At 40.4% G+C, this 1153433-nt stretch overlaps 11 protein-coding genes, 2 long non-coding RNA genes and 3 pseudogenes across 27 annotated transcripts; 6 read left to right on the forward strand and 10 right to left on the reverse strand.

Moving 5' to 3' along the window:
• Positions 1-116629: 116629 nt before the first annotated feature.
• Fzd1 (frizzled class receptor 1) lies at positions 116630-120492 on the reverse strand. The gene has a single exon (XM_027391588.2). It carries the CDS (start codon positions 120457-120459, stop codon positions 118510-118512), a length of 1950 nt encoding a protein of 649 aa, XP_027247389.1. The 5' UTR covers positions 120460-120492; the 3' UTR covers positions 116630-118509.
• An 8617-nt stretch (positions 120493-129109) lies between these two features.
• LOC103161007 lies at positions 129110-132689 on the forward strand. Its single transcript, XR_003480289.2, has 3 exons — positions 129110-129405; positions 130269-130402; positions 132142-132689. It is a non-coding gene; the product is annotated as an uncharacterized LOC103161007 (long non-coding RNA).
• A 28767-nt stretch (positions 132690-161456) lies between these two features.
• Cdk14 (cyclin dependent kinase 14) lies at positions 161457-715948 on the reverse strand. 7 transcript variants are annotated; one of them, XR_004771639.1, is made up of 17 exons: positions 715372-715387; positions 709467-709498; positions 593218-593463; positions 578507-578601; positions 541737-541816; positions 490360-490454; positions 458625-458687; positions 447248-447371; positions 404326-404446; positions 380718-380811; positions 326166-326258; positions 309738-309801; positions 286251-286299; positions 248042-248181; positions 242521-242663; positions 232203-232255; positions 161457-164763 (listed from the first exon to the last, which is right to left on the reverse strand). XR_004771639.1 is itself a non-coding variant. In XM_035450611.1 (16 exons), the coding sequence occupies exons 1-15, from the start codon at positions 715807-715809 to the stop codon at positions 242548-242550; spliced, it is 1503 nt and encodes a 500-aa protein (XP_035306502.1). In that variant the 5' UTR covers positions 715810-715948; the 3' UTR covers positions 161457-164763; positions 242521-242547. The 7 variants fall into 7 exon arrangements, 6 of the variants coding, with proteins under 6 accessions (XP_035306502.1, XP_035306500.1, XP_035306503.1 ...); XM_035450611.1 differs by lacking the exons at positions 232203-232255; positions 715372-715387 and adding an exon at positions 715719-715948; XM_035450609.1 differs by lacking the exon at positions 232203-232255 and having other exon boundaries at positions 715372-715386.
• Positions 183550-184315, forward strand: LOC100770062 (annotated as a pseudogene).
• On the reverse strand, positions 268780-268926 carry LOC113832868 (annotated as a pseudogene).
• An 81861-nt stretch (positions 715949-797809) lies between the features above and the next one.
• Positions 797810-819222, reverse strand: LOC113832826. The gene is made up of 6 exons (XM_027391303.2): positions 819078-819222; positions 815484-815530; positions 803877-803970; positions 802425-802518; positions 799298-799442; positions 797810-797833 (listed from the first exon to the last, which is right to left on the reverse strand). The coding sequence occupies exons 1-6, from the start codon at positions 819220-819222 to the stop codon at positions 797810-797812; spliced, it is 549 nt and encodes a 182-aa protein (XP_027247104.2).
• Positions 819223-828752: 9530 nt separating this feature from the next.
• LOC100769487 lies at positions 828753-829729 on the forward strand (annotated as a pseudogene).
• Positions 829730-858375: 28646 nt separating this feature from the next.
• On the reverse strand, positions 858376-868429 carry Cldn12 (claudin 12). Of its 5 annotated transcripts, none has more exons than XM_035450369.1 (4): positions 867753-867774; positions 866772-866860; positions 864537-864588; positions 858376-861841 (listed from the first exon to the last, which is right to left on the reverse strand). In XM_035450369.1, the coding sequence occupies exon 4, from the start codon at positions 861810-861812 to the stop codon at positions 861078-861080; it is 735 nt and encodes a 244-aa protein (XP_035306260.1). In that variant the 5' UTR covers positions 861813-861841; positions 864537-864588; positions 866772-866860; positions 867753-867774; the 3' UTR covers positions 858376-861077. The 5 variants fall into 5 exon arrangements, with proteins under 5 accessions (XP_035306260.1, XP_027247381.1, XP_027247382.1 ...); XM_027391580.2 differs by lacking the exon at positions 867753-867774 and adding an exon at positions 868290-868429 and having other exon boundaries at positions 858428-861841; positions 866772-866863; XM_027391581.2 differs by lacking the exon at positions 867753-867774 and adding an exon at positions 868290-868427 and having other exon boundaries at positions 858428-861841.
• A 5775-nt stretch (positions 868430-874204) lies between these two features.
• Positions 874205-894704, reverse strand: Gtpbp10 (GTP binding protein 10). Of its 2 annotated transcripts, XM_027391578.2 has the most exons (10): positions 894556-894704; positions 891923-892116; positions 890664-890755; positions 889966-890110; positions 885748-885821; positions 883437-883489; positions 881694-881801; positions 880903-880980; positions 879883-880006; positions 874205-876962 (listed from the first exon to the last, which is right to left on the reverse strand). In XM_027391578.2, exons 1-10 carry the CDS (start codon positions 894586-894588, stop codon positions 876754-876756), a joined length of 1110 nt encoding a protein of 369 aa, XP_027247379.1. In that variant the 5' UTR covers positions 894589-894704; the 3' UTR covers positions 874205-876753. The 2 variants fall into 2 exon arrangements, with proteins under 2 accessions (XP_027247379.1, XP_027247380.1); XM_027391579.2 differs by lacking the exon at positions 881694-881801.
• Positions 894705-914641: 19937 nt separating this feature from the next.
• On the forward strand, positions 914642-915838 carry LOC118239574 (protein FAM237B-like). Its single transcript, XM_035451815.1, has one exon. It carries the CDS (start codon positions 914642-914644, stop codon positions 915059-915061), a length of 420 nt encoding a protein of 139 aa, XP_035307706.1. The 3' UTR covers positions 915062-915838.
• Positions 915839-920906: 5068 nt separating this feature from the next.
• Cfap69 (cilia and flagella associated protein 69) lies at positions 920907-981584 on the reverse strand. 2 transcript variants are annotated; one of them, XM_027391575.2, is made up of 23 exons: positions 981316-981584; positions 973045-973104; positions 971343-971408; positions 966579-966688; positions 963309-963385; positions 959680-959778; positions 953855-954004; positions 953587-953764; positions 950416-950539; positions 947444-947492; positions 947220-947341; positions 944485-944701; positions 943275-943439; positions 937985-938103; positions 935143-935261; positions 933352-933433; positions 930426-930618; positions 928373-928510; positions 927607-927683; positions 926020-926217; positions 923295-923381; positions 922598-922702; positions 920907-922060 (listed from the first exon to the last, which is right to left on the reverse strand). In XM_027391575.2, exons 1-23 carry the CDS (start codon positions 981433-981435, stop codon positions 921893-921895), a joined length of 2823 nt encoding a protein of 940 aa, XP_027247376.1. In that variant the 5' UTR covers positions 981436-981584; the 3' UTR covers positions 920907-921892. The 2 variants fall into 2 exon arrangements, 1 of the variants encoding a protein (XP_027247376.1); XR_003480323.2 differs by lacking the exons at positions 920907-922060; positions 922598-922702 and having other exon boundaries at positions 926020-926123.
• Positions 981585-987899: 6315 nt separating this feature from the next.
• Positions 987900-1014635, reverse strand: Steap2 (STEAP2 metalloreductase). Of its 2 annotated transcripts, none has more exons than XM_027391576.2 (5): positions 1014511-1014635; positions 1001609-1002130; positions 997415-997942; positions 995962-996126; positions 987900-993139 (listed from the first exon to the last, which is right to left on the reverse strand). In XM_027391576.2, the coding sequence occupies exons 2-5, from the start codon at positions 1002095-1002097 to the stop codon at positions 992852-992854; spliced, it is 1470 nt and encodes a 489-aa protein (XP_027247377.1). In that variant the 5' UTR covers positions 1002098-1002130; positions 1014511-1014635; the 3' UTR covers positions 987900-992851. The 2 variants fall into 2 exon arrangements, with proteins under 2 accessions (XP_027247377.1, XP_027247378.1); XM_027391577.2 differs by lacking the exon at positions 1014511-1014635 and adding an exon at positions 1014168-1014306.
• LOC118239474 lies at positions 990166-994819 on the forward strand. The gene is made up of 2 exons (XR_004771707.1): positions 990166-990297; positions 994536-994819. It is a non-coding gene; the product is annotated as an uncharacterized LOC118239474 (long non-coding RNA).
• LOC103164031 (40S ribosomal protein S26-like) lies at positions 994848-995472 on the forward strand. The gene is made up of 2 exons (XM_035450617.1): positions 994848-994859; positions 994943-995472. The coding sequence occupies exons 1-2, from the start codon at positions 994848-994850 to the stop codon at positions 995357-995359; spliced, it is 429 nt and encodes a 142-aa protein (XP_035306508.1). The 3' UTR covers positions 995360-995472.
• A 40353-nt stretch (positions 1014636-1054988) lies between the features above and the next one.
• Steap1 (STEAP family member 1) lies at positions 1054989-1065687 on the reverse strand. 2 transcript variants are annotated; one of them, XM_027391573.2, is made up of 5 exons: positions 1065581-1065687; positions 1061690-1061804; positions 1059132-1059644; positions 1058633-1058797; positions 1054989-1055321 (listed from the first exon to the last, which is right to left on the reverse strand). In XM_027391573.2, exons 2-5 carry the CDS (start codon positions 1061771-1061773, stop codon positions 1055064-1055066), a joined length of 1020 nt encoding a protein of 339 aa, XP_027247374.1. In that variant the 5' UTR covers positions 1061774-1061804; positions 1065581-1065687; the 3' UTR covers positions 1054989-1055063. The 2 variants fall into 2 exon arrangements, with proteins under 2 accessions (XP_027247374.1, XP_027247375.1); XM_027391574.2 differs by having other exon boundaries at positions 1061690-1061819; positions 1065581-1065667.
• A 73037-nt stretch (positions 1065688-1138724) lies between these two features.
• Positions 1138725-1139609, reverse strand: LOC113832825 (homeobox protein Hox-C4a-like). The gene has a single exon (XM_027391302.1). It carries the CDS (start codon positions 1139607-1139609, stop codon positions 1138725-1138727), a length of 885 nt encoding a protein of 294 aa, XP_027247103.1.
• Positions 1139610-1153433: the final 13824 nt, after the last annotated feature.

Below are 1153433 nucleotides of genomic sequence, written 5' to 3' on the forward strand. Positions count from 1 at the left end.
TTCTCTTGCTGTGAAGAGACACCATGACCACAGTGACTCTTAGAAGGAAAACATTTCATTGTGGTGGCAGCTTACAGGCCAGAGGTTTAGTCCACTATGATTATGGTGGGAAGCAAGGCAGCATGCAGGTAGAAATAATGCTAGAGAAGGAGCTGAGAGTTCTTACATCTTGACTCAAAGGCAACAGGAAGTGGTCTGTATTACTGAGTGGAACTTGAGCATAGGAGACCTCAAAGCCCAACTCCACAGTGACACACATCATTCAACAAGGCCACACCTACTCCTACAAGAGCACACCTCCCATTAGTGCTACTCCCTTTAGGAGCCATTTCCTTGCAAAGGACCACAAGGCCATTTTCCCCTTTGAGTCAAGATGTAAGAACTCCAGCCCAAAGCCTGTTTGTCTGCTGCCATGTTCCCTACCACCAGGGTCATGGACTCATTGGTGACACTGTAAGCCCACATTAATTCTATAAGTTTCCCTGGTCATAGTGCTTTGTCACATCACTAGAAAAAACACCCAACACTGCTCTGGAATAGGACTGTCTTTTCAAAAATCAATTAAGAATTTGAAAAAAAAAAATTGATATACAGAATTCAACACTCTTCATCAGTGCAATGGTTCCCTCTTTTCTGAGAGCCCACTCCCTCAGATTCTAGTTTTTATGTCTGTCTACCCCTTCTTCTGTATTCCTCCAGTTCAAAAAGACTGTGGGATTTTTCTTGAGTTCTTAAAACTCTGTGCTGCACAAAGACCTGGGATTCACGGATTCTCTTCTGAGAATAAATTTGTTCTTTCATGGGTCATGAGTCAGATACTCCCCTGTTTCTGCCTACTGCTGGTAACTCTTCAATTGCATCCATAAACTGTTTGGTTTGTTTTTAAGTTTCCATCAGAATGGTTGTTATCTGCATGTGCGTTACTCCAGTAAAACCTGCTCTTCCCTTGTAGGAATTGGGTCTCTCTGATATGTATGTGTGACATCCATTATCCTGAGTCTTCTAGAGCATCCCTTCTCAACCTGTGGGTCCAGACCCCTTTGGATGTTGAAAGACGCTTTCATAGGAGTTGCCTAAGATGATCAGAAAGCACTGACACTTACATTGATTCATTACAGTATGAAAATTATAGTTATGAAGTAGCAACAAAAATAATTTTATAGTTGGGGTGGTCATCACAACATGAGGAAGTGTATTAAAGGGTCACAACATTAGGAAGGTTGGGAACAACTGTTCACCAAGTGTCATTTTTTGGTACCATTTAGAGATTATTACCTAATGGTGTTTGAATAACCTTCATATACTCTTTTACTTTCAGACCAATGATTTTGTGCAACAAGTGACCAATACTGCATTTCATCACTCTAAGCATTTTTCTCTGGTTGATTTAGAGGAATATATTTTAGAGTAAAATTCAGAGGGCGTATATAAAACGAAGTTCCAGAAAATCCAATATAAATGTCTTTGGGTACAACAGGCTCTTTTCAGGACATAACATTTTCAGTTATGTGTTTACATTTTTATTTCATCTCACAGAGCAGAATGGGAGGAACAGTGAACCCAAATCTCACATGACTCTTTGGAAGAGAGTAAACAACCTGTCTTTCCCACTGTGGAAGAAAGGCAACATGATGACAGTTAACAGATTTCTGGCATCAGGCTGAGCCTGGGCTCACTGGAGAAAAGACTCTGTACAGAAACTGGAGTGTGCATGACTCCAGCCACAGTCCTTCAGGCAGTCTCTTTCATGACTGTAGAGGAAGTACAAGGCAGGGGCAGTGTTGGGAAGTTCATGTCACTGCTAGCCTTGGCCATTCTATGACTGGGGTGTCATCTGAAAAAAGACTGATCGGGGCTAGGACTTGGGTTGAGGTAGAATGGGACTGAGGTAGAAGAGACGGCAGAGTTGATAGTCCATGAGCTATATCTAGGCCGCTTACCAGTGTATAGGGATGTCATCCTCCCCAAATCTTATTTTCTCTGACATGAAAAATGCACAAAATATTTTGCAAGGTTTTAAAGAGGGTGGAATTGAAGAATGGATGTGAAAGCATTTTGAAAATTATTTAGCATTATGGTTTTTATTAGCACTGTCTTCCCCATCCAAAATCTGCTTTGTAGGACAGTAGGGGATAATCAGGCTCATCACTTATCGAGGTGACTTGAGGGTGCGATGGGTCCCTGCTATGGTTGGGAATGGTTGACTATATCCCTGAAGTTCATAGACCGGAAATGTGATGCCCAGTGCAACAGCATGAGAGGGGCGCATCTGTAAGAGGTAAGGCTCATGGAAGACACCATCTTTGGAGATACTCATGGGGTGCTCACACGAACAGGCTAGTGGAATGGGTTGTTGAGGCAGCAGTGCCGCCCCTGCTGTGCTTAGCCTTTTCTGCATGCAGAAATTTCCTTTTCTATTTCTCTGCAGTATTGTGATATAGCCACAGGAACCCTGCCACCAGGCTCCAGAACCATGTTTGGATTTTTCCAGTCTCCAGAATCATGAGTCAAATGAAAATCATTTCTCTGTAAAGTACCCACCTTCGGGTGTTTGTTACTGAAAAGGAAAATGGATTAAGCACCTATCTTGGATAATCAAGGTTATCAGTACCTTGATGAATGACACTAGTTCATTTGGATAGTGGGCTTTCAACTAGGTTGGGCAATAGCTCATTTGTCCTATTTCGGTAATGGTGGGTTTGGTTTTCCCCAAGAGATATGCACATTCTGTTACATCTAGTTCACTCTTTCTGCCTTTCCAGTCTGACCTTCTGCTGACTCGAGGGAAAACACAGCCAGTGTTCTGGTTCTGAAGTTTCTCGGTTATTTCCAGCACATTTCTACTCCTTGTGAATTTGTCGCAGAAAATCCATAACTAAGTTCCCCACAGCCACAGAACTCTCACAGTGAAAAACACTAGATGCACCCACACACAGCATGAAGGGTCTGCAGTAGGTTCTATCAGCCCGTGGCTGTTTAAATGCTGGTCTGGCTGTTGGCAGTCTTTTCCAAAACACTACTTAAAATAAATTTTGTTCATTTCCCCTCCCATGCAGGTTGGTTTTGGCCAATTTTTATGTCTTTTGTAATGGATTGTATCTATTGGATAGAAAAGCAAATTGTGGGGAAAATTGGCTGCTGTACATTTTAGCTATAACAGTGACTAATTGAACCAGTCAGCTTAGACCTTTTTTTGTTTCCAAGGTAAAATAAATCAATCATTATCTGTCAAGATTCACATGTGCTTTAGTTCTTCACACACACACACACACACACACACACACACACACACACACACACACACGTGCAATATATATATAATATATATATATATATATATATATATATAGTTTGTTTTTCTTTTTAAAGAATATTATAAAACTTTAACTATTTTCCTCCCTACCCTCATCTGGGTTCCCGTCATACTGTTCATCTATCAGAGATGACCCTAAGAGAAGGACCCCATACTTCTAAGAATTAGGGGCCCTGAACACATCCTGTCAAGTAGAGAGACAGGTAGCAGGGGTGTAATGTGCTTTGTTGTTAAACAACGGGGTTCATCTCAGTCATGCTTTAGAATCAGTTCTAAGTGATTTCTTATATGTGAAATACAAACCCATAAGAAATATCTGACACTAGTCTGTCAAATTAAACTGCAAAGAAAATTCCATTTAGATAATCAATGAAAGGGAAGTGCCTGCTCTTTGTTAGGTTGCCGAGACAAACTCGAGTTTGCTTTTGGGGGATGAAGTATGTTCATCTTGATTGACATTTTAAAATATTAGCATAAATTTTTCACATAAAATGCATAGTAACTCTACAAAAGAGCAGTACAAATTTTAACAGTGATGTCAACAGGACGTGGGAAATGGAAACCCTAGCAATTAAGTCATGACATAAACGGTAATGTACTTTCCATGTTGCTTGTGAGAAATCAGCATGTGACCAAGACAACTGTGTGTTTTCTCACTTTGCAATGGGACTTTTATAATTGCAGGTCTGTGAAATGCTGGCATCTCCTGTAGTGATTTCCACTGAGTTCTTCTTATGGACATTTTCCTTTAGGTTTTCCTCTGATTCTTCCTTCCTATCTTCTGCCTACTGGCTTTGCTTGCTTGCTTGCTTACTTACTTGCTTGGAATGCTGGGAGAATGGATCTCTGAGCCTTGTATTCAGGCCCCAGTCCTCCATCCCCAGCTCTTACTTCTCAGATGAAGATGCCTCCAAAGGAAGATAATCCTCACAGCCCTCCACAGCCCCAACAATAACCTTTTATTGCAGTCACATTACCATAATGAATGCAAATTTGAAGCCATGCAGAAAGCTTTTATAGGTAGTGTTTTGTGGTCATTGAGTTCTAAATATTTCATAAGTTCCATTGTTACTTATTCTCTGATTCATAAATATTAATAAGATTATTTTAGGTTCTGAGCATAAGGAGTTTCCCTGGCTCCTTGGTTGTTGTCAGTGTCTAATATTGTGTTGTGGAAGGAGAAGGAAGTCTATGTTATCCATTTTTTGCTCTTCAGATTACTTCCATGGTCTGCTATGTGGTCAGTGTGAAAGGAATGAATTCTCTATTCAAATAATATAGGCTTCCTTCTAGATTTGCTTTAATCTGAACTAATTGTGTTACTCAAAATACCTACTTTTTTTTCAGTATTCACTACTTGGTCTGCTTCTAAATGGAGAATACCTTCCGTTTAGTTCACTAGGTCCTATTCACTAAGCACATGAGGAGCCTGTTCTGTTAAAGACATTCGGATTTAGTGTTGCTAGCGCCTCTGACAATTGCCGTTCATCGGTCTGTCATGGCTCTCTTTACTTCTCTGGACTTTCTCTACCCTCGCCACCTCTAAACTTCACCATGTTGCTTTTTTCTCTCCCAGCAGCATATAGATGGGGTTTCAGCCTAAATGTGAGGACCTCTACTTTGAGCAAGGTCATCGGCTCACATTTATGAAGATCACTGATATATAGAGTCAACCTCTGTCCAGTGCCTTTTCTTCTCTCATTTTTTTAATGCTTCTGCTCCTTATTAGGTTGACATAATATTCTTTAGTATTTCTTTCCCACACATTCCTGCTTAAATTCCAGAGGGAAGCAGGTCTCTGTCTTCATCCTAAATACACACACACACACACACACACACACACACACACACACACACCCTAATCTTAGGCATAGACCCAAGTGAAATGTGAACATATGTTTACTAAGAGACACAAACATCATTATCCATAATATTACTAAACCAGAAACTATTCAAAAACCTCCCCATAGTAAAATGATAAGCAACATATACTTCACTTGTACAATGGGATATCATATTAGCAATGATAGTGGGAAAACTGCAGTAGGATGAAACTTACAAACATGATCAAAGACAGCAGAGACAGGAAAAACCATACACTCTATGATCACATTCAAACTCAGTACAACACAGGCAATGTTAGTCTCTGGATAGAAATTAAGATAGTGTCTCTCTTTAGAGGGAGTAGAAGCTGGAAGGGAAACAAGGGACTATTTTGAGGTTCTGATAATATTCTATTTCTTACTCCACTTATTGCCAGAGGGAGTTCAGTTTGTGAACTGTCCAATTACATGCTTATTTTTCTGCATGTACATTATATAGATAACAGAGTAAAATTTTATCTCCGCCTTAGCTTAATCTAAATATAACCACCTAAGGACTTACATATGCCATACAAATGTACATAGATTTAAAGATCGTAATCCATTGCCTTAAAAAGTTATCAAAGTAAGTCACTGCTCTTATCTACCAGCTGGGGCCAGAGCTGTTTCTTTAACTCCTTCATTTCATGGGATATTATGTTAATTCCCTCCACCGAACTACACCAAGATCAGTAAAGGAATTATGTAAATACAGTCACCAGTCCTGATGAAATAGCACTTATGTATCTTAGCAGCTGTGTGCTTCTGTTCATGTTAGATAATTAGCCAGAAAATTGTTTGTATAATTATTTTATGGAGTATTTGGTGACTTAACCATTTACCTCTGAAGGCTTATCCAAAAGTCATTAAACCGTTGAAAGTGGCAGAGATCAGACTGGAGGCTGTTTCAGCAAACTCAACAAAATCCAAATGGCCTCAGAATTCCACAGCTCTCTTCTGTGCAACCAATCATTGTAGTTGGCAGGTCAGAACTGGCTTTTGCTTTTTAAACTTTTATTATTTTCTCTCTAAAGGACATGTGTGTCGACTCTTTTAACATGATATACAACTGAAATGAATTCTTGGGCTTGCCGCTGCTCTTTCTGATTACAGTCAAATCACTGCTGTGGTTATGAAATCCATGTGCTGTGTTCCATGCTTGAGATAGGACATACTGAGAAAGAGGCATAGACAGAAGTTACAGAGGGCCAGAGGCAACTAGAGAAAACTGGTCTTGGAAACTGACTTGAAAATTACTTATTGCCCCTCCAACACAATCACACTTGTTAACATTTGAGGCCCTTTTCTAAGTACTGAGTGCATAAACATGTGCCTGATGACTTGTTGTTCACAATGTGGGGGGGGGGCGATGCGCGAAATGTGCAGACCTAGCTGAAGAACTCAGCTCTGTGAACCGTGCAAGATTTAGGGGCAAGGTATCTGTGGGGACTCTTAGTTGACAATGGCATGGGGCTTTGAGTACTTATGTTCAAGTCCCAACTAGGCCATTACCAGAATTTGCTTCTGAAACAGGACAGTTGCAAGCAATGGGAACAGTGTTTGGAGCCAAGACTAGAAAACATGAATGTACCCCTGGCCTCTGATCTGCCTTCTGTGCTCTAAGTCCTTGGGCTTGCTGTCCCAGAACCTCTCTGCACTTCTGGTTACTCTTAATCAGACACATCTCTTCAGATGGCGAGAATTCGCCTTCTGTTTGTATTGCTGTTACTAACTACCTTGTACTGGGTAACTTAAAATAGTTGAAACTCCTTTCTTGGAGTTCTAGAAATGGAAAGATCCAATATCAAAGCCCACCTTCCTCGTCTGATGAGAGTCTTCTTGTTGAGTCCTCAGGAGATGGGAGAGGTGGAGGAAATGGATTTGCTCCCAGAAGCCCATGTATATGGCAATAATCACTCCTGGTTTAGTCACCTTCTAAAGGTTCTGCATCTCCACATATCACATTTCTGAATATGTTTTAGTATATTCAATTTGGGAATCCATTATGACTTTAGGAATATTAGATTAATTTTGCAAATATGAGAAGCACTTAGGACTGCCTGGTCCAGAAATGCACTTTATACATACTATTTTTACGTTTAACTGTTGTTTGGGAGGATAAAATAGAGTTGTGTGTATAAACGTGTGATTTAAATTGTAAATTCTTGAAAAGATGATTCACAACATCCTGCAATTTCCTAAGAACAATCCATTCATGATTCTCCAGGGAAAAGAAGGAGAAATTCAGAAATCAAATTTACCAAGAACAATATAAGGTTAGTGCCCCCTAGGGAAGAAAACCCAACTGCCATCAATTAATTAAGTCTTTACAGAGAGACCATTGTAGGCACAGCTCAGCTGGAAGATAGTGAATGAATAGTTAAGCCCAGGGAAAGAACAAAAGATGGGCAGCTATTGCTCAAGAAACACATGGAGCCATTTTTTAAAACCTCCCTGGAGAGTCACTGCTAATGGGGTTGGGTTCATTTCTTAGTGATGAAAATGTAAAATTGATTATGATGGTGGTTACGTAAACTCAAATACATTAATTCCATCAAATTGTATGTTTTAACTGGATGAATATCACTGCATATGAAATATAACTCATTGAAGTTTTATTTTTAACTACCCTCATGCTTCACTTCATATTACATATGTTTTTTTAATATTCATAAGTACAGAGGAAGAGAGAATGCAGTTGGCATCCCTGGAGTAGAGTGTGGCTGAAGTCCACAGCTCCAGTGCGACTTTCTGAGAGGTGATTGGGTCATGGAGAGCTGCCTGACACCCCCACGGGACTCTGGACAAACAGGAAGAGAAGGACAGTTTCTTCCTTTTTGTCATTTGTTTATAAAGAAAAGCTTGAACATCAATGTCTTACCTGAAGTGTGTGTCTCACAGGAGGCAGCTTGGGGCATGGGGAGCAGGGAGTCTAGTCATGGGACTATGGAGTGCAGATGCCCAAAGGAGCAGGAATTGCCCCTGAGGAGAGTGAGCAGTCTCTCCCACTCATGGAACATATTTCCCCCAAGTTACCCCTGCATTTCCACATGGTCTCTGAGGCAGAGGCTGAGCTCCAGAGTGCTGGTGGGAGAGGTGGGACAGGAGCTCTGTGAGAGAACACACACCACACTTTATGCTCTTCCTTCTCTTCTCTTGGTTCTTGCTCCCTTTCCCCTTCCTCCAGTCTTCTCCCTATCATAGTCTTCCCTTTACATTTTCCTACAAGTGACATTTTATTCATTGTTATGGCTAAATAAAATTCTATGAGAGAGAGAGAGTGTGTGTGTGTGTGTGTGTGTGTGTGTGTGTGTGTGTGTGTGTACATTTTCTCATACATGTTACATGAAAGCAGCAGCAAGAAAAATATTTACATGTAGAAAGAATATCAGTGAAAGGTAGAAAACATGAGAGAAGTCAGTAGGAGGTGTGAACATGGAAAGATACAATGGTGTATATGTACGAAGATATCCCAATGATGAGGCCCATTATTGTGTATGCTAACTAAAACATTAATTAAAAATACCTTTCAACACAAACTACCAGAGTGGACCTTCAGGGTGGAGGGACACTGGAGACTTGCTGGGGCCCATTTGTCCCGCTTCCAGCCTGAAGAATGGCTGAGAGAGTTCCTTCCCAGTGATAGAGGAATGAGCCTTTGCAATTCAGGAAAGGACAAAGCTGGCATCAAGCAGGTGTTGGCTTACGCTATCTTCACTGTCTCGTTATCACCCTTCCAGTGTATGACTTTCCAGGGGAGATGAACTTCAATGAAGAGTTTATCTTTCTTATTTTTAGTCAAAAGTTACACAAGAAGGTCAAGTTCTAAAATATCTAAAAGATCAAACTACTAGATGAAAATTTGAGCAAATACACAATATTTATGTAGCCTCAGTATACCTCCCCAATAGATTTCTATTAATTGCCAAGAGTATAAATAATAACACCAAGAGTAAGAAGGTCTACTGGTGAACATGGACATTGAACATGCAAAAGAGCCTGCAATGCCTTCTGGGATATTTCTAATAAATATGCATGGTTTGAATAAAGGAATGAGAAAGCATCAGGCCAGCTCAAATTAGGGATCTTGAAGGAAAAAAAATGACAAAGGAAAAGTTCAAGGTTAAAGGAGCTTTGTCTGGTCCTTAGCCAAATCCTTCTGTCATAGAGTTTTTTGGTTGGGACAGTGTTCATATTTGAAGAAGTGAGAATTAGAGTACAGCAGTGTTAACCAGCTTATGATAGCCTTTTGCTATATTTATATCTCCCTCTTCAGTACTCATAGTGTAGTATTTCAGGGATAAAGAAATAAAATGTTTCCAACTTGCTCTCAAACAGAAAATAAGAAGGTGACAATTCTATGTAATTAGTGAGAAAGAGAACAGAGCAAAACTGCTAAAAATATTAACATTTGAAATATTGGGTAAAAGGTCTGTGAGATCCTTTACACCACTCTTGTAGTTTTTTCCGCAAGTTAGAAACATTTCAAAATAAAACCACTAGACAAAACAATAACTTTCCCAGAAGAACAAAGTAAGGTAGATCCTGTCTGGCCAGTTGCACTGAGCCTCAGACATAGAGACTCTGAGAGGAGGAAGCAGCCTTGGACAGTGTACTACTTAGGAGGCCCCACACACAGCCCTGGCTTTCTGATGGAACCCTGGAATTCCATGAAGTTCTATGGGTTGCCAAACACACCCCTTCCCCAAAAGGGAGCCAAATAGTTTAATAGTTAGGAGAATGGGAAACACTCCCTTGACATTTGGAAATAATAAGTAGTATGATAAGAGGGGCCTGGTACTCTGCCCACAGAAATTATTTTTCCTCTTCCTTCTGTATAAGACATCAGAGAGCTGCTGTTTTGGATTGTTAAGATAATGAGATTCATGTGAGGGATTAAATTACAATACTGTAGACTCTTGAAATGTTTTATTCGTGTGTGTGTGTGTGTGTGTGTGTGTGTGTGTGTGTGTGTGTGTGTGTGGTGTATGTATGTGTGGTGTGTGTGTGTGTGTGTGTGTATGTGGTGTATGTGTCTGTATGTGTGTGTGTGTATGTGGTGTATGTGTCTGTATGTGTGTGTGTGTGGTGTATGTGTATGTGTATGGTGTATGTGTGTGTGTGTGTGTGTGTGTGTGTGTGTGTGTGTGTGGTGTGTATGTGTGCATGTGTGTATAGACACATGTGGGAGCTATTGTACATGCACATGTGTGTCTGTGGCAAGCAGGGGTTGATGCCAAATATCTCCCTTAATTGCTCCCCACTTCATTTTCTGACCCAGGTCTCTCACTAAGTCCATAGTTCACTGTGTCAGCTAGTCTAGCTAGACAGAGTGTCCCAGAGATTTCTTGGCTTTGATGAGATTATAGAGAGACTGCCACTAGAACTCATTTTTATTTTGCTTCTGGGTGTCTGGCCTCAAGTCCCCTTCCACTACAAAAGCTTTATCTACTAAGCCATTGCCTCAGCCCCTTACTGGATCCCAGTGATTTCCTCCCTATCTGGTTTTTTTTTTTTTTCCTATTATATGTTCATTAGCTCATTAACTGCTGCTACCAAAAGACCCTAAAAAGACCTTAGGACTGACTTGTAATTCATCCTTTGCCAAATGCTTTTGTGAAAATCAGTAGAACATTCTACTATTCTCTCCATCCACAGTGCAATGTCCACATCTAACTGAAAGAAAGAGAAAAGAAGGAAGAGAAGGGAAAGAAAGGAGACATTATTACTAAGCAGGGAAAGGAGAGAGAGGTAACAAGGACTCATTCCCGAATTTCACTTAATCTTCAGTCTTGCTTGGAAGAGAGGTGGAAATAGCGATCCACAGATGGAAAGTAAGGTTGAAAAATGCCAAGGGGCTGGACCACCAGAGAATAGTAGAGCCCTCACTGTGGTTTACCTGGGTCTGGAATCTGTGCTTGTTCATGTAAATGCATGATGATCAGTGTTTGATCCCTGGAACCTAAGTAGAAGGTAGGCATGCATCTGTAAATCCAGTGTGAGGAGATCAAGACAGGAGGATCCCTGGGCTGCTGGCCAGTTAGTCTAGTTAAGTTTGCAAGCTCCAGGATCAGAGGGAGACCCTGCCCAAAAACTAAAGTGAAATGATTGATGAAGACACCCCACATGTATACACATGTGCAACCATTCACGTGTCCACACACACACAAGAACATGTTCTCATACATATACATAAATACAATGTACAAATTAATGAGTATTTGCAACAAAACTTTTCAGAGGAATGTAATGTGATTTCCTGTAGTTTGGAATTTTGATATACAATTGTTTTACCGAACCTATACTTCCAATGAATAAAATTTTAGAAATTAAAAACTTAAATTTTATTTCTATCTTCAATAATAATGTCTGTACTTTAATATTCTCCAAAGCATGCTCTTATGAATATTAATCCTGCAGAACAGTTTCAACAGCTAACTTCTTAAAATTTCTATAAGAAGGTGATTTAATGCAAAAGACGGTGGTCATGACAGCTTCTGAACTTTGGAGCTCTCTGCTTTATCATATTTATTTATCCTTGTTTTTAACTACCAACATAGATGGGATGAGGATCTCCCATGAGTTTACTGCCCTAAAAACCCCAGATCAGCTTCACTGGCTGAGTGACATAGATGCAGTTGTTCCAAGATAGGCAGGAAGGGCTTAGAAATGGAGGTAGTCTGAGAACTGTGATTTAAGATCCATTATTTTCTTGTGCTAGTTAGTTACCATCTCTGTGCAAAACACACAAGAAATAAACCTAGTGAGTTCCCATCTCTGTGCCAAATACACAAGAATAAATCCTTCAGGGATGAAAGACTTACTTTGGCTCATGGTTTCAGAGGTTTCAGCCTGTGGTCTGCTGGCTCCCTGGCTATGGACCTGTGATAAGAAAGAACATCATGGTGATGGGAAGAAGAGACTGGGCCCCTCTTTGAGACTGGTATTCTGAGATTTGAAGGAGCTTGTAATAGGATATGTGGTGAGCTGCTTTGTTCAACTGGTCCAGAACTACTTATCTCGGATACCGCTGAATTATTGGATCCCAGTGATTCACCTATTTCCTCAAACTCCTCCAGTTTTCAACTAAGTTAACGCCTGAGGATGGGGAGACATTTCAGGATCAAACCACATACTCCGTATAACTCATATACCTTCTCCTACTTTCCATCAAAAAGAGGCAAAAATAAAGTGCACACCCCACAGACCTGACCCACAGAAGCCTCCCGTTTGCACTGCCTTGTTCTTTTCTTCTTATGATTCATTTGTTGGCAGCCCCCAGGCAGCTCTAAAACTGCTGGTTAAAGGTGACAAACCCTCTTCCATCATTCTGCATCTCCATTGACATTGTGGGACAGAAAAATGACTCTACCACTTCTGCTAATCTGGAACTTTCCCTTAGGCTAAGCCATTGTTTCCATGTCTGCATGTACCCAAATCATAACAAAGATCTACAGGTCCTTTCTAGCTGTCAAATCTTCAAATAAATAAACACTGGAGTTATTCAAGTAGCCTTACTTGTGTGAAAGAAAAGAATACTTCACACTGCTGGTTGGAATGTATCCTGGTGCAGCTATTATGGAAAACAATAAGGGTATTTTCAAAAAATAAAAATAGAATTATCTCATGGCCCAGACATTTTACTTCTTAATATATATTCAAAAAAGTATACTCCCATAGTTGTTGCACCATTACTCAAAATAGCCAAGTTGAAAGCTACTTAAGGGTTTAGATATGTAATATTCATACATATTACATATAATAATATGATACTATTATATACATGAACATATATACTCACATACATTTAATATAAAAATTCATATAGAGTATATGCTCATATTTATTATATTCATACACACTAACATATTGTACATTTAATTATAATATATTCAAATATGTATATTTATGTCATATGTTAATATGTTGTATATGTTTATTTATTTTAGACATAAAAACATAATAGGGTTCAGAAGATGGCTCACTTGCTAAAGTGCCTGAGGCACAAGCATGAGGACCCTGAGTGAGTCTGTAACCTAGTACTGGGCTGGGGGGCTGGCAGGAGGATCCCCAGAGCTCCCTGGCTAGCCAGTCAAACCAACTGGTGAGTTCCAGGTTTTGTCAGAGATCCTGTCTCAGAAATTAAAGTGGAAAGAAATCAAGAAAGAGATATAACATCAATCTCATGTCATGCATGTGTCCACAGGCAAGTGCACCCCCCACATACACATGCACACATGTATGTCACATACAAAAGAAATCATGTCACTGTGACAGCATGGATGAACCTGGAAGACATTGTGCTAGGACCCAGAAGGATCAGTAGTGTACTATCTCATTCATTCAAATATATGTGTAACACACACACACATCCCTGAAAAAGCATAATTCATAGAAGCAGAGAATAGTGGCTACTAGGGACCAAGAGGAATGATTGGGTATCTGTGAAAGGTTAAACTTTCAGCTATATACTGAATAAAGTCTGGGGACCAATGTACAGCCAGTGACTGTAGTTAATAATACTATATTGTATATTTAAACTTGCTAAGAGGGTAGCTCTAACAGGTTTTCTCCATACATACAGAAGCAACTATATGAAGTGATAGACGTGAATCAAATTGATTGTGCATATTATTTTGCACTGTATAAGTGCAATGAATTTTTGTTTTATACTTAAATATATACTGTTTTTACTTGTCGAACATAGTAAAACTCAGAAAAAATAAAAAAGTTTGAAAGAGTTCTTAATGTTATGGTCTGCATTTTGTGCTGTCCCAATCCTGTGTTGAAGTTCTGATACTGGCCATCGAAAGACAAACTATTTTATAAACAGAGCCCTTTGCACTCCTTCAATCCCAGAACTTGGTGGCAGAGTCAGGCAGATCTCTGTGAGTTTGGGGCCAGCCTGGTCTACAGAGTGAGTTCCAGGATAGCCAGGGCTACACAGAGAAACCTTGTCTATAATAAACCAAGAACAAGGGAGAGAGAGAGAGAGAGAGAGAGAGAGAGAGAGAGAGAGAGAGAGAGAGAGAGAGAGAGAGAGAGAGAGAGAGAGAGAGAGAGGGAAGAGAGAGAAGAGAGAGAAGAAAGAAAAAAGAGAGAAAGGAAGAGAATGAATGAAAGAAAGAAAGAAAGAAAGAAAGAAAGAAAGAAAGAAAGAAAGAAAGAAAGAAAGAAAATGGGGCCTTGACACAGGAAAGCAGCTTCACAGGGGTCCCTGGTGTAGGCCTTCACCAGTGACTCATGGTCTTATACAATGAAGTCACCAAAGATAGGCACAGAAAAGGCCCTACAAGTCCAGAGCTGGAACAGAGCAAAGACAGGAAGAGAAGCCTCAAGAGAGGCCAGACCTGCAATCACCTTGATCTTATAACTATTAGAACTGGGAGGATGCAACATTCCTTTGTTTGGGCATCATGTCTTAGGTATTTTATTATGTCAGCCCACACAGACTAAACATCTAGTATTACATGGTTTCTATCTTATTTCCATATTTTAAAAACCATTATTACCTAAAGTTTAAGAGTCACACTGATCTCATTTTGAATCATGGGCCAATACTCAATGGTTTTGCAACCCAAGATGAGTTACCTAACATTTTTGGTTTTGAGCTTCCACATCTATAAGATGGAAATGATAATACATTCCCCATGCCTTTGTGTCCTTTATGCCTAGGTCAGTACATTTTTTGAAAGTTAAACAACATGATTTAACTTATTTGCTACTGAGTCCTAAATCCTCTTATACTGTAACTATTCATAATTCACAAACGTAAACCTTCCAGAAAGCATGAAGTCAGAAGGAAATGACTTATAGGTGATAAAGGGCAGATGTTTGATGGTTTCTTTTTCTTGTTTTAACTTCAAACACATCAAACATCAGTGAAGATAATTCTGCAGTTTCCCCTTTATTTTTCTAGAGAAAAATGTCTAGAACTTAATTTGCTGCCTGTTGAATGCTGAAGGAATGATGGGTGGGATGGGGTGGGGACAAGTCTCCTCTTTCTGTTAGATAAACAGGACATACAGAATGAAGGCTGATTTTCAGAACTCACTGGGAAAGCCTGGGAGCACCTCAGAGAAGACTGTATAGGTAGAGAATGTGAGGGGTGTCTCAGTGCTTTTAGGACAGGAGGAAACTGGCTTGCAAAGTTTGAATAATAATACACAGAGTAAGCACCTTTGAAGCCTTCACTGCAGGTGCCTTCCTCCCCTCACCAATGCTTGTCAGACCAGAATATTATACCTAGGAGCAACTTTAAGTTGACCAGATGGCAAATCCCAACCTCCATAAATGATTCTCCAGGCCATCTACCAGGCAGGCCCTGGGGATGTTTTCCAGAATTAACTAAACTGTAGCCTGAGGTTTTATGTTTGCAGTTTACATCTGCTCTTCTTTTTTGGTCCATATCATCATCACTCATTGTGTTTAAGGAGAGAACATCTACTGGGCTTTAGCTGTCCATGTACCACAGCAAGCAGAAGGTTCTGACACAAGAAAATGTTCTCCCACTGCTCTAGGCCCCACATGTCTTCACCATTGGTTTTGACACCTTCTGTAATTCTCTACACACACAAACACACACACACACACACACACACACACACACACACACACACACACACGAATACGGTTTCACTCACAATTCACTATTTTTCCTTTTTTTTTATTCTTCTCTCATACAATACACCCTGATCACAGATTCCCTTCCATCCTCTTCTCCAAGTCCTCCTCCCACCACTCCTCTCCTTCAGATTCACCACTCTGCTGTTTCCCTTCGGAAAAGAGCAGGTCCCCCAGAGATATCAATCTAACATGGCATAACGAGATGCAGTAAGACTAGACACAAGCCCTTATATCAAGACTGTACAAGGCAAGAGCCAAAGACACCTCCACTCCAACTGTTAGGAGTTCCACAAAGACACCAAGCTACACAACCACAGCAGGTATGCAGAGCCCCTAACACGACCCATGCAGGCTCTGTGGCTGCCTCTTTAGTCTCTGCGAGCCCCTATGAGACCTGGTTAGCTGTGTCTGTGGGCCTGGTGTGTTCAACAACACTTGCTCCTACAATCCTTCCTCCCCTGCTTCTGTGGGGTTCCCCAAGGTCTGCCTAGTGCTTGGCTGTGAGTCTCTGTATCTGCTGCCATCAGTTGCTGGGTGAAGCCTCTCTGATGATGACTGAAGTAGGCACTCATCTATGAGTATAACAGAGTATCACTAGGAATCATTTCATTGACTATTTGGTCATTCCTGTTTGGTTCTGCTCTAGGTCTCTGATCCATCCAGCTTCTGAATTCTGGCCATCCAGGCAGTGACAGATGTGGACTCTCTCACCTGATGTGGGCCTCAAGTTAGACCAGTCATTGGTTGGCCATTCCCACCATTGCCTTGGCACATCTTTCAAGCAGGACAGGTCGTAGGTTTTGTGGCTGAGTTGGTAACCCAATCACACCACCAGGAGTTTGTCCAGTTACAGAAGATGGCTGGTTCAGGCTCCAAATCCTCCATCACTAGGAATCCTCACTAGGGTCACCCTCATCAATTGCACTAGGTTTCCACAACACCCCCTAAATGTGCCCATTCCATCTGTCTCCCTCTGTATCTCTCTCCATCCCTCCCACCCTGCCTGGTGCGTCCTGTTGCCCTCACCATCGGCTTCTAGTCTACCCATAAAATTTATTATATTTTCCATTCCCAGGGAGATCCGTGCGTTCCCTCTCTACCACTCCTCTTTATCTAACTTCTCTGGGTCTGTGGATTTTAGTGTGACTATCACAATTCACTATTTTTATGTAGTTAATAAATGAGAGTTACTAGAAGTTGAGCATGAATTAAAGTCTTTCAGGTTTGATTTCTTTACCAGTTCTCTGGCGGAACAGGATCCAAAGCAGGTGTTTGGACTATGTTTATTTCTAGGGTACAGATTGGAAAGAAGAGGCACAGATCCAAGAAAAATGACCGGGCCAGAGTACAACACTCAGAAAACTGGAGCAGAGTATCGTCGTCAAAGTCACACTTCTTCATGCCAACCCAGTCTTACCTCAGCCTTCTAAATGGTAGCAATAGGATCCAGGCATACACATGCCCCCAAATGAGTACATATAGAAAAGCCATTGAAACAAACATCGCTGTGAATGATAGTACTTCTCCCAGATGGGACAACATATGTCTGTTTACCAAGGCCATGGAGTCTGGTGACCTTGTGGTGCTAATGTTTTGCACAGCTGTAGAGAGCCAATCCCAGAGCCCCGAGTCTACCCCGTTGCCTACCTTTCCCAGTGTCCTCACAGACAGCCTTGAATTCAGGAAGCCGAGTCTAAAGGAGGCACATACACTGGACTTTGTGCTCCAGAAGAATTGCAGTAGGGCCACAAAGGCAAGTAAGGGTCAAACATGTGATTCAGCGGAGAAAGCACTTGTCATTCAGGTTTTCCAATCAGGGTTTGAATCCCCAGAGCTCACACAAAGGTCGACATGGAAGTCTGCCTGTAATCCCAACACAGGAGACAAAGACAGGGATTCCCCTAAGTAAGTTGACTAGTCGGACTAGCTAAACAGGGTGCAGGGCTCTGGAGAAAAAAAAAAAAACAGAGAGAGAGAGAGAGAGAGAGAGAGAGAGAGAGAGAGAGAGAGAGAGAGAGACCCTGTGTCAATGTGCAAGGTTGCATCTATGAAAAAGGTACCTGATGTCAACCTTGTGCTTCCCAATGTACACATGCATCTATATGCCCAAGCAAAGCTAAAAGGCAAACAAGAAATAAGAAAATACTTTCTCATGAGAAAAAAGGAGCTTCTCTGTTTAGCTGCCCGTAGCCTCAGCAATCTCATTATTGCTCTCCTGGGCAAAGCTTCAGGTCATGATACCTTTGTTTCAAATGCAGCCTCAGTCCTCACACAATGCCTAAACCCAGGTGCCACTGAAAAGACTTGCTTCCTGCTCTCACACTTGTGTGAAATGGCAGTTCTTCGCTGGCTTCCCAAGGAAATGTTGCTGTCTATCAGAATGGCACAAATAAAGCCTGGTGCTGGGGACATATTGATGGACTCTCAGAGGGTGTTGTTTATGAGAGCTACAGTGATCAGAGGAGGACAGGGGGGAGCTATAAAAAGAACCTCATGCTGTCCTTTGGGTTGTAGAGATGAGGAAAGTTTGGGAAGTCCAGTGTGAGCACAGCATAGCAAAGCCTCACATGCAAGCTGCTCTTTGAAGTCAAAGGGAAACCAAACACAGGTTAACAGGAGGCTCATTTGAGTGGGAGGGGTAACACAAGACTCACAGAAATGACTTCCAAGACCCTAGAGGTGGGGGTGGGGAGAGTGGGAATTGCCTGTCAGGGTTTAGGCATTTGATATCTTGCTGTTCTTCTAAGGTGAAGGCAAGCCTGTCCTTGAGAGAACTTGTAAGGCAGTCTTCCTCAAAAAAAAAAAAAAAAAAAAAAAAAAAAAAAGCCTCTGAAAACAATTAAGTGTCACAAAACTTTGAAAGAACTAAGATCAACTTTGTGTTTGACAAAGCTAATATAAGAATGGTAATCAATCCCTTGGCGATGGAAATTTTAAATTTAAAATAAGCTTTGACAAAGCCTTTGAACCTTCAAACACGTTATGCCTAAGAAATTAATGGGTCCCTGAAGTCACGTTTCCTTTTCTGTTTCTGTAATATACACTTCAATTACATTAATCAACAACGCGGCAGCATCAGTGACTCCAACAACTTGCAAGTGGCATTCCCGCATGTGCCTTCTCTGCACCAGAGACAGGCGTCCTCAGATCCTAACTGAGGTTTCTAGAAGCCTGAATAAATATTTGGGGAAGCTGGATTTTCCCATCCCGTTGTCACCCTCAGCTCAGCCCAGAGGACTTCCCCATCCTCTGCTCTTGCGCTGGCATCTCTGCTGCCCATGATGAACTGTCTGGCTGACAGAGGCATTAAGCTAAAGCTCCGAATTTGCACTATCTAGGAAGATCCTGAAATACCCATCAGATGAATCCCCACCTAGAGCAAAGTGGGCTGTTGTTTCTCATCCTGGAGAGGTAAGCAGAAGAATCCTTGATTTTTCTGTATGCTCTCTGCACTGTACAGTTAAAAAGCCACCTGTAATGAAACCCATCCTTTTAGATGTGGCGCTAAGTCTGAACTGGCTTTGCATTCATTTCACGTTAGCAAAATCCCTACTCGGGCTTTGGTTTCTCAGACTTCCTTTTTCAGGTAAATTATCTGCCAGGCTCCTGCAGATAAAGGTTTGTCACCGCTCTGTCTCTCTCTGAGTAACCTCCATAACGCCCTTATTTAATAATCATTTAGCAAGATCTGTATTTCCTAAAGTAAGTTATCTCTTCTAGGGAGCTCTGAGTGTAGTTAGGAACACCCTCAGAAGAAAGTCAGTGTTTCTAGGTGGAAGCACCTGCCACCGAATGTAAGAACTTTGAATTAGGTTGTGCTCTGAGGGAGACTTCAGAGTCATTTAAGCAGCTTAAATCTTTATCAATTTTTCCATTTTGCTTTTCATTATCATTTATTACCTGAACGGACTAATGAGGTACATTATGCCATTTAATACAGATATATAATAGACTCTGGTCACCTTCCACCCTCTGTTTTCATGCCCTGCTCCCACCTCCCACTTTTCTGTCTACTTCCAAGGCCTCTTCAACTTTCATGCATTGTCCCCGTCATTTTCTCTTATATCTTTGTTTCTCTTTGCCTTAAATTATTGTTCATGCAAACACACATATAAATATATAAAAACAATCAGATGAGTCCATTTAGTGTTGTTCATATGTATGTCTTTAGGACTGACTGCTCGGTATTGGATAACCAGTTGGGGCCCAAATCCCTTAACCAGTAACCAGCTTAAATCTTTTATGAAGTTTATCTGATATCCTACAGATTGACAACTACAAGGGCTCTACTGTTTATAGTTCAGATATATTGTGAGAGAATTCGACTCCATATGAAATATCACACATGGCTGATACTTCTGCAGTGAGTACTCTCCTTTAGATTTTCAAGTGTCCATCCCTAAAGCTAAAATGTTGAAAATTTCATCTCTAATTTGTGCTGTTGAGAAAGGGCCATGTCTTTAGGAAGCAGAGCCTTGTGGGAGAACATCAGTGCATTGGAGGCTTGACCTGAAAAGAAATTAAGGGGACGGAGGTCTCTTCCTATTCCATGTCTTGTCCAGGAGGGGTCAGTGGTTTGGCTCTGCCGTACACTTCCGCTATAATATGCCACCACAAGTCCAAAGCAGTGAGGACCACTCAACACAGACCTGAATTTCTAAAAGTACAAACCAAAAGGACCCTTTTCTCTTTGTAAGTTCATCACCTAGGGTGTTTGTTACTAATGATGGAAAGCTGACTAACTTGGTTGTACATTGTGTTATCAAATCTACTTGGCATTGAAAGGGAACTCGGGACATTGGAACCACACAGAAAAGTCATTTATACCCATGCTGAACTCTTCACTTTCCACATCCATGTTTTAGAGTCAGGCAGCCAAAGGCTTAGACATCCCTGGCCCAGCATCTAAGCATTAAAGGGGGAAATCACACACATTCGGTTACTCGAATTGGCCATGAGCAAAGCTCAACACTTCCACAGTCTCTGGCAAAATGAGATGTTACAGGTTCTTAGCAGGAGCTGACAATTAAGCTGAGTGAACAATCGTAAGGAGGCCAGGGAGTGGGAGTCCCCGCTGCTCGGCCACATGCCTCAGGTGCTCTGGTGAGTGTGAGGCCGAGGGCCAAAAGCTTTCTACCACTCAAGAAGCCCCATCCTGAATCCCGAAACCCTATGGCGTGCTGTTCTGTTTATGATCATGGAGACTCCCCCGCTTCTTCGAACAATTTCCTCTGGCATGATAAGGATTTTTGTGAGGTGCCAGGGGAAGATATAATTCATTAGAATCAAGAAACGATTTGTAATATTTAAACTATTCCATTAAACCAGGCAGCAGGTCAGAAACTAACCTTTAAATACAGCCAAGGGAAAAAGTTAGCAGAGCCGCTTAAAATATATATCTTTTGCAGGAAGCATGGAGCATATAATTAGCTCTAATTTCTGCAACTACAGTCAGGGAGCTTTATTTTTCTGGCCGATAGGCCATGTTATCTCCTGATGGCCTGGGAAACAAAATCCTAGGGTTCCCATGTAGATCCTGGCAGGTGGCTTTGGGAAGGCAAGACAGAGAAGAAACAAAGGGAAGGGATGAGCAGGGTGGGGCTGGGAACCCAAGGAGCGGGAGGAAGGGACCAAGGTGAGAGACTCTTGATGCTTTATGAGGAGACTCTGAGTTTAGAGAATCATATTCAAACTTATTCTGATTTCCAGGACAGTCATTTCCCGGAGACATTTTTAATGCTTAATATATTGGGCACAAGCTGTACTCCTTGGCTCCTACTGTAGCTTGGGAGGGCGATAAATGTGCTGCTGCTAAAGAGTCACTTTTATTTGGGCTATTTCAACAAGCAGAGGTTATTTTTTTTTTTCCAGTGGGCAAGTTTCAGTCTGGCAGAGGCATTAAAAATTAGTAAAGGTGGAAATGCTTTGAAACATTTGATCTCTTCTCAGGAAGCCGAGCAGAGGGGAGGAAGGCTCATGCTGGGTGGAAGCATATACACCAACATTGAGATTTTTCTCGGGGGTGGGGGGGCCTCCTGTGGCCTTGAATTCTCCCTTCTAGCCTGGTAAGGAAGGAGGGGGGATCTAAGGCTCTTCTCTAATATCTGATCTAATTCTCCTGGAGTCTCTGGGGAGGCCAGGGAAACTCAGATGGGGGTAACAGTGAAACCCATCAACAGGGTGCTAAAGAAATCGGATTTTTGCTGTTGTTATTGCAGCAAAGGCTGGATTGTTTTGCTGGGGAGGGAGCAGTGCATGCCTTTGTCTTTCTGAAGATTGTCAAATCCTATCTCCTCTTCCTCTGAGCCACAGCAGCCAACTACCCATTGAACAGACCCACGAACAGTCACCTGTCCTTAACAAGCAGGACAGCAATCAGCACTTTAAAAGGGCCGTCCCTTCCTGCTATTTATCAGGACTCTGCAGTGTACTCAACCTATTTCCTGACTCTATAAAATTTCTACAGTTCATTTGGTAAGGAAGATATGTGATCTTAAAGGATTTAATCGTTGAAAGTATTGTATGCTCAGCTGTGCACCGAAAAAGCCTGGATGCACTGACTCTCTTTGACTTCCTTGGCGATCTGGCTTTGATGGGGATCACGTTCAGATGTGTATTATACTCATATTCCCCAGATAACGCATCTTGAATTACAAACTCTGGCATCTTCCAGATACTGGGGAGGAGAGGATCAAGCAAGAAGGTGAACAAACGCTCATTAGATGAGAAACGAAAAAGCAAGGGGTACCCTTCCACGGACCTCCACTGCCAGCATTTATACCACCACATCCACAATTTGCAAATAATTGCAGTGAGCCCTGACTTGGTCAGATAAATCTGAGCACCGCCTTATAGAAGCAGCCCAAGACCGTTTCTCCGGAGCCTCTCATCGCTTCCACAGCATCTGTTCATCTCTAATGTAACAGTCCTGTGCTGTCCTCTGGAGCAGAGCCGCATTGTCCCAGCTATGAATAAATCATCAACCCTATTTTATTAATAAGGCTAAGCTAACGGCACTCCCACCTTGGCCCGCTCTTCCCTTCCGGCAGAGCCTCAGAAATGAGCACTACACTGCCCTTTCTGTGAAAACCTTCAAGGATGCTCCTTGAAGGCTCTGGGCTGTCAGGCACAAGCTGGCTGTGGATAGGGAAGCTTTCATTCTGAAGTCTTGGAGACTGTGGCTGATGAGTGAGTCAGCTTGCAAGAGTGGCAGCTGCCTGGGACATCTACTGTCTCCTTGTCACCCCATGAGGCCAGAAGGCTATACTGTCCTAGGGAGAGAGCTGGCTTAAAAGAACATGCTCAGAAACAACTCACTGTGGTCTCATATTTTTAATGGAAAGAAAAAAATTAAAAATTCTTTTGGTTAAGAAATATTTTAGTATTATATCCCTCTTCTACTGACCTCTAAGCATGGCTGCCTCCTTGGAAACAGAGAAATAAATTACAAACATTGCTTTCAAAACTTTATCAGTGTGGAAAGCCCCTTGTTGTGACACACACCCTGTTACACGTTGTGATTTAATTTTCTTGTTGCATCCAGACTTCTTTGAGGGGGAAATGGTGGCTCACAACTTAACCTGAGCAGTGACGGGGAAAGCTGACAGACTGAAGGTCAGAATTAAGGCTTTCATAGCTTATCCCTGGCCCTGGTCTTCAGGTTCAGGAAGACTTTTCCAAGGTGAACCCCCTAGAGACTTTCTTGCAAGTCTTGGGTACTCAGTTGCTCTCTGAACTGTCGAAGACATTGGACTCGAAAGAATCAGCAACAATTTGGCATTTCCCTGGAAATCTGATGAATTCATCTCTGGAAGCCCTGGAGCTTCCCAAGTCTCCCCACTCAGTATGTGATCACCAACACCCACTCAGTATCTGATCACAACACCCACTCAGTATCTGATCAAAACACCCACTTAGTCTCTGATCACAACACCTACTCAGTGTGTGATCACAACACCCACTCAGTATGTGATTGCCAACTTCCACTCAGGGTTTTACTCACAGCTTTCAGCGCATCCTAGGACCTTCGAGGTCCTTCTCCCTCCTGTTCCCATCTGCCAACCAGTCCCACCAGTCCCACCAGTCCTGTCTTCAAAGCTTGTTTCAATTAATCAACTATTAGATCGGTTACTATAACCCTCATCTCAGCCACCATCACCTCTTACCTAGGCCAGTGCAGGAGGCTTCTGACTCTGTCTCTACTGACATCTTGCCCCCTAAGTCCTTCTTCCGTGTTTAACTACTTGAACCTTTTCAAATGATCTAACACTAACTAATGGCAGTTAGTATCTATATCTACTCAATGCCTTCCAAAATAATTTTCTTCCTATTGTGAAGACTGGCTTATTAGTTACTCTCCTTGTTGATGTGACAGCATACCAGACAAAGATGATTAAAGGGGGGGGGTTTACCTCATGGTTTAAGAAGGGATATAGTGCATGTTGGTGGAGAAAGCATGATGTCAAGAATGGTCACATGGAGTGTGTAGTCAGGAAGTAGAGCTCAAACAGGAAGTGGAATAGAGCTATAAAATCTGAAGACTCACCCCTAAGTAACAGATTACTCTAGTGAATCTCTACCCTCAAAGGTTCTAGAATCTTCCAAAGCAAGGCCACCAACTGGGAACCGAGTATTTAAGCACATGTGACTTCAGAGGATATTTTATATACAAGCCACAGGGTTGGGATTCTGAAATCAAAGAGTTTGTAGAATGTTGGTCAGCAATGCTCTCAAGGTTGCTGACAGCAATCCTATGTTCCTTGGTTATGGCTCTATCCCTTCAGGCTCTACTTCTGTCATCCCATGGACTATTTCCTCAGTACCTCTGTTTCTAAATTTCCATATAAGTTTGCATTCATAGGCACCAAGGTTTAATTTTAATTAATTAAATGAATTACTTAAATATTAAATTAAACAGCCTATAGTGCTTGTGAGCTTATATAAAAATGGAGTTTAGCAGATGTAATCAAGTTTATATAAGCTTCTGCTGGCTTAATTCAATGGCTTATATCCTTATGACACAAGGGAAATTTAGACCCAGAAGCACAGAAACACACAGGACCATGAAATACACCATTCCCTATTCAACACAGAACATTCTATGGCTTTCCCAAATTCATATCCAACCCATGTGAAAAGTATATTTTCCCCTACCTCAAATCCTTAGAATTCATGACCTATTGAATTAATTATAGATCAAAAATCTCACCTAAATATAATCAAGTCACAGCTGGCTGTGGTGGCCCTCATCCAAAATCTCAGCAGTGGACAGGCTGAAGATGAAGACCAGCAGCTGCCCCTTCATAGTGAGTTCCATCTTGGGCTCTGTAACAAGACTGTCTCAAAAACAAGAAAATAATACGATGTAATCAATTCCAAAAGTCCAAAATTTAAGCTCTGAAATTGTCTTGATCAAGTTTTGGAGCTTCTCTGGGCATAGGCTACATGAAGCAAACATCCTCTCCTTCTAAGGACCCTGGAAACCTAAAACAGGTTTTCAGCTTCCAAAATATATACATACATGTGACATTGGCATAAGATGGCCATTCTTAAAGGTAGAAATTGGAAAGAATGGAATGTTTTATGTCCTAAATAAGTCCCAGATCCAAATTCATGTTTCTAGGCAAAATGACAACTTCATACAGTTTGATACTCACTCTGCTGGGTCACTCATCAATGTACTATGGTGGCAACCCAAGCCTCTGGGAATTATATAAAATCCTGGATTTTTTTTAAAGGTGATGAGGGAAGGGAACAGCAGCCATCTAGTAGAAAGTAGGAAGTGTCTGAAAGCAAATTCCCTGTTCTGCTAAGAGCACCTCCCTTTGGATTGGCTTTAGCCATGTCTGCAGCTCCCAACAGTCTGGTAGTCCTAGAGACAAAAGGGAAGGAAGAAGAAAGTCACATGGTGTAAACCATTTAAACTTCAGAGGATAATGTAAATAATCCCAAATTCAAGAATATATCACCTGTGCAGATGCACAAGGCCATCACTTAGAAAGATCCAGAATCACTTCAAAGTTCCATAGGGTCACTTTGAAATATATATTGATTGAATCAAGGATATACTTTTAATTTTGCTTTGGATTCTTAAAGTCTTTAACTCCCAATATAAAACACTGTCATATACATACTTTTGTGAATGTGTAAGGAAAAAAAAAAACAATGTAGAGTCTGTCTTGTAGTGTTGACAGTTGTTTTTTTCAGACAGACATTAGGATAATTTTAACTTTTTCTGCTCTGTATTTTCTGATTTCATACCGTCACCATGCACTACTTATGTAAGGAAGCATATCTTTAAGTTTTTGTAATTTGTTGATATGGAAATATCAGAGAAATTACTTATAAGGTCTGATTTCTACCTTGAAGTCAGCCTGTAACCCATCTCTTATGAGCAGAGTTTATTAGGTAGCATTTTCTGGGTAGAGGCAGCTGGCAGATTCAGGACCCTGAAGAGATATGCTTCCAAGAGCTTTAGTTTAGGCTCTCTCAACCTCATCTTCCGTAAAGAACAGAATTGTGAACATGCCTGTGTTGCCCATAATGCATTTTTTGTTTTTAAGATTTAACTCCTTCATTGACTCTTTGGGAGTTTCACATCATGCACCTCAATTCTGCTCACCTCCCATCTCCCCATATCCTCCGATCATCCCTGCCCCTGCCCACAAAAGAAAACAAAGCAAAGTGAGCAAGCAAACAAAAGCCAAATCAAACAAGCAAAAACAAAGAAAACCCACAACAACAGAAAAATCTCTTTGCTTTTCCTTTCCTGCCTCTCTAGCACCTCTTCATTTGTCCTGGTGGCACTGGAGGCTTCGGTGTGCAGTGTAGTGTACCTCTTTGTCTCATCAGCTTTACAGGTACAAGTTCATTGCAATGAGTCACTGGTCTAGTTCAAGGCCTCTGGTTTCTGGCACACCATCATCCCTGGATCCTCACTGGCACGCCTCTGGGATACCCTGTGGCTGCCATTAGTCTTGGAGATCTTTCAGGTATCATTCCACAGGACCAGTCCCTTCACCAGCTCCAGCAGGTCCTAGATGAGGTACATGCTAGGGTGGGCTGAGGGCAGGGCTGTGAGCATGAGTGGTAGCCAAGCTGGTCAGTCTGGGCTGCTGGGGCTACCTGCTTCTGGGGAGGGTGTAGAGTCAGCTCCCCTGAATGCCCTCAGGGTCAGTTCACCCTGGTCTGTGTTGAGGGTTGGAGGCCATCTCTCCATCGTGCAGGGGCTAGTTCTCTTGCTGTAGTGTCCAGTAAGCTCTCTTGCTGTAGGCCAGCTTTCCCAGAGCCCCAGAAGGGAGGAGCCAGTTCAGCATGGCGCTCTGATTTCATCTTACATGGTTCCTAAGGCCTCCTGAGGTGTCACAGGCCACAAACATCTACACAGACCCCAGCTATAGCTGGACCACAGACCCAGACATAGTCCTCAGCAGCATCTTGGGCTCGGATGACATCCTGGCTCTGGGTGGAAGGAGTGGCCACTCAGGTGAGAATGGTTCTGGGAACCATATGGTCACTGGACACCACCAAGTCCTCAGGTTGTGGCCCCCAACCCTGGGTCTCTATGTGACCTTTGGTGGCAATTCAGGACCTGGGCTCAAGCACAGACCTCAGCCATGGTAGGATCACAGACCCCAATATGGTCCTCACCAGCAGCTGGGTCTGGATATCACCATTGCCCCAGTGGCAGTATGGCCCTGAGACACCAACTTGGCCCTCAATCTCAAGTGTCTGCATGGCTTTTCATGATAACAGGTTTGTTAGACATCAGCACAGACCCTGGCTGAAATAGAGCCAGTGACCCTGACATGGCCCTCAGCTGCAGCTCCGACCCTGATGTCACCATGACATTGAGTAGCAGTGAAAGCCACTCAGATATGGATGTATCCTGGCCTTCAGACATCAACCTGGACTCAGGTGGCTGATCTGACCCTGAGCATCCTTATGGTACTTGGTGGCAACAGGAGCTACGTACATCATTCTGGCCCCTAGTTGCTATAAGGTCACAGACCCAGACATGTCCCTTGGCAGCAGCCTGAGCCCAGATGACATCATGGCCCTGAGTGGCAGCACAGACCACCAGTATTCTGTATGGACCCTGCTGTGGCACCTCCCCCAGACTCCAATCAAGCCAAAGGCTTTAGCCCAGATCCCAGGCCTCTGTTTGTCCCCAGTGGCAACCTGGGCCAAAAACTTTTCTTTCTGAGGATCTAACTCCTGGTTTCCAGTCTCTTCCAGATTGCCAGTGTCCTGAAGAAGAAACCCATATAGCTCTGGCAATGGGCTGCCACCTGCATTGCTGTGAGTTGAACACACTGCCTGGGATAGACATCTCTTTCACTTCATGGCCCTTTAAGCTTTCCTTTAAATTCCTTCTTAAGCTTTGACCATTTACCTTCCAAATAAAGTTGTATTTCTCCCTTCATACAGCACATAATTCTTTTGTGAAACACCTTTTTATGATGAGCAACTTAATATCACCTGTATCAAATCTTTGTCATTCCACATGTCTCTCAGAATCTAAAAAGCACAACATAGTAACTATTAATGCATGAGTATACCCTTCGGAACTTTTGGAGTATTTGATGATTAGATCAATAATCTAATCATAGATTGATTAGATAACTGATTGATCTAATAATCTATGAGTTATCTTTGTTCATCTGTCTACAGCCAGATTTCTCTATCTTCAGTCACTGGTATGAATTTGACTATCTCCAAATATGGCCTTCAGTGGCTTCTGACTTCTAATGATTTGACAGCTCTTGTTTTGTATTCTTGGAATTCAGAATCGTCAACCCAAATCAAGAATTTTCAAGATTCTCTAGTGATAATATGATGTGGAGAGAGGAAGATATGCTGAAGGCTTTGGACCAATCCTGCTACTGCTTGAGATAACTGACTGGAGACATCATGGATGGCCTGGATCTAACCACCATCGCTCACCATACAAAGGACTCCAAGTAGGAGTACAGAAAAGCCATCTAGTCAAGTCAACCTTAGTAAGCTAAAAAGGCTATAATGAGTTTATGGTATGCTCAAGGGTTTGCTTCAGCAGGAATAGGAAACTGAGACACTAGCTGTCTTTACTGTATTCATCCTGTTAGCTTTGTCTGTTACCAAGTCCAGTGTACACATAGGTAGGCAATACAGTAAGTAAATGAATTTTAAGTGGCTAGAATTCTAGACTCTGTCTTTGCTTGCACAGTATGAATTTCTTTGGGGAATTTATTTCCAACTTTTTGAGACCTAACTCTGGGCTGCCATTCAAATATTTGGCCCATGATCATTTACCTTTGGCAGTAAATTTTTGCCTGGCATTTCTGTAGAACTCATTTATATTTAAACTACTTCAATATGGATATAGCACTTGTGGTCTAAAACACAGCGTGTCATTTAAACTTAATGTGTTTTGATTGCTGTGAATGCCTTGTATGATAGAGAGGTATTTCATAAATGACTTGATGAGCCTTTCTTCCAAGCTTTCAGCCTTCTCCATAACTATATTGTTTTTAGCAGTGCACTGTAGAATTGTGAAAGCAATAGTTTGCAACACATGCTAGGCGAAAGTATGAATTTGAGGAGTTGAAAGAAAAGTGTGACAAACTGCCATATTGATTTGCATCTTGAGGAATCAAAATCTTTATGAAATTTCAAGTGCCCATCAATTTTTAGGCCAGAGCATACCAGTGTGGTCACATTACTAATCAGAATTCAGAGATCCATGCTTGATTAAATACTCCCAAAGAATTTCTAGGGAATCCCCAGTGAGACTCTCATGTCTACTCTCACACTAGAGTCCCTCCTTCTCCCCCATGTTTCTCTGACACTTGCTATCCCTGCTGTGACCACAGGACAACTCTTTCCTACTGATAGCTTGGACTCTTCCTCACTCCCAAATGAAATTGGGAGCTCTTCTTTGGGAATAATGCCACAGTCTGTTATCTAGAGACATAGCTGTACTTCTTAGGAACAAGGTTTTGCAAAAATTTTCCTGAGGTAGAATTACCTCTAAACCTATTCACCACTCCTGCCTACCACAGGACTCATATAAATGCAGTAGGTACAGAGAAGGCTCATCTTCATGGACACTGACAGGAACCATTCTACATTCAAGACAGTCCCTACCCCTATAATCCTGAAGTTCTATAAGGTCATACTTCACTTAACCTTCAGAAAAGGCATTGGCAAGCAGGAGGTTTAGGTCTAAAAGATGTCCAGCATGCCTGAATCACAATCACCTACCTATGACACATTATAAAAGGGACTTTGTCTTGGTCCATTTTAACGTTTGTTTTGTTTCATTTTCTACAATGGAATACCCAAGACTGACTAATTTGTAAAAAAAAAAAAGTACATATGGTAGTTGTGTTGTAGAAGTATCAATTGGAACTGGTCACATCACAATCAGCTGTTCCCTGTATTTTGACCAATTATGGTTTTCTGTAATAGTCTCCATCTGTTGGAAAGAGAAGTTTCTTTAAAAAAAAATAAGACTCAGGGAAGATCACTGAAGAATGGATGGAAAGTCTGTGAGAGCCAGAGAACCAAGAAATCTACTGTGAGACTGTATCTCCTAAAATGACAGGGAAACTTTACCCATGACACTGTAACATTATGGCTGCCTAAACAAGACTTGGACATGCACAACACCAGAGGAAAGACTAATACGGACAGAAGAAATCTCATGGGCTTCTACCCACAGACAAAGAACTACAGGCACCTAGGGAATGCTGTGCACTGGAGAAACAGTCTTCTATAGGGATGAGCTCCTCCATTGGTTATCTAATACCAAGTGGTCATCCCTGAAATTATATACATACCATCAACACTAAACAGACTAAGATGATTGTATTGATGTGTTTATTCATATGTAACAATAGCAATTAAAGAAAAACAGTCCATGAATTTGAGAGGTGGAGGGCTGAAGGGAGAAAGGGAAAAGGGAGAAAAGATAAAATTATATTTTAATAAAAGGGGTAGAGATTTATTTCTTGCAGTTCTGAGAGCTGCTATGGTCATCATCAATGTGCTGTTGGCATCTGATAAGGACCTTTTTATTGTGCAATGTCAAGATGCACCATGATGAGAGAGAAAACGTGTGAATGTATGAATGAGTATCTTTTCTAATAAAGCTACCAGTAGCATTATAGGGACTTCACTCATTACTACATCCAATCCCAATTACTCCTAAAGACCTTACTTTTAAATACCATCAACCTATGAGTTCAGAGATTAAGTTTCCAGGACATGGATTTTTGGAAGACACATTCATTGTGGGTGCTTACCATGAAAACATAGTCAACAATTGCACAAAACTGAATATCTGAGATAAAGTTGTAAATTCATTGACCTTTTTCTAGTGGGGAGTGCAAAGAACATGAGAGTGGGAAGCATATTTGTGCAGTCAATCATGCATTACCCCAATGATGAAGATTACGTGATATTACTATTTTTATTTTAAATGTTAGAAGACTGGGGTATAAATAGGTAAGAAATTTGCTCAAAAGCCACATGGCAAGTAAGTTGCAAAAGTGGAGTTTGACTTCAGGTTGCCTGATTAGGAATACTCACATCATATAGTATCTGTGTTTCTTGACCTTTGCACTAATGACTTCTGGGGACTGGATAATTCTGCTATGGCAAATTGATCTGGGTATCATACAGTGTTTAGAAGCATACTCCTGTTCTCATCACTAGACACCAGAATTACCCCCAGTTGAGACAAACAAATCTAGATATTGCCACAGCTGTTCCCTACTGAAAACTATTGTTTGGTATTAAATGTTTCCACAGTATGACAATGTCCCCTATCATTGACCCGACCAGTAGTCCTTGTCCTCAGTGCTCCTGAGGATTGCAGAGGAAGATGAAGACAAACATTAAATGAGTTAAAATAAACATGATACTTAGGAAAGATCTAAGTTCAGAATGAATGCCAGAGTAGGTGACTCTCATCACTGCTGCTTCTGTGGTTGTCATCCTGATGGGAAAGACAAGAAAGCAAGGCAGGAAAGCTCTGATGTGCACAACTGCAGAACCAAGAACTGATATCTCAATATTCTTGTAAAATAATGACAATAAGGGCTCTAGTGTATAAGGTCCAGCTATCCTTGACCAACTTCAGCAGCTGTGACAACTGATAGGTACCATGTAAACACAGCTAAAGTATCCGTTTGATGCTGACAAAAAATAAATAAAATCATTGGGAAAACATTAATTCCACAAGTTGTTGCTTAAAAGTCTTTCTCAAAATACTTTCTCATTCTTGCAACAATCCTTTTTATTGGACTTCCCCATATCTTGAGGCATCAACTTCTGCGCTTAACTAGAACACATCTCATGACAGTTAATGGCTTATGGAAGATAAAGAGTGGAGACTTAAAAGAAGACTAGGTGATGTGTGCAAGGTCAGAGGAGAAGGGAAATCCTCACAAACTGCTACCCAGTTGTTCATAGAGAATGAAGCCAACGTAGGCAGCCATCTCTGGCTAGTGATCATCAGGAAGTGGGAGTCACAGGACAACTATATGAAGCACTATGACCCATTCCAGAAACAGCTACTTTAGGAGGAGATAGTACATTAAGTACCCTGAAGGGATCATACACACCCTAGCAAAAATCTACCCTAAGTTTTGTCACTAACATGAAGAGGGACACATTGGAGTACAGCTGCTTTACAAGAAACATTACAAATCCAGGGAACTGTTCATTGCAGTTATGTGGACATCTTCCCTGTATGCTCATTCAGTAGCCTTCTGCTTACCTATCTGAAATAACAACCATGTTATACATGCTTTTACCCTTTTATACTTAGTATCTAAGCCCTTGAGAGGTGGGTTTTAGCATGTGAAGTCCAATCCCAAAGAGGTTTTCACCATCCTAAAGTCAAAAAATTATCCCTAGGTCCTGCATACTTTCTAAATAGACCATTTCCATGAAAGGCTTCACTTAACTACAAACTTTGTAATGTTTTTGAACTTTGAGTTTGAAAGATATTTAGTCCTTAAATGTTTCCTTTCCTTCATCCTGGGGGGGAAAGCTAGTTTTCATTTGTTTTGTCCTGTTGTGATACATAAAACTCGATGGTTTATAATGAAATTAAATCATATATCATAGTTTTGGAAGCTAGAAAATCCAATATCAAGATGCTCCAGTCTGAGGTTCTCAACACTGCATCATGCTATGGCAGAAGGTATAAGAGGGAGGCAAGGTGACAGGGAGAGAGAAAAGAGGGTGCAGTCAAGTAAACATAAACAAACTCTCAAGCTAACTGTTCCCTTGGCAGAGCTCTTGTGATCTCACCACTTCTGAAAGGGCCACCTACAATGCTGCTGCATTGGAGATCAAATTCACAACACATGAAATTAGAGGACATCATCAGAAGCAGGAATTAAGTCAGCAGAGGGATCTATTTCTTTCTTTCTTCTCCATTTCTTGTTCTTTTCTGTTTCCACCTGTTTGGATAATCTGGAGATGGCTTCCAAATTTACCTATTCTATATTTGGGCCCAGGAGTACACCACAGGATAGAGCCACAGAGGTTAAGTTAGCTTTGGAAAACATAGACCAGACTTATCCTAAGCTGAGTCAGTCTGGGAAATGTTTGACTATTTATGGGCAAATAGAGAATATAGATTAGCAAGTTAAAGAAGATTAAATTCCATATGAATACCTGGCAATGATACAGACAGTGTCTTCAATGTCTAGCCAATTGATGACAAAAAAATTAATCTTCCTCCTCATTGTTCCATCAACATTGCAATGAATGGTTTACAACTCATGATTGGTCAAGGAACTTGCAAAGAGAATGTATAAACTAGGAAAATACCCTTTTCATTATTTTCAAGTTACCCAGAACATAACATTTCTCCCAAAATATGAGAATTAATTAAACATATATTTGATATATTTCCTATTTCAGGGATACTATTCACAAAAATATGGCTACCTGAAAAATAGCTACTGTCTCAGATTTGCTTTTCATTGTTGGGTAGGAAGGCAGCTGATATTTACAGATTCCTCTCTTTTAATTATCTCACTGGTGTGGATATGAGTACATATTGCCCAATGTTACATTTTGGGGATAGACAACTGTTACAAATTGGACCAGAAGTTCCACAAAGTTCCCTCAGGCAAAACTAAGAAATGTACTTCTCCTGCAAATGACATGCTGTGGAGCACAGCGAGGTACTCAGGCAGGTCAGAGGCACATTGTGCACAACTCATGAACTGTGTACCTTACACAGCTTCTGGACCATATTTCCCCCCACGTTAATGATTTCTATCATGTCAAAGGAGAATGAAAAATTCCAAGAACCCTGTAGCCTGTGCATCAGGTCAGGCAAAAAGGACATATATCGGGATCAGGCTACACTATGTTTGAGTCCTTCTCTACTACCGTGTGCAGCCTCATACAACTCAGTTTCTCTGGAGTTAGAAAATAAATACAGCCTCAACTGGGAACAATCTGATACACTCCACACAATACCTGGCACATAGGAGATGCTCAGAAAATTACAAGATATTTTTCATTCCTTTATCCCTTCTACATAAGAAATCAAAACAGCTCAGCATGAAAAATACACTCCCCTGGGATACACTTCAAAATCAGACCATTTAGATAGGGATGAGAGCCAAAACTGTCTATAGGAATTGCTTTAGAGCAGGATGTAGATTCTCCATTCAGGAAAAGGTATTTTTTAAGCACTATAGCTAATTTTGAGGGATAGTTAAAGGAGGGACTCTTTCTGGAAATTTTTAAAAATTTACTTTTATATTCAAAGTTAAGATTACACTATTTTGAGAGAACAATGTTGCTTCACTTTATGAGAGAGGGGTCCATGCTTACTCTAGGGAGTTCCATAAATATTAGTGAAGGACCCAGATAACAGGTAAAGACATGAGTAGTGCTGGGGTAGTTCTTGGTCTTAGGCATTATGTTTGCCCCAGGGAGTTGGCAATGGTTTCATATGTAAGGGACTAAGCTGCATGATGGAGCATCCCTGTGTGACATATGTCTCCCTACTACTGAACAATAAAGTTTGTTGCCACACATGGGCACACATGTACATTCAAATCAGTATGGCCAAACTGGTTCATCCATACAGCTGTTTCTATTTTATGTCTGAGATTCAGTTTGCCACAGGGACTGCAGTTTTTGCCTTAAAATGATTATTTGTGGGTTGTTTGTATGGTGGATTCTCTTAAAACCAGTTAGTGACCCCAGTTTTGACTATCCTGTCAGTTTAAACAACTTTCAGCTTCAGTAACTCCCCCTACTCACACACAGCACTCTTGGTTTGCTCTGCTAATTCACAAGACTAGATACGTCTTTTAGTAATTGCTCCAAATATCTTACATCTATGCCTGCACATTTTCTCCCGGCATATGCCTCTCCTGTACATAGTCCTGAACATAAAAGTTCTCTTCTCACCAAGGAGTAAGGCACCATTTTTAGGCTGAGTGGGATAAAATTCCCACTAACTGCTCACAGAAACCATCTAGCTTTGTATGACAAATACCAAAGCAAATTCAACAACACACACACACACACATACACACACACACACACACACACACACACACACAGACAGAGAGAGAGAGAGAGAGATAGAGAAAGAGAGAGAGAGGTGTGACTCCACAAACTACCCCAAAAATTACCATGCATGTGTAAAATGTAGCGTAAGACAATAAAAATAATAACTAAAATCACAAAGAATCTTAAGGAACTGATCATCAAGAATTTTAGTTTTTAAATGTGAATAAAAGTTAAATTCCAGGAAGTCTTCTTTTGACAAAATGTTACACACACACACACACACACACACACACACACACACACACATAAAACCTTCTCCTTCCAGAAGTCTCCCAAGTTAAATATTTTTATATAAAGCCAGATAACTACGAAGAGGACATTAAGGTATGGGAAGAAAGTTTGCAAGATGGGGAATAGTAGAATAGTAGAATAGTAGAACACAGGTGATAAGAAAAAAGGAAAAGGGTAATGGGGTGTGTGTGTGTGTGTGTGTGTAGGAAAAGTTTAAATGGGGTTGCTCTGTATTGGGGGCTAATGCTTCTCACTGACACCATAGGTCACCAAACAAGAAGTCCAATGCCTGGTATAGGGTTCTCTCCTCCATGATGTTGGCCAGGGAGGGTCCCATACACCCCAAAAACAAAATAGGCTATTTCAATTGCTCTTGAGTACCCACAAGAACTACATGGGGAGCTGTTGTTACTGTTGACAACATGCACTTGGCTATCAGGACATGGAGAAAGCAAGCTGGTAGTGACCTGTAAAATGTCTCCCTGTTGGCTAGTGTTACGGCATTAAAAGTGCTATCCAGGCTGCTGACTGAGGAAACCAATTGGCAGCATTACCTAGCCATGAACACTAAGCACTACAACGACAACTAACCTGCTAAGATGTGCCCACTGGTACAATAGTGGTATAGATACTCTGGAGGGGACTGGCTTCTTGTTGGATATAAGGCCCACTTCACAAGACTGTATTCATTCATGGCACTTTACACCTGGCCAAGAACCCGTGACTAAGGAGGTTATAGACCCTATGGGAAAACCTATTTTTATTATTATTTTGCTAAACAGCAGCATAAAACTGTCTTCTGAATACTTATATCCATAGATTAGTGGAGCTTTATGTCTTCATTGGAGAAACTGCATTTTCAGTGGAAAGCAGTTAATACAAAGACCTACGGCTAGTCAGCATGCAGAGGAAGAGTGGAATGTTCCGTATCATGCCATCTCCCACGCAGCTCAGGGAAGAGTCAGAGATTGTAAGAATCAGAGGTTGTGGAGACTGCTGTGAAACATTGTCCATTGGGCAGAGGGGGCCATTGCACTCACGAACTCATAGTTACCTGCATGTGACCTAAATAAGACTAAGCCAGTCACAGTACCAGCATAAGTGGGAGAGGTTCTCATGAAGTCCCATCCCAAGTTGAGGAGTTTTGGTAGTTAAAAGCTGCTGAGGTAGGGGGACTGTTTTCATTCAGGAATGGGGGGCTTGTTAAAATGGTAATGCTTCAGTAGATGTCCCTACAGCCATACATGTAGGAATATCACTGATTAGACTCAGTGGTCTCTGAAAACAGCATACGAGTTGAGAGGATTGCATCATGGCAGGAGCCTGAGAGACTTGAAGGGGGGGTGAGAAATGCATTTGATCAAAACATATTTTAGGTATACATACATTTCTCAAAGAGTAAATAAAATAAATTACATATTGGACAAGAGGCTAGACTCTGTGAAGTCCTGAGGTCTACTGAGAGCATAATAAATATGGTTGATAACAATATGCTATATCTTAAAAGTTGTGAGATAGTATACTTTAAGTGTTCTCAAAACAAAAATGGTGAATGTGTGATATAACATGTTAATTGGTTTAATTTAGCCATGCCATTGTGAAATACTGTATTGTGTATCATAATTGTGCATGACTTTATTTATGAGCCAAATAAATGAATGGAAAATAAAATAAAATAAATTACATATAAAGTATATGTGTGTGTGTGTGTGTGTGTGTGTGTGTGTGTGTGTGTGTGTTGTGTAACTGGAATACAAAATAGGATATGAAAAGTTGAGAAGAAAATAAGAGATTGGAAATGGACAGGGAAGTAGAGACCTGCCATAAATACACCCTGTTGCTTTCGCTGTCTTTATAAGCTAGATATGGTGGCTCACGCCTTTAATCCCAGCATTGGGGAGGCAGAGGCAGGCAGATCTCTGTGAGTTCCAGACCAGCCTGGTCTACAAGAGCTAATTCCAGGACAGCCTCCAAAGCCACAGAGAACCTGTCTTGAACATGCCCCCCCCCAAAACCCATAAGAACATACATCTGAATTTCAAACATATTGTCTTCAACTCAATGAGGCCACTACTAGGATTTTATTTAAAGATATCATAAAACTGTGAATAGATGTAGCTTGAAATTTGTACACTTCACACTTATTTATAACAACTAAATATGATATAATGATGTTTGAGAAAACATCATAAGAAACAATTTGAGGGAACAATGAAGAACATGGCAATGGGGGTGGGAAGTAGGTATCACAATAGATTTCCAAGTGAAATGAGCTGTTGCTTTTGAACAGCTTGCTCTTTTGTTTTAATCTTCATGTGGTTTTTATACATAAACATACATAGAAAAATACCTTAAAAGATATTCAGCAAAATATTAAATAGATTATCACTGGAGGTAAAATTAGAATTGATTTGCACTTATTTCTTTGAGCTAAAACTTTAGTTGTTTAAATTGGGAGAAAACACAAAAATAAGGAGTGTTTAGGTTACTATTCTCATTGTCATGACAAAACACCTGACAACCTAAGGAGGGCAGAAGGGTTGACTTGAATTCACAGTTCACAGATGCAGTCTATATTAGTCAGGATTTGCTACAGAACAGGATTGCATAATGAAATACATATATTTTATTCATATGTATACACACACACACACAGAGAGAATTTATTAAAATGGCTTATGGGCTATGGTACAGCTAGTCCAACAATGATTGTCTACCAATGGAAGGTCCAATAATTCAATAGTTATTCAGAAGTAGGCTCTAATGCCAATGAAGGAATGGGTTTTCTAGCAAGGGCAAGAACAAGTAGGCAAAGAGAGGGCAATCTTCCTTCTTCTCTGCCCTTTGTATAGGCTGCCAGCAGACGGTGTGGCCCACATTAAAGGGGGCCCTTCACACCTCAAGGATCTTCATTAGAAGTAGATCTTCCCACTTCAAATGATTCAATTAAGAAAAAAAATCCCTCATAGGCATGCCCAGCCATTTGGGTTTTAGTCAATTCCAGATGTAGCCAAGTTGACAACTAAGAATAGCCATCACATAGTTCATTATGTTTGGGTGGTCATGACAGTAGGACCTTGAGACAGATAATCACATGTCATCTATCGTCAGGAAGCAGAAAGTGATGAACTCTCTTACTAAGCTATCTTTCCCTTTTTATGCAGTGCAGGACTCTAGCATATGGGTTGGTACTGCATAAGTGCTAGGTGGGTCTTCTCATCTCCTTTACGAGGCGAACCTAATCTAGATAATCCTTTGCAGGCTGTCCAGAGGCTTGTAAACTGATTCTAGATATTATCAAGTTGACAATCAATATAAAGCATCCAAATCCACTCCCATGAAAATTTCACACCCAAATATATCATTTTAAAGCCATACTCATACACACCTTGCTCCCATAGGCTCATGAACACCTCATAATGCAAAATGCATTTACCCTAGCTTTACAACTCCCTACCATCTTTAACAGACTCAAAAACATTCAAAAGTTTAAGCACAGAATCATTTCTGAGACTTGGGCTATTGGGATCCCTTGTACAATAGAAACAAAAATTGCATCTGATACAGAATATACATTTATACAGAATACAGAATATACAGAACTATACACTGATACAGAATAATCATTTCTGTTCCAAAAGGAAGGGATAGGGACACAGTGAGGCAAACTCATATCAAAGCAAAACCTAAACCTAGCGGGATGAACACCAATCCTGAAGCTCTACATCCAGCATCTAGGGCTCATAAAAAATTATCTGGCCTTCAGAGGGGTTCCATAACCTCTCCTCTCCAGCCATATTGCCTGCAGCAAACGCATTTCTCTTGAACTGGATTCACTCTGTTCCTGTACCTTTCCTCCATTGTTCCGGTATCACCATCATCTTGGGATCCCAAGTGACTTGCAGAGTTTACCCTCACAGCTTCACTCAAGGCCATCTCGGGGCCTTTTTGCAGGACCCCAAATCTGCCTTTCATTTCAAACATCAGTGGCTCTGTGGAATGGTGGCACAAGACTGTGACCCCCTGAATCTTGAGACTTTCACCTTGGCAAAACCACATGGACAACACTGCCAAGTCCGTGCTGCCAGCTCGGGATGGAGCTTGTTCTTAGGTTGCAGTTGGATCTGCATCTGTGTGCTGACCCTTGGAAAACACTTACTAGGCAATTGTTTTCCATAAGGAGGGAACCCTTTCAGCAATACTCACAGTCTAAGCTTGCTCCTTTGAAATGAATTTGTGCTTTCACCAGTAGGGCCCTTTGATGAATGGTGTCCTGCCTTTGGGGCACCTAGTCTGTCGCCACAGAACAGAACAAGAGACTTTCCCTTAGCCATCATAGGCTCTTTTTCATCATACACCTTGACTGCAATGGCAAACTTGTTTGAGCTCTCTTCCTACAAACTTCACTGCCACTTGGGTTTTTTTTTTTCCTCTTTAGACCCGGAATGACCTTGCTACAGCCTAAATGCTAGCCTGTCTTGAAATTTCTTCCATTAAACATTAGTTCATTACTTTTAAAGTTATCCTCACTTAAGTTCCCTGGACACAGGAATACTATATTTAGACTATTTACCAAAATATAGCCTAAGTGGAGTATAGTTAGAATTCTTGATGTAGTCTGTAAGGATTCAAGCATTATGCTGGCTCACCTGACAGAATGCACTCAGGCAGTACCCTGGGCAGCCCAGGGTTCCACGGCTACATAATCTGCATGCACTTGCAAAGGACCCCTTTAAATGAAAGACCCCCCTCCCACTTCTCTCTTTCCTGCTGTACCTGTGGGGCAGACAGGACTTTTCCTGTCTCTCTCTTTTCTGTCCTCTCTCTGTATCCCTGTCTCTGTGTCTCTTTACCTTATTTTCTTACCTACCCCTCAATAAAACCTTCAATATGAGCCACATCCTCAGGTCTCCTTTTCCCCATCTGCTTTTGGGACCCGGGACCTGTCACCTGCTGTCCCAACCTATTGTTCTTTATTCCTACCTTCTAGAACCTTATGAGCAAGGCTTCCACCGTCCACGTTTCTGTCAGCCTTTTGCTCTCCATGTCTCCCATCAGAACAGCTTGTTAAGCACTATTTACAGTATTCAAGAGATTTGCTAACCCAAAGCTCCAAATCATTCTACAAATCCTCCTATGAACAAACTTAAAAATGACGTAAGAACTGTATGCCTAGGTGTAACACAGCCACAGACCGACTATTGGAACCCATTTTCTGTTTCAGCTACCTTTTCCATTATTGTGACAAAACCCAACAAGAAGCAGCATAAGGGAAGAAATACTCAATTTGACTCCCAGCTCAAAAATCATATCGGGGAAAATCATGATGGCAGACCAGGAGCCTGAGGCAGCTGGTCACAATGCATCCACAGTTAGGAAGCAGAAATTCAAAGAATGACAAACACGTTAACATGGCTCTCCTTTTCCTTTTTATGCAGTCAGCATCCCAGACCACCGAGTAGTGCTGCCCACATTCAGGGTGGAACTTCCTGTCTCAGTCAATATAATATAGAAACTCCTCACAGGCACACCCAGAAGTGTGTTCCCAGGTGATTCTAGAGTCTCTTAAGTTGACTTAAATATAACAGGGACTTATACATATTTATGCATAATTTAAACATATAGTCTGTTAGCTTTTTATATTGGGTTCTTTATACACAAATTCAAATGATTCTGCATTGAAAATTCATCTTGGCTAAATATTTATATATTGATTCTTATCAATATTTCCTAAACTTTACAACATATTTATATAGCATTTATATTTTATTGGGGATTCTGCATACTCTAGAGATGATCTGAACAATGTGAATGTACAGGATATTTATTTATTTATCATTTCATGTAAGGGATTTGAATATCTTTTGGTATCCTGAGGTAGGTTTGTAATGGAATTAATCCTCCATGAGTACTATGGGGCAACTGACAATCAACCATCATAGCACAATGTTTCTGGGGCCCTGTCAGGTTATTATATAGCCCATCTGTGCTCATCTAAGTGAGATGTTGAAGACAGGAAAAAACCACAATTGCAGAAAAGACCTGGGGTTTTTCCACTCTACACATCACTACACATCTAATTTGTTGGTCTTTGTTCTTTCTTTCCCCAGTTTATGCAGAGGTTGTTGGATATTGGTTGTCTCCCCAATGCCAGAAAGAGATGTTGAAATGTCAAGAGAATGAAGGTGAAAGAGATGAAGGGCATGTTCCACCAGGCAGATGAAAGCATTTGCCCACTACATCCAGAAATACATTTACTAGTTAGAAAATAGCCAAGTGAAGCAGCCAATACAAGCCACTTAACATTCCTTTGCAGGGACTTAAACAGGCACAGAGAGGAAATCCAACAGTTTGCTTTCCTACCCCCCTCCCGTCACCCTCCCCCTACCTTCCCTCTCTTTCTTCTAAAATTCATTATACTTTGCCATATGGACCAAGCAGTCCCTGGAGAGAGAAGTGAATGGAGCTTCCGAAGTGACAGGCTGGCCTGTTTAAATTGAAAATTTCCCTTCCCCCTCCCCATTGCAGTTCCGCTGTCTGGCCCTTCCAACACCCTGCAAGCATCTCCTGTCTGATGTGCTGCCTCATTTCAAGCCTGCCTCGGATCCACTCCACCAGGCATATAATGGGTCAGTTAAAGCTGCCTAAGAGCGATGGCATGTGCGGATTTTATTTTAAAGGATATACATTGCTATCTCTTCAAGAGGCAATGTTGTTATCCTGCACAGGCCTGGATCCAGGCTTTGTTGGAGAACATGAAAGAACCCTTGACTGTAACAACCAGTCATCAGATGCTAATGTAGCCAAGTCAGGTACACTGCTATTTCTTGCCATTTTCTTTTTCCTCATGTAAAGGTTGTCATCATTTCACACACATTTTGCAAGACACCGGTAGCTCTGTTCCTGCCTCCCTTGTCCGGACAGGGAAGAGAGGGCATTTTAGAGCCGAGTTTCAACAAATTTGAATTTGCTTCTTCACATCTCCCTCTTTTTTGTCTTTCTTCTCTATTAACCTGTAAGTAGAATATCTTTCTCTGTGACACACAAAACTACGAAGTTGGGATAAACAGCTGTGAGCCAAGTCTTTGCTCTATTCGAATTTTGAAAATAGAATTAACAAACTTAATCTATGATAGTTCCAAAGCAACTTGGAGGTGAAAGGTTATCATCAGTCTAAGAGTGGGAGAGGGACAGGGCAACAATTAATTGTCAGGAGAAGCTGCAGTCCCAGGTCTTGGGAATCCAGTTATCCAGCCCAGGCCATTTCAGTCATGGGACAGGAGGGCCAGAGAGGGGAATGGCCTCAGCCTGTGGTGCCATTTATTGTTGCAACTATTTATGTGTTTTAAGAAAACATGGCTACTGATGATGTTATTTTATGAAATATTCATGTCCTTCTATGGACACTCAGTGTGGTGAAGGGGGAGAAATTCAAATGCACAACCTAAACAGACTGTTGAGTTTAAAGACTTCCTACTTTTCAGAAGGGAAATCCTGTGACTTTAGCCTTTCAATTATGTCAAGTGTGCCTGAGAAATAAAAGGGTGAGGGAATAACCCCCCCCCCAAGCAAGAAGTAGCATGCACCAGGAATTAACAAATAGAGCACTAACAACTGGCCATCAAATCACCCAGTGTACACCCCAGTGCTGAGGCTAGTTCCATTTAGTTATAACATCATATAATATCCATATCTTTTGTATCTTAGTGGAATGGACAGATCGCAAAGGAAATCTAGATTTAACAACTGAAAAGGAATGCAGCCTTCATCCTCAAAAATTGAGATGAAATAATTCTTAGTGGTAATTTGTACTGGGTTCTAAGTGCTAGGAGACAAATATTTCCCCTAAACGAACTATGGGGAAGAAAAATGAAATGAAATTGCTCCTGATGATAAGCATTCCTGGCCTGTGGGCTTCAGCTTCTTGCATACACTCTTCAGACAAATGGCTGGTTCAAAGCAAGTGGAAACCGTTGGCCAGTCTTGAATGAAACAATTAGTTCTCCAAAGGTGTTAAGTATAGTTAAACAAAAGCTTTTGAATCAGCCTTGAAATGTGACTGGTTCTCTGCAAATGAGCCAAAATACAAAGAACCCATAGACTTTTCTAGTTCTATCCTGAGAAACAGAAATCAATACTGGAGAGGTTTCCAATTTTATTTTTGTGCCTTTTTGCCAACAAGAAACACAAGTTGTCTGATCACTTGCATTGGGTTTGAGAATCTGCCTTTGCCTACCTCTCCCAAGGTAATCTCACTCCTCCTTACCTCTCTACCCTGGGTCTTTTATGCTTTCTTCCCTCATTTCTAGCCAATTGCAGAAGTGAACTGTGAAAAGCTCTTTAAGCCTCCTTAATGTCCTAAGAAAGGAAACTATCTGACCATTTTTATATTCCATGATATTAAAGCAATTCATCTGAATTTGTGCTAATGACAGTAAATCTCTCATGCTGACAAGCTGTGGTCAGTTACCCTTTCTACAGCCTTTTAAATCCGAAGCACTAGGAAGTGCGTCAGCCTTGGGATCCTGTGGCTTGCTTATTCAAACAAAACAGCCATGGCTCTCACTGCTTCAACACTGAGCATTGAGCCCTCCCAGGGGCCAGAAATGCTGGATCCTTCCACTGGAATTTACTCGGATGGAGGAAATAGTTTAAATAAAGTAGGGTGTTATTTATCCCTATAATGAGTAGTTTAACAGCGACAATTAGGAAGGAAATTCTGCAAGCTTGAACTCCAGTTACTTATTAGTGCCACTGAAAATCAATTAGAGTATCTTACTAATGACAGGGATCAGCATCATCTGTCACCTGACAGGTCCTATTAGAGGGAAGAGGGAGTTGGTTTGTTTTGGAATGCCTGTGATGTAGAGTCCATTACCTTGGTTAGCTTTCAGACTCCGCAATGTGTGAAGGGTTTGTGGCCACACAGCTGCAGATCTGCTCACCTGGGAGAGCAGAAATGGTAAGTGAATTTCCAGCTTATCTTGGATGTGGTTCATTGACAATGAGTTTTCCAAGAGGTGGGTGGGGAAATATTCCTTCTGCCAGACTAGCCACCCAGAATATCATTCTTTAGTCTGTAGGGTTCCATATAACCTCCCACATCAAGTACTTATTTCTTGTTGACTTCAAGGGCACCAACCCACTTACTTCTCTGCCACTCTGAGGGCTGTTTTCAGTGGTCTTAGGAAACAGAGCTTCACAAACATCATCATGATTCATACTACATCTGTGACTTTTCATCCCCTGTCTTCTGCCTACCCCAACATTCTTCTGCCATCGTCAACTTTGTCCTAGCTCCTCCCTCATGTGGAATCCAAAACCAGACCTGCCCTTCTCTGAGTGGTTGGGAATTTACTGCCTGATGAACAGACTGTGAAAACCTGTCAGGGGCTGCGTCTTAAGAATTTGTTCCTTGCCAAACATCTGGGTAACATTTACAGTTTGGGAGGGGTATTCCTCTGATTCTTGCTTTTTGTTGCTGCTGTAGTTTGCTCTCATGTTTGATAAGACGTTTTTAGTGACATCTCACAGGCATTCTTACATTTGTTCATTCCATCCACACAGAAGTGTGTTTAGAATGGTGACTGAGAACAGAACACCTGAACTGTGACTGCCACGTCTCCATCTCCTACCACTCTGAGTTGGTGGGAAGTGGTCTTGCTCCACAAAAACGCAAGAAGTCTCTCAAGTACTTGTCATTTCTTCCTGAGCCAGTACTTGCAGGGGAAATGATCATAAAAGCACTCACCAATAGAAGGTACTCGAGCTCTCTCCCTTGATCTGCCTTCTCAGAGAGAGGAAAATGTTTTCAAACAATTTTCCAAATGACAGCTTGCATGAGGTTCAAGTTGGGTTCAAGGGATGGGCAAAAACATGGTTCAGCCAGCTATGTTAGGCCAGCCAGACACTGAGATCAGCTGGCCATGCTTGGGGTGGGCCAAGAACATTTCTGTGCTTCCTATCTCAATACAGACACTGGGAGTTTACCTTCACTTTTCATAGATAGTCTCTTTATGGTTTCAGCTAGGAGTGACATTCCCCAAGGATCCAATTTCTCATCCTTCTTTTTCATGATGTGTCCCAGAGCATCTCTGGTTTTGCACCTGTAGCCATTAGAGTTTCTCTCTCCACTGGCGTTTTCCTCCAATAAGGAAAATGAACATAATTCATGTGCCTGAGACCCCTGACTATGAAGAAACACAAAATCTGACTGATGGGAAAATCCACAAAATGTTTTTATTAAAGTTTTGTGCTATTTTCAGCAAGAAACATTGCTCCTAACAGAGCATTGAAAATAGAAAGTTCTCAGACATCAAACAAAAGGCAAGATGACATCAGATCATATCAATCAAAGGACTGCTCAAATTCCTTCAGTGGCTAACCCCTGTGACAGTATTCAGCTCACTGCACTGGCATTATCATGCTTATATTGCAACAACTACTCACCTAGGTTGTGGTGCTGTGCATCTCCCTGGTGGTTAAGGCAATGTTCAGCACACAGTGGGGCCTTAGTAAGTACATGAAAAATGAATATCTGGTCATTCAATATGCACAGTACACAGTGGGGCCTTGTAGTGATATATGGTTTATGATTTAATAAAATTTGCGCAGGAATCAGAATGCAAAGATAACCACACTAGTTAGCCATTGATGCAAGGCAGTGTTAGCACACAACTTTCATCCCAGGACTCATGAGACAGAGGTAAATGGATCTCTGTGAGCTCAAGACCACCTAGGGCTACATGGGAGTGAATCAGTCTAAAAGAGAAACAGAGCACACACCATTAATCCCAGTACTAGGGATGTATATAAGAAACAAAGAGTCTCATGTGAGATTCAGTTTCCAATCAAGGAGAAGACAGGATCTCCATTTCAGCCTTGGTAGAGGTAAGGCTGGCTGCTTTGCTTTTCTGATCTTCAGCTTGAACCCTAATATCTGTCTCTGTGTGTTTATTATTTGTGTTACAGGGCCTTAGTAAATACAGGTAGAACGGATATCTGACCACTTGTTTGTTATATACATATCATGTGATAGATGTGTATGTTTCTAAGCATCAAGATAAACAGCATCCATCTTCAGTGGTTGCCAGGCCTGCATGGTCATCAGAATTATCAGAAATATTTAGAAGTACAGGTATACAGGTCTGGCTTATGGAGATGATAACTCGGTAGGTTCACTTCGGAGTCCATATTCTATATTTGTAGTAAGCTTCCTAGACCCTCACTGTGGAGAGCTGCGATGCACCACGCCTTAAAATTGGTGCCAGTTTCTGCCTTCCACCATCCCGAGGGTGAGCGCTCTCTGGAATAAACAACTCCTTATTTGACTTGGTCTAAGATTCAAACTTTCATCAGCAAATGCGAGCTTATCCGCCTTAGCCACGTGGCTTTCTGGGGTTGGCTGGCAAGAGTGCTTTTAAGCTGTGGGCGGGCTTTCCCCGGGGTCAGAAGATTGTTTAAGTTTCCTGAGTAAACTGCTTAAGGAAGAGTCTCAGCATTGAGTCTTCCTTGCTGGTCGAGGGGGTCTCGACACCTCGCTGCTAATGATCAGTCAGATTGGGAAGCATAGTACTGGTGGGTAATAATCACACCGTGTGCTTTACTGTGCCTTTTCCTGCATAGAAGCTATCTCCTTTGATTGCTGCTTTCCAAGGAGGGTGGTACAATGAGCATGTGAAGCCTAGAGAGTTTGAGAAGTAGGTAGATTTGAGCCCAGGCTTTCAATCCCAAAATTCAGCATTGATTCTATATAACCAACTCTGTCTGAGAGTACTGGCCAAGGCTAGCTCTGTTGTTAATAAACATAGGTCATTGTGAAGTGAACAAAAGTGTTATCAGGTCCCTGTCCTAAGATTTTACAAATGTCTAAAAACGACAAAGGGGGATGGGGTGGAGACAATTCTTCCCAGTGGTGGCAAATAATAAAGATATTTCCAGTTATTTCCTTATAATTGTATAATTGTGTCTTTTAGGGAGACAGATTAACTGCAAATTCAGTCGGAATGGGTAGAATGGGCTTGATTCATCTTGTCCACAATCCCTTGGTAGGACAACATGCTCAACTAGACAGCAGAGGCAATCCTTTAACTGAACATGGTTCCTGGATATAATCCCCTTGCTTTTTTCTGCTTTACTTAAAACACTCAGTGCAGTGTGGTGGGCCTAACTAATCAATGGATTTATCCCACATCATCATATAATCAAATATGATATGACATTACTAGGGCACTTGACAGAGATAAATTTTCATCTGCCGGTCTGGATGAGGAGTACAGCAAGGTTTCTTTTTTCTTTTTTTTTTTTTGGGCAATTACAAGCTGCAAAAAAGCAGCATCAGCATAATGCATCTCTACTTACTATTCAGGTACATGGCCTGAGGCATTTCCCTGTCACAACATTGACAAGAAAAACCCAGAGGTTCCAGAGTGTGGACAAGGGGCTATTCTGTCATTCAAGGACATTTAAGGTTTGGCCCACTCAGGTTGGGAAGCACAGAAGCAAGGCTCTCTTAACAGGCTGATGTTCATGCTGGTACACAAGCATGCACAAACACACACACACACACACACACACACACACACACACACACACACGCACACATGCACGCACGCACGTGCACACACACACGCACACCAGGGAGTGGGGTTGAGGAGAGTAGAGAAGAATAGAAAAACAACAGGAAATAAATGAGAGCTTTTAGACTCTGATCACCATTAAACTCTACTTTAATTGTTTCAGGGCAGAGGAATATCTTATCAGGGTCATTGTTTTTCTATGTGGTGATAAGAAATGACCAGCGGACATTAGGGAACTGGCATGGAAAAGGACAGAGGCAGCAATAAGTGTGTCTAGCCATTCTTCAGATAGCAGACATTCTGGAAACAGCTCTGATAGCCCTGTTTCCTCATATACATAATATCAAGATTGGAGAATTCTGGTGAAGGTGGCAGTCTATGACAACTCTCCTTTTACTGTCTCCTGGTTTTTGAGTTTGGGGTCCTGAAGAGTCTAAAAAAGATTCAGTGGGCCTGTTGAATTATACATGCATATACATCTTCAGGCTACATTTTAAGTAAGGGCTTTGGAAAACTGCTTGCTTGATCTATAGGAACACCAGTCCCCAGGCCACACACACACACACACACACACACACACACATACACACACACACACACACACACACACACACACACACACACACACGCATACGCACACGCACGTGTGCACCTTAAAAAGGAGCTTCACCATTAGTGGCATATTCATTCAGTCATAAAATGCACATTTACTACCATCAAATGCTAATGAAGTGTCACTGCTAGGATTATCTGTAGCAGCAAGGGTGGCCAGGTACAACCCTAAAGAAGTAGAGTTTGGAGAAGAGCCTGGGTGCAACACTGGCTACATTCACTGCTTATTGGCTGCAGATGACAGCAAGGGAGGCAGGAGTGAGTGAGTTGCCATTACCCTGAAACCCTCCATGGAGAAGATTGGAGACATTGAATCACATCCATCTCCAGTACCAAGTTTCTATTTTCCTGTCGTCAGTGTGACTGACAGAAGTGTCATTAAAAATGTTACATCAAGAGGCAAGAGGCTTTCATGTTGCTATGGGATTGTCTATGAACCATAACATTATTTTTTTGGTTTATTGAGATAGGGCTTTTCTGTATTGTTTTGGAGATTGTCCTAGAACTCACTCTGTAGACCAGGCTGGCCTCGAACTCACAGAGATTTGCCTGCTTCTGCCTCCCAAGTGCTGGGATTAAAGGCAAGCGCCAGAATCATAGCATTTTTAATGGTAGTGTTACATTTTGAAATAAAATATGCGTAGTCTCCTATAAATCACTACAATAGGATCCACAAAAACAGGTCAGAGTGGCCAAGCATTATGATAACTCTTTTCTCCAGCTGCTTGAGTTCCACCGCCACATTAGGGACCCCAAATACCACACAGTCTTATATTAGTTACAATGCTGCTGGCCAATGACTTGGATTTCTTATTTGCTTGCTCAGTCTTGAGTATCAACCATATATTTTATAAAGACTTATTGAGGACACCAGTGGCATTCATCCTCTCTTTCCCGGGATTGACTCCCCTCTTTACTACATTTTCCAGAATCCTTCTTCTCTCCTAGCCCCACACAATTTGTTCCCTATTGGCCAACAGTGCCTTATTTATCAACCAATAAGACAAGCATACACACAGAAAGACCTCCCTCATCATCTCTCCTCTTTTCTGTCTAAATAAAAAGAAGGGTTTTAACATTAACATAGTAAAATATATATAACTAAACAGTTATCAAATAAGAACTATAGTTACAATATTTAGTCCATCAACATTTAGCAATATTTGAAGAAAATATTCTATCATCTATCCTATCTTGGTGAGTCTAAGGTTTTATATGTAACTTATCTTTTATAATAACTAAAGAAAACTATAACCATAACTATCTGTCTTCAACTCCATCAAAGACCACAAAAGGATAATATATAAATTCTAGAACTGACAGAGACATCTCACTGCCTGGATAGTCACCCAAAGTTCCTCTGTAATGTTGGGACATCCATCTTCAGCCTATAGGCCTGTGTCTGGCAGACTTCTCAGTGAAGCAGGAAATTTTAAACTTTCCCCCCTGTATTGGCAGTGTGTCAGTCATTTTGTTTTGTGTCCTGTAGAATATCTGGCAAACTCTTCCATGAAGCAGGAACCCTTCAGGACTGCCTTGTTTTGTAAGTTCAGCATCATTTTCTGTGGGTTCTGTCCAGTTTATACAGCAATAAACAGTACAGGCAAGAGCAGTTTCTTGCTCAAATGGCTAATCTTGCCATGTTGAAGGCAAACTCCATATTGAGTTTCTTCAATGCCCATCCTCCTTTCTGATGTAATTGGTGTGCCAGGAGCAGTTGTGTCTCACTTTCATGAAGAACCCTAAACCATTTAAAATGCCATATATTCTGTGGGTCTTTGAAAGGTTTGAAGAATACCTATCTATCTCTAATACATCCTTGCATATCTAGAAAACCTAACTAACCTAACTGTAAGTTTTAACTATTACACCCGACTATATACTATCTGTATTTAATTATGCATTACATTTTAAAAGATCTGTATAAACACAATACCAAACAAGAGGAGAAATTTACATTTAACAAAAGTAACCTTAAATTTGTATCAATAAATGCAAATCCATACCAATGTAAAGTATTCATTTCTATATCCTATTCCCTTTTTGTCCTTTAAAAAAAGATTGACTGTGATCATTACCATTTACAACCGATCCCATTTAAACAAAAACAAACATTTATAAACAATATTTGGAAATTTGGGCATCATTCATTCCAAACTGCTTCCTGGTGGTTGGGGGTGATGTCCATACCATGGGGATCATGATAAAACACAGAAACCTGGTCAGATCCTTGTTTTTGTAGTCTGTAAGGCTGTATGGTCTCATCTAGTTTTAGGTGTTGGATCACCTGGGACACTGTTTCAGGGGGTCTTGCTTTATCAAACCATAATAGTCTGGAAGGAATCCGTTGTTTTACAGTTTCTGTGGAAACATAAGCAAAAACTCTTTTCCCAATAACCTGTCCTTATTTTTAAATTTAGAAGTCAAAGCATTTTTAAAATATATAAGTTGGATTAATTTAGCAGCACCTATAATAAAATGCATTTTAGCACCTCTTTCCTCAGCAATCAAACAATTTAAAGACAACAGTATAACATATAGTATCTAGACTCTGTGAGTATTTTCCGTATTTACCTGGCTTTTTATTATTCTATTTATTTTACTTCCTTTTTTTTCCTTTTGTCCTGAGACAGGGTTTCTCTGTGGAAATCCACCTTCCTCTGCTTCTGGAGGGCTAGGATTAAAGGCGTGTGTCGGTATACCCAGATACTCATTATTTTTTATTTTCTCTCCCAAACCTATGTATATTTTTAAATGTAAATCGGTATCTTTTTCTAATCATATGAGTCTTAGGTGCTCAGTAACAGGTGCGGTTTTAGCCGCTATGTAGGAGTTTTGGCATGTTTCTTAATGCCTGGAAAACAGAGCTCACCCAAAAAATGCTGCTATCAAGAAACTGTGCTTGTCTCTGTTCTTTTTCTTTCTAAAATCCCTTTTTAAGTTTTTGTGAAGTTTTCATGTGGAAGTTTGTAAAAACTCGTGGGCACCATTTGTAATGAAAGCTCTTTCCGCCAGCTGCCTGAGTTCCACTGCCACCTTAGGGCCCCCAAATAACACACAGAGTCTTATATTAGTTACAGTGCTGCTGGCCAGTGACTAGGATTTCTTATTTGCTAGCTCTGTCTTAAGTATCAACCATAACCATTAGTCTATATATCTTATAAATACTTATGGAGGACACCAGCCGCATGTGCCCTCTCTTGCTGGGATCATATGGCGACTCCCCTCTTTACTACCTTTCCCAGAATCCTCCTTTTCTCCTAGTCCCACCTAGCTTGCTTCCCTATTGGCCAATAGTGCTTTATTTATCAACCAATAAGACAAACATATACACAGAAGGACCTCCCCCCATCAAAGCATATCTTAAAGAATTATTGTAGAGAGCTGACATGTTGGCAATGGGGCTAAGAAGCTTGTCAAATTTACCATGCATTGATCAAGGCCAGTTTCCTTGCAATCTTATAAAAGTGTGTGTGGCAAAGCAATACAGCTGGAGATATAGCTCAGTTGATAGAGTGTTTATCTAGCTTGCATAAAACCGAGGGTTTGATTGCCAGTGACACATAAAACTGAGCATAGTGGCAAATGCCTGTAATCCCAGTATTTGGAGACAGAGACTGCAAGATCAGAAGTTCAAGGACATTTTCAGCTTTATAACAAGTTTGAAGACAGCCTAGTCTATATGAGCCCTTAAAGAAAGAAAGAAAGAAAGAAAGAAAGAAAGAAAGAAAGAAAGAAAGAAAGAAAGAAAGAAAGAAATAGGAGGGAGAGGAAGAATATAGTATGAAAGAAACATACAATGTAGAGGTGGTATGACATAAAGTATCTTGCACTAATCATCTACCACATGTGATGTTTGGAAAACTGGTGGGCGGTGCAGTCTTGATACTAATGTTTTTGTTTGACTCTCCCCATGAAGGAGATAATCTTGTTGTATAAATGTGTACATTGTGCAAAGTGCATTTTCAGTCTTAAGAACTCTGGTGTCCAGTTTCATCTGAGAAACACCTTGGCCTGAATTATGCTGCTAAGTCTCACAATCTGAAAACAGATTCATCATCTAAACAGGGCCACAGACACTGGACCCTTTCATGCCAAACCTCTAAGGTATTAACAGCTCTCAATTATTTTGCTTGAATGTATTTAATTACTTATTTATTTTCCACCCTGACAGAAGTTTCCTCTCCTCTAAGTCCCTCCTCCCACCTTTCCTCTGAACCTCCTCATCTTTTATCCTCTGTTTCTATTCAGAAAAGGGCAGACCTACAATGGATATCAAGATACACAACTTAACTGTCACATATATGCAGAGTGCCTATGACAGACCCACGTAGGCTCCCTGGTTGATGGTTCACACAATCTGTGAGCCGCTATGAGCCCAGTTTAGTTGATTCTGTGGGATTTCTTGTGATGTCCTTGACCCCTCTGGCTCTTAAAATCCTTCCTCCTTCTCTTCTGCAAGATTCCCTGAGCTAGGCCTAATGTTTGTTCTTGGGTTTCCACCAGTTACTGGATGAATCTTCTCTAATGACAATTTTGCTTGGCACCAATGTGTGAGCATAACAGAATATTTTTAGGCATCATTACATTGACATTATTTTTTTTAGTCATGTTTGGCTCTATCTGACTATCTAGGCCATTGTCGTGACCCAGCATGTCTCAGTCCCACACCACAGAAGCCATGAAGTCCGGCCTGAGTGGGGGAGCATGGACTTGGAAATTCTAAGCTACCCAACGGCGATAAAGACCAGACACAGGCATCTTGTCATCTTTAGAGAGCTCTCAGTTTCATGTTACAAAACTGGAGTCTCTCCTTTATTTCAGCATCTTACTGGCTGCTTTCTTACCATTCTTCCCTGACCCCGAGACTATTTCTGTCCCATCTTCCTAGACCCTATCAGCAGAACCTCTCTCAAGAGTCTCTACTCCTGTAGACCTCACCGCCGCCCTGGTGCAGGCCTATTCAAATGCCTAGTTCTGTAGAGATGCAAAACTAGGGGACATTCTCCACTGAGGCTATGTCATTCAACAGCAAAATCAGCTAGCATCTGCAATACAATGCAGACTGGAGCTCTCACAGATAATTTTTTAAAGGTTTCCATTCATTTGGATCAAGAAAAATTAATTTTCTCATATTGAAACTACACAGATAACTAAGCATTAGAATGTATCAGTTTTCTGTTTCTATTAATGTATTATAGAACTACTAAGAATTACTATATTAATTACAATTTAATTTGCATTAATATAACTTTGTTTACATTCACCCCCATATTGCTTTCTCTTGTCTCTTTTCTCTGCTGCTACTAGTGACCTTCCAAATACTCCCCCTCCAACTTCTATATCATTCATATGTGTGTGTGTGTGTGTGTGTGTGTGTGTGTGTGTGTGTGTATACATACATGGTTCTATGTCTGTATTTATAAAATCCATAATAAACATGTGAGAGAAACAAGCTATTTGTCTTTCTGAGCTAGGCTAATTTTGTTTAGCATGGTTCCATCAATTTTTCTGCAAATGGCATTATTTCATTCTTTACTGCCAAGTAAAATTCAGTGTATGTGTATACCACACCTCTTTATTCATGTGGGTTGATCCTAGAAGTTGTCTGTTGTCAAATAATGCACAATAAACATGGATGTATAGATATCTTTGTAATGATGTTGACTTATATTCCTTTGGTGATATTCTGAGGAGTGATGTCATTGAATCATGTGGTAATTCTATTTCTACTTTTTGAAGGATCCTTCATGCTTATTTCCCAAGTGGCTTGGCTAATGTACAGTCTCTACTGCCATGTATAAGGCTTCCCTTTGGTTTACATCCTTGATGACGCCATGACTGGAATGAGATGGCCTCTTAGTGTAGTTTCAGTTTACATTTCCCTGATGGCCAAGGATGTTGAACATTTTCTCATATATTTAGAGGCCATTTGTACTTCATTGCTTTGGGAAACTGTCTGCTCAATCTATTTGCTCATTAAGTGACTGGAATTTTGGATTTTGTGGGCTTTGAAGTTTAGTTGTTTGAGTTCTTACATATTCTAGACATGAGTAACTCGAGTGCCCTGTCAATTTGCAGTTGTGAGAGATGACTTCTTTCTGTGCTGTCGGCCACCTCTTCATTGGTTCACTGCTCACTGGTCTATGCATCAGTTTTTGGATTTTATGCAGCTTCTTCCTCTATTCTTCCTGTGATTTCGTAAGTAATTGATATCTTTTAAAAGAAATTCCTTGTCCACTTCTTTATGTTGAAATATTTCCCTCTTACCATTTTAGAGTTTTGGATTATGGTCTGAGTTGCATTTTGAATTGAATTTGTACCAGGAGAGAGATGGGGTTCTGGGTTATTCTGAACATGAATATCTGGTTTTCATGGCACCACTTACTGGAGTGTCTGCCTTTTCTCTAGTGTAGACTTTGGGCAACACAGTCATAGACTGGGTAAATGTGACAGTCTGGATGAGATTCTGGTTCTTTAACCATACTCCATGGGTCCACATGCCCCTGTGTAACTACAGCTCTGTGCTGGAACTTGAAATCAGCTCTTGTGATATGTAAGGCATTGTCCTGTTTGCTAGGATTGCCTTGGTTGTTCATGATCTTTAGTGTCTCCATTTCTTTTCTTTTCTGTACTCAGGATCAAATATAGGGTCTTAAGATTTTGAATCATTATTTGACACATGCTTAAGATATTTTCTGAAGCTTTTGACAGGTAACTATGAGTACACGAAATATTTGCATAACCATGGTATGTGTATACTAGTTTTCTCATAACATATACCTTTTTTTACTGAATTATTTTTAACCCCAGAACAATCTGTAACACATAAAATGCTGAGAAATGAGTCTCAGGCATAGGGCCTACATAATGTTTTGAATGACATGGTTTTATGATTTATTTCAAAAATGTTTATTATTAACATACATTAAATGTTCATATGTATACTGCACATGTGCAAAAACATGCCAATATTTTCATGATGATTTTGAATGAAATAAAATGCTTTCTTTATGAAAATTTAAAAATATATCATTGTATAAGGGAATTGTTCAGATAAAGCATCAGTAAAATAAAGGTAGATTTCCCCCAAAAAATACTGTTGCCAGTTTTGAGGGTATTAATGTGGAAGAATTTACAAATAGTCTGAAATGATATGGACTCAAGTCTAGGGGCAAAGTGTTTTATCAAAATTGACAACACTCAAGGGTATTTGCAACTGTGATAAAGAGTGTCAATCCTATCCTACTACTGAAATGGATCCACCAAGATCAAAGTCTGAAAATGTTAGGAAACAGCTAGTGAGATGGTTCAGGAGGTGAAGGTATCTACCATCAAACATAACAACCTGGGTCTGATCCCCAGGACCCACATGTCTGAAGGAGACAACTGATTGCTGTCCTCTGACCTCCACACATCTGCTGTGGCAAGAGTGTGTTCCCACACATAACAGATACATTAAATATGTTTTAAGCACATTTTTAAAGAGAAATTGTTTAGAAAAAGGTTGCTACCATGACAGGGCCCAATATTCACTCGTGTCCTCTCATAGATTGCCTTGGCTCTCGTGTGAACGTCAGGACAATGAGATAGTTATTTGCAGTTTCTCTGCTTAAGAGATTGAGAAGAATGCATGGTCAGAATGGCTATCACAAGCTTAGAAGCTTTATTTATGTTAAGAAAAATGAAACCATTTTCCCCTGAACATTATTAGAAGGAAATTACTCTAAGATCACATCTGGGCAAAGAATCTTCAGTGTTTTTGTTCTTGGGATAAAATAGAATTGCACCCACCAACCTTCCTCTCTATGCCTAAGAGATTAACATCTCACTTCTTCATGATACTGATGAGGTCATTCAGAGGTTAATTAAAATAATGTGAACAGTGTGTAGTAAGGAGAAGCCGAAATATACATGCCATGATTAGCTAAGTGCTTTCTTTATATGTAGTTATGCACCAAAAGCTTCAGAAGGTGTGATGTCAGAGGTGTGGGTTGGGATTGCAACGCTTGCCTAGCATTCCTGAAACACTGGATTTTATCCCCAGAACAAGGGGAGGGGGGAGCTTAAAATCTTGACCAAGTTGTGTTAAAAGATACTGAGACCTCATCGTCATTATTAGTAGCATATGTTGATATATTAAGGTCAATCAAAACAAATTCTAGATATACACAAATATTCTGTTTTTATAGCCTGGTTATAATAGACTTTAAATAAGCTGGAAATATTTAAGTGTATCACTTCATGCTTTGTCAGATAAACATCCATGAAACCTACATCATAATCAATACAAATCAGCCATCAACTCCAGAATGCTCCCATCCCATTCAAAACCTTCCCCTCCTAACTTTTCATTCCCTTTCTGTCACAATATATTCTCAATAATACAGAGTTTCATGTAAATATACTTCTAATCCTTACCTTCACTTGCTCTCCTTCCTTTACCCCAAATACTTACTTTATATTCATACATGTTATTGTGTGTATCCGTCCTTTACAGCTTTTCTACGATTTTTTTCTCCTGTTCACTTCAAAATATCACATTTCCTTCACGTTCTTTCCTAATATGCCAATTCCTCTTTAACAAGCTAACACTCACCAACTTGCTTAACTAAGGCTATCATATATAACATGAAACATTCTAGATATTAAGTTATGGTAATAAACAAGACAGGGAAGGGCTCCTGACCCCACGGAAAATACATTACAAAAGAAATCTGTTGCTTTTATGCTCTGAACGCCCCCTAACATTATGTGTTGTCTTTTCTCAACTCCCAGATCCTCACTAAAATGGTAAATACTGTTAATCACAGCTGTCTTGCAAATCTTCCCTGGCCCCTTTCTCAATACGGGATCAGTGTGCAGTTCTATTTTCTATGGTCACCCATTGTTTCATTCCCACCTCTTCTTCTTCTCTCTCTTTCGCTCTAATTTCATGAATATTTCACATGAGAATTCATCAACAAAAAGGCTGAAATCAGGAAGATTAGGGAAGGTGAACTGTTGAGAAAGAATGGGTGGGGGTTCCTGGCAGAAACTTGTGTATGTGTCAGGAGGTACAATGGATTGCTGTAGGTGACATCAGCCAACAACTCTTTTTCCCCATTTTTTAATTTAAATTAGAAACAAGATTGTTTTACATGTCCAGTTCCCTCTCCCCCCTCATCCTCTACCACCCCCCTACCAACTAACACCCTACCTATCCAATACCCTTTCTGCTCCCAGGGAGGGTGAGGCCTTCCATAGGGGGTCTTCAGAGTCTGTCATATTCTTTGGGATAGGGTCTAGGCCCACCCCCGTGTCCGACAACACTTTTAAATGTTTTAATGAGGTCTTAGAGAGATGGTTCAGTAGAGGGTCTACCAGAGTTTAGTTCCAAGCACCTAGGTTCAGTGGCTCATAGCTGACTGCAACTCCAGCTCTAAGGATCCAACGCTTTCTTCTGAACTCCTTAGATACCTGCACTGATATGCACATATAGCACACGCACACACACACACACACACACACACACACACACACACACACACACACACACTTAAAATAATATAAGTAAGTCTTTAAAAATGCTAAGTGATTGTCCAAGCAAGTGAAACGCTTATGCCATAGGCCAGTTTTTTCAGTTACACAGAGATAACTTATATCCCTTCCCAGTGAGAAGGCTGGACATCTTCATATCTGTGAGAGCGATCCTAGAATCCAGAGCCACTTAGGACTCAACACTGTATATCCCAATAGTCAAACACTGTGTGAGACAGCTTATCAATGAGGATAGTGCTCCCTGCTCTCCTCCCTCCCAGAGAAATTGGGCTCTACACTCTATTTTTGGAATGCAGATATGTTCAGGCTGCTCCCTGCTCTCCTCCCTCCCAGAGAAATTGGGCTCTACACTCTGTTTTTGGAATGCAGATATGTTCAGGCTTGCTCAGCCTATGGAACAAATAAGAACAAACCTTTTTTCTTTCCTATGGCTATGGATTCTCAATCTCTCTCCAAATCTTCCTATGTCTATGCATTGAGCCTTAAAATACTTCTGGAAATACCAAGAGAATATTTGTGCTCCCAAAAGTAATTGTAGTTAATATGCATGGCACATTTCCCTTTGAGCATCACTTTATCACTCTGGACTCTGCACTGGCCCTTCTGGTTCTTCTGTTCATCCACTGGAGTTCTCAGAGGTTTAAAATGCTTCAGTACTCACAAGTGGCCCATAAGTGAGGAGGAAGCTAGTGGTTTCTCCTGCACCGGTCACCCATGTCAATCTTACAAGACCTTTGTTTAGCATAGACTCTTCCTACTTGAATTACATTGAGCTTCTCCTTACAGGATTAGCCATCTATTTCTCTATAACAATTACCTCCAATTTAGTAGCATAAGGCAACAATAGTAATTTTTCATTTTTTCACCATTTTATGCATTAATATTTCACACCAGGTGCAACAAGGTAGCCTATTTTCATTTTATGATATTTCTATTTTAAACTGAAAGACTCTGTAGTTAGGGGTTAGAGTGATCAGAGGGCTCATTTTCTTACTCATGCAATTGTTGATTGTAGGATTGTAACCAAATAACATGTTAACCATGTGTTAAGCAGAGATACACCAAAAAAATACAGGCTATTGCCATTGCTCTTGACTGTCCAACAGAAGTAGATAGTAAGACCCTGTTGTTGAAAACATCACGCTTAATAATATAACTCAAGAAGTTGAAAAAACAAGGACAAACCAAATCCAAGCCCAATCATCAGCAAGAAATAGGAAAAACCAGAGCTGAAATGAATAAAAATAAAATTTTTAAAAAATCAACAAATCTAAGAGATGATTCTTTGAGAAGATAAACAAAATTGGCACACCCTTGGCCCAAATAATGAAAAGAAAGAGAGGATCCAAATTAACAGAATCAGAAATGAGCATGGGAACATTACAATAGACACCAAAAAATTCAAAATATTATAATAGAATATGTTTAAAATCTCTACTCCATGAGGCTGGAAAACCAAAAGAAGTAGATGATTTTCTAGATTCATCCAAACCACTAAAATTAACCTAAGAAGAAGCTAACCATCTAAACAGACCCATAACAAATGAGGATATTGAAACAGTAATAAAAAGTCTCCCAGCTAAGGAAAGCCCAGAGCCAGATTAATTCACAACAGAATTCTACCAGACATTCAAAGAAGCTTGACAGTTAGTCCTTCTTAGACTATTAAAAATTAGAAACAGAGGGAAGCCCCCAAACTTCTTCTATGAAGTGGGCATCATCTTAATTCCCAAACCTGGTATTTAATTGCAAAGATGCAATTTAAAAAATTACAGACCAATATTCTAATGAACTATAAGAATACTCAATAAATCCTTACAAACAGAATACAGAAATACATCAAAAAGAATATACACCATGACTCAAGTTGGCTTTATCCCTGAAATGCAAGGATGGTTCAACATAGACAAATCAATAAATGCAATAGACCATATAATATGGACTTAAAGACAAAAATCACATGATCATTTCAATAGATGCAGATAAAGCCTTTGACAAAATCCTACATGGCTTTATGATAAAAGTCTTAGAGAACATAGGAATAGAGGCAACATACTTCAACACAATAAAAGCTATATACAAGAAAATCACAGCCAACATCATCCTAAATGGAGGGAAGCTTGAGGCAATCAAACTAAAGCCAGGAATGGAACAGGGATGTTCCTCTTCATTTTCAACACTATCCTCCAAGCACTAGCTGGAGTAAGAGCAGTTTGGTACTTTGAATAGGTGTGGGCCTCATAGGCTCACATGTGTGAATGCTTGGCCCATAGGGAGTGGCACCATTAGGAGGTATGGCTTTGTTGGAGTAGGTGTGCCCTTGTTGGAGGAAGTGTGTCACTGTGGAGGCAGGCTTTGCAGTCTTAAATGCTCAAGCTATGCCCAGTGTGGCACACAGTTTCCTTCTGCTACCTGTGGATCAAGATGTAGAACTATCAGCTCTTTCTCAAGCACCACCTCTGCCTGCATGCTGCTGTGTTTTCCACCATAACAATAATGGACAAAATTTCTGAAATTGTAAGCCAGCTCCAGTTAAATGTTTTCCTTTATAAGAGCTGTTATGGTCATGGTATCCATTCACAGCAATAAAACCCTAAGACAAGAAGGAAATTAAATTATTAAATTGATACAAATAGGAAAAAAAGAAATTAAACTATCCCTAGTTGCAGATGATATAATATTAGAAATAATAAACAAATCCAGTAACCTGGCAGGATATAAAGAGAATCAATCTGTGAAAATGAATAACTTTTCTATATACCAGCAACAAATATACAGAGGTGATCACAGACACACTCCTACTCAAAATAACCTCAAAGAAAATAAAATATCTAAGAATAAACCTAACCAAAGAAGTAAAGAATCTCTATGATGAAAATTCAAACCTCTGAAGAAAAGAAAAAAGATACTAGAAAATAGAAAGACATTTCATGCTCATGGATTGGTAGAAGTAACATTGTAAAAATGATGGTCTACCAAAAGCTATTTACAGATTCAGTGCAATCTCAGTGGAAATCCCCATCTCATTCTTGGAAGAAACAGAAAAAAAAACTGTCCTAAAATTCATAATGGAAGCACAAAAGACATGGATAACCAAAACGATCTTGAGGGAAAAACAAAATTAAACAAACAAAATGCTGGAGGAATTACAATTCCAGATCTTAAGATACATTACAGAGCCATAGTAATAAAAACAATATGGTACTGGCATAAAATCAGACATGTAGACCAATGGAACAAAATAGAAGATCCAAACATGAGTGCACATAACTTGAGCCACTTAATAATCGACAAAAATGTCAAAACCATGCATGGAAAAAAGATAACATCTTCAACAAATTGTGCTGGGAAAACTGGATGAATACATGCATAAGAATGACATTAGACCCATATTCATCACCACAAAAAAAAATAATTCTAAATGGATGAAAGACCTAAACCTGAAACTGAAACTGCTAGAAAGAAACATAGGAAGTATTCCACATGATACAGGTGTAGTAAAGGACTTCCTATTTACCTCAAGAATTAAAGCCAACAACTGACAAGTGGGACCTCATGAAAGTGTAAAGCTTCTGCACAGCAAAAGCAACAGTCCTGCGAAGTGCAGGCCCACAGAGTGGGAGAGCATCTTTCTAGGTATACACCTGGCAGAGGTGTAATACTCAAATATACAAAGAACTCAAAAAACAGAGTTTAAAAATGGCTCATTCAAAATATGGGCCTGGGATCTGAATAGGGAGTTCGAAGAAAAAGAAAGAGGAGGAGGAGGAGAAGGAGGAGGAGGAGGAGGAGGAGGAGGAGGAGGAGGAGGAAGAGGAGAAAGAGAATAGCTAAGCCATATCTCAAAAAATGTCCATTGACCCTAGCAATTGGGAAAATGTAAAACAAAACAACTTTGAGATTTCACTTACCCAAGTCAGAATGGCAGCAATCAATGGAAGAAACAACAAAAATGTTGAGGGGATTTAGGGGAAAGGGAGCCTTCATCCACTGTTGGTGGGATTGTAAACTGGTGCAGCCACTATGAAATCAATGTGGAGAATTCTCAAAAAGCTAAAAATAAATCTACCATATGGTTCACTTATTCCATGCCTCAGAATATACCAAAGGACTCTGTATCACACTCCATAGATCCTTGCTCAGCCAAGTCCATTGCTGCTCTATTCACAATAGCTAGGAAATGAAAATAACCCAAATGTCCTACAACTGATGATGGGGAATGAAAATGTGGTTGATATTCACTGCAGAATAATACTCAGTAGTAAAGAGAGATGAAGTCATGAACCTTCCAAGTAACTGGATGGAACCACAAAAGATATGCTTAGTGAGGTAACCCAGACCCAGAAAGACAAATGTCATATGTTTTCTTTTATTGGAGGCCCCTAGCTCCATATCTTCAGATGTGAGTATATAGCCCATAGTAACTACAGAAACTGGAAAGCAAAACAGGACCAATGCCAGGATAGGGGAACTGGGGAACGACAGAGGGGTAGCAACAAGGTACAAGTGGTATGATCAGACAAATGGGAAATGGGGAATTCCCTATGGAGAGGAGGAAGATAAATACAGAAAGAGAGAGGGGCTTAAAGGGGACTAGTAGTATTCAGTTGACCTGACAGGAGCAAAGAGAAAAGAGAGGGTCTTCAAAGAAAGGGAGGGAGGTAGACAAAATAGGAATATGAATGGCTGAAAAAGCCACAAGAATCAAGTGTTAACTATTTACCAAAAAAGCCCAATAATGTACATAATGCTGTGTATAAACACACACATGTAGTTTTAATGAATTTTTGCCATCTGGGCTGATGGCATACCCTACAAGAGACAAAGACTATCTAACTAAAACCCCAACACCAGCATGAGAAGCCATATTTTAAAAATGTTGGCCAGAGCTGTCTAAGAGACTCCCCAAACACACAGCCTTACATTGTTGCCTTTGGCTACCTCTCCAGAGTTGGAAGTCCCTATTGGTTAAGATACCATGCACTTCAGAAACAGGGCCTAGCTCCTCAGCTAGACTGACCCGAATGCTCCCTCCCTAAGGACAAGCTTTCATGGTACCCAAAGGTGCCATGCAAGCTTCCAAAGGAGGGAGGCAACCCACAGTCCCACCCAGTTACGACATCCATGAACTACATCAAAGGTCAGCATGGCACCATAACTCTACCAGTGCAATAGTGGCATACATACATTGGTAGTAGCTGACAGGTCTCTAGCTGGAAGTTTAGACTTAACAACCTGCTCAGCAAGAATGACAGCAGACCTGGTACTGTAAGCCTAGCTAACTCACCATTGTTAGTGAAACAGTGGTTATTGTAGGAGAATCTACAACCCCTTATTTACTAAAGTAGCATCATCCCTAATAACAATCTGTAAACATTTGTCCTTAAATCGACAGACAGGTGGACTCTTCAGCCCTCATCTAGGAATCTTCTCTTTGCAACAGATGGAGACCACTTCAGAAAAAACACAACCAATCAATATGCAGAGCTGTTGAAACCTATCCCAGTGGACACATCTACAAACCATTCCCATGCCTGGGGCTCAGGGAACATTTTGAAGAGGGAACAGAAAGATTGCAAGATCCAGGGGATTTGGTGGCTTTGCTCTGAGACTGTATGTCTTAGTAACACCAGAAGTTATACCTGTAAAGTCTCACCAACATGACCCCCTAACATGGGCTGAACAAGAATAACACAAATGAACATGTTCAACTACATGGAAAAACATCCACGAGGCTTCAACCGTACACAAGAATTACAGGCAACTGAGTAAAACTAGGAGCTGGAGAGATGGTCCTCCCCATGGAAGAGCACACCAATTGGTTATCCAGTGCCAAACCATTAGCCCTGGAAACATATATACAAGCAACACTCTATGGAATTAAGTTATATTTGGGAATATATATATATATATTATATATATATATATATTTCATATTTCATATATATGTGAAATTCTTGAAAAAAGAGACTCATTTTGAAGGAGAGTAGGGTCTGTGGGAGGGTTTAGGTGAGGGAAGGGGAAATGTAATTAAAATACAATCTTAAAATTAAAAAAGAAGAAAATAACAGCTAACACAACAGAGTAAATAAAAATAAAATACTGACCTGCTATTGTTATGGAATATTATTTTAAGATGTGTTACATTCATTATGCTATGGAATATTTGATTAATGATGCAAAGATATATTGCATTCTTTTATGTTGCATCTGTGAAGCTGTGTTACTTAGCCTGCCTAAAACAGCTGATTGGTCTAATAAAGAGCTGAATAGCCAATAGCTAGGCAGGAGAGGGATAGGCAGGGCTGCCAGGCAGAGAGAATAAAGAAAAGAGAAAAGAAAGGAGGAGCAAGAAAAGAAAAGGAGGAGAGGAGGATGCCTGGGGCCAGCTACCCATCCACACAGACAGTCATGGAATAAGGAGTAAAGAAAATTTTATAGAATCAGGAAGACAAAAGCCCAGAGGCAAAAGGGAGATGAGACAATTTAAGTTTTAAAAAACTGGCTAGAAACAAACCAAGCTAAAGGCAAGCATTCATAAGTAAGAGTAAGACTCTATGTGATTATTAAAGAGCTAGGTGGTAGGCCCCCAGAAAGCAAAGAGTTTAAAAAAAAAAACCTACATGCTATTCTGTTTATTTTTTAAGACATAGGAATAGTTTATATAGTCCAAAATATTTGTATTTATAATTTCTTTATGAACAAAAATATTTAAGGAAAATAATCTTCCAATATTCCTATCAAACAACCATGAAGATTACATGATATCCCAGTTTACTCCACCCTAATGTGTAATCCCAGAAATGTCACCAAACCTCAGTAAACTGAACTTTACACATCTGAAAAATGGTGTTACAAAAGTTTATTGTAGGGATCAAATCAAATCAAATAATATATATACAGAGCTGGGAACATAATAGGAATTTATTAAATGTAATTCCCACCCAACATGATTAATCCCAACAATGTCTTTTAAAGCATAATACATTTACATTTACTGTAAAATATAAAAACGATATGCCACTGAGAATAAGAGTAAAATAAATGAAAATATAAGCAAAGAATTCCTAGATTCTGGAACGTTTGGCCTTAGAAGAGTTCTCAGAACCAATTACCTCAACTCCTTTTCTAAGATGGAGAAAAGAAACTGGGGAGCTTCCCTGATTCAGCCACGCTCATTCACAAAGATGATGCAAGAAGTGCTTTTTCATGGCATCACCTCAAATGCTGCCAATCATTACTCAGTTGAAGGCTGAGTTACCAGCATTTTGTGCAGTAAAATAGCATAGTACTAAAAGAAAAAAAGTAAATTTCCTCACAAAATTATTGTTAATTACATCCAGTAACCCAAAGGTGTTAACACAATCTTCTACCCTGCAAAACTCCGGTTTATCTGTGCCTTTGAGACAGGGTCACATGAAGACTGGGCTTGAGTCAAACTCACTATGTAACTAAGGATGACCTTGAGTTCCTGATGTTCCTGTCTCCACTCCCCAATGCTGGGATTATAAACCAGCCAAAATTGAAATTTTTATAGATAGATGTTAGAGTACTACTGGAAAGTAAAGGTAAAATATATCTATCTACATATATACATATAGAGGAGATATTTAGAGAGACTGAGGTGAGACTCTTTTCTTCAGTTTATATATGTTTCTTCTTCTGGGACATGCTTGTGCATATGTCTTGCCTGTTTTTCTGTCCTGAGTTGTTCATGCTTCTCCAGGTCATGCATAATAACTTCCTATAGATTAAGTGTATGCATTTACTGCTTATAACCATCTATTATTCACCCCTCCCACTGACTTTTCTCATCTTAAAAATTCTGGAGGTAGCAAGTACCTCAGGATAGAGGATGGAAACCAGGTGATGGGTTCCACAGAAAGTCAGTGGATGACAAAGAGGAGAGCATGGAAGAAGCTCACAAAAAATCAAAAAATCCTTTGAAGTGTTGACCATGAGGCAGGTGACACAGTGCACTTGAAGGCGTCAGCAACAACGGGAATGCAGGCATGTAGAGCAGAGCCATGTGCTCTGACTGCAGCAGTGGCAGAAGAACCTGCTGCAGATCTTGGATTTGAAATGATTTCCCAGTGATGACTGATACAGTACCAGGAAAAAAGAGGTGCAATCCTAGAAGATGTCCTCTGAGGTTTTGAAGCTTTAGATGGAGGTAAGCACAGGTTTCCTATAGGTTCAGTCTTAGAACAATGAAGTATACATTTGCCTCTCCCATTACAAAAACTAAAAAGTCGCAATACCGCATATTGGTTAGGATGCGGAAGCAGCCTTTTCTAGCACACAACTGCTGCCAGCTTGGACTGCCACTGCTCACCCTGGAAGGCATTTCTGTAAAATGGCTGTGAAGAACTCCATGAAATTGTTGACCCAGAAATGGCATTGCCACAAGTTTATCTTCTAAAACCACTTGCCCAAATGCCTAAAAATATTTTTACAAGGTGTATACTTCAAACTGTGCTGAAATATCAAAAACTGAGAACTCAAGAGATTGTCCACTCAGCCACCTGATACTTTAAAAATAAGTAGAGGAGAGTTGCCCTCTCATCCAGCTTGACCTGCTCTTTCTACGACAGAATGAGGTTGCCTCACAAGCACTACCTGGAAGAGTGTCAATGACACTCAGTAAGAGCCATCCAAAAGCAGCCTCCACAGAATGGTCCTAATTTGTAAAGGAGAAAGAGGACAGAGGTGTTTGGCATACGCAAATCTAAGCATCTTACCAAGAAACCTCACTTAAAAGTCATAGAACCCACAGAAACCGGATTCTGCTAAAAGATATGTTTTGTCTCATGTGGCTGGAGCCCATAGATGAAGCTGGCCCAAGACTTGCAGGACCCTGAGGATTCCCATGCTGTGTGCAGCACGATCTCTCTACTGATTCTGCTCCCCCCTGGGTTTTGTCCTCGTTCTTTTTCATTCCATACAGCTGCCTCCTTCCTAAAGCTAAAAAAAAAAATTGGCCACAGGCAAGCTAACTTCAGCTGTTACAAATAGAATGACCTCTGCAAGCAAGAGTAACTTTCCAGCCAGCTCTGGAAGCAACCTGGGAGGACTTTGACACTTGGCCTACTCCCTGGGGCACAGATAACCCCTAGTAACATTGGAGCTCCTATTTGCATTCTGGGGAGTAGGGAACAATTAAGACACAGACTAGGCCTCCCCAAAGGAAAGGATCCAGATATGAACATGTTTGCTGCTGATTCTACAACTTCAATAGCAACCATTTCGGTGAGTGAATGACCATTGCAATTTAAAACACAGCTGTTAGGACTGTAGATTTGGGTTTCAAGTAGACAGGATGTTTCCAAGCCCTACAGCTCCCGTCTCAGAAGGCACATCTTAAGACTTGCAGCAATCTCCCCTTTTCTATCCTGTCCTCAACCTTCTTCCTCTCCATGTCCATCTCCGTTTCCATCTCTACCTCCATCTCCATCTTTCTCCATCTCCCTTTCTTCCTCCTCCTCCTCCTCCTCCTCTTCTTCTTCTTCTTCCTCTTCCTCTCCTTCCTTCCTTCCTTCCTTCCTTCCTTCCTTCCTTCCTCTCTATTATTATTTGGTTCTAATGTGGCTTATGCATTTCTTGGTAAGGAAGTGGTTAATTGTACTTTTCTTCTGGAAATATACTGAAGAGGAATTTTTAAAAAGTGACTCGAACTTTTCAGTGAGCAGAGTGGGATTGTACAAGATCATTAAAGGAAGGAACAGACCCTGGACAAGTGCAGTCGTGTCTTTGTGTGAGCTTGTCCTGAGGAAGTCCCCAGGAGGGACTCCAGGGCAGGGCCAGCCTGGTGGCTATGCTACAGACCTCACCACTTGGGGCATGTGATGGGTTCTGAATGGGCTGAAGCTACCCTCAGAATTTTTCTCCCCAGAAGGCAGAAGTGGCTCTGTCTGCTGCTTTTGGTCTGATGGTCTTCCATGGGGAAAGCATGTGAGACAAACCAAGAATGTCAGAGCTGTTGGCTCAGTTCATCATCTGGATTCCACTCACTGAGATTAACCAAGTAGTAACTACAAAAAGCTTTTGCATTTATTACTGATTACTGAAAGATTTATTTTGCAAATTATAGAATAAATAAGAGTCCAGTGGAATGGATTTCCTAAACACCATTCAGTATCTTAGTTATCAGCTGATAGACCTATCAGGAATGATGAAGCACTGATGTCTAGTTAGTCAAACAACTGAAAACAAGAACAACAAAAACGACCTCTTCTACTAGGCCCTTTCTATTGCTACAGTCAATGAAGGTCTGACTACTGTATGGGAGTCAGAAGATCTGTGTCATTACATGTTGTTAGTCTTGCAGACATTCATGCTGCAAAAGATGCAGGGTCAAGGAGGATTCCACCTAGAGGTCTAAGGCAGGCACGAGAAGCCAGGCATTGTGTGACAAGGCTGGAGTTCATTCTGGCAGTCTCTGGGAGGGAAATTCCTGAAGCTGCAATGATGAATATCAAGAAATAACGGGGATCCAATGGTGTTGAACATTTAAAAACTGTGCCAAGGAGCACAACAGTCAACAATGGCAACTGTCTAAGAGAGAAGCTATTTGGTCTTCAAAATGCAAGGACATGGGAGGCAGAAATGCCCAAGCCTGTTGGACCTTATATATTAACACCTTGTAACCTGGATGCCAGCCACAGAGCTAATGTTTGCCCCCGAGGCTTCTGGCCTTGCTTTCATCAAGTGCTTGCACTTTTACTCAGTTTTTCCCATCTAGGCTTTGAATGCTCACTCTGCCATTCTATGTTGGAATATGTGGTTTTCCTTTTTCCTTACATAGGCTCATGGCTAAGAGTCTGACTCGAGTCTTAGAAGAAACTTTGAACTTGGGCCTTTGAATAGCATTGAAAGTACTAAGACTCTACAGCATTTCTGGAGATTTACTGAATGCATTTTGCATTATGAACAATTAGGGGTCAAGGTGGAATATTATGGTATGAATATGAAGTGTCCCCAACACACTCATGTGTTGAATGCTTTGTCTCCATCTGGGAGCACTATTTATGGAGGTCATAGAAACTTTATCGGTAGGGCTTAGTTGGAGGAAGCAGGCCACTGGAGGAGAAGTATCTCTGACGATATCCTCTGGCCCCCAGCCCCTGCCTCAGGATTTCTCCTTACTGACTGCCATGAGGTAAACAGGCCCCTCTTTTCGCTTGTACCTACTACCATGGTGTTCTGTCTTACCATGGTCTAGAATCAGTGGAGCCAATTACTTTGAGCCAAAATCTCTGAAACCAAGAACCAAAGTAAATCCTTCCTCCCTTCATGTTGTTGCTGTCAAGTATTTTGTAACAGCAATAAGAAAATATCACTTTACCTTTGTACATACGTGTATTGTATCTCTATATATATTTGCATATCTACATTGTTAAATATGCTTATATTTGATTTATTGTCTGTATATTTATATGAAGCTACAGTATCTAAAATTTTACAAAGGCATACTCACATATTGTCTTACATAGTATTAAGGTGTCTAAAAAAAAGTATTCTGAACTCAGACATGATCTATACAACTTATCTCTCTAGCATTAGTTAAATGCTATGTAAAACCGAGGTGTTAGACATAGGGGTTCTAAATTCCATTCTATATTTAAATAATTTTTGATTGTCTCCACAAATTGGTATTCATTAAATTGTATGACTCAGTTTGAATTCAGATAATATTTTCTCTACAGGGGTTCCAAAAGCACTGCTGGTATTAATGTAAATTGGCACAACTTCTCTGAGCAGCAAGTCATCTCCACAGGAGAAAAGGTTGCTAGCAGCTTACTCATCGACCTAGTCATCTCGAGTCTAGAAATCTATTCTCAGAAAAGTATCTGAAGCCCTCTAAATGTCCAAAATGAAGGAAGGCTTCATAGATCAATCTTTATAGGCAGGGGGAATTATTATAGTCATTTAAAAATCACAAAAATATTAGTAAAACAAGGAAATAGCCAGTTAAATAACGAGTTTAAAGTTTCCTGTTTCAAGCAAGTGAGTTAAATACTGGAGAGAAGGCAGGGCATGGTGGTGCACACCTGTAGAGCAGACTTGGTAGAGAAAGGAAGATCGTGAGTTAAGTCAGATAGTAGTAAGAGGACTCCTAAAGACATCGCCATCTCTGTAGATGAGAGCACCTCCAAGCCCCATCAAAGTAGCTTCTTATAGTAGATGGCAATCAACACAAAGATCCCCAACTGCTCAATGTGTAGAAAATTAGACTGTGGAGAGCTCAACTCTGTATGAGATATACATATCACACCCCTCACTGCAAGGCTCAGAGATCTTCTAGAAGTAGGGAGGGGTTGTAAGAAACAGAAGTGAATAACACAGAGGAAACAATATTTCCTGGACACAAGAGGCCAACTGCACAGTGCTTGTGACATCATTCACAGGACCTGCTGAAGCTCCAGCCAGACAAAACACCAGCATAGAGACAGGAAGGTGGACACAAAATCCCACCTCTAGTTGAGGAACGTTGGCATTTAATAGCTGATAGGAGGGAAAGAGTCAGTTTTTTATAAGATGCGACTCCTGGTAGGTCAGCCATTGGCCAGTGTAAGCCCCACTAGTCTTGGGAGTGGGGCCAACACTGGCAAGACTTCACCAGTAGCTGAGTAGCTATTGGAAGCAACACATTCAGTGAGAGAGGGGAAGAAAACTCCTAAGTGTAGTGGGAAGTGGGGAAACGCTGGAGAGCACAGTTATGGGGGGGGGAGTAGAGGAAGGGGTGAATATGACAGTATTAAAAAAAACACTGAAAAGAGTTCAAAGTCATCTTTGTTTTCATTTTGGGCTACACAAGAAGCTCTAAAGCTTCTCCCATGCCTCCAAAATTCCATACATTGGAAAGACAACTCTAGGTTTTAGATATTTTTTAGTTTATTTTACATCCCAACAGTAGTTTCCCCTCTCTCCTCTTCTCCCCCTACCTCTCTTCTGCTCCTGATGCACTCTTTCTGTTTCTGTTCAGAAAGGGGAAGACCCCCATTGGATATCAATGAAGCATGGCATATCAACTTACAGTCAGACTAAGTATCTTGCCTTGTACTAAGGCTAGGCAACGCAACCTAGTATGAGGAGTTCCTAAGAGCCAGCCAAAACCTTAGGGACAGCCTGTGCTCCCACTGTTAGGAGTCCCACAATAGACTAAGCAACAAAACTGTCAAATATATGTAGAGGGCCTAGGTCAGTCCCGTTCAGGCTCCCAGGTTGTTGGTTCATACTCTGTGAGAAGTTCCTATGAACCAGGTTAGTTGTTTATAAGGGGTTTCTTGTGATGTCCTTGACCCCTCTGGCTACTATAATCCTTCCTTACTCTCTTCATCAGGATTCCCTCAGCTCAGATTAAGTTTGGCTGTGGATTTCTGCATCTGTTTCCATCAGTTACTGGATGAAAGCTCTCTCATGACAATGGGGTAGTCATCAATCTGATCACAGGAGATGGCCATCTCAGGCTTGTATCCACTATTGCTAGGAGTCTTAGCTGAGATCATCCTTGTAGATTCCTGGGAGTTTCCTTTACATTAGGTTTCTACCTAACTCAGAAACGTACCACCCCGTTTCCAGTCATCCCTTTTAGTACTCAACTGTCCCACGTAAATTTGGGGAGAATGTGTATTTTACCACTATTTACTGGAGTGCCCCATAGATGTTAATTACATCAGGTTGGTTTATAGTATTGATCAAGATGATTTTCATTTTGATTTATTGTATACTTGTTGAATGTAGGCTACCTAATCACTATTTTTATTGAATTTTCTGTTTTCTTCAATTCTGTAAGATTTTGCTTTATGGACTTTGGGATTCTATAGTGTGTATAGATTTATGCATAAGAGTAGATTATTAATGGGGTAGATTAATCCCTTTACCATTACAAAATAACCCTTGCTTCTATTAACAATTTTTGCCTGAAAGTTTGTTTTATCTGATGTCAGTACTGCCACTCCAACTTTCCTATGGTTGTTATTATTATTATTATTATTATTATTATTATTTGCATAGCACACTTCTTTCATTCTGTATTAGTTACTTTTGCACTGCTCTTAGTAAATACCTGAGAAAAACAATTCAGTGAGGATTTGTGGAGGCTTGTGTTTTGGAGATTTTAGTTCCTAGTCTTTGGATACATTGATTCTGGACCTAGGATGAGGTAGCAGGAGATGTAGGAAAATAGAGACCAGTCAGCACATAGTCAATAAAAAAGGAGAGTGAAAAAGGAAGCTAGAAGCAGGTATAGACTTCAAAGTCCCTTAGTGACTGGTTCCTGTTAGGTGGGCCAAACCTCTAAAGTTTCCAGAGCCCCCCAAAAAAGCACTACCAGCTAGGGCTCAAGCATTTAGTACATAAGTTTGTTGAAGACATTTCATATACAAACAATAGTATCTATCTAATTTGGGCCTATTTATCACTTCTTAAAGTATGTTTTTGGAGACAGCAAGTAATTGGGTAATTTTATAAGTATAGGCTAATCTGTGATTATTTTATTTTTGAGATTAGAATATAATTAAAAATTCTCTCTTCTCTTTCTTCCTGTAAATCCTCCCATAACTGCTCCCCATTCTTCTTCAAATTAAAATTCTTTTTCACTAATTGTTATTGCATGAATATACATATATGTAGATATGTATATATTACTAAATATATCTTATTCAGTCCATCTAAAGTTACCAGTATGCATGTTTTCAGGGCTGACCACTGGCATTGACAACTAATTGGTGTGCTCTTTTCTAAGGAAGACTCCCCTCTCCTGCTCCCTGCTTTCCTCAGTTGCTGGGAATTCTTTGAGTCCTCCTGGGCTATCCCCATCCACTTTAGCAAGTCCTTTGACGAAATCCTTGTTCAGATCCCCTCAGCAAGGAAACCTCTCTTACAACACAGAGACCACCACAGAAGAGCACAACCAATCAAAAGGCAGATCTGTGGATTGCAGTCCCAGTAGATACATCTACAAAATTCTCCTTAACCTAAAGGTTCAAAGAACATGGTAGAAAAGGAGTTGTGTTAAGAGACAAAGATCAGGGAGTTTCCTGTAGATTTTGTTTTCTAGTAACATCGGAAGCTACATCCATAAAGTCTGCCCACACATGAGCTAATCTATGATTTTTAACTAAAAGGTTTAATCTGTTTACAGTTAATATGGTGACTGAAAAGGTAGGATTTATAGCTACCATTTTCTATGTGTTTCTCTATGTGCTATGTTCTTTATTCTTTAATTTGCTATTTATTTCCTTTCCATTAGATATTTTATGGTGTTAAATTTAAAACCCCTTGTTTATTTTAAAGTACGTGTTAAGATGACTTCTCTGAGGGATACTATTAACAAATTTTCTAAAAATACCCATTTTGGATAAATATTAACTCAAATTTAGCATCTCATTAGATTTTGTCTAATATGACTTCTTTACAGGCTTCACCTCTTCCCACATGAAGGCAGCATTTGGGTATATTCTGCATCTCAGATCTACTCAGAAGCAATGTATTTTACTTCAGTTACTGAGCATGTCCTAGAGAAATCTTGATTTCTTTAACTCTTCAGGCTGTGTCAGTTTCATTTGCTAAAAGAGGTGTCAGCATTACTGAGCCTTTTGAGTTTCCATGTGGAAGCTCTTACCTGACTGTGTGCAACTGGGAAAACATAAATGTGGTTCTCATAGTGATTTAAACAAGGTATGATGCATTCTAAAGTACCAAAGATTGTGGAAAATTTTCTTGACAAACCTAGATATGGATACAAATTTAATTTTTATGAGATTCTGTGAGCACTGTTAGGGTGCGCCCTACACTTGACTTTTAGGTGTCATCCATTGGCTTACTCTTCTTGACAGCAAGCAGACTGAGGAAAGGAGGTCGGTGAGCATTCTTGTAAAAGTGAAGTGTGCTGTTGATGTCTCTGAAAAACAATTTTCCACAAGCTTTATCACTAGGAAGTGAAACACATATTTTACTCAGCATGTGTACTATGTGACACACACATTTGCACATGGGTTCATGTAATGCACAGCACATTGCTTTGCATTGCAATGGTTGTCTTGCCATGGGCTGAAGTAGAAAATACAAATGAAATACAGAAGTTTTCCTGTGATCTTCTTAAATGTGTATGTCAGTTCCATCAAAAATAGCATGATGCTGGTGTGAGGCAGATCTGAACTTGAATCACGGGACTGTCACTCTCGGTGAGACTTGGTACTTAATCTCTTAATCATTTCATCTCTTTAAGCCTCAGTTTCCTCAACAAAAAATTGACAGATTCTGTGCCAGTCTCAACAGTTCAAGTGAGACAATGCACCAATATGACAAGCTATTACTCATACAGTTACTGCTAACAAGGAAGTTATGAATTAAAAATAGTGACAACAGCAACTACTTTGTGCATGCCTGTCAGTGTGCCAGGCTGAAAGACAAGTGGCAGACGGAATGAATATACTGGGCACATCAGCCGTGCTTCAGACTATATCTAAGAAATGGGGAATAATAACCTTTGGAATGATGAGGGAGGTTAAGGCAAATCTCTAATATATTTGGGAATAACTGGATGCAATCGGATTAGAGTATGAACAGAACTGAAGTCAAAATTTCCAAAATTCCAATGAAAATGAAATATCTAGGACATTTTTTAAATGGTTTGTGTGCAAAACTCCACTTATACTTTTTTCAGTGCCTTGAAGAAACACTATTACCACTCATTGGCCTTTGATTCACCACAGGTACCTTCATTTTTTTATAACAGATGTTATATGTAGCCTCTTTATATTTATATTTAACAGTATTTGTAAAATGAGTCACCTTTAGAAGATGTGCTTGTTTGATAATTTGGATGAAAATAGTCCCCATAGGTCCATAGGGTGTGGCACTATTAGGAGATATGGCCTTGTTGGAGAATGTGTGGCTTTATTGGAAGTGTGTCACTGGGAGTGGGCTTTGAGGATTCAGATGCTCAGGCTATTTCCAGTGTGGTACACAGTCTCCTTTTACTGCCTGTTGATCCAGATATAGAAGTCTCATCTCTTTTTCTAGCATCATGTCTGTCTGCATGCCACTGAGCTTTCTGCCATGATGATATTGGACAAAACTTCTGAACCTGTAAGCCAGGCCCAATTAAATGTTTTCCTTTATAAGAATTACCTTGGTCATAGTGTCTCTTCACAGCAATAGAAACCCTAAGACAGCTGGTGACGTGGCTCAAGGGGTAAGCACCTTTCTAACATACACAAAGCATAGGTTCAACCCTGGTACCAGGACTACACAAATGGGTTCTGAATGACTTTCATGCTTTTGCTTGCCATCACAACATCTTATTTTGCTAACCCATATCTTCTCTGACAGCTCAAATCCTGTGCAGTCTTTCAGGATCACCATTTACGTTACATCTCTGAACCTTTTCCAAAGTCAATCCGGTTCTTGGGTTTTCCTAGTCACATGAGGTGTTACAGGATCTACATTTAGTTATGAAATAGTTAACAGTTATAACAAACCAGACCCTGGAATTCCTACTGGAGACATATGGAGGAAATCGATGTAGTCCATGCCCACTCTAAGGAAGTACAGGGGTAGATGGCATACTAAGAATTATCATTCCAAGGGATTGTTTTATGAAGGAAAGGGATATTTGTGGAGAAATACTTCACCAGACACAAAAACAACCATTAAGCAATGTAGGGTTTTTGTTTGTTTGTTTTTTGGTAAATCTACATTTTGTGTAAAACATCCAGCTGGACTTTAATATCTTTTTACAGTGATAGATATGGCCATTTGCACATAGTAGTTGGCCCTCTGTGTCCATAGACAGAGGGAACATTCACCTTCCTATGAAGATTCCTCTTACTGCACAACAGCATTCTAGCACATATTTTCATTGTGCAACAACAGAGACAAAATACTCCTCAGAGAATAAAGACATTGAGACAATACCCAACCATATAATAAACTGCTTTGCATAGAAGTAAAACTTTTGGTGCTCTATGGAAAAAGTTGCATCTTGTATCAATTAGCTTTGGCCACAATAATGATGTATATATAAAAAGCAACCTCAAAACTTAGTGACTGAAACAAATACTTTTTTGCTCACAGATCTATGAGTCAGCTGAGCTGGTTTCACTTTTCACTGCAAGTCTGCAGGTCAGATCTCCTGGCAACTCTTTCATGCTTCTTGGTCCCACTAGGCTATTCAAGGCACATTCTTCTTGGGGTGATGGCCAAGGCACAGGCAGAAGTGAACACAACCTCCCACACACATTTCAGACTACCTTTGCATCTCATCTGCTAGCATCCCATCAGCCAAATCAAAATTGATGGTCAAGACCAAAGTCAAGTGGTAGGGAAGAATACCCTACCACTGAGTTCACAGGGAGAGCCTGAAAATATACAAGGGAGGAAAGTATGACTATAGGAAGTAATGAAGAGTCAGGTATAATAATTAAGTCCACTAGACTCCAGAAAGATCTTCATTAAAATGTATTTGAGCCTGAGGAAGGATTTGAGGTTGCAATTCCCGTTGGTAGATCACAAAGGAGAGCTTTGAGAGATGGGAAGAAGATATGCCAACAGGGGAGACTAAACAGTCATCACAATGTAGTAAGAGGTGGGATGAGTGAGAAAGATGCTGGTTATTCTGTCACTGTCAGCTCCACAGCGGCATTCACTATTATTTGACAGCAGCTGAGTTTGTTGATATTAGGACAAGCCCAGAAGCAAAGGAAAATCAGGACCGCCAGATAATTTGAAGGTGCTGTTAGGACTCTTCTGTAATAGCACACTGTCCAAGAAGGCAAGCCACAGTGTGGTGGTTTGAATAGATATGGCCACCATAGATTTGTGTGTTTGAATGCTTGACCCATGGGAGTGTCACTATTAGGAAGTATGGCCTTGTTGGGGTAAGTGTGGCCTTGTTGGAGGAAGTGTGTCACTCTGGGGGTGGGCTTTGAGGTCTCATATGCTCAAGCTACACCCAGTGTGGTACACAGTCTCCTCCAGCTGCCTTCAGATCAAGATGTAGAACTCTCAGCTCTTTCTGAAGCACTATGTCTTCTTGCATGCTGCCATGTCCTGCCTTGATGATAACTGACTACACCTTTGAAACCATAAGCCAGCCCCAGTTAAATGTTTTCCTTTACAAGAGTTGCCATGGTCATGTCTCTTCACAGCAATAGAAACCCTAATTAAGACACACAGTAAGGGTGGATGTAGAACACATGAGTGTTCTGGAGCTTTTAGGAGTCTCTTAAGTTGAAACTAGTCAACACTGTTTTTCTACTAGGCAAGTAGGATCTGCTCTTTGAGCTATCGCATTTGAGTAACATTTATTGTCTTTCCCGGTGAAGCAAGGTTTAATTAGTGTTTGTTTAATTCAAGCATCTTTTCTACCAGTAATAATAGGAATAATTATATATATATATATATATATATATATATATATATATATATAATTTGTTAGAGATTAGATTAAATTTAGTTGTTTCCAGGCATTTATTTGGACATAATATCAGCACACCCAGAAGCTTAAATCATATAGTTTATGGTCATTTGTATCACTTATCACTCACTAAGTCACAAAATGAGTGATAAATGAACCTAAACTATATGCTAGATAAATAGCTATATAAGATAGAGTTTCTAATTTATCAGTCTGAATAAATGCTAAGTACTTGTAAAATCTATAAATGCTCTGAACTAGCAGAGCTACTATTCAACAAAAATATTGACCAATTAAAATCTAAAACAAAACTAACCATAGAAATGATGTTTTCAAATGAACCATGGCAATGAAGAAGGAGCTAACTCAGCATTGACAATGTAGAGAGTCAAACATCCTGCATTACAGCACGGCACTACCCACTAAGACCAGGACACAGAACACCGAAGCAGTAAAGTACAACTAGTTACTTATATGTTCAATTAAAGATGATGAGGCTTTTACTACATGGCAGCCATGCACAAAAGACAGAGCAGTGAAAAAAGCAGTAGTCAATTAAATATGTTTAGACAAAAGTCACATATGTCTCTCATATAGGGACTTGTATATTTAAGATGAAGCAATTGTGAATACAGGCTATAAAACTAGACAGGGGAAGAGAAAGGGATGATGAGAAAGCAGGGTAGAGCAATAAGAATCATGACACACAGAATCAGACAGAAAACAGTTTATGTCCAGTATTGAGGGGACTACAGAATGGAAGTGATAGGGGAATAAAGAGAAAGAGAACTAACAAAAACAAATTTTGCTTGAAAACGTCATGATGAAACCTTATACTGTTCATGCTAATTTAAAACTAGCCAACTTCATAGATAAATAAAATTTAAAAGAAATGTTTTCTTGTCAATTGGTTAAGAGAGAAGGAGAAAATATCAGTAAGCAAACAAAACAAACAAAGGAATTTGGAGAAACCATCGTTACTATAGAGAAGTTACTGAAGGGCATTGTGCAGATGTCTGCTCCTGTCAGTGAGCTAATGTACTGAGGAAGGCAGGTGAACACAACAGAAGCACTGCCCTGAGGGCCTGCAGCTCCAAAGCCCATCCCCTGGAGAGAGGCCAGGAGCAGCTCAGGATTCGTCAGAGCCACTGTATTTTCATATTCTAGGTTGTGTTGACATTATGAAAAAGATTGCAACTCAAAATTTGAAAATAATACAGTTTGGAGAAAAGAAAAAAAACAATGAAATTGTGGCACCAAGGTTGGGCTTGAAACCAAGGAAGAATGTATCCAGATACCACACTTGATACTTAAGCTACACAAAATCACCTTTTTTTTTCGTGAAGGAAAAAGAGCCCACAGCATCCTTCTCTCTTTCTCATCCTTTATATAAACCTCCTGTTCAGAGCTCTTTCTGAAGACCTCCAGACCGAGGCGGGTGAAGGCAGGCAGAAGGTGAAGGCTTCTTTGCAAACATGGGCCCAGCCTGTGTAAGGTTAATGCCACACTTCCTTCTCTTCCAGCCCCTGCAAGAGGATGACAACAGCAGCCCAATGAAGAGGCCTCCATCTTCTTTAAAATTGGAAATAGAAGCCAGGAGTGGTGGCATGCAGAGAATCCCAACAGCACTCGGGAAACTAAGGCAGGAGGATGGTAACTTAAAGACCAGCCTGGGCTATATATGGTAACCTGGTCTCAAAATCCAAAACATCCTTTAAAAAGAAGAAAATATGAGAACAGAGATGCACAGCATGAAGCTGCTACATAGTGGCCCTGGTTTTAAACTGGCTTGTGATCTGTGGCACCATGTCTTTTGGGCTTTTTACTGATGTTTGTTAGAGGAATGAAGTCCTGATTAACTGAATGGGTAATTCTGTGTATAGATCAGTGGAGAAATGTTAAAGCAAAAACATACAGTGATAGTAAATAGCCCCAGTGACCTCAGGGAATGGCTGTGGTAACTCTATCATCTTCAAAACTTCCTGCCTCCGTCCCACTCTATTTAGGGACAGCCCCACTAAGCTGAGACAATGAGAGCATGTTAAAAGAAAGACCAATTTAAAGAAAAGAAAGAAGACAACCATAGTTCTCCCTCCGGCAGTCAAAAATTGTAAGAATGTTAATTGGAACAAATTTTATATTGTAGTCTTTGTCACATTGTGAAATAATCTCTAAGCAACTGTGAGATTTCTGTTCCTCAGAAAGCATTATTGGCAAAATGTAGAACAAGGAGGATGATACATTTAAGGAAATTTGTTGGGTGCTTGTATATGCTAATATGTTAAGAAAACATGTGCAGGCCCAAACACGTAATTTCAAAACCAATGTTGATAAAAATTGTGGGGTTTAATAAGTTACTCATCTTTATAACTTACTTGTCTATTGACACCATATTGATTATACAAAGAAACTGCATAATCCGATATTAGATCCTAGTAAGGTTTTCTTGTTGTTGTTGATTGGGTTATGTTATGGTGTGTGTGTGTGTGTGTGTGTGTGTGTGTGTGTGTGTGTGTGTGTATGTGTGTGTGTGTGTGTGTGTTAAAGATAATCTCATGTATTTGAGGCTGGCCTCTAACGCCCTACATAGCCAAAAAGGATCTTGAATTTCGGATCCTCCTGCCTCTGCAAACTAAGTGCTGGTGTTACAGACACGTGCTGTCATGTCCAGTTTACATAGTGCTGGGGATGCAACCCAGGGCGTCACGCTAGATAAGCATACTGCCAACAGGGCTACAGTCCACTTCTCCCTGCAAGTTTGTGACTTAATGTCATACCATGTCCTCTGATTGGAATGTGCTCATTAGAATTTTATAGCCCCTTTGGTCTGGCTCTTCAAAGCTGATTGTTGAATTTCAGAAAATTTGTGACTGGATTGTAAAAGCAGTTGTTATCATAATAAAATATTATGAATTTACAATCAAGTTGAAAATAAAACAAATTTTATACCAAAAATTCAACCACTCCCTAACTATTTTAAGTTATTTTTTCCTGGAGTTGTTTGCATTGATCTAGTCAGTGTGAAGGAAATGACACACACTGGCAGGCTATTGAGTGGTCCTCTTCATCTCCATGTTCATTGATGTCACATTGGTAGCTTTGAATGGACCATTAAAATTAGAGGACATCACAGACCAGAGCTTGGTTAGGCATTCTGCATATATGCTATAGTTGTGTAGCTTGGTCTGCTTATGAAACTTCTAACAGTGAGGAACAGGGTCTATCTCTGACTCTCCTATTGTATTTTGGTACCCTATTCCTCATACTGGATCATCTTGCCCAGCATTAATACATGGGAAGTTGCTTAGTCTTACTGCAACTTGATATGCTGTGTTTTGTCAATACTCATGGGAGACCTGCCCTTTCCTAAAAAGACACAGAGGAGGAGTGAGTTTGAGGATGGAAATGGGGGTGCGGGGTAATGGGAAGAGAGGAGAGAAGGAAAACTGCAGCCCAGGGTGTAAAATAAATAAGTAAATATGTTTATTTTACACAAAGAAAATACAAATAAAGGACAACAAATGAACAACGTGGAATAAGCTTAAATATGTTGAGTAAGCATTGGATTCCAAACATTTAGTAGAGAGCTACTGTATTTAGCCATAGGAAGAACTTTGAAAATTTATTTTGCTTTTAATTGAAATATAATTATATCATTTCCCCTAACTCTTCTTTCTCTAACCCTTCTTTTCTTCATTCCCTTGCCAACTCAGCCAAGCAAGGTACTTGGAACCATGCACGCATGTAGTATTTCAGTTCTGAAATGGTGCTTGAGTGACAAAGCATAGCATTGCATGGTGTCTCCTATGTGCCAGGCACTGTCTTGGCAGACAATAAGCATATTTGGAAATACTGAATACTTAAAGAGAAGCAAACAGGGGCACTCTTTTACTACATAACATCATTGATAACCTTCAAAACCACTCTAATGTTCCCATCCCAACATCCTTGCTGCTCACCACGGAAGGCTTCACTCTCTTAAAGCTGAGGCTCAAATAGTCTTTCTCAATCAAGTGTTCTTGGACTATTCTGTTAGAAATAACATGGGTACTGAAAGGTTCAGACATTATGCTGGCCTGGCCCTGTTACCTGGCAGAATAGGCAGAACCCTGGTCATCCCAGGGTTCCATGGGAACTAAGTCTGCACACAGGTGCAGAGGACCCCTAGGTCTGAAAATGGAAGGTCTAATGGTAATGCAAGACGTATGAATTAAAGTTATGAAGGTCTGAGGATAAAAATGCTTAAGTGATGATAAAGTGAGTTGAGACATTCAAAAGAATGAAATACGTTCCTGATTTCTATATTTCTCATGCTACTGTTCATAGTAAAGTTCTACAATACCACTATAGGATCATAACTACAAGGTCAAGACTAAGATGCTTTTCAATGTCCTAAAAAATCTGTCAATTTTAAACTGTTAATGCTTTCAGCCAAGTTGCTTCTAACAAAATATTCTGCTAATATGTCTAATACTTATGTTTACACAAACTCTAAGGATTCTTGTAAGTTCCAGGGAGCTGAATTGGCTCCAAACAAACAGGTCAGATTTACTCCAAATAAACATTATTCAGTCTTTCCCTGGTCCCAGGACTCCCTTCCCTCATGTTGGGACCCCTTTGGGAACCCTTTCTTCATCTTACAATCTTCCCCTCAAGTGACAGGACCTAAGAAAAAACTTTTTCTAAACTTAACCTTGTCCTCTGCTCTGTTAACATCTTGCCAGGCACCAGGAAGTTCCATATTGGACTGAGATGAAACAACCCAGCTACCCCAGGACATAGCAGCATCCCAACATTCTCAGGTTCCCCAATGATGGTCAATGCCCCCATGTCAGCAGGAAGCAGTCTTGAGAATTCGATGCCCTTATTCCTTAATCTGTCATATCTACCACCCGACCTTTTGAAAATAATAAGTAAAGGTGGGATTGAAAGGTTCAGGCATTATGCTGGCCTGCCCCTGTTACCTGGTGGAACAGGCAGTACAGTACAGAACAGTTCACAGGGTTCCATGGGAACTAAATCTGCATGCAGGTGCAGAGAAACCCTTTAAAAGACAAATCCCTGCCCATTTACACTCTCTCTGCACTTCTCTCTCTCTCTCTCTCTCTCTCCCTCCCCCCTCTCTCTCTCTCTCTCCCTCTCCTCCCCTCTCTCTCTCTCCTCCCTCCTCCCTCCCTCCCTCTCCCTCCCTCCCTCCCTCTCTCTCTCTCTCTCTCTCTCTCTCTCTCTCTCTCTCTCTCTCCACTCTCTACTCTTCTCCTCTTCTCTGTGTGCTTCTGCTTCTCTTCTCTCTCTCTCTCTATGGTGACTGGCCATGGTGGTTAGCCATTAGCCCAGTTTCTCTTCTCTCTTAGTCTTCCTTCTCTGCCAGGCCTATAATAAACTGGTTAATATGTCTAATATGTTTCTTAGTCTTATGCCTCATCTTGTGCCTTCCCCTTCTTCTTCTTTATTTTTAATTTAAACAAAATAATAGCAGGTACCCCATTAACACTTCCCATCTTCTCACTCCCCATCTCCCTTACTTCATTTGCTAGCTTTATCTGTTCTCCTAAGGAGTCTATACCCCTCTCTCATCTATGCATTCCCCTGAGTGTGCTTATTGAGCTGTGGAGAAGTACTTCTCACTCATTTTACTTCTCCCACATTGGGGGTGGGTGCAATGGCATTATCAAGGAAGTAGGATAGTTACTTTGCTTAATTTCCTCCTTACTCGTCACTCACCATGAAATGATTTTTTAATTATTTTTAAATATTGGAAGCCAGATTGGGAAAATTATTTGGAAACTGCAATTAAAGCAGATCAGCATAAAATGACCAAATTGACTACAAAATGGTGTGTGCATGCATGACTGGACTCCTATAAGGCAGCCTTAGTCCTTCTGCTACTGGGATGGGATTTCCTTAGCAAAAGCTTCCACCACTACTACCATTCTTCCCACGCATGCACACACACACACACACACACACACACACACACACACACACACACACACACACACAATTTAATTAAAAACCATAAAAGATAAATCAACTTTGACCTTGACTCCTTGGAACAGATGAGCATATTTGGAGTTAGTTGCATGATCTCAGCCTTTGGTTTATTGAGAGATTTAAGGAAATCTCTCTCTGTCTAGTTTTCAGCATGTCTTAAAAACTGAACAACCTAGTGATGGAACCGCATTTCAGACTTCAATAAAGTTTAAGTATCACCCTTCCAATGCTGTATTGTAAATGCTCCTCACTGTTTTCTCAGTTTGCTACAGTATGTTTAAGAGTTGGCATTTGTTGGTTTCCTGGCACAGCCATCTCCTATCACTATCTACTTCTTTCTCACTGCCAACCTCCCCCTGTGCCCATTCCAACCCACCTTCATCCATCTGCCATCCTCAAACTCAAGTGCTTCTGCTGGGTTGCTATTCCACCAGAGTACAGCAATTTGCTTCTAGAACTCAGGCGGCTTCACTGCAATGTCTGCCATGATGCTTTGTTCTCAGTGTGCTTGCCTGTCCCATCTCACTGTATCCATCATCACACATTTTGTAACATTTTCTTCTCCAAAGGATGAAAGGTAAAGTTTCAAGTAAGTTGACAGGCACCAAGCTTAGTGCTCATACTTGCATTCAGAAAGCAGGGTTTTCAAAACAAATACTCATCAAAGTAAGATTAACATAATTTTAAAATGCTTGTCTTTCCCTTTGAGAAGGATTATTTATCAGGCTGTTTAAACAAAATTTATTAACACCCATCCAGCACATGCCAGACATCATTTTCAACACTTGGGGATAACAGTGAAGGTTTTGATACTTATGACTTTATCTCAGAAAGGAATGGCGAAAATAGACATAATAATACCCTGTGTTTGGTAGGAGCATCCCATGTGATACCAGAAACCCTCCCAAGTAATAAGGGGAAGTAAGAGTAGAGACCAGGAGAGTCAAAAGAACAGAATTTTGGGGGTGCTTTTCACTACAGGGCAGCCAGGACATTTCCCTAAAACCAGAAAAGTCTTTTAGACTATAGAAACATCTAGTGCCAAGGCCTGGAGAGGAGTTTACCTAGCATGATGAAGGAACCAGAAAAAGTCCAGCACAGAGTGGATCAGGAAGCAAGAGGAGGAAGGAGAAGAACACACAGCCTTAATGGACCTATGCCACTGGACATTGAATCTACTCTGAGCAGAGGAGACTAAGAAAACTCTTGTGAGAGAAGTTACCTGCTAAAATTTAGGCTTAAAAGTAACCTGATAAAAAAAAAAGTAGGTTTAGTTAAAAATTTGGGAGTACTTTCAAGGCTGCTTGACTTCCATTGTCATGGACTTGTCTAAATTGTTTATATCCTTTTGATTTAATTTTGATAGATAATATGTGTCTAAGAATTTATCAAATTCTTTTAGGTTTCCAAGAGTGTGTGTGTGTGTGTGTGTGTGTGTGTGTGTGTGTGTGTGTGTGTGTGTGTGTTCAAGTATTCCCAATTGAGTCTCTGAATCTCATGGAATCTGTAGTAAGCACCTCTGTGGCTTGTCTTCCTACAACAACAAAGAAGGCCCCAGAGTATTCCTGGCTGACATATGCCTGGCCTCAGTAGCTTTCTGGTCACAAAGGGAGACTGCATAGCCCCTTGCTTACATGCTTGATTCTCAAGCCAAAACCATGTGGTCAAAGCTGCCAAGTTCTGCTGCTTTCTGGAGCTAGAACATGGTCTCCTTGTTCAATAACATTTTCATTAGCTTTCTGTTTTCTATGGTTTCCTTTACTTCCTAAACTTGGCTGTTCTAAAAATCATTCTGTAGAGCAGGCTGACCTTGAACTCAGAGATCTTCCAATTGCTGCCTTCCAAATGCTATGGTTAAAAAAGTATGTACCACCATGTCTAGCCCTAAGCTTTTCTTTAATCCCTTTTCATAAATTGGGAGGTGTCTTGCTTTGATCTTACCATTCCATTTATTGCACTTAATACTGGGATTTTCTTTTAATCTGTTTATACTTCCTGGTGCTCCTTTTCTCCTCCAACTGTACATTTTGTATTTTTCCTTAATCAGGTTGCTGCCATTTCATTATAGATTTGCATACGACTGAATACTAATAGCCATGGAAGATAATCAATGCTAGGTTGTTTTGAAATGACCTCTGCTAAAGCTGTTAATCCACAATTTTTCAATTTATCTTAAGGCAGATATTTTGGACAAGGGCAGAAAGCAGCCATATTTTTCTACAAAATATCACAAGAGCAGTCTCTAGCCTACACCCTAATATTCTCCTCTGAAACCTATTGAGGCAGGCCCTCACAGTTCAAATCACCCTTAACAACACTGTCTTCCATACTCCTACTATTATGGTCCATTCAATTATGCTTAAAGTATTCAGCTGGTTTGTTAATCCAAAGTCCACATTCCTCCAAACAAAAGCATGGTCCAGTCTATCACAGCAATACCCCACTCCTGATACCTACTTCTGTCTTGGGATTTTTATTTATGTTAAGAGACACCATGATCAGAGCAATTCTTTCCTTTTTTCCCCCGCTCGATTTTTTATTTAAATTAGAAACAAGATTGTCTTACATGCCAATCCCAGTTCCCTCTCCCTCCCCTCCTCCCCTTCCCCCCACTAACAACCTACCTATCCCATAACATTTCTGCTCCCCAGGGAGAGTGAGGCCTTCCATGGGGGTCTTTGGAGTCTGTCATATCCTTTGGGATAGGGACTAGGCCCACCCCTGTGTGTCTAGGCTGAGGGAGTATCCCTCTCTGTGGTATGGGCTCCCAAAGTCCATTCCTAGGCTAGGGACAAGTACTGATCTAGTATAAGAGTCCCCATAGATGTCTGAGGCCTCCTCACTGACACCCACATTCATGGGGTCTGGATCAGTTCCATGCTGGTTTCCCAGCTATCAGCCTGGGGACCAAGAGCTCTCCCTTGTTCAGGTCAGCTGTTTCTGTGGGTTTTGCCAGCCTGGTCTTGACCCCTTTGCTCATCATTCCTCCTTCTCTGCAACTGGATTCCTGTTCAGTTCAGTGTTTAGCTGGACCACAGCAATTCTTATAAAGGAAAATATTTGATTGGAACTGGCTCACAGTTTCAGAGGTTTAGTCCATTATCATCATGGCAGGAAGCATGGTAGCACAGGCAGACACAGTGCTAGAAAAGGAACCAAGAGTTCTACATCTGGATGGGCAGGCAGCAGAAAGAGAGAGTGACACTGGGCCTGGCTTGAGCTTCTGAAACCTCAAAGCCCAACCCCCTGTGACACACTTCCTCCAATAAGGCCACACTTCTTAATAGTGCCACTTCCTATGAGCCTCTAGGGGCTGTTTTCATTCAAACCACCACAGTGGTTGAATTTCATCTACTGTGAAAATATTAAACATCGAAGAGATAAAGTAAAGGCGGTACTAGAAGATAGTCATGTTCTTTTCTCCTGCACTGTTTCAGATGCCAAGTGCAGACTGAGCCGACAGAGTTGGATCAAGCAGCACTGGGGTTTCTTTAGAAAGACTTGATAAAGGAGGAGACAGACAAAGAAATAGAAGGTGTGTACAGTCAAGGGTGGTTTCTGGGAATGAAATCCAGCTGGAAAAGGGGGGCATTGGCAGATGCAGGGTGGTGAGGTGTGGGGACAGGGTGATGGAAGAATTCAGGTCCTAGCAGAGTCAGAGTCACAAAAAAGGACCTGGGAAGGGTTCGGGCAGTGTCAGGAAAGGGTGTCAGAGTGGCTAAATGGCTCTGCAGGGGACAGGAAGGGGTGGTTAAAGAACTCAGAAAGGGAGGATCCAAGATGTATAATTCTATGTGCAGTGACAATCTCATTACCTTCAAAATATCTTCTGCACAGAGAAAGACTAGAATGAAATAAAACAAAATGGCCAATGGTGTTCACCTCTAAGTAAAATGCATTTTCAGCTATGCATCTCTTTTCATTTCTTAAATCCCCTCAAAAAGGAAAAAAATTAACAAAATGCAGCACAAATAGTACACATTAAATTTTAAATCATTTCTAGTGTCTTGAATTTCCTGAGAGCATTTATAGTACACACACACACACACACACACACACACACACACACACACACACACACTATTCGTATAAACATATTTCACTATGTATTATTTTCACTGTCAGTTTCCATTGTCTTCTGCATGATATATTATTTAATGTGAATAAAATGAACATGGTGTTGTGGCTAAGTTTTAAACTTTCTTCTGTCTTCAAAGAATGTTTTATTGAAACCATGAAGTCTTTTGTTTTTGTTTCACATTTTAGTCAATAGGGTAGGACCCTAGGACTTTGCTTTTTATCCAAAAGTTATGTAAATGACTGTTCAAATTTGAAGGGCTCTTTCCTTCTAGAGAGGCTGCATGCCCTTTACAGAAGGACAATAAAATAAAACAACAGCTCTGAGAATAGAGCTGCGACATCTGGGCTGGCTGGGGAGAGCCCATACCCTGGCCTAACTGCTGCCTTTCGCCTTTCAGGGTTTAGAACAGCAGGACTTCCATTGTGGGGAATCTTTGCTTTATGTGAGCCACATTCTGACCAGGTAAGTTTAAAGAGAAGGATGCTAGTTAATTCCTTTTTAAAAAGTTTTCAATTGAAACAGAGATACATGATTTCTCCTTCTTTTCTTCCCTCCATCCCCTCCCAGTTACCATCTCTGAACTCCTCCCATGCTCTCCCACTCTCAAGTTGATAGCTTCTTTTTCTTTGATTATATTTGTTGCATATATGTCTGTATATGTAAATATATGGTAGTTAATTTTTTCAATTTTTATAAAATTTATAAAGTATATATTTTTTTCTTTTTACTATGCTTAAAACAATTTTAAAATTTAAATGCATTTTGATCATATTCTTCTGCTCCCTCGAGTTCCTCTAGATCCTCTCTCCCTCCCTGTGCACCCAATTCAAAAACCCAATGCAACAACAAACTCTCCTACAAACCAATAAAACAAAATTAAAAAAACACAAAAGAAACTAAGATATAAAAAAAACCACCAGACTGTACCAAAATAAAAACACACAAAAACTGTGGAGTCCATTATGTTGGTCAACTACTCCTGAACATGAGGGGCTGTTATGTAATATCCATATAGTCTCACTCTACTGGAGGGAAGGGATTTTCCCCCTCATTTGTTCACCTTTACCCTAGTGGTTTTCATTCGTTTATTTATTCATTCAGTCATTCTAAAGAAGGTAACAAAATAAAACATAGTAAGATGAAACAAAATCTATCTCTTTGGAATTGGACATGACAAACCAACAGAAGGAAAAAAGCCCAAGAGAAGGCACAAGAAACAGACCCAGGCATTTGCACACTGCAGAATCCAATAGAAACATTGAACTGTAAACCATAACATACACCCTAAGGACCTGGTGCAGATAGGTGCAGGCCCTGTTGTGGCGTTTCCGTCTCTGTGAGTTCATTTGAGTTTTGATCACAATTTAGAAGTCTTCTTTCTCAGTGTCCTCCATCCCCTCTGGGCTCCTTTTCTGCCTACTCTTCCACAGGGTTCTCTTAGCTCTCATAGGAGGATTTGATGGCAATATCCATTTTAGGCCTGAGAGTTCCAAGATTTCTCATTCTCTGTGTAATGTCTGTCTGTGGGTGTCTATTTTTGCTTCCATATGCTGCAGGATAATTATTAATTTATAATTAAGACTAATCCAAGCAAAAGTACATACATGTTCTCTCTCTCTCCCTCTCTCCGTCTCCCTCTCTCCGTCTCCCTCTCTCTCTCTCTCTCTCTCTCTCTCTCTCTCTCACACACACACACACACACACACACACACACACACACGCACACACACACACACACACACACACAAACATACAGGCACATGCATATACATGCACACACTCCAATTTTTCCCCAAGAACAAAGTGCACATTTGTGTTTGTGAACCTGTTATTTGTCTTACGTTGCCCTGTTTTTCATTCCATATTTTCCTGAAGATTTTTTTCCTGGTATTTCCAGGGATGTTGTGTGGATGGCAAAGTCAAAAGACCCTCCCCCACTGACTGTCAGCCCAGGTGGTTTCTATAAGCTCTTGTCTCTAAAACTCTCTATATCATTACTCCACAGAAGACCAGGTGGGAGAATATAGAAGAAAAGATTTCATATTGAGTCACATGATATTTGAGTCAATATTATCACTGTAGAAACATTTATAAAAAGCATTAGCCTTGTGCTGACCTACTCCAAGGACAAATTCCCCTGACCACTTTTCATTTCTAACATGTGAGGTTACAGATGAAAACTTATTTTTGTTTAAATACATTTTAAATACGCAATGTATTTGAAAGCTAAAGGAGAAAGTATGACTGAACTTGAACTATGGAATGTATTGATCTCTGCAGAAGGTCTCTGGAGTGATTCAGCAAAGAAAAAGAACATGTTTTCTAAAAGCTACAAAAACCGTCACTTTTCAGCAAAAATTCTGTGAGTCACTCTGCTACTTCCTTGAGTACTGTTTACTTGTCTTGAGAATCCTTGGCTAGAGCAGAGTGGAGATGCTCATCTATAAAAGGTTGTTCATTTCTCCTTCTGTCATTGCCTCTCTCTCTCTCTAACCCTAAGGCCAAGATGAGGTAAAAGAAAAAAATATCTACCTCTAGTCACTGACATACAGACATAGCCCCTGTGATAATATGGAAATCCATTCCACTTTCATGGTAGTGTAGCTGTCTCCAAGGATGATGGGAAAGTCAGAGAAGTAGCTACAGCCCAGTGTTACAGACTAGGAAAGCACAGACATCAAGTACTGAGGCCACCCAGGAACACTCAAATGACCTTAAAATTAGAACCTCTTGTACACACACACACACACACACACACACACACACACACACACACCTCTATGAAGAAGGAAGTTTTAAATTTGATCACAGTTACTGCCTCAATTCTTTCCTTACTATAGTTTGAAATTCCTACTTATTTCATTGTAACATTTAATTTGGGTGTATAGAAATACTTTGTATCCCAAACAATACTAAATGTACAAATATTTTAGAATTACATTTTAAATGGGGGAAACCTTTAATGACATTTACTATGAATTTTCAATTTCTTTCCATAAGAGTTCTTGAAGTCTGTATTGATTCTAAATAAAGTAAAAACTTAGTGACGTGAAGTCCTTTGGCCTACACAACCTGTGCAATTAGCATGACTTAGACAAAAAAATATTAAAGATCAACACCTATAAAAATAAATATTACTTACCAAGTAATTAATATGTGACAGAGACCATGCCTGCTAGTTTATAACATTATATTGTTTTTTAAGTTTTGTATTTATTTTATATTATATGCATGAGCATTTTGCCTTGGAGGGCAGAAGAGGGCATCAGGTCCCTAGGATTGGAGGTGAGGATGGTTGTCAGCTACTACCATGGTACTAAAACTGAACTGAGGTCCTCTGCAAGAGCAGCGAGTGCTCTCAACCACTGAGCCAGCTCTCCACCCATCAAGTCATCAACAACCCTATGATGATAGTTGCTGATACTAGGCTGATTTTATAAACGAGAGAGTTGAACATTGGAAAAGTGATGAGTTTTCCAAGATAACAAGCTGTTGAATGGCCAAGACTAGAACCCAGGCAGTCTTAGTGACTCCATCAACCTGATAGCAGATCTAAGTTACTGATAAATTAGCAAAGTATGCCTCTTTGTGAATGCAGTTCCCATGTAAATGGTCTGTGCATTCAACTGATGGCTAATCACCTTATAAGCCTTGGAAATGTTGCCTGTCAAGCATAGAAAATGGAAATATTTGTGCTTACTCTTCTGTTTCCAAGACTATTTTTGTTAAAATTCCATGAACATGTTAAGATAGAGACGATGGGAAAAATGTTAATTGCATAAACAAGCCATTAGACTAAAAGTCTACACAAGCGTGACCTACCAATTTTTCCAAACTGATGGTAGAAATGAGTGGGTTGGTGGACTTTAACCACTGTATAAAAGCAACCAGCCTATCCCTGTAAATCATTGCTGAACTCATTACTCATTATGGATTGTGCTTCTCATTACCACACCACACGTTAAATCTTCACAAGATTTTTCTGGCATCCAAACTACATCTTCTGATTTGGCCAGCATGCCTCTGGTGTGTCAGCCCACTGCAGGTGTTTCTCGATCATGGTGAACAATTATAACAAACAAAGACGAGAAATATTTTAAAGCTGACAAAACCACACATCTGAAATCTGTATTTTACATCTCCTGGGAAATTAAAATCCACAAGTGTAGGGGCTTCAGTGCCCATGTCTTGGGGCCATTCCAGGATTTTAAAGATGTTCTTTTCTTTACATACCCAAAGATTGCAATAATCCAGGAAATTAAAGTGCATTTGCAGACTGGACAGCATCATGCTAGCATCTTTTCCTAGCTCTCTGGAGCTTGCAACAAAAATAAAAACACTGGCAATCAAACGAATGAGCCAGAAGTGACAAGTGTTTTGACAGCTCTAAAATACTTTGAGGTATTTTTAGCATATTTCTGAGTCGTATTAGCTTAACCTGTAATAGAATATAAATGAGCCCATATGGCACAGATGTAATTATGTTCCATGTGAGAAATCCCTGTGGTAGATTGGGGAGGGGGCAAGGGAGAAGAATACACCAACCTTCTTGCCCCTTTCCCCCTCTGCCTCTCACCACATGTGCCTTCTGGAGGGCATGATTTACACATCATTTGCATCAGGAAGAATAGGAAGAAACACAATGCTAACAACACAGCCCTGAAAAGGGCAAGCAAAAGATTGGGGATCCCTAGGGGTGCAGCACTCTGTGACTGACATCCAGTGAGGAATAGAGGCGGTTTCCCCTCGGGATCGCATTGATGAAGTGATCTGTGATTATGTGGGCACAGCAATCATAAGGCATAATTATTATTACTGCTAGAGAATGGGCAACAAGTCTCTAGGGAAAGACTCTGTCACAGACACTTTGCTGGCGTATGCTAGAAGCAAATGTTCTCCCAAGGATCATTTTCATTCCAATCTGATATTTAGCTGAAGCGTCTTTGACTACCAGTCATGAGACATTAAATATAGATTAGAGACAGAGGGATGTTGAAAGTTGAAATTCACTGGAGGTGCGCGATTGTGTCCTTGAGAAACAACCTCGAATGCTGGCCAGATGTTGCAGCGGCGAGGCAGAACGTTCCCAAGCTACAAGGAGGCCACAACAGAGGACAGAAAAGACGGTTAGCATTCCACCCGCCTTCTGTTTGGTTTATATGTACTACATCCATTTAGCAGAGAAGTCTAACAGGCTGTTAGCCGTAGATGTTGCAATGTTCACTATCTCGCGAGAATGAAGAAGGGGGTTTGTGCCAGGAAGGAGAGTCATTCAAAGCACGGAATTGATTTTCTCCAGTTTCTAACTGTGATAAGGCTGAGGTCTAGCAACAGAAACATGTGTTAGCAGTTTTGTCTCTTTCACAGTGGATACAAGGGAAAGCACACTCCACACTCTAACTAGCACATGGGTAACTGGCTTTGCACCTCTCCCTGGATATTAACAGACAGCGGAGTCAAACTTTGAATACTTTGACCTGCTTTGGAGCAGTTTGGAGAAAGCAGGATTCACACACACACACACACACACACACACACACACACACACACACACACACACACACACCACACACACACACACACACACACACACACACACACACACACACACACACAACACGCCACCCTGCCCAGTGTGTGGCAGGGCCACCCCTTCCCTTTCCACAATAAATCACGAGTGCAGAGTGGACACTGACCCCTCTTCTTTCTCCTCCACCTCATCCGTGTTTGCAGAGCAGGGCCCAGACAAAGGCTCTTCGGCTGCATCTTAAACCCTGGTGACACACTTTATTCAGAGAAAGCTCCTACACTCAAGAACACTGGCACACCAGAGCCACTAAAACAGTCATCCTGGAGGCCACTGACCAGCTTGTCTCCCTAATCACAGGACTTGGACCTAGATGAGACAAGAGATAGGCAGTGACAGGCTAGGAAGTGAGACTTAGGCGCAATGTTGCTGACAATGCTGCTTTCAGGGCACAGAAGAGTTTGCTTCCCACAGACCTTTAGGGACAGGAGGGGCTGGTTAGCTCCTCGGATCTTTCTGGAAGCAAAGAGCTGGATTAGAGGATGGACTGACCCCACTTTCCAGTGTCCTAAGATTTTGCTTTTCTATCAGACTATCTTACAGATTTTCTGAATCTCTTCCCTCACAAAAATTTAAAAAGAAAGAAAAATAGAAACCAAAAGCTTTGTCTGAAGTTGGGACAGTCACTGGGGGCCTTGAATCATCTTGCTTCAGGGCCTAAGGTGATCATTAACAGTCAAGCAGGCAAGCGCCTGAGGCGTGAGATGGTGGGGAAGAGGCAGGCTTGGCTCTTCCCTTTTAAACTTCCCTCGAGGTAGAGGCTCCTTCTGCAATGCCAAGTTTGTGTTTATCCTGGCGGAAATAGATTTTTAGGAATAACCTTCAAGTCACATTAAGCAAATCCAGCTCACCAAAAGTGGGAGAATGTCAGGCTGTGCCAATTCTGCTCAGTCTCTATTCCACTAATACTATAACCTCAGCAACAGAACATAAAAATGACCCCCAGAATAATGCCGTACTCCAGAAGGCAGCCATCCTTTGGTAGATATGGATGGGGATGAGGGCACACTAGGGCCTGTTTCACCAAGAAGATGGTCCTTGCATTGGTTCTTGAATGAAAAACTGTTGAATTTTGCAGGCACATGGATCTGAGCAATCCCAGTTACTAAGGAAGACAATCCCTGCAATTGTGTGGCACACGCCATAACAGTACAGATGTGACAAACCTGCAAGTTGCCGGAGCACTGAAAAGTGCTCTATGGGGCCAGAGTTTAATAAGGGAATGGAGAAAGGGAAGAAGCTGCTGGGGAGAAAGATGGCATGGGGCATTCCCAGTCTTTTAGTTATTAAATGCTCTGGGTAGCAAGAGAGATGGATTGAAGCTGGAAGGTCAGTTAATGGGCCAAGGGAGAGAAGAGAAAGAGGAAGGTCATGAGGGTGGGCTTGATAGAAGGGACAGGCACTGAAGACTCCATAGGAGTTCAGGTGCTAGAAATGACCGGTCTCAGTGGCATTTGGGACATGAACAACGAGAGAAAGTTGTGGGGTATGACTCAGGTAGAAAAAGCGATGAGACAATCCATTGCAATGCACTTGAATTTCAGCTCTAAATTGGTTACTGAGAGACTTAGGAAGTAAGCTCATGTTTCTGTGCTGGACTTCATTATCAAAGACATGTTTACTGCAGTATTTCTAGGATGTCGAGAAACCCTAAATTATCTGTAATTGAGGGATAATTAATAACCAACCTAAAAGTCTAGTTAAGAGTTATATAAACAGATAACATAAGGAGCATAAAATTGGACAGTTCTGACTTTGTCGCCATTCACAAATGAGAGGCTTGTATTGGTGGAAGTGAGTCAGCTGATAACTTGGCTATAAACAAGAAACTTCACTAAGACAACTGATTATGTGATCTGAAAATAAAAAGTCAAAGTTGCTTTCGATATAATGTACAATCGGAAAACAATAGAATGCCAAAAAAACCTCATTTGTTAAGGGAGCATCAATGTCTGATCAAATGGAAAGACACCTTAATTGGCAGGGCAGATGATTCAGCATAAAAAGTCAGTTCTTCTCAAATCAACTTGGTTTTCCATGAATTTCCCAATAAGGGCATTAATCTTCATAGGTTTAGTTGGTGATGATAGTTTGATGAACTTTGTTTTTCTTTGCTTTTTGGATGGGCAAAATAACTCTAAAATTCATTTTAATGAGTTTCAATTTTCTAATATGGAAAATTAGTATGAGAGTACTTAGTCCTAACTGCATAAATTTTAGTAAATGCCTCTAAATATTGGCAATTAAACACTTGACTAAATCAGTAGAAGACGAGACAGACAGTACCAAAGTAAGTTTGAATATTTAGTAGAATTTAGCATATGACAAATGGCCCAGTGCTGGTCTGGTTACATTTGGAAATACATGTTGCTTCTGGAGCAAAGCTGCAGTATTCCAGATTTAGCATGGTCTGGAGAGATGCTTGGCTGCTGGGTGTTTCCTGTTCTCCAGGACACCACAGCTTGGCTCCTAGCACCCACATCAGGTGGCCCACAAACATCTGGAACTCCTGCAGGAGAGGATTCAATGCTGTCTTCTGTTCTTTGCAGGCATCCACATTCATGCAGCATATATCCAAGCACGTATAATTAAGTAAACAAATAAATGAATTTTAAGTAATCTTTTGCCCATCAGAAAATACTGTTAAGTTTCTTCCATTTTCACAAGCAGGGGTATAGAAAGTATATTCACTTAAATCTGCTCGTTTGGACCAAATTAATGTATACTGTTAATATGTATCACCCCCATTTATATTGTCATCAGACACTCAGGCAGTCCCAGATGTGACATTTTTGCTCAATGCAGACATTCTTGGGTGCCTAGAGAAACAAAGCCATTATATTGTCATCTTGAGCAAAAGGTTTGATAGGTAAGGCATTTTAAACTTCTGGCTAAAATAAGGTTTGGGGATTATTAACGGATTTAATTTCTGCAAGCCAGTCCCATGACACATTACCTTGGCTGGCTAAGCATTAACTGGATTTTCCATCCGTTTCCCATATTGTTGAGCTCAACCTTAGCTTGTCAGCTTCGGTAAATCCCTTAACCCCTATAAGCCTCAGTTTCTTCCCCTGTCAAATGAGAGTTAGGAGAACTGATCCCCGCAGGCTCTTCCTGCTCAAAGCTTCTGTTATTCTGGGAACAGCAGCCTGCTGCCATCCTCTTGTAGTAGCACACAGTGAAACAAAAGAAGTGTACTTAGCTGCAAATGACATCTGAGGGAAAGTAGTTGCTACTTAGGAACAATGGTCTCTACGTGGTTTGGAGCCTGTAGCCCTGTGTTTAAAATAAACAGCAATCAGAAGAATGGAGAGCAATATTTGTAGAAGAACATTGTTATAGATTATATGCATTTATTGCTATGCACGTTTGTAAATATTAAGGTCCTCTACAGTGATCTTTATCTTCATTTAAATACACAAAAAATGCAAAATGGAAAGCACAAATACTTCTCATATATCAACAGATTACATGTAGCCTCTAGAACTATTAGATTATAGATAAAGCTAGTTTTGCTCTAGTTACTATATTTAATAGAGAAGAAAATGGTAGAAATTTCCATTTAGTTTGTGGTGGTGAGCCAGCTAAGTTTGAAAACAGGAGTTCTTTTAAATCTAAAATAAGAAAGCTAGCCTTGGCATCGCTGCTCTGACAGTCAACAAAATGTCATTGCATCACTCCCAGAAACATTTTTGTTTGTTCGTTTGTGACAGGGTCTTACTCGGTAGCCCAGATTGCCTTAAAACTCACTGTGTGTACAGGCTGGTTTTGAACTCATGGGTATCCTCCTACCTCATTTTCCCAAGGGGCTGGGATTTTAGGTTTTTACTACCTTGCCACCATTCCCAGCTTCCCCAGGGACTTCTTTCATTATCCTCAATATCTTGATGGGTTTTGCCTTATTTTCTTTGTATATTAAATGCAATTAATACTATATGCCCTATAAACCTTGCAAAATTATTGTACCTAAATGGACTGTACAGATACAAATTGCATACAGTAACAAAGCAGGCTATATATAATATTTATGTTTCCATGTAGTTATATAATTTAAATGATCTGTTTGTGCCATATTGCATAATAATGCACTTTACCATTCTTTGAAGTGGAAGTTGTTGCCAATGCACAAGTATAAATTATAGCCCAACTCTTAGATACTGATAAACCTAACCAATGATTATCAGGTACTGGATATCTTAAATTGATAAAGATTCTCATTAGAGGAAAGAACAGGATCATTCTAGTAAAAATACCTTCTGACAGCCAGGCAGTGGTGGTGCATGCCTTTAATCCCAGACCTCTGTGAGTTCCAGGCCAGCATGGTCTACAAAGAAACCCTGTCTTGAAAAACAAATTTTGTAGATATATATCTTCTGACAGCAAAATTAAGCTACTCATATTTCTAACACAATTTATTCCTGGGTGACAATCCCATTGGTCACATTGTGCTCACATCCTGCTCCTTAGCTATCTGAGGCTCCATACCACAGTGCTTCTTGGCAGGATTCAGCTAGTCACTGTCCCATGCTTGATGACCTTGCCACTTTGTCACAACTTACCTGTCCCATGACATATTCTTTCACACTTTTCTTGTCCCCTCATCCATAAAGAACCTGCACAAATAGTACCACTGAATGACCAGAAACCTGGAGATACTATGAACTGCCTCTAAAACAACCAAGTAGAATTCAGATGTAAGCAAGCTCCTAGCAGGGAGGGCAATTGGCATTTATTTTCGGTAAACTGTGGCCACTTTCCTCAGCTCCCACCTCATTCTTTGGTCAAGTTCAAGACTGGGGGCACAAACCAGGGATTGCAGCATTCTTGGCAAGTTGTCCAAATGGGGATTAAGTATCAACCACTGTTCAAAACTTCTCAGATTCCCAAAGGATTTAAAACTGATGGCGACTGACAAGTGTTAACCATTCACCAGGTGTCAGGGTCCATCCTGAAGGCTGTCTTGTTTTACGCAATCTTCATTTACAACAACCCTGTGACATTGAATGACATTATCAGAAAGGCAGAGAGGGGCAATGGAGAGCCACCCTACATGGGTACTGGGATCCAAAAGTAGGTTCTGTTAACTGGTGAGTCATCTCTGTAGCCCCTATCAGACCTTCCTTTCTATTGTTCTAAGGGAATTTGTTTTATTAAACAAATATTTTTATTTTTTAAATTAATTTATTTTTTGCATTCCAACCACAGTTCCCTTTCCCTCCTCTCCTCCCACTATCCCCACTCTCCCCACACCTCCCATCTGCTCCTCAGAGAGGGTAAGGCCTCCCCTAGGAAGTCTACGAAGTCTATTCCATCATCTCAGTGAGGCAGGACCAAGGCAACTCTCCACCCCCCACACCTCTGTGTCTAGGCTGGGCAAAGTATCTCTCCATATAGAATGGGCTCCACTAAGTCAGTTTGTGCATTAGAGTTAGATCTTGCACCCACTGCCAGTGACCTCATATATTGTCCCAGCTGCACCATTGTCACCTCTATTAAGGGAGTCTAGTTCAGTCTTATGCAGGTTCCCCATTTGTCAGACCTGAGTCAGTGATCTTTCACTAGCTCCAGTCACCTAATTCTGTGGGTTTCCCCATCATGGTCTTGACTCCTTTATTATCGCTCCTCCCTTGCTTAGATTGTACTCCAGAAGCTTGGCTCAATTGTTAGTTGTGGATTTCAGCATCTGATTCCATCTGTTTCTGGAAGAGGGTTCTAGCTTCTCAGGGGTTGTGGATTGTAGGCTGGATATCTTTTGCTGTATCTCTGGTATCCACTTATGAGTGAGTACATACTATATTTTTCTTTTTGATTTTGGGTTACCTCACTCTGGATGGTTTTTTCTAGTTCTATCTATTTGCCTGCAAATTTCAGGATGCCACTGTTTCTTACCGCTGAGTAGTATTCCATTGTGTAAATATATCACATTTTATTTATCCCTTCATCAGCTGAGGGGCATCTAGGTTGTTTCCAAGATCTGGCTATTACAAAAAATGTTGCTGTGAACATAGTTGAGCAAATATCCTTGTGGTGTGAATGTACCTCCTTTTGGTATATGTACAAAAGTGGTATTGCAAGTTCTTGAGGTAGGTTAATCCCTAATTTTCTGAGATTAGACAAATATTTTTGAACTATAGCTCTATGCCTATAATTTTAATTTCAACAAGAATTAGCCCTTGCAGTCTTCTGTGCCTGAAGACTTGGCTCCTACTGTTGGAGTCATTTTAAGAGGTTGTGGAGCCTTTAGACATGACTATTATTTCAGTGGACACTAGGGCCTAAGAGTGCTACTAGACAGTTATAGCTAGTCTTGCTCATTCTCTCCCTCTCCCCAGTGAACAAAGCATTACACACTTCTACCACCAGTAATTCCGCACTATTAAACACTGAGATGTAATACATCCTTTCTCCCTTGTCTAACTCATCTTCCCTTAAACAACAGATCGTGGGGGAGCCCAGTCCCAGTAGACATATTCTATGGCTCTGGGAACAACTTGGAAGAGGGGGGCAGAAAGATTTTTAAGAGCCAGAATATCAGAGGGCCCAAGGTGAAAGTCTGTCCTAGAAATAACAGCATAAACAAGACTATAACAATGGCAATGCTAATGTGGAAGGGAGCATTTTTACTGATTCCTACCCCTAAACAAAGAGCTATAGACTGCCCATGACAGCTAAGAGTGGGGGAGTAGCCTCTCCTGGGATGATTAGCCAATATAAAGTGATCAGTCCAGAAGCTGCATACACTTAAGAAACAAAAACAGACTCAGCAGGCTGTATTTATATATCTGTGCATCCATATACATATGGTTGTGTCTGGGGTAACAATAACAATCAAAGAAAAGGGGACTATCAATTAAAGAGTCAGCGATGTGGAGGTGTTGGACAAGGAGTACCTGGCAGAGGCTGTAAGGAGGAAAAGATATGGGAGAAGGAATGTAAGTCTATTCTAATTTAAAATGTATTTTAAATTTTCCTTTTTGTTAGATATTCTGTCACTGCAACAAGAAAAGGACCAGCTCTGTTCTAGGCTCTGAGAAGAGACCCATAAGCTGAATCTCCATCCTCACAGAACTTAGACAGCTAGGATACAGGAAGAAGGTAGGCAGGACAACAACCACTTCTGCTAGGTGACCATCAAAGCTGCAGTCATTGGGATGATGCTTGTCTGCTCTCAGGTGGCAACTGTTCTACTGCGCTTATTCCCTGGTGTCTAAATGCTGAGTCTGGTGTCTCACAAAGGCTCAATGAACAGTACTAGGATAATGCATGAAGAATTCGTCTTTTCTCTGTACCCACCAAATGGACAAGAGAAGTGGTTCAAAGCTGAACCTTTAAAGCCTTAGGGACAACAGGCAATGCTCATGATAAAACAAGAGAACTTTGCAATGCAAGTTTCTAGGTGAATTAAAATTCACCAAAGACAAAAGTGTATCTCCCTTTCTGGAAAAGGACAACTTCTCTTTGAGAATTTAGGAGCACCTTATCATAACGTTTCTTTCTCATTGGGCACTCTACTGAAAAAGAAATACTCCACCATCAGCACTTCTGCAAGCTGTCTGCTTGCATTTGCATCCAGCTTCCTCCATTTATCTCCAAACTAGTCCACCCAACATACTGATGAGACTATAAAATGATAACCAGCTCTAGGGAACCAAATGTGACTGAAGGTGTGGGCGCAATGATTTCACTAGACCCAAGATAAATGATAAACAGGTGTTTTATTGAGGAACAACTTACACAGAACAATAAAGAACTTCCATAGCCTGTCTCTGCCCTTCTGATAGGATCCTCCACCCAAGAGAGAGATCGTTCATGAGAGAGAGACCACACCCCAAGCTTTCCCCTTTCTGCTTCCATCTGCAGCAAAGTGTATGTTGTCAGTGCAGCAACTCAGCCTGCTTCTAATATTGTCTACAGAAAGGCTTGAAAGTAGCACATTTAGGATTCATTCTCAGGTTTCCTTCAATGGGCTTCAGGGCACTTAATGGGGATGGATCCAAGGTGCTGTGCACACAAACCCTACATCTGAAACTGAATGCAGATCTTCCACCAAACTGGGGGTAGGGTGGGAAATAATCTGCCCTCAAAAGGGCTGTTTTCTGGCAGACATGTTGGTCCTCATTAAAACAGAAGCATGGTGGTGCTCTAGATTCCTAGGCATTTGAGCTGTCAATGGTCTTCTGTGACACATTCAATCATCTTTTATATAGTTATTTAAAAATTGATTTGCATACTCACTCTGTCTTTTGGCCTTTGGCTCCTTTTAACCTCATCCACATTTTCTTGACAGCTTCCCAGTCTCTGTGGTGTTTCATTAGTGTGGTTCATGCTCATTATTATTAATTCATCTGGCTTTTAAATTTATTTTCATGATGGTAGAAGAAACGAGGAAAGAAACTTTCTTGTCAAATGGCATCTCTTTCCAACTGTCAGTTTCTAGAGAACAGAGCCTTGTCGAAACCTAGAATCAACATTGTGTCATAGGAATCTTTAACTGGTGTGCTTAGGACTCATCATAAATCTTCATATTATTAACTTTTGACAGAACAGAAATATAGACATCAAGATGTGGAATTGAGTCAGGAAACAAAAATACACTTTTATGGTACCTACTACCTATCTGACAGGGAGGGAACCAACAGGAAGGGTGTTTTTGACTCTTCAAGTTCTAGAAAACTTAATTTTCCTTAGTGCTGCACCATGTGAGTTTGTTAAGCAGAAAACCTCCATTTTGATACTTCTCCAGTTCTTTCTATTTTATGCCTTTGTAGTCCAGAAGTCCCAGTTGCTAATAAGCCAGGCATTGGCTCCTCCATCCTGATAGATATGAGATTACGGTGTCAGGTCAACAAAAAGGCTCTCAGGGATCGGCAGAAGCTCCTAAACCTGCCACATTCCTGCAGACAACAACTCCACAGCTCCTAAGACCCTGGCTTAGCTTGCCAAATGGGACAAGTTAAGATAATTTTAAGCAGCCTTAAATTTCATGGCAGCGTTTTGTATGAGGGCACTGAAAGTCTCTGCTAATTAGGAATATTTATACCATGGGAATGCCTTGCACAGTAGAATTTTAAAAAACCAAATTATAGCGGCTTCTCACTGTAATGCTCTCCTAGGCTTCCTGCTGTGGCACCCCCTTTGGGTTTGAGTGGCTTCTAATAAGACCCTTTTAGTGCTTCAGGAAAGAAACAGCATGAAGAGTGTCTCCAATGCCCTCAACTGATTCAGCATTGCAACCCATATAGTAGGACAATAGCAATAATAACAATTGAGAATGATTTGACTGATATTTTGTTTCGTGACAGATTATTATACAGCACTCTGAATCTTGAGAAATTTAAATTTTTCTGCCAGTCTTTGTTTTACTAGTTTTTATTACAGTGGGAATGATCCTATCCAAGAAATCATTTGCTTTGTTGAGGCTTTTGCCTTTCCTTGGAACAAATAGTGTCCTTTTCTCCTCTGAGCCATCAAAAGTTTTCTCTTTTTGGGTATTGAACCAATGTTAATCATACAATGAATACAGTATCTGCAAACACCTGGTGATTGTTCTAAGATGGGTATATCTTCAATTAGACAATGCACTGAATTATTAAGACATGAGTAACATAAAAATTGAAGGATGGGGAAAGAGAAAGACAACTACAGACATGATCACACAGTGTCTAAGTGTCAATGACCATGAAGGAATAGAACACCCAGGAGGGAATATCTAGGACACAGGACATAGTAGCTTCATGGGGGGTGGGGACATCAGGCAGATGAAACATAAATAATGCCATATTTTTTATAAAGCTATCTAAATAGAATCTTTAAGCATCTTTGGAAGATTTAGTCATGTTTGAGAGAAATAATATGGCATCTTAGAATCTTGAATTAGAAGAACAAAAAAATTCTACCCTCCATGATTATGTGCCCTGGTTATTTCTTTAGCAGTAGAGAGAGAATAACACGGAAAGGGCAACTGAACACATTTCACTCTATCCTCCCTAAGACAGTTGATATAAAGCTGGAAGACTGAGTGGCTGAGACAGAGGACAGAATTGCAGATGAGATTTATCATTTTAGTCTGCAGAGGTGAAGTTATCTTTACAGGGATATGTAAGAAGGTTTGCATTGGAATGAAAAAAAATGAGAGCAGGAGAAAGATTGGTCTGGCAGCAGTTTGTTAAAAGAAATCACAGTGTTTAAGTTTTCTTGGGTGCTGGAGTGAACATGTCTGTGAAGAAAAGCTGTGCAGGGTGAGATGCCATCCATAAAATATGATTTCCTGAATAGACAGGTATTTAGGATGTGGCAAATGTTTTCCCATTCTGGGGTTCACTTTTAAAGGAGAATGGGGCAAACTCACCTGTACTTACAGGAGTGAGTGAGATCAGGACATTAGTCTGTGAGTTTGGGCACCAGCTTGGTGTTGGGCACTGATGATATGAAAAATGAGTACCCTTGTGTGAAATCTGTTGCAGTTCACTGGGGAGGACAGACACAAACAAGTCACTGTGGTAAAACCCACAAGGAGCTGTAACAGAGAAAGGAAAATTTGATTCTGCTGGGATTACTAACAGCCTACAAAAGTTCGACCTTGAAGGATGGAGCTCACAAGTTCTTAGCTGTAAGAGGGAAAGAGATTGAAAAGGTAGACAAGGCTTTGCAAGGCAAGTGAATACTGAAGCTGGCCTGCCAGGATTGTATCAGGGACCGAGAGGGACTGGGGGTAAAGAGCCAGTTGCGACTGGCAGGTTTATCCTCAAGTCTCCTGAAGATGGGGCGTCATTGGATATTCATCATAGGAAGAGTGAATTTTCAGCTTTGAGATACACAGAGCTCTGTGTATGCTCCAAACAATTGCTCTGATGCTAGATGGGAAATTCTAAAGAATGGACATAGCAATAAGAGACAGAAGTTGTGGGGGAGGGCTGCTTTTAACTCTTCTGTTGTTTGGCATTGTTAGTAATGTGAAGAAATGTTTCAAGATTTGGGATCTTAAAAAAAAAAAAAGATTTGGGATCTTGAAAAGAGTAAAGACCTAACAGTAAAGGGCTCTGGCTGTTTTTAATCTTATATACATTGTGCATTTTTCATTGGGTCACTTTGTCTCCTAGGAAATTCAACAACAAAAATTCAACCCTGTAAACTATTTTACCTGTATTTCTTACTCAACCCATACTCATATCTTCCATGTTTATGTCTCATTATACATTTTGATAAGCCATACAAATCATAGAGTAGTATATGAACAAATAAATACATAAATACACTTTTAATCTTATTAAAAACCACTTTTTAAGTGTGTGTGTGTGTGTGTGTGTGTGTGTGTGTGTGTGTGTGTGTGTGTGTGTGTGTGTGTTTATTCATGTTTGTGAGCACATGTCCCAGTGCTGGTGGGAAGGTCAGGGTATATCCAACCTCAGATGTCAGTTCTCATCTTTCATCTTGATGGGGGAAGGTTCTCTGTTCGTTTACTGCTGTATACACCACACTCCTCAGCTCTCCAACCCCTGTGGGTTCTCCCACTCCATCCTCCATCTCACCACAGAAGCAATGGGATCATTGTAGACATGCCCCAACCCCCCCCCCCATCTCTTTACATGGACCTTGAAGGGTCAGACTCCGAAAATTTTGCATTACTCACTGAGCCATTACCCCCACCCTTTCTTCCTTTTTCAATTATTCACAGGTATAAAGGCTACCAAGGGCTTCACTGCCTTTGCACTAGAGAATGAATTCAAAATAGTGAGTACAAGTAAAAAACCACAGCAATGTCCCATGTTACATGCATTAAAATGTGTGGAAGGACAAGGGTTTGCATAGATATGGAGAATGTGGAGCCCTCAGATGCTGCTGTATGTAAATAATTATTCAATTAAACAGAGTCGCTATATGGGCCAGCACCACTGTAAGAATGTATGTAAAAGAATCAAGATGTCGACAAAATTTTAAGCATAAATGTTTATAGCAACATGATTAACAGTAGCTTCAAATAACATCTTGGTTATCCAATAATTAACTGATGAACAGGGAAACCACATTGGGAACATTTACGCAATGGAATGTTATTGACTCCTAAAAAGGAATACCACACAAACATAAATATATAGATAAACCTAGAAAAATTTATTCTAAATAAAGGGACACATGAAAGTTATATTCCTGTGTGGTCTCCTTCATACTAACAGAAAGCAAATTAATTATAGTTAGGGTCTAGGAAAAAGTGTTTGTCAATGGGTCAGAGTTTCTTTTTTTGTAATAAAATTATCTGGGATTAGGAAGTTGTGAAAGTTGTATGACTCTTAATATTTAAAAGATTGGTTTTTATGGAATCTGAATTCTAAATTATTAAGATTAATATACATCAATAAAAATCATTGAATTAGTTGATCAGGTGGAATTGCAGAAAACAGATAAAATTTTATTTTCCTGCAAAGAATTTTACTAAACTATTGCTTCAATCATCTCTACCTAATTCAGAAACTCTCTGTTGCAACATTCATGACAAACTTAGTTTTTGTTAAAACAAAAAAATGTGCTTAACAGCCTGGAAATTTGCAATTTGTTATTCAGAAGTGTAGCAGAAATGACTGCTAAATGACAATCTGGTAGATAACTGAACGGTCTTGTGTAGTAGCACTAGATCGAAATAATTACAAATATACTAGCATTAGTACTAAATACTAATAAATTCTTATCTTTGAAATTCACCCTCCGTCTTTACCTCGATTACTTTGGTTACATATTATTGGCATGCTTATGTAAATAATATGCAAGTAATGTTTACATAGACATCTGACTATTTTAATTGTCAAGAATCACTCTCCATATTCCCTAGCTGCTTAGTGTTGTGCAGTCCCCTACCCAGAGGAGTTATCTCCTCCCAGAGTACACAGAGGTTACTTCTATGAACTAAAACTCCTGAATTCTAAAAAGAGTCAGTGGTCTTTTCCTTTCAATTGTAATTCTTGCAAAGAATCATTCTTAAGATGCTTAAGACAACACAAGATTAAATATCTGAAGCTTGGGTTTGATGTTTTATCTCATGAAGTCAGTTGGGATCTATGTTGGTCTGTCTTACTCATGGTGCCCACTTGCCTGGCTTAATTGATGCCAGCAATGGCAGAGGTGCTTCAAGTTCCAGGCACAACAGAGGAGATGATCACATTTCTTAGTTAATGAGTGAATTGCTCTTTCATAAAGATTTGTTTATGTAAATAAGTAGACTAGTACTTTGATTAGTGAATTCCCCCAGGAAGGAAAGTCCTTCTAAGAAGTCTGCTGTATTTAGAAGCTAAACAAAACAAATTCTCCGAAAGGGTGGGAGGCTGAGTTTCCAAGAAGTTTTCAAGCTCTGTTCTGCCCAAGGCAACCCCACCTCAAGGGAAGCCTGGAGCCCTCTGGGTTTCTCCTCAGCAGCCTCATCCGGCCCACACCTACTGCCCAGAGCTGAAAGTGCTTTTAAGCCAGACAGCATTCTGCACCATTTCTACTTCTACTCTACTTCTATTCTGAATAGAACCAGTCCAGCCCATCTAGTCTTTATGTTCAAGAAAGAATTCTAAGCTAACTTTTACTTGCAGAATTAAACAGCCCTCTTAAAAACAAATAAAGCCAAAAGACTGGATTCAGGGAAACTACACAGAGTACTGGAGAGGAGTTTACAAGACCAGACCCTGGCGGTTGCTGAATTAATCCTTTAGAGAGAAGAGGCAAAGATGGCGTGGGAGGACAGTTGCCCCATTCTGAGGGTTTGGTTCTGACCGCAATGTGTTATGGGACCTGATTTGCAAGTAAGGCATTGCAAGGGGTTTTCTTGAAGTTTGTTTTATTCCTGTTTTTCAGAACTACACAAAACACGATCCTCTTCCCTAGATAACACAATCAGAATCTCTGAAGATAGAGTCCAGAAATTCTCTTATCTAACAAATCCTTTGTGTATGTTTTATACACACCTAATTTTAAGAATTACTGGTGACCTATTGCTATCTCTGTAAAAACTACTTATTTTGAGGGTCATCTGGCTTTATTTTCATAACATTGGGTGGAGATACAAAACAGCCTGTCTTCTCCGAGGTCTCCAAGCATTCCCTATACCTCTTGTATTCATTCAAGTTGGCCCTAATCAAGCTGTGTATCATCAAAACCTATCTTCTTTACAGAGGCATCGCTCCATTCCTATAACCTTTAGTCTGTTCCTGGATTCTCTCTACCTGAGGGGTGCAGGAAGCAACAAAGATAAATGCAACATTACTAACGGTAACTTTGTCCTCATTAATAGAAAGTTTGTTACAGCTCTGTAATCCTTTCAAATTGGCGTTGGTGGCACACACCTTTAATCCCAGCACTCGGGAGGCAGAGGCAGGAGGATCTCTGTGAGTTCGAGACCAGCCTGGTCTACAAGAGCTAGTTCCAGGACAGCCTCCAAAAGCCACAGAGAAACCCTGTCTCGAAAAACAAAAAAAAACAAAAAAAACAAAAAAAAAAAAAGAAAAGAAAAAGAAAAAAGAAAAGAATGTGTGTCTGAGGATGGGTAAGAACATTGGAGGAGCTTCTTTTTAAACAACTGCTGGTTTATTTTGTTTTTTCAGACTGATCTCAATGTGTGTGAAAAATATGCTGCTGGCCACAGCAGTCTAGATAGAAAAAAAAAGTTTTAAGTTGATTTCTAGTATAGGTCAAAAGTTACATTTTAGAGACTATTTTAAGGATAGGTTTGTAATGCTAGAAAAATTTCTTCTCCAAAAATGTCATTGTAACATTTTAAACTAGGGCAGGCAAACTCATTATCTGAATTTGTATAAAATGCAACCCAGGAAATTGGAATTCTTTGTTGAAAAAATGTTTAAATAGGAGGACCACTTAGCTCTATAAACAGGGTACTAACTTCATACAGATTTAAAATATGCAGTCAATGCTAGAAGTACATGTTAGGTTAAAAAGAGATCAGATGAAATATGTCAATTATCTCTCACATTCAGCATTGAATCAAAGGGCAAAGTCACAATCACCTGACAGATATGTTTTTGAAGAAGACCACACATTTATGTATACCATCTACAGCAACACCAAAACTGTGGGGTCACCATGAGGGAAGACAGTTGACATCAGTTCATCACCATCTTTTTCTGACCTATTTCTGACACATAGAGAATATGAATGCAGAGAGTTGAGTATTGCTGTGAGCCATTGGAGTGGGCCCTAGAAACTGGAAAATGAAATGAACTCTTCCTCAGAGTCTCCAAAAAGAATTGGGACAGTATACCACCTTTATCTTAGCCCAGGGGACCAGTGCCAGTCTTCTAATGTATAACCAGATCAATTTAGGCATTTCACATTTAGAGTGATTTGATACAGCAGTGATAGGGAACTAATACACTAAATCCTAGAGGTGAGTCAGATATCCAGATGCTTAGCTGCTCTTTCTATATGAAAAAGAGAACAACAATAATAAAGTTACCCTAACTGAGTTCCATTTGGCAATACAGTCAACAAGTACGAGCAGAGAGCCCTTGAAATTGTTCAACTGGCTTTCAATGGAGTAGAGAGCAATATTTCTAAGAGGAAATTATAGTTCTTATCCTGATTGTGAGTTACCATGGCCTCAAAGAGCTGTCATTATATTACCCAAGTGGGCAACCTACCAATTAGGTCAGAATTGTCAGCAGCCAAAGAGAAATTGTATTGAAATAGTGTATCCCAAAGCATACATAAATATGCAAAAATGCCCGTGTAAGAGCAGTTTCTTTAGTTGACTGATATGGTGCATTATTTGTGTCATTTAACTTTAAGATTGCCCATTAACTTAATCTGTGTGTAGCATAGTCTTAGAAAACATGCTTAGCTTACAAAAAAAAAAAAAAGGATATGGGAAAAATAAGTGGCATCAAGTTACATCATGCCTTTTCAATTTCCAGCAGTGATAACAGTGGGCTATAGAAGGAGGGAGGGAGAAGAGAAGGGAAGTTGGAAAGAAAGGAGAGAAAAGAGGGAAGGTTATTGAGGGAAAAGAATAGCAGGATAAGCTAAGAGGAGAGGAAAGAAGAAAGCAGGGTAGAGAAGAATCCGCAGATTGTAATAATTCTAGTACTCAATGTGCCATTTTATACTCTATTTTGTAATCTCCTCAATAGCTATGTGAATTAGGAAAGAATTACTCTTATTAACATTTTAGATAAATGAATCTGAGGCTGACAGCTTGTTGATTGCAATCCAGGTCTTATAAATCCAACATTCTTTCCAAGATGGCATTCCATTTCCCTCTATAATTCCTCATTATCTTGAAATTGAATTGATTTAAAGGAGGAGGAAGAGGAGGAAACAAAGTCATTTTTCCAATTGAGGGTTAGGACCCTGTTTCAGAGATGCTTCCATTCCACTCCCACCAGTACCAGCTCAAGGAAAGCATTGCTGATACTGGTTTTTACAATGCCCCTTCTTGTCCCCCTTGATAACAAATGATCACAGCTGCCTGTCTTCAGGACACAGCCATCCACAAGCTGCTTCTTGTATCTACTCAAACTCACCCATGAACACATGGACAACCACCAGCCTTAGGCACCCTTACTATCCTGTGAGAATGCTCAGCCCAGAATATTTGCCCGTAGATTTGCTACATGTGGACCTAGAACATATTTCTCAGGATTCACTCCCTACTATCTCTAGCTCTAAAACTCTTCTAGAACCAGGATCTTGTTACATCAGCCTTCTCAGACAGAGGCCTCTTTTCTTCTAAGTAGTGTTCAGCTCCACTAAAATAATGCAGCAGGTAGACACCAGACCAACTCACCTTCAACTGAAATAGAATTTGGAAAAATTCCAAAATGGAAACTTACCTGGGTGGTTACAGAAGCCAAGAGTGTTGCTAAGTCAGAAGCCAAGAAGCTACAAAAACCACAGAAAGACTTGAAGGCAACCTTCAGTGGCTGAAACATTTCTCCTTAAAGGAGAGGCAATAGCTGTAGCTGAACAGAAGTCTTCAGACTAATTACCTTCTTTAATCACATTAATGTGAACACAAATGACACCACTTCACATTCATACTCCATGCTTTGTAAAAGAGAGTATGGCAGTTTGAAAGAAAATGGCCCCCAAAGGGAGTGACACTATTAGGAGGTATGGCTTTGTTGGAGCAGGTATGGCAGGGTGGGAAGAAGTGTGTCACTGTGGGAGTGGGCTTTGAGGTCTCATATATGCTCAAGCCACTCCCAGTGACTCAGAGCACTTCCTGTTGCCTGTGGGTCAAGTTGTAGGGCTCTCAGCTCCTTGTCTAGCACCATGTCTGCCTGAAGGTGATAATGGACCAAACTTCTGAAAATATGACCCACCTCAATTAAATGTTTTCCTTTATAGACTTACTGTTGTCATGGTGTCTCTTCACAGCACTAGAAACCCTAAGACAGTGCGCATATCTGTTATTTTTTATTATCAGCACATTTTAAAACTTAGACTGTCTGATTCACATCAACTCACGGACTCTTAAGATAGTGAATCAAGACTAGAAGCCAGGTTTTCTGGCTTCCTGACTGGCACAATACAGTGAAATTAATGAAGGAAAAAGCAAATGGAGAATATAAGCATAGTAGAACTTTTCTACCTTTACTCTTAATGTTCAGAATTTTTTCCTGAAATTGTGATAATGTATATTCCTACCTAGATTTAAATAATAAAGTAGTTTTACTTTATTGACTTGATGGACTGAATAGTTTGTTTTGCCTTTTTGTTGTTGTTTTCCTGTATTTACCTATTGAAGCACTCACCTGCAACAAGGTTGTATTTGAAGATAAGATTTTCCGAGAGGCAATTAGATATATGTAGAGCTATGAGAGAGGTCTTCTACCCAACTGTACCAAGAAAAACCTGTGGGAGCCAACTTCACCAGGAGCCTCTGGTACCCTAATGCTATGTTTCTCAGCCTTCAGGGGTGTGGAAATAAAAGTGTATGCTTTGCAGCATCAAGTTGGTGGTGTTTATTATGGCAGCTTGAAAGACATTGACCAGCATGCAATATTGTCTAGCTTTTAATCAACTTAAAGCAAAGTTTACAAATCAAAAGTGAGAGGACAGTGGTGCAGCATCCCAATATCACTCATGATTTCCTGAAAAATTTTAAATAAATTTAAAATATTTCACTATTGGAAAATGTATATTTCACAATGTTAATGATTCCTCTGGAACCAGGCATCTCTACTTTGAAACCTTGAATTAGATGGTGTCCACATGCTTTGTGCTACCATTTCCCTCTCCACAGTCATTATAATCAAATGTGTGTCCAGATACTGTCCAGAATCTCCTGGCATCAAAGTGTCTCTTGCTGAGAATCAGCTAAGGAGCCCAATGTGTTCTGGAATAATTACATCATCTTGCATGATTTTAACTCCATTTACATTGAGTTATATTAGATAGTGATAATAGTGTGATTTCAACAAAGTTGGTGACATTTTATGTGAATTTACATGAAGGATGACATTGAAATAAAAATTGGGGGTTGGGATGGACCAATTGTGATTGAAGAGCTTCGTGTGGAAATGCGAAGGCCCTAAATGGCATTGTTATACACTGTTCTGCAACTGTCAATAATTACAGTGAAATCAGAAGACCTAGATGATATCTTTTTCCTCCTTGTTAAAATGGATTTGAGTTTGGGGAAGGTATGAGTACTAACCTTACTTAGCTCTGGGGAAAAATAGTCTGACAGGTAAATTGGTGTAGAAGTAAATATGCAACCATTTAGAGTGATTTCCATTGGAGTGTGTCATCTTACTCCTATATTATTTTTATAATAAAGGAAAAATAACATAAATGTAAACATGGAAAAGCTTAATATTTCCCTACACTCTGATAAATGTAAATGCCAATTTAAAAAACATTCTAAGGGAATACATATGAGAATCTTTTCTAAAAACATGTTTAACTGTATTTTATGAATAGCAAGAGCAAGGCCCAGTGTATGGCTAGACATTCATGCACCATCTCTTCATTTTACAGTGTGTTTATTGTGGTTTGTTCCATCATTGCTCAACACTTCTCCCAGCTTCTGTTGATTGGCACTTACTGTGAAGACAGGTTGCAAAGGCCTGAGCTCATTTCCATCTGGTCAAAGCAAGAACCCTAAAGCCACAGTGGCACACTTTGAATTCTGTGACCAACATATGAGCTTTTAAAAAAGTGCAAAAATGTATTTTTATTATATGTTGTCATTGTATTTTGCTCATAGTGCAGTTTAATCCATGACACAGAGTTCCACTACACATTTGCTCAGAATTTTTTTGATTTTACTACTGCAACATCCCTGTCCTGAAGAAACCTGGATGGTTGGTTACCCTATTGGAGAAACTATAAGTTTTTGACAGGGTATTTATTAAAATTAACATTTAAAAACATTTGTCAAGAGTTTATTTAGATGGGGGTCTCACTATGCAACTCAGAGTGATTTGGGATTTATAATATTTATATTATATTTATAATATTCGTAATACTACCTTCCAAGTACTGGGACTATAGGTATGTACCACCATGCCCTAGCTTAAATCTATTTCTAAAGAAAAACAGACTCCTAACACTCAAGTAGCACGTGACATATGGGAAGAGGATTAGCCAGACTGTGTGGCATCTGCTGTTGTGAAGACAACCATTTCCAGAACAAGAACAGAGTGTGTCTCAGAACACTGCTTGTAAGCAAAGACACACTGCCACCTTCAAAAGAAATGAAGGCCACCCTTTGTCCATAGGTTAATTTCCCCTGCAAATTTAATTCAAACAGGTACTGAGATCTGAGACATGGAGATATCTACAAATTAGAGGGATACTTTTTTTTTTTTTTTTTTGGAAAGAAAGAAATCCAGGCCACAAAAAAACTATGTTAAACAAAGCAACACCAGCAGTCCTTTTGATGTTAATCACTACAATGCTATGAACATGTTTTTAAAGTCTACACTGTGGATGAAATTTCTTGGGATCATTATATAAAATATGTAATGATAAATCTTTCTGCCAAGCTGCCTTAGCCCCACCGCCATGTGGGCACCTAAAATAACACACAGAGACTTATATTAGTTACAATGCTGCTGGCCAATGACTAGGATTTCTTATCTTCTATCTCTGTCTTAAGTATCAACCATAACTATTAATCTATATATATTTTATAAAGTCTTATCTGATTGAGGATGCTGGTGGCATGTGTCCTCTCTTGTTGGGCTCACATGGTGGCTCCCAGAGAAGAGAGGAGGAAAGAGTGATTTCTTGCTTGTCCCTGCTTATATTCTAAGTCTGCCTGCTATGTCACTTCCTGCCTGGATCACAAGACTTCTCTTTACTACATTTCCCAGAATCCTCCTCAACTCCTAGTCCCGCCTAACTAGCTTCCCTATTGGCCAACAGTACTTTATCAACCAGTAAGACAAACATACACAGAAGGACCTCCCCCACCAGAAATATGTATAAGTATTAAAACTTAAAAATTGTTCTCAAGTGTCAATTTCACCTTTAAAAGAAGTGTGTGTAATATGCAAATGAATTGCATTTGAATACCCCATATTCCTTTCAAATTAGTATTCCAATATTAACTGAAGAAAACTCAATACTCCTCGAGTTCTATCCTTCAACTGTACCTCTAAAATATAAATATATTAAAGGAATTCATTTCCATGGGAAGTGGAACCTTATTTTTTTAAGGAACCTTAGAATCAGAAACTAATTATGATGTACAGAACATCATATGTTCAGGTTATTTTTGAGTTTACTGAATATATCATATGAAAGATTTCTGTGAGAATTCCTTCATTTTAATCTGTTATTAAAGTCCTGTATTGATCTATAGACATAATTATTATGAAGTAACTTGACTACACAATGGCATAAAGACACTTTCCAACATGATAAAACTCAAGGAAAATTAGTGTAGAGATTATGTTGTAATTGCCAGGTTCTAAACAAACTGCTTTGTCACATACTTGCTACAGCTTGACATGTCTGTTAAAAAAAAAAAAGTGTGATCTGCATATTCATAGAAATGCCCACTCCCCTCAGTCTTAAATTTTAAAGGAATTTTGAGCCATGAGGAAGCTCAAATAGTGTTTTCCAGTTTTTTAGAGGTTACTGACAACTGTTTGGCAAATCCCTTCTAAGACATTATTGCAAATGTAAAGGCCTCAATATAAAGGTTTTGAATGTAGGTAACACTACAATTTCTTTTTAGTTGCCAAAGTGTCAAATTCTTATACAGCCCATGGCTTATTTGTGCTCCCACAGGTCAATCCTACAAGCCTTTGAGACTGGTCTGTTTTGAAAGTATTCCAATGCAATATTACTAGTGTCCACACGTAGATACACGCAGTGACCATGCTTTGTTTTTAATTTCTTGGACCTCAGTTATATATAAAAAAAAATCACCATCTGAAATATATCAAGGGTATTCAATGTCATGCCACCCCCATGGCCTCTTTTCTGAGTTAAACACTGGGTCTTTAACAATCATGTATGTATGGCAGAGGGCTTCAGTGCTCACAGTGAAGACAAAAGGACCAGGACTCTAAACTCAGCTAACAAGAGACCACTGCAGATCAGCTGAAATAGCCCCTCTGCTTCTTTTGCATATGCCTGGCACTGCCTGCCTCTGGGATGAAAAATACAATTCTTTGTCTCCCAAATAAATTCCTTTCACCTAAATAAAATTTAGGTGAAAAAAAAATTAAGAGCATCAGAAGGATTTCACGTCGCAATCACAGTTACTATAAAAGCTAAATCAAGTATACTGTGAGGGGGGGAAATGGACTCCAATAGAAAGCTGGCTAAAAATATATATCCAGTCAAATCAAACCATTTGAAAATAGGGTTTGTCATGGAAACAGCATCCTAATGGGATCATATCATCAGTGGCTTTATGGTTTCCCAGGTAAGTTCTATTTTGCCATCGACACTGAATGAGGCAAAGCTAAACCAAATCCAACAAAAGCCTCCCTGGTTTTATGTGTCGAACATACCTTAAATAAACTGCTTTCTGAAAACAAAGCCTGACAGTGACTTAAAATACTTCTTGAATGTTTGTGCCAGATCCACCTCTACGCCATTCTAAGGACACCCACAGCAACACTGGCTATGACATTTATTCCTGGGATAAAGATTAATGAATTGTCTTGAATATTTTCTCAGAAGTTACATAATGACCTAATGAGACAAGTTCTGGTTTGGCTAAAGAATTACTGTTTTTCATGTGTATCTATATAGAAGAGCTTTTCAAATACCACCTTTTCTGCTAATGTAACAAAAAAAATGAAAATATTGCTTCTTGCTACTTAAAGTGGTATGTTTTCTGTTAAATTTTAAATATCTTAAAATGAATTAAGACTTATAACACAATTTCCTAACAACCACGAAGGTCACTGTACTATATTGATGGTCTTCTCTCTAGCCCTTTGTCCTCCTCTTTTAAAAAGTAATGGGAAAATATAATCAAGGTATTTTTAATCTCCAGGTATTTGAAATTTTTCAGCAATGTTCCTTGCTCATACTATTTCCATATTATGAAATGTAAATTGTGTATTTCTATTTTAAAATTTAATATATGTATATATAGTCACATGCATGTATACAAGCACATGTACACATATACATATAAATTCTGAGGAAGAGTTGGTCAACTAGGAAATTAATTCCTAAGGGAAGGCTCTTTGAACAATATGAAAATGAAATCTTCAGAAGTAAACAAAACAAAACAAAACAAAACAAAAAAAGACTTCCACAGTTTACTGCTGTCTTAAGATGCTTACAAACCGAGTCAGTGGCCACTTATAGATTGCCTGTTTGTGGTTTTTGGAATGTGTAATGAGAATATAAGACAATACCTCATAGAACATCACAAAGGCCATATAATAAAAGTTATGGAAATGTATCACTTGGAAGAAAAAAATAGCTTCAATGTTAAAAATAAGAGCTATGCTTTAATAATAATATGTTGTATATTATTATTATTCAAAACAGCATTGAAGCCTTCTGTTTTCTGCTGTCAAGAAAGTGGCCTTTGCATGGGACTTCAGAGATACCACTCGGAAGGAAGGAAGGCAGGCAGACTGGGTATTCTTTGGACTAGATGTTCTCTTTGATTCTTTAGGCTCTGACCGTGTGAGGCTGGTTGTGAGGCATTAGAAACTGAGAAGACGGCTCAGATCAGTCTATTATTTTTGAGGCACAAAACAATGTGATTTCATACAAAACTTTCATTTTTTATTTGAGAAATTAAAAATATGGCATTTTATATATATAAACTTCTATTCCTCTATAAATATAAATGGTTTTGTGATAAATGGACAGAATAAATGCATACCAAATTCAAAAACCAATGTCATTTTTAGGAAATGACCGACATAGATAAATTTAGGTCCTACATGCCAGCATTTTTGATAAACTCTTAAAGTTTAAACACTACAATCAGGAGTGTTGTTTTACTCCTCTTCATAGAGAACTAAAGTGAATGTTTTTCAATGGCTTTGAGAGATTTACACTTGACATTACTGCTGTAAATCCAAACAGGAGCACACACAACAGGATGCAAAGGGAATGGTCACTCTTCCCATTCAGCATGCAGGCCCAGATCGTATGTGGTTCTCTCACCCATCAATTAGTCTACACCTCTGCTTTCTGAAGAACACCAGGCTATTTCTGGGGGTGTGGATGGCTCCTCCCTCAGAATGTGTTGCTGAGGAATCATAATGTGTGGATAGTATACAACTTCCAGGTTGTAAAGTTGAGATAATTACAATTTGATTAAAACCAGAAAACAGCCTTTCATTTTGAGGAAGTCCACTCCACTGAGATCTCCTTCAGTTCCCATAGTCTGTGTATGCTCTGCTATCCTGTTAAGGAAGGCAAAGATCAACTCCTTCACCAAGCTTTCCACGAGACCTCAAAGTCTCCATTTCTTAGAAGGGTAAAATCTCAAGGCAGGCAGCCAGTGCGGGGAGGTGGGGAGGGGGGTGCAGGTCATCAAAATGCAATTAGAACTAACATTTTATAATCTCCCTCTACAGTGTCTTCCAACCCACACAGAGCTTGCTGCTCTTCCACAATCTCACCAGCCACATCTTTTCATAACGATGGCCAAACCCATAGCAGGTTCTAGACACTGAACAGTAAAATGAGCTCACCCATAAAGTCAGACCTTCCAAGGTTAGGCATTGGTAACTGCATTACTCTCTGACCAATTAAGGTGGAAGGAGAGAACATCTAGGCGAGGGACACCACGGTTGAGGGAGGCTGGGTCAACGGGCAGTGGCCACCCGTGGGCCTCTATTAAGCTGGAAGGTGGTGCTCAAAAAAACAAACAAACAAACAAAAAAAGGCAGCGTCTGGAAGTCACAGGGACAGGCTCCACAATCTGCCTCTGAAAGGAGGAGGAACTGGAATGGGCGGGGCCCACCTCAGGATCGGGGAACTTAGTGAAGTTCCGCACCTTAAAAGTTTCCACCTCAAGCAAGGAGGGGAGAGAGAAGCTGAAGGAAGCAATGGGAAATGACCCTGGAGAGGCAGCCCCTGCCACACCCCGCAGTGTGATAGCCAGGCCCACACTCCCACGACTGGGATGAGGGCACTTGGCAAGTGTGCTCCTTTTACCTCCTCTGCAGTTTTCAGAAAAAGGCAAGTAAGGAAAGTTTCAAATGCTTAAGCCACCCTAAATAATTAAACATTTTTAAAAGGAAAGAAAATCGCGTGTTCGGTAGTCTTTAAATACAAATATACTTACAAAAATCTTACACAGGCTATTTACAATCATAAAAGCATACAGTCCTGGTAGCAGAGCTAGGGCTAGAGAGATCGGTACACACACACACACACACACACACACACACACACACACACACACACACACACACACACACACCTCCGCAGTTGGGCCCTCTCTTTCCTTTACCCTGGGGACGGAAGCTTTTGCAGGAGCTGTGCTGTTTGTTGAAAGGAGCCTGCAAAAGTTGAGTGTCCAGCGAAGAAGCCCGGAGAGGCCAGGCTTGGCAGGCATTCCTTGGGGCCAGCTTTCAAGCGGATGGCTGGGATCCGACCAAGAACTGGGGAAGGTAGAGTTCAGGTCTCAGACGGTAGTCTCCCCCTGTTTGCTGTTGGTAAGCCTCGTGTAGAACTTCCTCCAGGAGTTCAGTGTCTTCCCAGACCAGATCCAGAAGCCAGATGTGATGCCCACGATTAGCGTCATGAGATATTTGATCATGAAGACTGTAAAGTCCGGGCTCATGGGCGGGTGTGGTGGGACTCCTCCACCCCCCTGGAGGTGAGGGCAGGGGATGGCATAACTCTTGCAGCTTTGGGCCACCCAGCTGCGCTCCCACTGGTCCCGGAAGGCCTGCTCATAGAAGTAGCAGGCGATGACGATGGTGGCCGGCACTGTGTAGAGCACACTGAAGACTCCGATGCGCACCATGAGCTTCTCCAGCTTTTCAGTCTTGGTGCCGTCATGCTTCATGATGGTGCGGATGCGGAAGAGTGACACAAAACCGGCCAGCAGGAAAGAGGTGCCGATGAACAGGTATACGAAGAGCGGCGCCAGCACAAAGCCGCGCAGCGCGTCCACGTTGTTAAGCCCTACAAAACACACTCCACTCAGTACATCGCCGTCCACCTGGCCCAACGCCAGGATGGTTATAGTTTTGATGGCTGGCACAGCCCAGGCGGCTAGGTGAAAATACTGTGAGTTGGCCTCGATGGCTTCGTGGCCCCACTTCATGCCGGCTGCCAGGAACCAGGTGAGGGACAGGATCACCCACCAGATGGAGCTGGCCATGCTGAAGAAGTAGAGCATCATAAAGAGGATAGTGCAGCCCTCCTTCTTAGTGCCCTGCGCCACCGTGCGCGCCCCGTCCTCTGCAAACTTGTCGTTACACACCACCCGGTCCTCCAGCAGAAAGCCAGCGATGTAGGCCACGGCCACCGCTGTGTAACAGCCGGACAGGAAAATGATGGGCCGTTCCGGGTAGCTGAAGCGCCGCATGTCCACCAGGTAGGTGAGCACCGTGAAAAGCGTGGAGGCGCAGCACAGCACCGACCAGATGCCAATCCAGGTGCGCGAGAAGCGCAGCTCCTCCGGCCCGAAGTACATGAGCCCGTACACCTTGGTGGGTTCGCAGGGCGCGCCGCAGTCCTTCTCCCCCAGAAAGTGGTAGTTGAGGTAGGAGGGCACCCTGAGGGCGCGGGGGCAGGAGAACTTGCCCCGCTCCACCGGGCCGGCGCCCCCCGGGTAGCCGCCACCGCGGTAGCCACCGCCGTGTTGAGGATTGCTGGTCCAGAACTCGGGCAGCAAGGAGGGAGTCGGGGTACCTTTGTCCGACGTGTTCTGGCCCACGCACAGCTCTCCCGCGCCGTGCACCGGGAACTTCTCGCACTTGAGCGTGTCTGGCCACTGGAAGCCGAACTTGTTCATGAGCGCCTCGCAGCCCTGGCGCGCGCGCTCGCACAGGGAGCGGCAGGGCGGCAGCGCCTGCTCCAGGACGGTGCACACGGGCGCGTACATGGAGCACAGGAAGAACTTGAGCTCGGCGGAGCACTGCACCTTCACCAGCGGGTAGAACTGGTGTACCTCCAGGCCCGCGTCCTCCTGATTCGTGTGGCCCAGCAGGTTGGGCATGATGGTCTGGTTGTACGCGATGTCCGTGCACAGCGGGATGGAGATGGGCTGGCAGTAGCCGTGGTCCGGGATGGAGATGCCCCGTTCGCCGTTGTACTGCTGCCCGCTCTGCTGTTGCGGCTGCGGCTGCGGCTGCGGCTGGGGCGGCGGCGGGGCTTGCTGGCCCGGCCCGGGTACCTGGCCCGCCGCCTGGGCTCGGACCCCCAACAGCAGCGGGGCCTCCAGCAGCCAAAGTAGCAGCAGCAGCCCACTAGCCCAGCGTCGGGGGTCCGCCCGGGGACGGCGGCGGCCGGTCGTGTCCCCGCGCCCCACCTCCTCCCGCGGGTCCCGGAGAGCCCCGGCACAAAGTTCCCAGCTCGGCCGGCCGGCGGCCAGGGACTCGCTAGGCGCCGCCTCCTCGGCCATACTTTTTGGGCTCCCTCCTCGGCGCCGGTCGGCTGGGGCAGGCTCCCACTGCGTCCGGGGAGATCCGGTCCCCGCCCGTGCCCTCCGTCGGGCAGCGATCGCACTCCGCCCGCTCGCCCAGATCCTGCTCCGAGTCCCGCAGCCGCCGCCGCCGCCGCCGCCGCGGAAACTTGCGGCTCATGAAGCGCGGGGCGGGCGGCAGGGAGAACGCGAGTGGTCCCGGCGACCCCGGGGTCGCGTCCCTCCTTCCCTGCCCGGCTCGCGGCGCCGCGCTAGTGGCCGCAGCCGGGGAGAGCAGCGGGCAACTCTCGGCAGCCCAGCCGCCGCCTCGGGTCCCCCCTGCGCCTCCGCCTCCTCCTCCTCCTCCTCGGCCGCCTCCTGACCATTTGTGTCAATCCCTCAACTCGCTGCCTCTCCTCTCCCTCGCGCGCCCTCCGACCGGTTTCTAGGCGCCCCGCAGTCTGTCTTTCACCGGGAGGGAGGAGCCTTGAAACCGACGCGGAGCTGGAGGCTCAGGGACCGTCGCCCAATCGCAGCACCCGCTGCACAGCGCAAAGGGAGCCCGTTCCCTCCCAGCCCGGGCTGGAACCTTCAGCAGGAGGGAGGAGGAGGAGGAGGAGGAGGAGGAGGAGGAGGAGGAGGAGGAGGAGGAGGAGGAGGAGGAGGAGGAGGAGGAGAGGAGGAGGGAGGAGGAGGAGGAGGAGGAGGAGGAGGAAGTGGCGGCAGTGGCGGTGGCAGAGGCACCGCTCAGGCACAAAGAGTAGCTATGAAGCGGGACAGGCTTGGTTGCTTTTGCTTGTGTGGAAGAAAAGGCGAGGACAAGTCAGAGAATGGTCCCATATGCTGCTGGAGAAAATGAATAGGAGTCGGCGGGCCGCGGGGTTTAGCTCTGCTTTGCTTTTTTATCTACTTTCATGTTTTAAAAATCCTACCCTTGACTCTGGTCACAAACAGCTACTTTGAGCTCTGGTTCTGAATGCAGGCCCCTGACTTGAGAGTCGGGTTTCTTTTGAGTCTAAGTCTGTCGAGGTTTTGTTTAAAATTTGACTCCAATAACCCTTGGAGCTCGCAGGCTGGGCTCGGCGGGCTTTTGGACGCGCCATTCCCCTGGATCACTGTCAAATAACAACAACAGAACACAAAGTTTGGTGGGATGTAAAATGTAAGCTCAGATGCGCCTTCTATGAGCAGAGTGCTTCGAGTGGTCATACTTTACCCCTTCTCTTCAATGGAATCAGAAACAGAAGCAGAGGAAAGCTAGCTGTTCATTAAATGCTAGAGGAAAGAGCTTGAGAACCAAAGCATTGGGTGACCCAGCGTCAGACCAGCTGTACAGCCAGGAGCAATCCCAGACCCTTAGGAGGGCCCTTTTGAACTCAGGACACTGCAGGGTCTGGTATTTAAGTTGCTCTGCTAAGGTGCTCAGAGCTGAAGGTATTAGTTTGAAATACAAAACACAACCCCCAAATTGAGTCTGAAAGCAGAGAGTCAACTACACTCCCTCAACTCCAAAAAGGAGACAGTCTGTCTCAGTGGATACACTAGCTTGTTTTCCTTGAAAGATCATTTTAAAGAACTTGTGTTTCTTTAAAACAGATTCAGATTTATCAGTAAAGTGTTACCGTGTTTTACTATTTCTATCGATACTTTCCCCTAGGATTAGCCTTTTCTCGAGAGACTGCTCCCTGATTGTTTTCTATCGTTTATATCTTCACTGGGTCAGCAGATATTTACCAGACATCCATTACACAGTGAGTGCTGTCTCAGGAGGCAGGGGACAGAGATGAAACCCTCGTGCTTGTTTAAGGAGGGCATAGTACAGTGGGCACAGGAATGTAAACCAATGATGACAATGTCCACCATCATCAAAAGGGCACAAGGCAAACAAATGGCCAACTGACACAGACGACTAGGAGTGGGAGGGGTCCAAGGGAGAGACAGATGCCAAATGCTTAAGTTTCTGAAGAGCAGCAAAGGAAAGTGTGCTCACCCTGGGCAAAAAGGAAAAAAAAAAGTGTTCTTTAGCCCATACAAACTAGCAGGAGCCAAACTGTTGAAACATTAGGGAGCTATTGCAAGTCTCTCCCCCCCAACACACACACACACACACAGAAGCAGGGACCAGAAGCAGGAGGTTGTCCCTGCTTCTGTGTGACAGAAAGGGAACAGGGCTCAAGGCAGCATGGAGAAACATCAACACATAGATCACCACTCAAGATGAGACTTGTCTTCATACTGACAGGCACTGGGAAGTTTGTCACCAAGTTGGTGTCTGAGGGGACACACTGTCATATCCTTACCTATTAAATCAAAGAGACAACTATTTGTCTTATAGATATATTGTCATTATTTTTTAATGTTCATAGACACTGTAATATTCACTTTAAAGCTTGTTTTGAGTCTTGGCATGGAAGCTCACATGAAACATGCTATCCTCCTGTTTCAGCCTTCTGAGTAGCGTGGAGCACAGGGTACACACCACTATTCCTGGCTTGTTTCAAAATATTTTTGAGGAGAAAAATATAGTTTTTAAATTCCTAGCATTTGTAAAAACAACAGGTACTAAATATACAATCAGGTAACAGGTACTGGGGGGACTGAAGTGTTGGATGTAACTCATGACACATTTTGATATTGAAAGAGAGGTGGGGAGCACAGGTCCTCGGAGGTCTTTTGAACACTCACATTCATTGTTCATTTTACCTACCTAATACCCGAATCCATAGGGCCCCAGGGGCTATTTGTCTCACCTTCCACTCGGCTACTTTACACATCTCTGTTAACAGTACCTGACTCTTTGCATCTTTACTGAGACATTTCCCTCCTGTTAGACATCTCTTGTAAAGACATATCTATCTTGTGTTTCATCCTCTTCAGGTGGAGCTGACCATGCAAGGTGACAAATGAACTTATTTATTCAAATACATCAGTTACCAAGAACTTATTTATTCAAATACATTAGCGACCAAGAAGCATCATATACATTAAGCTTTACCACCACCATCACCCGGCAGCCTTACTTTCTCCTCTCGAAGGAATAGGACAAAGCCCAGACTAGTACAGAGGGCTTGGTTCTGTTTCACAGAGTAAGAAACAACTGTTTGCCAAGTTGTTCTAGTGAAGCATCTGAACCTTCATCTCCTACCTAGTTATGAAATTAACCAGAAGGAAGGCTGAGAATGGTAGCCAGGGTTTTCATGTACAGGGGAAACAGGCCATTCTTATCATATCATAGAACCCGAAGCTGCCGTCAGACCAGAGATATCATCTAGGAACTAGGTTTCTCTCCAGTTTACAATTAAAAGCCCTAGGTCCAGATTAAGGGATGTCTATGCTTCAGATTAACGGATTATTTGACCTAGATTCCATCAGTTTCTGTAATCTCACAAGTAACAAATTCTCGGTATTGTTTGTAATACCAGTTTTTGAAGATAGATTCTTTCTCTAAAGAGATCACGTAGAAAAGACTATGAAAAATTCAAAAAGAAATCATTTTCTGAGAGCTGCCTTTCAATGTTAAGTCCATTGAAGTAGATGCCCTATTTATTTGTTATGCTAATACATTTTACACATATTAAGCAGGTAGAACACAGAAGTAGCTACTAAAGTTAGAAAAATAAAAGTTTTAAAAAAGCAAGCAATCAATGAGCGGTGTACCATGGCTACCAGTACCAACTCATGTTATAGAAGACGCCCATTGGGATGACGATGCAGGCAAGGAGGAAAAGAAAATCATCAGAAGAAATCTTTGAGTATTGTATTTAAAAAATCATTTTCTGGACACATGGAAAGCTTTGAGACCCACAGATTAAAAATTACTAAATTAGTATGAACTGCTTTGGACTTGGTAATAAAGCACTTCAATTACTCCAATATAACCAATAAACATAATCTTATTCCTCCTTAATGTTGCTTTTCAAGCATTAAAATCATCTGCTTTTTTTATTTCAAAGATCTCATTCTAGCAGACCTTTCTTAAGTAGTACGAAGATTCTCAAACTGACTATGCCAAGTGAATGTGCAGAGATCTCGTTCCAGTTGCACAGTTAGGTAGATGCTTCCAACAAACCCAGGGGACTCACTGTTAAGGGATTAGTTTTGTTGCTACTTTTGGATGACAGACTTGGATGGCCTCCATTGAATCACAGAAAGCATATCAGAGATTAAGACTATACACTTCTGAGACTGTACCTTGCATACTTTCTTGTCACTGCTTCATCTGAATTGTGTTGGTGGAACTGTTTTGTTATGGATATTAATTATTAACCCCCTTTACTTTAATAGGTGAACCTAAATCTCACAGTATTTAACAATTCTAAATTCCCAATGAAATTAAGTACCAGAGTAGGCCTTGAGTCTGACCAAGGTTGTAGTTTCCCACTGAGTGCAATCTGTGAACATGCCCACTCCTAACAGAAGAAAACACCATTTCTAGGTGAGGATCATGGGGACTCTTCAGTCTTTAACATAGTTTCCCATACCAGGATACAAGTGTAGGTGAAACCCTGACATTCACTGTTGAGTTAGGCCAGCACATTCCAAATTGTCTTCTGAATAATATATGATCGTCCCTAAGGGTGTTCTGTGAAATAAGTTTGTTCAAAGAAATTTGAAAAATAACTTTCTGTTTTTATTGGAGATTTATGATAGTCTAAAGTCTATGAGACATGCTAAAGTAAATATGGAAATAAACAAATCTCACTTTAAGCTTTGTCCTATTCAACATCTCTCTCTCTCTCTCTCTCTCTCTCTCTCTCTCTCTCTCTCTCTCACACACACACACACACACACACACACACACAGGGGAAAGAGGGGAGACAGAGAGAGAGAGAGAGAGAGAGTGTGTGTGTGTGTGTGTGTGAGAGAGAGAGAGAGAGAGAGAGAGAGAGAGAGAGAGATCATATCAATATTCTGCTTGACATTAATGCCCTTTAGAATACAGTTTAGGAAAAGCTGAGTGGGCCTAATGTATTGTAAAGTTGCATCAGCTTGGACTCCTCTAGATCATGTAAGTGTCTCAGGAAAAAGACAAAGCGTGTTCCATTGTGCTTTGGGGCCCCCTACACAAGAACTTCACTCACTGAGTCATTTCCTCCACATACACCTGTATGTTTTTGCAGCAATTCTAAAAACAAATGTCTCTTCCATTTTCATTTTGACATAAATACTTTTTTAGCATTGATGAGATGCTTCTTGCATTCATTCATACTCAGAACTTCAGTTTATAACTCTTTGAAAATCCTCTTCTTTGGGCCTAGAGAGATGGCTCAGAGGTTAAGAGCACTGGCTGCTCTTCCAGCAGTCCCGAGTTCAATTCCCAGCAATCACATGGTGGCTCACAACTTTCTGTAATGAGATCTGGTAACCTCTTCATGTGGCCTGCAGGCAGAACATTGTATACATAATCAATAGACAAATGTTAAAAGAAAATCCCCTCCTTTACGCATAAGCACACTCACAGTTTTCCCTAACACAACTTAGTGAAAGAGCTTTTTAGGTACAGTATGCACTTTCTCATATGTGAAAGTTAAAATTAACTATCTAAACAAACAAATAAATAAACGAACTGCACCTAACTGTAGAATAGGGATTGTTGAGATTAGGAAGTCAGGGGAAGGCAGGAAAAAATGTCTTGGTTCAATCAGTCAGTACACACTACAGGCATTGAAATATCGCACTGACACCCATTAGTAAAATCAAGATAAACAAAGGAGATTGTCATAACCTTTACCTCACAGAGAACCCATAGTTGATTCATAGTAAGATCTTAAACCAACTTATCACCTAAGCAGCTGTAATTTATTCATATTTGCATTTTAAATATGGTAAAAAGAATCACTTTAGATAGGTATGTACATTAGGTCTAAGTGTGAATCGTTCCACACAAGTATCATAGGACATATTAAGGTAGAAATATGAAATACGAAGGGGAAGATGACACTAAAATTTTACCAAGAAAGTAAATCCACATTACTTCAGATTTTCTTGGCACTCAAAGATGAAGCTATTGGGTAAGACTTTTGCTGAGTGCTTGTCTTCATTCTGAAAAGGATCAATGCTGAAGCCCCTGCTCTCTCCTCTTCCCCAGTTGATTCTGTTGTCGGCGTCCAGTTGGAAATTATGTGTTCTAAGTGACAAAACTTCCCTTACAACATCCAGGCATTTCCATTGGACTTATAATGTAGTCTTTCGTGAAGTTTCAGCCAAGAAATATCTAAGACCTCATAAATTAAAACCTTATGCCCAGTTTGCTTGAAGAGGCCTGTCTGGTGGTTAAGATGAGGGGAGCTGGGTTTGCAACCATTTGGTGCAGAAAATAAGAGAACAAGGAAAACATGTGCTTCTGTGAGTGAACATTCCGCTCTCCCTCTGGACCACTTGGCTTCTGTTAGTGGCTTCTTAGGTAAATAATTTTGTGCCTTTTTTTAAAAAAAATCATAGTTGATGAATTGTTTACTGTTTCTCTATTTGTAGTTTCTTGCTTTGTCCTTGCTCGAGGCAAACAGGAAATTAATCCATTTTCTAAAATGTTGGCACAAATTCTTGGCATCTTGGAATTGTTATTAAAAGTGACGGACGTAGGTAGTTAGACATTTGCATTTCAGATATGAAACGTCTTTGGCTGGTATGAGGAAAATCATTTGCCCATCTATGCTTTGTTAGTAAAGATTTCTTAGTACTTAAAAAGAGTAGACGGAGAGAATGAAGAAGAAAATTCTCCCATGAAAGTGTTCCTACTACACAGCCTGACTTCATCTTCCCAAGTCTGTTGCAGGATGGCCTCCCTCACTCGAGAAGAACTGCAGCTTGGGAAGCTGAGGTTCCTGCCAGTGCTAGAACGAGGATTCAAATGACGTTATCGCTTGCACTGACTTCAGCTACATACCAAGGAAAACCAATACATTCCATGGCCTTTGTGGCCTATGTAGAAAGCTCATTAGGAAATTTTAAAAAATCTTCCCAAAACAACTCTGAGACAGTCATTTGAATCTTCAGTTTAATGAGAGCAAGCACCCTAAGGGCAGTATCGGAAGGCCATTACAAGTGACCATGACAACAACGAGGCTACCATGTGAATCAATCTCAGCTCGAGAGAGAGAGTGCCTATAAGGAAATAAAACAGTAAATTCAGTATAGAGTTTTCCTGTGAACAGTGTTTGCTGAGGATAGACCTTTCGGTGTCCTGCTCTCCATTCTCACGTTTCGTTCTATATAAGAAGAAATATTCTCTCTATATAACAGAGAATTCTCAATGCTGGGTAAAATTCTCAATACAGTAGAGAATTCTCAATGCTGGGTAAAAGACATGCAGCACTCCATCAAGATGAGCCTACTGTGTTTCCTTCAGCCTTAGTTTCTTCCCTGTGTAACTCAATGGGCATTGTTTATCTTCTAGCTTTCATAGCAATAAGATCTGAGTGTTTATATTTGGAAGTCAGTGTTAATGAATAAGCAACTGCATTTTGCTAGAACTCTTGTAGTTCTCTGATTTCAGGAATTCCTCTTCATTGCTGCTCTGACAAGACTGAGTGTGATAAGAGTCTGTTTGAGCCAAGTACTTTCATTTCCACTCAGTTCTCTGGAGCACAGAAGTGAGGGAAATCAGACTGCATGGCTGGTGTGCTTCCCTTAGGGGCCTCTCAGGTCATGTGGCCCTGGTGTTCTCCAGGCCTTTCAGATTAACACAGACCACTTAGCACAGACAGAAAATAAGCTGCAATTACTACCAAATGCACATGGATTGAAAAGTGTGCACACAGAAAAAGATTTGTTCTGATGTTCGGACATGCTGAAAATTCCCCTTTAATTTCATTACTGCCTCACATTCATTAGCTCCCAAATGTTCTCCACTGTTCTACAGAAAAATGCTCTAACTTTAGTGGTAAAACAGTCCAGCCATTCATGTATCTCATAATCTCTGAGATCAGTAGTGTAGACAGAGACCCAGAAATTACTGGGAACTCAACTGAGAGGACGCTAATAGCTAAGGAGTATCTTAGTCAGTTATGAGTTCAAGCAAAGAAGCACAGAGTTGGAGCTTCAGGATCCACTTCCCAAATGAACTCTGCAGGGACTGTCATCCAAAGAGTTTGAGTGACCTCACCAGCATGGCCATCTTGTTGCTTCATACACAGCAGCTCGGAGGTCCAGCAGACAAGGGGCAGCTGTGTGTTCTTTCATGACTGAGGCTTGGAAAGTGCTTGGTTTTACTTCCAACATTCACATGATCATCCCTCAGACAAAGCAGTGCAGGGAATATATACCATTTCAGTGGGAACACTGTATATGTAGATATATAGCAATGATGAAAATCGTCAGTACCAAGAAATCTGAATTAACAGTATAAATTATACTATATGATAGTGTTAAAGACAACTGTAGTGGTGGCATATCAATTCTGTGTTCTTGCTGTTAGTTTTTATTCAAATTTTTGCTATTGCCATCTCGTAGAGTGGAAAAGTGAAGCATCTGGAAACTAAGAAGCTGGCCACACCCTGGTGAACAGGACAATAGAGAACAAAGCTGACTGGTTACAGCATAAAGGTGATTAACCAATAGACTAAAAATTTTCTCTTCAGCTAACTAGATTAAAGAACTGCTCAAAAAAAATAAAGATATGGCTTTCTTTATTAACAGACATCTTGAATAAAATTGTTACTAAAGCAGATTTAGTGGCTTTGGGCCCACAACAACTAAACAAAAATACCTCACCTCTACACAGACACCTGTACCTTGGCAGAGTGTTTTCCTGACAGGACTGGGCAAGCTCAAACTGACAGAGCTGAAACCTTCCCCAAGAAGAATGAGATGAGTCACCAGGCCTGAGGCTCACTGGCCTGTGACTGCTGGGAACTCGGGCTCCTGTCCTCTACTCTTGTTGGATATCATTCCACAGTCCAGTAATGGCTTCTCCAGAATCCAGTTCTTACTGAGACATACGTGAAGGTAAAGTTACTGCACCTTTTAAGGCAATTAGAAATCAGATAGATAATGTTCACAATGACAAAGCCCCATTCCTACACTCAAATTTCACACATCAGAGAAAGTTATCTAGCAAGTTCACTTTCTACCAAAAACATAAAATTGCAAATAAACACATTTATTGATAAATTGAAAGTCTGTGTTCTGGGGGAGCCTGCTTTTTACTAAAATATGTAGCTTGCAGGTAGAAGAGTATAATAACCCTTGTGATGCCAGCCATGGAAGTGTTGTGACTTGAGATTAAGGGGCTTCTTGGAGCTCTGTGGCTTTAGAACCAATTTGGATGCTAAAACTTTAACCCACAGGCCTTTGTTACTATTTTCCTAGTTTTTGGGGTTGGTCTAGACAGGCATTTCTCTTATCCCCTTACTCCAACACACCTGTAAGCATCTGGCTATCATGGCTGTCTGGCCGCCACACATTGGAACCATTAGAGATCATGAGAAGTTCTGGCTGCCCTTTCCCTGCTTTTTTGGTCAGTCACAACCTTTCCTGGTTAGTTTTGTGGTTTTTTTTTTTTTTTTTTTTTTTTTTTTTTTTTTGTCAATTTGACACAAGCTCAACTGAGAAAAATACCACCATCAGTTTATCTGTAAGCAAAAATGTCAGGCATTTTCTTCATTAGTGATTGAAATGGGAGGGCCCAGCTCACCAGGACCAGTGCATCTTTCTTCTACCCCGTGCAAGTGGTCCTGGGTTCTAGAAGTGGCAGGCTGAGCAAGCCATGAGAAACAATCTGGGAAGCAGCACACTCCATGGCCTCTGCATCAATTTCTTCCTCTGGATTCCTGTCTTGAGTTCCTGCCCTGACTTCCTTTCCTCCACAGGTTGCTATTGATCGTGGTTTCTTATCACAACAGTAGAAACCAAATGAAGTCACAACCCTTTGGTTTCCAGGCCTCCCAGGGCTACCATCTCCTGCTGCTGTCCTGCCTGAGTGGAGAAACATTTCCTGTCTCCGGTAAGCAAGTTCCTTCAGCCAGTGTTGTTCTGCAAAGGTCTACAGGGCTTACATACTTCATTTTCTCCCTTTGAGATGTTTCCCAGATAGTGAATTAAATGTCTAACTGATCAATCAAGTTAATGAAAAATTTCAGTTCAAAGTATTACCTGCCATCATCAAATCCAAACCCACAATGTTCCCTTAACTCTTCTATCAGACAAAATAAAGTTTCATTCTTTCCCAGGAACTTTCCAAAGAGTTATCTCTGTCCTGTATTTCATTCATTCATTCATTCATTCATTCATTCATTCACTCAACAACCATTTAGAGCTTCAAAAATAATATCAGACAGTGCAAGTTACTTACCCATCTTCACAGACTTTTCATTTTATCAAATGACACAGGAAAATTAAAAAAACAAAAATATTAATGCTACTTACTCACAAACACATAAATCCATTATTTATTTGTATAATAAATCATACATAAATCATATTTATTTGTATAATAAATCATTTGTATAAGTCATGTTAAGTCTTTTGGCTGGGAATTATAGATAGCTCTGGACACTTTCATTAAAGAGAGGCATGCATGGGAATGACATGGCGATGTCTAATAGGATCCAAAGAAGAGACAACAAAACCCAAGAACCAATTTGACTGAATTTCTTTGACAGTAGTTTATGAATCTTTTTTTTGATATGCTTCATTAACATGACTTTGTTATTAACAACTCCAAATCTTGCCACTAATAAGGAGACTTCATCTGTCTCACTTGAGTGTAATGTCTGCCCCTGGACTAATTAATGTAAGCTAGGAGTAATAGTTTCAGAGTACAATTGTGGTTGTCTGGGCTGCCTCTGGGTTAAGGAGTCAAGCAGCCTCTGTAAAATTATTTATACAAGAAAAGGAGAAATTTTCCCAAGAGCATGTGACCTGGTTTTGGGAAGTGGTATCAAAGTTTCCACTATGTATGAGACAGATAATCTTGAAACCCAAAGTAGGAAGAGAACTAAGTCAAAAGGAAACATGGGAAGTAAAGAAAGAGCAGGATACCATGAAAAGCTGAAATGGTGTCTTCAAAAACTCAGAGGCAAGGGGTTCATCAGAAGGCTGTTAGTCAATAGCTTAACACTAGAAGCTGGCAGTCTCACCTCAGACCTCAAGTCCTTGTAACCAGTTCTCTCTGGAAGCCTGCCGGAATCCTGGAGGCCATAGGGCACTCCTGAGTTCCTGGGCTGTGCACCTAGAGCTGGCTCTGCTTTACTGGCATTGAAAAAGTTAGTAGACAGCTTTGATTTTTTAGTCTGTCTTTACCTCCCAGAAGCACTTACTTTCTTGTAGAAATATATTGGCTTTTCTTTTGGAGTGGGTAGGGGAAAAAAGGTTAGTTAAAATTTCTTTCACCTTCTTTCTTGAGATTTCATCTGATCTTTCTATAAAGCAGACCTATATAAATTCGAACTGAATTTTAAATGGTTATCAAGCAGCTTTTCAATTCCTGAAATTAGTTTTCTACTAACTTAAGACCAGAAATTTGGCCGTTTTGTTCTTTTGGAGAAATGGTTATTACTAGGAGTCATATGGAGTGAGATTCTGACCCATCACTATTAATGCCATATGGAGTAATTCCAAATAGACACAGTGATAGCTGCAGTGATTGGAACTGAGGAAACCGAGATGAATTAAATAGGATCAAACAATTCTTGACATTCCTCCCAAACTGAGGTGGTTTATTTCCCATCCTCTTGAACCTAGGTTGGGGTTAAGGTCTGTGCTGTGCATCTGGAATATGAGGAAGAAGTGATGCTGGATCCATGCCTAAGTCTCCAGAAGGAAGACAGAGAGCCCATGCTTGTGCCCTGGAAGACAGCTGCCATACTGTCAAGAAGCTCCAAGAGACTACTGACCCAGAAAAGGAGCATAGTGCATCCTACAGTGGGGTGCCATCTTGTGAGTCCCAGTGCCAGACAAACTCTTCCAGCTGAGTGGAGTTCCTGCATAAACTCAGACACACCCTGTGGTTCAGAACTGCCCACATGGGCCCAGTCCACCCACAGAATGGCCAGGCATGCTAAGGTTTTCCTAATGGAAGCTGTTTAACATGGAGAGGCTTGTTATGAAACAGTAAATGCGTCAGCAAGCTCCAGTGTGGGTTTCTTTTCCATTTCTTTAGAAAGATTAAATTTCTAATTGTTATTTTCTTTATTTTGTGCCTTATAAAAAACACTTGAAGTGTTTGCTACTGATAATTATTACCAGAAATCAAATAGAAAAAGACACCTTCCTCTTACTCCCCTTGTCACTCAGTTCTAATTCCAGGAGTGATCACTCTTGGAAGTTGCTGGCCCCTAATTCCCGGTCTTCCTGCCTCTGCTTCCTACGTGATGGGCCATCATGCCTGACTAGGTATTTGAACATAAGCACAAACATATGTGTCATCTTTTTTCATTTGGTTATATACCTTCATTATTCACTAATATACTATGGAGGTAGCTCCGTATTTGATTTACAGAAAGCTGCTTCACTTTTTAAAATGATCACATCACGTTCTGTTGCACAACCAACCCTAGTTTATCTTGTGAGTCTCCTACTCATTGCTGCTTGCTTCTAATCACACTGTTGTATCTTTCAGCTAAAGTGTACTAAATTAAACACCTCTGGCAAAAGGAGAGGATGCTTACATCAATGGGCTATGGTTAAAATATTTTTTAAAATCTGTCTCTGGTTTGCTATAGTTTTGCAGTTTATTCTTAAGATTTTTTGACAATTGTAACTCCCCTCCTTTCTATTGTTATTTTATATTTTAATTATTTTTATTAAATTTATTTTTTAAATTTCATTTTACATCCAACTACAGTTCTCCCTCCCACCCCCTCACCTCTCCCACCCCAGCCCAATCCCATCCACTCCTCCCAACAGGTAAGGCTCCCATGGGAAGTCAACAGAGTTTGGAGCATTAAGTTGGGGCAGGACCAAGCCCCTCCTCCCTGCGTTATGCATGGCAACCCCTCAGAGGGAATGTGCTCCAACAAGCTACCACATGTATATAATAGTGAGAAACTCCAGTGAACAGAGAAAATTCTAAGGATGGAGGAGAGCACCTCTCCACCGAAAGGGGGCCTGGAGGAGAAAGCCCAGGCACCCTAAGTGGGCTGGACGGAGAGTAAAGAAGTTTACATCAGACTATTGAATGCTAGTCAAGTGGAGACAGGAAGGAAAGTCAGTGCTTGTAATAACAACTCATGTGGAGGAGAGCCAGATTGCATGTGGAAGTGGGCAGATTATGTATAAAATATCTTTAAATTATATCTTAATTCACTGCAATTGTCCTGCACCTAGAAGAGAATAAGAACCAATTTTCTTATGGAAAACATTTAGTGAAGGAAGTGAAAGTGGTTGGCTCTGACCTGTAGGGGTCATTGTCTAGCTCATACATTATTCATCCCCAAAGTGCTTTTCCTTCCTTCTTTGGTGGAATGAATTCTTCAGCACAAGGTTTATAACCCAGACAGAAGGCACACACTTCTGGCACAAGGGAGATGTCTTTTGTTGAAACCTAGGGCTTCCCTGCATTCAGGCAGTGTGTGAGCAAGCAGGCAAGTTCAAGTCCCAGGGGTAGGAGAAGCAGTTTCTGGAAGCCCTTTCCTTTATGGCCCTGTACAGTCTGTTTTCTGTTTTCTCACGGGAAAAAGGAAGCTGAACCCGAAAATTATTCAATGCTCTCGAAAGTTCTGGGTGTCTACAGACTTGAGCAGGTATCGTTCTGACTTTTATTTGTTTAAGTGTTTGAGCTTAGCAATGATATCACCAGAAGCTATTAAGCTTAATACGAGATGAGACAATTTACAGGCTTTATTAACATAGGACACTGAACATGTTCTGTTTCTGTATCTCATTATGCGGGTGACTTTGGAAGAGCTTACTTAGTGATGCTGAGCCTCACTGTTCTCATCTGTGAAATGGCTGTTATGAAAATAGCGTCCCCAGTGACCTCATTGGGCAGTTGTGTAAGGATCAAATGAGATAATGAATGTTTTACAATGAAACTACCCTCCCGACTCCAAGCACATTGCATAACTCACTTGTGAAAAATGCCTCTGCTCACTATGACAGCTCATCCCAACTCCAGCATAGAAAGATTTTGCAATTCTCCTTTTTTTCAAAGCCAGAATAAGGAAATGATTTCCTTTATAGAGGTGTTTTGTTGCAGTCTGAGTGGAAAAGGCTGAGAAGTTACTGAGCTCTTTCTTGTTGGCCCCTGGAAACCTCACAGTTATGCTATTAGAATCCTAGCTAGCCATCACTAGACTGTAGAACCACCAACATGGGTAAGACTCTTAGCTGAATAAAACGTTTCTCCTCATAATGGAAACAGGTGCCTCTATAGCCGTGGGTATAGGGAAAAGCCCATGACTAACAGGTGCCTCTACAGGTGCCTCTACAGCCATGGGTATAGGGAAAAGCCCTTGACTAACAGGAGGAAGAAAGAAATAGTACCTTTTCAACAAGTAAGTATTAAAAACTTTATGACTACAAAACATTTGCTAAAGGAATGAACTCAGGAAACAGATTATGTAGGTTTATTCTCAGCATATGCCACTTTACAACTGTGGGACCTTAGGCATGCTTCATGGCGTCTTTGTGTTTAGTTTCTTTACTATATATGGAGGCAGAATGTAGAGGTGCCTCCTTCCCAGGACCTTTATGGGGATTTAATTAGTTAGTATTTACAAAACGCTTGAAACTCTTCACATGCAAATTCTGCAAACGGATTTATTCATGACTTATTTGTCAGATGCTGGCTAGTGTGCCAGACTCTGGAGTGAAGCCTCCATGTTTGCTTAATAAAGAAGGTATACTCCACGGATTTTATATCAAATATAAGATTTAAAGGGGCTTTGAACTTATAGACCTAAATGTAAAACTTTCAGAGGCATTTTTAGCATGTGGTGTAAAAGCCACACCTAAGTACTTTACAAATGCTTTCTTTAGACAACATCAAGCCAGTTTGGAAATCTGGGATCTCAGATCTGATCTCAGTTTAGACAAACCATTTAACTCTTCATGCCTCAGTTGCTTTCTGAAAAAAAAAAGCAATAAAAAACGCTGGCTTGACAAGGAAGTTGTAAGATGAAAATGAGATAACGTTCGTAAATTCTGAGTGTTTGCCAGGAGAGGCGCCACCTAATGCAAATTGTAATTAGTAGCATCTCATATCCCACTGGAGGCTGCTTTACACATTATTATCTTGTTAAATGACTAAAGCCAATCTTAGAAATTACAATGTTGGGGGTTGGATCATTAGGACCATGGTGCCAGACAGCCTCTTGCAGAAAAATGGTTGGGAAGGCGCCACGGGACTGCTGGGTTCAGACTCACACGGAGCAGTACCAGTGCTCTTTGCTTGGGTCCAGCCTGAGAGGAGTCTAAGAGAAAAAAATGGCTCCCTCAGGTTTCTGTCTGGTATGCAATCTATCGAAAAATAGCTGGAAGACAGTGAGTTTCCTACCTGGAGTTCGTTAACCACTTAACACTGCTCCCCATATGTGGAATGCCATGACTTCAATATTCTTACTATTCTATGTTTTTCTGTGGTGCATGGTAGCAGGCAAATGCTTGCAGAAGTTAATAAGCTGATATATGTATCGTCCTAAGAAAGTCCACTACTTCTAAGGGACAGCATCTTCAAAAATTGCTACCTATGAAACAATACAGGCAAGCCAGGTGATTTTAGGTGATGTACAGATAAATATTTATGCACATTCATAGAAGAGTATGTGTGTATTTAAAAGCTAAATATAGTTCACAAAACTATACATTCATAGATAAGACTACTTAGGTTCAAGTTTGTACTTGAAGAAGTTAGCTTGTGAAAAAATGGTTCTGGCTTAAGAAACCAGGCAATTAACAATAATAGGAATTCCAAAGCATCGTGGAATAATGAGAGCATCCGTTTTGTGTTTTCAAATTTCTGAGTGTGGGATTTAGACCCTAGAGCAGAAGTTAGAGGAAAATGATTTCTTCCATCTGGACCAATAGCCACCGTTTGGGAAAGACTTTTGCATGCTTTCTGTTATTTTCAGGTCAAGCATAGTTGTTGCTGTTTAATAGACGTAGAAACAGATTTGCTTTCTTTGAAATATTGTGCACTAGCAAGCTGCCAAGGATTTGCATATGGTGTAACGTTGTTTAGGGAAAGGACTCAGATGCTGAGTGGTTTCCACACAGTAGAGAACTGTTTGCTGAAGCCAATGGAGACCTACTTAACTCCTCATGCACCCACACACCTATTCATGGGCCTGTGTTCCAGGCAATAGAAGGGAGGGGAAGAATTTGGCCCCAGGGAAGTCCAGCATTGGCCTGAATCCTGGAGAGGGCCAGGAAACCCCCTTTAACTATAGCTCCCATTACATATTCCACAGAATTGCCATTTACTGAGGTCAGAGGACCAGGCTTTTCTACATATATCAGTTGGTCATTAGCTATGTCTGTCCCTACTAGCTTCCAGAGTGAGATGGCTGCTCCAATTGCCCAGGGCAAGTTTCCCAGAAGCAGGGATATTTTGTTAGTCTTTGTCAGGCTACATTCAAAACAGCTGGGGGAGGGTACACTAGCTCAGCAAGTGGGACCTGGTAGGGGCTGTCATGGCAATATCAATTCAGTCCTGAGCATAGTAACAGTGACACTCAACTAATATCCCTCTCTACCCCAGCACATGTGTACACACACACACACACACACACACACACACACACACACACACACAGATTATTTCAAGGAGTAGCAATTTGAAAAAATACATAAGGGCCCCTTCTCAAATAACTGAACATTAAAAGCGAACATTTTAGAACAAATACACAGATAATTTATGAATGCAAATACATAGGCATACATAAATATGCAAAATATAATGTGTTTAAACATAGGTAAGATTATAAATGTTTGGAAAAATATTTTACCCCAGAAAATGCAAATGCTTTCTGTTCAAAGAATTCAGAAAATAAATTCTTCTTCTATAGAGCCTATCCCCTTGGGCTTTGTCATAAGAAGGAAGAAAAAATTTTCAAGAAATGCCAGGTTATCCTCCTGACATATTCCTACTTGGTTCTGAGACAATCTGAGCTAAGAAGTGCATTTCATCAAGGCTAGAAGTATATAGGTTTTGATAAATGTGAGTAGAAAGGGAAAGGGGGCAGGGGAACTGTGGTGGTATGAAGCAAGGGTCTATGTTTAGCCCTTAGGAAAGTTTGGATGGGTATCGTACTTATTCTCCTTCTCAAAGGATGTTAATTAAGTACATATCCCTCATGGTGGGAGATACCCGTATCAACATTTGAGACAAGTTAAGGAGAAAAGAAAGGAAGAAGAAGTCCAAGGAAGTGTATTTTGTTTTACTACTTCCCTGATTGCTTCTCACAGCACCTTCCAGGAGATGCCATCCCAAAGCTATTAGCATAACTGAGCATTTTAAAAAATGGAAAGCACAGACACCTTGGATCTCCTGCAAGACAAATATTTAATTGGAAAAATAATAGGATGGAAATGAAATTGATATTACTGTGATTGCAGCAGAGGCTTCTCCTAGAGGAGAAAAATTCAGTTTTCACTCACCAAAGGCCAAAAACAAAAGAGAATCCTAAATTAAAGCTAGAAAGATCTGAACTTATAGACCGTGCCTACAATTAGAGGTGGATCCTCTCTCTTTCAATCTCTCTCTCTCTCTCTCTCTCTCTCTCTCTCTCTCTCTCTCTTTCTCTTTCTCTTTCTCTCCCTCCCACCTTCCCTCCCCCCTCTAAATCCCAAAGAATAGGAAAAAGGGAATGTGATACATATGTAATCTTAAAGTTTTTTTTAAGTAAAGGAAGGCCATAACCATCACTTATTTTAAAAGAGAAGGCTTGCTAAATGTTGCATGTCCATCATATTAGACAAAAATACATGCCAAAGCCCACAGACTGGGAAAAGATCTTCACCAACCCCACATCTGACAGAAGGCTGATCTCCAAAATATACAAAGAACTCAAGAAGCTAATCTCCAAAACACCAAACAATCGCATTAAAAAGTGGGGTACAGAACTAAATAGACAATTCTAGATAGAGGAATCTAAAATGGCTGAAAGACACATAAGAAAGTGTTCAACATCCTTAACCATCATGGAAAGGCAAATCAAAACAACTCTGAGATACCATCTTACTCCTGTCAGAATAACCAAAATCAAAAACACCAATGACAATTTATGCTGGAGAAGATGTGGAGAAAGGGGAACACTTCTCCACTGCTGGTTGGAGAGCCAACTTGTACAGCCACTTTGGAAATCAGTATGGTGACTCCTCAAGAAAATGGGAATGAGTCTACCACCAGATCCAGCAATTCCACTCCTAGGCATATACCCAAAAGAAGCACATTCATACAGCAAGGACATCTGTTCAATGATGTTCATAGCAGCATTATTTGTAATAGCCAGAAACTGGAAGCAGCCTAGATGGCCCTCAACTAAAGAATGGATAGAGAAAATGTGGTACATTTACACAATGGAGTACTACTCAGCGGAAAAAAACAATGGAATCTTGAAATTTGCAGGAAAATGGATGGAACTAGAAGAAACCATTCTGAGCAAGGTAACCCAATCACAAAAAGACAAACATGATATGTACTCACTCATATGTGGATTTTAGACATAGAGTAAAGGATTACCAGCCTACAATCCACACTGCCAGAGAAACTAATAAACAAGGAGGACCCTAAGAGAGACATACATGGTCCCCTGGAGAAGGGGAAAGGGTCAAGATCCCCTGAGCAAATTTAGAACACGAGAAGAGGGGGGAGGAAGCTACAAGAATGAGAAGGGAAGAAGAGGAAGGATGCACAGTTCATGAGGGAGCAGAAAGGTTGAGTCAGGGGAAGAATAGAAGAAAGGATATGTGATAGGTAGGGTTTTAGTTAGGGGGGTTGGTAGGGGAGGACAGGAGGGAGAAGGGAACTGGGATTGTCATGTAAAACAATCTTGTTTCTAATTCAAATAAAAAATTCTAAAAAAAAATACATGCCAAATTAACATGCAGTCCTGCATTGCATTAACAACCTAATTATAGCTGCACAATAATTCAGTGTGGAACCATATGCTAAAATATGGTAATTGATGTTGTATGGTTTTGGAAAAACAAGTTGTGTTTCCCAGTGTGTCTTTCAGTCATTGTTGATATGTTGCCTTAGGGTGCTGAGTCAGTGACCATAAAACTCATCCTCATCATGGTCTGACAACTATAGTAATTCCTCCTGCCGGCATTTGCTTGTAGACTTCCATTTCCCTAACAGGACATCTTGTCATGAAAAAGTGAAGAAGGTTCCCCAGATGTTGGGACCCTGATTCTTCTGTTCACTGCGGTGCAGTTCTGTGCTAGGTCCCAAGGTCCTGAGATGGGACGGTTGTTAAGGTGCCCCACGCCAAAGGGCAGGATCCAGCTGTCAGGAGACAGTGCCCTCAGGCACCAATAGTTTCCTTTCTGGTTAGATAGCCCCAGTTTGGCACTCTGTGGTAAATCCAATGGCTGGTACAGACAAGGTAATGGAACCAGGAAAAGAGACAATGAAAAGGCCATCAACCCACACTCCACAGCCATCTCAGTCTCACGGCAGCAGGCAGCATTGCCCTCGGTGGCCACAGCAGAGAGGCCCCACTTTGTGCTAGACTGCATGCGGATCTTACCACCTTGGGCAAAGCCCTCAGTCTCTGTAAATCTGTAAACTGGAGCTATGGAGGATATTTGCCTTAGTGTCCTCAGTGGTACAGATTCAACAAGAAGATAACTGGCCCTCAGGTGGCCCTGGCACCAAGCACTCTGTTAACTGTCATTTATTTATTTGCTCATTTCATGCTGAACCCCATTTCAAGCACTATAACCCTAAGTCTTCAATATAGTCTCACATAACTATTTCAGACTTAAAACAGCACATAGAATAGGTTTACTTTGTTCAAATCATATCACTCTAGTTATAGTCCAGTTGACATTAAAAATTTAATTTTCTACTTCTAATCAACAAAATCAATCACATTTGGATTCTTGATGAAAAATTTAAAACTTTAAATATTCCAGAAAAGAATGAAATGGAAACATTTGTGTGTCTGGTAGTAGGTGTACATCTCTGCCAGTTTGCTAAACATTTGACTGTATGTCTAAGACAGATTACCAATACAACTAAATAAAATCTGGTTTTACCAATACAACTAAATAAAATCTGGTTGGAATACACATAGGGTTTCCTGATTAAAAAAAGCAAGCATACAAGCTTTTCTTTGAGAATATTACAAATACAGGGGTACTAGTGACTCTGCACTTCATCGCTCTGTAGTTGACGTTACTGAGTTTACTCCACCGTGGCTGCTTCCGGTTGTTCAACATTTCAACATTTTTCCTACTTCAAGGACAGGGACACATAAAGACCATCATCTGGAAGAAGCTGTGAAGTTATTTGCTGTGAACTGTTTGCCTTCAAACCCCCACACAGTAGGTCCTCGTGTGATCTGAATGTTCCAGGGGCTATCTCTTGTGTGCACATACAATTCAACCTGTGACCATGCCAGAGTCTGGCCCAGTTTGAAACTGTTCAGGAAGCTGGGCCAAGAGAGCTCAGCTTGGCTGCTTCAAGGCAGTACAGAACCTACCCAGAATTAACCCAGCCAGTTCTGTTTTCTAGCAACAGAGTCTGTGGGAAATAAAGTTTGCCACTCGTTGCTTTCTGTTCTTTCTGCCATTTCCCAGACAGAGGAAATGATTCTGTGTGTCTGCCAATAGTGGCTGCATGGTGACAACCAGGTTATCCATGTCTTGGGCTTGAGGGCAGCACCTTCCTAGGTTTCCTTTCACCTTTAGAGGTGACAACTACAGGACTCCTGTGGTCAGGATCCTGTATAAAATTAAATGGAAGTAAAATTAGATGCAATTCCAACCCATTCCATTTTCTTGTTATTGTTTTAAAGTGAGAGTTTTATTTATACACCCCAGGCTGGCCTTGGACTCAAGTGCAGCGATGACAAGCATCCATCCCCATGCCTGGCTGCAGACTCATTCATTTTTCCATGTATTATTCTTTGGTGAGTTCCTCCCTAGTGCTGTCCTAAGCTCTGGGACTTGAAGGGGTATGTAATTCTTGACAGATCTGAAAAATCTGGGGCCCTGGGCACCAGAGAAGAGTCCCCTGGCCCTGTGACCTGAGCTCCAGGTACACTCAATGGCAGAACCAGATTATAGCTGGCACTGCACGGGAGAGTACCCCAGCAAGTCCCTTTCTTTTTGTCCTTAGTGATGATGCCCAAAATCAAACCAAAACGACCTCATCACGGAACTGCTGACAGCAACTGCCTTCAGTTCTGTTTTCTCAAATCCATTCTCACAACAGCTAGGGTGAAAAATACAAACCAGGCAGTTTCCTCATGTTGTCCCTTTTGCTTTGAGAGCCACAGAGAAGCTCATGAGGAAGGCCTTTAGGAGCTAGATCTGCCTCCATCTTTCAATACTTCACGAAACCTCACGCTCAGCAAAGCACGCTTCTTCTCTATGCATTATCATACAACAGTGCTGGGATTCTCCGCTTTTACCACAGGCTCCCTTAATAGTCTTTGGGGCAAGTTGGCATGCAAAAGCCTCAGTTCATGAAAGGTAGCCTCTCTAAAATCAGGATTCCTGTGGGAGGTAAGCAATGGATGTACAGAGCATAGAGCACCCAGTATGTACTGGAAGTTTTCAACATATTTACTATTTTATTATTATTATTTATTTCTAAGACATTATCAGGCATAGCACTTGATATCATATAATATTTGAGCTCCACTCAAAAGAAAGCTTCAGACGGAGTCACTTCCAAAGATGGGGGCTGTGTTGTCAGCCATTCCTGTCATCCACTCTGAGCATCCGATATTGTGCACAGTACCAACTGAAGGCTGTGTTTGGTTTTGTACAGTGAATGGACAAAGCCTTGAGAATATGATGGAGACAAGAAAGGACAAGCTTGTACTTGGCATAGGGAAGGGATGCTTCCAAAGCCATCACTGGGAATTCAGGTGAGGTGACAGGCTGATAGAGAGTCAGGTGTGTGACCAATATATAACCAGATAGTCAGACTACAGAATTTTATCAAAGGAGCCTGGGCAATAGGTTGCAGACTTATGCACTGGGCAGTAAGCTTATGATTCTCCAAGTAGAACTGCCTCTGGTCCCTCTGGAGGGTCCCTGGACTCATCCTTTCTAGAACTGACAATATGAAAGATACAGGACAATTTGTCACTACAAAAAGTCAGTCATAAAAGGCCTGGAAAACAACAGTTCATTCTCTACTCCTTTAACACCTTTTTCTGATTTGAAATATTGTGGAACAGATCTATTCACTTTTGGAAAATTCCACCTCGGAGACCCATGGTGAAAGGGACATCTTGTTGATATGCCCCGAATCATGCAAATTTTTAACCACAATGAAAGAAAGTTGTGAAATACCATACAGATCTCTGAGGGTGCCAGCCTTAGCCCCAACCACATAGAACAGAGCATATTGAGAAACGAAATATAAAATCAATGGGTATGAGCCTCTTTCCTGCTTATGAGCCTTAAGACTTACAGGCATGCTTGATGGCAAGCTTGGTTCATGGCCCTTTCCATATGATCAATAGAAAGAAAACAAAGTCCAACAGACAGAAAAGCAGGAAGTTTTGAGCCTGCCTCATGGTTATTGTTACCAGGGAAACCAGTTCTTTAGTATTCGTGTGATCAGCTGCTGGCCTCATGGAATCTCTGAGGCCAAGGAAGCATCTAAGGTGGCACAAGGGGAAAGAAGGAATGAAAAACCACGTAGACAAATGGGCAAGCTGTTTAAAAAGGTGTCAGGGATTTAGCCCTTGACCATGTTTCCCACTGGCTTTCACAGTGAGATCAGGGCCAGCATCACATGATTCAAGCCATCATTGCTTTATGTTGTCATATTCACACACCATCTACTCAGGGAAGAAAAACTTCTCCAGGTACAAGGACTTATGAAATCTGGTTTCATTTTTAAAATAGTGATTGCTTAATGCAAAGAGCCTCCTGTGTTTAGACCAGTTTATTCTTATTCCAAGGTGCCTTTCCCTTAGTATTTAAAGAAGGGGGTAAGATGCATCCTTAGTGACCTCGTGAATGACATTTTCCCTGTCAGACAATAGGTATATCTATTACTTCCTGAACATCACCCTTAAATAAAAATATAAAGTAAGCAATGCCACAGAAATCAGAATTCAAGAAGACGCCTTGTAATTCCACTCACCAGCCTGTGGTTGATGATCAAATAATGAGCAGGAAAGGTACCAGAATGTAAAAGAGCCAAGCCAGGGAATTTAGAACCCCAAGTCACAGATTAAAGTTTTTCTGAGTAAAAGAAAACAAGCATAAAATATTAGGCAAATAAGAATCTATTCTCACATCCATGTTAGATTCTTAAACAGTAACAAAACACCGAGAGAGAGAGAGAGAGAGAGAGAGAGAGAGAGAGAGAGAGAGGACTAGTTTGTCAGAATCTACCCAAATCCAACAGTACTTGGTTCATTGCTTCTGAGCCCATGTATAGTAAAGCAGGGCATCCCACATGAAGCAAGCAACTCACTGTTTATTAGACAAATGTTAGGAGAGAAGAATGGGAAAAGGGATAGGAACAAACTACATCCTTCATAGGAAGGCATATTTTCAGTGACATACTTTTAGTTAGGCTCCACCTCTTAATATCTTGTTCATTATAAAATTACCAGCATGTTGTGTTCATTGATTAAAAAGGAAGTATTTCCATGATCCAATCACATTTCCACTAATGTTACCAGCTGGGGTCCAAATTTTTAACATATATGATTTTTGGAGGGACACGTCATTTTCAAACCATAATACCCCACTGTCACCAGTCATTAGAAGAATGCTCAATGATATTTATAATCAAGATTGTGTCTGACTAGTGATTTTCCTACTAAGAATCTGGTCAAGCCAATAGCTAACAGCTCTTTATCTTCTATAACATTATCTAAACTAAGATGCTTGTTGAGTGAAAATGATACTGTTCTTGTCCCTTCATCTGTGGTCTGCAAGACCAAGAAGAAATCATTTGGTATTGTAGGGGTCACCTCCTGGTTTGAGGTTACTAATTCCACTGAACCAAAGATATCACTTTTAACATCCTGTTCATAGTCATGTTACTCTGTGGCAGAATGTGGTTAAGAGATAAAAATCAGTATGATGCAGTCTTCAAATCAACATTTTGATGGATGGAACAAAGCATTAAAGTATAAACATGAGTGAATGATATCCTCATTTAACATTTCAAATGTTGTAATATAAGCTAAATTACCCTGGCTCCTGCCCAACTCTACAGCTTCATCAGTTTGGGTCTTTAGTCCATTCCTCTTTAATACTTGCTTCATCCATTTTGCTTCTGACTCCTCCTAGCAACTAGAGCTCAGTGAAAAAGGTCACTGCTAAGGAAGTTTATCCAAATCCTTAGCTCAGGCTTCCTGTTTCAAGCTCTGTGAATTCGCTGTGAAAGCCTAAGTTTCATGCTGGTTGAAGCCAAGTGAGTTCATGATCATGGCTGAGTCTTCAATACCCATCATAGGTTTGGCACAGAGTTGACACTCTGTTAATATTTCTTAAATTAATGAATGCATGTCCACAGCGACCTAAGTTCTGAGGTGAGAGAAACAAGAGATCACGCTAGAGCTTTTAAATGGTGCGACTGCGGTACAGTTATTTCTTCCCCACACATTTTCTGTATACATATTCCTTGAATACAAACTATTTCAGGAATCAATAAAATGGATGAAGGAAAGAAGTAAGGAATCAATCAATGCAAAACCATCTCTCATTCACCTTTGCTTGCATATATCTGCTGTACATCAACAGTAAAGTTTAACAGACATTTGTTTGTGTGTGTATACACAGCCTTGGGAAAGATGGGAAAAAACCAAATGTACACACAAAACATACAAACATGAGAACCCAAGGTACAGGAGCTGGGTAGATGGCTTGGTGGTTCAAATACTTGCCAGGCAAGTTTGAGGACTAGAATTCAAATTCTCCAAAACCCAAATTGGTTGGGCAGGATGATCCACCTGTAATTCCAGCCTTGGAAGGTGGAAATAGGTGGTCCCCAGGGCAAAGCGACAAGCCAGACTAGGCAAGCTGTACATTTGGTTGAGAGACCCTGCCTCAGTGAAAAGGTGAAAGAGTGATTGAAGATTCCAGGCCTCTACATGCATTCGTATGTGCATTTTATACAGTGTGACCACACACATTCAAAATATGCAACACACACACACACACACACTCAAATGGGGAATGAAAAAAAAATCAAGATGCAACTGAGAGACAAATATCTCTGTCATTTTTAGGAAAAACAGGTGCTGGATATAGAAGAAACCATTTGGGCTGGGATATGACAGGAGAGGGATTCCAGAGCTTCTCTTGGCTCCACCATGGAGCAGGATTTTAGGGCAGGGGTGAAGCTTGTGTCTCAAAGAGATGATGGTTATGCTCAGTGCTCTGTGAGACTCAAGTGTTTTGATTTAACTGGTTTCACCTCTAGAGAGCTTCAGGCCCTTCTCTACACACAGCATGTTGCATGCAGGTTCCACAGCCACTCCTTTCAAGTCTTCAGAGGCTTGTGTGATAGCCTTGAAGGCAGCACACGCGAGGCTTTGGGTTCCAACTCCAGCACCACAAAATTAAAACAAAACAGAAATCTTTGGATATCTTCAAATTAAGTTGGGGCTCTTCTGAAGTTAGAAGGTACATGTTCTATCGTTTAGCTCAGAGGAAGAGGCTTTAATCAAAGATTAGAACACTCCATCCTCTCTTCTAAATCTCCATCTCTATTCCCCAGTCTTACCCCCTTCCAGTGACAGGTGTCTATTCTGGCCCTTTTTGTGTGTAACATGATGGACTCTCTCAAATTTCCTCTCTTCTCTCTCCTATGACAAATGTGGGTAGATTTGCTCCCTGTTGTCTCTCATGACAGTTAAACAGCTATAAACATTCTGGTACCAGAGATAATGTCATGGAGCCACTTTACACAAGTGATGATTTTAGAATCTCTCCTAATAGGCTGAGTGAGGTAAATTCATTAGTAATTAGGTGAAGATAGGCACACTTACTTTTCTTAAATCAACCCCAATGGGTGTGTCTAGTAATATCATGTCATGTTACTATCATAATGTATTTAAGGAAGATCTATCAATCTGAGGAAAGGTTTTCATGGAAGAGGAAAATGGGACATTACAGAAGTTAAGACAACTCAGAAAAAGGTATTTTGTTAAGTGCACAATCAGGCATTCAAAATATGCTTTGACATTTTCTGATCAAAGACAAGCTTTGGCCACTGGTCTTCCTCTTTCTGTAATTCATCAACAAAGCTTTAGAGATGGGGCAGCACTTGTGATGTCATCATGTGTTTTCCTGGTAGCTAAGAAGAAAGGAAGTGGTGAGGTCCTTAACTCTGACTTTCCTACAAGTATGAATGAGTCTTCCTTGGTTGTTCCAGTTCCAAGAATTATAGATAACAATAAAATCCTAAATATTTTACAGAAGTGAAGAAAACAAAACAAGACAACAACAATAACAATAACAAAAAACCAACCACTTCTGTGGGAAGCTGCCTCTACTATCCCATTCAACACATAACAACAGCAAATGAAACACCTGTTGCTATTGGTAACACTCTTAGCCAGAAGATTTTAGCAGTGATATTGTTGATACTGGAGAGGAAAGAAGTGAAGAAACTGAGAATGAGGAGTTGACCTGATTCAGCATGAGGCTTTGTCACCACAGCCACTGTCCTGCTTCCTCCTTTCATGCTAGCTCTTTGGTTCTTCTAAAGGAATGATCTCTGAAATCTATCCTGAGTGTCTATCAAAGCTTTGTGGACTCCACACCAGTTGGGACTCATCACAAGTGGGGAAGAGCCGAATAACTCCACTGGACATGATGACAGCTACTCATCATCCAAAACAAGCTCAGTGGTAACCAAGGAACTCTGAATCTGTATTTCCCCTCATAGCTCCCTCCAAAGTTGTGTGCACTTCAGTCATTTCTCTTCTGTGACAAAATACAGTATCTTTGGATAACTCAAGGATTGTTCATGCTTTTTGCACAGTTTATTTTAATAGTATAAATTATTCACTGGATTGGAAATGTAAACAAAGTCTCTACTTTTTTTCCCCCTTCCAAGGTAACTTTCTCTCTCTGAGGAGTCAAACAATGGGATTTGTGTTTGAGTGAGTTGTAGGAAGTAAGTCTTAAGCTTGAGGAATGAATTACATGTGGGTCTTATTTTTAAACATAAATAAGTAGAGCTTGGAGAAAGGGAAACAGGCAGAAAATGGTCTAAGTAGGGGAGGGGAAGAACAAGTAATTCATTCCCGTGAACTCTAAGACAAGAGTCTAAATACAGAAAAGGAGATGCCAATCTTCTTCCATGGTTGAAAATTTTCTTTCCTCAAGCCATCCCTAGGCTCATAGACTAGGTGTCATTTGTCAGTCAGCGAATAAATATCTCTGCACACCCAGAGCTTCTTCACACAGGGAAGATATATTTCTTACTATCATAGCAATGCCTACAAAACTTACATTCCCTAGTATTAACACCTGCTAGACAGGGATTTCACTGCCTTGGATGGGGTGAGATTGGGCACTTGAATGTCTGTCCAAAAGGATACTATATTCCTTCCCTGTGAAACATTTAAAGCTAGATGATATTTCATTTAATTCACTGGCAAACAGTGTTTTAAAGAATTGGTATTGACTGGAATTTAGTTGAAGAGAGGGAGGAATGAAGAGCGAAGGGGTCTGTACCAGGTTGGAGAAACCCACAGGAGCAGTTGGCCTGAACAAGGGAGAGCACATCGACCCCAGATGCTGTCGGGGAGGCCAGTACAAGACTGATCCAGACCCCTGAACATGGATGTCAATAAGGAGGCCTCTGCACTCCAGGGAGCCTCTGGTGGTGGATTAGTATTTTTCCCTGGTGCAAGAAGGGACTTTGAGAGCCCATCCCACGTGAAGGGTTACACTCTGGCCCTGGACACATGGGGAAGGGCCCAGGACCAGCACAGGAAGATTTGGTGGACTTTGCAGAGCCCCCATTGAGGGCCCTACCCTGCCTGGGGAGTGGTGGGTGGATGGGGTGGGGGAGGACGGATGGGGGTAAGGGGAGGGAGAGGGATAAGGGACTTACATGTGAAACAAGCTTGTTCCCTAACTAGAACTAATAAATAAATTTAAAAAAAAAGAATCGGTATTGAAAGCTCCTTGCCTAGTCTAAGGCAAATCCAAGTATTATTAGTAAGTCTCAGAAACTAGAAATGGAGTGACCACAGTTAATGGGAAGGATTACTTTCCCTTGGGACAATGGATCCTTGGCTTTGGGAACCAGCAAGCCAAAGAGGACAGAAGGTAGAACTCCCCTGTGTAACACTTAGCTGCATGTGAGCGAGTGGAACACCAAGCAGTTAGCGTCTCAGAATTCAAGAGCAGTAAGATAGGCAAAGGTTTAGTAGGTGATTATGGGGGATAATAACAATTGCAGATAATTTCAAAAACTTGAGACATGCCATCCAAAAGCTCAAGAATATCTCCATCTGCTTTTTTCTCATCAGTCCGGCAAAGTTCATCTTTGCCAGAACAATCATGAACATCGTTGTTCAATGTGGCTATGTGGTACCACAAATTAACGAATTTGCAAATTCTTTAAAATACTGCTCATCAAGAGGCCGAGTCTACTTAGTGACTCAATTCTAATCTAGGGAAGGAACAGAAATAATTCTATGTAGCTTTCAAGTTTAGTTATAACAGACATCAAAAGTAGTGGCTGGTCTCTCTCTCTCATTCATTCATATATATATAATATATATATATATATATATATATATTCCTTTGGAGTATGGAAACCACCAAATAGAAAAACCACAGATTAAGAGACCATATTGTTGGCTACAGAGTTGTCATGACTTATTATAACATGCCACTTTTTTTTTCATATGGCATGGGTAGAATATTGGTTATACAGTCTAAGCACACTTACAGGGTTGACAGATGACTTTTACCTGCTCAAACACTCAAACATAAAACAAAAAATTCTCTTTGACTGACTTGTGCACACTACACATTCTATACTTTGCTAATGAAGATATATACATGCATACTACACACACACACACACACCACACACACACACACACACACACACACACACACACACACACACACACATATATATATATATATATATATATATATGTTACCTTTAAAAGCTTATGTGTTTTCAGAAAGGGACCAGACACTAATGAAGACAAGTAGTCCAGGAGATCCAGCCTCTCAGAATGCCTCTGTTGGAGTTTCCTCAAAATTCTGCATCCAGAGCAACTTCAAAGCTGCTGGCTGAGATGGTCCAGCCTCACAGAGTATCCAGCCAAGACTTCATATAAGCCTTGAAGTTTCCCATGACACACAGACTAGACAACAAATGTTGCAGATAATTTTCCTAGGACTTGTCATTATCTCAATTTTCTCAGGGTCACCTAAAGACACTGTTGCCCCCAGACAACAGGAAGCAGTCTAGAGAACATGATGCCCGCATTACCAAGAAATAGGGTGGGTGGTTTTCGGTTATTCGGTGAGTTACGGATGTTTGTCATTGTTTAAGGGGGTTGGTTTCAAGTTATTATTAATCATGGTCACAAAAAAAGCCTTAAAAGGATATTAGATTCAAGTATCTCTTTCTGAAGGAAAAAAGGGGGATATAGATAGTATAAAAAGGATGAGATAAGAGGGTGGATTGTTGAGTCTACCTTTGAACTAAAAAAACCACTGCTAGTCTCAAATATTTTACATTGCTATGAATTTTTGTATAGCGATACAAATTTAAGGTTATTATTGTTTACAGTAAACATGTTTCTACTTTTATTTAAGGTATTATGCCTATGCACCTTATTTGCAATGTAAATTTCTAGTCCTTAAAAGCTATTTAGGATAATAAAGAAATACAGGTTAGCAGTTAGTCATCTGTAACAATCAAACTTATAACAATCATACTCATGTTAGGTATGTTTTCAAGGATAAACAGATATACTTTAAATAGATAAATGGTCTTCAAACTCTACCTACAGAATATGCCATTTAATATGTTCAATAATCTAAGGCTTCTCATGACAGTGAGGCATGTCTGCTCCTGGCAGCATAATCTACTTCAAAAAAGGATGATGGGCATCAAAGAACCTCCATATGGAGTTTGGTTTTTATCATGGCAAAGTTAACTATGGGGCAAGAATCTGTTCTTGCCTCAACTGCTGACAGTATGCTGTCTAAACTGGACAAGAGAACACCAAAGGTGACTGCTGAGCTTTGCCAAGACAAGGTAGGACAGTTCTTCAAAATTTCTGCTTCAAAGAAAAGTCTGTCAGATAGTCTAGGCCGATAGGCCAAAGGTGAATGCCCCAATGTTACAGAGGAATCTTGGGTGATTGTCCAGGCAGCCAACTGTTTCTGTCATTTCTTTATTTCCTTTTTTTTTAATTAGAAAGAAAATTATTTTACATGTCAATCCCAAGCCCCTCTCCCTTCCGTTTCTGTCATTTATTAGTTTTGGAAGTTGTTTGCTTTGCACTTCCTGTTTACTCAGGTAATAGCATATCCTTCTCAGGTCTCTGATGGGGCTGAAGACTAGGTAGCTATGATTTTCCTTGTTACTAAATTCAGAAAGGAAACTCACAAAAGAGGTATGAAGTATACATATAAGGTTGAGAGACATAAAAGCGTAAGTTGTTTATTGAAGAAAATGTTTTAAGGCCTTGAAGGTTACTTTTAGGATGGTAATACAAGTTATGATAAAAATGGTTAGGTATAAAACATTGACATTAGGTATAAAAAGCTAGAGGCCCAAAGAAAAATCTGTCTACACCACATAGACAGAGAGATGCCTGAAAAGACCCAGCAATTCTAACCCCAGCAGTGCAAGTTATTGCTGCCCATATGCCGGAAATGGGTGAAGAAGGTTTGCATTGGCTCCAATCCTTGCAGCATCAGACAGCAACAGATCCTAAGCCAAAAGCACTCAAATAAGACAATTTAGGATGTTGGCTGGCTAGGAATTATGACATATTAAAAAGCAGTTTAGGTGTTATAGGACATTAATTTTGTAGGTGTTGCTTTACAATAAGTAGCTGTTTTATTTCCTATGTGAGCTATTGCCATGAGAAAATGTAAAACATCTATCTGTGATTTGTGGTCTAGGTGGAGGGTCAAGGTTGTAGGGCTTTGAAGAGGCTGTGGATGAGAGAAAGAGGAAAATAAAACAGATCTGAAGCTGGAGGAAAGGAGACCTTGATGGAGAAAAGATGCAAAGTCCAGCACCAATGTCTCCTGTGATGGCATGGAAAACAGAAAAGCACAGAATGTAGTAAGAAGACTTCTGGGTAGGATTATTGAACCTGTTTCCTGGTTCTTCTGACTGACCTACTAAATCAGGAGAAGACAGAGAGAGACCAAAATAAGTATTAGTTAATATGAAGGAGCCAGGACTTTGGTGATTCAAACAGTAGGTTATTTCCCAATATCACCCTTTACAGTGGCAAATGAGACTAAAACAAAGATGAATATAAGGCTGTGACCCATGAATCAGTCCTTTACCCCAGCTGGGTTGAAGATATTACTCTCTAAAATGTTGCCAATTAACACTAATGATAACAGAGTTTGTACAAAATGAAGAGTAGCTTCAGGACCCATGAACTCCTCTGAGAAATCATTCAGCCATAATATTGGGGCACACTAATAAGAAAGGAAGGATAACTCAGAGGAAAAAACCAAGAGCCTAGAAGATGGAGCCAGAAGTTGTGCCCTAATCAAATATGCAATACCCCCTTCAAACTTCAGAGTGGGCACAGATTGCCAATTACTGCAAATGCTTGGTTTTTGAAACTTCTGTATGGTCATCCCATGCTGACTTCACCAAAGTATGTTAAATGTGGGGCAAATACAAGGACTTGCACCTGGACAGCCTCGGGTATAGCACTTTAGCTAAATTTTGATGAGATTCCAAATCCTAAAGCAACTGATATATCAGGGACTTCGTACATTGTGGACTTTTCTGGTTAATTTTCATTGCCAACTTCGCCCCTAGAGTTAACCTGGGAAGAGGGAATCTTAGTTGATGAATACCCAGACCAAATGGCCAGTGTTCATGTCTGTAAGAGATTGTCTTGATTGATGATTACTGTGGGAGGGCCCTGCCTACTGTGGGCGGCACCATCCCTAGGCAGGTGGGTCTGGGCTATGTAAGAAAGCGGAGTAGGCCAGTGAGTGGGCCAATAAGTAGCATTTCTCTGTGGTTTCCTCTCCAATTCCTGCTTCAGTTCTTGCACTGACTTTGCTTGATGTTGGATTGTTGCCTGGAAGTATAAGCCAAAGTAAACCTTTTTCTCCTGAGATTACTCTCGGTCCGAGTTTTATCACAGCAGCAGAAAAACTAGAATAAGGGTATTTTGTAAATGGGATCAGTATACATGACTTGTGGTCAACAGTGGCATATACATCTTTGTAATATTACCACAATTTCTACTAAAGGATAAGGTCTAATTCCCTTTCCTTTAAAGAAAGACTGTCCATGGTGATTTCTATCAAGCCAACTGCTACATCATAAAAAGCAATATAGCATCACTTGACTTTCTTATTTGTGTATGCACAGTGAAGCCCTGAGTCTCTAAAAAGATTATTCAGGTAACCTGAAGCCATAAAGCTTAGGAGACCTTTGTGGGGAAGCATGTTAAATTAGAGAGCTCTACTCACTGTTCAACTCAGTGTCCTTCTAATATGGGGTACAATGCACAGTCTTAGGTGACCTCAGTTTATCCACCATCAGATTGCAGCCTGATTTCATTAAATGTTGTAAGTCACAGCCATCTAGATAAAGTCCTTCTGAGTTCATTGAAAGTGCAAGGTAATAAATGTCTGTTGTAAGACACTAAATGTGTGAGTTGATCTGTCACATAGAAATTGATAGCCAGACAAACAAAGCACAATACTTCATTCTGTGTGAATGGAGAACCTTGGAACTCAGAGAAGCTCAGTTTGAATTCTAGTCAACATTCTCAGGCTTCATTCAGGTTCCTTCTGTCCTTAGGTTGAGACTCCCATTAGATCCCAGGCTATTCTTCCTCTGACACTAATAGTTTAGGCTAGACTTCAGTAATCTGTGACCTTTGCATTTGCTCATCTCTTTTTGAGATTCTAGTTCTTTCTGGAATTCCCTGATATCTTTACCAGCACATTTTAGCATCATCACATCATCTCTTGCCATCCCCAGGCCTTCTGACTGTAGTAGGGAAGGACACCCCTGCCAGCCCTCCATCCAGGCTTCATTTCAATTTATGGAAAAGCCTGCCTCACCTTTACTATCAAGGCTGCACATAATGGGAACAAATGTAGTGTATTTTCAGAAAAATGGGAATGAGGCTTATATAGATCACAAACTTGGGGATGACTCTTTTACTTTCAAAACCACAATGTGGGAAGAGGCAAGTCCCAGGAGAGCTAGATTAGGGCTCTCCAAAGTGCAGGGCCCAGGCAGGGCTGCCTTTATGATGCCACCCACCAAGACTTGGGTAAGTTCTGTGTCCAGTGCTCACTGAAAATCTTTAAGACAGCTTAGCTAGAGACAGATGGTCCCTATCCTGGAGGAAGGGGGTGGGGTGTGATGGTGAACCTTTTGGTGTACGGCTTAATGCTGAGAAACTGATGCTTGATTTCCACTGTTGTTAAATTTGGAAACGCTCCATTGTCATTTCTGAAAAACATTACTGTTCTAACAAGGCCTCCCAGAGCCTTGAAGTAACCCTCCCAGGGTAGATAATTTCCCTGAGTTAAGCCACCAACACAAAGGTGCCCATTCATGGTCTCTGTCCCAGAGTTGGAATATGATGCTGACATCACTGTCATTAGTAGCTCAGGGATTTATTTTGTGGCGGCTGTGGCATTTGCATTACATTTCAACAGTGCAGCCTAACCCCAAAGGACCAGACTGAGATGCCAGCTGCACGACATACTAGCATGGTGACCTTGAACTTAGTAATTCATCACTCAGGCTCTTGTGTAGGCTTAGAGTGTGGGCATGTGCCAGGCTCCCCAGGGAGCCCTCCTTCCCAACCAAACTGCAGCTGGTGGCCAGAGCTTCAAAGGAAAAAGGGCACCAGTTTAGTCCACATGCAACGGCAGGACAACATGGACTGAATAGCACAACACACATATGACCGAGACTCACATATTAACTGACACAGGATGACCCTTGATAGAGCACTGCATTGCTTCTCTATCTTGGTTGTGATTGAAAGCTTGCAGCCTCACCTGGAAATGGACCCAAAGGCTGAAGGGGATTCAGTTCCTCTCCCCAGGAACAGCTCTCCTCCAGGGCTGGGGCAAGGTAAAGGCACCAAAACACATGTATAACTATGACATCCAGAGTGGAGAGCTGAAGCTTGAGTATTGCTTCCATCACTTCATAGAATGAAAAAGGATTGGAAGCTATAGTTTTTGCTTGGCTTTGTGAAGATACAGGGGAGGCCCTTGCCAATAGGCTCCTCTGCGTGTTTTCTATGTGCCGAAAGCAAATTTCTGTGTACTGCAAATATCTGGGGAGCACGGAATTATGCTAGGTACAAGCTACAGAAATGCAATGAATACATCTACACGGACCGCTTCAGGAGCTCGGTGTCCTGAGGACATCAGAAAAGTACTGGTCTAGAGGACAAGAGGGCCGTGTGTGTGCACGCGCGCGCGCGCGTGTGTGTGTGTGTGTGTGTGTGTGTGTGTGTGTGTGTGTGTGTTTGTCTGTCTGTCTATGTGTGTATGTATGCATATGTCTGTGTATGTATATGTGTGTATTATGTATGTATACTGTATGTGTCTCTCTCTGTCTATGTATGTATGTGTGTATGTGTGTGTATGTCTCTTTCTGTGTGTCTGTTTATGTGTGTGTGTATGTCTCTGTGTATTTGTGTGCATCTCTCTCTGTGTGTGCACATGTGTAGCAGAGCATGGACATGGGGAAAGTGTGTGAAGAAGGCCCTGGCTAGATTTGTTGTTTTAGAATTGAGGGTCATACTGAATTATAACACTTAGCTTTGGCAGAGAAAATACAGAAATGTCAATGTTTCTTCTACAGAATCCCAGAGCTGGGGGCTGAATTAACAGGAGTGAAGGAGGACATGGAATCTCACACTGCTCTGTGTTTACCTTTTCTTTCTGCCAGAAACCCCATGCCTATGTTTCTTTGGCGACTCTCTTGTGTCTTTCCCAAGGCAGCCTCCTTTCTCCCAGGCCTGACCCCAGCTCTGGAACCTGGGGAAGGTATCAGGTCTTCTCTGGTGCTTCTGTAGCTTTTACTTACAAGCTTACTGCATGGACACAAAGTCTGTGCAGTTGTTTCTTCCATGGAGGCTGAAGGCAGAGCAGTGACTCCCCAGATTATTGCTTGCTGAGCCCAGTTCAGTGTCTGACTCCCTGGATGTCTTTGAGAGATGTTTGGAGAACAGAAGCTCTGGATAAGATGGTAGTCCCTTGATGAAGATCAGTTTGGATACCCATCCTTCAGGAAGTCATCCCAGGTACTCCCTTTCTTTCTTTGGATTCTGTTTCATTCACCCTGCTGTCTTCCTCTTGTGAATTCACTTATTTCATCAACACTTATTGAAAACCTAGACTGGATCAAGTGTTACACTAGAATGTAGACATGGGAAGATGGAAAAGGACCAGAACTCACCATGAAGGGGAAGTCAAATATGTGGACCCAGGAAGAGGTAGTTACAATAAAATGGAAACAGTGCAACAGTAAAGATGCCCAGAAATTGCCTTTTCATTACTCATTAGTGCTTCAACTATCTCCTGTATTTTATTTATTTGCAGTGCATGAGGTTGAAAATGTTACTTTGTGTATGTACCCTGTCCATGAGCAATGTGCTCCCTCCCATGTTTTGTATTTTTTAAGCATTATTTAAAAGAAGTGCTGTTTATAACCCATTTCCAACACTCAGAACAATACATGGTAGACACTCAATTGTTATTTATTAAATACATTGTTATCATATGCTCTTTTACTTTTTCCAGTTAGTTCATATTTATGTCTTGTTCAAAGTCCTTAGACATCTTTTTTTTATTATTATTTTATGGTTCCATTTTCAAGAAGAAATTCTTCCATACTGTTGCCATTTTGCCTTAACCATATGGCTTCCAACATGGTCTTAGTACACAAAGATCAGCTCTTATGGCCAGGAAGTGCCTTGCACATATTCCTGTATCCCTGCATACATTATCCATTTACTACACTAACGTTCTTTGAAGTTTCGTTTTTTTTTTTTTTTTTTTTGAAAGAAAAGTGATATCCCCATGTCAATCTTACTTAAGCTACACTATCTTTTAAATTCTGCTCACCTTCTGCTATACCCTGGGCACCATTTTTAGTCATAAGGACATAGAGATTAGAAAGAAACCTGAGCATTATCATTTTTGAAATGATGTGGGACATGAGAGGAAGCGGTGCTGTGTTTGGGTGAAAAACCCCAAGTTCAAGAATTCTAAGTGGGAATCTGGTCTTCTTGGTTATTGAGAAGGCATATTTCAAAGTGACAGTTTAGGTTTGCTTCTTAAGGAGATAGAAACATGGATCCTCATTTACACTCTGATCCTAGGTCTTGCAAATGTTAGAAGGGATCCTTATCTGTCCCCTTACCAGGGTTGGCTTCTAAATCCCAGCTTCTTTAACTGTAGTCTGTAAGTCCATTTGGGATCTTGCAACTAGATGTAGGTTCCTTCAAACTTGGCAATAGTATTATTTTCTGACCCCAAATTATGTGAAAAACACCTGGTAAATCTGGGCTATTTCTGGCAGCCTCATCTGTGTTGTACTTGACACCGGGAGAGCCTTCGTTCTGGGTGCATGTGCACTCTGTATGACCCTTGCTGCTGCTTTTCGATGCACTGCCGAACGAAGACTGGTGCTTGAGACATAGATATACACAGCAAACTCTCTGATGTTTCACAGCCACATGGTCTCCTTGTGGGAAAGATCCTTTTAAAGAGCTGGGAGATGGCTTAGTGGTTAAGAGCACTTAATTGTTTTTCCAGTGGCCCAGGTGTGATTCCCAGCATCTACACGATGGTCAACAACTGTTGGTAACTCCAGTTCCAGAGTATCTGACACCCCTTTCTATCTGCTTAAGAACTGCCTGTCCACAGTGGCACAGACAGTGCAGCAAAGCAGCCATAAACAGAAAAGACACAATTTACAAAAGACTTTTAACAATTTCCTGCCGTGATTCTTCAACATGTAAGGATACAATGAGTACATTTAGAATGCACTGTGATGAGAATATTTGATTTTAGCCATTGCTGTCCAACTTGCTAATTTGAGTTTCCTGAATCATGGCTAAATATTGCCTTGGGATTAGGGTAGGCTTTCCTTTTCTGGGATGGCACTGTTCTTATCAATGGCAATAGTAATATCAAAATATTGAGATATGAAAATCACTGGAGATGCTCTGTGTCCTGTAATATCAAATTTTCTGCCAAAATTGAATTTCTCTGTAAAAGTAACTAAGCACATCCACCTCACTCACTAGCATGCCAATTTCCTTTTTTAAAATAAAAGGGAAAGTTATTTTTATATGAAAAATTATTTTAATTTTTTAAATTAAAATTTGACAAATATTTGTTGTGTATGTATGTGCAATAGCATGCACCATGGGACACATTTGGAGGTCAGAGGCCAGCCTCATGGACTTGGTTATCTCCTCCCACAGTGTGAGCCCCAGGGATGGAATTCTGGTTGTCAGGTTTGTCTGCATGCACTTTTAGCAGCTGAGCCGCCTCTACTGCTATAAAACGAACTTATTTATGATGTACTATGAGCAAATGTTTGGTTTGTGTGCCTTTTTATATACTTATATATCCAGGGCACTGTAAAACGTTCTTACACAAAAGGGGTGTAAATGAAAAAGGTTTAGGAAGCTATTAAGTAGGGAGATGCAGTCATTCCCATAAGAAAATCAACTCCATCCTAAAGCAAGATTTAAGGATTTCTTTGTTTAATTTTATTTTCATGAGTATTTTGCTTATGTGTATATATGTGTACATTGTGAGCATCTGGTACCCACAGAGACCAGAAGGAAGTCACATCCCTGGAACTGGAGTTACAGATGGTTGTGAGTCTCCATGTGGGTGCTGGGAACCTGTGCTCTGCAAGAACAGCAATTGCTCTTACTACTGAGTTATCTCTCGAACCTCTATTTTATACTTATAAATGCCTTTTAAAATATCAAGACGCTATTTCCTGCACATGAAAATACATGAAACCCAAGTCTGAATACGCAAACTGTCTCATCTGAACACTGTCCGTATGTGGTGTGAAAATGCCACTTTCACACCACAATTGTAAAGTGGTTAACTGTGGCATATTGTAGGCTGGAAAATGAAAAGTTCTTGCTCTCTGGCCTATGCAGAGAAAATGCTACCTGCCCCTACAGTGGACCTCAGGTTGGAGGAGACAGTCTAGCAGTTCCCACACTGGCTGCACAATACAATCACCTGTTGAGTTCCCAAAACAAATCAGTGCCAGGTCCCCACCCTCAATAATTCTGGAGTGAATTGGTTTGGGGTGGAGGTGCTTTTAAAACTTCCGGGTAATTCCAACAAGAGTTGAGGCTGAAAGCCACTGGATCGGCGATGACTTCATGGGCTTCTGAATTTCTCAAGCGTTAGGCAAGATAGTCACAGACCGTGTCTGCTTGGAGAGCCTAGACTGCAGCCTTTCTTTGGAGGAAGCCCAGCAGTTACTGAGGCTGAAGGAAAGAGAGAATTTGTTTCTCTCCATGGTGTTATTTATAAAGCTCAGTTTTGAGCTTCTCGCGGCCCTTGAACTGGTAGTTCGGACATGTCCCCGGACTTCTCGGCACCGTGTACATGTGTTAGGCAGGCCCCCTTGGGCATCATAGCACATACCTTTTCAGGAATCCCAGTTGGGTCGCTTTTCAGGATACATCCGACAGACCACCCTCATTTTGTCTTTGCAGTATGCCTTCTCTAATTATTGGTGGCCTCACAGGGAAGGGGGAAAAAGACAATTTTACCAGAATCCCATTCCCAGCTGGTTCTGTCAGCCCCATTGGCACAGGATGGCTCTGGGGCTGCGAGGCTGCTCTGAGCTATTATTGTGCCTGGCTTGGTCTCAGCACGACCCAACGCAGACAATACAGCACACGGAGAGCATGAGGGATGAACAGTAAATACAAGACCTTGGATTTCTTTTTTAATCTTGTCAGTTTTTCCCTGATTTGTGTCCTTTATCGTAGCCCCTCTGCTATATAAGCTTCTCAAATCTAATGCCCATAACGCCACCACCCACTGGTAGCAGCAGGCTGCGGGGCCACTGTGGGGTTCTCATTGCAGGTATTTACAATGCCTGCCATTATTCGGCGACTGTACGTGTTAACCCAGTGGCATAAGGTTGCTCCAACACCTTCCCCTCTGGTTTCTCTACACTCTGGGGGCCGAGAGCAACTACAAGAGTGCTGTCCTCCAGACTGGAACTGCCTGGCTCAGAAAGCACACATCACATCCTGCTATAGATGGAACAGCCCCTGCAGGAAAAGAAGGAATGCTGGGTAATTATGGAACTCAGAAGGTGCTTGACATTTCTGCCACCACTTTAAGAAAGTTAAAAATATTTCTCAGATGTATTTCTTTGCCTTTTGTAGATTCCAGTCCTCCATCCCCCTTTGGCTTATTAAGAGCTCTTGTGATTAGACCAACGGTGGCATGCAGTCACAATCTACAATGAATGCTCTCTAGTTGCTGCAGCTGCTGGGAATGACTCCCAACCGAGGCCACATAGCTGCTTGGAAGTGAAAGAGGACCCTACTTTTTGCTTCTCTGAAACACCTTCCTAGATCAAGTAATTCTTTTTAGACTTATGGAGCTTTCGTTGCTTTACACAGTAACTTATGGATCCCTACATTTACAAAGTATTGCTACTTTGGCTATTGTGAAGGCCACCTTTAAACAGCCCCCTGTCTCAACATACAGAGCAACTGTCTCAAAATGAGTTTGCCCCTAGCACAGGTGCTTTACAGACAGCAGGGCAAGCAGCTGGGGGCTGAGGAGCTGTTCACATGTGGGATTCACATAGGCTAAGAACTGTTTTATTTAATTATAGAAATGTGACTTTTAAGAGGACTTAAAAACAGGAAACCCAGTGGCTACAGAAGAGCAAAGGAAGGAGAGCCTTCTGCTCTTGGTGTGTAGGGGTTTGCAGAGAGGAAGCCAGGTGCCTGGGTCTTCCTAAATGGAATGTAGACCTGCAAACACCTTCAAATCGGCAAATGCCCTCTGTCTACTGAAAAGTGTATTTGTCATGACTCTCATTAATAACTTGTAAAATCATTTGGGCATGTTTGGGGTTATGACAGATCCAACAAGGTGACAAGAGGAAAAGGATGTATCTCCCAAGTTGTCAGTATTCTAATGTGGGCTGCCAGCACTGCCCTGCTCACTTGGGCATGGGGACCCTCTAGGTTGTGTCACAGATACACACCAGCTGGATCTACCAGAACAGTACAGCCTCTCCCAGAATGTCCGTGGAGCCTTACAGGATGTCAGGGGAGAGCCACCCACTCACCTCAGATGGGAACATGGTAAGGCTAGAGAAACTGAGTAAAAGATTGAAATGACTGCAATTAATGAATAGAGAGACTCCAAATGTACCTGAGCGAGGTAGAACACGGGGAACCTGGGCACAGGGCCAGGGGAAGGCCTGCAGCTCACAGCCTTGACTCACAGGGCCCCTGAGTTTCTACCAAACTTTGCACAGCAAAGCAAGAAAGGGGAAAAGACTTACAAGAAATCTAGAACCCTCCAGGAACCCACTTGTTCCCATATGTTGTGCATCTGGTCTCTTCCATCACTCTTTCAGAAGAACTGTGCTGAGTCTTAAGCTATGTTGGACACACACAAATATGTATCAAGACGCCATCTGCAGATTCGGCTATACTTTATTCCATATCATGTTACAGAAAACAACAATGACAGCTGACAAACCATTACATCCTTCATAACACAGACAAATTACAATTGGCAACACATATGCGACACGTAGTATTCCATTCTCCTTGCTATGTGTCATGTTGAAGCATAATGAGTCTCAGAGGTACTAACCCCATTAAAAAGTACACATCTCAGTGCATCATATAAACAAGGGGGGGGGCAAGAAATGAAAGGAAACAAGAAAAATCCGAAAGTCCACTCACGAACAAAGAATGTAGATTTTATATGTGCCTCTATTATATGCTGCCGTGAGAGGGGGCAGTGAGAATAGGAAATTGCTTATTTCATTTGAGATTTTAAAATTTTCAGCTTGGTATATGAGGAAACAGAAGACTAATAGTTTCCTCTGTGTACAAGCCAGGAACAGAGAAGGAAGTTATACACAATTATGCAGCATATTTCTATGTATAGGGGCAGGCAACAATCTACCCTGGTATGTACAACCTAGACATCCTCTTATATAACAGAAGATTACAAACCAGTAATATTCACAGATGGGTGTCTGCCATGGACACATACACAGGGTACTGATTACAGTGGTGTCGTATGCACACAGAGGAAAGGGTACCACGAGGTACTGGTTTTCCTACATTCCCACAGGCTCCCTTGGAAACTTTTCTAGTCACTTGAGAGCTAGAAATGAATTCTCATCCTTGCATGGTGGGTAGACAGCTGGCCCTGCCTTACACCTCTAATTTTTTGCCTAGTACAGCAAACACATTTTTGCATCCTGTGTATCTTGTATTTCTTAACTAATTAAACTGTTCCCCTTAAGAAGATGAAAATTAAGTCCCCTACTACCTTTCCAAATACTGTGTGTAGTGAGGCTGAGTTGATACAATCACCATGCCAAGGTGTTCATGCTATTCTTACCAGCTGTCCAAACTCAAGCTATTCCTTCATAGAAAAATAATCTCGCCAAGCATTCCAGTGCTTTTTCGATAGTATAGTAACATGTTAATGAACACAGTCTCTACCAATTTTCACAATACCCTCAGAGAGGGTGGGAGAGGAAAGTAGGGGAGGGGGAATATGACTGTGCTAGGCTGGAGTTGGGCAGACACTTTGGATTTCCTTCCTTGATGACAAGGACCGGAAACTGAAACCCTTCTAACCAGAGAGGTGTGCCTGACTTGAGGCAGACCTCACACTGAGCAGTGCTGTGTCTCACTTCCCAGAAGCTGTCTAGACAAGGGCACGGATCTCTGGTTGTCTTTACATTCTTACTTGAAACCTTTCAACATTAGCATGGAGCTCCTGACTTATACTTAGTGAAATATACACATGATGGGCTCCCCTCCCCAGATGAATGGAGGATTCTAAGCAAATCACAGGGGAGGCTGTTTTTTTAATTACACATAAGGTTTTCTCCCCACTTAAAGAACTCCCAATTTAATTATACTTTAACTCAAAATACCTGTAAAGACTTCCCATGGAAGGAATTATGAAAGGGGACTGAGAATCATTCCCAGGCAGCTAACAGTAAACACTGTCAACTTGCGTGACACTTTTGCCTTCTTTCAACCCATTCAGGAAGCAATTCCTTGCTTAGCATCTGCAAGATTGCAGTTACTGCTCCCTCTGGATAGACAAGGGGGTGGGTTATGCCTATGACTCAGAGGCAATGCCTTTGAAATCTAGGAACCTGGCTCTGCTTCCAGGGACACACTGGGTTTGACTACAAAGAAGCCTATTTCTCATTTGAGAATCAGAAAGCCCTTGTCAAACTGCATCACAATTCCTTGTCTTGATCCTAAAACTGTGTGACACATTTCAAGCTCATAGTTTCTCCTCTTTTCTCTGGAGTAGTAAAACATAGAACAATGGGCACAGATGCGTTTCCATGGGGATTTGTGTCAGGAAGTGCAAGAGGCATGCTTTATGTGAAGTTTCCTAACTGCCCCTTGCACCCGGCTTTACTGGGGCTCTATAGTGAGGCTACCTGTGGAAGAGGCCAGCACTAGGTAGCTCCCCACAGATCAAGGTGCAATGTATGCTAGAGTCCTCTCTCCCAGTAACTCAGACCTGCCTTCATCTTCCAAGGTTCCCAAGCTCCTTCAAAAAAAGGGAAGCCAGTTCTCTTTTGCCATTTCTATTTTAAAGCAAAATTCCCACATTGCTTTTTAAGAACTGAATTTGAACAGTTATTGCAGGAGACTGGTTGAAAGTCTGGCACCCAGTGATGACTTCGGAACGGCTTGGAATGTTTCTGAGCAATCTAATTCAAAGGTGCTTTGTTGTAAGTGAGCAAATTTTTAACTCTAGATAATTTTTAAATTTGCTTTTTAAGCGTTAATCGGCCAAGATGGCTTCCAAGACTAACCCTTGACAGACAGACTTTTTCTTTTTAATTTGCACCCAAGTTTTAAGAAAGATATTCCTTACTATTTTCTCCAGTTAAAAAAACACGGAGCATAACAGAGCTGGTGGAAAAAATAAGATGTAGACAAGACTCAGAACACATGTAAAAAGTTGCCTTGTTTTCTATAGGTTAAAAAAAAAAGTTAGCCTTCATCTTTGTCTTTGTTCTTGGTGCTTGTTTCTCTACCCACAACCTGCTCAGAAACAGCCAGGCTATTGAAAATGATAAGCAGATTCTGGTTTCCTATAAATGTGGGGACATTTCCAATAAAAAGAAAACCCCACATTTCCAAACGTCCTCAAAGGTAAGCAACAGGTTGGGCCCACTGTCTGGGACCATGCAGTCTAGTCAGTCAGAAAACACGGGGTTTGTTTTAGCAGTAAGAATGTCCTTCTTGGTGGCTACAGAATGTACTCTGTTCTCAAAGAAAACACACATTGTTTCATGCCACTGTGTGGCTTTCAAGTGCAGACATTACTGAGGAAGTGTGAACACCAAATGTGTTGTCTTAATGTATTTAAGACATGGCTGGTGAAAGCATAAAAACCTTCACAGAGACACTGTGCAGCAGAGGGAAGTCAAACAGAATCAAACACAAAAGACTGAAAAGAATACATGCCATGTATCAGTAAGCAAAGCTTAATCTTCACATAGCTCTTGGAAATCACAAGGTATCCAAATGCGTGCAAGGTTTTAAATAAATTGCAGAGAAAACAGGGTCTTGCCAGCTTCAATTTTCTTGTAAGTGAAATCCACCACAGGGGGCAGAAGGGAACTGATCCAGGAGCCCCGCACTGCTGGCCACTTCATTAGTGTTTTTTATTTTTTTTATTATTTCTTCTTCTTTTTCTTCCCAGAATGATGACAACTTAATCCTGCAAGAAGGAAAGGAGAAAATTGTTACATTAAGAAAAAAACTTACATCATTCATTTTTACTAAATTACTTGGGACATTAAAATTGGTCAGGCCAAATTGAGCCCACCGCTGCGCTCCATAGCTCCACGGCTCCATGGAGCACACACATCAGAGGTAGAACAATTTCCTTTATGAAAACACTTCTTAAATAAGATAAACAAATGTTCCATCCATATTTTCTTCCCTTGAAATACTGTAACTCCGTGAATTTAAATGGGTAAATTCCTTTTGGACTATTTAGAGAAAAATGCATCCAGCTAAATTCCCTTCCTAACCTATTAGAGGCAATGCTGATCTTAACTAAGTGACCAGAGCACTAGAACATTAGAAGGACAGATCATCATGTTTGTTTGTATGAATTCGAAAGAGAAAAGTGGATCCCACACATGCTTTTAAAACCAGTCATATAGTTCCTTGGTTGCCTGTTATCAGTTATATTAGATTCACCAGAATGAAGCTGGATGGCCAGCATGGCACCCCCTTCCCAACACCCTACATAAGCCTTCATGCTTCCAAAAACACCAGCCTGAAAATGGGAACCCACTGTAGGCAAGGGTATCAGTGAGAATGAAGCAACCTTCCTTTCCATTCTTTTTGTTTTTGTTTGTTTTTGTTTTTCCAGACAGGGTTTCTCTGTGGCATTGGAGGCTGTCCTGGAACTAGCTCTTGTAGACCAGGCTGGTCTCGAACTCACAGAGATCCACCTACCTCTGCCTCCCGAGTGCTGGGATTAAAGGTGTGCACCACCAACGCCCAGCCCTTTCCATTCTTTTTAAACAGCTCTTATTCGTCTTTGTTGAGCACCCTAGGTAGGAAAGGGTATATCTAGCTTTGCGAAGTGTGGGACTCCCTAAGTTCAAGTTCCCCAGTTGAAGGAGTTGATGCGTCATCAGCCCCATGTCATCTCAGAACCCATTTGTCAACTAGGCTTAGAAGCTTGTTCCTGGTCACTGCCTAGCCAGGCCTGTCTGTTATCAACTATAGGAACATTTGTCATCTGGCTGGACATAGGATAAACGGTGGCCAAAGCTGCTGCCACAGGTTTGACTATGCCAGAGATCTTACACACTCAACCTGATGCTGCTCCCATGGGCAGCAGCATTGAGGACATGGAATCTCATTCACCGCCTTGCAGTGAACTAGCAGTGAATGAGCCAAGAGTGCAAAAAGTGCCATTCTTAGATGCATGAGACCATCGTCCCTATCCGCTACTGGTCTTCACTTACTCTGGTGAATTTTTAGAATTTTACCCTCACCTACATTCTTTTTTAATGGAGGTAAAATTCATATAACACAAAATAAAACATTTCAAGGTGCATAATTGGGTGGTACTTAGGCCAATCACAATCTGAGCAGTCATGGTCTCTATGCAGTTTCAAATATTTCAGCACTTTCCACGGAGACTCGACAGCATTTACAGTAGTTGTTCTCATGGCCCCTTGCCCTGCCCACAGACTAGCACCCACTCTCTTCCTGTCTCTATGGTGTTGCCTATTCTGAGTAGTTCATCTAAGAGGAGTCAGACAATGTGTGACTTGTTGCATCTAGCAGCTTTCAGCTAGCATAATGTTTTGAAGGAACACCATGTTGTAGTATGTATCAGTACTTTATTATCTTATAAAATGTTTGAGTAGTGCCTCATTATATGGCTATATCACATGGGCCTTACCTGTCAGTTAATATATGCTTGAATTGTATTACCCCGTGGCTACTGTAAATAAAGTTACTATCAACACCAATGTGGTACTAGAGTGTTTGCTCTAGTACCTGATTTGAATTCCCCTGGTTATACAACTGCAGGTGTAATTCCTGGGTCAAATGGGAATTCTACTTTTAAAGTTTTGGGGAACCGACAAAACTTTCCATAGTGAGGCTCTGTTTAGCTCCCCACTTGCAATGAAGAAGTGCTCCAATTTCACCATACCATTGTCAACACTTGTTTGTTTTCTCTTCATTTTAAACAGTATTTATTCTATTATGGCAAACTGACTTATTTCCTTTGACTTGCCATTTTCCTAATGGTTAGTGGTGTTGAAGACATTTTAGTGAGCTCATTTGCCATATGGAAATGTTTCTTCAGAGAAGTATCTACATAAGTCATCTCCTCACCTTATAGTTTATTCTGTGGCTGCTGAGTTGCAGCTCTTTGTGGACTGGGGACAATAATTTTTCATCAAATATACAACTTTAAAATAACTTTCTACCATGGATTGCCAGTAACAACGTCCTTTGGATTTTAATGAAGTTCAATTTACATATTTCTATTTCGTTGCTTATATTTTTGGTGTCACATTTAAAAACACAGAGCAAAATCTAAAGTTTAGATCCTATGTTTTCTTCTATGATTTCCTACAGTTTAGGTGTTTTTTTTTTCATTCATTTCATGCATTTTGGATATGGCGGGAAGTATGGATCACCTTCTATTCTTGAGAGTTCTCTGCCACCTGACTGGATGGGAGGTAAATCAAAGCCTCCGATCATGTTTTCTGGAGAGGTCTCGGTCTACACAGATACCACACATAAGTGCTTTGCTATCTCCAAATCTTAACTTACCCATTGCTATTTCAAATGTTTGCTGCTCTGAGTAGCATTCTCTATCCACAGGAATCCACCCCTCACTTCCACCCCGAGGCACCTTTATTAAGTCTTTTCTAGAAGTCACTACTACAGCACAAGTAATAGCAGCTCCTAGAGCCCCACCCAACTTCTTGCAGAGAAATAGAGAACATGTACTTGGCTCCATTTGCATTGTTATGAAAGCACACATTCTAGCTATGCATGAAAATTCTTTCGGAGGTCCTCGAGATCAAGGAGAGAGAACACTTATCCCTACACTGTTTCCACAACACTTTCTATTTCAAGCTTCCTTTTCCAGTTTCCATCTCACTACCAATTTTCACCTTTTTTATTAAGAAAATAACAGAGATGTCCATTTTATTCCATAGAGTTTTAAAAGAATGAGATTCCAACTCTTTCAGGTAGCCTATCCGTCCCTCCATCCAGAAGAGCTGTATTTGTTTGCTGCTGTTGTCAACAAATGCTTGTCTAGGCATGCGACCCTATGGTTCTCTCCAAATGATGCAGTCTTTGCTTGACTCTACTTCTTCTTACCAGGAATGGCAGGCAGGATTTATTCTTTGGTATAGGAAAAACATATTTTTTTTACTCCACTATATTATATTCAAAAGGAATGTTTTGATTTCCAATATATGTGACTTCACATAACAATAAGTGGTGCCAACCCCATACACTTTCCTACCCTCTCGAGTTCATTAAAGATGTTTTCTACAAACTGATACTGTTTATTTGGTCTTGCATTTTCCAGATTCTGACTGCAATCTATAGGAGAATCATATATGCCTAAGCTAAGGTGTAGTAGAATTAGAAAGTAGGGGCTAATATACACCAGTAGTAACTGGCTGGTAAGTGGTGAATACCATGATTATGGAAAGCCCATTCCTTAGCTTTGGGGTCTGATGTTTAGTGGAAGAATCTAAGAGTAAGAAAATAGAGGGGGTGCCAATGACAGCATGCCTCCCATCTCTGTGGCATGATTCTGAACAGCTCATGGTGTACCATCTTCCCTGCCTGATGCTTTTACAGAGCACTCATCCTCTCACCTTGGGCATCGTTAGCTCAAGTTTTACTGAAAGCACATAGAACATTTTTAGAAATCTTTAAGTGCAATCAAGTCTCTCATGGGTGGGGGGACTTAGGCTGAAGTAACGAAGATATACTTGGACAGGAAAGTAAAATATGATGTAAATGTAAATCTCCCTTCTATACTTGATTGTCAACTCAAGTACGTCACACGCACAATATAGATGAAGACGATATAAGTGAATAAAAACTATAAGCTGAATGGTCCGTGTATATAAATTTATATACCACTCCTGGGTATACAAATCATAAGACAGGTGGGTGGGTGCCATTTTTATCCAGTTTTCAGTTTTCACAATGAGCTTTCTCTAAAATGAATGTTGTAAAGAAGAAATTGGATTCGATTGATAAAAATCCTTATTCAGAAGTATCTACTTAGAGCTTCTCAGCTATAAATATTAATTAATTGGATCACTGGTACCCATAATGCAACTTTGTTCTGACCCAAGTGCCCTATGAACTAGATATTTTTTTGGATTCAATTTTCTTAAAACCAACTGTCAGCATCACGTGATAGACGAGATGAGAAATGAAAATGAGGCGTCCTGCTGTGCAGGTGGGTGACCTGTGGGAGAGAGTCTGCCTGGTAGGATTTCTACACCAACCATCAGACACAGACCAATTGATTAGATCATCTCATACCCGCCACCAACTAGGCTCAAGAGACTAATTAGAGAGAGTACTGCCTGCGCGGGCACCCCATTGACACCTAATTTGCTCAGCCAAAGCCTTTGGGGAAAATGTATTATCTCTGCAGCTGCCCTTCATGCATTTCTGATTTGAGGCATAAGCAAGGAGTGCTCCATCACTCTTTTGAGCCAGCTGAATGTAGAAGCCCTTAAGTGCTAAATGCAAGCAAACAGACTCAAATTAAAAACAGGCCAGGCTCTTTCTAATTCCCTCTGTGCTCTCTGATAAATCTTTGTGTGTACAGACACACGCCACTACACACATGCACACCGTTTACATGCCAGAGGGAGAACAGAACCGAGGCCCCAGATCAGGGTGTTCCCACATAATCAGGTGGCCTGTGTTTCACGCTGGTCTGTTTATCCTGTCCGAGGTTTTGTGTTTACTTTTGTTGTGGGCTCTCCGGACCCTACCCCTCTACCCTTGTCTGCTCACTGTCCCTCCTCAAAGTATCCTTTTCTCTCCAGGAAGACTTTTTCCAAAACACTTTCCTCTAAGCCTCAGCAGAGAAAAATGATTATTTTGGTTCAAAATTCAAACAACTGTATGCTTTCCTTTAATCACCTAAGTTAGGACAGGATGCTGCCAGGTTGCTGGTGTGGTCGAGGGATTCCTGAATACGTCACTACTTACTGAGAAGAAACACCAACTTCCGACAGGAAGCCACTTCATACAGCAAATCCAATCTAGGATTTATCAGACAACTAAGTTCTCTTTCAACAATGGAATATCATTTAATTGAGTTTAGTTTTATCTGCTTCCTAGCTAAAGTAAAATTAATGTTAAATTCCATCTCAGATGGAGACACCCAAATAGAGACACACGGAGGGCAATTAAAGATAAGTACTTAATTACATGCTTGGAAAAAGGAAATAAAACAATCCAGATAATATGGAAAAATTAAGGTTGCTTTGTGCCAAATCTAGACACATCGAGCCATGGGCTTCCATGATGGACAAAAGAGAAAGACCAAAGCAAAAGGGGCCATGCCGTGTTTTGGTTTCCTTAGCAGACTCTCTTGACTCTGCCTTCCCACACACTGCTGCATGAATTAATCTTCCTATATGCTCTGAAAAATTGCAATAATTGTGGATTTTTTATGTTCATTTAATTCCTAACTACTGAATGACTCATTTCTAAGATACTGCTTTACCTGCATGGCTTTTAGCCAGGATTTAAAATTGGACTTTTCTGGGTTCCCTGTCAGGGGAGTCTTGTGGCCACCAGAATGTTTTTCTAAGGGTATTGAGAGAAGGGTTTGGAAATACTTAGAAATTAGAGCCTTTACTAAACTTATTCTGGTTTTGTACGGAAGAAAATTCAGAATCTTTTCCCTGACCTTCATGTCTACATGATTTCACATGAAAAGTGCCAGGGAAGGCCCAGCAACTGATCTTTAAGGTTCTGTTTGTGTCAATTGTTTAAGGGACTAAGAAAAGTAAATCTTTGTACCCAATTTATCTTCAAGCACAATTTGCTATTGCACAGAATTAAATGTACATATAAAACAATAATTGTCAAGTGCCCAGGGTAAGCCCAGGTATCACACACACACACACACACACACACACACACACACACACACACACACACACACACACACACACACAATCTCATTGGTGTGCATGGACACGCAATATGTATAAGCCTTTACTTTGAACACGTCTTATTGGTGTTGGGATCAATTCAGAAAATCTGCTGACAGTTTAAATCTCTATGGTTCTGAGTGAGTTCATGTTATGATTAAGCTAGAAATACAGGTTTTCTTTCAGAACATCTGAAAACAGTGTTTACCTGGTTCTCTAGCCCTTTAAGGGGTTGGGAGAGAGTATAAAACAGACAGAAGCAGGAACTTAGTTAACCTACTTCGGTAGCTTAGCTCTAGTTTGTGATAATCATGTTTTCTCCCTCCAGAAGAGAACACATCTTTGAGAACCAGCAAGATACTATTAATTAAAATGAATACAGAGAAAGACAGGCTTTGTTTCAAGCTTACCAGAAGGCCCATCATTCAAAATAGCCCAAATCCTTTAAGTTAAAAGCTGTTTGGTAACACCCATATGGACGCACAATTCACTAATTGCAGCAACTTTGCACATTTTAAGCTTTTGTGCCAAAATGGTGATTTTAATTAGAAAAACTTCAGTCGAAGCAGTAAGTCTGACATCTCAAAACAGAGCATTTCTCAAATGAGGATATGGGTTTAACATATCATTTTAATAATCATCATTATCAACAAACATTTATTGAAGCCCTCATTAAAGGCCAGGCATTATATGATGTATAATTAGTATTGATTGAAAAGATTGTGCTATTTTAATGGTGTGACTGTTTATTAAATCAAGTTTATGCAAATGTCAAACTCTGGTCATATTTGAGACAGAGATAGACAAAAGACTGGCAGTATTGGGATGGCTGCCCACCTTAATGAGTCCTAGGAGGGCACAGAGAAACTCCTGATGAGATCGCCTCAGAGCCAAGACACAATTCATGTCTAAATACACATATTTATAAAAATAAATATTACATATACATTAAAGAATAATTGTGTGTATATAAAATGTAAAGTATATAAAACCCTGTAAGGCCTAAAATAGATCACCAGAACCATTTTAATGACAAAGCTAATAGAAAAGTAGCCACCAAATGTGGCTTATTCTTTTCCAGGATTTCTTATTATTTGAAGCTTTGTTATTTGCTTCAGCATATCTTTACAAGTTCCAGAGTGAGTATAAATAGGATTCTGATGCTGTAACCCTCCTTACACATTACAGACCTATTAAGATATATTTAAAACAATTAAATGCTACATCATGGAACTCAGCAATGTGAGCATTTTTCACAACTTACAATGGGCACACACACAATCCATAAGACTGTCACACAAGCACAAAGGTTCACACTGAATTTTAATTAAAATATTTGAGAGGAAGTTTGGCTCCACCCATTATTTTTTAAAATGTTCATACAGCATTACTGTCCAAAATGTTCTCATGCTTAGGGTTTTGAATTTAGTATGTATGGGCACCTGTAATTTGGAACCCACTTGATGAACTATTATATTTAGTAAAACTTGTAAAGCTAAAATTAATTTCTGTAGCCTATAGAGATAACATACAATTGGTCAGTAGAGAATGATGTCAGTGTACCAGGATCATGGGGGATTTTCTAATTCTATACTTGGGAAGTACGAAGTAACAACGGCCATGTGCATAATACATAAATACAGTTGCATCCCAGCCAAAGAGGCACATGGCACTGTACACACAGCCCTCCTACCCAACATGCTTCCTTTCTCTTTGTTTTGGCTAGAGGCTCTGTCTTGGGATGAATTGTTAACTGTACCATTTGTCTGAGTCCTCTGGCATTTCCCCCTTTCATACCAATTTTGGTACCTCAACCTTTACTTCAAGCATCTTTCACTTGTAAACTGTGTTACTCTTTTGTCCCTGTTGTGAGTGAGCTTTGTGCTGTCAAATTGTGTAAATCAGTGATGGTCTGTCACTTACCCCCCCCATAGGCCCTACAAATTTTCCTGTAGAATTTTCCTTAACATTTAGAAACATGAATATCACACTATACTACATTTGTATTCTTATGGGAACACACTCTGACACTGTCACAAAATGCTTTAAATAACACATTTTCCCTAGCCAGGAAATGTCTGCAGAAATGAAGGCTGGTCCCCTGCTCAGGGCTGTGGATGTTGGACAGGTTACTAAGCTCCACAGTTTTGCGCCATGAAACTACTTTACAAAAGTAGCAATGAACACTTCCTCCATCAAAGGCCAATCACTGAATGCTGATATGAGGGAGTTTTAGCTACGAACTGCAAAACCTTCCGGTATTCACTCCCCACAAAGTCACAAGCTTTTCAAGTATTTTAATATTCTGTAGAGTTAGTTGCTGTAGCTTTATGATCCTCAGAATAAACCATAAAATATGTAATTCCAGAATGTACATATAAGTGTTAGAAATAAAGACCAGCATTTTGTACTCACACGGCATTTTCTCCTATTCAAAGTGTTCTTCCATTTATTCTAATGAAAGAATCTGAAGCAAAGACCCTAACCCATGGAAGAAAAACTACCCTTTAGCCACCAGCTCTATGCCTTTTAGAATATTGCCTGCAGGAAGCCCATTACTGGTTTAAAGATGGAGATCACTGACAATAGGACTACATCTCTCCAGGAACTAGAGAGACAAGGAGTCCCAGCTTCCCTGGATGGAGGGGGAGCCTATGAAGTAAGGTTTCGCTTTAAAATGGCACTGAGCCAGAATGAGCAACAGGGTTAATATGTGGTGGCCTCCAAGTTTATTAGTAAAAGAGAGATGGCTAGATTGGTACTTTATTACATGAAAATGGGAAACATACTGGTGTCTCCACCTAAAAACATGAGCCAAAAAATGTGAAAGAGCAAAAGAAAACAAGAACTAGCCCAGCAGCCTTCGTCCATCTCAACTACCCAGATGTAACTGGGAGTTTTCACTCATCTCCTCAGAAGAGACCCATCCTTGACTCTGTTTTTGGAGTCATCTCTTTTTATTGGGTTGCAATGAGTCACACTCTGTTCTAGGCTGTTGAAGTCATGGCCATTAACATATGCCTCACCACAGTTCCATAGACGCACTTTCCATGGACCCATCTACTGGAGTTCATGCATGTCTGTGCAGTGTGCTACACAGACAGTAGGGTCACCACCCTTAACTGGCAAGAAACACAAGTTAGCAAAGATCATGTTAAGGAGAGGAGGCTGCTGAGGGCAGCGGTAGGGGAGTGCCACCATCTGACTCTCACCAAAATTCACTGAGGAAATACTTATTAAGCATCTGTCTTAGGGTTTCTATTGCTGCAAAGAGACAGCATGACCATTGGCAACTCTTATAAAGGAAAACATTCAGTTGGCTCTGGCTTACAAATCAGAGGTTCATTCATTATTGTCATGGCAGGAAGCAAGGCAGCTTGCAGGCAGACATGGTGCTAGAGAAGAAGCTGAGAGGTCTTATATCTTGACTCCCAACAGCGAGTTGAGTGGTCTGTCTCACTGGGTGTGGCTTGAGCATATATGAGACCTCAAAGCCCACCTCTACAGTTGACACACTTCCTCCAACGGGGCCATATTTACTCTAACAGGGCCACACCCACAAGTAGTGCCACTCCCTTTGGGGGTCATTTTCTTTCAGACCACCACAGCATCTGTTTTTCATGACAAAAACAAATTGTCATATCACTTTGTATCCCTCCTGCCTCACTATTCGAAATGCTGGGATTGCAAACAGGAAGCACCATGCCCTGCTCTGGGCACCTATTTTTATGTGCAGTAGAGTTTTAAAGTGTAAAAGGGCAGAATAATGCCAGGACATGCTCTTAGAAGAAAGTCCCAGTGGTTATCAGAAACACATGCATACACTTGAGCTGGTATGAGAGAGCTGAAGCCCTCATTTCCAGAAATGTTGCAAGCTGGTTGTTAGGTACTCTCCCTTCACATCACGCTACCGGCCACAGTCGAGCAAGACCAACAAGACTCCTTTGTGTTTTCCAGACTGTCAAACATGTATCAGAGCTGTATGGTACTTAAAGAGCCTTTGAGTTTGGCTTGGATAAGGGCTGTCCCATGTCAAAACAGGATGTGTGAGTGTGATTCGAGAACTTGCCAACACAGTGAAGACGAATTGTGCATGAGAAGATGGCATGGACCACTTGGTGACCAGTGCTGCTTGACAAAGTCCCCAGCATTTGAACCATGTGGCTCACAACTCTCCAGCATCCTCTCACTGTCACTGTTAGTGTTTTCATTCTTATGCCTTTCCCTTTGGAAATTCTGTGCGGCCTTTGAAGGACAAAACTGTATACAATGGCAGCCTCTTTAAACAAATAATTTTTTGGAAAAAAAATCCTTGCCACTGTGGAACTACAAGTGTGAATATTCTGTCTACTCCCATAGAAGTTAAAACCAAGTTGCTAGAAAATTTAGATAAGTAACATATGCTTGGTAAATAAGGTATATTTGATAATCACAATTCATAAATTCCTAAGGTCGTCTCCTCAGGTTCACAGTGATACTTGTCTAGCCTTGTCTTTGTTCACTTTTAAGCTTTAGGAATTTGAATGAACTAAGTCATACAGCTACAATATTCTGTTATGGAGTGTCTAACCCCCCAAGAAAGTCCTTTCCCAAGATCAGGCATTTCAATAAAAGTCCCCATTCCCTCAGGGGCTTGAAACAGGCTCCTGCTTGCTAAAAAAGTACATTCTTGTCTCTGGCAAGAGGGACTTGTGGCCCTCCATTAGTATAAGGCTAGTATCTACTAACATCAAGGCCAATGCTAGCTTCCTCAACCTCTGACCTCAAGCCGCACCCCAGCTCACATGCCCCTTGAATCCTCTGTTCAACTACAGAGTATAAAAGGTGTATTCTTTTCCCAATAAATGGGCAGCCATCCTGATTCACCCTCAGACCCTGTCAGTCTCCTCCTTTCCCCGCTGACTCCACCCCTCCTCTTTAGGACCAGAACCCCCACCACAGCAGGTCCGAATCAGGAAGGGAAGATGGCACTGCAGATAAAGTGTTTGCCATGTAGGTACAAGGACTGAACTGGAGACCCCTAGAACTCATGGAAAACTTTGTGGGCATGGGGGCTGCTTGGAGTACTGGATCAAGTCAGCCAGTTGGAGCAGCTGAAATTGGCAAGCTCCAGGTTCAGGGTGAGGCCCTTGCCTTAGCAAAAACAAAGCAGAGAGCAATTAATGAAAACATCTGCATGTGTAAACATCTGTGTACCCACACATGTGGACATACACACACACAGGCACACCATACATACATACATACATACATACATACATACATACATACATACATATAAAAAAGAAGAAAGAAAGGCAAGTCCAAACACAATGTCTAGAGAAAGAGAATGGTGTTCATCTTGCCAGCAAGTGGCTACTGCCGCAGGTATGTACTTGCATGCCAGCCTGTGGATGCAGATGGAGGCAGGGAAGCTGAGAGGCTGACTAGGGTGGCAGAGTAGAAGCCCCTAAAGGGCCACTTAGGAGTTGAGACTTTATGCTATGTGCAGTGAAGTGGTACCTTGAGCAGGGGAGTCTCATGTCCCTACCCAGGGAAAGAGGTGCTCTTCACACTTCTGAAGCCTTGAGGAGCTGTTGTAAGGGCTTGAGGCAAACGATGTCCTCTTTAAGATGCCATCAAATCAGAGTATTCAGTTGCTTTTCCAATGACTACTGCAATTGCTAAGTAAGTACCAGCTTTTATAACATTAAAGGTTTTATTTCACCCGTGAGAAATATTCAGTGTTAGGGATGAAGACATAGAAATTAAGCTTCCTCCCAAGGGCCATAATTTACAAAACATAGCCCTTGGGGACAATTTGGAGATTTTCCTGCCCTGGGAAGATGCATTAGGTGTTTGGTAAATAGCTTGTTCACTCATGTCTCTACATTTGTCCATGAGGTTAGAAGGCAGAAAATGAAAGAATAACTCCAACCTTTATTGCTGTGCTGTCCTTTATATCATTCAGACATCATCAGCTGTTTTTGATTAATACACAACCTCAGACAGACTTGTGAATTGCAGCATTTGGCATTCTGTAATGCCATCCAACCCTTGAAAGAGCAACTGTACTAAATCAGAAAACATCGTCACTTGTCTTGATTCACTGGTTGTGCATCTTGCATGTGGAGTTGCAGCTCATTAAAAATGTGAAGCCTGTAATGTCTGATGAATAAGACATTCACATTAGCACAATTGGTTTCCTCCTGGTATAAAACAATCGACATGCCAACAACTCAGTGGTTGAGTGCCAGAGCAAAGAACAGTGGTTGCAGGCCTGGGGTCAATTTCTCACTTCCACTAGCTGGAGAAAGCAGTGAGGGGAGCCAGAGAGCTCCAGGCTCACAGGATTAAGGGATGTTTCATGCTTTTGTACTGTCCACCAGTTGCAGACAGAAACAAAAGCACCAAGCACATTAAAAGAATGGAACTATAGAGAATCGATGTGGTGCCCCTTCGCTTTGCCCCACACCAGCACCCCACACAATGCAGTGGGGCAAGAATGTGACATTTTCTCTTTCACACCTGTGAGTGGGGAGCACATCCCTGAAAGATCTTATTTCCTCTTCACAGAGATGCTAAAGAACAAAGTCACGTCTTGTCTGGGTTGTGCTGTTTGTTTTCCAGTCTGCTGGCATTAAAACTGCACCCTAAGCACCTACCACGTCTCCTGACTTTATGTTAAGTCTTTTTCAAAAGCTCTGGCTTTTCAGTACTTGGTGTCATTTGGAATTAAAGGGGAAAAAACACTTGGCTGTTTCGTGTTATCACAGGGAAAAATCATCACAGATCCATTTAAAAATAATGATTAAACAGACAGTATATTGCATAAAGTGTATTGATTAAAAGGAGGATGGGCCCAATAAGCTTCATCAGCCACATTGGTTTTATTCCTTTGGCAAATACTGGAGTCAGTTGTCCTGTATGAGCAGCCACAACAATGAACCTGGGCCTGAAATGTCAGCTCAGAAACTCTTTCATTTTTGAATAACTAAACCGCCCCACCATGCTTCAGTGCTACAGCCAACAGAACTCTCATAGCCAATCTCGGAGTTTTTGTTGGCCAAGCAGGATATCAAACACATATTTTTAGACTAATATAATACAGTTAAATTTGACTCTCTCTCGGTACTTCCTTATCAAGAGCAATTCTAATAAGGCTGTGTTTTAGACTCTGATGCATGTTGGGTAAAATGTATAGGAGAAAATGGCTGCTTTCCCCCTAGACCTCTGGGACCTGACAGAGAAGGTGACTGACGTGAGCGGAGGAATCAGCATCAGGAGATTGCTCTGAGCAACAGTTGGTGCAAGCAGAAAAAGAATAGAGCTGTTTCAGAGACAACCAAAAGAACAGCTTTATGTGAGAAGAACACTCCGTGAAACTGTACAAACACTACTGACCCCAACATCACCAGTCCCAGTGACTATTTGAAGGGCTGTCACGATAAACATATTTGTGCCACAATGGTATATTGACCGTGACTTCTTTGCTATTGAAATCCAAGTATATACAAATTTAACCTCTCATCATGAATTGCTTCCAAACTGAATGAATAAATATATGAATTGTGAAAGCCAACTCTTGACTATCACCCCTTTTTTCTACTCTCACCAAAACCTCAGTGGACAATAAACTGATCAAGAAAACTGCCAGTAGTGAGCCAAGGACGCTCAGACTTAGCAGTTCTTCACAAACAGGAGAACCAGATGAACACAGACAATTTTCTCCAGCAAATAGCATGGTTAGCTACATGCAGAGTATTTCACACAGTTTCAGTTGTTCCATAGACCTCTGGCTTCTGCCACTAGATCTGTAGACCACAGAACGGGAAAGATCTCTGCCAGGACATCAGTCTGCTATATTATGAAGCAGCCTCCCTCTTACTCAACATCAGCCCACAGCACAGTGCCAGGGAAATGCCACCCATGAAAAGTACATGAGAGAACAAAAAGAGCATTCTAGGGGCATCTCCCTTTTATGATAAAAATACCAAGACAAGGGAAAACAAAGTTTAAAATTTCCAGGCTGTGCAGTAGATTTTCTTCTAGAGAGGGGAAGCTAGAACATTCGGTCTAGTGAAGGCAACAGCAGACAGGGAAGTGACATGGGTGGTGTTGGGTCCCTGTTTACAAGATCCTAGGAGTTTGAGGAGCTGAGTAGGAAGACCATTCCCTGAGTAGAAGCCCCACTCTCCCTTCATTTTCTTCTTTATTAGTATCAGTATCCGTAATGAAAGATAAATGGAAATTAGTTCTAGAGTGGTCATTCTTACTAATGTTAAATCTCATTAATCACTTTCCTTAGCAAGCTAGACTTTGTAGATGGTTATGAAAATAAAAGGTTTTGCATAGTTTTGTCAATGACCTTGAACTGCTACTTCCCATTGGGCGGGGTTGGAGTGGGGTGGGGTGGTGGTGGTGGTAGACTCAACATTAGCTAAAAAACCTTTCAGCTGTTCTGAATCCGGCCATCCATCTTCCTCCTCCTCACAGACAGGCTTGCAGACACAACTACTCCGAGTATTTGTGGAGAACTGAACGTGTTTCCAGGCCTCATGGCAACCCTGCGGGGTAGGCATTTTTAATTCATTCTGTAGTTGAGAAAGCAGAGAGCTTGGCAATGCAAGTTGAGAAGTGGTCCCATCCATCTTCCTAACAAGCTCCATTTCACTCACTACACCAGGGCTTCTCTGACTTCAGAAACTCAGCTTCTGGCTCCCATCTGCTTCCAGGGGCTTGGCTGGTTTTTGTGGTCTTCCTTTGGTTCTGTCACATCAGAGCTATGGCGTATCAGGATGCGGCCAGGAAGCTTGGCATCTGGATAACCCCTGCTCACTTTCACTTCCCCCATAAACTTTCTCTACATCTTCCCCTATTCCTCTCAAGCACAGACATTGTTTGTGCCTTCCTTGTTAGGAGACAGCTGCTTCTGGGTTCATGGCATTTCTCTGTGAGGTGACTCGATAGCGTCAAGACTCCAAAGACCTCAAACCTTCAGGAGCCAGGCAACAAGAAGGAGAATGTGGGGTCAGGTATGAAACATGAATTCTCAAACATTTCAATCAGCATATGGTTGCCATAGCAACCTCACCTAAGTACTCCCCTACCTTGTCCCTCCTGCCGATAAGCTTGCTGGCTTGGGTGTCCAAGGTAATTTGCACAGACTTGCTTCAGTTCCCTGATCTGCACAGTTTCTTTAAAAATTTATCTCATCCCTTCTCTTGAACATTAGACTAAGAGTTTCCAGAATCACAGGGAAGTTTCTGAGCATTTCCCCGACAGAAGAAATGCAGCAAATCCATGGCTCATTTAATTTCTTGAAGCTTCCTCCTTCTTTCCCTCCAAACACTGACAGACATTTCTCCATGCCCATCATCTGAACAAGTTTGTGATATTTTGAGGAAATACTCTGAAGAAAGATTTTACATATGTTGAAAGGGCCTCTTTGCATTTTCAGATGTTAAACCCTTTGACAATTAAGCCAAAGTTGAGGATATTCAAGGGGAAAAAAATGGACTTCGCACAATGAAATCTAAACTTTCTACACCTTTCTTGTCTTTCTTTTAAATGATGAAGGAGGCTTAGCCAACTACAACAACAACAACAACAACAACAACAACAACAACAACAAACAACCAGACTGCTCTTTAGAAATTCTGGCACAGGGGTAGAGGAGAATGGACACAAAACTTTACTCTGGTTGCTTTAGCAGTTTGTGCAGCTTGACACCCATGGCTTCAATGTCCTTGGACTGGGCCATCATGACGAAGTACCAGGTGCCATAGAGGCTCAAAGCATCTTCTGCCCCAGTGCTGATGTGACACCATCACCAGATACAAGAAGCAATACTGGGAACTGAGAAGATGATGGGCCAAAGAGGCTCCCAGGGTATTTAAGTGGGGGGACTCCTACCTTTGATATCCACAGGTACCTGAGGATGAAGTCATTTAGGCTGCAGTTTGCTACCCTCTTCTGGCCTAAAAGTGTGTAACTGATGTTTAGTGACACACAAGACACAGCTCACAGCTCATTTAACTGTGATGACATCCTGCCTGTTCTCACTTCTGTTTTTACTAACATCTGTGGGCTATGATCCTTTCCATGTCTGAAAAACTCTATGGTTTGGTCTTGAGATTTGACTTCTTCTCTTGGAAACCTTTCTTGATCTTTCTGTGAGCAAAGAAAATTACATCATCTCTAATGTCTTAACACAGTTAGTTGTGGGGAGCAGAGAAAGTACTGAGTAAATGTGTATTGTTTGACATGAGTACAGCCATTCCAGGAATCCCAATGACTCAGCACTCAGGAGAGTCACAGAGACTTCCCTGAGTGGAGCTCAGAGGGATGGCAAAGCCTTCCATGGGGTCTAAGTGTGAATCTTGATAGTGAAGAAAGCTATGTCCATCCTAGCCTTTTCCCCTTAGATATTTACTGCTGGAGACTGCTCCCCCACAGAGCCTGTTCCTTATCAAGATGACGAACCCTGAATGCCTCCTTATGCTGCTATACACAATAACCTTGGCTCCTTGTTTATCTGTTTGTAACGGCTTCACTGTTCAGCTGTATGTAAAGACCTTGTCTCCCCATTATACTGCATATAACAAACACACTGATGTTCTGGGCTTCTGTTGTTCCTCCAGGAGAGAACCCAGTCAGCCAACCCCAGATTTTCTGTTCACATTTCCCTGTGCTCATCTCTCTTTTTTTTCTTTTTTCATTTCCTTGATACCCTAGTCAGGTCAAATCCCTGACTTTCAGTAATGACATTCAGTAATTTCCAGATCTCTGGCTTCTGGCTTCTGCTGGATTGCCTTCCCCAGCTCTTTCAGAAGTAAAGCAATAGACATTGACAGGGCCTCCTAGTGAAATGTGTTCATACACAAGACAGAGTTAGGAGGCTCTATCTATATTGGTAAATCTCATTCCCAAGGGGACAATGGCAGCACTTTGTGAACATGGAGCCTGAGTTGGCTGTGTCTCCTAGAAAACATTGAGTACTGCAGTTCACTGCCATAGAAAAAACGTGGCTGAATGATTCAATACCCTTCATGTCTAATTGGAATCATAAACTCTTAGAGAAAAAAAACTGCATCTTCTTCCATCTCTTTAAGTCAACTAGTGATGTAACTGTCTACTTTTTAATCTAATGAAAGACACAAGCAGAGAATACACACTCTGTTCTTCAGACCCCACTTCTCCTAAGTGACAAAGCTGGAATTTCCATTCCAGTTTATCGCCCCATGTTATTTGCTAGGAGGTTTCATTTCTGCAAAGGAATTGAATACTACTATACTTTGTATATCTGCCATGACATCTTATTTTGTTTTGTTTTCCCCCTCTAGCAATAGGAAGGATTATAGCAACCCATTTTAAAAAATGGTTGAGCTCCCTATAATTTGAATCTGAATAAAATTCAGGTAATGATAGTTAGATAGAATTTGGCCTGAGGGGAGAAAGTGGGACTTTGTGGGGTAAATGATGTTAGGACAGGCTCAGCTTATGGAGCGTATGAAAGGTCAGACACATAAGAGAGAGGTTCCTTTCCTATTTCTGGGAAGGGACAGCATTATGTAAACAGCACTTTGGAGGACTCCTGTGACACCATTCCTGGCACAAGAGGACAAAGGGGAGCCCCCAGTCAGCAAAGAGTCAGTCTTAGCTATTCAGTTAGTTTGCAGAAACCATCACAGGAATTAAGGAATGGGATGTCAGAATGAAGAGCAGAGCAGGGATCAGGAGGCTGATGGGTCAGGAGGCTGATGGATGAGCCTTCCATGCTGCTCAGCAATGCAGAAGAATGGAGCAGCAGGGTCCCTGGGAGCCCAGTGGGACAGAAATGAGGAGAGAAAGCTTGAGAGGGACAGCTCAAGTGCAGGCAGAGATCGGCTTAGAATGTGTGGCGTAGGTGTCAGTGAGGAGAACTTGGGAATCTATGGGGTCTCTTGTAGTGGATCAGTACTTATCCCTAGCATAGGAATGGACTTTAGGAGCCCATCCCACATGGAGGGGATACTCCCTCAGCCTAGACACAAGTGGGTTGGCCTAGGCCCTATCCCAAAGAATAAAACAGACTTTAAAGACCCCCCATGGAAGGCCTCACCCTCCATGGGTAGCAGAAAGGGTATGGGATAGGTAGGGTGTTAGTTGGGGGAAAGGGGAGGAGGGAAGGGAAAGGGACCTGGGATTGACATGTGAAATAATTTTCTTTCTAATTAAAAAAAGAAAAAGAATGTGCAGCGTGGCCACAGAGACACCAATGCAAGGCACATCTGTGAAGTAGACTGTGATCTTCGAGTCAGACCTCCCTCCCACTGTGCGCCACCCCAACCCAGGCCTAGTTTTTAGTCAACTAAAATAAAGTCACTCATAAAATTAATGGAAACCATCTGCCATTTTCTTGCAATAGAAAGGATTTTTCTAAAGCTTCAAGTCTTCTTCTATCTTATAACTAGATGAAATACTTTAGAAGTCATCTAGGCATTAGAGGTTTGTGGCGTGAGTCTTGGGGACAGGGTTTCTTTGTGTAGCTTTGGAGCCATCTGGTACTGGCTCTGTAGATCAGGCTGACCTCGAACTCACAGAGATCCTCCTGCCTCTGCCTCCTGAGTGCTGAGATTAAAGGCGTGCGCCACCAACCCCTGGGTGAGACTTAAAGCTAGCCTCTGCACTTGTTGCCTACAGACTGATAGGCTCTGAAGGGTTCTTCTCCACCTGGGGCAGTAAACACAGGCTTGTCTCTCTCTCTCTCTCTCTCACTTTCATATAAATAGGTGTTGGTTAAAAAGCTAGCAAAAACCAGTCTCTGCAGCATCCTCCTGCCAGTGGCCATGGTGGCCTACAAGCTAGCGCTGATCCAGCACTCGAGAGTGCCTGGATCCTAGAGAACCACTTCAGAAGCTGGTACAACACCAACTTGAGCATGATGGGACATGAGGATGCAAAGTGTGGCAGACAGGCATTGAGAGATGCTGGCTATGAATTTGACATCTGCTTCACCTCCTTGCAGAAGAGAGCAATCTGGACCCTCTGGACAGTCTTGGATGCCATTGACCAGCTGTGGCTACCAGTGGTCAGGACTTGGCGGCTCAATGAGCAACACTTTGGGGGTCTGACTGGTTGCAATAAAGCAGAAACTGCTGCTAAACATGGTGAGGTGCAGGTAAAGATCTGCAGGTGATCTTACAATGTCCCACAGCCTCCAATGGAGCCTGATCATCCCTTCTGCAGCAACACCAGTGAGGGTTGCAGGTACGCAGACCTTACTGAGGACCAGCTACCCTCCTGTGAGAGCCTTAAGGACACTACTGCCAGACAGAGCACTGCCCTTCTGAAATGAAGAAATGGTACCCCAGATCAAGGAGGGGAAGGCATTCCTGATTGCAGCCCATGGCAACAGCCTTTGGGGCATCGTCAAGCATCTGGACCAGGCTCTCAGAAGAGGCCATCATGGAGCTGAACCCGCCAACTGGCATTCCCATTGTGTATGAATTGGAAAAGAACTTGAAGCCTGCCAAACCTATGCAGTTCCTGGAGATGAAGAGACCGTGCGGAACCATGGAAGCTATGGCTGCTCAGGGCCAGGTCAAGAAGTAAAGACGAGCAGGCAGATTCCTACCTCAGTACCCTTCCCCAACACCTGCCACACTGACTACATCTTTAGGATCTTAAGTTTAAGTTGTAGTTGCAGATGGGGACCTGTGGCTCCCATTTTCATTTAGTATTTAATCCCCTGCACCCACTCCCTTCATAGAACTTAGTCAGAAAAACACCTCTGGGGTGTCGGTTCTGGGTCCACTTCCAGGGACGGCTCCTTAGCAGGAGAGTTGAGAGGTAGTAATTAGTTTTTCTTAGTGCTGTGTTTACTAAGGATCTGTTTTAGGAAGCGGTCAGGAAGGAACCATGCAGTGGTATAACCCGTGAGAAGCTGCAGCCAAGTTTGTCCCTGGTGCCTGTCCTGCACTCTTCCCCAGTTAAATAACTGGGGGATGTCTGCAGTCATTCCAGTGGAAGGTGAAAGTAACTTACATGGTGACTTAAACTTACTACCTTCCTCTCTGACCCTAAGGAGCTGCTGGGCCTGGAAGGTTGGGATCAATCCTGTCAAGTCTGTGTTGTTACATTTACTTTTACAAATAAACAAACAAACAAAAAGGTACATGTGTATTTATCAGCAGAAAAAAGCCCCTCTGCTGTTTCTAGTGGTGATTGAAATAGTTCCATGTGGTCACCAGAAAATAAGCCATTCCTCATACCAGATGGGACAAACTCCTTGTCCTTAAGGAGCAGGAGTGCTTCTGGCTGTGTGTTAGGTCACCTCTGCCTTGCTTTGCAGAGATGCAATGCCCCTTGATCATGTCCAGGTTTTGTCTTTCAGAGTCTGAGTCATGTTCCAGCTGCTTGGCCCTACCATGTGGGTTCAGAACTCGTTCAGGGCATAACTACTAAATCTCTGTCCAGATCAGTATAAGAAAGGAGTGATGTGCAAAAAAAAAATTAGCAAAGCTAAATCTTTGGCGAACCTCTCAATGCAAAATTAGGTTTTCCAATATGAATCTTATATTTGTATGGACCCTTTCCTCAAAGATAAAAGTGACTCCCATCTATTCTTCCCCTCTTGCTTTTATCAAATTCTTCTCAAAGTGGTGTGGCTGTTGGTGCTCTTGTGCCACAAACAGAGAAGCACACTGATGTTTGTCTAAGAAAAATGTCAGAAATACAGATAGATCTATCTGTGTGTGTCATGAGGAAGTCCAACCCCCCTCCTGGTTCCTCCTTTCCTTATGTAACTTCAACATAATTCATGGCTTAGTGGAAAGCTCACCATGAGTGTAGTACTTAATGGAAGGTATATTGCAAATCTAAGAGAGTGTGCAGGAAACGGAGAGCCAGGAGAACAGACTTTCTGAAGATATCTTGTTTCACAGCTCTGACTTCAAGGATATAAATTTCACCACACAGGAACCCTATTCTCCCAAGAGGGATAGTTTGCAAGGACTCCCAGTGGACTCCTGAAATTATAGATCCAATTAAATTCTAAGCATACTAGACTTTCTCCTGTTTCCAATGGCCTTGCCATTCATGGTAGGATTATCATCTTTTCTGTTTTCTCTGATGACTATAGTGTCTCTCTTCTTTTGTGTTTTGTGACCACTTTGTGTAAAACAAAAATTAATTGAACACAAAACCTGTGATACTGAGACATTTGATTAATAACCAAGTGACTGTTGAACCCATAACAAATGTTACACAAAGGCAGTGACCACGTACAACCTGAGGGATAAAATGATTCAAGTGCAAAAGCTTACCATGCTGGTCAGCAAAGCAAATGACTTAATGCTTAGCAATCATGTCTGGAATGGTCCTCTTAACCCCGCATTTGGGAACTATGGTTGACCACGGGAAACTGAAACCATGGTTTCATGGATAAGAAGAAGTTACCGTCATTAATAGTCAACAAAAATATTAAAAGACAATCTTTAAAATGTTGATAAACTTGTTTATGCACTTGGCAACATAGAGGGGAAACTGTTCCGAGTGATTTTAAAACATAAGAATTTGACAGTTGTTCTACAAATCATCTGTCTGTGCAGTGTATGTCCCATTTGCATGTCTGAATAAAAACAAATAACTATAATCTGAGGGATGAAGTAATTGAAAGTCTTAAGGCACTTATAAGAATCACATTGTCATTGTAAGGTTACTCTGAAATGTCATTGTTGTAAAAGGGGAAGAAAAAGCACTTAACAGCTGGTTGTAGAGTGGTTAAGAGCACTGAGTACACTTCCTGAGGACCTGGGTTCAAATCCGTACCCCCACATGGTGGCTACCAACTGTCTGTAACTCCAGTTCTAAAAGGATGCAATGCTTCCTCTGGCCTCCATGGATTCTGCAGGCACATGGTGTGCAGACACATGCAAACAAAAGAGCCATACATAAAACATAAATAAAGAAACTTCCCAAAATTATTTAAGAATTTAACAGTGTTCAACATCTTGTCAAGATAACTCCCAACAATATTTCAGTACAGAAGGAATGTGTCTTAAATAACAGAGGCCATATATAACAAGGTCCTAGCTTTCATCACACTCAACAGTGAAACATTCAAATCCATGTTTTACAAGAAAAGATGGAACTGCACACATCCTATTCAAAACTAATATTCAAAGTTGTAGCCAGGCTGAGGAAAAAGCTCAGCGGTGAAGTGATTGCCTGGTATGTATGAGGCTCCGTGTTTGATGTTCAGCACCATTTTCTTTTCTTTTTGAAAAAAAGTACATGAGTAAATCATTCTTTAACTATTGATAACTTTATATTACATATTCTTTCAACTAGTACTATCAATTCATATCTCTTAACAGAATTGTATTCTAACACAATAATGCTCCCGATCTGTAGAGACATATCCTAAGACACCCTGGGGATGCCTAAACTTTTAAAAAGTACCAGATATCATATATATAAATATCTCATATATATATATATATATATATATATATATATTTCTCCTGCACATACATCTATAATGTTCAATAAAAAATGAGACAGAGATTAATTATTACAGTACACTAGTGAGAATGCTAGCCTTACTGCTCTTGTGTTTAAGTCACATTGTGAGGTAAAAGAGGTGTTATATGAGCAAAGCACTACAACACCACAGAGTTGAGTGGATAACGGAATTGGGTGACAAGAGACTAACGGGCGAGGAGTCTATACAGTGTGGAAACACTGTGCAAAGGATGATTCACGCAGATGGCAGGATGCAGCAGGAAACCCTGCGATTTTAATATTGTACTTTTCAGAACAGCATGCAATTTCAAAAATACAGAATGACTTTGGAATTTTCTACTTAATATTTTTTTGGCTGTAGTTGCCTGCAGGGAAATAAAACTATGGATAGGGAGGTACTGTGCAAGACAATTTATCACTGTACTATGATCAATATCATAATAAACCAAGTCATTTGCTAGCCCTTTCTTGGCAGTTTTAGTTGGTTCCATCCATGGAACCATGGGGTGGAAGGAGAGAATGTACTCTTTCCTATACATTGTCCTCTAATACGCACCCATAATTGTTGGCACACGTGTGCATGCGCGTGCGTGCGCACAGACACACACACACACACACACACACACACACACACACACACACACACACACACACACACACACACACACACGTTGTTTTTTTAAAAAATAAAACAAAATAATATGATTTAAAATGTGAAATTTTCTTCTGGGTTGAATTACCATTAGTAAACACAATTGGTATATTACTTATCAAACATGTTTCAAAATAGAAGATAATAATTGAACATGAAAGTAAACTTTCCTGGAAACTCGTCCTTCTAGTGAAATAGATGAGGGTGGGCTTCCCTGCCCTCCAGGTGTGCTGATGTTTCCCGGGAAGAACAGTGCCCCTCAAGAGAATGGACCTAGATGTATGCTGGGGAAGGCTTTCTGGGCATCAATAAGTGGATTCAATTTTTTATTTACTATCTCAAGCTTCATATGACTTGTACTTTCATAGATTAGACATAAAATTACTTAAAGCAAAATATGACATATGTGAAATATCTAGTTACAAGGTAAGAGAGGAAGAAAAGTTACCTCTTCATGGAAACTTAAAGACAGACTTCTTGAAGGACTAATCCAAGGGAGTGAGGGCATTTCCAGACATGGGAGAAATGGGAGAACAGGCATGCTCAATGCTTAAACCCTTCCTTCACCAGAGCACAGACTAAGCTTCAGGAATTAGTAGGAAAAATGAATCATAGCTAGTTACTTAGGACTCTGAATTTCCTAACCATCTAGACAATGGAGGCCTGCAGACTGTATCTAAGTAGGAACCCACCCACCTGATGATTGCAAAGAAGTGTCTCTTAGAAGGGGAAAGGGAGAGACAGTGGTAAGGAATAGGAGTCATCAAAAATAGAACAACCAATGAAGCAAATAATACACAAAACAGGAACCCCAGGCAAGGAGAGAGTGGGGAGAAGAGAAGAGAAAACTGGAGTTTAAGGTGATGTTTGGAAGGCGGACTGGAAGGGAGGCCAGAGGTCATGGAAGATGCTGAGCTTTCAGGATTGGGCAATGATGGGGGATGTCCTTCTGTATATACATTTCTCTTATTGGTAAAAATAAAACACTGTTTGACCAACAGTCAGTAGAGGCAGGAAGATAAGCGTGGCTAGGAGTAGAGAATTCTGGGAAAGGTAGGCAGAGAGAGGCTGTGAAGAATGATAGATGTGATGTGTCAGAAGGAGTAACATGTCTGACTACAGGTAAGCCACAGCCTCGTGGCAATATATAGACTAACAGAAATGGTTTAATAATCAAGACAGAGCTAGCCAATAAGATGCCCTAGCCATCAGCCAACACTTCTATAATTAATATAAGTCTTTGTGTGCTTATTTGGGGCTGAGAAGGGTGGCAGGACCTGGCAGGACAAGAAACAACAGCAACAAGGCAATGATTACATAATTCAAGAAATGGGAAAGGGCCCAGAAGATCCATCCATGAAGGGAAGGTCCGCTGTCTCAGTCATGCTTGCTTCTGCACAAATTAGCAGACACCGTGTAAACAGATAGGTTTTTCACTCCATTTGAGCCCTCCAGCACCAAGTCCAATAAGATGGCACTATCTAAGCAGGATTTAAATTTATTTCATGAGAAAAATGGAGGATTATACACAGCTGATCTTCAATCATAACTAGCGATTGGAAATTTAAACTGTTGGAAATAGTCATGTGCATTTTAAGAAGATGATACTAAATAGAAGCACGGTAATCAAATGTTAAAATTATGCTGGTTGGCATCAAACTATACAGTGTCATGAGATTTAATTCCTTGAGGTGTTAGGTGTTTGTTTAAATGCTAAAAGAGACGATAGTTTATTCTGGAACATCCAGTAAGTTTAAAAATCATAAATATATTCATAAAAGCATCCTTCAGGTCAATATGACTACAGCAATGGTAAACATGGACATGGTGTCTGCACCAATTAGAAAACTATCTAAAAATTGAGAATTCAAAATAATTTTATCATTTGTGGTAAAAACTTACTTAGGTAAATAAGATGACTTAAAAATTATTTCCTCTTTATTTGGTATATCACTCCTCAGAAATAATCCAGTACAAGCAACTGAAAGTATTTTTAATTAATCAATCAACTGTCACTGAGGAGAAAGGATTTAATTGAATCTCTTTCTTTAAAATCCATCTTTCTATGTGGAAAGCGGTATGAAAGCAGACAATGCTGTGCCCTTTGAGTTGTTCCTGGAGATACTAATGTTACAAAGCTCACACTCTTACCATGTCACATTAAACTACTGACGAGACAAGCACACTGACATCTGAACGGTAAATTCTGACAAACTTAGTGAGATCATTCATAAGACGACAAGTAAAAAACACTTAAAAGTAAAAGTTTTCTTTCTAAACAAGCCGTAGTGGCGTACATCTATAACCCCAGCACTCAGGAGGAGGGCACAGGTATCCAATACTAGCCTGAGCTACAAAAGTAGCATGAGGCCAGCCTGGGACACATAAGACGCTGCCACCCCTAGCCTCCCAAAAAGGAAAAGAAAAAAGGAAAAGAAGAGAGAGAGAGAGAGAGAGAGAGAGAGAGAGAGAGAGAGAGAGAGAGAGAGAGAGAGAGAGAGAGAGCCAAATCTAGAAACATCTGCTAAAGTGAGAGCATTTGCCCTTATTTTTAGGCCTATTATGAAGTTTGGGCTCCAGCCCTTTCCGGCTCTGTGAACACACAGGGAGCAACTTATCATAGCATCACTATTCGACCTCCAAGGATGGCTCATGTCATCACACAGCAAAAGTGCTGGCGAAACATTTATCTAGATGAAAGACCTCAAGCAGTTAACCTGCACAGCAGAGGCAATGCAACCAGGCGACAGGATAATGACCTCTATCCAAATGTGGAAGGTGCATCAATTTAATGCTCTGACAGCTCCACAAAAGATGACGGCAGCTCGGCGGGAGAACATTAGCCATGATATGTGAAAAGAATGAATTATAAAGCACAATGCTATTTGCGCCGAAGACGGATTTTTCCCCCCTTAACCAACTTTATATTTAGGATGATAGTCATGCCTAAAGCTTCCATTCTTTTCTACCTGAAGAATATTCTGATAAAAGTAAAAAGGCAGTGTGGATTAAATTGACAGCTTAAACACAAATGGAGTTTCCTAAGCAACCCAGGAGGTGCTGCTGCACATCTCTGTACTAACATTTGAGAGTACAATCCCCAAGCGCCACGCACGGGCAAATCGGTTTAATCCAGAAGAGAGAGACTAGTAGCCCAAATGAGTGGCCAAGTCCAATCTCTCTGTCTCTCTGTCTCTGTCTCTGTCTCTGTCTCTCTCTCTCTCTCTCTCTCTCTCTCCTCTCTCTCTCTCTCTCTCTGTGTGTGTGTGTGTGTGTGTGTGTGATTCTGTTTTAATTGATTCTCTACTAATTTAATTTATTTCATTTTTGGAGAGACAGGGTCTTACTCTGTAGCCCAGGCTGGCCTGGCACTCCCACAATCTCAAGTGACTGGCATGTACCACCAAGCCTGGCTTATCTTATTTTTTAACTAGGGAAGGTATCTGGCATACTTTGGGGGCTTACAGCTCCTTAGCTATTAGATGTCCCTTCTGCAAACTCAGTTTATAAAAACAATCTAATTCTAAAGTAGCGGCATGCTCTCACTTGTATGTTTATCCAGAGCCCTTTCCTCTGTGGCGGGGCTTCAGCCTGTGAGGTTTTCTCTACACATGGCAGGCAGCTGTCAGAACAAGTGTGAGGGGTGAAAGGGCAGCCTGGCTGCTCTGTTAAATCACGGGGTTCCATCAACATCTCAGAATTCCTGCCGAGTGGGAGCTGGGAGACCACAGATTAGAGTACACTGGAGTGTGTATATTAGGTCACTCGGTGTCTATCAAAGCAATATCATGCCGGTGAGCTGTACAATAGATTTCACTGTGTTCTGTTCAAAGGAAGTGTAAGGAAAGTGGACATGTGTGCAGCAGACCAAGCTGAACACTGAATTCTTCTTGTCTTTAAATGGATGGATTTACTATCCACAAGATGAATGAAGAACAGAGGTACAATAAGTAGCTGTGGAAAATGTGCAGGGCTGGTGGTTTTATTCAGCTCTTGGAAACTGCCTATGATGAAGCACACAGAACCTTCCACCTGGTCCTGAGTAGGGAAAAGTGCCTGGCCCGACTGTTGTCCTGGGCCAGCTTCAGAACTCCGGATGTTCCCTTTGCTCCAGTTTCACAGAACTTCAATGTGCACTTTTATAAACTGGAAATATTATCAGTCTTTGCTCCCTCCCCAAAAAACTTAAATAAATTTTTAAGTAGGAAAGGACTTTTAAGAGTTTAAATGGAACTTAGTGTGAGGTTATATTGGATATAGGAAGTCAAGTCTGATATTTAAGAAACCAAAAAATTGAAAGAAAACTAGTACTAATTCATATTTGGTACACATGTAAATAAAAACACTTGCTATAAATAATTACTGTTCATTATTCAATAAATTCATATTCCACATGGTAAAATATGATCTCTAAAATGATATATATATATATATATATATATATATATATTGTGAAGACCATCAGGTCTGACAAAGAAAGCATAATATTAAAATTTTTAACATTTTTACATTTTAGTTTCTTCTATTATTTATGTAAGGCACTCCCTGATTGTGGCATGTGCCTGAATTTATCTTAGAAACAACAGCTAGACACAGTTCTGATCACTTTATAAAAATTTACTTACTCGACATAACAGTACATATGGTGATTACACAATTACTTTTAGCCTACGTTACATTTTCTAGTTTTGTTTGAGAAAAGACCTCACTGTATAGTCCATACTGGCTTAGATTCATAGCAATTCTCCTGCCTCAGCCTCCTGAATGTGGGGATTACAGGCAGGAGCCACTGTACCCAAATAGATCATTATTTTATAAAAATAAGAATGAATTACAGTCCCAAGTTGGGTTAGGTACTTTCTTCACTAACCTTGTAAAATGTGAGTAAACCAACTATTTTCTACAAGACGAATGGGGGGGGGTGGGTTAAAACTATTCTTTTTCCAGTATTTTAGATGAGAGGTTAACTAAAGTGCATAGCGAACAAGTGGTGGGTGTAAGATCTGCCCTCAGGAAGTCAGGTTCTGACCGCACTGGGTGGCCTCTTTTTGCATCAGAAGGTCTGACACCCACTATTGACTATAGTCAGTTTCACAATATCTACTTGGACTGTTTGGAAACCCTAATGAAATACTAAGTTAAGACCTAATGAATAAGACAGAAAATCGGTCAACCAAGCAACATGGTATGGAGTCAAAATTCATATTGGAGAGCCGGCCCTGATTACAGGATAAGTCATTGGCTGACACAATTTTTAGTGTAAATGCAGCAATATCTGTCATGTCAAAAAAATGTACCTTCTAAGGGAGGGAGCAGAACAGCTGAATTTTGGGCCCACATGTACATCCGTCTAGGTGGACTGACCCCCCCCAAAAAACCGTTTCTGACACTCACTGTTGTGTGTAGGGAAAAGAAATGTAATAAGGTAAATATAGACCCTTATTTATTTCCCCTAAATTTGAAATATTTGTCCTCATTTGGAAATAAGTCCTTCAAGGAAACCTTGAAAAGACAGAGAAGAAATTCATAGATTAAATTTCATCTTGTCTGTTATTTGCTGACAAAAGGAGTACGGAATAGCAGAAACAAGCCAGACAGAGTTTTATGGAGCTGCTTTGCAGCTTTCCCTTCAATAAATGCACAGATTGTCTTTGTATCCAGTGACCTTTAAGGGAGGATTTAAAAAAAAAAAAGAAGACCCAATTATGATTCTCAGTCTCATCCTTTATAGTTACTTCTCAAAATTCAGCATAGACGAGCAAGAACTGAAAAACGATCCCTCCTTTCTGGGTAACATTATCAAGTGCAGTGAGGCCCAGGGGTTCCTTTCCAGCACAGTGCATGGTTGCTTCCACTGGTGATTGACTCCTAAGCAGTTTGCCAGCAGGCACCAGAGCAAACAGTGCCCAGCTCCATCCTGTAATAGCGATCAATTCAGACAGATTGAACTGCACTCCTAGGACTAGTCAGAGGACCACAGCACATACCCCATGAATAACAAAACAGAAATGGAGATGCATTTGTAACAACATTCACCTGTATTCAGAACTTATAAATAAAAAGAATAGATGCAAAATTACTTGAATAGCAACCAGCTTGAACACTTCACTTCTGGGCTAGATTAGCATTGTAAGAAAAATGTAAGGTTCTGTACATGATCCCACTATAGCATTTAAATATTTTTATGTATTTTTCAACTGGAGAAAAAGTTACTAACCTTTAGTATACAAATTGTCTTACTGATATTCTGCTTGAAAAATCATAATTGTAAGCAATATATTGTATATAATATAGTATTTTATATGGGGCATGAGTAAACCAACCTAATGAACATATCCATCATGCATTTCCTTTTTTTATGGAGAGACATTTGAAATTTACTTTTAGTGACACTAAAATATTTAAATCATTGCTGACTTGTCAGCTGCTGTCCAACTGATCTCAAACTAATTTCTTCCTGTCTATCTGAAACTTTCCATTTCACCCTACACACACACATAGGCACACACTAAGCCTCTGATAACCATTGTTCTATTCTCTGATTCCACAAGGTCAATTTTATCAGATTCTTCACAGAAGTTAAATCATGCTGTATTTTTTTCTCTCGTGTTTGACTTATTTCCCTTAGTGCAATGTCTTCCAGATTCATCCACATTGACACAATGACAGGATTTCCTCTCTTAAAGGTGAAACAGTATTCCATTGTGTAACTATGCTATAGATTTCTTATCCAAATATCGGCTGATGGACACTTCAGTGGACTACAGATCTTGGGTACTGTGATTTGTGTGGCAATGAACATGGAAGTGCGGGTGTCCCTTTGGCATCTGGATTTCACTTCCTGTGGATGATGGCTCAGAAGCAGGGTTGCTTGTTTGCATCAAAGTTCTGTTTTATAATGGTCCTCCATAATTTAGATTTTTACCAACAAGTACAGGAGTTCCCCTTTCCCAAAATCTCCAATACTCACGTTTCATCTTTTTTTTTTACAATGACCACTGACTGACATCAGGTGCTAACTCATTAGTGATGCTGGATGCAGCATGTCTTTTACGTGTCTACTGGCCATTTGTATATTTTATTTAGAGAATTGTCTGTCTTAGTTCTTTTCATTTGGGGGCTATTTTTCTCTCCTATTACTTGATTGCTTGGTCTCTTTATATATTTTATATGCTGACACATATCAGTTGTGTGGCTTGCAAGTATTTTCTTCCATATTCTGTGGACTGCCTCATTTCATTGTGTATCATTTCCTTTAGGATGCAGAATCTTTTTAACTTAGTATAATCTCTTTCATCTATCTTTGCTTTGGTTGTCCATTGTTTCAGACTTGTAACCCCACAACTCTAAACACTGCCCATACTCAGTTGTGGAGCCTTTCTGCCATGTTTTCTTCTAACAGTTGAATAGATTTTGGGTCTTACAATTAAATTTCAGTCTCTAATCCATTTTGAATTGATTTTTTTATATGATGTGTAGAAAGGGTCTAGTTTTATTCTTTGCATATAGACATCAGTTTTCCCAACATTATCAATTTAAGAGACCATTCTTCTCCATTGTGGTGTTGGCAATTCTGTGAAAGATCAACTGAGCATAGGGCCAGTGAGGTGGCTGAGCAGGTATCAGAGCCTGCTGTGTATGCCTGGGGACCCGCATTTGATCCCTGGAACCCACCTGAAAGTGGAAGGAGAGACCCTACTCCACAAAGTTGTTCTCTGACCTCCATGCACAAACTGTGGTACACACACACACACACACACACACACACACACACACACACACACACACACACAATTATTTTAAAAATCAATTAAGCATAAATTTAATCATTTATTTCTGGGTTTTCCACCCTGTTTCACTGGCCAAAGCAAATGATTTTTTTGTCAGTGCCGTTGCTGTTCTACCTATAATTTCTATATTTAAACTTTTTTGAGAATCTCATACATAAATACATAGCATTTTCTCTCCTACTCCTCTCTCCTTCTCAAATTTATGACCTTCTCTTCTGTAATTCTTACTGTTATATATGCATTATCCCTAAAATATATTTGGGGGATGTGTGTTATCCACAGTTTTGTTATTTTTGCTCAAGATTGTTTTCACTATTGGGGTCTTCTGGGAAGGGTTTCAGAACTGATTTATTGATTCCCCCTCTCATTTCTAAATAAAGGACATTGGAATTTTTACTCCACTACCCGAATCTGCTGATAACTATAGGCAGTTTGGCCATTTCACAATATAAATTCTAATCCATGGAAATGTACTACCTTGGCATTTGCATTTTTAAAAAATGCCTTTCGTTGGTGTTCTAGTTTTCAGTGGGCAAATACAAGATTGTTCTCTTAATTTCCCTTTCAGACATGTTTTTACTTGTGTACAGAAACACTAGTGATTTTTCTATGGTGGTTTTGAAACACTCAACTTTACTGACTTTTACTTTCAGATCTAATGGATGTTTGATGAACTCTTTAGGTTTCCATGAATGGAATCATATCATAAGCAAGTGGACATCATTTTTCTTTATTAGGCTGTTTTTCTCTTCCTTAATTCCATTGTAGGTTGGTTAGATTTTTCTAATCTTGAAAAATGTGGATAAGCCAACTGCCTTCTACAAACTAGCTTCATTTCTCAGATCTCCGGACATATGGGCAGCTGTAGACTGCTGCACTGCTTTCAGAATAATTAATTAAAAGGCACTTCAAGTTCAGCCTCTTCACAAGGCCACCCAATGTATTTATAGCTTTTATTAATTCAGAAGTCAGTTGCTCCTCAATGGTGTATTTATGTTCTACTGGGTCAGGTCTACTGGGATGATATTTGGTCGTTCACAGAAGACACACAGAGTCTGTAAGGACAGCAGGCTAAAGCTACCAAATACACTTCCTGTCGCAAGATGTGACTGCATGGATTTGTTAGACTTTGTGAAAAAAAATACATAGAAATCCAGATATGCGTTTCATAAGGCTGTCTATATGAGACCTTCTACACACAAGGCTGCCAGTATGGGGAAAAGAGGCATTTGGCAGACAGTCCACTAGTGATAGTTGGCTTTCTGCTGTTTGGGTGTAGATAACAGTGAAGGGCACCCACAGATATAAGTAGGCAGAAACACTGAAAACAGTTTTCTCAAGTCATGTTAGCTTACTCAAAAAGTGTGTGTTTGCTGACCAAGCCACAGATAACTATTTTAAAGCTAGCTGTAAATCCAATAAAATTTAGCAATTTCTGATGATGTCATCATAGACAAACTTTGTTAGTGTTAATACATAAAGATACTTCCTAAATCTGAAAAAGCAGGTGTGTTTTACATCTATAATATTCACACCCAAGCAAACATCCAGAAAAGTTATACATGGCTTAAACTCAGAAACAAGGATTTTAACTGCACTCCTCTGGGTGCTCTAGACTCTTGGGATGGCAGTGAAAGGGGTTTTGGCAACATACAATTCCATTCTTATTTTATAAACGGGGAGTTGAGAGCCAGGCTTGGTGATGCATGCGGGATGCCAGTGCTCTGGGCCTGAGGAAGGATTGTGAAGTGTTTGAGACAAGACTGGGCTACAGAGTGAGTATGAGGCCAGCCTGGGCTGTTCATGGAGCTTCTTTCTCAAAATAAAAGAAAAAAAGAAATAAGGACTCACAGAGCTTAAGTGACATTCTCAATGGCCAGGTTAAATTTAGTCTATTCCCTTTGTCTTTAGATTCATAATAAGGTGCTCATTCACTCCATCACAAAATAATACCAAATGCCTACAGTTTCTATGTTAGTACCTGATTATTAGATGTGTACTGCTGACTCTGGGAGTTGTCTGAGGTTGGAAGAACTATGTAGTATTCTAAATGTCACAGGACTGGAAGTGATCAAAAGCAAGCTAAATGTTAGTTACGACTATGCAAAATGCTTGTAATGTATCTTTGGTCGGCTGCAACGTATTCCTAGAGCTTGGGTTTTTGTTGTGACTGTATGAACTAAACTGCATAGGGAACTTGGAAGAGCGATTACAAAAATACCTTTCTTTCCCTACTGTCCCCTGAGCAGCAGGGATCAAATAACTATTTCTCAGCTGTCTGTCTTTTAAACAAAAATATCTGCTTCACTCAACACGTATCCATGGCAAGTTGGTGTCTGTGTCTTCTCTGTGCTGATCTATTTTTTTAGACCCCAACCATGGATCACCAGGGGATGCTGGGACTAGAAAGTGCCTGACATGATGTTTTACAAATTTATCTTGGATTCCTTCAGTGTGTCACAGTTTGTGTTCAATAAAGGCAGGCAGTCTAGAGCAGGAAGGCAGAAATGGTCTGTGGTTGGGTGTGGGATGAGAAGAATTATGTGTAGCTAGTCTTGGTATCTGACTGGCTATCGGCTGAGTATGATGCATTTTGGGTCCGATTCTACTATGCCAATAATATAATAAGTGCTTTTTAATCAGCAGCAGCACAGCTAACTCTACCTATGCTTGCTCTGGAAGTCATAGAGTTTGGTGGGAGATCTTTAATTTACCTGATCCCTATCTGGCCACAAATGCCCCAGTTCCTTCATCAGATTATAGAGCTGACAACTTGCTACAAGGACATATTTCTTAGTGTTATTTTGTCCTGACAGACGCATGTGAAGAGGAGTAATAATGGTACCTCTTTCTGAGGAATGTTATGAAGTTTTAATAAGTAATATGTTCTGGATTTACAAAGAGCCAGGATGCATTATATAAACACTACTTGCTATAATTATTATTTCCACTCTACAGCATTACGGCTTTCTTATAGTTTGGGTATCAGGTGGCTGTATTTCTTTTATGCCAGTGAAGAAAGGGTTTATTAAGCTCTTGAACAATGTATGGCTATATTATAATTTATTTGCCAGTTTTATTAGTAGACACAGTTTGTTCCCAATGTTCTGTTATGTAAACACTGTACAATATGTCACTTCTAGGAATCAAAAGCTTCCCTCATAATCTCTAAATGATTAAAATAAGATTTAGACAATATAAATATGATGCAACCACATAGCCAGTAAGCATTATATGAAGCACTCAATCTTGTGCTTTTTTTTCTTTTTCTTTCTTTCTTTTTTTTTTTTTCTCTCTCATCCATTCTCTGGACATCTCATCCACAGTGGCTATAATGGTACTCAAACTGTGTACACAAAGTTGTAAAGGCTACAAGTATACATTTTTCTATGTGGATTATCTCCCTTCTCAGTAATTCAGAATATTATTGAAGGTGAGAAAGGGCAGGTGAGGAGGTGCTCCTGATCTAAAGGCACAAACTTTCCATCAGACTTGGGGGATGTTTAGAGATATTACACATAGAGCAACTAAAGTCAATAGCAGTATACTGTATATTTCAAAACAACTCAGAGTAGATATTAAAAGTCTCATTATGAAGAAATTACAGGTGAGCAGATTAGACTGACTTACTCATCTTATTATACACATATATCGAATTACTAAATGGACATAACTACAATTTTTCAATGCAAATAATTTAGAAAATAATTGAAATTAATTTCAGTGTTATTTTTTTGGGAACCCAACTCCTCAGTTTAAAATTCTTGACCTCCTGTTGAGGTCAAGCATTGCATGTCAGCACTCTAATACCACCAGCAGCTCCGTCGACATTTGTACTAGCTTCTAAAGATCTCAGGCACTTCCTTGCACCAGTTCATTCCAGATTAGCTGGATCAGCAAGACAGAACATACAGGAAGACTGAGGACCCAAGGATAAAGTAATGATATTCTGTAAGAAGGTCTATCAAGTTGTTTTAACATCTGCTACAGGCTTGACTACCCTATTTAGTAAAATCTGGCTAAACACCTTGTTGATGGGGGGGTGGGGGGCCTTCCTGTTATCACTTTTGGGAACAGTATGACAAATCACACAGGTGATAATTTTAGGGACATGCTGCACCTAGACACATGGGGAAGGCCATCCCAAAGGATAGGCTAGACTCTAAAGATGCCCCCCATGGAAGGCCTCACCCTCCCTGGGGAGCAGGAAGTAGTTGGGATAGGTAGGGTGTTAGTCGGGGACAGGGAGAAGGGGAGGGAAGGGGAACTGGGATTGACATGTAAAACAATCTTGTTTCTAATTTAAATTTAAAAAATTGAAGAAAAATTTTAGGGACATGGAAACAGTTTTTAAAAATATAGATAGGGATGTTAACTGAGACAACAGTAGGTAAGTATTCTAAATTCATGCTTCATAGCATTGTGAATTTAGAGATCACAAGTGTTCCACACATTCAAGCTGAGACTATCCATCTATTCTGAGTTCATGCCACTTCTCCAAAGAGACCTACAATAACAAGAGCATCATTAATAATGGTGATAGCTGAAGTGTACTAGTCACTTAGTATGTGTTTGACAACATTCTATGTACTTTAGATATATTAATTTCATCCTTCTAGTGATTCTGTGATGTAGATAAAATCATTATTACTGTCATGTTTTTCAATTTGATGAACAAGGATTTAAGCTGCAGAGAGGGGAACTGTTATGGTTTGAATGTGAAATGCCCCATGATGGCACACATGCTAAAGGATTGGTAGAGAGATGATAAACATTCAGGAAGCAGGGGGATCATGTGGGCTTTGCCATCAGTAGGTGTCCACTCAGAAGTTCACAACTAGATGGCATTACTTGTTCCTGGTTGAAAGATAGTCAACTGGGGTAGTGTCCAGGAAGGGAATAGCTTGGCTCCACACCCTGCTCTTTTTGCTTCCTGGATGTCATGTGGAGAGTAGCTTCACTACCATGAGTCTCATCATGACCTTCTGGTTTACCTTGGACCCCAAGGTATGGGGCCCAATGGCCCCATGGACCGACCAATCAAGCACAGGCTTAAGCCTCTGAAGCTGTGAGCCAAGATCAACCTTCCTTTCTTAAAGCTGGCTTGCACATTTTCTCATCTTTTTTTGTTCCAGAACCAAAAAAGCTCACTGACACGGTATCTCCTTTGGTCAGTACTGGTGTCTGACTTCAGCAGTCTAGCCTACAGACCTTTGCTTTCCCCAGGGCCATCAGCCTGGAGGTGTCCTTGGTTCCTCCATTCCCCATACCTAATGTACATAAGTTTGCTTCTACTCATTCTTCCCACTTGCTCCTCCTTCCCAGGACCTCTCGCCAGTCTGAACTGGCCAGTCAAATCTCCCACCTGTCTTTTCCACTTTCAGATGGCCTTCCTAGTCTGTCACAACACTCTTGTGAGAGTGAAAAGAATTCACACTTACCATTAAATAAACAATGCACTTCCTTTCAGCACAAAGCTTAAATGCTGATAATACCAGAAGAAGAAATATTTAATATAAATAAATGAAAAAGTATACATGAATGTAAATAAAATACTTTTAGAAAAAAATATATTGCTTAAAGAGACCAGAGCATCCCTTCACTATCTTAAACAAAAGAGCCAATAAATAAAAACATGTTACTTGATTCGACAAGTAGGTCAACTTGGGACTATAGCAAGCACTTTATAAAACAAAGCTTTGTGAAAACTAATGACAATATGTTTCTTTTGAGAGGATGCTCTGAAAGGAGACCAGCACCATCATATTTATATAATGTGACATTCCATGTAATACACAGTCATCTCCTGAGGGTTTTTCCAGTCTGTCCATACCAAGGTAACTGGCCTACCAAAGAAGGCAGTAACTATTCTCTTATTTGCACCCCTCTCTCAAAGGTTTAGAAAACAACAAACATTTGACATGTCAAGAGGATAGTAAATGTTTCCTAAGCACCAAACTTAGGGAAAGCAGAATGGTTAATCTGCTATCTTGACTTCTTTGAAGATTTTATTACATTAGTGTTATACAAAACATGCACTTAAATTTCATGTTGACATGCCATTTTACAAACTGCTAATACAAATTATTGACTCACAAGTTGAGGGGGAAACTAATATTTTATTTATTATGTTTATTCCATGTGCTGAATGCTAAGAAGAATTTGTTAGCATCCATTTCCTTCTGTTTCAGTATTTCACAGTATTTTATTTTGCAACTGTACCGTAGATTTAAAAGCCATTTTGGGACCAGTGAGTGGCTCAGCAGATAAAGGCATTTTCCTCCAAACTTGAAGATCTGAGTTTGATTCCCAGAACCCACATCATAGAAAGAAAGAACTCTTTGACCTCTGTCAAGTTGTCCCCTGACCTAAACACACACACACACACACACACACACACACACACACACACACACACACTCTCTCTCTCTCTCTCTCTCTCTCTCTCTCTCTCTCTCTCTCGTTCTCTATATTAAGTATAATAAAAACAATCAAAAGTAAATTTTGATTGAGTTTTATTTACTACAAGGAAGTCCTCCTCAATGTTTTTAAAATGTCAAAGAATTTTAATTTTTAAGTCTTCACGTATTTATTTACTTACTATTTATGTATTTGTGTACATGTTCACCATGATGTATATAGGGAAGTAAGAGGACAATCTTCTGGAATTGGTTATTAACTGTCCCCAAGATCTCTGAAAATTCCAGGTAGAATAGTACTTATGCTCTGAGAGGTGTAGGCTTCAGTTCTCTCCCCACTTTCGAGGAGGGCCATGAAGACAAAACTTCAGCTTCCAGTATGCTACACTAATGCAATTTGATGTAGATTCGATACAGATACAGCCAAAGCATGATGGGGAATGTACTGTGTATGTTTATCTTATTGATTGTTAAATAAAATACTGTTTGGCCAATGAGACAGCAAGTAGATGGGACTAGGAGTCAAAGAGGATTCTGGGAAATGTAGTAGAGAAGTGTGATCCAGGCAGGAAGTGACATAGCAAGGAGAAACAGGAAGGGTCCCTTTTTTCCCCTCCGCTCCTGCTCCAGCAGCACAATGTGATCCACCTGCAAGGAGGGACGCCAATAAGGCGTCCAATAAGATAAGTTTTATAACATATATAGATTTATGATAATTAAGACTGAGCTAGCAGATGAGAATCCTAGTGATTGGCCAAGCAGCTTTGAACCTAATATAAGTTTCTGTGTATTTATTTGGGCCTAACTCAGGTGGGCGCCTGGCGTAAAGCTCACACATGGCAGTGGGGCTCAGGCGGCTTTTGGCGGAAAGACTCATTGTAACAAAAGCACATGGTCTTTTGCCAGGCAGATGGCTTCTTTCTGTTGTCTTTCACTTTCTATTGTCTTTCCCTTCTAGGAAAAGGACTTCAGACTTCCTACAGGAAAAACCCCACTTCCCTGCTCTAGGGAAGGAAAATCTCATTTCTAAATCCACAAAAACATTTCCCCAGACAATACGTTATCTTACCTGAGGGGAATTATGATCTGATCTATTAAATAGTGTAAAAGTGTCTCTCCCCAGTATACTCACGCTTTCTAAACTGTGGCCTATGATCAACCACCTGGAAAACAAGAGCTTACCAGAACTTAGCAGCCCTGCTGATGTGCCTCTGAGCTCACTCATTATCTGTGACTGAAGATGCCAGGGCCTGAAATAGTACTATGGACCTATCCCAGAATCTATCACAAGTCACACTTCCATTCCAGGCCAGCCGGCCCAAGGACAGAACCAGCTTTACTGGCAGACTCTTCTCTGAGGTGTACAACTTACTTTGCTGCCTCCTGTCCAGTTTTGAAACCTCCCCCTTTCATTAAGACCACCATGCTCTGCAGCCTATGGGCCCATTCTACTTCTCTGCTCCTAGAAGTTAATACGGCAAGTGTGGAGGGATGCTTTAGACACTATGGACTCTTGAGTACTGGCCATGGGAATTGGTAATTATATCTACTTCAGATTTCAGGCATCTCCTCTAGTTTTCTAGTGTTCATAATTCTCATGCTACCCATCTCCTCAGGATGTTGTCATCCTCACCATGCAGGCAATAGGGATAAAGAGGATTCTGTGTTATCTTAGAGCATAACATCATAGTGAGTCCTTAGCAGAGCAGTCCATGGCCATGGTGATGTTTTATGTGGCCAACCGGAAGCACTCAGTTCTCTCTGTGCCTTCCATATCTTTCTGTTCTCAGTTACAGGAAGTATAAAAATGCCCAAAAAATGTTTGCCTGAGCAGTGGTGCTTTTGATTACAAGGGCATTTCCAGAGCCTGGCTACCTAAGTATCATGTACTGTTCCATATCCACAAATGTGAAGCACAAAATTGACACAGACCTTTTCCTTTTCTTTTTTTCTATCAGTAGCATGTCTTACTTGTTGGACCTTGAATGAAGCATTCACAGCCATAAAGTCTTCTCCTCCTGTACATTGTAACTCAATGGGATTTCTCTTCTCTTTGGAGCACTGATGTTTAAGAGCCTAACATTTCTGAGTTGTCTTTAGACATGAAGGGCATTGAAAAGCCCCTGCTACCTGACTGTCTAAACTGGGGAAAGATGTAGCCTCTTTGCGAAGTTCTTTGTGTCTGTCACTGTGGAAGGATCACTTGGAATGGGCACTCACGTGCTTCCTTTCCCATGCAACTTGTTTTTATCTTGGAAAGGACATTAGGAAATTAGAGAATGTTTCAAATTCCACTAACCTATGCTTTGACCTGTAACGGATATAATGGCACAGGTATGGCTTCAAGGAGTCTGTGGAAAGAAAGCTCAGAGACACTTCAAGAATGAATTTAGCTTTTGTGGGTGCAGGGGTCTCCAGTCTCGATAGACTGAAGCATTTTCCCTGTGCTCAGGGCATTTTTATTTTTCTCTATATTTATGCTTTAGCCAGTTGAATGAAGTGAATGAAGCTTCCAAATTGTCCAATGCCAATTGCAAAGTCTCTATAAAGGGGGTACCATGGTCTTCAGGTTTCCCTCCCAACGAAGTTTTGCATAGACTTTGTATCCTTGGGGAACACTCAGACAAGGGTCACACAGGGGGACAAAAGGTATCTGCTCACAAAGGATGGATTCGGGCTAGGTGCTACCTCTCCAGAGCTAGGCCAGGTGTGGCCCAGCAGAGGTTAGGAATAATTGCTAATTCTTTGGCACTAGGCCAGCAGAAATTCTGCTACATTGACCAATTTGCATCTCCACTAATGGATTTAGAAATGTGACAGCCTAACCTAAAGTCAAAAATTCTCAGGTAGGCAAATGGACATCATGAGAAATGGAGTTTCTTGGAGCTTTGAACTCATTTTGGCTTTGGAGAAGCACAATGGTAGTGTACACTAAGATACACACAGGTGGTATGGTTTGAAGAGCTGAGGGGGTTTCTAATTAAGACTATTTTGACAGAGGCAGGGGAGATAACTGAGCCAGTTAAGGGCTTGCTACACAATACAAGGAACTGAGTTTAATCTCCAGAAGTCAGGTGAAAAAGCCAAACATGGTGACATATTGAAGGGCCCAGCCCCCCACTTTGGCAGCTATGGCAGACTGCAGAAAAGACCCAGCAAGACATAGACCCCTGACTCAGCAACATGTGCTGAGCCCCCCACCTTGCCCAACCTCGCCCTAGTCACTAGAAGCCAGATACCTTCCACGGTATCTGATTGGCAAGGGACCAATCAGAAGTTAGCTGGCAGGCTCTGGATGTGTTTGGCTGATAACAGTGGAATGCAGGGCATAGTAGCTACCGGGAGAGGGCCTCTAGGTTCAGCAACCTTCCTGCAGCTGCAGTTGGCCAATCATCTCAGGACAGGTTGCCCAAGCCTGGAGGTGCACCAATCCTGTGACTGTTGCTGTGCAATTAGTGGACCCCCAGACACTCCCCTTGCTCTACCCCAATATATGCCCTGCCCCACTGCTGCTTGGGGTCCCTCCTGCTCCAACTGCTATGTTGGATGGTCAGAGGACCCAAGTTAACCCCAGTTAACTCACTAATTAAAAAGAGTCTTTGCTTTTGCATCGCATCTGGTCTCTTGGTGGTTTGGGGGATTCAGAGTCTGGGCACAACAGTATGTTTGGAATCCCAGCACTGAGAAGACAGCGGATACCTGGGGCTTGCAGGTCAGCCAGTCTAGTCTACCTGATGAGCTCTGCACTAAAGACAGACCTTGCCTCCAAGGAACTCACCTGAGGTTGACCTTTGCCCTCCCTACATGTGTAAATACATATGCATGCACATGTATCTTCACAAAAATGTACTTACACACAGAGACTACTCCTCACAGAATAAAACTCTACTTATTGTCTATACAGAGCGTGCCAGAAACCACAGATATCAGTATTACCTGCCTACAACTCCATAAGGTCACCAAATAAAGTGATGAGCACTTCTTACGTGTCTAGCAAGTACTAGTATAAGTGTCTGAAAGTGCTGTATCAATAATTTCTCAGCATAAGTCTTTGGATTATAAATTTGATGCCCCTTGCATTCTAGATAATGCATTCCCAAGGCCACAAAATTTAATGTTTCAGAGCTAATGTCCAAACCCAGAAAGTTCATTCTGGGAGCTGAACTATTAAAGGCTAGGCTAAAGTAAATGAAGCACTAAGGTATGTCAATGGCATATACTATACAATATAAATCTATGTATCAAATCTCACAATGCTGTCATTAACTGACAATGACATCTTTGTAAGATCAGTGTTACTAGTAGTTGGAAATGAATACTTAGCGCCTTGGGGATCCTTAGCCACTTGACATGGACATACATGTCAAGTAAGAAATAATGTTGCTGGGGTTCGAATCCATATCTGTGTGAATATGAAGCATAACTAGAAGCAGCGCAGTGCAGGTAAAGCACAAGCCACAGTGGGTCTCTTGAGCATCCTGGACAAAAGTTGACCACGGTCAGAGTTCAAGTGCTCATAAACCCGTATCTCAGGCAACAATATATAATTCTAGTTACAATTTGCCTTTCAGACGTAGATGTTCATTCTCCTTGTAGAGAAAGGGGGAATATAACATATGATAGAACAACCTTTCTTGTGAGCTTTATCTTTTACCCTAACATGAACCCAGATTCAAAATTCTCTTTCCATATGCTTCAATGTTTAAATTATTTTGAGCACTTAGGATATCTAGGCCTCAAGGTGGAAATCGATCAAGAGTCATATATAATACACTAAATAAACAATTGCAACACAAAACATAGGCTGTACCATCCAAATGAAGGCTGATCCAAAAATGCCATTTTTCAACTGCCAACATTTCCTTTACTGCTACCTGTATGTCCTCAGTTGTGTCTATGGCAGTTTCTTAGCTCTCTTCAGTGCTCCCTGTGGAGCATGCCCATAGGTGGGGTGTACATGGCCCCAGTGCACAGGACAAAATGTGAATCTCCCAGAAAGCCACATGGCTTTTTCACAAAGGCTCTGAATGTCCAATGTACAAGACAGAAAAACTAAGCCTCCCAATAGTAATATACAAATATACCCATGACGGCAATGCTTTCTTTTCCTTACTAAATTCGTGGATGGGTTGGGGAGCATGAGCTGCTCTTGTTCTGTGGCTGATTTTCAGTTCAGATAACTCATCTTTATTCATTTCCTTTCAGTCATGATGAGCCATGTTGAGAGCAGCTGTAGGCAAAGAGGAGAAAAGGCTCTCCTCCCTCCCTCCTCCAAATCCTTGTCAAACAGCTTACAAAGAATCCATCTGGGCTCAGTGCTGTGCAGAGAACCCACAGAATAATAGGGAAGGGAGGGGAAGCCAGTTAAATCTAGTGGAGAGACTTAAAAAATCACCTGGCCACACATTTTGGGAGAAAATCAGTCTGTCTAATTTCTGAATAATTTGATGCAAAGTCGGGGAGAGCAGGGCAACACTAACAGATAAATGATACTTCATTAAAATTAAAAACAAAATGAACACTAAAGGCAATGGGAAATGGTAACAGCAAATAGCGACTAGACCTGAGAGGCCTGGAGCCCACTCTAGTCAAGAGTCACATGGAAAGGTACAAGAAGAAAAATGAGTGTTCATAAGCTAAGCCCAAAATGTGAACACTGAAAAAATGACAGCCTGCACAAAGCGAAATGAAAGAAATGATTAATGTCAGTGATTGAGGTTTTAGATCTTAAAAATATTTTTACAGGTTTAGGTAGCAAATGAATTGGGGATCAACACTTAGTTTCCTTCCTTTCTTCCTTCCTTCCTTCCTTCCTTCCTTCCTTCCTTCCTTCCTTCCTTCCTTTTTAGAATTTCAGATGAATGATTTTTAAAAAATGTTTTTGGATCAAGCTTTGTCTGAGCTAGGAAGTCAATGTTTTTTTAACATTTTATTTAAAATGATTTCATCTGTTTTAATATGTAAACTCCAAAGAAATCTTGTTTATAAATCCCTCTACTACACTCCAATGACATAAAAATGGCTCCAGTTTCAAAGGGGAGACTTGGCAAGTAGCTATTGCCTAAAACATTGCAGCCTTGTTTATTTTACAGCATTTTTGTGTGTGCGTTTTTAATGGTTACATGGACCAAATGCTTCAGCAACTATGCTCAAGATGATAATGAATGAGAAACAAAGATCTGTAGGAAGCCAGAAACTGGGTGGATGGCTTCACAGGCTACCCTAAAATACAGCTGCACTGCCCTGTGAACGGGTGTCTGGCTGTATCTGAAAACAGCCAAGGGAAACACAGTGATTAAAATTAGGAACAGTTTAAGCTAAAAGGAAAATTAACAGGAGAGTTGTCACAGAGAACTCCAAGAGCTTCCCAACTTTGCAGCTTTTCCTAAGCACAAGTAGAGGCTGACTTCTTCTAGTCGCCCTGAAGTTACCACTTGGCACTGCTGACATCTGCTCTCCTAAGACATGATGAGCATCACTCTCCTGGTGGCGTCCTCTCTGTCTTCAGGGCTCCTCTGCTCCTGGGCTCCTTGCTGCCCTCCCTCCTCTCCCTTTCCTCCTGTTCTCTGGATTCTTGGCCCTGCCCTTACAGCATAGCTTCTTTGATGCCAAGAGATCAATTCTCATGCCCAAATCCACACCACCCTTCCTCAGACTTTGCCCTGAAATCTTCATGCACAAGTTGGTGCCCATTTCCTGCTTTCTACTTCAGCACAGTTAAAACCAGAGGCCATCTCTACCACCCAAACAGCCCTCCCTGTAGGCCTGAAAACTTGGCCACACTATTAAGGTCCCTCTTCTTTTCCCAAGATAGCCAGTGAGTCACAGAATCCCAGTGGCTCACCCAAGTTTTCTCTGTGTGTACTCTCTTGACTAGTTTAACAACGTTATGTTTGATGTGCCAGGCACAGTCATAACTACTTCACATGAGTTATCTACTTGCCTATGAAGAAGCCATGGCACAAACAGACTCATGTAGCTAGCTTACGCAGCAAGAGGAATCAAGATTTGAACTCAAGCCATGTAGTTAATTAGGGCTATACTAAATTCCCACAGAATTTCTCATCCAAGTCCCACTCCATCTGTATCAATTTATTTTCCTAAATAGTGTTTTAAGCCTGGAAATAATCAGCAACATTAACCCACTTACACCTGTGGCCTGAAAGCCATTTAGTCAAAAAATTATCTTAAGGAAATATAAGAACTATAAAAGGCTGGGTGGTAGTGGTGCACATGTTTAAGCCCAGCACTCAGGAGGCAGAGGCAGGCGAATGTCTGTGAGTTTGAGGCCAGCTTGGACTACAGAGTGAGCTCCAGGACAGGCTCTAAAGCTATAGAGAAACCCTGTCTTGAAAAACAAACAAACAAAAAGAAGGGGGGTTCCGTTTGGGCTGGAGAGAGCTGGCTCAGAAGGTAAGAGCACTGGCTATTCTTCCAGAGGCCTGAGTTCAATTCCCAGTAACCATATGTTGGCTCATAACCATCTGTAATGAGATCTGGTGCCCTCTTCTGGCCTGTAGGCATACATGCAAGCAGACCACTGTATACAAAATAAATCCCTAAAAAAATCATAAAAGGACAAAATTACTAATAACTTTAGTTTGCAAAGGCTGGTGACGTACACTGCGATCCACTCATGACAAAGATCACGGCATCAAGCATGATTCTGAATAAACATTTATCATAAGGGAAAATGTTCAAAATGTTCGTGTACTAAGGAGGAAAATACATAACAAAATATTAGCCAAGCCAGAAGACAGCTACCAAACTGCAACCAAATACAGTATATAACTAAATATTAACCACACTGAAAAACATATACCAAAATATTAACCAAACCAGAAGATAATACCTAAATATTAACCAAACTGGAAGATATGTACATAAATATTAACTAAACTGGAAGATATATAGCTAGATATACTCAGATATTAACCAAAACTGTTTCTGAGGCATTGGGGCTTGAAACCAGGGGATTTATTTTCATGTGTTCTAATTTGTTTCCAATGGCTGATGACCTCTCCACCATGATAAATGGTAATTCAAACAGTACTGAAATTGCACTTCTTCCCTGTTGCCACTTCATTGCCGGAGGGTACATCACTGCTTTTTGTCTCATGCATGAAGTTGAGTTTCTTTAACTTGAATTCAAGTCCTTCTGTCTAGGGCCTTCTATTGGTTCCTCATTCCTAACCTTGGCATCTTTCAGGGGAGTCTTTAACTATATTCAGCCCGGGGTTCCTGTTGCACTTCCTTTACCCAGGCCCCATCAGCCTTGCAGCAGGTAGAGGGCCTTCAGACCTCTGCCTCTCCTTCTCAGATCACGGCTAGAGATACACCAATCTCTCACTGGGATTTTAGAGCACACATGGGATGTGCATTTACTACAGAGGTCATTATCACAGGCAGATGGGGTCACAGATGTTTCTCACACTAATGTGCCATGCTTTTCATATTTACATGTTGACCTTGGCTGATACTGTCTACTAAAACATATTGTTCACACTTGGTCTCCAACACTCCCTACCTATACTCTACTGGTATGTTTGTATGCATCTAAATTGTCCAGTTGTCAGTTCCTTAAGCACAATACTAGATCTAATTTACATAGCTCCAGGATAGAGCACACAGTATTCACTTAAAAAACATTTGAGTACTAAATTATGTATTAAAGGCAGTATATAAATTCATATGCAAAATAAGCTGCTTAGAGAAAATTCTACAAGCAACTTTCATATGACTTATAAACAGAATACACCACTAGCACCAGAAAAAATTAAGTTAATGAGATGAAGAAAAAATACAGTTAAAGGAAATGTCTAGATTCCCTTAGTTTTGTTGAAATGTATACAAATAAACCTAAAAACCCAATACAGTGGGATTACCATCCACAATATCAATGTTTTATGAGACTTTGATTCAGTGATAAGATGGGTAAGGGAAATGGAAGAAACAACTTTAATGCCTGTGATTCTCAAATAGTAATCTTAGGTGGTATTTAGCACACTATTCCTAGGTTACTCTTAACTTATAATTTGTCAATGGTGACCAGAAGGGTCTACTATGACTCATGAGACTCAGTGTTGTATGGGTAAGTGGTCTTTTGGGGAGCTATAATTTTTCTGTGGGGCTACAGAGAAGCTATAACCACTCAAGGAGAGCATGATGGGTATACATAGCCAGCAACGTCCACTGATTGCAATTAAGGATACCATAATGCCAACACACAGGTCTGGTTTTACATAATGGATGGGTCTAACTCTGTCTGCATACCACAATGACTACTCTCTTATGTCACCCCGGTTTTCATTTCCATAAACGACCACATCTTTCTTCTGAGCATGTAGGCCATATCCTTACATCACAAATGGGCAAACTTGAGATGTCTTGCCATCTTAATGACTGTGAGGTGTTACCTAGGGTCCAGTGACATTTTCATCCACCTGGGTATAAAACTAACCCAAGGAAGAATACACAGAGAAAAGCGAAGCTCTTTTCTTACGTCCTACTCGATAATGAACCAAAGTGACTTTGTAGAACTAAGTTCAACTCAATGAGGGAGGTTGTTGATTGTGAGGAGCCGCACTCACATTCGCCATTACAAGATGGCGCTGACATTCGCTGCTGGATCAAGTAAACAACGTTGGTATCCATGTGCTCAGTGTTTTTCCACTGCCTAGCCCCGCCTATTCCATGGCGTCATATAGGGTGACGAGTCATCCACCTATGCCAGCTGTACACGCATCGCTCAGAGTTTGTGAGCCTTTATTAGGGGACGGGATTCTTGGCTCGGGGTCTCCGCTCTGGTAAGCTTATGCTCTCCTCTCAAGACGCATTAAAGCTTTACTGCAGAAGGATCCGAATGTCCTGTGTGGTTCTTGCCGGCAAGACTATCGCGCGGGACAGTTGATAACATTTTTTTTTTCATTTTGTTTTGTTTTTAACAGAGTAAGATTTTATCTGTATCCATTTTGAGTGAGCATGGCCCAGGAACACAGATATAGGTTTCAATGTGGAATCAGTTTCATGAAGTTTTATAATTTTAGAGAACAAAAGAAAGTCATAAATCAAGGCAGGTTTAAAATACATTGGTGGGTACATCAGAGAGGCCATTAAGGTGAGATGACGCTTGCCCAAAGGCCCAAGATGCTATCTGATGACACTCTCAGCTTTAAGGTTGGTGGAAGCCAGTGGTCAGCTATGTTAATGGACTGAAAAAGGTCTGTATCCATTAGTCATGAGATGTTAGTTCAGAAGCAGAGGTGGGCAACGGATGACTGTTCTGCATGGCTAGAAGTAGCCTAAAATAAGGCAATTACCCTTGGGACCTGCAATGCTCCAATCTCTCCACAACACTGAAATTTGAGCCTGTCATTCAGTCTCAGCTGACATAGCTTCTTCTTCAAAGCCAGTTTTTATTTGGAGTGCTTAAAATCATAGCAGGTGTTATGTTAAACAGCACTGTAAAGAATTCAGAGAAATAATATCAAAGTGTCATAAAATGACCAGGTGTAGGAATCTCATCTAATGCTGGTATCAGAGAAATTTAACACCCTCACCCCATTCTGTAGGCTAAACTTCATTTCCAAAACTATCCAATGGGTGGAGTTATGTTTTGCAAAGTCTGAGAGCCCGATTAGGTACATAGTCACCTGGACTTGAACACTAAGCCATTTGTAGGAGGCTATTCTGCATTGAGATTATAATTTTGTAACAAAGATGCTCCTGGCTGATTTATGACTGTTAGGGAACCATACTTGCTTTGAAAACAGGACTTAGGAGTCCTCAGTCCCAAATTATAAGACAGCCTTCCTGCTGGGGGCTGGACACAGAGCAGAGAGAGAGAAAGACACTGCCCTGCAACAGAAGCACAAAGGGCCTCCAATTTAAAGAATAAATGTCTACTTCATGGGGTATCAATCCTTAAAACATCCTTGATTTTAATGGGAAATATTAATAGTGACACCTATGTAGAGAGTTCTTCACAACAATACACTAAGAATATGCCATGCATCATCCCGAGACAAAAATTTAAAAAATAAGTCTTGTGTTTATTGTAGTAAAATCTAATCAGTTTAGATTAATGGCCTAAAATTATTTTTTACTCAAATTCTAAATTGTACTTTCTTAAATATACACAGAATGTGGGCTACCCTTCAAGCAGGGGTCTTTCATGGGCCACTTGGTGTTAGCATATTAATGATAGTTCTACCATGCTTGAAAACAGTTTGCTTACAGCCACCAGCCTTTATGTTTTTCTTCAGAGTATTTGTTAACTTAACAAACTACTTTTCAGAGATGGAGTTAAGGCCAAATTCACCAAGTCCTTTTCCTTACTAACAATTATTACATATGAAGTTTTAATGCATATGAACTGTATGAATTAACTAATGATCACACATACATACATATACATATACATACACCTGCACACTCAGACAGTATGTGTTAGGTCTTTCTCATTCTTTAATACTGACATGAAACAAAATCATTAAACAGATATTATTAATTGTTGATCCAATAACTTTAATTGAAAGGAGACTCAGAAAGAGAATTACACAGAATGTTTTATACATAAAAACGTCCTCTTGTGAAGTGCCAGTAAACAAGAGATAACACACTGTGACATTAAAAGTGTTAAATAAACTACTACTTCCTTCAGGATAAAGGATCTTGTAGGGTTTTTGGATTTATGAACCAGCAGGCCAGCTAGCATCCCAAAGACAATGAAGACAACGGGCTCTGTCTAGATCTAACCCATACCTGCTGGGAAGAGACAATTCCCTCACACTTGGAACCTTGCAGCCCTTTAAGCTGCTTGCTCTGTAACAGTGCCAGCGGGGTCCTACATCACTCTTCCTCTCTGACCACCAGGCCTCACTAAATAAAGACTATGGTGCCTTGTTAGCCAACAACCGAGCGTGAAATCACTACACTGCAATCCTGCACTTTCCAAGTCAATCAATTTCTCCCCGATTATAGGTCTGGGTACACAGGGTCCATAAAGAGAACAGATGAAGCGATGGAATACAATGAACGTATCAGGGCAGCCGTAACATATCCATATGGCATATTGAATTCCATATGGAGAGATTAGTGTCTTCACATAAAATAGTTCTGAGCCAGCTAATAAAATCAAGACATGTGCTTTCAATGTCATGATTGGACTTTGAACTTGCACAGGATATATAATGGAGGGATCTGCAAAGACAGATGTATGGACAAGAACAAGCTTCTGTCAGCCTAAAATTGCTAACAGATTAGAGTGTGTCTGACAAGGCACTGGGGTTGTAATGTATGTTCTTTTTAAGGAGTATTAACATTTTAGGCATTAGCTACATGCTAAGGGAAGAGAGCGTGAAGTGCTAGACACGATTAAACTGTCACTTGTGGGCCATCAGCAGTTCCCCATCACACCTAGAACCCTGCATGTTTGTATGTGCCTGTGCTTATAAAAGGCAAAAGGTCAAAAAAGGAACAGGAATGGGGCTGTAACAAAAGTGGTGCTTTTTAAACTTGAAAGCCAGCATACTATCTATGCAAAGGGTTTTGGAAGGGTAAATACATGTTTTGAAATAAAGTTCTTCTCAGTGCTTGTCCCCACCTGGTCAGGCAGGGGAGAGGTGCCCTAGCTTCTGTATCTGTTGACATTCCTTTCCCTTTACAGCTGTGGACTCAATGTTTTGAAATAACCCCTTTGCTTACATTCATAGAATAGTTCTTCAAGAGGGAAATATATTTTGTGGCAAAACTCAGAGTGCTAAATGAAGATGATTAGTTAAAAAAAAAAATAAGCCATCCAGAGGGATCTAAAAGCATAAGGTCTTCAATGCAGGGTGCATACATTTTCACATATGGCCCATTGTGTTTTTATGTAAAATTTCAAGAATGGTTGCTGTTAGACTGCAGGAAATGCTCATGGGTAGAAGCTATATCTTGTCTTACATAGTGCCTGGTAACAGAAAGAAAAACACCAGCATTTATTGACATGTATTGCTGGAAAGGAAATAAAATCATAAAATAATAGACTAAGGATGACAAGCCACCCTCTAATTATACCTTCTCCATGGTGCTCCCAAGAGTTTCCCTCCAAGTATGCAGACCAGAATTACTGCTGTCTCTCCAAAAAGAGTGCTGTGTCTTTAGGAGCAGGCACTCTGATTCTCCAGACTCTGTGGCCTACACATCTAGGATAGAGTTGTGTTCATAGGGTCAATGCACCTTCTACACACTACAGCACTGGTGTTAACCATTAACCCCCAAGCTTCACAGTCCCCAAAGCAGCTACCAGTACATCTTACAGAGAGGCAGGGGAAGGCAAGGGTTTTTTTTTTGTCATTTTTTTGTTTTGTTTTCTAAATATGGATAAATGGTAGCTTTGTAAATACACCATTGTTTGGATTGCCAGTGTGTCTGTGTAGATTTATACATATGTGTGTGTGGACAGACAGGTGCACACACATCAACCTTAACCCTAGATCTCTGTTTGCTTCTTGATTAATTCCTTGATGATTATTTGAATGTTAAAATATGCTAATGTGAAGATCAAGCATAAATAGAATCATAGATTAGAAGACTAAGCATTATCATACCAAAAGAGGAATCAATTCAGTTTGTTGCTATGCTGGGTTATTTATGGCCCTATCCAGTATTTTTATGCAGGAAAAAAAAGGAATGGTTTTGATCCTGAGACACACAGACTCACATCATAAATGCATGCTGGTGATATCTACAGTGATGTGTAAGAAAATTGTCATATATGCAAGCAGAATCTGCTAGGTTAAAGGTTATATAGCTTATTATAGAGAAAGGATGGTGCACCAATAATTTTGAGTTATTTGAGGAGGCAAAGCAGCAGTGCATGTAATTTATTTTAAACTTTTGAGATGCTCTTGACAAACTTTTACATCAAAAATGTTTTTAAAATACAGTTAACATGGAGTTAGGAGAGAGTATCTTCTCATATGTAGCTATTAGCTGCATTTTCTACTCAACATACAAATTATCTTCAAAGTGAGCACACTGGGGAAAAAAGAGAACTCTGCGGGGCCCATCTGCCATCTGCCTCTCTCTCTCTCTCTCTCTCTCTCTCTCTCTCTCTCTCTCTCTCTCTCTCTCCTGGTACTTTTCAGAAAGCTAAAACAGCAGACAATGCTAAAATAAACCAATGGAACAGGGAAATATAATATTGTAAATAGTATTTTTTTAAATAGAGGGAAAAGAGCTTTGTTGATTGTGTATACGGGTGTGTGTGTGTGTGTGTGTGTGTGTGTGTGTGTGTGTGTGTGTGTGTGTGTATTGGCACAGGCACACAGAAGACAGAAAATGACAAAAGTGACAGAAAACAACAAAACAGAAGTTAGCAAGAAAAGGTAGGAGGTGTGTAAAATCACAGAGGACATAAGCAGGTGTCATTACGTCTGAACAGTAAAGCCAGGCAAATCCCCTGGGAATTTAAAAGGCTCTTTTGGACACATGATAGGAAGGACCCAGATTTACATAACTGGTGCCTTTCAAGACACAGCCTCTGTCAGACACTGGACCAGGCTCTACTACCTTGGGAAACAAGGGAGGCTCCATCCTTGACAGGCTAATAAAGGAAATAGGACTGTCTAATTGCCCTCCACCTTTCAAAACTATCTTCAAGACAGCCTTGAACTTTCTCATGGACAGGGGCCGAGGTGTGGCTGGCCCAGCAAGCCATTTCTTCATTCCCCTTCACTAACTCAGAAAATGGAATGTGATCATGAGGGTTGTATTAGCCATGGCCGTTGTCAACACCAGCCACTAATGACCCAATTTGGAAGATGAGGGGTGGAGGGAGGAGGTTATAGACCAACAACAGTAGTGTCTAAAGATGTAAAAGATCTTTCTTGAGGTAATTAAAAAAATTGCTGGCAACTTTAAAGGCTGGCTTTCTTGTGTGCAGCATGGCATAGAACAGCTTGTCGGCTGCAGACCAATAAATTCCAGTTAACTTTCAAGTCATGTCAGCATGCAGCCCTGGCTGGTTTATTAATTTAAGTTTCAGCCTTCTGAAAAGCTATGTCTAGAGAAATGAGACACTTGACAAAGCACAGCAATGCTGCTGGATCTGAACAAGTCTTCGGGAATTCAGGGGTTACTACATCAACATGAAATCCCAAAATGTGGAAGAGAATAATGGGTTGCCCCTCCTCTGGCATGGTGCTCCTTGGGAACGTGAGTGCTCTGTTTCTGAGAATACTTCGTGTCTGGGCAGCAGACAGCAATGGCTTTCCTTACTCAGGCTTCAGTCATTCGTTATGCAAGTGTACAAAAGCCTATGTGAATGTTCCGAGCTTGGACTAGAATGGAGCAGTTTCCCCTCTTTCTCTTTGTGCTGTCTCTAACAGCTATCTTTAGTATACACTTAAAGTCTTGGGTGGAGATGTAGTGCGAGCAAGCTCATGATTTTCCTTTTGATCATTTCTCCCTTTGCATATCTTAGTTTGATTCTTTACCTTACTTTTCTTTCTTTTTTTTTTAAATAATTTTTAAAAATCCTTCTGTCAGTTACCAGAGGGTCCAAGGCCTCGAGGTGTTCTGGAGTTACTGATTAGTATCTTATAAAATGAAAATTTATTTTCTATCAGGTGATTATGTTAAAAATCACTATTATACTACAGCTGGAGGAAAACACCTCAAACCATGTGACTATTTTGGTCATTCTGACCTACACAAACAGCAAGAGCTGCCTGGACCCAACAGAACCGGTCTGTGACTAAGGCTTCAGCTGAATTCTGCTGTTCCAACTGTATTTTTACCCTGCAGGAAATATTTATGAGATGCCAATACCATCCAGATATGGCCCAGAGTGACAGCATCTAATACACGTGTTTCTTAAAACACCAAACGCTTCTGTGGGAATCTCAGGTGCTTTCAGACCAATGTTCTTTCATGAAATTTACATGGAACATTATCATTTTATTAATAACCAACTGTGATACATATTTGAAGAACCAACTGAAACAATGACACTTCTGCCACATTTTCATGTTGAGAATTTTAGATGAAAGACAGATTCACACTCTTTTTTTTTTTCCTGCATTCAGTTTTAATCAAGGTTCCCTGGGCTTCTCACTCATAGTGAAATTGTATTTAAATAGGGCCTTTAGGGTGTTCAAGTTACAGATTAATTAACTCAATTTGGACAGGGTTTGAGGAGCACAGTAGTTCTTGAATCTCTAATTTTATCTCCAGAGGTAGCCGGCATTCCTTTAGATATTAGCAATAAAGTAATTGCATAGGCCTAGACTGATTATGATTGAAACATCTAAAATAAAGCAGGCTTGTCAGAAGCAGAATGACAAGACAGTGATAAAGGCAGTAATGACGCAGCATTAGTTTACAAACACAAGCTCACTACTTCTGAGCTTCAGGCCCAGTCCCCACCTTTGCAGAACAGGTTTAAAGACACCCCCAGAGCACCCAGTGCTGAGCACTCAATGAGCTGATTCACACAAAGTGCTCCATGTGGCTTCAGCACACACTAAGCCCTCTCTGTGTGAGAAAAGGGATCACAACTGGTTCTCTGGTGGAGTGCTTGCCTAACATGTGCAGGGCTCTGGGCTCTGTCCCCCAGCACCGAAGAAACAAAGAAGATGCTATCACTGCTGTTACTACTAATTTTATTGGAGTTAAGCAGAGTCTATGGAAAGTGTTTTGTGCTTCTTTTGACGTGTTTTCTGCTTTTTTCAGAGACCTACAGCCCTCACAGAATCTCCTGTCAGGCAATTAACATTTCTTCTCCAGCTCCAAACATACTGTAACCATCAGCCATTCTGGGCCAGACACACCTTCCTGGAATGGGTTTCCGGCTATAAGTACCAGGTCTGATGTTCCAGCTCTATCTCAGATGCCACCTTCTCCCTGATCACTGCTCCCTGAAGTTTGTTTCTGCTGTTACGCTGCATTTTAATTATTATTGTACCGGGCAGTACGTTTCACCTTTAACAGGGAATGCACTGTCAAACAGCCGAAAACAGGAGTGGTCTCCTACACTCATGCATTTCTTAGGGAATCTTTGCTATCTGTTGACATCTAATATGTGTTTGCCGTTTTGTTTTCTGGCTCTTGTTTGTTTGTGTCACTTATTCCTATGAAAAGTCTTTCTTCCTTGGAAACTCCCTTCTCTCCTGGATCCCTGAAAACTGTATGTAAATCTTTTACTTTGTGGGTAGCATTCTGCCATGTATTATGGAACAGGCAAGTTTACCTCAAAGAAACCTTATTTAATAATGAACCTGATTAACTGTCAGAAAATGGGAACCACATTTAAGATGAGCTCTGGTAAGGGCCTGGAAGACGACCCAAGTGAGAGGTGTGCGCTATGTTAGCACCAGGAAGAAACAGGCAAGAAAGATGTTACTTTTCTTTTCTCCAACCACAAAATAAACAGAGCTAAAGGACAAAGGCCCTAATGGCAGGGAGACAGAGGAAATGACAAGTTTCACTCAAAGCCCTTCCAACGAAAGCCAACACCACTTGGTTTTTGTCTTCTTTCATTTTTTTAGTGAACTGTAGAAAAATCTGTATTTTTACATGAAATCAGATTGACTATAATCTTAAAGATTTTAAAGTGCTGATTTAGGCATCTGCCATGTGGATGAGAGCAGTATCTATTATACATTTCCAGGTCCCAACTATACATGTGTTTCTACACTAAGAGAAAGACAAAGTTACAGGTGGAGTGCCCTGGCTGCTCATCAGGGAGGGAGACGGGCAGCTGGCACACACCTGGCACTTCTCTCTGTCTTCTGGTCTGACCTTGTACACTTTCTTGTCACTGCTGACCTCTACCCATAGCTCAGCAACAATGACCCAACTTTCAAACACTGATGTTTATCTCATCAGAGCTCTGTCATGTCTGAGGGAGTAAATCTTCAGTCTTGCTTTGACTTCCCATCCTCAGCCTGCTGTACCAACCCACTAATGGGCTCAATTTTACAGTTCCAGACTTGGCCAAGTTGTCCTCCTTTACAGCTCACCCCTCTTGAGTTCCTCAAGGACACTTGGGTAGGGGCCATATGGCCAGTGAGCTACTCTTACCACTCTGGCACAATTTTAATTAGTCTCCTACCCGTTGACCCCCATTTCAACCCTACGACTATGCCACACTGGTGATTTCTTTGGAATGGCCACTACTGATGAAATTATAATCATCATTTTTAATGATTATTTCCTCTTTATTACTGTCTATGTTTTGCATAAGCACATCTTAGCCATCCCCTGCATCTTTGTTGTTGACTAAAGAAAAAGATCTCTTCAATGTCCATTTTCAATGGATATAGAACTCTTTTCTTCATCCCTTCATCCCTTTGACAACTTATACTAACCCAAGTTCAGATCTTTCTTTTTCCTTTTGTCATCTTTACCTACATCTGTATCTACTAACATGGTGCATTGTAAGGTATGTCTATTTTTATTTTCATTTTAGATAAAGAAAGCAGAGAGCTGAAAAACCAAAACCAGCATGAAAGATCTCAAATAAGTCTCTTGTATTTATCATAGATGCACTGAATTCTTACAAAACATTTCAGTTACTGAGCACTTTTCTGGGACTAAATGCATTGGACTACATGCTCTACAGTCTATCTACATTCTGTTGGATCCCCACAAGCTGATGAGATCGGTCCCTTTCTTATTCCTGCTTCATTGCTGGGTAAGCCAACATTCAGAAGAGCTGACAGCCCAGGATACCAAGCTTGTAAGTGATACAGTGAGGTCTCAGAGCTCTGGATGCTAGTATAAGCCAGGTAAAAGCCTCCATAACACTTCTCCAGTTCCACAAAGCTGCTGCAACTAAGTGAAGTCCACAGAATAGGGCTGATGTTAGTGTAATAAAGGACTAACAAAAGGTTCACTAAGAGCAGGTAAACACTGGAGAAGCTCACAAAGGGCTCTGTCTTCTGTTGAATAAGCACTGAAAAAAACTCCATTAAACAAAAGAGCTCCATAGAAGGGGCTGGCTTTGGAGCAGTCTGTGTTACACAGATCTCCTCATTCAAAATCAAGGGCAGGAAAAACAAATCTCTAAATCTATTTCAACTTTCCAAAGGAAGTCATATAAAATACACTTTGAGAAAAGTCAGCTTGTTTTGTTCTTAGGTCTTTGTTCTCTTTGTATTTATCTCTGTTGAGGAATCTTCTCTCCCCATGATCCTCAGCTCTCTGAGGACATCATTTGAGCATGTGAAGAAGCTCGAAAGTCCTCCATGCTCAAGCCACTACTGCTAGATTCTCACCAAGGATCAGAACAGGAAGGGATACAAGAGGACTAATGGCTTCTCTCTTTATTCCATTGTAAAGCTGTTTGGAAGTCTACTTACATTTAGTGTTCTTCAGAGCTTTTTTCAAAATGGGATTAATTAGGAAAGAACATTCAACTTGGAGGGAAGAGTGAGGAGGAGGGAAAGAGGGAGGGAGAGAATGAGAGAGAGAAAGAGAGAGGGAGAGAGACACAGACACAGATACACACAGACACACACAGACACACACAGACACACAGACACACACACACACACACACACACACACACACAGAAACACAGGTCTAGCTGGCTTCCCAAATTTTTTCTAAAACAGAGAAACAACATAATGGCTACTGTACTTAGGTCTGAAAAAAATCCTAAGAGGAACCTGCAAATCATCCCTTCAATCTTCTGGCCATGGCATCCTTTGTTTAAAAAACATCTTAGGTGGAAGCATACAGTGTAAAGCAGATTAAAGTGGAGCTACTTTGATGGGCGAGTTCAGGGGCTGGAGGTCTGCCCAGTGCTCCCCTCCCCCTTCCTCCCAGGAGAAGCAATGAAGGGGATCTGAGGAGCAGTGGCTGCTTTGAAACTTGTTTTGGCCACAGCTCACTGTGAAAGCAAAGGCATTTTATTAAGTGACTTAGTGTAGTATGGCAAACACGCGCGCACACACACACACAACTGAAAGAAACATTTCATGAACTCTAACTGACATGTGATCAGCTCAGGCAGTTTTTCTTTCCTATTTACTTCATTGCACCTAAGAAACACCATTTCCAGTCTGCTGTGGTGATATCATACTCCACTGAGGGAGTTAAAAACACTGCATTTAATGCTCAGAACAATTCTGCAGATGAAGAACACGGCTCGGTCTGCACTTCCACCAGCACTAAGGGCAAAATGCATCAAGAGGTGGTAGGTGGGACCTTTCTGTCCTGCTGGAGGGCTGCTTCACTTGGCCTAAGTCAGGCTGTGGGCACTGCAGTGCTGACCCAGAGTAATGTCTGGTTCCCTCTTATGACAAATCACAGGTCCAGCTCACCTGGTTCCTATCTCATGAATAAGAAAAGAGGGGACTGAGACCCCAGGATGACAGAAACCTCATCTGTGCTGATGTCCCTTCATTTTATTTTAGCTTTGCTTTGTCTCCACAAAGAGTCCTATGTCCTTGTGATCTCTTGTTTTATTTAATAAAGACAAGACAATGACAAAGTTGATAAGGTTGTCATCAAGGTACATAAAATCTACTTGCACTGCAAAGTCATCACCAACATAAGGGGGGCATCCTCTTTAAAAGATCAATGTAGAAAATACTTCTGATGTATTTAAAGAATATTAGAGAGAATAAAAATGGATTTTTTCCAAAAGAATTCCCAGTGCCTGTTGCTTCTCTCCTTGGGGTCAAAAGATTGTCACTGGATTTAAAGGTTTTATGAATTTTTTCTCACAAATGTAAAGATAAAGAAAACCAGACAAACAAACAAATATCATCTATTTAAATGTTTGTACCTGGTCACCTCCAATGTCAACAAGAGGTTCTAAGACACATAGCTTTTAAAAGAATCCAGACACAGTAAACCTATAACCAGACTTCAAACATGTGCTTCCAGGCCACATTCAAAATTGGCTTTTATAAACTTCATTCTACAAAATAAATAAGACTAAGTAATAAAAAAGATAAAGCCTTCATAGAGAATTGCAGCAATTATATACCCACAGCTACACTATAACCCAAAACTTTTCAAGGCCTTTGATTACTGAACCATGGCTGAAGTGAATAATTTGCTTTTCACTAAGAAAACAAGCACATTCATTCTCGCCACAATGGAGAGAGGCAGTTTTAATTAAACCTTATCAAAAGATGAATAAGGAATAAACTCAATACCCATTCTACAGAACTCTATTTTCATCTGTTTAGTTTAAGCTCACCATGTTCATGCAATAATTATCCACTGTCCAAGGAATGCCGGAGTTGTGTTAATGTTGGTAAAGATTTAATTAGCTCAATTATCTGGAGAGCATTGAAGTGAAGCTCAGCACAGTACAAATTTCTGCAGGCTTTATACATATCTCTGATCCAAAAACATGAAACTGAAGTCTGAGTGAACAAAAGCCTCTTACCTCCGAAAGTCCACCACAGAAACAGTTCCACACTTCATAATTTTATTACTCCAATTAAACACATAGGCTTTAGAAGTAGAGCCAGAGTGAAAAGCTTATCTTTGTGTGTGTGTGTGTGTGTGTGTGTGTGTGTGTGTGTGTGTGTGTGTGTGAACAGTACATACAGTTAACTTCCTGGATCTGTAAATATGTTCTTAGAAAGTTAATTAAATTTATCATTTAGATAAATATTAACATCCAAAGTCCAATCCTTAAGGTTTTTCTTTTCTTCCACATAGCCTATGCATATTACCTTTCCACATAAAGCAACACATTTAGACACCGTTGAAAGCACAGCAATACAGACAACTGTTTCAATCTGTCAGACACCAGGGACAGACAGTAGGGTTCATTTCAGAAAACAGATTGGCCCCCAGCGACCTGACCTTCCTGGTGGGAAAGAGAACACAGCGCCATGCTTGACAAGCTCAGCAACAAAGAGGTATATTCAAGTTCCCCCAATTCAGACATGCTTCTCACAGGGAAATGCAAAGCAGGAGACAGAATGCATCACTTCTAGCAAAGAGAGTTCACTGAGATCAGAGACAGCAGCCCCACCATAACCAAACTGACATAGTTAGCAAAGTTGCAAGCACTGTTTTATCCTTCCACTTACAACTTCAGAAAGCTCCTAGTGGTCATTGCCAATATCTTAACTCTGGGCCTAACCTTCGATGATTCCCACCAGCTTCAGAGCAGCAGGAGAATCCTCAAGACAGGGTCTTCCTGATAAAAGGTCCCTTGTTTCTCTGCCACTGAGTCCACAGCTTTTCTCCCAGAGGCTCTAGCCTGTGAATCTCACTCCTGACACAGACATTTCCTTTTCTCATAGATACAGAAACATTTTATTTCCTATTTATATGTGGTCTTCCAAGAAAGCTTCAAGGGAGCCAAAATCTAACTTAAAGATCAATAACTAAAAAGAAACTGACAAAGCAACAGCCTTTGTAAAGAAAGACTCGTTACATTTGGCGCTAAAAAACAATGCATGTAGTTTTTCCAATTTCCAATGTCAAGTTTTATTTTCTATCCTACTTGATCAGTTGCAAAGAATGTTTAGTTCATATGCTATAAATCACACACACACACACACACACACACACACACACACACAGGAAGATACCAGATTACTTATTCATTAAGTTCTATGTAGAAAATCATCAATTTAAAAGGGAGTCACAACTGCTCATATTACCCTTATGAACAAATACACTGAGTGAAAAAAGAAAGACTGAGCACATGTTTTTAGTCCACATCTTCCTGACTTAAAAGGGATTATGAACATTGAGGTTCAAAAACACGAGGGAAATTGAAACAAGTCTTGACTTATGGTCCATAAATACTGGGATGGGAGGGGACTGCAGAGACACACAGCTCACTACAAATGTGTAGGTCACAACACCCACACTTACAGTGGAGAGCAGACCACCACATACCACATAGCACATTTCATTATGGAAAGGAAGGCATCATTCTGAAAACTGGATTCAAACTCAAGTCACAAGCCCATCACACAGCAGATTAAAGATGAAGCTGGTTGAGTTTAAGAAAAACTGTTCATCTCAGCTTTGTGAGTCCTACAAGTTCAGCAAATCCTATAAGGAAGCAAATGCTCCATGCTAATCAAACTGCTTTATACCTGTTACATATTTTGAAAAGGGGAGCATATTTTTGGCAAGTGAGCTGAGACCTCCTTTGTGCTAGCAAAGAAAGTCTGTGTTGATTTGGCCTTGTTTGTGGACAGCAAAGAAGTGATGGTGCAGCCCATTAGGCCTGACCCTACAAGGGACTCAGTCCTTCAGAGTACTCTGTGGAAGAGCAAAGGGGGCTTGGGTTCAGATTGCAACAGGAGCCATTTTCACCACACAAATTTCCTTCCTTTGTGTTGGTAGAAGGGGAGACTTTGAACTGTTTGAGTTTAGAAGATCTTCAAACAGACAATGGGGTATATACAAACTGCCCTCAAGAATACAACTTCACTGCAACAACTCCAGGCTGTGCCCAAGGCTTTTAGAAAGGCCTCTGCAATGGATTTCCCTCTGCTCTTCGCCCTGAACAAAGCCAGACCGGCAACACTAAAATCTCCTCTTTGGATTAAAACTCCTTTGCTGGAGAAGTATGCAAATGCTACCCAGTCCCTTGTTGGAGCCTGTTGTTACTGAGCTATCTTTTCTCTCACTGGCTTCCCCAGCAGACCCTCCACTGCCCGACTGAGACCAATCTTCCAATTCTGCATCTTTGACACTAAAAGGGGCTCATTTAGTCCTAATGAACTATTCCATGCATATTTCCTAAGGTATGGTAATTGTGCTAAAAGCCAACAAATGAAACATTCATCTACTTCTCAGTTAAATCTTTTGTCCCTCAGCAACCTCTTCCCTCTGACTCTCCTGCACACATACCCTTTCTTTTTTGGCTCCTCCTTGGTAACATTTCAAATGAAAAGGTTGAATGAAGTTGGAAATTGGAAACTAAAGGAAAACAGGCAGTTCAAAAGACAGACATACTGAATGGTGAAAAGTCACAAAGAAAGTAAAAGGGATTTTAAAGGGACACAGAGTGTTTTTTGTTGACAGAAATACAGAGGCACATAAACACACACACACACACACACACACACACACACACACACACACACACACACACACCACACACCATGAATGTACCCATGTAATATAGCCATGTAAGAAGTCCATGTTTGGTCCTTGCATATAAAACTCATAGAAATTCATTTTCTTTTTCTTTTTTTGATTTGATATATTTTCAATTAGTTATTTATTTTACATCCCAGACATAGTTTCCCCTCCCTCCTCTCCTCCCAGCACGGCATACCCTGTTCCCACCCCGCAATCCACTCCTCCTCTGTTTCTGTTCAGGAAAGGGCAGACTCCCAATGGATAGCGACCAAACAGGGAGGGCTTATAAGATGCAGTAAGACTAGGCACCTCCTCTAGGCTGGGCAAGGCAATCCCGTAGGAGGAGTAGGGTCCCAAAAGCCAGCAAAAGATTCAGAGAGAGCCCCTGCTGCCACTGTTAGGAGACCCACAAGAGGACAAAGCTACATAACTGTAATATATATGCAGAGGGCCTAGGTCACTCCCATGTCGGCTTACTGGTTGTCAGTTCAGTCTCTATGAGCCCCTATTAGCCCAGGTTAGGCTTCATCCAGTAACTGATGGTAACAAATGCAAACCCACAGTCAAATATTAGATGGAGCTCAGGCAATCCTGAAGATGAAGGGGGAGAAAGGATTGTAGGAGCCAGAGGGGCCAAGGGCACCACAAGAAAACCCACCTAATCAAAATAATTTTGTTAATGTTTGATTCTTCTCAAATTTAATTTTTGATTAGTATTACAAATAACTGGCACAATCAAAAGACAATGATATCATCTCTCATCCTTCACATACAGACAAGACAATTTTAAATAAGTTCATGGATTTAAATTTCTTACCACTCACCCACAGCTTTAGGTCCTGGCATGTGTAGGTGGCTGTCCATTTAAGATTTGGTTATGTTTTCCCACTACCATCAGGAGACATTTAGGATGAGGTCAGGTGATAACATTATTTACCTGGAAGATTTTTCCATCAACCAAGAACTATTTAATTTTTGTTCCCTAGAACAACCTAGAAAACAGGTCTTTCTTACAACATTGCCCTCTGCTCAGCCCAGTTAGTATTGACATATGTGAATAGTTAAAATCTAAACCCAAAGATCCTTCACTATCTATATCCAACTAGCTGTTGCAGTCCCTTTTCTGCTGACTCTAAATTCCCTGCTTTCTTCTAGAACATTCCTAAAAGAAGTTGAACTTTGTGCCAGGGCTTTGCTTTGGGGGTTTGATTCCTTTCTTTTAAAGTGCCACTCCTCTTCATGGAACAGCAGGGGTGGGGGAAGGGAGGGGAAGAAAGAACATAAGAGCTGGGAGACAGGGAGAAGGGCCCTGAAGTGTCATCTTCTGGGTATGACACAACCATTGAAATCACAAACTCACAGCAGCTGCAGTTAACTGCACTAGGCCTGCACCACATTGGCCCTGTTGAGAGTCAGACATGAATCAGGAAGGGTCCATGGGGCCTACTCATCCCCGCTGATAGAATCTGGTTGATGGGGAATCATTGTCTTCAGTTGTATATCCACCAGTGAGCCTACCCGGCTCCAACAGTTCAAAACCTGTTACATAGATGGTCCTGGTTAAACTCAGTGGTCACAAAACAAAACAGCAAGACATGAATGTGGGAAATATATTTATAAGGAAGAGATAGGTCTAACAGGAATGGAAGGAAGATAAGAGAAGGTAGGGCAAGAAGAATCAGAATGCATGATATAAATGCATAAAATAGTTGAAGAACAAATTAACTTACAACATTATAGAGAAAACACCATTCCTTTCCTTCATGACCATGCAAATTCCAACTCCTCCTTCTGGTCAAAGTTGCTTCCTTTGGCAATATTTGTACAAAACCCTCTGGCAAAATTAATTTCTCCCTCAACTTTTCCCATTATCTTCTCCAATTGAAACGACCACATTTGTGTCCCAGAATTATGAAGATCTGTACCATGCTGACTTAAAAAAATACTCACTCAATGACTCAATACGATGGCTATTGACTGACTTAGCAAAATTTTTAAAAACTAATGCAGGCTATGTGAAGAGATGAAGAAATCGTGAAATGTTAACACTACTCTGAGGGTTAGATTGTACTGGAAAGATAATCAAATCAACAGATGACCTCAGCTGCTTCACTTCACGGCAGTCTTCCTCCAAATTCAGAATCCTGGTCTACTCATGAACAGATATTCTAACAGACATTCTACAAAACAACCAAGCAATCTCCTCAAATCCATTAAGATCATAAAGAGGAAAGGCTGGAGAAAATGTAGCCAGAGGAGATTAAGGATGCATGGAGAACAAATGCGGCACACCCTGGATGGGGCTGAAGCAAAAGAAGGTCATGGGGGCAAAATCCAAACAGAGATGTAGTGCCATGAATAGCATGGTATATAGGCCAATTTCATAGTGAGGTAAATGCACTATGGTTATAAAGGAGGCCATAAGGAGAGATACTGGATCGGCTTAACGTTATAAATATAGGATTATTTAAGAATACTGAACTAAAAAAATTATAACACTACACTGAATCCTCCTGATGCTCAGCTATTTTGGATTCTGAACCCTAAAAGTGCCTATATCTCTATGAGCTATGACTACCCTCAAAACAGATGAAAAGCAAGAATCTTTAAGAATCTGTCAACTCACCATGAAAATTTATTAAATGACACACACTACCATGATTTTTCAGGTGATAGCTATGTGAACACACACGTATTTGTTGTACTCCAGGGAAATGGAAACACAAAATTAAATTGATAGAATTGAGTAATTTTATATTGCAAAAGGAATTTTGCCAAGGATAGCAATTTCTTCAAGGGAAAAATGTAACCAATGTGAACAGTACACCGCAGTAGACATATATCACTACTCAGACAGGACAGCAGCTCTTCATTAATGGTCTTTCAACTCTTTTGCACTCTAAAAATGTAAGACACTCAACAAGGTCTTGCTTACACTGAATGTAGCTGGTGATATTTGACACATTCAGAGTTAAGACTGTTTACTTAAACTCATTGAATTTAGCAAGTAAAAGTTCATTCCAGGCAAATCTGGTAACCTGAGTTCAATCCTCCCAGAACCCATGTAAAAGTGGAAGAAGTGAAATGGCTCTATAAAGTTATTTCTGGCCTCCCCCCACAACATACCAAAAGCACACATGTTTACACACACACATGCGCGAACACACACTCATACCACATGCACACACTCACACATACACCCATGTGTGTGAGTACACACACACACATGTACAAGCAAGCATACACATACGAGTATGCACAGACACACACACATAGTATTACATTCACTAAAATACCATTACTATTACCATCAAAATGTTATTTTAGTAAAAATAACTATATTTTCCAAACAGAACAAGCAAGAGGGCAGCACCACTCTTTACTGAAATGTAGAGACACATGCCTAGACTTCTAGCATTTGGAGCCAGTGCCAGGAGTGTGACAAGTTTGAGGGTAGCCTGGGCTATACATTGACATTGCTCTCAAAAACCAGGAAAAACCTTAACAAAAGTACAACATAAAACCAGCCTATATAATTATTTATAATCATTTACATTTTTCTCATTTTTAATGAATAAAAAAATCTAGATTCTCATAACTGTTGCTGCATTTAATTAATCTGCTATGATATGTTGTTTTGGCTTCATAAAATGATAAAAATGTGCTCGCCTCTCAGAGACATATAACTAGGGGAAAGGACACATTTTAGTAACTTTTCTAGATAACTTTCATCACAACAAAACAAAGTTTCCTGTAGACCTCAAACATTAGAACACTGTACTATTAACTGAAATTTTCAAAAAAGAAAGAAAAAACCTTACTTTCTTTCAGCACCACCTATCTTGCTTAAAAAGATTTTGGAAATGTCTAGCTCACAATGACAAATCACAGTTTTCTAGACTGTCTCAAATTCTAATTTTCTATCAAGAACTCCAATCCTATCAACAGCAGCAGCCATCCTTGGCTAGTTTTCCTGAATGCTGTTTTCCAGGAATGGCAAACTCCCCCCCAAATACACCCCCATTTATGAGAAAATACAGTCAAAGCTACCCCAAGTTTGAAAAACCATTGTTAGCAAGTTTGTTTGGACTAAATCCTAGATTCTGGAAGTCAAGGCATCTAGATCAGTGTGTACCTCAGTACCTATGACCTCCCTCCTGAGACAGACATGGCACCTAGAGATGAAGTAGATGGGGTTTATGCAAATGTGTCATTGATTATTGATGAATATTCAAAGAAGTTTACCCAAGTGTAGGGACTTGATAAAAATAAATACCTTTCATTTTTTCGTTAAGAACAGTATTGAATGGAACTAGCCTTTCAACTGTTTTAATTGGTGGCAGTGAAGAAAGTTACTCCCAGGAATCATCTGTTGTTGGCACTGCCTTAATTCATGGCTTGGCTAACTACTGAAGCCTTAGCTCACTGGTACAAGTGCCAACACAGGAGAAAAGGCAACATTTGAGGACTTGTACGAAAACCATTTTGATTCTGTGGGGACCTGTGTGGTAAATGCAGCATGTTGATGGATGTCTTTTTACACAGGGGACAATCCCAGGCTGCCTCTAACTTTCCTGGAACCCAAAGGAACTTTGTCTGAGAAAAATTGTCAAACCCGAAGGTGGACTTCAGCAATGCTCACACAGTCCCCAGAAAGGGTTAACCAAGAGAATGATCAATATAGGGATGCCAAGCTTGATCAGAGGGGGACAACAAAGAATTCAAAATATCAGAGTCCACCAAGGTAGTGAACACAGAGCTGGCTTTGCAGCATTGAGCTGAGGGGGGGAAAAGGCAATGAGACCAGGCATGAGCATCTTCTCCCTGAGCAACAGCCACCTCTGAAGTTAGAGCTGCCTACCTAAAAGACAGTGACAGCCTGAAAAACCCACTATAGACAACCGACTCTTAAAAATATTATTTATTTGCTTATCTATCTATCTATCTATATCTATCTATCTATCTATCTATCTATCTATCTATCTATCTATCTATCTATCTATCTATCTTGTGGTTGCTTGTGCATAGCACTGAGGAAAAGCAAAACAAAACAAAACAAAACAATATAAAAACTGTTCCTACAAAACTCATAGATCTGAGGCACTCCTCAGGTCCCCAGTTTAAAAATTCATTTTTTTCTAATAATTATGCCAGTCATAACAGACTGAATTAGTGATAAATAATGTTAATTTTAGGTGAACCACTTTTCATACAGAAATATGAAAAAAATTATATATTCCCTTCAAGGCCAGTTTCTGGAGTACACAATAAAACTCTCACATGGAGAGATGAATGGATTCTCACGGATGTTTCAATTTTTTGATTTGAAAGAACTAATGCAGTACAACTTGACAGCTATATACAGTAGCTTAATGCTAAGCTTTTATGCGAGATATGGAAGAGAATGAATTTTGCACTGGGGTTTTGAGGGGGAGGGTTTAAGAGTGCTATTCACAGTAGACAGCAGTCTGGGGGAGGTTGATAAAAACAGTCTTGGCTACTTAATAATGGCCTCATAAAATGTCTCAATCCTTAAGGGGAAAGAGAAGCCCAGGGCAAAGACATTTGAACACATATGTTGGCAGAAAGTGGACACCGAGTAAGCACTGGCAGTGTTTAGCCAGGAAGATCTGCAGCTGAGGCCTTTGTGACAAAAATAAGATGATGATGATCTCTGAGCAAAAGATGAATGATATCATAAAACCTCTTATCAAAAGAAAATACACTTTCTAATAGAATTTATGTAGGTAAAGGCTTCCCACAAAGACCTATTGAATTCATTGTAAAAACCACTGGAGGTTTGAATTCAGGGCCTAGTACAGGAGTCCATGTGAGGAAACACCATCTTCTCCTTTGTCACTATGCTCTTATATTTTAAACTTGTAGGCTAATTTACTTTGTTGTTTAGTTTTATTTGCAAATTGTTGAGTGTAGATCAATTCTAGGCAGTAGTGAAACTGTGGAGCTTTCCCTTTAAGAAAAGCAAGGATTAAAAATTTAGCTATGTTCCAAAATATGATGCAGTCATCCATCATCTAGCTTACCTCTCTATTTTAATGCAGGCCAGACGTAAATATCTCAGAAGGCATTGGGTCTCCTGTACCAACAAAACAGCGTGTAAATCGAGAAGCCTGGTTGGATTTGTGTAGCGTTACTAAGCAGAGAGTATAAACACACCAGTCCTCTTAGGATTCAGTCTGCAGCTAAGCTCGTCTTCCACACACCTCACTCTTCCAAAGTTGTCTATCTGTGTCTGTGGAGTCGCCACAATTGCACAGATAAAACATTTTAGAATATGTCAGCTTTAATTAACGTAACATGGCCTGATCATTTTCACAGTTAAGAAGAAAGAAGTTTGCATTCTTTAAATCCGAAGCTGGACCAGCAGATTATGCTAAGTTGCTTCATTCATAGTCCACACTGCTCTGCTCATGTCAGAAGGACAGCATTTGTCCCCTCTAGTGATAAACAAATTATACATGAAATCAATTCCACTTCACAATCATTGTCCCTATTGGGTATTATCTTTCCTTCCTCGCTCCCTCAAGTTAAGCCTGCATCCTGTAACTAGCTAATGAGCTGAGGGCTTTCTGTTCCAGGTGGCACCCCCTGCCTGGAAGTCATGACATTTCCCATTTCGAATGCTGCTGGCATTTTTCGACAGCTCCTGCTAACTAGCCTTTTTGACCTGCACTAAGAGGAACTCATCTGATCGAATCCTCTAACCTGCCAATCATTCCAGCAAATGATCTTCACAGTCACTCCCAAGGCAGGAATGGAAAGGGGAAGAAAGAAAAGCGAGTGAGAGAATGAGGGAGTCAGTGCTGCGGCTGCCTCTGCTGCTACCTAATGAGAATACTTTAAGTCTCTGAGGCAGCTGAAGCACTGAAAAACTGGTGGGAAAATTAGGACAGAACTGAATGCCTGGCTCTGTAATTACTGATTTCTTTCCATCCTGAGATCATTTGGAGAGCAACACCTCTGAGATGTGCCAGTTTCTAAAGAACACAATAATACCCCACCTTACCCAGAGAAAATAGATTCATTTTCTCCTGCCACTATCAATATGCAATTCTCATAATCCCACTCTGTCAAACAGCAGCCTTTGCAGAATTAATTATGTGCTATAAGCTTGTTAAGTGTGCATCTGTAAACCAAGGATGATTATAATGTTAGTCACAGCCAAGACAAGCCCCCCTTTTTGTCCTCAGGCATATTTTAATGCTGCCACTGCTATGGATGGTGCATGACACATGAGCACAAAAGCAAACAGGTACACTTAGGAAGGATTAAATTCCTGAAACTCACAGAACTTAGTTAGTTGAGCATTTTTATTCAATGAGGTAAACTTTTATTTTTTCACATTTAGGTGCATCCAGCTTGCACAGAATCAGTGTATCAATTACATTCACAGAATAACCCAATTACTTCACAAAGAAGGGTCCAGTGGGTGGCTTATTGTCAATGGCTCACAACTCTGTATCTTACTATGGAGATTTGTTGGCCAAAGGGAGATACAGCATAATTATGTGTTATCATTACACCACTGTAGGTAATAAAGGAAGCACTGTACATGCTCTAGCTGCACACGGCAACCACGCATCTTTCACATTTATAGTAATTAAGCCAATAGCCTCATTTACGATAATCATGTAATTGAGGGCATTTTACTAATTACACTGAAAATTATAATCCAGAGCAATTAAAAAATCCAAGTGCACTACACAGAACACAAACTACTTTAAAAAACAATGGTGCTAATTCACAAGGGAAAATTTCACCCAACTCTGGGAGCTAATGGGCCAGGACTTGGCTTATGTGGTGATGTAGCTATGAGACACATTTCCACCAATTTCTCTAACTCTGTATTGTTTTAGTTTTGTTCTAGACCTTGGATAATATTTCCAGAGGTGGAAAAGTAAGGCTTTAATCTCTACGTTGTATCTTCAGTACTCTAGGACTATTGAAAAATTAGTCTTTGATGTGGAGCACTGAGTGTGTGTGTGTGTGTGTGTGTGTGTGTGTGTGTGTGTGTGTGTGTGTGTGTGTGTGTCTTGTGCGTGCATGCGTAGTTTGTGTTGGTAGAAATAGCAACCATTCTAAGTTCCAAAAGAGACTCAGTAAATTATTCCTTTTCACAACCAAATTCATGTTCGTAAAAGCTTTATCCATAAAAGCCTCTCAGAATAACACAAACCTTGTGTTAATTATACTTGTAACAATTTAGCTAAAATGTTTAACATTGCTTATTGAAATACATTTTGGGTGAGATTTTCTAGAATTTTAATCTGTTTAAGGCCCAAATTTGGTGCCTGAGGTCCAATATCGAACCCTTTGATCCCACTCCCCACTCAGATGAAGCTTGCTTACCTCAGAGGGAAAAATGAGGATGATCTGTGGGATAATGGGTGTGGCTTTGAGCTTCTTTCTGCCGTTCCCTCTCAACACTGTCACTGTCACTTATACATTGCCCTCCATGCATTAAAATGTCAGCTCAGACCATCAGCCCACTTCAGCTCAAAGAGCCTCCTTTTATGCTCAGACACTTCCTAGAGTGCCAAGAGACCACAGAGACAGTCTGGTGGGGCTCAGCTGCTCTCCTGGTATTAATAATACAATATGGTGCTCTTAGGGCATAGACAATTCCTTCTGTACCCCCAAATCCTTAGGAATCAATATTACAAGAGAAGGAAGAATAGAGTTCCTGAGCTGATGATAGCCACAGCCACAGGTGAAGCCATGCATTATGAAATCTAGTTTGGTTACTAGTTATTTTATCTATGCCTCTATCTATGCAAACACTTTACTCAGATTATGCTGTTGGCAAAAAGTTCCTTAGAAATTGATTTGGGCTTTGAGCTGCCAGAAGATGCAAGCTACAGTGTAATTTTCTCTGTCCAACTGACAGTTTGAAAATCTTCTAATCTGGAATTGCTGAATCACACAAACACACACACATACACACGAGAAAATCTGTTTTAGGATCCATGGGCTAATGAGCTTGTTTGTAGAGTATCAAACCAGTTTCCTTTCTTTCAGCCATTTAAAAAACAAAACCTCAAAGCAACAAATGCCCGAAACAAAAAGCCACAAAAATAAGCAAAACAAAAGCCAACCAAATAAACAAATAAAAACCACGCCTAATCAGATGATGAAATATAGAAAAGCAAGGTCAAAGAGCTATCATTACTTTTAATATTAAAACTACCACTCCAAATGGTTTTTAAAGATAAATGCAATCTATTATTTAAATATAAAGGGTCAACAGGTGAATAACACACAGTTTAGAAAAATAAAAAGTTGACTTGCTTTTATGCATGGCGGAGATGGGGTAGAAAAGGAGAGAATGGTATTTAGGAAAGTGGGGGAATGGATTGTTACATTGCTCTCATAACTTTTCTGTAAGTCTATTATTTCAATACAAAATGAAGCTGTTTACAAATGCACTCCTGGAACACACTAGAACTCTTTCCGCTCTTAGATAGTGGCGGCTTGAATCTTTTGCTCACTCACATGTGGAGGTGGGGTGGTAATGATGCAGAGTGCACATTAGAGGTGCCCCAAGAAAAGGAAGGAGGTAGGAGGGCACAGAAGAGGCAAACTTCTTTAGCCTTTCTGCAGCCCTTTGGAAGACAACAGACTCCTCAACAAGGAAGGGGGCCAAGTTGTAGGGGTAGCCAAGCTTCGGACGTTGCAACAAGCGGCTGTGGTTTACACATTTGTCAGGGTGCAGCCCTAGCTGTGCTGGAGCTCATGTGGTCACTCCATTACAGTAAATGGTGTGGAGTTGGGGGGGGGGAGCGAGCATGGCTGCAGCATCTTCTTAATCAGTGCTTAGAGCACGCATCACACATCACGCACCAAACATCATGCGTGCATCATGCAATTTCACAGAACAAATGTAGAGTTCTGTCTTGGTTTTCCAGTCCAGCTGGAGCAATGACAACAACCAGGGCACTCCTCAGATAAAGCCTGGGAGGATGCTTGTGTTCTTTCCTCTATTCCTATTATTTCCACAAATGTTGTCAACTATGCAAGACAAAAGAAATGATGAAACTGCAGCTGCTTGAGAAGAAACATTTGTTGGATCCTGCAGAGAGTAACAGTCCTGGCAACAAGAAGAAAGACGGCGATCTTCCTTCTCCTGAAAGAAACCAAGATTTACCACTTGAATAAAGATTGTGATACATCCTAATAGCCATTCTCTCCCTCTGCATCTGTAGCTGAGAAAGTACAACAGGACTTAACAACAACAACAAAGATCTTCAGTCAACAGCACCAAATATCTCACAGTAAGGATCTGAAATATTGCATGGTACAAATGCCATTACATATTCAAGCTGAGCCTTCCTCTGGTGAGCCTGATTTTAACCTTGTCTCACACAGCCAGGGCAGGGTGCATTCTACTTATGTGGTTTACTCCACAGAAGCTTTTGGGACAGACAAAATCAGGGCTGCATTTTGTAGGTTCCTTATGAACCAGGGGCCACCTGATTTACAGCCAAGTGGGACAGACCAGGGTCAGTGCTGACCTCCAAGCGGCCTGGAAATCAGGCTGTAGCTCATAAAAGGAGTGGCTGACCCAATAGTTTCACTTACTACTTCTTGATGATGGTTATAAAAATGGGAGCTGCTCTCTAGAAGGGTTTGAAAACCGAGGCCATAAGACTCCTCCAGAAGTAAGACAAAGGGAAGAGAGAGGAACAGGGATCCACAAGGAAGCAAAAGCAAGGCATCAAAAGCTACAAAGTTAGGGGAAGATGAAGATGGTACAAGTTGACACAGACCAAAAAAGTGAGCCACCACAATGTCACAGCATGGAGGAGAGCCATGGGTGGCTCCATAGCCTAGAGTAGTTTTCAGAGTCAATATGGCAGACAGATGGAGGCTGCTTCTGGATTCTGTCTGACAGTCCAGTCTTTGTGAAGCTTGTCTGGGCAGCTTTATAGACTGTCAATATGCCCTTCCCTCACTGCTAACAGGGAGTGATGGCCCTGTTAGGTTCCCTTCATTTCTGTCACACCTGTGGACACCAGGCATGTATCTTTCATGCCACTCATAGTCACCTGGCTCTGACTCTATTCCTTTTACTTTGGCATGTGCCTCTTTCCTCTCTTGAACACAGTCTTCGTTCTTCTGAAATGATTTTAATCTAGCACCAAAACACTCTATTTCGATGAATTCAGTTCAGTTCAGTTTTCCTGATTTCTCCTTAAAAAGGTGGATGGGAGACATGTTCTCCATCAGTAGTGCCCAGAAGGGGACTGTGAGATGCTGTAAATGTCTGTGTCTGCCCAGTCTCCTCAGACATGGTGACCATACACTTCAACTATAGAGCACTCGAAATTCTACCAAGGAAGACATATATAAGTTGAATTGAAATGAATTAAAAACAATTTTAAGTGGACACACAGTTACTGTATTACAAACCATGACACCATTCTTTTTTATGGAAAAGGAGGAAAAAGAAAGGGGGGATGTAAACAATGACACTTAAATTATCTTGGTTCATGTGATGTAATGATATTTTCCTATTTATCTTTATCCTGCCCGACTCAAGTGAGTTGTTTATTTTACTTTATTAATATATAATTCCTGAATATCTAGTGAATAATTCACTACTTGTGACCCCCTCGAGTTCTTAAATTTTTTCAATAATTTCATGTATACATACTGTACTTATTTCATCTCTCCTTTTCCTCTCTCCAACCCATCCAGTACACACACACACACACATGCACGCACGCACAATAAGTACATAAATACAATGTACTGTGTTGGGGAATATTATTCTAGGGTGTGTGACTTTCGTTTATGCTGCATTAGTTTAACTCTGTGAAGCTGTGTTACTGTACCTGTCTAAAACACCTGGTGGTCCTAATAAAGAACTGAGTGGCCAATATCGAGGCAGGAACAAGGACAGGTAAGGCTGGCAGGCAGAGAGTATAAATAGAAGGAGAAACAAGGAAGAGAAAAGCAAGAGAATGAAAAGAGGAGGATGTCAGGGGCCAGCCACCCAGCCACCCAGCCACCCAGCCACCCAGCCACAGAGTAAGAAGGAAAATGAGATATACAGAGGTAAAAAAGATAAAAGCTCAGAGAGGTCAAAGGTAGATAGGTTAATTTAAGTTAAGAAAAGCTGGCTAGCAACAAGCCAAACTAAGGCTGGGCGTTCATAAGTAATAATAAGACTCTGTGTGTGATTTATGTGGGAGCTGGGTGGTGGTCCCCTCAAAAAGTCAAAAGAGTAAAACACTGCACAACACTAATGAGTCCATTTAGTTTTGCTCCTATGTATATGTGGTTAGGGGTGATCACTAGGTGTTAGATAACCAATTAGGGAGATCATCCCAGGGGAAGACTGATTTTCCCTCTCTCAGTTATCAATTAATGACCCCTTGTAAATGACCCCCTTGTAAAAATACAGATTCATGGGCCCTAGAAATTAAGTTGGAACTCTGCAAGCTTTTGGCATCCTAGAATGTGAGATGCCTATTTTCAGAGGGTGTAACACCAGCATACTGAGTCATGGAAAGAATATGGCAAACAAATGAAATGCCAAAGAAAACAAAGCCCCTGATCCTATTCAATGAAAGTTCCTTGAGCAATTAACTCTAGTATCTTTGCCTAACAGATCACTTTTAGGAAATGACTAAGGTAAGCAGTGTAACCACTGCTTCACTGCCATGTAATTCTTAAATAATGAGGATTAAGGATATGCTGGAACAGAAGGAGATCACCAACATTTGCAGAGTGAGCTCTTGCAATTGGACCAAACATTATTACTTCATTCACTAGACACATTATTTGTAAGTTTACAATGACTTTAATGGAGTCCAAAGACTGACTGATTCGCTGAAAGGGGATGATTTATCCCTTTATTTTGTAGAAGTAGACAGTAACCAACACTTTCTTTGCCAATCTAGAACGACTGAAAAATTCAGCCTAGCTCAGGTGATGGCTGGTATTTCTTTATGTGTTACTAATGGATGTGAGTATTCAATACCACCACCAGAATTCTCCTGAAAGAAAATTTTCTATGTACACTTGAGAGTCCCTCAGGTTTTACTCAATTCTTCAGTTGACCAATGGGTGGGAACAAGCTACGAAACAGCTTAGGGATTTCTCTAGAGAGTAACAAAATGTAAGTACTTGCATCACCCATGGTAGCTCTCCCTATTCTTAACCCAGGCACTTGTGGTTTTCTTCTCATGTAATCTTGCCACAGTCTCTCAAACTCACATTGCTTTCTTCTGGAATGCAAAATGCATCTCATTAGCTTTTCCACTAAGGCCAATTTATGTAAATCCATTATTAATTAAATAATTGGAGTGACCTTGGTTTGCAAGGAAAGAAATAATGTGGCATGGAGGCATAGGAGAAATATTAGGACTGGAAGCATTTCTGCCTGTCCAGTCCCTTTCATTTCAAAACCAGCAGGATACAATGCAAGTTCCACACCAAGAGCCTGTAGGTCAACACAGGGAAGTGGCTAAAACTCTAGCCTGTACTCAGGCTCCCTCTGCCCCCAAGCTCTTCCCCTCTTTCTCCTTCCCAGTCACTATGGGTGCTATAAAACTGAGATATTCCATATATTTATATGCCACAGACTGCTCTAAATAAGTGATGGAAAAATTTAAAAAACCAGAAACTCAAAGACTAGAGGATTCTATCTTTTTTTCTGAGAATTGCTTATTAATGTGGCTTTTAGATTCATAATATCTCTAGTTTGCAATTCATTTGCTGGTCAGAAAGAACCCATGCCATCTGCTGTAGGCGACCAATAAACAGGCTACATTATTTGATCTCTAGCAGGGAGACACTTGGTAGTTAGATTTTCAAAAGTAAGAAACCAAGATTATTTCTTTTTCTGTTGACAGAGACATGTTAGAATCCTGATTTCCTGCAGCTTTGCTGAAAACAAAACGATCTTTCATTAGTGGCCTACTGAATCAGATGTGGTAGCTAGAGTAACGATAACGTTGAAGCCTTCAAAGTTGACATGATGAGGACAACACTCATAGGGAAACTATTTGTATTGTTATCAAACACTTGTAGAAGAATCATTCCGTGTAGATCCAGTTCTGGATCCAGTGTAAGGAAGCATACTGCAAGCTTTATGTGCACAGTGGACAGTGTCCCAAGCACCTTTGGAAACTGCTTTTCAGCTAGCAAGTTTTGAATCTTTCTGGATAATGCTCTGCCCAGTCAGCTCCCTTTGATTTTACAAGAATGAGCTGATCTTAAACACACCATTGTAGCTTTGACTATGTAGATCAGGAGCATTCAGGAGTGCCAAGAAGAAAAGACACATATGGTCCAGTGATGGAAATTCAGGCTTGCTCATGTGCGTGAATCAATAAAAGAGAGCCCACGTTTTGTTCTCATTCTACAGAATCAGCTGAGGAGTTTGTAACATGGGGACTAAATGCTTTTAAAATATGCATGCTACATACAACTCTCAGGAATCAAACTGTTCTCAGAAACATGAGGCTAATGGTCAGAAACTGGTTAGTTATAGTCCCAGTCTATCCATCCAATTACTCCTCAGAGTGGGTCCCAGATACCACTGAGTGAAGGTCCTTCCAGGTAACCACACATCCAATAGCCTGAAGGAAGAGATGTGCTCTCTTCTGTAAAGCTGTAGGTCTAAGAGCCCCTGATCAGCCTTTACAAGCCATATTTTAACCAGGAATCTTACCCCCTTCCAAATTAACATAAATCTCTACTGCATCCCTGGATGAGCAAAATCCATGCTAAGAGCATGAAAAGCTAAGTTCTGAAATTGCTGAAGATCCTGGCAGGTCTTTCACAGGGCTGGGTGCAGTTTGAATTTGCAGTCTGCCATCTGTCCACTTAGCTTCTTACCATATTTCCAAATAGGAGAAAACCAGACCATTCCCCATCAGAACACATGAAAAAAGAAAAAAAAAGCCAAGTATGGCATACTTGTAATCTTAATGCTAGGGAGGCAGAGACAGGAGGATTCCCAAGGCTGGCTGGATAGTTAGTTAGTCTACCTGAATCAGAGAGTCCAAGGTTAAATGGAAGATCCTGCCTTAAAAAATAGGTCGACAGAGGTCAGAGGTTGAGGGAGGCTCTTGACATCAATCTCTGGCCTACACTCCCCACTCCATACAGACCCAGTCAACCCTTAGTTATGGAACACAGAGAAGTGATGAACATGATTTACAGGAACCCACATAAAAAAGGCTTCCTCACAATGGAAGTTCATTCTCTATTTGCTTAAGAGTGAGATGTGTGGAGCGCATGCCTTTAATCCCAACTCAGTAGGAGAGGCAGGCCTCTGAGTTTGAGGCCAGCCTGGTCTACAGAGGGAGTTCCAGGACAGCCAGAGCTACACAGAAACCCTTACTTGAAATAACAAATGAACAAACAGAGTGAGATGTTACAAAAAACCCAAGACATTGCTTTCTGGTAACCCAGAAAGATAGTCCTTCAGATATTGCTGTCTTATGCTTGTCACTGGGCATGTGTGATGACTTGATAGGCAGACATGCCTGCATATCACCAAGGTAGTTTACAGTTCCTATGTGCAAAACAGTAGAGGTCAAAGAACTAAATTATGAAACCCAAAGTTTTACCATGATAGGTCTGTGCCAGGGGCCTGGCAAGAATCAGAAACCAAGGAAGGCCCAGTGGCCAGCTTATCTTAAAACAGGGACTGGGCATTCTCTCTCTCTCTCTCTCTCTCTCTCTCTCTCTCTCTCTCTCTCTCTCTCTCTCTCTCTCTTTGTCTCTCTCTCTTTTTCTTGGTTTTTTGAGACAGGGTTTCTCTATGGCTTTGGAGGCTGTCCTGTAACTAGCTCTTGTAGACCAGGCTTGTCTCGAACTCACAGAGATCCACCTGCCTCTGCCTCCCGAATGCTGGGATTAAAGGCGTGCACCACCACTGCCAGGCCTGGGCATTCTCTCTTATCACAATAAAATCCTCTGATGGGACGGAAGTTGAGTATTGTCAGAGTTGTTGATCCTTTATGAAAAGTTAGAAATGTAGACTTCTATATGAAATTTCCTATTTTTAAAATGTCAGCAAAAAATTAGTCAAACAAAACAGCTTTGTGGTTTAGGTGCAGCTCAAAGTGGAACTTTACTAACTCCAATGATGGATTCAAGAGCAATTAAGATAGATGCTTGTGACTCAATGATTTGCATGTGGCACAGAGCCTAGGAGGTGCCTGAAAACACTGACCACTCACATTCCTGATTGGTCTCTGCCTCGGCCGAATGTTTTATAAATTCGAAAATAGCCCTTGGGACTCATAAGGCAGTTTCAGAGGCAAATAGGTCTATTCCATGTCTATAGTAAATACTACTTTCCAGTAAATCAGGGTCTCTTACCTGTGCTCTCCTGAGAATGTCAGCTTGTCAGTGCTTGCTGTTTGATAGACTTTTGCCATAACTATTGTTTTTTCCAAAGGCCCTCATACTCTCTCCAGCTTCAGGTTGCAATCTCACATTTGGGACGGTAAAAATAGAAGACACTGAGGAGAAAACAAAAAGTTTCTATTTACATATTGACAACATTTTATTTAAAAGAAAATGGACATTGCAATGCAGTCTGGATGTCCAGCATGTGAAACACTGTGGTACGTGGTGGTATTTGAAATGCCAAGTGGTCAAATGTGCACACACACAGTTACATACATTTACACACACACACACACACACACACACACACACACTTGTATGAAGTGGAGCCACAGCTCCCATTTCTATGACCTTAGAAAACTAAAGTTGGATATGGAGATAAGTCTTTGCCATTCTCTCAGTCACTCATGAGGGAAGTAGTTTTTTACTTCAACATTTCCTGGGAAATTGCAGAATCCTGTACCATACACCTCAGAGTAGAAGGAAATGCTTGCCTTGGGACCTTCAGACTGGGAAAGACAAAATACGCAACCAAATAAGTCTAATAAGTAATGGTAACTGTTATAAAGAAGCAAAGAAGGAAAAATGGAGGCTGGAGAGAAGGTAACAGCTGTCCCTGATAGAGAAGGGATGGTTTGAGCAGCCACATGAAGGTGAGAGGGCAGGTAACCCTGGGGGGAAAGCAAGCACAAAACATGTAAAGAGGAAAAGCCAGAGCTGACTTCAGGGAGGCAAGAGAAGAGGTCAAACCAGCTAGGCTGCTACTGTGAACATTCTGTAGGGGCTAGCAGCAAGGCAAGTAACTTGGGGGAGAGTGACAATTGAACTGAGGACTGAGGTATTAATATGTGGAAATGTGTGACAGGAGCAGAGGAAACAATGATTACCTTCATCACTCAGAAAGATGCTGTTGCCATTTATTCTCAAGGGTAGGAATTCAGAAGGAGCAGGTTGGGGCAAAAAGCTTATGAGTTTGATTCTAGTCATCCTAACTTTTAGGTGTCTAGTAGATGACTGAGTGAAGAAGCTAACAGTCATTGACTAGGAGAGTCAGGGGAGCTAGCACTAGGAATAGGCAGTTAGGAGCGGCCAGTTAGCAAGGTCTAAGGAGGATGGATGCCCTGGAGCACTAACTCTGCACCTTAGCCTGCCAGCCTGCCAGGCATGAAGAGTTTGCCAGGGGAAGTTCCAGGAGGGGAAAAGGAAACCAAGAAAGAACCCTGCCAGGAAGCCAAGTGAAGGAAGTATCAGCAGGAAGAGGTGGCTACTGACAGAGAAGGTGAGAGCTGGGCAAGCTCCAAAGACAGGTGCTGACACAGTACTGTAAGAGTTACTGCTGCCTAGGTGGAAAACAGCCAAGACTCAATAGGAAAAGGAAAGAGCAGAGTGTTCAAAATACACCAGCAAGGTGATGCAAGAGCTTAATCCCAGCACTAGGAGGGCAGAGACAGGAAGGAAGCTCAGAGAGTTCAAGGCCAGTCTAGTCTACACAGTGAAACCCTGTCTCAAAATAAATAAATTTATTATAAAAAGATGGCATGACAAACGGTATAATAGCATGGTGGTGTTATGGTATTACAGAGGATCATGGGGGTGAAGCTACAAATATTAGGTCTGTAAAGGTCCTTCCTCAGCTTGCTCTCTGAATGAGATCTGGAAGCAGAGAGGACGAAGGCCCACATCCACAGTGGCCAGGACCTGTTGAGCTGAGCTTCCAGCCAGGGTATCTGAGGCCCAGCTCACAGACCTCCACACTGGACCAATTTGCTGGCCTTCTTTTAGGAGATTTGAGTCTTATGAATTAGCAAATGAATGTAATAAAATCAAGGACTCTGTACTGTGAAGTATATTTTGTTCATTTACTTTGACAAGGATAGTTGAGCTTCAATTATTTATGTAACTTGATAATATACACAGGAGAATGCCCCGTGGTGTGCTCCGGGAAAGTAATGAATTTCTTCTAAATCAACCCTCTATTTATTTCCCTGCAATTAAATCTTTGTGAAGAAGTAGAGCAAGGCTGTTGGGGTTTGGGGACAGGAGGGGAATGACACTGTCACCATCCTTGGTTAGCTTTAACTGCCAGACAGATCCCTAGGTAATTGTACAATTACTTTCCTTGATGTATTTATTCTGTTTCCTCCTTTGGTGACATTAATAGTTCCCTTCTAAATTTTCTCATTAGGTGACTACAATAAATGTTCTAATGGGCTTCAGTGGCCATTTTGAGAATCCCTCGAAGCTTTCTAATACCCCCATCAGGGCTTGGCCACCCACAACACACTTACACTTCAACACTTCCTATCCCTGTTCCTGGTGAATCCAGATCAGCCTTAGTGGGTGTACTATCTGCTCCCTGGTGGTCACTTCCCTAGGAGGCCCAACCAGAACCACTGACATTGACTCTCACATCTATGTGGGTGTCAGACCCATGGGTCTGACTAATCAACTCAGGTCAAGGCTGGAGACCAATATTCCTTTTTTAACTTATTTCACTTTCTGCCTTAAGTTGTTTGTTTGTTTTGTGGACATGCTTCTAAAAATTGCTACGAGTCATCAGAGACTAAGATCTTAGTAGCATGAATTGTGTCCCCTTCCAAGTTGATGTTAGCGCCCAGCTCTAGTGTGTTGGTGTCTGGGAATGGGACCTTTGGGAGGTGATGAAGCTTAAATGACCTCAGGAAGAGGGTGGTCCTCATGATAGGATTAGTAGCTTTATAAGAAGAACAGAGAAATGTTCTCTCTACCCTGTAAGGACCAAGCAGGCTGGGCCTCTGCCAGCCGTGAAGACAGTCCTCACCAGGAACAGAAGAATCAGCCAGCACCTTCATCTTCAACTGTCCATCCCCGGGAACTGTGACAATAAATATCTACTGTCTCAGTCTCCCACCCTCTGCTATTTCCTGATGACAATGTGAGTTGACCAAGACAGCTAGGCTCCTGGAATTGGTGAATTGGTACAACCACTGTGGACACATCTATTTGTTGGTTCTGTAGTACTTCTTGACAGGTCCGTCTTTCCCCAAACTCCCTTGAAAGGGAAAACATGAGGGATGTTGCTGTCACAAATTCTGCCATTTGTTAGACAGTGAACTTTACAAGAATCTACACTAATCTGAAGTTTAACTTGAAGAATCTCAAGAATTTCTGAGTACAGTCAGCTGAATACTAACTCAGACAAGAGTCACACAAGCCTAATTCCCAAAGTCACATAAGTCTGGGGATTCTTTGTTTAGCAAACATGTTTACAAGGGCAGCCACGTTGTTCTAAATGGAAATGACTATAGTATTTAATACTGGGATTGTCCTTTCTTGCGAATGGATTTATCCTTCATAATGATTATCTTCTAGACACAGAAATAGCATTTCTGTAACTCAAAATTGTTACCGGAGGCATTTAGTAGAATCTTGCTTTAAAAATATAATGATTTTTCATCTTTATTCTCCCCCCTTCAAAAGGTTTCCCTGCTCGTGATGTCTAACGTTATGCAGAGACGTGTTTCTGCCAATGAATATCGCCTTATGGTTATGCTTCTGCAAATAGCCTGCTGTGAGCTGATAAAGGGATTAATGCAGCCAAAATTCTTAATCTGTGAAATTACAAATTAAATTCTCATATTAAAAATACCACCCTGAGGTATTTTTTGTGGTTTTAATTCCCCTCTGGTGTTCTGCATACATTGTACTTGTTAATGACGGGGACAAGGCTGTCTCGGTTGGCAGTCTGCTGCTCAGTGATAATGTGTAGGTATTTACTCCCTTACAGAAACTGGATTTAACCACTGGCTGATAAACTAAGTGGCAAGTGGGTAATAAGTCCCTATTAACAGGAAAGTACTACTACAGAATTCAGAATTCACAGACCCTCAAAATCTGGCTTAAAGTCAGTCATCAAGTTGACTGGAATTGAGATGTCTCCAAGGAGGAGTGAGATCAAGGTAGGAGTTGTACAGCATGGGGAAAAGAAACCCCAGTTCTGAAGTCCAGGCACTGTAAATTAATGGTCCCATTGTGCCTTTTGTATTTTCCAGTAGAAGGATATGCAAGATCAATTCATTACTTTGTTGTCTTTTTTCATAGTTTTAAATTTTGAATTATCTTTTAAAGTTTGGGATCACTATTACAATAAAGGGTAGATCTTTAGAAAGGAAGTAAGATGGGTAATAAAGGAAGTTAGTTTGGGAATAACAGAAATATTAATGAAGTTGTGTAAGCATAAGGAGAGTATCAGGTCAATACATCTATAGTTACCTCAGGGCAACAAGAAAATGGATAGGAATAAATTTGAGATAGAAACATATTATATGTATTATATATAGATTATACATATCAAGATATATAATTTAGGTTAAGAAGGCTCAATGGAGTTGTTAATTAGGATTTAATTCCAAAATAAAGGGTGACTGTGACTGTTTGCTATGGGAAATCCAATAGTTCAGGGGCAACCAAAAATCCTAGTGACAAAGGAAGTAACTTCATATCTACTATAAGTGCTGTATGTATAAGAATTAATAAGTGCATTATAAATATTTGTGAATCTATGCAGTATCCTATTTTTAAGGCAATCATGAAACTATGTTAAGAAATATGTCTAATAGGTTTATGAAAAAATGTATATCACCACTGAGTAAAAATATTCCTACTGCTGCCACAGGGTTTTTCAAAATTTCACAAGAATTTTGTTTCACACTTGGGAAGAAAGCTGAGATCCACCCAGCCATAAATCCTTCCCCAAATACTTTAAATGTAATTGAAAAAGCCTGTGCAAATATGAGCACTTTTGTAAAAACAAAACAAAAACCCACCCAGGAATGTGTTTTGTTTTAAAAAAGATCTAGAGAAGAGCTGTCTGTACAAATACCAAGAGCATGTGTAGTTAAAATGAATTACATGTCTTCAGTTCTTACATGTCAGCTCAGTGCACTGGCCAATTGGCGGCTCTGTTCTTAGCTCACTGCCTAACAGTGCTCTTTAAGGTTATTGTTACAACCAAGATGGTCTCCGAAAATCAAACAGAAATGAATCATTTTTTTCCTCTGTGTACTGGAGCCAGTTAAAATAGCCCTGTGTGCAGAAAGCACTAAATATGTAAATCATATTCCCCTTGCCTTTATGACTACTCAGATCATTTTTTGGACACACACATAATCAAATACAAAGACATGCAGCTGCAGACTGCAGAGTAGAGATAGCAAAGAAATGAATCCATTTTCTTTCTGTGTCTGGTAAGCTAGCAATTGAATGGCAGGACTCCAATAAATATATATACACACAATCCCCCTTCTGGCTTGAGCGATCACATATCTCTCTCTCTCTCTCTCTCTCTCTCTCTCTCTCTCTCTCTCTCTCTCTCTCTCTCTCTCACACACACACACAACCTTATGTTTATGTTTATGTTTATGCACACATGAATGAGCCCGTCTGTCTATATGCATGCTACATATTGATGGCAAAGTGCTTTGATTGGATGCTGCAGATGCATCCCACTCACTATCAGTCAGCTCCCATAGCCGCGGGGGCAGATCGCTGAAATACTCGTGGCTCAAGGCAGCCTGTGCAGATAGCCTGTTCTTTGGGGAACACTGTAGAAGCTTGGAAGCCAGATCTTCGGCATGATTTACATAGCTGAGCCTAAAAACACAAGCAAAAATAGGAAAATCAGACCAAAGAAGAGTTCCACTAAATAGGACCTCAGGCTGATGCCATGTTTTATGTACTTCAGTTGATTCCTGGCCACGAAAGCAACTTAAATTACCTGCTGAAATAAACAAACCAAAGGCATATGTGTGCTTCCAGTATCTGTTACTCTACACTGACCTTTTCTCTATATATGCTAGGTACTGTTGGCTGAAAATATTTTGACTGTAAGCAAAGTACTGATTATTTCAGAATGGATGAAAGTAAGTCTAGAAGTAGAAAATTAGAGAAGACAGTTTATCAAACAGTTGCCAGCATTTATTCATAGAATCTTTGTACAGCATGCACATATGGATGCATTTATAGGAAATTAATACCAAAAAACCAGGAGAATTAAAATAGAGCTGCTATTACATTCTCTAGTTACTAAAATTACCTTTCCTCTAAGAATTTATATTTTCTTGCCTGAAGTATAAAATTACTGAAGCAAGTGTCCTGCCAAATGCCAGGCATTCTGATACGAGCATCCAGGTTAGCAAACAGATATGCTTAAGTGATACGGGGCAGAATCAATTCAAGATGACCTTTAAAACAACAGTAGATAGAGGGTATGTGTCTCAAGATTATTGGAGAAAAGGAGAGAAGCAAAGCCTTTGATGTGGTATAAGCTTTCCAATGGGTGGCAGCCATGCTCAGTCAGCCCAGCTCTGCTTTTCATGGAAACTATTCTGCTGGTCAGAGCAATCAGACATGGGTAATTAACAAAACACCAATGATAGCCCCTTTACAGGGAGTAAAACATATGGCAGGCACTTTCTCAGGCGCTGTTCCCATTCTCATAGTTATTACAGCCCAACAAGGAAACTACCCCCACTTGACAGTGTGGAAAGTAGGTAGGAAATGGTGGTGAAATGCTCAACAAAGCAAGCCATGTTCTCCAAAGGCTTTTAGCCATGGATCCCTGTGTTTCTGCAAGCAACGCTAGCTACCTGCATCTACCCTCAAGGCAGCCTGATGAGGCTCAGGGCCAAGCTGCTCTGGGAGTATTTTTAAAAGTCTTGAAGCTACTGGGCATGCCATTAGCAGCAGATGCCCTTCCTCAAGCACCGGCATGGCACTCAAGTATCTCTGTAGTCAGAAGGCAAAGCTGCTAGGAGTGAGCTGTGAAGGGGAAAGGAGGTGACGGACTTCAGTAGAGAGGACAGAGCGGAGCATGAACAGACCTTGCTAAATCTTCCTATCTGAAGGCTTCAGGAATGGATCCACTGCTGCAATGGGTTCGTTTTAATCTTCTTCCCTTTTACTGACAGAGTTGTGGACTGGTTTTAAGTGTCTTTGGCTGAGAGACATTTGTTCACAAGAAAAGGAGGAATTCTCAAGGTCCTTCCCTCCCTTACAGATGGTTCAAGTCACTAACATTGTATTTTCCGGTCTCTAGACATTCTCATGCTTACAAAGTTGTCATTAATATTTCTAAATATCAAGTTTGAAATATACAGACTTCACAATAAAAACATGACTATATTGAAAGTACTGTTTATATATTACCACAGCAAACATTCCATTCCTATCAATTTTATAGCACTTTGATAAAACAGAGCAATCAAGCCAGACTGGAATCAGATCCAAGTTTTGGGCCTGACACAATTTTGGACAAATTAAATGAATATCATTTATTAAAAGAAGAAAGAATGCTGTCAATCACACCAAACCCTATGTTGCTATATTTTGTATACATAAAGAAACAAGTGATAACAATATTTGGTATGTCAGCCTCCAACACTAAATTCATGACTATAAATGTGTAAGATACAAAGCAATGCACACTCTTTTCTTTTTCTTTTTGGTTTTCTGAGATAGGATCTCAATTTGCAATCCAGACTGGCTTGTCAGTCACTATTAGTCAAAGCTGGTCTTGAACTCATGATCACCTTCCTGCTTCAGCTTCCCTACCATGTCTAGCTTAACATATATTATTTCTAATCTTAATTTGCTCATCTAAAGAATAACATGGATGAACCATGTGAGCTGGCAGTCCCCCCCACCCATTTCCAAGAGCTTTGTGTACACTTGAGGCATGGCTTACTGCTTTGAAGAATGTTGTGTTTATAGTTTTGCCTTTGCTTTTGCATTAGATTCTTGATTATATTGAATTACAATGAATTATACCTAAATGTAAGGAATACACACCAATATTAGACAATCTCATTCTTCCCATTATATATCAAAATTATGCACAAAGTTAGATTCATAAATAAAATTCTGGTTTAACAATTTTACTACTTTCTCAGTTTTACTTCAAGAACCAGCTTTGTCCCATTTTTTTTCCCATGCATTTTTAGTAGCACAGTTTCCGTCATTGACTCTGCTTTGGGCAATAAGTTTTGCCTGAAGCCATCTGTTTACCATACCATAGTGGTATAATGACTGTGGTTATTGATCTTCTATTATGATGACGTATTTTTCATATCTTCCTATACACTCATTAGTGTTTTTTTTTTATTTTATGCTGTGCAAGGCTGGTAATTAAGTGTGTAAGTTTCTAGCAATGGTACACTTTACACATAAAGTAAGACTTACATCCTCATATGATCTTTTCTACATCTAATAAGACATTCTAAGTTAAAGTTCACATTTTCTCTCATTAATTTAATGACCGCATATGTCTTTGGATTAGTATTCTCTGACACCTTTTGCAACCTGATATATATATATATATATATATATATATTACATAGCTGGGCTTCATTTTCATGCACTCAAGCAATTCCTGTGGATTAAGAAAGCTGAGTCTATTTTTCAGTATTGGAATATTCGGAATTGCTGCTATCAGGGTGATTTCGCATTGCCGTCTTACCTTCCTATGCCTTTTTCCTTTCCTACTTTCTTTCCAATTGAATTTGAAAATTCAGTGTTTCTGCCCTCTGTTTAAGTGTTATATGAAATATTTAAATGCTCTTCTGTGTACTAGTGGCTACTCTTAACTCTTTTTCTCTTTAAGAAAAAAGTGTCATTATTTCCTTAGATGTTTAAGATCTTGCAGAAAATTTTCATAAGATGATAAAAAACAAAAACCCCCAAATCTGATCACACATCTATGCTTGAAGTAATATCAATATACGTTACAATTTTCCTGATTATACAATTTATAAAATATGCAGATATTAAATTACACAGATCATCTGGCATATAAAGTATTAAATGCATTCTTAATTCATTAGCAGAATCTCCTCTTTTTACAAATGAAATTGTAAAGAGAAGAAATTAAAGCACGCTTGTCACAAAAATATTTGGCAAATAGCTTTCAATAGATAAGAAAAATATTTCATAAAGATTAATAGTTTTTTTATGGTAAGAATTATTGCTGGTTGTGGTGACAGATGCCTATGGGGGCAGGCTATCAAAGAGGCAGGGTGAGGAGTACAAGGCCAACCTGAGCAACTCTTTAAAAACAATCTGGGTGTGGTGGGACACGCTTTCAATCACAATAGTTGAGAGAAGTAGGTAGAGCTCTGGGAGTTGGAGGCAAGCCTGGTCTATACATGAGTTCCATGCAAGCCAGGTGAAATCCTGTCTCAAAACAAAGACATACAACCATTGAACATGCCTACCTTTAAAAACAAAACAACAAATAAACCCACTTAAGCTTAAAGTCATACATACTGGAAAATCAAATATATTTTTCTTAAAAAAATACTTAGTAGCTCACTCCAAGTCATTCTTCAGGCTTTCTGGTTCAAGATGTACCATAAAGAGCAAACATTACATGCATTTCCATTCTTTGCCTGAAATATTAAAGATATATGCTTCTACATAATGTGGACTTCACACGAACCTTTTAACTAGAGATTTATGATTTTTCAAAATAGTGGCTTTTATAATAGCACAAAATAAAATTTATAGACAGACATTAAGAAACCATAACTCTTGGACCTCGGCCAAGAAAATCAATGGCTACCCACTTTTGTTGTGTACTGTTTGATACATGGGAGACATGAAGAAAGAACAAAAGGCAAACAGTCAATACAAATAGTCAATACCCGACTTGCCTGAGTTTGAAATGACTGAGGGTAGACTGCAGCTCTAGACAGCTGTTTGTACCCCACAATTCCAGTTCTGAGAGATGACAAAAGCTCAATGACTCCGCGCATCATTCATTTACCTAATCTCGCTAAATGGTTCCTATAAATGACAGGATTCTGACACAGAAACAGCTTTAGAGATGTCACCAGTACTGCTGATTTCAGAAGGGCCAGCTGATACAAATGGCAAGCACACCTTAGGTGCTGGAAGGAAGGAAACATACTTGCTAAGCTGGGATTCCTTTGAGCTTTAGGCCTGGGACACTGCCTATCAATATGCATATAGTGGCTCCATTGGGCTTCCTCTGTATGATGAGGCTGATCCTGTTTCCTTTCCTTTAGAAGGCAGTTTCATTGGCTCCCATGCTTTTCTCTGTGCCAACTTTAGCGAAGCATGCAGTTGTCCTTTAGGACAGTACTTTTCCAAATGTTAAGTTCCACTCCACCTTAATATCTAGAAGTTCACCCCATCTTCAGTTAACTCTAGAGCAGCAAACAGTGAAACCCTTCCAAGGTCTGCAACCCCCTGACTGCAGAACAACAATCAGTTTTCTAAGTCACAGCCCGACATTGACAGCCTGATCACTGGCCAGTCCTGAACTGGTGCCTTCCCTCTCAGGAAAGCAGCATTGGCACTTGCTTCACACATGCTCACGTCACGGTAGCGCCATGAATTTTCAGTTTTCTCTAAGTTTACTGAAGGTCACACTGACCCGATTGTCCTGTGTATGACTTCACAAGCTGTGACTTGTCATGGGAAAGAACTCTCAAGGGGGACATTTAGAAAGAAGTCTGAATACTGTATGCAGAAGTATTGTAAAGAAAACTTAATGTAACAAATCCTGAGAGCCGGTGAAGCTGAATTAACAGAAAGAGAATGAATGTCCAAAGGCAGCAGTGGTTACTTTTTAAAAAATGTTTAAATTAGTCTAATTAAGTAATGAAATTTGGGTTGATTTCTAAGATTTTTTTAATTTTAATTTTTTAAATTCTTCTTTCACATATTACATATTATACAGAAAAGAGCCGGCCTCCCAGGGACATCAATCAAGCATGGTAAAGCAAACTGCAATAAAACAGGTATATATCATCATATTAAGGCTGGATAAGGTAACCCAGTAGAAAGCAAAGGGTTCCATTAAGTAAAAGAGTTAAAGGCAGCCCCTGTTGCCACTGTTAGAAATCCCACAGGAAGACCAAGCTATTCAGTCAAAACATATGCAGTGGACCTAAGTCAGACCCTATAGGCTCCCTGGCCTCTGCAAGCCCTCTATGAGTCCCCATCACTTGATTAGGTCTGCCATGTTCTTCTGGTATCCCTGACCCCTCTGGTTCCTCTATGCCTTCCTCTCCCTCTCTGAAGGACTCCACAAGCTCCCCCTAATGTTTGCCTGTGGGACTCTGCACCTGCTCCCATTGTTTGCTGGATAAAGTCTCTCTGGTCTCTTTGACCATTATTCAGCTAGGCTCTAGTCCCAGAATAACCTGCAGGCAAGAAAAACCAGAGGTCAAAGGTTTTGTGACTGGGCAGATGCCCAAGTCCTCCCCTCGAGGTCTTTCCCAATAACAGAAGATGGCTGGTACAGTCTCTGTGTCCCCCATTACTAAGAGACTTTGCTATGGTTACTCTCTTGGATTTCATGGAGTTTCCATTGCACTAGGTTTCCACTTTATCCCTGAAATGCCCACCTCCATTCCAGTCATTTCTCCCAGTATTTTCTCCCTTCTGCACACCCTCAAACCACCCATAAAATCTATTCCGTTTCCCCTTCCCAGGGAGAGCCAAGCATGCCCAGTTAAGCCCTCTTTTTAACTTAGCCCCTCTGGGTATGTGGGATGTAGCATGATTATCTTTTACTTAATAAATAATATCCACTTAGAAATGAGTACATACTATGCTTGTGTTTCTGGGTCTAGGTTACCTCACTCAGGATAATTTTTTTCTAGTTTCATCCATTTGCCAACAAATTTCATGATGTCATGTTTTTTAACATCTGACTAATACTCCATTGTGTAAATGTACCACATTTTCTTTATCCATTCTTCTATCGAGTGTCATCTAGGCTGTTTCGAATTTCTGGCTATTATAAATAAAGCTGCTATGAACATAATTGACTAAGTGTCCTGGTGAGAGGATGGAGTATATGCACAGGAGTTGTATAGCTGAGTTTTGATTCCCAATTTTCTGAGAAGCTGCCATATTGATTCCCAAAGGAGCTGTAAAAGTTTGCACTCCTGCCAGCCATGGAAGAGTGTTCCCTTTGCTCCACATCCTTGCCAGCATGAGTTGTCACTTGTGTTTTTGATCTTAGCCATTCTCATAGGTCTAAGATGGAATCTCAGATTCATTTTGATTTGCATTTCCCTGATGGCCAAAGATGTTGGACATTTGAGTTTCATCTGTTCAGAATTCTTTGTTTAGATCTGGCTGTCAGGCGCGGTGGCCAAGTGGTAAGGCATGGGTCTCGTGGATCTGTACCCCTGTCTAGTTTCTTGAGTTCTTTATATATTTTGGATATTAGCCCTCTGTCAGATTTTGTCCTATTGATGTTATCCTTTGTTTTACAGAAACTTTCCAGTTTCATGAGGTTCCTTTTATTAGTTATTGATCTTAGTTCCTGCCCCATTGGTGTTCTGTTCAGGAATATATCCCTTGTGCCAACATGTTCAAGGCACTTTCTCTTCTATCAGGTTCAGTTTTATTTGGTTTTATGTTGAGGTCTTTGATCCACTTGGACTTGAGTTTTGTGCAGGTGACAGAAATGGATCTATTTGCATTCTTTACATACCAATATTCATAACGACCAGCACCATTTGTTGAAGATGCTCTACCCCCCCCCCGCCACACTGTATATTTCTGGCTTCTTTATGAAAAAACATCAAATGTCCATAGATGTGTAGATTTACATCTAGGTTTCAATTTGATTCCACTGATCAATATGTCTGTTTTTATACCAATACCATGTGGTTTTTATCATTACAGCTCTGTAGTACAGCTTAAATCCAGGGATGGTGACACTACTGGAAGTCCTTTTATTTTATAGGATTGTATTATCTATCTTGGGTTTTCTGGTTTTCAATGTATTGTTGAGTATTGTTCTGTCAAGGTCTGTAATTAATGCTGTTTGAAATTGGATGGGAATTGCATTGAATCTTTAGATTGCTTTTGGTAGAATGGCCATTTTTAGTGTTAATCCTACAGATCAATGAGCCTGGCATTTTCTGATATCTTCTTCACTTTCCTTCTTTAAAGACTTAAAGTTTTTATCATATAGGTCTTCACTTGCTTGTTTGGAGTTGCCACACGAGATTTTATATTATTTGTGAATATTGTGAAGTGTGTTGCTTCCCTGATTTCTTCTTAGCCTATTTGCCATTTTGTAAAGGGCTACTGAGTTTTGTTGTTGTTGTTGTTGTTGTTTTGTTTTGTTTCTTGAGTTAATTTGTATCCAGCCACTTTGCTGAAGGTGTTTCTTAGCTGTAGTAGTTCCCTGATAGAATTTCTAGTGTTCTTTATGTATACTATCATATCATCTGGGAATAGCGACACTTTTACATCTTCCTTTCCAATTTGTATGTCCTTGATCTTCTTTAGTTGTCTTATTGCTCTAGCTAGATCTTCAAGGACTATAATGAATAGATATGGAGAGAGTGGACAGCCTTGTCTTGTTTATTACTTTAGTGGAATTACATTGTTTCTCTCCATTTTTAATTTGATGTTGGCTATATCCTTGCTGTAATTTGCCTTTATTATGTTTAGTTATGTCCCTTTTATGCCTGATCTCTCCAAGACTTTTACCATGATGGCATGTTGGATTTTGTCAAAGTATTTTCAGTATCAAATGATATGATCATATATTTTTTCTTTCAGTTTGTCTTTATGGTGGATGACATTGACAAATTTTTATATGTTGAACCATACCTGCTTCTCTGAGATGAAGCTCATGTGATCATGGTGGATGGTCTTTTTGATGTGTTCTTAGACTCAGTTTGCTTGAGAATATTGTATTGAGTATGCTTGCACCAATGTTAATGAGGAAAATTGGTCTGTAATTCACTTTCTTTGTTGAATATTTGTATATTTTGGATATCAGGGTTACTGTGACCTCATAAAATGAATTTGCAATGTTCCTTCTGTTTCTATTGTGTGGGACAACTTTAGGAGTATTAGTATTACTCTTGTTTGAAATTGCCGTATAATTTCACACTTCAAGAGTCTGGCCCTGGACATTTTGGTTGGGAGAATTTTAATGGTTGTTTCTATTTCTTTGTGTGTTATATGTCCATTTATTTGTTTATCTGACCTTTATTTAACTTTGGTGTTATCTATGGAGAAAACTGTCCATTTCTTTTAGATTTTCCAATTTTGTGGAGTACAGGTTTTTGTAGTATGATCTAATAATTCTCTGGATTTCCTCAGTGCCTGTTGTTATGTCCCCCTTTTTTGTTTTTGATTTTGTTAACTTGGATATTCTCTCTCTGCCTTTTAGTTAGTTTTAGATAAGGGTATGGCTATCTTGTAGATTTTTTCAATGAAACAACTCTTTGTTTCACTGATTCTTTGTATTCTTATTATTATTTATATTTTATTGATTTCAGCCCTCAGGTTGATTATTTTCTACTCCTCTTGGGTGTATTTCCTTCTTTATGTTTTAGAGTGTTCAGGTTTGCTGTTAAGTCACTAGTATGAGCTCTCTCCCATTTTATTTTATTTTTTATGAAGGTACTCGGTGTCATGAACTTTCCTCTTAGCACCATTTTCATTGCGCTCCACAAGTTTGGGTTTGTTATTCATTGAATTCTAGGAAGTCTTTAATTTCTTTATTTCTGTCTTGACCCAGTAATCATTCAGTGGGGGAATTGTTTGGTTTCCATGAGTTTGTATGCTTTCTGTTGTTTTGTTGGTGTTGAAATGCAGCTCTAATCTGTGGTGGTCTGATAAGATACAGGGGGTTATTTCAATTTTCTTGTAATTGTTGATACTTGCTTTGTGAAGGAGTATGTGGTCAATTTTGGTGAATGTTTTGTGGGATATGGAGAAGAAGATGTATTCTTTTGTGTTTGGGTGAAATGTTCTGTAGAAATCTATTAGGTCCATTTGACATCTGTTAGCTCCATTATTTCTCTGTTTAGTTTCTGTCTGGATAACCTGTCCATTGGTGAGAGTGGTGTGCTGAAGTCTTCTACTATTAATGTGTGAGCTTTGACGTGTGATTTAAGCTTTAGTAATGTTTTGTTTACAAATGTGGTTGCCCATGTGTTTGGGGCAAAGATGTTAAGAATTAAAATGTTGTCTTGGTGAATTTTTTCTTTGATGAATATGAAATGTCCTTTTTCATTTCTTTTGATTAGTTTTGGTTGGAAGTCTATTTTGTTAGAAATTGGGATAGCTATACCAGTTTGCTTCTCAGGTCCATTAGCTTGGAAAATCTCTTTCCAATCCTTTATTCTGAGATAATGTTTGTCTTTGATGTTGTTTCTTTTGGGCAGCAGAAGGATGTTTTCTTATGCAGTCTGTTAATCTGTGTTTTTTAATTATGGAATTGAGTCCACTGATATTGACTGATATTAATGACCAATGTTTGTTAATTTCTGTTATTTTGTTGGTGATGGTGTGTGTGTGTGTGTGTGTGTGTGTGTGTGTGTGTGTGTGTGTTTCCCTTCCCTTTTGTTGGTGTGAGATTATTCATTGCTTGTGTTTTCTTGTGTGTAGATAACCACTTTGGGTTGGAGTTTTCCTTTTAATATCTTCTGTAGGGCTGGATTTGCAGATAGATACTGTTTAGACTTTGTCATGAAATATCTTATTTTCTCCATCACTGGTGATTGACAGTTTTGCTGGGTATAGTAGTCTGGTCTAGCATCCTTGGTCTCTAGAGTCTGCAGCATATCATTCCAGGCCCTTTTGGCTTTTAGAGTCTCCATGAAATGTCAGGTGTAATTCTAATGTCACAGCAGTAATTCTTTAATCCAGTAATGAGGCAACAGAGAGCACACTGTTTACCCAGCTAGTCAGAACATAGATTGTTCCTGACTTTAATTCCACCCTCAGTTGTCCTAGTTAGTCCCTCTCATGTGCTTCTTGGTGAGATAGTGATGAATTTCTATAGGGCACTTTGTTGTTTTTTGTATAAGAATCAAAATGTATGCCTGGTAACAATCTTCATCTGCCTTCATATACTTCCCAAACGTGTAACCAAAAGCCTCAGATTCACCCAAACTACAGCAACCAAATGGCCTTTGCTGGAAAAGTCTGGCTTTTACAATCAAAGAAGTATCAGAAGAAACTTCACAATTCTTGGATTTGAAATATTTAAATTTGGCTACAAATTGAGGAAACCTGACTGTAAATTAATGTTTAATCTTTACTTGCCTGCCAAATAATTCAAAAGAAATTAGAATACACTAATTCTAATGGCACTAGTCTCATCTTTTACATAACTGTTATCTGATATTTACTTTTATTTTCTCCTTTCTTAAAATGATGCACATTAGATGCTATTATTGCTGCTGATGGTATTATATTACTACCTTATCTATGCTTACAAATTTATTAAATCACCTTCCTTCTCTTTATTCAGACATTCTTTGCTACCTTAAAAAAAAAATTCAATGGTTGCTTTACCTACCTACCTACCTATTTATTTATTTACTTATTTCATGAGCTTGATGTATGTGCTTAGCTTCCATAGATTTCTGAATTTCATGTCCATCAATTCTAGAAAAACTGCTCTAGTTTTAACCCTTTCAGAATTCTCTTTCCTCATTTCTAACTGTTGTACAATGACACCTCACTGAATTTTCAATGTCTGTACTCACTCATCTATATTTTTATCTGTTACTCCTTTTTTTTTCTGCTAAGTAATCACCTCAGCACCACTTTTCATTCAAACGTATCTGACAATTCTCAATAAATGAAGTTGTGAGTCAGAAGAGAGTTTAATCCAGTTTCTTTTGCTATTGATTCTCAGTCCAAATGATTTTCCTCTAATTGTATGTAACTCTGATCTGTGAGCTCCTACCTGCATGCTGGTGATCAGGGGGATTCCTGGGAGCAGGGATTGAGAATGTGTTTCTCCATGGGGGTTTTCTTTGACACTTTTCAAGAGCCCCAGGGCTTCCCCAGAACCTCAGACTTTACAGATTCCTGTTGCTGGTTTTTGAAACCCTTAATTTGTGTAAATTTAGGCCAAACCTGGAGGAATTCTCAGGGGAAATTTTTCCATCTCACGTAGAGGAAAAACTGCCATGAAATATTTTTCTCTTTTCTAGGAACAGGGTTTTGTTGTTGTTGTTGATATGGTTGTTTCTTGGTTTGTTTTTTATTTTTAAAAATAAAAATGCAGTCTATTGCTGGAGCTGAATTATATTTCTGAAGCCCATGCCTGTGTTTTGAGCACCATCACTCTATGTGGGAACTCTTAGTCCCTATGTTCTAACTTTCTCAGGCCTATAGCAGTGTTTTCTGTTTTAGACAATGACTCCATGGAAACTGCAAGCTCATTACTCTGGCCTCCCTTTCTCCTTCATTCTTTGTCCTGCTAGAGATTTCGCTTCTTGGTGTGCCTGGGAATTTGAACAGATGTACTTCAGGTAGCACTGCAGGTGATTTCTAGAGTTAGTGAACAAAACCCACAATCATGTAGACATATATATTATACATACATTCCCCACAGTTTAATCACTCACTAGAAAGTCATCTATAGTTGTAATTTTTACATCCTTATCCCTGGAATAATCACAAATTTGATGTTTCCTTGTGCCCCAACTTCTTCTTTCCATATCAACTCTTTTAGGTGCCCTCTATGTAGGCTCAATAGCTGGCCACGGAAGTTGACTTGAATTGCTCTTCTTCTACCACACAGCATTTTATTTCTTTAGTGGTGCTTGACCTCTCTCCATCTACCTCTGCCTGATGGAGGCCATTCTTATCTATCAGGTTGATAAGGCTGTACTCAGTGAGACTCTATAAGGGTCAGAGAAACCCAGCAGGTATGTGGGGATGTTCATTCCATGTTAATTTTTAACATTGATTGATTGATTGATTGATTGATTGACTGATTGATGGAGGAACAGGAGGTTAGGTACTCAGTACCAAGATGATTTTAGGACATATTTGGTGGTCAAAAGATAACCAAGTGGGAGTAGATCTCTGCTTTCACCTCGTGGGTCCCAGGGATCAAACTCAGGTCCTCAGGCTTGGCGGCAAGAGCCTTTACCCAATGGACCATCTTGTTGGCCAATACATATTCATATTTCTAAAAAGAAAAAGACAATGCTGTTTGTAGGAATTCTTTTTTTTTTCGGGGGGAATCTTAGGAATTGAAAAATCGTAAGTTAAAATGATAAGAAATAATTCTTTTTTTTTTTTTTTTCTCGAGACAGGGTTTCTCTGTGTAGCTTTGGAGCCTATCCTGGCATTCGCTCTGGAGACCAGGCTGGCCTCGTCAGATCTGGAGCTTATGTGTGTATGAATAGAATCTTATATGATGAATAACTTTCAAGCAAATTGAAATTAATGCTATACTGATATTCAAATCATACTGAATGTTCTGTATTCCTCTTAACTTGCCCTGCCACTCTCATTCTCTCTCTCTCTCTCTCTCTCTCTCTCTCTCCCCTTGAATTTTCTAATCACAAAAGATGATAACCTGGGAAGTGAAAAACAGCCTTAGATTTGGACCAGCAATAGCAGGAAGCATTTTCTCTTCTTTTGCATGGGGTAATTTTGTGCCTCCAAAACAAGACGGAGAAGGTAGGGCAGATGTTTACCAATGCTCTAGTTGTAACATTACATAACCTTTAATCTGAGAAGAATTTGATTAAGAAGTAGAGGCAGTGGGGTTAGCACTGGCCTGCCAGAGTGACCCACAGAATTCCCCCTGCTTCCCTGGAACAAATCAAACCCTGCCTTCAGTTTCTCTCTGTCCACCCTTGCACCCATCTGCTGCAAAGCTAGCAGGAATGGCACCTTCTTGAAAAGATAGAACAAGACAAACCATTAGACTAAAGAAGATTACCCTGTTGAAAAGAGAAATGCCTGAATGTTTAATCAGGACTGAGCATATTAATGTAGGCTATACCTTCAGAGATTTCATCTTAATCTTAGAAACAAGAACATAAAAAAATAAAATAAACATTCATTCTTAAACAACAACAACAACAACTCTATGTTCAAATCCTGGCTCTTTAAATACCTCTTCAGAGTACATATTCCCAGGGGAATGTTATTTTACTTTTTATTCCTTCTTTTCCAATTAGGATTGAAATCAGTCCCTGTTTGTTTTTTGTTTTTTCAAAAATTTGTTTTTATATTGTTAAAAAATAATTATTTTATGTGCATTGCCGTTTTGCCTGCATTTATGTCTGTGTGAGGGTGTTAGATTTTATAGTTACAGACACTTGTGAGCTGTTATGTGGGTGCTGGGAATTGAACCTGGATCCTCTGGAAGAACAACCAGTGTTCTTAACTACTGAGCCAACTCTCCAGGCCCCATCCAAACCCTGTTTTTTAAATGTCATCTTACAAAGCAGAAATGGGTGTTTTTGTTTTTGCCTTACACTGTGGTTCCAAAAGGGTCTTCCCTCCAAAACTTATGATCTACTTATAGAATAATGAAGCAAGACTCCATTTTGTTCTCTAAAGCTGACATGAAAAGATATGTTGTAATACATAAGACTAATTTATAATTATTAATAAAATATTACTAATATACTAATCTTCATTGGAATATCTGAATGCTTCTGCTCATGAAAGCTGAGTAGAGTTATAGTAGGCATAATTTATTAACTTCGGCACTCAATAAAGAACTATTTTTCATGAAAAAGCTTGAGATGACATAGAAAAGAACAGAAAGTTCTAGAATATTCTTCACTTGCGGTCCATACAGCTTTGGGATATAAGTCCATAAACTATGAGTAAACACAGCTACCTGGAGTAATGTGAAGGGGTCTATGCCCACAAGAACATACTGTACACTCTCCACAAAGCAACGCCACAGAGACGGCTCCTTCCACATTGCTGGCTCTGTGGAAGATGCCAACAAGGGTAGTAGCCAGTGAGTTAAATACCCAACCTCTTAAAACTACTTCTATGATATGTGAAGTAGCCACACACCAACCACAAGGACCAATGTCTCTGTGCTTCTCAACACCAAACAGAACTGTGGGATGGAGGTCTCCATGTCTCCTCCACATAGAAGCAAAGTGCTCATGTAGTCACTTCCCATCAGAGCCTCTGTGGGAGGAAACCATTCTTATAAGTCTTTTTCATACCACCATTTCTAAAGCTATGCTACATTGCTGAGCAGTGGGCAGGACAAAGGAAAATATTGAACTTTATCCCAAAGTTTAGATTCTTGATTTTTAAATGGCCATTTCCCTGGGCCTTCAAATGTTTAAGTTCACTACAGGATAAAAATGTGTTTATCTTATGAGATAATTATAATAGCCCAAGAACAAGTATGTAGCTATTCTCCTAGTTACATTTCACAAATCCACTGATGTACACAATGATGAAAAAAAGCTCATGGTGAAAACTGACAGCTTTTTGTTACCTTGTTATCAGAAAGGACCCTTTGTATTTACACTTGTTTTTACTTAATTGCCACAAATGTCAACCACACATTAGTCTATCCACTTATGATAGCTACCTGTTAACTTTCTTACATTAATTTTGCAGGGAATCCATTTTAATTTCTTTCCCAATCTATAATCCAAGTGGAAATGCCTTCTTTGAGTTGTGAAGTTTTACTTACTTAACACTATATGTATATGTTTATAGAGTATTTATTTTATATATAATACATACAAATGATACATATTTCATATATGTATATACAGGATAATAATATAAAAAACACCTAAACTATACTTAAAGTATAGTTCTATATCTATAATGACAAAATATATTTTGGCATTAATGCTTTTCTTTCATAAGAGAACACAAACCTCTCAGGCAGTATACTTGTGTCTCAAGTTAAGTTTAAATGAGGGTCCTGGAGTTATAGCTAATAGCTATGTGGTTCTATAATTTTTGTTAAGTATTTTAACAATGTAATTAACAGTAAAAGATCTGAAAGATGTTTTATATCCTGTGACTAGAAGACACAAAAGAAAAAACATTGTAATAATATATGCTTTAAATGATAAGTAACTCTATAATCAGAAAGTTAGAACTTGTAGACTACTTAGATAAAAATTCTAAATTTACATGATACTTAAAACCAAAGGTGTGTAAGCAACAGAACTGATTTTCAAATTTCTAGCCCTTTTGTTATTAAAATATTTTCATACAGTGTCTTTTAATCATATTGTGTCCCCTCCCTCAAAGTGTTTTAGATCTTCCTCCCTGGCCTCTTAACTTCATGTTCTCTCTCTCAAAAAGAAAAACAAAGAAAAAAAAACAAAAACAAACAAAAAGAAAACAAATGACAAAGCAAAGGAACAAAAATAACCAGTAAGACAAAAACAAAGAAACAAACAAAACAAAGAACCCCCCCCAGAAAAATAAAACCAAAAAACCCCAGCAAACCAAAACAAAAAACACACACAAACAGTCATGGAGTTTACTTTAGCTAACAACTCCTTGGGTGTAAGGGGCCTGCCCTTGAGTGTGATTCACACACTTGGTGACATTCTATTGGAAAAAGTTGATTTTTCCCCCCATTTCTCAGCAGGTATCAAATATAATAAGGGTAGGGCTTTGTCTACTTCCTCTTCTCCCTCCAGGATTTTGCTGGTTTGAATTTGGGAAGGTCTGGAGAGGCTGTTACAGTCTCTAAGAGTTTATATCTGCATCAGACTATTATTTTTAGAAAAGACAACACTGTTTCCTTTGAGTCATCACCCCATCTCTACATTGAGATATGAACACTAGATCTTAATAACCACATGGCCTTACCCATGTGGAATTCTGCTGGTACCTCCAGGACATCAAGGGACTCACAACCTTCCCATCACCCAATCTGGATACGGATCAGTTTGGGATTAACAGCCTCCTCTACTTCACAGAGTTGCTGTGAAAATTGACATTTTCTTAGCTTTAACTTGCTGACACTGATTACAGATGTCTAACCATTTCACCCATCTCCCCAGTCCTTAAGGGATCAAGAGGGAAGCATAATAAATTCCCAGTGCATGTTAAACCAAGTGATGTTCTTGATATTTATACCAGATTAGTCAATTTCTGTGAATTCAAAATGGCCGATTAAAGCACCGTTTCATCTGAAGTGGATAATCCTTATTTTCAACGATAACAGAACTGAGAATTTAAACCTAAATCTTCATTTATGAAAAATAATCAATCCATATTGAACTTTAGAAATGTCTTCTGTCTCAGATAGATCAGCTATAAATATTTAGCTCAGATTATGCAGTCAGTGTGAACATTCCCAACATAAGAGGCTCTGCAGAAACCGTAGACTTAGTGGTGCATGTGTTTGAGGTAAGGAGTGCATAGCAATGGAAGCTGTTTCCAAAGCCCTGGAAGTCACAAACCTCACCCGCAGAGCAGTTTCTGAGGGCAGAAACCCGCTTTAACCAGAAGGGAACAGTGTGTCCTTCGGCGGTAAACAGTGCTCGAAATAACTCGGAAAAGGCCTCATTTTGTGGGGTATTATTTCACCAAAAAGGAAGGCAAAAAAACTCTAATCCTGAACAAAACCTCTTCAAAGTTTGTTCTCAATGAAATGTTCTCAACTGAAAATATAACTCAGTAATACAATAAATGCCCTAACAAATAGATCAGATTTTTCACTTAATGCCTTTTATAAGCTTAAGCCAAATGGAGTGAAAGGGAACCACCGTCCACAGCCTGACCTGCAGGAGGTATGCTTTGCTGCCACCGTTAAAGTAGGCATGGTGAATTTCTATCAACTTTGGTGAATCTTGGGTACTGATAAACGGAGGAAAAATAGACAGCAGTTAACACTCCACAGAATTCAGAATTCTTTCTTCATGTTTATTCCCTTACAGACCTGACATGGCCCAAGACATGGCCCAGGAACGTGGAAATAAAAACCCTTAAGGCAAAAGACACATTAGTATTGTATGCTGACACATAAGACAAGTATCTCCACCCTTTATACAATGTCACCTTGTTTGCTGAAGGCATTACATTACTTCACATCACATTACACACAACAACAAATGTTTGTTATGTCACATAGTCCCTGAGGGTTGGAAACCTGGGAGCAGTTTATCTGGGAGGCTCAGACTCAGGCCCCAGAGCCTGCCTGTCCTATTTTCAATGGAGCTTATTTACATGCCTGTTGGCAGAGACCTTTGTCTCACCATTTGGACCTTTCCTCAGGTCTGCTCATATGATTTGGCAGAGCCAGTGAGGTGAGAGAGACAGACAGAGAGAGAGAGAGAGAGAGAGAGAGAGAGAGAGAGAGAGAGAGAGAGAGAGCACAAGAGAGATAAAATCTTTTATAGCCTAAGCTTAGAATTAGTATTCAGTCAGCTTCCAATGTTCCAATGCACACTACTGGCCCCCCACACCAACCCTTGGTGATGTGGTATGGTTGGGACAGACATTGGCAGGTGAAGAGATCAGAAGATCCAAGAACTCACCAAGAGTCACCATGGAGGCTGCTGAGCTTGATAATTTATCAAACATATGTGTCAGTTGTTAATTGTGGACAGATATGGTCTCTGTCTCTGTCTCTCTTTCTGTGTGTTTGTGTGTGTGTGTGTGTGTGTGTGTGCGCGCGCGCGCGCGCGCACATGTGTGTATATAGCTCCTAAAACCGCCATGTGGACCATCTGTCAATGTCCAAATCAGTAGTAGTTAAGTAACAGTATCAATCAACCATTTCTACTATCTATTTCCCAGGTTATGACACCCACAAAACTTCTATACTAGTTAAATAAGGATTATGTCCTTATAAATGACAAAAATAAAAATAATTTTCACATGTTATAAAATCCCTGAAAATTCTACCACCATGACAAAACTATGCCCATCCTGTAAATAACATTTTAGTTATAGTTCAAAGGCATTATAATAGTTATTATGGTAATGCATATAAAATTTCTTATTTTGGTCATTTTTGGAAACTTTGAAAGAAACTGCTTTTGTGGTTTTTTTATACATATTATCCTAACAATGTTTTATAATATTCAATTGGGCTCATAAGTTATGGCATATCAAACCCAAATCCCTATCCCTTTAACCCTCATTAAGTTAGTGTGAAGTTTTCGAAAAATGTTGATTACATTTTTACTATTTATTTGGTGGGATATGGGGTCAGCAAACAACTTTCAAGGGTCAATTGTTTTCTTCCACCACATAGGTTCCAGGCTAGAGCTTGACAGTAGACATCTTTACATGATGAACAATTTTTTTTTTGTAGCTGGAGTTTTTTTAATTTTTTATTTTATTCTTTTATTAGTTCAAATTAGGAACAAGCTTGCTTCACATGTCAATCCCTTCTCCCTCTCCCTCCCCTCCCCCCAACATCCCAACTGCCCCTACCCATTCCCCCTCCACTCCCCAGGCAGGATATGGACCTCAAAAGGGGCTCTCCCAAAGTCTACCACATCATCCTGGGCCAGGCCTAGGCACTTCCCCATGTGTCCAAGAGAGCATCCCTTCACATGGGATGGGCTCTCAAAATCCCTTCTTTTATTTTTTAAGACCTTACATATTTAATACAGTGTGTTACCTCTGTATAAATGGAGAAAAATTAAGTTCAACATTTCTAGACCAATATGGCTGTTAATTTTTGTACAATGCCAACTCAACACAGTAAACTGGGATACTTTTTTCCAAAGTTGACAGCACAGCTAAAGTTTCCAAAAATTCAAATTATATATATATATATATATATATATATATATATATATATATATATAAAGACCAATAATGGCAGTATGTTATGCATCAATAGCAGCAACAGCTTTTCCAGGTTCTGCAGTCATTTGAACAAAATTGTAGAGACATCCAGCATACTCCATTTAAAAACAAACAAACAAACAAAAAAGCAAAAAACAAAATCCCAGAAAACAGCACAATCCTGTTACTCTTGTGGTACCTGGCACCATTTTTTCTTTTAAATTAGCTTCTCAATCATCATCTGGAAGGAAACCATTCTGAGCAACATCATTAAAAACAGCTCTGATAAAGCCTGGTCACTACTATGAATCATAAAGCAGGTCTACATATGAGTGAGTACATATCATGTTTGTCTTTTTGTGATTGGGTTACCTTGCTCAGAATGGTTTCTTCTAGTTCCATCCATTTTCCTGATGAGCAATCTTAATGGTGCAGGACCAAGTCTTAAAAGCATTAATCTACAAAATGGCCATGAGAGTCTTCGGCCACCAGTCTTCACTTAGTTATTTCCTTAAGAGAAACACTAAAGCCGGGCATTGGTGGCACACGCCTTTAATCCCAGCACTTGGGAGGCAGAGGCAGGTGGGTGTCTGTGAGTTTGAGACCAGCCTGGTCTACAGAGTGAGTTCCAGGACAACCTCCAAAGCAATACAGAGAAACCCTGTCTCCAAAATCCAGAGAGAGAGAGACAGAGAGAGAGAGAGAGAGAGAGAGAGAGAGAGAGAGGGAGGAGGGAGGGGAGGGAGTGAGGGAGGGAGGGGAGGGAGGGAGGGGGAGGGAGGGAGGAGAGAGAGAGAGAGAGAGAGAGAGAGAGAGAGAGAGAGAGAGAGAGAGAGAGAGAGAGACTAAAGAGCAAAATTACCTTACCGGGACAAAACATAACTTCCAAGACTTGCTGGTGAGTCAACTAAAATTCCAAAGACTGCCCTTGAGGCCATTCCATACCTGGCCCCCTTCTTCACTGGCCAATGCCCTCCTCTCCTCCTCTCTTAACACTCTGCAATCATCACCCTTCTTCAACTAGTATTGATTGAGTCCCCTAGGTGACAGCTCTGTCACTGGTGCCTTCGAACAGCAGCCAGTCAGCCAATGTGCTCCCTTCGAATTACATTGCCTGTCTGATTGACTTTACATACCAACCCCGTCTGAAATCACCTTATTCTACTGCTGTTTGTCATCTAGAACAGTGCTTCTCAACCTTCCTAACACTGAGACCTTTTAATAATCCTCATGTTGTGATGATCCCTACCATGAAATTATTTCCTTTTGCTACTGTCATGAATTGTAATGCGAACACTGGGTACGCAGGGCATCCAATATGGAAATCCAAAGGGGTCATGCCTCCCAGATTGAGAACTGTGGCTCTAGAACGTCACATCTAGGATAGCAGGAACCTTGCTGCATATTTTCAAGCATGTGCCGATAGTGATAACTACAATTAAGTTGCTGTGACATAATCATGGCCTCCAACACACTTCCTTATTTTTTTTTTTTTTTTGTGTGTGTGTGTGTGTGTCATTTGCCATTTTCCAGGGCCACACACAGGAATAAAATGGGCCTAGTTCTCTATCACCTTCCCAGAATCAGTGTTTGTGAAGGAGCACTGTAATCCTGGCAGTGGTGCTAATAAAATTGTAGTCCCAATGGAAAGCACAGAGAACACACAAAGTTCAAGGAAAATGGCATTCAGTCCCCGCTGCCACAAATTATGCAGCCAAGCTTCCTGCATTTGGGGAACTGCAGGGGTCAACACACCCAGAGTGCAATGGATAAGGTTAACCCTAGGAAACCACCTCCCATATCATGCTAGGTAAGTATGAACATGTCCAATTTCTTTAAAACGTCACCCCACTGAAAGGTTATATTTTGGCCACTGAGATTGTTTTGTACACTGTCTTACATTCTGAACCCACAGGAAGGGTCTTGTGCGCCTCGCTCTGCCTTGTCTAACATGGTGAGTGAGAAATTCATTAGAAATCTGATCTTGGGGTTATAAAATAAGTGAAGACAGAAGAATATAAAGTGTAAGAGGGGCTTAGATGTGTCTGTGAGGGAAACATTTGGAAGCTGTTTCCACAGTCAAGTGAGGTGAGGCAGACAAAGCGCTCCCTGTGCTGAGCTGCAGCCACGGGGGAGGTGAGGGGCGGCCACGGGGGAGGTGAGGGGCGGCCACGGGGGAGGTGAGGGCGGCTACAGTGGTGGAGGTGAGGAGCGGCCACGGGGGAGGTGAGGGGCGGCCACGGGGGAGTTAGGGGCAGCTGCATGTGGCACAGCCACGCCCACCACAACCAATGCAGCTGTTGGTCTCAAGGCTAGGGAATGCTATTCTCCACTATATTTAAAGATGCAAAACTTCAACTGCTTCCTCTGACAACATGAGAAGACTATTTCAGGGCTGTAGCATTTTCCTCAGAGGATAATACTTCCATAGCAGTAATGCAACAGGAACCAACTCACTGGGCAATTTACGATTAATATGGAAAAAAATCACAACCCAACCCCCAGAAGGAAACAAAACAAGAATAACAAAAACAACAGAAAGCTAGCAAGATGGCGCAGCTTGGCACCAAACCTGGTGACCTGAGCTCCATCCCTAGGGCTCGGGTGTTCCTAGAAAATCAATCCTCCTAAGTTATTTTCTGACCTCTGCATGCATACCCTAGCATTTGTGTGTATGCGCATGCACACACATGCACACACACTAAACAAACATGTAACACAAAACTAAAAACAATGAAATTAGGAGGGAATTATATATATATATTATATATATATATATATATATATATATATATAATACATACAATTGGGAGAGACTTAAAGGTGGAGAATGGGGCACAGATTTTGTCAAAACACATTATGTGCATGCATGAAAGTCTCAAACAATGAAAAAGAAATGGAGTTAAGTATTCTGGGTAGAAATGTCTTCGTTTTATTTTACGGCCACCCCCAGAACAATAAAAACCAAGGCAAGGCTGCATAATTTAAGGTGTGCATTTTGGCAACACATCTACAGAGCCTATTCTAAGCCTACCCTATGAAGAATCAGGAAGAACTGGTACTTTCTGTCTTGCTAGCTTCAAATCTTTCTCTATTTAGTTTCTTACTTTATGGACCTTCATCTGACTGCACCATTAATAATAAGTTCCTAAAGTGCTGGAGTTAGAAAATGCTGTTCACAGCAAAGAAGTGGTTGTTACATCACAGAATGATTTTTCTGCAGATAACCTCCGCTATCAACAGAAAGACTACCAACCTCAGAACTGTAGGCATCTGGCTTTGCACAGGGAAGGCCACTCTGAAAGGCCATTGCTAAACAAACACAGGTGTCCCGTGGTTCCCCACCTCTTGTGTAGGGGACTACTCAGATTTTACTAAATGAGAATATCATTACAAACCACCCTTGCATTCCTCTCATGGGGAGGAGGTTGTGAAACTGAGGGCACGGGACCTACAAAAGGAGGTTAGATGGGGGTGGGCACAGAAGTGCAGGCAGGGTTTGAAGGGAAGCCCAATTTTTCAGGCATATCTTTTCATGAGCTAGGAGAAAGTGGGGTGCTATCCACCATAGCTCTAAAGGTCATTCTAAGTCTTAAGGCCAACAGTATTGGCACAGTGTAGTCAACTGAAGAAATGTACTTTCAATTCTTCTGTAAAGGTATGGGAACATTTTTTTAATTTAATTTTTTTTATTAGTTCAAATTAGGAACAAGCTTGCTTCACATGTCAATCCTTTCTCTCCCTCCTCACTTCCCCAACCCCCACCAGCCCCCCACTCCCTCCACTGCCCCTGGAGGGTAGGGCCCTCCATGGGGGCTCCCCAAATTGGTACTGGAGCATTTTAAAACGAAAAAGAAAAAAAATGATGTTATCTGATTACTTGGGAACTCACAAGAAAATTTCCAAAAGAATATTGATATTATATAGACTCATACCCAGCAGGCCTCATGTATAGTCGCTGTAAATAGTCGTTTTTTACATAAACACACAACCAACTTAAAAATACACTAATGTGTGTTAGGCTTCTATGCATATTTTATCACTGTCTCTATAGTTCTGTTTCTATCTTTGGAAGCCTAGATACAAATAAGTGATGAGGCTTAGATTGTAAGTCAGCCAGCACCCCCAGAATTAGTGTGGCTAGGATCCACACTCTGAAAGTCCATTCCAGATACCCAAGAGAAATTTACCCAAAATCCAACAAAACTAAAGAATTTTAAATATGAAAATCTCTCAGATGTTCTGAGAGAAACTAAATATGGGGCAGAGTCAGGGATTTGAATTTAAGACTACAGCTACGTGAGACACGAGTAAGTATGAAAATAAAAACCTGGGTAGCAGTTTTCTTGCTGAAAACCTTAACCCACCACCCAATATATTCTGCTAAACATTTGCTATGAGCTGATCAGAAGTTATGTTGTGATCTACCATCCAATGAAGTAGCCACTCTCGCTACTCATAAATATTGAAATTAACAATTAGATCTCACAAAATCCTCAGACCAAAGGCATTAGTCACATTTTAAACTATCTAATAGTTACATGAAGCTAGTGGCAGTGGAGATACATAGGATTTTCAGCGGTGCCTAAGGACCCATTGACAGGACCACTCTAGTTCTTTACATACTTGACACAACTTCTGGAAATTTCTTAATTTCCCAAAGGAACTGGCTGGTTCCTGCACTGTCACATCCTGGCCTTTAGATGTACAGTGGAGCTGGGGTTAAGAAAACAAAGATTGTGGCAGTAGCATGGAGCATAGTCCTGGGTTAGGGACCCACCCTGCAGATGTGTAGGCTGCCAACGGAAGAGGCTGTGTTGTAGGCTAAAGTCCACAATAAAATTAACTGTTTCTCATTTACTATTTAGAGGCAGCATATTCTTTTGGTGGTTACAACTACAAACTGATGGATGTAGGACAGTAGAATTCTTAGGATAGAAAAACATGAAGGCTGTGAGACTAGGCATAATTTTACTCCAATTGTAAACTTTGGTCAGGGTGACAAACAAAACATGAGAGACAAGTGGACAATCCTATTTGTATTTATCCCAACTGTAAATAAAGTGATGTGCTTAGTCCTACTCAGGGGCAAACAAGTAAGAGCTGGTGGGATCAGCTGATGTCTCAGCTCTAAATGGGGACCTAGAACAAATGAATCTAAAGCAACATATATTAACCTCACCCTTCAGTGTCTCAGCTTTTAAGCCCATGCACAAAAAGTGCTTAAAATCTGGCCTAAGGAAGGAGGTAAGTTATTCGTCTTTGAATTGATTCTTCTCCAATGGCCATGCCATAAACATGCTCTCTCTCCCTCCCTCTTTCCCTTCCTCTTTCCCTCCCTCCCTCTCTCTCTCCCTCTCTCACTCCCTCTCTCCATCTTCCTTTCTCCCTCTCTTTCCCTCCCTCTTCCCCCTCTCTCCTTCTGCCTCCCTCCTCCCTCGCTCCCTCCCCCTCTTCCCTCCTCTCCCTCCTCTCTCTTTCTCTCTTCCTCCCACCCTGCCTCCCTCCCTCCCTCTCCATGCCCCACAGCTGGTGTAGTTATTAGTTTAGCCACTAAAGGATTTATCTGGACAAACATCACAAAGATGATGGCTGATTTAATTGAATTTATGATCAAATGTTTTTCAGTTCAGGAAGAGTGGGAAATCACTTATGGGGAGATTTGAATAATTTAAGGGAAGTTCTCTGTTTGGCATGGTGTTTGTATATCAAGTCTTCAGGGATTAAATGCAGCTGAGAACTAGCAAAGATTTTATATACAGATACACAAAGATAAGCAGTGCAACAATGCAGCAAGGAGAGGCCCAGCCATCAATCTCTCCCTATTATACTCTTCTTAATGTACATGCTGTTTGCAGGAGTAATCACACACACACACACACATACACACACACACACACCACACACACACACAACACACACACACACAGAGAGAGAGAGAGAGAGAGAGAGAGAGAGGAGATATCAACTGTATACCACAAGTAAATTGTATTGGCATCCTCCAAATGCTGAAATTATATATAGATGCTTTTAGGCAAAACAAAACAAAAAAAAAGAATGGACTGGAAAGAAATATATGTGTATAAGGCATTTTTGTTGTTGTTGTTAAAGACACAGAATCTACTAATAAAGTCATTAGTGTAGTGGATATAAGAAACCAAGCATGGGATTGGCGCCTCAGGGTATGAACTTGGCTCAGTGTCTGAAGAGAAAGGCCAGTTGCCTTGGGAATCCTGTCTGCTTGCTTCTCCAGCCTTGACAGAGGCAGCAAAGCCACGCTTCCAGCCATTTTTCTTTGTGCTGCTAGAGATGAGTCACCTACTCTCTGCATTTTAAACACTTGAAACAAAGACAATTATTTTCAGTTCCAAGCCTGAAATAACAGCAAGTGAGGATACCCAGGACCTTTACATCTAACCCGAGGTCTCCCCTCCTTTTGTGTGTTCAGGGCACCAAAGAAAAAGTCTACTAGGCATTTGTACTTGGTAACATGGTTTGTCTGTGTGTTTCTTTCAGTCAAATTGGGAAAACTGTCTAGAAGATGCATTTCAAGATTTAGGATAAATCACAGTTTTTCATTAATTATGTACAATGCTATTTGTTAACATACCACTCTTAGGAAGAAACTGTTGGGGGAGATAGAATCTTGTTTCCTTGCAAGTATTTACAAGAAAAACAAAATGGTGCTCAGGCAGCTCAGCATGTCCCCTGGGAAGGGGAAAGGACATTCTAGCTGCTTGGGGACCTGGGTAAAAGTAGCATCCATGTTCAAGGAAAACTGCTTATTTGGAACTAAATTAAACTGGCTTGTAGGGGAGGGCAAGGAGCACTAAAAAGCACAACAGAAGGTAATAAGGAGCTAAGGCTGTTAAAGTATTGGGTAATTTACACTCAAACCTGCAACAGCAGAGCTCAGAGGGGTTAGTGAGCTTCCTGAATGTCCCTTGGCTCATAAAGGATGCAGGACACCAAGCGCCATTGTGGCTCCAGGCATTTTCTTGCCATTTGTGCCAAAACTTAGATGTGCAGTCTTCATTCCTCTTTTCTGCTTACTCATGGTTCATATTAATAACAGTTGTTGAACATATATTCTTAGGAGAGGTGGACCACCATGTACACAACTGATGCTACACACCTGCATCAGCACAAATAGTCTAGTATTCCCATGGTAAGTGGGAGATGAGCTCCCACAGAAAGCCCCCCATGGAGGGCTCACCGTGTTTCATCACAGCCTACTAGGGTAAAGAGGGGTGTGTGGGTACCAGTGATTACAAAAGATAACACCACTGTTTAAAAACATTTTTTCTCCATATTCTTGATCATTTTGATGAGAAAAGTATGCCAGGAAGTGTTGAGGGAAAGAATCAAATTATGGCAGCTTCTAAATAATTTAAAAAAAAATCCTGCATTTCTGTTTATGTGTGATGTCATAAAAAATGGCAGTTCTCAACATTCTAAAGCTTACATATGAATACATGCATCCTGAAGGCACAGTGAGAGGGACCTGGCACTTGATTTCAGGCATTTACTTGGAAAATGGATACCTCTTCCATAGCATTTCTTATGTGGTGAGCAGAAAGATGGCTTCTGCCATGTTTTCTGAGCAGAGTGAAAGGAGATCAAGGGAATCGGAACAGCAGAGAGGTGAATTCTTCAGGGAGTTCAAAAAGGGTACAGAGCTGTATGTCTAACCCCTACCAGTTCCCAAAAGGAGGGGGAGGGAGAAGGAGAGGGAGGAGGAGAGCAGAGCCTCTGGGTGTGTGTAGGGGGCAGCATGGCACCTGTGGTGGAGAGAGGTGGGGGAGGGGTGTCTTCTTGCTTTTCTTTGATATTCTTTCCCTGCAGATTTATGGCTCTCATTGGGCACTACCAAGCTACTGTCTTCTCAGAATGTTTACAAGTAAAGATGGGGGTGGAGAAGAAGAAAAGAGATCTCCAGACATTTAAGTACAAAATGCAGTATCATTTAGACATAATATTCATGCTTGCATAACCCTGGTGTGCATTTAATAAATAAATACTTCACATATCCATTTACAGCTGTGTTGCTCAATATGGTAGCCACCAACTACATGGCTCTTGACATATCAGTTAAGTAAATTCAAATTAAATTGAAGTTGAGTTCCCAAACCATGCATTCTAATGGCTCCAACAGTGGGTTTAGAAATGTCAAGAAAAACTTTCAGTTATCATCAGGCTTCCTGAGCATAATCTCTTTTAAAACTCTCTGCTAAGAGCAGACAGTGATTCCTTCCTCGTGCATAATTTGGAACGTATCTCCTCTGAACCAGGCGAGTAGTTTATGTCTGAGCTGGCTAGGGCTGGGTTTGCTCTGCTTTACCAGGGCTTGTGACTACATAGGAATCCTTTACCTTCATGTAAACAGAATGGCTTCTTCAGATGTCCTCTTTACTAGTCATTCCTCTAGGCAGTCAATAGGCTCCTTACATGGTAGATAGAGCCTACCACTGTGACCAGGGTTACCCACCTCACATCAGAGAGATAAACCTGGGTTTCCTAGGTGGCCTCAACCTAATAATAGAACCATTTAGAAAACAGAGGACTTTCCCTTCTGGAGCCAGAAGAGATAGGGCAGAAGGGAAAGTTAGTGAGACCTGGAGCTGGTTGGAAGAAGGCAGCAATGGGACTAAGCATGCAGGAAGTCCTAAAGGGTTCCTGATGACAGGAAGGAGCTCTCTACCCACCAGGAACTTAGCTGCTAATGTCCTGAATGAGCCTAAAAGAAAAGTCTCTACAGGAGCTCTAGGTGGGAGGCCAAACCAGTCCATATGTGATTTTTGTCTTCTGTGACTCAAAGCAAAGGAACAAGCTGGATACATCCAGATTTCTTCCCCACAGAAGTATAAGATAACATTTATAGATATACCCATGCTCCCTTGGTACAGCAGTTAGAGAACACAAATGCCCACTCTGTGTTGGCAGAAGCAGAACTTCTCTGCTGGAATCTGCTCAGGGCACAGTTCAAGAAAGGCCGCTCCTGGCAGCCCACCTGCCCCTGGGAGCTCTGGGCTGCTGCAGAAACTGCTGCTGGGTTTTCTTCTCTAATGAGCGGCCCAGCAGAAGGAAGGCAGTAACCACACCAGAGGTCTGTGCACTTTTGGATAAAGAGGCCAATACATAATCCAAAGGATGAAAAACAATGACTGTTGCCAACTCTCAAGCCTGGCACGTACTGCCAATTAGCAAGAGAGAAGATGGCTATTTCCTGTCTGTCAGAAGAACAAAACCTGCCACCTGGCAGATAACAAACAGCATGGGGTGTGTGTGTGTGTGTGTGTGTGTGTGTGTGTGTGTGTGTGTGTGTGTGTGTGTGTGAGAGAGAGAGAGAGAGAGAGAGAGAGAGAGAGAGAGAGAGAGAGACAGAGAGAAGAGAAGAGAGAGAGAGAGAGAGAGAGAGAGAGAGAGAGAGAGACAGAGAGAGAGAGAGAGAGAGAAAGAGAGAAGAAAAATCTGGCTATAATACAAAGTAATGGTGTAAGTCCCTTAGGGCAGTGAGGGCTTGTAGAGTAGGTAAGGAATTTCACTTCAGGAAGTGGGAGGGTGGTTGGCAGAGCTGTCAACCCCTGTACTTAGTTGTTATATGTCCAACCTTCCTCCCACCACAGGACACTTCACAACGAAGGCATGAGCTGGTGTTCAGAAATCTGAAAACACTTCTTTTCCCTGACACTCCTTCCTGCTCCTTCTGCTGCATGAAGGCCAGACTGAGAAGGACATCAATTTTGGAAGAGACTTTTGACCTAAAGATATACTAAGGTTATTTCTAAGTCCATATGACAACTGGATTGATGGTGCAGTGGTCCCTTTACAAAACTCAGTGGGGCATACATTCCAAGCTGTGATCTTGCACTGATCATTCATCTCTACCCTGTTTTTATATTTCTGTTACTGATCAGTAACCGGCAAACCCATTAGCTATTTTTCTTTGTCATGAAAACTATAGCAGCTGTAAGTTCACATATACCTTAATTGTACTTTTTGGAGTTTCTAGGACACCTGTCAGGACCCATACAACACCCTTCTTTATGGCCCTTTTTTCTCTCCACTCCCCATCTGCAAACTCCTAGGAGTCAAGGCGTTGAATGAATCAGCCTAACAAATCCCCGCACAATGTTTTGAGGAACTGAACTAATGACTCATTATCTTGAAAACAAATGTCCCCAGAAACTGCTCTAACCTGCCTTCCAGCAAGCAGGGGAGCCTTCTGGGCCTTGAAACCATAGCACATATGTGTGTCCAAGGCCAAACAAGATACCTGCTTACTCATGTGTTGAAGATGGCATTTTCTTTTTTTTTTTTACATTTATTTTTTATTTGAATTACAAACAAGATTGAATTACATGACAATCCCAGTTCCCTTCTTCCTCCCTTCCTTCCCTACCACCCCCCAACTAAAACCCTACCTATCACATATCCTTTCTTCTAATCTACACCTGACTCCCTCATGCTCCTTTCTGCTCCCTCATGACCTCTGCATCCTTCCTTTTCTTCCATTCTCATTTGAAGATGGCATTTTCAAGAGGACAGAATGTGGTAAGATAGGCAGCTGGCAATCATATCCCATCCTCAAATTAAGAGAGGATGGGATTCCTAAATGTCTGGTTTAGAGCTGATCACCCCAAAAAGCACCCCCACCCCCAAAGCCAATCAATGATGCAGAAAATAATTTCTCTGAAAATATTATGAAAGGAAGTCTCCAGGCACTAAATAAATTAAAACTGCTACTTTGAAGTAAATAGAATTGTTACAAAAATCATCCACAGTGAACAAAATGCTCGTGTGGATGGTTTTAAGATCTGGCTTGACTCAACTGCTCCCCCTAGTGTACCGACAGTGAGTGTTCTTACCGTCATCATATTTCTAGGCTGGCCAAGAACTTAAATCTCTAGTCTCCTTTATGGTGTATTGTTTTATCAGGCAGTTTTAAATCAACTTTGGACATGGCAGAATGGAAAAGTGGATCTTTCTGATTCTTGAGAAGGAGTTGATCTAAATCGTAATGACCTACCAGGTCAGATACTATGGCAAGGAAAAGAGATTGCCCCTAACAGAAATAGACAGAGTGAAAGTTTGTTCCTCCCATGTTACTTCACCTCCTCTATCATGCTTCATGCACACAGAGTACAACTATCTAGCAGGTCATTTTAAAATACATCCTAAACATGGAACTGGATAAAATATTCAAGTGATATTCAAGAGCACAAAATGGGGTTATTTCTATGGGTTACAAATCTAGGCTGTAGATCTGTCAGGACCACAGAAGCACAGCAGGGATGTTTCCTTTTCTATTTTCTCATGCCCAAAGGTGGCTTCATCAGTACCTTTGTATTTACTGCATGTTTAAAAGTACCAACTATATGCATTCTTAGGAGACATCCAGTTGTGCCTAAGAAACAGATGGGTGGCTAGCAGGAGCAGCCGGCCTGACCCCATTTGATGTGCGTGGGCCTTGCTTTACCAGCCATGAGCTGGATTTTCCAGATGTGTCTTCTGTGACTTAGTGGTTTATCCTTAGTTCCCGTTTCAAAGCTTTGAAACCTCCCAGATTGTTCAGCTGTTAAGAAGTTCCAAAGCAAGCAAATGTGTTCTTGGAATCTCACCCTTCTCTTTGCTGGAGCATATACACCAAGGCCTTCTCCAGCCAAAAAATAAAAGATCTTTTGAGTGTCTGAAATTCTTGGTGGATTGCACATATGTGCCAATGCCAGACAAGTATAAATAGAGAGATTTACAAGAGAAATAGAGTGAGTCTTCATAATTCCAGCGAAATGAAACGGATTATTTTGAAGGCAGTTCAAACACAGGACATAATTTTATGAAATTCAGATTTGCCTTCATTTAGCCCCAAACCTCCTTTATCCAGGAAGAGCTTTCTGGATCATGCATTTTTAGTATGAGGAAAAAGGAGGGCTTCCTTTTCTTTAGTGATGATAATGCTTTATTTTTAAACTGATGTTTTTCTTTCTGTTTGGCTTTTCAATTTGGATATTAACTGTATCTTTTAATATCTTCCTTTATCGATGCTTCATTATTATAGAATATTAAAAAAACTTCAGAAGATAAAAATTATACCCTTGGAGCTGGGTATGGCGGCACTTGGAGGCAGAGGCAGGTGGATCTCTGTGAGTTTGAGGCCACCCTGGTCAAGTTCTAGGATAGCTAGAGCTACACAGAGAATCCTGTCTCGAACCCTCCCCCACCGCCCTCCCCAAAATTAGGCTCATGGTTGCTGGTATAAGTGAAATCAGCTGAGTTTTTCACTAGTGTAACCCATGGCAGATATAGTAGTTTTTCACCAGTGTAACCCAGGGCAGATGTGGTAGTTTTTCACCAGTGTAACCCAGGGCAGATGTGGTAATTTTTCAGTGGTGTAATCCAGGGCAGATGTGTGTAGAGTACAGTGTAAGGTACACCTGCATTTAAAAGCAAAACTCAATAATAAGATTATTAACAGCATTGTAGACACTGGCGCTGACATCACTATTATTACACAAAAAATCCTGGCCACAGAAGTGGCCACTTAGGGAAGCAAATGTAAAGTTTTTCGGAATTGGAACTCTAGAGTTCAATAGAGTGTTCACTCGGTGGTCTGCATTGGACCAGAAGGACAGAAAGGGAGACTAAAACCATACGTGGCAAATATAGCTATGAAATCTCTGGGGTTGTGATCTCTTATACCAATGGAACACTCAAAATAATATCCCTCCAGTGTCAGATATGAATTATGTACAATCTCTGGATAGTGGAAAAGACCTGGTAAGATGCTATGGGAAACGGTTACCAACCATCCAAGCTGTACAAAAACTAAATACAAATGATAGACCTTAAGAGGAGCCAAAGGCCCTGCCATTAAAATGGCTTACAGATGAACCTGTCTGGGTAGGACAATGGCCTTTGACCTCTGAGAAGCTAGAGGCTCTAGAAAAATTAGTACAAGAACAGCTAGAGGCTGGACAAATAGAGGAATCTACCAGCCCTTGGAATTCTCATATATTTGTTATCAAAAAGAAGTCAGGTAACTGGAGAATGCTGACAGACCTGAGAGCCATAAATAAGGTAATTCAGCCTATGGGCTCTCTACAGCCTGGAATGTCACTGCCTTCCTTAATACCTAAAGGATGGCTGATAATAGTAATTGACCTGAAAGACTGTTTTTTCACTATACCATTACAAGAAAGTGATAGAGAGAAATTTGCATTTACTGTACCAACTCTTAATAACTCACAGCCAGTTCGAAGATATCAGTGGAAGGTTTTGCCACAAGGGATGCTAAATAGTCCTACTTTATGTCAGCACTCTGAACAACAACCTTTGGAAATAATCTGTAAGAAATTTTCACAATACCTCGTTTATCGTTACATGGATGATATCCTTTTATCAGATTCCAATAAGTAAACTTTGGAATGTATGTTTGACATGGTGAAGGAAGTTCTACCTAGATGGGGGTTACAGATTGCTCCAGAAAAGATACAAAGAGGAGATTCTATTAACTATTTAGGATATATGATAGACTTACAAAGAATCAGGCCAAAGAAGGTACAAATTAGAAGGGATTGTTATAAAATTCTTAATAGTCTTCAGAAGCTGCTAGGGGAAATTTCTCAATTACAGACAATTATTGGGGTAGAAGGACATGACTTAAAGCATTTACAAATGGCCCTTAAAGGTGATAAGGACCTAAACAGTCCATGAAAATTATCTGCTGAGGCAGAAAATGAATTACAATGGGTAGAAAACAGAATATTGGATGTGCATGTAGATTGGATAAACCTTGATTTAGACTGTATTCTGGTTATCTTGCCATCCAGAGAATATCCTTCTGGAACTCTGATGCAGAGGGAAGACAGCATATTGGAGTGGATATTTCTGCCACATAAACAGAATAAAAAGTTAAAGACATATATAGAAAAGATTTCTGATTTGATTTTAAAGGGAAAATTAAGACTTCGTCAACTGACTGGAAAAGATCCAGCAGAAATTATAGTACCTTTAACTAATGAAGAAATTTCCTCCTTATGGAAGGATAATGAATATTGGCAAATAGCTCTTACTGACTTTTTGGAAATGATTAACAACAACTATCCCAAAACTGACTGAATCAAGTTCATAAAAAAGACAGTCTGGATTCTTCCACATATTGTAAGACAAACTCCCATTTCTGGAGTTTTAACCTTCTACCTTGATGCCAACAAATCAGGTTAGACTGGTTATAAAGCAGGTGAGGTAAGTAAAGTAGTTCAAAGTCCGTATACATCTGACAGAAGGCAGAATTATATGCAATTCTCATGGTGCTTATGGATTTTACAGAACCTCTTAATATAGTTACTGATTCTCAATATGCAGAGAGAGTAGTCTTACACATTGAGACTGTAGAATTCGTTCCTGATAATACAGAATTAACTTTACTGTTTCTGTAATTACAGGAAACAATCAGAAACAGAAGTAATCCTCTATACATTACACAAATCAGATCCCATACGGATCTGCCAGGCCCACTAGCACAAGGCAATGACGGGATTGATCATTTATTAATTGGAAGTGTGCTAGAAGCCTTAGAATTTCATAAGAAACATCATGTAAATAGCAAAGGTTTAAAAAAAGGAGTTCTCCATCACATGGCAACAAGCCAAGGAGATAGTGAGAAACTGTCCTTCTTGTTCCTTTTATAACCAAAATCCATTGCCAGCAGGCTATAATCCTAAAGGCATTCAGAGGAATGAGGTCTGGCAGATGGATGTCTTTCACTTTACACAATTTGGAAATTTAAGGGATTTACATATGAAACAAGTTTGTTCCCAACTTGAACTAATAAAAAAATTAAAAATAAAAAACAAAGAAATATGTGCATCATACTATAGACACATTCTCAGAGTTCCAATGGGCTACTGCTCTCAACTCTGAAAAAGCTGATTCTGTTATTACACACCTGCTAAAGGTGATGGCAGTTATGGGCATACCTGCACAAATAAAAACTGAATGCTCCAGCATATGTCTCCACAAAAATGGAAAAGTTTTTCAAATATTATAACATAAAGCATGTCACCAGTATATCACTCAATCCTAGAGGACAAGCAGTGGTTGAGAGATCTAATAGAACACTTAAGGAGATGCTCCATAGACAGACTGGGAAGACAACCCCTCCCCCAAACATAGGTTGCATAATGCTTTATTGACACTAAACTTTCTTAATGCCAATGAAAAAAGACAATCAGCTGCAGAAAGACACTGGACTATGAAAAAAACTGCTGAACTGAATCAACCAGTATATTTCAAAGATGTACTAACTTCAGTATGGAAGCCTGGACATGTGTTTTACATTGGGGTAAGGGTTTTGCATTTGTTTCCACAGGAAAAGAAAAACTGTGGATACCATCAAAGTTGATCAAGATTTGAGTTTAAAAAAAAACAAACCTCTCAACAAGGACAAGTGACAGGTATTTTACTGAGGTATATCTCATAAACTAAATAGAAACCTCCCAAAGGAAAGGGAAGTGTTTTGCTTCTATCTTCACAGGAAAACTCATCTCCAGAAGTCCAAGAACACTACATGGGTAGATGCTTAAGAAGAGAAGGTAGCTATAACAATCAAACAAAAGGAATGTGCCATATGGTATACTTTACAGCTACCTCTCAACTCTATTTCTCTTTATTTTTCTAGTCCCTATTCAAGTAAATCAATGCTGGATTTAGAGTTGGATTTGGCTTTCCTCCTCTAAAATCCAAGCACATTGTTTAACTAAACTTTAGAGTTTCTGTATTGTATCAAGAAGCCAATTGATGTAATACAGAACGAGAGAAGAATTTGGGGACTGCCTTTGTCTTTCTTGGCTCTTTCCTTCAAGGTGTACACTGTTTCATAATTATTATTTTTCCATGGTTGCCTTTTCCAGCATGCATATACATACAAGCAAACATTTCTCTGCTAACACTTATGTTTGAGTCCCACACAGCCAATGAAGACCTGCCTGATAGCAATCCCTGGACGCTCCAGAAGGAAATTGGGCCATACCTCTTAGACTGCACTGGATACAACTTACTCCATTTCAACTGACACTCCGACTAGAGCTTCGGTACTGACTTCAATCAAGTTGAGGATTTCAACCTAGATCTTCAATCAAGCAAATCCAATCTAACATGTACTGGATATAACCCATTGGAGACTTTCACTATACTAACATTCTCTTCCCACAGCACCCCATGAGGCTACCGTCATCCCATTTCAGTGGGAAGTAACTTGGAGGATGCTACATCCCATCCCCCATTATTATCTATTAGGGTAGTGTAAGCCTAGTTAGGGATAGCTTACTATTGTTTATGGTTGGGATTGGAAGAAGGTATTCAGGCTTGGACACCTCTTTCAGATGGCCTTAGGGTTTAGCGGATGTAGACATCATTAGGATGTGCCATAGCAGATTATTGTATCTTCTTGTATTTTACCTTTATGATTGTTAATTTTGGATACTTTACACTGTTAAGCTTTATTCCTCTTTTAGACTAAAAGGGGAATTGTAGGGAACAGTGTAAGCCACGCCTGCTAGAAGCTGGCTACAGGTGTGCCTGACCACGCCTATCAGGGCATGGTCAAGTTGAGGTCAGGATGACACGTGATAGGGTTTTAAGGGGCTGCAAGGCACATGGGAGCCCCTTCTCTCTGGCCTCCCAGCCTTGCTGCCCCTGGCACGCTCTGGCCTGCGTTTGGCTGCTGTTTATATAAATAAAGATATCTTAACCTTACAGACTACGTCATCTAGTGACAGATGTGGTAGTTTTTCAGTGGTGTAACCTAGGGCAGATGTGGCTAACATGTGAGCTGGATTACTTGTGATAGCCACTTCTCCTCAGGAAACACCTGTTTTCTTTGGCAGGCCAACACCCCCCATGGTTTCCATGGCTCAGATAATGGCTACCTTTAAAGATATTGTTACTTAATTTTGAAACTTAATCTTCTGAATATTGTTACTTAATTTTGAGCAGCAGCCTATTTTTTGTTTTTGCTTTTGGATTAGCTTACCATCATTATTAACCAAATAATTTGAATTCTTGGAAATTACTTTGAATCCATTATATAGTACAAGATATTTCATCAATTGCTTCAATTTAGTAATTTTTTTTTTCATTTCAAATTCTGGCTTTATTGTCAGCCAAATAATTACAAACTTCAGCTTTGTGTTTTCACTATGATAAATACATTCTTTGTTTTAAAACCAAACATGCTTAATTTAAATTCATCAAGTGTTCATGGTACGATGACTATGTGAAATATATCTTAGAAGCGTGTTTTCATAATCAATTTAGTAATTTAAAAATATTCTACAACTTAAAAATAGTTATTAATATATATGCATTGTACAATGTGATTGGATTTCATATCTTCATTAAAATATATCATGTGCTTTTCCTTATATACCTATACTATTCTCTCCTATTTTCCCAGATGGTAGTCCTTTCTTCTTCCTGAATGATGACATTTCTACTTTTATGTTATTTGTGTGTGTGTGTGTGTGTGTGTGTGTGTGTGTGTAACAGAAAACATACCATATTTATTTTTCTGACTTTAACGTATTTTGCTTAGTATGATGTTTTCAGTTCCCCCCACCTTCCTGCAAAAGGACTAATTTCAGAATGCAGCCTGCACAGGGTGTGCCCCCCCAAAGAACTGACTGACCCTTTAAATGCTGAGAACAGCTAGCATATGGGTGTGGACGAGCTAGCTATCTTGCCCTCAGGAACACACACAATAGAATGTAAGTCAGCCCACTACAGAGATGCTTGCTGTGATTAGAGGGCATGGTTCATAATAGCCAACTTAAGACATTGACTTTGGTGTCCATCAATACTTGAAGAAATAAAGAAAATGTGGTATGCAAATAAAATAGAGCTTTACGTATCCATAAATAATAAAAGAGTAAAATACATGATACATTTTAAGAAAAGTATCATGGAATTCATCACTTTGTACAATGCACATATCCTAATAGTGAAAATAGCTACATGCATTCTTTTTTAATAAAAGCTTTGTAGGAGGCAAAAATAATCATACCAGTTATTTTTCTAAATATGTAATTAATTTTAAAAAATGGTTAAATCTGTTATTATTGCAGAATGTAATATATTCATCCTAAGAACTTCTCACTATCAGCTGCCCACCGAGTTGGGCATAGATTAAATGCATTCTTATATAAAATTTTTCCTTTTATTGTCCTAATCAACAATGCCCTGAATTAAAATGTCACAACAGTATGAAGACTGTTCTACCAGATTCCCTGCAGACAACATGTTAGAATGAATGATAATTTACTTAATCAAAGGAGTCACATTTACAGTTTCTGCAGTGTGGTATTTGAAATGTGATGTCAAAGGTAAAGTGGACAACTTGACCTGCTTTCCAACTTTTAGCGATCCAATAACAAGTTGGAATGCACTCAAGACTCCTGGATGATTTGTAAACCCCAAGTGTCCCTTGTCAGCTTTTCAAATCAATAAATACATTTTATTTACTTGTTATTTTCATGTATGAGGGTATGTGTGGAGCACTATATGCATGTAGATGTCAGAGGACACCTTTGTGGAGTTGATTCCCTCCTCCTACCTTCATGTGGGTCACGGGGATTAACTTAAAGTTGTTTGGACAGTGTGGCAACCATTCAAACCCTCGCACCGACCTTCGTAGGATAAGAGCAGATGAAATGAGAGAAATGAAAAAAAAAAGGAGTATATATACTTCAAGTGATAAATTTACCTAGCTCCCCAGTGTGGTTTAGAGGAGGAAAAGTAGGTTAGCTGGAAAAAAATTCATTTTTATATAACTAAGTACTAGTCATCATACCGTTTGTTAGAAATCTGTTACTATAGTGTATTTTGTAAGTTACTCTGCCAATACTAAATACTTCCCAGCACTTGGTTACAAGATGGCCTACAGTAGATTCTAGAATTTACAATTCTCATACAATGCCACACTGTTGACTCTGTCTGAACATGGGAGACGGTAAGCAGTAAGGGTTACTTTGTGTTTAAGCGAATGGATGGATACAACATCAGTGAATGAAAGCACACTGTGACAAACTCACTCAGTGAGTTGCAGACAGATGGGGGGTTTAAACACCATCTGTGTACAGACTTACTTATTCCATGCTTGTCTGAGGCTTTTAGAGCTGTACACCGTAAAGCGCTCTGAAATAAAAGAGAAAAATGATAAGCAATCTTTGCATCAAATGTACACAACACAAGCCTGTTGAAGAAAATAACTCGTTTTTAAGAGTCTCACTTGCAGCAATCTTCCCTCCCTCTGCCTCCCAAGTTGAGGGTTCTGAGCCATGCACCACACTCAAGAACAGTTAGCACTGTCAAGAGATGCTGTTTGATTTGACCGTAGTTAAACATGGGCACAGAAGGACCATACACTTTAGATCGAGTAGTTTATAAATAGTGAATCAGGAGGAATGTAACACAGACAAAAATGAAATACTGCTATCTAGCTCAGGGTGATTTCTTCCACAAGCTAGTTTATTCACTAATTATTAATGACTGAATTGAAAAAGTAAGTACAAATTACAACTTCAGAACCACATGTAGCTTTACAGATGACTATCAGCACATTGGACAAAAGAAACTTGCTAACTGACTTGTATCTCTGAGTAAATGTAGCAATGTTGAGTCTCTGATCTTAGGATACATGCATGGTACTCAGTGGTACTCATGCATATCCAAAGCCAAACTATCTGTGTCCATTCAATGGTGAATATATTCATGTACAATCAATTATGAGACTTTTAAAATTAAAATTATACCAAATTAAACAATGGAGAGAGAATTAACTTTAGTAATTCCAACTACTCTCTTTTTCTCACTCCTGATAACAGAGCAGTTGTTAGATTTGATATCTCTCTCTCTCTCTCTCTCTCTCTCTCTCTCTCTCTCTCTCTCTCTTTCTCGTGTGTGTGTCTGTCTGTGTGTGTGTGTGTGTGTGTGTGTGTGTGTGTGTGTGTGTGTGTGTGTGTATTTATAACTTTTTAAATAGGATGTGCAATAAATACTCCAAACATGTTTGGCATTTGGTAATACCAAGTGGTTAGTCCTTCAACAAGAAAATATACACACAATTGTTTTAAAGATGTGTAGCACTCCAGAAGACAAAGGACCACAACATATCTGCTGAAGTCTGAGGTTATCACAGGAGGTACTTCAGTGGGCCCACTGGGGCATCTATGTTTATACAGGGTGATGCCATTTGTTAAACACACTATGTAAGGCTATGTGGCATGAGGGGCTCATGCCTTATGTATTAATAGAAGCTGAAGCACTATTTTCCATTCTCCACCAACAATGCGGAAGAAGGCCTTCCCTTCTTCATGTTTTCAGTACTAGCTATTTCACATTTTTGGCCAACCACTGCTTCACAAATTTCACTTATCTTAGTTGGTTCTGATTTTGGTGCTTTGGGACATTGGTGCTTATCAGTCTAGACATGGTTTTTAGAGTAAGTCAAGTTTTCCTATACACACACACACAGAGTCCTATATGAGTAGTGAGATTTGGTCAAGAATGGATTGTGCACATGTATACAGTGGTGGTCCTGTCACTTACAGTAGAGGTGAAAAATTCCTATTATCTGACAATGCTACAGTGTAATGTCATAGTACAATGTATCTGTCACTCGTATACTTGTGATGACACTGGGCACACAAACCAACTGTGCTAACCATTCACAAAACACTGCACATAAAGTACAGAATACTGGAGAAGATAGTAATAATAAAAGGAATGAGTGCGTTATTAGTTTATTTAGTTTCCATACCATGTTTTCAATGGTTTCTTTAGAGTCCTCCCTCCCTTATCACCTTCTTCCCTAGCCTTGCTTGTGAGTCTATCCATGCAGAAAGTTAGGAAATTGCACTGGCTAGTTTTATATAAACCTGATGCAAGCCAGAGTCATTTGAGAAGATGGAGGGTCACTTGAGAAAAATGACACCACAAGACTGGCCTGTGGGAAAGCCTGTGGTGTATTGACATGGGAGGGCCAGCATGTGGCCACCTTTGTGAAGGTGACCCTGGGCTATTTAACAAAGCAGGCTGAGCAAGGCTTAAGAAGCAAACCAGTAAGTAGTACTCCTCCATGGCCTCTGTATCAGTTCCTACCCTGCCTGAATTCCTGCCATGAGTTTCCTCTTGGACTATTACCTAGAAGTTTAAAATGAAATCAACCCTTTCCTTCCAAAGTTGCTTTTGGTCATGGTATTTCAACACAGCAACAAAAACCCAAATTAAGAAAGAAATATTCCAGGCATTGTGATCATAGGAGGTTATAGCTTTTTGAATGTCACGGCCTTTGAAGACCTTCCAGTGGGACAGGATGTGGTCCTGCATAGTCCTGTGCTAACATTTATGTCTTCATTTGTAACAGAAACACTTAAAAAGCAACAAAACAACATGAAATGACTTTTGGGGCTGAGGAGATGATTTCCAGAACCCACATAGGAAAATCTTGGTGTGGTGGCCCAAAATTACAAACCCTTTGCTAGGGAGGCAGAGACGGGTGGATTCCTGGGGCTAAACTGCTGGTCAGTGAAGCCTAGTTGGTGAGCTCCAGGCCCTAGAGAAACTATGTCTGAAAAAGGGGGGTGGGTGGTACATTGCTGGACTGTTGGACTTCATAAGCTCTCTCTCTCTCTCTCTCTCTCTCTCTCTCTCTCTCTCTCTCTCTCTCCTCTCTCTCTCTCTCTCTCTCTCTCTCTCTCTCTCTCTCTCTCTCTCTCACATACACACACACCCTAAACGCATATGCAAGTATGCATGCTTGCATGCCTGTATATATGTATGTTATTTTTTAAAAGCAGGTTCGCTCTACCTAGCCCTGGCTGTCTTGGAACTCACCATGTAGATCAGGCTGGCCTTGAACTCAGAGATCCACTCGCCTCTACCTCCTGAGTGCTGGGATTAAAGGTATGCAGTACATGCCTCTACCCACACACAAATATTTTTGAACAGACAAAGGCTTTTAGGTAGCTGAGGATACAGTTCATTTGGTACAGTGCTTGTCCAGATTGTACAAAACTTTAGGTTCACTCTTCAACATTGCATAACCCAGGCACAGTGGGTGCCTGCCTGTAACCTTAACTGTAGGGAAATGGAGTCAGGAGCACCAGTAGTTTAAAGTCATTCTAGGCTGCTGATTTCAATGCCAGCCCAGGATACATGGTACTCTTATTGCAAACAAGATTAAAAAGAAAAAAGCTTTTAATATAACGGTAATGTCTTAAACTAAGTATTATTATAAGTCTAAGTTTTTAAAAACTTTAAAATTTAAAGTATAAAAGCTAGAATAAAGTAAGAGGATTTATTGCTGAAGAATGAAAAATAGCTTTTATAAAATAGTTGAGCCTAAGTGCAGAGTACTGTGAAGTCCACAACAGCGGACTATCATGCCGTCAGCCTTCACACTTACTCCATTTACCCAGGGACTCAAACTTTAGCAAACTCCATTTATAGTAAGTGTTCCACACAGGTGTATATCATTTACTACCTTTTGTACGATATTTTTGCCATACTGTCCTGTGTTATATACTTAGATATACAAATACTGTGTATGGTGACATGCTATAATTGATATGCAGCCTATCAGCAATAAGCTATACCACACAGTACAGCATAGACTCTGTATCTAGGTCTCTGTAAGAACAACACTCCATGACAGTCACACACAAAACAATAACAAAAATTGACTAACCATTTCTCAAAACATATTATTGTAGCTAAACATGCATGTGCGTACATGAAACTAAATTTCTAATATTGCATAGTTCTTGGTTTGTTTGATCAAAGATGACAAACAATGATGCTAGGTATGAGTTCTCACTAACTGTTACCATTTTCCAATAATATGAAATTACTCCTTTACTCTTGCTAAGGTCTAAAATACACTAGAGCCCAGATTCTTTCATGTTCATCTATTGATGCTAGTGCTATATTATCTTTTCTTTTTTAAAGTTTCTTGAGACAGGGTTTCTCTGCGTAACTGCCATGGCTGTCCTGGAACTCACTTAGGCTGGCCTCAAACTCCCACCAGTCTCTGCTTCCTAAGAGTTGGGATAAAGGAATGTACTACAACCACCTGGTAGTGCTGAATTATCTTAACCACAGTACTTCATGTTTTCTTTTAAAAGCTTCTTTTACTTATTAGCATTTGTCTTATATAAATGGCTACTAAAAGTGTAGATAAAATAAAATTATTCCATGCTTTTTTAGTTTAACATTAAATAACTACATAATGCATTAAGTATGTTTTATCAAGGCAATTGCTTTTGAGATTATGTTTAGTGTCATTTGAGTTTATTTGTACAAATTGTCCATTGTTAAAACATACCCACATTTACTTTCAAATTGCTGTGAAATGCTTAAGCAACTACTTTACTTCAACCATAAAAATGATGCCAAAATGAATCCAAATGATTTGTGGCTCCAACAGTGATCAAGTGAAGACAGAAAGATGAGGGTCATTCCCAGCCCCCTGCAGAGCAGGGGTGTTGATTGACTTCGAAGAACTTCTTGGGGTGATGAAGTGTTCTAGATATGGACAGTGGAAAGGATTCCATGTTGTTGTGAATTATGTACCCCGTTCACTCAAATAGCTATGTAACATGGACCAACACAACAATAACAAGAATGCACTCTGGAGCCTGAGTCATAGTTAAGAAAGAGTTATCAGACAAACTCTAAACATTTGTTTATTCATTAGGTCCACATCACTCTCCACAGATGGCTCCGATGCCTGGAATACTGCAATGAGCAAACAGAAAAGACAGCATTGCTCCTGCATCTTACATTTCCTCCAGTTCAAGAGAGACGGACAGATAAATGCCAACACCATCATTCAGTGCACCAACACCAGGAAAACAAACACGCTGGATTTCAAAAGGTCTAAGTGCTGAGTAAAGTCAAACATGGAGCTGTGGTATTGAGTGGCACACCTAAAGACCCTCTGGTTGGGGAATGAAGGCAGGCAAGTCTTCAAATACTGAATCAGTCAGATATGCTGAGTCCCCATTGGAAACCTCATGGACTCCCTCTAGGATGTATTTTTCTGAAAGGATAATATGTAATCTTTGCTCATCCTGCTGTGCTCATGTTTACATCATTCAGGGTCAGCATTCAACCTATTTTTCCAGAATGACCAATTTCTTTTTAATGATTCATACAGAATAGGTTTAATTTAGCTTAACATCAGTTGATGTCTTTGTAGGTACTATCTTGTTCAGTATTATCTGCTTTTTCTTATAAGCTGTGATGAAGAAACTTTAAATGACTTATACTGCTTTTGTTATAGGATATTCTAAGCCTAAGAATACTATCAGATTAGAAAAGCAAATAAAGTAAAAACAAAAAAGCACACACACAGCTTTCTATCTCTAAACCAGAGTGTACTAAAAAGGAGTGACTAGAAATACCTTGCACTAGTTTATCCATCCATCCACCCACCCACCCATGAATACATACATAGACCCACCCACCCATCCATCCATCCACCCACTAATACATACATACATACATACATACATACATACATACATAGTAGACCCACCCACCTACCCACTATAGACCCACCCACCCAGCCACCCACCCATCCATCCATCCATCCATCCATCCATCCATCCACTAATACTTACATACATACATACATAATACATACATACATCCATAGTGGACCCACCCACCTACCCACTACATGCATAGACCCACCCACCCAGACACCCATCCATCCACCCACCCACCCAGCTACCCATCCATCCATCCATCCATCCATCCATCCATCCATCCATCCATCCATCCATACACTTACCCAGCCACCCTCTCACCCACCCATCCACCCCACCCACCCACCCAGTAACAACAGTACCACATGTTTTCTATAAAAGCATCTTTGTCTTACTAGCATTTGTCTTTTATAAACTGCTACTCCCTTATATAAGTGTATAGAGAGTCAGGCAGACTTCTTGGGACTAAGGATACAGAAGGGAACCAAGTAGAAAGGCTACCTACTTGCAGGTACCTAGTATTCCAGGGAAGGTGTGTAAAGCTAGAGTGGACTGGAGGCCAGGGAAGCTGAAGCAAAGAACGCTGGAGAAGGGGGAGAAAAGCAGAGCTGATACGTGCTTTTGCCTTTTAGAGACCACACAGGCCTAAAATTCAATCCTTTCTTTTAGAGAATGGAATCACAGCTTGTCTGGGAGTGAGAGAGCATGACTCGGGCTATGGTGACCAAGTGAGGGCAGTGAAAATCGGGATCAGAATCTGTAAACGCTTGGAAGGGAAGACTGGTACTGCTTACCAATGCATTGCACTGTGGTGCCACAAAAAGGCAGTAGTCAAAATAACTGGCAAAGCATCTAACTTTTCTTAACATTTCAGGTTTTGAAAGCGTTGGCATTTCACGCACAGCTTAAGTAGTGCTTTGGGAATAACTTTATCTTTCTGTAAGAGTTCAAAAGGTAGTGGAGTCTCAGAGTTATTATTCAATTATAATTATACAATTATAAAACATTGTATCAGACAATGTTTTATAGTGTGTAAGGCACAGGTGGGGAGAAAAAGAACAGGAACCAGACAGTAAGATACAGTGGCGTGCAGAGCCAACTGAAGATAGTCACTGTTCTGAAGATGTGTTCCTCAACAGTATCTACTCATTTCAATAGAAAGCATCATTTCTCATTTATCCTTCACTGGACAGCATTATAAGGTACAGTGGAATTCAGGCAGTTAGTGTACTAAGACTAATCAAAGGGTTATTCTATGTTTGAGAATGGAGTGACAAGGAAAGGAGAAATGGGAATATAGTTCTTTGTTAAAGTTTGTAGAAAAGTCAAAAGTCTGACATTAAGAAAGCAAGACAGATTTCAAAAGTTAATTACAACAAGTGTCCTTGTGAAACAAATTTGATTCTCTTAACTTTGTAGTCCCAACAAAGCAATTTGAATAATCTAATATCACTCAAGATGAACAACTCTATTACAGACAAAACCAACACAATCCCACATTTATAAGAAAATTATTATTCTCACCAATTAAAGACGATTCATAAATATTAGTTCAAGGCAATGTCTCAATTTAGTGCTTGACAGGATATGCTAGTGGGATTTTTTAGAAATGTCATTTTCATCTGTGTATAAGAGTCACAGTAAAAGTAAAACATGTCACACAACACGGGAGTAAAAACAATAAAAACATGAAGCTTCACTGTTACATTTGCATCACTAAATACATAAGTATCTCCATTCTGTCAGCAAATAATTCCCTATGTGCTTGCCAGCACTGGACACACAAAGCTGATTCCAGTTCATATCTATGTGTATCAATACAAATTTACAGATACAGGGTGAGAAATGGTACTTCGTTGGTACAGACAAAGCTCCCAAAGTTAGAGTGACTAAAACAGAGGTAAATCTTTTCCACTTGAAGACAAAACAAACTCAAGAATCTGTTGCTAATCCAGGAACACACAGGGCTTCCTGCCTCCCACATCCTAACTAGTGAGAAGACAGATTTAAGAGCAAGCATATCCTTGTTGTATGTATGTACTTTTTTGGGTATATGCCTAAGAGTGGAATTGCTGGATGTTGTGGTAGACTGATTCCCATTTTCCTGAGGAATCGCCATAATGATTTCCAAAGTGGCTGTACAAGTTGGACTCCCACCAATAGTGAAGGAGTGGTCCCCTTTCTCCACATTCTCTCCAGCACAAACTGTCATTGGTGTTTTTTATTTTAGCCATTCTGACAGGAGTAAGATGGTATCTTAGAGTTGTCTTGATTTGCAGTTCCCTGATAGCTAAGGATGTGGAACACTTTCTTAAGTGTCTTTCAGCCATTTTAGGTTCCTCTATTGAGAATTGTCTGTTTAGTTCTGTACTCCACTTTTTAATTGGATTATTTGGTGTTTTGGAGACTAGCTTCTTGAGATCTGTTCAACTATGTTCATAGCAGCATTATTTGTAATAGCCAGAACCTGGAAGCAACCTAGATGCCCCTCAACTGAAGAATAGATAGAGAAAATGTGGTACATTTACACAATGGATTACTACTCAGCGGGGGAAAAATGTAATCTTGAAATTCGCAGGCAAATGGATGGAACTAGAAGAAACCATTCTGAGCGAGGTAACCCAGTCACAAAAGGACACACAGGGTATGTACTAACAAATATATGGATTTTAGAGATAGAGCAAAGGATTGCCAACCCACAATCCACACTGCCAGGGAAGCCAGAAAACAAGGAGGACTCTAAGAGACATACATGGTTCCCTGGAGAAGGAGTAAGGGACATGAGCAAGTTGGGAACATGAGGGGAGGGAAGAGGGAGCTAGGAGAACGAGAAAGGGAGAAAAAGAGGGGTGAGGAGGACAGGAGGAGCAGGAAGTTTGAGTTGGGGGAAGAATAGAGGAGAGCAAGATAAGAGATACCATAATACAGGGAGCCATTATAGGTTTAAAGAGAAATCTGGCACTAGGGGAAATGTCTGTAGATCTATAATGATGACACCAACTAACAATCTAAGCAATAGAGGAGAGGCTACCTTAAATGTCCTCCCCTGATAATGAGATTGATGACTGACTTATATGCCATCCTATACCCTTCACCCAGCAGCTGGTGGAAGTGGAAGCAGACACCCACAGCTAATCACTGAACTGAACTGTAATCCAGTTGCAGAGAAGGAGGAGTGATGAGCAAAGGGGTCCACACCAGGCTGGTAAAACCCACAGAAACAACTGACCTGAACAAGGGGGAAACTCATTGACCCCAAACTGATAGCTGGGAAACCATCATGGGACTGATCCAGACCCCATGAATGTGGATGTCAGTGAGGAGACCTAGGAAATCTTTGTGGCCTCTTGTAGTAGTTCAGTACTTATCCCTAGCATAGGAATGGACTTTGGGAGCCCATTCCACATAGAGGGGTAATCCCTGAGCCTAGACACAAGGGGGTGGGCCTAGGCCCTATCCCAAAGGATATGACAAACTCTGAAGACCCTCTATGGAAGGCCTCACCCTCCCTGGGGAGCAGAAAGGGTATGGGATAGGTAGGGTGTTAGTTGGGGGGGTGGAGCAGGGGAGGAGGGGAGGCAGAGGGAACTGGGATTGACATGTAAAACAATCTTGTTTCTAATTAAAATAATGGATAGAAAAAAAATAAAGGGGATGTAGCACAAAAAAAGAGCAAGCGTATCTAGTATCTGGAAACAAAGTCAGAATCAGAAAGCAGTGTATTTTATAACGGTACACTTCCTGTACATAAATGGTATCTGATTATTCATACATTTGCATATGCATGCATTGCACTGTTCACCTTCAGTTGAATTTGTGTCATGGCAGCTCTCTCTTCCCAATCTGTTTAAACTAGGGGTTTAGAGTGTTGCTAATGCACTGGCTCAGTCAGCTTCACTAAGGAGTGTAATTAATTTAAACCTGCAGGCTGACTTTCACCTTCTCCTCTTATTGCAGGGACATTGCAGAGGAGGATCGCAACACAGCGGGAGACCACGGGGAAGAGCCTGCAGAGAAGAAATTACTTGCTAGGCAACATGACTCAGGGGACAGAAGCCTGGAAAGGTCTTCCTCAAACCCAGTGCCCGTGCCCTGCCCTTCTACTTTCCACAGGAAAGCAGCTGGAGGACAATGCTACATATGTAAAGTTTTATGGCTTAAAAGTCCCTGACCTGACAGGGCTTGAAGCAAACTGTAACCTCCTGAAGATAAAGCCTCAACTGGATTTTAGGCACGTGCTTATAGGTTAACACTGTATTAACTAAGCTGTTAATTTTCAATTCTGTTTCTCTTCTCTTCCATGCGTCTATAACTTACAAGATACTGTTGTATTTAGAACTTCAATAACCCGAGGACATATTGAGTAAAAACAACCAACCAATAAAAAAAAAAAAAAACCTCTGTATGTGCAAAAGATATGAAAGGTGGGATGAGGTGTTTTTCTCTTGGAAAGAGTAAACTAAACAAGGAGGGAGCAGCATGGAGATCATAAAATGTCTCAGAAAGAGATTTGATATTGTGTGGCATATTAGGACCACAGAATGGCTATTTGCTTATAACTTGATATAAAATGAGTATGCATTTAGGGATATATATTATACAAATATACATATATTCTGGTTAGACAAAGAAAAACAAAAGACTACTAACCACACACATTCGTTGTGTGGTCTTTAGAATTGAGTCTATTCAACTCTTCACGATTTGAATTCAGATTTACTCTAAATTTTAATAAGTGCATTTATTAAGCTGGTAACAAAGTGGCCAGCATTTAAGCAAAGAAACAGGGCCAATCCAGAGGCTCCTCTCATCTGACAGAGATATAGACATACAAAGTTATCCCAGCGCTTCTCTTGGGATTGCTTCAGTGGAGGGAAATGGCTTGGCCTTTATAAGAGTGAATAATCACCATAGTCATGAATCACTTCCGTTATATTCCAATCAAGCACCCTACTTGTATGTTTATTTAACAGACAATATCCTCAAATCCCTTTGCATGGAAGTCGCCAGGATCCATTCATTCTCTCATTCATTCACAAACATGTAGTGGAGGTCTACTGTGTGCCAGAGACTATGAATATAGCACAACAAAACAGTTACAAGCACAAGTAGCCTACAGGTATTTACCTAAAGCAACATGGTGGCCCCCAACAGAAGGAAACCATACTCACAAATGTTCATGAGAATCAGTGATTATTTTACCTTCTGATGTTTATTTGGAAAACCCAGCAAGATGCGAGCACTTCAGTTAGTAGGGTTCCAATACAGTTATTTTAAAGCTAGGTCAACAGTCTTTGGAAACTCAAGCATAGGAAAATTCACATATACCAGAAGAGAAAGGGTTAGTCTATTCCAAAATCTGAGGATTTTATAATTGTGTGAATGTCAACATACCACTGCGATCACCACAGGCATTATAGAAATGTCACCTTTGTTGTGTAACTCTGACTCATGTCTTTAAATGACTTGAAATTCCCCAATATATCATGCTAGAAAGTTGACAGATCTCTGGCTACAGCGTCGAGAGGCTTTTACAAGGCTCATGCATTCTAAACCTGACCATACTGCCTTGTCACTGCTACCCAGAGGACCATGTTAAATGCTGACAAACCATCCTCAGACCCCAGACAGAAGTACAGCATCTGCCTGGCTACCATGATTATCCTCCTGTTCCCGATGCTATGATTTTCTAGACTCAAGCATTCCACTCTATTCATTAACCACTTCCACCCACCGTGGAACACATATGCACGTGGGCTCCTGAACATCTCTGGAGGAGGTGTCCCACCTATCCATACTTCCTCCACCCACACAAGACAAAACACTTCTCTTCCATCAGATAGTTCTTTCTAGAGGGCATTTATGACAGCTTCAAAGTGTACTCTTTACAGACAACCAGCTTACAACTCCCCTAAAAGAAGGCAAGAGAAAGAAAGTAGACACTTCCACAGAGGCAGGGAGCAGCAGGAGGGTGATCCCCACAGTCTGGAGGACTTTAGTAGCACAGGGGCACGCTATCCCTTTCATCTTACAAACAAGCACAAAGAAGCAGGGACTGTGTTGCCTGAGATATAGGCTAGTGGCAGAGGCTGAAGTGGCATAGTGTGGTCCACTCTCTTGTTGCCAAAGAGCAGGGACACTCAGGCCTCCTATGTGGCCTCCAAATAGACGCTTGTTTTACTACTCCCAGGGCGCCTGAGCAGGGGCAGCATGTACTTTACACAGGATGAAGCCAAGCACAGATACTGGAGGACATGTGCGTAACACACAGCTCACACACAGAACTGGGCTATGAATGTACACTGTCCAAAATTAAAGTCTATGGCCCAGTCATTGTGCCATGAGGCATGTCGTGGCTGTGAGGGACTTGAAGTTTTATCATTAAGTCTCAAAGCCAGACCAAAGCTCCTTCAGCAATAATGGAAAACCTGAATATAAACAACCATGTTACCTTTCCTCATCGATAACACTGTCTACCTGCTTCCCAACTATCTCACCTACTATGGGTAGAACAAACATTCCTCATGCTCATAGCAAATATGAAACATGTCTTTTGAGTTTTGGTATTCTAAAATTCTTGGACACATTATTTAAACTTCCTGTGCCTCAGTGTCCCCAGATCACAGGTCATGACACTAGCAGGTTTTATGTTATAGAGACACTGAAAATGTATTCTAAGAAAATGCATGTCTAGAGTTAATTACATACACAGTAATACTCTATACTTCTTCACCATGACTGCTATTATTATTATTATTATTATTATTATTATTATTATTATTATGCCTTAAAAACTGACCATCTTACAGTATGTGTCTTGGAGACATTCGGTATCAGAAAACAACTATTACTGCAGAGAGAAAATATCTATATGAAACTTCATTTTGAAACAAGTAAATAAACACCATGAACATGTTTGTGGTCTTCTAACTCCTGCTATATAATTTTGTGGCTTCTTTTCCTTTGAAAGATGATGAGGATTGAACTCAGGTCTTAAGAATGCTTAGTAAGCACTCTACCACTGAGCTACATCCCTAGGCCTAGTCCTTCAAGATGAGGTACTGCTATGTAGTCCAGGTTGGCTTCACACTTGTAAGCCTCTTGTCTCCACCTGAACGCCGCCATTACAGGTGAAATGCACCACGCCTGGGAGTAATTCTGTGATTTTAATGCACTAGTGAAAGTTGACATTCTAAGAGAATATCAGTTGTTCTACTTCATAGTAGAGGTGGTTAATGGAATGAATATATAAGGTCTTGAGATGCAAGCATCTATGTACATGCATTCACACTTGCAAACATCTCTCTCTCTCATACACACACACACACACACACACACACACACACACACACACACACCCCAAACCACATGACTTTCTTAGCAATAGCCATTCAAGGGCAGGTGTAAATGAAGGAAGTGTTTGCATCCCTATGATTTCATCCTGGTGTGGAATACTAGTTCAAGATGTGTTACATTTGTTTATGGTGTGGAATACTTTTTAATGATGCAAAGATGTGTGACATTCTTCTATGCTGCATTTGTTTAATAAAGAGCTGAATGGCCTATAGCAAGGCAGGAGAGGGTAGGTGGGGCTACCTGGTAGAGAGAATAAATAGGATGAGAAATCTAGGCTCAAGGGAGGAAGGAGAAGGAGTGAGAATAGGGGATGGAGAGCAGGACGCCAGGGGCCAGCCACCCAGTCACACAGCCAGCCATGAAGTAAGAAGAAAAGAAAGACATATAGAATAGAGAAAGGTAAAAAGAAGCCCAGAGGCAAACATAGTTAAATAGAAACAGGATAATTTAAGTTAGAAAAGTTGGTTACAAACAAGCCAACCTAAGGCTGGGCATTCTTAGAATAAGTCTCTGTGTATTTATTTGGGACTTGGATGGTGGGCCCCCAAAAAGTAAAACCAAACAAACAAAAACAACTACATCACCCACCAATGCAATCCATGTACTGATCTAACCAGAACATTTAGGGAGTAAAAACACTACCTGTATCATAAATAATGGAAGGCTACACTTTTCTTGCATCCATATAGTATCAAAATAATAATAACTCTGTGTGTATGAATCCTGTGTGTGTGTGTGTGTGTGTGTGTGTGTGTGTGTGTGAGAGAGAGAGAGAGAGAGAGAGAGAGAGAGAGAGAGAGAGAGAGAGAGTGTGTGTGTGTGTTCTTAGATGCCCTGGCAAGCATGTGGAGGTCAGAGAAACACTAGGGTAGATGGCCTGTGAGCTTCTGAGAATTTTCCCATCTCTAGCTCCCACCTTGCTAGGAGTGCTGTAATTGCAGACATGTGCTACCCCACCCAGTTTAACATGGGTTCTAGGACTTCGGTTTTCATGCTTGCAGGACAAGTACTTACCCACTTATCCACTCTCCAGCTCAGTAATCACTATTGCATAGTGGTGAATTTGTCTTAAAGGAGCCCTATGACAACGTTCTAATGTGGATTTTAAACCACAGCAGAATGAGGCTGCTTCACTTCTTTAGCTAGACAAGCCAAGATGTCAGGAAACCAAGAAGGCGTAATCGATTGGATTAATAGCAAATAATTATTCCCTTCTTTCTTTATAGTGAGACACACTTCAGTCCCCCATTGAACCCATATTCACAGTGCGGTGTAAATAGTATTGACATAGCAGAGGCTTGAAGTGAGCCCACAGCTGGGTCTTCCATCTTTTGCCCCTGCCTTTCAGGAGGAAAAAGCAGAACATCTTTCCGTAGTTGTGATTCTGTGGAGGATGCGAGATACAGAGAACAAACCTAACAAAACCAACCTGCATCCTGGAACCAAGAAGGAACCAGCCAAGATCACATGACCCTCAGTTTACCACATAGGGAAAAACAGCTGATACTGGTGCATGGCTATGGTGTGTGTGTGTGTGTGTGTGTGTGTGTGTGTGTGTGTGTGTGTGTGTGTGTGTGTGTGTGCTGTTTTGATGACTGTGCATCCCAACTGTGGATTACAGTATGTCCTCAAACACAACTTTCCTCCCAGGGCTTCAACTTCATCCATCTACTCTGACTACCTGCTCTGTTAGGAAGATCTCAGAGGGCTCATAAAGGTATATGGTAAACAGTAAACAGCCACACGACATGAAGTAATAGCCACAAACCAGCACAGAAAATGTTCGCACTTATTTTGCTTCTAAGCATTCTCAAATGCTACAAAATGCACATAAAACCTCAGACTACTGAGCACTTTACTGGGCTTTGTGATCTCAATGTTCCTAGGGGTTGAACACAGAAAACCTTTCCCACTACTTTCTTTTCAACCACTCAATCATGGATTTCTCACAGAGGCATGGTATTACTCATGAGGGAAAAGTGAGTGTTGGGCCCCAAGAGGTTCCATTTTGTTGCTGGAGACAAAGTGTTCTATTATGTTAAAGTTCTATTGCCAAGCACCAATCTGAAAACAGGTATCATGCTCTCAGTTTTATGTCTTCAGTCCCTAATTATCTCATCTTACTCTTGAAGTTTTGGTTTCTTTGGTTGTTGTTTTTGTAAGGATATGTCTAAAATGTTAGATTCGGGAGTTACGAATTTTTTTACACTGTGGATTTCAAGCTATGTGCTTGCTGACATTTATTTGTGAACAGAATAAATATAACACATCAGGTAACTAAAGGCAGAAATAAAGAGTGGCCATCCAGTTTACAGTAATGCTGCTGGCACATTATTCAATCAAATGTAGACCAGGCTGGCCTCGAACTCATAGAGATCATCCTGCCTCTGCCTCCTGAGTGCCAGGAGTAAAGGTGTGCACCACCACAACTCAACTGCATTTAATTATTATCTATATATTCAGGGTAAAATTTTAACTTTTTTCTTAAATATGACAGTAACCAATTCATAATAATCATAATCATAATAATTTGGGGTAGGAGCCACTGGAGAAGTAAGACATCTTTATGTGGCAAATGACACTCTGTATTCCATTTGGTGAGGTAAAACCAGATTAACATCTATGCTGACAATTATAAAATTCCCAAGTTCCTTTGGAATTAAAAAAATCCACTTTGAAGAAGTTCACTTCTTCTTGAGAATTTATTATTTCATTTTTTTCTGAATCTTTCTAGACATACTGTTATGTTCCATCATTACCGACACTACTGGTGAGAGCAAATGAGACATTCTCTAAGCAGACCAGAGGCAGTTAGGTAAGCACAGCCTTTGCTCTGCACGGAATGACTGCTACCACTCGCAAAGACAGCACCTGCTACTGGAGATGATAATATTTTGGTACTTAACAAGAAACCTAGCTCCCTCCATTTAGTTTGATGTCATTGGCTAAGCCCCTGACACACCATATCAAATCCTTATCCAGCAACAGGTGCATGGGCAAAGATGTCAGTGATGTCACTCTTCATTGGTGTGACAGTAATTTCCCTCTGAGTCAGGATAGACTTCTATAGATACTCTCCCCCAGGGCTGCAGGCAGGAAGAAAATAAGAAAAGTCCACAGACATGAGACCAGCTCTGAATTAGGTCTGTGACACTTGTGTAGCCAGCGGGCTCTTTTGAGATCCTAAAACATCCATTTCCTTCCCTGCTCAAAGCGCTCTACTATTTCTCACACTTCAAATGAAATCTCCACTCCTCCCCTTTGGAAGCAAAGCCTGGGCCCTCTAAAGTGTCTCTTGCTGCTTCCCTGTGGTCATATTTCCACTGTCACACTGTGACTTGGCATCTGTCATTATCTCTTTGGCTTGTGAGCTGTTTAAGGAAAGGTTTGTCTGCCTGGTTCACAGCAGTCTCGAGAGTCTGGTGAGCACTCACTAATAGTGCAGACACCTGAGCATATGCAAGGCACAGACACTTCAGGCTGAACAGACTCTCAGCTTGCTTGGCATTCACTCTCCGATTTATACCCATTATTGGCCGCCCGTAAGACTGCCCACAGTCAGAAGGTTAAGACAAGTCTGCACTCCCTTCCTGTCACTTTTGCATTTTTTTTTTAACTTCACTTCTCTACAAAGTTTGCAAAACACCCATCCTTCCCCTAGCAGCTACAGGAAGTTACTGGTTGCTATCAAAGGGAAGAAACATTTTCTGCAGTGGTGTATCACTCTTATGCTGTGCTTCCTCCAATAAATAACCCATCAGGACGCACATTCCTGTAATCCATCTCAATGAAGGTCATTGGTTCACGAGAGAGAAGAGAGAGAGAGAGAGAGAGAGAGAGAGAGAGAGAGAGAGAGAGAGAGAGAGAGAATTCCTGAAACAAAGCATAACAAGCAAGTAGGAAAGGAAATAGCAAGTAGAAGACATATCATTTTAATGTTAAAAACATTATTTTGCAACCATAAAGCCTTAAAAGTTAAACCACATTTTAGATTCATTACATTACCTAGCTCAGTCATCTTAAAAGTAGGCAGAATAAATAAAGAAGAAGATGTTAGAACAGATGTTTGCATTTAATTTCCACAGAAGTTGATGGGCTGGATAGAGCAGACACCATCTTCTCTGAAGAGTAGAGAAGGGATCTCTGCAAGTCTCAGGGGATCCTCCCTGTTGGGTGGTCTATGAAGCACACATTATGACACCAAGATACCCTCTCTCTTAGTCTTCCTGAATGGCATATCCCACCCATGGAATTCTTGTTGCCTCCAAAGCTTTTCCAGAACCTTATAAAAGACTTGGGAAGACCCGGGAGTATTATTAAAGCCAGGGTCCTAACCTCCTTAGGTGTGAAAAAGACCAGTGATGGGGATGTCCTTCTGTATATATGTTTCTCTTATTGGTTGATGAATAAATGCTGATTGGCCAGCAGCCAGGCAGGAAGTATGGGGGGTGGGGGATATCAGACTAGTTGCCAGGGAGAGATACCATGTAGCTACCAGGAAGGTAGGATGCCCAGGCATTCTCTGGTAAGGTAAGGCCATGTGGAAATACACAGATTAATAGTTAGGGGTTAATAATTAAGAGAGAGCTAGATAATAAGAAGCCTAAGGAATAGACCAAACAGTTTATAATTAACACAAGCCTCTGTATGTTTATTTGGGACTGAAAAGTGGTGGAACCAGGTGGGACGGAAAAGTCCATCTACAGATCAAAGTGGCATTTCCTGTCCCAGGTACTGAGGGCAGCAACACCAGACTGAGCATTGGCAGTGGACATTTTGTTACATGATACGCGTCAAACTTTTGTATTTTTTAGCAGTGCAAAGATTAAGTATGTCTGGCTCCAGATCTGTGTTTTTATTCCTATACTATATGTAACTAAAGAAGCTTTGGAATGGATAATATGTGGAAGGATCATGTTTCTAATCACTCTAGGACAGACCTGGTTCATGGCCATTGTCTCAGTGAAAGTATTCATAGTATTACTTTTTAAAGAAAACATTGGAAAGTAAATGATCTTAAATTTTTTTTAGAACTGACAACTTATTAGAAGAGCAGGTGAAGGACTTAAAGCTGTCACAGTGAGCAGGGGATGGGTGGTGAAAGGTACTGTAGGGAGATAGTTCTTCGATAAGACACAGTTCTTCACAGCTCTAGCTATACCAGGCAAGCCCTCTTCAGAGTCTTAGTAAGCTTGAGGCCAACACTCAGAGCTGGGCATTCCTTTGTCAGTAAAATGGGACTGCAACATTAAGACAATAGTATAATAACTCAGACTTATTGTGCATATCAAATGAGACAAGGTATTAAATTGTTTTGTAAGTAGAGATACCACTGAGTGGTAAAGTACCAAGGTAACACTGAGCTGTAAGGTACCAAGGTGACATTGAACAGTAAGGTGCCAAGGCATTATAAGTCCGAAAGCATTTATTTCCTCCCTTTGAAAACAGAAACCTGGATCTACTTGGTTCGGGAAGCCCTGTCTGTGACTAAGTAGGGCATAAGAAGAAAATTTTCACTTCATTACAAACACTTAGTATAACCAAGTCCACATGTAAATGCTGACTCAAAGGTCGGTGTGTCTGCATGCTTGGTCTGGGGCATAACATGTTTTAAATGTCACCCTTCCTCACTTCTCCTTTCTCACTGGTGAATTCTTCTCTATTCATCCTTCTCATTCATGGAAGACATCCCATCTTCATCAGTTTCTAAAACTGAACAACTGCTTGCATTGGATGACTGACTTTCCTGAGAAACAATGTAACCACTTTGGATGTGCCCCGCCCCTAGCTTGATTTTGGAAAAATAGGACTGTTTTATTTGAAATTTCATTACTTCTCATTGCTTCCAGTCTGGCGGTGTTGTTTCCTCCTTGAACTTTACAGTGTCTTCCTGTCTGAACTTCTGAATAATAATCCATCATTAAGCCACTGCTGAATGCCCCTTTGTTGAAAGAGCTTAAGAGCTGGAGGGAAGTGCCACACATGGGGTTTCCATGCTATTTGAGTAGGAAGCCATTTTGTACAGAATTAGCTCAGTGTTTTTGTACACATTTTAAAAATATAGAGATGTATCTGTTTAGATTTATGTATGGCCTACAACACAACAGTAAAATAAACAATTTGAAAATCAAAAGTGCCCTTATATGAATACAGATGCAAAGTGTGTGTGTGTGTGTGTGTGTGTGTGTGTGTGTGTGTGTGTAACAGGATTTGCTATTAAAAATCATGCCTGTACTACTCTGCAAATGTCATGGGATTTTTTTCTTGAGACAAACGTTATTGTTAAAACAAGTCAGAAAAGACACTACCTAATAGTAAGGACTTTGTTCAACCTTGCTTAGAATTTTAGAGGGCCTCTGGCTTCTGCAGGACCCAGAGCACTCTGTGACCAGGACTCTAGTCCAGTGGCCTCAGATGTCAGCACCAGGCCCGTGCTTCAGCTCCAGTGTGCTCAGTGTCCTGTGAGAGTTTGGGGCATTGGTTCTAGTGGTCTCTGACATCATTATAGGAGTAGAGTTTCTGAGTGGTCTCAGAAGTCACTATGGGAGTAGAATTTCTGAGGTGCCAGTGGACACTTCAGGATCCTTATTCACTCAAGATGGAGATGCTAGGTTATACAGCCATTGGGGAAGTCAGTTTGGAGAGTTCTCAGAAAAATCAAAGATAGAACTACCCCACTATTTCACATCTGCATATATACACAGAGAACTACATATTCTGTAGAGAAACTTGCACCCACGTTTACTGCTGCTGTATTCACTACAGAAAATCATTGGAATCAGCCTAGTTGTCAGTCAACAGATGAATGGCTAATGAAACATCTGTCTGTCTGTCTGTTTATCTAATATATACATATATGCACACATGTATATGTGTGTGTGTGTGAATGAATATTATTTAGTGCTAAAGAAAAATGTACTCAAAAATTTCAGGAAAATTAGTGTACTTACAAAGTATAATATTTATCTAGATAACACATATCATGTCTCTGTGTGTATAGAGTACAACATTTGGAAAAGAGGACAAGAAAGGCTAAATATTAGGGGGTGAGGAAAGACTAAATACAGTTAATAAGCAGGAGTTATGAAAGGGGATATGAGGTCATTGTCTTTATAGTTCTAACTCTGTCATGGGATTTTTGGTTTTGGTAGTAGACAAATGCATAAAAATGTTTTGATAGTGAAAGTACAAATCCAATGTCAAGAACCTTTGCAGCATCTACCCTGATTAGCTAGTCTATATAGTCAACCATATTTGCTGAATTGTCCTCAGTATCCTCAATTAACAGTCCTCATGCCTGGTTAATTTCAGAGGATGGTATTTTTTGTGCAACATTTTTGGTAATGAAGTTAATAAAAATTGGAAAAAAATATTCTTATGCAGTTAAATCCAGAGAAACAAAGGCTTTTGTGGATAAAAGAGAAATTACTCCAAATTATAAAAACTCCTAGAAATTAAGAGAGATGACTCACAATTTTCAACTATAAATTGAGCAAAAGTCATAAATAGTTCACAGTAAGGAAAAGCTGAATCAGGTGAGCAGATGCTCAGCCTCACATTAGACGAAGCATTCAAACCAGCATTAACTTGAGATCCCTTTCGGCAGCTGACTGGTTGAGTCTGGCCACACACTCCAGAGCAGAGAAGACTTAGGGAAGCCTGGCATGCATTGCCAACACACAGACGAGAGACCACTGCTTCAGACTGATACAAGTGTTAAAAACTGTTTATACTTGTTGGCTCTTTAACTTGTTTCTCCCAATTTACTGTTCAGATAAAGCTGTCACTGCATTAACACTTTTAATAGAGACATACTGAAGAAGCCCAAAGGCCCACAGTTAGACAGCAGGTTAGATCTGCTCAACAGAAAACAATGTTGCACTTGGGGACAAGAGGGAAGCCACACTGACTTATGTGCAGTGACATATGTGACATGTAAAAACCTAGAGGATACACTAGGGAGGAAAACAAGATACAACTGTAGTTTGTGTATGAAAAAATACAATATATATATATATATATACATATATGTATATACTTATAATTTGTTACATTTGCATAAAGAAAAGAAAAAGAAAAAGGAAAGAAAGCTTAGAGAGGGATCCTGGTGTCAGGGAGGGCAGTAGTCTGGGAAAGCCGGCAGATGGGAGTTGAAGCAAGGAGAAAGCTTTGCATATTGTATTGTTTCATTTCCAAAATGCTTCAAGAAAAGAGCCAAGGAGATGACTCAGTGTGTAAAAGCATTTGTGACGAAGACTGATGATCTGAGGTCAACCTCTGCAACCCACACAGTGGAAGGAGAGAGCAACTATCTGCAAATTACCCTCTGATCTCCGCATATGCACCATGGCATGCACACACCACACACACACACACACACACACACACACACACACACACACACACACTGTTTTTTTTTTTTTAATTAAAGAAAGAATGTCCTTGTAACTTTCCTTCTCCCTGTTTAGAACCTCCATAGCCCTCTTTGGGGGATAGAATCAGGAGATGAGACATAGAGCAGGACAGGTGACCCTAGACTGCTAGTGTCCTTTGGGATATGTGTTTTCTTCCCTTGGAGTATAAGAGCTATGATGTCAGAAACTAAGAGTCCCTGATGGCCAGGCTGGGCACTATGTGGAGACACAGTGTCTCCCCTCAGTTTATAATCTCTCTCTCCTAGTCCAGCCTTATATCATGTAGACACATTGTTCTTCTGGACTCCCAATACACTGACTACATGTCTGTTGCAGCTCTCACACAATATTTAATATATCTATTCTATCTAGCTTATATATTTCTATCAGAGGAGTCTCACTAGTAAGGCTGTTTTTAAATATTCAATATAACACAGAGCAACAGCTAAGTTTTGAATGCCAGATATGTACTGTGCATAGGTTTCCTAAAGTTCACAATCTGCCCTTTTAACTTGTTGTACATCTTATAATTTCTAGAAACTCTAAAGAACTTGCATGTATTCATGACAAAAATAAGCTCTATTCACATCAAAAATAGACAAATTACTCCATATTTTCTAGTCTAGACACTTGGCAGGTGAAATTGCTTTATTAATTAGTCTTTCATGTATATAACTTTATTTATTTATAATCTTGTTTTTTGTTTTGGTAAATGCTAGGACAGGGTTCTGCCAGTGAGCTAAACTCTAGCCTCCCAGGGTCATCTATTTTATTTCTTGGGTCTTAAAATTGTATATCCTGACAAGATTGCTAACTCTAAGAGCCCATAACACGTATAAAATGTTGTTTTCTTGACTTAAACTCCAGTAGGAATAAGTACACTGGTTACAAGATGCTTCTGGCTTAATTAATAAAAAACTATCTATTCTAATAAACTGCTGTATTTCTAGAAATTTTTCTGGACATGGAACTCATTTATAATTTTCAGTAAAAGTACAAAAGGCCTTTGAAGCTTCTGAATAAGATAAAAGAATTCTCAGCACACTATACACTTTCAGAAGAAAAATATGAAGAATAAAAATAGCTGCACAACTCAGTAATTCTTTGAAATTGGTAATTTATTTCTGGAGTCTCCAAAGAGGGGAGGAGGAGAAGCAGAAGACGGTTGGCTCCCCTCAGTAAAATTACTCAGAGAGGACAGCGACCATCAGGTCCTCTGTGGGATTCCTTCAGAAACTAGATATGGGACCTACATTTCATGGAGCACGTTTTATAGCCACCCCACAAAAAAAACCCCAAGAGAATCACTTTACAATAATTCATTTTCCTCACTTTATTCACTTTCCAACTGTAGTTCTTTCATTCCTTCAATAAAAATTAAGCACATCATGTCAGATTTTCTTGCAACTCTTAAGACTGAAAGTTTCATGACTGCCATCTACTGGTGAGTATTGAAATACTGCATGCTCAAAGGCCTCCAGTTTAGACGCCTGAATAATTTCCATTGAAATATCAAATGCTACACAATTGAAGAATCAGGAAAATTTATACAGTTAAGCTCAAATTATCGGACCATATATTCCTAGAATAAGTCAGGAAAGGAAAACCTTTTTATATATAATTTACTACAATTTCTTAGTATTATTCAAAAGTAGTGATACGTATGAGTTGTGTTGTTCCAACGTAAATTTTGCGCCCCCCTCTGTGTGTGTGTGTGTGTGTGTGTGTGTGTGTGTGTGTGTGTGTGTGTGTGTGCGCGCGCGTGTGTGTTGATTTTGTGTCTCTTCTTCAATGTCTCTCCACCTTAGTTTGAGACAGGGCCTCTCACTGAACCTGGATCTCAGAGATTCATCCAGACTTAATTGTCAGGGTGTTCTCCAGAATCTGCCTTTCTCTATTTGCCCAGGACTGGAATTACAGGCACCAGTCACCATGCCCAGCTTTTTTCCTGGATGCTGCAATTGGTATGCAGGTTCTTCTGCTAATGCAGTAAATGCTTTCCCATTGCATTGCCATCTCACCAGCTAAATTTTGCTTTCATAGGCAGGGATATGAAAATGAAATTAACAGTTACTACAAGATCATTAGGCAAATCAAACATAGGTCGTATAGTGGAACTCTCTCATGGTGGAAGGGCAGCAAACTTTATTTCAAAAAGATGAATTATGCAAATACAAGAACAGCTGCATTAACACATAAAATACATGATGGCAAAGGCATTTCAAGGCCCTATGTTGCATGAACATGGACATTTATATAGTCACCTTTCACATACAGGAAGCACTTAGCATTTGCAATTAATGAAACATACCTGGCTTAAAATGTGGTAAAGAATGAACTCCTGGCCAAGTGTCCTCATTTGGTGTTCCAAGAACCTAGTAGAGAACAGAAAATGGTGAAAACAGACATTATTTCCAAAGCACTCAAAAGTCTCAAGTGCAGACAATACTACACTGCACGGAATGGAACCCTGGATGTTTCCCCCATTATCACCAGCCCGGGGTTTCATCTCATAAAAGCAAAGTCAGTTAAAGAACCACCCAAGGCACATCTCTGTGTTCTAACAAATGCAGCTGACTGTGACAAATCTAGTCTCCTATATTTTCTCAAGCTCAAACTCAGTAAATAGGTGAAGAATCACACAGTGTGGTGCCATCTTGATGGAACCGAATAAAGAGCTCCAGTGCCCCTCACGACTCCTTCATGAGTGACTGTCCTTTGCTCCACTGTCACCACATATCATTCCAGTTATGAGAGTTCTGGCATCTCCCTCATGCCCTCTGTCCCAGCATCAGCACATTTCAAGAACTCAAGAGTCACAGTTTAACATGTTCAAGTTCTCTGAGTACGCCTCAGTTGTAATCACTGCAATTTACAGTTTCTTCTGGTCAAAATGATCTTCTGGATGCTGCTCCCCTCTCACCATGCAAACTTGATCAGGAAGGAGCCTCTCGGGGCTTCGTTTCCTCATTTATAAATCAGAGAATGATAACCTCTGCTCATCTGTGTGGAGAATACGCCATGGCATTCAATAAATAAATAAGAGCAAATAAGTAACCACAGAAAACCGGATTGGTTCAGGGATGCAGTGGGCTTGGAGACAACACAGTTTTTGAGTCAGAGCCAGATGCTGCCATTTACATGGTCCTGAGCAAGCATGGACAAGTGCTTAGAAGTGTGAGGTGCAAGGCTGGAAAAAGATGGTGGAACGGTAGGTACAACAGAGACAAGGAAGTCATACACCGTTCTCTCTGAAGATTAACAGGCACTACTAGGTAGAAGACAATACAGAGCTGGGGCTACTGGGGCAGGGATTTATTGGTGAAGGGCTCCAGGGCTGCTCTGGCCAAGGGTGCCACACACAGTGAGTGTTTTATTAACATTACCTGATCTAGTGAGTCAGTATCAAATACATAGATTATGTCCTCACTGGGACATTAAATCAGCATGTGAGATGATAAAAGTCTTTATAATTACAGTTGGTTAACTTTGAAACACTAATAAATACTAGCATAGATCTTGTCTTGGTTACTTTTCTATTGCTGCGATAAAGCACTGAGATTAAGGAGCTAGAAGAGAGTGCTTTTGGGGGGCTTTTAGTTTCAGAGGTGAGAGTGTGCACCCATCACCACAGGGATTATGGGAGTAGGCAGGAAGGCACGGTGCTGGGACAGGAACTGAGAGCTCACACTTTTATCCACGAGCACGAGACAGAGGGAACTAACTGTGAATGTTATGGGCTTTGGAAACTTCAAAGTCCATCCCCAGTACACACCTGCTCCAACAAGGCCCCATCTCCTAATCCTTCCCAAACAGTTCACCTAACTGGGGATCAAGCATTCAAACATATGAACCCATGGGGAACATTCTCATTCAACCACCACAGACCTACAAACAAGGTTACACAATTGATGGGCTATGTGAAGAGAGAGAGAGAGATGGATAAGGGGGCCAAAGGGAAGAAAGAAACAGAGCGCTGTGTAAAGAACTCCAGTAACAGTGTCTCTCTGAAAGGCACTTGTCCACATTTTCAGGCATCTCTCTCTCTCTCTCTCTCTCTCTCTCTCTCTCTCTCTCTCTCTCTCTCCCTCTCTCTCTCTCTCTCTCACACACACACACATACACACACATGCATAGACATTCACACATTGACACACAGACACAGAAACACACAGACACTTACACAATACACTCACACACACAGAGATAGAGATAGAGAGAGAGAGAGAGCGCGCCAACCATCTGGAGATGATGCTCCTCTTTGTTCTCACACTGGTTGAATTTTGCATGAAGGACAAAGGAGGTCAACATACTAAACTTTAACAATTGAAAATAAGTCCTTTCAACTAAAATTGTGACATGGACAGTCTTTGCATCACATATGGGCATCAGGAAGTTCTATGAACAAAAGTTCAGCAGGGTCTAAGACTTGCTGAAGAATGACTACTGCCCTGGTGGTCTGGTCAATGTTTCCAGAAAGCCAGATCAGCAAACCCTCTCCTGGACGACACCCTCATCCTTGTGTAGTTCTCTGTTTCATGGAGATTCATAAACAGTTGGCTTTCACATGAAAGCTAACAGGACAGACAAACCACACAGGACTATTCTCTAATGAAAGACTTATTGATCAGGTCCTGGACTCCATTTCTTCTGTAGACATTTTTGGAGCCTCTGTTCAGGAAATGCAAAGTGAGCACAATATTCACAAAGGAAAAGGAGAATTAAAATGAATTTTGTTTTCAGTAAAAGGCTTTTCAGAAGGGGTAGCATGGGTTAAGTGGATGACAGGCAAGGACAGGCATCTGTGTACTAGGGAAAGTGTGTGCCTTGTCTCTGGGCCAGATTTTCATTTGCATGAACTAATAAGTTTCAATGCCAAGACTTTTAGAAGTTAGCAAAAGAATATTGCCTAAAAGCAAAAAAAAAAAAAAAAAAAAAAAAAAAAAAAAACCAACAACAATCTTTTGTGAATAAAATATGAAAAAGAAAACTGAGGTTTTGCTATCAGAATTTGAGAATTACATGTAAGTAAACAAGTTTATAGTATATCAAGCCCCTGCTGTCTTTAATATGTCACAAGAGTTGAGAGGTCGTTTTGAACTTTTTCTTTTATTTTTTTGAAGTTATAATAAGATTATATCATTTCCCCCTTCCTTTCCTCATGCCAAACCTTCTCAGATACTTCTCCTTGCTCTCTTTCAAATCCATAGTCTCTCTTTTCATTAATTGTTTCACACACACACATTCCTAAATATATAAATATAACATGCTCAATCTGTATAACCTTAGCGACACGTATGTTTTCAGGGCTTAACATTGGGAACCACAGCAATGACCAGCGTGCCACAATAATCCCAATGGTGCCTTAGTAAGTAGTAAGCAACAGCTCCCTATTTGGACTTAGACCCACTCAAGAAGAAGAAAATCATGCCTGCTATTGGAAACCTAGGCAACTACCCAGGGCTATCTTGAGGGGGTCATCTACAACCACAACGTTACTAAGACAGCATAATCCCTAACTACATCCTAAATACCTGTCCTTCTACCTACAGATAAGTGTAGTTCTTACCCACCATTACATACACTTCTCTCTGCAACAAACAGATCGCTACAGAAAACTACAATCAATCAAATGCAGAGTTGTGGAGCACAGTCCCAATGCTACAAATAAATACATCTCATTCACTGAAGGCTCGGGGATCATTGCAGAAGAGGGGATGGAAAGACTGTCAGAGCCAGAGCGGATCTGGGAGTCTGCAGGGAGACTGCAATGTTAGAAGCTACACCCATAAAGTCTCACCAACACTGAGACTAAATATAAGCTGAACAAGGACAACAATAACAATAAACATGCTAAAGTGGATGGGGCAAAGCCGAGGAGGACCCAACCATACACTAAGAACTACAAGAAACCAAGGAATGTTGAGAGGAAGGCATAGTCTTCCCAGGGGAAGAGCACACCAGGTGGTTACCCAATACCAAAAGGTCAGCTCTGAGCGGTCTTTTACACATTCATTTGTGCAGATTCACTTCCTTAAGATTTTTATTTATTTATTTATTTATTTATTTATTTATTTATTTATTTTTGGTTTTTCAAGACAGGGTTTCTCTGTATTGCTTTGGAAGTTGTTCTGGAACTCACTCTGTAGACTAGGCTGGCCTAGATTTCACAGAGATCCTCGGGCCTCTGCCTCCCAAGTGCTGGGGTTAAAGGTGTGGGCCACCAATGCCCGGCAGCAGATTCTCTTTAAATCTGCCCAAGAAGCTTGCACACCTCCCAGCACCCCACAGAAGATGCGGAGCTTGGGACTCCCTTAGAGATGCCCATGGCCTAGCAAGGGAGGTGAGCCGAGGAGAAATTAGTTTTCTTCAGCACGGCAAAGGTTCTCTATAGGACACTGATGTGGGTGTGGGGGAGGACCAAGAGCACAGAGGACACTATGCTGGGCTCCCCTGGGGAAGGAAAAACTCAGTGCAGTAAAAGTTGGTGAAACCGGGAGAATGAAGACATCGGGGCACCAGCAGACAACATGGGAACAACTGTAGCATTTCATTTCTCAGAGCTGCTAGGCTGCCTGCAGTGCTTTCTCTTGGTGGTTTCATTCCCTAGGTGTCTGGCTTCTACTCTGGCCAGACGAACTCCCACTTCTGCTTCGGCACTTGGGCCACCTTTGCCTGAGACAGTCTATATACATGAAAGGCCCGCTGCCTCTCTGTCCGTCCGTCCCCCCCCCCCCCCCCCTGTCCCCCCCCGCCTATGCTGATGCTGGGTGTTCTCTCTGGAGCAGCCGGGATGGGCTGGAGAGTGCAGCGCGGGGCGATAATTGTCCGGCAGCTGCTAGCTGCCGCAGAGCTGCCCTGCTTCACCTTCATCCTGCCCCCGCCGGCCTCCACTTCCCCCGGCTGCCGTTTTCCCTCCCAAGCCGGTTCACCCAGGCGGGGCTGCCCTGGCACCGCGCCGGGGCTGGGGCCGAGCACCCCTCGCCCCCACGCCCCCCCCCCCGTTGAGAAACACTCCGTCCCAAGGTCTCCGCCCCCAAGGTCAGCCACCTGGGCGCGGAGGGAGGAATCAAGTCTGTTGTACCAGACACCAGACCTTGAGAATATGCTGATCTGGAATGGCTCTGTGCCTCATTTGAACCATCAAATAGAATCCCTGCTCCTAGCTTGCGCCTTTTTCCCTATATAAGGACCCCTTTCCCTTGGCTCGGGGCGCTTGGCCTCAGAAAAGCTAAGTCGCCCCGGGTACCCGCGTCTCCAATAAAGCCTCTTGTTTTTTACATCCAGTTCGTGGCCTCGCTGGTTCCTGGGTGTGTGGGTCTCCCTCTACGAAAGTATCCCTTCGGGGTCTTTCATTTGGGGGCTCGTCCGGGATCGAGACCCGCCCAGGGACCACCGACCCACGTCTGGGAGGTAAGTGTTGTGCGGATCCGCTGTTTTGTCTTGTCTGGTCTGAGTCTGTCTTGTGAATTGCGCTTGCGTTTGTAGTATACAGCTGTGTACATTTGTAGGCGGATCCGAGGAGGGACTGACGGGTTCGAACTCCCGACCGCGGCTCCAGGAGACGTCCTGGTAGCGTTTGAAGCCCTCTGTGTGAGGGATTTGTATTTTGAACTTGGGAAGCCCTCAGTGTGAGGGATTTGTACTTTGAACTTAGATCTATGACTGGACATTTTCCCAGTCTCTTTGGAGAAGGCCCTCGACTTGAGGGATGTGCAATCTTTACTGGGGACGAAGAAGGAGGGCCCCCTTCTTCGACCCGCCCCCCCAATTCTTTCGACTCTCTGTTGAAACTGCACTGCGAAAACCTGTTCTGTGTTCTGTGTTGTTTGGCCTTTGTTTTATAATTGATGTGCATAAACGCAAATGAATTACTCCTTATTCCTCAGCTCGAGCGCATAAACTTATCTGGCCTGATCCGGACATCTAAACGGCCTTAAAGTTATTAAGAACTGTAAAAAGGACTTTGATAAAATTTTGATGTTAACTGAGAAATGAAAAAAAAAATGTAGGAGACTTAAATAATAAAGAGGGAAAGAAAAAAAAAAGGAAAACTTGTCTAAGAATGTCTAAGAGAGTCAGAGAAATGAACTAAAAGGTTATAGAAAATTAAAGCAAGCAAGTCATAGCAGAGAAGATTGTTACAGAAAGTTATGGAGGGTCAAAGCAAGTTATAAAAGGTCAGAGGAAAGTTGTTAAAAATCAGAAAAAAGGTTATTATAAGTCAGAGAAAAATGTAAACTGTGCTATGGTTTCTCATGTCTAAAATTTTAACCATATTAAGCTAATTCTGTTTTATATATACTTGTTTTAAAATGTTCATATGACTTGACTGGTCGCCATTTTGCTAAAATTAAAAAAGGAATACTTAAACCGCCATCTTGACTAAAGATGACCGCATGGAAATTAGAGGTACCATCTTAGAAACAAGTTTTTCAATTGAGATTTACAATGTTAATGCTTCTATATATTACAGAAAGACCTTAAGGGAATTTAAATTTCTTTTTAAAACCAGTTTTTTTTAATGTTTGTTTTTATTAATATTTATACTTAAAGAGCTTCAATTTAAAATTATTTTTGAGCAAAGCCTGACAATGTAAAGTTTTTATTTTATGAAAGATGCTGATCTATTATAAGGTATTACAGTTTATATTTTAGAAATAAATTTAGGATGTTGATAACACACACCTTTAAGCTCAGGATGTTGGTAGCACACGCCTTAAGTTTAGAACATTGGGGATACACGCCTTTAATCCCACCACTCGGGAGTAAGAGGCAGATGGATCTTTATGAGTTCAAGGCCTGTCTGGTCCGGCAGATCGAATTCCAGGACAGGCTCCAAAGTCACAGAAAAACCCTGCCTAAGAAAGAAGTTAAGCTACTGTTTAAGGAATATAAGGTAGCTCTATGCAGTTTTAAGTTCAGCTGTGCTGTTTCAAACATCTTACTAAGTTAAAACCAGTTACAGTCAGACTAAAAATTATTTACAGAAATAAGACCTTACCTAGCCACCTGTATACTTAATGTGTGCTTAAGGCAAGTAATTAAAACAGACAAACAGACCTCTAATGCTTCAGAGATCTTCAGAATATGGCATTTAAATTGTTATCTTTAAAGTTTATAATGTCAGACAGACTGCCAGATCCTGACAATGACCCGAAGATTACAGGCACCTCAGTTCCTGCACCTGGACCAATGAGCAGATGCTCAGATATGAAACCTGCCGCCTGCCAGAACCTGGCCGAGACTGTGGACAAAGCTGCTGGACGCTGGAAAATTGATTGTACCCCTTTGCCTAGACAAAACAAGGTCAGTCTTTTCCATGTCCCTCTTCCACAGAGAGAAAATAAAACCTCTCACAGATAGGCCTGGCGAAGATTGTTGTTCTTTGAGACAGCTGCCTCCAACGGTAATGGAGAAACTTGGGTTTGGCTAACTGTATATGGACCTACTTCTAACTGGCTTCTGTCACTTTTTAGTAGATTCGGATAAAATATACCCTTCTCAGATCTCTGAAATATTACTGGTTGTCAGCTTGACAGCATCAGACAGTTAGATCCACTATAGACTAGTCAGTATGTTAGCTGATAAAATAATGACTATCTACTGTTCAGGCACAAGCTCAAGGTTTTTAAGTTTATTTTGGTTGTCATCTAAGTACAAACTTAAAGGGCTTTTCATCAGGCCAAAGGCACCCCTGTCCAATCCATACCTAGCTCTCTGGACAGAAGAAAAATGTACATGCTTATAGCCCAAATCTGTAGTTTTTGCTAGGACTCAAAGTTATAAATGTGTTCTTGCTGTTTGAACAGATATCCAGATATCTGCTTTTTCTGCACTGTGGGCTTCTATAAATAAGTTTTAACCTCTGTTCCTAGTTTAAATATGTCTTAAACAGGCTTCTGACAGACATCTGAGTACCAGTTGCTGACTTCAGACTGTTCTAAGTAGACTGCGAACCCTAGACTTGCTATGGATGTGAACTAGTCTGCTGATATGGACACCCCCTATCTCTGCAACAGTGTCTGCTAACCAGAAGCCCCTGATGGATTCCCCGTTGCCTAAATTCCTTTTTGTTTTTGACTAGCATTTCAACCTTCTGGGGTCCTTAACTTCGTCCCAAAGTCAGCAGGAAGCAGTTTAGAAAAGAATTTCGCCGTCCATTCTCCCTGGTTGAAATGCTAAGTCAAAGGGAACTTCCTTGCGAGGGGATGCCAGTACCTATCACTCCCTGATGGGGACACTAGAGACTGGGTCCTCCTACTCCCCCTAGCATACCCCTAGGCCATATGGGCTCACACCTTTTAAAAAAAAAAAACTTATAAAGACCAGAGGGACCATCCTACCATTCCCCATTCCTACCAGATCGGGGACACTGTCTGGGTCCGGCGTCACCAGACCTCAGCGCCTACCAGTTGTGAAACTGCCATGCAGCACAAGCTCACATTGTCTGAGGTCTCAGGAAAGGGGCTATGCATAGGCAGTACTGGTTTGACCCCCTGCGTCTCTACTACCGTTCTCAATGCCACTATTGACTTTTGTATATTGACAGAACTTTGGCCCAGGGTCACATATCACCAACCTGAATATATTTATAGGGTACTAGAGAAGTCAACCCGACATAAGAGGGAGCCAATATCCTTTACCGTGGCCCTATTATTAGGAGGGATAACAGTGGGGGGCCATAGCAGCCGGCATAGGGACCGGAACCATTGCCTTACAGGGAATTAATCATTTTAAGCTTCTACAACAAGCCATGCACACGGATATCCAGGTCCTAGAAGAGTCAGTCAGTGCACTCGAAAAATCCTTAACATCACTCTCTGAGGTGGTCCTGCAGAACAGACGAGGGTTAGATTTATCATTTTTACAGACCATACAGGAATAATTAGAGACAGCATGGCCAAGCTTAGAGAAAGACCTAACCAGAGACCTTTGAATGAAAGATTTCATTCAGTCACAAGAGAAATGGGGGAATGAAAGGCCCGCTGCCTCTCTGTCTCCCCCCCCCGCCTATGCTGATGCTGGGTGTTCTCTCTGGAGCAGCCGGGATGGGCTGGAGAGTGCAGCGCGGGGCGATAATTGTCCGGCAGCTGCTAGCTGCCGCAGAGCTGCCCTGCTTCACCTTCATCCTGCCCCCGCCGGCCTCCACTTCCCCCGGCTGCCGTTTTCCCTCCCAAGCCGGTTCACCCAGGCGGGGCTGCCCTGGCACCGCGCCGGGGCTGGGGCCGAGCACCCCTCGCCCCCACGCCCCCCCCCCGTTGAGAAACACTCCGTCCCAAGGTCTCCGCCCCCAAGGTCAGCCACCTGGGCGCGGAGGGAGGAATCAAGTCTGTTGTACCAGACACCAGACCTTGAGAATATGCTGATCTGGAATGGCTCTGTGCCTCATTTGAACCATCAAATAGAATCCCTGCTCCTAGCTTGCGCCTTTTTCCCTATATAAGGACCCCTTTCCCTTGGCTCGGGGCGCTTGGCCTCAGAAAAGCTAAGTCGCCCCGGGTACCCGCGTCTCCAATAAAGCCTCTTGTTTTTTACATCCAGTTCGTGGCCTCGCTGGTTCCTGGGTGTGTGGGTCTCCCTCTACGAAAGTATCCCTTCGGGGTCTTTCATACAATCTTGTTCAAGTCCTGTGTTGCTTCTCTGTGATCCCAGAGTACTTTCCATAGACTTCTACTCGGAATACCCGGTGGTTGCCAGATGACTTGTTTTCACACTGGACTACAAGTCTCAGAGTAGAGACCATGATGTTTGCCCTTTGGTTCTTAGGGCTCACCATGTGTCTGGTACTGGATACAGATTTGGAACATGTTGAAAAACTGACTGGATGGATTGCTAGTTGGATGAATGGATAGAAGACGGATGGATAGATGGATAGATGACTGGGTGGATGGTGAATGGGTGGATAGATGGATGGATAGATGATAGATGGAAGGATAGGAGGATGGATGGACGATGGATGGATGGATGCATGGATGCATGGTGTGTCTGGATGATGTAATGAGTTCTGACTACAGTCTCTCCTCAGACTGAGAGGGTAAGATCAGGTAATGAATCCAAGGAAGCTGTATGTATCTTTGCAGGGTTTTAGCACCCACTGTGAAAATGTATATTTTACATAGAGCTGAAACAGTCCCTCAAGGCAGAGTGCAAGTTCCCCCACTACTTTATGGGATGAACATAACACTTGCTGCTGAAATGTTGAGGTAGAGCAATAAATTAATAGTAAGATACATGAAGCCATTATTCAAAAACAGAGACAGCAAATAACAGAGTGATCAACAGTACAAAACAAGCCTTTTTTTGAGGCATACATTCAAGTTATAACTGTGTGTGCACATAGTGAGTCATAATGCAGAAATGTTTATCTAGCTGGCTAAAAGCCAATTCCTCTTCTAACATTATGATAAAGGCATAAATCAAGAATGCAAGAGATAAACGAAGTTTAGGCTGAAGGGCAATGGGTTTAGCTCTGAGCCTGTTAAATGTTAGGAATGCCTTCAGGTCAAGAGAAAGGTTGTGTGCAGGGCAACTGGAATCAGATATGGGTCGTGGGGAAGAATTTCAGACAGGAAGAACTATTTGGAACTCCTCAGCATATATGTAGTAATTGAAAGCAAATGTCAAATGCAAGTTACAAAATGGTCTCAGATTCCTATGCTCCCACATACGCCAGAACTGTGTTTCTGTGACACACTGGAGTATTTGGCATCTGTCAAGACAAGCAAAGGATTAGCCCATCTCTATCTTCGAGGTCTGTAGGACTTAAAACAATAATCCTAGACTTGCTTTTCTGTGATAGGTCCTGACACTACCTCACCAATGTGTCTCATACCAGCCCTCTGTTGTCTGGCATAAGAACAGGGTCCCTCTGTACAAATAAGAGAAGAAAACAACTGTCTGGAGCTTAGAGTTACAAAATTGTTTGCTTGCAACATTTATGTGTTCACCCCAACTATTAACAATTGTAAGAATGCATATGCTTTCAGAGCTTGTAGCTACATGAGCCTTGGGTCTGCTAATGTACAGCTCACAAGCTTCCCTACCATGAACATCCAGGGCTTCAGGAGTAGAACTGCAGAAGTCCTCCCTAGAAGTCCCTAACAGAAACTCCAGCATGGCGATTCTGCCCTATGGGGGAGGGGTGGATAAAACTGGCTCACACAGGTGTGAATAACGAAGGGAGGCAGAAATGCTGGTTCTTGCTTCATGTTTTCAGGCTTCATGAGCATGACCATAGTAGGACTGATGAGCATAAGCGGCTGTAGCTATGAACCCCAGATAAATAGAAAACCAGAATAACGCTTTTTCATCTGCATCTGCGAAAACCCACACATAAAACATCTCTAAAATAACACTGCTTCGTGGCTCTAGCTCTTGGCTCATGACTGTTTCTGGCTCCTAGTGGGATATCCTCGTGATAGTCATGGTACAGCTCAGCAAAACTCAATGGGGCTATCATATACCACACTCGGGAAGAGATGCTCAAGAATGAAAAGGTCAAAGAAAGCTGATCACTTAATACTCTTCTCTCAACAGAGCAATGGTCAAATGGGGATTCAGAAGATCTTATATCGCCCAGCATAGCACACGGATGTACTGTGGATGGAGAAGGTGGATGGTGAGAAGCAGAGGTTCCAGAATCCTCTGGCCTCAAAGAGGATGGTGAGACAGAAATCTTTTTTTCAATTAAATTATTTCATTTATTTTAATACCAACCAGAGGACACAGTGGTGGCAGGGTTAGCAAAGGCAGTTACAACATGGATTGAGCTAAGAAGAAGGGGAAAATTGCAAGCAGCAGGAAGTCAAAGATGGCTTGGGACAGAAGGAAATACTGCAGGCAAATTTCTGTATGGAAAGATTTAGAAATGTACTCTACAGGCTTAAATCATTACTATTATCGTTTGGATCTGGTGCTTCCCCACAGCCTCGGATCTCCAGCTGGTGCTGCTATTTTGAAAGGGTTATGGGAGCTTTGGGACATGGACCTGGAATTTGATTCAGTCTAGATCTACACTTCCTGGTAGGCCACCAAGATTCGATTAGCCTCACACTGCCACCTACAGATAACACGGTTCCTGCTACCATGCCTTCTCAACCACCTCTAAAACAACGAGCCAACATCAATCTTTCTGCCCTTAAGTTGCTCTGACAGGTTTTGTCAGAGTGATAAAAGAATCTAAAACAGCCATTCTCTATTTGTCTATACAACTTCTTCAGCAGTCATAGGATTTCTATAAGGTATTGAGTAAAGGCATTAGCGACTGTCTGCATTGGGATGGATGACTGAATGTGGTGGGAAAGCTCTCACTCTTTGTATCTCTTTAACTTTGGACCACGCTCAGTACCTCTTCGCACAGGACTTATGCTTTGCCAACTGTAAGGCATTTCTAAGAGTAGGTTAGTTGAGGTGGTAAGACCCACTCTAAATGTGGGTGGCATCACTCCCTGGGCTGGAGCTCTAGTTACATAAAAAAAAGAAAGTTGAGTGCCAGACCTCAGCTCTGCTTCCAGACTGTGGATGTCCTGGGACCTGCCATCTCAAGCTCATGATGCTGTGGTAAATAATTCCTTCCTTAAGTTGCCTTTTTTCATAGCAACCAGACAAGTAGTTAATGTACAACCTGTGGTGGTTCAGATGAGAATGGTTTTCCACAGGCTCATATGTTTGAATGCTTGGTCCCCAGTTGATTTACTGTTTGGGAAGGATTAGGAGGTGCAGCCATGTTGGAGGAAGTGTGTCACTGGGGGTGCTCCACTTAAGGCTCCTCCGGCCACTCTCTCTCTCTGCTGCCTAAGAATCCATGTAACACTCTCAGCTACTGTTCCAGGGCCATGTCTTTCTGCTTCCCACCATGGTGATCATGGACTATCCCTCTAAAACTGTAAGCATGCCCCGCCCCCAATGCTTTCTAAGAGTTTTCTTGTTCATGGCATCTCTTTACAGCAATAGACCAGTAATTGAGACACCATGCATGAAATAAATAGAAACACACTGAGTGCTGACAGCATGGCCTTCTCTGATAAATACTAAAAGTGGAGGCACGATGAGACCAGATTTGTGCCCCATTAAACTCCTGGAGACTCACGTGGACATGGTAGACCAGAAACTGAGAGATGCATAAAGTGGCCGCAGGAGGAGTCTGAGAATGGCTCTTAACTGGAGCGCATGAGGTCTACATGACAATCATGAGGAGTAGTTCAAGCAGCAGCGTTTAGTCCTCACTGGCCAGACGCTTCCCTTTTGTCACATGTTATCTTCACTCCCAGGTGCTGGCACCTGTGACCATGCCTGACTTCATGTGGATGCTTGGGATTAGAACTCAGCTCCTCACATTTGAGCCACAAACACTCTTACCCACTGAGCACCCCCCCCCCAACTTCTGGTTCGCATGCCAGTGGAGGGATAACATATGGTCTCAGGCAGCCATCCCCACAATGGGAGATGTGAAACCCCAAATTCAAATGGCTTTAGTTGACAAACAGAACACAGAGGGATATTTACTCTCTTAATGAAAAAGTTGTTCCCTTTTTGGCTATCTTCCAATTCTTTTGAGAACATTAAGAAGAAAAATCTCATCTTGCATCTTCCTGTTCATTTTTACAACCTCCCAAGCACTTGGCTCATATCCCACTGAAGGGGAAGTGGGCCTTTGGTTCAGAATCCCGGGTGGGTGAGATAAAACTTAATAATGCGCCTTACTTACTTTCATTGATTTTATTTTACTTTATTATGGGTACTCTTAAGAGATTTCTGCCTTCTGTAGTGTTATGAACAAGCAAAATTAGTTCAAATGAGTTGAAGGGATAATATTAAACCATGGGCAGTAGCCATGGTGCTGCAGCAGAGGTCCTAGAAATGGAGACAAAGAAGTTGACTCGGGGATTCACTCTTGGTTGGGGAGGGTGCTGCAGTATTGAGGGAGTATCAAGTATAGACCCCTACAGGGTGGCATTCTTTCAGGACCAAATTCTAGGAAGGGGCATATTTGGACCTACCCTCCATTAATATAAAGGGGACTGGGGACTTCTCAGGACTGCCCCCAGAGCAGAGCAGTTGAATGAAAAGACACAGCAGGATTTCCTAAGACATTTTTAACATCTTTGCTTGCTATTTTTATACATGTCTCAACCACTCTAGTCTTATTTTTCATTAAGTTTCTGGTTTTAATTTCCCTGGAGGGTCCTAAACCCCTCCATTTTCTCCTTCTCTTGGCACACCCATGCTATACCAGGGTCCCATCTCTCACTAAGACCAGCACTCTCCCAGTGATCTGCTTCTCACTCTTCTTACCTTCTTTCCAGTAATATATTCATGCTCCCGACTGGTCTCTGCAAAACCAGATCTGAGCAAGTGTCACTCCATGAGGAAAATTCTTTGATGGTTCAAAGGCTTCTCAGTGTGGATAAACCTCATCTCCTGTGACTTACTGTAAGCTGCTGCCTGGCTGCGGCCTACAGACCTCTTTCCCTTATCTATAATGGGTTGCACATTCTTTTTCCTTTGTGCTCTCTCACACTGATTGTCAGGGCCTGCATTTGGCACATTCTCTAGATAACCACAATGTTCTCACATGCCATTCTGAAGCCTGGACATCTGTGCTCTCTCCATGTAATTAGCTGCTGATTAATTTCTCAGCTCTGTGTTGAAAACTCATCCTCAGGTCAAGTCCCACGACCTGTGTGCCAGGACCAGATTCCTGCGATGTGCAATTGCATTACCACAGGCTTCATAGCAACTGCCACAGTTTAAATTTTAGAAAATGTTTACTTAGCATCCAATGACTTGTTTCTCCTTTACCTTCTATTCCTTTTACCTATCAAAGTCTATGGCATAAAGTAAGCGCTTAATATTTGTTGAATAAACAATATAGACATAATATTTCTTGAATAAACTACACAGACATAAAGACGAATGACTAATGGGTATCAGAGGGAGCCAATGACTGATCTACAGAAAGTAGATAATATTCTTCAAAGTAGAAGCTGTGTCTCATATAACTAAGGTATATATTTTCCATACTATTTAACTCTACAATCCTAAAGAACAAAAGCGCGTGTTATGATTTTATCTAGGAACCAGGCAGTCAGATGACTGAAGCAAAAGGCTATGTACATGGATGCAGAAAGGAATGTTTTGATATGTGTGCATACCTATTGAAGAAGATAACGGATACGAAATCCCTAAGGTTAGGATAATTTTAATAGATAAACTCCAGCCAACAGCAAGCCAGAGCAGCAAGGCAAAAGAGAGAGCCCATGTGCCTTGTCTGTCCCTTTAAAAACTCTCCAGAGTCACCCTGACATCACCTTGACCACGCCCATTGGGGCCTGGTGGGGAACACCTGTAGCCACTTCTTAGGAGGCATGGTTACAGTGTGTCTCCCTACACATACCTGTCCCCAAGAGCACTGACTATGTAGCTCCCGAGCGTCAAAGCCATGTGGACCGCAGTACAGTACCACCATGAAGCCAAGATTTCCTATGAAATTATTCTAAACCTGATGAAGTTCAAGTTTCTGTGTAAAAACTACTGATTTCAAACTTTATACAAAATGCAAATGAAATGGGTCCACAGTCTGAATTCAGAGAAGAGGGGCCACACTTGTGCAGCGTATGTTAACTTTAGCCAGGCATTAGCAAAATTAGTTGTTATTCCGTGATGCAACTTATCATCCCTGAGAAACACAGGTTAAAGCTGCTGAGTGAGAAAATGACTCAGTTCAAAAGTGGACCGAGTGGCTAGAAAGTCACGGGTCTTAAGAGCTGTACTTCCTGGCTCCCAGAGGAACAGGAAGTCATGAAGTACAAAGTCTTAGGAACACAGCTTTTGTCATTCTTCCCCCCTCAATGCCAAGACACACGCATGTGTAAGTAAATGTGTGTGTGTGTGTGTGTGTGTGTGTGTGTGTGTGTATATATATATATATATAAAAGATAGCAAGATAGGACCATATTGAAAAACATATTCCTCAATAGGAGAAAGGGCATTACTATTGAAGTAAGAGTGATGAGAATATCAATCATCCTTTTTAATGAATATATATATATATATATATCTTGTAGGTGTGCCCATTTATACACACCAGCACCCTCTTCAACATTTTAATCAGTGACTTGACAGAGGTATAGAGGAACTGTCTTACACTTTTAGATGAAACACAGCAGAAGAGACTGGTGGGGCCAGGGATGAACAGTACGTACTTGCTCATGCAAAGGCCCCAGATTTCAATCATAAGCATCCCCCAAAGTGGTGAGGATGCTTAATATTTAGTAAGGCAGAAACAACTGTCTATCTAATGCTGAGAAAGCTGGAAGAAATAAGCATAAAGTTCAGGACTCGGGTGCTACTTAATTGTTCATGATGGAAAGGAGCCAGCAGACAATAAGTGACATTTAAAAACCCATTGCTGAGCCCCCTGATGCTCACCATTTGGTAACCACACCCATTTTTCAGAGTGTGGGAGTGGTCAGTGACTGAACAAAGGAATACAAGAAAGGTAAGCTTTCATTTCTGTGATTACATTGTGTCAGGTGTTAACTCCTATTGTGCTAGCAGACTCCCTTTCTGGCTCTTTGGAAGCAAACACTCCTGGTGGGAGGGTTTAGAGACAAGAAGCTGTGGTTGATCTAAGCCAACAGCCAGCACAAGGGCCGGCTGGGCATCAGCCCAATAGCCAGCAAGAAACTGTTTCCAAAAACCACATAAACTTGGATGTTTATCCTTATCTAATTACCTTATTTAAACTTGTAAGATCCAGCAGATTCTTTGATCGCATCCCTGTGAGACCAGGAAGTGGAGGAACCATCTTGTCCAATTCTGGAAACTCCTGACCCACAGAAATGTTGAGGTGATAAACATGCATTGATTTGGTGAGTTTCTGGCAACACGTTCACACAGCAACAAGCAGCTTCTGCTGTGGCTAGCATGAGGGACACTATGCCAGTAGCAGATATGCACATGACAATGGCTGGTAAAAACTAAGGCAGTCTTCAATGGACAGAACCCTCAGAGGCAGAGGATGGTGGGCCCACATTTCATGAAAGCATCTGGAAATGTTTACCCTTGTTGAAAAAGAAGGATTTGGGCTCTTATCTCTAAAAGATTAAAAACTGCCTTGTCCTCCAGAGGAGACTTAACATCGTGCCAAGGCAGATAAAAACCAGGAACAATGGAGTAAGGCATTCATAACAATGAGGAAACAAGAAAAGCTGTGTAACATGCAATGAGCACGTTTAGGAAAGTTAAGAGCTAAAGGCTGCATGATCACAGTTTGCATTCACATAGAGTAAAGATCAAATTCCGTCCCCAGAATGGAACGGCCATGATATAATACTATGGCAGACAGTCTGGATGTCATGTCTACTCTTTTTATTTGGCTACAATTAAACTTGAAATACATACAAAGGTGAGTTAATACACAGGTATGACTAATTAAAAAGAAGGCAGCGAAGTCATTCACAAAGGCTTTCCTTCCTCATTGGTAAACAGAACAGTGACCTTAATTCTCCTGCAGGGGACCAGCAAATCATTCGAATATTACTCAAATATTTTATGTAAGCTAGATAAGCAAAAAAAAAATGTGTTTGTACGTACACTTATCTACCTTATATAAGAGTGTGTACGTGTGTGTCTACCCAGATAGTGTTTGTAGGTACACTTATCTACGTTATATAGGAGTGTGTACGTGTTTGCCTACCTAGACATATATATCATTCTTTCTTCTCTAGGTCCTACCTAAACTGCCACAGATAATGATGTAATGTTTTGATTATTCGCTGAGGCAATGGGATTTCATAAAGACAGCTTTTAGAGGAATGGATGACAAATTTGTGGAAGTAGGGAACCGTGCAGGGGCAGAGGACAAACGGGATGGAGTTGGTTAAAACAAAGTATCATCGCATGTACCCATGAAGATGCCATAATGAAGTCCATTACTTTGCACACCAACTTTAAGAAAATTAACTAAGAAAAAGTCGTGGTAAGGTAAGAGGGTGTCTCTTTAAAACAAAAAAGAAACAAGACTCTGTTTTAAAGTGCCCTGATTCTGGGCTGTGGTTTGCAGAGTAGCAGAACCCATGGGGGAGGCTCTGAAGAGCCACAAGCATTACATAGAAAAGGCCAGCAGGGGGAGCCTATCGACCGAAAAAGTAAAAGCTGTCTGAGAAAAGGGGCTTGAATATTTAATTGGCTGCTCAACTGCGAGTACTGGATTGAAAGAAAGGATGTTTCCAAATATTTGCAGTGTTTTCAGCACGGCCAACATTTCGATGAAAAGGAACTCAAATAAGTAAAGACAGCTTTTGGAAAGTGTTCAGTACAAATTCAGATAGCAATGGTCTGGTTCAGTGGTGCTGGCCACGTATGCCACTCCTCTGAGAGCATTAAAAAATATTCACCAAAACAAGAAGGGGACTAGGAAGACAGCCATGGAAGCAAGCATGAGGACTTGAGTTCAGTATCATGTAAAAGCCAGACAGTGTGGCACACCTATAGCCCAGAGCCATGCAAGCATGAATGAGGACTTGCATTCAGTATCCACGTAAAAGCCAGGCATTACTGTAACCCAGTACCATGCAAGCATGTGGACTTCAGTTCAGTATCATGTAAAAGCCAGACAGTGTAGCACACCTATAACCCAGAGCCATGCAGACATGAGGATTTGAGATCAGAATCGTATCAAAGCCAGGTGTGCAGTAGACCTGTAACCTAGTGCTGGGGAGGCAGAGCTGCATAACCCCTGAGCATTACTGAGCAGCTAGGACAGCTGCAGAGGTGAGCTCTACCTTTATCAGAGATCCTGTCTCAAAACACAAGGTAGAGAGACTAACAGAGGAATGACACTCTACACAGACCTTTGTCCTTCACACACATGTACGCATGCAGTCACGTACACAGAAGAACACACAAAGAGGAAATAAGGAGAGAGCTGAGGAATTATCTCAAAAGCAAAGCAGTTGTTATGCAAATGTGACAACAGGAGTTTAATCCCAGAATGCAGCTGGATGTGGTAATCTGTGTACTAGGGAAGCAGGGACAGGAGGATCCCTAGGGCCTCGCTGGGCAGGCAGTATAGAGCCTGCTGGAGTACCAGATTAGTAAGACATCCTGTCGCAAAAAAACAAGTGGAAGATGCCAGAGGAAGAACACTTGAGGTTGTCCTCTGGCTTCCACTTGAACCAGAATACACAACTATGTGTACTAATATACATGTGTGTACTTGTGCGTGCGCGCGCGCGCACACACACACACACACACACACACACACACACACACACACACACACCAGAAACAATGGCTGAGACACTCCTACCCCAAAGAGTCACATTAACTGGCCCACAGGAGAGCAGAGGCATTTAAAATACTCTAAAACCCACTGATAACACAACTAGGATTGAGCCTCTGCCGGGGGCAGTCTAACTAGGCAACACTTAAGAGTCTTCTCTGATAAGTGACTTGTAGATTTATTTGTTTGCTTTCAGTCTGGGTCCAGAAAGAGGCCACAAAAGATTTGCAGAAAGCCAAAACAGCTGTTGGAAAAATTTGAGGAGAAACAGAAATTTAAAATCATACCAGAAAATGCTCTGTAGAACTAGAAAGTCTTACAGTAAGGGGGAGCACACTTTAAAAAAAATTCCCGCTTTCTTTTCATTCTTTGCATCTCTCTTTTCTCCCACTGCTTTGATTCCCTGTCTGATTCTCTCATTGCTTTCACTGTCATCTCAGTGACTTTTCAGAGTGAGTTATTGTGACAGGGCCTCAGACTGGCAGTCCCCAGCTGTGCACTGAAGGAGCCAAGGCAATGAGAGAAGCAGGCAGCAGCCAGGGGAGAAGGGGCACCTGCATGCTGTGGGGGCACTCAGGAGGCTCCATGCTGCGGGAGCACCACAGCAGAGCTTCCAGGAGCCCAAGAAAGGGATCTGGGGACAGAAGCAGCCCATGGGGAGCTCTGCCACTAAGTGTGTGATGCTTCAATTAGCAGCAACAGCATGGCTCAGGAGCAGCAGGAACTCCATGTATTCTGAGCACACTGGTGTGAGAACCACTGACTTGCAAGAACCTCCCACCCTTAACCTAAAAAGCATGAAGTCCTGACTGCAGCTTGCCCTCCTCTGAAGAACCAACACATGATCTGTTCAGACAGTACCTGGGTGAGGGGTTGAGGCAAGCTGGAGTTCAGGGCCATGGGCATCTCAGATGATGAGGATCTAGGAACAGACTCTGAGCTTTGTCCAGTCAGAGCTCAGGTTTCTTCCTTTCCTCTCTGGACTGTCTCATTGCCTCGGTGTCTCTTATGAAATGATGCATCCTACCACTTTGGGAAACAAATAATGATACTGTCTACCCACTGAAACCCTTTACTTTACTTGCAAAAGTACAACCAGTTAAATGATAAAAATTAATGTTGATTTGGATTGCCTCAAAATCCAACATGACAAAGTTACTAATTATGAAACATCAATATCCTCAAGACTATTTTTTTAAAAAATATATTGGTGACATGTCCCCCATAATCCTTGCTAGTGGCTGCTGGGACATCATTAGGAGGTATAGTCTTGGTGGAGGAAGTCTTGTTTGTGCCTTGACAGGTGAGTTCTCAGTGGCTGCTCCAATGCCATGTCTACCTGCTGCCATGCTTCCCTGCTGTGGTGGTGATGGCCTCTCCTACTGCTTTAGAGCCAGAAGCCCCAAGAAAACTTTTCCTCCTGAAAGATGCCTTGGCCATGGTGCTTTATCACAGAAATAGAAGAGTTACATAATATACTAGTATACTCAAAAACATGGAAACATGAATATATTACTGTCTTGTGACTCTAAAAATGCATATTTGGTACCTTAGAACAAGACAGATGCATTCTCTCCCAGCAACAGCTTCAGTGAGCAGAGATGGAAATGTCAGCGGGGCTTTACACCCTGGGCAGGCTCCATGGAAGAACCATTTTTTGGTTGTTTCAGCTTTTGCCTAACACTCCTTGGTGTGTGGTCACATAAAGCCAATTCTCCCCCCATCTTCATATTGCCTTGTCTTTTAAATCTCCATAACCTTCTTTCATATAAGGAGACAACTGATGACCTGTCTGGGAACTCAATGGCATATTCTCCTTCTCAAAACCCTTAACTTAATGCTATTTACAACCATCCATTTTCCAAACAAGGTAAACTAAGGTTCCATCTACTATCTTGGGTATTTACTATTTAGCCTACAACGGAGTGAAAAATCACCATTTCCAAGGTATTCTTTATAAATGATCCTCAGAGTGCAGACTGTGCTCCTATAAACACATGAACTCAACAGAAGAGACCGTGGAGACATGTCTACTTGGCTGCAGTAACTCAGAGAAGCTGCACTGGCATTTGCGAGTTTACACATTTATTTCATGTGTTGTGTATCAATGGAGTAGATTCTCCAATGGCACAACAATGGAGAATGCCAAGAGAAGACCTCACCACTTAAGTGCCCTAGGCCAGAGTCACATACAGCATCAGGACCCTGCTTCGATCTACAATCCCGGATCCTTGAGTCTCTTCCTGTCCCAGCACACATACTTATTTGGGCAAATATCATTAATATGACTGTAATTTGCTTCCACAGACTCACATGCAAGAGCAGTCAAGACCAACAGACCAAAGCTCAGTGTTCAGCCAGAGGACCTCTCAGCTGAGTGACCCTATCACTCTCTGCAGGAGCTGCTGACATCCCGTGGATCTCCTAGACGTACTTCCTTTGGTTGTACAGTTAAGGATGACATTCCCATATGGTACTTCCCATGAAACCAAGTGTGTGATCCATTCTCATTTAACCCTGGCAATTGCATATAGAAATGTTTCCCCTCAAACCAAGGAGAAAAGGACTGAATTCATTATCCTCTTGTTTCCTTGGACTGGATGCACAGAAATTTGTTTAAATTAACTTTCTAAGTACCCAGAAACTCACTCAGGCAAGAACTAGGTCACTAGATATCACATAGCTAGCCATATGCTCTCCATCTGAAATTGCCTCCACCTAAATCATTTTCATTATGGTCTTTCATTTAAATACCTTTGATTTTATGAAGGATATATAATATTTTCTATCATTTACTTTAAGGTTTCTACAAGGATATAATACCATAGATAATCTTTTGGTTTTTTTTTTTTTCATTTATTGCTATATTGCTAAACTTATCCAAATGCTGCTGTCACTATTATGTGAATGAAGTATGGTTCATCCAGTCTGCTGATGATGGGTACAATCACTTCTTACAGGTTTCTACCCTGTTACAGGAAGGAAAAAATACACCACGAGAAAATGGCAGCAGAGACCTCCAGGAGACCTTATTAGCAATATACTATTCAATGCAAAAGCAAAATACCAACACACATCTGGAGTTGAATTCCAAAAGTCAGAAAGTGGTGAGAGACTTATAATAAACCTTCCACCCCCTGAAAGAACAAACAAAACAAAACCCAAATCCTTTGAGTGTTAGTAAATCTCCAGGCCAGTCCACAAAATGGCTGAATTCACAAAATAAATAAATAAATAAATAAAAATAAAACTTAAGACCATGTGTTCTGGTACAAAAGTCTTTCTGATAAGAATCTATCTGCCATGGACATCTCTGTGCTCCTCAGAGGGAGGCAGCCAGGCAGCGGTACAAAACTCCTAGATTCTTCTCCAAGCTAGAGACTGGGACAGCAAACCTAGACACAGGAGGAGCAATAGCATGGACTAAGACTTCCTAGAGGAAGAAAAGGTCTGGGTGGAGACCCTAAGCCTAACCCTAACCACATCCCTATAACCCAACCCAAATCTAACCCAACCAACCCTAACCCTAACCCTACCCCTCTAAGCCAACTCTAACCCCAACCCAACTCTAACCTGTGGGGGTCCCCTTGCCCTCTCAGCCTGTTGGCCATCAGGTCAAGAGGGGAAAGAAGAAGGGAAGACAGAAAGCTTTGTACCCTGCCCATGAGCATGGACAGAGGAGGCATCCAGGAGACAGACTTCAGCATATTCAGAGTATAAGCAATATGTAGGATTGGGGAGCCCAGGGACAAACCCTAACTTGCATTAAGTGGCATACTCCTATCACAAAGCTTAGTATGTGGCAGTAGAGTACTTTAGTGGAGGTTCTAGCACAAGTCTTCTCAGCAGGGATCTGTGCCAAGAGTCAAGCTAAAGATGAATCAGGCATCTGGTTCAGAGACAGCTTTTAGATAGTATCAGTCCTCCAGGCCCAGGGGCATTCTCCAGATAAGGGCAGGTAAAGAGCAGGAAGCTTTGTTGGGGAGGGAGGGAGTTTCCACATTGCTGAGCTTACAGAGAGCAGCTAGACTATGGCAGACTGCAACCTCTAACAAGCAATTTATTCCAACACTAACCCTATGCACCTCCCTCTAACCCTACCCTTCTAACCCAACCCTCCTACCCCCAACTTTTAACCCTAACCCCGACCTTAGATAGAGTCCAACTCTAACCCTAACTCAACCCTAACACTTTACTTATGCTCCCTTAAATGGGTTACTACTAGTTCCTAGCAGCATTAGTGGGTCGGGTCAGGAACTAGTCTCGTTTTGTTACTCAAAATTGGAGATAATAAAGTCAGAAGCCCAGAACTGGAAGGGACAAGAGCTGCAGAGAAAGAGATGAGAAAGAATGTTCTTCCCATCTCCCACTCCACTCCTGGAATTTTAGTACTGGGTCCAGGATCAAGGTCAAGAAGGGGCAAGGAGGCTCTGAGCATGCACCTCCACCAGGTGCCTTGGTGGGTTTTGTCCCTGCTTTTCCAAATTTCCTGTTTCTTCTTTTATCGAGGCATCTACCTGGACACGGAATGAAGCATTTGAGAAGCAGGATATGAGGCTTTTGAGAGAGGTGGGGTATAAAGAAAGGGGGCATTTTGCCTGTACTGTGGTGTTCATGGGGACAGAAGGGACAAGAAGAAGAAGAAGAAGAGCGGGCTCAAGGGACTGTCCAGGAGGCAACCAATGGTGGTTAAAGGTTGCTCCTACTACTGCTTCTGCACTAAGAAAATGTAGGGCAAGGCCTGTGTTTGGAGAGAAAATCTATACATTTAGTCATTCTAAAAAATGATGCTGCTATTTTTAGAGCTTTGAATGGGGTATATAGTCCTGAATGAATTACTGTCAAACCTATGGTAGGCACACTGGCAGAAAATCGCTAAAGGAATTGAAGCCAACAATAGTTTTATTAAAGACATTTATTAAAATGCACTTCAATGCTATGTTTCTACATGTAGATCCTAGCTCATGAGGCTTCCTGTATGTAACTGGGGATTGGCATGGGTCTTGGCTATGGAATCTGAAGGTAAACCAGAAGTGGGGAAAAGACAGATTGAGGACAGGGGAGGGGAACAGGACACATAAGAAGCGAAAGCCGAATGCATGGTATGGGGTGTAGAAGGGCTCAGGGGTGCCCAAATAGATGGATGAGAAAGAAGGGAGGAAATTAATGAAAACCAATTATTTGAAAATGCAATAATGAAACCTAATACTGCAATGCCCATTCTTTTTAAAAAGTGCTGCATTTGAAATATTTTAATAGTATATATCTATATCTAAACTATATCTAATTTAGATACCCAAAGTTAAAATTTTAATGTGTGTATAGTATTACATTTTTATTTTTATCACTAGTTTACAAGAGCCTATTTTTGCCAGTAACCATGCTCAGTTAGGGCACAGTTATGGAAAAATCCAGAGCCTGTATGGGTAACATGAATCATAAACTTTGGGGACCAGGGGCATGTGATGGGGGACAGGTCTGGCTTGGCACATTGCACTCTTGCCTCTGCCTCCTGAGTGCTGGGAGTTTAAGTATACCGCCACACCCAGATAATCTCATGGCATACACTGAAGTACTTCTATATCAATTACACATCTGGATGATTATTTTCAAATAACTAGAAACTGTAACAGCACCTTGTAGAATACAGATTTGCCCTCCAAGAGGCTGATGCTTCACTCATACATATTCATTCTTCTTTATCTTTTGGCTAATATTTCTGGACACTGACAGGAAAGCAGCCAATAGACCTCTCTATCTGCTTAAAGACACCAAGGAAAGGAAAGTGGGAGCCTGGCCTAGAAGTGTCTCTGTAAGAAGCACACATTTTAACTTGTCCTATAGCAGGAGAATGGGGACAGTTTCTAACGAGGGTGGGGAGAGGCCGGCAATCACATGTGGCTCTGAAACAGGGCAAGATGAACAATGAGCTCTAACCCTGATTTATGCTGACATACACTCACGGCACCTGAGACAGGCAGAGGCACCTGCCAAGGGTCACACAGGCTAATGGTGACTGGTGGGGGAAGGGAGAGCAGATGGCTTCTGAACTCCAGGGACATTCCCTTTAGATTACACCAGAAAAATAACTTACACACAGACTGACCTTTGGCAGGGAATCTGTCCTCACTTTAGGAACAAGTTGGAGACAAGGGTCTGAGCTCATTCAGCAGGGTGCTTTCTGTCCACCTCTGCAGGACCAGTCCACCTGGGTATTTCCTGAGAAGTTGATTGCTCTTGGGATGACCAGCCAGTCACACAACACTGACAAGCTGGCTTATCATGTTGCTAAGGATAAAGTTTCCCCAAAGTTAGGGTCTGGACAGCTGACATCTTGGCCCCTGCCACAGCCCAGCTGCCGCAGCTGCTCCTCAGTGATGCAGAAGGCAACACTGCAGCTCACCCTCTCTCCATTGCACTCCTCTCACTATTACAGGTTCCAGGGACAGATGACCTCAGCAAAAAAGGAGCCAAGGCCAGTCCCAGCAGGGCTCAGGGGCTCCTGGTGCCCTGAGCTCCCAGCAAGTCTGCCCTTAAACCAGTTTGCCCAGATTCTAAAAATTCAGACACTTAAGTCCTGTCACTCAGTGAAACATGGTGGGGACTGGAGATGGTGTTGAGGGGGATGCTTGGAAGATGGATTGTCGGGACTGGGCGGTCATGAGGTCCTGAGCCTGGAATCAAGGTGAAAATAGCTTTGCAGGGTGGTGAATCCTTGTAGTCACAGTTCTGGAGAGTGGGAGGTGGCCTGGGGCTTACTGAACAGCTGTCCTAGTCTACTCAGGAAGTCCCATCTCAGTGACAAGATACTGTCCCAGTAAGCAAGCAAGCAAACAAACAAAAACGACAGTTATGGAGGAAAGGCACCTAAAGTTGACCTTTGACCTCCACATGCATCTGAGAATTCCATGCACACAAGTCCAGTATCCCACTCCTGTCCCAAATAAGGATTTACTTGCAATCATTTCATTGTTTAAAATCTTGGAGACTCATACCCACAAAAATTAAAGAGGAAGGAAGGAAGCCTTTGCTCCTGATCCTGTTTTCCCCACACTGTAGAGAATGCACAGGCATTGGAGCTCATGCTCGCTTTCACAAGAACAGCACTGGTATCACAAATGATGCCTTTCAGACCACACTGAAATTAAAGCAGAGCCATTGGCATCTTTCCTTCTCTTACTCGCCTTGTCCCCAGAGAGAGAAACCACATGACCAAGTCCCTCGAAGTACTAGAGCAGGAATAGTCCCTCTCTTTGTGTCGCCCTCTCATTCTGCTTTCCATGCATGTGCGCACACCACTTAATGAGGCAGAAGTCACGGAGCTGCCCAGGCTGCTCCTGAATTCACTACCTCCTACTTGAACTGACCATCGGGGTTTCCCCAAGATGTCTATGTGAAAAGTGAGCCTGTAGGTTTAAGATATCTTTCTTCAGATAAATACCAGCCAAATGCAAGCCAGAGCGTGCCCAGGGCAGCCAAGCAATCGAGGCCACAGAGAAGGGGCCTCCCATGTATTTTTCAGCCCCTTAAGAGCCCATCCCGCATCATCCTGACCTCACCTTGACCATGCAGGCGTGGTCAGGCACACCTGTAGCCAGCCTCTAACAGGCGTGAGTCACTGTCCCCTACACCTCTGAAAACTTTCATTTCTATCTTTGCACAATTCCCTGGGGGAGGAATCTGTCTCTGTTAGCAGGCTCTTCACAGCAGACCCCAGGCCTGAGAGATCCTGACAAAGTGTCAGGTCCAACTATAGCAGAGTACACCGTGCAGCTTGGTGGTGATGCGTGCTCACTACAGAACACACTCATGCAGCTATGAACATGTTATGACAAGATACGTAGCTGGATTAGAGGCTAGCATTGAAAACACAGCCTCGCTGGGAGTGGTGGCAGCACTTTAATCCCAGCACTCATAGATCTCTGTGAGTTCAAGGCCAGCCTGGTCCACAGAGTGAGTTCCAGGGCATGCTCCAAAGCTACAGAGAAACCTTGTCTGGGAAAAAACAAAATCTAAAACAAAACAAAAGAAGAAGAAAGTGCACTGCCTCTCCTACCCCACCTCCAAGCACTCATATTCTAGTTGAATCTAATGGCAGAAGGCAGGTGATTAAAGGCATCCATTGATACATCTCCCAAATTCCCAAGACGATTTGAGGTTATTCAGCATTCTCTGCATTCAAGGGCAGGCTGGACCTGTGCGGGGGTGGGGGGTAGGAAACTCACAGCTGGGAACATAGGAAGTTCAGGATGCTAGACTTCAGGGAAGCTGTACTTGAGCTCCTGGGGTGAGAGGATGTGCTGAGGGAGCCTGGGCTGTGGGCTAAGGGGAAGGGAGGAGGCATTCCACCATGCCACCATGCACTTCACTCCATCCGGACAGTAGTTTAAGTAGGGCAGATTCTCCCACACTGCAGACAGAGAGGGTGAGACTTGGCTGAGGCTAAATAGACTCAGAAAGCAGGACATAAAAGGAGGGTCGATTATTGGTGGGAATTAAGTGAGTAGAAAAATGTCTAGAGGCGCTCTGCAAAACTGAAAAAGAATTACCAGATGACCCAGTAATCCCACATCTGGGTATACAGGATGAGGACATGACATAAGTATGATCTCTGAAACATTACAACAGCTACAAGTTGGTGGGGGAGGGAGCTGTCGATCCATAGATGGATATGTAGAGATAGGGGTACAGTTCTGTGGTTCAGTCTCAAAAAGAAAAGAAAGGCAGTATTGATCATTTACTCCCTGCTTCTATTAATTCCTTTGGTTTACCTTCCACATACAAATGAGAACTGTGGTATAAATTGATACATGGTGCTACAAGTGACCAAATTTCCTCCTTTCTGAAGCTGATTCATGGTGTGTGTGGTGGTGTGGTGGTGGTGGTGGTGGTGTGTGGTGGTGGTGGTGGTGTGGTGGTGGTGTGGTGGTGGTGGTGGGTGGTGGTGTGTGTGTGTGTGTGTGTGTGTGTTGTGTGTGTGTGTGTGGTGTGTGTTGTGTGTGTGTGTGTGTGTGTGTGTTCACGCGTGCGCGCGTTTGTGTGAGTTCCCAGCACCTATACCTGTAGGTAGACAAGCCCTTGTGGAAGACAGAAGTCCACATCAGGTTTCTCTTTATCTCTCCACATTTTTGAAACAAAGTTTCACTGCATGTAGCACTCACTGATTGCCTGGAGAGCTCTGGAGATCTGTTTCAGCAGTCGTCCCCCCCAGCCCCCGACTCTAGCACTAGAGCTACAGATGTGACCCACTGTGTCCAACTTTTTACATGTGTTCTGCACTCGGGTCTTCATGTTTGCATGGCAGACATGGTGGTGCATCTCCTCAGGCCCCTCATAGGCAAATTTTAGTTCAGTATGACACTGTTGTTGGGTTTGAAGCTCGCTCAGGCTGCATCTTCTAGGGTGTTTATTTTAGCCAAGTTTCTTGGTCTGCAATAACTACTTTCTTGTCCATAGTAATTATTACATGTAGGGTTGAAGAGGATGAAAACTCACACCCCATACTACATGATGTTATATCAAAAGGAATGAGCTATTTTTATTAGTTCTGCTCAGTGGACAGAGAATGTCTAGATTTGGGTTTGGGCCTGTAATTCACCAATCATACAACCATCGCATTAGGAAACCACAATAAAGTGATGGCTTCCACAATCAGTCTACCTACCAATCTGAACCTAAATATTTGGAACTCTGTAATTTAAGTTTATCCATTTTAGTTAACTTCCCTAGGTCTTAGTTCCCAGAGATGACTCTTGGGATTTGGTAAGAAGACTGGATAAAGTGATACACGGAAAGTGCTGAGAACAAGGTGAGATATATATACTGGTACTTAGTAGATTTAGCTACAATCATCATCACTATTGTCAGAGTTACCATCATGTCCCAGGCTGCTCTTGGACTCAGTATGCAGCTGATAATGGCCTTAACCTTCTGGTCCTTCTGTCTCTACATTCCAAGTGCTGGGTTTATCACTACATCTGGTATATGCAATGCTGGAAATCAAATCTAGGACTTAGTGTATGCTAGACAAGCACTCTGCCAACTGAGCTACAACCCCACTGCCTAGCTTCTTTAAGAAACACATTCCATTTACAGTATATGGGCTAGCAATGCATACATTTCATAGCACTATGAGACAATGAGATAAAGCATGAAAATGCTTAGAATTGAACATTTTTAGCCACTAGAAATAGAAATAGTAACAATAAAACTAATGTATTTATCTTCTACACACCATCTTTTCTACTTAGAGATCTTAGGTCTTTGTGATTATTTAACAATTCTGAGAAGTCCACTTTCTAAATTTTGAATATTGGATATTCTGTGAATATTCAAAAACTAATTGATTCTGTGGAATCATAGTATTACCTTATAATCATGTCAGGAGTAATGCAATGTTCATTTTGCTAAGAGTAGAAGGTATCACTTTGAAAGAACAGCCTTGAATGATTCTATATCTTGTATATCTTGTTAAAAGTCAAGGACATCAACTATGCATGAAGAATACTACCACCTTTATTATTACCAAAAACAAGCAAAAACCAAACCAAACAAACCCTCCAAACCCAACTATACATGTTCTGGTACTTTAACATAAAAATACATTTATGGAATGCCAACACATTTATTATGAAAAACAGTATGTTACACATTGATAAACGAACATATTGCTATGTGAAACATATTCTACTGTACAATAATGTGGTGTTCTGGTGCAAAAAAAAAATAGCATTATCATGGACGTGGTGTCCTTGGTAGCACCAAGAAATCAATAAAAGTCAAAGTTCATGTACAAAAACTAGCTATTAGGATTTTTGAAGGATTCAGTTGTTTTGTTAGATGAAAAAATGCATACTTCAAGAGCTTAAAATATTGATTCTCCAAAGAGTTCCTTCTCACAGCTATATGACATCAGTCTTAAGACAGACCATGGTGCAAGGCTCCAGAGGCTGAGGAAATGCAAGAATAGGACGCAGACCCTCCATCATGTGTGCAATCATTCTGCTTGAGACTCATATTTCAATACAGAAAGCTGACAAGCCTTTTTAAAAGCACAATGGAAACAAGCTACAGCAGATTTATTTTGACCATTTTATTTTCATCCACACTGCACAGAAAAGTAAAAAAGTCACCAATAAAAACCATAAAGTACACACCTGTGTGTATTATAAGTCTTTGCCCATATGTGAATTTCCATAAATTTCAGTACAATTGCTGAACATCTGTAAACTGAAAGACGACAGCACTTTTGTCTTGGGAGGAAAAGAATGTCACTGGGGTGTTTGGAGTAAAAGACACATAATTCACTATTTCTCCTTCTGTACTGCTTGAATTTATTAAAAGCATGCATGCAATATTTTAAAATTCACTAAAAATGTGTTATATATAAAAATGCACTTGGGATATCTGGCAATGTTTATAGACATTGCTGATGGTCACAACTTGGGTTCAGGATGGGGAAGGCTACTGGCAACTAAGAACTAGAAATTTGGGTTACTGTTAAACATTGCATGAATGCACAGGACAACCCCACACCAAGGAGTGAGGCAGATCCAAAGCGCAAAATCACTGCTGTTAGAAACCTCTGAAGCCAGAACAACACAAACAACTACCAAGGCTGCCCCCTGCTCCAGACAGAGCATGTCATTCAATGAGACAGGAGTGGAAGCAACCCTGCAGATGGCACCCTGCCAGCTGTTTCCAGCACACTCCACACTCCACAAGGGAAAGCTGTCATTAGCAGCTCTCAACAGGGCAACAGGGACAGCAAGCACTGGACTCCTTGTGTTGCCTCACACATCACAGGAGGACGACCATAAAGGCCCCTCCTGTGGACCTTCATGGGTAGTAAAACTCATCCAAGGGTGGCACTGCCCCAGTTATTCATGTATGAAAATGGCAAAAGCCATTCACGCTTACATAGCTCAAACACACCATTCACGCTTACATAGCTCAAACACAGCATTGGCACCTGTGCTCCACCGATGACCTTAGGAACCAGGGGCATCTGCCAATGATTTATTCAAGACTTCAGGCCTCAATTAATTCAAGACAGTATAAATAACAAAGCAGTATTTGTTTGAATGCTATAGATCCAAAGCAGACACTTGAGAAGATAGTCCCCCAAATATCAAACCAGAAAATACTTCAAAAGGTACTACTAACAGCAGCATGGAAGATGAATTTTTGTATCCTAACATACAAAACACAAAAACATACAAACAAAAATTATGGGGTTTGAGGTGCAAGAGACCTCTAAATTCCTAGAGTAGATTGCTTACATGCCAGAGGTGATAAAGTGGGAATCGTGCAGGGATTTCTGCTCTCGGGCAATATCTACTTAAAGCTCTACTTAATCTAATCTCCTTAATTCTCAAAACTACCCCATGCGGCTGAAAACATGATGTCAACTCCATTTTACTAAGGAGAAAACTGGGGCACAATAAAAGAGATTAAACACTATTGTGGCATAGCTGGGCAGTGGTGGTGCACATCTTTAATCCCAGCACTTAGGAGGCAGAGGCAGGGAGATCTCTGTGAGTTCAAGGCCAGCCTGGTCTACAGAGCAAGTTCCAGGACAGGCTCCAAAGCTACAGAGAAACCATGTCTCCAAAAAACAAAACATACAAACAAAAACCCCTATTGTGGCAGACGGACACTCAGACTACAAAAGAGCCACGCCCTTGCACAGGCCTCTCCCACTACATACAGGCTGAAACTCTAATGCCATTCAGTCACCAGTATATGATGAGGACAGTGGAGTTACCTCCTAATTGGCTCTAGCATAATAGAAGTTAATAAACTGGAGGTCTTCTCCTGAGGAATGGCAGCAACATCTTGCAGTAGTGAGTAATAGCCATAAAAGAAAGAAAGAAAAAAAAAGAAAGGAAGAGAGGAAGCAAGGAGGGAGGGAAGGAAGGAGGGAGGGAAAGAAGAAGGGAGGGGAGGGAGAAAGGAAGGAAAGGAGAGGACTTCAGTTTTTTGGCCATAAAGAATTCAGATCTACCAACAACCACATTAGACTGGTAGAGAAGGCCAACCCCCAGGAAGGAATGCAATCCAGCCAATCAATAGACGGTAGGCTTGGATGACTCTGATTCCAGGGCCCTGGTATGCCTGGATACGTTACTTATAGAAACTGACATGATAGATGGATATGACTTGAAGACACCGAGTCTCTGGTAATTTTTAATGCAGCAATACAAGTGTTAAGAAATATCCAAAATGATCCAAGATCACAAAGAGTATTTAATCCCAATGGTTACTTTTAAGTTCTGCAATCCCTTCAACCCTAAGTAAAAACCTATTAATAACCTCTACAGCAGAGAAAAGGGAATTACTTGCTTGCCCTGTTTCATCTTTTTCAACGAATTTTCAATCTTTATTACACACTTAGGCAAGCAAGTGAACATGTAGACAGTGTTAATCCATTCTTCGTCTCTCTGACTAGAACACGAGACCCACGTGCGCCAAGATTTCTGCCAATCTTGTTCACTATTATTCTGTCATCACTTAAGCGAAAGGCCTGGCATTCCATAGGTACCCCTCCTGGTTTCCCTTTTCTTGCTGTGACAAAATACTCTGATGAAAGTAACTTAAGGGAGAAAGAATTTACTCTGCTCACAGTTAAAGTCCACCATGACAGAGAAGTCAAGGCAGCAAGAGCCTGAAGCAAGTGGCCATATCAGATCCATAAGCAGGGGGCAAGAAGTCATAAGTGAGTATCTCTGCTGTTCAGTTCTCTTTTGTCCTCCAGCAAGTCCAGGATCTCAGCCCAAGAACAGCGCCACACACAGCAGAGGGATCTTCTACTTCAATTAATGTAATCAAGATAATCCCTCACAGGCATACCCAGAGGCCTACGTGATCCACAGTTTGTAAGGCTGAAAACATAAGTCATGGCCACACCAAAAAGCAAAGTGGAATTGATGAAGTGGAGAAAGTGATCACTGAAAAGCTGAGGCTCGGTGGCTGCTCCAAGTCCCTGGACAATCAGTGGAGTGGGAAAGTGGATGTGGTCAGCTGTGTTATTCATGTTGGTGCTGCTCATTTTCCATAGCTGTCATTTTCTGTTGCATGACTATGGATTTCTGTAATGGCAATTTCACTTACTTGGCCAGTGGAGTGGGGCTGGAGGTGAAAGGCAGTTATTATATACCCATGACTTAGGAGGCATCACAATGCCATTCACATCTCTTGCTGTTCTGCCACAATAAGAGGAGGATGGCCCTAACTAGTCTGCTGGCCCAAGAGGGATGAAAAATATGCCGAGCAATGCTGGTCTCAACTTACAATTAATGAGCAAACTTGGATTCGCTAACCTCAAATGGTACGAGAATACCCAAACCAGAACAATTGCTTGGGGCAATTTTAGTAAGTTCCATAGCAGCCAGCTAATATAACATTAGCATGGAGTAGGAGGAGTTCTCTTGGCTGTGGGTTCATCAGAGAGCTATTACCATGGAATTTCATTGCACTGACATAATGGGAAGAAAGCTCCAAGTGATATAGGCAGGTATAACCAGTGCCTTGATAGTCCTTTTGTGTGCTATAAGACACTTTGAAGCACTGGGTTAAAAGCATCCTTTAGAATCGAATATTGTAAAACTTACGGTTTTGATAAAACAACAAAGCCAGTGCATGAATATCCATTTCTGAAATTAAGGCATTACAAAACATTTGTATTCTATAAGATTAAAGGAAGAGTTGAAGTGTGAGTTGGAGCCAGGGGATCAACAGAAAGCAAGCCCAAGCCAATGCAGAGCTGACAATGGTTAATCATCTGCTTTCAAGACCTGAAAAGGCTAGAAAGGTTGCGGATTTTTGTAGCCTGGAGTTTCTAACTACTTGAAAATAGTGTATTATTGTCCATAATGCAGCCAAAATTGAAAATAGATCAAAGTCAGATCTATTTGGTGTAATTTTCCCTGGGCAAAGAGGCAGCAAGAGTGTTAAAGCTTAATAATATAGACATAAAAGTCCCATGAAGCTAAGAGTCAGATGGAGTTGTCCTTACACAGAGATAGCCATGCTCATCAGGCTGAGACACTGCAAAAGGAAGCCAGCTCCACATGGGGGCTGCTACTTCTGTCGGTAACAGCACAAAATTATTCTCATTTACTGGAGCTTACTGGAGCCTCTTCCCCTACCCCTTCTCTCTCTCCTAAACTCTGTATTATCTTCAGTCATCACAAAGATGCTAACTAGTCACAAACTAACTATGGCCTAAATGGTTTTGTTCTTCAATTCCCTTCATTTGTCACCCACTTTCAGATGGTGAAACCTACCCACCAATGCCAATGTATTAGGACATGGAGGCTGGGGATGTGGTTAGGGTGTAAAGATTGCACCATGATGGATAGGATAGTGTCCTCGGAAGGGATCAGGGTTCTTCCATCCACTACATGAGGATCCGGGGTGAAGATATCTTCTGTGAGAAAGAGAGGCACTAAACATCCCTATGCTTTCATCTGGGACTTTTCAGCCTCCGGGACTATGAGAAACATGTTCTAGTGTTCATGCTCTTCAGTGTACAGTGTTTTGTTGCAGCAACTGTGGTGGACAGACCAAGATGGTACTTTTCTGTCTATGACATATAAAACTCCAAAAGTGCAGCTCACTGTACACAGACAAACAGCTACTAAACTCCAGAGGACAGAACAGAACAGAAGGCCCTGGATAATTTATTCAGTTTTTTCTCTACTCACCATCAATGCCATAGATTACATAATACATTTTATCAGAAATACCAATGCCTCCATGATTCTCTTAGGAAACACGGCCTCATTTGTCTGCTGTTTGCCTGCAGAATCTCTGGGTGATGCAAAGCCAATCTAATTTGATTCCTGAAATGGCAGGAAGGTGGCTAACAACACCATCCTCTAGTTATGGAAATAATCTGGAAGGCTGGTATGCACTTGTACCCTGGTGACCCTGCAATTCAAAAATACCTTATCTCTGTGTGCAAATGCAGCTACTCCCAGAATAAGAGCAGTGACAGATAGGGTGCACTGTGGGTTTTCCTATCAGAACACCATGCATGCCAAGCCCTCCAGAAGCTCACACAGTCATCCATTGTAAAGCGTTGCCCACTTACCCTGCTAATCTCAGGCACAACACCTATTCTTCTGGCATCTGAATAGATCAGCCATAGCTCAACAAGCTCTAGCATTCAGGGAGCATTAGAGAGTATTCTATCTCCTAGTGAGCCAAAACTTTCCATCAACACTGACCAAGAGATATCTTTGTTTTAAAAAGAAACCTCTGGTTAGTCCCCAATAAGAGCATTGCAAGAACAGAATAAAAATTGAAGGAGAATAAAAGTATTCAATTGAAAGTGTTTCTATTGGCACAGGCTCAGCTGCGCATGCTGTAGGAGGAGAGTGACAGGAAACTCTTCATACCATCACTGGACATCACATCATGTCCATCTGTGCAACCCTCTTCCTTGTTCTGCTAAAGACACAGAGACTCGGCTTGTATTTAGCTTTTTCTTCTTTTACATATCTTTAAAAATCTTTCCATATTGGAGAAAACAGCAGGAGACTGTCATAGGTCTGTTTCTTTTGAGAAGAGGAATATGTCTCAATAAGAAGTATTTGCTTCAGAGAAAATAGACCCATGTCCTTAAACCATTTTTGCTCATTATGATGGATTCCAGCAGAGAAAGTGAAGAAAAGAGACATCACCTGAGACCTAAGAACAGACAAACAAGAAGCATCCTATGAGTGCCAATCCTTAATGCGACAGTTTTACTCCTTATTTCCAGCTCCTCTTTTGTCAACAGGAGTGGTAGGTCTACTGAAGCATGTCAGGCTTCAACAAAAGTCTTGTTCAAGGCACCTTCTGTTCCTCTACATTACTAGTACGAGCAACCTTACTATTGGCGGTGATTTGCTTAGCTTTGCTTGAAAGTTTAATAGAGAGGAGAAAAAAACCCAATCCTACCTCCACTATCCCTCCAAAAGAATCTGGTTTCTAACACTGCAAGGCGCCCTGTAGATGAGGACTATGAAAGGCAGCCAGCACACATGGGCCATTTGGCTTTGCCATGGAAAGGCTCATACTTTCTTCAAATTTCAGATGGCCCCCTGAAGTGAGCTTCTCACCTAGATTTCAGCTCTCTCCTAGGTGCTCACTGAATGCTAAAGAGAATGGAGGCTTGGAAGAATCTGTTAGAAGGAGGATGGAAAGGTGGGAAAGTGTGCTTCACTCTCAAAAGGGGTTGAACGTCAAAGAGGGACCCCTAAGCAACCATCGGCAATTAAGAGAACAGTCTACAAATGGTAAAGAGCAATGGGTCTGTTCACCTAACTGATTGCACTGCTCAGCAAAGCGGGTAGACGGCATTCATCAACACTGAGTATATGTTTGGAACAGTCTGCCTTCAACCCAGCTCCTACCAATGGACTCAGCCCATCATTGTAAGAGATTTTCTAATAAATAAATGTTTGTTTAAAAGAGCAGAAAAAAAAGAGAAAAAAAAACCAGTCTGACTTTAAGTTCAGGCAACACAAAGTTAAGTCTGCTAGACTTGAAAGGTTGCTGGAAACCCTGATAAAGTGAGGCAAGTGTAAAGGGTGACTGGTAGAAACATGATGGAGTCTCAGGTTTCTGCCAGTAGAGGAAGCATACAGGCTTCCAAATATTCTCCCATCAAAATGCACAGGGGAAGAATCCCAAACCTACAAGAATTATCCTGTAGTGCCTACTAGTCACAGGCTACATTTCTCACGAGCAGCTAGCTACCTGCAGCTCCACACAACACCATTCAGTGGCAGCAGCAGGGTGGGATAGGCATTGTTCACTAGCTAAACAGTCAGTTTCTAGAAAGTCAGTGTTCCATGTGGGGGTGCTGACGGCCTACTCCCCATGACTTGAAATGGAAACTATTTTGGTATGTTCCATTGATTTTCTGAAATGTATTTCAAACACAGTCTTCTGAAATGTAAGTCAACAGCCGTCATTTAAAAATATATCTTGAAAACCAAGAAAGTGACCCATGTTGTGCTCAGATACTTTTAATCTATGTATATATTGCAAAATGAAGCTGGCCTACATTCTGTGAAGCAGTTGCTGAGAATCAAGTCATGCTATATCAGGCAAGAGAAAACCTGTTGGAAGATGAATGTTGCAGGGCATCCATGCAACTGTTGTGTGCAATACTTGGCCCAGATGGCAAATGGAATGAAGACAATCTGTGTGAATTGCCAGGAAAGGGCAATTACTTTGCTAAGAAAGCTCGCCGAGGCTGCAGTCCCCACAGCAGTGGTAATATACAGAACATGGGCAAAACAGAAAAACAAAACAGGGAGGGCCTCGAGGAAGGGGTCAGGATGCAATAAAAGAATAAAAAAAAAGAGTTTGGTTATTAATGAAAAGATTAGACTTGGTGAAGAAAACCAATGGGTGTGTGAGGTGGGGTCACAGAGACCCAAGTGTCAGGCCTTCCTCTAAAGCCAAAGGATAGCAAGAGGAAACAGAGTAGACCCTGGGAAGTCATCATATGCCCTGCTAGATAAAGGCAGCAACTTAGGAGGGAAGTGGACTAAATATACAAATAAGAAATGGGTTACACTAAGTCAGTTTGTGCATTAGTGTTAGATCTTGGACCCACTGCCAGTGGCCTCACATATTGTCCCAGCCGACCATTGTCACCTATATTAAGGGAGTCTAGTTTGGTCTTATACAGGTTTCCCATTTGTCAGACCTGAGTCAGTGATCTCTTACGAGCTCAGGTCAGCTGATTCTGTTGTTTCCCCATCATGGTCTTGACTCCTTTGTTCATATTATGGCTCCTCCCTCACTTTGATTGTACTCTAGGAGCTTGGCTCAATGGTTAGTTGCAGATTTCTGCATTTGCTTCCACCTGTTTCTGGAAGAGGGTTCTAGCTTCTCGGGGGTTGTGGATTGTAGGCTGGGAATCTCTTGCTTTATCTCTGGTATTCACTTATGAGTGAGTACTTACTATATTTGTCTTTCTGCTTTTGTGTTACCTCACTTAGGATTTTTTTTCTAATTCCATCCATTTTCCTGTGAATTTTAGGCTGCCATTGTTTCTTACTACTGAGTAGTACTCCTTTGTGTAAATATGCTACATTTTCTTTATTTATTCTTCAGTTGAGGAGCATCTAGGTTGTTTCCAAATAATGTTGCCATGAACCTAGTTGAGCAAATGTCCTTGTGTGAATGTGCCTCCTTTGGGTATATGCCCAACAGTGGTATTGCAGGGTCTTGAAGAAGGTTGATTCCCTAATTTTCTAAGAAATTGCCATACTGATTTCCAAAGTGGCTGTACAAGTTTGCACTCAAACCAGCAATGAAGGAGTGGTCCCCTTTCTCCAAATCTTCTTACTGGAGCCATTCTATATGTAGAGATACCTTGTTCAGGCTAGACACAGGGGTGTGGGGGATGGAGAGCTGTATTTGTCTTGCTTCAATAAGATGATGGGACTGACTTAGTAGACTTCCTATGGGAGGCCTTACCCTCTCCATGGAGCAGATGGGAGGTTCAGGGAAGGGGGGGAAGCGAAAGGAGAGGAGGGAGGGGGAACTGGGTCTGGAACGTGAAAAATAAATTAATAAAAAAATTAAAAAGAAAAGAGTTACAACAGATATCAGGCTTGAAAACCCAGTTTTAAAGGAATAAAGGCTTCCATATGGACAGGCAACTACTCATACATAGACTATGAGAATTGAAAGGGCTTTCTCTTCTGTCCCAGAAGAACAGGCATCTTGCAAAGGGTTGGTTTAGGTACTCTGTCATTCAGGCTCTGGAAGCTGAGATGCCCGCACACCTAGGTTCCTCACCTGTACTGGGCACATACTAAGACACACACACACACACACACACACACACACACACACACACACACATATATATATATATATATATATATAATCAAACAGCACCAGTGGGAAGCAACACAGAGAGCATCTACTACAGTTTAATGACAATTAACTTCTGGTAAGGTTGTTTTAAGTATCAACTTGTTTATTCATTATACATTTGTCCTGGTGGCAATATATGGTCTCCTGATTGGAATAAAGGGAAGTTGTTATCAATATATGCTGAAGAATTGGTAATATTTGGCAAAAAAGATTAGGACAAAGTGGGCTTGACCAATATTTTAAAGATGCTCTTATGTTTTGAAACCTAGAAGAACAGCATTCTTGATGTCTGTTCTAGATGTCTTTGTGTTTCAGATTTCCATGTCTAAATAAAGTGTTGCATCACAAAAGAGGAAATAACTAAAATGTACCCTAATTTGGGAAAGCTAGGAAAAAGAAATGGTGGGCAAAGGAAGTTTATTTTGCAATTAAATTCTGTGTTCTTACTCCACGTCCCAACTATACTGGGGAGAGAAAGAATTAAAACTGTGGTTTTCTAATGGATGTCTTCAGAATAAGAAAATAGACATCACTGGGCTATTAAAATAAATTGAAGGTGAAGCCCAGTGATAGAGACAACAGAAAGCACTGTCATCCTGTGTGATGGCTTAATACCTTAGTAACTCAAAAAAAAAAAAAAAGCCATTAGCTGTAACACCAGAGTTTGGGTGCAACACCCTGGATACATCTGTAATTATAAATGATAATAAAATGAGGTCACCTACTTTGTGGTTGGATTTGCTCATTCTGAACAGTTTTTCACAAGTCACAGCGTCATACAGGAGAGAAAGCTTCTGCAGTATTCTCCCCTGTGCAAGGCTAATAAACCATTTTAGACTGTGCCTTAATTACATGTTACCTCAAATAATCCTGTTACATAAAGTTTGTGATTATGAAAGACACCGAGATTCTACAAACTCAGAACCAACTTTTATCATTATTATTATTATTAAACTTTTAAATTTTTATTTATTTAGTTAGTTAGTTACTTTAGTTCAAGATAAATTTAGGGGACAGATCAGAAAACCCCACAAGGATAATGAGACTCTGTGTGGTCAACAGAATGATCTCTTTTTACTGGCATCAGTAAAACAACATAGAAACTCAGGTTTCCACCCAGATTGCTCAGGTATTTTCAATGCCAAAGTGACCTTTGAAGGAAAAGTGGTCAAACTCCATGGAGTCACAAGGCATTGCTTCCCACAGTTAGGAGGGTTTTAGATCAGTATTGAAGAATTCACTTAGTCTAGATGATTGGTCATTCAGTTTCTAACTCTTTTAGAAGCTGAATGACCTTTTCTCGGGGAGTCACAAGACTATTGGAAAACACAGGTATTTACACTATGATTCATAAAAGTAGAAAAATCACAGTGATGAAGTAGGAATGAAATAATTTTATGGCTGAGGTCAGCATAACATGAGGAACTGCATTAAGGGCTGCAGCATCAGGAAGGTTGAAAACCATTGGACTAAATGCTTCTTTGTTCCCATTTTCCAGAGCTCTAACACAAGGCCAAAAAAGATAAAACTGTTATGCATGATTTGAACTTGACATAGAATGGCTGAAAATGACCTGGGTGGGAGTGGGGTTAAAAATAAGCAGAATCTGATAAGAAAGCATTTGTGATCTATATCATTGTATTAAAAAAAATCATTGGGGATTTGTTGACAGTTAATTTTGATTGTCAGCTAAGAAATAACTGTGGATCCAATGAAGGAAACTTTCCGCTGTATTTGTGATAGTATTACCAGAGTCTTGGATGAAGGGTAGTCACCTACAGGAATGACTTCTGAGTTCATTCCATGGGTCAAAGATTTACGTCTTGGACAGAAGACATACCCAGACAGGAAGTGCCACTTAGAGAATGAGGGACCACTGAGGGACTGGCAGCAAGAGGCACGGGACATGAAAGCAGTAACTACCAGGGAGTGAAAACAATAGAGATTAGTAGATTACTGGACAGAAAATAACAGATATGTGAGGAAGCCAAAATAGCAGCCCCTGGAGAGTGAAAGAAGGGTCCTGAACACAGAGTAAAAATTTGAAAGCCGAGGGTGAGAGGATTCTAAAGCTGCAGCCAGCGAGGAAAGAGTCTGCAGGCCCTAGACAGAGAGGACAGACTGAGGTAGGAATAGCAGCTATGCTATTCTCCAACCCAAGGAAAGTGGAGGTTCTGAGGGTTCAAGACACAAAGTGACAGGTGCAGACTTGAAATAAGTTAGACTCCTGAACAGAGAAACAGCAGACACTGAGAGAAAAAGAAGGAAAACAACAAATTCTAATAGAATAGACAAACATCTCACATTCTGGGTAGATGGACGTGGTCCCAGAGGTGAGATTGGGGGGCTGGGTATCACTGGGTCTCTTTATAGAACGATGATGCTGTTGTTGGGAGGTGATGATGGGCCAGAACTGAGTCACATTACAGGAAGCAGGGGCTACACCACTGGGGCTATCTATCTCAGCCGGGTCCTTTCTGTATTCTCTTTGCTCTTTGATTCTTGTTCATCAAAAAACAGAGAACAGACTCTGGCACATAGAGTCTGCTGCCCTGATGTTCTGCCACAAGTGCACAGAACAAACAGGAGGGATTAAAACCTCTGAGATAATGAGCCAAAAGAAATCTTTCTTACCTTAACCAGTTTCTCTCAGGTCTTTAACCCTGAGGATGCAAAAATAACTGATTCAGCATTCAAAGAAGAAAGAAAAAAAAAACATAAGAGAAAATCAAACCAAACCAGTCATACCAATCCAGAAAAGAAAAAAGGAAAAAAAGAATTTGTGAGAAAGAAGATCACAGACATCCCATAGTTTAAAAAGCTACAGGAAACACTATTCATGTTAAGTACAAGTATACAAGAGATTTTCACAAAGAAAACTCAAAATAACCTTCTAGAAATGTAACTTATGATATATGAGAAGAGCAATATACTGGATGAAAATAACATTGTATTAGACATTGGACGAGAAAAGAATAATTAACCTGAAGACGTAGTGTAGCAGAATAAATGACCCACAGACTGATACTGGGTTCAAACTTCAAGTTGATGGTCAGAAAAGCAAAACAGCTGATCACTAGCTCTTACTCTATCTCAGAATGAAAGGTGATCTTGGCTCCACCAAACCTCAGATTATAACCCCTCAGCATAGTTAGAGAATACTGAGCTTTGAGAAGCTTCAAAGTCTTCCTGTCCTCAATGTGGCTGGAGAATGGGTGCCAGCACTGAGGCCTTGCTACTGTCTTATAAACCTCTCTGATGATGGATTTAAAGGTGTGTGATCCCAGATGCTGGGATCAAAGGCATGAGCTCTGCTACTCTCCACTCTTGTGTAGGCCATGGTGGCCTTGAACTAACAGAAATTCATCTACCTCTTACTCCTGAGTCCTGGGATTAAAGGTGTGAACCACCACTACCTGATCTCTATAGCTTGAGGCTGACTTTGCTTTGTAACTCCTCAGACAAGCTTTAATAAATCATAAATATCACCACAACACATTGATAGGTACACAGCAGGGAAACATCCAGAGGGAAAGCAGAAAGTAAGAAGGAAATCAAAGTATTGGAGACTTATGTGACCATCACTGAATCCAAAGACCCAACAGTCATGTAACTGAAATTCCAGACGGGGAGAAATGAAGTGGGGCTGGGAGTAAGGTAGGAGGAATGCATGGCCTAAAAGTTTCAAAATTCATGAAAACTATGAACACCTAAGAAGTTGAGGAAGTATCAAGCACAAGGACATGGTGGGAAATGTGTATCAATACATTACAGTAACACCATGAAAAACCAATGAATGATAAGAACACATTTTAAAGGTAGCTAGAGAAGAAAGGGAAAAATCTATACAGAAGAAAAATATATATGTATATGTATATGTGTATGTATATACACACACATATACATATACATATGTGTATGTATTCAAGATGATATAATCAACACAGCGAATGCAAAAAACAACAGAAAATATTTAAATAAATCTAGCATCTATTCCTGATCAAGGAAAAAAATAACCACTTTGGAAACTAAGAACAGAAAGTTTTTCCCAGGTAGATAAAGGGAACGTTCAAACAACAAGAACAAACTCTAAAATCAGGTTTAATGACTAGAGAACACATAATCTTCCAAAATGAGCAAGACAAAGATGTCCACACTAAACACTTCTATTCAATACTATAATTGAGGTTATAATCTATTAAGGAATCAATGAAAGAAAGAGATTAAAAAAAGACCAAACATGTTCTAGAACAGCCAAACTTAGGAAGTGAAGGAAACCATCAAAAGCAGAAAGCTGGTGATGATGTAATTGAACTAGGAGGCCATGTTCCAGCCCCAGCAAACAGCAGAACTTGGTAGCTTTGGCCATGTCAAGGACAAGGACATAAGAGTCAAAGACACAAGAAAAGGGTTAAGAGATGTTCCTCTATGATTATGGAAAGCCACTGAGGTCAGGCATGTGTCAGGGGTATCCCTGAATGGAGGCCCAAAAAAGGCCATTGTGTGAAGCTACGAAGGAGAAGCCTGTATTGCCTTGGAGACCCTAAAATGTTTGAGATGCCAGAGTCATGGGAAACTTGCTGAGGTTAGCAGCAAATTTGAAGAGTGTTTTTGACTTCAGACATGGAGATACAGAGTTTAGAGTTTGTCCTGCTGGTTTTTGGTCTTGCTTTGGTCCAGCATTTCTTCACTATGCTCCTTTGCCTATGTTTTGGTACAATAATATATATCCTATGGCATTATATGTTGGAAGTATGTGATCTGCTTTTTTGGTTTTGATTTTACAGGGGATTACAGTTTAAGAGATTGAACGAATCTTAGAAGAGACTTGGAACTTTGGACTTTAACATAGACTATGGGGACTTTTGAATTTGGGCTACATGCATTTTACATTAGGATATTGTTACAAGCTTATGGGAGCCAGGGAGTGGAATGTAGTGGTTTGCCTACAGATCAAGATGTAGAATTCTCAGCTCCTTCTCCAACACCATGTCAGCATGCATGCTACCATGTTTCCCATTAGGATGACAATGGTCTGAGCCTCTGAACTGTAAGCCACCCCAATTAAATGTTTTCTTTATAAGAAAAAAAAAAGACCAAACATTTGAAAGGAGGAAAAAAATAACCCTATCTTTATTCATAAAATGTTTTTAAAGATTTATTTTTATTTTACATGTCTAGGTGTTTTTACCTGCATGTATGTATGTCTGCATCACATTGGTGTCTATGAAGAGGTCCTTGGATCCTCATAACTGGAATTATGCAGAGTTGTGGGCTGCTATGTGGGTGCTGGGAACAAACCCAGGTCCTCTGCCAGGGCAGCAAGAGTTTTTAACCAGTAAGCCAGCTCTCCAGCCCCCAAATCTTTTAAAAATGTCATCATAATAAATTGATTTTAGAAAGGTTACAGGATATAATATGAACCCAGAAAATCATTTGTATGCTCATATACTAGCAAAGGAAAGTTAAATTTAAAGAATTAACCTGCTTTTATGTCAGTTTATCATGTGCATGAAGTTGGATCCCATGGGAGCAGAGTCACAGATGGTTGGTTGTGAGATGCCCTGTAGATGCTGGGAATTGAACCTGGGTCCTCTGGAAAAGCAAGCAGAGCTCTTAACTTCTCAGCCCTTTCTCTGAGCACCAGAAAGCTGAGTTTTTATGTGAACAGATAATAGCATAAATATTTGTATGTGTCTGGAGTGGGGCATGTCACAGTGTACATGGAAGGTCAGAAGAACAACTTGCAAGGACCATGTGGGTACAGGGGACTGAACTCAGGAATTCAGGTTTAGCGGCAAGCATCTTAATCCACTACGCCACCTCACCGACACTAACCAAAACATGCGAGCGCGCGTGCCCGCCCGTGTGTGTGTGTGTGTGTGTGTGTGTGTGTGTGTGTGTGTGTGTATTCCAAAATTATGTTCTTTGCCCTTCAAAAGTAGTTCTTAAGCAAACAAAAGGGCTGGAAAGGCTATTTTTCAAGCTATATAGCTAATGCAGCTCTCTACCCAGAGCACATAGAGATTCAAAAGCCAATGACAAGAAAACAAATACCAAATAAAAAAGAGACAAAATATCTTAGCAGAAACTAAAGCAAAGAGGATATATGGTTGACAAATACAGGCACAAAAAGTTTAACATCTTTAATTATTAGAAATGCAAATGAAAGCCACTATTACATAGAAGTAGCTGTTTTCTAAAATTAGAGGTGCAATAGCTGTAACTTTTAAATACTTCTGATGCCCAGGTAGACTGTAACCCTCACACCACACACTGCTGACAGCCAGGTAGACTGTGACCCTCACACACTGCTGACAGCCAGGTCGACTGTTATTACATGCAGCCTGTGCTCAAAGAGCCTGTGCTCAAAGATGATCAGTAGTCAGTAAGGCTAAGATTTCTTTATTCAGATAAACACCAGCCCAAACGCAAGCCAGAGCGTGCCCAGAGGCCGCAAGCTGGCGTGGCCAGAGAGAAGGCAGGGTCCACGTGTTCGTGGCCTCTTAAGAATTCTCTCCACATCATCTTTGACGTCTCCTGACCACGCCCTCATGGGCATGGCCAGGCACACCTGTAGGGGCTACTAGGAGGCGGGGCTACAGTGTCTCCCTTCAGACTGTGACCCTCACACACTGCTGACACCCATATAGACTGTGACCCTCACACAATGCTGACACCCATATAGACTAGTACCCTCACACAATGCTGACAGCCAGGTAGACTGTGACCCTCATACAGTGCTGATGGCCAGTCAGGATTTTTAGCATTGCTTTATTTACTTATGTGTGGGTATGCATGTGCCAAACTGCAGATGTAGAATCCAAAGGACAACTTGAAAGAGTTGATTTTTTTCCATGCACCCTGTGCATGGAACCTTTATCTACTGAGCTGTATGATCTAGCCTTTTTATTCTCACATATTTATTCAAAGGAAAGGAAATGTGCCCAGATAAAAAATTATGTTCAGACATTTGACTATTAATATCAGTTTGATTTGTAATAGCTAGAAATGATAAAACTAGAATCAACTTAAATATCTACCAATATGTAGTCATTTTAAAAAGTGGCATACCCATATAATAAAATGACTAAATACTGACAAGAGTTAAAACAAGATGAAGGCCAAAATAGATCCTCTGGAAGAGCAAGACTCCCCATCACAAGAGAATATATGAGCTGTATTTCTACAAGATTTAGAATATGTAAATTAATCTCGAGTGACTATAGGCTACCTGGAATAAGGGAGGGGGAGGAGGAAAGGAGAGAAGATATAGAATGATCAGGAGGCATTTGAATTTGGGGATATAACATGTATTGTCTTGAATATGAGTGTGGTTTTATGGATACACACACACACACACACACACACATATATATATATATATATATATATGTGTGTGTGTGTGTATACAAATTATTGTAGATTATATTGTTTAATTTAAATATAGATTATAAATTAGATAACTATGTATGTATATGTATAAATATGTGTATATATACACACATATAGTCATTTACTTACAATATGACAATTATACTTCAATAAAGCAACTAAAATTTGCAAAATTTTAACATAAAATACAACTCTTGGCATGCTTGTTCAAGAAGTGCTTCATATACTTTAGTATACCCCTGTCTCACACTAAAACATTCCAGTCATCTACCAAATCAGCATCCTGGCTCAGGAAAATGAAGAAGAAAAAGAACCAAAGCAATTTTATACTCACTATTCTCTTCTAGTCATGCCAGAAAATTCTAACACCCATAAGCCTTGATTTTAAGGGGGAGGGGGAGAAAAATTGTCAAGTGGGTGTCTGAGAGACATAATGCCTATGTAAGGGAAGAAAGAAGAAAGGGGAGGGAGTGAGAGAAAAGGGAGAGGAAGCATGACAAACAGCAAACACATGAGGAACTTAAAGAGTGACCTAAATACAGGCTGATTTCAAATGTCTGCATCTGGTCTTTTCTCTAAACTGAGCTCAGAAGCTGTGATGCCTATACAGGTCCCTATGTGTCCATTTTCCTCACCAGCCTGTGTTTCTCTCGCACTTGGTTATTCTGAGGACCCCACTTTCACACTAAAGTCACAATTTCAGGTCATTTGTTGGCTGCACCTCCAGTCAACAGAGCTCAGTGAGTGCCAGACAACAGCCTCCTGAGTGGGAGGACTATCACTCTGTCATCACAAAATTCCAGTGTTCTGCCCATCTGCCTCGCCTCCCTCAGGGCCCTGGATGCTCTGTAAGGTTGTGCTATGCTCAGAAGGAGCAATTGGAATTCTATCAGGACAGCTGAAGAAATGGAATTTTCTGCTGAAGAAGCCACCCCCATCCCTGACTCACAGGTGGTCAAGGCCGGGACCATTAGATGGAGTGTCTAACAAAACACAATGTTTGGAATTAACAAACAAATCAGAATGTAAAACTATATTTGTGAAGACATCAACCACATGAAAATACTGACAGATGGCTAAAAATTACAAAAACACATGTAGAAATGAAAATAAAGAACTTGTCAGGAGTTTTGTTTTTCTCTGTCTTAGACTGTCTTTATTGATGCTATATTGTCTTTATAGAATAAAAAGAGGATTATTGACAGGTGGTAGCTAGAAGGCTTTTTCATTCCATCCAGCTGAAATGAATCTGAAGCTTCTATTCATCTGGTAGAAAAGGGGGAAAATAACATTTATTTTGCTCCTGTGGTGGGTGGCTGTAGCTGAGACGGATTTGTTTGACTGCCAATTACTGGTAACAGTTATCTGGTTGTTATACATTTTATAAATGTGTCTAGCAGTGTTCTGTCTATTTAGAAAATGCTTATCATAACTTAATATCCTATTCCGCAGGATGAAGAAGACTGACCCTGTTTAATTCAGTATGTAGCCCACACTTCACTAGAGAACAGTATGTGATGAAATAAGTCCCAGGAAGGTCTGGGTTGAACACTGTTCTCCGGGGAATCATGCTACAACGGCAAATTATCAGAGACATAAACAAGCCTCTGCAGAAGTGTGTGCATTGCATGTTGGAAAAGGAGCTGGGCTGAGCAGGAGACTGACTCACAGGCAGCCAGTCAGGAATGCTGGCACTGACATTGGATAGGAGAATGCATTCTGATGAGAGTGCAAATAGCTCAATGCTTTTAGAGAATTATTGAAGAAACATAAAGACATTGGAGATTCACAAGGAAGTCCTGGATCATTTCTGCAAAGAAAACATAAATGTAGAAATCTCTGGGTATGATATAGGAGCTGACCCAGTGGGCTTTCCCTTTCCTGACAGTGAGATACTGCAGAACAACCTGAATCTTCAGGAGAAACAGGGCTAACTATGCACCCACCCAGACTAGATTGACAAGTAGCCGCTAAAACAAAATTAAGGTTTATATGACATGAGTAAGAAAACTGTTCATGACTGAATTGTGTGGAAAAAATAAAACAAGTTGGGATAATATTCATAACATTTTAAAAAATCAAAACACATACCACTTTCAAATATATACTGCTTAGGAAGTGACTGCACAGGAATAAGAACAAGGCCATGCATGGCATTTTTAATCAAGGTTCCTATGATTACAGCAGAGCTGAAGAAGCTTGGCATCTCAACTTACAAACTGCCAGAATCTAGTGGGATTTGGGGTGCTTTTTAATTTAGGAAGTCATAAAAGAAGACAAGGTCTGAAGGGCATGCTGTTGACTATCTGAAACCCCATTTCTCAGAAGGCTGATGCTGGAGGGTCATTGATCACTGTCATGAGTTCCAGCCTGCCTGGCCTGGTCTACATAGCAAGGCTCAGGCCATCAGGGGTTACAACAACCAAAAAAAAAAAAAGACAAGACATGTTAAATCAACTTAGGTGGATATTGATTCAGAGAACAATTAACTAGATATGACCAAATTAAGAAAGTGAATTTGGAGATACACATGTTGCTAGTAAGACATTCTTATCAAGGGGAATATGTAATCTTTCTGGTATAAATAAGACCACATGCTAATTGGCTTGCTCCAACTACTCCTTTTACCTACCCAGCTAGTCTAAGACTCTGGATAGATGCAGTTTATAGAGCAGGTGGAATGAAATATTACTAATTTTCAAAGTGGGATCTTCTAAGGAAGGATGATTTCAGCATTAGGATTTATTTTCTGCGATGGAAAAAAAACTCCAAATAATTTTTCACATTGAAATAGGCCTGGCTATGCTTATTCTGAGAACAGCCAGCAGGAAGAAACAAGCTGTCTCCAGCCATCCTGCTCTCCAGGGCACTGCCTGTCTGCAGGGTCCACCCACACGGATGGCTGGCACGATCTTGGGCAGAGCTGTCTGGACCAGCCTGTAGCCATCAATGCCTCGAGGGTGGGACCAGGCTAAGACTGGATGCCTTTATGAACTACTTCAGATCTTAAACCACAGCCACCCACATCACCATCTGTTGAATGCCATGTGGACCAAAGAAAAATCTACTTTGGTCCTAAAAATACTATTTGCCTTAGAAGGAACAGTGCCTGATGGTCCTGCTTCCCCAGCCTCTGTTTTACATAACATTAATTAGAGATGCTAATTCTGTGTCAGAATGGTACTGCAGCCACACCCTGGAAAGTGAAATCCTAAACCTTAGAGTTCTGCCAAAATGTGTCATTTCATCCAAGTGCAACAAATTCAGTTTAAATTATTTATATTCCATGGCTTCCTGACCACAAGTCCACTGAACTGGAATTATAATCTGTCCTGACATATAGGATTGTCACCATCAACTCACGGAATGTAAGTCCAATTTTGTCACCCACCAGTCAATAATAACGTGATGCATATTCACATGTGTTTGAAAATAAAAAAGCTTTTGAATTTTTCAGTGAGCTTTCCTGGAGGACACTACAAATCATCTCTGTTTTCAAGGCAATGCCATTAATTCCCAAGCACCTCCCTGTGGTATCCTTCCAGAATACATGCTATCAGTTTTGTCAGGTAAAGACAGGGAAGCCCTTGAAGGAGGAGGAAGCATCTTGGCCTGATCTACGGAAGGCCGGGAGACCCTAGCAGCACACTGGTCTCCTAGGGATGCTCTGCTTGCGGCTTTGTAGACCTTCTAGCATTATTTCTCTGCCTACCAGAAGCCAGCCTGGGCTCAAGGGCACAGGCTGTAACTCCTAGTCACCTGTGTCTGACCTGCAGTTGTGGACCAGCTCTGGCCAAGCACCTGTCTGCCAGCCACCCCTCTGCTTTTGCTTCACAGTTCTACCAATACCTCTCCTTGATTTCTCGATCCAGGTGGGTCTAGGTGTCAACTGCTCTTGACTCTGTGGATGTTTTCAATTGGTTTTGCTTTCAGTTTCATTTCTCTTCTTTTATTATTGTTTTCTTTCTGGTTGACTTTGATTTAATTCGACTCTCTTCTCCTACTTCATAGAACAAACACATAAATCATCGATGTCAAACTTTTCCATTTCCTAGTGTAAGCTTTTAATGCCACAAAATACTTCAAAGCCCTGCAGTAGCTGACTACCGCACATTCTGAAATGTTGTATTTGGAAGAATCTGTTTGATATTTTAATCAAAGCACAACACAAAGTTATTAAAGACTTAACATAATTTGACACTCCGCATAACCATCCAAAGTGAAAGTTTACTCATAACCACTGCCTATTTCCTCTACTAGCAGTCAATCTTCTGGAAGTTTCTTTGAACATGTAGTAGTGTTTTATCATGATCCTATATTATATCATGTTGCAGGACTCTGGACAAAGCTTATGAGAAAGCTAGCAACTTCTAGGCCACGCCCCTAAGAAAAGGCTCCTGATTGCTAGAGTGAGCTTCAACTAGGTGGATGGTGGCCATGCCCCAAAGAGCAAGAGGCTGTGGATATAAGAGGTGCCAAGGCTGGGTAACTCATGGAGCATAGCCTGGGAACACTCACCAGTTTTCATCACACAGAAGAAATAAATCACTTGTTTTCTGAGACACAACATTGTTGTTTCTTCTGAAATATACAAGCTAATGAACTAACTAAATGCATTCTGGTTGTCAGTGGAAATGAGAGGAGGATTGTCCAGGATGAAGGCAACATGGGAGATGTGGTGTTGACCAATGTCGATATAATGAGGTTTTAGAAAAAGACATTGTAAATTTTGGGCCAAATCAGTATCTATTTTAGGATTAGAATGACTAGAACTATCTGATTCTTTAGATTAGGATGAGGAGAAGATGAGAATTTAGAATGATTCTAAAATTGCTGGCTTTGGTTTCAATGGGTTCTCCCATTTACCAAAAGAGGAAAATGTGGAGAACAAATGTGAGTTATTCTGTGTGTGATACACCAAGAACCAAGACTGAGATTGGTTACATCTGATATTCCTATTAGACATTAAATGGATCGATTACTAAGTAGGCTAGAGACATGAGGTCTTGTTACCACATGTTATGGTAACACACTTCCTGGTCTTTCTCTCACACTGTGAGGTTCTGGGATAAAGGGATAATGTCTTACTTATCTTTGCATCATGAGTACTAACACAATAAATAACCTGAGGTAGATATGTAATAAATAATTTTTGATGTAACTTACAATTAGGCACTAGCAAAAGAAATGCTAAGTTATGAACTATGAAATACAACGTTATGGGATTAAAATACCTACCTATGCCGTACAAACGATTTGAAATAATCAACAGCTAAAGGAATTGTAATAAACACTTTAACGAAAACTTCGTATTGAGACATACAGGGATATTCATGACTTTATTATTAAACTGTTAAGAGATAGTAAGACAAAATTTTAGCTATGGTGCAGGGAGATGAACATATTTGGAGGAACACTAGGAGTCTTCTGGCCTAGTTGTTCTCATGGGATGTTCCTGGCAGAGCTGTACCTCCCCAAGTGTGTACTTGTATGGTTGGCGCAGGAGTCAAGAAAGTGGGATTTGGGGGTCTCAAAATTATTGGTGAAATTTCATTTTAAAAAGGAACTACACTACTAAAGGTTTTAACTTTGAAGGCTGTGGATACTCTAAGCTCATTTTATAGGAGCAAAGAGTGGGCTCTGCTACTCTGTTCTAGGATTTCCTTTTTGAAATGCTTTGAACCACATTTGCGATCCTTTTATCTCCTGGAACCTTTAAAATAAATGGTTAAATTGCATCAGCTTTCCCCCTGGGCTTTAACATGGTGTAACACAGAAAAGGGGCTTTCAATACTTCTATCAGGTTTAAGCTCTGCTGGTTAGCATAATATGACGTTTATTTTAATAGAGATAATTCACTATATTCAAGTCTGCCATGAATGTGGCCAGGAGATGAATACCCAAATTACTAAGTATATCCTAATTTTCTTCCTGAGTGTTTACTAGAATTACATACTAATAGGAGATAGACAGAGTAACAGGATAAAAAGACAGTCGTTATACTAATCTCTGAGAAAAATATTGCCTTTCCCAATTAAAAAAAAATAGAGAAGTTGAACCATTTTTGGAGGTTCCTTCAAGTTGTGTTTTCATTACCATTAGATCAGTTATCCAGCATGTTTGACTATAACACACCAAGGGTAGAATTTCACCATTTCCTTTCTTCTTTCCTTCCTGAGCAAATGTTATATCTTATCATACAAAATGACAGGCGGGTATTAGCAAAGCTATGCACCCGAGAGAGTCAGTAGAAGGGGTAAATTTCCTTTTTTCATTATTTTTGGAGAACACACAGACCTTAGGGGTAAGCTATCAGCCAAGATATGCCTTCAAATTCTTACCAGGCTCCCGTGGGGTGGGGGGAGGAGGAGGTAATTAATCTGTCATCCTAGACAGCCTACTGTTTCTTCACAATATTTAAAACCCAATTTTACTGTGATAAAAATTTTGTCAGAAATAGATGAATTAGAACAAAAGAAAAGGAATGAAAAGGAAGCATTTTTAACCAAAACTTGCTGAAGAGCATGAAGGGAAATATTAATCTGAAGAGTTTTCAGATCACAAGAGTAAAAGGAAAATCTATGACAACTGACTGACTGAAGCAATATTTTTGCTTGCTGATTCAGTTACTTATTCAGAAAAAATCTGGGTAAAGAGATTTCAAAACCCATTGATTTTTCAATTTGTAATCTTCTCAGTTAATATGCTGACCTGATGCCTTCCTGAAGCATACAGCAGTATGCTGGGTCATTTCCCTTTACAGTTGCTCTTTAAAAGACATCACTAAACATGGTGGCCTCTGTGGAAATGTCGACCATTTTCAGGGTTTTGAAGGTGCTGATTACCTACCATGCTGACACTAGTGCATCTCTATCTCTGGCTTCATACTCCCTCAAACTTTTAAGACAGTGACTCATTAAGTATTTCTGGCTGGCCTGGAACTCATTATGTAGATCAGGTTGACTGAAACACAGAGAGATCCTGCTGCCTCTGCCTCCAGAGTAAGTGCTGGGCTTAATGGTGAGCACCACAGTCTGCCTCCTCTTAAGTCACCTTTTCTTCCAGAAACAGCAGGCTGATGAATAAACATGTTTATAATTTGAGACTCAAACTCTCCCCCATGCAACAGGAGCCTGCAGGCAATTATTCATCACCATAAGGCTGCACTGTAGAGTAGAAGTAATCATGTCAGAAGAAACAACACTAGATTCCAGGGCTGACTTCTGGGGAGCACTTTGCAGAGACTGACAACAGAGGCATCATCAATTAGACCACACCATGATCAGGACTGCTAAGCTAAGCATTCATCTCTGCTTTGCCCCAATTCTCTTTCCTCTTCAACTCAAGCTCACATCAAAAGTGACTCGTGGCTGATGGACTTCATCTGTCCCTCTTCCTGAGTGACCACATCAGCTACTTCTCCTCTCTCTGCTTCCCATAATTACTGGTTCCTTATTAAGCCTGGTGCAGAAGAAGCCTGGATGGGCTTGTTGAGCCTGCAGAGCTGGTGCCTTCAACAGAAAAATGCCAGTAGTTGTTGGAGAAAGGCCTTCTTAGGACAAATTTTTATCTTTGTTTTTCTTTCTGAAAGTTGTCCTAAGTGTGGTCAAAGGCTGTCTTGAAGCTCAGGAACATGACCAATGTACCACTCAGGCCATGTGGAAGGAATAAATAATTGTGTCATGACAGTGACATCTTAAAGGACAACTGACAGGAATTTCAATTTTGTCAACTTTCTAATGTTTTCCCAGATGTCATCTCGGTGCTATAAGCACACAGCCTGGCACATCAGCCCAGATGATAACAGTGGCAATAACATAGGATAAGTGAGCGGAAGCACAAAGTAGCTGCTTCTTGAGAGGATCACACGAGAAAAGACGGGAAGACACTGACATGGAGGCAGAGGTAATCTACAGAAGACATCCCTTTGATTTGGATGCAAGTCCCTGAACACGAGACACAAATCCTTAATTGGCTGTATTTGTCAAACTCAGTTCTTGAGCTGTGGGCCTAACAAGTGAGTCAAAAGCAGTTCTCAAACTTTATTCAGCTTGCTAATTTGTTGAACAAATTGACAGTCATCAGTTGGCTTATTGAAACACCCCCTGCCCCAAATCAGCCCTCCAGTTCTTTTTTAATAGCATTTTCATGAACAAAATGACTACTTTGGAAACCAGAAATCAAAGAAATACACTGTAGGGAAATCAAAGCGATTTGAATGATGGGGCTCACTCATTAATTTTTCAATGCTAAACGAGTAATTTGTTGTACAGAACTGTAGTCTGAGTATTTGGAATATGGGGGCAGGATGATTAGGAGTTCAGTTTGAGGCCAGCCTGCTATACTTGAGATCCTGTCTCAAAACAAAACAACAAATAAATGTTAAAGCAATGGCCAAGACACAATATTTTCCTAGTGACGATGATAACTCAGTAAGGGTTACATACTTCTAATGTTCACAAAAATAGATCATTCTGATTTTAAAACTCAAAGGCAAGAACTATTTTCTATTAATGTCACCGAGTTTTGTGTGAAGGACAATGTGGTTGGGCATCTTTTCCTCTTTTGGAAGTAAGGATGACACAGGTCTGTGTAAATAAATGAATGTTCCCATTTCAACCAATTCATACCAACGTAACTACTGAAGAATTATCATCAGCAATATCCTCCCATACCAAGAATGCCCCAGGGCACAGAGAATAAAGGTGGTGGTGGTGGTGGGGTGGTGGTGGTGGTGGTGGTGGTGGTGGTGTTGATGGTGGTGGTGGTGATGGTGATTATTTTTTTAGTGTGTACCAAAAAGAGAGGGCATGAACATGCCAAGATGTGTGTGGTGAGAGCACATTTTTCCTTCCACTGTGTCAGTCTAGGCTGATTTAGGTCACTGACCTTGGAGTCAGAGCCATATCACCGACCCTGAACACAGGTTCTGAACACCTTGATTTGCACTCACAGGTATATTCTTGGTCCCTCCACTTCAGAGCTTGGTGCTTACGATCCTTTCCTCCCCACCCCTTACCATAGCTGTTATTAGCAAGAAAAAATAATTCTACAGCCAAAGAGTCTACTCCCTTCCATTCCATGCCTCACTTACTGAAAGCAGACACCATCAGCGCAGAAGATAACGAATTCTGTCAACTGTATTTTTCTGCAATTTATTGTGGAGAATACCCCTTTCCCTTTGAGTACAGTTTTAAGGCCACAGGAAAACTGAGTGGAAGGTATACAGAGTCTCCATAAATATTATTTTTAAATATATTGCAAAAACTGAACTTAGCATTTGGAAAGAACACATATTGTTTTTACATTTGCTTAGATATGCTAGGAAAGGTGGCTGTCATTTCCCTGAATTTACTACTCTTAACATTTTGCATCAGTTCAGCACTGTGGTATATCAGGGAGATCAGAATTATTAGGTGGGCCATTCTGTGCACTTCCTGATTATTTTCCTGTAGAATGAAGTTTTCCTATAAAGAAAATTTGTAAACAATATATAGTCATGTTTAGTGTCCCCGTATTTGTAATTTCTTCATTACCTCATAGTTAACACCCTCACCAAAAGAAAATTTAATGGAAACTTTGTAAGAGTTCTTAAGAATATACAAATTGTTACTTCTGAGCATGTCACAGACCCAGTGATAAACTAATTGACTCTAACGCCAGAGGTGTATGCATCGATATTCTGTATTAGATGTGAGCACTCGGCTCATTTTGTCATAAGTGTGAGGGAATCCAAGAAACGAGTCTAATATTCCTCTTCAAAAAGGGTTCATCAACACCTTTCAGGCTGTTTACTCTCCACATGGCAAACACAAAACATTTTTGTTACTGAATTTTGCTTAAATTGATAGTAATTCATTTCCCTGAACGTCAGTGAAATGAACTCTGCATCTGGATGATAAACGTTATCAACTTGTGATTAGATGTTATTAGAACCAAGAGAGCCAAATTAAAAAAAAAAACTGAGGAAAACAAAAATACATCTATTTTTAAAAGTAGAAAGGAAGAAAATATCTTTAAATTTTTATGTGCTTCTTAAAGTCATTCCCACATAATTCTCCAAAGTAGGTATTTCAAGAAGAGCGAAGAAAGCTGGACACAGTAGCATAACCCTATATATTTTCACAGTAGTGTAAACCTATAGGCAGGTCACCATGAGTCTGAGACAACGATGACTAGACAGTTAAATATTATATAGTAAGGCCATGGAGTGTCCCACAAAAGTCAAAAGACTGAAAAATAAGCTTAAGAGATTCCAATGGCCACTACATGCATCTCATCACTATGAGTTGCTATGGATGCAGTGTTAGGGTGCACACCAGTGCTTACAGCACACAAAGTACCCCTGTCCGTTTTATGCCCAACTACTGAGTTGGGCATAAAACCAACTATTTTTATTCACCCTAAGGGGTGAATAAAATCAGTAGTAATTACTGCAGTACAGAGTTGAAATGGAAGGGAGGGAGGGAGGTGGCAGACATGCAGGAACCAGAGGTGAAAAGGAGAAGGGACTTTTAGCTGGGGATTCCGAGAACTCCACCATGAGTCAGGGGCCACTGCTAGTACTCACAATAATGAATTATGTTTCCACAAATATGTAAATGTCAAACACAGAAGCTGGATAACACAGGATGTGTCCCTGTGATGGTGTGTATGAGGAATGCCCCTCCCAGTGGGCTCCTATGTCTGAACACTTGGTCCCAGTTGGTGTCACTGTTTGGGGAGATTATGGAACTTTTAGGAGGTGGAGCCATGCTAGAAGAAGCATATTTCTGGGGTGGGCTTTGGGGGACTTATTGCCCCACAATCACACCACACCCTCTCCATCTCCTCATCCCCATTTGCTCTGCTCCATCTGTATGGATGAAACAGAATCAGCCAGCCAGTTATCTGCTCCTTCTTGCTATTTTGGACAGTCCCTTTGGAACCACAAGCCAAAGTCTGAGTCAGGGGAAGAATAGATGATAACAAGAATGGAGATATCATAATAGAGGGAGACATTTTAGGTTTACAGAGAAATCAGGCACTAGGGAAATGTCTGGAGATCTACAAAGATGACACCAGTTAACAATCTGAGCAACAGAGGAGAGGCTACCTTAAATGCCCTCCCCGATAATGAGATTGATGAATGTCTTATATGCCATCTTATAGCCTTCATCCAGCAGCTGGTGGAAGTAGAAGCAGACAGCAACAACTAATCACCGAACTGAACTGGAATCCAGATGCAGAGAAGGACGAGTGAAGAGCACAGAGGTCCAGACCAGGCTGGTGAAACCCACAGAAACAGCTGACCTGAACATCCTGGAACTCTTGCTCCCAGTCAGGAGCCAGCCCTGGTTAGATATAAAAGTCCTCTTTACAAGAGGCTTGGCGACCCCCATGCTCAGCTAACCGCCAATTAGTCAAGCACCCCACCCCTTAGGTTAGACACCTGCCCAGGCCTGAGAGCAATTAACACCCATTCCTCCCCCACTTCCTCTTTCATTACTCCCTCCTTTCTCTTTAAAAACCCCTTGTTTATAATCAATAAATTAAACCTTGACAAGGACACTGCTTGGTCTGACTTCTCTTTGTCGCCCATTTATTTTCAGGCTTAGTCTACCTCGGACCCACGAATTACTGGAGCCCCACGGGCCGGGGCAGCTCCCCAGACTGATAGCTGGAATACCAGCATGGGACTGATCCAGACTCCAGGAACATGGGTTTCTGTGAGGAAACCTCAGAAATCTACAGGACCTCCTGTAGAAGTTCAGTACTTATCCCTAGCATAGGTGTGGACTTTGGGAGCTCATTCCATATAGAGGAATACTCCCTGAGCCAAGACACACTGGGGTGGGCCTAGGCCCTATCCCAAAGGATACAATAGACACTGATGACACCCTATGGAAGGCCTCACACTCCAGGGGGAGCAGAAAAGATATGTGATAGGTAGGGTTTTAGTTGGGGGGTGCAGTAGGGGAGGAGGGGTGGGAGAAGGGAACTGGGATTATCATGTAAAACAATCCTGTTTCTAATTCAAATAAAAAAGTTGAAAACAAAAGAATCTCTTTTGTATAAATTGCTTTTGGTCATCCCATTTTATTACAGCAGCAGAACAGCAACTAACACAGTCCCTCAACCAGTTCTTGCATGGTTACCAGGCATTGGAAAGCATGACTGCTAAAGTGTAATCCTGAGATTTGCTCCCATCATGGGGATGATGAATTCCCAAGCAGAGACTGACAACCAAGGGACACATCTTATGCATACAGTTATTAAAAATTCCACAGAAACCTTTGTTTAGGTCACTTACTATGCTAAGAGGAAAATATTGAATGGCACATTTATGCTATACATTTCTTAACTCTTTTCCAGTGCAAGTAAACTTACAAACACAGAGAGTTTGGAGAGAATACAAATTGCTATGGCATCCACACAGCCTGGAGAATGTAAGCCTATCACTGTCTGAAGACAAGAGAGACAGAGGATGAATCACTTCCAAGGTCATATAACTGTTAGCTTGACTTAGATAGAAATTGTTCTCTAAGGGACATGCTCCGATGACTTGGGTAGATTATTTTATAAGACGAATTTTAATCAAACAGCTACAGACTTTTATCAAGATATGTAATAATGAGACCTGAGAGATGAAGCGAGGAGAAAATATTTTGAGGAAGATTTGTATCCTTGCAGGGGTTTGGGCAGGTGAAACTGTTAAGTGAAACTGTTCTTCACAGATTAATGGCCAAGACAGACTCTCTCTGACGGGTTAACCCTTCTGGAGAATAAGAGAAGGAGAGTTACAAAATCAGTGTGGGAAACACATTATTAATCAAGTAAGGCCAGAGATCAGAAATTGCAGTGCTGGGACAGGCTGATTACAGATCTTCATTTCCTCCTGTGCATGATACTGGCTACAGAATAGCATTAAAGGAAAAGTGACAACTGTTCTTTAAAAAAGATTAACCTTTAAAATTGGTTTGATTTTATGTGTTTGAATATTTTACCAACATGTATGTAAGGATTCAGGCATTATGCTGGCCTGCCCCTGTCGCCTGGCAGAATGCACTCATGCAGTACCCTGGTCAACCCATGATTGTGTAGTCTGCATGCAGGTGTAAAGGACCCCTTTAAAAGAAAGACCCCCACTCACTTATGCTCTCTCCCCCAGGTCTCTTTCCCGCTCTCTTCCCCGAGGTTCTCAGGGGTACACAGGACTTTTCCTATCTCACTTTTCTCTTCTGTCCTTTCTCTGTCTCTTTACCTCTTTTCTCTTTCCCTCCCCCTCCCTTCCCTTTCTAATAAAACTTCTCACTTAAGTCTGTCTGCCTGGGGTGTTGGTCCCTCTGCCCAGGTCACCCTCGCCTGCCATAGAATCCAAGGGCCCCCATGCAAGGACCCCCCTCAAGCTTTATTCTAACAATGTATATGCCCCACATGCATGCTGGGTGTAGGTAGAATAAGAAGAGGGATCCCCTGGAACTGGAGTTAGGATGGCTGTGAGCCATCATGTGGATGCTGAGAGCAGAACCCTGGTCATCTGCAAGAACAAGTGCTCCAAACTGCGGAGCCATTTCTCCAGCCTGAGAAGTAACAATCTTTATGTCTGAGAAGGGCTGCACTAGAAGCAACTCACTGCATCCAATCCCGTTCCCCAGCAAGGGGAACCATCTCAGATGTTGCCTACACAATGAAAGAAGTTTTGTTCTTAGGAATAAAAACTCCTTTTCTTATCTGTGGACATATATTTACGAAGGAAAGAAAGCCTTCAAAAAGGCAGAATTTGAGTTATATGGCAATCCATAATCATCCTGAGAATTGACAAAGTGCCATCACCCATTCACTTGCCTCAGATCTGTCACACGACAGCAGTATTTACCGGTTTTCCAGTCTGACACATCCGTGAACTTGCTAGTGCAAAGGGGAAGAAAGGAGGGTGAGCAAAGGAAGTACCCAGTGGCCTGAAAGAAATAAGGTGACAATTCACACTTTCACATTTATTTTGGGGAAACAGCATTGTGAAGGCTACAAGGAGTCTTGAAAAAATGGAAATAAAAATAGGAGCCTGAGTAGACTGCTGGCAAAATGTCTCCTGACAAAGTTGTTTACCAGCCTCACATAGGAATCCAGTTACAGAGAAGGAAGAGTGATGAGCAAAGGGGTCAACACCAGACTGGGGAAGCCCACAGAAACAGCTGACCTGAACAAGGTGGAGCCCTAGGTCTCCAGACTGATAGTGGGGAAACCAGCATGAGACTGATTCAGACCCCATGAACATGGGTGTCAGTGAGGAGGCTTCAGAAATCTATGGGGCCTCTTGTAGTAGATCAGTACTTATCCCTAGCATAGGAATGGATTTTGGGAGCCCATTCCACATGGAAGGATGCTCCCTGAGCCTAGACACATGGGAGTAGGCCTAGGCCCTATCCCAAAGGGTATGACAGACTCTGAAGACCCCCCCATGGAAGGCCTCATCCTCCTTGGGAAGCATAAATGATATGGGATAGGTAGGGTGTTAGTTGCGGGGGGAGAGGGAACTGGGATTGAAATGTAAACCAATCTTGTTTCTAATTTAAATTAAAAAATGAAAAAATGAAGGAAATTTAAGACAGACAGACAGCCAGAGTAGATTCTAAAAAGTAGTCTGGTTATTTTTGATACCCCTACCTCTGAAAATTAGTCTATATCTCTCTGGTCTCTGGGAAGGATATATGACTGCTTTGCCCCATAGAGATATACTCTGCAACTTCTGAGGCTGAGTTAAGAGAGACCCAGGAGCTTCACTTGCTTACCTTGGGATACCTGCTCTCAGGGCTCAACTACTGTGTGGGAGGAAGCCTAAGCTAGTCCAGAGGTAAAGAATCCTGGAGATAACCAAGACTCTACAAAGAGAAACAGAAGTGTTTGGCCGATCTACCTGCTCCAACCTCTGCTCAGTCCAGCATTAGTCATGACTTCTAATCAAATCCCAGAACTTTCGAGGCAAGCCCTTACAAAGTTACTTACCCTGAAATAGGAAAGATGCACCTATGAAATTATTAGTATTGATTAAAACCACATAGTTTGGGGTTGGTTAAGTGATGAGACACAATTGGAATATGAGGTAGCTTTATGTCAACAATACTTCCTTGTATTGACAAATGGTAACATATTTATTATTTTATGTTAATATGTTTACTATATATTCACATTCAATATGAAACGGAAATATATTAGCTTAAACTAAAAAATCATTGGTAAATACTATTAACTACAACCAGGAACTATCTACAAGCAAAGGGACCATAACAATGATAAAAATGACCATATTAATAAGAGAGTAAACAAACTATTAATTTAGAAATTGTAAATAAAACCAATGACTCAAATCAAGAAAAGACCTAAAATAGTGGTCAGCAACTGTCTTCTCTCCTGGTCATATCATTGTCACAAATTATCACCTGGCACTGTCCCTACAGTGAGACAGTATTAGACACCCTGTCAGTGTCTCCCCCATTCACATGGCAATGCTGGTCCCAGCCCTCCCTTTCATTTATAGGAAGCCGAGATTGTACTTCTGAATTTTTCATTGTTCTGTGAGCTCAGGCTTTCTGTCCTCTGGGCATCTTCTCTCTTCTCTGAGCTGTCATCTGTTCTTCCAAACAGAAACATTTCTCACTTCCTTCTCTCCATGCCAAATCTCATGGTGAACTAACTCAGAAATCCTTATGGACAACCTTCCCATAATTGCAGCTTTGCAAGAGTCCCTGTTCATTCAGTTTCATATTTGCTAGTAAGCTATACATGATTCATACACAGCAAACATCTTGTGGGGGAAAACGCTTTTGTAAAGGAGGCCATAGTAGTAAAAGTGTCTGGACTGGCTTGGATTATGAGGAAGAAAGGCTTTCATTTAACAGACTTGTTCTTGAGAACTTTCATTTTAATACTGTGGTCCTGAACTATTCCGCTGGCCTGAAATACTCATATCCCGAGTATATTTATGCTTTCTGCCTACCACCATCAATCAACAAGTACCAGCAAATGAAATACAGTATTTGCTTATTTGCATATTGATTGTCTTCTTTGTGGGAATGAAATTTCTCCCACCACCAGTCCTGAGCATGAACAGCCCATTGTGCATATGCACAAGGTCCACTCCTACTGTCCCTACTCCAAAGCTAAGCCATCATCTCATGTGTTTCTTTACATCCCCCCTTTTTTCCACAACTATCTTTAGCCCCTCTTCTTCCTTCAATGATCAATAAAACCTTTCCTAGAAATGTCTTCTTTAAACATCTATAAGTCTGAGACCTAATCTTGCAATACCATACACTTTTTTATTCTTTAGTTACTACTCATATTTACATATAATCCATCCCCCTCATTCCCTTGCTCTCCCATCCTCCCATGTTCCCGACCAACCCCCTCAAACCACCCCCCAACTCCTCCCCAGGGACAGTGAGGCCCTCAGGGGGGACCATCAAAGTCTGTCATATTGTTTTGGGGAGGGCCTAGGCCCTCCTTGCTGTATCTGAGCAGCAATAGTATCCCTCTATAGGGAATGGGCTCCCAAAGTCCATTTGTGCTCTAGGGATAAAGACTGGCTCCACTGTTAGAAGTACTATAGACTGCCTTGGCCTCCTAGCTGACACCCACATTCAGAGGGCTTAGTTTGGTCCAATACTCGTTCCCCAGCTTTATGGCTAGGGTATCCATGCTCTCACTAGGTCAGGTCCTCTGTTTCTACGGGTTTTTCCAGCCCCGTCTTGGCTCCTTTGCTCATCCCTCCTCTCTCTCCACAAAATAAAAAATTTCTGTCAACAAGAGGTAAAAGCACTTAATACCAAGCCTGACAACCATTCACATCAGAAAGACCTGACTCCATAAAGTTGTCCTCTGACCTCTACATTGCAGTATCTCATTCTCTCTCTCTCTCTCTCTCTCTCTCTCTCTCTCTCTCTCTCTCTCTCTCTCTCTCTCTCTCTCTCTCTCTCTCTCTCTCTCTGTCTCTCTCTCTCTCTCTCTCTCTCTCTCTCTCTCTCTCTCTCTCTCTCTCTCTCTCTCTCTCTCTCTCTCTCTCTCTCACACACACACACACACACACTTAGAATACTGAATGATACAAAAACTGATGAAGGGGAATGTTTTAACCACAATCAAATAGTGTAAAGTAGGTTACCAAGTAGCAGATGAAATTCCACTACAGGCTAGGAGAGCTAGCAAGCTGAGATGAGTGAGCCTGTCAGGGTCACCAACATTCAGAGACAGAAGAAAAAGGACAGGCCTGTAAAACATAACCACATGCCCCTCTGTCACCATCGCTGTACATTGGGCCATGAGCCACATAAGCCCAGGAGCAGCTGTGGAAGTTTCTGACAGCTGTGCATGCACCCTCTGCCATTTGCTCAGCTGCTCGGAAGTGAGAGACACATACTCCCAGGGTTCTTTTCTCAAGCCAGAACTGTGTGTTCAGAATACAAATTCTTTTTTATTAGTTCGGATTTTTCTCACCCACCTAAATGAACATATCTGCTGCTTATGTTTTGCAGCTAACAGAGGTGAACAGAATACACCACGTTATATTTTAAAATAGGCAATGCTAGGAAATGAAAACAAATCTCTTTTCCAGTGCATCAGCCGAGACAGCTGCTCATTAGAGAACTTGCTTCCTATTCACATGCAACCTCGTGTGGCTTGAGGAGGTTTTGTAGGCATTCCTCCACCTTTGTGTCTTGCATATGGACATCATGAACCCAAGGACAATGGATTGATATGAGACTGCAGACTGCAGCATCGACAGCTAACTTTGTATACTGACATGGCTATGTTGCTCTGAGAATGAATTAATGGATTTGTTGAAAATATAACTGGCTTTCTCCTACCAAAAAGGGGAAATACAAAGGAAGAAAAAAATAGAAAGGCTTTCACTGGCTGATCGTTGCTGCCTTACACATTTTTAATAAAGTCTCAGTATGCTTGAACTAATTATGTTGGCTATATTAGGTTACAAGCTATTAATTTTGTGCATCAAGGTTAGTAGGCAACTTTGTTTATACAGTTTACAGGAAAAAGAATGGACTTAATCTCAAAATTAAGAGAGCAAACAAACCAAATAATACCTTATTTCATGACTTTCAAAGTTGATTGTCTCCTTGGCAATGCTTTACCAGAGCCTAGATATTCAACTGCAACTTTAGAAAAGAGGTTTGGCAGTTTCTAGTAGATGCCTGTTATAGAGGATTTAATCCCTATTTAATAGCCCTCCTATTTAGGCCAGATACAAAAGGTCACTGAGGAAAAGCATTTTCTCCCATTGATTCAACCATATTGCATTTGTCCAGTGTCATTATCCAGTGATCACAAAGTCCTGAGAGTGGCTTCTTAGCATTTTATACAGACCCATTGGCAAATATCAGCAATCCAGAGGATACTGTAAGATATTTATGATTGTAACATTTTATATCCGAAGTTCCTAGACTTCTTAGCTTGATTTTGTCTAATCTTCAGGGCAAAATGTATGGTCATTTAATTCTAAAGCAGCCATCTTCCACAGAAGATGGTCTTCAGCTCCAAATGATCAAAGGACAGTTTATCTGAAAGAGCATTATGTACATCAAGTATCTGTGGGAAACAAAGCACTTATTGCTAGCACTCACAATGGTTATCTACATTCACAGATCTCTGTTCTCTAAAAGAGCCTATCATGACTTGGTACATCAATAATCCCATGGGAAATTTGCAATGATGTATTTCCCCGGCTTATTAAAAGCCTAGCCAGGGCTCAAAGGTCTCTGTATACCCATAAAATTAGAAAAACATTGCCATAAAATTAAGAAATAGGAGCTAAATATCCATATAGGAAGAGATCCAACAAATGCTCCCTGATATAAATTATTTGCATTACAAACATTTCCAGAAAGAATTTGCTGTTGTGAAACTCATTTTCCAAGTTCTATTGCTATAACATATAAATCATTTATATTACTACTGAGATTTTTAAAACTCACCCTGAAATAATATATAAGAAGAAACTAATCCTGTCTATGTTTCTCATTTATTTGTTTATTTGTTGGTTTTTAAGATAGGGTCCCAGATAGCTTACTGGCCTTGAGTTCACTGTATTGCAAAAGACTGACCTTGGAATCCAGATCCTTCTGTTTCTGCCTCTCAAGTGCTGAGGTTAAGGTTATCCGCCTGATTTTCTTATTGCAAATGTAAGAAAGTATTTTTAGCATAAAACTAATTAAAGATTTGGTAAGGTTATATAATTATTGTTTGATAAGATTCTATATTAAAAGCCAAATGGAAATGTGAGAAATTTGTCTCAGAATGTAACTGAGTGATATAATGACTATACTTGGAAATAAAACAAATCTGAAGGCTAAATATTTAGACATGATTTAGCATGATATAGATAATATATAAACTATACATATTTAAAATAATTTATTTCAATGGTTTATACAGTTATAAAATATGTAGAAAGGTTAATGAAGAAAAAACTCAGCCATTAAAACAGTTGCTACACAAACTACTGAGGTTTCGATCCCCAGAAACTACCTAAAGGCCAGGCAGACTCACTGGAATTCTTATACCTCCAGTCTCAGCAAATGGAGTCAGGGCATCCCCAGAACAAGTTGTCCAGCAAGACTAGCCTTACTGGTGAGTCTGGGTTTGATTAAGGCAACGTGCCTCAAAAGAATGAGATAGAAGAGAAATACAGAAGGATTCCAATGTCAAATCTGGCCCTCCACACTCCCATCCGTGCATAAGCATGCACACGCAGGCACCCTCACACATGTGAACATGCTTACACACATCATATTTACCAACAGACAAACGGAAAAAAAAGAAAAAAGAATTTTTGTGGATAAACTGTGTAAAACAATTCCAAGAAAATGAAGATTATAGACAAAAGGAAAGAAAAATATGTTTGTAAGGATAACATGTGTGAAGCTGAATGCATTACTCAGTTGGTAGAGCAATTGTCTAACACACAAAATCCTAGATTTAACCCCAGTGCTATGTAAAACTAGCCCTGATGGTCCACATGTATCACTTGAGAGATGGGGCAGGAAGATGAGACGGTCAAGGTCACCCTCATCTACATAAACAGTAGGAGGCTATGCTAGATTGCAGGAAAGCCAAAGTAGTAACAACAACTAAACTTGCTGGGCTGGAGAGATGGTGATTAAAATATGGTGCTCTTTTAGAGGATTTGGGTTTGTTTCCCAGCAACTGCAGAGCAGTTTACAACTGTCCAGAATTCCAGTTCCAAGGAACCCAACACTCTCTTCTGACCTCTGTGGGCATCAGGAAGCAGAACATTGTTACACATAAAATTAGCCTAAAAAATTAAGTAAATTAAACAAAACAAAACCAATTATTCACATATTGTGACTCATTCATATATGAATAATTTATTCTTAATAGAATTAGCTCAATATTGTATTATTTGTTTCTCAAATAATCTACAGACCCCTGTCCGGTTCAATGAAAAACGTAAGAGATTTTATTGGGATAGGGAGCTAGTGGGGGGCGGGGAGGGGGAGGGAACTGGGATTGACAAAACAAGCTTGTTTCTAATTTAAATAAAAAATAGAAGAAAATTTTATATTTTATTGAGTAAAAGGGGATTAGGAGCTTTGTGTGTGTAGATGAAGCAATGGATATATAGAATAGTCAACAAATTTATGAAAATTGACTTTATTATATTAAGGATGCTTTCCAATTCTAATAATTAGTCTTAGTAGGAATACAATGTGGCTTCTAGTAGCTTTTTAAAAATAATGGGTCAGATATGTAAATAATATCTCATCCATACAGTGAAACATTCTGTCATTAAAAATGATGGTATGTTTCAAAACTTTCTCCAAGGAAAAGTGTTTGTTACATATAATGAAATGAAAATGGGAACTACAAAATGGTAGACAAAACACGATTAAAATTTTAAATTGAGGGATACTCTCTCAGCCTACACACATGGGAGAGGGCCTAGGCCCTGCTCAAAATGATATGACAGACTTTGAAAATCTCCCTCAGAAGGCCTCACCCTCTCTGGGGAGCAGAAAGGGGATGGGATAGGGGAGTAGTGGGGGGCAGTGGAGGGAGAGGGAACTGGGATTGACATGTAACACAAGCTTGTTTCTAATTTAAATAAAAAATATAAAAAATTTTAAAGTACATATAAAAATTCAATAACATGGATGCATCAAAACACTAAATGTGATTTTTGTGTGAGTAGTAGCATGGAGGCCTGCAAGGTAACATCTCAACTACTATGCTTTTGAACATTATAGGGAATTTTCCACCATAATAATTCATGAGTGTTCATTTCAGCATTGTAGACATAATGTCTAATAAAACTGAAAGAAACCGATAAAGATAACCTCTAGGAGAAAGAGAAAATTCAACACTACAACTCTGTAGACAGCCTCTGCCAGAGACTTTCCTATGCTCCATCTGTCATCACACAGCAGCTATGCCATAGGGGACACTGCATGAAGGAATCACTTGTGCTACAGTTCTCTAGGGTCCATGCTCTTTTCTCATCGTTTTCTTAGCTGACATTGAGGGAAACACAGTGGTGACAGAGTCTCAATATATGTGCAGCATCCTCTTGCCATTCTTCTACAGAAGAGGAGAGCTTGCATCTCTAGAATGAATGATAGTCAGCACATCTTGTGACATGGTTTACACCCAAATCCACCTCAGTGGTTTGTTCCACAGGGGAGTTTTGTAAATAAGGAGAAATATGGGAATGTGAGCCATCACAATGTGTTTAGTTTAAATCCTTTAAATAAAACTTTTAATTTATCTAGATATTACTCTGGGCTTTAAATAATATATTTATGACTACTGACTAATATAAAAATCCCACTGAATGAAAGTACTTGACATGAAAATGATGCAATGCAAAAAATAAACCCTGTGTTTACTATGTGCTAGCCATTTAAGAAGCACTTGTTTTTTTAATATTTTTTTATTTATTTGTCATGTATACAGTCCTATGACTGCATGTATCCCTGCGGGCCAGAAGAGGGCACCAGATCTCTTTATAGGTGGTTGTGAACGTCCATGTGGTTGCTGGAAACTGAACTTAGGACATCTGGAAGAGCAGCAGATGCTCTTAACCTCTGATCCATGTCTCCAGCCCTATGAAGCACTTCTTATTCCTAAGTCAATGATTGCTCAAAGTCACCTTTGAGAAGGGAGCTGTTCACATTCCTCTCTCATCTATGAAGGAACAATTTCAGAAAGTAAGGCCTTGTACAAAGCCACCAAGATAAACAAGACAGAGCAGAACAGACACAGACAAGCTGCCTCAACACAACAGCTTTGCCAAAACTCAAGATATGCCTTTAGTTTTTTACAAGAAATTCAAAATTATATAAATATTGCAAAAATATTAGTGAGAATTCTTGTACACCCTTCAATCAGCTTCTCTTGTTCAAGCTTTATTCAGTACATTTGCAACAAATAAAAATTCACATTGACAAATCAAAACAACTCTAAGATACCATCTTACACCTGTCAGAGTAGCTAGAATCAAAAACACCAATGACAGCTTATGCTGGAGAGGATGTGGAGAAAGGGGGAGACTCCTCCACTGCTGGTGAAAATCAAAACTTGTACAGAAACTTTGTAAATCAGTATGGAAGTTTCTCAGGAAAATGGGAATCGATGTACCTCAAGACCCTGCAATACCACTCTTAAGCATATACCTGAAGGATGCACACTCATACCACAAAGACATCTGTTCAACTATGTTCCTAGCAGGATTATTTGTAATAGCCAGAATCTGGAAGCAACCTAGATGCCCCTCAACCAAAGAATGGATTAAGAAAATGTGGTACATTTACACAACTCAGCAGCAAAAAACAATGACATCTTGAAATTCACAGGCAAATGGTTGGAACTAGAAGAAACTATCCTGAGTGAGGTAACCCAGTCACAAAAAGACAAACATGGTATGTACTCACTCATATATGGATATTAGACATAGAAAAAAGGATAACCAGCCTATAATCCACAACCCCAGAGAAGCCAGGAAACAAGAAGGACCCTAAGAGAGACATACATGGTCCCTGGAGAAGGAGAAAGGGACAAAATCTCTTGAGTAAATTGGGAGCAAGGGGGAGTATGAGAAAGAGGAGGGGAGAAGGACATGAGGGATCAGGAAGATCAAGTTGGGGGAAGGACAAAGAAGGAGAGCAAAGAAAGAGATAACCTTGATAGAGGGAGCCATTATGGACTTAATGAGAAATCTGGCACTTGGGAAATTCCCAGGAATCCACAAGTATGACCCCAACTAAGAATCTAAACAACAGTGGAGAGGCTACGTTAAATGAACTTCCACCTATAATGAGATTGATGACTACCTTAAATGCCAATATAGAGCCTTCAACCAGTAGCTGATGGAAGCATAAGCCAGAGATCCTCAGCTAAGCACTGAGTGGAACTCTGGAATCCAGTTGTAGAGAGGTAGGACTGATGAGCAAACGGGTCAAAACCATCCTGGAGAAACCCACAGAAACGGCTGAGCTGAGCAAGTAGGAGCTCACAGTCTCTAGACTGACAGCTGGGTAACCAGCATAAGACTGAAACAGGTTCCTGAATAAGAGTGTCAGTTGGGGGGCTTGGACAGTCTATGGGGATGTTGGCAGTGGAACCAGTATTTTTTTATCTGTAGTGCAGGGATGGGCTTTTGGAGTCCATTCTCTATGGAGGGATACTCTCTCAGCCTAGATAGATAGGGGAGGGCCTAGGTCCTGCCCCAAATGATGTGACATACATTGATGATCCCCCATAGGAGGCCTCACCCTCTCTGAGGGGTGGATGGGGACATGCTGGGGGGGGGGGTATGAGGACAGAGGGAGAGGGAACTCGGATTGGTATGTAAAATGAGATTGGTTTTAATTTAAGCAAAAAAAATAATTAAAGAATCCACATTGGTACATGGGTGTTAACTAAACCCATCCTTCATTCAGATTTCACTGGTTTTTCTCTATTGTGTTCTGCTGATCCAAGGAGCCATCCATGAGATCACATTACTCTGAGCTGTCACATCCTCCTAGCTTTCCCTGGATTAGGATAGTTTTTCAGATTTCCCTTGTTTTTGATGACAATGACAAGCTTTGAAGAGTATGAGTAGGGAACTGTGTACAATGTGTTGCATTTGGCTTCACAGAGTGGACTTATGGTTTGAGGAAGATGACAGAAGTGAAGCTCCATTTTCCTCAAATCACCTCAAGGGAACATGCTGCTGTGTGACTTCTCATACATGACAACAGTCTTAAAGACCTGGCTGAGGCGAGTTTTGCCTGGTTGTTTCCTCTGCAAGGTCACCATGCTTGCTGCACCCACCATTCTCCACGTTCAATGTTACAGACACCAGTTAGCAATCAAAGCCTAGTGTGCAATCATGGAGGGTCTACAACGAGCTCCATCTTCTTGGCAGTTGCTGGATCTCTACATACTTTATTTGGAACCATTATGCCTGCACATTAATTACAGCTCATTAGTCTACTTCTCTTAACTCACCCCTTTTTACTGTTTTATCATTTATTCATACATGATAATTTAAAGACACATTCATTTGTCAATGATTCCCTATTTCTTAAAGGAAAAAAAAAGTTAGAATTAAATGTGACAACATGGACAAACATGTTTTAAAATATTTCAGGCAGATCATTAAGTCATTAAGTAACTAATTAGAAACACATTTTTCTGAGAAGCACTTTGTATAGAACTTACCAGAAATATTCGTTCAAGTTGATCCTGAATGTCTTTCATTCCTGGAAAGGCAGCAACTCCTTGGATCATCTCAACGAAGATGCAGCCAACTCCCCTGAAGAGAGAAGAATCATAATGAAACCTTCAATAATTCTGTTTAGAAACCCAAATCAGAGATTAAAATGCCCCCACCTCAGGGGAGACGAAACGAATAACAGCACTCTCAATCATCAACCAAAGCTGAGGCACACCTAGACCCACACTTGGCACCCCAATTTTTCTATTGCCCCGATAGGACTCTAAACGTGGGCAGCTACCCTGGCTCTGAAAACAATGGAAATCAGTCAAGCAGCAGGCCTCGGTGGTCCCCTTACACTCACAGGTTACAAGTGAGAAAGTCCTTGGCTTGACATAGGAAACCTCTGTGGGTCTCTTCCAGCTCCCTTCACTGCTATACCTCATATCTCTAATGGGCTGTCCTTTCTGTTGCTGCTGGTTCTCAGTGTGCTCTGAACCAGCATCATCTGAGAAACTTTTAAAAACCACAACTGCTTTGAACATAAGCCCCAAAGATTCTGCCCAGGCGTGAGCTACCGAGATGGTTCAGGGCATCTACGCACAGGGTTGCTGAGCCAGTCATTGCCTGCCAAACAGAAGTGCTCACATTGCCCCACTACCTACAACACTGTCCTATTTGCTCTTTAGCTCTAACTCATAATTAGCCTCTGTAATCCTGGGTCAATGTCATATGCTCCAGGGAGCCTTCTTTGGACTTCCTAGCAGACAAGAGAGTTCCCTCCCTGAGCTTACTAGTCATACTGTTTCTCAAGGCATCCATTATCCAATGAGCTCAGCCTTGCACCCTATCTGAACTGCCACGCATGGCACCTACCCATAGCACAGGCAAACAGCTAGTCAAATGCTTGTGCTGACGTTTGGAAGAACAAGTCATTTGGAACAGGATGGCAAAAAAGTCACATTAATGACAAAGAACTAGTATTGAGTTCTCGTTCCTGCACATGAAGACCTCTGACCTACCTGGTTCCTGCCTGCAGGAGACCAAGGTGTGCAGACAGCACTCTCTACTTCATGACCATTCCCTATCATTTTGACTGTCTCCACCTTGAACACATTTGTGTTTCCTGGCTTACCATGCCATGTCATTTCTTCAAACGCTGCATTTACTTCCATCTAGGGCAAGCAAACCATGGGATCTTTAACTTATGCCAGAATCCCTCAGAATAAAAGACCCACTTCTGGGCAGCTGCTCCAGTTGTCATCACGGTTGTGACCAGCACTGTTTTGAATTGAAGTCACACACTAGTAGCAATGCTTTCTCACAATGCATGCCACATGACTTAACTTAAATGCACACAGAAGGGTGTATTCTGCTAAAAGGACTGCACAGAATCCCGAGTTACAGCATAAAAACAATCTCACTTGGGGAATGAGAATTAGTTTCCTATCATTCTAGACAGATGGAGTTCAGATGTCTGATTACATCTACTAAAAATGCTAGTATGGTGGTTGTCTAAATTTTTTTTCCTGTCAAAAATTCTTTCCAAGAATATTGACTTGAGTTTCCATTGTCATCTTATTTAAGTTCAGATTAAACATCATGGGTTTGGAATACCCACACCTTCCAGTTTGTACATAAGAATAAACTCTCTGTTCTCTGCCTTCTGTCTTTCTTATTGCCCCCATAGCCTGCAACTCTGACTATGAGAAGTCTCTGCAGAGGCCAACCACATACTATATGTGCAGAGCTGTGCTGGCTGGTGGGATGGGAAGGTGACAGTTACACTGTCATTACTGCCTACAGAATTTCTTTTACAGACACTTTTTTTTTAGTTTACATCATCTCCAAAATATGATACTTAGAAGATAAACCTACACTATGGTTCTGTTCAGTTGGAACAAAATGATACAGTTACTCTATAGGCTTTTAACTGCTTGGCTGGCTAAAGGATTTGGACTTCCATTCCTAATGGAAGCTCCTGATGACATCAGCTTTCCCAAACACACTGAAGGTTACACTACAAAGTTAAAAGAATTATATTTAGTGACCATATAGAAATTATAATGCCCCCAAAAATAAAAATTAGAATTATACAGTGTATCAGAATTGTTAATGCAGAAGAATTTTTTACTGGAATTGCCAGCCAGCAATAAAAGTCCTTTAATTTCACATGAGGAACCACTCTGTGCACCCCCTCTTTCTCTGCTCCATTAGTTCTGTGCTCCTTCAACAGAGTGAGTTGACTGCCCAGGACGCTTTGCTGAGACTGAATTCATCTCCTTATGCACCACACTTGTATATGGGGCAAAGTCCTATTCGTGAGTTCTTTTCAGAATTTGAACAATGATGTAATAATTACTTACTGAGTCTAAATTCTCATTAAGAATAAGATAAGCAACACTGAGGAGATTCACAGTACTTGCTCTGCATGCATGAAGACCTGAGTTCAAATCCCCAACTTACACATACAAACTTGGGCATGGTCATGCCTTCCCGTAATCCTAGCATTGTAGAGGCTGAGAGACAGGAGAATGGCTGGGCTTGTTGGTCACCAGCCTAGCTCCAGGTTATGTGAGAGGCCTGTTTCACCTGATGCCCTCCCCCCATCTCCACAGGAGGTCACTAGTCTCTGCACCTGCACACACGGACATGTAGCTCATGAGTAAACATGTACACTACGAAGAAAGAAGACAGTCTGGTGACAAAGGCCCAAGTAAAAAGGTCTCATAAAATTCAATTTACTGAAACCTTACTTTAGTATAACTCAACTGGTAAGGTAACTAGATACAGCCACCCAGGTACACAGAGCCTTCAAATTTTTGAAACTCAAGCTTTAAAAATATAAGTTAGGTCACTAGTATATAGATGCATTTTTAATTAAAATGCAAAATAGTGGATTCTAGTCACCATCACTAGCCAAAATACCTGGAGGCTGAAGATTAGTCTCAGCAGTTAAGGAAACATACTGTTTTTTTAGGGGACCTGCATTTAGTTCCAGCACCCACACTGTCTGGCTCACAGATGCCTGTAACTACAGCTCCAGGGGGACCTGAAGCCTCTGGCTTCCTCAGGCACTGTGCTCTTGTGTGTAGGCACATCCACCCCAACACATACACTCATGTACCTAACTAAAACCAAAATCTTTTGTAAAAATTGATATAGGACTTGAAATGTAATTGATAATTCTTCCTTTCAGGCCTGGATATCGGTAATTTGGCAGTATCCATCATGAAGAAAGAATACAGAGTTAGGCATAGAAATAGAGTATAAAAATGAGTTTAAATAAACTTAGTCACAATAAATTACGTGATTTTAAATGCTAAGATGTAATCTGTAGCGTGGAAATAATCAGCATTAATCATTAACTGCCACAGAAGAAATGCTCTATTCCTCCCTGCAGAGTGGTTGGGTAATCCATAGTGAATTCATCACATCTTAAAATATCTTTAAGAGTACATTTCCCTTTCCTTCTCTTCCTTTCCTTTTTGTTTGTTTGTTTTGGGATAGCACTGGGTTCAAAGCCAAGCTCCAGCACCTATCAGGCAAATGGTGTATCTCTGAGCTATAACCCATCCCCATACCTTTCCTTTTCTCATTTGATTTGGTGTTGTGGATCAAATCCCCAGACTTTCCCATGCTGAGCAAGGGTTCTACCACTGAGATCTACCCTGATCCAGTAATGTCTCTTTGTATTAAGAGAATAAAAAAGATGATTTATATTTTTCTCCAGCATGTGATATCATGTTCTTCTATAGCTCAGTAAAAAAAAAAAAAAATTCCTCTTCACTCCTCATAGGGAAGAAACAGTATATCACATTTCCATATACATAACCAAGGCAATTTTCCTTTAGCATATGTTAGCAGCTCCATAGTAAGATGTAGAATAGTATCTGAGGACATGCTGCCCTGGTGTGGAAGCCTAGAGGAGCTCCATACCTCGAGGTAAAGAGGGCTGGAGAGTTTCAGCCTGGTAGATTACTGGGTAATGGAATAACATGGTTGGGCATGGGGCATTCCAGGCAGAGGATACAGAATCTAGTAAGTGGGGAAACTTGAAAGAGCTAAGTGTTGTTCATGTGGCTCTGTGTGGAAAAGTGGAAGAGAGAGTAGGGAGAAAAGGCCATATTTCTTTCTATGACGTTTTTGTTTCACTTCTCAGCTAGAACACTCCCCCTTCTACTAATTTGAGAGAAAGAAACTTGACAATTGGACATAACCACAGGTGCATAATTTGTGCTGATTAAGAAATTACAGAGAGCCTGAAGCCATGGCTCAGTGGTTAAAAATACTGACTGCTTTTCCAGGGGACCCAGGCTCCAGAGGAATTGGGGTTCTATTCCCAGCACCCAAATGGCAGCTCACAACTGTTAACTCCAGTTGCAGAGGATTGGATGACTGCCTCTGGCTCACACACTGTACGCATGGAATGCACAGACATTCGTGCATGCAAAAACATCCACATGAACAAAAACAAAATAAACAAATAAATGAAAATTTAAAAAGAGATAAATGACACAGCTTTCAGGGTAGACCCATTACAGTCACAAATTGATAAGTAACCTCACTCTTCCCAATTCTAGAGCAATTGCAGTTAGGACAGTATAAGCTTCTTCTCTGGATCCCAGGGAGGGTGTGTGTGTGTGTGTGTGTGTGTGTGTGTGTGTGTGTGAGAGAGAGAGAGAGAGAGAGAGAGAGAGAGAGAGAGAGAGAGAGAGAGAGAGAGACACGCGCACATGCGTGCACACACAAAATAATGTAAATGCCCATAGGCCAACTCCTGCCTGCTGTGAATTTTCATGTGGTCTCTGAGAGAAGGAATCATTTAATTTCCTCACCGACTTTTTTAATTTATTGATATAACAGATATATATGTTACATACAATTCTGTGTGGCACATATGTTATATTGTTCACTATATGCTATATATTGTATATGATATACACATATATGTATACATACAATATGTGGCATGATTCTCTGAAATGGATGTGTGTAATAGTAAAATCTAGCTAACTTACGTCTGTATTACTTCACACACCTAATTCTGTGGTGAGAAACTTGATATTCACACTCAGTAATTGTCATTAATCCCCTGTACTGTCAACATGGCAGTTGTGTGATCTCTGGGATTGCACCTCTGTGTCACTGTGCATCCTTGACCGACATCCCTTAGTTAAAGATGGGTAAAATACTAACAGCTGGGCCACAGAGAAAATATGAATAGGGAGATGCTTCAAAAACTAGTTCAGCAAAGGTTTCTTCTCAAAATGGAAGGTTTCAGAGTTGGTTGGGAGTGAAAGCAGAACATTTCTGCGAGCTATTAATGTCACAAAGCATTTTTGTTTTCTGTGTAGAAGATGTGGGGAGAACAGCATCTCATTTCTTGAGCATTATCACTTATTTTATAATATAAATGCTAGGAGATCCAGTCTACTAAATTGAATTATATATGTAAATGCAGTTACTGGGATCTATGATTCCAGGGGATTTTTTTCCTATCTGCCTATACTATGCTTATACCCTACATCACTGATCCTGTATGTTGATGAAAAGGGGATCCATTGTTTTTACATTGTATCTTAAGATTTTTTTCTCTTTGTATAAATAATGGAGATTGGAGACGTACAGCCTTTTGCTGTTGTTGTTACTACGAAGAAATACACAAAGCAGACTAACTTTATAAAAAAAAAAAGGAGATATATTTATCTCCCAGTTAGGGAAGTTAAAATTCCAAACATCAGGTACAAGTTCTAGAGAGCGACCCTCACTTGGCTGCATCATTCATAGTGAAGCAGGAGAGGAAGATGGGAAAGTATGGGAGCATGAGAAGCGAAAGACCCGAGGGTCTGATTAAAGGCCTCCCAACAGCTGGCAAGAAAGAATTCCAGCATAGTGAACCACTGCTTAGGGACATGATTCCCAGGTGAAACTCTGCAGTTTTCTAGAAATACCACCAACAACCCCTTGTGCAACCCCCAAAGCTCCTGGTTTTACTTTATTCGATCATAGTCCCATCTAAGACGCCTTGTCCCAATCTAATCCCAACAGAACGAGAAAGGACTGGGGGAGGGGGAAACACTTCTCTGCAACCTACTGAGATGTGACTGAAAGCTACCAAAGGCAGCTATCATTAATGCTAAGACACTTGCATCTCTCCATGGAGAAGCCCACACCACAGTTCTCCCATTCTCTTAACTCTCATGTTTATGCTCTGTGTTAAAAATACATTTTTATTAAACTGCAACTCTCACTTGAGGAGCTCACAGGCATACTTTGGTATACTGTATTTTGATCCTGAGCATCTTTCTCTCTCTTGATCCTTATGTTTGATTATATAATAACATTCCAAACTGTATGGAATAGAGTGAGGTTACCAAAACCACCTACTGATATCCATTCTGAAATACCTGATTATTAAAAGTCCTGAACAGATTTTATGTTAGAGTGTGGTGGCATAAGCTTATATTCCCAGAACTTGTAAGGCTGATGCAGGAGGATCATGAGTTCAAGTCTAGTCTAGGCTACACAATGAGTCCCTGTCCCAAAACAAAGGAAAAAAAATAGGTAGAGGGACCTAATTATATCTGTCACCAGGCATATCGGATTCCAACCATAATACAAATTGTCATCCCTAAAAAAAGTAACATAGTATTTATGCATTATTATTTCTATAGTTTACATTAATCTAATTTTGGTATTAGCCCAAACAGTTAAAAAACTAAAACAGAGTTTTCCTTCACTAAATTTCAAACCAAGTATTTGGCTCTATCTCAATAAACAATGCAGAAAGCCTTTAATATTACATAGTATGGTCTAATTCAGAATTGAAAAAGTTATACATTTGCTTCTACTATTATCTGTTAGCAAAGGTTTGATACTTATTTTTTCTATTTTTTAAATTTAAATTAGAAACAAGCTTGTTTTACATGTCAATCCCAGTTCCCTCTCCATCCCCTCCTCCGCTGTTCCCCCCCACTTCCCAGGGAGGGTGAGGCCTTCCATGGGGATCTCCAAAGTCTGTCGTATCATTTGGAGCAGGACCTAGGTCCTCCCCCATGTGTCTAGGCTGAGAGAGTATCGCTCTATGTGGAATGAGCTCCCAAAGTCCATTCCTGTACTAAAAGTAAATACCAACCCACTACCAGAGGCCCCATAGATTTCCAAGCCCTTCTCACTGACACCCACATTCATGGGGTCTGGATCAGTCCCATGCTGGTTTCCCAGCTATCAATCTAGGGTCCATGAGCTCCCCCTTGTTCAGGTCAGCTGTTTCCGTGGGTTTCATCAGCCTGGTCTTGACCCCTTTGCTCATCACTCCTCCCTCTCTACAACTGGATTCCAGTTCAGTTCAGTGATTAGCTGTGGGTATCTGCTTCTGCTTCTATCAGCTGCTGGATGAAGGCTCTAGGATGGCATATAAGTTAGTCATCAATCTCATTAGGTTTCATATTTCTTATGTGGGAGATCTTTAAAGGAGAAGTGAAGATTTTAGTCTCCTGTGGCTGTTTGCCTGCCAAGTCCAGGAGGGATCCTGACACAGCAGGGCCTATGCATTCTATGTGCAGAGGCCTGTGGGACCCATTCAACTGTCACAGCAGGGGGAAGCTGCACCTCTATATACAGGCTTCTCCAACTGCAAGCTGCAGGAGGCCTCTAATGTCCAGATACTTAGTGGGCTTCAAGCCTTTGGGATCAAGACACAAGCAAGCTGTTCTTGCCAGGAGGCAAGCAGATGAACAGACCCAGAACTCAGTGCAATGTCATTGTCTTGCCTTTCTCCCTTTCAACATTATGTCTGTACCAGAAACGGTCCCTACTCCCGCCTCTTATCTGTTAGCAAAGGTTTGATACTTATTTTTTCTATTTTTTAAATTTAAATTAGAAACAAGCTTGTTTCACATGTCAATCCCAGTTCCCTCTCCATCCCCTCCTCCGCTTCCCAGGGAGGGTGAGGCCTTCCACGTGTCCATCCAAAAACACCATGGGTCTCCATCTAATTTGTAGGCTGCTTATGGGATCCTATCAGAACCTGGATTCTGGCTTCCTGGGTGAGGGCCTAGGCTGAGATCTGAATTTCTAACAAGCTCCTAAGTGATACTGAGGTGGCCTTTCTCCAAGTCAACCCTGAAGATGGAGAATCTAAAATAATCTTTGTAATTCTGTTTTGAAAGCAGTTTGGGTGACTCGGATAAACCCTGGGAACATGTATTAGAGCAGAGGCTGAAGAAGCAACAATGAAACAATGGACTAGTAAATTAAATTAGGTTAGAAGTGAAGCACAACCTAAATTCAACACTAACTCGAAAAGCTTCCTCGTTAATTAACCTAGCAGGTAATTTTACTTAGCTACGGTTCGCTGAAATACACCATTATCCAGTGAAAGCTGGAGCTGTTTCATGCACCAAGATGGCCATATATTTATCCCACTTTGCTCTGAAGAAATGTATCTACTTGCAAAACAGACCAATTTCTGCTCTCTAGAAGACCAGCTTCTGAAAGAAGGTCTAAAAAAGACTAAAGCCAGACTAAAAAAGAAAACAAATCAACTTATTTTTATTGTAAGAAAATTTCTTATACATAACAGATTTGATCTTTTCATCCTGCCATTCTGAGTGGTAGAAAAGTGAAAGATTAAAAAATTACACTTCACCATGCCCTTGGTGGGCACTGAAGGGCCTGAATTGATTAAACTGTCACTCACCATTTACTGTGGTTAGTGCTTCATTAGGCACCGATAGGCACAATACATCTTTGTCAAATACTTCTATGGAAAACTTAGCTCCCAGGCCATGAAAAAACAAAGCCCTAGACTGCAAGGAAAATGCCTGTGTAGAAAATATTCAATTCCATAATAGAGTTTTAGCAAAAAGGACAATTTGGAACTAAATTTTCCAATACTTAACAAAATTATGTATTCAAAAAGATGTATTTACATATTAAAAAAATCAGAAGTTAAGCAAAAGTACAAGATAGGTTTTGAAGAGTGGCATTCCAGGGTGGCCCCAGAGGGGATTTTCAGGTTTCAGACCAGAGTCCAGTGATCTCACCACAACAAAGCACCATGTGCTCCATAAACTCCAAGGATAACTTCTGTCATATATGTTCAATAACATGTGTATCTCTGTGATTTATTAGTAGTACTTTTAATCAAGTGGAAAAAACAAATAACTTTTCTTGTTTCTTTTTAGTTTTCTGTTTAGCATCTCAGAGTTCCCAGCCATAAATCCAGGAATCATCAAAAACCTTGCCTTTCCTAGGATACAGTCAAGCTGTCAGTTGTCATAGCCTGAGAACTCTTTTTGACTCTAGGCACTTGCTCTTTCTTCTCCGGCCCTCCTTTCTCCCCAGCTGCTTCTGGGTTGCTACCTGACATCTCCACCCACAATTGCTGGCAATTTATATCCTAGCAGTACCTTCTTCTAGGCAAGCACCCAGCACTGTCAACGTAGAAGGACAGTGTGCTGGACAGTTTTATGTCCACTGAATACAATCTAGAGTCACCGGAAAGGAGGGAACCTCAATGAAAAAATGCCTCCATGAGATCCAGCTGTAGGGCCTTTCCTTACTTAATGGTCAACAAAGGAGGGCCCAGACCATTGAGGGTGACTCCATTCCTGGGTTCTATAAGTTGGGCAAGGTAGCGGGAGCAAGCAGGTAAGCAGCTCCCCTCCATGCCTCTGCATCACTTCCCTCCTATAGGCTCCTGCCCTGTTTGAGTTCCTGTCCTGACTTTCTAACCCTTTCCTCCAGAACTTGCTTTTTGGTTATGTTGATTCATCGCAGCAATAGTTAACCCTAACTGGGATAGATGGCTTTCTCAAGCTAAGCTGGGGAGACTACTGGACAAAGTACCTTTATGCCTCCATTCCCCTCGTCACGCTCCAAGATTATAACTTTTACCCTTTCCCTCAGAATTAGCACTGTGCCAACTATTTTCTTGTGTAACAATGCATGATCTTGAAATGTAAGGTCGACATTTATCATGCTTGCGGACAGCACATGGACTAGTACAAATATTCAGAAAATGCTTTTAAAAAGAATGATCAATGAGTCAATCAATGACATAAATGAGTCTGAGGAGACAGTCAAGGTAGATATCTTACTGATAATATCACAGCAGAAGATAAAATTTTAAAATGTCATTAATTTCCCCCAAATACCACTACTCCAAATTTGTTTATAAAATACCCCAAAGGAAGACCAACAGTTGCCATGGTAACCTCTTGTTTAGCAGTGAGAATTACTTGAATGCTAAAACTTAGAGATAGAAGGAAGAACTTTAGCAACGTCTCAAGCAATTGTCTTTGACTTATAAAGGAATTGCGTTTGTGAGTTCATGTCCAGTTCCAGTGTGAGGCCCAGGAGCTTCACTGTTGAGTCCTGTGGGGATGACCACTTCATTATGTCTTGATTAGCTCACCATAGGCAGACAAAAAGATATTAAGATGAGAATTCTGTTTTCCATCCAGGGGACACAACGAAAGCTAGATAAAAATAGAGCTGAAACCAGGCATTCGAAATTAAGAGTTTTGGGCACAGTGTAAAACAAGTAGCCTAGAAAATAATGTCTGCCACCACTGGGAGCCCCTCAGCGTACCACAGTGATTGATCTTTAACAATGTCTGAATCTTTGAAGAGAACGAGTATGGATAATGGTTACCCATATAGACAACCAGGGACATCAGACTGCTGATAATCAGTGGAAAAGAGAAAATGACCCCATTGAAGCCTACTCTGAGGAAAGCAAGACCGAAAACTCAAAACGTTACATCAAACAGCAAGGAAACAGTCTACATTGTATTTTAGAGCAATTAATGAAGGAAGTCATTTAAAACACAGCCAGAGATGGTGCTTCTCAAAGGATTTAGCATAAACCAGGCAGAAAAGAAAAGCAAATGATGAAGCTTGAAGTCTTCTCTTACAGATGATGCAGAATAAGGAAGCTATTTTTAAGGCTCCTCTCAGCAAATGCTTTAACTCCCATACAATAAAGCAGAGAATTATAGTAGCTTGTGTGTGTGTGTGTGGGGGGGGGGCTCGTGGGTATCTTACAGAGCCAAGCAAAACACCCATTTAAGCCTTTTTTTCCTTCATGAAACTGTATCTGGTATATCACAAAGAGAAATTACTAAACATTTTACGTAAACTGTTCTTCTACAAGGAGAACACTGAAATTCAATGTATGTTTTAAGTTATGCTAATATCTAGGTCCATTCATCAAATGGCATGGCTGAGTTTTGATGCACACTGATTATGAATATTACAATGGTGCCAACACTAAGGTAAGTGACAGGATAGCTGATATTTAAGAATCATTAGCAACTCAAGAAAATATATACAAAATATGAAGTCAAGAACCCTTTTCATGATAAATGTCATGGTCCACTTTTTGGAAAAAGCCGTGAAAGTTTTGGGGCGTTGTCCAACACTTGCTCTGGAATGTTGTTTATGCAGACTAGCATCTGACTGAGGGGGACCTCGATGTGAGCAATGGACCAATGCAGAAGGGTGCTGTTTAAAGGCAGGGTCAGTTCCCTTACACTCTTAAATATTCTGTAAAGTGTCAATCAGAATGAAGGAAGGAAGGAAGGAAGGAAGGAAGGAAGGAAGGAAGGAAGGAAGGAAGGGGTGGATTCACTGCATGTATAAGAGAGATCTTCATGGAAAGGGGGTTACCCTGGGGTTCAAGAAATGGTTTTGTATTTTGTATTGTGTTTAATTCTGTGCCATCATCAAACAGTGTGAGGAAACATAACCAAACATCTCCAGATGGGGGTGGGGGTCCAAATTGGTCATAAAACAACACAAAATTTATAAATTGATTTCATGGTGTTACTTAACTCTGAAACAGCGTCTAAGTTAAATGTGTTAAATTAAATATGATAAAATAATGTAAGTTTATATATTTGCTATAATAATGTTTTAATCTGTTGAATTTTCATTAGGTTGTGAATGTACTAAATTTCTAAAACCAAATATGGCAAAAAGCTAGGAATAAAGGAGGAATTGTTTCAACTATCAATCAGAAAGAATGATAAAAGCCTTGCTGGGCTCTGTAGGAAATGTAATTAGATAAGGATCTCACACACCAAATCTCTCATTTCACATGGGAATACAAAGAATACAAAATGTCATGTAAAAGATTAAATACCCACATGCACCTCAGAAAACACTGCTCAGACCCCACCTCTAGGAATCAGTAAGTATTTCAAAGGAATTTGGCAAGCTGTTTATTGGCCACTGATATGTTATTTTAGTTAGGTTTTACTTTAATTTTTTTAAATTGTTGCTTCGGGGTTTGAGACATGGTTTGGTGTTTAAGAACAGTTGATATAGAGATCCCCAGAACCCACAGGGCAGTTCTTAATCATCTGTTAACTCCAGTACCAGGGAATCTGATGCTCTCTTCCAACTTCTGCAGGCACTAGGCACACATGTGGTGCATATAAATATATGTAGGCAAACACTGGTATATGTAAAAGAAATCTTGAATTATCACATTATTTCCTGTATTCTTCTCATGACTCTAGAAGTAATAATCAAAGAAAATTATACACAAAAATAAAAGAAACATAAGTATCTATGCTTATTAATTGCATGCTATAATATCTAAAATAGAAAAATAGCTGCTAATACATTAAAGTTTATACAACAGAATTTTTGTGGAGAAAATATTGTTATTACTTAGGCTATCTCCTAGACAAAGCCATATCAAGAAGAGTTAATTCACAAATGTCAGAATAGCACAAAGTCCCCATTTCTGCCCAATGCTGAGCAGTGAAAACAGTTCAGTCTCTTTATTGAGTACTGACACGGATGGCATTCATAGGAATTGTTGGTTTTTGTCCAATCACATTTCCATTTCCACCCAACCATGTCATTCCCATGCATACAAGACAACATTCCATCTCTGTACCTTGACAAACTTAGAAGTTTTCTATTGGGTGAGATATTTCTTGCCTAATTAATTTTTCTGTTGAGAAAGTCTCATGTAATCCAGACTGAGCTTCAACTGTAGCTGTGTTTATAAGGTGCCAGGATCAGGTCCAGGGCACAATGCATGCTAGGAAGCACTCTACCAACTGAGCTCCATCTCTGGCAATTTTTGCTTGTTTAAGCAGCAAGTTCATATTGGATCCCTACAGGATATATATCCAAAGGACTATGCTCTAAAACACATTCCTTCTATTCACAGAAAATGTTTATCTTTCACAAACAATGAATGCACATTTTATTTCCATTCATAATTGGCTCATAAATCAAAATGTGGCTTTCCTATATAACATTATTTTTATTTCACTAACAATTAAGTCGTAATGATTATCTGTTTCCACCATCATACTCGGAGCCTGGCAGTTGCAAAGTTTCCCCCAATGCTATTTGTTTCACTGGTTCGGACCCAGAGCCACCTTAACAATTATCCACGGGCAAGGACTCTAGCGGCCAGCTCTTCATAGGTAAAGCTATGAGTACTGAATTATCATTAAGAGAAGGGCATGCAAGGAGACCAAGTATCTGATTAGAAAAATGAAAATAAAACACACACACTGAAGAATGCTCATGTGGGTGAGAGGCAACCTGTCTTGAGATGTACATCAGGCTGTAGTGAGCTGCACAGACTACATACAGCAACAATACAAGTTACAGTGAGAGGTTTTGTGTTTAGCAACCTAGAAAAAGCTAAGCACATGGAGACACAAGCTTTAAACATTGTGAAGATAAATCTGACATACAGGACTAGGAATTTGTGAAGAGTAACTGCCCAGTCGGCTTCATCCCACCACCCTCCTCTTCTTCTCCAACACACAACAGCAGGACACGTTAAACTGAACCAAAAAAGCTTCAAACTTATGGTAAAACTTGCATCAGAAAATGGGGAGGTGTTGAGAGGAACAAAGAAGAGTCTATTGAAAAGTGTGTGAATTGGTCTGTGTAACCATCAGCTCCCGTCTTACCCTCATCCGAGGACCACATCTACCAGTTATCAGCTTCTGAGGAAGAACCAAGAATAGCATTCTGATACTGACTTTGTAGGACTTCCCACAAAAAGTCTGGGCTTTACCCATACAATACAGCAGTGGTAACTTTGTCACTCCTGTGACATGAACTGGACAAGAAGCATCTTCAGCAAGGAAGTGTGTACTTCGGCTCGTGGATTGAGGTTGCCATCCATCATGGTGGGAAAGGCATGATGGCAGAAGCAGCTCTCCACCTTGACCCTTCACCTCAGAGCAGAGAATGCTAGTACCAGGCTGACTTGCTTTCTTTTTATATTCAGTGAAGGATCCCACCCCACGGGATGGCATAGCCCATATTCAGGGTGGATTTTCCTTCTTCAGTTAAACTTCTCTGGAAACTTCCTCAAAGACATGCCCAGAGTATGTCTGTTGAGTGACCTCATATTTAGTCAAATTTACAATGAAGTTTAAGATTCAAAGATATATGAAGAACCAAAGGTTCAACTGATCTCTCCATTCATAATAACACATTTACAAAAATAAGCAAAGAGCCAAGTACTCCTCTTATCCACATACTTGAAGAAAGCTTCAATTTGAAATCAGAGGAAAAGAAAGCAAAGATCAATTGTGTAATATGTAATTTCATCTATAAATTATACTATCATACAACATATATTATGATACACATACTCAGATATCACTTCATTATATGCATGCCAAAGCGTCAAGTTGACAAGGAGTTGACTTGTGGTTAATACTGATTGTCAACTTGACAGTATCTACAATCGCCTTGGAGACAGATCTCTGGCCTCATCTGTGAGTGATTATTTAGATTAAGTAAGATGAGAAATTCCATCCTAAATGTGCCCTCAATGTCACGGGCTGAGGACCCAGGCTACATAAAAAGGAGAAAGCTAGCTGAGTATACGCATTTGGCACTCTCTGCTTCCTGGTTATAGATGGAAGGCGACCTTTTGCTCCTGCTGCCAAGACTTCCTTGTGGGATAGACTGAGTGATTGACATAAACCCCTTTTCTCTTAAGTTACTTATTCTAAGGGATTTTGCCACAGCACTAAGGATAGTAACAAATACAGATGGCACTGTTTGTTTTCCTGATCTGATTACTATACACAGCATACTGGGGCTGGATGTGGCTCAACTGTTAAGGCACTTCCTGCTCTTCCACAGGACCCTAGTTTGCTCATAGCACTCACAGCAGGTGGCTCACAACTGTCTCTACCTCCAGTTCCAGGGGATCTGATGACCTCTTCTGGCCTCTGTACACAACTACATATCCATGGCATATACTCCCATAGACATGCACTCACAGAGATTAAAAACAAGTAAGTCTTTAAAATGTACACACACAAAGGTTTAACACAATGTCTTCCTTAAAGATGACAAATTAAAAAAAAAAACTATATGGGTCCTCAACAAACAGCCCCACACTTAAGGCTCAGGGACCATTGTGGAAGAGGGAGAGGTGGAGATTGTAAGAGCCACAGGAGCAGGGACTTTGCTGTGAGATTCTGTCTTGTAGTAACATCAGAAGTTACACGCATAAAGTCCCACCAACAAGACTTCCAAAAAGTGACCTGAAAAATGAGGACACCAAGGAAGATGACAAACTGGATGGGGAAAGGGCCACAGAGGCTTCCACACTACATAAAGAACCACAGATGAGTAAAGCTGGAAGAAGAAGAAGAGGTGGTCCTTGCCAGGGAAGAGCACAGCAATCGGATGTCATTGATTATAGTCATACAAGTAATGGTGTATGGACTTCACAAGTCATATTTAGGAATATATGTGTGTACGCATATATATATATATATATATATATATATATATATATGCATGCAATAATAATTAGTTAAAACATGAGGCCATGACTTTGAAGGAAATCAGGAAGGGGCATATGCGAAAGCTTGGTGGGAGGAAAGGGAAGAAGTATTGTAACTAAAATACAATCTTAAAAATTAATATATATATATATATATGTATATATAATGAAACAGATTTTGTGGTATGTTTCAGCATTTGGAAAGCATTTTTTCATATGTGTTTTATATACATTTTTAAACTTTAAATAGTTAGCAATATGAATAAAGGCAATGGAACTATAAAAAAATAAAATATATTTAGAAAATCCAGGAAGCAAAGATTATACAAAAAAAAGGGCATATAATCATGAATACTACCTGACATTAATTTTGAGTAATTTTGACACACTCATGTATAAAAATATAGTGCAGATTCTGCACCCGGATAATAAGGCCAAAGTGAAGTGGGACAAAGTTTGGCAGGCCAGGGTAAAGTCGTCATCCACCATATCACTTTGTATAATGCCAAAAGAGTAAATCAAGACTGCTTGCACAGACAAGGCCATAGATTAGCTCTCCAGTAATGCCAATCAGTCAACAGAATACACAGATAGATAATAAGACGTTGCACCTATGAGGTATACAATATTGCCCAAAGAGTTACAAAGGCATAGTCGTTCCTGGGAGACTAAAGAGAAGCCATGGGTAATATGGATTGCTGATCCTGCTCCTGACACTGCTATAGTAGTTGTTAGTTAACCAGCTATACTTAAAATCGCCACAGCTTTCTCCTTGGAAACAGAAAATAATAGTTGAAAGCTTTGGTTAATTAAGTTGGAGAGGGAGCTAAGAGTGGGTGACGGAAGTGGACTTAGGCCTTCAGTATGTTTTGTTGTTGTTGTTGTTGTTGTTTAAACTTGCCTCTTCTTTAAAAAGCAAAGAAGCATTGCAAGCTCGGAGAGACGATATCTATGTGACTGTATGTATACAACTGAAAACATAAAGGGGGGCTGGGGTGATGGCTCAGCTAAACAGTGTTTGCTGCACAAGCACAAGGACCTGGGATTTAATCCCCAGCACATGCAGAAAAAGCCAGGCATAGTGGCATGCCTCTGTAGCCCCAGAGCTAGGAGGTGGGGGCCTGTCATTAACAGACCTGTCTCTAAACAAATAAAAGAATGAAAAAATGGATGTGTGAATGAATAAATAAAAAATAAATAAGCAAATAAATGAATGAAGACATTGGAGAGTGATATAGGAACAGTCTTGACAATGACCTCTGGTTTCAGACATGTACAAACATGCCTGGACAGATGAACACATATGCCCCCCATCCTAGATAGATAGATAGATAGATAGATAGATAGATAGATAGATAGATAGATAGATACATACATACATACATACATACATACATAGATACATAGATACATAGATAGATACATAGATAGATAGATAGATAGATAGATAGATAGATAGATAGATAGATAGATAGATGTACTAACCTACATGCCACATTGCTTAATTTACACAGAACCATATTTTACCCATGTCCTACATTTAATTTGGTGGATCGACAGACCCAAAAGACAATATGAATACTACTTTCAACATTTATATAGTTTTATATTTCCCAAGAATTTCTTGTAATCATCTCTTTCTATTCTCATAATCTGGTGAGTCAATGGAGTGTACCAAGATTATAATAACGTCGTGAAACTTACTCTCAGTGACTGGCTATTTCCAAATCAATCAGAAATCCATTTGTGGGTAGCCAGTTAGTTTACTACTGTTGATTAAAAAGAAATTAGGTAAAATTTAATTTGTTTGATAAATCTTTAGCAGGGAAGTCTACATTAAATGATTGGTTCTGTATATTATAATTACTACTAAGTGGCCAAATATCTTGACTGAAATATACCCTGTTTCAAAGATACACACTGATAAAAAATGAGATGTAAAAACTATAACCACACAGTTTTTAAGTAAAATCTGCTCCCTTGACCATTCCAGAGGCAGCTCTGGGTTTGGTGAGTTGGCAGCTATTCCACAGTTTCACAACCAGACAGGGTCCAAACCATACTGACCAAGATAATTCACAGGCAATGATAAATTTTCTGTAAGAAGTTTTTGTAGCCAGCAGTCAGTCCTTAGGTGTGACTTAAACACTAAAACACAGCAAATCTCTTCTCATGGAAATAAAGGATCAATTATTGTTCTAGTGTACTCTAAATCATATGACACAGTTAGTCCCTCTGTACCTATTGTCCTTGCACAATTATCAACTCTCCAAGGTGGCATTGTATGTTGATGAGGTATATGGCCACTCAAAAGTTAAGAGGCCTCATTAGTTGCAATGAACTCAGAACCTTGGTTGCCACCAGAAACATGAAGACCTTTGTCTCTAGTTCTCCTGTTCTGTTGCATCCCACTGTCAGTGGCTAGAGCAAGTCAGTTGGATAATGCATTATCTGAGCACTGTTTAAGAACTACCAGAGAACCATTAAATGTGACAATAACTGTTTCATTTCTTCCTTGGCCTTATGACTGCAATAATTAGAAAACATGCAACAACACTGACAGAGAGATGACTCTGTTGTAGCTCAGGAATTCCAGTTCTCGCTCTTCCTCAGAACTCCTTTAAAAATGGATGTATTACTTTAGCAGATGTGATAAATGAGTAATGACTAGGAGTTGGGAAAATGTATGTCAGCATAGATAGCAGTACCATGAAAATGTATTCTATTCAATGATTCATGTCTTGGCCTTTTTTTAAGTCTTCCCTGAATAAAATTATATTGTAGAAACTATTGGAATAAAGCTGTCAGGAGAGACAGACAGTACAGGCTTGTGAGTGAGAACCAGAGCCACCCAAAGTATCTGAGCTACACAAAAGACCTAACAAGGACTGCTATATGATATATTACCAAGTACTTTGTTAGTGTTACAGAGTTACACTAGTAGTAAAACAAGATCAGTTTCTTACAAATCATCTTATGAGACAGTACAGAATGTGGCAAGGAAGGGGTGGTGAGAATATTGTCCTAGACTGAATGTTGGCAATTTACTCACCATATGATGTAAAATTATATTCATGAGTGTTGCTTATTTCGTTGTATAGTAGGGAAGCAATCTAAAAGCATTGCAGGGCTTAGTTTATGGTCAATAAAAGTATTGACCATAGTACTACTGTTAATAACAATAGTACTATTACTACTGTTATTAACATTCAAGTTTTCAAATTAGCATAGACTTCACATAGAATAAATTGATGCTCAGGGTAAGCAGGTATAGGAAGGCTCATTTATGGTTCTTTCTCTTAAAACAATGAGATATAAACCCAAATCTTTAAAAATTTCATTGTATAAATTGCTTTGATTCAAGACAGAAAGATCAGTAAAAATAATGGCAGAACACTGGATATTGCCAATCATGTATGGCCAATAAGTTATATAATATGAATTAGAGCCAAATGGCTTTATGATACTTAATAATTAGGCAGTATTCTTTCTAATATATTAAAAATCAATTCTGATGCAGACGTTTTCCCATACATTATGACTAGCACAGATTTTTTTCTTTAACCACCCAGCTGCTACAATGTTAAATAAATTAATTTTAATCTTAAATCAGAGACGTAATAGAGACAGGGTGATTTAATATGCAATCTCATTAAGTTTGACAGGCTTATTTATAAATGATCTGCCCCACATTTTGACAAGCATAGTTAATATGTTAATTAGCTTTAAGAAAGATGATGAGAGGAAGTGCCTGACATACCATCATTCTGTGCATACTGTGTTGGGGGGCACTGCAGTTGATACCACGGGCCCCCTCTAAAGCGCAATGCCTTTAACGAGATAATCGCTTATTAACAACAGATAATTTAGTGACCTGATATTGAAAATGAATCCTGTGAAACAATCCCCAACAATGTTCTGTTTTGGAGACTATGTTCAGCTGCAAACACAGCTCTGATCATGCAGAGAGGGGAGGAATAGAAGCTTAAATTCAAACTGCAGCTCTGCAGAGAGGGCAGCACTCTCTAGCCAGTAAAGAGCTACACAGACAGGCTGCCTTCACGTCCATGCTCCCCTTCCTGGGCTCTTCAGACCCCATAAGTCCCTCTGGTTTGGAAGCTTAGCAATGCTTTTCTATGCTTTGACCTTCAAAGAGCTACAAAGCCCAGGCATTAACAAACATTTTACAAGAGGCAATGTTCAATTCAATCTTCACTTACGAAGGGGAACAAAGGTATCAAAACCGCCTTGATGAGCTCTTAAGTTGCACTGCTTATTCACACATCGCCATGGTGCTGACGACCTACAGGAGAAGCTCCTAACAGTGCCAGCTCTGATTTCCATCACATGCTGACAGTGTTATTGCATACGTGTCTTCATTAATATTTTTAGGGCCTGTGGCCATTTAACACTGTATATGGATCATCAGTTTTTAGTTACTCCAGCCCCAGGACAGTAAACGAACTGTAAAAATAGCCTGAAACTCCTGCCACCTGCCTCCCTGCTGCTGTCCCTGGGTTAATATTTGTATTTCTTTTTTGGTGCAGCTGAGCCATGACTCAATTACAATCCCATTTTCAGGTGTCTGAATATCTTGCATTGATGCCATTGATTATGCAAAAAAAAAAATCAGTGCCCTGTGAACATCCCTCTCATGGGAAAGACACATGCATTTTTTACCTGACTGCAAAACAGCAAAACAGCTTTTAGAAAATTGCTTGGAATGAAATCACATTCAGATTGACAGGCATAGCATAGACATAACCTAGATTTTAGGGCTTGGACAAGAACTGAAAATAAGCATGGGAAGTTGCTCAAAAACCAAGCACATTTGCTATTTGTTTCTGGCAATGAATAATCTGGGCATGGGGACAAAAGGGCATTTGGGGTCCACTATTTTCTACTGGACTCCCCGCTTCCTCTTAAACAATAGGCTTCTTCGTGTGTTTCTATTATGTCTCTGTTCAAAGCAAATTGGCAGCAAGTGCCCAAACTATCTCTCACACACATGGGGTGGGGTGAACTAGGGCAGATTAGAAAACAATGTGTGCCACAAACATTAGAAAGTCAGAGCTCATCCTGTAGTTGGTACTGTACAGAGCATTTTGCTTTTCTCCATCGTGTGTGTGTGTGTGTGTGTGTGTGTGTGTGTGTTTGTGTGTATGTGTGTGTGTGTTTGTGTGTGTATGTGTGTGTGTGTGTGTGTGTGTGTGTGTTGGGGGGGGCATGCATACAGAGGCCAGAGGTCAGCTTTGAGTGTTGCTTCTCAGGAAAGCAGTTACCTCTACCTTTGCAGCAGGAAGGCAGTTATCTCACTAGCTTGGAGCTCTCTAAGCTCTCTGAGGCTGGCTGGACACTGAGACTCAGGGATCTGCCTGTTCAGCACATTCACAATTGTACATTGGTTTGGAGGATTGAGTTCAGGTCCTCCAACTAAGCAATAACCCCAATCTCTTAAACATCATTGTGTTTGTATGCTGTACATTATATGTGAGTGTGTGTATGTATGAGTGTAGGTACATGTATTGTATCATGGAAAGGTCAGACGTCAATGGTGTCCTTGATGTCCACCTTAACTTTTGAGACAAGGTCTCTCCCTGCATTTGCAAATCACTGCTTTGGCTAAGCTGAGCTCCAGTGCCTGCATGCCTGTCTCCTCATCCTCTGTGCTAGGTTACATATGTGTGACACATGCTAAACTTAGGTCATCATACTTTCCTCATCCTCTGTGCTGGGTTACATGCATGTGCCACCATGGTAACTTAGGTCATCACACTTGCAAGCATTTCATAACTGAGCCATCTCCCTAGTCCTTAGAGCACATTTATTTATTTATTTATTTACTTGCTTACTTACTTATTTATTTATTTTGCCAAAATTGAGCCAGAGGCACAGGATGAACAACTGCTTGTGGTTAGGAGGGTATAATCTTGACTAAACTGCCAAGCTACTAAGACAAAACTAGCTCCATACCACAAATATTTCAAAACACATTTTATTATTAGAGACCTTAGCTGAACTCACTGAAAGATGACTAAGAATTTTCATATGCAAAAATAAATGGAAAAATACTTTATAACTGAAGACTGTAATATAATTATTATTTGCATAGCCTACTCTTAAGGAACAGCAGAAAGTAGCAAATGATTATTAAGAAAGCAACTAACTGGTACCCTGGTGTGTGCACTGGCCTCTGTCTCTAACTTTCCCCATTATAATTAATGATCTATGTATCTATGTTGTCCAAAGATAGGCCTATCCTTAGGGGAAAATATTAACTACAGAAAAAGTAAATAACCACTAAAAAGCCAAGGCCAGGAAGTGTGATGAAAAGATGGATTAGCTTAGCCACTCAGCAATACATGGGGATATTTATTCTTGGGATTTTGGAATATCATTAAAATGTGATTAGATTTATGATAAGGCATACAAATTTATGGTAACAGATCTCTGGGTGTTTGATGGCCTATATTTTTACAGTTTTATTGAAAGCTATATATCTAGACTCTCTGATGATAGCCACATGTACATAAGAGGCTGCAGATGACTCTAGTGGTTCCACAGAACACCAAACACCACAGCTAGGGGTACTTTAACACCCATTAAGAACGTTCCTAATTTTTAAAGCTGAGATTTGCACGGGGTAGAGTCATGAAGTAACTACACAGGAGGAAGACAATTAATACAGTCTGAAGTTTTACTGAGGCCATAAACATTATATGCTCATGTAGCTAAATTCTAAATACAGGGGCATAATCACTCAAGAATGATGGCTCTTTTATAAAACAGCCACAAGCTACATGAATTGAGAAAAGGAAAAGCTATGCTCAATGGCCATGGGTGACTCTCTGCAGAGTGTTAAGAATCAGATTCATTCCCTTTGATGATTATGACATTTAAATCTCATATAATTGGGAATGCAGAGTAGCTTGCCAGTATTAACAAGTATGCAACAAATATTACCAATCATTCTAATACACTAAGAAGATTTTAACAGCTGGTGAACTACTGCATGAAATGATTCTGAGATTTTTCCATATTTTTAAACACTCAAAGAATTTATTATCAACAGCTTTCAATCATACCAATTACCAGAGCTATGTAGTAAATATAAACTTGTTCTATGTTAGTTCTAACTCTACTGCTCTTTGGAGATACATATTTCCTCATTATAAAACAAAACCACGTGTTATGACCTTACAGAGAAAATGACAGTACTAACAGAAGAAAGCCTCTGATCTTGTCCATCAAGAACCCTTAGAAGGTTCCATCTGGAGCAGATTGTGATGAGGTACCATTCCCAATCAGGTTTTTTTTTTTTAAATCATTTTTTATTTGAATTAGAAACAAGATTGATTTACATGACAATCCCAGTTCCCTTCTCCTTCCCATCCTTCCCCACCCGACTAAAATCCTATCACATATCCTTTCTTCTATTCTTCCCCTGACTCAACCTTTTGGCTCCCTCATGACCTCTGCATCCTTCCTCTTCTTCCCTTCTCATTCTTGTAGCTCCCTCCCCCCATTTCCCATGCTCTCAATTTGCTTAGGGGATTGTGGCCCAGGGGACCATGCATGTCTCTTTTAGGGTCCTCCTTGTTTATTAGTTTCTCTGGCAGTGTGGATTGTAGGCTGGTAATCCCTTACTCTATGTCTAAGATCCACATATGAGTGAGTACAGAGGCAATATAGTACTGCCACACAGACAACACTCCTGCTTCACTGATGTTCCTCCAAACTGGTAGATGTCTGTCTAGCTTTGGGCCAGACCAAGCATGCCACACTGTTTAGCTAAAGAGTTCATTTCTCACCACATGTCAAGGCAGGTGGAATATTCTGTAGAGCCCAGGAGAACATCAGGAGGTCTGTACCACAAGGTAACCACTTCATTGGAGTATGTGTGGCTAGGGACGGATTTTGCTCTTGCAAGACCTGTAGGTTATAGGAAACGTAAAGAAGTTAATGGGCTTGAAAAGAACATGTGTTTTAAGTTAAAATATTACATTTTAAAAGGTTAAACAACATTACTGTAATTCAGAATCATGAATACAATGCCGAAGTTAACATATTTGAGGAGAACATATGCAGTCTCTAGGCTTTTAACACGTTAATAATTATGATATAATGCATATTGAAAATAAAGCATTTGTGCTATGGATCTATTAAGATACAACTAAACAAAACAGAACTACCCTAGAATCCCCCTGGTTACTTTATCAGCTTTGCAGAACTCTAGTTTGAGAGTTCCAAATTTGTAAGTCATGTTAGTAAGGGCTCTTTGGCCAAATAATTTGCAGAAAATATAAATTAAGAAAGCTAAAGACTCCCAGCTATACAAAGGATCAGTGCTACCAGTGTTTACAAGTGTTTTGAATCTGTAAGGAGGAACTGGAATACTCTTCTCAAAGAGTTACCCCAAAACTTCTTATTGTGTGTGTGTTTCTCAAAAACCCACAAGTAGCTACACACTGGGGAAGGTTACCTAAAAAAACCGATGAGTTACATAACTAAAAAGTGATGATCAAACTGGAACATATAGATGATGAAAGATGATATCAAGTTGCAACGGGCAAAAATTGGCAACATTACTTTAATAGAAAATACGTAATTTGACCTAATAACTGAAACGATTTGCACACAGATACAAGACTGTTAAAGAAAACAAAACATGTATACACATATGTTGTCCATGGTTTAACTCTGGAATGTTCGATTATCCATTTCTAAGAGAATGTATTTTATTTTTAATTATGTGTAGGGTGGTATATGTACATGAATGCGGCAGCCCACGGAGGCGCAAGAAGGGGGTCAGAGCTCCTGGAGCAGGAGTTACAAGTGTCTGTGAGCTGCCTGATATGGGTACTGAAGCTAACCATGGTTCTCTGCAAAGTAGTATATTACAACATGCTCCTGCCCCGAGCCATCCGTCTAGCCCTGTCCCTTTCATAATTTAGCCAGTTTTTCTGAGTATTTTCCCCAAGGTTGTATGTAATAACTAATACTTTTTGAAGAATGTTTATTTGCAGTGCTAACAAGGAGTGGACATGTACCCCTGCCACTGCATGTGAAGAAAGCATACTACCAACAAGCTATGTCCACAGTCTAATTCCTTTTTAAAAAGATTTATTTTTATTTTTAACTCTGTGTGTGTGTGTGTGTGTGTGTGTGTGTGTACACATACATATGTACATACCTGCACATGCTATGTAGACAAGCATGTGGGTGGGTACCTGTTAAAGCCTGAAGAGGGCATTGAATTCCCTGGAGTGGAGTTACAGTCCGTTGGCTGCCTGATCTGGGTGCTGAGAACTGAACTCAGCCCTTCTGCAGGAGCACTAAGCGTTCTAAACCACTGAGACATCTTCCCACCCTTCTACTTCTTTTAACAATCATACATCTCACAACATGGTTTTTGAAAGTAAAACAAGTCATAATAGATCATTTTCTGACTATGGCATTAAAGATTAATGAGATATTTAAGACCTGAAATGCTGCCTCATGGCCCATTTGTTAAAGACCAGTTCAGTGGCCCACAGTGATACTGGGAGTTGATGGACCTTTCCAGAAGAAGAGGCCTAGCCAAAGGACATTGGTTCCCTGGCCATGCTCTTGAAGGGGATGTCAGGATGATAGCCTTTCTCTCTTTGCTCCCTGACAGCGACAAGGTGAGCATCTTTGTTCCACCATGGGCTTCGTCCTTTAATATTCTGCCTTTAGCATCGGTCCAAAAGCAACAGGACCAGCCCATTACTGACTGAAACTTCTGAGACCATGAGCAAAATGAAACCTCTTCTTCATCTAAGTTGAACAGCTCTGGCATTTTTTCAGTTATGTGACAAATCAACATGGCAAGCATAAAGGATCGCTTATCAGTATCATACTTGAAGTACAATATGATACAAGGTTTCTGCTGTGAGCCTACTTTAAACATGTTCATTTCAATGATATATTCAGATGATCAGAGATGTTCAGGAACACAACTTCTTCCTGTTTTTTAACCATGGTTCTTAATTTTCTGGGTTATTGTAAACTTTAAAATTAACATCATAGCTGGTAAGACAAAGAATTGCTAATTAATTCAATTATCATTATAGTCCATTTTCCTACAGTATAGTATTGACAATAAGGTGATGACAAATGGAATTGGTTAATGCGCATATATATATATATGTATATATTATATATATACATATATATATCCCATAAAAATGTATAGGTATATACAAAATGTATAGAAATATACAACAATACTCAACTTACTACACCTAATATTCTACATACAAATAGAACTATGTCCAATCAGATTCTCTGTAGCACATTCTTTACTCTCAATTCAGACAAAACTGGACTATTAATCTGACAATAAGGCTGGGAAAGTGTCTGCAGGAATTGGCAACCCCATCAAAGGTCTGGTCCTTAAACAATTTCATTTCCATATAGAAAGCAATGAGCTAAAGGCAGGTCTGGAAATTGGTTCTGACTCATCCCATATGTGGCTGTCAAGTCAAATGGGATGCCAGAGCATCCAAGCTAGATTCTCTTGCTTTTCCTGAGGCCTTATTGTCAGACAGCTCAAACAGAGATAGTAAAATGGGAAAATGTGAGATTTTCTTTGACAGTTCAGACAATCAGGCTAGTTATTAGTAAGTAGAAAGTGGTAGTCTAAGTTGGGAAAAAAATGAAACTTCAGAATATCCTAAATACAATGGAAATCAAACCATTACATGTGATTGCAGACTAAATGTGAGTTGTTACGTTGGTTAAGTATTTGTGGAAACGTTGGTTAAGTATTTGTGGAAAATACAAATAGAAATTCCCAGTCTATATTACTTTCTCCTGCCTCACATACTTAGGTCAAAGAGAGTCACAACTTCATTCAGCTGGGCTACAAAAGTTTCCAAAAGAAAACTGAGGATGAATTTTCAAATGTTTAAAAAAGAGGTTTTTCTAAAAAAGAAGGTTTGTACATAGATATGTCATATAGAAAATAAGGGTCTTTCATTTCAGAATACAGTTTTCTCCATCTCTTGAGGAAAAGCCCTCTCATCACCTCACATGAGGTGATGTTAGTTTTGAAAGTGTGCCATACATCAATGATCAAAAGGTTTTCACTCTTAGGACATTTATATTCATTTACTAAGCACAATAAACCCTATGTTTTCCAGGAAAGTCTAAATTACTTAACAATGGCTCTTTACAAAAAAGAATACCTTAAAATATTCTCCAATCTTTTTGATAAGGACAACACTATGTTTTTGTAAAGTTCACAAATCAAAACCTGCTTACTCATGCAAAATTTATTAAACCCCATCTTCCAGCTGAAGAAAAACTGTAGGACAGGATTAATTAGCACAGCATGTGTGAAAGCTTTCTCTCTCTGTTCCTGGCCAGTTGCTATGGTTACACTACAGGAAGAGAGCTACACTACCTTTTAAAAAACATGAAGTTCATGGGTGATTATCAAAACTTCTTCTATTAATGTTTAGTCTGAATTGAAAGTGGAAAAGAATAGTGAGATGAAACCTAGATGAGGGCAGCTTGTCTGCTCGGTGCAACAGAGCTGTGTTTATAACCCTGGAAGAGTGCCGGTTCCCATGGGCTCCTATAGGGGCTCTCATAACAAATGGATCGACATGGCTTTAGTGTTGCTACTTCTAATGAGGGCAGACATAAGAGTAAATGGCGACGACCTGTTATTCAAAGCTACTGCTGACAGTTCTGAGTTGGGCTACCACTATTTCTGTATTGAACCTCAGATTTACAGAAGTAAAGAAGTTTTATAGCTAACAATTTTCCAATGAAAGAATTCCTTTCCCCTCCTCTATAAGACAGGTAACTGAGAGGTATTTATTGAAATGAAATTAACAGATATAGTAAGGCCACTTAGAATGACTGGGCTAAATACTGTTTGACAAGCCCATTGTTGTGGATTGGAGTGTGTATTAAATGAAGCTTCGGCTGACAGGGCAAAGCAAATTGCCTGATGTTGGTTCCAAAATTAGCCAAGTGGTTATATCTTCTCAAGTTCCTAGGGCTCTGTAGACTTTTTTTGTCTGTTTGTTTGTTTTGCTTGTTCTTTGTTTTCATTTTTAATCAGGGTCTGAACTCTGAGATCCATAAATTGAACTAACAGACAGGCACTTTTCATTCCAAGTAAATTCTTTTGGAAAGCAACTACGTCCAGTTATTCACACATGACAATGGCTGCATTTGTACTGAACAGCTGAGTAGAGTAGCTGACAGATGCTCTGTGACCCAGTAAACAACTTCACTTAGAATATGACATACTGAGTAAGAAAGATCTGCTGATACTTGGGACACACTAAAGGGAATTTTAATGCTCATCAAGTAATCAATTTCAGTAATCCTATGGATATAATCCCCAAAAATCTTCACTAGATGTATAAAAATCACACACACCCCATCTCCTCAAAAGCTTTAACCTCAGTAGCTCTGCAACACTGATCCTGTCCCATCTGCAGGAGGAGGGGGTGCAGAAGCATTCTCAATGGGGCATGTGTTAATACGCCACCATTTCACAGCTCACTGGCTTATGTTTCTAGTTTCTGCTTCTCAGTTTGTGAAACTCAATGTATTATTCTAATTCCAGATGACAGCACCACACAGCAAATGAATGTCCTCATCTGAGTAAATTGGCAATTCCAATGGATTGCCATGCCCATACTGGCAGTGTACCAACTTTTATTGCTGTTATCTTTTTAGGATAAGATTTTAGACTGGACATGAATTTGCTATGTAGCTGACACTGACCTTAAACTTCTGATCTTATGGCCTCCATCTCCTGAGTCCTGGAGTTACATGCATGGAACTGGTTTATTGGACGTGTTGGACCAAACCCAGGGCCTCATCAATGCTAGATAGTACCCTACCATCTGACTTGATCTACATTTATTACCGGTTTTTAAATTAAATGTAAAAAACACAAAATTTATCATAAAATATGAGTTTTAAATCAAGACATACTACTCATAACTTTTGAGGCATTGGCTTATAAAGAGTATTAATTAAAAACATTGCCTAGAACATCATTGAGTATGCATCTGAGTAAAAGATATTTATTAATAAGGGGGAATGGCTCAACTAGTAAGAGTACTTGCTTCCAAGACTGAAGATCTGAGTTCAATTCCCAGAAATCACACGATGAAAGGAAAAGCCAACACTGGCAAGTTGTTTTCTGACTTCTACATATAATACTCTAGATTGTATGCAAACACATATTCATACACACATACACACACACACACACATACACACACACACACACACACACACACACACACACACGCACATACACACATTTTAAAAGATATTTATTGAAATAATTGCAGTTATAAAGCAAAAAGGGGGTATTCAGATCAGAACAGAAGAAGTCAAAGAATATTTGAAAATAATATGATAGTATACAAAAGTGACCCTAAAAAGTCCACCAGAGAACTCTGACAGCCGATGACCACTTTCAGCAAAGTAGCTGATAACAAACTTGACTCATAAAAATCAGTAGCCTCCTATATAGAAATTGAGAAAAAAATCAGGGGAACTATATCATCTTTCACAATAGCCCCAAATATAATAAAATAGATCAGGGAAACTGTAACCAAGTAAGTAAAAGATGTGCATAATAAAAACTTTAGGTCTTTGAATAAATATATTTAAAAATATATCAGAGGATGGAATGGTCATGTATGCTCATGGGATTAACACAGTAAAAAAAAATCATTCTCCTACCAAATGCAATCTATAGATTCAATACAATCCCCATCAAAATTCTAAAACATTTTTTCACAGATCTTGAAAAGAAAATTCTCAGCTTAATATGTAAAAACAAAAAACCCAGGATAACTAAACAATCCTGAACAACAAAAACTTCTGGAGGTCTCCCCATTTCCAATATCAAGTTGAACTAGAAAACTAAGTAATAAAAATAACATGGTGTTGGCATAAAAGCAAACACATTTATCAAGGGAACTGAAGTCCCTGATACAAATTCATACACCTAAGGACACATGATTTCTGATAAAGAAGCCAGAAATATACACTGGAAAAGAGACAGAATCTTTAACCAATGGCATGTAGAAAGATGCAAACAGATCCATACTTATCACCCTGTACAAAAATCAACTACAAATGGATTGAAGACCTCAACACAAAATCAGATACACTGAACCTGATAGAAGAGAAATGGGGGATAACTCAAGAAGTTAGGTATCAAAAATCCAAATAATCCAATTAAAAATGGAGTACAGATCTAAATAGGGAATTCATAATAGACTAATCTCAAATGGCTGAGAAACACTTAAAGAAGTGTCAACATACGTAGTGTCTTTGTTAGGATTTCTGTTGCTGTGAGGAGACACCATGACCATGGCAACTCTTATAAAGGAAAATATTTAATTGAGGTGGCAGCTTATACTTTCATATGTTTAGTCCATTATCCCCATGGAGGGGAGCATGGCAGCAGGCAGGTAGACATGATGCTGGGGAAGGAGCTGCCATATGTTGATATGCAGGCAACAGGAAGTAGACTGTTACACTGAGTAAAGCTTGAGCAACAGAGACCTCAAATCCCACCCCCATAGTGACACACTTCTTCCAACAAGGCCATACCTACTTCAATAAGGCCATATCTCCTAACAGTGCCACTCCCTATGGGAGCTATTTCTTTCAAACCACCACACTTAGTCATCACGGGAAATGAAAATCAAAAGAACATTGGAATTTCATCTGATAGCCACGAGAAAGGCTAAAGTCAATAAACAAGTCACAGCTCATGATGGTGAGGATGTGGAGTAAGGGACACACTCAACCATTGCTGGTAGTGCAAACTGATACAGTGTTTCTCAGAAAAATGGACATCAATTTACATCAAGATCCAGGTATACCACTCAAGCATATACCCAAAGAATACTCTGTCCCACCACAAGGACACTTGCTCAACCATGTTCATTGTTGCTCTAGTCATAATAGCCAGAAACTGGAAACAACTTGGATGTCCCTCAACAGAAGAATGGATAAGGAAAATGTGGTACATTTATACAATGGAGTATTATTCAACTGTTAAAAAATGACATCATGAAACTTGCATAAAATGGAAAGAACTAGAAAAAAATCACCCTGAGTGAGGTAACACGGACTCAGAAAGATAAATATGTTATGTATTCATGAATATGTATATAGTTGCTGTTAATGATAACCAAGTTACAATCTGTAGACCCACAGAGATTAGGTATAGTGGAAGGGACTGGAGTGCCACGTGGGTCTCCCTAGGGGAGGGTGAATTTAAGAGATTTCATTGGTGGACTGCGTATAGGGTGACAGGGATGGGAGGATCAAGTGTAGGGGGGAAGAGATATGGAGTCCAGGGAGGAAATTCAAGGAGAGACAGTTAGGACTGAGGGACATTTGAGGGGTGGTATGGAAACCTAGTGCAATGGAAACTTCCTAAAATATATAATGGCGATCCTAATGAACTCTCCAAATAACTGGAAGTTATTTACAAGTAACAATATACAAACCGAGCAGGTTGCATAATACATATAAATATACTATGTACATAACAAAAAGCAATAAAGAAAGAGGACATGAATTTGAAAAAGTGTGGGGAGGGGACATAGGAGTACTGAGATGGAGAAGAGGGAGGGTGCGATGATGCAAGATAGTCTCAAAAATAAAAGAAATAATCAAAAATTAAAAATTTAGTGAGGTTACTAATGTCTCGATTGTGGAAAAAAATAATACCCAGGAAAAACAATGAGCTTCAGGTCACAAGGTAGTAAGTGACCATACCAGGCTTTGAATGCCACTATGTGACCTTCTTTCACAAAGACAGAAGCTTGGGGATCTATGTATGGTTTCTGATGTGTCATGGCCTGGACCGGATTTTCTGAGAAAAAGAAGAAAGGAGTTGGGGAGGAAGTCAAAGGAGGAAGAAGGAGAAGTATAGAGAGCCCCCCCCCCCATATGCACACACAAAATCTGGGCAGACTAGAACAATGACTCCATTGCCTAGAGACCCACAGAGCAATCACAAAACACCCACCAGAAAAGAAACCGAACAAGGATTTTCTCTTGGGAAATGCTTGTGAACCTTCAACTAGACTGTCTGATGATCATGGTTCTTACCTACTTTGTTCATTTGTTTCATGGCTGTGAAGGCATTGAAAATACTAATTAGTTAGAAACAGAAAGCACACACACACATACACATGTACACTCAAAAACACACATGTGTTCACACAAATTCCTACTATGAGTTAGTTGACCCCAGGGCCTCACACATACTAAACAATGACCTGATTCCCTGATCATTTCTTGAAGGACAGTGGAGCACTTATTTATCTTACAGAATTATTTGCAGACACTTTGAGCCTGGGGATGAATGCCAATCAACAGGAGATGCAATAAATAGCATGGAAACCAAACATCTTTGACATAGTTTTACTAAGTTTCATAAATGAGATGTAAATAATCAAATGAACTAGATGTTTTTACAACAGTAAAAGACCATCTACCTAATTGCAAATTAACAAGGCAATTTAAGGGAGAAAAGTTTAGGTCAAGTTTAATAAGTATAATACTTACTAATTTCATTGGTGCTTCCCAACCTAGTTCACAGCACTGTCTGTCTTGGAACTCTCTTTGTAGACCAGGCTGGCCTTGAACTCATAGATCCACTAGTTTTTTTGTTTGTTTGTTTGTTTTGTTTTTTGTATCACACTTTTTAAGGAGAGGTCAAATCAAACATTGGGGTCCTAACACTGCACTCAAAACAAGATTTCATAAATAATTACAAGAAAACCTCAAAAAAAAAATCATGTAGAAAACCTCTACTAAGAAAAATGCAGCCTTTATTTTGACAATCTTGGTTATCCTGAAAGTGGGGCTGGATGTCACTAATGTAGAAAAAAAAATTTCACCATTTCAAATTTGTAAAATTGAGAGCTGGGGGAATATTTTCAAAACTGCATAAACATACAAGTCTCAGCATACTGAGAAGCAGGATCCAGGCTTCATTTTGGAAGGGATGTAAGTAGCCCTGTGCATTGGTCAACACTATCACTTTGTTCATTTTTAAAGAGAGGGAAAACTGAGGTCCCAACTATATCAACTGTCCTCAGTTCATCCACGTGTTTCTGTCCACATGCCACTCCACCCCTTACTCTTCAGTGCTAAGCCTTAAGAACTCCCGGGTGACAACTCTGTCAGCTGCAAGGTGCATTCTCCCTTTCCTTCCATGGATAAAGAGGCAGCTTTCTGGTGTGTGAGTCAGCCTCTCTGAGTCACATGAGACCACTGCTATGAATGTGATTTGAGGGAAAAGACACAGCTTAATGGCTTCTCTGGCATGCCGCTATAAAATGCATACGGCAGCTCTCCTGGATATCTACCTACCCACAAAGTGCTTTCTGTATGCTTTCTCACCCTATCCTACACTCCCCAGAGACTGAACCGCAGGATCTCCAATAGAGTCCCCTGGTTTCAAGTTGGGTTTGGCGAAGGGAGATACACTAACTAAAATGAGAGGGAAGGAGAAAACCAAGGTTTCTTCACTTATCTCCATGCCTCCTTCCCAGATACACAGGGTGCAGCCATGGTGCTCAGGGGACTTCAGCACCACTTTCTGCTATTATAAGCCATGGCAGAGAAGTGGAGAAGAGTGCTGTCACTAGCCTGGAAATGTTTCACATCCTAACCACCCAGTTTCATGAACATTGCTCCATTAAACTCTCCAATCACCTAACTGAGTTGCCCTTTTATCCCCTCTTAGGATCCCTGATACAGTAGCTGTCCCTGACCCATTCTGTACTCATGATGATTAAATGAGATGGGGCATTGCAAATAACTGAATTGTGCAACCGACCTAAGCAAGTACTTAGTGCTTACTGGCAAATAGTATTACTAACATCTCCACGCATACCTCCAGTCATTCCTCTTAATGAATCTTTTAACCACATAGTAAAAATGTAATTTCTAAGGAATAAAAGCAATGCTATTACTGTAGCCTTTGTGTTTAGGTCCATTTTGAGCAAACAAAAAGCTGCCTATTTTTCTCTACTTGAGTGGCACAACATGGTCTCATGTCCTGCAGTGCCTTATTTAACTGACAAATGCCTACCTAAGCTGTCCATGAAAACTATTCAGAAAAAGTGCTCTAGAAGCTCTGCTGTTTCCCCTCCCAGTCTTCCATACGAAGGACTGTGATTAGGCCCGTGATTGCACAAGCTGCCTCTAGTCACTCATTTATATGGCAGCCTCATACTGTCAGTTGGAACAACGTCTCACTTGCTTGGCTTCTGACAGAGTGATGTCACAAGATCTCCTGCTGGACTTACACAGGTAGCAGGAGCAGAAACCCAGCCTGAGTGTCTGAAACCCTGGATCCTTTGCCCAAGCTCAAGGATACACTCCTGTCCAACAGGGAAGCAGACCCAAAGCATTTCACATGGAAGACTTCAAATAAAAACCTTTCCAATATTTCAAAATGTCCAAGTCTGTGATTAAAGTTCAATCACATGAATATTCAAGATCCTTTGTGGAGGAAAAACCCGGAATATGAAAGAGTTCACTTTAAGGTTCAAGGGAGACATCGAGGCAGGGTTTTTTGTTGGGAGTAATAGATTTATTAGAGAAGTTTTTGATGCCATAGACATGCAGAGAGCAGCACAGTAAACTCTGAGGAGATTACAGCTCCATGTGGCAGAGTTGAGGTATGCATAGCAAGCAGGGAGTTCCTATGCAACATGGTAGCTTAGTGGCCTATATTATGTGCTTGACAGGCTGTCTCCATTTCTTGTATCCTGGAATTTGGGGGAGTCTTTTCATGGTCGCCACATGATACCAGAGAAATCAAGGTCCCCACTTGGGATTCTTAATATAGTTAATAAAAGATTCAGAATGATTCAAATGGAAGCTTGAGAACAATTTCATCAGACTCTATAAATAAAAATCTCCCAAGACAGGTAAATCTCATGAGTAAATCTCCTGAAGGAGGAGAATGGAGAAGAGAAGGGAAAAGCCATGTTTGGATTATTGGCATGGAAGTCCATCACATAGCATAGGGCAGCCACATGGCAGGGGGCCAGGTTTTACAGAATAGTGAGAAAGCCTAACACTCCAGAGAAAAGACACACTTAGTAAATAAAACTTCAAAATCTAATCTTTCCTAAGGATTTTATTCCCCCTCATTTTCTCAGTTGTCAGCAACTAAAACTATTTTAGTTCCTATATTCTACCTCTGCTTATCGCCCTTCCTACATTGTAAGCCCCTAAGGGTAATAATGGCCATTTCTTCTCATTATCTTATTTCTTGCCTCCAGTGGCCAGCCCCTCTGCATTCCAACATAACAGCAGGTCTTTAGAAAATACAGAGCTTACATAACACCCAGTCTGTCAAAAGAATGTTCAGAAAGGACATTAATGTTCCCCATATGAGGCTCACAGGATACAAACTACAGTACTCAAATGTGTTCAATGAGCTCAGCTCTCAACAGTAGCAGTGGCAGCGTCCCTGATTCTTCCAAGCCTGGCTTAGCTGTGTCTCACCAGTAGTTAACTAAGTGTTGTGTTTTGCTGTTTTTAAACAACAAAGATGGGGAGAAGTATAAAAACACTCATTTCAAAGCTTCTGCTGAAGAAAGAGACCTGAACTTACCTTCAAAACTGTTCATTTGTTGCAGGAAAACCAACTTAATTCCTGCTATGTAAATGTAAAGTAAAGCCTTTATTACTGTTCCGGAGCAAGCTGTGAAAGTAACCTACATTCTGCTCTTTGACAGGGAGGAAAAGATTTAGAGTAAACTCAGGGCGGCTTCTGGCAGAGCGGCTTCAGAAGCTGTGTGGTTTCCTGGAGAAAGGAAAGAGCCTTGGGAGAAGAGCTATGATGCTTTCTCAAGCTCCTCATCAGAGGTTTCCAGAAGCCTGAGGACTGAAGAAAGGGCACATAGTGATGGCTAGTCTCTGTGCCCCAATGCAAGGCCCAGGAAATCCTGAGTGTAGTTACAATTAAGTCTAATTTCACAAGAGCAGAAGCTAGGATTTATTTATTTATTTATTTATTTGTTTGTTTGTTTATTTATTTATTTTTATGCATACTGGTTTAAATATTGGGTATGATGGAGAGATCTCAGTCTCATGGCTGGGAGAAGGGGTGCTCCACGAGATATGATAGTGGACCAGTTAGAAGCCATAGTTCCTCGGGAAACAGATACATCATTTTCCCCAAGCCTTGGCTTTGGGAGCTCATGTTCTCAAATGGAAGCTGACCTGGACCTGGTAAGGAAGCTCATTTGATGGAGTTGTAGGGTCATGTTTGCTTACAGACACCCTTCCTGTTTACCCTTTTCCACCAGTTTCCATATCTCATTCCAAAGCCAAACCATTCCAACCCCTGACAATCTCAATTCTGATGCCACAAGTCATTGTAAAAAATTCATCTGCAGATATGATTTGTCATCTAGCACTCTACCTTGATGGCTAAGTCACTGGAAAGTAGAACTATCCTACTCAAGGCAGGAGTCTGGGTCTGAACCTGGGAGAACCCCCACCGACACACACATAGGTACTTCACAGAAGCAACACAGTGGTGGACAGGTTGAACTGTGCTTAGAAGTCACTGCTTATGTTTCCAAAGTTTCAGAGAGTTACCAAAGGCAACTTCAGCTGTTCATCTACATATTTTTACAGACAAAGACTTACAAACAAATTATAGTACGGACTCAAAATGTGAGTGAGGCCAACCCATTTATAAATACTAATATGAAGTCAATAATAATACACTGTGAAGGCAAACATCAAAGTAAGAAATAAGAGCACACTATGTACTATGTGCACATTGTATCTGGGGAAAATAAATCAGTAACTGTACCAGGCAAATAACCATCCATGGCCAATAAGCACAAGAGATAAATTTGATTTTCAGTGTGCTATCCCCCCCCTGTTTTTTACAACTGTGGATATATGGTATCCATTTTTAAAAAAGAAAAAAAAAACAAAAAAAACCGTTTTTATATAGAAATAGAGAAAAGGTCAATGAATCCTCACTTCTGGAAAACCTCAGCAACCCACCACCCCCAAGACAGCAGCCTTTTCTCTTTATGCTACATATAATCCTAAAATAGTCCTTCTTCTTTTTAAATGACAGGCCACCTTGTTATGGCAGTGGAACTAGAGGCTGAAGAAGTGAGCTAATGACTGGGTGGAAGAAGCTGAAAGAAAAGATTCAAATATCTGCTTTCTAAAATGGACGTTTGTCTGCATAATAGCAAAGCCACAGATAAGCTTGCAGGAAGTATCTGAATCATGCCAATAAAATCTGCCTTAAAGGGAAATTTACTTGTATGAAATTCCAATAAATGTCTCTAAGATGAAGAACTTGTTTCCATTCACACCACACAGGGTATGAAAGATTCATTTCTACATCCAGAATGGTACTCTAAATAACGAAACACCAATGGACACAGCAATATAGATGGGTAGATCCAGAAGTTCCCACACAGAGTCAGCACTCTGACAAGTCCTGTTCCCTCACCTGTCAGCAAACATCACACATGCTAAGTATAGAGGGCCCAGAGTGTTCCCAGAACAATGCTCTGCTTCTAAGAGTTGTCAGCAGTAATACATAAACTCACCCTGTACAACTAATGACAGCTGCCTTATAGATAAAGAACTGCTCACAGAAACCTAACATCTGAGGCCATCCTCCTTCTCCCGAAACTGGCAAGTATGCTATAAAATATTCACATCTTGCCAGGCCAGATAACTTGTCCTTTCAAGCACTATTGTTTCTCTAATAAAGCTTTATTTGACACATAACAGAGTAGTTTAAGATATTTTCAAATAAGAAACTTCCTTCTTCATAACAAATTTGAATCAATCAAATATTCTTTACTAGAATGCAACAGGGAATGGGGATAGGACTGAAGCAATAAAGCATTAGGATTTGTTCTAAAACAAACAAACAAAAACTACATGGTTGTGGGGTTGGTTCTAACACTAATTTGTCACTGAATTTTAACATATATAGGTGTTAAAACACACACACACAACTATATGTGAGTGTGTGTGTGTGTGTGTGTGTATGTGTGTGTGTAAAACAGAACACAATAAAACCACTAAATCTGAGGGCATAAAAGCTGAAGTTTCTGAAGAACCTAAGCAAATTATTTGGCTTTAGACACATTAAAAATTAAAGCAATGACCATTGAACAATCCTGAAGCATTTAGTACTTAAGAGAATTGAATGACAATAGAGTTCAAAGAACAAAAAAAAACAAAAAACTAAGGAAAGAACAAGGATTAATATAGACTATGTAGCTTGCCCCAGATATAGCTCGCCAGGTGTAAGAAACTGTCTGCCACTTCAGCACTGAGTTAAAAAGAGCAACAGAGTATTTGCCTTGGAATACGGTGTGGCTGGACTTCAGTATCAACACTGTTGTCACTTCCAAGAAAAATGTTTTTCTCATTCTCATTTCTCATTTTTGTTATATTATAAAAAATCTTGACTTTATGAGATACATTTGGAACAGGTTACTCGGTGGCTACTAGATGGCCTTAAAGGCAACAGTATCCATTAGTGCAATGGTTTGGATCATAAATACCCTCCAGAGGCTCTTGTGTTAAGAACATGATGCTAATGTGTTGTCTAATTGGGGGGTAGAGTCCAGTAGGAGAAAATTAGGTCTCTGGGTGGCTCTGAAGGGTATTTGGATCCCTTCCTTTTTCTTTGATTCATAGTCACCATGGAGGAAGCTGACTATGATAACCACACAGTTCCCACCTTGACATTCTGCCCTGCCACAGGCCCCACCACTAAACAAACCAACCAACCCATGACTGAAGACTCAGACCTCAGGAGTAAATTTTTCTTCCAGTTTTGTTGTTGTTGTTATCGTTATTGCTGATGGTTTGAGAGACGGTCTTACACGTCCCAGGCGTCTTTTGAACTTAGCAAGACCCCAGAACAGCCTTGAAGTTGTGGTCCTCCTGTATCAATTTCCCCTGTGCTGAGATCACAGACATGCACCAACAAACACTCTCAGCCCTTTCACTGTTTCAAACTGGTTTGCTCAGGAATTTTGTGAAAGTGGTGGAAAGGAAACTTTAGAAAAGTGTATCATTGGCTCAGTGGTTAAGGGCACTGACTGCCCTTCCAGAGGACCTGGGTTCAATTCCCAGCACCCACATGGCAGTTTACAACTGTCTGTACATTCAGGTTCTAGAGGACCAGACACCCTCACTCACCATACATGCAGGCAAAATACCAATGCATATAAAATAAAAATAAATAAAAGAAAAAACCAAAATACCTTAAAAAAGAAAAAAAGAAAAGTGTATCATTGTGTAATCTCACAGTAAAAGCTGAGAATTTTTTGTTTTGTTTTGTTTTGTTTTTCGAGACAGGGTTTCTCTGTGTAGCTTTGGAGCCTATCCTGACACTAGCTCTGGAGACCAGGTTGACCTCAAACTCACAGAGATCCACCTGCCTCTGCTGGGATTAAAGGTGTGTGCCACCAACGCCCAGCTGCTGAGAAATATTTTAATGAATGTTGTTTAGTTATGGGGTAACATGTACATGCTTTCTTTTTAATAACTTCTAGTTTAAAACTTCATATACAATTTACAGCTATAAGAACTAATATATAAAAAAAACTTGCTGTGTGAAGGAAATCGGAATCCAAGTTATCGCTAGCATAGTTGCCGCTTAGTCAGAATATGTATAATTGTATCCAAGAATTGAAGGTACTGAAGAACAATCAATGTTCTGATACACCAGCTCATAGGATAATGAGCAAGGACTTTTAGATTATCCTCATTGGGCATTATTTTATTCTCTACATTTATAATAATGAATAAGTATAGAGAAGAAAAAGAAGGGTCACATGCTGCGCTTTAGTTGTGAAAAAATACATTTCATTTTTGTCTCAGAGGCTGAGAGACATGGCTCAGGGGCAAAAGCTTGTCTGTCACACCTGAGGATTTTGACTGAGCTTCTAGCACCACATAGAAGAGGAAAATGCCTTGTTTACTTATGGAACACCTTATGAAACGATCAAAATTTTCCCATTCCTTCTCTTTTTACTGAGTGGCAGTGACTGGATGGTGATCACCAAGGTTCATTTAAGTGCCACTGGAACAGGATGAAGTGGTGATAAGGCCGTGAGAACACTGCAAGCATGAACTGATACGATTGTTGAAGGGGTGGGTTCATTATGAAGCAACAAGTTCAGCTTCCTGCCTGGTGTGAAACATAAAACCTATCCACCCACCCCACACACACTCGTGCGCGCGCGCGCGCGCGTGCGTGCACACACACACACACACACACACACAGAGAGAGAGAGAGGCACACACACATATGCACCTGTGCACACACATGCAAGCACTATGCCACCCTCCTTTCTGTTTTACACCACAGTAGATGCTAGCATTCCTGAGCTTTGGACTTCCTAACCCCTGCAACTATGAAGAAGTAAGTGTCTGTTCTTCATCAATTACACAGTTTGGGGATTCTATTATAGCAACACAAAATGGACTAGAAGAAAATGTCACTGAAAATACAGAAATCTTCATTCCAAATGAAGCTGGCAGTCACAATAAATCTATATTTGTCATATTTCTTCCAAAAAGCATGCTCGAGGAAATGACCAGAAAATGTATAATGTATATACATCTGGTATGCAATGGAATAAGCTTATTTTAGAGCCAATTTTGCATGTGCAGTTCTGTGTATGTACATGTGCATGGATTTGTGTGTGTGTGTGTGTGTGTGTGTGTGTAGACGTGGGTGAAGATGTGTACATCCACACGTGTGCTCCTGCATGTAGAGGTCAGAGGACACCTTGGCTATCTCTGCTCATGTTTCTTCCACCTTTTACTTGAGACAGTATCTCGCACTAGCCTGGGCCTCTGCAGGCAGGTGAGTCTCACCGGCCAGTGAACTTCAGAGAGCTGCCTGTCTCGGGGTCCCATCTTGCCATCATTTGGGTTGTAAGTGTATACCATCTTACCCTGCATCTTCCCTGGCTTCTGGGGATCCAAATTCTGTTACACATTCTAGGGAGGCAAGTTCTTTACAGAGCTGCTGTCCCAACACAAGAAACAGACTTTAAGAAATAAAACTCAGTTCAAACTTAGAGATAATTAGAGAAATCTCTTTTATTTACAGAAATCAAACTCGTTGTATGACTTGTCTGAGGACACTCAGTTTATTAATTTCAAAGTTAAAACAAACCTTTCTTCTATTTCTTGCTATTATGTTTTATTTTAACTAAATTTCACAGATAAATGAGTCTGACTTTGGAGGTGTCAACCTTGCCAGAAAGTGAGGCTTCTGGAGGAAACACAGCTCTTAGTGACTCAGCATCAGTCCTTGCTGGTCAATCTTGGCTCTTAGGTTCAGTCTGATCAGAGGAAAAGAAATCCAACTAAGGCTTGTTCTTTCTGCTTTGGCCTCTGTGTTGATTAGCTAAGTTTGTGCAGGTATCAAACTGAGCTTGGGTGTGACCCAAGTACTGTCTCACACACAGAAACACTTAGCCAGAACTCTGCTGTCAGCCAAGTGAGTTTGAGATCAGATACTTCCACAGTCTGATGTGTCTGAGTAATCACTGAAGACTTGTGAAAACCCTTGAAGCAGAGACCCCAGATAAGCCATGCCTAAGTCCTTATCCCACAGAAACTCTGACATGATAATGCTTTTTCTTTTTTTGGTAGGTTAATTTGTAGAAATTTATCACAGAGCAATAGACAGCTCATACAACAGTCTCTAAATTAATATTCAAGAGGGTCTAAAATCTGTCCTTACTTAATAAATCTAAGAAATGCTATGGTACACATTTTACTTTAGATTCAAAAAGGTCAACAGCCTGAAATTATTAGTTAATTTACATTTTTATTCCCATGGAAGTGGGGGATACACAAATGCAACTTACCCCTTAAGAAAATTTGACCAAGGTAATATTTTTTTTAATTCTTAAGATGTTTTGTTCTGTGAATAGGTTTCATGTATCATAGGTTGGCCTCTAAATGGCTATGTAGACCAGGATGACCTTGAACTTCTGAATCACTTGCCTCCACCTGGGAATACAGGTGTCTGCTCCATGCCTGCTTTATGTAGTACTGGGGATTGAAACCAGGGCTTTGGACATGATAGACAAGCACTCTATCAACTAGGCTACATGCCCTTCTGTAGCATGAATAATAAAAGCCCAGAGACAGATCTTGGGGATCAAGCTGAAGATCAGAAAGAAAAGTGGCCGAACCACCAGAGAGCTCTCACTTCTACTAATACTCAGACCAAAGGCATGATCCAATAAACCTCAGATTGCATCTCCAGACTGTACTGCTCCTCCCCAAATCTCAGATTCCTGGGCTGCCCTCTGAGACTGCACTGAGCTCCTTATATACTCTCTAGTGCTGGGATCAAAGGTGTGACCTCTGTTTCTCTTTTAGACTGATTCACTCTAATGTAGCCCTGGGTGGCCTTGAACTCAGAGAAATCCATCTGCCTCTGTCTCCTGAATCCTGAAGTTAAAGGTGTGTGGCACCACTAACCAGCTTCTATAGCTAACTAGTGTAGCTAGCTGGCTTTGCGTTCTGGTCTCCAGTGGCCTTATTAGCTTATAAACAATATATTACCACACCCTTTTTCTAAAACTATTTTTTGTTAATGTATACACCAATTTTAAAAAGAACATTTTAGATTTTAATGGTAAGTTTAAGAGACACAGACATCCAAAGTTATCAAAGAAGATAACTGTCATCCACATAACTGGGGGAATTGCCTTACTCCTCCTCCTAATCCTTCAAGGATAAAAAAACCTTCATTTAAAGTATTTCCATTGTCACTTCTGGTCTTTTATCTCCCTATAGCAAACACAGTATTTTTTGTTAGCAAAATAAATTACATGCTTGTATGTCTCAACAAAACTATTTATACCTACAAACAAACACAAAACAATAAATAATTCCATTTCATTCCTCCCTCTCTGCCACCAGCACCTGGTAGAAATAGTATCTCAGCAGCACTGACTACGCCTATGGACTGGGGTGAGATAGAGGATCTTGTGGAGAGGGAGAGAAAAGAGGAAATAAAGTGTAATGAGCATCCTGTTTAACAGTACAGTGCCATTTAAAAAATGATTTTAAAAATATTCTCCTGATTTTCATCTCTGGCAAAGAAAACACACATCAGAGCAAATGGGAATGCATTAGAACCTTCAACATTAGTGTGTTCAATTCATAGATAACCCTTCATAGATTTTTGTGGTTACTTTCTTGACAAACCTTTAGAGCTGATGGGTAAAAAATGGTATGTTTACTCTGTCCCTCCTTCGGTGATTCAAAAAATTTCAAGCTTGCATCAAAAATTCTGTATTTTGGTACAGCTCTACATAAATTGATACCATAATTCAATTTTAAAATTGCTGATTCTAATTGGTAGTGTACAGGTCAACACAGGGAGAGATCAACACAGGCAGTTACTCAATTGATACATAAATTAAGTGATAACTGCAAAACTCATTTATCTATAATTTAATATTTATAACATTGTTGATCGTAACAGTGATCAGAACTTAGCACTATTTGAAGATTGTTCATGTCACTTGAAACATATGAAAGTAGTCAATGATCTTATAAGATTATTTTGAGATGAAATATCTTCTATCCTGTAGACTCAGCAGAAACGCTCAATTAAAATATTGTTTATTTTGATGCCCAAAGTGAGCTAATATTAGCAAGCATGTGTAAATGCTGCAGCATTAGAAACAGGGCAATTAGAATGGTACTGTCGTCTTCATAGAGAATAGAATAATGAGCTATGAAAGCACTTTATAAGACATAAAGAGGGCCATCATTGCTATTAGAGAGAACTGGACTAAATGAGAGTCACTGTTCCTTCCTAAAAGCAATCTACTGTCAACTGCTGCAGATCAAATGCCCTTAGGATTCAACAATGAGGATGATACCAAACCCTGAAGTCAATATTCAGAAGAAACAGCACTCAGTCAAGGCTGGCTTCTTCATCACAAACCAGGCAAAGCTCTTGTTCTTTGTTTCAATGGCACAGCACAGATGCCCACAGTCACACCATTCATATAGAAGGTCAGATAAACAAGGCACACCATTGAAGTGACACTGCTTCCTCTCTAAGGCAGGGATGAAAATCTGCAGGGCGCTCATATTTTTAATGCAGCAAAGTAAGTGTACAAGACACAGATGACTTGGCTTATAAATTAGCTAAGTAATCCACCATTAACCACTGTCTAAAGTATTCATTTTGACATTGTACTTACTTTTTCTTGAAGATGGCAAGGATCTTTCTGAATTAAGAATGTTTCTAGTTATATATCTTTATTCTCAAGGTGTAAAAAGATTGGTCACATAAACTTAAAAAAATTAATTAGATTTAATTGTGAAACAAACTGCCCTTTAAAAAGTTCTATAAAACAAGTTAGAATGCTCTTCACATTGTTCTCAGCTAAACTTACTTCACTGTTTTATTCTGCAGCAAACCACTAAAGATGTTCAGAGATCAATGTGCCATAACACTTGGAGTTATTGTATAATAGACACCGGACTGAAGCAAGATTTATACATAACACATCACAAACCCTGGATGTGAGGAGTACAATGAGTGGTGAGCTCCTAAAGGGGGCTTCCCATTTAAAAACAAAAACAAGAAAAAAACTTTAGCATCCCTTTACACCCCCAATGCAGTTTTCTAGAATCCCCACAGATGAAAATCTGAGCATGCTCTCTGTCATATAAAATGTCCTACTATTTGCATATAATCTACATTCTTCTCTATAATTGCAATAAGTTCTATATTATGTACAACACCTATGTAAATATTTGCTTTGATTGTTGTTTACAAAATGACAAGAGAAAATTATAGATCTACCTTCCTCTTTTTTTTTTTTTTTTTTTTTTTAGACAGACAAGGTTTCACTTTGTACCTAAGCCTGCTCTGGAATTCTTAGTAATTGTTAGGCCTCAGGTATCCATGTCCTGGGATTGCTTATTGGTGCTTCCATGTTTGTTTTTTGAAATCTAATAAAGTAAAATGTTCTCAAAATATACACATATATGAACAAATCTGAATTAAATCACCAAATAATTAAGAGACAATACTCCACATAGATATGTGTCACCTCCAAGTGAAGCCTCCAGTGGCAGAAACTGGTTATATCTAATTGAGCTATTGGATAATGGGGGCCTCTGGACATCCCCAAACAACTCAGGTTATTGCCAAGGCTATTGGTTGCTTTCCACAAACTGATGGTAAGGCCCTACCTATTGCTAAAGACAACACCTATATAACTCATTGAAGATGGAGAAGCCAAACTGGTGCATAACTAGAGCCTTCACCTCTACTGACTGGTAATCATGGCACTGGAAGGTGGGACTAACCAAGCAACATTTGATAGGATTTAAGGCCCACACCATGAGATGGAAACCATTCCAACACTGCTTGGGTGGCTAAGAACCTGAGACCAGATAGGCAAGGGACCTCGGATAAAACCAAACACCAGTGTTCTTCTAAAGGAATGTAGCAATGAAATGACTCCTAATGACATTTTGCTATACACATAGACCTTCTGCAGAGACCCACAACTGGACAATGTGCAGAAAATAAGAGACCTTGGAACACTCAGTCCTAAAAGGGATGTCTCCATCAAATGCCTCCTGCTCAGGGATCAGGGAACTGCAGAAGAGGAGGCAGAAAGGTTCTAGGAGCCAGTGGAAATGGAAGATACCAAAGAAACAAGGTCTTCTCGAGACAAAAGAACCTTGCACATGTGAAATTTCAGAGACTGAGGCAGTGTGCACAGGGCCTGCATAACTCTAAATCAGATGGAGTCCAGGTGGTGAGAGGGGAAATAGACACAAGCTCTCATCCCTAACCCAGAAGCTATCCCCACTGAAAAGCCTTCACAAAGGAAAACATGGTTTGGTTTGGTTTTTTTCCAGTGGAGCCTTACTAGGTATTCAACCCATGCTTCAGGACAGACTCCATGGTCAGCAGTAGATGGTCAGCACAAACAAATCCAATGGTAATTTTTGGAGGGGTGTGTGTGTGTATGATGAGAGAGAGAGAGAGAGAGAGAGAGAGAGAGAGAGAGAGAGAGAGAGAGAGAGAGAGAATATGAATCTATGTCTGAGCATTTTCCCCCCTACAGGTGTTTTGCCTATATATATTATGGTTTCTAATTTTGTGGTTTTATAAGATTTCTGTGTGTGTGAAAGTATGTGTCTTTGCAGCAATCTGTATTTCTTTGCTCCTTTTTTTCTGTTTTGTTCTTTCTAGTTTGTTTTTATATCATCATCATCATTATTATTACTATTATTATTATTTTACATGCCTGTTTGTTTTCTAATGAGAGAGAGTGCTGTTTTGGATTTGGTTGTGAGGATCTGAAGGGAGCTGAGGGAGGAAAAACTATAATCAGAATATACTTTATAAAAAATATCTATTTTCAATAAAAAAGGAATTTGGTTTCTGTTCTTGGAGAAACAAAATGGTTTAATTACAAAAATTAAAGTTTTATATTTTCCAGTCATCATTCCTTAGCATGTAAATAATCAAATTGGTAGTTCTCTGGATTGTGTTGTATTGTAATGTTTAATTAGAAAAGTGGATAAATGAATTTTTGACTTAAGTTTGATTTTAAAATTATTGAAAGAAATTTGTCTACAGATAATAACAGAATACTTCTGTCATTTCAGACTATATATGTATATGAATCTTGTGTTCCCAGCCCTGAGCTGAAATCTGGAACTTAGTTGAAGAGAGGGAGGAATGAAGATCGAAGGGGTCTGTACCAGGTTGGAGAAACCCACAGAAACAGCTGGCCTGAACAAGGGGGAGCACATCTACCCCAGATGCTGTCTGGGAGGCCAGTACAAGACTGATCCAGACCCCTGAACATGGATGTCAATAAGGAGGCCTCTGCACTCCAGGGAGCCTCTGGTAGTGGATTAGTATTTTTCCCTGGTGTAAGAAGGGACTTTGAGAGCCCATCCCACGTGAAGGGATACACTCTGGCCCTGGACACATGGGGAAGGGCCCAGGCCCAGCACAGGAAGATTTGGTGAACTTTGCAGAGCCCCTGTTGAGGGCCCTACCCTGCCTGGGGAGTGGAGGGTGGATGGGGTGGGGATAGGTTGGGGGTGGGAAGGAGGGTGGGGGAGGGGAGGGAGAGGGAGAAGGGACTTACATGTGAAACTAGCTTGTTCCCTAACTTGAACTAATAAAAAAAATTAAAGACCCAACATTGATCACCTCCAAAAATTTTTGAAGATCCTCTACATTTTGCAGTATCAAATATTCAGCCAAGGTGTAATTCTTCATTTAAAAATAAACTGTATTTATCTCAGTATGTAAATTTAATTTCCTCTTTGACACATGGTAAAAACCATATGTATACCAAAGGATTGTCTAAAATGAATTATCTTCATGATTTATTATTAAAAAAAATCTACATTTTTCATCCATGGATGGTTGAATCCACAGATGTAAGACCAGCAGACAGGAAGGTAAAATTATACACATTTTGAAGATCTAACTGCATAATGCTATTTTTCTTATAACAAATTTTCCTCATGATCTGTAGAATTTACTCAATTCATGAGTGGCTCCTCAGGAAACCATCTGACAGAGTCTCACATTCTATGGCACATGAATGTGTAAAAGTCAAGTGACCTCTTGATTAACTAAGAAGTGTTCTGTCTCTTAAAGAATAGAGTGCAATCCTATTCTGAAAGCATGGTACAATAACACAAATCTGTCATAAAGATGTCACCACAGCATGACTCCCCTTTGCAGTTGTTAGTATTTCTCCTTAGAGAAGCCAGATTGGGAACTGTAATGGGAAGTACAAACAGCAGACAGGAAACATCACTGTGCAAGTTTTAGAAAGGTCTTCCCCTTGCCAAGTAATGGCATTTAAAAATAGTCAACATTTTTTATGTAATATAATAGGGAAGATAATGATGTAAAAATGCAACCATAGAGGAAAAGCTAATTAGTCCTCAGGGGCATCTCTGTAAAACATGATAACCGGTATTCAAAAGGGTGACGCCAAGGCTAGAGCAAGGCCACAAGAGCAGGAGCAGGAAGGATGTGCCTCTGCTTTGGGCAGTCATGTCTCTTTCAAGCTTCCAGTCTGCTGACTCTATTCATTACCAAGGTTTGAGAAGTCAGGAAGGACCAGTGATAAGGACAAAAATATACATATTATGCTATAATGTCAGACAGAGCAGAAATAAAACAGTATAACCACTCTGGGTAGAGATACAACAGAAATACTGAACAAAAAGGAGTATTATTTGAATTTGTTTGCATAGAAGCAAAGATCAGACACAACATCACATTGAACTAAATACCACTTTAATTATAGGTTAATAATAAACACCAAGTTTGTATTTTAATCCAGAAACTGTTATGAGATTAATTACAAGCACTAACCATTTAAATTTTTGTAATAATTTTGTAAGGGCATACATTTAAAAATAAATACAATGAGACACAGAATTTCAGTAGCCCACCCAATGATATGCCATTTATGAGCAATAGAGGAGTATCAAACTCTGGCATCTGACCCCAGAATCTGTATTTGAGCAGGCTTTACTGCATCCTAACTGTTCATGTGAGTGTGTCTGCATCTGTGTAAAACCTTCTCTCTTTTGTGTCACTTGTTTTACTTGCTTGTTATGGAAGCCCAAATTAATTCTGCTATGAAATATTTTGAGATCCAGCCTTGGGTTTCACTAAACAGGAACACAGGAAAGCTCTGGCCCACTATTGTATTGTTAAAGCCAGTAAGGCTACTATTGTTTACCATGGCCCCAGGGTAATGTGCCTCCTATTTGCATCTCTGTGGGCCTAAGCATCTGAATAGGCCTGCACCTGAGCATAGAGGAGAGGTGTGTGAGTGACTAGGGAGGACAGAGAAGTGAGGGGTGAGTGACCAGAAGAGAGGGGAGAATAAAGAGAGATGGTTCCCTTGTGGTCATGACAGGACAGTTAAGAAACAGCAGAAAAGATCGCTAATAAAGAAATGACTCCAGTTCTACAACATGGAACTGAGAGCTCTCTAAAGATGACAAGATGCCTGTGTTTGGTCTTTATCACTGCTGGGTTGCTAGGAGCTTCCAGGTCCACACACCCCCACTCAGGCAGAACCTCATGGATTAAGGCTGAGACATGCTGGGTCACGACAGCTTGTGCTTCATCTCTGCCTAGAAATGCACACAATTACCTCTAACCAGCTTGTGGCATTATGATATAAGACATGTTATGCCTTTGGTTCTATTAAGGTTCCTAACCTACTCTGGAAATTTGCTAGAGAGAACGTAAGACCATGTTTAATCATAATAATATCTAGTCTCCAGTTTCAGTCTCCAGTTCTCGACACAAGTCCTTGTAATACCCCTGAAATCTTTGAACTGTAAGACAGTCTTTCGTGCACACTAAGGAGATGACTGATGGACTGCAGATCTTTGTGGTTGGTAAAACTGTGGTGTGTGGTGGAGCTGGCACTGTGGTGTGTGGTGGAGCTGGCATGCCTGGACAAGTTGAACGTTGGGCACTCTGCACTCCCCTCTCCACACATTTCTCTGCTCCAGTCTCCCTTTGTGTTTTTGTCTGTTGGCTATTTCCAAACTGGACTCTTACAATAAACTGGTAAATCTAAGTGTTTGTAGCTTAGATTTGTTTGTGTGCAGGCCATTTTAGTAAAGGATTTAACCTAAGGAGGAAGCTATAGGAACCCCTATTAAAAGATACCTGGTTAGAATTTAGGGGTTTGTGATTGTCAGCTGGTGTGAAGTCAAGTGACATTCAGCTTTTAATCTGTAATTGAAAGACCCCCGCCCTTAGCTTTCTCTTTTAAGTTTTCCCGCATGCAGCTGGCGAATACATCCTCTCCTGCACCCCCTGACCCTTGATACCCACAGCTGCCGGCACTTCCCCGCCGCCGCGCAAGGCCGGCCCCGGCCCCCGCCGGACCGCTCCGTCCCAAGGTCTCCGCCCCCAAGGTCAGCCACCTGGGCGCGGAGGGAGGAATCAAGTCTGTTGTACCAGACACCAGACCTTGAGAATATGCTGATCTGGAATGGCTCTGTGCCTCATTTGAACCATCAAATAGAATCCCTGCTCCTAGCTTGCGCCTTTTTCCCTATATAAGGACGCCTTTCCCTTGGGGCGGGCGCGCTTAGCCACACAGAAGCTAAGTCGCCCCAGGTACCTGCGTCTCCAATAAAGCCTCTTGTTTTTTTGCATCCAGTTCGTGGCCTCGCTGATTCCTGGGTGTGTGGGTCTCCCTCTACGAAAGTGCCTCTTCGAGGTCTTTCATTTGGGGGCTCGTCCGGGATTGAGACCCGCCCAGGGACCACCGACCCACGTCTGGGAGGTAAGTGTTGTGCGGATCCGCTGTTTTGTCTTGTCTGGTCTGAGTCTGTCTTGTGAATTGCGCTTGCGTTTGTAGTATACAGCTGTGTACATTTGTAGGCGGATCCGAGGAGGGACTGACGGGTCCGAACTCCCGACCGCGGCTCCAGGAGACGTCCTGGTAGCGTTTGAAGCCCTCTGTGTGAGAGATTTGTATTTTGAACTTGGGAAGCCCTCAATGTGAGGGATTTGTACTTTGAAAACTGCGCTGCGAAAACCTGTTCTGTGTTCTGTGTTGTTTGGCCTTTGTTTTATAATTGATGTGCATAAACGCAAATGAATTACTCTTTGTTCCTCAGCTCGAGCGTATAAACTTATCTGGCCTGATCCGGACATCTAAACGGCCTTAAAGTTATTAAGAACTGTAAAAAGGACTTTGATAAAATTTTGATGTTAACTGAGAAAAAAAAAATGTAGGAGACTTAAATAATAAAGAGGGAAAGAAAAAAAAAAAGAAAACTTGTCTAAGAATGTCTAAGAGAGTCAGAGAAATGAACTAAAAGGTTATAGAAAATTAAAGCAAGCAAGTCATAGCAGAGAAGATTGTTACAGAAAGTTATGGAGGGTCAAAGCAAGTTGTAAAAGGTCAGAGGAAAGTTGTTAAAAGTCAGAAAAAAGGTTATTATAAGTCAGAGAAAAATGTAAACTGTGCTATGGTTTCTCATGTCTAAAATTTTAACCATATTAAGCTAATTCTGTTTTATATATACTTGTTTTAAAATGTTCATATGACTTGACTGGTCGCCATTTTGCTAAAATTAAAAAAAGAATACTTAAACCGCCATCTTGACTAAAGATGACCGCATGGAAATTAGAGGTACCATCTTAGAAACAAGTTTTTCAATTGAGATTTACAATGTTAATGCTTCTATATATTACAGAAAGACCTTAAGGGAATTTAAATTTCTTTTTAAAACCAGTTTTTTTTATGTTTGTTTTTATTAATGTTTGTACTTAAAGAGCTTCAATTTAAAATTATTTTTGAGCAAAGCCTGACAATGTAAAGTTTTTGTTTTATGAAAGATGCTGATCTATTATATGATATTACAGTTTATATTTTAGAAATAAATTTAGGATGTTGATAACACACACCTTTAAGCTCAGGATGTTGGTAACACACGCCTTAAGTTTAGAACATTGGTGACACATGCCTTTAATCCCACCACTCGGGAATAAGAGGCAGATAGATCTTTATGAGTTCAAGGTCTGCCAGGTCCGGCAGATCGAATTCCAGGACAGGCTCCAAAGTCACAGAAAAACCCTGCCTAAGAAAGAAGTTAAGCTACTGTTTAAGGAATATAAGGTAGCTCTATGCAGTTTTAAGTTCAGCTGTGCTGTTTCAAACATCTTACTAAGTTAAAACCAGTTACAGTCAGACTAAAAATTATTTACAGAAATAAGACCTTACCTAGCCACCTGTATACTTAATGTGTGCTTAAGGCAAGTAATTAAAACAGACAAACAGACCTCTAATGCTTCAGAGATCTTCAGAATATGGCATTTAAATTGTTATCTTTAAAGTTTATAATGTCAGACAGACTGCCAGATCCTGACAATGACCCGAAGATTACAGGCACCTGGACCTGGACCTGGACCAATGAGCAGATGCTCAGATATGAAACCTGCCGCCTGCCAGAACCTGGCCGAGACTGTGGACAAAGCTGCTGGACGCTGGAAAATTGATTGTACCCCTTTGCCTAGACAAAACAAGGTCAGTCTTTTCCATGTCCCTCTTCCACAGAGAGAAAATAAAACCTCTCACAGATAGGCCTGGCGAAGATTGTTGTTCTTTGAGACAGCTGCCTCCAACGGTAATGGAGAAACTTGGGTTTGGCTAACTGTATATGGACCTACTTCTAACTGGCTTCTGTCACTTTTTAGTAGATTCGGATAAAATATACCCTTCTCAGATCTCTGAAATATTACTGGTTGTCAGCTTGACAGCATCAGACAGTCAGATCCACTATAGACTAGTCAGTATGTTAGCTGATAAAATAATGACTATCTACTGTTCAGGCACAAGCTCAAGGTTTTTAAGTTTATTTTGGTTGTCATCTAAGTACAAACTTAAAGGGCTTTTCATCAGGCCAAAGGCACCTCTGTCCAATCCATACCTAGCTCTCTGGACAGAAGAAAAATGTACATGCTTATAGCCCAAATCTGTAGTTTTTGCTAGGACTCAAAGTTATAAATGTGTTCTTGCTGTTTGAACAGATATCCAGATATCTGCTTTTTCTGCACTGTGGGCTTCTATAAATAAGTTTTAACCTCTGTTCCTAGTTTAAATATGTCTTAAACAGGTTTCTGCTTCTGACAGACATCTGAGTACCAGTTGCTGACTTCAGACTGTTCTAAGTAGACTGCGAACCCTAGACTTGCTATGGATGTGAACTAGTCTGCTGATATGGACACCCCCTATCTCTGCAACAGTGTCTGCTAACCAGAAGCCCCTGATGGATTCCCCGTTGCCTAAATTCCTTTTTGCTTTTGACTAGCATTTCAACCTTCTGGGGTCCCTAACTTCGTCCCAAAGTCAGCAGGAAGCAGTTTGGAAAAGAATTTCGCCGTCCATTCTCCCTGGTTGAAATGCTAAGTCAAAGGGAACTTCCTTGCGAGGGGATGCCAGTACCTATCACTCCCTGATGGGGACTGGGCCCTCCTACTCCCCCTAGCATACCCCTAGGCCATATGGGCTCACATCTTTTAAAAAAAAAAAAAAAAACTTATAAAGACCCAGAGGGACCATCCTACCATTCCCCATTCCTACCAGATCGGGGACACTGTCTGGGTCCGGCGTCACCAGACCTCAGCGCCTACCAGTTGTAAAACTGCCATGCAGCACAAGCTCACATTGTCTGAGGTCTCAGGAAAGGGGCTATGCATAGGCAGTACTGGTTTGACCCCCTGCGTCTCTACCACTGTTCTCAACACCACCATTGACTTTCGTATATTGACAGAACTTTGGCCCAGAGTCACGTATCACCAACCTGAATATGTTTATAGGGTACTAGAGAAGTCAACCCGACATCAGAGGGAGCCAATGTCCTTAACCGTGGCCCTATTATTCGGGGGAATAACTATGGGAGGTATAGCAGCTGGCATAGGAACTGGTACGGTTGCCTTACAGGAAACTAGTCATTTCAAACTTCTACAGCAAGCCATGCATACCGATATCCAGGCCCTAGAAGAGTCAATAAGCGCACTTGAGAAATCCTTAACATCACTCTCTGAGGTAGTCCTGCAGAACAGACGAGGGTTAGATTTATTATTTTTAATAGTTAGAGACAGCATGGCCAAGCTTAGAGAAAGACTTAACCAGAGACCTCTGAATGAAAGATTCCATTCAGTTACAAGAGAAATGGGGGAATGAAAGACCCCCGCCCTTAGCTTTCTCTTTTAAGTTTTCCCGCATGCAGCTGGCGAATACATCCTCTCCTGCACCCCCTGACCCTTGATACCCACAGCTGCCGGCACTTCCCCGCCGCCGCGCAAGGCCGGCCCCGGCCCCCGCCGGACCGCTCCGTCCCAAGGTCTCCGCCCCCAAGGTCAGCCACCTGGGCGCGGAGGGAGGAATCAAGTCTGTTGTACCAGACACCAGACCTTGAGAATATGCTGATCTGGAATGGCTCTGTGCCTCATTTGAACCATCAAATAGAATCCCTGCTCCTAGCTTGCGCCTTTTTCCCTATATAAGGACGCCTTTCCCTTGGGGCGGGCGCGCTTAGCCACACAGAAGCTAAGTCGCCCCAGGTACCTGCGTCTCCAATAAAGCCTCTTGTTTTTTTGCATCCAGTTCGTGGCCTCGCTGATTCCTGGGTGTGTGGGTCTCCCTCTACGAAAGTGCCTCTTCGAGGTCTTTCATAATGACTGTGGGTAGTTAGTGTCAGAGCTGAACTGAATCTTCAGAAACCCAGCTGGTATCTAGGGTTTGGGCAAATTGTTTATTGGGATGCAGAAATAGCCCAAAGTGGATGCTGAGAGTGTTGGGAGTCAAGGGAAGCTCAGTAGTATAGAAGAGAGAGATGTTAGAAAACTACACCAGGAGGAATCACTGGCATTTATTCAGCTGGAGCCCAACATGGCTGAATGGTAACCGGAACACTGATAAAGAAATTCAGCCTTCTATTGCCTGCAGGACTTCTCAATGCTTTAATTCACCTCATGAATGTAATTCATCAGTTACTCAGGTTCCAGTCCCAACTGATGACTCCAGTAAGATCTCTAGGTCTGTAAGAAATGTCCCCTTTCTCTCTTATAGTTTCCTTGGGATACATGATTGGGTCTAGTGGGTCATACAGACTGACATCTGACATTCTGGATCCCATTTTTCAACAGGGATTTTACGGTTCAACTTGACCCAGGTCATCATATCAGCACAAACTATTACACCAGGGATACCTTAACACTCTTACCTTCCTGTGTGCTTGGGGAACAAGCCACAAATGGGTTAAATTGAAAGACCCCGCCCCTTAGCTTTCTCTCTCTCTCTCTCTCTCTCTCTCTCTCTCTCTCTCTCTCTCTCTCGCACACTCGGTGACACGCCCGCGCACGCGCGCGCACCCACACTCCTGGCCGCCGGCGCCCTCCCAAGCTGGTCCACCCCGGCGGGGCCCGCGCCCCGGCCCGCCCGCCTGGCACCGTGCCCGGGCTGGGCCGAGCGAGGAGCCGCGAGGCGGCCAGAGGGCGAGCGCCAGGCAGGCCGGCCCGGGGCCCCCGCCCCCGCGCCCCCCGCCCGATGGGGAACGCTCTGTCCCAAGGTCAGCCATCTGGACGAGGAGGGGGGAACTGGGTCTGTTGTAGCCACTGTGTACCCAAGATAAGATAGAGCCAAGGCAGCTTTGCCTGATTACCAGACCTTGAGAAAATGCTGACTTGAAATAACTCTGTACCTCATTTAAATTGTCCAATAGAATCCCTGTAACTATGCTTTTCGCTTCTGTACTGTGCTTTTTGCTATATAAGGACCCCTCTCCCTTGGCTCGGGGCGCTTGGCCTCACAGAAGCTAAGTCGCCCCGGGTACCCATGTATCCAATAAAGCCTCTTGCTGTTTGCATCCAAGTTCGTGGTCTCGCTGATTCCTGGATACGGGTCTCCTTCTATGAAAGTACCTCTTCTGGGGTCTTTCAAAATAATGTGTCTAGTTGGTGTTTCACGAAAGACACTGGTCATAATGCAGTGGGAAATAATAGCTTAAAGCACACACTTGCTAGGTGTGCATTAGACCCTGGGTTTAAATGCCAGAGGGAAAGTATCTACATTAAAAATCCCGAAACTGTGAATATGAAAGACTTTCCCTTTATCTTATAGATGTATAACTAGCTGATTACCTTCATTTCCCTGCATAGATTCGGTGCCTGTATTTGAAAATCACATCAAAGCAAAAGACTCCTAATGATTTGAGCCTACGGACAACTGGATGATGACATTAACCATGCTTTGTACTTACATATCATGTTTGTTTTATAGTTTTTTTTGTAACTCTAGTTGCAAGAATATGTTATTTTTTATGATGCTATCAACTAATTTTAAGTATTTTGAGAGTTTAATGTTAACTGTTCATAAACCATCATGATCACATGGACCTGGAATTTTCTCATTTTTTTTCTGCTCTTTCATCTGTTGCCCAGTCTCATACTGAGTACTCCCAATTTAACTGGCTCTTTGACCCAGTTCACCTCTGGTAAAGTCCCCTTATCTAGTGCTATCTACTGGTTGCTTTCCAGGGGAAAGTCCTCCACTGAAACTACTCTGTTACATGGTAAGAGTGGATACATGTCTCTAACACAAGTGATGCTAATGTGTCAATGTGAGCTTACCATGCAGATGCATGACTTTGGTGCCAGATGTTCGGACAGGAAGGGCAAGGATAGAAGCCCTCTCCACATTCCAAAGTAAAGCATCTAATTCTAATATAGTGTCTGTTTGCAGAGCTACATAAAAACAACTGTCTAAACTTTGCATTAAAATTGTTTATGTGTTTAGTGGCCTAAGAGCCTTTTAAAAGGAGAGTGATACTTCATTGGGTGATAAAGCCATTTATTGTTACAAACTATGTGCTACAAGAAAGACACAAGTGAAATAGAATCCTCCAGGCCATGACAAATTGGTGAGGTGCAACCTTAAATGTATTCTTATAGCTCTAATTATAAATTTCATTTGTGAACAATACAATACAATTGGATATCTGTATCTTTGGGAATAACAGACTTCATATCTATCAAACTGAGTGTCTAGGCCCTACTGTTCATATGAAGTTTTATCTCTTTGTGTTCTACTATTTCATATTTGAATTCTGAGAAGCACAGAACAAACATGCACTTGATGTGTCCTCTACTAAGACACATTTCTAGTATGACCCTTAAATTAATCTAACGTCAAATTGCAAAAGTTCCCTAAGAATCTCTGTGAGAACTATGAACCTTAGGAAGGTGATATTCTAGGACTATGGTAGGAAGAAAACACAGTGATTTTCCTTGATTAAAACCACAGAGCTGTTTAATTCCATTCCTCTTGAAAAGCTTGTAAAACAAACTATGACTTCAAATGTTTATTAGAGACTTCTTAGTGATCCCTTTCCACCCCCAAACATAAACTTAGCCTAACTGTCTTTCAATATACATAGACTGTGACCTATAAAAACAGAAGAAGAAACCTGGATGATCTCACATCACCTTACAAAAAATGCACAAAATTTTAAATCTATAGTCCAATTTAAACTAATTAGATGGAAAATACTTTGAGTTCTTATACTACCATGAACTCATGAATTCACACATTTGATTTGTTGTCTGTGCTTCATAAAAATATGACTGGGTCTTTTCCCAGCCATCCGCCATGGTGGATGGATGAAAGGCCTGATATAATGGGGTTAGCTCCTTAAACAATTGCATTAAAGCCTCTTTCTGTTTGCATCAAGCTTTCGCCTCCGCTTAGTGATTGGGGTCGCCACAGTCCTGGGCAGAGAATCTGGGGGCCTGAGCCTCCTGGGGTCTTTCATTTGGTGCGTTTCCGGGAACCACGACCACCCCTCACCTGAGTGGATTTGATCTGGGAGGTAAGCAGGTACCCTATTCTGCAGGCTCTGTCTATACTGTAAAATCTCTTTTAGTTTTCCGTTTGTAGTTGTCCTGGTGGTCGTGAGACTGCTTGGACTGTGACTGGGAGACATGCCCGGAGGATCGTAGTCTGCTGCCCTGGGGGACACCCCAGGAGGAACGGAGACCCAAGGACGCTTGGACCCTCCTAAGATAGCAGCGATTGCACACATCTTCCCGGCATCATTGCCTTATAAGCAATGCGGATGGATTGGGTTGGCATCTGTTCTTTTCTGTCTATTCTGTCTCTGTGTGTTTTTATCGTTGGTTTTCAATTCAGGATGCACCCCAACACCCCCTTTCGTTGAATCATGTGGCGCCACACTAGTAACTTTCTTTTTCCTATCTTTGTTTCTGCATGGTTTCTGTGAAGCCTGGAGGGTCGAAACAGGCTGTGTGACTGGCCAGTTAAGCAGGTTTTTTGATCTGATCTGTTGCAATCCACAATTTGCCTGCCTGCTTTTCGGTGCTGTCTTGGCAGATTCTGAGTTGTATGTTCTGTGTCAGTTTTGTGTTTTCATGTCTGCTGTTTTTGTTGATTGTGTAAATGTAAAGGTCATATGTTGGGTTCACTAGTGAAATCTGTAAGGGGACCCAGGGGTCTCCCAATCTGTAGGAGGAGGGCTTCGTAGGTCCAAGTTGCCTGCTCCATCTGTAAGGGGACCCAGTGGGGGTCGCCCAATCTGTAGGTGGTTACTTGGTTGTGGACCAAGTTGTTCCCAATGTGGCTAGCCATCTGAAATTCTGAATAGGACCCTAGTCTAGTCTGTGTTGTGTGTTTGTTAAGCCTGTCTTTGTCTTTTGTCCTGACTCTGCAGGTCTTTCAGAACAGTGGCTGCTCTGGAGTCCAGCGGCATCTCTCTCTGTCCTTACCGCCCATGCTCATGGCATGCATGGGTTAGGGGTCTTTTCTTGCTGTCCTGAGCATGTGGCATGCGGGACAGGAGTTCCTCTGCCATGTGCCATGGGTTACAGTGTGCTGCAGTAGGGGCCCCTGTCTCCGAGCACATGGTGAGGCTGCTGTTCTGAACTCCAACCACTGCTGTGGCCCTTACAGTTGAGCCTGGCCAGTACGGGTGAGTCTATCTCGCCATCCTCACCTGCCTGTCTGTGAGGCATGCAAAGTGGGGCTCTCTCTGCTCCAACTGCCATCCTGCTGCAGGTCCTAGCACATGGCAGGAGTTTCCTTGCCCTGAGCACAAGGCTTGTAAGGCCAGCATTTGCCAGGCCTTCTCCATGCTCCACACACATGGTGTGCAGAATGTTGGAGCAGGGAAACCTTGGGGGTCTCTTTCCCACCCCTGCATTGGCAGAGGGTCTGGGATACCAGCTGCCTCCTCCACCAGGTCTCGGCCCTGAGCACATGAGCTGGGGCAGGTGAACCATCTGGTCTGATCTGGATGTTCTAAAGAAACAGCCTTAAAGTTATTAAAAACTACAAAAAGGACTTTGGTTAGAGTTTTTATGTTGACTGAGAAATGAGAGAAAATGTAGGAGATTAAAGTAATAAAGAGGGGAAGAGAAATTTGTCTAAATAAGAATGTCTAAGGGAATCAGAGGAATGAACTGAAGGTATATAGAAAGTTATAGAGGGTCAAAAAAAAGTCGTAGAAGGTCAGAGGAAAGTTGTCAAAGGTCAGAGGAAAGGTTGCTAAAAGTCAGAGAAAAAATGTAAATTATGTTTGTTATGGTTTCTCATACTTACAAATACTAAATTTCAAAAGTTGGTAATATAAACTAAAATTTTAACCACATTAAGTTAATTCTGTTTAAAAAGTTCTGTTTATTTCTCAAGTAAATTATGTATTCTTGTTTTAAAATGTTCTGTTTCATGGCATAACCTAAGTTCTGTTACAAGCATACAGCGAAAACAAATGGTGCAGGTTACCGCCATTTTGCAGTCAGCTGCATGGCAAGCTGGCCATGTGGTTGGCTGGTAGCCATTTTGCTGAAGTTGAAAAAAGATATTTGAACCGCCATCTTGACTAAAGGTAACCACATAGAAATTAAGAGGTACCATCTTATAAACAAGTTTTTAAATTAAGATTTTAAATGTTAAGGTGAAGGGATCTGCTCCCCATTTCGGCAGCCATAACAGCCAAACACATACTTGCCTGACCTTGCCTTGGTCACTAGGAGGTCAGATGCCTGCCAAATGGCAAGGAACCAATCAGAAGTTAGCTGGTGGTGCTATGTTTTACGGCTCTGGGTGTGCTTTTCAGATAATCGCACAGCAATAACACACAGAGCACAGCAATCGCCCTGGGAGGGCCTATGGGCCTTAACCACCAGTTGACCAATCAACACAGGGCAAGTCTGGAGGCACACCAATCCTGAGGCTGTCCGTACCCCTAGACACTCCCCTTACGCTGCCCTATAAGATCTCTATGCAGACGCTTCAAGCTGTCTTTTCTAGCCATCCGGCACGGTAGATGGATAAAAGACCCGAGCTAACATGGGATTAGCTCGTTAAGTAACTACAATAAAGCCTTGTGCTGTTTGCATCAAGTTTCCGCCTCCGCATGGTGATTGGGGTGGTCGAGGTCCTGGGCTGAGATCCTGGGAGCCTGAGTGTCCTGGGGTCTTACAAATGCTTCTATATATTACAGAAAGACATTGATGTTTATGTTTTTAAAAATGTTTTTAATTGATGTTTGTACTTAAAGACCTTCAGTTTAAAATCATTTTTTAAGTAAAGCCTGATAATGTAAACTTCTAGTTTTATAAAAGTTGCTAACATATCATAAGATGTTAAAAATACAAATTAACACAGTTTATTTTTTCAGAAGTTAAGCTTAAGCAAACAACTAAAATGTGTATGTGAAGATACTGTTTAAAGAATATAAGGTAACTATGTGCAATTTAAATTCAACTGTGCTAAATTTCAAATATTTTACCTGTTACTATCAGACTAAAAATTAATTACTGAAATAAGGATTTACCCAGCCACCTATGTGCTTAATGCAAGTAACTAAAACAGACAGACTTCTAATGCTTCAGACCCCTGCAGAATATGTAATTTAAAATGGTCTTTAAAAGTTTATAATATCAGACAGACTGCCAGATCCTGACAGTGACCCAAAGTCTCCAGAGAAGATTATGAGGCACCCCAGTTCCTGCACCTGGTTGATGACGATGCTGACCAGTGAAATGCTCAAATGTGGCACCTGCTGCTTGACAGGACCTGGCCCAGACTGTGGACAAAACTGCTGGACACTGGAAAATTGATTGTACCCCCTTTGCCTGGATAAAACAAGGTCAGTCTTTTCCATGTCCCTCTTCCACAGAGAGAAAAAAAAAAAAAACTCTCACCTTATAGACCTGGCAAAGACCACTGTTCATTGAGACTTCTGACTCCAACACTGGTGGAGACTTGGGTATGGCTAACTGTATATGGACTGGCCCCTGTCACTTTTTAATAGACTCAGAAACTGTATAAAATTTACCATTCTCAGATCTCTGAAATATTAATGGTTGTCAGCTTGGCAGCATCAGGCAGTCAGATCCACAAGACCATAGTTAGTATGTTAGCTGATAGGGTAATGACTATATACTGTTCAGTTACAAGCTCAAGATTTTTAGGTTTATTTTGGTGGCCATCTAAGTATAAACTTAAAGGGCTTTTCAATCAGGCCAAAGGCACCTCTGTCCAATCCATAACTGGTTCTCTGGACAGAAGACAAATGTACACGCTTCTAGCACAAATTTATAGTTTTTTCTGGGACTCAAAATATATGTTCCTGCTATTTGAACAGATATCTGTTTTTTCTGCACTGTGGGTTTCAATAAATAAGTTTTAACTTCTGTTCCCAGTTTAAACATGGCTTATACAGGTTTCTGCTTCTGGCAGACACATCTGAGTATCAGTTGCTGACTAGAGGCTGTTCCTAAAGAACTGTGAACCCTGGACTGGCTATGGATGTGAACCAGTCCAGCTGATGTGGACACCCCCTGTCTCTTCAACAGACTCTGCCAACCAGCTGCTTCCCCATTGCCTGAATGCCCTTTTTGCTTTTGACTAGCATTTCAGCTTTTTTGGTTCCCTAGTTTCATCCCAAAGTCAGCAGGAAGTAGCATGGGAAAGAATATGTGGCCCATTTTTCCTGGTTGAAATGCTAAGTCAAAATAATCTCCCTTACATAGGGGATGCCAATATCACTCACTCCCTGATGGGGATGCCGGAGGGACAGCAATTCCATGATTGGAATCTCCAAAAAAGAAAAAATGTGGGAATGAAGGGACCAGGCCACCGTTTTGGCAGCCATAACAGCCTAACACATGCTTGCCTGACCTTGCCTTGATCACTAGGAGGTCAGATGCCTGCCTTGTGGCAAGAAACCAATCAGAAGTTAGCTGGTGGTGCTATGCTTTATGGCTCTGGGTGTGCTTTACGGACAAGTGCACAGCAATGCTGTGCAGAGCATAGCAACTGCCCTAGGAGGGCCTATGGGCCATAACAACCAATTGACCAATCAACACAGGACAAGTCCTCCAAGCCTGGAGGCACATCAATCCTGAGCCTATGGGTACCCCTAGACACTCTCCTTATGCTGCCCTATAAGATCTCTGTCCCGTGGTTTCTCGGGGTCTTTCCCCAGCCATCCGCCATCGTGGGTGGATGAAAGGCCCAAGCTAGTGGAGTTAGCTCATTAAACAACTGCAATAAAGCCTCCTGCTGTTTGCATCAAAAAAAAAGTATGACTGGACTCAACTGTTTGAATTTCAAACTTCTGAAGACATATACATATCAGTAACATAATATGGACGGCATATGTTGTATTTACATAGTTAGAGATAAACACACATGCAAACATATGTATGTAACAACAATTAAAGAAAATGAGGCCATGTATTTGAATGAGAGTGAGGGTGTGGAGGGGACATATGAAATGAGTTAGAGTAGGGGGAAATTATGGGATTGGGAGAAATGGCCAGACACTGATTCACATTTAGTGAACAGATTTTTAATTACCAGTAAGTCTCTAGTCACTAGAAAATAGGTTAATGCATTAAAAAAAAACGTACAACACAAACCATCAACACTCAAAGGACCTTGCAATGTATTTGTCCAAGAGTCTTTCGTTTCACACAGCAAGCAAAGGCTCAGAAAACATAAATGAGTCTTGAAAAACCAAATGAGTTGAATTCAGTAATGATCTCTTAATTCAATGTCTGATATAATCTTCAATTGATAAAGAGTTCAACTGGGTGATTAGGAAGGGTCTGCTAGTTACATTTGCTCCGCAATGTTTTTATTTTTGAAGTTACAGGTCTCAGAAATACCAAAGCACTGTGTGCAACCTATGTGGGAGAGATTCAAAAGAAGCCCAAGACTCCATACTTCCTCAACTCAGCAACTCCACCTGCAGTTTTGACTATCAAGAGCTGGGACAACTCTGAAAAAGAGACAGCTGTTGTATAAGCAGCTAGTTTTCCAAAGGAGAAACAGACATTAGTACATTCAAGTGAGTCTTAATCTTTAGATGATTACTAATTTTTTGTCATGCATTTTATCCATTCAACAAATGTTTATTGCTAATATTTTGTGTTTAGTATCTACTGTAGGGTGGACACATAGTACAAGTACAGTGAGCAAGATAAGGAGCTGCAGCAAAAAATAAAAATACAAGACCAAGTGACTAGAATACATTAGAAATGTGACTCATTCACTAAGCTGAGAGCAGCCCTATTCTGGGAGGGGTTACAACTATCCCTCTATAACAGAAAGAAAGGACAGCCACATGGAAAGCAGGAAGGTGGGCACCAAGGAGACAATAAAGTCCATTAAAAGGCTGTGGTGAGGGGACAGGTTTGGGATTTTTGTTGCTCCACAGTGTACTAGCAGTAATGAGGTCACAGGCTGCAATAATGGATTTGAAATATTTTCCCTATAGATAATATGAAGACAAATGGAAATGAGTCCAACCGCCGCACTCACTTTTACCACATAAAGACAGAGTAAACCTCTGCAACATGATGGTCGAAGTGCTAAACCACTTAAATTTATTCTTTCTAAATCCATATAGAAAACAATGCTCAGATGAGTGGTAAGCAGGACCTGGCTTATTGAAAACAGTTAAACTATATTCTGTTCTGAAGTGAAGGACCTATAAATACAGCAACACCTGGTTTATCTCACCCAAGGACAAAAATCACCCAAGTATTAAAGTTTTATTCATCAATTACTGTTAAATTAGTCAAAATGAAAAAAAAGTTCTGTAAATTCTGAGATGTGTTTTATTAGTATGATCTATATGCATAGCAATGGTATCATACTTATTGTATGTAGGATATAACTGCACACACCTATGTATAGCATTCACATAATGATCAAGACTCTACTAAAGAATTAAAAACTTTATTAAAGAATTCGGCAGCCCTAAGGTAAAATGCCTGTCTATAAAAATAACAACACAGGGCCCCCTGAGATTAAAGGCTATTCATCGAGCAGCTGATAGCCCAGCTTTGTAACCAGACACCAGGATGGCCAAGCCTCCTGAGGTCTACCTTACTTCAAATTTCCCACTTCTCTCAAAAAGTTGTGTTGCTTTCTATAAGCTTATTTATGTGAGGAAACTAAAAATGATTTATGCATATACAGGACACAGGATGAACATGATGAATGTTTGTGCTTTTATCCTCTGGCATATATTATTTTCTACTAAGGAAGCAGCGTTTACAATACAATACAATACAGATTGACACAGTCAATCAGAACATATTTGCCTCTTTTATTCAGACGTTTATGGCATTGTTCACATAAAAGAAAGGCAAGACAAAGAAACAGTTTCCAAAGCTCTTGAAGTGTCAGACTCTGGATGAAGACCTGTGTCTAAGTGTTCTGCTGCCTGGAACTGGCCCGTTTTGACTATTTAGCTTCACCATATTTTCAACGCACTTCCTTCATCTCACACACACTCTTGCCCAAACACAGTAAATCACAGTTAATTGCATGTCTTAAATTAAAGACAAAATAATGTACACTTAATTGGGGGAAATTGTCAATTGGTGAACAAGTCTCGCTCATTACACTCTCTGCATAGGACAGATGCCAACTGCATGTTCCTAGCTAGACAAGTGACTATGACACTGAAAATATATGGGCCATCCTCTGCAGCTCAGTCTGAACCAAAGAAGAGACTGCTTTAAAAACACCCCTGCACTACTGGTACATCTTTCTTTCACTACAAAGAGTGAATACATACATAAATAATGTGCAAAATTGTGGGTAAGTAGGAAAATTCAAGCATCCTTGACAAAGGCTTGAACAGAAATGATATTTTAGCCAATAATGGAAAACTCCCAGCTGATACAAATGATTTTGTCATACTTCTTAACATGAATAGACATTAAGGAATACTCTTACTAGATAGATACTAATCAAACAGTATTATTGTTTTGAGGATATAAAATAGTGAAAGAAGATGTACAAAAAAAGACAGAGAAAATACACTACAGTGTTAAAATATAATTTCTGAGTGATTCATTTTCTTAAGTTTCTACATTTCCAAAAAAGTATCATTTCGGGTTTTAAGACTTCCATCTCAGTTTGTTACTGAATCTGGTATAACATGCTGTTGAGTGCATAACATGTTAGCTGTATGTCTATTTTCAGGACTGATTATTTGATATTGAACAACCAAAAGACTTAGGGAGTCGTTTTAAGTGAACTTACCTTGCTATAATAATAAAAATAACATCTTAAAATGTAAAACTAGTTACAAAGCACATTCAAACGACTCTATTGTATCTTTAGTTGTACAGACAAATAATTTCAAAACATATTTACTGTCATATTCAATACAAAATTTAAGGAACAGGCTCAATTCAGTGAAATACTCAACATAGTGATGTATTTCAACAGATATCTTACACTAGCAAACTATGATTTAAAAAAATCACTGTTAAAATTCTTTTAAAATTATTGACAGTGACAAACTACAAAACTACAAAATTCCTCTTTACCATTCCCCCTCCATTATTTATTCTCTATATTCAAACAGCCTTTATGTCTAGCTATCTGATATAATCCTGATGCCAAATCTGGCAATAAACAACACATGCATGAAATAATACAGTTTCACTATTTATATTAAAGTCGCTAATGAAAAAAATTGTTAACATACATCAATAATCATGCTAATTTTTGCTTCATTTTCTCTTTCGAAGATAGGAAGGATATAAAACCCAGCAGAGTAAATGTGTGCAGTGGTACTCAACTATCTGACCTTGAAATAAACAACCACTCCCTTCCCTCTTTTATTTATTAGGGGTTGGAATGGGTAAAATAATGATTTTCCTCAAAGAGTTGTCTCAACCTCAGGCATCTTTACATCCCAAGGGTAATATTTTCATTCCATTCTTAATGGAACAAATTTCTAATCTGAATATGTATTCAGAAATAATTGAGGCAGTGTAGTGTCAACACATCACACTTCCATCAAGTGTCATTCCCCACTGCTGGGAACCCAGTGAGCCACACGGCACAGTGACAGAAGGGAGAGGCACCCGTTTTGCTTTCTTTGGATTTTCAAAGATGTGAAAGGCCAAGCTTCAAATTTCTAAGAACATGTGTGAAAACCCCTGTTCTAGGACCTAGAATTGAAATGGTCATTCCCATTTACAGTGCTATGAGGAATACCCAAAATAACCGTCACTTCTGGCAATCTTTCACAAGATTCCGACACTCTGTCCTTAGAGTGAGTAACATACACTTTTGAACATAGTCCATCCCAGGATGCCCGAAAATGGTACCAAGATTTCCCTTCAGAGCTCTTGAAGTTTAATAAAATGTTCAGATTCTTAAAATTGTGTGGTAGGCTATACTGTCATTTTCTTTACATTATTTTCATTATAAAAACTAAGAAAGAAGATCTCCTTGAGTATATTTTATGTTCAAATTTTTCCTGAGATTTTGTTTGATGTTTGCGAAGACCTCGTGATTATGTAAGGAAGACTAGCAAGCAGAGTTCTATTTCATAAAAATCCACCAACCACTATGTTTTACTTTATCATTTTTCAAAAGATGGAAATAATTTCTTTGTTCCAGAAAAAAATTACCATGATCCATGATGACAGAAGAATTGCACCTAAACAAAGGCAGTGCCACCATCTGCCTGGCATTCTCACAGTGTGACAAATAAACTGGTAATTAACTGGTTTCCTACCGAAATCTGCCAGCTTTAACTCCCCCGCGTCACTGATCAGAAGGTTCTGCGGCTTCAGGTCCCTGTGCAAAATATACCGCTGGTGGATGTATGACAGCCCTCGCAGCAACTGAAATAAAAACAACTGAACAAACAGGAGGGAGATGAGAGTCAAGATCCAATTCAGATAAATACCAGTTCATATATACAGTCTGCCAAATACAGTAGTGAGAATGGACAGCCACCTCTAAAATATCCTACCAATCATTAAGCAAAGCGTTCAGTGGTAGCATACCAACCACTAATTCATTACAAAGTTTAAGTCAGAGAATTTTCAAAACTTCATGGTGTCAATCAAGATACTTCCTCAGCCACAGAGCTCTATAATCCACATTCTATAAATGACAGGGCATATGAAAGATCAGGTGATTACAGTTTTACAGGATCGATCTCTCTAGACTAAAATGCTGTCTAAGAGAGCAAAGCAATCTATAACATCAAAAGATAAAAATGTTATATAAACATTTATCTTTATTTGAATCTGTAGAAAAGGCAAGAACATGACATCCATGGACCCGCCCCACTAATAAGCTTTAAGGAACGGAAAGATACGATGATTTGAGACATTGAAAACAAAATAGTCACGTGGTCCAATAAATAACAAATTATGATCAGGCTGCCTTTGTACATATGGCTGTAGAGATTAGCTATTGCCGGAAGATAGATGTGCACATTCACTAATTGCAGAGCTGACCTAGCTTAGCAGAGGCAGCAAGGATTCAACAATAGTTTGGGTGTGGCAAATAATTTATAAAATGACTAGTGGCCTTCATTTTGGAGTTTCATAACAAGTGAACTCTTCTATTTTAATAACAAAAGTACAATCCACTCAGTATCTCAAAGCCATTCCTATGAAGAAGTTAGTTTCAACTACTTTGCTTGCCAAAGTCACTCTCATTGACCTAGTATTTAAACAAGCCATCTCCTAAAACAAAAATAAAACAAATGTGCTTTTACATTTATGTACCAACTATATCCTGCTCATAAATCCAGCTAATAACAAAAGGCTGTGCCAAACAGATGTAACATGAGTTAAAAGACCAGTGCTCAAGCCACTCTGAAATATTCAAGTGGAAATGATTAGCAACTCCTTGAGGGCACTGGGAGCTAGCATTTCTGGAATGCTCTCACTAACCAGTGCTATGAAATTCAAGCACACTTGTCTATTGATGTAAAATGTTGAAATGACAATAAAATTAGTTCACCGCAAAAAATCTTTATAAGTGATAACTATGCATAGGCAAGAGGAGGCCTTGGCTCACTATTTCCAGAGTGCAAGTAGATTGATGTGGACATCTGGAGACAAACATTCTGGCTTAAAGACTCAAGAAAACAAACATCTTTCCAGAATTTGCCTCCTCTTGCCTCTTCTTATGGAGAAGATGGAAAGGGTTGATGCACACTAGCTTCAGTCTTACCTTCTAATCCCTCTTTATCCTGGGACATAAGGCTTGTGATTCCTATGGAATTCCTTAGTTCTTCAGTTTAGAGGGAAGATGAGTTGGTGAATTAAAATGTATGTATGCAGATAGCATATACAAAATGTTGGAAATAAACGTTTTGTTAATTAAAATTTGACATTGACTAAGCTTCTAGGCCTTGCTTAGTACCTAAAGGACTGAGGTTATGTTCAACCTGATAGCAAAATCATCAAGTACATCCTATCATTATCCACATCAGGTGATGAGCAAACAGTGTGGTTTCTCAAGATTTCTCAGCAATTAAGTGGAAGAGCCAGGATACCAACCAACAGTGCTTGATTACAAAGCTGACACTCTTAACTAACCTAGTAGAGGGACTCTAGACAATGAGAAACACATGTGGTCATGTTAGTAGAGAAGCTGCTTTCTCAAACTGATCGGGTAGCATCTGAACATCCAAGAACATGGCCTCTGTACCCACTGACCTGCACTCATTCCAGCCAGGTGCTCCATCCCTAGGCTTTTTTATTCTCTAGCTCTAAGAAACCTTGGCACATCATAATCAAAGGCATGATGCTTTTCAACTCTGATCCCTGGTCCCTGCAGCCCTTCTCTGACTTCCTTCCCACCCCTTCCCCAGCCCCTCTGCTCTGGATAATGAGCTCCCACTCTATCCCCTGGTGTAGTGTCTGAACACATCATTCACAGTACAGACTTTAACCCAGCTCCCACAGATTGTATCCCTTATGCCTCCTCATAAGCTGGGTACACAGTTGGAAATTCCGTATCCACTAATGGTATTACCAGATGGATTAGAGACATCTGGATAGGGCAGATAAAAAAGATCACAGACAGGAAGTCCTGGAATAGGATTCTTAAACAGCTAAGAGCAGAAGTGGGCAGATTAAGCAGGACCAAAGTGTTCCTCTTCTAATACCCTCAGTAACTAGTGAAAATACACAATCCCTGAACCAATCGAGAAGCTACTCAACTAGGATATCATACTGAAGAAGATTAAAACAGGTATTACTGAAGGATGCAATTGTACACTCAGCTTTAGAAGCACAAAAGCTCTAAACTTTGGGAGCTAACATGACCCCGAAAAGTATATAAAATCAAGACAGAGCAAATCTCTATGCTGCCAGGGATGACCATGCAAAGAAAGACAGTTACAGGAACAGATCCCTTCACTTAAGAGACTTCCACACTGAAGTCTACACTTGGTATCCTGAAGGTACAATGAAGGAAAGATCTAGCAACAAAAGACTAATAAAACTGGCTGCCCTTATATGAAGATCAGCCTGTAAGAAGAAAAGAACTCAGGAAATTTGCCACTCTGGAAACCTAACAGGTAATTAAGCTATATTCCCTGGTCACAGAAACTGAAATAATGGTGTGATGAACTGTTGCTACTCTGAGGAGAAAACCCGAGGCCATGGCCATGAGTATAACAGAAACTCAGAACAAACAAAAGACTATGCAACAACGAAGTGTCACAAATAGACGGATATCAAGATGACAAAAGCAAACTCGGTGCTGGTGCACATCCTGAATCCCTCCCTGCACACAGACTGAAACAGGAGGATGGCTAGTTCCAGGCTGGCCTGAGCTATATAGTGAAACACTGTCAAACAAACAAATGAAAGGAAGCAAGCTAGCAAGGAAGAGGTGTGAAGGGAGGGGAAGGAGGGGGAGGGAAAGAGGAGGAAGGTAAGAAGAGGAAAGGGGGGAAGTAGATGTTTTACAAATAGCATCTTACAATGGCTAACAGTCTACGTACTGGTAAGCAGGGTGGGAGACACTAAGAACTCTGTCCCTTGGTGAGCTAAGTAGAACGCCCTATGTAACACTGGAGAACTTAATCATAGGGGGTTTCTCCTTACGCACCAACAGGCAAGGACCTAAGTTTCTCATTTAAGTTTCTGGAAATGCCATGTCTCTCAGATGTTGCATAAACCATAACATAATTAAGCTCTCATTTAGACTTTCAACAAAACAATAGAGGATGTTAAGGAGAAAGAACCAACAGAGTGACCCAAGCAAGTCAGGAGAAAGGATCATATTAGTTGTTATTAAAATTAGTAAATGACGATGGAACCCCATAAAATGAAAAAAAAAAAATAAAGACTTGCTGCTGAGGTGGTTCCAAGTACTGTGACATGTATTATTTAACCTCTTTGATCTGAAAGTCTGCATTTCTGACAAAGAAGTGCAAAAAGGGAAAGTCCGAAGCAAGCCTCCTCAGAGTTCTCACAATGCTTTCCAACTTGAGCCACAACACATTATCTCCACTGTGGTAAGCGGTACTTCTGATGCTTTCTATGAGCAAGGCTGAGCAGACAGACACCCAAAAATCAATGTCCCTTCATTATTAAAAGACCCATTTAGCATATAAAGAACTCAAGGTTCTCAAGCCTCCTTTATTTTTCTATTCAAAAGTCTTCTTAGAAATAAGTAATATGGCAGCAGCCAGTACCAAGGACAAGATTGATAGATAATGTTCAAATCACATTCTCTCTGCTGCCTGTGCAGAATGTCTTCCCAAGAATACTTGGTCATGGGATATCCTACTTAATCCTTCTGAACAGATTTTTCTGAATCATCAGCACACTCTCTGAAGGCTTACACCACTGTGTGAGTATGCTCAATTTCTGTAACTGAAATACCAATGAGTCAGGCCTTAAACGACGATAGGATGTGCAGGGACTGCTCTGTCAGGAGCAGATCTCCAGCCCCCAAATCTTATCACCGTCTGCAGGGAACATTCCATAGTCTCAGTTCCATGGCATATACTACCTAGAAATACCCGGTTTTGTTCTTTATTAATGAAACACTTACTAACGTATATATACATCCTGCTGTATACGTACAAGAAAAGGAAGAGTTTAAAAGGAGAAAACGAAAATGGAGAATAAAATTTAACAAATTTCATTCACAAGTATCCATTAATATGTTATTCCTTTTTGAAACTTGCCAAGTTTTAGAAGGGGAAAAAAAGCAGGAATTTTAATCATAAGTTTGAAAGTAAGTTGGTAAAGGTACGCACTGTTGACTTTAACATGCTGTATTTATCCTGCAGACATATTAGAGACACAGCAACAAGCTTTGTAAGTAACCCCTGGTGCCAGTGTCTGAAATGTAACCTCAGATGCGCTTTATTCTACTGGGTTCTAGGACTAGTCAGAAATTCAAGGATCCTTTAATATACAAGACTCTCCTTAATACAGGAGTAAGCATGGTTAACATTTTGCAGACTGCCAAGGCATGAAAAGTTTCCTTTAAGGAGTAAATTTAGGGACTCTTAGAGATTAGATAAGACTATCAAATCTACCAGTGAGAGCTACTGGCAATAGTGCACATCCCCATGGAATGTGTAGTAGTTTCCTACAAAGAAGGCTAATTGACTTTGCTATCAATGGGAAATAGTTTAAATGTCTGTGTCTTAGTTTTCTCATTTTAAGAAGGACTGCTTGAATCTTGGATGGATCCCTTTAACAGCCACTTGAACCATTAAATTATACCATTCACAATTCTATGAATAACAATGGGACAGGTGCTAAAGAAAGTGACTGTGCTATTAACCACTTACTGAGACCTTATTACGGTGCACATTGTTCTAGGTGTTGCTACATATCCATCCTTCGAGAAAAATAATCAGAAACATTGACAAAATATCCTACAACTGGTGTCAGATAATACTTCACTTTTAAAGCTAATTCTTCAACTGGGAGAATCTACAGAATGATTCAGCATGACTCATCCCACTTAATTAAGCTTCAAAGAAACCCTAATGTAAATATCGAGTCCTAATTTTTAATACAATACATTCAGTTACATCTGAATAGTTTCAATTTACAAAGCATCATTGCAATTTGATGTGTTGGGTTTTAGGCAATAGTCAAAAAGTTACACAAGGATAACAAGAGAGATGGAATTTTTTAAACATACCATGTAAGCTTAAAAAACAACCATGTAAGTTACTCCTTGATGTGTTACTCTGCATGTATTTGAAAGTATTTAGTGCATTGTTCAGACAGGGATCCATGCCAGTACAGCATACCACATGGATGCATTGTCTGCATCGTATACAGCTATCAGCAAACATGCATGGTAGAAGAAGCTAACAACAGTTCCTCCCCATTTGAGTGTTTCTACTTTACCTCCTACTTTTTTGTTACATTCCTATAATGTCTTTAGAAAGATAGATAACATGTTTCAGAATTCCTAGATAATATAAAATTTAATTTACTTTCTAAGATCCTGGAACACTAATAAGTCCTCCCACCACAAAGATCATTGCTTTCTGAATAGGAATACTTTTTTAAAATGAGAGTTTGTGTATGTGGCATAACTGTGGGAATAACTGCTTTCATTTTGTTTAAAAGTTGGGCTCATCAGATCAACTGCCTTCCATCCGGCCTTCCTTCACAATTCAGTCTAATGGTGAACACCAAGGGAGACAATGCTCTTCGATGGAAATGCCCAGAGAGAACAGATTGAAGCTGCAAGATCTAGAACTAGGAGACTCCCAGGAAGTCAAATATGTTTACAAGACAGATCTGTTTTCTGAAAAGTTCTGAGAAAGCAGTCCTGATTGATTAAATAGGCTTCTAGAAACTACTAGGCTATCTCTGATGAAAACTGCACAGAGAGCCATGGGTCTTAATTAGAGTTTTTGTTGCTATAATTGACCACCATGACCAAAAGCAACTTGAGGAGGTCATGGTTTATTTCAGTTAACAGCTGCATATGACAATTCATCATGAATGGAAATCAGAGCCCAAACTCAAAGCAGAAACACAGAGAAATGCTGCTTATTGGCTTGCTTGCTCATTGCTTGCTCAGTCTGCTTTCTCACACAACCCAGGACGACCTGCCTACCTGCAACACCACCCACAGTGGGCTGGACCCTCCCATATCATTATCCAAGGAGGTGGACAGGTTTGCCTATAGGCCAACTTTATGGAGGCATTAAATGATTGTAGTTTGTGTCAAATTGACAGGAAACTGACCAGAACACAAGGATTCTATTTAAGGAAATTTGCCAATCAGTCCAAACTTAAAAACTCTGCAGAAATTCTGTTCTCACACAATGAAAATGAACAAGCATTTATATTTCAATGATTTTTGTGTCTATAACAACATCTTAGAGACTAAATCAACATGAAATATCTTGATATGGGGTAAATATGAACTTGTTTTAGTAAGAGATTTTTAAAAGAGCCCAAAAGACTGACAAATAATGAATCAAGTCTAAAATTCTTGGGGAATATTCATCAAAGGAAGCTACACCACATAGAATAAATAATTTCAAGTGAAATATAATGATCAAAGACTTATGAGTATGGGTATATTTAGCCAATGAATTTCTCTTAATAACCTCCGAGTGGTGTGTGAAGTAATAGAAACTTAACAGTAATGAGATACCACCTATGGACTTTGCTGGCTTGTCACACAAAAGTCATGCTTATTGAAGACAATCAGAAAGATCCTTAAGTAGAGTATGCAACTCACTGCACCTTCGGATTTCCCATATGGGCATCTTGTCTGACTTAATGAACATGGAACACTAATTTACTGCGTAATGTCCACTGATGAATGGAGAGAGGCAGGGAGAATAGACTGGCTTAAAGTCTGAATCCCAGGATGACATGTTCTCTGTTCCCATTGGGTACATCCTGTTGGGTGCTTCTGCCTCAAAACTACATATACCATGCCCCCAGCGGCTGCATTCTACCACCCTTTAAATTCCAGTTTTAAAATACTGCAACTGAAGAGTGTACTATTTACTCATCTGGCCTCGTTTCCCCTGTCAGATCCAAGTGGTTTAGAAACATATCAGCAAATGGAATCACTGAAATGCTGACCCCACATGTTAATGACAAAAATTCACTTCTTAGCTGCCCCCTAGCATGTCTAATAAAATATGAACTGATATGTACAATTTTATCATAATTTTATTATCAAACCTTTAATTTCTGGATAGGGAATATTATTTCTCATAACAAAAACAGGACAAGTGTGTTCAGGACATTCCTAGGCAGTCACTAAGAATTCATGTAGAATTTTTTAAAAACAATATTTAATGGGCTTGTGTAAAAATCATATTTCCTAACATACAGAAATAGGAAAAGCTCTATAGTATTCCTGGGTATGAATCAGAGGGTATAATTACTAGGTCAGTGAGAGCTCTAATGAAGACTGTGGAGAAAAATCAGGTGTCATTTGGTTTTCTCTCTAAACAGCACAAAGTCTCATTTTGGAACCAATTCTCAGTGCCATCTGTATAAGACAATCTTAATTTGGCATAACATTATTTTATCTGTTATACACCTGCTTGTTTTCTGGATTAAGAAAGAGAAAGCAACTTTTCAACCATAATAAACCTCATACTATTTTAATTGAAATGATAACCAAGAGTTAGTTTTTATACCAAGAGTATTGCAGATTAGTCAGGGAATAACGCAGGGAGTTCAAAATTACGCTGGTAGTTTTCAGTTATTTTTTTTTAAATGGGAAATATAATTTTGCAAAGAATCATTTAGAAAAGTCATTAAACCACAGAAATGGAAATACATTACATAAAACACAGGAAGACCCAATCTCATCATGATAATAGCATGCCATCATCTACAACTATGTCAGCTACAGACAGCATCAATTAATCTTTTCTTTTTTTCCATGAACCTTAATTTCCAGTCTCTCGGGTTTATCAATTTTTAAATACATGAAACCTGAATAAAGGGGAACATTTAAATTGTTTCTGTGTTTAAAAAATTCAATAGCCAATCTACAGCTCACTAATAGGTATAAGATTACAAACTGATACAAGTTTTGTGTGTAGCTCAATTATGACCAAACTCTAGTATGCTTTAAAGTAGACAGTATCTAAAATATGGAAAAATAAGTAGTCTCCAAGAAAGCTAAGCAGGTTCCTATGTGCCAATTTTCATGCTGTAGAAATGGGTTGCTATGTCTTTAATCATCATAAATATTTATAATAAGGCCCTGTCCTCGGGCTTTTACATCAGGTTTTAAATTGATCTCTAAGTAACTAATTGCTGAAATTACTCATTTGTCAAAAATGTATATAATGCTTAGAAATGAACTATTAGTTAAGAGTTAATATTTATTTCAGAATACCACAGTAATAACAGACACATTCTGTAGGCAATTAAAGCAAGCATCGTGGTTTGGGGAATTCAGTTAACACTGACTTATTTTCCTGACCTTATTCCAGTACTTCCCAAGAATGCTACACAAAAATAATACAACTTTCACAAAGATTTTGCCCAAAATTAGTACCAAATTAATTTAAAAAAAATGTTCCAGATGCTCCTGCATCACAGGCCACAGGGCAGTCCAGGTATTCTCTCTTTCTCTCTATTCTCCCAGAACACAGTATGTTTGTGGTACTTGAAATTCTGCCCAAATCAAACTTAAAGAAAAATTCCTTCAATTTACAAGTGCATTGACCTTATAGATTCTATCATCTGTCTGTATGCTTAAAGAGAGCATGTGTGACACTGTGCTTTAGGGGAAAAGCTGTGGGTGTTTGCTCTCTCCATGTGGGTTCTAGACACTAAATCCAGGTCTTTGGAATTGGTGGCAAGAACTCTTACCATGGAGCCATCTCCCTATCTTATGCTGACATTTTATAGCAAAAAAGTATGTATGAAATAAAAACAAAGAAAATCTGTAAATTTAAGATAAATTTTAAGACATTTCTATACATTGTCAAGTTGCATACTGAGAAAACTAGTAGTCAAAACTGACAAACCTGTATGCAAAAGAATTTGATTGTTTCACTTTTTTTTTAACCACAATTTGTATTGAGCAATGTCTTCTGATTATTTGATGATACCTGACAGATTTAGTCAAACACTGAACAAGATTAATTAAAAGGACACGGCCTCTTAATATATATTTTAATGTAAATATTGTATTGCTATTTTTGTATGGTTTATATGGGAGTGTGGACATATAAGTGATTGTGGAAGACAAATTTTGGAGTCGGTGCTATCCTTCCACAATGGGATCATGTGATTCTAAGTAGGTCTTCAAACCTGTGTGTGACAACTACTTTGACCCACTGAACCATCTTGACAGCCCAGGGTATACTCTCTAAAGTAAAAACATTTGCCTGATTTTTAAATCTTCTTAAAACACAGAACTGTTTCAATGTCTTATTTTTAGCTCAACCAGTTTCCTTTTAATCAATATCTAACCCAGCATTATGAACAGTTGTTAATTTAGTAAATATTATTATTATGTTCTTCATTTTGTATTCATGGATTTAAGCAACAATAAATAACACCACATGGAAAAATATGTTAGTATATCAAACAGAAATACCCATGGGACATCTGTCACTATGTCATTGTCAGACACCTTTGAGAATAATTTCACCTGCAGTGTAACTCATAAATGTAACCCTGAGGAAAAATCAACATATAAATAGGTGAGTAGCCTCCCAAGGAAGTGGGGCTGTCAGCATCCATGGTCTGCAAGTCAGATGCCAGAACACAGGATATTCAAACTCAATGTGTCTAGTTTCTAATTTTTTTGTAGTTTCAGAGATCACTATTATCTTCAATATGAAAATAGAGATAAACCCACATGACCAATTGCTTATAATGTCATATTACAGCTAATAACAATAATGTAATGTATTAATTTTGTAGCATAGGGAAATAAACATTGAACAAAGGTCTGTTAATAAATGTCTCAATGTCAGTGATTCTGATATTTATTTTCTGTGAAATGTGAGTCCCGAATGGACCACATCACTGTGATGCTGTCATTATAATGGGCATGAATACAATTCACCCTAATTCTTCCCTTGGTGGTCTGAATGTAATGCTGGGTTGGAAATAATTTTGCATAAAAATTTTCAAACTGTTTTTTCACCATCTCACTTTTGCTAGAGTGGTACCTTCTTTCTTTCTTTCTTTCTTTCTTTCTTTCTTTCTTTCTTTCTTTCTTTCTTTCTTCCTCTCTCCCTTCCTTCCTCCCTCCCTCCCTTCCTTCTTTTTTCTGTTTTAAACTGACATTTTCTTTTAGTACAATGTTGTTAACATTAATCATAACAATTAATAAAACTCTTAAGTACAGTAGGAAACTCATGTATAAATGTCTGAATCCTAGCAAGAGAATCAAAATACACAGTTATCAACATGTGGCCATAACAAGAAACATATTCTAATCAGTTTTTTAAATCTTCCTTTAGTTTTCATGACAACATTCTTAAAACCAAGATGAAAAAACTCAAGAGGAATAGGATATAGTAAATGCCTGAAGAAAGAACAGACAAATTGTATATTTTTGTTTTGCAAAAACTTGAGCAAATGCTCTCAACTTATACATCACAAATGCTCTTTGAACTCAGTTATCTGAAATTATCATTTACTTCATTATATGAAACATATGATATAAAAGGTACCACAAAGTACTGAAAAAAAAATCTAAGTGTTCCTATAGGAAAACTACTTAACGTAAAAATTAATTTCATTAATTAATTAATTAATGAAATTAATTTAATTAATTAAAAAATTAATTAAAAAATTAATTTCAACCAATTAAAACAACAACGGGTTGTTCTTAATTTGATATCTTTTACACAGAAGATTGAAACAAAAAAAAACCTTTCAAATGGTTGCAGAGATATTAGTCTTAGGCTCGAAAACTGCATATGAAGCCGGGCGGTGGTGGTGCAGGCCTTTAATCCCAGCACTTGGGAGGCAGAGACAGGTGGATGTCTGTGAGTTCAAGACCAGCCTGGTCTACAAGAGCTAGTTCCAGGACACCCTCCAAAGGTACAGGGAAACCCTGTCTCGAAAAACAAAACAAAACAAAAACAAAACAAACAAAAAATGCATATGAAGCATGTGAACTGTTGGCTTTATCCCTTTTCCTACCTTCACATTCTCTGGGTGGAGTCCTCCAGGGTGCTTGTCCATGTACTGACATAAGTCAGTGTGCTGGGGAAAAAATGGACATGTGTTAATGCCGCTCTGGCTATAGAAAGATGAAGCAACATTTTTCTACTTCAAAGTCACTATTACCTTCCAGATGAGACAAATCCAGGACATGTAGGTGGATTTTCCAGTGCTGTGGTTGCATGCTCCACCCCCCACCCCCCACCCCCGCCCACACACACACACTTCACCATCTTCTCGTTTAGGTTTGATGTCAAACATGCATGTCTTAAAAGGAATACATGTTTATAGTTTGCTGAGGGTCAATTTCCTCATTGAATATATATTCTGATACATAACAAAACTCCAATCACAAGTTTTCCATGAATGAAAAGTTTAAGTTCTTATTTGCTTTATGTGAGTTGAAAATATTAGAAACCATAATATGATAATTAAATCAACAACTGGATTTTTCATGCATATACACAATTTTTTTTTAGTTTTCAAGAACTATATTTAAGTATAAATTGTAAATTAACGAAAACAAATTCTAAATAATAACTTTAAAAAGACAGTTACTCATTTAAACACTAAGATGATATGCAGTTATTTTTCAAGTATGAGAAGTTAATAAGCCAATAATAATACCTTTCCTTAACTCACTTTTGCTTACATGGTCAATGACACAAAGCTCTCTCTCTCTTTTTTTTTAAGATTTCATTTATTTATTATGTATACAACATTCTGCTTCCATGTATATCTGCACACCAGAGGAGGGCACCAGATCTCATAATGAGATGGTTGTGAGCCACCATGTGGTTGCTGGGAATTGAACTCAGGACCTCTGGAAAAGAGGCAGGTGCTCTTAACTTCTGAGCCATCTCTCCAGCCTGACACAAGGCTTTCTTAAAGCAGTAGTTTAGTCAAAACTTTTGTTCTCTGTCTGGGCCAAAAAAAAGATTATGATACTTTGGGGATGCAAACCTCAGCTGGATTCCAGGAGCCTGAATTTTCTTTCAGATGCAGGCTAATTACCTCCTGACTGCTTGGCATAACAATAGACCTAGGCCCTGGGTGGGCCCACACCTATTCTGAGGGTTTTATATCCCTGCCTAGGGATTGGTGAGAGGCTGGTAAGGACATGACCCTAGGATTAAAGGAAATATTTGATATCAGCTTTATACATGATAATAGATGTCTTCTGATATCACCCCCTCAGCTGGAAAACTATTTAAGAGGATGCTTGAATAAACCAAGAACTCCATTCTCCAGCATGGACTCAGAGCCCTTCTGAGATGACAAGATGTTTCTGTGTGGTCCTTAACACTGCTGGGTAGCTAGGAGTTTCCTGATCCACACTCTCCGACTCAGGGATGGACCCAGGGCTGTTCGGATGGCTCCCATTGCAGCCCCAAGACATCAGCCCAGAATAGATGGTCTCTGTAGCATGGGACTGATAGAGGCTAAACCCCGGCAGTTCTCTTACTGTAAAGCACCACATAAGGTACAAGACAAAATGTATGATCAAGTGTTTCTGGGTGACGGAGAATATAAAGCATTCAAGGACCTTGCTGAAATCATCATGTCCACAATTCAAATTTTGTTAATGGGATTTGATTGTACATCAGATGGCAACTGCTAATGACACATGGCAGCCTTAGCCTCATCCCCTCATCCTGAGCTTCTGTGGCATTAGGTTAGTCATTGAGGAGAATGGAAGGTTTGACTAGGGTATGGTAGGGGAGTGCCAGTATCTCAGAAAAGGCAGAGCATTCTCTAACAGCTCCCTGTAAGAATTACTAGTTTAGCAAGTGGCAGAACGTCCTCAGGAAGGCTACTGGGAGAAATCAGTTCTGAGAAAGCCTACGCCATCCAAAGACAAATTAAAATGGTACAGACGGGCTACTTCATATATGTCTTTCATCTAGAACCACACAGGGGGTTGAAAATCAGTCAAACTCAATGCTGTTGGAATTGTTCAATTTGGAAACTTCCATCTATGAGGTCCAGCCAGCTGACACACAGAGGACATAAACATATAGATAATAGCTAATAAGATAAGCTAATTAAATAAAACTTAAAATTACATGGGGCTTTCCCCAAATAACTATATGAAAGTTTTATTTCAAGCATTCATCTTGAGCTAAACCTGAGAGTTTATGTTATTTACTTTCTCATTCTTTCAAAAGTAGCTATGCTAACATCAACTTCAGAAAGTGGCAAATAAGTACTTAAGAACATTTGTTTTTTGAAGAACAAATAAAATTGTATATGAAAACTTTTAACCTATAAGGTTATACATACAGCTTGTGTGTGTGTGTGTGTGTGTGTGTGTGTGTGTGTGTGTGTGTGTGTGTGTGTGTGTGTGTGTGTGTGTGTTATAAGATCCATATGACAAGAATGATATCTAAGTGGCTTAATATTCAACACAACAAGCAAAATGATGCACAGAAGGTCTGTCCAATCACACCGATAGTGTCTACTGTGGTTGGGAAGTATTTTCAATGTACCTTCTCACTGAAAGACTTGTGTTTTAGAAGTTTACTTCAAAGGAAGTGGTGCTAAACTGTTGAGATTTCAACAGTTAGAGTCTAATGGGAGGTCATTGGGTCACTGTGGGTATGTCTTTGGAAGGGATAAAAATAGTTCTCCTAGAGGCCTGAGTAAGTTCTCAATAGAGCTTCAGAGTTGTTTTTTGTTTTCTTTGAGACAGGCTCTCACTTTGTAGCCTACACTGGATTGGAGTTAGAAACCCTCTCAAGTGCTAGAATTACAAACATGCCATGACGTCTGGGTGATAGCAAATTGTTACAGGAGACACCAAATTCCTTATGGCTTCCAGTCTTACTATCTGATCTTTTTTCTCAACTGCCCATCTACCATGGTCCCATCCATTATAATGTAACGCAGCAGAGGACCCCAGCCAGAGGCAGGCAGCACTATGCTATGTGATAAATCTGCTTTCTGAGTAACACAGTGAAGCCAATCAACTGTGGAAAATTCAACTTCTTTTAAAGAGGCAGGTTTAGCCGAAATATAATCAACACCGAGAATGAGAAAAGGGAGAACTATATGCGATGGCATACTCTAGTATTCCTACTGCTTCTTAGAAGCTAAGGCAGGATGATGAACAATGTGAGGCTTGGACAACATAGCAAGACCTTCTTTAAAAGTGAATGAGAAAAATTATGAAAGTCAAAGATGCAGTGATATTAAAATACACTAGGGCTGTAGCACAACAAACCAACTACTGCAAACTTCATTTATTCGATATATTTGATATCTAGATTAAGAACTACTTTTTTCTAAAACCAGTTAATTACTACATTTTATTCTGTAAGAAATGAGAATTGAAAAGCTATACCCTCGCCCCCGCCCGGGGAAAAAAAAAAGGATATATTCAGGTGACTTTGATGGAAAGTTCTCCAAACTGTAAAGTAAGACCTGAAAATTACTGCAGGAAGCATAAATAGATGAGATGCTTTTCCTCCAGTCTCTAAGGGACAGGGTCAACCCAGACTGAGGAGATGCTAAACTTTATAGTCACAGATGTATATTCTACAAATTACCACACCGGGTAGCAGGACTCAATCCTGAGCTGACAGACTAACAAAGCAAGCTCAAACAAGGAAAATGCTAGGGATGAAGGAAGTACCTGTTAATGTGCACCCCCAAAATCAACAAGAGTTCAACAAGAACTCTTATGACATTACATACATACATTACATAAATGATACATGATGATTGCACTAAATTTAACAGTCTTTGCTCTAGTATTGTTTAACTGCTGTGGAGTTTATATTACTTCTGAATTGCTTTCATATTTTGAACAATAAAGTATTTGTGCATGTTGATTAAACTGAAAAAAAACAAAGTTTGGAGGAAAATAAAACAATAAATGAAGAAAAAAGTTTTGACTCTCAAGGGATGCAGATGACCTGCTTACTGTCTGCCCTGTGGCCCAGGATCGTGAACTGAAGGATGGAGAGACATTTCCCACAGATAAGTTCTGGGGAAAGGAGATCTTTTTGAAGTCAAGCTTTTAAATTCACGTTACATTTTCAACAATATTATCTTTGTTAATTTTCTGAGAATTGTGAACAAACACGTAAGGTATTTTGATGAAGCCTTTAAATGTTTAAGTCTATATTTCCTCACACATAAGGCGTGGAATCATGGTTTGTGGCATGAATGCATGTAAGTCATCCACATACAAACAGAGTTGTTGGCAGCCATGTCGCCTTGTGCAGGCCACACAAGCTCTCACTGTTACATCACCTTCACTGTGTAGTGACAATCAGCACACCTACCTCAGATTTCTGTTTGTGAAAATTAATGAGAAAATACCCATACTACTTCCTGAATGCTAGTGCATAATAGATACTATACATATGATGATGATGGTCTGTCTTCTGTTTAATTTAAGGAAAGGATATTTAGAAGGATTGAAATAAAAAAAAATAACAATAAAAATCTAGTAAGAGGGGGAAAGCCGCGCCTAAGTGGTAGCATTTCATGGTTACATGTTGACTCCTGTCTTCATGCATGTCCCATTAGACTGCTCTCTATGCTCAGCCACTCAGAGTGGCCATACATCATGGATCTTAGATTGTTCTTCATGGTTAGCATCAAGAATCTGAAGAATCTCAATACAGGAGGGGCAAGCAGGAGTACAAGGCCAAACTTGGCTGTCCAGTATAGTATCGGTGTTTTACAAATAGTTCTACCCACACTAAAAGCTGTTTATTTCCCCTTCCTACTTTTTAAAGATCAATTCCAATTAATGCAGTTTAAAAACAGAAACAAAAACTTTCTTTTTTTTTGTAAAAGCATTCTGTATTAGCATTCTGTGTTAAGCTAAATCAGATGGAGCAGAATTATAAATTCCATTAAATCTTCCTTTAACTTCTTTCCTCAGTTCTGGATCATGTGACCTTTATGATTTGGACCAGTATGGAAATAAGGGGCCAAATAATGATATCACAAGGTACTTCTTTGTCCCTCCACTTTTCAGTGTGAATCTGGGTTCAGTTTCTTATAGAAGGTTCAATGGCAAGTGACTAACAGGTCATGTTCCTGTGGTGGACTGACATTCTCAGATCCATCAGGTTTGATCTCTGGCAATTTCTTCCAATCCCGAAGGGGCACTTAGAGCACAGCTCCCTGATGACTGTGTATCAAGCAGCTCACCCTGTCTGAATGCACAGGCACCTCTGCTTCCCTCACTATCCTCTTCCTCCCTGTATCATCCCAATCCCCCCCCCCCCGACATTCATCACACCACTGCTGTTTGTCTCCAGGGTAATGGCAGTTAGAAGCACTACAGATGCTTCTGTCTGACAGGTTTATATTTGATGCCTAGGAACTTCAAATCAATCTTCCATGGAGTAGGTGGTTCCAAGTGTGGCTAGATTGATAGACCACGCAAAAATAGAGGAAGTGAAGATTTTGGCACTGAAAATTCAGTACCCACCTAGCTGGTTTTTCCTTCCATACTGCTCATTTGTTCAGGGAACATTTCTAGGGAAAGGAAATTGAGGCTACCTGATATCAGAACCCACTGAAGATTACATGTTCACAACAAAAGAATCTGTAAGTCTTGAATGTGTTGGTCATCCTGATGGAATTTCTTATGGCAGGATCAAATTAGAAGGCAGGGGAGAACTTTGGCTTTGTAAAATGCAAGGCATGGAGAGACCACAGAAAATGAAAGGACTTCTACCCCATAAACACTTTAGCAAAGTAGAGTCTTGATGAATTTAAGTCATATGCAGGGTTTCAAACCACAGTGACCACCATCAGTCATGTGCTGGTCAGTCGTGAGGCTTAACTAGCAAGACATGAATGAAAAGCCACAGCATGGCAACATTACATGTCCATGTCAAAACAGCCCTTTAAAAAGAGAACAAAGAGAAAGAGAGAGGGAGGGAGGAGAAAGAAGGGGTAGGGGTAGGGGGACAAGGGGAGGGAAACAACAGAAAGAAAGATGGTCAAGGGCTGGAGTGCAACATTCTGTTTTTTTTCCACCTTCTGTACCTTAGACTTTCTGAATCTGGCCTTGGTCAGGGGACAGAAAACAACCCACTTGAACAGAACACTGCTGCTGAGAAAATTATTGGAACTCTGGCAACGTCTTCAACATGAAGGTTTGCCCATTATCCACTGGCAGAAATGATTCTATTCAATTGTGAAGTATGGCCTGGCATTCATTATGTATTCATGGTTCTTCTCTCTCTCTCTCTCCTCCCTCTCTCTCTCTCTCCCTCTCTTTCTCTCTCTCTCTCCTCTCTCCTCTCTCTCTTTCTCTCTTATTCTTCATGAATTCAGGTTTCAGTGGTTGACTCCAGATAATCAAACTTCCCAATCAAAAGTCATCAACTTCCTCAGGTTAATTCTGCTTTTAAACATCCTCAGCTTATAGAAAGGACTTGCCTCATCAGACAACCAAAGCCTCTTCCCAAACACATGTATCTGCTTCTGTTCATACAATGTTTAATACAATGTTAAATACAATGTCCACAGTATTTGTCAGCAAATCCTAGTGTACTTCAGAAACACTGCCAAAATATGAAACCAAAAATAGCACAGTCCTATTTTTAAGCATCTAGGCTAAAAATAAAGATCCAACAGAGGATAACCAACAGAAGCCATCATTTTGAAATTACATTAAGTAAAGCCTACATAGCCTTTATATTGTTGATTTAATTTTCCATTTGACAGTCAATATCCTCACACTTAGTAAGATTTTTTATAATGGTGACAAGAAAAACAATCTGAGTCTTAAGCATAAGAATGTGGAAATATTACAGAGACTAAAAACTAATTCACAATTTCTGTATTCTTAATAATGGATTAATTTTATGTCTAAACACCAAAACTCACTTGTAATTCTATCATGAAATTAACAAAATATGACTTATGAACAGAAATTCATTGAAGCATAGAGTTTACTAAACATGGCATATATCCTATGTTAGGAACTAGCTGCTAAGGCAGATAAATATAAGGCATCAAAATACAGGGCCCTCTTTGCCCTCATTGACCTTAGATTGTTTGAAAATCCTCTTATTACACAACCACATTTGGTTCCATGTGCCCTCTCTTCATCCAGGCAAGAGAACCATGATAGACAATCTTTACATGGTAATCTTGATTATAAGAGATCGAGACACTGCAAATTAAACCACAGCAATTTTCTAAAAGAAAAGAGCCATTATTCACTCTTCAGTGGTACCTCATGTGGCCGCAAATTTAAAGCAATAACAATAACTGTGAGTGTGACAAACATGGTAATTGTAGTGATTGACTAAGTTTACCTTTATTAGCACTGTACCATGTCTAGGACATGACACATGCAACTTTTTTTCCTCAGCTGTGATGACTATCATTGTCAGCTGATTAGAACAGTAATCTTCTGTGAGACCCATACAGAGACTTGGCTATGAAGGTGTTTCCAGAGATCCACCCTGAAAGTGGGTGGCATCACCCCTTGGGATGATGTTCTAACTAAAGAAAACTGGTGAAAAGAAAAGAAACTAGGTGAACAATACCCCCCCTTTCTCTCTCTGCTTTCTGACTGGAGAGGCAATATGCACACCCACATCACAGCCCTTACTATGCCTTCCTGCCATAAAGGAATTGCATATCTTCAACTGCATTGCAAAATAAATCCTTCCTTCCCTTAAGTTGCTTCTTAACAGATATTTGGTCACAGCAATAGGACAAGAACATGATAGACTACATTTTTGGCATGCCATCCGAAGGTGAGTATCAAATTCAAACAGCACTTTCACAATGGCTATGCACTTTGGTAAACTGTCTAACTTTAAGTCTATCTAACCTTAGTTCATTACCATTACATGATTCCCCAGGGAACTGTCACTGCTTTAGAGAAGGGAAGAAAACTGAACAGAGAAGGAAAGAAGTTGAACATTCCTTTCTTCTACAGCAATCCAAAGCATTTTCCTCAAGGTAAAAAATTTGATTTTGAACAGCACAGATTGTGGCAAGAATTAAAACATCAAATTACTGAGGAGTTACGTTCAAAGTGCTCTTACATGCAGCCCACAGGGTTAAATTGACTTTGAAATTGTATTTTTCCCTGTGAAGTTTAAGAGCACTCACCTATTTCAGTCCTGAATCACAACTAATCAAATCATAACATTGCAAGTTCCAAAATATGAGAAGCATTCATTAATAATGAAATGAAAAGCATTTAAGACAAAATCACAGTCATTCCAGGCATCCAATGAAGGGAGCTTGCATCCACTATGTATAAGAAAAACTATATTTTTTTTAAACTGTAGTGTTAAGTCAAGTTGGAGCAAGCAATCAACTGTTACTCAAGCTACAATGCTAATGCATTATACCTCCCCGTCTTTAACAAAAACAAGCATCTGTAAACTAGCAGGGAAGTGCCACCTCTTTCCTCTGGGTTCCAATTATAACTGAAGGCTTGTGCTTCTGATCACGTAACAGCATGAGGAGAGACGACATGGCCTTCCAATCTATACATCCTGACATAAGCAAAGATGTTATTGCCGGCATTTCAGTATTTTTACATAATCACATCAAATATTACGAAGCCTATTTCTAGACTACTTATTTTTTATCTAGTTATAAACCACACAGGAAATGTTTGTAATTCTCTCAATTCTCTCACGAATATTCCCTATGGAGGGTGAAAGTAATTAGGACAAAAGTAGATTATGCTACACAAAAAATTCTTCTATAATAGCCAGTGTGGAACAGTTTACTTACAATTGAATTACACATTTCTTTTTGTTCATTTAACATATTCTCCTCCTTTGTAGTAATAATAAATCTGTGTGTGGCTGTCCATAATTCTGCCTAAATGCTTTCAGCTGTCATTTCTCCATCCAAGATGCACGAGCAGCCTGGGGCTGGTTCAACAACAGGAGGCATTTCCAACTGCATTCCCATCATGTAAAACCAGTAACCTTAAATATCCCTTCCATTACAACAAAATACTGACTATTTGACTTCTGGGAAGAAGATCACACAGAGACGTTTTAGACAGCCCCACAAAGGCAGTCAGACTCTCTGCAAGCCACATTTCTCTCTTAAAAGAATGCAGACATTCACGCTCCAATAGTTCATTGCTAGATTCAACATTGCTGAAGCTAATTCTTCAACTCAAATGCATTTGTATCTACGGGAGTCTTAGGACACTTCTAAAGGTGAACAAACAGTTATCCTTTTTGAAATTAAGCAGATTCAATGCCTAGTTAGGGAACAATTCAGGAAATCTGTGGAAACCCAGAAGACATTCTACAGCTCATTTACAGCTGTATGAAACTGTATCAGATGTGCGCTTTAAAGTCAAGTGTGGTTCAGAGGTCGTGCAGCAAACCACTCCCAAAGCCTAAAGCACACAAGAAAACTGAACAGTATCAGCTTCAAATAGTCACTATTTTTAAATGCCCATAGTACTTTGAGACAAGGTTGAGTTTTTAAGGGAAAATAAAAATATAGGGGGGACAGAGAATGGAATATACTAAACATTGAATTACCATAAGAATTTGAAACCAAAAAAGTTAATATTATTTAATATTTTGTTTTTTGCATAGTGTATCCTAAAATTAATTGTTTTCAAAATTAAAAAATTATACACAATTGAAGCTAACACCAGTATATTTCATTTTCTAAGGCATGAATCCCTTGCCTGACCAACTCTGGCAGATGCAGGCGCTATCAAAGTTTAAACAGAAAAAAAAAAAGGGAGATAGTTCTAAGTATGCAGACCTGAACTCAAAACACAAACAACCACATAAAAAAGTTGAGTGAGTTTGGAAGCCTAACTATAATGCCAATATGGGAAGCAGAGACAGGGGATCCCAGAGCAAGGTGGCTATTTAGACTAGCTGCATTGGCTACCTCTGTGTTCAGTGAGAGATAGTGACTTAGCAAATAAACTGCTGAGGAAGACACCAGACTTCAGCCTCTAGCCTCCAAATACATATTCACATATGTTGTACATGTATTTCCACACTCATGTGCCCACACATGCACACATATACACATGCAAAACAAAAGGATCTGGAATAGTACCCAAGAATAGCTTAATTCTGGTCTCCCAACCAAAAAGAGCCCAGGGCCAGATGGCTTCAGTGCAGAATTCTACTAGAAATTCAAGGAACAGCTAATACCAATTCTCTTCAAAGTATTCCACACAATAGAAGCAGAAGGGTCATTGCTAAACTCTTTTTATCAGGCTTCAATAACCTTGATACCCAAGCGACACAAAGACACAACTAAGAAAGAGAACTACAGACCAATATCCCTCATGGACATTGATGCAAAAATACTCAATAAAATACTGGAAAATTGAATCCAAGAACACATCAGAGAAATCATCCACCATGATCAAATAGGCTTCATCACAGGGTTGCAAGGATGGTTCAGCATATGAAAATCCATCAGTATAATCCACCATATAAACAAACTGAGGGAAAAAAACACATGATCATCTCACTAGATGCCAAAAAACCCTTTGACAAAATCCAACACACCTTCATGATAAAGGTCTTGGAGAAATCAGAGATACCAGGAACATACATTAGCATAATAAAAGCAATATACAGCGAGCTGACAGCCAACATCAAATTAAATGGAAAGAAACTCAATGCAATTCCTCTAAAATCAGGAACAAGACAAGGGGGTCGACTCTCTCCATACCTCTTCAATATTGTACTTGAAGTTCTAGCTAGAGCAATAAGACAATAAAAGGAGATCAAGGGTATACAAATAGGAAAGGAAGAAGTCAAACTCTCGCTATTTGCAGATGATATGATAGTCTACATAAGTGACCCAAAAACTTCTACCAGAGAACTCCTACAACTGATAAACACCTTCAGCAAAGTGGCAGGATACAAGATCACCTCAAAAAAAAATCTGTAACCCTACTATATACGGTTACTATGACACATTGGTGGAAAAAGAAATAAGAAACATCACCCTTTACAATTGCCACAAACAACATAAAATACCTTGGGGTAACACTACCAAAAAAGTGAAAGACCTGTACCGTAAGAATTTTCAGTCTCTAAAGAAAGAAATTAAAGAATATACCAGACAATGGAAAGATCTCCCATGCTCTTGGATAGGCAGGATCAACATAGTAAAAATGGCAATCATGCCAAAAGCAATCTACAGATTCAATGCAGTCCCCATCAAAATCCCAACACAATACTTCACTGACCTTGAAAGAACAATTCTCAACTTTATATGGAGAAACAAAAAAAACCCAGGATAGCCAAAACAACCCTGTACAATTGAGGAACTTCTGGAGGCATCACCATCCCTGATTTCAAGCTCTATTACAGAGCTATAGTACTGAAAACACCTTGGTATTGGCACAAAAATAGACCGGTAGACCAATGGAATAGAGTTGAAAACCCTGATATTAACCCACACACCTACCAACACCTGATTTTTGACAAACAATCCAAATATATACGCTGGAACAAAGAGAACATCTTCAACAAATGGTGCTGGCATAACTGGATCCAGACATGTAGAGGACTACAGATAGACCCAAGCCTTTTGCCCTGCACAAAACTTAGGTCAAAATGGATTAAAGACCTCAACATAAACCCAGCCACACTGAACCTATTAGAAGATAAAGTGGGAAATACCCTCGAATGAATCGGTACAGGAGACCGATTCCTGAACCAGTAGCACAAACGCTGAGATCAAAAATTGATAAATGGCACCTCTTGAAACTGAGAAGCTTCTGTAAGGCAAAGGACATAGTCAGCAAGACAAAACGAAGCCCATAGACTGGGAAAATATATCCACCAACCCCACATCTGACAGAGGGCTGATCTCCAAAATATACAAAGAACTCAAGAAGCTAGTCTCCAAAACAGCAAACAAATCCAATTAAAAAGTGAGGTACAGAACTATATAGAAAATTCTCACTAGAGGAATCTAAAATGGCTGAAAGACACATAAGAAAGTGTACATCCTTAGCCATCAGGGAAATGCAAATCAAAACAACTCTGAGATACCATCTTACTCCTGTCAGAATGGCTAAAATCAAAAGCACCAATGACAGTTTATGCTGGAGAGCATGTAGAGAAAGGGGAACACTTCTCCACTGCTGGTGGGAGTGCCAACTTGTACAGCCACTTTGGAAATCAGTATGGCGACTCCACAAGAAAATGGGAATGAGTCTACCAGAAGATCCAGCAATTCCACTCCTAGGCATATACCCAAAAGAAGCACATTCATACAACAAGGACATCTGTTCAATGATGTTCATAGCAGCATTATTTGTAACAGCCAGAAACCAGAAGCAGCCTAGATGCCCCTCAACTGAAGAATGGATAGAGAAAATGTGGTACATTTACACAATGGAGTACTACTCAGGGGAAAAAAAATGGAATCTTGAAATTTGCAGGAAAATGGATGGAACTCGAAGAAACCATTCTGATTGAGGTAACCCAATCACAAGAAGACAACCATGGTATGTACTCACTCATATGTGGATTTTAGACATAGAGTAAAGGATTACCAGCCTACAATCCACACTGCCAGAGAAACCAGTAAATAAGGAGGACCCTAAGAGAGACATATATTGTCCCCTGGAGAAGCGGAAAGGGTCAAGATATCCTGAGCAAATTGGGAGCACAGGAAGAGGGGGGAGGGAGCTAGGAGAATGAGTTCTCAGAGAAGAGGAGGGGTAAGGAGGGCATGAGGGAGCAGAAAGGTTGAGTCAGGAAGAATAGAAGATAAGAAGAATGGAGATACTATAATAGAGGGAGACATTTTAGGTTTACAGAGAAATCAGGCACTAGGGAAATGTCTGGAGATCTACAACGATGACACCAGCTAACAATCTAAGCAACAGAGGAGAGGCTACCTTAAATGTCCTCCCCTGATAATGAGATTGATGACTGACTTATATGCCACCTGATAGACCTCATCCAGCAGCTGGTAGAAGTAGAAGCAGACACCCACAGCAAATCCCTGAACTGAACTGGAATCCAGATGCAGAGAAGGGTGAGTAAGGAGCAAAGGAGTCCAGACCAGGCTGCTGAAACCCACAGAAACAGCTGATCTGCACATCAGGGAGCTCTTGATCCTTGGACTGATAGCTAGGATACCAGCATGGGACTGATCCAGACCCCAGGAAAATGGGATTCAGTGAGGAGACCTCAGAAATCCATGGGACCACCTGTGGGAGTTCAGTATTTATCCCTAGCATAGGTGTGGACTTTGGGAGCCCATTCCATATAGAGGAATACTCCCTGAGCCAAGACACAGAAGGGTGGGCCTAGACCCTATCCCAAAGGATACAGTAGACTCTGATGACACCCTATGGAAGGCCTCACCATCCAGGGGGAGCAGAAAGGATATGTGATAGGTAGGGTTTTAGTTGGGGGAGGTAGTGGGGGAGGAGAGGAGGGAGAGGGAACTGGGATTGTCATGTAAAACAAACTTGCTTCTAATTCAAATAAAAAATCTGTAGAAAAAAAAAAAGGATATCTTAATTCTGAAAACAGTTTCTGAAGCTACCCTAAAGAAATATGGGAGATCATAAAATTATGTAGGAAGAGCAACAATAAGCGAAAAGAACTTGAAACAGAGAGTAATCAAGAGATGAAGAGAAGATCAAGAGATGAAGAGAAGAGAGCAAGACCAGAAAGGAAGACAGCAGTAAATAACATGCCTAGTCTAGAATCATTGTGGTTTGGTTATTTGAGTTGGATTAGTTGTTGTTGAGGGTTGCTGGGAGACAAGATATTATACTGTTGTCAGGCTGGCTTGGAACTCTATGTATAGTCTAGGATGGCTTCAACTACCCAAGTACTGGGGTCACAGCACCTAGCTAGGATGCCCAGCATGGAATAATTTGATGGCTGCAAGGATGAATAGAAGGGCCTCTTCATTATCTTGCTCTAAGGGAAAAGACAGCACTTACATGGGATCTGGTCACACAGACTTGTGGCTTAGAAAATGAACTATACTGCACTGAACTTCAAGTGAATATGACTTTTAATTTTAAAATACTAATTTAGGACACATTATGAGAAAAAGAAAATATTAAACAATTAGATTTTGTTGATCTGGGTGTTTTTTGTTTTGCTTTGTTTTTTTTATTGTTTTTTTGTTTTTTGGTTTTTTTTTTTTTTTTTTGGCAAGTCACCTGAAGGTCTGTATCAATTTTCCAGCACATTATAAATGAGTGAAAGGTTATAAAACTCAGAAAGATGAGTAAAACATCTTCACTACATAAGAATTTCTAACAACTATGGTAGAAATACAAATGAAACAAGCATGTGCCACAGGACTCTTCCTCTGCACAACTGAAGGGAAACATTTATAATCTCGCTTTCACCCTTTCCCTGCTTATAACACTTTCAGCAAGTTTTCCCAAGGCAGCTGCGAAGGGTATATTAGAAGCAATGTTATTAAAATTTTCCTAAATGCTATAGAGTTCTTCTGTCTTGTTATGAAACCTGATTATCTGGGGAAGAAAGCCTGTGGGCCACAAACTCCAAATTGGGGCCAATGAAAACTATATTGAATGAGAGATATCTGGAAAAAACCATTATGCTAGAAATATATTTTCCTGACTGGAGTAATACACAATGTACAATGACACCCATTTAGAGTGTTTAGAGAAAGGCTTTTTCAAGCACTAATGTCTTCAAAATGTCTGTTATGCCATCTTGGATAGAATGACTTACAGCTGTCCCTATGGTGTACTTGAGGCATGCATACTTTCAGGTAGGGAGCTCTCCCTTCCCCCTCACATTTTTCTTTCTTTTGTTTTGTGTTGCATCAGCCAGTTTTTAAGAGGCAGTCCTGGTATTCAAACTTGAATCAATTACACCAAAAAATAACCTCATACAGTCACACTACAGAAAAATAGCTCTCAATATTTACTTCTAACTAGTGGGCTTGGCACACAATCGCCATACTCATCATCTGAAACTGGTTATAATTTCTACCAAGGAGATGAGCAGGAGACACATTTGGCAAAGAAATTGACCACACACATAGTGAATACTTGATGTCGCCTGTGATACAAAACTCAGTGCTAATAAAGCCGAGTCACAACTCCCAGTGAGAATAATGAGGTTCCTGAAAGTTAAAAGGGCAGAAACAAGTGACTAGCAAAAATGTCTGAAAATTATCATCGCTCGGAATTCTTTTACTAGGATTTTTACATTTATGCAAAACAAGAAACTACATCAAAGACGAGTATGGTATTTTTATGTTAATGCATAAGTTATGCTCACTTAAAAGTGGGACTGGGCACTACACAATCATATATGCTGATCTTGAATCTGTCTGTGTGTTCAAAAAATTTTAAAGTACATAGTAAGACTATATACAAAAACATAAATGCATAAACATCCAACGGTAACATGAAAGAACACCCACAGGTTACATGCATGTGAAAACAAATCACATATCTGCAAAGACAAGACCTGGCAGCACCGTCATCTCTGGAGCGATGGATGGTACTCGGTGTGAAGTATGTTAGTAAGGACTGGCCAAATTATACAAAAGCAAGATAGAATTCTCATAATTCATCTGCTAAGCAAAGGACATGCCATGCCTAAGTTAGATAGGTAAGGGCATATATTCTTCCTGAAAAGAGTAAACACAGTATTTGATACTAGGCAAGTGGAATTCAGTATTTTGTTTACTGGAAATATGGGAAAACATAGGGAGGATATTAAATATGCATGTATATATTTAAATTAGATTTTTAAAAACTAAGATAAAAATCCAGTAACTTGAACAGAATGCTGTATGTTACTAGATTTTCTTTCAAAATTAACTTTTCTTCAAATTCTTGCACTATTTGGACATTCTGGTACTATATCATGTATTTGGATCCTTAAATCAGAACTCCATATACTAACTGTATCTTTTTTTTCTTAGTTGTTTACCTTAATATTTTCACTTTTCATTCTTTTTTATCATTTTTTATTTGAATTAGAAACAGGATAGAATTACATGACAATCCCAGTTCCCTTCTCCCTCCCTTCCTCCCCATCACCCGCCAACTAAAACCCTACCTATCACATATCCTTTCTTCCAATCTACACCTGATGCAACCTTTCTGCTTCCTCATGACCTCTGCATCCTTCCTCTTCTTCCCTTCTCACTCTGGAGGCTCCCTCCCCCCTCTTCCCATGCTCTCAATTTGCTCAGGGGGTCATGACCCTTTCCCTTCTACAGGGGGCAATGTTTGTCTCTTTTAGGGTCCTCCTTGTTTACTAATTTCTTGGCAGTGTGGACTATAGGCTGGTAATCCTTTACTCTATGTCTAAAATCCACATATGAGTGAGTACATACCATGGTTATCTTCTTGTGATTGGGTTACCTCAATCAGAATGGTTTCTTCGAGTTCCATCCATTTTCCTGCAAATTTCAAGATTCCATTTTTTTCCCCCTGAGTAGTACTCCATTGTGTAAATGTACCATATTTTCTCTATCCATTCTTCAGCTGAGGAGCATCTAGGCTGTTTCTAGTTTCTGGCTGTTACAAATAATGCTGCTATGAACATCATTGAACAGATGTCCTTGGTGTATGAATGTGCTTCTTTTGGGTATATGCCTAGGAGTGGAATTGCTGGATCTTGTGGTAGACTCATTCCCATTTTCTTGTGGAGTCGCCATACTGATTTCCAAAGTGGCTGTACAAGCTGGCACTCCCACCAGCAGTGGAAAAGTGTTCCCCTTTCTCTACATGCTCTCCAGTATAAACTGTCATTGGTGCTTTTGATTTTAGCCATTCTGACAGGAGTAAGACGGTATCTCAGAGTTGTTTTGATTTGCATTTGTAGCTAAGGATGTTGAACACTTTCTTATGTGTCTTTCAGCCATTTTAGATTCCTCTAGTGAGAATTTTCTACTTAGTTCTGTACCCCACTTTTTAATTGGATTGTTTGGTGTTTTGGAGACTAGCTTCTTGAGTTCTTTGTATATTTTGGAGATCAGCCCTCTGTCAGATGTGGGGTTGGTGAATATCTTTACCCAGTCTGTGGGCTGCCGTTTTGTCTTGCTGACTATGTCCTTTGCCTTACAGAAGCTTCTCAGTTTCAAGAGGTGCCATTTATCAATTTTTGATCTCAGTGTCTGTGGTACTGGTGTAGTGTTCAGGAATCGGTCTCCTGTACCTATTCATTCAAGGGTATTTCCCACTTTATCTTCTAATAGGTACAATGTGACTGAATTTATGTTGAGGTCTTTAATCCATTTTGACCTAAGTTTTGTGCAGGGCAAAAGGCTTGGGTCTATCTGTAGTCTTCTATATGTCTGCATCCAGTAATGCCAGCACCATTTGTTGAATACTAACTGTATCTTAAAAGGTTATCACACCCTTGGCAAAAATGAAGGGTAAAATCTATTTATAAATTAGCATTTCAATTCTTGGATAAGTCCTTCAAAAAGTATAAGAGTACACTTTATTATATAGAAAGGAATAAAGTATATTCAGAACAAAATAATATAAAAGAAAAAATGGAACCAAAGTCAAGGAGAAAGAAATTGGCCTGATTAAAGGGAGTCTACTGTGTGATATCTCACTTGTACAAATAAATCTTATCTGAAGATCAGAGGATGGAGCTTGTCACTAGCTAACCATAGCGGTCAGAAGGTTTGTACAGACAGACAGGAAGTGAGATGGCTGGATGGAGAGAGGCTATAAGAAGGAAGAAACAAGCTGGGCATTGGTGGTGCACACCTTTAATCCCAGCACTCGAGAGGCAGAGGCAGGCAGATTTCTGTGAGTTGGAGGCCAGCCTGGTCTACAGAGTGAGTGTCAGGATAGGCTCCAAAGCTACACAGAGAAACCCTGTCTAAAAAACCAAAAAAGAAGGAGGAGGAGGAGGAGGAAGAAGAGGAAGAGCAGGGTGAAGAAACAGAAACTCTCTTTTTCCACGGGGACACTAATGAAGTAATGGTGGCTTTGGCTTGCTCCTTCTTCTCTCTGATTTCTCAGCTTTTTCCTCTATATCTGACTCTGGGTTTTTATTATTTAGACCAATTAAGAACTCCATTTATAGTCAACTACACTAGTGGCCAGTGCATTGAGTTTCCTTTCAATGCCCCACACAGTCAGTGCTGTAGCCCATCATGATCCCCAGTCTCCAGACAAAGGGGAACAGTCTAGTCATCAGAGTGAGGAGCTCAGCAGCTGAGAAAATCTCAGAAGTGGTAACAGCTCCAGGTATTATTTCTTATAGCTCTAGACAAATACTTACTTAAGAGTGTATGGTTACCTTCTCTCTGTGTCTGCCATACTCTGTAAGGTAGTTTAGTGAAAAATTACTATATTCTGAAACACATATGCATACACACACACACACACACACACACACACACACACACACACACACACACCCTCACTCTGATGTTCCTTGGAATTTTGAAATGAAACCGAGTATTTATCTGCTACAATGTGAGTATGCAGCATATAAAATGAGAATCTTGCTGCAGCCCTTGGGATGAAAAGCTACCCATTCACCTGTTACAGATGCTATTATCAAAAACAAGAAAAACCAAGTGTCCTTCGACCCTTTACAATCTGCCTGCCAACTCACAGTACTGCTCAGTGAGCTGAAATCTGATTTGTTTTTATAAATAAAGATTATTGGTCTTTTGTTTTCTTACAATAAATACTCTAAATAACCATAGTTCATTCCTCTAGCAATGTTGCCTTTGTCTTATTGTCAGATTTAGATGGTTTCATTCAACACATTCTCAAATTTATAACTAGATTACTGTCTGGACTCACTGCTTCTGCTCCTTATCCAAGTGAACCAGATAATGAAATAGAAGACAGAAAAAGGGGATCAACTTGAGCTTCCAGATGCCCCTGATCATGGCTGAAATGGAGATGGCTAACTGGGGCTCCAAGCTTACAAGCAGGTCACATATCAAGGAAAAATGAAAATCCCCCTTATGGATAGTTGCCATGACTAGTTAGCCTTTTAGTTCCTGGATTATGAAATGGAGATGAAGCATGAGCATCTGTTGAAGATTTAAAACTGAGAGAGAGAGAGAGAGAGAGAGAGAGAGAGAGAGAGAGAGAGAGAGAGTGCTAGAAAAGGTAAATTATTCACTGAACTTGGAATTTAAACCACAATATTGAAGATCTGTCTTCAAAAAAATAAAGTTGTTAGTGATGTAAATGATGAAAATGCAACACCAAAAGAGTATATTTTCTGAGTAACTGTTTTAAATTCAGGCCACCAGCTAGTTCTCTATAGCATGAATGCATCTTTCTGTGTATACCATTACTACACAACCATTAAGTCATAACAAACACTAATTAGCGAGGATAAATATTTCTATCCAAATAAAAAATCCTAATAAACACACACTTCAGATTTTGTTTATGCCTCTAAAATTTTAAGGATTTGATGGTAATGTAATCACTGTTAATTTGAGTATCTTCACTCTTGTGACCTTTGTCACATTTGATAAACTCTTAACAATTGATGAATAGCAAAGTGGTTTGTATTTCACAGCATTAAAGTGAATAAAACTAACAAATTATACAGTGATTTATATAATCACAAGCTTAAGAATCATTCATAATTAACTTTTTAAGATTCCAAGATAAAGATGACAAACAGAACACATATCTAGTTTATACTCTGTCAAATCCACATATCCACTACATATTAGATCCTCCAAAACAAATAGTAGCTAGATTAGCATAGCAAAACACAAAGGAACAAATACCACACTGTCAGTGAGCAAAGTCTAGAAGCAATATTGTTTATATACAGAAGTGTCAGGAGACAGTGACACTAAGAAACAGAAAGTCTACATATAGAGGTTAGCTGAAAGTCCTCAGTAGCTACTTAATCTTTAAATCACCTTCCTAGCTATTTACAGATAGGATCCCCTTCTTAAACACAGACGGCAGTATGTGAACTGAGATTCAAAGAAGATCACATATCATACAAAGTAGGATAGTGCACTCCTGTCTCCTAATCTATTTCCACAACATTCTTCATTGGACATTCCTTACTCTTCCCCCCCCACCCACCAAGACAGGATTTCTCTGTATTGTTTTGGAGCCTGTCCTGGAACTCGCTCTGTAGACCAGGCTGGCCTCGAACTCACAGAGTCCGCCTGCCTCTGCCTCCTGAGTGCTGGGATTAAAGGCATGTGCCACCAATGCCAGGCTTTTATTCTTATTCTCTGTAACCATGCTCCAGTGAATAGCCATACCCCAATACTATATGGAAATCACAAATTGGACTCAAAAGGTTTAAAAACAATAGGAACACAAGCTGAGTGGATAAGGAGGAGTGGCAGATTGCACATGAATTGGAGGAGGGGTGTATGAAAATGATCAAAGTATACTGTGTAAAATTCTCAAAGAAGTAAGTTTGTAAAAGAGTACCGAAGAATCTTCACTGGAAATCTAATAGCACTGTGCAGAAGATAGGCACCAACATCCAGAGGTTCTCTACAAAAGGGAGCAGTTCCTTCTTTTGCTAAAGATCGGATCTCAAAGATCTCAATGATCCTGTTTGGTCACCAGAGTCTTTAAAATTAAACACAGCAGCCACAACAAACTATAAGAAAAAATAAGTAACTTGGGGCAAACAGTTTCACTAGTATTGAATACTACTGCTGATTAATATTTCTAGTAGATAAAACATATTGCAACTTTAAAATGAGAAAAGGATTCATAAATGGAATACTCTGAGATGAGATATATCAGAAACTCACACAATTCAAAACATGAAAGTTTAAAAAAAATATACGAAACATAAAAATGAGAAAATGTCCATTAATCCAGAACTAGGGAAAAAAAGAAGAAAAAAAAGGAGGGGAAAAGAAAATTTGAAAAGCAACCCAAAGGTCAGATATTTGAATTCTACAGAGAAAGAATATAGAGAAGATGAAAGGAGGAAATTGTTTAAAACACAGGAAACATGTACATTAAAAAGATGGTCAACCCATAATGACTCAAATGCAAATCCAACCATGACTTCTGAACAGCCAAAAAAGTAGATGATAACCAGGGATGGTGAGTACAGGAAATCTGGAATATTCAGTCATATTTTCCTTGCCACATCATAAAATGGGAATGCACTTCAGAAAATTGGAAAATTGCTTAGTAGTCTCTCAGAAAATTAAAGAGGAAACAGATATTAACACACACACACACACACACACACACACACACACACTGAAAGAATAAAAAAGAATCAAAAATAAAAGTAAAAAATAATGATTAAGAGTTGAGGCTCCACTGTGAGAAGACTGACACTGTGAAATTGAAGACACACTGCCCTATCCTTTTTGCTTCCACATAAGACTTCAGAACACTCAAGATTAAGAAAAGTCATGAAAGAGAAGTAATGGCAAATAAGACAAACACAGGACACTCTACTAAAATTCAGATGGAATTATTCCCAGCCAAGATCACCACACCCAGCTAGAAAGTCAATGAAGCATGAACGCTGAACTACAAATACAAATACTTTCCCATGCTTGTCCCTAGACAATATCAGAAGTTATGCTCACCAAATAAACACAATATGGAGAGGGGGACTCTTCAGACCAAACAAGAGGGGAGGGCATACCAGGAAACAAGATAAGACTCCATCCCTGTGCTCTGAGAGGTCCTAACGCAATGATAAAAATTTAAAAGGAGGAGGAACCTGCATAGGACCAAACTAGGCCCTTGGAATGTGGGTGACAATTGTGTGGCTTGAGTACTCTGTGGGGGCCACTGGCAGTGGGACCAGCGCTTGAACTGGCGTTATGGGGCCCATTCTCTTTGGAGGGATATCTTACTCAGCCTAGATATAGTGGGGAGAGCCTCGGTCCTGCCTCAAAGAGATGTGCCAGACTTCATTGACTCCCCAGGGGAAGCCTTACCCTCTCTGAGGAGTGGATAGGGGTGGGGTGGGGGAAGGTGGGAAAGCAGGAGGAGGGAGAGAGTGGGAACTGGAATTGGTATGAAAAAAAAATGAGCAAAGATTGTTTTAAAATTAAAAATGATAAAAAATTAAAAACCGACGGTGATTATTTGCATGGAAAGCTAACATAAATAGGGAATGAAGCACAACCATAGAATACTATCTGCATCGGCAACAATGACAAGGACATATACCATAAATACTGAACATTAATATAATCAAAATTAGAACAGTGCTGCTGAGGATGGAAGACTGGGAAGCTGACAGAAGCCAGGAGATCTATTCTTACATGAATGGATAAAAGTAAAAGAGGAAAAAAGGACAAAATTTTATAAATTATTTAGATTATACTTTATCTCTAAGGAGAAAGCAATGGCTTATCCCAAAGATGACTAACCAGAGACAGTAAGGGGGGTCTAGAGAGATGGCTTAGCTGTTAGAAGCACATGTTGCTCTAACAGAAGACCCACATTCAACTCCCAGCACCCACATGGCAGCTCACAACTAGTTCCAGGGGCTCCAACACTCTCTTCTGACCTCTGTGGGCACTGTACACACACAACACTCTCACACTCATGCACAAAAATACCTTTAATAAAAACTTTTCAAAAAAGATACTTAAGAGTCAGTAAAAAAAAGTTTTATTTTATGTTTAGAAAGAATAGAATTTGTTTTCTTAATGTAGAAGTTACAAGGTGGAGACTTCTGTTTTCCTAAAGAGCCTAAGACTAAAGGACTCTAATCTCCATGCAAGCATGACAATGATTTCACCACAAATGCATGGGGGATATCTAGAGTGGCAAAGACACTCCTTTGCCACAGCAAAGAATGCTCACTAATTTAAAATGCTATGTGACCTGAGCTAAATATTCACATAAGAAACAAGAATTTACAATTTTTAAACAAGGAAAACTAGGCATTGTGACAATTGCCTGTAATTCCAGTGCTTGGGAGGTGGGGGTAGAAGGATCAGTACTTCAAGAACCAGCCTGTGCAACAGGAGACTTTGTATCAACACATACACCAGCATGCACACACACAGAGGAGTGTGCACAACCCATGACAACGCATGACAAATACATGCAAATGCACACACACGCATGAGTGCAAGCACACACACGCACACGCATGCACACATGCCTGCATATGAATATATATATATATATATATATATATATATATATATATATATATGTGTGTGTACACACACACTCGAATGAACACATGCACATGCACACACAGTAAACAAGATGAAAAAAATACACGCTAAAATTATTTTAATTTCTCGAGTTACTATGAAAATCTGTGAAATGTTATCGATACTCTATTTTGTGCGCTATATAGCAATGTGCACATTCCCAATTAGAATTTGCTAATGATGCTTTCTCCAAGCATTTACTGACCTAATCAAAATTAAGGTAACTGGAATCACTGATTACTTTAAGTTTGATCTTGGGCACATTCACCAAATTAAAAAAAAATGCATTTATAAGTAAAGCTTTCTCTAGTTCCTCTGAACTGATCAGTTTTGATAGTTTTATTCTGCTTAATCTGTCACATACCTGCCTCCCCGCAACTTAACATGCACAGTCATGGAAGACTGCTATTTCCTTAAGAAATATAACAGCATTTCTGGTGAGGAAATTAAAACTGTCTTCCTTTCTTTCCCAAGAAACCCTCTTTTTAAATATAGCTCTTATCTTCCCTGTGATTTCTCAACTACTGAATGCCTGTGGTTTAACTATAATGTAAAATGAGAATTTAAAATGAAAACAAAACAAATCCACAGAGGCAGAATGCATTCAAACAAAATGGCATGAAATAGTGGAATATACATACAACTGTAGATAATCAGGCATTCACTAACTGCAAGTTAAAGATGAGACTCACTTCCATCTTAGACTCTGGAACTTAGAATTGTGAATTAAGACTGGGACAAGCAATATGGCTGGCAACCACATGAAAAGACACCACAGTGCAGAATATAAGTATGATAAAAGAACAAAGAAAAAGACACTGCAATCCCAACACCCAACATGACAGTGAACAAACAGCTTGATAATGACTGAAAGAAACTACAATGCCTTCTTAGATGAGCAAGTCACCAGGGAAAGGAGAGAATAGAAGTTAATTGACTTTGTTTTACCAATTAGAGCAAAGAGGGAGTTCATAAGAGAGCACTGATTGAAACCATGCTTGATTCCTTTTCATTTCTTCAACTTCTCCTTGCGGTTCAGAATCCTTGCATCTCACACTGCCTGCAGTCAGCCAGCCACAATGCCTCATCTGTTCCTCCCCATTTGGTACTCACTTCTGAATGACAGCTTTCCCACTCAGAATGTGCAATCACTAGCATTAACTAGTTATCCATAAGTAAAACAGGAACATCCTTAAAATCTTTTGTAAAGGGAAGTCTTTGAGTCTAAGCTAGGCTCTCAACTGTTTCTACCAAGTTGCCAAAGTGCCATAGTTCCACCACACATGTAGAAGTGTGGCTGCAATTTTAAACCCAAGTGGCTTGTGGAGCTACATCACCTTGTATAAGACCACCAGGCTTACTACAGACAGACACAACACACACATGCATTTTCTTTATTGTGTGTGTGGTTTTTGTTGTGTTGTTTAGAGACCCTTGCTATGTAGTCCAGACTAGCCTTAAATCTGTAATCCTTTTGTTACACTCCCGAGTGCTGGCATCAGAAGTGTGAACCATCATGCTGGGGTAATGGCTGCGCATTTGTATCTCTAGACTCAAAAGAGAAGGGTCTGTCAAGAAAGCCCATTGACGATAGAGGGCAAATGAATCAATTCATGATCAAGTGAATAACCATAAAAATATTAGTTTGTTTACAAAAATGGTGCCAAATTTATGTAATAGTTGTGAAACTCAGTCCTTTGCTGTCCAACTTGGAGATGCCTGGATTAACTCTACAACCAACCTGTTTTGTGAATCTTGATAGGAAATGGGACCTGGTCATCATTACCCAGACTCAAAAGATGACAGGACACAGCTACTCGAAAGAGCAGGGAGTACTTAAATGAACCTGGTTTTCTTTATCAGCAAAACAGACTTATCTTTTGAGTACTCCAAAGTTCCGGGTGGGACCATGACTTCCATGTACAAAGACACTCCAATAACATTTTAGTGCTATTCATACAGCACAGGTTAGAACATACACACACACACACACACACACACACACACACACACACACACACACACACACACACACACCTGTACACTAAAATTCAAATTTGGCTCCACCATCCTGAATGAGCACAGTTAGTGATAAAGTGTCCCTTACACTCTAAGATGCCAAGTTTAGTTTACTAGTAACATAGAGAACTGGAATATTCTTTGCAAACTGAAGCTACAACAGGCCTCCTAGAAGTCTCACACGTGGCTTCCGCAGCCCCTCGAGAGCACAGGCACTGTCCCCTCGCTTTTCTGTGTGGTTTCTCATCACTGTGACTGTTGCCACCTTGTCATCCTATTGGCCGGCTGCGTCAACTCTACTTTGCTCCGGTTCCTGTCAACACATACACACCCTACACTGGCTATCCTCTTCTGTCACATCTCAGAGCCAGCTCACACTGGAGCAAAGAAAGTACCGCTCTTGTTTTACATGAATCATTTGTAAGCAAATGGCTTGCACTGTCTTTTTCTATATTTAGCTAAATTGCCCTTTAGGAAAGAGCCAAGTACACAGTTTAACACAGAATTCACCTTGAAGGCTGGACTCATAATTTCATCAGACTATTTTCTAACCCTTGATAGCCTCACTCTAATTGTTAATTACGGGTCCCACCTACGACAGACACAGGCTGGCCAAGCATATTATTACCACTTCTTTATCGGAATCACTAACTCAGATATAAGGAGAATGAGGTCAAGGACAGTGCCTTCTAGTACTCTGCCATTGACTTTTCTCCTCGATCATGTCAATGCATTAATCAATAGGTTTGGGGAAAGCTGCTGAAGCAGATATACAGAAAAGCATGGTGATCTGACAAGCAGACTACATGGCCATTGTTTGTTCACATCTCATTACAGTTCTTGGAACACACAAATCAAATCCTGGGACAATCAAACAATAATTAATGAGAATGAAGATTATCAAAACTTAATGGCAACTATAGTTTGGAATTCTGCCAATATGCTGTATTATCCTGTGTATCCATAGATGTAGAGATTTACGTTCTATAAACTAGGTTCACTCTCAACTATCTGCAATTTAAGTGATTTCTCAAAGGTCACAAAGAGAGGGTATGTGAGTATATCACCTGAAGTTCTTATCTGTAACTGGGTAACAAAGTTAATCTAGTAACTGCTTTATGAGAGGGCTCAGGGGGCAGGGGAAGCATGCTCTACATTGGAATGCACACTGTGTGATGGGAAACCTGTTGGTGTGCCTTGTGAATTTATTTATTTATTTTTTAGGTAGGGTTTCAATGTATAGTGCTGACCTGCTGGAAGTAGTGGAGATCTCTTCCTATGTCACTGAGTGCTAAAATTAAAAGCATGCATCACAAAGATCAGTGTGTTCTTTGAATCTTGATGAGAAACAGGACTTTTTGCCATTAGAAAACTCTGGACACACACTCCTGTGGGGTCCTGTACAGTCAAAACATAACATGTAACTTTATTTTGCCAACTATATGGAAACATTTCTGATTCATCACTGGATAGAAACAACCCAAAGAAACAAGGAGGCTGCAGAGGTTATTTTGACACCATTAGCAAGGTGGTGGTATCTATGAACCAAGGGAAGCCACACAAGCAATTGAGAAATTAAACCTGTTTTTTAACACTTCTGATGGCTGCCAGTGCTCAGGGCACACTTCTCTGCCATAATTCTTGCTCTGGATTGGGTTGGCCAGAATCACCCGATCTTTCTTACTTTTACAGTCCAATCAGCAGGGCTGCCAGCCACAGTACCCCCTACAAGACTTTCCTGTCTGAATCAGCCAAGGAGAAGTTCTGTTTTGCAATAGGGAACTCTGATTGGCACATTCATTTTGAACAGAGAGATAATCTTTCATTCCTGAGACACAACTATGGATCTGTAGCCATGCCATTGTCTGAAGCTGCTCTGACGGCGGAAGTGTCACATTCATTCTGGATTTTCTACTTAAAAGAACATTGATAGAAAAACAGTTTAAATGTAGGAAATACAGCTGGAATATAGACCAAATAGGTAGAAAAATGAACTACGAGTTAAATGATGATTTATGAATTAAAGTGATAAAAATTAAATATGAGTCAAAGTAATGAAAATTTTGTATCCTCTCTCTGTCTCAGTCTCTTTCTCTTTCTCTCTGTCTCTCTGTCTCTGTGTCTCTCTCTCTCTGAGTGTGTGTGTGTGTGTGTGTGTGTGTGTGTGTGTGTGTGTGTGTACAAAAATATTTAATAAGATTTCTGATACGCCAGATAGTCTGGTGTGCCATCATAAAACTTGGTTTATTTAAAAATCAAGATGAATTTCCTACAAGGGTGTGTCCTCAGCACTGTGACCACTGAAGTGGGACACATGACCCAGTGTTCAGTTCATGGGTCTCTATTCTGCAGTCTACACTAATGTAAGACTGAGCCCTAGTTAGGTACTAATACATGAAAAACTAAATGAAGACTTAGGATATTAAAGTAACTACCATCATAACCTCACAATTTAACTGCACAACATTTATGGGAGTGTTTTATAAAATTAATAAAGCTATGAAAACACATTTTGATATCTTTGGTGATCTTTTAATCAGCCTATATGATTTTCAGTCACAATGTCTTTTTCTCATGAGGAAAAGTCTTACATTTTTAAGTTATAAAATATGTTCTATATCAATTTGCACTTTTTCAATAGTTTACAACATAATAGGAGAAATAAAATGACCATATCTATTTCTACTGTAGTTATGAATCTTTTCATAACCCCTCTCATTGGCAGCATTTTGAGCAGTAGCTTATAAACTAACATTTGCATATAACACACACACACACACACACACACACACACACACACACACATACATTTTGAGGACTCAGGACACCTACACATACCCATGTTACCATCACCACAATCAAGGCAACAAAGGTAATAGACATGGCCATCTCCTATATCCTTGTGTCCTTTTGCTTATGTTAATTCACGTTTTGGTGGCAAGAGCAGTCTAGGTAACATCTGGTCTCCTACCAAACTCCAGTTGCACAATATCATATGGATAATTTTAGGCACCATGTTGTACACTAATCTCTATAACCTATATGTCTTATAAAATTAAAACTTTGTCTATGTCTGATAACAATATTTAATTTTTTAATTTAATTCTTTATTTTTGACAGGGTGTGGCCTAACTGTTCTGGAATTCTCTCTGTAGATCAGGTGACTTTGAACTGACACAAAGCTCTGCCTGCCTCTGCTTTCTGAGTGCTGGGATTTAAAGGGATGTGCCACCATACCTGGCTTTTGCTTCTTTTTATACATCATTATTAAACATGCCATAAAAAATGATGCTCCAGATGGCTTACTCTTTTGCAGTTTAAAGCAAAACACAATAGTTATGAAATTAATGGCAACATGCATTTATATAATCATGTTTACTATTAATATTCTTATTTCCATTTATGGAATATGTTTTAACGTTTTTCATCATACTGTTAAACTCAATGTGGTACTCATTTGTCTTTGACAAAAACAAATGAGCAAAGAAAAGTAAATTGCTTCAGCTTTCTGTTAAAGTAGAAGAAAAATTTCATTAGCACTGTCACAGCTAAATGTGTTCTGGAGTCAATGATTCTAAATGCTATCATATTTCTCTTTCAGGTTTAAAGCCATGCATGAAAAATAGAGAGCTACACCAGTATCTTAGACCATTAAGGAGCAGCTTCCTTTCCAAGCCTGCTTATCCTCTCATGGACTGAAGGTGCCACTTTGCATTTGTCATCTACTGGATTAAGGCAGTTCTGGAAGCACACTTCTCAGAGGCCCATGTGACCTGCCACTGAGACATAAGTCACCTCGGGAGCCCATGGCCAACAGGCCCTAGCTTTGAAGCTTCCAGATCATTACATATGCACACTGTGAAAGTGGGTGAGAAGCTCAGTTTCAGAATGGTTTAGAAACTTTTCATGGTACTTGAGAGGATCAACGAAATTCTATTATCCACTGAATCGCTAATTACCTCCTAAATCATTTTCTTGAGTATTTTCCCATATCACTAACATTTATCACTTATTTCATTATTCTGGCCCTCAGAAGTCTTTCAGAAACTTAAAATGTCATTTGTGGGAATAGTATAAAAGAGCTAGGATTAGAGTTCTCTGTCAAAGAAAGGGGTAGAGATGCATGATTTGGATGGCATTGTCATAAATAACACTATATGGAGGGGCTCACGGGTGTATCTCAGAAACCCGCTGAAAATGGAATTCTAATATGAAAGCAAAGAAATAACAGTCTCCAAAAAACTGTCAAACTGTCTTGCTTTACCTTTAAATCTAGGATTTTAAGAGTGTGGCATATTGATTTTTCCTACATTGCATAACTTAGGTCCTTGTTTTCTTTGGGTTTTTGTTTGTTTGTTTTGGTGGTAGTGGAAATTGATTCCAAGGTCTCTTACAAACTAGGTATGGACTTGTGGTTGTTTGAATGACAAATGCCCCCCATAAGCTCACATATTTGAACATTTGGAATCCAGCTGGTGGCACTGATTGGGAAGGTTATGGAGGATTTCAGCCTGGCTGGAGGATTACATCACTGATGACTAGCCTTGGGAGTTCACAGTCTCACTACAACTCTGATTTGCCTTCATCTTCATGCTTGCAGTTCATGATATGAGCCCTGAGCTCCCTGCTCCTAACTCTATGCTTGCTGCTTGCTGCTTGCTGCTTGCTGCTTGCTGCTTGCTGCTATGGACCCCAAGTGAGAATGGAATTCTAATATTAAAGCAGAGATACACTAGTGTCTAAACATTTGTCAAACTGTCTTGCTTCACCCCAGGATGGACTCACCCCTTCTGGAATCATAAGTCAAAATAAACCTTTCCATACATTGCTTTGTTTGGCACTCTGTCTCAGCAACAGGAAGGTAATGAATGCAGTCCTCTGGCCCAAAGCTCCGTTTCCCCATACCATTCCCTTTAGACATAGGATATCGCTAAGTTGACCAGGCTGCCCTTCAATTTGCTCCCTAGCCCAGGCAGGCCTTGCATTTGTGACTCTCCTACCTCAGTCTCCTGAGAAGTTGGGAATACTGGTATGTGCCACCAGGAACAGTGAGAAGTACTACTAATAACATGGAGCAACAAAATTAATGCTGCTTAGAAAATAAGTTTGATATCATAAACTTTAGATTGCAATGTCTGATACTGATTTCAGAACATACTAAGAAACAAAGCCATATGTTTATGTGTGCATATATGCATGCATGTATACATTTATTTAATTAACATATACACATGTGTGTTTAACTACACATCAGTGGACTATACAGGAAATAAACATGAGGTATATGAATTTGGGTGTCCCAAAACATTGTTTTTTTCTTCTAGTTTAATTGTCCAATTTGAGGGAGGGAATAAATACATCTTTAAACACTCTTTCTGTAAAGCATTGTGGAAGGTGATGAATATAGATAGAAAAATCTAGATTTCATTGAAATATGTTAATCAGACATGCTAGAAAACATGAATGGAAAGTTCCAAACTAAAGTCAGCTCAATACATTATTGACTCCAAATCACAGAGGAAACAAAAGAAATTATATGTGCATTGATGTGGGAATCTGCTTCCATTCTTGGTAACACGTAATATATGCAACTCGATAGCTCTAGCTGTCCTTGTAGCCACATTACCATATTATTCAAATGTATCTATCATTTATATGTAAATAGACAAGATGAATGGCTTCTTCATGAGACAACAATTTTCAAATGATAAACAGTCACAGGCAGACAGTAGGAAGATAAAAATGCTTCAAATATTCATTCTTTTATACTTTTAAGAAAAAATGGAAATTATTTCAATAAAAAAACTAGTGTGGTAATTATAAAAATGAGACTTTAATACAGTCAAAATCCTGGTAGCTATTCTTCTCAATAAAAAGTCAGCACCGGTGTCATTTGTATCTTATAAATTACATGTTCTCAGATCCATCTGTGAAAACTGGGATGCTAATTATCATGGTTACATTTCATGATTCCACAGTTAAATGCTGAGACGGTGCTACACAAACACCATATGTTTTAGTGAGGGAAATGAAGAAAGATTAATTACTAGTTGAAGTTCAGGTCTTCTATGCTGTGACACCCTCAACACAAAAAGATTGTTACATTATGCTATACCAATTGGAAGCTTTAGTTAATAGCTGAAATAACTGAAGAGGAAAACTCCGAAACCTAAATTTTAAGTATCAGGAATCCCCTACCCTGCCCCCCCCAAATATCTTCCTAAGGATGCTTTTGTGAAACCAAGTTACAAATCTCAAGGAAAATATTTGATGCTGTCTCTGAATTCCTTTGATAGTGATCACCTTTTTGATATGCCTAAAAATCACAACATAAGCACACTAGTAACAAACAGGCTACAAATAAACCATATACCTAACAAATGCAACTTAACATTTTTCTAGATGTTCTAAGAGACATACTGAAAAACCTCTCACAGGGCCATTATTTGGTGCAAAATGATGTCACACATACTCAGAAAAAAAAAAAAACTCATTTCAGTGCAGCAATTTAAAAAATCAACTACTATCCCTGTAAGAATTTTATTCATATTTAGCCAGCCTGAACTCTTATTTCACTTACCACATATTCAAAGACAAGCGTCAGTGTTTCCTTGGTGTGGATGATATCATGAAGCAGCACGATGTTGGCATGCTTCAATCCTTTCAACAGAGAGGCTGTAAAACAAAGTGGACGGAGAAAAAATTTACCATTAGTTGCCACCAACTAGCATGTTTCATTACCCATTTGGTCATTGTCAGATAAAATATATCTGTTTCCCATGTTCTAAGCCAATAATATTTTGGGATAATGGATGGAAGAGCAAGATTTTCATTTAGAGAAATTCTCCCGACTCCTTCAACTGTCAGTCATTAGTAGCCTCTGTGTAGGTTCCACTGAGTTCAGAGTATGTGCTTGCTATGGTTTTAACCCTTTCAAATGAAAAGAATTAAAATGGATTTGCGTATGGGGGTGCATGTGTGTGCACATGGTACAGTACAAGTGTGAAGGCCAGAGGACAATGTGTAAGAGTTGGCTCTCCCCTTCTATGATGGGGGATGTTCTTCTGTATATATGTTTCTCTCATTGGTTGATTAATAAAACAGATTGGCCAGTAGCCAGGCAGGAAGTATAGACGGGGCTACCCAGAGGAGGAGAATTCTGGGAAGAGGACCAAGAGACAAGCCTCAAGAGGAGACTCCATGTAGTGACCAGGAAGATAGGACATGCCAGGCGTTCTCTGGTAAGATAAAGCCATGTAGAAATACATAGATTAATAGTTATTGGTTAATAATTAAGAGAGCTACCCAATAGGAAGCCTAAGCCATCGCCCAACAGTTTACAATTAATTAATAAGTCTCTGTGTGTTTATTTGGGGCTGAAGGGTAGTGGGACCAGGCTGAACAGAAACTTTTCATCTACACTTCTACCATGTAGGCTGTGAGACAGAATTCTGGCCATCAGGCTCAGCAGCAAGTCCCCCTGCCCACTGAGCCATCTCACTAGCCCATAATTCTTTTAAAGTTTTGAAGTTTATTTTAATTAGGATTATTTACTATCAATATGGTTTATCCTAACATATGTTTCATGTGCATGTATTCTATTAGTACTGAATAGAAAGTCCTGTAAATATAAACTAAATCGTATTGCTTCATAAGATAACTGAGATCTTCTAAATCTTTATTGACTTTCTGAGTAGAGTAACAGTTCTAACAATTACTGAGAGTGCAATGTTAATGTACCCAACTACAGTTGGGGTTTAATCAAATTATCTTTTGGGTTCTCCAGTTTTGTTTTGTTTTGTTTTTTGCTTCTTATATTTTATTTTTTATATTGATTTATTTACTTTATGTGTTTGTTTATGTCCTAATTAGCTTCAGCCTTCAACCTGACATAGCCCACAGTTACCTGAGGGAGTCTCAATTAGGGGGTTGCTTTAATCAAACTGGACTGTGGGAATATTTTTGGAGGATTTTCTTGATTGCTAAATGACACAGGAGGGCCTAGCCTACTGATAATGGTGCCATTCCTACCTACACAGGTGTTGCTGGGCTCAGTAAGAAAGTTAGGTAAGCAGAAGCCAGGGACAAGCCAGTAGGCAGCCCTTCTCCTGGCTGAAGTTTCTGCTCAGATTTCCGTTATGGACTATTACCCATAAGATGTGAGAAATCCCTGCCCATAGAATGTGCTCTGGGGCATAGTGTTCATCACAGCATTTGAAGACACGCTGGTGTGTATGCACGTGTACACGTGTGTGTATGTGCAGGTCAGAAGTCTTCTTGCAGGGGGCAGTTTCTCTTTCTCACATGGTGCCCAGGTGCTGACCTCACATTGCCAGGCTTGCTGGCATGCATCTTTTACCTAATGCACCATCTCAGCAGTCCGATTTCTTTAAGCTCTCAAAGCACTGATGCTAGCTGCACACACATTTGGCATGCTTTGTTCTTTGGGAATTGACCCTTTTATGACTGTGTACTGCTTTGTTTACTGGAAGAATTTACTGCGCCGCGCTTACCCTTGTGTGGCCTGTCCAGGTTGAATATGATTGTTTACATGGTGGATCTCTTTTCTTATGGTCCTTTTCCATTTGTCTTAGCAATACTGCCATAAGGAAGTGAAATTTTACAAACAGCATCTAACTGGACAGGATGCTTTTAAATCTCGTGCTGACAATGTCTGGTTTTTACTTGATGGGGTTAGGGCTACTTACACGTATTATGGACATTAAATGTGCCTACTACTATTTGCATATCCTCTGACCACCTTGCAATTTACTTTTCATTTATTTGGGGTTTTTATCTTCTATGTTTCTTGGGAGTTCAATGAATGCTCACTTTATTTAATTTTCTCTTTTCTTTTTACTCATCTTATGCTGAGCTTAAGTATTTTCAATCCAAAAAAGTTTCCTGTTTGTTTGTTTCATACATCCAAGGGGCTGAAGAAAAAACATTCAATTCATGTCTCAGCATTCTATGTGGTTTTCTTTCGTTTCATGGTGGGTTTCTGGTGTGTATCATTGGCTAAAGTGTGCAGACTCTTATTTCTCCTGTTTTGTAGATACAGACTTCTTTGTTCTCAGTTAATGGGCTGGAACCCTAGTTTGAGCGTCTTCTGACTTGACACTTGCACCCCCTTTGTAAAATGGCTGTTGATAGCTGAGCGGTGAGGTAACCTTTTCCACCCAGCATGGTCCCTCTTATTCCTCTGCCCTCCTTCATATCAACATCATTCAAGGGGGCTGCCCTTTCTTTATATAACTTCCACTCCATGGAGGAGATGGATTCCAGGACAAACACTCCGGGTACCTCACGCCTCAGCCTCCTTTGCTACGGACAGTATTGCCAAGAACACTGATTCTAGCTTCTTTCTTCTCTACCATCTCGGTTCCTTTTGAGTTTCTTAGCCCTCACTGAGGCCTCACCAGCATTGTACTCTGTACCTGAAAGCTTTTGATGGTTTTCTATTGATCCTGAAGGCATGAGTCACCCATGTGAGTGAGATTAATCAAGGGAAGGCTGTCAACTTTCTGTTCCACAATGGAAAGGACATGTCTTCTATTGCTGCATCCCTATTGTACCAAGGCCTGGCACATAAAAGGAACTCAAATTTACTAACTGTCATTCATTTCTAGGAGCAGTGTACACTCAATATCTAGGCCATCCATCTCTCTAGCCCTGATTCCTTTATTCTCATGGAATTAGAAACATGTAAGAGGAAAGGCAATCTTTAGACTTAACAAGTAATGATTTGTAAATAAACATATGGTTTTGACTTTGAAGCTCCTTTTAAAACTTTTGTTATACAGCAATAGTTTGAAAATATTAAAAAATCCACATATATCATTATTGCTCATTGTAGCAATTTATAATCTATCTTTTAATTATTCAATTCTCTCATCAGCTTTCTACCAGGAAAGCCTTAATAAATTGCCAGGACTCAATTATTAATCTGTAAAACAAATGCATGTTTGCTGGTTACCCTCTACACTTTTCTTCTGAGGCCAACTTCAGGAGAGGCTGTTATCTGGAACCACAGCAGGGTATTTGGAATTGATGGCCAGCACAGTGCTTAACACCTCTGTGCAGAAGGACCTCTGTCAGAAACCAATGAAGGACCAAGGAAATCACAGTGCACGAAAAGATCCTGGCTGGCTGTGGGGGGCAGGTTTCAGAAACCTATTATGTAACATTATTTGTAATCTTGTTCCAATTTCATTTTTCAGTGCTCACTTACTTTGTCAGGTTTAGTGATGGCCCATCTGTAAGGAGAAAACTCTGAAAAGGATCGGAGGCTTAGAGTGCATGAGGAACCCCACCCACGTTCAGAAGACCTCTCACTTGGTTTCCTCTTCGCCACTTCCCCCATTATGGCCTTTCCTTTCTCACTGCTTCCTCTGGAAGCCTTTCGTAATTCTCAAAATAAACCTTCATACTCTTTATGCAATACTGTGCTTTCCTCACAATGCCAGCAACAACAAATGTCTGTTAACTTTCAGCTTAGGTAAAATTGTTAGGTTTTTTTTCCCTTGAAATAAATGTTTCTGTAATTTCACCAATGTCATGTGATGTTTAAAAGCCTCTAAATATCTTTTTTAATAGGTCTCAATTTTGACAGTTTGTAGATGTCAGAATGTATTTATGTATGCTTTCTCAACATACTGGCAGTTAAATAAGTATCAATATTTGAAAGTAAGTGCTCTTTTGGAGATTAATGTAATGAATCTGTAACTGGAAAAGGACAGAGCCACAATTTCCAAAGGTGATGACAGAAAAATGGCATTTGACAGTGGAAAGCAGCCAGCAATCTACCAACACGAGGACAGGTGACAGACATGACCACTTTGTGGCTGCCAACCCAGCAGCCACTATTGTAGCAGTTGCCCAATGCTGTAGGGTTCCTGCTGCCACCAAGGCAAATAAGTCTCTTGGGTGCCAAGCTAATCCAGGGACATACAACAGTAAGTTCTGGAGCCAGTCTATCCTTCCCCACAACAAACACTGTCAAAATAACACCCTCGTAGACTTAACTATATCATAAGTATACCATGTGTTATTCTCTCATAGTTTGCAAACAAATCAAATCCTGCAACATTCGCATTGGTAACTCAGTTGACTTCCTTTCTGTACAAAGTTCATCCAACCACCCAGCAACATTTCAAATTCAGTTCACCAGGAGGATTTGAAATGACTTGATTGTGTATGATACAACATTTTGAATCATACACAATTTTGATACAACATTTGATTGAGGGTGAAAATCACAGTTTTGGGGTTCTGACATTACAACAATATGATGAAAGTTTTTCCATTCAAAAAGTTAACTGTGGAATGCAGGGAACAGAACTGTGGGATTCAGACACAGAATCAGTCACATTGGGACATCCCACTTTGAGAATGGAGATAGTCTCCACTCAGATTAAAAGGGGATGAATTTTAGATAAAATTCATGATAAATGATAAAAACAGAATCTGAATCAATATGTAAAGTTAAAATAGGTTTGTTTATCCAATGCAATGGATAAAAACTGCTTATAATGAGGAAAGGAACCCATCTTTAAAATTTGACAATGTCAAATTCTCCTAGGAAAGAAATGACAGAAGAAAACAAGTCTTCTCTGTAACTTCAGCATTTGGAAAGAAATGAGGCATTTACTATTTCCTGTCATCTTTTCTGTGTGTCTTTGCCAGTGGTGAGACGTAGATGTTGAGATCTGATTTTTCCCAGACAATAGCAATTAGTATCCATAAAGCCTAAGTGTCCAACCATATCTCAATCTACAAACAACAGATACAATTTTTTCAGCCTATATTCTGAAACTCATGGCTTACTATAAACAGTAAAACTTTCAACTGAGAACTCCTATCTGACTTGTTAGTGGATTCTGATATTTTCTAAGCTAAAATATTGTGAATGGGAAAAATCTTAAGGATGAACTGGGAGAAATGGGGGAAGAGATGACTCATTGTTTTCTTGTGTCGTGGTAGGGATATGGTTTACACAGAATGAGAGCAAGCATGTACCCTGAAGACTGATGGGTGGCACCAGATACGCCACCCACATTCTGTAAAGCATACTGCCTACCTTGACATAAGCTTGAAGAACAAGTATACATGCCATAGTTCTACTCATTTCTGGTTCTTCCCTTAATGATATACAATATTATAAACAAACACACACACAGAGAGAGAGAGAGAGAGAGAGAGAGAGAGAGAGAGAGAGAGAGAGAGAGAGTTAGAGAGAGAGAGGGGAGAGAGAGAGAGAGAGAACCTCAGACTAATCAAAAGTGTGATTATATCTTCAACTCTATAATTGTCGTGTGTGTGTGTGTGTGTGTGTGTGTGTGTGTGTATGTGTGTGTGTGTGTGTGTACGCCAGTTTACATGAATGTGTATGCACATGTGTGAGGAGGCCAAAGGTCAAGACTGAGTATCTTCCTTGGTTCTCAGTTTTTGTGGCAGTCTCTCACTAAACCAGGAGTTTGCCATTTTGGCCAGACTGGCTGGCCAACCTCAGCTGCCCTTCTGTCTCTAAGCACTGGGACTATAAGCACACTAAACTGCTAGATTTTCTTTCTTATACAGGTTCTGGGAGAATTATATTTGAGGTTTCATGTCTCTATAGTAAGCCATCTCCCCAGACGGCTTTTTGGAGTTTCTAGACACATACTCTCTGAGTTATGTGGGGAAGAAGTCATAGCTTATCAAAAACACAAGGCTAAAGTAAATATGCATCATATAGACTTAAATCCCACACAGGCTTAATAATAATGCTTTTGTTTCACAGATGTCCTTCAATGTGAAAAGGTAATGCTGGGTTAGGAATAATTTAATAACTGCTTCCCCCGCCCCAAATCTAGGTGCTATTTTATTGGCTTCTTATCCTTGTTTTTCTATAGGGACATGGGCAAAAATTCAATCCTGCACATGCCTCTCTGATTTCCCCAATGACACAAAGGCGGACACACGGTTGGACTTTGCAGTTTCCATTACCCCTTTAACATCAATAACCCGCTTATCCATCACTTGACTACCTGCAAAGATCAGTTATCTAAGAGTTATTTCCACACCCAACACTGACTGCTTATCACTTCAAGAACAGATCCCTCTATTACTGAGGCTCAACCATGAGAACCGTCAACACACAATGCAATAGTGCATGGTTCAACCAAAGGAAGTCTAACTAATTCAAAGTGACTAAAAAGTCTTCACAAATGCATTGTTGCCTTTTCCACTGTTAATATTCAAATCAACCCAACTTCTGTGAAAGAGCAAAGAATTGACTACAAAAAAAGGAAAGTCCTAATCAAACCAATTTTCTAACTGAGAAGAAAGAATTTAATTTTCTTCATGTGCTTTTCTGTCTCATTTGATTTGCTTGTGACAATGAAGCACTATTTTCATAGTTTAAAATGTTTCTGGAAAATTCTTTATTTTCAGCAGACTGACTAAAATAAAAAGTATTCAGATGCTTACATGCACAATTAAAGTGCAGCTACAGAGCAATTACAGAAATGAAGCATTGTAACTGAATGATAGTCTTCACTACTCAAACTTCAAACCTAAAGAACTAGTAAAAATAGTGTAATGAGAGCCTAACTCTCTCCCTTTTTACTCAAGAACAGTGAAAGCCCATGAGAAATTATACTTGTTTCTCATACCACACGAATTGTTAGAAGTATTCCTTCTCTAAAGGAGCTAAAATTAATCCTCACATTGTGAAACACTTCAGCTCCTGCTACAGTTAATTCAGCCTATAAATCTCCCATCATCTGGACTACCATAGTTCAGTTAATCTTGTTCCCATTTGCCACAGAATGACCCACTCAAAGGCAGGCAGTGCATAAATGCTGACCACGTGGTTCTTCTCAAATGTGAACACATCACTGGGAGCGTCCACGGAAACTTTAAGTGCACAGCAATAGGGTAAGAACAACAGCAACTGTGCTCTGGATATCAGTTTTGGGCAAAAAGAAACTAATTTGAATAGGGATTCTAGAAGGCTTGCTGATTCAAGAGTTGGTTGGTTGGCTTTTGTAATGGCTACTTGTAATGGCTTTGGGGGGTTCATTCCATCTTAATAATTTCATGCATTATTATACAAGTTTTACAAACACAGTGAGTAGAACCCTGCAAAGCATGTCATAAGGAGACTGTGCATCTCCTTACGTCTTCTGACTGAGCAGAATGAACATGTTTAACGTGTATGTTTTTATTGTTAGTAACCAAGTTTCTTATGTCTTCTGACATAGAATAAACATTTCTATATGATGTTATTTCTGGCCTTGAATTAAATCAACCTCTTTTTATATAAAACTACATTAATAGATTCTGATGGTTAATATTGTCAAATTGACACCTAGGAGGAATACCTCTGGGCCAGTGTGTGAAGAATTGTCTAAACTGCCTCTGAAAATGTCCATGAGGGATGACTTTCACCATTGTAATTGATTTGGGAAGACCTGATTCTATCGTGAGTGAGACCACCCCATGGGCTGGGAACTGGGAACTGGATAAATTGCAGAGGGCAGGCTGAGCTCTGGCATGCATGTATTCCCTGCTTCTGAATGTGAATGTAGCATGAGTAGCTCTGTCATGCTCCTGCCAGGATGACTTCCCTTCAGTGATGGGCACTGACCTGGAATGGGAAAGAAAATAAGCTTCTTTTCCTTTATGCTGCTTTTGTCAGCGTATTTTATCACAGCAACAAGAAAAGAAACTAAGAAGTAGTTAAAAATCCTTTCATACAAGAAAATGTAAGTTCAAGGTCAATGCCTCCTTTGTCATGGTTGGGTTCCAATGCCTGAAGGAATACATATGACACACACACACACACACACACACACACACACACACACACACACGGAGAGAGAAACAGACAGAGACAGGAAAAAAGAAGAGAGAACAGATCATGGTAACAGACTAGATTGCAAATTAAAATCCAGAGCTAGAAGGCAGAAGAAATTCTTGGTTCTATATTTTTTGATAGCATTTTGGCATACAGTTTTGTTGTGTTCAGTTCAAAAAGGAAAAGAAAATCAACTTATAGTATCTCAATGCGAATAATCCATTAATAAGATCAGGGACATATGGCCTTTAAATCACACCACAATTTCCAAAGTCAGGGAAACTGGAAGATGTGCTGTAAAATACTATAGGACCATCACGTTGGGGAACCGACACCTCAGTGTCTGGAGACACTGCAAACAGATCAACAGCTCAGACAGAAGAAGGGAGGACAATGAAAACCACATGCTGATTTTGGTTGGTGCTGACCTGAGATTATAAGCATACTAGCATTTCATTTGACTGAGTAACAAACCCACAGGAAGAAGTTACACAATATAGTACAATTGAGGTCAAAGTGCATTGTCCTGGAGTACATATCTCATAAACCGTTCACTTTCCAGCAGTTCCATCAGCATCGCCCCTACCACAGGCCCTGGCAACACATCATAAAGGTACCTAGGCCTGGACAGGTCATAATAACCTAATCCCACAACTAACCCCAGTGACTTACTGCAAGAACACTAACATGCAAAACCTAATCAGGTTCTCCTGTCACCTACACACACTCTCCTTTTCAGTGACCACAGATAATCAGCTGCAGATGACACAACACTTGGCCCACTCTCACTGTGACTGGGTGTTCAAGATCTTTACATTTAATCTAATAAAAACAATAATGGCTTCGGCCTGGCCCACTAAACATGATGGGAAAGACTACAGAATGCCAGGCTCTCCTTGTTTGTACTTCTCTCTTGCTAATGCAACATTCAGAGGCTGCAGCAATAAAAAATAACTCTTGTTTATGTCAAGTCACAGAGAGCAAAATCTTATTTAATGACTTTGGGGAGATGCTTCTCCTGACTTATTCTGAAAAGAATTCTCTAAATCTCCTTACCACTAGCAAATCTACTGGGTTACAAACAATAACAGTCACTTTAAAAGCTTGCATTTGGGGCTCCTATTTTCCCATTAAAAACCATTTTCTCTTATCAGGAGCTGCCAACCCTGGTGCTGGATTTCACACAAGCACTCTGCAAATGCTTAACTCAAGACATTTGAAGGTATGATTTACTATGAGAACTACATGACTGAAAAGAATTTTCACATTATATAATTTATGATCTTTAATTAACAAGTAAGTTCAGTTTGTGATAGATTAAGAGAACTGCAGCTATTCAAGAAGTCAGACACAAAAATAGGTTTATCTTCCAGGAATTAAAAAAAATTCCAGAAATTTTGCATCTCTGTCTCTACTGTTGGCAACAGAAGAATTGAGGGTGTATCTTGTTTCTACATAAGAATAACCCTACTGTGTACTGTGATTCTCAAATATATGAAGGAAGAGGGGCTGGCTCAGTCTGTGGCTGGTAGCTTATACCAACCACATTACCTGCCTGTGCATATATGAAAGGCAGCTGCTGAGAACATGGCAACCCTTCACTCTTTAACATCAAAACCCCCTGTACAGATGCATCCAACTTCCATAGACTTGCATTTTCCTTTCTAAAAAGCATCACTATGTTTCATGTATATTACATACATAGTGTGTTAAATGCATCCATGCTGCGGCTTCTACAAAGGTGACTGAATCAACAAACACAATGGAAGTAATCATCACTGAATTATAAGGGTGAATAGCGCCTTCCAGATTTCTGAATGCAACCCTTTGATTGACAGCTTTGAAAACTGAAACTGAGAAATGTGGTCAAGGGTCTCAAACTCCAGCCTTCTCTGTCCTGATGCAATGCAATAGTGCTTTTTAAAATCCAATTAAGCATGATCTGTTTCTCTCTGTCTTCATTTTCCTATTTTTGTTCCTACATTTCCTCTCTGTGGCCTTGGATTCCTTAATCTTCAGGTGTTTCCAGGTGCTGAGGGCAGAAAATCTTGCTGCTAAGAAGGATATCAGATATATCTTGATTGTTGTGAAAACTGCACTTATAGCATTTCCACTATAGTAAAGACTTTTTAAGAGACAGTAATAAGAAAAGGAGAGCACTAAAGGGAAAATTGCTGTTCAAACCAGCTTTTTAAAATTGCTTTTATCTGATCAAATTCCCTTCTCTTTGTAAAGCCTTTCAGTAGCATCTCACCAGACCTTAGAAGTGGTACAATAGGCCCTTAATGGAGCTCTCTACACCCTCACACAGTCCTACCATGCTCTGAGTGCCCAACTTGCTGCTTCTCTGGGATCTCCAACTCATGTGATCTCTCAGACTTCTGGTAATTTACCCCTGTGTCCCACTGCCTCTGGATCTTATAAATGCCCTCCACAGGTCCTGATCTTAACTTAGCCATTTCATTTGGAAGCCTTCAGAAGCACTTTCTACCAATTCCTCCAAGCAGCATTGCCCTGTCACTGTACCATAATTACTAATGACCTGCTTCAAACTGTCAACCTGATTAGTCAGTGCGTACTTATTCTGAGTATCCAGCTGAGGTTGTTTACAGAAGATGCCTATGATGTACTGCTTGAATAACAGAGACATGAGGAAGAAAGAAAGTCTTCAAATGCTCTATAAATCATTGCAAACAGCACAGGTCATATTTTTACTCTCTGCCATTTTAGTGCACTCTGTTGGATCTAGCCTGGATATGTTGACTAAATATGCTTGTTGTCAGTTTGCTATCAATTGGCAAGCATAATACAGCCATATATTCCATTGAAGTAAAAGAAGCCTCCTCTAGCAACAGAGGAGTGTTGGAAAACACTGCATCTGAATGGTCACTATACTAGGTACTTTTCTATTGTTGCAAAAAAATATCATGACCAACACAATTTGTGAAGAAAAAAAGTAAAGTGCTTATTTGGGTTTACTGTTTCAGAGGGTTTGAGTACATAATGGCAGAGGGTTTTTTTTTTTAATAAAATGCATGGTGGCAGGAACAGTTGTGGACTCACACCTTAATCCATAAGCAGGAGGCAGAGAAGGCACTCTTTTGTAACCTTCAAGCCCACCACCAGTGACATACCTCCTCCAACAAGCTCACACCTGTTAATCCTTCTCCAACAGTCCCACCAATGGGGTCCAAGAATTCAAAAGTTTTCTATGGGGATAATTCTCATTCAAACCACTATAGTCACTAAAAATGAATTGCTTTCTTCCTGCTCAAAGTTGAAACTATGGAATTATGGAAAGATGGTAAAATATTAGCATGGAGAATGCCATTTACTTTTGAAAGCTCCTGTCAGAAACTAGAAGGACATCCTGACATTGTGCCCAGCAGGAGATAAACTCATCAACAAAATGGCAGCCAAGAAAAGGAAGACATTCTGACCATACATGGACCACAGGAGAGCCAGAAGGTAAGGACCAGTTAGGCCTTATGATGTAGGTAAACCTTGCATAGCTGGAATACATATCCAAACTTGAAATAATTATCATTGCCATGGTTTCTAAAACACTTTGGTGAGTGCAATAGCAAGTCCTGCTTCCCTAAGTTAAGATAAAGCAACTGAAAAAAAAAATAAGGCAGTATTATCATCACACCAAAAATCTTCTGATTTTAGAGGTTTTAGAGGGGGGGAAAGCACTGAGAAGCAATGTTGTACTTTTCTTTCTTGTGACTATATAGTCTGTATAAGTCAACCAACCAGAAAACCCAACTGCCCCAGGCAAGGATGAAGGGAACCAGGAAGCAGAAACACCAGAGGATCCATAGGAAGGTAGTGTTCGAACCCTACACCACTGTGTGCCATTTACATTTCGTGGACAATGACCAGTCTGCTCAGTTTGTCACTTCATGGATATTATGGACAAGGCATGAGTGTCTAGAGAGTCATCCAGTGGGGAGTCACAGCACAGTCTGTGAGTGGATACGAAGACATCTTTTTGTATAGAGCAGCATGAATGCCCTTGTGTAAAATGGCTTAACAGAGCTGTTAATGGTGACAGCCAGACTCGCAGGTGGTACCCTAGCTCAGTGACATCACACTGCCACTGAGGGTAAAGGAAAACAATTTTCTCATTTTATTTTTCATAAGGGCGCATATAGAGATTATATTAGCTTATATAAAAATGTGCTTGTCTAATAAAAAGCTAGCGTGGAGTTGTTCCTATTACTTGTCATGTATATAATACACTTTACTACAAGTCCTAGAGGAAAGCCTTTTGTGTATATACTCAAACTTGAGTTGCACTGGAAAAGTATTAACGCCCCACCCCCAAAAAGAATTTTTTTTTCTTTCTGAGATACAGTGATTTCAAGGTCAGACATTTTCTGTAATTCTGGTGTTAAATTACTTTTTCATTTCAGTAAGGACGCATTATAAGAGGAAGTCAAATAAGAGGAATAATCAGTTTTTTAAAAGAAATAAATGGTTCTTCTTTAACAAGTTAATGATGATAAAGAAGCCAACAGTGCCTGGGGTGTGGCATACACACACATATTCTCAGTATGTGAGAGGACAAGGAGTAGGATCACAAATTTCAGGCTGACCTGGGTTACATAGCAAAGTCCTAGACAGCTCCGGCTACAGTGTGAGCCTTTGACTCAAAGAAAAAAGTGAAGAATGAAATTATTAAGCCAGTGGGAAAAATATACTGATGTTCAAGACAGAGTATTTTCCATAACTAATAGCCCTCAAAAACAGGTGATTTCCATTTAAAGCTCAGAGATATTGCAAAGCAATGCTTGCTTATAATATTAATGTAAGCAAAACCCTAGCCTTCTAGTGGGGAAGTGGTGGTACCACCCCCTTTAGTCTCAGCACTTGGGAGGCAGGCAGGTGGATCTCTGTGAGTTCAAGGCCAGCATGGTCTACAGAGTGAGTTCCAGAACTACACAGGGAAATCAACATGTACTTTGTTGCACCTAAGAGGAAAACCAAGAGCCACCATGACTGAGGCTTCTCTCTTGTGGTTGCATTAAGGTTACAATTTTAGCCCCAACACTAAGGTAAGACTACACAGAGGTGGAGAAGGAACCCCCTCTTTAGGTAGACTTCTAAATTATTTGAGGGAAGGATCTCTAGTACCTGCAAAAAAACAAACAAACAAACAAACAAACAACAACAATAAGAAAAAAAAACTGCTATTCCACACATGGTGGTGAGGTTGTCTATTGCTACTTTGTTGTTTTCAAGGCTTCAGATGACATTGATCATAAACCCAGAGCTAAGAAAGGAAATGAATTATCTCTACCATCCTTTTCTAACCTACAAAACTGAAAGATGAGCCAAAGACAGAAATAGTTTTCTATCTGAAAGGTCTAGGAAAGTGATCTACCTTTATTTTAAGGCAGAATAGACCTATAACGGGGATTTACAAGCCCTACCTCCTGAGCCTGTGGCCACTTAGTTCTCTTTACCATGTACTCTGAGCCAACACAACAAGAACCCAAAGACAGCTTTCAGACTATCTGACCCAAGCCCTCCCCGTGTGGACTAAAACTTGCTTCATTTCTCACTTAACCTCCTCACAAAATCACCTGAAATGCCAAGAAGTTATACGGCCATGGTCAAGGTTTCTACAAAGCAGATTAGACTCTGACTTCCAGACAGAACTAACTGCATTTCCATGGGTCACCTCCCTCCAGGCTCCAATATTCATTCATATGCAATTAGCTACTGAAGTGCTTTGCTAATTTTTCAAAAATCCTTCTGAACTTTGGAGAGCCTATTATTGCTCTGTTGTATGCCTGAGACTAAGGACACTCCAAGGAGCAATGGGAACTTTTTAACTATAAAGCTAAAATCATAATGCAGCATCTCTATGAAACTATAATAGAAACCCTTACTGTTTCCTTAGCAAAATGTTCAAGGTGCCATATTAGTGATAAATTGTGATAGGATATAACAGGAAAAATTACACTAGAACATAAATCAGATCAAGAACTACATTACCTGGAGAAGAAAAAACACAAAAGTCATCCAGGTTCAACCCAGGCTATTAAACTCCAGTGTGCAATAAGTTTATAAAGGCTTTATTCCCTTTGCCCTGGGGCTGTAGCTCAATGGGAAAGTGCTTGCCTTATGTGCAAAGGGCCCTGGATTCAATCCTTGGTGCTACCCAGCTCCTAATCCATACAAAAAGATTTCTCTCCTTTCAATCAGGAAGTAAGCATTGGCTTCCAGAGCTGGAAAAACTCCCTGAAGGCTGCCCCTGGGGCCCTTATGTTCTGAGGTATTCTCTCTCATTTTTTAGTAAAAGGCTTCTGACCCACACAGCCTTGCCCTAGGTCTGAATCCAAAGGACCCAATGCAACCACAACACTAAACAGGCCGAAAATAAGTCACTTTCCATGATGCATTTTATTCAATTATATGACTAAATCTGATGTTTCTGCTAACAAACATTATCTTAAGATTCTGAGGTCTTTCAGTATTTGCCTTTCACATACATAAAATTAACCTACCGAGCCACACAGAGTTAATTCTCAGTGCCATAAGCAATAACACCATCAACTAATTCCAACAGTTAAATTAATGTAACCCAGTCCTCAGCCAACTTTCTGATACAGCACAAAATTGATCTAAAGAAGATGAACCAGTCTGTTGAAAATGGAAATGTGTGTTTCCCTATGGGACAAGTTCCTGAGTCATGCTGAATCATATGCATTTCTGGAAGAGAAAACCAGACAGAGACTAACAGAATGGTGAGCTGAAATGTTAGATTAAAAGATAAACAGTTACTAGGGCAAGTTTCTTACTGTTTGTTAAATTCATATGACCTCATACAAACGTCATTAGCTTCCATTCTTAAGGAACTTCCAAATCCCCCAATAATTAATTTAAGTCAATTAATTATTGACTTAAAATAAATAAGTTAAAACATTAACAGCAGTATATTTTTCACAGTTCTGCCTTGGTCCCAACAGATCCATGTGGGAAAATTTCTACCACTGTATGAATCATGTCACAAATGTCCTCAGTGTCCCGATGACAGATCTGTAGGACACATTAAGAAATACCAGGCCATTCTTCATTTGCATATCCAGATCCTTATTTAACTCCAACTCCAAGAGAATTGATAAAGAGTTTTATAAAGAAGGAATCTGTGTTTTTAACATGATTTTCTCATTACCCGGAGTGCTCATTACCAGCTATTAGCACCCACTGTGCACCAGGGTATGCAAGCAATGATGCCATCTGTATGTGTGTGGGTGTGTGTGTGTGTGTGTGTGTGTGTGTGTGTGGACATGAACTTGTGGGTGTGCATGAGTATGTGTGTGTGTTTAAATGGACACACATGTATGTAGTATGTATATATGTGTGTGGGCATGTATAGACACATATGTGTGGATATGTATGTGAGTTAATGTATGCATATATAAACACACATGTTTATGTATGTGTTTATAAATGGAAACACATATGTGGATATGTGCATAGACACACATGTGTGCACGTGTGGATATGCAGATGTGTGCAAATATGGTCATTCATGTGAGTATTCAGCTTCTGCATTTTTTCTAACATACTCTAGTGATTCTGAGAAAACAATATCCTTTTGTTTCAGAAACCTTTCTAGAGATTTTTGCCTTCTCCAATCTGTGTTACCTGTACCTAACCCTCTTCCTTTTTGTCTTTATTTTCCCAAGCTGTAGGACCCGACTCTTTCCTGGAATACAGTGTCACTGTCATCTCTTGCACATTTCACTAATCATTGGCATTTCCCACATGAAAGTCACTGCTTTCAAACCCATCACATACTGTTAAGGATTTGTGGAGATCCTTTGACAGGGATAAATAATATGAAACCAGGTGTCTAACATTATTGGCAATATGTCAAATGGGAGTTTCGTAGGATCAAAATAGTATCTTTTTGGAAAATACACAAAATAATGTAATAGGCCAACTAACACACGACAAACTTAGTTTTGTGACTTTTGGAGATGTAGTCTCACTATGTATCCCCAGCTGACCAAGAGTATGTAAACCAGGCTGGCCTAGAACACACAGAAATCTGCATACCTCTGCCTCCTTAGTGCTGGGATTAAAGGTGTGCATCACCATGCCTGGCCTGAGCTAAATAAAAAGAAGATGGGATCACATTTTGGGGAGTTTTAGGCACTTGTGGATCAGGTTTTTGCTCATCCAAGAGGACAGAGCTTATGTGACAAGTGACACTCAAAGGTTACAGGAGTACAAATGAAACAGCCAGAGTCCAGCAGACAGTGGGAATGCCACAAAAAGTAATTTCCTCTTTCCTATAAATGTGTGAACTATCAGGAATATAAGAGAGACACTGTGAACTTTAAAGTCTAAAAGGAGGTGTGGTAGTGGAATACCAAAACAAAGCTAAGCCATGCAGCACATGCTGGTATTTAGCAGAATAGAAGAATGACTGCTGTAAAGAAACCAATCCCATGTTCTACACAGACTTAGGAGAAGGAACTTAGAGGCCCAAACGATAAATGACAAGGAGAGGAAAAATGCCAACTCTCCTGATTTGACTGGGGTATGCTATATACAAATGTAAAATCATACCAAACCCCAGTGCTGTGGATAATGAATACACACTGATAAACTAAAGACAAAATGAAAGAACTCCACATAATCAACCACAATTCATCTTCCGATCCTCCCAGATCACCTGTGTTTCAATAGAGACGGTGATGCCTCTACACACATGACAAAATTGCCATGGCTCCTGCAGCAGCTTGATGTCCAAATGCTGTTTCGGGTGCAGTCTCCGTAAAGGCAGCCAAGTAACACGTTCTGTTACCACCGAAAATTTGACAACTGTCGAGTGATTTCCACTTGAAAATTAATAGATTTTTGCTTTAGAGCAGTGTAATAAGTGTTTTTGAAAAAGCTTCAGAAAGTTTGGAGATTTCCTATACTATTTTGTTCCCTTTCTCCTTTCCATCCCCCCCTTACTGGACAACATCTGCTACAGTTGATGGACTAATAAATAAGTGGATCATTTTTACTGAAGTTCATAACTTATGTTTCACTGTCAAAGTTGCACGTTGTGTGGGTTGTGACCACCATTATAGTCTAACAGTAATTTTAATTCTTAAAAATTCTCAGCAGCTTTTCTTTTTCTTTTTCTTGTTTTGTTTTGTTTTGTTTTTCAAGACAGGGTTTCTCTGTGTAGCTTTGGAGCCTATCCTGGCACTCACTCTGAAGACCAGGCTGGCCTCGAACTCACAGAGACCTGCCTGCCTCTACCTCCAGAGTACTGAGATTAAAGGCGTGCACCACCAGCGCCCGGCTCAGCAGCTTTACTTTTAGACAGAAATATTGTGGGTTTTGATCTGTGAAATAAAATATGCTTACTCAGAAACAGTTTACCCTTGGAGAGTTGGCTTTTTGAGACAAGGTTTCTCTGTGTAGCCTTGGCTGTTCTGGAACTCATTTTGTAGACCAAGCTGGCCGTGAACTCACAGAGATCTGCCTTTCTCTGCTTCCAGAGTTCTGGGATTAAAAATATGTGCAACCACCACCCAGCCAGTTTATCATTTTTTCCAATATAGGGTTTCTCTGTGAAACAGGCCCCACTGTCTTGAAATTTTCTCTGTAGCCCAGGGTGGCTTCAAACTCACAGAGAACTGCCTGCCTCTGCCTTTTCAAAGGTAAAAATAAGACATACAAAGGAAAGTGTATTCTAACTCAGCTGACAGGAAACCACAGTTCAGCCTCTGGTCCAGTGTTATTTTCCTAGCCACAAGTTCCCAGTAGATGTAACCTGATTGGTGTGTGTGTGTGTGTGTGTGTGTGTGTGCGTGTGCGTGTGCGTGTGCGTGTGCGTGTGCGTGTGTGTGTGTGTGTGTGTGTGTGTGTGTGTGTGTTGTGTCTGTGTATCTATGTGTGCATGTCTCTCTGTGTGTGTGTGTGTGTGTGTGTGTGTATCCATGTGTACATGTATCTCTGTATCTCTGTGTGTGTGTGTACACTTTCTGGCCTCTTTATTGATCTGAATTTTAATAAACTCATGGTGCTGATGAACAGGTAGACTTCCCAGGATTTCCACAAATGCACTGTTTATGAAGCTTTTTGATGGAGACTAATTGCTCTGTATATCAATATCCATGAGAAGTGACCTGTCTACATGGTCTTTTACTGAACATGTAAAACTCAATTATTTGATATTAGAAAAAGCACCGAAGTCCAAGTTAATAAAACAAGAGTGGAGTAAGGTGCTTGTGCCCCAGGTTAATTTATGAGTTAGAATTCAAGCAACCCTTCTGGAGCATCCACACATTTAGTCCTGAATCTCAATGTTTCCAGGTTCCCACCCAACCAACTTTACCCAGAAAAGCAACAGATGGGGAAGACCACCAATACATACACAAGGGAATATCTCCAATCTTCTCCCTGCATACCCAAGTGTCACACTTAGTTTCAGGACCAAATCAGATCCTAGTTGTTCTATATAAAGAAAACTGATACAGAACCATTTGGTTTTACCTCTATGGATCCTTAACTTCCCAACTTCACATCTCAAGGGACAAGATGAGCTCTGGTCATCATCTGGTTCCTCAAAATCAGTCTGCCAATTTCCTCAATGAGAAAAACACACTCACTCTTCACTCACTTAAAATGAAACAGGGCTCCAAAGGCTAGCCAGCACTGGCAGTGACAAGGTAACAGGAGAGCAAGTCCATCTTAGACTTAGGGAAACAGACTTGACCTCACCTCTGAAGTAGGTTATTTCCATGGTATCACCCTCTCAACTCAAAGTTCAAATGGCAATTGGCTTGAATCTCACCCTTTGTTCTTTTTACTCTTCCAAATATCTACATACTAGGCTACAGTAAATGCTGAGCTGAATGGTCTATTAACAGACCTGTGTCAATACAGAATAGGACCTCACAGTGCTAAGAAGCAATTTCAGAAAGCAACTAAAGACTCACTAAACAAAAGAACTTGTTAACAATTCTTCTTTTCTTCTGAATGAAAACTATGTATGAAATCTAATTGTTCATACCATTAATATTTATACAACCACTAGTCCATATGGGAACAGGAAGACAAGCATAGTCATCAACAATGCCACTCAGAGATTTGAGAACTTAACGAAAAAATACAATTGTTTGCTCCTTCCTTGTAATATATGGCTTCCACAAGCCTGTCCTACTATTTCTGAGCCATAGATTTAGCTCATTTCTGGATCTTGAAAAAAAACAAACTACAAAGCAACAAAGAGAGAACTTTAAAATTCTGTACTTTAGATTGGGCAGAGGGAGAGAGGAAAAGCCTTTCTGATTAAGCAGTGTCTCGAAAGCTATGCTGCTTGGATCCCCACACTTAAAAATCAGAACTGGACTGGACAGATGGCTCAACATTCAAGTTCACTGTTTGCTCTGCAAGAGAACCAGGGCTCAATTTCCAGCCCCTACACAGCAAGTTGAAACCATCCATAACTCAAGTTTCAGGGCATATGATGCTTTCTTGTGGCCTCCACAGACCCCAAGAACATATTTGGTACATAGACATACATACCGGCAGCATACCATACCCATATAAGTAAATGAAATGCTTATTTTAAAAAAGAAAGAAAATGGCTAATAAACTACTCTTCCTGGATCAAGATGCACAAACCAAACAGGAAAAAGCATATTTGCTAATTACTATGTAACTATGAATAAGCCAATTAACTAACCTCTAGGACATGATTTGGGTCTTCATCTCTTAAGTAAATGGTTAAGACAAATTGTAATATTTTTATCATTAAAACTTTCATCAAGACTTTCTCAATGATTATGAACAAATTTGTTGCCTCAAAGAAATTTTAATTAGTACATATTCTATAATTTTCATCATAGAAACAACGTATGTGATACGCATTTCTTCAAATAACACAACCTTCTCTCTCATTATCACATTCTGGCCCATCTTGGAAGTGACTACCTTCAACAATGTTCAAGTATTGTGGTATTAATGTTCTGTGGAACTAAGGATTATCCTACAGATAACAGATGGTACCTACATATTCTTCTGGATCTGTCTGCCCAAGTAACTTTGGCTAGGTAGTCAGAAGCCAACTAGGCAGAACTCGGCAGTAAGAGCCAACAAAGGCAGGCTTGGATGAGCTTCTAAACCTATCTACAATACTGTAACAGGCTACTCTGGCCTCCACACTTCCTTCTATGCATACATTTCATATAGCAATTATGGTAGTTGATGTTTATTGCCAGCTTGACAGAATCTAGAATCACCTATGAGATGGCCTGAGCATGCCTGTTAAGAATTATCTTGATTATATTAGCAGAGTTTGGAAAACCAGCCCACTGTGGGCAGTGCCATTCCCTAGGCAGGAACCTTAGACAGCATACATTGGAGAAACTGAGCAGACAGCAAGCATTCATTGCACTAGTCATGCTCTGTGTTTAGGATGTGGATGCACTATGAACAGCTCCCTCAAGTTCCTTCGACAATGACTAAAACCCAAAGCCAATGGAAATGGTTTAGTTATTTCATTATGCTCTAAAAAACCTGCATCTTAATCTAGAGCGACTGGGCAAGTGTCAGGTGACTAAGGAACACCCACACCCCCCCACACACACACACCCATAAAGCATGCTACATCTTGGGATCTTGTATTTCCCTGAAGGGAAAGAGAAGGTCTGCCTTATGGGGTAAGGTGCTGCTTATTTGGATTCTAAAAGAATCTTTGGCCCCCGAAGAATTAAATATTCTTCTTTTTCAGGTTGGAGGAAACAGATACTACAAACACAACACAGACACAGACACAGACACAGACACAGACACACACACACACACACACACACACACACACACACACACACACACACACAATGAACTAGTATAATGTAATAATTGTGACTTGACAAGAGGTTAAACATGAAGAAGAGAGCAAGCAGTAATAGAAAAAGTACTTGCAGACAATAATTATAGATCACTTCAAATTATGGGGAATTTGGTGCACTTTCACCTCGATCCTTACTACCCTCTACAGTGTTCCACACAGCAGGGATATTGCTGATCACTTTCTGACCTCCCCGCTCCTACCTTTTCTTTTACTGCCCTCCAGTTAGCAACTGATCCCTCCAGAGCCTTCCTCTCTACTGAAGCATCCTCAAATATTTCCCATCAGCATCTTAAAAGTTTCTGTCTTGGCTTCACATTCTCCATGCCTCATCTGACATCCTTAGCAATCCTTCAGCAATCCACCGATGTCTTCCCAAGGATGCCCAACACACATTATTCCTTTGGTGACCTGCTGATCTGTATGCAGCCAACTTGAACTTGGCACCCCTCTTCATGTATCAGTCAGTTCTGTCTTTTAAATATATCTGAGACATCAGTCTCCATTTCTTTAGTGCCTTTATTCTCATCTATCCTATCCCTTTAAACACTTGCCAGTCACTGTGGCTGTGCCCGTTCCCTAAGTCCCCTGCTAAATGTGAGCACTATATAACAAAATTCATTGACAGTTCTCCAGATTTTCTATCTGGGATATTACCAGCCTTATTATTTATGTAGCAATCAGACAACTAGAAATGGATGAATGATACTGGTCTTAAACCCACGATCTGCCCTGGAACAGTTGCTAAGACAAAGTCTCACACATCCCTAGAGGCTTACAAATAAACTCCAGAAGCTGGCCTGGATTCACATTGCTCTTCCCCCAGATCGATCCTGCAGTGAGCCCCAGTGGCAGGGGCCACCAAAACCATACATTGACACCATCCACTTTCCTTATCTCTACATGATTACTCTAATTCAAAGTACCAACAGGTCCTCCTGGTTTACTAAAAATTCAAATGCAAACTAGACTTTGAAAATTTAAATCAGGTTATAATATTGTTTTGGAAACAAACAAAGAATACCCCAATTTCCTCCTAGTTACTCCACAGGCATCCTCTGGCACTAAATAAAATAGTGACGTTTTCACACAGGAAGATTCTCCTCACTACATTCCCTCCTCAGTTTATACCTCTAGCTTCCCTTGCTTTTCACTAATCATCATGGCATGCCGTCTTCATGCCTGCTGCAGTTCCACTGTTGTAACAGACAGAATCCATGAGATAAATCACGGCATTGTTCTTAGAGGACATCTATTAGCAATGTGAATTAAAATCCCCTTCAAAGTAATTTCCAGGAAGCCACATTAATTGTGTATGCTAGAAGAAGGGTTAAAATAGAGAAAAATGTTGTATAATGGAGTCCATCCTAATTTCAGATCACTTATTTAAAGAAATCCATACAATAAAGTTTCTATAAGCCACAGATATTTGCAATTATGATCATGTAAGAGGGCCAGATCTAACTTATTTCATCACCTCCAAGGCATTTTGATTGCAGCTGGAATAGTTTTCTAAAAAGATGATTAGGTAAGCTGGTCTATGTAGCTCTGAACTGTAAACCAGGATTATGAGGACTTCCATACAATATCCAGATTTATTCTTTCTTTAAAATTTTTCAGATTTATTCTTGAAAGAATTTGGTAAGGAAGTCTAGTTCATTTAACAGAATGGTTTTATTATTACAGTGAAAAATAAGTAGACCACAATGTCTGAGTTTTTAGGCCCTTTTTGAAAAGTCTTGTCACAGGTGAACTGGGAGGCTAAAAGAAAAAAGCTGCACTATTGACTGACACACTCAAATGAGCCTTATTACATTAGTCATTCCTTCTGATACTGTACCCAGCAACAAATCAAGGCTTTGACTCTATGCTGTCTTATCTAGACTACCCCGCATTTTTAGCTCTCTCTCTCTCTCTCTCTCTCTCTCTCTCTCTCTCTCTCTCTCTCTCTCTCTCTCTCTCTCTCTCAGACACACACACACACAGACACACACACACACCCCAATGCACTATTTAATTGTGCCTTCTATGTTCATTTTCATTTTCTAACTATATGGAAGAGTTTTGAAGGCAGAATCTTAAAACTGTTGTACCTCCAAAAGGAGTGGTCTCAAACATGAAAAACTTGAAACATGAGATCCATGAATCTCAGACAAAAGGATGCAGACCCATCGTTGCCTAGTGTGCACATTGAGTAAGCCTCCCAATGTTGTACTAAAATACCCTGGTGAGAGAAACTTAAGGGAGAGTGGGTTTCTTCAGCTCACAATTCACAGGGACAGTCCATTATGGCAGGGATATCACAGCTGCAGGATCTCGAAGTAGCTGGCCTCGTTGTGTCCACAGTAAAGAAAGAATCGAGAAATGAAAGCATGTGCTCTGTTCATGACCCCTTTATCATATAGTCCAGGAGCTAAGCCCAGGAAATGTCACCCATAGTGGAAGAGCCTTCCCAACTCAATTAAGCTAATCAAAATAATTTATTTCATAGCCCAAACTCCCCAGTAATTCTAGATTCCCATCAAACTAGCAATTAACAGCATCCATCACATCTGAGGACTGAGGTATGCCAATATGTTCCCAAGATGCAACTCCAGAGCCTTATGTTCTTCATATCGTATAAAACATTTGGCAACAATTCTCCAACTTTAGCAAATAGGTGGCTTCCAATGACAACAAATGGTTGCAAGCACCTGTCTTTAAGAATATGGGGAAAGATTTCAAATAAAAGTGGATCATGTGATGGAGTTAATACCTTATCAGGCCTTGTGATTCTGAATACCACAATCTCGATGTCCTGTTTCTTCTGAAGATAAAGCAGATGCACCAGAAAGGTTGGAGATAAAGTGAGGGCTAGGGAGGTGAGATGCATGGGATGGCACATTTGGGTTCGGGGGATGTAACTTAAGTCATTAAGCTTGGCAGCAATTGCCTTTACCCAGGGAAGCTCTAACCAATAGCACAAGTATAAGAACTCTTATATCTGAGTTCACTTCCATGCATGTTAACAATAATGGGATAATGAGGTAAGCGTTTCATGCCCTGAATAGTTCTTCATACATAAGGGCTTATTTCATCCAAAATGACACTTCAATTTGTAGCAGTGATTTTTTTAACTGATATTTTTAAATGAAATCTTACTTAGGGGATTTTCAGATCTACTCCTCTTGAACAAACTTATCTTACTTTAAATACTGTGAATTTTACTATAAATTATACTTGTACATAAAATGGTTTTATAAATGGCAATGTTTAATGTCAGTTCTTTGCCAGAGATGACAAGTTACTTTAGCAACTATAAGCCTTCCAATCATTTCAAGTATTCCATCTCTTTCTTCTTGGCTTTGTGTATACATTAATTGTCTTCTGGTTTCCTTGACATAAAAATTTAAGACAGAAGAAAAATCAAGTCAACAAGCTAAGGGCAATGATCAGTTATTTAACTCAGCAGTCCTAGTGTAACTTACAAAAGACTCTATGGGCTATGCCATCAATGAGGCTCGGGAGATGAAAGTTCAGTTTCCTAGATGCAGACAGCATGATCAAGGGGATCTAAAACCAGGATGTGAAATGCCACACGGAGATCTGAACTTGAAACTGTTTACCATTCGTCCATGTATTTATCAGGGCTTGGTATTGTTGGGGCACTACGATGCAGCTTTGAACCAGGCAGGCAACGCCTCTGCTTTTCCTCTGAGCTTCCATTCTCAATAGAAGTCATCCATTCCTCCATTTGTTCCTTGCACATCTGCCACATATGTTGCTGAGCACATTCGTGCCAGGAAGTATTCAAGGAGCTAAAGTTATTGCAATGTACTTGTAACAATAAATAAAATGTGTAGGGATACAATTTTCTGCTGAAGAGTCCGCAGAGTGATTGGGACTGGGGGAGAGAGAGAGTAGAGGGATCATAACTCAGAAACGATAGAAGGAGAACACTTCTGAAGAGGCCAACCTTGAGCAGAGATGCAATGGCCATGTGTGAGAGGGAATGGCGCCATGGATGAGATGGGTGCACAGGGGCCTGCTGTTAGCTGAGGAGCTCTTGTCAACTGACAGTTGCTGGAAGAGAGCCAGCTTTGATTACAGTTTTGACTCCTGGCAGGTTAACAATGCCCCAAGAACGACCACACAACAAAGAGGATATGGGCAGGACAAATTGGACTTGATTAGTTTAAGGACACACACACACACACACACACACACACACACACACACACACACTGAGAGAGAGAGAGAGAGAGAGAGAGAGAGAGAGAGAGAGAGAGACAGAGAGAGAGACAGAGAGACAGAGAGACAGAGAGACAGAGAGACAGAGAGAGAGAGAGAGAGCTCATAGTTGGATGGGAAAGGAGAGGGCATATGATCTGGGAGGCATTAAAGGAGTGGAGAGAATATAATCAAAATACATTGTACGAAATACTCAGAAAACTCATTTTCAAAAATGAAAAAAAAAAAAGGGAATTCTTACCTCACCAAAGGAAGAGAAATAAGAAAAGAGCATAGCTTTCAATGAGAAGGTGGAAGGACTCAGTGAATGGAGTTAAATTCACCAAACTTAGAGGGAAAAGGAAAGGCTTCCAAGTAAAAGCCTGGTTGTACACCCATAACTGACAAAGACTACATCAAATGACCCCTCACCAACCAAAAGGACAATGCCACTGGATACAAATGGCAGCTATCACCTGGTCCTGACTTTCTAACTGTCTAAGTCATCTACCTTACTTCATAAAATGAGACCACCATTACTGGTTATGGTCACTCTAAATCACTATGGGGGTATCAGAAACACTGTGAATATTTAGCTTTAAACAGCAACATCACAATCCCAAATCAAAATCACATTTTAAACCATTGATGGTAAGTTTAAGAATCAAATGTATGTCTTAGAGTTTCTTTACTGTGAGGGTTTCTGTTGCTGTGAAGAAACACCATGATTATGGTAACTCTTATAAAGGAGATTATTTAACAGAGTGGCTTACAGATTCAGAGGTTCGGTTCATGATTATATGTAAGCAGACATAGTTCTAGAGACTGGGCTGAGAAGTCTACATCTTTGGTCCAGAGGCAATATGAAGTGGTCTGAGATACTGAGTATGGCTTGAGCATTTATGAGACCTCAAAGTCCACCTCCACAGTGAAACACTTCCTCCAACAAACCATACCTACTTCAACAAAGTCACACCTCTCAGTAATAGTGCCATTCCCTATGAGGTTATGGAGACCAATTACATTCAAACTGCCATACTATATAATCACATGGACAGAACTTAGTAGTTAGTTGATGGTGTGTTTATTAAGATTATAAGTTTCACATGTCAACAAACTATGTTTGTAATTTTAATGTATGTTAAACTTCAGATAAATGAAAACATGAGAGAATTTTAATAGCTTCCCACCAATACTGATGTATATAGATGAGCCACATTTAACATATGTTTTATTGAGTTTAGAAGGAGAGATTAAGTATTTGCAGAAGTACTGGTTATAAAATCACAACATGTGAATGCTTAGAAAGAACCAAGCATATTAAAAGTATCAAGGCATTTAAAGTGTTTATAGAGAACTAGAGAGAACTCAGTGGTGAAAAATGCCTGCCACTCTTCCAGAGGCCCTATTTCAGTTCCCTGTATCCACACCAGGTGGCTCACAACCTCTGATACAATCCTCCAGAAATTTCCGGGCTCTGACTTTCTTTTGGCCTCTGTGGTCACCTATACATACTTGGCATGTACAACACACGCAAACACACGGATAAGCACACAAATGGTGTAACTAAAAAAAAATCATCTTTTTACTAAGTTTTTATAGCTATTTTATTTAGGAAGCTTGAAAGAGGACTTAGGTATTTAGTTGCTACTTCTCCAGGCTGCTCTGACTGTCAATGTTAGTAAGATGTCTGTCCAGGCCTGATGAGCTGGCTCAGCATGTGGGACCAAGCTTGACAACCTGAGTTCCATCTTCAGGATCCACATGGTGGAAAGAAAAACCCAACTTCTGCATGCTGTTCTCTGCCCTCCACACGTGTGCTATTTCACATGTGCACACTAACACAAACACAAACATATGCACACATAAAAATAAATCAGCATAGGGTTGTTTTTTAAACTGTTCTTTGGGATTATCTGTATGCTCTACTAATATATCCTTATACATTCAATAGTCACTAATCTGCCATTCCACAAATATGGTGGGGTGCTCATAGGAGGTATATTGTTTGGGTTTGATCCTGACATGTACACTCCAAGTCTGCCTCACTTCAATGACATTTAAAAAAAAGTAAGTACTTGTTAATATTTGCACCAGGAATGCATCCTAGAAATTCCTGTGCTGAGGCTTATTTTCAGTGGGTGCCACTATCGGGACACTGGGAAGTACTGGAGACTTTGAGGGGTGAAGACTTGCTGAAAGAAAGAAAGAGGTCACTGGGCCATGCCTTTTAAGGGAATATCTGTCCTTCTGCATTTCCTGTCGGTCCTGTCTGCTTCTAGGTTGCTTCAAGATGGGTAGCTTTCCTCCACCACGCCTTTCTACTGTGATGTTTCTGTTCACTATAAGCCCAATACAACAGCCAACCATGGACCCAAGCTCTGAAACAATGAGCTGAAATAAAAGTTTCCTCCTTGATATTTTTTCCCTTAAGTTAGTGTGACAGTGACAATGTTTAATACAGTTTAATACCTTACGTACATCTAAAACCTTGTGTAAGAATGCATAAAGCAATGGGCTAGAGATTTGACTCAGAGATTAACAGTGCTTGCTGCTCTTGAAGCCACATGTAGTGGCTCCTAATTGTCTGTAACTCCAGTTATGGTTTCCACAAAAACCAAGTATGCACATGGTGCAGGCAAAACACTCATACATGTAAAATAAAAATAAATATATCTTTAAAAAAATAAGAACATCCATAGCCACTTTGTTCAGAACTGCCTAACCTTAAAGTAACAAAGAAACTTTGGAGTATACAAGGAGATCATTTATGACACACTCATACAATGCAATGCTATTTCCTCTCAAATGAGCTGCCAAGTTACAAAACAACATGCCTGGAATTTAACTACATATTGCCTGGTAGAGAAGCAATTATAAATAGGCTAGCTACTCTCATTCTAACCATACCATACACTGGAAAAAAAAAAAAAAACTACAGAGGTAGCAAATCAGATGAATAGTTGACAGAGGTTGAATGAATGAGAGAGGTTGAATAAATAGGACAGGGGAAATTTTAGAGCTGTGAATGTATTCTGTGTGATACTGTCATGATGGATATATGACAGCATTTCCACAAACAGCAGAGTGAACCTCATACAGACTGTAGGTTCAATTAATAATGACATACCAGTATTTCCTCATCACTTGTAACAAGAGCACCACACTCATACATGCAAGATGCTAGCTAGCTAGGGAAAGCTCCATGGTAAAAGAGAGAGGTTTGTGGGAATTGTGGACTTTGAACCCATTTTTCTATAAGCTTTAAATCAGTCAAAAATAGTTTTAATTTTTAAAATATATGTAACTGTATATAGACCTTTATTGAAAATTAAAATTTAGAAATAATGAGAAACCTAAAACATTAAAATTAACCCTTTAAAAAAGATTCCCTTTGGTTTTGCTTTCCTACCACTATTTCTACAGAGACAGCCAAGGGGCCAGAACACTGCGTTCTTAAAGAATTACACAAAACCAGTTCAGTTTCATTGAAGAATTCAAAGAGAATAGATTAATAGCCTACAAGGCTTTTTCTGTTGTTGCTAATTATAGCATTTAAGAGCTTTCCCCTAAGTTTTTGGAAGCTGAACTCAGACTCTCACATGTAATTCACACCAACAGCTGGAATTAATTAGCATTCTTACTCAGTTTCTCTGGGAGGAATTCTTGACAGATAACTGTAATTGCAAAAGCAGTTTCCTACATTTCTATGCAGATGACTAATCAAGTCTTTAATTTAAAAAATAAAACTGCTAGGAGTTTTGACTGGGAGAGGGATAAACACTCTATGTGGTCACTTTTGCATTCATATGTCATTGAAGAGTCCTTCCCAAGCCGTGAGTAATAGCATCTGTAAACAATGAGACTCATGGTGCAGGAATTATGTCAATCCTACTTAGTCATCTTACCAAAGGAGCCTATTAAAAATAATTGCCAAGTTCCTGGTACCCAGGCTCCTTCTATCAGAAAAATAGAGTGAGAGAAACTGTAGCTGTTACTATCTGCATACAAGGCTATCTTTTTTCTAAAATGACATTAACCCAAAAAGAGTTTACCTAAAAACAGTCACTTTTGCTGGGTATGATAATCTTGACAGTGATCCCAGTATTTAGAGAGCTGAATCAGGAGGCCTTATGAATCTAAGCTACATACCAAAACCTTGCTTCAATTTTTTAAAAGTAAAAAGTAAAAATAATCACCTCTGGGGTAATGGTTTGTATGTACACATCTCCATTTCTTTGCTACAGCAATTCAGGCAGGAATAAAGGCTACAGTGATTTGGCTCTGAAGCTGTCTCCCAGATAAGTATTTGAATTTAGTTTTTAGAAAGAGTCACTCTGTGTTGTTAGTTATGCTCAGGGACATTTCACATAAATAGAAGAATTGCAAATACCTGCAGTGAGGCTATTGTCTCTGTCACTTACAAAAGAATTTTCCTGCAAGGTTCTGCAGGGTCCCCAGTACAGATGCTCTCTGCTAAGTGGGGCAGGTGCTTGCTCAGATATGAACACTGCCACAGACATAGAGCAGGTCAGTGTGAACAGGATGAGTACTGAAGTCTCTTGGCCCTGCTGTATTGCTAAATTCAAGTCCCCATCGGCCATGTGGGTAAGGTTTACTTGTGGACATAATGCCATTCCTCATGAAGAGACCTCCACTGAGTCACATGCTAATTTGTTCATAAATCCTGAGCTGAAGCCAAAATTTTGGCAGCCTGGGCTATACAACCAAAGGTAACCTTCCTCAATTTCCTGAATGTAATTTAATTGCTTCTTTGAGCCAAAAAGAACATGGACTGTGAAATCTACCAAAACAACTTAATCAGTAAATATCTGAAATATTGCCAGTAAAGAGTAATTTAATCCTTGTGTGACCATGTCATTCTAAAGCATCATCATCTATTTTCATTACATTTAAACATCAAGATGATTATTATTAGTATCATATCACAATCATAATGGATATTAATAGACAACAAAATCATTTACTTTTTAGGACTTAGAGAACTTCATAAACCCAACCTGTTAGTACAGGAGTTCAACAGCACAAAAAGAAAACAGCAGTTTCTTGAATGTCCTTCTTGTGAAGCAGACAGAAGCCCAGCTCTATTGAATAAGTTCTCCATAGAACATACTATGAAGTTCCCCTGTCCCCATCCCTTGCACTGCACAGTGGGACCTTCTAGTACAGTGCACCATCCCTTGTACAATAGAGCAGACTTAGACTGACTGACTCGCAGCTCCCCCAAAGCAGTTGTTTTCAATACTATTTTGGTACCATCCCCTGCCAACACCATTCCAACTCAGGATGATCCAGTTGGCCACAAGGGCTTTGGATAGAGACACCAACTCACTCTTTCAGGAAATATGTGGTTCTGGGCAAGTTATATCCTTTCCCTAAAAGCTTTGTCTTCCTCATAGATACTGAGAATGATGCCAGTAGATACACCTCACAGGGCAGATATGGAGATCTGCTGAGATAATGAATCCAAAGTAGGAAATCAAACACATGCCTTATCACCTTTGTTGTATATTACCCGTATGCTTAATCTCCCAAAACTCAGATAGAGGAATGCCTCTATTTGCCAGTATATGTCCCTTCCAGACACAGATCACAAGAATCTTTGCTTGCTATAGAGTCACTGTTCAGTGTCTATCAGAACTAGTCTTTCTATTTTATCTAGTGACTCTGTGGATTGGGGGAAAGGATGTCTTCAGGAACATTCAGCATTGACATTAGTGGCATGTCAGGAGAAAAACAACTATAAGTGAAAATGACAAATAGTGTTAAATTCAACGAAGTTAAAAAAAAAACAAAAATCTGGGAAAGTTACAGGTTATTCTATTGCTTTCTAGGGAAATACCCTCATTTTGATTTATAAAATTGTATAAAAGAATAGTCTTTATGTTTGAATTGTTGTGTTTTTCTTAATGTAATGACTTCTTGTTGTTCTTTTATGTAAATCATCTCAAAGAAAAAAATGCTGTTGTCTATGCATAAGAGGTGGGCAAATGCTCCTCTTTCTATGGGTGAAGGTGAACAGATTGCCTCACAAAACTGGGAGTCCTCAACATGTTGGATTTCTAAATTAATATATGCATTTTAGGTAATCATTCAAACATTTTTGAATGTCTTCTCCCTCTTCTCTAATAACTAGGTATTGATTTAATGGGTCCAGAACAACTAAAAGCTTTCCCTCATATTTATTTCTGTGAAATTTATAAAAGACATCTTTTTCAGCAGGGAAATGAAAAACACTGAATGCATGTATGAAGAATGAGTTGTCTAAAATAAGCATTACATTTTCAGGGATGTGCTGAATGTACTAATGTGTACATACGCACACAATAGAATATATTGAAAATTAAGCCTTAAAGAAAGTTTGCTGTGAGCCACATCCACCAACCAAATCATTTCAATTATGTCCCATGGAAAAAGAATAAATACTCTTTATAAAATAATCCAAAGGTTTGAACAATCTCTGTGTGACTGTTGTCTAACTTAACTATTGTACTATATTTCATCTCTGAAGTATAAAAAGCCACATACTGCCCTCCAATGACACATAAAGCTTATACCAACAACTCTACACATAGCCTATACAATATGACACTGTACTTACAAATTTGCCTATGTGCTTCACAAAATCCCAAAACAGTAATGCAGGTTTATCAAGTCATTAAAATATTATGCCCATGTTTTCTTGATCATATCTTGCTCCATGTCCAGAAATACAGTATTATAGTAGCAAATAAAAGTTGCACTGAAAATAGTGCATGTTTATGTATATAGAAATGGCCATTTGTTCTTTGTATGTTTCAATTATTTTTTTTGCTCAAAACATTTTTATATTGATAATCTACTTAAAGAAAGCCGGATATCCTATTAAGCACTGCCAATTCAATTATGATAATTTCTCCAACATTCTCCTAAATTGTCATGTCAAAGGAACAAACCAAGTTTATTATTAATTTCTTTGTGAGAATGTTTTTGTGACTTTAACAGTTTAGGTAAATATGAAAATATAACCGTATGGACTTGCTTACTAATTATTTTCAGTAAGTTACCACTTAGGCAGAAATCTTCAGGAAATACAAGAACTATCTATAAGTATGGTGCTAAAGTTGTAGATAAACCACCAGATCTTCAATTTTGAAAACAATGAAGCATGCATTTGAAAAAAAAGCTGTAAAAAAGAAGCTGCACTGTCTTATCTTTCCATGTTCAATGTAGTTTAGCTCTCAAATTTCTTCTGCACAAACTGTTCCACGATGAATATAGTAAGTTCTGCCATATTAATTCACTTTATGAAATAGCAAGAGTCTTAAAATTGGTTAATCCATTATTGCAATATTTAATTGATGATGAGTGAACTCCTGCCAGGCAAGTCTTGTTTGCTTTCTAACACCCTGATCCTATAGTGAGGACAATATACATCAGATTGTTGTCAGATGTTGGTCTGCAGATCCTGGCTGAGACAACAACAAAGCAAGGTATGGTCAATTTCACCACTGCTTGGTATCTCACTTTAGTGAGACCACATATCCAAGTGTTAAGTCAGGTAGACACTGTAGTGAATCCACTGGTCAGCAATTCTACAGATTTACAAATCATTTGCTGATGGGGGATGTCCTTCTGTGTATATGTTTATCTTATTGGTTGACAAATAAAGCACTGTTAGCCAATAGGGAAGCAAGATAGGTTGGGCTAGGAGTAAAGGAGGATTCTGGGAAATGTAGTAAAGAGGAGAGTTGCCATGTGATCCCAGGAAGAGAAGACGCATGCCGCTGGTATCCTCCATAAGGTAAGTCTTTATAACATATATAGATTAATGGTTATGGTTGATACTTAATACAGAGCTAGCAAACAAGAAATCCTAGTCATTGGCCAGCAACATTGTAACTAATATTAATCTCTGTGTTATTTGGGGGTAATAACATGGCAGCAGAACTCAGATGGCTGGCGGAAAGAGTTATTGTTACAATTTGCCTTTACCACTATCAAAACATCTGTAGTATCCCAAATGCATTAACATGAGGGTAGCAGAAGGAAAGATAAATTCCAGATGCTGGAAGGCCACACAACAGTGGAAATGCTAATTGCATCTCACTGGCTTGCCTCTTCACAGTTTGGTCAAAGGCATTTAGACAAGAGTGTGAGAGCAAGGTACAGTAATGCATATATGTAACCCCCACACCCCTGGGCCTGAGACTAAAGAAATGTGAGATTAAAGACAGTCTGAGCTATGTAGTGAAACCCTTACAAAACAGATTAAAAGAGAAGGGGAAATAAAAGAAGTCTCCTGTACTGGAACATGTTTGTAATCTCAATACTTAAGAGGTCAACATAGGAAGACTTATATTAATCCAAGACCAACCTGGATAGATAAAAAGAGGCTGTTGGTGTAGAAGAATGCAGATAGATCCATATCTATCTCCATGTACAAAACTCAAGTCCAAGTGGATCAAAGACTTCAACATAAATCCAGGTATACTGAACTTGACAGAAGAAAAAGTGTGAAGTAGCTTTGAATGCTTTGGTACAGGACAACATTTCCTAAATATAACACACACTCTCTGAGAGCAACAATCAATAAAGAAACTTCCTGAAACTGAGAAGCTTCTGTAAGGCAAAGGATATGGTCAATAAGACAAAATGGCGGCCCACAGAATGGGAAAAGATCTTCACCAACCCCATATCTGACAGAGGGCTGATCTCCAAAATTTATAAAAAAAACTCAAGAAACTAGACACCAAAATACCAAATAATCCAATTTAAAAATGGGGTACAGATCTCAACAGAATTCTCAACAGAAGAAACTCAAATGGCAAAAAGACATTTAAGGAATTGCTCAACATCCTTAGCCATCAGGGAAAAGCAAATCAAAACAACTTTGAGATACAGTCTTACACCTATTATAATGGCTAAGATCAAAAACATTGATGACAGCTTATGCTGGAGAGGATGCAAAAAAGGGGGGAACACTCTTCCATTGCTGGTTGGAGTGCAAACTTGGAACTTTGGAAAACAGTATAGAGGTTTCTCAGAAAATTGGGACTCAGTCTACCTCAAGACTCAGCAATACCACTCCTGGGCAATTGTCCAAAGGATTCACAATCATACCACAAAGACATTTTCTCACCTATGTTCACAGCAGCATTATATGTGATAGCTAAAACCTAGAAACAACCTAGATGCCCATAAACCAAAGTATGGATAAAGAAAATGTGGTATATTTACACAATGGAGTATTACTTAGTAGTAAAAACAATGGTATCTTGAAATTTGCAGGCAAAGGATGGAACTAGAAAAAAAAAATCCTGAGTGAGGCAACCCAGACCCAGAAAGACAAATACAGTAATGTATTCACTCATAAGTGGTTATTAGATGTAAAGCAAAGAATAACCAGGCTATAGACCACAACCCTAGAGAAGCTAGGTAAAACATGGGACCCTAAGAGGGGCACACATGGAAGACCCCAGGAAGATAAAATAATTTAGATCTCCTGCATAAACTGGGAGGTTGGTAGAAGGGAGGGGATGGGGGATGGGAACAAGAAGAACAAGTTGTAGGAGGCCCAGAGGGAGAGACCAATGAAAGAGATATCTTGATAGAGGGAGCCATTATGGGGTTAGAGGGAAACTTGGAACTAGAGAAATACTCAGGAATCCACAGGATGACCCTTTCTGAGACTCATAGTAGTAGTGGAGAGGGTGTCAGAAAGGGCCTTCCCCTTTAATGAGATTGCTGACTACCCCAATTGTCATCACAGAACCTACATCGAGTAGATGATGGAAGCAGATGCAGTGACCCACAGCCAAGAACTGAGTTGAGCTGAGCTCCTGGAATTCAGTTGAAGATGGGGGTCAAGACCATGATAGGGAAACCACAGAGATAGCTGGCCCATAGTTCTTGAGTTCAAGAACTATGAAATGACAGCTGGGGAACCTGCATGGAACCCAACTAGACCCTCTGAATGTGGATGTCAGTTATGTGAGTTAATCTGTTGGGGGGGGTAAGCTGGCAGTGGAACCAGGACCTACCCAGGGGCAAAAACTGGCTTTTTGGAGCCAGTTCCCTATAGTTGGATACCTTACTCAACCTTGATATGGGGCATGGGGACTTCTTCCTGTCCCAACTTGGTATGCCAGACTTGTTGACTCCCCAAGGAAGGCCTTACCTGCTCTGAGGAGTGGATGGGGGATGGGAAGAGGGAGAGGCAAAGGGTGGGAGAAGGGGAGGGATGGGGAACTGGGGTTGATATGTAAAATGAAAAATTAATTTTTAACTGAAAAAGAAGTCACATTAATAATATTTTATTATACAAAATTATGATGAAAACGTTTTAGAATTGGTAGGCTCTTGCACTGATGTATGTCCTTATTGGTGCTAATATGTTGTACAAGTAATAAAATATTCTTTAAGATAAAAAAAACCTGTTGGAATGGAGGAGGAAAGGAGAAAAAGAAAGAGGGAGGGAGGCCACAGACAACCACTTACTGACTAAATTTAATATCTTCAAAAATTTACACAATCAGCTAAATCAAGCAAAAACCACAATTTTTCTGATTATCATGGAAATTCGAAAAATTCTCAGGTGACAAAAAAAAACTGAAAAATCATACTGAAAAATCAATCTCTGTCTCCATCAAGATAATTTTATAGCAATAAATACTTCTATAAAACCATTCATCATCATTAAAAGTAACCCTCTGCTGGCTGCTGGATTCTGCCCACACTAGCCATAAGGTACAGGATACACACACACACACACACACACACACACACACACACACACAGAGAGAGAGAGAGAGAGAGAGAGAGAGAGAGAGAGAGAAGATAACAGGACAACTGCCAAGTTTTTGCTGAGTACTTCCTTTAATTCTTCTTTAATTCTTTTTCTTGGGTCCTGTTCAAAATGTTCGGGCTTCTTAAAAAGTACTACTATCAACTAAATACTCTTGGGTATACTCAGGGAACTGACTGAGATGGCAAGCATCCAAAACATATAAATATCCCATGATAGAGTTTCCTTAACATTGCACTTCTGAACTTCCCCCAGTATTCTATATGGCACATTTCTCCACATATGCTATTAATTGGGATTTTTATGAATTAATATAGGAATTGCTATTTGGTGATTTTGTGAAGAGTTCCATTGCACTCTAAAATGTCACAAGAAAATGAGAAACGCAGAGAGATCCGAATGGCCTATCCCACAAAAATGGGATCCCATGTGAGGTGAGAGCAGCATTCTGGAGAGCTGAGTTACTGCCAGGTTTGTCTTCTTGGCAGGAATGACTCAGGGGACTTTCACTCCAGGTCTGAGCTGGAATGATCCTGACCATATTAACATTTCTCCCTGAGAGAACCAGATTACATTATCCCTGGTGCTCTTCACAGTCCTTCGGGGATAAATGTCTTGAGCCTCTGGGTTTAATATAACCAAGCATAAATTCAGTAACTTTGACCAAATATCTCTTACAATGATTCTCTTTATCAACGTCAAGGTCTCTTTACTCAGTACTGCCCCTGAAATGGGTGCATTCAATACCCAGCTCTATCTCCTTTTTCCTGAAATATTAGTGTTTTCCTTTAGATCCCAAACATAATGGTAATAAAAGAATTTAAAGGTAATCACAAAAACTAAGATGTTTATCACAACAATACTCAGATTCACATGCTGAAAAAAATCATAGTGGACACAAGAATACCCAGAGTTTGCATTAGAAAATTCCTGAACAACCTACATCTACTATCACAAGGTAGAATTTCCTCTAGACAGGCAAACTGGTGGGGTTGGGCAGCAGGGAGAATATTTCTACTTCAGCTAGCTACTTAGCAACAAGTCCTCTCTGCCATTTCTCAGATCAAACTCTATTTATCCAATGACGATGCCTGTAATTCCTGCCACTCTTAATTCTGAAACAATCATGGCCCAATTTATTGCTGCCTAAATTCTACTAAAGCCCTGACTGGACTCCGGATTAGCTTCATCTTGCTAGCAGTGGGGGAATCGTGTGCATCTGAGGAGGCAGTCCATACCACAGGCTCTAAAGCACCAAGAGGTCACCAATAGGTCACCATAGAGCACATCCGGCCAGAAAGCTTAGTGTAGTCAAGCACTGAAATATAAGTAAACAAGCAAACAACACAAACTGCCAAGAGCCAAAAAGGAAGAAAAGGAAAGGGACTGACTATTGCTAGGAAAGGCAACAGGATGGCAGGGAAGAGGCAGTATTTAATGAGGTCTTGGAAGATGATTCCAGTAGAGGTGGGGGCTGGGAGGGCACAGGCCAGAAAAAGGCAGGTGCATTCATTCTTCTTCATCACATTCCTCCTCTGGCTGCTTCTCCCCAGCAAGCCATAGAAGTTCAATCTATCACTTGCCATAAACAATAAGCTTCTGGGCTATACAAGTTATATAATGATTTTTTTTGCTCATATTGAGCTACTTTCTTGCATTGAACAAACAGTGCGTTGTGATTATATCTGCTTGTCAAAAGCTGACAGCACCTGGGCCTGAAGGTGCAGACTTGTAATCCTAGGAATGATGTTAACCCAAAAGACCTGACTCTCAGCCAATGATTTCTACCTCACTTCTTCAACAGGCATTGTGCACGTAATCCTACGATATAATCTGTAACATATGAGTTTTCTCACTATTTAACTTGGGTCCCTTTTATGTGTTTTAGATATCAATCCTTCATTAAATATATTATTTGGCAATATTTTGTTCCTTTTTCACCTGTCTTGGTTTTCCTAGATCTGTGTTCAAGGACCACAACTTAATTTATGAGCTATCTTCTTCCACAAATTCTGCTATTCTCTAGTCCAAAAATCACAAAAGGTTTCCTGCAGATTTATGCCTAGAAATTCCATAGTTTTGTAATGGATACATAAAGTTTGATTTGAAATTTGTATTTGGAGTATTAACCTATTTTGTTTTCACACATCTAATTGTCAGAGCAACAACTTTCATAAAAACTAACATTTGTCCATTTGAGATCAACTGTTTAAATGCTGGCATTGAGTGGCTTATAATATCCCTTTAAAGTTCAACAATTTCTCTGAGGTCAATAGTACTGTTTTCTCACTGGTGTTGTGGTAACTTGTGCCTTTTTCATCTTGGTCAGTGAGCTGAGTGTTCATTAAATACTCACAGTAAAGAAGCAGCTTTCTGTTGAACTGGCTTCTCTGTTGCTTTTCTGTTTCCTAATTCACTGATTTCCACTGTGATCTTTATTCTCCCTCTGTTTCCTGGAAGATAAACTTGCTGCTCTTTTTTCAATAGGCTTAATCCAAAAGCTTATATTTTTAATTTGAGATCATATTTTTCTTTTCTAAAATGCATGTTTCCAGGTGAGCGTTTTCTCCCAAACACTCATTTATCTGGATCCCACAAATTTTCACAATGTTTTATATTCACTGAGACCAAAATACCAAATTTCATTTTTGTTTGATCTATAAATTACCCAGAAATGAGTTGTTTAATCTCAATTTCCCAAATTCAGTTTTTCTCTGCTTTCAATGTAATAGCTCAGTAAACAGAACCTACACCTTGAAACCTTTCAATCCTTTTCCATGTACTTAGACTTGTTTTAAGATTTAATCTGTGCTGTACCTTTGAGAACATTCCACTTGCTCTTAAACTGAATGCATATTTTACTGAAGCTCAGTGAACTGCAGTCTATGAGACAAGTTGGTTACCATATCATTCTTGTCTTCTAAATCTTGGTTGGCTTTTGCCAACTGATCTACCAATATCTGTAGATTAATATTGATTATTGAAATGTCTATTTCTTCTATTGATTCTACAAGTTTATGACTTCTGTATATTTGAACTCTAATGTTAGGTTTGTTTATTTCTGTGAAATCATGCTCATGTGTTGACTCTTTTTTTTTTTCAAGACAGGGTTTCTCTGTGGCTTTGGAGGCTGTTCTGAAACTAGCTCTTGTAAACCAGGCTGGTCTCAAACTCACAAAGATCCACCTGCCTCTGCCTCCCGAGTGCTGGGATGAAAGGCGTACGCCACCAACACCTGGCTCATGTGTTGACTCTTTCATCGTCATAAAATGTCTCTCTTTGTAGAAAAAATATAACGGTGTCTGTTAGTGCTTATTATAGTTTTCATCTTGCCAGGTTTCTTATGGTTACACATCCTTTTACATTACCTTCTTGAGTCGCTAGAACTAAAGCTCATCTCTTACAGAGAGTATGTAGTGTCAACTCTTCTCTTTCTATCCAGCCTGAAAAACTTTTTCTCTGGAGTCTTAAGTTCAGAATGTTGATACTGTAGAGTTTTAGCTTTGTCCCCTGCATTTTTGCAGGGATACGTCACATAGATTTTTCTGGATTTCCCTTACAGCCTTTATGCATCAATCTTTTTCAGCATACTTTGAAATATAGCCATATCATATTTTGCTGATTTTTAGTCATACCATTTTCTTAGTGATTATTATATAAATTATAATTTACAGCTTGATTTATTGCAGTCTACTCCAGGATAACAGTGGCTTAATATTTATAAAATGCAGTCTTTTCTCTCCCTCACAGGCATTATATCTTTATCTAATAATTTAATCTGTATCTAAAAAATGTCATATATCTAATAATGTTACAGTCACTATACTAAATAATTAATATTTTTACAGATTATGAGATTACAAAGAATAATATCTTTATAAAATTGTTCATATTTACTCACATATTATCATTTCCAACATTTTACTTTTTTTTCCACTAAAAAGTGGGTTTGGTGCCACTTGCACCCGGTCTGACATGTTTTCATTAATATTTCACTCAAGTCTTACTGATTTGAACATGACTCTGGCCTTCTCTTCTGAAGGATACTTTTGTTAGATGTAGAATTTTAATCGACAGGTTTTCATTTTCTTTTGTTTTTTAGGAATATGTCAGTGTCTTGTCTTCCTACATCTCGCAGTTTAGATGAAAGGTCAGCTCCTGAGTGCAGTTTTCTCTGCTATAATGAGTTGCTGTCTCTTCCTACCTTCGAAATTTCTGTTTGTCTTTTTCTTCCTGTAATTTTAGTTTCATAAATCTACCAGTGGGTCTCTTGTATTTCTTTTCATTGTAATCTACTGACATGTTTGCAGCCATGGGATTTTTATGGGGATTTTACAAACATGCCTAGCCCAATCCTTTCTCCTCTTTCCAATATACATGATGTATGTGTTTTTCAAAAAGACCACTAAAAAGTCACATTATTCGGTATTTTCATTGAGTACTCACTAAGCATATAAGAAAATATGACTTACTATAGAGCCTGAAGACATATAAACCACCCAATTCTGTCAGTAAGCATGACAGGGGCCATAAATTCACGGAAGTTCACAGTTCATCTACCTTTTGACTGTTTCTATTACTAGGTAGGATACATGGTATGTAGCACAACAATGTAATGGGCTTCTCAGATATTAAGAAGTAACAAATGTTTGGCAATCATTTTTAAAGCAATCTATAGCTATGTTAACAACAATCATACAAGCAACAAATATAAAGTAAGTTTATATATAAATTTATTAATAGACATTTATGAAATTATAATATTTTTTAAGTTATCTGAGAAACTTTTAGGTGAAGAATGCATTACCTTTGAACAAATGCTTCAACTAAAACCTTTGATTCCTGACAAAATATATGACAAAGGACAATTTATTTATCTCTAGGCCTCATCTTCCTCTCTGCACCTTAGAGACATTTGTGCTGACATATTAACTCAGGATTGTTGAGAGAAATTTATGAGGTAGCATGTTTAACAGCATGGCCAAGTTAGACCTGAAGATGTACACAGGAATTTTTGGTCAGTTTTAAGTATCCAGGGATTTTTATTTCAAATGATAGTACTAGCCCCAATCTTTTGCCAGCTGGAAAAAAACCCATAATAGTATCACCAGTGTTCTTTACACTCACATGCTGTAATGGGACATGAGTTTATTGTGCTAAAATAGTTCTTTTAAACCATTAATAATATTCCTTTATGTCTGTCACTGCAAAAAATTAACATGAATTTATACAGAGCCTTTTATAATTGACAGGCAATGTTTTGTAAATGGAAGGGAAAAAAATCCATGAGTCTAGACTGTGATTCTAAGTAAGTTTATGTAAATTGACCCAATTGTTGTTCTTTGTGAGTCTGAATAATATGATGGGCATCTGCCAGCTAATATCAACCAAAAAAAAAAAAAAAAACTGAAAGCTGTTGGATCATGTGACGTTAAAACCTATGAAAATAGTGGGTTTCTTTTATTTTGTTAAGTTTAAAGATTAAAATTTGTCTTTTCAATCAAGCAGCTGCTTTCTTGGCTGGCTGAATTTGAAAAAGTTATATTTTGTCTTGTTTTGTCAACTGGTAATATACGTTAAGATATGATGCATTTGTATTTAAAACAATTTAAGAGGGATTAGATAACAATCCCTACCTGAATGCATTTTTAATTGCTCAAAATTCCCTGAAGATGACTTCAGTTTTTACCTTGGCAAGCCATAAAAGATGCTAACCTCATGTAATTCTCACAACACTCCTGTGTTAATACACAGATAAGAATTATCTCTCAGGTGCAGATTAGGAAGTTGAGGCTTAGAGCAAATAACTAGTCCTTTATGACATAGTTTTCCAGTAAACAGAATCTTAACTGGAGGCTGCTACAAAAGTGTTTATTCAAAGACAATACACTTTAGGAGAAAGTTCATTTCAGAAATAAGAAACTGGAGCTGCAATGGGTGCAGTATGTGCTCATGACCACAAGGCTAACGGCACAACCCCCACCAGGACCAAACATTTACTGACTGATGCAGTGGTTTTCCAACTCTCATCTCCATTTGTCTCTTAGCTGACTTACAACAATCTGTACAATTTTGATCATATGGGTTTCTGCCTCAACAGCAATGCAGAGAGGATCCAGAATGCATTCATGTGTTTGGTTGTTGTTTTGAGGTCTACTACGTGACAAAACAGTTCACCAGAATCTGTACCACTATTTACCTGGTGTCTTTTGACAAAATTATCTGGAGACTCCAGCTTCTTAACTGGTAAAATGAAGATGATAACATCTACCTTCATCAGAACAGTGAAATAGATCATGTACCTGAATATGACTATTAAGGTCTTCAATTGGGATGGAATTGCTCTGTGATTTCAACAGCACCACTATGTAAACAAATGGCTCATGAATACCAGGTTTCAAATTTGACACTTTCACTGAACTCCCTAAATTTTTCCTATTCTCCATCCTTCTTCATAGTTCTTTCTTAGCATAGGCTCTATCATCCAGTACATGTTCCAAGAAAAACCTTGGATGCCCTCCCGAAGATCTCCATGAGCATTGAGCTCCATGTCTAATCACATATTTCACCCTACATGTTGTTTTCTTCAGAAACACACATCCATCTCCTAAAAACCGCACTTACCTTTTTCCCCTAAGTACTTCATTACCTTTTAGTCTCTCTGACAATAGCTACATGATCTGAACCAAAAACTGGGAGATGGAAAAAAACTCAGTTTGCTAAAAGGGGAAAATCCCCTGCAACCTGTCTCTTACTCAACCTCATACTGTGAGCAGCAAGCTTAAATTTTCTAGGCAATAGAGTCAGTTATCCTTTACGTGGAAACCAAAGCCTCCTTCAAAAAGACTGTCCTATCTGATGAGCAGCAAAGAAAGGTGGGGGGACTTCTTTTCCAGTATTGTCTGTGTAACTCACCACACAACAGTCCTTATCCAAACACCCAAAGGCGCCAATCAAGATATCTGACTCTGAAATGGAAGTCAACAGTTAAGATCTCAGGGCAGCTGAGGGACATTTCCAGTCAGAAAGAAACCAAAACAGCTAGTTCAGAAGACAACTCATACTCCCATCATTTATCCTCAGAGACATCAGAGAAAGTAACTCTTCTTGGTCCTTCACTTCGGGAATTTTCTTAAATTTGCCATGCAAATCTTCCCTTGACTTTTACTTCCTGGTAATACATTTTTATTTCTAAGAGATTTTCATTCTATGATTCTTTTTATTTGATAGCATCATTGAATTTTAATGGCTACATATTTCAAGTTCACTAAAAGTAGAACTATTTTCATCCTCTTTTATTGAAAAGGAAAGTGAGGCATGCAAAACTTAAGGCCTGATCAAAATCCTCAGGCAGGAATCCAAGCAAATTTAATACATACAGTTAGGTTTGAGAATTCATAGTAAAATACTAGATTACTCTGCCTCTTGCTGGTCACTAGCTCATTGACTAAAATCCATTCTAAGAGTCAAACTGGAGCCCTAACCAACTACAACTGAGAAACGTCTGTACAAGAAATCTCTATGGTGTGGCTTAGCTTCCAAATTAGTTCTCATAGGATTATTGAACTTCAAACAATCATAGCACAAATTATGGCTTTAAAAACATCTGTCGATATAACAGCTAATTGCAGAAATGCCTGAGCTCAGCTCAGAAATGATAAATCCTAAAGTTATTAGGACGGGTGAGAGACTATTGTGTTACCTAATGCATATAATTAAATGCGGCACTAATACAGAGTAAAACATAGCTAAAACTTCACTTTATGATCTCCTTATTAATTCTAAAAATCACTACAAGATGGTGAACAATTCAAAACACCAATACTGACAAAACACAAATATGCAAGCACAGCAGTCCTTGCTGGCCTCTCCTGTACAGCCCTCTAGTTGTGTTACAGAGGGAGACTGTGTCCCAGGAGCCTCTTCCATGCTGTGTACACTCTCTCAGTGGAGTTCCAGGAACCCAAGTTCAAGAGTATTTGTGTCAGAGAAGAGAGACAGAGTGGAAAACCTTGGTCATCAATAAGAGGTGCTTTCTCTCCACTAGGGGAACAATTGGAGAAGATGTGCCCTGGCATCCAGACTTTGACAAAATGACTTAGTAACGTTATAGATACATAGCAGCCCAGTCCCATACTGACAGCGCTGTATATTCATTAGACTTTCTACCTGGATAAAACAGATTCTTGTGGGATGGACTGGGAAGCTAATTTTAACATATTTTATCTTTTGAACTAATGTGCTTGAAATTGCAACTATCAATTTGAGGAACTGTCAAAATAGATCTTTATCCTTTTACATTTATGTAGTAGTGCTGGGATGGGTTCTCTCTGCTGCCAACCTCATACTAACTACCAAAGTCTTAATCACATTCATTAATATGACACAATTCATCTCCTTATAAGCCACAGACCTCAAGTCACTTAGTCACAGAGGAAAAATCATAGTTTTCTTTAAAAAATGAAAAATAACAAATATCCAAATCACCTTGAAGAATGTTAATGAATTCATTCGTTTGTCTAGCACACATACACTCACATACACACTTATTAAGAGGAAAAGAACAGCCAATGATATCCCTGCTACATAGCATATCTCTCTGCTAAGCTTTTGAAGGAAAAATGCAGTCTTTTCAAATGTCTCTGTGAAAATAACAAGAATAAAAATCTGGAGTGAGTTGAACAGTATTTCCCCAAATTTCTGTCTACCGGGAACTTTGGAGTGTGGCTTTATTTGCAAATAATGCACATAAATGTAATTAAATCACCCCACACTGGACTAAGGAAGGCCCAAAGGACAATGACTGGTATCTTTCTAAGAAGAAAGTGAGATACACAGGAGGAGGCCATGTAAACACAGAGGAAGAGGGCTGAGTGTCACTCATACACATCAAAGGATCCCAAGGTTTTCCAGGAGCCAGCCAAAGCTAGCAAAAATCAAGTGATTTTTACCTGCAGCTTTCATAGGGAGCCCGGCTTGCCAATGAGTGTGTGTGTGTGTGTGTGTGTGTGTGTGTGTACAATTATCCCTTCCAAACCTTTCCTTGTGCTCATGACCCTCTGTCAGAAAGTACCATAAGCTGTGAAGATACCACACAAGGATTCTATATTAAAACAGGAAAGCTGACCTTAACCACAGATATTTTAAGCTGCCATCAAAAACATTGTAAGTTTCAAAGTACCTAAACCTAAGTTAAGCTACTACATGTACTCAATCTCAACAAGGTAAAACTCAAAGTCTATCTGAAGACACAAATCTAAACAAGATTAGAGTTGCTAGGCATTTCCACTTGGGGTGAAAATTACATTAAAGCCTAAGTTCCAAGGTAATGCCATAATTGGAAATCAGACACTTAAAATCCACTTCCCTCAGCATGGTGCTCTCCAGACTCTCAATCTTCATGCTTCTGACAATTTGTGAATGAAGAATTGGCCAGAATAGCAGAACGGAGGTAAATTCAACTTCCAGCTCTCCCTCTCACTGACCCAGCCATAATGTCCCCTCCACAATGGAAAATTAACCTAACCTAAGTGTCATGCCCTCCTAAAGGTTTCATGTTCTACCATATGACACACATACAAGTTACTATGCTTGTACTTCTCACTGTGATTGACAACAAGCTGAGCAACAATGACAGCTGCTGATTCTGTACATAAAAGTCAAAAACTGAACTGTGAAAGACAGGAAGAGAAGTCAAGAGAAGAACATTCATCTAAAACTGACCATTGTTTCATTCTTGTTATCATAATGACTTCATTCTACTAACAGAGGGCAAAAAAAGATGGCTTGGAGGTTTAGAACACTTGTTGCTCTTACAAAGGACCCAAATTTAGTTCCGAACACTCACATTGTGGCTCACAATCAGGGACTCCAGTTGAGGGACCTCACACTCCCTTAGGGCCTCAATAGTCACTAAGCATTCACATGGTACATATACCTATATGTAAGTAAACATTCATACACATAAAGCATAAATAAATCTTTTTAAAAACTATCAAGCAGAAGTCAGACTTTCTTAGAAAGACAAAAATATTGTATTTAAAGAAAACACAATGTCATTTTGTGATAGGTCATCCCAGGCCTCAACAATTTTTCCACCACTTTCTGTTATAGGAAGACTCAAAACTCTGAGTTTTAAGAATCCTCAGAAGAATCATGTCAATATAAAAAATCCATAATCAATTGCAGGAGTCAACACCTACCTTCTGCAAATAAGGTTTCTAGGGCTCCAAACTATTAAGTGGTATTACGGGCTGAACTGTGCCCTTCCCTAACAACAGCAAAGTTGTAAACTGAAGTCCTGACCCCAGTACTTTAGGCTGTGAGTCTTCATGGAAGTGACTAAGTTAAAATGAGGTCCTCAGAGTAAGCTCTAATTCAGTATGACCAGTGTCCCTAGAGAAAGAAGACCTTTGTATAAGCAAAGCACAGAATAATAACCCAGAGACACAGGGACAAGACACCTATGTATGAACCAAAGAGGGACCTCATGACAGATCATCTCTCTCAGCTGTAAGAAAGGGTGTCAAGGTATCTTGGCTTTGGCATTACAGCCTCCAAAACTATGAGGTAATAACTACTTCTGTATATTTCAGCCTCCAAAACTATGAGGTAATAACTACTTCTGCACTATCTAAGGCAGGCTGTCAAAGAAGACTGGCAGCCTTCTCAGCGGTTTGTCTTATAGTGTATAGTAATGAAAGACAAAGACACAGTCAAGACCCAGAATTCCAGACTCCAAAACTCCACTCTCTATAGGTTACCTTAACTAGCAGTCAACCTCTCATTTGCATGGAAAGTTCTTGGCCTCAAAAACACTGGACTTGCTTATATGTTTGTTCTTATTTTTCCTCTGCCCTCTACTGATGCCTTCTGTACCCTCAGGTGCCATGGCCATGCTTTTTACGCTTTACATCTTCCAGAGTATTATCCCAAATAAATCTCTGTTCTAAATTTATCAAAATAAAACTGAAGATTCTATGATTTTAAGGGTCTTGCTAAATATGCTGTTTTTATTCAACTGCTGTGCTCTCCATTTCTTCATCATTAGGTATTTTCATAGATGTCTCATGAACTCAGAACTCAACATGTACAAACCAGACAATACCCACCTGCTGTCACATGACCAGGCACTAATTGAGACCACCTAATGAAAATCATCCCCGCTCCTTACACTGGGCAAAGGCACTGAGTTTTGAACTCTGCTCATTTTCTGGGCCCATCTGGAAAGCGACTTCTCCATCTTGTCTCCATAGTTTATCATTTGATTTCTAGCTCAAGGTCCAGCCCAAATCTTAGCATACTTCACTAGTGGAGAACTTTTCTGAGAATTCACAATACTTCAGAAATGATTTGGCATTTATATGACATGGTGTGTTATTCTTTGACTTATTATTTCAATCTTCTGCCTGCCACCTGGATGACAGATTCCGCAAGAGCACCATCTGTAACCAATACTCCATCTTATTTACCGACTTTAGCTTAATGATGCTCTGTAAGTCATTCAGTAGCTGTTACAGGGAGGGTGCCAGACAAGGTCACTAACCTCATTAAAATTCTACATATGAACAGAGGGGGAGGGAGAACATTTCACATCCCAGTAAGAACTGTAATGGAAATGAACAGGGATACTGGCATGGTGAACTGCATAAAGATGGGTAAGATATTAGCTAGCTACTACTCTAGTCAGGGTGGCTACAGGAAATTTCTCTGAGAAAAGGACACATGAGTTTATAGCTGGTACCTCAAAGCGCCAATGAAGAGCTAGACAGTGGCAGAGTGTATGTGAGGGCCCTAAAATGGGACACTGTGGAATAGTTGAAAGAAAAAAAAAAACAGCCTGAGTACTAGGTAGAGGTTTTTAAAGGGGGTACTAATAAAACATGGGTTACAATTTTAGATTATAATAATTTTAAAGTAAAGAAGAAACAATAAGGATGACAAAGGAGAGAGTATATTGTAAAAGTTACTGCAGCAATCCAAGGAAGAATTGTTGATTCCTGGGGTACAGTGAGGGGATTCATATCAGCTGTGGACAGACAGAAGATACCTTTCAGAGATGTAACCAACAGAATACATTTGACTAATTTGGGTAGGCAGTGCTGGACTTTGTTGTTACTCGTGTACAGAGAATAGTGCATGGATATGTTGGACCATCACATTATGCTTGGATATAAGTTTTAGCTGATTTGTTACACCAACCTTACTTGGTGGTGATATCTTATTCTTCTTTTCTTTTCTTTCTTCTTTCTTTCTTTTTTTGTTGTTGTTTTGTTTTGTTTTTTGAGACAGGGTTTCTCGGTGTAACAGCTCTGTCTATCCTGAAACTAGCTCTATAGACCAGGCTGGACTCAAATTCACAGAGATCCACCTGCCTCTTCCTCCAAAGTGCTAGGATTAAAGGCATGCGCCACCATCACCCAAGGATATCTTATCTTTCTTAGAGAAAGAGAAGTCCAATGTAGACAGATATACGTATGAAATGGACACAAAGACAAGGCCTTAACTAAATAAATACATGTATGGAAGCTAGGAGCATATAAATGCTTTTTCAACTTAGGAAATGAATGAAATTGCCCAGGAATGGTGTGCATTAGAGGAAAGACAGCTTTTTTTCTCTCCTTAAGTCCTACAAACCTAAAGGGTATCACAAAGCAAAGAGAAAAACCAATGTGCCTGGAGTCTCTAATGTTGCAGAAGAGATGTTTTAACCGTGTGCAAACTGCTAAGAGATTGGACCAAAAAAAAAAAAAAGAAACCATAAAAGTAAAAATTTGGTACATAATAAAGAGGTAATGGGTACATTTTCTAAAGGTTTCAGCTAAATAATAATGAAAAAAAAGTCAAACTGAATGTAGGGAAGAATGAGATGAGAAAATAGAAGTACAAGAGTGTGCTGGCTAGTTTTAGGTCAACCTGACACTAGCTAGAGTCGTTATGGAAAAGGGATTCTCAACTGAGAAAATGCCCCTACCGAACTGGTCTACAGGCAAGTGTGTGGTACATTTTATTGATTGATGACTGAGGTGGGAAGGACCAAGACCCCAGGCAGGTGGTCGAGGAGTGTAAAGGAAAGCAAATCAGCCAGCTGATTAAGGAGCATCAGCTATTGCCTCCACATTCCTGCCCTGTTTGAGCTCCTTGCCTCACCTCCTAAAATGATGAACTATAATATGGAAGTATAAGAACACTAAGCCCTGTCCTCCCCAAGTCATCTTTGGTCATGGTGTTTTATCAAAGCAATAGAAACTCTAATTAGGACAAAGAGGAGGAAGAGGAAGAGGAGAAGGAAATGATACACCATCATCATCATCATCATCATCATCAAATGACAAACCAGATAATGACAGAGTATATTTAATTTGTCAATACCTTCATAAAACTAGGTACCAAAACACTGATACATCATTTGTATCAGCAGAAGATGTAGCTCTGTTCCCTTTGATGGGAAAATGAACTGAGGCCTTAGGTAAAGATAATTTGCATTTTTAAATTATTTTCTTTTCTTTCTTTAATTTTTTTATTAATGTACATTGTTGTTTTGCCTGCACGTATATCTGTATGACAGTGTTGGGTACCCTGGAACTAGAGTTACAGACAGTTGTCAGCTGCCAAGTGGGAGCTGGGAATTGATCCTGGATCCTCTGGGAGAACAGCCAGTGCTCTAAATCATTGAGCCATCTCTCCAGCCTAATTTGCCTTTTTAAATGACACAGAAGTGAAGCTACTAATCTTAAGAGTTATGACAGCGAACTGAAAAATTCGCATGAATAAGATGACTCTCATTCAGAAGAAAAACCCTCCTATGCATAAATGAACAAGGCAAAAGACAGCTCAACCTTATTTCACAAGACCAAAACCTTATACTTAGAATCTACTGCATTATGAGAGAACATTTAGAAAAATAACAGTGGGGGGGAATATTACAACATACATAGGACTAATGTATAAGGGAATGAATCAACTAAGGCAAAGTTAAGGATAAGAACAATGGTGGTGTAGAATTTGTGGGAGTTCCCAACCAAAGAATGGTCCAATTTGAGGCCCGTACCATGAAAAGGACACTGCATGTATGGCCAGAAACAAGAGGCTGAACAGCCCAGAAATCTAGGGTAGAACCAAACACACACACACACACACACACACACACACACACACACACACACACACACACACAGTCAATGAAATGATTGCTAATGATAGCCTGTTATAATCACAGATTGGTGCCAAGCCCAATTATCATCAGAGGCTTCATCTAGCAACTGATGGGAACTGATGCAGAACAAACACTGAACAGACTCAGGGAACCCTATGGAAGAGGGGGAGGAAAGACTGTAGGATCCAGAGGGGTCAAGGAGAACAAGGCCCACAAATCAACTAATCAGGACCCCTAGAGGCTTACAGAGACTAAAGCAAAAATCAGAGAGCCTGTAAGGCTCTGAGCTAGGTCTTCTTTATTTATATGCATTATGGTTGTATAGCTTGGTGATCTTGTGTTTCTCCTAAGATTTGGAGTATGGATGACTCTGACTCTTTGACCTGCTCTTGTGACACTTTTCCTCCTACTGGTTTACCTTGTTCAGCCTTGACATGAGGGTTTGTGCCTAGTCTTAGGGTAACTTGTTATGTAGTGTTCAGCTGATATCCCGGGGAGGCCTGCTCTTTTCTGAAGGGAAAGAGAGGAGGAGTGGGTCTGGGGGAGAGGATCCGTCAGGAAGAGGGACTGGGAGGAGTGAAGGGAGGGGAAACCACGATTGGAATGTCATATATGAGAGGAGAATTAAAACAACAAAAAAAGGAAGAAAGAAAAGAAAAGAAACAAGTGAACCAAGAAAGAAAAACTTCAGATGAGGAACAAGGTAAGGACAATCCTGCACTTTTAAGAATTTCCTTTAAAAACTGTGAATAATGTCATCCTGAGATTGCATTTTAGTAGTGCTGCAAATAGAATCATACATAAAAATATTCTCCAGTTGCCTAGATAACCCACCATGAATTTCCCCCCACAAATCTGAATACAGAAAGATGGTCTTGTCTTGTTTAATGTGAATTGTTAAGATTGTAGAAGGTACTGATTTTTTTTTTTAATTTCAGTTTACACAATCAAATGAGACATTTAACAATGTAACTGTAAAGCTCAGCATGTCTGGAGATGCAGTGTGCCTACCATGCTATGAACACCACATAAATACAGAATCAAAGACAGCACAGAGTGCCTACCTTCCCTGATGGCCGTGAAAGGCGTTCCCTCTTCCTCCTGCAGTCTGATCACCTTTAGAGCCACCAGCTTCCCGTTTACCCTGCAGGAAACCAAAGAATAGGTGAAAGTGACTGCAGAACTCTATGTCTGTTAAGGTTCTGATTATGCAACCTAAAATTTCTGCCCTATACAATTATGCATTGAGAATGCCAGTGACTCAAATAGTCTGCCACAGCCATATTGATTTCAGTAAGGCTGCAATTCCTAGATCATTGTAAATATTCATATTGTAAATATACTTGCAGTTGGCTAAGACTTGATACTTTTGTGATTTAGTCTTTTCCTTCCAGTGAAACTAGAGTTCAACAAAAGCACTTGACAATGATTTAATTTAAAACAAAGCAGTGACGGGAACATTTTCCTTAGTTTCTCAAGCTGCATTTTCACTCTAGAATAGGGTGATTTAATGCCAAGGACGGAAACTTGACACCTGCACTCCCTTCATCTCTCACCCCACAGCATCTGTCCCAGTTTTTAAATAAGAGGTTCTGAAAACTATCTGTGATCTGGTTATGTTTTATATAATGATATATCATCAAAAATTTGATGAATAGGGGGCTGGAGAGATGGCTCAGCAGTTAGCACTGGCTGCTCTTCCAGAGAACCAGGGTTCAATTCCCAGCACCCACATGGCAGCTCACAACTGTCTGTAACTTCTGTTCCAGGGGACCGGACACCCTCACACAGGCATACAGACAGGCAAAATACCAATGCACATGAAAAATAAAAATAAAATACATCTTAAATCTGATGAATATACTATTACAAATTACAAACGACATGCCCAAAGCAAATGGTTCTTTGAAACATATTCTGCATGTGTGTCAGCTTTAATCAAAGGTTAGATTACACTATGGAGATAGCTTTTTATTCATTCTGCTACTATCAACATCAGAGGTATAACTATATATTCTGGTCCTCTTCATTGCTTTATTTTCTACTTTTACTAAGCTTGATGGACTATTTTATTTACTTGCCTTGTTTATTAAAATATTTTAAAGGAGACAGTAAATGTAAAAAGTATGAAAAATAACTAATGAAAAAATAAACCACCCTGGCATACTCCTCTCACCAGCCAGCTCGAATCCTCTGGAGCCAACATTAACATATTCTATTGTCTGTATTTATATATAAATTATATGTGTATATGTTTATTTCACATAAACTGCATACATATACAGCTGAACAGTGCAGCAAACCATATACAGAAATGTTGACATATGATACATAGTATACTGCATCATCTTGTATAAGTATAACATAATGTCATACTAGTCTTCACCTAATAGTCATCTAATTTATTCACAATTTTGTGCTACTACAATGATTTAATGATATCCTTATATATTTTAACCATATTTTTTAAAGATGTGAATGACAAATCCCCAAAAAAGATTTGCAAGGCCAAAACATACACAACTTGAATTATTATTTTTTATGAAAATTCAAATTTTGTACTACATAGCAGAAATAATTTTACCTTTCATATAGCAACAACAACAGCTCCTATTCCTTTCCTGTCTCCTCTGTTATCAATATAGGTCAACATGGTTTCTTATTGTAATTGTGATTGATACCAGAAATCTTCAGGGTAACCAAAGTGGAAAGCTCATGTGACCCAGAGGATCCTGAGTCTGAAATATGAATGTTAATGTCTTTAAAGTAAATAAGTAAAAATTAAAAAATTAAAAATCATAATATCTAACTAACTTACGTTTGTTCAAAACACTGTCCCAGAAAGGAAACCCAGAAGTCAAAGTCCTCATGACAATCTAACTGCCAGGTGGCATTTCTTCCTGAGCCCACTGACACTCCACTATTACTGGTGATGGCAATGGAATATGGACATCTTGCTAATAGGCTTCACCATGTGCAGTCTTCCTCCTGGAAGTCAGATTCGTGATGCTTTGTCTTTATCTCAGCTGGCAAGACAGGCACAACCTTCTCTCCTGAGTGCATCGTCACCTTGACTTTTTCAAGCCTGTTTGCACTCTGGGTACCCAGGTGCAAGCATCAACAAACGCCTGCATGTGTGGTTCAGCCAGCTTCACAGCCTGGGCTCCTCATTTTGTGCCTGAGAACTAAGGGAGCCTTTGGCAGGGATTGAGGCTGCTCTGCAGTCAGAGCTGACATCTGCACAGACTTCTCAGCCCAGTTGAGCTCATCAGTGGCTCCCACAGGAGGCAGTAACTGATTCCAGGAACGCCTTGGAATGTTCCCCTCATTTACAGACATTTTCCTCTCATACATAAAACACACACACCACCTTCTTCACAGAAAGCTTTCCACTTCCCTTGAGAAGCATTAAACCACATGTACCAGGAACTAAATTCTGGAATATGGGATCTCAAGCTTCTAAAGGCCACTCACTCAAAACAGGCCCTGGAACCACAAAACAAGACTAGTCCTTAGGACACTGAAAACAACAGATCCTTTACTTGACTTAACAGTTATTCCTGAGAGGCACATAAAGTCCATGTGGTGGTTGAGTAGGAATGGCCCACATAGACTCCTATATTTGAGTGCTTACTCACCAGGGAGTGGAACTGTTTGAAAGGAGTAGAAGCATCAGGAGGTGTGGCCTTATTGGAATAGGCATGGCCTTGTTGGGGGAAGTGTGTCACTGGGAGTGGACTTTGAGGTTTCAAAACCCCATGCTGGTCCCATGTAAGTGCTCTCTTGTACTCTCTCTCTCTTGTACTCTCTCTCTCTCTCTCTCTCTCTCTCTCTCTCTCTCTCTCTCTCTCTCTCTCTCTCTCTCTCTCTCAGAATGTACTCAACAACTGCTCCAGTGCCACTATGCCCTCAATATGACGGCCTCTCTGAAACTGTAAGCAAGTCCTATTTAATGCTTTGTCTCTTATGAGTTTCCTTGTTCACGGTGTCTCTTCACAGCAACAGAACAGTGATGAAGACAGCCAGGATCTCTCTGAGCACTGTCAAAGCCCAATCTACATCATTCCATGGCAATAAAAACACTTCCTCTTGATTTACTTTCTACAAACACAAGCACTGTCTTTGTGGAATTATTCTACAATTTCCATGAACTGAAACTCCAAGTGTTAAAGGTGTCTGTTTGTTTAAATTTTATTTTGTTTTATGTGCACGTATGTTTTATCTGCATGTAAGTCTGTTCACCATGTCTTTGTCTGGTGCCTGAGACCAGAGACAGATGTCAAAGCCTCTGGAGCTACAGATGGCTGTGAGCCACACTGTTGATGCTGAAAATCCAACTTAGTCTTCTGGAAGAGCCAGTGCTCTTAGTGCTCTCAGCTTCAGAGTCCTCTCTCCAAGCCCAAGTGTTGGTGGCTTTTGTGGGCTATAATCATTTCAGTTGTTTCTGACATTGGTATTTTGGATATCATATCATATGAAACAAAAAATTTCTTTAAAATTTATACATTATAAACTCCAGAAATAGTGACTGCTTCATTTACAGCAGTGTGCCCTGTATCCAGAACCTTCCTGGCACAGCATATATATTTTAAAGAATGAATATGATACAACTAATGTCCCCTTCATTTATGCCAAATATATCTAGAATAAGGTAGAAAACTTTATTTCCGAAATTTTCAGAGACACAAAATGTTTTATAAAACTTCATTATGTTTGGCTTAAAGATTTATTTTTTCTTTGTCTTTAGTGGGTTTTTTCATCTCAGATTAGAAGTGAAGTCTCTCTGATTCTTATGCATATGGTGACAGTTTTCATTTTGTGGAAGTTTTAGAATTTGTAGACTATTTTAACCTTTCCACAGCCAACAGATTCATTACAAAACAGTGACAACCCTTTAATAATGCAAGCCCAGAGCTCTAATCAGCATCTCTCTCCTCCAAGGGCTTCACTCAGTTTCCACTAACAATCATATTGATCATCAAACTGCTGTTTAACCTGAGTCACTCTGACTTTCTTCTTCCTTAAGTAGATTTTCTCTGCATGTCTGGACACTCAGCAACTGCTGACTCTTTCAGCTTCAAATTCCAGGAAAAATGTTAAATCACATGCTCAACCATTTGAAAAAGGATCTTTGAGAATAGCAATATTATAAGATTGTCTAATGTTGTAATTTTTGTACATACATATACATAAAACTTTAGTGCTATTATCTTAAGTACTTAAAATTCTGAGGTAGTAGCTATGCATGTATTTCATTTCTTAAGGGTATCAAATTAAGATGCTAGCCCTTAAAAAGTAAAAAAAAAAAAAAAAGGTCATATTTTCTAATTATCTCATAGTTTGAAACTACTTTATGAAGGCTCAAAACATGCAATTCAAACAGTGATTTAAATAAACACAAAATTCATATTGAATCAATAAATCAGAGCTGTTTACAGAAAAACACTGAAGATTCTCCGTTAGCAAGTCATATTAATTAAATCAAAAGCTAATGAATAAAAGGCAATTAAGGTTTGATTGCCAGTGGAAACATTAATTCAGATAAATAACATGGTGAGAAAAATATGCTTTAACTTGTGTTAATATTGCCTTAGAACAAGCTGTGGAGATATTGCCAGTTTTGCCAGCAGTTGTTATAAGCTACACAAGGTGCCATTTTGTTATAAGCTACACAAGGTGCCATTTTGCCTCAGACACAACTGCCATTACCAACATGGCGTCACTGAGAGATACAATCTAAGCCCTGGGATGAGTAACTCAGTGTTCTAGTCTGGTCTGTGTTTTACAAGGAATGAGTTGACAAATGTGGCACAAGGTAGAGCCACATGAATAGGTATTGGGGGGGAACTCCAGTCACAGAGGCCTGGGGACACTAGGTGGCCAGGCAGAGCCAATGGTCCAGGAGGATCCAGCTTCAAACTCTGACCACACCTTCAAAACCCTAAGTTTGGAAATTGTGCCTGCAATTCCATGTGCCCCTTGACACCTACAGATGCAGAATTCTCTGGTGAGAGTCAAGCCGATAGTACAGAATTTTTAAACAAAAGCAACAGCCTACTGGTTGTTGTTTTTAATCCATCCATCGCATTTGTTTATTTCTAGTTCTGCAAAACTTATAGGGACTCCCCACTTTGCTCAGGGCACAGTCTCCAGTTTCAAAAAAAAAAAAAAAAAAAAAAAAAACAATGCTCAAAGAGAATTTCCTTAAACATAAGTAATTCTCAAAGGAATGCTGCTAAGGCTTCGCTTCCATTAGTTACCTCAAATTAATGGGATAAATTGGTACAATAAAACAAAACACAAATATCTAGATGATCTTGGAAAGCAGTGTTCAAGTGCTAACACCTACAAGAGACTTCGTCTGGAAGATATAAAGGAAATTAAAGCAGGGTACCTAGAAGAAATTTAATATATTTGGGAAACTTAATATATTATGTCTCCCTCATCCATTATGATCAAGTATCAAGAGAAAGTGCTGAGGTTTTTGTTACTTCCTGTGTTGACACAGAGGCAACAGCAAGCCATGGCAGAGCCAGAACAGTGATTAGGGCTGAGTTTTTAAATTTGGGGCAAAGTTATTAAGACTATTTGGAAAATTATCCTAATCATGCTTCATTTATTAACAACCTCTTTTAAAACTAATTCAAATGTTCAGTATCTTAGTATTAAAACTTAAGAAGTTAACTTACTGTTCTGTGGCCTCACTACTGTCTTTAAATCCATCTTTTATTTGGATATGCATGAGAAGCCACCTTAACACTGTTTAAGAATTGCTTTCTGGCATATCCTGAATGCTAACCCCCATTCCTTATTCTAAGGGAGAAAAAATTTTTAATAATTAGAATTTTGATGTAAACTCTAACAGCCCCTTGCCTTTAATATCTATCTAAATGACTTAGGCAGAATTGGAAGAAGACATACTAATTCTTGCTAAATTGATTTCTTTTTAAATAAAATCTAAGATTAATAGAATAACAGAAGAAAGTCCATTGGCTAGGATGTGACTACGAATACAAAATCTGAGGATTTAATACAATGAGCAAAGAGTACATTCAATCACCAACTGTTACCTATAAAGACTAATAGTTGCTACCAAAGCATAATGCATGGTTTTGAAATGTTTTATCAAACATACAGACTCATAATACTTTGAAAGAAAATTAGTTTGGACATTTTTGGAACATTATGTTCATGACAGAAAACAGAACTATGTACATTTCCACAATTTTAAGCTGATCAATTTTGTACCATTTCAAAACTTGGATCATTTGAGAAAGACTTTCAGGGGTTTATTGAGGAAAGCAATCACAGGAGAGAGTTTAGTAGCCTGTGACCCCCCACATCCCCCTGTTTGGTTTAGGATTATGCACAGGGTTTTGTCATACTGTAACTGTTAGTTCCTTCATCTGAATATACTACATATATTCAGCCCTCTCCAAAGAATCACTTAGGAACATCCACCTACAATGGACTCCACATACTCCCATCCTTGAGCAATGGTATGAGTCCCCCATCCCAGTAGCAATCAAATTCAGGCAGTTCCCATTCAAGCACATGTCCCAATATATCTGAGTTACAACCTGGAAGAGCCAACCTGGCCTGAATTAGTTTTGGATACTTACACAGTAAGAAAAAACTGTGACTTCTAGTAACCTTTTAAGTGGAAATCCCCTATTTACCATCTTATGCCTCTGCATAATTGGACATGCATATGATAAAAAGAACTTGTGCAATAGAAAAATTATTTTAACTCAATCTATCAATCAAAACAGAGAAGCACTCAAATTATGTCCCTTAGTAACAAACTCCGCTTCTCTTCAAGTCCATAAAAGGAATTCCTAACAATAGTTGGGGCTTTTGAGCATCCTCATGCGGCCCACTGTCAATTTTTACAATACAGTCATCTAATCTGTATATTACTTTGCTCCAAAGAAAATTTTCAGTTCTTTGGATGAGAGGCCAATAACCTGGAAACACCTGTCAACAGTGACATTGCTATCTCAATCGGGAGAAAGTTCAGTGACAGCAAAGCTTTCAAAGAAGACAGCAAGTTTCTTGTTGGCCATGGGTCCTTGGACTCTCACTGCCAATGACAAAGTAGTCCTTAAAACTTCTGTACAGACATCCAAATTAGGTCATTCTTTCTGCTGCTGAGAAAACAAAACTCTTTGCTTCAAAGCTCTTTGCTTCAAGTTCTTAACCAACAAAGACAATTCCAAGTCCTGTCCTACAGTCCAGCCCTTCATTAAACACTCATTTGTTATTCAACAAATACTAACTGGGAGGTTTTGAGTTTGTGCTTGAGATAAATAATAAGTAATAACACATTCCTGCACATAAAGATCTCTGAGTCCAGCCCAACAAATCAGAGGGATATGATGAGAGGAAGTCAGCAGGGTCCCACTTGTCAAATGGCATAATTTGGTCATGTGTAAAACAATATCTGCAAGCTTAGGTCTCCTGAATTTGGGTGACAGTTAAGAGGCCTGGGCAGTGTATGGGGCCTCTTGCAGTGGAACCGGTATTTATCCCTAGTGCATGAATGGACTTTGGGAGCCCACCCCCTAAGGAGGGATACTCCCAGTTCGCTCTCCCTCCCATCCTCCCATGCCTCCCACCAACACCCTTCCCTAACCCATCCTACTCCCTATCCACTCCCCAGGAAAAGTGAGGCCTTTCATGGTGGATCATCATAGTCTGTCACATCATTTGGGGTGGAAGCTTTTATGCTCCTTCATGGAATAAATCCAACCTAAATCTGACCATACCTAGATTTTAAGTGCTTATACAAAGAATATAATCAACAAATTACATAATACCCATTGGGTTATATTCTGAAAAAGCCAAACTACAGTACATTGTAGGAAGAACAACCTAAACAAACCAATTTCAAAGTAACACCACCTGAGCTCTGAATGTTATTAAGATATTAATATTTGTTTTAATTTTGTTATGTTAGAACATGATAGTGTGTGTGTGTGTGTGTGTGTGTGTGTGTGTGTGTGTGTGTGTGTGTGTGTGTGTGTGTGTGTGTGTCCTATGACTTCAGATAACCTCAGAGGCTAGAAGAGGGCATCACATCCCTGGAGCTAGATTTACAGGCACTTAACCCTGGTGCTCTGCAAAAGCAGCAAAGGCTCTAAGCTCCAGCTCCAGCTCCAGCTCCATAGTTGTATTTTAACATAAGAGTACCCATCTTTCAAAAAATAAATATCCCATGAAACCATTATATTTGGAGTTTTTCTCAAAAGCAATAGATGGACTTTAAATGGGCTGACGGTTCGGAAAACTGTGTGGCAGGTTGGCAAGAGTTTACTACAACTGTGACTTCTACTAATTGTTTTCCCCACAAATACAGAAAGAACCGAAGAACAGAAGAGTTGGGATGGTAAGCAGTGCTACAAAATGCTGTCTTCAGAATATCACACTGCTCCTATTTTCATGAATTCACAGACACTGTGATCATCTGTACCGGACCTGCACACGGTAGAGCCCATCAACATTCCACCATGGATGGGAGAGGCTTAGACCCTGATGCTCTCCAAGAAGCTACTGGCTACTACTGTGCTGGCAGAGGTGGGGGAATTTCCTAGTGGTGGTAGCCACTAAGAGTTGTCATTGTCCTAATAAATTACCTCCCAACAGAAAGGGTGTTCAGGAAACTGAAGTTGCAGCATAGGGGAAAGATGTTACCATTAATTCTGGGGCAAGAACAGTGGAGAAAACAAAGAAGACAAAACTGCTAGAGTGTCAGGGTGAACTGGACTGAGTCTTGGGAAATTTAAATGATCACTTCTAATTTCCTGATTTCAGTATGTGGGTGCTTGAAGGTACCATGTGCCGATATGAATAGAACTTAAACTTGGAGAGATGGACATATGCTCCAAGAATTTTACTTGATAATATGTTGGACTGGAAACATTAAATGGAGATGCAACTGACACACTGATATTTATAAGTCTGGATCTTGATACAGAATTCTAAGCCAGACAAATCTGTGATTCATTTATACTATAAGGAACAGCCAGGAATGTGGGTTAAGAAAACACTCAGAACAGAGATGGGGAGTAGGGAAGAATTTGCTGATGTGAGGGTAATGTTCTTGATCTGGAAGAGCATGGAGAACGGGTGTGGGGGGGGTACCACTAGAGTACATAAAGAGACATGAATGGGTTAAGAGTGTGGAAGACTGTTAAATGTAGGTCTTGGATGGTGTCTTGTGTGAACAGAGACATGAGGCAAAAGACTTGAACCTGAAAGTATCTTGCAAGCAGGGGAATGAGGTTACCCATAGGGATACTGCCAGCAGAGCTGACTGCCCCTGCAGGCAGGCAAGGTATGCAGCAGCAGGATTGATCCAGTCTTTGCAGCTGTACAGATGAAAGCACGGTTTCTCAGCCCTCATAGCATATTAGACCCACCGAGGAACTACACCACAACAGTGGCCAGTCATGCCTCTGATTTAACTGGTGTGGGCTGGGGTAGGGGTAAAACCATGGCTGAGAAAGAAAAAAAAAAAAAAAAAAAAGCGCTTCTCATTGTCTCTCTTCCTTTGCCCGGTATCTTACACTGATGTATCCTTGTCACTATAGATATGCAAAAATGCCCTAATATTTTGAGTCCCCTCTGTGTCTTAGCTGAAAGCTTCTTGCTAACCCTCAGTTGCCTGCCCCTTCTCAAGCTTGGCTATAAGGAAGCACAAGCAACTAGATGTCTGTATTAGTACTGAGCAGAGCAGCACACAGCAATCCACATCCTAGGAACTGAACTCGGTCTAAGCATTCATAAAACTGTGACTGTCACAGAACACTGTGAACTCTCTGGCTGTGCAGAAGAGCATCCCCTCTGAGTTGTCTTCACGGACCCTGCAACTACAGTCATCTCTCACCTTTTGAAATATGATTCAGAAGTATGTTTTCTCTCTAATAAACCCTCAACCTGTTAACAGGTACCTAGTGCTCATACCTCTAACAATTGATTCTGTATTTCAATGCTACTCACAACAGGCACTGGACACCTAGCCTTCCCTGTTCTCATCCTCAAAAGATTAAAACATGGAACACAGGGAGGCCAACACTGTAATTTCTGGTACTGCACTCTGGACCAAAATTCCATACTCATCTTAGTGCCCATGGCTTCAAGTGTCTGTGTCTCTCTATTCCTCTGTCTGTAGTACAAATAATAAAAACCCAGAGACATATATTAGGTTTCAAGCTGAAGATCAGAAAAGCAAAGCAGCCAACCACTAGCTCTTACCTCTACCTCAGACTGAAAGGACAATCCCATCTCCATGAATCCTCAGTGTGGCTGGAGACTAAATGCCACCGCAAGAGACTCAGAGCTTCTGTTTTACACACCTCTCTGCTTCTGGGATGAAAGGTGTGTGCCACCACTGCCTGGCCTCTATGGCTGTGGCTAGCTTTGTACTCTCATCTGTCTCTTTTCCATCTCTCCCTCAACTCCACTTTCCCAATCATATTGGATGCTCACTCTCCTATCCAGGCCTTGTTCATGATCCTCTGACAGCCAGGCCTCAGCTCTCTATCACTGATGAGTACACAGATAGTCTATTCCGACACTAGACTATGCAGGAAAATCCGTGCATAATACAGCTTCACGCACATTCGGGGCTCAGTGGTAACACCTGAGCCCTGTGCTCACTTTGTAAAAGAGGTACTGAAATAGCGCACACTAGAGTCTCTACTGCTCTTATGTTACTTAACCAACCTTTATCAAATCTCCCTGGCAACAGCAAATCCAACTTCTCAGAACTTTCTTTCCTACCACTATGGGATCAAATCCATCTATTAACATACACAGGCAAGAAAATATGTTGACTAGTTAAACTAGTCTTTTAGAGCTACAGTTTAACATTCTCAAGAGAAAAAAAAATTATTCAGGTATGGCACCATTTGTTTTCAAATCTCTTAACCTCTACTTTACTTCAGAGTTCTCCAGAACCCTCCAAACAATATTCTGTTCCAAGTATCCAAGGAGGGAACACAGGAGAAAAGCCATACCGACGTGATGCCCTAAGGTCTGTTTCACAGCTTCCGTTACTCTGGACTACAAGTATCTTGCAGTTTTTCATAATTCCCAAAGAAAATTGAGAGTTAAATAAAAATCTCCAGTACAGACTTCCTTAAAATTTTGTAGGACAGTCATCTCTGGTCTGAAAACAAGTTTTTAGAGATCCACTGTGCATCACACATCTGATGGTACAAGTCCCTCTTGTATCTGTATCTGCACGGAACTCTCCTTGATAGCAATGATACAAGCAAAAGGGAAGGTGAATAATTGCATCTCTTCTTTGTCATCCTTCTATGACAACAGCATCTTCTAGAAGTGGACTCGAGGCCTGAGCTCCCGTATCTCAAACTAGGGCAATCTGGGCTATTCTGGTCTGGTTGACTTTCAAGAAAATATCATCATTTATCTTGATTCTCATCCTTCTGCTGGATTAAGACTTTAAACTTCTCAGGACTCTGAAGACAAGTGTCACTGGGTACAAGGAATCCCCTCTGGGGAGAGTAGGGAGCAATCCATAAACAACTATTAAGGAGATTAGTTAGTGGGAATATAAAACCATTCCCAGCAACCCAAATACATGATGGACAAAGGGAACAATTGTAGTTTGGTCTCTTGCTGTGTGATAAACACTAGGAGAAAAGCCACTTGGGGGAGAAAGGGTTTATTTCGCTTACAAGTTAAGAGTCCATCATGGACTGGAAAAGGATCATAATCACTAATGAAAATCTCTAATTTCATCGGAAAGAAACAGTTCCTTATCAGGCATCTTACAGATTCCCACAAAGTGAGACTTGGAACTCACTATGTGATATTCACTCATAAAAACACAACATACATGGACTCATGTGCACTGAAAATTAAGAATGAAGAGAAGCTAAGTCAAAGAATCACCAAATATGAAAAAAAAAAAAAAAAACCAGCAGTGGTGGCAGTGGGATTTCTTTTTTGTTTTGCCCTCATCCTGTTTTCAAGCACACTTGTCTGGAGAAACACATCACAGAGGACTTTGAAAAAGCTGCATTTCACACTTCTAGAAAAATCACATTTTCTCTTTCTGAGGTCAAGCTGCCACTTCAAATGGATTGTCATCTTCAGCAGGATTTTTTTCACACCCACCTCCCAGACAGAAAATGTTTTCAAGGAGCCAAAAAGAAATAGCTATACTTCCTGATATTATCTCTTTCCCCAATCATCATTTGCTTCTTATGTTCTGGTAAATTCTTTTTTTTTTTTTTTTTTTTTTGGTTTTTCGAAACAGGGCATCTCTATCTAGCTTTGGAGCCTATCCTGGCACTGGCTCTGGAGACCAGGCTGGCCTCAAACTCACAGAGATCTGCCTGCCTCTGCCTCCCGAGTGCTGGGATTAAAGGCTTGCATCACCAACGCCCGGCATGCTCTGGCTAATTCTTAATGATCACATCGCAACCTACCTAAGAACGAAAGGCAAATCTATTCACCTGCCATTTTCTTTTTACAAGTGTCCCTACAGTCTCCCAGCCACAGTGGGCCATCACCTGTGCTGGGGTGATTGGGAAGCAGATAAAACCTCATGTTCAACCTCACAGTGCTTCAAGATTCCCAGCCCAGTTCCCATCTATTAATGGAGCCATAAGTGTTCCCTGGACGGGGCGGTGGCCCTGGCCTAGGCCCACACATGGAGCAAGGCAGGAGTGAAAACACCTTCCCACTCTTGGTATAAAAGCCTCCCTGCAGAAGGCAGATGAGATGCGCCAAAGAGCATCACTGCAAGGTTTTGAAGAGTCCCCAAATACTCATTGGCAACTGGTGTTCACCACAGAGATCTTGCTTTTCCCATTCAAAAAGTGCCATACAAAATTAAGTGGAGTTTAGAGTCACAGGATAAAACAATGAATGCAGCCCCAGAGCGTCATCATAACAGGGTATTCAGAGTTCAGAGTATCCTCTACCCATTCTAACAAAGACCAAAACATACACACAGCCCTGCAGCTTATTTTCCAACCCACATTAAAGAAAAAAACAAAACAAAACAAAACAAACAAACAAACAAACAAAAAAAACCCGGATATTTCCTTTTTGGTGGTTGCCTGCAAAGACAAAAGAAAACAAAAGGCTTCCAGACTGGAGTAAGCCAGGAAGACTAGGAGGAGGAGGGTTTTCATCTTCTCTTATAAAAAGGCATTGATTTAATAATTATGGAAGAAATTAAGTATATCCAAAACAAAATTTAAAATACGACCAAGTCTAGGCACATTTATTTGCTATGATTTAAGTCTTCTCTGGTAACTGAACTTCCCAACAGTGCTACTCAACACCATGCATGACCTGAAGCTAAAACAAAGTGTCCCCTAAAATGGTTTGTTTTAGAAGCAAGCTGGTGTCAACCTAGAGCTTAAGAAATTTCCCTACAACTGTTGAAGGTAGAGATTGATCTTAATTCATGCATTGCTGTAAGGTAGATTAAAGAAAGATCATTATTAAAAAAACAACAACAACAACAAAACCACCTGTAATTGGTTTAAAAAAAACAAAGATACAAGCTTGTCTTACTTCCTAAACCTAGCAGGAGAGCCAGAGTACACGTTAGCCTGATTTGGGATGAACAGGTTTCAAACAGTCAAGAAATGACAAAATTAATTAAGTTAAAAAAAAAAAAAGGTCCTGTAACTCAGTAAGTACAGGACACTCTCTAACATGTGTGTGGCTCCAGTTCCATCTCAAGCACTAAAAACAAGACAAAGTTAACCAAGGAGGGGAGTGTCTTTAACTCGAAACCAACCCTGTTCTTGAATGCTTTAATAAATGCTTCTCTGCATGGCAGGGCCTAAGGGGTGAACGTTGTTTCCATTGTTACCTCTTGCCTGCAATACCTCAGTATAACAGATACACTATGAGCTCACTTTCTCAAGCAAACGAGGTACACAGTAGCACAAACAATTGTAAGTGCAGATCTGAGCTTTGGATCTAGGTCAGTCCTCTTATAAACTTGGAGCCCTGGTAAAACTGCCAAGGGAGGTCTGAAGCACACTCACAGCAATTCCCTCATCAGAGCTGCATGGGTTCTACTGGCCATTTCTTCCCAAGATACTCAGAACCAATTTATTTATCTTTGTGTGTGTGTGTGTGTGTGTGTGTGTGTGTGTGTGTGTGTGTGTGTGCGCGCGCGTGCGCGCGCGCACATGCGCGCGCGCACATGAACTGAAGATGGAATTTAGAATGAAAATAAAGAGAACAACCACTGAGGAAATGTCCATCTGAAGAAGTTAAAGGTGTATTTTGAATTCTAAGGCATAAAAAAATAATAAACCACATTCATAAAACCTATCAAACATAGTATTACTGAGCGTAGGTTAAACAAATCATAAAATGAGTACCTGTTTTCATCATTTTTTATATTTATTTTACATACCATCCATAGTTTCCCCATCCCCCTCTCCTCCCATTCCCTCCCCCCACCATTCTTCCACCCCCATACCACTGACTCCTTCTCCCTCTCCATTTAGACCGGCTAAAGCCTCCCATGGGAATCAAGAAAGCATGGCACATCAAGTTGAGGCAGAACCAAGCTCCTGCCCCCTGCATCAAAGCTGAACAAGGCATCTCACCATGGGGAACAGGTTCAAAGGAGTCAGCTCATGCATTAGGGACAGGTCCTGGTCCCACTGCTAGGGGTGGCACAAAAGGCCCAGCTACACAACTGTCAACCAGATGCAGAGGGCCTATGTCAGTCCCATGCTGGCTCCCTAGCTGTCCATCCAGAGTCTATGAGCTCTCACTAGCTCAAGTCAGCTGTCTCTATAAATATAAATTAAACACACTAAAATGTTTCATACATCCCCAGGATGTCAATACTGTGGTTATAAACACATACTCTAAAATATATGATAGTAAATTATGACAATTACAACAAACAATTGTGAACACGCAATTTGGTGAATTCACCCATGTCCAGGGCGTTTTCTGAACAAGCACACGTGAGCTCCACACAGTCATTCACATCACTCTCCTATTCTGCTTTGTTTTCAGTGCTACAGTACAAAAGAAACCCACTGGGCCTTACACAGAAGTGACTCCATAAAGTTTTAGCTACCAAGTTTAGCTTCTGCTAAGAAATCTGAGTTCTTTTCATGGGAGACAACACAATTTAGCCCCTTTGAGAAAAATCCATGTTGTATGGTTTCTTTCTTGCAACCAAGCTTTAATAATCAAATGAACTCAACTATATGAAATAAGGGCTAAAATAGCAAGCCGCTTGAGACGAAAGATTATCAAGGTTTCATTTTCCCGCTGTTCTCAGAACAGGCATTCAATTAAGAAGTCCTAAAATCAGCCTTCCAACATGTCTGTCTGTCTGTCTGTCTGTCTGTCTGTCTCTCTCTCTCTCTCTCTCTCTCTCTCTCTCTCTCTCTCTCTCTCTCTCTCTCTCTCTCTGTGTGTGTGTGTGTGTGTGTGTGTGTGTGTGTGTGTGTGTGTGTGAACCCTCATAGTCACCAACAGAAAGCATCCTGGGGTCTTTCCATTTACTTTGAAAGAGAGCATCAAGGAGAAATGTCTCTGGCCATGTAAGTTCAATACACTCAAGAACAATTAGATATTTACTTATTTACAATACATAATGGATAACCCATAAAACTGTCATGGCACACTCCATTTCCAGAAGGAAGGCAATCCCCAGGGGTCACTCTGAGGAATCCTCCCAATATTGTGCCACAGAAAAACCCAGCCCAGAAAAATAAAGAAAAAGCTAGTTATCTCCTGCTCATAGAGTTTTTCTTTTAAAGAAACTGAACCTGAAATTTGGTAAACTGGGAACGCCCGTACACGTGCATGTGAACGAACACACACACACACACACACACACACACACACACACACACACACACACCATACACACACACACACACACACCATACACACACACACACACACTCACACACACATACACACATACCTTCTCAAGTTAATTATTTGCACAGGCTTAAAACACTGGTTAGTAATTGTCTTCCTTTTTTGTCTCTTCAATATTTTCTTTTATGATTTTTCTTATTAAAATGGAATTCAGCTGGGCGGTGGTGGCACACGCCTTTAGTCCCAGCACTCAGGAGGCAGAGGCAGGCAGATCTCTATGAGTTTGAGGCCAGCCTGGTCTCCAGAGCGAGTGCCAGGATAAGCTCCAAAGCTACACAGAGAAACCCTGTTTCGAAAAACCAAAATAATAATAATAATAATTAATAATAATAATAATAATAATAATAATAAAAGGGAATTCAGTCATATAAATTTATTAGTTTTTATATTCAAGTGAATACTATTAAATCCAAGATCCTATGCGTGTGGTAGACAAATAATACAAACACAACCTCTACATCCTCTCCCATACCTCTCTTCCACAAGACCCACACACACAAGGGAGCAAGTCTGAAGAGTGCTGCAGGAAACACACCCCTGCTATATATCTGGTTGCTATATATCTGCTAGCATTTCTAAGCAGAGACCTGGCCACACCAGCTTCAAAATAGCATTTGTGACTGCTAGCATTTACTGCACAACATAACCTTACTTACACTGGTACTCTTCAGGCCTTATTAATAAAATAAGCCCCTCTTAGACCAATGTTAAATTAGCTTAAGTCTTAACAGTTATCACAAAAAAAATGATTAGCAGCTTAAGAAAGAAAGCCCATATGACAGTTTATATAAATACACAATCAAATGTGTCCACTTAAAGCACAAAAAAAACATAGCTGAAAGTGAAAACAAAGACCTTGAAATTTTGGCAAGAGTTTCAAGGCACACAATAGAGGCAGAGAGCCATTTTCTCTTCGCAGCCCATTTACAAGGAACACTTAACTATAGTCACAATAGTCAGCAGACATGTGTTTCAGGTAAGAGTAAAAAAAAAATCTGAATTTCTAATTTACTCAAAATCCCATTTGAAAGACTTTTATTTTTGAAGAATAGCTGTGTTACTATTTTTCCTCTATTTGTGAGGAATATAAAAGGGCCATAACCGGGCTGGTGAGTCAGGAGTTATGTTTGCCATTTACTCATATGGCAAGAAATGAAAAGCAGTAAGAAAAATGGATGCCATGAAATTTTGAGCTGAGGTTCATAGAAAAAGACAGCAATAAAATGGAAGTTATTCTCTAAAATACACAGCCCACTAGAAAGGAGAGGGAGCAACATACTCCCTCCCCCGCCCTCGTGCACACATCCACCACAGTGCACAGAATCCCACAAATTACCAGGATGAGGGCATAGCTATGATGTCACTGCTGAATTGCATAGGGCAGTGGAAATACAGGTTAATGGCTAAAAACAAACCATAACATTAACATAGGGGCGAGAGTTGAGACTATTACCAAAACTGTTTATTTAGGAATGGTAGAATAAGCCCAGAATTAAAACTGATAAATATTAAAAGTCATATTATATCTGGAGTTACAATGACTTCTCTTGATTTCAGTTAGCTACAGGATTGTAGCACATTTTCCAGACTATGTGGACATCAGTTTCTTCCTTGGTAAAATGTGGGAAATTGTCATTTCAAATTTTTTCTGAGATGTTTTAATAGATAAACAAATACACTCACTGGGTATGTACTATCGTGTTACAGCATTCCAAATACTCTAGATGTGCTCAGTCAACCACAGTCTTCCAGTTTCATAGGAATGACCCTGTGATTTTACCTTTAGTCCATGAATCTAAATTACAAAGAGAAAAGAAATAACAAAAGGAGAGACTCACAAAACTAGATGTTACTTTAACAAATCACATTAGCACTGGTGTGAAAAATGCCAAGATTGCAGCCACATATTAGGGCCTCATGGACTCATTGCTGCTTACACAAATACAAAGGCAGCAGAAATATCTGAGGATAATTTCCATATGGTCTAAATCCTAAATAAGATGAAGCTGACACCAAAAAGAAATATTTGAGACCCACAACTGTCAGAACAAGAAAGCCAAGACCAATTATCTGAGATATGTGGAAGAAAGTTCAACTGATAGAAACAGGGCTCAAATTTTTCCAGAAAGAATATACAAACATACTTCAAGGGTTTCCTTAATTATTTCTTCCTCCTTCTTACTAACTCTTCATTCTATTCTCTTTATATATTTCTTTCCTGTTGCTTTAAAACTAAAATGATCTGAACACCTTGCCTCTCTGTCTCCCCAAATCAACTCGGGCTCTTCACCCCCCCTCCACCCCACAGAAGAGTAGCATTTACTTTCCATACTTTTCACATTCTCTATTTCCCCTCCCACTGGTCCCCTACGCACACAAAGAACACCTTTTTGTGAGACAGGGTTTCTCTGTATTGCTTTGGAGCCTGTCCCGGAACTCGCTCTGTAGACCAGGCTGGCCTCAATCTCACAGAGGTCCACCTGCCTCTGCCTCCCGAGTTCAGGGATTAAAGGCGTGTGCCACCAGTGCCTGGCCTAAAGAACATAAGGAGACAGTCAGCAAGACAAAACGGCAGCCGACAGACTGGGAAAAGATACTCACCCACCACACATCTGACAGAGGGCTGATCTCCAAAATATACAAAGAACTCAAGAAGCTAGTCCCCCAAACACCAAACAACCCAATTAAAAAGTGGGGCACAGAACTAAATAGACAATTCTCAATAGAGGAATATAAAATGGCTGAAAGAAAGTGTTCAACATCCTTAGCCATCAGGGAAATGCAAATCAAAACAACTCTGAGATACCATCTTACTCCTGTCAGAATGGCCAAAATCAAAAACACCAATGACAGTTCATGTTGGAGAGGATGTGGAGAAAGGGGAACACTTCTCCACTGCTGGTGGGAGTGCCAACTTATACAGCCACTTTGGAAATCAGTATGGCGACTCTTCAAGAAAATGGGAATCAGTCTACCACAAGATCCAGCAATTCCATTCTTATACAACAAGGACATCTGTTCAACGATGTTCATAGCAGCACTATTTGTAATACCAGAAACTGGAAGCAGCCTAGATGCCCCTCAACAGAAGAATGGGTAGAGAAAATGTGGTACATTTACACAATGGAGTACTACTCAGCGGAAAAAAAAAAAAAAAAAAAACAATGGAATCTTGAAATCTGCAGGAAAATGGATGGATCTAGAAGAAACCATTCTGATCGGGGTAACCCAATCGCAAAAAGACAAACATGATATGTACTCACTCATATGCAGAATTTAGACATAGAGTAAGGATTACCAGCCTACATTCCACACTGCCAAAGAAGCTAATAAACAAGGAGGTCCCTAAGAGAGACATACTCGGTCCTCTGGAGAAGGGGAAAGCTTCAAGATCTGCTGAGCAAATTGGGAGCACGGGAAGAGGGGGGAGGGAGCTAGGAGAATGAGAAGGGGAGGAGAAGAGGGATGCAGAGGACATGAGGGAGCAGAAAGTTTGAGTCAGGGGAAGAATAGATGATAACAAGAATGGCGATATCATAATAGAGGGAGACATTTTTGGTTTACAGAGAAATCAGGCACTAGGGAAATGTCTGGAGATCTACAAAGATGACACCAGGTAACTATCTCAGCAACGGAGGAAAGGCTACCTTAAACACCCTCCCCTGATTATGAGATTGATGACTGACTTATATGCCATCCTATAGCCTTCATCCAGCAGCTGGTGGAAGTAGAAGCAGACACCCATAACTAATCACCGATCTGAACTGGAACCCAGATGCAGAGAAAGACCAGTGAAGAGCACAGAGGTCCAGACCAGGCTGGTGAAACACTCAGAAACAGCTGACCTGAACATCCGGGAACTCTTGCTCCCCAGTCTGATAGCTGGAATACCAGCATGGGACTGATCCAGACCCCAGGAACATGGGTTTCTGTGAGGAAACCTCAGAAATCTATGGGACCTCCTGTAGAAGCCCAGTATTTATCCCTAGCATAGGTGTGGACTTTGGGAGCCTATTCCATATAGAGGAATACTCCCTGAGCCAAGACACACTGGGGTGGGCCTAGGCCCTATTCCAAAGGATACAAAAGACTCTGATGACACCCTATGGAAGGCCTCACCATCCAGGGGGAACAGAAAAGATATGTGACAGATAAGGTTTTAGTTGGGGGTGGTAGGGGAGGACGGGTGGGAAAAGGGAACTGGTATTGTCATGTAAAACAATCCTGTTTCTAATTCAAATAAAAAAAAGTTGGAATAAAAAAGAACATTGTCTTAATGACAAACTGTCTGGAATCCTTCCAGAATGCCTTTGAACCTTTGACTTTCTGCACCATCAGATCTCTCTTAATGCTTGCTTACTCACCTATGACTCCCTCCCTCCCCATTCTCCTCTCTGGCTACATTCCCTCCTATTCTCTGCTTTTCTCTTTGCTATTCAGTTACTTCACTCTTTGTATTCCATTTAGAGACTAAACACTATTAAATTATATAATCCGCTATGCTTTTATGTTGGTCATACTCCCCAGTGCCCTCAAAACCCTCAAGAGTTTAGCACTGAAACTTCCTAAGATCTGGAAGCTAATTTTTTGTTATTGTTGTTTTCGTTTTAAAAAGTGTCGCTGTCGAATCTATCTCTTTCTCATTTGGGAATTCTGATTCCTAAGCAATCCCAGTAGGCTACATTTGTAATACCACCCACTTGCAATCTTAGTATCTCAGTTTTCCAGTGAAACCTCTTAAGAGGTTTGATAAGACATACAAAGAAAGTCTCTGCTTCCTCTCCTTCCTCCAGGGTTCTTAGATTCCCTCCACACATTCTGACTCCTAAGCTTCCTCAAAGTTCACCTTCCAGCTTAATGCATCAGACCAGTTGGAAACAACTTCTATGGTATTCTCTACTGGATTACAATAGGGATTTCAAAAATCATCCAAAGTGCCTAATATTTACAGTTTCCCTCAACTGAAACAATGCTTGCAGATCTGTAAGGTCATAGATTTAAATCCCTGCAAACAGCAATCCCAAAGAGGCCATTCTGAACTTGATACTGAATTAGCTTTTATAACTTCAAAGGATTCATTTATGCAGGGAAGTGTCTGTTTCCTTGGAATGCTATAAAGAAAGAACATATTTGCTCAGGAATCAACCATAAAAAAATGACAAATGTTTTATGCCAGAGATCTTCAAACAATTTCCTTTCTGTCTGAGACTTTTTAAGCTCAGATATTTTGTTGGTTCAAAGCCAGTAGGCTCATATCATATTTCTTATTTTCAGATTCTACAGACAGAGCCATATATCATTGCCATTGTGGATGAAACCACAGACAGCCTTGAAGATGAACTTCTCTGGCAAGCCATTCGCACTTAGGCAAAAGGTCACTCCTTTCCCTAAAGCCTCTCCCCTCCCTCATCTTCTGTTCTACATTCTACTGTGATGTTCTGTACTTCAAATTCTCTGATGGAAACAATGCCTATAAAGCAATCTTACACTGATTATTCAATGTAAATATTAATACAGGGGCTTGTTTATGCTACAGAAACATCATTACTACTAATAGCATATACCCCAGGTTTTGAGTTCATGTTAAATAGATAGTAAGCACTTAAATTCAGTGATGTTTCACTTAGTCAGCTATGGATTCAAATAACATCTGAGTTCAACTAAGCCTCACTTTCCTCTTGAATTCCTGTTTCAAATGTCCAGCTATTGATAGCTATTGATACTATCTTTAATTATCATAAGTTATGAGTAATAAATGATATAAGAGGTCACTTAAATTTAGGCTGGTCATTTTTCACAAAAATCATAAGCTTAGCATGTAGATCTTGTCATATAAGAAAACTTTTCAAACTAATTGACAAGTTTGAATTAAACACTAAGTGACAATCAAAAATAATTCAAAACACTTCTACAGTATCATTGAAATGAATGCTTTTGAATCTTCAATTTGATCCTAGAATAAACTATTTCAGTCCAATTTTGTTTTAGAGAAAATAATCTACCAACTTTCAAGAAGCATTAAGTACTACATAAGTAAGATTATCATATAATTTTTCATGCAAATAAAAACAATATTTATAGTAAGAAAGAAGTGATGACTACTAGTGACCAAAGACAATACATGTAAACCAGGACTGAAACCAAAATTAAAACTTACCAGGAAAAGGGTCCCCTTCCAAACAACACATCTAGGCCAAACAAACCCTCCCTCTTGTAGTATCAAAAAACTTAATGGAGCTAATCCCCAAAGAACAAGTGCTCAGAGAAGAAAACTGTGCATGAAGAAGGCCAATAATGGAATTCAGATTAGAAAAAAACCCAAATCCACATGAGGCTTTTAAATATGACCCCAAGGCTAATTCATGCTCCCCATTGAGAGGTGTAGCCTATGTTTTCTAGCTTTGAATCTGCTCTCTTTGAACACTTGACTAATACAATTGGTAAACAGGGCACCATATATTAAACTACTGGCCAATCTCAGTTTATAAATCTGAACAGTGATGTTCAAATCCTCACTGATTTTTCCATCTGCTCGAGAAATGAATTACTGACAAAAGGCCAAAGGTCAGCTACAACAAGAAATTTTTCTGTCCTCTGAAGGTTTCATCTATTCTCACCTCTCATATTTTGGAATTATTTGTTCTGTTTTCTGGCACATAGATATTTCTTGGGGGAATTGGCCCTACTATACTTATGTAATGACCCCTTGATACTGAAGATCTTCTCAATTACCAAACATCTCTGTTTAGGCTGAAACTACCACAGCTACTTCATCTTTCTATTATTTGTTAACATGGTAAATTTTCACTCTGTCCATTTGCTTTTCATCTGAGCTTCTATATTCAGAGGATCTCTCATTGATAGGAGAGAACTAATTCTTTGTCTATTTGGAATCTTTTAATTGGTACATTTTGACCACTTACAAGAAGCTATTTTGTTAGAGTTGTGTGAAAAATCTATTGTGTTTCAAACTCTTTTCTGTCTATTGTATTTGCCCTTCTGATGTTTCTGCTTCTTCTGATTTCAACTGAGAATTTTACATGATCCTATTTTATACCTTCACATACCTTATGCTTTCTTAAATTTTTATAATGATTGCTCTAAAGTGTATAACATCTGGTTTTCACTAAACTAAGGCCATTTTATATACCTGGATCACATCATATATTGCACAGAAACCTCATTTCCGAGAATTCTCAACTGTAACCTCCTAGCTCTTTGTATGATTGACGGCAATCATTCCATTTGTCCATATTACCATCTAGCAGTTTATAGCTTCAGTAGTTGTACTGCAGGTTAGCAGATGCTGGGTACAAACATCAGAAAACCCGTATCTCTTTAGAGATTAGGACAGTGGCTTGTCCTGTGACAATTCTCTCAGTATCTGAGAGATTTACAAAAAGCCACTCATTTCTAGTCAGCATGTCTTTCTTTGTAAGGGCAATGGTCAAGCCCTTTGCATGGCAACACTGGTATCTTAAGTCCTTCTGTGTCCCTGAATACTCTCTGCACTACTAGAAAACACAAATCGCATATAGAACCTGCACCAGCTGTCAGTCATGTAGTGAACCAGTATGCCAGAGGTCCCTTGTATCCCAGTCAAACTGCATCAAACAACCAACACAGACCAGAAATAGGCTTTTTATATACATCCCTTTCCCAACTGCAGACACATGATAATAAATGATAGTTGTTTTAAGTCTCATTTTGGATGACTAACTCTTGCAGCAGTTGTATAAACACAAATATCCAAGGGTAGTCCTCAAGGTACTGTAGACTCCTCAAATTGCCCTGGACCATTCCACAGCCACAGTCACATTCCTTTCTCCGAGTCTGCAGAACAGATCCAGTCCTATTTTACTGAGGTCACTTCTACCTCGAGGCCTGCTGTGAAATACATTTTTCCCTACTCATTACCTGGCTGGCAAACAACAACAACCCCACCCCCCAAAAAACAAACAAAAACCCTCCTCTTTCAGATCATCAGCATAAATGTCCCTTTCTCAACAAGACTCCCAACGTCTGCCCATCTATAGCATGCCGTTCCCTCACCTCAGTCTTCTCCATTGCTCACATTGCCTTCACACTGTTTGCAAGAATAGACATGTCTATCTACTGACTGAGTCATTCGCGCTTCTCCCATTAGATGATAGCTCTGTGAAAAGAGGGTCTGAGTTTTGTTCACTACATTGCACAAAGAACACAGTAAGTGCTTGGTCAGAAACTTGGAGAAATGAGCTCTTCCAGACAGATACTGCCTGTGTGCACCACATGGCTTAGGCTATGACATCTTGGCCAAAACTTCTTAGTTTCAGGAGGTGGTCTTGTTAATTTATAGGATATTTCTTGGCAGTGTCTGTGGCCACTACTACTCCCAAGATATAAAACAAAATAAGCTTCCAGAGCCTAGCAAATGTATCCTGACTGGCAGGTGAGAGTCACTGGCTCCCAGTAGGAAGGTGCTGCTACCTAACATACAGATTCAAACTAAAAGCAATCTACTCAGGATCATGGCTGAAGCAAGCAGCATCATTCTCAGATATGCCTTCCTCTAACTCTTAGATATGCCCTAAGCAGAGATTCTAGAACCCCTCACACTATGAAATGTAATCATGTCAATACTCAAAACTTTCCATATTTAACTTTTCAAAAAGAATTAGTGACGACAATAACACTGACTTCAGTACATTGTTTTGAGGGTACCCCAATGAAATGATCAAAAAAACTCCATCAAAAAGGCTAACCGAGGCCACTGCACTTAAGCACTGTCTAATCAAAAGTTGTTCCAGTACATGTTATTCTAATAATTGAAATCATGCTTCTTGATTAAACAATAACCTTATTGTCGCTTTTGTCAAAAAGATTAGGCACTGTTTGTTTTATCTGCTGCAAGCTAAATGAAACCAGCTGTACCGATGAACCAAACCTTACTGTCTGCATTCTTCTTCCAAAGGAAATCAGGACTGGAATCTGCAATTCGAGTAAGCTTTAATGTTTCTAAAAAATAAAATCAGCAGATGTGAGTGGGTGGACTGTTATCCTCCTTGGAATAGGTAAGGATAAAAGTCCTATTTTTCAACTTTCTCCTGTACGCAAAGAACACTAAAATCACAGGACAAACCGCATTTATTACATAGCTACTCTATACATATCCCATTTCTCCAATTGTACACTGTGATACCATATTAGGTGCATTAAATCACAAAACAAATGCACAGCTAGTCGAATGCTGTAGTGCCATTTTCATGTCCTCCAACTAATAGTGTTGGCCCCAGTTTTATCTTTGAAGCAAGTTGCAGACAGCTTAGGCCCACAGACCCAAATCTAAAAGACATCGGGGCAAACTTAATTAGAAACAGACAGGAACATCCCAAATAAGCCCCAAGATGTGATCCAATTCGCCTGTCTTCGAACCAAGCTCCTATCTATGGACAGGTGACCTCTAGGGACAATCTATGTATGGAAACTAAGGTTGGAACTCCAATAAACCTGGAATCCAGTGTTTTCCATCTAGGGATTTCTGATGTTTACAATTCTGCAGCTCTTCCTGATAGTGTTTCAATGGCGTTGACCTTGGGGGCAAGCATAAGAACCACGTCTGTAAGCTCACACATTCTAGAAAGGTGGTCAGCTGTGCTGCCTCTCTCCTCCAGTGCTTGTTTTAATTAAAAGCATTCCTTCCCCCTGTTTCTCCCTGGGGCTTGGAAGAGCTCTTTGAAATGCATTTAGTACATATCAGTCTGGGTTTGGCTACCCTCTCAATTTATGAGGTCGTTTAATTTCAAGTTCAATTATTCAGCACAAATTGGCAGAATGAAATGCTAAAGAAGATTGACACTTTCAATCACATAAACCTCACATTACATAAAGTGAGCAAATTCCTGCATTGTTCTTATTGACCTCTGAGATAACAATTTACTGCTGGCACAAACCAGTGTGGGCAGGTTCTTCAGAGGCAGCTTAGCGAGCTCCTGTGGAGGGAGGCCTTGGCATCTTCACCTCCACAGAAACTGGGGATAAGCTGAGAAAATGACTGGTGATCATGACCATCTGTCGGGTGATTTAGACAGAGCAGCTCCAAACTCCGGTTCCAGAGGTGGAACAAAGAGGCTGTTGTTCGTCCTCAGGGTGACACATGAAGGCTGGAAACTTAGAAGCAATGAAAGTCCTACCTGGTTGCCACCCTGCCAACATGGCTGCAGAGAGCAAAGAAATATAACCTTACCATGCACATGGGATCCCACATTTGAGCGTAAGGACTGTTCAGAGTTGTTCTGCCAGCAGCATCAAATAGAAGATGGGTGTGCATATCTCATTTGGGGAGCTGACACAGTGGGAGGACTTAGCTTTATTTACAATAACCATGCACTCATGGGTACCCACACAAACCAAATTTCATTTTACTACTCAATTACTTTTGCTTAGTCAAAATCTGCACAACATCTAAGTGAACCCATTGGCTTTTACTTTGATACCTTAAGGGTTCAACAAATTTAGGCCTAATACCAAAAGATTAAAATCTTGTATTTTTGTGGGGAGTTGGAGATCAGCCACAAAAAAAAAAAAAAAAACCATGAAGAATCCCACAGAGTGGTAATTTAGGTTACCAGCACTGAAGCTATGGCTTCACATTTCAAATTCTGTAGTTAACAGTATCCTTTACCCCTTTTGAAATACCATACCAGTTTAGCTAGGCATGTCTTACTATATATTAGTTTACATAGTACAGAGAAATCCTACCTTATATAGAGTGACTTATGCACCTGTACCATCTCTCTTAAAGATTACATTCCACCCTAACTAAAGCCTTTGGTTATTAAATAAAAGCCGGATGGCCAAGTATGGTATACTTCCTCAGGAGCTGTTGGTCAGAGAGGCCCCAGGAGGCACAAAATCACACAGGCTCTTGCCATTTCTCTCAGCCACATACCTCAAGATGATAAAACTCGGTTGTTAAAAAACACTACATGTCTTGGCTACACCACAGAGCTGACAGCTTCATCCTTAAAGGCAGCAACTAGTTTACCTAGCTATATAAATCCTAGGAGCTATGATACCTACCTGCCAGGCAAAAAGTGTTCACTTGGTGCAGTCGTAGCATGACTGTCCTGGGGATAACCAGTTGATTCAAACAGATTTGTGGTCCACTCTACAGATATAAACCCATGCCTAGTACCTTATATCCAGTCAAAAATCCTGTGGCTAGGGAGGCCCGAGGCCCAAACAGAAGGACTTAATACTGTTTTTCAGCTAAACCGACCCAACATCAAACTGCCTTCTAAATAAATATTTATCATGATACACACAGACAAATACTACTGTCAGTCTCAAACAAAGAAGTCTCCTTTCCTAGTGGTTAAACCAAACTGGTTACAAAACAAAATCAGAGGTAATGCCTCTGGGAAAGGGCCTGGTAGGAGGGGAGAGGGTATCATAGGGAATCAGTGGGAGGTTAGATGTTTGTGGAGAAAATAATGAGATTACATACATGTAGGAAAATGTCAAAGAAGTATGATGATGATGATGATGATGATGATGATGATGATGGGGAGAAAATAATGAGAGTCCATACATGTACGAAAATGTCAAAGAACTGTGATGATATGGAGGGAATCATGAGAATATATTATATACATCTGGCACTTTTCTCCTACACCGTTACTTTCTTCATCAGCTTGACTGGACTTAGAATCACCTAACAGGCAAAGCTCTGAGTATGCTGAGAGTCTTTGTGGGAAGGAAAGGCCCACCAGAACATGTATAGCACCATCCAATTGGCTTACATCCATGACTAATTTTAAAAAAATAACAATAAAGCCAGCTGAGCACCAGCATCCGATACCACTCCCTGCTTACCAAATGTCACATGTGTCCAATTCCTGCCATGGTTGGCTGCAGCCCCTCAAGCTGTCAGCCAGACAAGCCTACCCATCCTTAAGTTGATTTGTCAGTTATTTTGCCACAGAGATGAGAAAATTAACTAATGCAGCATTGAGGGGGATAAGTGTAAATAAACACAACAAACATTGGTTGAGGAAACTTCAAAAATATTAACAAGGGGTAGTCAATAAGTCAGTGGGTAAGGTCCATAGTCACCAAGCCTGACTGAGGTTAATCTTAGGACACGGTGAACCATCTCCCTCAAGTTGTCCTCAACATACACACCATGGCCTACATGCCCTATCCCACCTCCTATGGGCGCGCGCACACACACACACACACACACACACACACACACACACACACACACACACAACAAACACACACAATAAATAAATAAATAAATAAATAAATAAATAAATAAACAAATGTTCTAAGACACATATTAATGAGTCCTGGCCTGGGGAAGTGGTGCATCACTGAAACAAACACCCAGCATTCTGGAGCAAAGGGCCACAGGAATACAGAGAGTTCCAAGGGCAGCCTGGTCCACATAATAAGTTCCAGAGTAGCCTAGACTAAGCAGTGAGGCCTTGATTTAAAATCTAATTAAACATGGTAAGTTCAAAATACAGAAACCCACAACCAGACATTACACAGGTGGGCATGGGAGGACCTTGAAATACTCAGTTCTAAGTAGGATGTCTCCATCAAATGCCTCCCCTCAGAGCTCAGGAAGCCCACAGAAAGGAAGGGGAAAGAATGTGAGAGCCAGAAGAGATGGTGGACACCAGGAAGACAAAGCGCTCTGAATCAACTGAGCAAGGCTCATATGAATTGACACAGAGTGAAGCAACAAGCACAGGCCTGTGGGACTCCTGAGTGTGTGAACAAATGGGTATCTATCCTCAGGCCTTCTCTTGGGCTCTTCTCCTTCATTGTTTTGCCTTGTCTAACTTACTTTGTTTTATCTTATTATATTTATTTGTGTTACGCTCTGTTGTTATCTCTTAAAAACCTGTTCTTTCCTAATGAGAGACAGAAAGGGAGTAGATCTGGATGATGGGGGTAACTGGGAGGAAGAGAAGGAGGGGAAACTGTAATCAGGATATATATATACATATATACATATACATATACATATACATATACATATACATATACATATACATATATATATATATATATATTCAAGTTAGGGAACAAGCTTGTTTCACATGTAAGTCCCTTCTCCCTCTCCCTCCCCTCACCCCCATCCCTCCTCCCCCACCCCCAACCCCCCCCACCCCATCCACCCACCACTCCCCAGGCAGGGTAGGGCCCTCAACAGGGGCTCTGCAAAGTCCACCAAATCTTCCTGTGCTGGGCCTGGGCCCTTCCCCATGTGTCCAGGGCCAGAGTGTATCCCTTCACGTGGGATGGGCTTTCAAAGTCCCTTCTTACACCAGGGAAACATATATTAGATGACAAAAGAATCTACTTCCAATAAAAGACAAAAATTGGTTTAATTCAAAACTTTAATGAAGAAGATACATTGTATATTCCCCACAAGAGCACCAGACTATCTTAATAAGCTCTGGGACTAGGCATAAGAAGACATCTTTTGAGTGGTTGGTCAGGGTTGTCCAAGAGACTCCCAAACATTATAGGCTACTGGTACATTCCTTGGATGCCCCACAGAGGTAGAAAATGCATCCCTAATGCTGAAGATGCAATGCACCTAAGATACAGAGATCACAGGACCCAAGATTGATAGGACCTGAAAGCTTTCTACCTGAGGACTAGCTTTCATGTCACCAGAAGGCACACTGTAAGCTTCCAAAGGAGGGACACGAACCAACAGTTATACCAAGCTATGTTGCCTATGAAACACAGCAGTGACCAGCAAATCAACATGGCCCCATAAGCATGACGCAGTAGCACTCATACTTTGGTGGTACCAGCTCTCTGGTTACATAAGAGGGAAATTATACCTTGAAACTTGAACTAGTGAAGTCACAGATCCTGGAGGAGAATCTACAAGCACAACTTTACTAAACCAGAATAATTCCTAACTGCAATCTAAATAAGTATCCTTATACCCACAGATAAATGTAGTTATTATCCTTCATCAAAAACTTCTCTTTACAACATATGGAGACATGTTCAGAAAATTGCAACCAATCAAAATGCAGAATTGTGGATCCCAGGCCTGACTGATACTCCCCAATACAACCCCTGCACCTACAGCTCAGGAATCATTGGAGATAAAGGGTAAAAAGACTATACATAAGAACCAGAGCCAGAGGAACAGGAATTGTGCTGTGAGGCTGTGTCTCCTAGAATGTCAGAGAAGCTACACTCATCAAGCCTTACCAACATGACTTCATCAACATGAACTGAGCAACAGTGCTACTAGTAGACATGTTTTCATGAGAGGAGATAAGCTCAGGAGGCCTCAACCCTAGACAAAGAACCCTAGGTAACTAAGGAATGTTGAGAGTGGGAGAAATGATCTTCTCCAAGAAAGAAACTCCTAACTGGTTATCCAATACTAAATGGTAAGTCCTGAAAGCATAAACATGCAAGTGGCATTATATAAACTAGTACATATGTGTGTATGTATAAATATGCATTATATATATCTATATATATATATATATTATATGTATAATAATTGTCATCTTGCTTCAATAGTTGGGGAGGAGTCAAAAGAAAAAAATTTTGTGGTACTTGAAAGTTGTACATATATATATATAAACACCCATACACAAATGTAACAACAATTTCAAAAAAGGGGAGCCATGAATTTGAAAGAGAGCAAGAGGGGTACATGGGTTTGGAGGGAAGAAAAGGGAAATGATGTAATTATATTATAATCTCAAAAAAACTAAATAAATAAATAAGTGAGTATATTTCAAAGAGAAAAAAAAAGGAACATTGCAGGCAGTAAATCGTCTGAAGTCAAACTCATGCCAGGCAAGCTACTTACATAGGAACCTCAGTGAACAACCTTTGTGTTTCTATAAGAACAAGAGATCAGAACTCAAGGAAAACAAAAACGAAAAAAATACCTCTTTATATTCCTCCATGAGTTTCTAAACCATAGCTAGCTGTCTATAATAATTATAACTAGTATTATAACTATAATACAATATAATATAATTATAACTATAATAATTATAATGTCGTAGATGACATGATCATTCTAATACAATTTTGTGGATAGTAATATGTGAGTTTTGTACAACTTTCAAGTACCACAAAATTTTTTTCTTTTGACTCCTCCCCAACTATTGAAGCAAGATGACAATTATTTTACATCAATAGGATGTATAAAACATGGGGTAGGCTATGTTTGACTTGTATATAATAGTTTATTAATCTCTTAATTTACAAGATTATGACATAATATGGAAAATGATCATAACACATTGAATGCGAGAACACAGATCATAAAACATGCCTTTTGAGTGTGACAACATCTATAGAAGAAAGCACTTGCCAGCAAGACAGCCTTGGGGGATACTGGATCAAAATATTTACAGTGCTCCCCTGGTTAGATTATGAGTAAATTTAATTCTACGTGTGTCTGTTTGTGTGTTCTGAATTTGTACTATGACTGTTATGGCCGGTCGCCATAGAGAGCATAGGTGGGAGAGGAGGAGAGCAGAGTAGGAGAGCAGAGAGAGGAGAGGAGAGGAGAGGAGAGAGAGAGAGAGAGAGAGAGAGAGAGAGAGAGAGAGAGAGAGAGAGAGAGAGGAGCATAAGTCAGCAGGGGACTTAGTTCCCATGGAACCCTGGGCTGACCAGGGTACTGCCTGTTCTGCCAGGTAACAGGGGCAGGCCAGCATAATGCCTGAACCTTTCAATCCCTGTTGTAACATTTTTATAAAATCTATGACAAGAAATTCAAGGAGAACAATCAATGGAAAAATTTGACTCTGGTTTAATTTGGGCATTATGTGTGTGTGTGTGTGTGTGTGTGTGTGTGTGTGTTTGTGTGCTCATTTTTCTTCAGGTTTTTTAAATAAAGAGGATTAAATATTCCCTATAAAGATCATTTCTAAGAAGTGCAGAAATATACTGTTAAAACTAGTAATTGTGTTAACTTTCAGTGCTGTTAAAGGGTTTGTCTTTTCAATATGGAGTCAGAACGATAGGGCATGAGAAAAAGTATAGCAAGATAACTGTATTTTTAATGACTTAATCAAGCAGCTTGGGAGCATGGAAAGTTAGAGTGATGCTCTGTAGGGTGAAGCTAGTGTTTACAGAGGTTGTATCCCAAGATTTTTATTCTTCTATAAATTAAGTAGTATTCATTATAGAAAACTACTTGTACATTTAAGATTAGTCATAGGATGCTAATGAGCCATTATGAAACAATTATTTGGTAGAAACCACATTATTTTTACCTCATTTACCTCTTGCAATAACCTGTGTGATTCCTGCCATCACAATGATCTCTGTCTCACCCGTCAGCAGTCTTGATCTATGGACTTTCATCAACTTTTTTGTGCTCACACATGTTGCTAGTTTCAACACACGTTTAGCTCATGTCTTTTTGGCTATAAGACATATTTTTTTTTCCTAATCACTACACCATTACTTCTTACTATACATGCTCTAAAACCTTTGGATGATTTGGTCCTTGTTGAATAATCCAGATGGTTTTCCCATATGTTCTGACTTGTCTCAATTGTGATTCAAACAAAAGCAAACATATTATTTGATGATAAGGAAACAAACCAAGCACTTCCAACTGCCTGCCCTCGAAAGATGTGTTCTGCTAATGTGCTGGTTAGTAACTATTGTATGTTTAACATGAAGATTTATTCCAAAGTCCTAGAGAGTGTTGAACATTTTTCCATTTATTGTTCTAGAATATAAAAACCTCCATCAGTACCTATTCTCTTTGAGAAGGATAATCCTGGACAGTTGATAGCTTTCACTCCAGTAGTTTGAAACTTATCTCCCCAGATTTTCTTGAGAAGTCTCAAGCCTGCTGGTCACATGTAGAATTTAATTTCCTCCAGCAACAGATGAAAACCATTGCCTACTCACCAGATTTAAGAAATGATAGGCTGTCTTGGCTCCCTTTCTTTTGGGTAGCAAGGTCTGCATAAGACAACAGCTATGCACTTGTCCTACAGAAGACTGTAAGAGTTGAGTTTGTTTGGTGCATCCCTAGAGTGCAACATAGTTAGAGAAGACTGAAGCTGAACACAATTTGGAGTCAGAACTAGATTGATCACAGATAGTTTATTAAGAAAGTACTCAAAGAATGGAGCCAGTCACCAGGTTTACACCAGATAACCTGCTTGTTCGCTGAGCCAGGTGGGAGAGGGAAAAGAGACCCACTTGTGTGTCTCTAATATTTAAAACCTTGCTACAATACTCTGACCACACCCAGTTGGGCATGGTCAGCAGCGCCTGTGCAAGCCCCCAAATGGGTGTGGTCAGCATTTCCCCCTACAGGAGCCTTGTAAACAAGGGGAGCTTATTTCTGTACTCTTCAACATTCTCCCATAAAGGTCAGCATCCTTGCCTCTACCTTGAAACACTGTGTTTAGCATCCTCCTCAGTTTTTTCATTATCTTACTGAAAACCTGCCTGGACTTTGAGATTTCTGTGATTCTCCCTTTGTGAGGATTTCACACACACACACACACACACACACACACACACACACACACACACACACACACACACACTCACTCACACACACACACACACACACACATTCATTGTATAAATGCGTAGGTGTCATCTTTACATGTTACCACCAACATTGCTGTGGTTGCTGGCCAGGGCTGGCAAAACAATGAACCACAAATTTGGTGCCTAAACAACAGAATTTTGTTGTATCACAGTTCTGGAGCTACAAGTGAAAGGTGAAGGGGACATCAGTTTGTTCCTCTCAAGGACCTCTGAGGGAGAGTGTGTTCCATTCTTCTTTCTAGCCTTTGGGGTGTGGTGGTCTTGGGGTTCCTCACACTGAAGATATTCAGCCTTTAATCTTCACAGGGTTCTGCTTAGTGTGCTGTGTCTGCCTCTGTCCAGTGTCCACTTTGAATCAGGACATATGTCATATGGGATTACTGTCCTTCTTAATGACCTTACTTTATCCTCATGGCTCCTTGATGACCATAGTTTTTGTTTCACTTTCTCTTTGTGTGTGATACACATATGTATATGTGCATATACATGTATGGGGGTGGCGCTCCTCTGCACGTGTGTGTATAGGGCAGAGGTCAATATAAGATATTTCTCTATTGTTATCTACCCTAATTTTGACACAGAGTCATTCACTGAAATCTGGAGCCTATGATAAACTGGTTAATGTGTCTAATGTGTCTTATCTTTCTCCTCCTTTTCTTTTATTTTGAATTTAAACAAAAATCTAACAGGGATGGCTTGGAAATTATTTTCAGCATTATTTGGTAGTTATTAAGGTGAAACAAGGCTTTGACCTTGAGTTATTCCTAAAACAGAAGCTTCCTACAAGCCTCTTGTCACTGAATACACTTACTTCCTCACGTACAGAGATGGAAAAGTGTGGGAGAAGGAATCCTCAGAAATATGTCAAGAAAAGCTTTATAAAAATTCAAATCTGGAAAACCTGTGCTCCAGCAAATTAGAAAGTCTACAAGAAAGGAATAATTTTCTCCATACCACCTACACAAGTTAAATCAAGATCAGATAAACAAGTTAAACAGACTTATAACACTAGGGAAACAGAAGCAGCCAATAAAATTCTCCCACCCACCCCCCAAAACTGCCTAAGGCCAGATGGATTTTGGCATAGATTTCTACCAGACTTTCAAAGAAGAGTTAATGCCAATACTCCTCAAATTATTCCACAATAGAGAAGCAGAAGGAACATTGCCAAGTTATTGTATGAGGCCATAGTTACTCTAATATCCAAACCACATAAAGTCCAACAAAATAGATACAGATCTGTCACCCTGCACAAAACTCAACTCCAAATGGATCAAAGAACTCAACATAAAACCAGATAAAATGAAAGTGAGGTTAAAGGAAATAAGGAATAGCCTTGAACTCATTAGCATAGGAAAAGACTTCTGAACAGAAAACCATTAGCACAGGCATGAATAATCAACAAATGATAGATAGAACAGCATGAAACTGCAAAGCTTCTGCAAGGCAAAGACACCATCATTCAGAAAAAACAACAGCCTACAGAATGGGAAGAGATGTTTACCAAGCACACATCCAACAGAAGGCTGTCTTAATTAGGGTTTCTATTGCTGCAACAAATCACCCTGACAAAAATGCAAGTTGGGGAGGAAAAGTTTTTTGTTTCTCTGTGTGGCTTTGGAGCTTATCCTGACACTCGCTCTGGAGACCAGGCTGGCCTCGAACTCACAGAGATCCACTTGCCTCTGCCTTCTGAGTGCTGGGATTAAAGGCATGCGCCACCAACGCCCGGCGAGGAAAAGGTTTTTTCATCTTACACTTGCTATTTATTATTGAAGGAAGTCAGGACAGGAATTCAAACTGGGAAGAATCCTGAAAGCACTCCCTATGAGCCTATCGGGGCCTTTTTCTTTTAAACCAACACAATCATATATGAAAGCAATCTAAATGAAATCACCAAATAATGGGTGAGGCTTAGCCCCAACTAGCCATCTGGGAATGAGTTACATCTAATTGAGTTTTTGGTCAAAGAGGTCCCTTCAGAACCCCCAAACAATCCAGGCTGTTGCTAAGATTATAGGCTGCTCTCCACAAACTGATAGCACAGCCCCATTCCTAAAAACAAAACTTAAACAACTCATTGATCATGAAGTTGAGCAGGTTCCTACCTAGGTTCATGTGAAAATTCCCAAACACCCCAGGCTGATAGGAAGACAATGGACAATGTCAGTTTTCTCTCTGCAAACTGACAGTGGGCCATCATTGCTGACTACTACATCCATACAACTCATTGAACATAGAGAAAGAAGTCCAGCTGATGTCTACATGGAGCCCTCACCCCTATATTCTAGTGTCTTTGATGCAGGAAAGTATTCTGAAGGCTCACAGAAGAGACACATAAATACCAACACCTACATAAAGCCTTTGACCTACAATCTGTCCAGATATGCTAGGGCAGCAGCGGCACAGAACTTGGGGGAGAATTCAATCAACATCTGATTTGAATAAGCCTTCTGCACCACACAGGACCCATACCTGACACCACATGGGTGACCAAGAACCAGAGACCAGATAGCCCAGAGACCTAGGGTAAAGCCAAGCATTACTGGTCTAAAAAAAAAAAAAAAAAGAAAAAGAAAATGCCTCCTAATGATATTCTTCTATACTCACAGATCAGTACCCTATTCGGTCATCATCACAGAGGCTTCCTCTGGCAGCAGATGAGAGCAGGTACAGAGACCCACAGCCAGACATTACTGGAGAGAGTCTAAATGTTAGAACTCTGTGAAATCCCTCACCTCAGAGCTCAGGCAATCCCAGGAAAGAGGAGGCAAAGAGGCAGAAAAAAGTGTAAGGCCAGAGAAGATGGAGGCCACCACAAGTGAGTAAAAGGCTCTCTGAATCAACTAAGCAAGGCACATATGAGCTCTCAGAGACGGAAGCAGCAAGCACAGGGCCTGCCCGGCTCTGCACCAGGTTCTCTGTACATGCATTATAGCTTCTAACTCAGTATTTCTGTGGGCTTCCTGAGCATATATATGGTCAATATATATTGTATGAGAGAAGAAGCTATCTTCAATATGTGGGAAAGTGGAAAAATTATAATAAATATTAAAGTACCATGAGAAAGTAATTGCTTCATTCAACTGGAAAATAGTTCTCATGTGAGAGCTCTACTCCACTGAGAAATAGAGAAGCCTGCAGGACCACCTGTCTCGGGAAAACCTCTTCCATTATTTTTTAGACTTGTTTGGAGTGGGCTCACGGGATCCAGGAAGCCAAACATCAGGAAAATCTATGACATTGTAAATTTGAATTATTTAAAGATGCTGTTATTTAAAATTAGGAGAACAGACACACGGCATGTGTGACGCACTCCTTAAAACACTGAACTTACTTGCTTTTCCCTTTGTAGACAGTTGCGTAGGATCCTTCCCCTAGTTTCTCCAGTTTCTCATAGGAGTCAGCTTTTCCAAACTTGGGACTTGTTGGCTAAACATGAAAGAAACAGGGAAAACAAACAGAATGTATCAATGCACCAATTTGCTGACACTGGGTAAATAACTTTTTCTGATATAAGAATATTTTTAAAACAATGCAATAAAAGTCATAGTACAAATTCAGAACACACAAACAAACATACGTAGAATTAAATTTACTCATAATCTACCCATGGGAGCACTGTAAATATTTTGATCCAGTGTCCCCCAAGGCTGTCTTGCTGGCAAGTGCTTTCTTCTATAGATGTTGTCACACTCAAAAGGCATGTTTTATGATCTGTGTTCTCGCATTCAATGTGTTATGATCATTTTCCATATTATGTCATAATCTTGTAAATTAAGAGATTAATAAACTATTATATACAAGTCAAACATAGCCTACCCCATGTTTTATACATCCTATTGATGTAAAATAATTGTCATCTTGCTTCAATAGTTGGGAAGGAACCAAAAGAAAAAAAATTGTACAAAACTCACATTTTACTATCCACAAAATTGTATTAGAATGATCATGTCATCTACGACTTCCTAGTTATAACAAAGCTGTAATTACAGCATAAATCATACAACTGATAATGCTGGGAATACTGTTACTCTTATAGTAAATCACAACTGTATAGTATTCAGTCATTAAAAAAAAAAACTCCAACATATTTTAGCAGTAAAGCAAATAGCTAAAGTACATGCATAGGGATAACTTAGCATTCTAATCTTGCATTCTAGCAGGTCATAAAAACATTAAGGACTGACATGTGAGCTGACATGAGATCGAGGATTGTCTATACTGCAAAGGGGACAAGCATCAGAGAGGAGAGACGGCCTACAGAATGGGAGAAAATATATGCCAACTGGGTGTGGTAGAGGATTAACACAGACAACATTGGGAGGTCTCAAAAAATTAAGCATGGAAAATCATCTAATCAATAAACAGGTGAATAAGTAGAACTGTTCTCAAATATAGAAATACAGATGGCCAGTATTTGGAAACTGTTCAACATCATACCCATCAAGAAAATGCAAATTAAAAAAAAATCATTGAGATGCCCTCTCACCCCAGTGAGAAAGGCTACCAGCAAGGAAAAAAACATAACAAAAAAATGATAGAGAAGCCGGGTGTTGGTGGCGCATGCCTTTAATCCCAGCACTCAGGAGGCAGAGGCAGGCGGGTCTCTGTGAGTTTGAGGCCAGCCTGGTCTCCAGAACGAGTGCCAGCATAGGCTCCAAAGCTACACAGAGAAACCCTGTATCAAAAAAACAAAACAAACAACAAAAAAATGCTAGAGAACCTTTACACACTGCAGGTGAGATTGTAACTAGTGGTTTTACTATGGAAGTGAGGAACTCACAATACACAACATATGCAACCAACCTAGATCACCATCAACAGATTAATTTGATGAAAAATATGATTGATATACAATGTAACTTTATTCAGCCATAAAGAAGCTGAAATTCATAGCAAATTCAAGAAAATTGATAGATTATCATTAACACGATATAAATAACCATGACATAGGCAACACAAGTCAGACTCTGGAATACATGAGCCATGTTTTCTGTCATATATGGGCGTGTGTGTGTGTGTGTGTGTGTGTGTGTGTGTGTGTGTGTGTGTGTGTGTGTGTGAACCCATTTATGACATATACAAATTGCAGGAAAGAAGAATAAAGACTATGAGGAGGGAAGAAAGGGGATTAGCGGAGGGGGTGCAAAAGAGAGGAAGAAGAATACACACTATCCCGTATTTCCCTCATATGGAGAATCTAGATTTGGTTACAAACACACATGAAAGCAGAAGGGAGACTGCTTACAAGGAGAGAATTGTACACTGATATTATAGGGGAGAATAGTGTGGCGGGTAAATAAGAGAAAGTACAAGGATACAGCTAAATGAAATGTCACAATCAAGCCCATTTGTATTCCAACTATAACAATTAATGAAAAATGAAAATACTAAATATGTTCTTTTGCATCCTACCCATGGCAAATGCAACATGATGACTAAAAATACATTCTTCAAAACTAACAATTTGTGATCATGAAAAACTTATCTAAGCAGACAAAAGGAAACAACCTCAAGAATGAAAAGAAGTCATGAAGAATGAGAGAAAACTTATCATCTACTTCAGACAGGAGGTTACTAGCTAGAAAATCTAAAGGATAGCAAAGATTTATCACCAAAAAGTTGTCAGTCTATAAAGGGAACAAAAGATCCACAGTTCTGCTTCCCAGCTATTGTGACTAGAGCTGCAATGAACACAGATATCAAGTATCTCTGTAATAGGCTGTAAGCTCCTTAGGGCACATAGCCAGGATGGTGTAACTGGGTCACGAGGTAGTTCTACTTCCATCTTTTTGAGGAACCTCCAGACTGATTTCTAAAATGGCTACACAGCTTCACTCTCACCAGCACTGTCCAGGGGTTCCCTTTCCCCCACATCTGCACCAACAGGAGCTGTCATTTGTATCCTCACTGGAGTGATATGGCATCAACAAATGGTTTAAATCTGAGTTTTTGTGAGGTTAATGATGTTAAACACTTTTAAAAGCATTCCCTAGACATTTGAATTTCTTCTTTAAAGAACTCTGTTTACTGCTGAGTAGTCCATTGTGTAAAAGTACCACATTTTCCTTATCCATTCTTCAATTGAGGGACATCTATCTAGGTTGTTTCCAAGTTTTGGTTATTAGAAATAATGCTGCTCTGAACACAGATAAGCAAATTTCCTTGTGGTATGAGTGTGCATATTTCAGGTATATGCCAAAAGTAGTATTGTTGGGCCTTCAGGTAGATTGATTCCCAATTTCCTCAGAAACTGCCATACTGATTTCCAAAGTGGTTGTACAAGTTTGCACTCCCACCAGCAATGGAGGAGTGTTCTCCCTTACTCCACATCCTCTCCAACATGAACTATCATTGGTGTTTTTGATTTTGGCCATTCTGACAGGCGTAGATGGTATCTCAGAAAGTGTTTCTTTTCTTCCTTTCTTTCTTTATCTTGTTTTTTGAGACAGGGTTTCTCTGTGTAACATTGCTGGCTGTCCTAGAACTCTCTTTGTAAACCAGACTAGCCTGGAACTCAAAGAACTGCCTGGCTCTACCTCCCAAGTGCTGGGATTAAAGTCATGTGCTACCACCGCCCAGACAAATGAAAGGAACCTGAGAACGCCATCCTGAGTGAGGTAACCCAGACCCAGAAAGACAAATATAATGTACACTCACACATAAGTGGATATTAGACATAAAGCAAAGAACAACCAGCCTACAGGTCACAACCCCAGAGAACCTAAGTAAAAAAGAAGAACCTAAGAGAGACATACATGGGTCCATCTAGGAAGGGGGAAAAAACAAGATCACCTGAGTAAATTGGGAGGGGGGTGGAGGGGTGGGGTGGTGTTCATGGAGGAGGGTAAAAGGGGAGATGGGATGAGGAAAGTGGAGTGGGAAAAATGCATAGCTCAATATAAAGAATAAATAAATGGAAAATAAATTAATTGATTGATTTTAAAAAATAACCCTGATCCATTTGGACTTAAGTTTTGTGAATGGGGATAGATATGAATCCAAAAGGAAATATTCATAAAAATGGTATAATGAGGCTGGAGAAACCAACAGAAACAGCTGACCTGAACAAGGGGGAGCTCATGGACCCCAAACTGATTGCTGGGAAAGCAGCATAGGGTGGATCCAGACCCCCTAAACGAGGAGGTCAGTTTGGAGGTTTGATTAATCTATGGGGCCTCTGGTAGTGGGTCAGTATTTATCCCTAGTATAAATATGGACTTTGGGGGCCCATTCCACATAGAGAGATACTCTCTCAGCCTAGACACACAGGGGAGGAGCTAGGCCCTGCCCCAAATGACATGACAGACTCTGAAGAACCCCATGGAAGGCCTCTCCCTCCCTGGGAAGCAGGAAGGGGATGGGATGGGGTTGGAGAAGGGCAGGGGAGGATGGGAGGGAGAGGGGACTGGGATTGAAATGTAAAACAAGATTGTTTCTAATTTAAATAAAAAAAGAAGAAAAGAATATTATAATGAAACCTCTTATTTTATGCTAAGTAAATAGTAATAAAAATAAGGACATAAAACACCTGGCAATAAGAAGGCATCTTTTCTTTTAGTTGGAACATCTCAATGTCATTCCAAGGTGTCAACTCCCTATAATTTATGAGGTTAATGCAATCTTAACAAAAATTCCAGTGATGGAGGCTTGTTGTGGTGGTGCACATCTTTAATCCCAGGATTTGGAAGGCAGAGGCAGCGGAACCTCTATGAGTTTGAGGGCAACCTGGTCTGCATAGTGAGTTCCAGGACAGCCAGAACTACATAGTGAGACCCTGTCTCAAAAACAAAACAACAAAATTCCAATGATGGAAGGAAAAAAGTCAATTTGTCAATCATGACATCGAATTTTTCCAAGTGTATATGACATGGTTGGTAACTTGGAGTTATGAGTCTACTGAAGAAGTTGAGAAAGGCAAATTCTGCTTCTTATTTCAATACTCACAAAAATAGAATTATTTTCTGATCCCAATGACTAAAACCACTTATCTCATGATGCTGACTGAGTATCTTCATTGGCAGAATGAATGTGTCAAAGACAACAACAAAGACTGCTTGAAACTTTCAGGGTCAATTATTCAATTTGCCACATAGTTGAACACCATAGTAACCCATTTTTTTTTTCAACCAAGTATCCAATGAGAGGGCAATTCCACACAGCCACACCAAGTTCCACAGCTACATGTTGCTAAATTTTTAACGAAGTATGGACCAAAAATAGAACTCTTGTCTTCACAGAAATCAGAAATAACTAGGGCTTACAACACTTTCAGCATCGTTTAGTCTAAGTATATAAATAGGAGAAACTCCGAGAAAGATGACTTTCCCAAGACTATCTGCTGAGTTTTAATTAAACACATTTTTCCTCAAAGCAAAACTCATCTGTTTAATGTTCCCATTCAGCACACAGTCTGAGGGAAAATAGCAAAATCTGGTAATGAGCAATATTATAAGAAAACACCCTAACTAATAGCAAAGCATTGTTTTCTAGATATGGACCAGTTCCCTAGAGTTGTCAAAATGCTGCAGCCTGAATAGCGTCAACAACAACAACAAAAAAAGAGGTATTTCCCAATTATGGAAGCCAGCAGATCAAGATGGTGGTGACAGTAGGTTTGGTTTCTGTTGAGGCCTCTCTCTGGCTGGCATCCTCTTCCTGCTTCTCCTCTTCCTGCATTATTTCTGTGTTGTCCCTCCCTCGGTTCGTAAGAACATCAGTTAGAGGAACCACCCCAGTGACTGTATTTGAACTCAATAACTTCTTCAAGGATCTTATCTGCAAACAGGGTCTGATGTACTGTGGTTTAGAATATCAATAGAGATTGGAGAGCGGGCAATGCAGGCCACACAAAAAAAGAGACAGCTTGGTGATAGACAAATAAACATCAAATTTTAACATAGACAGGAAGGGAATGTTTGAGGAGATCCAAGAATTTTTTTAATGAGACTTTTGTTTCCACATATGTTAAATCACACATTACACTGAAGGGTTTTTCACTTTTTTTTTCCTCAAAATCACACAAGAGCTAAGTAAAATGTAATGGACATTCGCATTCAGAGCTGCTTGACTAGTCCTGTGTGAGTTATGTTCTCACTCGGTTTGCATCGCCAGGAAACAGCTTGCAAATGTCGCACTTCACCATCACCCTCCTGAGCCCAAGTTCTAAATAGAAATTTTCAAACCTATATTAAACTTCAGTATAAATGATCTTCAATGGAGAAAATATTGTGTTCACAGTTCCTCTCTAAATTACTTTAAATCACGTGAAAAAATCTTCACATTTGCTTTTGTGCTCCTTGAAGAATGAATTTAAGCTAAAGAAAAAGGTAGCTACGGAAAACCACCCCTTCCCTCCCATCAGGGCCTATATGGCTACTGCAGTGACAGCAATACAAGGGCACGTGAACTGATGGGAGAATGGAAGACAGACAGCACGTTTTCCTCTCGGGAGAGGCACCAATAATTGATTCAACACTGCATGCTTCACTCTTCATGATCTGCCTTGAATACGCAATTGCTTCCAAATAAGACACAGTGACACCACTTCACAACTGAACAGACACAATGTTAAAAATGAGAAAGTTTTCATGTTATAAAAACCAGTCTCCACTATATTTACAAGAAAGCCAAACAAGTGGGAGAAGGTAAATAATGGCACATAGGGTCTGGCTTTTCTAAGTAAATGATTTGGATGTATTAACTGTTGTGGTTAAAGTATATTCCATTAACACTGCAATGGCAGAAAATAAATACTTGGTGGAGTTTTGCATTAAAACAATCAGTTATTTGCCCTGTGGAACTGATATGTAGACATTGTGGAAATACCCTGTAATCTGCAGATCAATCACAGTCTTCCTAAGACAAATCAAAGGCGTGTGATTCCTCTCTCAAAATGGTTCTGGTCTAGGAAAGAATGGTTCTTTGGAACTCTTTGGAATGGGGACCGTATGAGCCAGCTAAGCTGTGAGGATTAGATTCTTACAAATGAGTCCCTATTTTAAGCATGGAAAGTGGTCTGATGTGCAATTACCATGCATATAAATAAGGAATCCAAATGCTATGCATTTAAAGAGGCCAAGAGTAAAACCCCTCCTAGAAATTGAACAAAACCAAGAATAATGCAGGGGGGTCCTGTCTTAAAATTAAAGATTGGGTCTTTTGTTCACCTTTCTTCACACAACTTTATCACGCTATCCTGTGTAAATGAAGACACCAGCACAAAAACCAAGATGCAGTCAGCCCTGAGCATTAGCTTCAGCTCTGTGACCTCAGGTGCATGAATGGATGGAAACAGCCTTATGGGACAACTGTTTTCTTCTTATCACTTCTCTACTTAGAATGCACGCTTGAAAGCACCATGGTGACTTGGAAATACAGACAGCTAATGTGCAATTGCTAACAGACACTCCATGGAGACATTGAATTTAATGAGATAATGTTAATACATTTTTCAAAAACAGAATAGAAGTGCAAAGGGCTGTCAATTGTCTGGGTCACTGGAGAGGAACATTGGTCTGGGTAATGGAAAGTACGGATGCTGCAGCTGAACAGTGCTCACCACCCTTCACTCACAAAGCAGGACCTTAACAGCCCTACTTCATTGTTTGGATGGCAGTAACAAATACCAAAAATACTGAAGGCTCACTCTGTAGTCTTTGGCCTTTATTATCAAAATTTAAAATCAATAAACCCATTGTAAGATTAGTTCTATTACACTCTATATTACACATCACATTTGGACATGAAGATGTAAAGGCTGGAAAAATAACAAAACTTATCTAAGATTCTGTAGCTACTGGCAGAACTAGAATTAAAATAAATTGGTAAGAACTGAAAAATCTCTTTCCTAAATTACTACTACCCTAGTAAACTAGTACCATGGATTGAACTTTTACCCAAATGGGGGAAATATTTAATTGCACTTAGCTCTATCGTTATGCTGAAATCTCATTCCTAGAATAGGGACAGGTATTTAAACTGTATCATTATACACTGCATGAGTACCCTGGAATGTATATCCCAACAGTGCAGCCATAGTTCCATATCGACTTTACTGAGGACTGACTTTCATTCTCAGTGAGCACTATATGTTTGAGGCTGACAGCTCCTTGTGTCAATGGAGTTTTCCACACCTCCTGACAACATATCTAAGATACACAAAACACAAGAGAAAAGGCTTATTTGGACTCAGTTTCAGTCCATAGTCACCTGATTCCATTGCTTTTAGCCTATGATGGCCCAGTACCAAATGACAGGAGCATATAGAAGAAGGTCTGTTTACCCCATAGCTGTGGGGATGGAGGCAGGAGAAGGGAGGGAGGATGAAAGAGACGAAGGAAGGAATGAAGGAATGAATGAAGGAAGGAAGGAAGGAAGGAAGGAAAAGAGAAGAGAGGAGAGGAGAGGAGAGGAGAGGAGAGGAGAGGAGAGGAGAGAAGAGAAGAGAAGAGAAGAGAAGAGAAGAGAAGAGAAGAGAAGAGAAGAGAGAAGAGAAGAGAAGAGAAGAGAAGAGAAGAGAAGAGAAGAGAAGAGAAGAGAAGAGAAGAGAAGAGAAGAAGGGGGAAGAAAAGGCAGAAAGGTGGAGACAAGAGAAAAAGTAGATAGGGTGGTCCAAATAATAATCCTTATGCACACATCCACAATGAACGACACAGTTTCGCTCCTCTGGGTCCTACTTCATGAGGCATAGATAGCAACCAAGCCTTCAACATTTGGCCTTAGTCAAGCAGTCATAAGATCAGAACCAAACCACCATTAACTGCAATTAAGGATTGCTGCAGTACTCAATGTACCTTATGTATATTCAAATGAGGGAGGGAAGGGTGCAATCAGAATTCTGTGACCTCATAACAAAGACTAAGACTCAAGCTTGATTCCAGTCTTTGTTTTTACTTGAGGCCCAGAAGAGGCTTATCTGTCTGCAGCTTTACTCTATCGCTAAGGTAATTCAAAGTAAACAGACAACTGAATTGCAAAGAGTATCTAAATGCTGGACAAAGGTGTGGACCCAGATACCAGGCAGGGAAACAAGCTGACAATGAAGCTTGGTCTGTGTAGGGATTTTTCACTCTCAACAGAATGGAAGCAAGGCCAAGAGGACAAAGCCCCAGCAGGGGTATGTGAGGGCTCACACTGCAAACCCTTACACTCCTCTCTCTCCAGATTGAGCACTACCTATCATGGTGAAGGGACCAGCTCCCCATTTCGGCAGCCATGGCAGTAACACGTGCTTGCCATGACCTTGTCCTAGTCACTAGAAAGTCAGATGTCTGCCTCATGGCAAGGAACCAATCAGAAGTTAGCTGGTGGTGGTATGCTTTACGGCTCTGGGTGTGCTTTACAGACAAGTGCACAGCAACGATGCACAGAGCATAGCAACTACCCTGGGAGGGCCTATGGGCCATAACAACCAGTTGGCCAATCAACACAGGGCAACCCCTCCAAGCCTGGAGGCACACCAATCCTGAGCCTGTGTGTATCCCTAGACACTCCCCTTACGCTGCCCTACGGTTCGAGCTGTCTTTGCTAGCCATCCGCCTTGGTGGGTGGATGAAAGACCCAAGCTACATGGGGTTAGCTCATTAAACAACTATAATAAAGCCTCATGCTGTCTGCATCAAGCTTTTGACTCTGCATGGTGATTGGGGTGGCCAAGGTCCTGGGCTGAGATCCTGGAAGCCTGAGTTTCTGGGGGTCTTACAATGGCATGAAGGTTTTTATGGTCTTGAAAGACGTAAATCTGCAGCAGCTTGTAGGATGTGTGGGAAAACCTAACCTATATATGAAATGTCTGAAAATAAGCTCTGTTTGGTCTAAGCAGATGTCAGCCCAACTCAGTGAAATACCTTCTAACCTGGCCCACCAAGACGAGCATCTATCTACAGTCCTCCCAATAGCTATAGCTAGTGTGAGAGTAGTGATGGGCTGTGCTCAAGGTGACAGGAAAAGCTAATCATGCCAGTAACCGTATTAAATACTATTGAATACTATCGAGAAAGTAGACATCAACAAAATGCTGGAAACAAACTATCAAATATCTTTTTTAAATGTTAATGACTATAATATTTTATTCATTACAATACCCCTGAATTTAATCATGACATGGTCTGGGGGAAAAATACAAATATGGACTAGTATGATAGATAAAGATATCAAGGTTCTATTGATTCCTGGACTTCATCCATTATTCCCAACATATAACAGCCTATACCTGGGAAAAACACACACACACACACACACACACACACACACACACACACACACACAGGAAACACACCCACACAAGCACAAACATGTACAAGAAATGAAGATGTGATTAAGGTTTTCAGTGGTTTTAGTTTCTGGTTTTGTGTTGCATTTTTGTTTTTGTGCAATACTGGAGATTGAACATGACGCTTGTCTATCCATGAAAGACAACTGTTCTACCACTGAGTTACATCCCTATTCCAAGGTATGACATTTTAAAATAGTTTCTGCCACAATATGTGTAAGAAATAATCATTTCCACATTGTAACAGTAGATGTATTGCCACAATTCATCAAGTTGTCTTTTCTTCTTAACTCTAATCCTAGAGACAATTCTAACTAACCAATATTGTGAAATAACAATGAGAAGAAGGTAAAAATTAATGCTGTTGTGTCAGGGCCAGGGTACTCTTCTTTGGTTTAGCAATCACTGCTATATCATCAAATGCTTCCCAAAATAACAGAACCCCGTGCCCATAGTTTTAATAGATCATGCTTTCCTATGGTTGTCACAGGTATAAAATAATCAAACTAACAAATTGCTGTTGAAGGTGAAACTGTGTTATTAATCTTGCAATTTGAGGACAAATGAAAAGAAAATGCAAGAATAAGTAATAAAAGTTAGAAACTTAATCATAGAATACCATGCTTTCTGTATTATGAGTAATATATTATCAAATGCTATATATATTAATGTTAGCTTGAAATGTTAGAAAAATGTATTTGTAGGTACAAATATAACAGAAAGTTCTTTCTTTGTGTATTCTTTACTATCCTATAAGTCATTAGTTATCCCTAAATTCTATTTGCCTATGCCACTTTTTCCTGGGATCTATTGAATCTAGCCTGTGTGGAATTTATTCCAATACTTTCTACGTAGGGCAAGAAAGTGCCTCAATTTGCCATTTTAGAGAAGACCCAAAAGAAAGATGCATGACTACCTAAATACCCTGAGCCTCACCTGCACTCTCTTTGCTCTCCCCCACCCACAGAAACCACTGAGTCTCCCTTTGAGGTGTCAGTGCTGTGCAGGATTCTCATTGAGCTGCCACATGTCCCTGGTGAGAACTTTTGGGCCCCCAGCTGCCCAGTTCTCGATACACAGTCTGTCCATTCACTATAACCCTGAGCTGCATGGAGATGCTGTGTGCTTATTGGAGACATTATCTACTGGTTTGGTTTTACTCTACTAGTTTCTCTAATACATGGTGAGTTTCAAAACCTATGGCATTACCATCTGCCTAATTCTATCATATCTGACCTTTGATACTATTGGAATAACAAAAAATACTTCATGAAGAAATAGAAATACCAAGTACATCAAAAAAAAGTGGATCCCAGCTTTTTTTGACCAGGATATTTTTTTTTTTAGCTAATTCCTTTTTAAAATTTATAAATGAATATCTGAAGTACATTGTTAATGTTTACACTATGATGCTTGAACTGACTTTAAAACTGTATGACCATGTCCTCCATTAACAATAAGCACACACAACAATCAGGTCTTGGTTGCTAAGCTCCATTCTCCAACTGGCAGGGGGAGGGGATGAGGGCTGTCTAGAGAAATGGCTGGTTCTAGATCAAAGGCAGAGAAAGTATAATTACAAACCAAGATTATTGTATAGAATCAGAAATTATGAGAATTTTCAAAACAAGGGAGTGAAGATATGATTAAAATGAAAAACAGAAACAACCCAACAAAAAACCTTTCACCTACAGAAACAATTAGAACAAGCAAAAAGAATATTATACCTATGCACTGTAGATAGTAATCCCAGATAGCATACAGGGTGATCCTTCGAATGAATGCAAAGAGACAGTACTTTTTACTATAAGATTAACTCATTGAAATATCTAGTATAATAATTTGTGCAAATGCATCATAGGCTGACATACAAGATACCAGATGATGACAGAGAAAACGCATGCAATTCTCTTAACATGGTAGGAGCTTGATGGCTCTCAATGACTCTTTTTTGAATTAATTTTTATTTAAATTAAAAACAATCTTATTTTACATGCAAATCCCAGTTCCCTGTTCTCCCATTTCCCTCCACCAACTCCCCCATCCCACCCACAATCCACTCCTCAGGGAGGGTGAGGTTTCCCATGGGGGAATCATCAAAGTCTGTCACATCATTTGGGGCAGGACCTAGGTCCTCCCCTGTGTATCTACATTGAGAGGGTATTCTTCCATAGGGGGTGGGCTCCCAAAGCCCATTCCTGCACTAGGGATAAATACTGGTTCCACTGTCAGAGGCCCCATAGACTGCCCAAGTCCCCCAAATGACACCCACATTCACGGAGCCTGGTTTGGTCCTATGCTGGTTCCCCAGCTGTCAGACTGGGGTCCTTGAGTTCCCACTTGTTCAGGTCAGGTGCTTCTCTGGATTTCCCCAGCATGCTTTTGACCCCTTTGCTCATCACTCCTCCCTCTCTACAACTGGATTCCAGGAGTTTGCCTCAGTGCTTAGCTGTGAATCTTTGCTTCTGCTTCCATCAGCTATTGGATGAAGGCTCTAGGATGGCACATAAGGTAGTCATCAATCTCATTATAGGGGAAGGGCATTTAAAGTAGCCTCTCCAGTATTGCTTAGATTATTAGTTGGGGTCATCCTTGCGGATTCCTGGAGATTTCCCTAGGGCCAGCTTTCTTGTTAAGCCCATAATGACTCCCTCTATCAAGTTATCTCTTTCCTTGCTCCTCTGTTCTTCCCCCAACTTGACCTTCTAGATTCCTCATGTTCTCCTCCCCCACTCCCTCCACCCCTTCTCCACTCCTCTTTCTCCTACCCACCCCCATCCGTGCTCCCAATTCACTCAGAAGATCTTGTCCCTTTCCCCTTCTCAGGGCTCCATGTATGTCTTTCTTAGGGTCAAATGGCAGACACACATTTAAGAAATTGCTTAACATCCTTAGCCATCAGGGAAATACAAATCAAAACAACTCTGAGATACCATCTTACATCTGTCAGAATGGCTAGAATCAAAAACACCAATGACAGCTTATGCTGGAGAGGACGTGGAGAAAGTGGAACATTCATCCATTGCTGATGGGAGTGCAAACTTGTACAGCCACTTTGGAAATCAGTATGGAGGTTTCTCAGGAAAATGAGGATCAGTCTACCTCAGGATCCAGCAATTCCACTCTTGAGCATATACCCAAAGGATGCACATTCATACCACAAGGATATCTGTTCTACTATGTTCATAGCAGCATTAATTTGTAATGGCCAGAACCTGGAAGCAAACTAGATGCCCCTCAACTAAAGAATGGATAAAGAAAATGTGGTACATTTACAAAATGGAGTACTACTCAGTGGAAAAAACAATGAAATCTTGAAATTCGAAGACAAATGGGTTAAACTAGAAGAAACCAATCTGAGTGAGGTAACCCAGAAACAGAAAGACAAACATGGTATGTACTCACTCATAAGTGGATATTAGACATAGAGCAAAGGATAACTAAAGAAGCTAAGAAACAAGGAGGACTCTCAACAACTCTTAATTTCTTTTACGTAATACTAAATTTGAGGGTTTTCTGGGAAGCTAATGGCAGAACTGTGACACAAGTAAATCCTACCTTACAGTAACATAATGATCACAGGAGAGAATACCAAGTTTCAAAGGTGTTGCAGTAATATTTACCTCTGTTTTATTGACACTGGATCCGTTCAGTAGCATAAAGCTTAATTAAACTTAAGTGCCAATATTACTGGAGCAATTCAGTGGCATTGGTGTGTCTGTTCCCATTAAAAACTTTGAACTCAACATTTGTCAAATGACATGTGTTTTTGGCAAGATAACAGAATTCAAGTTCCCTTGACATCTCCCTCTCAGTTTTTAAACTCTGAGGGCATCAATGTCAAAAGATTATTAAGTATTGGTTAAGTCTGAAAATGATTCCCTTTCAAAGGATCACAGGATAGTTTTACAACGCTAAGTGCCAGCCAGCCTTGAAAGTATGAGTTCCAACAATAATTTTGTTAGTGAAAGGCAGCAAGCATTCTGAATGAGAATGCCTCTTCTATGTGATGAATGTTGAAAATGCCCCATCTCTCTGAAGCAATATTTAGAGGTGATATCCAGAGAAGGCAATGAGCTCCTATGGTTACTGCCCTCATGAGTGAGACCAGTGTCCTGACCACCTAGCAGCAGCACACTCCAGAATCCTGAGCGAGGATTGCCCAGCTCTAGCAAGATGAAAAGTACATTTCTCTTTCTGAAGCCACCCACTCTACTGGATTCTGTTGCACTCAGACTAAAGCAAGCATCTTGATTAAAAGGCAAGAATTGCCTTGGATTGGAGCTTAAGTTTTCCTAAAAAAATGAATGGTCTTTCCCTTTGAGGATCAATGCTGTGCTGTTAAACTCTCGGGTATTTCCATTGGAAGCAAACTGAGATCACACATGAACGGCACTCATTCATGAAATGAAATGCTTCGTGAATATGCCAACTTAGAAAACTTCTCACAAGCACAGAAAAGTTCACAAACACCTTTAAGAGGGTGAAATACAAAGGACTTTTAATGATAAATTTATCTAACTCCAAACAATCTTATTTTTAAAAGAAGAAAAAAGTGTTTGTTTTGTTTGTAAAAGTAAGTTAAATTATTTCATTCATTTCCTTGCTGGGTAGTCTGTGTATAGTTTTCTCTCTTCCAAAATACTCAACAACCTGGGAGAGAATGCATTAAACCCACTGCAAACACTGCCTCCTGTCAACTGCACAGTGTGCAGCTATGCTGAAGGCCAGTACTTCTGTTTACCCTTGATATACAGAGGTGGGATGCTTACCGAGCTGGGACTGGAGTGCCGCCGAACTTTAGGGGACTCTTTGCCAGCAGAGGAGGACTTAAAGTTAATGCAAGCATTGTTCTCAGAATGCACCCTTTTCACTTGACTGGCCGGCTTCTCAAATGGGTCAAAAGTGCTCTGTGTTCTCTGAACTCTGACTTTTTTATCTTCAGGGATTGTGTCCAGGTGCTTGATCACCGAATCCATCCCCTGGCAGTTCCGTGTGGACATCTTTGTGACACATATCTGGAAAACAAAAGAAATGACTTGAGGACTCTTCACTGAAACATCTTGATCACTAAATATATTAATTTTTCCAGTGCTCATTTCAATTTCAGGAAATACCCCCAAAAGCCCACTTTTATGATCTATACTCACAATACATAAAATTCCTTATAACTATTCTGTGTACACTCATGGCTTACACTTTAAAAAGAAAAGAAAATTTATCTTTCTAAAACAAGCAAACAAACAAAAACACCTTATGGCACAGGCCATGTATCGTACAAGGTTCTGGACTCTGTCTCAGGTTTTATCATCTGCCCGCAAGTGGATATTTCTAAATCATCAAAAAAGTGGATAAGTCAACTTCATTTTTAAAAAAGAAAGAAAACACAACAAAGCACAAGGTTGGCTGGGATAGGATGGGCACCTACGGACAGAAGCTAAAGAGGGGAAAGGGTTTGTTTCAAAGGTTTACGTCTGAAGATACAAGCTGAAAATCTGCCCCATCTTGACTTAATATCAAGTGGAGTAAAAACCGTAGTTAGGTGATAAATAATGAGGATGATTGTGGAATTTCCTTTTAAATTTCAAAGCTAAGAAATTACACTTTCCGGGTGACACCAGGTGACACTGTTTACCCACTGTTTGCCTTTTGGTACTGACCTGTTTCCCTCCCAGCACCCACAGTCACTCCGTTCTCCTATTTCACTGTAGTCTGTTGTGTTTTGTTTCCATTTACCACACTGCCTTCCAACTTCCATCTTCCCTATCCTCTGGGAATACTGCACTCCTCTACTGGAAACCTTTAGCTTCCCTGTGAGGATCTTGGGTGTCCCCCAAAGGCCATGTGTGGAGGACTTTGTGGTCCCCACCCTGAACATTACTACCAGGTGGTGAAGCACTAGTAGGTGAGGCCCAGCAGAAGGAAGTTAGGCCATTGGTTTTGTGTATTTCCTTACGTTCTGGACTCTCCACCATCCTCTCCTTCCCCTCCATTCTCTCCCGCTCTCCCTCCCACCCCGATCCTCTCTCTAGCTTGCTCTTGCTCCCAGTATGATTTTCAGCAACCACAACATTAGCATCTTAACATAGACAGAAATACAGCTGTAGGCTTCAATGTTTCAGGGTGCGTATAAGCACAGCGGGGGAAAAAATTCAAGCAAAATATTGGATATCTGCAGACACAAGTAAAGCTAATATTAAATTTATAAACTTTTGTTTTAACTATGTAATAAGTATGGAAAATTATATGATAAGAAACAACAATGTGTTAAATATGTGTATAAAATAAACCAAGTATTTAAAGCTTCAGGAAACAAAAATTAACTTAATATTTACCATCCACCCTGTCTCAAGAATTTGCCACCATCGTTAAGTATAGGATGAATTATAATTAAAGCAAGTCAGACAGATCCTTGGTAGCACTCCTCAGAGGTGGTGAGAACATTTGGGAGTTTAGGCTTTCTTGTTGTTTATGTTCCTATGTACATGTATATGTGTCTGTCTGACTCTGTGTGTGCGTGCGTGGGGGGGGGTAATGTGATTTTTGTAGTATCCTGAGAGACCAGAAGAGAATGCTGAGTCACAAATGGTTGAAAACCATCAACACAGACGCTGAGAACCACACATGAGGCCTCCAGAAGAGCAGCAAGTGATCTTAACTGCTGAGCCATTTCTCCAGCTCTGAAGATATATATTTTTTAAAGATTCGATATAGAATCTTCTACACACAGTCAAAATTGATAATATATTATAAGTATGCTAAATGTAATCAATATTTTCAAGGATTTGTGTTCTTTTTAAAAATCGGAAGGCAATAAATTAGAAAATATCACTATCACTGAGTCAATCAACAGACACATGAGCCTGAAGTATCACTAAACCCTAAAGGACAAGAGGTTCAAAGACAAATTCATAAATATATAATACTAATATACATATACATATAGAATACATATACATAGATATATGTATATGAGCAAATGAGCATGGAAAAGACAAAATATAAAGACATAACATTGGAATCAATCTTAAGATACTTTAGATACTTAGGAGAGTGGATGGAATCCAAAATAAGCATAAAATTAAATAATAATTCAATATCAAATGGAAACAAAATAGAAAATAATGAAAATTAATAAAAATTAAAACACAAAGTTAAAGATTGACAAGCATCTAAGTAGACTAACAAGGAATAAAAAAAAGCATATTTCTTTCAACTTAGACTCCAGTTCACAGGTGAATTTAAAATAAATCAGCATACCATAGTAGTTTTGCAGTATCATGTTTTTCAGGCACCCTACTTCAGACCATATGTGAGAGACATTACTTTTATTTTAAGGCTTTTTATTTTAGCTCTATGTATGCATATTTTGCCTGAATATATGTATATGCACCACATGCATGCTTGGTGCCCACAGAAGCCAGACATGTTGTTGGAGCCCCTGAAACTGGAGTTACAAACACTTGTAAGCTACCAAGTGGATGCTGGGAACAGATCCCAGGTACCCTGTAAGACCAGCCAGTGTTTTAACTGCTGAGCCTTCTCTCCAGCACCTGAGATTCAATAATTCTTTACCTAAATCCACGAAAGTAAGGGCCACACTACATTACTGCATCCTTTTCAACAATGCGGTGCTCAGTCTTCTTGTAATAAAACAGACAAAAATATTCACCCAAATAATTAATCATCATATGATTTATACAAAAGAGCTGAAGCATCAAAACATTCATCCAAAAGCTATTATTTAAAAAGCACAACCCTGCTACAAAAAATAAATACGTATGCTCATAAACAGCCATCACCAAGGTTCTTCAACTGATGCTCATTATAATAGGTAGATTCTAAAACAATACATAGTGTCTCCTGCCTTTGCCATGCAACTCTGACATGATATCTCGTAATTACACTGTTCTATATGCAAACATTAGATCACCTGGAGGGTTAACAAAACTAGGAGAGCCATTCAAAGCCAAGGAAACCAAGTCAGAAAGCTGCAGGCTGAGTGGTCTGAAAGACAGCAATGACATGCTGAGGACTATGCTATGCGACCATAAGGAATAACACAGTCTCAACCCGACAACTATCAGGAAAACGGGGACCACAGAACTGCACACACAATAAAACTAGTTTTGTGGACAAGTAATAGGACCTTGAGCTCCAGGTGAAAATTACCCCCAAGACAACAACCTGACTTCAGCCTGGTAAGATGCTGGGCAAAGAAACCCCAAGCCCCACCCAGACTTTCAGCCTATTGAAATTATGAAATAGCTTTCGCCTTTGTGGTACTATGTTACCCAAGAGCAGAAACCTAATATGTGCATTTTACTGAAACAGCTTCAGTCACTCTGATACCTGTGCAGAACTTAGAAAAAACAAACAAACAAACAAACAAAAACACTGCTGCAAGTACCAGTAACAAATTTGATACACTGTATCACATCCAGGTCAAAATAAGCAATGGTTGTCTTGACTGCTGTACTGAGTACCATCAACCATAACTTCGTAAGTACTCCAAAGCTTATGAACATGCCTCTCCATATATTTAAGTTTATATAAAATTTGTGCTGGTCTCCAGTACGGCCAGCCTGCTATCCACACCTTCTCTGCGTGTGTCTTCATCAAGGGAAGAAATGCATACTGAGTTTTCCACATAACACCAAGTTACTCTTCTAGACGGGTTTCGTGTTTCCAGTATTCAGGACACAGAACTTTGATCTGCCCATGTCTGTTGCCTCTGAGCACAACAGAAAGACGAGCTTGGGTCCTGCTGGACACCTGGAGTCACTCTGCTGCCATCGCACTCACTAGACAGTTCTCCTGGAGAGCCTGAATTAAAGAACTCTGGTTCAGAAAAGGACCCAGCAAGACGAAACAAGAGCAGTGTCCACTCCTTGCTGGAAGCTGGAAGTTCTAGCGGCTCTTAGCATAAGAGCATTGAGTGATGTGCACCCAGCAGGAGGAGGCCAGGAAGACAGATCGCATGCAGGTGCTACTGCCCTGCACACGCAGCTTCCTGTGAATCCCTCCATTACCTGTTAGCAAGTAAGAACCGTGGTTAAAGAGATAACCTCATAAACAAGAAGGCTCAAGGACAGAACCCTGGACTTCACAAGGGAGACATCTCTAGCCAATAAATAGTAACCCTTTTATCCATTTCCAACTATCATTCTCATCCCCACTGCATGCCTGGATTCTGGCTGATGTTATACCTCCCACTGAAAAAAATAGATTCCAGCTCACAGGACATAAGTGTCGGGGGTGGGTTGGAGAGAAGAATCAAAGAAGAAAGAACGAAATGGAGGCTAGGAAACATGCAGCTATTTGTCTGGAAAGCGGGGGACCTTTTTAAAACAACAGGAAGAATGTTCAGACAAGAGAATCAGTCTAACAGAGTTCCTCTGATGAAACTGCTGTTGCTTATTCGACCATCAGAAAGAAACATAATATTGTGTGTAAATCAAATGAGTTACTGAAAAAGCATGAGTTCAATATGATTTCAAATGACAAAGGTTGCTAAAGTAGAAATAGCAATTACAATAGAAAAGAATGAGTGCAATGCAACAGGACGACTCCCTACAGTTAGTCTTAACACAGACTATTGAACAACCAAGTAATGCTAGACCAAGAAGGAAGTTTACTGAAGATGTGGATGGCTGCTTAGGGCCTGGGCAGGTGCTGGGTGGTACCAGTGTAGAAACAAGAATAACATGGTCTGCTGCTCCAGAGATAACAGGCCAAGGCAATGCAACAGGGCAGGATGCTGAAGGGTATCCAATGTTTCCCAAGTGACAGATTCCAAAGTGCACATGTGTTGGACAGACAGAGGGAATGCCCACTTGTAGAGGGCAGTAGTTACAGTAAGTTAACTTTTAACAGTATATGTGAAACCACCCCTAAAAAGGAAACCAGTTTGACTTCCATTCCATGATGCAAGTCTGAGTCACTAATTTAGACAAGACAACCAAGATCCCAAATGATCAACAACTAAGGTTCTACAGCTTATGCTACTGTGCAACTCTAAAGATAACATAATCCCAAGAACATGTAATAAAGAATTGTTACTAAACTTTCTGGAAAGGCAAGCTAAGTGATCTATAATGCTTAGAAGGTTTTAAAAATAAAATTAATCCAATCCATAATGCTGGTGTTTTAGAACAGGGCACATGTGCAAATACAGCAATCATATTTGCAATTATCACATTCATTCTTGTGTTCTTTATTTAGGATATATGAAATATGTCAGAATCATGTAAATTAGTATGTGAAAGTAGGCAATTTAATTAAGTCAGTAAACAGATTAAATATTGAGTAAGAAAACAATTAAAAATAAATAAATATTGAGTAAAAAATTTAAAGATTTAAGTATGTATATATGTCTGTGTAAGAGTATGAAAGAGAGACAGTAAGAGCCTATGTATGAGAGACAGAACAAGTGTGTGTGTGGGAGAGGGGGAGACAGAGAGAACACATACGTAGTATGTGGGTACCCACAGAGCTGGTTACAGGCTGTTGTGAGCTACCCAACATGGGTGCTGGAAAACAAAGGGTGGTCCTATGCAAGAGTAATAAGCACTCTTAAACACTGAGCCATTTCTCCAGCTCCAAATTAACTTTTAATTGATTGTATTAGCTACATATATTTTTAATAATATGAGTACTTGGCCATGCATGAAGACTACAGGCTAAAGCTGCTCTAAGCCCAGGAGACTTAGGCCATTCCACACATCGCCAGGTACCATTTGCTGCATAGACTTCCTCAGTGGTCCTTCTCCCAAGCCACAACTGTGCTGATAACTCACCTCTGTCCAGAGGCCCTTGATGATTCAGCTTCAGACAAGCTTTATTAAGAATCCCTTCAGTGATTGCATTTAGTCTGCTATATTCTATGTATTTATAGTGCAATGCTTCCTTTTAATTAACAATCTCAACAAACTATCTCCTCCATAGGGCAATGACTTTGTCTTATATTCAATTTACAGCCCTGAAAACTACTTTGTCTTCAAAGGTCCTCTTGAAATAATCTAGCAGACGTTTGCTGACAAACATGAGGAACAGGAGGCTTCTATGGTTTAAACGAGGTACCTCAGATCACGAGGCCAGGAGAGAACATCATGGGTACATGTGCCCAAGGCCAATCACAGTAAACAAACACACTATCACCCTGTGTGAGGACAAGACCGGCCAGCACTAATGGGAATTAAGGATATATTTTCCCCAGCTGCAGCTTTTCACACTTCATTTAAAAACAGAAGTGACAACAGTTACATAAGCAGGGATGCCTTGTGGTACTTGAAACCACTTAAAAAGAAGAAATCATCACAAATACCACAATAAAGTTTTTTGTTCCAGTGAATTCAACAGAACTTAAAACTTTGATCTAGGAGAGAGATGAAAACACACAGAGAGATACTTATCTGAGTAAGTATGGCCCGTTTAGCTTTTTTATTTGTTCTTTGATAATTTCATTACTATATTTTATCATATTTTTCCCATCCTCAGTTCCTCCCATCTCCTCCCTGCTTCCCTCCCATCAACTTCATGTTCTTTCTTTCTCTTTCTTTCTTTTTTTCCTTCTTTCTTTCTTTCTATAAGATAAAAATCAAAAACAAAAAAGTCACAAAAGTGTTGCTCAACTCTTCCTGAGAATGTTAACACATCCAGTGTCACTCATGGAAGAAAACTGATTTTTCCTCTCCAGGCAGCAGCTATCCTTTTTTTTTTTTTTTTTTTTTTTTTTTTAGTTGAGACTTATTTATTAATAGCTCTGTCTTAGGGGTTTTTTATATATGTATATATTTATATTTATATAAAAAGAGCAATAATGGCAATATGTTATGCATCAATAGCAGCAACAGATTTTCCAGGTTCTGTAGTCCTTTGATCAAAATTGTAGAGACATCCAGCACACTCCATTTTTTAAAAAACAAACAAAAACAAAAAACAAACAAACAACAATAAAAAAAGTAAAAAACAAAATCCCAGAAGACAGCAGTGTTCTGTTACTCTTGTGGAACTTGGACTTGGCACCATTTTTTTTTTAAATTAGTTTCTCAGTCATCATCTGGGAGGAAACCATTCTGAGCAACATCATTAAAAACAGCTCTGATAAAGCATGGTCACTACTATGTATCATAAAGCAGGTCCACATATGAGTGAGTACATATCATGTTTGTCTTTTTGTGATTGGGTTACCTCGCTCAGAATGGTTTCTTCGAGTTCCATCCATTTTCCTGCAAATTTCAAGATTCCATTGTTTTTTTTCTGCTGAGTAGTACTCCATTGTGTAAATGTACCACAATTTCTCTATCCATTCTTTGGTTGAGGGGCATCTAGGCTGCTTCCAGTTTCTGGCTATTACAAATAATGCTGCTATGAGCATGGTTGAACAGATGTCCTTGTTATATGAATGTGCTTCTTTGGGGTATATCTAGGAGTGGAATTGCTGGATCTTGTGGTAGACCAGCAGCTATCTTTTAAAAACAGCTTATTGGTTAGGGGTGGGACTTTGTGCTCACTTCCCCTTCATCATGTTGGGATTTTGTCCGGCTTAAGCTTGTGCAGGTCTTGTGCCTGCTGGCATAGTCTCCGTATGTGCATCTGCCCTGTTGTGTCTGGAAAATGCTATTTCTTTAAAACTGTCCACCACTGCTAGCTCTTAGAGTCTTTCTGCCTCCTCTTCTGCATAGAGCCTTGAGCCTTGAAGAGAAGAGTTCAATAAAGACATCCCATTCAGGGCTGAGCACTCTGAAGTCTCTCACTCTCTTCACATTGTCCCTTTGTGAGTCTGTGTTAACTGCCATCTGCTCTAAGAAGCTTCTCTGATGAGGGCTGAGCAATGCACTCATCTATGGGTACAGCAATATTGGGACTCGTTTTAGTGCTTTGTTAGTTTAACAGAATAATTGTAGTAGGCCTTCACCGGCTCCATATTTAGCCTCATTAATGACATCAGCTATAGGCCCTAATAGAGTTGGCCTGTTCATCCTTAGCAGAAGTTTGTGCATTTGTTTGTAGACCCTAACTTGGCCTAAGGAAAAAAAAAGTTAGACATTCAAACAGTGTTGGGGGTTCCAAAAGGCAGACTTTGACCTATGATTTTTGCTTGCAGCTATATAAAACCTAGACAACCGTCTACTGAAGCCTCAGCAGTAGACGTGAAAGAGCACAATTTAATTTGGTTAAGGCTGGCAGTCAGTTACAGTGAATTCATTCAGGTTGAAAATTGTCCCTTTGAATCAGGCACTTTCTGGTGATTGGCATGTTTCTAAGATCCCAGAGTGACCTTCTCCACTTGCTTACCCCACACTCACAGCGGAAGGCAGCAACCAAAAAAAGAATGGCTATCAAAGACACCAAGTTGACCTGTGTCAAATATGCCCCACATATCTAGCAAGGGCTAGGTCAGGGTCTTCTGATGTTCATGAAGGCAGTATCTACCACAGGGCTGGTACAAACTATGAGATAAGCACGATCTTGACAATATCATATATTTGTAGCTATTTCTATTCTGTTCTTCGAATTGTTTATTACCCCCACATAAGACTAAGGGTTTTCTCCTACTCAATGACTTCTCTCAAAACTGCTCCCAATAAAAATCAGCTTTAGTCATTTGTAAGTTTTTATGTAAAGTATTACCTCCTCCCAAAATATTTGAATTTTAAAAATTGTAAAACAAAAAAATCCTCCTCTAAAAAAATTCAGCTATAAAAATATATAGGCACAGAATTCTGAGGAATACAAGGAATTTGTAACACCACCGGAATAATACCCATGATAGCCACCTTTGTCTGTTATTTGAACCTGTGGGATTGAAAAGGATGGCATCCAATCCCTTGTTGTAGGCTATGGTTTCTTTTCTCCTCAATTAGTATGTTTGCATGTCTATGTGTCTGTGAAGCTATGCAGATACAGATGGTTCTATGAACACATGGAACAAAAACACAGGGTGTGTTAACTGCATGTCAATATGGTGACATGTGTATGGACATTAAATTACTGACCACCTCATTTTACCAAAATCAAGCTCTTCGTAACAGCATTTACTAACATACATAACTCAGAACAACTTACAATAAGCCTGTTAAACACTCGGGGTCTGTCTTCTCATTTGCTAAATGGCACAGCTGTTGTACTTAGCAGTTCCTTTGACCTATCCTAACTCTTGTATGAAACTGGACACCAGGTTATAACTGGTGAATGATTTTAAGTAGATCAAGTGCCAGGCAAAAAAAACTCCCTTTTCTTTGTGTTTTGTTTTATAAGCAATTCCTCCTCAGCAACTTAGGACTCAAAAAGTATGAAGGTGGTATGCAGGGTTTTCATTAACTCTGAAATCATAGAATTGTTTTCTCAGTGATAGCAGCATGAGCACTCTGGCTAAGGATCAATCACATAAAGCATGGTGCAGAAATTCACTCTGTAGGACATTTGGCAACCTTGGTGCTGTTAAACAGAAGCTCTGTCCTGCATCAATGTCAACCACACATGCCCTCACTGTGAATTATATCACTTTTAGATTGTGCTTCAAAACCTATCCTAAATAACTGCTGCTGTCATATACTTATAAGCTACAATCAGCTTGCTCTCATATATTTGGCTGGAGTAGCAGGAAGTCTTTGTTTTTATTTAGTTGTTATCTCTCATGTACTAATTAAATTTCAGGCCCAAACTGTACTTACCTTGAGCACATACAAACCATGTTTTCTGTTTGTTTTTTGTTTTGTTTTGTTTTGTTTTGTTTTAGTGTCCTAAAAGATAAACATATGGCCAAGAAACACATGCTCTGCCAATAACTACTCAATGATGAGCTTTTCCCTTTAACTAGAAGTAGGCTGTCTTAAAATCATCCTCAGAAACTAAATTAAAAGGAGACACCCTCTGTGTCAAGGGCTTTTAGTCAATGAAAATGCTTTCACCAGCTTGTTCCTACTCACCAGAATTCGATATCCATTAAGGTGACTTTGTTTTAAAATGCTATTTATTTTTCCACCCATTTTGCATATATTAATTGTAGAAAATAATGGGTTGCATTATCACATTTCACACACATATTTACACACTCCTTTACCCACGCTGCCCACCCACTTCCTGCTGGTCCCTTTTCTCTTTCCAAATAGACCTCTTCTACTTTCCTGTCTTTTTCAACCTTAATGTGGGTTCTGCATATGAAAGTAAGAAATGTGATACTTGTGGCTCTGAGCCTGACTTATTTCACTTAATGTGATGATCTCAAGTTGTATCCATTTTCTTGCAAATGACACGATTTCATTCTTCTACATAGCTCGACAAAACTCCATTTTGTATATATACCACATGTTCTTCATCTAATCATTGACTGCTACCTCCTAATAGGCCCCTTCATCTTGACTTTCACACATAGTAGTGCAATAATTGTGGACGTGCTGGACCTCTGTGCAATGCTAACTCGAGATTCCCAGAGGTACATGCCCAGGAATGATACAGCTGGATCACATGAAATTCTGGTGTGAGTTTGAGGAACCCCTATCCTGACTTCCATCATGGATGCACCAACCATAGATAAGGACTTCTTCTCGCCTGCCTTCTCACCAGGATTTGTTGCCATTTAGTTTCTTTACAGTAATAATGCATGTATTTCGCTATTGATGTGTTTCTTTGGATCTGACCTAATTTTATTTGATTCCTTCATCAACTACTCAACAGAGCTGAATGGAAATAGACAAAGCTGCATCATGTCATAATGCCTCAGAAACTGTTATGTTGTTATAATCTTTCTTGGCTCCAATGTTTACTTCCAACAAGCAGGACAGTTGGGAGTATGTATGTATGCATGTATGTATGTATGTATGTATGTATGTATGTATGTATATATGTATGCATGCTTTCGGCAGCCTATGTGAGATACAGTTTTGTCTACAGGCTCACTTATAACACCCAAGGCTACTTATAAAACACTAGTATCTTCATTTTCGAAGTATAATGATAAATTTAAAGTAAGGTTTAATGATGACTCATAGCAAGAGTAAAAGTAACATCTCTATTACTACTTGAGGCCTACAGGGGGTCTTAGTCATGCTATTATGTTTAGGGATTCACACTTTATCTAGGATACTCTTTAATGCTCTTGGTGCTCACAGACCAGTAGGACTGGCCCTGCCTGGGATGTCAGGTCATCACAGGCCTATCACATTAGAATCTGAATTTTTAACAAGATGTCCTCTGGTTTGATGTTTGAGACAGTATCCTACACCATGTAATGATATATCCTGCTGTTACGGTCAAATAAAGGAGAGAAATCAACTCCTTCAGAAACAAATTTAGTTTCAGTTTCTTCATTCCACAGGGGTGCTAAGCACATTGCCATCTTTGGGTCAAACTTTTGCTCAAACTTCCCACAAAATAGGATGACAATTCAGATAATTGCTATTACTTTGAACACCAAAATAAGGTTTCGTAACAATATACAGATACTGTGTATATACTCTCCATTTGACAAAAAAAAAAAAAAAAAAACAGTAAGATTAAGGTAAGAATGGACACTATACACAGATTATTATACCATACTTTCTACCTATAGGTTGATGTACTTACATGTCTCTAATAAAGGAACATTTACATGTTCTAGTAAAGGTTTCAACATTAACATCATGACTATTTTTTTAATGTCATTAATACTTTTCTCAAGAGACTGGAACGGAGAACTGTGCTTTGCTAAATTTATTTACCAAGGTTTATTTGGCATCATTGGAGGAAAATAGTTTAGAAAGAAGTTACGCCTAGATCTAGAAAAAGAACCTTTTAAAGACATAGATGTATACAAAGTAGAGTGTACCTACCCTACAACAAGCCTTGCCATGGGAAGAGAGCCCTCTGCCTATATGGCAGAATGGACAATTCTCTCTAGACTAGAAAAGCTCAGTGGGCTCTGACTCCTGTTCTGTGGAGGACTGAGTGAGACATCCTTCACACACTGGTCCCAGTAAAATTCTATCAAGCATTCCAAAAAGTCAAAGAAGGTGTATAAAAATTATCTGACTCTGGCTTGGTAATTATAATCTGATTTAAATAGCATCATGTAAAAAGAGAGTTAAGGAAATAGCATCCTCATGGGATGACCATATGAGTTATCCAGTGTTGGGAGGAGAAACAGTAGAGCCAATACCTAACCACACATCTATAGTCAGAGGGGCCAGAAAAGGAGTCTGTATGATAATGAGAATCTACACATGGAAAGGAAGTGACTCTGCCCTGCTGTTCCACAAAGTGAAAGCTCTACCGACCTAAAAAATCCCCACAGCTGCCACAAGTAGAATGCTCATTCTCACCGAAACTGAAACATTAAGCCATATAAACAGGCTCTCAATGCATGGCTAATTAGTTTCTTCACCAAGACACTGTTCCCTTGAAGCTTTCAGAAAACTATTCCTGAACAAAAGGACATTTTTCTCCTCTCTCAAAGATTGTAACGGTATATATGCAGTCCGTCTTTATATTAAGCTCTGTCTTTGGTCCTGCTGAGAAAGGGGAGTCACCTAGTATTTTCAAAAGATCCTCCATTATGCATTAGAGAAGTAACCTGGAAGGGCGGCTAACATGAAGCACAGCCATTTAAAAACCAAGACCATGTGCCATTCCAGAAGTACTAAGAGCAAATAGAACAGGGTGAGTCTGAAATCAATGTCTTATCCTAACCAGGATGGCTTTTTCTGTCCTAGAATGCCCACTGTTTGAATTTCACTTTTTAAAAGACATCATACAGACTCCAGAGGCCATCGTCTGCCAGAAAGCCTGTGCAAAGGTCAGTCCCAGGCGCCATCTGAATCCTGTTGTTTCTCTTCTGAGCTTCACTGGATCGCCCCTGGCTTGTTTGTGCTGAACCAGGCCAGTTCTATCTTCTCAAATACATCTCTATTCTGTCCCTCATGTGAGATAAAGCATCCAGAAAGAACAATAACATTAAACAAGGGAAACTGAAAAGAATACACTCCTGGAGATAAGACTGATTCATTAGGATGTCAATTCTTTTCACCTATATGACCATTTAGTAATAAAGATTATAAATACTTTAAAAATTCTTCCCTCAAGAAGAAATAAAATGACATACTATCATCCTATTCTGAAATACATAGGAAATAAACACAATTCCTATCATCCCACCTGGATCAAACATCTTTTCTAATAAAAAAATGTGATGCATTATTAATGCTAGGATAACAACTTCAAAATTAAGGTCAAGAGTGATGTTACCATGTTTCAAATGTGATGTTTATCTTTTAATAAAATCCATTTGAATCCAAATCGGACCAAAGAATTCTAAAAACTATAGGACATCACTGACTATGAGATCGACTTCTGAAGCTCTCACCATTTTCACAGAATCCTATGTGGGTCACTAACCACACAGAGCTCCTGAAAAGAAACACAGGGAACAATGGGCCTTTGAAAAAATAGAAGTGTCTTTCAATGCAGCCCTCACAATTGGTCCATCCACTGAGAAGAGCTAAAACTTCGGCAATAATAAACCTGATAGTGATCCTTTAATAATAAAATCCCCTGATTTCATGAAGACCTGCTCTGTACACCTTTCCCACAACAGAGAAGAGTCAATAGTGACTGGGCACTCAGTTGGCCAAGGTGAACAGAGCAGAGCAGCGGGGTGTAAATACCCTGCTGCTTGTCTGCCACCTGAAACAAACCCAGTACTTCCAAAAGCTTTCCCCTGCCAATGTTTTTATCAGGATCTCATTTAGTTGAGGAACTGGCTGCTGGTTGAAATGGGTTTTCAATTGGACAGAAGATAATGTCTTTGGAACACACACCCTCCCAAAGCTTGGCAGATGATAAGCAGAGAAATGGAGCATCTTCTTACAACCTCCTTTTATCCTCTTCACCCCTGTAAAATTAAGAAATGTTCATATATACCCTCTAATGAAGCCAACTGGAGAAGGATCTGAGACATGGTAAAAACGTAGTTGTTAGAAAACAGAGATGGAAACTGAGGGTTTCTAGATGAAGTAACAATGGTAATAATGACGGCCAGATATTACGGAACGCTTCTGTAACAGTTACTATGAAAACTGCCTTTAACATGATTTCTCAGTATCTACAAGAGCCCTAGGTGGGGACAGCGTTATCCAAGTTTCAGAGGTAATTAAACTGACATACACATGAACTAAGCAACTCGTCCAAGGCCATGCAGTGAGTAAACAGGGGATTGGAGGTTTATTGTAGGACCAGACTACAGAGCAGAAGCTCTTGACCACTGTGCACGTGTCCCCGGAGACCTACATCCTAGATGGAATCAACAAAAGACAGGCCTCACCTGCAACATTGCCCATCCCTTTTTCCTCATCTCTCCTGATACAAAAGGAAACGCATATTCAAAGCAGCACAAAGTAACTAGGATGTGGTTTTCTGGCCCATCTCTCCTTCCTCTCTTCCAACTCACCACCCAAGTAAACATTCATTTAATTAATCTACTTCTGAAACTGCCCCATATAAAAATCCAGGCTATAACAGAAAAAAAAAAAAAGAAGAAGAAAGCAGAAGAGCATAAAGCATTAGGAATCATTAAGGACAGGATGCCATGTGTGGTTACAAGCATCCGTGAACCTAACACTTGTGGAGCAGAGGCAGAAGGCCTTAGCTATATATTGAATTAAAAAAGTCAGCATGCAACATGAGATCCTATCCCAAAGAAAACAAAACGAGGAAGACTACAGCTACTTAAAAAGGTGGAACAACTCATGTAGTAAACGCAGCTGTGGTGAATCTTGCTCCTCTATGTATGTTTAGGTGCCTTGAACAGGGAGTTTACAGGAACAGACATGAAATTTCCAGGGATCCAGTACAGAACCTGTCAAATCAGTGGATGGTAAACAGATAGATGCCTCTGGGTGGAGCCAGAACAAGACCTTTTAGAAAGGAATCAACTACTGGAAAAATAATTTGGATTTAAAGGAATCAGTATGTAGAGAAACTCAAGAAAGAAAAACTTTATTGATAAAGGTAAGTTTGCCTATCTAATGAAAAACTGTTTACTGTGATATCAAGCACGTACTGTCTATTCTTCCTGATGAATGCAGAGGCTACCTAGGAGTTTCTGGTTGACTGTCCACTACAAACAGGACTGGGGGCAGAAAGTAGCCCACAGAGAGCATAGGAAACCTAGGTGATGTTTTGGTAAGTCTTTGTTTTTAGAGTCAGAATGAGCGATGCACTGGAAACACAGTAGGTGAGATCTTAATGATGACAAAAGTCACAATCAAGCTTCAGAATGAATATTCCAGCTGATCACTGCTCTCTTATCAGCAAAGAATAGACAAGAAAATCTTAGCAGTCCAAATACTGTGTCCAATCACCAGGGCGTGTAAATAACCCAAATACCAGTGGGTGGTTCTCTGACTGCATTCCTAGTCCTCATTCCTTGCTGTCTCCATGGGCTACTATTTTTAGAAGCTCTAAGTTGTCTACTACAGAGTCCATATGGAAACTTGATTTAGTGACACCCTATACTAAGGAGGAAAACTGCTATCTTTTCCATATTAAAATCAAATCATACCCTCCACAGAACGAAATTTCAATGTATGGTACTACAGCAGTGAACTGTGAAACCATGCTAAGTGAAATAAGCCAAACACTATGTCATTCCCCTTGGCAAGAGACACAGCACCTAGCAGAGGCCAACAGATAGGCACAAAAGTAGAATCAAGGTTATCAAAGGTGAGGGGAAGGGAGAATGGAAGTTATTATTTAGCCACTTGGGATTGTGGGACATTCTGGGAGAGAGTAGGGGTAATTACTACAAAACGTGGAATATACTTAATAATGCCATTGTACTGTAAATCTAAAAATGGTGAAATTAGCAAGTTCTGTGTAATGTGCATTTTAAGTAGCTGAGAGCCCATCCCACGTGAAGAGATGCTCTCATCAGGGACATATGGGGGAGGGCCTAGGCCTGGCCCAGGATGATGTTGTGGAATTTGGGGAGCCCCCGTGGAGGGCACTACCCTCTATGGGGAGTGGAGGGGGGAAGGGGATGGTGGGGGTTGGGGAGGGGAGAAGGAGAAGGGATTGACATGTGAAATTATAATTTGTAAAAATTAAATACAAAATTAAATAATAAAAAAATCAAAGCATGCGTACTTCTTTCACAATTACAAAGTGAGAAAACAAAAATTTCCCACAGAATTTCTCTTAAAAAAATCTTTTTCAGAACAAGATTCCAAGTTCTATGAGGACAGGAACCAGATCAACCTGTTCCGTTCACACCTTAACAGAGTAGATTTTGCCCAAATGTTTGCAGGTAAATGCCTTGCAAGACAGAGGTTCTCCTCAGCAGTCGTTACACTGTTTGCAAAGTTCCAAAGCTTCTTTCTGAGAGAGAACAGAATGGTGCAGATTGCATGGGAAAATGGTAACGTTCCTACACTGGAGCTTCTTCCACTTCCTGCAAGCCTGTCTCCCAATGTTGTATACACAGTGTATAAATAATATGTAGAGAGAGCATATAGATGGTATATAGATGATAAATGTTTGCATGATGAAGACAGGAGTGGAACACTGTAAAATAAAGTTGAATTATTGCTCTATTAGCCTCCTTTTGAAAAATTACTTTTTGCAGATGTTCCATTCCTTCTGGCACAGGATGAAAAACTAAACCTCACAGCTTACACAAAGCGAAGGTAGAAATATAAATAGCTAGAACATATCACTCTCAGAAAAAGACACAGCAAGCAGGACATCCTCTCTATAGAATTAGATAAAATAAATAAATAAATAACAGTTCCTGTTTCCATTTACTTCGGGGAAAATAGTAAGTGATCAAAACACACACAAAAAAAAAATTCAAACTCTCCTTTGAACAAAATCCAAATATTCATTCCTAGAAATCAAAGTCCAGTTTTGCACTTAAATTTTAGTAAGTACAGAGGATCCTCCTCCAGTAAATCACTTTTTGTGAATCCTAAATCCCATTGATGTTTTTCTCACTTAGCTGATAAAGTATTCTTTCTTTGTATCGAAAAATTATATAAAACTAGTTTCTGGCCAAGACGCAAGTTACTGATGATTTGGTCAACAGACATTCACTGACGACAAGGTTCACATTTCAAGTGAACTCCTACGTTCAAGCATACGAAGTGAAATATTTTAAAGCAAAATATCAAGCACTGACATCCTTAATATTCATCACCTACAAAAGCGTGGACCCAGACAAATGCACAGGGTCATCTAATGTATCAGTCTCAGTGTAAACAATATGGAAATACATCCTTCAACTTAGAGCCCTCACTACTTAACACTATACCCCAATTAATAAAACGAATAGAAATCCATCCTCTGTCCAAGGTTTATATTCCAACCTTCATGAGCAGGCAAGCCTCATTTTGGAGTAGTCTGTCTACTACCACAGCCTTTCAAGCATGCAGCGGTTCTCCATCAGCATCTACAATGCTAACAGCCCACTAGTAGAGCCAAGCACTTCAAGCAGAAGTGCATGGAGAATTATCACTTCTATGCGGAAAAGCAGAGCCACTATAGATATAGCGATCTAAATGGCAGCACCCTGACCTCTACTCAGCAGCACACACTGAAACCAGGTGCATTCAGGGCTCAAAGAGGGGAGAGGGTGAGCCGGGCAGCCAAGCAGCCCCAGATCGCTAATATAGTAGAGATATCAATTCCACTCAGGTCCAATCCAGCTAAATTCAGACATCAGTTTACCCAGAGGAAAAGTGGTCTCCTGTCCTTCAGTCGCTTGACTCAGAGGGCATTCAGCCGAGCATAACCAAGCAAAACAATCTGCAAGATCTCTTTAAGCCATAAAATAAAGACTACTTTCCAAAGAAAGCAGACCCGGCTCTGGCAAGGAAGCAGTCACAGAACATTTTCTTCATCTTATGTCTGCTACTGGTGTTTACAAACTACCAGCAATAGCCTGGGGAGCCTCCGGAGACTCCCTGAGTAACCCCATCGGATCCTTAATGTAAATACCCCTTTATCAATCTCTGATGGTTTTGGCAGTTAAATAGAAGCGAGTGAGTAAAATGGCATGCATAAAATGAATCCTTTTCAAGTTGTAAATGAGTGAGTCAGGATTCCGACTTGCCGAGATGCTCCAAATGAAAATCCTTGCTATGATTCCAGGCATGCTCTGTCTTACCGTTCTGCTGTTGTCTCTCTCAAGCCGGATTCACCTGGAACTCTTTAACATATCTCTAGCAATGTGTTTGCACCAGGCCAGCCTCACACAGCAACTGAATTCACATCTTTCTGCACTAGCAGGCTGAAATGGTACGGCCGTACTACAACCAAGAAAGGGGGAAGCATAAGCAGGGGGGAAAAAAATCCAGAAATCACTCAGAGAAGCTGATCTCAGTGGAGCAAGACCCAAAAATGGTTTCAGACGAACACAAAAGACATGCTAATGTTCACTATCAAAAGCTTTAAGAGTTCGATTTTTTTCCCTAAAATAATCTATTTTTTTTCCCTCCAAACAAGATGGACTTGCCTGTGGAGTTCCCAGGAAGGCAGAGTAACGGGGCTCTGCAGCAGCATTGCAGCCAAAGTAACCGTGCATATGCTGTCCAGGCAATTCACAACACACTATCTCTCCAGAAAGCTATTGATTTGCAATGCAGGGCTGCTTCAAAAGCTTATAGAATGGAAGCCAAACAGCTAATGGTGATTGCACAAGAGGAAAACATTTAATCAAGGGATACACCTTATCATGCTCAATTTAATTGTTTAAAAGCACTAGAGATGGCCAGTCAGTGTCCTGGGTGACAACCCCATTAAATAATAATCTGAGGTCCCATAAAAGGCCAAGTTTAGGCTACTATCATTAATGTTGCAAACGCTTGGAAAATGGCTTAATGTGTCTATATGCATACATCTGTCATATGCAAATGAGACATAATGAGGACTTTAAAATTACCATGCCTCAAATATATGAGGTTAAAAACAAAAAATCGCACAGGTGTAGTAGCATTTACGGAACCGAAGTGACAGAATGCATAGTTATGAGCCTGAAGAATTACTGTGGGTTTTGAAGCCATGACACCCTCAAAAGTAAAATATCAACACAAACCAGAGCACACAATCTTTAAGTAAATTGTGCCAAGTCATGCCAGAAGGGGCTGGGTGGCAAAGGAGTACTAAACCGCTACTCTCTTAGCGCCCCCTACAGGAGAGAGGCTAATGTATCCCTCATACTTGTCTTGGAATTTCCTAACCCTGAAAACAGAACCATTAAGGTTCATAAACTAGAGTAAGGTACAGAAAAATTGGAAAATGATTTACACAAGAAATTTTAAAGTGCCATGGTAATCTCACCTCACAAATGTTCAACTGTATGATGAATTTAGTTATGAGAGATGGTAACTATTATGCTAAAGGTGAGTAGGCCATACACCTGAAGCTCTGGGCTTGGGTCTGCATATGGGCAGAAGGCTGAGGAAGAACCATTTGCCCATCACATTCCAGCTTATCCAATGTACCATGTCATCTTCCTGCTACTTCACCCTCATCACTCTGAATGACAGACACATCAGAAATAATAACCTTGATTTCTTTTCTGTAACACAAAAGAAAAGTTCCTGCAAAATCCTACCCAAGACAAATGAAAACAAAAACAAAAACAAAAAAAATGTGTTAAAATAAAAACATGTACTACTCCCTTCTTTACCAACGTTATACACATTCGAGAGCACGAGTGTGCTTTTGTACGTGTGTGTGTGTGTGTGTGTGTGTGTGTGTGTGTGTGTGTATGTGTGTGTAGGTACACAAATATTCTTGTACATTTGCAAGTCAGAAGTCAATTTCAGATGTCATTCTTCAGAAGCCATCCACCTTGTTTTCTGAGACAGTCTCTCACTAACCTGGGACTGACAAATAGTCTACACTGCCTCCCAGTGCTGGGGTTATAAGAACGAACTGCCATGCCTGCCATTTATACAGGTTCAGGGATTGGATTCAGGTCCCCAAGCTTGCATGGCAAACACTTTATGACAGAGCTGGTTCCCCAGCCCAAGTTGTCACCATATCAGAACACTCTAGAATTGCATGAGCACTATGCCTGAAGAGCAGACTCTAATTCCAAATTGTCTTTCAAGACTTGAGATTCTATACAGGATTGCTCATCCCTCCTACCCACAAATACTCCCTTGTGCAAAGCCAGTTGAATCATGTGGGATTTAATTACATGCTGTCTCATAAGGTGCTTTTTTATTATTGGTATAGTCCCTATATTAAAGCCCTTGAGTACAAACCATGCCAATCTCGGGCTTTTTCATTCCCCTGTAACACAAAACGAGGCATCTAAAAAACACTGATTAAATTCTTAAAATAAATAATCAATTTCCCAACTCCACGTTTGGTGCCTAAAATTATCTTGGCAAACTCCCTTCCCATCATTCAATGCTCCCTGAAGTAATCCAGTCAGCTTGGTCACTTCACCATAATAATTTTGGTTTATTTTTCCTGAAACTGTGTGTGAAATATTCTTGTTTACGTAGGTATTCTGTATAAAAATCAAAGGGTTAATGAAAAAAACCCTCTCCTTTTTACTCTTTCAGATATTTATTCCATATATATATATATATATATATATATATATATATATATTGCTTTGTGAACAGCTTATATATGTGGTAAGTTAAGCATGAGATTATCTACAATTATCAAATATCTATGTTTGTGAGACGTTATATTTGCAAGTAGATCAGATTAGATCTCACTCAAAATAAACTTTAGAAAATGGTTTCAAACACTTAATGAACCCTAGCATAAGATGAAGCTAAAGACCTAAAAAACGACTTATGATAATGCAATAAAAATAAGTATGGTGGTGGTGTTTTAAGACAGGGTCCTACTATGTGGCCCAGAATGGCCTTCAGTGGCCTATGAAAATGAGGCTGTCCTCCAATATTTAATCCTCATGCCCCAGTTTCCTGAGTGCTAGACACACGCATCACTCATGAAGCAAGGTTTTGACTGCACGTGTTGGGGTACAAATAACCTCCCTTCAGTAGCTCATGAGGGACCACACAGAGGAAGTAACACAAATCAGAGGCCCAGGAGGGGAAGGGCGCGTGAGGGGCAGCAGGAAGCCTCAGCTGGAAGCTGACTGAGGAGATAGCCAAGCACAGCAGTGGCAACTGTGCAGGCTGGAGCCAAGAAGGATCAATGCCAGGGCATAAGGGGTCCTGGAAAGGATAGCAAGAATTTAGGCGTTCTACCCCATGTGAAGTTGCCATGGAATGCAAAAGAAAAGTCCTATGAGACTATAAGGCAAAAGGCTGGCTGAATGGGATTTTTCATCTTTCAACAAGGAAATTCTGTAGAACACTGACCAGGACAAGGAAGACACGCAGGAAGCAAGGACAAATGTTTACCAGACCTTAAAGAAGGCAGTGGAATTGGGGGTGGGGAGATAAAAGAAGTGTTTCATTACCTGTTGAGTGAACAGACAGGAGGCCTAACAAAAAAGGGAAACTCTGGTGCAGCTCCAAACGTCAGGTATAACAAGGACAAAGTGGGATCATAAACAACAGATAGGAGGGGCAGCTGGAGGGGGAAGCCGTGCTCGGGCGTACGCATGTGTACATATGCAACAGTGTGCTTGCTGCCTCTTACAAACCTTGAGTCGGAGTTTCCTACTATCTGGGCTCAACCAAGATGCGAGTCCACCCAACTTCTTAAGGATATTTTCTCAGTGAGGAGGGAGAGAGGGACTAAGAAAGAGAAATCAAAGAAAAATTCGGCCACCGATAAAATGTTCGTACCCAACATCAGAAACTAGAAGATAAGCAAGCCATTTGTTGCCTCGGGTGGGCAGGCAAGCAGCCACTGACTGGGCCTGGAGAGCAAGGACTCCAGGCAGGGCTGGGCCCCACTGACTGTGCAGTGAGATGTACTTGCAGAGCCTGCTGAGTTCTGTTCAGTTAAGGTAGGCCATTTTCCCCCTCCTCAATGTTTGTGCCTGCCCCAACCATCTTCATCTTTGCTCTACTCTACATCGACCATGGTCTTGCCCAGACAATCACTGGGTCATTCAGCTGGCCCTGGCTCTACACAAAGGGACTTCAGCAACCTCTTCAGCATAGTCTTGCCCTTCCCTCCTTATCACACTTCATTGCTTCTACAAACTAATTTGTTTCGTTTATTTGTTTGTCTCACACCTAACCACACTATAAACCCCTCAGGATCAGGGACTTCCCTGCATTAGTCCTGGGGCTCCCAGGCCCTACATAAATAGGGGCTGGTGACAGGAGTTCAAACAGAGTCTGTGGGTTAGTGTAGAGTAGAAATGAACAGAGAGAGAGCTTGGAGAACGTGTGAAAAGAAAAACAGTGTCAACAAACACAGCTTTATGGTTGGCCATAAAATGGCAGTGCTGGGGTAAGACACCCGGAAATTAATCACTGCTTTCATGCAAAGAAGAATATCTTTATGAGGACAGTGACATGTATCTGAAACCTCACCAGGTCACAGTTGAGGCTACAAAACAGTTGGAAATTCAACGAAAGCAGACAATAAGTCTTGCAAACAAACACCTCATTGGATTGGAAGGGAAACGGGAAATAAGACTGACATATAAAGGCTAGAATCTGGCATCTATGTAAATTCATTTCTGGCAAGGAAACCAAAGTCAGTCCCCTGAAGTGCTTTCACTTACATGAGATTGCTTTTTCCAATTCTGAGATGTCTCAGCGCTCCTTCGTTTTAAAAACTAGGTTATAAGCACTATCTCCATATTGCTCCAGCTGATGATGGGGTCCAGTTGAACATTAGGGAATCACATTCACAGTGTGCATGTAGGGCCAAGAACATCCTGCTCCCAATAAGCCGATATCTATGTAGTTCCCTGCTTCATTTGAGAGTCCTTTCTCTTGTCCACCAGGCTTTCCTGGATGCTCCTCTGAGCATCACCACTCTGTCTCAGGGCAAGCTTTTCTTAGCTATCTTTGCATGGGAACATATCATGGTTAGAGGGCAGGTCTGACTCTTCAAGGCACAGTGGCAAAGAGAGATGAAAATGTGTAATCTTTGTGGTGGTTTTTGTCTATACAGACACACTAGTTGCATGTCACATTACCCAGAGCTATCCAGACACTGCAGAAGAGTGAAACATGAGGAGGAATAAGAAAGAAACAAAGTAATGGAAGATAGGAATCGACGAATGCATTAAACAAAAGTAAAGGAAAAGAAAACATTAACTAAGAAAATTGTTTTAAGGATTAGGTGAGGGCACCAAAAAAAGGTTACATAATGCATTATAACTCTGCCCATTTTATGAGATAATTTCATTAAACCTATATGAGAAAAAGTAGAGTGTTAATTTGAAAAGTGATAAAAGATGGGTATTTCTCAAAGTAAGATGGTTATCAAATTATTTACAACTCTGTATAACCCTAGCAAATTTTATTTAATTTTTTTATTAGAAACAAGCTTCTTTTACATGTCAATTCCAGTTCCCTCGCCCTCCCCTCCTCCCCTACCCCCCCCACTCCCATCCCATCCCCTTTCTGCTCCCCAGGGAGTGTGAGGCCTTCCATGGGAGATCTTCATAGTCTGTCACATCATTTGGAGCAGGGCCTAGACCCTCTCCTGTGTGTCTAGGCTGAGAGAGTATCCTTCTATGTAGAGAGGGCTCCCAAAGTCCATCCATATACTAGGGATAAATACTGATCCACTACCAGAGGCCCCATAGATTCCTAGCAAATTTTAAATGATTAGGCATTTAGGCATTTACAATGAAATACTCATTATACTGACTGTTTTCTTTTTTAATGTTGGTGTTATTTTACCAAACCTAAACATAACCTTTTAGTAAACCTGAAAATTTTACAACTCAATTCTCCTACATCAATGACACTCAGTATGCACAATTTCTATATGTGCATAAAATACTTCCTCAAAATCCTGCAACTTGGGAGGAGCTGTGACTGAGTGTTTAGAAGCCATTCTGTAGCTGCACTCCAACTATCCTTATGTCATTGGTGCCACTTCATGGGAACATAAGGATTGTTCACTTATCTTTGGGTGTCTCTGGATTCTAGGGGGGAAACAAGTGTGACCAATTTTATCAATGAACACACCTCATTCTCTCATGACTAGAAAAATTTGTTTTGAGAAACTTTACCAGCCTATTAAATTTCAACATACAAAAGGGAGACAGTAGGGAAGGAAGATGGAGGGCACTCTCAGAATCCATACGCTCCAAGAAGGAAAGAAAACAAAACAATTCTAACAAACACCAGCATCCTTATCTTTTTTTTTAATTTATCGACTATGTAACATTTTAAGTGATGATTTATGTAGTATATAAGTATAGGGTACAAAGTGATGTTAGGGTTTGTCAACAATTTGTAAAAATATCCAATGAAGCCAAGTAACTATTACTTCAATTAAGAATTTTTGTGGTGAGAACATATGAAATTATCAAATTAGCAATTCTTAAATGTATACTACACTACAGTTTAATATATTCACTGAGCTTTGAAAAAGATAAAAATGAAACCAAAAAGAAAGGAAGGAAGGAAGGAAGGAAGAAAGGAAGGAAAGAAGGAAGGAAAGAAACCCTGATCCTTCTACCTGAGACTGATAAAGGCCCCATCCCTCAGCCTCTGGAAACACTATGTACTTTCTGCTTCTATCAGTTCAATTGTCTTAGATTCCACATATGCATGAGAATGTGTGTTTTCCTGGCTTACTTCATCTAAGCATAATGTTACAGTTCCGTCGTTACTGTAAATTACAGAAATCCCTTCTTTATGCAGACTAAATAGTATTCCATTGTGTATGTACATCACGCTTTCTTTATCCATACATCTATGATCTACATATAAGAAGATTCCATATCTCAGCTTTTATAAGTTGAGCTGTAATGAGTATGTAGTGCAAACAGCGTTTCAAAAAATTGATTTTAAATCCTTTTGGTAAACCCCAACATAATATAGGCAGGTGTATCTCTCCACCTCTGCATTCCCTACAGTGTTGATGGGGTTTGGATGTGACGAGCTCATTATTGCTTCTTAGCTAAAGACTAATCTGTGTTGAAGAAAACATGTCCATATGAAAAAAAAATCTTCTGCTTTCCCACCCTCTTCCATTACCTTCTCTACTATTCTGGTAACAGGGTGTCTGCATCTCAGTCTTTGTCCCTCTTTGCTAAATCTTTACCACATCTGATTTGTATTTGCTTTGAAACATATCGGGTTTCTGTAGACCTGCTATTTATATGGCTTCTACATACACATGCATGCATCCTCACACGCTTACTGTCTATTTGAGTGACATAAGAGCTATGTGGGCATTTTTGCCTATTTATGACCCAGAAGAAAAGCATACAGAGTCCTAATGTGATGCCATGTACCAAGTATATACAATAGTGAGAACTTGAATAAAAAGGTGGTTTGTGTTGTGACCATCTTCACCGTTCAAATGTTTAGAACTAACATGGTGCAAGAAATGAAAATTAAATTATGAAACTTGAATGGCACACACACAGAGCAAAGGAAGGCCAGTCACATTGAGAAGAGACTCCTCTCATGGGTGTGGCTCCAGTGGGAATGAATCCATGACTGTCACGAAGCTCCCTAAGGAGCTACTGCTCATTTTGGTTCCTTTGTTGTTGATCAGTTTGTCATTAAACTTGCTTAGGTTTTTGTATGTGCAAAAAGACAAAGTAATACTCTAGCTCGGGGGTATTGTTAGCTTTGTTGCTTTTAGATTCATTATCCCAGGTTTCTAAAACAGTCCAAAATTTAGGAAAATCTCAAAAGGGAGAAAAATCATCTTAGAAGTATACCAAACAGACAGACGCAAATTACTTTTCATTATATTTGACACTTTTAAATCGAGAAAACTGTCACTGATCTAGTATTTAAGGTATTAGAACGGGGGAGGGGTGTGGCAAGACGGCTCCATGGGTGAAGGTACTTGCTACCAAGCCTAACCACCTGAATTACATTTCTGAAACCAACACAAAAAAGCTGGATGTGGTAGCCCACATCAGAGACCGAGGAATCACCAGAAGCCTGTGGGCCCAGATGGCTCTCAGCATATAGTGCAACAACAGAAATCAGAGACCCCACCTCAAAAAAGATAGAAGAGAGAACCAATCCAGAAACTTGTCCCTTTGACCTCCATGACGCGATGTACCCCAACAACAACAACATGCACACAATAAATAAATAAATAAATGTGGTTTTGTTTAAGTTTGAAGTATTAAAATAAAAATTAGTCATTAAATGATTTACCTTCATTGACTTGCTTTCTATCCCTAAGAACTGAAACAAAACAGAAAGGAGAAACTTGAGAAAGGACAGCAATGCTGTAAAGCAACAAGAGCACTTGACGATCAAAGGACAAGCACCCCACTACCTTGTATGTGAGCACAACATTGGTTCTAGTCTTCTAAAGGACATGCTGGTATGACTTTCGTTATTCTAAAATTACATGTATACCATCCTCAAAGAGCAAAGGCAAATTAAAGTACGCGTTTGATTACTTTAGATCCATACGGAAGACACTGGATGATGATGGCTGGCCCAGAAGAGATTTGAATTCAGCATAAAATGCCACTCAGGAATTCCAGGAGAGCTGAAATGCTTTACCTGCTCCACATTCTCTTTTCTGTGCAGTATAAAGTGACAACAGCAGAACTCAAACACTGGTTGAATGCAGCTTCTTGGCATTCCTGAATAATGTTCTTCTTGAGTGGTTATTAAAATAGAATAGATGCCCACATCTAAAGAGTAGCAAGCACAGCTTTTCCATCTTCCATGGTAATGACTCTGCTCTGCACGACTCACTGCAGTGAGTGCCGTCCAGCACCAGACAAGGAATCTAACAAGGAATCTAACGTGGACCAGTCCTTCTTCCCTGGGACCTTCCAACAAATGATCCGCTACATCGCATCCCTTTCCTTTGATGGTGGTGAAGGAGAGAAAGTATCTGCTTGGAAATGCCCACTGGCAGCATCTCCAATGGCTTCAAGGAGCTGGACAGAGATCCTGACTCCATCAAGTCGTAAGGGCAGAGACACAGTGACACAGAATATGGGTTCCAGCCCCAGGGCCTCAGCATTCTGGCCACCGGGGGCTCTAACAGAGGAAATCAATTCTTCTTTCTACTTTGTCATAATTACCATTCCAATAACTCTCCTTCTTTCCTATACATATTTTAAACTGACTTTCACTCTCTTGCACTAACGCCAGAGGTAGGGCTAAATAACATTGCAGGTTGTTTTCAGAGCTAGTAAAGGGGGGTATATGGTCGATATGGTGACTGAGATTATAGTAGAAAAGGAAGGTTCTCATACCAATCAAGTATTCTCCAAAACTACCTCACATGCCTAACTACATCATAGGTAAAGTCCTATAAATCTGCACTAAATTCAGTATCAACTTAAATGTTTGTTACATACATTTATAACTTATAAGGGAAAACTATTAACCACTTATTTGGATTGCCTGAATGGTTTGGTGAAATTAGTTTGAACAGGATCCAAGTTTCTGTGACAACACACACTAAAATATGAGGTCCAATATCTGTGCTTTGGAGGTAAATATAACTGCCCGTAAGTAGCTAACAAACATTACAGAAATGGCAAAAGTGATGTCAGTCTTGTTGCCTCAATACTGGCCTTTAAAGGCCTTTGACCATGACAGCAAGAGGACTCTTTAAAAAGCCAGGAAATCCTCTGGAGACTTGTGGAGGATGTAAAGAAAAAGCTAAGATATTTACAGTGAACTATGGGTGTGTGCTTCACTCCTAAGATGTTTCTCTCCATGTTCTATTATTTTACCAGCCGTTTGCTGAGTTTTGAATTCCACATCATAGGGGTAAAGATGAATGGGGCACTACTGCTGCTCTCACAACTACTCAAATAATAAATACAACAAATAACATAACTCCCACAGACCTCATAACAGAAGACACTTTGAGAGTTCAGTCTAAGGGGGGTTTCAGAGAAATGGATCAAGCAACACTGGCATATTTCCAGCTTAGGCAATCAAATTCCGAATACCAGAATGACAAAGAACTGAATAGGTAAGACGGTGTGAGGAGAGAACTGTATATCCAAAGACTAGCAGTGACCACGATTAACACAAGAATTGTTATCTATATCTGAATGAAACCTGATAACATAACAATGAGGCTGTGTAATACCATACTTGCACAGCTTAGAACAATGAACCAAGTTCTGTAACTCAAACCCTCACAAACACCAATTCTTTGAGCCTCTGGTAGAAGAGCATTTGGATGGACTCCAGGACTTCCAAGCACACTACCTCATGGCTCAAAGATGTGTTTTCTCCTAGTTGCCCTGGATGCAGACAACAACGCTTTTCCCTATATTTTAAAGAAAACTTAACTTTGGCAACCGTTGCAACAGTTTGACTCAAAGAATTTGAAAGCCATCTTTCCTTCTCTATTCCTCTCTCCAGTAGTGATTCTAATTCAGAAAGCTTGTATGGTTTAACTTACCACAATGCAAAAGTCAATTAAATTATGTTGGCTTTATCAACCCACTGCTAAAGCACCCCCTCTTTCATTAGTGCCCTATTCAAGAAGAATCAACTCATATAAAACACACACACACACACACACACACACACACACACACACACACACACACACACACACACACATTTGCTTCCAAACATACCTCATCACAACCAGAAGTTTCTATGGGCAAATACTAAACTAACTACAGCTGCAACTAGACCACCCAAAAACTTCAAGGAGCCATACACAGCCCAGATCCACCTTGTTCTAAATCCTGCCTGACAAACTCAAGCAAGGTTATTTAATTTAGCTCAGAATTCTAGCCAGCTTTTCTAACTTAAATTATCCTTTAACTACATTTTGCCTCTGGATTTCTTGTCCCCCACACTCCCCTCTTTTTTTTGTTCTATATACCATTCTTTCCGTCTCACTATGGGGCTGGCTATGTGGCTGAGTGGCTGACCCCTGGAGTCCTCCTCTCCTCCATTTCTTGCTCCTCACCCCTTCCCTAGACTTCCCCTCCTACTTAGTGCCTGCATGCCAACCCCACCCATTTCTCTCTCCTCCCTAGCTATTGGCCATTCAGCTCTTTATTTGACCAATCAGGTGTTTTAGACAGGCAAGGTAACGCTTTACAGAGTTAAACAAATGCAACATAAAAGAAGGCAACACATTTTTGCATCATTGAGCAAATATCCCACAGCATAAATGAATGTAACAAATCTTTAATATTTCACAGCAGTGCCCTACACTGAAAATGAAATCACACAAATACATGGGCAATTAAGTGTAAATTAGCCTAACTCTACCTATGGGGATAGATATAAAGCAGCATGTGTCAAATAATTTTCATTCAGTGCTTAAACTTGTCTTTACATAAGCATATGGCATGTCCATAAAAATGCTTCTTTTAAAGCAATTATTTCTCGAAAAATAATGACCGATTCTTTTAACCCTACTTAAATATCTCAAAAGAATTAAAATACTTGCACCAACACTTTACTTCTGACTAGAAATCCTCTCTAACAGTTTTACACTAAAATTATTTCTAGGTTTATAGAAAAATCTCACGCAGGGCTATTCGGCTTTATAGCAGCTCATAGCTACCATCTGACATCTGAAAACCTACAGGAAGAAAGCACTGCAGTGACAATGGCATCTGACACCCTATAAAAAGACTGCAACACCACAGAGAACAGAACGAGCTCCACCTCGTTCAGCGACAGTTTTCTCAACTGTTTATAGGGCAGCCTTGTGGCCCAAAGGACCTTTTTTTGTTGGTTTATTTGTTAAGACAGAGAGGAATAAAACCATTTTAAATCCCACAGTTCACCTTTACCTTAAATCTCCCTAATCCCAACTCCATTTCTCTATTTTTTTCTTCATAACTTTTTATGTGCATTGGTATTTTGCTTGCATGTCTGTCTGTATGAGGGTGTTGGGTACCGTGGAATTGGAGTTGTAGACACATGTGAGCTGCCAGGTGGTTGCTTGGAATTGAACCCATGTCCTCTGGAAGAGCAGTCAGTGATCTTAAATACTGAACCATCTCTCCAACCCTACCAAATTTTTTAAAAGGAGGACTTGGCCTTACCCAACCACTCTTAACCTTTATTCCTTAAAGGTAACTCATTAAAATCAGGTCCATTATCTCTATCTCACTCAAGGTCATCCTTGGCATTCACAGGCCAATGCTAAGTCTTACTAGAACCTAATACAATCGAGCAGTTCCTCCTTCCCCAAGTCCCCATGGGGGCTCCAGTTACACAAGACCACTTCTCTACTATTTGACTGGCTCTGTCTCTTTGCAACTGCCACAAACTCGCTTTCTTCCCAACTGAAGACTGAGATCTCCCAGTACTGGAAACCCTGGACCTCTCCTTGCTTCAATCTACACTCTCTCCATGGTGAGCTCATCTTTCCTCATTGTTCAGACAGCACTAGTAGACTTAGGGTGTCCAAATTTATATCTCTAGGCCCTACTTTTCCCTCATCTTCAGACTCATATACTCTACTATTTCTTTTTGAGGGCAGGCTTATCCAATGTTTTTCCTGAGTCCCTGATGTATGGAGAAGGCACACAGCTCCTACTCTAGAACCAGGAACATGCTTGGCAAAGCCAGTAATATCTTGGGGCCAGGGCATTAGGGGGCTAAGGTTATCAGTCCTAAGACGACTGTATGCTTGGTCTCTGCTGTCCTTAAGGTATCTTGTATAGACAAGAGCATAAGAAATCCTCACACTAATTTTAAATTAAAATAAATTAAATAAAACTTTCTTTTTATTTATTCTTTGTATGTTTTACATCATGTATCCTAATCCCATTCATTTCCCTGTCCCTACATATCTTCCCTCCACCCCTGCACCTCTCACACAAAAAAAAATTAAAACAAAATTTAAGAGAAAAAAAAGGAAAAAATTAAAAACCATGTCATGGAGGGAAGAAGTGGAGGGGAGAGGAGGACACGAGGGAGCAGGAAGGTTGAGTTGGGAAAAATAGATGAGAGCAAGATAAGAGATACCATAATAGAGGGAGCCATCATAGGTTTAAAGAGAAATCAGGCACCAGGGAAATGTCTGGAGATCTACAAAGATGACACCAACTAACCATCTAAGCAACAGAGGAGAGGCTGCCTTAAATGCCCTCCCTGGATAATGAGATTGATGACTGACTTATATACCATCCTATAGCCTTCATCCAGCAGCTGGTGGAAGTAGAAGCAGACACCCACATCTAATCACTGAACTGAACTGGAATCCAGTTGCAGAGAAAGAGGAGTGATGAGCAAAGGGGTCCAGACGAGGCTGGTGAAGCCCACAGAAACAGCTGACCTGAACAAGGGAGAGCTCTTGGTCCCCAAACTGATAGCTAGGAAACCAGCATGGGACTGTTCCAGACCCCATGAAGTGGATGTCAGTGAGGAGACCTTGGATATCTATGGGGCACCTTGTAGTAGATCAGTACTTATCCCTAGCATAGGAATGGACTTTGGGAGCCTATCCCACATGGAGGGATACTCCCTCAGCCTAGACACACAGGATGGGCCTAGGCACTATCCCAAAGGATATGACAGACTTTGAAGACCCCTGGGGAGCAGAAAGGGTATGGGGTAGATAGGGTGTTAGTTAATATAGAGTATTTAATATACTATTTCTTTGTTTAGTCAAATGTCTTTCAATTAAAATGAAACAAGATTTTTTTCCAGTGGATTTTGTTTTAGATACTTCCCTTCTTTTCTAGGCTTCTTCTACATCCTTAGAACTAGGAAATTTAATCATTGACTTTTTACTATACCTCATAGCTACTATCTACATTCCTATTTTCTGTGACTTCATCTTCAACTGCTTCACAAAAATACGGTTAACATCTACTACTCATTAGTTACAATGACAAGCACTAAGGAACAAAGTTTAAAAATGATAAGATTCCCCCTATGAAGCAGATCCCAAAGCAGCCAGCCAATTATCTTCCTTTCCATCTCTTGGGTATTCACAGTGGCAAGTGGATCCTTCTAATGTATAGGCTTACTTATCCCTGCTTTCATTTCTTCATCAAAAAGGCTTAATTCCAATGGTCTGTGTGCTCTTCCTCAATGATCCTTCCAGCATTGGTCTCTACACTGCTAATCGAGAGAAGCAGAGCAGAATAAGGTGTGTAGCATCTCATGACTATAATCCCAAGACTAAAAACCAAGCAGAAGGACTGCTGCACCTTTTAGGACAGCCTAGGCAATGTCATGAGTTTCAGACCATCCTGAACCACAGTGCAGAACCTTATTTCAAGAGAAAGAGGAATGGAGAAGGAAGTGAGGCACCACCATCACCAGAATCAGCAGCAGAGTAACAAAAAATGAACAGTGTATGACGCTGGAGCCTTCTTACATCACTTCCCTCTTTTACATGAGCAAGTTTATGAGTACTGCCAAGTGAGAGAGAATCTGGAAAAAAATAATCATTAAGAGAATGAAAAGAACAGAAGATTCATTGCAGCATCTTCTGTCACTGGGTTCTTCACAGGACTGAGGGACAGAGGGACACAGCACTGGGCCTCAGCAATAGACTCGGTGATAACTGCTCTCCCCATCCACCACCCTGAGAGAGCCTTTCCTAGATGCTCCAAATGGCACAACACTCAATGTGCAATACTCCTGGAAGAGCCAACAAGACAGGTATCTACATAAGCTATTCCTGACAATGGTTCCTTATAAAACAATAGGAGAACCCCTAAGGTTCTTGAGGAGCACATACCTAATGGGCACTAACCTTGGTGTGCTCAACCAAATCTTTGTTGGCATCACAACCCAAGATCTATTCTAGGTCAGTAGTCCCCCACCAGTGCCTATGACTTATACAACTTCTGTTCAATAAATATTTAAGTATAAAGCAGCGCAGATGTTTTAAATTTTAAAAACGACCTTTAGACATCGACCTCAATATTTATATTCCACAGAAGTAGTCACATTTTAAATACCTTTGGGAAGAATACACAGCACAACCATCTTGAAATGGAGTGAGAGCAAATATGTACAAAATCTGAAATACTTCCTACAACAGAACAAAAGAGGAATCTGGGTTTTCACACTCAGGCTAAAGTACAATTCTTTCCTGTGCTTCACATGTTTAAGTACCTTTTCCTAGTGTAGACCATACACTACAGAATTCTGCTGGCAAAATGCTCTTCCCTGGGGGAAAAGTATTTTTAGCTTCATAGACGAAATGGCTCAAATTGAAGGCAGTTTTTTTTTTCCTTTCTCATCAGAAATATGTGATGACCTCTATGCAAAATATAATGAAAAACATAAACGAATACTGTAAGCTAGAAAATGAAGCCTGCCTGGGTTTGTGTCTGTGAAAAATCAGATTTATGGCTTTAGAATTCTTCCGTACAATTGAAACAAAGGAAATAAAAATATGCTTATGCAGTAGAAGTCCTTCCCACAGAAGATACCACCAGGAGAGTGATTCTGCCTACCAGCCTTCTTCCCAAATTCTCCAATGGTAAAAAACAGATACAGAGAGAGGGCGTGCCAAGTCTTACTGAAGCTTGTCATGCTGTGTTGGGTTGATATTCTTGGGAGACCTGCTCTTTGCTGAAGGGAAACAGAGGAAGAGTAGATCTGGGTGAGAGGAGTGGTTGGGGTGGGGACTGGGAGGAGTGGAGTGAGGGAGGCTGCAGTTGGGATGCAATACGTGAGGGAAGAATAAACGTTTTTAAAGTTCAAATAAACTCTGCCATTTTATTAAGGAAAAAAACAGATATATAGAAACACTGGTGATGTCAAAATTAGATAAAAATCCCCTATACCCTATCACATTCCAGGAAAATCCCAATCTATAGTTAACACAAAATGTATGTAAATAAAAAAGGCATTCGAGACATCACACTAAAATTGAATAAAAGCAAGTCCAGGCTCGTCATTAGGTATGAAGTGTTATCCAGAAATATATACAGGCTTGACTGAAGAGCTAGGTGATCACTGGCAAGGGGCTTGAGATGACAGCTGCTCAGGGACTGATATTGTGGTATCAGAAAAAGTGGGGGCAGACCTCCCACTCCCTTCTCAGAATAGGAACTGAAGCACATAGCAGAAAGTAACCAGCTACTGCTTACACCTGGACAAAGATCACAGAGGAGCGCCCCAGAGCACAGTTTCCTTCCAGGTCAAATCAAATGCTTATGCTGAAGAGAATACTGAAGAGACTAGGCGGTGGGGGCTGGGGTGGGCATGAGCCCACAAACACGGCTGGACACACCTGATCAAGAATCGGGAGAAGAGATTTTTGATGAGCCAATGAAATCATACAAAACATTCCTGTAGGAGTACAGGTATCAGACAGACATGAAAATCAGAGTGACAGGTGGAGAAAAGAAACTTGAGAAATTCTTAGTACATATAATCTACAAAGTAAGGGTGGTGCTTCTATAAACATTCAATTAATACTGTTACCATAAAATACACAGTGGGTATTTCAGTGTGCTAGTCATTACTAAATGCTAATTTGCATTATCCTACTTAATTCCATTTATTACTCAAAGAGATGGGCAGTATTACTGCAACCATATCAGGTAAGAGTGAAATGAAGTATTTAGCGTTGCTAAGCATCATGGCCAGAGTCATCTTCGCCTAGTTTAATGAATGCAACATAAACAAAAGCAACACACCTTTATGCAGCTACAGGAATGTTCCACAACAGAATGCTGTTGTCACTAGGGCTCTCACATCGACTCCCTTGACCCCCCCCACACACACACACACACACAAGGCCCTACCCAGTCCATCCAATTTTCCCATCCTAAAGAAAAAATCTCCTCCAACAATGATTGACTCCTGTGAGGGAGCCACTTTGGTTGTTGTGTCATTACCATTAAGAAAAGCAACTTGCTAATAAGCTTTACATATGGAGAAGGGCTAATCAGAGAGCATGTCAAGTCTTTCCCTTACACACTGTATAGGATATGATAATCATGCAAATCATACACTTATGAACAGCTGCAGATATGTAAGAACAACAGACAGACATTGTACAGAACAGAAAAACACTTTAAAAGTAAGAAATCAGCTGCCCATATTGCCACACACCTATATTCCCAGGAAGCAAAGGAAGGGACGTTCCAAGGTCAAGGCTATCCTGAGCTACATAATGAAACCCTGTCTCAAAATAGCATAGGAAAAAGCAGAAAAACAATACATAAAGGGACCTGGAAGACAACAGGGTGATGATTTAAAAGTTCTTCAGGGAATGTATTTCAACTACAAGTCTTCATATAGCCAACATGTCAACTGAATATAAGAACAGAAATAAGGGCTGTAACAAAGCTCAAGGGACAGAAGGTGTTACTTTCCTTAGGAAACCACTAGTTAAGCATTCTTCGAAATAAGGAAGCAGGCCAGGGATGGTGACTCATGCTTGTACTTGAGAGACCTAGGTAGGAGGAGTTTGCCATCAGCAAACTCCTGTCTTAAAACAAACCTAGAGAGCAGGAGGCAGAAGAGCCTGCGGAAACAGGAAGGAACAGAGAGGATTCTGCAGGATAACCGGGGTCCTTCAGGACTAAGACAAGTAAACAAGACTAAGACAAGTAAACCTTCTAGAGAAGCAGGTATTGAGGGACAGTGGTACCTAAAGGCATCCAGTCACAAGGATGACTTTGAAGAGAGGAAGAATAACTGTTGGTTCTTAGAGTGTCTTTGTGTACCATGTGCTGAAACTAAGTCATGAATTAAAAGTGGTTTATAGGCAAATTTTTAACTTTTCAAAAAAGTATTTAGGCAATTATAGCATCATTTTCTAATATAACATTATTATTCAATATAGATTTTATTTGAAAGTAAGTCTTCAAAAGATAGATATATAATAAAATATCTGGTATCTTCTAAAAACTGAAGCAATAAAACAAAAAGTACATTTTTGGCCTCCATAAGAAGTGCCATGTGACAGATCAGTAACATGAAGTAGGAAGTCAAAACAAATCCCCAAGTATTTTCCATAAAACATTATCTTTAAACCAACTCTAGCCGGGCATTGGTGGGCACTCCTTTAATCCCAGCACTAGGGAGGCAGAAGCAGAGACAGGCGGATCTCTGTGAGTTCAAGGCCAGCCTGGTCTCCAAATCGAGTGCCAGGATAGGCTCCAAAGCTACACAGAGAAACCCTGTCTCGAAAAACCAAAAGAGAAAAAAAAAAAAAAAAAAAAAAAAAAAAAAACCTACTCTAAATCCAAATGCATCATTCACTTCTCAGATCCATGTCTCCTCCATTATCTCTATTTTGTAGGTTTTGTAGGTGTTTAGTGTGACTTGCATGGGGTGAAGACTGCACGGTTCTCTCAAAGCTAACTCTTCTGAACCAGAACTTCTCCACTGCCCCACAACAACCCTGCAATCAGCTCACCCATCACCCACCATCTTCTGAATTCCCACTTACTGAGTCTGCTTAAAAACAAAGGCTCCAACCATCTCTCAGGCCCCCTGGGACAGCTGCACTAGTGAAGCAATGACGACATCACTGCAAGATAGTTCTGAAGATTTCTGCAGGAGTCGCTCACCTAGTTTCCTGCTATTGCTGTCTGTTCTCAACATAACTGATCAAGTGCCCTTTTTTCTTTCTTTTTTTTTTTTTTCTTTTTTTTTTTTTTTTTTTTTGGTTTGGTTTGGTTTGGTTTGGTTTTTGGAGACAGGGTTTCTCTGTATTGCTTTAGAGCCTATCCTGGAACTTGCTCTGTAGACCAGGCTGGTCTCGAACTCACAGAGATTCGCCTGCCTCTGCCTCCCAAGTGCTGGGACTAAAGGCGTGCGCCACCAATGCACAGCTTTCAAGTGTCCTTTTCAAACACATGTGAAGCCACTTAATCTACACAAACTTAGTTTAGCTTAGTTTTGGATAAGGGTGCTTTGTCTTCATGTGTGCATGTGCCTCTCATGTGTTCCTGGTGCCCACAGAGGCCAGAGAAGGGTGGTGATTCCCCTGGAACTGAAGTTACAGATGGTAGTGCGTTGAGTGCTGGGAACTGAACCTGGGTGCTCTCTTTGAGAGCAGCAAGTGCTCCTAACCACTGTGTCATCCCTCTACCCACTCACACTTTCACTAGCTATGTGTGCAGGCTCACCTCTGAATTCGTAGCTTTCAGGAGGCTGAGGTGGGAGGATCTTAAGTTCAAGGGCAACCCAAGCTAAAGAGACCCTGTCTCAAACCCCAAATCAAAAGCAAATAGGGCAGGGTGGTGGTGGCACACGCCTTTAATGCCAGCACTCGGGAGGCAGAGGCAGACAGATATCTGTGAGTTCGAGACCAACCTGATCTACAAGAGTGAGTGCCACGATAGGCTCCAAAGCTACACAGAGAAATCCTGTCTGGAGGGGAGGGAGCAAACAGGAATGTCTTTGCTGTCTATACAAATGGGACATGGCAACCATTGGATGATTGGTGCAGACACAGAACCGCACTCCAGGAATGAGCTTTATCAAGAGAACAAGACACAAGACTATGGCTAGGCCTTAAGATGGAGAGCATTAAAAAGAGTAACAATACAGTAACAACATCCTGACAGCTGTGAGGACTGCCATTGAGGGATATTTTAAAATAAGAGATAAAAATGAATGTCCATGACAGGGATGGGGTGAAGAAGATCCTTCAAAGCAATCCATGAACAAAGAAAAGTATCTGGCTTTTACAAGCTTTCAGGGCTTTTGCGCCATGAGTTGTGGTCTGGGAGAGTGTGGTGATTTGAATGAAAATAGCCCCCATAGGTTCTTGGAGGGGGGCACTATTAGGAGGTGTGGCCTTGTTGCAGATGAACTGTGTCACTGTGGGTAGGCTTTGAGGTCTCCAAGGCTCAGGCCCAGTGGTGTTCTCTTTTGCTGCTGCCTACTGATCCAAATGTACATCTCTTGGCTCCACTGGCAGCACCATGTCTGACTGTGCACCACCAGCTTCCTGCCATGACAATAATGAGCTAAACCTCTGAAACTGTAAGCAAGCCCTTGTTGTGGAATAATCGTGTGCACTGTGAAGATGCAACATTCTGATTAGTTTAATAAAACGGTGAACAGCCAATAGCTAGGCAGGATTTTCGAGCACAAAGGATACTGGGAAGAAGAAGCGGGAGTCACCAGCCCGATAGACAGGAAGCAGCATGGACAGACAGTACGGAGTAAAGGTAAAGCCACGAAACAAATAGTAGTTGTAAGAGCTAGTTAATAACAAGCCTTAGCTATCAAATGATCTTTTATAATTAATAGTAAGTTTCCGTGTCATTATTGGGGAGCCAGCCACAGTCCCGACAAAAAGATCCAACTACAAGCCCCAATTAAATGTTTTCCTTATTAAGAGTTGCCATGGTCATCATGTCCCTTCATAGCAACAGAAAGCCTAACAAAGACAGCATATCTGACAAACAGTATGGAGGAGCCAGACACTGGTAAGGAAAACAAATCAGGAGCTGTAAACCCATGGTACAGAAAGGTAAACTTTGTCCCTTAAGTGTTGCAGGAGGTAGCAGGAGAAGTGACCTGATGTCTATCAGGCTCTGGGGTCTTACTTTGCAGGGTAACATAGTCTTAAAGGGGCAGGCTATAACCAACCTTCCCACAGTTCCCGTTTCTAGTCAACGCTGTTTTAGAGCAACCTGCAACGTGTAGGATACATTTCTGAATTTATCCCTGCAACCTTCCTCGCACTCACCATGTTCCACTGGAAGTAGAAATCATAATTTCCTGAGCATCTACATGCCTTATCCCTCTTGGCCTCATGTCTACAGAGTATCTCTTCTGTGAACCCTGGAGCTATGGCCTGCCTCACTCCACAAGTGAGCTCTATGTGGGGGACTTTCACCTGGTTCACCCATTGCTGTGCCCTCATGGTCCAGAACAGAGACAAACACACATGTCATTCGTGGGTGATCTTCAAATCACAAGGTCGCATGTGGTCAAATCATAGCACATTTTAAGATTAAAAGAAAAAAAAAACAGTTTCAAGTAGTTATAAAGTTTTTAAAACTCACAGTACAGAGTACTTAAATGTAACCCTGAGAGCTGAGGGAATGATGGTCACATTTATAACTTACAAGTTATTTGTTTCTATTTTTATTCTCCCACTTTCTAAAGTGATCTTTGGGAAAGGAACCACAATCAGTATAAGTTTAATATACTTTTTTTTGCTCTTAAAAGTATCTTGATACAAAAACAGCTCAATTACAACTACAAAATGATTCCACACATTTGCTGTATTGATGCTTTAATTTTGAATTAGCTATAGTTTGAAGCAATGTTTGTGCCTTCTCCTAAAATGACACAACTTAAGGAGTCCTAAATCTGAAGTCACAAAATGCCACAACTTGAGAGAAGTCACACTATGACACTGTAGTTAGTGTTTCTAAGGAGACTTCTAATTCAGATGAAATAAACTAAGTTGTGGTATTTTTGTATAATAAATAAAGCCTTCGTAAACTAAAAATGTAGAAACTTAAGAAAATGATAATAGTAATTATTGCAAATAACAATAATGGGAATGGCCAGATGCATTTTGTATGTACTGCCATACTGAATAGGTAGAATAACTACTTGAGTTTGGTAGGCACTATTGTTAATTCCATTTTGCAGATAAGAAAACTAGGACACTGAGAAAATAAGCCATTTAAATGGGACCCAGTTAGAGTTACAATTCAAATCCATGTCACCTGACCCCAGAGCTCACACCCTCTGCGGCCCGTGACTTTCCCTTTCAGAAACAGTAAATGCCAAGTTTATCATTGACTTTGCCTTCCACATCAGATTTTTGGATCTACCTTGAAGTCTAAGGCTACAGACTCACATTTTCGGAGGATACGTCACTGTATTTGAAATTAAGATCCTTGGAAATTGGGCTTGGTGACACAAACCTTTGATCCCAGCAATCAGGAGACAGAAGCAATCAGATTTCTGTGAGTTCAAGGCCAACTTGGTCTACATATAGTGTGAGGCCAGCAGGGCCTCATAGTGAGACCATGTCTCAAAAACAACAAAGAAATTAAGATACTTTGGGATAAATTATTTGATTCTTTTAATACAGTTCTCTCTGTCTCTGTCTCTCTCTCTCTCTCTCTCTCTCTCTCTCTCTCTCTCTGTGTGTGTGTGTGTGTGTGTGTGTGTGTGTGTGTGTGTGTGTGTAAAGAATACTTTAATTTTTAATTTTTATCTTAAAAACTTAAGATGTAGGTTCAGGCATCAACACAGTAACTACATAAGTCAGCTATGAGTCTTAAGGACAACAGGAATACTAAAATGTATAAGCATTTCCTCAAAGACTAAACAGTTCCCTTTCCACTGGGACATCAGAAAATTATTTTGAATTTACTAGCAATTTATAAATCCTCTCATCCATTTACCAACCAATTACAAACTCATAGGACTTCCTACATGATAATTCAAATATAGATAAATGTGTTTAATGCTTTTTAGAGTAACCTGAGCAAATTATAAATACATTTTTCCAAATGTCATTTTGAGGTCAAACTCTACCCAATTATGTCAACTTTATAAATACTGACTATACAAAAACCATCTCTCCCCAACAACCTAAGTAAGTTTCTAGAGAGCAACAACTGTATTTTAGGTTAACAGACCAAACTGCCCACCACCACTCCTTGAGGGCCAGCATGAGGAAATGCTTGTAACACCTTCTAAGTCCTTCCCTCAAAGGAAACCAAGGCTTCACAGACCACAGCTCAGTTACCAGAGCATTTCCATCCAGCCCCATACTCTATCACCAAGACTTCTCCATACTCTGCTGGTTCTTGCTCAACAAAGTGAGAGGTTCCCTATTCTCATCCAGTCTTCCAGGTGACCCCTTAGGTTCAGACACAAAACAACAAGGGATCTAACCAGAACAAAGCCCTTACGTTCTGAGGATGAAGCAGTCAGGAAAACAACCAGCAGCTACATCTATTGGTCCAGAGAGTACCCACACTTTAAGAGACACTTATAGAACTGCACGTGTGTGTCTCTCTCTCTACTTCTCCAACCATGAGGAGCCATACTGGCTGTCCTTGTGCACCAGAATTCTAGGGAATTGCATAAATACCTGTGATGCTCATGTTGGTACTGTACAAGTCTGCTGACTTCTCTGAGATCTAAAGCCCTGGAGGCCAAAGGGTGGAGGATGTCAGAGTTCAAGCTCCACTTGAACTTCAAGGGAAACAGGGAAAGCGAGGGACCAGTCTCATATCTAACAAGCACCGTAACCCAGCCAGGTAGAGTTTGAAGGCACAGTTGTGGGTATGTGGGGCGGAGGGAAGGGAAGGGAAGGGAAAGACTGCCAAGTCATTACAGACTCCGGGCTGACGGATGATATCATCCTTTTAACCATTGTTTACTCACATGAACGCTGTTTAAAAGTGTCTGAAGTCAGCACTGATTACAGCACTGTAGAATGAAACGCCCACAGTCTCAGAAAGCTCAGACTGGGTCACAGCTCCACTGGGACACAAAGGTGAGTCTACTGAATTACCAATGGACACATTCAAAACACCATGGTGGTTGAAAAACAGCACATACACAAAAAAAATGTATTTATTTTCCAGTTTTCTTTTAAACAGCCTATTAGTTGTGGATTTTTTGTTGTTGTTGTTAACATCAGTTACACTGCCAAGGATTACTGGCTCCATGCTTAAATACACATGACTGTTAAGACACTTCCACATATTCCTTAAATTAAAAAAAAAAAATCCTTTATCAGGCAGAAATAACTAAACAGATGTTTGACTGTAATTTTATAGAGATACATATGGAAGGTTAATTGTGTCCTAGGAAAACCCAGTGTTCAGGTTAGGGTTTTTTTGTTTTAATATAATTGCAAGACATGCTATTTATTTCCTTTCATTTTACCACCCCGTACTTTTTTTGTAGGGTACCTTACTGACTTCCATTAGAAATCTCTAGTCACTGCTCTATGACTGATCCCAAGTGTCAAAACCAGATATTGGATTCCACAGAAAAATCTCTGAAGTAATCATTTTCTTCCTTCGTTTTCGATGCAGGGCTGGGTCACAGGGGTGTTTTATACATGTGGACTCTGCTATGACCACTGCAACCCAACCTTCATCTCTTCAACTACACTCCACATAGTTTCCTAGACGTCTCGGCCTTTCTCTAGGTATTTTATCAACCATATACTGTGAGCACTGATTTATGGGAATTTGAGAGAAAAAAAGAGAAAAGATCATAATTCTAAGTCACATTTCTCAGCAGTCAAATCTGACAGCTGCCTTAAAGCAGTATTTACTGGCTGCTCTGTCTGTCCTGAAGCAGCTGCCATAGCTGAGGCTGCAGACTTGATAGTTTACACCATCGGTGGGAGGAAAAGGGGCTTCACAACAGCATTCCTCAGGGTGCCTGGAGATTGCTTTTATAACCTAAGCCTCTTCAGGACTAATGACTCTGTCCTGTTTTAAATTCCTTTGTTGGGGGAAGTTAGCTATTTTTAAAGTAAAACCTTGTTTTAAATAAGGACCCTTAAAGGTAAGGGGACCCTTAGCCCCAAGGACCATGGGTAAAAATTTCCTGCCTGGGTATCAAAACCATCTACAACTTATTGCCTCATGTTGCCCTTTCTAGTTCTTCGAACACTACATAGTTCTGCTCCCCCGCATCCCATAATTATTTCTACTTTGAATAATATCATTCCCACTTATCCTCTGTCCACAAAAGATCCTTGTTTGACTCTTTCTGCCCAGACAAACCCTGATCTCTCATTTTTTTGGGGGGAGGGGGTTTCAAAACAGGGTTTCTCTGTGGCTTTGGAGGCAGTCCTGGAGCTAGTTCTTGTAGACCAGGCTGGTCTCAAACACACAGAGATCCACCTGCCTCTGCCTCCCGAGTGCTGGCATTAAAGGTGTGCGCCACTCTTAGGAGCATAATGTAAATGTCCTTCTGGGTAGAGCTTTTTCGACAGTTCCTGATTTGAATGGCTCCCCTGAACGCAGCAGTTCAAAGTTTCTTCTCACCAGGCCCACCTAATTCAATCAGTCATGGCTGGCTCAAGTCCATTTTCTACTTTGACTTGTATAAGCAAAACTGCAACTAATGTTCATAACTCCAGGCATCTCCTAAACTTCACCACCTCTCATAATCTCATGGTACCCTGTAGCCCACTCTGATCATGGAGTGGAAATGGCTAAAAAGCCATTCACAATTAAACCATGCATTCACTTATTTAGAGACTGTCACAATGAATGAATTTTTAATTCTGCCATGGGGAATAGTTCACAAAATACTCTTTGCTTAAGAGTTTTTGATCTTGAAAAAAAAATAGAATTTTCAATCTTGGTCATATACTATCAGGGAGCCACATTATTCACATAAAATTGAGTATAAGTACATCAGAATGCTGAACACATGAGAAAATTCAAAACCAAAAAGAAAAAAAAAATCCATTGAGGCTCTCAAAAATTTCTCATCTCAGGGCCACAAGTTGCAATTTGAATTCATCATTTCCCCCCAAATCTTATTTTTAGACAGTAATGACAGGCATACACCTGTCTTGTCCTACAGACACCATATAATTTATGGTTAGTTCATTTATTTGGCAATGTTTACCAGTATTTATGCAAGGAAGTGGCATACACTGTGAAGCATACACAATCTTTAATAATACATTGTTAGGTCTCTGTCTCTGACTATGCCATTTTGAACAAAACATCATCTGTATAGGCCATATCTTTCAGGAGTGTATCAATAAAACAAACAACACTATGTTGCATATTTAATTCTTAAGTTGACTTTCCAAGTTCAAGTTCATTCACAACAGGACATAGGTGACATTTTCATCAGTAAGTGGAAGGTGACTGAAAATAGCAATGACCCCAGACACCTTTTCCCTAAATTAAACACATTCTAAAATGTATTTTAAAATCTTGCATGAGAGGGAAGAGAAGGCAAAAGTTGATTTAGAGATAAATGGGTGAATATTTCAAAACTAAAGTCAACTAAAAACAATGCTAAAAACACAATAAGAAAATTCAACAATTAATAGACATGTAGGAGATCTCAACAGTAGTGATGCTATTCATTAACTGAGAACTGAATACCAACATCTTTAAAATAGGGTTTTATTAAAGTGTTAAACACTCCCTATGAAAAAGCTATTATCTTATTCATTTTAAAAGCCAGGAAAACAGAGATACCCAGTATACTTGCTTTCTTGTGTATCCAAATTTTTAAAAGAAAATATAACTAAGAGGAATCATCAAGGTGTCTCTCAATCTTGTTCAGAGAAGGAGGAGTCAGCAATTAATACAGAGGACATCACCTGTGCGGGTGACAGAGAGCAGGAAACCGTGGAGTGTTCAACCATAAATGGGATGTGCATAACACATTCCTCCCTACAAGACTCTCTACAAGCCCACTGGCAACAATGTATGCAAGGTGCTGATGTGTTTACTAGTTGAAGCCTGTGGTAGAAACACACCTTAGGGTACACTATGTACACAGATACCAAAGCACCATGGTATAGCATTAACTACACACAACATGAGATTATTAACAGCAAACTGTACACATCTATGAGGACAATACTTGGTTAGAGTACACACTTGGCGGGAAGGGGCAGAGGCTTTAAGCAACTGTACGCCATTATATTCGTTTGATTTTGTAGTGGTGTAGCACACAATTCTGAAACTGCTTCAGATATACCATAGATATTGGTAAATGAGTAAATACCCTGATGTCACTGGGATCTGGAGTTCTCACCATAGCCGAATAAAGACAAAAACACTATAAGAAGGGAATCAAAATTGAGGTTTTACATGAATTCAATAGTGCTAAGAAATGTGTGTGCACATATGTACCTATATACAAAAAGCCCCAAGAATGAATGTATATACAAATACATGTGTTTGAAGACATGGCAACATTTTTTAGCCTAAAAGTCCTAAGAATGAATGTATATATTAATACATGTGTCTAAGGACAGGGCTACATTTTCTAGCCTAAAAGCCCTAAGAATGAATGTATATAAGAATACATGTGTATGCAGGCATGGCTACATGTTCTAGCCCTAAGAATGAATGCATATATGAACACAAGTGTATACAGGTGTGGATACATGTTCTAGCCCTAACAATGAATGTATATATGAACACAAGTGTATACAGGCGTGGATACATGTTCTAGCCCTCTGCTCCAAGACCCAGAAAGCAGACTCTGCAATAAGAATGAACACAGCTATCTCCTAATCTCTCTCCCCACTCGAAGGAAGTGGTGCTTCCTGTGGAAATGCTGAGGTCAAGGCATTAGATGTGAACCTATAGCCTCTAGTTTGCCATGAAATGAGAAAATGATTAAATACGATTTCGGGGCATATAACAAAGACATGGGGCCAGCTTTAATTCCAGCTACTTCCACTCAGATTGCTGGAATTTCCAGGAGGATTTTAAATGAATTATAAACCTGGGGTGTGGGGGGGAGTGGCAATCTAAGTTCACAGCAACAGTACATGGTCAAAGATAAAAGGAAAAGAGAAAGACAGTTGCTTCTTCCAGGAAGCCTATATCAGTATGAGAGTAAATCTCATCAATTGTAACCACCCAAGAAACAAACAATGAATGCTAGGTGTGGGTTTGAGGGAAATGTTTTTTATGGGGACCAATGCATCTATATTGAATTAATCTCCCCACACACACACACACACACAGCCTACAGACACTAACACCTTTCTAGACTGGCCAAATGGCGTCAAGTCTCTGGTGCAGATGACCATCATGGGCCTGCAGAGACAGAAGTCCAAGGGCACATCAGTGATGACATTCTGCTGGAAATGCATAAACTACATGTAAATAGGAGGAAATAGGACACAAACATGGCTTGGGGCAGCACTCTATTTTTAAAAAATTTTTAAAAAAGACCTTCACCTAAAATGCCAATGTCATAAATGCAGAAGGCTGAAGAACTGTATTAGATCGAAGGATTCCAAATTACATAGCAAGTAAATACAAAGATGATTGTGGACATGGGTCTGCCCTGGGGTGAAATGATGCCAAGCAACGCTATTCTTTAGGTCAAGTGACATGACTAAAAAATAAACCATATATTATACCAAAACTATTGAAGCTTATTGTATTTTGATCATATTCACCACCAATTCTTCTCCTCTTCAATTCCTTCCAGAAAAGATCTCTCCTCCCTGTCCCCCTGAACAAATTCATCATGCTCCTCTCCCTGTCCACCAACCTTCAAGTTCTCTTTTTCTTCACCCATGGAGTCCAACTGTGCTGCCCGAATACTCATGATATGGGGTCATCCACTAGCGGATGGACCTACCAGGAACTCTACCCTTAAAAATGCCTCACCCCACCCCCATGCAGACCTTGTTCACGCAATCACAGCTGCACAAGTTCATTAGTGCAAAGGTCCAAAGGGTACTGTTCCACTCAAGTCCTCCTGGCCTCTGAGGCTTACAGTCTTTCTATGGTGGTCAGATTTTCTCTGCAAACAGTCTAGGAATTTAGGCTCCCCCACCTCCCATTTTAACCGTAATTATAAACCATCTCTAGATTCCAGGATTCGGTTTCAAAAGGGAAATTTTAAAGATTGATAGGCTGGCCAGGTATAGTGGCTGACATCTGTAGTGTCCCTGGGGGTTGAGGCTGCAGGGCTGCAGTACTCAAAGCCAGCTTGGACCACACAGGGAGACACTGAGACTACACTGGGAACAACAACAACAAAAAAAGTCTTTGAAATCTGTCCTGTCTGTACTGTGGTGTCTTCTGCAACTGAATCAACAGGAAAATAAAATACAACATGCCTGAATTCTATGTTGCTAGCATTTACATTTATTTCCATAGGAAAAAATCACATCCTTTCTTTGTGCACTTAGATTTCATTTGTTTATCACTCACTTATATCTGTGACAGTTAATCTTCATTGTCACATTGACTTGATTTAGACTCTCCTGAGATACACCTAAGGTGTGTCTGTGAGGGAGTTCTCAGAATTAACTGAAGGGGAAAAGCCCACTGTGACTATAGGTGACACCATCCCCACAGCATATGCAGTCTCTAACTAAATACACAGGAAAATGAAAACAACCCAACTGAGTACCTGTATTCTCCTTCTCTGCCTCCTGATCCACTGAAACGTGCGCAAGTTCCCACCACCACAGCTGCAAACTGTTCCTGCCACCAGGCCTTCCTCACCAAATAGACTGTCCCCTCAATCAGGAGCCAAAACGAACCCTTCCTGCAGTTGCTTTTGCCCATGTTACCTGACCACAGCCGTGTAAAAGGTAATGATATTGGCCTGTTACAAATTCAGTTGTGAAGGTCATAATTAAACCTGCGACTTAACTGACAGGGTAACCAGCAGTAGTGCACAGGCTTCTTCAGTACTCATGTCACAGTCTAAGCTCTCAGGGACAGTGGAGGGGAAGGTCTGTCCATCCCAAGAGTGTGGGAAGTGAAGTGAAGTTTAGTCTCTGGAAAGTCCCACAAGGTTGTTCACACCTGCTGAAACACGAAGACCACCCAGGGTTCCAGGCTAGCCTGGACCACAGTATGAGAGTCTTTCTCCAGGGCTGTGAGGAGACTCAGAGAAAAACTGGCAGACATGCAAATGGAGTCACGTCCACCACAGTGCATGTACAGAAAACATGTGTCTCAAACAACTACTAAGCACTTTGTGAACTGTCTCAGACGAGCAGGGAGGGAAGTGACATTTGATCAGATTTACAAACAACTTCAACTTAAGAGTCTCCCTGTTTTCTTGTAGTTCAACCATACCACAGGGCAGAAATGTCTGAAGGAGAGAATCCACAGTAGTTTGAAATATTTGTCCTGCACGGTCAAGTTTTAATTATATGGTTTCACTTAAAAACTCAATAGTACCTTGGGTTTGATCCCCAGCACTGAAGAAAAAGAAAACCAAAAGGGAATGCTAGAAAAAAAGGAAAAATTAAGAGCTGGCTTGTGTTATCTTATCAAAAACAAAACAAAACAAAACAAAAATCCTCCATCTTCAAACTTGTGTTATGACAACAATGCAGAGTTTGTCTAGTCACGGAAGCCATGAGACTATTTAACCTGCCAACAGCATTTGGGAAACACTGAACTGTATACAAAACCATGTCCTAAAACACAACTGCATATAAAAGCAGGTTTTGGTTTGCCCCACAAAGTTTTGAACCATGAGAAATGAGTTCTTTTGTCTTCTAATTTGGGATCACAATGGTGTTTAGAGTACAAAAAAAAAAAAAAAGGTGCAGATAAAACAATGATAACATAAGCTCTTCTCCATCTAAGACCCACGGGGACTGAAGGCTGCAAACACTCCAGCAGCTGATGTGGGTCACTGTGCACATCTGATACAATACATGACAAGGAGATATTCAAGGCAACCTTCTGCTGTAAGTCATAAGAAGCCATCAGAGGGCACCTGATTAACCTATACAATAGACTCCCAGTGCGGTGCCATGTCATTGAGTGCAAGACAAATAAAAACGCATTCCATCTGAAGAAGCTTTCACACAGCTTCTTCAATACTGTGGTTCTAAATTTATTATTCACACTGTATTTTATTTCTCCAATCACTGTAGATATGGGGTTCTTCTATGCACAATTATGTTAATTGTGTTGCAGATACCAAAATTTAATTATATTGAATATTGGTAACCTAACAGTATCAAAAAAACTGAGTATTTTTAATTAAACATTGGAAAGTGCTTAATAAATTCATCTGAAAGAGATTGTCACAAAATCCAAGGACGATATAAACTGATGCCTTCTTAATGCCATTAGCTGAGGCAATATTTCACAATATTAAAACACTCTGATGCTACACAACACACTTAACTTACTGGAGAAACTTTCTGACTCAGTATAAATTACCTCAGAGATTTTGTGTATGTGTGTGATATACATGTATTCATACATACACACACATAAACATACATATATACATTCATATATTCACACAGATACACAAATATATGAACAAAAAGAATATTAATGTTTATAAATCCCTTGTCAGTTAAACAGAATTAACTTTAACACATAGTAACAAAATTCTTAGAGGTGAATCTTTCTTTTAGTAAGAGATACCCTTCCTCAACACTCTGAAATGGCCTCTTGTAGGAGCCTACAGTTATTATGAATCTATACTTTAAAAATCATTTCAAAAACTGTTTTTTTAAAAATGAGATTTGGTGATTTTGATAGAAAATAATAAACCACAGATGCCAATAAATGAATTGATTCATAAGACCTACTGGCTCACTGAAGAGCATTTCCTACACACACACAGTATGTAGAAAATGGAAAATTATACCAGCTGACTATTGTTCCCATTCTTTGCAATATGGTTTACAGTAGATGGGATTTTGTTTTAGTTTTGGTTTTATTTTTGAGACGAAAAAAAACACTGTATGCAGCCTAGGCTTGCCTAGAATGAATTGTGTAGCGCCAGCTGGCCTTGAACTTGTGATCTTCATGTCTGTCTGTTGTACTGGCTGGTACTGTGTGTCAACTGGACACAAGCTAGAGTCATCAGAGGAAGGCATCTCAGCTGAGGAAATGCCTCCCTGAGATCCAACTATAAGGTATTTTCTCAATTAGTGATCAATGGGGAAGGGCCCAGCCCATGGTGAGTGGTGTCATCTTTGGGCTGCTTGTTCTGGGTATAAGAAAGCAGATGGAGCAAGCCATGGAAGAAAGCCAGAAAGCAGCTCCCCTCCATGGTCTCTGTCTGCATCAGCTCCTGCATCCAGGATCCTGCCCTGTTTGAGTTCCTATCCCAACTTCCTTCAGTGACGACCAGCAATGCTAAAGTGTAAGTCTAATAAACCCTTTCCTCCCCAGCTTGCTTTTTTGGTCATGGTGTTTTTCACAGCAATAAAAACCCTAACTAAGTCTGTCAAATGTTAAGATTATTGGTGTGTGTTATCACACTTGTCTTACCTATAACATTCCTATAAAGTAAACTGCTCTGGAGACTGGTGTTTCAAGAGGTCTACAGAAGAAATATCTGCTAAACAATTTAACAAAATGCACATTTATTCAGGATAACCTCTACTATAGTCCATTAAGGAGATAGCATATTACCTATCCCAACAGGCATTAGTATTAGAAAATGTAAATAGGAATGTTTTGGGTAAATTATAAGAAAAATCATTTAAAGTAATAAACTTTGAAACATTCTGTTTGACCATACAGCTTAACTTACTTCAAGCTGCAATCAGTTGACAGATTTTGAGCTGATCACATATCACTGAGCCACATCCCTAAAGAACTGCTTCCAACTCTCTTCACAACTCCTCCTAATGTAACTCCTTTCAAGACATGTGTGTCAGGTGACTGTGAGTCTCTTGCCCCTTTTGTCTTGAGTGCAGAAGTCTGCCTGACCTTCTCAGTGCACTAAGCTGTGTTTGCATCCTGAGCACTGCGACATAAAAGAGAGTGCCCAGCACACGGACTGATGAATGAGTTAGAGGATCAAGTGTTCGAGGAACCAGTGAGAACTTCCAATGCTGTACAATCCTTCATGACATCCCATCCCATCCCTCTAAATAGATGGAAAGTGGGATTTATGCCACAGGCTTACAAAAACATATCCAAGTAACAGCTTATCATCAACCTGAAGAGGGACATTAAAGAGAGAAATGCAGTGTGTCTTTCAGCTCATCTCAATAATGCTGTGATTAAAATGAACAAGCATGGATCCAAACCAGTAATGATACAGGTGGTAATGCTTCCCTCCTCCTTTCTTCTTCTGGAGCCTTGGGACAGGTTCTTTTGTTCTTGTGATGACAAGGGGGCTCAAGAGCCAATACCTCACCTTCCCAAAGCATGAGTCAGGCAAACAATTTACATCCCTACCTCTCTACTTGTCTCTCTTAGTACCCACTGTGATCTTTGTTTCATCATAACACTGTACCATCATCTGCTACTTTATAAAAAAGAGTGGGCTCCCAGGAAGTGCTCACACATGCATCTAACACCACTGTTCCCCAGCCAGGAGAAAACTGTGGCTTGCCTCCATCTTACCCTTATCATCAGCTAATAACCAGGCAGGAGCTCCACTAATCATTTAAACTAAACAAATGTTTACACTCGCTGAGTCACAGCCTCTCTGACCCAACTGTTGACTCTGCCCAAGAGACACCCAGGGACCAGCTGCCTGCCAGCCACCCAGCTGGCACCAATGGGCATCCTCCTAACCCATTTCCCTGGCAACCTAAAACAACAACACTCCCTGAAGTAGGGAACTGGTACAGAACCCACAGAGACCTGACCTTCCCAATATTCAATACTCGGTCCCATCCCCAACTTCCGTAAGACAAAGGTATAAGATTCAAAAATGTTAAACAAATGGGAAAACACCCAGTCTTAAGCACAAATGGGCATTTCAGAGGAAACAGGCTTGATTATCTATGCATCTATGGGCGAGCGCAGATGGTGGGCTATTAAGAAAGAGCAGCTCTCAGCAAAGCACATTATGTATTCTCTCCCATCACCTACAAAAGGCAGAGCCACTCGGTGGCCTCCCCTTCAGTAACTATGAGAAAGAGGCCTCCATTAAGTGGCTGGTGAGTTGCACTTTCACAATAGAACTGAAACCATGATTTTTAAACCAGCACCCTTTGTCTTTAAATAGCAAATAAGAAACCGCTTACATCACAGTAAGACTTTGAAAATGATCTCAGGACTTCAGGAGCATGGTTTTAAGGCACGCTTGCCCAGAGGAAGAGCAGTAAGATTTTGAGCATTAACCACTACAAGCAGCCCAAGCTTCAAGGTAGGTTTTAGGAACTGATAATACTGGGGGGTGCCAGGTGGATGGATACAGGCAACGACACGCTTCGGGGGGTGAGCAGAAGCAGCTTGAATTACAAAGCTCACCCTCTCATACTGTTACAGTAGGCATCTAAGGATTTGTTATGGCAGTGGATCTAAGGAGTTCCTCTGTTACCTGCTTCCTAATTAAACAACAATGCATCAAATTTAGAATCACATCTTGAAATATCTTCTAAGAAATTATAAAAGAAATTATAAACATACCTGAACAAATCACTGTCACTTCATTTTTATTTTTTATTGTTTTGGTGACTCAGACCTTTATTTTTTTATTATTTTGCAGATTTTTTATTTGAATTAGAGACAAGATTGTTTTACATGACAATCCCAGTTCCCTCTCCCTCCCCTCCTCCCCCTTTGGGATAGGGCCTAGGCCCAACCCCATGTGTCTTGGCTCAGGGAGTATTCCTCTATGTGGAAAGGGCTCCCAAACTCCACACGTATGCTAGGGATAAGTACTGAACTTCTATAGGAGGTCCCGTTTCCGAGGTGTCACTTCATTTTTTAAAAACATACTGGAAACTTGAAGCACACTTTTAAAAACATATTTGATATGCAACTAGAGGGATTTTTTTTTCTTTTTTAAAGGACAGTACGGCTGGTTTCCTGGTTTTATTTGTGCCTAGGTACAAATTTGTGCCTTGGTACAAATAAAACCAGATATGTCAAAGAACTTGACATATCTCTGACTGGCCATCTGCTGCAAGTGGCAATCACAACCTCATCTGGACACTACCTCCTCACTCACTCCTTCAACACATCCCACCCTCTCCTCCAAGCACATCAGGGTCTTTGCCCTGGCTGTCCCGTCTGCAGGGCATGCTCTTCGGAAAGCCCTACACATCCCTCTCAGCCTTTGGCCATTTAGCTAGAACCCACTTCTCAGGGATGCTCTCCTGGACCACTACCAGTCTCCCTCATACTTTCTTCTTCCTAACAATTATTACTAACACACTAAGTAGACAAAACCGTTTCACAGCCTTTCTCTTCACTGAAATGCTAAGTTGACGAAGGCTGGGAATTGTATCTGTGCTGCTGTTCACGGCATCCCTGGTGCCCCACAGAGTCCCAGGTATATGGTGGGTACTCAGTAAATATTCCCTTGATGATTGGGCAAATCTACTGCTGTTGGTTAGGTCTGCAGTAGCTTCCTGAGAAGCTACAATCTGCTGAGTGCCTCACAGGCTCCTGCCTAGTCAAAGGCACTAGCTCAACTTCTTCGCTACTCTTCTAGTTTTCTTCTTCCTCCCTGTGCTTAGCTTTGGGTCTTGTTAAAAGGAGCTTTGATGATAAGCAATCTAAAATCATTCATGAACATTAAGTAGGGTTTAAGGAAATCAATAAGTAGACTGGAGGTCAGGGTTGCCACAGAAAGCTTAGACCATCTTAGTTTTGTATGTTCTCAAAATCTTTGGATCATATCACTGTAAGATCTTATTTATGTAAGATATTTTCAGAAAGAAGGCTGACATTTAATCGATATAGGAAATAGTTGACTATCTTTATATCTGCTTAGTTTGTAGAAAAGAGAGTAAATTACACAGGTACATTACATTAGTTCTATTCATAGAAGTGCTTTTTAAAGCCCTACATATAAACTGCTTAACACAGATACAGTTAGTTGGTTATCTGACAGAGGACATTCCTTCCTCAAAGCTTCATAATACCCCCAAATTAACTGCTGGGACTTTGCTAGGAACTGCCAAGTGTCTATTTTAACAACAAAAAGAAAGTCTTATGCGCCCTGTGCCAGCATTCATTTAGGAAGGAAAAGCATTATCTTCAGACCTCTAAAGAAAAACATTTAAATAGATGAAGATAATCAAGTTTGGAAACAATGAATCAAGGGGCCACACTAGCTATGCAAATCTGTTAGTTACACAATTGCAATGAATAAAACAATAGTTTGGCACACTAAGGGGAGGAGATGCCTCAAGGAAAACAATCCCTATGTGTTTGAAAAAAATCAATGTACAGGAAAAGCCAGAGCCACAGGACTCTGAGCACACTCATAACCATCTCCAACCCTAAACTGTCCCTGAACTAACCAGACACATTATGGGTTAGCCTCCTCCTGCTCAGCTGTGGTTGAATTCCAAGAGAGGATCATAACCAAGAAGTGCTCCCAAACTACACTCCTGGGGCAGGCATTATTTAAAGCTCCTGTGTTACATATTACCACATCTCAGATGGAGAGGGTTCAGCTCCACCTTCAGGCAGAAAAAAGTTGGGAAAAGGGGAAGCTTTTGGTGGCCCATCCAGCCCAGCAGAGCCAGGGGACGACTGAGTGTGTCCAGCATTCAGGGTGAAGAGGCTGTGCTTCCCAGAAAAAGAGCAAGCAGGTGGCTGTGGTCTCTACTCTCCATTTTTAAAGTTGCCTGGATGAAATGATACTTGAACAAACCGTAATTATGCATCTTATAATTTTTATCCTTCTGAGAAGAGAAGGATAAATTCTTCTGAATGTCTAAACCTAAAAGTCTAAAATTGGTTTTACTTTCCCATTTTCAAGTATAATCATGGGTGCAAATTAAACTGCTCAGTTAATCTATGGCTCACTCCACTTCTCACCTAGAACTGTCTACATCTGCAGAAAGTCCTGCTTCACATTCTCTAGTGGACTGGCCTTTCCTAGAGACCAAAGTTCACTCTCGAGCCCTGGCTATCCTCTCTACACTGATAAGGCAGACAAGAGCTGAAACTGGTTACTCAAGGTCTGACAAGTCCACCAAGTGTCCCCTGCTACCACACCCAGCAAGACATTCCACACTACAGACTCCCCTCCCAACTCTACCCTAACTGACCCATAGTTCCATTAGTCATAATGTTGTATTTTATGTATGTATGTATGTATGTATGTATGCATGTATATATATATATACAACTATAATTTTTAAGCTTGACACAGAGACTTTCCATAAAAATTTATGCAGAACTTCTGTGTGGTTTGATATTATCTGCATTACAAACAATACAGCTATATCAAGATGAAGAAATGAAGCTAGGGTCCAAGAGAACCAAATAAGTTAAGCATCTAGCTGTCAAATGCTCCCATGACAAAACATTCACCTCAATGCCATCAGCACTGAACACTGGATGACGGGTGCAAGTGTGTTTGTGGAGCGACACACCAGCTGTGACTTCAGTTTATTAGGTCTTTGACATCCACACAAAAGCAAATTCTATCCTTGATATAATTAGTAGGTATCAAAACACTTAAAATTCATCTCTCATACTCTTTAGTTATCTTAATAGTGTCATTAGTGGAAGCAACGAAAATAAAAGTATGAATATGCTATACAGTAAATAAGAGGTGGAATTAATAGTTTTGTGACTTAATAAACACGAATTTTTTGGTTTTTAGTGTCTCAGTTTTTTATATGACAATGTAGGACAGTTTATACATATATAATTAAAACAGTAATTTGTATTTTAAACATGAATCTAACATTTCAACTGTCATTTCTGTTAGGTATACTACAAAACATGGAAAACTGATGCAAAACTTTTTATAATTACAACTGTAGACACTTTTCACATTAACAAAACATTGTTTTAACACTATAAACTTGCATCATTCATGAAGCCATGAATGCATGTTGGCTATATGAAATCACAAATGCACCAAGAATTACAACTTTGGGCACATTTATGGTCTATCTGGGCTTCCGTTTTCTTCTCTATGAAATTATGTTTGATGAAATGACTCAAGTGCACACAATAAGGTCAAACTAATGTCAAATCCATGAAGTCAGAAAAAAAAAAGTATATGTATCCTAAGCTGCTGGCCTTGTGTCTGTGTTAACACTCACAACCCTTTCAGGAACAAACCTGAAAAGGAATGTGCAGACTCACAGACCTGGAATGTGCAGTGGAGGAGGACTACGCTCCAGGCACAGCTAGATCCAGATGTCTAACTGGTAGTGAAAAGCGCATCCCTGTCTCTTAGCCCACTTCTTTCCATGTTGGCTTTATAAACAGACAGACATCCATTGAGAATGGCAAGCCAGCTGTATCCCCATTCTATGCCAGTTTTCTTTCACACCAATTCTGATTATCTCTTATGATCCTTTGTGTCGATCTCTGAGCTACCTACTCTTTGGGCAAAGACAATTTATCAACCAAATGGTAAGGAAAAAATTCCACAGGAAACAAACCAGGCCTCGCTGTGAGAGAAACAGAGAGTAAGGGAGAAAGGCACAATGGCAGATGTCCACTGTAACTTAGTCATCTGCTTAATTAAATATAATCACATTTATAAGGAGACTTTGTCCTCCCTTAGATTCTATTTCTACTACTTTGAATCACACAAATATCAATTAATTATGTCATTATTAGTTAAGAATGGAGGATTTGGAACAGGGATGGAAAGGCAAGAAGATGAACATAAGGAAAAGGAACTACCTTTCTAGGTCATCCTATGGCTGAAGTCAAGCAGTGTGGCCTTCCCTTGCATCATATACAAGGATTAACTCAAGCTGGATCACTGTCCTAAATGCAGAGGCTATCTCTAGTAAGTTCTCAGGGGAAAAAAAAGTGTAGATGTATAAGATCCCAACTTTGGCTCTGACTTCTTAGACATGAATTGTATCTAAGAAAAAAAAAAGCAAAAGAACTAAATAAAATAATGGAAAGCTGGACACAATCAAAACATGAGTGCTAGCACTTCAAAGCACATCAACAGGAAATGAAAAGACAAGCCAAATAATAAGAGGAAATGCTGCAGCGCATGTCTCTGATGCAAGACTAGCATCCAGATTCAATGACAAAGTACAGTAATATAAAAAAAACTCAGTTCAAAGCTCAATGTGGTGGTGCACACACTTTTAATGCCAGCACTAAGGAGGCAGAAGCAGGCAGATTTCTATGAGTTTGAGGCCAGGCTCGTCTACAGGACAGCCAGAGCTACACAGAGAAACCCTGTCTCAAAAAGGTATAGAGAGATGGAGAGAGACAGACAGACAGAGAATAAAGAGAAGAGATAGAAGCCAGTGCTTGAAAAGACAGTTCTCCACACAAGATATCCAACAGCAAATCTCAAAAAGAAATAGTGATGAATCACTAAACATTACAGAAATGACAGACTAGACAAAGTGCATTTCCTCTCCGGTGTGATGGATCGCATAAAACAGACAACAGGCATCAGAAAGGATGTGGACACTGCAGGTGGGATTTAAAGTGTGCACTCTGGAAAGCGCTGAGCTGTCCCGGTGGCAGTTATACAGTTGCAGGATGTTCCAGAAGATCAATTTTCCTATTATGTGCCAAAAATGAAAATATACATCAACACAAAATAACTGATGAATGTTCACAACCATATATTCATGGTAGCCAGCAAGTACAAACAGTCCAAATGCCCCCCAACTGATGAATGAAAAAATAATGTATGGAGGCTAGAGTCACATCAGGCCATTCGCTGTCCATAACAACCAAAATTGAGATACAAAGATTATACCAGGTAGAGAAGAAAAAAACGAAAAGTTACTGCTAATGAGAATAGGTATCCTTTAGGAGTAGTAAGAATGTTCTGGAATTAATAGTGGCGATGATTACATATTTTTATGAAGATATGAAAGCCACTGACTAGCACACAGAAAGAATGAATTTTATGGTGTAAGATTATATTTCTGACTTTTCAAGTTTGGGTATTGACAGAGTATTACCCAGAAATTATAACATGGTAGGCACATCAATACCACTGGGATGAGATAAAGGAATGTGCCTCTATGAAAATGCTCCCTGAGTGTGGGACCAAGCAGCTCAGAGGCACAGCAAATCCATGTATACAATTCACAAGACACTGCTCCATTCACCATACCCCTTAGTCCTCCCAAGAAAACTATGCACACTCTAGACAAAGAGTAAAATGATATTTCTCATTATGCTTTAAAAATAGTTTGGCAAAAAAATGGTAACTAACATTCAGTTTTGGTAACAGCTGAATTTGGATAGAACTGTCTTAACTTTTACATGTGTTTCAAATTTTTCAAATAAAAACTTATTAAGAGATTGACATTAAAAAAATGCATTTCATGTTCTTGGACTATGGGGCAATTAGGTCAGACCCAGCTTTAAAGAAAATCCTTTAAAAATGAAGTAGATATTGAAATGCTGAAGTCAAGTCATGGAGTCCACTCAGAGAGATGGACAAAGTCAGCTTGCTATTTCCATTACTTTTAGAACATTCCTTCCTAAGACATTTCCTCTAATTAATTGAAACCATGTTCTAACGCAACATTTTCCTGAACTGCAATTTGTGCAACACCAAACAATACTCAAGACAGAAACAGATGTTCTTCAACAGAAGTGATCAAAGAAGTTCAAGAAAGACTGCATCAAAGGTAGCTACTCCTCACACAGTCTTGAGAGTAACCCTTCACACACTCACAAGTATGTTGAGGCACCTAGAATGAGACACAGCCTGACTCGCTGGGGAGCATGAGATTCCACTTTCTTCTCCAGCCTATCTATTAAGCTCATGGAGTCATGCATCACCTCCATAACCTGATGTGAACACAACCCCCACAACACCGCCATGCATTCTCTCATGCTCTTTTATTCTCAGGGGGTCTCAGTACATAGCCCAGGCTAGTCTTGAACTTATGATCCTCCTGGGTCAGTCTCCCAGCTGCACATGGGTGCACCACCCATGCCCAGCTCTTGTCTGTCTCTGCAATCCACCCAAAGCCAGAGTTTATGACATGAATCCTTAGAGATAATGCTTTTTCTTTGAGAAAATGCATTTGAGCTAAGCCTAGAAATAAAACAAGAAATGAGCTCTCCATGTTATGTTCAGGGCAAAGGAAAAAGCAAGTACAGGGATCTGAGATGAAAAGGACCCATGGAGCACTTCAGAACTGACAGAGGAAAAAGAAAAGGAGCACCCAGACGAAGGGATGAGGGCTGGCAGATGATGGCATGTCCCCACAGGAGGAATGCTCTACAATGCTGTACAATACTACTCCTGAAAGGGGCAAATATGGGAATCACTATATGTGTATGTACCAGAAAACAACTTTGGAAGTCCTAATTTTTCCCCTTATACCAACATTTCTAGAAAGAGGGCAAAACTTCTAGGATAGTCTGAGACCTGAAAGAATTTCCCCATGTCACCAGAAGCTTTTCTCCTGTCACTTCTTTGAGCCGCACTTTCTAACATTTTTACTTCATGTATTCAATGAAATTATGATCATATCTAACCCCATTGCCCCCACCCAACTCCCCTCATATGACCCCAACACATCTCACCCAAGTTTTATGTTTTTTTTTTTTTTCTTTTGGATAGCCCACTACATGTAGTCAATACTTTGTGTCAACCTTGTTTTACTCAGACTGTAACTGAGGTCAAAAGTCACCCCTTGCCTTTAGTCTCGGTTCTGCTCTTTTTGTTTGTTTGTTTGTTGTTTTTTCAATTTTTTATTTAAATTAGAAACAAGATTGTTTTACATGTCAATCCCAGTTCCCTCTCCCTCCCCTCCTCCCCTGCCCCCGACTAACACCCTACCTATCCCATAGGCTTTCTGATCCCCAGGGAGGGTGAGCACAGCATTCATGACAGCATCAGACTGTGGATGGGCTGTGGGGGACTTGAAGGGGCTACAGGTTGTTGTTTGTTTTGCCTTTAAGAAGGCAATTCTTCCAGCAGTGACTCAACATTACCTTTATTAGATAAACTCCCAGTACACGGTAACAGCTTACAGCATGGCATGCCACTGCATGTAGAACTGGACAATATTTTGATGAAAACACACTGGAGGAGAGCCTCATCTCTACTTGAAATCTTAAATTTTACAGAAGAGCTTTTTGTCCTGTCTCTTGATTTGCTGAACACAGAAATTTAAAGCTTGTGTTTCAAGGAACTAGCAAAATTTAGAAATTTCTTCTGACCTTGCATGCATGGTAGATAACAAATGGCCAAGAATAAATGACTAAGTCCCTTTGATTTCAGTGACACATTTAAAATTTAGACAAATAAAGTATTATAATTCTTGTAAACAAAAACAGTCATGGGGAAGACATATTCACCCCGACCCAGTGCAACAATTCATATTATCTCAAACAGTGATTGTTAATATTTATTAGTTTTGGAACTAGCAAAATTTAGAAATTTCTTCTGACCTTGACACTTTCCTGAACATTATTTTATTTTATTAACCTACTTTTCACTAGACTGTGAACTCTTGGAGGACAAGAAAAAAAAAACAGCTATGACATTCATCATCATTCTATCCCCAGATCTCATGACAGCACCTTCCACATAAAGCACAGCAAACAGAGCAAATGGTTTTTAAATGCTGCTAATAGCAACTAGAAAAAAAGTCAATTTATAAAGTTTTTAAGCAGAAGACAGTGAGTATGAGCAAAGTACAATGATGGCTTGCCTCTATTAAAATAATGAAACTCATTATTTTTCAAAAAAATATTTTAAATAAAATGTGAAAAGTAGAATGTGAGCATTAGCCTTAGCAAATATTATCTACTAAAAGGTTTTACGTTGATATTATAAATAATTTTCACTGGCTTCAGACACTATCAAAGCAAACATATTTTCTGCAAAACAACTTCTCTTATGTAGAGAGAAAGTACTGTAAAATGCAAGCATTACCAAGGAGCTCTTGAAGCATAGGACTAGTTGGAAATTTGGCTTTGTTTTATTAAAGTTAAAAGTGACTGGAGGGTACAATGGACTTTGAAAGGGACACTAAATAGAAGAATATGACCAAAACCTTTAAGCACAGATTTGGTTAATACTTCTTCAATGCCCAGGAATTGAATCCAAAAATATGGAAACAAGGGAAATACTGATGCTCCTCAGAGATCAAAAACAGATACCCTTAATAAAAAGGGATTAATACTAAAGCAGGGTTCTGAACAACTGGCAGGAAACCCACTACAGCAATGTCAGCAGCTTCCTCCCGGGAGACTCTTAAACCCTCGATTCTGAGGGAAAGGTGGACAGAATAATCACAAGCACTGTTTTCTACTCAGGAAGTATTTATCCATAGAAATGAAATGAATGTCAAATAAGTGATACTGTTCATATACAGAGAGGTAATGAATGTTAGAATGAATGTGTGTGTGTTTCATTCCAGCTTCTAAACACTTCAAAGTGTGTAGAGATATTACACGCAGTGGAGAGGGAATTAAGGAGACCTGTGTGACAAAAGAACAGGCTTCTGTTCCCTCCCCTCGTCCTCACACTGGGATACACAGTCTTATCTCTCTACATGTGCAAACTGAATACATAACATGTTAGCAATACCTGGAAAGCAAAACTCAGATTCAGACCCATAATTATCCATGCCAAAATAAGTTGCTGCCATTGTCATATTCTTTCATTTTGTTTGCCAGAGACCGGGGTCTCACTGTTGTGCCCTGCTTTCTTTCCTCAGGCTTTTAGAGTGTCTTGGGGTTATGGGTGCACGCTACAATGTCCAGCCCCTTTTAATAGTCTAGATACAAGCAAGGGTACAAGTTGATGACTACTTATACCTTTCTACAAGATAATTCTTCTCTTGTATATGGATTTTATAAAAGGGTGATTTCCAACAGGTAATCCTACCAGCTTATGGTTCTTTGGCACCACTGTGTGCCAAGTGCTGGTAAGAGTCCCTGCTCTCCACATCTCTGACCTTCTGGAGGAGTGTGTGGGATGTACTGATTTGGAGACACGGAGGCAGAGAGGTTAACCACCAAAGGTCCTTCCCCTGGTCAGTAACACGCACTTTATAAGCACTCTTCCACACGCTAGCAAGTGTTCAAATGACAGCTCACCCCAACCAAAGAGAGGAACATTCTAAACTTCCCAAGCAAGTCCACCTTCTCCAAGGGCACCTGGCTCAACAAAGAAACGAGAGAGGAAAGCGGGTCTTGTATTTGTTTTTCACTTTCCTTTACTTTTGAGAATTCCGTGCATACATTTTACCAGCACTACACTGCCAAGGTGCTGGTTCATGTCTTTCCAGCCAGACTCTGACTTGCCAGTTAGTTGGCTTCCTAGGCCTTGGCTTCATCTCCAGTAAAATAAGGAACTCATGATAAAGCGCCTGTGGTGAAAATCATCAGATTTGCTTCACACCTATATTTGTAACCAACAAACATGGAGAAATAACTGTGGGCATAAACAATTAGCATCTAATTTACAACTTCATAACTTACATAAGCAACACATACAAGTTACAATCACCCCAACATTACAGTTCTTTTTTCACCTCAAAGTTAAAACTCACAAGCTGAACATATTCTTCTGAGTACCTAGAGCATTCAATTAAAACAAACAATATACTTTCTAAACTTTCTCTTCCAAAGGAAGTAGCCTTGTGGGGATAGTGTCAATTTTCTTTGCCTTGTGTGGAAATTCAATATTGGTTTTACTTCTTGAGTTGTTCTCAGATTCCTGCCAGGGAGCCCAGCAAACAGCATATTTAGTCTTCCAGGCACACAGTGGAATTCTGTCTCTCTGCCTCAAAACAGGTTGGAGTTGCTGGAAACTGCCTGGAGCAGCTGGCCACACAGCCAGCCTTGCTGGCGCACTGGAGCAGACTCTTAAACTCCAGCACCAACACATTCATAACCTCCTAGACCTTGAGGAGACAGCAGGAGAATCACTCATCACTACCAGCAACTGTGCTTTAGTTAACAAAGGCCAGGCCTAAATGTGAAGGATTCAGGAGGGTGAGAAATCCTTCCGACAAGTCACTAGGTGACTCATCCTGATAAGGCATGTCACAATGGCCTGGATGTGAACAGTGGGAGTTTGGGGAACACCACTGGTCACAGGCACTCAGTTAAATGCCAGTTATTTGAAAATTGGGAGCACAGGATCTTGTCCAGTTAAAGGTCCAATTCCATCAAGAAGACCAGAGTATATTCTAAAGAAGTTGTAACTGCAGGTTCTAAGAGCAGGACAGACTTCAATTCAGGACTCAGACCTCCTCCATGTGTGGCTGTGTGCCTCACAGTTCCAGAGAACACAATCTACAACAGCCATATGTGAAGGGTGCCCCCTGGATTTGTGCTCAACTCAACACTCTTCTAAAATAAGAACACAGGCCCAGGTAATCTTTCTTAACCAGAAGGTAATCGTCCTTTAGGATGATTTTTTTTTTTTTTTGGAAAATATGCACTTTGTACTGCACTATGCTGATGCTGTACATATATACCTGTGCATGCTGTTTGGGCACATGAAATTTTCTTTTAACGTTCCACCGCCTATATCACAGGACCAGGGATATCGGTTAACCATTTGCTAAGCATTTATCAGGTACCAGGTACTGATCTAGATATTATTATGTCTAGTAACAAACACATTCTTCACAGTCACATACATTTGTTGATTCTGTTTTTTGAAAAAGAAGGAAATGAGGCTTGAGAGGGCAGGTAGTGGACACCAGGGTCTGATCCCAGCCAACACGCTATTATTCTTCCTCAACTTCCCCCATATTAAAAAATGTTCTTTGCAATGATTATGCATTAATCCTTCACTGCAGGATAATTTACAAACATTATTTCTGCCTAAACAGACCAAGAACCTACATTATTAATGCCATTAGTTTCTTGGAAGTTAATCTTGGTTATCCATCTGACTGGACTGAGAGATAACAGTAAACCACACTTTTGGTATGTCTGTGAGGCTGCTCCCAGAGACACATGGCACCTGGAGGAGCAGAAACAGGCAAATACTCGCCTAAAATATGTGTGGCACCAGCTGCGAGCTGGGGCCAGGGCAGAAGGAAGTAAAAACATAGGAAGGCCGTGCTCATGCTCCTGACCCATGTTTTGTGAACAAGTGTTGTTTCTTCTGTTGCCCTCACTCACAGATTTTTCTGCCCTCCTCTGTGGATTTATACCAGTGTCTCTCTAGGATCCTTCAGCCTCAGACCGGGGCTGCACCTCTGATCTTCCTGGACAAAGCTTCCAGCTTCTTGGAGTAAGTAGCCACTTCTTTTCCCATCTCGGCAGTCTGTGAATGACCACTGTGACACTGTGAGACATTCAGCATCTGGTCATGTATGTAATGTCCCTCTTGATATTGTATGTACATATTATCTGATTCTAGTCCTGACTTGAAAAATTTCTCACTGTGAAATTCTAAAGTCAGTCCTTATCCATTTCAGGAGAATTTTCTTTTTAGACTCCAAATTAACAAATTTTTGTTTTTACCATTAAAAATAAATATAAAAACTTATACACAGAAACATAAACATATACAAATACACATTTACATACACACACACACACACACACACACACACACACACACACACACACACACACCACCAGATTGTACTCCTCTTAGGGCCTCAGATGGCTGGGCCCCTTCTGAACTACTGGAACTTTCCCATAGCTCTCTTCTCCATTACAGGACACTTGCCTTCATTTCTGGTTCATGTCACTGTTTGTATAACTAATGAACCCTGATAAGATATGGTAAATCAAAATATCCCAGTATATGGACTTGGTTTTACCACTGTACTACAATTAGGGGTGACACTGTTATAGGGCTAAGTTTATCATATCCTTGTTTTAATAAAATTGTTTCTGGGAGTATACAAGTAATTACTAAGCTATTTTTAAAAGCATCTTCATATTTCTGTCATTTCAGCAACAAACATCCATTTGTTGAATGGAAGGAAGCTACCCTGCCTTAGAGTAGTAGGCAGACCAGCAGGAGGGACTCAGCAGAGTCCTTCGGGTCAAAGCAGGCAAGGCACAGGGAAATACAAGGAACTAATAAGGATGCATGTCCTGCTCTGAGCTCATCAATTTCCCTCCAGATTTCTTGAATACTTATGCAAAAGCACAGTTTGTTATTTCAACTGATATTCTACCAGCAACCTATGTCCACGTTACAGTGAGGATGTCACTTATCCAGATAGTGCATACAGCAAACAGAAAGATGAAGAAATATACAAGGAAAGTAGCCAGACATTTTCTAATATTACCAATGTTTAACAGTGGCTATACAAATCCAGAAGTTTTGATTGCTAAAAACACAAAATCTAACCAGGGCTAACGGAGAGACACTGATACTCCTCAATCATCCTTTGGTTTTTCTTCTCTGAAACCTGCAATTTGCTTTGCGCCTCATATGTTACTCAGCAGGAGTCACCTTAATAAAAGAAGGTACAGTAATATTTACCAGAGTGAAAATACCTCTGACTAGGTATGGTGGCATGCATCTATAACCAGTACTCTGTAGACAGAGGCAAGAGGATCACACAAGAGTTTGAGGCCAGCATGGCCAACATTGCAAGTTCTAGGACAGGCAAAACTACTTGAGACAAGATTGTTAGGGTAGGTAAGGAATCATACATGAGAGAGAACATACCCCTGACTCAGAAATACTAAAGAGTTACATACAATCTGGTCTTAAAAACACAAACAAGCAAAATAAAACTGTAATTTCCCATGAACACATATGTGGGTATGTTTACAGCAACAATTCTTTTTCCTTTCATTGAAAAGATTTTTATTTTCTCACATAATATATCCTGACTATGGTTTACCCACCCTCTACTCCTCAGTTCCTCCCCACCTCCCCTCCTATCTGGATCCACTCCCTTTCTGTCTCTCATTACAAAAAACAAAAAACAAAAAAAACAAAAAACAAAAACAAACAAACAAAAAAACAGGAATCTGAGTTGGACAAGACAAAGAAAAAAGGACAAAGAGAAGTCACAAGAATCAGAGACCCACTCATTCACATGCTTAGGAATCTGCTAAAAACATTAAACTGGAAGCCTTAATACATACACAGAGGACCTGGTGCAGACCTGTGCAGGCTCTGTGCATGGTGCCTCAGTCTCTGTGAGGTCATATGTTCTTTGCTCATGTTGATTTAGAGGGCCTTGTTTTCTTGGTGCCTTCCACCCGCTCTGGTTCTTACACTCTTTCAGCTTTCCCTTCTCTGGGGTTCCCTGAGCTCTGAGGAGAGGGATTTGATGGAGACCTCCCATTTAGGGCTGAGTGTTTCCAAGGTCTCTCACTTTCTGTATAATATCTAGCTGTGGGTTTCTATACTCATTCTCATCTGCTGCAGGAGGAAGCTATAGCAACAATTCTTAAGATCATGAAAGGGGTGACAACTTAAATATCCACCCAGTAATAAATGAACAAAACATGGAATGGCCCTTCTATCAGGTCACTGTAGGAAGTCAGGAGTTGCGCAGCTTAGACTGGCACCCTTGTTGGGCCTTGACTAGACTGATTCCCCGCCTCAGACCTCCCACCTCAGGAACTCACTAGTAAATACACAATGCTTCCATGACACCAGGACAGAGTATTCTGTGACACCTGCCTGGAGAAGCCAAGGCACTATCTGATGACATTTATGTGAACTCCAGGAAAAATCTTTAGAGACAAAAATGAAGTTGCCAGTGGAAAGCCCAGGGTGTGGGGGGATCAGATTTGGCATTTCATTTCAGATGATGAAATAGCAGCAGGAAACTGTAATCTAATCATAAAATATGAGGAAAGCATAAATTAATGGTGGCTAACAAGTCATCGTGTCAATGAAGAAAAGAAACTAGATTCTCTGTCACAAAACAAGAGCAAATACATACATTGGACCTAAGGCCTGGCCAAGCTTCTCACATTCTGTGGGTCTTGGTTTTCTTACTCTGTAACTGGAGCTTGCAGTGGTTTTCCTACAGCATAACAGGAGCTTGGGGTATTCTTATTTGTGGTAAAAAAATTAAATATTCAGCAACATTCTTAGCATGAAGTAACTACATAGACAATAAATTCTTGAGAAAGGAAATAACTCCCTAGAGCTGTGCTGTTGGAAAAAAGCAGGCACTAGCTGCATGCGGTTACCTACATGAACTGAGATTAAAGGTTCAGCTCTGCAGTCCCATGAGCCACCTCTCACAGACTGGGCAGCAAGAACTATATGAGGGCTACACACTTAGACAGCACAAGTCTAGAAAAACCTAAAAAATGATCATTGATACCATCACTGCTCTAAGAGAAGTAAAGATACTCAAATTCACTGTCACATTTCATAGCCACTTTAAGCCCTCTATTGTAGTTTAAGTTTCTAGCACCCCTACTGAAGATTATGTAAGGAAACTAAAAATGTGAAGAAAAGATTGAATTAACAAATTTCACTGAGAGTGTCTGAAGAAAGGGGAAGGGGTACTTTGGGCAAGAAACAAAAAGTTGGAAACAAAGTCTTAATCATAGTTAATGATCCAGATTGCTGAATAAGGTCTCTCAATGTGTAAAACGACGGTAGTCTCTTCATTCCACAAAATGAAATTAAATAAGCAAGAAGCAGAAATCTCTAATAACCAAATGTTTATGGCACCAATTTTATCAATAAATTTCTTAGAGAACATTTTGAAATACCTATTTCTATATGTCATGACCTGGCTGATGTCAACAAGAGACTTAAATCTCCAAGAGCAATGAAGTATTGTCATTTGCAGCCAGTCTTTGTCCACAAAATAGATTTTCCCCACTATTTCTAGTTGTGTATAAGAACACTTCCTGTTTATGAGTTTGAGGAAGTACAAGGGCGAAGAAAGTCATTCCTCATGGCCAGTCATTGTCCCCCAAACACATGGACAGCACTGAACACTGGGATGCTCCCAGGAACTGTTTGTGACCAGCTCAAGAAGCTCAGCGCCTTTCATAGACTAGAATGAGAACTGATTTGCATCGTTCTGGGTTCAGCAAGATCCCAGGCCACTGTATATGACATATTGAGCCCCAGGTGCCAAAACATTAAGGTCAGACTTAAGATGGAACACTGAATACTAATTTTGAACTCCCCGATTGCAGCTCAAATGCTTTCACATTCATGATGAGTTAGCTCTATGAAGGAACCAAATGGAGGCCCTGAAAGAAAAGGGCAAGCATTTAGTTTTCAAGTGGGTGCACTTTGTTTACCTTATTTCTGCTATAATTTACCAGTAATTATGCCTAGAAGTTGCAAAGCACTTTCCCCTGAGAACTTTAAGAGTTCTAAAAAGATGGGCTAATCTCTGCTCACAAGGTCCACAGGCAGCAAGAAGGGCTTGCTGTTCTCTCAAACACAAAAACACTAAAGTAGCTTTAGAGTTATGCCACTCCAAGTTGAGTTTTCCATTGGGAATGTGTGTTCTGGCTCACACCACAGGCAACAAACCAGAAGATTTAACAGACCACAGAAACTCCAAAGATCTTTCAACATGAGTCAACCTCTCTGAAGAAAGGTTGGCAAAGTCCCAAGTTGTCAAACCCATTGGCAGAATTACTAATAGCCACAGAAAGTCATGAAGAATGAATGTCCTTTTGCCTACTCCACAGCAAGCAAAAGCCACATTAGCATCCCAAGGATGTGGTCATACTCCAGATATGCATATGAAATATGTATAGAGCTTCCACTCTGAAATAAATCATTCATGCAAGGTTGTAAAGCAGGTAAGTGTTTATGCTGATTTCTATCAGATAATCAGCATGTGTCCCAATGCTAGTTTTCAGCTTACACACAAATATCTGATTAGTTAATAACTTAATGACACAGTGGCTAGCAAGTAAGTCAGGAACTGCCTTACTTTTCCTAGATAAAAAGGCCCTTTTGCAGGATTGGAAATTTTACTTCTCATCTGAAAATAGATAGTTTGGTCCAAAAATATTTCGTTTCCCATGCTACCCTCTAATACTATATTGTAGGCTTCCTGCTAGACTTGTCCAACCAGCCAACTGAAGCTCCTTCCAAATTCCACGTCCATCTTAAATCTAGGACATCAAGCCAAAACTTGTGTCCACACAAAACCCTATATGAGCTTGTTGATAGCCACTTTATGACTGCCAAAACTCTGAAGCAGCCAACACCCCAATCCATAGGTGAGTGGATAAACAAACTGTGGAAGATGAAGACACAGGAATATCATTTAGAGATTTTCTTTTCAAAATTTAGTTAGCTGCCAAGCCAATAAAGGACATGGAGGGACCCTAAATGCTTTTCACAAGGTGAAACAAACCACTCTGAAAACATTGTATAGCATAATATTAAAATATATAGTATGTAACATTCTAGAAAATGAAAGCTATAAAGACAGGACTGCCAGCAGGGGTTCAGGGACAAGAGTTAGGGATGAGGAAGGGATGGAGCACCAAGAACTTTCTGGAGAAGTTGAACTACTCTGTTGATACTGCAGTGGGAAAGGCATGTCATCTGTTTTGCAAACCCCTAACTGTGCAACACAGAGTGAACCCTGAGATGAACCATGGTTAACTATAACGAGCATATTGTTTCACCAACAACAAATGCACCACCCTTAACCATTAATAACAGTGAGAGAGGTATAAAAAGAATGATAGGAAAATGCTATACTTTCTGCTCAAAATTTCTGTAAGCCTAAAGTATTTCAAAGGATCAACTCTAGTATTTAAAAAAGTAAAAATGTAGCACACACCTTTTTTTTGCAGATTTTTTTATTTGAATTAGAAACAAGATTGTTTTACATGACAATCCCAGTTCCCTCTCCCTCCCCTCCTCCCCTACCACCATCCCCTCTGGAACTAATACCCTACCTATCACATATCCTTTCTGCTCCCCCTGGATGGTAAGGCCTTCCATTGGGTGTCATCAGAGTCTATCATATCCTTTGGGATAGGGCTTAGGCCCATCCCCATGTGTCTTGGCTAAGGGAGTATTCCTCTATGTGGAATGGACTCCCAAAGTCCACACCTATGCTAGGGATAAGTACTGAACTACAATAGGAGGTCCTGTAGATTTCTGAGGTTTCATTACTGAAACCCATGTTCCTGGGGTCTGGATCAGTCCCATGCTGGTATCCCAGCTATCAGTCTGGGGAGCTAGAGTTCCCCGATGTTCAGGTCAGCTGTTTCTGTTGGTTTCACCAGCCTGGTCTGGACTCCTTTGCTCTTCATTCATCCTCTACATCTGGATTCCAGTTCAGTTCAGTGATTAGTTGTGGGTGTCTGCTTTTACTTCCACCAGCTGCTGGATGAGGGCTATCAGGTGGCTTATAAGTCAGTCATCAATCTCACTATCAGGGGAGGGCATTTAAGGTATCCTCTCCTCTGTTGCTTAGATTGATAGCTGGTATCATCTTTGTAGATCTCCAGACATTTCCCTAGTGCCTGATTTCTCTGTAAACCTAAAATGTCTCCCTCTATTATGGTATCTCCATCCTTGTTATCTTCTATTCTTCCCCTGACTCAACCTTTCTGCTCTCTCAAATCCTCTGCATCCCTCCTCTTCCCTTCTCATTCTCCTAGCTCCCTTCCCCCGCCCTTCCCGTGCTCCCAATTTGCTCAGGAGATCTTGACCCTTTCCACTTTTCCAGGGGACCATGTATGTCTCTCTTAGGGTCCTCCTTGTTTACTAGCTTCTCTGGCAGTGTGGATTGTAGGCTGGTAACCCTTTACTCTATGTTTAAAATCCACATATGAGTGAGTACATACCATGTTTTCTTTTTGTGATTTGGTTGCCCACTCAGAATGGTTTCTTCTAGTTCCATCCATGTTCCTGGTATCACACACCTTTAATCCCAGAATTTGGGAAGCAGAGGAAGGTAGATCCTTAAATTCAAGGCCAACCTGGTCTACAAAGTGAGTTCCAGGAAAGCCAGGTCTACACAGAGAAAGCCTGTCTTAATCAATCAAATTAATTTAATTAATTTTAGAAAACCTCATATGGATCATAAATATAGAAGTGCCAACCAGGAATATCATTAATGGCTACCCCTGAAGGCAAACCTTTTTCTAGTGAAATGTGTTCTGAAAACCAAGCTGCAGTTAGTTACTTCACTTTAAAAGAATTTATATTCTTCTTGATAGTATATCAACCTAAACAAAAAGAACTTTTCAAAATTTTGGCCAAGCCGGGTGGTGGTAGTACACGCCTTTAGTCCCAGCACTCGGGAGGCAGAAGCAGGCAGATCTCTGTGAGTTTGAGACCAGCCTGGTCTACAAGAGCGAGTTCCAGGACAGCCTCCAAAGCCACAGAGAAACCTTGCCTCGAAAAACAAAACAAAAATTTGGCCAAGTGAGAAAGTTAATATATATGTTAGCAAAAATAAGCAATTAATTTAACAACTCCGATCTTCATTTCCCAGTAAGTAATCAACCAATGCCACTAATAGGACTTTTTTACATGCGTGTTGTATGTTCATGGATGTATTCACATGTGTGCAGATGTGTATACGTGTGTGTAGATGTACAAGTATGCAACTACATGTATTTTCAGATGCTCACATGTGTATGCCATCCTATGGAAGCGTGAGGATCATACTGTGTGTCTTCCTTGATTGTCTCTACCTTCTATATTGAGATAGGGTCTCTTACTGAACCTGGAGCTCATTGATACCTGCTTGGTCTAGCTAGCCAGCTTTTCCTGGGGTCTCCATTTCTGCTTCCCAACTGCTGGGATGAGAAGTGGGCTGCCCACTTTTCCAACAGGAAACAAATGATACAGGAGAGAGATGAGAGAGCAGAGGGTGACGGAGAGGGACACAGGAAGAGCTATAGAGCAAACAGGCAGTGACTGACAAAGAGAACAAGAGTAATAAATATCCACTATCCTGCACTAGCCCCCCTGTGCTCCTTGGTCAAATCTGGCTGCAAGACATTGTGCATGGTGTTCATTGGTGAAATCCACATAGATCAGCCACCCAGAGCTCAGAGCAGGATGGAAAAGACACAAAGAGGGGACATCTGACCATTTCACAACACAGAAACAAAGGCAGCCACAGGTAGGAACCATCTTGACTATAATCCTCAGACTTAGGCCACTCAAAATCCTAATTTCTGTCACTCTATTGGTGTATTCTTTGGGCAAATGAGTTGACATCTTAGCCTCGGATTCACCACCTGTAAAATACAACTAGCTTGGAATATCAATACTAACATTGTTACTAAGACAACAAAGTGGTGAGAGCCTGTGTGTAGGAAGCACCACTGTCTGCCCCACAGCATGTATCTAAGCCCAGTAGTTATCACATCAGCGTTCACTTATCTTTATCCCTCTTCATAGTTACATGTGGTTCCTCTCCCTAGCTACACAGTAAGGTCTTTCAAGACAGGCAAGAACCAGGTCATTTTACTTCCCTGCCATGTTCCAAAATGCACCTGCCTAATACATAGTCCTTTAAACCATGCAAAAAGATAAGTGCACAATAAGGACACATGCAACCCCTCAGGCAAACACAGAGAGACTGAATCAACCACCTCACCTGAAGAACAGAAGTACCATTAATGGCATTGCTAGCTGTTTCCGTGGGTCTCTAAAGCACACATCTGATCCATAAGCTGATATAATTATGCTTCCTCGCACCGTTATCCCTCCTTAAAGTACAAGTCACTCCACAGACACCTTCTCAGCAAGTGCTCCCAGTTTTAATATACACAAACTATCGATCGTTCCAACTGGGGACAATAAGACAAACGGGGAGTTGGGATTTGCAAACAGAAAGGGGGAATAAAGCAGATGGCAAAGCAGGGGTAAGTGTCTTGGGGAAAATCAGAGAAGATGAGAAAAAGAGAGTCTGGGCCTGGAGTTGCCCACTGGTGAGCTGGAGGCCAGTGTGCAACGTCAGGAAGAAGCCCAGCAGTAGGCCCTCAGGCCAGGGCTCGTGGCACACAGAATTGATCTCACTGTCCACGGTGATGGGAGCTGACTTTTGTTTTAAGCTCTTGAGTTAAATAGATGTAACAAAACTACCCAGCATCACAGAATACCTGTATTTCTGGAGCCATCCAGAGGAGGGTGGAGGCCTGCTGCAGGAGACACACACAAAGGAAAAACTGACGAAAGCATGCCTCTGCAGTTGTCGGGGATTATGTGTATGGAAATCGTAATGCCTGCTTCAGTGTGTGGGAAAGCAAAACCTCACCATAGGCAACTTTAAAGGTAGAGATTTGATGGAGGAAAACGGCCACATGAGTGTGGGGACTGAGAGGTGAAAGTGGGGCAGTGATCACCAGATAGATGCCAGGAGCTGCCAGAAGCAGCCTCAGGGAAGACAGGAATTACAGGATCCAGGTGACCAAAGTGGGAACAAACGAGAGTGCAGTGAGTGACTTTTCACAGCTCACAGCTTAGTGAGGGGTCGTCGAGGCATCACTGGCTCCTAAAGAAACCATGAGCTAGATGCAAACAGGAGCTGAAAAGGGAGTCTTCCTTCTCTGTTGTTTCCCTTCCTTCTCCATCCTGGAGGCTTCATGGGATGTCGTATCCTTCTGGAAGTGAATAGGAACGCAGATGGCAGAGGAATCTGGAAAACACAGTCTGCAGAGCTCCAGCCCCAGTCTCACACAACAAAGTCTAAAATGGCAGGTCTGAAGCTAAAACCACAACTGGCCAGCCAGCACAGTTGGCTGTCCATACTTCCCTATTAGATTCCAACTCCCTGGCCTGACAACCCTTCAATAGGGGTTTTCCAGGAACCTCAGCCACAGATTTGAGAACCAACAAACGTTATACATTTTTCCTGACTAAAACTAATTTAAAATATTGCACTATTCCTCTCCCATAATGGTAAATATATTTTCTATTAGTTCAGGCCAGAAATTCCATAGGACAGAACATAATTTCTAATTGAGAACATTGCCAAATCCCAACAATATCTCCCAATAAAGGAACATTTTTAATGAATCCCTAGTTTTCAAAATATGCTTAAACAGCTGCTGACCCCTCCCAAAGATCAGGATTCTACTGAAATGAAGCATGGGTCTTGAGCAAAGTGAGTATTTTGTCCGGAAGGAGGGAGAAAGTTATGGAGTTTAGGAAAGGGTGGCCATTCTCCAGGAAAACTCCAATGATCACACTATTCCTGGCATTTTGTAGATACAGGAGTCCTTTTCCATCCTAAACAGAGTTCATCTATGTGACAAGGGACAGTGGAGAAATGACAGTGCGTGATTTCCAAGGTCAGAAAAGACATGTGGTTTCCATTAGGCTTTCTCTCTTGAATTATTCCTCTGAGAGAAGCCAGCCACCACAATAGAATACTTGGACAACCCAATAGAGACACCCATGTGGCAAGGAATTGGAGCCTTCTGTCCACAGCCAATGGAGGAGTCACTGAGCAGACAGGCCTGGCTTAGGCAAGCCTTCAATGCACTTCTGCTCAAACTGACATCTTGTGGGAGACCCCAGAGCCAGAAACACTAGCTGGGCACTCATGGATTCCTGCCATGGACAGTTCTGTGAGAGAATAGATGTCAGAGTTGCTTCAAGGCATTAAGTTCAGGGATAACTTTCCTATCATGTCTCAGGGGTGCTGTGTGATTAGATTCTCTTGTTCTTCTGATAACTGGATGAGATTCATTTAACATACATCAGCCCTCAACCCACAGCTGGACCCAAAAGAATTCCGTTGTTCCACTAATGTTTGTTTAAAGAAGCCAACTGCCCCCACCCTCTCTATCTATTCAGCCACGCTTTTAAGACACCTTGAAATCTCCATCAGCTGAAGCCAACAAGAATGAAGTGCTCGTGGGGTTTTAAGCCCCTTAATGCTGGGCACATTCCAGAAGATGATAAAACAGCAGGTCACACCAGCAAGTCACACCGATCATTCTTACCCAATTGAAAGGTGGGGACAGAGCTCCTAGCAGCAGGAAGTGGTAAGACGCCACTCAGAATCCCTGCCCATCAAAGCTACACAATAATTCTTATCAGTAGAGGTATTAAAAGTAGCTTAGAGTCCACAGGGGAGGGAATGGTTTAAAAACAAAAATGAAAGACATTCAGCTTCCTTACTAAAGTATTTTACCCTTGAAACTAGGAAATCACCTGTGTTTGCATATCTAATTGGGAAATCTTTATTCCAGCAAACAGAAGAGGAAAAGTTAGGAAAATGAACACTGAGGGTAGGGTAAGAGTAAGCAACTTTGGCAACATGCAGAGGCACGTGGCCTTTTATCAATGGCAGATTTACGTACAACGGTGGCCCCGCAGACTATAATTGCACAGCAATGTCACAGCAATCTGAGCTTGTGCAATGCACATAAAAACGGGACTGCCAAACAACATTTCTGGGACCATGGTTCTTCCATCACTAGGTGATTTGGGACTTCCTTAAAATTTTACAAGTCTACAGCCCACACATCTCTGTATTTACAAATGTGAACAGAGCTGGCCACTCGCCTGTACTTGTAAGGACAACATGTGTATAAAAGCTAAATGTTGAAGCTGGAGAGATGTCTTGTAGAGGACTCTTGTGGAGGACTCGGGTTGGGTTCCCAGCACCTGCACAACAGTTAACAACAACCATAACTCCAGTTCCTAGGGACCTGATGATTTCCCCTGGCCTCCCTGGGCACTGTACTCATGTGGTGCTCTTATATACAGACAAAACATCCATATACATGATGTAAAAATAATCTTTTTTTTAAAGCTAAGTCCTGAATGGGTTGTCTCTGTGCATGGAGAAGGGATCAACATGTGAAACAAGCTTGTTCCTAATCTGAACTAATAAATAATAATAATAATAAAAATACTGTTAGTAAGAAACTCAAAGTAAGTCTCACTACTGAAAAACAAGGAAGGAGGGAGGGAGGGAATGAGGGGAGGAAGGAAGGAAGGGAAGAAAGGGAATTACAAGCAACAAAAAGGTACAGGAAAAAGGTACAAAAAAAAAAATAAGGTACAGAAGCAGTGTTTAAAATGCAGTTCATAGTCACCTATAGGGAAGAGGGACTGTAGGCCAGGAAACAGTGAGAAAATTTTCATTATATGCTGTTTTAAACTATGTATTCTAATGCTTTAGAAGTAAAACAAAAAGGCTTAATAAAGAAACTAGAACAGGAAAAATAAAGGCTTACATTACAGCTACTCTTAAACTAATTTCTAATGCCATCCATTCAGAGTAGCCAGGGCCTCGCTTTGGGCTTAAGACACTCACGTGTACATTCAAGCGTTAAAAATCACCATTTGGAGGAAAAGGTCTTTCACAGTCAGTGTGCCTCTCACTAATTAAGGACAGAGTGCTGTCTCAATGTAAACTCAACCACGGGAGATGCCCAGCAGCTGCCCATCCTCCTGCCAAAGCCTGGCGAATCATGAGATGTGATGGAATCGCCTTTCTCGGAGTGTTTGGGGAGAATGGCAAGGTTAAAGAAATAAAAGAAGGCAGCTTTCACCTCACTAACTCTCTGCAGGGCCCCAGAAGTAAGATGCTGTCAGAGAACTGGCTGATTCTGCCTCCTGACTCCACCCATAAATGTCATCTGTGATTTTCTTCTCCACTGACCAAACCCTTTCTGAGACCAAGAGAGCACTTCCCAGATCCGGCTGCTTTAAAGAAGGCTGCTGAGTGCCTGTTAATTACTCTCAGTGTGCATGACATGGAAGGGACAGTAAAAGTAGGACAACATGCTTTCAAGAGAGAACATTCCCTTTCTCTTCTGGCCAATATGTCAATGATGGGCCCCTGTGTACTGAACTGGGCAGCACTTTCCTATTCACCTATAAATAAATTGTAGCTGTCTAAAACATTCATTTTAAGTGCTACCAAATAGGTGTTAGGTCTACTTTAAAAGGAAAGAAAATACCCAGAATTTTCCTTACAAATTATTTAAGCAAGACTATCAAGTCTAGACAGAAAACACTCCAAAGCACTTTACCCACACCTCCCAGCAGCTCAAAACCTCCTTTAATTCAGACCTAGAAAACTAAGATTTTAAAAAACTATTAAAGAGGAGACACCCATTTTTCAAGGTGTCTAAAGGGAAATCTTTTGTTAATAATAATTCAAACTAAGATTCATTTGTATAATGATACATTATAAGCCAAGCATAAGTTAAAAGCTTTTTCCACGGTTAAAACAGCAGTGCTCAAAACAACTGAAGACTTGGCTATCAGGAAAATGACAAAGATCAAAAAGACTCATACTGCACTTACAACTCTAAAAGAGTGTGTGTGTGTGTGTGTGTGTGTGTGTGTGTGTGTGTGTGTGTGTGTGTGTAAACGAACACATAACGAACACATACAACATATAATCTCCACGTGTCTGCTCTGTAAGACTTAGAACTTTACTCTACCTGCAAAATGCCAACCACATTCATATTCAGAGCTCACGAAAACCAGAGAAAGTCATCATTTTTTTAACTATTTGATTTAAGTAAAACCAGGGCTGACCGTTTCCAACACACACCAGCACATACATATACACACGCATGCCCTTCTACATTTCTCCTCTCCATGCATGACCACTTTAACTCTGGAAGATTCTCAACATGTTCACCTTAGCACATGCAATTCCTGAGACCCCATTTGGAATGTGAAGATGTACGTCCAGCCACAGGCAAGAGCGCCATACCCTTCCTACAGTCCAGAAAGACTTCCAGCAACAGGAACCATTCCTGGGGTCCAGGACACCTCACTTCAAGTCACCTGCTCCCTTTTGGGAGGGGAGGCTACGAAGCCACACTTGAGCACTCCCCAAGGCTCCTAGACTAGGTACTATTTAGAGTGGAGAAGAAAAACAGAGAAATTAAGTACCAAATTCTCTAATGACACCCTATAGAAGGAGCCACACTTGAGTTCTACCTCTATGGAGAAAAGGCAAGCCAAACTCCCTGCATGACAGAGCAGGCTTTGATGGCAAGATCCCAGTCTTCACGATCATACATCTCTATCCTCCAGCACAGATCCTACCAGGAACCACTAGCATCATGGCAACATAAAGGCTCTGCTCAGCTGAGGCCGAACTATACAGGCAGGGACATCTACTTTCTTTTCGTGGGGGATAAGCTGCCTAATAAAACTATCCACTTGGTTAGCTTTGCCTAATTTATGCAAACAAGGGGGGATGAAATGAAAATAAAACTGTTCAGAGTAACACAAACATCTATTCACACTGAATTTTTTAAGCTAAAAAATGTAAGAACAAATGTTATGATGGTATAGATTCTTTGTTTTATTTGTTTGTTTGTTTGTTTGTTATTATTTGTGTATTTTTTTTTGGAGACAGAATATCACATGTAGCCCTGGCTAGCCTGGAACTCAATCTGTAGACCAGGCTGGCCTCAAAGTCAGATATGTTACAGGGAGGTGTTACAGATGGTGTTACAGGGAGGTGTTGGAGGTATAGGGGACAGAGCTACCAGGAGGAAATAGGTCATCAGGAACATGCCCTTGAACAGAACACTGGGACCCTAAGCCCCACCTCTCTGCTTCTAAGCCACCATGATTTGAGCAGCTTTGTTGAATCCTACTCTCTCTGCCATGATAATCAGTCTCATCACAATCCCAAAACCGGGAAACCAAGTGACCACAGACTGAAACCTCTGTAACTGTGAGCTGAATAATCCTTCCTTTTTCTTAAGTTTTGTTACAGTGTCAAGAACCTAACATTCTCATCAAACATTCAGTGCATTGCAAATTAAATAATCCTTTGGTGGATGGTGCCAGAATCTAATGACAACTTTGGCTCTCAGTTTAAACTGGTGTCCATGAGACTTGCTCTCCAGGATTCATCAGGGAAGTTCACTTTTTGTTGCTGTGATAAAATACTATGACCAAAAGCAACTTAAGGAGGAAAGAGTTGATTTTGGCTTATCGCTCCAGAGGAATATAAGTCCATCATGGCAGAGAGCCAGAGTAGAAGGCAGCAGAACAGGAAGCTAGGAGACCACATCTGAACTGCACACAGGAGGCAGAGAGAGAAAGAACGAGGTAGAAACCCTCAAAGCCTGCTCCCAATAACGTCCTCCTGCAAACTGTACTTCCTCCTAAAGGTTCCATGACTTTACCAAACAAACCGCCAACTGGGGACCAAGTGTTCAAACACAAGAGCCTACAGAGGATGTTTCTTGTTCAAAACAGCATACCTGGGCAGTTCTCTAAGAGACACAAAGAAGAACCACAGCAGGATGGTGGTGTTCCTGAAGATAACACCCAAGGTTGTCCTCTAACCTACACACACACACACACACACACACACACACACACACTTTGTTTAACTGAGACTGTTGAGATGTAAGGTTGCCCTTGACTTACAGAGACCCACTGTGGGTGAAGAGTTGGCTTGGCTCTCTGAGTTTAAAAAGAGATGCTGCTGTAGCTTGAGGACAAGGGAAAGCAAAGAAGAGCAATCAGGATAGCATCTGGCTGCTCTGCTGTGAAGGACCACACACAGGAAGAGCTCCACACCACACATACAAACATCAAACAGAAGAGAAAAAAAAATTCCAAAAAAACCAAGATTTTGCTGCTTCTGCACCAGTGAAATTCATATTATGATACTAAAACTTTCTATTTAGTATGTATGGAAAAAATCATCATAGTCCACTATGAGCAGGATGAAAATTAGATATAAAGTAACTGGAACAGTGAAAGAACAGACTACATGAAAATATTTGTCCTTAAAAATGACCAAAATAGAAAAAAAAAAAAAAAACATTGCTACTTATATCACCATGGAATGCAAAAAAACAGATGCCCTGAGCTAGGAAGCCAGGTCAAGTTAAAGACAACACAAGAACAAGTGCATCTTCCTGAAGCTTCGGCTTCATGGGGTTGTTGTTTCTAGCAATACAAAGTAAGTAGGTAAAATCTCGGCAAGCTTCTAATTCCTATGAATAAAGTAGAGCTCTTGCAAACAAGAAAACTAATCATTATCATGAGAAAATGATTTTAAAAAATTGTCACTATTTAAAACATTAAAATTCACAAAGTACTTAAAGAGAAGAAGAAAGGGCAGCAACTCCTAAATGAAGTGCTGTACAAACTCTAAAAGTAATCACTTAAGACCATAAAACTATGGCACATACTTTAGATTTTTAAAGTAACATCTGAACAGTCCATCACCAATTTATTTGGATGACACAATGTTTGTCATTTGGGATTTTTATAAACATTTTATTTTAAAGATAAAATTATTACATTACTTCTTCAAGCAGTTTGACATATAACTTGAATAACAAGTACTATACTCCCTTAGAGTATACAGTTCAATGAGTTTTATTGTGTTTATAGAGTTCAACAAACATTAGCAGTCAGGTACAGAACATGTTGATTACCTGAAAAAGGGAATGTACGAGTGTGCCCTAGCCACTCCATATACAGGGATACTCCCTGAGCCAAGACACATGGGGGTGGTGGGCCTAGGCCCTATCCCAAAGGATACGATAGACTCTGATGACACCCTATGAAAGGCCTCACCATCCAGGGGAGCAGAAAGGATATGTGATAGGTAGAGTTTTAGTTGGGGGGGGATGGTAGGGGAGGACAGGAGGGAGAGGGAACTGGGATTATCATGTAAAACAATCTTGTTTCTAATTCAAATAAAAAAATCTGCAAAATAGTATCTGTTAATAAGGTGTCTGAGTATGAGTGTGTGTTGTTATGAAGAGACACCATGACCATGGCAACTCTTATAAATGAAAACTTTAATTGGGGTGATTTGCTTACAGTTTCAGAGGTTCAGTACATTATTATCATGGTAGGAAGCATAGCACCACGCTGGCACACATAGTGATAGAGTGGTGTCTGGGAATCCTATATTTTGCAGGCAACAGGAAGTCAACTGAAACACTGGGCAGTATCCTGAGCAGAGGAAAACTCAAAACCCACCCTGACAGTGACACACTTCCTCCCACACAGCCACACCCATTCCAACAAAGCCACATGCCCTACCAGTGCCACTCCCTATGAGAAGATGGGGCCATTGATACATTCAAATTACCATACAAGTGGATTTGGGTTTTCTGGTTCTTTTTTTAAAACTGGGTTACCTTTCATATGGGAGTTGTAGCCTTTTTTATTTATTCTGGATATGACCATCTTAACAAATACACAATCTAGAAAAACATTTTGCATTCTATTGCCCATCTTCTCACTCCCCTCGTGTATTTTGGTGTGTATCCACAGAATTCTACATAGCATGGAGACTTCATTCCCACTAAACCATGTGAAATATATGTAAGAAGTATGGAATATTTACAATATATAATTTTATCTTTGAAATCACATTTCATTTCCCTCTCCCTCTGAATTTTACTCTCATGAAATAAACTCATATTAGGAAGGCGTTTTTTACTGAATCACACAGTAAATCTCTGCAACAATAACAACTACAAAAATAGATACTTTAGTTTTTAAATTTTTAATCTTACTTATATTATACATGTATATCTGTGTATGTGCTCATGTGTGCTGTGCCCACAGAGGCCAGAAGACTGCGTTAAATTTCCAGGAACTGGATTTACAAGTGATTGTGAGCCATGTGAGGACTGGGATAAATCTATGTCCTCTGAAAAAGTGGCAAGTATTCTTACCCACTAAGTCATTTCTCCAGCCTCAAATTTAAAAGTTTTTAAACACCTCTGATTTCATGTGACAATAAATTAAAATCTTGCAGTTGACAGTGTTTTTATTCAGTTAATCTACTGAAACAAGACATAGTAAGCACACTATGTCATGGATTCAGAACAGTAGATGGGGTAAAGAGTGGTTATGGGACCTAAAGTATGCCAGGTGTTAAAATAATGGACTGGTAATTTAATGAGGAGGGCTTTGAAATCTTGAGTCAGTGTGTCATAGTAAGAGCCAGGGAGAAGGCTCAGTCAGTGAAGTCCTTGCCATGCAAGCAAGAAGAGAACCTGAGTTCAGATACCCGCCACCCTCATAAAAAGCCAGGTGTGCAACAAGCATTTGTAACCCCAGTACTAGAGACACAGAGACAAGAGGATTCCAGTAATTCATGCAAATACTAATACATATAAAATAAAAAAATATCCAAAACAGACTATGGGTAGAGAAGAGTGCTTCAGATGTGTTTGTTTCACTGTAAAATAGGACAGACATGTAGCAAAAGAAAGTGTTGGAAAGAACTCCCTGCATGATGTCAGAGCATGGGACAAGCATGTTCTCAGTCAACCCAAAAGAATATTAGAGAGATTGACAGCCTAGAAATCAATTCTTTTCCATCCATCAGGCTGGCACAGGTCTTGGAAGGTCTTCTTGCCACCACGTTCTTCCCTGTAGGAGATCGGCTTTCAGGGCCTTCAAGGACAAAAATGGAAAGAAACTGAACTTTCCCTAATATATCACAATAAAATAAAGCAGAAAGAATGTGTTCAACAGTTCGTGAGAAGAGTTCCAAATGCGATGAATTTCATGTCACTTTTACTTTCCACGCTAAAGGTTTCATGGTTTTCTACCATGTGCTCCCATAGACAGTGATAACCAAATAAGCCTAAAATAGCTACTTTTAAAATCAGACCTAAGTTTGACAGAAGCTTATAACTGGATTAATATTGCTTATAGTCATCTAAATGTCACTTTGACAAAGTAAATGTTTGTCTTGATGACATCTCCCCCTAGGCATATGGCACTTCCATTAATTCCAGCATATCTCTGCATCAGAAAAGGATGTCTCATTGTCTCCAGAATATTCATAATTTACAAGCCAACTCTTTGACCATGATTGATAATTGCTCATAGCATCGAGGGGAAAGATTCCTGCACAGATGCGCTCCAGTGTGGAGGATTTCTGTCATTACTATTACTTCCAAAAACAAAGAGGTCTCTTGAAGGCAAACACCTAATAACCATGATTCACATATTAGATGGAAATATTACCACATAAAAAAGATAGTGGGCTAAATTTTATAATAGCATTGGAAAACTCAGAGAAATAATACTAAATCATAGAGGAATATAAATGTGTAATATTGACAATTTCACCTATCAAGTATTTAAAAAAACTTGCCTTGTTTAAGACCCAGTAATACAAACGGTGAAGGATAAACTTTCATTATCCCAACTACTGTGATCATCACAAATACATTAAAAATCCAAGAGCTATAAAGAAAATTTGCAACTAAAATATGTGTCCTCAAACACTGATTGCCACAATTCAAAATTATCTATGAAAATGCCCACTTCTAAAATAGGTTCAACAAACACTCCCTCCATATGGGCTGCACTATGCATCAATGGCACGAAAACACAGATGACAGCAATCTTGAAAAACAGATACAATGCTCAAGAAAGGAAGAAGGGATTGGGAAACAAACTGCCTGAATAAGACCACAGAGAATAAGAACAACGGCATTCTGTGTTCTTCACAACTCAAAAGGAAAAGAATCCATAGTTATAAAGATGCGTTAAAAAGATCAAAACACATGTGTAAAGATCTTTTAATACCTATGAATAACATGAACGCATAAAACTTACTTCATAATTATGCAAAAGCATAGCAAATTGTGTTATGTGGTTTTCACAAGAAAATGCTCCCCAAATCCTTATTTCATTGTTTTTTCTAAAAATTAGAAAATAATTGCAAGTAAAAAATGAGAATTGGTTTCTTTTCATAGTTACAGATTTATTTCCTAGAAGACCCAAATTCAATCAATTTCTCTATGCATAATAGCCATGAAATTGTGATCTTCATAATAACAGGATTCACTCTGAGTGACCTTTTATTCTTACCCTTGAGTGTCTTTCCAGTTCCAATTAATAAACCATTTCTAGCTACATCCAACAGACTGAAATTATTTGTGTTTGAAGGAGCTTTCTGCTCTAGCACCTACTAATACTTATTCCAGCTCAACCCCAAGAGCCTTCCCTGGTGCAGAAATGCACACTATGCACACCCCTTTGGCCTTTGGGCTTTGTATCCAACTCCAAGGTAAATGCTCAGGGAGACAATCTCTTAGTCCATAAGTTCTGTTATTTAATCATTCTAAGCAGTAAACATGAAGCTGTCCAAAACTTCTTACAATATTGGTACCTGGTCTAGGGATCGTAACTTCCTCCTAGAAAGTTCAAACACTGTAAGGCTATTCACTTGACCAACATCAAGTTTTACTCATGAATACTACCTCACCACTCTACCACCACTCTCCACACCAACGCATCAGCCAAGCTCCTCCTTCCATGGTGGTCAGTGACCCCTAACAAGAAATGTGATACAAAGAACACAGCCCAGGTAGCACACTTAGCCTTCCTGAGACATTTGATTGTAGGTCACCTGGCAAGCCATGGACCTTGCCACAGAGGCACTCATGAAACACTTTCTGTAACTTTTCACACAGTGATTTGTTACCTTGTCACTAGTATTGTGGATGACCTAGTGAATAGAAGTTGGATGAGCATTCTACATGAATAAACTGAACATACGCTTAACATTTGCTACCAAAATGTGGGAAGCTCCTCCATTTTTTTCGCTATGTTTGTTTTGTTTTTTGAGACAAGGTCTGTTTGTGTAGTCCTGGCTATCTTGGAGCTCACCATGTAGACCAGGCTGGTCCCAAATCTTCCTTCTTTGGAAAACAAATAGTTTCTAAACTGAAGGAGAAAAACAGTAAAACACATAAACTAATGCATAAATGCAAAATAAGAGGAAGTAATTTGTATTGTCTTTAATTTTGTTTATATGTATATATACATATCTAGAGATATAAATGCTTGGGTCTACTATACTAAGTGATTTAATGATGTGATAAGATGTTTGTGATTACTTTTTGAGTAGTTTAAGTTTTAAAGAAATAAAAGTACATTTACCACACCTCTTATGATGAACTGCAAATGTGGCATAAACATGAATGAATACAAAAACACATTCATGGCCACCATACATACATCCTACAGCTATGTATTAGTTGAGTCCATATAATGTGATGCCACAAGCAGTTTTGTGATTTCAATTGAATCTGTCTAAATGAAAAGTAGTGTCTTTATAAAGTAAACTATATAAAATACAACATTTGAAGTACTCAGAAATTCCTAAATTTTCATTGTAAAATTTAAAATACATACACACACACACACACACACACACACACACACACACACACACACACGTGCATGTTTGTACTGTAAATGGACTTAGATCTGGTCAGTCTGAGATGAGCTTATCATTAACTGAATGTCAAGCAGGAGTGTTGAGAGATTTGATTTTACAAAATGCAGATAGTCCATACTTGTTTGTATATTCTATAAATTACAAAATATGTCACCCTTCCCACCAAAAACTAGTCAGAATAAAGCCACCCTGAATGTCTGATCTAACTGGGAATCAACAGGTATCAGGACCTAACTCACAAAACTAGGGACAAAGTGGTCTATAATAATAATAATAATGAATAATGAATAATGGAGCCTAGTGCTAGTAAAGAGAGTGGTATTGAACAACCATCCAAGTAATTATATCAATAAAAATGCCATAATGCCCAGAAAGAAAATGATAAACACGCCGTTAATTTAGAAGGCAGAACAACATCAGACTTTCGAAGTTTGTAGTACACTGTACTTACTTTATTTTATTAACACAGAGCATGAAGTATCGTTAGCTTTTGAATTTTACCATGAAAAGTCATTTTGAAAAATAGTAACTACCACTTACAATAACCATGGTAACAAGGCAGGGAAGAAATTACCTCCGAATGTTAAAAAGATATGAAGCGAGAGTACTTTCAGCCTGGAGGAAAACTTCGCTATATTATTCTTATTTTACTCTTTCTTGTAGCAGGTTGGTAAAATTCTACAAATGCCTAGAGTTTTGTTATCATGGCACTACATCATTGCTGTTCCCAGTGTGGATTGAGGACCAGCAGTATAACATCACCTACGAGTCTGAAAAAGCTGAGAGCTACATCAAACCTCCTGCATCAAATCTCATGGACGGGATCCCGGAGTCCCCTCCACATCAAAGCCGCAGACGCACTGTCTAGAACATAGACAACTTAGAAACCTTCCAATGGCTGAAACTCCTCCTCAGCCACCTACACTGAAGACTCCGCAATGAGCCTCAGCTCTTCAGGATCAATCACTTTCCAAAGAAGAAAATGGAAACAACTTGAAATAATCAAGGTGGCAATAGGAAGCATGAGGCAACAAGCTAGTATCAAAACCCAATCCTGTTTCATAAAACTGCATGACCCTGAAAAATAACCGGGTAGAAAAACAGAACCAAGTGCTAATCACACGAAAATACAGGACATGCAGTTTTCAGCAGGTTTCGGGGCCTCTGAGCGAGCAAATGCAGCAGGAACAATGTGAGGTGCCAGCCAGCTCTTGCCCACACAGCCAATCCTTGCCATAGATAGAGGACACTCCAGCAGCCAGCTTCTCTTCTGGTGACCTCACACATGATGTGTGAATTCATACACAGGGATCTTTTATGGCAAATCTCTCTGTAAATCTGTGCACATTCAGGTCCAGACTCAGGCTCTTTTGCGGACCACTTTGATAACCAGTGTACAAAAGTTACCGCCTGCATTTATGTGGACCAGTGGGACACCTGCATGGTGGTAAGACAAGGGAGCATTGGAAGACAGAAAAGAAAAGAAACAGGAAAACATTCAAAAGAATAATTTCTACATTCATTTTATGCCCTGATTATTCTACTTTAAATATTTCGGGTTAAGAATACACAGGGCTCAGAGCATTGCTCAGAGACACAGTGCATCTGCAAGACCCTGAGGCTGATCCCAAAACTACTGGGCGGGGCAGGAGGAGGGAAATGTATCTACTTCTTTTACTTTAAAATTTGGCTAATAGTAAAAAATGTCACTTACATTATACTTCTAGTTGACAGTGATGGCCTGGAAGCTCATTAGAATTATCTGGACACTTATTTTAACAAGTGTTAAGTGGCAGAGCCCTTGAGAAATGTTTGTATGGTGGGGGGGTGGGGGGGAGGTGTCCCCTGAATTCATTTCCGAAGGAAAAAGAAATCCTTTAATAAAAACAAAGCCAGTGTAGGGGCTGCCACAGCCCAAACGTACTCACAGGGATGCCCAGCTCGCTCACAGTCTAGGAATGTAGGAGTGGAAAAGATAAACAAATTCCATCGACAATGGCCAATCATTTCCTGGCCTAAGCCTTTCAAATGGCTCCACTTTCCCACCTCAAAGTACAATGGGGAAAGGAACAGCACAACCTCAGATTCCCGGAGCAGCTCCAGGTAGGAAGCCATCAGAAATTGTTGGTATTCATTTGTACAAGTGGGACGAGCTTAAAAGTAACTCGGTTCTTCCTTGTTACAAAAGGAAAAAGACAAAACCACAAAGATTCTACTGAAATTGAGAAGTAGACTCCAGAGCCATGTTGAACAGTAAGACTTCTGCACAGATCAGACTTAAGGCAGCACTCCCGACACTGGGAAGGGCTGAGTCTCCATCAGTTTGGGAGGACGGTTTCAAATCGGAAGCCAGCAAAGCAGCTCAAGCCATCTTCCAAAGCGGGCAGATTCCTCTCATTCCTGGCCCGGGAACAATTCTGTCACTCAGGAAATCTGGAGTCAGGCCAGCACACTGCTTCAGCAGCCTGCTGGGGGATGGGTGAGGAGAGGGGAAATGTCTGGGCAGCTGGCTTTTGTCACAAAGCCTGCTCTCTTAAAGAGGCTTATAATGAATTTCCTAGACATGATGGAAGACAATGTCTTACAGTGATTAATAGGGTAAAAATATCCAAAGTGTAAAAGGCCAGTCAGTACATGAATTAAATCTCACTCAAATAGTGAAATGTAGTATTCTAGTCATTTTTCAATTCTTTTCATTAGACAAGCCTCAAATGTGTCTATATGGAAGAAAAAGAAGCTAAGACACTGAGACCTTAATATACCTACCAGGAGTTTCCCTCACTTTTAAAGAGCACTGCCCAGTGACCCCAGGCAGATCACCCTGGCTCAAGGTACTGAGAGGCCTGGCTAATGCCACCACAGGTAGACACACACACACACACACACACACACACACACACACACACACACACACACACACAGGGTGACCCAGGTGTGTTGCTGGTAACAATTGCAAAGGTGCCTGAGCACAGGTCTGAATCCACAGCTGATGCCAAGGCCTTCTGAAGGGTTACTTGTGATCACCAGTATTTGTCCTAATGTGGAATGCCATCAGTTGCTCCCTCTTAGACAAACTGTCAGCACTCCCTCCCTTGCATAGTTGCTGGAGCTTTAAGCAGCTAAAACATTGTGAAATATGGTTTCCAACTATGGAAAACTGAGCATTTGGAGCCATGAATTGGGAACACAAGACACAGAAAATAAAATGCATTTGTCTAAAATGGACAAATTAGTGGATGGCTCATCTTATCACTGATTTGACAATATCAAGGAAATTACTATCAATTTGAAAATCACATTAGTAAGGGTTTTAGATATGGACAAAAGATTCCAAAAATAATCTAGACTTTCGAAATGAACCTTCCCTGTGGCTGAATACCTATCAGAACTGCAATGTTCCAAGTCCAGACACAAATTCTCCTCAGCCTCCTCTGGCCTCTCAGGGGCATGTATTGTCCTAATCTGTACCCATCTAACAGTTTTGCAAGCATTAGACAAATCATTTCCAATTTACAGGCAGGGCACTAGTTTTCCTTTGGAACACATTTACTTAGCAGATCACTAGCTTCCACCAACCCAAAAGCTAACTAAGCATGTTATCAGGTAGGATCTAAGGCATACGGCAGAGATTTTTCCATCTTGCTGTAACCCGCCTCTCTGGTGTTTCCACCAATGTGTTTGAAAAGTGTCTTGATCTATGTCTTTCTTTGTTCTGTTATTTAAAAAATTGGTTCCACAATGGAACAGGTAGTCTGTGCTCCTGGGCCGTAGGCACTCATATTTGGCTCCAGAGTAATCTCTTAGGTTCTTTGAGACGAGAGTTGCATATGTCAACGAGGCACCCAATGTGAGGCTGGGAAAATAGCCCACTGTCACAGAGAAGTCTCACTCCGACCCCAGATGTGGTTGATGGTCTGTTTGTTTATTCAGAGCTGGTTGTTTTAAGATCCTATTTGGTAGACACCTTCTTTGTTTTCCTTTTTCAAAGTGTTTGGTAAGGTATCTATTTTGTTTGTTTGCTTTGGAAGCATTTTGATCTAGATATCCGGATTGATTTTTGTTTGATTTCACGCCTATAAAGGCATTTTAGATTCTGCGTGTTTGGTTTGTTTTCAGCTTTTGTTCATTTTAAGGCTATTGAGGGCATTTTGATTTTTGCTTTGGTTTGTCCTGGTTTGTTTGCTTTTGGAACATTTTGATTTATTTCCATTTGGCCTTTGTCTGCTAACACTCTCCAAATACATAATTCTGCACTCCTCTGTGGCTTTTCCTGCTGTGTTGCAATGTTTTTGCCTTCAGTTTGGGAATCTTCAGAGTGCCTGGTCATAAAGACACCAGAGATAAGACATGGTGCTTCCTCTCTCCACCCCAGTGGAACAGAGCTGTCAGAAACACAACAAAGATACCCCATTCCTAGGTCAGAAGGAACTTGTTGGATCCCACAGGAAGCCACATACAAGGGTTCCACCACCCAGTGCTGAGCATCCTTCCATTTCTGTGAAGGTGCACAATATTCCTGAGTCAATTGTTGACAGTCTTAGACTGAAAGCAGAGGAAGTCAGTCCCCAAAACAGAGGCAGAAACCTAAGCCAAAATACAGACCCTAACTGGCATACAGAGTTGTCCAATTTGGAGGGGTAGACAAGAAGTAAAGAAATTTTTTTCAAGAAACTTTAGATTATATCAGAACTAAAGATAAATCCGAGAACAACCTGTTGCTGTCATCTCTTCATTCTTTATTTCCAAACACAGCAAACTCCTGTATTAAAAAAATAGAGTTTGGGAACTGTTTTAAGAGAAGAGCTAAAGAAGAAAATGGATTCTGTTAAAACCTTCCATCTGTAAAGGCCACTTTCCCCTGTGAAGACACACTCACACTTACCTAAGACCTCCTTTTCATTGACCCTCAGGTCTAACCCTACATTAAAATATCTTTATTATACAAGCCAGTCCTAAAATTCTTTTCAGTGTTTAAGCCACAAATCACAAATCCCTGTTTGGTCTGAGCCAAGGTCCCTAAAGCTTAGCAGAACTCCTCAGGCTGCTGCTGGTAGCCATGTGGAGCTCTATCTCTCTCTTCACTGCCAACATTGATGAGGGCTGGTGCTAAGATCCATCTTGAAGCACTATTGGTGAGTTTCCCTGTTTGTCACTCAGTCAATCTACCCTAAGGATAGTTTGTAGATAACATTGGGTTTCTTTGCCTCATTTTTCTGACCAGAGACCCACTTAGTGTTTGTTGAGTTTGATTCGCACCAAAAATAAAAATCCTCAGAATTCAGCTGGATCAAAGGGAACAGTGCAAGAGACTAGATCCCCCACATGTCCCAAGGCAGTCTCTGGCCACCAAGAGGGCCCAAGGCACAATGGAGAGCTTCCACAGAGTAACAGCTGATAGCCTTTCTCTCAGCATGCCCTCTCACTTCTATGATTTCCAGCCTATGCCCTGCTTTCTGTAAAGCTAACAACAACTAGGGGAGCCCTGCCAGTTTCCTTCCCTAGGATGCTGTGATGAAGGAGCTGACTTCTATCATTTTTAAGGCCAAAAGAGATAAACTTAACTCCATATGCTCCATATGCTCTCACCTTATAAGGGGTTTAGAAAATGAAAAGGCTATTGTCTGCATCTGTGTCTTTACACCTTACACTAGACAAGCACCCCAGATCCAAGGGCATCCAGGGATGCCTAGAGGGGAAAGGCATCCACCTGAGGGTTAGTTAGTGCTGAACACATTCGGAGTAAACAGCTACATGGGGACCCGCCTATGCTGCCTAATGCAGGGTAAGAGGCAGCCAGCATTGCCATCACTAGGAAGAGGACAATACTCCAGATTAACACTGAGCCAGCGATGATGCTGATCCAAATCACTCCTCTTCTCTTCTTTGCATTTTCTTTTAGATACAAAACCTAGCATGGGGAATATAATTTAGTCTTGTTATAAATTAAGATTCTTGTAAAAAGAAAGAAAGAAAGAAAAAAAGAAAGAAAGAAAGAAAGAAAGAAAGAAAGAAAGAAAGAAAGAAAGAAAGAAACTTTGGCCTAAAGAAAAATTGAGAAAAACATTTCATGATCAAAGAAATAACCCATTCAGCTATTTGGCTCTTAAAAGGGGGAAAGATGTTTCAAGATATTACTTGAACTCTACTTGGAAAACTTCACCTATCATCTTTGATGTTTACCTTTCTTTGCTGTTATTATTTCTTGTTTTGTTTTGTTTTGAGATGGGGTTTCTCTGTGTGGCCCTGGCTGTCCTCAAACTCAGCGATCTGCCTACCTCTGCCTCCCCAGTGCTGGGATTGAAGACATGCGCCATGGGCTCCAGCATTACTATGCTTTTCTCACAGCATAACATAATGAAATGGGGAGAAAAACCTTCTACCTCTTTGTAAAACTAGGTTTTCGTAGAGTTCATGTAATTGGGTTACGTGTTTCTGTGGTAGTTTTCTTTCATGTGTTGTTGGGGGCGGTCACAAAAATATATAATAAACTATGGACACATCAGGGCATTCTTTTTCCTTCGTTCATTTTTACCCAATGCTAAAATTGCTTTTTGGCATGACCAATAAGACACACATGTGCAAATGGACTCCATATTTTTGATGTGCTTTGTTGTGGTGACGTGGTTGTGGTTTGGTGTTTTTGCCTTTTTTAGGTTTGGTTGATTTCATTGTTTTTAGGGTTTTGGAGAGAAAGAATGTGAAGTTGGATGGGTAAGGAGGTGGGAGGATCTGGGAAGGCTTGGGAGAGGGAAAAAAATTATCAAAATATATTAGATGAAAAAAGTTAAATAATAAAAATGTCAAAAGAAAGATGTACATGAGAAGTTTTATAAATGTATTTTGGTCATGCACTAAAAGACCTAAAAAATACATACTGCCTTATAAACATGGGTACACTTTATAATTAACATCTTAAAAACTATTAAAATGACAACTTTGGATCTATTGTTTCATAAAACCTTCAAATGAGAATTATTCATATGAAACAAAATCACTGGAATCAAAAGGTAAAGATTTCATTATGCTACAAATTAAATTTCATGGACATAGATTTCATGTAAGGATTCTCTTCATGAACAGGTTTGAAATAAATATAAATGTCAGTTAAAATCATTTCATTTTTATGAGTCATAGGTAGTAGAAAAATCATACAAACACAAACTGTCAAGTGTAATGTTTTCATTAAGACTGGACTACAAGCAGAATAATGAACATAGAGGTTTCCTAAAGGTCTTTTGTATTGAGTTTCCTTTCCAAGGTGAGTATTACAGGAGGCATAACCTCAGCTAACAGCATTCAGAATCTTGGGTTTTAAAAATATGTCTTACACATGCACTCTCTCCCTGTGCTTACTTAGTTTAAATATCTTTTACTCTGTCACATTATCCGTCAGCATGTAAACTAAAGTTGTTAAATTGGCGTAGATTCCCTTAGGCTTGTGGTGAAACTAAAACTTCAGGGGAAAGTCCCAATTCCACCTTCCCCAAAAGTTAAGTGAGCTTGGCTACAAGTATATAGAATGCAAGAATAATGAAGATCAAAGAGGGGATAGTAAATCGTTTGACCACTGTGTTGAAACTAGTAGAGGTGGCCAACAGTCCTACATCTCCCTTTGAGAGAAGCAACCTGAGTTTTTACATTTAAAATTTAAGAATTCTTATTGTTTTAAGACAAGATAAACATAATTATACAGTTCTGGTCACGATGGCACCCTCTTGGTCCTGGACTCAATTCTGGCCCTAGACTTGGTCCCTATTGTTTGAGGACATAAATTAATTTTAAGACATTACCTCTGCTCCAAAGTACCATTTTCCTATTGGATAGAACCCTTCCTCTGAGATGCTAATTCCTTATTCCAAGGACTAAGAGGATGATTTATCTACATGCTTTTAGATGTGTTTTAAGGATATTTTTTACCACTACTGTCTCTTTGAAACAAACAAATAAACAAGAAGGTTTTTCAAGATCCCTGTCTGTTTTTGTGTCAATACCATGCTGTTTTTATTACTATAGCTCTGTAGTACAATTTGAGGTCAGAGTTGGTGATACCTCAAGCAACTCTTTTCTTATTCAGGATTGTTTTAGCTATCCTGGGTTAGCAAAAACAATTTCAAGTGTCTGTTATAACTATTTAAACCTTTAAGAAATAATTAATTTATAATTTATTTGAAAAGTACAAAACTATTAGGGTTTTACCTGAATTTATAACTGTCAGATATTTACCACGTATGCTTTCTGTGTTTTATATATAGCCTCCTGAGTCTTCAATTTAAAATATTTTATTAAAATATTTAGTAAAAATATCAAAAGAGGAAGATGAAAGATTTTATAGGCATAAAAAATATATTTTAGTTTCCCACTTTGCTTCCTTTTCTCCAGCACCTCTCATACCCCTCCCCTTGCTCCCTCTGATATTATTTTTGGTTTAAAAATAAAGGTCAGAGAACAGAAAAATGGTTTTGTAACAAAAAGGATATTGTGTGGTAAGATAAAGGTTAACAGAAAATGAAAATGGATGAGAGCAATGTTATGAGATTGAAGTACATTGAAGAAAGATTATGAAAATAAAGTTAAGAAAATATAGTTAAATTTCAGTTGATTTTAATATAAGAGTTACTAAATTTACTGTAAAATTCACTAACCTGGGATAAAATTAATGCTTTATTCTCTGTTCACAATAATAAGGTTTCTTAAGTAGTGATCTATTCTTTGTGGTATTTACAAAAAGTATCTTAGACAAACAAAAAGCTAACTATGGTAGTAAAACTTCAGGTTTGATTAGAGTCATTCTCAAAGATGAAGAAAGTCAGATGATTTTACCACCTAAAAAAGATAGAAAAGGACACCACATCCAAGATTCCATTCTGACTAGAGGTACCTGAAGACAAGTACCTCTAACCCCTGCTGGAATTCAAAACTCAATTTCTCACATCAAACATGTGCTGACTTCATCAGAGCACACATCATGGGGACTTCCAAACATGGGAACCTATCTCCAACCACACTGACAATCAGGTCCCCCAAGGAGACAGATATTTCTCTCACCTTTTGTCTCTTAAATCCTACTATAACTAGATATTTTTAAATTATCTATGATCTTTAATGAATATCTCATTTAGTATATTCCTAAGTGATAAAGTAGTGCTAATCTTGTTTTCAATGAAGTTAAAAATGAGGATGATATTACCTCATATTTTCTTAATCATGATGCTGAAACTAGCTTACCCAAAACCTTACTGGAATATAGTTTTCATGTTTCAGATATTCAATTGTTTTCGATATCTCTAGTAAGAAAACTTTTCTCATTATACGGAATAATATGAATAAAAGAAATCTAGTTTTCAAACTGACAAAAACATATCTTAAATCTTCCAAAGGAAACTCATTTTGGGGTATCTACATTTTAAATCCAAACCCCCTTTTTAAAGATTGACTTCTTATTTTATATGTATGTGTGTTTTGCATGCATGTATGCCTATACATAAATCACATGCATGCCTGGTTTCTGCAGAGATCAGAAGACGACTCAGAATTCCCTGGATTACAGATGGTTGTGAGCCACCATGTGTGTGCTGAGAACCAAACATGAGTCCACAGCATGTGCTCTTAACTACTGAGTCATCTCTCCAACCAAAAAACAAATTCTTACAAAAGAAATAAATGCTTTTCTACTAGGAAAATAAATTCTATGTGTGTTTGTCTGTCTAACCAATTAGATTACTATGTTTCGACTCATGTTGAAATGCTAAGAAACAACAAATAAAACACTAAATGGCCCCATAACATGCTCAGGTATTTAAGCAAAGCAACTTCAGCTCTATTCACTCAAGCCACAGACACTCAAAGATCTGGGTTAACTCTTCTTCCCCAATTTATACAAAAGATATCTATCTATATCACAACATTCTGACAGCTTATTTGTTAAGTGCTGGTGCTTCTGAACTAAATGAGAATTCAAGGTGTCCTGTATTATAATTGGCTAGTATTAAAGAAAATGAATTTTAAAGTTTTGTATTTTGCTAATAAAAATATATATTATGGACAACACTACAGTGACCCTTTCTAGAATCCCATTTCCATTTCTAGCCATCAATTTTTTTATTGTTTTTCAAAACATAATTTCTTTGTATAACCCTTGGCTATCCTGGAACTCACTCTGTATCCCAGGCTGGCCTCAAACTCACAGAGATCCACCTGCCTCTGCCTCCCGAGTGTTGGGATTCAAGGCCTGTGCCACCACTGCCCTGCCATCAAAATAATTTTAAAAAAATGTTCCACAAAGAAATCTATAAGATTATGATTTCTAACAGATCTGATTTCTTGTTTATAACATTATTAAAATTTGGTACATTTAAAGATAATATTATTCAAAATACTTTTAAGGAATATTGTGCTGTCATCTAATTTCTTCTATAATGTGACCTTCCATTTACTTTTCAAAACAAAATTTGTGTAGGAAGCCGGTTCCTGCATTATCCATTACTATAATAGGTGCCGGAAGACACCAAGTTGTAAATTACTTCACAGGCGCTGGGTAATTTCCATTCCTTTGATCTCTGCCTATCCTATCCCGTGGCTCATTTTTGCCTGAGGAGCTGAAGCCATTCATAGGGTAACACGTCCCAGGCGGCTGGTCAGCCTTTATAAGGGATGGTTTTCTTAGTTTTAGGGTCTCTGCTCAGTCTCCACTCTGGTAAGATGCATTAAAGCTTGTCTGCAGAAGGATCCGAGTGTCCCGTGTATGATTTCTTGCTGGCGAGAAATACAGAGCACGCGCGGGACAAATTTGGCATAAAGCAACAGAATAAAACAGTACCCACAAATAAGGCTTATAGCAATTTAAATAGAGTTTTTTTTTTCTTCCTGAACTTCTCTAAATATAAATAAGAGTTCACTGTATACCAAAACTGTAAATATTGAGGAGGGAATGCAGTCAACCAGGCTTTTATTTTTTAATCTGTCAATTCTGGTTATTTAAAATGTGTGTTTGTTTCATTTGTTACATTAACTCCACTTGGCCTAATAGTGGTCACCATAATTTTAATTTGGAGTATAATATTCTTATTCTATGTCGCATGTAAATATTACCTCAGATACACTGGACAGAAGAAGTGAAAAGTAAATCAGATACAATGGCTAACAGTTTTCATATAATCCAGGAGTTTCTTCTTAATAACTTCAGCCAGCTTGTCTCTCTGACAGACTGCTACTGTCCTAGCCAGTCTCATGTATATCAGAGCCTAAAAATGATCCTCCCCAGCAAGGAGGAACATGATTATAATATTCAATATATAATATGTGGTCCCAGCATGCACAAAATGTAATGCTTGGCCAACAGGAAGAACTATGGATGAGAATTTCCAGAACAAACCTTCCTCGTGGCTGATCACCTATGAGAACTGCAATGCTCCAAGTCCAGACACAAATCAAATACTCCTCAGGCCTCACAGGGGCATGTATTGTCCTAATCTGCACCTCACCTAACAGCTTTGCCAGCATTAGACAAATCATTTCCAATTTACAGGCAGGGCACTAGTTTTCCTTTGGAACACATTAACTTAGCAGACCACTAGCTTCCACCAACCCAAAAGCTAACTAAGCATGTCATCATGCTCAGGTAGGATCTGAGGCATATGGCAGAGATTTCTCCATCTAGCTGTAACCAGCCTCTCTGGTGTTTCCAACAGTGTGTTTGAAAAGTGTCTTGATCTATGACTTTCTTTGTTCTGTTGCTTATAAAAATTTCATGAAACAGACTCCACATTGGAAAATGCAATTTGGGGTAACCTAAATCTGTGCTCCTGGGCTATGGCCACTCATATTTGGCTCCAGAATCTATTAACCACTTTGAGGTGATGGTAAACAGAAATGTTTAAGCCATCACTTTCCTAGATAAAGCAGAATAAGGAGTGTGAGGGGCAAGGGCAGGCAGCCTGTGCACAACGTTCACTACCTCAAGAGTACAGTGTCCTCCTCTACAAAATGGAGATGAAAACACTTCACACGGTTGTCACAGAAGTCAGTGGTTAAAAAGAAAACAGAAGTAAATGACTGTAAGTTCCAAAGGCCTATAAAATTTGTCATGAATACTTGGTGATAATTTGTCATGATTAGACAGCTGTCTGTCACTCTAATCCCGCACACCCAACAGCTCAAGCTCCAGATGAAACCATTACTGGGTGGTATGGGAGCTGGGATTGTTAAGGACCCTGAGAGATAAGAAGCACTGATTTGAGTAAAAGGCTTGAAAGCTCCGAAGGCATTGGGGGGAGGCACTGGGCTGCCTCAGCTGCCTTCCTAATCACCTCTGCCCAGGATGGCTGAGGGAAGTGCTAATTGCCGGACTATGATCAAGTAAGAGATGGAAGAAAAACAGTACCATAAAGTGACTTGAAACGAAATGACAGACCCCGGGCTCCAGTGTTCTACTTTTCAAAGCCAAATGGGGAAAAAATCATCCTCACAATAAAAATAACTGCCTTAAATTCCGATATTCAGAACACTACAAATTTTTATTTTCTGATATGCTCTTTTCTTTAATTTCAGACAATTATTGTCCCAAGATCCCACTCTGACAAACATCTTCCCAAAGACATGCCCAAACCCTAAATTTAATCCCTGGCACTACAGAATAACAACTACTACTAAAACAAATTAAAAATAAACATTTTAAAAAGAAAAGAGAATATGCAGGCTCAGATGCTGCTGTTTAGATGAGGGCCCTGAGTGGAAACTTAGATCTAGGATAAGATGGGGAATAAAGAAAGAATGTCCTTAAACTGTGTAAATAAATAAACAGCATAAACTACTCAGAGTGACAGGAAGGGCTTCAGTCAAAACAGTCAGGGCACTGTTGGGAATAGAGTAATACATCTCCAAGTCACTAATACCATCACTAGGCATCCTCCCCCAACCCCCTCCCCACTCACCACTTAACGAAAGTGACAAGTCTAGACAAAAATCCAATACACTAGAGAGCAAGCTCTGGGGCTAATTTTTACATGTCATGGGATCAAAGTAGGAAACCCTGATCCAAGAATTAGTCCCAACATATGTGCTTAGAAATCATGACTTTTTAATGTAGTTGCAAGTTTGGGGGGGGGGGGGGGTGCTGTTGGGGGGCAGGTCATCAGATTGTATTACCAACTTTTCTACAAATGTCAAGATTAGTTGAGAAATTCACAAGGTCAAAATGATGAAGCACACACACACACAGCACACATATACCACACACACACACACACACACACACACACACACACACACACACACACCCCACACACATACACCACATACACATCTCACACACACACACATACATACATCTATCCCCCACACTCACACACATACACACATACCACATACACACATATACCCAGCCTCACCCTCACCTCCACCCCCACACAGACACACACACAGACACACACACAGACACACACACAGACACACACACACACACACACACACACACACTGGACTTTTAAAAGGAACTAGCCTACTATGTAGTCGTTTTGTTTTAAAAAAATGTAACCAGATTATTCTGAATTGTTTCCTAACAAATAGGAGCAAAACAGCACTGGTACTAAATTCCTGGCATGCATATCTGGCCTGCACTTTTTAATTAGATAAGAAAGTCTCCTTAAGGCAAAATGCCCTAGAATTTATAGTAAGCACTCTAAGTTGGAAAATCAATTTGTATTCAGCACTTTTATTTTGTACTTTGTTTCTCAATAGTCCCACAGCCAATACACTCTCAGCATTAATTTGCAACTGAAAGTTACAATTCAACAGGAAATGTAACTCAATCAACAATCAGAGCAAGGACTTTTCAATGTTCCTTTTCAAAGGCCAACCCAGAAAGCCTCTCTCAGTGCTACTGAGTTTAGGACTAAGACCTGCCTAGATTCCTAGATCATGGCTTTCCAATTCCAAGCATGGCCTCTTATACTGTGACAATTTTTTCTATGTGGCCCTGGGTGTATACATACATACAATAAATATACAAGTCAAACATTTACTGATAACAAATCATCATAAGATTTATTTTCAAACAATTTGGGGGCTAGATAGAGAGAATGATGTGAAAGTCATGCATGCATTTGGCCCCCAGTGCCCACACCCAGAGGTCACAATCACCTTTAATTCCAATTCCTGGGATCCAATGTCCTCTTATGGTCTGTGCAGACAAGTAGGCATACACATATAAACCTCAAATAAATAAACATTTTATAAAAAATGTTTTAAAACAAATTTTGGTGAATCCATATGTAAAATTTTACCATGTAATAAAGAGGAAAGAAAGTGTGCATACAAATGAGATATATATACTTACTTATATCTACATGAAAAATGAAAACTTGACTAAATGTTTAACACTGCAAGACCTACGGTATCTTCCACATTCTTTCAGAACCTGTCAGTGCTACGAACACCATTTCACATACATATGTAATAGCAAACTGGGAAAACTATGCAGAGAGCCACTTCAGAAAGTTTTGGAAATTCCATCCTGATCCCAAGCCAAAATTCCTCTAATGATTTTTCATGAAACTTGAGTCAGCATTTTTTAATCAAACATTCTAACATAACACAATCCAAAGTAACAGAAATCTGATACTTAAACGAGGAATGATGGTGTGAGACTCATAAGCCCTTGTTTTCTGTAACTAAGCCATTGTGTTTATGTGAGAGAAGAAAACTACTTTGATTCAAAGTGTAATCATCTTGAATCTGACCCAAGGTGTTAGCACTACGTGGCTCGGTGGTGTGTGGTTCATATGTTATGCAGTCAAAACCAAGGTGTGGTAAAATTGCACAATGCAACAAAGACAAGCAAGGCCAAAAAGATGTTGACTTCATCATACATTTGATGTAGAATTCATTTTTGGTCATTGCATGTTCCAAACTCTTTTACTATCACCAAACTGTCCACATGATCCACATTCAATAAAACAACCTGATACAGAGCCCCAATACAAAGCTTAACAAGCTGGGGTCTAAATCACTCCTAGCTCAAAAACTTCACTACTCTGTGCTGTTTAACCACTCTGACACTCAGTTTCTTCCATACCTGCAAAATGTAATGTAATTATATGGAAACATTATGAAAGAATTCAATAAAGCACAGAAAGAAAAAAATTTAAGATAAGACTTATCCCATCACCATAGGCTTACTCCCTTCCTGTGACATTCTGGGGGGGGGGGCACTCGGGGAGTGAGAAGAAAGTCCAAATAATACAAACGTCATAAAAAGATCTCAAAAGTGTTGGCTGGCTGGTCTTTTGGTTTCTTTTTTTTTTTTTTTTTTGCAAATGCAAAGAACTGTGCTGAACAGAGTCTGGGAAGAGGATATCCTGATGGCGAAAGTGGATCAGTTACTCAATGAAGGGATGCAGGAGCCAGGGAACTGGGGAAACCCAGCTTCTGTAGACAATGAATGTGCTCTGGTGAAAATGTGAATAAAAACTGAACCAAATAGACACAGGGAGATACTGGGAGGCCCGAAACCAGAAGAAGAAACAGGAAAGAATGGGAATTTTCTTCCTCCCACTCTACCAAGGATAATCAGTGCCATCTTTGTGAAATCCCTGTCACCAGGTACACAGTGTAGACGTGACATATGTGAGCCTTGTGTCTTTGTTAAACAACGGTTAGCAGTACTCACAAAGGCTTCTGTCTGGTTGGACATAACAACTGCTTTATTTGTTTGTTTCATTTTTTTATTCCATGTGTCTTTGACATCATGTATCTTGATCCCATCCATTTCCCCACCCCTACCCATTCACCCTATGCCCCTGAATTCCCACCCACCTCCCCCAGCCATATAAAACAAATTTAAGAGGGAAAAAAGGAAAAAATAAAAATGGGGGGAAATTAAAAATCTTGTCATGGAAGAGACTGTGTGACACAGTAAGTCACACTATAGACCCTTTTGTCCATAATCTTTACTTGTGAGTGCTGGTTGCAGAGTCATTGGTCTGGATTGAGGCTTCTGGTTACCACTACACTATCCATGCTGGATCCCCACTAGGACTCTTCCGGGGTGATCTGTTGCTGCCCTGTGCTGTGGAGATCCTGAAGCTTTGGGTCTGCAGGTCAGGTCCCTTCACATGCTCCAGCAGATCACAGATGGAGAGGATGATGGGACGGGCCAAGTCATAACCCTGTGTCTACATTAACAGTTGTAGGATTGGTCCACCAGATGAGAAATGGGGACAGCCCTCCCTTGTTTACAACTTCGGGGCTGGCTCCCCTACACCTACACTAATAATAAGGTTATAACCACAGGGCCAGCTCTCCCACCTGCCCCAAGATTGGTGGGTAAGGGTTCGGACACAACTCTCCCACCTCCCATGCCTCCATAAGACAGATGGGTATAATGGGAACAGCTCTCCCATGCTTACAACTTCAGGGCTGGCTCACCAGACATAACTCTTGTTCACCAAAAACCACCTGGTGGACATTCCCTGCAGTTAGATCCAGTCAATACATAACCAACAAAAGGCTGTTTGACTTCAGAAGTTGAGACAGTAATAGGAGGAATTTGGATTTTACAGGATTGGTTCTTTAAAACGAGGCAGTTTCTACAATGAGATCACTGGAGCCTGCGATAGAGCTGGACAGGCACTATGTGGTCCTGAGCCTAGAAGTGAGGGCTTACAAAAGTCAAATGCACATCACACCATGAGTGTAAAGGGTGTAGCTTTAGGAAGAGCCAGTGCAGGTTCTGTGCCAAGACCTTTGAAAGGATTTCCAAGCATTAGGTTACCGCTCTTCACGACAACTTCTCCTGGCAGAGATTATCATCCTTGCTGGAAAGATTAGAAAAAGGAGGCTCCCAGGAGGCTTTGCAGAGTCTGGGGGAAGATAAGAGGCGGCTCCCTCTCTCCTGCTCTAACTTTCTATTGCGCACTCAGAACCTAGACAGCACCAGAGGCAGCACCTGAGAGGTGGTGCCAATCCAAGCATGGATCAGAAATAAATCTGAATGCCTCACCCAGACTGGGAAATCTGTAACTCCTGTAGCTATTCGCTGCCTAGCAGATTCCCTAAATGACAGTTTATGTCTCAAACACAGTTCATAAAACTTTTTCACATTTCCAGCTATAAATAAAAAAACTACCATACTGGAATTACAGGAAACACTTGTGGCTTTCAGAATGGATTCATTTCCTGATATACATACTTGGAAGAACAAGGGGGTGACAGCTGGAGAATCTTAGCCCAGGCCACTTTCTCTTTTGACATAGATTCTTTTAAATCCTCAAAACAGCCTTTAATAATGAAACATAATTGGCAGTTTTCTGACATAACATGCTTCAAAAATTCATTCATAGTTCTATGAAATAACAATTCAGAGAGGCTAAACAATCAACATTTTATATTCATTAAAAACATTATACTATAAAATACTCATTTGAGACCTAAGGAAAATTAACAACTTCCATTAAGGAAAACTACAGCATCAAAAGAAAAATGTTTTTAAGAATATTAATTTCATAGGACACTAGAAAAAGAAAATTTAAAAAAATGACTTGTAGGTAGCATGATTATTTACCTAGGAAAACTCTCTGAAAAATACTGGAATCAACAGAGTTGAGTAAGATTACCAAAATTCAAAATAAATTAATAAAAATCAAATCTTGCTCTTAACTAACAATTATGTATTAAACAGTGTCTTGAAAATAACACCAAAGGCAGACTTTTGAAAGTAAATTATCACTAAGGTTAAGAAAGCAACAATCCATTGTGACAGGACCATCTTTATTTTTAAAAACCTATAAACTGGAGTCAATATATATTCTATTTAAATATTAAAATGGGCTGGAGAAGCAGCTCAGCAGTAAGGAATGCCAACTGCTCTTTCAGAGGACCTGAGTTTGGTTCCCAACACTCACAATTGCCAGTGACTCCAGCTCTGTGAGATCTCATGTCTACTTCTGGCCTCCAACGGTACCTGCACTCATGTGCACACACACACACACACACACACACACACACACACACACACACACACACACACAATTTTAAAAGAAAATAAATCTTAAAATAATTAATGAAATACTGAAAAAGAGTAAGTTGTTATTAAGCAAAAAAGAGTTTTTTTTTTCCTAAATTTCCAGTATGTCCATGTCATCTGTATCGTTTCCACCTTTCCCATAAATAATCCAGAGCTTTTTTATAATGCAAGGATGTCACACTATTAGAATTAACAAAAATATACATAATTTTCAGATCTGATCTTCAGTTTCTCAAGGTTGGTCTTTAATCTGATGCCTGATCTCTTCATGCATCTCAACAGGATTAATAGAAATGGTTTTAAATGGACAAGACATCATTTCATCATTTGACCAAGACTGGGCAGCAGACACAGAGAAACAGGAAAAAATGTGACTCTGTTTCATTTCTTCCCTGAAACCTAAGATACTTGTAATTTCAAGAAAAGGAAGACAAACATCACAACTGGATCCAGGATGTCACACAGGCCACCAGCCTCAGAGTAAAGTGCCCAGTGGAAGTAGAAAAGTTGTTTGAGCTTTCAAGTGGATGTTAAATTCTTGCCAAACAAACAGCAGGAAGGGCAGGCAAATACATTCATTTTGAAAGTAAATATTAACTTAATGAGCCTGGTGACCAATCGGAAAACTGATTTTGCTCTCTTGACATTTTCACTTCCCTACTTCTTCTCCCAAAAAGAGGGGGGAAATAAATCCATGAGTGAGAAACGGACTCTCCTATGCCTGAATCCAAATGGTCTCTGAATCAGAAATCACTCCTCATGTGGGTGCCCTTACATCTTTGCAACACAACTAGTGTTTTGCCAAAGGCAGAAGACAGCATAAATGACCCAATGTGCACACTGGAGCCCATCGGGGTCACAGCAGGGAGTATGTGGCTCAGGTCTGGTTTCAGAGGCTGGCCATCACAGAACATCTCCATCGCCTACCTGAAATGTCTCCCTTCTTCTCCAGTCTCTACTTACTGTGTAACTCCAAAAAATACTACATGAGCCTCCATGGGAGGATGGCACTAAAAATGCCCTTATCGCACATCACCATCCCAAGGCCTGGTCCATGAGGGTCAGGACAGAGGAAGCTCAGCAGCCACCAGCTCTACCATCTGCTATGGAGGAGATAGAGGTGTGTGTTTCACCAAAGCCAGGCAGTGTTCAGAACCAAAGAGAAGACCACACAATGACACTGGAGCCAGGGCAAAGAGAAGTAGGTGGAGAAAAAGAAAAGAAAAATATTTAAAAGGTCTCTTTCTTTCTTCGGCACACACAGCTACCAAAAACAAACAAGAAAAGGAAGGGGAGGAATTCAATGTCTCCCCTCTTTGCCTACTGAAGTCTTTCATCTTACTTTCTAAATGTAAATGTTGCAAAATATCTGCTTATTTTCTCTCTAGCCATCCCCTTCACAAAGATTCCAGCTGCCACGATATGAAATAAATATGAAGGCAAAGTCCTTTCATATGCACGAGCTAAGCAGCCATGTATATATTCAGGACTCAAAGAAAAATATATACAATATTAACTATTCTGTCTTGTACAATGAAGGCAATCTACACACACTGTCAAATGTTCCAACACTGCTTCCAGAACCTGCCAGTTAAAACACACACTGACATCACTCATCAAGCCTCCAAGCTTGACTCCGTCTGTGGATCGTGCAGCTGCCACCCAGCCGTTAACCTCCACGACCTTCAGAATTCCACGGCACAGTCATGAATTTTATCAAATAAAATATATTTAAAATTGGAATCTGAAATGTAAAGAGCAAATGAGGAAAGAGATGCCTTTGATTTCACAATAACTGATCAGTCAAGCTCTCTCCAATATCACTTTTATTGAGGTAATTATTTCATGTCCCCAGGGCCTTGGTTTCCAAAGGTGTAGCTTGATTCCAAAAACTGTCCTACCAGGGCTGGAGAGACGGCTCAGTGGTTAAGAGCACTTGATGAACTTGAGGGGACCTGGGTTTGTTTCCCAGCACCTTCATGGCAACTCACAACTACAAGCTGCTGCCATTCCAGGGGATCAACACCCTCCTCTGGCCTCGTAGGGTTCCTGCGAGGAACATATATTCAAGAGAATACACATACAGAATAAATAAATTAATTAATAAATAAATAAATGTCCTATTTACTGCAGAAATTCCATTTGTTTTTTAAAACTTTTCATTGAAAAAATTTTTTTCAGATAACATATTTTGCTCATGTTTTCCCCTCCAATTCCTACCAGATACTCCCCACCCCTATACTCATAAACTTTATGTTCTTTTTCTCTCTTAATTTAAAACAAACACTAAAAAATAATAGACCAAGAGGCACACAGAAACAAAGATGAGAATGAAAGCAATAGTCAGCAGCATGCCTTGTGAGGAAAAGCTATTCAAATGCTAGGATTCCTACCAAGCCTAAGTAGTGGCTCAGCCAAAAGTGAGCTCATCCAGTTAACAACAGTCATACAGGTTCTCATATTTTCATCTCCCAGTAACTATTCAGAAATCTGCAGTGCGCTTTGCAGATACATGTTTGCTTTTTTCTTTTTTCCCCCACTATGACCAAAGCACCTTTTGTTGCAGATGCAACACATCATTTAGACAGAGTCATGAAAACCTCCTGGGGAAGTCCCAAACTCAATTAAGGCATCTGGGTACAGGCCATATGTTATCAAGCCTTTTGCACACCTGAACCCCAATATCTAATGACCCAAGGACCCTCATTTGTAAGACTTAATAGTCTGCCTTTGAAGAGAGAAGTGAGCACTGTGTGACATTCTCCATCATCTTCACTTGAAAGCAATCTAAAGAGAGCCAGGAGCTGAAGACTGAAAATAAATGCGCACCTATATAACACAAAAGAATTTCTAATTCATGCCCTGAATGACAGTTCATAACAAACAAGTCTATCGCCTCAATTTCTGTTTCTTCTTTATCTATGATTCATCTAGATTAATGAAAAATGCCTTCAAGAAAATAACAAAAATTCATTTTATCTGCTATAGAAAGTTTCCCTCTGTTAAAAATTTCTGTGTAACTGACTTAGGTTTTCTTTTGGCTATGGTACCTGGAGTATTAATTTGGTATCAAAAGGTGTACACTGTAGAAGAAAACCTCACTTTCTGAGTCAAAGCTCAGAAATGGTATTCTAACACTGAGCCATTCTAAAAGCTAAGACCGCACGTGGATGTACCAACACCCATCTTCAGCTTCTTCCCGCTGTGTCAGCACAGGTATTTCAAAGAGGACCCTGGTCACTTTGTCATTGCAGACACTTAAAGGGTGTGAACAGCCCCAGCACTGACTCTGACTACCTCCAGGTATGAGTAGAGTAGAGGACTGGAGGGGCCTAACCCCAAACCTCAGGGAATATGTAGAGAACTGTCCTCCCCTTTCTCTACAGGCTGCTTCATAGCATCAATGCCACCTTCTCCTTTTAAAACAGAGATAACTAAATTATAGTCACTGTCTGGCCTTAAAGCAAGAACTAAGCTACAGGGACATGTTTCAGTTTGTTTCCACCAAAACATACACTATAGATGATAAGATCATGATTGACACATTCTCATTGGCAAACCCTGGGATGTGTCAAGTTTGTGGTATTCTAATTACAACCCTCTCCCTTTCTTTCCCTTCCCGGAGAACCATTAAAATACACTAAAAGATTGGCATCAATCTGCTATATTTTTTAAAGAAAATTAGTTGCACACTTCAGCATTTAAGATGGATTGGAACACAGAGTTGCATAACACATTTGAGGGATATAGTAGGTTGAGGTATATATATTATAATTCCTCAACTCTGACTATGAAGATACCTGTCAAAGGTATCTTCACACCATATAGACACTTCACATACAGAGGTTCTAGGACTGAAAGGGAACAAATAATGACATAGAATTGGGCACTCAAACACTGGTTGAGTTCTCTGCCTCTTTCAGTACCTATATGTAATGTTTGTATTTTTTCCAGCCAGATGTGATACACCTGTCTGTGAACCCAGCACTCAGGAAACTGAAGCAGGAAAAATGCTAAGAACCCAAGGCCATCTTAAGCTACATGGTAAATACCATGCCAGCCAGGGCTATACAGCAAGACCTCGTCTCAAAGCATAACAAAAGAAAAAGCATTTTTATCCCTAAGAAGACAAATATGAACTTTCCTGGGAATACAACTTCATATGGTTGAAATATTTTTCTCTCTTCTCTCTGCTCATGAAAAAAAAAACATAAAAATATTTTTCAATATGCACACACATATATACATGTACATATATATATGGCTTAATATTGTAGAATTTGGATTAGGTATTTAAAAATATATGAACGGCTAGAGAGATGACTCAGCAGCAAGGAGCACCAGTAGCTCTTCCCATGGACCTGGGTTTAGTTCCCAGCACCCACATGGTAGCTCACAATTGTCTGTAACTGCCATGCCAGGGGATCTAATACCCTCTTCTGGCCTCTCTGGGCATTAGGCACACATGTGATATACATGCATATATGCAGGCAAATACCTCAACTTGGAAAATAAAATAAATTTTAAACAATAAAAATATATGAAGAAAATGATCGCCTTATTTTAAAATTACTGGATAATAAATACTACTGTCATTGTTTCACATCATCGAGAAGAGCATTTTAAGAAAATCCCTAAGCTCATATGCTTTAATAAGAAGTCATTAATAAAATAGTTAAGAAAACCAAATATTAAGTGAAAATAATGCTAAAACTAGATAATAAATTGAAAAAAAATGAGAAATAACCATATTAAAATTAAAAAGACTCACCAGGGGAATAAGTTACTGTTATTATTATCATGAAATGTTGAAAATGCTCATTTAAGAAACTTAAAAGTAGTGATGTGGCCTCAACAAAATAAGTTTGGGGAAAAAAAAGACTGCTAGTTCAAATGGTTTGTAATTATACCTTTAGGAACATGAAATGTCAAGAATAATAAAAGACACATTCGTTTTAGTTTAAGACCTCAGAAAACCCCAACTCTTCACCCTTGACTGGCCAATTGCAATCGTCATGTTCCCAGCCACGGCCAAGACATCTACAGCTCTATAAGAGGCTACCCCTGCCATGGACAAGCCACCCACAGCTCTACAAGAGGCTATGGCTCTATAAATAGGTGTTTCAAGTCCACCCGTTGAAGAAATATGTAAGTACTTATACAATACGGAAAGTCTTCCAATGTCAAAGGTCAGATCTCCAGGAATGAACTCACACACACACACACACACACACACACACACACACACACACAAATAATAAAGGCAGGACGGGAGCACTCAGCCTCACAGAAGACACATCTGCAGCCTGGTGACCCTGCTGACAGAATGATGATGTTCAAGGCAGAAGTGGGAGGCTACTTGGACTTTCTACTTCTACTAGCTCTCTTGTCTTGTCAAAATGAAGGTGACTAATTCCCCCCAAATGTCATACACTTTGCATTTCAAGACATGTACTTCCTCTCGGACTCTTTATAGCATTACGCAGACATTCCAGCCACTGGCCGGGATGAGACATAATTATGGTAATTATGTCTACCATAATAAGGGAGATGGCAAATCTGATCAAACATTTTTAGAATAGAAATCCCATACAGAAAGTTTTAAACATGCAAAATTTAAACTAAATTTCCAACAAGTAAATTAAGGAGAATTGAGGTTCTTTTTCAAATGATGCAAGATGATGAACCTGAAATACAATAACTTCTGGAATTCTGCTATAATGAAACAATAGTCTGTAGGTTCCTGTGTGGGTTAGCTAGAATTACTATTGCTGTGATGAAACACCATTACCAGAGCAACTTAGGGAGGGAAGGGTTTATTGGTTTATCCTTCCACATCCCTGGAGGAAGTCAGTACTGGAACTCAAATAGGGTAGGAACTGATGCAGACAGAGGCCATGGAGGAGTCCTAGTTATTGGCTTGTTCCTCATGGCTTGCTCAGTCTGCTTTCTTATAATACCACCAGCCAGGGATGGCACTACCCACAATGATCTGGGCCCTCCCACATCAATCACTAATTAAGAAAATTCCCTACAGGCTTACCTGCAGTCTGATCTTATAGAAAGAGGCGTTTTCTCAGTTGGGGCTCCCTCCTCTCAGATGACCCTCTCTTGTGTCAAGTTGACATAAAACTAGCCAGCACACTGTGATCCACAGCATCTAAAGTAGGCAGATATGTTGTGGGATATTTGTAGACTGTATAAAATGTATTGCTGTGATTTGGTGCTTGCATGAGGGGATGGGGAATGTAAAAAGACAAGAGTTTCCTACCCTGGAAATCACACAGCTGGGAACGACAGTTTCTAAGCTAAAGAAGAGAGAAAGTGTAGGGTTGGGAGACCCAGGAATCACTAATATTTTGTGTGCACTGAGACCAGGATGACTAAAGATACAAAGACAGAAAGATCTAACTGGCTGGCTGGCTGGCTCGGGGCAGAGTTTGGACTAAGAAGCTGAGTCAGATACTCCGGTGTGACTATAATAAGGGGGTAGCCAAGAGCAAGGCACAGACGAGACTCTCAATGAGAGCCTGAGAAATGATCTCAGAGGGCAGAGGGCTGCTGCTACAAAGGATAAGATGAGGGTGAGTGGAGGAGCATGGGCAGAGCCTGTGGCAAGAGCCCTAGGAAAGGGAGCGGCAGAAGACACAGGAAGGAATCAATTTTGCAAGCTTCTGGAATAGAAGAGTGGGAGCGAGCAAGCAAGCCGGGGATGGGAGCAGGAATAGAAAGTGGCCTGAAACAGGAGAAAAGGAACTGTCTCCTGGAGTCAGGGGGAAGGGGAAGGCTGCTGCAGGAGGAGGATGTGGGAGGGTGGTGAAGACCTAATAGGACTGAGAGCTTTAAGAAAAGGAAGGCTGCGATGGTTGGTCTGGGTCCACTAAAAACTCCCAGATCTAAGTTTTAACTCTGATAATCCCAGAGGTGACCTTATTTGGGAAGCAGTCAAAAGGGGTGCTGTAAATTAAGAGAAGGTTACACTGGAGTTGATCGGGTACCTGATCAATCGGAAAGATGCCCTGACAAAAAAGAAAAAAGTAATGCCAACACTTGCTATGCAGAGGTAGGAGGCTCCTGAGTCCAAGGACAGTCTTGGCTATGTAGTAAGTTCCAGTGGAGGAAGGGAGGAGGGGGGGAGGAGGGAGGAAGGGAGGAGGGAGGGAGGGAGAAAGGGAGGGAGGGAAGTTGACATAAAACTCAGAAGCCAGCATCTACAAGCCAAGGAGAGGGAGCGAAGGACAGCGGCTTTCTCACAGCTTGTAGAAGGCACTAACTTGGTCAGCATTCTGAATTTCAGACTCCGGATCTCCAGAAACGTTATGTTGTTGAAGCCACCCAATTTGCCGCACTTTGCTCAGACCGTCCTAGGAAAGGAATACGGAGTGAAGGCCATCTAACTAGAGAGGAGGAGCAGAAGGTTTGGTGGGAGCAGGAAGGGCTCAGCAGCAAGCAGGCAGGTGATCCAGCCACACAAACGAAGGGCTGCTCAGTTGCTTGAGGTTGCAGCAATGGCAGGAACTGATAGGTTTACTTGCAGAGGGATTTCCTCAAGCAGCTCCTGGCAGTCACTAGGTGAGAGGAAAAGATGACAGGTCAAAATCCACACTGACAGAGATGTCAGATGATGTGCAAAGGGACACAGCACTGAGGGCACTGTCAGGAGATAGATATGCCCAGAGTGAGCGAAAACCAAGAGAGCCAGGGCAGTGGGGTGGACAGGCAGAGGTGCCAGCAAAATGAGAGAATGAAACTGGGTGAGCATGAAATCGGGTGGAGCTCCAGAAGGGAGGGAACTCTGAGTGTGGACTGCTGAGTGCCAGACATAGACCACATACTCTGAGAGGCATGGGAGACAACTACAATGACTGGAAAACAGGGTCCAGGAACATACCTGCACCCCAGCCGTGTCATCATAAAATCAATTACTGCTACAATTATTATCTCAAGCATTACATCATTATATGAGTAACAGGGGCCACGCGCTGGGTTGGAAGCTAAAATAGGTGTACACTGTCCCCACCTATCTGCAAGAATAATTACAATAAATATGTATTTTAAGTTGGTCTATAAAATATACTTCTGAGTACTTATAGATAAGGTTTGTTTAAATGGAGATTATATATATATATATAATTGTATACATATCCCTGGGATTTCAAGATTAAAATAGGTGGAAAATATCAAAATAAGTCCTGGGAGCTCCTTTGGGGTTACAAACATAAAAAAAAAAAAAAAAAAAAAACGCAGGCATGGCTAGAAAGCAAATACATTATGAGGATGTTTTACCACAAAACAGGAGCCGGATTACTTGGATTTGAATACCACACTCAAATGCTTTATGCTTCAGAGATTTTTTCAAACATTAAAGTTTTTCTAGTTCTCACCAAAAAGCCAAGGAGGGTCAACATTTTGTAACAGCAAAAAACCAGAACTATACAATTTAAGTTCTCGTTTAATCAATAACAACTTGTGGGCTGCTGTAGCTCAGTGGGTTCCAATCCTTTCTATGTGTATGTGCTCACGGTTATGGGAGCTTTTGTCTCCAACATGACAAAGACTCTGGATATGGTAGTTTCACATTGGTAAAAAATAATTGCATTCTCTCAACCTTTGTATATCAGGCATCATAACTATTCAAAAAAATCATTAAATATAAAACTGAGGTTCAATATGAAGGCATGGTGTAGGTTTTCTGCCTAAGGAAGAGTGTGGCAACCAAGACATTCAAAAAGTTCTCTAAAATCCCCTACACTGAGTGGAGAGGTCATCACAGTGTCACCATCAGGTCCAGTAACAACAATGGCATCAGAAACCAACTTTCTTTTACCTTCTATCTAGTTGGTTTGTTCCCCCAGCATTTACCTATTTAGTCCCTTCATTTTAGCCACATATTGCACCGAACCCTGTGGAAGAAAACTTCAGTTGGTTGTGGAAGTTTAAAACCTGAAGGGAAAAATTCTTTGGAAATCCTAAAACTGATTAGTCCATCCAAAAGTTATAGATTCAACTCACAGTTCATAAACTGGCTACCATTTTAGTCAGGGACCAAATAAATGCACAACAAACGAAGGGCTTAAAATTTCCTGTCTCCAACCATAAGGGGCTTTAGCAACATTGCAAATGTCTGAATGCCTCAACACTTAACTGCAAACTAGTCACATGTAAACACACACACACACACACACACACACACACACACACACACACACACACACACACACACACACACGATCTACATAGTTCCGGAATATAATGTCATGCTGTTTTAAAAATCAGGCGAGTAAATAACTAACTAATGCATACTTTTCCTCCTCTGTTCAAGGGCAAACATTCACACACACCTGAAAGGAATCTTCACGCTAATCTTGGCGTACCACCCACACTGCAGCCCAGGCACTCTCTGGTGCTCCCTGTGATAAGGAGCCTGAAGCTCATAAACTCAGGATAAGGAGAGGATGGCCACACCTTGCAGCATGGCTAAGAAACTGGCCCAACCCTCAAGCTATAAGACTCCAGTCTCAAGTGAATTCCAAGAGACTGCATTCCAACATGAGAAGAGGAAAAAAATCAGAAAACCACACACTAAAGAAAACTTCTACTAGACAATCTAAAAATAATCCTCAAAAAACAGTTATCCCCACTTACAGAAGAACATATCTAGTACTCCTCTGAGATCCCAGGAGAAATTTTTTTAATTTTTTTTATTTTATGTGCATTGGTGTTTTTGCTCTCATCTGTGTCTGTGTGGAGGTGTCAGATCCCCTGGAACCAGAGTTACAGACAGTTGTGAGCTGCTATGTGGTTGCTGGGAATTGAACTCATGTCCTCTGGAAGAACAGCTAGTGCTCTTAACTACTGAGCCATCTCTCCAACCCCCCAGCAGACTTTTTTGTTATTGTTGTTTTTTGTTTTGTTTTTGTTTGTTTGTTTTTATCTCATTTTTATTTAAATTAGAAACAAGATTGTTTTACATGTCAATCCCAGTTCCTTCTCCCTCCCCTCTTCCCCTGCCCCCCACTAACACCCTACCTTACCCATACCATTTCTGCTCTCCAGGGAGGGTGAGGCCTTCAGAATCTATCATATCCTTTGGGATAGGGCCTAGGCTCTCCCCATGAGTCTAGGCTAAGGGAGTATCCCTCTATGTGGAATGGGCTGCCAAAGTCCATTCCTATAATAGGGATAAATACTGATCCACTACAAGAGGCCCCATAGATTTCCGAGGTCTCCTCACTGACACCCACATTCATTGGGTCTGGATCAGTTCCATGCTGGTTTGCCAGCTATCAGTCTGGGGACCAAGAGCTCCCCTTGTTCAGGTCAGCTGTTTCTGTGGGTTTCACCAGGCTGGTCTGGACCCCTTTGCTCATCACTCCTCCTTCTCTGCAACTGGATTCCAGTTCAGTTCAGTGTTTAGCTGTGGGTATCTGCTACTTCCATCAGCTGCTGGATGGAGGCTCTAGGTTGGCATATAAGTTAGTCTTCAATCTCATTATCAGGGGAGGGCATTTAAGGTAGCCTCTCCACTGTTGCTTAGATTGTTAGTTGGTGTCATTCTTGTAGATCTCTGGACATTTCCCTAGTGCCTGATTTCTCTTTAAACCTATGATGGCTCCCTCTCTCATGGTCTCTCTTATTTTGCTCTCCTCTATTCTTCCCCCTACACATCCTTCCTGCTCCGTCCTGTCCTCCTCACCCCTCCTCTTCTTCCTTTCTCATTCTCTTAGCTCCCTCTCCCCTCTCCCCATGCTCCCAACTTGCTCAGGAGATCTTGTCCCTTTCCCCTTCTCTCAGGAGACCATGTATGTCTCTCTTAGAGTCCTCCTTGCTCCCTAGCTTCTACGGCGGTGTGGATTGTAGGCTGGTACTCCTTTGCTCTATGTGTAAAAAATGTATGAATGAATACATACCATGTTTGTCTTTTTGTGACTGGGTTACCGCGCTCAGAATGGTTTCTTCCAGTTCCATCCATTTGTCCCCAGCAGACTTTTATGTAAGTTAACTTTGCTACTTAGAACCCTATACTAGAACCCAAAGCATTTTGAAGAACTCAGTCGAACTGGTTGACATGTAAATGAGAAAACCAAAACTGTGTTAATAACTTGCCCAAATAGCTAAGAAGTAGCAAATGAAAAGCTATGCTACCTCCACTCAGCTGGTCACTCTCTACCCCAGCAGCAGACGCTGCTCACACTTAACAGACACTTACTGAATGCTAGCCACAGGCAGTATGCCCAGGAGTAACAATGGTAAATGTGGCATCCCCTTGTGGTGGATAAAAAATGATGGGTTGAAGATAATATTTTCACCCTCTTGATAATGAAAATCATTACTCGAAGCCCTAGGTGAAATTTTAGTGATATATCTGAAATCAATCTCCTCCATAACCTTAATTTTTAATTGAATTCTTCCATTACCCTTCCAACTAGAAAAGGTAGATTTTCACGGTTAGGGCATCAATAAAGATGGCGTTGGTGACATCATCAGAGATGATAATACAAATTTGCCAGTTCCAGTAAGCCAGATAGTCTTCTAAAAGCTTATACACACTAACTTATTTAAGCCACTCAAGTCACCTAAAAGGAAGCTACTACCATTTGCAGGCCTGTGCAAAGAGGAGCAGTTGCTCATCAGCAGGTGCATTAGCATTTACCCCCAGGCAGGCCCGAACTGTGGCTGCCCTCCCAAATCAAGACCTTATGCTTTGCTGAAAATTACTCTGGCCCTCTGCATCTTAATATGCTCATCTGTGAAAAGCCAGGATGGGGAAATGATGGGTTCTGCCACTCTCTGGGTCTAACATTCGGTGACTTTCTGATTTACAAAATTTAAAAAACAAAAACTTTATGCCATGGAAGGAGGAAAATTCTGTGAGAGCTCAAGAGTATTTCCAGCATGTGCCATCCTTATGTACCTTACCCAATTCTCTGTCCAGCCTCTCATGTCATGTGCTTGTCTAGACAAATGAACACACCTAGACTAACACATACACAACAACAGTGTAGAAGTAAGAAAAGAGGCATTGGCTTTGTTTGATGTTGTTTAATTTCCTACAATCACTAGGAGGAGCCTATGAAGACATGGAGAAATATGTCCTGGCTTAAAGGAGAAAGGAGGCATAATAATGGGTTATGGTTTTAAAACCTGGAGAAAGAAGCCAGAATACTAAACAATGGTTCTATCTGGATAGCAGGATTGAAGAGTTTTAGCTTCCTTCCTTTCTTTAGTTCTCTCTTTATGTCGACTTAAATTACTCCCATAATTACAGGGGAGAATTTTCTTTATAAAGAAAGAAAGGGTGCCCAATATTCTCACTCTGATTCCTCCTGAAAAAAAAAAATACTCTTTGAAAACAGATATCTCGGTAACAAAACAGTAGAAATTCCAGAAATACAGGTTTGGAGGAAACCAGTATTATCTTCTAGGATGGGAAAGGAAAATTTCTTCTACTCCTTCAAGATGAGAGGAATTCTGTTCAGGAGGATGTTCCAGAAATGTTTTCTGGGAAAATTGCTTTGTAGTCCAGTAACACAGCTTTATAGAGAGCCTGGACCAGGAAAGTCGGAACAGGTGCAGTGATAAAGCAGCAGACCATGAAAGCCAAATGGCGTTGGCCCCATCCAGAAATCCCAGCCTGCAGCAGGCTTGCCCTGAGTAGCCCTCCCTGTGTAATAGGACCAGCACATGGCCAAAGGGACATTCCATGAGCACATGTGTCCTTTCCTCACTACAGTGGATGGGGGGATTGGCAGCATCTTTCATGAAATCTGAACGCGTTAAACAACCAAATCCAACCACTCATTAGGCTGTGGGGTAAGCACAAGGTGTAGAAACATCTCTGTTTATATGTAAGTACAAACAATGTACACACACAGCCTGTTCACAACACCCAGGTGACTGGCTTTAGATGTGTACAATGAAACACTTCCCTCTATAGCACCCTGGAAACAGTAACAAAAACTTAGTAAAGTACAATTTTAAAATCATAGTCAGAATGCTTTATTATCATCTGATCCACAAAGAACAGGGAAACTAGACGATCTGTGGTGTCAGCACATCACACCCTGATTCAGCAAGGTCTGCCAAGGAGCCTTGCTGTCGAACTTATCAATGCTCTGGACTTGCCCCGCACATGGACATCACTGTGGGCTTCTCAAGCTACCATCAGCAAGAAGGCAACAACAAAGGCCGGCACATGTCTTTTTGTTTATTGATTCAGACACGTTTCTGATGATTACTATAAAACTCAATTAAATGGCTATTTCATATTGGAGACTAACATAGGGTACCAAAATAAACAAATGCCATCTCTTGTCTCTTAGGTTTGTTTGTTTCTAAGCACAAAGTTGGCCCCTATGGACTCTACCTACCAGTACATAAACACACCTTTACGTCACAGGAAGAAATTTAGCCTACCTCATCAAAGGTGGTGTCGTCTTTCTTCAGAGCTATAAAGGAAAAGAGAAAGAAAACATTACTGTGAAGCATTCCCAAAGAGAATCTAAATTCCATAAAACAGAAAGGGGGGCACAGTACAGTCTTTTCATCTCAGAAAGCAAAACTGTACCCCCACCTGAATAACAATGTCATGATATATATACAAAAACTGCAAATGAGAGTGAGCACAGCGCAGCGTGCATCTGTGAAACACTTTCCCATAAATATGTAAATGAAGCAGTCTCGAAAATAAGTAAGGGAAGCACGCATAGTTCTCACTACCTCTTCTTCAGCAGAACATGTTTTAATGGAAGTATAAAAGGAGCACAAAGTAATCTCAAACAAATTTCCTCTCCAGCACCTGGTGTTTCCTCCTGTGTGGTTTGTGGACCTCCTAAGCCACTTTTTAGGATGACAAACATTCTGCACAGGGTCTAAGTAGCACAAAGCAAAGTTTGAGCATGGTAATAAAAGACCGAGATTATCAAATGTGTGGAATAAGAAACATAGTTCAAACATTTTTAACATGATGAATTTTATAATCAAGTGTTTCCAAAGAAAAGAACACATTGAAAAATGTTTCATAGGAACTAACAAATACTTTAGATTTATCTTAAATACAATTAACCTTGGAAATGAAATTTTACCTCACTCTAAAGAAAAAGAGAAGAATATTACATGTAGTTGTCAAATATCAGCTCATTATATCCTGCAGTTACAATGTTTCATAGTGAGGAAAAAGCACAAAATAGCTCATTTCTCTGAAACTAGCAGTTGTAAAAGTGCTGCAAATCTACAAAATCCTGCATAGATGTTTACAGGTGTACGATAGATAGTCCTAGACTGGATGAAAAAAGGTGAGAGTGTCTGTTGCTTGAAAGGTCATACTCTAATAAAAGCAATAAAAAGCAAATTATTCTGGCAATTATGGTCTGAGAAATTAATGAGTCTAAGCAGAAACTCCTAAGTAAAAAATGTATATACTCAAGCCATGTGGTGTGGTGTGGTGTGGGGTGGGGTGGGGTGGGGTGGGGTTGGGTTGGGTGGTGTAGGATGGTTTTTGAGACTAGGTCTTACTGTGTATCCCAGCATGGCCTGAAACAGCAGTAATCCTCCTGCTTCAGTTTCCCAAATGCTGGTTACAGGCTTGAGCCACCATGCCTGGCTTTCTAGCAATCTTGAAAAGGTTTTCTCTCTGTTTCAGATCATAAATTTGTCTTTCTAAAGAGTCCAGAAGTGTGTAGCTGTGTGGACATGTGTAGCAGGGTGCAGGCTGTCTGAAGCGGCCAAAAACCAGTTAGTTCTTAGTCTTCCCCTTTTAGCCAAAAATACTGATCTCAAACAGACTGTCCACTTCAGCATTAGAGAAGAACAAGTTGCCCTGAATGGAAAAGTAAAAGACAGTCCTTGCCCCGGCCTCAATGGCTGCCCCTGAAATCAGTCACAGCCATATTTTCATTACAGTATTGTTAACTCACACTAACCCTGAAGCAAAGGAAGAAGACCCTAGCTGATTCTGACTAGTTTTCACCAGAATTTCACCTCCATTTAGAAACTCTTAAGCCCAGTCAACAAGGGTGAATCTTTTAATTAATAGGCTTGTTTGGCCAGGACATTACCAAACAAAATATAAACAAGTTCCTCACTTTTCAAAAAAATTAATCCTTTAGACTAACACTGACTTCAAACACAAAGTAGCATATGAGCACATACTTAGAGCTCCATCCATCCGTCCGTCAGCTAGCAAGTGTGAATAAAGTGCAGCCACATGACAGCCTTGCAAAACTTGTGACTCAGAAGACAAACTTTCACAAGTATCTTATCTCCCGTGGACATTGCAATCGTGCTGGAAGTTAAGGTATGTGTTTTCTTAGGCAAAGCTGTACTGCAGTGGCTGATGCTGTCCCTTTGGGGACTGAAAACGTGGCATGAAGGTGAGAAATGAATGAGGGGCAGGAGGGTGGTTCACAAGCATTCACACTGGCCCACACTTCCCCCCTTCTTACTTCTGACAATTTCCCACCATCCAAACTATGAAGAGTGGGAAGGGGAGAATAAAGAAAAAATTCTAGGTGCATTTGATCATCAACAAAGGATTCTCTCCACTGTGTGATATGCTCAGGCCCTGTGTGCCACAGGGAAGAACAGATCTGGACCAAAAGGCTATTACTCAATAGATAAATACCTTTCATTGTTAGATTGATACCTGACATGGTTTCTTGGAAATAGTTCATCCTTAGCCTAAAAGGCAGTTAATAGTACAACAAAACCAAGGTGTCCTTGCCAGATAGTCATCAGGTCACTCTGACCTAAACACACACACAACATCTTGTTATTGATTACCTTCCCTGATTGTCATTAATCATTTATGTAAATGTAAAACCGCAATTGTCCTCAAGGATATTGTGGGACAACAGGCAGATTGTGCTCCTCTGGCTTAACAAAGGGATAAATATTCAGTCATTTAATATGATCAGATAGTCTATCAGCTCAGATACAGTTCCTCAAAGCACAGAGGGGAGATCCTGCTGTGTCCCCCAGTGGCAAATACACTAACCACTATGACAGAATTTGCCACTTAATGGTGGCCATGCCCATTCACCAGTCTGTCTTCCAGCCACACTGCTCATTAACTCTTGGTGACAGTACAGTATCAAGCACCAGAAGGCACATGGTAATATGTGGCATTAGTGAGTCCTACCTCAATGGCAAAGACAGAGAACCTCATATTTTGATATATACTAGAGTTTTAGCATATGAAAACCATATGCATTTCTATGTAAGAACCTTAAACACAAATTCCATTATGAAAGTATACCCTCTCCCACCCACCACCCCTCTCTCATGCAAGGCACAGAGCTCAGGGCCTCACATACTGGACAAGCTCTCACCACTGAGCTAAACCCCTACCCCAAAATTAAAATCTTTCGTAGCTGCTTTGGGAAGGAATATGGGACATTGGTTACACTCTGTATCTGAACCTTTGGCTTTACATTTCTCTCTCCTGACAGAATGGCTCATCAATGACAGTCAAATCTAGAAATACCTCAGGCAGAAGTAACAAACCCACAAGAATTCAGCCTAATCACAGCTTCCTCTTTGCACTAACCACATCCTTTAAAGAAATAGAACGCATGGGTTCATCTCAACTATCAAGCATAAACTTCCCTTCCCTAGGAAAGAATCCAAACAGGTGTAAAAGAATGTCAGGGGACCCAATCATACAGACACTTCACAGCCTTCGCCTGCCTGAGCCTCCCTGCAAAATCCAGGGAGACTGGGTTCCAGCACAGTTCAGATACTTCACAATTAAGTTCCTGTTTACCTAGCTAGCCTAAAAGTCTTAAACAGGGAGAGCAAGGGATCAGGTATAAGGCAAGAACAGTGATTCCTAAAAAGTAACCACCCTGGCACCATTGAGCAAGAAACTGTAAATACTCACTGTAAAAACGGATGGTTGACTTTAAAATTCAATTACACTCATCTTATAAAGGAATTACAGCTATACTGTAGTCACTCCCTAGCAGATGTCATAAATGAGAGCCCTGTGGCTAGAAACCCAATGTGTTTTATTTGACCTTTTATAATGTAGTAATCTCAGATCAGTTACATCGGGGTACATGGTGACAAAGTCAGCATGATCTATGATGTGTGACAAATTAAGCATTCCCACTTTTTTGTATTTAGAGTTATCATTAATGATAACCATTGATTGTATATCGTATGCATGTGTGAACTGTCGTAATATTCTAGGTAAATGATTACCTAGACAAACAGAAATCAGAAGAACTAGCAAGAGCCTCCAGTACAGATCTTCGCCATGCAATAGATGATATATCAAATAGTGTTATTCTGTCTCACTTAATCCCCACAGCAGTCATGAAAATACGAGCAGGTGAGAATGCAGGGGTTTAAGTGAATTACTGGTTGCCCAAGACAAGCAGGAAAAGAGAGGGCCAGGCCCAGAACGGTCCAATTCCACTTTTAGGATGCTATATTACAAATCTGTCCCCACTTCTCTTTTTCTTGCTTTCTATGCAGTCACGCCAGCAAGATCTAATCCCTAATAATGACAACCGATTACAAATAGACATTGAGTCTACACGGCATACTACACACACCAACCGACAAATTTTTTAAAAGTGATACATCGAAAACCGGGACTCAGAAAAGTTGAGGGGTCTATCCAAGGTCACCGAGCTAGGACAGGCAACACCAGGAATCCCAACTGATACACAGACCACATTTCTTGCAAAAACTCATTCCATTGCCTCCAGCTCCTCAAAAAACCTTTCAGTCATCAAAATGAGTTCACTGCCTCTGGGTGTGAAGAAAAGCAGAGGAAAGATACATTTTTCAGCAGTGCTGTTTCTAATAAATATCCTGGGTTTGGTGCACACACAACTAAAATCACTTAAAAATGTCAATATTTTCTTTCACAATATACCACAGTGAGATCCACTCTTCTGACTCACGGTCCTCCTTCAATACCAGAAATGATCGGCCTTCTCTACGGAGCTATACTGTTTCCTAATGTCTGGGTGCAAGAGCCACATAATCATAGAAGGCATTGATGAGAAGAGTCAGACTCAAGGGGAGTTTTCACATCATTAAATCCCTGTGGCCTAAGAAATCCAACTAACTATACTACCCATTCGCCAACACTGCAGTTAACCCAAATTTTACTGACTGGCCATCAAACTCTAAAATTATTTAAACATACAGGATTTTTATGAATGCCCTTGGTTTCTTACTGAGACTCAATTGCAATGAATTATTTAACACAAAACTGGAGGGGCTCCAACGGAATCATTAGCATTAGTAAATATCTAGTTAATGTGCTTAAGAACAGGCTCTAATGGACTCCAGAACCCGCCTGGGTGGTGTTTGGGGCCCAGCACGGAAACATCCTTGTTAATAATGCACAGAACTCCACACCTCACTCTCCCACTCCTCTTGGCTTCGAACTTGATTTAAATGTAAGACTCCACGTTCCAATGCCTAACTCAGAAAAGTGAATTTGTGTACATTCAACACATGCAATAAGTAAAGGCTTTTCCACACATAACTTGTAGTGTTCTCAGAAAAAAAAATGTCAATCAAAATAATAATAGCAATAATAATAATAAGCCTGACTAAATGTTTGCCCATGTTTTCTCTCACTTGAAGACAGTTTAGCACTAATGAACTGTGGAACCGACCACTGACACTCACTGGCATGTCCGTGTTTTAAGGAAGTACTTATTTACGATTAATTAATTAACACTTTCATCAACATAAGCACAGCGAACCAAGGGCCAGAAGGTATGTTTGGACACTCTGCTGGGTTTGTCTGAGGGCCTGAGAAATCCCTTGCTTTGCACAGTTACCTGTATCAAAGAAAGTTGACAGTTTTGGAGGCAGCTACACCTCCAGGTTAAGAGGCTCTTTCTGCCAGATTTAATAAACCCAATGCACATGACACTGTTGTCATCTTGCTGTACCCTAAAACATGGATTTACTCTTTTAAGTATCCTAAACATTTCCTGGTCTTTTTTGTTGCTTGTTTGTTTGTTCTTTGTTAAGTTGGTTGATCTGTTTTGAAAGACAATAGCCTCTGAACTCTACTTAATGGAGCAAGTTCAGGACTCGCGAAGTCCCCACAACTTCAGAGCTCACATTTCTCTACAGCAGCTGGAAGGTTCAGAGTCCTCAGAACTGAGCACCCAAATCTCCATTTATAGGACCCGAAGTACGGAACAAAAGGTCCCAAGGTATCTGTCCCACTTCCTTTAGGTTGACCACGTTAAACAACATCAGGCACACGTCAACGTTTCGACAGTTCTCAGAGCTCAATTACTGGTTAAACACCTAATACCAAAGCGCTTTAAAAATAACAAGTCACCTGGGTGGCCGCAGAACCCCGACGGCGGTGAGGACCATGTGTCCCCTCGTGGGATCCACTGTGGGCGCCAAAGACACTGGTGGCGGGGAGGAGGGACCCAAATTAAAGGCTTGGGGCGCCCACGGATGAAGCCCAGATCTGGAGGAGAGGAGTGGCCCTCCCGCTGGCCCATGCCTTCCCTCGGGTCCCCAGCGACATCCTCTCCATCCCCGGTCCGCAGCTCCCCCTGAAGCGGCAGCTGCGTGGCTGGTGCCGGGACAGAGCACGGGTTGGGGCGCGGGGACCGGGGAGAGTGAGCCCGACAGCCGCCGGCGGGGCACGCGGGTGGGGACGGCGCGCACACTCACCAATGCGGCTGAAACTCTCGGACAAAGTTCTCCTCAACTTCTTCATCCTGCCGACCTTCTCGGTCGGCTGAGGCTCAATGAGGTCGCACATCTGGGCGGCGCGGGGCCCGAGCAACTTCGCCAAACTGGTCCAGCGCACAGCGCAGCGCAGCGCAGACAACGGCGAGGGCGCGCGGCGCGGGGAAGGCGGCGCCTCGTCCTGCTCCTCCGCCTCCTCGCGGGCCGCGGGCGGTAGGGCGGCCGGCCGGCGGGCGGCGGGCGGCGCTCCGGGGCCGCGGAGCTCGGGCCTGGGCCGCGGCCGGGCGCGCGGGGGCGTCTTAGGTGGTGCCGGGGGCGGCTGCCATCCCTGCCGCCCGGGGGCCCCCGAGCCGCGCCGCCGCCCGCCTCATTTTCCCTCCTTTGTAAGCGAGAGCCGCGCGGCCGCGGCGGGCGGAGTGGGTGGCGCGGCCTCTGCAGGAGGCGCGGGAGGCTGCGGGAGAGGCGCGCGGGACAAGTCCCCAGCCCCGAGGAGCAGCGCCGCACCGGGAGACGCGGCTCCCCTCGCTCCAGGCCTGGCGCGCGGACCCGGCGTGACCCCGCTGCCACTCGGACTCCGAGGCCTCCTCCGCCCGCCTGGACCCGCCGCGCCCCCTCCCGGCCGCCCTCGCTCCGCCCGCCGCGTCCGCGCTCCTCCCGCGCGCTCCGGGACCGCGGCCGGCGGACCGACCCAGGCCACCCGCTGCGGCGCGCTCAGTGTGAACACCCCCCCCTCGGGCCAGAAAGATGGGGAAGGGTCCAATTGAGCCGGTGCTCGCTGGTCTCTGGGACCCGGCCGGGTTCAATAGGGACTTTCTGGTTTGCTTGGTTGGTTTGAATTTACAGAGAAAGTGAATGCTCCAAAGGGAAGGAGAGGCCCGGTTTCATTTGGGGTCAAGTGCAAAAGCTGAAGCTGCCCTCCCTGGAACTCCCAGAAGCAGGACTCCTGTGTTTTTCCCTCAGCCCTGTCTCTGGGTGACAGGAGTGTCACTGTGGATGATTCCTCCGAGGAATCGGTGAACAGTGCACCAGGTCCTTAGTCTGCTTACAAACTACTTTTACAAATGCCCCATTTCTGAATTGGAAGACTTAGGAGCTAAAACCCATTTTCACCTCCTTCCCCACCTCAGCGAATGAACTTGGAAAATGACTAAGGGCGGTTTTTTTCTAAAACCCGGGACAAACAGTTCCGGCAGAAAACACAGAGGTTTTCTTCTAATAAACGTAGTACTCCAAACGTCAGTCTCCCAGGGGAGACTGAAGGAAGACTGGGGGAGGCCTGATGGACTGATTATGAGCCAGCAAAGTTCTCATGAATAGAAACGTTAGTAATCTTGAGTCATCTGACTGTGTAAGTAATAGGGGCTTGTGCGGGTGTGACAATGCTGTTTGGTTTAAAGGAAGTTTTGGGGAGTTTGTGTTTTGTCAGAAGATTTTTATCTCAAAACAAAAACTAGCCCCCTGCCTTCCATAAATTGTGAGGTAGAACAGTGATTTGTTCCGCCCTATGCTGAGCACATTACAAGGTTTTGGTAGATTGCCACCGATATGAGGCAGCTAGTCCAGCCAAGCCCCCAGCAGAGGAGAGAGCCAGGAATTCATGAGGAAAGTCAAGATAACTTAAAAGCAAGGATGTAGGATTCTGACAGCCATATCTCGGTAATTACAGAAAGCACCAAGTGTGGCCTCATACAGGAAAGAGTTTTGACATTTACCACTTCCTCATATTGGTTAGAAAGTCAGCAGTTACAACTGAACAGGGAGAGACAGAGACAGGGACACACACGCGGGGCGGGGGAGGGGGGGGGATCCAAACAGAGAGGTCCCTCCAGTTAACAAAGATGTAATCGCTGATAAGAGAGTGCTGTGTGTCTGTGAGTGCTGTTGTCACTGGTTTGCATGCAGTTCCAGGCCCACAGTCACGACTCCTTGGGGTTTGCCCTCAAATTCTTTCTGTATGTGTACGTATGCATGTACCTCCACATGCCATGTGTGTTATATCTGTTTTGCCTCCCCAACATTTCTGATTTTTTTTGGGGGGGGGGGTTCGAGACAGGGTTTCTCTGTGTAATTTGGAGCCTATTCTGGCACTCGCTCTGGAGACCAAGCTGGCCTCGAACTTACAGAGATCCACCTGCCTCTGCCTCCCAAATGCTGGGATTAAAGGCGTGCGCCACTAACGCCCGACCTGATTTTTTTTAAAAAGCCAATTCCTACTTAAATTAACATCTATGTGAACAAAGCCATTGCATGTGACCATTTTTTTTAAATAACATAAACTTTCATGAGTGTGTCTAGGATTAGTAGAGAAATGCGTATTAAATATTAAAATGTAGCAAAATATATACATTTCTGTATGATACAAAATTTCTGAAAACAAAAAGAAAAACTTAGGAATATATCCTAGATGGGAGAGAACTTTGTCTTTGCACTTTATACTCGAAAGTGGAATCTGAGAATTTTTACCTGCCCCATGCATTAATTTTACATAGCAAAAATACTAACTTACCACATAATGGGTATTTATTTCCTTTTCCCTGCTTGACCACAAACTTTCAGTTATTTCAACTGCAAAACTCTGCACAAGATCAAAACAGTATATCTGGCAGGTGAAACCTGTGTCCCAGGACAGGCCAGATGAAGCCTGGCCGTTGCAAATGACCAGCTGTCTGCTCTGTTTATCTGTGTCCTTGCTTGGGTATGTGTTACACTGGCAAATTTGGCAAGAAAACTACGAACTGGCAGAGGAAATTACCTTCATGCTTTTGAGATTTGTGTGCTTCCGTTTAAAGATTCAACGTGTGTGTGTGTGTGTGTGTGTGTGTGTGTGTGTGTGTGTGTGTGTGCATGTGTGTCTGAGTGTGTATGTGTCTGTGTGTGCACATGTGTGTCCATGCATGTGCCTGTGTGTGTGTGTGTGTGTGTATGCATGTGTGTCTGAGTGTGTATGTGTCTCTGTGTGTGCACATGTGTGTCCATGCGTGTGCCTGTGTGTGTGTGTGTGTGTGTGTGTGTGTGTGTGTGTGTGTGTGTGTGTGTGCTCATGCGCACATTCAAGTGCATGCACCACAGTGCACATGTGGGATCCAAGAATTGAACTGAGGTTGTCAGGCCACCCTGCAAGTGCCTCTATGCACTGAGCAATTTCATGGGCTGGAAGGATTCAACTCAATGAAATGTTTCACATTTGCCTTTATCCTGTCTTGTAAGTTCCATAAGGCCTGAGACCCTACCCTTGGAAAGGCACAGTACATGTTTCATAGATGATTAATTGCTTTAATCAGAGAGTGTTGAATGGATTGCTGTCACTGTGAAATGATCTTGTTTGTTTAGAGACACAAAGATAAGTATCCAGCATCCATATGACATATGTATTTTCAGTGGGAGAATGGATTTGTGCCAGCTTGTCTACACAAAGCTATAGTTTGGGGTGGCCTAAATTTAAAAAAAAAATGCAACATCTGAGTACAAGGAGGTACCTAGAGGTCTACCCCTCAACTGTTGACCCATACCAAATTCACAAGTGCAAGTGTGGTGGGCCTGGAGAAGTAACAGTGAACGCAGGATTCCTGAGTTTCATCCCTACTCCATCCATAAATGATGTGTAGCCTTAGACAAGTGCCTGCTGCCTCATCTGTAAAAGTTTGAGAGAGAGCAAGAGAACCTCTGGGTCATTAGCTACAAGAATCGGTTCTAAATTTAGAGGCTAAATTACCCCACTCTCAACTTCTATACTAAGGGTGATAAACCTTTGATATATGAAGGTTGATAAATAAGGTACACAGTACTTCATAGGTAAATAAGGCAAAGATCCACTGACAGAAATTACGTGTGATTTAATGCCCATCATTTCTAGTCACATTAGACATAACTGCATTTATAGAATATTGTGGCTTTTATTACAGATCCTTCCTGCGTAAGGAAAAAGTGGTCTAATATGCTGCCCGTAGATGTGAAGGGAAGAAATCCTAATCCAAATCAGCTGCAATGCAGGATTTGATTAGGATCACAGAAGCAGCGAAGCAGACACACTGACCCATAACAATTTGCAAAAATAGAATCAGAGAAGAAAAACAAAACCCATCAAAAAAGGAAGCCAAGGACATAGATGACAGAGATAGAAAAGTAGATATATTCATTAATGTAAAATTTCTTAAGATTGGCATCCAATCAGCATAATTACTAAAGTGGTAGAAATCTATGGAATTAAATTAAACGCAAGAACTCTGAAATGGTGGGCTATTTCATCATTCTTAGGATCAAATATCATTCATTTCTGAACACATTCAGGAAATGAAGGAGCACACAGTTTAGGTAGTTTGTATAATTTTTCTAGGAGTCATCAGTGAGATTGTTACATGTAATTCAAAACACTTAACTGTTATCGCTCTCTTATATTCCCAGTGATGTGTAGAATTGGTTAATATGAATTCTGTTCCCTCCTTACCTTCTTTCCTCCCTCCCTTCCTTCCTTTCTTCCTTCCCTCCCTTCCTCTCTTTTTCTTTGAGCCCAGAGAGGGGAGGAACATGGTTGCAGAAGTTAGTGTAGTTGCACTCCTATAAAATAAGGCTTCTCACTTTTCACCACCTTTCCTCCTCCTTCTGCCAGCCATCAATTGCCCACTCCTTATTCAGATTCTTTTCATGTTTTCAGAAATTGCTCTTTGCAAACACAAACCTCCAAATTTATCCAGAAATAAGAACTACGTGCATGACATTTTGTCTGCATATGTACATTGCAACCAAGTACCTACAAGTCTGAAGAGGTTATCTACAAAGTGATCGGTTATGGTGTCATCACACGACACGTTGCCTCACTGCGGTGACCTATTACTTATAACTTTAAAATGTAACTGAAGAAATTCATGCTTTGTATCGGCAATAACTTGAATTGGTGAACCGATTTTATTCTGTTATTAATCTTTACCTATCCTACTCTAAGAAGCATTATTGTCCCTATGTAACACACAGAAATGGACCTAAAGATGGCATGAGAAAGTGTCTGTCTTAGTCTGTCTTCTATTGCTGTGAGGAGGCACCATGACTGTGCTAGTTCTTCTAAAGGAAAATATTCCATTGGGATGGTTTACGTTCCAGAAATTTAGGCCACTATCATCGCGGCAGGACATGGTGGTTTGAAGAGAAACATAGTGCTGGAGAAGGAGCTGAGAGTTCTGCATCTTGATCCACAGGCAACAGGAAGTAAACTGTGTCACTGGGTGTAGCTTAAGCATAGGAGGCCTCCAAGCCCACCCCCACAGTGTCACGCTTCCTTCAACAAAGCCACACCTCCTAATAATGCCACTCCCTATGGCGGCCATTTTGACTGAGATACTTTCAGTTTCCAAAAAGAGTTTTGAATAAGCCATCTTTGTAGCATGATGTATGTCATTCTCATGTTTGAAATGTAGTTGTACATATTATATAGAATTATAGAAGAATTCAAGGGACAAGTCAAGCTTAACAAGTTTAATGAATGGATCAAAACTTCTGAATCATAATACTATATGTTGCTCTTCCCTCATATGAGAAATGAATGTGATATTGAAAGACATACACCTGGCTTTGGAAAGAGGCTCCTTTCTACTCAAGTTCATGCTTATAAATGAACTCAATGTTTTTAAGTTGTCACTTAAGTCACTGCTACCTGCTAGGCACCCACAGGCTCTGCCTCTCATCTCGCTAACACTTTTCTGAGTGTCTTTCATTATTCGGTTTTGCAGCTAAGAAAATTAGACCCATGAAGATCAAACTGGTCACTTAAAACTAGTTGGATACTAATAATGTAAGACTTATGGCAGAGTTACAAAAAAAAACCAACTTTATTTTGCAAAACTGGAGGTGACAGTCAATGGGAACAAAAGTCTCTGGCAATGGAGCATTAGGTAAAGCATGTATTCAGAGTCCCAATCCGTTTGGGCTACTTTAAAAATATGATATACAATGCAGATTATATATAGCATGGATTTGTTTCTCACAGTTCTGGAGGGTGAGAAGCCCAAGGGAAGATTAAGGTGCAGACATATTTAGTGCCAGATGGCAGACGGCTTTCACTGGAAGAGCTTCCTGCAGCATTCTCCTGTAGTAGAAAGCACTGGTAGTCAGGTAATAAAGCTTCTGTATTCTCTAGTTCATCTAGAAACATCAGACTGTGTGCACGGTACTTTACAGTCCTCTAAAAACTCAGTAAAAGATATGCAATGGCAAGGCGGTGGTGGTGTCGCCATTAATCCCAAAGTAGAGGCAGGTGGATCTCTGTGAGTTCGAGGCCAGCCTGGTCTACTAGAGCTAGGTCCAGGACAACTAGGACTGTTACACAGAGAAACCCTGTCTCAGAAAACAACAAACAACAAACAAATAAAAATATGTAGTGACTGCAATTATTTATTTTATTTTAAAAGACAAGATCTTGTATAGCCATGGCTTGTGTGGAACTTAACTATATAACCAACCTGGCCTTGAACTTACAGTGATTCCCCCTGATTCTGCCTCCCAAGGAAGGCATGTGTAAAAGTACATTCATAAAAGATAATCAGCAACATGATTTTGGAAGCTGAAAGACAAAGTAACAGCTGCATAGTAACTGAATGTCTCAGAAGAACTGAAACTTTACATTAGCTTCTGGCTAGGCTGAGGAGGAACCTTCCAAAGATGTTAAGTGATGACTGAGAACCCCATCTTTTTTGCTCCTGTCCCATGGTCCTGGCCAACAGGTGGTTCCACAGTATATCTCATGGCAGATGCCAACTATATCAGTCAGGGTTCCTTGAGATATTTGATTGCCTCCCTCCTGGAACACATTCATGGATCTTCAGACTCCGAGTTCAGTATCCTAATGAGAAAGAAAGAGGCCAAAACAAGCTAACTTTTGAAAATCAACTAGAAAGCAATAGAGATATGCAGGGAGAAGAAAATAAAAGCTATTCTCTTCAAAGATTTAAAGCTACTGAAATGTTATAAGACATTATAGACATTAAACAAGACATAGATACTAGAACTTTTGAAGTCCTGACCCCATGAACGTGGGTGTCAGTGAGAAGGCCTTGGAAATCTATGGGGCCTCTGGTAGTATATCAGTATTTATCCCTAGCATGTGAATGGACATTGGGAGTCCATTCCACATAGAGGGAAACTTTCTCAGCCTAGACACTCGGAGGAGGACCTAGGCTCTATCCCAAAGGATATTACATACTCTGAAGATCCCCCATGGAAGGCCTCACCCTCCCTGGGGAGCAGAAAAGGGATGGGATAGGGTGTTAGTGGGGGGAGGATTAAATTTAAAAATGGAAAAAATTCAGATAAAAATTAAAAATATAAGTAATGAAAAAACCTCCCATAAATCAAAGCAAGATTAAGGCATTAGAAAAGCAAGAGAATAAAACACAAGAGAGGTGCTGTCTAGTACAGGAAGTTTGGTGTCTGTATAATGGGAGTTCCAGAAAGAAAGCAAATGGAAAACAGAAGGAGGAAATTATCAAAGAAACAATTCAAGAAAATTTCCTGGAATGACAGGACATAACATTACAAAGTGAAAGGGCCTATTGAGTTCTAAGACAATGCATGAAAATAACCCTTCACTGAGACATATCCTTATGAAACCACAGAACCACACAGACAAAGTATATTGTAAAAGCTTTCAAATAAACAAACACAAGATTCTGAGTAGAACTGGATACAGAATGGCTTTAGACTTCTCAGCAGCAACACCAGATGACAGAAAGGAATACAAGGGAATCATTGTTGATCTAGATGCCATGTAGACAAATTATTCATTGAGTGAAAGAATAATAAAGCTGTTTCCACACACTAAAGGTAACCAAAGTAACCTCACAGGCCCATTTCTGAGACAGCTTTTAACAGGTTTGTTCAAATGAGAAAATATAGAATCCAAGAAAACAGGGTTCTGACATAGCACTGTTGGAATGATAAGATTTGCATTTTCTTAAAATTACTCCAGTGCATTACAAAGAATTAAAGGGAGGGGGAAATGGTGCTGAAGTGTGTATAAGGAAGCCATTAGTTGTCAGGAGGCTGAAATCTGGGCACAAAGTGATAATTAGCTTAAACTCAGGTGTGGTGGCAGGGTTACATGAAGATTTGTGATTATTTGGAATCTGGGATGGAAGAAAGGGTACTCAAGATTGACACTGCATATTCTGAGTTGGACAAGAAGTACTGATGGGGTATAGTCTGGAGGAAATGATTTTAGAGTTAGGTATCCAAGGCCATCAAAAATGTGAATCTGGAGCTCCAGAGATAGCAAGACTAGAGAAGTGGATTGGGAATTAGCATGAGAAATGGCAACCACAGACTACCTAACAAAGCTCTCAATACCAGTCATAAGAAACCACCTTTCCAGTGGTTGGTCTGGGAAGTAAGTGCAGTACTCCCAAAACAACATAGGCAATTGCTGTTGCACTTGGATCCCTTCTAGAGATTGAGAAAGTAAGTCCCCATGGCTAAAGACACCATGCACTTTGAACACAGGACCCAGAGAACCTGAGTTAGACTGGACTTGAAAGTCTCTTCCTTGAGGATTAGCTTTCATATTAGTCAAAGATGCTCTGCAAGCTTCAAAGAAAGGAAAACACCAGGAATGAGGCTCCTAGATGGGTATCCAAAGCCAAGTGTTCAGCCTGCAAATCATATACATACAAGTAACACTAAAGGGACTGAGCAGGTTGTGTTCATATATGTATGTATGTATGTATGTATGTATGTATGTATGTGTGTATGATGTATAAATATACACATATACATATATATAACAATATATATACATATATATTGTATATATATATATATATGTACAAAAAAGGGTCATGATTTTAAGAGAGAGCAAGGAAGGATACATGGGAGAAACCAAAAGGACAAGGGGAAGTTGGAAACAATTATATTTTATTTTAATTTTTAATAAAGAAATGGCAGCTAAAGTTCTAAAGGTGTGTGAGATTGCCCATGGAGTCTTGTAAACAGAGATTAATGTCTGCATGTCCATTGTCTAGAATTAAAAACAGGCACAAAGAGATATCTATACATTCCATGATCATAGCAGTATTTTCCACAAAGGGTGGTACATATACATGAAATAATACTATTCATCTTTTAGAGGAAGAAAGCTGATATATGCTAAAATGTGATTGATAATGAAAAGATTATGCTGAGGACAATATAAGTCAGAAAAAGACGAATGCTCCTTAGTTCCAAACATATGGGGTACTTGAGTAATCAAAATCATAAAGATAAATAGTAGAACTGTGGGTGCCAGGGTCTAGGAGGAGGGAGCCTGGGAAAGATATTTAATAAGTACAGAGTTTGAATTTTACAGAGTAAAGAGTTATGAAAGTAGACAATGATAATGATTGTACAACATTGCCATATTTGATAGCTCTAAATTCTATATATAAAAATGTTCATTAGTTTTTATTTTATATTTGACAAAATGGAAAAAATGGGTGGGGATGGGGCTTGTAGAGAATTCAACACCCAAGGAAGACCTGGAAGGAATATAAAGGAAGATGAAGAAAGGAGAATGACAGGCAGCCCTGGGAGGAATATAAAGGAAGATGAAGAAAGGAGAATTCCAGGCAGCCCTGGGAGGAGCGGAGACAAAGACAGTGGGAGTTAGAGGAGAGAATGTTGAAGATACATAGGATACCCACAGTGAACCAAGATAGGTATAAGAGACAAAAAGAAATGGATCTTAGGAACCTTAGCCTGAACTCTGGGGTGACTGAGTATGTAAGTAGTCCCTGTAACCACAGATAATAATGACATTTCCTCAAGAACTTCCTGTGGATCAGACACTATATACTTCATCTCATCTGATCCATGAAGTAACTCCACTTTCATGAAATAGATGCTGTTCTTAATATCCATATCTTTTAGATAAGGAAACCCAGTCGGGAGGGGCTCGTCTCACAGGAGCAAAGCTGGGAAACAGGCATCTGACTCCTGAGGACAAATTCATGAGCATTGCACTCATCTTCCAAATGATTTGCTCCAAATAACACAATTCACTCATTCGTTCAGCAAGCCCACTAGGGACTGATCCAAACACTGGCCATGCAAAGCAAAGCGCTTTGCTTGACATGGTGGGATTCTCTGGAGGAGATCTCAGCAAGCAAACTTTAAAATGTGTGTGTGGCGCCAGAGCTTGAGGCAGTGAACAGGAAGAAAGTGGAGTGACTAGATGAAGAGTGGGTAGAGAAGAAGGCAGTAGAGAAAAATCTGAATGACTCCCAGGTTTGTGACTTGAGAAGATTGAATCCAGGCTAAAGGAACAGGAAGTCCCTTGACCCTGAGGTGACGATGAACTTGACTCAGCAACAAGCCTGGGGCAGAGGCAGAAAGAGAGCAAAATTGAGAGGCAATGAAATTAGCCAGAGCTGTACCACCTACAATCTCCCGTGGTGGGAGGTATTTGAAGACTTGTGTGCAGAATAAACCGTGATTCACACTCTACCAACCGTGGTGGTGTCCAGACTCTGCATCCTGTGACCTTCGCCCCTTTGCGCTGTCATGTGTCTTCTAAGCGTTTGAAATGTGAGTGGTCCAACTGTTTTATGCATACAAAATATGCTAGGTTTCAAAAACAGTACAGAAAAAGGAATGTAAACAAATGCTTATGTTCACTATGTGTTTGAAATGAAAATATTTTACCCATGTTGCTTTAAGTATAGTGTGCATTCTCTCTCTCTCTCTCTCTCTCTCTCTCTCTCTCTCTCTCTCTTTCTCTCTGTGTGTGTGTGTGTGCGTGTGTGTGTGTGTGTGTGTGTGTGTGTGTGTGTGCATGTGTACATGTAATGTAGCTACCAGCAAATTTGAAATTAAATATATGGCTCTAGTTCTATTTCTACTGGCCAGCATTGGTGTGAACAACTTCCCCTTGGGTTGACAAGTTGTTCTCAACATCAGAAAGCTATGACAACTGGAGTAACATGTGTAGGGCCGTTGAAAAGTCTTACAAGAACATATTATGAAATACCTTACATTACTGAGATGATAATCATCCAAAAAATGTACTGGTTCCTTATAGGCCAAAGATAATGTTAAAGTCTGGGTTGTGGTTTTGTGTTGTTGTTTCTACACGAGTGATGAGGTTTCTGTAATCATCTGCCCACTCTGTTTCCTCCTTGCTCTTCCTTGTATCCCTTGCAACAGAATTTTTAAAGCATGGCCCAAGTCAAGAATATAGTTCTCAGAGTTTTTCTGTGTTGTGGGCAATTAAGGCAGATGCTCACAAGGAGCCAAATGCAGAGTCTATAGAGTGTTTAACCACACTGTGAGTAAGTCTATACACACACACACACACACACACACACACACACACACACACACACACACACACACACACACACACACACTAAGACTCGGGGACCATTTCAGAAGCTGGGGTTGGAAGGGTGTATAAGAGCCAGAGGTCCGGGAGGACCCAAGCTGACATAGTGTCTTCTGAACATGACAGGATCACCACAGTCGTGCTTGTACATGACCTACACAAGGTCAATCAGTCAGCATTCTAACAGGGATAAGGGATGTGTTGATAAGCGCCCACCCCTAGCTGAGGGGCTACAGACAGTTGATGGCTTTCGGAGAAGGAAGAGTCAGTTTTCTTTAAGGGTGCAGCCACTGGCAGGTTAATCATACTTCTGGGGCAGCAGCGCAAACTGGATTCTGTGGGTCATTAATAAAAACAGCTGGGCATTGGTGGTGCATGCCTTTAATCCCAGCATTCAAGAGGCAGAGGCAGGCAGATCTCTATGAGTTCAAGGCCAGCCTGGTCTACAGAGTGATTTCCAGCACAGCCTCTAAAACAATACAGAGAAACCCTGTCTCAAAAAAAAAAACAAAAAAAAACAAAAAACAGAGGACTCATGGTTGGGTGGAATGGGAGAGTTGAGGGTGGATCTGGAGTTGGGGAGACTGTGATCAAATATTGTATGCATATATGAAAGTCTGGAAAATTAATAAAGGTGTGTTTTTAAAGGACTATAAATCTCTAGCCTTGGAAATTTTTTGTCTCTGCAAAGCTCTCTGTACAAATTTGAATCTCAGATATTTAACATGATATTGTTATTATCTGGTCTACTCAAGCAAGAAGATTCCAAATGCCAGTAATTATATCTGTAATCTTAATTACATAATCTTAATTGTGGTCAATTAGAGTGTTCTTATATTTTAAGAATTTGCAACATGTTCTAATTTAGAAATTTTTCTTGGTGGATTTATGGAGTCCAAAAGTGCTATAACTCGGTGATATTTTAAATTACTCACAACAGCTCTGTAAAAATGAAATTATAAGAGGAATTAGGAGTGACCTTTAATAGCAATGAGGAAGTAGAAGCAGCATGTAGGGACTCCTTCAGCTCTTTGCCTTCTGTCCTAGCTGCATTCTGTTGCTGTGATAAATACTCTGACCTAAAGCAATTCAGTGGAATAAAGTGACAATTTCAACTTGTAACTCCCAGGTCGCAATGTGTCACTAAGGAAGACAGAGAGGATCACAATGCAGAAATCATGGAGGAGTGCTGCTTGGTAGCTGATCTCTGCTCTTACAGGCTCGTGTTTAGCTAGCTTTCTTATATACCCCAAGGTTGTATCCAGGAAACGGCACCACCTACAGTAGACTGCCCCCCCATCACTTACCACAAAACAACTTCTCATAGACATGTCCATGGACCAACCTTCGGGAGATGATTTCTCAGTGACTTTAGATGTGTCCAGTTGTCAGTTAATGTTAACTAGAACATGTAGGTTCCTGCATCTCCCTTCTTTTCCTCACCTGTTCTGCACGTGGCAGGCCTTCATTCTAAATTTACATCCACTATCACTGTGTTCTGAACTGTCTCTCCCTCCTTCCATCCAAGAACTGAGTTGCCTTCCTCTTCTCTTTCTGTGTGTCATAAGTACCCATCCTATTTAGTCTTCTTCATGAACAAAGGAACAATAGCATCAACTATATTAACATCTCTAGAAAATAATATATTTGTCCCAGACACTACTACTGCTCTTAATTGTAATGTTCATAATAATGGGTCAAAAAAGAAGGAGGAAGGGAAGGTAAAGGGGAGGAAGGGATGGTGGGAGGGAAGGAAGAAAGAAAAGTAGGAAAGGAGGGAGGGAGGGAGGGAGGAAGAAAAAAAGGAGGAAAATGGAAGGGGTGTTAATATAAAAATACAATAAATTTAAAGCTCTAATTGCCTTTTTAAGTTTCTTTCTTCAGTGACTTGAGGATTTTTTGGTTTTGTGTTTTTGTTTTTTATAATAACTTGGATATATATATATATATATATATATATTATGTAACTTGGCTAGAGTTACCCCAAGATATTTTATATAATTTGAGGCTATTATGAAATGTGTTGTTTCCCTGATATCTGTCTTAGTCTGTCCTTTGTACATACATGGGCTACCGATTTTTGTGAATTGTCTTCTTTCTCTAGCTAATACTTCAAGTACAATATTGAATAGTATGGAGATAGTGGAATGCCCAGCCTTCGTCCTGATTTCAGTGGAATTTGCTTTGAGGTTTCCTCCATTTAAGTTGATGTTGGCTATGGGTTTGTTGTACACTGCCTTTATTATATTGAGGTATATCCCTTAAATTCCTAATCTCCCCAGGACTATTATCATGAACGGGTGTTGAATTTTTGTCAAAGAATTTTCTGCATCTAATGACATGATCGTGTTCTTTTTGCCTTTCAGTTTGTTATATGATGGATTTTATTTATCAATTTGCAGATGTTGAACCATCCCTGCATCTCTTCACTAAGTAGGATGAATCCTACTTGATCATGGTGGATGATCTTTTTGATGTGCTCTTGGATTCAATTTTCAAGTATTTTCTGGAGAATTTTTGCATAAATGTTCATAATGGAAAATTAGTCTGTGACTCTATTTGGTCTTTATGTGATTTGAGTGTCAATGTAACTGTGACCTCATAAAACAAATTGATCAATGTTCCTTTTGTTTCTATTTTGTAGAAAATTTGAGGAGTATTTGTATTAATACTTCTTTAAGAGTCTGGTAGAATTCTACTCTAAAATCGTTTGTCCATGGGATTTTTTTTTTTTTTTTTTGGTGTTGTTTGGGAGACTATTAATTGCTGCTTCTATTTCGGTGGGGTTTATATGTTTGATTGAATTAGTTAACTGATCTTGATTTAACTTTGGTAAGTTAACATTTTCTTTTAGATTTTCAAATTTGGTGGAATATAAGTTTTTTTTTAAAATTCCTTATGATTCTCTGGATTTCCTAAATTCTGTTGTTATGTCCTCTTTTCATCTCTAACTTTATTTTGATATCCTTTTAGTTAGTCTGGATAAAGGTTTGTCTCTCTTACTGGTTTTCTCAAAGAACCAACCCTTTGTTTTATTGATTCTTTGTATCATTTCTTTGTTTGTTTCTATTGTATTGATTTCAGCCCAAATTTCATTATTTCCAACCATCTGCTCTTTATGGGTGTGATTTCTTGTTGTTTTTGTTGTTCTAGAGCTTTTTAGGTATGCTGTTAAGATACTGGTATGAGATCTCTCCATTTTTTAAAATACAGGCATTTAGTGTCCTGAACTTACTTCTTAGAACTGCTTTCATTGTGTGCCATAAATTTGGGTGTGTTGTGTTTTAATTTTCAGTCAATTCTAGGAAGTCTTTAATTTCTTTATTAATTTCTGTCTTGACTCATTTTTCAGTTGTTCAGTTTCCATGAATTTGTAAACTTTCTATTGTTTCTCTTATTGTTCATATCAAGCTTTAATCTATGGTGATCCCATAGGATGCAGGCTATTATTTCAATTTTCTTGTATCTGCCGAAGGTTGGTTTGTGTTTGAGTATGAGGCCAATTTCGGAGTTCATGAGGTGCTGAGAAGACAGTATATTCTTTTGTGTTTGGTGAAAAGTTCTGTAACTATCTGTTATGTCCATTTGGTGTATAATATCAGTAGGCTTCAACATTTCTCTTTTTAGTTTTTGTATTGGCAAGAGTTGGGTACTGAAATCTCCCATTATCTCTGTGTGTGGGCCAATAGGTGATATAAGCTATTTGTATGTATGTATGTATGTATGTATGTATGTATGTATGTATGTATGTATATGTAGTATGGACTTGGAATCCTTTGTGTTTGGTGCATAGATGTTAAGAACTGCAATGTCCTCTGGATGGATTTGTCCTTTGATGAGTATGTAGTGTCCTCCCCTCTCTCTTATAATTAGTTTTAGTTTGAAGTCTATTTTGTCAGATATTAAAATAGATATACTAGCTTGCTTCTTAGGTTCATGTGTTTGTAATATCTTTTTCTATTCTTTTACCCTTAAGTGATATCTAGCCTTGATGTTAAGGTGTGTTTCTAAGATGTAGAAGGATGAAGGATGGATACTGTTTTCATATACATTCTGCTAGCCTGTTTTTTTTTTCCCCCCGGGGATGGGGTGGGATGGGGGTGTTTGAAATGAATGACATTGAAAAATATAAATGACCAATTTGTTGATTCCTGTTACTTTTGTTTTGTGTGTGTGTGTGTGTGTGTGTGTGTGTGTGTGTGTGTGTGTGTGTGTGTGTGTGTGTTTCCCCTCTTTTGATTTGCTAGTCTGGTATTATTTACAATTTGTGTTTTGTTTGGTATGGTTAATTTCAAGTTTGGGTTTTCCTTCTAAAGCCTTCTTTAGTTCTGAATTGATATTGCCTAAATTTGGTTTTATCATGGAATATCTTATTTTCTTTATCCATTGTGACTGAAAGTTTTGCTGAGTATAGTACCCTAGGCTGGCATCTGTGCTCTCTTGGAGTCTGTATAACATCTGTTCAAGCCCTTCTGGCTTTCAGAGTATCCATAAGAAGTCAGGCATAATTTCTAATAGGTCTGCCTTTATATGTTACTTGGTCTTTTTCCCTTGCAGCTTTAATATTCTTTGTTTGTTCTGTACATTTAATGACATTTAGTGTTGTGATTGCTATGTCCTGAGAGGAATTTCTTTTCTGGTCCAGCCTATTGTGGTACTCTGTATGCTTCTTGTACTTTGATAGGCATCTTCTTTTTTAGGTTATGAACATTCTCTTCTATGATTTCGTTGAAAATATTTTCTGTGACTTTGACTTTGACCTATTTCTTCTCCTTGTATTCCTATTATTCCTAGATTTAATATTTTCATAGTGTCCCAAATTTCCTGGATGATATGTGCCAGGTTTTTGTTTGTTTGTTTGTTTAACATTTTCTTAGACTGAGGTATTCATTTCTTATATGGTGTCTTCAAAGTCTGAGTTTCTCTCTTCTACCTCTTGGGTTCTGTTGGTGAGGCTTACCTCTGAGGTTCTTGCTCGAGTTCCTAACTTTTTCGGTTCCAAATTTCCCTCAGTTTTGGTTTTCTTTATTGATTCTATTTCCAGATCTTGAACAGTTTTATTCATTTATTTCCTGTGTTTGTTTGTGTTGTTTTTGTCATAGGCCTCAGATATGTTGCAATACTCGGGGCCTCTTGCAGTAGGGTTGCTGGGATCTAGTGGAGACATATTGTCCTGGTATTTTTACGATGGTGTTCAGACATCTGGGTTTGGGAAGATTATAATTCTAGGTGCTAATATCTGGTCTTCTCTTTGTGGGGTAGGTGTTTCATCCCTTGGTTTCTGTTGCCCTTTCTGGTTCTTAGGAGAGTGTGGTGGCTGTGTTGCCTGGTAGGAAATTCTTCTGGGGTCTTGATACTTGATACTTTACTCTGGCCACTGGGGGTTCTGAGTAAAATGTGTTTCTAGGTATTGGGAGATGGTGCTTAGGAATGGGAATGGGCTGGAAGAATAGGGATGGAAGAGGCCCACAGGAGGGAGGAGAACAAGATGTTGAACCAGGGTCTTCTTAGTCCTCTGGGAATCAAGGCAGAGAGTGCAGAGAGCTGATAGCATGTAGACTGTTATAGTGCTGGTGATGAGACTTGGGGATTGGATATGGTGGTGGGGGGTGGGGGATGAAGATGCAGTTAGCCTACATGCTTTGCTGGTCTCCTTGCTTCTCTGTCAGGCTTAGCTGGAAAGTTCCCCAGAAAGGCTGCTGGAGTTGGGAGCTGAGGTAATATAATGAGTAAGGAAGAAGGTTGGAGAAGATCTGATGGATCAGCTGGAGATGGGGGCAGAAAGGAGGAGGAGGCTGCAGCAGTTGGTCTGTTACAGGGGTGGGGCTGAGAGTAGGGCTGGGAGGAGAGGAGGAAAGGTGAAGGTCGGCAGTTAGCCCACCTACCTGTCTGGCTGAAGTGGCCTGCGGGTTCCCAGGGAATGGCTGCTGGAGTGGGGAGGGGGTAGCTCTAAAGCCATGAGGGGAGGGAAGAAAGTTTGGAGAAGAGCATCTACTTTGTACTTGAGGGCAGAGAGAAAGGGGAGGCTGCAGTAGATTGTCTGCTCCAAAGCCAGGTATGAGACTGTGGGATTCGATATGGAGGAGAGAAGGGTGAGGTGAAGATCCACAGTGAGCCCACCTGCTTCCCCCTAGTGTAAAACTTTTAAATTACACTTGTTTATTTAGCTATCTCTATCTATTGTTTGTTTGTTTATTTGTTTTGTGTGGCATGAGGGAGTGTATACCAGGAAGCAAGCATGGAGGTCAATGACAACTTGTAGAAGTTGCTTTCTTAATCTTTCCATCGTTTAGGACCTGGGATGGAACTCAGGTCATCAGCCTCAGGGGCAAACACCTTTACCCACAGAACCATCTCACTGGTGTGATGTGAGTGTCGGGTCTCCAATTGCCATTTAATTGTAATTTTCTAGAATTGGACAACACCTACAAAGTAGAGTAAATGTTTTGATGAGCTTTGTGGACGAGGTTAGGTCTAAAAAGCAGAGACATAGGAACCAAACAGCAGATGGGGCCTTTAAAGGCACATTCCTCTTAAGGGTCTTAGCAGAGGGGAATTTACCAATTGAGGCTGACACATTTGGGGGTTTAACTATTTAATTTCCTCTTCCCCCTCCCTTCTCCTCTCTCCACTCTTCCTTTATAAATTTTACTTGGCAGACATAAGAAAAAAGAAGTGAAGGGGAAAAAGTAAGAACAGTGTGTATTTTTGTCTCTAGCAAAGTCTTTGGGTCCCTTTCCCTTACTTCCGGTTTGCAATCTCATTGCAGACTACCTGGCCTGGCTCTGTCACCTTGTGTATCTACACCATTGGGACTTCAGGACACCCCTATCCCCCACCTAGATTTTTAATATTCTCCCAGCCGACCTGCCTACTCTGCATTTAAATATCCTTGGCTCACTTGGAGAGCAGCCATAGTGATTTTACAAAAGCTCAAGTAAATTCATATGACTCTCCAGTCCGATGATCCCAAAGCTTGCCCTTGTGCTTGGTATAAAATGCTAGTGCCCAGCCATTCCTCTAGGACCCACCTTCCTCTCTCCTTCACTTTGTGTGCCCTCCCTTGCTCTCCTCTACCTCGGGGCCTCGTTTTTCCCTGATCTTTGAATCTAAAGTAACTTTTCTTCCAACTTCCTGACACATTTTAATGTCAAGTCCTTTTAATCCTTCAGCCTCAGTGGAGTGCTCCTTTCATTTGCCCCGTTCATTTTCTACACCATCATACTCCTTCTTTGCAAAATTTAACTTAAATTGAAGAAAATTGCATTTTAAAAGTGTGCTCTCGCCGGGCTGTGGTGGCGCACGCCTTTAATCCCAGCACTCGGGAGGCAGAGGCAGGCGGATCTCGAGACCAGCCTGGTCTACAAGAGCTAGTTCCAGGATAGCCTCCAAAGCCACAGAGAAACCCTGTCTCAAACAACAACAACAACAACAACAACAACAACAACAACAACAACAACAACGTTCAAAAGAGTGCTCTCTCGGGCTTCTTGCTCATTCTCATCTTACTGCAGATGAGAAGATTGACATACAGTTGGGAAAAGCCCGTGGTGCCTTGCGGCCCCTCCTCTCCCTGTGTCTGGCTGTGGAGTGCACTTCTGGCTGTGTACGTTTTCTAGAGTTTCTCAAGAAACCAATTCAGTAAAGACTGCATCAAACACAGAGGCCACAGAAGCATCGGGAAGCACAGGGGAATGGTCCATTGGTAAGAATCTGGCATAGGCTGGAGCTCAATGGCTGTGGTGCAGGAAAGAGAAAAAAGAGCTCCTGCATGGTGGCCCCCATGGATGCAGAGCAGCGGTGTCCCTTCCCTGGCAGGAAGGAAGACCTAGGATCTGCCTCTTTTCAGCATGATTAGATACTGTACTCTGTAAACTATAAATGTATGCACACACACACACACACACATAATTTCACACATATAATGTGTGTGTGTGTGTGTGTGTGTGTGTGTGTGTGTGTGTGTGTGTTTCAATATGTGAGAAACTAAATGTGGATGCAATCCAGTGACTGTGGATAATTGTAAAAATTACCATTTTTATGTAACTTAGAGACTGTTTCTACAAGATAAATAAGTCCAACTCAAACTGGCCGACAATAAAATTTTTTTCTTTGTTTCTTTGGTTTCTTCAGGGTGTGTGTGTCTATGTGTGGTGTGTGGTATCTATGCATGCATGTGCTTTTCCTCATGCTATTAAATCAATATTACAGGAGGCCATTGTCTTGGACCTAGAGCTTCGATGAGGTCCAATTACAATGGAATCCTTCACTCTGCAGTTCCCTATCTCCAACATGTTCATCTGACCAGAGAAATCGGGATTAGAGCTGTCCAGCTGCTCAGCTGTGGTGATGTCACCCCATTAGCCTTAAGCATTTCACACACACAAATAACCTAAAGTAACCTGGCCAAGCCAGTCAGCTCCTTTTCCCTATTGTTCTATATCCGTGTACTTCCTTTAGCAGGAAACAATCCTGATCTTAGTAAAGATACTAAATTTAAACCAATCAGTCTGGTTTTAAATTTTTATTTGTCTATTTATTATGTTGGGCTCCAGAACTCCCCGTGTCTTGTCTTTCTATAAAACCAAACCCATCTCCTCCTCTCACTGGAACACTTGCTCTATTCTACAGATGAAGTGTGACTCAATTCCAGAATCAAAAATAAAGGCAACCGTGACTGCTAAGCTAAATGATTTTAATTGTGTGCTCGGACAGTTCACGTCAGTCCGGGTTTTTCTGGATCAGATATGAATTCATCCTGGACAAGTGACCCTGTGTACAGCCGAGTTTCTTTTTCTCTGCATTTGAGCTGTGCCAAGAGCTGTGAGAACTTCAAAATGAAGAGAGAAATTGCAGTTCATACAAGTAGTTTTACATCTGTTGTTGGACACTTGTGCTCCATAGTTACAAAACAGCTATAGAAGCTATGTCACCCTGATATGTTCAGAAGCCTGTAGAAACATATATATATATATATATATATGCATATATATATATATGTACATATTTCTTACACATCTTATTTCCAACCAAAAGCAAGAGCACAATTTCTTATACTAAACCGCATGCTTACTTGATCTAACCAATTTCTGCAACGAACAGCTTAGGCCCACAGCCACGCCCTGGGCATCATCTGGGAGCAAGCTTGATACTACCAGAGCAGTGAAACATCAGTGCCCATGTTGCCGTCTTAGTTACAAAGCCTGCTGGAGCCCTGTAAGAGATTTGGCTTCAGAAAAGGTGTGCTAAAGAGGACCAGGAAAGGAGCCCGTGTAGGACAACATACAACAGGAGAGGGGCAGTAAATGAAAAGTTAGCAAGGTTAAGCGGGCTGGAATGGCTTTGGATAAGCTGTGGTCGAGGCCACAGCCGCTTCTTTCCTGTTTCTTCGGCACAGCCACCATTTTTATAGCTTGGTAATAGAAAGGCAGCCTTCGCATCTGCCTGTGAGATGCATAGTCTAGGCTGAAAGTTCCGGAGCAACGATTCTCAACCTGTGAGCCACCACCCTGTTGGGAGCCCAACGACCCTTTCACAGGGGTCACCTAATACCATCAGAAAATACAGATGTTTGCATTAGGATTCATAACAGTAGTGAAATTACAGTTATGAAGCAGCAATGAAAATAATTTTATTGTTGGGAGTCAGCACAACAGGAGAAACTGTATTAAAGGGTCACAGCATGAGGAAGTCCGACAAACAGCTGTGAGGATTGGGAATGGAAAGTCAATTCACAAACCAGGTGGATTCAAATCTCTCTCTCTCTCTCTCTCTCTCTCTCTCTCTCTCTCTCTCTCTCTCTCTCTCTCTCTTTTCACAAAAGTGAAAGCCACTTAGTTAAGTTCTGAGGGGAGAGATCACAAAAAACACCCATAATAGGCTCTTAGGTTTGTCTTCTATGTGAAACACCCTACTGCTTCCCCAAATCACAAGAACATTTTGCCAGTTTGGGTACATAGTGGAAGAATTCAAAGAACTGAGTTCTACTGTCCCATATTAAGACAAAACAAAAGGCGGGGCATGGTGGCACCCACTTTTAATCCCAGCACTTGGGAGGCAGAGGCAGGCTGACCATTATGAGTTTGAGGCCAGCCTGGACTACATATCCAGTTCTGACCTGGCCAGGGCTGCACAATGAGATCCTGTCTCAAGAAACGAAAACCACAAATCTCCATCATTCTAATTGACTTCTTTAGCTGATGAATTTCAAAGCACCTATAGCTGCCAAATGACAGAATGAATGCTGAGCCCTGGTGTGTTTGCCTAGAATGCAAGGGCGGGCAAGGCTACACCCATTTCCATAAGAAATGAACTCCAATATAGTTTTACATTTTATGTTTAGTAATTAATCATCAACATCGGCATGTATGTTTTGAGTTTTATTTTTAACCTAGTCACAGGAAATTTAAAATAATTCCTAGATATCTAGTTTTTTTTGTGCAGAGTAGCACAGAATATGCAAGTATGAAAGTTTGTTTTTTTTGTTTTTTGGTCTCATAATACAACCCCAGCTGGCCTGAAATTCACATTGTAGACCAAGATGACCGACCTTGAATTCATTCAGCTCTACTTGCCTCTGCCTCCAAGTGCTGGCATCAAAGGTGAGCACCACCAGCCCTGACACTGACTTACATACTTTAAATATATGATACAGCATGATATATAGCTGATAGCACTAGATTATAAGCAGAAACTTGGCTTAGAATGTACATTTTAGGTGCACTTATCACAACCCATAAAAAGGAATTGTAGAAAGTGATATATATCAATTTGTTTTGCTGTAGTAATCATTTCACTATATACATAATATCATACATATATATGATATCCTTTGTACCACAACTGCATATAATAAAAATAAAATGATGAGACAACTAAACTGTTTTACTTATTTTATACAGTATAAATATCAAATAGCAATGTGATAATTTAAATATTATTTATAAGTATTATAATTTAAATATTATTATAAATGTGCACACACAAGTTTAGCTTTTTACCATTTGATAAAATATTGGGGTGTCAATATTAAACCACAAAGAGGAACATATTGCTTTTTAAGATATCCTAGAACCATGTGTATAAACATATTTGGAAACAGTACAAAGAGATGATTATGTTAGAAAAGCAGGCAAGGAAGGAGGGAGAAGGCCTACTATTGGGATTCAGTACTGTGAAAAAAGGCCTGTCTACTCACATTAGATTTTGTGTCCTTTAGCAAAGAGACCCTCTCACTAAGAACGATTGAATGAACGTTGATAAAGTAAAAGAGTAGCTCAAGATGGAAAAAGAAATTGTAGCAGCCATTTCCCTTGGGAGCCAGAGAGAGCAGTGAGAATACCAAGGACTCAGTCAGCCAGGACTGACTCCGGATTGAGTCATTATCAATGGCCTAGAGACAAGATGCTCAATTTGCCTCATCTGTATAATGGACATAATGTGATTTACCACACTGTTAAATTTAACCCTGGAAATCAAGTACTTTGCATAGAGCCAGGTACAGCAAGACATAAAGAGTCAGCTGCTGTAATTAACACTTCCCTTCTTTCCCTCTCACATGGAATAAGAACCTCTACATCCCAAGATGCTGTGGACAAAGATGTTCTCCAGTCAGTATTACTTCTTTCTCAATTTTCTGTCATATTGATTTTGGATAATGCTGTGGTACCCTGATGGGCCACAGTGAAAAAGAACCTTATCCAAATACATGCTTATAGAATATTACTGTTATTGGCTCTGGCATCCATTAGCTAAACAGGAAAGATTTTTGTTCTTGTTGGGAAAAAACAAAAGAGACCAAGGTCTTGCATCATAAATGATTCTGCCCTTGTAGATAAGACCTTTGGGCTTTGCTATCAGTTCTCATTAAAGGCAAAATTATTTTTATGAAACTATGGAATGTAAATGTATGTTATGCTATAACCTCACATCAATATTCTCATGGAGAAGGTAGCCTAACAAAGAAAAGAATGCTTACCTTGTGTTTCCTTCTCTCACATAAGTGAAAAGATAAAGTGCGTACTAGTCTTGGAGAAGTAATGCTGTTGGTTGACATGCTTCCCTTACTTTCAATGGGAAGAAGTGTGTCCTCATGGCAGCTTTGTATTTACAGCAAAACATGATGTAAGATGAGCCAAAAAGCAATCCATGGTATAAGATGAGCCAAGATGCCCAGTGGCAAGCTAGGGAGCCAAGCTTAATTTGTGAGTTAATTTCATTTTTAGCAGTAGGTTTCTGAGTCATTGTACCTGCTAGAGACAGGAATGCAATGACCTTCAATAATCAATGATAGCATAAGGCCTTTTCTCGGCCATGATCCCAGCAAGAAATAAATGACACCCCCCAGGGGTAACAAGTTACTGTAAACACTGTGTAATGAGTAAATAGGCATCGGTTGAACTATTCTGTCCACTCTTCTGTGTGAACAGTCTGTGTTAAACTCTGAACAGAGAAGAGTATAGGTGGAGGGAAGAAAGAAGGACTAAGAAATACATGGAAAGGAGCCAAGGAGAAATAACAAGGGAAGACAGGGCTTTCTCCCTTCTCCACTAAGACGCGCTCTCCCACCCACTCCAGGGCTGGCAACAGGAGGAAGTGCCAGCAGGACCAAACGTGAAGGCACAACTCTAGAGCACAGGGTGCTCAGAGTGTCTTCTCTCAAGTTTTTGTCCTTTGCTGGAGGAAGGTAACCATCATCAACCAAAGCTCGATACCTATCTTGGGGCCCAGAGCAAGGTGAAAAAAAAAAAATGAATGGAAAAATGCTGGCTAGTGGACACTTCGGGGAGGGCCTAGGCCCCGCCCCCGATGATATGACAGACTTTGGAGATCCCCATGGAGGGCCTCACCCTCCCTGGGGAACGGAGGGGGGATAGGGGATTGGGAGGATTGGGAGGGTTAGGGGGGGAAGGGGAGGGAGAGGGAGCTGGGATTGACATGTGAAGCAAGCTTGCTTCTAATTTAAATTTTAAAAAAGTGATAGTTAGATGCCCTGAAGTAAAAAGCATTCCTTTTCCTTCTATAATTTACTCTCTCTCTCTCCTTCCCTCCCTCCTTTGCTCCCTCCCTCCGTCCCTTCCCCCCTCTCTCTCTCCACACACACACCTACCTTTATTTTTGGAGGGTTTTTGTTGTTGTTTTGTTTACTCTGAGACAAGGTTTCATTACATAGCTCTGGTTGACCTGCAACTCACAGAGATTCATCTGCATGCCTCTGCCTCCCAAGTGCTGGAATTAAAGGAGTGCTCCAGAATGCCTGCCCATCCCCCTTGCTTTTAAATAGTCCTTTTTAGTAATCATTCTACATAAAGGAAAAATCACAATTTTAAGTTATTAATAAAATCTTATTTATCTTAACATTCAGCCACGCCAGCTTTAAATGCATTACAAGGCTGCTTTGCATCTTTGCAGAGGCTCCAAAATTATCTCAGCACATCTCACAGATTGTGGTAGATTGCGTTTTCTTCATACAGGAAGAGTGGGAATACCAACTCAACTGTCTTGTTTCACTTCTTTACATGTGTGTGTCATAACACCACTTTACCTGGGCTTGCTGGCCAAGTGCATACCTGAAAGGAAAAGAAACTGCCCTTGCCCTTGGCTTCCCTCTCCTTTTGTGGTTGTATTTTTAAAGGAAGTGGCTGGTTAGTAAAGGAAACTAAGTGAGTAGGGAAAGGTATGCTTCAGTGGCTGTGAGTGTTTCTCGGAATACTGCTGCTTCTTTTATAGACTTCAAGAAATTTTGGTTGAAATGGAAATTAAGCAAAGCTTAATGAGCTATAGTTGTAGTAGAATTACCTTGAATTTGTTGTGAATCTTCTTTTTATTTTTGATATTGTGGAAAAATATATTTTATATGACATCATTTTAAAATACATATTAATCTTTTTCGAGAATTTCATTCATGCATATTATTTTCCCCTTTGCGATTCAACTCCTTCAATGACCCCCACGCCCTCTCAACTCCATGACTAATCATTAATTAAGTACACATACTTATGTAGGCATATGCATATATATAAAGACAACCTGCTGAGTCTACTTAATGTTGTTCATGTGTATGTGTTTAGGAATGGCCACTTGGGACTGGATGACAGACATATCAGGGGCCTTATCTCTGGAGAAGACTGATTGTCTGTCTCTTAGCAACCATTAATTGCTGTAGCTCTTCCTCTGGGGGATGTGAGATTTGTGAGATTTCCCCTTTCCATGATGGAATGTCAACAGGTGTTGTCATTGTACAGCTTTTGTTCAGATGACCACACTGTAAGATTTCATAAGTATAGCTCCCTGTCATATACAGAAGACACCATCTCTCAGCACACTTTCTGGGCCTCGAACTCTTGCAATCTTTCCATCCCTTTTCCGGGATGTTTCTTGAGGTTGTGTTGTAGATATTGAGTGAATAGCCATAATTGCTTTGAGTCTTTTTAAATTCCAATGCATTGTGCATGGGTGCTCAGAAATTCCATAATTCTAATAATCTATTAGAATATCCTATTGTTATGGGAGTCTATCCAAATGGGTTGAACAGAAATGACAGACTCATGCATACAGGGAACTCTTTTATGTACATATTTGTTCTATTTTCCCATCTGATTTCATTTATAAACTGTGCACTCAAATACAAAACTAACAATTTTATTTTTTTATGTATGAACGCTCTGTCTGTCTGTATACCTGCATGCAAGAAAAGGGCATCAGATCCTATTATAGATGGTTGTGAGCCACCATGTGGTTGCTGAGAAGTGAACTCAGGACTTCTGGAAGAGCAGCGAGTGCTCTTAACTACTGAGCCATCTCTCCAGCCCCAAAATTAATAATAATTTCAAGACAGTGGTAGTAGAACATTAAACTAATAGCAGGAGTGTCCCAACATGAACCCATTCATAGCACAGCTCTGCTGTCACCCACAATCCTCCCTCCTGGCTTCCATCTCCTGAAGACAATCCCATTAGCACTCCCCAAACTAATGGCGAGGGAATCAGGAACACATCCACAGAGATCAGTCTCCTGGATTACCCTGCAGGGGAGGGAGAGGCAGACAATGAGTACTGAGAGGCAAACCAAAGTTCCAGCTAAGGGCCTAAGTCTCCTTCCAGCAAACTCTATTCCTTAGGAACTCAGTGGGATAAGAAAAGACAGACAGGCAACAAGAGCAGTCTCTGATTTTTGTAGGGCCAATACTTAAGCAAATTTGTGGATTCTTTTCCCTCAAAAAATATAATTTATAAAGCAAATGACAAATATATGGTAAGTAGGTACAAAGCTGGCTATGAATTTAAAATGAACAAAACTACAACAAAATTCCCTCGGTCTCTTGTGGTGATATATTGTTTATGATCTAATAAAGCATGACTAAAGATCAGAATGCAAAACTAGCCACAGCCATAGAGGCCAGGCAGTGCTGGTACACACCTTTAATCCTAGCACCCACACTAATTAGCCATAGAGGCTGGGCAGCGGTAGTGTATATCTTTAATCCCAGCATTAGAGAGGTATATAAGACAGGAGCTCAGGCTCTCGTGTGGCATTCAGTTTCCAGTCACGGTGAGGACAGGATCACCCTTTAAGTCTGAGATATAGGTGAGAGCTAGTGGCTGGCTGTTTTGTTTTTCTGATCTTCAGCTTTAACCCCAATATCTGTCTCTGGTTTTTTATTGCTTGTGCTACAATCTCTTTCTTGTGAAGAGACTCCAGTCACGTGTGGCTTCCCCTCCCCATCCACAATAATCTAGGGCTCCAGTAATGTACATCACATACAGAGGCTGAGGAATTAGGAGCCCTGAAGTTTACAGCATTTTCATTTAATAATACATTCCTATGCTGTACTGGCTGTTTGTGTGTCAACTTGACACAAGCTAGATTCATCAGAGAGGAAGGAGCCTCAGTTGAGGTAATGCCTCCATGAGACCCCGTTGTAGGGCATTTTCTCATTTATTGATCAATGCTGGAGGGCCCAGCCCATGGTGGGTGGTGCCATCTCTGGGCTGGTGGTCCTGGGTTCTATAAGTAAGCAGGCTGAGCAAGCCAGAAGAAGCAAGTCAGTAAGCAGCAAGCCTCCATGGTCTCTGCATCAGCTCTTGCCTCCAGGATTCTGCCCTGCTTGAGTTCCTGTCCTGACTTCCTTCAATGATGAACAGTGCTGTGGAAATGTAAACCTAATAAACCCTTTCCTCCATGACTTGCTTTTTGGTCATGGTGTTTTGTTGCAGCAATAGAAATTCTAAGACCTATGCACAGACATATACAGACACAAATACACACACAAAGCAAGCAAATAAATAGTTAAATGAATAGATAAATAAATACAATTTAACATTATTTTTGAAAGCTAGTACTTAAAAGCATACATTCAAGTCTGAACCTGAGTCTAAGAGACTGGTCAAGTAATTCATTCTCTCCATGCCCAGTTTCCTCATCTATACAGCAGAGGTGCATACATAATCTCATGTACTTCATGCCATTCTATGACACGCTGAGTCCTTTACATTATCTGTGGAGCTTGCCTCATATTGTGTAAGTGGTAAATAAGTTAATGCATATGAACCATTTAGTATAACTCTTGGTATGCAATTATTGCTCCAAGTGAGAAATTATTACAAAAATGGCTGCAGACATGATGTTCATCTGGGCAATCTTTAAGCTACCCAATTAAAATTGCCATAATGGATGAAAATGCTAATAATACATTTGTTCTTATTATATTTAATTTGTAAAACATCATTTTGAATTAATGGATAATTTCACATTTAATCTCTAGCTAGCCAAGGATCAGTATTGGGAAGTTTTTGTAAGCAAAGCATTCCTTTAGCTTCTTTCACCAGAAAACAGATCCTCTTTAACTTTTTTGCCACTGCGGAGAAGCTGACCAGCACCAGGCAATGTAAACAGAGTTGTTTTTCTGTAACCTGCCAGTACAAGAAAGCTCTGTTGATTCAGATACTAGAATAAGAAAATCAAGCAAACAGCCAGGAGGAAAACAAAATAACTTCAGATCAGATTCAAATTTGGTTAAATTATAGTTCAGAAAAGGCTGCAGACTTGGTCATTGGTCTTGCTTGATTCTAGAAAACAAATTGAAACCCAAGCGGGGTTGTCTCTTCCTCCCTCTGAGCAAGCACATTGCTGCCCTTATCTGCAGAAGAAGCCTGAGGGAAAGGATACTGTGCCTAAGTCCCAGAGAGTCAAGTGTGAGTGTGTGTGAGTGTGCGAGTGTGTGTGAGTGTGCGAGTGTGTGTGTGTGTGTGTGTGTGTGTGTGTGTACACGCGTGCGCACACAGGCCTGTATAGCTGAAGATTCAGAGGTCAGTGAGGAGTACTCTACTACCATTCAGCAGCAGGTAGAATGATCCATCTGCCAGAGAAACAGCCCTAAATTAATCACATTCACGTATTTGAAGTGCTCTTACCCGTATCTGTAAGAGAAATTTCACACTTAATTAATCAGCTGGAGTTCTGTAACGCTAGTTATAAACAGAAAGTATCTGGCACTAGTACACACTCAATAAATGTTTGTTGAATGAATTAGGAAGTGCTATAATTTAAAATGCTTGACAAAATTCCACTTCTGAGGCCGTTAAAAGTCAAAACAATGGCCAAACAACCTTGTTACTAGGGAGACACAATTTTCATGGAGAGGGAGTTGAATAATAACAAGAACCACAGCCTAGTAACAAAAGCTCTTTTGGTAGAACCCACAATTGTATGACTGCCCCGCATGGATGGTTGGTTTAATATCCCTATCTGTTAGAAAGGTGGAAAGGCATGTAGACAAGGCTGCATTAAAGTCTTCCTTAGAACATACCTCAGTGAAATGAAGCACAGAGGGTTCCTGGGTTTCATGAGGGCTGTGAAGGGGCAGAACCTTTGCACTGTGTATATGCACAGAACATTGGATCCCTAAGGGGCAGATGAAGGTTGTATAAGCCTTAATTGATATGCTGGAGACCTGGAAAACCAGCCAGGGAATCTCCTTGAGTCAAGACATTTGGGGAATGCTGGCTCCAGTTTTTGAAGAGGTTGGGAAAGGAAAGGATTTTTTCCTTGTGCCTGTTAGCACAGGCTTCTGCCATCTGTCTCTCTTCAACCTTTGTCCCAATATTTTGCAATTATTTGCCAGCATTTTTTTCTTTTTTTTTAGTAGCTTTGTATACTGTGTAACTTATCCAGGCAGGATGTGAAATTCAGTGGCTTTTGGTATATTTGCAAGGTAAATTTCATCACCATCTAATATGAGCATGTTTCTAGCATCCATAGAAGGAGTCCATGTTAATAGTCACTTCCTGCTTCCCTTCTCCCCTAGGGACAAAAATGTCTAATCCAGACATTTCACATAAAGGGAATGATGCAATGTGTGGTGTTTTGTGACTGGCTTCTTTTACTTCATATTTTTAAGAACTATCTTTCTCTTATCACTGTTGTGAAGTAGGCTATTTGTTTAACTCTGCAAAGATGTGTTGCCTTTGCTTCTGTTGCAGAGTGTTTGTTTAACTATATAAAGATGCATTGCTTTTGCTTATGCTTCATTTGTTTAACTAAGTAAAGATATGTAGCTGTTTCACCTTGCCTGCCTAAGGCACCTGACTGATCTATTAAAAAGGTGAGTGGCCAATAGCTTAGACAAAGGAGGCATGAGTGGAGCTGGTGGGCAGAGAGAAAAGGGGAACCAGCCAGCTAGTCAGACAGACAGATGCAAAGGAAGTAGGAAAGCAGGATGGACAGTACATAGATGAGGCAAATGAGCCTTGGGGAAACACACAGATAAATAGAAATGGGTTAATTTAAATTTTTAAAAAAGCTATCTAAGAAACAAGCTAAGGCCAAGCATTCGTAAAGAATAGTAAGCCTCCATGTCTTTATTTGGGAGCTTGCTGGTAGCCCAAAGAGAAAGCCTGTTACACATCACATGTAGGTTAATTCTTTTAACTTCTGGATAATATTCCACTATGCAGTAACACTTCACCCTTTTGCAGTTAATAAGTGTTTGGGTTGTTTCCACCTTGCAGTTATTGCAGATGATGGCATACAGGATTTTATGTGGATGTGTACAGTAACTCTGAACCTAACATTTTTTTCTCCACTTAAAAAGGTGCTATAAAGTTTACCTTTTCAAATTGTACAGTTCTTGCCGGGCGTTGGTGGCACACGCCTTTAATCCTAGCACTCAGGAGGCAGAGGCAGGCGGATCTCTGTGAGTTCGAGGCCAGCCTGGTCTCCAGAGCAAGTGCCAGGATGGGCTCCAAAGCTACACAGAGAAACCCTGTCTCGAAAAACCAACCAACCAAACAAACAAACAAAAAACAAAATCAAATTGTACATTTTTACCAAGTTTTGATATACCCATGAGGCAATGCAACCATTATCATCATGTAACTCCAAATTTTAGCACTTTCCCTGAGCCTATGTCCAGTAGTTTAGAACTAGTCAGCACTTGCCCAGGAAGGCAACAGTCCCCTGCTCCTCTGTGCTTCATGAAAGTGATTTAAATGTCTGTCCTTTGTATTCCAGTTTAAAAAAAAAAACTGTGTACTTGAAAAGGAAACATTGATTCTTTAAAAATGATTGGCTTATAGATATATAATCCAGATACCATAGCATTTGCCCTTTTGTAGTGTTTGGTTTGTGGCTTTTAGCATTTGCACAAAGTTGTGTAACCATTATCATGGTCTAATCATAGACCCAGTTTACTGTGCCCAGAATAAACTCTTTACCCATTAGCATTCGCTCTAATTCCTTCTTCCCCAACCTCTGGCAGCTACTAGTCTACTTTCAGCCTCAGTGGGTTTGTCTACTCTGAATTAAGCTTGACTTTTTAGGAGTAAAAGAGGATTGAGTATGAAAGTCATCAGATTTCTAAAACAAATTTACACTGCTGCAGTTCAATATAGTTAAGACAAATCTTCATGAATGTTCTGCAAAATTTGGATTTATAAGAACGATTTTTATGTAATTATGTAACAAACACAAACTAGCTTCTCCCCATTGCCACTGAGTAATTGATCATTTAATATTGGGTAAGAACCAGTGGATCAAAGGTTATGACAGACACTAACTGTACATTTCAAGATATTCATTAGAAAAGCAAAGGAGGGAGGGAAGGAGAGAGGAAGGGAGGGAGGGAAGGAGGGAGGGAGGGAGGGAGGAAGGGAGGGAGGGAGGAATTATATAGTGAGAAGTGCACAGATTTTAATTTTGTCATTTTTGATTAAAACAAAATGCCACGGGCTGTACCTTGGATGAGATAAAGAACAGCCTGTCAGAGCAGGAAGGCTCCCCAGCCACTGGAACTGGAGTTACAGGTAGTTGTGAGTCACCTGTGATGGGGGCTTGGATCTGAATTCAGGTCCTTTCCAGAAGTAGTTTGAGCCATCCCTCAAGCCCTGTGGGCATATGATTGCAAGCTTATGGCTGTTCTGCCCATTTTCTTAATTTTGGTGAAGTTCAGTTTCCACGCTCCTTCCCCTTTAGTTAGTGTTGTCTGTGATTGCCTTCAAATACCTGACCACCAAAGCTGCAAAGACATCATCCTATGATTGCTTTCAGGAGGAGGTTTTAACTTTCTATCCAGGTCCATCTATGGTCCTTCTCCATTGTAAACAGTATGAGATCTGAGCAGAGGACTATTGGTTTTCTCCATTTAAATGTTGAGTTGTTTCAGCTCTATCTGGTGAAAAGATTTTGTTCTAGTTTCATTTCAGTAAATTATGTCAAGACACAGGAAACTTTTGGAATATTACAAAGGGAAATTGGAGTAAAATGAGTACTTGACTCATGCTTGAGTTATTCTTGTTACTAAGACAGCAAATGACCATTAAGCCTTTTTTAAACCAGCCATTACACATAGGAATTTCTGACAGGAAGATCCATTTTCTGAATGAACAAAACTATTTGATAAAAAAAAAAAAGAGTGCTCTATCTAGTGTATAAATTGGTTTTAAACTTGCAGCATTTTTCTGTTTGACTAAAGCCCTTTAAAGTCAATAAAGATATGTTTAAAGAGACAGGAGCTGGCTGGAAACCTCTAGGGGACCTTTGGATTATGCAAAGATCAAGCCCAATTTCTTTTAGATTGACGACTTTAAAAAGCTTCAGAGAATTAAAGGACGAATGCTGATGCACACTGGGCAGGACAGGCTCTGCCCAAGGCTCTCAGAGGGAGAACCGCATATTCTTTTGGTGAGATGTTTACATTCTGGGTAGGCAGGAAGTTGGAAGGAGGCTTGAGCAGGAGGAAGGGATGGGGTCAAAGATGGACAGATGGGCGGCATTTTTTTAACCCATGAAGGAATGAAGACAAAGATCAGAACACTCTTGGAAAGCTATGGCTATGAATTCTCTTTTTTTTTTTTTTTTTCTGTCTGAGTTTCTATTTCATGGAACCCAAGACTTCAGTAAAAGTACAGCCAGAACGTCCTTCACTAATTAAGAGGGACCTCGAACCATACATCTGTAGTGAAGTGGAAGGGATGAAACTGGTGGCCTTCAAATACAGCCTTCAAATGCTTAAATAATAAATGGAAAAACTGCAAGCAAAATGCATGGCAGAGTACATCAACATGTTTAGATTAAACAGTACGATCTGGCTCATGGGAAGCGTTATGTGTTTGTTAGGATTTCTGTTTTCAAGAAGGTTGGGATCAAAGTCATGATTTGACTCTATTAAAAATCAACTTGAGCCAGGCGTTGGTGGCACACGCCTTTAATCCCAGCACTCGGGAGGCAGAGGCAGGTGGATCTCTGTGTGTTCGAGACCAGCCTGGTCTCCAGAGCGAGTGCCAGGATAGGCTCCAAAGCTACACAGAGAAACCCTGTCTCGAAAAACCAGGAAAAAAAATCAACTTAAAGCATGAAAGCTAAAAAAAATGCAGCATCAGCTTCATAGCAAGAAAGCTGTGTGAGTGAGGGGCAAGCGGTATTGTCAGACTTCTAAAGACATCACTTCAGGGTTCCTCAATGTTCACCCAAACACACGGAAGAATTTGTTCAAATGAAGATTCTGGTCTGTTAAATGAGGTGGGCCCAAGTCTCTCTCTCTCTCTCTCTCTCTCTCTCTCTCTCTCTCTCTCTCTCTCTCTCTCTCATTTTTTGAGACATCCATCCATTTGGCTAGGCAGACTGACCAAAGAACTTCAGGGATTCACTGTCCTTATCCCCAGCCCTGTTACTGGCACCCATCAACACATCCAGCTTTTCACCAGGGTTCTGGGGATCCAAACTGAGGTCCTCGTGCATGTACACTGAATGCTTTACCAATGGGGTTGGCTCCCCTACCTGTGCTGTTAAGCAGACCAGAGCAGTAGTTCTCAAAACCTTGTCTCTCAACAAGCATCATTGCATCCCACTTGGAACATGTTAGAGTGTGAATTCTGACTCCACTCCAGAAGTACTGTATCAGAAACCCCATGAGGAATGGGGAAGGCTTAGAGATCTGTGGCTTGGGCCCTTCGGGTCATTCTGATGTAATATGAGAGCCACTGCTCAAGATCTGTAATGTCAAAAGCCATAGTGACAGGTGCCATTTATTTATTTATTTATTTATTTATTTATTTGTTTATTTATTTATTGGTTTTTCAAGACAGGGTTTCTCTGTATTGTTCTGGAACTCACTCTGTAGACCAGGCAAGCCTTGAACTCACAGAGATCTGACTGCCTCTGCCTCCTGAGTGCTGGGTTATTTTTAACTTGTGTAAGTTAGCAAATACAGAAAAATCCATTTCTTTGATCACACTAATCACATTTTTCATTAACTTTTATTGACTCTCTGTGGGTTTCACATCCTGCACCCAGATCCCACTTGTATCCCCGTCTCCTCACCTCCACCCTCTGCCCATGCAACCTCCCCACCAAAACAAAATTTAAAAGTAATCCCCCTGAAAGGGGGAGAATCTCGTCGTTGTGGATGCTGTAGTGTAGTCCATTGAGTCGCAAAGTTTACCCTTTAGTCCACTCATCTTTACTTGCAAGTGTTCATTAGTCTGGTTCAAGGCCTCTGGTTTCTGCTAAGCCACTCACTGATGGTAGACCCTCACCAAGGCTCTTCGTAGATATCCTGTTGTCCTCTGTCATGGAGATCCCACGGTTTTAGATATGCAGGTTTGTCCCTTTCACATGCTCCAACATAGATGGATGTTGGGGTGGGACAAATCACAGCGCTGGTTATGGGCCTGGGTGGTAGCTGGGTTGGTCAGACTGCCAGCCAGCTTTCCCTCATGGCTATTCCCTAGGCGAGCTCTCCAGCACTGCCTAGGCTAGCTCACTCAATGAAGCCTTCAGCAAGGAGCAGAGCCAGTTCTCCTCCTGCTCTCCGGTCCTCAGAAGCCAGCCCCCCTCCCTCACCCATATCAGCAGGCCAGCTCTACTGTTTTTCCCAGGTGAGGTGCAGTGCCCTCTCTCCCCACTGCTGCAGGGGATATACAGCGGTGGGGGTGGGGGAGGACACAGGGTCAGCTTTCCTGCTCTCTTGCCCTCAGAACTGGCTCACCTGTGCCCTGATAACAGGGTCAGCTCTAGTGTGATGTGCAGGAGGGATACAGGACCTGTGCGCTGCAGCCAGTGAGGGGCAGGGCTAGTTCTCCCACTTTTGTAACCCCAGGACTAGCTCTCTCACCTGCCACAGTGAGTGAGTGAGATGGGGAGAGCATCTTTCTCTCACCCGTGTCACCACATGACAGATGGGGGTGGGGCAGCATCAGCTCTCCTCCTCTCAGGCCCTCAAAGTAGGCTTTCCTGTGTCCCTGACCATGGGGTCAGCTCTAGTGTGCTGCCTTGGTGAGTTGCACACCCATGGTGAGGGGTGGGACAATCTTTCCCTAGTGTGTGTGTGCAGTCAGCTCTCCCCTGAGAGGTGGGGCCAGTTCTCCTGCCCCAATATTCATGGATGGGCAGAGACATCCTACCCAGGGCCAGTGAAGGGTGGGGCAGCCCTCAAATTTCACACCTGTGGTTCTTGTGACTCACTGTGCTAACACCAACTACAGACATTATCACAGACCCCAGGTGCAGTAGAACAATGGAACCAGACATGGCCTTTGGCAACAGACGTAGCCAAGACAACAACATGGCCCAGTGGCAGCATAGGCCACCAAGATTAGTATGGCCCCCAATGGCAGCATGGCCCTTGGACACCAACAAGGTCTCAGGTGGCTGACCAGACCCTGGACACCCACAGAGCCAACAGTGTTAATAGGAGCCATGGACATGAGTTCAGACCGTAGCTGCCATACAGCCACAGACCTAGACATGGCCCTAGTCAGTGGCCAGGGCCTGGGTATTGTCAAGGGCCCAGGTGACAGTATAGACTATCAATATCAGCATGGCCCCCACAGAGGCATGGCCCTTGGACACAGAAGTGGTTTTTCAAGTGGCTGACCACCTGAAAGGCTCCCCACCTCTCAGGGGAGAGCTGACTGCACACACACACTAGGGAAAGATTGTCCCACCCCTCACCATGGGTGTGCAACTCACCAAGGCAGCACACTAGAGCTGACCCCATGGCTATTAGCATGGCTCTTGGTTGTAACAGGAGCCACAGACATCAGCTGTATAGGGCCACAGATCCAGACATGGCCTTCAGCAGCAGCCCTGGCCTAGATGACACCATGGCCCTGGTGAGAACACAGGCCACTCCAAACATCATGGCCCTGGCAGAGGCACTGCCGTCAGACACCCACCTGACCACAGATCACACAAGGCCTTGGAAATAAGATGGCCTTCCATCCCATTTGTCCAACCTCAGTTCTCACACTTATCCCTTCATATCTGTCACCAGCTCTCCCTTCTACCCTCAAAAGCGTTCCTTTCAGATGACAAATGAGATGGCTATAATACCTGTGGAGATTGCTGCTTATTATCAACCTGAAGGAATGTAGAATCAGCTGTGTGATGGGACTCTGGGCATGCCTGAGAGGTATCTTCTGGATTACATTACTTGAGATGGAAAAGACCCACCTCTATGGCTATAGCATCACATTCATGTGCTCGGTCCTGGACTATATGAAAACAAAGAAAGAGAGCTGCACAGCGTTTGGACTGTAGACCAAAGTGATCAGCTGTTTTATTATTATTATTATTATTATTATTATTATTATTTTATTCTGTCATACAATGCATTCCAACTGCAGCCTTCATTCCCTCTGTTACTCCCAGCACCCCACCACCTCCCCTTTCCTCTAGATCTACTGCTTCTCTATTTCCTTTCAGAAAAGAGCAGGCCTCCCAGTGGCAGCAACTGAACATGGCATCAAGAGATGCAATAAGACTAGGCACAAACCCTCACATCAAGGCTGGACAAGGCAACCTAGCAGGAGGAGAAGAGTCCCAAGAGCAGGCAAGAGAGTCAGAGATATCTGTCCCCCACTCCCACTGTTAGGAGTCCCACAAGAACCCCAAGCTACAGAACCACAGTGTGTATGCAGAGGGCCTGGTGTAGACACATGCAGGTTCTGTGATTGCTGCCTCTGTCTCTGTGATTCCCCATGAGCCCCGCTTGGTTGACCCTGTGGGCTGTGTTCTCCTAGTGTCCTAGACCCCTCTGGCTCCTACAATCCTTCTTCCCCCTCTTTAACAGAATTCCCTGGGCTCCACCTAATGTTTGGCTCTGGTTCTTTGCATCTGCTCTCATAGATTGCTGGCTTAAGCATCTCAGATGTCAATTGGGCTAGGCACCAATCTATGAGTATAGCAGAATATCATTAGCAATCATGTCATTGATTTTTTTTTGTTGTGTGTGTGAGAGTCCTGTTTGGTTCTACTATAGGTCTCTGAGTCATCCAGCTTCCAGATCCTGGTCATCTGGGCAGTCTCAGACATGGGCTCTGTTCCATAGCTTGGGCCTCAGATTAGACAAGTCATTGTTTGAGTACTCCCACAAGCTCTGAGTCACCATTGCCCAAGTGCATCTTGGAGGCAGGACAGATTGTGGATCATAGATTTTGTGGCTGTGTTGGTGTCCCAGTCCCACCATTGGGAGCCTAGCCAGGTTACAGAAGATGACTGGTTCATGCTCCATATCCTCATTACTAGGAGTCCTTGCTAGGGTCAACTTCATAGGTTCCAAGAAGTTTCCACTGCAGTATGTTACCATATTACCCCTAAATGCCCACCTACTTCAGTTGTCTCTCCCTCCACAGCCTGATCCCTCCTGTTTCTGTCCCCACCTACTCCCAGTCTATCCGCAAAAGTCTATTCTATTTCCCCTTCCCAGGGAGATCCATGCATACCCTCTAGACCACTCTTCTTTATCTAACTTCTCTGGGTCTCTGTTGTAGTGTTTAACAGATAATATCCACTTATAAATGAATACATCTCATGTTTGTCTTTCTGGGTCTGGGTTGTCTCATTTAGGATGATTTTTTTTTTTTAGTTCCATCCATTTGCCTTAAAATTTCAGGATGTCATTTTTTTTCTAGTAGCTGAGCAATACTCCATTGTAAAAATATACCACTTTTCTCTCCCCATTCTTCTGTTGAGAGACATCTAACTTGTTTCCAGTTTCTGACTATGATGAATAAAGTTGCTATGAACATAGTTAAGCAAGGGTCCTTGTGCCTTTTGGGTATATGCCCAAGAGTAGTATAGCTGGATCTTGAGGCAAATCAATTCCCAATTTTCTGAAGAACCACCATATTGATTTCCACAGTGGCTGTACAAGTTTGCACTCCCACCAGCAATGGAGGAGTATTTTCCTTTCTCCACATCCTCATCAGCATGAGCTGTCATCTGTGTTGTTGATCTTAACCATTCTGATGGGTGTAAAATGGAATCTCAAAGTCATTATTATTTGCATTTCCCTGATGACTAAAGATGTTGAACATTCCCTTAAATGTTTCTCAGCCATTTGAGATTTCTCTTTTAAGAATTCTCTGTTTAAGCCTGGCGTTGGTGGCACACACCTTTAATCCCAGAACTCGGGAGGCAGAGGCAGGTGGATCTCTGTGAGTTCGAGACCAGCCTGGTCTACAAGAGCTAGTTCCAGGACAGCCTCCAAAGCCACAGAGAAACCCTGTCTTGAAAAAACAAAAACAAACAAACAAACAAAAAAGAATTCTCTGTTTAGATCTGTTCCCCATTTTTAGTGGATTGTTTGTTTTGCTGATGTCTAGTTTCTTGAGTTCTTTATGTATTTTGGATATTAGCCCTATATCAGACATGAAGTTGATGAAAATCTTTTCCCATTCTGTAGGCTGTTATTTTTACCTATTGATGGTGTCATTTGCCTTACAGAAGCCTTTCAGTTTCATGAGGTTCCCTTTATAAATTGTTGATCTTAGTGCCCATGCTATCAGTGTCCTATTTAGGAAATTGTCTTTAGTACCGATGTGTTCAAGGATATTCCCTACTTTCCCTTATAACAGGTTCAGTGTGACTTGTTTTCTGTTGACCAGCTGCTTTAGCTCTTGGTGTTATGACTTCTATGACATAATGGACTATACCCTTGAAATGGGACACATAACAAGCCCTTTCTCTATTAAGTTGCTTTCTCAGAGTGTTTTAGCAACAAGAAAAGTAACTAAGATACTTCTGATTAGCTTTGGTAGAAAACATTTATTTTAGCAACTAGAGAGGTGGTTCAATAGTTAAGAGTTTCTTTTACAAGGAACCTGGTTTCAGTCGCAGCAACCACATTGTGGTTCACAGCTATCTGCAATCCCAGGTTTAGGGGATCCAACATCCTCTTCTGGTCTCCTAGAGTACCAGCCATGTGTGTGGTACACATAAAATAATTTTTTCAATTGACTTTAACCTGTGGGCACTGGCAAGATATTGAAGGATTCTAGATAAAGAATTGATACTTTTACTGTTTTGGAATACTCTCTGAGATGCCAGAAACAATAATGAGTTGGGGAGAAGTCAGAAGGTTATCATAACAATTTCCAAGAAGAAGATAATGTTTTGGGCCAAGCCACAGCATTTTGAGTGGAAAGAATTGCACAAATTATAAATTATTAAGAAAAGGAAGTGGATAATATTTATTTAGAGAGATGGGAGTCAAATTTGCTACTTTTGTAGTTTTGGCAGAAATATCTATGTACAAGGGTCATTGGCTATGACAGGAAGAAGAATAAAGAGATGAGAGAACGACTAATGATGAAATTGGTTCTATTTTTTTGCTGAGAAGAACTGTTGGATCCTTGGGTCTACAGCTCAGGAAGGAGTTTCAGATATCAATATGAGATCCATTAGGAAGGAAGTTTACCCAAGTGCTGTGTACGTTTCCTAAATGGTAAGATGTCCAGTAGGGTAAAGTCACCATGGTTGTTAGTAAGCAAAGTGTGTTATGGGTAATGAACTGGACTACACTACAGTGGAATGAGTTCCAAGTGAATGGAATAGAAGGGAGATGTTAAGTGCAGACAACCCAACTGTGGCTCTAAAGAAAGAGTGGGATGTATAGCAGCAGGAGAATGAAGTTTGGAAGTCTCCTCTCTTAAGTATTCCCACCCTCATGTTTCAGAGTAGAAGTGAATAGAAAGAGACTATTTGATGATGTGAAAAAGAGGAGGGGGTTAAGAAGGATTCATAGCATAGATTAAGGTTGCATCAGCAATTACAGCTTCATAAAACAAATAGCCCAACATTTAGCAGCATAAAATGCCAAACATAGCTGGACATGGTGGTGCATGCCTCTAGACAAGCAGATCTCTGTGAGATCAAGTTCAGCCTGTTCAGCCAGAGCAAAATAGTGAGACAGTGACTCAAAAATTAGATAAAATAAAAGCCAAATATTATCTCACATGTTTCACAGCTCAAAAGTCAGTGCCCAACTTAGGAAGGTGTTACAGACCAAAGTCACTTATAACAATGCTGTCCAGCTATTTGCTTGAGCTGTGGGCTCATCTGAAGACTCAACAAAGGAATCTGCTCCTGCTGGCTGTCAGATAGCTGAGAATGAGCCAGTCCCCCTAAAGCCAGCTGGCTTCTTCAAAGTGGGGGAGAGAGCAAGAGGGACCCAGAGGGCTCCCAAGATACATTCACCATCATTCTGTAACCTTCTCTTATAAGTGACATTATGTGATTTTTGCTGAATTCCATTTATCAGGTGCAGCTCCCTATATCTAACCCTTCACAAGGACAGGACAACACGAGGGCAAGAATAACAGAATAACCAATAGTAGTCAACTTACATGTGCCTTCCACAGAGAGGAAGGCTTTGGACCTGTAATTAGAGAGGAAATGGGAGAGTTGGGGCTGGTTTCGAGTAGTTTTGTATAACTGTGAGAATGAAATGAATACAGTTCAGGTGGATTCTCTTTTCTATGTACTCAGCAATCCTGACAGTGAAGGGAGGGTTGGAGTTATGGCCCTGTGGGAAAGGGAGAAGGTTGGATAAGTCATTGTTGAGACAAGAGAAAGAGGTGAGTTGGGAATGGGTTTGGCTGGGACTCAGCTGAAACAGCTTTGTGTAAACTTACAGTGAGAACATTCTACACTGACCTTTTATTTTCCCCAGAAGCAGTTAGCAAGGGGGTTCTTCCATGGCTACTTCTGAATCACTGTCCACCTGTCTTAGGGGACATGGAAAGAATGAAAATTTGACAAATCTGAAACCCAAATTCATGTGATCATAAGAATCGACAAGCTAGTTCCCAGTTAAGGCTTTAAAAAAGAGACTTGGCATACAATATCACATTTGCTGCAAGAAGTTCCAGAGAGTCACATGATCACAAAAGAAGTGGAGTCCACACCAATGGGTTTTTGTTTTGTTTTGTTTTTTTCTGTTGTTTTTTTTATTTGAATTAGAAACAAAATTGTTTTACATGTCAATCCAGTTACTTCTCCCTCCCCTCCTCCCCTGCCCCCCCACTAACACCCTACCTATCCCATACCCTTTCTGCTCTCCAGGGAGGGTGAGGCCTTCCATAGGGGGTCTTCAGAGTCTGTCATATCCTTTGGGATAGGGTCTAGGCTCAGGGAGTATCCCTCTATGTGGAATGGTCTCCCAAAGTCCACACCTATGCTAGGGATAAGTACTGAACTACTACAAGAGGCCCCATAGACTTCCAAGGTATGCTCACTGAAACCCACATTCATGGGTTCTGAATCAGTCCCATGCTGGTTTCCCAGCTATCAGTCTGGGGACCAAGAGCTCCCCATTGTTCAAGTCAGCTGTTTCTGTGGGTTTCACCAGCCTGGTCTGGACCCCTTTGCTCATCACTCATCCTTCTCTGCAACTGGATTCCAGTTCAGTTCAGTGTTTAGCTGTGAGTGTCTGCTCCTATTTCCACCAGCTGCTGGATGAAGGCTCTAGGATGGCATATAAGTTAGTCATCAATCTCATTATCAGGGGAGGGCATTTAAGGTAGCCTCTCCTCTGTTGCTTGGATTGTTAGTTGGGGTCATCTATGTAGATCTCCAGACATTTCCCTAGTGCCTGATTTCTCTGTAAACCTATAATGTCTCCCTTCCCTGGAATTCATGCTTGCTAATGAAATCTATATCAATCAGAAAAACATCGAAGGTTTTTCATAGATTATATTGGAATGTATCATATGAAACATTCCTAAAATAAAATTTTAAGAACTAGATATACATGTTTCCTCTTCCTCTTGGGAAAAAAAGCTAATTCATACACACTTTAGTTGTCTTATGTCACATACATAAATCTTTGTCTCATTTCAGAGGTATTAAGGGCTTTCCCGGACTGGAGGCCTGACTACAAACAGGATACTGAAGACATTTTCTGCCGCTCTTTGTCCTATGAGTCAATCGTTGCTGCTGGTGCCTGGATGATGCTTCCCTACTGCAGTGAGGGAAAGGCCCTGTGCATACACACATATATATATAGTATGCACGTTAGCTTTGGTATACTCTCATTTTTTGTCCCAGCAGCTAAGCAGGAAGGCATTGCAACCTGCCTTTACTCAGCCTTACTTAGTCAAGGGGCTTCCAATGACTGCAACTAACAAAGGAACACGGAGATAAAAATTTCCCATATTCTCAAACCAGGGTATGCAAGTGAAGAAAATAGGCAAATGTATTTCTCTGTAGTTGATTTTCTTAGGTTCTGAAGACCGAAAACAAAGAATTACTCATTGGGAGTGGTTGATATATTACTCACCGTGGGATAGGACACAGAAGCTGTGAGATATGGAAGGAACAGAGCTATCACTAGGTGAGAGGTGTGTGTGTGTGTGTGTGTGTGTGTGTGTGTGTGTGTGTGTGTGTGTGTATAAGACAGAGAGTGTGTGTGTATAAGAGAAAGTGTGTGAGTCTGTGTGTGTGTGTGAGAGTGTGACTGTGTGTGAGTCTATGTGTGTGAGTCTGTGTGTGTGTAAGAGAGTGTGTGAGTGTGTATGAGTCTCTCTGTGTGAGAGAGTCTCTGTGTGTAACAGAGAGAGAGTATTGTGTGAGTGTGTGTGTGTGTGTGTGTGTGTGTGTGTGTGTGTTATAGACAAGCAGACCAGAGGGCCAAGAGTGCCAGAACCACTAAGTTCATAGAGGAGGGCTTTTTTTTTTTTTTTTTTTTTTTTTTTTTTTTTTTTTTTTTACCCAAAATGGTTTGATTTCACAATGTCTGGGTGTTTTACGGCATTATCATGGTGCCACATGCATAGCTACCACCCATGGAATGATTTATGGGGGGACATTCTTTCCAGCTTCCTATGACCTTACAAATTTTATTCACGGTTCTTCGGTAGTATAGAGACTGCTTGCTAGATAGTGCAAGAGGGGCAAAGCAGTGAAAAGTAGTCGGTGGTATTTACCAGTAGATGTGACACCTGAGTGGCTTAGTTACAACAGGTGACACAAGATTGCTCTTCAAGCAGCACACCCATACCAAACAAAGGGAAAGTACTCATTCTAGAAAACCCCCAAAATGTAATCCATCATGAATATATATATGTATATAGGTACATATACATATACACACATATACATATACATATGATGGACTTGTAGAGATGCACACAAATTGTGGGAAACAATGGATACAAGGCCCTGCTCTAGTAGACCTTGCTTCCTAGAGAGGCTAAGCAAAAACCATAATCATATTAGTTAAAGAAGGAAAACCAGGAGGACAATACAATGGAAAATGACTGCTGGGTAGCGTGGAAACTGCCACACTAGATATGATGCTCAAGTGAGCATCATATCTAAAAAAAGTGGCAGTTGAGGTTGCAAGTGGTTTGGCACCTATAAGTGTTTGCTACTCTTTCAGGGGCTCCAAGTCTGGTTCCTAGCACCCACATTAGAGGGCTCACAACCACGTGTAACTCAAGCTCCAGGGGATCTTATGCCCACTTCTGCTTCCATGGGCATGGCACTCATATGTATGTATACACACAGACATGCACACATACACATAATTAATGAAGGAATCTTTTTTTAAAAAAAGGAAAAGAAAGTGGCAGTCAATGTGTGATTTGAGAAACAGCACCTGAGGATGATTGTGGGAGAGACCTGAGCCTGTGCTAGGAACTGACCAAGGCCCAGCAGCTGGGCAAGTCAAGCAACGGGCCGAGAGAGAGCTGGAGTCACCAGCAGAAGCAGGCAGTACTGCTGTTCAGACTGTGGGAGGGTTTGCAGTGCTCAAAGTGCAGTAGAAAACTACGCTGGAATCTCTGCCATGCGACTGATGCATGTAACTCGAGCCACACTTTTTAAAGATAATGTTGGGGAAAATGAATAAGGAAAGGCATATTTTAAAAGTTACACCTATGCATATTTCCAAATGGGTGCTCTTTTATATATACTTTAAAGGGTCTATATCATGAGGATATAAGCAGGTCATTGATGGTCATTGACAGGTCAAACATGGTGGATCATGCATGTAATCCTGCTACATAGAGAAATGGAGAAGAAATTGAAGGTCGTCACAGGCTACATAGCAAACTTGAGGCCAGCATGGAATTCCTGAGACCCTGCCTCAAACACACGTCACCATTTTACCTTTTTTATTGGGAAAAATTTCCATACTTATGGAACACTTTTTTTCAAAATTGAGAAACTTTGTAACAGCTTTTTCCAGGAATTCTTTTTGTATCCTGCCCCCCCCACCACATTGGTGGTTCCTGCCTAAATTCCGTTGTTACTGTTTAATAAGGTCAAGTTTCAAGTTAGTTTGTAGAAGGCCAGTCAGTTAGGGCTTTGGGGTTGGAATACAATGGAAACCAAATACGCCAGACTTATGGAAGATGTGATGATGATGATGATGATGATAATGACAAAGATCTTGAAATGTTAAGGCATAATCTCAGTGAGATAGCATCAGAGTTAAAATGAATGAGTGCTGACAAAAGGAGTTTCTTTTTCACTAAATTTGAATTCTTGGAAGTGAGTCTGACTAACTCTGAGTCTATCTGAAAGTGTTGATACAGAGATCCCCAGAGGCCACTTTTCATTCAAGGTAGAAAGGAAGACCCTGAAATTCACCACTTCATAAAAGAGCATTTTCAATTCAGAAAAAAAAAAGTTTCCTATAGTGGGAAATTACCAATAAGGAGCCAAATAGAAATATAAGGGTATTTAATAGGGAAAAGCCTTACTTACAGAGCAACCTAGCCAGCTGGCATGGCAGCAGTCTGTACGCAAGCGGAAAGGGAAACGAAAGTGAAATGCAGCCCTGAACCTCTTACTCTACATCACCCTGACCATGCCCCTAAGCAGGCGTGGCTACAGGTTCCCCTACAATTCCCCTTTTAGTCTAAAAGAGGATTAAAACTTAACAGTGTAAAGTATCCAAAATTAACAATCATAAAGATGGAATATAAGAAGATACAACAATCTGCTTATGTCACATCCTAACTATCTATTTTAACTAAATCCTAAAGTCATCTGAAAGAGGTGTCCAAGCCTGAACACCTCCTTCCAATCCCAACCATAAACAATAGGAAGCTATCCCTAACTAGGTATATACACTATCCTAAATGACAATAATGGGGAAAGGGGGCATAGCATTCTCCAAGTTACTTCCTGCTGAAATGGGACAACGAGAGCCATGTGGGGACCTGTAGGAAGAAAATGTTAGTATAGTAAAAGCCTTGAATGGATTGTATCCAGTCCATGTTAGATGGGATTCGCTTGATTTCGCTTAAAATCCTCAACTTGATTGAAGTCAGTATCCGAACCTCTGGCCGGAGTGTCATTTGAAATGGAGCAAGTTGGATCCAGTGCAGTAGAGGAGGTGTGGCCCATTTTCTTTCCAGGGTGTCTGGGGATTGCTGTCAGGCAGGTCTTCATTGGCTGTGTGGGACTCAAACATAAACAGCAGAGAAATGTTTGCTTGTGTATGTACACATGCTGGGGAATGCAACCATGAGAGCATAACAATTATGAGAGGGTGTACACCTTGAGAGAAAGATCCAAGAAAAGACAAAGACAGTCCCCAAATTTTTCTTTTATTATGTATTACATCAATTGGCTTCTTGATACAATACAGAAACGCTAAAGTTTGGATTTTAGAGGAGGAAAGCCAGATCCACCTCTAAATCCAGCATTGGTTTAATTGAATAGGGACAAGGAAATAAAGAGAAATAGAGTTCTCTGAGAGAGAGCTGTAAAGTTTACCATAAGGCACGTTCCTTTTGTTTGATGGTTATAGCTACCTTTTCTTCTTAAGTATCTACCCATGCAGTGTCCTTTGCCTTCTGGAGATGAGTTTTCCTGTGAAGATAAAAGCAAAACACTTCCCTTTCCTTTGGGAGGTTTCTATTTAGTTCATAAGATATACCTTAGTAGAACACCTGTCATTTGTCCTCGTCGAGAGGTTTGTCCTTTTCCACTTGAATCTTGATCAACTTTGATGGTATCCAAAGTTTTTCTTCTCCTGTGGAAACCAATGCAAAACCCCTACCCCAACGTAACACATGTCCTGGTTTCCATACAGAGGTTAGTACATCTTTGAAGTATACCGGCTGATTGAGTTCAGCAGTTTTTTCTGTAGTCCAGTGTCTTTCTGCAGCTGTTTGTCCTTTTTTATTGCCATTAAGAAAGTTTAGTGTTAATAAAGCATTATGCAACCTGTGTTTGGGGGATTTAGTCTTCCAAGCTTGTTTGTTGAGCATCTCCTTAAGTGTTCTATTAGATCTCTCAAGCACTGTTTGTCCTGTAGGATTGTGTGGTATACTGGTAACATGCTTTATGTTATAATATTTGAAAAAAATGTTCCAATTTTGTAGAGACATATGCTGGAGCATTGTCAGTTTTCATTTGTGCAGGTATACCCATAACTGTCATCACCTCTAGTAGGTGTGTAATAACAGAATCAGCTTTTTCAGAGTTAAGAGCAGTAGTCCATTGGAACCCTGAGAATGTGTCTATAGTATGATAAACATATTTCAAATTTCCAAACTCTGCAAAGTGAAAGACATCCATCTGCCAAACCTCATTTCTCTGAATGCCCTTAGGATTACAACCTGCTGGCAATGGAGTTTGATTATAAAAGAAACAAGTAGGACAGTTTTTCACTATCTCCTTAGCTTGTTGCCAAGTGATGGAGAAGTCCTTTTCAAACCTTTGCTATTTACATGATGTTTCTTATGAAATTCTGAGGCTTCTAGCACACTTCCAATTAATAAACGATCAATCTCAACATTGCCTTGTGCTAGTGGGCCTGGAAGACCCGTATGGGATCTGATATGTGTAATGTATGTAGGATTACTTCTGTTTTTGATTGTTTCCTGTAATTGTAAGAACAAAGAGGTTAATTCTATATTATCAGGAACAAAACCTACAGTCTCAATGTGTAACACGACTCTCTCTGCATATTGGGAATCAGTAACTATATTAAGAGGTTCTGTAAAATCCATAAGTACCATGAGAATTGCATATAATTCTGCCTTCTGTACAGATGTATATGGACTTTGAACTACTTTACCTACCTGACCTGCTTTATAACCTGCCTTACCTGATTTGTTGGCATCAGTGTAGAAGGTAAGAACTTCAGAAATGGGAGTTTGTCTTACAATATATGGAAGAATCCAGACTGTCTTTTTTATGAATTTAATTCTGTCAGTTTTGGGATAGTTATTGCTAATTTGTTCCCAAAAAGTCAGTAAAAGCTATTTGCCAATATTCATTATCCTTCCACAAGGAGGAAATTTCCTCATTAGTTAAAGGTACTATAATTTCTGCTGGATCTTTTCCAGTCAGTTGATGAAGTCTTAATTTTCCCTTTAAAATCAAATCAGAAATCTTTTCTATATATGTCTTTAACTTTTTATTCTGTTTATGTGGCAGAAATATCCATTCCAATATAGTGTCTTCCCTTTGCATCAGAATTCCAGAAGGATATTCTCTGGATGGCAAGATAACCAGAATACAGTCTAAATAAAGGATTATCCAATCTACGTTGTGCATCCAATATTCTGTTCTCTACCCATTGTAACTCTTTTTCTTCCTCAGTAGATAATATTCTTGGACTGTTTAGGTCCTTATCACCTTTAAGGGCCATTTTTAAATGCTTTAAGTCATGTCCTTCTATACCAATAATCGTCTGTAATTGGGAAATTTCCCCTAATAATTTCTGAAGAGAATTAAGAGTTTGATAACGATCTCTCCTAATTTGTACCTTTTGAGGTCTGATTCTTTGTAAGTCTATCTTGTAACATAAATAGTTAATAGAATCTCCTCTTTGTATCTTTCCTGGGGCAATCTGCAACCCCCAACTTCCTTCACCATTTCAAACATACGTTCCAAAGTTTCCTTATTAGAATCTGATAAAAGAATGTCATCCATGTAATGATATAAATGAGATTGTGAAAATTTCTTACAAATTATTTCCAAAGGTTGCTGTACAAAGTGCTGACACAAAGCAGGACTATTTAGCATTCCTTGTGGCAAAACTCTCCACTGCTATCTCCTAACTGGCTGTGAATTATTAAGAGTTGGTACAGTAAATGCAAATTTTTCTCTATCATTTTCCTGTAACGGTATTGTGAAAAACAGTCCTTTAGATCAATGACTATGATATGCCATCCTTTAGGTATTAAGGAAGGTAATGGCATTCCAGGTTGCAGAGAGCCCATTGGTTGAATTACCTTATTTATGGCTCTCAGGTCTGTCAGCATTCTCCACTTACCAGACTTCTTTTTGATAACAAATACAGGAGAATTCCAAGGACTGGTAGATTCCTCTATATGTCCAGCATCCAGCTGTTCCTGTACTAACTTTTCTAAAGCCTCTAGCTTCTCAGAGATCATAGGCCATTGTCCTACCCAAACTGGTTCATCTGTAAGGCACTTCAATGGCAGGGCCTTTGGCTCCTCTGAAGGTTCATCATATATACCTAGTTTCTGTACAGCATGGATGGTTGGAAACCGTTTTCCATGGCGTCTTACCAGATCTATTCTACTACCTAAAGATTGTACATAATTTGTATCTGACATTGGAGGAATATTAATCTGAGTATTACATTGCTGTAAGAGATCACGACCCCAGAGATTTACAGCTATATCTGCCACGTACAGTTTCAGTATCCCTTTCTGTCCTTCCGGTCCAATGCAGACCACCGAGTTAACACTCTGTCAAACTCTAGATAGAGTTCCAATTCCTAAAAACTGTATATTTGCCTCTCTAAGAGGCCATTTCTGAGGCCAAGACTTTTGGGTAATAATAGTTACATCTGCCCCAGTGTCTACTAAGCCAGAAATAACTTTATTTGTAATTTTCACTTTCTTTTTTTTTTCAAGGTTTTAGCACATTTATTTTTGCCTCACACCAAAATATAGAGTGAAAGTGTTTTCTGCTATTGGGGGAGATACTTGCTTTTCACATCTCAACTTCAATATATTTAATGGCTGCCATTTATACAAATGCCATTCTTACTCAGAAGGCATTACCTTTTTTAAATTTATTAGTTCTAGTTAGGGAACAAGCTTTTTTCACATGTAAGTCCCTTCTCCCTCTCCCTCCCCTCACCCCATCCGTCCTCCCCCACCCCCAAGCCTACCCCCCACTGCATCCACCAACCACTCCATAGGCAGGGTAGGGCCCTCAACCGGGGCTCTGCAAAGACCACCAAATCTTGCTGTGCTGTGCCTGGGCCCTTACCCATGTGTCCAGGGCCAGAGGGTAACCCTTCACGTGGGATGGGCTCTCAAAGTCCCTTCTTGCACCAGGGAAAAATACTAATCCACCACCAGAGGCTCCCTGGAGTGCAGAGGCCTCCTTATTGACATCCATGTTCAGGGGTCTGGATCAGTCTTGTACTGGCCTCCCCGACAGCATCTGGGGTCGATGTGCACTCCCTTATTCAGGCCAATTGTTCCTGTGGGTTTCTCCAACCTGGTACATACCCCTTCGCTCTTCATTCCTCCCTCTCTTCAACTAAATTCCCGATTTCAGCTCAGTGTATATCTTTGGATGTCTGTCTCTGCTTCCATCAGCCACTGGATGAGGGCTCTAGGATGGCATAAAGAGAAATTATCAATCTCATTTTAGGGGAAGGTCTTTTAGGTTATCCTCTCCACCATTGCCTGGATTGTCAGATCGTGTCATCCTTGTAGGTCTCTGGAGATCTCCCTAGTTCCAGATCTTTTCTTGGACCTATAGTAGCTCCTTCTGACATGGTATCTCTCATCCTGCTCTCTCTCCTCTATTCTTCCCCCAACTCAATATTTCTGCCCCATTTCCTCTCCTCTACTCCTCTTCTATTGCTCATATATGTAGCAGCTCCCTCCCCCCTACCCTCATGCTCCCAATTAGTTCAGGAGTTCATGCCACTTCCATTCCTGGGGACCATTTATCCCTTAGTGTCCTTCATGTTTCCTAGTTTCTTTGGTGAAAAGGATTATAGGCTGGTAATCCTTTGCTCTATGTCTAAAATTCATATGAGTGAGTATATACCATGTTTGTCTTTTTGTGACTGGGTTACCTCACTCAGGATGGTTTCTTCTAGTTCCATCCATTTGCCTGAGAATTTCAAAATTCCATTGATTTTTTCTGCTGAGTACTACTCCACTGTATAAATGCACCACATTTTCTCAATCCATTCTTCAGTTGAGGGACATCTAGGTTGCTTCCAGGTTCTAGCTATTACAAACAATGCTGCGATGAACATGGTTGAACATATGTCCTTATTGTATGAACATGCACTATTTGGGTATATACCCAAGAGAGGAATGGCTGGATCTTGAGGTAGACTGATTCCCATTTTTCTGAGCAACCGCCATACTGATTTCCAGAGTGGTCTTACAAGTTCACACTCCCACCAGCAATGGAGGAGTGTTCCTTTTTCTCCACATCCTCTCCAGCATAGATTGTCATTGGTATTTTTTATTTTAGCCATTCTGACAGGTGTGAGGTGGTATCTCAGAGTTGTTTTGAGTTGCATTTCTCTGATGGCCAATGATTTTGAGCACTTTCTTAAGTGTCTTTCAGCCATTTCAGATTCCTCTGTTGAGAATTCTCTATTTAGTTCTGCACCCCACTTTTTAATTTCATTGTTTGGTGTTTTGGTGGCTAGCTTCTTGAGCTCCTTATATATTTTGGAAATCAGTCCTCTGTCAGATGTGGGATCGGTGAAGATCTTTTCCCATTCTGTGGGTGGTTGTTTTGTCCTACTGACTGTTTCCTTTGCCTTGCAGAAGCTTCTCAGTTTCAGGAGGTCCCATTTATTAATTGCAGACCTCAATGTCTGTGCTACTAGTGTAATGTTCAGGAAGTGGTCTCCTTTGCCAATTTGTTCAAGGGTAGTTCCCACTTTCTCTTCTAGAATATTCAGTGTGGCTGTATTTATGCTGAGATCTTTGATGCATTTGCACTTAAGTTTTGTGCATGGTGACAGGATGGATCTATCTGAAATTTTCTGCATGTCCAAATCCAATTGTACCAGCACAATTTGTTGAAGATGCTATCTTTTTCCATTGTCTAGATTTAGCACCTTTGTTAAATATAAGGTATTCATAGGCACGTGGGTCAATATCTGGGTTTTCAATTCAATTCCTTTGGTCTATCTGTCTATTTTTGTGCCAATACCAAGCTGTTTTCAGAACTATGGCTCTATAGTAGAGCTTGAAGTCGAGCATGGTGATGCCTCCAGAAGATCCTTTATTGTAAAGAGTTGTTTTGGCTATCCTGGGTTTTTTATTTTTCCATATAAAGTTGAGTATTATTCTTTCAATGTCTGTGAAAAACTGTATTGGGATTTTGATGGGGAATGCATTGAATCTGTAGATTGCTTTTGGCAGGATTGCCATCTTTACTATGTTAATTCTACCTATCCAAGAGCATGGGAGATCTTTCCATTTTCTGGTATCTTCTTTAATTTCTTTCTTTAAAGTCTCAAAGTTCCTATTGTACAGATCTTTCACTTCATTGGTTAGTGTTACCCATAGATATTTTATGTTGCTTGTGTATATTGTGAAAGGTGATGTTTCCCTGATTTCTTTCTCATTGGATTTATCATCTGTATATAGTACAGCTATTGATTTTTTTAGTTAATTTTGTATCCTGCTACCTTGCTGAAGGTGTTTATCAGCCGTAGGAGTTCCCTGGTAGAGTTTTTCGGGTCACTAATGTAGACTATCATGTCGTTGGCAAATAGTGAAATTTTGACTTCATCCTTTCCCATTTGTATCCCTTTGATCCCCTTTTCTTGTCTTATTGCTCTAGCCAGAACTTCAAGTACAATATTGAAGAGATATGGAGAGAGTGGACAGCCTTGTCTTATTCCTGATTTTAGAGGAAACACTTTGAGTTTCTCTCCATTTAGTTTGATGTTGGCTATTGGCTAGGAGCCGGGAGCACCTATAAGAGAGAGGGAGCTTTCCTGGCCAAGGCCAGGTGAAACCCACAGCCTGTCCCAAAAGGGGTGTAGGTTTCCAATATCCAGCTCCTGACAACCAGATAAAGTGGGAAATTACCAATACAGAGTCAAGTAGAAATATAAGGGTATTTAATAGGGAAAAGCCTTACTTACAGAGCGACCTAGCCAGACGGCGTGTCAGCAGTCTGTACGCAAGCCAAAAGGGAAATGAAAGTGAAATGCAGCCCTGAACCTCTTACTCTACATCACCCTGACCACACCCCTAAGCAGGCGTGGCTACAGGTTCCCCTACAGTTTCCCAAAGGGAACTGGGAAGCTGCTAGAAAGGGAGAATGAGCTTTGGATGGCCAATTTCCAAATACATCTGGGCCAAATCCAGCAGCCCGTTGTGAGTTTTCATTCACTGGCAACAGCAAGGTTTGAAATCAAAGAATTTCAATTACAAATATTTTGTGAGCCACCATATAGACATCCATCTAGAAAGAATATAAAACAGAAGAATTGCACTTTCAAGTAACTTTAAGATTTCTGAGCTCTGTGGAGCCTTTGCTAATAGATAAAAACCTTCAACAAGTTGCTTTGCATGTGTTTGTCACACTGTGGAGGAAACTTCAATGCTGGAAATCTATGTATTCCTTGGAATAGAATTTTGTGTCTTGTGGCTTTTCAATGAGGACTGTTTCTTTGAACAGGTTTAACATTTCTCAAGCCCTGTCAATAACTTTCAGTATCTTTTATGTGTAATATTTTTCATTTGTAGCTACATAGCTGGAATATCAATAAACATTATCTGAGTGTGGGTACTGGCTAAGGAGCCAGGATTTTGTACTAAATCTTTATGACTTGGCAGGCTGCTGGAGCTTGGGAGCAAGATACTTTGAACATACACACCTTTTTATGTTTTGGGTGCACCCTGTATCCTGTCAATAAACAGAAGCATCAGTTTTCAAAACAAAAATATTTCCTTCCCTTACATTTGAACTGCCATTGCTGAAAAGATGACCACGATGTGTTTCCAAGATGCAGAATTCACCATGTTTGTAGTCTTTTCCTGTGCTTTTCACTGTGATATATTTTCAATTGACTCAGTTGTTGGTTGTTATAAATTTAGCAACATTTTCTTTTTTAAAAAAGATTTATTTTTATTTTATGTGCATGCATATCTGTGTGAGAGAGTCAGACGTCCTGGAACTGGAGTTACAGACAGTTGAAAGCTGCTGTGTGGGTACCAGGAATTGAACCTAGGTCCTCTGGAAGAGAAGCCAGTGCCCTTAACCACTGAGACATCTCTCCAGCCTGGGGGTTGACAGCTGCTTTCCCTTGTAAACAAATAGGGTTTAACTATGAGGCAGGCTAGTACCTGAGATTGACAAGAGTCTGCTCTGAACATGAAGCATGCAAAGGGAGACTGAGAATCAGCACAGATATTGGTTAAATCAGGGGGCAATTGCACCATGTTAGGTTCAGTGCAGTGAGATTTGAGTCACCGACTTCTCAATAAGCCCATTGAATATGCTTCTTTTTTTTAACCTTACAAATATTTTAATAAACTTTAAATTTCACTGAATACGGATACACTTAAAGGACAATATTTACAATATGACTTGCTATAAATAATGAGAGCTGGAGAGATGAGTCAGAAGTTAAGAACATTAGCTGTTATTGCAGAAACCTAGGTTCAGTTTTCAGCACTCATAGTTACAAGAAATCTGATGCTCTCTTCTGGCCTCTGTGAACCCTGAACACACAGAGTGGACATGCATACTCTCAAGCACATGATGCCCGAAAATTCCACCAATGCTTATATATCTCATAGCTTTTGTGTTCCTTTGAGTGGTGTTTTATGATATCTTTTATTATTATTTACTATGGATGTGGAACATTACTATCATTTTATAGAAGTTTCTTATTCTATCCCTATGTTGATAATATTTTCTGTATAGAAAATCTTATCATCCCTTAATAAAAAATACTTTTTAATAAAAATACCTTTGTTTCATATGTGGACCTGCTTTATGATATATAGTAGTGACCATGCTTTATCAGAGCTGTTTTTAATGATGCTGTTCAGAATGGTTTCCTTCCAGATGATGATTGAGAAGCTATTTTTAAAAAAAAAAAAAAAAAAAACTGGTGCCAGGTACCACAAGAGTAACAGAACTGTGCTGTTTTCTGGAATTTTGTTTTTTACTTTTTTTTTGTTTTTTTAAACGGAGTGTGCTGGATGTCTCTACAATTTTGTTCAAATGACTGCAGAATCTGGAAAAGCTGTTGCTGCTACTGATGCATAACATACTGCTATTATTGATATATATATCTTGAAATTTTGGAAACTTTAGCTGTGCTGTCAACTTTGGAAAAAAGTATCCCAGTCTACCATGTTGAGTTGGCATTGTACAGAAATTAACAGCCATATTGGTCTAGAAATGTTGAACTTATTTTTTTTTACATTTGTACATGGGTAACGCACTGTATAAATATGTAAGGTCTTATCTATGTGGGTTTGATTACAAAAACTAATAAAGTATTCTCTAAAAAAATACTTTTGTTTCTTTTCTTCTTGACTTGAAGTGGCTAATATGTACTTTATTTCTTATTGTATAGTTAAGAGTTTTCATTACTTTGCTGACTTATAGCAAAGATTACAGTACACTTGTTTTATTTTTGACAGTAAAAAAAAGTTTCACAAATAAAGATAATGCTTCATGTATTTTTAAACATATGTTACCATGTTAAGCACTTTCCTGATAATCTTTTGTTACTTGATATTATTAAACTATTAATCAGCTTTTATCTTCAACATATATATTTTGTGAATATATTGAGATAATCCTGATTTCCCTCTTATTTCAGATAAAACATTAAGCATTATTAGTAAATCTTACTGCATTGTTTATCTCAATTAGATTACAGTTTCTTTAGATTCCCTGCTCTTACAAATAAAATAGATGTAAAATATTTTCTGATACCATCTTTAACAGGAAAAGGAAGGATGCAGAGGTCATGAGGAAGCAGAAATTTTGAGTCAGGTGTAGATTAGAAGAAAGGACATATGACAGGTAGGATTTTAGTTGGGGTGTGGTAGAGGAGGAAAGGAAAAAGAAGGGAACTGGGATCGTCATGTAATTCAATCTTGTTTGTAATTCAAATATATATAAAAAGAGAAGGTGTGGCATTGTTGAAGTAGGTGTGGCATTGTTGGAGGAAGTGTGTCACTGTGGGGGCAGGCTTTGATGTCTCTTTTGTTTAAGCTTTGCTCAGTGTGACACTCAGTCCAATTCTTGTTGCATGCAATGTATAGTATTCTCAGCTACTTCTCCAGCATCATGTCTGCCTGCACACTACCATGTCTCACCATGATGATAATGGATTGAATATGCTTCTTTAAACCTGCAAATGACAGTAACATTTCTTGAAACTCGCTGAGGCAAAAAGTAAGTTAGCTCATGTAACCGGCGAATTGAAGGCTAGGGCTGATGTTAAATGTGGCTTATGTAGAGACCACCATGATGTAATCACATCTGATTCCTATCCCTTCCTGGGATATTGGCTTTATTTTCTCACAGGTCCTACATTCATGATGGTGCAATTGTTACTGTATGTTAGTTTTATTGCTGTGGAAAAAAAATACTTGACCAAAGCAACTTAAAGAAGAGTTAGGCTTACAGTCTGAAAGGCAGTCAGTCTATCATGGCCAGGAACACATGACACCAGGAATATAAGGCTGTCATCACATTGCTTCGGCAGTGAGGAAGCAGAAAGCTCTGAAAGCTGGTATTCATCTAGTGTCCTCCTCTTTATGCATTTAAGGAGCTCAACCTGTGGAATGGTACCACTCACACTCGGGATATGTCTTCCCATCTCCACCATTCCAGTTCATACTTGACTACATAGTGAGTTTGAGCCAGTCTATGCTGCAGGAGACCCAGTCTTAAGAAACAGACAATAACCTCACAAAACAGCCACATTGTGAAACTAGAAAAAATATTCTCCTGGGAAAATGTTTACTTCTCTATTGTGCTCAGGAGTAAAAGAAGGCCTTTTATAAGTATGTGATCTCATATGGTACAGTGATACCTTCCTTTTTCTTCTTGGTTATGGAAGTGTCAGTAAAGTAATAAAAGGTCCATAAGTTCTGAAACTGCTACAGGCCCAGACCAAATGAAAATAGCGTTAGGACTATAGATGTTGATAAGCTGTAACACCACCATGAAATGTTAGAGAGTACAGATGCCTGACTCTCCAGCGTGCGTGTGTGCACGCGCGCGTGCGTGCGCATGTGAGCACACACACACACACACACACACACACACACACACACACACACACACGTTCCATTTAATTTCCTTTAATCAAAATTGTCAAAATTATAGACTAAGAGTCCTATGAATTTCCCCAGCTTACAAAATGTCTCCATATGAGGATATAACAGCCCAAAGAAAATTGGGTGAGGTGAACAATCTATCTAGACCGACCCATCTCTTCCTTTATATCATGATCAATATAACAGGAGCCTGGGGTCCCACTTAAACATTGCCTGTTGCAATTTGCTCTAACTTCTTACCATTTGTTTCTTAGTTTATACCAATACTGGACACACACTAGCTTGTGATGTTTGGAATGTTTTAGAATCTGTTTAGTCTAAGCATTTTAAAAACTCATGTTCTTGAAGGATACACTGAGTTGGGTTATGTATTTCACGATCAAGAAGTACCCAAGAACTCAGAAAAATGGCTGTCAATAGTTCACCACAGAAAAATGCCAGGCTAAACTCAACAGTCCTATAGGGATCAAGTGAAAATGTGATCTTCATTTTACAATTGAGGAAACTGAGACTCAAGACTTCAAAACTGCATGGCTCAGTTAGGAGCAACTTTGGAGTTGGGTAGTTTATGGGTTCAGTAAGGGCTATGTTATGATTTTTATTTCTGTCCCTTTCACACACCAACTTTGCCTATAAATATAGGGGAGTGCCAAAACCTGCTCTGGGAATCACAGTTGGCAATTTCCTGCTGAGAAGGGAATCTTCCATATAACTTATTTAAGAGAGGCAGAACCTTTCTTGGAGGTTCCCAGGAGATATGCCATTTCTGACTGGCCAGAAGAAGATTATGTGTGTGTTCTAAAACAATTACTGGCAGGCAAAGTGAGATAAACCAATTATAATTGATTGGGAGTCAGGCCAAACTCCATCCCTCCCTCCATCCCTCCCTCCATCGCTCCATCCATCAATCCCTCCATCCCTCTTTCCCTCCCACAAGGATTCTGTTTTGGGAACAAAACAGAATCTTTGGCACTTTGTAAAGGACAACAGCCCTGAGCAACAGCTAAAGATGGCTGGGGGTGGCATTTGAGAACCTGGCATTTGAGTAGTCTATTGCTCTCCTATGCATGCATTTTCCTCTTTCTTCCCGGCATGCCTTACCGAATCTCCCTCCCTTACTTGGCAAGTTGGTGATGAACTGAAATTCTGTATCACTTTGACAGTCTCTTATATCCAAAGAAGCATGCTAACGATGCTTAACTTTTGGAGTGTGCCAATTTTAATTATATAGAATTAATACTTAAGTCAGCTCTATAAACATTTTCTAAACAAAACTGTAGTTCCATATTATGTACTTTCTGTTTTGGCCTGATATTCTAAAGAAAAAGATTTTTTCACAGTTGTTGGCACTGAAATGCATTAAATATCTGCAATACATGAGTTTTTTTCTTCTTGTTTATTGATGTTCAAAATGTTGCTTCATTTATTATTACAGTTATTTTAATTATTTTCCTCTGGTGATTTCATTATGTGGTCATTATTTTCTTTACTAGTGGATTTCTTCTTTTTAAAAAAGATTTGTTTATTATGTATACAGTGTTCTGCCTGCATGTATACCTGCAGGCCAGAAAAGGGAACCAAATCTCATTATAGATGGCTGTGAGCCACCATGTGGATTCTGGGAATTAAACTTGGAATCTGGAGGAGCAGCCAGTGCTCTTAACCTCTAAACTATCTCGCCAGCCGAACATGTCTTCCATCTTAAACCACTTTTTTTCATTGTCCTTTGTCCCTAATACCATTCTAGTTCTACTGTGGCCACTGAAAAACTAGGTTGTACTATACCCTATAAATTGTAACTACTGATATGAATACTATCCATAGCTTTGAAGGACTCTGATGTTAATAATCGTGGTTTATGCTATGCAAGTAAAAGAATAACCTCTGGGAAGCAGGGTGGCTGTTTTTTAAATATAAACTTCCCAGGCCAGGCCTTTCCCTGACCTGAAAAATCACAAAAATGACAGAGATTACGTAAAACCAAAAGCCCAGCTGAGGCCTGAACTGAAATAGCCACTGTATACAAATATTGTTTTTAATCCTTCATTTTCATCTCTCTAATGAAAGAAAGAGAAACAAAAAAGTGTCTTTCAACTTACTGTGTAACTGGGCTGCTTTCTGCACGCCACAGAAAGTAAACTTTCCTGGGTTTTGTTTTATTTGTTTTGTTTTTTTTAATTTTCAGGGGGTGGTGGGGGGCATTGACCTGTTACATATTTACAGAAAAGTACATATATACAAGTGGATTTTTCCACGTTGAGTAAACCTGTTGTATCCACACCCAGATTAAAAATCTACTAAAGCAGCTTCCAAATCAAGAAACAAAGGAATATTAACATTAAAATGTGGATAGTTTTGAGGTTCTGATGGGAGCATTGTTTTTTATTTCTAATTGAGACACAGTTAACATATAATAAATTCTGAATGTTTGAATTCTACAGATGAGCTATGACAAATGCCTGTAAAACCACTGCCTTAGTCAGGCAGACAAACATGTCCACCATCATGACAAGTTCCTTCTGTGTCTTTGCAGTTCATCCTTCCATCTCAACCCTCCTGTTCCCAGGAAATGATTGACCTAATTTTATTCTTCTAGAATTTTAGATAAATAGAATCATATATAATATTCTTTTTCATTTAGCTTCATTCACATAATTAGAGATTCTTAAGTGTTTTGTAAAGGTAATTTTTATTTCTGAGTGGTATTCCACTACATGGCCATATCATCATGTGTTTGTCTCTTCCCTTGTTAATATACATATGGATTTCCAGGGTTATGTAGACCTGGCTGGCTTTGAATTCATAGAGATTCACCTGTCTCTACATCCCAAACACTGGGAATCAAGGCATGTGCCACCATGTGATAGGGGATGTCCGTCTGTGTATGTTTATCTTATTAGTTGTTGAATAAAGCACTGTCGGTCAATGAGGCATCAAGTTAGGTGGGACTAAGTCAAGGAGGATTCTGGGAAATGTAGTAAGTCTTGTGATCCAGGCAGGAAGTGACATAACAGGCAGATTCAGAATATAAGCAGGGGCAAGCAGGAATTCGTTCTCTTCCTCCTCCTCTTCTGTGGAGCTTCCATGTGATCCCAGGAAGACAGGACACATTCTGCAGGCATCCTCCATAAGAAAAGTCTTATAAAATATAAAGATTAGTAGTTATGGTTGATAATTAAGACTGAGCTAGCATATAAGAAATCCTAGTTGTTGGCCAGCAGCATTGTACCTAATATAAGTCTCTGTGTGTTATTTTGGCCACCCACATGGGTGGCTTGTCGGAAAGACTTATCATTACAACCATGCTTGGCTCCATTTCTTATTCTTCATGGCAATGTGAAAAGTTATAGCTTGTCCACATCTTTACCATCAGTTGACACAATCAGTTTTTTTAATGTTAGCTTCCCCGATGGCTATGGGTTCCATTTTCCTAATGACTAATGACGGGGAACTTACCTTCACACATTTACTTGTTGTAATTTCACCAAGTCAACAGGCACAAATTGAGACATTCTAGGGCAAAGCAAGACAAAAGAGAATGAAGGGAGAGGAAAGGACACAGAGACAGGAAAAGCTTGTCACACTGCACTAGAATGCTGTGACATTGTTAGCATACGGTTACATAATACTACTGCCAAATGAACTAAAAACCCTGATGTAAATTGACCTGTTTTATCCTGAGAAGGAAAATATAGCAAAAGTATCCGAGGGCTAACTTTTTACAAAAGGTGGCAGAATACATTTAAAATTCATATATGCAAAAATACACTTATCATTAAAATGGTATATTCTATAAAGCTTCAGAAAGCATATAGAAATAGTATGACACCATAACTGTTAAATAACATAATTAATAATCCTCAATTTTAGAAAAATTGAAAATGGTTCCACTAGTCAGGCAATTCCTGCCTTCATTTTTCTCCCACTGCAACACATGAGAACATGTAAGATCATAGAATGCTAGGGGCTCTTTTGGAGATGCTCTGCCAGGCCAGGCATGTGAGGAGTTAGAGAGAGTGAGTCACCTGAGTGATCATTGTCAACCCAGATGTTTTGTCCTTCTGGTCTATTTTCATAAAAGAGACACTATCAATCACAGATATTTATACAGAGTCCATACCTCCTTTTCTGAGGTAACCGGCTTTTAAAGTAAAATAGCATCACTCTGTTTTCTCCAGACTAGAGCAGCAAATGGAAGACAGGATGGAAATGTGCCTTCTGTGAGTTAGTCTCTGTGTCCATAGAACATGATGTCCAGTAGAACGTCATAATATTTTATCTGCATTATATATTGCAACTGATCTTAATAGCACAAGATTTTATACATAATACAGTCATTTTCAGGATTAAACATCAGACACAAAACCTCCTACAACTGGATCTGGAGTCTCTAGGGCTAGAATTTGGCCTTTAAAATAACCAGTTATATTCTCTAGGATTATCTCTGATTTGCAATGCAAACATTTGATCTGGAGACCGCTGGAAGAATTTGAGCCCAACAAAAGACTAATCAGAAGTAAAAGTCTCCTTAACTTTAGCAACAAGCATAGATTTTTCTGGCTGACCAGACACAGCTGTGAAAGCATTTGCCGCTAGAACTGCTCTGTTTCACTGATATGGCAGCCTTTTCTATCGGGACACCCTTTTTAAGAATGATTCTTCTTCAAATTTAAGAGAAAATTTGGGGCATTTATCTCAGAAAATAATAGGAAAAAAACCCAACTATGTGCTTCAGATCCTAGCTCCATGTTTAAACTATATGACCCTGAGCAATTAATTTTGTTTTCACTCGTTTATGTCTTTAAAATTCTGTATAAAACAGAAGCTCTGGTAGCCCTGTCACAACCAATTCATTTAGAAAGTGAGAAAACAACCCTTTTCTCAAGGTCATTTGTCAAGATCACCAATAAGTCAGTGTCATTGTGAACCAGAAGGAAGCCTTATATGTCAGCCTCTTGATTTTCTATTCCAAGACTAGCACTCAGCCTCTTGAGTTGAGCCATGAAGCTTGTGGAGTTAGTATGTAGTTTCAGCCATTGGCTGAAATTAAATGGTCAGTTTTGATCCCTCATCAGATTGTTATCTTCCTAACATGAGAACTGCCCAGAGTTGCAGTCTGTCTAAAGCTGACCTCCATCTTGGTTGAGTATTGTCTGTGTAGAACAGGAATGCTCAGTGGGTCAACAAAGCTACGCTGTCTCCCCTTGGAATTAGTGAAGTGAGGGGTAACTCTTAGGGAGAAACTGAAGCTAGGTGGATGGCAGGGCCTCAGGAAGAACTAATCAGATTCAGTTTTAATTTACTCTAAGTCCCTATGTGGATTTATTTACTAGATGAAATAGAAATGAAAGTCTATAAAATGTCAATGTTTCCTGGGCTGTCAGGAGCTCTGGATAATTGCATTTCTTCAGTCACTGAAAAAAAAATTCTCTACATTTTCCAACAATCGCTGAGGCCATTTCGGATTTTTCTTTAATGGTTGCTGTCACAGACCTCTCTTCCATCTCCTCCTTACTTTCCAATTCTCCTCTCACACACATGTGACTTAGCCCCAACTTTGACCAAAAATGGATTATCTGAAACAAACAATTTACCTGTTCATCTTTTTATGGTTCTGAATGCCTTTTCACGTACTTCAAAAATAAACTCTTTGCCCTTATTTCTCAACCATCCTTGAAGATTGAAGGCCCACACTACTGAATATTTATAGACTTTAAATGTTCTTCAGGTTGCTAAGGACATTTCAAAGGGAGAGATCCAAAGACATTTTCAATATCAGTAGCAGTGAAATAAGTGGATAATTCCCAATGGTGAACGTTCATAGGGAAGAACATTACTTTGGTACTTCCTCTTAAAATGTTTGTTAAATGGTGAGTCAAGTTAAGCTATAGCTGTATTTTGTATTCGTAGATGCTCAATGTATGTGTTTGGGTATTTATAATCTTAAGGTCCTTTGCACATTTTAAAAGGAAAATTAAAATTAAAAAGCAGGCAGAAAAAATTAGCATGTAAAATGCCTTGGGAAGGAACATTTGCTGGGAAAGTATAGGGAGACTTGGCAGGTTTGTTAACACAGAAAACATCAATCTTCGGTAAAGAAAAGGTTGTGAAAAGGTGGTTACATTTAAATATTTCAAAAACATTTAAAGGCACAACTAAAAGTTTACATGTCAGGAATCTGAACAATTTGACTTTTGTAATTTCAAAATACAGTTTATTATTTCAGCTTACAGAAAATTTAGGGTTCAGTTTCAACTTTATCAACTTTAAATTTTATGTCTTAGTAAAATACTCCCGAAACTGCTTTTGTGTTTCATGTGGACACTTTATTTTGCTGTTTGCCACAGAAAATCCAAGAATCATGAATGCATCAACCTTTTGCTCCTACCGTGTGAGTGCAGGCACTCTTTAATAATTCAGTGGCTGTCTGTAATGATGAAGTCATACTGATGAGCTCAACAGAAAACATTCATAATACCAAGCAGAAACTAAAGAGAATAGTAAGCATAATAGAGCAATAAAAATAAATTCTAACTGCTTGAAATGTTTTGCTTTTTCTTATGCTTGTGCATATTTCTTAAATTATAGTGACAGCTTTTCTTTTCTTTTGTTGTAATACATGACAGCTAGTCATATTCTGGAGCAGGTGCAAGACATAAATGCTTTCCTATTCAAGTCAAGATGATCAGTAGTCCACGCACAGTGATGGGCATGCCTCCATCATTTTGCAGAAGCTATCCCTTGGGACAACTATCACCATGCCCTGTTACTACACTATCAATTTATTCTCATCTCTAACAGTTATTCTTCAAAGGCCATCAGCTGAATGGCACTTTAAATTTTTAGATTCACTGACAAGGAATAAAAGAAAAGTCAAACATAACAGAGAACAAAATCACTAATAAATTTAAAATAAAAATTAAATCGAATAATTTTAATATGGTATTTTCACTTTTGAATAATGATAAAGCATTGATTATTAAATAGGACTATGTAAAAATAACTTCTTGAGATAGTAGCAAGTGATTTTCATAAATTTATAGGTATGGCATATTAAAAAATGAATTATGGCCAGACATAAAGAGGTTAACTCAAAGATTTTTATTATAATCTGAACAAAATAAGCCTCTACTGTAGTTTTATGTCTTTTATTTCTTTTGGTAATTTGTTTCTCAGATAATAATGAATCAAAGTCATGTTCAAGTTGCATAATTAGAGGATAATTTTAACAGTTTGTTGAAGGTGACATGACTTACAACATAGTTGTTTTGAACTAAGATACTTACTTGGAATTATTCATAATGAAAGGAAAACAGAACATTAAATACCCCCAAAGATATAAATTAATGAGATTTTCAAAGGTATGTGGAAAATGACCATCATGTAGAGAATTAATTTTAATAAATTCTAATTGTGAACATACTTTTGTGATAAGAATTCTTTAAAAACAATATATTTAAACCTGGCAATTATAATCTTACAACTGGTCAAGACCAAATATTCTTTCAGTTATTCTTAAGTTTTCCACATATAAATAATATTATCATTGCCTAGAATTTTGAGAATAAAGTATTCATTTGTGGCAAATTGAATGAAACTTTACCTTCCTGAATTCCACTTACCACATTTCCAAATGAAAAATGAGGCCAATTGATTTATACAGCTGGTACAAACCCCAAGAAAGCTACTAAAAGAATTTCCCTCAAGAAACTATAAAGACTAGCTGAGAACCCTGTAATATCCTTCTCTGATGGTGGGGTTTGGAACTCACTCTGTGACTTCAGACACCAGAACATGACTAAAGTGCAAACAGATGAGGCATTGGAGAGGCTGCCTCCATGTGCTAGATGGCTTCTTACTCAAAGGGACAGAGAGAGTCCCAGGGTTCCAGCTGAACAAACACGTTTTCTTTTTTTCATACCACTGTTTCTTTCCATCCAGTTATGTTCAAGTTTCTGCCTGTGCCTGCTATCATTTGGATCTTGAACATGTCCCAAAGGCACTTGTTGTGGAATATTAGTTGAAGATGTGTTACATTCTTTTATGCTGTGGAATATTTGTTTAATGATGCAAAGGTGTGCTGCATTCTTTTATGTTGCATTTGTTTAATTCTGCAAAGCTGTGTTACTTTGCCTGTCTAAAACACCTGATTGGTTTAATAAAGAGCTGAATGGCCAATAGCGAGTTCGGATAGAGATAGAAGGCAGAGAGAATAAATAGGAGAAAAAGAGAAGAGGGAGGAGGGAGAAAAGGAGAAGAGGATCACAGGGCCCAGACACACAACCAGGCAAAGAGTAAGAAGGAAAGAAAAGATGCACAGAAATAGAGAAAGGTAAAATCCCAGAGAAACAAGCCAAGCTAAGGCCAGGTATTTATAAGTAAGAATAAGTCTCTGTGTATTTATGTGGGAGCTGAGTGGTGGGGTCCCAACGAGCAAATAGTGAGAATAGAAAACAACCAAATACAGGCATTAATGTGTTAAAAGGTGGGGATCACCAGACTGCATAGCAACTGGGAGGTGGTGGAATCTGTAGGAGGTGGCCTTCACAGAAGGTCTTGGTAAAGTATCTTCTAAGATATTGGGACATAGCACCTTATCCAGCAGGATGTGAGCAGCTTTTGTTTAACACAAACTTTCCACCATAATATCCCAAAGGCAATGGAGTCAAGTGACCATTGGCTAATGGCTCTAAAACTGTGCGCTAAAATAAACCTTTTCTACATTCAAGTCAGTTATTTTTAGGTAACTTGTGACAGCAAAAGAAAGCTGATATATGAAAAAGTTAGTAAAGTCATGTTTTAATCCCAGACCTTGGGATGCAGAGGCAAGTGGGATCTCTGAGGCTTCAAGACCAGCCTGGTCTGTGCAATGAGTTCCAGGGCATCCAGGGCTACATAGAGAAACCCTGTCTCTGAAAAACAAACAACAATAAACAAAAACCAAAAAAGGAAAAAATAAAAACTACTAAAAGAATGATGCATAATAAAGAAATCAGTTTTTGATCCAGTGCAAGACATGTCTTGCTTCATGTACTCATGTTTAGTTTTCGTAATCTAAATAGTCTAGTTTTGTCATGTTGGACAAAAACTTTAAATATATACAGAATCAGGCTTCATTTACCCCTTTACTACAGTAGATGATTTTTCAGTTTTTGATGTTGCAATCTCTCCATCCTGGAGTTCAGCAAAAGACTTATGAGTTTTATATTGAGGTAATACTGAAAGCAGAACGAATTTCAAATCTTTGCCTAAATGGAAATTTAAAAAAAATCACAAAACAGTTGTTGCCTTCAATCACAGGTTTTCTCTTCTTGTCACAGGCATCCAGGACCCAAAGGATAATAATGTCATGGGGCCAGGGCAATCTTGGCAGCAGAATGTTGAACCCCAGGGTATGAGTATATAGGGTGTTGTGGAGACTAGAAGTTACACTCTCCCCAGTTATATCCATGGCATGACTACATTGCTCAGTATGGCTGTGTCAGCATCTATCTGCCAATAGGAAGGCCCTGGAAGAAGGAGAGGGCCTCCTGAAGCAGCTCATTAAGGCATGAGAGTGGGGTTCATGTGGATAACGGAATCAATGACTAGCTGTTATGGGCACAGTTCTTTGAGGAACTCACTGCCCAGCTGTGATTCGAGAAATGCTCCAGCCACACAGGTTGACAAAGGGTAGGTGGCCATGCAGATAAACAGGTGGTCAGGCATATCTCAGGTTCTCAGCCCAAGAGAATTAAGGGAAAGAGGAGGGGAAGAAGTAAGGGCTCCTGCTCATTCAATTCCTGCTTCACAAAACTGAGTGCATTTCCTGGAAACTATCATGTCAAACACTACCAGAGCTAATAAGTGACCAGCCAGTGTGGGAACAGTTCATAAAATGATTGTTAATGGATAAACCGAGCATTATCAACAGTTAATGGGGAAACTATTTAGTATTGACACTAACGTGGTGTATTTTTATTATATTAAAATCATCTGTGCTGAACTATAAGAGCCTTCATATCTTGCATTTTGGAAAAAGAAATATGCACATATTTTTAAACCTATCATTGATTTGATCAGAATTTCATCAAGTTCTAATAATATTAATCACTAAACTTACTACTGGAGGGAAACTTTGAGTAATAGAGCTCTTTTATAAAAATAAATGTGAGCAAAATTAGAAATAAAGTATTTATTGTCACTGCAACAATGGGAAAATGGTATCTGACATGATCATAAGGTAAGTCAATAAAGCTGAATATGGAAATCCATGTGTCAAATATATGAATATGTAGTATCTATAATACTTTCTGTCCAAAAGCAAGAATGCAAAATTAACAAACTAGGATGCAGTTTTCTCAAAATTTAAAAACAAATGAAAAAGAAAACCCAAATAATGACAAAATCTTGTTCAACTCCTACAATCTCAAATTAGTAGACAAGTCATAATATCTAAGTAATAAATACTCTACAAAAATGTTCAACAGAATTACAAATTTTTAACTTAAAGAAATTTTGATGTTCATTCATTCTCAAAGAGTTTGTAGACATCGTTAAAATCCCAGTAGAAGCCTGAAAGAAAAAGGACACAGTAATTATGGGCATTAACTCTTACATTGCATGTTCTGATCATAAGTCTTGAAAGTTCAAGGCAACACATCATCTTTTGTAGAAATGTAGTATTTTTCCAAGCCAGAGTTTCTCACTTGAAAAACTTGTACACGGTCACAATGATTATGAACTCATATTAGTCACGCACGCTGGAGTAAATTGAAACTAAAAAGATTCTCCAGCTATCCAAGTGAACACAAATGATTTATTTTCCTTCTGCTGACACGAAAAGGAACAAGTTGAGTGATTCTGAAGTATGGCATTTACCAAGCCCACACTGAAGTTTGAATGCATACCCAGTAGAAAGATTCCTGAAAGGAACCTGAACGCGGCAGAAGAGAAACCTTCTTTTCTGAATGGATGCAACGAGAAAATTCAGGAATGGGCATACATCAGTGAAGCAGCCATGGTGGTCCCTGAGCACTGTTTCTCCCATTCCCAGGGCAAGTCCTCAGCTGCATTAACCATTTCTCATCTCTTCAACACTGTTCTAAACCACAACCCCATGTCTGCTTCCAAATAGTCCTCAATGTAAGTCCAGCTGAAAAGTCACCCTGCCCTGTTATGTGTAGGGAAACCTTTGCTTCTTATAATAAACCCAACACATTCAGATGCCTGTCTGTGTAGGGTATGCACCCTTTAGGTTCCCTCTCTTCAGAACCATATCACCTGCCACGCCTTTCCCCCACTCCCCTCCTAGTTGACCCCCATATCATAGTTTGGGGTGTTTTTATTATTGTATGCTGTTTATACATAACAGTAATTTTAATTATAAAATCATCTTTAACCACATTTACCTCCTTCATTGTCCTCTCCTCTCTCCCACTATTCCCAAGTACTCCCATTTCTGCTGATATCTTTTTTTAAAATCTAGACTTTGTACATGTGAGAAGACACAAGGTGTGTAGTATTGGGCTTTGAGTAAGCCCCACTCCTTCAGGGATGCCTTCCTACTTATGTCAAGTAGGCCACCTTCTCCACGTTCTTGTCCCTTTTTATATTTCAGTAGTGCCACAGTTTCCAGGCATTTTTCTTTGCACCTTACTCTCTTTGAATCCACACAGAAAGTATCTGCTCCCTGAGGATAGAGAGCTTCGCCTGTCTTGTCTATTCTCAATGCTTGACATACAGGGGGGAATCAATAAAGCAGTTAGTTATTCAATCAATTCTCTCCCACTCTGATCTAGCCCACTCCAGCTTCCTTTATTCTTATCAATTCCATGACAAAATAAACTGACTATCTGCTCAGTTTTCTCATTGTCAGTCAAATCAGTGTGCAGAGACTACAGGCCAGGGTCTGTGGTGTGCAGTGTCACAGCTTCTGTGCGCTCAGAGCCTCTGTTGTGCTTCATATGTTACCAGATTTCCACTTCAATCATGTGGTCGTGCAACCATTTCAATCCCGCTTTCACAGTTAGTAATGTGCCTCGCAGTGAGAATTCTGACTTCCACCAGGTAAAGCGTAGTATCTCCCTGCCCATGAGTGCCAGGGGAGAGAGGGGGGATAACATGAGCTGGGCATTCAATAGGTGTGTGTGTGTGTGTGTGTGTGTGTGTGTGTGTGTGTGTGTGTGTGTGTTTCAGGGAGGCTGGGGCCATCTGTATGAAGATGAAAAGTTGAGTTAAACTTTCAGGGGCAAAAAGATTAGGCTTTTAATGAATGAACACCAAGAACTAGTATAAGGTTCCTTACCAGAAAGTAAATAGTGAGAACAAACCTACAGAGGAATAGATACTATAAGAGAACAAGAAATTTTAAAAAAGAAACAATGAATGAAAATTGAGTTAAAGCGTGAAGATTATTGTGATAGCTACTGTAGAACCATTTTCTAGTATTACTACTGGTTTTATTATCTGCCTCTGGCAACTACCTCAGACGTTTTAGGTTTTCTGATGATGACACTATCAAAATCTTACAGTGTCATAAGCAGCACTGTGAAAGAAAACTCCTCAGTGTCAGTATGCAGAAAAAAGAAAAGCCAAGGAGACTCGAAAGTAGCCAGGCCTAGGACCAGTCCATGCCAATGGTACAAAGACAGAACATAACCCTTGCCTCAGGGACCTTACCCTGACACAGAGATGAAGGCTGCTATACATTCCTGCATCAGAGTAAATACAAAAATCTACAGCTCTCAAATTCTACAAAACAGAATTATTTTAAAAATCATAGTGGTGATAAGGAGATCTGAATAAGGGATAAGAATATACCCAGTTCAGCTGGGTATATTGCTTGCTGTGCATACATGGAGAGCAAAGTTTAGAATTCACAGCACCCACATAAACAATGGTACAGGGCTGGAGAGAGGGCTCAAAGGTTAAGAGCACTGATTGCTCTTCCAAAGGTCCTGAGTTCAATTCCCAGCAACCACATGGTGGCTCACAACCATCCATAATTGAGCTCTGGTGCCTTCTTCTGGTGTGCAGACGTACAGACAGGCAAAAACACTTTATACATAACAAATAAATAAATCTTAAAACAAAACAAACAAAAAGGCAGTGGCACACATCTAACCCCTGCTGGTGGTTGAAAGGGCATGGAGACAGGCAGATCCTCAAGCCTCCAAAGGCCAGCTACTCTAGCTGAAACAGTGAGCTCCAGGTTCAGGGCAAGCAAGACCCCGTCTCAAAAACTAAGGTGGCAAACAATAGAGGAAGTCATCCAACATTGACCTCTGGCCTCTGCATATCACTTTCAGGCAAGTGCAGCCATGCACACCTGTGCACACATGCTCATACACACACACACACACACACACACACACACACACACACACACACACACACACAGTGCTTAAAATAAAAATTAATTCCAGGGTTGGGAAGATGGCTCAGCCATTAAAGGCTAGGCTCACAACACAAAGTCCAAACATTAGTTCCAATAGTTATTTAAATTACAGTGGGTATTTTCAAAAGTATTTATGTAAAAATGTCAATACCATAACTGGTACATTTCTATGATAGATGAAAATAAAATAGAAAATAAAAGTGGCCCTATTTATATAGAGCCTTGAGAAGGGCATCTGAGCTCACTAATGTGGCTAGGAGAATCCCCTCCGCCAAGACTCCAGTTCTGCTTTCACTTTCACTGGTCCCTGCCTGAGGCTGTCAGTAATGAAATTTCTTGAGTAGAAGAAACGTTTTTTCCTCTTTCAGTGGAAAGCAATTACCTTAATTCTCCTTTCATGTCCCTACATCTTCCTTCCCTTAGAGTATTTCCCTAATAACTAAAGCCCCCCCACACACACACAGCACAGAGAGAGAGAGAGAGAGAGAGAGAGAGAGAGAGAGAGAGAGGGAGGGAGGGAGATTTAGAAAAGAGCTCAGTGTGCACAATTCTCCCTTGTTTAACCAACCAAAGACACAATGGTTTCCCCCTATACTTTAGGAAGCTTGCCATCACCCCATTTATGGAAATGAGCACCTGAAAACTGCGATGCTGCAAAATTATGGAGACTTGTCTGCTGTCCTCCCTGTCTCCCTGGGTCTCTGTCTGTCTCCATATCTCCCTCTCTCTCAGGTTGAAATGTCTGAGAAAGTGCTAATAATCATTCAACTGTGGAGAGCCTTGCGAAGCATCCAAGGGTGAAGGGGGCCGTGATTTGGTGAAGGCTTCTCCATTCTACCACCCCTGGGCACATAATGCCAGATCACAATATTCTTTTCCATAGCCCTAGGCATTGCTTAGACTCCTTTACTGTCTGCCGATGGCTTCATGCAGCCAGTACTTTTTAAGATAAAACATTTATTGTGTATGGCTGACAGTCCTCTTAGTACACAGAATGTATCTTGGAACTCAAGACACTCTGGGAAGCTACAGTCTTATTTTCAGCTGCCGTAGAACCTATTATTTGCTGAAGTGCTTCTTAGTGGCTTGAAGCACTAATACTTTAAAAGCAGTTGATAGAATAGAGTGTGCGAACAGCTTTTGCATGTGTTGTCCACTACCAATTCTTCATCGCTGTGTTCATTCACTCTAGGATTCTCCGCTCCTGGTTCTCAGGCCCTCAGCAGACACCACAGCCTCTCTCTGAACTCCTAGATTGGGAGCCTTGAAGGTCGCTCTCCCATCCTCTGCTAATGCAGTCTGCAAGCATTCACCCCCACGTCAAGGACTTCATGCATTGTTTCTTCACTTAGAGCCACAGACCAAACACCACCAGTTCCAACCTACCACTTTAGCTCCTGCTGGAAGCCTCAATTTTCCCTTCTTTTTGTTACCACAATGTCAGTGTAAGAACTTCGTTCTTGGAAGCAAACTCGCCCCAGAGGAGGAGTAGATGCCAGCCAATGATCAAACTGAGGACTGAAATCAATAAAGTAGAAACCAGGAAAACACTACAAAGACTCGATGAAAAAAAGAGTTGCTTTTTCGAGAAAGTCAACAAGATAGACAAACCTTTATCCAAACTAACCAAAAGGCAGAGAGAGAGAGCATGCTAATTAACAAAATCAGAAATGAAAAGGGGGACATAACAACGGACACTGAGGAAATCCAGAGAATCATCAGGTCATACTTTGAAAACAGGTACTCCACAAAATACGAAAATCTAAAGGAAATGGACAATTTTCTGGATAGATAACACTTACCAAAATTAAATCAAGAACAGATAAGCAATTTAAACACACCTATAACCCCTAATGAAATAGAAGCAGTCATCAAAAGTCTACCAACCAAAAAAAGCCCAGGGCCAGATGGTTTCAGTGCAGAATTCTACCAGAAATTCAAAAAAGAGCTAATACCAGTGTTTCTCAAATTGTTACACACAATAGCAGCAGAAGGGACATTGCCAAGCTCTTTCTATGAGGCTACAATTACCTTGGTACACAAGCCACACAAAGACTCAACTAAAAGAGAATTATTGACCAATATCCCTCATGAACATCAATACAAAAATATTCAACAAAATACTGGCAAATCGAATCCAAATGCACATCAGAGAAATAATCCACCATGACCAAGTTGGCTTCATCCCAGGAAAATCTATCAATGTAACCACCATATAAACAAACTGAAAAAGAAAAACCACATGATCATCTCACTAGACGCTGAAAAAGCCTTTGACAAAATCCAACATCCCTTCATGATAAAGGTCTTGGAGAGATCAGGAATAACAGGAACATACCTAAACATGATAAAAGCAATATACAGCAAACCAACAGCCAACATCAAACTAAATGGAGAGAAATTCAAAGCAATTCCTCTAAAATCAGGAACAAGACAAGGCTGCCCACTCTTCTCCATATCTCTTCAATATTCTACTTGAAGTTCTAGCTAGAGCAATAAGACAACAAAGGAGATCAAGAGGATACAAATTGGAAAGAAAGAAGTCAAACTTTCACTATTTACAGATGATATGATAGTTTACATAAGTGACCCAAAAAAACTTTACCAGGGAACTCCTACAGCTGATAAACACCTTCAGCAAAGTGGCAGGATATAAGATTAACTCAAAAAAAATCAGTAGCCCTATATACAGTCTATATACAGATGATAGATGTGCTGAGAAAGAAGTCAGAAAAACATCATCCTTTACAAGAGCAACTAACAACATAAAATATCTTGTGGTAATGCTAACCAAAAACATGAAAGACCTGTATAGTAAGAACTTTGAGTCTTTAAAGAAAGAAATTAAAGAATATACCAGAAAATGGAAAGATCTCCCATGCTCTTGGATCGGTAGGATCGACATAGTAAAAATAGCAATCTTGCCAAAAGCAATCTACAGATTCAATGCAATTCCTATCAAAATCCCAACACAGTTCTTCACAGACCTTGAAAGAACAGTACTCAACTTCATGTGGAAAAACAAAAAACCCAGGATAGCCAAAACAACCCTTACAATAAAGGAACTTCCAAAGGTATCACCATCCCAGACTTCAAGCTCTATTATAGAGCCATAGTCCTGAAAACAGTTTGGTATTAGCACAAAAATAGACAGGTTGACTAATAGAACCAAATCAAAAACCATGATATTAACTCACACACCTACGAACACCTGATTTTTGACAAAGACGCTAAATTTATACACTGGAAAAAAGAAATCTTCAACAAATGGTATTGACACAACTGGATTCGGACATGTAGAAGATTGCAGATAGATCTATATCTATCGCCATGCACAAAACTTAAGTCCAAATGGATCAAAGACCTCAACATAAATTCAGCCACACTGAACACACTAGAAGAGAAGGTAGGTGGTACCCTCAAACAAATTGGTATAGGAGACCGCTTTCTGAACACACGCCACTAGCAAAACATTGAGACTGACAATTAATAAATGGGACCTCCTGAAAATAAGAAGCTTCTGTAAGGCAAAGGACACAGTCAGCAAGACAAAACAGCAGCCCACAGAAGGGGAAAAAATATGCACCAACCACACGTCTGACAAAGGGCTGATCACCAAAATATGCAATCAACTCAAGAAGCTAGACACCAAAACACCAAACAATGCAATTAAAAAGTGGAGTGCAGAACTAAATAGAGAATTTTCAACAGAGGAGTCTAAAATGGCTTATAGACACTTGAGAAAGTGCTCAGCATCCTTAGCCATCAGGGAAATGCAAATCAAAACACTCTGAGATACCATCTAACTCCTATCAGAATGGCTAAAATCAATAACACCAATGACAGTCTATGCTGGAAAGGATGTGGAGAAAGAGGAACACTCCTCCATTGCTGGTGGGAGGGCAAACTTGTACAGCCACTTTGGAAATCAGTATGGCGGTTTCTCAAGAAAATGGGAATCAGTCTTCCTCAAGATCCAGCAATTCCTCTCTTGGGCATATACCCAAAGAATGTACATTCATACAATAAGGACATATGTTCAACTATGTTCATCACAGCATTATTTGTAATAGCCAGAAATTGGAAGCAACCTAAATGCCCCTCAACTGAAGAATGGATAGAGAAAATGTGGTACATTTACACAATGGAGTACTACTCAGCAGAAAAAAATACAATGGAATCTTGAAATTTGCAGGCAAATTGATGGAATTAGAAGAAACCATTCTAAGTGAGGTAATCCAGTCACAAAAAGATAAACATGGTATATACTCACTCATATATGATTTTTAGACATAGAGCAAATGATTACCAGTCTACAATCCACACTGCCAGAGCAACTAGGAATCAAGGATGACCCCAAGAGAAGATTGCATAGTCCCTCGGAGAAGGGGAGGGGGTCAAGAACCCCTGAACAAAGTGGGGAGCATGGGGCAGGGGTGGAGAGGAAGGAAGTGGGAAGGGAAGAAGGGGAGGGGGAGGAGAACAAGAGGGCTGAGACAGGAGAGGAATAGAGGAGGGCAAGAAAGGAGATGCCTTGATAGAGGGAAACAGTACAGGTTTTTAGAGAGGTCTGGCACAGGGGAAATGTTAGGGGTTCCACAGGAATGACCCCAAATAAGAATCCAAGCAGTGGCGGAGAAGATGCCATCAATGCCCTTCCCCCATAATGAGACTGATGTCTACCTTGGTTACCATTCCAAGAGCCTTCATCCAGTAGCCATTCGAAGCAGAAACAGGCACCCACAGCTAAGCACTGAACCATACTCTTGGAATACAGTTGTGGAGAAGGAGGAGGGATGAGCAAAGGAGCCAAGACAGTGCTGCAGAAACCCGCAGAAACAGTTGACCTGACCTAGTGAGAGCATGGAGACCCTAGTCATAAAGCTGGGAAAACAGCATTGGACTGAACCAAGCCCTCTGAATGTGGGTACTAGCTAGGAGGCCAAGACAGTCTATACGACCTCTAACAGTGGTGCCAGTCTTTAACCCTGGAGCACAGATGGACTTTGGGAGCCCATTCCCTAAGGAGGGATTCTACGGCCCAGATATAGCAAGGAGGGCCTAGGCCCTCCCCCAAACGATATGACAGACTTTGAAGGTTCCTGGTGGAGGGCCTCACTATCCCTGGGGATGAGTTGGGGAATGGGTGGAGGGAGTTGTTGGGAAACTTGGGAGGATGAGAGGGTGAGGGAATGGGGGGATAGATATGTAAATATAAGTAGTAATTAAAGAATTTAAATAAAAAATGGAGAAAAAAGAATTTTATTCTTTTGTCATTCTTTTCCCAACATGGGCTATGAGAAAAAGGTGGCAGGGCCTACAGGTGGAAGTGCTACAGGTGACTTCCACATCAACAAGGGCATTTGTGCTGAGATCGCCATTATCCAAAGCAAGAAGCTCCACAGCAAGATAGCAGAATTACCATATTATAATAGGTTCAAATACCTAAAATAGCATCATTTATAGACTACCTACTATGCATCAGTTCCAAAACAGTACTTGACATATATATAGTATGCATTTCTCAGACAACTTTCTCAATATTTTCTCCTTCAACAAGTCAATAGTGTAAGTTATTCTCTTAAATTGCAAACTAGACATACAAAAAACTATTGAAGCAAAGGTAATCTGAGATCTTTCCAGCTCAGACCAAGTTCTTCCACTTCATGGTAGTTAGTTCCATGTCTAGCTCTTCCCCTGACCAAGAGCTACCCTTGACTGACTGTGTGTTATATTCTAGGGCTGTTGGTTCTTTTTACATTACTCCCACTTTGCTAGCAAACGGTTCTTACTATATTTTCACTGTAGATAAGAAATCAAGGCCCAGTGATGCTGAACAATTGTCTTAGATGTCTCAGAATGGATAAATTCCATATTCCACTCATAAACCTGATTCTCGAACTCCCCCATTCACCCATCACCCCTTAGACAGCTGTCACATTTTGGGAGTTGTCCCTTAAAAAAGTTATTCCTTCATAGTTATTCATCAATTTTGTCTATGTAGTTCTATTTCATTCACTTAGGACCTAGTTCTATAAAACTAATATTTACCTTTTTTCAAATATAATATTAGCATTGGTCTTTATATGTACTCCATTATAAATAACATGGCCAGTTGGCCAGTTGCTGTTTCTCACAAGAATTTGATGGGGGCCTGAAGAGATGGCCAGAGGTGAAGAGTGCTTACTGCTCTTGCAGAGAGTCAATAGCTCACATGTCTTTTAACTCCAGATCCGTTGGACCAGAACACACACACACACACACACACACACACACACACACACACACACACACACGGGATTTATAACATGAAAATAAGCTTAACATTCATAGAGTAAAATTGATTGTATAAATAAGTTAATATGTAAACAACTGAGCAAGAATATATGAGAGATTTATAGTTAATGTTAATCATTATTAACTTCACTAAATCATTAAGTTTTATTTATAGTCTATTGCATTCAGAAACTTGGAAAAGTCAGAACAAAATGCAGCCTATAGAAATAAGTAGGCAACAGTCTGATCCCCCAAAGAATCTTAAACTAAACATCATTCACAGAGAACAGAGGGGGAGAAAAGAAAGATAAAGAATCAGAACTAATCACCAGGTTTTAATTTAGTATAAAAATATAATTTCAGAAAAGGAAAAAATTGGGGAAAGTTTTAATGGAAATGAGTATAACTAACTGCTGAGAAAGACCACATTCTGTACCTGACATATAAGGAACTACCAAGGCAATGAAAAAGTCCTCAAAATATACACATCATTTTACCTGACATGACTTGAACATTGCTATTCAGTTTTGCCAGTGTCTATTATTTGATTAGAAAGGCCCTACTGCTTTTTAATATTATATATATATATATATATGTATGTATTATATATATATATATATATATATATATATATATTATTGTGTGTGTGTGCAAATGAAAAAAATAGAACAAATTATTTCCAAATAAATTGCTCTAAAATTATACTGTTGGTTATGACTGTATTAGTTTCTAGAGCTCCTGGAGTGAGTAGAGCTAGCCTGCAATGCATTATAAATGGGTAATTAACATTCACATGGAGGAGGAAAGCTGGTGAGTGAGGTAAGGGAAAATCATTTTATTACGGCTAGCCATAAAGCTAGAATTTCAGATAATCATATTCTAATTTACAGAGCCCTGTTAACAAAGCTATTACCATTCTGCCACTCACCCCCATGTCTTTAACTGGCACCAACTAGCAGAGAAAACAATAGGTTAGGTCTTCCTTCATGATTTTCAATCACAATTTGTTCATTAGGCTCAGGCATGCTCATAGCATGCATTTCATAGCATTTGTTTATCTACAGACAGCCAAAGAATGGAAAGATTTCTCTTTAATTCTACTTTTAAGTAAAAATATTGTTATAAGATTGTATTTAAGTGATCATTCTTGACCATCTAAACAAGGTGTCCACAGATCATGGCTCATGCACCAAAAACATGCACTTGATTGGAACACAGACACATATTCATTTCTGAACTGTGTATGGTGTTTTCGCTCTACAAGAGCAATGCAGTTATGTCAGGGATCAGAAAGCTCCCAAAACCTAAAACACTTGTTGGTTCTTTAGTAGAAAGTCTGCCAATTCTATCTCTTATTTTTTTCTATGTGAAAATTATACCTTCTGTTTTCTATCCTGATCCATTACATTTGTTTTTAATCTTTTACCTAAAATATCTCATTTAAAAATTTTTTTGCCTGGTAAATCTCCCATCTTATATTGGTGTATATTTACCTTTTCAGTAACTGCCACAATTAATTCCATCCTAAAATTTATTAAACTTGAATATTAAAAAGGCCCAGTTTTTGTGTTGGATCAGTTCAAAGAAAAATCAACTCAGTAGTGACAAAGGCATATAATTGGAAGAAATTTCAAGCTTTACCTAGTGTCTTAGCTAGGGAGTTTACTGCTATGATGACATACCATGACCAAAGCAACTTGAGAGGAAAGGGCTTATTAGGCTTACACTTCCACAACACTGTTCATCATTGAAGGAAGTCAGGACAGAAACTCAAACAAGGCAGGAGCTGGAGGCAGGAGCTGATACAGAGGCCATGGAGGGGTGCTGCTTACTGGCTTGCTCCCCATGGCTTTCACAGACTGATTTCTTGTAGAATCTGGGACCAACAGCACAGGGTGGCACCAGGCAGAATGGACTAGGCCCTTCCACAACAATCACCAATTAAGAAAATGGATCTTATTATGGAGGCATTTTCTCAATTGAGGATCCCTCCTCTCCAGGTACTCTATCTTGTACCAAGTTGACATAAAACTAGCTAGCACACTTAGGCTTTAGAGAAAATACTAGAAGGGGAAGGAAGAGAATCATTGTTTTCCACATTCCCCTAGATCAGTGGTTCTCAACCTTCCTAAGGCTGCTACCCTTATGGGCCCTGTGTTGATGTCTTTAATCCCAGCACTTGGGATGCAGAGGCAGGCGGATTTCTGTGACTTCAAGGCCAGCCTGGTCTCCAGAGCAAGTTCCAGGACAGCCTCCAAAATCACAGAGAAACCCTATACGAAAAACCAAAAAAAAAAAAAAAAAAAAAAAAAGTTCCTTATGTTGTGGTGACCCCAACCATAAAATTATTTTTTGTTGCTACTTCATAACTGTAGTTTTGCTACTGTTATTAATCATAATATAAATATCTGTGTTCTCCGATGGTCTTAGGTGACCCCTGTGAAGAGGTCATTCAACACCCCCAAAGGGATTGTGACCTACAGGTTGAGAACCATTGTCCTAGATCAATGCCGCTGTTGTGGTGAGGACCACATCATGTCACTCCTATTTCCTCTCCAGGGACAAGGCATTCATTCTCCCTAGTGTCAGGCCCTTTTTGCAAACTGACTACAGTAAAATTGTGTTTTGAATCCTACATCTAATGGTTGACACTGCAGCCTCTCTGGGTCATCCCCCAAAGGCCTTGCTGGTTCCTGAGCCCATTCTATGATTTGTTATGCGCTCTCTCCAGTGTCTACATGGCAGTCAACTCTCCCCTCTGCCCAAGACTGTTTGTTTCTATCTTTGACATGTGGTACAGCTGCTGACACCTCTACCAAAATCCTGCAGGCCTTTGGGCCCTTTCTAGGGGAGCAGCATAACATGGCCATTTTCTTCCAGCTCTAGTTCTGTCTTCTGTTCCTCTGGACCTGGATTCTCTACCTCTTCACTTCCCCCTCTTTCTCTAATCCTGCTTCTGCCATTGTTAGAGCAATACTTTTTCCCCCTCAGTAGAGTTCATCATCTTTCCTTTAAATTCACCAATACATATAAAAAATATATGACTAGTTCTTGAATTTGTAGTAGTATGCCTCAATGGCTCAGTCTAAGCTTTCAAAATATTTCCTTATAAAAGACAATTTGGAAAGATCAGTCCAATTTTTAACAACTACCAAACATTTCAATAAGATACACAAATCAAACCTATTCAAAATGATGCCTTCTACATCATACATTTAAAAGTATAATGGTTGGTGTAGGGGGAACTGTAGAGTGAAAACTTTTCCGACACAGGATAAAAGTAGGAGACTGGGGAAAGGAAGGTGTGAAAGGAGGAGCGGACAGGAAGGGAAGGATGTGGGGGACAGCTGAATATGTCAAAATGCACGATATACTAGAGACTGTCCTTATGAAATGTATCACCAATAAAAAGAAGTAATACTGATTTCCATAATGGTTGGTCCAGTTTACAAGCATCTTCCCTGCATTTATTATTTGTTTTCTGACTATATCATTCACATCAACTTCAGTTTGCATTTCTTTGATGGCTAGTGAGGTTGAACACTTTTTTTTTAAAGATTTATTTATTATGTACACAGTGTTCTGCCTGCATGCATGCCTGCAGACCAGAAGAGGGAACCAGTTCTCATTACAGAGAACTCATTACTGTTGTGAGCCACCATGTGGTTGCTGGGAATTGAACATAGGACTTCTGGAAGAGCAGTCAGTACTCTTAAACTCTGAACCATCTCTCCAGCCCGAGGTTCAACATTTTTTGTGTGTTTTTGGGCATTTGTGGTTCATCTCTTGAGAACTGTGTGTTTATTTAGAAAGTTCATAAATTAGATTGGATGGGGTGTTTAGGTGCTTGGGTTTCTTTTAATTATTTATATAAGTATCAATCTGCTGTCATCCAATAACATTTTGATTCAAAACAGAATGCTCTGCACAAACAGGCAGGATGAGAGATACACTTTAAAACCAACCCCGAGTTTGTTAGGCAAACTTGCTGTGGGGATCCAGGTGGAAAGAGGCAGGGATGGCTATAAAGAGGAAGGAAGGGGAAGATGAAAAAGAATGAAAGCCAGAAGATCTGAAGACGCCATTGCCTAATCATGATTTGCTTTGTATGTTGTTCTGGAATGATAATTGCCAGAGACCATAAATTTAACTTTGTGAAATGTCAAGCATTGGAAGACTTTAAAAGATTTATTCTACTTGAAATTAAAGTTAACAAAAATAAAAACAAGAAAAATAATGTAAGGTAGGGAAGAATTTAAGTCCATTAATATTTTTAAATTTTTTGTTGAACTTCACAATGAAACTATTATGGTACTAGGAAATGACCAAGCAGACAGACCAGTGGCCGTGAATGTACATGCAAAGATGTACTTGGCGGGCTGGGCAGTGGTAGTGCACACCTTTAATCCCAGCACTTGGGGGGCAGAGGCAGGTGTGACTTCGAGGCCAGCCTAGTCTACAGGAGAGTTCCAGGACAGGCTCCATAGCAATACAGAGAAACCCTGTCTAGGAAAAACCATTTAAAAAGAAAAAAGAGAAAAAAAAAAAAGATGTACTTGGCAGGCTGCAGGAGATGGCTCAGTGGGGAAAGCTTGATGTACAAGCACAGGGACTTCAGTGGGGGTCATCAGCACCTAAATGACAGCCAGGTGTGGCAATGCTTAACTGTAACTCCTGCACTAGGGAGGAGATTGGGGGGGGGGTGCTGGACCCTAGGGACTCACTGCCAGCCAGTCCAGCCAAAACCACAAGTTCTTGATGAAGTGAGAGACCCTGTCTCAAAAGACAAACAGAAAGTGATAGAGGAAACACTGTTGTTCACCTCTGGCTTTCACAAAGAGTGCACAAGAAAACACACACTGCAAATACTATATATGTATAAATGTGTATTTGTACTCAAATAAGAATAGAAATTTAAATCATGAAAAATATTCTATCTCATATCACTGATAAAAAATGAACTTTGGAAATAAATGATGTTAGTATCGTTATCGTTATATGAAGACAATCTTGGTTTCTTTCTCCAGTGTTTAATTTTTCTAGGGATGGGGCAGTCTCCTTTAGCCTATATTGGCCTTGAACTCACTATGTAGCTAAGGATGACCTTGAACTTCTCATCCATCTACCTCTCTTTTCCAAGTACTAGGACTATGATGTGTGCCCCCACACTCAGTTTATTCAATGACCTCAGGTCTTTGTGCATACTAATCAAGAACACTACCAAATGAGTTCCAAAATTAATTCTATCTTTCTAAGTTTTTTATTGAATTCTATTTTGTATGGTGGAAGTATAGTTAGCCTTGTTCTCTTTCAATTTCCATTTGCATGGAAATTCTTTCAACACATGTTCTTGTATGTTTTGAGAGAAGGATTAAGTTTCTTATGGATAGCACATAGCTGGGGTTGTTTTTAAGGCCATTCAATGCTTTTTGATTGGAGAATTTATTACATTTCTTTCATAATAACTGATGGTAATCTTTATTAGTGTCAACTTATGCTAACTACCCAGTGACAAAGGAATCAAGTCACACACACACACAAAATTAGAACTGTAAATACATGCACACCCAACACTGGCAAATCTAAAAATATAAATAGATATTAAATAGATCTGAAGTGACAGAAAATAATAGGGAATTTCAATATCCCAGTTTCAACAACGTATACATTATGCATTAAAAAAAAACAACAACAGCTGGGCAGTGGTGAAGCACACCTTTGATTCCAGCACTCAGGAGGCAAAGACAGACAGATCTCTGTGAGTTCCAGGCCAGCCTGGACTACAGATAAAGTTCCAGGACAGCCAGAGCTACCCAGAGAAACCTTGTCTCAGAAAAGAAAAAAAGAAGGAAGGAAGGAAGGAAGGAAGGAAGGAAGGAGGAAAATCCACAAGAAAATGTGGGATTTGAATGATTTTTCAGACTGTGCAGACATATACAGAGCAGTAGCAACAGAACACACGTGTTTGAGGATTCATGAGACATTTGCCAGGTAGATTATGTTTGGACACTAAACAAATTTTCTCAAATTTAAAAAACTGAAATCATATCAATTATCTCTTCACAAAATTCTGAAACTAAAAATCAGAAAAAAAAAACTTAGAAAATTCACAAATATGTGGAAATTAAGCAACATGCCTCTGAACAACTACTTATTGAGATCAAAAAATATGGAAATGTATAGGGTCAGCAAAGGGAGTTCTAAGAGAGTAGTTAAGAGAATTGAGTGACCACAAAATAAAGGAGAATCGTCAAGAATAAACCACGTAATAAAGTTACACGTGAGAAACTTGACAAAGAATAAACTAAGCCTGGAGTTAGTAGGAAATAATAGAGACCAAGACAGAAGTAAATTAAATACAAGCCAGGAGAAAAGGAAAAAAAAAAAAAAGATGCACAAAGTGAGAGCTGGTTTTCTGAAACCATAACTCAGCAGCAGCCCTTTGGCTACACTAAACCCAGGTTAAAAGAGAAGCCTGACTCCCAGACTTCACACCTCCCTCTTCTGCTGCCTTCCTTAATGTGCTTGGGGATTGAAATTTGTCTATAGAATTCACAGATTTATGTGTCCTTCTCAATAATTCTAAGTATGCGTTCCTGAAAAGCCGTTTCCTACAAACTAGCAGGGGCACAGAAACTCTTTGTAGTATTTCTGAGAAACTTACCATTGAAGAAAGTTCTCCTTCTCTCTTGGAAAGATCTGTCTTTTCAGCTACTTATCTATAATATACTATGGAAAAGGAAAATAAATTCACCTTTTCAAATACTTTTAACAAAATCCAATAAAAGCATTAAAGTTTTAATCTTTAAAAAACATTAATCGTAAAATGTCTGTAAATGCCATAAATACACCACTGTGATCTTAATGCTACTGCCATTTTAATATTTAGGGATCATGGAATGTAATGTAGCATTAGCCTGAGTGGGAATTTGACAAAGAGGAAGAAGTCAAATGTTTGAGGAAGTCACAAGACTAGTTGTCCTCAGTGACAGAAAATCAATGGACACTCAGTGACTCCCTAAACCAGGACATCATCCAGATTATTTTTCTAAAAAATCAGTGGGAGCCAGAAGGAGTGCTTTCTCCCTCTTGCTTCTTGAGTGGCACTGTGGTTAAATGACATTGTATAAATGCCCTGTTTCCCTACTCCACAAACCGGAAGCCTATTTATTCTCTTCCTTGTATAAACTAAGGTGAGTAGCAGAGGAAGCCACACTTTGAGTTCCAAGTGAGGGAGTAACTAAGGGAAAGCTGGAAGAACCCAGAAAACAGATACACATTGGGTAGCTTGAGTCCTGGTGAGATGAAGGAGAAAGTCCACAAGGGTTCCTTAAGACAAAGGTCTCCTTGGATTTCATCGTTAAAGAAGGGAAAAATTAAATCCCCAAATGGTTTAAAATTTTAACACTCCGTGCCAATATTCTGATCATTATTTCTATTACAATTTTGCAAATCCTAGCCTAACTATTGAGGTTATAAAAGTGTATTTAAAAATGAGGATGATGAAATCTATTGTCACGTTTCCCACATGGACTCTAACTCTGTGGTCTACAGTAAAAGCATGACTTCTGGCTGTCAGTCCCTGAAAAAGTCTGGGATATAGCCTATCAAATAGATGAAAGCACTTACTAGCATTCCAGTTGTAACCAGGAACACGCACATTTCTTGCCAAATAAAAGGCATGCCTCCTGTTCAAAATGATGGTGAATTTCAAGTTTAAGATTGGTTATAGTTGAACTTATCTCGATTAATTACATAGAGTATAGTTATAAAATATTTCATCTTCTTTGCTTTATTAACATAAATTCTTTTATCTACTCATCAGAACTAGTACATTTTAAGAAAAATACAACTGGATTAAATATAATATCATGTAAAAAATCAATTAACAATAAAACCAACAACTGCTTCTTTACTCATCTCTGTCCCAAATGAAAGTCAAGTATTGGTCTTTCTATCATTCTATCTCTAGTGACAGGGACATTTAGTACATATCAAATAATAACTATTTGATAAAGCGCAGATGGATTTGAGAAAGCCTCAGGTACCTATGCTTTATGAACATTTAAAACTTTTCATTTTTTTATGCTAACAAAATTATAGCAGATGAAATAAACATTTTTGAGGTACAGACTGCTATTTCTCTAAGACCTTCTTTTCAGTGCTGTGAGCTGAACCCCAGGCCCTATGCATGCTAGGCCAGCACTTTGCAGCTATGCCACATCTCCACTAGAACCCAGCCAGGATGACTGGACTATCAAGAACAACATCTCCTTGAATAAATTCCTCTCATGAATACTGTGCCCACTCAGTTAACAAAGGCATAGAATGTCTATGAAAGAAATTTAAAATGAAGATGGACAGCTAAGTTAAATCAGAACCAAATACAATTGTTAGAGCATATTTACAAGTCATTTTAAAAAATGTATAAAAGAAGATTCAGCAGTGGGCACTTGCTATGGCCTCTAATCCTATGCATGTCATTTGCTATTTTGTTCATAAGTACCACACAAAAAAGTAGTGACATAATATGCCATAATCTTTTAAAGAAAACGCAACAAAAAAGAGCCTTTTGCCACCAATGTGCTGTACCCCATTAGTTCTCCCACAATTATCTTTTTGTTATTTGAGAGGAAAGGAATGTCAACACCCTGCTCTGTCTTGTACTGATGTGTCAATGAGAGAAGGACATAAACCCCAATATCAGAAAAAATATAATTTTCTAGACAAAATAGAGGTGCTATAACAAACAAATAAACTATTTTGGCCAACATTTATATTTTTTAATAAAACACATGCAGATAAGCCTATTTGCATCCATCTATTTATATTTGGTTTTTCCTGTCTTATTGAAGGGTTCTCCTTATAAGAGACATATAATCTGACCATAAAAGACTGGAGAAAAGACAAATTGGTAAGGAACTGTGAACTGTATGGATACTTTCAAACTCTGCAAAGCCCCTTTGGAAAAGGACTCTCCAGGAAAGGGAACAAAAGGGAAAGACTCTAAACAGAGGAAGACAGGGAATCAAAATATTCTACTTTAGTTGTGAAAAGAAACTAATTTTGTGAATTAGAATAGTGAAATTGAAATTGAAATTGAAATTGAAATTGAAATTGAAATTGAAAACACAGTGGAGGCCTGATAGGTGGGTAGGGGGAGGGGGAGAAGCAGCAGAGTAAGGGAAATAGAAGAAGACAGTGTGGGGCATGGAGAGGAAGAACAAATTTTAATAATGTATATTTAGAAAATGTATCATTGTGTATGCCAACTTAATTAAAAATGTGTTCGGGAGAGTTTCAGGAAAATGACTGTAGGAAAAAACATCAAATATAAAAATAAATGGTTAATAAAGTAAAGGTCCTTTTTTGTTTGTTGGTTAGTTTCTTGAGATAGAGTGTCTCTCTATAGTCCTGGCTATCCTGGAGCTTGCTCTGTAGATCAGGCTACCCTAATACACAGAGATTCACCTGCACCTCCCAAGTGCTGGGCTTAAAGGCGTATTGCCACTGTGCCTAGCTACAAGTTTGAATGACAAGAAGTAGTGAAGCTATTTTAAAACTCCAAGGGAAAAAAGTAACATTCCTAGAAACTCAGGCACAGACAAGAAAGAAACAGTTTGAAGCAAGCTGAAAATGGCTTGATTTTAAGAAATGGGTGCAAAGAAAGAGAATTCCATTGACTTGGACATTGATAATTCTCTTTCAAGCAATGTGGGTTAGTGGTGTAGAATTATATTTGCCACTTCCATTTTGAGTTTGTGTACTGTATTTATTCCTTTGTATGTTTTATTCTCTTGAATAGTTCAAAATTTCAGACTTGAAATGTGAGCATTCTGAGGTGGAATTATAGTCACAAAATGGAAAGTGACCTCTACATAAAGCCAAATGAATATGAAAGCTTACAACACTGGGGGCTCACGGGGAGGGAGGATAAATGATAAGAAATATGGGGATTCAAAAACTATTTTTTGAGACAAGGTCTAACTATGTACACTAGACTGCATTTAAATTCAGAAGGTACCCCTGCCTGTGTCTCTCAGCTAAAGCTAAAGGACAGCTGCCTGGCATGGTGGCACACACCTTTAAACCCAGCACTCGGGAGGTAGAAGCCAGCCTATTCCACAGAGCTAGTTGCAGGACAGCCACATTACAGAGAAACCCTCTCTTGAAAAACAACAGCAGAAGATTAAAGGGGAGCATTACCACCCTTGGCCATCAAATTTTCTTATCTTAATAAAAGACTCAGATATAAAAAACAGAGGATTAAATGGACTAAGTAAACTCCAGAAGATAAGCATTATATAAATATTAATAACCTCGAGGTTACTAAAAACAATGAAAATGGGAGCTCAGTGTAAGAGTATGTGAGATTAGTGTGGCATAAAGTATTCAGCCATCTAGTTGAGCTGCACAGAGGTAATCAGCAGACCCACAAACAACCACCTGAAGGACAGCTTCAGCAAATGCCATGCTAGAGGTGGAGGTAGGTCAGGAACCTTGGTTCTTCTCTCTTTTCATCTTACAACATTGCATTGCGTTTCAGTGTTTCCTTACCATGTGGGTACAGTATTCACACTAAGTAAAAAATTAAACACTAACTAACTTAGTATTTTTTCAGTGCTATCATCCCAAAGTGAATTTTTAGGGAAGGTAAAATGACATACTCCTCCATGTATAAGTAATAGGCGAGGCAATACCACAAGAATCCTATTGCTAACAATGCAACCAGTATCAGCATCATGATTCCAAACAGGTCAACTGAAATTGATGAAAAGAGACATATTTTAATAACAGATAAAAATTTCTTATGCTTTTTAACTTTTCTAGTATCGTGCAATCTGGATTCTTAGATATACATTCTTAAATCATTGTTGAGAATGAGCCTGCAAGCTCATGCACCGTATGTTCTGTGACTACCACTAATGCAATAGTCACTGCTGTGAAAATCAGCTGCATTGCAAAAGAGGTTAGAAGACTACTGCACCATTTTCTTCCTTTATTTGCCTTCTATTTCATTTCTGGTACTTTCTCAATGTAAGATAGTAGAGGCCTCAGACTGCTGTTTCTGTGAAGGTGCCTGCAGACAATAGGGAGTGGTTTGTTGTCTAAGCACGAGTTTTTTGTTGTCAGAGACAGCTCACACTTGCCAGGAAAGCAGATTTCTACTCTGATGAACTTTCCCCTCCTTCAGACTATGTAGCTTATTAGCCTGGAATACAGTGAAATGAACTAAAGGGGAAAACACAACATAGGAGATCAGAGTTTCTGTTCATATTGAATGCAAAGTATTTTTTATAAGGTACAAATGCAGATGGTTGAAAGACCTGCAGAACTTGAAGCAAGCAGAGATTTAGGCAGAATTATATATTTTCACTTCAATTAAGAAAAAAACACCAGACAACTAATTGACAGATAGGATTTTCTTACAATAGTAATGCTCACTTGGAAAATCACCTGTTTTAGCTTTTCTGGAAATTTCATTGAAAAATATTAGCACTTTTTTCTGTTTTGGTAACTACCATGTAAGATGTCCAAATTTGACATTGCAAATATAAAGATTATTTTTGGAAAATGATATTTGCTGTTTTAAGTAGGAGTCACCATTCTTAATGATAATTCTCAATACAGACTACATTAGCTGAGGAAATGTTCTAGAGTAACACCACTAGGCTCAGCAAATCTGCATTTCAGTACTAACATGTACACATATACATACATACACATGCAGACACACATATGTACACACACACACACACACACACACACACACACACACACACACACACACACACACACACACACTGTCAGAGTTTCTACAACATCAGAACACAAACATCCCTTCACTAGGTTATGAATATCATACAATAGAGATTTTTATAGATGAAATCTAAACTGTCGAATATTATGGCAAGGGTTCTACCTGACTCAATTTGAATCAGTTCCATCTGGAACAACCAATGAGCTTAGACCAGAGGGCAACATTGAAGAACAGCCCTGGACTAGAGAATTTTACTAAAACAAATGTAATCATTTCAAATCCTTTAAGTGTAGCCAATTTCTACTATTTACAAGTCAATTAAAATGAAGTCACGAAAGTTTAAATGAGGACAACTCACCTCTACAGTTTGCCCAAAACATAGAATTGAATTTACAGTCAGAATATGGGAAACAGTACTTTTTGCAAAGCCTTTCTTCTCGGCACCAAATACACTGTATGTGGAAGATAAAAATAAAAGCAGGGTCAAAGTATAATAGCGCCCACAGGATGTTGTTAGAGCAAGTGTAATATGTATTTGATAAATACTAGCCATTCTCAACACTGTTGTGGTATTAGTAGAAGAAGCCACTGGAGGCCAATGGAGGGCCTTGTTACCAGACCTGTGTTCTCAAACCACAGCATCAGTGAATATTGGCTGCCAGGGCTTCACAAATTCCCTTTGGAAATGTCCACCCTTGGGGGTCACCTTGCCCTGGAGATGACTATCCTCATGGGTCAGTACCTGACTACTGTGGAGTTCCAACAGTGACTTTTAGTTAAAGGACAACTCTGCTATGTGGTTTTGGTTTTGGTTTTTAACAACAGGTAACTGGGTCAGGGCAAATGTAAACGCTGAGCCTGAATCTTTTCCTGGCTCTTGTCCCTTGTCTTGGGATCCTTGGACTCCTTCAGTTTTAATGGAATTTTTTCATGAGATTCACTCAGTCACACAGATCACACACACACTTACATCCTTCTCAGATGCTGCATTTGGAAGGTTCAACCCAAAACCCCTATCAGGAAGCAGTGTTGAGAACTGGATGAGGGAGAATTTAGAATGTCTCTAACATCTTCCTTCCTCAAGGCCCTTCTTTTTGGCATCTACTCTTTCTTCCCGGGGAGCCTTTCTCTGTTACAGATGGTACTGGGGGTGCTGTCAATGAACCAACCCCACATCAGCTCCTTCCACTTTCAGTCACTGGTGATCAGACAGTCACTTGGGAATGGGAAAACTGAACTCAGCCCCTTGTCAATATAAGGTACAGAAAATCACAATGATGAGAACTACTGTGTGAGAAAAGACTGGAACTTGGAAGAAGAAGGAGGAGAAGGAAGAGGAGGAGGAGGGGGAGGAGGAAGGGGAGGAGGAGGAGGAAGAGAAGAAGAAGAAGAAGAAGAAAAAGAAGAAGAAGAAGAAGAAGAAGAAGAAGAAGAAGAAGAAGAAGAAGAAGAAGAAGAAGAAGAAGAAGAAGAAGAAGAAGAAAAGACAAAGATGTCAAGAGTGAAGCTGGAGAGATTGCTCAATGATTAAGAGAATTTGCTACTCTATCAGAAGACCTGGATTTCAGTTCCTAGCACTCAAATCACAACCATATGTAACTCCAGTTCTAGGGGATATAACTCCCTCTTCTACCCCATGAGGGCTCCGGGCAAGCATACATACTACACATACGTACATGTGAGCAATACTCAAACACATACAATTATTATAAATCCCTTTTATGTCCAGACTGGTAAATGGCTGCCATGTGGGGCTTAGCCTGTGACAGGCATTGTTCTAACTCTTTTGTATGAATTAATTCATTTCATTCTCATGACAGTCCTGTAAGTTAGCCATTATACAGGTGGGGGCAATAAAGCAAAGAACAGGCCGATGACTTGCATAATATGATCACACAGCTAGGAAAGATGGCAGCCCAGTTCTGAACTTGGGAATTGTTCTGAGAGACTGAGCCTAGATATACTGACATCGCTCCTTGCTGCAGAATCCCAAAACAAGTAGAGGTAACAATTCACTCACTGTAAAGAGTCACAGACCAGCTTTTGTTCCATGCTTGCCAAGACCAAAGGTCAAGTCAAGCATTTAGAGAAAATCTAAGATGGACATCACTTGGGTCAACACACCTGCTATCTTAGGTTATGGCTCAAAGACTGGAACTACACCGGCAAGGACTAGAATTAATGATAAGGCCTACAGGTAGCCTTAGGTATTACTTCTCAGAACTCCTAAGAGTCAAGCTCATGGCATATAGCAGAGTTTTGAGATAAATTGTCAGAATAAATTTGAACCTCAAAGAGATAAACTTGATATACAAGTGCTACACTGACTGACAGGACCCATAGCCATGACAGGTCCATGGGTGAATGCCTGAAGTATCTCACTCCTCAAAGGAGATATTTTCTCCTATGCTTCTCTCTGTGTGTGTGAAATGGGGATCCTGCATGTCTAGATAACTGGTGGCCAAAGAACTCACTGCTTAGCCTGGGAATCCAAGATTGGAGCATAGCATAGACTCTGTTACAATACCATTAACTACTATCTGCTTTTCTGAATAGGCATATTCACTATTGTTATCTTAACTTTTCTTTTCTTTGATCAGTGGTTTTGGGGGAGTTGTTATTAATTGTGTAGCTGACTTGATGAAGCATGGAACATGGGGAGTCATATCCAAACACAGGATTTGTTCTTGTCTTTGTGAGACTCTAGACTCAGAGCTGGGAGCAGAGCTCACAGTGAGTGTGATTCAATGCCATTTTTAGTGAGGATGATAGTATTATTTTGCCTGGGGCATTTTTTAAATATGAGGAGAGCTAAAATGAAATGTGTCCTGAACAGGCAGAGACTGAAATGTAGCAGAGGGAAGCGTTTGATTTTTTTTTTTTAATGTTTGCCCATCTTCTGTTTTCACTTCTGATAATTATATACTCTGTCCTTGTGGGTGTCTTCAGTTAATGCTATGTGACTCTAAAGCTGTTGGTCAGCTCTTTTCTGTTCCTTTCTTACAAATAGAGTGGTCATTTGACCCAGGCAGTAACACTCAAGGTAGTTCATCCCTCTGGCCAGTCTATAGTGCTGGTTTGACCTAAATAGGGGCAATTAGAACTTTCTTTGGAGTTACAGACATTGTGAAAGATAAAGCAGTGATTGTTTACCTTGGTTGTTTGGAGGCTACACTGTGGGAGAAAATGAGGTCAATATACAAGGTGCCAGGACTGGAAGATGAAAGGGGAGCAGTGGGAGTGTGGCATCCTTTGAGATTCAGCTGAGCATGAAGCCATGCCCACTCAATTTTGTGAAGGAGTGAATTTCCCCTTCTATTAAATTAGTTTGAGATGAGTTTCTGCCACTTAACCACAAAAGATACCTTAACTAATGCAACTATGACCAAAAAATCTTCAAAGCACAGAACTTCACATTCATTGCCCAGAGTAGCAGTATAATATATTGAGTATCCTTAGATTGGTAATGTATAATTTAAAACAAATTACATGGGATTTTCCTTGTAGCTAAAGAGGGTGAGCCATATAACTATGAGAGCTTTACAATCTTAACCTCTTAAGAATGTGACAACTGAGAATCCAGCTAAAGGCTTTAGAGTGATGGTTACTATTGCTCCACAGCAAAACCAGAATATTAATTTTGCAGTAGAACATATTTTAATAATGTTGTGCAGAGACAGAATTGCTATTTTTACATTAAAATGAAAAATATTACATTTTACATTAAAATGAAAAATATAGTAAGGGGATAGGTATATAATGATGATTAGTGGGCTGTTAATATTGTACTTAAAAATGTGTGGTATGGTACCAGACAAACAGAAAATGAGTGTTAGGACACAAAGAACAAAAGAAAGTTTACAGGGCAGATGCCAGGTGCCGCAGTTAGTACACAGATGAACCAAGTATTTTTGCTGCTGCTTGGAAGGTACAATGTGCACACTTTAGACACAAACACATTTACATCTCTGAATGGAAGAATATTATAATTTCAAAATGATCAGTATTTAAAATGTGATAGTTAACAAGAGAAAGTATTCCCTTCTGTTCAGAATGACTGGACAAGACTTATTTCAAGCAATATAAGAAAGTAGCATAGGTTTTCAGGAACACATAAATGTATACAGGGAAGGGAAGAGATGCAGAAGACACTGAAGAACACTAGCACAAGGCCCACTGTGGCAACGTGAAAATGTATCTTGGTGGGTCTTTGTAAAGTCATTCAGAAAGATGTTTGTCTGTTGGATTGTGATGGGCTGTGACTGTGCAACTAAGGAGTTTATATATTGTGCCCTATTTAGCAATAGAGACTAAATTGGATTATTTGGAATCCAAAGGTGACTTGATTAAAAATCTAATTATGATAATTAAGACTTGAGAAGAGACTGGAGGGACTGGGGTAGGAAAGTAGGGGATAGAGTAGCAGTATAAGATGTCTAGGATTGCGGGCTGGAGAGATAGCTCAGAGGTTAAGAGCACTGACTGCTCTTCCAGAGGTCCTGAGTTCAATTCCTAGCAACCACATGGTGGCTCATGACCATCTGTTATGAGATCTGGTGTCCTCTTCTGGTGTGCAGATATATATGGAAGCAGAGTGTTGTATACATAATAAATAAAATCTTAAAAAAATTTAAAAAAAGATGTCTAGGATTGCTTCTTTGGAAAGAAAGAATAGATATGTTTTCTGGAAGGCAAAGGAGTCAAAGATTTTTAAAATTAGAATTCTTGAGGAATGATGCCAGGAATAAATAAGGCTTCTTCAGAGATGATAAAATGACAAATTTAGTTAAAGGTATTTTAAGTTTGAAGTGATTAAAACAAGTATCAAGAAGGAAATGTCAATCAAGAAACTGTGAGCATGACTATTAGAGATCTGATAGGTGTAAGGGTTTCTGGTAGAAGCCATGACTGCATGTAAGAGAGTACAGGATGAACATACAGCATAACAATGTTCTCCTTGCAGCTGACGGTAATAAACAGAGACTCACAACTGGACAATTGCAGAGGGTGGGGCACTCCGGGGTGCTCAGTCCTGAATGGGATGTCTTTAACATATCCCTCCCCTCAAGGCTCAGAGACCTATGCAGAAGAGGAAGCAGAAAGAGTGTAAGATCTGGAGGTGCTGGGTGATGCCAAGGAGACAGGAATTTCCAGCTGCACCAAGGCTGATGCACATATGAACTCAGAGGGTGTGATAGCATGAACAAGATTTGTATAAGTTCAAGTCACATAAACGTCTAAGAAGCTATTTGCAATTGATATATGCTGAGAGAGAGAGAAAAATCAGTTTTCTTTAATTGAATATATTCTTCAAATAGTAATATCAACCATATTCAAGGACAGGCCTCATGGGCTCAGGGATAGTTGGCCAACACAAAAAGGACTCCATATTTTATTTTTGTTCTTTAGCTTTTTTTACCTCAATGCATGCTTTTTGTTTGTTTTGCTTTGTTAGGGTGAGGTCTTTTTGCTTTTTTAAGATAGAAAGAGCATTAAGTTGGGTGGGAAGGAGAGAGGATCTGTGATGAGTTCAGGAAGGAGAAAGAACATGATCAAAATATATTAGATGAAAAAATTTAAAAACACTTCATGTTACAAAACCAAAGAAGAGTCTTAATATAAAAATGCTCCCATTTAGGAACATGAAATGAAGAACTGGTAAGGGAAGCAGAGGTGAGTGAATGAAGAGGGCCCTGGAAGGGCAAGTCCACCAAGGAAATAGCTAGTGCCGGGAAGAATGAGTGACTGGTTTGAAATGTCATGGCATTCGGTTATGGAGAGGCTTTTGTAACCTTCAAGTCAGTAAAACATGTACATTGCCTACTAGAAAGAAAAAAAAGGTTGTTTTTTTTTTTTTTCATTTTATCTGAACTAGAAAGGAAGAATACACTGCAGAGAAACACTACAGTCCTAAGAGATCAAAGAAATGACAACAGCTCTGAGTCTTTAAAGGTGTGTATATGTATGAGGTTTTTTAAAAATTGCATTTATTTCATTATCATGTGTTGTGTGATATTTTGTTTGTGTTTTGACAAATAAAGCTTGCCTGGAGATCAGAGGGTGGAACTAGCCACTAGTTAACCTTAGAAGCTGGGAGGTTGTGGTTCATGCCTTTAATCCCAGAACTCAACAAGTGGAGACAGGATGTGATAGGGTGGGATGGAGACAGAATCTCAGCCCCTTTTTTTTGGATGCAGGAAGGAGACAGGTAGGAAGCCACTTACAGCTGCTCCCAGTTCTCTGATCTCCCAGGTTTTACCCCAATATCTGACGCCTGTTTTTTTTTTTTATTAAGATTAATTACAATTATGCTTCATCTGGTACCCAGTGTGGGACTGAAATTTCCACATGAAACCCGACAAAACTTAAAAAAGGATTCTAAACACACAATAATGGAATCAAGCACAGCTTCCTCGTAGCTGCCTTTTCTCCCATGAGTTCTGTTTGCTGGTGGTAAGGAGAGGCACAGATCCTTTAAGACGTGGCTTTCTGGCTTGGTGTTAGTGGGGAAAAAATGATGGCTCTTTTAAGAAGCCTTGCTACCAAACACTTACATGGTGTTTATGAGCAGCCTGAAGCACGCTACTCAGTAGTAGCATGGACCCAGAAACTTCCCAGAGTTGGGCCAGTAAACATGGCTCCCAGAGCTGGAGAGAAACATGCCTCTGCCATGAGACTAGGCTCTCAGAATCAAGGAATGGGGCAGAGCCAGACTCCAAAGCTGCTTCCTTGATCCTAGCTATGCCGCTTATCAGTTTAAAGACTCATGTGGTCAGAAAAAGATATACGAAGTGAAGACAGATTCAGACAAAAAAAAAATCACTTTGAAAGGTTTACAGTGTGATTAAAAATACACATAAGTTTGGGAGAGAAAAGAAAAAGTATAGAGAAAGTCTCTAAAAAGAAATAGATTAAGAAAAGAACATAATAAGTCATGTAAATATGGAAAACACAGAGTCTGGACTGTGTTGTCTTTAAATGTTTATACTGCCAATAAACAAATGATAACTGCTGAGAGACATTTGGTTACGAAAGCTGCTAGATTAAACCAACCTATATATTTTAAAATTACATATATTTTTAAATTATAAATATAAAATTTATAAAATATATAAAATATAAAATATAAAAATTATATATACATATAATTTTAAAAATAACTTGACTTCAGAATTTAAATCAAAAGATATGTTACGGTCAACAAGACAAAACAGCTCCCTACAGAATGGGAAAATATCTCCACCAACCCCACATCTGACAGAGGTCTGATCTCCAAAATATACCAAGAACTCAAGAAACTAGACATCAAACTACCAAATAATCCAACTAAAAAATGGGGTACAGATCTAAGCAGAGAATTCTCAACACAACTATCTCAAATGCCAGAAAGACACTTAAGGAAATGCTCAACATCCTTAGTCATCAGGGAAATGCAAATCAAAACCATTCTGAGATTTCATCTTACACTGATCAGAATGGCTAAGATCAAAAACACCAATGACAATTTATGCTGGAGAGGATGTGGAGAAAGGGGAACATTCCTCCATTGCAGGTGGGAGTACAAACTTGTACAGCCTCTGTAGAAATCAGCGTGATGATTTCTCAGAAAATTAGGGAACAAGACTCTGTAATGCCACTGTTGGGCATATACCCAAAGGAGGCACATTCACACCACAAGGACATTTGTTCAACTGTGCTCATAGCAACATTATTCATAATAGATAGATCTTGGAGACAACCTAGATGGCCCTCAACTGAAGAATGGATAAAGAAAATGTGGTATATTTACACAGTTGAGTACTACTCAGTGGTAAGAAACAATAACATCCTAAAATTCGCAGGCAAATAGACAGAACTAGAAAAAAAAAACATCCTGAATGAGGTAACCCCAAACCAGAAAGACAAATATAGTATGCCCACCATTCATAAATGCATTTGGTTTTACAATCATATGATAACAGTCTTTCCATGTGAACTAGTCAACACATAAGTGAGGCCATGAGAGAGATTTACAAGTCCCCTTTCTCTTTATGTAATGTCATTCCTTTCTGTCCTGAACAATAATTCATATCAGGATGCAATGAATGAGAAGACTTGATAGTAGAGACAACCTATAATCTACTCTGAGTTATTTTTTTAATCCACTGCAAAATTCAGCCTTATTATTCCCTTAGTCAGGAACAATCTCACTATTGTGACATCATGATTGAGAACTATCATTTCAAAGAATCAACAGTGGCACAAAAAACTCTAAATAGCAACAAAAGACAAGCAAAGAATGTTTAACTTGTTTTAGTTGGCATGGTTTTTGAGGTTTTACTTTTAATGGAAGAAATATATCAACATTTTGGTGGTGTGTGAGTGCATGAGTGTGTGTGTGTGTGTGTGTGTGTGTGAGAGAGAGAGAGAGAGAGAGAGAGAGAGAGAGAGAGAGAGAGAGAGAGAGAGAGTGCATTCAAAGTTTGAGTGTGTGTATGCATGTGAAGGGCAGGAATCAGCTTAGATGTTGTTCCTCAGTAGGCATCCCCCTTATTCCTCAGTAGGCATTCCCCTTATTCCTCAGTAGGCACCCCCCTTATTGTTGACACAGGACCTCTCACAGGCCCCAGGATGGCCAATTTTGCTGGGTTAAGTGGCCAGATAGCCCCAGGGATTTACCTGTCTTGGCTTCTCCAGCCCTAAGATTATAAATCATGCCACCATGTCTGGCTTTTTCCTAACTCAGTTCCTCATGCTTCAGTGCAAGCACTTTCCTCACTTAGCCAGTTCCCTAGTCCCAGATTTTCTTTTTCATATGCTGTGTTTATGACTAGTAAGTTGAGGGTAAGGTTTTAAATAAGTTTCTTTTTATGGATTTGTTTTGGGCAAGAATATTTTCTAATTCTAGGAAGGCTGGTCTTTGCTATTAGACTACAAGGAAAATATTCAGACAGAATCTAAAGATTTTCTTTCACCTAAGAATACACACTATACAAACCCAAAGTATAATGTTAGGAGGAAATTAGGTGCTGGTGTGACAATTTTCTTGAGGTAAATGGACATAAAGTAGGGTGTTTCAAGATATGACAAATAATCTGTTGCATCCAAGGAGAATGCAAATGTTATTGGTTGCTTTAGGAATAGCCACCTATAAAGTATATAGGGAAGTGTGGGAAGTGATAAAATCTGTGGATGAAAGTCACTGTCCTTCCAGTTATTACAGAGACTCTTTGTTCAGAAGACAACCTTCTAATTCTACATTGACCATGCATACTTATCCTTTCATTAATTCCTATAAGATAGAGAGAATCATTTTCACATTATCCTCAAATATGCACATCTCCGGACATGTCATAATGGTTTATGTGTAGAAATGTGTTAAGATAAAATTCTCTACCTTGTTAAATTAGAATGTATTGAATGTAATTTAAGCTTCTTCTAATAGCTTAAGAGTTAACTCAATAGTTATTGAATGCTTCCCACTCAATAACTAGAAATGTGTGCTGGGAAATGTGTGCAGTGTACTGATAAAACAGTGAATAAAACACTGACTTTGTTTGTGGGGAACTGAGAACAGAGGAAATATGACAGTAAAAATATATATGTCATATGAAAGAAAATTTAAAGTTGCAAAGTTGTAAGTCTAAAAGAAGTATGGCCAAACTGCAGGGGATATTAATCCTTTAAGGAAAAACATTAAGGATATGTAATTTTGAATAAAAATGACAGACATTCTATAATTTGGTGTAGGCAGCTGGTCTGTGGACCTGTGTGGCTTCAGGGGGACAGAAGCAGAAAGAGAAGAACTTGGGGCATGGCTTTCGTCTGTGTGCTCTTTCTGGTGGGTCAGCAGATCTGGCAGGGAAACTCTCCAGCAGTTCTTTGTATTTGTCTGTGTTTAATTGTTCCCCAATAAACACCCATTTATCATTTTTCTTGGGTTTAGTGATATAATTACATCCTCACCTTCAATTTGGTGAGTGAAGTTAATACCCAAAGTCTCTATTTTTGTCTAGAAAAGCAAAAGATCAAGTTACCTTTTGGGATTGGAGGGGTGAGGGGGAATATTGGCATCTTAAGGATGGTTATAACATTCTGGACTTATTAGTATGGCCATTCTTAGGAAATGCTGCTAATCAAAAGCGCAAATAATAGGCAGTATCTGGGATCAGGTGACCATTGTAGCTGTATTAATGAGGGCTTTGATGCAATGTGCTTGTGCAGTAATCAGCTATTAATGCATAGCACTGAAGCATAGAAAGATCACAGGACCAGTCAGAGCTGGGCGGTGTAAGTGGCTTCAAACAGGGAGGCAGGTATATTAATGTAGCTTTTGTAGCCCCTGAGGATACAATGGATATAAGTAAAGAAAACGTTATTTACTGCTGACATCACCAAAGGCTACACCACAGTCTTATCAGCTTTCTAATAAGTCTTCGGCATGAGATGTTGCTGCCAAAAACCCCTATAGAATCTCATCAGTCCTTTATGTCTAGTTACAACCTTATAAAAACAGGGAAAGGGAAACAACAACATGACAAGGCCATCGTAGAATTGTGAATGTGACCAGCAAAACCCAGCCTATAGGGAGCTCATCAGGACAACAATCTATTCTGTAACAAATACATTGCAATAACAGAAAGAGAGAAAAAAGAATGTATAGACTCAGAGACTTAAGGTATGTATCAACCAATTACAGCATGTGGATCTGATTTAAGCATTACCATGAAACAAAAAGCTGGGTAATTAGTTGCTGATTTCTAAATATGATTATAGATACGATACTTTAAAGTCCTTATTGAAGACATATATGAGGGTCAAATATGTACAAACAAAATGATATCCATATAATTATTCACTTCAAAGTAATCTACTTGGAAAGAGGGGACATTTATGAGACAAAGTTTCCCAAGATGATCTTTAGTGGTATAAAGTTTTATTATACTATCTCCTATAATATTTTTTAAAGACATGGTTCTTTTTAGTTGTGTAAGCTTGTCTTTAATTCCTGGACTCAAGCTATCCCCCACCTCAGCTTTCTAAATAGGAAGGACAAGGAGCTCGCATCATAGTCCCCAGGTATGTTTCCTCTACTTTATGTTTAAAATTTTACATTGCAAAACAATGAACAACAAGGTGGGGGAATGGATTCAGGTGAAGCACCACAGGTGTTTCAGAATTCAGAGTGTTGTGTTATCCCTGTTATCCCAGCCTTGGAGTTAGGGAAGTGGACACGGAGACAGTGTGTGTCTGAGTCAGTGCTGTCTGAGGAAAGCCAGGAACATAGTGGGAAGCCCAGGTCCTCATTAGAACAAAAGAAAAGCAGAAGCAGATAATACATGTCCAGATCACTATGACAGATACCATCACCAGATTGTGTCACTTTGTTATCAGCCAATTTTCCTTGTCAGTGATATCAAGAGAGGTCAGATCTGAATGGTTTAGTGGTGCTGCACAGCTGTGTACAAATTGATATTTACTTCATCACTGTTGGGGTTTTTGTTTGTTTGTTGCTTTCTTCAAAGTTGGAAGTAAAATACTATAATAAAATACATTTAATCATCAGAGAGGGAAACCTTAGTTACACTGAGGTTAAGGATTGTCTGTCATTCTTCCTACTCTTTAGAGATTAGAAATGGCAATATATGTATATATTTGCCATAGTTCAAAAGCTATATCTTTCCTTTACCTATAAAACTTATTCCAACTTTTTGGTGTGATTTCCTTTGTTAAGCAAAAACTTGTTTTCTTTTTGATGTATGATTTCCCAGACGGAAGTACATGTTTGTACTAAAATATTTCCATTATTTATTCTAGATCCACAAAGAAAGTTTATAGTAAAGGGACATATATTCATAGCCATCAATATTCATTTTTGCTATAAAAGTATAGGAAACAAAACTTAACACATCTTTCAGATGACAACTGTAAATGTGTGAGCTTATAACATTCCCAGGACAATTTATTCATAAGAAAATTAACTTACTCTCCTGTCTTTGGTACACAATGGGCAGGTTTGCTTTTCAGCACATTCTACAAGAAAATGAAAAGCATAAAAATTAAAACCAAAGCCAATTTATTCCTGTTTCAAGCTACATTCATCCAAATTCAAACATTTTGCTTTTTTATTTACATACTCCTAAATACTTTCAGAATGTGGTGGTTTGAATAATAACGGCCCGATAGACACATATATTTGAATAATTGGTCCCTAGTTGGTGGAACTGTTTGGGGAAGAATTAGGAGGAGTAGGTGTGGCTTATTGGAGTCGGTGTGGCTTTGAGGTTTAAAAGCCCACACCAAGCCTAGTGTCTCTCTCTCTCTCTGCCTCCTGCTTCTAGATCAGCTGCTTGCAGAGCTCCAGTTACTGCTCTAGTGAGGGCCATACCTGACTGTCTGCTGCCATGCTTGCCACCATGATGGCCATAGACTCACCCTTTGAAACTGTAAGCAAGTCCCCTAAATAGAGTCTTTCTTTTATAAGTTGCCTTAGTCATTCTGTCTCTTCACAGAAATAGAAAAATAACTAAGACATTCCATCATTCAAGTTAATCCCCACTCATTTCCTCTAGTTTCTGGAAAAACATGAGATGGCATTATACAATGTCGATCAGCCAACTTCTAAAAAACAACTTCCAAAAGATAATCAAAATAGGCAAATTGTCAATATTACCACACAGTTAATATACCATACTTTAAAAATAGTTTAGTAATTCCTTTGTTGTCAGAACAGCTTTACAAAGGCATTCCTGGCTAATCAATTAACCTTTTAATTAAAAAAGAAACCTGCCATTCTCCATCCTGTTTTGTCACAAAACTTAAAAAATCCTCCCAGCTGCAGATTTTTTCTTTTGATTTTGTAGAAAAAAATGATAGTATGAAATAGTATCACATATATTTGAAAGTTCTAGAATGAAAACTGTGAGTTCAAATTTAAAAACTCATTTTGGTGCCTCATGGTTTAGTCTGGTAGCTTCTGAAAAAAAAAAAAACGAGTTTATATCTGATGCTCATGTTTTATGATACAGTAATAATAAAATCATTCTACCTATTATTTTGTGGCAGAATTCATAAGCTTCATAATTTCAGATTGTTTAATTAGGAGCAGAACTCACCTGGATGGGAAAAAACTTACATTAAGCTTTCAAATTAAATCCCATTGATCACTAGCTCTTTTCCTATCCCTGGAGAATTAAATTAAAATGCTTGCAGGAACATTAAGACAATGAAAAGACAAGCAAAGTAAGCAGAAAAGATTTGATGGCTTCAAGAATGTCCGGGACTCTGTTCCAGGATTATTTCAGGAGGAATGATCTGGTCACCATTACCTGAACTCAGACTGCTTCACGAGCTTGTTTTGCTAACTACCATCATACTTTAAAGTAATTTCAGATTTCAGGAGCATTGTGAAGATAACATAGGAGTCCCTGCATACTCTGTAACCATTTTTTCCCTTTCTAAATATCTTGTGCTCCAGATCACACAGAGAAACTAGGGCCTTCAAGCTGGGCTCAGCCAGTAAAGGCACATGCCTTGGAAGCCTGAATACCTGAATTCAAGACTGTATAAAGTTGGGGGCAGAGAGCTGACTGCACAAAGATGTTCTTTGACTTCTACGTGTGCAATGGCATGAGTGGACCTGTAGATACTCATCATACTCACAATAATGATAAATAAAATTGAATAAACTTCAAGAACTAAGAAACCAAAATTAATATATTGCTTTGAACTGAACTCCAGATTTTGTCAGGATTTCACTAGTTTTTTACACTAATGTCTTATTTGTGAAGTTCCTTATTGCCTTCAGTCAGATTGTGTCCTCTATTTGCAATGGGGCTTAATGTCGGTCCTTGTTTGTCATGGCCTGAGCATTTTTGATGAGTGTGTATCAGCATTTTATGGGACAACCCTCAGTTTGTCTTTGTATTTGTAGTGTGTGTGTGTGTGTGTGTGTGTGTGTGTGTGTGTGTGTAGGTTCATATACACCAAGGACATGTGTGGATCTCAGAGGACAGCCTCCAGTGTTCCTGCCTTCTTCCTTTTTTGAAGCAAGTCTCTTGTTTACAATGGCATATGCCAAGTTAACTGGTCATGGGATTCTAGGAATTAACATGTCTGTCTTCCCTCTTGCCACAGATGTGTTACCACATCTGCCTTTACGTGGTTTCTGCGGATGTTATCCTAATCTTCATGCTTGGGGCTCCGGGGCTTTATCCACGGCACTGTCTTCTAAGCCCCAGCCTGGTTTTTACATTTGTTTCCCATATATATTGCTTTCCACACAATCATATTTGTCATGATGTCTAGAACGTCGTTTTCCTAGTTTTTGTGGAATATTGCAATATTCCAGAATGTTGCAGATCCAGCAAATCTCATCTTCTTCTGTGAAGGATACAATTACATGGTGTTGAACTTGATCTATTGATTTCTCATATAAACACTAATTTGTCAGGTATTCTTTTTAAAAAATATATCTATCCTTTGCTGTGTAAATTTTAAAAATATATTTTAGGTAAATAATAGTTGATTAATACGTTACTATTGTACTGCGTGTAAGTATAAAATACTACCAGCTCCTCTACTTGGTGCTTAACTTGAAATCTCTCTTATTTAGTATTAATATTGCTACATTTGCCTTCTTCAGTAGCATTTGCAAAGAATTTTTTGTTTAGGCTCAAGAACTATTTTATTCATGTTTAAAAGGAAAACAAGAACAACAAAACCCAAGGCAGGCAAGCTGCAAGTCTCAGTAGCTGTCACAAGAAGGGCAATGGAGAAAAGGATGAAAAAGCCATGCTGTGTGAGCCAGCCTGGAGGTCAGATACATGGAGGACAAACAGTCTCCTGATGAGAAGGGGGCCCAAAGTGTTAGAGAAAGCATGCTTGGAAAAGAGAAAAGAAAGAGACAAAGTTGGATGGGTGGTCAGACGTGAGCTTCATGGTTGCTGCTGGGTGAGTTACTGCAACAGGGGCAGGTATTCTGGAAACCAAGACTACATCACCTCAGGAAAGGACTAAATAGTCCACCTGTCTCTAGCTTGGCTTCCTAGGCATGAGCCCTTGGCCTGGTGGTTGACCCCCTCAGATGGAATGCTAGGTCTCCACCCAAGCCAGAAATTCCAGTCTCCTGACCAGAAGGGGTTTTATCTTAGCCCATCTTCCATGCTACTCTTACATGTCTCCCTTGGAAGAGATAACCCTAAAATCATTGAAGAACCAGATCAGGTATGAGAGCCTCTCAAACACTCTGGCATCTCTGGTCCCTGGCAATGAGGGGAGTGGCAAGAAACAGAAAGAGGTCTCCTTTCTGTGGGGTCTTTTTAAACTAAACTGCACAGCCTGTTTCTACCTCCGGTTCTCATCAATACAATTTAGGCTTCAGTGGAAACAAAATCTAGTTTTAACTAGATTTCCTCAAAACATCACCACCACCACCACCACCACCACCACCACCACCACCACCACCACCACCACCAAATGGCAAGTTTTGAAATGGACCATTGAGCCAGCCAGGACGCTCCCACCAAAAAGCCAGCGGGCCACTGTCACAGCACCCTGCCTGGTATCACAGGTCACTCACCCCTTTCGATCTGTTCTGACCGACGGTTCCAGTTGCGATGGGTTTTAGTAAATTTATGGTCGGAGAAGCTGATAAATAGCTGGATGAGAGCTAGAGAGAGGAATACTGGCAGGAGGATCTGGCTCCAGGCCCTCGGCCAACACATGGCTCCTCTTGCCCTCTAGGCACTGGACTAGATCCTGCTCAAGGACCCCGCCCAGCCCTGGGCCCTCAGCCCGCAGCCCTCCTGTTCTGACCCTTGCACACCAGCATAATTAGCAGAATCTTAGAATGTTCAGGCTAGAACGAGAACGTTGAGACAGACTGCACTCCGGGTGCGCACTAGACCCTGAACGCCACAGGCAGTTTGTTTGTCCACTGGACTTCATGAAAGTCTCTTTCTCTGCCCAGCCCCCACCCTTCCCCAGAAGCCTATCGTTTTTTCTTCTATGCTGTTGATTTTTTGATGAAAGGACTGGGTTTTCATTTCCAGTGTCCATAGCATATAAAGTAACCCGCCCTTCTGGAGAGCATGCCTCGGATGTAAATGAATCTCCACTCTCTCGTCTCTCTCAGGATGGTACACCGCCGCAGCAAAACTCATGGTCGGAAAACTGCCGTCCTGCCCTTCAAAACTCATGGTCGGAAAACTGCCGTCCTGCCCTTCACTGGCTGGGGGCCGCTGATGTCCTCTAATGCAGTTGCTCAATGGGTGGTGTGTTGTAGGAAGTACACAGATGAACTTCTCTTGTTTTCATAATCATTCACTTAGTAGGTATAATCCATAATGGCAATTTTGTAAATTTGCCTTTTAAAGTAAGTGTTTTGAAAAATCAACTTTCAGAAATATAGCAGTTGTACGCAAAGGATGTGGCCAGAGTTGGGAAGGTGGGTCCGGAATACTGAAACTGGAACATTTCTGACTCGTATGAATGTAGAGAACCACAGGTGGATGGGGGAGTGATGGAAATGTACTCTTAAGAAAAGACCATTTTGTTTAGTTTTTAAAAATGGTAGTGGAGGGCCTATGGGCCATAACAACCAGTTGACCAATCAACACAGGGCAAACCTTCCAAGCCTGGAGGCACACCAATCCTGAGCTTGTCCGTACCCCTAGACACTCCCCTTAAGATCTCTATGCATGCAGACTCTTCGCAGGGTCTTTCCAGCCATCTGCCATGGTGGGTGGATGGAAGACCCGAACTAACATGGTGTTAGCTCATTAAACAACTACAATAAAACCTCGTGCAGTTTGCATAAAAAAAAAATGGTAGTGGAGTGGCTTCCCATATCCCTGGCATTCTGACCTATATTGTGTCTTGCCAATGAACTATCTAACACTGACCATAAACATGGAGGAAGGAAAGACATGATCAAGAGTTCAGGTTCCTTTGCCCTTGTCTTTTGGTCAGGCAAACAGAGGGCTCTATGCTGTAATAGGAAGTGTGTGTTTACAAACAAGAGGAGCACAAAAGCAAATGGGAAAACGAACAGAGATAGGAGGTCCCCATTTAGAAAAGAAAGTTTATGTAGGGAGTAAGTACTGAGGAGAGATCATCGCTACTACAAGACATCTGTAAATCACTGTAGTTATGAGCTATAATCTTCTATCAATCAGGTGGCAAACATTTTTTTCTCCATTTTTTTATTTGAATTAGAAACAAGATTGTTTTACCTGTCAAAGCCCGTTCCCTCCCCTCCTGCCCTGACCCCCCCCCCCCCCGAACTAACACTCTACCTATCCCATACCCTTTCTGCTCCCCAGGGAAGGTGAGACCTTCCATAGGGGGTCTTCAGAGTCTGTCGTATTCTTTGGGATAGGGCCTAGGCTCACCCTCCTGTGTTTAGGCTGAGGGAGTATCCCTCCATGTGAAATGGGATCCCAAAGTCCATTCCTATGCTAGGGATAAGTACTGATCCACTACAAGAGGCAGGTGGCAAAGATTTATAAAGGAAACTAACATAGCTGGTGAACATGAGTGGGGAAGCTACCTTTGCACAGCTGTGAATTACTTCTGCCTTTGGAAAGTGACCTGGGCAAAGCTACAAGAAATAAAAATACTTAAAAATAAGTATGTTCTGGGGGTATAGAATTATATGTGTATATATTTTATATGTGTGTTGTACACACACATATATATGTATATGTGTATATATTGTATATGTGTGTTGTACACACACATATATATGTGCATATATTGTATTGTGTTGTACACACACATATATTTGTATATATTGTATATGTGTGTTGTATACACACATATATGTGTATATATTTTATATGTGTGTTGTACACACACACATATATGTGTATATATTGTATATGTGTGTTGTTCACACACATATATGTGTATATATTGTATATGTGTGTTGTACACACACACATATATATGTGTATATTGTATATGTGTGTTGTACACACAAACACACATATATATGTATGTATTGTCTCAGAAAGTGTGCTTCTTGATGCTCACTAGCTCTTATGACAGAACCCAACATAGAAGTGACGCATGAAATATTAGACCTGAGAAAACCAAGACATGGAATTTTTTCCTGGCTCAGGGGTGGGCAAATGATTTAAATGTATCCAGTCCAGGGCACTCTCAGAGTTTTTCAGAAGGTTGGGGGAAGGATGCATTCTTCCCCTGGTTTCAAACTTGGAAGGATTTGGTCTCAGTGGCTGCTACCCGTATCAAAGCATAATGACTATCAAAGAATAGTGACTGATGACCTCAGCTGTTATGGCTCAGATTCCTCTCCATATTCATCCCAATGCTATGCTTCCTGCAGATTGTTCCGGCAAGACTAAGCACGGTAGGGATACTAACATGGAATGCCTCTGGTGGGAGATTCGGACTTGCAGACTCCCTATAAATCTATTTGAAACTTTCTTGGAACTGGGCAGTGCTCTGAACCACTGCCAACCAACTTCTTTCGTCTCCCCTCACAGGTTACAACTCTATGAGCGTTTGAAGAGTCTTGCTTTCTGGAGCTTTCTCCCCTTCATCTTGTCCAACGTTTCCCTAATGACTATCTTGTCTGTATTATCCATATGTATTCTGGCAGATGATTCTCAAAGGACCCAGACTAACGCAAGCACTGACGGAAGAGTTCTGGGAAATGGTGTTACGTTAGCCGGCGTGTTCAGCCTCACTCTGGATTCTTGTTACCTGGTGACTGTAGTCCTCTAGCAGTACTGTAGGAGGGTACCACAGGTTGGTTGGTCGACTTGAACAACAGAATTTGTTGCCATTCTGGAGGTTAGAGATCTAAGATCAAGGCGCTGGCTGGCAAGGTTGGCCTCTGCGGCGGAGGCTTCTCGAGATCTTTAAAACATTGAGCAGCTCCTTCTGGCTATGTTCTCACATCATGTGCGCTTTTCTCTGTGCACACAAACCACTAGCATCTCTTCTTCCCGTGAAGACTGAGTGTTCAAAGCTTAGGACCCCACTTTTATGACATCATTTATCTTTAGTTAGCTCCTCAAAGTCCCTGTTTCTAAATTGTCATCGTGGGGGTAAGGACTTCAACACACAAATCTAAAGGGAACACAATTCACACCCTAATAGTTTGCCACAGTTTGAAGAATTTCTCTGTTATCATTCAGCTTACTATTTTGTTCAGTGTACTCTTTGTCTTTCAAAATTATTCCTGACCCCACCCCCCATGTACCAATTCTATTAAGTCTCTTCTCTCTGTCCTCGCCTTAGTCATAAGCAAATGTGTGCTCATCAAAATAGTTTTCAAGTACTTTCTTATATATTTGCACTTATCGGGTACAGAGGTAATATTTAAACATTTTCAAAAGATGGAAATAGCCAACAAACTGAGGGAATCCTATTCATGAATGTCTAAGTGTGTCTACTAACGCCACCTGTTGGTAGCAACAATAATGGCATGTTTTTAGGTTAGTTACGTTCTGGCCCATGGAATGGATATGTGTGTAAAGACGACGTAACATCTCTGTTACTCTTTGTTGTTCCTTTCCCCTCTGCATCAGTAAAATAGAGGTGTGTCGGGAGTTACAAGAACAAAGGGTGGTGACACCCTTACAGGTTATAGTGAAGGGAGGATGCTGCCAGACACCATTAGCGGGGACAGCACAGGAGGCTGCCCTGCAGCATGACAGCTATAGTCTTTCTTTCTTTCTTTCTTTCTTTCTTTCTTTCTTTCTTTCTTTCTTTCTTTCTTTCTTTCTTTCTTCCTTCCTTCCTTCCTTCCTTCCTTCCCTCCCTTTCCTTTCCTTTCCTTTCCTTTCTTTCCCTTCTTTCCCTTCTTTCCTTTCTTTCTTTTGGCTTTTCGAGACAGGTTTCTCTGAGTAGCTTTGGAGCCTATCCTGGCACTCGCTCTGTAGATCAGGCTGGCCTCGAACTCACAGGGATCCGCCTGCCTCTGCCTCCCGAGTACTGGGATTAAAGGCATGTGCCACCAAGGCCAGGCCAAGAGCTGTAGTCTTAAAGCTGCAGAAATTAATTTGTCTGATAGAGTAGGGCAAATTCATATCACTATTTCTTTGTCTCTCTCCTCCCATTATCTTTCCAAAGCCAGAGGGGCAGAGAAACTTAGGCAATACCACCTGTAAAGGGTAAGGCAGAGAGGAGGACAAAGGATGGATTTGGAAGCTTAATGGTGATTTACAGCAAAACCAGAGCCGTATCCCCCTCCATATGCATAAAATCACTTTGTAGCGTGTATATTATTTACTTTGCATGCTTGTTACTTACATTAACCTAAGATTAAGTTATCAAATGTCTTATCTATGATGATAATACTCCCATACCCCATTATAGGAGAAACTCATAAATAAGTATTGTTACATAAACGAAAGAATGAATGCATTCTGATTTTCTATCTTCACAAATTAACATCTTGCTGGAGGAAAAGGGTTAATGCAACCCATCTCATGCTATGTCTAATTCTCGGTGAATTTCTATCTCAAGGTCAAAATGTCAAATTCTAATTTTGAACAATACATGTATCAGCAAAGCAAACAAGATAAATCCTCTTGATTCCTAGTTTTTAGTGGGTAAGGAGCAAATTTGAACACCAATTTGCTAGGACTGCTTCCCTAACAGTTTGACTTTTAAACAAAAATATAAGCATATTTAAAAAATAAGCCTACTATATTTATCTCTGATCTGGCTAAACACCCATAAAAGGCTTTAAATGGAAGTGGAGAGTTACATTTATCTCCAAAGGCAGCACTAAGATCAACCCTAAATGCACTCAAATGTAGCAAGACAGCTGAACTTTTAAATAAACAGCCTGTCGAAGGCCAGCAGACAAAAAAGTCCCCATCTGCTACAGGTTAATAAGCGAGTATTGTTCCAGCCAGTGGCTGCATCTCTTCTAAAGACACAGGAAAACTATGCTTATGGTGGCTGATGTCCATCCCTTCACAATGACCATTGTAAAAGGACTTGCAGGACTGTAGAAGGTGCCCGATAAGACATTTAAGACAAACAGACCAGTGTTCTCACCATGGCTGTCTAATTACCATGTTGACAAAATGACAAGGTCACATCAATATTTTAATAGTACTACCAATCTCTAAACCTTGGAGCAGTTAATTCTCCAAATGCCATAGTCCTTGTACATTCCTAGTAAGGGTAGGGGGGCATAACGGAAATTGTTGGTATTCTGTTGTTATAAAAAAAAGGAATATTTATAATCTACAAGACAGTTTTGAGGGCACATATATAGCATGAAAAGACATTTCAATGGAAAACACATACATTCTGGTTGGTGAATGTTGCTAAGTGCACCATTCAGCAAATGTTCCACTATCTTGAGTTTCAGGCATCGGCTAAATTATATTATGGTGAGATTTGTGATTAAGGTATGCTAAGTCAAAATGACAAGCCAAGGGCATTTAAAGTCTACACTGCAATGAAACCTGGCAGCACAAAAAACAGCTGCCTTAAGTCTGCTCCTCTAATATTTCAAAGGAAGAATATCAATGGACTTCTGATACCATATGTGCCAACTGCAGAAATTCTAGAACAGCGTGAGAGACTGTGGGTGAAAGGTCACACTGTCTTATACAGATGGCACAATTAATTATTAAAGAGCAATTTTCATCATCTAATCATTTCAGGCTTGAAATAAAAGGTCTTCTTGGGTATCCTGAAGTTTGTTGCAACCTAAACTCCACTATGCGACTTGTAAGCAGCATATGCTATTTCATGCTCTAACTTGATTTACATTCTGATGTCAGTTGAATTCATTTTTCAGGCAGGCTCTAAAAGACATCTCATGGGAAAAAATGAAGGTCATATCTTTGGCAGGGAATTTTTAAATTAAATCTAAATCTTTGCTTCAGTCTTAAATCTGGCTCAAATTTCCCAAGAGAATGGTATCTCCTTTCATCAGCATTACTTGAACTTCTGCTAGACAATTTCTCATCTAGCTTCAAAAATATTTTGAAAAATAGTCACTTTAAATTTTGTCTACATACACACATACAAAAGTACCTAACAATACCATTACACTGCCTCGTGTGTGTCTTACTTTTCCTGCTACTGTGATAAAAATACCCTGACGAAAGCAACTTCAAAAGAGAAAGTCAATTTTGTTTCACAGTTCAAGGTTACAGTCCATCATGCTGGGGAAGTCACCACAGCAAGGGTGTGAGGCAGTGCGGGCCAACTGCTCTCAGGAAGCAGACAATGATGAAAGTTCGTGTTCAGCTTACTCTCCCCTTCTTATACAATACAGGACCTGGGGAATGGTGCCACCCACAGTGGGCCGGTCTTTCCATCTCAATTAACCTAGATAATCTACCACATGTATACCCAGAGGTCCATCTCCCAAGTGATTCCAAATCTCACCACCTTGACAACTGAGATTAACCATCTCACATTCAGCAAATACTGGGCTCTCTTCTCATCCCATTAAATACATTCACATATTTGCATGCATGTATTGGGTTTCACACACACACACACACACACACACACACACACCACATATATAATCAAAGTCCAACAGGGAGTTTCTGCCATATAAGACTAGTCCAGAAAACATTCCTTAAGGAAATGGCAGCACCTCCTGGAAAGACTGAGCAGGACTGAACTTACAGAGCTGGCCCCTATCCCCATGAAATGAAAGATCAATCAATACACTTTGTGAAAATCTAACTCACGTCCTATTTCTGGTAAGTGTTGGGAACAGTGACTGTATAGTAACTCACATTTAATGCCCAAAATTGTTACCAATACTCTTGGGCCAAAGACCACCAGGGTCTCCTCTGCAGTTGAATGGTGAGGTTTGTTTCTTGCTGCAGAGAGAAAGAATTCACAGCATGGGAGAAAATGTGAGCTGTCTCAGTGAGAAGGTATTGGAAAACTCTATCATAGAATTTAGATTGTATTAGAGGTTTGAGTGGAGTCTTAAGGAAATTCAGGACTTTCTCCTGAATTGATTTGTAACAGAGAGTGGGGTTAGCCTTATCTAGAAGGAAGACTAGGGAGTGTCTGACCCTGTAAGTGGTAAGCAGCAGTCACTCTTACTAGTTGGAATAGGACAGATTGTCCACCATAAAGGAGGTAGAAGAGGTAGTATTTGAACAGGGGTGTGTGTGTGGGGGGGTACTATAGCCTGCACATTTATCTGGTTTCCAGGCACTGGCAACAGAAGCAGAAAAGAAGCAAAACAGAGTAGGAAATATGTTCCAAGAAGCCTCAGTCTCAGAGGCGCAGGAAGGAAAGTAGGATCTCAGGGAAGAGATTCCCATCAAGCTTGCAAAGTCTTGGCCCTAAATCACGCAAAAAGGTGATTTAGAGGAACTGACATCCGAGATGCCTAATGCCTCCAAGGAGTTTGCTTTTACTTTGGCTGTCTCCTTCAGGGCTCTTAGGACTTTTCTGGTGCTGTTATGGGAAGGCTCTGTCAGGAGATGGCTGCATTAACTCTTGATAAAAAGCACACCAGGATGGGTGAGTGCAGGCTGCACCCTCAACAGTGGGTCTCTCTGCTCTTGAACAAGAAAGCCCTGGTTTATCTTAGGCTAGCTTGCCTTCCCCGTTACATACAGTCCAGGAAAATGTGAAAGCAAAGGTTTCTTCCCTGCTTCCTTCCTGACACAAATCAAGTCAAGTGGTACATGGTGTCACGTGTGTCTGTAATAACAGCACTGGGGAGGTGGAGACAAAAGGATCAGAAGTTTGCCTTTGTGCCTACAGAGTAAGTTCCAGGTTCCCTAAGCTCCATGAGATTTTGACTCAAAACTCCACACACAGTCCCCTTGGAAAAACAGTGTCTCCCTTCCCAGAACCTGGAGTAAAGTGACAGATAGGGGAGTTGACAAAAGGTTGTTCTCTGAGGAGACTGTCCATTCTAGAACTTCCTTGGGGTTTAATTGTTCAGCATATTTTCTGAGTCCTCACTTTTCAGAATATTTTCATCAAGTTAGTCAAGATTTGTGGTTTGCATCCAAAGAACCCTACTTGACACAGGTTTATTTGGCAATATTTTCTATTTCACAGAGTTCGGGGGCAATGTCTTTTAACGGTGTCAGAAAGGATACACTGGAAGCTGTGACTTTCTCGTACTTAGGGAAACTGGATAGCATTCTCCCAGAGTCTCCTGACTGATGACGATTATGGGGCTGCTCAACAAGCACCATGGAGACAATGGGTCTTCAAGCTTTGTTTTAGTCTGCTACTCTTTCTTTCCAGTGGGAGCAAATGCAATTGAATGCATAGTGCCGATCCAGCTTGTATTGTTGACAAACGAAAAGAAAACCTCTATTCCCATATATTTATGCATACATCTGATTAAAAGCCTTCTCATTTTGAAAAGCATCTCTCCAAAAGCTGTGAACTCACAGCTATCCCCAAGTGAGGTAACATATTTTTCTTAAAACAAGGTCGAGCATGTGCTTTCAGTTCTGTGGCTTTAGAGTATCCCCTATGAAGTTGCACCAAGCAATCCTTGGGAAATGAAATCTTTGGATGATAGGCACGGGTGGGAAAAGACACAAGCACACCTGTATCCCTGGAGAAAAAATTCAGAGTGGGGAAGAAAATGAATCTGCACTGAAACATAAATACAGGAGAGTAGTTTTAGCTTAGAAATAAGATATCCAGTGAGCTTTTCATGATGAGAAAGATGGTCATTCTAAAAACACTTGCCTGGTGTTTCCAGATAATTACCCTCACAGAAAATTTGCCACAATTCAAACTACAAATGGGTTCAGAAAGTTTCCTTGAGTACAAAGTGTTAGGTAATCCTGTATGTTAGTCATGATGATTAGAAAACATAGCTGGTAGTGGGGGGCACGGGAAGGGCAGGGGGCGGGACGTAGGGGGTGTGGGGGGAGCTGGAGAGATGGTTCAGAGGTTAAGAGCACTGAGTGCTCTTCCAGAGGACCTGAGTTCAATTCCCAGCAACCACACGGTGGCTAATAACCATCTGCCATGAGATCTGGTGCCCTCTTCTGGTGTGCAAACATGCATGCAGATAACTGTATACATAATAAATAAATAAAATCTTTAAAAAGGAAAGAAAGAGAGAGAAAGAGAGAGAGAGAGAGAGAGAGAGAGAAGAAAGAAAAGAAAGAAAGAAAGAAAGAAAGAAAGAAAAAGAAAGAAAGAAAGAAAGAAAGAAAGAAAGAAAGAAAGAAAGAAAGAAAGAAAGAAAGAAAGAAAGGTCAAATTGGTGGGACTTGTGTCGCTGCCGCAGAAAGTAGAAGGAGGACTCCGGATCCGGCTCGGTGCTCGCCCTCGCTTCACCATGGAGAAGACCGAGCTGATCCAGAAGGCCAAGCTGGCCAAGCAGGCCGAGTGCTACGACGACATGGTCACCTGCATGAAAGCCGTGACGGAGCAGGGCGCCGAGCTGTCCAATAAGGAGCGCAACCTGCTGTTGGTGGCCTACAAGAATGTGGCAGGTCCTCCTGGAGGGTCATCTCGAGCATCGAGCAGAAGACCGACACCTCCGACAAGAAGTTGCAGCTGATCAAGGACTATCGGGAGAAAGTGGAGTCGGAGCTGAGGTCCATCTGCACCACGGTCCTGGAATTGTTGGATAAGTATTTAATAGCCAATGCAACTAATCCAGAGAGTAAAGTCTTCTGTCTGAAGATGAAGAGAGATTATTTCCGGTATCTTGCTGAAGTAGCATGTGGCGATGATCAAAAACAAACAATAGATAATTCCCAAGGAGCCTACCAAGAGGCATTTGATATAAGCAAGAAAGAGATGCAACCTACACATCCAATCCGCCTGGGGCTGGCTCTTAACTTTTCTGTATTTTACTATGAGGTCCTTAATAATCCCGAGCTTGCCTGTACACTGGCCAAAACGGCTTTTGATGAGGCCATCACGGAGCTTGAATCACTGAATGAAGAAGATTCCTATAAAGACGGCACCCTCATCATGCAGTTGCTTAGAGACAACTTAACATTATGGACATCAGACACTGCAGGAGAAGAATGCGATGCAGCGGAGGGGGCCGAAAACTAAAGGTGTCCAGGGTTCCGTCCTCCATCCCCTCAAGAAAACCTTTTTACATCTCAGTTCCTTATTCAGCTTGGAGTTCCTCTAGCAAGGAAGCCCATTCATGTGTATGGGATCAACTGTTTATAGTCTTTTCACACTGCAGCTTTGGGAAACTCCATCCCTTGATTTGTGTTGTCTCGGCCTTCCTGGTGTGCAGTTACTGCTGTAGAAAAATATCAATAGCTTCATTTCATATAAACACGAGTAACTTCCAGACACTTGTATAGAGGACTGACAATGCATTTGGTATTTAAGTAATCTGAACCAGTTCTTCAAAAGTGGCTGTGTTTTATATTACTGTGAAGCTATGGAAATGTAGCACATTACAATTTAAAATAATTGTAATAATAACTTCCTGATTTCTACATTCCCTCTCTGACCCTCCTTTGGGGGTTTCCTTTCAGAAGCTACTTTTCCATACTCGGACTGCATATTCCTTTTTAATAGGAATCCAGAAGTGTTAGATTAAATGGGAAAGCTCTTAATGCATCCAGTCTTGGGGTCACAGATCAAAATGTCTCTTATGTCACATATTCTGGAGGTTACATCTGTCTGCGACAACAGTGAATTTCCTTTATGCATTCTTCATTTGCTGCTGTTTGAGTTGACAACTTCCTTCCCAATAAAAATTCACTTACACCTCCAAAAAAAAAAAAAAGAAAGAAAACATAGAACAAAATCCTATTTGCAGTATTACAGAAGCTAAAGGTATACAGTTACTCACTCTAAACAACATAAATCTCAAAACAACTTTGGATGGAAAATAGATACAGAAATGATAAATTTGTCATTTAAAATAAGTGCAAAATATTTCCTTTATGTGCATGCACAGGTGTGTGTGTGTGTGTGTGTGTGTGTGTGTGTGTGTGTGTGTGTGTGTGTAGTAAATCCATGGAGATAAGACAATTTGCTGGACATAGTTCTCTTTTTCCACCACATGAGTTACAGGGATCAAACTCAAGTGTCAGGTCTGGTGGCAAGCGTCTTGACATTCTGAACCTTCTCACCGGCCCAGTACAAAAAGCTTGTATTTAAAAAATTCTAAATTCAAAGGTATTATGCAAATATGTATGGATTAATATACAAAATGAAGATTACTGGTTATCTCTGGCCAATGCAATGAGAGAGTAGGAACTGAGACAGAGTTATAGGAATTTTATTGCTTAAAAAAACTTTAAATAGGGGCTGGAGAGATGGCTCAGAGGTTAAAGAGCACTGGCTGCTCTTTGTAGAGGTCCTGAGTTCAATTCCCAGGAACCACATGGTGGCTCAAAACCATCTGGTGCCCTCTTCTGGCACATGCGGGCAGAACCCTGTATACATAATAAACATATAAATCAATAAATAAACCTAAAAAAAAAGCTTTAAATAAAAATATATGAAAATGTTAAGGTGCACTGTGTAATCGCAGGGTGGAATCATTACTATTCTTTTCCTTATTCTCTATAGTTTTATTTATATTTCATAACAAAATGTTTTAAGTCCTGTTGTATACATAAGGAGTAGGAGAAAATGTTTGATTTTAGAAAAACATCTTATTTGGCGGGGCGTTGGTGGCGCTCGCCTTAAATCCCAGCACTCGGGAGGCAGAGGCAGGTGGATCTCTGTGAGTTTGAGGCCAGCCTCAACTCACTCCAGATCGAGTGCCAGGACAGGTTCCAAAGCTACACTGAGAAACCCTGTCTCGAAAAAAAAAAACAAAAAAAAAAAAAAAAAAAAAAAAGGAAGGAAGGAAGGAAGGAAGGAAGGAAGAAAGAAAGAAAAACATCTTATTTAAGTTAGAGAACCACAACATAAAATAAGATCAGTTGGCACATGTGCACAGTTTCGGTGTTTTGTGGAAACTTCTTCAGGAGATTACGTCATGCTTGAAAAGAGCAGTAGTCACACATCTAGTGGGTGTCGTTTGTGTAAATACTTCCTCTTATGGGGAACTTGTCATTCAAGTTTTTACTCAGTAGAGACTGTTGTAGTGACTGCAGGCTCAGGAGAAAAATGTCACAAGTCCAGGTCCCAATTTTGCCAGCTACATGCCAACCCTGCAGAAATTACTACCTCATCCGGCATGTTTGTTACATGAACAGCATAGTAGAAATGTTAGCCTTCTCTCTAATGAAACACTGTTACAGGACTCTCTACACAGTGTTCCTTCATTTCCAGGATGAATTTCACGAAAAGTCAAACATGATTGAGATGTTAGAGGGTAAAGACAGGCACATTTGGCGGGGGGAGGGGGAGGGGAACCACAGGTATTCATGCAATAACGAAGGCTCCAAAACAGTTGGTGTGAATGGGATTTAACGCCCAGGGTTCTCTTTAGAAAGAACAGGCAGTAAGTACTCTTTCTTTCAATTACTGCAGGACTTTAGTTGCAAGGTGAACAAGAGATGAGATAGAAATTACAAATCCTTTGGGGAGTTTTTGCTAGGACGGAGAATATCCTTCCTTAAGTTGAGAGTATCAGCTCTTTTTTTTTTTTTTTTTTTGACTGCAGCTGAAGGCTCCGACTCAGCAGTCAGACTGGCTCTGAACCCACACTCCCCCACCTGTAAACCGGTGATGATGCTAGCTCTATCCTGCTGCCATCAGAGTTTCAGAGAAGGTGACTTCACCTCTTTCTAAGGGTGGATCTAGGCTTGTGGGGCCTGAAGTTCATAGTGAACAAGTCAGGCACTAAACAGTCACATTCAGCTCCTGGGAAATGGAGGAAGGAGAATTATGTTTGAGGCTGGCTTGAGCTACATAGTGAGAGCTTGTCATAAACAAAACAAAACAAAACAAAACAAATAGCCAAACACTGTTTGTGTGCAAATTTAAAAAGAATAAGAGAAAACTATTGTCCATCAAAACTCATTAGGTAGGACAGCTGTGGTGGTGCACACTTTTGATTCTAGTATTCGGGAGACAGAAGCAGGAGGACGTTTGTGAGTTCTAAGTTCCAGACCAGCATAGTCTACATATCGAGTTCTAGGACAGCTAGGGCTATATAGAGAGACCCTGTCTCAAAAACCCAAACCAAACAACTACAACGGCAACCCTCTGTGTACTTAAGGATAAGCTTGGATTTCTGACCTTGCCTGCACCCTCAAGGGCCAGGACTTTGGGCATGCACCACCGAGCTCAGTTCCATGCTGTTCTGAGGACGGAACCCCTGGCTTCAGGCTGGGAGCATTCTGCTGCCTAAGCTACAATCCCAGCCCCCAAATCTCATCTAATATGAAAGACCTGTGAATTAGCACTTTTGCTGCCACTGTTCCTGCTTTTGCTTTTTATGGATGGCATCGCCATTTGCAGAGCTCAAACAGATCTTAACCTTGTGTCTTCCCCTTCAGCTCTGGAATTACAGTGCTGGAATTACAGGTGAGGGCTGCCACACCCATAGGAGTCCACTTTTTAAGGATGAAATAGTTATCTGGAATGGGGAAGAGAGAGACTGGTAGTGTCGGGTATTTGGAAGAGCACTATTTGAAATTAAAGCACCCCACAGAGATCTATGCACACAGATTAGTAAGTAGTGATTTCTTTCTCCCTTTCCTGGTCCAGGGTGTCACACAAGTTCTCTGTAAAGTACTTAGAAACCAGAGAACAGTATGACAGAAAACAAACTTATTCAGAGCCCCCCCACTCTGAAGCCACTGATAACATTTTTGGTGTATGTCCACTCCACATTTTTTTTCTTTAATAGGCATTCTTTTGTTTTCTAGATCAGGGTACTTTATTCATCGCTTTAGAACTTGTTTTGCAGTTCAGTAAAAATCCTAACTATGTCCTGTGTTGAATTTTTGTTATTGTGGCAAAATATCTGAGATAACCCACATCAAAGAGGGAAAGCTTGTCTTGTCTTGGAGGCTGCAGTTCTGGGGACAGATGGCACACTGCTCTGGAGTCTGCTCATGATAGAGCATCATGGCAAAGGCACATGCCAGGGTAAATCAAAAGAAAAGAAGGAATGGGGTTAGAGTCCTACTACAGCCTTTCAAGGCATGCCCACAGCACCCCTAGATCTACTGCAACTCACTTCTTAAATATTCTACCTTCTAGTGCCCAGTTGGGAACTGCACCGTCACTGAATATCTGGACCTTTGGGGGACATATGAACACAAACCATCACATCTTCCTGTAACACGAATAAGTAAAAACCCAGAGACAGATACTGGTGTTCAAGTTGAAGATCAGAAAAGCAAAGCAGCCAGGCATTAGCTCTTACCTCTACCTCAGGCTGAAATGGAGATCCTGTCTCCAGGAATCCTCACAGGGCAATCCTCGGAGGCAATTTGCAGACTGCTCTGCTCCCCACCAAGCCTCAGACTGCAATCCCTTGAGTTCCTGTCTCCTCCCATTTTACATTCCTCTCTCTGTCCAGCCCTATCACTCTTGTCTCCACCTCCCTAGTGCTGGGATTAAAGGTGTGTGATCCCAAGTCCTAGGATCACCTTTGTGTGATCTGTTTCTGTTTTAGACTAGATCAATTTTGGGTAGCTCAGTGTGTCCTTCAGCTAACAGAGATCCATCTGCTTCTATCTCTGGAGTCCTGTGATAAAAGGTGTGTGTCACCACTGCCTGGCTCTCTGACTGTGTCTAGCTTTGCATTTTGACCTCCAGTGGCTTTATTAAATAATAAATAATATATCACATCTCCCCATGCTATAAAATGATCTTTAAAAAACAATTTTTATAACATAAGTAATGCATGTTCATGATAAAATGTTCAAATAGTAGAGAACTATATAAATTCAAAGGTAAAACATTGTTCATCTTGCCAGTGTCCAATATATACTTCCTAGAAGAATCCACTAATAGTTTTTTTCAATTAGTGAATTGATAGGTGTTTTGCCTGCATGAAAGTCTGTGTGCCACATGTGTGCAGTGCCCATAGAGGCCAGAAGAGGGTGGCAGATCCCCCGGGACCAGAGCGATAAATGGTTGTAAGATGCTATGTAGGTGCTGGGAATGGAACCCAGGTCTTCTGGAAAAGCGGCTAGTGCTCTTAACCACTAAGCCATTTCCAACCCCATACAAATAATATTCCTCTGTGTGCATAACCCTGAAAAGCCTGTGTGTGCCCTTTCAGACATTTTCTGGGTCTTTGCAGGTAAATAATTTCTCTGCATAAATGGAATTATATTATTAATAATGTTCTCACATATTGGCAATGTTTTCCATCAAAATATATGGGTACACATCAGAATCTTTCTTCATTGTCATACTTAGATTTGTCAATCATCTTTACATTGCTAGAGAAAAATAATATCTTATCTGTGTCTTTTTAATTTTTAAAATATCAGGTGAAAAGTTTAGATGAAATAAAAATACTTGATTGTGTATAGCATGTTACCTAAATAAGCATAAATGATATTTTTATTCTTTTTTAAAAGATTTACTTATTTATTATGCATAGTGTTCTGCCTGTATGTATACTTGCACACCAGAAGAGGGCACTAGATCTCATTATAGATGATTGTGAGCCACCATGTGGTTGCTGAGAATTCAACTCAGGAAGAGCAGCCAGTGCTCTTAACCTCTAAGCCATCTCTCCAGCCCCAATTTTCTATTCTTATCCTCTGTGTAGTGGTTTAAAAGAAAAGAAAAATGGCTCCCAAAGGGAGTGGCACTATTAGGAAGTATGGTCTTGTTGGAGTAGGTGTGGCCTTGTTGGAGGAAGTGCGTCACTGTGGAGATGGGCTCCAAGTTTTCCTATGCACCAATTACTCCTAGCGTCACAGTCCACTTCCTGTTGCCTTCTGATCAAGATGTGGCCTGCACCATGTCTGTCTGCTCGCCACTGTGTTCCCCACCATGATGATAACGGACTGCGCCTCCGAACTGTAAGCCGCCACCTCTGTTAAATGTTTTCCTTTATAAGAATTGCTGTGGTCATGATGTCTCCACAGCAATAACAACCCTAACTAAGACATTCTGAGAGTAGAGGCAGTCTTTTTATGCATGGCATGAAAGTACAATAATAAAGGAAAGTGTCATGATGCCTCATTACATGAGGAATTACAACTTATAACATAAGAGTTACACCTGTAACCCCAGCACCAAGGTTGGTGAGGCCTGCCTATCATGCACAAAGCCCGGAATTCTACCTTTGACATGGCATAAACTATAATGCACATTGTAGTTCTGCACTTGGTATGGAGGGGGTGTGGGGGTTAAGAAGTCCAAAGTCATCTGAGACTGTCCTGGGCTGGAGATCTTGACTCAAGCAAACAAACAAAATACTCCCAAAATAAAAATCAAAACTAATAAAAGACAATCACATATTTTTATGCAAGTGATGATAAATGGCACATTTTGTCAATATGAAAAATCTTACAAAGACAAGAAACAGGAGCTGGCATTTCCTTGATAAACACAAACAGAAAAAAACAAGGATGGAGAATAAAAGCAATGGTCCTCCTTATTAGGAAATGCTGGTTAAGGGAAGTGGAAACGAGGCTCAGAATGTTTAGTGCTCGTGCAGGATGAGGCCAGCACCCACATCAGGGGCTCACAGCCACCTGTAACTCCAGCTCCATGGGCTCTGATGCCCTCTTCTGAATCATGGGCTCAGCATTTACACGAGCAAATTCCCACACACATATACACAGAATTCAGATCTTTTTTTTTTTTTCTGTTCTTTTTTTTTTTTTTTTTTTTTAGACAGGGTTTCTCTATGTAGTCCTGGCTGTCTGCAAACTCTCTCTATAGACCAGGTTGACCTTCAGCAGAGATCTTCCTGCCCCTGCCTCCTGAGTGCTGGGATGAAAGGCTAAATAAATGTTTTAAAAATATTTTAAATAAATCTTTTAAAGATATGAAATAAATCAGTATTTACCCCTGGCGTATGAATGGACTTTGGGAGCTCATTCCACATGGAGGGATGCTTTCTCAGCCTGGACACAAGGGGGAGGGAGGGCCTAGGCCCTGCCTGGGATGATATGACAGACTTTGGAGATCCCCCATGGAGGGCTTCACCCTCCCTAGGGAGCGAAGTGGAATGGGGTGGGGGATTGGGGGGGCTGGTTGGGAGGGGTAGGGGGAAGGAGCTGGGAATGACATGTGAAGCAAGCTTGTTTCTAATTTAAAAAAAAGATACGAAATAAAGATTAAAACAAAGATGAGTATGTTGTTGGATGGATACAGATAACTGTTCTAAGCATGATGACAGAATAAACTGGCGTAGATTAGGATTAAATGGCAGTGACAGTATCCCAAGTTTAATATACTCTGATTTCTCTTCACCCTGTGCAACATGTCCCTTTAAATGATTTAGTAAAGAATAATAGCGTTAAAATTCCTTGTAATTACTTAAGGATGCCACTAGATGTCAGCATTGTTCCACACACAGAAAGTGCCAGGCCAGCAGTTCTCATTCATGCCATTTTCTTTCTTTCTTTCTTTCTTTCTTTCTTTCTTTCTTTCTTTCTTTCTTTCTTTCTTTCTTTCTTTCTTCCTTCCTTCCTTCCTTCCTTCCTTCCTTCCTTCCTTCCTTCCTTCCTTCCTTCCTTCTTTTTTGGTTTTTAGAGACAGAGTTTCTCTGTGTAGCTTTATCCTGGCACTCGCTCTGGAGACCAGGCTGGCCTCGAACTCACAGAGATCCGCCTGTCTCTGCCTCCCAAGTGCTGGGATTAAAGGCGTGCACCACCAACGCCTGGCGAAAAAACACATTTCACAAACTGATTTTCAGTTTTTTAAAAAAGTACCTTCATGTAAAGACATCTGTGCTTCTGAAAGCTGAGACTAAAAGCCTATGCCACCACAGCAGTTTCAAGTTATCTTTGGGTGTGTCCTTCTTGACTGAGGCAACACGGGAAAGTGCATCTTTATGTTAGAAGATATGATTTACGGACAGACACTCAGTTTTAAGTGAAGGACAGCATCAGATCACAAAAAATGAAAAGAACTAGGACATTTTATTTAGGCAAAACCCAAGGGTGGAATAACAGGCCTGGAGCACAGCTGCTTCTCAGGCATCCTTTGTTTGAAAAGGTTTCATCAATGACGTGATATTTACAGGTAGTATTTCATCAATTCTCAATGTCTTTTTTTCTAGTTCAGAGTTTATTCTTAGTGTGTGATGACTGTAGATCCGAGGACAACCCTTAGGGGTCAGTATTTTCCTTGCATGGTGAGTTCTGGGAATCAAGCTCTCCTTGTCAGGCCTTGAGCACCTGTACCATGGAGGCATCTCACTGGCCCTGTGCTTTCTGCCATTAGACCATTATACAACCAAGTTGTCATATGCTATTTTATTTTCCTTTATCGTGGAGAATTAATTTTTCTGTCTTGGTATAAAACATAGTAGGAGATTGCTATCAAATTTTCTCTATGTATGAGTTCACTGAGTTGAATATTCTTTAGTTGTAGGCACCTTAAAAGGAGAAACATAATGAGTTTGCAGACAAGTTCTTATCTAGAAAGGAAACTTTTGAATTGGTGCCCTGTCCGTCTCCCATTCCTCCTGGCCACAGATAGAACATTTTGCTTGGGGAGTATACCCTTAGAGTGTGCATGGTCAGCAACTGCTGGGATGAAAAAGCTTCTCCTGGGACCATGGCTCACATGCTGGATCCTTTCAGCCTCAGAACCAGGAGGTTAGGGCCACAACATGAACATAACAGGAGGGAAAGGCTGGAGTGGCTGCAGGCTGGCCGAGGGTCTTTCTAAGGAGTCTCTGCTACCCACCTGAGCTCTTGTCCACTACAGTATTTGTTCGTCACTGCCCCTCACCATAAACTGTGGCAGCAGCATGCTAAGTGTTAGATCTCATTTCAGGTTTTCCTCCTAAAATTCTAGTAACAGTGGGCGTGGTAACAAAGATCTGGAATCCCAGCAATCCAGTGGCTGAGGCAGGAGGATAGATAGTAGTCTACCCTGGCCTACATAGCAAGACTATGCCTCAAAAAATTATAAAAATCTCAGTATAAATGGAGTTCCACCCTAAAAATTACTGACTGAACTACTTCATGTTCTTTAGGACCGCAAGTTTGACTAGAAAATTCTTCAGTTATATGTTGCTCCTTTAGAGGCATAATGTATTCTGAGTAAACCATACTCATTTTCCAAATACATTTTCTGTTCTTTCTCTGGAAGAAACAAACTAACTACAAAGAAAAATTCTAATGCTTTTAAATCCTTTTAAATCCCAACCCCAACATGAAATAACAAAGGGAACTTCACTGGAAATATCCACTGCCCCCAGGAAACGGCATTACCCACTGTGTCAGGGCCATAGAAATAACTGCACTTCAACTTGACTTAAGGTCAGGGAATTCAAAACTATCCTTACTCTTTCAAGGTTAAAGTCATACGACCTAAACTTCTAAGGTGTTTGGATGTTTGGTCTAAGGTGTAGATGTCTTACCTAGATAACAAAAGAGTTGGTCTAAGGTGTGGTTTACTCTTAACCCTCAAGGCCAGATAACAAGAGATTTAGCTTAAGGCATAGTAACTAAATGTTTGGAATAATAAGGAAGAAAGTCTGTTCCTTGTTGTATCCAGGTAAAGAAGTATTTTTCCATTTTCCTCTTTTTGGTTGGGGTACATAAGAATGTTAAAGAATAAACTTGTGGCATTCAGTATTCACTGGATTGTCCTCCTGACTCTATTCTGTGTCTCTGTCTTTTCCTTAGCATCTTTATCTGCCATAACTCAATCCACACTCCCCCTCTCACCTACGAACCAGGCAAGTCAGCTGGATCTGACTGAAGCCCCCCAAAGACAGGTTCCTAAACCACTGCCCCCTGGGAACTGAACTGGGAATACCCACTGCCCCCTGGGAACTGCACTGGGAGAAGGAAGATGACTATTACTGGTCTTACAGAAGAGAAAACTAAGAAACACTAACAGGGAGTTTCAGATGCCAACCCAAAGCCACCCTGCTAGAAGGACAAAGGCTGGCATGCGAGAGTTCTCTGCATTTCACATGTTCCCTGTTCCCTCCTCTTCAAAATAAAAGAGATATAGTCCAATGTGGCATAGATGGGCATTTATTTTTGAGGTAGGGTATCCCTATGTCTCCCAAGTTGGGCTTCAGCTAGTAATCCTCCCACATCAGGCTCTCAAGTGTCGGGATTATAGGAACAAGTCCATGTGCTACTATACCCAGCTTACATGCATCTCATACAACACTAAATTCATCTTCCTTTTGAGTCTAAGGCCTTGGAATTATTGCCTTTTAACTTCCGTTCGCCATTGATCTTTACTGCTCATAGATCCTGTGTTTATGAATAATCTTCTTACAAAAATCTGTTTGTTACCTGAGTCAACATGCACTGTGCTTTCATGGCCATGCTCAGACATCTGCAGAGCTGAGAAACATTTCTATGTGTGTAAACCCTTGTTGTTTCCAGTTGGGGACCAAAAAGGATGCTTTGCCTTCTTGTCTCAGCTCTCACGCTGAGAGTAAGACCCCCAGAAGCTCAGGCCTCCAGGATCTCAGCCCAGGAAGGAGGTCACCCCAATCACCAGGCGGAGTCAAAAGCTTGATGCAAACTGCACGAGGCTTTATTGTTGTTTAACGAGCTAACCCCATGTTAGCTTGGGCCTTTCATCCACCTGCCATGGCGGATGACTGGAAAAGACAGCTCGAAGCGTCTGCATAGAGATCTTATAGGGCAGCATAAGGGGAGTGTCTAGGGATACGAACAGGCTCAGGATTGGTGTGCCTCCAGGCTTGGAGGGTTTGCCCTGTGTTGATTGGTCAACTGGTTGTTATGGCCCATAGGACCTCCCAGGGTGATTGCTATGCTCTGTGCATCAGCATCATTGCTGTGCACTTGTCCGTAAAGCACACCCAGAGCCGTAAAGCATAGCACAGCCAGCTAACTTCTGATTGGTTCCTTGCCACAAGGCAGGCATCTAACCTCCTAGTGACTAAGACAAGGTCAGACAAGCACGTGTTCAGCTGTTATGGCTGCCAAAATGGGGAGCTGATCCCTTCACTGAGAATAAGCATCCTTGCTGCTGTCTGCTTAGTGCTGTTCGAGTATGTGTGTGACGGGGTGTGTGGGGGGAGGTTGTGGGGGGTAGTGGTGTGTGTGTGTTGATTTTGCTAAGAGCCCTGTCCCCAGAATGATCTGGGATTGCTATGCAGTGTTCACAAGCAGAGCCTGCAGGGAAATGAATGTATTAGATAACTTACCTCGAACTCAATCACAGTGCTGTCAGCTGTGGTTGTGTAAGTCAACACTGCTCATACATGAGGTGTCTTTAAACAGCCTGAACTGATCAACTGATTAAAATTTAACCAGAGGTTCTCAGGCATCTCCTGAGTGCAGTGGTTCAGGATTTGCTAACTCAGCATTCATAATGACCACAACACATTAACTGCCCCCAAAATAATGAAAATAGGCTATTTAGGCACAATCTCGTATGTTGGCTTAGATTACATGATCTCAGCCCTAGGAAATGCTGTGGTCTGTATTATCTCCCTGCCCCTTTCTCCTGGAGGGAGGCAGGACTGTACAACTGATCACGGTAGCACTGAAGGTTTCTGTGCTGGACAGTTTATGTCAACTTGACATAAGCTAGAGTCAGAGAGGAGGGAACCTCAATTGAGAAAATGCCTCCATAAGATCAGGCTATAGGCAAGCCTGCAGATCATGTTCTTAATTAGTGATTGGGGGAGGGCCCAGACCATTTTGGGTGGTGACATCCATCCTTGTGCTGGTGGTCCTGGGTTCTATCAGAAAGCAGGCTGAGCAAACCATGGGGAACAAGCCAGGAAGCAGTACTCTTTCATGGCCTCTGCATCAGCTCCTGCCTCCAGATCCCTGCCCTGCTTGAGTTCCCATCCTGACTCTCCTTGATGATGAACTTTGATATAGAAGCATAAGCCAAATAAACCCTTCCCTCCCCAACTTCCCTTTTTGGTCATGGTGTTACATCACAGCAATAAGACACTTTCTATTTGGTAAGTTGTATCTTCAAAATCATTATTTGAAAGAGATGAGCAATAAGGTATATTTCTTTGGCTGCAACTATCTGGGGACAGGTTTGAAATGAGAAGGATCCTGCAGCTTTGATAATAGAACAGTGGGAAAATCCTCCATCACTGGCTACCAGACAGGGGACACATGTATGCATTTGAATCTCAGGAATTTCTATTCACTTTCTTATTTCCACTGACTTGTTTAATGCATCTTAGAATATGACTGCTTTACAAGAAATGGCTAACATTAGGAGGACTGTTAACTTTCTTCATCTCCACTACAGCTGATGTTACATTCACTTGAGGCTATGAAGACCCTGGTGATAGTACAGATGATGTAAGTCCACAGCTCCCTGTAATAGAGACCTATTTTTTTCTTTCTTTTTTGTTTTTGTTTTTCTTTTCGTTTGTGAGACCTATTTTTTTAAAGACATGTATTTTTGTGACCAGTACTAACCTCAGCGGGGGTGCTGGTGGCCATGTCAGACAGCAGCAGATGGCAGGTGACTTCAGGGTGTCAGCCCATCAGGAGGTCAAAGCCTGATGGATGAAGCTCGGATAGGCAAGACCCTGACACCACAGACTCCAAAATGTCTTTTGCTTCTACAGTGCCTTCATGTGTTTGCTGCTGCCATCTTTCTCTGGTATCTGGCATGGTGTGAATGGGTGTGGGGAGATCCCCGCTGCCTGTAATGTAGTGTGTTTATTTCATGGAAACAGTTCTACTGGGCATTCTACTGGGCATGATTCCTTCCTAAGCTGTACTGTCTGATTGATAATACTAATGTTAGTTTAAATAGAGGGTTTTTGGTTTTTGGTTTTTGTTTTTGTTTTTTTGTTTTTGTTTTTGTTTTTTTTTGTTGTTGTTGTTTTGTTTTTTTGGTTTTTTGAGACAGGGTTTCTCTGTACTGCTTTGGAGGTTGTCCTGTAACTCACTCTGTAGACCAAACTGGCCTTGAACTCACAGAGATCCAACTGCCTCTGCCTACCGAGTACTGGGATTAAAGGCGTGTGCCACCAACGCCCAGCTTAAATAGATTCTTGAGGATAAAACAAGGAAATGTCACACAGCTAGAACACGTGACTTTCTATTGAGGAGCTGTATAGATTGTGGCTTGGGTTAGTGATTAGGAAAAACAGCTGAGTCCCAGTAGCCCCACTAGCTTAAATTCTTTTATCCTCAATGTTGAGAGATGTGTTCACAGGTTTCAGAATGCACCATAGCTGAAACAAAGCTCTGAAAATAGCATAAAGGTAGACTAAGATGTTTTGTCAAATAGCTTTGAGGTGAAAAACCCAAGAAGACAATCTAAAGTGATTCTTTTAAGATTCCTTATATGGTTACCTTTAAAGATAAGTAATAAAGTGTTTGGTCCTTTCTTTATAACTGCAAAATCGTAGCCTGCCAGTAGAAGAATACTTTGCTTGCTTATACTGTAAATCTGTAACAAGTTGCTTGGACATGAATGTATATGGGTTCTTGATATGTTTTTCACCTGTATGCAATACAACATAAAATCTTTAATCATGCTGTTTTTACTTGTATTCATTGTGATCATTCACTTGAAAAATAGAATGTAACATTGTAATTTTTATACTGCCTGAAAGATTTTGCTGGGGTATATATGCCCCAGCCTGCGGGGTTCTGGTAATTCGTGGGTCCGAGGGGACTAAGCCTGAAAATAAATGGGCGAGAAAGAAAGAGCGAGACCAAGCAATAGTTGTCAAGGTCTGTTTATTGAACATAAGCAAGGAGTTTTTAAAGAAAAGGAGGAAGTAAAGAAAGAGGAAGTAAGGGAGGGGGAGAAATGGGTGTTAAATGCCCTCAGGCCTGGACAGGTGTCCTGGAACTTTCTTGTGCTTTATCTCAGAACACTAACCTAAGGGGTGGGGTGCTTGACTAAATTGGTGGTTTAGCATGGAGGTTGCCAAGCCTCTTGTAAAGGAGACTTTAATATCTGACCAGGTCTGGCTCCTGACATCTCCCCCTTCTATGTATAATAGAATGGAGCATCTGTCTTAGGCTCCATGAGGTGGATCTGCCCCCCAGCACTCAGGGGACCTTTCATAAGGCTAGCAACTTGAGAGTGCTTGGAGTGGGCCCTTGGGGTCTCGTCCTCACACTAATCCAGTCATTAAGGAGCACTACAGCTGGTGAGATGGGTCAGCATCTGGCCTGCAGCATCACGATAATCCTGTCCTTGACGTCTCCAAGGCCAAGGGAACCGAGAGGTTCGATGTTCAAGGCCCAAAAAGTCTAGGCCTCTAGGAGGATTGTCGGGGTTTTCATTACAGTCAGGCAGCTGAGGGTCTCTTACCTCCAGGCAATGATAATGAACCGAAACCAGTTTTCCAAGGATGGTGTCAATCTGAGACTTAATGAATCTGGTTAATGTTTGAAAAGCCCAAGGCCCGAAGGAAACTAATAGGAGAAGCCCAACCATAGGACCAAGGATGGAAGGTAGCAGAGTGGAAAGCCATCGAGAGGTGGAAAACCATTTTTTTGTACCATGATTCTGTTTGTTCTCTCTGTTTCTTACATTTTTCTAGGCTATCCTGAACCCTTTTTAGGCTGTCTTTGACTAGGCCAGTTTTATCTGCATAAAAACAACATTCTTCTTTGATGGCCATAAAGAGACCTCTTTGTTGCAGGAAGAGTAAGTCTAGGCCTCTTCTGTTTTGTAATACAACCTCAGAGAGGGAGGCAACAGAGTCTTTGAGATTTTTTTAGTCCCTTCTGTAGCTTTTGTAAGTTGTTATCTACTGTTGCACTTAATTGTGTGTATTGTCTATTGGAGGTGACTAATGAGGCTATGCCTGTTCCTGCTCCTGTGGCCCCCAGGCCTAAGATAATGGCCAAGGTGATAGCAGTAATGGGCTCCCTTTTGGATCTGGACTGGAGGGCAGTGCCTCGGTCCAAGAAATTCAAAAAGGTGTCTGGATCATGGATGGTTAGACGGGGCAATAATTGAACCAGGACACAATAATCTCTTTTAGACAAAAATATTGAGGTAACAATATAAGTGGTTAATCCTGAGGAGCAGGTGAGATAAGAATTATTAAAAGTTGAGATGTAAAGAAAAGAGGAATTGACTATAAGGGTTTGATTGCAAATTTGAGAAAGGGGGGCTGGGGGAAGCATTTTGGGCCCAAGAAGGCATAGGCCCAAACCTGACACTTGTCCAAGTGCTAGTCCTTGGCCATCAGTCAGATTCCAGCATAGGGAGGAGGTATCATTAGTGGGGTGTAGGTCCCAAAAACCTGAAATGCCCTCATAAAAGGGAGGGGCGGAAGAATAGCAGACCCAACAGTCCTCTATAAGGAATTGGTTGGCCTGGTGGACGGCCTGAACAGTAGAATTAACTAGTGAAAGAATAAGGTCAGCGGAGGAGGGAGGGCCCAGAGGTATGGTCGGCTGAAACACAGTAGAGAGATGGGCCATGGAGCTAGTGGCAGGGGGTATCTGTGGAGGAAGTTTGCCTTGGTGCCCTTATTGGGATGTAACTCTGGGTTGGGTCCGATGGCTACCTTCTCAATGAAAGGAAGGTTTTTTAGCAGCTGAATCTTAAAGGTAAGGCCAATGTCATGGTCTGAAATGTAGAGGCGAAGGTCCCATTGGCCACCTCTCCCTTGCCAAAGGGAGGATGATTTCCCCTTATCGATAAAGGTCATTTGTAGGGTGTTACACCAATGGGAGCCACAGTGGGAATTAAGGCGGTTTGGCCCTGAATTAAGTTGTTGGGATGGGGGTCTAGTCTCTTAACTGTAATAAGGTCCCAACTGGAGGAGGGTTTCCAGTATGTATCTCTGGTGGTCTCACACCCCCAAGAGGCACAGAAGTAATCATTCTCAAATCCACAGTGAACCTCTAGAGAGCGATCTCTGTGAGAGCCAGGACAGACATATATAGGTGCCATTCTAAGATAAGTTCTAGTGAACTGATTTTTATAGCAATTAGGGGTGGTTGCATACCTCATGGAGGTATTAACAGGTCTAGGTTGTGGCATAAAATGGGAGGGAGTTCCCCACAGAGGGTCGGCTCCCATAGCCAAGGCACAAAGATCTACTATCAGGGGGAATAAGAGGGCTGAGTTCCAATGTATGTAGAGGCATTGGCAACATCACCAGCTTGGTTGATGATCATCCAGGTGTAGTTGTAGATCTGAAAGGGGCTTGCAGCGGCAACGGCAATGAGGGTGAGAAACACACAAGTAGCCAGAAAGGCATCATCATTTATCTGCAATTAAGCAGAACTAGAAGACTTCTCAGGGGCTTCCCTCGGTGGATTATATAGTTTTAAAAGGTGTTCAGGCAACCATCTAACATTATTGGCCTAAGTATCAAAAATACATGCAGGTCCTTTTCCCCAAAGGAGGACCGGTTCTGGTCCGTGCCATTTATGAGTTAGGGGATCTTTCCATAAGGCCTGATCAAAATTTTGAGACGTTGATGGATGCCAGAGGCGATCCGTGGCTGATTTTCCTGTGGCATCATATGTGAGGAAATTTAGCACAAACAATGCATGATTGAGTAGGTTCTTATGATTGCCTTTAGTGGGGTATAGAATTCCTCCTCCCGAATATAGTTTAAATAGCATGTTTTTAAGTGTTTGGTGAGCTCTCTCAATGATTCCCTGGCCCTGGGGGTTGTAGGGAATACCAGTAATGTGGCTGATATTTAAATGAGAACAAAATTGTTTGAAGGCTTGACTGGTATATCCAGGGTCGTTATCTGTTTTAATAGTCTTGGGTTGGGGTAAGGCAGTTAGGCAAGAAAGAACACGATTTATGACATTTTTGGTGGCCTCACCCACCTGGAGTGTGGCATAAATGAAACCACTGTAAGTGTCAATAGTTACATGTATGTGTTTTAATTTTCCAAATTGGGAGAACTGGGTAACATCCATTTGCCAAAGTTGTCCAGGGAGCAGACCTCAGGGGTTAACTCCAAGGTAGGGCTCTGGCAGGAAAGTAAAACAGCCTTTGCAAGAGCAGACTATCTCTCTACCTTGTTCTCTAATAATGTCAAACTGAAGGCATAGGGTATGGGCATTGAGATGATGGGTGGCATGGGCTTGTTGGGCTAAGGATATGGGGTCAGAGAGAGGGGAGCCCTTTGAGCCAAGGTAATTATTTGGGTGGCTTGATCAACGGAATCATTTGCCCAAGAAAGGAGCCCAGGCAACCCGGAATGTGTGTGAATGTGATCAATAAAGAAAGGGGAGGTTCAGGTTAAAATCAAGTGCTGAAGAGTGGAAAAGAATAGAGCCTCACCTGTAGATGGGCAGATATATGGAACGTCTCAAGACAGGGAACAGAGAAGGCAAGATAAGCACTATCAATGTAAAGGTTAAAGGGTACATCAGGGAGAGTTTGAAAGACTTTAATTATAGCCAAGAGTTCTACTCTCTGGGCAGAGGAGGTCAAGGTTTGAAAATAAAAGATTTTGCCATCTATGGAATAGGCAGCCATCCTGGTAGATGACCCATCAGTGAAAAATAGTGCAGCATCATTAAGGGGAGTCCTTTTTGTTACTTTTGGAAAGATTATGGGTTTTTTTTAAAAAAAGAATTGGACAAGTCTATTGGCAGGGAAATGCTTATCAATAAGGCCTTGGAAGGATATAAGATTAATTGCCCAAGTATCTTCATTTTGGGTGAGCCATTGTACCTGGGAAGGGGTAAAAGGGAGTACAAGGATGTTGGGGTCTTTGCCAAATAACTTGAAACTATGCTCTCTGCCCATCCTAATGAGTTGAGAAACTAGACAGGGGTAGGTAAGGAGGACTCGGCCAGGTGAAGCAGATAGATGGACCCAATAGAGGGGATCGTTCTGCCAAAAAAGGCCTGTGGGCGTAAATGGCGTAGGGAAAATAAGGAAGCTCAAGGGTTTATTTGGGGGGAAAAATAAGAAACATGTTGTTGGTTGATGGCTGTCTCCACCAGGGCCAAGGCCTGGGTGGCTTGGGGGGTGAGGGTGCGGGGAGACAGAGGGTTAGAATCCCCCTTTAGAATGTCAAAAAGAGGTTTGAGTTCTCCTGTGGTGATTTTTAGATGGGGCGAAGCCAATTGATGTCACCAAGTAACCGTTGAAAATCATTAAGAGTAGTAAGGGAATCTTTTCTGATCTGAACCTTTTGGGACATAATTTTATTTGGGAAGAGTTCATAACCTAAAAAGAGTTGAGGGGGTGAGTTTGAATCTTTTCAGGGGATATCTGTAGGCCTTGGGTTTGTAAGGCATTAACAAGTTGTTGGGTGACAGAGGCCAAATTGTGTTCATCAGGTCCGGCCAGAAGGATGTCATCTATGTAATGAATGACGTACAGATAAGGATGTTGAACTCGAAAGGGATCTATAACTCTCCATTGGAAGTGGGGCATAGGGCCTACATGATTAGTAATAGGAATTAGTAGTAGGAATACTGAAGGCAAAGCATTTGCAATCATCGGGGTGAAGGGGAATGGAAAAGAAACAATCCTTGAGATCAATGACAATTTTAGAATATTGTTTAGGGATGGCTACCGGAGAGGGAAGGCCAGATTGTAAGGCCCCCATGGCCATCATAGTCTTATTAATGGAGGTCTTGTAATAAGAGCTATTTGCCTGATTTCTTTTGGATGACAAAGATGGGCATATTCCATGGGGAAGTAGAGGGTTCAATGTGTTCCGCAGTTAGGTGTTCCTGTACTAACTCTAAGGCTGAGGATAATTTTTGAGAGGTAAGGGGCCATTGGTCAATCCAGACAGGGCTATCATTTGTCCAGGTGATTTTATCAGCCTGGAGTGAAGGTGGAGCAATGGCCCTCAGGAAAAATTTTGAAATTCGATTCCATGGCGATCATTTTTTGGATGTGAAGCAAGGGGGGTGGTTATACCCTGACCATGTTTACCAAGACCTTGACCCTGTAGGAAACCCTGAGAGAGCATTTGTTGGATAATTATTTCATTGGGGCTGTACATAACAACCTGCATCTGGGAGAGGATATCCCTTCCCCAAAGGTTAACTGGCAGGTTGGGGACAATGAAAGGTTGAACTGTACCTGAGTTGCCTTCAGAGTCTCGCCATGTTTAGAGCTCTGAAGGGGGTTGTTTGATTGTCCTATACCCTGTAAATGTGTTATGGAGGGCTGAGTTGGCCATGTTGAAGGTCAGGGTTTTGATGAGATGACTGTGGCGTCAGTCCCTGAATCTAAGATGCCCTGAAACCATTTATTTTCAATCTGGAGGCTAAGCATGGGACAGTCCTTGGAGATGGTACAGACACAATAGGCATCAGAAGAACCAGGGGAAGAAGTACCGTGCTCTTGGTTATTAATAGAGGGTGCTCGGGTATCTAAGGGGCGGGGAAATAGCTTGGGCGATTCTGTCCCGATGTTATAGAAATGGGGCCAGAACGGGATCTGGCCAGTAATTTTATTTCTCCCGAGTAATCATTGTCTATTATAGAGGGGTAGATAGTAAGGCCCTGGAGGGTAGAGGAGGCTCGACTAAGAATGAGGAAACAAGTATCTGGGGGTGTTGGACCAGAAATCCCTGTGGAGAGAATCTGTACACCATCCTCAGGGTTTAGTATTGAGTCAGTGGCGGCACACAGGTCCAGTCCTGCGCTTCCGGGGGTGGCTCTATAGAGCTTGGAGGCACAGGTTGGAAGGATTGTGCCTGCAGGCTTGGCCCGATGCTGGCAAGAAGGGGATTGGCTGTGGGGCCCGGGGCTGGCCCCTCAAGCCGTTTCCCTGAGGAGGAGGCAGGGGATTCCCTTGAACATCAGTTTTGGATCTACAGTCCTTGAGCCAATGTTTACCCTTCTTGCATCTGGGACAGACAGTTTTTGGCAGGGGTGAAGGGGCAAGGGTTGAGACACCATTTTAGGATCAAGATGTCGGGATGCCCTCTGAAGGTCGGGGTCATATTTTGGGAACATTGTTTAGCAAAATGTCCGGGTTGGTGGCATTTAAAGCAAGCTCTGTTGTTACCTGTTGTTTGTAGAGCTGCACCAATAGCCATAGTGACCCTCTGGGAAATGCTCTGTGAGAGTTTTTGAGAAAAAGGGTCAACATCATTTCAGGCCCGAATCATTTCCTCAAGGGACTTGTTTCTAAAGGTGCCTCTGAGGATATTGCGGCAAATGCTGTTGGCGTTCTCGAAAGCTAGTTGTTTAAGGAGTTTGTTGTCAGTTTCTTCTGTGCCCAAAACCTGTTCTGCAGCCTCTGTGAGTCTCCCTTCAAATTCTGTATAAGGTTCATTGGCTCCCTGAATGATTAGTAAGGGGTGTGAGCATGGACCCTCAGCCTGGGAGAGCCCACCAAGCACCAGTAGCAACCTGAGAGGTTTGTCCTAAGAGACCTATGGGAAGCTTAATCTGGAGATTTTCAGAGATAAATTTTCCTTGACCAGTGAGTTTATCACGGGTCCATTTTTGAGTGGAGGGCCTTTGTTGATTCTTGGTAGCAAGGTTTTGGCAACGGTCATAGAATTCAGATTTCCAAGTTAAGTATTGCCCGAGGCTAAGGACTGCCTGTGCAACACAGTGCCATTCAGATGGGATAAGGTATCCCTCTTCTGAGAGGGCCTCCAGTAAGGCAAGGGTGAAAGATGCAGTGGGACTGTAATTTTTGACCACTGAATTAAGTTCCGTAAGGGCTTTAAATTTTAATTTTTTAAAGGTGTTTTTGGTTATTTCTGTTTGTTTATCTTGGTCCTCATTATCTGACTCAGAGTCATTTTTATCCCTCTCATTAATTTCATCCTCTGAGTTTTCCTCCTCGTCCTCCTCCCTAGTTGTATGAGTAGAGGAGGGGTCTTGGTCAGAGGAGGATGGTGTATGTTTGGAGCCCTGGCGAGTTAGGACAGGAAAGGCCAGCTTAGTGGATTTGGAGATTTTTGGCCTTGCGCCTGGTGGAAGGGAGGGTTTAGGGGCTGTAATGGGCTGAGTGGGGAATCCAAAGATCAATTGGCTAACTGTAGTCTGGAGGGATGTGAGGTCTAGAGAGAGCTGTGAAAATTCCTGCTGTAATTGTAAGACCTCTTTAAGTTCTGATATTTGCTAGGTGAGATGTTTTTTAGCTTGAATTAAGGCATCTGTGGAAGATGGGAGAAGGGGGGCTGAGGGTTAAGGAGGAGGCCCTGTAGGGGCCGTAAAGCCCTTGAAGGGAGGCCAGTTGGGGTTTTGATAAGCGGCCACCACTTCTTCTAGGTCTTCCTCGTCTGAGGGACTTAGGTGATCGGTTTCTGGTTTGGGGTTTGAACGAAAGATAGGGTGATTTTTAAGGTTTTTAGGAGAATGAGGCTCGAGGCCCTGTAAAGAGGGATAGAGATTATGGGAAGGTTTTAACAGAGGTTTGTCTGTAAGATGTGACAGGGAGTTTGGGTCTCTTCAGGGGGCATAGGGATGGAAATTGAAGGACAGGGAGAGGATGAAGGTTTGTCTATGGGGCAGTCAGAAGCAGGAGAATGATCACAGGAGAGGGGCTCAAGAAAGTTTTAATTGCAGAAGTAAGGTGAGCAGAGACAGGGGAATTGGTAAGGATATCATTAATAAGATTCCAATAACTAAAAGTCTGTAAGGGAACTGCCTCAGGTCCTTTTTCTTTGAGCAATCTATTAAGATCCTCTCCGACCTTTTTCCAAGTAAGGGGATGAATGTCTGGGCCTTCTAAAATGTCCCATGGACATGTTCTTGACAAAAAAAGCAAAAAATTGAATTAAGTCCTTACATTTTACTCGAACTCCTCTTTCCCAAAAGGAAGTCTTAAAATCCCTAATGAATTTGACCTCCTTAGACAACTTTTGGCCCATTATTATGGAACGGAATAAGGGGGACTTACCAGGGAATCAGTTGCTCATGAGCAGTGAGAATGGTCCCACACCAACGACGTCACAAGCAGGACTTCCTTGTCAGCGTGCACTGCCGAGGGGTTCCTGGGGGGTTGTCTCCATTCGGCGAAGAGTCCGTACCTCGGGCCCCACATTGGGCGCCACCTGCCCCAGCCCTCAGGGTTCTGGTAATTCGTGGGTCCGAGGGGTCTAAGCCTGAAAATAAATGGGCGAGAAAGAAAGAGAGAGACCAAGCAATAGTTGTCAAGGTCTGTTTATTGAACATAAGCAAGAGTTTTTAAAGAGAAAGGAGGAAGTAAAAAAAGAGAAAGTAAGGGAGGGGGAGGAATGGGTGTTAAATGCCTTCAGGCCTGAGCAGGTGTCCTGGAACTTTCTTGTGCTTTATCTCGGAACACTAACCTAAGGGGTGGGGTGCTTGACTAAATTGGTGGTTTAGCATGGAGGTTGCCAAGCCTCTTGTAAAGGAGACTTTTATATCTGACCAGGGCTGGCTCCTGACATATATAAGCTGTAAGGGAAAGAATAAAGACAGAGTTAGAAGAAGTTAGAAGGAAAATATAAAGAGAGGAGAAGAAAAAAACAAATGAAAGAACCCCAGATCCCTAAGGGCCTCAGGATCCCAAGGAGCCCCCGAGACTCAGAAACCAGACCAACAGCTGCAAAAACACGAGGGTTTATTGAACGAATGTGCATTCAGGTGTCAGCAATACCGGGAAAGCTGCACACCCCAGCATGGGGTGCAAGCTCCTTATATAGGAAAAAAACTCAGATCAGCATACAGGCAAGGGGCACAAAGTGATTGATTACAAAGTATGATCTCATGTTAGAGTGGTCACCCAGGTGTGACCTGCTTTTCTATAAAGGAAAAACCACAGAATGTACCCTGAAAAGTCCTCGATTGTCTGTTGACCAGGTGTAACCAAAAAGGATTGTTTGTCTGCCCTCGAGTTGGGGCCAATTTCCTTGTCCAGGGCCAAGGCGTGTGGAAAACTTCTTCTCTCAGCAAACTAAAATCTTTCAAAGAGAGGCAGAAGGGACATTTGTGGATAGAGATGAGAAAATACAGAATACAAGATCAGAATACAGAATTGTACAGAAGAATAAAGAAGGAAACCATCAAGAATGTGTGTCTTTTCTTACCCCTCAGATAAAAAGCCACAGTACACACCAACTCTGTGAGGTCCCTTCGAGCCCTGTGCTGCTGGAGGCTGTTCCCCTGCAGCAAAATGGGGCTTACTGTGCAGACTTGGTTCTATGAGTAATAATCACAATTCAGGCACACTCTTCTGCATGTCTTCCCTGCATCCCAATGAGGGCCAACCTCCATAATTATGCCGGGAAGTGGCTGAGATTGTACTGGCTGAAAATGATAGCATGGTTTCTGTGGGATAAGTAGCCTTTGCATTGCACAATATGTATGGGAAGCAGTTTGGACCAAATTCCAAATCTGCCTTACTCCCAAGCTCCTGTGGTGCTTTCCCCAGAATGTCTTCACATAAATAGTCCAGATAATTTATGCATCCCTGGTCAAAATGAAAATTCATGGATGTTCAGCAATAAACATTTTAGGGCAGTAATCATAGAATATTGCAACAAGGTCCCTTCCAAGGGCCAGGTTCTGTGACTGTACAGGTTTTTATTAAATTTGAGTTTTTTGAAAATCTCACATATGGGCCCTGTATATATACAATTTCCACCCCTCCCTCTCCTTCCTTCTTTGTTATCCCCTACCACTCAAGTCATTACCTCTTTTTCTTTTGTAAATGGGATAATAAAATAAAATATAATAAGATGAAACAAAAACTAATACATCAGAACTGAACAAAACAAACATCAGGAAAAAGAACACAAGAAAAGCCACAAGAAAGAGACCCTCTCATTCCCACATTCAGGAATCTCATAAAAACACTAAACTGGAAGCCATAATACATACTCGAAGGACTTGAATGGGTAAAAGAGAGAATATATATATATATATATATATATATATATATATATATATATATTTTAAATTAATAGGATAAAATAAAGGAAGAATCCTGGCATTATGAGACAAGGAACCTCTAAAGATACCTAGGTTCATTTTTCTAGTGGCCGTTTATGGCTGAGCCTGCAGCCTGCCCTTAGTTTGTTTCCCCAGTGAGACTCTCTTGAAGGAAATGAAATTTCATTTGCAGCTGGTTATTAATTGGAGGCAGCTTCTGGATTAGGCATGGGGGCGTGTGTCCTTTCAGCTCTAGGACCCCATCTGGTGCAGACCTGTGCAGCTCACGTGAGTTCAAGTGTGCATCAGTCATGTGGATTTAGAGGGCCTTGTTTCCTTGTTCTCTGTCCCCTCTGGCTTTTATACTCTTTCTGCTCCCAATTCTGCAGGATTCCCTGAGCCCTGAGAGAAGGATTTGAAGAAGCTTCTCTGATGATGGCTCAGTAAGGTACTGATTTATTAGGAGTCATTCAGTTACTATTTAAAAAACAAAAGAAAACCAAAGGAAACAACAGTAGTATTTGGTTTTATCCTAGTCCCTGGTCCCAAGTTCTTGGTCGCCCAAGCAATGCCAGGTATGGGTCCCATCCTGTGGAGTAGGCCTTAAGTCAAATAACATAGTAGTTGATTACTCCCACAAACTTTGTGACACCATTGCACTAGGATGATCTTGCATACAGGACAGCACTGTAGATCAAAGGATTTGTGGCTGATTGGTGTCTATGTTTCTCCTTTGGTGGCCTGCAGAGTAACTATACCAAACATGCTTGAATACAGGGATGAAGTTTCTGCATAGGCAACAGCTCAATTTCTCTGTGCACACTGAGTTGTATAGGTGCTATCTTCAGTAATGGGGCCTTGCTATCAGTTTGTGGAGAGTAACCTATAGTCTTGGCAACAGCTTGGGGAGTTTGTAGTGTTCCCATGGGACTCCTTTGGCCAACAATTCAATTAGATGTAACCTAATCCTGGTTTGGAAGCTTCATTTGGTGACAAGAGCCAGTTAGGGCTCTCTTATTATTATTATTTGGTGGTTCACTTAGATCACCTTCATATACGTATATATTTAGGAAGCTTTCAATACTACCCCTCAGATGGCCCTTAAGTTTTAGTGGTCTCTGCCTATATCCCCTCCCTCATCTTCTTCTTCCCTCCCCCTCCCAATTTGGTCCCCCTGTTCTGGTTTGCCCTTCCACATCCCATCCATACCTTTTATTCTGTTTCCCTTTCCTAAAGAGATTGCTCTACCCACCCCACCCCACCCCATCCAGTCCCTGATAACCAAGCTACAGAATCACAACTAATATCCACATAATAAGCAAATGCCATATTTGTCTTTCTGGGTCTGAATTACCACACTCAGAATGATTCCCCCCCCCTCTAATTCCATCCATTTTCTTACAACTTTCATGATTTCATCTTGATGTTGTTTGGTTTTTCAAGACAGCGTTTCTCTGTGTAGCTCTGGCTGTCCTGGAGCTCACTCTGTAGACCAGGCTGGCCTCAAACTCAGAGATCCACTTGCCTCTGTCTCCTGAGTGCTGGGATTAAAGGCTGAATAAATGGCTGAATAAAACTCCATTGTGTAAATTTACATTTTCTTTTTTTATTCAGTCATCTGTTGAGGGACATCTAGGTTGTTTGCAATATCTGACTACTTTGAATAGAGCAGCAGCAAACATGGTTGAGCAAGTGCCTCTGTGGTAGGATAAAGCATCTTTTGTGTATTAGGTACAAGACTGGTATAGCTGGATCTTAAGATAGATTTTCATCTTCCAGAGTAACTGCCATATTGATTTCCATTGTGGCTATACAAGTTTGCAGTCCTACTAGCAATGGATAGAAGAATGTTCTATTTACTCCACATCCTTGCCAGTATGAGCTGGTGTGTGTGTGTGTGTGTGTGTGTGTGTGTGTGTGTGTGTGTGTGTGTGTGTGTGTTTCATTCCTAGGCATTCTGATGGGTGTAAGATAAAATCTCAGAGTAGTTTTGATTTGCATTTCCCTGATGACTGAGGTGCTGAACATTCAAGTGTTTTTCAGAGATACTTGCTTGGTCATATTCATTGCTGCTATGTTCACAATAGTTAGGAAAAAGGAACAACCTAAAAGTGCTTAAACTGATTCCACAATGCTCAGAAAACTGGTCCTGTCCTCATTTCACAAAGCCCCTAAAGACAGTTCCCGTAGTGCTAGGGAAATGTAGAGTGTTTGGCATTGGCATTAGCCATGCTTGTATCATTCATTGTTAATTTCTTTGGCAGTCTGAGTGCCTTTGCTTCTAAAATAGATTTCCAAAGCATCTGTCAAAACCAAAACAAACAGTTCAACATAGAAAAACAGGCTGCCAGACTCTTGACATGTAACTGATGATGGCTGGTGGGTTACAAACAACAAAACCCCCAAACAAGGGCAGAACAACTTTACTCTTTGCTATCTAAATTTGAAGTAACTTTAAATTTCCATTTCTTTATTTCCTCAACACATATATATGCTTCTTGTTCTTTGAATATGTGCAATTTGCATCCATCATTCTTTCGGGTACAAATTCCCTTTGAGCTGAGCTACAGATGGTTCTCCCTTAGCACAGGTGTTAGAAATTCTGTGATCCATTCTGTTCTTTGTCCTAGCTTGACACCATTGGCACTGTGGTTCTTCTACCAATCTCCTCTCCCTCTCCTACCAAGGGGTTCTATGTCCTCTTGTGAGAGGGTAAAACCATCTGATTTGGTGTTAGGAAGACAGATGAAATGTCATGTACTAAAGTCAGGATGTTTCTGCTTCCTTCTCCACAGCCTTAGCTTACACTAGTGGCCTGAGCTTTTATCGTAGAAAAACTAGTCAACTCAACTGTCCACGAGTTTTAGAATGAACTACTTCCCTCTTCCAGCTGAGAAAACAACCATGGTACTTTCTTAAATGAGGGACTCGAGACACAGGTAGCTCGATTAAAAATACGTTTTAAAAATAGGAATTAAGCCGGGCATTGGTGGTGCATGCCTTTAATCCCAGCACTCAGGAGGCAGAGGCAGGGGATCTCTGTGAGTTTGAGGCCAGCCTGGTCTCCAGAGCGAGTGCCAGGATAGGCTCCAAAGCTACACAGAGAAACCCTGCCTCGAAAAACCAAAAAAAAAAAAAAAAAAAAAAAAAAAAAGTAATTGCTTACCAATCCTGTAATGGCACAGCATAGTTGACTGCAAACATGGTTGTGAGGGGGACGGCTGTTGTAACGCTTAGTAGCGGGACCAGCTAAATTTTCTTACATCATTCTGTTGCTTGTGTACAGGATGAGTCTTTGGTAGGGGTGGAGCTATAGTAGTAGTGGAGGGAGGAACACCTTCCTGTTAAGAGGTTTTTCAGATGGTTCCTTCATCAGTCAACAAAGCTTTACATCTCCCAGCACTGGCTATGATTCCTAATTTCCTTATTAACGAATCTGAAACTCAGCTATTTCATCTCTTCTGGGCAGGTGTATGCTGGTAAACGCTCAATAACCAGCTGTCAGCATGACTTGCAGTATTTGGTAACTTCAGGGGCACAGATGCTCCTGCTGTGACCAATTCCAAGCTACCAAACTGTCACTCCTCAATGTACTGGGAAGCAATGTGTACAGCTGGTTCTCAGGGACCACTTCCTGGCACCAGCACTTCACTGATACCTTTGAGCTAGTAAAGGAGCAGCCAGAAGCCTGGTGTAGTAACACACTTTATTCCCAACAGCCGGGAAGCAGAGGTAGGTGGGTCTCTGCGAGTTAAACATCAGCCTGGTTTGCATAGTTGGAGCTCACAAAGGACAAGGTGAGCTTTCCAGGCACCTGCCTACCCCAGAGGGCTGCCAGGTCTTGTGGCAGTCTCTTGGCCTTTCCATTTCACAAGTTTATTTTCTATAAATGCAGGCAAGAAAATCATATGGCAGGGGCTGGACTAGAGACTCAGCAGTTAAGAACACTGATTGTTTTTCCAGGGGACCCTTGTTGGATTCCCAGCACCCATGTGGTAGCTCACAACTATCTGTAACTCCAGTTCCAGGGATCTGACATCTTGACATCTTCTGGCTTCTGAAGGCTCCAGGCATGCAAGTGGTTAACAGGCAAGATATTCATATACGTAATAAATAAATAAATAAATAAATAAATAAATAAATAAGTAAAAGCACTGGGGAAGAGAAGAACCCCATTTAAAAATGCTGGTGGCCTACTGATGTATTTATCAATGATTTTTTTCTATACCTTTTTTTAAACTGTAAGAAGTGACGTCTGTTGTCATTTCTATCAGTATGATCACACAGCTTACTAAACTCAGTGGGCTAACAAGCCCCTCACTGTTATTACTCATTTCAAGGCTTAGTGTTTCAGAATTGCCTAATGAGAGTTCCCTGAGTTGGCTGCTGTGTAACTGAATGCACTTTCATGGCTCTCAGAGCATTTTCTTTCTTATGGCAGGTGTGCTGACTCCATTTTGCATTTTTCTTGCCTCAACACATTTGAAATAGCTGTTTTTCAAGAGGCCCTATGCATATCTTGATAATGAATGCAAATGAGGTATATTCTTATTCTGGCTAAAACCCAGACTCATGATTTGGTAAGGAAAAAAAAAAAAGATTCTCTAGCATTTGATCACCTTCAGCAAATCTACAGCAAATCTGGATTCCTACGCATTGGTATCATTAGTTTGGATGCTCAATTTGAAGCTGCTTCTGATTTCTGGTGTAACATATGGTTCTGCCACCAAAGAGTCCATAATAAAACCATGAGTTTCAGTGGGGAATTCATGTCTGGAATGGTGCCAGATGGCTGTAATTCCAACATAAAAGCTCATCACAGGCTTTAAAAAGTTAGATACTTTCCAGAAACCCTTTTCCTTTGATTGGGGAAAGATGCCCCTACCTAAATACTTAGGATTCCCAATCATGAGCCTACACACAGAAGTTGACTGATGAAGAGAATTCTGCCAACTTTATTCTGTAAATAGAGAACGAGATCCACCAATGACTCCTTGTATCACAGCGGTTCCTTAGTTCTCTTAGATCCCAGTCCACAGTCTTTAGGAGTACCTTATTTTCACTGACATACACTTGAAAGACATTTCTCAAAATATTTTACCTTACAGCTGAGAAAAGAACAGAGACAAACTTGTAAAAATACATCTTTTAATAAACACGAGGCAGCACATCACAGTCACTGAGGTTTTTACCTTGTGGTTTACAGCACATACTATCCACCATAGGGCATATATACAAGCAGAGTGGATTTATTCTTCTCTGAAGCTGGGTAACACAATTCTGGTGTACCATCTCACACTTGAGGTTATCTGCCAAGCTGGCTCCTTAGGAGGCCTTTGAAATTAACAGCTTTTAAACAACAAAAGAAAAGAAGTTATCCACCCCATCTCAAAAATAGCCCAGGAGTGCTCAAGTGACTCAAAAGGATTGTAAATGCATGCTTTCCTTTGATGGCATTAAAAAATAGTCATTTATGCCAATTCTGGAATGCTAAAAAGATAATACAGAAACAGCTGTTTCTCTTCCTGAGTGAAATCATAATAAATACTAATTGGAGGCTATAGATGATGATGCCAAAAGACTTTCCTAAGAAAGCTTAACATTTGTAGTTACAACCCTGTGTGCTGCAAACTGTCTTGTATTCTCATCGCTGAGGCTGCTTTCTTTCTTTTTCTTCTTTTTTTATTTCATTTTTATTTATTTATTTATTTTTGAGACAGGGTCTCACTATGTAGCTCAGACTGGCTTGGAACTTACTATGGAGTCCAGGATGTCCTGAGAGATGCACCTGTCTCTGCCTCCCAAGTACTAGAATTAACATCAAAGGCCACCACACCTGACCCTACTTTTAACTCTATTTTATACTAAAACCAAGGGATAGTGGAATTCTTGATCCTTTTGAACAAAAGTTTAGTGGGAGAAAAACCAAGATTAACTAACAAAGGGGAAAAAAACTAATATTAATCTCAAAATTCCAGCTGCCATTGTCTTGGAATGATCAACACTCAGCTTTATCTATGAATGAGAAGACCCAGAGGTGAAAAAGATTATAAGCTATAATTAAAAAAAAAAAAACCATAGTGTGCATGCTATGTATGAACAGCATTTAAAAATTATACAACCGGATTTACTTGCGTATATAAAGTAATGTTGGACTTAGGGGAAAGTACTACATATCTCTATAGAAATACTGGGATTTGCAAAAGAGGCATCATGAACTGTTTACCATAAAATCAGCCGCTTGTAAAAATCAATACCACAATCCTTAATAAACATACTGCTGGAAATTATACCAATTAATGAGCAGCTCAAACCCCTAAGAGTTAAGACCCAACAGCTCTCAGTGTCAAAGTGTTACTTTAGTATTAACATGGTTTCATCCATTTGATAACACATCAGAGGAGACATTTTTAAAATGTCTCTCTTTAATGTATCACCTTAATTTCAGAGGTAGAAAAGGTACAATTTCATCTCTTGGCTATCTTGCCCATTCTCATGATCTGAAACTGTTATTACAGCTTGGAAACTATGAGAGGAAACTAACTCAAGTGACTTTATAGTGTCCAGGATATTGCTGCTGCTGTACCATAGGCTGTCTGTGCCAGGAAGGCATGTCTCAGGGGGCTATCTTCCTGGATCAATGCTTGACAAGTTCACAAGCTGCCAGTAAAGGCAGCCTTTTTGCTGGCTATCACTTATCAGTTTGGTGTGTATTAGATCAAAATTTCTACCCAGATGTAGCTACATCCTCCTTTCTGTGTATCCTCTAAAGCACTTACTCGAGTGTTAGGCAGACCTAAACACTGAAGGACAAGTAGCCAGTGATGAAGCCCGAACTGAACAGTCAAGCTGAACACATTTGTATCAGTCATTACTTAAATGAATCTTTTGTGCTGTCATTGAGAACAGGCTTCTGTACCCTATGACTTGGCTTCAACAGTTGGTATAGGGCATGGCTATCTGGAAAGGATTTCTTGCTCCAACCTGTCACTTGGCACATTTTAACTCCAAACATATAATTAGTAACTAACAGTTATGGTGTGCTAGATGAAGTTGGGCATGTCTATAACCAGTGCTCATGAGGCAGACAGGAGAATGGCGGGAAGTTGGAGGGCAGCCTGATTGATCTACAGAGTGAATTCTAGGCCAGCCAGGGATACACAGCAAGAACCTGTCTGAAGACCAAAAGAAGTTAAATGTTAACCATATTTAAATATGGTTACATAGCCTTACTCTGACATCATTTAAATTCATTTTACTTTTCTGAAATGAGGTAGAAGATAGTAATCTTCAGTATACTGATGCCCAGTCAAGTAGTCCCAAGAGAGAACAAAATTATACCCTCAGGCTGGCAGAGTTCTGGAGGCAAACTGCAATCCTTATCTGACTGAAGTTCCTTGTATTTGAAACTGCTCTTTTCAGTTGAAGTCATCGGACAATACAGAATCTGAAAAATCGGTAAGGATCAAACAGCACTTAACATGCTGTTTTCATCACCTCAACTGCTATCACAGGCCTGTTCACGTACTTCATCAGACATGTACAAGGAGGCTAAAGACCCCTCTAGTAGTAGAAGCAAGATAAAAGGAATGATTCACATTTAGAAGAATGTAATATGTACCTCAGAAAATCTAGCAGCATTTCATTCTACCAAGATATACAAATTTGGCTCCACTGACTAGTCAAGAACGAAGGAAAAATGTATACAGGTCCAAAAAGGCTCTTTACGCAGGGGACTGTGAGGCTATGACACATACTTTTAACAATTAATTATATCTCTGTTAAGTGCTATGTGAAACTACTGGGATGTCTATTTCAATGGCAGAGAGGCGGGAACGTGATGAATAGGGCTGTGAGTAAGTGTGCATACTGGGAGGATGAGAGTAAAGTGGTTGCCAGAAAGGAGAGGACAAAGATTTGCATGCACAATACCAAATGAACAGAAGAAGAGCAGTCATAAACAGACCACCTGAGCTAGCAATAGTGACAAACACTGCATAGTCAAAGGTAAAGACTGGCTCAAACTTCTTGTTGAGATGAGTGTTGTAAAAGATGGCCCAGATGGATGGCGAGAGGCTCACAGTGCCTGCCAGGAAAAACAGGAGTCCAGCCACCAGGTGGCAGCCTGCACTATTGACCAGACACTTGGCCAGTTTGATGTTAGGCACTGAAGACTTGAAGGCCGTGTTACACATTCCAATCAAGCAGAGTAGCAAGGCACCCATTGCGATGAGGATGCTGAGTGGCAGGGCAAACTGGAGGACACGCAGGTCCAGCTGGTCAACTGATAAGTACCAAGTATGGTCGTACATCAAGCAGTCACTGCTTCCATCGTACCGGGCACACTTTACCCACAGGCCTGTGTAAATAGTCAGGTTCTTCTCATTTCTGTTGAATGTGATCAGTCGCAATTTCCTCCAGTTGGGAAGCAGAGTCCCTGCGAAGAGGCCTGCTACAGAGGCAATACCACACAGGAAAGAGAGGACTGTGGCTGCGTGGACATCTCGGCAGCCCATGGCAGGTAGGCTTGAGCAGTGCGGTCAGACTAGGGGTGACACACAGAGGGCAAATTAGGCAGAGCAGGCGAGCACAGCTAGAGCTGCCCCCAACCAGCGAAGTGATAGTGTAGAGGGCACTTGTGCAGAGTTTGCTGGCTCATGCCTATAATCCTAGCACTTCTGAGGCAGGATGACTGCAGTAAGTCTGAGGCCAGCCTGCTCTCTATAGTGAGTCCTAAACCAGATCCTACCTCACCCCCACCCCTCCCAAAAGAAAGAAGAGAAAAAGATGGAAACTTCTGTTTTCTCACTGTACAACATGAATGTACATCAACACACATGTCCCGGATCAGGTGCACACACACACACCTTGTCATCACTGTGTCACACAGCAACTAAAATCTTTAGCCATCATCATTTTTCTTCATAATTAAGTACAGCAACATCACACCTAAAATTTTTGGTTAATACTCATTCAACATACATATATGGATCACTTTCTCTATCAGGTGTACAGTGAAAAAGGGGACCTTAAGCACAAATACTTCAAATTATAACAAGGACTAGAGCACTCAATAACTAATAGCTGGCTACAAGCCTACAGATTGAGCATAAGTGCTCAAGCCGATGCAAAGTGAGACTTGGGCAGCAGGTGAGTGGCCCACAAAGGAATGAGAAAGCCTGGCAGGACAGCAGGCTGTTAGGAGCTGACTGACAAGACATTCCCTGGGCCTTTATTCCTTATAAGAATTCAGTGTCTACCTGACAGGTTTGCCCCCCAGGGATCCAATGTGCTCATGTAAGGTCAAGTGCTTAGAAAACTGATGCACTAGCCGGGCGTTGGTGGTGCATGCCTTTAATCCCAGCACTCGGGAGGCAGAGGCAGGAGGATCTCTGTGTTCAAGACCAGCTTGGTCTACAAGAGCTAGACAGCCTCCAAAGCCTCAGAGAAACCCTGTCTCGAAAAACCAAAAAAAAACAAAACCAAAAAAAAAAAAAAAAAAAAAGAAGAAAGAAAGAAAACTAAACGCACTGTGTGAAGTTGCTGTTTGGGATGAATACTCAGTTACTGCCTTTGTGCTGGACCAGTGCTCAGCACTCGGCACACCACAGTCGTTTAAACGACATTTGCTGAATGAATGCTAAATGTAAGAAAAGCAAATTCACCTCACTGCTATAATTTTGGCATACCAGGAAATTACTAGAGGTGAAATGGGCTCTTTCCAGTGAAATCAGACAAACAGGAGAACAAAAGCCCTGGGGTTTCTGTTTATCTACTTTGTGGCTGATTCAATCTGGTCCAAATGCTTTTCAGGGCAATCTCTAGCACTTGGTGGCTATAAAGCTATTAATGTTTGTGGATGATAAATGTACTCTGAAAGTACAAAACCTATCTCTGCTAATGCTATTGTAACAGAAACAACAGCCAGGCCTTTCTCTCGCTGTATTCTTTTCTTGTGTATGAGTAACTATGTAAACCAGTATCTGATTCGAATTTAATTTTTTTTTTTTTTTTGAGTTTGCAATGCTCCTCAGAGCACCACTCAAATATATTTTCCACCAGGAGGCAACAGAGCAGACAACTTTCAGGGCTACATTACTTCTGTTGTTGCTCAAAGCTAGGAAGGGGTGAAGTTGAGAGTAACTTTTATTTCTGATACAGTATCATGATGTTCACAGAATCCATCATCTTTTCCAGAAACAAGTATTCTCTACTGAGATGGTACAGGAACACTCCCAGGAAGATAACCATGATGAAATGCTAAGAAACTAGGTTAGTACATGTTTCAGTGAGCAAGCACAATGTTCTTTAGAAAACAGTGCTATGTGCATATGTTATACAGACATAAATTAAGAATAGTTTTACTAACAAAAATTCTATGCCTGTGTATTCAAACAATAATACATAATTAAGTGTATATACTATGAAAACAGAGCTTGGCCATGAAATGGCCTTGAATTAGATTTTCAAAGTAAACAAGAGTACTTCTAAGTTTTCCCATAATTAGCTACTACTTGTTACATTGCCTTCTGTCAATATCAGAAGTTGTAACTGTTCCAGAAAATTTTCAGAATAAAATGGCAAACTACAGTTTAGCTTTCATGCAAATAAAAAAAAAAAATCCACCTCTCTTGCTTAATTTTAGCAACAAAGAATCAACACTTTGGTGCAGATTTGAGAATGCTTGCATTGGGAATGCCTGATGAGGCCAAGCTCCAGAACTCAGTTCCAGTTGTTTTTAAACAGGTTTAAAAAACCTGTTTCCCCACATACGCTAAGCCACTTGATAGTGCCTGCCACACAAGTCATTCTAGGGTTATATGAATAAGCCCATGCAAAGCAGTTCACAAGTGTGGGCTACACAAAGAAATGGCCATGACTTAGAAGTCACTTGCTCAATAAGTATCTGCAGTGTGTGACACATGGAAAATACCCTGAAAGGACAAAAGATCATTGGTCTAGTTGCTAATGAAAATACACTGTTCCATGCAAACTCCAAATACTGGTGGTTAATCAATTGTATAATTGCTATGTATTAAGTAATTATTGTTATATATTAAACAACATAAGTCAGTAAACCTTTTATTAAAAAGTTATTGCCCCGGGTTAGATAAATACTGAGCAATGAGAAGATTATTCCTGTTTCTTTAAAGCTTCAAGACTCCTTCAGCTAATCCTCTCAAACTCTTAATTCAATCACAATTTCATTCTTGCTTCCAGAGGTAGGAACAGATACTTACAATTTCAAAGTAATTAGTTATCTCTCCCAACAGTGTCCTGTACTACCGATTCCTGCAACCCAAAGGCAATGAGGAACAGGATCAGTGTATGTAGCTTTATTAATACTTTCCTGTAATCCTTCGCCTACAGACAAACAATATTAATGAATATGGACAGACCAACATTCATTTCAATACTCAAGAGTATTTAACTACACCCTGCTTCAAGACAATGTGACTTCTGCATCAGTTCTCTGAACTGGCTATGGTGCTACAAAGACTAACAGTTTTATACAGTCAACAAAGACACCATGAAATGTGTTTCAGAAGGAGGACATTAGTAATCTCAAATCTTCAGGTTCAACCCCCACCCCCATGCTGAAATTAATGCTTACCATCTTACAACTTCCTTTGGACATCTCATGTTTTATCCTGTTATTAACTCTACCTATCTATAATTTGATGTCTCATTGAACTCGAAGATAATGTTTTATAGGGTGATGGGGAAAGGATATATTTACTTTTAAAATTAGAAAAATACTGCTGTCTTCCAGATTATGACTTACTCATGTGTGAGAAGATAAAAAGACTTCTACTCTTGTGCTTTGTCAATCAGTTCTATATCCAGATTTTTTTTTTTTTTTTTTTTCCCCCGAGACAGGGTTTCTCTATGGCTTTGGAGCCTGTCCTGGAACTAGCTCTTGTAGACCAGGCTGGTCTCGAACTCACAGAAATCTACTTGCCTCTGCCTCCCGAGTGCTGGGATTAAAGGCGTGGGCCACCAACGCCCGGCTCAGAAAAATCTTGAGATGCAAATCTGTCACTTCGTTTCTTTCCACTCAGTAGCTTCCCATTTCCTGAACACTAAAGACTCTAAAAGCCTCCCACCTTCCACAGTGCATACCAGCGGGCTTTTACTTCAACTCACAGCTCTTACTCGGCCTCTCTCACCTTATAAACCTGTCTATATAACCACCTTTCCAAATTCTCTACTTTTTAATTTAATTAAGAGCTTGACCACACGTTAATCCTCCAAACTTCTTTTTAAGATTTATATTTCATGTGTATGGATGTTTTTTCTGCATGCACACAGTGTCTGAGAAGACCAAAAGAGGGTATCAGCTCCTCTGAAACTGAAGTTATAGATGGTTGTGAACCACATCTGGGTGTCGGGAACCAAACCAGGTCCTCTGGAAGAGCAGCAAGTACTCTAAACTGCTAAACCAGCTCTCCAACCCTCTAAGAATTTTCTTAGCCCCACCCCATTCTTTGTTAACTGATATTGGGGTCATCTGCTTGGGAGACCTGCCTAACCATCTCCCTTTCTGTTCCATGGTCTTCCCCATCCCTGGCTGCATGATGTGAACAGCACTGTTTTACTTTTTCTTTATTCTCTCTTCCGAAGCGGTGACAATGCTCATGACTCCTTATTTCCGTACTGTTCTTTCTCAACAGATGGAATTTCAGGCCAGAGATCCCTGCTTTGTTCATTGTGCTTACTACTGGCACACAGGAGCGCGCTAACTGAAGGAATAAACACATGGCTGTCCATATGTATCTAGCTGGGATACAGACAAAACCATAAATTGGTTTAGTGCAAGTTCTAGTCATTTCATTTCATTTTATTTGGGACAAGTCACCACATCCTATTCTTGGAAACACTCAGGCTGTTTCTAGATTGCTTGTTTTCTGCTCCTTAAGGCCCAAAAGTCTCTCTAATTTTGTAAAGGAAAACCAAAAACGTTTATCTGGCAATAATGACAGGTTTATTTTTGGAGTGGTTACTGACCAAATCAAATACTCTGTTCCAAAACAGCACTTCATATCTGTCACCTGTGTCAAAATGACTTTCACAGAAGAACATTTGGTAGACACATTTTATCAATGATACAATTTTGAATAAAAAATATTTTCAAAGGATATTTTCTCTGGTTTTGAAGAGAGTTCAAGGAAGGCTGATACAGAAATAGTGGCTAAGAGCTTTAGGAATTCACAAACCCATTATAATCTTTTCAGTGGCAATTCCAATGAATCACTTCAAAGAATGTATGTCTCACAGCCACTAATTTAATTCTTGATGTTAACACTGGCCATCCCTTCTACCTGTAATTTTGGTTTTCTTGGAAACCGTAATCATCAATCACTGTACCAAAAGGGTCCTATACTGTTACCCTGTTGATGAAGAAAGAGAAGAAAAGCACTGCTCCCAACAGTCAGCAGATAAAGGGAAATGTTATATAACCAAAGGACACTCACCTCTTAGTGTACCCAATCCTCCAAAATCGGCTTATCCAACTTAAAAGAAACAGGTGCACAGCTGCACATAAAGTAGAGATACTCTGGGCCTACTAAAACAGGAAATGCTCCAAATTATTACAGCACGTCTCTAAAAATTCTATTTTAATTCTTACAGAAGCAGAAAAAAATTAGTAATCATCTAAACCTAATAAAATGCTACAGCAAAACAGGCAGGCAATAAACTTTTCAATAACACAGTTTAAGGTTAGCTCAGTGCTAGGATGCTCTCCCATCATGTAGAGGGCCCTAGGTTCAAACGCCAGCACCCACTAAAAAGGAAACAAAACAACAAAAATATAGATGACCTATCCTTACATTCACTGTTACATATGAGCCCCGAAAGAAAAATAACTCTTACTTTGTGATTAGAAACTTCTGGATAATTAAGGCTAAAAATGAAAACCACTTCACTGCTTAGAAATCTATGAAAAAAAATTAATGGATTATTTTTTCCAAGATCCAGTTCATGACTATCATGAAATAACCAGAATGATAAAAACACTATACAGTTGTCTTGGAATTAAAAGAAATGCAGTGTTTTCTAAAATGTTTAAAAAACGGTACTCACAATAAAACCAGATAAAACTGATGTGCACTGCTCATTCTAAAATTTGCAACCGGAGTGTTCTTTATGCCTTATGCTATCTCCCCTGGCTCAACCTGCCATTTCAAGATGTGTTTTCTATCTCTAAACAGGAGTGGCTTCCTCTTTAAGTAATATTTAACTCAAACAGGTAGGATGAGTGAAACTCATAAAGGCCTGCGAGCTGCCTTGGACTGGGGCATTTGTCGCTGGTGTTATTAAAGTAATTAGGCAGGATGTGGCCTGCCTGAGTGCTGACTCTGGTCAAGGTTCCCCACCTCCCATGTATGATTCTTCAACTGTTGCCAAGTGTGATCACTTTACAATCCCTAACACCACCAGGACCCCTGGGTGACCTTTCACGGTGATGACACCTAGGGTGGCGGTACCATCACTTGGAGACTGGCCCTTTTCCAGCACAGAGCGCTGGGGGTGGGGGTGGGGGCAGCAAAGCCATCTCGCTCGCCCTCCAGCCCCCACCCCTCCCCTCTCGCGGAGCCGCGTCCTCAGGAGAACCCGCGAGGCCGAGCAGGGAAAGGGGCGGCCGCGCACAGCCAATGGGACGCGCCCGCCGCCAGCCCACCCCGCCGGGGCGTGGGGACCGCTCGCCCGCTCGCCCGCCCGCAGCTCGGCGTTACACAACCGGCCGCCGCAGCTGCTCGCCCCAAAATAGCAACTTGCAGCTCGCGCCTCACACCGCCGCCCACCCGCTCCCGGCCCTCAGCTACCCCAGCAACGCGGCCCCGCATTCCCCACTCCTCTGAAGGGATGGAAATGCTCTCAGGCTCCATCAGATACCTCCGCAGCCGGCTCCCCGCCGCCTCGCCGTCTCTCACACACCCGCGACAACTTGCAAGGGACGCCGAAACGGGAGCGTTCCTGAACACACTTACCGTCTCCTCACGGCCCGAGCATCCCGCTCGCCCACTCGGAGCGGACTCGCGCCGCGTCTCCCTCCGCGGTCGCGGAAGTGCGTCCCCGGCGAAGCCGCCCCGGAGGCTTCAGGGAGCCAGTCAGGCTTTCCCCGGGCCCTGCTCAGGAATTCCTTGGCGACGCAGAACTACAGTTCCCAGCATCCACCGGGCCGCGGGCCACAGGCCGCCTCCTGCCACCACTCCTCCTTCCGGGTCCCGCCTCCCTCGCTTCCTCTTGCACCGTTACCGCTAGGTTTATAGGAATTAGCTTAAAGTGCAGTCACCGCACACGCGTGAAGCACGAAGTTGAGAATCGTTGGAGTCCTCGGTCAAATGATGTCCATTAGATGCAAATTAATAACCACACAGGTTTACAAGAGGCCCATTGCATGTTACTTCTGCGGTTATCTAAACAATAGGCAAAATATAATCTACCACAGCAGCTTCTTTCGTAAAACTAATTAGTAGGTACTTAACTTGACTCTTGTACACATCAACTATGCTCTCTCGTCTTCTCTTTAATATGAGTCCCGTGCAGGTAAATACCTCAAAGGATTTCTATACAGTATACGATTATTTAAAAAATAAGATTGAAGAAATATGACGCCTATGACTTCCAAAGGATTCCATCCACTGCACCACACACACACACAACATACACACACACAAATGGAGAAACAAAAACTGTGGTCAGTGTGTACTTCTTTTATTATTTATAACTTTTCATACATTCTGATTATATTCTCATCTCCCCCAAGTCTTCTGAGCTCCCACTTTCCTACCCACCCAACTTCATGTTATTTCTCAAAACAAAAACAAAACCGACCAAAATCTCAATTAGACAACAACAAAAATATACCAAACCAAATCATGACGAAAAGCACACAGAAAACATGGTGTCTTGTTTTGTGTTAGCCAGCTACTCTTGTGGTTGGTGTCAGCTGGAGAAAACGGATCTCTTTCCCAGCAGCTATCAATTGCAAAGAGCTTCTAGGTTAGGCAACAATTTTTTAATCTAAGCAAGTACGGTAATGTTCCTTATATTAGTCATCTAAAGGTTCTATACTTCTCAATTGCAATTTTTCAGAAAGAATAGAAAGCTCACAGTTGACACAACTGTAAAAGATCTCGTCCATTTCTGTTCTACTCTGCCCTGGTGTGACCTTGGACAACTAGACTCTCCCGGCCTTACAGTCTCCATTTGTAGAACAGTGTGTGTCTACATCAGATAATCATGAGAATTAAATTCATTTTATAAGGAATACACAGAAAAGTACAATAGTATTAGACACACAAGGACTTGGCTATTAATAGTTTCCATTTTGTGTTGCTATGGTAACAACTGGCCTGTTACTCAAAGAGGGGGGAAATCTATTATCTGTTCACTTCTGTCCCTGAAACCATCAGCCTCCAACCAGACCTGGAGGAAATGGGTCTCTAGTGCACAGGTGTTGTCACCCGGCTCTGGTTTCTGGCCCCACCTTCTCTGCCTTCTGGGTGTGGATGAGATGCCTCATGACCCCTCTCCTCACATGCCTGTGGCACCACGATGGGCTGGACATCTCAAATGTGAGCCAGAGTAAACACTTCCTCCCTGTCCCTCTTGGCAGGTCACAGTTTGTCACAGTGACAAGAAAGGTAACACCACCCTGTCTTCAGAATCATCAGTAGCCGACCCAGGCTTTTTCACCGGTGTTCTGAAACTTCCTCTTCCACCTTAAGAACCCTGGTGATGACTTGGGCACACCCAGATAACACAGGCTGTCACAATTTTATGTCCCTGATTACCAAGTTCAACCCAAACCTTACCCCCCACATACACACCTTGATATGTAAGATGACTTGTTCAGATTCTGGAGAAGAGGATGGGGTCACCTTCAGGAAATATTATTCCCCCTTTCATATTCCTAAGAATGGGTTCCATGCCAAATCAAAAAATCTGCTTTTTCAGTTTTAATTTTCCCCATTCCTTCTTTTATCACTTCTTCAAACAACTTTTCCTTGAATTTGAAAATGCTGCCATTTCTAATTTCCCTCATTAGTTCCTTGCCAACCTTTTGCTTTCATTTTCTTCTACCCAATCTCTAATATAATTGGCAACAGGCTTGGTCTTCCTCTCCTCCTTCAGTCAGTACACTTTCTTGGAGAGGAACAACCTATTTTCTCCAATCCATGTCTTTGGCCCACACTTGCCATCACTTTAGTATATAGCTACTACCAGTGTTTGACTGCTATTGCTTCAATTTCAGCCATTTGCTAATACCAATTAACTGTACTCACTATGGTATTCACCAATTCTTTACCCTGTGAGTAGTTTCACTTTATTACCTATTTCCATTGATGTATTCTCCACACTTTACTTAAATTAGGAACCACATCTTAATTCCACCTTTATGAACAAAGAAAGCAAGGGAAGACAGTTCCGAGTAAGTTAAACACACAACACACTGAATGAACTCTTAACCACCCAGGTGTGGTGGCACACGCTAAATAGCTACTTGGCTGAGGCAGGATGATCATTTCAGCTCAGGAATTCAAATGCCTGCCTGGGCAGTGTAAAATGTGAATTAAAATAATAATAATAATAATAATAACAACAACAACAATAATAATAGAACACAGCACAGGAAAAGAGAAAACCATCTTTGGTGCATTTTCAAAAACTGTTAGGAATGAAGCATGACAGCATGTTTCATTGTATGTAGGTATATTGGGGATTGAACCTATGGACTCACACATGCTAAACATTCTGCCACTGAACGATATCCCCAACCTTAAAAAACAAAGCAAAATTGCATTCATTCACTTTCCAGTCAGGGTTATATGTAGCCCAGGCTGACCTTGTCTTTACCTTTCCTCCCACTGCCTCCCAAGTAGCAGTGATTAAAGAGCTGTGCTATCACACCTGTGGCACCTTCTAATCTGTAATAAAGTCACCATCTGAGGAGAGGATGGCACAGAAGAGTTTGTCTAGACTCGAGACAATAAACGCTTTGCTTGTACCTCTTTTCCGGTTTTTACACCTTTTAGTGTAAACATGACGACCTCCTGCCCCAGTTTTTAAAAAAGAGAATCATGTGTCTTAAACTTTTGAAGGAATACATTACAAATTTGGAATTATAACATGAATGGCCCTTTGAAACAGATTAGCTTTTATGGTCTATGTTTTATAGGAAAGTTCATCTGTGTTCATCATACAGTTCTTACTATTGTTCTTGATGCCAAATGGTAGCACTTCTGGGAAAGATTTGTTTTTGAAACTGAGGTTCAATTATTACATAGTACTCTTGTTTCCCCTATTACAGTGCAGCTGACTAGGGGCTTTTGCCATTTTATTTAATCATGTTTCAAATCCTTCCAGTCAGAAGCTTTTACTCAACATCTGTCCTTGATTTAAAACAGTCTCCATATCCTGCCTGCAATTTGTAGCAAACCATATAAAAATAGAAATAAAGGTATATTTTAGCTGTATTTTTATGTCTTCTTGCTTAATACAATAAAATTATACCAGTCTTTTCAAGTCTTTTTATATAGAAATAATGCCAAAATAATGTTTGATAACCAATAAAAAACAAAGGCATTGATTATAAAACACTGGCAATTTCAGAAAACCACACTGGAATATGGGGTCATGAACAAAGGAAGCTTTTGTTCTTTGCTTTCAACTTTGAGCACTCTGAGTTTAGAAAACAAATGTCATATATTGCTTCAAAATTAGTTATAATATAAACCACATATCCTGTTCTTTAAATTCCAAGTATTTCAAAGGTCATGATTCAGACAGTAGCTATGTTTCACCAGCTTGGTATCTGGGCATCCCAAAGACTTAATTTCTACTGTAGATACTTTAATGATATGTACAAAGAGGATAACTTCCTCTCCAACCTTCCAAGTATCTGGTAATTATTTATTAATAAACTGTCACATGGCGAGAACACTTAAAAATTATAATGTGCTCCAAATAAATGGGTGGGTATGGTCAGAAATAGTAGCTAAAAACCACTGCTGTCCTTTTCATACTGACCTAGTCAACAGAGGCAATGACCATACCTGTTTATCCACAAGGAATTTCCAATATTCAAAATTATCTTTCTTCTATCCCTCTTTCCATTTCTATTGTCTGCTTTCTATTCTCTTTCAAGTAGTCAACACCCACGCAAAGATAAAAATGAAGCCCCGATGGACATGTTCCCTCTACCTACCAATTATAATCAGAAAACAGAAAATAATCAGAAATATAATTAAGATATCTCACGCTGGGTGGTGGTGCACACCTTTAATCCCAGCATTCGGGAGGCAGAGGCAGGAGGATCTCTGTGAGTTCAAGACCAGCCTGGTCTTCAAGAACTAGTTCCAGGACAGCCTCCAAAGCCATAGAGAAACTCTGTCTGGAACAACCTCCCCGGACAAAAAAAAAAAAAATCCTCTTTAAGGAAAAATAAAACAATAGCCTGCTTTACTTTCCATTGATTTTGCAGTAGATAATGTCTCAACTGCTGATGTCAACAGACACCTCACTGGCTTAATTCTGTTATAAAATTTTGTAAAGCAGACTATTTTCCCAAATGTCTTTAAAAATAGACTATTTGAGACTCATAATGTTAAAAACATTTTTTTTTTACTTACAATTTTTTTTTTCTTTGGAGATAGTATCACTATGTAGTCTTGGTTGACCCAGAACTCACTTGGTAGATAAGGTTGGCCTCAAACTCATAATGTTAGCCTCTGCTGGAATTAAAGAATATGCCACCTTCCCAGCTTCTCAGAACATTTTTAAAGCCTTCCTATATGACCCAGCCAACATTAAAAAAAAAAAAAAAGACCAGGAGGAAATGTACTGAAGCATTTAGATAATACACGTCTAAGCATAGCCTATGGTACCTGTACTATTTTAGCTGATGTGACAAACAGCACAGTCCATGTACTCAGTCAAAATTCCCAAATTTGTCCCATTTGTTTATTCTATAAGTCAGATTTAAATCAAATTTGCAGTACTCTTAAGAACTAAAAGTATACATTAAACTTGTTATGTTCTTTAAACAAAATTTTATATTTTTTAAATAAGGTTTATCTTATATGTATTTCTATTTTGTTAATTTTTGAAAATTATAGTAAAACCATTTATGCTATTGTTTTGAAACATTTCCATCATTATAACTGAGCGTTTGTGGTGTTGGGAGTCAAACCCAGAGCACTGCATGTGGGGCAAGTGTTCTACCACTGAGCAACACCTGCAAGCACTGAAGCCCTTTTAATATACTGTCTGTCATTCTACACATTTTTCCATGAATGAACCTTTGCTGTCTTTTCAGTCTAACCTTACAAATTAGAAAACGTTTCGTGTGTTTATGTACTTCTTTGTATTTGTCAAGAGGAGATCTTTAGCTTTCATTTACTACCTCAGAAGAACCTCTCAATGTCTGGTTGCACGGCACCTGAGCTTGGTGGGAACAAACTTTACTGGAGAGCTGGGCAAGACCTGAGGTAGCACATACACCTCTGACACAGGCTGTTGTGTTATGAAAGCAGACTTGGGCACTGAGATGACTAGATGTGTGCAGACCTGAGCTTCATGCGTGCAACCCATCTAAAGGTGGAAGACTAAACAAAAAACAGAAAAACAAAACAACTCCATAAAACTGTCCTCTAACCTCCACACCTTCCTCCTACAGTTACAAATCAATAGAGCAGTATTTTTTTAAAAGCAGACATTTCTCTTTACATAGCTAATACATATTTATCATTTAAAAGGAAAATATCAAGAAGTAGATATTTTGAAAGGTAAAATGAATAGCTTTTGGGGGGGGAACAAAATTTAATTCAAGAAATGTTAAAGTATGTACTTCAAAGTAAATTAATTAGCCGCAAAGCTACTTTTTGATTTTTTTCTTTAATTGAACATGCCTCTGGGGGCTGGGGAGATGGCTTAGCCATTAAGTGTTATGCTCACAACTAAAATGAGTGCTTGCTATTCAAACATGAGGATCAAAGTTCGGATGCCAGCATTCAGTGTGGCAAGCCTGGCATCCTGCAAGTTCAGAAGGTCCAACCCCAGGCCTGACTTGCACATGCACAAGGGCGTGCACACAGGCTGGCTCACACATGCACACACATACATGTGAGTGCTTTAAGAAATCTAGGGCTTCTCCTTCTGTTTTGAAAAGAGGTAAACAGGCCATACCTTCAATAACTAGAAAATCCTAATAAATGGAACACAGAATTTGATAATTACACAATAAATCATGATCCGTGTTAGTAGTAGTCTAGGCATCACTGACAAGCATATGACTCATCATCTTCAGCAACTACATCCCTCAGGAAGGACAAAGCAGACCAGAGCAGACTGGTGAGTTCACCCCATGAAGCTGTCCTTGACACTCCTTGTCAGTGAGGAAACAGCAGAAAGGGGCACTGATGGGACAATGGCAACAACTTGGTGTAGACTCTCTCAGCCTCACTTTTGTGCTGTGAAGCAGGCCATGCCGCCTCCCTGTGGCTTCTGCTATGCAGTAAAGCAGGACCTGTCTGTTCTCTGTAGCCCACCATGTGTAATGCCTACACAGTGCTCAATAAAGTACCCGTGTAAGGAAGAAAAAAGCGATACAAGAAAAACTAGTCCAGGTACTACATGAGAGGTAGGCATAGCAAACAGAAGCTAGAACCAAACTTAAAAGAATATTTATAAAACGCACCCACATTAGCAAGTCAGGAGAAATTTAAGTCCAATCAATATACAATTTAAGAAAAAAACACTTTTTAAAAAAGGGGTCAGTTAAAAGAACTGCTACTATGCACTAAATTATCATATAATTCTTAACAAAGAAAATGTACTATTAAGGAAAGGGACTGGAGAGATGGCTCAGCAGTTAAAAGCACTGGCTGCTCTTGCAGAGGACCTGGGTCTGATTTCTAGCACCCATATGGCAGCTCTCAACTGTAGGTTAATGCCAGTTCCAGGGTATCCGACGCTCTCTTCTGGCCTCTATGGGCACTGCATTCACATGGTGCAGACTTCATTGGAAGCAAAACACCAGCACACAAAAGAATAAAATAAAGCATACTATTAAAGAACAACATTTTTGAGACATGGTCCCACTACAAAGTACAGACCAGCCTAGATTCCTAAGCGGCCCAGGAGACCTTCAGAGTCCCCCTCTTCTTCCCAAGTACTGTGGTTACAGGCCAGCACCACCACGGACCACCACACTATCCCGAGCTTATCCACCACTATTCCTGAGCTATCAGGAATGTTTTGAGCTCATATTAAGAATATATATATATATATATATATATATATATATGTAAATATATATATATATATATTTCTTACAATGGTTCTTGTGGGAAAGCCTGAAGGGCCTCATGCTCCTGTATACTGCTTGCATTTTTTTAAAAAAGTGAATGTGTTTATTTTATAACAAGTTTCACCAAAAGGAAAAAAAAATTTCTATTTTTAAGTATTTAAATACTTTAATTAGAAATTAAGAAAATGTACCTTCCTGGAAGGCAGGCTCCCCCACCAATCAAGTGAATCATTTACTCTTCCTAGAAACTTCAAATGGCCAACACTGAAGTTTGGAAAAAATTGAAAAATAATGTGATAAAGATAGGGTAGTTGTGAGAAACTTTAACATCTAAGTACTCGTGTTTCCTGAACCTTTGACCCAATTAGGAATTCTTCAGACCATGAAGTTGAGCTCCCACCAATGGGAAGAGACCCAGTCACCACACACAACAGGGATAAAATATAGGAACATGTAGGTCTTGGTGTGCATGCTAGCCCAGTTTGGGTCTTGTGTATGCTTTTTGCACAAAGAAATTGCTTTGCTGTGTTAATACCAGAAGGAAAATTTCTTTTCTTGAATGATGATACCTGTATCAGGAAACCTACAGGTAAAGACTATCTTAAAAATATGGAAAAGCTTTCAAATTAGTATGACTGCAATATCATGTATCTTTATCATACACAGAGTGTTCTGAAATACAAAATCAAGCTAATTTAAAATATATTTTCTCAGACTTTTTTGTGGTCAGAACACTTAAAATCTACTTTCTTGCAAATTTTCAAAGTATGATACACTGTTCTAACTATAAACAACCATCTATATAACAGATCTGCAGAGTTTAACTGAAACTTTGTGTCTTTTGAACAACATCTCTTAACCCTTTATCTTCCCATCCTTAATAATGACCACTTTTCGGGATTTCTACTTGTTCAATTTGTTTTTTTAAGATTCCACATGTAAGGTGAGATCATGTGATATTTGTCTCGACATGCCTGCCTGGCTTCTTTGAACAGAATGCATTCCAAGCTCATCTGTGTTTCAATAACATGATTTCCTTCTTTGTTAGAACCAAATAGTAGTATCCCACCAATACATTATACTAGATTTAAATGCTGCCCTTTTGGGCAGCGGTAACAGCACACTTGATGTGGATCACTCTAAGATGCCGCACTGGAAATCTGCAAATTAAGCAACTGTTTCCGGTGATATGCATCATTGTCTTTGCTGTCCTGCTCGTCCAGTGACTTTCTTACACAGCTCTTCAACTCTTCAATCCCTTCCCCAGTAACTGCTGAGATGGGGATGATATGTTGGAACTTCACAGCCTTCTCTGGAAGCATGCTTTTTTCAAATAAATGCAGAAAATCTGAAACAAAGAACAAGTGGTTTTCATGGCCTTTTTAAAAATTAAGTGAAAACTACACAGAAGCAAGGAACTGACAAGTTAGCTCCAGGAACTCCTTCTCTCCTGCTCTGCCCTGTCTCAGTAGCCCTTGGGATCTTTGTGTTACTATTGGCAAGGGTGATTCTTAGTGCATGGTAAGTACTTGGTAAGTAATTGTCCAATTTATTCTAAACCAAATGAAGAATAAATATTAGATAAGTCATAACAATACTTAAAAGAATAATAAAATTTGCTTGAGGAGACTGAATGAGACAAAATAGGTACCCTGAAAGAAAGTTCCCATAAAAACATTCTGCTTGCCTTAGCACACACACAAGCTTTAACTTCCTTCAAGCACAGGCTTAGCACTACTTAGGTCAAATAGCTCAAGGGCAATCATCCAATCAATCACCTCAGGGCTATCAGAGCTACATGACTTTCTTTATCTTCTCCATCACACCATGGCAGTGGGGTGTGAGGTGACAGACACAGCAAACTGACTGTTGTACAGACTAAAATGGGGACACTGAAATCATCATAGAGCCTGGCTTCTAAGAGTTAGACACCCAAGACAGACTCAAGAACTGTAGTATAGTCCAGAATATACAGAGACTCCTAGGTTAACCTCACTTCTAGTACCTGCAAGATCAACAAGCAAAGACAACTGCTGACCTAATAAAGCAAATGTCATTAAAGAATGACGACAAGGGGCTGGAGAGATGACTCAGAGGTTAAGAGCACCAACTGCTCTTCCAAAGGTCCTGAGTTCAATTCCCAGCAACCACATGGTGGCTCACAACCATCCCTTATGAAATCTGGTGCCCTCTTCTTGGTGTGCAGATATACATGGAAGCAGAATGTTGTATGCATAATAAGTATATAAAATCCTTTAAAAAAAAAGAATGAAGATGATTAGAAAGTATTTATGTCCCAGGACTAACTTATGAACTCAGGTACAGTTCTACATATACACCATGTAGGAAAATGATTTTCAAGAGAAGAAAAATGACCTTGGTGCTGTCTACTAAGCCTAGTTTATTAAAGTCTGTTTTCCTCAATTACCATTCCAGTGACAGAAAGGAGAGAAATCAGTATTCTTCCAAAGCAAATGGCCACTTGACATTTGTGCCACTTGCCCTATGTGCATGAGGTCTCCTACACCCCCAAGTTAAATCTTCACCACAGGGTAATACTGTTTTACAACAATCACTTTCCAACCTGTGGATAGTCTCTGGGTTGTTTTGAGTAAGAATGGCCCCTGTAGGCTCCTATGTTTGAATTTTTAGTCACCACAAGTGGAACTCTTTGCTGGAATTAGAAGGATTGGGAGGTGTGGCCTTGATGGAGGAAGTACATCACTGGGGGTGGGCCCAGTGTCTCTGCCTTTCTGCCTGTAGGTCAGGGTATAGCTCTCAGATACTGCTCCAGTGCCATGTTCCACCCTGCCCACTCCCATGATGATGAAGGACTAGGCCTCTGAAACTGTAAGCAAGCCCCAGTTAAATGTTTTCCTTTATAAGAGTTGTCTTGGTCATAATGTATTTTCACACAACAGAACAGCAACTAAGTCAATCCCTTTAAGTTTCTTTATGTAGTGGAAATATTTCCATTTAAGAAATTTCACACAAATCCTTTCAGTCACAGGACTGATTTTCTGAGTCACATAACCACGGGACTAAATGTTCTTTTCTAAAAACTAATATTCTTCAGAGTAACTACAATAATGTTAATAAAACAGAAAACCCCTTAAAACTACTAGCTCTTGGGCTAGAGAGATGGCTCAGCAGTCAAGGGCACTGGCTGCTCTTCCAAAGAAGCTGGGTTCAGTTCCGGCATGCTAATAACTGTCTGTAACTCCAGTCCCAGATCTGACACCTCCCACCGGGCATGTACATGGTGCAAGACATACATGCAGACAAAACAGCCATAAATATATAAAATCTCAAAAAAAAACCCCAACAAAATAAGGAAAACACCACTAGGTCTGTTAAAGCACAATGTGTAGCGGTGAGACAAAACTCTAGGGCTGATAAAACCTGCTAAAGTTTCAGAGTTAGTTGCTGTTTTTTCTTGTGTTTTGGCTTTGTTTTCTTTTTTTTTAAGTTTTATTTTATTTTCAGGAGGTCACGGTGGTATACAGCTTTAATCCCAGCACTAAGGAGGCAGAAGCAGGTGATCTCTGAGTTTAAAGCCAACCTGGTCTGCACAGTGATTTGTAGGGTAGCCACGGCTACATTATTAAAACCTGTCTAAAAATGAGAAAAAACAAAAAGATTTATTTTATCTTTTAGTGTATGAATGGATGTGTGGGTGTGTAGGTGTGTAGATGTGTGTATGAGGACAAGAAGAATCCAACCCTCCTGAGGCTGGAGTTCCGGGTAGTTCTGAGGCTCCTGATGAGGGTGCTGGAAACCAAACTCAGGTTCTCTACAAGAACAGCGTGTGCTCTCAATGGCTGAGACATCTCTAGGCCCTCTCTTTAAAGGTCCACATAAATTTTAATTCTTTATAAAGCCTAATCTTTTTGGATCAAAGTAATCTTTCTTTTCTTTCTCTAACTTAACTGTATTACTCACTTTGAGACTTGATAATGACTGGTCAATGCTATTTCAGAGCTTATATATTATGTGTTCTTTCCTTAAATATAGTTTCTAAGAGTAGAAAGTACTGGCTTTCTTTACCATTGATTTCTGCTTTTACTGGTCATACTAGTAGGCACCTATAATTCCTGGGAGGTGGAGACAGGAATTCAAGGTGGCAAATTTGAAGCCAGCCTGGGCTATAGGAGACCATGTCTCAAAAACTTAACCTCTCTACCAAAAAAGGAAAAAAAATCAAAAAGCTCCAACATTCTCTGCATACAGCTAGTACCGAGGACCACGAAAATGAATGGATGGTTCACCTGCAGGGTGCTGGAGCTGCTTCATCAGTTCGTCAAGTTTTACTTGGGCATCTGGCAAGTCCATCTTATTAACTGCCAACAGTGCAGGTTTTGTCTGCAGTTCCTCTTTGTATAACTCCAACTCCTTTAAATAAAAAGAAAAGCGAAATACTTTTCTAACAGTATATATAAAAATGAAGGTTATGGTGATCTTTCTTTAATGTCACAAGGCAATAAATCCCAGTAACTTTATATAAAACAAAGAAAATTCAGAAAGTGCTTTTTGTTAAACCCATGTGAATAAGACGTTAGCTCACATGACTTCCCAGAAGCAGCTGATTTTGTGCCTAGAGCTAAATGCAAGTAACTAGACTCAACAGAGAAAAGACTTATAGGCCAACAATTTAATAATGTTGCATTCTTAGAAAAGGCATATATATCTGGGAGTAAATTTCAATAAAGTTATGGGGGTGGCTATTGAATTAAAACAAAAAAGATTGTTTTTTTTTTTTTTTTTTTTGCCTCTTACTTACACCCAATCACAGATGCCTCATAAGTATACAGTGCATAACGTAAGCAAAAGATCTGGTTACCAATTAGAGATTTGGCAGTCAAAGGCACATTAACTGCAAGCAATGAGAAATAATGAGAGTAGGTAAGATTACAGAATAACTCTCAATAAGCTTGCTTAAATGGTAAGACAAGTGCTGGTATTGCAGCTTAATGGTGGAACGCTTGTGTAACATTCATGGTTTGATCATCAGTACCTCCAAAAGAGAAGGAAAAAAGTGAGGAGAGTTTTTAAGTGGAGAATGCTTCAAGAAGACAGACACCAGAGCAGAAGCAAGATAAGATGTGAAGGCTTGCGGAGCATAAGAGGGAGACACCGAGTAACGAGGAGTGGGTGAGTACTGAAGAACTGGAAAGGCAACTTCCATCCTTTAACTGAATAAAATCTTTAAAAGAATGGTTATTTTGGTTACTGTGGGCCTGGCACACATGGGGAACTAGCTACAGAACACAGTAAATCAGAAAACTTACTTTTGTAAGAAGTATTATAGTTTCAAAGGCAGTTCTGTATGGAGTTACAGAAGAAAGCTGAAATCCAGAAATATCAACCTAAAAAGAGAGAAGAGAAAACCCACAGCATAAAACAGTTACTCAATTCTATGCCTAGCAATGTCTTCTCTCTCAGTAATTTCAAAGAATAACTTCTCAATCTATATTTTACTGGCAATTTAGTCATTCAGTGCAAGAACAGAAATTGAGTTGTCACAATAACTATAAGCAATACTATAAAAGGAGTCACTGATGAAAAACTAGTACAGATAATTGCTATCAATATAAGCAATCTCTTCCATAACTCAAGCATCACTAATTAAGAATGAAAGAGATACTTCTAAGAGTATGCCAAAATCTCAAGGAATCAAATCTTGATAACTATGGCCAAATGTACAATTGCACAATAGCAACAGCATTTCATGCCTATACTGAAAACAAGTATTACATACTGACTTGTCTCCTATTTAACAGGCTTAATGGAGTGACATTTACTAGTACAGTGCACTGTCTAATACCAGGGCCGCATTCTGAAAACACACCCAATGTCTTATCACTATATGAATTTACAGAGTATGATCATGCATCTAAGATGGCTGTGGTGTCACCAGGTAATAAATCTTTTGATGCCTCCATAAGATATATAACATAGTCCATCAATGACGAAAGTAGGATTTTTGCGGCACATTATCTCTTCAATCTTACTTACAAAGTATTTCTAGGAAAACCAAGTTATTTCATTTGGACATCACACTGGTATGTGTATGACTTACAACAAAAAGCAGCTGTCTGGTTCTCTCTAAATGCTTGAGGAATTTGTGGCCCATTCCTTTGTTCATGTGTGCTCCTTCTATCAAACCTGGGAGATCTGCTACTGAAATCTAATACAAATTAATGACTTAGTGAAAAAAAGAAATAGATGAAAACAAAGTTCAATTTATTTCCAAATTTTCAAACTTCAAATATAGTTTCTAATTAATCACTTTGAAGTAAACATGTTAAAATCTTTTATCAAATATTTGAGCCCAGCAGGGCATTGGTGGTGCACCCCTTTAATCCCAGCACTCTGGAGGCAGAGGCAGGCAGGTCTCTGTGAGTTCGAGGCCAGGCTGGTCTATAAGAGCTAGTTCCAGGACAATCTCCAAAGCAATACAGAAAACCAAAATAAATAAATAAATAAATAAATAAATAAATAAATAAATAAATAAATATTTGAGTTCCATTTTAACTCGTTAGTTTAATATTTATTACTTTAACAGTTATTAGTGAGGTAAGTGTGTTATTTTCTTTTCACAAATAACTCAAATAAATAGTGTGCACATACATATGTTTTAATGTATCTTTTGGCCTCTTTCACTGAGCCTTTTCATGGCTTCATAGTCCATTAATCTTTAGAACAGACTATTCCATTCTTCAGATGTAACAGTTTACCCATTCACACAGGAAGAGATTCCTGATTGTTCCCAAGTTCTAGTAACTATGAATAAAGCTGCTAGAAACACCCAAGTGCAGGCTTCTCTGTATATAGAAAGCATAGTTCTTCCTTATGAAGAATGTAAAGCAAACCTCAATGAAACCTCTTCCCCAGAAGCAGAAAGTTGGAATGAAAGTTTCCACAGAAGCACTATAGTTTCTATAAGACATACTTTTGGGAATTGGAGATTAACAGTTCACTGAGGTAGTAAGATATGGGTATATCTGACAAGATACAGACTAGGAAGACATAATTCTATAGGGATGACGTAAGCATAACATTTGGAAGAACAAGAATACATTTGTCTGATGGCGGATGACCTTCTGTATATACGTTTCTCTTCTGAGTTGATGAATAAAACACTGATTGGCCAGTAGCCAGGGAGAAAGTATAGGTGGGGCTTATGAGATGAGGAGAATTCTGGTGAGAAGATGAAGAGAGAAGCAGCCAGAGAGACTCCACATAGAGGCAGAAGGAGTAATATGCTGGGGCATTACCGGGTAAGCCACGAGCACATGGGAATACTTAGATTAATAGAAATTGGTTAATAGTTAGCCAATAAGAAGTCCTACCCATCGACCAGTTTATAAATTAATGTAAGACTTTGTGTGTTTATTTGGGGATAATCGGCTGCAGGACCAGTCAGAACAGGAACTCTGACTACACTTGTTTTTACTATAATAAGGCTGAACAGAATTCTTTGTTCATAGTTTTACTTATCATAAAACAAGAACAGCAAAACCCTCTTTGTTTTTTCCTCTAAGACCGTGGACACATGTAAATATAAAAGTCCTATTACCTAGCTGGAGAGATGGCTTAGTCACTAAGAGCACATATTGCTCTCACAGAGGATCCAAGTTCAATTCCAAGCACCCAACTCAAGTAGCTCACAACTGCCTGTAATGCCACCTCCAGTGACTCTGATACCCATCTGACCTTATACAAACATACACAAAAATAAATAACAATATTTTTTAAAGGTCTACTACAAAAAAAAATTGAAACTTCTAAGCATGTATTGTGTTTCCCTTTAAATACCAACCTGTTTAAAATCACTATACATAATCTTTCCAAGTTCAGGCCTTAGTGTTGTAACTGAAAGGAAAAAGAACAGCAAATAAAGGAAAAAAATAAAAGACTAATTTTCTAGAAAATTGTCAACATTGTACATAGAATGAAAATTATGTGCCTTCTGAATATTTACTCCCATTCTAATTTGTTGAAAGAGACGCTGCAGTTTTCTCTGTCATTCACATCATACTTTTATAAAGACAGACTTCTGTGCTCTGGCCTGGGGTGCTATTCCATGCCAGGGGCAAGTTGAGAATGTTTAGGGGCTCGGAATTTAGGTTCTGATCACAATCACTGATTCTGCAGTAAAAATGTTTTCTTTTCTCCTTAAAATTTCATTACTTTTATGCATGTGTTTCTTTACTGGGAGGAACTGCATGGAACAGTTTGCATGTGGAGGGCAGAGAACAACCTACAGGACTCCCTTCTGGACTTGCACCAAATGGAAATACAACGCAGGGTTTAGCAGCAAGAACCTATGCACTAAGGCACTTCACAGGGTTAAGTAAAATTCCTCTAATTCATTTTCATTTGAGTTGTTCTTCTTATGCCTTGCCCTCTCCGGGGACTTCTTTTGTCTTTCCTTCTGTCATGGCTAATCCAGTTTGTCAACGTGACAAACGCAAGGAAGGAGAACCTCAACTCAGGAGTTATGGGCCTGTAGGCATGACTATGTGATATGTGTGTATGTATATGTGTATGTATGTGTACATATATAATTTTTAAATTGCTAATTGATGGAGGAAGGCCTAGTCTACTGTGGGCAGTGCCACCCCTGAACAGATGGTCCTGGGTTATATAAGAAGGGCAACTGAGCAAGCCAGAGAAGCAAGCCAGTAAGCAGCACTCCTCTGTGCATCAGTTTCTGCCCTGAGGTCCTGCCTTGGCTTCCCTTAGTTATGGGTTATAACCTAGAAGCCAAACAAACCCTTTCCTTCCCAAGTAGATTTGGTCATGGTGTTGATCACAGCAAGAGAAAGCAAACTAGAATACCTCCATGCTTATTCTATGGAGTCTCATTTGTTATAACACTGACTATGTAACTAACAGCAATTGTCCAAAATAAACTACTTCATCAGATTCTAAGTTTTGAATGGATTAATCTTAGTTTCCAGATTAATGCCATTTTGTGCTTTTTTGTTTAATAATGGCAAATAATTCTATTAGATTTCCTCAAAACCTTTAACCTAATCTTTCACTGTATTATCTATTGCACTAGCATACTAACCAAATTCATTAATGCTTTATGCCAATCAACTTCTATATTATAGGCTAAGGGAATTTTTGGAAAGTCTATTTTATCCCTTGAATAAAGTCTTTCAAATACTCTTAAGATATTTAATAAGATAAAAGACAACCCACATAGTCTATGCAATTTGCTCTGATTTTAATCTCACTTCTGTCTCTTACTTCATTTTCTCTAGACAAACTTCTTTGTAATTACTAAGCCGTGTACAGGCTGCTTTCATGACTTGAAGATACTTTACCTCTATTCTAAGGCATTAATTAATCAAATTATTATTCATAGCTTGGCCAAGCACATTCTATTAAGAAGGTCTACACTTACCTACACTCTTTAACAAAACACTTTAGGGGCTAGAGAGATGGCTCAGAGGTTAAGACCACTGGCTGCTTTTCCAGAGGACCTGAGTTCAATTCCCAGCTCACAACCACCTATAATGAGATCTGGTGTTCTCTTCTGCCACTTTCATTCCCTTAGAGATCAATCAGTGAGATGCACACACACACACACACACACACGAGAGAGAGAGGAGAGAGAGAGAGAGAGAGAGAGAGAGAGAGAGAGAGAGAGAGAGTGCACGCGCACACACACACAAATGTGCGCATTCCTTTCTCCTCTAGTCTAAGAATGAATATAATTGCTGGTTTTGCTTATCAGTTTTTCTAGCAGTATAGCCTAATAATGGTTTCTAGAAATAAATCCTTATAAAATTAATAAAATTGTTCATCTGTTTTCCCAGTATTTATCAAGTGTGTAACAAGAGCTAAGCAACTTATAAAATCGTATATACACCAAAAAAAAAAAAAAAAAAAAAGGTATATAAACCAAATGAGTGATTGTGCAGAGAAACAAATGCAGCGAGGTTCCTAACAAGGACAAGAAACTTTTGTGAGGATGGTAGTGTTCTGAAAGAATAAAAGAAATGCATGGATTCTAACTGCTGAAAATTTTCAAATGAAAGCTGAACTCAGATTTTTATTATTCTTATGAAAAGAAAACTTACCCTCACATCATATTAAAATACACCAATTATACTTACATGCATAATCTGCAATCACAGGCTTTGCATGGGACACCCGACTTAGTAAAGAGGATTTTCCAGCATTTGGGAATCTGAAATAATATATTATATGTATGCATTGTAACAATATAATGCATATATCTATTATAACAAATACTAATAGTTGCTTATTTCTGAATTCCAAACATTTCAAGTGTTTACTGCTCTAGTTGGTAGTGTGAATCTAGGAGAGCGGGGCCTAAAAATGAGATGGACTAAAGTCTCATGCAGTAGCCAACTTTATTCAAAATATTAGGCAATTTATAGTCTGAGAGGTAAGATGAATCACATGAGTAAGGTATCCAATCCCAAGGACATGCCACCCATGGCAAAACCATGAATAACAACAGCTGAAGTCAATTCACTCCTGTCCACTACACCTGGGAGAGTGTGAAAACACATTCCAAGAACAATTCCATGTTTTGAAGAAACCCCGAGGTCACAAAACTCTTGCCTTGTTTTCTTGGAATTTTCTCATAAGCACTCAGAATTCCCTCAAGTGGCTTCATTCTTGGACTGTGTTCCAACATCAAGTAGCATTAAAGGTACACACACCTTTAATCCCAGAATTCGGGAGGCAGGTGGATCTCTGAGTTTAAGACAGCATAATCTACAGAGGCAGTTCCAAGACAGCAAGGATACATAGAGAAACCGTGTCTCAAAAAGCACCCCCACAAAAGAAGTAGATTTCTTCAGTATTTCTGGAGTTAAGATTAGAATACAGGGGTGCAGCAGCTTAGTAGCAGAATGTGCACTTTGTATTCAAGAGGCCTAAGAGTCAATTCCTCAGTCCTTCTCCACAAAAGGCTGGAAGTCCAAAAGAACACTGGAAAACTTGAGAAAATACACTGATGAATAAAGTACAGATATGAACTTAAGAATTAAGAGAGTGAAGTACATGTTTTTTTGTTTTGTTTTACTTATGTAAACAAAATGAATACTTCAGAGCTGGAGAGAACGGCTGAGGGGTTGAGAGTTTGCACTGCTTCTGCAAAGAAGATGAGTTCTGTGCACAGCATCCACACTGGGCGGTCCACATGTACTGGACTCACATGCTCAGACCCCACAGACACATGCACACACACAATTACAAACGAGCTCTGAAAGCTCAAAACCATGTAATTCACCAGCTCTCTTTTCTTTTAACTAATTTCTTTATGTATAAGGGTGTTTGCTTGTATGTCTATGTACCGCCTATGTGCCTTGGGCCTGCTGAAGTCAGAAGGAGGAGTTGGAGCCCCTGGGAGTTACACACAGCTGTGTATTGCCATGTGGATGCTGGGAATTGAACTGGGGTCCTCAGGAAGAACTGCTGGTGCTCCTAATCAATGAGCCAGCTCTTTAGCCTCAAAATTCACTATCTTTAGCCAAACATTGACAGTAGTTAGCTAAGTTTCAAGGCATGATTTCCCTCTTGTTGAGTGTATCATAAGTCCAATCAGAGTTGTTGTTTACTGCCAATGTATGCATGCCTCTATTGCATCCTTAGGGCTATGGTGCCATGCTGGTTACTGGTATGGTTCATAGGTATCAAAGCTGGGTAGCAATGCATTGCCTTCTTCTTTTGGAAGCCTGTATGGTGCTTTCTGATTCCATGAAAGCTCCTCCTCAGAGAGGAGGCATTCAGGTCAGTTGAAGCTCAGGCATCTCCAATTTTTAAAAACAGATTGTTTGAATACAAATTCAAATAAAGCTTTGGCATTATAGTTAGCTAGAGTGTTTCTGAAATCTCTTTTTCATATAAGCTTCCCTTCCATTTTGCTTCTCTTTGCAATTTACTTTATTTTTTAATATTTTTCTTTCTGTAAGATTTATTTATTTATTCTGTATACAGTGCTCTGCTGGCATGTAAGAAGGAACCAAATCTCACTTTAGATGGTTGTGAGGCACCATGGTTGCTGAGAATTGAACTCAGGACCTCTGGAAGAGCAGTCAATGTTCTTAATTCCTGAACCATCTTTTTAGCCCCTGCAATTTATTTTTAAAGAAACTGGGTCATCTGTCCTATAGAGCTTCTTTCCTACACAGTTTAGAATTTTCTGCTGCCGTGTACACAGCATCATTTAATATACTCCTTTGCCCTGGTTCTATAAGCTTTGTTCCTCTAGAGAACCCTGACTAATACAGTATGCCTTGATTTTTTTTTTAGAAGAATATTTCATAGTTGACTGACCTGCTTTTAAACTGCATGACATTAAAAACAACTTTTCTCTGATGGAAGCAGAGGCAGACATCCACAGATACACACTGAATTGAACTCTGGAACTTAGTTGCAGAGAGGGAGGAATGAAGATTGAAGGAGTCAGTACCAAGTTGGAGAAACCCACAGAAACAGCTGGCCTGAACAAGGGGGAGCACATCGACCCCAGATGCTGTCTGGGAGGCCAGTACAGGACTGATCCAGACTCCTGAACATGGATATCAATTAGGAGGCCTCTGCACTCTAGGGGGCCCCTGGTAGTGGATTAGTATTTTTCCCTGGTGTAAGAAGGGACTTTGAGAGCCCATCCCACGTGAAGGGATACACTCTGGCCCTGGACACATGGGGAAGGGCCCAGGCCCAGCCCAGGATGATGTGGTGGACTTTGCGGAGCCCCTGTTGAGGGCCCTACCCTGCCTGGGGAGTGGAGGGTGGATGGGGTGGGGGGTAGGTTGGGGTGAGGTAGGAGGGGGAGGGGGAGGGGGAGGGAGAACGGATTGACATGTGAAACAAGCTTGTTCCTAATTTGAACTAATAAAAAAAAAAAGAAAAAAGAAACTTTTTCTTTTTTCTTTTTTTTTTGGTTTTTCAAGACAAGATTTCTCTGTGTAGCTTTGGAGCCTATCCTGGCACTCGCTCTGGAGACCAGGCTGGCCTCGAACTCACAGAGATCTGCCTGCCTCTGCCTCCCGAGTGCTGGGATTAAAGGCATGTGCCACCAACGCCTGGCTTAAAAACAACTTTTCAATGGTTAATATACAACTTACCCAGCCAGCTTTCTAGTGACAAACATTTATATTACTTCTAATTATAAATAACTGCAAAAAATAGGTATATAACAGCCATCAAGAGGCCATCAAGATGGCTCAGTGAGTGAAGCCTGACTTCTGTTTGATACCTGGGATGGACACATGCACTGTGGCAACTGCACATCCATACATATATACACAAACACAAATAAATGTAATAAAATGTATATACAATTGGAAATACATATACTGTTAACTGATATTTTGGAGTAGTAGGATTAGTAATTAAATTGTTCTTTTATTTTTCTTTCTGCAAAAAGTGTATATATTTTTCTTAGTTTTCTTCTAAGATTATTTTAACTAATCTTTTTTTTTTTTTGGTATGAGTACTCCATCTACATGTACCCTACAGACCAGAAGAAGGCATCGGACTCCGTTACAGTTCATTGTGAGCCACCATGTGGGTGCCGGGAATTGAACTCAGGACCTGTGGAAGAGCAGCCGGTGCTCTCAACCACTGAGCCATCGCTTCAGCTCCACTCTTTTCTAAACATTTTAAGCAAGGGGCTGGAAAAATGGTACAGTGCTTAAGAGCATGGGCTGCTCTTCCAGAGGACCTGGGTTCAATTCTCAGCAAGCACACATACGCCTTCTTCTGGTTTCTGAGGCTATCAAGCACACAAGTGGTACACAGATATACATGAAGGCAAAATACTCATACATATAAAATAACATAAAAATTAACAATATAGTGACGATCTTAAATCTGTGTATCTTTAGTTTCTTTATTGTAATAAATTTCCAAATGAGTAAATATGGGTTTAAAACATATGGTCACTTAAAGTCTTTTGACTTTACTGCTACATTTCCTTTAAGGGCCTACCTTGTATTAAATATTAAATATGAGCATTAAGCAAAATAATTAAAAATAAGGGTAATTTTAAAAATATTTTCTAAGGACCCATCTGACCTGTCACCACCCACAGGTTCCTTGTGTGATTTATCTAACCTCTCCATCCAGCCACACCTCGGCCTTCCTTTTCTAGAGTCTAGCCTGGGAAGTCTCCCTGACTTCCTCATTCATGCCTTCTCCCCAACCAGCCACAGCCAGCCTGGGTCACATACCCAGTGCTAACATACAAACTACATAAACTAGGAATATTCACTGCCCCAAATTATTATTTACATTTATTTTGTAGTCTTGGTCTGCTTGAAGGTATTGTAAGAATATAAATAATACATACTTACCCTACTAGGCCTACATCAGCTATAACTTTTAAGTCAAGGTGAATTACTTGCTTCTGGCCTTTCAAAGGTAAGAAATTTGTATGTAATTTACCACCAAGGCCACCTTTAGCAACCAGAATTCTATCTTCTTCTTTATTGAGTTCTCCTTTAAAGGGAAAGAAAGACAACAAGTATTAATAAATAAAACCCAAAACAAATTATGTTTTGTTTTTGCACAAATACATGCCAAGAAATTCCAATTTAGAAATCTAAAGGGTTAAACTTATGATTTAATTTCTTTAAAAAATATACCATTTTTAAAAGCAATGCCCTAGGGCTGGCAGCTTAGAAGCAAAGTGTTTGTCTTCCATGGACACAAGGCAGATAAATACTGACCCCCCCAGAAAAACTTTTGTAAGCAGCTAAAAGGAAACTGATTAATATGTTTTAAAACTAAGTAGGTACCCTTACCTCCTTAAAGTCATCTTAAATCTAGCAGCAAGTGTTTTAATACATTTTATGTACATTTTTAAAAAGTCTTAAATAAGCTAGTAGCAAAAATTATAAATGTTAAAGAACTTTCTTCTGTGAAATGGTTTGGTGTGTAAAGGCACTTGCTACCAACCTTAATAACCTGAGCTTTATGCTGAGAACTGTAAGAGGCTATTGTACTGTTTTCTGAATTAATGTTGGAAGCTCAGAAGCTGCAGCACACTCACCTATAACTTTACCATTTTCATCAGTTATTGAAATGCCCACAGGCACAGGGATTTCACAGTCTTTTCCTTTGGAGCCCTTCAGTGCACTAACTCTACAAAAAAAAACAGAACAAAACCCCACAAAATTAAATGATTTACAAAGGTGACTAGCAATCAACCCTTCTCATTAAAACAGATATTAAAAGGTTAAATACTAAAGATTATTTCTATTTTTTTACATCTTATACTGTATCCTGTAAAAAATAGAAACAAGTTGTTACCAAGTTAACCACTAAAAGTCATTTCAACCTGAAGTGAACTAATATACTGCACATCTGAAATACAAAGACAATTGCTACAATACAAATAAAGTAAAAAACTCCAGCAAATCCAATGAATACATAAATCTTCTAAAAACGGACATAACTGGCAGTACTTAGATTATAAGAAGCCAACTGGCTACTTTAAAACTTCTTACATGAAGGTAGTTGGTATAATTTTCTAACAGAAACTCCACTTGAAGAAATTTATCAAAAAATTGAACATAATCACATGAGTAAAGAAACAGGGTTACTAATTATAGAGAGTATGTACACAGGATATCATTAATACACTGTGGTTATGGCAACAACAACAAAATAAACATAGCCAACACTAGCCTAAACTAGGAAATGATAAAATATTAATTCAAATACTACGATACACAGCTTTCTGAATAAATTTTAGGCATGAAGGGATTAAGTAAAAAGAGGAGGTTGTAACGTATTGTGCTTTTTTTGTGGTTTTCAAAATATAGTTTCTTGACCTTTTAATGAATTTTCGTCATGTATGGAGAGCAGCAACTCAGTGCTAGTATTGTGCTTTTTTATCTTATTTCTTTATGCTGGATCTTATATATAAACACATAATTACAGTTGTATAAACACAGAACCGAATTGGATAAGTTGATTCAAAGCAAATAATGGTTGTATCTGGGTAAAAATTTACAGATGAAAGACTTTTCATGGTGGTGAGTTGCAGTGGCATTGCTGAAATTTTGCTCAGGATAACTTTGGAAAAAAGTAGGAATTGAGATAACACCTATTCCCTTAGAGAAAATGCAAAAGAGACACTGGGAGAATAAATGAATAAAGATCAAAACCACCAAAATAGTCATGCTACACTTTTGCTTGGTTAGAATCACAGAAAACAATTTACTTGGAGTTATTAGTCAAGTTCTATACTGTTTCCCCAGAAGGGCTTGCCTTTCATGATGCTAAAATCATTCAATGAGCACTTACCGGCTGTTTGCTCCTACTCCAGCCACAAACCGTTTCTGAGGATATTTGTTTTTAAGTTGTTTTAAAGTCATATTTTTATGGGCTACAACCCAGACATCGCCGCCTCTTCCACCTTCTCCCCCTAAACGAGGGTAACCCATTCCACCACTTCCTCCTTTGGTGAAGAGTCTTACATTATCAATGAAATTTCCATACTTAAAAAGAGAGAGAGAGAGGGGGTATTTACACACAAAATGTTATCAATTTAGAGGTTCTAGTTTCATTCTACTGAGGCTTCCTTCAAGGAGTCAAAGCTTTCTGTATAAAATGTGTGTAGCCTCTTCTTAGATCAACTCTCCATTTCCCTAGTCTCAAGGTCTCTGCCATTTGTGTTTTCACTCTAAACCCCCTCTCCTGGGTAATCACAGGAGTACCAGTAACTAGCACCAGGAAAAATGTAAGCATTTAGTAGTTTACAACAACTGAAAGCAGAACTGTATTTCATTTATATTTGAAAACCTTTAACTTGTTAGTATCTTAACATTGACGTTCTCTCCAAAACAAAATGGTACAAAAACCCAAAAAACAGCAACAAAGAAATCTGTTCCCTCAAATAATTATCAAAGTTTAACCATTCACCAAGATTGAACAAATGGATGGTTTTTGACTGTAATTGTGGTTTTCCCAGAAGCCTAACTCTTTTTTCCACTACCACTGTCCTCTTAAAACCTTGCCTGTTAACTCCAAATGATCTTTCAGTGTTTCATCATTCCTTCTGAATGTATCCACCACCATGAGCCAAGAGCTCTTTTTTCTTTTTCCTAAGTGAATCATGTCTCTATTTTCCTCTACACAGAAACAATCGAACTTTGGGGTTTCACTGCTTATGGAATAGCAAACAACATTCATAGTACTGTGTTCAAGTCCTTTATCCTCGAAACAGTGGGATCACTGTTATTTTTGTTATAACTTTCCCACCCCTGCTTGCTCTTTCCCATGCAACGCCCTGCTCAGTTTCCCTGCCACTCTCTACCCACACTTTTCTCTCTCTTAGATTATCATTTGTTCTTCTCTATCATAAACCCACTCTCTGGTGTCAGATTCGCAATGTATTCTCAAATAACAGACTAAAATATGGCTTAAAATATGGTTTTATGGACAGGAGAGATGGCTCAGGGGTTGGGAGTCCTGGGATGGTCTTGGTTCAGTTCCCAGCACCCACATGGAAGCTCACAGCTGTCTGTAGCTGTGTTACAGGCGATCCTACACCCTCACACAGATGTATACATGCAGGCAAAACACCAATGCACATAAAATAAAAATAAATAAAAATTTTAAAAAATATGGTTTTATGATCTGAGGCATCCATGGAATGTTTTTCTCATTGACTCTTCCTCTGCCTTGCAGGCTTCCTCAGAAATTGGATTAAACCTTATGAAATCTTTTTGTTGTTGTTGTTGGTTTTTTTTTTCTCGAGACAGGGTTTCTCTGTGTAGCTTTGGAGCCTATCCTGGCACTCTCTCTGGAGACCAGGATGGCCTCGAACTCACAAAGATCCGCCTGCCTCTGCCTCCTGAGTGCTGGGATTAAAGGTGTATGCCACAACAACAGGTCTGAAATCTTATTCTATATTTAGTGTCTCTGTTTTCCTCACGAAATCACTAACTTCTTATAAAGCACTTGTGTATTAATCCCAGGCTTTCAAATTACAGAGAATATTAATATTCACATTTTTGATAATCTGCAATACTTTTAGGTATCAGAAATATCTGGGGATTTTAAAAAGTGAAGATTAAGCCAGGTGGTGGTAGTGGCTTCCAGGGCAGGTGAGGCTATACAGAGAAACCCTGTCTGGAAAAACAAAAAAAACAAAAAAGTGAAGACTGACCACCCTCATATGCTCTTGTTAAGGGCTTTTAAAGCTATGTTCAAACTGTGACTTTTTCTTTACTTTCTAGATTCATCAAATTTATTAAGGAATCTTACAATGGTTGTTAGTAACAGGGAATGGCTTAAGTAAGATGACTTCTAGTTTTCAAAAGCCATTACTAGTTAGCCGTGTGTGCGTGTGTGTGTTTAAACTGAAGCGGTTGGTTGCAGATTGCTATGAAAATGGATTCTAAAACAAGCACTACGTAGAACTGAAGTCTCTGTAACAGGCACAATGATTGCACACTCTGGCTTCCAGAAAAGGTCTTCAGAAAGACATTAAAAGCAGTACAAGGAAGCTGGGAAGTGGTGGTGGCGCACGCCTTTAATCCCAGCACTCGGGAGGCAGAGGCAGGAGGATCTCCTTGAGTTCGAGGCCAGCCTGGTCTACCGAGCGAGTGCCAGGATAGGCTCCAAAGCCACAGAGAAACCCTGTCTTGACCCTCCCCCCCCCAAAAAAAAACAGTACAAGGGATGAAAAACGTATAAAAACAGGCTATGGATACGACTTTAAATAACGAGAGCTGAAACAGGCTATGGATACGACTTTAAATAACGAGAGCTGAAACTAAAGCCGCCACGGACCACGTGCACCGCAACACCGGGTCTCAACCGCAGGCGGGTCCCCCAGTTTCCCGCCCACCAGCCTGGAGGAATCATCCAGACCCCCAAACAGGCCTAAGCACGTCAAGAGACTCGTGCATCTCCCGGACACCCGGACGGACCTGTCTCCACCACGCGCACCCGCAGCGCACCATGAGCGCGCAAACAGGCAGGACTCCTCCTGCCGAGCCCGCGCAGACTTCCGTGAGGCGCGCCTCTGACGTCACTGCTGGTCGCCGCGGTGACGCCAAGCGTGCGTGTGTGCTCTGGGTGTGCTGGCTGGGCGGAGGAGAGGCGGGCGCTGCGGGCTGTCTGCGGGGTCGGGGCGGAGCAGGGGCGGAGCGAAGCTGAGCTGGGTGTGAGCGAGGTGCCAGGGGCGGCGGGTATCAGAGTCAGCTGACGTTCTGGACGAAATGCACCTGAGCGTGGCCTGCCTCGCACTCGTTTGTTTTTGCGTGTGAGACTGGGAGGTGTCAGAATCTTCTCTCAGTGAAAAAGCCTTCATGTGAGTAAAGCCAGATGTATAAAGGATAGGAAGAGCCCCAAGGACTCTGCTGGACGACGGCCTGAGTCACCTCTAGCCAGAGCTTTAGCTCAGGAAAGACCCCAACTCAAACCCAGCCTGATACTCACCAGCATGTATTTGAAAATCACCCCAGACACACACACACACACACACACACACACACACACACACACACACACACACACACACACAGAGAGAGAGAGAGAGAGAGAGAGAGAGAGAGAGAGAGAGAGAGAGAGAGAGAGAGAGAGAGAGAGAGGAGAGAGATCTGGGGAAAAGAACACATGAAATGGTCGGTCCTGATGACCGGTCTCTGGAAATTGTTATTATTACTAGTTTCCAAGGAATGTTACTATCTTCAATAACTGGTTTCTAAAAATTGTTATGGGTTACCCTGCTCCAGAGCACCCAAGTTTTGAACGTAAGTATGAGTCACTCTGTTCCCGGAAAAAACACTAGCTGTCCCATGGCCTTGCAGGTGTAAAAACCAAAATAACATTCCAAACCCCTCGTGGGCAAAATTGTCAGTTCAGTTCCTGTCTCGAGCCCTTACCAGGTTTTGACCTGGGAGGAATGACAAACTCGGAGAGTTGGTTTTGAGTATGTAAGTTTTACGTCACACTTATGTTAAAGCAACACACAAGCATCAGCAAACAATCCTAAGAACCACAGACAATAGGCTCACAGCAGGGGTACCTCTCCTGCAGCTGCCCACAGGTTCAGGCTCTGGACTTGTGCTCCTCTGGATTCAGGCCAGCGAGTCTCCTGAGGGCCGGGTGTCGTGGAGTTGGGCTCAGAACGGGCGCCATTCAGCTTGATGGACTGGTTGTCAGGTTATCGGAGGAGAGCTCCAGGACATAGTAGAGTCATGGTACACTCTAAAATTCCTAGTTCTGAGCTGGTCCTTAAATAATTCGCTAAATCGTGCTAATCACACTTTGCCACACTTCACACATTTTTACTCTTATCTACAACAGCTGGGCTGCATAGTGGGCCTATACTCCCTTTCCTTTAATTTTTCTTCAGTCAGGCCTTTGCCTGCCAGGTTGTAGCCTCTGTCCTAATCTCCCTCCAGCCAGGCCTTTGCCTGCTTGGTTACAAGGCTTCTTATTGTTCCCAACCAATCAGTAAATGACTCATGTATGTTATAGCCAATCAATATGTTGTCACACTCCTGCCTCATGACCGAAAAGATATAAAAACTGACTGCTTTGGAAACTCAGGGTCGTTGTCTTCCCAGGGAGCGACCCCAGCGCGTTGGAATAAAATCCTTTTGCTTTTGCATCGAACTTGTGTCCTGTGAGTGGCTCTGTGGAGTATGTCTCCCGAGGTTGGAACCCCCCTTTTTGGGCCCAACAGAACCAGTCACTTCAAACCCGTGGCGCAGAAGTATTGAATGCGGCTCAAGCATCTTAGGTGTGTGAGAAGAACCTGGTGTGTGGTGGAGGCAAACAAAAAACCAAGCCTGCCCTGGGAGTCAGGAGTTCCCACCTGTTGTTGTGAGATCTCTAGATTACTGTTCCTTAGTTTTTGGAGGAAGCATCAGGAAGAGGTTGGGTATCAGCCCCACTCACCCTACCTCCCTGCGCTTTCAGGGATAGGATGTGCACACTGGAGGGGTCTCCCTGCACTGCTCCTTTCATTGTTTTCTATCACTAGGTTTAGAATCCTACCTGGCAGAATGCAACTCCCTCACGGTTACCTGCCAGGGTGGTGCAGCTGAGAGTAACGATAAGAAATTGTTACATTCTGTTTTCAGTATGAGGTGTTTTTCAAGTTAGTGATGGATAGCAGGAGGCCCCAGGCATTGAGGCCTCTCCACTAGCTGGCACCTGGCAAAGGCTTGCTTCAGAACTCTGAAAGTTAGAAAGTTACAAGCACTCTGCTACAGGCCAGAGCCTCAGATTAGAAAATGGGACAGCCTTAAGCCTCAAATCATTCATCGGGAAGGGGGCAAGTCCTACCCTATGGGAAGAGAGGCATTTCACCAGACCAAGGGATTTTAAAAACCATCTTCTTGTGCCAAATCACTAAGTCAGCCATTATTGCCTTTTTTTTAAAATACACTGCCGTCCTTTTCTGTCAAATGAATATTAAAAATCTGCTTCATTTTTACTAGTCTCTTGAATTTGTTATTGATGTGACAGCTTCTACACGTCTCAATAAAGACAACTCTTTGAAAATACATAATAAGAAAACTACTGCACTGTCTAGATTCTTTCAGTGTTATTGGAAAAGCTGGGTTGGTTTTTAGTATTGAGTTGTTTTTTTTTACCTCTGTAGATTAACAATAAACATTAACCCAAATGTCAGATGTTAGTCTCAATCAATATATTTATCTTTCATTGATCAGAGAGAGTATCAGGTTGCTACTATTAGACGTTTCCTGTTAAATCTAAAAGAATTTGCTACCATTTGAATTATGTTTAACATAATGCATGCCTATTCTGCTAATTTTTGATTATTGAATACAAGCCCATTGTCATTCCCATAACATAACCAGAAAATGATAACAATAAATGGAATATAAATAAGAAATTGATACCTAAAATGCTAAGGCCATTGATGGTGTGAGCAAAACATGGAATATTTTATTATGAGTCTTGATTACAAGGCCGAAGAACCCACAATTGACACATACACACACACATGCAAAACACCCATATACATAAAATAAAAATAAATGATCTTTTACAAATTAGTTTGGGTACAATATCATTAATTAAACTTCCACGTTTTTGTTTGTTGAGAACAGTTTCTTGAGCCTGCTAGACAAGTACACCACTATTCAGCTACTTCCTAGCTGTAAGTATAAATGCTATTTGAGCTGACCTTTATCTGTTTCAGGTTCAATTACTGGACATGTTGTGCTGAATCTAACACTTTAGTGTGGATACATTTGAAAGTATAAAATAGACATAAGAAACCTAGTATACATTGTTTAATTTTATTAGCCAATTGAAATGTAAGTTGTTTGACTTGGTTCTCAACTCTGTAGATTACTTCTACCAAGCTTCTGCTGTTTTCCTACCCACTCTTAATTTGATTTCCATGCTTTGTGGACAAGTGGATCTAACAAGGTTTATGTGGCTCAGGCCTCGGGCTCAGTAGAAACTGATGCTTCTTGTTGGTTGGTAATTTATTTAAAAGAAAGACAATCCCTATAGTGATGACTCTTACAGCATACAGATTGCTTTAAGACCTGCTAAGCCACATGGTAAAGAGCTGCTATTCAAATATTGTGACTCAGAAATACTGTAAATTGTGGGTCTGAAAATTTAATGGGAAATCATTTGAATCCTTCTAAATGATAAAATGTGATGGGATTAAGACAATGAGGGGCTATCTACCAGCCAAGGTCATTATTTCTGTAACTGAAAATGAAGCATTGTCAAAGTGGCATCCTCTAGGCATGTAACAAAAGTTCCATGAAAGAGAAAAGAAAGTAGATTTACAGCATTACCTTTCTTTCTAGGAACTTGTGGTATAATAATTCTTTGATTCATACAACAATTTCTGGACTCAGAATTTGTCCCCCACACGTGGCTATGAACAGGGACACTGCCAAGGTATTGGAGTATTGTATTAATGGCATAAGAAGCACATTTTTAGCCTTTCTGAAACCTAATTTTTAAAAGATTTTATTTTTTTAATTATGTACAACATTTTGCTTTCATGTATATCTGTACACCAGAAGAGGGTACCAGATCTCATAATGGATGGTTGTGAGCCACCATGTGGTTGCTGGGAATTGAACTCAGGATCTCTGGAAGAACAGCCAGTGCTCTTAACCTCTGAGACATCTCTCCAGCTCCTGATACCTAATTTTATAAAAAATCTGTGAAAACATTCCTCTTGAACATTGTCTGCTTTGATCCTGATGTATCTTGTTTTAAATTTAAAGGATGTACACAAGGGTGTGGGGCCGGAGAGGTGCCTTGGTCCTGCCTCAATGAGGTGATGGGACAGACTTAGTAAACTTCCTAGGGGAGGCTTTACCTCCCTATCTGAGGAGCAGATAGGAGGAGGGAGAGGAGAAAACAGGAGAAGAGGAGGGAGGGGGAACTTGAATTAGAATGTAAAGAATAAATTAGTAAAAAAATCTAAAGGATGTCAGTTAAAGGTGCATTTTTAAAGAATACCTATAGAAGCTGGGTGGTGGTGGTGCACACCTTTAATTCCAGTACTTGGGAGGCAGAGGCAGGTGGATCTCTGTGAGTTCAAGGCAAGCCTGGTCTACAAAGCTACACAGAGAAACCCTGTCTCAAAACAAACAAAAAGAAATACCCATAGAAACTCTAAGAATTAGTTGATTTATACTTTTAGTATCCCTATTGTCAACTACTGGTTCCATAGGAATGAAAATATTTTAAATTGTCTGTACTGTATTATTAACCATCAATTACTCCTTCTTAAATATTATCTTTTAATCATCAACAGGCATAAAAATATTGTTTAGTCATCAGAATGGCCTTTCATAGAAAGCTTTTTGCTTGTTCAAAACAAATACTCATGTACCTGAAAAGCCGGTAGTATGTTCAGGTCTCTCATTTGCCCCATTTTCTTTATTGATTATACAGAAATTGCAAAAAAGTTATTGCTAATAGTAGGACAATTTTTGGTAGTTTAAATAAAGAAATGATTGAAATGGCTTATGCACATATTGTCTTAAACCTTTATTACCACTGTGTCAAAACTCAGTACACTAGAATATTCTTCTCAAAAAAGAAAGAATCAAATGAATATATTAGCCATTGCTCTGTGTATAAATAGTAAACTACTCCTCCCTAGGTGGTAAGTTACTGCCTTAGAAGGGAAGAGCATTTGTTCAAATTTCACCCTTTGTAGAGTCTGTACAGAGAATATGGTGGATTATTGGCTAACATGGCATGAAAGCAGAGATGGGGTTCTATCTATCTATCTATCTATCTATCTATCTATCTATCTATCTATTCATCTATCTATTTGAATGCTCTATTTGCATGTCTTCCTTAATGCCAGAGGAGGGCATCAGTTCCCCCTTTAGATGGTTGTGGCCAACATGTGGTTGCTGGGAATTGAACTCATGTCCTCTGGAAGAGCAGCCAGTGCTCTTAACCATTGAACCATCTCCCCAGCCCCTGAGATGGGGTTTTACTATAGACTCATTTTATTCAAGAGTTATTTAGAGTAGTATTACACATATAAGCTTTTAAATTTTTTTCTGAAGGACAAATATGATTGTTACTTTTAATTTTTAACACAATCTAGAATTACCTGAGAAAAGTATCCTTGAAGGAATGTCTAGATCAGGTTAGCAGGTGGGTATATCTTCTGGGAGTTATCTTGATTTCATTAATTGATGTGGACAGCATCATTCCTTGAATTTGGATTCTGAGTAGTATAGGAGTAGGTAAAGAGTTCTCTCTCTCTCTCTCTCTCTCTCTCTGTGTGTGTGTGTGTGTGTGTGTGTGTGTGTGTGTGTGTGTGTCTGTCTGTTTCTGTCTCTCTGTCTTTCTCTCTGTCTCTGTTTTTGACTGTGTATGTGATGGATGGTTCAAGTTCTTGCCTTACAATCCCACAATAGTGAACTGTAACCTGGAAATGTAAGAGGAAATAAACCCTTTTCCCCTTACGCTGTTTTTCACCAGTGTATTTCAGCAACAGAACTGAAATGAGGACAATAAGCAAAAGAGAAAATTGAGAAGTTAAATCTGTGAAAAGCATATTGTCTTGTAATTTATTTTTTAATTTAGTTCTCAACATAGCATCAAGTCTCTCATTTGGATTACTTAAAGCTCCCAGAAGTCTTGGTTTTCATTCCACTGATGCATTTCCTTACTAGCCATTTGCTCTTCAGCATACTAGATCTCAATGATGTTCCTACCTTTTAACAAACACCATAGGCACCAAGTCCCTTCCTTGGTCCATATTTTATTTGTCTGGAAATGGCCAATACTGAAACACTTAGAATAAGATATGACCTATTTTGTTGAACACACTGAATGCTGATAGGGAATAGAAAAATCAAGACATGATAGCAACAGTACAATGTTTAGAACTTTTTATTTTGTATAACTTTTTTTCTTTTTAGAATGGGTCTTTCTATGTATCCCTGGCTGTCCTGAAACTCTGTGTAGACCAATCTGGCCTTGAACTCACAGATACCTGCCTGTCTCTGCCTCTCTGCCTTGAGTACTGACATTAAGGCATGCACCACCACCACCCAATGTATAATTCTTGTATATAATTCTTAATAAAAAAAATCAAGTGCAAGTCTTAGTCTGTAACAAAACATAAAGGGAAACTCCACCACGGAATTTTGAAGTTAAGCCTGTGTGTCAGCCTCCCAGGCTAGCAGTGCTAGAAAGTGGCTAATGACTCAAGTAGGGACCAAGAATTGAGCAACAGAAAGCATGTGCCTCTGTTTAGGAAGGGATGAATGATTTTAGAGGCAATGAACAGAACAGTGATTTTATAGCCAATCTTTGTGATACATTTTCATTCACTAAGCCATAACTCAGAAGACCTGATTGAAAATCCCTTGTCTCCTACCCCATTCCTTTCATCCTTTTATTGCTGGAAGATTTTCTCTGCCATTGAATTCAAGTGCCATGATTTTCTGCTCACTTACAGATGATGAGCACACCTAAGACTTTTAATCTCATAGAGACTATGCAGCTTTAAGACATTGTGTAGATTCAGAAGTGTTGGTTCTCCCACCAGTTTGTGGACAGGAGCAGAACGGAGCAGCTTGACAGCCACTGGGTAGAACTGCCCCAGCCCAGTCCACTTGGAGGCTGGGAAGCTAACCACTTCAACATCCACTCACTAAGAAAGTCGGAGACTGCTGACCATTTGAGAACATACTTTGCATAAATCCTCCTTTGACATACTACTTTCTCGAGTCATATTTTTTCAGATATATTATGTGAACGAACAGTATTTTCTTGACTCTGGCTTTAGAGGGTGGACAGTCTATAGCTCTTACCTGTGTTTGACTCATGTTTCATTCTGAATCTGGGGGTGGAGAGTAGCATATTGATTAAGTCTTTTAAGATCTTGGGATTGTACTTATGTTTGTTATTTATTATTATATTATTATTATTATTATTATTATTATTATTATTATTATTCTGACTCTGAGTTGCTTTATATTGCATTCAGGTCAGGTTTGTAGACACCTTGTTATACAAGACAAGTAACTTCCCTGCTATGAATTCCTGCTTCTAAAAATGTCTGAGAGTTCCTGATCATGTTTCATTGTCTTGCCTGATCCCCTTTCTCTCATTCCCCCTTTCCCTACTCGAATTACTATTTCTGAGTAATGCTGTTTTTTTTTTTAATTCAGTTGGCTCATGTTAAGCTTCTAACACTTGTGATTGTACTTCCTTCAACAGAAATACTTGTAATTTCTATTTTCCCCTAATGGATTTAAACTTCACTCTACCATAAAATATTAAGATTAAAGTGTTGCTTCTTATATAATAGTATTGTTTAGAGGTACATCTTTTTTGTTTGTTTGTTTTGGGTTTTCGAAACAGGGTTCCTCTGTAGCTTTGGATGCTGTCCTGGAACTAGCTCTTGTAGACTAGGCTGGTCTCGAACTCATAGAGATCAGTCTGCCTCTGCCTCCCCGAGCACTAGGACTATAGGTGTGTGCTACTACCACCTCCCAGCTTAGAGGTACATCTTGACCTCTCCTTAGTTATCCCTTATTTAAGGTGCAAACATATAAACATTAGCTTCACGATAACACAGATTTGAGCCAAGGGAAGAAAGATAAGGAAATTTATATTTGAGTGTGTCCCTAGTAGAGTAGGTTTGAGTTCCTGGGATTTACAGATATTGAGGCTAAGGCTCTCATTCGTGGTGTTTTGAGTGCTTGTCTCATCCCTGGGGACTCTCATCTCTGCTAACCTAGTGGACAAACAGGCATTTGGCTGGATTTAGGCTGCCTCTGTTCTCCCATCCTGTTGTTTTAATATCCGAGCCAAAACCCAATCATTTCCTGTCTTTTGGTGGTCTGAATAGATAGATGGAATCTAAAGCAGGCTCTGCCCCATACCCAGCCTCCAGGCCATGAAACATTCAGTCTTTATCACAAAAATTTGAAAGAACAGGGCAGTCTCAACGCATTAAAAATTCTGTCCTATGCCGGGCAGTGGTGGCAAGCCTTTAATCCCAGCATTGGGGAGGCAGAGGCAGGCGGATCTCAGTGAGTTCGAGACCAGCCTGGTCTCCAGAGCGAGTGCCAGGATAGGCTCCAAAGCTACACAGAGAAACCCTGTCTCGAAAAACCAAATAAATAAATAAATAAATAAATAAATAAATAAAATTCTGTCCTTTGTAAACAAACTAATGGGAGAGCCAATCTCTTAGTCTCTTGATTTCTCTGGACATGCCACCTCGGAGGGAAGACACTAATATCTTTCCACAGATTTGTTGGGCATGCTTATCCACCTAAAAGAGCACGAAGGGATCAAGTCCACCTCAACCTCCACTGTTTTAGAAGTGGAGGACCTCAGAGGTCTAAGAATGTCCTGATCGCTGGGCAGTAGTGGCACAATCCTTTAATCCCAGCACTTGGGAGGCAGAGGCAGTTGGATCTCTGTGAGTTTGAGACCAGTCTGGTCTACAAGAGCTAGTTCCAGGACAGTTTCCAAAGCCACAGAGAAACCCTGTCTCGAAAAACAAAACAAACCAAAAAGAATGTCGTGATCATTTACAAATCTCAGATTGGGTTTCACACATTATTTTAGTTTGAAACATCTATTTAGATTCTCCACTTGATGTGTCATCTGGAATTTGCTATTCAGTAACAGATTTCTTGTTTGGGAAAACGTGAAATTAGAGGCTAGAATTAAGTTGATTAAAATACAAGGCATTTTTTGTTTTTGTTTCTCTGAGACATCAAAAACCCACCACTTATTTTTTCTTAATAATTTAGTATGGAGAAAGACTAGAAAAAGGTATTAAAACTTTTTTCTTTTCAATTTTATTGAAGTAATATGTATTTGCAAATGATATTCTCCAGCTCTTTTTTGGCCTGAAATGGAAATGAAGCAATAATCCTCCAGCTAAACCTCTAAGAGTTGGTCTCCCAGTGTCAGAGCTGCCCTCTTGTGTGCCATTAATGTAACTTTAGATTTCTCTTTTCCAGCTGTATAAATTGTTTCAAAGTCAGGAATGACTATATCTGCCGGTCAATGAAATCATGTCTCACAGAAATGCCATCATCAAATGTTATTAATGTCATTCCTACTACACCAAACTCCTGACAGAAAAATCTCTTGCAGATGAAAGATGGTTGCTTATTTATCAAAGAAGCAATGGTGGGTTATTAGCTGAAGGAGCCACTTTAAGAGAGGATGAGCTACATAATATATGATGGTTACTTAGAGTTCACAGAGGAGAAAAACCAATATCCACATCAGTTTCATATTGCTTCTGCCTAAGATACTGACATATTACAATAAGTATGCAAAGATTATATACAAAACATACTGTCAGTCTGGATATAAAAGGCTATGGCAGAAATAGAGTTAGATAGGACATAAAATTGAGTAATCTTGACTTCTTTTATTTTTCATAGTTACAAAGAATTGCCACTGAATCAAAGCTATGATTCATCCAACCCAGCACTTTATTAAAATGGTAGCTGGGACATGGGTGGGACCAGAGGACATCATGTTAACTAGAACAAACAAGGCACAGAACAAGTACCACATTCCTCACTAGATTGTGGAACTTAAAATCTGATTGCATAGAAGTAGAGTGAAGAACAAAAGTCCTTCTTTTTAGAAAGTCCTAGAAAGTCCTAGAGAGGGTAAGGGATATTGACAAGTTAGGTAATGGGTATCACAACACAGAAGAGGAACGTGCTTCTAATGGCATAACTGGATACAACAGTTAATTACAATTTATATATTGTTATTTAGTAAAAATCTTGTGCTTAATTTTATGATACTTTCATAAAATAATAAAGCAAAAGGGGCTGGAGAGATGGCTCAGAGTTAAGAGCACTGGCTGTTCTTCCATAGAACCTGGGTTTGATTTCCAAGACCTGCATGGTGGCTCAGAATTATTCGTAACCTCATTTCAAGGGTCCCAACTCTTTCTCCTTGTGTCTATAGGCACCAGTCACACATGTGTTCACATACACACAAGAGGCAAACCACCAAATGCACATAAAACTAAAAATCAAAAGTAAATTTTTTTAAAATTTCAAATAAAAAAACAAACAAAAGGAGAAAGGGAGAAGAGAAGACATTAAGTCTGCTTAACTTCCTTTTTCAGATTGAACTTTCAGGTGCAACTAACAACATGATAGAAGCTGTACACGTTCCCCACCTGCGCACCATGGAAATCTACACACAAATCTCTCATTCCATTTACGGGCATCCTAAAGCCCCACATAACTTCAAGAATAACAAGGAACTCTAACCACAGGACCACATGATGACTAATATTGGTTGTCAAAATGACTGCATCTGGAATCAACTAAACCTTAAGCTGCCAGACACTTCTATGAGGACCTTTCTTCATCATAGTGTTTGCAATAGACCCACCCTAAATATGGGCAGCACCTCCTGGTGGCAGTCCATACTAAAGGACAGGGAATAAGGAACCTCTTGTTTTGCCTGCTTGCCTTTGTTCTTGCTAGTAAGTTCATCTGTCCTGCTACTGTGGCATTCCTTCATTGATATTAGCATCCAGCTTCTTGGGTCTTAAAGGAGATTGAAATCCAGCAGCTCTCAGGCCTTGATGAGACATTCATTCCTGTCGACAAAGGAACTACCAGATTGTTGGCTTCTCCGCTGTGAGGCAGCCATTGTTGGACTACTCAGAGCCGATCAAGTGAACCAGTCCAATCAATCCCCTCCCTCTATCAGCTCTATTCCTTTAGAGAGTCCTGACTGTCACATGAAGCTGTTACAATGTACAATGCTTATATGTCTTTAATGTTTCAGATGTTATGTCCTAATAAAATCTCCTTCTCTTTCCTAAATAGTTACAAAGTATTCAATACTAAAGATCTTCCTCCTACTCCTCCTCTTCCTCTTCTTCATTTTCTCCTCCTCCTCCTCCTTTTGAAGAAGCAGGAACTGAAAATCTTTTCTTACCTCTGTCCTTAACTTTTTCTTTTATCTCAGAGTCAATATTCTGTTCATCACTCTCTCCTTTGTTCCTGGAAAAATGGTGCTGTTTCTTCCCTCAATTATCAGACAAGGAACTTTTTTTTTGTCTCTACAGCATCCTTGCTTGTTTCAATCTCATTTCCTGCTCTCTTTACCAGCAAGGTCATTGAATTACACTTTGATAAATATGTTGTAATTAAGGATCAGTGGAGGGAATTGGAGGTGTGGATATTTAAAATTAATGTCCTTCATTATAGTGAGTCAGAAAGTTAATGACTGGAAAAATTATTCTTTTTGTAGGTATTCAGCACGATTATGCAGTCAGCATGTCCCTGCTGTGTGTAGAGTGCTCTTCTGGATGCCGTAGGGAGTGATGATGGCAGGACTTCCTGGGGAGTGTACATGTAAAGTAGAATCAGGATGGACACAAGCTTGACAAAACTGTAAGTGAGTGATTGGAAGAGAGGAAGCTAGGGGACAAGGGTGGGCTTTTGTCCTGATTAAATCGGAAATGCTGTATAGGCAGCCCTGCGGTTCTGAAGTACTTACTCAAGGACTATGGCTGTGGAGAAGCTGCAATGTTCCTAAGAAGCTGAAATTTTCCAGCACAGAAATAGAAATACCTGGGTATTCTTTGTAGCTTATGACAATCACTGGAAAAGTCCCTGATAAGTGTACTTTTTGATAAATGATGTTGAGCAGAGATGACGTACAGTAATGTGCAAACAGACGACACATGATTGAGTGAAGATGGACACCTAATTATACCATAAAGCTAAATTTTTTGAAAGTGACCTTGGAGTGGATTCAGGATCTAAAGTGACAAAGAGGAAGGCAGAGATACTCTTGATCTAATTTGGAGATGAAGTATGGGGACACTGGAAATGGCTTGGGGACAGAATGGTCATGATGGGACTATGAGGAATGCTTTATTAAATCATTTTAATAAAAATAGCGAGTGGATTGTAAAGCATGGTTGCTTATAGGGTTTTTGAAAAAGGACTTTAAAAAGATTCCTATTTACGTGTGTGTGTGTGTGTGTGTGTGTGTGTGTGTGTGTGTGTGTGTGTGTGTGTGCCCATAGAGGCAGGAAAAAAGCACTGGATTTCCTAGAGTTGAAATTACAGGTCTTTGTGAACTGCTTAATATTGGAGCTGGGAGCACAAAACTATAGGCCTTTAGAAGAGCAGCAAATACTCTTAACTGATGATCCCTCTCTCCAGCTGCTAATGGGCTAACTTTTTATTAGAATGGTCAATGAGATGGATATGTTAGCTAGTACTCTTAAGTCTAAACTTGTGCAGGCATTTATTATGCCCTCCCCACCCCCTTTGAGACAGAGGATCTCACTATGGAGATCATGATATCTTACAGGTATTGAAAACTCAGTTTCCCTTGTGGTGGGATTACAGATGCACATTACAAAGCCAGTCTTCATGTCCATTTCAGGATGCATTGTGTGCTTCTGAGTTTTGGCACTGTACTGCCTTTTTGCCAAATTAGTATTATCTAATTCTCACAGTGCTAGGAGAATTTCTAAAATGTTTGGCCTCAGCAATCTAATGGATTAATTGCATCCTATTGTCCTATCCTGGGGATTGTCCAAGCTGATTGGTCTTAATCTTCTTCTTTCATTGATCCAAGTTGCAGTTTATGGGCCCTAAAGTTGAGCACAGTGTCCCCTAGTCATCCAGACTTTCTGTTGCCAATGCATATCATCTGGCAGGAACTCGTGTTCCATCAAAAGAAGATCATCTCAAACCTAATTCTATTTCTAGGTAATTTTCAGAAATCGCAGAAGATTGAGGACCAACTCTCATAGAGCATGTTAATTCACTATTTTTTTTATAAGAAATGACCCAATTTTTAAAAACTTATTTACTTATTTTTATTACATATACAGTGTTCTGTTTGCCTATTTGCCTGCACAAGAGAAGAGGGCACCAGATCTCATAACAAATGGTTGTGAGATGTGGTTGCTGGGAATTGAACTCAGGACCTCTGAGTCATCTCTCCAGCCCGAATTCACCATTTTTACCAATCATCTTCTCTTCCCTCCTCCATGTTTGTTAGTGTCACCCTCGAAGCAGGCATGCTGAAAGAGATTCTTTTCTTTCCATCTCCTGTAAGTGTAACCAGACATCAAGTATTCTCTTTCTACCTAGGGAATATGTCATTTCCAAGTAGTCCAATGTGTAATACTGTCTTACACATTTTTTGAGAAAGAAAATATATTAACATAATCAAGTTAGGAGCCATAAACATAAAGATACTATGTGGGACCTAATACCACTAGTTTGCCAAATGGACACAATAATAAACTGCCCCGTAAGAACATATAAAAATACTTTAGATTTATTTATTTCATGTGTTTTGCTTGCATGCATATAAGTGTGCCACATTCATGCCTGGTGCTTGTGGGATTAGTTAAAGCCATCAGATACCCTGGAACCAGAGTTAGAGATAGCTTTGGGCTACAATTTGTGTGCTGGAATTTGAACTAGTCCAAGATTAGTGTGTCTCTTAACCCTGACCATTATCCAGAGAAGTTTCCTATGTGCCTTTTCCAGATCGAATTCTTTCCCTAAGAGAGGTATGCATGGTACCCCCAGAGAAGAGGAAGGGGATAGGATCTTCTGAGCCTATTGGGAACATGAAGGGAGGGTAGAGAGAGCTGGAAGAAAGAGAGGGGGAGAAGAGGAGCAGAGAGGAGGAAATGGGGGATCAGGAAGGTTGAGCAGGGGGAAGAATAGAGGAGAGCAGGATGAGAGATATCATAATAGAGAGAGATATCATTCTAGAATTGAAGAGAGATCTGGCACTAGGAAGAATTCCAGAGAACTACAAGGATGACACCAACTGGCAATCTAAGCAATAGTGGAGAGGCTTCCTTAAACACCTTTCCCCGATAATGAGATTGATGACTCCCTTATATGCCACCCTAGAGCCTTCATCCAGTGGCTGATGTAAGGAGAGGCAGACACCCACAGCTAAACATTGAACTGAACTCCTGGAATCCAGTTGCAGAAAGGGAGGAGTGAAGAGCAAAAGGTTTAAGACCAGGCTGGTGAAACCCACAGAAACACCTGACCTGAACAAGGGGGAACTCATGGACCCCAGACTAATGGCTGGGAGGCCAGCATGTGACTGATGCAAACCCTCCTTGAACGTGAGTTTCAGTGAGGGACCTCTGGTAGTAGACCAGTATTTATCCCTGGCACACAAATGGACTTTGGGAGCCCATTCAACATGGAGGGATACTCTCTCAGCCTGGGCACATGGGGGAGGGCCTAGGTCCTGCTCCAGATGATATGATAGACTTTGGCAATCCCCATGGAAGGCCTCACCCTCCCTGGGTAGCAGAGGGGGGGTGGTGTGTGGGACTGGTGGGGAGAGTGGGAGGAGGGGAGGGAGAGGGAGCTGGGATTGACTTGTGAAAAAATAAATTTAAAATATTTATTAATGGATATTAACCCACACACCTACAAACACCTGATTTTTGACAAACAATCCAAATATATACACTGGAACAAAGAGAACATCTTCAACAAATGGTGCTGGCATAACTGGATGCAAACATGTAGAAGACTACAGATAGACCCAAGCCTTTTGCCCTTCACAAAACTTAAGTTAAAATGGATCAAAGACCTCAACTCAACATAAACCCAGCCACACTGAACCTATTAGAAGACAAAGTGGGAAATACCCTTGAATTAATTGGTACAGGAGACCGCTTCCTGAACATAACACCAGTAGCACAGACACTGAGATCAACATCTGATAAATGGGACCTCCTGAAACTGAGAAGCTTCTGTAAGGCAAAGGACACAGCAAGACAAAACGGCAGCCCTCAGACTGGGAAAAAATATTCACCAACCCCACATCTGACAGAGGGCTGATCTCCAAAATATACAAAGAACTCAAGAAGCTAGTCTCCAAAACACCAAACAATCCAATTAAAAATTGGGGTACAAAACTAAAAAGACAATTCTCAACAGAGGATTCTGAAAGAAACAAAAGAAAGTGTCCAACATCCTTAGCCATCAGGGAAATGCAAATCAAAACAACTCTGAGATACCATCTTACTCCTGTCAGAATGGCTAAAATCAAAAACACCAATGACAGTTTATGCTGGAGAGGATGTGGAGAAAGGGGAACACTTCTCCAGTGCTGGTGGGAGTGCCAACTTGTACAGCCACTTTGGAAATCACTATGGCGACTCCTCAAGAAAATGGGAATGAGTCTACCACAAGATCCAGCAATTCCACTCCTAGGCATATACCCAAAAGAAGCACATTCATATAACAAGGACATATGTTCAGCGATATTCATAGCAGCACTATTTGCAATAGCCAGAAACTGGAAGCAGCCTAGATGCCCCTCAACTGAAGAATGGATAGAGAAAATGTGGTACATTTACACAATGGAGTACTACTCAGCAGAAAAAAACAATGGAATCTTGAAATTTTCAGGAAAATGGATGGAACTAGAAGAAACCATTCTGATTGAGGTAACCAAATCACAAAAAGAGAAACATGGTATGTACTCACTCATATTCGGATTTTAGACATAGAGTAAAGGATTACCAGCCTACAATTCACACTGCCAGAGAAACTAGTAAACAAGGAGGACCCTAAAAGAGACAAACATTGACCCCTGGAGAAGGGGAAAGGGTCAAGATCCCCTGAGCAAATTGAGAGCATGGGAAGAGGCGGGAGGAGCTAGGAGAATGAGAAGGGAAGAAGAGGAAGGATGCAGAGGTCATGAGGGAGCAGAAAGGTTGAGTCAGGTGTAGATTAGAAGAAAGGATATGTGATAGGTAGGGTTTTAGTTGGCGGGTGGTGGGGAGGAAGGGAGGGAGAAGGGAACTGGGATTGTCATGTAAATCAATCTTGTTTCTAATTCAAATAAAAAAATCAATAAAAAATCTCATATATCCAAACTCAATCACATTCCTGAAATGTGTCGCCATTAAATTGTTTTTACCACTTACGAGTTTTTACAAAAAAGTTTAATTTTGCATGTCATTGAACTTTGTAAAAATGTTTTTTGATTTTGCATTTTTGAACTAGTGCATACAGAAAAACAATCTAATGTGTGTTATATATGAGTGTATAGCTGCTACCTATTAATCTCACTGATGAATAATACCTCATACTATTGACTATTCTACAGTAATTTTGATATTAATGGTCATTTTTCTTGTTTTGTGTCTTTGCTTTTGTGAACTGTGCTACAAATTCCATTGTCTCCATTTACAAGAGTCCCTTCAAGCTATATTCCTGAGAATGTAAAGACATGACTTAAAGTCATGTGTACCTAAAAACCTTTGAAAACATCATCATTTGTTAACCTACTACTATGGAAGCTTACACACACACACACACACACACACACACACACACACACACACACACACACACACCTTTAAACGGAGTTACTGTGTAATGGTGGGTCAATGCCTTCCTTAGACACCATAGTCTACCAGACAAACTTATGGGTTGCCTCTTTTTTAGTTGTTGTTCAGTGAGGTTCCATTGATCCCCCAAACATTACAAGCTATTGCTCTTGGTTGTCTTCCAGAATTTAATGGTAAGATCCTGTTGCTGAAAATACCACAAACCTGAGTCATAGGGCATGGAAAAATCATACTGGCACTGACCTGAAACTTTATCCTTACTGCTAGCTTTCATAGTGCTGATGCATATTGCATGAGTCAGTCATTCACATTATATCTTTATATGTGTGTGTGCTCGAATGTGCGAGCTTGCCCCTGTGTGTGTGTGTGTGTGTGTGTGTGTGTGTGTGTGTGTGAGAGAGAGAGAGAGAGAGAGAGAGAGAGAGAGAGAAACACCTTTCTATGAAATACCATTTTTGTATAAATATAATTATCCTCTCGGTTCTGGTTCTTCAGAGAACTCTAATATACTTGCTGTACTTACCATCACTTGATATTCTAGAACTTACTATATATTTTATTTGATGGGTATGATTTAATATTTCATTGTAGCTTTAATTTGTACTTATTTGCTTATCATGGCATTATGAATATGCTTATGTGATCATTATTTGTGTTGTCTGAGAAATGTCTTTTTAAGACCTCAGATTTCAAAGCTGGGCAATGGTGGTGCATGCCTTTAATCCCAGAATCATGTGAAATTGGACAACAGCTTTGGTGAGTAGGAGAATTCCATAGATGAGTACAAAGTTCAAATTTCAGATGAGGTACATACATTAGGGGACTCTTGAACTGTCTACTATGAGAGTCCATGAATTGTGGAATTAGACACCTGAAACACTGGATAAGTATATTGGCGTGAGATGTATTTACACATGTCCTACAAAATCTGAGTAACAGATCTTCCTTTTTTTTCAACTGTTTTATGTAGGAGCTGGTCCTGGGGGCAGCAGGGACACAGGAAGGATTTAAGGACAAGATAGGCGGTATTATGGTTACCCATGCTAAAACTCCATGCATATGGTGAGGATACCAGCAAAGAACTATTCGTACCATTTGTTTGATGGAGGAGTCAGTTTTAGTTGTAGGGGAAGGGACAATGAATTGGGGATGTTGTAATTCATCTCCATCCTAGCTCAAGGAGCTGCATGGAAAAGAGACCTGCCTAAAGGGAAGAGTGGGTAAATCATGGCTTTGGTTTGATTTTCTATCACAGGCATAAGCCTCTCACAATTGTCTTAATGATGCATCAAGGCTGGAACAATAAGCAACAATACTACAGACATACCATATAAGAGACTTTCTGAACTCATCCTTCTAGTGAAGGGTACAGAAAACGTTCCCAGGGTTAAACTCTGCGTTCAGGTACAGGCGAGGTCATGTTTGAGTTTGTGGCTAGGTTAGAACCCACCAGGGAGGTTTAGGATTTTTTAACAGGTCTCCAGCCTTAAGAGAATTCTCCTATGCACACCGGCGCGGTCGCTGGGTACCTAGGGAGAGAAGATAGCTCAGGGATGACACGAGTCTCAAAGAACGGAAAGGGTGAGCCAGGAAGAAAGACGGATGTGATCATGATGAAGCCAAGCCTGGGTAGGCAGTGGCAGGAGGAGCGGCAGGGTCCGGGGACCCCCGAGGGGGCGTGGCCATCCACTGTGTGGGCTAGCTCCATCCCTAGAAAAGGAGCGCGGTCCTCCCAGGCTGTCTCCAGAGAGGCGCCCGCCAACAGAGCTGCTGGCTCAGCGCAAAGGGTCCCGTTCCCAGCCCCTGCGACCCCGGGTCTTGCAGCACCGTCTCCACCTTCTTCCTGCTTTCTGGGGTGGGACGTCCTGAGCCTGCACTGATACCTCGGGTCCCCCAGCCAGGAGCCTGCCTGGACACATCCTGTCCGTCCCCTAGCCGGAGGCGCATTCGGGTACTACCGTGCCAGGACGCACCATGGACATCCACGGAAGGTACTCGGTTCCCGGTTTCCCGGGAGGGGTTGCTCTCCTGGGTCCCTTCGAGGCGGCCGTAGGTGGAAAGGGCGTTGGTCGGAAAACTAGCCAATCGAGGGGGGAAGAAAGTCTTGGAGCCCACCCCTCACACCCTTTAGAACTGTTACCTGCCACTGTCAGCTCACTCTAGTTTCCGACCATGTAAAGCGACCTGGATTTTGTTTAAATTTCTTTCTTCCTTAAAAAGAAATGAGTTTCTTTTAAAGAGGGGAGAAAGGCGGTATGTGGAAAGGAGGTTGAACCTTGGGTTCTGGGTTCCGGATTCTTTATTTCACCCATCTGTCTGAGCTGGCTGTTGAGGTGTTGGCACGTATGGAAGCATTTAGAACGCCCCCATTCTGGATGAACACATATGTGGCGATCTATTGGCAAGTTAGTCTTTGATCTTTACCCCTGTGTTCTAGGTCGATTTGCTGAGAAACCAAATGACAGGGAAACTGTCAGACAAGACAGTAGACCATTGCAGTATTTGCTGACTGTAGTCTACCCTGTACCATCTCATATTAGTTTGTGCCCCACCTTGTTTTCCTGCACTTTTAGAGATATAGCTTCATCTCTAGCCTAATCCAAACAAGGCAAGAAACGCCAGGACACACAAGACAGGAGTGCTTAACACATATTTTCAGTAGAAAAAAAGGGGGGTGGAGGGTGGGGCGAGGGGAATACTTGAGATATCCAGTGCCATTAGGTAAATAGATTTCTAATAATTCAATTAAAACCCAACAAAACCTCTCCAACTACATGTAGAACGAGTTGTATTTTAATGCTCTTGGACAGGGACACAGGAGACCACATCACTGAGAAGTGTCCTAATGTGTACAGGGAGAAAGAGGTATACATGCCTGTAAGGTTACTGCAGCCGTAAAGCCTACGATGAAGTGAACATCGAATCTTCACAAACAGACACTAGATTTCAGTGACTCCCAGAGACACTTGGCTGTCAAGCCAGAATCATAATATCCTTTCGAAGGAAGTCAGCAGCTCAGAGGAAAACCAATAAACACACATCCAACTGTATCATAAAACAGACTACTAATTGTCTAAGCTTGAAAATACTTTTCCTTTTTTACATTTCTCTCTCTCTCTCTCTCTTTTTTTTCTCTACATAGGATGGGTTCTGCTGCAAGGAGATGGGTCTGCCTCCCATTGGGCTGCATCATGCTGTTCAGTCTCACGAATGCTGACTTTGAATTTCAAAAGGGAGTGCTCGCCAGCATCAGTCCTGGCATCACAGAGGACGTAGATCTTCAGTGCTGGAACACGTGCTCTCTGACGCTGATCGACCTCAAGGAACTCAAGATAGAGCACAGCGTAGATGCCTTCTGGAATTTCATGTTGTTCTTGCAAAAGTCTCAGCGGCCCAGGCATTACAGTATCTTCTTAACAATAGCCCAAGACTTCTGGGACATGTACATAGACTGCTTGCTTTCAAGGTCTCACGGAATGGGCAGAAGACAGGTGGTATCTTCCAAGTATAATTTTCCACAGAAAATGACAAGAAGTGATTTGAAGGTATACCTGCGGAAGTAGAGATGTGACTTTATTAAAATTTTGATACTTAGTCCTTCTGATTGTTTCAGGTTTATCAACTAAGCTAGAAAATTTGCCATGTTTAGTTTTTTATGATTTTTTCATTTTCACATTATTTAGAAATCGTGAGCATGCTTGATTATAAAGGATCTTGGAATATACACATTGCTAGATCATTAAAATCATCTTATTCCCCATGAGTAGTTCATAAGAAAGCCATGTAGCTCTATCTATTCATATTATAAGACTGAAATATCAGGCATGTTGTAGTCTTTTGAACAAAACATTTTCAATTGGGTTGCATAGAAGAATGGAATCTTATGTTAAGAAATATTAATTTCCTTCAATACTACAGAAATAGATTATAAAACATGTTTTACATTTAGGAAGAAAAATACAAAAACATTACCTCAAGCAAGATGCCACCTGAGAGTATAGTCCTGTCAAGTATTTCCTGTTATAATTAAAATTATGACTTCTAGTTCCTTAATCTGGTGGTCTTCTTTCTCTAGATATATAATTGCTTTATTGATAGTGATTGGATTATGTGTAAATATTCACTAATTTGTCAATAATTTTTTATTTAGAAAACATTTTGTCAAGTTGTCTTTAAAATTCTTCAAATGAAAATATGATTTTTTAAGTGTTCAGTGGAGTGAAGTTGTAAGCAATTTTATAAAGTACCTGGTATACTAGTATTGACTTTAAAACTGTGCCCCAACTAATGCTAGTATCTAAAGGTGACATTTAATGTTGATATAATGTTCTTTTTGCTTAATGAAGTCACATTTCAACACTAACACCATATTAAATATTTTTCTATGTATTAAATTTTTTCTATGTATTCTTTATTTTTTAAACATTTTTTGTGTATGGATATGTTCTCTCTGTGTGTGTGTGTGTATTGTGTATATGCACATGCATGTGTGTGTGCACACGTGTGTGTGCCCACATGTATGTGCATATGTGTATATCTGTGTGTGTGTGTGTGTGTGTGTGTGTGTGTGTGTGTGTGTGTGTGTACACTGTGGACATGTAGTGCCTACAGAGGCTAGAAGGGCACACTGGATCCTCAGGTACATGTGTTACAGACAGTTTTGAGTTACCATGTGGGTGCCAAAAATTGAACCCAAATCCTCTGGGAGAGCAGCCAGTGCTCTCAACCTCTGAGCCATCTCTCCAGCTCCTATGGTATAATTCATATTGTCTCAACATTAAAATGGAACAACTAACCAACATGAAGAAGCTACAATTTAGCAAAGCAAAGCATGATGGAATTTTCACTTAGGTATCATGTCAGTCACATTTTACCTTTAGTCATTTTTATATTAATTACAAGTCACACCCATATTCCACAAATAGTATGAAACTTTTAAGAAATGTAACAAACAAAAGCATGACACACAGTAGATGATTAAATTGGAGTAGTGGGAAATGATTACAGGAAACTACTAATACACAATTACGGTTTATATTCATGATTTTGATTGTATGCATCAAGGCAATACTTTTGGGGATTGAGAGATGACTCAAGTTGGTAAAGTGCTTGTGGTACAAACATGAGGGCTAAGATCAGATGCTCAGGCAGAGAAGCATGTGACTGTCAGCCCAGCGGGAAGATTCTAGAGCTTCCTGGACAGCCAGTCTAACAGAATTGGTGGGCTTGAGGCTCAGTGAGAAGCCTGATCTCAGAAAATAAAACTGATAATACCTAATGTTGATACCTAATGTTGGCCTCTGCCCACCCCTAACCTGTATCTTTGACAAAAAGTCCTGTAAAATTGGTGATAGTTCTAAGTTTCAAAGTGAAGTGGGACTCAAAAGCAGTTTGAAGATTGTGTGTTTGCAAGAAAAACCAAACCAGATGTTTAAGAAATTCCCATACTTTTTCAGGACAAAGAACCAATAGAATTCTGCCCCATAGTTTTCCCTATAGATTTCAAGTGTTTTGATGATGATGCCACGTGCTTCTCTGTGCAAAATGATGTAGGCACAATCAAATTAAATATAAGTAAACTTAAAAAAAAACAGCACAAATAATACTGGATAAATATATAACTGTCTGATGGTTTGACTTGATTCAAGAATAAACCTTGAACTAAAAGGGGGTGTATTCTCTGAGTTTGGACCATTCTGAAATTCTCATGAAGTAATACTAGGGCTTTAGTAAGGCTTTTACACACACACACACACACACACACACACACACACACAAACTGTAGGTTAAGAACCTTCAGTGTTAAAGAATGAACAAACCACCTGTGGTGGCACACACCTCTAATGCCAACACTTGGGAGGCAGAGGCAGGCAGATTACTGTGAGTTGGAGGTCAGCTTTGTCTAAAGCATGAGGTCCAGGACACCCAAGGCTACACAGAGAAATTCTGTCTTGAAATACCAAAATAAAAAGAACAAACCTCTTAGCCTTTCAAATATTACTTGACAAGTTGCCTTAGTTAGGGTTGCTATTGCCATGAAGAGACACTTGAAAACACTCTTACAAAGGAAAACATTTAATTGGGGCTGGCTTATAGTTTCAGAAGCTTAGTCTATTATCAACGTGGTGGGAAGTATAGTGGAGCCATAGTGCTGGAACGGGGCTGAGAATTCTACTTCTTTAGGCAGCAGGAAGAAAGAGTGAACTATGGGGCCTAGGTTGAGCTTCTGAAACCTCAAGTCCCATCCCCCAGGGACATACTTCCTCCAACAAGGCCACACCTACTCCAACAAGATCACACCTACTAGTGCAACTTTCTATGAGCCTATTAGGCCCATTTTCATTCAAACTACCACACAAGTATTATTTCATAATATATTAGCTGTGTAGCAAACAGAATGAGACTGTAGGTCCAATATATTTTAAGGTTGAAAATATTTTGCCCATTAAGGGAGGAGCCCTTAGCTCTGGAAATCAACTGACACTAATGAGATGAATAAAATCCATTTTCTATAGGCAGGCTGAAGAGGTTTTCCTTAGGAAACAATTTCATGGCACATAATCTGTGCACAAATGATTACAGTTCAATAGTTCAGTACCATAAAGCAAAGCAAGGCTATATAATTTTGGTCTAAAATTTGCCTGAACAATTGTCATCAATCACCCATAGTAACTGTAAAAATTGTATTTAGTCAATGATAAATATTTCAGATTTAATAAAAATTAGTGGTTAGCCTTCCAACCTAAGTAGCTTACAAATGGTCTCCTCATTCTCCTAAATTGTATTCTCGTATACTGGATGATTTAAGAACAATGACATTGGGCTAGGGAAATGACTCAGTGGGCAAAGGTGCTTGTCACCAAGGCTGATGACCTTAGTTCCATCCATAGGACCCTCATGGTGGAAGGAGACACTCCTGCAAATTGTCCTCTTGCCCCTATTTGCATGTGATACACATGTAAACACACACACACACACACACACACACACACACACACACACACACACACATTTTTGTTGTTTTTCAAGACAGGGTTTCTCTGTGTAGCTTTGGAGGCTGTCCTGGAATTAGCTCTTGTAGACCAGGCTGGTCTCAAACTCACAGAGATCTGCCTGGTTCTGCCTCCCAAGTGCCGGGATTAAAGGTATGGGCCACCACCACCTGGCTCACAAATACAATTTAAAAAAAATTAAAATAAGAACACTTGCTAAAATGAGCATTGTTTTAGAACAATTCATTGAAAGGGATTTTAATGATTTAGATACTAAAATTTCTGCCAGAAAAATTGACACATCCTGGGTTGCTTGACCTTGGAAGCCTGACTGGGGAGATGTGTTTCCTCTGATGAAGGGCACCCACTATGCAACCAGGAAACCCATTTATTATTTTCATACAGCACAAGGAAGAAGGGTCAGCTAGTCTCTGTGGGAGGTCTCTGTCTTGGAGCAGTCTCAGGCTGTAATCATCAGGGAGGAAGTTGTAATTGATGCTTTCTGTATACACTGTCAGTATTCACACATGGGCCAGGAGGCATTGCCATTTCCTTGAGCCTGACCCAGGGAAGGCTTTGCCATTCCCATGGGTCTGAATCATTGAGATCATTTTATGCTGTGCTAACATTAACAACACATTGCATCTGTCTGTGTTCCCCACAAGAAACTGCAAAAATCATGTTCTCATCATATAGAAAAACTCACTCCTGTTTGTCCTTCATCCATTCAGCAAATACTCACTGAGGTAGAGGGAACATTGGTGAACAATCAAGACACAATCTTTGATGCTCAGAGTTTTCATGACAATCAGATAAAAGGCAGAAAAACAGTAACATAATAAATTCAAAAGCAGTTCAATGACATAAAAATGTAAGTTAAAGTAATTTCCCAAAACCGTATTGAGTAACAGGGGTATCGGGACATACTATTTCTCTTTCCTGCTTTACAAAGTTAGTTGATGAAGCCAGCTATCCTTTTTTTTTCTTTCCAACATTGTTTGTAGTTGTACAATGCATACTCAAAATCTATCTCATGGGTCTGGGTTTACAGAGTTCATCTAACTTAATGCATAATTGATGAACTTCCAGAGGCCTTAAGGATACCAAACAGCTCATTCTGATTCCAAAGCATAGGTTTTATTTACTTGATTAGTACACATTGCAGTTTGAAAGCTTGAAATTTTGTCCCAGCTGGCTCATGGAAGAAAATACTATCCATCTCTCAGGCAGGGCAGCCTAGACAGAATATCCACTAGGACTCAAGAGGAGTGTGAACAGAATACAAAGAAAGAAAAGCAGAAACATTTGTGATGTTATCAGAGAGGTGGACTCACTCGCTCACTGTATGATGACTGGACTGTGCCAGACAAATGGGTTAGAGATCTGCCTACCATCTGTATGGTCTCTGCAGTAAGCTCAATTCCTGCTTCCCATCAGCCTATTCTTCTTCATGTGGTAAATGTCTGCTAGAAAATAATCTGTCTTAGTTTGCCTTCTCTCTTCCTGATGAATAGCAGAACAGTCTGTAGACTTTGAGTAATCCTGATGGTGATTAGTCTAAATCACTCTGGAGATGGAACGTTGTACTATGTGCAAAACTGACTGATACTCACCTGGATCATATCAGCTTCTCTATAACTTGTTTATATTTATACCATTATATTTATGCTACAATTACTTTCATATATATGCTCAAACTACTTTAACATGCTGTCCTTGCTTGGCATCACTTGTCAAGTATCCTGTGGGCTGATTCTTCATTTTGAGGTCAGTGCATTGTTACATTTGAAGACCTCAAGAGAAAAGCTGCATGAGTCAAGGCCACCATCACTAACTTATTTACTGAAGTATTGATTGTAATAGTAAATTATACATGTTCTCTCCCTTGCCTTTGGGGAACTAAGAGTCTACAAATGTTCATAGTCTCCAAATGCTGCAAAGATTCATTGCTCTTATCTATGGACACTGCATAAGGATTCTGGGTGTGTCTGGGATAGAAATGAGGCATTACTTGCTACTGTTTGTATGAACAACTCATGCTGCATTCTTCTATCTGTTCCCCCACAATGTCACTTGCGCATTAGAGAAAGCATTAGAAATAGCTGCAAACTTTACTGTATTAAATATGTAAAGTCTTAAAAAAAAAAAAAGAAGGGATTTTGAGAGCCCATCCCATATGAAGGGATGCTCTCTTGACTTGGACTCATTAGGAAGGGCCTAGGCCTGGCCCAGGATGCTGTGGTAGACTTTAGGGAGCCCCTTTTGAGGGCCTTTCCCTGCTTAGGGAGTGGGGGTGGTGGTGGCTAGGGGCAGGTGGGATGCTGGGGGGGAGGGAGAGGGAGAGGGAGAGGGAGAAGGGATTGACATCTGAAGCAAGCTTGTTCCTAATTTGAACTAATAAAATAAAATAAAAATAAAAAAGAAATAGCTGCAAACTTCAACTTACTTAAATTTTTATTTATCTTTTTTATGTATATGGGAGTTTCACCTATATGTATGTCTGTGCATGTGAGTGTCTGGTACTCAAAGGTACCAGAAGAGGGATCAGATCCTCTGGGAGTGGAGTTGTGAGCTGCCTTGTGGTTGCTGGGAATTAAACCCCGGAACCTCTGGAAGAGCAGCCAGTGCTCTTAACCACTAAGCCATCTCTCCAACACCACTTTGAAAATTTATATATTAATAGTAAAACCAACTGTATCTGTATTTTGATTTTTGCTGCTTAGCTTGTGACTGACACTTGCCTCTTATAATAGATACATTTATTTTCTACTTTCACCAACATATTATTTGTTGTTCCTGGTGTTCATGTGTCTTTCATTCGATAGTGCCTTGACTTCTGACTCCATCAAGGTATTTTAGATGACTGTGGACTGTCTATGGCTCCAAGAGCAAGGAAGGAAGATGTGTGTGACTTCAAGGTGAGATGCTCTGGAGTGGGCATGTGATCAGTCGAGGGTTCCATGATGCAGAGGGAGCAGCAGAAATTATTGAGAAAATGTATCTACTCTTCTCTGTGGGAAGAATGTATGGTGGGGCTGCTGGAAGGAAATCCCTCCTAAGTCAGTTTCATTCCTTTGATCCAACAGTGCCCACAGTCTACATTACTCAGGAAGGAAGATATGAAGTCTACAACAGTGTCCTTCAGGGTAGTCCTAACTGATAAACAAACATTACAATTTTAGTTAAGGGAGCAACAGCTTTTCCAAAGATAGTGGAAAAGATAAGCTTTTCTGATGCGTATATTGATGCTTTTTAATAAAAAATAAACTATATTATCCTGACTTTAATTTTATAATATTTTCTAAAATATTTATTCTAACCTTTTGCCTTACATTTGTATATAAATATACATTCAGCTAAACAGTTCTAAGTAGAACGTATTTCATAAAGGTCTGGAGCCTATCAGATAGGGGCGGTCTTTTTTGGCTCATTCAGTGTCTTCACTTTCACCCTCTGCAAGGCTCCTCCTCGAACAGGCAGTCTTTTAAGAGCCATGTCTGTGTCAGCCAGAGGTCCTCCCAGTAACCGAGTAGGAGTGCTTTCCACTGTCACCACCCGACCTGAAGGTACCTGGAGAAGGAGAAGACAAATATCTCAAAGTCTACTTAGAAACCTTTTGATAACAGAAAAGCTCACAGAGCATATGGTTTGCTTTGGGAAAGACAAAAAACGTAACAGAAACAGTGTGACATACGAGGAAGCTAAGGACTTTGGTGACAAGAAAGTGGGCTTGAATTCTTCTAATGCGCAGTAGTTTTGTGGCTAGGGACAAACTGTGCCCAGCAGAACTCACAAAGCAAACTGGTATGTGGTACAGGTCTATTTCCAGACAGAGGAGAACTAACTGTGCTTACCCCACCTGCGAGCTGCAACCAAAGTGCTGGCAGCAAGAAACCTCCGTAAGAAACCTGGGGGCAGTGTCTGTTCTAACTTAGCACTGGGGGTGGGAGGGGAGAGGGGTGAAGTGTCTTAGAGATATGCCTTGGAGAATTTGAACAACAAAACTCAAATATACAGGCAAAACTTCCCATAGAAATAATATTTTGGCAGCCCAACGTTCATGTCTATTAAGAAAGAGATGTGGGGAAAAAAAAAAAAAGATCTTACCGTTGTGTTAAGGCCTTTAATAACTGTTTGGTGAAATAGTGCATTTTGTGGTCGTTCACTGTATTTAGAGGATTCTATAGCCTTTTCCTGGAGCGCTTTTGCTTTCTGAAGATTTTTAAATTAGAAAGAAAATGTGTTAACTGATAGTAAAATATGATAGATGGTCATTAGAGAGAAGGTACATTTGCTTTCCTGTTCCTCACACTTCTGCTTATAGAAATGGGATCCTTCATAAGGTTCAGAATGGGCAGCAGGGGGCAGCTCTCTCTGGCTCCCCCCTGGCTGTCATCTCATTGTTTAGGAACAAGATCCAGACTTCCTAGTGTTAAGTCAAATGAAATGCAAAGCCGCATTTTTCAGTTGTAAAATGCTTTCAGTTGTCAGTCTAAGAGGCAGGCAAGGATCTAACGGAGGTAGTATCCTACAGAACATTGCAGGAAATGAATATTCAGTCTTCAGAAAGAATGGTCCTTAAGACTGGCTGGTGTTGCTGGGTGGGCGTTGGTAGTGCATGCCTTTAATCCCAGCACTTGGGAGGCAGAGGCAGGCAGATCTCTGTGAGTTCAAGGCCAACCTGGTCTACAAATCGAGTTCCAGGACAGCCTCCAAAGCTACAGAGAAACCTTGTCTTGAAAAACAAACAAACAAAAAAGATTGGCTGGTGTTGTGTATACTGATAATGCTTTAAAAATCCTACCTTTAGTGTTTTAGCATTTGATGTTCTAGCCAAGAAGTTTTCCCATGATTTATTAGCCAGTTCTCTTTGCTTGTGCGTGGCCTGTATCTGAAACAAATAAGAAAATTAGGACTTTCAGTTTCTAAACACACCAGAGGTCTTGAAGTCCCCGTTTTAAAGGAAGAGCCTCCATTTTGCTGACTAAAATGAGGCTGACTAATTTGAGGCTGCCTAAAAAAGAAATTAGAATACATAACAATTTCAAAAACAGGCATTGCTGGGAATGCTGGTGCAAGCCTTTAATCTGAGCACTCTGGAAGCAGCAGAAGGCAGAAACCTTTCAGTTCTAGGATAGCCTGCTCTACAAAGTGAGTTCCAGGACAACCAGGGCTACATAGAAACTTTGCCTCAAAAAGCAAACAACAACAACAACAACAACAACAACAACAACAAAAAGTCTTAACATCAAAAACGTTATTTGCTCTACGGTTAAGGTTTGAACTACTTTCCACAGCACATAAAGCCAACTGTTGAGAACATTTTAAAAATGAGCATTCTCTGAAAGACTGGGTGCTTTCTGTAGTTCCAGTCTGTGAAGACATTATGTCCAGAGAAAACTCAAGGCAGGATTTAAAGAGAAATTCACGGGTGAAAATAAAGAGATCCTGCTGCCACTGATCATTAATTTAGCCAATAATATTGGCAGAACTACTTTTAATCTATGACTGCAACAAGGTACGCAATTTTGTGAGACTGCTAGGTTGGTGTGGAACTGCAGTCTAGAAGGCAAACCACTAACCAACAACTCCGTATTTCTTAACAGACTCCCCATTGTGTAATCAGAGGATACACACCATCGGTGAATATTTGTGTATCAGATAAATACATATAATACCATCCATTATAAATACAATATTCTTAGGGCCACTAAAGAACTGGGCTGGTGGGGGGGTGAGGGAGGAGGGGAGGGAGAGGGAGAAGGGATTAACATGTGAAGCAAGTTTTTTTTTTTCTAATTTGAACTAATAAAAAATAATTTCTTGGGAAAAAAAGTGGGGACAGATGTATGGCAATAAATATTCAGTCAAAATGGCAAAGGTTGTGTAATTCAGAAGAACTGGTGTTCCATCTTTTCTTCCCAGTTCTGAGCAGATTATAGCAGTACTCTTGTCATAAAAACTTTGTGCAAGCAAAACTTGGAAGCAATTAGCTGCAGAGTGGCAGTCCACCCGTGAATGGACACAGGTCCTAAGCTGTAGCATCAAACATTCAATAGTCTATGTGGAAAGACAACACTTTGGAGATCATCTCAAGGAGCCATAAGTGTTTAACTGTAGTCATAGAGTCATAGAGAACCAATACAAAGTGGTGACATCCCTGTGTCTATGGATGACATTGTTTAAGTGTCTCTTAGTTGGTCAAACAAACAATGTTGCAGTTTCTCATCTGTGCAAAGTTTTAGGACAAAGGCTGCTATTTTCCTGGTTGACTTCTCTGTTCAGCTAAAGTCAGACCAGTTTTATGTAAAAAAAAAAAAAAAGAATGTATAGAATCAATGCTCATAAATGTTTTGGGATTGAGGTGAGGATGAAGTTGATGGATGAATAAGTCTATAGACAGCAAAACAGTAAAAGATCTATGACCGAATGAGGTGTGAAAGATAATTTTATCTTTCTATGAAGTTATGTATTCCATAACAGATAAACAGCCAGGAGATATTAAAAGTATATATTTAATTTTTTATTTTATGTGCATTGGTGTTTTGCCTGCGATTCATGTCTGTTTGGAGATGCTAGATGCCCTGGAACTGCAGTTACAGACAACTGTGAGCTGCCATGTGAGTATTGGGAATTGAACCCAGGTCCTCTGGATGAGTAGCCAGTGCTCTTAACCACTGAGCCACCTCTCTAGTCCCCCTCTATAAGTATATATTTAAGCAGGTTACAACTTTTAGAATCCTGTTGGACATGTCAAAGCAATAAGTGTGTCAGGTATCTCTTTACTTTGTAAAATATAAGAGTATTGAGGAGATAACTCAGCCAATACATTGCTTGTTGTACAAGCATGCAGACCTGAGTTCACATCACCAGAACCCACATAAAAAGCTTGGCAAGGTGGCCTATGCCCGTAATTCCACTGATGGGGAGGAAGAGACAGGAGCATCTCTGGGACTTTCTGGCTTTCAACTGAACTGAATCTATGAGCTGTGGGCTCAGAGAGAGAAAGACCTTGTTGAGCGTGATTAAGAAAGATACTGAACATTCACCTCTGGATTTCACTTTCTTGTTTGTTTGAGACAGGGTTTCTCTTTGGAGCTTTGGAGCCTGTCCTGGAACTTGATCTGTAGACCAGGCTGGCCTCGAACTCACAAAGATCTGTCTGCCTCTGCCTCCCAACTGCTGGGATTAAAGGCTTGGACCACCACCACCTGGTCTGGCTTCCACATTTGTGTACAAACCTCCATGCACATAAATGTGTAAACAAACATATACCACATGTATACACAGATAAAAAAGAAAACAAGAAATTAAATTATAATGCAAAAGCATCATTAGCAACAGTAATTACATTTTAAACTCTTAACTCTATAGTTTCTTTTAAAATTGCACAAAGACATTGAAAATAATTGTTAGGGAAGGGAAAATAATTTAATGGTAAAATATTCACAAATAAGACAAATCCACTTTATGTTTAACTTCATCTGCTTTACATACTGAGATTAACAGCTTGTGTCTCGTTGGCTTACCTTTGCATATACTCTTTGCTCGTTTTGCACATCTTGGCGTGCTTGGCTTTCAATCATCTCACTTTGCAGGGTAGCAACCATCTTTCCAATGTTTTCTGTTGCTGCTGTAATAGATTCCAAAGACATTTTATCTGAAGTGACTAGTTTTAATTGTTCCAATTTTATTTCTTCACATATTTCATTCCATATTTCTCCAATCTGTCATGGCAAAGTTTAAGTTGAGAAATTTAAATTGATGAAAGTAAATGAAACAATTTTACATAATTCCTTATGTAGTGGTCATCTTGTTAATGCTTAAGTTTTTCCTAACTTCCTTCTTGGGAATAAGTTAGATGTGCTGAGAATGATGTGGGCACCAGCTACCTCACAGTATTCTGGCGTATAGTTAAGTTTCATTTCATAGCTGTAGAACAAGCTTGGCTTTCTGATGCTATTACTCCTTTCAGCCCTCTACTGAAAGGTAGGTCATGCTGAATCTGGAGGAACAAGAGGGGCATTCTGGGAGCCTGGGACATGTGACTCCTAGAACTGGGATCCTGTTAACAAAGGCATGTAACTGACTCTCAAGATTTTAACTACAGTTTCATCACGCTAAAATCTCACTTCATATTCTGAGAGTAAGGCTAAGTTATATGAAAACTAGAGAAACTGTCATATCATCTAAAACAGGAATACAGCTTAATTTTGTTTTCATTTGAAAAAAGACTTCTTCATTTACAACATCTAAATACATAATACTAGCAGAAATAAAATGTACTTCAGAAGATGTTCCTGAAGCTTCATAGATATTCATTTACTCAGTTCATTTAGTAGAGAAGTAAGCAACCTAGTCACTTTTAAGTGAGATTTGATTATGGCATAAAGAAATGATAAAGGATACTTTGATAAGGAATATCACTTTGATAAGTAATAACTTGCTTACTTCTGGCTCTACCGCTTTCCAAACAGAAAAGATTTCTAAAATCCTGTTAGAATTCAGATTGATTCTGTAATATTCACCTTCTCTTACAAGCTGACAGTTGGGCTGACTGAGAATTTTATATATGAGTATAATGTATCTATCAAGTCCATTCCTCTCCTCTTACTCCTCTCCTAGCCACCGCCCCAGGAGTCCCTCTCAATTTCATGTGCTCTCTTTTAGAAGAGCCAGCCCATGGAGCCCTCCCACTTAGTAGTGTCAGCACATGAGCGGGTGTAGGGTCACGTGGAACAGACCCTCCCTCTCCAAGCAGCAGTCAGTTGCCAACAGTTCCTCAGCTAGGGTGGGGTTTTCTGACCACCTCCCTGATCCATGCGGGGACTCTGGTTCTCTCTTGTGCACGTTTTGTGCATGCAGTCACAGCCACTGGCCAGCTTATGACTACTCTGTCATCTCTCATCTGTCTATGAAGCACGTGGCTCTGTCAGTTAAATACAATTTGGTCTCATGATAGAAATCCAAATGCTTTGGGTTTTATATCACAATCATGTGAAAAACAGAACAAGAATACTAGAGTAATGTGAACAACTGTTCTAGTTATGGATACATCTTTTATTTTCCAATTTAGTTTTGATATAACAGACTTAAAGTTATTAAAAGGTACTTACTTTAAAATCAAGGTATCTATGTATTATACAGAGGGTGACAAAATCTTCAGCAGAGAGGCCAGGTAAGTTTTCAAAATCTATCAAAGTTTGTTCAGAGAGAATTATTTTAATAAGAGAATGGTTTCAAGATTCATATTTCTACCATAAAAACAAATGCAAAAATACACTTCCACAACAAATCCTTCTGCAGGTTATCCTTACACAGTCAAAGAACTCATTCTTTCTGGACCATGGCCAGAAGCTAAAGAGTAAATGAGAACTTTTCCCTTAATAGAAAGCAAAGAGTTTAAAAATTGAGATGATTCAGAATGCTAATGTTCAAGCCTAACTGCTCATGGTTCTGCTACACACTGAAATTGCCTGGGAAGCTAAAAAGAACTGCTCTTTGGGCTCCACATTCCAAAACTCTAACTTTTTAAATAATACTCTCATATATATTACATGCTGGCCACAGTTCATGAGGGACAGAGCTGGAGAGATGGTTCAGAGGTTAAGAGCACTGGTTGCTCTTTCAGAGGTCCTGAGTTCAATTCCCAGCAACCACATGGTGGCTCATAACCATCTACAACGAGAACTGGTGCTCTCTTCTGGCCTCTACGCAGACATGCAGGCAGAACACTGTACACATAATAAATAAATAATTAAAAAAGAGAGATCATGAGGGGGCATGCATTTATTGAACAAAGGGACTTTATTCACATGTGTCACATGGACTCTGCAGCGACACTCATCACACAGAAACTTGTGAGTTGCAGGGGTTTCTTACCTAGTTTTCCCAACACAGCATAAATTTTTGCTCTGATATTCTCAGCGACATCCATAACTGCAACAGATGGGCAGTTAGCAGGAAGGGGCATAATCTTTTGTTCTTCTTGAAAACTAGTAAATAGAGGTTTCTTTGTATCTAATGATTGGGTATCATGAAACATAGAAGGAAGAGATAGAAACTATAGTGAATATTTGATATTTTGTCCCAATATAAAATGGATCAAAACATAAATATATATTTAAAAATTAAAACAAACATATAGTGCCTTGTTATTTCCTTTTGAAAGTTCTGGGAATCCATCCTAGGACTGGTAAGCAATCACTTTATCACTGATACACTGGTACACTGTCAGACCATGGCTACAATTTTGAAAGCATAGTCAGTAAATTTTTCCCATTGTGTGGCAAAACTTATGGCTTTCATTTTTCTTATTCATGTAACGTAAAAAATTATAGCCACTCCAGGCATAAGGGTGCATACTTTTAATCCCAACATGTGGGAAGTAGTGTAGGTCAACCTGGTTTACATACAGTTTCAGGACAATAGTGGCAACATAGAGGGACTCTGTCTCAACAGGAAAAAAACCCACAGCTATAGTTTTAATTTTTTAAATGATTTATTTATGTGTGTATGTCTGGGTGTGTATGCCTCATGTATGGGAGTGCCAGTGGAGGCCAGAAGAGGGTGCTGGCTTTCAGAAGCTGGTGGTCCAGGCAGTTGTCAGCCATCTGACCTGGCTGCTGGGTCAAACTCAGATCCTCTAGATGAGTAGCCAGCACTCTGAACTGCTGAGCCCTCTCTCCAGCCTACAGTTCTGTCTTCTCTAAAGATGAAAATTCAATGTAAAAATTTTGTTAAATTTAAAGTTACAGAGATGGGCTGATGTCAGATCAATAGAAATGCAACAATTTTGATTGGTTTCTATAAATTATGCCAGGAAGAGAAAAGCTGTTTCATAATGTTTTGGTTTAAAACTCAGATAGTAAAAAGGGATTAGAGACAGAAATAATTTGAAGTGGCAGTATTTTTATTTAATAGTAGATATTACTAGCATATTTTTTTTTTTACTAAAAGACAGTGTGAAGGGTTCAGAAGATGTAATATAGTATTAGACTTTACAAGTCAATCACACACTGATTCCATCAGCCTCTTTAGACTATGGCACTTAACACTGATGAACATCTGACTTAATTTTACTAGAAAGCAATCTCTTTTGTGTAAGAAAGAAAATACAAAAACACCAGTGCACGGATTACTGTAAAGAATGTGTCAAACACTTCACTTAGGCATTGTTTTATTGCTAAATGAAACACCAAACCTAGTTATAAAAGCAAGAAATCCAAATAGATTTATTTAAGAAGTAACATTAATTTCTGAGTTAAAGAATATAGGTAAATATCATGTTTTAAAATATTCTGTAAAAAATACGCCCACTTACTTAACTTTCTTCTAATTATTCACAATTTCTTACTTTATTAATGAGAGAGAGAGCAAGTGAGAGGAAACCTATATTTTGTTTACTTTTTTATTTTGTTTGTTTGTTCTGAGACAGAGTCTGTTACCGGCCCTTGGATACATGGTTCTGTGGGCCTGACTGTGAACCCTGGGGATGAGTCTGAATCCCCAGAGCTAGGTCTATGCCTGGCTTTTTTGTTTGTTTGTTTTTCGAGACAGGGTTTCTCTGTGGCTTTGGAGGCTGTCCTGGAACTAGCTCTTGTAGACCAGGCTGGTCTCGAACTCACAGAGATCCACCTGCCTCTGCCTCCCGAATGCTGGGATTAAAGGCATGCGCCACCAACGCCTGGCTATGCCTGGCTTTTTTCTCTTTTCTTTTTTTTGTGGTTTTAAGGTAGAACTCTGGTCCAGCAAGCACTTAACTGACAGAACTATCCCCTCAGACTCCAATTATTCACAATTTATGATAGAAAGTCTTCAGTATGTTGTTGGAGGCACCCCATAAAATGGGGGAAGTATCCTCAATTCCTACATTCTTTAAAACTCTACAGATACACCTTTAATTGTTTCTACCAAAAATTATGAACATACTTACCAACAATCATGCCATTTTTATCACGTTTTACTCCTAGTTCCTTTTCCTCCTTTCTCCACAGTTTAATTAAGAGACTAGCAGCAGTTAAGTCTTTCTTCCCTCGCCAAGCATTGACATGAGCAGAGGTTTTGGGATTATCACAAAATTCAACCATTATTCCAAGTATCAGATTACAGAATTTCTTTTGCTTCAGCTTTGCAAGGGAACAGAAAATGACACAAATGTTAATGAATACTAAGAATGACTGTCTTACTGAAAGAGACACTTGGATTATCAGCCAGTTCCTGCTGAGCTCTCTGATGGTGACAATATCTAGTAAGTCACTCATGAGCATTCTCAAATACTAAAACTCAAAAACAATAAAGAGATTTAATATAATTCTTAAGTAGTCAGAAACACACTTCATAGTAAAAATGCATTCATTTGGTGGAAATAGAAGGAGAAGTTTTCAAAAAAGAAAAGAATCTATGTATGAGCATAGTTATTGGGGACAGTTCACTGTGAGTACAGGGTTGTCTCCATTTATATGCTTTATGAAGGTCTGCAAAGATTATTATTGACTACACTCTTCATTATCAAGAGAACAACTGATATAACTGTAGCAGTCAAATATGAAAAAGCTTAAATTGATGTGTAAATCTGTGCTCTTTCAGTAATTATATAGGAACTTTCAAGAATTAAAGAAAATTTCTCTTATCATCAAGCATGCATATTTTTTAACCAAAATACAGAATTTAGATGTAGAAAATCCAATCTTAACTTTGAAACTTCAGATTTATACATTTAATTTGGACCTGTAGAAGTTAGTGAGCTAGAAAGGTGCCAGTTGGGAATTAGGGGCTTTAAAGGGGGGGGCTTATAAAACATGGGTGATATGAAAGAGATGGGGAAAGAATACTGGAGAGAGAAAGGAGACAGAAAAGAAGGGGAGGCCAGAAAGGTTGACCAAAATGAGGGGTGTATGAAAAAGCCATATGGAACCCTACTATTTTGTAAGCCAATTAAAACCTGGTAAGAGGCTGGCTGGATAGCCCAGTGGTTAAGAACAATTTCTCTCTGATTCCCGCCATCCACATAACTCACAGACATCCACAGCTCCAGCTCCAGGGGATCTAGTGGCCTCTTCAGAGCTCTGTGGGCACTAGGCAGGCACACGATATGCATACATACATGCAGGCAAAACATTCATTTACGTAAAATAAATCTACAAAAAGCCCTAAAACCACGTTTTTAAAAAGTTAGATGGGGATATCTGAATGGCTGGATATTGCAGCTCCTAGAAACCTCTGTTAATTAAACAGAATTCCCAGGAAGGATGTGGCACTCTTCATGGGTTGCTGGCCAGTAAGGCTCCAGAGATCTACAAAACCATATGGACTCCTGCTTGCTCACCAGACCCAGATGATAAGATTCTATTGCTTAAGACACCAAACAGCTTGGTTGCAAGATGTAGGGAAACCAAGCTAGAACTGAGTTGCAAGTTTCCATCCTGCTGCCTGACAGTGCCAGAAGCCCCTATGTAGGCTGTGGGGGGTGAAAAGGCATCAGAGGTCTTTCCCAGATAGACCTGCAAACTACAGTGTTAACCTGCCAAGCAAGATGTGTTTACTGGTACAACTTTTATGGGGCAACCAAAAACACTCAGATTGAATTTGAGGCATTCTCCACAGGAGGTATCTGCATGGTACTATAAACCCAGAGAGAAATCATGGCTGAGAAGATCACATGCCCTAGGGGTAATTTATTACTGTTTATCTAAAGTAATATGGTGTCTAACTGTATTCTAAACATTGATGTTTATATCCATAGGCCAATGCTCTTCAATCTTAAATCAAGAATCTTTTCTTTGTAGTCAACAGTGATGAATACAGATGTTCATAGCTTGTCAAAGCCCTAGCAATAAGTGATAGCTGTATACTCATCTCTAAACTGGATGTTTGTGGCATCCCCTCTAAAGCTTAGGGAGCATTGAGGCAAAGGAAACAGAGACATTATAAGAAGTGGGTCACAGGAAGAAGGGCTGCAAAATATTATCTTCAGAACATGACACAGCCATTGCAAACATGACCGCACAAGAGCCATGTTTGCCTACACTGGGCCTGGCAACAACCAATCAGAGATCAGAGATGTGGCCATGGGGCCCTACCTTTCTGTGCTGAGCTACTGGTTACTGATAGATACTGGGAAGGTCAGTCATTGTCTTCAGTTGTGTACCCAATATTGATTCTACCAGGCTTCAGTGGATTCAGCTAATCTGTGGCCATATAGATAGTCCTGATTAAAACCAATGGGTCACAAAACAAAACAAAAATCTACAAATATGGGAAAGAAATTTACAGGGGTAGGGGACAATGACTAGGACAGAAAGGAGGAAATAGAGGGTGAGGGATAAGAATAAAGAGGTTGCAGTATATACATGCAAAGAATTGTCAAAGAACAAAAATAATTAACTGTCTCTTGGCAGGTTGATAGAGTAGTAGGGAAAAAAGTCTGCTCACCTATGTTTGGGAACACCGACCTCTATAAACTGATGCCTTAACTGGAGGAGTGTTCAGAATCCTTAATATGCTAATGCTTCCTAATCTGCAGGAGGGATTTTATTTAAACCAATGTATCTATCTGGCTGGGTGTGGTGGCACATGCCTTTAATCCCAGCACTGAGGAGGTAGAGATAGAAAGATCTCTGTGAGTTCAAGGCCAGCCTAATCTATAACAGTGAGTTCTAGGACTGCTAGGACTACATAGAGAGAGACCCTGTCTCAAAAACCCCAAACCCCAAACAAAGAAACAACCCCCAATATAGCTAGCTGCACGTGATGAGGGACACATTTATTCACAAAGCACTGTTTTCTGGTACTTGGTCAGGGAATGGTTTGCACAGACATATATTTATCTTTTGTGTGAGAGTGTTGTGGACACTACTTACTGCCAATATATCCAAAAGGAGAAAAATCCCTTCCTTTTCAAGGAAATAATCTTCAGAAGAATAGCATCCCAAAATGCAGCACCTTCGATGAAAAGAAAGCCAGTCATTCCTCAAACATCCGTCATTAGATTTAGCTTGTAGACCTTCTTCCTATCAAAGCATTGCTAGCCTAGGCTTTTAACTTTATTCCTTTAAATCAAGTAGCCACTTTGTTTTTACTTTAAAAATTAAAACTCAGAAGAAGCTTTATAAGTGCAGTTTAATTTCAACTATCTTTTTCAAGGTTTTTTTTTTTTTTGTGTGTGTGTGTATGTGTGTGTGTGTGTGTAGGCTAGAGGTTGGTGTCTGGTGCCTTGGAGCTGGAATTACAGGCAGTTATGAGTCACCTGATCTAGAAGCTGGGAAACTAACTCAGGTCCTCTGGAAGATCGACATGCACTTTTACAATTTTTTTAAAGACTAAAACCAATTAATTCTTTACAATTTTCTTTGTTGTATTGCAACTTCTTCCTTTACTTTTGTGGCTTTGGTGATTCTTAAAGACCCCAACTTGCTGTAATAACTACATCTTCAAGTATAACTGTTTATCATCTCTTTTATAGTTTGGCACAACTAAGATATTTGGTAATTCTTGATCACATTTATCATGGCAGTTGACATTTGCTAAAGTGCCTACTATTCAAGTCCATGTGGACTGTGTGAAGTGAGGGGCTACAACTTTTCCATGGCTGCTTTCACTGTTTTCCTTAGAGTTTCCTTAATAGGCTGTCTAAGCTATCACCAATAGTAGGGAAAGATGGTAGTCATTAGTAACAGACTTTTATCTGTTTCTTCCAAGCATTAATGACAGCTTCCTCTGTTCCTTGGTTTTATATTCCTTCCTTTTGAAAACAAGAGACCAGGTTGGCTTGGGCAAGTCTGTGGGGATTATGTTGATTACATTATCTATGATGAGAAGACCCATCCACTGTGGGTGGCACCATTCCCTGGGCTATCTAAGAATGGAAAAAACAAGCTGGGCACAAACATGCATGCATTTATTCTCTGTCTGCTTTTACCTGTGGATGTTATGTAACTAGCTGCTTCAAATGCCTGACACCTTGACAACTCCTTCAGTGATAGGTTGGAACCTCGAATTAGGAGCTAAAATAAGCCCTTTCTTCCTTAAGTAGCTTTTGTCCAGGGTATTTTGTCACAGCAATTGGAAAAGAAGCAAAGTTAGATGTTTAGATTTATTTTTTTTCAGCTTAGAACTTTTCAACCTTTATAACTGAGCCAATTCCTATAATAAATATTCTTCTCTATGTAACTTCTATTAATTTTATTTCTCTGGAGAACTCTGACGACATTAATGCGTCTAAATTATCAACAACAGCTAAGAAGAACAAGAAAAAGTAACTGTTGTATCAAATGTCCAGATATATTTTAAAGGCATAATTATTTAAACAACACAAAATTACAGGAAGGCTAGGAGAATGTCAGTGGAACAGAGCACAGTGCCTAAGAGAGCCAAGGCAGAATCAGCAGCAGCAGCATCATGCTGCTTAGGGATGTTTTCCTAGCTGACACCAAAGTGGAATGGGATTAGAACACAACAAGTTACTAAGTTTTGAAACAAGTGGCTTTTCTACTTGAGTGATATGTTAGTTACTTTTCAAACTCATGTTTAGGTCAGATAAACAGAGAAGGCACCAACTTATCCCTCTAGTGGGATTTTGAGGGGAGAAAGCTGGTAGCTGTAAATGTAATTTTCTTATGCTGGGGTGTTCACTTGGTCATAGTAATACTCACCAAATGCTGTCTAAGGTACTGAAAAGAAGGACATTGTAGCCTAAGCCACTCTGTAACTTCTTGGGGTCTGTTTTCATTACATGAAGAATTATATCAACTCCTTCAGTTCCAAACATTTCCTGTTAAAGAGAGTTGTTTATGTCATTTCCTAGAATAAATATGTAATTTTTCTCTTCTCTACCTCATCCTATCCCTTAAGGTTTTTTTCTACCAGAAAAACAATGCTAGCAATTGTTTAGTTGTTTATAAGCTAGGTTTGTTAGTTTCTAAACTGGGAGTTTTAACACAATTAAAAATTGCACTCATTTGGAGCTGGAGGGGTGACCTGGCAGTTTAGAGCACTTGTTGCTCTTCCAGAGGATATGGGTTCAAGTTCCAGAACATGGTAGCTCACAGTCATCCACAACTCCAGTTTTAGAGACTCTGAAACCTTCATCTGAGATCCTAGGGCACCAGGCACACATGTACATACACAGAAGCAAAACACTCATACACATAAAATAAATATAAATTTAAAAAAGTAAGCTTTTTAAAAAATTGTATTCATTCATTCCTAGTTCTTCGTCGTAAATTATTATAATGTCAACTACTTTAAGAGGGTATCAAAATGTGTTAGGTTAATAATAATTTTTCTTATAATGAGGAAATTTTTCTGAGTAGTTTTTTCGGTGTCTGAATAATATAAACCATGTAAAACTTGCCCATGACTTTTTCCACATTAGAGTGAACACAATCATGCCAAATGAAGAGCAGACATCAGTATGGATCATGGAAGATGTTATTATGTTCTCAAAACAGGAATAAGTAGATAAACGGCTACTCAGCTTTTAGTGATTTATATAAAATTATTACCACTCAGTCTTTTTCCCTTACCATTTATTTTTCTCACTGTCATGTTGCTCTATTCTCGTTCCCATTTTGATCAAGATTATTTTTTCTAGACGAGCAGGCACAGTACAGAAAATAATAGTACATTATATGTCAAGGCTCAGAACTAAACCATTTTTTCTTCCTATTGCCACTCTTGAAAAATCTATCTAGTGTGCTAGAGAGACAGCTAAGCAATTAAGAGCAATTGTTTTCTTTCAGAGGACCCAGATTCAATTCCCAACACCCACATGGCAGCTCACAAGCACCCATAACTGCAGTTCCAGGGGAGCCAGTTCTCTCTTCTGGCATTGAGTAGCAGGCATGCATATAGTATACAGGCATGCTTGTGAGCAAAACACTCATACACATAAAGTATATAAGTCTTAAAATTTAAAAATCTATCTAAATCTTTCTAATTTTCATTTCTCCAACCCTATCTCTTCCTATCTAAATTATCAATTTATGAACTTAATGGTTTTCTTTGAAGCTAGTAAGTATCAAAGGGAATTAAACTCTAGTTTTGAAGTTCCAATTTTAGATATAAAGACATTTCAAACTTCAAGTGATATTTCTGATACTACAGCCTAGGATGGAAAGCTGTTTGACTACTTTAGGTCTTGTAATTCTACTACTATGTTTTGACTCAGAAGAAATGAAAACATTACATCCCCCAAAAGACAAGGTGGAGAATATTCCCTAAAGCTTTAGTTTTAACCCATCCAAATAGAAACAGCTTAAGTGCTTATTAATAAGATAAAAGATATACACATGCTAATAGTTCATAGAATACTATTGAGGAATAGAAAGGAATGATGCATGCAACAATATGAAGATATTTCAGAAATACCTATTTCTTTTTGGATAACAAAAAACACACAGAAGTGATGGGGGATGTCCTTCTATATATATGTTTCTCTTATTGGTGGATGAATAAAACACTGTTTGGTCAATAGAGGCAGGAAAATAGGCGGGAGTAGGAGATGAGGAGAATTCTGGGAAAGGTAGGCAGAGAGGCACCGTAAGGAGATGCCATGTAGCAGCTAAAGGAGTAACAGGTCCGGGAATTCTCCAGTAAGCCAAGACCATGTGGAAATACATAGATTTATAGAAATGGGTTAATAAATAAGACAGAACTAGCCAACAAGAAGCCCTAGCTATTGCCCAACAGTTTTATAATTAATATAGCATCCCTGTGTTTATTTGGGGCTCAAGGGAGACGGGACCAGGCAGAAAAGAAACTCCAGTTACACAGAAGAGGAAACACTGTGTGATTTCACTAATATAAAGAATTGGCAGCCGGTCATTGGTGGCGCATGCCTTTAATCCCAGCACTCGGGAGGCAGAGGCAGGCAGATCTCTGTGAGTTCGAGGCCAACCTGGTCTCCAGAGCGAGTGCCAGAATAGGCTCCAAAGCTACACAGAGAAACCCTGTCTCAAAAAAAAAAAACAAACAAACAACAACAACAACAACAAAAAGAATTGGCAAAACTAATCTATAGGCAAATAGGGGGTGGCTGCAAAGCACATGAGTCAATGTGATACCTATATGAGATTGTATGGAGAGATGCATATTACATTTTCCAATTTGAGTATTGGTAAAATATGTTATATACATTTACCAAACCTATTAAAATATATATTGAAGCTGTGTGTATTTCACTGTGTTTGCACTTTCATTAAAGTATTAAAGTTTGGTTAGGTTTTTAAATTTTGTTTATTCATTCCGTATGTGTGTGGGCAGGCGTGTGTCATGATGTCTGTTTAGGAGTCAAAGACAATTTTCTCCTGTCATGTGTATTGCAGAAATGAAACTCAGTTGTCAGGCTTAGCAGCGGTGTGGTTAACTGCTAAGCCATGACAGCAGCCCATATTTTACAGGATCAGGAAAGAGGGCAACATTCATGGACACCTAGGAGAGTGTACCATTAGGAGACTGGGAGACCTGCAGTGCAGGCTCACGGGCATCACACACCTTCCTTTGAATATAATGCTCGCAGAGCCCCGACAGGATGAGCAAAGCATCAGACTGGATCTCCAAGGCAATGGCATCTTCCTTTTCATCGGGTCTGCTTGCCATAGTTTTAAAGATTCCTGGCATGGGAAAAATGGAAGAATATAGTTACCCTGGTGAATTTTTGGTTATTTACTGCTAGGAAACCCCCCTTCAGGAAGAATCTTCAGCTAGGGAAAGTATTTTACTATAGAAGGGGCTGTTTTCATTGCATAGTAACATAGAAGCTGTTGACAGAGGGTGGAAAATGGATTTCATAAGCACTTAAGTCAGCCGTCTCACAAAGAATTTCTACATATATACATATACAGCCCATTGATAGAGAATATCTTAATATAATTATCAGTGTTATTCATGAAGAAATGTTAGCACAGGATTAGTGGAATGTCACTAAATGATGTTCTAACAACTTCATTGTAAGAGCAAGGTAAAGTAGAGAGGATGGAGTTAACTCCATCCTCAGAAAAAGCCAACTGAGAAATTCCCTGTGTGGCACAAGGCTGATTGAGCTCCAGCCAAAGAACCATAAACAGTTCCAAGGAGCACCCAAACTGTGCTCACCCTAATCAAAGTGATCCCATCTGGGTGGCCAGGCAATGACTAATTTTGGTAAACAGCATCTTCTCACCACCCTTCCTTGTGGGCAACCATTAGCAACAATTTTGAAATGCCCCTAGCCCTCATGACAATGAATCCAAAGGTCACCTACTCTTATCCAATCCTGAACAGCCAAGGCATGTACCACCCTGCTTGCAGTTTTTTTCCTTTATAAACTCTTTGCAATTGAGGCCAGCACCCTTTTCCTGCAGCTGCTGTGCCAGTTTTTAGTCCCTGCCGAGGCTTGTGACTCAACAATAAACCTTATGCATTTGCATTGGTGAGTTAGCTCTTTGGTGGTCTTTTTGGGGTCTCACAAATTTGGCATAACATTCATATTTTGACCAACAAATTTTGTTTAAAAACATGTAGTTTTGAGCCACACTCTCTTCCCCATGCAGCTGCAGCAGGCAGAACGCAACCAAACACAGTGTGTGTGTGTGTGTGTGGGGTATCCTAGCTCCGGCCTGCAAAAGGACTCCAGCAGCACCTCCACACCAACCAGAAGTGCCAGGCAGTTGGGAACTATTGTGATATCTTTGCGCTGAGGAAGAATGGGCTTGCCCAGCTTGATTACAGACTGAGTGACAAGGAGGCCCCCACACAGGTCTCGGGTAGTCTAACCCTGGGCTCAGTAGAGAAGGCACAGGTCCACCTGGCCCCTTGTATTGCCGGACAGATGGGTACTATTATGGTGAGCAAATGTGTAGTGTGGTATGGGAGAATGGTTTATGTCCTGTGGTTAGAGACATATCTGAAGAGGAGAAAGAGGTGAGGAGTGGCTGAGGTGAGTGGCTTGATTGCCACCATGGCCATGGTGATGTCTAGGCCTGGGCTGCTGCTGGGGCCCATGTCTGGGTTTCTGGCCCTGATGCAGCTGCTGTTTCTGTTTCTGTGGCTCCTGATAGCAGTAAAGGCTGAGACGTTAGAACTGTACAGTTGGCCCCTCCCCTCACTGGCTGCAACACTAGGGAGAACTGGTCCTGCCCCTCGCTGGTTGAAGCCCTCAGGAGAGAGAGCCATACACCTCACCTGGACAGCACAATAGAGCTGACCATGTTCACAGAGGCATGGGCAAGAATGGGAGAACGGGTCACACCCTTCTCATCTGCCATGTGGTGGCATGACTGAGGAAAAGATGTCCCTCTTGCTTGCCCCTCAACACCTGCAGTAGGTGGAGGATCTTACCCAACCCCTCACCAGCTGTAGCACTTGGGAGAGTGGCCCCTGTGCCTCACCAAAGCAGCCCGGTAGAGTTGACCCTGCAGACAGAGGTGCAGCAGGCACCACCACCCAGCTGGGACTGGAAATGAATGCCATTGAGATGTGGGAAGTGGAAAACACAAAGAAGAAAGAAAAAAATGCTGATTATCAAAATATCTAACTGTAGCTTGGCAGTGGTGGTGCACACCTTTAATCCCAGCACTCAGGAGGCAGAGGCAGGCAGGTCTCTGTGAGTTCAAGGCCAGCCTGGTCTACAGTGAGTTCCAGGACCTCCAGGGCTACACAGAAAAAATTTGTCTTGAAAAAAAAAATGTCTGACTGTAGGTTGTCCTTTCTTTGTGGTTAATTGGTAACAAATTTGGGGGACCTCTCTGTGTGTTCTACCTGCTGTTTCTTTCTGTATCTTCTACATGAAGACAACAACGCCACAGGCTGTCAGATTTAAAAATCCTCCTCTTGTAATCAAGCCTGAAAATGACTTAGCAGTCATTATCACTGAACAAATGACATTCACAATAAAAACTCTCAGAAGGCATTTCGTTTAGGCTTTAAGAATTTAGGAACTCTCGTTTCCACTGGTAAAGAGGACACTGTCACTATCAGGAAGCTACAGAGCTGTTGTTCCCAAAGAAGCCAAAAGCCTTTTGTCATAGATGGCACTATGGAACTATCCTTTTAGGATGAAGGGTGAACAATGAGACTTCAAGGAGCAGGGCTGAACCTGCTAGAGACTCAGTGTAGGGGCACCATGTTCTCAGAGGGGTCTGCAGTGTGGGGGCACCCCATGCTCAGAGGAGTCTGTGCTCCTTTACCAGAGCTACCTACATTAATTGCTGGTTGCATTCTCTTTTCAAGATTACCTTAATTCCTTATCTGGGATAGAATTTATGGGTGGGCTTGTGATCTGGAGCACACGGTATGTTAATAAAGAATTATTTTCCTCAGTTTTAGGTACTTGAACTCCCATTCTTTCTAACACATAGCATTAGGGCCAGGAGACGATGGCCCTGTGTATACAATGCTAAGTTGCACAGGCCTGGTAACTTGTGTTTGATTCTGGGAACCTATGCAAAGTGATGGAAGGCGAGAAGAGACTCCACAAAGATGTTCTATGATCTCCACATGTGCACTGTGGCAATTCGGTCATACACACATTTACATACACATGCATGCACGGATGCACAGACACACATACACAGACTACGCATACATATATACACACAAAATTCAATTAAATTAAAACTAAAAAGCCTGCAGGACTACACATTCAGACTCACTAAGCAAAACCCCTCTATCCCCATGAAGGATGGAATTCAAACCATTATTTACCATTCATACTTTTTCCCAACTTGCTCAGTGCTTATGCGGTTAGCTCAGTCATCGCATTTGCTTTATTAAGCTTGGCCCTCTTAGGCCCTCTCTGAATACATTGCCCTGCATATTTCAATACTGCACCTCTGCTCATGATACATCCTTGCTTCAGAGAACAACCTTTTCTTCCTTTCTTGAAGCTGTCATCCAGTGAAGCTCCAGTGAAGACCGCCCAAGTTTGAGAATAACTAAGCCTCTTTAGATTTCATAATATTTACTCTTTTTTTGCTACACTTTAGGTGCCTAGCTGAGGGTACAGAAGACATGCTATTTTCTCTTGTTCTCATCAGGCCATGGTTCCCCAGCATTCTGTCTGATATGGTTTCTAACCTCTGTCTGAGGAGAAAGCATATTTACACAAACACTGTATTTGCAAAGCCGTATTTCTATATTTTTGAGGATGCAGCTTCTACAAAGCTCTGCTAGGTTAAAAAGACAAGGTGACTGAATCTAAAATTCTGTAACAGAGATCAGCTTTGAATGGAAGGGAAAATGTCCTGAGAGAACTCTTGCTGTCTGTTATGCTTCCCCTTAACACATTCCCTCAGCTCAGGCAGGGTTCAGATTTCGCCCTGAATGTACAACTATTGCATTTCCAGCTAACATGGGACATTTGGACTGAGTTCTGTGCAGTGGCAGGCACAGCTGTGATTAAAATGTACTTTCATATTAAGTCATCTTAAGCCCATCTGGAATAAAACTAAATGTTGTTACATAACTCTGCTTTCAATTTATTGGTTTTAAAATTGGGGATGGATTAATTCCAGAATTCAGGTGAATTGGTATGAGTGTAAGGCCGAGCTTGTCTACACAGTGAGGCCCTGTCTCAATATATATGTTTGTTTGTTTTCTCATAAGTATTATAATTGGAGGGCATGATCCCTCTTCCAGTGATGAATGAGAAATATTTTGGTTAGTAGAGGATTTTTTAAAGCATATTGCAATTAGTTGACATCCAGTAGTGCTTCAATTTAAGTCTTGAACACTCCTCAAAAGCCCATTGGTTGGGAAGTGGTGTCAAGTTTTGGTAGTAGGGAAGAGAGGATGATGGGAACCCGGTCTCTTCCTGTTTCTCTTTCACTTCCAGGCCACCAAGACATAATGCTTTACCACAGGTTCCGAACATTAAGCCAAATTAGCATGAATAGAGACCTGTGCAACTGTGAGCCAAACGGTTCCTCCAGGCATCCTCGTCAGTGACAGACAGCTAACAAGAGTTGAGTATAGATGCTTCCCAGACACCTCAATTCAGGGCCGCCTACTTCCCTAACACAAACTAGAGCAGTATCTGCACGTTACCGTACATGCATGTATACTTTAAATCACCTCTGGATCACTTACAGTTCCTAATACAGTGGAAATGCTAATATTTGCTATAAACTGCTACTTAGGGAGTATGACAAGAAAAGTCTTTCTGTGCTCAAACACACACTTTTTTCCCCCTTCTTTTCTGTAATTTTGGCCTCTGGTTGGTTGAGTATGTGGATTTGGAAAGCTACAGAGGGCCAACTACATGACATCTACATGGAGCCTGAGACAACGCTTTTCAAAACCAGGAAAGGCAGGGCTGGGGATTATGTATTTTTTAAATAATAAAGGGCAAAGAAGATTGAACTAGATGTTGAAATTCCTGAATTTTCTAGTATTTACAGTAGAAAAGAGACTCCTGGATTCTGCTCCCTGTGCCCCAGCATTTCAGTGTTCTGAATGGACTGGAAAATGTAACTTCATCTTCTTTGAAAATGGCTCTACAAACACTAGGCCAGAAGTGGTAATCTCATTACCACAAAAATGAAACATAACAATAGTTCATTTAGATTTAAAAAGATACTGCTAATGAACGTCTCTAAACTGAGGAAATAAATGTTTATAGGATTATTGACTATGTTATTTCAATAAAAAGAGAACTGATTGACATCAACAAGATGAAACAAAAACCAGGAAAACTTTCAGGATAATCTCATTCATAAAATGAATTTGTAGGAAAATATCTCATATGAAACATCAAGAATTATAAACACCCTACTTTTCCCCAGTGAGCTGCCATGGAATACTTTACCTATTAGTTGATGAATAACCCCCCTTTCACAGAGATCAGTGTTTACAATCTCATCTTCAAGATAAACCATGGCTCTGAGGAGTCGTAAAGTATAACGCATCTGCGCGTACTTGTTTCCACGGCCACCTGTCCCGTGAAAACTGTTTCCGTGAAGGAAGCAGGAATCTGTGGGGAAAGTAACCATTGAGTTTGTAACCCAGAAACGTAAAGCATACAACCTATCAAGCAAATGCTTTCATTTAAAAACAACACATCAGATTTTTTAAATATTTAAACAGATGTTAAAATTCAGGCATGGGTTGCTTGTTTTGCTTTTACAGAAATATTATCCCTTCACTCTGTTTCTGGTCTCAGAATGGAAAGGTGGCGTTTCAAATGATTTACCCATAGACATCATTGTGTCTTTCACAACACTCCTCCTTATTGAATGTTTATGTTCATGAGTATGTTTATTTCCTTTTAAGAATTCAATAAAATAACATTTATAATTGAGGCTCTTCTCCTTGATAGACTATCTCTCAGAGTTAGTGATTCTGGCTAGAAACCTAGATTTTAAATTTTTATGAAGTTATTTGTGGGTTGGCGTCTATTTTAAGCCTACATGTATTTTCAGCAGCTGAAGTAGCATCTAGTACTTTGTAGACACTCAATAAATGTTTGTTGAGTGAATATATTAAACTATTGTCCAGATATTGCTATTTCTTTCCTAAGTATAATTTTTATAGGCTGCCTAATGCAAATACTTTAAATAAAATCACACACACACACACACACACACACACACACACACACACACAATTACTTTTAAATGTTTGTTAATTATATCTAAGATCTTTGTTAATATCTGACTTTGAAATTTCACTTTTTATCAAAAGGTTTGTTTTATCTTTAATCATGTATAAGTGTGTGTCCCTCTGTGGGGACTTGTGCACATGAATGCAGGTGCCTGTAGAGGCGCCTGGATCCCCTGGAACTGGAGCTGGAGGCATTTGTGACCTCCCTGACATTGGTGCTTGGAGCTAAACTCAGATCTGCAAGAAGTCTGTGTTATGAAGTGCTGAGGCCCGAAAATCTCTAGCCCTAAAATCTCAGTGCTCATGAAGACATTTAAATGCACTAAAAAATTTATCAATTGCTTTTTCTATACAAATACTGAGAGTTCAGTTGAAATACAGACTAGAGTCTTGACAGGGCCCTGCCGGGCACTCACTCTCGTGCTCACACCACTCTAGAAAGGCAAGGATTCGAGCATTGCCCTGGCATGACATGTACTCTTCTATTAGCAAAGGCGCCACTGAGGACAAGGTGGCAATCGCGTGCAGTTGTAGCTCTTCATACTGCGCCGCAGACCACTCGATGATCTTGAGTCTCTCAGGCTTTTTGACATAGGTAAACAGCGCCAAAATAACTTTGCCATCGATTAATAGCTGTGAGAAGGGGCAAAATGCACTTTGTTAGCAGCCTAATTAAAACATCTTTATTTCATCTAGCAAAATTAAATGCAAGACTTCAAATGTGATGTTTTAGTGATAATTTCAAAGTATTTCCTTCGTGTCCATGATAGTACCCCACCCACAGAAATGAAAAAGGCGACAATGGCTATCATCAACAGCAGCCCGGTGACTGTAAGCCTGGGTGACATGCTCCTTGGGTGACAGTAACAGAAAATACACACTAATTAATTTTTGATGCAGCCCATGTATTTGTTTCTACATACAATAAAAGCAGAGGTAGGAAATTGGAGGAAACTAAATGGATGGCATTTCTTTCCCCATTCTTCATTTGCTTTTGATTTTGTTTTGTTATAGTGCTAGGGATCAGACCCAGGGCCATGTGCATACTCGTCAAACAGCCTACTGTTAAGCTTCACTTCTAGCCCTCCAAAGATTACAAAGGTAATAACAGGGCAATACAAACTGTTTCTGAAGTACAAAAGATAGAATTTATACAATATATCAATGACTGTCAGTCAGATCACAAGCTATATTTAATTAGACATTCTAAGATTTTATAACTTTGTTGAACCTAGCATTTCAATAAAACTGAATAATTATAAAATGACCAATGACACAGCTGACACTGGTTGAAGTATACTTAGTGCAAAAGAGTATGGGGTGGAGGTGGCCCATGCCTTTGATCCCAGCACTCGGGAGGCAAAGGCAGGTGGTTCTTTGTGAGTTCGAGGCCAGCCTGGATGGACTACAGAGTGAGGGCCAGGATAAGCTCCAATGCTACACAGAGAAACCCTGTCTTGAAAAACCAATATGTATATGTCCTGTATGATACTGTCTTTCTACTTGCTTAGCATTAATTACTCCTCAAAGAGTGTTTCCTAACAAATATGAGTTTTGTTTTTTTACCTTCTCTGCTGAATTCACTAGTGTGTCACTTCATGGTGTATATTCAAAAGGATCAAGTTGGAGTTGAGTAAATATGAGCAAGAGTATTAGTTTTAGCATCACTGTGAAAATCCAGTGGACAAGGCTTGAAATACTCCATCAATTGTGATAGTCACATATTGATTATTCTTATTATTGTTGAACCAAAGTCACATAACCTCAAAAATTAGCTCCACTATTGTTCACAATGTATTTTCAAAATTTTATGACAACCTTTGGCTATTTGACTCTGTTGTCTATAAAATACTCAGCCAGTGAAAACTGTTTGAGAAAAATGTAGAATTAATTTTAATTATTAGTTGTACTTATAAGACTTAGGTAATTCTCCACTGTAACAATAAAGCATAATTTATGGAAGAATTTTTCTGTTAAGCACTTCAGAAAAATATATAATTGGTATAATTATATATTTAATACAAATGATAAAATTATAACACACACACATATATATAATAGATATTATATAATATATATTGTCATTCTCCAGAAGATGCCAAGCCTTTTTAAATTCTCATAGTCTAACAGCCAATAACAGTTATAATAATAAAGTCTCATAATAATCCCCAAGGTAGATGTTACCCTCCGCTGAAGCTGAACTCCCCGGGATTTAGAGAAACTAATTATTCCACTCAAAAGCACTCCTAGAAAGTAACCACAATGGGATTGTACCCAAGTAAAGCTTACCCACCACCCCATCCTTTTTAAGTCATCAGTCCTTATCTTGATAGAATGAACACTCCTTTTCATGAAAAGAGCTTCAAAGAGTTTCAGGTTAGAAGGGAATTTCACTTAACGAATGTAGCAAGGAGCTAAACTCACAGAACAGTTAATAATACATCTTTCCAATGCTTTATGATTGGCAAAGGCCTCACCTCAAGCTCTTGAAAGCCCTGTGTGCAAGTGTGCTCAGCTTTATAAAGGAGGACTAAGCCCCCAGGGAAGGGAACTTGGCACAGGCCACACAAAAGGTGACAAACAAAAGTGGAACTTAATCCTAGTGTTCCTCAAATTACATCCCATGTGAAATAATGAACACAGCAGGATAAATGAGTGAATAAAAATTAAAGATGTTAGGCTTGTGTGGAGAAAACATGGGTTCATGAGTGTCTGAGACTGGCCTAACAGAGGACGGCAATTATCTTCAACATTAATCATCCCTTAGCTTGATAATCAGAGGAAAGCTATCTGCTGATGTGGGGACAGTGTCTGTGATTTAGTGGTAGAGGGCTTTCCTGGAATGAGCAATTGAGAACTAGAAAGATGGTCTGGGATGTGTGAACTATGTTCTTAGTTAGGAGATCTGCATGTACTGATAGATCTCTGAGCTCCTACTTTCATTTTGGTGGGTGGGTGTGATTCAAAGTAGATCCTTTGTGTTTAATGTTGAAAACAACATTTAAATGGCTACAATTCAAGCTGACAACTTTGATACTTTCTATGATATAGATATATGGGTTGGTTAATGAAAGATTTGCAATCATGACTTTAAAAAACTATGCTATAAAGTGAGATGCTTTCATTACTTTTTGTTTTGATTAGTCTTTACCTGTATAGTAGTTAAATCTTTACACAAGATCACAATTATATTGAATAGCAATTTCTTCAACTCAAAATCTTCATAGGAATTAGAAAGCTTAAGACTTTTTACCAAAGGATTTTGACTTTTAACTGTGAGAGGGGAAAAAAAAAAAGAGTGAAATGAAGGCTAAAATTATACGTTAAGACTCATTGAGACACTTTAAAAAATGCTTAAGGTGGTACAAGTTTTACCTTCATTGAAAGTTGCAAACAGTATCAAATCTCTGGTAAAGCCACATTCCTATTACAAACACACAAAATAAACAGAAAGGTGAATAATTAGAGAGGCAATTGAGCTACAGGTGCCCATATTTGCCTGCTATTGAACGGCTGCTGCCCAATCTCCTTACCGTAATTAACTCATTTGACTTTATAATACTAAGGAATAAAAGTGAAAAGGCAACAGCCTGTGACTAGGCAACTGGAATGGACTGGATTTAAGCTTGCTTCCGGAGCTTCTGTGACGTCTTTATATTAGCCCATGAATCTCTGATGTGATATCTGAGAGTGAGTGAGACGTCTGCCCATTCCTTCTGTGATTCACTTTCTACACCTTTAAATGATACCATAAGGGAGAAAATCCAATTCTTTTCAAGAGCTATTCCTTTCGATCCCGCCTTTATCCCAGTCACTCTCATTACATCAAAGGACAGCCAGAGAGAGCAAAACAGTGCTGCTTAACACAAAAGCCCCAGGGAGGGATTTCCAGAGTTGCAAATACCTCAGCAAAGGGAACCCACTCCTGGCAAAGACACGTGATTGGTCTTTGTATATAAGGAGAGCTGTAGGGTGAAATAATACCAGGCTTTGCAATTATGGCATGATTTTTCTTCAGGATTCTCATGGCTTCTTTAAAAATGTAAAAATGTTATTGCTTTGATTTATATTCACAGAGTTACTGGAATGTTTACAATGGTGTAACTAAGAACTCACCGATTGACCATGGCCTGTCAGACAAACATAAGGTCTACCTACATATGGTAGACTTAACTAGGTACTCTAATGGACTGTTTATACACTTTTGTAGTATAAATTTCATGACTTTTTAGTGTTGGACCACTTGATGTATATTGACAGGTATTGAGAACTTTGTACCTAAGTTCTTTGAAGCCTAATATAGAAAGTAATATAGCCGATACATGAATATTACTGCAAAATCTCTCTATTTTAAGACGCCAATCATTCAATGTTTTCTTTTCTAGTCCATGGAGGGCTGGAAAGATGGCTGAGAAGTTAAGAGTCTTACAACCTGATCAGTTTCCAAAACCTGCTTCAGGTGTCTCCCAAGCCCCCGTTACTCCAACTCTAGGTGTTCCAACACTCTCTTCTGCCTCTTCTGCACACGCCTTTAATCCCAGCACTCGGGAGGCAGAGGCAGGTGGTTCTCCTATGAGTTCGAGACCAGCCTGGTCTACAAGAGCTAGTTCCAGGACAGCCTCCAAAGCCACAGAGAAACCCTGTCTCACAAAACCCAAAAAATAAATAAAAATAAATATAGGGATTGCTTCTGATATGGCTGGGCAGTTAGTTATGACAAACCAAAAGCAAGAAGACATTGGAAGAAAGTTGGAAATTTGATAAAGCCTAAAGAAGAATTCAGTGTGTAAATTCTCATACCAACTCCTTTAAAAACTGGCAGCAATCCCTATTCTACACCTTGTGCGGATGCTAAATTCAAAGGGAAACCTGTAGTCTGAGGAGGCCAATGAATCAGAGGACGGAGGCAACCCACAGCCCCTAGAATGAAAGGTCAGTCTCAGAAAGGAGAAAGCCAGGAGGGGGTCTCAAATATGCATACATAAGCTTCCCCAGTCTCTAAGGACTGCTTCACCTGTCCAAAAACAGAGAATTCTACACATTATAGCTATGGCTAGAATAGTTGGATGGATGTAGATAAGTCCAATGTTTACAAATAACAAACCTGAAAAAGTACTCTTCAGAGGTCTATGTTAGAATCCACAGTAAAGACACTCATAATGAAAGGGAATACAGGAACTCTGCATACAAGTAGAAACTGTAAAAAGGAATCAAGGGGGACTAGGGTATAGCTCAGTGTTACAACCCTTGCCTACCACGAGGAAAGCTCTGGGATTGATATCCAGAACTAAAAAAGAGCAATTCTTGTATCTGGAATCAAAGCACACTACAAAAGGATGAGCAGTACAATGGATGTGTCAGAGAAAGTCAGTTAACTTAAATATACAGATCAATATAGTCATCCAATCTGTGGACTAGAGTGAAAAATTATTGAAAATTGTTACCAGAAGCCTATAGCTATGTGAGACAATGTAAAAAACAACCAAATGCACAAGTAATTGGAATGCCAGAACAGGAGGGGAGAGAGAATAAACAAAAGCTAATGATGAAAATAATACCCCAAATTTGTAAAAAAATGGATGAAAAAATTACACAAGTAGGAAACTCCATAAAGGATAAACACAAAAGGGATCAATCACCCTTGGCCTATTGTACCAAAACCGCTGAACACCAATGGCAGATGGGAAAATCTTGAAGAAAGAATTTAAAGAACACTTTTCATACGAAGCAAGAATTTGAAGTAACAAGTACTTACCAGGAACAGCAGAGAGCAGAATATGGGGAAATTACTTTTCAAGTGCTAATAGAGAATGTTTCACCCTAGGAGTCTATTCAATGAACATAAAATCCAAGAATTAAGGTGAATTATAGATATTTTCATATAAAAGAAACTTTATTGAAAGCAGGTAGCACATTTGTACCACATGAAATGATAAACAAAATTCTTTTATTGAAAAGGAAATGAAAGTCAGGCAGTGGTGGTGCACACCTTTAATCCCAGCACTCAGGAGGCAGAGGCAGGCAGATCTCTGTGAGTTCGAGGCCTGCCTGGTTTACAAATCTACACAGAGAAACCTCATCTAAAAAAAAAAAGAAAAGAAAAGAAAAGAAAGAAAAGTAAATGAAATGAAGCTAGCTGAACAGAAAAAAAGAAAAACATCAGAGATAATGAATCTGTAAGTAGTGAAATATGAAGAGGATACCAGACTTGCACAGGAATGCAACAGAATGGCAGAGCACTAAAATACAACTTAGCACTGCAATAAAACATATAAACACTAAAACATGATTTACAATACTTCCACCACTTTTACCATTAAAATTAATGCAATCTGATGCATACTTACAATCATTGGTGCTCCAGGGTTCTGAGCTATAATTGTGGTGATAACTAATATATCATTTCTAAGCTGACGGTCATAATGACTTTGGCCCTTGGTAAACAGATTTTTAAATACTTCCTTCAAAGCCCTGGAAAATAAAACATTAAAAATGATATTGTTATAGGCAAAATGTTTGCTCATCTTCAAAATTGGTTTGTTGAAATGCTCCCTTGTCTGAAGTGTGGGGGAGGTGGGCTTAGGGGAAGGATTCAGACAAATAATGACCTCACACCAGGAACCACAGAGAGATCTTCTGTAGGGGACATCGCAACCATGCCTGCTAGGGGCTGGCTACAGGTATGCCTGACCACGCCTGTGAGGAAGGTTTAAGAGTGTGGGGAATGCACGTGGAAGCTCTCTTCTTCCTTTTCATCCTCGGCTTGCTGTACTTACTCCTGCCCTGCCAGCTGGCTAGGTTACTCTGAAAGTAAGGCATCTCCCTAATAAATACCCTTATATTTTTACCTGGCTCCATACTGGTAATTACCTCATTACTCGTTCCTATGTGGTGAGCTGTCTGCTATCTGGAAGAGCACCTTTACCAGAGCCCTGACATGCTGGCTCCCTCCGTTGACTTCTAGCCTCTAACACTGTCAAGAAAGGTTACTGTTGTTTATAAACTACAGCTCTCTGACACTCTGTTAAGGAAAGCTCAACTGAGAAACATTTCTGTGGAAATACAACCATATTTCCTACTCTTAATTTTAAACTTTTGACCGAAGTGTTTCTCATCTTTTTATCCCTCCCAACCTGCTTCTAATTCATGACAATGAACCAGATAAGAACCCACGGTTGTCGATATGACTTTGTCACAAGACTTAATCATGTCACGTTAAGCCACTCACAGCTGCTCTTTAATCTGAGGATAAAGTCATCTCTTAGCCAGCTTCCCAGGGCTCTGACATCATGGTTCTTGCTCTCTGTGTAGCCTCAGCTCCTAACAGCCTGCCTCACTCTTCTGCTCTTTTCATACTTATCAACTTTCAGCTTTGTATTAACTTTTTCTAAATCTGAGTTTTACTTCTCTTTTCCTGTGAGATAATCTCTGCCAAAGACTGTTCTGTGTGACTGATTACCTACTAATCGCTGAGATACTGCTGAGGTTAATGAGTGAGAGGACCCATAAACCATCTCAACCACAGGTCAGGTTCCTTCTGTAGCATACAATCATTGTTTTTGCCTCTTGGGGTCTGTGTGTAGTAGGCAATTGCTCTCCCAGGCTTGTGGTTCTAGAGCAATGCTTCTCACCCTTCCTAATGCCGTTGCCCTTTAATACAGTTTCTCATGCTGTGGTGACCCAAACCATAAAATTATTTTCATTGCTACTTCATAACTGTAATTTTGTTACTGTTAGGAATCTTAATGTAAATGTCTGATATGCAGAATATTTGACATATGACCCCTGTGAAAGGGTGGTTTTACCCAAAAAGGGGTTGTGAGCCACAGGATTCGAACCACTGTTCTACCAGGATGAAGCCAAAAGCGTGAAGACAGCACCATGGATAGACACTAAGTCCTCACATTTTCTGCAGTCTCAACAAAGAGGCTTATGAAATCAGCTTTTTCTTTGTTTTTTTGTTTTTGTTGTTTCTAGTTGCATCATCAGTCAGTGTTCTAGTTTCTTTTCAGTTGCTGTAATAAAACACTGACCAAAAACAACTCAGAGGAGGAAATGATTTATTTGGCTTATATTTCCAGGTCACAGTTTATGACTGAGGGGAAGTCAGGACAAGAACTGAAGCAGAAACAATGTTCCCCTGGCTCACTCACAGGCTTGTGCTTACCTAGCTGTCTTGTATAGCCTAGACTACTGTCCAGGGAATGGTGCTGCCCACAGTGGGCTGGGCCATCTTAGAGCAGTTACAATAATGACAGTCCCCCACAGACATACAGGCCAATCTGATCTGACCAAGCCCTCAATAGCGACTCTCTTTTCAGTAGTTACTGACTGTGCCAAGTTAACCGTTAAAGCTAACTAGGACAGTAGGAATCTTTTCCTTATTGTGGAAAAGATTCGATAGCTTGCAAAAAGTCTCATTATGTTTATTATACTTTCTTTTAATTGTTTATGTACTTGCTTTTCTCTGTAAACATAAGAGAAGTTTGATGACGGAATTTCTGTCTTACCTGGTCTGGCAGCCATGAAATGTTCTAGTATTTTTAAAATGAAAATCCATGAAATGTTCTAGTTTTTCTTAATTAAAAATTTAATTTAATTAAAATTTTAATTAAAATTTCATTTTATTGGTTGGGATGTAAAAACAACAAATAAATTTTTAATTATATATGAGTGTTTTGCTCACATGCCCTACATGCATGTGTAGTACCCATGGGGGCCACAAGAGGGCATTGGATCCCCTAGAACTGGAGTTACAAGTGGTTGTGAGCTGCCATGTGGGTGCTAGGAATCAAACCCAGGTCCCCTGCAAGAACTTAACTGCTGAGCCATCTCTTCAACTCTTCTATTTTATTTTTATTTTAGTTTTTGAAATAGATTCTTACTATGAAGCTCTGTTTAACCTGGAGCTCACTTCTGAACTCACAGAGCTCTGTCTTCCTCTGCCTTCCAAGTTCTGGGATTAAAGGTGTATTTCTAGCACACAGAACCTTTAGTTAGACTTTTATGATCTCAGACTGACCATAGCACAATAGACAATAACCATTTATTGAATAATTGAGTAAGCAACTTGAAAACTTACACCTTTTGACAATTTTAATTATAGAACTGGAAAGGTACTAAGTACTAATCAGAAATTTGATGAATACACAGTTATGAAAGTCCAGTTTTACTTTATCCATCTGTAACGGCACACTTTATTTCTATAGCACAATACTTTGAGAGCATCCTACTAGACCAGTGTGGCTTCTCCAGGACATGGCAGTACACGCTTCTTTGTAAGTCCAGTACTGGGGAAGAAAAGGAAGGAGACAATCCTCAATCAACTATATTGCAAGTTCCAGGCTGGCCTTGCTACAGGAGACCTATCTCAGAACTCACAAAAAGACAAAAAAGTGTGGCTTCTTTTCTTTCTACAATGGCAACGAAGCACAGTTATAGTTATTCAAAGTTATTAGATATCTATCACTGCTATTGTTCAAGGCAAACGACATTCCTATCTAGCCACATAAACTTACAGCAGGCATTCCAAGTTACTAAGCTGTTGTATAATTTCCTCCTTTGAGGATTTTTCCAGTAAGTTCCAAAGTATCTCTGATGAACGAAATAGGAGCTGTTCTGAGGGATCCGGGTCATTGAGGTGAGCACAGATTCTGCTGGCGGCCTGGGATTTCACCATTAAAGTGCAATTAGCTTCTGAAAATTAAATTGAACAACTATTTATATTGCATAGTCTGTTAGAGAAAAGGACAATAAGATGTTTAAGTTCAGCAACAAGATACATACCAGACGTGGAGAGATGCTGCAGAACTTTAAGAACCCAAAGTTTCTCAATGAGCTGAATTTCAAGCAAGTGCACGGATTGAATCATTGCTTTTGCCAATCCTCCAACTTCAGCCATCTTGATCTTGTATGAAGAGCTAACCTGCTGGTAGCCTAAAACCATAACAGGGACAGCTATTTCACATAATCATCATTTAATAACAGAAACAACATCAAAACCTTTTTAAAGAACACATGGCATTTACAACGTGTACAGTAGAGGGGTGGGCAAAGTTATCTATAAATGGCCACACAGTACATATTTAATCTTTGCAGGTTATTATGATCTGTGCTTGGACTATCTAGCTCTAGATATTGTAGCATGAAATCATAGCAAGAGAAAAGCCATAAATAAAATGAAAAAATGGACATGGTTGTGTCCAATATCATTTAATTTACAATTTGCCATTTTTGCCGGGGGGGGGGGGGTCCACAGTCTTTTGGACCTGAAATAAACCCATCAGAGTTTGAAAACACATCTTAAATTCTAAAAACATACAAACGAACAAACAGAACAAAACAAACAAAAAAACTTAAGTATGTGTCAAAAAGTAGTTAACTTTCTGTAAAGCCAAATAGCATGGTTACAAATACTTTACATTTTCACTATATGTGATAATGTACTGCTTCAACTCTTTCAAGGATATGAATTACATCATATCAGCAGTAAATGAGAGGGGAGAAGTAAATGATTGTGAATTCAGGGGTATTTTAGGGCAGCTGAATAGCATGGCTTACAAAATTTCATGCTGCTATAGGTTTCATGAGACACACTGCCTCTTTTGCTAGCCGCACAGGTGACTGCCTCACTGTTTATAGTCATGGAATTAAATAAACATCACAGTAAGGTGAAGCTGTTTTCCCTCAGTGACTCATGTGACATCTTGACCTTTGAATCCAACTAGATTCTTTAGCCATGACGTGGTTCTGAGATGTCTGTCTGTCTGTTTTAATTTTCTGAGTTTGGTCTCCAGGCCATAGACAAGACTCTGTTCGTTCCTGGGTTATCTGGGAGTCGGGGGTATGCCCTACATACTCACTGTATGTACAAATACAAAGAGGGTAAGAGCACTTGCTCTACAAGCATGAGAACTTGACTTTGAATCTTTAACATGAAGGTAAAAAGCTTGGCATGGGCTGGGTATGGTGGTACACACCTTTCATTAATGCACTCAGGAAGCAGAGGCAGAGAGATCTCTATAGGTTCTCTGCTAGTCTGGTCTACACAGAGAGTACCAGGTCAGCCAGGGGGACATAGTAGCACTGTCTCATCAACAACAATAAAAACAAACAAAACTTAACAACAAACAAAATGAAACACAAACACAAAAAAGCATGGCATGGTTTCACAACTGCCTGTGACTCCAGGGTTTGGGGTAGAGTCACTAAGATTGCTGGGGCTTACTGGCCACCAGCTTAACACTAGGTTTAGTAGGAGACCCTGTCTCAAAGGATTAGGGAGTAATAGAGCAGGACATCCAACATCCTCAGCTACCTGTATACATATGTGAGCATATACCCTACATACATACACCATACATATACAGTGCACGTACACACACACATATACAAGATTTTACAAATGAAAATACAAAGGAGAATAAAAATTGCTTATAATTTTACCATTTAAAGATAATGTTAACATTCAATATATTTTTGCTGATTATTTTTAATGTATGTACATAATTTTAATAGCACATTCCATATAGAATTTTATACTCTACTGTAGCCCATTCACAAAATACTTTTTCAACTCATGATTTTAGTTGCATAAGTCTTTTGTATGGATGACCTAAAATAAGTGCTCTATTCTTGTTAATTTTTTTCTACTGAGTTTACATTTCTATTGAAGGACACAGTAACATCCAGTCTCATGAACCTAACTCCTGTGTCTACAACTCCCAATTTCCAATCTGATTATATCTGACTTCTCTGCACATCAAAACTCCTCCTTCTTAACTCATACACCACTGTCTCTCTTTCTTTTTTAAAATAAAATTTTGTTTGTTTCTCAAGACAGGGTTTCTTTGCTTAGCCCTGGATATACTGCAACTTGCTCTGTAGATCCTTCTGGCCTTGAACTCACAGAGATCCACCTACCTCTGTCTCCCAAGTGCTGGAATTAAAGGCATGTGCCACCATATCCAGCTTCAGATAAAGTTTTAAGATATTTTTTTGTTTTATTTTAATTCTTTTTCTTTTGGTGAATGTTTGTGGCAATGTACGCTACAAGACATGTATGCCATGGCATGTGAGTGGAGGTCAGGGGACGACCTACGGAGTCAGGTCTTTCTTCCACTGTGTGGGTCCTGAGGATTGAACTCAAGTTGCTAGCCTTGGCAGCAGATGCCTTTACCCACTGAGTCATCTTGCCAGCCTTGCCTTCTTTTCTTCAAGAGGTGTCTCTATTTTGCTGAATCAATTCTAGGATTGTGCTCTTAACTACAATTTCTCATGTTTACTTCAAGGATGTTGCTTTTCCACTTCCCATTTAGGAGCTTCTAGCTTGTCTGCCTACCAGCTTCATTTCTACATCCTAAAGCTAATAACAAAACCCAAATAACCATTCTCTGATCTTGCTACCAGTTAGCGGCTGTTCTCCATCTTCTTGTTTGCTTTTGCTGCTTCAGTTCTAAGTACAAGTCTGTATTTATTTATGAGCAGTCCCTGCTTCACTCTCAAGTGGCTGCTTCTGTTCTCACAACCCTTCATATTGCTATAAGATCACCGTTGTCAGCAGCTCACAAACATTAACTACAACTCCACTAGCTTGGGTTTTCCATCCATCATTACAGAAGTTTCTTCATTAAACATTTCATTCATCAATATACACATGGTGGTCTTTAGGTTTCTTCTCCTTATAAATAGAAATCATTTCTCATTTTTGAATGTTTCCTTCAGGATGGGTAGTGTTTTTTTGTTTTTTGTTTTTTGGGTTTTTTTTTTGTTTTTTCGAGACAGGGTTTCTCTGTGTAGCTTTGGAGCCTATCCTGGCACTCGCTCTGGAGACCAGGCTGGCCTCAAACTCACAGAGATCTGCCTGTCTCTGCCTCCTGAGTGCTGGGATTAAAGGTATGTGCCACCACTGCCCGGCTTGTGGAGTGCATTCTTATACATGACTCTAATTAGGACTCTGCATATTTCTTCTCTCCAAGGTTTCTTCCCATAGTATGTTCTATTTATGAATTGGATCAAAATAACTAGGGTTGTTCCACACAACTTAAAGTAATACAAGTTCTCTGCATTTGGCATTCTCCTGAGTCCTGGACAGTCAGTTATGTGATAATGAACACTTCCTGCTTGGAACAATCTTTGTAAACCATAAATATGTATTACTCTCATTGGTTAATAAAGAGGTGACTGGCCTATAGTTGGGCAAGAGAGATTGGGCAGGAGAGCCAGACTAGGGGAACTCTTGGAAGAAGGGCAGAGTCAGAAGAGTCACCAAGCAGCACAGAGAGAGCAAGACAGGCTGGAGGACAGGTAATGCCATGAGCCATGTAATAGCACATAGATTAATTGAAATGGGTTAATTTAAGTTGTAAGAGCTGGTTAGTAATAAGCCTGAGCTATTGACGTAGCATTTATATTAATATTGAGTCTCCTTATCGATTATTTGGGAACTGACAGGCGAGAAAGAAAAGTCTGCCTACAACTTCCCATGCTTGTTGCTCAGGGATCCTTTCCAGTGTGAGTCCTTTTATGCTGTGAAAGTTACTGGGTTGAATGAAGGCTTTCCACATTGCTTACAACAAAAAAGAGTTTCCCTTTTTTGACAAAAATTTCTGCATGTCTTTATTAATAAGTAGAGCAACTGAAGGTTTCACCATAGTGCTTAAATAAGAAAGGACTCTTTCTTCTATGAATCTTTTTATATATGCAAAGAGACCTGAACCATTCAGGGATTTTGTAAATTGCTTACATATATAGTTTTTCCTCCAGTGTGAGTTATTTCATGAATGTGAACTAACTGTTGTGACAATCACAATATGTTGTATCACAATGCTTACAAACATAAGGCTTCTATCCAATGTGTTCTTTCATTTGAAGTGAACATGGAAAACTGAAGGTTTTCTAACATTGCTTACATGCATAATGTTTCTCTGCAGCATAATCTCATGCATATCTGAATAGAAAAAAAATAAAACACATGCTTCCCCCAGCATTGCTCCCCGGAGCAATTTCTCGAGTGCATTAGAAATGAACTGGAAGAGTCAAAGGCTCTACCACACACCTTATATTTATAAGGTTTCTCTGCACAGTGTGTTATTACATGTCTCTGAATGTCTGGCGGAGTCATGCAAGCTTTCCCACTCTGCTTATCGATATACAGCTTCTCATCACTATGTGCCTTTCATGTTTGGAAAGCACCAGGGATAGTAGCTCTTTGTGTTCCTCACATTTATTTATATGGCTTCTCTTCTTTTCTGACACTCATCTGGTCCAGTAAAAGAGCAGGCTGAGCTTTGGAGGGTACACTTGGAGATGGAAGGACAATATCTACTTCTCCACAATACAGATTTCTCATGGTTTACACCAGGAGGAATTTTCTTGTTCAGAATATAACCTAGAGTGTGGCTCCACATTTCTCCACCTTGGTTACATAGTTTTATGTTCCTAGTCTCTCTACCATTTGGCCTTTTAGGTTTCCCCTGAGTTTTTGTACTTCTCTCCAATGTTCTGGATTTCTCTTTTTTGTCTTTTTCTAGCTTCCTGGTGTCTCAGGTTCTCAACATGGCTGTTCTCTCCTGCAGCCTGGTCAGGTCACAGTGTAACAGACAGGACAGCCTGCAGTCTCAGCAGCACACATGGGATCTCAATGATGGCAAAGCCAGACAAATCTCCTCCTCTTTTTGAACATTTCTATTTTTTGGATCCTTTTTAAACTTCCCTTAATTCTTTTGAGCATATTTCTCAACTCTGAATATGAACACTCTTCATAGTTTTCTTCTTGGTCCGTTGCTGTTTACATGATTTATTTCCTGACTAATTCAATCATTGACAGTTTCAATTTTCATTTCCACTCAGTGAATTTCAAGCCTGATTTTCTTATCCCTGATGATTTCAGTATCCAATGTCTACTATTCACTGACTTCTCCAATCTGTCTACTTCTCCTTACAAGACTTCGCATTGTATATTTAATAATCTCCTTATGTATTTCACTAACTCAAGATGTACTGTCATGTTCTCCTTAGTCATACAGTTTTTAGACTACCATCAACTTATTTTTATCTATTAAAAAACATATCTTCAAAATATCACTTATTTATTCCCACTTTCTATATTGACTGCAAATTATATAATCAATGAAGATAAGAAGTATGTCTTAAATAACATTATATCCTCACAATGCTAATGCTTGATATAATCTACTCACCACTATATATTAATATTTCCTAGCTATAACATACAGAATTCTCCCTAAACATAATAGAGAATGGCACCACTATTAGTAATTTAGCATCTACTTGGATATATTGATATTATGATTAAATAATTTTATTTGCAATGCTAAGAAATACTACTAGTAACAATTAAACTTAATTGGCTATGCCTTTATCAACTGGGTTAAAAGATTTATCATCAAGATAAAAATTTGATGTCAGCCCCCAAACTAAAAAAAGAAAAATTTGTACAATTTTTAAAGATAACTGAAGAAGTCAAAGTTACACAAAAATTTGTGTTAAATCCATGAGCCTGTTTTTTTTCAAAGTTTAGTGAAATATGATAATGAATTTTTTGTTTCCTAAAGATACAAATTATCACTGAAAGATAAATGAAACTTTACCTGGAATATGCTTTTTTGGTGGCTGTGCATGATAGAAGTCAACAATACACTTGCAAATTTGTATCCTTAATTTAGAACTTCGTACTTTCATTAATTCACCTGCCAGAAAGATAAAGGATAATGGTGTAATAACATGTTATAAGTTTATTAAAAATGTAAGCATATGATACCAATATTATAATGGTTATTTTAACAATCTCCTGAGATATCATATTGGGTCTTATAGTTACATGTGTGATCATGTATCTGTACCAGAGTCATGCACCACTTCCTATGGGGATATTTTCTGGGAAATTCCTTGTTAGGTGTTATTTTTATGAATAACATATTGTTTACTTACACAAACACGATATTAAATTAAGCACAAGAGAAAACAGAGCAACTGAGATACATAGCAAAAGTAAGATGTTGCTGCTGGCAAACAGTTACTGTTTGACTGTTAATTTAAAAATAATAAGTAGAAAGTACATTTATTTATCTAGATGATAAAATATAGTAAACTAGGGACACAGCCACTCATCAAGTGTTGTTCATTGTTTACAACTGTATTGCTCTATTTTCTATTTTCACACAACTAGCAATGGGAGGGTTGCTTCTACCACCATCACCACAAACAACAACAGGTGCTATAGCTTTCTGGCTCAATGACAGATTAATAGGAACACTATCTTATTGATGTTCTAGTGTTGGGTAAAAATGAAGTACATGATAGTATATGTGAACAAACACGCACATGTACATATGTGTCTATATAATACTTTGAATCTATCATTATGTATGTGATTACCTCAATCATTTCAGCCTGTCATTTCCAGACAGAACCAAATGACACTAATAATATAGATACTGGAGCCAGACCATCCAAGAATAAATTCTGACTCTGCTACATACTAAAAGCATGTAAACTAGTATTTGATTCTTAACAGTCACTACATTTAAGAATGCTATGAAGATTGACTTCACACGAGACAAGGTGTAAGAATAATGTTATGTGCCACATGTGACAGTTACTGTTGATAAAATATAGGTTAGTATCCTTCCTAAGATACACTCAGAAATTGTGATTCATAGTGTATTTTTATCTTAAAATTCCTTATTAGCTTCACCCTCAGTTTGCTGACAGACTGAAAGAGGAATTTCAGGACATTCTTTAACTCAAAGGCAATAATTCTATGTTCAACTTTTCTGGGAGAGGATGAAGGACGCGGTGTTTCTTTTCAGTTGTATCTATACTATTGCGGAGTTCGATTTGGTAAATTCAATAATTCAAGCTAGACTACTTTCACTCCTTTGAAGTCCAACAAGAATGCTCCCCAGGAGGGAGCCTACTCTTTTCTGAGGGGATGCAGAGGGAGGTGGATCTGGGGGAGAGGGGAAGTGGGGGAGGCTGGGGGAGAGGGGAAACCATGGTTGGGGTGTAACATATGAGGCAAGAAGAAAAAAAGAATGTTTCTCGGGAGAATCTGAAGATAATCTGTGGGACTCTGCAATGACCCTTGCCATCTGGATGCCTAAGGACAACTAGAGTCAGCTTGAGGAATAAACTGGATCAGGCTGGATTCTCTGAGTATACGAGAGTAAAGAATCCCATTAAGACTGTAATGTTCACTTCCAGCAGGAGTGGCCAGTGGGTGAGGGAACACAGAGACAGAGGTGGAGCACTGGCCAGCAGGTGAGGGAGCATGGAGATGGGGGGAGCACAGTGCAGGCCTCATTCTTGCTTTAGTTCTATCCCCTCAAGAAAGTTGAACCTTAGTAATGTCAATGATAACTCCTTACAAACATGTTTGGAGCTTCATTTGGAGTTAGAATGCCACTGTTTACGTGTGTGTGTGTGTGTGTGTGTGTGTGTGTGTGTGTGTGTGTGTGTGTGTGTGTGTGTATTAACAACGACAACAAGCAAGAGGAGCAACTAAACCAGCCAAACATAAGTATGGGAAACTCTCAGTTTCACATTTGCTTTTCTCTCTTTTCAGGTACCACAAATTAAGAATGTTTCTTACAGCTTTCTGCTATATTATTTTAGGGCAGAGTCTCTTCCTAAACAACCTGCCATTTATTTCCAGAACTCTTCTCCTGAGTCAGAAATAGCTACACATCATTTAGAAGAAATCGTAATATCACTTATCAATACATGGTAGAACTTGGGAATTATTAGTAATGGTCATGAATATATTTTATTCAATACTTCATATTCTATATTTTCATTTACTTCATATTTCCAGCAATTAAAAAGGCATAGCAGCAGTACATTACATAATCAGTGAGGGGAATTCATAAGAATTTAAGAACTCATACTGTCCTCAGCAGCACAGTAATGTACTTTTACTGACGGACTGTTACTAAGCAAAGAATAATCTGATGATAGGTCATGTATTATTATAAAAATGTCTGTCAATTTTTTAAGAGGTGGCACTCTAGAATAGTAGGGCCAAAATAATATTACCAACAAAACCCATATTTTTTAATATTAGCATGTCATCTTATAGGATGGCTTTGGATTAACTTTTCCACTAATAACAGAATTGAAATTTCCCATTTCTTCTGAGACTGCCTGATTCTTAAGGTTTCCTTTAACCCTCCACATTTATTCTAGTCTTTGTGGTATTTTCCTCTACTGTTTGAGATGAAATTAGGAAGTTTACTCTGAGTAACTACAGTTGAAGATGATGAAACTTAGACATAAAAGAGTTGTAAGTAATATTTAATGTTAAAAACAAAAATTCTTTTTATTCACTTTAGTTGAAAAACTGTTTGTGTGGAGTATAGTACTCAGAAAAGAACTTAGGCAAATAGTTTTAAAAGTTTATCAATCATTTACCTATTATTTCACTTTTACAAATACTTAGTAATTAGTAACTGTAAATTTAACTTAACATTTGTTTGAGAACATACCATCATGTCCAGGGGTAAGTTATCAGAAAGTGTTTTATATGATCTCATTTCTTAGGAAATTATTTTCCTATCTCTAAAATATCAAAAACCCAGATAGATATAAATGCATACTCTTATGAAATTTTTCATATTTGATTTTATTGAAGAGTTTGGAGTGTGCAGTGAACAAGGAAGTACTCAACAGTTTCAGCAACTCAATATAAGAGCCCAAATGTGGAAACATTTTTATGATTATTAAATGAAGACTGCATGGAATCCCACCCCTAGCTATGCAGCTATGGCCATGAATTGCTTTGGTGGAAGGGGAGACTGGTTCCTCTAAGAGTGTGAGCTCCAGCGAAAGAGCGCACATTCAAGAATATTTGGGCAACACAAATTGGTCTCGATGGGCAGAAGTACACTATAAAGTTGGGGGTTAGATCTAGGAAGAGTTGGGTGAGGAGTGGATATGATCAAAAGATGTATGAACCTCTCAAAGCACTAAGGGAGGGGGTTAACCAACCCATAACTAACTTATAATCAAATCAAATATGTACAAAGAAGTAAAAGCCAGTCTTGAGTACCTCAGAAGGAAACAGTTCCAGAACCATCGTGAGTGCACCGTGATAACTCAACTATAAAATTGGGAAGAGCCTGGGTGTGCAGGATACTTTTAAGGAAACAGTGAAAGCAGACACACACACACATTCCCCACATTGGTCCTTATATTCTCCATCTAAGAAATTTTAACTTACCCAGAAGTGCAAGTGAATTAGCAGTATCTTCAGTATAGGTTATTTCATCTGATACTTTCTTTTTCAAAAATGGCAAGCTTCAAAAAAAAAAGTTTCAGAAGAATCAAAGTTCCAATAATCCTCTGAAGTTTAGCTTAAAACTGTATACAGAAGCCTTTTCGAGTCACTTACATGGGGCCTAGAAAGCAGCAGCTCTGTGTAAACACACATGAACAAGTGGATTTATGGTTCAGGGTTTAAGCGCTATCTTGCTTTGGAGAGCCATGGTATGAATTTATGTTTAGGTGTTATTGTTAGCTACTGAACTTTTAAAAAATATCCACTTAGAGTAGGTTCCTTCAGCCAGATATGTTTATACAAATACTTATACATATATATGAGATATTTTATGTGTATTATATGCATATGATAGAAATAAAAATATATTACATATAACTATAAGAAAAGCCTGCCCACACATACATATATATATATTATATATACATATATATACATATATAATATAATATATATTATTTCTGTCATATATATAATATACATAAAATATTTAAGTAATATAGATTGGTGTAACTGCTTAGATTAGCTTCTATATCACCAGTTAACCTGTCAACAGTTGTCCTGTAAGATGGCTACCACTCCAGCATGAAGTTGTCCACATCTGTACTGAGATATACTTATGGACTCTACTGCCAAAATACCCATGGAAACAACTATTATTTGAAAAATAACAAAGAATGTCAGAGTAATATTTAATGGATTCCTTGACTGATGGATGTATCACTTTTAAAGGGGGAAATACTTACTTTCTAAAGAATAAAGTGATACTTCCTCCTAGTTTATCTTATTCTTTAGTGTGGAGCACTGACAATCAGAAAGAAAATTATACTTTTAACTAAACAACCAGAGAGAAAAACAAAACAAAACACTTTCATAAGAATGAAGACAGACATGAGTCAAGAAAGTAATCGCCCATCACTGTTGATAAAACACTTAATGAATCATCTTTCTGAGGACAAAGTAGTGAATTATTATTGTAATCACAGTTAGGAAGACTCAACTAAAACTTAAAAATAGATTTAATGGCTTTTCCTGAAGTTTGTAAAGCAGGAAGTACCAGATTAATGGTATATTTCTTTACAAAGGTCAGTGCCCTTCCTTATCAACTGGATTAGGAATTATTCACAAAAGAAAAGAATATTTTGGGGAAAAATAAGGAATTCAACTTTAAAAATATTAATTATATTAGAATCACAATTCAGCTACTATAATCAAAGTTATCTGAAAATATTTACTTATAAATCATAGAAGATCAATCTTATGAATTGTGAGTCATTATTCTAAATTTCAAGGGACAGATAAAAGTTACCTCTTAAAACAAAATATAAACTGTTTGAATCTCCTTGCTGTTTGATGTATTTATATAACGAATTTATACAAATGGCTTCCAAATCACATCTTTCAAAAACACCAAATAGCTGAAATGGCATTGAGAATTATTGTTATGTGGATATAGACTACACAAGTTAATTTGAATTTAGAAGTATACCAAGGCAAGCTGCAAAAGAGACACTCTTATAATTTCTATGGGGACTCATTCTTATCCCTTTAGAATTAAATTCGAAACAAATAAAACTATCATCTAGTCAACTGATGGACAGCTAAAGATTTCAAAACTAAAATTCCACATATCTTGTCCCATTTTTTTCCACTTTTCTACCAAAGGAGATTCCTTTAAGATAAAGTATCTGGGTAGGGGAGATCTAACCCAAAAGGCTATGTAGAAAATAAGATGTGCTCCTGATACAATTGAAAAGCTTATTAGAGACCAAAGAAGAAAAGCTTGAGGTATTTTCAACTTTTTAATCTCTAAAATTTTCTTGAAAAGACAATCAAGTGAGAATTGGGTACAGTGAAATGCTGAATATAGGTGGAAATTTGAAATGTAAAAAAAATAATAAAGTGAATAACTTCAAAAGGAGGGAAAGGGAAGAACACAGTTGAAAGGATTTGTAACATTACATGGTGAGACATTCCACAGATTGAGAACCAGCTCTACGGAGCCATGACACTGGAGGTGACGTGGTGAACACAGTCCTTTAGGACCTGCACAGCATCCACACATATCAACATGAAAATGTATAGGTAGCTTGAAAGCACTAGAAAAATCCTTTATTTCCTTATGTATACAATCTCTATTTAAAAGGCATAAGCATTTGGTAAATTATCTTTCATTATTTTAGTATGGTATCAAAATTACTCCAGAATTTTTCATTTTACTGCTGCTAAATCTAAGACTTCAATGTCCCTGTATATATATACATAGTCATCCTAATAGTGTCACTTTGCTATTTAAAACATTAAATTGGTAGATAGGTTTAGAAGACAAAATTACCTAAATGGTTCATTTCCAACTAAGAAACTTCTGCTAACAGTCCAGTGACCTGAAAGCGGTGATTTAAACATCTGTCTAGAGCAGCCACTATGTGGCAGCAAAGTAGCATCGTGTGTGTGTGTGTGTGTGTGTGTGTGTGTGTGTGGTTTCCAGAGCCCATGTGGAAACTACAATAGTGCTGGAGAAGGAATATCAACTTTATAACTCTTTCCTTTAGTTTATATCCATATATATGTATGGATGGATGTATCAGAATTTTCTTCCTCATTTAAAATTACAAAACGAAATGAAACATGACATAGAACTTAATGTATTTGTAAGAGTCAAATTTCCCAAAGAAAGGGAAAAAAGAAAACCAAATTGAAACTAAGTAATGCTAAGTTTATTTTAAAAACTAAGGTCTTTGGCATTCGAGAGCAACTACTTATAAGAAAGCATTTTATATTTCAATTTAATCTCTTCTGTAGCAGTTGGAGACTGCAATATTTGAAATAACTACCCAAATACTGTCGCCAACTTGATTAAGTTTTGCTTTGTAGCTCTATATCATACACACACACACACACACACACACACACACACACACACACACACACACACACACGCACACACGCACACACACACACACACACATTTTTCCAGACAGGACTTCTCTGTGAAGTCCTGGCTGTCCTGGAACATGCCCTGTAGATCAGGCTGGCCTCGAACTCACAGAGATCTGCTTGCCTCTGCCTACTGTGTATGGAGATTAAAGGTGTGCACCACCACTACCCAGCTGAACTCTTTATTATTGATACACTATATAACCAATACCTCTATAAAACAGAAGCAAGCATAATGTAACAAACAGCTGTACAAAGCAAAGTTAAACAACTCACCCACACAGTTTTATGAGGTCAGACGCGGGTTCCACAAAGCAGGGCTGCTTTTCAATTTTATCTGCGCACAGACTCAGGATTTTAAACACCTGTGCCAGGTCCCTTAGAGGCTTCAGTATTTTGTTAAGAAATAAAACCAGCATCAATTTATAGACACAATTCTATAGGCCTTTCCCCCAGAAAGCTTATGAAAGTCCATCTATCTTGTTCAATGTGGTAAGCATTATTTTAATTATTATTTTGAAATCTAATCAGAAAAGGTTATAACTATTTTTAGCAATATGATTTATTATCTCAGTAACCTTTATTTCAGCCCACAACATAAACAGACACAACTCAAGTCATTTTAATGTAGTACTTCATTTTGTTCAGATGAATTTTTTCTAATTAGCATTAAATTGGTTGGGATTTTATTTCATTTAAAACTCACATAAAAAAGCAAAATGTCCTTCTTCTAGATCTTCAGGTAAAAACATATTCTACTTTGCCTGTTTAAAAAAAGCATGATCACTACAAAGCTAAATTTCATTCATTTTGCTTGGTAGCTAAGAGATTGTGGTGGTTATGACTTAAGGCTCTGGCTTGCATCCAATTCTGTCTACCTTTGCTGTGAGCTTCTTAGGCAAGGGTGGGAACTTCTTTTATGTAGCATTCACCTCTGAATTGAAACATTCATGCCTATAGGGAGAAGAGGCTCATATGCCTTAGGAATTAAAAAAAAGTTATACACTGACATTTATGAGGGGAGGTGCATACACATTGCAAGGATGTAGCTTTGTGAATTCTCATTGTCTGCTTTTTAAGTAATGCCGTTTTCTCTGAGTCAGCCGTAGTCCTGTCAGTAACCCCAATAAAGTCACTAAATTAGGTTTGGGTAGAACTATTTATTTGGTTTGTCATCAATGATTTATCTGAGTTAAACAGGTTCTGCTCGTGTCTCCTCAGGAAAAATCATATAACACAATTGGTGTCTGAAGAGGAACAGACAGAAGTGAAGATGAGTTGGGGCAGAGTGATTGTATGGCCCCTGCAATGTGTGATGAGACAGGCATCTGTGGCTAATCAGTTTGAAGGCAGAGTCCATGGGGGACAACCCCAATATGGGTACTTTTCTCCACAGGGTAAGGGATGACATGCCTCCTTGTTGTGGTGTTTGCCTCTGATGTGGTGGACAATTTCTATGGTGTTCCCATCAAGCAGCTAGAAGCGACAGGATTCAACCAAGAGCCTTAAGTCATGATGAGGGAAAGAAGGGAAAGAGAGCATAAGTTAGAGCTGTACTAAAAAGCCTGTCCTGGGGTCCAGAAGCTTAGAACTTGTGAGAAGAATCCAACAGCGATGAGGACAAGAACAAAGCAGAAGTGATAGAAGATATCTCTCAGGCCTGAGCTTTAATAGAAATGAAGAGGAAACCCATGATCCAAGATGCAGATGGGGGCCTTAAGAACACACAATGAGGAAAGACATGGTGAAAGTAACAAAGGACATCCGTTGGGTTTGACCTTTCATGGAGAAGAAGGGAAAATCCATGATTTAACATGGTCGACATGATAGAAGACACTCCTCAGACCTGACCTTTAAGAGAGAAGGAAACCCCATCAATCAACATGTAGACAGGAGTCTTACTAATGGCCCTGTAGGAAGAAGTACGATGACTGTGTGCTACTCAGCACCAGAACTGTTTGAATTGGGAAATTCTTTTAAATGAGTAATGACAGAGCCTGCCAGTCTGGTTCATGGGGCTACGGGACGTGGGGGTGGATGGGTTCAGCCTGAGTACCATGGAGAAGGTTGTGGAGAAGCTGAGTAATGTGACTATCCATCTTGGAGAAAAAAAGCTGCATGATCTGAGGCAAGGTGAAGAAAACCAGTTCCTTATGGCCTGACTCATTTGCAACTAGGAACACTTGGTTATTGCTGGCTCCTGTTCCCACGAATACCAGGAACTGGAAGACAGGGAACTAAGTGTGAGAGAGAGAGGTGTGATTCAGTGACTAGTTCACCAGGCCAGGCAGAAATGTGTTTGGTAACTAATGTTTTACAAAGGCTAATTCAGGAGGGACCTCATGGTGACTATGATCTTACTGATTATATAACCTTATAGAGATTATTTGATCTTACAGGGGCTCTGCTGAATCTGGCCTACATCAGCACACTAGTGGGGTCTGGCACACAACTCAAGGCTGTAAAGTGAAAAACTAAACAAAACAACAAAACTTAGAGGAGATGAAAGCAAGGCAGAGCAGACAAAGGGTAAAGGGTATAACTAGTATAACCAGGTTACTCCAAATCAAATGTGCAAATTCGTGTCCAGCCAGAGCTCCTAAGGGAAAATGGACAGAAGCTAAATTCTATGCTTGTAAACTCCCAGAAGGCCTTAAAATATGAAAAACAAAGAAGTTCATAGAAGGTATAAACAATAAAACAATTAAGATGCAAAAGACTAAGCTTGTACTGGACGAAGGTGAACTTTGTGGGCAGGGAAAGCTCTGCAGATGTCTTATGGTCCCCATGCAGCTTCTTCCTGCTTTATCTCAGAGCAGCAATTCTCCATACTGAAGGAGATGATCAAGACTGATGCACAGTCATGCAGACAGAATTTGTCTTGCAAAAAGTGTCACCACTCCAAATCAATCTATTGCTATTTTAAAGGCCAAGCAGGCTTGAACACAATCCTGTTCCTCCATGACTTGGGTAACTCAGAGCAGTGTGAGCCAGCCTTGCCTGGTATTTTGTAGGAGGCCCATGACAGTGCCACAAGATGAGAAAGAGAAGCCATGGAGAATCCCTGGGGATCATGGAGGGCTTAATGGGGTACTGCTCTCTCTGAACCTCTGTACCCATGCTGCCCCTTTGACTAAACAATTGATACAAGTGATGGAATCTTTTCATGTTGCATCGCTTGCTAATGTTTTGCTTTAGTATTTGCCTAGATGCTGATTCCTGAGTTACCCGATGCTTGTTGAGAATAGATAGTGGTTGGCTTTCAGAGATCCGGTCTATCCCTGTAAAAAGCAGTCATTGCATGGGTAACACATCTCTGAGCATCTTGGTGACTTGGCAAATGAGTAAATACAGAGTTTGAAGAAGCTACCTTGCACAACTAAGAAAAGCCTTTTCCCATCAGCACGTAATGTGGTTCACAGGAGCTCATGAAGGTACATGCAATACACTTCACTGCCAAACAATGTTTTAATGATCAAATCAATAAATATCAGCCTAGAATTCTTCCTATATTCAATAAAATATCATTTAATAAATGAAGCGAAATACTCACCCCCCTGAACTGTAAGCCAAAACAAACTTTTATTTAAAAAATTCTAAGAGAATTAATGACCATACTAAAATAAATTGTAAAGTCATTTTTTTCTAGCTAAAAGACAGATACCTAATGAAATCATGGCCTTCAAAAAAATCGAACACATCAGAATGTATTGGAGTAATTACAAACATACACACACACACACACACACACACACACACACACACACACACACACATAGTGTTTTTGACAGTGATATCCAAGTAAATAGATATGTGATCCCATCACCCCAGGAAAAGTCTTATAACAATTTCCTAGGAAATTGATACTCCCTAATTTAAATAGCATCTAAAGCCAGCCTATTAAGGGTGTTCAGAAATAGAGTTACTTGCTACCAACTGTCTACTTCTAAGGAAAAACAATGATGGAGGTGCTGAGTTGCCAAATTAAACAGGGAAAGCAGTCACTTTCTAGTAGAGTTTCTTGGTTACCAATAAGTAGTACTTAATATGCATAAGCTCTTAGACTGCTCCAACAGATCCTCATGAAACAAGGCTACTACAAAGAAAATACTTAGAGAAATTTATATGATGTGTACCCATCTCTTAGTGGAAAGCTTAAGATGTTTTGAACTGGAACATGTTATTATTAGATGGACATCTTTAGACCAAAATCAGACAACTGTCAGCAATGAGTCAGTTCAATTCTACCCAAAGTGGGGTCTATGGACCTTTGCTCTGGAGTTTTGTTACAAGTCTATGGCAGATGAGTGCAGAAAAAGAAAGCTTTTCTTGTTTTGAAAGAGGGTGTCATTTAGCCCAGGCTGTCCTCACACTTACTATGTATGGAGGCTGGCTTTGGATTCTTGATTCTCTATCTCCTAACTGCTGATGTTATAGGTATGAGCCACCACATCTGACTTAGAGTAGACATTTCAAAACATGTATAACAATCTAGTGTGACTATGAAACTGTTATTATACTTTGCAAAACATCTATCTACAAAAATTTAAAAAACAAATAGACACCAGCATGAAATTAGTTATTACACACAGATAGATAGTGTAGGCTTCCTACAGCAGGTGGGAAAGTCAAGGAAATCAATCGCCCCCCCACCACCTCCCTCCTGAATCTTCAGTAGTACCAGTCCCTGCTGACACCTTGACATTAGTAAAGTAACATGAACTCTGAGCTTCTGGTCTCTACAACTATCAGATAATAAACTTTTTTTAAAAAAATATTTATTTATTTATTTATTTTGTATACAGTGTTCTGCCCAGGCCAGAAGAGGGCACCAGGTCACATTACAGATGGTTGTGAGCCACCATGTGGTTGCTGGCAATTGAACTCAGGACCTCTGGAAGAGCAACTAATGCTCTTTACCTCTGAGCCATCTCTCAAGCCCCCAGATAATAAACTTACCTGGTTTGTGATACCTTGTTAACACTTTCTAGTGTTTCCAGATGAACGAGATGAACATGCACACACATTTATAAAGGATACAAATCCATTCTGATAATATTGTACCAGGTTTGTGACACTATTAAGTTGTTTTTCTTCTAAGTCATCCTAAAACAAACGGTCTGTTAGTTCACTTGTGCCATTAAACTGGCTGAGATTTTCAAAATTTTATTCAATGCATAAACAGATTAAAATTACTAAGTAATTCTTACATAAAAAGCAAATGCATACATGGATACAGTATCACATATCCATGAGAGAACAAGAAAGGCTAAGTATAAGAGGATAAGGAAGAACTGCATTTAGTAATGGGCATTGTTATCAAAGAGGAAATAAAGCAAACAGTTTTTCTAGTCATCTGTAATAGATTTTTTGGTTTTGGTTATGAATGCATGCATAAAAACTGAAACAAAATTTTATGCGAAGCCTCACAGCTTCTGTTCTGAATGCCAACTCTGACTTTGTAGGTCAGTGAATCACATAGACTTTTGGTATAGTTAATACGCCTCTACACAGTAATGTGTTTTCAAAACTCCTGTGTCAACGAAAAACAAAACCCTGATATGTGTTCTCCTCTTTTATCTTACACTTACTTATTGTGTGTGTGTGTGTGTGTGTGTGTGTGTGTGTGTGTGTGTGTGTGTGTGTGTTCTATGGTACACATGAGGACATCAGTGGACAACATTCAGAGGTTTGTTCTCTCCTTCCACATGTGGGTTCTGGGGATTGAAATCAAGTAGTCAGGTTTGACAACAAATGCCTTTACCCAGTAAGCTATCTTGCCTGCCTCTACTCCCTTTCAAATTAAACTGTTGATCAAAAGTGCTGGCACTGTCTATATTTTCCAACTCTTCCTTCAAAAACAAAAAGAACTAATAGGAACTTTCCATAGTTGTGTTTTATTTTTTAATGTGGATATATTTGCAATTTAAACACGTAAACTTCACAAAAACCAGTCATCAAAAGATAAATTACTCTTGGTGGTTTTTATTTTCTTTTTCCAAGAAAAAGTGGAGACTAAAAATGTTAAAGTGATAGCTAAATGTTTGTATTTACTAATCATAGGATGTTACTTTGTTTTGGTGGCTACACCTGAGTCAATCTATTTTCTATTTATTTAAAAGCATGTGTTCATCTTTGAAAATGAGTACAGGTAATTCCACAGTGAGTGCTAGCTCTGAGGCACTTACCAATACCTGGGCAACCATAGGAGAGAGCTGTGTGTAAACATGTATGCATACACAGTTACTATATCTTTTCCCAATACATTTTTGAATCTTATAAAAGAAAAGTTATTTTCTTTGTGTTCTCATTTTTCTCAGAACAAATCCTCTATGTCTATGTCTATGTCTAAATCTGTTTCCATGTCCTGACTCAGATTAGAAATTTTCTACTAGTTCTTTATGTCCTTATGCTACTATGTCTCCTCTGTAGTCCTACTTGGCAAGAAAATTATTAGCACAGGATATATGGCTCCTTCTCTACTCTTAAGGTATTAACCTAAGAGAGTCCTTTCTTTGCTTTTGCTGATCCTTCTGATTATAGACAATACGGTTAGGTTTGAACCTCTTATAAAAATCACAAATTGGTTCTCATACTAAATTTAAATTCCTTGAATATAAAACATTCATGTGGGAAAAGTTTTCAACAAAAGAGATAAACAATATTTGCATTCGAGGGAAGGCCTATTACTGCTCAGAGTTTCTAAGTGATATAGCAAAGTAACTTCTCCAAGGTTACTCACCTTATCATTTACTTCAAGGAGTCTGATGATGCGATTAAGGTCCATAGACTTGAAAATACCCTAGAAACACAAAGCTCTGATTATTCCACCCCAGCGTAATAAAGAAATTAAGTCAAGCACACACATGTCCTTGAAATTTTCATACAGGGCATCTTAGTCATATGTACATCCACTCCCTCGCTCTGCCTTCCCAACCCTCTTTTCCTGTTGTATCTTCCTTCCCCCTTCCAGTTCTGTTATTTTGTATAACCTACTGAGTCCACTTAAAGCCACCCATATGTATGTACATGCTGTGAGGCTATTAAATTGGGCATGGGCAACCTGCCAGTGTCCACCCCTCAAAGAAAAGTGACTCTTAATCCCATCAATTGCCAACAGCTCCTCATCCAGGGCTGGGGCCTTGGAGAGCCTCCCAATCATTAACTATAACCATTAAATTGTTCAATTTACCATTAACAAACAGTTTGGCAAACTTAATTTTGCCTTTGGAGATTTGGAGTTTTAACAGTGTCTGTCACCTGTGGTTACTTTCTCTTTTTCATTTCAGATTTTATGGATGCAGATATAGCTACAGGCAAATAGGGTGGCCCTTTGTGTTATAACTCTTGAAATATTTGCTTTGAGGTTTAGACAAAGGGATTGGAATGAAAACTTGGTACATGATTTTTTTTTTTTATTCCATTTTTCTTCCCCAAGTAACCTTTCACAAAAATGGAGAGCAGCAAGGATTTTTTTTTCTTTTTTGGTTTTTCGAGACAGGTTTTCTCTGTGTAGCTTTGGAGGCTGTATTGGCACTCGCTCTGGAGACCAGGCTGGCCTCAATCTGCCTGCCTCTGCCTCCTGAGTGCTGGGATTAAAGAAAGGCGTGCGCCACCAATGCCCAGCTAAGGATTTCTTTTGTGTTTACCGCATATCATCACACCATGTTGCTCTGTATACATTCTACTTTCCCAGCCTCCATAAGTTTTAGTTGGCAGGCTCTACGCTTTATGTATGACCAGCATACTGTCGTGATCTCAGGTAGCTATCAGCATGCAGCATCCAGAATGCTCTGGATGTCATACAAAGGTCTTAGGAAGCCACTGGATGTTTTGAGACTGGGGATATAAAGTGACAATGGTCAGACTTGTCTGTTGACAATTACTTATGGAATCTAGCTTGAACTCAGGCCCAACCTAAAAATTCTACAGCAGTCCACGAAGGCAAGCCATAGTTTCTACAGAAACAGACCCAGAAAGAGCAGAGTTTGGGCATTGACTTCCAGTTGCTCTACTGTTTATCTCCTAGTTTCAATTTGGTACCAGTCAGAGAAAGCCAAAAAGAAACAGCCAGAATAAAATACACAATTATGCTTCACACTGCAGTTACACCAGATGTCCAGCCTCCAGGCTGCCTAGTGCTTCTCGGAGGCAACCATTTCCAATCACCACAGCACACCCTCCATATCAAGCTTTCATGCCAGGCTTGCATTCTCTGTCAAAAGTAAGTGATGCTGCTTGACTCCTTCCCAACAGCAAGTGCTGACTACATAGTCTCTGTCTGATTAGGGTGGTTTTCCTCAGGATTCAGCTAGAAGAATGAAATAATAAAATGATCACTTTTTTTTCTGCAGTGTGGTGACCTAACTGAAGAGAACTGTACTTGATGTAAAACGCTAGTGTGTAACTTCAGTAACTGATATGGACCACAGTAAATGGACTTAACACACCCAGGAGGTTAAGTTTGCAGGACCTAATAAGTGACTGGATCCCGAGGGTGTGGGGAGGGGGAGGGAAAAGTGAGGGTGAGTCACTGGCTTGAGGAATTATAAGAGAGACAGTGCTGGGAAGAGGTTTGTATTGGGGCGGAGGATGGGCTCTCTCACAGTTTTCTAGTGATGTCATGCTACTGACTGAGGACCCCATTTCCCCTATATATGGTTTTTTGAGACAGGTTTTCTCTGTGTAACAGTCCTGGCTGTCCTGGAAATCACTCTGTTGACCAGGCTGTCTTGAACTCAGAGATCCACCTGCCTCTGTCTCTCGAATGCTGGGATTAAAGGTGTGCCACCCCGCCCATTTCCCAAGCTAAATAACAATGCTTATCATATTCCACCTGCAATATGGTGTAAGCATCAGGACACCTGATGAAACCTAGGCACAGGCTTCTGAATCATGAGCTCAGTGTAGTAGCTGGAGGTTTGGGGTAAATTTAGACAACTAATCACAAAAGCACAATGTTGAGCATCCACACTGTGTCAGGCACTGTCTAGGTGCTACACAGAATCTGCTTACATAAACCATATGCTATGGAGGGCATTAAGTCAGTAAGTTCGGTATGATGACACTCTTCTAGAGAAAATTAAATGGTTACAAAGCACTGGCTTGCTTGAGAAGTATAATTTCACACTCAGTAGTCAGTGAAGGGATGATTCATAGACAGTACCATTTCAGCAGTCTTTGAGGGGGCGAGAGAGCAAGCTGTGGCTAAGGAAGGGATAATGTCCATGCAGTGGGCACAGAAAGAGAAAAAGCCTGGGGGCTGGAACCCTTGGCAAACTTGAAAAGCCAGGAGGTCACAGTGATTGGAGCACAGGGGAGCATATAAGCTGGGGCTTAAGCTTCTACTCTGAACCCAGAGGAAAGGCAGGAAACTATTAAGATATATTTCCTGCCCATAAGGAACACATAATCTAGTGGAAATCATCTAAAAATGAAGCAATGACAAACATAAAATAAGCTATAACTACATAAGAAGTCACAGGATCCAAAGCCAGAACTATTCCATTCCTATAGAGAATTATAAATGAGGATGAAGAAAACATGTCCTGTAGAAGAGATGTGGGACCTGAAGATAGGCTAAGGTTACAGAAATCCACAAGAAGAGAAGAGGCCATGCATTCCAACTGTTTAACATCTATTCTGAATGAGGTAACCCAGTCACAAAAAGACAAACATGGTATGTACTCACTCATATGTGGATTTTAGACATAGAGCAAAGGATTACCACCCTACAATCCACACTGCCAGAGAAGCTAGGAAACAAGGAGGACCCTAAGAGAGATATACATGGTCCCCTGGAGAAGGGGAAAGGGGCAAGATCTCCTGAGAAAATTGGGAGCAAGGGAAGAGGGGGGAAGGAACTAGGAGAATGAGAAGGGGAGAAGGGGAGGGGTGAGGAAGACATGAGTGAACAGAAAGGTTGAGTCAGGGGAAGAATTGAAGAAAACAAGAATGGAGATACCATAATGGCAACATTTTAGATTTACAGAGAAATCAGGCACTAGGGAAATGTCTGGAGATCTACAAAGATGACACCAGTTAACAATCTAAGCAACAGAGGAGAGGCTACCTTAAATGCCCTCCCCTGATAATGAGATTGATGACTGACTTATATGCCATCCTATAGCCTTTATCCAGCAGCTTGTGAAAGTAGAAGCAGACACCCACAACTAACCACTGAACTGAACTGGAATCCAGTTGCAGAGAAGGAGGAGTGATGAGCAAAGGGATCCAGATCAGGCTGGTGAAACCCACAGAGAACATCGGGGAGCTCTTGGTCCTCAGACTGATAGCTGGGAAACCAGCATGGGACTGATCCAGACCCCAGGAACATGGGTTTCAGTGATGAGACCTCAGAAATCTATGGGACCTCCTGCAGTAGTTCAGTACTTATCCCTAGCATAGGTGTAGACTTTGGGAGCCCATTCCACATGGAGGAATACTCCCAGAGCCAAGACACACGGGGGTGGGCCTAGGCCCTATCCCAAAGGATATTATAGACTCTGATGACACCCTATGGAAGGCCTCACCATCCAGGGGGAGCAGAAAGGATATGTGATAGGTAGGGTTTTAGTTGGGGGGAGGGATTGTAGGGGAGGAGGGGAGGGAGAGAGAACTGGGATTGACATGTAAAACAATCTTGTTTCTAATTCAAATAAAAAAAGAAAGGAAAAGAAAAGAAAAGAAAAGAAACTGTTTAACAGCTTTTTACCTATGTGCTGAGGTATTGTCCTGGGCATCACACTAAAAATACTGCAGAAAAAAGGAAATAAAGATTCTGCCCTTGTGGAGATGAAGTTAAGCGGTGCATCAGATATACACAGAGAAATGAATGGAAGTCGGGCTCCCCAGGGCCAGCACTGAGCTTAGGCAGCAGCAGCTTCAGGGGGGCTTGAGGGGACACTTTAAGGGTCCACACCGGTGGGTTACAGCTGATTAAACATGCAGTAGGGCCAAGATATGCCCACTATTTCCCAAAAGCTCCCCAGAAGACTTGGATGGCCATCTAGGTTTGGGGACCACTGACAAAATACAGGCTGGTTTTATAGAATAGAGAAAAAGCTTAGAGAAGTTAAGTCATCTCAGGGCAATGTTATTAGTTATGGTAAGCAACAGTATCCTGGAAGGAACTGAAGGTGTGTTAGGGGAGGAAGAAGCATAAGTGTGAAAAGCTGCCTGCCTCAAGACAACAGATTGGGCAGAGAATAAATGGCAGCCAATAGACAGGCTAAAAGGACTGGCAATCTGGGACTGATGCTGTCTGTGGGGAGAGAGAAGAGGAGACCCAGCAAGCCTTTTGAAGTGCTACGTGCAGCCTCTTACTTTTTATAACATTATCTGATCTGGATGGGGGAGGGCTGGAATTGTCTTTCATTGTTATTGCTTTATGACTGGGAACACAGGAGACTATTTCTGCCAAGCTTTCCAGGAATTAGTCATGAAACTCCATCTCACTGTTTATACCATTCTGTTACTGTGATGCACTACTCAGAACGGGAAATGGGTCCTTCACCTAACAGCACCAGTATTACCTGGAAATCTGCTAGGAAGAAGAACACAAGGGTCCAGCCCAGAGCTGAAGAATCCAGTCTGCACTTCATGAGATCCTGGGTTCTTCAGGCACACACTGAGTGCAAGAAGCTGTTCTAAGGGGATGTGTAATTCTTTAGAACCAGGGCGGCATTGAACTAGATCTGAAGTAGACAAAGGGTAATCAACTATGTGCTCCTGATTTCCACTTGAGCAAGGAAAACTGCATTGCTACTCTATATCCTTTCTCAGAAAACAAGGGCTTTATCTTTACTGCCCAATGTACCTACCTTCCAGTAGATGAACAGAGCCAAACCACCAACCGCCCAGCACCAGACCTCACAAGGTTTAGTTACCCTGTCAACATCATCAGAGTTTAATAAGAACAAAAAATAGAAAGGAAAGCTGACATGATTAGAGCATCAATAAGACCACACAGATCCTTACAATATGACCGATGGCCATGGTACTAAATGCCTCACAAATCTTTCCTAAATGATTGTAGGAGAAAAGCAGTTATAAACCTCTTTCACAGATGAAGAACACAAGACCTTTTCTGTATGTTAGCTAGTTTGGATGTTTTTGCTTTTGGAAATTCTTTTAAATTTTATTTTGTGGGGTAGGTTGCAAGAGTAGAGGGTGGATATGAAGGGATGGGGAGATGAATGGGATTGGGATGCATGATGTGAAACCCACAAAGAATTAATTTTAAAAAAAGGAAGGGAAAGCGACTTCACCAAACAAAATAGATAATTAAAAACTGATCACTAAATCCTAGTAGGGTTTTATTGTTTTGAAATCTGAAAAAAATGATAGTTTTCTCAAAGCTTCAAGGATCATTCTTGTGGGTATAGTCAAAATTCTTATACAGAAAAAATTAAATTAGAATGCTCAAGTAGCATATCAATGAAAATCACAACATTGTAAAATCATATAATTAAAATTCTAGATTCTTAAACTACTGTTTTCCCTGTTCAAGACTGGCTTCAAATTTACACTCTACATTTTCCATAATGCCAGTTTAAAGTTAGGAAGATGGCCTGTGGAGGTTTGGAGAGCACCTGCAGTAACTCTTGCCTCCTGCGGAGATCTTTAGAGTAATGCTGACTAATGTTACCCATTGTATAAGCGAAGTATGCCTTTTAAAAGTGTTCAGAACAGAGATGGAGAGATGGTTTAATGTGAAAGACACTTGCTCCCAACACTGATCACGAGTTCAATACCTGGAACCCACCTGGTGGCATGAGGTGGCTAATTCCTGCAAGCTGTCCTCTGACTTCCACACAAGCACTGTGGCATCCATACCAGCTCCAATGCCCCCCCCACAAATATGTAAAAATATGTACAAAATAACCAGCATATTTTATCTGTTCCTAGGTAACACTATTCAAAAGCCAATTTCTCTCTGTCTGTTTCTCTCTGTTCCTCCCTCCCTCTCTCTCTCTCTCTCTCTCTCTCTCTCTCTCTCTCTCTCTCTCTGTGTGTGTGTGTGTGTGTGTGTGTGTGTGTGTGTGTGTGTGTCTTTCTTGATTCAGGTTAGGGTGATTTAAACGCTTCAAATTTAGGTCTCTAATAAGACAGCCCTTAAAAGCATAGGTCAATAAAATAGCATTTTTATAGCAGGAAATCTTTAGCTGCTACTTTAAAATCTCAGAGACTCCATGAGTTTTAATGACAAATAATATAAGCTTTAGTTGTCCCCCTGAATAAAGAATGCTGGTGGTAACTGCATATTTTCAGTATCTGTGGCACTATATAAGTTTTCTGTGTGCACTATTTAAGCTATACAGAATCTTTACAATTAACATTTAAACTTCCTACAGCTATTAATTTATTTTGTATGAGGAGGCGGGTGTTGAAGTAAGAGAACAAACTGAGGAGTCCGTTCTCTCCTTCTACCACATGAGTTCTGGGGATGGAAGTTAGGCTGTCTAGCATCCATACTCACGGAGCCGTCTCCAGGCCTTACATTAAGCTTATGGCAATGAACTTTGGCACTATCGTGATATCTCCATTACTTCAGCACTTGTTTTGATTTCACAGAGCTCTAGCCTGCTTCAGCTGTCTCTTGATTACAAGCAGAAGTGGAATGTTTTGAAGGGACTGGAAATATTAAGCATGGAAAGGTCTTTCTCTGCTGACTTGAGCAGAGAGCTAAAGGTTATCATCTTAAGTATTACCAGAACACCAGGCTTCACAGGGAGTCACGGGAGTGAAGAAACTGAGGGGCAGGCCAGGCTGTGGTGGCACAAGCCTCTAATCCCAGCACCCCAGGGTTAGAGGCAGGTGAATGTCTGTGAGTTTGCTACCAGCCTGGTCTACAGAGCAGGTTCCAGGACAGCTAGGGCTACATGCAGAAACTATGTGTTGAAAACTCAAAAGAAGGAGGAGGAGGAAGAGGTGGAGAAGGAAGAGGAAAAAGAAGAAATGTAAAAGTAACAAAAAATTCAAGATGAGTGAGAAGTCACTGAGATTTCTAATTCTAAATTGTTTTCTATTCCATTTATTTAGATAGAAATTGCCTTTTCCACCCTCACAGTAGTTTCTAAAAATGTGAATTCTCATAGAAGGAGAGACAGAAACACACACAAGACACAGAGCTATGTCACTTCCTATGTTGCGGACTTTTTTATTTTGCAATGATCCATCAAAAGTATTTCTCTTTGTAAACCCGTTTGTCTGTCTCGTGTAATCTTTTCCCAAAGAAACCAATGAGAGTCGAACTCACCCAGTTCTTAGTGCCTAGAAATACATTGGCAACGTTGAGCCTCCTTGTAGCCCAGAGAGTGGAGAGCGCCTTCGTGGCTTACACTTCTCCGCTCTTCTACGGGAATACCTCCACAAAACTGATGAGGTAAATTCCCCTGACATCCTCTCTTTTATGTAAAAGTGTTGTGCTCTGAGGGCTGTTGTGTAAACGTGTGATGGTCCTCAGAGATCTCAACCCAATTCCCACAGAAGTCCCCAGTCAACTGGCTGCTCCCAAGGAACTCTCCAAGGCTCCAGGATGTGAACGCAGGAGACAGAGTCCCTGACGCAGCTTGAGACTTGTGAAGCCCCAACAGGAATTCCCAATGAGGCCCCCACACCTTGTGGGACAAGGCAGAGAGGATCCCCAACACAATTCTAAAATCCTGGCTTTGTATTTGCAATAATAGCAAACCGGAGACCAACTATAAACACGATAAAGAAAAATCAGTTCTGCACCCCTGACTCTGCAACAGCAGCGGCCTACCAGTGAATTACAGGTTTCAGCAGAAGGGAGTTCAAACCCATCGACAGACAAAAACCCCACAACCAACAGCGATCTGGCTGTCAAATCCAATGTCACTAAGGAGGACTCCCCAGACAGGCTGGCTGACGACAGCCAGCCCACTCGCCAGGCGCACAGCCCCAGGGACCGACCAGCTCGTCCCCTTTCACTCCGTGCCCCGGCTGCCCCGGAGCCCTGCCCCGCCCCTGCCGCGGAGCCCAGCGGTACCTGCACATCCTCTTGCGGGGTCACCACCCCAATCACCGGGATCGTGCGCGGACTGTTGGACTTGGGCCTGCAGCTGGTCTCGGCGGCGTCTGCCGTGGTTGCAGCCTCCAAGGTAGACATGGCCGGGGTGCGAGCCTGCGGTCCCAGGCGTGCCGCGAGCCCTGCGGGAGAACCGCGTCAGCGCGGCTGGAGCTAGGGGGGCGACAGACCCGGGCTCCGGACCCGGGAGCCGGGAGCCAAGCGCGCTCCGGTTGTTAACACAAGCCCGAGCGTTGCTAGGGGGCGGGACCTACGGAAGCTGGGAGAGCCAAACTTTGCCAAAAGACGGCCGAGTGGTGTGGGACCCGGAGACAAAGGGGAGCAGTGACGGAGATTGCGGTATGCACCCAGAGTTTCCGTCTTGCGGCGATGGCCCTGGCTTGATGAGTGTCTGCGTGGGGCGGAGGAGTAAGGGCTGGAAGTGAGCTACACTGGGAGGGATGTGGTTGGCACAGTGTCGAGAGCCGACCACTTACCCTCTTCCAGTGATAGGACCACTTTAGCCTAAATTACGAGTTTATATAAAATATATATATATATATTAAACCTCTTTTGCACTATAGTGGCCTGACTGAACAGACAAACAAATGAGGCATCGTACAGTGTTGGAAAGACTTCAAGCAGCAGAGTGGTTGCCTAGGATGCTGGAACCCCTGGTGTTGAATGTCTAGCATAGCCTGGGGTGGGAAGTTCAAGTTTTGCAACCATAGAAAAACCCTGAAATTCTTCCCCCCCCCCACACACACACGGTGGCATTTTTTTCCCTTCCCTTCACATAGTTTTCCCTGTCAAAGCCTGTGTCCTAACTTCAAAAGGATGTCAATCATATTGGATTAAGACTCACCCATTTGATCTCACCCCAGTTATCTCCTTCAACACCAAAATACAGTCATATTCTGAGGTAGTGGGGGTTAGGACTTCAACATGCAAATTTTCCCCCATTTTTTTTATTTAAATTAGAAACAAGCTTGTTTTACAAGTCAATCCCAGTTCCCTTGTCCCTCCCCTCCTCCCCTGCCCCCCCCATCCCAACTAAAACCCTACCTATCACATACCCTTTCTGCTCTCCAGGGAAGGTGAGGTCTTCCATGGGGGGATGGTCTTCAGAGTCTGTCATATCCTTTGGGATAGGGTCTAGGCCCACCCCCGTGTGTCTAGGCTGAGGGATTATCCCTCTATGTGAAATGGACTCCCAAAGTCCATTCCTATGCTAGGGATAAGTACTGATCTACTATGAGAGGCCCCATAGATTCCCACATTCATGGGGTCTGGATCAGATCCATGCTGGTTTCCCAGCTATCAGTCTGAGGGCCAAGAGCTCCCACTTGTTCAGGTCAGCTGTTTCTGTGGGTTTGTTTTACCAACCTGGTCTTGTCCTCTTTTCAACATGCAAATTTTGGACACAATTCAGTCCTTAATAAATACCACCATTGTTTAAGTTAAAATCTGAATTCTTATTAACACACTGAAGAATACACTATGTCTAGTTAAAGGTATGTTGGCATTATCACCTAGAGGACACTAATATTTTTCAGTGTCAGTAAATTGCTATGCTAACTTAATATCTATTACTATACATTTGATTAGTATGAATCTGTCATCAGATCTCTCAACACATCTGGATTTTGAGCTTAAAAAGTCTTACGCCTAAAACTGCAAAAATGGTTTATTTCATACTTCATTTGCCATTTAACAATTCCACGTGTCTTACTCTGTTTCCTGAGCCTTCCATAAAGACCAGCAATCATCACTTTTTTTGGGACTTTTATTCCTGGACAGAGAAAGGGACAAATAGATGTTACTAAACATGTCATGGCTTTTGAACATGTGTAGTTAATTGCTTGGTTTTATAGGGTATTGTAATGAAGGTCTGCTGAATCGTACTTTGGAACATTCCCAGAGGAAATGGATGGATGGATAATTAATATATATGTGTGTATATATATATGTATATATATATGTGTGTGTGTATATATATATTCATATATATCGGTTCAATTTTATGTTGTATCTCCTTGGTCAAATTTTTCCCTTCATTTGGGTTGACACATTAGGAAAAAACGGCCATGCCATGAACCATATGTAAAATGCTAGCCATAAATGATTATTTATTGTTTGTCTGCAATTCAAATTTAACTGAGTATTCTATTCTGGGAATCCTGTCAGGATACACACTCAAGCATCTTCATGCAGATCCACAGATGTCGGTTTCTCCTGATCTGCTGCACGCACAGGACTCCTCAGCATGAAGCAGTGTGGCAGTGGTGATGACCACACCCCAGCAACTCCTTCCTGTGAGGACAGGGCAGCTTGGGGCCACTGGCCAGGAAACAAACCAAGAAGGGGAGGCAGTGATAGGAAGGGATCTGAGGTCCAGGCAGGAAGAAATAGTTGCAGAAGAGATGAATAGCATAATTTTCTATAAAAACAAGTCATGTCTCTAAATACCTGCTGTAGAACATATGTATTAGACACTGGAGACTTTGCAACATCTAACACTATATTCCTGGTTTGCAGAATAGCTTAAACATTGTAGGTATCCTGATCTAAAAATGCTCAATGAACTGAAATAGTCTTCATTAAATAGAGGTTTGTCTAAATGACTACTTCTGTAAATACAGTCCCCTATCCAAGCAAAACTATGTTTTTTTCGATATCCTTTTAGAAACAAAGATAAATAGCTGGTACTGTGCTGTGGTGGTGGGAGCCATGTCCTCCTCCTTACCCCTACAGGCTCCAGCTGGCCTGGAAACTGACCCCATTACCAGCTAAAACACTTGGAAAAGCAGGCCCTGTACCTCATCTGGGCAGCACAGTGGAGCTGACCCTGTTGATGGAGGCACAGGTGAGCCAACCTTAAGAACATGGGCATGTGATACCTCTCCCTCCCCCTCATCAACACCTGAGATAGATGGGAGAGCTAGCCCTGCCTGCCATCAGTTGCTGCACTCAGGAGAGCAGGCCCAGCACCTCTATGGGGCAGCACAATAGAGCCAACCCTGCTGTCTGAGGTGTGGGTGAGCCAACCCCAAAGTTGTGAGCTTGGGAGAGCTATCCACAGAACTCATCCATCATGCAGTGGTGTAGGGGCAAGAGATGCCTCCCGCTTATCCCTTACTCATCACTACCTGCCAGGGACAAGGGAGGTGACCCTCTGATGGGCTCTGTCCTTCTGTGTATGTTTATCTTATTGGTTGTTGAATAAAGCACTGTTGGCCAATAGGAAACAAGATAGGTGGGACTAGGAGTCAAGGAGGATTCTGGGAAATGTAGTAAAAAGATCCAGGCAGGAAGTGACATAGCAGGCTGACTCAGAATATAAGTAGGAAACAACTCTCTCTCTCTCTCTCTCTCTCTCTCTTCCTCTTCCTCCTGCTCTCTGCTCTGGAGCTGCTGTGTGATTCCAGAAAGAGGAAGCCTTCCGCTGGCGTCCTCTATAAGATAAGTCTTATAAAATATATAGATTTATGATAATTAAGACTGAGCTAGCATATAAGAAATCCTAGTCAATTGGCCAGCAGCATTGTAAACTAATATAAGACTCTGTGGGTTAGCCGGGCGTTGGTGGCACATGCCTTTAATCCCAGCACTCCGGAGGCAGAGGCAGGCAGATTTCTGTGAGTTTGAGGCCAGCCTGGTCTCCAGAGCGAGTGCCAGGATTCAAAGCTACACAGAGAAACCCTGTCTCGAAAAACAAACAAAAACCAAACAAAACAAAAAGACTCTGTGTGTTATTCTGGGCATCCACATCGCGGCAAGGCTTGGGTGGATGGAGTAAAGACTTATGGCTAAAAGACTTATGGCTACAACCCTCCTCCCGTGACCATCTGCAGCACTCAAGAAAGTGATCCTGATCCTCACCTGGGCAGCACAGTAGAACTGATCCTGTGGACAGAGGCGAGGGTAGGGTAGCCTTGAGTGTAGGAGAGTGAGACAGCTGGCCACACACCTGTCATCTGCCATATGATGGTGAGGCGAGGGATGGATGCCCTCTCCCACTTTGCCCTTGCCTCCTGTGGTGGGCAAGGGAGCTGACCTCTCCCCTTACTGGCTCTAGCACTTGGGAAAGTGAACCTTGCACCTCGCCTGGGCAGCACAGTAGATCTGACCCTGTTGGCAGAAGGTGTGTGGATAAGCCAGCCCCAAAGTTGTGAACATGGATGGGAGAGCTGTCCCCATTTTGCATCTGACATATGGTGGCATATATGTGGAAGAGCTGGCCCTGAGGTCATAAGAGGAGAGCTGTTTCTGCCCCTCATCAGCTGCAGCCCTTGGGAGAGTGGCCCCTACACCTTGCCTGAGCAACACAGTAGAGCTGCTCCTAAAGGTGTAGACATGAAAGAGCTGGCCCTGCCCCCTTGCTCATCACTGAAAGGGGTAAACTATCCAAGGCAATGCTGGAAACCCATCCTGGTGGTGAAGACAAGGGAGAGCTGGAGGGCTGACCAACCTTGCAACTACCAGGGCAGGCAAGAACCAGGGATATGGGTTGGCCAATATCCACCCCCATCTGTGATCTGCTATAGTGGAGGGGTAGATCATGGGGACCCAGGGCCGCAGGATCTCTGGGACACAGGGCAGCAATGGGATGTCCGGGAAGAGTCCTAGTGCAGGCCCAGTGTAGATGGTGTAGCAAAGACCAGTGAGTGACCTCTAACCAGACCAAAGATTCTTTGTGATAAACGCATGTAAAAATGTATGATTAAAGGGGTTTAGTGTGTGACTCACTGTGCAGCTTCCATGTTAGTGTTTCCCCCTCCTTTTTTTTCTCTTAAATTTTATTTTGTTTTATTTTGGCAGGGGAGGGAGATGGATGGGATAGGGAAGCATGGTGTGGAAGAGACAAAAAAACAAATTTAAAAAGTTAAGAAAAAAACCAATTCTCTAGTACCAGATTTCTCTTTAAACCTATAGTGGCTCCCTCTATTGATGTGTCTCTTTCCTTGCTCTCCTCTATTCCTCTCTCCACTCTTCCTGCTCCCTCATGTTCTCCTCCCCCACTCCTCTTTCTCCTACCTCCTCCTCCCCCCTCCCCCCATGCTCCCCATTTGTTCAGGGGCTCTTGTCCCTTTCTACTTCACTGGGGGACCAGTGTCTGTCTCTGTTACGGTCATCCTTGTTTCCTTGCTTCTCTGGAGGGGTGGATTGTAGGCTGGTAGTCCTTTGCTCTATGTCTAAAATCCACATATGAGTGAGTACATACCATGTTGGTCTTTCTGTGACTGGGTTACCTCACTCAGGATGCTTTCTTCTAGTTCCATCCACTTGCCTGCAAATTTCAAGATTTCAGTGTTTTTTTCCCCTCTGAGTAGTACTCCATTGTATGAATGTAACACATTTTCTATATCCATTCTTTGGTTGAGGGGCACCTAGGTTGCTTCCAGGTTCTGGCTATTACAAATAATGCTGCTATGAACATAGCGGAACAGATGTCCTTGTTGTATGAATGTGCATCCTTTGTGTATATGTCTAAGAGTGGAATTGCTGGCTCTTGAGGTAGACTGGTTCCCATTTTCCTGAGGAACCTTCATACTGATATCTAAAGTGGCTGTACAAGTTTGTCTCCCACTAGCAATGGAGAAGCATTCCCCTTTCTCCACATCCTCTCCAGCATAAACTGTCATTGGTGTTTTTGAACTTAGCCATTCTGACAGGTGTAAGATGGTATCTCAGAGTTGTTTTGATTTGCATTTCCTTGATGGTTAAGGATGTTGAGCAATTTCTTAAGTGTCTTTCAGCCATTTTAGATTCCTCTACTGAGAATTCTCTGTTTAGTTCTGTACCCCCTCTCCAGAGTTCCACAAGGATGACCCCAACTAGGACCCTAAGCAATAATGGAGAGGCTACCTTAAATGCCCCTCCCCTATAATGAGAACGATGACTGCCATCCTAGAGGCTTCATCCAGTAGCTGATGGAAGCAGAAGCAGAGATCCTCAGCCAAGCACTGAGCCAAACTCCTATAATCCAGTTTCAGAGAGGGAGGAGTGACGAACAAAGGGGTTAAGACCACATTGGGAAAACCCATAGAAAAAACTGACCTGAGCAAGTGGGAACTCATGGACACCAGTCTGACAGCTGGGAAACCAACATAGGACCAAACCAGGCCCCCTAAATGTGGGTGTCAGATAGGAGCACTGTACTGTCTATGGGGCCTCTGGTAGTGGAATCAGGATGTATCCCTAGTGCACAAATTGACTTAGGGAGCCCATTTCCCATGGAGGGATACTCTCTTAGCCTAGATACACAGGGGAAGGCCTAGGCCCTTCCCCAAATGACTTGACAGATTTTAATGATCCCTCATGGAAGGCCTCATCTGCCCTGGGGAGTGGCTGGGGGATGGGGGGGCAATGGGAGGCATGGGAGGGAGAGGGAACCTGGATTGCTAATGTAAAACAAGATTGTTTCTAATTTAAATAAAATCTATTAAAATAAAAAATGTAAAAAAGGAAAAAATAAAAGAAAAAAGAAAAAAAACATAGACCAAAATATTAGATGAATTCCATCAAATATTCAAATTACACACTAAGATTTTAAAAAAGCAAAATTCAAACATTAAATAATACTTTTTATTGAAATGTATATAAGGCAGATCTAGGAGAATGACATAAAATCATGGTATGCAATTTGTCAAGAGTATTTTACCGGATACAGATGTTTAGCAAAAATGAATACACACAAGAAAAATTTGTACAAAGAAAATCATACAAGTCAATACAAAATAGCTAATATTTTATAAAGGCAGAAAACAAGTATAATTAATTAACAGTAGAATATCAATTTAAACATAAATTGTACATCACCCTTTAAAATCTTTTAAAAGAATTATTAGTCTAACCTAGTCAATAATGCTAGATTAATATTGTGACAGCGAACTGGAAAGGATAAAATTTAGATTTCAGAGAACACAGAAACTGAGTTCTAATTGTTTAAATAGCAGAAGCAGCAGGGAGTTGTCTCTTTTCTAGTGGCCTCCGTTCTGCCTCTGAGTGTTGCCTTGGCTGTCTAGGGACAGTTGTTTATCTACAACCTCAATAGCCAGACAGAAGGAGCCATGAAGAACACATGCCACTTTCCTTGGAGTAGGCCTCAGAGGCCAGCACTCGATGCAGGCCACCTCTCAGGCAGGCACTGAGACCAGTCACAAGGACACCTCACTTCATAAGGTGTGAACAGCAGTCCTCAGCAGCCCAGGACTGAGGAAAGAGACAGCTGTGAAGGACGAACACCTGTGAAACTGTGAAAAGCCTCGGAAGGAAGTGTATGAGAATAATTCCTGCAAGTTGGCAATTTGGAACTCGTATAAAGCACCTGCTTTTTGAGTTACCTTAGCTCATCTAGCTACCAGGAGTGTCTCTAAGCTACTGGGAAGATTCCTGGCCTGCCTTCATTGTGGATCTGTGCACAATGGAAATTTAGTGATTTGTAAAGCTAAAAAACAACCCAACAATTCCTAGTATGCATGTTAGGCTAAATAGAAACACTGTTTTAGTACCATATGGCTAGAGCCCCTGAAAATGAAGTACTTTATGATCTTGTCAATCTCAAAATTATTGAAGAACCTGTTCACTCTGTGACACTCAGAAGAACAGACTATTGCCACTAAAATTGCTACACTTTCATTTTAGGTAACTACAAAGGCTGTCTGTATGCCAGAATTTGTCTTACTGACTTCTGAACAGTGCAGGGTTGAGCAATTCATTTTCCTGATGTCACAAAGAATGGTAGCAGTGGACTGAGGTACGTTATACTACATGTGACGTTGCTTAGTCATGAATTTACAAAACAATTTATTTTATTCTGCTTGCACATTTCAAAAGCAGGATTTTATGGACTGATACAGGTATAATTAGTCGTTTACAGTTTAGTTATGAATCACATTTATAGTACTTATATTTTAAATACCATGTGAAATACTTAAATTTTACAAATAAACCACATTTTGGGAGGGAACATTATAGAATATATTACTAATAGCTTAATGGCATAAAAATTTATATTAAGACTTTTGTCACAGTACATAAGAGATAAATAATAGAAAAAGTTGAATATTTATATGTAGAGAGACAGAAAGAGTTTTTTTCTTTTGAAACAGGGTCTCTTTACAGCCCTGGCTGTCCTGGAATTCATTATGTTAATCACATTGAATATATTCTTGAATATTTCTTGAATCCTGTTTAAAAATAACTTTCATAATTTGACTTAAGTGGGAACATATTTTTATCATTATCAAATTAATTTTGAAAGTCAAATTCTTCAGTCAATTAGAAGTTATGCTAATTTTTAAGAAAAATAATCAGGTAGTTTAGCATGAACTCATCAGCTACCCTCTGTATTATACAAAATAATTAGCTCTAATAAATAATCATAATTTATTCATAATTTATAATTTAATATTTAAATAAAGATCTCATGTAGATTATCTGAGCTAAATTTTAATGTATCTTCTTAAAACAGATGTTAATATGAGTACATTTATATTTAAATGTGGTTTTAAATATTCCTAATAAAGGAAACATGAAATCTGCATAAAAGCTAAGTAGCATGATACATGTTATATGAGTTTTTTTCCTCATAGGAAAAATTACTTAGCTGTCTTTACAAAGGATTAAGACAGATTATGTTTTCTACACTCCTATCATTTTCTCACTCATACTTCCCAAAACATAAATTGGTAAACAAAGTTTCCCTCCTCTTTAAAACCTTCCCTACCCTCCCTGCACCTCTAAAGATTTTAAACTATATTTCATTTGCTTTGTATGTGTGTGAGAGAAAATAGACAGAGACGGATGAGAGAACACGAGAGTGCGTGTCGTCATGTCAAAGGACAACTTGTAGGAGTCAGCACCCTGACCCCAGTCATCCCGGGAACCAGACTCAGCTCATCAGACTTCTCCACAGGCACCATAGCCACTGAGACATCTCTAGGGCTTACTCTTTGAATGGTAAGCTCCTTACCACCACCTTCTCACATTTGACAACAACAAATTTCATTCAACTTCTGAAGCCAGAAAAATGCCTTTAAAGATAAAGAGAAAATTAATGAAAAGAAAAGTTACAGAAGTAGTAAATTAAGCAACCGGAAGTGAATAGATATGCATTGTGAGTGGGGCCTCTCAACATTTAGAATTGTAATGACTATATTACATTTATTATAAAACTAAAACTATTCCATTTTTGTAGCATTCCAAAGGAAAAGTGTCATTTGAAAGATATTTGTAGCTTTTATGTAATTTTATACTTCCAAAGGTCCCCTGTATGTATAATAGCAGTAACTTTATATTATGGGCTACCTCATAACATATATAACATGTACTTTAATCATCTAACTTTCAGAAATATCTCATTGTATTTTCACATTAAATTGTCTTAGAGTGAAGTTTAAGAAGCAAGCAATATTGAAAACACATTGCCATTCTCACTAGTTCATGACAGTCTCAGTATGTGTGTATGTCTGTATTTACTTACACACAGTTACAGTGTGGTGCTGGCTGTCTTGAAACTCACTCTGTAGACGGGCCTGGTCTCCAACTCCCAGAGATTCACTGGCTTCTCCCTCCTAAGTGCTTGGATTAAAGGTGTGCACCACCAGCTTGTAGGTATTTACTGTTAAAAGCCATCACTATACTGGATTCCTACTAAGAATTAATGATTATGATCAATCTAATTAAAATGGGGTGTTGAATTTTACAGTTCACCAAGAAATCATCCAAGAATAGTGAGTGATTTCCCAGACTAACAATGCAGGAGTAGAAACAGAGACACTGGTGGGAAATACAGGTCCACAAAAATAAGAGTCATTTTTATTTTTGATGGTTGGAGTCAAGTCAGTAGGTAGCTTTAGAAATGATACAGTTTTAGGAAGAATACATATAATTACATCCTATCTGTAACTTTACTATGGTAAGTAAGGAACAAATGGGAAAAAATGTAGTACATCCCAAAATTTGAACAAAATGCAATTTACACATGGAACACCAGCACTGAGAAAGTTTTACAGGTAATCTACATGATCATATGTCTCTGGAGTAGATTTATTATTAGCCACGTGCCCTATTATCCTTCGTTCTTATAAACTGCTTCCTAATGAATGGTAGTGAAGGCTGAAGGGTTTCCCAGGAAGAGCAAAGGACATGGCCACCTGACGGAAATTTCTGAAGAGCTGCAGGATCTCCACAGTTCGCCCACACTGCTATGACCCTCTCCCCGCTCAGTCCTTCGCTGCACGACGAGACGATTGGCTATTGTGGGTTTCCAGCAATGATAAGATTATGACCAGGATACTTCTATACATCCTTTGAAGCACACAGCATATTCTAAAGACTATCAATGGCTATACAAGAGAGGAATTGTCTAGATTGGCATCATGGATGCAGTACATGGAGACAAGCCAGGCGCTGTATATTCTGATGTTTAACCAAACAATGGATTCCGAAGGATGACTACTCGGCCATGACTGCTCACCTGCCACCTATTCACCGTGTGACCTTAGGGAAATTTAACTTGTCTATCCTTCAGTTCCCCACATGTAAAATGAAGATCATTTAACGATTTCATGGGTCTGTTGTAAATATTAAATGGGACAAGAGTTTAGAACCATGCCATACATTCCCTCAGTAGACATCAGGAAAATCCTACTCAGGAAGAATGGTAACTGGCCAAAGCAACAAATACAAACTGACGTGTAACAATGTGCAAACCTGATACCTTCACTGCAGATTAAGGGCAGTTCTACAACTCCTGGGGTTGGGACTACGTTCAGAATTACATGGGAGGCAGAATTACAGGTTGAGAGACCAAGTCACTGACTGACATAAATATGAAAATGAAACTGATCTGTAACATAAGAGAATGAAGCTCTCATGAGTTGTGCATAAACAGTATTCATTCCGTGTCTCCAGTGCATTTTAAATATAATTTCAGATTCCTTTTTCATTTCTGTGTGCTCATACTCACACTGCTTTTTATAATTAATGGCATTTTCTAATCCCATTTTTATAAAAGTAGAGGCATGCTCCTATGCACCCTAGGTGCTAATATGACGTGTCCCTTCCCAATAATATATAATTTTGCATTTCTCTTTCTTAAACTGGGTAATAATTAAAATCCTTAGTCTCAGGGAAAACGCCTATACACCGAGTAACATTAAAAGCTTCAAATTCTGCTGGTTTGCCAAGTGTTCTAAACATTCTACATTATCAACTACAAACAGTTCTGCCTGGTTATGCAATATAGTTAAAATAACAGTACTGTTACAGTTACACAAAAGAAAATACTCCTAGATTATAACAAGACATGTGGGCTACAAAATTTCATGTTGGCAAAATCTGACATTTATGAAAATTAACTTGAAGAGAACGCTATCACGATTTCAACTGAAATCTCACTGCCAGGTGTCACACTACAGGAGACTGACAGTCCACTCGGGGAATGCGGAGGGAGGGGTGACGTGATGGCATGGACAGAAGTGTATACGGCAACAGCGAGCACCTCTTTTCATCACATCACTGTGACCCTCTCTGGGGACAGATGAGGAACTGTTCCTCCCATGCCTTCTTCAAGAAACTGGCTCTTTTCCCAGCCCTTTTTAATTCTTTTTAGCTTTCGATTTATGCATGGGAGGAGTAAAATCATCTTACCCAGAATTACAATTGAGGGCAGAACGAGCGCAAGGACGAAGTTCGGCGGTGTATAAAAGCGGTAGTACTCTTCTGCAAAAGCGCGCTTCCAGCCGTAAATTAACACGTGGAAAGTACTTATGAGCAGTGCAACGTAGCCAAGGGTAGACTTGAGACAGAGGGAGAAAAAGACACACATTACTCACCCACACAACAGCCCATGCAGATATACTGCTTATGCTTTGTAAGCAACCGACCTACTATCATCTGAATGAAGCAACTTAAGACAGTTTCATAAATTTCATATGCACTTATTTGCACCACTCCAGTCTTGCACATATCAGGTCAGATTGCATAAACTGAATAAATAGTCTCATTAGTTAATTTAGTATAATACAAGCATTTCCATACCATTAAAAATGAAAGCATATCATTAATATTGTGTAATGTTTTATTAAATGGTTGTGTATCATCACTCCTTTGTGCTGATCATTCTGATTGCAAATTTGTTCAACTATAAATAATACTACTTTAGACCTTTTATATTTTGATTTATGCCCTTAGAACTGATTCTACTGCTGGGGTTATTGATCAGAACATCTAGCCTTTCTCTATCTAATGATACAGATATGCCTGGTGTCCATAATGCTTTATACAGCTGTCGTGATGGCACATGGCTGTGATCCCAGCACTAGGGAGGACAAGGAAAGAGGACTGCAAATTCAAAGCCAGCCTGGGCTATATAGTGAGACTCTGTCTCAACAAATAAGCAAAATAGTGGTGGGGATTGTCTAAATTGCTACATGTTGTACATAAAACCATGTAACAGTGTGTATACAGGTATATAAAAGTATTTGCACAAACATATATACATTAAATACCAAAGAGTGACCTTTTGAGTGTATATATATATATATATGTGTGTGTGTGTGTGTGTGTGTGTGTGTGTGTGTGTGTGTGTGTATATGTACATGCATGGATACTAGTTAGTAAGAAAATATGATAAAACTTAGAGTATAAATATGTAATATAAGTAACAATTCAAATGTGGTTACTGACCATAATAAATGAGATGGCTAAGAAGACTTTTTAGTCAGCCATTTTATAAGTTAAAAGGTTACTGTTTTCAGTTACCTGAATTACTATGCTTAAGGTTACTTCCTTTGACAACTAGTTTATATTACACAAAAGTAATAGTGCATCGGTATACTGATGTAATGTCTAAGTCCACAAGGAAAATGTCAGCTCTCTAGAAGGCAGGATGCTGGCAATTAGTCATCTAACTTTATGATGATGGGTGCCTGACTAGCACCTTCTACCAGAAAGCCTTCTATTTCCTTTCTGATGTGATAAAGTAGCAGTTGGGAAAGCATTCCCATTCTCCTTTCTTTAGAGGGAGAAATGAATTTAGACAAGGATTTTGTCCTTAATTAGATTTTTGCATGACTTTTAAAAACAGGTGAGTTGGAGGGAAGTAGCAGGGAGTGGAAGGAAGAGAACTACATGGCATACATGTATGGCACTTTCAAAGAATATATAAAAATATTATTTAAAAATTTCCCTAGGCATCCAGGCATGATGGTGTACACCTTTAATCCCAGTACTGGGGAGAGAGAGGCAGGTGGATCTGAGTTTTGGGCCACAAAGCAAGTTTCCGGACAACCAATACAAAACAGTATACTATCAAAAGACTCTATTATATTTATTGTATATTTTGTGCTATATACCATTTGGATCAGAAAGTACAGATTGTGACCATATAACTAGAATCCAAATTTTATATGTATTTAAAGTATGTAAATATGTTATACCTATATTAATGTAAGTAAACATTTAACTTTTTAAAGAACACAAGTGTTCTCTGAATTTCTTGGTTTATGATTGACATAGTAAAACACAGTAACAAGATTAACAAATGTGGGGGAGAGTGTGAGCCTGGGCAATGGGTGGAAAGTAGGGCCTCGGATTGTAGGGAGTTGAGAGTTGGAGTCTTGGGGAAGGAAGTGACAAGACCAAAGAAACAAGGAACAATGGGCGTGCCAAAAAGGGCTGTAGCCATGTGCAGCTGATTTGCTGCACGAACTGTGCCCCATGCGTGCCCAAGGGCAAGGCCGTTAAGAAGTTCGTCATTCAGAACACTGTAGAGGCCGCTGATGTCAGGGATATACGTGAAGCAAGTGTCTTCGGTGCTTACATGCTTCCCAAACTCTATGACAAGCTGCATTACTGTGTGAGCTGTGCTATTCATAGCAAAGTAGCCAGGAATCAATCTTGTGAAGCCGGGAAAGACCGAAAACCCCTGCCACGATTGAGACCTGTTGGTGCTGCACCACAACCTCCACCAAAGCCCATGCAAAGAGATGGAATGCCTTGGAAAAATAAAATGTGAAAGATTTACAAATGCAGTTGGTTGTCACAAACCATTAGCACAGTTACTTTGTTTGACAGTGCTTGTGATTGTATGTATACATGTTGAGTTCATTTGACTAATAATAAGTTGACTTTGGGGGGCTGGATAGATGGCTCAGAGACCTAGTTTGATTTTTAACATTCACATGGTAGCTCACAACTGGTCCAAAACTTCAGTTCCAGCAGATCTTGACACCTTCTTCAACCTTTGTGAGCACCAGGCAGGTATGTGGCGCATACACAGAAACACACGAGCAAAATGCTCATAAAAGTAAATTGAAAAAAAATCAAAGTAAATTGACTTTTAACATTAAATTTTACCTAAGCCCACTTCTCCCCTTTTATTCCATAATATAACAGACATTGCTATGACTGCCTTCTAATGTAAAGATGCACTAGCCTTTCCTAACCAGAGTGGCTGTAATCTGGCCCCAGCCATGTGTGCTGCCTGAATGGATGTGTAACTATGGCTTCAAAGGCATTCTTTTTAGACGGAACATATTTAACACTGAACTTAACAGTGAAATTCTATGCTGTCTGATGTGTTACCAAAAACAAAAAAAAACAAAAAACCCCACATACCTGAATAAAGCTGAATTCCCTCCAGTTTAAAGCATTGCTCACAGAAGGGATTGAAGTGACTGCCAGCAGTGACAGTAAGCCCAGGCTCATGATGCCAAAGGAGATATACATTTCGATTCTCCAAACCTCTTCCTCATTCCAAGCATTTTCAATATTTGCATGAACCTAACAAGAATACAGATATGAATTTCCTTTACTTCATAGAACATTAGCTGATTCTACACACCGTTTACTCTTGGCCTACAAAGAACCAGGCCACTTATGATCGTGTTTAAGATTAATAGTGTTCATTAATTCATTATTAATTAATTCAGCATAATGAACCATTGTGGAGAACCTGTTCTTAGTATTATTCCAGATGTGGAGAAAAGGGAGAGAGTGTTTAATCAAAACAGGGCTAAGGCCCCCTCCTTTTCTAGCGTGTGAAGATGGGGACAAGCCATGAGTCCCTGTTGTAGAGGCCCCCCAAGTCCAAGACCATGGACGCCAACTGACTGGTTCTCAAGTGACGGAGGAGAAGCATTTGTGGTCAGACTCAGCTCTGGGATCCTTTTACAGGTTTGTATAGGTGTGGCTGAATGTTTGAGGTATGTCCTACTAAGTTTAACTCAGACTTGTAAGCTACCTTCTTCCTTACCTGGTCCATGTCAATGCCTCTTTCTTCCTAACCTTTCTTTCCCAGAAACCAAAATTTCCTCTGGATAAGGTTCAGTGGAGCTGAAATATCTGTCCACTTGATGGACCTCACTAATATACCTTCCCAATTCCCAACTGTTTCATTCATTTGCAGTATTTTTCTACAAACCCTCCCCTCATATTGCTAATGCATATTAATCAAGTCTGACTTAACTGTGAATTTATGACAATCTTATCTATTTATCTACAAACAACATAATTAGAGCATAAGTTAAGAGCTGGATCTCTTCAGCTGAAAATTTTATTTAAATGTGTATCTACTGGTGGAAAAAAGTATATTCTTAATACCATCTTTACTTTGTCCAGTTTCAGTCAACAAAGCATACATACATACATACATACATACATACATACATACATATGTATATATATATTTTTAAAGTCTCTCCTACCAACATCTCAAAATAGCCCCTTGGGCTGCTATGATGCAAAAGGGATAGCCAAATTCCTGGCCACTAGGTGTGGTGGCTCATTCCTTTAATCCTAGCACTCAAGAGGCAGAAGCATGCAGGTCTCTGTGAGTTCAAGGCCAGCCTGGTTTATGTGGCATGTTCTAGACCAGTGAGGGCTACACAATGAGGCCCTGTCTCAAGCAAAACAATCCCCGCAAAGCAAACAGTACTTCTGCTCCCTAAATATGCCTAGGGAAAAATGCTGCTGCAAAGTGTATATAAATTTACACTATTTTAACTCAGATTTTACAGTTCCTACTAAGATATGTCACTAGAGCCAGATGAATAACAAGCGTGTCCGGTACCTGCTGATAAGCCATGTTGAGAAACAAGTATCTTTCTGACCTTCTCATCGGTAAGCAGAGGCTGTAGGCAACGTGGACAACAGCAAAAAAAAAGCCCAGCAATCCTAGCTGTTTCCTGCACTGTAACCAGGTATCCAACCAAGGTGGAAATTTTCGGTACTTGGTGCCATAATAAAGCTGATATGCGGCTGCCAGGAGGCCTGCCAGGTATACCAGGGACAGCAAAGTAATGGCAACTATAGGCAAGGTTTTGTTCACAATCTCAATGGGAATCTTGTAAAAGTCACTCTGCTGGTTTCTGGCATACGGATGTATCACATCTCTGACAAAGGAATAAAGAAAGAAAAATATGGCCAAGCTTATGGCTACTACCACTGGCCCTCTCCAGAGAGTGAATAGTCGCAGGGGTAAATTTTCAATCTCCTTGGCTGATGATAAGGATCCCAAGTCAACAGGAATAAAATTCAACTGACGGGCAAGTTCAATAACCTGTTGTCGAGCTTGGATATTGTTGCTGCATATATAAACCTGTTTAAAAAAAAAAAACACAAAAGGCTCGTTAGCACTGCTATTCATAAAAGTCCAATGATCAACCACAAACAGTACGGAATCATCTATGGTGTATTGTTTAATGACTTCGAGTGATGCCAGTGAATGAAGATGAGAAAAATGATTATTAACTGTAAACTATTAAACAGACTTAAATACTACCATAGTTATTGTTAATAGTTTAAAACACTATCTTAACAATGAATTAATCAATCAAAAGTATCACATTATGGTTAGATTTATTAGTATCTTAAAAGATAGACTTAAAATAGTGCAATGAAAACTAAAAAGTCTTTTCCCCCTATGATGAAAAGAGAGTGAAGAAAATCTAGCTGCAACCTGGAGAGCTCAGAGAGATTCTCGGGGGAGGGAGGCTGCTGAAAGAGAAGGTATGCTTCCTAGGGCACCCGGGTCAACAGCAAGGGAAGGCACACGCCTCCCTCCCCAGAGGTCTGTGTGGCCATATGCTCCAGGCCTTGCTTTCTAAGGTTGAGGCTGGATCCCCTTGCTTCTATGACCAGCTTTCAGCTGGAGGAATGTAGAGACCCTGCAGAGGAGAGCGATGAAAAGCACTGCCCTTCATAGCTATCCCAGAAAGAGTGCAGATGGGCATGGACTCCACGTGGCAGCCTTCCCGAGTAAAATGTACAAATTGTGTCACGATGCCAGACTTCTTATAAAATTTACCTTCAGGGTTAGAGGCCAATTCATTAAGTATCTGTAAAACACTTGAATAGTTCCAGGTATACCGTTTCATTGGTGAACATATAAAATTTCTTCATTTTTTGGATATATTCTTCACAAGTAAAACGATGATTCTATAAGGCTATTAACTTAAACAGAATGGAACTGTCATTTTCTAAGACTAAACACATCATCTCTATAGTAATTCTAAAGATGGCGTAGGTAGAGTGAGGAGGCCATCATTTCCATAGGAACTCTAATGATGGCATAGGTATGGTAAGGAGGCTTAATTTTTGACTATTTTATAGTCAAAATTCAACAAGTACCTGTTGAACTACAAGTTTATGGCTAGAGTAAGCTACTACTATGAATAGGAAGATCATCTCACTCAGGGCTAGAAAAATATTAGTACAAAGTCTCCAGTGCTGTTTGAAGAAAACGAATTTCCAAATATATCCCTGAAGACATTTGTACACAAGCTCTGAAGAGGCCACACTGACATGTTTGCATGTTAAATCTGTTTACATGAAGGTGACAATACAGAGTTCAGCTTTCAGGCTTGACTCTCAGCTGATGGTAGCCAGCTTTGTGAATGATAAACTCTGCACTATTAAGCAAATGTGAATTTCTAAAATGGGAAACTTTTATATCAAAGAAATAAGGAAAGCATTCATATTCATTTATTGCAGGTGCGAAATGGTGGAGCAAACTCTTCTTTCTTATTTGGAGAAAAGTCTATAAATAATAACATTATGATAGACCCTTTTTTTCTTATTTGGAGAAAAGTCTATAAATGATAACAATAAATCTAGAACTATAAGTGAAACATTCAATACTACAGATTGTTCATCATCCACGCAGGATGAAGTACCAATTACATGGCTCTTGTCAGGACGGGTCTTGTAGCTCATTTTGAATTTGAATTTAATCACTGTTCCATGAAGGTTTTTTCCACTACAAATTGAAATGATCATGAATATGAGGAAGGGATTATGTCAACTTTGTCAAATAGGCCTTGGCTCAAATTTGCCAATTTTATGGGCTATGTTTTCTTAAAAAGAAGGGAAGGAAGAAGCATCTCTAGCAGCTGGAGTGTGGCCCATGAGCAAGCAGTTGCCTAGTCTGTGCAAGGCCCTGGTCTGATCTCTAACAGAGGGTTGGGGAAAGCATGCACTGTTTGAAACACTTGAGCCAGGTGCCGTGGCTTATGCCTGTAATCCCAGTCTTTGGGAGATGCCACGAGGTGGAGGCCAACATGGACCAAAATGTGAGACTGTCTCAAAAAAAATCTAAAAGCAAGAAGGGGGCAAGGAGCGAGAGGGACAGACCTGAAGTGAGTGGTTACTATGATGGCCAATCTTGTCAATATGCTTGAATTTGAAATCACCCAAGGGAAGGTGAATAAAGAAGAGAAAGGAGAAAGCCAGGAGGATGGTGGCTTTGCCCTGTCTCTGCTCTCTGCCCTCTATTACATGAATGGCTCTGCTCCATCATCCTTCCTCATCATGATGAAACAAACCCTCTGAAACTGAACAACGTAAATCCCTCTCCTCTAAGTCCTGGTGCTCATGTCACAGTGATGGCAAGTACTCAATATAGAGTTCATGACCCTGATACGTAGAATAAAATTGTGAGACTCCACTGTATAGGGGATGGAATTAACTGGCTTTTTGAAAGACTCATTATGTGTGAGTTTGTGCACATGAGGGCAGGCACCCTTGGAGGCCTGGAGGTGGAGCTACAGGCAGTTGTGAGCTGCCCATGGCAGATGCTAAGACCCACACTCCTGAGCTCTGCAAGAACGGCAGCTACTCTTAACTGCTGAGCCATCTTTCCAGCCCCATAATCAACTGGCTGTAGGAGCAAAAATGAAAAGGTTCTTTTACTACAACCCTCAGATTCAATGCCTAAGCACACCTCTGAAGGGCTTTTAAAGTAGCCTTCATGTGTTTTCTTAGAGCGACTTCATTTCAGAAGCATTAACAGAGCCTACCATCTGCTGCCTTCACAAGCTGAGCTAGGTAAGGTGTGGTCCATAGCCTCGTGTGCTGAGAGTGAACCTGAGAAATCCAGTCTACCTCTGCCTACCTGCCCCACGGCTTAAAATCCATTCTTACAACAGATGTTCCTTTTTTTAAAAAAAAAAAAGATTTTATTTATTATGTATACAACATTCTGCTTCCATGTATATCTGCACACCAGAAGAAGGCACCAGATCACATAACGGATGGTCGTGAGTCATCATGTGGTTGCTGGGAATTGAACTTAGGACCTCTGGAAGAGCAGTCAGTGCTCTTAACATCTGAGCCATCTCTCCAGCCCGGAGTGTTTTTTTTTTTTTTTATTTTTATTTTTTTGGTTTTTCGAGACAGGGTTTCTCTGTGTAGCTCCGGAGCCCATCCTGGCACTCGCTCTGGAGACCAGGCTTGCCTCGAACTCACAGAGATCCGCCTGCCTCTGCCTCCTAAGTACTGGGATTAAAGGCGTGCGCCACCGACGCCCAGCTCAGACTTTACTTTTTATGTGCTATAAAAAACGTAATCTATGAAAAACACAAAGGTTATTCTAAGGGATTCTTAGGATCCTACCAAGTCCTATTTCATTCAGAGATGGGATACTGCATTACCAAGTAGCTCCAGCAAAGGCAGAAAGGGGGAGAGATAGGGGAAGGGAGGGCAGAAAGAGGGGGAAGAAACAATCCGGAGGACTAATGTAATGTGTCATATGACACATCAGCTAGCATCACCCTTTCTTTAATTAACTGGCAATTACAGAAAAATACATGTCATTTTAGAAGTTGTCACATCATCTTTTCGTGAAGAGAAACCTGCCTTTATGTAGTTGGAATGCAGTCTTCACACGATCTTACATAGTTTTCAAATAATCAATTAAATGCATTTGAACTTGGTTTACTTGATTACAAAATGCCAGACATATCATAAAATTTAAGGTCACACATACCTGGCGGCTAGCATCCTTGGGACCTAACTGAAGTGCCCAAGCTGAGATAACATTAAATCCTTTGACAATCAGGGAATCTGGGAATAGCGAAGCCAGGTACTCTGCATTGGATTCTGGGTACTGGTTCACCTTCATGTTGTTGCTCACATCAATCAGGATTTTGCCCACAAGCAGATGTCTCAGATCCCACAGGGAGGTGTAATGTTCTCTATGGATAGCCACAAATATTATATTTGTTTTTGTTAAAGCATCTTCATGGTGGGTGACATCCACCACATGAGGGAAAAATTCAGATGCAAACTTCGGGTTTCTGCTTCCTATGACCACATGATAGCCACACCTAATAAGCCGAATGGTAAGAGACTTGGCAAAATCCCCACTTCCTATCACGCCCACAGTGACCTTCCTTGCATCTTTGATACCATTTATGCCATTAGGCAAAAAAGTCTCCAGGCTCTTGGGGCTTCCCATCATAGAGATGGATTCCATGGTAGAAATGTTTCTAAAATCTCCAGGAATGCCCTAGAGGAGAGAAAAGAAAATATTCACCAATTAAACATATCGACAAACAGTAAACACTTCTAACGCTTTAATTATATCCTGTATCTCTAAAGGCAAAATATTTTGACATGCTATATGACCCAGAACACAGCAAGCACAATTTGTAAGGTAGAGAGATCTCTAAGCAGAAAAATTAACACAAAGGTGATCAGCTAAATGGGGCTTCACAAGTTCACACAAACATCCTGGGAATCTTAAGATATAGATTCTCACTCAGCCAGTCTGGAGGAAGGCTTGGGAGTCTGCATTTCTAAAAAAGTGGTGTGGATGCTGCTGGACTATAGACCCAGCAGCAAAGTGTAGCAAGGCTTACAGCAAAGAGGGAATTTCACTCAGAATGTTTGTTAAAAAACAGCTCTAGAAGCAAGAGCTCAACAGATCAGGAGGCAAATCAGAAATGACACCAGAGGCAGGGAAAGGACCTTCATACCAAGAAATGGCTAAAAAAAATTCCATAAAAACAAATTTCCATGCAATACAACCAAAACTGGACAGTCATTTGGGTGCTCAGTCTATGAGCTATCCCATATACCTGATTAACTACAGATTTTTAAAGGCAACTAAGATAAAACAGCCAACAATAAAATTAATGCCATCACTTGAACAATAGCTAAAGAAAAATAGGCATCAAAATCTAGTGGAGAGCCAGGCATAGGGGCACACACCTTAATCCCTGCTCTTGGGAGGCAGAGGCAGGTGGATGTCTATGAGTATGAGGCTAGCCTGGTCTATTTAGTGAGTTCCAAGGCCAACCAAGGCTATATCATGAGACTCTGTCTCAAATAAAATAAGAAAAAGAAAAGAGAAACAAACAAAAACCTACCAATGGATTAATTAAATACCATAGACACCTTATCATCTGGCCTATATTCTATAACATAGCTTCCCTATGTAAAAGCGTTTTGTCTCGTTTATGATTTCAAATACATAGTATGTGTTTACCTTTTTCTTTCTCTCATCCACTGGCTAGGAAGACTATGATGCAGTTATTGTCCCTGGGGAGGGGTTGTCAAGTTTCTTTTTTAAGTGATTAATATTTATATTTGTAATAACTTGCTCACTCACACAAGTCAGACTGCCAGGCATCAGTCTCACTGCTGGCTCTGAATGAAAAATACTATCCCATTCTGCCCCCACTTGCGCAATTTTGTTCACGTTAACAGCAAATACAGATAGTTTCAGAAGTTAATGGATTCTACAGGCACTAGTGGGATGCTTCAAAACATGTAGGCTTTTCCCCAGTTTTTGGTTTTTACTAAATAAAAGCTTTGGAGTCAGGAAAACATACCTCTCTGTCCTAGCAATAGGTCATATTCAATGACCCTGAATAGATCCATAAACTAAATATTGGAAGAGCAATACTAATATTAATATTGCTTAATTCTTATATAGTACCGGTTTCAGCTCTGATATTTTAGATGTTAATCAAGTCCATACAACTGTCCCAATGAAGTAGGTGCCATTATAATGTCCATTTGCAGATGAGACAGAAAATAAGAGCATTAATTTGTCCAGTGTTGCATGAGAACAAGAAAAGCCAGGATTAGAACGGCAGGGAAGGCATGGGGCGGGAGATTTCAGAAGGGTTGGTTGTTGCTGCAGCTGCTGCTGTTAGCTGGGAAGTGGCTATGGGTACAGGGTAGAGGAGTCATGTTCATATTTGTGGTATTCTCTGGCTATTATTTAGTAATTTTAATGTCTAACTTAGGTGAATGGAGAAAAATCTACCATCTTCACATCTATTACATATCTCATTTCATGCCTTTCAAGTTAGGAAGTGTAATTATGCTCTCAGACAGTCCTAGGCAACCAGGCAGTGCAAAGCCATCTTCACATTACTGGAATATCCCGGGAAACAGAAGTTAAAGGAAGCCAGTACTCGTTTCATTTCTAAATAAAGGGTGAAATTACCATCTTACCTTTCCCTCATAGACATATTACCTAAGGGTGAAACATTACTAGATCTACTCAGAAAGCCAAGGATTCCCATATCCCAACTGTTCAATATACACTGCAGCAGCTCTTATGTAAGAACTGCAAAACCTTTCAACCCAATAATCATGACAATAAGGCCTTTTCGAATTAAAAATAACACACAAAGGCATTAATCACTTAACAACTTTTTTAAAAAAATAGAACGAGTTCAGACCTCTCTAAATCAAGAGTGTGAAGAAGTACATAAATACCTTTGAACCTAAAAATGTCACCAGTGGCTTTGTATTAAACCACAAATTTTATATCTATTAAGGGGCAACCCTTGTATTAACACCGTGGTCCCTATGCACATAGTATCCTAATGGCAAATTCTACTAACGCTGTAATGTGACTAGGAATAAAATTAACCTAATAAATAATGAGACTCTTCATTATAGGGTTAAGGTGTGTGTGTGTGTGTGTGTGTGTGTGTGTGTGTGTGTGTGTGAGAGAGAGAGAGAGAGAGAGAGAGAGAGAGAGAGAGAGAGAGAGAGAGGTTTTAACTTTATTGCCTATTGTACAGATGCATGACTATGGAGGTCAGGCGACCTCTACAACTTTGTGGAGACAGTAGTTTTCTCTTTACACCATGGGCTCAGGGGATTAAACCCCAATCACCAGGTTTGCACAGCAAACACCTTTATCCACTGCACCATCTTGCCAGCCCAAGAGAGATCTTTCATGGACCCAAGATAGGAAATTGTGGTATATTGCTGAAACCATATACCATACTTTTATGTGTTGTTTCATAGAATATTTTCATGTATAATCTTATTTTGTGAATTCCTCAGGTGGGTAGAGAATATATATTACCCTTCATCTAAATGAAGCAGAAGGTCAGAGAACTAAGCAATTTGACAGCATGGATTCAAATAGAAGTCTTCTAGCTTCCCACAGGACTTAATCCCCGGAGGCAGAGGGAGCTCTAGGAGGGAGCCTGAGCTACATAATGATAACCATCTTACAAAAACAAAAAAGCCTGCTAACCTCTGCTCATTCTGAGGCTGCAGAGTAAATCTACAGTCATCTGTGTGTTTCTAAAAACAATGCTAACTTTAGCTAATTATCTCTGCCTGAGTTAGCTCATAACAAATTATCTGAATTTATTAATACCATAAAACAAAACATGAGTGCTTTCTAAGTAACATTTGGAAAATTTCAGGGGAGGGGCCACGTGTCCTCTGGGGACACTGGGAACCTGCAACCACCCTGAAGGGGAGGAAAAAGAAAGCGCCAAAGAGTGTGTTCATATCCCATTGGAGCCCCCCCCCCCATTTCAGACCAAAGACCAGGCCATCATCTCCCACAAGCAATGGGTAATATCTGATGCTGAGCCAGTGGTGTAAAAACTTCATCCATTAATAACTTGTTCATCTAGTATTCTGGATTGTTTCCTTAGAGTCTAAGATGAGAATTCATGGACTATTAATGACACCTCCACATTTATCTAGCTAAGGAAAAGAGAGCTCTGTAAACTGTACTGTTTCAGTTGGCAAGGAGTGATGCATTTACAGTCTCAAGGCACACCTTCCCTGTAGTGACCCAACATGAGTGTATATGGGCCCATGTGCTCTGTACATCCGAGACAGAAAGTCAGGGACAATACTGTGCTTACACTCAGAAAGCCAGGCTCATTAGGGAGACTCGGGATGGGCTTATAATAAAACATATAATAAAAAATTCATCAGCTTAGAATAAATAAAAACTAAATTGTATAGTCAGAGCATACCCCAAACAGTCAGGAGAGAATACTGCATGGTGCTTGTTCCTTTACTTCAACATTCTCTATGTCTCTGTCTGTGTCTAAGTCTCTCTCTCTCTCTCTCTCTCTCTCTCTCTCTCTCTCTCTCTCCCTCCCTCTCTCTCTCCCTCTCTCTCTCTCTCTCTCTCTCTCTCTCTCTTTCTCTCTCTCTCTCTCTGTGTGTGTTTGGGCTTTTTAAAAGATATGTGTATTTATTTTATGTGTATGGGTGATTTGTCTGTGTGTATCTCTGCACACCAGAAGAAGGCATTAGATCCCACGAGACTACAGTTATAGCCCGTTGTAAACTACTACGTGGGTCCTGGGAATTAAACTAGGACCTCTGGAAGAACAGCCACCTCTCCAGCCATCCCCATTACCCCATGTTATATGTGTAAAAGATATTTACAAACTCCTCCCTAATACCTGTATAACTTCTGCATCATTTTGCTGAGAATGTGCAAATGCAATCTAGCTTAAAACTAGGAATGTCCCAAAGGGAATCTAGTTTCCCACAGCCTTCCTTCAAAGGTGCTTGTGCACTGACTCCTGAATACCAACTAAAAATACACGGAGAAAGCAAGGTGGTTTTCAGTTATTCTGCTAGAAGAACTACCCTTTTTTATGAAGAGTGTATCTTTCATCCTTTTGTATATCAAATGTTCTCTTTTCAGGAAAGGGTAGTGATAACATTGTCTGTGGTGGTAATGTTGTGCAGTCCCTTTCACTATTTTTTTATTTTATTGGTTTCTAAAACTACCAAGCTTTACAGGGCCATAATTTTCATAGCCAGTAGGAGGCTCCAAGTGGAAAGGCCCAGTATCTGTTAGGAGAAAACACTTTTCCCCAGAGGGAAGGCACCCTGGAGTCAGGCCCCATCCCCCATCCCACAGTTATCTGCTTAGTCATACACAAAAGGCAGGAGCACATTCCAGAAAAGGAATGTCAAATATCCCACACCAATTTTCTCTAACTCGATGATGGCTTTAACCATTGCAATTTCAGTTTGTGCTAGGACAGTCCCTGAATTCTCTTGACATTTAAACAAACAAGTAGAACCCAACGGCTTATTGTAGGGCAGTAACAGATTTTGTGTTATTTGGGGATTTTGAACATTTTCAAACCCTTCAGAAAAGCCCAAAGGCAAGGCTCTGGCTCCTCTTGAAGCAGGCATGTAATTTCCTAATGCAGTGGTTATCTCAGGCTGTTTCAGATTTCCAAGGTTCAATATGTATTCAATAACTAACTGTATGTAGACGTGATCTCATGACATTTCTAGATTCTGAGTCACTAAAACAAAATCTTATGTGCATTGAATTGCAATTACTAGGACAGAAGCTGGTCACAGTGGCACACAACAGAAATCCTGCCCTTGGTAGGTAGATTGAGGAAGATCAAGTGTCAGGCCTGGTAGACAGCTTTAAACCCCCAACTGGAAGGCAGAAGCGGGCTCATCTCTTGTGAATTCAAGGCCAGCCTACTTTGCATAGGGAATTCCAGGCAGTCAGGACTACCTAGTAAGACCCTGTCTCAAAAATAATAATTAATAAATCTAAGTCACCCACAGCTGCACAGTGAGTTTAAGGCCAGTCTGGGCTCTGCGAATGGGTGGAGCAGTGAAACAGTTCAGTTAATTTTAGGAACATTTTCAACAAAAAAAGATTTCTGATTAGGTCTAATTCTATAAATTTAGTCAAAACATTTTTTCTCAGAGATTTCAGGTAACAATTTTAGGTATGTGTATATGTGTAGACACCTGTGGGTAGGTGCGCATGTATGGATGGATGCTCCTGTGCCTGTGTAGGTTAAAGGTCAACGTTGAGTGTCTATCTCCATTATGAGATAGGGTCTCTCAACTCCAACTTGTCTCAGCCATCCATCCCCCAACAGTCAACCAGCTGTCAACCGGCTAATGACATGAAACAGGTACTAGTTTCCTGGTTATCCAATTGATGGATTATGAATACTGAAGCATACACAAAACTTAAAAATACAATTTGATTGAGGTGTGATTTACATAAAGAATTTATTCACTTTAAATATACAAATTAATAGCTTTCAGTAAATGTATATTATGCACCCATTTTAATCAAAAGCTAACATCACTCACTCTAATTACAAACTCCCTTTAAAAAAAATCCTGCATCTCTCAATGTCTGAAAGAGCCACTGACCAGTGAATATATCCTATATCCATCCTTCCTTCCTTCCTTCCTTCCTTCCTTCCTTCCTTCCTTCCTTCCTTCCTTCCTTCCTTCTTCCTTTCCTTTCCTTCCTTCCTTCCTTCCTTCCTTCCTTCCTTCCTTCCTTCCTCCCTCCCTCCCTCCCTCCTTCCTTCCCTCCCTCCCTCCCTCCTTCCCTCATATCTCAGCTCTGTCGAACAAAGCAGGGCCCACTGGTGGATGAAAAGGTAGAACTAGTCTCAGAGCTGCCTCTTTTCACAGGAATCTCAAAAGACAGTTTTGTTTTCAATTCTAGCTCCACTGAATGACCTGGAGAAATTTAAAAAGACCTGGTCATTTGTTATTATGTAACAATCCTGATGTCTACTTAATTGGCTGAGGGTTGAGCTTTGGCATCAGAAATTTTATAGGAGATCATTAGTTGTGAATAATAGGTATCCAGGACTCAAAAACATCTCTAAAAGGTCAGGATTCAATCTAATGCTTGTTTTCAGAGACAGCGATTTAGCTGACTCTTATTTGTGTCTGTTTTCATGTTGTTGTTTCCAACAGTAAAAAATAACCACCCAGAGAATAGCTCCCCTTATTAAGACAAGGTGAAGAATATGCATGTGGTCCATTTCCCTCCCCTACTCAGAAGCAATACCAGAAACCCCCCTTATTAGTTTGTAACGTCTTCCCTTCACTTTCTGGGAAGAGCAATGCTATGTCTTAAAATGTGTCATCTCACCACACAGGACACTGAGTTCCTGTTCCATAACATCCAAAATCCCAGTGTTCTCATGATGCTAACTCTTCATCCTCTCCCCTGAGGGAGTGCTGTTTTCCCTGGTTCTCCAGGTTCCATGGGTCTTGTGGGAGCAAACCCAGTCTGTCAGTGAGGGGTGGGGATTCTGCTGAAGTAGATTTACAGAGTGTCTGGGCAACTCTGATTACTATCTTTCTTATAAACTCCCAAGTGATGGCCATGAGCCAAGAGCCCTTTCAGCTAAAAGATTCTTGATCTTCCCTATATTTTTACTTGGTTATTTGAGGGTAATACAGATTAAGTACTTGATAAAATTATTCCGTTCATAGCAAGTTTTAACTCTGTGCTGTTGAGGCAAATGGACTGGTATTGTAGGCTCCTGAATCCATCTTGATTCTCAGTCTGCCTCTATATTCTCTTTGTTAAATGGAAAGCACTTATATTTGACTCCTATGATCTTTTCCAAATGCTAAAATTCTCTTCTTTGTAATTCTTGAAGCATCATAAAATGTTAACATTATCACCTTATAATTAACACCAACTACAGGAGTTCCAGTTAAAAGTATTTCAAAGTAGCATTCAGGCTCCTTGAGATCTCAAGGTCCATATGGGTATTTAATTTGACCTAGGCATTTAATACTTAAGGGAATATTAACACTGTAAGACAGTAAGCTACATAACCCTTGTGGTAGTTTGAATAAGAATACCCGCCCCCCATAGGCTCTTATTAGTGTGGCTGCTACTGGGCGAGCTTTGAGGTTAGAAAAGCCCATGCCAGACCCTAAGGATCAGGATCTAGAACTCTGAGCTAATTCTCCAATACCATGTCTGGCTGTGTGCTGCCATGTTCCCCACCATGATAATAATGGACAGGCCTCTGAAACTTTAAGTAAGCCACCGATTGAATGCTTTCCTGGTGTCTCTTCATAGCAATACAACAGTGACTAAGACAGTCCCTGAGGTTTGCAGGGTAAGGTTCCTTGACATCCCTCCAGCAGAATGGCAGCCGTAGTGCTAAGTTAATTTTGAAAAACAGGGCCTAATTTATTTTTCGAGAAAATGTCTAGGTCGTTAATTACTGGATAACTATAATTCTGAAAGAGCAATCTCAGAGATTCTCATGTCTTTCACAATCCGAGGACTGTTATTCAGAAAATGAAATCCTCCAGGGCTATGAAGTGGGGTACTGTATTCTTCATAAGCTCATATCCCAATCTTCTTAACTTATCCTGCAAACACCTCCTAACAACCCCTCCCTAACATTACTGCTCTCCGCTGACTTCTGGACTATCCCTTTTCACTAAAGATGTTTTTTTTTCTTTTCTTTTCTTTTCTTTTCTTTCTTTTTTTTTTTTTTTTGTACCCCAGCAGCTGCCAATCCTCTCAAGACTTCACCATTCCAAGAGATAAACCTTTTGGTTGTTGTTGTTGTTTTGCTTTTGTTTTTTGAGACAGGGTTTCTCTGTGTAGCCCAGGATGTTCTGGAACTCTCTAAGTATATCAGGCTGTCCTTGAACTCAAGAGATCCTCCTGCCACTGCCTCCAGAGTGCTGGGAATCAAAGACATGCTCCACCATTGCCCTGACCGTGTGCCACTACCATGCCGGAATCTTAGACTCAGGTCTCTTGTTTTCTTAAGCATGAAAGGCAAAAAAAGTCTCTGCTTCCACTTGTCATTCACTTTCCAATATTTCTGATATTCCAGTACCTTTCTAATAACCTCAATGTAAATATTCACATTTGACAGCTTTTGCTGGAGAGGATGTGGAGAAAGGGGAACACTCCTCCATTGCTGGTGGGAGTGCAAATTTGTACAACCTATGTGGAAATTAGCATGGTGATTTCTCAGAAAACAGGGATCGACCTACCTCAAGACCCTGCAACACCACTGTTGGGCATATACCCAAAGGAGACACATTCACACCACAAGGACATTTGCTCAGCTATGTTCATAGCAACATTATTTGTAATATCCAGATTTGGAAACAACCTAGATGCCCCTCAACTAAAGAATGGATAAAGAAAATGTGGTATATTTACACAATGGAGTACTACTCAGCAGTAAGAAATAATGACATCCTAAAATTTGCAGGCAAATGGACAGAACTAGAAAAAAATCATCCTGAGTGAGGTAACCCAGAACCAGAAAGACAGATATAGTATGTACTCACTCATAAGTGGATACCAAACAAAACAAAGATACCAGCCTACAGTCCACAACCCCAAAGAAGCTAGAACCCTCTTCCAGAAACAGATGAAAGCAGATGCAGAAATCCACAACTAACCAATGGGCCACGCTCCTCAAGTACAACTGAAGTGGAAGGAGTGAAAATATGAACTAAAGAGTCAAGACCATGATGGGGAAACCCACAGAATCAGGTGACCCGAGCTAGTGAGAGATCACTGACACAGGTCTGACAAATGGGGAACCTGCATAAGACCGAACTAGACTCCCTTAATATAGGTGACAATGGTGCAACTGGGACAATATACGAGGCCACTGGCAGTGGGTCCAAGATCTAACTATAATGCACAAACTAACTTAGTGGAGCCCATTCTATATGGAGAGATACATTGCTCAAACTAGACCAGTGGGGGTGGTGGTGGAGAGGTGCCTTGGTCCTGCCTCAATCAGATGATGGAACAGACTTAGTTGACTTCCTATGGGAGGCCTTACCCTCTCTGTGGAGCAGATGGAAGGAGGGAGGAGTGAAGGGATTGGGAGGAGAGAAGGGAGGGGGAACTGGGATTGGAATGTAAAAAAATAAATTAATAAGAAAATCAAAAGAATAAATGTTCACTCTTATGTTTAGAAGGCAAAATAACTCTCTAACCACTAGCTCCTGGCTTCTCTGTAAACCCTGTCTAGACTTCACTGTGTATATTGAGTTATTCTCTTGGAAAGACCCTCCACTCTTATTTCTCCACCATATATACTTGGTAAAACGCTGGAAGAACCCAGCTACCCATTTCTCTGTAACTACACTCAGCTTGGTGCAGAATGCTAAAGAAAAATCAGACAACCAAGTTCCTTGACCCTATCATACATTCTTGATGACCACCTTTACTCATTAAAGGCCAGTCTAGCCCACCCAGCCCTGGCGGCCATCCCTTTTGCCTCCTAAGGGTACACAGTTATGGCCTTTCTTATGACATCTCAAACTTAACAGATTCAAAGGTCAACTCTTTTTCTGCAGTAGACCTGCTTCTGCTACTCCAAATGTCTTCATCTTGGTGAGCTGGTACGATTTGAGTGAGAACTCTGGGGGTCAATGCCTATTCTTTGCTTTCCTTCACCCTTGATACTAACTCCTGTTCTTCCAAATATTTCTTGGTTTCACAGTGTAGCCCTGGCTGTTCCAGAACTTGGTATGTAGATGAGGCTGGCCTCGACCCATAGACTCTGCCTGCCTCTGCTGAGATTAACAGTAGGTTCCACCAAGCACAGCCCCTTTAAAATATTCTAGGCTTCTTCACTACACCAGCATGCCCAACTTGCCCAACTGTTTATCCTTTTTCACTGAAAACCTTTACGCCACCCTCCTCTTTGAGACAAGGGCTCCCCATGCTGTCCAGGCTGGTCACAAACTCCTGGGCTCAAGTGATCCTCCTGCCTTGGGATCCCGTACTCTAAACACATGTCATCATACCCAACTTGCAAACACTTTCTAAATGGTCAGCCTGTCTTCATCTTTATCACCACCCTTTACACAACCATTCTCTACCTAAGAGCTAAGGCCATCTTAAGACATAAACCATCATAAGTGTTTCTCTTCCCTAAAAATCAGCAGCTCCTTATACTTAGAATCACAGCCACCTTCCTGACGGTGACCTAAAAGACCCAAAGATTGACAGCATGTGTTCACCTCTCCTGCCTTCTCCTGTGTGACTGTTATTTCCTACTGCCCAGCCCCGGAATCCTTTTCTAGAAAAGACTAAATCACTTTTCCATTCTGGGAACTCTGTCTCCTTACTGGAATGATTCACTGAAGCCCACCTGCCCCTGACCTCTTTCAGTCCATGTTAAGTTCCTGGGGATTTACTTTAAAGAATTATTTTTGCTTTTTTACCATTTGCTTACTCTCCCCATCACACACACACACACACACACACACACACACACACACACACACACACAAACACAGCCACCACACTGCCTAGCACATACTGATGAAGTATGCAATAAATATTCTTTGTTACTAAGTGCATTTTCATAAATGCCAAGGCCAAAGAAAATGTAATGAGTCTCTAGGCCAGATCTCTCTTTCTGATAGTCAAGATTTGTAGGCCCCAAAACATTAAGTGATGTGTCAATGTCAAGGCTACCTCAGTGTCCCGGTTATAAAGGGAGCAGGGAGTAACTGCACTTCCTGATACTCCGCCTTCACCTTTTGCCACGGCCACAGCTTCCCAGCTTTTGGTGCATCTTTATCCTCATTTTTCTGTATCTTTTATAATCATTTAAAATTCTGCCTTCATCCATGTTGTGTTCCAGTATTAAAGTACAATTATGCTCATTCAGTAGAAGAGCATTTTCCATGGTACCAGCACAATAAAAGTAATTTGGATGAAGCCTCTCATTTTCCTCTTTCACAATTAGCCAAACTTAACACTATTGAAACCGGCTCCTTTCCCTCCCCCAGTTGATGGACTAGCTGAGAGGCAGGAACTACAGCAGCCAACCACTACCTCACTCACACCTCCAGGCAGCCTGGAGGGGCTCTGGTGTTGCTAGAGAGTCAGGATGCATGTTTTTCTCTCCAAATAGATTATCTTGAGTGTGGGGAGAAATACAGTGCCAAAGAACGAAAAACAAGATCGACTAAATAAAGAAGTAATAAAAAGAGATCCAAAGGGCAGGGTGAGTAGATTGGAGAGATGAAGGTTGCAAGCGCGGGGGGGGGGGGAGTTAACAGGGACTAGAGGCTAATCAAGTAATGGGGGTGCGGTGGGGGCAGAAGTCTGTGTTGCCTACAGTGATGGAGCGATAATTAAACGTGGCCTGGAATAAGTTTTTCTATAAAAAAAAAAAGGAAAGAAAAACTATCTGCCAGAAGAGTAAAAAATCTGACACCAATACTGCTCCACGGGATAGTAGAGCTAATAAATGGAAACCTCCGTCCAAAAAAAAAAAAAAAAAAAAAAATCTCTTTATCTCCCTATGTTATTTTAAGAACAGGATTTTTAGGGCATAATTTTCAACAAGTTTCAGCCGAGGCCGAACACGGGACGCAGAGATAATTAAGGACACACTAAAAAGAACAGACCAATTACTTCTAACGCAAAAATGGCCTGAACACAGCAGGATCGCATTAGTGGGGCAATAAGCAAAGCCACGGCCCGCATTATTTACCTGTTTGTCAAGCAGCGCTTCCTAAGAGTGAAAAGTGCTGCATCAACCCAAAGTGGCTGGTAAAAGTAACCTGCGGGTCCTTTCCCTCTTGGGTGCATCCTACCCTGGCCTCCTCTCTGCAGGGCCCGACCTGAGGACTTCCCGGGGGAGCTCTCCGGGAGAACCCGGGAGAGCAGGGGGCGGAACGGGAGCGCCGGACACCCTCCCGCCGCCCTCCCACCTGGCCAGCTCGGCGCCCGCCGAGTGCGGGAGGAAGGATGCGGCGCATCTCGGCGCCCGCTGCAGGCGACCCCGGACCATCCGCCACCCCCGGACTCTCCCCCCAACCCCTCGGCTCGCTCACCTCCGCGCCCTCCTCTCCCGGCCTCGCAGCGCCGAACCGCGCCGCGGCTCCCACGCGCCCGGGGCCCGCCGAGCTACCGGGCCTACGGAGGCGCTCCTCCCGCTGATCTCCCGCCCCCGAGCCGGACCGCGCCGGGGAGGAGGAGCAGGGGGAGGCGCGCAGAGGCGGGAGTGGCGGGGTGGGGTGGGGTGGGGGGCGGTGACGCGCTGGGGGCGCGGGGAGGGCGGGGGGCCACTCCGGGCCGCGGTCCCCACCCCTGCGCGCGCTCCTGCGGAGACCCCCGTGGAAGCAGCCCTGGCGAATCCAGCCCGCGTTTACACTCCACTGCCTCCGAGACGCTCCGGACTTGGCCGTGATTAGTGACCACCCCCCCCCACTCCCTCCTTCTCCATTCCTGCCCGCCCCGCATCCTCCAGGGCTACTCCGTTCCGCATACACATACCTCGAAGAAACTGCGCTTTTTTGCTTTGGGCTCGATCGCGTCCTTGAAAGAGAATGATCAGAAATGTCCTTTCACGACCCGCATTTTCCAACTCCCCGGGACAGGAGGCCCGTGGGCAGCAGGGGATATAGCCTGGGGACCCTGACCTGTCTTCACCGTCGCCGTGGAAGATTAATAAACCGCGGAGTTAGGAGACCTGCGTGCCTGCGGAGAGCTGCTTACCTCCAGACTCCACTCCGCAGTGGCCTTGGAGCATCCAGGGTTCGCTGAGCTGTGTAAGGGCACCTTGGGTACTGGGTAATTTCCCCCCCTCCTTTTGGATTACCAAGTAGATAGATATCCTTTACCCTTTCGGTCAAAAGTATCAGTGGAAATCTTTATTTTTTTAATATAAAATCAATGTATCAAAAATTCTCAAATCGGAGTTTTTTAATCAGATGTTAGTAAATTCTCATTTCAGCTAATTAGGTTTAAAAATTATCTCTCTTGGTGGTTTATTAACTAGGCAAAACAGAACAAAACCAGAAGAGGGTCTTGGATCGATCCTGGGGCACTGCCCTTTCCCCTTTGAAAGCCATGCACAGATGAACCTTGGCTAGAGCACATCCTTTGTTTGATCCTTGTGACAAGCATCTCTACCCCACCCCCAAGTAGGGTTAAGAGTTAAAGTTTAGGCATAAACTCAGCGGTTAGTGAAGTGTCAGGGTGTGGAGACACTGACAACTGGCAAAATACTTTCCATTTTGGTAACTGGAAAAAAATCCTTATATTTTATATCAGCGTTTATTATTTCACTTCAACTACTGTCAAATAATGAAAACAGCAGGGTATTTCTAACACTTCTGGGGTGCCAGTGGAGAAAATTGTTGTGTCTTTAGCATTTGATGAGAAGATATAGCTTTTCTGTCACATAAACAAAAGCATTATGTAATGACTAGCAAAGGTTATTATGATTTTTTTCTAAGTAGCATAAGCCATAAGTTATTATAGAAAACATAGGTAACCAATACATTTAAAATATCTTTAAAAGTTGTTTTGACATGGGCTCTGCTTATGTAAAAAAATGAATATGTAAGATCATTTACCTCCCAAAAGAATGAATGAGTCAACAATGTGCAGTTTCCAGAAGGAATATCTGCTTTTCATACTTGAACTATTAAAATAAGCAAACATCTTGTTGGGTGGAAAAGGCCATGTTGCCAAACATGCTCCAAAGATGGCCATTGCGGCTACAGAGCACAGCACCTTCTGGGCCATTTCATGAGCCAGTGGTCATTTTTACCAATGCTTTCTGGTTACACTTTCAAAGTATATAAAGCTAATTTCACAAGCCTTTTCCAGGTCATGAAGCACTCTCTGAGAAACACCCTCAGTTCCCTGAAGTAATTTATTCCAGTGAAGCACAGCAATAATTCATTAAATGAATCTCTAGTGGCCCAGAGGTGTTAACATAATTTCTGCTTTGAAGTTATTATACAATTGAATAACTTTGACATGATAACGCCTGAGGAAACTTTAAGCACCCGGAACTCTCTTGCAACTCATTCACTAAGAAACATGTTTGCTGAGTTCCTGTTATATATCCTGGATGGTGGGCACTCTTGAACCATGCAGAAGACAGAGTGATTACAAGTCTCCCAATTGCTGTGTGGTGGGGGAAGATAAATTGTTGAGTAGGTGCAAATAAAATGTACACAAGTCCTTCTCCATGTGTGAAGTAAGTGTAAAGCACGATTTAAAAAAATACAGTAGACTTTGGGGAGTATAATAGGTAGGATCTTCACTCTACAGAGCCTCATGCACATGAATGGGTTAAAGGCTCTGTGACTTTCTACACTAAAGACATTCACTTGGCCCATCCTCAGCAAATACCATTTTTGACAGTACAGAGGCTTTGTGATGATGCATATTGATAGAATGACCTTTGTATGAAATTCTGCTTTTTTCTTAAATTAATTCAATAAACATAAAAGTCAGTTGATACTATCTAAAATTTATTTGTGAATGCATACTTATGTGGCCCCCATACACTCATATATTTGAATATTTGATCACCAGGGAGTGGCACTATTAGGAGGTGTGGCCTTGTTGGAATAGGTGTGGTCTTACTGGAGGAAGTATGTCACTAAGGGTTTCAAAAGCCAAGCCAGTCCCAGTAGTCTCTCTATTCCTGCTGCCTGCCAGATGTAGAACTCTCAGCTGCTTCTCCAGCACCATGTCCGCTAGCATGCTGCCATGTTTCTCACGGTACTGATAATGGACTAAACCTCTGAACTGTAGGCAACCCCCAACTAAATACTTTCCTTTATAAGAGTTGTTGTGGCATCCATTGGCTGATGGAAGCAGAGGCAGACACCCACAGATAATACACTGAACTGAACTCTAGAACCCAGCTGCAGAGAGGGAGCAAAGAAGATCAAAGGGTTTGGGACCAGGCTGGTGAAACCCACAGAAACAGCTGGCCTGAACAAGCCGGAGCACATGGACCCCAGACTGCTGTCTGGGAGGCCAGCACGAGACTGATCCAGACCCCTGAACGTGGATGTCAATGAGGAGGCCTCCGAACTCTAGGGGGCCCCTGGTAGTGGATCAGTATTTTTCCCTGGTGTAAGAAGGGATTTTGAGAGCCCATCCCACATGAAGGGATGCTCTCTCGGCCTAGACACATGGGGGAGGGCCTAGGCCCAGCCCAGGACGATCAGGATAATATGGTGGACTTTGGGGAGCCCTTGTCAAGGGCCCTACCCACCCTGGGGAGTGGAGGGGGGATGGGGGTGGGGGCAAGTGGGGGATGGGGGAAGGGTTGGGGAGAGGGGAGGGAGAGGGAGAAGTAATTGACATGTGAAGCAAGCTTGTTCCTAATTTGAATAATATATATATATATATATATATATATATATATGAGTTGTTGTGGTCATGGTGTCTCTTCACAGCACTAGAATATTGACTAAGATAGAGACAGAATATGCAATATTTATAAGGCAATTAAATGATACAAATGTGCATCTGTATTAAATAAATCTTTTGTAGTTAACATTATCTCATGAGCATCTTTCCATCAATATAATTAGGGGCTTTTTTTCTCTTTAAACTGGTCTCACTGTGTAGCTCTTGCTATTCTGGACCATGCTATGTGGCCCAGGCTGGCCTTGAACTCTTCTGGAGTGTTGGGATTAAAGGCATGTACCACCACACACATACCCAAAGAAAATTATTAATGGCTATGTATTCCATAATACAATATGTAGTAGTCTAATACAAAGCTTTAAGAAAACGCCTTTTTTTTTTTTTTTTTCAGCTAGGCATGCTGGCACATGCCTTTAATCCCAGAACTTGAGAAGTAGAGACAGGCACATTTTTGTAAGTTCAAGGCCAGCCTAGTCTACACATCCAGACCAGCCAAGGCTACATAATAAGACACTGACTCAAAAAAAAAAAAAATTCCAATTCCTTTTGTGCTATGAGTAATATTGCTTTAACATCTTTATATAACTAAAGAGTATTTATATACTAAAGAATGTTTAGGATATTAAATGGAGAGAATTTTTCTTTAAAATATATTCCAAAATGTGGGATTGTTAAAAATTACCTTTATGGGACTGGTGAGAGAACTCAGCGATTAAAAGCACTGACTGCTTTTCCAGAGTCTGACCCAGGTTCAATTCCCAGGTGGTGGTGTTGGGAACAGGCAAAAAGCACCTTGTCGTAAGTACTGCCAACTTGACTCCAGACTCCATTTTACCTGTAGGGTGAAACAAAGTTCAGGTTCCCAAGCCGTAGAGGAGCTGGGAACCTTTCCCATAGCTGACCCGTCTCCTCCCTAAACCATAGAAATAGTCATTCTACATCTTTAGTTCTTTAGAAAGATTATAGCTGTTCCTAACAACAGGAAGAACAAATGAATCTGATTGATTGGACTGAAAAGCTTTCATTGTATGTCAGTTGACAATGATGGAGCATTCAAGGAAGCCCCTAATCTCTAAACCCTGATTGGTGAAAATTGTAACTGTAACTTGGCAACAAATGTTTGTGATTTTTTTGTGCTTAAATACTTGCTTCAGCTAACCTTCGGGGTTGTAGTTCAGTTTCTGAGTCTGATCTGTGGCCCTGATCCATCAACCCCCATCCTCCCTCCCCCTTCTTTTGTTCTACTGTGCATTAAATATTACGTTCCAGCAAGCTCTTGTGTCTGCTGATTCAGAGCCTCAGTCCACAATGATGGCTTCAACTGTCTGTAACTCCAGGGCCAGGGCTTTGACATCTTCTATTGGCCGCCCTGGGCACCAGGCATATATATGGTACACAAATATATTTGTAAACAGAACACCCATAGAATAAAGATAAGAAGATTCTTTTAAATTATTTTTCTGAGTATATGTCTTAATTATTACCTTAAAATTTATTATGGAGTGAGTGTACAGTTGTCTTTCAAATTCAGTATCTCATTAGCAATGGATCTTATTTTTTATGTGTGTTTAAGCAGATTAAGAACACTTTAGAAGCCAGGCGTTGGTGGCTCATGCCTTTAATCCCAGCACTCGGGAGGCAGAGGCAGGCAAATCTCTGCGAATTCGAGGCCAGCCTAGTCTACAGAGTGCCAGGACAGGCTCCAAAGCAATACAGAGAAACCCTGTCTCAAAAAACAAACAAACAAACAAAAACAAAACAAAATAACACTTTAGCATATAGAAAACAGCACAAATACCTAGGAAATTTTGGTTGGGTAGTATTGTCATTAATCTACTATTTCCTTCCTATTGTGCATCTCCTCTGTGAATTCTTTTAATTTTGTGATAACAAAAAAATAAGGTATGGGTTAATAGAGATGACTCTACTGGTGACAGCAATTGCTACTCTTGAGGAGGAGCCAGATTAGGTTCCCAACACCCACAGAATGGCTCACAACTGTCTGTAACTTCAGTTCCAGAGCAACTGATGCAATCTCCTGGGTACCTAACAATGTGTACGGTGCACAGACGTACGTACAGGCGGAAAAACCTATACACAGAAAATAAAATAATCTAACAGAATTGAATTTACAGTAACACTTAGGAAAGTCAAACTATATAGATCACCAAAGCTGACCTAGGCCCACATCTCGTAAAGAAGTCAGACCCTGAGTAGAGCCCCAGTGCAAGGATCATTGTAATGTTCCTGTAGGAGGAGAAATCTTTCTAAAGTTTCAAAAGGAATAGACCTGATAACATGTCAGCAAGGTTCTGTATTTCTTCATACAGCTTTGAAGTGAGCAGAGATCTGCCTTGGAGACAGCAGCCACCTTGACTTCACAGCTTCCAGCCCCTGATGAGCTGAGTAGAATTCATAGATACTGGCAGCCACTTACAGAGTTTTTCTGATAATGATCAGGCAAACTCTACATAAATATAAAGTAACAACCACATGCTCATGTCTTGACATGTCCATGCTTAAATTTAAATGCTAGTAAATGCTACTTGCTATGTTAAAAGGCACTCAGCTAATGGAGCATGATGGCACCCACCTTTAATCCCAGCATTTAGGAGGCAGGGGCAGGCAGATCTGTGAGTTTGAGGCTAGTCAGGGCTTCAGAAGACCCCATCTCGAACAAAACAAAGTAAAAAGACCATCTAATTATGACTACTGGAAATTTAGTACACATGCAAAACAGAATTTAAATTGTAGATATTTTTGAGGATGTCACTATCCTCTACCAAGCACTTAAAATGTGGGATTTTGCTGGGTGGTGGTGGCACTCAAGTTTAATCCCAGCAGGCAGGTGGATCTCAGTGAGTTCAAGGCCAGCTGGTCTACAAAGTGAGTTCCAGGACAGCCAGGAAGTGTTACACAGAGAAACCCAGTTTCGAAAAAGCAAAACAAAAAAGATGTGGGAGTTTTTGTTTGTTTAATGAGGTGGGTGTGACAGCCTTTACCTATAATTGCAGTACTTGGAAGTCTGACACAGTAGGATTTAAAGTTTGGGAGTAGCTTGACCTATGTAACCACTCTGTCTCAAAGAAAAGAAATTAAACCTTAATGCCTTACTAGTGAATTTAATTTTGGGTTTCATGAATTACCACCTTGTAACTGAGTAAAAGCATGCAACTTCAGAGCATACATAAATAAAAACATGCATACATGCATTTTATTAACTTGTATTTATAGATAGTAATGGCTTCATATATTTTCATGAATAATGTATTTTGATTACAGTCACCCCCCTATTACCCTCTCCTTTCCTGTTTCCACTCCTGATGATCTCCTACTGTTTAAATAGTCCCCTACTGTGCATGTGAGTGTGTGTGTGTGTGTGTGTGTGTGTGTGTGTGTGTGTGTGTGTCCCACTGAGTTTCATTAGGCTTACTTATAGGAACGTGAGTTGTGGAGGATTCATAGGAACATGGGCATCTTACTAGTAGCTACACCACTGAAGAAAAAGCCTCTCCTTACTCCAGCAACCATAACTGCCCATAGATTCTTTTTTTTATTATTTATTTATTTATTTATTTTGGTTTTTTGAGACAGGGTTTCTCTGTGTAGTTTTGGAGGCTATCTTGGAACTAGCTCTTGTAGACCAGGCTGGCCTTGAACTCACAGAGATCCACCTGCCTGCCTCTGCCTCTGCCTCTGCCTCTGCCTCTGCCTCTGCCTCTGCCTCTGCCTCTGCCTCTGCCTCTGCCTGCCTCTGCCTCTGCCTCTGCCTCTGCCTCTGCCTCTGCCTCTGCTGGGATTAAAGGTGTGCACCACCAACCCATAGGTTCTCAGGGAGGGAAGAGGCCTCATATGCCTCTCCTCCCTGGCTACTATTAACCCTCTGAGTGCTAAGCGAGGGTGGGGCCTCATGAGTCCTCCCTGACAGGAGGCTCAGTCTTATGCAGATAATCACAGCAGAGCTTTGCATTCCATTGCATTTGTTCAATATCAATCTGTCACCCCTTGAAGAAAATTCATAACTGACAGCAAGAACAGCATCATTATTCCAAATGGATTAACGGAAGTGTATCTCACATATTCAACTGGAAGTTATTTTGTCAGAGCAAACACACATACACATACACATACACATACACATACACATACACATACACATACTCCAAGGTTTTAAGTAGCAATGGAATTTGCTCTTGGTGAACTTGGCTTGGGAAACCAGGGCCCTGGAAACTCAATGGGCACCAAAGCTGCCTTGGGCAGTGACTTTCCCATTCTTGTCTCCTGAACTGGAAGAAAAAAGTTCAAGGCCCATAGTGGGCAAGTTTTAGGAAGAAGTTTATCATAGATCCATAGGAGGAAGCTTAAGAGGAAGACACCCGGGGTCACTGTGGGACTTACACAGAGCTCCATTATAGCAGGAGGGGTCCCAGGAAATAGGGTCCTTGGATTTACTAGTCTGGAGTTTAAAGGACTGTGGCAGAGACTGGGCTTAGATATGGGGAGAGGATGAGCTGGCTGGTCCATTTGGGGGAGACATGGGGTGTCAGATGCCTCCCCTCAGTTTCAACCCTGCAGTCAGGGTAACCGCCTTGGAGAGGAATTCTTTTGGGAGATAACAAAGAAACAGCAACTAGAATCCTCTCTGGCATTCCAGCCCTTCAGCAAGGTCATTCTTGGACTGTTGCTTTGGGGCCCCTGCCCTCCCTGACCAGTCTGTAACCTCTGTTCTCTTCAGCCAGAGTGTCCTGATAGCAATGTAAGACACCAAGGTCAGAATTATATAACGAAACTTTTTTTTTTTTTTTACAGAGAGTAGGAAGACTGTTATCTGTTCTAAATAATTTTCATGAGTCCATAGCTGAGGAAATTAAAGAAAATTGTTAGCAAGATCCAATACAGCACGAAAAGACTGCATCTTTTCCCTCAGCCATTCTTTTAAAGGGGACAAAAGTAGACACAGCTGTGCAGATGAGAAACCCTTTCTTGCTACCTCTGCATAAGCCACAGTCTCTATAGGTTGTCCCTCTTTCTCATTCAGGAGGCAGCCATTTGGCTGCCTTGCATATCCTTAGGACCCTGGGGAAACATGCTCTGGCCTGCTGTGCCCAGTGCTGGGGGTGACTATGGCCATCTCTGTTCTCACTATCTCTCCTTTAGTCATATCTGGCTCTTAAGACAGCTTAGTGCTGAACAACAGCACTTACTACCTGTCATGTATGTATTAAACTCACACTCTGTTAACTCTCTACATTTTTGTATAATATATAAAGTTTAGAGATACCACAGACACATGGAGTATTAAAAGCACTAAAATCATTCAAACAGTTGCATACAAAATTTGTCACCTAAGACATTAAGACAAGCTGGTACTTAAATGAATCTTAACCTTAAGACAATTTTCTAAGTCAAAAGTCTGAAATGTGAACATAAACAATTCAGCGAAACACAAAATTAGATGCTCTCTGTGGTCTTCTGTCTTCTCCTACAATGAACACAGGCTGGCACCATATGACAAATAGCAAGACAATGCTGTGTGACTTCCAAGGAGACTGATAGTTACAGCTTTAGCCTCTTGGAATGATTACCCCAGGTGAAGCAAGCATCTCTTTAAAATTTTTTACAGAGACCTCCCTGCTGCGAGGAAACTCAAATTAGCTTTATAGAGAGGCTGCACAGAAAGAGAGATGCCTGATAGGCCCTAGCTGTTCTAAGTGGGGAGGTGTGGGGGGCGGGGAGGAGACGGGGATGAAGGACGCTGAGTGAAAGAGCTACCTTGCACTTTCACACTTCAAAGGTCTCAGGTGACTTCAGGCCCTGCTACGGTCTGAAGATAACAACAAAACAAACAAACAAAAAACCCTCCAAATGGGAGGCAGAGGCAGGTGGATCTCTGTGAGATCAAGGCCAACCTGGTCTACAGAGCGAGTGCCAGGACAGCCAAGGCTGCACAGAGGAACCCTGCCTCAAAAAACAAACAACAGCAAAAACAAACAAACAAACAAACACACAAACTCCAAATGAGACTATGCTGAGGGGAGTGGACTCATAAGAATGTGAAAGAGAGCGTATTGTTTTAAACTGTCATTTTGGAGAGATTTAGTGACACACTAGTGGATAGCACAATAAGGACACAACCTCGCCATTTCTGTTTTGATTAATTATATATAATGCAGTCTATATCTTTCACATATAAATGGCTCAACAACTTTTATAATACAAGTATTGAACCAGTCCTGCGCAAACTATATTCTCTCTTGAACTATAATTTCAAAAAGACCCACAAAGGAGTCATTTCATAGTTTCTTACCATTCCATCAGCCTTTGGATGCTCAGGTTAAGAGGGGAGGTACTGGAGATAATTAAATTGTCATTGACGGTCCAAATCCTGGTGTCAGAACTGGATGAAAGAACCGGCTTGCAGAAGCAAATCCAGACGCAGGTTCTATAAACACCAGTGTTTGCCCTCTGTGTCTGTGAGGAATCAGGGTGGATTAGGTACAGAAGGCAGTGCAGATGTTAGAACTGAAGTCTGTTTGAAGCTCTGTTTTATTAACCTTTTATTTATTTAACTACTTAATTTTTAATTCATTGTCATGTATTTTGACCGTGCTTTCCTCCCTCCCCAGCTCCTCCCAGCCTCCCTATTTATTTTAATTTTTAAAATTCTATTATTATTATTGCATTGTGCTTGGCCTAGTTCACTTATCTTAAAATACAGTTAAGTAAAATGTTCAAATGTCATGAAAGCAGAGCACCATTTATTTCTTAAAAAGCTACAAGAATTGGTCATAGTATTTATAAATAAAAATTTCTTTATATCTAGTTTCATACAATACATGACTAGTGTTGACATCCCCTGGAAGAGGAGCTATACTGAATAATTTGTCCTTCCACATATCAGGGTTAATGATGCAGCTATAAGAACTGAATAGCACAGGCTTAGACTCAAAAGGGAACAAAAGAGACAGCATTATAATTACCATATGTATAGAAAAAGTTGATTCGTGATTGAACAGGTCTTAGACATCAGTGGGCAGAAAGAATTATTGTGTTGATTTATGGAAAATAATTTTATTAAAATTTGAAACTGTATATTAACTATGCCAAAAGTCAATGCTAGGAAACTTGAAAACAGGCAAATATCTTTAAAGAATAACATATAAGTGAATATCTGTGGCTTTCAACTAATGATAAATTTATTAAGATATATATGAATATAAACCAAAAAGGAAATGATTATACATTTGATTAAAAGATTAAAACTTCTTCATAACCATATATATATATATATATATATATATATATATACACACACACACATATATGTATATAGAGAGAGAAATTAAGAATCTACTGTGAAAAGCTGCTTCATATACACATGCATATACACATATATGTGTATCTATACTTAAAAGACCCATGTGCACAGAGTGTTTCTGAAAATAAAAACCTTTACAGAGTAATGAAAAGCAACACTGCAGAAGAAAATGGGTGAACAGCATGCCTATGCTATTCAGCCTGCCAATTCCACCCCTATTCTCTGCTTCAGACCTTATTTACACTATTAAAAATTATTGCTGGATTTCAAGAAGATTTTACTTCTGTATGTTATCATCCATAAATATTGACTTTGAAATTACATTTGTGAAATTTAAGTGTCATTTCAGTTAAAATAATGATAGATCAATTATATACTAACATATATGCCATATTTTTATGAATTACTATTTTCCATAGTGAAAAGAGAGAATGACATTGTTTTAAGTTTTGTAAGTTCTCTCTCTCTCTCTAATATGATCTCACTATGTAACTCAAGCTGGCCTCATATACGATTCCTTGCTTCTAAAAGTATTTTTTCTGTTATTTGTGACAGGGTCTTATGGACATCAGAATGGCCTCAAACTCACTATGTAGCCTAGCAGAGGGTGACCTTCAGCCTCAGCCTCCTCCTGCCTCCACTTTCTGAATGAGGAATCATAGACATGCACCACTGTAACCAGTTTATGGTTTATGTGATGCTGGGCACCGAGCTCATGGCTCATGGCATGCTAGGCAAGCACTCCACCAACCGAGCCACATCCAGACTCCCATCCAAATATTTTAGTTTGATTAAATTTCACATTCAATTTGAAATTCCTCATCTTCCTGTTTGGCCTTTGCTACATGGATTGCTAGCTGTAAAGCAACGTCAGAGGCCTAAGTGTTTATTTACTGTTCATTATTTTGTGCTCAGTACATTAGTGCTTGCTCTTTTTGCTAGAAGACGTTTTGATTCAGTAACCAGCATTCCTTTTAAGTGTGTTGCCATTCTGACTGGAGCAGTGTTAAAAACATTGAAATAAAATGTCTAGGACAGCATTTTGAACACCAGGTGCTTCTGTAAATCACACTTTCAGAACACACTGTTTTTTTAAGATAATTGCAACTTTTCATTTGTCACTTTGCTAGTTTTTCATATTTTTTTCCTAATTTTAAGACAATAATAAACAGTGGTTAAAAAAATCAAAAGCCACTGTAATACAGAACTTTTCTAACCTAATTATGATGATCACAGTTTATCATTTATTTAGAATAATTATGGAATTATGCAAATATTTTGAAATTTCCCTTTTAAGTCTGAAGGTAGTTTTCTAAAGCCATTCTTGTTAATAATCTTTTCAAGGCCTTAAGCAGATTAAGTACTATAAAACTTTGTGTTCTCATCCTGACTCAGAGTCATTAGGGCTCTTAATTACTTCATTATAATTACAATAATTTTCAGTACAAGAAGATGTTTGCTTCTGTACTTAAGGAGAGTGCTCTAACCAGCTAATGTAAAGTTTTCATATTTTTGTCTTTATTTTCCAGGTCAGCTTTAACTTTTAATGCTATCCACATACCATCACCTAGGAGCAAAATTCTTAGTCGTACTATGAGCTTGCTTAAAAACATCTGTAAAATGGGCTCCTAGTGAAGTTTTTACTTAAAGTAACTGAATTTCTGATATTTTTATTATGTCACAAAGGTTAAATATTTTTGTTTGTTTGCTTGTTTATTTTGGTTTATGTTTTCCAGACAGGGTCTCTCTATGTAACAGCCCTGGCTAGCCTGGAACTCGCTCTGTAGACCAGTCTGGCTTTGAACTCAAAGAGATCTGTCTGCCTCAGTTTCCTCAGTGCTAGGATTAAAGGTGTGTGCCACCACTCCCCACTGTTAAAATTTGTAATTATACTGTTTCCCCTATAGAGCTTCCAGTGATATTTCCTAAAGTTTGTAAGAAAAGAATTCAAGCAAAGACTGGATTCTGGTGAAGTCAGGAAAGAGAACAAGTGATACAAGTGCCCAGTGCTGAAGTTTCTCACCCTGTCCCTTCATTATCCAGTTACCACAGAGTTCTGTGTCCCATTCCTACCTTCCTTCCCAGGCCATGTGAGATGTCTGTTGAAGAGGATTGTTTTCAGAACATAATTGCCGTCTTACCTTTCCCAAGACCATGGTTTTTCTCTAGTCCTTGAGGGCCCAGCTCTCTGAGGCTGCCATCAGCAGTTCTAAAACCAGGTGGGATATTCTGTTCTTTCAGGGATTGAGCTCTGGACACCTTCCTGTGAATGGCATGAATTTTTGAAATGGTGTAGCTTTGGAGTTTGGGAACAGCATGAGTGTTGAAGACACTTTCCTCAGATCCAATATCCCAATTTTTATACACACACACACACACACACACACACACAGAGAGAGAGAGAGAGAGAGAGAGAGAGAGAGAGAGAGAGAGAGAGGATGCCAGAAAACTAGAAAGGAGGAGTAGTAGGGGGTAGAAATTTTAAATGGAGGTGGGAGTCAGGGAGATGGGAGTAAGGAGAGGGGCAGGGTAACCCAAAATTGAGTATTTATGAAAATGTTGTAAGGAAGTCTGTTACTTTTCATATTAAAAAACTGAAAGAAAGAAAAAGAAGAGGAAGAGGGAAGAAACAGGAAGAGAGAGGGGGAGGGAGGGAGGGAAGGAGGGAGGAGGAAGGAAGGAAGGAAGGAAGGAAGGAAGGAAGGAAGGAAAGAAGGAAGAAGGTAGGTTTCTGATACGACTGAGGTGAGGCTCAATGGCGGCATGCTTGCCTAGCATATGAAAGGCCCTTGATTCAATCTGCATCAATGGAAGAATAAAAGATAAGAATGTTGCCAAAGTCTGTGTGTTCTGCTGTGTCCAGTGCAAACTTCTTCATAGCATTTAGGTTGACTCCCATTGGCCACAGTCGCCACAGTGACTGGGGTTCAGGAGGCTTCGGCACTCTTGGCATAACCATTTCTCCTCTTTTTCTTTGTCTTCAAAACAAAGGCCTTTCAGACAAGAGCATCATCAATTACTTATCTTTTTTTCTAAAGAATTATTTTAATAGTTCAATTATTTGATAATTTGGCAATAAAAGATTGCTTGGAAACTCAAATGTGCCCATTGTCTGTAGTGTAAAATAGAGAATAGTAACACCTTGTTCTAGTGTGTTTTCCAACTTTTTGACTTCCTCACTTACTCATCATGCCATGTGAAAGCTCCCTTTTTGGATCAGGTTGTTCCAGAATGAGTCCCTGTTGATTCCATCTCTGGTGGGATTCCGTATAAGGTGGCCTATCTCTATTTAATTGTGCACTGGCTAAGTCCCCTTGTTTTTGAAACCTATTTTGGATTTTTCTTAGCCCACACTAAACTCCGCCTTCTCTAACTACCTATGATACCCTTATGGTTCACTTAAAATGTGCACACTATTTTGTGTTACACCCTATTGAGAGTGATCCCTGGATAATTGTGCATCCACTATACCTGGCATAGTGTTTGTTCATGGTATTCAAATACCGTCTTAGTGAGTCATTGGTAAGGAAGCGGTGGATGGGTTAATTTCATTTAGAGTACATGCCGTTACTCTACCTGCAGTTCTTTTGCTGTTACAGTCAATGAGGTTTTCCTTTTGGCAAGGCCCTTGTAGCCAGGCTACTATGAGTACAACATCTCTACTAGGAAAGCAAGAGAGACTGGAGGCCAAAACTCAAGGAATTCTGGCCAAAGACATAAACAGCCAAACTCTCACAGAAGCGAATTCCTAGAAACAATTTCCATTGCCTGCGTTTTGGTCCAAATAGGCTTCGTTGAAAGTAACATAGCAGGATGAGGTAAATTTGTCACTGTAGGCTGCCAGCTTTGACTAGAAGGAGCAAGTGCTGCCGAGATCACCTGGATCATTGCTTCAGCCATTCTATCCCTTCTACAAACCCACAACTCATTTTCTGCAGAGATTTTGTAGAGTGCTCACATTACTTTAGAATCAGAGCTCATTTCCAATTACCAAACAGCTCTTCTCCTGGTACAGATTTTGGCTAAAGCAATTGTGTTGAAGGAATTTCAAAAAATGTAAATATCATAGTATAGTGATTAAAGCAAGAAGTCCATAGAAATAGCATTTTTCTTTAATGTTGTGTGAAAGGTTCAGACATAATGCTGGCCTGCCCCTGTTACCTGGCGGTATGCACTCAGGCCGTACTCTGGTCAGGCCAGGGTTCCATGAGTTCTAGTCTGCAGGAAGGTGTAAAGGACCCCTTTAAAAGACAGACCCCCCCACCTACTTGTGCTCTCTTTGCTCTCTTCTCTTCTCTTACCCTCTTCATCATTTCTCATCTCTCCCCCTCTTGCTCTCCCCATCCCCCACTTTAATAAACTCTATGATTAATGTATTCTCTATGGTTCTCATGTTCCAACGTGCCAGTTCTATCTCCTCTATCTCGCTTTATTTCCAACTTAAACAAAAGAACAGCAGTGTGCATTGTTCAGAAAGCATAGTTTGTAAGTAGGGCTAAGATTACTTGCATCTATGGTTGTTCACCAGTGCACCACCAAACCATGGAAAGTTGTTCACTAATTGCAACCCAAGTGGTCAGAAGATGGAAAGAAATATAGTCAACAACACTGCCTTTAAGATTAGCTCAAGCTGCGTAAAATCCCCGTATGGAGGGGTGGGGTGAGCATGAATCTTTTCCCCTAGCTAAGGTATTATTGGCATTTGATAGCTGCTGTGACACTTGGTTTTCTTAAGTGGTGTAACTGAAGGGACCAGCTCCCCGTTTTGGCAGCCATCACAGCTGAACAGTTGCTTGTCTGACCTTATCCTAGTCACTAGAAGTCAGATGCCTGCCTCGTGGCAAGGAACCAATCAGAAGTTAGCTGGTGGCGCTATGCTTTACAGCTCTGGGTGTGCTTTACGGACAAGTGCACAGCAATGATGCATAGAGCATAGCAACCACCCTGGGAGGGCCTATGGGCCATAAAAACCAGTTGGCCAATCAATACAGGGCAAGCCCTCCAAGCCTGGAGGCACACCAATCCTGAGCCTGTGCGTACCCCTAAACACTCCCCTTACGCTGCCCTACAAGATCTCTCGGCAGCCGGTTAGAGCTGTCTTTGCTAGCCATCGCCATGGCAAGTGGGTGAAAGACCCGAGCTAACATAGGGTTAGCTCATTAAAAAACAATAAAGCCTCATGCAGTTTGCAGCAAGTTTTCGAATCTGCCTGGTGATTGGGGTGACTGTGGTCCTGGGATGGGATCCCGGAGGCCTGAGTTTTCCAGGGGTCTAACATAACCTCTGGTAGGTCAACCACATGCCGGGGCCGGCCCCACTGCAAAGAGTAGTTAGGCAATACAAACTGGATCCAATAGGCTTAAAACAAAAGAAAACAGAAAACTCAAAGTTGGGTGGGTAGGGTGAAGAGGGTGGATCTTTGAGGAGTTGTGGAAAAGGTTGAATATTATCAAAGTGAATTGTATGAAATTTCCAAAGGGTTAATAAAAATAATTTAAAAAAACGAAGTTTGAAACATATAGGATATGAATTATTTATTGAAATTATTATTTCATGATAGAATAAAATAGTATGTCATTATTTGTCAATGAATGTTATAACAAAAATATTGTCATGAAACAAGGGAAGACATTTCTTTTCACTAGGATGACCATCGGAATGCATACACTGTGTTGGGCTCAGATGTGAGGCCCAGTGTAACCTCCTGAGCCTGGCTAGAGTTTGGCCACCTGTCCCTGGCCTGTAACCTCCACATGGGGGTGACTCAGCAAGGCCTGATATAGGACTGCCCCCTGCCTAGCTACCTGCCAGCTTGGTGGAATATTATTGGCCCTTACTCTTCACTTCACCTTACCCCATCCTAAGAATCCCATCCCCTACCTCAACCCTATTTAAGTTCCTGCCTCTTGGAATAAAGCGAGATCCTGCTTCAAGTCTCCCAACTCAGTGTATAATTCTCCTCGGTAACTAGGCGGGGTGGGGGGGGGAAGTGAAGTGAGGGGGGCGGTGAGGGGGGCGGTGAGGGGAGTGATCTGAGTCATGGACACTCACCATCCTGCTCAGCGCCAGGAAGAGACTGGCTGGACCAGCCCTTCCCCAGCCCTACCTGCCCGAGGACCTGGCAATATATGAGTAAACCCAGCAATATAATAGAAGAATAGGTGGGTTATGGGTAAGGAAAACAGAGAAAGATTTTCCTGCTGAAACAATTTGAATTTGGAACCAAAGCCATTTGGGGGAAAGCATTGGCAAATTATTCTTTTCAGAGAGATGAAAAATGATAGATTAAATTTGATCTGGAATTTGGGTTCCGATTGTGGGAGAATGTGAATGTGGGCGAAGAACTAAGGAATTACCTTGTGAGTGGTTAAGGCCCATTTATGAAGATTTGGAAACAAACAAAAGGCTTGGTCCAACTGAGTTTTGAGAAACTTAATTTGTCAGGTATTCACTACTTGGAAAGGAAGGTCAACAGACAGGACAGTTCAGATGCCTACAAGGATAATTGGGCTGTTGAGGTGCTATGTTCATGAAGTACTATGTTGAGGTAGACTAAAGAGCATAAATGGTTTTTATGTTACTCCCTTTTTATGAGTTAGTGGCTCAGATGGTAAAGGCTGCTTTCTTCATGAGAAGCCTCAGCTAGAACACACAGACCAGGTTTGTGTACCAGAGAGCCAGTTCTCAGGACCATAATTTGGTTCATAGCATAGAAACATGTTTTCAGCTGAGCCAGTCAGGATTATCTGTAGTGCTTTTTCAAACTTTGCTGTTGGGAAAAATACTCTTTTCTTTAGGGGTGATAACCTTATCAGTGGCCATGTTTCCTGTTACATTGTTTGTTCCCCAGCCTCACACATTGTCTCCCCATTTTCTCTTCTAATAGTCATGCTTTTGATACCCTTCTTCATTTTGCGCCAGTGTTGGTTAGTGTGATGCATGAGTTGAGTGTATAGCAGAAATAATGGTAAGCAGTAAAATTGGAAGGCAGGGAATGCTGCAGATTCCAAAATAGAATTAACAACACTTGATCATTGGTTCGTTTTAGGTGTAAAAGAAGACAAAGCTTGACAGGACGGTTATATCCATAACAGATGTAACCATGTCTGGGAGGAAGTTGTTCATGCTGTTGTTGTGAGAAATTGTTCGGAGAGATAAACAATATGTTTTCACACTGAGCTTTTAGAGAGCAATGTTAGAAATGATTAGGAACAATATGAGTTACATTTAATTTTCTTGAGGATGTTGGAAACTCGAATAGTCATATAACTGTCTTAGGGTTTTATTTCTGTGAGGGATGTCTTGGCCGTGGCAACTCTTATAAGGGAAAATATTTAGTTGGGGCTAACATTTTAACGTTTTAATCCATTATCATCATGGCAGGAAGCATGGTGGCATGCAGGAAGACATGGTGCTGGAAAGGTAGCTAAGAGTTCTACATCCGAATGCTCAGACAGCAGGAAGAGACAGTGGGCAACTAGGCCTGGCTTGAACTTCTGAGTTCTCAAAGCCACACCTACTTTAACAAGGTCACACTTCCCAATAGTGCCACTTTCTATGGGCCTATGGGAACCATTTTCAAACCACTGCAAGCATCAAAGTCATAATAAACAGCAAAATATTTGATTATTCAATCTCAGTTCACACTTGCACGAGCGAGTGCTCCACAGGCACACACACACACACACACACACACACACACACACACACACACACACACGAGAGGGGGCTGCAAGCAAATGGAGGCAGTTACCCAAAGTCTGCTGCTCTAAGCATGTTTCTGTGTTCCTCTCTGGTTTTCACTTGTTGTTCCAGATGGGTTTGTAATCTTTGTTGGTGCAGTCCCAGCTGCCTTGGAAACAAGGTCAGGGGATCTGTGGTCACATCGTCCCTCAACTTTGCACATTACTTCAGTTCCATGCTCAAATGACGTTTCTTCAGTAAATCAACAATTCCACATGCAAATCTTTAAGCTCTTGAGACAGCTCTCCCTATATTGCTCAGTATATTTGAATTCTCCTTTCCTTAGTTTTCTTTTTAATCATCATTTATTCCTTGCATGTAAAAAACAATATTAAGCAGCACTAGCAACAACAAAAGCCTTCATTTATTTAGTACACTCACGAAGCAAGACACAATTCTACTTGGAGAAAAGAAAAAGAAAAACATTGTCAGGTAGTGGTGCCCACCTTTGATCCCAGCACTCAGGAGTCAGAGGCAGGCAGGTCTCTGTGAGTTAGAGGCCAGCCTGATCTTCAAAGAGAGTTCCAGGTCAGTCTCCAAACCTACAGAGAAACCCTGTCTTGAAAACAAAAACAAAAACAAAAACAAAACAAAAAGCAAGCAAGCAAGCAAACAAAAAATAAATGAAAAACAGACCAGGTAATAAGCAATTGCTTGGATTCCTTTTATGACATAAACTTAAATAGCAGTTCTTAAGTAGTTCGTATCTTGCTTCAATGAACTTGAGTAACCAAGTTTTTAATGATATCATTATTTAAGTCATCTTTTCTGATGGTTCTAAAATTCAGAGTGTGTAGAAGGGGTTTGTGGACTTAAACAGGCTAATATCCTTCTTTCTGAAGCGTCTTATTCATGTGAGGCCAAACCTTGATACTCAATAGGATTTGTGCAGCACAGCAAACAGGGAAATGAGACAAAGTAAAGCAAATCCACCCACCAAACCCGCACCTCTCCCCAGCTTCCCATGCACTCCGCCTTACCAACTTGGGTTCATTTTCTATTTTTCCTTCAGCCCTGGAAAAATCTCCTTGGGTGTCATTATTTGCTGGTTGCCTGCCTTCGGAAACCTTTCATGTATTTCCTAGGTATCTAGTTAACCTTTTCAGGAAAACAGAAACTTCATTTGTTTTGGCGATTGTGAAAAACCTAGGGAAAACATTGATCATTTTAGATATTTTCAGAAACGACGCTGTAGAGTTCTCCTTACTTGAAATATATTTAAAATAAGGAGTTTTCTTTTGTCACCTAGAAATGTAAAAATGACTAAACTGATGTGATAGCCAAGTGTCAGTTGTTTAATGCCAGCCTGGGAATTCCTACTTGGCCATTTCTAGGCGCTCCACACCTGGCTGGAGGGCTACTGCATTGATGAGTCCTTTTTGCATAGATAAATGCAAAGCAAAGTGTCACTCGGAAAGCTGCCATTAATGATGCTCGCTCCCCACTGTTCCTCCCTCTCCCTTTCTCTCTCTGCTAGTAGTTCTTTTTAAGATAGTCTACTATACCCGAGAGGATATTCTCTTTCAGGTTACAGGAAAAATGCCAAAGAAGGAGGCAAAATTCCACCAGTAATCTGGATTTTCTTGAGACAATGCATGTTTGTTTTTTAGTCCCCTAGTATCGAGATGACTCTCACTGTAATGAAAGAGATTTAGCAAAGCCTTCAGCTAAGCACACTTTTCCTTTTGCTGTGTCAAGGAAGAGATTCTCAAGCACTCTTTGTGCAAGCTTGGGTTTTGTTTGTTTGTTTGTTTCATTTTGTTTTGGTTTTTAAATGCTTTGCTTTTTCTTTCAGTATAACTTGTTCCCTATGGGTGTAACTTAATAAAGAAATTCCAGTTTTCATGTTGCAAGTCTGGTTGCCCTAGTTTAAAATTATAGTGGAACTATGAAAATTGAGTATTTGGTTGCCACGGTGTAGAGAGGGTTCTGTCTGGGAGTTGTCTGAGTATACAGGCTTCCTGGACTTGCAGCTTGTATGTTCACTGTAGGCAACTGTTGGGAAGGCCGTTGCTACTCCACTAGTGGTGTGGAAATATCAAATGTCATGCCATCAAAAAACCTGAAGTTGTTTAATCTTGTAGATCAGTCTTATTTTCTGAAAAGGAAAAAAAAAAAGAGAGAGAATGGTTTTGTCATAACTAATATGAGGAAGGAAATGTGGTTACTGTTTCATATCAAATAATCGTCCATGGAAATTCGAAGAGACTTGATTTGGATTTTACATGTGAAAAAAATATGTTAATTCTTTAGTCTATGCAATATAGACTTAGGAGATTCTCATATGTTGAAAATATAGGTGTTAATAGTCTAGTTTTTCATTGAATATCAAGATTCTAAAACATTAAACAGATTTCAGATTTATTTATCCATATATCAAACTACAAAATTTACAAAGTAATAAGCGGTGCTCTTAGCTGGAGAGTGTGTCTCACTATTTGGGCTAGACCATGCAATTTTAGTAATTATTAAGGGGCTGCTTTTGAAGAGAAACTATTTCCAGACTTGTTGCTTACATTTCATCCAAAAGGCCTGAGGTTCTAACAACTGGAATGGTGCCTGAGGTGTGTGAACAAGTGCTGGCGATGACTAAATGATGCCAGACCGTCAGTCCTCCTTTCTACGCCGCTGGAAGGAAGACGGTTACCACAGAGTATTCATTAGCAGTTATTGAACACTGCCTGGGCACGGCTTTTCACATGGCGCGTTTCCCAGCCCTGTACACACCCAATCCCTTTGGTGACCTTAAGCAATCTTGGAATTTACTGCCCCTGCCTGGTGAGATCGTACGGCCAGGGCTGAGGGCTTCTGCAGAAGGTGAAGGAAATTTGTCCTGTTTGAGGCTTTGGGGTCGCTTCCCACCGTTTCAGGGGCACAGGTGCCCACCCCTCTGCAGCGTTTACAAGGCTCTCAGCAGGGTACCAGTTCCAACATAAAGTCAAGAGCCCTGTGTTCACCAGCCAACAACCTGTGTATGTGATTCGGGGAAGGTCTCCTCTCCTTGGTCCGTGTCAACTTTAAAATGAGCCTTTATGAGGGCTTAATAAATTGAAATGATGCTATGTGGAGTTTACAGAAATGACGGTGGCCCATAGATGTATGGACGTTAGAACGGGAATCGTAACCTTGCTTCTTATGAGAGACGGATGTCAGACCAGTTTCCATCGAATAGTTAGGTGATGATGCTTTGGCATCAATCCATTTATAGCGGAGGAGTGGGCAGGATTATAATTATTCCATTCCTTGCCGAACATGAAACTTTAAGAGGAAAGTGAGAATTTAGTATCCTCAGCTCACTGTTAAGGGCACCCCTTCCAGGGATTCTGTCTTCCACTCACCTTTCTTTAGTAAACAACTTACACCACCTCCCCATCCCCCATGCAAACAGACTGGTCTATCTGTGTCTTCCCCACAGTGGAGTTTTTTGGGATTTTTCTCTTTATCTTTGGTAGTCTATAGGGCCATTTTCTTTCAAACCACCACTCCATGAAATGCACTTTATTTATTATCACTTTACTGTTTCTTTTATATTCTGGGTCATCATGTGGAATCTCTCTCTGTGTCTCCTAACTATTCCCTAACATTTTCTATTTTGTGAATCTTTTCTTTTGCTTGGCATTATGGGAAACTTCTGCAGTTGAGTCTTCTAGATTTGTAAGGTCGTCACGAGCTGTCTGTACCCTGGAATTCAGTACCTTTGTTAATATTTAGTTTTTCTCCCTCTTGAATGACTCTTGGGTGTAAATAGTCAATTATAATTCCTTAATTATAATTAATTAACAATTTTAACATGTGGGTCTTGTTTCATTTTTTGAATATTCATGTCTAATTTATATTCTAAACACTGATTCTATTTAATAAGTTCTCTATATGTTCCCATATATTTGTTGTTGTTTTTAAAGATCTTTTTAAAGTTTTAATTACTTATTTATGCATGTCTGTGTACGCAGGCTACATAGATGTGTGTACCTGTGAAGACTAGAAGGTATTAGATCCCCTGGAGCTGGAGTTACAGGTGGCTGTGAGTCACTTGATGGGGATTCTGAGACCCAAACTTGGGTCTTCTGGAAGAAGAACAAGTAATCTTCACTTCTGAGCTATCTCTCCAGCACTCAAAAAAAGTCACAGTCATTTATTAACCTGTGGGTAGTGGTGTGTGGTGGTCAGAGGACAACTTTGTAATGGGAATGAATCTCTCCTTCTATCTTGTGGGTACAAGGGATTGAACTTCAGTTTTCAGACCTGGAAGCAAGTGCCTTTACCCATTGAGTCATCTTGCTGGCACATAAATGTGTATGTATACTTATATTCCAAAAAGATGTTTCACTGTTTTCTGGGTGCATTTTAAACATTAAATGAATAAAATAGTATTGTTACATAGACATAGACACACACACACACACACACACACACACAGACAGACAGTACATTCATACTTGCCAATAATCTTTTGATTCTTAAAAATTCAGATAGTTTTTAGTAAACTTTTAGCTAAAACAGTAATATTTTCTAAGTCTCTCCAAATAAGTGTTACACTTACCATTTTATCCTGTGATCTCCATTGTTTCCCTGTGACTTTTACTAGTTCTATTACTTAAATCAAATTATCCTGAATGATGTTATTTTTCTGCAAGTATTTAGTGATGATTTGTTTTGTTATTGACATTTATTTGAGTTTTGAAAAGAAAAACGAAGGCAGCTCCTTTCAGTAGCTGAAGTGGCCTAATGTTTTATTATCAACAATGGCAAAGTTGCATTTCTATCTTACAGTTTAGAAAGACCTACTTTTCTTTTAAAATAAAGCTGATGCACGTTACAAATATTCCAGATGACCGCTACATGAGTATGATTGAAATGAACCTGATATCTGCTTATTCTACATTGTACAGGGCAGCAGCTTATTTAGGCTGTGGCTATTGGAGGTTTTCATTTGTTTTGTTTTGTTTTCATGGTGCTATGAATTGAATGCGGGGCCTTCAACATGTTGCACAGACTTGCATGGGTTTTTTTTTTAATGAAGTCTTTTTAAAAGACCTATATAACAAGAACTTCAAGACTTTCAAGAAAGAAATTGGAGAGGATATCAGAAGACAGAAAGATCTCCCATAATCATGGTTAGGTAGGATTAACATAGTAAAAATGGCTGTCTTACCAAAAGCAACCTACAGATTCAATGCAATCCCTATTAAAATATCAACATAATTCTTCACAGACCTTGAAAGAACAATACTGAACTTCATATGGAAAAACAAAAACCTCAGGATAGCTAAAACTATCCTGTACAATAAAGGAACTCCCAGAGGTATCAGTATCCCTGATTACAAGTTCTACTATAGAGCTATTGCAATTGGCATAAAAACAGACAGGTGTATCAAAGGGATCAAATCGAAGACCCAGACATAAATCTATAAGCCTATGGACACCTGGTTTCAACAAAGAAGCCAAAATTACACAATGGAAAAAAGAAAGCACATTCAACAAATGGTGCTGGCATAACTGGATGTTGGCCTATAGAATGTAAATAGATCTGTATCTATCACCCTGCACAAAAATCAAGTCTAAGTGAATCAAAGATTTCAACATAAATTCAGATACATTGAACCTGATAGAAGAGAAAGTGGAAAATAACTTTGAATACATTGGTACAAGAGACAACTTCCTGAACAGAACACTATAGCACAGACACTAAGATCAACAATAAATAAATGGGATCTCATGAAACTACAAAGTTTATGCAAATATACCATTAATAGGACAAAATGGCAGGCTACAGAATGGGAAAAGATCATCACCCCACATCCAAAAGAGGACTGATTTCCAAAATATAATAAAGAACTCAAGAAACAGATACTCACAAACCAAATAATCCAATTTAAAAATGGGGTACAAATCTAAACAGAGGATTCTTGACAGAGGAATCTCAAATGACTGAGAAATACTTAAGGAGGTGTTCAACATCCTTAGTCATCAGGGAAATGCAAATCAAAACAACTCTATGATTCCATCTTACACCTGTTAAAATAGCTAAGATCAAAAACACAAGTGACACCTCATGCTGAGAGGATGTGGAGCAAGAGGAACACTCCTCCATTGCTGGTGGGAGTGTAAACTTGTACAGTCACTTTGGAAGTCAGTGTGGCAGTTTCTCAGAAAATTGGGAATTTTCTTCCTCAGGACCCAGCTATAGTACTCTTGGGCATATACCCAAAGGATGCTCCACCAATACCACAAGGACATCTGCTCATCTATACTCATAGCAGCTTTATTTGTAATAGCCTGAACCTGGAAACAACCTAGATGTCCCTCAACTGAAGACTGGATAATGAAAATGTGGTACATTTACACAATTGAGTATTACTCAGCTGTTACAAAAGGCTCAACAGGAAATTTGAAAGCAAATGGAAAGAACTAGAAAAAAATCATCCTGACTGGGGTAACGCAGACCAAGAAAGACAAACAGGGTATGTACTCACTTACAGGTGTATATTATCCATGAAGTAAAGGATAACCACGATGCAATATACAGACCCAGGGAGACTAGGTAACAAGGAGGGTTTATGGGGGATGCACAGGTCTCCCTCAGAACAGGAAATAGATGAGATTTTGTGAGAGGATTTTGGGTGGGTGGGGATGGGAACACGAGCCATCAGGTTGGGGTGAGGGGAGGGAAAGTACTGAAAGAGACTACTGGAAAGGTGGGGGGCAAGGGAATCTCCCGGGAAGCTATAAGGATGACCCCAGCTAAGACTCCTAGCAATGGTGGATATATAGCCTAAACTGGCCATCTTTTGTGACCAGGCAAGACTTCAAGTGGAGGAATTGGGAAACCAACCCAGCCACATAACCTTTGACCTGTAGCCTGTCCTGCTTATGTGATCTGCTGGTGCAGAGATTGAGAGAGTGGTCAACCAATGACTAGTCTAGTCTAAAACCCATGCTAGCAGAGTAAGCCCACCCCTGACACTGTCTGGAGTACCAGGACCTAAAGGCTGGATGACCCAGAGACCTAGGATGGCACCTAACATGATTGGAGGAAAAATTGTCTAATGATGCCAAACGATATTTACTATACACAAAGATTCATAGATTGGTATGTAGCCCAGTAGTCATCAGAGAGTCTTCATTCGCTAAGTGATGGAAACAGATGCAGAGACTCACAGACAAGCATTAGGTGGAGTTTGGAGAATCCTGTGGAACACCGGTGGTGGGGAGGATGTAAGAGCGGGGGTGAAGGACACCACAGAAAACTCACACAATCAGCTAACCTGGGCTTATAGGGGCTCACAGACTGAACCAACAACCAGGGAGACTGCATGGGCCTGACCTAGTTTCTCTGCACATATGTGACAGTTGTGTAGCTTGGTCTTCTTGTGGGCCTCCTAACAGTGGGAACGCAGTGGGAACTCCTACTCTTTTACTGGCTTTTGGGACCCTGCTCCTCATACTGGGTTGCCCTACCCAGCCTTAATGCAAGGGCAGGTGCTTAGTCTTACTGCAACTTGATATGCCATGTTTTGTTGATATTTAAGGGAGACCTGCCCTTTAGTAAACAGAAACAGAGGAAGAGTGGATTAGAGGTGGGAACAGAAGGGGGGTTGGGGAAGGCCTGGGAGGAGAGGAGAGAGTGGAAACTGCAACTGGGGTGTAAAATAAATTTTAGAAAGATAAAAACATCTATATTTCTATGTCTTCGAAACAATGAGGTAAGGTGGGGAGAGGGCACTCAATGGGTTCTAAGGTGGAGTTAGGAACAAGAATTTCTGGGGAGGTAATGCATATTAGGGTAACGAGAGCAGCTCTGTATGTTGTATTTCACAAAACTAGGAGAAATAAATGTAAACGAGTAGGCAAATTTATTCTGATTATTTTATAGCATATATGTAATATCAATGTCCCACGATACCTAGTCAATATGCACATCTTTGTAGTCTACATATCAGTTAGAATAAATTTAATTTGCAGGCTAGGAAAATAGCTAACTCAATAAAATTATTACTGCACAAGCATAAGCATAAGCCCCGAGTCCAGTCCTCAGCACACACATAAAAACCTGGGGCCTGTGATGCATGTCTGTGAACTCAGCATCAGGGAAGTAGAAACAGGTAGATCTGTGGTGCCCTCTGACCAAAACCAGACAAACAAACAAACAAAACCCAAACAAGGCCAATGGCTCCTGAGGAATAACATCCAAAGCTGACCTCGTGCCTCTGCATACACATATACAAACATGCAGGCACACCTGAACACCAGTGTACCCATACCCACTCATGACCACGTATACCTATACTCATACATATACACACAAAATAAATGAATACATTCCAAAAAAGAGAAAAAGATGTGCTTTCTAATCATTGTCCTTTAACTGATGATTTAATCAAACTATATTAATATTTTCCACAGACAACTGCAGCACATGCCAAAACCCCATGAAATCTGAAGGAGCAATTCAATAGAGATTTTTTTTTCCACATAGTTCTCTGAAGTGGTAGAATTTCTGGGCCACGAAGTTGAACATTGTCAATGATGGTTTGGATTCTTCCCTAGAAGAGGTCATATCCATTTCCTTCACTGTTTTTCTGGAGTTTGGCCTCTGGTACTGCCAGAAAACAGCCAGGTTTGAAGGGATTTTCTGAGGAGTGAGCAGGTTCAGCCTGTTGCCTAGGGAACGCCTTCTAGGGCCCAGATTTTACACTCCACGGCCCACTTTTCTTGGGAACAAACATATAATTCTCTAATGCTATGTGCAGGAAACCCTCCCCACTACAAGCTGCTTCTTGTCTCCCTCACAGTCTGAGAAAAGCTCTCTTCCAGGCCCAGGGAGTACACCGGGATTTGTCAGAGCTGCTCCAAGCTCAGAGTGTCTCAGGACACTCTGGAGTCCCCTCTTGGTGACAGAGGAAGAACAGTGGATGTGTGGATGAAAAGGCTGGTGCCTTGCTCTCCCAGGACGGCCTTAATAAACCATAAACTTGGCTATTCATGGAAATTCTTGAAGTCTGGAAGGCTCAAAGTTCCAAGTCAAGGTGTTGGAGAGGCCATGCGACCATTGAAGCCTCCAGGCTTCCTTTGCTTCTTCCAGTTTCTGGCCCCATGACTGGGGTAGCAGAGCCCCAGAGTTGGCGTCTGTCTTTCCAGCGTTGCATTTCCTATGTATCAGCATGCTTCTGGGTCTTCACATGGTCTGCTTCCGTATTCCTCTTCTTTCCCTGAGTCTACCAGTCATATTAGAACGAGGGGCCGTGAATAACCTCATGTTAACACAGTCTATTTGGTGTTTGTCTATGTCCGATCTAAAAGTCCCAGAGCTAAGCAGTTTTTTTTTTTTTTGTTGTTGTTGTTGTAAATATGTTCTCTAGCATTTGGGTTAATGATGCTTGACAGTGCATTGTTTCTCCCAAATCTGAATGGAAATCTACCCACCCCACCCACATATGCTGGGCCAGAGAAGTTTGGGATGCTGGCGGTTTAGAGGCAGCTCTCCCGGCACTGCGAGGTTTAACAGCATCCACACAGTAAATATTAATAGTGCAGCTGTAAAGAAGGGTGTGGACATTTCCTTCTATCTCTCCAGGTTCGTCTTTCCACTTGTCTCATTCTTGCTCCCTCCACCTGGGTGGTGACTTGGATGCAAAGTGTCTGAGAAGCCACATAGAAATAAAAAGCAATATATATATCCCCCATACCAAACCACATTCTGTTAATAATGATAGCCTCATGCCAAAAAAATTCAGAACCTAGGGAGTAGAGCATAAGACTTCAACACCGGGAAGGACAGTTTAACTTCTAACAAAGAAAACCCTCCTGGCTACAGGGCCAAGACGCTTCCCTTCCTCGTCTTACACCTTGACCTACCTACTTTAGGCCCGGGAGTCACTGCACAGGTCTCCTACTCCACTTTAGAGACCTATGTGACATTTTGTCCTGTTCAGACTGCGGTTTTCTCTGTAAGTCTCTGATACTACCATGGAAGTCCTATGGACACAACATCTCAGTCCCCAGCACTAAAGCTGGGAGTCCCTTCCAAAGCCTCCCATCTGTGTTTATAAGCGAGGTCTGTCTCCAGCTGTTTGGGTCTCTTGGGAGCATCAGAGCCAACTGGATCTTCTGATTGGGCCTTTGCGGACTTGCCCCACAGTTTTGCTGGGGCTGATTCAGTTTGGTTACCTAGGAGTGTAAACTTATCTGGGTTTTCTCAACTTTGCCACTTCCTTTCGCAACAGTCTCAGCTTGGCCCCTTCCTAGGCAGCTTCACCTTCACGCTCCGTTGGTAATCTGCTTCCTCATCCCCTCAATTCTCAAATTTCCTGTTTCTGATGCTACCCTCTCCTGTTTTCCAGTCATTAGGAATCCTTGTTTAGTTTCGTGTTTGTTTTAGAGACAGGGACCCGACGCATGGATCTGACTGCCTTTTCCTCCCAAGTGCTGGGATTAAAGATGAGTGCCACTGCATCCGGCCTATTATGACTTCTTTTAGCATCATAATTTTTATAGCATTTTAGAGGCTTCCGAAGGACGAGGACAAATGTAGGCCCGGTGCCATGCACACCTACAGTCCCAGTGCTCAGGAGGCTGATGCAGACGAATCTCAAGCTCAAGCCCAGCCTGGGTTATAGAAAACGTTCTAAACTAGCTTGGGTGCTAGGGGTGGTGGCACATGCTCAGGAGGCAGGCCAAGCTCTGTGAGTTTGAGGCCAGTCTAGTTTACATAGTCAGTTCCAGGACAGCCAAGGCTGCATAATGTGACCCTGTCTTAAAAAAAGAAAAAAGAAAAGAAAAGAAAAGTGCTAGGCTAACTATCTTAAAAGAAGAAAAAGAAGGAAGAAGAAAAAGCAAGGGGTGAGCAAGTGAGCAGGCAATATATTTACTATGCCACAATTACCGTAAGGGTTTCCGCTAAACTAGGGGTATCAAACCTGTTCTGCACAGGACCAGATAGTAAATATTATAAGATTGTGGGTTAGTAATGCTGTGTTTGAACTGCAACCATTTTAATCTGCTTTTTTTTTTTTTTTGTAGGGCAGATTGGTTATAGATCATAGATAACAACAAATGAAAGTGTCTGGTTTCTAACAATATTTTATTTACACACTCAGGTAGTGGGTCAGGTGTAGCATACTTTAGAGACCAGAATCTGTGGAAGGACTTGAGAAACATAGTTTGCTCTCTTCCCTTCCAGTTTGCCAACCAGAAGGTTCGGGGTGATGGTGCATTAACTTTTCCTGGGGAAATGCAAAGAAACATCTCCCAGGTAGACATCATCCGCATACCAAAGTACAGTGAAACCAATAGTTTTCACCTCAACAAAACCAAAGACATGGTTGATTCTAAAGTCAAATATGATTGTCTATGGCCCAGGAGCACATAATAGGTCTTCTTAAATACTGTGTTCTAACCGGGTAGCAAACTTATGATGTTTTTATAGAAACAGAATAAAGTAGGTCATAAATCAAGACACTTCAAATTTATCAGTGGAACCATTAGACGGTCAAGGAAACACTGTTACAGGCTTTGGATGGTATCTGATGTCATCCTTAGCTTTTGGGTCAGTGGAAATTATTGGTGTGCTAAATTGAAACATTCCAAAGGGGTTCACCTGATAGTCACAAAGATGCTAGAGGTGGGTAAAGAAGAGTTAGTAAGGGGGGCAAAGATAGCCCAAGATCAATTATATTTAGGTGTTCAAGGAGATCCAGTGGTCTCCCTCAGACCCATCTTTGGGATCCTGAAATGAGATTAGACTTCAAATCCAGGGCAGTGATATGTATGTTGCAGCACTCTAGGTCAAGGTGTGGTTCTACCCATTCTTTCTTTAGTGGGGCTTTCAGTCCCACCCTGCAAGGGTGCTGGCAAGCTGTTAGAACTGTGTGAAATCTCCTTCCTGGGAGACAAGAGCCCCTCTGTCCAGTGCCTTCTCCTTCTCCCATCATGAGATCCCTGGGAAAATTCCTGTAGCTTAGGGTTCTATTGTTTCAATAATCTGATAGTCAGATTGAACAATGCAAATGTCTCTTTAGAATATCTTTCTTTCTGCTAGGCCAGTTTTAGAGTGATGTGATAGGATTTCCATTTGTGAAGAATTGTCTTGGGTTCTGGATGGAATATACTCTGAGAGCAGGGGTGGCCAGAAGGGGTAGGGGTAAGGATTGATGGATCAGATGAAGTTCAGTGGTTGAGCCCCTGATGATGTCATTGTATGGACACGTCAACATAGAGGTGGATGATGTAGGTACACTGATTACCTGCTAATTGAGATTTAGGTTAGAAGCAGGTTTACTCTGATGGTACAGGTAATAGAATTTTCGGATAAACTGCCTGGGGGTATGAGATAAAGAGCCGTCTGTTAAAGATAACTGCTAGTATCTGTCTTGAGCAACTAAGTGAAAAGGGAAGGAAATTAAACTTTTGTCTTAGCATTTTACATTTGATCTGTTTTTCAGATACTCAAAAAATGCCAAGAAGGCAGGACTGGGAGATAGATCCTCAGATAATGGCTCTGGTTATGGAAGCCTGATGATGTAATTCACTCAAATTGTCCTCTGATCCATAGACATACAGTGTGGCATGAGGACCCTTCTCCCTTCCCCCAATAAATAAACAGTAAATGGAGAGGGGGGAGAGAGAAGAAGAAGAAGAAGAAGAAGAAGAAGAAGAAGAAGAAGAAGAAGAAGAAGAAGAAGAAGAAGAAGAAATAGTTTACCTATAATAGGATTGCAGGTGAAGGGCTAGGGATATAAATTTGGAATCATTAACATGGTTTTCATGTTTTATAATTGGATTTAAGATGACCTACATCATGGGTAAAATTAGAGATTAGGAGGAAGTTGGTTAATATTGTTAATATGGAGGTGATAGGGTCCAGGCTCAGTGAGGGACGCAGAGAAGACATGTAAGGAGTCATGCAAGCAGAGTCCTACAGTTTCCTAGATATTTACTTGTGACCAAGTGTGATGGGGACTGTGACCTGATCACCAGTGATAAGGAACAGAAGAGATATTTTTTCTTCTATTAAAACAAGAGGGTATGCTTCCTGTTGTGGCCATAATCAGAGAGCGGCAGTCATGGCCCTGCAGTGCCCAAAACAACAACAACAACAACAACAACAACAACAACAACAAAAACAGTCACTAGAGAAAAAGACAGACCTGTGGAGTTTTTTTTTTTTTTTTTTTTTTTTTTTTTTTTTTTTGGGAGTACGAAAGGAGAGGGGAGGGGGGGACACAGGCCTCTGGGGACAGGAACATAATAGAAAAGAGAGGTGGGAGGTGGGCAGAAAGACAGGCAGAGAAGCAGGAAAGGAAGAGAGAAAGAGAGAGAGAGAGAGAGAGAGAGAGAGAGAGAGAGGGAGGAGGTGGGTAGGGCCCTTTTAAAAGGGAATAGGAGGTGCTCTTGTGGCTGTAGCTGAGGCTGTATCATGCCAGAACCCCAAGGGCAGGCCAGTACAGATGCCTGAGCACTAACAGGGAGGCTTCAGGTCCTATGAGTGGTGCACCATGGAGATGCTCAAGCTGTCTAAGGACAAGCAAATGCTCAAGTACAAAGAAGAGAGAGGGTGGGCATGCACATTTGCACCAAGAGGAAGCAGGAAGAGCTGAGCAACATGCTGGCAGCCAAGAAGAACTGATGCCCCCATCCTTCCCCCAATAAACATTTATGTGGCACGGGCTACAAATAAACAAACCAATAAACAAACAACAAAAATCAAAAGGGCTTTCTACAAAGTCCAAGTAAATGCCAACCTCCATTTCTAAGTACCTAGAAATGCATTCTCCTGCATTGTATAGAAATAGAGATGTTTCGGATGGGACTGTTTTCCACACTATTCATGCTTTATGTACCTGAAAAGGAATAGTAAGGATTGTTTTGTTTGTCGCTGGTGTTTATTTTTTCAGGTAGTTGGGAAAAGAAGGCTGATGGAAGCTTGGAGACATAGGAAAGAACAGTCAGGTGGGTCAATGTAAGGGGATCCAGTCAGCTTTCTGTCCTGCAGTGTGTGTATAGAGGAGGTGAAAGGATTTAATCCCAGCTTCCCCAGATTCCTGGTGTGATGGGGCAGTCCTTCTGTGTATATGTTTCTCCTATTGGTTAATGAATAAAACACTGATTGGCCAGGCAGGAAGTAACATAGTTGGGCAGAATCAGAATATAAGCAGGGACAAACATGAAGTTGCTCTCCTCTCCTCTCCTCTCCTCTCCTCTCCTCTCCTCTCCTCTCCTCTCCTCTCCTCTCCTCTCCTCTCCTCTCCTCTTCTCTTCTCTCCTCTTCTTTTCTCTTCTCTACAGACATGCTGAGCAGTCAACATGTAGGAAGCCAGAGAGTAACAGGTTCCTGGACCTTTCTCTGATAAGATAAGGCCACGAGGAAACATAGGGATTAGTAGTTATGGTTAATAATTAAGTCAGAGCTAGCCAATAAGAAACCCTAGCCAAAGGCAGGCAGCTTTATAATTATATAGCGTTCATGTGTTTCTTTGGGGCAGAGAAGGGTGGTGAGACCTAGCCGGGCAAGAAACATTCACGTTACACTGGTGAAGTCAGGTTAGCAAGGACATGAATTCCACCCATCAAAGCACACTTACTCGCCCATAGGCCACCTTCGCTGACAGGTCCCCAGTCACACATTCTGGGGGAGAGGTGATGCCCAGTGGCTTGGTGGTGTTTTTGCTGAAAAGCCCCACTCAGCAAACTGATTCCACAGTAGACGACTGTTCTGTGAATTAAGATGAGAACTACTTGGTTGGTTGGAACCTTCAGTTCACCCCAGCAAAATTCAGAAAGCCCCATTCCTCCCTCCACCCCTTTCCAAACCCAGCCCACTCAGAGAGTCTCTGAACAAAGGTAAATTGTCAAATATCTCAGTTCTGAATTCTTGATGGTGACTGCAGCTTCCTCCCCCAAGCTGCCAGCTGCCCAAGTCCCTACCTAAAGTGCTCAGCTTTTGACCATACTTGGACTCAAACCCAGCTTGTGATCGCTTGTGATCGCTTGTGATCGCTTGTGATCGCTCCTTGCTACAACCTATAAAGTCTCTCTGCTTTAGTTCGGAAACACAACTTCATGGACCTCTGTCTCTGGGACTGGAGAACTCCTCCAGGAGTTGTTTTTGCTCAAAAAAACCTGTATACTTTTTCAATGAAGCTTGATCTGGCTTACTGTGTTGGTGGGGAGATTTATTATCGGGGGACAGAAAATCTATTAACTACTTAGCACCTTTGGTTCTCAGCTACTACCCTGGTTGGGACATTTGGGGCAATGTGGAGCCCACATTGTCACAGAGGCAGGAATGGAAGAAGTTAATTAGCGTTGGGGCCCCTAGCCATGGAGGCCCAGTTCAACTTTGACTTTCCCGAACCTTGGCTTTTGTTATAGATTTGTTTTAAAAGATTCTTGATATTAAACAAATACAGCCTATCCCTCAAGCTCTTTTTATGTTTAGTTCTACTGTGTAAATCTATTAATATTTATCTTTTGTGGTAGCACAATTGGAATTTACAAAACGAATGTGAGTTTGGAATCATTCTCAGAGTCCCATGCTTTGTTAAGTCCGTGACTCTGGCATCGATCCCTGCCTGCAGCACCTGAGCTTTGCTTCCTAGTTCTCTGACTCTCAGAGGGTCTAGCAGAGTGCAGAAGGGAGTAGCAGCTCCAGGGAGATTCAAGGGTTCGCATGGCCCCCTTTTCCTGCTCTTTTCTTCCAGTGTTGCACTGAAATCCAGACTTTTGCTGAGCAAAGCCTGATTTCCTTAGCAGTCATGTCTCCAGGCAGGGGATTAGAGAACTCAGGTGATTTTTGTCCTCTTCTGGGTCAATAATTTTATAGCTACTGGAACTGGAGGCTTGCTCTTGGCATGTTTCAAATGGGCAGCCCTGAACTATTCTGGTCACTGTCATTAGCCACAAGGAACAGGAACCCCTGCTCGTCAGGAGGCAAAGGAACTTGGATTTTACCTCTGGGTCACGTGGAATGGTCACAAGTCAGTGATTTACTAAATTAATTAAGCACAGGATTATTCAAGAAGCTAAAGAGAAATCACTGGCTTCAAAGGGCTCCCACAAACACCGAGAAAACTGGCAGCAAGAAGAGAGCCTTAAATTAACTGCCCATAACAACTCTAAATCTACACTGGAGATTTTCTAACACCTTTGCTTTGAAGACAGGTTTTAGAGAAAAAAGGAGCTGTTGCACTTTGCAACGTTTTGGAAGAAAATTCTAAGAGCTGGATGTAGAGGAGCTGAGATTAGTTCATTTGCAGAGCTCAAGCCTGGCATACATGAAGCTCAGGGTTGGAGTCCGAGCAAGAGATTAAAAGTGGTGTGGTAACATAGGCCTGCAATCACAGTATTTGAGGTAGAGTCAGGAGGAGCAGAAGTTCAAGGTTATGGAGTCAGTGGCCAGACTGGTCTATAAGACTGTCAAAAGAAAAACAACAACAACAACAACAACAACAACAACAAAACAAACAAAACCAAAAACCAAAAACCAAAAAACAAAAAACCAAACCCCCCAAACAAAACAGAAAACATTTAGTTTTTTTTTTTTATTAATTTGTATGTTAATTTCACAGATGCCAGATCCCATGTCATTGGGCCATAGCTTCTTGCATGTTCTTTCAGATGGGGTTTTCTTTTCTTTTTTTCCTTTTTTTAATTTTTTTTGGTTTTTCGAGACAGGGTTTCTTTGTGTAGCTTTGGAGCCTATCCTGGCACTCGCTCTGGAGACCAGGCTGGCCTTAAACTCACAGAGATCCGCCTGCCTCTGCCTCCCGAGTGCTGGGATTAAACAGACAGGCTTTTCTGTGACCAGAAAATAATGCAAGGATCATGAATTTCTTTTGTATTACCATAAAATGATGTTAAATGCATCATTAAAGCAGTAAAGACATCATCTTAACAGGTTTTAGCCATCCCCCCTGCAGTAAATGATAAGATCCTCACTGAGCAAATATTTAAAGAGGATTAGGCCTGGGTTGACACCTTTTGAAGAGGACGGAAGCTTTGCTTAGCGACTTGAGGTGAGCCTGGGCTCATGGTCAGCCATTATCCAGGTGCAAAGGGACACCTAAAAGCAGCCAGTTTCTTTCTTGACTGAAAATGTCAGGAATGCCCTTAGGTCTGATGATCTCATCCTTGCCTGAGGTCAGAGATGCTAGAAATACTGGTCAAACACTGTCTGGTTCTGCCTGGCCTCAGGGATGTCAGAGAGGGGCCAGGGGTCTGGCCTGCTGCTCTGTTTCCCATCTCCTGAAAACCATACAGATAGTGTAATTAAAACTACATGGCCTGGATACCTGGAATAGAAACTGGTCTGACCAACCCATCCCAACTGTTCCATTCTTCCTTACAGCAAAGCCTTATCAACTCCAAGACAGTAACATCAATGGTACCCCCCTCTTGGGGATCCCTCCAGCTACAAAGGAGCTGGCTGTCTTCCTTCTCTTAAGCTCCATGGAATAAAGTTATTTCAAAGACTTAACATCTATGAGTCACAAATCTTATTATTTGAGTTTCCAAGACAAGAATACAAGGAGAAAAAAAAGAACCCCAAATCTACCACCTTAGGGTGGCTTTGGTGGCCCTAGCCCCACAAGCTAAGCTTACCAAGAGCTGCCTAAAATGGCGAAACTTCCTCTCCCAAGTTTCTTCTTGTAAGGTGTGTGGTTGTAATAATGGGAAAAATAACTAGTGTCATCTGGTACTGTCCAGATCTTTCTAAAACGCAATTCTAAAGGTGTTAAGCCCCTGCTTATAGCTTTTCAGTGGTTTCCCAAGTCCCAGAAGACTTTAGGTTCAGACAGCAATTCAGGAAGCTTCATGTCATAAAATGATCCTGGTAATCTATGTGGTCTTTGTCTCTATCTAAAGTGTTATTTCTACAAATGCATTGTTCCAGTGGGTCTGAAGTAGTGTTCTAACCTATCAAACCTCCCCTGGCCTCCCATTCTACTGATATCCCCCTACTTATACTTCAGCATCCGGCTCAAGCAGCTCCTTGTTTTCTGAATCAGTTTCACAGCATCATGACTCGGCCTTTCTAAATCGTCATTCCTTCCCTAGTGATAACAGTACACCCAGAATCCAGTGAGCTCCTGAAACTGCTTGGTTGGTCTTCTGAGACTTAGTGGGAATTTGGTCTTTTCTATCTTGTACATCCTTTACTGCCCCTGGCTTACTATATGTAAAGTGTTATGCGAATGCTTATTGAAGAAAAGGAAACCCAAGGCTATACCAAGACATAATACCTTCTTTTGTTGGAAAACAATTTTGAGTGTGTGTGTGTGTGTGTGTGTGTGTGTGTGTGTGTGTGTGAGTGTGTGTGTGTGTGTGTTTGCATGTATGGCGGGTGTCTTTTTCAACTGTTCTCCATTTTATTTTTTGAGACAGGGCTTCTCCCTGAATCTGGAGCTTGTGTGTTCTGCTAGTCTAGGTGGTCATCAAACCCCAGGGACCCTTCTGTCTGTAATTCCTCAGCACTAGGATTACAGGTTGCATGCTGAGCCTGGCTTTTTATGTGGGAGCTGGGGATGCAAACTCAGGTCTGTGTGCTTTGCAGCAGGCACCTCACCAACCAAGACGTCTGCCCATCCCCAATACTGGTTTTTATAACTTTTGATCTTGGTGGTTTTCACATCAAGCACCTTGATTCCATGCATCTCCTATCCCTTCATCTGTGCCCCCTGCTCTTGCGAGCTTCCCCTCAAAATAACATAAAATTTAAGAGGAAAGAAAAAAGCAGAAAAGAAAAAAAAATCTCGTCATGGAAGCTGTACTGTGACACAGTAAGTCACACAGTAAACCCTTTAGTCCATGTCCTTTTACTTGCAAGTGCTCACTAAGTCTGGGTTAATGTCTCTGGTTTCGGCTTCAGTATCGGGGCTAGGGTTTCACTGGGACTCCTCTTGGTTATCCCGTTGTTGTCCTGTATCATGGAGATCCTGCAGTTTTGGGTCTGCAGGACCAGTCCCTTTACATGCTCCAGCAGATCATGGATGGGTGTATGTGGGGTGGGTGGGAGGCTTGTTCAGTCTGCCAGCTCTCCCACGTCCTCACCACCAGGGTGAGCTCTCCAGCATTGCCCAGGCTAGTTCACCCTAGGCATCAAGAGCAAGGGGTGGTGGTGGTGGCGGGGGTGTTTCCTGCCTTCACACCCTCACCCTAAGGGCAGCCTCCCCTACATTTATACCACCAGGGCCAGCTCTACTGTGATGCCCAGGCAAGGTGCAGGGGCCACTCCCCTGAGTGATGCAGCTGGCGAGGAGCAGGGTCAGCTCTTCCATCTTATGACCAGGGTCCAGCAAGAGGTGAAGCAGCTCTCCTTCATCCACACCGCTGCGTGGCAGATGGTAGTGGGACCAGCTTTTCCACACTCACGCCCTTGGGGCCAGCTCAAAACCCTCCCTTCCTCCACTTCCCCCACCCTCTCATCCCCCACCAACAGGGTATAAACTCTACAGGGGTGCCCAGTCAGGATGCAGGGCCTGCAGTCCCTAGTTTGCAGCCAATGAGGGTCAGGGATAGCTCTCCTGCTCTCATGACCTCAGGGCCAGTTCTCCCCCCCCCTCGCCCCCAGGTAAAGGGTGAAAGCCGGGCAGGGGGAAATCTCTCCCTCACTCACACCACTTTATGGCAGATGAGGGGTGGGGCCAGGCCTCCTAAGCTCACATTCTCAGTCGGCTCACCAATATTGTTTTAAAAGGCTTTAACTGTTTCGTTTGCTTCTATCAATACTGCTTAACCATCGCAAAAAGGCTTGGGGGACAGCTACAAATGGAATGTAGATGTTGAAAGGTTCAGAATTTAATGCTGATCGGCTCTACCTCTTTAAGAGATAGACCCCACCCCCTGACAACAGTGAGGGCACCCACAGAAAAACGTGCTACATCATCACCACATCACCCGCCACACATTATGTGAGACATGAGTGGAACCTCAGTGCACATGCGCAGTCTTCCCTTTAAAAGTTCCAACTTTCCTGCTTCACTCTCTCTCTCTGCTTCTTCGCTCTGCTCTTCTCTTCTCCCACCTACATGCTTTCTCTGCCTCTCTATGGCGACCTGCCATGGCGGTCAGTCATTACCCCTGTTCCTCTTCTCTCTTAGTCTCCCTACTCTACCGGGGCCTTATAATAAACTGCTTAATATGTCTAATAATAAACTAGTTAATATGTCTTATCTTGCGCCAGCCCTCCTCTTTTTCATTATATCTAATTTAAACAAAAACATAACATTTGGCGCCCACATAAACTCTACAGGGCTTCCCAGGCATCTAAATCTGAGGCTGTTGGAGCTTCCCATTTTCCTGTCACAAGAATTCCTGAGCTGGTGTGGTGGGTGGCTTTAGCCTTTAATCCAAGTACCTTAGAGGCAGAGGCAGGCAAACTTCGAATTCAAAGCCAGCCTGGTATACATAGTGAGACCCAGTTTTTCAACAAAATAAAATACAGGAGATAGGTATTTGGTGTTTTAGAGTAGTCCCATTGTTGCCCCGTTACAGAGACGGAGTTTTAAAACCAAGTCGGCCAGAACTGAGCCGTTGCCCTGACAGGCCTCATTCTTTGCAGCCCCATTGACTGCAATGATCTCTGAGCTGAATCCTCTATGTTGGTTGCATAGTTGGGGCTCAGCTGCTGCTTCTCGGTACTAAAGGCCATGGCATGTTGCTGTGCCCATGGGGCCGCAGGTACCGCCAACCTTAGCTGGTTGACTGTGTTGGGATATGGATAAGCGGTCCCAGGTTCACAGCTTGCTGAACCTGGTTGTAATTCTAGGCCTCTCAGTTCACTTTCTGCCTGTGACGGTGATGAATCACTGCCCAAGGTCACAATGGTGCTGCTTGAATGTTTATACCAAGAAACATGTGTATGTATTTCGGAGCTCACGTTCACTGAATTTAGATTGATACGTAGGAGGCTCTTACTTTCTATCACAAAAGAAAACAATCTTTGTAAAAGAACAAAATATTTAAAAGAAACCTAGGATCTAGCCAATGAATGTACTAGTTTTATTTTTTTTTCTTTTTTCACCATCAGCAAAGCAGTTGTCTATAATCCTAACAAATGGGTATAAAAGATAAAGCTGGTGACATTTTCTAATTCTAAAAATCTTGGAGTGTTGAGTTGTGTTAGGAAGACTTAGAGCTCTTCAGGAACTCACTTCTAGAGTACTTTTTGTCAAAGTAAGTTCTACCAGCCTGTCTGCAACTCACGTAGAAACGATGGAATTTACTTTTCCTCCTGTATGATGGAATTTTGCATGGCTTGGATGTGTATGTGATATTAACTCTGTTGCTCTATTTCTGTAGACACATCTCTGTTGTTATTTCATGAATAAAACCTGATTACATCAGAACAAAGTTCTTTAACAATAATCATGATGTATATTATAGAAACCATTACATGCTAACTGCCCTGGTTTGACCATTATTCAATGTCTACATGTACTAGAATATTCTTCTGTATTAAAATAGCAAATTGTTAGATATAGCTTAGCAGTTAAAACACTTGCTCTTGCAGAAGATTTGGGTTCAATTCTGAGCATTCACACTGTGGCTAACGAGTACCTCTTAGCTCCAGCTCTAGGGAATCTGACTTGTTCTTCTGGCCTCTGAGGGCACCAAGGCATGTACTTGGTACACACACATACACATAACAAAATAAATCTGAAAACAGATGGTAAAACTGGTATTTCAAGGTGTTTTTAAATGTATAATGTATGTATTTTGACAAATCTGATAGTTTGGTTATGCTTAGCCATACCAGAGAGAGAGAATATGCTAAAGACTGGTTCTAGTTATTTTGAATGAAATCTGTCAGAAAACATAAAAATTCCAAATGCATCACATATGCATAGATAAAATAATACTGAAGTAGAGCCCATGAGAGTGAGGTGGCTCAACAGCTGAAAGTGCTTGCTGACAAGGCTGACAACCTGAGTTCGAGTTTTGGCCTTACGTGTGTAAGAAGAGAATTGACTCCCACAGTTTGTCCTGCTGACCGCCACATGTGTGCTGTGGCACTCACGTGCTCACACACCCCAAATATATAAATAAATAAATGTAAAATAAACTAAAACATGATCCTGAAGCATTCATTTTATTAACAAACACAAACTTGAGATATTTATAACAAAACACCAATATTGAGTAATTCTACAGCCGGGAGGCCGCCTCCATCCTGTTTACTTTGCTGGGATCTTCCCAACCACATCGAATCTTCAGTATCTTCCTCCTCAAGCAGGGCAAGGAGAGCACAACTTTACATATCAGGACAACAGTTGGAAGGAGAACGGCTATCATGAAAGTAGGAGGCATGTACCAGACAAACTGATTGATATCTACCCATTTATTCCAGGCAAAAATCAAAGCGTGTACTGTGCCCAGAAGAAGAGAGACAATTCCCAGTTTGCTCTGCAAAAGAAAAAAAAAAACATTATGACAAAGGTTGATTTTAATAATAGTCAGTTCCACCCTACCCGACTGGGACTTGTTCTGTTGCTTGCATATCCTTTCGTTCATCTACAGTTATTTTCCCCACACGTTTTTCAACAAGGTCCATTCATACCTTTTTATTCTTTTTACATGTTGTCCTTACCACATTACTTTTGGGCAACTGTTCTTGTTTCTAAGGTAAGTTGAAAATTCATTACCTTTCCTTTAGTATCTGCACCTTCTCTCAATTCTGTTTAAGACATCTTTCTTAAGATGCTTTTGTTTTTTGGTGGTGATGGGAATCAAGCAAGCCTTGTGCATGCTAGCTAAGTACTGTAACACTGACCAGCATCCCTGAACTCATTATGACATTTGCTTTATGATATTTTGTCTTATTGGTTTCATTTTAATTTTGCTTATCAGGCAATATCTAAAATTACACACTGTCTTATAGCAGGGTCCTGGCAGAAACAACACGATGGTTTGAACATACTAGGTATTTGATGAATATTGATAAACTGACTGAAGAATACTATAAAAAAGCATTCTGGCCGGGTGTTGGTGGTGCTCACCTTTAATCCCAGCATTCGGGAGGCAGAAGCAGGCGGATCTCTGTGAGTTTGAGACCAGCCCGGTCTCCAGAGAGAATGCCAGTATAGGCTCCAAAGCTACACAGAGAAACCCTGTCTCAAAAAACAAAAACAAAACAAAACAAAAAGCATTCTGACCTCAGTGACCTTTATCAACTGATATTATTTTAATTTTGTAAATGAATATGAAGATGAATTTTATGTGTGTGTGTATACATTTTGCCAATGAATCATTTTTTAATGCCAAGCAAAAGGTTTTAGGAAGGGAGGTGGAAGAAGCTGTTATAGATTTCTTCCTTCTTCCTTCACATAGAATAAAGTCACCCTGTTATTTGATACAAGAACCCCCCCAATCTACCACTTAAAAAAATTTCCTGATGCTATATGCTGGAAAAAAGAAGAAATAAAATCACTGGTCCACCAACATTAGAGAAGATCCTTTGATATCACAATTGTACATTCTAGAGGATGCTAGAAAAAGCAGCAAGGAAAATCTGAGGCCAGTTAAAATATTTGTTTAGCCATCTCAGGCAAATGGGTGCTGGCAAAGATGTTTTCTCCTGCGTCTGGGTGTCAGCAGAGGAGAACTGGCACAAGGACTTTTTTTTTTTTTAACCAAAAGAAAAATAATTGAGACAGGAACTCATAGTGTGTCATTGGTTAGTCTGGAACTCACTGTGTAGACCAGGCTGGCCAGGGTCTCACAGTGTGTCACTGGCTAGTCTGAAACTCACTGAGTAGTCCAGGCTGACCAGAAACTCACAGGAATCTGCCTGCCTCTGTCTTGGGAAAGCTGGGATTGAAGGTGTGCCTAGAGATACTTTAAAACAAATACTAGAAGATGGCTGGGCATACATCTGTGGAGGAGAAAGTTGAATTCTTTTTGCATATGCCAAGGAGTGTACAGCTGGGCAAATGCTAATGTTATTTTCAGGTTTTTTGAGAATCATCCACATTTCTATCCAGAGTGGCAGAACCAGTTTGTAATCTCATCAACAGTGAGTGAGGGTTTCCCTTTTCTCACAGCCTCTACAGCATTTATTGTTAGGATATGTATATATGTATGCATGTACACACACACACACACACACACACACACACACACACACACACACGTATACACACTTATTTGAGACAGAGTCTCACTATTTAGTTCCCACTAGTCTGAATTTCACTATGCAGATTAAGTTGGCCTTGAACTCATGGAGATCTATGTTTTTAAAACATCATATATTCTGATAAAATGGAAGAAACATTGGGGATAATTTCAATGTTTGAACAAACTAAACCTAGAAGATATGAAGAACAATTTCAACTTGTTGAAACACTCTGACATTAAACAGAGAGAAAGCTGTTTAAAGTTGTCCACCAACATACTTTTCAGTCATTCTGACAAGATTCTTCTAGACGGTTTTTATTGGAAATGTCACTAGCCTAACAAAATAAATATATCTCAATTATTCATTTGTGATGTTATGCCTCCATTAAACAGCTAGGTTTATATTTTTAAGATATGCAATTTCACTCCAGGTGAAGTTTCTAGGATCATAACTGAAAGATACTCTTGATTGTGTGAAGATTAACTTTCCAAAACAGGTGTTATCTACTTATAGGTCACATGGTGCACAGATACCAGGGTGGACTTGTCAAGGTACAGTGCCCAGATTCAGTTTAATACCAAAAAGCAGTGCTCATTGTACATGTGGCATAAAACAATGTAAGAAAGAATTTCAGGAGGGAGAGAGGGGACTTCAATGGCCACCGGCCAAACACAAAAATCCGTGAATACTTTTCTTCGAGAATGTAGTACAGAGTCTAAGGCATGCTGGGATAAAAGAAACTTTGCGGCTTTATTGAGATACACATGGATGTGCAGAAGAGACAGTGGAGAATGCCTCACTGTGTGGAAATTTCCAAAACTCCCTACCCATAAAAGTTAAGATTACAACTTCAAAATGTCTTGGAAGTTACTTATGACTGAATTAAGTTCAGCTCCTTGGCTTTTGTTACATGGGCCCTTTTTGGTCCATTGTTCTTTTTAAGTGTGGCCCCCTACCTAGAAGATATGTGAATTCATGACAGGATTTTGAATTCCAGAAATATTTTGAAAGTTCAAGTGATTAAGCTAATTTAATTGTAACTTAGAAAAAGCATCTTGAAAAATTAAATAACAGAGCCAGGTGTGGTGGCTCATGCCTATAATCCCAGTACTTGGGAGCTGACATAGGACGATGACTGCCTTAAGTTCCAGGCTAGTCTGGGCTACAGAATAAATTCCAGTCTAGCTTGGGTATAAGTGTGAGATTCTATTAAAACAAAACAAAACTAGGTATCAGAATACCTTCAGTCAATAAAACTTTGTACTTTAGAGAAAGATTTTGTTTTCTGGAGAGTACAAAACTGTGTAACCTCAAAGGCATGAATAGAAAAAAATGTTTTTATAAAGGGGCTAGTAAACAATTGATATTCCTAAAATGTCATATTTACATTTATTGGATGGGAGCAGCAAGTTGTCTAAAAAAGTTTTAAGTTTAAGAAACAATATTTTGGTTTTAGTAATGTGTCTTATTCATGTCTACAAAATGCACCCTATAATTTACAGAAGCAATAGAAAAACAGTAAGAAAACATTGTTTTTATGGAATAAATCAATATATTTAACATTCCAAGAAGACTAGTGTTATTTTTGCATATCACTGACCTGGATATAGTGGAATTCTCTCCATGTTAAAGAGTCACTCACAGATGGGATAGATGTCACAGCCAAGAGAGCCAGGATGGCCAGTCCTACAATCCCCAGGGACACATAAATCTCCATTCTCCAAACATCATGCTCAATCCAGGCATCCTCTTTGTTTTGTTGAACCTAAGAGGAATGCAACCATACTTACTGATAGGTTAACTTACTTGATGGCTTAGTCTGACAGAACTGTGAAGTGCATGCAAAGTCTGGTAAATAAGTAGAGGATAAAAAAAAAAAATCAGTCCTAACAGTCACACTGTCAGGATGCGAATTGAAGCCTGACAGTCTATGCAAAGCTTTTTTATGTTAAAGTTGTTACTTATTTCCGATTTAAAAATATTCCTCAATATAAGATGAGGACTACTGGGATGCTGCTGTTACTACAACAAGAGAATGCTAATTTGTTAAGTTATTTGGACCTTTTGGTTTATTAATCTTGCAGTTACCGACTCCCTACCTGCTTGTACGCCCAGTTGAGCAGCTTGTATCTGTAGGACCGCCTCATTGGGTACGACAGGCTGTACACTGCATGCAACACAGCAAAAAAGAAGCTGAGCAGCCCGAACTGCTTCCGTGTCAGCATCCATCTGTCTAGCCATGGCGGGAATTTCTTGTACTTGGTTCCATTGCGGAGTTGTACAACTGCTGCTATCACTCCTGGCAAATAAACCAGCGCCAAGAGGGTGATGGAAACCATTGGCAAGACTTTGTTAATGACCAGGATTGGAATTCTATAAAAATACTGTTCATGGGAAGTTACTAAAGGGTGAATGATTTCCCTCAGAACAGTGTACAGGAAGGTCAGAGAGGATATAACCGCTGCAATTTTAATTGGCAAGCGCCAGTTCGGGAAGAATTCCTGCGTGTGCTGAAGCTCGGAGGGGCAGTCAAACGCATTAACATGGACGGTGTGCTGCAAATGCAAGAGCATGGGCCTTTTCAGCATGTGTGGGTCTCCCGTGTGCTTAGTCTACAAGAGAAAGAAAGAGAACGTCTTAACACGGGACAAAGCACTGGATTTCTTTTACTCTAATAACTTCCTGCTCCGTCATTGTGCTTCTTAGGGAACAGGGCATTCAGAAACTCGAGTGTGGATACCTGTCAGCTAAGGGCGGTATAGTCTGGGTGTGACTACTGCATCTTGATATGCTAGAATTCTCCATTTGTCTATTTGTTTCCCCCTGTGTTTGAGACAGAGTCCCATGTAGCCCAGGCTCCTCCCTTTATAACTGAACTGATTTGCCAGGTTCTGGACAAGGGTTGCCACCAAACTGGATTCCATTTCTCTTTAAAACAAGAGATACATGCTGCACTTATACTAAAGCTTAGACAGCCATGTCTCTTTTGAAGATTTGAAATAATGGAATAATCTTAAGAAGCCAATAAAAAAAGTTGTATTTTTTTGGGGGGGGGTCCGGTATTCTTTGGCAAAACCAGAAAACTTGCATTTCATATTAGGTATTCTGTAATGTTTCTGTTGGTTCCTGAGCAATTAATTATGCAGGGCAGTGACAGTGAATTCATTAATTCAAATGCAAAGGATCAGGAATAATAGGGCCATTACCAGCAAAGAAAAATATGAATTTCATTATGCAGTTGTGGTGTTTGGAATGAGAATAGTGGGAATAATAGGGTCATTATTGTAGGGAAAATACAAATTTCACTATGTAGTCTTGCACTTTGATTTTATATTTCTAAAACAGTCATTTGTCTAAGTGGTGATCTATAATATATGATCAGAAATTAAAAAAAAACTATTTAACTGACTAATTAACTCCTGCAGACACGATCCGCTTCCTGACAGGTTAATACTTCTCTGTCCACCACTTATTTATTTATTTATTTATTTATTTCTTGGTATTCAGTAATTCAAAAGAATGTGTGTTGTATAATTTGTCATTTTCACAAGGGATAAGCATAAACAAATTAAAAATCCAAATTAAGATCATGGAGTGTGTCATATCGGGCTCCTTTATGAATCACTTGCTTCTTATCTCTTCATTTTATCCTCATTTTTATAGCTCTATGTGTGCCAAAGGAGAATCCTCCACTGCTTGCCGTGATGTGCACGGTTATCTTGCTCATCTCATTGCACGCAGAGTAACTTTAACTCACATAGCACTCCATAACTACCGGTGCTTAAGAATGATCTCTCTAAGCTGTCTGAATTTTCCTGAGTCACACAGCACTGCTCTATCCAATGCCTTTCTAGTCACTCTGTGTGGGAAGGAAACGCCTTCTGTAATTCCTGCACGTTAATACAGCCTAAATGAATTAGCTGAGAACATTTTTCTAGTTAAGAGTGAAAATTATGATTCAGCAATTAAGAGAGTTAACTTGGAAAATGAAACTGATTTTGTTCTACAGGGTTATTTTTGTAAGGTAAATGTTTGTAATTCTTACTCCTTTTCCCTTCGAATAATTAATAAAACAATCTGTTAGAATCGAATTCCATATATTTTAAAAAGGTAGGAACTTTGGAACCAAAGATTCCTGACACTTTTTCAAATGATGCAGTGAGAAACATTTAATCCTGTGGTTGACCCAAAGTGGGACAAGTGATTCTTTGCATGAAGAGATTTGGTTAAACAGTGAGTCATTGTTTACTTGGAGGTCTGTCCTGTAAGCTGCTATAGTGCCTATAAAAATGCTTAACAAAACTACTTTTATATGGGACATTGTAACTTTTGTTTTAAAACTTAGAACCAAATGTGTTAGAAAGGACTGGAAGGGCTCTGGGGATGATCAGTTAATTCACTTTGTGCAGAAATACAAGACTTGGGATTTTGCAGGGACCTGATGAAGGTTATTCAGCTCTGCCCAGATAAACTAGTCAAGTCAACTCTTATGCCACACTGCCCCTTACTCAGGGTAACTTCAGTCACAGGCATCTGAACATGGAGACCAGCAGACTAGAATGGAATGTACTCTCTCAACACTAGTAGATTCAGTAGATTCAGAATACACTGAAGTGTGTATAGATTTTATTACTAGCTATTATAGTCATTATTTTACCGAGTAACTGTCATCTTCCAGACTTCTCTTAGGCTTCATTTTCCAAAGTTCTTCTTGGTTTGTAATATCTTTAATGTTCTCCATGATTGCTATAAAATAGTATGGCTTCAGCCACCTAGAAAAAAAAAGTCTATGCCATTTATGATACTATTGTTTTATGGAACAATATAAAGTATTTATTTACTTTAGAATGAGAGAAGATAGATACAATTAAGATTCCAATAGTGAATAACCTGGACATTTAGAGAGTGGCAAACTAGTGTACAAATGTCAATTATTTGCTCAATGAATGAACTATATCTATATGAAACATAAAGGATTAGTTGTTATTTTTTACTTCAGGAAGATTTAACTTCAGATTCTCAGAAGAAAGCCCACTCCCCTTAAGGGAAAATGGAATTAGGAATCCGTTTTCAGTTTTGAGTAATGATGTTATCAGTGGAGGCTTGAGGTAGCTGATACAGAACTTCAGGAAGATTTATGTTTCATAGGCTTCCGGGGTTGATGAGGGAAGCTGAAACAATTGTGAACTGATCTGTAAGTTGAAATGGCCCCGAAGGCAGTGAACAGAAGAGACATGATTATTAAGGTGAAACCCAACAGTTGCTTCAAGGGCCAAAAGGCTGTATGGTCAGAGTGGCCTTTGCACAAGTCCTGTTGGTAAAACATGGCTGCCCATCTATTTCCAATGGGGTGCTGAGTCGTGCTCAGTCACTGACGGACCCACTTAGTCAATTCCATGAAGAAGAAGCTAGTCAAACAAAGAAAATTACTTCTTAAGTGCTTTCAGAGAGCTCAATCCAGCTTTGGTTTAGCCCTTTTTATTCAAGAGTAGCAGGATGTCATATTATTCATTGTTTTGAGTGAGCTCTAAATTCACTCTTAGAGGATTCCATCTGCAATCTGTACTTTGTCAAACAAAAGAGAAAAACAAATTAAACATACAACAGTTATGTTGGTGGAAAACATTCCAAATACCTTGGAAGTTTGGATCACCTGTAACACTTCATGAAGTGGAAAATTATTTCCAGGAGTGGGTTGTAATAGTTAGAATACTTTCCAAGTTTTAAAGCTCAGGGCTTCACAAAGAATAGAGGAGTCATCTTTCCCAAACACCAACTTTTTTTTTTTTTTTTTTTTTTTTTTTTTTTTTTTTTTTTTTTTTTGTTAAGGTGCTTTGGGAAACTTTTCCAGAATTACCTGTCCAGAAACATTCAGGATGAGAATATATGTTGGGGATCCCTCATGTGAAAATCACAAAGTTGTTCCAAAGTGCAAAACTGGAGTCTTGATATGGTAACACAAGTGGAAAGTTCCAGATGTGACCTCATGTGAGGGTATGCACCCAAATTCCAGGTACAATAAATGTATTATATTGTATGCTTTTTAGATAGGGTCTCAGTATACAGTTCTAGCTGACCTGGAACCTGCTATGTAGAGCAGGCCTCAGACTCAGAGAGCCACCTGCCTCTGCCTCCGGAGTGCTGGGATTAGAGGTGTGCGCCACCACACCCAGCAAATCATCCACAGGCCAAGCATATGCAAACAAAGTGCATATGAAGCCAGAATGAACTTCCTGTTCAAACTTGCATCTTATCCACAACAAAGCTTATTGTGCTTATGTGACTATAAAAAAAATGGACAAAGTATTTCTGGTTCTAAGTGTCTTTTGGATTCATATGACAATTAAAATTGTATTTACTGTTTTGACTAGCCCATGTAACATCGTTCTTCTGGTTGTAGGACAATGACACAGGCTTGGCCATCCAGAGTTAATTTCTGTGATCACACTGAGTAGCTTAGGACGGCAGTCAAGTCTAGTGGGCAAGTTAAGTCCTCTTCTGACATAATCTCCATGTCACAGAGAATGAAAAGATATCCTTAACAATTTTTTTTTTGTTACGTTAGGGTAGCATAAAACTACCATGTCACCCCCCTGTATAAGTTGGAAGGCTTCTTTATTTGAGCACAAGAAAGCCACCACAGAAAAACCAAACAATAAATAAAGGACAGGTCCAGGTGGCAATAGTTTAAATACTTAATACACCTGAGACCAGTTCTTGGATTTCTCAATTACATTAGTTAATTACCCCCCCCCCCATTTTTTAAAGTTTGAGTTGTGTGCTGACCATTGTCATTTGGAAGAATCCTGGGTAAAGTGTATGCCATTCAACAAGCATTTACAAGGCTAAGTCCACACAGATGCTAAAAAGGAAGAAGAATGAGACTTCGTACCTGACCTGGAGGGGCTTACAGTCTTTCAAAAACATTATTTAATGTCATTTGGTAATTTTATAAAGACAGTAGTTTGGGAGGGGTATCTAGGAATAGAGTAGCATGCATGTAACGAAACACAAGAAACGTTTTACTAAGTTTAGAGCATATTTTAACTGGCGGTTCAGTGTGGTAAAGAGTGATGTATATAAATCTATAGCTGCTCACTGTTAATTCATTAAACACACTCTGAACAATGATGCCAGACATGGGGAATACAAAGTTAAATGAGATGTCTGTTCTCAAAAACCTTTTAGTTTAGGACACGCAAACACTCAGGCAATAACTGTGTGCTAACACCATGCATCTTAAAGGACAATAGTGTACAGATGGGTGGTGACTCAGGAAAGGAAACGAAGAAAATGGATGAGAACTCTCTTCTATATCCAGTCCTGTGACCCGCAGCAGGTTGCCAGTGCTTGCTGACAGAGAACCACTACACAGAGATTCCGGGTAGAAAGCCAGAGTGACCCCAAGAGGTGCCCAGCCATTTGTTTGCATGGTACCACGCTAAGGAGGAAGGCCAAGGAAAAATACCCATGTCAGTAAGGGTGATTGTTGACTGTGTGCCCAGAAACCAGGAAAGCAAAATATCAGCTAAATAAAACATGCTGGCTTCGTTAGACATTAGGTAAACATGTAATTGGAGTTCTGCAGGAGGGAGGGTTACATCAGACTGCCCAGCAATCCCAGCAGGAAACAGCAGTATGAAGATGTCAAGAACTCCAGGATTTGACCCAATATTCACCGACCCTTCCCCATTAAAAGGGAAGTACAGATTATGACATGATTTCTGTTTTGCTGGACTAGGATGGCTGGCTTGCTGTTCCTGCTAAATATTGACACAGCCCAACTGACTCATGTTTACGGCCAGGAGTTTAGAATCCAAGAAACCCAATGACTGGAATACATTGTGGGTTGCAGTGTCTGTCCCATCTTGGGGACCTTCAAATGTATTTCGGCTTTGCCACACTCAATTATTGGGAGAGGGGATGGCGTTCTTCTCAGAGCTGACCCTTAAAGCATTGTGCTGTACATTAATGCTAAGTAAATTCCCTTGGTTAAATACGGATATGTGGACACCTCCCCACCCCAACCCAACAGCGCAGCCAAATTCGAAGTGTACTTAAAATTCTGTGTCTACAAATGCCAGGCAGTGTATTTCACTGGAGTAACTTATTTAAAAGCTTTGATTGACTACTTTGGAGAAAACCCGAATCCCACCCAGATCTCCAAAGACTAGGGCCGGTGTTCCAAGGACTTAAAATGAAAAAAAAAAAATTCCACTAACTAGGAAACCAGAAGTCCAAACAAACATCACGACAAGGTAGCGGCCATCCATCAGGTGATGCAAACTCGAGGAGACTGCCGAGTTGGCAAACTTAACATCTGACCCCAACCCGCCTGCAAACTTAACCACCGTCCTAAAAAGCTCCACGCCCTATGGGCACGGCCTCGGAGTCCTGCTCCCCGCGGGGTCCACCAGTTAACCCCGCTGCCCCGAGCACACGCTGCAGGCAACCAGCCGGCTCGCGGCACCCCTCCCAGGCCCGCACAGTTTCGCAGGGCTCGCGGAGGCGGGGAGCAAGTGGCCTACGAACCACACGAGGGACTCACCGGCTTCTCCGTGGGACCTGACGACGAGCCGTGGCTGGGACTCCCAGCCCACGCGGAGCCAGATCCCCGCAGCTCGCAGCCGGCTCCGCAGACCCCGCCTACTCCCCCCACCCCCGCCCGCCGCGGCTCGCACAGCGCCCCCTGCCGGCAGCAGGCTCCCGTTCACCTGCGGTTGCTTGGGCGGCAGTGGACGATGCTCCCCTAGCAATGCGGACTTGGCCTTTGCCTGATCCCACCCTGGTTCACGTCGGTGGGTGAGTCCTTCGCAGCAGCGCTCCTGGGGCTGCACAGGGCGAGAAAGTCACTGGAAACCGACTGCTTCTCTGAGAGTAACTGTTAGTACAGAGAATGATTCTGAGTTTTGTGAGTGACTGATTTCACCTCGGCTTTACTCCTTCGCGCCGCATCCCATCTATTAACTGCAGCTTCCCGGGTCAGCTGATGGGATTACGAACAAAAACAAAGTTATCGTCAATGTTTGAAAGTTTCATAAAGAGAAAATGCCAGCGGGGATCTACTCCTCTGAAACGCAAGAAGACTCTGTAATTGCTGATCGAGTTCTCGATTGCAACATCTCGGGAATTTCGCGCACAGCATTCCCAGAACTAGTCTGGTGAGGAAATGTAAAGAAAAACAAACTCGCAGCCGCATTTCCCGTGATGATCCTTTATTCACAGGGCACAAACACTGCATGTTTTCTTTTATTGTTTCGTTCCTTTTGAGACAGGGCCTCGCTATCAGCTATGGCTGGCCTGGAACTCGCTATGTACACCATTTATTGATTGACTGATTGATTGATTGCAGATACGTGAAAGAATGTTACAATACACACACGTGGAGGTAAGAGGATAACTAGGGGTGTGTGTGTGTGTGTGTGTGTGTGTGTGTGTGTGTGTGTGTGTGTTGGGGGAAAGGGTCCAAGAAGCAAAAGTTTAGAGGAGTTCAAAATAAACCTGTAAACTCGTGACTTCTGCAGGTTGAACTCAGACTTCAGAAACTGGAACTCACAAGGTGCAAATTACCGACAGAGCTATGTCTCCACCCTGTGTATTATTTTTAATGTGGCCCTGGGTCACAAACTTCCCCTTTTACAGAGATCTGCCTGCCTCTGCCTCCTGAGCGCTGGGATTTAAAGGTGTGTGTCATCATGCCCCGCTATATTGCACGTTTTAATGAGCTCCTATATACGTTTTTGGACTCTCTGACTTTATCAGATAGTGTAAAAAAGAAAAAAAAAAAAAAAGGCTTTGAAGATTAAATTATCCTGGGCTGACACCTTGTGGTACAAATAGCCTCTTGCAGCTTTTATTTCATTTCTAATGAAAGTAGAAAATCACTAAAAGCACCTTTAGAGAAACTGTAACTCATAAGGTGGAAGGAAATACTTGCACTTAACCGACTGGGGTGTGTCTCCGCCCTGTGTATTATTTTCAGTGTGGCCCTGGGTCATGAACTTGCCTACATACTGATTTGATGAACCCATTGCCTTTGAAGGATGGTTTCTGGACCACTGTAGAGCACTGGACTGCCGGTTCAGCAGCAAATGGAGTAATATTCTGTGAAAGAAAAAGTAGAGACCCATCTACTACGAATGGTTATAATGGGGGAGGGGAGATAAGCGAGGTTGGATGTGCATGCTTTATCATGTGATGAATTACATACTGAACCCCTTGAGATGCATTTAATGTGGATAAAAATAAAATAAAATAANNGTGTGTGTGTGTGTGTGTGTGTGTGTGTGTGTGTGTGTGTGTGTCACTGCTTAGCTGTACCACAGGTCTCCTGGCTCCGAAAGAAGCTGGTTTTATTGTAATCACTGTTAAGTGCTTTGTAATAACTGAGAACCAGCAATATATTAATTCCTCTTCCTCCCTCCCATCTTCCCTTCTGTCATACCCCTTGCCTCTCTCCCCTTCCCTCTTCCTCCCTCCTTCCTTCCTTCCATCCTTCCTTCCTCCTATCCTTCCTTCCTCCTATCCTTCCTTCTTTCCTGTTTGTTCTTTCTCTAGGGATTTGAGCGGGGGCCTCATGCTGCACCACTGATCTAGGGTATGAAGGCATTAAGAAGACCAATCTGTGTTTTCCTTCTCTCATTTTTGACAACTTCCTCACAATAATCATGTTTGGCTTTCATTCTAATTGAGGTAGCATCTATTCATCTCCATGCATGTCTGTTTGCTCAGGGCTATCTCATTCCCCAAACAGGGTTATGTATTCACAGTGACACAGACCTCACCTCAGCAGCTTTTCTGAGTTTTCACAGCTCCTTAGATCCCAGTGTCACTTTTTTTTTTTAAACACAAAAATACCTAAGTGCTAATGTGAATTCCTTCAGCGGATTAGTAAGTACTTCTTAAGAGCTCTGTGCTACATGCAGTATTGTACTAAAACCTGTAAATTCAGCTAAATTACTTTGATTCCTGCAAGGCTTTGTACTGGGAAGACAAATCTCTGTAATAAAAGCACAGGCAAACAGAAAGAAGGCAGCAGGGAAGCCATGTTTTATTTTACTCCAAGTATGAACTTACTATCAGCTTCATACTTTTTTGAAAGCCATTCAAAAGCCATTTGAAATGTAGGTTTATGTTAGCATACTAAGGACAAATCCCACACATATTTGGAGATACTAGCCAATGATTGTATACTTGTGTGTATTTATAAATATATGGAAATGAACACATGGCTAGGAGTATGGTCAAACACTGGATAGACTTTTGCTGAAGGTGAAGGGACCAGCTCCCCATTTCAGTAGCCATGACAGTAACACGTGCTTGCCATGACCTTGTCCTAGTCACTAGAATTCAGATGCCTGCCTCGTGGCAAGGAACCAATCAGAAGTTAGCTGGTGGCGCTATGCTTTATGGCTCTTGGTGTGCTTTACGGACAAGTGCACAGCAATGACGCATAGAGCATAGCAACCACCCTGGAAGGGCTTATGGGCCATAACAACCAGTTGGCCAATCAACACAGGGCAAGCCCTCCAAGCCTGGAGACACACCAATCCTGAGCCTAGACACTCTCCTTACGCTGCCCTACAAGATCTCTCTCTGCAGCCAGTTCGAGCTGTCTTTGCTAGCTATCCGCCATGGCGGGTGGGTGAAAGACCCGAGCTAACATGGGGTTAGCTTGTTTAAAAAAAAAAAAAAAAAAAAAAAAATCAAAAAAACCCAATAAAGCCTCATGCAGTTTGCAGCAAGTTTTCGAATCTGCCTGGTGATTGGGGTGACCGAGGTCCTGGGCTGAGACCCCGGAGACCTGAGTTTTTCAGGGGTCTAACAAAGGGAAAACAAAACAGAGGTACTTCTGCTTCTCCACTCTTTTCTGACTTGAATGGGAAGCCAGACTGGTGTGTAAGACCCCCCCAAGAGGGAAGATCCTCACTCACGTTACGGATGACTCGACCCCCCCAAGAACTCACCAGAGACCATCCTTGCTGCAATCACATAAGGTTTATTGACAGGAACCAGAGCGTTGGGGTGGAGACTCATATCCCACGAAGGGGTAGAGGAGTTTCGATCACGAATGGCTGGGAATAGGGCCTTTTAAAGGAAGAATCTACAACCCAAAATATCAAAAATACCAGTGAGGGAAGAAACCTCAACCCAAAATACCAAGATTACCAGTGAGGGAAGAAACCCCAACCCAAAATATCAAGAGGAAACTCCCTGTTTTTAAGATCGTTTGTAAGATTCTAATCTACTTTTTATGGCTAGCCTTTTCCTGGAACAGAGTTGCTGAACCGGCTAGCCACCTTATATCCTAGGCCTTATTTTGTCTGCTGAGGGGGGTCTTCTTTATCCTGGCCTTTCAGGTGTACTGAGGAAGAACTGGGGAAGGACAGAATGAATATTCACCCTGGTTTCCCAGTAAATAAGAAAGGTCAGGGAAAAAGGAGGGAGATACCTGGGGCAGTAGTGGAGTAACAATCTTAAGGCTAAGAATGTGATGGAAGGAAAAGAGGACAGCTGGTGAACAAAGGTACAGTACAGCTCAATCTCTCAGGAATCAGAAGAAAGAAGGTAAGTGAAAACTGAGATGTACACTCTGTGGGGAGTGACAACAATGATGGGTAAATTCAGAACTCATGAGATCAAGACTTTGATAAACTTTGAAATTACCAAAATGAAAGATTCACTTCTTGTCTTTAGTGAATGCACCATTTATGTGGATGAAATAGAGAGGTAAGGCTTGTGACTGATTGAATTCACTGGAAATAATAAATTGCTTAGGGGTGATGGTGGAGCAATCCTTTAATTCCAGCACTTGTCTTTAGTGAATGCACACAGAGAAAAACAAAACAAAAACAAAAAACAAAGCAACAACAACAAAAAGAATGAGATACTAGGAAAAGGATCAAAGCACCCACATTCATAGATGTGACTTGATAACTTGGTATTTATCAGTTTAGAAATAATGGAAATTGTTCTCGGCTCCATTATTTTTAAATTTCTCAGGGTGCATGGAACTGTGAGGTCTCTAAAGATGACAAGATGCCTGGTTCTGGTCTTTAGTGCCGTTGAGTTGCTAGGAATTTCTAAGTCCATGCTCCCCCACTCAGGCTAGACCTCGTGGCTTCTGTGGTTTGGGACTGAGACATGCCAGGCCACGACAATAACATAATGGAGAGGGGATGCTTTGAACTTAGCCCCTCAAAAGTGAGCATTTCCTCACTTACCAAAGTGGGAGAAGGCTTACAGAGTTGTGTTGAGGAGTTACTATTCTAATCACTGTAGGGGTCTTCCCCCAGATCTACTGTGTTTGTGGGCCAAGCCCTGGTTGTGGTCTTTCAGTGCTTCTGGAAGATTTCACATGGGTAAGCATCTTCAGGGCTAGCCCTCTTCACATGTCAAGACTTTCAGAAAGATCAAGATTGACAGTAGCTGGAGATCAAAACTTTGTGTTGAATTGAGTTATTCTATTCAGCCTTTGCTTTAAGTCTATTCTCAATTTGCTTAAAAAAATCCCTTCGAGTCTCTCAAAATCCATCATTTCTACTTACATGTCACACATGCATCCCTCTTGCAATTCTCAGACCCTGTGCTAATCATGGAAATGCTTTTATCTTGTGGCTTGGCAGTTTCGGAATCCTTAAGAACACGGTGGAGCTGTGCAGGGAGATGGTTAGGTGGTATAACTCCATAAGAAGACACAGAGACATGCTTGCTGGAAACAGTAAACTTCCTATCTTGTTTCCATCCCAGAGAAGGTAGTGTCTTTTCCCAACCACTAAGCAAGGAATCTCCTCCTTGGCTCTCTGCCTGCTCTTTGAACCTGTTTATTGGAGCTAGATTCCGTGGTTGGCTGTTGCACTATGTGACCACCAGGTGGCTCCAGAGGCCTTTGTAATGAAAAACAAAAGACCTGTCTCTGGTGTGGCTGTTTTAATAAACTTTCTCAAATTTAGTGTAAAAATAGAAGTTTGACATGTGTGGTTGGGTTGTTATTGTGAGGTTTATGGTACTTAATGATATTCCATGTTTAGAATATACATTGAGCTCTGTATGCTTAGGATCACTTCTAATTTATCTACCCATCTGTTTTTCGTTTTCTAGCATCTGCGTATTTACTTATGTGTAAGTGTATATTTATATAATAATTATCTTCAGTTTTCTTATATTCATAACTGTAGCTTATATTTATTTAGTGACTTACCATTTCAAATGGATTGCTTTATTTAATCCATATTGAAAAAAAGCACACAAACCTTGAAAATAATTATTTTTGTCATTTTACCAATGAGCAAATTGAGAATTGCAGAGAATAAGTATCTGCTCGAGGATACAAAACATTTTTGCTTGTCCTAACCACAACAACATGCTTGCTATAGTTCTTGCAACTTCCACAGCAGGTATGTTGCTTTTATTTACTTATTCAAATTAAAAATTATTTTATCTTAGGTGTGTGGGTGTTTTGTCTGACTGTGTCTATGTACCGTGTGTGTGTTGGTGCACTCAGACAGAGTATCTTAGAAGATCCCAGGTCCCCTGGAAGGGCATCCTGAGCTTGTAACTGCTGAGCCATCTCTCTAGCGCCTGTGCTGCTTTTAAACACAAGTAAAGGGGTCTGGAGAGATGACTCGGTGACTAAGAACATTTATTTCTCTTGCAGAGCACCTAGGTTCAGTTCCCAGCACCAACACTGGGTGGCTCGCAGACACAGAGGATCTGACACCCATGTTTAGCCTCTGTAAGCACTTGCACATTCATGGTTTGCATAAACTCACACAGGCACATACACACATGCACAACAACAAAAGAAACTCATTTTTAAATACAAGCAAATGAATTTATAACTAATTATCAGGGGAATAAATTCACCATGATCAAAAACATGTTGGTCTGTAGTCTGTTAATGATTAGTGTTTGAGTGCAGAAATCTTGTCTTCGGTTCAGATAAACATACCAGACTAGATCTTAATTACTACTGAAATACCCTGTGATCCACATAGGTTATTGTGGGGATGCAAGGCTCAAGGGTTGCCTGAGGGACTAGACAGTTTCAAGGATCATGGACAACAGCAGTCCACTGAGACACCAGGAGAAGTTCACAAGTGGTCTTTTTGGTGTTGTCATCATAGCTACGGACTTACTTCATTCAAGGAGCACATTGACTATTCTGTTGTATACACTTGAGTAGTGAAGTCATAAATGGTGTCTTAGAGTTTTTATTGCTGATCAACGCCCACCCCCACAGTGACACACTTCCTCCAACAAGGCCACACCTCCTAACAGTGCCATTCTCTTTGGGGGCCCTTTTCTTTCAAACCACCACAACTTGGATAAAGGAAAAGCCATCTTTCCAACTTCTTTGCTCATGTACATGAGAAGGTGCCTTCATGTATATCATACAATGGTCACCAGGTTAGGTAAACTCCATTGAAAATGCTCCGCATGGTGTTGGACATAGAAAGAGATCACTGGGTACCTTTGTAAAGATTGTTGGAGCATGGTGGGTAGGAGAGTGCAACGAAGGACTTGGGAGAAAATCCCTTGAGCACCAAGAGAATGTGAGGCAGAGGGGGAGTGTCTTAGTTGCATCCATTTAGAAAAAAACCTTTTGCTTCTTAGTCCTTATTGCGTCCAGCCACAAAGCCATACACAGCATTTCTAGCAGTCTCAGACACCATCCAGTTTAGCTATGTTACAGGAGAGAAATAGTCTCGAGCATTTACTGAAGGTCAGCTTGTGACAGTTCCAGGTGTAGAATTGTGACCCAGAGTCTGCTTGTTGTTAACTACTATCTATACGGATTCATTTTTAATCAGGAATTTGCAATTCTGAGATCAAGATAGCTTTTGTCTGTATGATGTGAGCTCACCTTAGAGTCCCGAGTTGCTGAAATAAATGCCATATGTAATCGAGGGAGGGCAAGGTACTATAATTTTAAATCAACTTACAAGGAGACTTACTTTTCCTTGGCATAGTAGCCTCAAGTTCACGGTGCACTCAGTATATCTCTTCCTTGAAAGGCTCCATGTAATGTGATCTTTCCCATTAGCAGAGAAATATGGCTTCTTTTTTTGTGCAGTCTTCTCAAGATGCTTTCTATTATCTTTACTTATGTTATAACCTTATAGAGACTTATTTCTCAGTAAGCTCCCAAGTAAGAGTAGCAGCAACTTGATTTTATGAGCTAATATATTTCCATTTCTTTCGAAACTTATCTTAGAGGAAGGCTTACTTATGGAAGTATAATAGCATCCACCTTTTATATACATGGCTATTGGACACACGCATGGAAACAGCAGTCCATTGGACAATTTCTTAAGTTTTAGAAGCTACCAAAAAGGTACTTTCTGTCCTGGCCACCTAGCTTCAGCTGTCAGTTTGACACAATCATAGAGTCATCCAAGGGAGTTCCAGTTGAGGGTTTGTCTAGATCAGAATGGCCCATGGCCATGTCTGTGAGGGATGTTCCTGATTGATGTGGGATGGCCCAGCCCACTATGGGTGGCACCATCCTCACACAGGAGAGTTTGGGCTCTTTATGTAATAACCAGCGAGCGAGCCAGGGAACAAGCTAGCAAGCAGCATTCTCCATGCTTTCTTCTATGGTTCCTCGGCTGGGAGTGGATTCCTGTTCTGACTTCCTTCAATGGTGGACTATGACCTGGGAAGTAAGTTAAATAACTCCTCTTTTCCCTCAAAAAATATTTTTTGTTTAGGCTGTTTTACCACAGCAACAGAAAAGGAAACTAGAATACTTTCTTTGCAAATTATATTTAAAAATGTGTTTGTAGTTCCAGGAATGGAGTGGGTCCATCATTTTCTTGGTTCATTGTTATACGTTTTACATTTTTCTCTTTCTATACTTTATTTCATCATTCAAATAAATACCCTAAAATTATAACCTGCTTTCTACTCCATTAAACACACGTTGATATGAGTAAAGGGGAAAATTGAAACTGTAATAATGTTGGCTTTAAAAGTACTTTTATTTTACAAAGTAAGTGTTTAATCAGTGAAACATGGGAATTGCGAAGCAGACAAACATTGTCTTCCAACTGGGACATAACCTGTTGAGAATTTTGTAAACCTTTCCAGGGAAAAATAGGTAGATTTTGTTATATGTGATTGGGATTATGCAAGATATCTCTGTCTTTTGCTATGTAATTACCACCCACTATTCTGGAATCTCAAGTCAGTATCTCAGTAAAGGAGGTGTGGTTTAGTGGGAAACAAGGCATCCATGAGAACAGTGCTGAGTGTAGAGAATATAAACAACCATTTGTCTCTGGTGGAAAGCTTTGGGTAGGAGGCTGTCCTGGTGCATCAGGGATTTTTCTGATATGGGATTTGGAGATTTGAAAGTGTTTGGGATGGGTGAAATCAAAAGATAGGCTGCAAAGAAGAAAGTAGAAAGAAGCCATTAGCTCTCTTGAGTCTGGGGGGGGGGTAGATTGGTCTGTAAGGCACTTGTCTTGCAAACTTAAGGATTTTAGTTCAAGCCCTAGAACTTGAAAAACCCTTGCCAAGTGTGGTGGCCCAGGCTTCTAATCCCACAAGATGAATCTGGGGCTCACTGCCAGCTAGTGTGGTCTACTTTGTGAGGCCTAGGCCAGTGAAGAGGCTGTCTCAAAAAATAGTGGGCAATTCCTGAATAATGATATTTGAGGCTGTCCTCTGACCTTCTCATGTATACATGCCCACATGTCCATACACACTCACACACACACATACTCTCTCTCTCTCTCTCTCTCTCTCTCTCTCTCTCAAACACTCTCAAACATACACTCACACTCTTACACAGACAACTCTTTCAGACACACACATACACTCACACACACACATACATACACACAGGCTCTCAAGCACACACTCACACACAGACACACACATTCTCTTTCTGTCTTTCACACACACTGTCAAACACATACTCACTCTCACATAGACACTTTCTTTAAAACACACACTCACACACAAACTCTCTCACACACACACTCAAACACACACTCACACTCACACAGACACACACTGTCTCACACACACTCATACACACACACTCTCTCACACACACACTCACACACAGACACACTCTCTTAGACACACACACACACTTTCTTGACAAGTCAAGGGCGGTGTTTAAATGGGGTTGAGTGTGATGTGTTGTTCCACTGATTTTGCAGCCAATCCCAATGAAGCAGCTATTTTCTTTAGTGATGCTGTTAAAAATCCTCCTTGGTTGCCATTTGTAAAGTCACTTCAAATACTTCTTCAGAAAAAAGTCTCTGCACTGATACCACGATCTCTCAAGAGATTGCTGGTCTGAGGCAGTATCACCTTTAACTCTGAACAAACTGCTTTTTAAAAATAGTCTGAGGACCTTCATTTCTGCCAGGACGCCTTCTGGAGCCTCACTAATCAGTGTCAGCAAACTCGAAATTTGCTCATCCGACAGATATATAACTACATAGTGCAACTTGTTTTTCCCTGTCTACCTGAAAATTCCAGCAAACCTCTGTAGATTACTTACCGTTTACAGCCTCTGTTCTGTAAATTACCAGATCCCATTGATGGCTTGTGTGTCATGCTGTTTGTGACTCTGCTGTCAGTTTCTAAAACTCTTAATGCCACAGACTAATAATTTCTTTTGTTACACTTGTATGCCCTTCAAAGACTTTTCTTAAACTTGTTATTTCTTTTACTCATATTAGGATATTTTTCCATTTAATAATTAGGTTTTTTATAAAGTTAAATAGGCTAACATTTAAAATATGTTAATATACAGTTATAAATCTCTTTGTAGCCTTCTAAGTTTCTCCTAAGTTTAGAATTGCTCACTCTTACAGTCGTCATTTACTGAGCAATTTATTTTATATATAAAATTAGACAAGGTTGGGATTTGTTTTCCTTGGGATAAGTGATAAATTATGCCTGTCTCTCCTTTCCCTGTGGCATTTAAATGTTACTTTTTCTATAACTACTGGATTTAAGGTATTCTGTGTTTCATTGTTAACATGTGATGACACATTGACTTGAATACAATGGACTAATGGGATACTTTGATATATGATATAAAAAGTCCCTTCTTATTCTCTCCTTTTAATTAACTAAAATTGTGGCTTTTATCAAATGATTCATGCACACATTTTAGTGGTCAGGTAGTTTTAATACTTTTTTCTCCAGTCAAAACCCAAAAGCTCTTGTTGTAACTGTTGCCTCAGATCCCTATTTATTTATTTGTTTCTTTTGTTTTTGAGACAGAGTTTCTCTGTGTAGCTTTGGAGGCTATCCTGGAACTAGCTCTTGTAGACCAGGCTGGTCTCAAACTCAGAGATCTGCCTGCCTCTGACTCCCAAGTGCTGGGATTAAAGGTGTGTGCTACCACTGCCTGGCAACCTCAGATCCCTCTTCAATAAGTAATAATTACAACTTGTATGTACTTACCTTAAACTCAATTTTACACTGATCTCTCATTGCATTAGATGAGGCCAGAGATTTATTTATTTATTTTGTTTACATCCCCACCAATATGCATTCTACCCAGCTCTTATTCCATCAATATGTTTTTAGGTTGACAAAGCCAAAAACTTTATTGTATTATTATACTTTATTTTGTTATTGTAAATCCAGAACCCTCTACAGAGATAAGGTATTTAGCACAGTATCTTAGTTTGGGTTTCTGTCACTGTGAAGAGACACAACAACCATGGCAACTCATAAAAGGAAATATCTAATTGTGATGGCTTACTTACAGGTCAGAGGGTTAGTCTATTATCATCATGGAGGGAAATGTAATCACATGCAGGCAGGAATGGTGCTGGAGATGGAGCTGAGAGTCCTACATCTTGACTTACAGGCAACAGGAAGTGGTCTAAGATACTGGGCGTGGCTGGAATATATATGAGATCTCAAAGCCCACCCTCAAAGTGACACATTTCCTTCAACAAGACCACACCTACTCCAACAAAGCCACACATCCCAATAGTGCCACATTCTTTGGGGGCATTTTCTTTCAAACCAGTGCACACAGTGAGACCATTTTCCCTTCTTACACACTTTTATTTTCCTAGTGACTAATATATGTGTGGTTTCTGTTTGTTTACCTGTTCAGATTTTAATGTAGTTATCCATTCACTCTCAGCTTACCTACTAATTTCTAAGACTTATTCTCAGATACCAAAGATATTTGACCATTTCGAAGATAGGAATGTTTCCTGACTGGCCCACCTTATGATCTCCATTCACCATCACCTGGAGATTCTTCTTAATTTTTTTAAATTCAGATTTATTTGTTTTATGTGTAAGAGTGTTTTGCCTTCGTGTGTGTGTGTGTGTGTGTGTGTATGTGTGTGTGTGTGTGTGTGTGTGTGTGTGTGTGTGTGTGTGTGTATGTATGTATGTATGCATGGAAGTTTGTTTGTGTACCACATGCATATCTGGTGTCCTCAGAGGCAAGAGAAGAGGGAATCAGATTCCTTGGAACTGGAGTTATAGATGGTTATGAGCTACCATGTGGGTGCTAGGAACTGAACCTGGGCCCCTCTGAAAGAACAATAAGTGCTTTTAACTGTAGAGCCAGTTCTCTACCCCTTCTTTTTGTTTTTTTTTTAAATAAATTCTCTATATTAAGCATCTTCTTTATTGAATTTCAAGGTTTCTTCTTTCTCATTTAAATCATTAAAGTTAGGTTCCTGAGGTAAAGAGCTTGAGGAGACTAATTTGCAAAGTGATATCTTTGATCTTTACACTTGGTTGATAGTTTGACCATATGTAGAACTCTACTTCAAATCATTTTCCTTCAGGAGTTTGATGTCATTGACTAATTATTTCTAGTTTATATGATGCTCTGAGAGGTTCAAAGCCATCTACATTCCTCTGTTTAGTGTATTTTCTACCTCTGTAGAAAATAGTTGCTATTTGATGTCTAAGTATTCTGAAGTTGAACACTGTGTGCTTGCTGATGGGCCTTTTATTTGGTTTACTTAGTAGTTGTTGGGTATTTGCAAGGAGTTATACATGCATGCATGCATACATACATACATACATACATACATACATACATACATATGAGCTCCCTCTCTGACTCTGTCTCTGTCTCTGTCTCTGTTTCTCTCTCTCTCTCTCTCTCTCTCTCTCTCTCTCTCTCTCTCACACACACACACACACACACACATACACACAAGCTCAATATTCTGAAGCTTGAGATAGGTTTCTTCTAGATTGCAGACTTTGAAACTTCCTCCCCTATTCTTAAAACACTTAGTCTACAAAACCTAAAATGGAAATTATTTCACTGTCTTTTCAAAATATAGTGTCATGTTTAATGTTTTTCTTTTGAGAAAGGATCTATTGTGTTCTCTAGAGCCTCTAGTTTTGGATAATTCCATGTGCAGTTTACAGCACATTATATTTTTTTAAGGGACTTGGAAACCAACCAGGACTTTGGAGTGGAATAATCAAAGAAGACACCGCCTTTCTCTTTCATTCTTTGTGAGAGGGTGTGGTCTGACTTTGTTGGGCTGACTGGTGCCATAGTTTGTAAAACTATATTCTTTTGCAAAGATAACAGAGAACTTATTTTTCCTTGGGTGAAGACCAGTTAGCAAACCCAGGTGGTATATAATCTCAATATATGAGCTCCTTAAAACTCCTTTGAGGTTGATCACATTGATGCACATTTTTAATCCCAGCACTTGGGACACAGATGCAGGTGGATCACTCTGAGTTCAAAACCAGCCTGGTCTACATAGTGAGTTCCAGAGCTACCTAGTGAGATCCCATCTCATCTTAAAGACAGCAATATCAACAACAACAGCAACAAAAACACCACAAAGCCTCAAACCAACCTCCCCCCATCTGAAGGGGAGATATTTTCTTCAGCAGCATAGACAATGATGCAATGCCCAAAGTCCTATAAATAACCCTAATGAAACTCACGGTATCACAAAAAGAAATAAAAAGATATGAAAGTAGAAGTAGTTGGGAAAAGGAAGGGGATTAGTGGGACTAGAAAGGGGATAAGGGAGAGCAATGAAGGTGAATACAATAGATATGCATTGTGTGGGGCTGGAGAGATGGCTCAGAGGTTAAGAGCACTGACTGCTCTTCCAGAGGTCCTGAGTTCAATTCCCAGCAACCACATGGTGGCTCACAACCATCCATTATGAGATCTGGTGCCCTCTTCTGGTGTGCAGATGTACATGGAAGCAGAACGTTGTATACATAATAAATAAATAAAATCTTTAAAAAAGAAATGTATTGTGCATATGTATGCAAATTTAATAATGAACCCACTATTTCACATAACAGATGCTGTTAAAAATTAAAACATTCTTTCTTTCAGATGAACTGAATTCAGTGTCAGTTTGGGTTTCTCTATTTGATAATCTTGATAGCTTTCTTTCCCTTCCCCATTTACCTGGTACAAGTTTGCTTTGGCAGACATTATATCTTTGGTTTTTAGAAAATGTTCTCATCTTGTCAACCATCCTCCCATCATCATATTTTGTTTCCTCTTTTCGTGGCTGTGCAAGGACTCAGGTGTGCTGTTTATTTTATTTTGTGACTCCACCATCTCTAAAGTGTTGGAACTCTCTGATCACTGAATCTGGTCAGGAATTAGGAAAGAAAGGGAGACTCAATCACATTGGGAAGCTTTCACAAGCCCAGCTTACATGTCCATTACATCTTAATGGCCAAATGCAGCCATATTCTGTTCCATCAAATGTAAGACATGTTAGGAGAATGTGGTCCAGCTTGTGGCCAGAAGGTACTTAGTAAAAGAGGGCTCTGATGAGCATAGAGCAGTCTTTGCCACTGCTAGCCTTGATGTTCACATAGGATCCATCTCACATTCTTCCTGTACATAGAACACATCACTCTTACTCAACTCTAAGGCAGGCAGTCCACAACTCTGCTGTGTCTAGTTTCATTTTTGACATTTCGGTTTGAGATGCAGTCTTCTTTAGTGGGGATGGAAGTATGTAGTTGTGGACCACTGACATGAAGCAGGAGTAAAAATAGTTTGCTCTTCAGTGAAGGTGGGACAGGAATAGGAAAGCATAAAGAAAATTTCTGCTTTTGAGAGATATATATAGCAGTCTCAGGCCCCATGGATTCAGATCTTCTCTTAGGTAAGATTCATGGGGCTTTCTTACCCCAGGAGTGGAAGACAGTCTTCTGTTGGGCCAGAATCATATTATGGAGAGGAACTCATGATAATTGTTCCTTGTGGCTCTTGGGTTCCCTTTTCCAAGATTGTTCTTCTTCATTACCCTTCATGTTCACATCAGACGTGGACTTTATTTGGAGATATATATATATATATATATATATATATATATATATATATATTAAATATATATTTTCTTCCTAGGGGTTGTATTAAGACTTGTCTAAACCAAACTTTAAAACAAGAGCTGGTTTTTTTTTGTCAATTTTACAAGTGACAAAATACATTTCTATTTTTTGTCAATATTTACTTTGATATTTTCCATTGATTTGCTTTCCATAAATCATATTCTGGTTATCATCCACATAGTTGTCTACCTTAAGCAGAATTCTTCAGGTTTCCTTATTTATCTTTTCACTTTCATACCCACAAACTTCAGCAGCTTAGTTGGAAGGGTGAAATCCTTATTTTGATATATTTCTATCTTTGGAGATAATGGTCAAATACATTTTAATTATACTTATAAGATATACATGGTCTAAAAGGTTAAAAGGTTAAAGGTTAGCTGCTTGCCCTGCATTTCAAGAGGATTTCCAGTAGAGTGCATTAGACAGAAACCAAGTAGAGACAACACTCAACCTGATAAAAACAAAGTTCATTTTGGAATGATCATAATTGGTGAAGGTAGAGGATAGAGCTGGCCTGGGTTCCACATATACTATAGTCAAGTGTAGATTTGTAGTCAAGAAGCAAAGTGGAGAATAGTGCTTAGAAATTCCTAGGCGGAAGCAAAAGTGTTGTAAGGGACAGTCTGGCCACATGACTTTGTAGCATACTTGCTGAACACAGGTCAGGGTGATCAGACACAGAAGAGGAAAGATGACCAGAAAGCTAAGGTGAAGATTCTCTCAAAATCAAGTTAGTTGATTCTTGTTAGAGCCAAGTTGTGACGACCGAACAGAGATGGGTACTGAAGTCCAAGGCCAAATCCTAGTTGAGGAGAGAGTTAAGTTTGGCTAAGGAAAGGTCTTTGTCCATTGTTAAGTGATTAAGAAAGAAGATATGTGCTTCTTGCACTGAGGATTAGATCTATATAAGATTTTAACAAATTAGCAATAGGATCCTTACCACTGTTCCAGAGGTCACTGATAATTATGATGAACACTATTGTTCATCAAGAGTAGAAGAACTTAAAGAATGACTGTCTATATAGACAGGGGATTTATTAGAATGACTTACAGGCTGTGGTCCAGCTAATCTATCAATGGCTGGCTGTGAACAGAAAGCTCAAGAATCAAATAGTTGATCAGTCCATGAGGCTGGATGTCTGAGCTACCTTTCAGTATATGCTGGAATCCTAAAGAAGCAGCTTCCAGTGATGGAATGGCCTTGCTACTATGAGGGCAAGCAGGCAAAGAGCAAAAATTTCCTTCTTCTATGTCCTTATATAGGCTTCCAGCAGAAGGTGTGGTCCAGATTAAAGGTGTGCCTTCCTGCCTCAAGATCTAGATTAGAAGTAAATCTTCCTATTTCAAATTAGGCAAAAATACCTTACAGGTGTGCCTTCCAATTTTTGGATTTTAGTTCATTCCAGATCTGGTCAAGTCAACAACCAAGAATAGCCGGCACAACTAGTAAAGACAGCTAGGATGAAATTTGCTTGCAGTGGTACTGTGACTGAACATCCAGATATGGAGAAGTAATTCAGCTACAGGGAAACCAGATGAGTTTCCTGTCCTAATATTGGATGATCAGCAGGTGTACATGGGTTTTAAGTGCTATGGGGCTTTCCTTGAAATCAATATAATTTTCTTTTGTCTCTTGTCACAACATTTCACAACTTATGTACTTCTACATTTTGGGCTCACTTTAAACTTGGACTAGTGTAACACTTTACTTTGATAAACTGAAAAGACTCAATCTAGTCCTTTAATTAAAAAAATTACATTTATTTATCTACAGTGTGTGTATGAGTGTACTGTATGCCATGCATGCATGTGGAGGTCAGAGGACAGCTTGTGGGAGTTGACTCTCCTTCTACCATGTTGGAGCCAGAGATCTAACTGAGGTCATCAGGGCTTGGAGGATATTAGTCTTGAAGTCCCTTATTTAAACAGAAGTCACTCAGTAGACACCTGGCAGCGTCTATCCTGAAAAAAAAATCATAATGATGTTTCAGCCAAGCCAGAAGTCAAGATGGCAGAAGGCTATGTACTGCTAGCATCATCTCAGGTCTGCTTCTAGACAGTCCCCTGCCAGCAGAATGTCACTGTTTAAACAACCCATGTGAATCAGGAGAGCTGCAATGGTAATTGCAGCTGTGCCAGTAGAGGGAACCTCTGGCCAGAAAAAAAGAAGAAAAGAAACCCTTGATGTTCAATCTGAGCAGGCTAGCAGAACTTGGGAAAGGCCACTTTCCCTCCTGTGAGGTGACAGGACTTCTGGCTTACCACCAATGTCATCTTTTGACCAGGCATGTCCTACTTAAGGGCCATTCAAAAAACATAATGTGAGGTCAGCCTAATGTCAGTAAACTTGTGACAAGAGAAGAAATACTGAACTGATGATGACTGTCAGGTAGCTACTATGGGGCCTACAATTTTCTAGAAGCAGTTATCCAATGTCATTACTTTATGCTTTTTTCCCTTTCAGTTTTAGTGTTATGTGTTTAAATCATTATTTAAATAAAAGGCTCCCAGAAATATAAAAAATAACACTTGTAATATCTTTTAAAGTTGGAATTTTGATCACTTATATTTTCTTGTTTTCAAAAGCGGGAGTATAATGTTCTAGTTAAAAAGTGTAGATAAAAAAAAGTGTAGGATATGGAGCCAGATGGCCAGGGTTCAGACACCATATGTGTTACTTATTAGCTGTTTCATCTGGGGCCAGTGAATTAACCATATACGTCCCAATTTTCTTTTTGTCTATTTATGTATTTATGTGTCTATGATCTATCTATCTATCTATCTATCTATCTATCTATCTATCTATCTATCTATCTATCTATCTTATCGATCTGTATCATCTATCTTTTATTCATCCATTTACCTATCTCTCTCCTATATGTCTACACTATAAAATGGAGCTAATGGCATCTGCTAGCACAAATTGATATCAGGATTAGGAGAGCTCTAATATATAAAGAGACTACCACAGTGCTTAGTGAATTTTTTTTTTTTGAGACAGGGTTTCTCTGTGTATCTTTGGCTGTCCTGGAACTAGCTCTTGTAGACCAGGCTGGCCTTGATCTCACAGAGATACACCTGCCTCTGCCTCCCAAGTGCTGCAATTAAAGGTGTGTGCTAGCTACCACCTCCCGGCTGTGCTTAGTAAATGCTAAATAAAATTACCAATATGTGTGCTGTTCAAATGAATTTCCCTGTGCCTGTGGAGAAAAGATACAAAGAACAGTTTATGTATGCACTGGCATTCTTGACTCTTCATAAATTCTTTGTTAACGTCCCTAATATAAAAGCATACAGAAGAAGGAATAAAGACCCCACACATTGGGAGTTTTGATTTTTATGTTATTCCCTAAGTGTAAAATACAAAATCAGCAGCAATAAGATAGTCAAATATATATTAAGTTTTCTAGAGCTGGCAAATCTTTAGATCAAAACAGGAAGAAGGCCCAGTTTCAGGAGTGTCAAGAGGGGAACTGGGGAATCTAAAAGGACTAGGCACTTGTTGAGGATTAGGAGCATGTCCAACAGCGAGTGGAAACCCTGGCTCCTTGGGAAGTGAGGTGGGCTTTCTCGGTCTTGGTATTTATGTGTGCAGAAAGCCATAGCATTTAAGAAGCACTCTGTGTAGACCCCCTCTCGCTGAAGTTTTAACTGCAGTTTATTGGGAAATATTTTTCCTGTGAAATCAGATGGAAGACAATAAGGTAATAAATAAGAAATATAGGATTCTCTCCATGGCTCAATTTAAAATAAAGCATTATCTGTAGATTAATTTCCCCAAAGCTGTGCCGGTGTAAGTGAAGTAAGTGGAGAGGAAATCCTCCTGGTGATACAGGCCAATAAAACCACTGCCAATGCATTTTGGATTTGAATTATGCATACTGACTTCTTACGATTTCTCAGATGCATTTGTTAGCTGCACCACATGCTTCTGGTTATACTGAGGTATCAGGATTATGTGCTAATAAGATATATATGACCCAGATCTCAGGATTCATTAAAACACAAATAGATCATCCTTTAAGATGTTTTAATTTCAGAGGGTGCAAAACACACTGTTTTACCTTCTTACCTCAAGAAGTTTAGTAGAAGGATGGGTCTAGTTAGAGGAGGTAGTTCAAGGAGTGAACACACATTCCTCTTTCCTGGAGTTGCTTCAAATAATTTCTAGATTCTGGGTCATCATTTACTTCAAATGGGAAATATAATTGCTTTACTCTGTGTAAGACATTTTGTAGAATTTAATGGAAGATTATAAGATTTCAGAAGAGCTGAAACCTAGTTTTGGAGGCCAATTATATGTAATTATGACACTCAACAGTAGATGTAAGAGCTGTATTATTTAGTACATATATCCTAACATAATTCTAAGGGGCAATAGAGGATTCAACGTCTCTAAGAGAGACAAAAGCACACAGTATTATGGTGTCCTGGATAATAAAATGATTAATTCCACCCAAGGGGACCAGGGAAGGGGTTTTAGCCAGGTCCTAAGGATGACTAGGACTTGTGGATATCCAAGAAAGTTTGCAAATGTCTGTCCATCAATGGCACAAAGTCTCTTGGAGGCACAAAGGTGGTAACTGGATGCCGGTGCTATGTGAGAGTCTGTAGGAGGGAAGATGCACTTCATTTTCAAGGACAACAAATAAGCTGAGATTGTCTCCTCCCACTTGTCCTAGCTAGGAGGCTAGCTTAGCAGTGTTTAGAGGTATTCTAAGAAAATATGTAATGGCTCAGTTGAAGAAATTCTGGAAAAAGAAGACTAAAACAATATGAGCATTTCTTTCCTTTTTTTAAGAGGAAATTTTATTTTTCCTTGTTCCTCCCACATTGAGGCAATAGTTCTCCAGCTGTTATACTTCCAGTCAATGCATTTCTTTAGCTGATGTCTTCTCAGGGTCCTTACAATGCTTACATTTTAAAGTAATCCTCCAATGTGAACTTTCAGCCACAGAATATAAAGTGTTTTGTGAACATTGTTTAGTTTCCCTTTAACACTGGTGTTAATACTAGCCCCTTTTCATGATAAAGTTTAGCTCCTATTCCTTTCTTGGTTCTTTCCTTTCTCTCTTTTTACCCTTTTTGCTCCAGTTTTATGTTTGTAATTTTTTCATTCTAAGAAATTTGAAGTTAAATTAAAATTTTAAAACTCACATGTAACTTAGAAGCGTTTGTTGTCTTAAAAATGAATTATACCCTCCGTAAGAAACTGACTATGGACTAAGTGGTTAAGAGCACTGATTGTTCTTCAGAGGACCTGGGTTTAATTCTCAGCACCCATGTGGTGGCTCTCAACCACCTATAAGTCCAGTTCCAGGGGGTCTGACTTCATCTTTTGGACTCTGCATGCACACAATTCACAGACATACATGTGGGCAAAACACCCACACACATAAAATAAAAATAAAGGAAAAATATCTAAAATGAAACTCTTTATGGAGGCACTGATAACAGTATTTGCAACCACTGAAATTTTATTACCCCAGTTCTTGCATGTTTTCTAATAGTAGATGGTTACATCTAATAGTCTATTTTAAAAATATTTTATTATCCCTTTAATTTAATATTATTTGTATGAGTGTTTTACCTGCATGTATGTCTGTATATCATGTGTGTGCAGCACTCAGAGGCCAGAAGAGGGCATCAGATCTCCAGGAACTGAAGCTACAGATGGTTGTAAGCCAAGTGGATGCTGGGAACCAAATGCAGCTCTTTTGGAAGAGCAGCCAGTGCTCTTAACCAGTGAGCCATCTCTTTAGTTCCTAGGTTTATTTCCAAGTATAAACTGTGTGTGTGTGTGTGTGTGTGTGTGTGTGTGTGTGTGTGTGTGTGTGTGTGTGTGTGTGTGTGTGTGTGTGTGTAGGTGCTCACAGAGAGCAGAAGAGGGAATTGGACTCCCAGGAATTAAAGTTGCAGGCAGTTGTAAGGTATTTGACATGGGACCAAACTAGGTTCTTTGCAAGATCATTATGCAATCTTAACCACTGAGCAATCTCTACAGTCCCCGAGTCTAATATTCTTGATATAAAAGCAGTCTTCCTAATTGTAGAATATCCTTCTCTTTTCTATTTCTGTTTTAACTTACAATTCAGCTTCTGAGTTCGTTCAAAGTGGGACAATTGTCCACCGGCAGATCAGCTGAGTCATTGCAAATCAGGAGACGATACAACTGAACCTGTTTCCCTAAATTTTTGGTTGCTATATGTATACATCAGAAATTAAAATTTTTCTTGGGGCTGGAGAGATGACTCAGTGGTTAAGAGCATTTGCTACTTTTCTGGAGGACCCAGGTTCAGTTCCCAGTACCACATGGCAGCTCACAGCTGTCTGCAATTCTAGTTCCAGGTATTTGGTAGCTTTTTATGTCCTCTTGGATACCAGTCAAGTAAGTAGTACATGCATATACATATAGGCAAAACACTTATACACATAAAATAAATTATTAATAAAAAGATTGTTTCTCACTGTCATTCAACTTGTATGAGGTAGAGTTGGCATTAGAATCTCGGGGTATCTGATTTCAAAGTAATTATATTTTATAATCTGCTGTTATGTAAATTAGAATTAAAAAACATCAAGGGTAGGCTGCCTGTGATGGCTATTCCTGGTTGTCAACTTGACTACAGCTGGAATTAGCTAAAAATCCAAAAACTGGAGGTCACACTGTGAAAGAGTTTGCTGAATTTGAAGTAGGAAAAGTCACCTGTTTTTAAATTTTTTTTATTGATTGTGGATTTCATATCATTCATCCAAATCCCACTCATCTCCCTGTCCATTTTTATCTGTCCTCTGCCCCTTCAAGTGCCCCCAAAACAAAATAAATTAAAATTTAAAAGAGAAGAAAAAATAAAAGAAAAAAAATCTCATCATGGAAGCTGCAGTGACACAGTGAGTCACACAGTGTACCCTTTATTCCATATATCTTTACTTGCAAGTGTTCGCTACAGTGAGTCCTTGGTCTGATTTGAGGTCCCTGGCTTCTGCTGGGCCTTCACTGGGTCTCTTCTTGGAAGTCATGTTGTTGCCCTGGGTCATGGAGATCCTGCAGCTTTGGATGCTCCAGTATATCACAGATGGGTAGGATGTTGGGGTGGGCCAACTCACAGCCCTGGTTCTGTGCTTGGGTGGTAGCTGGGTTGATTAGCTTGCCAGCTCTCCTTCATTCTCATCATCAGGGCCAGCTCTTCAGCACCTCCCAGGCTAACTCACCCCATTCATCGAGCAGCAAGGAGTGGGTTGGTTTTCCTGCTCCCATGCCCTCAGGCTGTCTCACTTGTACCTACACCACCAAGGTCAGTTCTACTGTGGTGCCCAGGTGAGGTGCAAGGGCTACTCTCCCAGGTGCTACAATGTGGTGAGGGGCAGAACTAGTTCTCTGACTCTTATGCCCCAAAGGTAAGCTCTGTCACTTGCCACAGGTATTGAGGGGTGAGAGGGGGAGGGTCTCTTTCCTTCACCCTCACCACCACATGGCAGATGAAGGGGGCTGGGCCAGCTCTCCCACTTTCATGCTCTCAGAGCTGCCAACAGGCTCAGCTCTACCGTGCTGTCTGTGAGGGGCAGAACCAGCTCTCCTGGGAAGGGAAGAGAGCCACTTCAAGGATCTTTGAGGCAGGTAAACACATGCTTTGAATTTGAGTCACACCTTCTGTTGGAAGAAGGAAGCATTTGCTCTTTGCCTGCTTGCTATCATGGCTGTTCTATCACTGGAAGCCTACTTCTTAGGATTCCAGTGTATTTTGAAAGATAGCTCAGACATCCAGCCTTGTGGACTGAGCAACTTCTGGATTCTTGGACTTTCTGTTCACAGCCAGCCCTGGATGGACTAGTCATTGTGAGAAACTCCCTTTATATATACATATTTGTTCTATAAGTTCCACTACTTTAGAGGACCCCGACCAACACATTAGTGTTCTTTGTGTCACTTACACAACTTAAGAAATATATATCAGGCTCTGATTCAGGCCTTTGAAATGCAATTTCTCTGTAAGGATGGCCATAATCTCACTGACAAGAGACTGGAATCTTACAGACTAGGAGCTCTGGAAACCCCGTTGAAGAGGGGGAGGAAAGATTATAGGAGACAGAGGGGTGTAGGACGCTGGGAGAACATGGCCTGCTACATCAACTAAGGAGTGTTCATACGGCCTCACAGAGACTTAAGCAGCAAGTACGGGGCCTCCGTGGGTCTGTACCAGGTCCTCTTCATGTATGTTATGGTTGTTAGCTTGGTGATTTTGTGGTACTTCAACAGTGGCAGCTAGTGTGTCTCCTTTGTCCCATTTGGCTGTCATCTTTTGGAGGCCTGCTCTTTTCTGAAGAGAATTAGAAGGGGAGTAGATCTTGGTGAGTAGAGAAGTTAGGGGGAGCGGGAGGAGCAGAAGGAAGGGAAACTGGGGTCAGGACGTATTGTATAGGAGAAAAATCTATTTTCAACAAAAAAAGGGAAGAAGGCATATAGAAAACAGAACTAAGTAATGGAAAATATAGCTTTTACATTTGTAAACAAACAGCATCTTTGAAGATCTAGTGATATGGGAGCTGGCCTGCATGCCCCAAACAGATAGCTGTTGAATTATCCAAGTTCTTGTGTTCCAGTGCAAAGAGTTGTACCAGGGATGGATATAGAAAAGAGACAGTTCATTAATAAAGCTGTGGTGGTTTAAATGAGAATGGCCCCCATAGGCTCATACATTTGAAAGCTTGGTCAATATGGAGTAGTGCTACTTGATAGGGATTAGGAGATGTGGCCTTGTTGGAGGAAGTGTGTCATGGGGGTGGGCTTTGGGGTTTCAAAAGCACAAGCCAGGCCCAGGATCTATGTCTGTGGATCCAGATATAGAACTCGCAGCTACTTCTCCAAGTCTGCCTGTGTGCCACCATGCTTCCTACCATGATGGCAATGGACTAAATCTCCGAAACTGGAACCATTTAAATAATCCTCAATTAAATGCTTTTTTTTTGTAAGCATTGCCATGGTCATGGTGTCTCTCCACAGCAAAGAACAGTGACTAAGACAAAAGAGAACACATTTTTAAGAATGGGAGCAGGCTAGTGAAGTGAGGGAGAAGTACATACTCAAAGGCATTGCGCCATGAGCTTCAGGATGTTTTACAGGACGTTTTCCGTGCACTCCACCTACCTTCTCCCTTTGTCCCTCCCCCCATTTGTGTTTTGCAGGTTTTTCTCATACACACTCTGTTACGTGAGGCTCAGGAGAAGAAGGGCTTCTAGTCTTTCAATGAAAACTGGCTTGGGCATATGTAGCGGCTCGAATGTGAAATATCCCCTTAGGCTCAAGTATTTGAATATTTGGTCCCTAGTTGGTGGTGCTGTTTGGGGAGGTCATGGTGCCTTTAGGAAGTACAGCCTTGCTGGAAGAAGTAGGTCCCTGGAGAGAGACGTGTTTTGAGTGTTTTTAGCCTTGTTCCTACTTCCTGTGTTTACTCTTACACGTGGATGAAAATGTGAAGCCTCCTGCTTCTGAAGCTATGTCATTGTCTTAGTTACTGTTATATTTGTGTGATGGGGGATGTCCTTCTGTATGCTGTGAATATATGTTTTTCTTATTGGTTGATAAAAAAGCTGTTTTGGCCAATAGACTGGAAGGATGTAGCCAGTATGGGTGGAGCTTCCAGACTAGGAGAATGCTGGGAAGAGGAACATGGAGGGTGAATTTCGAAGAGATGCCATGTAGTTGCTGAGAAAGCTAGATGATTGGGCATCCCCATTAGCCAAGACCATCTGGAGATACACAGATTGATAGAAATAGGTTAATAATTAAGAGAATGCTAACCAATAAGAAGCCTGAGCCACTGGCCAAACAGTTTATAATTATTAGGAGCCTCTGTATGTTTATTTGGGATTAAATGGCTGAGGGACCAGGTGGGACAGTAACATCCATCAACATTGGTGTGAAGACAGCATAACCAAAGCACCTACAGAAGAGTTTGTTCAGGTCTTACAAGCTCAGAGGGTGAGTCCATGTCCATCATGGCAAGGGACATGGCAGCAAGCAGATGTGGCTTTGAAGCAGTAGCTGAGAGCTTATATCCATATCCAAGTAGGAGGCAGAGAGAACTAACTAGGAGTGTGGGCTTTTTAAACCTCAAAGCCCAAGCCAGTGACACTCTTCCAACAAGGCTACACCTTGTGATCCATCTCAAACAGTTCCACCAACTGGAGACCAAGCATTCAAACTTACAAGCCTATGAGGGCCATTCTTATTCAAGCCACCACACCATGCGTTCCTCTCCATTATGGACTCCACACCTTTGGAACCATAAACCAAAACAAACTCTTTTCCTTAAGTTGATTTTGGTCATATTTTGCCACCACAACAGAAAAATATCTAATACAGCATGCTCCATGTGTTGTATGATGCATGGTGAAAAATGGCTTCTACTCTTTCTCTGCCAACTAGCTTTTGTCATATTAAGCTTGATCTTTTAGTCCCTACTTCCTACTCATCTGCCACAAAATCACTTAGTATATAAGTGCCAGGAAGAGAAACACCTTGAAAGCTCTTTTCAGATAAGTAAATCTTCGGATTGACACTTCTGGTAAAAAAGGCTTAGGAAAAGAAAGTGTGTGGTAATCGTGACTAGTGGCATTTAGCTTTATGAAATATAGATTTTCCCGAAATGATTTTAGGAATTTAATGAAATGTAAAGCAACAAAATTAAAACTAAAAATCAGCAGCTCTCCTATGTGAAGGGAAAAGACCACAGGAAATGTAAGAAAGTGTAATAATGAAGAGACATCTTTAATGGGGGCACTGGGAAGTATACAGTCTTCCTTAACACAAACTCAATGGGGACTCAGGACTGTTCAGTGCACACTCCTCAGGCTATCCACAGATTGGAGGCATGAATAAAGAGCAGGCTGATGTGTGGAATTGGTTTTTTAAAAATGTGAAAATGCTTGAGGTTGACATTTGTTAAAACCCATTCCACTAAAATGGTATAATTTTTAATAAATACACAAGAAACCAAAATGTCAAAAGATGAATCAGTCCTCTGTTTAGGATCTTTAGGAGCACCGCTTTCCTCACCCCTGCTGTGGCTCTTTCACTTGGAAATTATTCGCAACAAAGGACAAGTCTCATTTTTGCAGCCATAAGGGGATAAGGGAGATGGTATTTGAATTGTAAAAGCCCTTCATAAAAATGCTTACTTTCAGATAAAGATAGTGCTTTACTCTGAAGAACAATTCTTTTGCACTTTTACTACCTAATATACTGGATTTCACTTGATAATCTTCATAAGTTTATTAAATATGAAATGAACCCCCCTGTTCTCCATTAGGATGCTTAACTCCAATTTTCATAGTATAATGCAGTAAGAAAGGGCAAGGGTTCTGTTCTTAAAACTCAAGCAGAAAATGTCATTTGTCTTCTAGGCAAGAATGGCTTTAACAATAGATCAAGTTTCGTAGGTATTTAAGAAAATGGGTTTCAGGAGGTAGCGAAGGGCCGAAGGCTCTTTGCAAAGGCTTTCCAAGAATTAAACATTTTCTACCCTGCATCTGTACTTGATTTTCCTAACTTCTTTCCTGCCCATGAGGGGACACTGTGCTGTGGGGCAGCATGAGTGAGAAACTTGCCATTACCTGGGGATGGGCCTTCCAAGAATTGATCCTACTTCAAATTCACACATTTCTCATCAGTACAATGGTAAGACAAACAAACAAAAAAGGATTCAATAGAACAGAAAAGGTTTTGTGATGTAAATACTTCAGAGATCCATGGAGGGCAGTAGTGCTCAAACTTAAGTACATATCAGGATTTCCTGCAGGAACCTTTTTAGGACATATGGAGAACTCCAGCCCCAGAATTATTTCTGATTCTCTTGCAATGGATTAGGCAACAACTTGCATTTTCCACAAAGTCCTTTGAGAAGCACTTGAGAGGTGTGGTAAGTGACCGATGAGTAGCCAAATGTGGTGCTAGTTTCGTAGTCATGTGACATGTGACTGTGGAGGGCATAGAAGTTCACACTTGGGCACTCAGGTTCAGGAAAGTAACTGTAGCTGGTAACATGCAGTGGGTTTGGATTCCATGGATGGAGTTCCTAAGTGGACTGTTCATGAAGTTGTGAAGGTGAACTCAGTTCCAATGGAGATTCCAAGATGTTAGAAATGACAGAAAAGTGGGATATAAAGAGGAGGAAGCTGAGGGTACCAAATGGAGCCAGTCAAAGGGAGAGGAGGCTTGTGCTATAGACAAAGGAACTCGATAAGTTGAGCCACCTAAGCCTGAGGGAGCACATATGAGCTCACCACTGTGAGCGTTAGATGCTGGACAGAGTTTCATGGATTGGTGTTTGGTGTTTGTCTTGCTGAATTTTGACCTTTCTTTTTTTTTGGTCTTTCATTGTCTTTTTTTTTTCTAACTTCCCATTCTTCCTCTTTGAAACAGGGCTGCTTATTCTGTGCCATTATATATTGGAAAAACATAAGTTAAAATTTTTCTTTTATAAGGATATTATCTTGACAAAAAGCAACTTAGGAGAAAGAGGGTTTATTTTAGCAGCCTACCATTTCAGGTTGCAGTCCATGGGGAAGTTATAGCCGCAGAAGCTTGAAGTTGCTGATCACATTGTATCTGAAGTCAAGGGCAGAGAAAATTTATGAGTACATGTGTAGTGATCAGGGGGCTTTCTTCTACTCTTGTCTTGCTCAAGCCCTCCAAACAGAAAATGATGCCAACTACCTCTACCATTAGGCTGGGCTTTTCCACATTAGTTAAGATGTCAAGACCTTACCCCACAGATGTGCTCACAGACCAACTTGATCTAGATAATACTTCACTGAGACTCTCATCCTAGATGATTCTAAAACTAAGCATCACAACAGGCTCATACTAAAGGGCTTGCATGAATTTCGGTAGAGACTCTACACTTGAACATTTTCCAAAGAATATTTTATGTGTGAGTGTTTTGCCTGCACGGATGTCTGCATGCCACGTGAGTGCCAGATGCTCTCAGAGGCCAGAGGATGGTGTCAGATCCCTGGGACTGGAGTTGGGGATGGCTGGGAGCCACCATGTGGGTGGTGGGAATCAAATGTGTGTCACTGGAGGAGCAGCAAGTGCTCTTAACTGTTTGAACCACTCTCCAGCCTCACTTGAACTTTTAAATAAAGCCCTTGAGAATTTTTAGAGATAGGCTTAATGAATTTTGCATTATTGAGAAAAAATAGTTTCTTTTTGGGCAAGGGATGAAACATTATGACTTAAAGCAATGTGTTTGGGTACCAAATTGACAAGGGGAAGGTTTGTGATGGTTAATCTTCAGTGTCAGCTGGATTTATACATATTTATGAGACTCATTTTGTCTATAAAGATGTTTCCAGGGAGATTTAAATGAGGACAGAAGACTCACCCTAAATGTGGGAGGTAGAATTCCATGGGCATTGAATAAAAAGAGAAAAGAAGACATCCAGATGATTGCCAAAGTTCATCTATCTCTGCTTGCCTGCAGATGCACAAGACATGCTGCCCCTGCTCCCACTGCCATGCCTTTCCTGCAAGTTTGGACTGCATTTCTTCTTAAGCTGCTACCTAAAATAAACTGTTCTCCCTTAAAGTTCTTCTTTGTAACTAAACTAAAGTTTAGTTACAAAAACAAGGACAAAACAGTTACCATTAGCATTTCCCCCATGTTTTTCCTCATTGATTTGTGGGATCTCAGTTTAGACATCCTTATCCAAAGTCATCTGTTATTGTCTACCCTGGTCTGTCTTCTCCAAGTTTTAAATTCTTCTATTTCATTGTGCTGACCTCATCTTTTATCACATCAATGTCAACTCAAAATCACTCTCTTAATTTGTATTTATATCTTGCTTGGGTTTAAATCCATCACTGGTAATGTTAAAGGGGCTCATATTCTTTTATTGTGGCTTCATTCACATTTGGTTCTTGTTTGAGAGGATCCCCTCCACAATGGAGTATGTAGATAAATATTTGAAATAGATAATTTATTAATTATTTTAGGAAAGTTTATTCAATTACTTTAATTGGTATTCTGCCGTATTATTTTTGCCTTGACCCTTCAAGTCAGAAGTGTGCCTATTAATGAATTGAATACACATACACAAAAGGAAATGATTTGAGTGAATTATAGGTTGTATCCAGGGAATGCGCTACAACTAAAGACATGCAGTGCCTTTAAAGATTGCCATTCAACAGAGTAGAAGACTAATATTCGCAGCAATTAAGAGATTGGCTAGCAGTGCTACTAATGGAAACAGATTAGAAAAGCAGCCAGTACTGGGCTTGAGTGTTGAGTTTTAACAATTATTTGGTTTTGAGCAATTAGCAAATTTCTTTTCATAAAAGGTAGGCTTGTTAATATAGACAGCTGAAAATTTAATGTGCTTTCACTTAGGACTTTCGACTTTAGGATCGTATGAAAAAGACTGGAGACTCAGAAGAAACTATTCTTTAAATGTTTCAATTTTGATCTTTTCCTAGGCCAGCAAGACAAAATATACTGTGTGCTGAGAGAGTACTGACAAGCCACAAGTTTTTCCATGAAATATACAGAAAAATTTAGACTAGTGCTAGAATAGCACTCAAAGCCCATGAAGGAAAAGCTGTGCTTTCCATGCAAATGAAATCTATCTCTAGGTGGAGAGAAGGCATTGTCTTACACTTAAGGGTTAATCCAGTTGGCTGGGTCAATCTCATGGACAAGGGACCAACAACAGGAAGGGGTTCACCTCAAGTCACGATAAAGAGATAGGAGGAATAATTATCCCCTTAATGAGATAATGGAAATTTCTTTCCCAGAATGTTTGCTCCCAGAACATTGCCATGAGGTTCTGTGGAGTCTACCCCACTTTCTCAGCCAAGTCAGTACCCAAAAGGACATTACCTGCCCCCCATTTCTTGTTGCTTTTCTTTGTCTACCATGTGGCTGACCTTCTTACCCGCTTAACACAAGTTTTCTTCTCTTCTGTGTTTCCTCTGATGCTGCTGTGATGTACACCTTGTTTGTTCTGGAGTTTTTCTTTAAAACTTCATAAAACATTTCTTCAAGCTTATGGTTTAGTGAATTGTTAATTAATGCTATTAATGAGAAGAAGAACCCCCAGAAGGCTCCTTGATTTCCTGGTATTATATAGCAACTCTGATGGAATGTCCCCAAATTTCCAGTAACAGTATCTTAGTTCTCCTGTAAGGGAAGGCTGCCTATCTCTTGATATGATCATGCTGTTTACATAGCTCTTTCTATATTGGGTCTAATGAGGAAATAGGGAACACAGCAAAGAAACCTAATTATTTATAATGACAAGGCGAATACTGAGCTGGACGAAGTTAAACAGAAAATACATCTTTATTACAGGTTATTGCAATAGTACACAGAGGCCAGAACTGAAATTCAAATTTAACTAGTTTGAAGTAAAAGATGAAGAATTTTTAGATAGGAGGGAGTTACAGGAGTATGTGAGTGGATGAGAACAGGACAACTGTGTTTGATAAAGGCCTTATCCAAATGAAAAGTAAATGTTCTCACATCTTAAACTTTCTTGTATATCCAAGACAGGAGGTTGTTTTACAGTTTGGTGGAAGTGATCCTGATGAAGTTGAGTTCCTATCCTCCCACAGAGACAGGAAGTAGGGAATCTGTCTTCTCTGAAGATCCCATTTTAGGTGGATGGCTCCTAGGTATTTTTGAAAGACAGTCTTAGGTTGCAAAAGAAGTGGAAGTCTTTTAAAAATATTGACCACTCTAGCAGGATATGGTGGTATATACATATAATCCCACATCCAGGAGGCTGAGGGAGGAAGGGAGTGATATCAAGGGAAGCCTGGGTTAAACACCACAATACTGACTCAGTAAAATGCCAAAACCAAGAAAACTTTTTTCATTTACTACAAAGGATATTTGTTATAAAGGATATTTCTGTCTTGCAGAATTGCAGCATGCTGTTCATTTTCCTCCAAGTACCCCCCCAACCGTGTGTGTGTGTGTGTGTGTGTGTGTGTGTGTGTGTGTGTGTGTGTGTGTGTTCAGGTATCCTCAAGCTCCAGGAGACTTTTAAAACATTTATGTCTGCATCTCAAAAAGGCAGAGAAGAGATTTACAAGCTCAAATTTCCTAAGCAGAAATAAGGTCAGTTAGGGCCCCGGGGTGAGAGGAAGCCTCTGTGGAGGTCAGTGGGGGAGGGGAGGAGGTCTGTAGAAAGGCCAGGCTAGTCAACACAGTCTCACTTTTTATTACATGAAAAAATAAATGTGTGTAATTTTTTTCCAGAGCAATTTAAAAAATAGTTTTAGTTGTAAGATAGGTCCTGAAAGTTTTATTTGACATTTTCTGTGATTGTGAACTGTTATCTTGGGAAGATAAAAGGGAGATTGTCAGGTAAGATGGCTGCTTAAGAAACAAACTCAATTTTCTTTTGTGTGTGTGCGTGTGTGTGTGTGTGTGTGTGTGTGTGTTACTTTTATTTCTTTTTTTTCCAGTTTTTTAATTTGAATTAAAAACAAGATTGTTTTACATGTCAATCCCAGTTCTCTTCTCCCACCCGTTCTCGCTACCACCGCCGCCCCCCAACTAAAACCCTATCACATATCCTTTCTGCTCTCCCTGGATGGTGAAGCCTTCCATAGGGTGTCATCAGAGTCTATCATTTTCTTTGGGATAGGGCCTAGGCCCACCCCGGTGTGTCTTGGCTCAGGAAGTATTTCTCTATGTGGAATGGGCTCCCAAAGTCCACACCTATGCTAGGGATAAGTACTGAACTACTACAGCAGATCCAGTAGATTTCCAAGGTTTCCTCACTGAAACCCATGTTCCTGGGGTCTGGATCAGTCCCATTCTGGTATCGCAGCTATCAGTCTGGGGAGCAAGAGTTTCCCGATATTCAGGTCAGCTGTTTCTGTGGGCTTCACCAGCCTGGTCTGGACCCCTTTGCTCTTCATTCATCCTTTTCTGCATCTGGATTCCAGTTCAGTTCAGTGGTTAATTGTGGGTGTCTGCTTGTACTTCCACCAGTTGGTGGATGAGGGCTATCAGGTAGCATATAAGTCAGCCATCAATGCAGCCTCTGCATCCCTCCTCTTTTCCTCTTCTCATTCTCCTAGCTTCCTCCCCCCTTCCCATGCTCCCAAGTTGCTCAGGGGATCTTGACCCTTTGCCCTTCTCCAGGAGACTATGTATGTCTCTCTTAGGGTCCTCCTTGTTTACTAGCTTCTCTGGCAGTGTGGAGTGTAGGCTGGTAATCCTTTACTCTATGTCTAAAATCCACATATGAGTGAGTACACAACATGCTTGTATTTTTGTGATTGGTTTACCTCGCTCAGAATGGTTTCTTCTAGTTCCATCCATTTTCCTGCAAATTTCAAGATTCTATTGTTTTTGTCTTCTGAGTAGTACTCCACTGTGTAAATGTACCACAATTTCTCTATTCATTCTTTGGTTGAGGGGCATCTAGGCTGCTTCCAGTTTCTGGCTATTACAAATAGTGCTACTCTGAACATCGTTGAACAGATGTCCTTGTTGTATGAATGTGCTTCTTTTGGGTATATGCCTAAGAGTGGAATTACTGGATTTTTTTTGGTTTGTATTTGTAACTTTTTATTTTTTATATATTTGAATTACAAACAAGATTGAATTACATGACGTTCCCAGTTCCTTCTCCCTCCCTTACTCCTCTCCCACCCAACCCAACTAAAATACCACCTATCATATGTCCTTTCTTCTAATCTACACCTGACTCAAAATTTCTGCTTCCTCATGACCTCTGTATCCTTCCTTTTCTTCCCTTCTCATTCTCGTAGCTCCCCCCCCTCTTCCCATGCTCTCAATTTGCTAGGGGATGGTGACCCTTTCCCCTTCTCCAGGGGACAAAGTTTGTCCCTTTTAGGGTCTTTTTTGTTTACTAGTATCTCTGGCAGTGTGGATTGTAGGATGGTAATCCCTTACTCTATGTCTAAAATCCACAAATGAGTGAGTACATATCATGTTTGTCTTTTTGTGATTGAGTTACCTCACTCAGAATGGTTTCTTCAAGTTCCATCCATTTTCCTGCAAATTTCAAGATTCTATTGTTTTTTTCTGCTGAGTAGTACTCTATTATGTAAATGTACCACGTTTTCTCTATCCATTCTTTGGTTGAGGGGCATCTAGGCTGCTTCCAGTTTCTGGCTATTACAAATAATGCTGCTATGAACATGGTTGAACAGATGTCCTTTTATGAATGTGCTTCTTTTGGGTATATGCCTAGGAGTGGAATTGCTGGATCTTATGGTAGGCTGATTCCCATTTTCTTGAGGAGTCACCATACTGATTTCCAAAGTGGCTGAATAAGTTGGCACTCCCACCAGTAGTGGAGAAGTTTTCCCCTTTCTCCACATCCTCTCCAGCATAAATTGTCATTGGTGTTTTTGATATTGGCCATTCAGACAGGAGTCAGATGGTATCTCAGAGTTGTTTTGATTTGCATTTCCCTGATGGCTAAGGATGTTGAACACTTTCTTATGTGTCTTTCAGCCTTTTTAGAGTCCTTTGTTGAGAATTGTCTATTTAGTTCTGTACCCTAATTTTAATTGGATTGTTTGGTGTTTTGGAGACTAGCTTCTTTAGCTCTTTGTATATTTTGGAGATCGGCCCTCTGTCAGATGTGATGTTGCTGAATATCTTTTCTCAGTCTGTGGGCTGCTGTTTTGTCCTTTGCCTTACAGAAGCTTCTCAGTTTCAGGAGGTCCCATGTACCAATTGTTGATCTCAGTGTCTGTGCTACTGGTGTAATGTTCAGGAAGCAGTCTCCTGTACCAATTCATTCAAGGGTATTTCCAACTTTGTCTTCTAATAGGTTCAGTGTGACTGGGTTTATGTTGAGGTCTTTGATCCATATGGACTTAAATTTTGTGCATGGCGATAGGCTTGGATCTATCTGCAGTCTTCAACATGTCTGCATCCAGTTATGCCAGCACCATTTGTTGAAGATGTTCTCTTTGTTCCAGCCTATAATTTTTGATTGTTCATCAAAAATCAGGTGTTTGTAGGTGTATGGGTTAATGTCAGGGTTTTCAACTCTATTCCATTGGTCTACCTGTGCCATAGTTTTGTGCCATACCAAGCTGTTTTCAGGACTATAGCTGTGTAATAGAGTTTGAAGTCAGGGATGGTGATGCCTCCAGAAGTTCCTTTATTGTATAGGGATGATTTGGCTATCCTGGATCTTTTGTTTCTCCATATAAAGTTGAGAATTGTTCTTTCAAGGTCAGTGAAGAATTGTGTTGGGATTTTGATGGAGATTGCATTGAATATGTAGATTTCTTTGGGCAAGATTGCCATTTTTACTATGTTGATCCTGCCTATCCAAGAGCATGGGAGATCTGTTCATTTTCTGGTATCTTCTTTAATTTCTTTCTTTAGAGACTCAAAATTCTTATGGTAAAGGTTTTTCACTTTTTTGGTTAGTGTTACCACCAGGTATTTTATATTGTTTGTGGCAATTGTAAAGAGTGATGTTTCTCTGATTTCTTTCTCCACCAATGTGTCATCCGTATATAGTAGGGATACAGGTTTTGTTTTTTTTTTTTTTTTGTTAATCTTGTATCCTGCCACTTTGCTGAAGGTGTTTATCAGCTGTAGGAGTTCCCTGGTAGAGTATTTTGGGTCACTTATGTAGACTATAAGTCTGCAAATAGTGAGAGTTTGACTTCTTCCTTTCCAATTTGTATTCCCTTGGTCTCCTTTTGTTGCCTTATTTCTCTAGCTAGAACTTCAAGGACAATATTGAAGAGGTATGGAGAGAGTGGACAGCCTTGGCTTGTCCCCAATTTTAGATGAATTGCATTGAATTTCTCTCCATTTAATTTGATGTTGGCTGTCAGCTTGCTCTATATTGCTTTTAGTATGTTGAGGTATGTTCCTGTTATCCCTGATTTCTCCAAGACCTTTATCATGAAGGGGTGGTGGATTTTGTCAAAGGCTTTTTCAGCATCTGGTGAGATGATCATGTGGTTTTTTTTTCCTTCAGTCTGTTTATATGGTGGATTACATTGATGGATTTTCATATGTTGAACCATCCTTGGATCCCTGGGATGAAGTCTATTTGATCATGGTGGATGAATTCTCTGATGTGTCCTTGGATTCGATTTGCCAGTATTTTATTGAGAATTTTTGCATCAATATTCATGAGGGACATTGGTCTGTAGTTCTCTTTCTTAGTTGTGTCTTAATGTGGCTTGGGTATCAAGGTTTTTGAAACCTCATAAAAAGAGTTTGGCAATGACCATTCAGCTTCTAGTATGTGGAATTCTTTGAGGAGAATTGGTATTAGCTGTTCCTTGAATTTCTGGTAGAATTCTGCACTGAAGTCATCTGGCCCTGGGCCTTTTTTGGTTGGGAGACTTCTGGTGACTACTTCTATTTCATTAGGGGTTATAGGTCTATTTAAGTTGCTTATCTGTTCTTGATTGAATTTTGGTAAATGAAATTTGTCCAAAATGTTGTCCATTTCCTTTAGATTTTTGAATTTTAAGCAATATAAGTTTTCAAAGTATGACCTGATGATTCTCTGGATTTCCTCTGTGTCTGTTGTTATGTCCCCCTTTTCATTCCTGATTTTATTAATTTGCATATTCACTCTCTGCTGTTTGGTAAGTTTGGATAAATGTTTGTCTATCGTGTTGATTTTCTTGAAGAACCTAGTCTTCGTTATATTGATTCTTTGTATTCTCCTAGTTTCCATTTTATTGATTTCAGCCCTCAATTTGATATTTCCTGGTGTCTGCTCCTCCGGGGTTTATTGGCTTCTTTGTGTTCTAAAGCTTTCAGTTTTGCTGTTGATTCTCTAGTATGATTATTCTCCTGTTTCTTCCATGTGGGCACTTATTGCTATGAACTTTCCTCTTAACACTGCTTTCAAAGTGTCCTATAGGTGTGGGTATGTTGTGTCTGCATTCTCATTGAATTCTAGGAAATCTTTAATTTCTTTTTTTTTTTAATTTCTTCCTCAATCCAGGAATTGTGCAATTGGGTGTTACTTAATTTCCATGAGTTTGTAGGTTTTCTGTAGTTCATGTTATTGTTGAATTCTAACTTTAAAGCAGGGTGGTCTGATAAGGTACATGGGGTTATTTCAATTTTTTGTACCTGTTGAGATTTGCTATGTTGCAAATTATGTGCTCGATATTAGAGAAGGTTCCCTGTGGTGTTGAGAAGAAGGGAACTTGTTTTGTATTTGGATGGAATGTTCTATAGTTATCTGTTAAGTCCAATTGGGCCATAACTTTGATTAGTTCCTTTGTTTCTTTGTTAAGTTTCTGTCTGGTGTTCCTGTCCAGTGGTGAGAGTGGAGTGTTGAAGTCTCCTACTATAATTGTGTGTGGTTTTATGTGTGATTTGAATTTTAGTAATGTTTCTTTTTCAAAAGTGGATGTCTTTGTATTTGGGGCATAAATGTTCAGAATTGAGACTTCATCCTGAAGGATTTCTCCTGTGATGAGTAGGAAGTGACTGTCTTTATCTCTTTTGATTGATTTTAGGCCAATTTGTTAGATACTAGGGTTGCTATTCCCGTTTGTTTCTTGGGTCCATTTGATTGGAAAATCTATTCCCAACCTGTAATTCTTAGGTATTGTCTGTCTTTGAAGTTGAGGTGTGTTTCTTGTATGCAGCAGAAGGAAGGATTCTGTCTTCTTATCTATTCTACTAATCTGTGTCTTTTATAGGTGAGTTAAGGCCATTAATGTTGAGGGATATTAATGACCATTGATTGTTCATTCTTGTTTGTTTTTGTTTTGGTGGTGGTGGTGAAATTATGTGCGGGATTCTATCCCTTTTTTCTTTTAGCTGTTGGTAAAGTGGGATTATCTATTGCCTATTTTTTTCTGGTTGTAGTTAAATTCTTTGGGTTGCAGTTTTCCTTCCAGAACTTTCTGTAGGGCTAGATTGGTGGATATGTATTGTTTGAATCTGGTTTTTCATGGAATATCTTGTTTTCTCCATCTATATTGATTGAAAGCTTTGCTGAATATAGTAATCTGGGCTGGCATCCATGGTCTCTTAGTGTAGGTAGAATATCTATCCAGGACCTTCTGGTTTTCAGAGTTTCCATGGAAAAGTCAGGTGTTATTCTGATAATTTTGCCTTTATATGTTAATTGACCTTTTTCTTTTGCTGCTCCTAATATTTTCTCTTTGTTCTCTATGTTTGGTGTTTTGATTATTATGTGGTGAGGATATCTTTTTTTGAGGATATCAGTCTATTTGTTGTTCTGTAGACTTCTTGTATTTTCATTTGCATGTCTTTCTGTAGGTTGGGAAAGTTTTCTCCTATAATTTTGTTGAATATGTTTTCTGAGCCTTTGAGTTGGATTTCTTCACCTTCTTCTATACCTTTTATTCTTAGGTTTGGTCCTTTCACGATATCTCACATTTCCTGGATAGTTTGTGTTAAGCGTTTGTTGGACTTCAGATTTTCTTTGGTTGATGAATCTATTTCCACTAGTGTGTCTTCAACTCCTGAGATTCTCTCTTCCCTCTCTTGTATTCTGTTGGTTATGCTTGCGTCTGTAGTTCCTGTTCATTTACCCAGCTTTTCTAATTCCAGCATTCCCTTAGTTTATGTTTTCTTTATTGTCTCTATATCAGTTTTTAGGCCTGGAACTGTTTCCTTGAGAGATTTGTTGATATCTTGTATTTTTTGGTTAATTTTTTCTTCCATTTCTTTAAGGGATTTTCTCATGTCCTCTTTGAGGTCTTCTATCATTTTCGTGAAGATGTTTTTAAGGTCTTCTGCTTCATCTGCATTGTGATGTTCTTGCTGGTGTATGGCTCCTAGTCTCCGGTGGTGTCATATTGGGTTTTCTGTTGTTGAATATGCTTTTACATTGTCCTCTTCTCATCCTTTCTTCTGGTGGGTGTAGCATGAGTTTCTTGCTCTCCTGGTGTGTATGGGACCAAGGTTCCCTTCTGGTAGATGCAAACAGTTCCAAAACTCTGATTTCTGTCCTCTTGTTGTGGATGAAGGTGGCACTGGTACAGGGCTCTGGCAGTGTCTGGGTGTGTTGGATCCTGCGCCAAGTTCAGATCTGGTGAGCAGACCCCCGGTGTCAGATGCCTCTGAGCAGGGCTGCTTAACTATAACCGGAGACAGCCCCTGGCCTACCTGGGCTGGTGGATGGAGGCGGAACTGCCACCGGGTCCTTGGCAGTGTGACAAACTCTGTTTTCTATTTAATAAAAGTGAAATGGAATATATCAAAAATGAATATGAAAGTGCAAGGAAACAGCTCCTTCACAATTTAAAATACTGGGCTTTGTGCTTTTAGCAATTATTCATTTGTTTGGGTCAACACAGAATAAAGAAATTTACTCTGGGAAGAAGAGGACTTTCTGCTTGCCAGGGAGATTCAAAAAAAGAAGACTCCTTCAAGCACAAAGGGAAACATGTTTCAGTTGTTTCAAATTTTTGTTGCTGTGTTGTCTCATATGAACAAAATGACAGTCTGCTGTAGGACAATCTTCCCCACCCCCTTTTTTTCCAATTAAATAATGAAAAGGTGCAATAGTTAATCTCAGTTGTTAACTTGAGTGGATTGAGAGATACCTAGAAAAGTGTGAAATACACTCGTGTGTTCCATCTTCGTTCATCTGTCTGTCTAGGGAAGGAAGACCACTTCCTTATGGGTCTTAATGTCAGGGATCTGTCTATCTCGTAGTTGTCCCTCCCCCACCCCAATGCTGAAGAGAATGTGGAATGGACTTTCACCTGAGTTAAAAGTTGTGGTCCTCTGGAGAAGGGGAAAGGGACAAGATCTCCTGAGCAAATTGGGAGCATGGGGGAATGGAGAGGGAACTAGGAGAATGAGAAGGGGAGAAGAGGAGGGATGAGGAGGACATAAGGGAGCAGGAAGGTTGTGTAGGGGGAAGAATAGAGGAGAGCAAAATAAGAGATACCATCAGAGAGCGAGCTATTATAGGTTTAAAGAGAAATCAGGCACAAAGTGAAATGTCCAGAGATCTACAAGGATGATATCTACTAACTATCTAAGCAACAGTAGAGAGGCTACCTTAAATGCCCTCCCCTGATAATGAGATTAATGACTGACTTATATGCCATCCTAGAGCCTTCATCCAGCAGGTGATGGAAGTAGAAGCAGACACCCACAGCTAAACACTGAACTGAACTGGAATCCAGTTGCAGAGAGGGAGGAGTGATGAGCAAAGTGGTCAAGACCATGCTGGTGAAACCCACAGAAACAGCTGACCTGAATAAGGGGTTGCTCTTGGTCCCCAGACTGATCACTGGGAAACCAGAATGGAAACGAGACCCCATGAATGTAGGTGTCAGTGAGGAGGCCTGGGAAATCTATGGGGCCTCTTGTAGTAGTTCAGTACTTATCCATAGCATAGGAATGGACTTTGGGAGCCCATTTCCCATAGAGGGATACTCCCTCAGCCTGGACACACGGGGCCTAGGCCCTATCGTAAAGGATATGATAGACTCTGAAGACCCCCCTCATGGAAGGCCTCACCCTCCCTGGGGAGCAGAAATGGAAATAGGATAAGTAGGGTGTTAGTGTGGGGCAGGGGAGGAGAGGAGGGAGAGGGAACTGGGATTGACATGTAAAACCATCTTGTTTTTAATTTAAATAAAAAATGGAGAGAAAAAAAGTGAATACAATCTTAAATAAAAGTTGGTTGAATGTTCTCTTTACATTCAGATACTGGTTGTATTTGTATTCTTGGGCCCTAATTTTTATGGTTGCTTCCCCACCTCCTTAAACATTGAATGTTATTACTGAGATGTTAGCGCCTATCCCGATGTCCCCCAGCACATGAATGACTTCACCTCCTCCCCACCCCTCTCTATATTCCCAGTATATTTCTTACCTGTATTTGAATTCTATAGATTTCCAAAATGATGCATTGAGGTTGATTAGTTTTGGACTTAGGTTTTCTAGGCGAATGGCCTGCTGTTGGACATACATTCTTATAATTTTTATACTATAAGTCTTAATAATTTTAATATTTCATTATTATATTTTGGGGTGTTTATGTGAGTTCTTTATAGCAGTGTTTTAAATATAGCTAAAGAGAGAATTTCCAACTCTTTCTTGTTTTCTTTGTTACAATTTCTGTGTTTCCAACAGAAGAGGAAAATCCCAACATTAAACCCCTGGATTCAAACTGGATGATCATGCACATTACTTAAAAGCCATTTCAAAGTCAAAATGTATAAGGTAATACAAACCTTCAAAGTTTGATATTTAAAGTTTGGAATTTTGACCCCTATTATGCAAACCTAATGATAATACACTGAGCTAAAATTGTATAGAACATGTTGAATTTAGCATTTGTACCAATGTCAAGGGAATAGGAATGTTTTCACACAAACTAAAATGTACAGAAGCTGTGAAATAATAAAACTAAAATCTATAACAAACATTAATTGATATCATAATGGGTTTTTTGAGCATTCGGTTTGTGGTGTGATTTTGTACAGGGGTTCCCAGACCTCACTGCATATCACAGCAAACACAATACTGTTTTATTAAAAATACAAATATATGATGTTCATTTTGCATTCACTGATTTTATAGATCTTAGATGGACTTAGGGTAGGTTTTTTTTTTACTGAAACAATATTTTGATAATTATATTGTCTTCTCGGGATTTTGAAAATGTTGTATGCAATTAACAGATATGAGAAGTGCTTTCCTGTTATTACTATTTTTATTATTTATTATTTCCCAGAGCTAAGGATTGAATCCAGGGCCTTGCGCATGCTAGGCAAGTGCGCTATCACTTTGCTAAGTCCCAAACCCTATCCTGTAATTATTTTTCGAGCGTTCTTCTCTGTTGCTTTACAAAAGATGTTGTGATGATGATTCCTGGGGCACAATGACTGTTTGCGTTTGATGGAGAATCCATGTATGGAAGTGTGTTGGAGAGTCTGGACCATGAACTCCAAGCCAGGTGGATTTTCATGATTACTTCTTATCATAGCTATCCCATCTGCCAAGGTAGTTTCAGCCACTGAAGACAGAAACAAGTGTGGAGGTAGGAACAGACATATGTAAGCTGTTTGGGAAATTATTTAACTACTTGAAATATTTTTTAAACAAAGCAATAAAATGTAGTTTTTTTTAAAACATGAGTGATTTACTTGGCAGTGGTATTTTATAATTAGTGATTTTCATTCAAAAATGTTTTTGGTTGTGTAATCTTCCATTAGAATATAACAGGTAAAGTGTTCTAAAAGTGAATGTTTTCTTTTTGTCTCTAGAAGACCATGAAAAAGGTTCACTTTATTGTAAATTGCACCCATAAGATAATTGGGCCACTTTCTACTTTGGATAAATAGTTCACACAATGAAACTTGTTTCTGGTGATAAATGTTTACATTTGATGATGAAAAATATGATGCATTATAAGTGGGAAAGAAATGGTTTTTATGTGAAGTTAGAGAATTTCATTGCATGTGCTATAAAGTGCTTTATTTCTTTAGATGTTGCTGATACAACATGTTTATTTTAAGTTTACTATAATGCTTCAAAAAGGGAATTAGCTTCTTACAGACTTATTTCTGATAGTTCATTTTAGGAAATCTAATTACTTCTTATATACTAACTACTTCCTTTTATTTGTTTGAATAGTAAGAGAATGTATCTTAAAATGTCTGTATTCTTGTTCTATATATAGGGACTGGCAGACCCATATGGGATAAGATGTGTATTATATAGAGAGGATAATTCCTATTCCTGATTATTTCTTGTAACTAAATAAATAATAAGGTCAATTCTGTACCATCTGGAAAAAAGTCTGTATAACACTAGAAAATATGATAAATATAATCTTGGAGCAAATCTCTCTTGGGATAGAGAGTTATTCAATAAATTACAGGTTTTTTTTCCAGGCACAATTTAAAGTCTCTAAGCACAAAATGTCACTGAATAAGTTTTTCCATAAAGTAAATTAAATGATAACTATGCTCTTTTCTAGTTAAAAATAGTAATTGAAATTATAAAAAGCTGACTAGGTAATTTCCTATAGCAATTGCCAATCCACTTCATTTTTTAAAAAAGCAATAACCCCTCATATATTGCAATTGCATTCCTTCGAGGGAAATTAAAAACCATCTTACCATTGTTGAAGTTTGAGATATTAATATGCCAAGGATCTGGGTAAATTTGTAGACAATGGATTATGGCCATAATACATTCCAAAGCTATAGGAAAGGCTATGCATCTGTATTCTGTCATGCTTGCTCGAAGATTCCAATATGTATGCCACCCAAACTTAGCCCAAGTTTCACAGCCTTTGAGGTGGGGATTTCCTTCTTAGACCTCCTACTTTCCCTTCCTCATCACAGGCCCTCACTAGACTCATCTGATCTGCCCCTTCTCCAGTGCTTGAGCACTGGAGTTTTGTATTATATATAAATCTTAAGACTCTACTCTCAGGTATCATTTTTTTGTGTTTATGTTTGTGTTATATATAAATTTTATAGCTTACTCCTTCAGTAGATCACTCATTATCACTTTTGAACAAAAAAGCACATTGATTTCATTATTATTGGTCTCTCTCTCTCTCTCTCTCTCTCTCTCTCTCTCTCTCTCTCTCTCTGTGTGTGTGTGTGTGTGTGTGTGTGTGTGTGTATGAGAAGGTATGGAGGTCAAAGGACAACTTTTGGGAACTGCTTCCTTCTTTTTTTTCCATTCATTTATTTAGCTCATAAATAAAGTCATGCACAATTATGATACACAATAGAGTATGTTCACAATGTCATGGCTAAATTAAATCAATTAACATGTTATATCACACACATTCATCATTTTTGTTTTGTGAACACTTAAAGTGTACTATCTCACAACTTTTAAAACATAGCATATTGTTATCAACCATATTTATCATGCTCTCAGTAGACCTCAAAACTTCACAGAATCCATGCCTCTTGTCCAACTGCAGTTTTATATCCTTAAATCAATCATTTCCCCATTGTTAAAAGACCCACATTGAAGCCTAATAGCCACAGTTCTTCTCTCTGTTCCTATAAATTCATCATTTCCAGGTTACACATAAAATTGAAATTGTGTGACATTTGTCTTCCAGTGTGTCACTTATTTTTTTTTTAATTTGACAAGCATGTAACTTTACTCCTTACTAAAGATGAAATCAAATTTGCATGCACAGGTGAGGACTCATTGAAACACCTTGGATTCATCACATATTTGAGTTTTAATTAGCATATATATATATATGCCAATAATGGCAATATGTTATGCATCAATAGCAGCAACAGCTTTTCCAGGTTCTGCAGTCATTTGAACAAAATTTTAGAGACATCCAGCACAATCCATTTAAAAAAAAACCAAAAAACAAACAAACAAAAAAACAAACAAACAACAACAAAAAAGTGAAAAAGAAAATCCCAGAAAACAGCACAGTTCTGTTACTCTTATGGTACTTGGCACCATTTTTTTTTAAATTAGCTTCTCAGTCATCATCTGGGAGGAAACCATTCTGAGCAACATCATTAAAAACAGCTCTGATAAAGCATAGTCACTATTATGTATCATAAAGCAGGTCCACAAATGAAGGGAACTGCTTCCTTCTTAATATCACAGGTTCCAGGGCTTGAACTCAGGTCTTCAGGCTTGTAGGGTAAGTGTCTCTGCCTACTGAGTCAGCTCCATGGCCCTCTTCAGCACCCTTCATCTAGCCATAGGGGTCCCATGGGAATCCCCAAACAATCCAGGCTGTTGCCACGACTATAGGTTGCTCTCCACAAACTGACAGCAAGGCCCCATTGCTGGAGACAACACCTACACAAGTTGAACATGGAGAAGTTGAGCTAGTGCCTATATAGAGCTTTCATTCCTGTGTTCTAAAGTTTTTGGTACAGGAAGGTTCTCTGCATGCTACTAAAGGAGAAGCATAAATACCAACACAGCTACAAACACTTCGGTCTGCATTGGTATCCTGTTTGCAAGATCAGCCAGTGCATGGTGGCACAACATTTGTGGGAGTAACCAGACAATACCTGATTTGACTGAAGAACCATTCCATGAGACTGATCACACTTATTAGGTGATCAAGAACCCGAGACTAGATAGCCTAGGAACCTAAGGTAAAACCAAATACTACTATTGTCCTAAAAACCAAAAGCAATTCCATTGTGAGATCTTTGTTCCAGCACCCAGTGGCAGTCCTGCCTCCATCCGACAGCTCAGGTAGGCCGGGGGCTGTTTGCAGTTCCAGTTGGTCGTCACTTGCTCAGAATCATCTGACACCATCGATCTGCGCACTGGATCAGAATTCGATGGCAGGATCCGATACACCGAGCACCCTGTGGCAATTCTGCCTCCATCCTCCAGCCCAGCGGGACCCAATACAACCAAACACTACGAGGCCCCAGTCACAGTGACACCTCCATTCATGAGAAGAGGACATACATCAGAGTATTGGATCTATTTGCATCTACCAGAAGGGAACCTTGGTCCCATACCCACCAGGAGAGCAAGAAACTCCTGCTACACCCACCAGAAGAAAGGATGAGAAGAGGACAAGGTAAAAGCACATTCAACAAAGGAAACCTAATATGATACCACCAGAGACTAGGAACCATACACCAGCAAGACCTGAACATCCCAATGCAGATGAAGCAGAAGTGACCTTAAAAGCATCTTCAGAAAAATGATAGAGGACCTCAAAGAGAACATGAGAAAATCCCTTAAATAAATGGAAGAAAAAACAAACAAAAAATACAAGATATCAACAAATTTCTCAAGGAAACAGTTCCAGACCTAAAAACTAAAATAGAGACAATAAAGAAAGGACAATCTGAGGGAATGCTGGAAATAGAAAATCTGGATAAATGATCAGGAACTACAGATGTAAGCATAACCAATAGAATATAAGAGATGGAAGAGAGAATCTCAGAAGTTGAAGACACACTAGCAGAAATAGATTCATCAACCAAAAAAAAAAATCTTAAGTCCAACAAATCCCTAACACAAAATATCCAGGAAATATGGGATACCATGAAAAGACCAAACCTAAGAATAATAGGTATAGAAGGTGAAGAAATCCAACTCAAAGCCTCAGAAAACATATTCAACAAAATCATAGAAGAAAACTTTCTAAACCTAAAGAAAGACATGCCAATGAAAATGCAAGAAGCCTACAGAACAACAAATAGACTGAACAAAAAAAAAAAAAAAAAGGTCTCTTCGCCACATAATAATCAGGCACCAAACATAGAGAACAAAGAGAAAATATTAAGAGTAGCAAAGGAAAAATGTCAAGTAACCTATAAAGGCAAACCTACCAGAATCACACCCTGACTTTTCCATGGAAACTCTGAAAGCCAGAGGTCCTGGATAGATATTCTACACACTAAGAGACCATGGATGCCAGCCCAGACTACTATATTCAGCAAATCTTTCAATCAATATAGATGGAGAAAACAAGATATTCCATGAAAAACCAGATTCAAACAATACATATCTACCAATCCAGCCCTACAGAAAGTTCTGGAAGGAAAACTGCAACCCAAAGAATTTAACTATAACCAGAAAAATATAGGCAATACATAAACCCACTTTACCAACAACCAAAAGGAAAAAGGGATAGAATCCCACACATAATCTCAACACCAGCACCAAATCAAGAACAAACAAGAATGAACAATCAATGGTCATTAATATCCCTCAACATTAATGGCCTTAACTCGCCTATAAAAGACACAGATTAGTAGAATAGATCAGAAGACAGAATCCTTCATTCTGCTACATACAAGAAACACACCTCAACTTCAAAGACAGATGGTATCTAAGAATTAAATGTTGGGGAAAGATTTTTCAATCAAATGAGCCCAAGAAACAAGCGGAGATAGCAATCCTAATATCCAACAAATTGGACTTTAAACTAAAATCAATCAAAAGAGATAAAGACAGTCACTTCCTACTCATCACAGGAGACATCCTTCAGGATGAAGTCTCAATTCTGAACATTTATGACCCAAATACAAAGGCATCCATGTTTGTAAAGGAAACATTACTAAAATTCAAATCACACACTTATAGTGGGAGACTTCAACACCCCACTCTCACCACTGGACAGGAACACCAGACAGAAACTTAACAAAGAAACAAAAGAACTAATAGAAGTTATGGTGCAATTAGACTTAACAGATATCTATAGAATATTCCACCCAAATACCAAACAATTTGCCTTCTTCTCAACACCACATGGAACCTTCTCTAAAATCGACCAAATACTTGGCAACATAGCAAACCTCAACAGGTACAAAAAAATTGAAATAATCCCCTGTGTCTTATCAGACCACCATGCTTTAAAATTAGAATTCAACAACAACATGAACTACAGAAAACCTACAAACTCATAGAAATTAAGTAACTCCCAATTGCACAATTCCTGGATTGAGGAAGAAATAAAAAAAGAAATAAAAGATTTCTTAGAATTCAATGAGAATGCGGACACAACATATCCAAACCAATGCGATACTTTGAAAGCAGTGCTAAGAGGAAAGTTCATAGTGCTGCATGCCCACATGAAGAAACAGGAGAATAATCACACTAGAGAATTAACAGAACAACTGAAAGCTTTAGAAATCAAAGAAGCCAATACACCCTGGAGGAGCAGACACCAGGAAATAATCAAATTGAGGGCTGAAATCAATAAAATGGAAACGAGGAGAATAATACAAAGAATCAATATAACGAAGAGTTGGTTCTTCGGAAAAAAATCAACAAGATAGACAAACCTTCATCCAATCTTACCAAACAGCAGAGAGTGAACACACAAATTAATAAAATCAGGAATGAAAAGGGGGACATAACAACAGACACAGAGGAAATCCAGAGAATCATCAGGTCATACTTTGAAAACATATATTCCTCAAAATTTGAAAATCTAAAGGAAATGAACAATTTTCTGGACAGATTTCACTTACCAAAATTACATCAAGAACAGATAAGCAACTTAAATAACCCCTAATGAAATAGAAGCAGTCATAAGAAGTCTCCCAACCAAAAAAAGCCAAGGGCCAGATGACATCAGTGCAGAATTCTACCAGAAATTCAAGGAACAGCTAATACCAATTCTCCTCAAAGTATTCCACACAATAGAAGCAAAAGGATCATTACCAAACTCTTTTTTATGAGGCTTCCAAAACCTTGATACCCAAGCCACACTAAGACACAACTAAGAAAGAGAATTACAGACCAATGTCCCTCATGAATATTGATGCAAAAATTCTCAATAAAATACTGGCAAATCGAATCCAAGGAAATCATCCAGAAATCATCAGAGAAATCATCCAGCACGATCAACTTGGCTTCATCCCAGGGATCCAAGGATGGTTCAACATATGAAAATCCATCAATGTAAACAGACTGAGGAAAAGAAAAAACCCATATGATCATCTCACTAGATGCTGAAAAAGCCTTTGAGAAAATCCACCACCCCTTCATGATAAAGGTCTTGGAGAAATCAGGGATAACAGGAACATACCTCAACATACTAAAAGCAATATACAGCAAGCCGACGGCCAACATCAAATTAAATTGAGAGAAACTCAAAGCAATTCATCTAAAATTGGGGACAAGCCAAGGCTGTCCACTCTCTCCATACCTCTTCAATATTGTCCTTGAAGTTCTAGCTAGAGCAATAAGACAACAAAAGGAGACCAAGGGAATGCAAATTGGAAAGGAAGAAGTCAAACTCTCACTATTTGCAGATGATATGATAGTTTATCTAAGTGACCCAAAAAACTCTACCAGGGAACTCCTACTGCTGATAAACACCTTCAGCCAAAGTGGCAGGATACAAGATTAACTCAAAAAATTTGTATCCCTACTATATACGGATGACACATTGGTGGAGAAAGAAATCAGAGAAGCCTTTACAATTGCCACAAACAACATCAAATATCTTGGTGTAACACTAACCAAAAAAGTGAAAGACCTGTACTATAAGAATTTTGAGTCTCTAAAGAAAGAAATTAAAGAAGATACCATAAAATGGGAAGATTTCTCATGCTCTTGCACATGCAGGATCAACATAGTAAAAATGGCAATCTTGCCCAAAGAAATCTACATATTCAATGCAATCTCCATCAAAATCCCAACACAATTCTTCACTGACCTTGAAAGAACAATTCTCAACTTTATATGGAGAAACAAAAGACCCAGGATAGCCAAAACAACCCTGTACAACAGAGGAACTTCTGGAGGCATCACCATCCCTGACTTCAAGCTCTATTACACAGCTATAGTCCTGAAAACAGCTTGGTATTGGCACAAAAATAGACAGGTAGACCAATGGAATCGAATTGGAAACCCTGATATTAACCCACACACCTATGAACACCCGATTTTTGACACACAACCCAAATATATATGCTGGAACAAAGAGAACATCTTCAACAAATGGTGCTGGCCTAACTGGATGCAAACATGTAGAAGACTACAGATAGACCCAAGCCTTTCCCCTTGCACAAAACTTAAGTCAAAATGGATCAAAGACCCCAACATAAACCCAGCCACAATGAACCTATTAGAAGATAAAGTGGGAAATACCATTGAATTAATTGCTACAGGAGACTGCTTCCTGAACATTAACACCAGTAGCAAAGACACTGAGATCAACAATTAATAAATGGGACCTCCTGATACTGAGAAGCTTCTGTAAGGCAAAGGATACAGTCAGAAAGACAAAACAGTAGCCCACCGACTGGGAAAAGATATTCACCAACCCCACATCTGACAGAGGGCTGATCTCCAAAATATACAAAGAACTCAAGAAGCTATTCTCCAAAACACCAAACAACCCAATTAAAAATGGGGTACAGAACTAAATAGACAATTCTCAATAGAGGAATCTAAAATGACTGAAAGACACATAAGAAAGTGTTCAACATCCTTAGCCATCAGGGAAATGCAAATCAAAACAACTCTGAGATACCATCTGATTCCTGTCAGAATGGCTAAAATCAAAACACCAATGACAATTTATGCTGGAGAGGATGTGGAGAAAGGGGAACACTCCTCCACTGTTGGTGGGAGTGTCAACTTGTTCAGCCACTTTGGAAATCAGTATGGTGACTCCTCAAGAAAATGGAAATGAGTTTATCACAAGATCCAGCAATTCCACTCCTAGGCATATACCCAAAAGAAGCACATTCATACAACAAAGACATCTATCTGTTCAACGATGTTCATAGCAGCTCTATTTGTAACAGCCAGAAACTGGAAGCAGCCTAGATGCCCCTCAACTGAAGAATGGATAGAGAAAATGTGGTACATTTACACAATGGAGTACTACTCAGCAGAAAAAACAATGGAATCTTGAAATTTGCAGGAAAATGGATGGAACTAGAAGAAACCATTCTGAGCGAGGTAACCCAATCACAAAAAGACAAACATGATATGCACTCACTCATATGCGGATTTTACACATAGAGTAAGGGATTACCAGCCTATAATCCACACTGCCAGAGAAACTAGTAAACAAGGAGGACCCTAAAAGAGACAAACTTTGTCCCCTGGAGAAGGGGAAAGGGTCACGATCCCCTGAGCAAATTGAGAGCTTGGGAAGTGGGGGGAGGGAGCTATGAGAATGAGAAGGGAAGAAGAGGAAGAATGAAGAAGTTATGAGGGAGCAGAAAGGTTGAGTCAGGTGTAGATTAGAAGAAAGGATATGTGATAGGTAGGGTTTTAGTTGGGGGGTTGTTAGGGGAGTAGGGAAGGGAGAAGGGAACTGGGATTGTCATGTGATTCAATCTTGTTTGTATTCAAATAAAAAAAGAAAATCCTGAAAAACAAAAACAAAAAAATAAAAGCAAAAGCTAAAGCACACCAAACCAAAAATGTGGCAATTAAATGACTGACTCCTAATGACATTCTGCTGTATTTGCAGAATAGTGACTTTTTCAGTCATCATCCAAGAAACATCCTCCTGCAGCAAACGGGGACAAATACAGAGACTCAAGCCAGACATTATGTTGAGAGTGAGAGACCTTGGACACTGAGCCCTAAATGGCATTTCACCATCAAATCTCTCCCCTTGTTGCTCAGGCAGTCCTGTCAAAGAGAAGGTGGAAATGGTATAAGAGCCAGAGAGGATGGAGGACACTAAAAAACAAGGTTCTGTACAGCAGCAGGATAAATGTACCTATGACTTCAGAGACAGAGGCAGCACAGGGCCTGCACAGGTCTGCACTGGATGGGATCCTAGAGTTGAAGGGAGACATGAACATCTGCTCCCACCCCTAACCCAGAAGCCATCCCCAATTGATGACCACTTGCAAATGAATAATTGGTTTCTACCAAGGGAATGACATGGATAAACAAACTACTCTTAAGGGTAGGCTGCATGCCAGGCACTAGATGGCCTGCAGAAAATGAACTCAAGAGCATCTTTGGAGGTTCGTTTCAGGGCTCTTCCTTTTTGTAAAAAATTTATATTATAATTTTTATTATACATACACACATACACACACAAACATAAATACATTTCCTCTCTCTTTTTACTCTACAAGTCCTTTGCATGTATATTATGACTTCTAGTTTAGTGTTTCTATGGGATTCCAGGCTGTGGGAATGAGTGCGTCTGACTCTTGTACCTTCTCTTTGGCTATTTTCCTCCTGCTTGCTTGTTTTGCCCAATTTTGATCTGATAGCTTTTGCTTTATTCTATCTTATTTTATTTCATTATTACCCCTTAGAAGACTTGTTTCTAAGGAGAGACAGAAAGGAAAGAAGAGGGAACTGGAAAGAGCAGAGGGAGAGGAAAATTGCAACCAGGATCTCTTATGTGAGAAAAGCAATCTGTTTTTAATAAAGGGTGGGGCATTCATTATGGTCTCATTCCCTTTCCACTGGAAAGCCTTCTTGAGCAGTTTCCCCAGAAAGTGTATTCCAGGGAGTATATTTTCTCTGTCCTCTTGATTGGACCACTTCAATAAATTTGTAATTAACTCTGTCTTTGACAAACTATTTATTTTTATCCTTTTTTTTTCAAAAGAACAATCAAGAGCATTTGCTTAGATGTCCCCCTTTTATTTTCATTGTCTTTAACTTGTCTTCCTCTGTGTGCTGTTGGTCATTTTTAATCTTCATTTTTATCATTTGTTTCATTTTTCTAAGGAAGAGGTGTTCAATTTTTATTATATTTAAAATAATATTTTATTTTTAAAATATTTCTTGAAAAGAACCCTGAAATTTAAATGTCACCCAGCAGCTTTAACTTCATTTGAACCCTTGGGTTTTGTTTTTCATAGTTTACAACTTTTACTTCCTTTAGAAAACAAGGTTTTATTTAATTTCTCCCAGTTCCCATAGACAATCATTCTTAGAGGATATGCTTTCCTTTTTAACTCCTTCCATCTTATGCTTTTCTTTGGTGTTTTTGCTTAGGCCCCTTCTAGCGTTCCTCCTTATTCTTTTTTAAAATGATAGCTGTCATTTACCTGTGCTCAGGCACTGTGCTGGCTATTCCCACAAGTTAGCTGCTGTTGTTTGCGTTTGACTGGGGATGAAGTTGAGGCTTAGAGTACAGAACCTAGGCTTAAAATCTGTGTTGCTTGAAAGATTCAGTTTTCTCCCTATTCTCTGGGATGGTGAGGGCTTGTCTGACATGCTAACAAGTTGCACTGACAAAAGGTTGACTTTGTGCTATGCTTTCATGGTTGGCTGGCTTCATGGCTTCTGAGTTTGTGGTGAAGGAAAACAGTGGTTGGGAGAAAAGTTGCTCACTTCATGGGCTGAGAGTAGAGTGGAACAGCGAAGAGAGCTGATGAAGCTGGGGTTTCAGTGTCACCATTGAGCACATGGCCTATAATGATCCAATTGCTTCCCACTAGGCCCTACCTCGTAAATGTTCCACTAACTCCCATTAACACCCAGGTGGATAACTAAGCCTCTTATCTATTCTTCTCCAACTATAGATGGGTGAAATTCTGTGTGCATTCCTAGAAACTGGGCAACTCTGCAGTTAAAAATCTATCCTAGTATCTCACAGAGATCTGCCTGCCTCTGCCTCCGGAGTGCTGGGATTAAAGGTGTGCACCACCAATGCCCGGCTCATCCTCTTTTTCAAAGCACTGTGTCCACTCTGTTTAAAGCACAGTGTATAACCCAAGCATTTTTGAGTGAGTGAGTGAGTGATTGACAGTGTACCTTTCCTATACTGTCTTAGATGGGCGCATTATTTTTTCTAGTTGGCAAAATATTCCTGAGTCAAGTTATGATTCTCAATAAGTTTGATCAGTGACCTAGATAACATATAGTTATGGAAAATCTCCCCTGCTTCCTGGAAATAGGTTGACAATCAGCCTTAATTTTTGTTTTTATAATTTGTTTACATATTAATTTTTAAAATTTATTGTTATCTAATGGGTATTTGTCCAGCACATATTTCTGTACACCATGTATGTCCAGTATCCAACTAAGTCAGAAGAAGATGGATTCCCTGGAACTCCAGTTAGAGATGGTAGTGGGCTGCCATGGGGCTGCTTGGGATCAAATCTAGGTCCTCTGGAAGAGTAGCCAGTGCTCTTAACTACTCAACTATCGCCCTATCCTCTTGGTTGATATTTTTAACATACAGGGGAAATAGGTGTCATCAAAGAATAAAAACTAGGTGCTTTTTAAGTGGAGGAATCAATAGTTATTTTTAAAAATATGCTTTTATTATTCTTCAGATGTAGTATTTGACTAACGTCTATTTTCTCAGAAATTTCAGGTTTATATCACATCATACATTGGAGTAGAAGGTTCATTATACTGTGACAGATTCTAAATTGGTTTTCTCTTTCTTTCTTTTTTCATTTTTCCTCTCTCTCTCTCTCTCTCTCTCTCTCTCTCTCTCTCTCTCTCTGTGTGTGTGTGTGTGTGTGTGTGTGTGTGTGTGTGTGTGTGTGTCTCTTTTTAACCAGTACTTTAGATTAGACTAAAGAAGGCTGAGGTCTTGTTAGCGTTCCTATTGCTGGGAATAGACACCATGACCACGGAACTCTTATAAAAGAAATCATTAATTGTGGCTAGCTTACAGTTCAGAAGTTTAGTCCATTAACATCATGGCAGGAGGGTGGTGTGGCTGCATGCAGGCTGTCATGGTGCTGGAGAGGTAGCTCAGAGTTCTACATTTTGATCAGCAGGCAGTAGTGAGAGAGAGATAGACATACAGAGAGAGAGAGAGAGAGTGGGCTTGGCTTGAGCATCTGAAACCTCAAAGTCCACCCACCCCCAGTGACACATTTCTCCAACAAGGCTACATAGAAATCAAGTATTTCTATGATAGAATTCATAAGTATATATGCACATAGTTCAACCTAAACAGCCAAGACAATGATCAATTAATCTATAATACTAAATTTATATTCATGGGGCTGGAGAGATGGCTCAATTGTTAAGAGCATTGAAAAGAGCATAAATCTAACATAAAATATAATACTAAATCTTCCATTTTACTTCAACAATTTTGGAAAGTACACAGGTCATTTATGTAACATCCATGACACAGTAATCTTTAAAGTGTATCTTAGGGTTCTCTGCATTTCTTGAGTCCCTTTTAAATACCAAACTTATCTTTATTATAACAGCTATACCTTTTTTTGCCTTTTAATTTCTTATCACCTCACAAATGTGCAGTGGAGATTCTAGGTGCTACTTATGTGATATTATGACAGAATGAATACAGAAATAATGTGAGGATCTTAAATCAGATACAAAAGAGAGGAAAACCGTAGAATACATGTTTCTAATAGGCTGAGTAATGGTGTCCCCCAGATGACCACATTCTAATTGCTTAATGTGTGAATCTGTTACTTTATGAAGCCAGACTTTCAGCTGGAGTAGAGAGTTGGAATGGGAGATCAGTCCAGATTATCTATGGTACTCCATAGACAGCTATAGGACCATAAGAGGGAGGAGGGAGGCAGGGTATCAGAGCCAGATGAGCTCTGTGAGAAAGGCCAGTGACAGCTTTGAAGATGGATGAGTCAGCAATGGGTAGGAGTGCAAAAAACTGGGAAAAGTAAGGAAAGCAGATACTTTCCTGAAGATTCAGAGAGGAATGAGGCCCTTCTGCTGACCTGTTCAGCCAACGAGATACCTTTAGTCACCCTGTTCAGCCAATGAGATGCCTCCAGCTGTCTGCTCAGCCAATGGGATGCCTTCAGTTGTCCTGCTCAGCCAATGAGATGCCTTCAGATATGACCTCCAGAACAATAAGATTACAAACTTGTATTGCTTTAAACTAAGTCAAAGTAACTTGCCTTGGCAGCAATAGATAATGGACACAGTAGTTGTTAAAGGTCTCTTAAAAGCTACATTATTCTAATGATCAAAATCCTTCAATGAATCCTCAGGCCTCTCAGCATGAACTCAAGGTCTGCAGGACTTTTGTCATTCCACCTTAGCTGCTAACTCAGAGCTTCCTCTACTTTGACTGTGGCAGCTTTACCACACTATGCCCCTGTTCTTTGGTACACACTACAATCCGTGACTTGATGGCCTGATTTTACTAATGTGTTTTTTTCTAGTTCCTCCCTATCCTTATAAAGTCATCTTTGTTGTCCCTGGCTATGCAAAACGTCATTTTTAAATACTTGTTTTTTTTTTCAGCCAGTAAATACTTGTTTATAAAAAATACAGGTGAAATAAAAAGGCTTCTCAATCTAGGATTGCTTTTGTCAAATGCAATCTATAACAAATTATATGTAACCACACACACACACACACACACACACACACACACACACACACACACACCCTGTTCTCTCATTTGATAAAGCTTTTGGGGAGAGGAACTAATGTCATACTTAACTACCTAACATGCTGCTTGATTCACCACCGGCCTCAATAAGTATCCATTTCTTGATTGTCCAGTTGATTGATGATCACCAATTTCCTCTCTCATGAATTTTAGTTTCTAGGATTCAGCACTCATTACTCCCGGCTTCCTTCTTCTTCTTCTTCTTCTTCTTCTTCTTCTTCTTCTTCTTCTTCTTCTTCTTCTTCTTCTTCTTCTTCTTCTTCTTTTTTCTATTTTCATATACACTGGTGGTGTTTACACACGTGGCTACCATTTTTTTTCTTAGCTGCTTGATGTGTTGATTCTCTTCTGTCATGGCTTTGCTTCCTCTGAGATCCCCAACGAGCTCCTTCTAGAGATTCTCCTTGACTTCTTTGATGATTTTAACCATTATTACTCAAACTTGTTTTTGTTTTTCTCTGTGCATTGTGGCTCCTTTCCTCCTATTTTTCTAACCATGCTTCTTTGCATACTTTAGTTCTAGGTATCTTTCCATATTCTTTTTAAAAAGGATTTGTTTCATTTGTAATTCATGTGTGTGTATGGGTGCCTGTATGTATGCACATTTGCTTGCAGGTGCTCTGCAAAGCCAGAAGAGGGCACTGAATCTCCTGACGCTTGACTTACAGATGGGAGTGAGTCAACCTGAAATGAATGGTGAAAACAGACCAGAGAAAGAACAGCCAACATCTCTAACTGCTGAGCCATCTCTACAGACCCCGTCCTCAGTATTAAACTCTTAAGCCTGATTCTTCTTTCTGTACATCCAATGTCTTGCAAACCTTATCCACTAACATTCTGCATTTTACCAGTATTTAGAACATGGCAACATCTTCCACCATGTAGTCCTATCTAGACATCTGTCCATTCAATGTCTGTAGTTGAATCCTCTGTGGCTCTCTTAAGTAAAGATAATACTTAAAGTTGAGGGAGTCTTTGTGAATAATTACTTTCACTTATTCTCTTTCAGTAACTCTTCCATTAAGCTCATTTCTCTGGTTACAAATATTAGACTCATTCAAAAATATTTTCCAATGTAGTTTATTTTCTTTATGCCATCTTTTCAGTTGACCCTTTTGTATTTTTTTCATTACCATCACTTTAATTTGGCTCATATTGTCTTCAGAAAATCTTAAGTTTATTCTGTGCCTCTAATATCTCTTCTTTTTTTTTTGTTTAGAAACCATCATTTTATGTATCAATCCCCTGCCCTGTTCCCTCTCCTTCCCATCCTCCCATGCCCTCTACCAGTCCTCTAGCTCATCCCTACCCGCTCCCCAAGGATAGTGAGGCCTTCCGTGGGGGATCATCTGTCCCGCGCTGCCGTCTCGCCAGCAAAAACGACTCGGCACACTCCTCAGGATCCTTCTGCAGTAAAGCTTTAATGCATCTTGAGAGGGAGAGCATAAGCTTACAGAGCGGAGACCCCGAACTCCCAAAAACCCATCCCTTATATAGGCTGGCAACCGCCGCCTCGGAAGTGTTACTCCCTGACTGGCTGAAGCTCATCGGACCATATGACGTCAGCTGATTGGACCATATGACGTCACGGGAGAGGCGGAGACCAAGGGATGGAAAGTTACAAAGTTACCTAGTGTGCATGCGCATTAGCTCCTTACAATCATCAAAGTTTGTCACATCATTTCGGGGAGGGCCCAGGCCCCCCTCCGTGTATCTGGGCTGAAATAGTATCCCTCCATAGTGAATGGGCTTCCAAAGTCCATTTGTACACTAGGAACAAATGCTGGCTCCACTATTAGAGATCCCATAGCCTGCCCTGGCCTCCTAACTGGCAGCCACATTCAGAGGGTTTCCCAGCTTTATGACTGGGGTCCGTGTGCTCTCACTAGGTCAGGTAGGCTGGTTCTGTAGGTTTCTCCAGCAAGGTATTGACTGCTTTGCTCATCCCTCCTCTCTCTCTACAACTGGATTCCAGGAGTGCTTAGCTGTGGGTGCCTGCTTCTGCTTCTATCAGCTACTGGATGAAGGCTGAACTTCAGGGGGCCTGTTTTTTTCCTTTATTGGTTCTCTAATTGTCAGACTGGGGTCCATGAGCTCTTACTTTCTCAGGTCAGCTCTTTCTGCAGGTTTGCCCATAGTCAACCTGCTCCTAACTTCCTCTATCACAAATCCTATCACTACTTTCTTTTCTAATAGCCAATTCATCCTGAATAGATTTTGTACCATCTTTCCACACAAAGATATGATTTATCTGCATCAATTATTGCAAGGTGGTCCAGGTGAGCCACAGGGTGGCATCAGGTCTTTTCTGAAAGACTTACAGTAGCTGAGCAGTAAAGAAACTGGTCCAGAAGTCACATGTCTCCTGGGTGCCAATTGCTCTTGTAACAACATCCTCACAGTCATAGCTTCCAAGGTCTTGCAAGGATGCCATTAATATTTATCACCACATTTAAGGGAGGCCAAAATATGGGTCTGCATTGGTAGGTTTTTGTTAACTATCAATTCCTCATATATAGTCCAGGGGTGATTTTTGTCTCTAAGTAGTATTATGTTCTGGTAGAGCTAATTTCTATTCTTGGTTATCATGGTGATAATTTTCTTAACTCTTTTCCTGTGGTTGTAATCAAGGAAACTGCTTTGATTCATCTGAAACGTGTTCACATCCCATTTCCCCTTTATTCAAGTCTCTCCCCCAGCACTCCCTAGATAGTTTTCTCTGACTCCTTCCATTAATAGAAGAGCCTAAAATAATTTATTCCATTACTATATTCTGAAACTCAGTACCTACAATGATTCTAGGAAGGTAGCAGCTATTTAAGAAATAGATATGAATGACAATAGCAGAGTTATAAGACATATTCCAAGTTCATGACTGGATTCCATACTGATTTGCATTAATATAAGCTAAACACAGAAGAAAATATGATACCCTGTTGATTCCTTGATGGAGTGAGAAAGAACTATTACAAAACTTTTTGGGGGTGTTAAAAAAAACTCCACACAATTCAAATTTAAAAACACTTATATCCAATTCAAACATCAAGCAATGCAGAAATAAAAAAAAGAACAGGATAAATGAAAACAGAAGGAGGACAACAAAATTCCCTAGGCTTCTGGAGTGTGGGAGAGTATATTCTCAGGGTAGTTGAGAACAGGGAGGCCAAGCACAAAATGCAGACTGTAAGCATTGCACAGATATGGTTCCAGCTGACCAGTCCTTTGACTCCCCCAAGTTAATTAACTTTCCTGTGCTTTAGCACAGGTCCATGAGTGTACCTAGAGCTAGTTCCCCATTTTCAACTGAAATGATATATAGCTAGGAGTAATGAGGTGGTGTTGAGAAATGTCTCCAGTTACAGGAAGAGCGATTCAGCAGAAATATAAACTCCTGTAATTTTCCCATTGGAGATCCAAGGGTTGAGCAAGAAGAGCATGAGTTACAGCAAAGCTGCCTTAATTGAGTCTGCGTAGGCCAATTAGAACAGAAATCAACACATTTAAGAGTTTGATCCATATAGATAGGCAATTAAATGAATTCAGATGGACGTATATAATTTTGTTCTTTTTAAAACATTTTACATACCAATCGCAGTTCCCCCTCCCTCCCCTCCTCCAGCCCCCCCTTTCCTCTCAGCCCACACCTACTTCTCAAAAAGGAGGGTAAGGCTCTCATGGGGAGCCAACAAAGTTTGTCCCATCACCACACTGAGGCAGGACCAAGACCCTCCCCCTTGTGTCTAGGCTGACTAAGGTATCTCTCCATAGGAAATGGGCTCCAAAAGCCAGTTCATGTACTAGGGATAAATACTGATTTCACTGCCAGTGGCCCCACAGACTGACTGCCCAAGCCATCTACTGTCACCTGTATTCAGTGGCCCCACAGACTGACTGCCCAAGCTATCCACTGTCACCTGTATTCAGGGGGCCTAGTTGGGTCCTATACAGGTCAGTCCAGAGTCAGTGAACTCATACTAGCTCGGTCAGCTGTTTCTGTGGATTTCCCCATCATGGTCTTGATCCCTTTGCTCATATTGTTGCTCCTCCCTCTCTTCAATTGGATTCCGGGAGCTAGCCTAGTGGTTAGTTGTGGATCTCTGCATCTGCTTCCATCAGTTACCGGATGAAGGCTCTATGCGGACAATTACGGTAGTACTCAATCTGATTACAGGGGAAGGCCAGTATACATTTGTTCTTTAGTAAAAGATTTTGAACCAAAATTATTCTTGTAACTGCCTCCACACCCACCTGAACTGACTGGCTTTATTATTTTGTTGTTTGCTTAAAATAAACCAAGAGGAAATCTTCAATCCCTTTTGAGGTATCAGGCTAAACTGTTTATTTTTTAAATTCAATTTATGTGTTCAAGTTAGCATACACCATTGCATTTATGGCATTTAGGATTGAAGATCTTAAACTTCATTCTAGAGAAACCACACTGGACAAAATGTATTTCATGATAAAGCACAAAATTGAAAAAGTTTACGAGCTATGTGCATCTGATGGTTTCATTGCCAAAGGAAAGGCCAAAGCAGACGGCCAAGCTGAAAGGCGTGTGAGAGCTAAACCAAAGCTCAGCATAAATGACATTCAAGGTACAGTACATAAATGCTCCCTCTGCCATTGCAGTCCGTGCCTTCGAGAGGAGTGAGCCTGCAGGAGGCACTAACGGCCTTCTTTCCTAGAATGAAGACTTTGCAATTAGGAAAAGTACGGAGAGGAGAGATACTTCGTGGAGTGTTCAGCATTTATCTGCTGGGGTCACAGGAAATAAGTTTTCAGTTTTCTCTCTGAGCAGACTGAACTCCTATTATCCTTTCCCTTGCTCCCTCGGTCAGCCTTTTATGTAAGTGGAAATGAGAGGGTCTGTGGACAGGAGCGCTTCTCACAGTGCGCTTTCTGATTGGGAGGCTTGCTGTTACAGCTTACAAGCCAGATATAATGACCTTGGAGAAAAGTGACGGTGGGGGTATTTTATAACCCACCATGTTTATTAAGTAAGATGACCTAAGAACTTATGTTTTAGATCATAAGAACACATTTCAGTAATCAAATATTAAGCCACAAAGTCAGAAAAAAATGTCTTTGGGAACCCTGGTGGGACCACTTCTTGTGACTTCGGGTAAACAACGATGTAACTGATGTTATCATTTGGCAGCTCCAATACTCACCTAGCTCTCAGTCCATCAATGAATCAGCAAGATACCGCATTTTCTTCTGTGTTTAGTTCACATCAAGGCAAAACAGGATTGTGGAGATGTGATTAGTAGTTTTAAAAGTGACCGTGGAGTGGAAATTTATCCAGAACAGGAAATGTCATCTACACATGGGTATATTGTAGAGAATAGAAAAACATTTCATAGAAAAACATTTTAACCACAAGATGGCAGTAAGAGTTATATGTATATAAAAATGAACTTATGCCTGATCTCCGAGGACATGATTGTCAGAATAAATAGCCTCTCCTAATGCGGCCTATTCGGAAACCCTCAGCAAAGCTGCTTGCTGGTGGCCTCCACGGATAAGCACCTTCCAGATTGCAATCTGGATAAGCTGGGCTATTCCTGGGTCCTCTGCAAATGCCCAGTTTTGAATTAGAGAACAAAATTGAGGTGCAGTATTTGTATTTTCTTTGATTCAATCCAAGGAACAATTAAGGTAATAAGTTACAGGTAAACATTGGTAAGAGGAGTAGTTCAGAAGCCCTGCCCAGTGCTACCTATCACACACACTTAATTGAAACTGCCTTATTTTTTGTATGAGTGATGAATTTATGTAGAACTTTGAAAAGGTTCTACTGACTTACTATTGTGAAACTCTACTGCTATTTTCTGATCTTGAAAATGTCCTCTTTAGCTTGTTTATCTTTGTCATGGAGATAACAGCTTTGTCCACTAAATGGCAGACAATTGTGTTGCAGGAATAGAGAGCCATAGAAAGTCCACAAGATTTAGTTAACTTTAACCATGTCCAAGTGGAAACAGATAAACATTGCACAAGCTAACAGATTTCCAGGGGAATGAGACTTTCTTTTTTTTTTCTGCTAAAGGATCAGAGGGTCCTTCACTGGGAATGAAAGGACAAGGAGATGTAGACAAAGGAGTCATTAACGTCCAAGTTCTTTAAATAATGCTCACGAGGGGAGCTAAGCTCCACATACATTTAGAACTTGATAATGCCCCAAAGCCACATGACAAGCCAAAACTCATAATGCAGATGGACAAGGGAAACTGCTTTGCCTGGAATAATGGACGGTTCTTCCATTCTTCCCGCTGGCAGTAGGCCTGCATGCCAAGCTGTTCCGGGTAGGACTCAAAGCTGGGACCAGGAAGCCAAGGTGAGACACCGTGCACGCATGCCTTCTGCCTTCACTCCATATCCCTTGTGTAAGGCAATGGTGACTGTGCTTTGGTTTGTTGTAGACATTGATGAATTGATGGGCAGCATTATGTAAATTACATATGTCTAAATGTTGTGTGATTCCCTAAAACCACTGTTCAAAAATGTGGGAGTAATCTTTGTGGGATTTGTAAGTAGTAAATATAGCAGGCTTATGAAGTCTGTCATAGCATGATGCTCTGTCAGTTGCTGTATTTTGAATATGGCGACACTGTTGTTTAAACTAGCTCGAACGATGGAATAATCAGTGTTGCACAAGGATGCGATGTTTAGGATGGTTAGCTGATAGAATAACTACTAAAAAGTGGAAAAAAATTGACATCTACTTAACAAACACAGAGCAAGGTTTGGTACTGGAAGTTGAGACCACTGACAAGGATGAAGGAATTAAAAAAAACAATAAAAACTAGAGTGGACTGCTCTGCAGATGTGGTTACAAAGCAACAAAGCATCCTTACATAGCTGCATTTATATACTGACCTTCAGACATAGGTACCAAACTGGATTCACCATAAGGGATTGCATTTCTAAGCCCCAAAGCCATTACTGTTTAGTTTACTATTATTGTCCTATTCAGATAAGGCATGACTAAAAAACATTCAGTGGGGAAATTTGTTTGGCTGTCTTTGATTTAGGTTGAAAAGTATATAATACAAGCCAGAGAGTGGCTTAGTGGGTAAGGGTGCTTACCTGGGACGCACACAGTGGAAAGAGAGAACTAACTCCAGCAAGTTGTCATCTGACTTCCATGTGTTCATAAGGTATACACGTACACACACACACACACACACACACACACACACACACACACACACACACGTAATGACGTAATGAAAAAGTTGAAAATTTTCAGCACATGTTTTACTATTTTTTTCCTCATTTTAACTAAGCTATTGCTCTAAAATTAGATTCACTTGAATATTAAAATGACTAAAGCTGGGCAGTGGTGGCACACGCCTTTAATCCCAGCACTTGGGAGGCGGTGGATCTCTGTGAGTTTGAGGCCAGTCTGGTCTACAGAGCTACACAGAGGAAACCATGCCTCAAAAAAAAAAAAAAAAAAAAAGACCTTATACACTCACAAAGCCACTTTTTTGGTGTGACATGTGGGAATGCATCACATGACTGGCAAGGCACTGCATGGCATTATTGTTATTTAGTCAGTAAATAAAATCCACTAATCTTAGGGACATCATAATTCAAAGTGGCAGCAGATACTGCTCTTAGGCGTACAGCCACTTACAAATGCATACCTCAGAGCAAGGCTAAACAGTTTCAACATCTCCCAGATGTCCTGTCAGCCTTCCCACATTCAAAAATATGCATCATAAACTATACATTGAATGTTGAAAGACCAACTGAGAAGCCAGGGATATCCCATTGTTTGGATGTTACTTGACTATCCATCATAATTTGCTTACCCATTCATTATTAAGTGATTGGAATGTTTTTCTTTTCATTATTTTTTGCCTGTTAACATTATGGCAGGGCAGTAGGACTAGAGTTATGGTTCAACAGTTAAGAGCACTTGCTACTCTTCCCGAGGACAAGAGTCTGATTCCCAGGGCTCACCTTGGTTTGCTCACACCTTCTGCCTGGCTCTGATGCTTTCTTCTGGTCTCTGCTGGCACTCCCACATGCATGTGCTTGTGTGCGTGTGTGCATGCTCACACACATGAAGTAAAATGAAGAAACCCTTCAGAAGAGAAGAAAGTGGCTGTCGACATTTGTTTTCAGGTCCTTTTGCTGTATTCTGGTTTCTCTTGGATAAATATCGAGGAAAAAATTCTGTGCATTTTGATGAATGTATATTCAGTGTTTGGCAGATATAGTAAGAAATTACCAGTACGGAGTCAGGTAGAAATATAAGGGTATTTAATAGGGAAAAGCCTTACTTACAGAGCGAACCAGCCAGCCGGTGGTAGTCTGTACAGCAAGAAGCAAAGAGAGACTGAAACCGAAAACGCAGTCCCCCTACTCACTCTGACCACGCCCTCACAAGCCCTCAGGTACTCTTGTAGCCAGCCCCTAAGAAGGCGTGGCTACAGCTTCCCCTACAGTCTGGCAAGCTTTCTTTTGTAACTTGTCTACCATTCATGGTACTTGTATTTTTATAACCAAGTTATGTTTGTTTTGAACTAAAGACCTATATATAGTTCCTGCATTTATTGTCAATAATGTTGGCTCATCAATTAATAAATGTCATGGAAACAGGAGAAAAGACTCCTTCCCCTTAGACCTTGCCATGGATGGTCTATCTTCATGAGGTGGCCAGGAAGGGACTTAAACAGAGGCATGCATGGCACTAAACACAGCACCTGCCACAGAATTCACGTGGGATGTGTCAGCTGGAGTTATCACCCGATGAAGTGTTAGGATGAAAAAGGAGATGCAAGCCTGGAGCTGTGCAGGCGAAGCTGCCATTGTGCTCCACTGCTGCCATCTCTCCCGAGGAGCACAGCGTACAGCCACATACTGCTAATCATGGCGTTTCATAAGCACTACATAGATGACAGCCAGTTTGAAGGAAGAAAACTCAGGAAAGAGCAGAACCTAATAATATTCCAAGCTGCAAAATGAGAAAATAATGTATGAGCAGAGTCGTAAGCTGGAAATAATAACAATTTACTCTTCTAAGGACTTTCCAACAGCTTCTTTCTCAAGCTCTCCAAACTGAGACAGTTTGCTTTAAATCTACGTCAGGTTGACTTCAGTCTTAGCCCTTCCTTCTGATAAGAAATCAGCGATGACAGCATCTAGGACCCACCACTCCCCTTCCTCCCTCCCTTCCTCTTCCTCTTTGTTGTTAAATGCACTAATCTTTAATCCTTAATCTGCAGGTGGCACTGTTAAATACAGGGGTGGAGAAAAGGAAAAAAAAACTATGAGGTCTGTATAGAAGTTGAATTTTTTGAAACAAAGGGAAACTCTGTGCAAATATGTAATTTACTCAGAACCAACAACAGCTTGGATTTGTTCCTTAGAAAGAAGTCTTCCTTTTTAAAAAAATAATTCTCATTTAAATTAAGAACAATCATATTTCACATAACAATCCCAGTTCCCTCTCCCTCCCATCCCCCCATTCCCTCCACCATCCCCCATCCCACCCACCATCCACTCCTCCATCCCACCCACCATCCATCCCTCAGGGAGTGTGAGGTCTCCCATGGGGATCAATAAAAATCTCTCGCATCATTTGGGGCAGGACCTAGGCCCTCCCCATGTATCCAGGCCCTTCCCCTATGAGATTTTTGACTACCTTAAAGGCCACCCTAGAGTAGCTGATGGAAGCAGAAGGAGAGTTCACAGCTAAGCACTGAGCCGAATTCGTGGAATCCAGTTGTAGAGAGGGAGGAGTGATGAGGAAAAGGGTCAAGACCACGCTGGGGAAACCCACAGAAACAACTGACCTGAGCAAGTGGGAGCTCACAGACCCCAGTCTGACAGCTCGGGAACCAGCATAAGACCCAACCAGGTCCCCTGAACGTGGTGTCAGCTGGGAGGCCTGGGCAGTTTATGGGGCCTCTGGCAGTGGAACCAGTATTTGTCCCTAATGCAGAAATGGGCTTTGGGAGCCCATTCCCTATGGAGAGATACTCACTGAGAAAGAGGTCTTCTAAACACCCTTTTGCTGATGTTAAAACTCAAGGTGTCCAAGTTAGTGTGGTCACACTCCATTCCCAGTCCAAGAGTAGTGTGTGTGGCCCTTCTTTTTAGAAGCTCTGAAGATCTTCTGTGCAATTAAGTGTTGGTTCTGATACAGAACACTATTGATATTAAATATGTAGCAATTCAGTCCAAAATGAAATTGAATTAAGATCAAGAGAAGGTACAAGGGTTACACCTCATTAGCCACTCACAGGCAGAGAAAGATTCAATGTCTGTAGTGAGTCTCACTGATGCTGCAGTTGGATAAATGCACACATTCTCTGAGTGGCCATTTGGCTGCTGGTAGAAATAATTACAGACTACAAAGGAAGGGTGCCACAAAGCCAGGGGTTGGTCTGAGATATATTCAGAGGCCAGCAGTAGGGCAGGGTAAATCTCAAGCCTGGGGGAAAACACGGGAATCGTGAGAGTGTGCGCTAATATAAAAATCTTTAAATAATAGCAGTGGCGTAGTGCTTCTTGGGGGCCATCCATCATCAATATATTGAACTGGCTATGCATTCCATGTCTGCATTCACAAGGTAAAAACATCACACATTTCCCTTTGTGCCTATTTAAAAACCAATACTGCAAATATAAGGAGAGGAAGAAACATCAGAACTTTATATGTCTTAGAGATCCCCCTGGATGCTGCTCACACGCTTCATATTATTTCATATTTCATTCATACTTTTGAATGATATTCACTTATCTTACTCATATGGTGTTCCGAATAAAAACATCCATATAACCATAGTGTGTATTTCTCCAGATGTGCGTTCCCTTTGCTAGTTTCTGGATAGCCTAAGGAACCTGTAACGAAGTGCAGGAGGGACAGGGAAAAGCTAAGCATACTTTTCTGGGAGATCTGGGGTTAGCACGGTAGATTAAACTCATAGACTATCACATTGTGACCTTTCAGACTTTTGGACAAGACACCAGCACTGTGATGTATTTGTTTCTCCCACCAGGGTGTGAAGTACATTTCTCTTTCCCAGTTCTATCTGTCTTCAAGGATAACTTTGAAAACAAGTTTAGGAAGAAATGGTTCTTTTTGAGCTCCAAGTATTTACAGTCTGTTGTTGGAATCAGCACTGCATCTTGGAGAACCTGGACCAGCTTCCTTGAGGATGAAGACCACTCAGTGATCAAAGTGCTGCTCATCACAGAGAACTGGCTCATGGGCTCATTAACAAATCAAGTGGTGGTCCTGTGATTGTTCCATAGCCATAGATAATGTGAGACCATTGTTGAAAGGAGGCAATGTTTGCTTAAAGTTCTAAAGGAAAAGAATAGATAGATCAAAGCAATAGCTACTGAACTATCTATCCTGACCTCCATGGTAGCTCTTTCCTTCTGTGAGAGCTGGGTGAGGTTTGCATTCATTAGATGACCTTTGAGATGGACATCATGACACAAGCGTCCGCCTATTTTATTTTTATTATATGTATGTGTGTCTGTGTGGGTATGTACTACTGGTGCGTGGGTGCCTGTGGAGGACAGAAGAGGGCGTCAAATCCCCTAGAGCTGGAGTGATGCATTGTTGTGAGTTGCCTGACAGAGGTGCTGAGACCTGAAATGGAGTTCTCTAGAAGAGCAGCAAGGGCTCTTAACTACCAAGTCATCTCTCAGCCACCCAAGTATAACTTTAAACCACTTGACTCCCTCTACCATCCTCCCCCCATAAACAAAAAAAATGCTGCTTAGGTTTCTTTTGTATTTTCATAATTTTAAATATATTTTTTATTAATTCTCTGAGAACTTCATACAATTTTTAAATTTTTTCATTATTGTAGTTATTAGAATTCTTGTCTGTTTTGGCCTTTGTGAAGAAACACTTAAAAAATGGTCTTTCAAACTTTTAAAAGCTCTTTTTCCTCCCAAGAATTGTAGTACTAATGGTAATAACACACTGTTTACTATTGCAGGTTGGTTTAAAAATGAAATGACAAAAGTTAATTCAAATTAATTTCAACTTAAGGGAGAACATTGGTTCATTTATCCCTATCCTCAATGTATCCTACATACGTGCAGGAATTCCTCTGCTTTAATCAGCTCTATGCTAACGGGCTAACGGGAGAGACAGTGTCTAAATATAAGACAGAAGGCTAAGCTACCTCAGGAGTCTCTATGGAACGTGCTTCCTGTGCCTCTGCTATTTTCTTGTACCTCATTTATCCTTGAAACAGCTCTTTTAGTTCAGATTTTGTTCATAACAACTGCCCCATTAATACAACATGAAATTGGAACCTGGACAAGGGTACACATTCGGATGCAGACCCAGGGCGGTCCCATTCACAATCAAGATGGGTCTTCCCATAACAACAAACATGGTAAAGATGCCCCCCCCCATGCCGTGGGGAAGGATCTGCTTGTAGGGTGACGGGGTGGCCGAACACTAACCTCCACATGGAGCAGATGGTAGCAAAGGCTCTTGGAATCAGTGCTGTGTCAAGAGGAAGTCTGGGGCAGTCTCTCTGAAGATGAAAGGACAAAGGAAGAGTGAGAAGAGTGAGGCCAGATGAAAGCCAGTGCCAGCATCAGACAGGCACATCCTAATCTACAGATGCATTTCATGTGACTCCTGTGCTCCTAGGGGCTGCACTTAGGAGCAGAGTGAGTGGCCAGAGGCTGCATGATGCAGGCTTTGTAGTGACAAGAGTGTATCTCACGCTTCCTTGCTGCCGAGGGAGGGAGGATCAAATGGTTTGTATGAATAAATTACAGGCTGGAAACTTGCTACTGAAGGGTTAGCAGACACTACCCTTAGTATTTGATAGCAAGTGTTGTTTGGCTCTGAGATCTTATTGGCAAGAGCTGTGTGAGAAGGGAAACTTGAAATCAGGCCATTTGAGGTCTTCTTTGTTTCACCAGGTACCAAGCCATCACTTAAGTGTAAGTTTTTTAATTTTCTTTCTTTCTTTCTTTCTTTCTTTCTTTCTTTCTTTCTTTCTTTCTTTTCTCTCCCCCCTCCTTATTTTGGATACAGAGTCCATGTAGGTCTGGCTGTTCTGGAAGCTCACTATGTGAATCAAGTTGGCCTTAAACTCACAGAGATCTGCCTGCTTCTGCCTTGCAAATACTGGGATTAAAGGCATGCACCATTACACCAGGCTTTATTGTAAGTCTTATGCACACTACTCAACACAGGAACTGTGTTATAAGCTGATGGTAATTAATACTAATATTATAACATCCATATGTTTGAGAAAAACAGAATTCAGCAAGAAGATCCAAATAGGTAAGTGCTAAATGAACTACAGTAGATACACGGGTGTAGGACCTGAGAAAAACAAAGGGGAAGTCATTAACTGTGTGGAGGGAAGAATAGTCTCTCAGCAGTCCTGTTTTCTGTCTCCCTTTGTGAATAAAAAAGCAGCAGAGGAAGTTCTTCCACAAAAGACTCCATTGTGAACCTGGTGGTCGTGCACACCTTTAACTCTAGCACTGGGGAAGCAGAGGCAGGCAGATCTCTGTGAGTGCAAGGCCAGCCTGGTCTACATAGTGAGTTACAGGACAGCCAGAGCTACATAGCTTTGAAACAGACAGACAGAATGACAGACAGACAGACAACAGGAGTTCTGTTTCTGCACATGGTGCAACATGGATTCAAATTAGTCATGGATAGAAAATACTCAGAAAGAGTTGAAACTGTATTGAATATATAAAGACTTCCTTTTGTTATTATTTCTTGAATAAAATAGCATCATAACTACTAATACAGCACTTACATTGTGTAGGGCATTGCAGGTAATGGCTTAAAATATATGGAAGACTTCACATAGTTTATATGAAAACTGTTATTTCATATAAGAGATTTGAGTACCCATAATCTTTGCTATTCATGGAGGCCCTTAAAACAATTTTCTGTAGATCTTGAGGGTGTGCTATACATTTTTTTGGTTACGGTTATATTGTATGCCTTTACATAACTCAGTTTGGCAAGGGGATTTGATAAATGATTGAGACAAGCCATCACCAGGTGCTGGAGCTGGAAACTGCTGGCTATATTTGTTAGTTTTCTGATGCTGACATAAACAAGAATAAAGTTTATTTTGGCTCTTGGTTTCAGAGATTTAGTCCACAGTTGTTTATCCTGTACACCTGGGAAAACATTGTAGTGGCAGGGGCATGTGGCTGAGGACAGTTCACGTCACTGCAGACAGAAAACAAAGTTTATAACATATAAGGGCCAGGAAGAATATCCTTTAGAAATGCTTCTTCTAAGCAGGTCCTCAATGGTCCAGTACTTGCCCAAGACACCCTAATACCAAGTTGTCATCACAAAGAAGATTTACTTGATCACCCCCTCCTCCTTGGGACAAAAGGACAGTGAATGAGTCAAATGCAAGAGATAGAGGACAAGAGAGAAGGGGAACAGAACAAGGGAGGGGGTATTTGTGCAGGGACAAAGGACTGCATCTGAACAGAGAAGAGAAAGATGTAGCCCATAGGTAAATAGTGGTTCATAAAGGTAAAGGGGAAACCTTGTGTTAGGATGAGTTGGTTAATTTTGGTTGGGCATGTTAATTAGGGTAGCCAAAAGGGGGTGTTTGATTGCTGGACTTCAATACTTTGATAGCTGGACCTTGGCAATAAGTCTCTGGGGGATGGGGAATAGACCTTTTTCTAGCCTTAGGAATGTAATCTAACAGTTTTTTTTTTTTTTTTTTTTTTTTTTTTTTTAAAGAAAGAGGGAAAATGGGGGAAGGGCAGGGCCTGCCAGAGCCATGTTTGCTATTCCGGGAGCTGGCTAGAGCCCCTTCAAGGTCCCACCTCTCAAAGTCTCTAGAACACCTCAAAATAATACCATCATCTGGGACCAATTTTCAATGCATAGGCTTTTGGGAGACCCTTTATGGTTAAATCATGACAGCAGCATTATGTTCATGGCTACACAAAAAGTCAATGAAGTCTAATTATACTTTAATCATTTTGACATTCATTCTTGTTTTTGTTTTTTTTTTTTTCTATACCTCTTCTTATTCCATGATCTAGGAGTGATCGTTTTTGGGGAGACATTTACTGTTTTTGTCCCACTTCACCATCTATGACCTCTTATTGAACCCTGCCAAGTCCTCTAACTCCAAAACATTTCTGTTCCACTAGTCCGGATGTCCATTGCCACTCACACAATTGGCATGAGTGGAGCTTTTCCCAAGGGCCTTGCGCTTTAGAGGTCTCTGTGTTTCACTATCTATTATGAAGGGCCCATGGGTTTCTTTGTTAATTTGCTTTCATATTCAGTGCTGACATAGTGGGTTCCTTTATACCAGAAACATTTAAGCACATGATTAGATTGTTCTGTTCTCAGAGGTCTGTTTTGACACAATTCTTTCACCCTCTTACTGTTATGAAACAGCTTCTTCTGAGATTGAGACATTCCATTCTGCAGGGAAACTCTTTCAAATGGAAGGTAAACAACTGGAAGGAGCTTCCAAAAGTTCCTGAAACTGAGCAGATTCATTCGGGGTTGGGGGAGGGTGCAGAATAGACAAAGCAGCCTGGGAGAAGCAGAGCTCTTGAATTGCCTGGAGGAGGCCAGATGAAGCCCAGAAATGACACTCTCCAACCTGTTGAGTTGACTGAAGGCTTGCAGTGTGCTTTGGGTTTCCAGTTTTGGTGAACTGTCTGTCACCCGTGCTGGGTGGGCCTTGGTGACACAGCTGTCATTGAGTCATTTCTGCTCCTGTAAGAAACCCTTTACCCATATTCCTCCTGTAGGTAACCCCAATGAAACTCATTGGTTCACCAAGCTCAAGTATGGTAGTATCCATACTTGAGTCTGTCATGGGCTCCTTGTCTGGGGTGGATAGACAGACATGTGTGTTGTATCTTCCCAGAGAAAGTTTTGTCACACAAACCATGTATAAGTCAATGAAAAGTGCATTAGGAAAAGTTATGTGGCCCTGAGAGTTATTCCTGCACCAATGTGGAGATTTAATATATTCAAAGCACTGTCCCAACCCCACTTCGATCTAAATTTAGAATATTTCCATTAGCCTCAAGAGAATCCTTAACTTAATTAGTAATCATCCTTAATTTTTTCTTCTCATTCTTCATACCCTTCCAGTGCCCTTAACAATCAGGAATGTGAAAGGGACATTGAAGTTGGCAGAAGACACTCCAAGACCAAATTCTCAGTACAACAGAGATTTATTTGCCCCAGGAGGACAAAGGGCAGGGAATAAAAGACAAAGGCAGTATCCCTCCATAGGGAAGGGGCTCCCAAAGCCCATTCCTGCACTAGGGATTAATACTGGTTCCACTGCCAGAGGCCTCATAGACTGCCCAAGCCCTGTAACTGACACCCACATTCAGGGGGCCTGGCTCTGTCTTAGGCTGGTTCCCCTGCTGTTAGACTGGTGTCCGTGAGCTCCCACTTACTCAGGTCAGCTGTTTCTCTGGGTTTCCCCAGCATGGTCTTGACCCCTTTGCTCTTCACTCCTCTATCTCTACATCTGGATTTGAGGAATACTCTCTTAGCCTAGATGCATGGGGGAGGGCCTAGGTCCTGCCCCAAATGATGTGACAGACTTTATGGTCCCCTATGGGAGGCTTCACTCTCCCTGAGGAGTGGGTAGGGGGTGGGATGGGGGGCGATGGGGTGGGATGGGGGGAAGTTAGGAGGAAAGGGAGGATGGGAGGGAGAGGGAACTCGGATTGGTATATAAAATATGATTGTTCTTAATTTGAATAAAAATTAATTAAAAAAGAGACAAAGACCAGAGGTAGAGGACAAAGGAGGAGAATGAAGCAAAGGATATGAGGGAAGGGATATTTGTCCTGGAGGGACAAAGGACTGCCTCTGGATAGAGAGGAGACAGAAGTAGCCCATAGGCAAATGACAGTTTATAAAGGAAAAAAGGGAGCCCCTCCCACCCCTGTTAGGATGAGGTGATTAATTTTGGTTGGTCATGTTAATTAGGGTAGACAAAAGGTGACTTTTATGGCTGGACTTCAACACTTTGATAGCTGCACGCTGGAAGTCAGCCTCAGGGGGAAGAAGTAGCCAAGAAAGATAATAGACCCTGACAGCTAGCTTTAGGAAAGCAATCTGATAGTTTAGCAGGGCAGAAGGAATGGGGGAGAAGGGCAAAGCCTTTGAAACTCCTGTTTGCCATACTGGGGCTGCTGGATTCCCTTCAGAATGTACCTTATTTCTTTATAGATTTACCATTTTAGATATCACATATAAATAAGATAATGAATATATGGTCTCTTTTAATTGACATTTTTGCTTAATTGCAATAGGTTCTTATCCAATGTTACACTGTTCTCCAGTAGGGCTTAGTGTTTATTTTTTTGCTTTATGAAGTGGGAAATTTTCTAGATATATGAAGTGCATTCAAAAGATACTTAGGAAATATAAATAGGACAAATGACCACTAAAGTGACTGGATCCTTCTTACTGTTTAGATTGTGGCTTAAATATGCCCTCTGGTATCTACCTAGCACACCCTAGGTAAAGATATCAATTCCTATTTTCATGTTTTCAGTCCTTACTGTATTTCTTTTAAAACTTTCTGAATTATTCTCTCTCTCTCTCTCTCTCTCTCTCTCTCTCTCTCTGTATATATATATATATTATATATATATATATATATATATAGCTTTCTTACTAGATCAGAGACATCATGAACAAATGAATCATGTCTATCTTGCTTGTCACCATTGTAGTTCAGCTTATAAAACCATAGTTCAAAATGTATATCCAAGTTTTGGAAATGAATAAACATAAGTTCTTGAACCCTGAAAGGATTGTAGTAGGCAATGCTTGATGGGGTAATAACGATGAATTTTTTTTTATCAAAAAGACACTTTATTTAAATCAAAAGAATAAAGGACACATTAGTTAAGAAAAGTAGTTCATAGACAAATAGGTTCATAGTACATATATGGAATAATGGTACTCCGAAGGCAGAAGCATGACCTGAACACAGGACCAACCTGGGCTACATATATAAATACTAGGTTAATATAGGAATATATTTATATAATTATTACATATATCACAAAAACCTGTGTCAATTAATTTGCAAAATAAAACTCCCTAAGGAATTTCTAATTGCTGTCCAAATTCCAGTCACCACATGGAATCCTAGCATTCAAGGGACAAAGGCAATCAAGTTTACAGAAAATTTTGGGCCATTCTGGTAACATAGACTGGAATCACTGTCAAAAAAATGCCAACTGATCTGGGTGGGCTGGTGGCTAGTGATCTGTAACCCTTAAACTCTGGATCGGGGAGTGAGGAGTGACAGGAACCTCAGGACAGCCTTTCTCATATAAGACTAAAGAAATAAAGGCTCTGCTTGGACATATTAACTTGGCAGTAGAACTAGCTCTATTGGTCCAATGTGGTACTGAAATCTGCGAACCCACACCAGGATAGGACTTGTGGTCCTTAGGAAATATGAGCAACCATTATCACACTGCTATATATTAAGAAATTCCACAGATATTGTCTGATAGGCCACCTATTCTTTGCAATCGTAATTCTATGCACTTGACCAAGGATTCTTAGTTTAAATGTCACAAGGCTTGTGTGGACTCATGTTGTAATTGAATTTCAACCAGTCATCTATTGCATCAAAAAAGTCCTCAATGATTTGTTGGTAACACTCCTCAAGAGATGGATTTGAGGCTTTAGCATGCTCTGGTTCTTGGTCTCTAGGTGCCATGAGAAGTGCTGCATCTCTGGTTAGTCCTGGGTCACTTGGTGCTTCATTTCCTTTGGGCAGATCAGGGCGAGAAGCTGAATCTGGACACATGGCCTCCCCATTGGTAGAAGCAAGGACAGGTAAATGAGCATGGGAACTGGTTGAACCAGAATCAGCTGTAGAGTTTCCACTTGTCTCTGGCACTCCTTGTTGTACATTGTGGGAATACTTCTTTTTGTACTTGACACGTTGGTTCTTGAACCAGACCTGGATCTGTTGCTCTGTCACACCAATCATCTCTGCAAACTTCATGTGTTCATCCTGGCTTGGATGCATGCACTTTTGAAAATATTTTTCCAGTAGGAGCTTCTGTTCCTTGGAATATGAAATTTGTATTTTCTTCTTGCTCTCTGGAGGATTGTCTCCATATGTATCTTTACTCTCCAGAGATTCTGGGGAATCCCTGACACTACAACTCCCTGAGGAACATGAGGATAACAGGGGACTTGGACTGATTGGATGGGCACCCTGTGGTGGGAGAGCTGGGAACATTAGGGCACTGGGGTACTGACAGAGATTTGTTTGCATTGATGGTGCTGGGGACACTTGAGGATCTAGGTACCTCTCAGGGTCTGGGTTCCATGGAAAATTTGATTGTGTTGAGATTGCTTCAACAACTCGGGGACTTTGAGACATTTGGAGATTATGATGAATTGTGGGGATTTGATGCCTCTGGATACTTGATTGCATTGGTGATCCTGTAGGAACTAGGGATCTTTGTACTATTTAGTCATTCAGTTTGCTTGTTGGGACTGGATGACTTGATAAACTTAATTGCATAGGAGTTTTTGTAGGAAATAGGGGACTTTGAGATATTTGTTGACATATTTTGCCAGTGGTCACTCGATAACTATGAAAATTTGATTGCATTGTGGTTCCACTAGGAAGTAGGGAACCTGGAGAAATTTGGGAACTTAGTTTGCTCATTGGGACTAGATAACTTTGGGAGCTTGATTGTATTGCAATGCCTGGAGAAACTGGGTGACTTTCTGACCTTTGGGGACATAAGTTTCCTTCAGGTTTTTGACACTTTTCAAAACCATGTTCATTGAGTGCATATGAAGACATTTGTAGATTTGGGTGCAAGGGGTTTTCTTGGAGACACCGGAGGCCAAAATTTCTTGGGTATTCTGTATCTGTTGGAAGCTCTCTGTGCACTGGAAGATTTAAAAGGATGTTTTGATGAGATTCTGCTGGAGTTTGATCCTGTACTTGATGACCCTGGTTATCAGAAGGCTCTCCCATCCTGTCCAGCACCGGGCTTATATCTAGTAATGATGAATTTTTAATTTTTAATTTTGAAATCAATCTAGGAAGCAATAGTTTCTTTATGGCATTTTATATAATACAAGCTTTTTCTTACTCCCTTCTTCATTGCAAGAATTCCATCTTTTGCTTTCTTTCATCAACATGGAAGTGTGTGTGTGTGTGTGTGTGTGTGTGTGTGTGTGCTGGCATTGACTATGACCTGCTGAATGATAGGCAAACACATTAACTCTGAACTATAATCTCTGGCCCGATATGGAGGTTTTAACTGTGAGATGATACACTATTGGTGGTAATATTTTAAGTTAAAAAGTACAAAAGACTTATGAGAAAAGCAGTATTCCATTGGCTTATTCCATCTCAGTCTTCCCTCAAAATGTAATTTTTAATTACATTCCATTCGTTATTATTTGTGATTAATAAAGTGATTATTGCCATGGTCTGTATTTTTAAATATTCTGCCACATTGTTCTTAACTTATCAATTCCTTATTATCTACTGCTACGCTACACACAGGCAGCTTTTTCCATGATTTACCTAAAATTTCCATCTTTCTTCTCACCTCTTCACAGCACAGTTTAATCTTTTAAACACTGTTGCTTGAACAAATCTAAATAATTGGCTTAAGTCTGTTTCCTTCAGCTACAAAGTGCCTTCAGGTGTGTCTGGTCTTCCTCAGTACCTGGGTGTGGTGGCTTAAATGATAAATGTCCCATAAATTCAGGCATTTGAACACCAGTTACCAGTTGGTGACACTGTCTGGGGAAGTTTAGGAGGTTTGGTGTTGATGGAGGAACTGGGCCAGTCTTTGAGAGTTTGCAGGCTCACCCTCCTTCCTTCCAATTCTGTCTTTCTGCCTCATGTTTGCAGTTGAAGACTTGAACTCTTATCTTCCTTATTTTGTCCGGAGCTTGCTGCCATGCCTCTACTCTGCCATGATAGATTTTTATGCTTCTGGAACCATAAGCCAAAACAAATTCTCTCTTACTTAGGTTGCTTTTGGCCATGGTGTTTTATCACAGCAATAGAGAAGTAACCCACACACCTTACCTTGTTTCTGGAAGTTGTAATTTTACTTTCACATGATCAGGATTGATAACATTTTCTTTCTCCTGTCAGACATCCCACTGACTGATAAAGACCCTGTCACATTTGAATTAGTTGCACACTTGAATTCCATTGCTTCTATCATTTTTATTACCATTCCCAGAGTATTCAATCCCTTTTTGACCTAGTGGATGATTAAAGCATGTGCTATAGTGATTGCTGCTATCTTCTCATTTTCTGCTTACTCTCTCTAGTTTTTTAAAAAAGATTATTTCCCTTCAGGTCATTGACTTTCTGTTTTAATTGGAGTGCTTACACACATTCTGGCTTGATTGCACGGTGTTGTTTTCCTAGAGTATTGAATTTCTTAACTTTCCTCCTGGTCTATAAAATCAGGTGTATTTATACAAAATTCACATAAGAAGATAAAATTTCAGGTTAAAATGGAATAAATTCTCGGGGTATATAAGGTACTTCATGTGAAAGAGAAAGAATAGTAGAGCTCAGAATTTTTTAATGCCTTATATCATGACTTTTATCACATAGAAGGATCCATAAACACGGATAACTCTTTATAATTTACATGGGTCAGGAGTAAACCAATATAGCCTCTAATTCTAATGATCATTATACTGAAATCAAAAGAAAGAGAAGAAAACAAGATCTGGACAAAGCTCCAGCTAGAATCAAAGCTGTGGCCAGAAAACAAAGTGCCTTTCTTAATAAGTGTTGTTGTCTTTTAAGATATGAGCAGCACTGTAGGCGATGACCTGATCTTTCCCATTTATTAAATATATGTAAACACTGTGAGGCTCAAAAACTTGCTGTGGAGATGGTGCAAATGAAAGTTAAACCCCAGAAAATAGAACTTAATTTATGTTTTTATATTCTTAGAAGCAAAGTTTAAATAATTAGATAACTCAGGAGTAAACAAATTTCCCAGAGCCTTTCATTTTGGTAAATAATATTTAGTACTGTAAAATATACATTTATGAAATACACAAACACTTGTACACACACACACACACACACACACACACACACACACACACACACACACACACTTCTGCTTGTCACTGAGACCAAACTGACATCAAGCACCATAGTTGTACCAGCATAACCATCCTCATCTTCATAATGTACCCCAGCATGTGGTAATTAAGCTTCTCCATTCATCTAGATCACCACAGTGTTCGAATTCCAAGCAGAAAGGAGAATTTTAAGTTGTACTTAGGCAAGAGGAAAGGTCACACTGAAGTAGTTATGACCACCATCAGTTTACAGTGTAAAAATGCCTGCACACAGATTTTCTCATCTGCTGTCCATAAGAACCCAGAGGGATGCGTGCTGCTGTGTTAGTTCCATTTTGTTTATGACAACATGGGTCATCAAGACAAGTCATGAAACTGTAAGGAGCAAACAGAACAGGAGGATCAAACCCACAATGTAAAGTTACTTGTTTCATTACTCTATTACAACAGGCCTGCTTTTTATCTGTTAATGCTTATTTTTCAGCCAATATTAGCATAATAAGGGAAAGTTAGATATTTGTAGGTATTTGAAGTCTCATATAAAATGTTATTTATACCCCATGAACAGCTAATGATCAAAGTGAGGAAAAATTAGGAGACTTGAATTTCACTCTGTGTTTTCCCAGGAAAGTTTGTAGTTAAAGAGAACAATACTGTGTGCATCTAGCACTGTCTGCCATGGTCCAGATAACTCTGGTAAAAGTATCTGGAAAAGCTTTGAGGACAGGAAGATGTCACATCATTACAGCAGCCTCTTCTTATGGCCTGTCTCATTGGTGGTGTGTGAGTTCTATTGCTTCATTCCAAGTGTGTATTTTCAGCAGCTACCACATGCCAATCACAACAAAACCATCACAATGTCATGTTATATAAAAGAACCCTATAGACTGTAGCACAAATAATAAAAACAGAGAGACAGATATTGGGGTTCAAGGTGAAGATCAGAAAAGCAAAGCAGCCAGCAACAAGAGAGCTCTTACCTCTCCCAAGGATGGGGCAATCCTGTATTCAGCAGGACTGCAGATTGAATACACTACAGCCCAGTATTCTCCCATGTCATATTCCTCTCTAGTGCTGGCATTAAAGGTGTGAACCTCCACTGCCTGCCTCTATGGCTAACTAGTGTGGCTGCTGGGATTAAAGGTGTGCACCACCACTGCCTGACCTGTATGGCTTTGTCACTCTGATCTTTAGACAAGTTTTATTTGCTAGATCATAAATAAAATACACAGTGTACAGTGTACAGAGACTGGGTTTATTCTCAGTGCCCAAGCAACATAACACAATTTGCATTCCTTACATTGGTAAGGAATCTGCTGAGCATGGGCAGGAAAAAACAACAACAAAAGCTCTGTTTCACTTTTCTGCTTTTGGTTTTATTTCATTTTAGCTGGAAACATACCCTTGGGTTCATTTCACCAAATGGATAGTAGATATTTCTTTACCTATCCCTGATTCTTTTACTAAATCCTGGTGTTCTAGTTTCATCTCTGTTGCTGTGATAAAATACCTGGACAAAAGCAACTTAGGAAGGAAGGCTATATTTTAGCTCACAATTTCAGGTTACAGTGGGTATGTTAGGGTGGGAACTTAAAAGTATCACATCCATAGTCGAGAATTAAGGGAGAATAAATGCAAGAATCATCTCTTGCTCCCTTTATTTTTATACAGTTCAGGACCTCCTGCCTAGGGAATGGTGCTACCCATGCTTCCACATCAATTAACAATCAACACAGTACCCCAAACACATGCCCCACAGGCCAGCTTGGTCTAGATAATTTCTCATTAAGATTCTCTTCTCTAGTGATTCTAGATTGTGACAAATTGGCAGTTCAAAACAACCAGCACACTTTAGAGTATGTTGTAAGACTGTATGTAATGGATTCACTGCTACTTTTTTGTTTCTCTCATTTTTTTTTATTAATTTATTTTTTACGTTCCAATCCCAGTTTCCCCTCCCTCTTCTATTCCCACTCCTCCCACTTCCCTCCACACCCTCATCTGTTCCATGGAGAGGGTAAGGCCTCCCCTTGGAAGTCTACTAAGTCAGTCCCATCATCTCGTTGAGGCAGGACCAAGGCACATCTCCACCCCTCCCACACCCTTGTGCCTAGGCTGGACAAGATATCTCTCCATATAGAATGGGCTCCACTAAATCAGTTGGTGCATTAGTGTTAGATCCTGGACCAACTTCCAGTGGCCTCATATCCTGTCTCAGTCACACCATTGTCACCTGTATTAAGGGAGTCAAGTTTTGTCTTATGAAGGTTCCCCATTTGTCAGACCTGAGTCAGTGATCTCTCACTAGCTTGGGTCAGCTGATTCTGTGGGTTTCCCCATCATGGTCTTGACTCCTTTGTTCATATTTTCACTCCTCCCTCACTTCGATTGTACTCCAGGAGCTTGGCCCAATGGTTAGTTGTGGATTTCTGCATCTGCTTCCATCTGTTTCTGGAAGAGGGCTCTAGCTTCTCTGGGATTGATTCACTTCTACTTTATTGTGACTTGAGTTCCTGCAATTTGAACTCATGTCAATGTAATGTTGAGACAGGTACATTAAAAACTCAGCTGAATCCTTGATCTCTTTAACTTTATCTTTTAAAATTAAGTCTGATAACTTCATACAATATATTTCAACATATTCAACACCCATCTCCTCCCAGCTTTACCATTCTTCCTTACCCATCTAACCTTGTGGCATCCTCATTAAAAAAAAATCTAGTATAATGCATGCTGTCTATATTGGGTGTGTGGCCATCCACTTGAATGTGGCAGACCTACCTACATCCTTAAGTGATTGCTCCTTTGTCAATAGCTATGAAATGTTAATAGCTTCTCAGTTAATGGTGAGACTTCATATTCACCATGCTGGAATTTTGTCTGGCCGGAGCTGGCATATATTTTCTGCATTTGTCACAATCACTATGAGTTCTTAAGCACAATGTGCCCAGGAAACATTGTCTTCCTGTAGACACTCTACCTCTGGCTCTTACTGTCTTCCCATCTCCTCTCCCACAGTGATCTTGGAACTCTGGGAGGAAAGATATGACAGATATAGATGTTTCATCTAGAGATGAGTTCCTCAGTCTCTGATTCTTGGCACCTTGACCAGCTGTGGATCTCGGTGTTAATCACCATCTACTTCAAAAAGAAGCTTCTCTCATGAGGGATGAGAGATGCACTAATGTAGGCAGCAGAGGGAGTTGTCCTGAGTAAATGCATATTTTGATACAGGCGTGGTCTGTAGAGGTCTCCAAGACCAATTGGCACATGATAAATTGACAAAGTCATTACTTTCTTTGGGTCAGACTAAAGAGAAATGGCAAAACTTTTCTCTAGAGACTGAATACAAATGTTTATGCACAAGCGATCATTGTGTGCAAAGACTAGCCATGGCCACTCCCTTCTCCCGGATGTTTACCTATAGAGGCATCCTAGCAATAGTAGCTATGCCCTCCAATAAACACAAAGAGGTTACAGCTTGTTGTGGTAGCAGTAGTGGTTAGAGAACCTCACTTGATCCCAGGTTCTGGGACCCAAACCAGGAATTGTTTCAAGCCTATGTCTGTTTAGCAGAATGATAGCAGCAGGTTCTCCCATAGGTCTTAGAACTTGGCTAGTCACAGACTGCTGGCCACAATTAAGGTTCCACGTATGGTTTCCTTTTTGTGGAGCAAGCCTTAAATCCAGTCAAAAAGTGCTTGCCTACTCCCATACCACGAGCCACTATTTCATCAGCATGTATGTACTGCTAGGCCTTTCAAGAGTTTACAGCTGGGTAAAAATGATGATCACTTCTTCTCCCGGTAGCATGCATACATCTTCCAGCACTATTAAAGCTAGCCAGTAGGGATGAAGCTTCCAGGTCAGTGCTAGATTGACGTCTCCATGTTCTATGCTCTAAATATTTATTTTCAGCAATAGGGTCTTACCATCAAGTTCTGGAGGAATTAAGAATATCAGTAACAGTTTGTAATGTTTAGGAGATGCTCAGTACAACTTCACTGGCCAACAGCTCCAAAAGAAGCAACCCATTTGTGGGACTGGGATTTATTTATTTATCAGCCTGTGGTGTCTAGCAGGGACATTTTTGCTCTATTGTAAGGAAAATCTCTTTAAACTCTCTCTCTCTCTCTCTCTCTCTCTCTATATATATATATATATATATATGTATTTGTATATATTTTAGGAAGTTACTACAGCAGCAGCTTCCCATAGGACTTTAGTCTTTAGTATTACTTGTCTCTTTTTGTTACCCCTTCTACCCCACCTTCTCATCCCTCATCCCATTTCATTCAACTATTCCATCTTCCTCTTTACTTTTTATGCTACAGCATTCCGTCTCCCCTCCCGTGAATGACTCATTCATCAATGGCTCCTTACCAATTTCATGACCTCTGTGGATATGAAATGAAGCACACATATCTAAAGATTCAAAGCTAAAATCCACTTAACTCCAAATGGATCAAGGTCATCAACATAAGACCTGGTACTCTGAATATGAAAAAGGAGGAATCAGGGGATATCTTTGAACTAATTGGCACAGGAAAGGTTGTTCTAACCAGGATCCCAGCAGCATGGGCATTTGTTGAGACCCAGCACCCATGAGGTCTCTGTGAGTTGTTTTCCAGCATAACCACAGGTACCTCCTGTTTTCCTGGCCTCGCCCACTAGCACCAACATCCTGTTATGAACCATTCTTGTTTTGAAACATTATGACTTGCACCCCATCCCCTTCTTGCTTCATTGTCTGTGAGTAGGGGTTGTGGTTTCCTTGTTTATGTTAGGGTGTGGGAATGCGTTCTGCTAGCAGGTGGTGTTTTTCCATCTCCTCTTGCTATATAAACTGCTGCCTGCAATAAACTGATGGCATTTGCTTTTACCAAATGACCCGAGATGTGTCCTTCTTAATCCACAGACTCTCTCCTGGTCTGGTTCTTCAGTCGCTGGTGCTGGTGCTGGTGCCAGGCATTAAGACCAACCATTGGCAAATGAAACCTCATAAAGTAAAAAAAAAAAAAAGAAAAAAAGAAAAAAAAAAGGATTTTACACTAGGGACAATCTACAGAATGGGGAAAAATCCTTTTCAGATATATGTCTGACAAAAGGTTAATATTTTTAACATACAAAGAACCAAAAATAAATCTAAGCATCAAGAAAACTAACAACGTAATTAAAAAACAGAACTAAACAGAGAGTCCTCAAATGATTAAACAAAGGTGGCTGAAAACACATCATTAGCCACCAAGGAAATCCAAATTAAAACTACTTTGAGATTTCATCCTACCCCAGTCAGAACGGTCAAGATTAAAGAACAACAACCATGACAACAACAAATGCTGATGTGGACATAGGGAACAGGGGACACTTATTTGATGCTGGTGGGACTATAAACTGGTACTGTCCCTGAGGTACTGGTACTATAAACTGGTACTTGGTGAGGTAATTGTTCAAAAAGCTAGGCATGTGTCTATCACATAATCTAGCTGTGCAATTCCTAGTATTATACCCGCAGGACTCTCTCTGGTACTATGGAGATAAATGCTCATCCATGTCCACTGCTATCCTTTTTACAGGGATATCTATCAACTAATGAATAGATAAAGAAAGCATCAATATTTACAGAATGGAGTATTATTCAGCTGTTAAGAAAAATGAAATTGGCAGGTAGATGGATAGAGCTAGAAACCCTGAGTGACGTAACCCAGGCCTAGAATGACAAATGCCATTTGTTTTCTTTCATTTGTGGATGTTAACTTTGAATCTTTAGGTATTTGCATTTCATTTGGATTCCCATAGAGTTCAGGAAATAAGACTGCAAAACTTATAGCTAGTTTATTTCAAGATATTTTATTATTTATCTGAACTATTCTGTTATTTTCTAACGGATACTTTTAAATGCAACATTTTATTTAATTGTTATAGTTTTAATTATATTTCTTTAGTAAGTACTTAGTAGGGAATGCTGTACTTGAGAAATAGACATTTTTTCTTTTTTAATTTAATTTTTACAAAATTATAATTTCACATGTCAATCCCTTTTCCTCTCCCCCTCCCCCAAGCCCCATTCAGCCCCCTCCACTCCCCATAGAGGATAGGGCCCTCCATGGGGGTTCCCCCAATTCTACAACATCATCCTGGACCGGGCCTAGGTCCTCCTTCATGTGTCCAGGCAAAGAGAGCATCCCTTCATGGGGGAAGGGGCTCTCAAAGTCCCTTCTTACACTAGGGAAAAATACTGATCCACCACCAGAGGCCCCATAGGGTGCCGAGGCCTCCTCCTTGACATCCACTTTCAGGGCTCTGGATCAGTCCCGGTGATGGTCTCCCAGACAGTAGTCTGGGGTCCATGTGCTCCCCCTTGTTCAGGTCAGCTGTTTCTGTGGGATTCAACAGCCTGGTCCTGACCCCCTTGATCTTTATTTCTCCCTCTCTGCAACTGGGTTCCAGAGTTCAGTTCAGTGTTTAGCTGTGGGTGTCTGCCTCTGCTTCCATCAGCCACTGGATGAGGGCTCTAGGATGGCATAAAAAGTTGTCATCAGTCTCATTATAGGGGAAGGGCATTTAGGTTATCCTCTCCACCATTGCCTAGATTATCAGTTCGTTTCATCCTTGTAGGTCTCTGGAAATCTCCCTAGTGCCAGATCTCTCCTTGGACCTACATTGGCTCCCTCTGTTATGATATGTCTCATCCTGCTCTCCTCTATTCTTCCCCCAACTCAACCTTTCTGCTCCTCCATTTCATCCTCTCCCCTCCTCTTTTCTTCCTCACATTCTGCCAGCTCCCTCTCCACTACCCTTATGCTCTGAATTAGCTTATGAGATCCTGGCCCTTCCCATTCTCCGGGGACCATGCATTTTTCTCTTAGAGTCCTTCTTATTTCCTAGTTCCTTTGGTGAAGAGGATTGTAGGCTGATAGTCCTATGTTGATGGGGAATGTACTGTGTATGTTTATCTTTTTGATTGTTAAATAAAATACTGCTTGGCCAATGAGACAGCAAGTAGACGGGACTAGGAGTCAAAGAGGATTCTGGGAAATGTAGTAGAGAGTGCTGATCCAGGCAGGAAGTGACATAGCAAGGAGACTCATATTTAAGTGAAGGAGAAACAGGAAGGGTCCCTTTTTCCCCTTCCTCCTCCAGTGGCAGGATGTGATCCACCAGCAAGGAGGGATGCCAATATGGTGTCCAATAAGATAAGTCTTATAAAATATATAGGTTTATGATAATTAAGACTGAGCTAACAGATGAGGAATCCTAGTCATAGGCCAAGCAGCTTTGAACCTAATACAAGTTTCTGTGTATTCATTTGGGCCTTAACTCAGGCAGGCAGCTTGCGTAAAGCATACATGTGGCAGTGGGGCTCAGGCGGCTTTTAGCAGAAAGATTTATCGTAACACTATGTTCTATGTCTAAAATTCATATGTGAGTGAGTACATATCCTGTTTGTCTTTTTGTAACTGGGTTACCTCACTCAGGATAGTTTCTTCTAGTTCCATCCATTTGCCTTCGAATTTCAAGATTCCTTGCTTTTTTTTTTTTTTTTTTTTTTTTTGCCTTTCTACATTATATAAATGTATCACTTTTTCTCTATCCATTCTTCAGTTGAGGGGCATCTAGGTTGCTTCCATGTTCTGGCTATTACAAACAATGTTGCTATGAATATGGTTGAACATATATCCTTGTTGTATGAACATACATTATTAATATATGCCCAAGAGAGGAATTGCTGGATCACTGGATCTTTTTTTTTTTTTTTTTTTGGTTTTTTGAGACAAGGTTTCTCTATGGATTTGGAGGCTATCCTGAAACTAGCTCTTGTAGACCAGGCTGGTCTCAAACTCACAGAGATCCGCCTGCCTCTGCCTCCCGAGTGCTGGGATTAAAGGCGTGTGCCACCAATGCCCTGTGAATTGCTGGATCTTGAGGTAGACTGATTCCCATTTTCCTGAGCAACCACCATACTGATTTCCAGAGTGGTCTTACAAGTTTGCACTCCCACCAGCAATGGAGGAGTGTTCCTTTTTCTCCACACACTCTCCAGCATAGATTGTCATTGGTGTTTTTGATTTTAGCCATTCTGACAGGTGTGAGGTGGTATCTCAGAGTTGTTTTGAGTTTCATTTCTCTGATGGCTAAAGGATTTTGAGCACTTTTTTAAATGTCTTTCATGTCTTAAATGTCTTTAGATTCTTCTCTTGAGAATTCTCTATTTAGTTCTGTGCCCCACTTTTTAATTTCATTGTTTGGTGTTTTGGTGGCTAGCTTCTTGAGTTCATTGTATATTTTGGGTATCAGCCCTCTGTCAGATGTGGGGTTGGTGAAGATCTTTTCCCATTCTCTGGGCTGCCGTTTTGTCTTACTGACTGTGTCCTTTGCCTTACAGAAGCTTCTCCGTTTCAGGAGGTCCCATTTATTAATTGGAGATCTCAATGTCTGTGTTACTGGTGTTATGTTCAGGAAGCAGTCTCCTGTGCTAATTTGTTCAAGGGTAATTCCCACTTTCTCTTCTAGAAGGTTCAGTGTGGCTGGATTTATGTTGAGAACTTTGTTCCATTTGGACTTAAGTTTCCTGTGTGGTGACAGATGTGGATCTATCTGCAATCCTCTGCATGCACAAATCTAGTTGTGCCAGCACCATTTGTTGAAGATGCTATCTTTTTTCCATTGCATATATTTAGCATCTTTGTTGAAAATCAGGTGTTCATAGATGTATGCGTTAATATCAGGATTTTCAATTCGATCCTCTTGGTCTATCTGTCTGTTTTTGTGCCAATACCAAGCTGTTTTTCTATAATAGAGCTTGAAGTCTGGGATGGTGATGCCTCCAGAGGTTCCTTTATTGTACAGGGTTGTTTTGGCTATCCTGGGTTTTTTGTTTTTCCATATAAAGTTGGGTATTGTTCTTTCAATGCCTGTGAAAAACTGTCTTGGGATTTTGATGGGGATTGCATTGAATCTGTGGATTGCTTTTGGCAAGATTGCCATTTTTACTATGTTGATTCTACCTAACCAAGAGCATGGGAGATCTTTCCATTTTCTGGTATCTTCTTTAATTTCTTTCTTTAAAGACTCAAAGTTCTTGTTGTACAGGTCTTTCACTTGTTTGGTTAGCCTTATCCCAAAATATTTTATGTTGTTTGTGGATATTGTGAAGGGTGATGTTTCTCTAATTTCTTTCTCATTTTGTTTATCATCTGTATATAGTAGGGCTACTGATTTTTTTGAGTTAATTTTGTATCCTGCTACTGTGCTGAAGGTGTTTTTCAGCTGTAGGAGTTCCCTCGTAGAGTTTTCCTGGGTCACTAATGTAGACTATCATGTCATCTGCAAATAGTGAGAGTTTGACTTCTTCTTTTCCGATTTGTATTCCCTTGATCTCCTTTTGTTGTCTTATTGTTCTAGCTAGAACTTCAAGGACAATATTGAAGAGGAATGGAGAGAGTGGACAGCCTTGTCTTGTCCCTGATTTTAGAGGAATTGCATTGAATTTCTCTCCATTTAATTTGATGTTGGCTGTTGGCTTGCTGTACATTGCTTTTATTATGTTGAGGTATGTTCCTGTTATCCCTGATTTCCCCAAGACCTTTATCATGAAGGGGTGTTGGATTTTGTCAAAGGCTTTTTGGCATCTAGTGAGATGATCATGTGTTTTTTTTTTTCCTCAGTCTGTTTATATGGTGGATTTTCATGTGTTGTACCATCCTTGCATCCATGGGATGAAGCCTACTTGGTCATAGTGGATGATTTTTCTGATGTGCTCTTGGATTTGATTCACCAATATTTTGTTGAGTATTTTTGCATGGATGTTCGTGAGGGATATTGGTCTGTAGTTCTCTTTTTTACTTGTATCTTTGTGTGGCTTGGGTATCAAAATGATTGTAGTCTTGTAAAAAGAGTTTGGCAATGGCCCTTCTGCTTCTACTGTGTGGAACAATTTAAGGAGTAGTGGTATTAGCTCTTGTTTGAATTTCTGGTAGAATTCTGCAGTGAAGCCATCTGGCCCTGGGCTTTTTTTTTTTTTTTTTTTTTTTTTTTTTTTTTTTTTTTTTGGTTGGAAGGCTTTTAATGACTGCTTCTATTTCATTAGGGGTTATAGGTCGATTTTAATTGCTTATCTGTTCTTGATTTAGTTTTGGTAAGTGATATCTATCCAGGAAACTGTCCGTTTTCTTTAGATTTTTGAATTTTGTGGAGTACAGGTTTTGAAAGTATGACCTGATGATTCTCTGGATTTCCTCAGTGTCCTTTGTTATATCTCCCATTTCATTTCTGATTTTATTAATTTGCATGCTCTCTCTCTGCCTTTTGGTTAGTTTGGCTAGAGGTTTGTCTATCTTCTCAAAGAACCAATTCTTTGTTTCATTGATTCTTTGTAATGTTTTCCTATTTTCTACCTTATTGATTTCAGCTCTCAGTTTGATTATTTCCTGGGCCTACTCCTCTGTGGTGAGTTTGCTTCTTTTTGCTCTAAAGCTTTCAGTTGTTCTGTCAAATCTCTATTGTGACTTTTCTCCAGTTTCTTCATGTGGGCACTTAGGGCTATGAACTTTCCTCTTAGCACTGCTTTCAGAGTACCCCATAAGTTTGGGTATGTTGTGTTAGCTTTCTCATTAAATTCTAGGAAGTCTTTAGTTTCACTTTTTATTTCTTCCTCAACCCATGAATGGTGCAATTGGGTGTTATTCAATTTCCATGAGTTTGTAGGTTTTTTTTGTTTGTTTGTTTTTGCAATTTGTATTGCTATTGAATTCTAATCTTAAAGCGTGGTGGTCTGATAATATACAGGGGATTATTTCAATTTTTTTGTGTCTGTGGAGGTTTGCTATGTTGCCAAGTATGTGTTCAATTTTAGAGAAGGTTCCATGTGGCGCTGAGAAGAAGGTATATTGTTTTGTGTTTGGATGGAACGTTCTATAGATGTCTGTTAATCCCAATTGGGTCATAACTTCTGTTAGATCCTTTGTTTCTATGTTAAGTTTCTATCTTGTGGTCCTGTCTAGTGGTAAAAGAGGGGTGTTGAAGTCTCCTACTATAAGTGTGTGTGGTTTTATGTGTGGTTTGAGCTTTAGTAATGTTTCTTTTACAAATGTCTGTGCCTTCGTATTTGGGGCATAGATGATTAGGATTGAGACTTCATCTTGATGGACTTTTCCTTTGATGAGTATGA

The sequence above is a fragment of the Cricetulus griseus genome, assembly GCF_003668045.3.
Source record: "Cricetulus griseus strain 17A/GY chromosome 1 unlocalized genomic scaffold, alternate assembly CriGri-PICRH-1.0 chr1_0, whole genome shotgun sequence".
Lineage (NCBI taxonomy): Eukaryota > Metazoa > Chordata > Mammalia > Rodentia > Cricetidae > Cricetulus > Cricetulus griseus.

What these genes read in the sequence shown, in the direction of transcription:
- Fzd1 (XM_027391588.2), bottom strand. Translation starts at nt 120,459, where the DNA reads ATGGCCGAGGAGGCGGCGCCTAGCGAGTCCCTGGCCGCCGGCCGGCCG.
- Cdk14 (XM_035450611.1), bottom strand. Translation starts at nt 715,809, where the DNA reads ATGTGCGACCTCATTGAGCCTCAGCCGACCGAGAAGGTCGGCAGGATG. An exon ending in ACGACACCACCTTTGATGAG is followed by an intron (nt 593,464 to 709,466) that starts GTAGGCTAAATT and finishes TTTGTTTTCCAG; the next exon opens with ATATGTGTCACAAAGATGTC. An exon ending in TTTCACGGCCATCAGGGAAG is followed by an intron (nt 490,455 to 541,736) that starts GTAGGCACTCTG and finishes TTTGTTTTACAG; the next exon opens with CCTCTCTGTTGAAAGGATTG.
- LOC113832826 (XM_027391303.2), bottom strand. Translation starts at nt 819,222, where the DNA reads ATGTGTTGGCCGAGGGCCTGGAGCCAGATCCTCCTGCCAGTATTCCTC. An exon ending in TATTACTTATACATGGAGGA is followed by an intron (nt 799,443 to 802,424) that starts GTATGTCATTTT and finishes TTTGAACAGGAG; the next exon opens with GCATGCCTTTTATTTGGCAA. An exon ending in CTTTTACTGTAGACCACAGA is followed by an intron (nt 797,834 to 799,297) that starts GTTAGAGTCCAT and finishes TCTGATTTTTAG; the next exon opens with TTTCAGAATTTTGTGAAGAG.
- Cldn12 (XM_035450369.1), bottom strand. Translation starts at nt 861,812, where the DNA reads ATGGGCTGCCGAGATGTCCACGCAGCCACAGTCCTCTCTTTCCTGTGT.
- Gtpbp10 (XM_027391578.2), bottom strand. Translation starts at nt 894,588, where the DNA reads ATGGTGCGCTGCGGGTGCGCGTGGTGGAGACAG. An exon ending in GGTGCGCGTGGTGGAGACAG is followed by an intron (nt 892,117 to 894,555) that starts GTCCGTCCGGGT and finishes TCTCTTTTTAAG; the next exon opens with TATGGAAATTTCATTGATAA. An exon ending in CTATAATACTTCTTACAAAA is followed by an intron (nt 880,007 to 880,902) that starts GTAAGTTTTCTG and finishes TTTTATTTAAAG; the next exon opens with GAGTTGGAGTTATACAAAGA.
- LOC118239574 (XM_035451815.1), top strand. Translation starts at nt 914,642, where the DNA reads ATGGGTTCTGCTGCAAGGAGATGGGTCTGCCTCCCATTGGGCTGCATC.
- Cfap69 (XM_027391575.2), bottom strand. Translation starts at nt 981,435, where the DNA reads ATGTCTACCTTGGAGGCTGCAACCACGGCAGACGCCGCCGAGACCAGC. An exon ending in AATATTATCAGAATGGATTT is followed by an intron (nt 966,689 to 971,342) that starts GTATCCTTTATA and finishes AAAATACTGAAG; the next exon opens with CCTCTAAGGGACCTGGCACA. An exon ending in CAAATGCTAAAACACTAAAG is followed by an intron (nt 922,703 to 923,294) that starts GTAGGATTTTTA and finishes AAAAATCTTCAG; the next exon opens with AAAGCAAAAGCGCTCCAGGA.
- Steap2 (XM_027391576.2), bottom strand. Translation starts at nt 1,002,097, where the DNA reads ATGGAATCCATCTCTATGATGGGAAGCCCCAAGAGCCTGGAGACTTTT. An exon ending in CCAAGGATGCTAGCCGCCAG is followed by an intron (nt 997,943 to 1,001,608) that starts GTATGTGTGACC and finishes TTTTTTAAACAG; the next exon opens with GTTTATATATGCAGCAACAA. An exon ending in GGGAATTCAGCTTTATTCAG is followed by an intron (nt 993,140 to 995,961) that starts GTATGTGGGGTT and finishes CTCTGTCTCAAG; the next exon opens with TCTACCCTTGGCTACGTTGC.
- Steap1 (XM_027391573.2), bottom strand. Translation starts at nt 1,061,773, where the DNA reads ATGGAGAACATTAAAGATATTACAAACCAAGAAGAACTTTGGAAAATG. An exon ending in TGGAAGATGACAGTTACTCG is followed by an intron (nt 1,059,645 to 1,061,689) that starts GTAAAATAATGA and finishes TTTCTCTTGTAG; the next exon opens with ACTAAGCACACGGGAGACCC. An exon ending in TCAACTGGGCGTACAAGCAG is followed by an intron (nt 1,058,798 to 1,059,131) that starts GTAGGGAGTCGG and finishes CATTCCTCTTAG; the next exon opens with GTTCAACAAAACAAAGAGGA.
- LOC113832825 (XM_027391302.1), bottom strand. Translation starts at nt 1,139,609, where the DNA reads ATGCAATCAAGTATCCAGAGGCATCAAATCCCCACAATTCATCATAAT.